Source organism: Lagenorhynchus albirostris, chromosome 2, assembly GCF_949774975.1.
Source record: "Lagenorhynchus albirostris chromosome 2, mLagAlb1.1, whole genome shotgun sequence".
Taxonomy (NCBI): domain Eukaryota; kingdom Metazoa; phylum Chordata; class Mammalia; order Artiodactyla; family Delphinidae; genus Lagenorhynchus; species Lagenorhynchus albirostris.
The window spans coordinates 158965411-160118843 of record NC_083096.1 but is presented as its reverse complement, the minus strand read 5'-3'; the positions used below and the strand labels follow the sequence as shown (position 1 = coordinate 160118843).

At 46.6% G+C, this 1153433-nt stretch overlaps 9 protein-coding genes and 2 pseudogenes across 23 annotated transcripts; 8 read left to right on the top strand and 3 right to left on the bottom strand.

The window, feature by feature from the left end:
• Positions 1-5057: 5057 nt before the first annotated feature.
• Positions 5058-40585, top strand: ZNF362 (zinc finger protein 362). 7 transcript variants are annotated; one of them, XM_060140636.1, is made up of 10 exons: positions 5058-5162; positions 18113-18238; positions 20060-20200; positions 23377-23440; positions 23584-23830; positions 26983-27304; positions 28034-28258; positions 37071-37149; positions 37266-37424; positions 40446-40585. In XM_060140636.1, the coding sequence occupies exons 3-10, from the start codon at positions 20196-20198 to the stop codon at positions 40560-40562; spliced, it is 1218 nt and encodes a 405-aa protein (XP_059996619.1). In that variant the 5' UTR covers positions 5058-5162; positions 18113-18238; positions 20060-20195; the 3' UTR covers positions 40563-40585. The 7 variants fall into 7 exon arrangements, with proteins under 7 accessions (XP_059996619.1, XP_059996617.1, XP_059996618.1 ...); XM_060140634.1 differs by lacking the exon at positions 20060-20200; XM_060140635.1 differs by lacking the exons at positions 5058-5162; positions 20060-20200 and adding an exon at positions 6405-6419.
• Positions 40586-41203: 618 nt separating this feature from the next.
• Positions 41204-42022, top strand: LOC132514976 (uncharacterized; annotated as a pseudogene).
• A 3242-nt stretch (positions 42023-45264) lies between these two features.
• A3GALT2 (alpha 1,3-galactosyltransferase 2) lies at positions 45265-50921 on the bottom strand. The gene is given in 5 exon segments (XM_060141949.1): positions 45265-45952; positions 48766-48900; positions 49198-49287; positions 49495-49560; positions 50905-50921. Coding segments are annotated over 5 exon segments (996 nt in total).
• A 5753-nt stretch (positions 50922-56674) lies between these two features.
• PHC2 (polyhomeotic homolog 2) lies at positions 56675-159491 on the bottom strand. Of its 9 annotated transcripts, none has more exons than XM_060140624.1 (15): positions 159382-159491; positions 105593-105820; positions 102890-103048; positions 101702-101779; positions 101089-101253; positions 98868-99020; positions 97435-97747; positions 84412-84830; positions 83977-84142; positions 66442-66644; positions 64640-64769; positions 63689-63803; positions 62489-62630; positions 61261-61537; positions 56675-58011 (listed from the first exon to the last, which is right to left on the bottom strand). In XM_060140624.1, exons 2-15 carry the CDS (start codon positions 105764-105766, stop codon positions 57857-57859), a joined length of 2649 nt encoding a protein of 882 aa, XP_059996607.1. In that variant the 5' UTR covers positions 105767-105820; positions 159382-159491; the 3' UTR covers positions 56675-57856. The 9 variants fall into 9 exon arrangements, with proteins under 9 accessions (XP_059996607.1, XP_059996606.1, XP_059996610.1 ...); XM_060140623.1 differs by lacking the exon at positions 159382-159491 and adding an exon at positions 158585-159224; XM_060140627.1 differs by lacking the exon at positions 159382-159491 and adding an exon at positions 158585-159222 and having other exon boundaries at positions 98868-98954.
• A 27321-nt stretch (positions 159492-186812) lies between these two features.
• LOC132516297 (large ribosomal subunit protein mL42) lies at positions 186813-187370 on the top strand. The gene has a single exon (XM_060142713.1). It carries the CDS (start codon positions 186880-186882, stop codon positions 187306-187308), a length of 429 nt encoding a protein of 142 aa, XP_059998696.1. The 5' UTR covers positions 186813-186879; the 3' UTR covers positions 187309-187370.
• A 13954-nt stretch (positions 187371-201324) lies between these two features.
• LOC132515570 (toll-like receptor 12) lies at positions 201325-204662 on the top strand (annotated as a pseudogene).
• A 3884-nt stretch (positions 204663-208546) lies between these two features.
• ZSCAN20 (zinc finger and SCAN domain containing 20) lies at positions 208547-231831 on the top strand. Its single transcript, XM_060142711.1, has 8 exons — positions 208547-208581; positions 214525-215049; positions 218311-218497; positions 218839-218915; positions 219193-219277; positions 220698-221390; positions 228668-229096; positions 229663-231831. Exons 2-8 carry the CDS (start codon positions 214576-214578, stop codon positions 230919-230921), a joined length of 3204 nt encoding a protein of 1067 aa, XP_059998694.1. The 5' UTR covers positions 208547-208581; positions 214525-214575; the 3' UTR covers positions 230922-231831.
• Positions 231832-252325: 20494 nt separating this feature from the next.
• CSMD2 (CUB and Sushi multiple domains 2) lies at positions 252326-922015 on the bottom strand. Its single transcript, XM_060142710.1, has 71 exons — positions 921829-922015; positions 859300-859516; positions 807371-807483; positions 692864-693058; positions 671707-671914; positions 601719-601831; positions 587221-587298; positions 581974-582061; positions 581146-581270; positions 571881-572002; positions 556552-556655; positions 553212-553324; positions 536176-536358; positions 506297-506623; positions 502246-502440; positions 489789-489927; positions 488705-488892; positions 487829-488017; positions 487520-487636; positions 472564-472779; positions 470794-470982; positions 464721-464890; positions 454780-454936; positions 452782-452973; positions 447711-447837; positions 415184-415386; positions 409706-409897; positions 404460-404598; positions 400616-400803; positions 389812-390006; positions 388686-388802; positions 385735-385848; positions 377776-377871; positions 376378-376581; positions 375879-376003; positions 374915-375011; positions 373713-373817; positions 370464-370582; positions 369898-369967; positions 367875-367991; positions 364571-364780; positions 358173-358361; positions 354378-354555; positions 353213-353358; positions 346064-346144; positions 345452-345565; positions 329906-330094; positions 327208-327354; positions 324321-324509; positions 311892-312077; positions 310660-310854; positions 308804-308977; positions 307012-307185; positions 300917-301090; positions 297694-297882; positions 287018-287191; positions 282739-282921; positions 278439-278615; positions 277056-277235; positions 276495-276668; positions 273754-273927; positions 273352-273425; positions 270250-270361; positions 269484-269663; positions 262166-262231; positions 260801-260962; positions 259176-259288; positions 257230-257317; positions 255704-255842; positions 255305-255520; positions 252326-252444 (listed from the first exon to the last, which is right to left on the bottom strand). Exons 1-70 carry the CDS (start codon positions 922013-922015, stop codon positions 255361-255363), a joined length of 10824 nt encoding a protein of 3607 aa, XP_059998693.1. The 3' UTR covers positions 252326-252444; positions 255305-255360.
• HMGB4 (high mobility group box 4) lies at positions 621867-622424 on the top strand. Its single transcript, XM_060142709.1, has one exon. It carries the CDS (start codon positions 621867-621869, stop codon positions 622422-622424), a length of 558 nt encoding a protein of 185 aa, XP_059998692.1.
• On the top strand, positions 728244-731186 carry LOC132516292 (serine/threonine-protein phosphatase 1 regulatory subunit 10-like). Its single transcript, XM_060142708.1, is given in 5 exon segments — positions 728244-728647; positions 728650-728742; positions 728745-729347; positions 729350-730306; positions 730309-731186. Coding segments are annotated over 5 exon segments (2631 nt in total). The 5' UTR covers positions 728244-728322; the 3' UTR covers positions 730962-731186.
• A 14389-nt stretch (positions 922016-936404) lies between the features above and the next one.
• C2H1orf94 (chromosome 2 C1orf94 homolog) lies at positions 936405-972291 on the top strand. The gene is given in 8 exon segments (XM_060142707.1): positions 936405-936426; positions 936429-936732; positions 953335-954032; positions 957068-957328; positions 958377-958552; positions 963018-963095; positions 966722-966921; positions 972216-972291. Coding segments are annotated over 8 exon segments (1815 nt in total).
• Positions 972292-1153433: the final 181142 nt, after the last annotated feature.

Genomic DNA, 1153433 nt, shown 5'->3' with positions numbered 1-1153433 from the left:
AATCCATCACCATTGTTCACTTGGCAGACTTTGAAAATCTTCCTCCTGTCCTCCCTGCTTTCCTACTTTGCCCCATTCCAGTCCATTCTCTCCCCAGAAGTCACAGGGACCTTTTGAAAAGGAATCTGACCACTTCTCTGCTTAATGCCTGCCTCTCCATGACTCCCTCTTGCTCTTAAGCTAAAATCCTAAATCCCTGCCAGAGCCTGCCTGGGACTTCTGGCCCTCAGCGTCACTTTGCAACCCCCCTCATTCCATTTGAGCTCCACTGTCGTTTTGGCCTTGCAATACAGCAAGCTCCTCTTTGCCTCAGAACCTCACGTACTGTTCTCTCTGCCAGAAATGCTCTTCTCTTATCTCTTCTCTGGTCTTGGCTTACGTGGCCCTTCCTCTGGGAAGTTCTCCTTGATTATCTCTTACCCCCTCCCCAGACACCTCCAACCTCCCCTTTGAAGCTCTTATGAGATGAATTACTTATTCACTTGGTTATATGTTAAATTCTGTCTCCTGGAACAGACGGTGGGAGAGCTCACTAAGGTCCACTTCTCTTTGCCTTCCAGAGGAACACTGCTTCCCAGCCTCCCTTGCAGTTGGGCAGGACCATGTGACTAGTGTTGGCCAATGGATGGAGAGCCTCTAGCCTCTCTTCTCCTGCCATGGCAACTGAGAAAGCCACATGTTCCAGTGGGTGCAGCTTCAAGATGGTAGGGACTCCTCAGCCTAGGTCTCCAAGTGACTAGAGCAGAGGACCCAGGATAAGCATGTGGCACACAGGAGAAATAAACAACTCGTGTTATGTCACTGAGGTTTTGTGATATGTCACTGGAGTTCTTTGTTACTGCAGCATAGTCTGGTTTATCCTAACTAATGCTCTAACAGAGCAGGGCCTGGGTCTTGTTCACTGCCTCTCCAGAGTCTGGACCCTAGTGGCAACATAGAAGTAGGTGCTTTGTAAATACTTGTTGAATGAGTGAAAATGTAGAACATGTAAGACATGGTTTCTTCCTCAAAGCATTTACTCTAACCCAAGAGACAGATACTCATATACACAACAGTTAGAATATAATCCGGGGCTAAGTTGTAAAAATTAAAGAAGAAGGAGGGCAGTTAACTGCATTAACAGCAGTTAATGGGTTGGAGTGGTCATGGAGGGCTTCCTGGAGGAGAATAAGGAGGATTTGAAGAACTGGAGAGGGTAAGAGTGGGTTGCTGTTCACCCGATCATTTGTCCATCCATTCAGCAAACATTTATTCTAATGCAACATGATAAGTACTTTGCCAGCAGTGTGGCCAGAGGACTATGGTGCTCTTGGAAACCAGAGGAAAGTGCCTCTCCCCACACAGAGGACCTTGAATAGCCTCACAGAGGAGGTGATGTTTGAGCTGAACTTTGATAAGTAGGTGTTCACTAGAGAGATAAAAGACGGGTGGAAAAGAACTGAGGATCCCAGGCAGAGGGAACAGCATGAGCAGAGGCCTGGAGGCACGAAGGTGCACAGCGTGTTCAGGGAAGGGGCAATGTCCAGCGTGCTTGGATTTGGGGTAGAGGGGTCTGGATGGCAGTGGCAAAGAGATGAGTTCAATTTCTTCACCTCTGGCTTCTTGCATCTCAGCCCACACCAATTCCATTCAGACCATATTAAAAGCCTCTTAGATGCTCCCAAAAGACTTTTTAGAGAACAGTTAAGTTAAGACCTGAAGGATGAGTTAAAAGTGACCAGGAAAGGTGGGATGAAAGGACAAGGAAGGGTATTCCAGGCAGAGGGAACAGCATGTGCCTTGGAAGGTAAAGAGCCAGGCCTGAGACAGCAGCTCACTTAGTCTGACAGAAGCATAGCTTTCCAGGTGGTTAGACAGGTGGCTGGTGAGGCAGGGACAGATCATGTTACCCTCCCCCATAAATCCCTTATAAAGATTCCAGCTCAGCAGCAGTCAAAGCCTTCAGGATTCTGTCTCCCATCTCCCTCTCCACCCTAAACTCCAGTGCCTTTACATGTGCTATTCTAAGTACTTAGAATTGCAGTGATGATGATGATAATAACATAATAACACTCGTTGGGCCATTAAAATGTGTTAGGTGCTACGTCAAGCTCTATTTCATTGAACAACAATGGTATCAACAATCACATGGGTTGGTGAATTTTTTAAGTATTTTTTTCCTATTAGACTTTATTATTATTATTATTATTTTTGCTGTACGCGGGCGTCTCACCGTTGTGGCCTCTCCCGTTGTGGAGCACAGGCTCCGGACGCGCAGGCTCAGCGGCCATGGCTCACGGGCCTAGCCACTCTGTGGCATGTGGGATCTTCCCAGACCGGGGCACTAACCCGTGTCCCCTGCATTGGCAGGCAGACTCTCAACCACTGCGCCACCAGGGAAGCCCCTAGACTTTATTTTTTATTTATTTTATTTTTTTAAAATATTTATCTTTTTAAAAGTATTTATTTATTGGCTGCATCAGGTCTTAGTTGCAGCATGAGGGATCTTTCGTTGCAGCGCGGGCTTCTCTCTAGTTGTGGTGCGGGCTTAGTTGCCTCGTGGCCTGTGGGATCTTATTTCCCCAACCAGGGATCGAACTGGCGTCCCCTGCATTGCAAGATGGATTCTTAACCACTGGACCACTAGGGAAGTCCCTAGACTTTATTTTTTAGAACAGTTTTAGGTTTATAAAAAAATTGAGAAGATATTACAGAGTTCCCATATGTTCCCCCACCCTCCCATTCAGTTTTCCCTATTAGTAACATGTTAGTATGTTATATTTTTTTAATTTGTTGCAATTATTGATGAAAACTTTTATTGATTTATTACTGTTAACTAAAGTCCATTGTTTATTAAGATTTCCTTAGTTTTTAGCCTAACATCTTTTTTCTGTTCTGGGATCCTGTCTGGGATACCACATTACATTTAGTTGTTATGTCTCTTTAGGCTTCTCTGGGCTGTGACAGTTTCTCAGACTTTCCTAGTTTTTGATGACCATGACAGTTTTGAGGAGTACTAGTTAGGTATTTTTTTTCAGACACCCTACTGTTCTATTTGGCCTGATGTTTTTCTCATGTCAAGACTGAAATTATAGGTTATTGGGAGGAAGACCAGAGAGGTAAAGTGTCATTTTCATCACATACTGTCAAATGTACATACTGTCAATGTGACTTGTGTATGTTGGCGTTGGTCACCCGGCTGAGGTAGCTGGTGTCAGGTTTCTCTGCTGTGAAGTTACTCCTCTTTCCCTCCTTTTTCATACTGCACACTTTGGAAGGAAGTCACTCTATGCAGCCCACCCCCAAAGAGCGGAGAGTTATGCTCCACCTCCTTGGCTATCTGCAGAAATTATTTCAAATTCTTCTGCATGAGACATTTGTCTCCTCTCCCATTTATTAATTTATCATTTCACTGAACTTCTCAACAATGGGTTGCTATTTACCACCCCCATTTTCCTGGAAACTGGAAACCCCTCCCTTCTTCCCAACCCGGCTCACCCCAGAACTAATTTCTGAAGAGCTTCTCCACCTTCCTGAGGGAAAAAAAAAATGGCCTCCTCTGTGTCATCTACATCCTCTTCCCCTTTATAATTCCACCTAATTCCCACTACACATATGTATTGTGCTCTGCTCGGTGCCAGGCACTGTGCTTAGGGCTCGAACACAAATGGTACACGTGGGCGCTGTCCTCCAGTTGCTCAGCCCTGACATCCTGCGCTAGACTGGAATCTCCAGGAGGGCAGGGATTTTGTCCAACTTGCTCATGGCTGTGTTTCCAGCCAACCAGCACAGCGTCTGATAGGAGGTCCTTAAATCACTATTTAACGAATTGGGAAATGCTTCCCAGAGGAAGGCAAACACTGGCAGGTGATTGCTTATGTGTGTGTCCTTCCCCGGGGGACTGGGTGCTTCCTGAGGGCAGGGCCAGCCTTGATTCATCGTGGCCTAGAGGCCAGCTGGCAGTGAGTGAGTGTCACAGGAGGTCTGAGCCCGGTGAAAGGAGCCAGGGACTGGCCGCCTCCTCAGGTAGAAGTGAAGTTTGGAAGCTGACACAGCCCGGGAGGCCGAATCCGGAGGACTTGGTGACTGATTGGCTGGGGAGGGTGAAGCCGGAGGAGGAGTCACACACAGATGGCTCTGAGGTCTGGAGCTGGGGGACAGCCGGTGCCACCTCTGTGAGACTCGGCGAGGACAGCCACTGACAACCTCCGGCGGCCCCACCCTTTGGGGGCTCGGGCCTAGGGCCAGGGAGCGCCGGGGCTTACTGAGGGAGGGGGTGGCCTGGCCTGTACAAACTTCTCCCCCTCCCCCCATCCCCGTGTCCTCGACTTAAAAACAAAAATCTCAGCCTGGATTTTGAGCACGATCGTTGGTTATCAGGTGTGGGAGCCCATCCTGGGGGTCCCCTCCTGCCTGCCGTCTGCGAGGGAGACCCCCAGGCACGGCCTGGCCCCGCGCGGGCTCGGCCTGGTCGGGGCCGCGGCCCGCCAGGCCCAGGTCCCCAGTCCGCCGTCGCCGGGGAGGGGGCCTGGGCGGGACAATGGCCGCGGCAGCCGGGGCCCCGGGAGCCCCCGTGCTGGGGAAGGGGCTGGCCTAGGGCCGGGCGCCGGTGCCCTCCCCGCGCGGCTCGGGCGGGCGGAGGGGGGCGAGGAGTTCCTTTGTGGCTCTGCCTCCGGCGCGGCGCGGGCGGGGGGCGCCGCGCAACTTTGAGAGGCGGCAGCGGCGGCGGCGGCGGCGAGCGCGAGACGAGGCCCCGGGGCCCAAGCGGGGCCCCCAGCGCGCGGCCCGCCCCCGCCCCCCGCCCGGCCCCCTCCTCTCCCGCGCCGTCGCCCGCGCCCGGCGCTGCCCACTCGCGGGAGCCCCCGGGGCCGGACGGGCTGCGCAGCCGGAGAGGCGGGGGCCCGACGCGGCCCCCCCCGGAGCCGGGCGCCTGGCGCGGGGGCTCGCCGAGCGCACGGGGGGCCGCGCGGCGCTGCAGACCCAGCCTCCCGCCGCCGCCGCCGCCGCCGCCGCCTCGGCGCTTGCAGAACCCAGAAGTGAACAGCAGGCGACCCGGAAGGTTTGCGCGCGGCTCCGCACCGAGCCGGAGCCGGAGCCCGGAGCCGGAGCCCCAGCCCGGCCCTACTCGGGCCGCCGGGCGCGGGGCTGCGGCCGCGTCCCGGAGCCGCCGCCAGCACAGCCAGGTCCGTGCGGGCCCGGAGCGCGGGGAGCGGGCCCGGCGGCGGCGGGCGCCCGCCCGCGGGAAAGTTGCGCCGAGTTGCGGGCGGGGGGCCGGCCGCGCGGGCCGGGGCGCTCAGAGGGCCCGGGGCCGCCTGCACCTCGGGCCCGGCCCGGAGCGGCGGCGGTAGCGGCGCGCGGGGTAGGAAGTGTCTCCGGCGGTGTGTCTGGTCTGCTCTCCGAGTGTGCGTGTGCGTGTGTGTGTGTGTGTGTGCGCGCGCGTGTGTGTGTTTTCTTAAGCCGGGCTATTCAAACCTGCTGCAATTCTCCGGTAAACAATGATTCATGGGGCTTAATGCAAATAAACGGATTGCAAACGACGCGGTTCGCGCACTTTGCAGCCGGCCGGGTGGAGCGGCCAGTGCCGGATTTCTCCCTTTTTTTGCAGATCTGCAGAATATGGCGTCCCTGTCCTGTTTTAAAAATAAGCCAGGCTGCCATTTTTGTTTTTCTTTTGTCTGAAAATTTTAATAAAACTGTCTGAGAATGTGGGAGAGGCGGCTGGAAGCAGAGGGGGCACCCGAAGGGTTGGCTTTTTTCCTTTTCTTTGGCGAGAGCCGCGAGCCTTTCGGGGAGGTGAGACACAATGCAATTGCACTTTAAAGAGAAAAAAAAAAAAAAGGAAGCCGCTGGGCGATTTTGGGGGGAGGGTTGGGAATTTAAAGTTAACTCCGAAAGTTTTCTCTCTTTTTTTAGTTTTTTTTTTTTTTTTTTTCCTTTTGGAAGGCGGTGAAATGCCGCGAAAGGATCTCGGGGCTCATTTCTCCCCCCAGCCAGCTGCCTCTGCGGGATTTTTGGGAAAAAGTTAACTGCCGATTTCCCCAGAGCTGCGGGGGGGATGTGGAGGATTGGGGACGGGGGTTTCGGGGGACTAGGAAATGTCTTTTGGAAGAGGCCGCGTAAAACGGCATTGTAAGGAACTATATTCTCAGATTTGGAGGAGAGGGTTGGCAATAGGGGCTCTGAGTGGGCCCTGGGTTTCCAACTAAGACCCTCGGCATGAGGAAGTAATCCTGCTCTCCCCCACCCAGCCCTGGAGCAGTGTGGAACCCTCAGAGCTCTGAGCTGGGGGTGGGGTGGGCCTGTCTCCTTCATGGGTGGCCGGGGCCCCATTGTAGGCGGAAATCCTGCCCTGGGTGCTGCGGTAGCTCCCTGAGCCCTTGGGCAAGTGTGCTCGGCAGTTGGAGAGCCCCTTCCCCGACCTGGTGGGCCTCCTGGCCCTGGTAGGTGGCTTCTGGTGGTAAATGCCCCCAGGTGGTTGGCTCTTGGCTGGGTGCAGGCCGGCAGCCCCAGGGGGACCTGTCTGAGGGGAGGGGCCGGGAGAGGTTGTCCGGTGGTGGTCGTCTGCGCCTCTTCCCTGCGGTGTGCTCTTACCCACTCTGCCGCCCCTGCCCTGCCCTGGAGGCTCCCTGTTGGAGGCAGTTTGGACTTGGGTGAAGTTCCTGAAGTATTTCTCTGGACAGGTCAGGGCTTGCTGGCTTTGAGGCTATAGAAGTGTTCTGAAGGCCAGGCCCACGAGGTCTGGGGTGGCTGGCGCTGTCCAAGTCACCTGGGCAGCCTTGGTTGGGTGTGGTCTTTCCCTTTTGGGAGAGTTTGTCTGTCCTGGGAGGACCCTAAGCCTGTCTAACCCCTTCCCCAAGGTCTCCTGGAGGGGAGACCCCTCCAGTCACTCCTAGTCTGTGACTCCACAGGGCAGGGTGAGCTCACTTCGGGCAGAGCCAGGGGTTGAAGCCTGGGGCTTAGGGATTCAGGGCTGCAGAACTTGGCATGTCTGAGCCAGAGGGTACTAAGCCAGGCATTTTTCTGATGGAGAAACTGAAGTCTAGAGAGGGGAAGTGATTGTCCCAAAGTCACATTGCCAGTTAGATGGAGAGCTGAGACAGGGACTCAGATTTCAGGTTTTTACATCTGGGCTCTCTCCACCGTTCTCTGTTGGGGGTCTGACCCCTGGAAGAGTCATTTTGGACAGAACTGGACTGGAATGGGACAGCATGTCCACCTTCACTCCTACCCCTGCCCACCGCCATCATAATCCTGCCTGAGTGAAGGGAACTTTACAGTTTGCACAGTGTAGTGCATGACTGTTACCACGTCAGGTTCTCCCAGAAACTCAGGTGAAATTGTCAAGGTGGGGGATACTTAACCCCATTTTAAAATTTAGGAAACTGAGGCTTGGAGAGGTTAAGCAGTGATAGAGGAGGGCTTAAACTCAAGCTTCCGGACTCCTTGTCCAGGGAGCGTTTTCCTGGGTGGACTTTGGTACTTGTGGACAGGTGTCTTTCCCAACTTCTAGTTTTTGATCTTTCAAATTCTTCTGCTTACCCCAGTGACTGTGTAAAAAATCTAGAAGCCCACCCCTTAAAGAATGTCAGAGCTGAAAAGGCCCTGAGAGGTCATCTCGGCTCAGAGAGGGGCAGCCACGTGCTTGAAGTCACCCAGCAGTTTGGGTCCCAGCTAGGAGCGGAGCCTGTCTCCTGTCTCCTTTTGTCTGTGAGACACTCAGAGGGGGAGTGAAGCACTCTACCTCCCACCAGATTCCACTGCTTGCTGGTGGTTATGGTGATGGGGCCACGGGCACTATAATGGCCAGCACCTGGCAGAGGCATGGCTTTGTCCCGGGGGCTAAGGAATAGGCTGTTTGTGGTCTGGGGGATGGGGGCAAGATGGCCGCTGGTGAGGTGTGGACTGGGTCTGAAGCTAGCCTGGCCCCAGCCCTTCCCTGGGCAGACACTTCCCTGCCTCTGTAAAGTGAGAGTCCTTCCTTCCTTCCTTCCTTCCTTCCTTCCTTCATCCATTAGTTCATTCATTAGTTTGCTAGATTATGCTTTTATTCTTTCATTGTACACTCATTAGTTTATTGTTTAGTCATTTCAGTAGTCATCCATCTGCCCTCCCATCCATCCATCCATACATACGTTCATCTGTCCAGCCAGCCAGTCCCTAGCTTACCTGCCCAGGTTGGACAGCCATGTGAAATACAAGGACAGTCCTTCAGGGCTCCAAAGCTAACAGGGTGCAGAAAGCACTAGCTAGGGCAGTATCCATGGGTGCCTACATGAGTCCTCAGGGAAGGTCTCTTGGAGAAGCAGGGGCTTGAAAATACCACTACCATGATGGTGAATCTGGGTCCTGGGACCAAGATCCATTTGTCTTTACGGTTTGTACAGTGTGGTGTATGGCTCGTGTGACTCTGGGCACATTCTTCCCCTCTCTGAGCCTCGATTTCTTGATCTTTAAAATGCGGTAAACTCTATGACTCTCTCATGGCTTGTTGGGAACGAACACAAGAGTGTCTGTGATGTCTCCCCGCCGTGGCCAGGCATGTAGTAGGAGCTCAGTGTACACCAACTGAATTAGAAGGATTGTTGATTACCACCTCAGGCCCTACCTTGATTTTGAAAACCATCGTGCTGGTTTCAGAATGAGCCCAATGATCATGATCTGGGGACCCTGAAAGCCTTGTTTAGCCTTGTCATTCCCCTGCTGAAACTCTTTTAATATTTCCCAGGCATTTTGAAGAACAAGAATCCAAAGTCCTTTAGGGGCCTACAAGGCCCTTTATGGTCTGGGCCTGCCCACCCCTCCACCTCAGCTTCCCCTCTACCCCCCAGTCTCACCACTTCCAGCCACACCAGCTTCTTTCTGCACCTCGAATTTACAAAGCCTGTTGGCAGGGCCTTTGCACATCCACCCCCGACCTGGAATGCTTGCACGGCTGGCGCCTTTTTGTTTTACAGGTTTCGGCTCAGCTGGGGCTTCCCTGGCCACCTGCTCTGTGATAGCTTCCCACTGTCACTCTCGGTCACATCAGCCCTTGCAGCTCTCATCAGTATCCGAAACTTCCTCGTGTATTTGTTTACTTGCACTAAGCCTTGCCTGTCCGCACAGCTGTCACATGCTTAAACCCCACGCAGGCGAGTGGGCAGGTGGGTCCAGGACGGGGTGGCTGTGGCTTTGGTGGACGTGAGGAGATGCCGCCCCGGCTGCGGGGCAGCCCCTGGGAGATGAAGTGACACCAGGCTCTGCCCTCTCCTCCCCTGGGAGGCTCCGGGCTGTTGTCAGGAGATAATGAGATGATTAAATCATGGGATCTAAGAATCCTAGTCTCTTTCAATCTCAGAACCTTAGCATCTAAGCAGATTTCTGCCTCAGAACCTTTGACACTGGAGTCTGTGCTTGATCCAATCTGGGACTTAGACCCTTTACAAAGAGCTCTCACTGCCTTACTTATTTAGTGGCCCAGAGCGCTTACGCTGCGCCAGGCCGTGTTCCAAAAGCCTTTATAAATGTTGACATATTTAATCCTCATTGTTATTACCCCCATTTTACAGCCAAGGAAATGGAGGCACAGATTAGGGAACTTGCCCAAGTTCACAGAGCTCAACAGGCACATCGTGCGATTTGAACCCAGCACCCTGGGACTCTGCCTTAGAATCCCACAGCTGGTGAGGGGAAGCCCAGCCTCACCTGATCCCTGCACAGAGCGGGAACTCCCTTCCCACATCCTTGACAAGAGGGCCTCTGATCTCCGCTAGAGTGGCAGGGAGTTCCCTCCTCACCAGGCCCCCTAGCCTCCCTTTGTCAGACAGTTGTCATTGCTGGAAAGGTCTTCTTTACACAGTGTGAAGTGCTGCACCTCCCCCTGTGAATAACACTTGGGAAGTGATGTTAGTGTTACGGTTTCCCAGTGCTTTGGACCTTATAGTTTGATGACTTCAGTAGCTTCTGTCTCCCCACTGGGTTGTGAGCTCCCTGAGGGCAGGCCTCCTTGGTGCTCGGTGTTGAATGTGTGACCGGGCACCGAGCGTACATGCATCCCGAGCTCCTCCTGTCTCTGTAGCACCGTGCTAGGCCCCTGTCCAGGGTGTTGGAAAGGCTTGGTGTACTGGGGGAAAGAGGACAGTTATCTTTCCATGTAGCCGCATGTATACCCAATTCGTGGGGAACCATTTGCGATCTAAAGTCACACACTAATTGAGGAGAGGTGGACCTCACAGATTATCCAGCCAAACCTCATTCTGTCCATTGGGGAAACTACAGCGGGAAAGGAGAGGAGTAGGCCTTGTCCACACATCCCGACACTTTGCCTGGTGGGCTTTCCTCTCCTCAGGTGCCAACAGGCTGCCGCAATATGTGCCTTGGGGTTCAAAGGCAACGACAGCCCTGGTTGGGGAGCTGCTCCCTCTGTTGGCATCGGCCTCCTCGTCTTCACAATGGGGGTAACACTCCTCGAGGTGCAGGGCTGCAGAGGGCCCAGCGCCCCACCTGGACTTGGGTGGGATTGAGAGGTGGGTGGAGTGGAAGTGGGTTGGGGGCTGTGGGTTTGGCTTCGTGGAACCAGGGCTGGCGCCGGGCTTTGGAGGCTGGTAGGATTCGGGGACGGGGCGGAGTGGTGTGTTGAATGGATAAGGTGTGGGGGGAAGGCCAAGGGATTTGGCTCTGGGGCCCAAAGCGTCCTCCCTTGTCCCTGCGTCATCCGTGTGGCAGGATATCGTTGGGGGGCGGTCCCTACCATTTGGGTCCTTCTCTGAGCTTTGGGCAAAGGCTTCATGTTCCTTGAGGGGACAGTTTAGCCATTTTAGGTTCTAGGGTTCAATGGGAGGACACCTGGCTGGGACGGGCACACCCCCCCCAGACACACTCAAATACACACACTTGCACAATATTCATACTATCAGCCATTCCGCTTCCACCTTTGACCCTGCTCCCCCGCCCCACTTTTGCCAATTCGAGGTGCTCCCCTGCTATTTCAGAAACACCACCAGAGGTGCCCCAAACTGGGCCTATAGGAGCCAGGAGTTCAGGAGACAAGTCCACACACGTGATACACACACGTCACACAGAAGCACGTTTATGCACTCCTGCCACCCACAGCTTACACACATGTTCATATACCCGTGTGCACCTGCCAGGAAACAACACACAGCTGCCTGCCTGCCCCTCGTGTACTTCCACACTCTTGTACACGCCATATTTATCACCTGCACACAGGCATACTCATGCACGTGTGTGTTTTACACGGAGGTGCCTCTTACACCAGCCTCACGTTCTGGCCTTGCACACAGTGTCTCCTGCACACCCGTGCAGCTGTGTGTGCCCACACCCTGCCCGGATCTGCCTGCAGCCTGCCTGGACCTCCCACCTTCACCCGGCAGGACTTCCTGAGCATTTACCATATACCAGGGCCCATGCTCCATGCTGGGGACAGAGGTGGGGAAAACTCATACCGTTCCTGCCCTGGTCGGGGAGACATTAGACAAACACAAATGATGATACGATTACAGACTCTGGTAACTGCTGGAAAGGAACCACTTTCCTATGATGAGGAAAGTGGTACTTTTAGATTTACTGTAACCAGTGACGATAATCGTGTGTGTGGGGGAGAGGGGCTTCTGGGAGGAAGTGATAGCTGAACTGGCTTGAAGTTTTCCAGGTGAGGGCATTCCAGGCAGAGGGAACAGCTGGAGCAAAGGCCTCGAGGTGGGAAACCAAGGAACATGGAGAATGTGGTAGCCCTGCGACCTGGGGGAGGTGGGCCTGGCCTGCCAGAGCCTGTAGTAGGTCTTCCCTGGCCTCGACCCCGACCCACATGTCCACCTCAGGCCCTCTCCATCCCTCTCTCTGACCAGCCCAACCTTCCCTTTGCTGCCTTGTCCTGTTCAGGGCCCACTCTACCTGCTGGCCTCCACCCCGGGCCTGAGCCCTGTCTGCCCTGCCCCACAGGCTGCCCACCCCAGGGGTTCTGAGATACAGCATGAAGACAGGCTCTGACCACCTGCTGGGGGTTCCTGCCTGGGACCCCTAGGACCTGTCTAGAAAGCTCCTGGGAGCCAGGCCACAGCTGGGGTTCAGCAGCTGGCTCTCTTGCTTTGCGTAATCCCAGACTTGGCTCTCCAGGGGTCTGCCAAGCAGCCCCTGTGGGGTCTGAAGGGCTCCCCGAGCTGCTGCATCCACTGCCCCCCAGCCCAGGTGATGTCTCTGGTTGGTCACATTTCCATGTGGGTCTTTGAAATGTTGGGAAAGTCTCCCAAGTGCCTCGGAGAACCTAATGACAAAACAGCAACGACCAACACTGAATCCTTACTGTGTACCAGGCACTGTTCTAAAGACTTGTTATGTATTCACTTATCAAATCCTCACAAAGACCCTGAGGCCATACCTTTATCATCCCAGTTTGGTAACAGTCTCTGGGGCTTTGACCCAGGTTGTCTTGTTCCAGAATCTTTACTTTTAACCCGTCAGTGGCCACATCGCCCCTCAGAGGGTCCAAGAATCCAGGCTGTGATTTAGTTGAATCTCTTTGTTTTATAGAGGAAGGAACAAGGGCCCAGAGAGGAAATGGACTTGTGAAAGGTCACACAGCGAGCAGATGGCAGAGGCATCCAACTCCTTCTGCCCTCACCAGCCGCACGACCTTGGGCAGGTTACATCTTCTCTGAGCCTCATTCCTGACCCCAAGCAAGGGAGAGATTGCCCTGGAAGCCAGCAGGGTGGGACCTTTGGGGGATGCAAGGACCGCAGTCGAGAAGGGACACGGGTGGGGGCTTTTGGGCCCCCTGGACGTGTGCTTGGTAATAAGTCATTGAGCCGCTCATTTTTGTTCCAGGCGTCTTTCTGAATGTGTGTTGTATTTCGAACTGTTCACGGCATCCACCTCACAGGGTCGTCGTTAGGAGCCTGAGTGAGAAATACTTGTAAGGCCCCTAATAGTGCCTGATACGGAAGAAGTGCTCAGTGATTTATTATTACTGTCATTTCACCCTGGCAGGAGTTCCCTGTGGGGATGGGAGCTGGGGGACCCAAGGGGAGATGGAAGCAGAGAAAGGCGTGTGTTCAAAGCCTGCAGAATGTCCTCTCAGCCCTGAGAAGGCGGCCATGGCCCGTTCCCTGGTGAGGGCACTGGGGCTCCCAGAGAGGGTCACCTCCTTGGGTGTCTCTGAGTGGCTGGTGGTAGGAGAGGGGAGGGACAAGGAGGGGAAGGGACAGCATCCCAGCTCCCATTGACCACGGTGCACACAGCCGCCCCCTCCCGCTCTGATCAGCCCCGTCATCACAATGAAAATGGCCCTTCGCAGCCCTGCAGGGCTGGGGAAAGCCAGCCTAATTGGATCCAGGACCCTCAGGAGCCTAGTTCCTCACAGGAAGTTCCCAGGAACAAGTTTCCGAGGCTGGCCTGGGTCCTGGGGGTGGGGTGGGGGGCAGCAGCTGGGACTCAGGGCTCTGGCTGTGTGGAGTTGGGGCCACATGGAGGGCAGAGGGGTCATGGGAGGAAAACTGAGCACATGGGGTCTCAAAGCGCTGGGAAGGTGGGAAACCTCAGCTTCCCTCTCCTAGACCATCTCCTGCTTGTCCCTTCCAGGCCATCCTTCTGGGCCCCTGATGACCTGTCTGTTGAAAACCTTGACCATGGCCTTTCCTGGCTCAGGGACCCCTGAACGTGGCCCCGCGTGGCCTTTCATCCAAGTGCCTTCTGGAACACTGGCCCCTTATGAACTGCCCCGGCAACTTTTCCCTCCTTCCCCTGTGAATTCCTGCACTGGGCCCACACCAGACCAAACACGAGTCCACATGCTTTCCTGCCTCGGGGCCTTTGCACGTGCATTTTTTCCCACCCGGCCTGCCCTTCCCTGGCATCTCTCTCTTGACATCTCCCCTTCCTGCCATCAGTAAGTCCCACCTTCATGCAGTCTGTGTTCATCCCTCAATGGGATGAGCTCGTCTTCCCAGGAGCGCCCCCGCCTCTAGCTCAGCCACACCCCAGCAGTACCTTGTTGCCCCTCCCTGGGGCAGGGGCCATTTTTGAGAAAGCTTTTCTGTCCTAGGAAGCTAGCAGCTTTCCATGTCTTTGCACACATGCCCCTCTGCTCTCTCTCTACCCTCTTGCTCTCCTGGCAGACTTCCCCATCTTCAAGACCCGCATGGACAGACCCCCTCCTCCCATGGGTTCCCTCAGTGAACTTTATCAAGCAGCTAGGGTGCTAGGCTCTGGGGCTGCAGCAGTGGCCCTGTCCTTGAGGGTCATGGCTGGAGGCAGTGTTTAGAGGCATGATACAGAGGTGGGGTAGGGGGAATGCAGGGGGCCACAGGGTCAGAGCTGAGACCTGAAGGAAGAGCTGGGTGAGCTGTGCCACTGAGTCTGGATATAGGGTTGTAACCAAGCCCTGACCTCACTGACACCTGGGGGATTGGACAGATAAGTTATCAGGCTATTCTAGGGTAGGGGGGATGCGTGCTTAGGTTAAGGGGAGCCCAGGAGGCTGTGGGAGCTCAGGGGAGAGGCTGCAAACGTAGCCAAGGATGGGGCTGGCGATCAGGAAGGTTTCCTCTAGGCAGTGACAGCTCAGCTGACTTCTGATGGCCGTTGGGCATCTGACAAGGTTCCAACTGGATGATGGTCCCCCACATGGAAGGGCATAGCCTGTGCAAAGAAAGGCAAGGTGGCATGAGAGCAACTTGTTTTGGGAACCTGCAGGTCGTTTAGTGAGGCTGGAGGGAGAGATGCATGTGGCCAGCAAGGCCTCCTTAGCAAAGGCCCTGGGCCACCCTGGGGAGTTTGAACTACACCCCAAAAGTTATGGCAACCCAATAGGGATTTTAAGCAGGAGAGTGAGTGAGTGGGCAGGCTTTCCTTTGTTTGGCTTTGGCTCCCTAAGTCCCCAGATAGGCAGGGGAGTCCCCCTCTGACTGCACTCCTGGCTGGGGTCTGGGGTAGGGCTCGAGGCTCACTGTGGGACTTTGAGCAAGCCCCTGACTCTCTCTGAGCCCCTGTCTCCTCCTGGGTAAACCTGCAGGGCCTGAGGCCAGGATCCTAGTGGGGCCGTAGGCAGAGGCTGGGGTGTCTTTCTTGGCCAAAGCTGGCCGAACCTTTAGTTTTATTAAAAATATTCCTTAAAAAGTCATGTAGCCACGCTTCAGAAAAGTCGGAGAATAGGGAAATGAAATAAACCAAAACCCACCCCCATTTCTGTCCCCACCCCGAGCCCAAAACACACCACTGCTAGCATTTTGGTGTTTCCTTCCAGTCTTTTCCCTCAGCACCTGGTTTTTAGATAGATGTCATTGCTCTATCTATACAAATAATTTTAAACTCTTCCCTTCCCCCCCAACTAATGTTGTATCATGAGTGTTTCCTAAATGACTGCAGGGTGGTTTTAATCCCTCTTTTTAATGGATGTGGTGTCAGGGTGGAAAACATGGGCTCCGGAGCCCGACTTTCTGAGTTCAAATCATATACACACTGCTTGACTTTGGGCAAGTTACCTAATTTCTCTGTGCCTCAGTTCCGTTGTAAGGTTGATATGAATGTTAAATGAGTCATTGCAATGCCAGTAAACATTGGCTATTATCAACGACTGTAGACTATCACTGTGTAACATGATTTACAGAGCCATCCCCCTGTTGTTTAAAATTTTGGCTGTTCCAGGTTTTTGCTACTGTAAAAAAACCACTGAAGCAAACAGCTTTGTGCATAAAACTTTGTCTATATTTGGGGTATTTCCTAGGGACAGATGACCAAGAATAGGATCGCTAGGCCAGGAAGTCTGAAAATTTTTACAGAGCTCATGCAACGTTATTGCCAGATTGTTTTCGGAAATGTTTGTTCCAGTTTACACTCCCAGAAATAATGCATGGGAGTGCCATTTCACCATACCCTCACCAGCATTGAGTATTATCATTTTCTTATTGGGAAGAAAATGGGAAGCAGAACCATTTTCTGTGTTTATTAGCTGTTAACAACTTTTTTGGTCTGCTAGTCTCTACAGCACACAGCCTCTTCTCAGATCAATTAAGAAGATAGGGCTTAGATCCAGAAAATAGGGAAGAATATAACACAGGGGACAACACAGTGCCAGAGTGGCGGGAGGGGACTCAGAGGAGGGGGAGGGGACTTTCCTCTATCTAGGCCATGACACTTTCAGTTCCTTCTACCTAGACTATTCATTCATTCAAACATTTATCAGGTACTTTTTGGCTTAAAGGTAAATGACTCAGCCTTGATTGTGCCCTGACAGACAGCATGGACGAGAAAACAGGCAGAAAATGGACTGCCAAGGGTCTGATGATGAACATGCAGGGCACAAAGGGAGCAGAGAGGAGAGGTACCCAACATAGCATAGCAGTCCTGGAAGGCTTCCAGGAGGAAGTGGCCTGTAAACTGGGGCCTGAGGAATAAGTTGTAGTTAACCAGTGAAATGGGGAGGGCAGAGGGTTCCAGGGAGAGGTGAGGAAGTGAGAAGGGAAGTGGAGCAGTGGGGGAGCGCTCGGTCTGGCTGGGCAGAGTGGAAGGCAGAAATAAACACTGAGGACAAAGAGGTCGGCAAGGGCCAGGCATGGAAGGCCTAAGGAATCCAGACCTTGTCTGGAGGGAGGGAGGGAGCCATCAAAGGTTTTCAGTAGGGGAATGTTGTGATCTGATTTGTATTTTAGAAATATCACAGTGACTGCAGTAGGAGGGTCGTGTGGGTAGAGGTGAGGCACCCTGGGAGGAGGCTCTTGGAATAGCTGAGGCCAGAGCAGAAAGGGGCCCGGACCAGGGCAGGAAAGGTGTGGAGATAATCCCTGTGGAACCCTGACCGGCTTCAAAGTGCCAATGGAATTTCACCTCAGCCAGACAGCCCTTGCGGACATCTGCCATGACCCACCAGGTCATGTGTGCCTGGAGGATGGGTGGCATGCGACGGTCAGTTGAGTGCCCACCATCCCTGACCCTGATCCCCGCTGCTCCTCCCTGCCTCCAGACCCTCCATCTGTTACCCCCGCCCCCCTGGCTACCAACGACTTTCTCTTTTTTTAAGAATAAATTTATTGTTTTCATTATAAAAGCAACAACAACATTGCAGAGTAGCTGGAAATTAGAGAAACGAAGACAAAAAACCAGATCAGCCCCCGCCGCCTCCCCTAGCGCTCCCAGCCTCCCTCTGGGCGTGGTTCCCTGCAGCTTTTTCTGACGCAGGTTTTTATTTTTGCCTCCTTGTAATCATAGTACCCGGACAGTTTTGGGTCCTGCTCTCTCCCATTTGCTTTGTTGGGAGCTAGTTCCCCTGTGGCCATGGGGTCCGGGCAGATCTCATTTTTTAATGTCTCTGGGCTGGCCTGGGGATGGGGTAGGTGGGACAAAAGTTGCTGTCCTGCAGCGGGCAAGGTTAATCACATTCCCCCTTGGGCTGTCCATTTTCTTTTGTGTCTGTTTTTCTAGGCCTGAACCTCCCCAGGTGGCAGGGCCTGGCACCTGGTGTGCCCCTTCCTCAGTGCCCCTGCCCCTTCTGCCCCTTGGTGGAGCTTGCTAGCTTGGCCTCAGAGGCCACCGTCCTGGGAAAGGGTGATGGATAGACCTGGTTTCCAATCCAGACTCAGTTCTGTGACCTCAGGCAAGTTACTTAACCTCTCTGGACCTCAGTTTCCTCATATGTATAATGGGTTTATTGCAACAATAAAATAATGGCTGTAAAATGCCCTGCTACCACCATTCCCGGCCTATTTTAGGTGTTCGGGAAAAGGTAGTCGGTATTATTGTGCTTTTTCATTCTACAAAGAGTTTCTGAAACCCCCTCGGACTAGATGCTGGAATGGCAGAGGTGAATGAGCACCACTTCTACCTGTGAAGACCTCACAGTCTGGTGGGCAAGTCACCCAGGGAAACATGACCGCACCAGGGTGTGATCAGCCCTGTAGTGCTTCACCAGATCTGGGTGGCATCCTAACTCCATCACTTGCTAGCTGTGTGACTTTGGGCAAGTTGGTCAACCTCTCTGAGCTGCAGTTTCCTCTTCTGTTAAATGTACGTCTCACAGGGCCATTGGGAAAATTCAGTGACATGATGCGTGTAACATACTCAGCATAGCGCCTGGCAAGTAGTAGGTGCTGAAACCAGTGGTAGCTGCCATTTATTATTGTTATTGTTATTCCCATATACAAGGTGCTGTTGGGAACACAGAGGAAGTGACTGACTGGGGGTTCAGGGAAAGCTCCGTAGAAGAGGGAACACTTGAGCTGGGTCTTGAAGGATGAGTAGAAGTTCACCAAGTGGGAAAGGACACTCTAGGTAAGGAGCCTGTGATTCCAGGTTGAAATCTGTCAATGAGGGGTTTGTTCTTTGGGGGAATAAGGCAATTGTGTTCATCCCAACTTCCCCGAGTGCCCCTCACTGCCTCCTTCCGGGTCTGCCTGGGGGCTGTGTGCGCTCACCCTCCTGTAATAGCATCCACCTGTGACTCTGTTCTGGTGGCTGTGGGGTCCTGCCCATGGGAGTTGCCATGTCCCCATCTGTCCATGTTTGGGACCACAGATCTGGCCTGTCGGAGTTTGGTGCTGTCTGTCTGCATGTTCCTGTGACTCTTGTCTGTCTGCGTCGGTGTCCAGAGGACCTCCTGGGCCACACCTTGGAGGGCAACCTGCATGCTTCCTTGGCCTCCAGCTCTAACCAAATAGCCAGGCCTCCTTGGTCACCCTTTTCCCTGGCCCAGGGTAGCCCCCGCCTCTCATCTCCGTTCCATTCCCTGGGGGCCTTCGACCAGTTCCCCCTCACTGCCTCCTCTCCTGGCTTCTCCAGGCCCGCCTACACTCAGCAGTCAGAGGGGCCTTTCTAAACCACAGATTCTGTCCCGTCACCCACTGCTTCAAGTCCAGACTCCAGGCCTCAGATTCTGGAACCGTCTTTCTAGGTCTGACCCTGGCCGTTGGCTCGAGCCTCATGTCCTGTCTCCCGGTCTACACTGATCACTTTAGCTCGCCTCACGCACTGTGTTGCTTCTCACCCCTGGGCCTTTGCGCAGGCTGCTGCTTTTGCCAGGAATGCTCCCCACTCCTTCTTTGCCCGGCTAACTCCCACTCATCCTTTAAGACCTAAAGCACGTATCACCTCCGCTGGGAAGTCCTCCCTGATCCTTTCTTTCCATCCTGTGCTCTGGGCTGCTCATCCCTGACTTGGGGGGCAAGAGCAAGTGACTTGCCCAAGATCACACAGCTGGTGTTTTGGAGCCAAGATTTGAACCTGGGTGCACTGGGCTCCAAATAAAGCAGGTTGTTCCGTGGTCCAGGTGAGCGGATAGTAGCTAGGACTTGTGAAGATGATGGAGTGGATTAGAGAGAGAGTTTGGAAATGGAATCCCGAAGACGTGGCTGCTGGTGTATCTGAGCTGGGAGGGGAGGGAGGGGACGTGCTGTGGATGAGTGTCCGTGGCAGGAGCGTCTGGGCAGATGGCGATGCCCCACTCAGAGGGGATCGCTAGAGAAGTACATATCCTAGGGGAAGACCAAGTCCAGCTCAGACCTGCTGAGTCTGAGCAGCCCGTGAGTGGTCAGGGAGGTAACTGGAAGGTGGGCCTGGAGCTCCAGGGGGCAGCCTGGTCTGGGGGTGGAGACCGGGGGGTTGGCTGGTATTTAAAGTCCTAGAGTGGATGGGCCACCCAAGGACTGAGGCTAGTGGAAGAGAGGAGCTCCCGCCCACCCTGAGGAGCCCAGGCTGTGTGGGGTGGGAGCTGGGAAAGAGACTGAGAAGATGAGGAACCCAGGGCTCACGGCACCCAGGTCTTCTCAAAGGGCCCAGGTGGCCGGGAGGCCCTGAAGGACGGGACTGGAAGGTAGCCCTTCGGCTTTGACTGCATGGAGGTCCCTGGTGGCATGTGGCAGGCCTCACAGGCAAAAGTTCTTTTTTTGCAGAAGCTTGCGGGTCACGTGTCTGCTTCCTTCCTTAGCTCAGGGCTCCCAGAGGGCAGGGCTCTTCTCTTTGCCTTCGGTTCCCCAGCACCGGTCCCCCGTTTGGCCCAGAGGATGTATCCAGAACGAATGGATGGGCAGATGGGTGGGTGGGCGGCTCTAGGAGGTGTTTCATTCATTGACCCATCCAACCTTTTTCACCTTTTAGAGCAAGAAAAACAAAATGACACCTTGCTCGCCCTACTGCAAGGATCAGGGCTGTGAGTCTCGAGGCTCAAAGCACAGTCTTGGCTTCTGTCTGGGGCACGAAGCCCAGTCTGCATGGCCTCCCCAGCCTCCAGGGGATGGGGTAGGTGGGACACTCAGCCCAGCCAGCCTGGCTCCTCTGCCCCAGGCGCTGTCCTCAGGCTCCTCCCTCCAACCGCGGTCCTCCAAGCTTCAGGCCCCCTGGATTGCACACTGCCTGAGGCCTCCTCACCAGCAGCATTCAAGGCCCTGCTGGCTGGCCTGTCCCTCACCACTCTCCAGCTCTCTTTGGTGTCAGTGGGTGGCTGCCCACTGTCCCAAACCTGCCTTGTACTTTCATACCTCCGTGTCTGCTCAAACTGTTGCCTCTGCCTGGATGCCCTTCTGCCTTGTCCATCTGTCCTAAACAGACACTGACCAGTCTCTCTCCTGCTTAAAATCTCTCCCTCAACACAAGGTCTGCGTGGCTTAGCCCGGCCCCGGCCACCCTGTCACGCGAGTCCCAGGGCTGCACAGGTGCACACCTACCTAGAAGGCTTGTTGGGGGGCTCACGTGAGATGCTCTTGATGCACACCTGGCAATGTGCCTGACACTCAGTAAGGGCTCAGCAGACGCTCCCCCCTGCCCCCCCCCTGCCTTCCCTGCGCTGACACAGGGTAGATGTACACCAGTACCTGGGTCACTGAGCAAATCATTAAGTAACTTAAGCCCAGCCAGAGAAGGACACAGAGAGATGAAGCAGAGGCTGTGTGGATTAGATTACGTGACCCAGGGCAGACCCTTCCCCTCTGTGTGCCTGCTTCCCCAACCAGGGTTAGGGGTGGTCCCTGGCTGACCAGGGGCCTGATAAGTGGCAGAGAGGATGCTCTATCCCGGCTATGGGACCCCATACCTCCCTGACCAGGGTGGAGTTTGGGGAAGCCTTGACTTGGCATTGGACTGAAGGGGAGGAGAGGACAGCTCCCCCAGAACTGTCTGAGGAACAGTCGGGTACAGTGGGCAGAATCCTGGGCCAGGGCAGGAATGAAGCAGAGTGGCCTGTTTCAATCCCATTTTACAGATGAGGAAAACGGAGGCTCAGAGAGCCGATGCCCAACACTGCAGCACAGCGCTCCCTCCTGTTTCCCCATCCATGTGGCCAGGAGCAAGTGCTTCCCTCCTGGTGCCCTACCTTCTTCCTCTGTGAAATGGGGGTGAAGATTTTCCCTGCTTCCTGGGGCCCTGGTGAGAATGCTGCTGGATACTGAGGGCTTTGTACACTGTCAGCAGTGCTAGATAACTGTGTGGGACTGTCTTTAAAATAATTCTGATTATTTATTTCTTCATTTATTCATTCTGTCACACAACTCATGTTGTTGATCACCTTCTGGGCCTGGGTGCCGGGGATGCCAAGCTGGACGAGACAGATGTATCCAATTCCCAGGCCTCTCTGAGGCAGCTCCCCAGCTCGTCTTCCCCTCAGCCCTGGAGCCTCCTCACCCTGGCATTAGAGCTCAGACCCCTTCACGTTTTCCCCAGTGGACAACAGCAAGGGAGGGACAGGTCTGAGGCTGCTGGGTGGATGGGCAGTGGGTGCTGTGCCATCCTAAGACAGGACATATTCACAATCCTACAGTCAGCATGCTTTGTCGTTCCCCCTGAACAGCTAAGGGACTGGTGAGCTGGACTTTGGAGTCAGGCAGATGAGAATGGGAATCTCAGCTCTCTGCTTACTTGCTGTGTGACCTTGACCAAGTCACTCCACCTCTCTGAACTGCAGTTTCCTTAGTAGTAAAAAGGGGATGATAAGAGTACCTGCCTCTTGGTGTCAGTATGCCTGGCACAAGGTGGGTACTTAGTAAATGGCAGCCTTCTCACTTTTTATTGTGTTGAGGTCCTTCTTTGAAAGGAGAAGTTCCAGGGATCTGGAGCAGTCAGGGAGAACTCCAGGCAGGAAGTGCTTCTGGTATTGGGTTGTGAAGGATGGGCAGGGTTGGACGGGTGGAGAGAAGGGCAGCTTGGTCTCTGTGGGTGGCAGGAGAAGGAGGGCTTTTAGAGCTGCCCCAGCCACCCAGAGGAGGATACTCTTGAGTGTTCTGATTAGGTTGTATCCTTATTGAGGGCTTTTTCCTGAAACCCTCTGCCTGCGATTCCAGTAGGGGCTTCTCCCACTTGTAGGGCCAGGAAAAAAGGTTAAAGGCACTTCATTTCAGCCTTGCCTATCATAAGAAACAGTTGCATTTAAGCAACCAATACCAGTAGGTATTTAGTTATAGTAATTTCTGTAAGAGAGAGATAAATAAGAGAAATCTGATAGGGAGCAAGACTTAATGGAATGCCTCTGTCCAGCATGGTCCCTATAAGTCACTTCTTGACTTACTCTAGGGTCACAGGAAGACTTGAACCCTATGGAAGACAAAGATAGCTTTGAAGGCCCACCCTTCATACTGCCCTGGTTGAAAAGCCCTTTTAACTGCACAGGAACTTGCCAGAGGTGAGGGCCACCAGATGGATTTTCACATACTTCTACTGAAGAGCCCCAAACTGCCCTAGCCTCAGGCCTCCTCAACGCCCTCCTTAAGCACAGTGTTCCGACACATCCTTGTGGGAAAATGTTTGTTTCTGGCCATGCTTGTTTCTTGAGGATAACTTTCCAGAGGTACGGTTTCTTTGGTCAAAAGGCAATACTGTAATCATCTGGGTTCCCGTAAATCATCCTGCCAAATTGCCCTTCAGAAAGGCTGTATCTGATGACCCAAGTTGCCCCCTGTGTTTTAATGGGGCCAGGGGTCAGAGGGCAGGGATCAGGGAGGGGCAGTTGCCTCTGCTCTGTGGCGATTTACAAAGTTGCCCTAGGACCTCTCAGTTTGTCTCTGGACAGCAGGTTTCTGTGTGGAATCCATAGGGTTGGCTCTGCAGCCCAGGGCCCTTGGGCGGGGGAATAGGGATTGGTGCAGCCCAGGGCCCTTGGGCGGGGGAATAGGGATTGGTTTGTGGGCATCACGGTGATGGGAGCTGGGTGGGATGGGGGGGCGGGGGGGAGGAGCTGGGAGTACTCTGTTTTGGATATGACCTTTGCTCTCTGGGGCCCACCGTGGGACACCTGAATTCCAGACTTTTCAGCCTGGAGATGTGGTTCTCTGGGCCTGGTAGGAGGCCTGCTCCGCTGCGAGGTGAGGGTCCCACGGGGGCAGGGATCCCAGACACTGGCCCAGATTGAGTGGGTGTAGCTGATGGGGGCTCGCCCCTGGCCGGTGGGGAGGGCCCTCTTCCCTGTGACAGTCGCTCTCTCCCCGCAGGATGGCCGAGCCTCGATTTAACAACCCCTACTTCTGGCCCCCTCCTCCAACCATGCCCAGCCAGGTAAGACGGAGCGTCGCCCCTCCCGCCACCCTCCCCGTCTCGGAGCTGCTTTGATTTGCCCCGGGCTTTGGCTGCGGGGTGAGGGGTTCGCGGGTGGCCCGGCGGCCCAAGCCCCTTCAGTACCTCTCCTCTCCCGCCCGCAGCTGGACAACCTGGTCCTGATTAACAAGATCAAGGAGCAGCTGATGGCGGAGAAGATCCGGCCGCCTCACCTGCCGCCCACGTCGGCCTCGTCGCAGCAGCCGCTCCTCGTGCCGCCGGCGCCGGCCGACAGCAGCCAGGCCGTCATGTCGCTGCCCAAGCTGCAGCAGGTGCCGGGGCTGCACCCGCAGGCCGTGCCGCAGCCTGACGTGGCGCTGCACGCGCGGCCGGCCACCAGCACGGTCACAGGTACCGCGGGGCCGGGTCGGGGGTACTGGTGAGGGCTGGGCGGAGACTACCTGGGAGGGGCGTGGCCAGGATACCCTGCAGCTGGGCGGGGCGGGGCGGGCCGGCAGGGCCTGGGGCGGGGGTGGAGCTTCCAGACTTCCTTCCGTCCTGTACCCTGACGTAGCGCCCAGCTAAGCCACCTGGATGGGACGAGGTTGGGTCACTGCCCGTCGGGGGATCACCAAGGAAGCCAAATCCACGTAGCTATTTCAGGAATCCAGGAGAGCCCTAGCCAGACTTGGGGGGTGAGGGGTGAGGGAAGACTTCCTTGGAGGAGTCCCTATGCAAGGAAGGGTTGGTGGTTGACTAGAGACATGGAGCAGGAGGAGGAAATAACATGTGCAGAGCGAGTAGAAAGCAAGAGTAGGACAGTGTCCGGGTAGGGAAGATCAAAAGATGATGATAACAGTCATAATACGGCAGTTAACTCCAGGTGAGCACCTGTATATGTTCACCAGTATTCATGTTATTACTCCCAGCCGTTCTGTGAGGTGGCTACTGTTAGGTTGACTTAAAGAAACAGTTGCATGTGGTTCACCCTAACGTTTCCATTGAACAGATGAGCAAACTGAGGCCCAGTTTCACAGCCAGTAAGAGGCAGAGGCAGGCAGCGTGGTTCCAGAGCCCATGTGTGAACCCTTTTGCTCTACTGGTTCTGCTGAGGCTGGAAAAGAAGCAGGCACCAGACTGGGAAGGGCCCTGGGGGCCACCTGTGCAGCTTGGATTTCACCCTTGGGCAGTGGGAGCGTGGAAGGTTTTTAAGTAGGCAAGGGAAATGCTCAGATTTGGGTGAGAAAGCTGGGGCTGGCTATAAGGTGGAGACTGGCTCGGTGGCAGGGAGAGCTGCAGGAGAGGGTGGTGGCCTGGACAAGGCAGCCGCAGAGGGATGGAGAGAAGGGGACAGATGTGAGGTATGTTGAGGAGGGAGAGTGGACAGGGCTTGGTGCTGGGCTGGGTGTAGGGGTGAAGAGTGGGAGGGGGCAAGGGAGACTCCCAGTCACTGCCAGTGAGATGGAGTCATAGGAGGGGGAGCGGGGTGGGGGAAAGATGTGAGCCCAGTCTTGGATAGATTGAGGCTGGGGGCTGGGGGGACATGTGTCACGAGGCTGGGCTGCCTGGTGCCCACCTCAGAGCCTGGTGGACAGGCTTTCTCCAGTGGCAACTGTATCTGGGCTGTTGTTCCTCCTCTGGCTGGCCCCACCGCCAGCCAGATGCCTGTGCCTCTCTCCCCCTCTCCCTCCTGCCTCTCGGAGATGCCCAAGAGCCATGGGGCCCCGTGAGCCTCCCCCCAGGCCGCAGCCACCCTCTGCACATTCCCTCCTTATTATGACGTTATTAAATTTATTTTTTCATTATAAAAGTAATATTAAAAAAGTAATATAAGCATATTAAGGGAAATTTGGAAAAAAGAGAAACTAAGAAAAAAGAAAATCACTCATAATCCCCAGCTCATAACCCAGCAGCTTAGAGAGCCTTTTAGTCCATTTCCTTCCTTTTCCATCTTTTTTGTTTTGTTTTTTAATATTTGGGCGTGTTCTGATGAGCTTGTGGTAGGGCTGTACCCATGACTTGAACTCTCTTTTCCTACTCACCATTCTATCGTAAACATATTTAGTGCATTTTTTATTATAAAGGTAACTCGTAGTCATCATAGAAAATTTAGAAATTGCAGACAAGCTAAAAGGAGAAAAAAAAATTAACCCTCGTCCTACTGTTGTTAGCATTTTCATATGTTTTCTCTATAATTTATTTTATTTTATCCTTTAATCACAGATGTAAAAAATGGATGAATTCACCAGGTAAAAAATTCAAATAATATGGAAGCAGATAAAGTATGAATATCTCCTTTTACCAACAAATTCTTCTCCCTCCCCACAGGGAACCACAATTTATACACAGTTTACTTTGGCGTGTCTCTTCTCTGATCTATTCCTGTGCTTTCACACACAGCTACATTACCTGTATATACATGTGTAGTTTGGATGCGTGCTTTTTTAAATAGGTGGGTTCATACTGTGTGTGTGGTTGATTACTTTTTCACCTGGCAGCATGTTTTGGCATTCTCTCTACGTCACTGCACATCTATCTTGTTTTCATGGCTTCCCTGTTCTCCGTATTGAGGATGGACCACATCTCTTTACATAGCCCCTGCTGAGAATAGCAGGTTGTGTCCAGTTTTGTCTGATCACAGTTTTGTATGGAAGGTCCAAGTACGCAGATCTGTGTGCTCATGTGCAAATAAATATCTATGGGTGATTTCTAGAATTAGAATTGCTTCGTCAAAAGTTTTGTACCTTTGAAATTTTAATAAACTCTTGCCAAACCACCCTCCATTAAGGTGGATAAACGTACACTCCCAGCATGTATGACACACACACTGTTGCCAACTCTGGATATTATCTTTTTCAATGCACAAATTTTGGGTTTCTTTTTTTTAAAAAGCATAGTCTTAATCATGTGATAGATATCATTTTCATCTTTTTGTGTACTTTACCTGATGTTGTAAATGTTTCTAGTCCCCTCGTTTTTAAAAGAATAACTTTTATTACAGAAATTTTAAAAAAAGGAAAAAGTTCGTTGTCAAAGAATTAGAAAGTACAGTTAAGCCAAAAAAATTGTTTTAAAATTACTCCTAATTCTACCATCCATATCACATGTTGGTGCATCTCCATCTCCTACTTAACTTTTTCTGTGGCTTAAGATTTTCCTTTTTTTACAAACATAATCTCCTTTTTAATGGGCAGTTAATGTTCAGTAGAGGAGATTGATCACAATTTATTAAGCCCTTCCCTAATATTGCATACTTCAGTTGTCTCTAATTTTCGCTATTATAAATAACACAGTAGTGGACATCTTTGCGCCTCAGTTTTGTTTTTGTTTTTTTGGGGGGGGGATGATTTCCAAAGTGCCCCCGTTACAGATAATAGGACTCAGTTTAGTCCTTAGGTATCTAAGGAATCTTACACATACACAGTTCTCATTTGTACCCCTGAGTAATAATTTACAAAGGGAAGGGGAGGCTCAGAAAGGCTGGTGACCTGCCAGAGTCACACAGCTGGGTGGTGGGGACTGAGCCGGCCTCTGCAGCTGCCCCCACCCCCGTGTCTTCGCAGGTCTGGGGCTCTCCTCCCGGACCCCGGCTGTGAGCACATCTGAGTCGAGTGCGGGCACGGGTACCAGCACCCCATCCACACCCACCACCACCAGCCAGAGCCGCCTCATCGCCTCGTCCCCCACCCTCATCTCAGGGATCACCAGCCCCCCCCTCCTGGACTCCATCAAGACAATCCAGGGCCACGGCCTGCTTGGCCCCCCCAAGTCCGAGCGCGGCCGAAAAAAGATCAAAGCGGAGAATCCAGGGGGGCCGCCTGTCCTCGTAGTCCCCTACCCCATCCTGGCCTCGGGCGAGACTGCCAAGGAGGGCAAGACGTACAGGTGGGGGTCTCGGTGGGAGGGCATCCAGGTTCGCTTGGGTTAGAGGCCAGTGCCTCAGGCCGCAGCAGGGGCCCATCAGTGGGGCACTGCAAAGAGGGGCCCCAGAGGCGGAGGGTGAGGGCTACGGTCCAGAGGGGCGGGGTCTCCTGGCTCACCCCGCCCACAACCCTTCAGAGGTGGTCTCTGTCTGGGGCCGCCCTCACCACAGCCTGGGATGTCGAGAGCGTCTGTTTCCTACACTCTTCAAGCAGTGTTCTGAACGCTCAACGTTTAGAATCATCTGGAGAGCTTTCCAAAAATGCCAGTGCTGGGGCGCACCCCCAGAAGTTCCGATTTAACTTGCTGGGGGGAGACATGCGGAGGCCCCCAGGTCAGGCTTTCTTGAAAGCTCCCCAGAAGATTCTAAAGTACAGCCAGGGTGGAGAACCTCTCACCAGGAGTGCTGGAGCCCCTCCCCCAGAACCATGAGTCACTAGCCTCTCTTCCCTGTGAGGTGTAAGCCTGCTCCCCAGCCTGCTGTAAATCTGTCTCCAGGGGGAGGACCTTTGGCCTCCAGATTGGAGGGTGCCCAGGCTGGGGGCCTGCCTGTGCCCCCTGGACCCTCCCAGGAGAGCTCTGTCCCTGGTGCAAGGTCTCTCTGACGTAGAAGGTCTCCCCTGAGATGTCCAGGCACGGGGCTGGGGGTGGGGGCGGGAATCTTCCCGGTATGAACCTGCCTCTTGCCCACAGGTGTAAGGTATGCCCGCTGACCTTTTTCACCAAGTCTGAGATGCAGATCCACTCCAAGTCGCACACAGAGGCCAAGCCCCACAAGTGCCCGCACTGCTCCAAATCCTTTGCCAACGCCTCCTACCTGGCCCAGCACCTGCGCATCCACCTGGGCGTCAAGCCCTACCACTGCTCCTACTGTGATAAGTCCTTCCGACAGCTCTCCCACCTCCAACAGCATACCAGGTGAGTGGCCAGCCTCGTGCTGCCCCGATGCAGCCAGTTTTAGCTCAGCACCTGCACCTGGTGCATGGACCTGGTGCAAGGAGGGACAAGGACCTTCTCTAGGTGTCCGTTGCCCTCAGGGTCAAGACCAAACTGTTTTGCTTGTCATTCGAGGCCTTTTATGATATGGCCTTTGTGGACATCACTTCCCACTGTTGCTCACCTGTAAGGTCTTTGCACGTGCTGTGTCCTTTACCTGAAACACCCTCCCCCTCCTTTATCCTGTTTTTCTGGCCCTCTCCTATCTATCTCTCAGTAAAGCTTCCTCCAGGAAGTCCTCCCTGGCCCCCCTGAGCTGGTTCCACAGGCCCTGGGCTTCCCCATCCCAGCAGGGGTAGACTGTCTTCTACTTGCCTGGTTATTTGCCCACCACCCCCAATATATTGAGGGTTCTTGAAGGCGAGGGCTTGGTCTCCTCCGTGTCCACATCCCCAGTGGGTGGCACATAATAAACATTGAGGCATATGTTTAATATTTGTGGAATAAATAGAACTGGCTTTTACAGGGCATATGATTCATCCATTTAACAAGTATGTACAAGAGGTGAATTGTAAATATGTACGCCAGACGCGCCCGTAGGTGCCGGGGATACAGCACTGAACAAAACAGACACAGATTCCTGCCCTCTTAGGGTGTACAGTCTAGTCGAAAGCATGAACGGGGGATTCAGAGATAGACATGCTTTAAGGAAAGAGGTTTTTGCAGGGGAGTACAGACATCAGAAAGACTGGCTCGCCAAATAAAAATACCATAGGTATTTAAATAAAGTAAAGGTTATCAAATTACAGTTCATCTCTTCAGAGGGGAAGAAACACAGCAGTTTTCTCACATGATGGTTCTCATATCTATAAGCACGGCTGTGTGTCTGCCAGTATCAGCACTGGCAGGGATAAAATTGTTTTTGCTGTGGAGTCTGTAACTCACAGAAAGCGCTCAAGGTTTTCTTTATATGGGGCACTAAGGCTAGACACGGGGACCTTAGGTTTTGTTTTGTGGTGTTGTTATTTATTCATTTCTCTCCATTGTCTTTGTTTGCTTTATCCCAGGGGGCAAGGTGTTTTGTCTGTTTCTCTGACTCTGGGGCATGATCAGTAGGTTTGATAGTAAGGAACAAATGACAGGATAGCGGGCAGGGTGGCATCAGTCTGCTTTTCTCGTCCCCATGCCTCCTGAGGCGTGGATTTGACCACGTAGATTTGTTTCAGAAATTTTCTGATCTTGTCATGAATGTATTTTTTGACGTTTGGCTAGTTTTATGGACATAGGTGTGTGTAATGAGGTGTTGCTCAATAAACAGTGTCCTCCTGGTTGTATGGTTACTAAAATTAGAGCATGCGACCCCAGGGTTTGAGAGTTAACTCCTGTCAGGAGATTTTGTAAAGCCCCCAGGTCATAATTTTAATCTGTGTATGTGTGAAAAAAATTTTTCTTATCATATTATCTAATCTAAGATCTATCTAAGTTACTATCTAAGATCCATCCAATTCACCTCTTGTCAGGTTGTGCCTGTACAACCTGTAACGGGAAGGGTACCGTCTTTTTGGAGAATCCCGTTTGTCAGTGTTTCTGGGCTAGCGGGAATGACTTTTCCCATAACCTTAAAGGTAAGGATTCCACAAGCCATGGAGTAGATTCAGTTCAGTTTCCTGGCAGCCTGGGGAGGCTACATTCCCACTTACAAAGTACAGGCCTTGTTTCTTACTATCAGGCTTGTCACGCCTAATTAAATCAAATTTGTCATTAAATGTGACATTTCTGGCATGGTCATGGTTACAAATTTGATTTACCCAATTATATCCTGTTAGGAAGGAGGACAGATTCTTAGTGAACCTATTTACAGAAACTAATGGTCATAAAAAGGAAAAGGTCTCAGTAAAGGCACTTTGAATATTTTTTAGCAATTGTTCTGAGTAGTTTTGTAGACAAGACCAATAGTGTTTTTTCAATAGGACCATTATTTTAAAATTTCCTTGATAATTCATTAGTTTATATCTATGTTAAATCTGTATAGTCCTCCTGCCGTGCCCGCGCCCCCCCCCCCAAATTCTAAAGGGTTAGCTGGAGCAAGACACCATTTAAGGAATATCCTATTCCAGTTTGTTCAAATATAGCCTCCTAAATTGAAGATTAGGGATAGATCAAAGAAAAAAAAAAAAAGGAGATTTTCTCACATGCCCGTTAGAAAATAGAACATTAACCACAATTAAATCACTTTCATGCAGTCCTAGGTCATAATTCCTGTTCCGCAGTCTTGGGGAAGTTAGTCCGCTCTGCAAAGTTGTCTGCTTCTGGACTAAAGACTTGGTTCCTGCTTTGGCCTTGCGCAGTGTCTGGTCATGGTGATGGGTCATCTTGGAAGCTTGTGCCCCATGTCTCTTCCCAAAGTGTAAAGAGCCAGGTGCACTGGTACAGTCCTCTACTGAGGCCGTCAGCTCTTGATGTTTCTTTCAGAAGACTCAATCTCTGACCTGAAGCACAGGCCTTGAGGCAAGTGTGAGGGAGGGAACCAGACCTGTTGAGAAGACTAAATGACTCTGGGCCATTTCTTATATAACCAACAGTATCAGAATGGAGACTAGAGGCCTCTATTAAGGTAGAATGTATGATCAGTTGTTCAGATTCAGAGCATATTATAGGCAGCAGGGGTGTTGACACATTGTCACGGTCTTTTAATTGATCTCATAAAGCATGTGTTATGATTGGCACTAAAAAGCATAGTTAAATCTAGAAAAAAAATCTTTTTAAAGACATTTCTCTGTGGATATTAATGGTACTAGTCTCTGTACATGAAAACAAGTTGTTAGGTTTTTTCCATCCATCTTAAAAAGTACACATATATATATTATATGCAATTATATATTATATATGATATTACTCTATATTATATTTATGTGAATTATATGTAATTACATATATACACACACATAAAATTAACTCAGGGAGATTGAGCTTCTTTTCTTTTGATCCGCCAGCTTTCTTCTGCTACACGCTTCATAGGCCGGCTCTCATTCTAGTGTTTGGCTAATTCAGATGTGGAGAATACAAAACATGCCCTCACTGGGAGCTTTTATAAAGCGGGGGAGCAAATCTTTGGTGTTGCCCAGTGGCCAGCTGGAAACTCCAAGCACATCTCGGTGTAAAAGTTACCTTGCTATTTTATCATTCTGAAGGTGGGGCCTGGGTTTGAGAAAGGCTATAGCACAAAGTTGGTAGAGTAGGCAGAACAGGAGCGTCAATCTGGTAGGAAATAAACACAGTAGCAAGTAATAATAAGTAAGAATCCCAGCGTTTTCAGAAGTAGACATTTGTTTGAAAATATTATTTAAGACCATGACCAAAGAAGCAAGAAAAAATTAACAGGCCCTTGAGGGGAGAGTGTTTTTAAATTTATTTATTTAATTTATGTATTATTTTTGGCTGTGTTGGATCTTCGTTGCTGTGCGTGGGCTTTCTCTAGTTGCAGCAAGTGGGGCTTCTCTTGTTGCGGAGCACGGGGTCTAGGCATGCAGGCTTCAGTAGTTGTGGCACGCGTGCTCAGTAGTTGTGGCGCACAGGCTTAGTTGCTGCAAGGCACGTGGGATCTTTCCGGGCTAGGGCGTGAACCCGTGTCCCCTGCATTGGCAGGCGGATTCCTAACCACTGCACCACCAGGGAAGCCCAAGGGGAGAGTGTTTTGTCAGAATGTTCCTTGTTCAGGGATTGCTCTCTGTTCCTGAGGGCACCATTTTTTTCTCCCTCTATTTTTTTCTTTTGAGTGATTTGAGTTCATAGCGGTTGGAAACCAAACAAGCAACATAAGAGGGTCCTCTCAACATTTAGAGACAAATTATTAGTCATTTTGCAGTGGCGTATATAATTAAACCAGCGTGTCCTAACCCAGTGACAAAGAAGCTGGTGTCCCTAGTGCCCGCAAGTCCCAGAATCCTTAAGACAAACAAACCAAAAGAAGCCAAACATAAAGAAGCAACCAGATTCCAGGTTGCTTTTCTCCCATTCCACAGAGACTCCCGTTCTTTGCCCCTTGATAGAGAACCAGACAGGGCATATAATCAAATCCATCTTCTCAACGTTCTGCCAATAATAAAGGGGGTAAAAGAAGGTCATGTCAAAACAGAACCAGCCCCGGTCAAGTAATAAAAATAGAGCTAGAAGCAGGTTGAGCAGGATCCCGCTTGGGAGTTGAGACAGATGTGCCTGGGAGCACGTGACGGTTCATGTAGTTGAACGGCGCTGGCAGTTCTGGAGCATCTTGGTGGGACCTCTGTCTGTGAACGGAAGGCAACAAGACAAGAAAAGCAGGTGACTTGCAAAGTGCTTGCAGAAATCCAGACTTCAGAAGGATCGGCCCTGTAAATTATAAATACATGTATTTAAGGGGAAAAGTAACAGGAATTTGTAGTGAGTCTGTTCACGGTAGAGGTACAGCAGTAGTCTCGTGCAGTTAGCATCTGGATAAGATCACACATCTGTAGATATCACGAGGCCGAAGTCAGGGGATAACCCTGTTTTATGAAGGAGTTAGTAAGGTATAAGAAAGGGCTCAACGTTTTACCTGTTTGGGGAACGTATGTTAGACAAAGTGACCCTGGATTTGTTTGTTTATTCAGTGGTTTTTGCCTGTGTTTTCCTTCTCCTGGCTGTGCGATGTTGTGTACGTGTGTGGTGATAATTGTGACAGGGGTAGGTTTTCTCAAGTGTGATGATAGGGATGGTGATAACATCCTAGCAACAACTGTTCCTTGTCAGAGAGCTCCTAAGTGCCCAGCCCTGCATAAGATATTTACATATGAGGTGTCCATAAAGCCCTTACAAATCTGAAAAGTGCCACGGAGAGGCAGGCATCTTGAGGAAGGTCCACTGTCACTGTATCGTTTTAGTTACAAAGCACAGCGGGACTGAAGCCATTCAATATAACGTGCCGCTTATTACCTGGAAAATAAAGGATAAATGATAACTAATGAATCCTCGATACTTTTATTTAAACATTGAATAAATTCCCCCTTTGTGTTTTTCATAAATTGTCTTAAAGAGACATGAGTGTATTAAAAACTAACACTGGGGGGACTTCTCTGGCGGTCCAGTGGTTAGGACTCCGCGCCTTCACTACTGAGGGTGCGGGTTCGATCTCTGGTCGGGAAATTAAGATCCCGCGAGCCGTGCGTTGCGGCCAAAAAAAACCAAACCAAAACAAAACTAACACTGTGAAACTGTCTTAGGAACGCCCTTTCAGTAAGTTACAGTCCTTACAGTCCTTATTATTATCCCCGTTTTAGAGGTGAGGAAACTGGGGCTCGGGAGGCACAGTTGCTTGGCCAAGGCCACACCACTAAGAGGAGGCAGAAGCGAGATGTGAGCCAGAGCGCCGAGGAGCAGCCCCGCCTTGGAGGAGGGAGGGGGCTGGGGATGTTGGCTGCAGAAGAAACTCAGGTGGGAGCGAGGTCCAGGCAGGAGAGCAGGGCTAGTCTTCGGGGCCCCAGGGTGGGGCTGGGACAGTGGGGGTGAAGGAGCAGCCCAGGAGCCCCGATTTCAGCTCAGCTTCCCTGCGCCTGGAATTGGTGGGGAGCTCCCCATCACTACAGATGTGGGAGTCAGGCCTGCGTGCCCGCCTAGTGGGGAGATGCCCTGCAAAGAGAGGACTCTGATGTTGGGATTGAGGGCTTGGCCTTGACTTGAAATTCAGGGGTGAAGAGCTCAGGGGCCAGTTATCAGGGGGAAACTTTGCTCCCTGAAGCCCTTCTGAGGCCCAGTGCTGGCTGCCATGCATGACAGATCAGTGGTCAGAGGCTGGCTCTGGGCCAAAGGAACTCCCACCATGCACCGGGAGGCTGGTGGATGTGAAAACTTCCGTGAAAGGGGGAGGTATGTAATGGAGGTTGGGGAGGATAATCGGAGTCAAGGATTGAAGGGTCCATAGTCCTGTCTCATGAGAGATGGGAATGGTGTTCCCAGCAGGAGGAACGGCACGAGCAAAGGCTCAGAGACTTGCTGGGGGGTGTGGATTTGGATTCTGTCCTGGAGAAGGGGGAGACAGTAGGGGAGACCATGACAAGGTCAGGTCCCTGCGCTGCTGCTGTGGTGGAGGGGAGAGGCTGAGGCCGGGAGTCCAAGAAGGAGGCTGGGCAGCTGTGGCACTTGGGGAGGAGGCCAGAGGAGCAAGGTCCTGAGGTAGGGCCTGATGTCCCTGTAGAACCATCCATCGGTCAGTCAACAAACACTTGTGAAATACCCTTGAGGAATGGGCGTTGTTGATTATGTGGAACATATTACTATTGTCAGTAAGTGACTTCAGGAGGAAAGAACTCACCTTCCTTTGTACCAAGTCCTCTCTGCTGAGCCTGTGCCAGGCCCTGGGATGATGGTGGTGAACGAGACCAAGGGCATCTTGCTCTCAAGGAGGGAGGCAGCTTAGAAAACAGTGACTAGACATTGACAAAATACGTGCCTACACATAGACTTCTGCTCAGGGGTGGGCTGCAGGGGCCAGGTCTAGTCTGGAGGGTCAGGAAAGGCTGCCACGATCAAGGGGCTTTTATACTGAGAACAGGAGTCTGGGTTTTAGCTAGGCATTAGCTGGGGGAAGAGTGTACCTGGGAGAGGATCAGCCTGGATACCAGACGGAAGGTAGGAAGGGACTTGGAATGCTGGGGCGGGGGGCGTGGAGGGAGGTGGTGGGCCTGGAGCCTTGGGGCAGGGAAGAGGCATGACTTGGGCAGCAGTGGGAGGCGAGGGTTCTGGGGTGGGCGTTGTGGAATTTAAAACAAAATCAGCACATGTCCTGGGGTCCCTCGGTCCCCTCTGCCACTGAGTTCCACAGCCCTGGAGGGGAATGAGGATGGGATGAAATGGAGGGATTCTGGCGGCAGGCGGAGCCGGTCCAGATGACCCTTCAGGTCCTTCTGTTGTAGAGATGGGGTGCAGTAGCCTGGGATGATGTCCCCAAACACGTGACACCCCCAAATGTGCAGGTAGAATAGGGGTCCTCAGAACTGGGCCAGCCCATTGCCACCTGGCCTGTCTCCGTGCAGCCTGAGATGAGCCGTCTCTGCCTTTGGGGTTCTCCCTCTAGTAGAGGAGACAGAGGAGGGGCGGCCTCGCTGCTGAGGATGCAGCCAGGGCACAGGGGTGGCGGGCAGAAGCATCAATCAGCCGTGGTTGCCAGATGAGAAATGGTCCTCTGACCAGGACGCAGGGTGCAGGAGCAGGGAGGTGAGGCCGAACCACACGTGAAGGGCTTCGAATGGCACACTAGGGAATTCAGACTGTCACTGTTCACAGTGGGCAGTCAAGGTCGTGGGCTTACTGACGGCAGGGAGTGTTCTTTATTCCAGCCTGGCCAGCACAGGGCCTGCCCTGGGGGACCTTAGTTTGTCTGACGAGTCTGTTGATGGGCGGAGCAAACCCGGGCTGTGGCTTTAGGGAAGGAGCCAGACCGGGTGGTCAGAGCTGGATTCTCCCTCCACCTAATGCTGATCGGCAGCTTAGGCAAAAGAGGTTCAGGTCCAGTCTGCATTTCATTACCTACCTGCTTGGCACAGGGTTTGCCAGAGCAGGTGACTGAAGACAAGCCTAGGAGAGCAGGGAGGGCCTCCCGTCCCGGTGTGTGCGCCTCGCTCCCCAGCCCCGTTTCCACACCCCATCCCGGTCCTCCTCCATCCTCACCCGGCTGCTGGACCAGCACAAGCTGCAACAGCCAGCAGAAAGCCCGGCCATCAGCCTGCAAGTCACTGCTCCCAAGTCTCTTCTCAGTGAGGACCCCGACCACCCTATTTAACATTGTACCCTCCCCATGCACTCACGACCCCCCTCACCTGCTCTGCTTCTTCTCACAGCACTTATTACCTTCTACACGCACTTTACTTACTTATTTCATGCTCATTGTTTCCACAAGGCAGTGGGTTTTTTCTGTTTTGTTCACAGATATGTTCCAAGCACCCAGGGTGGTGCCTGGCACACGGGTGCCTGATAGAACAATTGTTAAATGAATGAATAATAGTAATACTGGCAAGTGGTGATGGAGCCCTGACTCTGTGCCAGTACTTGGCTAAGCCCCTTCCACATATTATCTAATGGAATCTTCACAAAGCCCAGTGAAGTAGGGACTGTATTTTTATACCCATTTTGCAGATGAGGAAACGGAGGCTCAGTGATTTGACCAAGGTCACCCAGCTAGTAAATGGTAGAGCCAGTGTGAGGACAAAAAGGGGCTCACAGGAAGGACACAGAGGCTGACTTTCAGGGCCACCCTGTCCTGCATTCTTTCAGTAGCTGGGGTGACCAGGTAGCCATGTGGGGAAGAGGCAGGAAATAGAAATAGGGGGCCAATTAGAGGGTGATGTCTCCTGAGAGAAAGAGGCAGGGTGGGCAGCGAAGGTCCTGGCAAAGCTGTGAATCTGCCCTTTTCAGTGGGTGGTCTGCAGGTGGCCTTTTTAGAAGAGGGGCAGAATGCCATCAAAGCAAGACTGCCATGGATTAGCCGGGGGCCTGGGCGGGCTGTCTGAGTGGGTGCTGGTGGAGGGCCGGGTTCAGCAGGGCCCTGTGGGGAGCGTGGAGGCTCTGGTCACAGAATGGCTGTGGGAGGCCAGAGAAGAAAGGACGTGGGTAGCCTTTGAAGACCCAGCTCTTGCCTGGGGCTCACTCTGGGGAGAGTGTGTGGAGCGGCGAGCCTGGGAGGCTTGGGGGCCAGAGGGGTGTGCAGGCTAGCCGAGGGCTTGGGGGCTGGAGCTGGCCTGGGGGACCTGTCAGGGATGCCACCTCACTGGGCTGCCTGTTGCAGAATCCACACAGGCGACAGACCCTACAAGTGCCCACATCCTGGCTGCGAAAAGGCTTTCACTCAGCTCTCCAACCTCCAGGTGAGTGCCGGCCTGCCTCCGCCAGGTGCACAGCCCCTCCTCCCCAGGGGAGCCTAAGGAGGGGGTGGGGCTGGGGGAGTCCAGCCAGCTCTCGACCCCTGCTGTGCTCCCCGCAGTCTCACCAGCGCCAGCACAACAAGGACAAGCCCTACAAGTGTCCCAACTGCTACCGGGCCTACTCGGACTCCGCCTCCCTGCAGATCCACCTCTCGGCCCATGCCATCAAGCATGCCAAGGCCTACTGCTGCAGCATGTGCGGGCGGGCCTACACCTCGGTGAGTGCGGGGCCCCCGGGAGGCTCTCCCTCTCCCCGGCCTCCTCAGACCTGTACTGACGCTCCCATTTTCCAGACGAGGAAACTGAGGCCGAGAGAAGGGCAGTGACTTCCCAAGATCACAGTGAGTGGCAGAGCCAGGGCTTCTGCTTTCCACTTCTGTTTTCGGCTGCCTCAGGCCGACCTCTCCCCAGGCAGCCTTTCGCCTGGCTTCTGGAGACGTGGTTTCTTCCAGGCAGTGTGGGGTGGTGGGCGGGGAGGCGCTGGCAACCTGCTCCCCAGAACCAGAGAGGGAGAAGGACCTTTCCCCACTGGGGAAGCTGCAACGCCCGTCATGCCCACAAGGGGGCACAGTGACCTGGCCCAGAGCCACCGTCATCTCCCAGGAAAGGCCCACACAGGACCAGAAAGGTGCCAGTCCTCCATCCCTGGATGAGAATTTTCCTAAACAAGGGCCTTTCACGCCCAAGAGAGGGAGTCCAAGTGAGTCACTTTTGTGTGTCCTTCTGGCTATGTGTGTCCAAATATTCTGGTTAACAGACCCCCATGTGTACCCAGACTGATTACCAAGCCTCAGTTTCCTCATCTGTAAAATGGAAGAGGTAATAGTTCTTAACTTCTAGGGCTGTTGGCTGGCAGAGTCAGCGCCTGACAGACCTTAGCTAACACAATGATTTATTCACCCAGTGTTTGCTGAACACTTGTGCCAGGCACTTGGGAATCAGGATGAATCAAACAGACATATTCTTTGCCCCCAGGCAGGTTAGAGTCCACTGCTGGAGACAGACATTAAACAAGTAACCACACAAGTGGATATGTAATGACCAATCGTGGTAACTGCTCTAAGCAGGCTTTCTCAACCTCAGCCCGTGTTGACATCTTTGCCGAGGGGGTGCTGTCCTGTGCGTTATAGGATGTTTAGCAACATCCTTGGCCTCTACCCACTAGCAACCCCTCCCTGAAAATGCCTCCAGACTTTGCCAAATGTCCCTGGGCTGGGGAGGGGGGGGAATTGCCTCTGATTGAGAACCACTGCTGTAAAGGAAAAAAGGGAAACGTATGTTTTGAAAGGCAGCTGCAGGGAGGACAAAATGGAGTTGGGGAAGGGAGATGGGTTGGGATAGGTGTATGAGGAAGTATCATTTAGAGGAAGCCTTGAAGGTAATTGGCCAGGTGAGGACGAGTGGAGCGGGAAGGACTTCCCGTGCAGGGGAACAGGGAATGCAAACACCCCCGACGTGGAACAGTCGCGGTGTGTTCCAGGAACTGAAGGAAAATTAGGTCACACGAGGCTGTCGGTCCCTGTTAGGGAGCCTGGATGTTTTTCCTGGTGGAGTGGGGACCCATGGGGAGGGGACTGTCCAGGAAGGTAGTTCTGAAAGTTCACTTTGGCTAGAGAGGGGCGCATGGATTGCACCTTCCTATATGCGTCCCCTCTTAGAGGAGGGGCCGCCAGCGGTCACAGCCGTGGTTCTTAGAGGGGATCTGAACTCTGGGGGGAAGGGGCTGTCACATCTCACCTGGCTTGAGGCCCCACAGAACAAGAATAATTACCTTTTTTTAAAAAAAACGTATTAATGGATTGACTTTTAAACTACTTTAATACATAAAAGAAACACTTTAGAATAGTGAACCCTCGTGTTCCCATCAGCCCCCAGAGCCTGGCATCAGTCTGTCCTGCCTCATCCATATCCCTGTTTTTTGAAGTAAAACTGACATCACATTGTTCCATCTGAAAATTTTTCACTTTGTGTCTTTAAACATAAAGACTGCTTTTTTGAACTTAGCCACAGTACCTTTATAATACCTTAAAATGATTCACCGTAGTCCTTAATATCGTCAAATACCCAGGCGGTATTCACATTTTCATTTGTCTCATGGATGCCATAATTTATAATTTTATTTACTTACAAATTTTATTTTTTAATCAAGATCCAAATAAAATTCTTACATTGCACTGGGTCAATATATCTTTAAACTATTGGTCCTCCACCCCACCTCAACACTACTGCCTTTTTTTTTCTTTGCAATTTACTCATTGAAGAATAGTTTCCTAGTTTGGATTTTGCTGATTGCTGCCCTTCGCTGTTGTTTGATAGCGCTTTGCCACCACATTTGAGGGCTTCCTCTGCTGGATTCTGAGCAAGCTGAGGTATGAGGCCAAGGAGTGGCAGGTGGGAACCAGAGCACCACCTTAGTGTGAAAGCCTGTGGGCCTGCAGGTGAGCCTTGGGTCACCTCGCCTACCCAGTCTTGGGTGCTTCAGATCAGACTTAGCAGAGTCTGTGGCAGTGCTCACGGGATGAGGTGAGCATGCCCAGTTTAAGCTTCCCAAAGTCACCAATCAGATCAGGCCCCACTTCTTCCCAAAGGAGGATGGAACATGGGGGTGCAGAGGCTGGGGCTCCCATCACCACCTAGAACGAAATGTAGAGACTAGGGAAGCAGTGGTCCCCTCAACCCTAACTGCATGCTAAGGGCTTTACCCACATCACCATAGCAACCCTTTGAGGTTGTTCCTTCCCCATCCCTGCCTGTAGAGGAGGAAACTGAGGCTTGGAGGGATAAGATGACTTGTCCAACATTCCACTGCTGAGAAATGGCAGAGCCATGGTCAACTGAGGCCTACCGCTTCGCCCCCACTGGGAGAACCAGCCATATGGGGGCAGCTATGCTCAATCGGACAGGACTCCACTGCAGCCAGTTGGTAGACAGCAGCTGGCCTGGCCCTAGGGAGTTTTAGGTGGGCACTGCTGCGGGGTGAGCCTGGTGCCTGCCAGCTCTCTAGTCAGCACACTGTGGGCTCGGACTCTGGTAAATAAGCCAGCCCCCACTGCTGGCAGAGATGCGGCATCCCTAGAACCAATGCTGATGCCCGTCTGACCCCCCAAAGCTGTGGCTGTCCATCCCTAGCCGGCCCACCTACCAAGGAGCCCTCCAGTGGCCTCTTGTGGGAACTGCAGCTCCCCCTGCACACCTTGCCAGCAGTTGGTTGTAAGTTCTGAATCTCACCCCGCCCACAGGAGACCTACCTGATGAAGCACATGTCCAAACACACGGTGGTGGAGCACCTGGTGAGCCATCACTCGCCCCAGAGGACGGAGTCCCCCGGCATCCCGGTGCGAATTTCCCTCATCTGAGCCGACGCAAGGCGCCGCCCCGCCCTGCCCACTGGCAGACACAGACCCAGGCAGCACCAGGCCCCGACTCCCTCCAGGGGCCCTCCAGGAACAGCCGAGCTCTCTCACGACCTTCCTGACCTTCCAGAAAGCCTGGGCCGCAGAAGCCCTGCCCGGTCCAGCTCCGGGGGCGGCCAGGCCAACTGCAAGATTCTGGACTGTTCTGGTGGCATCCAAAGACGATCTCAGAGCACTTTGAACCTCTCTGCTGGGTTTTCCTTTTGTTCCCCACCCTTCACTTGCTTCACTGTTCTTTTTTTTTTTTTTTTTTAAGTTTGTTTTTGGAAATAACAAAAAAGATATTTATTGGCCAAGAAGTTGGTGCTGCTAAGACCGAGAAATTAAAAGAACCGGACAGATGGACACAGAGAACCAGAGGGCAGCGTGGGACCTTATCTTGCCACGGCCTCAGGTCTTGAGGGGAAGGCTCAAGCCTGGGTTTCTGGACTGCAAAGGGGGCCCCCAGGTGGGAGGGGCAGGAGGCAGCTGGAGTGAGCCGCTTGCCCCTGGGTGCCGGCTCGAGCCTCCAGAGCTGCGCCCTGGGCATCACTGAGCAGAGGGATGTGGCAGCTACCAGGGCTACCCAGTCTTCAGGAGACGAAATGAGAGGGGCCGGGAGGTCCACAGGACCAAAGGGTGCAGTGTTGGCTGGGCTGGGTGCAGGCCCAGGGAAACGGGGTGGGGTGGGCTGGGTAAGACCTGGCACCCCTGCTGCCCTGAAGACCACCCCAGTCTACCTCGGTGCTGGCCAAGAAACCTATTGGCTACCTCTCCCACCATCCCAGACTGTGGGCAGGGGGAGGGAGTGGGCCTGGGGCAAGGACCCCCCTCTCCAGAATTTCCTCCAGATGGGGCAGTGCCCAAGGAGGGGTTACTTGTCTTCCCTGCCATGGAGGGGAATCCCCAGCCCAGGCCCTAAGCCCCTGGGCAGGGAAGGGATCCTCGGGGAGGAGGGTCCCGGGAACAGACCCTGCCCTCAGCTCCCACAGACACACCCCAATCTGAAAGCCATGCGTGTCCGTGTATATAGGAACTATGTACAGAGCCCGGAGAAGCCCCCCTACATCCCCTGGGGAAAAAAAAAAGAAAACTAGACAGAAACTCATCTATATATTCTGTATCTGGAGTTCCGTTTTGAATATTAACTGTGTTATTTTTATACACTTTTTAAGCCTTAACTCGCCATTGATTTACCAGTTTAACGTCTCCTGGGGTTTCTTTTCCCACGGGGTTCTCTGCCCCGCCCCCACCCCTTTGTTTGACTGGCGTCGTCTGATACTCAGTATTGTAGCTTTTTGTCCGCATGTTACTACCCTGTAAATACGCTGTTATACATACTGTTAACACCCCTTTGCTTTTTTCTATGGGACCTCCAGGCCACCATATTTAGAACTAGTTACCTTATTAAAAAAGAGAAAACAGTCTGTTGGCTTCTCAGTCTGCATCGTGGTGGCAGGGAGGTGAGGGCAGGTGCCCCTCAAGGCTTCAGGAACGAAGTGTGCGTTATATTGAAGGAAAGGGGTGGGGAGCAAAAAAAGTCAAACGTGGGGGAAGACACTAAAGGGGGCAAGAAACAAAGGAATTCCAAACCCTCTGCTCTTTGTATTTCTCTGTTGTGAAGAATAAACTGTACCTGCAGCCGGGTGGTGGCGGTGTGTGGCGTGCTCTGTGCGAGGGTGGGGCTGGGGGGCACCTTTCCACTGCTCCTCTCCCCTCCCCCGCCCTCCCCCAAGACTCGGGGAAGAAGGGAAATGCCCCTTCCTGCGTCCATCACTCGCAGCCAAGGACCATGAGGGCTCAGAGGAGTGAGTTCCCAGTGGTGGCTCATGGCTGAGTCACTTTGTCTCCCACGAGGCGGCTAGCACAGGGCCAGCCTTGATAAACTCTGGGGGAGTTCCTGCATCTCCGTCCTAGGCAATCAAAACAGTGACCCCCTTGGGGAAGATGTGTGTGCAGGGGACTTCTTGGTCTCCTCGATCACTGGACTAGCTGGAGGCTGTGAGGCTGGAGCTGCTGCTGCTGCAGGAGCCCGAGGATGAAGCTGAGTCTGAACAAAGCCCGGTGGAGAGCCGGAGACACATCATTGAGCCCTGAAGCTGTCTTGACCCCAGCACCGTCCTGTTACGTAAGCCAGTGAATCCTCGTTAGGGTTGATCTTTCGTTTTACTCAGAGTCAGTTGCTAAACGTTTACCACAACACCACTGGCTGACTCTCCAATCAGATTCCTCATTCAGTGAGTTAGGAACAAGTTAGGCGATGGTGGGCACCTGAACGGGAAAATCCTGTATGTGTGTGGGGGTGTGGGGGTGGGGGGGTGCACGGGGTGCTGTGTCTGGCCAGACACAAGCAGAAGGACAAAGGAGGCAGAGAGAAGCGAAGACGGACAGAGGAGACTGAGGGCCAGCCAGTGGCAACCTTAGCTCCTGACTTTGTCTCCATCTTCTGGCCCACTCTAATTTCCTGCTTGTTCTCACATCAGTGAATTAATTTATAAGTTACCGTGTGACATCGGGTAAGTTAATTAACCTCTCTGTGCCCGATTTTCTCATAGGTAAAATGAGGGAAATAATAGTAACCAATTGATAGGGTGCATATGAGGATTAAATGAACCAATAGATATCTAAGGCTTAGAACTGTGCCTGGTACATAGTAAGCACCCAATAAATGTAATTGTTATTATTTGATGTAGCCCTGATGGATCTATGTCCTTTATGATCAAGGAACCCTGACTAGACAGCTGGTGATGTTTGGGAATTTTGGGGGTGACATCCGAGCTGGCATGGTAGGTGGGATGGCTGGACAGGTGAAGATTTTGCATGTAGCAGTGACACTCGGGGGAATGGGAGTCTGATTTTCACCGGCTCACCTGGAAGCCCTCAGGAGCTTACCCGGTCCCTGAGGGTCCCAGCGTGGGTGCTGAGGATACTGGTGATTAACAGGGACACTGATGGAAGCAGCGGCAGAAGGAGCTTATCCCCTGTTTTTCCTGCTGCTGCCCTGAGCCTCTCTACACCTGAGCCTGCCCCACCCCCACCCTGGGCCTCTGGGCAAGACAAAGGAGGTCCTCTATTCTGCTGTTTACCCCTCCCCCTCCTCAGGAAGGTCTCCACCCACAGCATGAGGCTCCCCTAGCCCAGCACCTGGAAACCCCTGACTCGAGCCATCACTTCCTCTTTAAAACAGGAAATGGCTGTCCTTTGGCGACTCCTTTGCTCTCCACGAACTTTTTCTGCAGCATCACAACCCCTGCAAGGAGGGTGATTGGCATCCCCACTTTACATATGAGAAAACTGAGACTCAGCAAGGGTAAGGAACTAGTCCACAGCCACACACAGAGTCAGAAGAGCAGATTTCCATCCAGATCTTACTGGCCTGAGCTCAGGTCTCTGCTGGCCCAGGGCTCAGTGTGTGTGGCCCTTGGTGAATGATGCAGGCAGTGTAAGGTGGAGGACAGTCTCCCACCAGAGGAAGGGATGTCAGCCTATAGCCATCAAGCAATAACCTGTTCTTAGGCACACCTAGCCTGTTCTTAGCTCTAACCCAGAGTCCAAAGGGTCTTCTGGGTTCTGCTAATCTAGTTTAGTTAGGCAGGAGGCACTGGGACCTTGGAACTGCTTGGGAGAGGGGAGATATCTCTTACGTTAGCAACAACTGGAAGTGTTTGTAAAAACTGTTACTATGTGAAAACCATCACAGTTGGCTTATAGCCAGAATTGCTGTCCTACCTGAAAATAGTGGAGCCTGTTAAAAATGCAAGGTCTATGAGAACACTACACAAACGGGTCAGAAGACCTGGAGGTAAGTCCCACCCTCTCCGGGCCTCCGTTTTTCAACTGTCAGACAATATCTCAGGGACTTCCAGCAGATAATTTCCCCGTCCCCGCAGCTATTTCCCGGAGGGAACCACCTTTCCTGGAGAGCCTGATGACTTCAGGCTTCTGTTCGGGACGTTGTGTCTTTCCCTATTGAGGATGAAGAGTCTGGACAGCAGCCACGGATGAGGAAGTTTATTTCCCAGACACTGTGGCCAAACAGCCATATGGGTCCCATGGCGAGGAAATGTCATTTTTATGGACTTGGATTCTCTAGGAGAAAGGGCCGTAGGACACTTGGGAATAATGTATTTTATTATCATATTACTTAGATATGTACAAACTTTGCTGAGGGCGGCGGAGGTGAACCGGATGCCACTGTGTTTCTCTATCTGGGGCTCCTGCCCAGTGGCAGCTCTATTGGACCTGAGGGCCAGTCCTTGCTTTCCAGCTGCTGACCTCACAGACTGACTCACAGATTCTCTGGGTCCTTACGTAGTTATGTTCCCTTTGTGTGCCTCAGTCCCATTAAAAAAAGTGGGGGGATATGGGGAAGGGGCTAAAACGTCTCTTCGGGGGCCTCCACTGAACTCAGTAAGGTCAGAGGTGACAGGTTTCCAGGCAGCTGGCAGTATCTGGGTCGCTGTGGAAAGTCAGGGAAGGGATGGATCGCCCGCCTCGGGGAGGCGCTCCCCAAAGGCCGGGCCTCCTCCTGCCACCCCGGGCGGTGGGGGGTAGTATTCACGCAGTCTTCCCGCCACACCCCCACCCCCACCCCACCCCCCCGTCGTGCCACGCTGCTTCCAGAAGGGCCCCCGCCGGCGTTCGGGCCTCCAGGCCGAGGGCGTCTCTAGCCGCGCAGCAGGGCGTACTCCTTGGGCGCCCAGAGCAGTTGGGGGCGGCGAATCTCGGCCCGGCGGCCGACGTCGGAGCTCCAGCAGAACTCGGGCGACAGCAGCTTGGCGGGCTTGTGCAGCCAGAAGGACTTGTTAAGGTGGCTCTCGTCGTGCCAGCGCGCCTCCAGGCCGCGCGCGCGGTCCCGTCGCAGGCCCCGCACGCAGTAGGCCGTCAGCTGCCGCAGAGCCGCCACGCTGCCCCCAAACACGGCCGCGTGGTAGCAGAAGTCGCCCTCGCTCGGGCCCAGCGCGGCGGCCGAGCGCGCGTCCCGCTCGAAGGGCAGCAGCCGCCTCCGCCAACGGTAGTGTCAGACGAGCAGCTGCGCCACCGACTCGGCCAGTGCCTCGGACCCGAAAGTCCCGCTGAAGTGCTGGTCCACGTCCACGCAGCGCAAGCAACGCGCCTCGGGGCCCAGCCGCCCGCCCAGCGCCGCGTGCAGCGCGCGCATGCGCAACATGGATACGTTCTGCCAGCGTCGCCAGCGCGCCACGCGCTCCTCGCGCAGCCGGCGGCCCGGGCCCAGCCGTACGCGGGGCACGGCGGCCGGGCCCTCGGTGAACACATAGTACACCACTCGCTGGCCCACCATGAAGTGCTGCTCAGCCGTCTCCAGGAAGTGCGCCAGGTACTTCTCCAGGTATCTGTCGGGCGGGGCGGGGCCGTCTTGAGTAAGCCGGGCCTCAGCGCACTCCGCCATCCGCGGAGACGTCGGGCTTCTGAGGCCTCACCTCGTCCGTACTTGTGCCCCTGCAACCCCAGTCCCTGGAACTCCAAAACTGTCCAGCCCCGGAATCGTCCGAGGTGGATTAATAATAATTACCCATTGTTTGCCACCCCTGCCCAGAGAGGCCCTTTGTTCCCCGCTTGAACGCGGCTCTCTCCCTGACCGCTTCGATCAAGAGTCCCGAGGAAGGGATGCTGTGCTGGCCCTTGGGAGGACCGGCTCGTTAGCCTTTGTCTCTTTAGAGCTCTGACCCTTCGCTTAAGGAGTCCCAGAGCTCAGGGCTTCCCTGGTGGCACAGTGGTTAGGAGTCCGCCTGCCAATGCAGGGCACACAGGTTCGAGCCTTGGTCCGGGATGATACCACATGCCCCGGAGCAACTAAGGCCGTGCGCCACGACTACTGAGCCTGCGCTCTAGAGCCAGCGAGCCGCAACTGCTGAGCCTGAGCGCCGCAACTAAACCCCATGCGCCTAGAGCTCGTGCTCTGCAACAAGAGAAGCCACTGCAATGAGAAGCCTGCGCACTGCAACGAATCGCGGCAACTAGAGAAAGCCTGTGGGCAGCAACGAACACCCAACGCAGCCAAAAATAAATAAAAATAAGTAAATTTTTTTAAAAAAGTGTCAGAACTCAGATGCTGCCACGAAGTGAGGGAGACCAGCCTAGCCACGGAGAGAGGCGCCCGCCAGTCATCCACAGGACTTTTGGGAGCAGGGAGGGGCCCCCCTGCTGCTGAGCCCTGTCAGAATTCCTGAGCCACAAAATCACGAGCTGTGGTAGTAATGGACTGTTTTCAGTCACTGAGTTTGTGGTGATTCCTTACATAGGTAACCGGGACGTTCAGAATACTGGAAACTTTGTATGAACAGGCTTTGGGATCCCAGGCTTCTAAAATAATCGAACTAATGCCTCATATTTTGGAACATTTGTCATGTGGCAGATAGTGTTCAAAGTAACGTGTATTATCTCATTTAATCCTCACTATTATTAGCTCCATCTCTCAGGTGAGGAAACTGAATCTCAAAGAGCTTCAGTAACTTGTGCAAGCAAGCATGCACATAGCTGGTAAGTGAAAGCCAGGATTTGAACCCAGCTTGGCACTGGAGCCTGTACTTTTACCTACACTTGCTCTATTCCGGGTGGAACTGTGAGAAACTGGAATCAGAGACCTTGGAAGCCTCAGCATCCCAGGGTGTTGGACTCATAGATCCTTGGAACTCAGGACCTCAGGACCCTGGAATTTCTGGACTCAAGAGACTCTGACCCCTAGGGCTGGTGCAGGAACACCCTACTCAGCATTCAGAGCAGGAGTGGGAGCACCAGGGCCCTGGAGAGGCCAGCAGTCCTGTTTGACCCCAGCCTCTCAGGGGCCCTCCTGGCTTTCTCTCCCTTCTAGAGTGAAAGGGACGGAGTTGGAGGAGCCCTGAGCAGTTGCCTGGGGCACAGGTCCCCAACCCCCCGGGCCACGGACCAGGCCTCACAGCAGGAGGTGAGCATCAGGTGAGTGAGCAAAGCTTCATCTGCCCCCATCGCTTGCATTACCACCTGAACCATCCCTTCCCCCCTCCCCCAACCCCTGATCCGTGGAAAAATTGTCTTCCATGAAGCTGGTCCCTGGTGCCAAAAAGGTTGGTGACCGCTGGTCTGGGGTCTCTGAAGACAGAATTCCTTCCCCAGGCTTTTGGATATCTTTTCCTGGATGCAGAGCTCTCAGTGCCTTCCCAAAGCAGCCTGTTCCATTATTAGAAACTCTTCCTTAAGTTACCTTGAACTCTACCTCTCTGTACCTTAGGATTGTAGGATCTGATTGCCACTCTAAGCCAGGAGTCCCATTTGCATCACTACTGGAAAGTGAATACCAGTTTGGACACCCTGACATCCATAATGGGGAGATGGGCAGGTCAGCCCCCTGAGGTTTCTTCTCCACCTCCCACTCTGGGTTCCTTGTCCATACCTGGGGGCCCCTTAGTTCCTCGATTGGCCTCCTCTCCTGTCGTGATTCTGTCTTCCCCGCTCCTCAGTCACTTGCCCCCATGGCCTCTCCCTCGACTTGGTCATCATCAGTCTGCCCCCCACCCCAAGTTGCGGCTTCACCCGTCCCACTGTCTGAGCCCCCGTCCTTCCAGCCCACTTCCTGTGATATCACCCCCAACAGTACTTCCTCACTGACTCCTCTGGTCTGCTGACCCTACCACTCTCCGCATCCTCCTTTCTTCACATCCCTCTTTATCCAGCCCAGATTCGCTCCCTCGCAAAAGCCCTCAGCTCCCCAGCCCCTCTTCCGCCTTCAGACTTTCTTGGCGAACCTCCCCCCGCCCCGCCCTTTCTGTGAGCCTGCACCTGAGCCGCTGACCTCCACAGACGCTTCTGCAGCTGGTCCATCCCCTCTGTTCACCCAGGTCTCACCTCCTCACACCTGAAAGACGCCATCATTTTCTCACCGCAAACCCAAGGCCTCCAGGTGATCAGCCCCAGGCCCTGGGCAGGTTCCTTCCAGGTTGTGATGTTGAGCCCTTGGCTGCCTGGGCTGGGTGGACTCCGGGGAGGAGGGGAAGGGAAAGGATGGTCCTGCCCTCATGCTGGGAGTCTGGGACAAGGGGTGCTGTCTTTGCTTCTCGCTTTATCCTGGGATCCTACAGCCCAGGAGAATGGGGTGCTCCACCCCTACATCACGTGCACACCCCCTCCCACTCCCTGCTTGGATAGCACCGCTCCCCTCCCCGGGCCTTACCTGCCTACAGCAAAGACGGTCAGACCAATGGTGAGGTTCTGTACAGCCTCTTGCTGGGCCACATCTGGATCAAAGGTGCCATCCCAAATAATGGGGGCCCCCCAGCAGGTACAGGTCAGGACTTCAGGCCGGGCCCTGGCCAGGGCAGGGATGGAGAGAGAGGTCCATCCATCTTCCTGCTTGATGCATGGTCACCGCCACCTCCGCAGTCCTGGGCCCTAGGGACCCACAGATGGGTCACACCCAGGCCCTACCCCTAGAAATCTCTTCCCAGATCCAGCAGAGTAGGGGGAGATGTGTTACCTGATGGGGCCCCTGGGTAGAGTGCCTAGCCCTGCCAGGGTGGGGGATGTGAGGAGGGCAGGAACGCTGGGGCAGAGCTCTGTAGGGTGTGTGGGTGTCCTCGGAATGGGAGAGATGGCAGCTCCTTACCAAGGATGCAGGGGACCTGTGAAGTTGTCTCTCAGCAGGGGCATTCTGGCCAAAGGGCAGATCCCCATGGGGGTGAGGACTCCCAGGTGCCTGTGGGGTGGGAGCATCAGTGAGGGGCATGCTGGCCTGCCCAGGAGCCCTGTCACTTTGCTCCTTACAAGGAAGGAGAGCCCGCAAGGACGCTTGTGCGGGCCATGACAGGTGCCACTCTCCATCCCTCAAGGAGGCACTTGGAAAGAACCACTTCAACCCTGCCCTGCTGGTCCCATCGCAAGTGCTGGGGGAAGGGGGTTGTACCTGACTACAGGGAGCCCGTGCAGGAGCAGCCCTAAGAGGCCAAGTGCAAATGGATCAGAAGATTCTCTTCCAGGCCCTGGGGGGTGGGGGGGGTCGGCAACTCATTTCTGCATGTATTTTTATACACACACACATATATATATGAAAAATGAGGTAATTCAGTGTTTCATTTATTTGTTCGCTTTAATATGAATGTATTATTCTGTTCACTTGGCACAGACATTCAGAGGTACAAAAGAGTATAGACAGTGCAGTCCTTCCTGTTCCCAGCCACGGCCACCCAGTTCCCCTGCAAGGGGATAGTTTATGCACATACAGGCAAATATAAATATGGTAGCAAATTCTCCCGCCCTTCCCTCTGTCCCTTCCTCTGATTTTCTCCCACAAATGGTAGCACAGTGATACGCTGTTCTCCACCTTGCATTTTCCGCTGACCATTATGTCCTTGAGGTTGTTCCACCTCAGTACGTGAAGCGCTTCCTCACCCTTTTTTCCAGCTGCCTAATATGCCATTGACTGGAGGTGGCATCATTTACTTGACCAGGTCCCTTGTGATGAGCATTTAGATGTATAACATTTTGCTTTTCCTGGCAGCAAACTTGGGGGACAGTAAGTTAGGGGTTGGGGCACTTAGCCTGGGTAGGATTGACCTCGGACAGGGGAGAGTCTGGGAGGGGATGCAGGGAGGTTTGTGGCTTGGTGGCTGGGATTTGAGAGCGTCTGGGGCTTAGGGATGAGTTGCTGGGCTGCCCGGAGGGCCGGCTGCAGTCAGGGACCACGTGTCTATGGCGGCTCCAGTCACAGGGCCGGGTCCCTCCAGCAGAGCTCAGCGACCCCACTGCTGGCTCAGAGGAGGTGGACTTTGGGATTTGTGCATGGTTGCTTGTTTTCCAGAAGGGCCCTACAAGTTGAGAATTTTAATAAGCTCCTCTGGGGGGGTCTCCTCCAACTCTCCTCAGCCCTTCTGGGTGCTGGTGTCTCTAGACAGACAGGACCCATATGGTGAAAGCCTGGCCACTGGGGCCAGACCCCCAGGTTCGAATCCCAGGCCACCACTTCTTAGCTGTCTGACCTTGGGCAAGGTTCTGGGCCTCTGCACTTTAGTCTCCTTGTCTAGAAACGCAGATAATAAGAATACATACATTAGAGGGCTGCGATGGATATTGAGTTAATACCTACTAAGTGATTAGAACAAGGCCTTGCACACAGTAAAAGGTCAGTAAGCTTTAGCTATTGTTGATTATCATTAGTAGTATTATTCCTAAACAAGCCCTCAGGATTCTCTGCACAGCCTCCCAGCTCCCCTCCCGGCCCCATGAGTCCTTCCAAAATCTGCCTCCTCTGGTCTCTTTCAAGAAGCCTGCCTGATCAGACCCTCCCGCCCCTGCCTTTTCTGCTACCCCACCTCACCGTTCCTCAGCAGGCATATCCGGTAAATAGCTCAGAGGGGCACCTTGCGGTTGTGTGTGTACGTATCTGCCTGTGCATCTCAGGGTAGACACCCCTTCTGTTCAGCTGGTGAAACCTGGGTGCACTGACCCCTCCCTCTGCCTCGCCCACTGTCAGTCCCCAGGAGTGGGTGGTTGGCTTGGCCTCCTTGATCTCCGCCCCCCTCTGCCCCTCCTATTTCTCCGGCCCCCACAGTGATCCTGCCTGCTCATCCCCCACCAGGACCATTGCAGCAGCGACCTCCCTGCTCCCAGTCACTCCTGACACAGCCCCCAGAGTCAGCTCATAAAATACCACCTGCCTTAACTGTCCATGTCACATGAACAGGGAAATCCTCGAAGGGGAAATGCATTTAGTAGGCAAACATATGGAAAACTGTTCACCCTCACTAGTAATCAAAGACTTATAGATTAGAACTAAGTGGGATGTTTTACCTATAAAATGAGCACTTTTTAAAAAGAAAGAAATGAAAATAGCCACACTGGGAGAATACAGCGAGACAGGCACTCTTTACACCTGCTGGTGGGATGTAAATTGCTGCAGCTTTTTTGGAAAGCTACTTCGCTGTGGGAATTGAAGCTTTCAATAGTCATCCCCTTTAATCCAATCACTGCAACTTCTGGGAATCTGTTCAAAGGAGATCATCTTCAGCATGGGAAAAGTTTATGCATCGAGATGTTCACTAGCTTCTGCTCATTCATGCGTTCAGCCTGTACTTGTCACAAGCTCAGAATCAAGCACTGTGCTAGGTCAAGGATTCAGAGGTGAGCGAGACACAGACCTTGTCTTTAAGGGAGCCGGGTCAGGAAGATATGGGTGGCCAGGAAGGGAGGGGAATGGGGTCACATGACAGACTGCAAACATGAATGGAACACAGCACAGCAAGGCTGTGATTAGTGTAAATACAAGATACCACTATCTTGCAAATGGCAAGATACCATTGGGGAGAAGTCAGGGAGGCTTCCTGGAGGAGGTGACCCTTAAGCTAGGACCTGAAGAACTAAAAGTTATCCACACAAAGAAGGCAGTGGGGCTTCCCAGGTGGCGCAGTGGTTGAGAATCCGCCTGCCGATGCAAAAAAAGAAGGCAGTGGAAGGGAAAGGGAGGTCCATGAAAAAGAAACAGCACTGTGTAAAAGTGACGAGGTGAGAGTGCTTGGAAAATACGGGGAACTGCAGGCCTGCCGCAGGGGCGGGGTATAGGGTGTGGATAGGAAGTGATAAGAGTTGAGGCTGGAGATAAGCCTGAGCCAGGTAACCCAGGGCCCACATTCCAGGATAAGGGGTTTGGACTTCATCTTTTTTTTTTTTTTTTTTTTGGACTTCATCTTGAAGGCCGTGGGGAGCCCTGAAAGCTCTTTCCTTCAGGGAGTGATGCTGTCACATTTTTACTTGGAAGATACTCCAGCTGAACTGTTGAGCCTGGACGTGGGGCAGGGACCAGGTGGAGGCAGGAAGACAGGTGAGTGTTGGCAGTGGGTTGGGGAGGAGTAGGTGATGACTGGCTGTCAAGGAGGTTGATGGGCAGGACTTGGTCACTGATGAGAGGGACAGGGCTGGGGGACCAGGAAAGGAGATGGTGGCTGATAGTCCAGTTGGGGGTAAGAAGCCGGAGCTCAGAAGGCAGGCAGGCAGGCAGGCTTGGGAGAGAGTTCTGGGATTCACCAGGAGGGCAGGGATGCTGTGGAAGAGGGAGAGAGCAGAGGAAGGAGAGCCAGGGCCCAGGCACCCACCGAGGACACGGTTGGGGACGGGCAGGGGACTGAGTGAGCAGAGGAGGCAGTGGAGGCTGGGGTGGTGGTGGTGGAAGCGGCTCTTTCCGGAAGTTTGGCTGTAAAAGGAAAGGGAGAGGATGGTAACTGGAGGAGCTGAGGGCTTGGGATTGATGGAGGTGCGTGTGTTTCTTTCACACAGGGAGACTTGAGTTTGGTTGAACGTGGGCTGGAGGGCATCAGTGGAGAAGGCATTGTGCTGCCTTCTCAGATACAACTGAAAAAGGCCCCAGCGTCCAGCCGAAGGGACTGGCTAAATAAACATTTTATGAAGAGTCTGCAGTCACGTGGAAAAAACTTGCACAAGAACCGTGAATGAAGAAAGCAGGATCTAAAATTGATGGGCACTGTGGTTACAATCTAGCAATGAAAACATGCCCGAGCAAATAAGACTGGAAGGAAAAACTTAAGTGACTGTGTAATAAGTTATGGGAGGGTTTTTTCCCTTTATTTGTGCCCCCAGTTGTCCGTAATGTGCTTTTATTGCTTTTTTAATGAAGGAAAAATACAGAGTTAGCCATTTAGGAAAAACAAGTGTTTTTAAGCCTTCCTAGTGACTGCAAGGTGAAGTCCACCTCTCTCAGCCCTGCCTGAGGAGCCTGCAAAATCATTTCGAGCACTCACACCAGACCCAACTTTCCCACCTCTAGAAACGGAGACTTCACAGTGGGCAGGCCAAGGATGCTCTCCTAGCATTGCTGGAAAAAGCAAATGGAGATAAACAACCCCACTGTTCGTCCTTAGGGAGTTGGATGAATGAATTATGCATTTCTATACAATGGAAAGCAACGTGGCCACTGAAAAGGATGAGGTAGATTTATATGTGCTCTCGGGAAAAGAGGGCCTAAAGAATCAAGTGGAAGAGGAAGTAACAACTGTACATAGAGGCTGGCTGCGCTCCTGTGAGGGGGGAAGCCCCTCTACCTGTGTACCTGTGCATTTACAGACGTGTTTCTATGTCGTTTTATAAAAACGTAGGAAAGAATCTGGAACAGCATTGCGCAATAGAAATATAATGTGAGCCAGGAACGTAAATTAAAATTTTCTAGTAGTAGCCATGTTAAAAAAGTGAAAAGAAACAACCGAAATTTTTAGTATTTTATTTTAACCTAATAGATCATTTCAATATGTAACCCCAAATATCATTTCAATATGTAATCGATATAAAAATTATTGAGATATTTTACAGTCGCTCCTGGAAGCGAGACTGCCCCCCCGGAGGGATGGCATGGGAGGTGCCAGGGGCAGGAGAAGGCTGCAGCGGAGCTCTCTCTGCCCTCCCTGCCATCTGACCCTCTTAGCCGGCCCCTCACAACTAGGGCAGCCATGCAGAGTTGTCCCCAAGTGGTCCAGGTGGGCTCCAGCTGCCAGTCCTGGGAGGGCGCTGACACCCAGGCCTGCAACAGGCTCCTGCCGCCCCCTCCCATGGCCCAGCCAGGGAGCCCCTAGTCCACAGAGGCACCTGCCTGACCCATTCCTTCCAGTTCCTTGCTCTGATATTTTCAAAAGGGTCCCCTCCCCTCCACCCCGCTTCCACCTGCAGAAGGTGGTCCCACAAGGTGGCCCCATGCCCTGCTCCTGTACTCTCCTTGCTTTCAGGAAGAGGTTGAAGATCAGTCATTAGTTCCTAAGTGGGAACAAGTTTGCAATCCTGGACAGTCACTCCCAGTTGGAATAGAGGGCTCACAGTTGCAGTGGAAGGTGCGCCCCAAAGTCTGTTCTCTGCTCACCGAGGGGGCTCAGAGTTTAGGGCAGCAGGAGGAGTCGCCGAGCTCTTCACGGGCACGAGATCTCCCAGGATGCAGCCTCCCCCCACCCCACCACCCATTCCTTGGACCGTCTCTACCCCTTGGGCGATGTCCTCCAGTCACCTCCCAGGACCTATGTGGCTCAGCTGGTTCTCAGCAGGCCAGCCTTGGTGCCTCCTCCTCGACTGTTCTGGCCACCAGTCTGGACTCCTCTCGGGACAGCTGTCCCGCCTCATCTTCCCCCTGATACTGGCAGCGTCCCCCCCTCACCTGAGTCCTTGCCATGACAGGAAGCTGGTGGGACAGCCTGCCAAGAACCTTCTTAGCTCAGAGCCGGGGAAGAAATGACCCATTCTTGGTGACTGGGGCCAAGCAGTTCCAGGCCATCTGCCAGAAACCACAGCCACAGGAGCAAGCAGGGATGAACTACCCGGAGAGGAGCCCCCTGGGGCCAATCACCTGGAAGAGGGTGGATGGAAGGCCAGCTTTGGTTGGCCAGAGGTGCTGAGACATTCTGTACTGACTCTTCCTCCCTAGGGCTCCTCGTGCCCCTCTTCAGTGTCGTGGTCCTCGGGCCAGACTGTGGTGTTTGCCACCCAGGGAGAACCTTGTTCTGCGCGGACCTTCAGCCAGATCTCAAGGGCGCCGGTCACCTGAGTGTGACCTTGGACAGTTCACCTTGAGGAGCCCTTGATCTCTTCAGTAAAACAGGTACGTGCACCAGTCACCCAGGACAGGGTAAGAGCCACACAAGGCAGTTACATGGAAAAGTTCTGGAAAGCTTGCACTAGGCAGGGTTTTTTTTAAAGTGCAGGTTATGATCTATTAGAGGGCCATGAAATCAATCTTATGGATCATGACTGAGATTTTAAAAATATGAACAGGAAGGGAATTGAAAATATCAGAATGTATTGTACATCAGGGTAGGTATTGTTTTGTGATTGTTTTGTTTCAGTTATATATATATTCAAGTACATACATGAGGGTGGGAAAATTTTTTTAAACTGTCGGTCATGATCAAAAAAGTTTTGCAAAATTCTGTGTAAGGTGTAACTCTCAGGAGCAAATGCGTGTTGAAGGAGGCAGCCTTCAAACTGGGGCCTTTCACCCCGAGTGAAGAAACGGCACTGATACTCACCTGTGTCAGTCAGCCCTGCAAATCCACCATATCCTCTTTCAGGGCTTTTAGTTCCCTTCTCCACCACACACATAAGGACAAACTCAGTTTGGGCCCGACGTTGTCCTCCAGTAAGGGAAAGTGGAGGTCCAGCGTGGACTCGCTGAGCTGCACGGGCCACGGTGGGCCGGCCCGCCTGGCCTGGAGAGGGGAGGGCAGCGCAGGGGCTCCCGAGGCTCCCTCTCCACCAGGCACCTTCCCCGACTTCCCCGAGGTTCTGAGGTCCTTGCCCCCTGCCACTCCCCCTTGGCCCAGGGTCCTGCACTGGCCTCTGTCCTGTCGCCATTCCCGACCTCCGGGACCACCAGACTTTCCAGTCCTGGCTCCACCCTCTGGGTCGGCCACTAACCAGTTTTGTTTCTCCTCTTCCTCCGGGTAGTGGCTACATTTTAAAAGGCCTTCCAGAGAGTTCTCGTCCAGATATGGGTAGTGGCTCTTAAAAGGTCCCTGCTTATCTCCCCGGGCCCTGCCGTTACAGCATGTCACAGACTGAGTGAACGGTGAGCGGTCTGCGCCTGGAAGGCCCTTCTCCTTTATTTGAGGCTTAGGCGTCACCTCCTCGAGGCAGAGACTCTCCTAATAGTTTGCTATTGCAGCATCCAGAAAGCGCTGAGGGGTCGAGTGAGCCAAAGCCACCCCAAGGGCAGTTCTGGACGCGGCGCTGCAGCCAGCCACCACAGGTGTCTGCGGCGGAGGGAAGGGTCTGGGCTCTGCGTCAGGTGTGCCTGGCCCAACAGCATCGTGTCTCCCTGGTGGCAGTGCTGGGTAGGGGGGCTCAGAGTTGAAGGGGCCCTGGACCTCGCACTCCAGGGGACACCCATGTGAAGAACAGAGGTGGGATCTGCTTTTCTCATGTGGACTGGGACCAAGGGCACCCTCAAAGGACCCAGCCCCAGCGAAGCGTGGAGGATATGTTATCCAGTTAAGGTGGTCGTCCCTCCCCCAACCCAGGGACCCACCCCTCTCCTGACAGATGAAAAGTAGCTATTCAGGACCACAGAAAGGCATCTCCAGGGGAGAAAGGCACAGAAGGAACAGATTTTATGGATTTATTTTTAAAAAACAAAAAGGTTAAAAAAGTCCTTCATTTCCAACCCTGCCTGGGGGTGTGAGTGGGGAATAGAACAAGCTCAGGGCACCCACCCTTCCCCCAGGGAGAGTCCCACTCCCCCCAGGAGTCTGCAGAGGCCCAGGCAAGTCAGAGGCAGGCCCTCGCCCTTCCTGCCCCGCCTCCTCCACGGGCAGCTCAGACCACTGCCAGCAAGTTCCAGAGGCAGAGAAGCGTGGGACCCGAGGCCGAAGGCTGCCTTCTTCACCTCAGCGGTGGTCACTCCAGCTCTTCTGCCCTTGGATGTTCCCAGGGCCCCACCGCTGGGCTCCCAGGGCGGGCGGGCGGGCAGACGGGGAGGCGTGGCCCGGCCCAGCCCACCAGCAGCTTCCTCAGTGCCGCCTGTGACACAGCAGGGCAGTCAGGGGGACGTCACAGTGCGGGAAGGGGCTGCGGAGACACCTCGGCCATCTGGAAAGGAAAATCTCCCACTACTCTTCATCGCTTTCTGATCGTGCCTCTCTGCACTGAGGCGGCCCTTCTTTCCTATTCCCCATCCTGAGGCTGAGTGGAGTCCAGGACAAAGCACTAAGTGGCTGTTTGCTACAAAACACCTGGAGATACCAGAGGGTGGCTCTCGGCCTGTCAGTCCAGGCTCCCACACGGTCACACAGTCACACACACAGCGTTAAGGCGTCTGCGCCAGCAGGCGTGGCCAAACTGGGCCCAGCTTCTCTCCCTCCACCTGTAGAGGGTGAGGGGGGAGAACCCTTCTGGCTGCTTCAGAAACAGGCTGCAGTGGGAGAAGCTGGCAGCGGGAAGAGTTAGCTGGGCCCGGAGAAAGAAGTGGAGGAAGGCAGGCAAGGGCTTCCGAGGCCTCTAGGCAGGCCTAACGGCTGCCCTTGGAAGTGACCCAACTCAGGTTGGGAGCCCTGACCGTATACCCCCTGGAAAATGGGGGACAGAGGGAGGGGAAGAGAGCGGGGCTAGCGTAGTGGGACTTCGGAGGAAGCAGTGCTATCAATATGTACAAGCATAAAGCCCCATCTTCCGCGCCGCCCGCCTCTCCGCCCCTCCCACAGAAAGGCCCCTGAGAGCCAGAGGAGGGCCCCCAGGAGTGTCCGCTGGCTCTGCTCAGTCGGGAGGAGGAGCCCGGGGCCCGGCCAGCCCTAGGAGTCCTTGAGCATGCTGATGCGCGCGTAGATCTTGAGGGCGGGCCCCAGCTTGATGTTCATGGCGCTCATCAGGTGGTCCTCCTTGAGCAGCAGCAGAGCTTGCCCGTCGATTTCCTGGGCACGGAATTCCTCTGCTATCTCCTGGCAGCCTGAGGGGACATGACCAAAGACAGTATCAATGAGAGCTACCAGCGGTCACGCTTGGCAGTCACTGCCTTCAGATGCATCATCTCACTTGATCCTCGTGACCACACCTCGAGAGAGGTGTTGCTGTTCTTATTCTACAGCTTGAGAGAGGCTGAGTGACTTACCCAAGGTAGCCAGACTCTAAGGTGGTCCTGTGACCCGACACCTCGTTGTTCAACCCCCCCACCCCCCGCCAGTGAACTGGGCTGACCCCGGAGATCAGTACAGGGTTGTGGAAGTGACAGCATGGGATTTCCCAGGCTGGATCACAAAGGGCATGGCGGCCTCACCTTGGTCTTCCGGATAATTTATTTTGGAACATGCCAACCACCGTGTCGTGAGGACACTCAAGCAGCCCTCTGGAGCAGCCCACTTGGAGAGGAACTGAGGCCTCTTGCCCAGAGCCAGCTCCCCGTTGCCATGTGAGCGCAGCACCTTGGAAGGGGGTCCTCCAGCTCCAAGCCCTCAGAAACTGCAGCTCTGGCTGCTGTCGTGACTGAGCCCTTGAAAGATACTCCGCGCCAGAAGTGCCCAGCTAAGCCGCTCCACAGAACTCTCGAGGTAAGAAGTGATTACTGTTTGAAGCCACTAGTCTTGGAGTAATCTGTTTCACAGCAGTAGGTAACCAATGCAGATCTGGGTACTTGGAAGATGGGTGCTGCCATCACCACACCTTCACCACGCGGGCGTGGCCTTGGACTTGGCAGCGGGCCGGAGCTGGAGGGACTTTGAGGAGAGCGGCAGTGAAGGTCTAAGGTTCCCTGAGAGACGGGAGTAAGAAGCCTGATGGTCTTGGAGGAAACTGCTGGAGAGGCTTAAAGGAACGTGAGGAAACTTGCTGGAAATTCGAAGAAAAGGGATCCTTGTTATGAAATAGTAGAAAATTTAGCAACATTGTTGCTGGTGGTAACCCCGCGGGCATGAGACGCCTACTGAAAGTTGCTTGGGCTCAGGAGACCTCCGGCAGACCGCTGCAGGTGCCACCTGGCCTCCCACCGTGGCCGTGGGGAATGCGAGGAGGGACGAGGTCGAGGAAAACGAGAACAGGAAGGAGCCTGGATTTGCTGATTTTGAAACTCCTAAGCCTCTCCAGATGGCAAATGATGCTAAAATTAAGAAATGGTTTCTAGGCAAAGACCAAATCCAGGACACAGTCAAAAAGACAGTCTAAAGACGAAACTGCGGGGGTGACTTAAATCTTTTGTTAAGACCGCAGAAAGCTCTAAGGTGCCGCCTCAGAGAACTGTTGGATCAAACGCTCTCTCAGGATTTTATGGGCGTGCCTCACAGAGCCTCTCCATTCAACGGCCCAGCTCCTCAGACTGTTAAGGGCACTGTCCCTCGGCTTCAGAAGAAACCTAATGTGGAGTAAGGCTTGTCTTGCAGACATTGTTGGATAACATTCATAAAAAGCCCACAAAGAGTAAGAGAGAATCGTCTGGCAGAAACACTGCTCACATGGACGGAAAGGATCAGAGGTAATGTGAAATAAAAGCAGCAGGAAGTAGGCTGAGAAAACAACTCCACAGGCTGCCTTTCATGGGAAAGGAAGGATGACTCAGGGTGGAACCAAGAGCGAAAGAGAATCACTCCGGGCTTTGAGTCCTAACCAAGGAAATGCCAACACATGCCCTGGTATGGACTGGTGACTCCTGTAGCCTCCTGTGTTCTCCCTTCTTGAACAGGGCATCCTGAATGGGCACGTCTACCGTGGTTACCCGATGCCCATCCCACCATATCCTAGGTTTGTGGAGGGAAGTGGATAACCCGTTCCTCATTCCCAGGTCTGCAGATTGAGAGGAATCATCCCTGAGGAGCTGGACCCAGTGAGCCTCATCCGTGCCTGGACCTGTGTTAGATTCTGAGATCCTGGACCTCGAACCTCCGCTGTAATGTGATGAGACTTGTGGGGCCTCGGGTAGGGGTGAGGGTATTTTGCATGAGGGAGGAACATGAATCACTGGGGTGAACTATGGGAGTAGCCGGCCTCCAAGTAGCTCCCGATAATCCTTGCTTCCCTTTCATGCTTTCATGAGTCCCTCACCATGAATGGGGTGACCTGTGTGGTCAGCAAGATATTGTTGAAGTGACAGAATGTGATTTCTGAGGCTAGATCGTAAAGGGCATGGTGGGTGGCTTCCACCTTGCTCTCTTGGATCACCCCCTGGGGGGACAACTGGCTGCCATGTCACGAGGACACTCAAGCGTGAGCGTTCTGAAGAGACCCGTGGGAGAGTGACCGAGGCCTCCTGCCAGCAGCCACACGCTCCCTGGGAAGCGTGTGAGTGAGGCACCCTGGCAGATCTGACAGCCCCAGGTGACCCTTCACATGGCCTTGGCTGGCCTTGGCCGACATCCTCATCGCAACCTCCTAAGAATCCCTGTGGCAGAACTGCCCACCTAAACCATTCCTGAATTCCTTATCCACATGACCTGTGCCATAACAAATCTGGGGGATGCAGCAATAGATAATACGCTGGGTTAAGCGGCAGAGCCAGGATTTGAGCCCAGTTCTGTTTAACTCCGAAGCCTGCTCTTAACCACTATATCCCACTTTGGTCTCTGAGTGAACGGGCTTATGGTCACCACTGCCGACCTGGTCAGTGGCTGGTGAGACTGGCAGAAGAAACAGTGGAGAAGCTCTGGTCCCGACGAGTGCAGCCGTGCAGATGGGAGGTCTTTCAAGCTTCATTTCTAGATCCTACCTTCGAGACCACCGGCACTGCGCACCCAGGGTCACGTGCAGCTGCCGGCTCCTTTACATGCTTGCGTGTCTCTGCTTAGGCTGCTCCCTGATGCCGTCTCTCCATCCGGCACAGGCCTGCTTGTCCACCGTCACTCAGTGTAAACGTTCTTCGTTCTAACGTTCTCCTTGACCGATTTCCTCCACTCCCACTTGACGCGCCTCCCAACTCATCCCGGAGACACACAGGGTTGGTCACGTCATCACCTTCACACAGGCCCCTCACCGAGCCCACAGATACGGCAGATTACAGCCACGGGACATTACAGTCGGCGCTCCATGCTAGAATGTGAGCTCTTACCGGCAGGCACCTCCTCCTACTCATCTCGGCCCCCCACCCCGCACCCCGTTCCTGAACCCAAGCCTCTCCTTGAACTGCCTGGTCTCTCCTGGTGGCGGCAGGTGAGGTCTCTCACACCCTTGCTTTCCTTGCTACTCCAGGCAGGCGTGGAACTTCCAAGGACCTTACCTGGCAGAGAGCGGATGAATTCGTAGACATCTTCCACATTCCATTTGGTGGGCTCGCTTGGCAGGAAGTGGTGCCCCATGCCCACCAGGTCCCGCATGTGCACGTCAGGGAGCTCCAGGTCCCGCTGGCCTTGTCGCCGGCGGGAGGTGGATGAGCTGGCTGAGATGGGTGACAGGGGCTCCTCGTAGCTTGAGTTGTCGGAGCAACGGCTGGAGTCTTCCTGGCTGTGTGTTAGCTGCAGTGCGGCAGCAACTGAGAGGGGTACAGTGCCTGCTGGCTGGGAGCACAGAGAAACGGTTTTCTTCAGGATGGGGGCATAAAGCACCTCTAACAGAGCGCTGGGCAAAGGCAGGTATATTCTCCCTTTTCTACGTGGTCTGCTACTATGTATCTGAATTCGAGATCAAAAAGCATCTTTTGCCACGTCCCCTCTCTGATCCTAAGCAGAGTCAGTGCCAGTACTGGAGCATGTACCACACTATGCTGCAATGATCTGATTCTACGTCTATCCTTTCTTCTAGATGTGGGGTTTTTAACCAGGGCTCTGTGGGTTTAGGGGGATGGTCTGTAAACCACCTGAAATAGCATGTAAATTTTCTTGTGTGTGTCTATGTTGGGCTGTAGCTTTCATCAGATTCTTAAAGAGGTTTATGACCAAAACAATAACAATAAACAGCAAAATACACATAAGGTCTGAAGCATCATACTAGGCTCTGAGTTCCTGGAGCACAACTTAAGAGATTTAGTGCCTAACAGGTCCTGACGTACAGCCAGTGCTAAAACATACTTAATGAACAAATACCCACGTTCCTGGTAGAGACCTTCAAGGACTCAGTGCTCTGATGTTCAGAGAGGCAACAAGGAGGGGAAGTAAAGGGTGTCGGCTGCCTCTCACCTAGCCCTCCTCGGAAGGCAGGTGCTACCTGGGACAGCCTGTCTCTTCAGGCAGGGGAGCCCCGGAAGTCAAGGATGGAGGCAAACTGGAAGAAAGGGGCGAAGTCGGGGCAAGGTCACGGAGGAGGGAAAGTTGAAGCACCCATGGGTCTAAATGAAGGGACCTATGAAGGGACACGGGGAGACGGCTTGACCTGACAGATCATGAGAGATGAGAACGTGATGCAGCACTGATGCCAGCAGCGGAAAAGGACGGCAGGCGTCCCGGGTCGTGTTAGGAAGGGAGTTGGTGGGGACCCGAGAGCACGAGCTGCAGGCTCTGCCAGCCTCTCACCTGCTTCTTGGTATCCTTGGTAAGTGTTGGCAGACTGGCTTTGCTGGCCCGACGGCGGTTGTGGGTTGTGGCTCCTGCCTTCTGCAGCTTGCTCCGGTCCGAGTGGAAGAGGCCCACTCGTTTGGTGCATCCCACATTGTACCTGCCAGAGCCGGGGAACAAGGGCGGTCAGGGCGGTCGCAGGGCGAATGGCCCAGGAGGAGGAAGAGCAGCCAAGATACTTGGCAAAATCTGCGTCTGCCTCCTCGTCCCAGTCCTAAGTCCATCACTCAGTACTAGCTGTGTGGATCTGGGCAAGTCACTTAGCCCCTCAGTTTCCTTATCTAGCGCTGGGGAGGAGACCACTCACTTTCTGTAACCGGTCTGGCAATAATATAAGCTAACGTGTGCAAAGTGCCTGGCACAACTCGGATCACGGTAAGAACTCAGGGCTGCCACATTCCACTCCACGTATCACCGGGGCCGGGAAACTAGTGTCCTCCGTCCTGACGGAGGACAGCTTGGCAGAGGTGCGGGAGGCCCTCCAGCGCAGCCTGTGGGGAGGGAGGGCTGCAGAGAGCCCTACTCCAGCTGGTGTGCAGGGCGTCTCTGCCTGGGGCCTAGAGAGCTCCTCTCTTCTGGGGGCTCAGGCCTCTTCCCTCTCGGCACAAGGATCACTCCGGGCTTAGGGTCAGCAAGTCTAGATCCCCAGCTCGAAGGCTTTAGGCGCAATTACTTCTCCTTGTGCCTCAGTTTCCTAACATGTATAGAGGGCACGATAGCAATACCTGCCCCACAGTATTACTTTGAAGATCAGATGACATGATGCATATTAACACCCAGCACAGAGACTCACACACAGCCGGTCCACAGTAAACAACGTCGGTGTTTACTGTGATCATCTGTCTTCTAAGCTGCGCAAACGCTCGCAAAGGAAACGTCTGTAGCCAGCGCAGTGGCTCTGGGCAAAGCTTCCGGTGGAGGCTTCGGTAAACCCTAAGGAGATGGGAGCTGCCAAGGGCGGGTGCCAGTGGGACCCAGGAGGGCCCGACAAGCTACAAGCTGCTTCCTTCCCTTGGACCCTTGCCGCCTGCCCTGCTCTGCTCATGGGAGTTCTTTGGTGAACGAGTGACGGGATGCTGCTTCCAGGCAGGTCACGGAAATAAGGAGCTGGGTACCAAGGCGCAATCCCAAGAAAAGGGAAGGGGCTGAGGCTCTCACCTTTTTGCACAAGCCATGGAGCAGAAGCGCTTGGAACGCTTGAACTTGTAGGCAAAGTCCACCCGGCCACAGAGCTCACACTTGAGTTTAAGGGGAGTACCCTCCTCTTTGGATTCTGAAAAGCATGAAAATCGGTAAGCGCGGACAAGTAGTCGTCCCCACAGGACTGCCCACAGCCCCACCCCGGGCCACTCTGCTCTGTCCTGCCTGCAGCAGCGGCTTGGAGAGTGCCAAACTGCTTTGTCGCTATTTTTGGAAGGGCTGTGGTTTCACCCCTGGAAAGTATCCGAAGGTGTCCAAAGATGGCCCCTGGACACCCGGCAGTTTCTGCTTCTAAGGACTATGAGACAAAGCACGGGTGGGGAAGAACCAGCGCCCCTCTTTAGGACCCTGGAAGAGAGCAGGCGGCTCACAGGGAAAGCTTCAATGCTGTCACCACTGATCTGGAACTACCCCGCCCTTCCCTTGAGGTGTCCAGTTGGCTGCCGGCCTGGGTAACAAAGCCCAGGAGTTCTGCAGCCTACGTGGGCGTCCCGTCCCGCCTCCACTTAGTCGGTGGCTCGTGTGGCAAGTGCAGCCCTCGCTGGCCCCCGTCCCGAGTGCAGGCTCCCGAGGCGGTAGAGGAAGGGCACGAGCCACCTGGGGCTGCTCCTGCAGGCCTACAACTGGCGAGTGACTCATGCAGGCAAAGCCGCTCTTGGAATCCTGGGGCTGGCAAGAGTGGGGCTGGAGACAAGCAGGGCACACTCAGTTCCCCAGGGGCAGGAACTGCCGTCCGTTTTCTAGGGACAGGGCTGAGCGGGCACAGGACAGGGCAGTCTGGTCAGCTGACATGTTCACACGCTCCCCGGCTCAGAGCCCCTCCGTGGATACTAGGAAAGGACCTTCCAGCCTTGCTGAGTCCTGTCCAGCCCCGCCAGAAGCCCCAGCATCCAGGGTCTGAGACGCTACCTTGCAGATAGGGCTCCTCCATCTCTGAGTCAGTGGTGGTGGTATGGTCCTGCTGCGGAAGTTTCTCAGGCAAGAACCCCTGTGCATACTTCTTCTTGAGATTCCCCACCAGCAGGGATGAGCGTCCCACCTAGGGGACAAGGCAACATGGAGGCCATGAGGGTCAGGTGGGCATGCTTCCTTGCCATCCAGCCTCATCAAAATTACAAGTATAAAGCACCCAAGGCACAGATGCCCGCCCCTGTATCACCATCCAGGTACACCCTGCTCAAGGCCTGTTTTGCTGTTTAGCTCAAGAGGCAAGATGCCGATGACCACCAAAGCACAGGGATGGAAATGGCTTCAACCCAGGACCAATGGATGGCTTAGGAGGTCAGGAGAATATCTACTTTTCCAAGCGTCTAGGGGACAGAGATGGAGGCAGTGATCAGGTTTCCCGCAGCACCAGGACAAGGGCCAGGCCCCAGCACTCACGCGTCACGGGGCAGGAACACAGCTGAGGCTGTGTGTGACTGTATGTGTGACACACAGACCCAGCCGCCATTCCTGGATGCCTTACTGTTCTCTCCCTTACCACTGCCCTACCCGAGCCAGAGGGACAGGCAGCCACAGAGGAGAAGAGGAAAACGCGGACGCTGGGCCACACTGGAAAGCGAAGGCCCTCGGTGGTGCCAGGATCCCAGACTAGCTGATTCACTGTTTGGTGCACTCCCTTTGTTGCCTTTTGTGCAGGCAGCCTGGTTGCCAGATCTCTTGGGTGATGCTGGGGCTGCTGTCCAATCAGCATCGATCCTGTGAGATCAGCTGGGTTCTGGAGCTTCTCTAGGGGGCCAAAGGGAGGACCTAGTCTAATGAGGGAAGGTATGTGACAGGGCTAGAGCTACTTATAGCTAAGGTGCCCCAGGCCTTGACCGACCTCCAGAGGGAAAGAGGACAAGAACCTGTCTTGGCATTTTTGTCTTTTGGCATTTTAGAAGGGCGGTCCACCGGCTGACTATTCACACTACTCGTGGATCCAAAGAATGTGCAAAAGATAGATGGCCTCCCATGAAGATGTTGTGTCTCTAACAGCCAGTTAAGTTTATCACGAGAGAGGCGGGAGTGCACCTGGCGCTGGGCTCCTCCCACCTAGAGAGCAGGCCACCTGTCTCACCAATTCACACTGTGCACTGCTGGCTCTGGGTGCTGTTCTAATGAGCCATGTTCTTGATTCTTCTGTGTTTCCCCTTGGTCTTATGCTTTAATTGGAGACACTTGATGAAGTGCCCCTTTCTGGAGTGCCCCTCATTCACTCCCCTTTCAAGGCTCTGTCCCCAGAAAAGAAGCTTCAGGCTGTAACTCTGTTCGCTTGTCTTCCATTCAGATAGATCTTGAGAATTCTCTTCTACACAGCTTCCTTTTGCTCTCTAACCAGCCAACGTGTTGCCATTTGGGGGTTGTGCCATTCAAACCCGAATGCCAAAGTCCATCACCCTGCAGCACCAAATACCCCAATGTGAACCCCTTCTAACCAAGGGGTTCGCACTTCACCAGGCAGGGACACGGCTGAGTCTGTGTGGAAACTTCCAACTAAGGGGTCTTGCCAATTATTCTTAATCACTGACCCCTTCTGGACCTTAGGAAGACACTCAATCCTAGAAAGCAAATGGCTCTGATATTCCTTTGGGGGAAAATTAGCAAGGAAAGAGCAAATTTTTCACATTTTCAGAAATTTTACATGGAAATGTAAAGCTATTCTAATACACATCCAAAGTATACTTATTAAAAAAAAAAAAAAAGAGGGGAAAAGAAGTAGTCCGTACCGGGAAAGGCTCCGCCCCCTCCTGGATCACAAACCCTTCGATAACATGCGTCAGGATTTGGGGTTTCACAATGGCCTGTGGTGGTTTATTCTCACCATTCTGGGGGGCAGTGCCGGTGATGCTGGAGGCAGAGTTTCCGTTCCCTGAGGTCATGCCGGGGCTGCTGAGGTCGGTCAGTGCATGAACAATGCCCTGCCCTGTCTCTGTACAAGGGAAAGCAGGAAAACACAAGCGGGGGGTGGGGGTCAGAACCAGGTCTAGGCCAGTAGCAGAGCAGGGACTCAACACTGCCCGACGATGCAAACCAAGCAGTCCCCTCCCCCAGTGACCCATTCAAAAGTGGTACAGTCTCAGTGGACCCACCACCAAGTGAGACTACAGTCTGTTCTGCAACAATGCAGCTCATCCGCCAGCAGTGTTTTCTTAATTTCCCAACTGTGCTTAGTCCAACCAGGTTACACAGGCAAGAATTCTGCCTCTGAGGAGTTAAGACCTTGGTCAATATTGATCTGGACAAACAAGTTAACATTCTGCTCAAGGGAGAAAATGTATTCAAGGTGACATCTAAAACCAAGATGAAAAGCTGAACTAGGTATAGGGCTTGGGGCATGAGGGGGTTTGGGGCAAAGAGGAAATGAACCTTCTATGAGGTTCCTCAGGAAAGGGTTAGATTTTAAGCATGCTGTGAAATGTCAAAGTACTGAACCCCACGTAAACATTTTAACACAGATTCGCCTCATCGGAGACTGGTTATTTGGGATCACTGCATTAAGACATGCGTGTATTCTGTTTCTCCACCGAGGAAGCCCCTAAGCAGAGCTGAGGTTTTCTATGCTGTTCCTGCAGGTCTCCTGCCCCAATCAAGCCTCCTGTTCAGTTCTCAGCTCCACATCCAATCTGATTCTCGGCCAACCACAGACTCCTTCCCTCCAAGGAGAGCCTTGCTTAAGATTTCCTCTCCACGGGGCTGCCAGCCTTTCTCTGAAGAGCCTGACAGAGCTCCAGTAAGTATGATGAGGTGCCTTTACAGAACCATACCACAAGGGACCCCCTTTCCTCCACTCCAAACAGTACCTCTCCTGAGTTGCTTCACTGTTTTAGAAGCAACTTTCCTCTCTTCACTTTTTTAACTCTTTCCCCACCCCCCCTTCCCAGGGCCATTCTCTACCACCGCCAACTGTGTGAAGCTGAGGTTGCCTTTAACCTGGAACTTCCTAAAAAAGAAAACAAAGAAAGAAGAAAAGAAAGAAAAAGCCATTTCTTTATTGCAACAAGCCTACTGACAGTAAGCATAACCCAGTGTGAATGTACGTATTACACACTTTAAAAAGAATTTCAGTATATTTATTAGCTAAGTAATTTTTGCACAAAATTTATATGAAGATGCTCTTATTTCATGTTAAAGATCTAAAAATCCCACCACAGAACAGGAATTCACGATGCCTAATTATGTGGCATGGAGAAATCAAAATAAACTCATTTTAGAAAAGGTTTATAACCGGCTCATTTTCTTACTAGTAGTCCTAATGTGCAGTAAACGGGGATAAATCTTTTTTGTTAAAAAAAACAGTTGGCCATGACACATGTCTTCAGTACTCAGACCTCTGTAATTCAACTATAATAAATTTCAGAGCTGAGCAGGAGTTACCTAAGAGATGTGATTAATGAGATTTTTTAAAAATTAATTTTTTTGGAGACACAGTCATACCAGCAAGTTAGAAAAATTCGTTTACGTGTTTATAGTCCTTTGAAAAAAATTGTTTGACATTTTTTGACCTTTCTATAGGGATGGAAAATTTCTCCGTTAGAATCAGTCTTTCTAAAATTGTAAAGGAACTAGAAAAAAAAAATCTTTCCTTAACAATCCATGAATAACTAGGAGGACTGAGTTAATTATACAATCAATCAAATTAAGTTTCTTTGCTTTTAAATTTTAAATATTTCATTCTATATTTACATAATTACATTTTTGCTTGTGTATTTTAAAGTATTTTAAATATGCAAAGAAACAATCTATTTTATTTAAAATAATGAATAAATGTTAAAATAGAAAGCTTACTATGTAAGTTAAAATCCTATTTTTAGATGATGGCTATTCCCCTCTGATTAGAGCCTAGTAAAATATTCCCTGGCTTCGCTAATGAGCTACTGTACAGATTATAGAGTCACAAGATTAGAAAGTCTGGTTCAACCCCTTACCAATGCTTGACCCTTCCCTATAATAGCCCCACCCAGTGATTTTCTGGCATTTGTTTGAATACCTCTAATGACAAAGGAACTCACTACCTCTGAAGTAGTCTGTTCCCAACTTGGGCAGTTCAATTAATAAGTTCTTCCTTATAATGAGCCAAAAATCTATCTTCTGTTAATTTCTGTCCACTTACCCTGGTTCTATTTCTTAGACCACACAGAACAAGGCTAATCTTATTTGTATAATGGGCAAAAACACAGGCTTAGACCTGGCTTAGAGACTGGTCTCTATCACTCAAGTGGATTAGGGACAAGTCCTCTTCTGTCTCTGACCCTTGGTTTCTCCAGCTATAAAATACAGACAATAATAAGACCTACCCTTTAGTGTTGCTACAAGGACTAAGTGAGAAAATGAATAGCAATGAAGTGCTAGCACACTGGGAAACACTCAAGAAATGCTCTTGGTGTCATGAAGGATGTCACTTATGAGCCCAGTTTACGTTCTCGCCTCCAGGCCACACTCCCTCTGCTCCTTTGACGACTTCTTATATAAAAGGTTGCAAATTCATCATCACCCTAGGTCTTCTTTGCCAGCATCTTTTAAAGTCAGGTACTCCGTCAATAGTAACATAATATATCGAGTGTATTGATCCAAGAGATCCTGTTGGTAAGAGTTTTGTTTTGTTTCTTTCAAACACAATCTCGTTCCTCGCTGAGAGCACAGATGGAGGGCAATGAGTGACTCCCTTGTTTTAGTTTATCATACTTCTATGGAATTAATCCATTCTCCTCTGAATTCTGGGATCCTGCCCACCTCCCTCTTTTCACTGATATTTATCACCAAACAGCTGCTGATACCCTGTCTCCTTTTATGGGATCTCTCCAACCTTGTTCGACTCTTCTCCTTACCCCCTCTACCCCCTTCCCTCCTGTCTCTCAGATCTGTGCCTACTAACGTACACTGCAAGACGAGGCGGGGGCTCCTGAGGTCAGAGTCCTTCCTCGTGCCAAATACAGGAGCCAACAGAGACATTCACGAGCTCAGAGGCTACAGAGCCAATACTTAACTCTGGGAGGAAAAAGACTTTTTGGGAATCTAAGTTTTTAAAAAAGGATCTTATTAAGCAAGAGAACAAACTAATAAACCCCTTCACCACAACATTATAAGCTATCACTCTCCACTATACCTCTGGGCCAGGTTACAGGAGACACAGAATCCAAGGGGCGGAAGGGAGAGCGTTTTACGACTGTACAAAGGTTTGCAGCTATTTCGCTTTGCAGTCATCTTGTAGGCAATACCTTATCATGTGCTTTAGTCACAGAGGAGTCTGGGCTATTTCTGGAATGACCATATACAATCTCACCCCCTGCCAAGCTCAGCACACCGAGATTAATTTAATCTGCTTCCCGTTCTCCCAGACTGCTTTGCAGCCTGCTTAAGGGAAAGCCGCTTAAACTTGCAGAAACCTGCCCTGTTGGCCCTGAGGCCAGATGGAAGACAGAGACAAAGAAATTCTCTATCTTTGGAATTCTTCCTTACTCAATTCCCTTGACCAGTCCCGAGGCTGTAAGTGCTGCCGGGTTTCCCACAGGTCTCAAATGCCTTCATACAGAGTTAGCTACCTGGATCTGAAAGGTGGAGGCCAGGACACCCTGAGTAGGAGAGGCTGCAGGAAGGAAATAAAGCCAAGCTTCAGTGGTGGTGGTGGAAGGGGGAAGTAGAATCTAGCCTTCAATTGAAGCTGACCACAAAGGGCTAAGTATTTGGATCAGAATGAACAAAACAATGTGTTCTGGGGGAGTTGTTACATAACATAGGCCTCAACCTTGTAGGTCGCTTCTCAATCTGGTCTCACAGGCGCTGGCAGAAACAGCCCTTATAGGGACTGGATTAAAATAGGAAGGACCCCCCCAGTGGCCCAGTTTGTGAAATTATCTGCTACAGGGCCGGTCTCCTCTGCTAGGCAAAGCAGGTGCCGTTAGGTGGGGGCTGTCTCGGTCTCATCTGTATCTTCAGGGCTAACCCAGCATCCAATATATAATAGCCATTTAACGGCTGCTGAGCTGGGGCACGGGGAACCCGTGGGCGCCGTCTTCCCTCCTGACCGGCGTACAGATCTCCTTACTCTTCCGACAGCAACCGGTCACCAGCTGAGACTGGCACATCACTTTCTGAGGTGATAATGACGAGAGGGAGCAGCCGGGCTGGTGCCTGCCTACGGGGTGGCACTTCTGGGTACCTGGCTATAAAGAAGAATGAGAGCTATTCCTTAGCCCAGTTCTTCCTGTTTGAGTGAGGATTTCCTCAGCAAAAGGGAGATACAGCATTAAATTGGCCCCAAAGGCTGCAGTTCTGGGTTCCCTGGTCCCTTTGAAACACTGATGCTGGCTCCAGGCATTTGGAAAGGCATGATGACCTCTAGAGGCAGAGGCCCGAGACGCCTATAAAAACGGCCCCACCCCCGGGGCCAGGAGGTAGGTGCCCAGAGAGGCCGAGCTTTCCTGCCCACTGAGGACAGAGGTCAGGCTGGCTCCAGCCACGCACCATCTGGGCCACTTCGGAACCAGTTATGGTGCTCTTTATAAGCACAGGTAAGGCAAAAATCGTCAGTTATGCTGAAATATCGTTCAGTACTAACATTTATTGTGGGTATTTCAGATGACCTGGCCACTCATTCTATTTGCCCCTAAAATAAGTCGCCTTGAAGACCTGACTTCAGAGGAAATGAAGGGCAAGCAGAGCCTCTCCCTCTACCCTTCAGCGTGGCCAGTAGCTATTTCCACTTTCTCCAGACCTGAGGAGAAAGGGGTATTTTAATTTACAAGACTTCTAACTACCCTTGCTTGGCAGCAGCAGGAGAAAGACAAAGCTAATGAAGTTAATACAGGATTCAAGGAAGCAGAATAGATGATAACATGGATCATTTGCCTGCAACAAATTCTGCTCGACAAATGGCAAAACAAGGTCGCTTATACAACACAGAGCGTTCTCTCCAGGCCCCTGGCTCTGAAGTCCGGCTCACTGTGCCTGAGCTTAGCAGGCCAGTCACGTGGCCAGGAGGGGTGACAGCAGGATTCCTAAACAACTGCCTGCTCTAGAGAGACCCTGAGGGGAGCACCTGCAAAGTGACGCCCAGGGAAGCCACATCCCAGACAGGGAGCAGCTGACACAGACCAGATGCACCTGGTGCTAACAGAGCACGGCAAGCTGAGGGCTGAGCCCTCTGGAAAGGCTGTGGCCTCCCTTTACAATCTCATTAGTTATATTTGGGCCCCTAAAGAAATCAGTGCTGCTCTGAAAGTGAGGGAGGTAAGATATCTCATTAAGCACCAATTTGTTGAAAGAAAGAGAGACAGAGGGAAAGAGAGAGAGAGGGGAGGGGAGGGGAGGGGGAGGGGGAGAGGGAGGGGGGAGAGAGGGAAGAGAGAGGCAAGGAGGAATGGCGGCTCTGTCCTGGGACCCTGACAGAGTATTCCATTAAAGAGATTCATTTGGTTAACAACCTGCTTTAAAATGCAAATATACACCTGTGGCCATTCACACCTGGCTGTGAATCACTTAGAGAAGCAGATAGCTTTCCTCCCAATTTAGGGATGAGGTTTGCTGGGTGGACTGGGGCATGAAGAGTGGACGTTTTGGATCAGGGGCACTAGATCACAGAGGACTGGAGTTAGAAGGGCCTTGGGTCTAACATCTTAATTTCCCAGAGGAGGAAACGGGTGCATAGTTAAAAGTGTGCATTTTAGAATCAAGGCAAGAGTGGGTACCACCTAATTTGGAAGAGAGTACCTTCTAAAACAAGCACAAAAGAAGCCCTTAGAGAGCTGGGAAAATTGTAGGCCCCTTCCCACCCAGGGTTCCTCCTGAGAACCAGAAGGCTGGAGGTACCAATGCCAGATGCTTGGAGCGTTTGCAATCCTGCCAAGGACCGAATTACTGTCAGACCCACGAAAAGCCCCTGGCTCCCGGACGCACAGCAGGCCGTGGCTGTCTCACACAGGTGCCCTCATCACCCTGCCCCTTGGAGCACTTCTGCTCTTAGGGGCCTCTCCCGAGAGGGAAGAAAGGGCTGTGACAGGAGGATCCCTTTGGGGCGCTTTGCCGAGTCACAGGAGGGCAAGGCCCTGGCTCCATACCTGGTGCCTGCCAGGGAGGTGGCGGCCCAATGAAAGGGAAGCTGGGCCAGGTTGCCTCAGACGCGCCTCGGTGTCACTGCGGAGCGACCTTGTTGAGTCTGGGTTAAGAGGACTGGAGAGCAGACAAGCTTCCTGGATCCTAAGCATCTGGGTCTGGCAGGGGGGGCTCCTCCTCCTCCCTGGAGGCCATTACCATACAGCTGACTCTCAGGCTGTCTCTTAGGACACCGGCAGAGAGAGCGGGCCTTCTGACTCACCCACACTCCCCAGCTAAAGTGTACATAAGCTGAATTGTAAACAGCTGAACGTTTTCCAAGCTGCCACCCCCAGCTCTGGAGGAAAAAAATCAATGGAGCGACAGCCAGCCGCCCCCGCGTGGCTCGGATGGGAGCCAGGGGGGATTTCCAAACAGCTGCAGCACTGCTGCCCGGCCCAGGCTGAAGACCAGGTCCCACTCAGCAGCAGCACCTGCGCTGGTCAACGTGCGATGGCTCACTAGCCGGTAGGGCTGCGGTCGAGGGCTCCCAGATATCCTAACATCACAGTTCTCTAGCAGACGCTGTGATTTCACAAGGCAAAAGGTCTGGAACCAACAGGAGAGGCTCTCCGCTAGAGACATCAGGATCACAGGAGACAAGAGGAAAAATGGCAGAGTGGAAAGGCCACCAGCACTGGGGCAGACCTGGGTTCATACTCTGGTTCCATCTTCGATTACCTGTGTAGCTAGCTTCAAGCACTTGGTACCTGCTCTGCACCTTAGTTTCTCCGTCTATAAAAATGACAATCATGCTGCTTACCTTGCAGGGTTACAGGGAATGTTAGAGTTTATATATGTAAAATGCCTGGCACTGATTACATTTAGAAGCTGTGCTACCCAGCAGTTAAGACTGGGATCAGAAAGACCCTATGCTTAAATCCTAGTCTGTAATCCCAGGCAAGTTACTCTAGGCCTCAGTTTCCTCATCTGTAAAATGGGGTACTCATCTCTGTCCCACATGGCTGTGGTAAGGATTAAATAAGACACTGCAGTTACGACACAGTGGAAGAGGCCTGACATGGCTATTGGAGGGCTCCCATCACTGAGACTCGAGAGATTAGGAAACTGCCCCAGTCTCATGCACACTGAGCCTGGCCTCTGGCAGCCCCAGAGCAGAGCTGTTCTTTCACTGGTCCAAACTCAGGCATCATTCATGTTCCTCAGGTGCTCTGGTCTACTCAGTGTGCTGTCCTTGCACTCCTGAAGTAAGGCTTCGGGAAGAAATCTTACTTCCACTTTGACAATGACTGCAACACAAGGGAAATGCACCTGCCCTTTGGGGCAGACCACACGTCCCAATTCACCTTCAACAGTTGTTAACCCAAAGGACATGACAACCGCCAGATTCCCTCCCTTCCTATGCATTTCTTTCATAAAGAGTCCCAGGGTATTACACAAAAGAACCCCAGGAACCAGAAAAGAAAGAACTCAGGAACAAATAAAGAACCACTTTTCCTAGTGGTTCTTATAATGCCAGGAGGCAGTTTAGCCTGTGAAAAGAAATTACTTTAAAAGGCTGAAGAGAAAATCATGGAAGATGGATTTATAACAGTTAAAAAACCAACTAGAAATGTTTAGAAAATTCTCTTATTTACCAACTGCAGAAGCACTAATATTCTTAGAGAAATGGGAGAGGGAGGGAGGGAGGGAGGGAGGGGGAGGGGGGGAGAGAGAGAGAGAGAGAGAGAGAGAGAGAGAGAGAGAGAGAGAGCACGCGCGAGCGTGAGCGCACACGCACGTGCTAGAGAAAGCCAAACCTCAGTTGTCCTTGTCTATATAATGGGATAGATAATACTTACCTTGCAAATCAAACTTCTTGATCATTTCTGCTCTTAGAAAACACTGCCCCCTTCCTTTAATAACCATTGTCTAAGTTTTCAATCACGCTACTTTGCTACCAATCAGCTGACAGAAGAGATTAATACTGATTACTGGAGGCCTGGAAATGTGGACTTAACCAATTTTTAAAAAAACGGTAGTTGATTCACATTAATTTTGTTTTAATTTACAGTGTCAGTTGCTTTGATTGTTTAAAAATGTCTTAATATAGCTGTGTGGATTTAGGCCACATATGGATGGTTTCAAATAGGCTAAAGATATCAGTAACTAGGGATAATTATACAGTATTTGAGACATAATAGCCATGCAACAAGAGCTTTAAAAATAACTCCCAGCAGTCATGAACTCTCATTTTCTTGCCAACGGTCTCAATATTCAGCATCAGGCCTGCTTCTCCTGATCTACTGGAGAAGAGCTGGTTATGACACGGCAGCTAACAGTCATCTTTTCTTAAGAGAAGCTATGACAAATTTCACTGCTAAGAAGAAAATCATCCAAGAAACAGGTTTTTGCTTTCAAGAGAGTCTAACAGCAAACGGGGACTCTCTTCAACATCTGGATTCATCTTAGAACACTGGAAATCCCTATTTAATAGCAATCATTTCTTTGGCAGATGTAGAAAGAATGTTCTCTTTTGGATTTAACTAAAAAAATCATTTGGAAATTTCAAGTATAGGAAAGCATATCCCTTTTCACTAACTATAAATAAATTTGGAAGGGGAAGGAAAAAGAACAACAAACCATTAAGTTTATTATGCTGGCCTAGATGGTCTTACAATGAATCACATAGCAACAATTTATTATTTAAATTATATGCTATGTTTCTTACTATATTTTATACCTTCAAAAACTAATCACTCTTAACTGTATAACTCGATTAACTATAAAAGAGCCCATCTCGGGACTTCCCTGACGGCCCAGTGGTTGAGACGCGGAGCTTCCAATGCAGGGGGCGCATGTTCAATTCCTGGCTGGGGAACTAAGATCCCGCATGTCTTGGGGCAGGGCCGAAAAAAACCACAACCATTTCTTGACCATGGCAATTATATTCTACTTTTGTTATTGATGGGGGAAAAAAGCCCTGAATCTGTAAGACTGTTGTCTTGGATAAATAAATGGTTGATTATTTTCCTAACAATTCCAAAATGTCATAAAGTTGAATTAAAAATGGTTTGTTTCAGAGTTTCTTTGCAAGCATCAAAATCAGTGTTCTGATGTAGCTAAACTCAAATTGAAATTTTTAAATAAGTCAATGCTTAAAATGAAACCTGCATCTATTTGAATTGTGAATAAGTAATTCAAGTTATCTTGAACAGGCCTACTTTAAACATTTTAACAGAACACATACTCAGAGTCTTTTTAACTGGTGACTCACACTGTAGTTTAAAGCATGCCATAAAAACACTGAAAACATAAATCAGTATATGTTCATACCTCTACCTTGAGGGGTAGTCCCAGCTTTGATTTCCACCAGACAAGGTGCTAAGTCACTGCAGACAGTCATTTCTGTTACTGGTACAAAGGCCTCATGAGAGTAGATTGCATAAGGCAGCCAGTCCTCACCCTGCTTTTCCACGGGGGTGGAAAACACAAAAGAATCTCTACAACCACTTTTGTGAGATTCCTCCGGACCACAGAAAATCATCATCTTCATCTTCCAGTTGCAAAATGGCACAAAAGAAAGGGAAAGAGAAACTATGCTTCTATGAAGGTGCCTCATTTCTCTACTCTCAACTCTAGTAGATGTATCTTTTCAGGAGAGAATCTTTTTCAGGATGGGACCAAATCTGTCTGGAGAGTAAACGGCACTGCACAGCTGGGAAAACTTTAGTGTAAACTTGGACTGACCAAGAGGAAGAAAAAACCCTCGGTGAGTGTCACACTAACACCGAGCAGCGTTACCAGAAAGGGAGCCACCATCTTACTCCCTAGTTTTTTCAACTTAAATTTTATGTTGGTTTACTGATCCATGCTAGCTCAAAGTGAAGGACTTTGATAGGAAGGGGGTGAACTTAATTCAGCAAATAGTTACCGAATGCCTAGTGTGAGGCCTAAAGCCCAAAGGAGGGCAGAGACTTAGAGGAAGCATCTAAGGCAGTTGAGTCATCCTCTTCACACATTCACAAAGAGATAAAAAGACACTCAAAACCTCAGGTAAAGGTTCTTAATTCTGAGATAGCAGTCGTTTTTTTCCCCCCTACAACAAGAAAACCTAGGGAGGGGATGGCCTAAGTTAGAGCATGCAAGGCCAGAGGCAAGAACAGGTCAATTTTATAAAATCGTCTATCTATTCCTCTTTTTCTCTTTCCCACTGAAAGATCCAAGGGATCCAAAGTATCTGAGACAGGAAATGAGTAAGGCAGGAAAAAGGATGTGGTCTGAAAAAGAGTGGATCCTGGGGCTGAGCCAGAGCAAGTCACAGGCACAGGGTCACAGATGGGGGAAGGGGCCTTGGTAGCAGGAAGGGAAGTCTCAGGGTCAATCAGCTTAGACTAGAAGGTCAGTGACAGAGGAGGTATGTCTGGAGAGGCAAGCATAACAACACCTTCCTAAAAGGTTATCCTCCATTGAAATGCAGAGGAACAATGGCTGAAGAGACCTACAGCCAGGAGAATCATTACTGGGACAGAAGGAAGAAGAGCTGGAGTTTCCTCCTTACTTTGAGGAAGTGGAAATAATACATGTTGAGTGCATCTGACAAAGGTAAATTCGAAAGTAAGCCAGGACCTGGAAGAGAAGTGGACAGGGCTGGGAGGTGAGTGCATGATAAAATACCAACATTCATTACGTACCTATGTGCCACCTATTAATAAAACAACAGCTTAAAAGGGGTGGGGGGGAGGAGAAGGCGATGAAAACAGGAGCTACCTCTCACAAAAATGCAGTTGGACAACTGAGAAAGCCAACTCAAGAACAACAGAAAAGTGGCAAGATTAACGCTGGAGAAAAAAGGCATCTATTCTTCCCGATGTGTATGGACAAGCCTGGTAACAGATCTTGGGTGGGCTGAGAGGCAGAGCTCACGTGATAAGAGTGCCTGGAAAGGGCAGGTGCCACACGAGCACCACTACCCATCTGCTGGGCCCTCTGAAGAAGCCAGCCCTTGTGAAGGAGCCAAGCCAGAGGCTCTGGTTCCCGCTTTGCCGGGGCTGGAACTTAGGTAAAGAAACAGTGGGACACACTGCATCAGCTGATTCAAAAATGTGGCTATTTCCAGATATAGATCCAGATGTTGGGCGCTAAGTGAGAAAATCACTTTTATATTCTCCACAGTGCCTAGGATCATGCTTTACACGAGGCAGGAGCCTAATGAAGGTGTGTGAAATCTGAGCGGAACCAAAACTACTTAGCTGTGCAGGTATCTTAAGATGCAAGACAGAATCTCCTGCCCTGTAACCAACACAGTAAGTTTCTTTCTTTCTATTCTGGAGTCAACATGGTATGAAGCCCTGCATCCCATGTGACCTCAACTTAAGCCCTCATCAACAGATGCTGCCACAGGTCTGAGGCCCTCTACCGGAATAAAAAACGGGGAGGGCAGCGGGGGCAGACATATAGGAGCAAGAAGGAATTTCCTTGCCTCATTAGCCTGCAATTTTCAGACTCATCTAGAAATCCTAGCAGTTCCAACATTTGGGTTGACTCGGGGGTGGTGGGGGGGATGAAAAATCCCAGGTGAATGATAATTGGATTACCCAGTTATGCCCCAGAGCCAAATGGCTGGAAAAGGCCAGGACAGCAGGGCCTGATATGGTTAAAATGACATTATTTTCTAAACCAAAAATCGAGACACTTGGTTGATAGACAACGTGATAGAATATTTTAAATTGGGGTTGTCCTAGAAAAATTGGGGACATATGGTGGATTTAGGTCGGTAGCTTATTTCACAACAAGGGATCCTCTGGGTCCAATATGCTAATGGAAGGGGATTAAAGATCTAGGATGGGAGATATCTAAGGGGAGAGCTGTCACTAAGTTGTTTAGCAGGAAAAAGAATAAAAGAATGTGTCTCTGTAGGCAGCATGGGAAGAAAGTCAACATTCTAGGTATGGAGCAGGAAGGAAAGGAAAGTTGATCAGAACTGAAAGTATGTCAGTGAAATGTGTTCAGGTCGAAAAGGCAGCCTTGCGGGAGGGATGGGGAGGACTGGGACGGCCGGGGTATCACTGGCACAAACTGGTATCCAACAATACAGGAGCTGGGGACTACGAGTTCACACTGTAGGTTCACCATTGGTTTGCAACTTGATCTTGGGCAAATTATTTCCCTCTCTCTGGACTTCAATTTAAATAAAGAATCTCACAAGTCCCGATTTTAATGTAAAGAATCAACAATACAATATGCCTTCATTTGGCACGGGAAGGAGAGAAAACGCTCTTCTAAAAATGGAAGAGAGGATAGACACCGAACAGCTTGTCCCTTTCCATCCAGTTAAAAGCTTCGTGAGACTGAACTAGATTAAAAACAAAACTCTCCAGCTAAGCCGCAGGCCTCCAAGATAGGCAGTCCCCTACCCAGAGGGTACAGCGGATGCCAGCAGCCCTGTCCCTAAGCGGACCGTCCATCCCCGGTAAAGCGCCGCCCCGGAGGCCCGAGGCCGGGGTGGGGGTGTGCGGGGACACACGGAAGCGTCTGGCACGCCGAAGGTGACACAGCGGCTGCCGGGGAAGTGCGGGGCAGGCAGGGTCCCCGACGAGGGGGGAGGCGCAGGACACCTCCCCGGCGTCGGAAGGGCGAGAATCGCGGGCTGGCACGGCCTGGCAGCCGAGTAGGCCCGGGCCGGGAGTGGCACCGGAGGGCGGTGCCCGGTGTCCAGTGCGACGAGAGCGGGCCGCGGTACCCCTCCTGGCGAGAACCCCTCCCCCGCCACCGGCACTGACCTGTCCAGGGCCCGGCTGGGCCTGGCCGGGCGGGGCCTACGCAACCCCTCGGCCGGGCGCCGCCTCGCGCGGGGTCCCGGGCCCGGGCGGGCCGCCTCCTCTCCGCCGCGAGCCTCCGAGCCGGGGCCCGGGGCTGCCGCGGCGCATCCGACCGTACCGGCCGGGCCGGCGTCCACAAAGGGCGGCGGGGGCGCGAGGCCGGGGCGGGGGTGCGGGCGGCGGCGGATTGCGCGCGCGCGGCGGGCGCTCGAGGGCTGCAGCCGCCGCGGAGACAATGCGGCGCGTCCCGGCAGGGCTCCCGCGGCCGCCTCCGCCGGGGGCGGGGCGAGGCGGGGGCGGGGCATGGGCGCGCGGGGCGGGGCCTCAGGGAGGCGGGGCGCCGGCGCGGAAGCCGGGCCGCGCGCTTCCTTTGTGCGGCCGCGCCGGCCCCGCCCCGCGCCCTCCGGAAGGCGCAGGGGGGCTGGCGGCCGGTTAGGTACGTAAGGGTTCTGTTTAAGGAGGCGGGCGCCGCGCCACGCCAATGTCCGCTCTCGCCCCGTCAAAAGTCCCCCGTGCGGTGGTGGACTCCCGCCTGCCCAAGTCGGAGGCAGGAAGAATAACGACTAGCAGTAATTGAGTGTTGAATATGTGTCAAGCCGTACATGCACGCACTTCCTCTCAGTGTTCACAATAACCCCACAAGTAGTCGTTATCCTCCCCACTGGGAACTGAAGATCAGAGAAGTTAAGTAATGACCAAAGTGACCCAGTTACACCTCCATAAACGGGGCTAATGCCTCCTCTTTAGGTTTACTGTGCAGGCTAACTGAGGGCATTTATACAAATTGCCTGCAGTGCCCGGCACACAGTTGGAGCCCAATAAATGTTACTTCTCTTCCTAAACCACGCTGGATTAAACTGAATTGTCGGGAAAGCACCTTCATTCAGTAGATATACTAGAGCTTGTGCGACAAGTCTCACTGCACCCCCATCCCCCAGGCTTTATGCTGAATACTTGCCCCGAATTTCTCTCTCCATGCTTGACTTCTATTTCCAACATTTTCTCATATTCTTACCTTTCTTAGCATTCATATCCCCAACCCTTTCCCCTCAGGCCTCATCCCTTTACCTTTGTTTCCACATTTTACATTTATTTTATATTCCCTGATCGTTTAGTTTGCTCCCTTTCTCTTTCCCTCGTTCCCCCCACCCCATTTTTCAAATTTTCAAAGCCTTCTTTCATTAATATGCACATTTCCTCCCCCTTTGTGCCTTTGCATTTCTTACACTTACATTTTGTTCTATGAATGCTCGGCCTCTCTGTCCCCCAAACATGCCTACACTCCTGCCTCCCTTCCTTTACTTCACTAGTCCCTTCTCCCCAATGCCACATGTCCAGGTCCTACCTATCCTTCATGGTCTAGACCCAAGAACAGTGGCTGGCAAACTTTTTCTATAAAAGACCAGATAGTAAATATTTTAGACTTGGCAGGCCATGTGGTCTCTGTTGCAACTACTCAACTCTGCTGTTGCAGCAGGAAAGCAGCCACAGACGACACTACCTGAATGAATGTGGCTGTGTGCCAATAAAACTTTATTTATGGACACAGAAATTCGGATTTCGTATAATTTTCTTGTATCACAAAATATTCTTCTTTTTTTGAGTCTTAAAAAATTTTTTTAATGTAAAAACCATTATTAGCTTGTGGGCTGTACAGAAACTGGTGATGTGATGAATTTGGCCCTCGGGATGTAGTTTGCCAACCCTCGCTCTAGAACAATGCCACTTCCTCCGTGCAATCTATCCTGATAATCTCTACTTGGCAGTAACTTTTCTCTCTTACCTTTTAAAGCATTTACCCATAATCGTTCTATGCCATTTATCATATCTTAGTTTTTACTGTATTTTTTTCCTGTGCACTTCTTTCCCAGAGGACTTTAAGCTCCTTGAAGGTAGGATACAGACCTTATTTCTCTATGCATTTATTACCTCCCACCCCACAGTACTTTGCACAGAGCAGGCATTCAAACATATACAGAATGAATATTTAAATCTTGGGTGGTTGACAATTGTTTCCACTGTGCAAAACTTACTTTTCTCATGAGATAGAACCTCAGGAGCAAGATGCTTTGTTATATGTGTATCATCTAGATTAGATTTCAGAAAGAGATTTTTGAGAGCTTTCTAGACAAGATGAAGAAAGGGAGGCAAATGTCAGTTCATTCAGAGGTTGTTGGATAACAAATACTTGAACAAAGGCTGTTGATTATCACCAACCTGCAGACAGGGGATGTGTCTTCAGTCAGGTCCTATTCAATATTTCTATCAGCAAATTGGTTAAAGACAAAGAAAACACGCTATATAATTTACGGATGGCAAAGTTAAGCAGAGGAGTTAGTATAATGAGTGACAAAATTCAGATATAAAACATTCCTGCCCCACCACTTATTCTTGCTGTGCCTCAGGTTTCTTATCTTTAAAATGGGCATGATAAAAGTTCCTGCTTCAGAGGGTTACTGTCAGGATTAAATGAGGAAATGCATGTAAAGCTGGTAGAGAGGACTCATTAAATGTTAGCTGTTAACTATTACCATTTTCTGGCTAGCCTGGAACTGTGGGCTAAATTCACAAGATAACGTTTAACAGATATAATTAATTATGTTTTGGCTCACAATATAAATTGTACAAGTTTGAGATGGAGGAGACCTGAAGTGATAGCAATCCATGTAAAAAGAAACCACAAAAACAAAGACAGAAAAAAAACCAAACCCAACCCCTCTGGAATTCAGGTGACACAGTGCTCGGTGAACTAAGGGTATCATTCCCCTGGGTCAGGGGAGTTAACGTGGGGCCATAGGTGCAATGTCCTGCTGAAGGCAGGTAAGGGAATTACCCCTGGAGCCAGAATCATGGTGCTGCCCTTTCATAGCTGTGTGAACTGGAGCCTCTTCAAGCTTTTGTTTCCTCCTCTAAATAATGGGGCCAATAATATTTATCTCTCAGGGTTATCATGAATGAGTAAAGGAAAACTTAGAGCAGAACTTGGCACATAGGTGTTCAACGAATTTTAGCTCCTCTCTACTATACCATGCAGATCTGTCCCTTGAAGGGCTATAAAGCTAAGTCTAGGTGCCAACCTAGGGTGACTAGCGCCTTTTTGTATTTGGAATTAATGTGCTTCATTTTGGGGATCACATTTTAAGGGAATTAGTGGAGAGGTAGAATGTAGCTAGACAAGAATGATCAGCATGGTGGGAATGGGAGGTCTGGATGTGTGATAGGTAGAAAATGAAATAAATCTCAGATATTTAGCCTGGAGATTTTCTCTTTTTTTAATGGGGGAGAGGAAAGAGACATGATAACTGTCTATACACACTGTAGGAGATGGACAATCCACAGGACAGAATCACAGCCAGTGGTGGGAGTTCCACGAGAGCAGATTTTGGCTTAATTTGAAGAGCAACTTTCTGATAATTAGAGCAATCCTACAATGGAATGGGCTGCTTTTCAAAATGGTGAGCTCCTTATCATTGCAAGTTTGCCAAGAGAATGCTGACCTCCTTGCTGTCTTTTAATTTTTCTAATGTTTTTTTCTTCATATTCCTTTGCTTTCCTTTTCCTTGAGTCCACCCTCCATTCCTTATAGGACATTTATAACTACTTTGTCCCAAAGTACTTTTCTTCTCATTCCTCCTTCTTCTGTTTTCCAAACCCCTTTTCTCTTGGCTCTCCCCACCCCACTCCCAGCACACATTTAGTCCAATGATGGAACTGCCTCCCTGAGTTGTAGGCAGCCCATGGCCCAGAATGTCTCTGAGATCTGGGCCAAGATTGCTGTGCACACTGGCAGAGAAGGAAAGGAAAGCGAAGGGATCACTGTGGAGGCAGAGGTACTGCTGTGATTCTCTCGTCAGGGTAGAGGGGTCAGCAGAGTCTCCTAAAACCCAGGTCTAGGAGAAGCCCGCCTGTCACTGAGCACTCACAGACAGAAGGTGGGGATCCCAGAGCTGAGCACCGTTCCTTCAAAGGTGCTTTCCGTGAGCTGAATCCCCTCCTAGCTCCCCCTAAGCATTTCCCTCATCTCTGCACTACGCAGCCACCTTGTCATATTGCCAAATTCAAGAACGCACTCTCATACCAAGCAGAGCAGAGGATTGAGACAACTGGATCCCTGGGGGAACTCTCAACCCGGCATACGGATATGCAGGTACATCTGACAGCAATGACAGGCAAGCCTCATCTAGAACTTTCAATTCTCCTTTTCTTTCTCCTTTATGCCTTCTGGGTCCCCTTTCTTTGTCCTTGCATCATCTTCTCAATCCTCTCTCTGTTTCCACCTACCCAGCTTCCTTCTTGCTTCTTGGGGCTTGGAGTAGTTTCCCTCCCATTCTAGATGCCCAAGTGAGATGTGCCAGGGGGTGGCAAGGAAGACAATGCTCTCCCCTCCCCCGAGGGCCCCGCTACACTTCATACCATGAGCTGGGGACTGCTGGATGTTCGGGCTCTTGGGTACAGGCAGGCCACCTGGCATGGCAGTGACGATGGCTTGCTGATGCGGTGGTGGGCCAGACCGAGTCTCAGGCCCACTCTTCTCTCTAGGTACCACTTCCTTCCAGTCATCGGGGGTGCACTGCTGGGGCTGTTAAAGGACAGGACAGAGATGATCTTCTCGTGAATTGCCTCTACATTCCTGGACACGTCCCCCGTTTCCATGGAGTTTGGGTAGAAGGCAAGGACATTAAGATTCAGCTAGCCCCAAATTAGGGAGAGGCCCCTTTTCTTTCTTGGACTACTGAGAGAGGACTTTGACACTCAGCCCACCCAGACACACATCCAAATGGGGGCCGCGGGATTGCCTGAGCCGTGTCCTCCGCTTTGTTCCCTGGACCTCGGGCTCGGCTTACTCACCACTGGCGAAGCAGGTTGCAGTTGTAAGATGACAGCCGAGGCATGCTGGAACCTGTGTTGAGGGGTGTGAGACAGGCCCTCAGGGTATCCATTGTGAGGCTCGACATCTGGCGTGGGAGGGTGGCACTGCTGAGTGCTGCCAGGCTTGTGCAGGTTGGCAGCGGGACACTGGAGAGGCAGGGTGGATGGGACTGGGCCTAGCGGCATGGCATGGGCTTCGGGGCCGGGCTGCAGGGCCAGGCTTGGAGGCACCGAGGCCAGCTGGGGGTGGCACGGGGCTTGGAGCGCTGGCCGTGATGGCTGGGGTGGTGGCGGCTGTTGTGATGCTTGCTGTTGCTGCTGCTGGATCCCAAACTGGGGCTGCAGGTGCTTTGAGGACGGCTGGGAGAGGAGCTGGTATGGCTGCAGCTGAGCATAGGCTGAAGAGGGGGAGGCCAGGTTAGGTGGCATGGCTCGGTCTCACCTTCTGCTGTGCCCCCTCCCACATCCACATAAAGAAGACTTTCCAAACTCGGTGTTCTTGCTTTCATCTCTTTCCTCTTTCACCTAGAGCCTGGCTGGACCATTGCCATGGCCTGACCTTCTCTCTCTGTTTTCTTGCTTTCTTCCTATGCCGAAACATTGGGCCCTTGGCTGTCCCTCAAAGGCCAATGCAAAGCTCACCTCCTCTGTGAAGCCTTCTTTGATCATTCCAGCGGCTGAGAGAAACACTGGATTCTGCAGTGTGCTATGTTCTCTCTCCTCCACGCCCTTCACTCGCTTTTCTCTGGGCCTGCGACAGGTGCAGGCTCCCATCGCCCAGCCCAGCTCTGTAAGGCTGGATCTTATTCACCCTACTGCTGCTCAGTCTGGGCCCCTTCCAGGGAGTGCCAGTTGCACACACGGTCCTCAGGCTCTGTGGGGATGCAGCCTGGGATGGACCACTGGTTCCTTCTGTTACCCAGTGGGGGACCTTGGGCTAGCTGCTTAACCTCTGTAGGCCTCAGCTGCCTTGTCTGAGAACCAGAAACAAAAATAGTTCTTGCCCAGAAAGTTGTAAGGATGAAAGAAGAAAAATGCTGTGCGAATAAAACGAGAAAAAAATGACATAATGTGCACAGCACAGTGCCTGGCCCATGGTCATCGTCAGTCATTTAATTCATATATTCAATCAGATAAGTAAAATGATTATTTCAGCCTTGGCTTAGGTTCTGAGTATCCTGGGCTCACCTCTACCATAATGACGTGTCTCGCAATGGATTATAATTGTTTCTTGGCTGTCTTCCCTTCCAGATCGTGAACCCCTCATGATCAGAAACAATCACATATCTCTTTATCCAGAACCTTGCATGATGCCTAATATTAGATGGGGGCTAAATAAATAAACAAACAGGGCTTTCCTGGTGGCGCAGTGGTTGAGAGTCCGCCTGCCGAAGCAGGGGACATGGGTTCGTGCCCCGGTCTGGGAGGATCCCACATGCTACACAGAGCGTCTGGGCCTGTGAGCCATGGCCGCTGAGCCTGCGCGTCCAGAGCCTGTGCTCCGCCACGGGAGAGGCCACAGCAGTGAGAGGCCCGCGTACCGCAAAAAAAAAAAAAAAAAAAAAAAAAAAAAAAATTATAATAAGTAAATAAATAAACAAACATATTGTCCTGAACTGGAATTCATGTGTTGCCATTTGCTGCTTGTCCTCTCTTCTTCCATTTTAACCAGGCTAGCTTTTTGAGGTGAGGATCCTTATACTTTTTAGTTATCCCTCCTGTGTCCAGCTCATGCCTTATAGACAGAAGGGGCTCAGGAAATTCAGCTCAGAGACTGACTGTCCTCAAGCCGCTCACTCTCTGCCTAGTGGCATCCAGGCCCGCTTAGCATGAGGACTGCTCAGCTGAATCTGTCCTGCCTAAAAGCTGTCCTCTGCAGGGACTCCCACAGCTGGAGGGCCGGCAGAGAGATGTTGTGCCGTGCCAAAGCACAGAGGGCCACAGCTGGAAGCTCACAAATGGATTTTTACAACCAAAGGCTCCCAGCCAATGAGGGGAATGCAAATTCTGGGTCCTGAGCTAACATTTAAAAAGGATCCTGTGACACAGGTGCAAAGTAAGCAGATTTCAAACAGAGTTAGGGGAGGTACCTTTTTTCTTAAATTCTGTCCATTTACAAGCAAGTTTCCAACTATCTCATCACAACCCAACACAGAGTTCCAAGCAGAATGCCAATAAGAATGGAAAGGAGAGGACAGAAATGAGGTGGTAAGGAGAAACAAAATGGTCCTTGGTGACTGACTGCTGTAGGCAGAGGAGGGAGTATGGTTGGCCCACGGGCTGTAACCTGGATGACAGGGAAAGATGGGAGGGGGAAACACCTCAAACGGCCATGACGTTTTGAGAGACATGTGTGGGGCTTGAGGTGATGGTAGAATGTCCAAATGGGAATTGCCGGCAGGCATTTGGTGATTACGAATCGCCCCTGACCTCACCCTGAGCCTTGTCCCCTAATTTCACCTTGAATAGCTCAAACTTAACAATCAGGCCAAGATTGTTAGTCAGGCAAACTTAATAATCAGGGATTTTTAAGATGACCGTTGTTAGGACACTGGAGAGATACCGCAGATGCCACGAAGTGCCTGGTTAGTCTCTAGAGGCTAAAAAGTTCTGCGGAATGATGGGCAGCGTCACTGAAGACACAAGTAAAACTTGTTCTCCCTTATTACAAAACCATTCATTCCTGCCGGGGGAACAGAGTCCCTCTAGGGGATGCCGGTCTGAGCTGAGAGCTGGAGATGGTGCAGCTCAGAGAGGCTAGGAGAGTCAGAGGCTTGTCCCGCTATCCACTGGCTGTGTGGCCTGAGACGGGTCCTTTTCCTTCCCAGGGCTTCGGGGTTTTAACTGTGAGACAAGAGGTTTGGACTAGCGATTATACAATCTGATGGGGGTGGCTACCATAGGAAAAGAGTTTAAAATTCAGGATTTATAAGGTGGAAAAGGGAAGGTTAGAGAAGAAGGGTCTAGATCTATAGACCATAAAGAGTGTAGTTAAGCGCAGTACACCTTCGTTTACCAAGATTGGGAGAGGCAACTGTTGGCTTCGCGGCCCTCGATCCTGGGGCCTCCTCTCTGTCCCACTCTCTCCCCGACCCCGTGCTGCATGTGGAAACCCTAAGGCCATTGTTTTAGAACAAATGATGCTAGTATATGCCAAGGCTGGAAACAAAGTTCATGACGGCTTCGATGAGTTCATAGATCAAAGACCCCAGGGTATTTTGAGGGGAGTGTACATCCTTAACCTTTCAAGGTTAAAAAGCCAAGACCATGATTTAACTCAAACATTATCCTGGGTCAAATTCCTTTCATTTAAAGTGTTGTAATAGCTTTCTAATTGGTCTGATTCCTGTTTCTTCTCTCTATAATCCACCTTGTAGATAGATCACAAATGAATCTTCCTAGTGCACAGATCTGATCCCTGATTAAAAGCCATCAGGGACTCTCCTTTATCTGAGGTTACCTAAAGATCCTGACATTCAAGATCTTCTTACAACATAAACTAACCTTTCAATTTTTATTATTTCTTTGATCCAAGCAATCTTTTCTGTCCACTGTCCCCTGTACGGAAGTTTGTGCCTTGTCTCATACTGTCTAGAGGGCCATAAATCAAATTCTCATCGTCCCTGTCCTCCTGTGGGAGGCTGGGCAAGTCACTGGACCTCCCTGAACCTCTGTGCCATCAGCTTTAAAGTGGGAGTAACGATGATACCTATACCTCATAGTTATCTCAGTAAGTGACTTATCTCCCCTTGATAGGCAGAATTTAGGATTTGTTTCCTCCAAAGTGCCTGGAGTTTAGTAGATGCTCAATCAGTGTTGCTGAATGAATGAATGACAACACGGTGGGACTCCAGCTTGTTTGTCCCGCAGAACTTTTCCTCTTCAGAGTCAGAATATGGATGAAATGTGGGTAGCCCCACAGGCCATTTTGTTTTTTTTGTGGTACGCGGGCCTCTCACTGTTGTGGCCTCTCCCGTTGCGGAGCACAGGCTCCGGACGCGCAGGCTCAACGGCCATGGCTCACGTGCCCAGCTCCTCCGCGGCATGTGAGATCTTCCCGGACCGGGGCACGAACCCGTGTCCCCTGCACCGGCAGGCGGACCCCCAACCACTGCGCCACCAGGGAAGCCCGGCCATTTTGGGTTTATCAGCACTCCGGTTTATTGAAGGCTCTCCTCCTGTCCAACCTCTGCTCACCACCTTCCTGCCCTCACCTTCACCCACCCTAACTTCTCTGCTCATCGTCTGTACAACATCACTCCCCTCGTGCCTTTTTGGCTTTGATTTCAGTGCTTCCGTTTTCTGGAATGCCCTCCTTCCACTTCAGTGATCTCAGTAAAGCATAAGCTTCTTTGGCCCAGGCTCAGCTCGTGTCTTCTCTCTTTGCCTTAACCCTCCATTATGGGTTTTCCCTCAGAAGTCCTGAACACTTTGTTTCTTTGATTCATTTGTGATTTAGCATGTACTATCTTGTATATGTATTTCATTGATTCTTAAAAATCGATTCTTAGCCCCCCACCTCCACTTTAACATCTTTTGAGTTGGGATGCATATTACAGTTGATGATGTTGGTTTAATTGGTAGTGCTTTTCTTTCTTAGAGTTAAAAAAATAATGGTGTGTCTTACAATCAGTGGTGTCTTAAAGTGGAATACTTTTATGCTCTTATGAGTTTATTTCCTATCTATCCGACCAGACTGGATGCTTTTTGAGTTAAAGACTTGTTTTACGTTTTTTTTTAAACTTAAAAGATGTGCTTTAATTGAACTAGGTTTTTAATGCTTCTTTTCCCTTCCACATTGTCCAACATAATCATCTACGTCTGTGGATGCATAGCAACTGTCTGCTGCTGATCCTGGTGAGATTGATGGATTCTCCTCCCTCTCCCACGCCCTCCCAGCTCAGTGTGGGGTGGTGAAGGTGGGCACTTCCCACTGAAGCCACAATACCAGAGGAGGCCACATCCCTCTTCACTACAGCTAGGATGGGGCATATCGGTTTATGAAATATGAATGCACAGAAATCACTCTGGACCTTTATTTTTTCCTACAGTCCAGTAGCTTCATTTCTCGCTTGTATCTATTTTGGCTCCCCATCCCCTGCAGCTGGAAAGCTCACTGCTTCTAAGGAAGAAAGGGTTGGTTCCATGGGACCTCAGCCACGGCTTTGGAAGGCCTCATCAGCCCTTTCTGTCAGGGAGCAGAGGAGGGGCAGGCCTAGGGCCTCAACAAATTAGGGCCCAGTTAAAAGGAGAGACTCCAGGCAATGCTCATCTTCCCATCTGGTGCTCTAACCTTGACGGCCTCCTTAGAATCTGAAGAGACCAATTCACTGTTCCCCAAACAGTTGGTTGTTAGCAACAAGAGGATTAAGGCCCCCATGCAGGAGGGCTGGCTGTGACGGCTTACTGGCACGCCCCCTTCGCTGCATCCGCTGCCAGAACTTGTGATCAGTAATGGATCTCGGTTGATCCCAAGTCCTCACAGATGCAGGAAGCAGCTCACTGTCCAGAAATGCTGGGACTCTTGTCTCAAAGTACATGGGAGCTGCAAGCATCCCAGTTGTAGTCTGGAAGTTTGCTCAAACACTTATTTTTCTCTGATCTGCAATACTTGACTAGAGTTTGGAGTTACCTGGACCATGGGTGAGAGGAGGGTGCCTGTGAGAGAGTAATGGCATAACTTTTTACAACCCACTACTCTTCAAGGTTTAGAGAGTTAAGTGAAGAGATACTTTCAACCATTCATTCACTCAACAAACATTACTAAGTACCTACTATAGACCAAATACCATGTTTGGTGCTGGCTAAAACATGGTCCCTAGAATAGGTTACAGTTTGGTCAAAGAGATAGCTGGAAAACAGACACTCTCGGTATAACGTGGTAAATGTTATGACAGGAGATAAGCACAGACCACTGAGAACACAGAAAAGGGGATTCAGCTTGGGAAGGAAAGCAGAGAAGGCTTCCCAGAGGAAGTAAGTGTTTAGCATGACTCAGAGTTCAGAAGATGCTGAAAGGAAGAGCATGTGGGAAGACTTGGAGGCATTGTATACCCCGGTGCTTTCAAGGACCCACAGGGCATCCTGTACAGCTGAACCCGAGACGACTATGCAGGAGCAGCCAGGGAAGAGGCAAAATGATGGGTGGGTCTAAATGATGCCAGCGCTCTCCAGAGGCTGCTCATCTCCAAAGATGTCTCATGTGATCAGGCCTCGGGGAGGGACTGAGATTGAGGTTGACTCTAGAGGTCAGAGTCCCACATACACATAAGTAGACAAGAAAGCTCCTTTTAGGAAAACGGAAAGCAATAGCCACGTGAATTTTCCTGGATGCAGTCCTTCCAGGCTGAGGGGTAGGAGGAATAGGAGAGGGGAAATAGAGCTAAGGGAATTTCCCCATAAGAGGAAACAAGTTTACAAAAACAGGGTTGCTGACCTCAGGGGCACTCTATGGTGGGCTGTCTATGGCTTAATGTCTTCAGACCTGCTCTGCAACTACCTGGCAAAACCACCAAATATCCTCTGTGAGCAGGATTCCTTATAAGGCAGCTTGCAGCATTAGAAAAGAAACTACCCGGGCTTCCCTGGTGGCGCAGTGGTTGACAGTCCGCCTGCCGATGCAGGGGACGCGGGTTTGTGCCCCAGTCCGGGAAGATCCCACATGCCGGAGCGGCTGGGCCTGTGAGCCATGGCTGCTGAGCCTGTGCGTCCGGAGCCTGTGCTCCGCAATGGGAGAGGCCACAACAGTGAGAGGCCCGCGTACCGCAAAATAGCAAAAACAAAAAAAGAAAAGAAACGAAACTACCCATCCTTGGTAGAGGGATGAGAATACAGCATAAGTGGCTAAAGGTGTTGGTTTTAGAGTCAGACAGATCTGGTTTGAATCTTGGTTCTGCCACCTATAGGCTGTGCAACTTAAGACAAATTGTTTAACCTCTCTGAATCTTGACTTCCTGTTCTGCAAATGGTGATATATACTTCATAGAGTAGTCGTTAGTATCAAATGGAATATTATGCTTCAACCACAAAGAGGAGAGGTTCCCTGCCTTTGTTCATACTGAGAAGATGCACAATAAATGGTAGCTATTCTTAAAATACTACCTGCCATTTGTATATTGTTTTGAACTTCTCAAAGCATTCTCATAATTTGAGTCTCATTTATTCCTTACAATAAGCCTCTGAGGCAAATGGGCGGTATTCCCACTTTACAAGCAAGGAGAGAGTTGTTTCTGAGAGACTTCCACAGCGCAGCAAGTTCCGGGGAAGTTGGCTTCAACTGACAGATGAGGCATGGTGCTTTGTATCTCACAAATGCTCAAAAAATGCTGACGGGTGAGTGAATGGAGGAGTCAGCGAGCTCAAGTTGAAACGGCAAGCCTTCAAGTGTTAGCTGGGGGCTGTTGAGAACTTTGGAGGTAATCTTGGAGGAGTGGACAGCGAAGGGGGAGCGTTATGCCAGAAGGTGGGGACGTAGAAGGTCTGTGCGGGTCAAGTAAGTTACAAAGGTGGGCGGGGGTTACTGGGGAAGGCGAGGCAGAGGATCTATGTGAGGGAGCTGGGAGCGATGAGAGTGGTTCAAGGGGCAATTGGGGGGTCTTGAAGGCTCCCACCCCAGAGTCAGAGTCAGTCGGTCAGAAGTCATTAATGTGCTGATGATTGAATCCCTCCTGTGACTGACAGAGTAGGAAATAAATACCCAGCGAAGGTTTCTAAACAAGAAAGGAGTCTCTGAGGAAGGTGATGCTGGCAGCTATGAGCAGGATGTTCTCGTGGTCAGTTAAGCCTCGTATGGTCAGCAGGCCTTAAGCAAAGCCGGGAGCCGACACGTGGGAAATATGGTCAGAACCTGGTGATAAACTGGGCGGTGATGGAGGGTGGGAATAAGGAGGGAAAGGGAACGGATATCTACTGTGAGCCTACTCGGTAGATATCTGATCACTTCTGCAGGCCATCTCATCCATTTTTACAGTCTGTTGTAAATATAACCATCTTTGTTTTACAGATGAAGAAATCGAGATTTACAGAGATTAAGTAACTTGATGACAGTCATAAAACTAGTTAAGTGATGAAGCTGGGGTCTGAAACCACATCTAACTCCGAAGTCTATGCTTTTCCCATTATAACACCCTGCCTCTCCGATGAAGGAAAATGAAGTCAAAACAACCCTGAGATTGTAAGTCTGAGTCTAGGAATACCTGATGATTGTGGACAGCAGCCAGGAACTGGGAAAGGGGGCCCTTTCTGAAGAGGAAGACTTCCGGGTTTTTCTTTTTGTTTTATTTATGGATCTCTAAATTTTAAAAATGTGTATGCTGGTGGGGTGATATCCACGTGGGCATATCCTATAGACAGTTGGAAATCTCTGGGGAGAGGAGAGGACAGGGACGGACACGCATTGAGAAGTCATCTGTGGACAGGTGGCAGGTGTCTGAAAACGTAGGTGTTGAAGTCAAACACAAGGGGGAAGGACAGAATGTTTTGGGAGTCCCACAGCTAATGGCAGTGGGGCCAGGGAAAAGCAAGGGGCAGCAGGGCCACCTACACACACAGATGGTCACAGGCACACGTGGCCGCCCTGGGCATAGTGCCTCCCAGTGCCAGCTGAGATAATCCCCCTTCAGTTCTGTTCTGGAAATGTACTCATTTTTCAAGGCAATTTCCATAACCCCTCTTTAGACTATACACTTGTTCAACTCTAACGCCCATATGGTTGGCATCACGTTTGGCACCTAATAGGTGCTAAATGAATATTTGTTGAGCTGAATTGAACAATTAAAGAGAGAAAAGCTATATGGAAATGGTAGTTAATTATTTTTTTCTGAGCCATATCTTCTTCATTTGTGAGATGAATAATTATTGCTAGGATTAAATGAGGTATGTAGGTTAGGCATTTAGTACAGTGCCTGGAACATGGTTGTTCATTAACTGGTAATAATTATTATTACTGGCAGCAACCATGGAAGTAACATAATAGGAGCTTAGCGTGAAGGATTTCAGGAAAGAAGGGATGCTCAACAGTTCCAAGGAACACGGTCTGCTGCTTCTCTCTCTCTCTCTCTCTCTCTCTCCCCCCACCCCCAACACCCATGGTGAGAAATATTCAGCAAAATAGAAAAATCCTCCTCTGATATCTGCTGGCTTTCCCCCCCTAGTATAAGGAGGAGATGGTTAGTAATCTAAATCTGATCCTACAGTGGATAAATGAAATGACTTTCATGGCTGGTTGCATGATTTGAACATCAAAATTGTAGGGGATCTGATTCCAGCTAGATGACAGGCCCACATGCGTGTTTTGGTTTCTGCGGGATTCTCGTAAAGGTGCATCTACCCTACAGTTGGGCACCTGCTTTGGGAGGGAGATATGGTACCCAGGAGTCCTGGAATCAGCACACATCACATTGTCCCACCTATCACAGACAGAATCACCACTCCCTGACACAAAACCCTCTCTGTGATAAAACAAAGCTGCTGTGTGGCAGGCCTTCCCAACAATGAATTCTCTCTCCTTCCAGAGACCTGAGGAGGGATGAAGAGACACAACAAAGACCTGGCATCTGGAGCACAATTGTGTGAAAAGGGCCCAGGCGTTTCAATGACGGGACAGTTCTCTTTTATCGCAGCATCTCCCTCCTGGCAGCCACTTTCCCCTCACCTTTGAGCCTGCATGTGCATCCAAGGCCTTGAGTTTAGCCACTAGAACGAGGACTCCAAGGACCAAGCCTCCTATCAGGAGCTGTGGCCCAGCTCCCCCAGGTCTTGGCGCCTCTGGAAGCCAGGCCCATGGGACCTTGCAGCCTGCGCCTCTTCTGCCCTCCTGGTTGGGTCCTCAGATCACCGAGAAGCCCAACCTCTCCGCTCTGCTCTCCGCCTCCTATTCCCCTCCCCCACCCACCAACCCACGCCTTTTCAGGGCATAAGGGACCTTTTCTATTTGCAGAGCCTAAAGAAGCCCGTTGCCAAGGTGACAGGAGCAGGAACAGCAGGGAGCTTGCCATGGGGGAGGGGCTTTGCCCCCAAACAGCTGTCAGTGGGAGCAGTCCCAGCTGGGACTAGAGCGTTTGCCTGCTCTGGGAGGAAACAGCCCCCAGGAGAACGCATTCCTCTCTGCTCTCCTCCCCGCACTGCCTCCGCCACAAGTCTCCACTGGTTACTTTCCCTGGGGGCAGCCAGCCAGCCGGCTACAAAAATGCTCCAATAGCAAAAACCTGCCACTCTGCTCCCCATCTCTCTCTCTCTCTCTCTCTCTCTCTCTCTCTCTCTCTCTCTCTCTCTCTCTCTCCCCTCTATCAAACACACACACACGCACACCCACCCACCCACCCACCCACACACGCATGCGCACGCACTCTGATCCCTCCGTTCATTCGCAGTCCCAGGCTCCTCCTGGGCAGGAGGCCAGAAGTTACCTCCTTGCTGGGGAACTGTGGCACCCAAGGCAGGTACTGCTCCAGGCCGCCCCCCATCAGGTCAGGAGGATCATTTCAGTCTTTTTTTGTTCTAGAGGCCCTGAGAGGGTCTGCAGCATCTTAAACGTCCCTGCTGCCTTCCGTTTGGGCGTGAGGAGTGGGCTCATGGAGAGGAAGGGGTGGGAGAGGAAGGGAAGAATAGGAGGGGACGGTGGGAGACAGGAACAATGCAAAGCCTACTGATTCGTCTCACTGGGGAGACGGTCTTTGTGGTCTGCAGCTCACAGCTGCTCCATAGAAAGTTCTGGGGAACCACTGGTCTCTGTACTGCCTATAGCCACATGCTGTTAAGTCTCAGGCCACACCTGGGGCCCTGGACCTCAGTCTGTAACTCACAGGCCTTCCCCTTTACCAGGCTCAAGAGAAGAGAGCCCTCCACTAGACTCTGTAAAACCCAGAACAGTCTTAGAACTGTCAGGCTCTTCGAGCTTTGGGTCAGGAATAAGAAAGGCCTAGGAAGCCCCACTGTAAGAACTGAGAGAGGCAAATATGGCTTGATGATTAAGAACATAGGATCTGACTCATCCTCCAGATGAGGAATTGGTTTCCAGTTCTGCCATGTAATACTGATGTGACTTTGAGTGACACTTACAGTAAGTTCTTGGGCAAGCGCTTTGAGCTTCAGTTTTCTCATCTGTTAAATGGATAAAAGCATCTACCTTATAGGGTTCTTTTGAAGGTCAAAAGAGGTGAGGTACATAAAAAAGCCCAGCATATCATCTAGTCTACATCAGAGGTTTTTATCCGGGCTTGTCCCCTTTCTGTCCAGTTTTCTTGAGGCCCCAGGGTTGCCTAGGAGCCTTAGGAAGAACCCTAAGGACTGGTTTTTCCTTTGAAGGGTCCTTAGAATCTGGGGGGCTGGCTTAGATCTAGGGAGAGGTTACATTTTGGCCTGGGCAGAAATGGGGTTCTCAGGAAGTCCTGAAGCCTGGATGTTGCTCAAGGGTTTGTAGGTTGCATGAGAAGGTAGAAGAAATGTTAAGTTGGGCTCCTTGCTCTAGTCTCAGCTGCTATCAGCTCAGGGTAAGACCCTCCAGACTTTACCCTCTGAGCCTCAGTTTCTTTCTTCATAAAAGGAAGCGGCTAGACTAGTCTCTGGAGAAAGCAATGCCGGACAGGGAGAAACGCCTGGAGCCACAGGGCAGTCAGGCCTCTGCAGGGAGCTACCTGCTTCAGCTCAGAGTGACCACTGGAGGCTAAGACCACATCTGTCCTTGAAGCCCCAAAAGGGTGAATAAAGGACTTGAATTCAGATTCTCCCCAGCTCGCCTCCCACTGTCTGTCTAGAATATCTTCCCCTCCTCTGTCTGTTGCGGAAATGACTCCTGCTTCAATACTCAGTGCCATTTCCTTGGAGGGACAGCATCTCTGACCCCTCCTGTCTGGCACTGAGGTGCCCACCTGGGCCCACACTTACCTCATACTTACTCCTACAATGGTATTTATGAAATTGAATGGATTTGCTTATATATCTGGCTCCCTCCTTTTGACTGCACACTCCTTTAGGTAAGAAATCACATTTTGACCATCTTGGTTAGTCTAGTAACAAGCATAAAGTAGGCTCTCAAGAAAAAAAAAATGCAGGTTAGATTGGATGGTAAAATAGTCTGGATGAGGACAGAGGGTTAGTGGTTATTTCAGGGATGTGACCAGGGTGAGTGTCTCTTTAATGCAAAGCCACGTGGTCCACCACTCCATTTCTGTGCTGTGACAGCTTGGTCTTATTCCTGAGACTGATAAGTCTGGCTTCTGGGGCTCCTGGCAGATTTTCTCATTAAAGATTGCCCACAATAGGCAGCACTGGGAGAACGTTAGCAGGCAGGGAGTTTAGCCCCAGGGAATACTGATTCATCCCCTTCACAGAATCTGCCTCACAAGTAATCTGCTGGATTATTACTTTTTTAATCTGCAAGATTTATTCTCAAGTGTCACCGTCACCAGCAAGCCTTTCTCAGCTCCTGTCCGCCAGGCTATATAGTGCCTCTGTGCTCACATCTATTATAGTACTTATCACCCTATATTGCATTGTACTTGTCTGTCTCTCCAGACTGTGTCCTCCTGGGAGGGCAGGGCCCACGTCTTATTTATCTTTGCACACCCAGAACTGGCAACATAACTGGCGAATATTAGTCAACAAATGTCTGTTGAATGATGAGAAAATAAGATTCCCACTTCTTCATCTCCCTGTGGGATTCTTACATGCCTCTGGCTAGCCCCTGTCCTTTTTGCTGACCCTTAGAGAATTTCAAAATAGTCTAACTGCCAAACCTCCACTCTCAAAGTGAAGAGCTATGATTGTGTACCCTGAGAATCACCATGATGCCCATTGTGAAGAAGGTCTCATTTATTCCCACTGATGTGGCTCTCTTCTTTAAAGCTAGGCTAGAAGCCTAAAACAGAATCTGGAGCTGTAGGAGGGGAAAGAGAGACACATGGCTGACATCTTAGCACGTCCATGGGAAAAAGGAAAGTTTCCCCCTGACCCATAGTCCTTCTGAGTTTTCTGGGATAGGATCCTTCTTCCTGGAGCCCTTACCTGGTGCAATGAGGGGGTGGGTTGCCACAGCAGGTACCATTCGGCTGAGCCCAGCCCGACCCTCCAAGCTCCCTGGCACACTGCTGTTGCCATCTCCTTTCTTGAGTGGCTCCGTCACACTGTCAGTTATGGCAGGCTTGGCACCTGCAGGGGAACCCTGAGCAGTGTTTCTGCCTTGTGATGGGGTAGGCAGAGGCTGGCTACCACCCGGCGTGGGCTTCAGGGCCAAGCTGGGCAGGACAGGCTGAGTGGGGGTAGGGCCCGAGGCTGCTGCAGTTGGTGTCTGCTGTGTTCGGAGGGTCAAGTTCTGTACCTGGAAAAGAGGGGTCTGTAGGAGTCCAGAGAATGTGGGTAGGAGCAATGCCGACACACAATTCATACAGGGAAGGAGTTAGGGATGGATCCACGAATGGCTGAACAGGAGAGTGGGTTGTTAAAATCAGAAAGAGAGAGAGAGAGAATGAGACAGGGGCCGAAAGAGGAACCCGGAGCAGAGTTTCTAAAGGAGACAGAAAGAGTGCTAGCGATTGGATTCATCAGCAGAAGAAGCTAAATTCTGAGCAGGGATGTCTGCCCCTCCTGGGGCAGGCCCAGGCAGGGAGGCCGGGTTGTCTCTCCCTTCTGTTACCTCCCCTCCTCCCCCAAACTATCAGGATGGGCTGCACACCACTTAGAAAGAATTCCCAGATACAGGGTGGGCACGGGGCTTCCCACACTGGAAAAGGCCAGGGCAAAAGTGAAAGTTAATCGACCAGCAAGGTCCCCCAGGCCAAGGATTATCCTGTCCTCAGAATCAGGTTTACGCCGGGATGAGCATGCTTACTCAACCTGGTCCCTGGTGCCCTCTGCTGGACACACGGAGGCTGTACCAGACTCACATCTGACAAATCTGCTAATCTTGCTACCAGGTGGGTCCTCCCGTTCTGTAGCTGGGGATGGTCCCTCTCCCCTGCAGCCCACAGAATCCTTACAGCCACCGCAGTGTCTGGGTACTCCCAGCAGAAGGAAGGGACCCAGGACTCATCTTTGCTCCCTCTTCCATGCGATTTTTGCTGATTCCTAGAGGTGCTAGCATGTGTAACCAGAGTGGAATTTTCCTCTTAAAAGGCAACAACAACAGAGATTATCCTGGGGAGGGTGTAAGGTAAAAAGGTAGAGATGACCACCGTTGTTGGCAATCACGGCATGCTGCTGACTCCTGCTCTGTGTTCGGGGATTGAAAGAGAGTCAAGAGTGGCCGAAGCCTTCTCAGCGGTGAATTAAGGAGCAAGTGTAGGAGCGTTGGGATGCCCTGTCTCCCACCTGTTTTCCCAGAACATCCCAAACTTTCCAGACATTCAGAGCTCCTCCAGGGCTTGGGCCCATACCCATTATCAGTGCCCCTCTGCGGGGGTGCCCACCCCCCTGCCCTCCCACAAGCATGGAATCCTCACCTGGGCGGGGGTGGGGGGCCGGGCGGGGGAGCCAGTGCCGAGCTCAGGCTGCACAGTAGCGACGGTGGCCGTGGGCGTGAAGATGAGCTGAGGGGACAAAGGAACAGTGCCGCCTAGGCTCCTAGCTACCTGCACCAGGTTACCTGGCTGGGCCTGGAATCACAGGAAACGAGCCGCCTTTTACCTGCCCAATGTGGGCTCAGCCACAGGACACACAGTTTAGCCAGGGAGTGGACTGGGGACGCGGGGAGGCACGAAAGGAAAAGAGTCCAGGGGGATCTCCCGAAACTCTCAAGAGGCTCGGCGTGGTCTGACCCAGGCCGGGCAGTGAAGGGCCACGGGTGGGGGGCCATTCTGGGGCTGCACCCAAGTCAAGTTTACTTCAGAAGGATCTGCGAAGAGCTCACCCCAGAGGGACCAACAATCGCAGGACACCCTCAAGTCCCTCTCTGCAGCGTCCCGGGGAGCAGGGCCCCTGTGCTGCGACAGATGCCCTGGGACCATGTTCTAAATCTAACCTGCTCTGGATTCCAGGTCTGGGTCAGAACAGGACTCTCCACCAGAAGAGATCAAATTAGATGCATTCTTTTGGCCATTTTTTTAGTCAAATTCAGATTAGGCTGTGTGTGTGTGTGTGTGTGTGTGTGTATTTATGTGCTTGTGTGTGTATGTGTGTGTGTATGTGTGTGTATTTATGTTTGTGTGTGTGTATTTGTGTGTATTTATGTGTTTGTGTTTGTGTATTTATGTGTGTGTATTTATGTGTTTGTGTGTATGTGTGCGTGTATTTATGTGTTTGTGTGTATTTATGTGCTTGTGTTTGTGTGTGTGTATTTATGTGTGTGTTTATTTATGTGTTTGTGTGTGTATGTGTGTGTGTGTACGTGCGTGCGCAGAGACAACAGCGGTAGAGGAACCAGAGCCCCCAGAGCCGTACTCGTGTCTGCATCTCCTTCCATGGAGTGCAGGGACTGAGGGTCTCTGCATGACACCCCCGCCCCTGCGAGACTAGCTCAGTGTCCGAGGGGACATGTGGCGTCTGACAGCGTGTCTGCTCCTCTGAGCACCAGTACCCCACTTTGGGCAGGGACCTGGCCAGGCTGCAGGGCTCCAGTGGGGGTAGTTAAGTAGGACAAGGGTCAGGGTAAACTGAAGACAGAGCAGGTTTGGGCGGTGTCACATGGGCTGCCCGGCCCCCTGGAGAAGTGGAAGTCTAGTCCACACGTGTGTCTAATGGGCTGTTCCCCGGGAGTGGAGCTGCACCTCAGTGAGCTCAGAGTCAAGGACGGAAGTGCTGGAGCAGGACCCAGAAAAGCTCCCAGTGTCAAGGTCTGACTGTAGGAGCCGAGGGAGGGATGGGACTGTACAGTCTTTAGGATAGTGTGTCGAGGAGCTGGAGGGAGAACTCTTCAGAATGGGGGCAGTGATCTGAGTCCCGCGTAGAGCTAGATGTTCCTGCCTCCTAGGGCGAATGCTGCTGCTTTCACGGGAAATTCTGCTAAATCTTAGGAACCTCTCAGCTTCCTATGGGCCTTTGCACCTTAGGGACAGGTGTAAAGGGGGGACTCTAGGTATGCGTGTGCAGGGCTGATGCCGTCCTGAGTCCATTCGGCCCGAGCAAGCCCGCCTGATGAACGGCTGACAGGGTGGCCCTGATGGGAATGGGGGCCCAGCTGGGAAGGCAGTGGAGCAGCCGCATGTCCCGGAGCTGGCTGCCACCTTCACCACCTGGGCTGGAACACACTTTTGACCCTGAACTACCGGTGGCCAGTCCCTGCAAGGACTGTCCCAGGGGGGTAAGACCCCACTTCTGTAGGGTACTTGGATGTTTGCACGCTTGTTTATCTTACGTGTCTGAGTGTACAGACCGCCTGGGCACAGATCCCTGCATTCTCTACCCTAATTAATTTTGGGGAGTGGTTTCTGATAAGAAGAGGATAGTTCTGTTCACTCTAGGAGGGGAGGGAAAGAAGCCATCATGGGTAACTTTATTTCAGCCTGGAACCCCACCTTCCCTTGCGTCATGGAGCTTGTACCAAAGCTTCCACTCAGCCTTCCAGGCCGCCTTCTTTACGCCACCCCTTCTTTCCTGCCAACTGTCCCCCTAGTGCTTCTTCCCCACCCTTCTCTAATCCCCACGCTTCTCTCACTGCCCAGCTCCCAACTTCTCTGCCTCCGTCCTCCCGGCCCACCTGAGCCGTGGCCCAGGCTGGGGACTCACCATCTGTGCCCGCAGATACATCTGTGCTTGGCTTGCAGTCAGGGCTGGAGAAGACGTGTTGCCCAAGAGGACAGCCTGCTGGGCGATGCCTGAGGCTGCTGCTGAGTTGACACTCTGAGCCCGGTTGATGAGCTGGGCTGCTGCCGGGGAGGCTGCCAGATTGATCTGAGGAGGGAGACACGCCAAGTAGGAAACAGGAGGTTCTGTGGGTTAACTCTGCCCCGCTTCATCCATTTCTTTCTCTCTGCCTCTTCTGTCCCTTGGTGGATTCAGCCTTCTTGAGGACCAGCTCTGATCTGTGGGCCCTGGATCTTCCCCCAGCACTGCTGCATCTCTGGCTTACGTGCAGAGCTGCAGGGAGGATCCGATGGGGAGAGGACTGAGCTATGAACAGAGAGCCTTGACATTGGAAAGATGACGGGGAGTTATTAAAAGAAGTTAGAAAGCGGCATGCACTTTTTCTTTCTGGTAAGAGTAACAGGTTCCAGCCGTGGTTCTACACGGCTAAGGATTCACCACAATTGGGTCTGGAAGCCCAAGAGAATTTTGGGCAAAGAGGAAGGAGCTGGTCCTGGAGCTGTGGGCTCTGCCTGCTGTTCTCCATCCTACTCACCGAGGATGACTGGGCGGGGGTCTGTGCAGACACACTGCTGCCTGAAGTGCTCCCCTGTCTGCTGGCCACCAGGCTTGCCTAGGAAAGGAGAATTCTCATCACTAGAGGCCCAGACCTCCTCCAGTCATCCCCCCCGGCTCTCACCTGCCGCAGGGTGCACTATAGGGCAGCGGTAAGGAGTCAAACCCTTATTCTGGCTCATCCACATGACCTCAAGCAAGTGGCTCAGTTTCCTCTTGTATAAGGTGGCATAACCACGGTGTCTACCTTGTAGGGTTGCTGAAGGGATTACACGAGGCGGAGCATTTACATGTAAGCGCTCGAACCGTCAGCTGTGACTGTTACCAATGTTTCCAGCTCTCTTCAGCTCCCATTCCACTGCACCCACTCTATCATACCCAGCTCACCGGCCCCCACGTGGAGCGCTGGGCACGTACTGTCTGGAACATCCAGCCTGCGTCCTCCCCGTGGCCAGCTTCTTCTCATCCTGCAGTGTCGGCTTCACTGTTCCTCCAGCAGACAGGCTCCCCCCTCCCCACCAGCTGTACCCACTGTAAGGTGGGCCTCCTTGTTACTCAGCCACAGCAGGCTGCTCTGCTCTTCTGCAGAGCTTATCAGCGCTCTGGTAGTTAGCTACTTCGTCTCCTCGTCTATCTGTGTTTCTGACTACTTGCTGTCTCTGTGTTTCTGACTACTTGCTGTCTCCCCACCACAAGCTGCAAGAGGACAGGGTCCACGGCGTGCTCGGTGCCCGACATGAACTCTGGTGTGCAGCAGGTGCATAAAGATTCTGTCGAATGCATGTCTGGGCTCTTCTCGGCCACTGAGGGCAGAAAGGCCAGCTGAATGGGCAATGGCCTTCTCCTGTGGACACCTCCTCGCACCCTCGGCCCCCTCCCTGCAGTGTGGTGAGGCGGAGAGGCAGGCACCCGCCAGTCCCTCCTTGGGCGAGGCAGGCGGAGAGGTCCAGCCGCCCTATTTGAGAGCTGTGTGGCCTCGGGCGAGGTGCTTAGCCTCTCAAAACCTCTTTCCTCATCTGTCAAGAGGACTCGGGATGACGATCACACCCACTTCGCAGTGGTTCTGTGAGGACGCGGTAAGAGAACGCATGGGCACATGCGTGCAGTGCTTGCTTTTCCTGCCCCTTCCTTCGGGGGCATCTGCGGTGCTCCTGTGACGTCATCTTACCTGCTGCACGGCCGCGAGGCTCTGGAGCTGGGCGCTGCTGAGGTGCTGCTGCTGCAGGGCCGCCGTCTGCAGCATGAGGTGCTGCTGCTGGGCCGCGTACATCTGCTGCAGGTACTGGGCCGCCGTGCTGGGCTGCCGGTGCAGGGCTTGCTGGATCACCTGCAGAGGGCGGGGGGTGGGGTGGGGGAAGAGCCCGCGCTGCGGCCAAGCCTGCTCAACACCCTCTCTCCCTAGCTGCTCAGATAAGGACCAGGCCTGCGAACCCCACTTGCCAGGGAGCCGGGGAGACGACTGTGTGCAGAGCTCCACCCGTTCCTGCCTTGCCTATCACACACGCTCCCTGCTCCTCCCCGATATGGGCTACACACGCCACTACCACCAACTCTCGGGGCAGTGGGAGCTCAGGAGACAGGAGTCCTTTAAGCCTCCGGTGACACTGGGTCCCACGCCAGGCTTGTTAGGTACCCCCTTCCCCGCCATTCTGCAGCCTCAGATGAGTCTAACTGGACTGCAGGGATGATGATGACAGAGGGAACCGAAGTTCAACAAGGCTGAGAGGAGGAAAGGGGTAGGAAGAAAGAGACAAGTCCGAAGCGCAGCCTATTCGAGCTTTGAACACACAGCCAGCCAAACTCAAACCTGCTCAAGGTCAACACCCTTCCGGCAGCGGCTGCCCCCAGCTGCTTGGGACGTCCTATCGGTCCCTCAGAAGATGGTCCCCCTGGACTTGCACAGCAGGGATGCTGCAGCTACAGGGATGCTGCCTTCCTCTTTTACTCTTTCCCTCCTTCTCTCTATCACTCTCTTTTGAGCCACCATCTCCCATTCCCTGGCCTTACTGCTATTCCCTCTTTCCTGATGGGACTGGCTGAGCCACAGTCTCTGGGAGATGACAAAAGGCTGCTCTTTGATCCCTTCCCACCCTCAAAGCCTCTTCTCCACCCCCAGGAACAAGGAAAAGCAAATGCCTTTCCTCTAGCCCTGAGACCCTCTACCTTCTTCTCCTTAGCCCCGTACATTTCTCCTCCCTTCTCACCTGGTCACCTTCCTGCTGTCTTCCCATGCGGTGCCCTACATGGGCCCTCGCTAGGCTCTGGCCCACTTCCCACCCTTCGCTCTGCTGCTCTGGCTCCAGGGCTGTTCTGCCCCAGGCAAGTGAGCCTCTAGTCTAGCTCTCTCCAGCTTAACATGACTTCTAGGGGCTGGCGGCTCTCGGACAAAACAACCTCTGGGCTCAGATTTGGGGTTCTGTAAAAACAGCCTGATATCACAGATTCTCCATGGGCTCTGGAGTCTCCCCAGATACCCCCACCCCATCCCAACTCCTCCACCCACTTCCTTCAGTGTACTTTCCCCTCTGAGGGTCCTGGTTTACATGAGCTCAGTTCTTTTTATTCCTTGTTCTCCCCAGAATTTTTTCTTCTTATTCCCTTTACCTAGGCCTCTTTATTTTCCTTAGACCCCTAAAAGCACCCCCAAGCATCCAGACAGCAGTAGTAGAGATGGACTTTTTCTCACTGGAGGATGTCAAGGAACAGAAATAGGAGGCACCCCAATGGTTCTGCTTGGGTGCGGAACATGATGACAGAGGGAACCGAAGTTCAACAAGGCTGAGAGGAGGAAAGGGGTGGGAAGAAAGAGACAAGTCCGAAGCGCAGCCTATTCGAGCTTTGAACACGCAGCCAGCCAAACTCAAACCTGCTCAAGGTCAACACCCTTCCGGCAGGGGCTGCCCCCAGCTGCTTGGGACGTCCTATCGGGGTCTCCTTTAACTAGACTTTTCAGGCTCTCTCACCATCTGCTGTGGCTTCTCCTCCATCCCCTAATCTGGGCCTAGGGCCAGAGAAGGATGAGCTCACTCATCTAGTACATCCAAACTGCAATAGCAAAGCTACTAGAATAAACGCTTCTCGGCTGTGGTCTCTCTTTTCTCCCTAGTTTATCCAGGAGCCTCTATCAGACATTGTAGTGAATAAGAACACAGGTTTGGGGGGAATCAGGTTCAGCTTTTTTGTCTTTACCTGGTGACCCTGGATAAGTCACTACCTTCTCTGAGCCTCAGTTTTCTCAATTACAGAATTGTGCCTAATAATAACCACCCTCACAGCTGGAGAAGAAGATAAATAAGCAAAATGCTTCGGACAGTGCGGGGCACATGGCAGACGGCAAAACATGGTCATGACTGCATTTTGGAAGAGTGTGTAGTCACCCGGAAGGCCTCATAGATGACACTTTGCAAACCGCTGCTTTGGGGAAGAAGGCAAAAAGCTGTAAAGACAAAGGATTGTTTGGGGTTCTATTTTGGTCCTCCGTATGTAAGAAACTTAGATTTGGTACAAGGAAGTGGTCACTTAGGTAGGGGATCTAGGTTGTGGCTGAGCAGATTCTAGTCATTTTTTCTCTTTGCTCTTTTCACTTGTGTGTCCTTTATGATTTCACAAGTTTATACTCCCCAAACGGCACTGTGGGATCTGAGTCACCAGATAAGAAAGGATTTTCGGATCTGCTAAGTATTCCCACTCTCCCCAACCTTCCCTGACTGAATCCATCTAGTATCACTACTCCTCTAATGCTGCACAAATAGTTACCCACTGACATACGCCCTTATGCCCATTCTAGATTTAGCACCCCGGTTGTCCTACCAGACCATGCCAACACGTCCTCCTGGCTGGCCCTGAGATGATTAATCAGGTGGCGTCTTACCTGCACAGTCTGCCGGTCAGGAATGCCACCGTACACAGAAATCTGGGGCCCCGTGGGGCGGCCACTGCCACCGCTGCTGCTATTGTTGCCGCCACTGCTGCTACTGACGCCGCTGGTACTGCTGGCGACACTCGCGCTGCTAGACGTATGGGGGACGGGCAGCTCGTTCTCCATGGCCTACAGGACGGCACAGTCAGGGCGCTCAGGTGGCAGATGAGCAGGCAGGTGCTGGGAGGGAAGAAGCAGGAGGGAAATGCTTAACAAACGCATTCTAGAGGATACACACGTGGGTATCCGCTCTCTACCAGCCTGTGTGGGACTACTTCTGAACTGAGGTCTGCAGCCACCCCTGCCATCAGGACAGGGCTAGGCTTGGCTCACTAGGCGAGGTGTGAAATCAGGTCAGCCTGAATCTAAATTTTACGACTTATTCTGCTAGAGGAGATGAAAAACAGCCTAGGAGGATCCCCTACGATGGGCTTCCTAGCAGTGATCTTAGGGACCATTCCTCACACCATCAAACTTTTCATCACTGGGGTAGAGAAACTGGACATCAGAGAAATTATTATTTGTCCATATTTATATAGGCAGTTCTTGAAAGAAATGGGATCCAAAATCTAGAGAGAACAGAATGAGAGAAAGAGGCAATAAAATAAACTGCAGTGATCATTTTGTTTTGTTTTCCAACCAGAAGAGCTCCGAGTGTGTCTGGAGTCTGTTTCCTTCCTGAAGTACTCACTGAGTGCTCTCTGATCCAATGCTGAGCAGGGCACCACATTGAGCAATTTGGTGAAAATCACAGGTTTTGGAGTCAGAAAGACTTAGGTTTGAGTCCTGGCTCCGCCACTTACCAGCTGGGAAACCTTGGCAAGTCACACTTCTCTAACCTCCTGTCTTAATCTGGCAGACACAAGAGCGTATGGATTGTTGGGAGGATAAAGTAAATGAACAATACAAAGCGCTTAGTGGGGTGTCGAGCATATATCGAGTGTTCCTTATGCATTGGCTGTTGTTGTGGTTATTATAACTGTCCCCAGCCTGTTTCCCACTGTCCGGTTCCAGTAGATCAATCCTCTTCCAAGGTGGAACTGGCAGAGCCTCCTGGAACTTCTATCCCAGTCACTAAGGGTAGAAGTGCTAGAAATTCCTTGAGGGACCAGCCGATGATTGGGATTCAGAACTGGAAGCTGCGCATCCCCTTGAGGCAAGGAGTGGAGAAGGGCTGGGAGAGAAGGAAGGAGTGGTGGGAAGGTCATGCCCGTGTCCTAGGTCAAGTTCCTCTCTTTTTCTTCTTTCATGCTATTCCTAAAATCCTAATTTTTATATATATATACATGCTTTTCCTTCTACCCATTCCTTCTTACACCTAAAAACAACACTTCTTTGTCATCCCATCATAGACATTCAGTTCTCTTCTTGCAGAAGATTATGCCAACTTAATAAATGAAGAAAATAATACGATTTTTTCACAGTATTGAGAACATTAGTGCAAAGAACTAAAATAGTCATTAACGTCCTGCCATCTTCCTCCCAGTGTGCTCCCTCTGGAGGTTGTCAGCATTCCTCAGGATGCCTGCCTCAGCCTGGGTGAGTTTTTACCATGGGCTGCAAAAAGTGTAGATGAAGGTTCAAAGACAGGAATGTTGGGGGTGACGAAGTCCAGGTTACTCCCAGTGGGCAGGCAGCAAGTTGAAGTTCAGAGGCCTATGGCTTCCAAGGCAAAGCAAACAGCACTCATGACCTGGGTCCTTAAGCAGTGATTTCCCCTAATTTCTATATGTCTGCTTTGACTGCCACAGGGCAAGGCCATCCTCCATGAATTCTCTTTGTCCCGAACTGCACTCAGCCCTGGGCCTCATTTTGGCTACGCACTTGTTAAGGATGCTTATGATGATGATGGTGGTGCAGGTTGATGAAACAGCGAAGTCTACAAGTATTTCCTGTGCCCTGCTCAGTTGGAATCTACCTCATCTTATGCTCCATGGAAGGAAGCATTGGCTGGATAGAAAGCAGTAGAAGGCATAATTCTGATCCTGCAGAAACTGACAACCTAGTTGTCGAGATGAGGCTCCGCTGGGATTTTGAGGCTCACCAAGCAACAGATCAGTAAATGGGAGTTAGATTCAAGCTTGGAATATCCCACAGAATCCCAAAGTCTCTTCTTAGTTCAATGGCCCACCTCCCTTTCCCAAACTGTTGATCAGAATTGGGTTTCAGTTCTTGCTTTGCATCCCACCCTAGGAAATCTCAACGGAAGTATTAGTCCTTATAACCATAAACAAATAAAATAAAACAAGGCAGCAGCCACAGCAAGTTAAGGAGAGGGCAGTCTACATCCTGGATGATCAAGCCTCAGCTCTATTTTTTTTTTTTTTCTTTTGCAGCAGCTAGGGCAGATCTTGGGCACAGTGTATACTCAATCCTTGATGAGAAATAAAACAAGACAACATTCTAAAGAAAGTGTGGCATTTGTTTATGGAAAAACTGCACAGGCAAGACAGCAACTGCTAGAGAGAGAGAGAGAGAGAGAGAGAGAGACAGAGAGACAGAGAGACAGAGAGACAGAGAGAGAGAGACAGAGACAGAGACAGAGACAGAGACAGACAGACAGACAGACAGACTGACCTTAGTAACGTGGGGACAATATGTTTCCTGAGGTCTCTTGCCCGCCTGCCCCCTTCCTTCTGCTAACAAGCACGCCTTTCCCTCCTGTCTTCATCACCTCGTTCTTGGCTTCTGCATACCCTCTTCCGCTTTCCCCCTCTTCTGTCTTGTTAATTTCTGCCCCCAGCCCCTGGTTTTCCCATTCTTGCTGCTGCCTCCTCAGCCCTATCCTCTCTCACTCCTATGCTCACGCCTGCCCTCCCTTTCCCCACCCTCCTGTGTGCTCACACTCACCTCGCTGTCTGATTCTCTTGGACACGTGCATATACCCCCGCCCTCTAGCCCTCATTCCATTGACCCTGGCGGGCTGCTCTGGTTACTCAGATGAGCTCTCTCCCCACTCCTGCCCTCTTTTCTCTCTCTCAGACCCTCTCCCAGTTGCAGCTGGCTCACTCTGGGCCCCATTCCCTGGCTCCAGCTCCCTCCCCATTCTCTCTCATGGTCCCCCTGCCTGGCCATCTCACTCCCCCAGGCCTGATGAGGCACGTCCTCTCTTTCATTCCCATGCACATGCCCTTACTCTCCGGACAGCGCATGCTCCCTCTCCCTCCCCTTCTCGCTGGCTGGCCAGCTCTCTGGGTTCCAGCTCCCACTTTTGATGGCTACAGCTGTCTCTCCAGTGCACACACACTCTCTCTCTCTGGCTCCCTCTCAGTCTCTCCTGCAAAGCACACAGGAGGGAAGGACAGACTCTGTCTAAGAAACTAGGGACCGCTTCAAAGGAGAAGTAACATTTGAGCTACCTGAACCCACGCTTTCTCTGCTTTCACAGCATAAAGCTGCCCTGTCCCACCTTCCACTCCTTGTCAACCACCTCTAGAACGTTCCCGAATAAACACGCTCCTAGTTTTTCGCAACCTGAACATCTACCGCATGTGGGGTATGTTTGCTAAGTACTGGAAATTGAAAAGAGGTAGATGACATGGATCCTCCTTTTCGGGTTCATAACTTTTTTTTTTTTGCTGTACGCGGGCCTCTCACTGTTGTGGCCTCTCCTGTTGCGGAGCACAGGCTCCGGACGCGCAGGCTCAGCGGCCATGGCTCACGGGCCCAGCAGCTCCGCGGCATGTGGGATCTTCCCGGACTGGGGCACGAACCCGTGTTCCTTGCATCGGCAGGCGGACTCTCAACCACTGCGCCACCAGGGAAGCCCTCGGGTTCATAACTTTTGAAGGCATATTAGAAACAGTAAAACCTAAGGCCTCTTGCCCAGGAAAAAAATGCACAGATGTATAAAAAAAATGTACTTACAATTGTAGAGGTTCCTGAATCCTTTGAAGCCTGTTCCTTACCTCTGGACTCTGTTTCTTAGTTGGTAGGGACGGGGCACGAAGTACAAAGTTAAAGATACAAATAATATTGCTGACCCTCTGCCAAATGAGCGATGAGACCACACCTGCTGGCGTTCAGAAGAGTGGGGTGTTGAGCAGCATGTGTGGTGTGACAGAGGGAAAGTGGAGGAGGTTACTGTAGGCTTTGTGAGTGCCGAGATTGACACTTCTGCTGGGTAGTCACTGCTGTAGGGGAACAGATGGCCAGCCCTTCTCTCTGCCCATTCTCTGGTCTCTCAATCTTCCCAAGAGAGGCAAAGTGCTGAAGGAGACAGAGCATGGAGTCAGGCAATCCTAGCTCTGGGAATGCTAGCTCTGCTGCGACTAGTTGTATGGCCTTGGGCAATGCAGTTTACCTCTCTTAGTTTTAGTTTCCTAATCTGCAAAACTGGGTAATAAGAATACCTATTTGGGGGGTGGTATATGTGGGTTAGGATTAATCTCTTAGCTTCATCCCACTTTTCTAACCTTATATTCTACAATGTGAGTCCACTGCTCTGGTTTGGTAGATCTGCTTTTTTTCTCCCAAAGACCACATACCCATGTGCTCGTGATTACCTCCTCCGCTCTTCAATTTTGATGAAGTCCAATTTAACTTTTTCTTTATGGTTGCTGTCATATCTAAGAGGCCATTGCCTAATCCAATGTTTTGAAGGTTTACACCTAGGTTCTTCTCAAAGAGTTTTATAGTTTTAATTTTTCCATGTAAGTCTTTGATCCATTTTGAATTAATTATTGTATATGGTGTGAGGTAGAGGTACACCTTCATTATTTCTTAACTTTTTTATCCTGGTAAAATATATATAACATAAAACTTGCCCATTCATAATGTTGTGAAACCATTACCACTATCTATTTCCAGAATTTTCACCACCCCAAAGAGAAACTCTGTCATCATTCAGCAATAACTCCCCATTCCTCTCTCCCCCGCAGCCCAGCCCCTGGTAAATTCTCATCTACTTTCTGTCTCCATGAATGTCTACTCTAGAAATCTCATATAAGTGAAATCATGTAATATTTGTCCTTTTGTGTCTGGCTTATTTCATTTAGCATAATGTTTTCAAGGTTCATCCATGTTGTACCATGTATCAAAATTTCATTCCTCTTTATGGCTGAATAATGTTCCATTGTATGTATATATCACGCTTTGTTTATCCTTTCATCCGCTGATGCACACTTGGGTTGTTTCCATATTCTGACCATTGTGAATAACACTACCTTGAGCATTGGTATACAAGTATCTGTTTGAGACCTTGCTTTCAGTTCTTTTGGGTATATACTTAAGAGTGGAAGTGCCGGACCATGTGGGAGTTCAATGTTTAGCTTTTTGAGGAACCACCAAACTGGCTATTTCCTACCTCTGTGGTTTTACTCATGTTGTTCCCTTCCCCTGAAATGCCTGCCTTCCATTTTTCACTTAACCAGCTCCCTAGATCATCAGAACAACTTGTGTCTCTTCTGTGAAACCTTCACTGAATGCAGTGTCCTCTAACACTTCTCTTGCTTCACACTGGGTCCTAATTTCTTTCTTAAAGCCATCCAGTTGGTTGACTTACCCCAAGACACTTTGTGCTTACCTCTCTCCTAGCACGTGTCATCACAAGAAAGTGATTTACTTATGTGTCTGTCTTCCCCACTAGACTCTGAACTCCTGGAGAGTAGGGATCATATCCTGTTTTCCCGTATATACCTAGCGTTTCATTCCATAAATGTTTATTGAACAAAATTGCTTGAAACACGCCGTACTCCATCCTACTTCTCACTGGAAAGCTCTGCTTCCTTTCTACCTCATCTTCAGAATTCTTGCCAACTACTTTAAAACATATAGTGCTGGTGATTTAATTTCAGTACCTTCCATCAACAGTATCTACACTAATAATATTGATTACTTATTAAGCACCTGTTATGTGTCAAGCACTATAGTGAGTGCTTTATATATACACGTGACCTCCCTCATGGGGTAGGTATTATGCCAATTTTGTCAATGAAGAACTTACCAAAGTAACTTATCTAAGGTCATCACAAAACTAGGATGCAAAACCAAGTCTGACGCCAAAGCCAGAGCTCTTCCCACACTACACCCTCTGAGACCTCACCCATGATCTCACCTTGAGCAATTATTTCAATGACATTGGCCAAAGTCTATATTGGAGCATACTAGATTTTCAGAGGTGTTAAGGAATTGCGATTGCTGAATTTAATCCCTAATTATTAATTAATGTCTATTAAATGTTGTATATTACAAAATAACCTCTCTCTCTCTATAATATACAAAGGATAATACACAAGTGTACCCACCAGTCAATTTAAGAAACCGAACATTACCACAATCTCCCTTGTTTTTCCTATGCAAAAACTGAACCCTAGTTTTTGGGGAAGTGAGTCACTCAAGGAGATAGGGCTCCGCTGACTGTCCTGCAGCAGCATGAACACGGAGGCACCCCCAGAAAACCGGCTGGACTCATGGTGGAGATTTGCTCAACCAGAGGGCTGGAGTTTGCCCTAAGGGGAAATTTGAAGCTAGGGTCCTGCCATATGTCACTTTCTCACTGGTCTCCTGGTGGAAGGGAACTTCTGTTGGAAAGAAACAGAATTAATTAGGAAGCGTGGAACAATACAGCAGCTTTCAAACTTTTTCTACTATAGTTCCCCTCTTTGAACCCAAGTTTTTAAGGCCTTCTGCCTCAAAGCTCTGCTCTATGGGCTCAAAGCTCTGAAGGCTCAGTGAGGGCCACTGAGGCACATGTGGAGTCTCCTAACGCTCCGAACTGGGGCCCCACGTTAGAAAATCTGAACACTTAAACTCGCTCGGCATTAAGCATTTTACACACCCCTATTCAATTTCCTTTTAATTCCTACCCTTATTCCTCCTTCTAACTAGTTCCTTACTTCTCCCCGCAAGGCCACCCATCCCTGTGGACTCCTACTATGAACCCAGGCCAAATCTGATTAATGGCTATAATGTCTAGAACTGAGAGTCTCTTTTTCTCTGGGTTCCAACTCACTGTGTGGTTTTGTGTGAGCCGGAGCTCGGAAGGCTGTGATTCATACGTACTTTAGTCAGTTTTCCCCTCCCAATCGCGAGGGACCACTTTGAGTGATGTGCTGACTGTAACCAGCTCCAGACAGCGATCTGATTACAGGTCTCTGCTGCCCAGAGGGCCTGAGACCGGCAGCTGGAGAATCGCTGATGCTTCTGCCCTCCCAGGAGCCACCGAGTCTGGAGAACACTAGGCCTTTGTCCCGAGGGTCAGGGAAATCCATTTGCTGCGGATTACAGCTGTGACCGAGGTTCCAGGGAAGTAGAGGGGAAAGAAACTGAAAACGAAGCCCTCCAAATGGAGCTTAAAGCCCTGGGGCAGAGTGGGGTGGGCTTCTCCTATGGAAGCGGAGACTGACGGGCGATGAGAGGTCTAGTCTCCCCCACAGAGGCTGCTGCTGTTATCACCCCTGTAGTGGCTCGGGGGACAGAGAGTTTGAAGAGGCAGGCGACGCTGTTCTTTGCTATGGCTCTGCCTCTCCTCTGGCTGCCTCTCTGTCCAGGAATAAGTCAGTATTGGCAAAGCGTTCAGGCTCTCTAGACTCAGGGGCCCGAGGGGAGGTCTCCTTATGCCTCCCTAAGTTACCGCATCAACCTAAGTGTCCTGATTTGCACTGATCTGATTATGTCTCTGGCAGCTGTCTGAGGTTACTGATACGCTGGAAGCAGTCCAAATGGATTCAGCTCAAACCACCGCAGAAAGTTCCCTCTCTCTCCCCAGTCCTCTGCATGTTGTCTCCTTTAGTGTCTCTAGAAACCCAAGCAAATAAATGAGGGCTCACAAAGCAGAAATGAAGGATGAGACGTTAAAACTGACCACACAGTCCCAGCCATCAAAGTCGAACAATTTCATTGTGAAACAGAACCCAACACATAAATTTTAAAAAATTTTAAGAAAGCCCTGGGATGCGTTTATTTATTTTACTTTGTACTCTGAAATAATTTTAGACTTACAGAAAAGTTGGGAAAATAGCCAAGAGTTCCTATATACTCTTATGAACCACAGTATAATGATTAAAACCAGGAATGTCACATAGATACACTATTATTAAACAAATTACAGACCTTATTTGGTCTTTCTTCTGGTCCAGGATATCACATAGCATTTGGTTGTCATGCCTCCTTAGTCTCCTCCAATCTGTGACAGTTTAGTCTTGTCCTGTCTTTCATGCCATTGACATTTTTGACGAGTACTGGTCAATTATTCTCTAGACTGCCCCTCAATTTGAATTTGTTTGGTGTATTTTTTTTTTTTTCTCATGATTAGAACGAGCTTAGCCTTTTTTGGGGAAAAATACCACAGAAGTGATGTCGTGTCCTTCCCAGCGCCTCATCTCAAGGGATACATGTTATCGATGGGTCTATCATTGGTGATGTTAACCACAGTTACCTGGTTAAGGTCAGAACCTCATACATTTAAATGAACAAACTTTTTCCGAAAGCTCATTGTTTTCTTTATAATTTAGCAAGTGTTTCCATAACAAGCTGGTGCTGGTTGGCTGAAGAATGTGAAGAGGAACAAGAAGGATTTGGTCTCTTGTGGACGGAACATACAGTTAACGCCAGGTTATGGAAACACTGAGTGTTTGCAGTGGAGACACTTCAGTCTCCCTGCTCTGAGACGGGGCAGCCGTGCAGCCTGCCTCGCCTACGGCAGCCGTGCAGCCTGCCTCGCCTACGGCAGGGCCTGGCACTTCTGTAACGGCCTGAGAGCAAATAGTTTAGGCTCTGCTGTGACCACGCAACTCTGCTGGGCGAAAGCAGCCACAGACAAGTCCTAAGTGGAGTGGGGCTGTGTTCCAATACAATATTAGTTACAAAAAGGGAGATGGGCCGGGTTTGGCCTGCGGGCTGTAGTTTCCAGGGCCCCTGATCTGTGCCCACCCACATGGCTGACCGTGTACCTGCAGCAGGTTGGCTAACAGCATGGGCTTTGGTGTTAGAAAGACCTGGGTTCAAATTCTAACCAGGCCACACATTAGCCGTGTGTGCTTGAGCAAGTTAAGTCACCTTTGGGGCCTCAATTTCTTCAGGAGTGAAATGAGACCCCATTTCCCTCATGGGCTGGTTAAATGCGATGTCTGTAAAGCACTGAGGAGCATACTTAGCAAAGAGTAAGCATGTGATGAATGGCAAGGCTGTGAGCCTGATTTGGGATTTGGAAAATGATCCCTTTAAGCATGTTACATAGTGAGGATCCCATAAGTTATTTTTATCATCGGCCACAGTCACGCTCAAGTCTCTTTATAAAAACCATGGTCTGTTTTACCTGTTTAAGTGTTTGTCTCTTTTGTAAAGGGCACTTTTCCAGAAGGCTCTTTAGGAACATAAGATTTAAAGGCAGCCCATCTCTATATTGAGCAAGGATGCGTGCTCTAGAGCCGGCCTGCCTGGGCTCAACCTTCAGCTTCCCAGTTTGACTCCGAGCAAATTAGAAAGCCGCTCTAGGCTTCAGTCTCCTTACCTGTAAAACTGGGACAACAATGCCACCTGGTAGGTTATCTGGAGTATTAGCTAAGTTAACACATAGACAGCAGTTAGAACTGTAACTGGTACTTAGTGAACACTTAAAAAATGTTAGCTGCTGTTGTCATGATATGATGAATTATTATTATTATTGACATTATTAAAGGTTCTTCAGTCTTAACTCCACGGTTTAAAGAGGGATGTTATTCTAGTGGTTTCCCAGAAGACAAACTTGGATCCAATCATTATGTTAAGTTGGTGCCTAACGTTAGGACATCCATCTCTTTAATTTCCCAGCTAGCCATCGTATACTGTATCCATGTCCTTTTTTCTCTCACTTCAAATATTGCCTGTTATGGGTTGAACTGTATGCCCTCAAAAAGATGTTCGGTTCCTGACCCCCAATGTGTCAGAATGTGGCCTCATTTGGAAACAGGGTCATTGTAGATGTAATTAGTTAAGATGAGGTCATATTGGCACAGGGTAGGCCCCTAATCCAATCTGACTGGTGTCCTTATAAAAGAATGCAATGTGAAGAGGCAGACATACACAAGGAGGAAACAGCCACGTGAAGATGGAGGCAGAGATTGGAGTTATGTTTTCATAAGCCAAGGGATACCCAGGGCCAACAGAAGCTGGGAAGAGACAAGGAAGTATGTCAGAGGGAGCGTGGCCCTACTGACCTGGATTAAGACCTTGATGTTAGACTTCTAATCTCCAGAACTATGGGACGGTGCATTTCTGTTGTTTGAAGCCACCTAGATTATGGCACAGAAAGAGAGTAGGTTGGGGTAGGGTAAAAGAAGACTATTTCTTGAGAGAAAGATACTTTAATTTCCATCAATAACCTCAAACTTAGAAAAATCTTCTTTTGTGTGTCTGGTGACAAAGTAAATTCTTCATGCTATGGTTTTAGTCAATTCTTCCTTGTTTAGATTTAGTAGAGCTCTGCATTCCTGGGATTTATAGAGAGAAATCTCAGGAGTCAAGGCTATAAAAAGACCTCTATAAAAAGCCTCTCCTTACTAAGTTTCTCCACAGAGCACACATGCACACCTCCCTCCCCCATTTCCAGAGCATGCCATTTTCTGCTCCTCCATCTCAGCCTTGACCTGGCCCGATGCTGGGTTAAACCATGGTAGGCTAGTCTTTCTGCCACTGCTACTTCTTGACAAGCACAACTAAGCCAGGACACGGATCATGGGAAACAGCCAGGCTTTCAAAGTAATTGTTCAAGGGCATGGAAATTTATCTATAAAGTCTTCACCAGCCTTTTTTTCTCTTCTTCTTGTCCTACCCTCCAAGCTGGATATACCTCAGACCTACCCAGTGGTTCTACAGGTATCTCTTGACCCTTTGTAGCAGTTGAGGTTAAGAAGTTAGCTCACTCTGTGAACACCAGGGTTAAGAGTACCCTGGAGAAGCGGGGACTATACTGGGGTGCTGCCACCTGAGCATGCTCCCCCCAGAGCTTATTCCAAGAGTGTAGCCTTCCTCCTTTAGAGTTTCCTTTTACATCCCCTATGAGGAGATTAGGAAATGGGGCTTTGATAGATTACAGAGAGATAGGTTCCCTGGGATGGAAGTGGTACCTCCTGTCACGAAGACTCTTGGTCTGTATGTGAATGATCCTTTATCCACTAGGAGGCCAGTGGCCTTAGGCCTGGTGCTGGTAACCGATAATTCTTGCCGTTTTGGGGGTACCTGCTCAGGGACAGCAGCTTGATATGCATGGTTTCATTTATTCCTCACAACAAACCTATGACACAGGGATTATGTCTTCATTTTTCCCACAAGAAAACTGTGGTTCAGAGCGGTCCAATAACTTATGTGAGGCCATAGAGCTTGCAAATGGTGGGCGCAGGATCTGAAACCAGGGTTGCAAGTCCACACACAAGAGGCAGAATGACTTGTGCTCCCTCCAGTCTAGGCCTCTCTGGGCCAGTGAGTTCTCATCAGTTTAACTTGGCTCCTATTGCCTTCCTGCTAGACTGTCTCACAGGCGATATCTCAAGCAGCGGGTCAGTCCACAGCGGGCCTGTCAACTGTAACTCTTCCAGGGCTTGCCTCGTACTCCAGAAATCACACCTGGAGTGATAACTGGGGCGTGTTTAACATTTGTAGGTCTTTCCTGTTCCTATTTTCAGATATATTATCTTACTTAGATATAAGCCTGGCCCTGTTGGCGGTGTTTACAAAATCATTTGCACAATCTAATTGAAAAGTAATACAAAACAAAAACATCTGCCCCACAGTCCTTTGGGGAGTAGGGACGAAGGGAACCTACCTTTCCCGAAAGCCCACTATGTGCCAGGCACAGGCTCAGGGAGGCAGCTCGATTTAGAAGAAAAAAGGAGGAGCTCCACATTCAGAGAAAGCTGCCTTGATTTCTGCCGCTGCTCTAGCTAGGAAACCTTAGACAGGTTACTTAGCATCCACAAGCCTCAGTTTCCTCATCTGTAAACAGTGCTAATGATACAGATTTTCAAGAGTTATTGGGAGAAGTGAATAATAAAATGCAAGCAAGACACCTAGCCCAGTGAGTGGCACTGAAGAGGCATTTAATAACTATTAGCCTCCCTCTGCCTGCTTACTCTTTCTGGCATCGTTTTGGAGTAGTAATTACTGCTGAGGAAGCAGGCGCTGAGTGGTCAAGTGACTCGTCCAAGATCACAAAGCTATTAAGTGGCATAAACCAGAAGAGTCTGAGAATAGAACTCAAGTCTGAACTGTAAATATGGGAGGCGACTTGAACGTGGAGAAGGGAAAACGCTCGAAAATCTGGGCTTTTAATCCTTTACAATTATTGAACATACTCTTATTCCAGGCTTGATTATAAGTTCTTCCCCAGAGTCCAAAAAGCCCCATTCTAACTTTAGGAATTTCCTTTCTAAGAAAAGTGGGGTGGTGGGGGAAGGAAAAAAAAACCCCACCCCACCTACAGGTGAAACTGGAAGAAGTAGTAACCAGGTAGACTTAACCATGGTGTGTGTATGAGAGGGGCGTGTTCACGCATGTGCACTCATGCACATGTGTGCTGGGAAGGAAGGGGGAAAGCGAGAGACTAGAAGCTTATTAGCGTCTGCTATTTCTAGGTTAAGTGCCTCACACAGCTCCAAGCTCTGTGCGGCAAGAGTGCTTCAGAAATCCAGAGAGTAAGTGATCAATAAACACTGTTCTTGGAGCTACTTTTCATGCAGTGATTGGTTTGTCAGTTTGCAAGGTGTCTGGACTAGTACTAAGCCTACATTACATTGTAAACAGGTGTACAACTTGAGATTTTAGCCTCCTTCCTCCACCCCTCTCTTCCCATCTTCTTTGGGACAGTCCCCTCCTTAGGCCCTCACTGCTTCAGCCCAGCCCACCAGTTAAAGGACTTGGCCATTCCTAAGAGGCTTTCTGTTGCTGTGCTTCTGCCCCAGCAACTTGTCCTGGCAGCTGTTTCATAGCTTTGGGATCACAAGGCAATTGCAGAGTAACCCCCACACTAGGCACACCCCCCACCCTACCCCACCCCGGCCCAGCTCGGGGCCTCCTTTCCCTCCTTTGTCCCAAATAATAGCCTCTAATTGCTATTAACATTCCTCTCTAGCACATACATAAGGCATGTCTGTGGTCAGCCTGTGATCTACTGTCACCACCAGTCTTTTGTTTCCTATTGTCCTTGGAATGTTATGTTCTATCCCATTTTACACCCATGCGTTTGCTTTTCTTCCCTTGGCATACCTGCTGCCTTTTAGCTTCTTGTATTTCTAAACCATCTCACTACTGTTTGTAGAAGAAAACTATCTAAATGGGGTAGATCCCCCTCAATCTTCTACTCTTTCCAGTCAACTATACGTTTACCCTACTTTATTCCTCATATTATAAAACTTAGGTAGCTAATTTTGATAGCTAGAATAGGACTGCAGAGTGGAAACTGTAAGGAGATAGATTTCAACTCAACAGAAAAAAGTGCTTACTAACGGTTGGAGTTGCTAAAAGTGGAGTGGGCTGGTTTGTGAAGAAGTGAGTTTCCAGTCGGCGGAGGCAGTCAAGCAGAGGGTGAGTCATGGCAGGTGTGATCCATGCAGCGTTTGTCTCTAGGATCTCTTTTAACTCTGGTAGTGTATAACCATGAAAATATTTTACTGGACACCAGAAATCCAAGGGAAAATGTAAGTTGTTGCTTATTTTTATAGTACTTCCATTTATGAACGTTCTAAATGCTAGTCCTGTTTTTCAAGAGGCAGGTCAGCTCCTCACTGGTTTTCATCATTCCAGTTACCAACAAAAAGAATAAACTCCATTAGTGTGAACTTCCTGATTCTCATCATCTACTCAGATGAGAAACTATTGTTCTTATTTCATGGATGGGGCAGCCACAAAATGGCTAAGTACAGAAGCTGATCATTTCTTTTGTTGGACTTTCAGGACACTGGTGAAACACAAAACTAGCTCACCCAACCAACATCCATCCTTCCCATGTTTGTTGAACAATTATTATGTGCTTGGTACTGAATGAAATACAAAAATGATTCAGATATTGACTCTGGAGTTAAAGTTTATGAGGAGGAATAAGAAAAGTACATAAATAAATATAACAGGAATTGGCAAACTTTTTCTGTAATGGGCCAGTTAGTAAATAGGTCAGGCTCTGAGGACCGCACACGGTCCCTGTTGCATACTCTTCTTTGATCCCCGTCCCCCAACCATTCCTACTTTGCTGATCCCTGAAATGTAATAAGATGTAAAGTGATAACCTTATTACATTTTGAATTAGCTAGAAGTTTCATTTGGGGTGGGCCTGCAAAGATGGGTTTGATTGGGACTTTGGAAGTAGGGTGGGGGCATTCTAGTTGGAAGGAGATCCTTCCCATTACACGCTGTCCTCCATTTTCTATTCTTACAGCAGAGGTTTTCAAAGAGTGGTCAGTATCATCTGGGAACTTATTAAAAATGCAAAATTTCAGGCCCACAGTGGTTCCCAAACTTTAGCATACCTGAGAATCCACCTGGAGAGTTTGTCAAAACAGACTACAGGCCCCACCTGCAGATCTGTGATACTGCCGGTCCAGGGACCACTGTCTTGGAGAGCATCTGTCACATCTGTACAGAGGGTGTTGACGTTGCCCTGCACCAGGTTCGTGCCATCTAGTGCACGTACTCAGAAAGGGGCTTTGAGCCACTGTAAGTTCAGGATGACTTTTCCCTCTGGGGCAGAGGCTTGGAATCTTGTTAGGCTCACCCACTGGAGGTAGTCAGTCACTGTGGAGGGCTGTCTGCTTGGGAGCCTGTGTTCCCTTCTGCACTTGCTTATTGGCACACATTCTGTCTTGCTCCTGTTACATTTGTATATTTGTATCGCTGTTACAAAATGGTCCCCTCCCACTGGGCAGGGGACCACCTCCACTGATCAGGCCAAAAAAAAAAAGACAGTGCTTCTATTTTTGCATTTAAATTAAATGACTTCTAAAAACTCAGCTGTCAAGCTCAGAGAGACTGAGCTGAGGAGGCGGGTAGAAGGGAAAGACAAGCCAGAGAGAGGACCCAGAGGAATCTCAGAGGAGGCTGTGGGCAACCAGACACAGGAGGAGTCATTAATCTGGCAGGCATTGAATGGTACAAGGCAATTAGCTTGCCTGGGGTCGTAGCCAGCCAATGAAGTATGCAGCACGGCAATGGAGGGTCTAGTGTAAGGGCAGGGTCATTGCTAGGGAACTCAAAAGGAGGACAAGATAAGGGAGGTTAGAGGTGGGAAAGCCATCTGGGGCTAGCGGGAAGGGAAAGGAAAGTACTCATGGTCTCTATGGATATTCATTACCCCGTGGAAGTGTCCAGGTGTAACTGTACACTTGTCAGGGCTTGCCATGCTGCTATTCGAGTATACAGTCTTGAAAATGATCTAAATGCTCCAAAGTGCATGCGTGTGCACGTGTGTCCACTTGCGCATGTGTACACACACACACTCGCTCGCACACACACACAAATGCTCTCTTCATGTTACTCTTCATTCACCTGCCGAGTCCAACCAGGCAGAAGGGTAGGCTGAGGACTGCCTGGCTGAAAAACAGTAGGACCACATGCCTAAACGCTGGTGGAGTCACAACAGACACAATCCCAAACTTCAGTTTATGGGGCTTCCTTCCACATTTGAAAGCATGCTTGGATTTCCTCTGTCACACGCCTCATTCACATGTACATTCTCAGGTCTGTTCTTTGCAGGCATTCTCCAGCCACGCGAATGGGGTCTTATCTTCCTACACACACTCTCCAGACACATTCATTTATTCATCGTCCCTTGGAGTCACTCTCATATATTAAGCACTATCTCCTGCTTCTAAAAATCACTTCAAATGTCAGAGTTGCTTCCATAGCTCCTGTTCCTGCTGTCTGTGGGAACTGCTAGCTTTGTCATACTTATAAGAAAGGAAAATGTACCAATATTGGCTTGACTGAGTAAAGAGCCCAACCCAAAGCAGATTGTCCTACCGTGGGATGCAGGTTTGTGGCTGTGGTGTCCCCGCCTTCAAGACCATCCCATTCATCTCTCTTTGTTCCACTCCCTCTCTCTTCCTGCACAACGCTGCAACCACACACTCCGGGTTGGGAAAAAAAAAAAAGACAGGCTAATTTCCTGATGATTATGTTGTTACCTAGCAACAGCCAATGGGGGGCTGGGCTTTTTGCCTGCAGTATTTCATGCAAATAGTTTGGAGAAATTGCAGGGTAATCCAGGCTGCTTAGTCTGTCTTCTCAGGGGACGTATTACAAAATAAAACCAACCCAAAAGGGGACTACTGAAGCCAGGCACATGCTTCAGATAGCAGGCCATCTGATCTCTTTTCCTCACCCCCTCTGCCCTGCACCCCCTGACAAAAGAACACGGGTCCCACAGACAGACACTCAGGGAGGCCAAAAAGTTGAAAAGAGGGGCTCATTAGCAGCCATCCTTTACCCTGGATCTCTGTTCAGATAAATGGAGCCCAGAGTAACCTCTGATACTCTGGAAACTCTACTTCCCCGGGAAGGCCAGAACACTGCATTCTCAGTAGTTGTCTGTGGAGGACATGAAGTAGGAGGCTCCACAGCCCTCCTGTTCAGAAAGGAGCTAAAACGTGGCACTTCTAGCCTGATTTAAGATCCTCATCTATGCCCACTCTGGCCTGTCTCACATGGGAAAACCTATTATTCACAATTGCATTCTTCCTGGTGCCCACTGGCAAATCCTTACTCAAATGGTTGAACAATGAGAGAAGCCACATCACTCAGAAGACCCCTTAAAGAGGTTTTGTTGTTGCTGTTTTCCCAACAAGGATTGAGCATTTGATATAAAACGTCAGGAGTCACACAAACCAGCTTTCTGTAAGGCTTAGGGGCCAGTTCACTCAGATCTGAACTGGTGTCATAAAAGGTGAACTCAGAAGACAGTGTCCAGGTCTGTCTCCCCTGGGGAAGTGGGCCAGGCTTCAGATGGTAGGGATCAGATTTCAGTGGTTTGTTTTGTTGTAGTTGTTGACTCAATGCTCAGTAATCAGCTGCTGGATAGCTCCTCCCTGTTGTCTTAACACCGCCTCCAGCCAGCAGTCTTGCAAAGGTGTGTTGTTGGTTACATGGTGAATAGCTAGAGCAGCCCAAGTTACCACTGGGATGGAAAACCGACTCAAAATCCTTATCCTACTCACTTGTGCCTTTTACGTATTTGTAAGACAAGAGATAATTACACTTCAATCATTATAGGGAGGTGGTGACAGCTCTTCAACCTCTGACATTCACAGCCTTGCCATCCATTAAGGAACCAAAGAAAAGAACTGTCAATCTGCCCTTGTTCAGAAAGGCAGAGTTAAGGAATCCCACTCACCCGGGGGGTTGGAAACTCTCTTCCCACCCCAATCCTATGGTGAATTTCAGAAAATGCTTTGAGTCAGGCACATTTATCCTCATAACCTTGGAAATCTTACAATAAACCCCATTTTATAGAAGAGGAAACTGACGAGTAACTTGGCCAAGTGATACAAGGTGGAAAACTGGGATCAGAAAGCTGGTCTTTTTACTCTGAAGTCTGCATTGTGACATCCAGGTCATCCTAGACCATACCCAAGTCTTTATAGCAGTAAAAATAAAGGAAAAAAGGGAACAGCAACAGAAAGCCACTTTTCAAAGTAAAGAAACAAAAAAACACTAAACGTTTTGCATTTAATATAGTGAAATATATCTTCAGTGATTCTTACCTCTGGTTGCACATTAGAACCACCAGATGATTATGTCAGAAACAATTACACCTGGGCCACAATCCAAACTAATTAATTAATTATTTAAGAGTTTCTGGGGATAAGGGGGAGGCATTGTATTTTAAAAGCTCCTCAAGCTGCTTTGGAAAATGGTCTGGCAGTTTCGTATAAAAATAAACATACACCTACCCTATTACTCAGAAATTCCATTCTTAGGAATTTATTCAAGGAAAATGAAAACATCTGTCCATAAAAAGTCTAATACAAACATGTTCCTGGCAGCCTTATTCATATTAGCTAAAAAACTGTGGTACATCCATATGGTGGAATACTAGTCAGCAATAGAAAGGAACAAACTATCCATCCATACAGGCAACACCATGGATGTATCTCAGAAATGCTATGCTGGATGAAGGAAACCTTACACAAGAGTGCACACTGTATGGTTCCACTTACATGAAGTTGTAGGAATAGGAAAAGTTAATCTAGGGTGGGAAATATCAGAGTGGTGATTACCTCTGGAAGTGGGGGGATGGGGGATAACTGGAAGCGGGCATGAGGGGACTTCCGGGGTGATGGCAATGTTCTATATGGTGATAGGGGGTGGTTTACATTAATGTATATTATATGTATACATATAGATAGTATATGTTTCTGTCAAAACTTACAGAATGGTGTACTTCAGGTCTGTACATTTCATTGTACACAAATTTTACCTCAAAAGAAAAAAGAAACAAATATTGAACTCCAGTTAATGATATGCATGCTTAAGTGTTTAGGGGTGAAGCATTCTGATGCCTGCAACTTACTTTGAAACTGCATAAAAAAGAAGCTAGACTCATGAATGGATAGAGGGATGGATAGTTGGATAGATATGTGATAGGGCAAGTATGGTAAAATGCTAACTGTAGAATCTAGAAAAATATACGTATATAATATTCCCTGTATAATTCTTTCAACATTTTCATATGCTAAGAATTTTCATAAATAAATAAATTTTGGGGGAAAAAGCTCCCCAGGTGATACCAGTGAGCAGACATTGGGATAAAAGACATATTTTAATTGTCTTAGTTGAAAACTACGAAATGAATAATGCTGTGTCCCTAATCTCCAGAGATGACTGCAATCACCCCCTCAACACACACACACACACACACACACACACACACACACACACACACACACACACACACACACACACAGAAAAGAAAAAAAAATCTGAAACCCTGGAATAAATGACTAAATGGTCAAGTTGAAATAAGACTTCCTAGAGTCAGGCTAGATCTTATGAGGACACTATGGCCTACTTCACACTGGACTTAAATAGGACACATCATTTGACATATGGTCTGATGAGACAAAATGTTTGAAATGAGGACAGCTCTGGAAAATCTAGGCAATACAGTGGCTATACTTAAGCTCTAGAACTGGAAACCCTTAAACCATGCTCAGCAAGTATGAGAGTGAAGTGCTATTCACTACTCAGCATTTGGCTTAAAAGCTCCTATTCAGCCCCTGATTCTCCTCCAGGGCTTGTACATCCAGGCTTCTCAGAGTGTAATTTTCCCTCCTCCATTTTCTCCCGGTTGGACCACAAATCCATAGGGATCATGCAGGGTTGGGCGTTAGAGAGGGAGAAGCTGGTGTGGGGTGCTCCAAAGGATCGGCATGGACAGTTGATTTCAACGGGGTGGGGAAAGGGTGAGGGGAGGAGTAATGGGGGAAATAATGCAGTCAAGTGCAATATGGAGCCCCTATTCCCTGAGCTGCCCCATTTATTCTGTGTAATTGCTTCATTTCCACCGGCGGTGCATCTCAAAATGAATTTCATTACTGGTGCCTTGGATATCATATTGATTACCAGTTTCATCGATTCTTATCTTGCTAATTAGCATATAAATTAGCCATTTGGGGGAGGCATTAGGCAAAATTGAATTTTCTCCTTAATCTTCTTTCAGAAGGTAAATGAAAATGGATGTGGCCTGTTAAGGCCCATGGCCTTCCCATGACAGATCTAAGTGCCGTTCACAGCCAAGGAACCCTTTCCTTGGGGCGAGAGAAGGTTCATGGGAGCAGCCTTCCTACCCCACCCATTGGATGATACTGCTGCCGTCAGAACCCCTTCAGAGGTATCAAGAAAATTTGAGGCAGAGGGTAGATCTGCAAGCAGAGACATGTTCCTTTGGAGGAGACATTCTGCGCCGATGGACAACAGCGTCTGCTTCCACATACACATGATGCAGTGGTGTTTACTTCCAAGGCTGGAACCGAGAACGCCATTCTGCTCTTCGGTTCAGCAGTAAGATCAAGGCTCTGGAATCAGATAATCTGGTTTGGAATGCCTGCTCTGCCCCTTACCAGCTATGTAATCTTGAGCACTTTATCCTCTCGAAGGCTTGCACTGTCCTCATCTGTACAATGGGGACAATCACAGCACTGCCTTCATTGGGTAGCTGTGAGGATGAAGAGAGAGAATGTATTTGGAGCACTCAGCACAGAGCCCGGCACCCAGCAGAGCTCACAGAACGTCAGCGTTCTTTAGCAGAGAAGAATCTTAGGAAACCAGGTGCCAGGGTTCTCCAGAGGGAGCTCTCAGCTTCAAAGGAAATGTTACTCTGAACTCCCAGGTGCTTAATCCCTAGAACAGGTCATGGGCCATTAGTCAGGCCAGCTTGGTTCCTGCTACTCAAGACCTGAGCCTCAGACCAGTAGATGACATCACCTGGGAGCAGACTTAAAAAAAAGACTCTTAGGCCCCATCCTAGATCAGCTGAATCAGAATCTGCATTGTAACAAGATTTCTGGGTGATTCACATGCATATTAAAACTTGAGAAGTACTGTTTTAAGTTATCCCCTGTTATGGATTGAATGTTTGTGTCCCCCCAAAATACGTATGTTGAATCCCTACTCCCTCAATGTGATGGCATTAGGAGGTGAGGTCTTTGGGAGGTAATTAGGATTAGATGAGGTCATGAGGGTGGAGCCTTCATGAATGGGATTAGTGCCCTTATAAGAGCTACCAGAGAGCTTGCTTCCTCTGCTCTGCTCTCTGCCATGTGAGGATATAAGAAGTCAGCCATCTGCAACCCAGAAGAGGGCTCTCATCAGAAGCCTATGATGCTGGCACCCTGATTTCGGACTTCCAGCCTCCAATGCTGTGAGAAATACATGTCTGCTGTTTATAAGTCCCCACTTTATGGTATTTTGTTATAGCAGCTCAAGCTAAGACATTCTCTTAATTAATCTTCCATGTTTAGAGAAGAAAGGGACTTGGAGATCACCTAGTTAAAACGGGCATCTCAGAAAGATGAGGTAACTTGCCTAGAGCCAGTCCAGGGCAGAGCCCAGACGAGGCTTTCAGTCTTCTGATGCTGAGACTGGTCCGGGGTCAGCAGTGCCTCCAGTGGCACAGAAGGTGGCAGTTTTGACCCTGCCTCGAGATACAGCCACAGGGGACTTTGGAAGAGGGAGATTCTGTTTCGTTTGGAATATTGTCGAGGGCTTTGCATCCCAGTTACTCGGATGACCTCAGCAGAGGATACAGATGTGATAGAGGAAAATACAGAAGCGCATTCTTCTCACCCTTGATCACCTCTGCACGCCCCTGCCCTTTGAACTCAGAATGTTCAGGTGAGGACACACGAGAACTGCTAACAGGGATGCTCTGGAGAAGGTGACCGAGTGGCAGAGGAACGTGAGGGATGAGAGATAGGGTGGGGGGCTGTTTTCACTGTATACCCTTTATAGCTTTTAAATTTTTTTCCCTATGCATGTAAAACATATTCAGAAGTTAGTCAATAATAATTTCAAAAAGAACGCCTCAGACAGATATGCAGTTAAAAACAATATCCCATCTGGCCCCGACATTTGATCATCTAGCCCTACTTACAAGCCCTTGTACTTTTTCTCTCTCTCTTCCTGAAACCTGAAACTTTAAAGCATTTGTGGAAAGATGGAATAAATAGTGGTGGAACGATTCTCAGGCTGGCATAAAGATATAAACACTGATCTTGCCTCTGCCCTATGAGTCAGACTAAGTTTTTTCCTCATTAGGATGTGAAATGCTTTACTAACTTTTAAATGGCATTAAATAAGTATAATTACGATCTAACCCCATCTCACCCACTAAATCACAGCGAGAGGGAGGAGAGGACTTTTCTCTAACAGGGCTTCCTCTAGATTTGGAATAACCAGTAAAAATGGAAGGGGATGAAGCAGGTTACAAACATAACATGCATAATATAATTCATTTTTGGGAATTCCACATTACTGAATGTACAGCTAGCTGGGAGGACATGTACCAAAATGTTAATAGTAGTTGCTTGGGGTGGTATGGTTACTGCTGATTCTCATCTTCTTACTTGTGCCTTTATTTATTTTCCAAATTGCCTATATTTCTAAAAGTAACTGGGCTTAAACACCACAATATTCTTAGCACAAAACATAGTGAAAAATGAAAATGTCAGGGAAAGAATGTTCGTTCTCCATCTGAACAAGTCCTGGCCATTCAGAAGCTGGGGGTGCAGTAGGTGCAGACACCTGCTGACCAGGGCTGGGGGTAGTCCTCGCTTCCTAAGTACACATTCCAGTGGACCCAGGGACTGTTGGGTGGGTGTCAGAGCTAGGAAGCACAGGAAGATGGGAGGTAGTAGCCTCCTGGGATCGTCTCCCAGCAGAAAGTGCAACTCCTGACCCAGACACTGACCCTGAAGTGTTCCTGGGCAGGTCACTCAATCCAGTTCACCTCGTCAGCCTAACTTAGTGCTGCTTGGACGGTAGGTGGAAAAGACACAGTTCCTGCCTGTAAGGACTTTGACAATATTGTAAGGAAAATAGAAATATATACAGGGAACTACAACACAAGGCACAAAGTGGAGAATCCTACCATGGACATACAAAGTGAAGAGTGGAACAAAGCAGTGTGGGGTAGTGGCTTTGGGGTTACCCAGGCCTGGGAAGGGATACACCTATCACCTACTACCAGTGTGACTGAGGACAAGGTGCCGTACCTCACTGAGTCATTATTTCCTCATCTGTAAAATGGAATAACCACCCTTGAAGGGACACTGTGAGGGGCAGACAGGATCCCTGTACAACTTCTAGAACAGCACTCCACACAGTAGGCGCTCACAGAAGCTACTGCAGTTGTTATTACTTTGGACGATAAGCTGACCAGGGCCACGAGGGCCACATTACAGAACGTTATGGTCACCACGGTCCCCATTTAGAAAAAGTTCTATGGAGTCATACAATTATAGGTGAACGGATACCGAAAAGCTCAGTCACTGGTGCCAAGGTTTCCTGGCTGATGCCACACAAACAGGCCAGTCTTTTTATTTGCTGTAATAGACTTGGAGACATGGAAGGAGTCTGCTTCGCCTCTGGACAACCTCCTGCTTCCCAGGCCGTACATGACCCAGTGAGTGGTTTACATCCTAGAGTTGTGACTTGGTCCACGTTTTTGAAATTTCTGTAGCAAGCCTCCTCTCCCAGTCATTGAATTTGGCAAAGAAGCTGGTGCTACTGGGGAACGGGGACAGGAGAGAATAAAGGAATAGAAGTCACAACCCTGACCCCAAGAACTTTTAGGTGGGAATGATCAGGATACGTGTGGGGGAGGGGAGGTGGGGAAGAGAGTAGCTTTAAAATATTTATAAGATAATACTAAGTGGATGGAACTAATTCATAATTATGCCTAATTTTCCCAGTAACTATGTTTCTGAAAATTGATGTGTTAATATTTGTATTTACAAGGCCCTGGGGGCCCATAGAAATCAGTAAGAGGATTGGGCCACATACTTTTTTTTTTTTTTTTTTTTTTGCGGTACGCGGCCCTCTCACTGTTGCGGCCTCTCCCGCTGCGGAGCACAGGCTCCGGACGCACAGGCTCAGCGGCCATGCATGGCTCATGGGCCTAGCCGCTCCGCGGCATGTGGGATCTTCCCGGGCCGGAGCACGAACCCATGTCCCCTGCATCGGCAGGCGGACTCTCAACCACTGCGCCACCAGGGAAGCCCCCAGATACTTTTTTGATGTAGCATTGGAATAAACCCTGCTCTTGAGAGCCCACTGTTGGCATCTCTTCTGAACTCTGCATTCTATGATATCATGTTGGTAGCTTGAAACTGGTCATGGTGGGAGTATTTAAACCCCACCAGAAATCAGCAAATGCTACAAATCAGGGCTTTTTTGAGTGTATGGGAGAGGAGAGAGAGGAGCTGGTTGCTAAACATTTATCAGCACATCACTGAATGAAACCAAAGAGGGATTCCCAGAACAAATCCACACATTTATGAACACTTGTTATCTGACAGATGGGTATGTCAGATCAATAGAGAAGGGATGGATATTTCTTTAAACAGTGCTGGGAAAATCAGGTATCTACATGGAAAAAAATGAAACTGATATCCCATTCCACACCAAATTAATTTTTAAGTGGAAATATTAAATATTTAAGCGGAAAATACAGACATATAAGACTTTTAGAAGAAAATCATAATGACTTCAGTGTAGGAAAGGGTTTTTTAAACAAGAAAAGATTGATAAATTTGACTATATTAAAATTAAAATCTTCTATTTATTAAAAGGTATCATAAAGAAAGTGAAATTCAAACCTTACAGTGATAAAAATATTTTTGACACACATCATCAAAAAAGAATTTGCATCCAAAATATTAAAGAATACCTATGAACCAATGAGAAAAAATGTACAACAGAAAAATGGACAATAGACTTGATTGGATTTTCTCTTTTGTGAAATACTACATGGCCAATAAGCATACAAAAAACATTCACCGGTCAGAATGGCCATCATTAAAAAGTTTACAAATAACAAATCCTGGAGAGGGTGTAGAGAAAAGGGAACCCTCCTACACTGTTGGTGGGAATGTAAGTTGGTGCAGCCACTGTGGAACACAGTATGGTGGTTCCTCAGAAAACTAAAAATAGACTTACCATATGATCCAGCAATCCCACTCCTGGGCATATATCCAGACAAAACTATAACTCAAAAAGATACATGCACCCCAATGCTCATAGCAGTACCATTCACAATAGCTAAGACATGGAAACAACCCAAATGTCCATTGACAGATGAATGGATAAATAAGATGTGGTACATATATACAATGGAATACTACTCAGCCATAAAAAAGAATGAAATAATGTCATTTGCAGCAACATGGATGCAACTAGAGATTATCATACTAAGTGAAGTAAGTCAGAAAGAGAAAGAAAAATCCCATATGATATCACTTATATGTGAAATCTAACATATGACACAAATGAACCTATCTATGAAACAGAAACAGAATCAGGGACATAGAGAATAGACTGATGGTTGCCAAGGGGGAGGCGGGTGGGAGAGGGATGGACTGGGAGTTTGGGATTAGCAGATGGAAACTGGTATGTATAGAATGGATAAACAACAAGGTCCTGCTATATAGCACAAGGAGCTATATTCACTATCCTGGATAAACCATAATGGAAAAGAATATGAAAAAGAACATATATGTGTATAACTGAGTCACTGTGCTATACAGCAGTAATTAACACAATATTATAAATCAACTATACTTCAATTAAAAAAAGTTTGCCTTATTAATAATGAGAAAAATGCAAATTAAAACCACAATGAGATAAAATTTCATAGCCATCAGGCAGGCAGCAATTTTAGAGTTTGACAATGTCAAACACTGGGGAGGATCTAGGGCAGTGGTTACTCTCACACAGAAAGAATAGGAATGTAAATTGACACACCACTTTAGGGAACAGCTGAACATATCCATAAGACCCAGCAATTCCATTCCTATGTATACATCCATCCTAGAAACACTCTTACACAAGTTCATAAGGCAGCACATATGGTGATATTCATGATGGTGTTGCTGGTTACAGCAAAAATGGGAAGTGACCCAAATGTCCATCAAAAGCAGAATGTCAGAGTAAATGGTGGTATATTTATTCAACAGAATACTATATATAACAGTGAAAACAAACGACATACAGTCTCATCATCACCCCAGACAGATCAGAAAAACATAATGTTGGGCAACAGAAGCAAGACCCAAAAGAGTGGATACAGTATGATTCCATTTACACAGAATTCAAAACAGTCAAAACTAAAAAGTATATCGTAAAAAAAAACCCAGCGTATTGTTTAGGGAACCATTCATACGTGGTAAAACTATAAAGAAAAGCAAGGGGATACTTATCCCTTAAGTACTGGCAGAGTGGTATCTCTGGGCGGAGAAGAAGATGCTAGCAGGGAGGGGCAGACAGGTGTCTTCTAAGATTCTCTCAACTTGGGTGATCAGTAAATGTTGTTCACTTTATAATTATTCTTTAAATTCTGCATATACATATTATACATATTCCTGCATTACTAAACATTTCACAGTAAAATGAACAAATATATCCAGTGTCTACCCTATGCAACGGCACCGGGGATGCAAAGCTAAGACTGACTCAGATTCTACACTGCTCTGCTAAAACGACTTTCACTGAGGTCACGGGCTTCAATGTCACTAAATCTAATAATCATTTTCATTCCTTGTTCTCCTTGATGTCTCAGCAGCATTCAACACTGCTGACCCTCCTCTCTCCTTGGAAAGGTGTCTAACTTTGGCTTTCATGAAACCACATTCTCCTAGCCATTCCTCTCAATCTCCTGCAGAGGCTGGTTTCCCACCACCTAACCATTACATGCTAGAGTTGCTCAAGTTTCAGCCCTGGAACCTCGTTTTTTTCGTACTTTATTCTCTCTCTCTCTAGACATTCACATCCACCCCCATGGCTTCAATTACCTTGTGTACATCAAAGAGTTAGAGCTCCAGCTCAGACCTCTCCCCTGAGACCCAGGCTGATGTATCCCATTATCTAGTCAACATCTCTCTCTACTTGGATGTTTCAAAAGCCTCTAAATCTTAACCTGTTCAAAATGAAACTTATGATTTCCCTCCAAAATGAGTTTTCTTGTATTCTCTCTCAGTGAATGGCACTACCAGTAATCCTGGACAAATATTACACCATGAAGGCGAAGAGCCTTTTGTTTTTCCTCCTATAAGATGAAAGAACTTGCTCTTTTCTTCCTAGGAAAGAGTTGAAAACAAAGAAAATTATTTTGGTTACAGCTCTAAGTAGAAATGAAATCTTTCAAAAAACATCATCTGGCAATTTAGGCTTCCTCCACAGAGGGAGCTCAACAAAGTTAGTTTCTTTCCCTCTAATTAAAAGAGCTTTTCTGAAACACAGCAGTACTACTATATGATTAAAGTGTTTCCCCCCCTCCTCCTTTCAACCCATTGTGCACATTTTCTTGTCCCTTCTTTCCCTTTTTAAAAAACACTATAGTTTTGAACACAATAGGTTCTTAAATAGTTTGATTTTTTTCTTCATTTTCTGTTTCTACTTTTTTCCTATTTCCCCTAGCCTACCTCTCCCTGACTGAATGAGATGGTATTTCAATCAACATACATCTATTGAGCACCTACTGTGTGCACTCTGGTGAGCAAGGTAAGATTCCTACTCTCATGGGTTTTATATCTGGGGCAGGGAGGAAATAATTAAGACATCAGATAATAACATGTGCTAATTAGGGAATTAAAATTGGGTCATGTAATGGGGAATGACTAGTGGCTACATTAGGCTGGTGGTCAGGAAAGGCCTTGCTGAGGAGGTTATGGTTAAAATTGAGATCAAACTACAAGGAGACAGCCATTGTGTCCCAGAAAAAGTGACGAGTTAGAGCAAAGTCCCTAAGATAGAAACAGACTTAGCATGATTGATGGCTGCACAGTAGACTTAAGAGCCAGTGATATAAAATGAGAGGATCTAATCTAAATGATCAGATCACACAGGGCTGTGTACACCCAGGGTAAGAAGCTGGAGTTCATTCTTTTAGAAATACACTTTTTTTATGCCTGTAGGTTCTATAGGGATGTTCTCATTTTCATTCTTTTTTTTTTTTGGCCGTGCCACGTGGTAGGCAGGATCTTAGTTCCCTGACCAGGGATCAAACCCGTGCCCCCTGAAGTAGAAGCAGAGAGTCTTAACCACTGGACCACCAGGGAAGTCCCTCATTCTTGAAATTGGTAATCTTTGTATTTTTTTTCTTCACCAGTCTTTATAAGGATTTTGAATCTTATTAGTCTTTACAAAGAACCAATTTTTGGTTTTGCTGATCCTGTCTATGAATGTTTTCTCTTTCACTAATTTCTGTTCTTGTCTTATTTCCTTCCTTCTACTTTTTTTGGGTTTAATTTGCTGTTTTTTTCCCCTAACTTCTTGAGATGGGTGGGTTTAAAGCTATAAAAAACCCTTTAACTCAGCTTTATTTACACCCCAGGAGTTTTGTTATATATGGTATTTTTCATTATCATTCAGTTCTAACTTCTACTGTGATTTGTTCTTTGACCCATGGGTTACATAGAAGTGTACTGCTTAAGTCTGAAATATTTGGGGCACAGTGTGTGTCTCCAGTCACCTTTTTCTTATTGTTCTTAATGATACCAATGTCAGAGAGCAGAGTTATGTGCAATTTTAATCTTTTGGAATGTGTTGAACTAGCTGTATGTCTAGTATATATATGGTCAACTTGGATAAATGATCCATGTGTGCTCTTGAAGAGAATATGTATTCCATAGTTAAGTACGGGATTCTATAAATGCCCATCAGTGAAATTAGCTGTTATTCAAATCTTATATATCCTGTTTTTTTGACTGCTTGTTATATCAAATACCATGAGAGAAATGTAAACATAAAACACCTCAATTGTGAATTTGTTTTTGTCTTGCAATTTCTTGCTTTATGCATTCTGAGGCCATTTTATTGGGTAATTATAAATTTAAAATTCTTATATCTTTCTGATAAATGGAAATTTTATTCTTTTGAAGTAATACCTTTTATCTCTAGAAATGTTTTCTGACTTAAGATAGTTTTGCCTATCATTAATATAGCTGTTATTGGCTTCCTTTTGTTGTATATTTTCATGGTGTATCATTTTTCCATTTTTTAATTCTTCAAATTTTCTGTTTATTTATATCAGAGTTTCTCAACCTTGGCACTGCTGACCCTCTGGGCCAGATAATTCTTTGTTGTAAGGGGGCAGTCCTGTGCACTGTAGTTTAGCAGCATCCCAGGCTACTGCTTGTCAATAGTACATGCCCTCCTGCCAGTTATGACAACAAAAAAAATCTCCAGACATCGTCAAATGTCCCTTTGGGGACAAAAATCACCCTCAGTTGAGAAATACTGTCTGATATTTTAGGTAGTCTTCTGTAAATAGTAGGCAACTGATTTATAATCCAGTGTGACAATCTTTGTCTTTTAATGGGAACATTTAGTCTATTCACATTTAATGTAATAGTACAGTTTTTGTTTGCCTCAAAATACCTCTAATTTTCCAGAGCTGTCTTCCTCTGCCTGGGTCCACTGAAAGGAAGAATGTGTAGCTTCAAAACTAGAAGAGGCACATGAAGTTATTTTACTTTCTCCTGCAGAACCCCTGCTAGCTCATCTGGTGATTTACACAAGTTAAAACAGGGCACCTCCTGTGGGTAGATGCTGCCCCACTGGCACATGGCTTGGCAAGTGGAAGATATCTTTGTGAGAATTAGAAAAATGCACCCCTTTCTCTGGGCAGAAGCAGCTCAGAGCGAGGCACAGCTTCTGGTGACTGGAATGAGGACTAGAATTTTGCCTCCACTAACTTGTTGGCAGGAGGTCCTTGTAAAGCAAACAATCTGCAGAAAGAATTATGGAAGCCTTGGTCTTCTGGCTTCCATTGTTGATGCTGAGAAATTAGCCATCAGCCTAACTGCTACTTCTCTGATGATAATCTATTTATTTATCACAGAATTGTCTCTGGTTATCTGCAGGTTTACAATGATGTATTTTAAGTGTGTATATCTTTTCATTTGCTAGCTTGAGACTCATTAGGCTTCTTGAATCTATGGATTGGTGTTTTATGTCAGTTTGAGAAAATTTGCAGCCATCATCTCTTCAAGTATGCCTCTGTCCCAAACTGCTTCTCCTCACCATCTGGGACTCTCATTAAAAGCATGTTAGGGCTATTCTATCCTTTATGTCTCTTATCCTATCTTGTATATGTTCTATCATTTTACCTCCTCTCGCATTCTGGTTACGTCCTTTAGATCCACTGTTCAGTTCTCTCCTCAGCTGTGTATAATCTGTTGATTAATATGTTCACTGAGTTCTTAATTTCGGTTATTGTATTTTTCAGTTTTGGAAGTTCTATTTAGTTCCTTTTCTAATCTTTTACAACATGTTTTATAGATTCCTGTTCCTGCAGATATTTTCAAGCTCATTTAAAAAAACCCTTTAAATGTAGTCAACACAGTTGTTTTAGAGTCTGCCTAATAACTGCAATATCTGAAGTTGTTTTTTTTTTTTTCCTGCGGTACGCGGGCCTCTCACTGTTGTGGCCTCTCCCGTTGCGGAGCACAGGCTCCGGACGCGCAGGCTCAGCGGCCATGGCTCATGGGCCCAGCCGCTCCACGGCATGTGGGATCCTCCCGGACCGGGGCACGAACCTGTGTCCCCTGCATCGGCAGGCGGACTCTCAACCACTGCGCCACCAGGGAACCCCTACCTGAAGTTTTTGTGGGACTTTGTGTTGTCTGCTCTCTCTATTGGTTATTACTCAGGGTAGCCTGTTATTTTTTGGAACTAATTATCTTTGACTACTACTGGTCATTATACTTGGGAAAAAAATCATTTTTGAGATTGAGTCCTGAGGATAATGGCACAATCCTCCAGAAAGGATTTTCCTTTGCTTCTGCCAGGCACCAGGGGACATGACTAGTATTCATTCTGGTCTAAGTTAATAAAAGTTTTAGGTTCTCTGGACCACCTGTGTCAACAAGTCTGAACTGCTCCAGGGCTGGTTTACTTTCACTTTACTCTTACTCTGAAGGTATAGCTCTTCATGGTCCCAGCTTACAAAGGGGAGGGCTTATTAGATTTCTTACCTAGGTTTTGATTCTTGCCCTGTAAGGCTACCAACAACCCAGTTTGATTTCACAGATATTTCTTCCAGATTAGCAAATGTCTTTAGAGAAAAGGAGGCTTTGAGTGCTCAGCTTACATCTCTGGGTCCTTGCTTTACCCTAGATTTTGACTCAGGTCTACAAATCTTGCTATTTTGTTAGCTCTTCAATACATTTAAGAAAATTAAAAAGAATATTTCTCTCAACCTTTAGAGTTGTCCTCAGTGGTTCTAACTATCTAGCCCACCACTACCAGAAATGAAAAGTCCTAGATTAAGAGGGATGAGAAGCCACTAGAGTACTTTTAAACAGAGGAGCAAGGTAATCAACTAGTTTATTTTGGTCACATTCTGTTAGACTCTGTTTATAAGCTGAAGGGATAACATATTTAAAACATTAACCGAAAAAGAAAATAACAGTTTGAATTGTGTGAATTTGGTATTTGCACAATGTCTGCTTTACAGGGATGTGTGTAATGAAAACGACTTTACATCAAGTTTGAGGATTTAATCAGAGTGCAAGGATGCATGAGTAGGTAAATACAAATACGGAGTCTGATACTGTTCAGTGATGTCCAGCTTACAAGTCAGACCTCCCTCATATACTCGCTGAAGGATCTAAAATAAAACGTTAACGGCATCACTTTGGGGTGGTGGGATAGCAGGGGTTTTTCCCTTGGCTTTGCTTATCCACACCACCCCCTACCCCAGCACCAATCTTCTAGAATGAAAATATATTCTTTTTATAATAAGAAAAAATTGATTGATATAAAATAGAGTTCCTTTCCCTTATGGATACATCTAATCCACCACCTCACACCAGCCGTTTCTAGGTCCAGTCCATCTAATTAGCAGAGACGTCTACAATCTCCTAATTCCATCTTTTTGTCATGCTCAGTTCATACACAGCTTTTCTCGCCGCCCAGCATAAAGAGTAACATTTAGCCATCAGCAGTGGGTAGGTGGCTCACAATACATGTATTTGTTGAACTGAAAACAGATTGCTAAAATCCAGAAATTTACCCACATAACAGTAACAAAATATCACATATTTCAAATGTGATTATTTTCTACCAAATAATCTTTTTTTTTTTTTTTTTTTTTTTTTTTTGCGGTACGTGGGCCTCTCACTGTTGTGGCCTCTCCCGTTGCGGAGCACAGGCTCCGGACGCGCAGGCTCAGCGGCCATGGCCCACGGGCCCAGCTGCTCCGCAGCATGTGGGATCTTCCCGGACCGGGGCACGAACCCGTGTCCCCTGCATCAGCAGGCGGACTCTTAACCACTGTGCCACCAGGGAAACCTCCAAATAATCTGCATTTTAAACTATCCTTATGGCATTATATTATATCTTATACCCAAACTAAATAAAAATATTTTGTGAGAATACCCAAGGGGAAAGTTACTGTTATGATGACTTCATGTATTGTTCCTAGAAGGCTGGTCTGTTCTATACTTAGTAATTCTGTGCAGTGCTGCTCAATAAGGCTTATTTGCCTCTCCTGCCTGGAGGGAATCATACCTGCCCTCGCTCCTTTACAGAGAAAACAAATGCCTGGAACAAGCTGGAATTTCCAGGAAAAACATCCAAGCTCAGTTCAAGCCCCTGTGGGATGACTGCACTGATGCCATCTTCAATGTGTCTTCCTTTCCCCCTCTGGCTGGCATGGCTCCTTGTCTGCTGCCTCACTGACTGCAGCTTTGCCTTGGAGAGCAGACTGTCTTTGTGAATGACTTGCTCAGGGAGCATGTGCAGGACGAGCCCAGAGCCTCCCTCCATGGGAACGTGAGAGGAGAAGCTGAAGAATGGGCTGAGAGCAGCAGCTGAATGGAACGGGTCATGCTGCTTCTTGAGGCTGAAAAGGCCAATCCTGTAAAGGAGTCGATGAGAGCACCTCATCGGGTTTCACCCCACGGGCCCTGTGTGTGCAGAGAGGGCTGGGAAACACTGCTCTGCACGTGAGCGGGGGCAGTGAGACTCCGGGGCTGCTCTCCAGACACACTTATTCACTCATCTGTTTCATTCAATTTTATTTGTACAAAAGGTCGGTTGAGGCAACGGCAGACTAAGCCTTTAGAGACCATGGGCTATGCAAATAGAACCTTAATGGAAGATTAAATCAGCCAAGGTCCCCCTCAGTGCTTTTCCATTTGTGGGACTGGAACTGGCAGTAGCAGGGGATGAATCACTCTTATTATATTTGAATGGCTTCTTTACAAAAATAGCAGGCACTATAATAAAGCAGCCCCAGAAATACCTAGTAACAAACAATAAAAATACCTTCCTATAAAGAGAATGAACATGATATTATGGTCATGGTTAAAAAGCAAGCATGATAAATCAAGGCACCAACTATGGGGGTCCTCTTTTTCTTTATCACCTAATGAAGAACCAAGACTTTCTTTACTTGGAAACTTCTGTTTATTATGATTACTACTCCAAAATAATTTCTAAATATGCAGTGAACTACTTCTCAACAATTATGTATTACCCAGCTAGCTTCATTATCTAGTATATTCATTTCTTTAAAAAATAAGATCTCAAAAGAGTTAAGATTATTTTTCTGTGGATTATGGGAGAAGTTAATGATCAGGAAGTCAGCATAAATACTATATTATCCTTACACCGATTCAGATTTCACTAAAATATATTTAAATCATCAATCAGGAAGACTCAATATAATCGTTTGTTTACCCCTCAAAAGGTGTATTACTGTTGATTATTATGTCTTTAACATATAGCTTTATAATTGAGAGACAACTAGGGAATAAGCCTAGAGATTTTAAATTACCTTAAGATATTGCCAGTTCCCCCCAAAATGCACAGAAATATGTATGGAATATCTCTATTTCCTTGTTTTTACATTAAGAAAAAATTTAACATTCAAAAATCAATCAGTGGAAATCACCAGATCAATACAATAAAGATGATCATATGATGATCACTATAGATGAAGATAAAGCATTTGACAAAATTCAATACCCTATCGCGACAACTCTAAGCAAACTAGGAATAGAAGAAAACTTCCCCAATTTGATAAAGGACACGTAACAAAAACCTACAGCTAACATCATATTTATTTAGTGAAAGACCAAATGTGTTCTCCCTAAGACCGGTAACGACAATTCAATTGTCTATTCAATATTATACTGGACGTTCTAGATAAATCAGGAAAAAAGGCATAGAGATTGGAAAGGAAGAAGTAATACTGTATTTATTTGAAGACAATGATTGTATTTGTAGAAAGTCCTAAGGAGTCTACCAAAAAACCCTATTAGCACTAAAGTGAATTTATCAAAGTCACAGGATACAACGACAGAAAGAGGTAAAGTAACTTGACCAAAGTGACTCAAATAGTAATAGAGGAGCCAGAATTCAAACCCAGGTAGTCTGGCCCTGGAGCGTTCCTCTAAACTATTACTTATATGGTCACTTAATAATCAAGGTGTTACTATACACAGATACCCAAACACTAACGTCATTTCTCTTCTTCTATTCGATTACCCTAAATTTTCATGAAGGGGTAGAAAAAAATAAGATGTGAATTCTAGTCCTCACTCTCTATATAAAAAGCATGAATGCTGATTGTCTAATAAAATCAAAGCTGTAGATCTAATCCTTATACAGGCTAGTGCATTTCACACTGGAAAGAACCTCGCTAATACAGCTCAGATATATGTACCCTACCCAGCCCCAACCCAGATAAGTTGCACATGCTCAAGTTCAGTGCAGCTTATCTCTAGTAGTAGAAAACGAAACTTGAAAGAGTACTATGATGCATCAGGACCATCATTCTTGTATGTGAAGGACAGCATGTTCACTGACAAATTCAAAAACAGAATTTTAAAAACTGGTGTAGACTTCAAAAGTAAGGCACCGATATCCATAAGACAAAGTAAAGACTGGTAGCATTTATGTCTTTAAAGAAGAAGCTTGGGTTATCATCAGGGACTTTACATATGGAGTTTTAAGTAGTTATAATCAAAGTTGTACCAGAAATAGCAAGAATAATAGGATAACTAGCATTGCTAAATTACAAGTATTTATTGAACCTACTATCAAATACTGAAGTCTTGAAATACAGCCAGTCTACCAACACTGGAGAGGGCATAGGCAGAGAAAACTACAGCAGGAGACTGAGGTAGCTTCGTCATGAGCTAAATCAAGGAAGCTGCCAGCAAAGCAGATAAAATTATATGAACTTGGCGTAGCTGGAAAACAACCACAGAAAAACCACTCCATGACAGCAATCTCAAATATGAAGGCTCTTTATGAAGATCATAAGTTTAAAAGACAGAGTTGCAAACACTGCCAGGCTTTGCTAATAGTGACTACAACCTCAAACTAAAAGGTCTGTCTTTGAGTGACAGGTGGTATGGTATTACGAATGTATCACGCTTTTTTGGTTAAATTGGCCTATATGGAAAATAATATACTGTCCTTATTGCCTTATTGTTGTTTTGTTCTACTCTACGTAAATTATGAACTTTAAATTCTTTTTCTAATGAAAGATACCGATTATCCATCCAACTCTGTCTTACAATGCCTCTTGTGGCCCAGAGTACATGATTGCAACATGAATGGCCCAAGGCTGTGTTTATGGCCTACTGACAACAGAATTATGGTGCTACTGAGGGGAATACAGTATGGCATTGCGAGAAGTAGCATGGTGTGATGGAAAAACTTGAACAAGTCATTTGGTATCTCTGGATCTCAGCTTTTTCACTGAACACCTAATATGTAATACCTAAAACCCAAATTTATAGGGTTATTGTGAAGATTAAATGAGATGCCTGGCACACGTAAGATGCTAAATAAATATGTGAGCATGTATATTTGCACATGTATTACCCCCACCCCTGCCACCATGTTCGCTAGCGTGCTCTCTCTCTCTCTCTCACACACACACACACATACACACACACACACACACACACACACACACACACACGAAAGGTTAATAGTTGAGCTTGATTTATTGCCCATAACCTGGCCCAAGGCTAGACTGTTGTAATTGGCTTCACTTATTTTCAGTGTGGGCAGCAAGGACTTCGAGAAAAATATTAATTCTGGGTCAGTAGTTGGTGGAGGGTTCCACAGTTTAAACACTATTAGCGTTTTCTTTGTCTGACCTTCTCACTGTAGTTTTGATCTTTACCTCAATAGTTCCGACTGTTTTACTCCTTGTTTGAACATTGGGATGAGGCATGAAACTGAACATTTAAACACTGAAGACCATCGATAAAGAAGGAATTTAAACAGATAGTAGGGCAGTTAAAGGGCTTATTAAAGCCAAGACTGAGCTGGTTACAGCTCTGTACAACCATGGAACCTCAGTAAATCACCATCTGGGCAGCCTCAGCCCTATTTGGAAATTCCTTTTTGACTCCCTGCCATTCTAATAACAATGAATTAGTCTCTAAATCCCCTAAACACTATTTTGATTTATCTAGATGTATGACTTTGTTACTTTAAATACAGATCTGCTTTTTAACTATCCAAAAACCGTGTCTGAAGTGACAGAGTTTCTTTAAAGAAAGGAACCTACAATCAATATGTAAAGTCCCTAGAAAAGATGTTAGAGACTTTCACTTAAAAACTGGAGAAACAGGGACTCTCCTGCCTCAAAAAACTAAAAAACTGGACAAAATACATAAAGCAATGTCTTTCGGACACTGGTTGACAGACAATACAGGCCTGTGATCTAAGAAAAAAGAAACAAAGTGAGCCCTGAGATTGTGTCAGCTTATTGCCTGGAGGAGTTTCCAGGATGCATCGCAGGGACAGGGAACCCAAACAGAGCTCAGTGGTCTCACTGGGCTGAAGAGACTGAGATGAGAGATCCAGGAGGTCAAAATGGCTAGAATTTGTGAAACAGAGAACCACAGAGAAGGGTGCTGAACAGAGAGAAGGAGAAAGAGACAGAGAGGCACACACTCCGCAGTTATATTTATAGACAGGCCTCCTTGGAATCTTTGGCTGAGTACAGATTTTCATACTCATGAGAGGAAACTACTCAACACTACTATAAAGAAGTTAGGAGAACAATTCCCAGAGTTCACACAGGGCTGGGAATAGTTTGTGTTCACATCAGTCAGAGTAGAAAGACCTTGTAACATTTAAGGAATTAGATAGAATCTTCAGAAGGGTATTGTCATAGCAGTGGGAGCTATATTAGTCCTAGAATAAAGACTGCTTTGGACCCACCATAACAAAGCTTAAAAGCAATCCCTGAAAGGATCCAGCTGATTCCAGGTAACTTAACTACGTTCCAAAGCAAAATATAGCAACCAAGAATATAAAATTAACCATGTCCAGTATCCAATAAAAAATTACCAGGCAGGAAAAGAAACTCATTAACCAGGAGAAAACAATATAAATAAAAACATACCCAGAAATGACAAGGATGGAAGAACTAGCAGACAGGGATATTAAAACACCTTTAATAAATATGTTCCACACAAAGTAAAGGAAAACAAACATGAGGACAAGAGAAAGGAAATGTAAAAAAACTTAAACATCTGGAGACTACACTATAACATCTGAAATTACAAATACACTGAATTAGATTAACAATAGAATAGGAACTTCAGAAGGAAAGATCAGTAAACTTAAAGACACCATATTAGAAACTATCCAAAATGAAGCACAGATAGACATTAGACAGAATAAAAATGAACAAAGCATCAGTGGTCTGTGGGACAATATCAAGCAATATAACATTCATGAATTTGGAGTTTTTGAAAGAAAAGAGATCTGGAGAGGAAGGGGACAGAAAAAAAATTTGAAGAAATAATGGCTACAATTTTTCCAAATTTGATGAAAATTATAAACCCATAGATCCAAGGAGCTCAAATCCAAGAAGAATAAATATGAAGAAAACAATTCCAAGGAACATCATAATCAAATTGCCAAAATGATAAAAAGAAAATCTTAAAAGCAGCCAGAGAAAAAAGACACATTACAGAGGACCAAAGATAAGAATTAAAGCATATTTCTTATCATAAAGTATTCAAGCCAGCGGGCAATGAATAGACATCTTTAAAGCCCTAGAGGGAAAAAACCCATCAACTGAGAATTCTTTACTCAGCAAAAATCTCTCTCAAAATGAAGGTAAAATAGAACTTTTAAAACAGAAAAACACTGAAAGAATTAATTCTGTCATACCTGAACTACCAAATATATTAAAAGAAGTTCTTTAGGCTAAAGGAAATTGATAAAAGATGGAAACACAAAGGAAAAAAAAAGGGTGTCCAAACAATAAATAAGTGGATAAATAAAAAAGTCATGTTTTCTTATTTTGAAAAGTTAACTGATTATTTAACACAAAAATAACATATTAAATAAAATATATAATAATAGTGCGAAGGACAGGAGGGGATAAATGGAAGTATATAGTTTTAAAGTTCTACCCTATACATAAAGTGATTTAATATTATTTGAGGATAAACAAGGATCAGTTAAAGATGTATATCATAAACATGAAAGCAACTACTAAAAAAGATAAAACAAAGACATAGGCAATAAACCGATCATAAAGATACAATGAAGTCATAAATAAGAAATGTAAATAATCCAAACTTGGGCAAAAAAGAGAAAAAAGGAACAAAGAACAGATGGGATAAATAGAAAACAAACAGCAAGATGGTCAATTTAAACCCAAACATATCAATAATTACAATAAAAGTAAATTGTTTAAACATCCCAATTAAAAGGCAGAAATTTTCATACTGGATTAGAAAGGAAGACCCAACTAAATGCTTTCTAAAGGAAACCCACTTTAAAAATAAAGAGATATAGGTTGCTTCCATGACCTGGCTATTGTAAATAGTGTTGCAATGAACACTGGGGTGCATGTGTCTTTTTGAGTTATGGTTTTCTCTAGGTATATGCCCAGTAGTGGGATTGCTGGGTCATATGGTAATTCTATTTTTAGCTTTTTAAGGATTGCTGGGTCATATGGTAATTCTATTTTTAGTTTTTTAAGGAACCTCCATACTGTTCTCCATAGTGGCTGTATCAATTCACATTCCCACCAACAGTGCAAGAGGGTCCTCTTTTCTCCACACCCTCTCCAGCATTTATTGTTTGTAGATTTTTTGATGATGGCCATTCGACAGACGAATGGATAAAGAAGCTGTGGTACATATATACAATGGAATATTACTCAGCCATAAAAGGAACAAAATTGGGTCATTTGTAGAGACGTGGATGGACCTAGAGACTGTCACACAGAGTGAAGTACGTCAGAAAAACAAATATCGTATATTAATGCATAAATGTGGAATCTAGAAAAATGGTACAGATGAACCCGTTTGCAAGGCAGAAATAGAGACACAGACGTAGAGAACAAATGTATGGACATCAAGTGGGGAAAGGAGGGGGTTGGATGAGTTGGGACATTAGGATTGACAAACATATACTAACTAATATGTATGAAATAGATAACTAATGAGAATCTGCTGTATAGCACAGGGAACTCCACTGTACAGTAGAAGCTAACACAACATTGTAAAACAACTATACCCCAATTAAAAAAAAAGACATATATATACTTATATATATATTTACACACACACACACACACACACATACACACACACACACACATATATATAGGTTAAAAGTAAAAGCGTGGGGCTTCCCTGGTGGCGCAGTGGTTGAGAGTCCGCCTGCCGATGCAGGGGACACGGGTTCGTGACCCGGTCCGGGAGGATCGCGCGTGCCGCGGAGGGGCTGGGCCCGTGAGCCATGGCCACTGGGCCTGCGCGTCCGGAGCCTGTGCTCCGCAACGGGAGAGGCCACACAGTGAGAGGCCCGCGTACCCCACACACACACACACACACACACACACACACACACACACACACACACACACACACACACACACACACACACACACACACACACACACACACACACACACACACACAAAGTAAAAGGGTGGAAAAGATATATCATGTAAACAAAAACCATAGGAAAGCTGCAGTGACCAAATCAATATTGGGCAATGTAGACTTCAGAACAAAGAATATTACCAGGGAAAAAGAAGATTATTTTAAAGTGATTTCATCAAGAGGACCTACGATCCTAAATGTGTATACACTCAGCGTCAGAATTTCAAAACACATAATGCTAAAACTGATAGAACTAAAAAGAGGAAAAGAAAAATTTACAGTTTTAGAAATTTCAATTCTCCTGTCCTAGTACTTGGTAAAACAAGTAGTCAGAAAAATTAATAAAGATATAGAAGTCTTGAACAAGAATTCTTGTTCAAGACTTGAACAAGAATTATATTGGAAATCAATAATAGAAAGCTATTAAGAAAATCTTATTATTTGGAAACAAAACAACACATTTCAAAGTAATCCATGGGTCAAAGGAGAAATCACAAGGGAAATTAGAAAATATTTTGAACCAAATGAAATGAAAAACATTTCATATCAAAATTTATAGGATATAGCTAAAACATTACTCGGAAGAAATTTTAGAGCATTAAACATCTATATTAGAAAAGATCTCAAATTATTAATTTCAGTTTCTACATTAACTAGAGTGGAAATCAATGAAATAGAAAGCAGAAAAACTATAGAGAAAAAAATCAACAAAATGAAAAGCTTGTTCTTTGAAAAGATCAATAAAATGGATAAACCTCTAGTCAGACTGAAGAGAAAAAGAGAAGAGAGAAGGCACATTATCAATAATAGGAATGAAAGAGATTCTGCAGACATTAGAAGGATAATAAGGTAATATCATGAACTTTGTGACAGTAAAGTAAACAACTTAGGGGAAATGGGTAACTTGAAAGACACAAGCTATTAGAGCTCACTCAAGCAAAAACAGATAACCTGAAGAGCCCTTTATTTAACAAAGAGCCTGAATCCTTGGTTAAAACCTTTCCACAAAGCAAACTCCAGGACCAGATGGTTTTATTGGTGAATTCTACTAAAGATTCAAGAAAGAAATAATACCAATTCTATATAAACTCTTCCAGAAAATAGAAAAAGGAAACTCTTACCTACTCTTTTAGGAGACCTGAAGTACTCTAATACCAAAACCACACAGGGATGTTTTTTAAAAAAGAAAAGATATTAAAGATAAAGGACATGGAGGAAGACAAACAACACAACACATGGAGGAAGACAAATGCAGTGAACACAGCGGAAAACATGGAGAGGAAGCGGCCAGAGGCTTGAAAAGGCTTTAGACATTGTCCCAGTGTCCTTTGTTGAATACCTCCCAAGTGCAAAGTGGACTTTTGGAGCTAGAGTGCCTGAGTTCAGGTCCTAGACCCACTGCTTACTAGTTATATAACTTTGGTCAAGTTACCTAACTTTTCTGTGCTTCAAAGCTCCCATTTATAAATGGAGATAATGATAGAAACCCCCTCATGTGGTTGTTATGAAGACTGAATGAGTAAATACATTTAAATGCTTATAATAGTGCCTCGCACATAGTAAGCACTACACAAGTTTTTGCTGAAATAATTATTATCATATACATTATATTAGTTGGTTGTCACCTTTATTAAGTCATGATATTTGCCCTCAAAATGAACTAAGTAGTACAAGAGGTAACTATTCCCCTTATATTAATTCCCTGTGGCTGGCATAACAAATTACCACTCTGTGGCTTAAAACAACAGAAATTCATTGCCTCATAGTCCTGGAAGCCATAAGTTCAATATCAGTTTTACTGGGATAAAATCAAGGGGTTGGCAAGGCCACACCACTGGAAATTCTCAGGGAGAATCCATTCCTGGACGCTTCCACTTTCTAGTGGCTGCCAGCTTTCCTTTGCTTGTGGTCACATCACTCTAATCTCTGCTTCTGTGGTTATGTTATGTCCTGTGTGTGTCAACTCTCCCTCTGCTTCTCTCTTATAAGGACATGTGTGATTGCATTTAGGGACCATTCAGATATCCAGAATAATCTGTCCATGTCAAGATCATTAACTTAATCACACTTGCAAAGACCCTTTTTCCTTACAAGTATTGTTCATAGGTTCCAGGGATTAGGACCTAATTATCTTTGGGTAGCCATCATTCAGCCTGCTACACTCATCACCAGGGGTAGATTGATCTTGTGTGGAAATACAACATAAACAACATTTTTTTTTTTTTTTTTTTTTGCGGTACGCGGGCCTCTCACTGCTGTGGCCTCTCCCGTTGCGGAGCACAGGCTCCAGACGCACAGGCTCAGCGGCCATGGCTCACGGGCCCAGCCGCTCTGCGGCATGTGGGATCTTCCCGGACCGGGTCACAAACCCGTGTCCCCTGCATCGGCAGGCGGACTCTCAACCACTGCGTCACCAGGGAAGCCCATAAACAACATTGTTAATCAACAATTCTACAATAAAAATTAAAAAAAATTTTTTAGAAAGGACATTTAGTTCTCTCTACAACAAACCTGTTAGGATATGCAAATATATTCCAAGGCACAATCTATCCACCTGGAGGTAGGTCCCAAAACCGTCAGTATAGCATCCACAGTGAACTATAACACCTCTATAACATAACATGCAAACTCAAACCTCTAAAATTATGATAAACATTACAGACTTTTTGCGGAGGGGCGAATGTTACTAGAAACTTATTTTGCCGTTTTGTGATCCAAATAAAATAGCTTATTAAAATGACTATTAAAATCAAGAAAATTGGGAGAAACTAGATTTGATGATGATAGTTATAACTAAAGGAAGGTTGAAAATAATTGGCTCACTCTTAATGACCGTGGGTACCCCCTCTCAAACCCTGCACGTTTACCCTGCACTACACAGTAGTGAAGAACTTCGCTTCTGGAATCAGACAGGCCTGAGTTCGAGACCTGCCTGTATTAGTGATATGACGGTGGACGAATCATTTCACCCCTTGGAGCCAGTTTCTTCACCTGTAAAATGGGAGTAATAAGAGTACCTGCCTCCTACAGTTGCTGTGAGGATTAAATAAGAACTCACATAATGTCCTAGCATGGAAATTAGCATATGAAATAAGTACTTGGTAAATTATAATCATAATTTATTATTATGTAATAAATACTACTCTTTCTCATAAAACTCTATCTTCTATTCTATTACAAATAGAAATATCATCTCATCTTCAATTTATTAATTTTCAGGGGTAGAGGAGTTTTCCCTTTAAGGACTGTGATCTCATGGGTGAAAGGCCCTAACACCACAAAGAAAAAGCAAAGTCAATAATGCAATCTGCAATTCTGGTATGTACATCTTTGAGGAAACAAGAAAAGAAGAATGAAGAAAGTAAGGATTTTATAAGCCAGTAAAGGACAGGAAGTAGGGTCCAAAGAGTTTAATGTGTGACCAAGGGTGCTAACATACAGCACTTGAGGTTTGGGGGAAACAAGAGAAAGTTAAGAATTTAAATAGCGAAGTCTAAAAAAGGGATGTAATAGATTCATTTTCTACAGGAATTCATTAAATGATTGGAACTTTGCGCTCTGGAGAGATGAGAGGATTGAGAGGAAGGAGGTATGATGGGGACAGTAAATGATGAAGAGTACAGACAAGATAAACACACACCAACTCCTTTTTACACCCCAGACACCAGCACTGGGACTGAGATGAAGTAGAAGATAGACCAGGAAAGCTCAAAACTCAAGAAAGCTTTGGTTCAGGACAAAGAAAACACTGCAAGCCATTCCAAGATACGGATGGTTGTTGATCTTACATCCCTAGCAGTTAGCCCAGTACCCTGCATGTCATCAATAAATCTGGGTTGAAGGAACAAATGTAAATGTACATATGCAATAGTAAAAATACTGGCAGTAGAGGAGAAGCTGAGCTAGAGGTTCCCTTCTCATCCCAGGGTTCTGTCTCCTGTCTCACTCCTGTCCAAACCAGCCTCCACACTGGGGATGTGAGGCTCTGAAAAGAATCTGATCACGTTTCTCCTGAAACGCTTCAACAGCTGCCCATGGCCTCTGACACGAAGTCCCAATTCCTTAGCCTGGAAACCAGCCTTCTGTGTTTGACGCCGACCTACTTTTCAGCCTGTTTCTGCCCCTGCCCGAGTCATACGTCATGCTCCCGTCATGTGGGGTTACTGGAACCCCCCATGTGTACTATGCTCTCACACACACGCCCCACCTTTGCACATGCCGCCCCTCCTCTCTGAGGTGCTCTGTCTGCCTGAGGGACTCCTCATCTCAAATGTATCTTTCTCCAGAAGGTGACACTTCTAAGCAGAGCTGGGTGATCCCCCCTCTAAGCTTTCAAAACACCTTGTCTATTCTTCTGTTATGGCACTAAGTACGATACCATAATCGATATTTCCATGTCTGTCTTCCCTCATAAACTTCTGGGCTGCCAGGACTGGGTTCGAGTCTTCTTCATATCCCTAGCTATTAGTATGTGGGTACAGAAGCTTTAGAAGTGTGCGTGGAAAAAACGAACAGATTTTAAAGACCAAAAGTAGAAATAAAGCTTAAATACTTGGGTGAACAAGACATGGCAGGATACTAAAAGACACTTAGGGATGAGTAGGTCCATCCCTATAATTAGAAGGTTTTATCTTGATGGCAGCTACAAAACTCCCCTCTAATTGTCCCTTGTTACCATGATCAGAGACAGATTTTGAGGCTGGATATACTACAGGCCTGACCCAGTATGATAGTCCCTATCTTATATTATTCCCAACCATTTCTCACACTCATTGTGCCTTTGAGAAAGCAATTTCATCTTCATACACTTTAGTGTCCCCATCTTCTGTGAAGTAACCCCTATTTCAAAATGCTCCAAAAGCCAAGTTCCTCTTTCATACTCTAATTCTCATTTTCTCTGTCTCTTACTACGTAGAATGGGAATTTTCAGTGCTAAATTAAGGATGAAAATCATCTGAGCCCAAATTTAGTGTACAACTCTGGGGAAGTTATCATACCTTTCTGTATCTCAACAGTCTCCTCCTTGAAATGCAATCGACCCTATATCCAGGAGGTCACAGGAAATAGTAAAAGGTACTTACTATGCACCTCACACGTATTAACTTGTTTAATTCTACAATCCTTCCAGGCAGGTACTATTATTATCTCCATATACACAAGAAGATGGAACACAAAGAGGGTGAAGATTTGAAGGGCTGTGAAGATCACAGCTAATGAAGGGTAGAGGCAGGGCGGGCTCTCCTGTCTGTGCTGTTAACCATGACCCTCTACTGCTTCTCTGCAGCCCAGTGAAAGGTACCGTGTACAGTACAAAACTCCAGTATATTCAAGTATAAAAAGAGACACTGAACAGTAGGCCTCGGGTATGGGGCAGTGTTGCACATTTCAATCCAAATGCATTTTACAGCCAAGAATAGACCTTAAACCACCCACCGTTTTTAGCTAAAATCAGAAGGTTCTCTTGTGATCTGGGCCATCAAGGAGATGGATTTGTGGAGATGGATCTGTCCTTCACTGTACGACACCTACAATTTAGAGGACACTGTCACTAGATGACATCCACCTTGGGGTGTGGCTTTATGGATCAACGAGTTAGGTTCTTCTCAGGAGTGATCATCCAGGAATAGAGATGCGGCAGAAGATACAATTGTGTTTATGCTTTTTCTACAGAAATTTATGCTTTAAAAAAGCATTAAATATTTAAGTCCATATCACCCTCCACTCAAAAAATTAATTTAGACAAAATTTAAGGAACATCCACTAGGTGCAGTACAATAACCTCATATTGTTCTCCAACTCTTATAGGCATATTCCCTGCTGGATAAATATTTGTTGAATGAATGAAAACTATTTCACAGACAGCTTCAGAGAAGCTCCGCATTTCCAGATGTTTCCTCAGAAGGAACGGGTGCCTTATAATAGTCACCTTTCCCCTAGAGAAAATATTCAGTCCCGCTTCAAGAGGGAGAACTTAACTCCTCAAGTCTCTAGAAAAGCCTAAAGCCACCTTTATCTGTACCCATGGTTTCTATGTCCTTCTCTTCCCCCATCAGAAAGAGAACACAGAAAGGTCAGGTTACATTGGTTTCTTGGGCCTGCACAAATTCCTGTGAGGTTCCCTCTTCTGTCAGGAAAAGTTTCCCTGGTAACCATATTTACACACTCACTTAATTCCCTCCCCTCCCTTGATTTGCCGGTTGGTATAAAAACTAATTTGCATTGAACTGCTGAAGCTTACAAGTTAATCAGTTGAACAGACTTACAAAATCTTGGAACTCGGCTTTTGGCCAAAACTGAATGTAATTCTCTTCAGTTCAAAAATTTTAAAACACATCAAATATGCATGCTGGATATTTCTGGCTATAGGTAAGGAAAAGAAGATTCTCCTAAAGGGCATCTGGCCAATATTATTAGATAGGAAGATCAAGAGAGGAAGAGGTACCTTACTTAGTTCTGAGTTAAGCAAGATCAGCTGTGATAAGGTGCAGGAAGAGATAAGTCAAGGACCAACACAGAAAGTCTGAGCCCTGTGAAATGATGAACTCGGGCCTAAGATTCTGGGTGATCAGAGCTCAGGACCTGGGTGAAGGAATGGGATATGAATATTGAGAATGGAGCATCATTAATTCATTCGCCAAGTATTTATTGAGCATCTAACAGTGCTTGGTGCTGGGAATATAGCAGTGGATAAGTCAGACCCAGATCCTGCTTACATAAAGATATTTAGCTAGCGAACCAATGTTGGCTTCGTTATTGAATCAAGTATCTTTGGGCTAGGGGCTCATTATATAATTTCCTACAAGGGCCAGAATTGGTTTCAGAGTATGGATGGAGCAGGGACTTACAGACAGAAACAAGCTCAAGAAGTCCTCCTTGGAGAAGGCAAGCTGGCAAGTCAAGAAGGCTTTGACTTCTACGATGTTTTCTTTACACCTTCAACAACCATGATACATGAGCTTCTAGATAGGGAGATGAAGGCTGTATTTATCGTAGGGCATAAAGCCAGTTACTTCACAGTATACATATATTTTCTAAAGAATAGAGTAAAAAGTATATAAAGGTACAAGCCATTCTTAAGTATATTCAACAACCATTTATTGAGTATCTGCTATGTTCAAAGAACAGTTTTAGGAATTGAAGCTATGGATAGGAAAAGACAGAGTCCTTAGCAATTACAACAATGTGGTAAGTGCTATAATGAGATGTTAAAGCGTAGCAGAAGATCAGAGAGGAAGGATACTAATTCATTAAAAGTGAGTTGGGAAATGCTTCTGAGATGTAACACTTGAACCTTTTCTTTTTTAATTTATTTATCTTTTTATTTTATTTTTGGCTGCATTGCGTCTTTGTTGCGGTGCGCGGGCTTCTCATCGCGGTGGCTTCTCTTGTTGCAGGGCAGGGGCTCTAGGCGCGTGGGCTTCAGTAGTTGTGGCACTTGGGCTCAGTAGTTGTGGCTCACAGGCTCTAGAGCGCAGGCTCAGTAGTTGTGGCACACGGGCTTAGTTGCTCCGCGGCATGTGGGATCTTCCTGGACCAGAGCTCGAACCCGAGTCCCCTGCATTGACAGGTGGACTCTCAACCACTGGGCCACCAGGGAAGCCCCACAATACTTGAATCTTAAAAGACACAGAAGTTTGTTGTTTTAAGCTGATAAATTTGATAATTTTTCCATAGCAATGACTACTACAGAGCCTTATGGAGGCTCTGCCAGCAGCACAAATAGGAGACCACAGAGAACACCTGGCTGCTTAGACGCTTTCATGATGTACACCATAGGGCATACTCTAAATTTCTTCATATTTTTATTTTATTTATTTATTTTTGCGGTACACGGGCCTCTCACTGTTGTGGCCTCTCCCGCCGCGGAGCACAAGCTCTGGACGCGCAGGCTCAGTGGCCATGGCTCACGGGCCTAGCTGCTCCGCGGCATGTGGGATCTTCCCAGACCGGGGCACGAACCCGTGTGGCCTGCATCGGCAGGCAGACTCTCAACCACTGCGTCACCAGGGAAGCCCTCTTCATACTTTTAATCTCACATATTCTTAGGCTCACCTGATCCATGATGGGGACAGAAAGTGAGAGTAAGCACTCTTATTCTGGGATGTGAATGACGCTGGTGATGGCAACAAAAACTCAATCTTGCCTGATAACCTATGCAAAGGAATCTAGGTGTTAGGACTTGGTCATGTGGTCAGCTAGTATCAAGTGGTGTCAGGACTTGGTCAGCACCTGGTCAAATGATTACTCAGAGAGACCCGGAGTGGGAGGAGCCTGGGGATGAGTAAATGCTATTTTTGAGAGAGCAATAACCATGAAAACCAGAAAAACTTAGTTTGTTGTCAGTTCCAAGTAGTGATTATAAAGCAAAAGTGAGAGACAATATGGAGAATTAAGCGCTTCTCGTTTTCATGATCCATACAGGTAGATGAAGGAATAGAATGGGCCAAAAAGGGAAGAGTGGGACATGAACATTCAAGGCAAATGTGGTGAACAGAGCCACATGGTTCAAACCTGCTGGACAGTCCCTGGTATGGGCACCAGTCTGGCTAAAAAGGCATCAGATCAGGGCAATTTGTATTATACCTGTTCAACCCCAATTTCTGTTTCAGTAGGTTGAGAAATGGTCTTCCTAGCTTCCTACCAATTGGGAATATGTGACTACCCAAGAAATAGAAATTAACCATTTCTTATTTAAATTGGGAGTAACAACACAATCAGGACAGTAACTCTATCCAATAATTCTCTCATGATATGATGGGTGAGTTTCCAGAAGCCATTCTGGGTAAATAATTCCTTGCCTCTTTATTCTCTACTCTTCATACTGGCTCTATACTTGAAATTCCAAATATCCCCCTTTTGCCCTTTATACCAGGAGTCCAAAATGAGAAGACAGGAAAATGTGATCATGTACTATGACGCAGCAAGGACTTTAGGCTATGCAAACAAAAGGAATTACACAGCACAAAATGTTTTCCCAGCTTTAGGAGGGAATATTGATACCTTCGGGTAGAATTGGTTCCATAATTTGTGGGGCCCAGTGCAAAACGAAACAGCAGGTCACCTTGTTAAAAAAGTATTAAGAATTTCAAGACAGCAACAACAGAGCATTAAACTGAGTGTGGAGCCCTTATAAATGCAGGGCCCTGGGAGGCGACACAGGTCACATACCCATGAAGTTGGCCCTGCCTTCAGGGACAGCATAGTATGGTCCTTTCGTTGAGCTTGAGAGTCAGAGCTGGGTCCAAATTCCATCTTTGCCCCTCATTACTTATGTGAGCAGGGACTTCCCTGGTGGTGCAGTGGTTAAGAATCTGCCTGTCAATGCAGGGGACACAGGTTTGATCCCCAGTCTGGGAAGATCCCACATGACGCGGAGCAACTAAGCCCATGTGCCACAACTACTGAGCCTGTGCCCTAGAGCCCGCGAGCCACAACCACTGAAGCCTGTGTGCCACAACTACTGAAGCCCGCGCACCTAGAGCCCAAGCTCTGCAACAAGAGAAGCCACCGCAATGGGAAGCCCGCGCACCACAATGAAGAGTAGTCCCCGCTCGCTGCAACTAGAGAAAGCCCGTGTGCAGCAACGAAGACCCAATGCAGCCAAAAATAAATAAATAAATAAATTTATTTAAAAAATTATGCAATCATAGCAGTTTATTTAGCCGCTCCATGTTTCCAAGAGGTTGTATGGCTGTAATCCTGTACTGTGAGGATTAAATGGGATAATGAATAGAATGTATACAAAGTGCTTAACACACAGTAAGCACTCCATAAATGGTAGCTATCTTATTATTGTTAAATGAAACGTGCAGGTAAATCTCAAAGCAGTAAGTTTAAGAAATGAATTGCTGAACTGCTATCAAGGATATGAAAGAATGAGAATGATATATTAGGGCAACTAAATTAATGAAGCAGGTAGGGAACAGCAAATCTTTTGCTTGACTGTTCCGCCTTCTCTAACCTCTTTCTTATTTCTCTCTTTTCCTTTTACTGCCAAACATACAAAGGGTGATCTACATGCTGTCTCCATTTCTTACCCACATCTCATGACCCCATCCTCTTTAATCTGGCATTTAATATCCCTATGGCCATCCCCCATGGAATTGAAGCTATTATTTTCAAAAAGTCACCAATGATCCCTGTTGGGATATAATGGACATTTCCCAACTTTTTCTGTAACATTTCATACTGCTGACCAATCCCTCCAGCTCGAAACCCTCTCTTTGCTTCACTTCTGCGATACTATACCCTCACGGCTAAGAGCATGTCTAATAGGCCTTGCATCTATCAGGTACATAAATAAATGATCGTGAAGAGAATTCATTCGTTGGGTGAATAAATGAGATGGTTCTTCTGCTTCTCTGATATTCCTTATTTTTCACCATACTGACCCCATTTCTTCTTCCTACCTCCCTGCATGTGGGCAATCTCCACTTTCCAGCCTTGGTCCTCTACACCTCTATTTCTATGCTGTTATACCGCTAACAACTAAGTGGGAACTAAGCTAATCTCATGGCTTCAATTATCACCTACGTATAAGACTCTCTGACTTCTCTCTTTTGAACACTAGGCCCCCCCACCAGTTCCAAATATTTGGGGGATCCATCCACTTATAAATTCCAGTATCACCTCAAGAGATCTAGCACTTGGCTTTTCCTCTTCTCTCCCGAACTGCCTTTTCTTTCTGTCTGTCCTATTTCTGTTGATCTTGTCACCTATGTTCAAGGCTACATTTGATTCTTCCTAATTTCTTGTCCTCCATATCTATCAGTCAGAGTCCTTTCATGTTTCCTTTATAATACTCATTGAACCTATCTCTTTCTATTTTCACTGCCATCACCCGAATTCAACCCCTTATCCCCCTCATATCTAAACTATTCAAATAACCTGCTAATTGGTTGTACAGTTCTTTCTATCCCTACTAAAGTTTATTCTCCACATTGTTGTTGAGAATCTTCATAAAATACTACTTTTATAAGCACACACTTCCCTAACCAAACATCTTCAGACTTTCCATCATACGGGATAAAGTTCTAACTCCTTAGTTCAGCATTAATGCCTGTTAAAATCTGGCTTCAAGCAACCCTTCCAATCTTACAACTTCTTTAGTTAAACCTTCTGATCTTGCCACATTGGTCAGTTTTATCAACTGACCCCTGAAAACTTTCTTCCATATTCCGGTCCTGTGTTTTATGAACATTTTTTTCCCCATCTAGAAATCCCTCCCACTTTCCTTCTCTATATAACAAAATCCACCATGTCTCTGAAAAAAGCCTTCCTGGATAATCATAGTCCACAATGATCTTTCTCTTTTTTCAACTCCTATAATATCATACCTTTAGCACTTTGAAAATTTACAGAAGAATTGCTTTACGCTGAATCCTCACAAGTATACGAAGTAGGTGGCATTATTACAGATAAAGAAACAAAGTCAAATAACATGTCCAAGTCACACAGCAAGTAACTGATAGAACTGGGATCTGAATCCTTGTTTAGCTGAGAATAATCCCCGGACTACACTATCCCTCTCATTTTCCTATCTCTTCCAAAGCACAAATACAGCACAGTATTTACACACAAGCAGGTGCTCAGTAAACATGCTGATTGAGAAGACTGCTTAAATAGCACCCGTGATTCTCCAGCACTTAGGAATTGTCAATCTCAGCAGACCACATTAGGCATATCCCCCCAGTGTCACGTTCTTTATGAGGCTTGATCTGTAATTGAGTTCAAGATGGGGTATTTGCCAAAAATTCACCATGATCCATTCTAAAAATAAATTTTGGTTCAAGCAAAGCTAAAAGGCTGTTATCTGAATCAAACATTAGGTGAGTTTTGGGGATGAGGTCTACTTTACCACGTCTGGGCCCATCCTTGCTCTGTTTCCAAATGGTCAGGAAGTAAAAATAGGCTGGCTGAATTGATGGCTTATGAGGTAAAATGGACTATCTATAGTTCTAGAAGTGGAGGCTAAGGCAGCAGAACAGGATTTTCTTTGCTCTGGTAGCTAAGACCTTAGTAAAAGAAGCCTAGTAAAAGTGAATCACGAGTGGAAACTGGATCAAAAGACGATAATAGTAAGGAGGGAAAGAGAACAGAAAGAAGGAAGTACTGGAAATAGTCTATTGAAGAGATGGTGCTGTCCTTTTCTGCAGTTGCTTTAAGCTGTCAGATCCAGCCCCCGCTCTCCAGGGCTGGCACCACTAACAGCAAGTTCTATCACCTCTGCATGATTCATGGTCTCAGTCCCAAACTGCTTGTCCTGACCCATATCACAGTCCAGATCCTTCCAGCTTCTGATCTGCTTACTCATTTCCCAAGGTCTCACAAATCTGACCTCACAGATTTGACATTCAGCATGGCTTCCCTGGCTATGACCCATGTTACTCCCTTATTGTATGGTTTAGATTTGCCCTCCTGGGATGATGCCTCTAGCGCCATACCTATGCCCAGTTTTCCACCCCTCTACCTTGGAGCTACAGACGCATTTTCACTGGAAAATGTGGTGGGAATTAGAAATTCTAGGTTACTTTATCGAGAAAGGAAAAAGGCCATGGCTGCACTATAAAGCCATTGCCTAGAGATACCATGCTCCTTAAGTGTCTGTATTCACAGTTTCCTCTGCTTTGGCTGCCCTTCCTGTTCTTCCCAATATTCTCTGCAAGGCAAACTCCTATTCATCCTTCAAGACCTTAAACATGTTTTTCTCTGGAAAGCCTTCCTGGATCCTCTCAGACAGTTAATTGTTCCCTCCTCTGTGCTTCTTCATGTACACATCTATTATGCTGTTATCACTTTTACTGGCAATTTTATTTCTGTTTCTCCCACTGTTTCTTTGAGGACAAGGACTAATTATCTTATTTATCTTTGCATCCCCAAGACATAGCAGAGTGCCTGGCAAGCAGCAAGAGTTTGTTGTTGTGTGATAAAAGACATCAAGAGCAACATGAAAGTGCAATTTGCACTTCACTTGCAAAAATCAAATTGGTTCCTGGTACTTTGCATGTGTAACCACATTCTTCCTTGATTTAGAAGAAAGGACTTTAGCCTCATAAAGGAAATTCTACTGATATCACTGGCACATTAGCCAGTTTTTCCTCTGCACTGGTGATAGAAACATCCCCCCTCCCACACACACACACTTCCGAGAAGCTCCCAGGGCAAGCTTAATATTAGTGGCACATGGCCCATCCTACCATTTCTATTGTAGTGAAAGCTAAATTACACTGTAAGCCTAATGCTGCCACCAATCTTAGTGAATTGGTGGTGAGGGGGGTGGGTAATTAAAAGAACACACTCCTGTAGCAGACCTCGGAGGAGGATGAGGGAGAAAGACGAATTTAATCCTGGCCTTATAAAAAATTTGTTAGAAACTCACGCAAAACAGCCGCTTCCTCTGGACATGACAGACCCGATCCAGGTGTCCAGCAGTGACCTTTTCCCATGAGTGTCAGGTCATCACCCAGCACAGAAAACAAGGGGCCAGTGCCTTTCTTGGGCATCCCTCCTTCTGAAACCTGGCAAATCATGGGGCCTGCCTTTCCTTTAGGGGATTGTCCGCTCCTCCCTGCACCGACAATCCCCAGGTCCCTTGGCTGGTGGCCCCCAAGCACCACTCTTGCCTTCGTCCCACCGGGGCCCCAGCTTGACTCCGGGTCAAAAGTGCCGGCGGCTGGACTGTCAGGTCGCGGCTGGGGAGGGGGCGCCGAGGTCAGGCCCCACCCCTGGGTCTCCTCGCACTCTGCGGGATGCGCGGAGGAGACGCAGGCCGCGCAAGGCCACGGGCTGCTGAGGCTCGGGCCTCTGCGCGGGAGGGGCTCAACGACCCGAGAAACAGCGCGAGTGCTGGTACTTCAGCAGCTACCCCGCAGCCTCCCGCAAGCCCTGGCCTCGGAGCTGCCCCGCAGCCCTAGCCTCGGCTGCGTCTCGGCCCCCGGGCGCGGTGCGGCCGGTCGATCCGCCGGTCTGGGCTGCTCGGCCTCCACCGCGGATCCCGGGTCGGGCCGCCGCCGCCTGCCGGCCGGTGCCCACGGCAATGCCCCGCCCCGCGCGGCCCGGCCCGGCCGTGACAGCTGGGTGCCCAAAGGGTTAAGCCGGCAGAGCTGCGGCCCAAGTGCCCCGCGCGCTGCAAGTCCGCCGCGAGCCGGCCCCAGCGCGCACGCGCCCGCCCGTTACCTGCGGTCGCGTTCGCGCTCCTCCTCCACCTGGCCGCTCTCTCCCGGGGGCCGCCCCTCAGCCCGCCCCCTCGGCTCGGCGCCGCGCACCCTGCTGGCTACTCGGCCAAGGCCCGGGGAGGAGGGGCGTGGGGGCGATTACCATATATTAGCATACCAGCGTGCATCACGTGGCGTCTCCAGCCAATGGTCATTCTGGAAAGGCGGGGATTGGGCTGAACACGCCCAGGTGCTGCTCCGGGCCTGAACCGGTGGCCACGGCAACGGCTGGGAGGGCGGGGGAGTGGGGAGGCACAGAGCATCTCCCCTACCTGAGCTCCTTGTGGAGGCATCCGCACGTTTCCCACCCCGCGGAAGGAGAGGGGCTGAATTTGGCTCCTCTCAGAAGGATTCAGATTCAGCAGACATTTATCGTGCATTTACCACGTGCCTAACACTTTTCTGCAGAATGTGATTCTCGGGATAACCCTGTGATGTCGGGACTATTAACCCCACTTGATAGAAGGGAAAGAGGAGGCTCAGGGACGGTAGGTCACTCACCCAAAGTCACACAGCCACACTGAATGACAGAACTGGAGATCTGAGCCCATTTCTGACTTCAGGCCCCCAGACTCTCCTCAGTTATTTTCTCCAGCAGGGGTCTCCCAGCACCTCCTCACAATTCCAGGTGTACCAAGTAGCTGAGAAAATCCTTATAGAAACTTTGTACAGTGTTTTAGTGTTTCCTTACAATGACCTTTGAGGTTAGTAGGCAGAACAATTACAGCTAAATAGCAGATGAGGAGAAATGAGGCCCAGAGAGGTGATGGTGACCTGTCTTTGGTCAAACAGCTATTAAGAACTACTGCGTAATTACTATGATTTACACTCAAGCTTGCTACTTTATAAACTTTTAAATTCAGTCTTCTCAACATGATGGTATTGCTATGACCATTTTACACTTTGAGAAACTGAGGCTTTGGGAAGTTAAGCAAATTGCCCAAGGTTACACAGCTAGGAAGTAGAAGATGAGGGTTCAAATCCAGGTTTATCTGGCTCCAAAGCTAGTCTCGTCGAGTCTCATTGTACCAGGTTCATTTAATTTAGACTTGGACTTTAGAACCCCTTCTCTAACAGAACTTTCTCTCCTCTCCTCTTAAGATGTGTCCATGTTCTCTCTTAATCCTGTAAAATATCACATGACAGGTGATACGTGTTAAGGTCACAGAGGCTAAATATTAAAAGAAAATAGAGTCACCCCCGCAAGTGGGTTAAGGACACTATAATTCTCAGCTCTTCATTTTACCCCTAGGGATTTGATCGTTCGCCTAAGACTGAATTGTTTAAAAGCATAGGCATCTGCATTTAGACTTTCCTTCTGCTCCTTCCTTTAGTTTAGCTCAGCGGTTCTCTAATTATTGGACAAAATAATAATGCCTCAAACCAAATATACTAAACTTTATAGGCATTTTAAGGGATTAACAAATGTAATTTTTGCATATATGTACATTTCACCTTACTGGGCTGACTTAAAACCCAATTTCCTCCTACGTTGTGTTGTTGGATGTTCAAGAGCCCAAACTTGGAGGCAGACCTAAATAGGCTAAAAACCTGACTTGGCTAACTGTGTGAACTTGGGCAGGTTACATCTCTGTGCCTCAATGTCCTCATTTGTAAAATAGGATAGGAATGGTGTGAGAATTAAATGGATTAGTATGTAAAAATTACTTAGCACAAGCCCTGGCTCAGAGGTAAAACCTCCATAATTGTTAGCTGTTGTTGACACATAGGAACAGACAACCCATGCACAGAATTTCTCAAGGTTTCCTAGCTGGCTTTGGAATTCAGGAGCTGTCTCTCATCCCTTGTGGCATATTAAACAGCCTGTTGTGCTGTGAAGGCTTGTTATCTCTCCAAATGACATCCTCTCTTCTTAGGATCATAAATAATTCCTTGACTCAAAGGAGCTGGTTTCTCCTGCATATCTCCTAGCACCAAATTACCGGAGTGGCTCCTTGCAGAAGGGATCTTGACAAACAGCGGAGCCATAAGTCAGGCTTCTTGAAACACTTTTATGAGCGCCTTAATGAGGGAGATGAGTGTCATCAGGAACTCGTCCCGTCCTTCCTGGCCACAGGAAATGAGCTCTTTGTGCTCAAAGGGTTTCCAAAGCTGAGACGCAAAGAGTTTTCAGGAAGTGGGCCAGAGATGAGAAGCTGTTGACTGAGAGAATCCCAGGGCTAAACAGCACCATCCTGCCATTCACCTTATATTGTCAAATTACTCAGGGCTTATTGCAGCAATAGCACCAAAGGGTGGCATGTGAGGGCGGGTGTTAATCCTCTCCCCTTTCTCCCATCCACACACTTCAACAGCCATTCTACCACCACCCTGAAAGGGCAGTGTAGACAGTGGTTAAAAGCATTGTCTCTGGAGCCGAAGAAGCAAGTGTGAACCCTGCTTCCACTATTCTCTAGCTGTGTGACCTTGGGAAATTTGCTTAACCTCTCTGTGTCTCAATTTCCACATCTGTAAAATGGGAATAATACAGTGCCCACCTTATAGGCTCTTGTGAGGATAAATGAGTTACTAACATAGGGTGCTTAGAACACCCAATAGGAAGCCCTAGAGATATATTTGCTAATTAAACAAAATAAACATATAAGCCCAATACAAACAACATACTTTCTATAGAGGCAACCATAGCCTTAAGTGAAGTGCTTTGGGCCCTCTCCCAACTATATGCTGCCCCTTACCCACTCTGACTTGCAATAGGAAGAATAAGTGCTTGGGAGCTCTAGTTTGAATGTGGACTCTGCCACGTTCCCTGTTCTGTGAACTTTGCCAAGTTATTTTACATTCCCAAACCAGAGTTACATTATTTGTAAAATGAGACTAACTTCCTCCTGGAGTTGTTCTGAGCATTCAATCAGATAGTATCTGGTAAGAGGTGATGAGGGCCTGAACTGGACAGAGGTCCTGCTTGATCATAAGCGCTTTACCTTTTACTGAGCTATTTCTGGTGAACATCTTTACTTTCCAACAATGAAAACAACTGATATGTATTGAGCACTTACTCTGGCCCTGTGCTATATATACATCATCTAACTTAATACAGTAAAATGAAGACCCACAGGGATTAAGTAGCTTGTCCAAGATCACAATGGAAGTCAGTGGTGGAACCAGGATTCAAGCCTGGACCGTCTGATTCCCAAGTCCATGCTAATTACCCACTATGCCCCAGGCCTCCCGCTCCAGCTTGGCTCAGAGAGCTCAGGGAATGAGTGTTCTATTTCTTTAGCATTCCTCCCCCATCCATACACACATACTCTCCACTGGTACCCAGCAGTGCCCAGCACAGTAAGTGCTCCACATGTGTTTACTGAATGAGTGAAAGTAAATGACTTGACATCCTCTTATAGTGATGAAAGCCCCCTTTTTTCTTGGGCTGTCCCCAGTGGGGAAGAAAAGCAGCTGTCAACCCTCCTCCCCACACTCTAGCATCCTCTTCCTGCTGAATAATCATGTGGAAGGACTTCTTCCTTCCCCCATGGGGGAGTCAGGCTGATGCTGTTTTTTTTTTTTTTCTTCAGAGATCCACAAGAGACACAATGATGACTCATCTTTAGTGAACATTTGGAAAGATGTCAGGGCCACTGGTGCCTTTTAGGGCTCTGTTAACATCCATCTGTGGGATGATTTCCAAATAATGGCCATCTTAGTTTCCAAGGGCTGCTGTAACAAAACATCACAAACCAGATGGCTTAAAACAACACAAGTTTACTCTCACAATTCGGGAAGCCAGGAGTCTAAAACCGAGGTGTCAGCAGGATGTGTTCCTTCCTGTGGGCTCAGAGGGAAAATCTACTCAGTGCCTCTCTCCTAGCTTCTGGCGGTTGCCAGCAATCCTTGGCTTGGGAGTGCATCACTCCCGTCTCTGCCCCCGTCATCAGATGGCATTCTCCCTGTGTGCCTGTGTCCAAATTTCCCTCTTCTTATAAGGACACCAATCCTTTCCGAGTAGGGGCCACTCTAATCCAGTATGACCTCATCTTAACTTGATTATATCTACAAAGACCCTAGGTTTTAAAAAGGTGTCTGTGTTCCGAGACTCATTACCAGCTCCTCCAAGCTTCCATAGGCTGGTCCAGTATTTGAGGTATTTTGGAAACTTAGACAAAATCTAGAACCATCCCCTCTCTGAACTGCCATCCTGCAGCCTTTCTTTTCTTCAGCCCAGTTCACTGGCTAATCTTGGAAGCATCATCTTCTCTGAATCCCACAGCAGAACTGAGCATAAGGGAACTCCCTGTGGGCAGACACAATGTCTTGCTCATCCTTTTTGCCCCCAGTGTTAACACAGAAACCATCATGGAATTGGCTTTCAGTAACCATTTGTTTAATGAATGAAAAAACCTTGTGCCAGTTAGTACCAAGGGCTGCTTATTTCTTATTTTTTCTACATCTCATGCTCACTGACAGTTGCAGAGTTGGTTTGAGATACCTGAATTCCACTCTGAAAGTCACAGTTCTTTTGACATGAATATTCCATTTGTCACTACATTATTAGAAGAGATGGTAGCTTGCTCCCATTACTGATGGCTGATATGAATATTGTCCTGCCTCGAGCTGTTGTCATGTGAGCTCGCAGCCTGGAGCAGTGAGGCTGAAAACTGGGGCAGGCTAGGGTCAGAGATGGGGTCAACCCAGCAGGAGTTGTCAGATCAGAGCAGGGGTGAGAAGGAGGTCAGATGGGAGATCAAAGTCCAGGAACTAGGCAGGTACACAGGCAATCCCAGCTCTCCCGAGGATGGTGGCCTGTGGCTGGACCCCCTTTGGAAAATGTTTCATAGGCAGGTCCCCTGAGCTGGCCTTCTGCTCTCAGGTCCCTGGAGGGTTCTTTGTAATTGATCTGGGTTTGGGTTCCCTCCTCACAAAGGGGATATTATCAGTCAACATTATTTGGCAAGCCTCATGTCCATATGATCAGATAAACTTTAAAAGCCTGTCGGCAGCCTTATTTGTTTCAATCACATGGCCCCAGGCTTACCGCTAATTTTCAGATTTACAGTTTTAGGTCTAATTCTGGCTGTGCATCAGAATCAGCTGTAAAAGCTGTTCAAATACAGATCCCCAGGTCCCGCCCCCAGAGATTCTGATTCTCTAAGTCTGGGTGGGCTGCTGACACCTTGAGAGGCTGTGCGGTGCTGTGGTTGAGCGCGGAGGCTCTGGAGCCTGCCTGCTCGGATCTGCAATGGTTCTGCCACCAACCCAGTGAACACGGGTGAACGTCTTCACCTTTCTGAGCTTCAGTATCTTACCTACAAAAGGGAGTAGAATAAAAGAGAATAATAATATTCAGCTACTTGATTGGATATGAAGATTAATGATTTAATACAAGCAAAGTCTTAGAATACTAAGCGCTCAATACATATTACTTATGGTTGTGATCTTTCTTTGCACCAAGCTCTAGAAGTGATTTAGAAGCACAGTCCCTTCCTTCCTCCCTCCCTTCCTTCCTTCCTTCCTTCCTTCTTTCCGTAAATAATTACCAAGGACTCCTACATGCCAGGACCCATGCTAGACACACACAGTCCTCCCCAGTTTATAGTCTAGAAGGGAATCCAGGATTGGGAAGCACTGTTCTACTCACTGACTTCAGCTCTCTGAACCCTTATTGGAGTCTGAGGCTCTGGGCTTCACCTCTAGTGTTCCCCCACCCTGGGGCACAATGACCTTCATTTCATAACCCTAAAATGGAGCAGAATGGAAGGAACACAGGAGTCTTTGAACCCAGTGTGCCGTTTTCTAGCTAAGTGACATTGGCTAAATCATATGTAGAGGGTACCTTCTGTCTACTCTCTGGCCAGTATCCCGGTTCTAGCAATGGCCCCGCCCCTTCTGTATCCACAGGGCGGGGAGAAAGGCCAAACATACCTGTGATTCCGCCCCTCACCCAAGCCACCAATGATTGGTCAGGGCAGGCGCCTGACCCAAACTGAGCCAATCACATCCCATCTCCAGAACCCTGGAATGGCACCGAAGCCGTGCTGCCTTGCCTGAAGCTGGCTGCTCCCATGAATGAAGGTGCTGTAAACGAAGGAGCTGTTGGTGGTGGGCATTTTTCACCATGCATACCAGGAAAAAGGGGCAGTCAGTCTGCCGTTGGAAAGAAAAGCAAAGCCAATGCTTGGATTTCTCAGGGCGCTGAAGTTCCTGATTGCATCCCTACCGCAGTCCTCAGCTTTGGATTCTGCAACACAACCTCTATCCTGAAAATTCCTCTTTATGTTGAGGTCAGATGTAGGGCATCTCTTGTTTTCACCTGGAAGGCAGGCTCTATCCCCAGCAGCTGGTCTCCCATGCTCAAGAAGTCCATTTCCCAAGCGCTGCTCAAAAGAGAGAAGCAAGTTCAAGGGTCCTGGCCTGGATGAGACCAAAGACCTCCTAGCTCAGCTCTGCAGCCTCTGCCTCTACTTTGAATGAGCTTTTGGGTCAGAGAACTTTAGAAGCACAGAGAGGAGGAAAGGGCCTTGCATCCAGAACACTAGTGGGGGCCTGGCCAGGTCTTTCATGGAGGGACCCTGATTTCTATCTTTCCTTAGTTAAGGAGGAAACTCCTGGAGAGCCACAGTCTCTCCTGCCACCTAGTCCTGTTCTGTTCTTTCATATTTGCTATTCCTCAGACACTGGCACCATTGGCAGATGGAGCTGGATTTCCCCCAACACTTGGCATTGGTTATTAGGATTTGTCTGTTTCTTGGGGCTGGAGGTTGGGGTGGGGAGCAGGAAGGTGAAGGCAGCCATTTCCGTCCTAGTGTTTCCTAAGCTTCTGGTGTTCTCTTTGCCTCAGGCCTGCCTCTCCTAGCACATCACAGAGCTGATGGCTGTTACCTCTCCCGGCACCGCTTTGATCAGCTGGGTATCAGTTCTTCCATTTCACAGACAGGGGTAACATCTAGCTGGTTTGTACCAGTGCAGCTCAAATGCTTGCTAATTTAGTGAAATGTTTTTATCGATTGCTGCTCCAAGTCCTCTAAGTGCCCCTCCAGCGTCCCATCACCTCACTTTCTCCCCTGGGATCCCCCAGACATCTGTACCATCCAGCAACTGAAAGGTTAATACCTGACACAGCAGGGACCTCTGACATACTCACTGCTCTAGAACTTTGGCTTAAACACTTGGCATGCTTTCTTTTTTCTTTTCTGTTTCAAAATATATCTGTATTTTTATTTTATTTTTTAAAATTTTATTTTATTGAAGTATAGTTGATTTACAATGTTGTGTTAATTTCTTCTGTACAGCAAAGTGATTCAGTTATATATATATATATATATATATATATATATATATATATATATATATATTCTTTCTCATATTCTTTTCCATTATGGTTTATCACAGGATACTGAATATAGTTCCCTGTGCTGTACAGCAGGACTTTGTTGTTTGGTATGCTTTCTTATATGTTCCTGTCCCCCACCTTACTCATTAGATATTCTAAATACCCTCCTTGTTCATAGTGAAGTTTAGAGACGTTAACTAATGTAACTCATTCTTTTACTCATTTATCCATTCACTGAACACATGTTTATTGAATGGTAGCTTTCTACCAGGCCTGGGCTCGGTGCTGAACAAAACTAACATGGAGTGTCCAGGTTAGTGCAGAGACAGATGAAAAATTAGGAGGGAAGTGGATAAGCATATAATAAAAGCCTGACTCGTGCTGTAAAAAGAAAGATTAGGGTGCTGTGGGAGAGAATCACGCAGAGACCCACTTTTATCTGGGAGGCCTCTGAAGGATTTCAGGCATTAAACACAAGAGGGAACTGTTCGGGCACAGAAGGCACAGTGTGAGTGAAGAATGTGGCATTAGGTGAACTTGGCGTCAGGTCAAGGTCACTCAGCTGAGAAGGGACAGGGCTGGGTTCTGGGTTCTTTCAGACTCTGAAGCCTATGTTCTTTCCCTTTTTTTTTTTTTTTTTGCTGGTACGCGGGCCTCTCACTGTCGTGGCCTCTCCCATTGCGGAGCACAGACTCCGGACGCGCAGGCTCAGCGGCCATGGCTCACTGGCCCAGCCGCTCCGCGGCATGTGGGATCTTCCCGGACCGGGGCACGAACCCGTGTCCCCTGCATCGGCAGGTGGACTCTCAACCACTGTGCCACCAGGGAAGCCCTATGTTCTTTCTTTTCTCCTGGATTGTCTTGCCCTTTTTCCTCCAGCCACATTTCCTAGGTCCTTAGGTGTGAACCTTGGGTCTCCCGTAAACCACTGATGTCTATCGCACAAAATGATGCCCTTGTCATACAGGGCACAGCCTCAGCCAGGGACCTCTTGTCCCCCAGTAAGTGTATCTTTCACCAAACTGGGTCATCTCATCGCAAGAGGTACAGGAGCATCAGAGACGTAGACATGGATGGTGGTGGTGGTGGCACAGCATTAGGAATGTACTTAGTGCCATTGCACGGTACACTTAAAAATGGTTAAGATGATACATCTTATGTTATGTGTATTTTACCACAATAAGAATATTTTTTTTAAAAAGGAATGTTAGAAAAACGGGGTAAGGGGAGCCTCCTACAGGCTAAACTCAGTGGTAGGGGTGGGGAAAGGCTTTCACTCAGCTGCCCGTGGTGTCTGCCTCTGGTACCTCTGAAGGCAGCTCTGTGCCGGATCCCCATCCAGCCCCTCTACCCCTGGGCAGAGCTGAGTAACCCAAGTGTGGGCACCTGGCCCCAGGGCAGGCAACCTCGAGTAAGGAAGGGGCAAGAATACGTGAGCTGCCCTCATGAATTAGAACCAAGGAGGATTTCTTACAGAGCCGAAGGTGAGGAAAATGCTGAGGAGTGAGAGGAAAAGGCAGCAGAGACACCAAGAAACCATGACCCAACTGTGGCAGAGTCTGCTGATTGCCTCCCAGTATCCATTACTCCCAGTGTTGGCAAATGTTTAATAATGGGCTCTTCTGGAAGATTGGGATGGCAGGGTGGGGGGTATACAGATTTGTAGTGTTTGCCAGTTTCTGTGGTGTCAGTACTCCCACTAAGGCTGGTTTCAAATCATGTCAATGAACATGGAATTGGGGGAAAATTACATGCAACTGGCTCTCGTGAGCCTCTGTGAGCCAGCTCCAGAATACCACCGAACTATCCCCTTCTTCCCTTTCCTAATAGGAAGCCCCACTTGCATTTCATCAGCGCATAAGGCCACGTGGTTAGAAACTACTTTCGCAGCCTCCTTATACTGGCTATGGCCAGGTAAGTAAGATCTGATCAACAGACGGAGAGCAGTACATCCTATAAATGAATGCAGATCATCCTTGCTCTCTCTTTCCTCCTTCCTGCAGGCTGGAAGGTGGTCATGGGGCAGATGAGGATAACACAATACACACAGCAGGAGCAGTGAGTTGGAAGGAACCTGGACCTCTGGGCAAGTTCATGGAGCAGAACTGCCTAACAACCCTGGGTCAGCCACTTACCTCTGCACTGTTTTATGAGAGAGGCCAGTGTCAACGTGTATCTGATTCAAGACTTGTATTTTGGAGTCTCTTTATTATGGCAGCTTACCCTGATCACTAATTAATACTTAACCCTAGGACTACCTGGGATTTGATTCATTTTACAGTTATCTCTACCACAGCCTCCCTTTTAAGATGTCCCCAGTGACACTATTTACAATAGCCAAGACGTGGGGACAACCTAAATGTCCATCAACAGATGGATGGATAAAGATGATATGAGATATATGTATATATATATAATGGAATATAATGGACTACTACTCAGCCATAAAAAGAATAAAATAATGCCATTTGCAGCAACATGGATGGACCTAGAAATTATCATACTAAATGCAGTAAGTCAGACAGAGAAAGATAAATATCATATGATATCCCTAATATGTGGAATCTAAAAAATAGTGATACAGATGAACTTATTTACAAAACAGAAACAGACTCACTGACACAGAAAACAAACTTATGGTTACCAAAGGGGAAAGGAGGGATAAATTAGGAATTTGGGAGTAACATAGACACATTACTATATATAAAATAGATAAACAACAAGGACCTACTGCATAGCACAAGGAACTATACTCAACATTTTGTAGTAATCTATTTGGAAAAGAATCTGAAAAAGAATATATATATACACACACACACACATATATCTATATCTGAATCTCTGTGCTGTGTATCTGAAACTAACACAACATTGTAAATCGGTTATACTTCAATAAAAAATAAATTAGTTAATTTAAAAAAATGTCCCAATGAGTCTGTCTATATTTTAAGCAAAAGATTATTAGTTGGCATTGGCTGGGCTATGCAGCGGAAACCACCCCATAATCTCAATGTCTGACAAGAGCAAAGGTTGATTTCTCATGTTATATGACAGCTGCAGGGCAGTTAGGTTCTGTTCTATGTGTCTTCACATTCTGTGTCTCAGACTGAAGGAGCAGGTCCTATAGTAGTCTAGAGACAGAAGGAAAAAATGCTGCAATTGAACCTTGCAATGGCTCTTAAAGCTTCTGCTGGGATGTGGCATACATCACTTCTACTCATGTTCCATTGGCCAAAGGAAGCCAATGGCCCAGGCTGACACCAAGGGGACAGTGAGGTATCCTCCCCCCACCCCCCTCCCAGAAAGGCATTGCAAGTCTCATTGCAATGGGCAGACACGGATAATCCTCTTACTGAGAGTCCAGCAAATAACTGGGAATAGTAATACAACTTATCACAAGAGCCTAAAGTGAAAAACATGCATTTATGTCAGGGCAGGTGCTGTCATTGCTCCCATTTTGCAGATGAGAAAACCGAGGCTTAGAGAGGATAGGGATCCCACAGTCATATAGTCTTATACTTGCTCTTAGAACTAGAAATTTCTGAGAAGCTTATCTCAGTTTTTCTTCTATGGGTCACATTGTTGTTAATAAAACCTGGTAGTTAGTCTAGCATATCCTCTGCCTGCTATAGTCTATTTTGGGAAGCCAAGCTTAGGAGTCTGTGAAGAGCTCTCTCAAGCTCAGCATGTAGAAAGAGAAGAAAAGGCTGCGGATTATAAAGTTAGGAGATTTGGGGGCTAGTCCAGGGCTCTGCTACTAAATCACTGTTCAACTCCAGAAAGTTATTTAACCTCTCTGGGTCTCAGTCACCTGTACACGGAAGAGCTCAGAGTGTGCAATTAATAAGGTTAATCGAACTCTCAGATGCTAATATCTAATTCCACTATTCCCGGTAGAACTTCAGTGGCCCCTCTTAAGAAGCCCTGATCTTTATTTAGAAACTACCTTGGAAGATTCTCATCTATGTTCATTCATTTATTCATCCATCCATCCATTCATTCACTCATTCATTCATCAAAGGTTTAGGGCATATCCTCTGTGCCAGGCTCTGCTCTATGCTGTGGAGGTACAAAGACGAATCAGATCTAGTCTTTTGTCTCTGGGGGTTCACAGTCTATTAGAGGAGACAGATGGAGATACACATAAGGGTAAAACCTGCAGCAAGTGGTCCTTATTACAAAACAGGGTGGTCAGAGGTGTACAAAGCCGCAGCACCAGGCCAGGGAGGAAGGGGCTTCCTCAGCCTAGGAGTGGTGCCCACGTGGGTGGAGAAGAGCAGCAGAGAGGTGAAGGTGATGCGTTCAGATGGGGGCCTATGGGACATGTGGGAAGGGGCGTCCAGCAGGCCATCGGATAGCTGAGTCTGAGGCTGGAGGAGCTGTAGGGTCAGGATGAGGATGGCGGGGGGGCATTCACAAGTAGCTGGTCACTGAAGCCATATGAGATCATGATTTTCCTTTTGTACACAGTCCCTGAACTCCCAGTGGCCTGACCTCACAGGGTGGCCGCACACACCAACATTTCCTGGGGAAGGTCCTGCAGGGGGTTGACCTAAGCTGGGTGCAACTGTACAAGTCGGCCCTGATAGCAATAAACGTGCTGCGCCGATTCCTTTTTATGGCCTTGTCTGATGCCGGAACACGTAGAGGGGGCACCAGGTCATCCTCGGTGCAGCAGGGACATAAATCAGGCAGCACCCTGCTTCCTGAGGCCCCAGCCTGAAGACGGGGCCTGCCGATCTCTAGCTGGGATCAATTACAGGCCATTCCTCTGCCTGCCCGAGCTCACGTCCACAGACCCGTGCAGGCCTGACCAAGGAGGCCTTGGTGGGACACAGCTCTTAGGTTGTGTCCGTGATAAGACACAGAGCTCTGACCTGGACAGGGCACAGGACGGAGAGCTATTTGCCTAAGTGAAGAAGGTAACAGTGATGAGAACAGAACAACGGTCTCCAGCTTCAGTGAACGCCATGCACTATGCCAAGCATTTTATATGCATTCTGTCATTTTCACCTCACAACAACCTTCTGAGGTAGGTTCTGTTGCTGACCTTATTTTACAGATGAGGAAACTGAGGCTCAGTGATTGAATGACTTGATCAGTAAGATTGAAGGCTTGGCTTGCACTTAGGAGGTGGTGGAGCCCCAACTTTAAACCCAAGTCTGTCTGCCTCCAGAATATGTGTTCTAAAGAATGGCAGAGACAGCAGGCCTAGGCAGCCTGTCCTTTGAAGTCAAATAGGGTTGGATTCAAAGTTTGGCTCTGCCGTGTCTTAACTGTGTGATATGAAGCAAGTTACTAAACTTCTGTAGCCTGGGTTTCCTCATCTGTAAAATAAGGAAATAGAACCTACCTTGTGACATTGTTATGGAGATTGAGAATTACATATGTAAAGTATATACAAAAGTTTTAGGGGGCTTCCCTGGTGGCGCAGTGGTTGAAAGTCCACCTGCCGATGCAGGGGACACGGGTTCGTGCCCCGGTCCAGGAGGATCCCACATGCCGCGGAGCGGCTGGGCCCGTGGGCCATGGCCGCTGAGCCTGCGCGTCCGGAGCCTGTGCTCCGCAGCGGGAGAGACCACAACAGTGAGAGGCCCGCGTACCGCAAAAAAAAAAAAAAGTTTTATAAGTGGTAGTGTTGTTCTCATCATCATCATCATCCTCATCCTTGCCTTTTACCTTTGCTCACCACGTTCAGGTAGATGGAAGAGTGTGCGCAGAGGCCTGGAGGCATGAGACAAGCAGCACCCTTAGAGACCTGAAAGGGATCTGATATGGCTGAAAGTGAAGGGAGGAGTGAAGGAACTGATCATTGAGGTTCAAAAAGTAGCTAGAGGCTGGATCATGCAAGGTTGCCTCTGAAACCATAATAAGAACTTAGGGCTTTATTCTGAGGTCAGTTAGGAACCACTGAAGAATTATATGCAGGTAGAGAGGTGACATAGCTGATTTTGTTTCTCAGAGAGATGCTCTAGGCTGTCTTTAGGGAGGTACTTTATTCTCCCTAGTACCCCAGTGCCTACAACAGTGCCTAGGACATAGTAGGTATTCAAAAATATTTGTTGAATATTTGTTGAATAGAGAGCAGACTTGTGGTTGCCAAGGGGAAAGTGGGGTCGAGGAGGGATGGATTGGGAGTTTGGGATTAGCAGGTGCAAACTGTTATATATATGTATAAGTGAATCACTTTGCTGTATACCAGAAACTAACACAAGGTTGTAAATCAACTATACTTCAATGAAATAAATTTTAAAAATTTGTTGAATAAGTTTACTCAGAGTTACTATTTTATCCAGGTCTGCCTGAATACGAGAAAGAGGTGTACACTCTTGCTAGCCCTGGGAAAGATGATGGATTTTAGGGATAATTGTAGTTGCTGTCTATGGAAAGCCAAGAGCAGAGACTGGAATGGGAAGATAATCCTGGATCCAAGTGGCTGTGTGTCGTCAGCAGACAGGAAGAAGAGGTCCTCACCGGTGCACTCTGCCTGCACCTCACATACCTGCTTCGCTCCTACCTGCCGGCGTCTCTCATTCTGAGTTTTGGCACATGGTCCATTGTAGCCTCACTGGCTCCCTCTACACTGTGAACTTTCCATCTTACATCCTTTTAATAAGTGGCTCATGATTTGTTTCTTAGTTCAAAAGCTAAGAGAGAGACTCTGATTGGTCTAAGCTCATCTTTTAATGCAGCATGAGTCCGAATGAGGGAAGTGTGAATACCTGAATAAAATCAGGATTCTGTGAGATGAAAAGAAGGGAAGGGAGATAGTTGCTGGAAAGGCAGTCAATAATGAACCCCACATTACACAAACGATGATTTAACCACAAGTCGTGATAAGTGCTTTGAAGGAGAAGGACAGGGTGCTATAAGAGAGACTTAAATTAGATTGGGGGTGAGGTAGGTTTTAGGAGGTCCATGGATTGCCTGCTCTTGAGTCAATGCTATATTACTTCGAGTACAGGCTAAGCTGCTATAACAAAAATTTCCAAAATACAACAGCTTAAATGAGATGTAAATTTACTTTTACTTACATGAAAAGCCCAGATCTGAGTAGTCCATGGCTGGTAGGACCAGATCTGTCCCAAGGAGTCATCTGGGACCGAGGTTGATGGGTGGATGCTACTATCTTTAAAAAGAGACTCCCATTTCTGGGTCCACAGCGCCAAGGGTAAGACCAAGAAGTTGTTGCATCACTTCTGCTCACATCCTGGTGACAAGAACTCATAATGCGACCCCTAGCAGTGGGGTGAGGGGGCTGCTGGGGAGTGGAGAGTCCAGCGGGGCAGCCTTACTCTCTGTTACAACTCTGGGGGATGTTAAAAAAAAAAAGAAAGAAGGAAAGGAGCTCACTGGGGCAACTCAGAGTCTCTGCTTCAGGTACCCTGCCCTTGAGGGAGGAAATGGAGGCCTCAAATGGTACTAAATAGTTAAATGCAGTAGGGAAGGCCAGTAAGATGAGGACAGAAGATACACACTGGATTTGGCATTTGAGAACTTTGTATGGTCCCAGAAGGGCAGGGTTGAGGATGAGAAGTGAGGTTATGGAGTTAAAAGTATAAGACAACCCTTTTGAATAACTTGGAGGAGAAGGAAAGAAAAGAGAGGCAGAAACACATCCGTCCGGCCGTATCCCCTAGTTCTGCGTCCGCAGATACAGAGGAACAACTGAATCACACCATTTTACGTTAAGAACTTGAGCATTCCCACAGTTTGGTATCTGCTGGTTGGGGGAGGGTCCTGAAACAAATCCCCTCCGGATATCAAGGGATGACTGTAGCCAAATCTAAAACAAAGAACTGTTTGTTGTTTGTTTTTAAGTTGGGAGAACTTTGATAATATTTACAAGCAGAAAATATTTTAAATAGTAGAGGAGAATTTGAAGATGTGGGAAAGAGGAGTTAGCACCCTGTATTAGGTAAGAGGCAGCTCTCAGAGCAGACAGGAGGGGCTGGGACCGAGAGCAAAGATGCTGAGATGAGCCTTGAGCAGAAAGAAAAACATTTCTTCTGAGATGAGCAGAAGGCGGTGAGGATGAACGGTGAAGTGGTTATACTGGGGGATATGGGGTGGGGGTCGAGTCCACAGCTCCTGCCCCTCTGGCTCCATTTCCTCAGTAAACCAAGGGGAAGGTATTCCTGGGGCAGAGGAGGTGTTGGAAACAAAACAACAGTCTCTCTAATGGGCCATCTCAGGACTCCAGAAGTCCTGCTGTGATTTCCCCTCTAAGGGAGCAGAGCACCATGGAGGGGGATCAGTGTCTCTCTCCTTTCAAGAGTGAAAAGGCAAGGCTCAGTGTGAGAGGCCCAGGCATTGACCAGCAGTCCAGCAGATCATTAAAGGGTGGTCAGAGGCAGGCCCTGCAATGCGAGCATCTGCCCAAGTGATGTCCAGGGCAGAGCAGAGGAGGCAGCCTGAGTGGCAGCCTTGACCGATGCAGAAGCATGCCTGAGACAATGCTGGGACTCTCAGTGATGCCAAGGACAAAGTAATCTTGTGATAATTCTGAGCCTGGCAGTCATCCGGGTTAGGGACGGCACAGTACTGAGCTAGCATAACTTGTGTCCAAATGACATGTGTCCTCCTACGTCCTTGCAAGCTGGTGAGGCCCTTGGGTGTCCAGGTTATGCTTATAACACAAAGGAAAGAGACCATTCTCCCCTGTTCTTCTTCCCACCACTACATATTATCTAGGGAGCTCAGGGAACTGCTGGGTTTGAGAGGTCACAGGAAGGTCCAGGCACCAGATCAAAACATAAGAAGTAGACAAAAGCCCAACTGCTTTCATTTATTCACCCAGCGAATGACAGCCAGCAGTCAAGAAGAGGGCAGTGGCATTCCTCAAGCCCCGGGCAGCATGGCTGCAGGCATCATAGACAACAGCTGGTAAATCTGGATCGGAAGGATAGGTCAGCCCGGCAGAGGAGTGTGGCGAGCACCGAAGTCAGCAAGATTGCGGGGCTGCCGTGGGAATACTCATTCCTGAACGTAAGTGAGGTGTGTCCTGAGAACCAGTAGAACTTGGCGGGGATGCTTTGCAGGGATCTGGAGGTGTTCTGATCACTCAAAACCACTTGCACAAATGCACACAGACCCTCGCCTCTCTTCCCCTCCGTCGGCAGCTGGGTTCCAGCAGCCGGTAGAGGCATTCTTCCAACTCACTCTTCCATCTTCTGGGACTTCATTGCCCAAGGGAGTGGGTCTTACGTATTTCTAGGAAGTGACCTCCACATCTCAACAGGGAAGTGGGAAGAAGCTCTTCCCCACAGGAAGGTTTTGGGTCCTGCCTTGGATAAGATCGGGTGAAGTAAGCCCCTTAAAGAGGGAAGGAGGCATCTGGGAGACAAGGTTCCTGGGATCCAGAGAGAAGAAGGTAGTTCAGACAGAGGAACAGTATGAGAAAGTGCACAGAGGCGTGGTTGGAGATAGCACGTTGAAGGAGTTCCATGGGGTGGTAGCAGAAGAGGCACCTGGTGGAGGATGGGGCTGGAGAGGAGGCCAGGGACCAGATTACGCTGCAAGATGTCACGTGTGGGGCTAGTTGCTGCTGGAAGGAGTCAGAGCCTGGCCCGAGATGACACCCACCTCAGAAGGACTTGTCACTGGAGTCATGAGACGCGTTGTAGCTTGGGATGTCTGCTGACTAATGATCCACTTCTGTAGATGGCTTTCCAGCATACACAATGCTTGCACGATTTCCTAGTGTTGTAACTATCTACTGCTGCAAAACATACCAACCCCAAATAGCAACATTGGTTTTGTTCACAGACGTGCAGTTTGGGCAGGGCTCGGCAGGACCAGCTCTCTCTGCTCCACTTGGCAACAGCTGGGTCACCTGGGAGCCTCTGAAGGCTCTGTCACTCACGGCTCTGGCAGTGGATGCTGGGACCTCAGTGGAGACTGTGAGTTGGAACCTCTCTGTGACCTCGCCTTGTGGCCTGGGAGTTTTCACAACATCGTGTCTGGGTTCCAAGGGTGAGTGTCCTCAGAGTCAAGCAGAAACTTTGCTAACTTCACCTTGGGAGTCAGATTCCAGTACTTCTTCTGCACTCTACTTGTTAGCAACTGGGTACTAAGGTCTGCCCAAGTGCAAAGGGAGAGGAATGAGACTCCATCTTTGGTTAGGAGGAGTGTCAAAAAATTGTGGACATGTTTTAAAAATATTGGTTTGGCCAAAAAGTTCGTTCGGGTTTCCCCATGATATCTTACAGAAAAACTCAGACGAACATTTTGGCCAACCCAATATCACACCCTGGAAGTAGGTCTGATTAGGTCTACATTCCAGAAACTCTGGGTGACTCGCCAAGACCACACAGCCACCAAGAGACAGAACCAGGTTTAACCGTGTCATACTTGCACACATAAATCGAGTGCCTTCTACACCTAGCACTTTACATCATTTGACATCATCACCAGGATATATAATAGTCATTTTTAAAAATAGATATTTATTGGAGTATAACTGCTTCACAATACTGCACTAGCCTCTTTCGCACAACAAAATGAATCAGCCATATGCATACATACATCCCCATGTCCCCTCCCTCTTGAGCCTCCCTCCCACCCTCCCTATCCCACCCCTCTAGGTCATCACAAAGCACCGACCTGATCTCCCTGTGCTAAGCTGCTGCTTCCCACTAGCTATCTATTTTACATTTGGTAGTATATATATGTCGATGCTACTCTTACTTTGCCCCAGCTTCCCCTTTCCCCCACCCATGTGTCCTCAAGTCCATTCTCTATGTCTACGTCTTTATTCCTGCCCTGCCACCAGGTTCATCAGTACCATTTTTTTTTTTTTAGATTCCATATACATGCATATGGTATTTTTCTCTTTCTGACTTACTTCACTCTGTGTGACAGACTCTAGGTCCATCCACCTCAGTGCAAATAACTCAATTTCATTTCTTTTTATGGCTGAGTAATATTCCATTGTATATATGTGCCACATCTTCTTTATCCATTCATCTGTCGATGGACACTTAGGTTGCTTCCACGTCCTGGCTATTGTAAATAGTGCTGCAGTGAACATTGTGGTACATGTCTCTTTTTGAATTATGGATTTTTCAGGGTATATGCCCAGTATGGGATTGCTGGGTCATTTTTTAGTCTTTTAGTTTTTTAAGGAACCTCCATACTGTTTTCCATAGTGGTTGTATCAATTTACATTCCCACCAACAGTGCAGGAGGGTTCCCTTTTCTCCACACCCTTTCCAGCATTTATTGTTTCTAGATTTTTTCTAGATGGCCATTCTGACTGGTGTGAGGTGATACCTCATTGCAGTTTTGATTTGCATTTCTCTAATAATTAGTGATATTGAGCATCTTTTCATGTGCCTCATGGCCATCTGTATGTCTTCTTTGGTGAAATGTCTATTTAGGTCTTCTGACCCCTTTTTAATTGGATTGTTCATTTTTTCCATATTGAGCTCCACGAGCTGTCTGTATATTTTGGAGATTAATCCTTTGTCTGTTGTTTCATTTGCAAATATTTTCTCCCATTCTGAGGTTGTATTTTCGTCTTGTTTATGGTTTCCTTTGCTGTGCAAAAGCTTTTAAGTTTCATTAGGTCCCATTTGTTTATTTTTGTTTTTATTTTCATTACCTTAGGAGGTGGGTCAAAAAAGATCTTGTTGTGGTTTATGTCAAAGAGTGTTTTTCCTATGTTTTCCTCTGAGAGTTTTATACTGTCTGATCTTACATTTAGGTCTTTAATCCATTTTGAGCTTATTTTTGTGTATGGTGTTAGGGAGTGTTCTAATTTCATTCTCTTACATGTAGCTGTCCAGTTTTCCTAGCACCACTTATTGAAGAGGCTGTCTTTTCTCCATTGTATGTTCTTGCCTCCTTTGTCATAAATTAGGTGTCCATATGTGTGTGGGTTTATCTCTGGGCTTTCTATCCTCTTCCATTGATCTATATTTCTGTTCTTGTGCCAGTACCATACTGTCTTGATTACTGTAGCTTGATAGTATAGATTGGGAGCCTGATTCCTCCAGCTCTGTTTTTCTTTCTCAAGATTGCTTTGGCTATACTGGGTCTTTTGTGTTTCCACATGAATTATAAAATTTTTTTGTTCTAATTCTGTGAAGAATGCCATTGGCAATTTGATAGGGATTTCACTGAATCTGTAGATTGCTTTGGGTGGTATAGTCATTTTCACAATATTGACTCTTCCAATCCAAGAACATGGTATATTTTTGCTTCTGTTTATGTCATCTTTGATTTCTTTCATCAGTGTTTTATAGTTTTCTGAGCACAATTCTTTCGCCTCCTTAGGTAGGTTTATTCCTAGGTATTTTATTCTTTTTGTTGTGATGGTAAATGGGATTGTTTCCTTAATTTCTCTGATTTTTCATTGTTACTGTATAGGAATGACAGAGATTCCTGTGCATTAATTTTGTGTCCTGCAACCTTACCAAATTCATTGATTAGTTCTAGTAGTTTTCTGGCGGCATCTTTAGGATTCTCTATGTATAGTATCATGTCATCTGCAAACAATGACAGTTTTACTTCTTCTTTTCCAATTTGTATTCCTTTTATTTCTTTTTCTTCTCTGATTGCTGTGCCTAGGATTTCCAAAACTATGCTGAATAAGAATGGCAAGAGTGGACATCCTTGTCTTGTTCCTGATCTTAGTGGAAATGTTTTCAGTTTTTCACCATTGAGAATGATGTTTGCTGTGGGTTTGTCATATGTGGCTTTTATTATGTTGAGGTAGGTTCCCTCTATGCCCATTTTCTGGAGAGTTTTTACCATAAATCGGTGTTGAATTTTGTCAAAAGCTTTTCCTGCATCTATTGAGATGATCATATGGTTTTTTCCCTTAATTTGTTAATATGGTGTATCACATTGATTGATTTACATATGTTGAAGAATTTTTCCATCCCTGGGATAAATCCCACTTGATCATGGTGTATGATCCTTTTAATATATTGTTGGATTCTGTTTGCTAGGATTTTGTTCAGGATTTTTGCATATGTTCATCAGTGATATTGGTCTATAATTTTCTTTTTTGTGATATCTTTTTCTGGTTTTGGTATCAGGGTGATGGTGGCTTCGTAGAATGAGTTTGGAAGTGTTCCTCCCTCTGCAATTTTTTGGAAGAGTTTGAGAAGGATGGGTGTTACCTCTTCTCTAAATATTTGATAGAATTCGTGTGTGAAGGCATCTGGTCCTGGACTTTTGTTTGTTGGAAGATTTTTAATTACAGTTTCAACTTCATTACTGTAATAGGTCTGTTTATATTTTCTAATTCTTCCTGGTTCAGTCTTGGAAAATTGTACATTTCCAAGAATTTGTCCATTTGTTTGTGGTTGTCCATTTTCTTGGCATATAGTTGTTTGTAGTAGTCTCTTATAATCCTTTATATTTCTGTGATGTCAGTTGTGATTTCTCCTTTTTCATTTCTAATTTTATTGATTTGAGTCCTCTCCCTTTTGTTCTTGATGAGTCTGGCTAAGGGTTTATCAATTTTGTTTATCTTCTTAAAGAACAGCTTTTAGTTTTGTTGATCTTTGCTACTGTTTATTTCATTTCTATTTCATTTATTTCTGCTCTGATCTTTATGATTTCTTTCCTTCTACTGACTTTGGGTTTTCTTTGTTCTTTCTCTAGTTGCTTTAGATGGAGGGTTAGATTGTTTATTTGAGTTTTTCTTGTTTCTTGAGGTGAGATTGAATTGTTATAAACTTCCCTCTCAGAACTGCTTTTGCTGCATCCCATAGGTTTTGGGTTGTCGTGTTTTCATTGTCATTTGTTTCTATGTAGTTTTTAAATTTCTTCTTTGATTTCTTCAGTGATCTCTTGGTTATTTAGTAGTGCACTGTTTAGCCTCCATGTATTAATGCTTTTTTACAGCTTTTTTTTTTCCTGTAATTGATTTCCAGTCTCATAGTGTTGTGGTCAGAAAAGATGCTTGATACGATTTCAATTTTCTTAAATTTTCTGAGGCTTGATTTGTGATCCAAGATGTGATCTATCTTGGAGAATGTTCCATGTGCCCTTGAGAAGAAAGTGTATTCTGCCATTTCTGGGTGGAATGCTCTATAAATATCAATTAAATCTATCTGGTGTACTGTGTCATTTAAAGCTTGTGTTTCCTTATTTATTTTCTGTTTAGGTGATCTGTCCATTGGTGTAAGTGAGGTGTTAAAGTCCCCTACTATTATTGTGTTACTGTCAATTTCCCCTTTCATGGTTGTTAGCATTTGCCTTATGTATTGAGGTGCTCCTATGTTGGGTGCATAAACATTTATAACTGTTATATCTTCTTCTTGGATTGATCCCTTGATCATTATGTAGTGTCCTTCCTTATCTCTTGTAACAGTCTTTATTTAAAAGTCTATTTTATCTGATACGAGTATTGCTACTCCAGCTTTCTTTTGATTTCCATTTGCACAGAATATCTTTTTCCATTCCTTCACTTTCAGCCTGTATGTGCCCTAGATCTGAAGTGGGTCTCTTGTAGACAGCATATATATGGGTGTTGTTTTTGTATCCATTTAGCCAGTCTGTGTCCTTTGGCTGGGGCATTTAATCCATTTATGTTCAAGGTTATTATAGATGTGTATGTTCCTATTACTATTTTCTTAATTGTTTGGGGTTTGTTTTTGTGGGTCTTTTTCTTCTCTTGTGTTTCCCACCTAAAGAAGTTTCTTTAGCATTTGTTGTAAAGCTGGTTTGGTGGTGCTGAATTCTCTTAGCTTTTGCTCGTCTGAAAAGCTTTTGATTTCTCCATCAAATCTGAATGAGATCCTTGCTGGGTAGAGTAATCTTGGTTGTAGGTTTTTCTCTTTCATCACTTTAAGTATAACCTGCCACTCCCATATGGCCTGCAGAGTTTCTGCTGAAAAGTCAGCTGATAACCTTATGGGATTTCCTTTGTATGTTATTTTTTGTTTTTCCCTTGCTTTTAATGTTTTTTCTTTGAATTTAATTTTGGTTAGTTTGATTAATACGTGTCTTGGTGTGTTTCTCCTGGTGTTTATCCTGGATTGGACTCTCTGTGCTTCCTGGACTTGGGTACCATTTTTTTTTTTTTTGCAGTTTGTGGGACTCTCACTGCTGTGGCCTCTTCCGTTGTGGCGCACAGTCTCCAGATGTGCAGGCTCAGCGGCCCTGTCTCACGGGCCCAGCCGCTCCGTGGCATGTGGGATCTTCCCAGACCGGGGCACAAACCCATGTCCCCTGCATCGGCAGGCAGACTCTCAACCACTGTGCCCCCAGGGAAGCCCCTTGGGTACTATTTTCTTTCCCATGTTAGGGAAGTTTTCCACTATAATCTCTTCAAGTATTTTCTCAGACCCTTTCTTTTTCTCTTCTTCTTCTGGGACCACTATAATTTGAATGTTGGTGTGTTTAATGTCATCCCAGAGGTCTCTGAGATCATCTTCAATTCTTTTCATTCTTTTTTCTTTATTCTGCTCCTCAGCAGTTATTTCCACCATTCTGTCTTCCAGCTCATTTATTCATTCTTCTGCCTCAGTTATTCTGTTTTTGATTCCTTCTAGTGTATATTTCATTTGTTACTGTGTTGTTCATTTCTGTTTGTTCTTTAGTTCTTCTAGATCTTTGCTAAACATTTCTTGTATTTTCTCAACCTGTGCCCACATTCTATTTCTGAGATTCTGGATCATCTTTAGTATCATTATTATGAATTATTTTCAGGTAGATTGCTTATTTCCTCCTCATTTATTTGGTCTTGTAGGTTTTTACCTTGCTCCTTCATCTGTGACATATTCTTTTGCTGTCTCTTTTTTTTTTTTTTTATAAGTGGGATTGTGTTCCTGTCTTACTGATTGTTTGGCCTGAGGCTTCCAACACTGGAGTTTGTAGGCTGTTGGGTAGAGCTGGGTCTTGGTGCTGGGATGAGGACCTCCGGGAGACCTCATTCCAATGAATATTCCCTGGGGTCTGAGGTTCTCTGTTAGTCCTGTGGTTCGGACTCAGAGCTCCCACTGCAGGACCTTCAGCCCGACCCCCAGCTCATGAACCAAGATCCTGCAAGCTGCGTGGAGCAGCAGAAAGAAAAAAGGGGAGAACAATAACAAAGTAAAAAATAAAATTAGACTAGGAAACTAACAGATATGTTAGAAAGAATATAAAAATAAAAATATAGACGAAACAACAACCAGAAGGTGAAACAGAACCACAATAGTAAAAAAGAGGAGGAGAAAAAAAAAATGGTGGAAAAGGCCTTGGTTATGGAGGGCAAGGCCTAAGCAGGAGTGGGGGTTGGGTGGTGGGCGGGGTCTATGTTTAGGACCCACAGGGCTGGAAAAGGCTCTGGGGGGTGTGGCGGGTGGGGCTTAGGCTCAATGGAACAGACGGGGCCCAGGCCTGTCTCCCACCTCTGGTCTCAGAGGGCAGGGGACCCCAACTGGGAGCTCAGTAGGTTTCCTGGGCTCGAGTAGGCAGGGCTAATGCCCTCTGCTTCTTTCCTGCCTGCTTCTCTGTTCCTGGAGGGCCCCTCCTATTCTCCCCCACCCCGCCTCCCTCCTATGGCCCCAGGACCCACGCGGCCCAGAGGGGGCCTCTGAAGGCATAGGACCTGGTCCGAGAGCCGGGCAGACTTTTCTGCTGATTGGGTAGGGGATACGCTGGGCATGCTCCTCCCTGATCTGAGCCCCCAAGGGTCCATGCAGGTGTGGGAACACCTCCCACCTCTCAGCTGCCCCTCAGGGGTGCCAGTACTGTCTGGCCTCTACTTCTCCTTCCCCTCAGTCCCCCCACGTCCTACCAGTTCACTTGGGAGTTCCTCCCATGACCTTGGGCGTTGAAGTCCCCCATCAGCGTCCCATGGGTGCCCTAGTTGTGGGGAGACGTGAACTTCGCGTCTTCCCACACCACCATCTTGACTCTGTCCCTATAATAGTCATTTTAAATTTAACATTTCCAAAGTCAAATTCCTAATTTTCCTAAATCCATTCTCCCACAGTCTTGGCATCATCCTTGATTTCTCTTTCTCCCACATCCCACATGAAACTCATAAGTTAATGTTTTAAGTTCTGTCTTCAGAATACATCCAGAATCTACCCATGTTTTTCCCCATGGTGGTCCAAGCCAACGTGACCACTCACCTGAGTTCCTACAATATCTCCTTGCTTGTTTTTATGCTCTGGTCTCACCCGCTGAGAGCCCTAGCCATTCTGGTCTCAACATAGCAGCCTCAATGATTCTTTAATAGTATAAGTCAGATTATGTCACTCTTCTTATGAAAACCGTGTAATGACCCTGCATCTCACTCAGAGTAGCCAAAGTCCTTACAACGACCTCTCTGACCTCATCTTCTACAAATTCTCCTGGCTTTCCCCACCTCAGTCTCCTTGGCTTCCTGCTTTTCTTCTAACAGGCCAGGCAAGCTCCCACTCCAGGGCCTTTGCACTTGCTCTTCCTTCTGCCTACAGTGCCCTTCTCCAGGGAGCTGCATATGCAAATGTGCTCAAATATCACCCCTTGGAGAGGTCTTCCTGGTCCACCCTATTTAAAATTGCAGCTCCCTCCCCACCCCTGCTTCTCTCTAATCCCCTTTATTGCTTTATTTTTCTCCCTAGAACTCATTATTATAATACATACTATATATTTACTTTAAAAAGTGTCTTTTCTCTCCACAGCTCAGGGGTTTTATGTTTTGTTCACTGCTTATTCCCTAACACTTAGAATGATTATTCTTATTCCCTAACACTTATTCCCTAACAGATTAGCACATAGTAGGCTATCACTTGTTGGATGAATAAATGAAAACTGCCATTGTGCTTCTGCCAACTTCTCTTTATCTTTCTAAAAGCTATGTTTGGTGTGTTTTGTTGCTCTAGTAATATAGCTTTTATTGTTTCAACATAATCTTGTTTAATCTCACTTAATAATTTGGTCTCAAATGCTATTTTTTTTTCTCCTCCTCTTCCACCTCCTTTTTGTTCTTCTTCTTACCAAGTTATGGTCTTTTTTCCCCCCCATTGTTGGAAAGACTTCAAAGTGTTTCTTTTTGTTTTAGGTTCCAAGTCATATTATCTGCTAAGAAAATAAAATGGGAGAACAGAGCTTCTAGGTGGCCTAGGAAAATTGTTTTGTCTCAGGCAAAAAGTTCCTATGGTGGTGACTCATATGTAAAGTGATTAGTATTGTAGCATTAACTTATGATTAGTAAAAAAACACACACACACATACACACACACACACACACACACACACACACACACACACCCCTTCCGAGGTGGGGTAGAGCATACTAGGCAAAGGGAACAGTTACTGCAAAAGCCCTTGGGTAGAGGTGGGCCTGGCCCTTCTGATGAACAGAGAGAAGGCCAAGTGTGGCTGAAAGAGAGAGAGAAAGAGGAAGAAAGATAGTTGTGTGTGCGATACCTGAGGATGGCGGTGAGGCAGGCAGGGCCAGCTCAGGGAGGACATTGTAGGTCAGAGTAAGACATTAAATTTTTATTCTATATGTGATGGGAAGCCATGGAAGGGCTTAAGCAGGAGAGTGATGTGACGGGTTTGTATTTTTAAAAGCTCACTCTGGATTCTGTGTGGAAACTAGATTGCAGGGGGCAGGAGTGAAAGCAGAGAGGCAAGTCAGGATGTCATTGCCATCATCTAGACGAGAGACAATGGCCACGTGATCTAGGAGCCTAGCGATGGAGATGGAGAGAAGCCGGCAGATTCAGGATGGGTTCTGATGTGGCTTCCACAGGGCTAGCTGTGGGGGGCGGTGGGGGAGCAAAGAGAAGAATCAGGAATGATCTTCAGGTTTGTAGATTGAACAACTAAGTGGATGGTGTCCTGCTATGTACTGAAACATCGCCTGAAAGGGAGATACTTGGAGGGGAGCTGGTTTGGGGGCAGGCAGAGCAGGGCAGGAAATTAAGAGTTTGTTTTGGCTAAGTTGTTTCAATTGCCTGTTTGACCTCCAAGTGAAGATGACAAATAGGCAATTGGATACAAGAGTCTGGAGCTGGGGAGAGACGTCAGCGGTGGTGATAGAGATTTGTAAACTCATCGGCAAATAGATGATATTTAAAAACCGTAAGACTGGATGAAATCATGTAGGGAGAGAGTACAGAGGAGAGAAGGGAGCTTGGGAGTCCCTGGGAACAAGCCCTCGTTAGACAAACAGGAGCCTGGGGAGAGCAGGTCTCCCAGGGCTGCGGCTCCAGATTGGGGGTCCAGTGGAGCAGACAAAGGTGATAAGTGACAACCATATGAATTGGTGGAATATGTAAGAATTCTCAGAGATCCTTGGGAAAGGGAACTCTGTAAGAGACTGGATTTCCTGAAGTCTTGCAGACTGAGGGTTCAGTTTATTGCTGCTTATGCATTAAAAGGAAGTGTGACCTGCTAGCAGGAGAAACAAGAGGACGTCTGGATCACTCCTCTTTTCATGGGCTTGTCACTCCCACCTACCATGAGCCTCCCAAGGGCAGGTGCCCTGACTCCTTTGCCTCTGTACCCTGTGCCCTGCTCAGAATAGCTGCTGCTTGAATGAGGGAATAGAATGAACGTCTAACAGGCCTTGTACAAATTGTCTAAAAAGGAGACTGTCTAAATAATGAGATCTGCAAGCCAACAGGAGAGGGGACGCTGAGAAACCAGGACCAATGGCTCCTTACACCCCAGCCTGCAAGCCCTCTTCAGCCATGGAACAGTGGCGCTCTTTGCTGCTCCTCCTGAGCAAGAGAATACTTGCTTCCCTCTCCAGAACGGTGGAGAAACCCATCCATCCCCAAGCAGAGCACCCTGCAGGCTCACAACACAGACAGGAAACATATGGAGCAGGATTTCTCAGAAGTCCCCAAGGAAGGAAGATGGTGGTTTCTCCTCCCTCCCGGATCCTGGTGGATGGGCAGGGGGAGCATCAAAACCAGTAGTGGGGGGACCCGGGCTGAGAAGCAGATTTTTTTTTTTTTTTTTTTGGGATACGCGGGCCTCTCACTGTTGTGGCCTCTCCCGCTGCGGAGCACAGCCTCCAGACGCACAGGCTCAGTGGCCATGGCTCACGGGCCCGGCCGCTCCGCGGCATGTGGGATCCTCCCGGACCGGGGCACGAACCCATGTCCCCCGCATTGGCAGGCGGACCCTCAACCACTGCGCCACCAGGGAAGCCCTGAGAAGCAGATTTTAAAAGCAGTTTCTCTTCAAATCATCTTTCATACCACCTGATAAGCATCTTGATTCACCATGGCATTGGCAGCAGTAAAATGGGCTATATCAAGCAGAACTATCTTGAAATATTTATTTCCGATTCAAAATGGAGCCTTATATCGTGCTTGTCATAAAACTATGTATCCTTCTCTTCCAGATGACTATAATTGCAAAGTAGAGCTTGCTTTGACATCTGATGGCAGGACAATAGTATGCTATCACCCTTCTGTGGACATTCCGTATGAGCACACAAAACCTATCCCTCGGCCAGATCCTGTGCAGAATAATGAAGAAACACATGATCTAGTGCTGAAAACCAGATTAGAAGAAAAAGGTGAACACTTAGAGCAAGGACCCATGATAGAACAACTTAGCAAAATGTTCTTTACTACTAAGCACCGTTGGTATCCTCGTGGACAGTATCATAGACGTCGTAGGAAACTGAATCCTCCAAAAGACAGATGATATTGAGGTTTTCAGGAATCAAAGAGAAATGTTATCCTGCGTCTCATTTGCCATTTGAGAAAATACAATTGGGTATATTCACTAATATGTTATATAGTAAAATAATAAAATGTCTTCTCATATTAAAAAAAACAAAAAAAAAACAGTACTGGGAAGGGACCTTGAGCAGACGTGGTTGGTGGTGGGAGTGGTGGGATGGGGTAAACTAGAGCAGGGAGGGTGGAGCTTCTGCCCCCTCCAAAGCTGACCTTTGTTTTAGTTCAGCCGGGAGTTCCCTTGGGATGGGGTGGCCTCGTCAGCCATGAGAGCATAGAAGCAGAGATATCTGTTTAGGAGGAAGAGGAAAGTTGAAGTAGAGATGAGAGAGAAACTTCTGGAAGTTCTCTGATGGCTTCACTTCCTGACTTCAGGCTTTCCCCAGGCCCAGCTGATTTAGGGTTCAATGAGATACACCTACATCCTCCCAACAAATTGTGCCTGGGGTAGTCTGAGATGATTTTTGTTCCTGAACGCAAACAGAACCTCCACCATGACAACAGAGTAGCCCAGGACACTCTTGGCCTGTCCTCTTTCACTTTCCCAGAAGGGCTGGTGCTACGGCAGTACTACAGGGAGCTCTTCTCCAAAAGTTCTGTCCAGCTGCCCCTGGCTGGATTCCCATTTGTTCTGTGTATCAGTGAAAATATCTCCTCATCCTGTAACCCTTGTTTAGACTCCACTGTCTGTCCTTGTGATGTTTGGAATAACAGGAAACAAGGGCATCCTTCACTCAAGGCTGTCTGGGAATTACACCTGAAAACACCAAAGCCACAAAGGCAATTACAACAAAGGAACACACAGCCAAACCCCAACCGTCCCCTGGAAACCCAAATGGGGAAGTAATAACTAGGACAGTCTCACCTTTGACAGAGGAAGAAACTAACTACCCTAGGGACCTTGGACAGGCCACTGAACTTCCTTGGCCCACAGTTCTCCATCTGGAGAATGTTGGTGGGGTTGGGAAAGCACACAAAAACTAGGTCATGAGGATGAAAAGAGAACGTAGTGTCTGGCACATAGTATGTTCTCAATAAATGTTAATTCTTCTTCTTATTAAAAGAGATTCTGGATAGGCAAAAAAAGGGGATTCTGGGAAATAAAATACTTCCAGGTTTATATTGCTTGAAGTGCTTCTCAGTATGCCTGGCATATAGGAAGGTGTAAAAAATGGTAGCTATCTGTTTAATGTCAGGACAAGAACCGAAGCAAATTCAGGCGAGCCAAAGCCATTTGATTTGGTGGTGGTGGAGCTGGGGGTCAACTCTTTCTTCTTTCTGTTTAGAATTCTAGTGATGTTACCTGAATGTGGTTATGCGATAAAATCGCTGAAAATTTGTTTGATTAAACATTATATTTGCTGACCAGTTAACAACCCATAGAGAAGGCAATCACCTGGGTTTGTCAGAAGTCCATCCTGCAGGAGGACAGGAGTGCCTAGGCAGGGGTGGGGAGGAAAAGGAGGTGATGGAGATGTGATCGAGGGAAAGTATGGGGAGTAAGGGTCTGCTGAGCTTGGAGGCAGGAGAGATGGGTGAATGGAGAGAGAAAGGAGAAAGTCCCTCCAGAAAGTGGCCCCCTGTTGAAGGCAAAGGCATCTATTTTATTTTATGCCATGTCACATTATTTAATTTCATTTATTTATTTGCAAAGCTGGTTTCTCAGCTCTCTTTATTTCCAGAGCACTTCTCTGGGCAAGTACTAGCCAGACCACAGCATGAGAACTGAGGTCTGACTTCAGGCTCCTTCCATAAACTCCTCACATACCAGCCCAGGGGAGGGAAGCTGAGATCCCTGTCCTAAATGTGTGTGTGGTACAGTGGGCCAGGAAGATGGCAGGAGGGGTCTTCTAGGCTCCAAGAGCTTCACTTCACTTCCCTTGGTTGGGAGTGAAGGCTGCTTGTTGTCACTAACACTCCATCCTCACCTGGCTCGACCATGACCCTGGGTGCTGATCCCAGCTCTGCCATCTGCCCTCTGTTTGGCCCTGGAAAATCCCCTTCTTCTTTCTGGGTCTCAGTTTCCCCATCTGAAAGGGGAGGTGTTGGACTGAATGAACTCAGAGGGCCTCTCCAGCTCAGTCTGTAAATCTCTGAGGTGCTCGAATGACTAGGGAAAGGAAAGAGACAGGGGCAGGAATCCCAGAGCTTCTGATCAGATGCTGGCCCTCCACCCCCCACTTGGGGAATTAGGGTAAAGCAAGTTAATCTGGTTACTGTAACAAAGGGAAACTGAAGCAGTCCCATTCTAATAGTTCCTTTTTACCTGACTGCAAATTTTACTCTTCTCACTTTTAAATAGGAAAAGCCAGGTGGACAATCACCTAAAGGGTACAGTCTATAGTATTGCATTCTAAAGGCTCTGGAGTATGACTGTCCTAAGGAGTGACACAGTCAAACGTTGACCCAGGGGTCATGGTGTATTATAATGATCTGCTATGTATCCCTCTCCCACTAGAGTGAGAGCTCTCCAGGGGTAGAGGTTAGGTCACATTTAGCTGCAAAACAGTAAAAAATATTAGTGGGTTGAGGGGCCTCCGTTTCATCCCTGACTCATGAACCAGTTGAGAAGTATGCCAAAGAATAAACTTTCATCTTTCCTACTGTAGAGCTGTTATTGGAGACTATGTCTTAGAGCTGCAGACATAATAATGAACACTAGTTTTATTCATCCATTTATAGACATTGCAAGGAATATGCACATCTCCCCATGTGAGGTCTGTTCTTATAAAACTTGGTGCACAAAGCAGATGTGAATGTGTACTCCCAAAGGGAAAGGAAAGAGGAAGGCACAGAGCTCCACACACTCATGTTCTCTCCCAAACTCATGAATAATGTAAGTTGTATTTCTTCCTCCAGGAGGTGTGAAGTGGGGGAGACCCAGGAGGGTTATACTAATGGGTTTCTCTACAAGGAAGAAGGAGTGGGTAAGAAGCATTCTCCCCTAAGCACTCCGTTCTAGGCATGTATCATGAACTCAGTATGTTCACATAGGGCAGTGGATGTTTATCATCTTTTTGGCTGTCCAGTATCCAAGCCTCTTTCTATGTTTCTTTTTAGGGGAGAAAGTTCATCCAACTACAGAGAGGTAGAGCCTGCTTCTCACTATAGAAGATAAAAAATACCAGAGCTTGCATCTCAACCTCCCTTGAACTGTAGTGTAGCCTCATGGACTATTATTTACCAATCTGATAAAACTGATTTTAAATCATAAGATAAGTGACATTAAAAAGTAGGGACCAAGAGATTGGTTCAAGATGGCAGAGTAGAAGGATGTGCTCTCACTCCCTCTTGCAAGGAAACCAAAATCACAATTAACTGCTGAACAATCATCGACAGGAAGACACTGGAACTCACCAAAAAAGATACCCCACGTCCAAAGACAAAGGAGAAGCCTCAATGAGATGGTAGGAGGGGCGGCAATCACAAAATTAAATCCCATAACTGCTGGGTGGGTGACTCACAAACTGGAGAACACTTATACCACAGAACCCCACCCACTGGAGTGAAGGTTCTGAGCCCCACGTCAGGATTCTGACCCTGGGGTTCTGGCAACGGGAGGAGGAATTCCTAGAAAATCAGACTTTGAAGGACAGTGGGATTTGATTGCAGGACTTTGACAAGACTGGGGGAAACAGAGACTGCACTCTTGGAGGGCACACACAAAGTAGTGTGCACATCGGGACCCAGGGGAAGGAGCAGTGACCCCATAGGAGACTGAACCAGACCTACCTGCTAGCGTTGGAGGGTCTCCTGCAGAGGCGGGGGCTGGCTGTGTCTTACCATGAGGACAAGGACACTGGCAGCAGAAGTTCTGGGAAGTACTCCTTGGCTTGAGCCCTCCCAGAGTCTGCCATTAGCCCCACCAAAGAGACCAGGTAGGCTCCAGTGTTGGGTCGCATCAGGCCAAACAACCAACAGAGAGGGAACCCAGCCCCACCCATCAGCAGACAAGTGGATTAAATTTTTACTGAGCTCTGCCCACCAAAGCAACAGCCAGCTCACCCACCACCAGTCTCTCCCATCAGGAAACTTGCACAAGCCTCTTAGATAGCCTCATCCACCAGAGGGCAGACAGCACAAGCAAGAAGAACAACAAACCTGCAGCCTGTGGAACAAAAACCACATTCACAGAAAGATAGACGAGATGAAAAGGCAGAGGCTATGTACCAGATGAAGGAACAAGATAAAACCACAGAAAAACAGCTAAGTGAAGTGGAGATAGGCAACCTTCCAGAAAAAGAATTCAGAATAATGATAGTGAAGATGATCCAGCACGCTGGAAAAAGAATGGAGGCAAAGATCAAGAAGATGCAAGAAATGTTTAACAAAGACCTAGAAGAATTAAAGAACAAACAGAGATGAACAATACAATAACTGAAATGAAAAATACACTAGAAGGCATCCATAGCAGAATGACTGAGGCAGAAGAACAGATAAGTGACCTGGAAGGCAGAATGCTGGAATTCACTGCTGTGGAACAGAATAAAGAAAAAAGAATGAAAAGAAATGAAGACAGCCTAAGAGACCTCTGGGATAACATTAAATGCAACAACATTTGCATTATAGGGGTCCCAGAAGGAGAAGAGAGAGAGAAAGGACCTGAAAAAATATTTGAATAGATTATAGTCGAAAACTTCCCTAACATGGGAAAGGAAATAGCCACCCAAGTCCAGGAAGTGCAGAGAGTCCCAGGTAGGATAAACCCAAGGAGAAACACACCGAGACACATAGTAATCAAATTGGCAAAAATTAAAGACAGAAAAATTATTGAAAGCAGCAAGGGAAAAACAACAAATAACATACAAGGGAACTCCCATAAAGTTAACAGCTGATTTCTCAGCAGAAACTCTACAAGACAGAAGGGAGTGGCATGACATACTTAAAGTGATGAAAGGGAAGAACCTAGAACCAAGATTACTCTACCTGGCAAGGATCTCGTTCAGATTCGATGGAGAAATTAAAAGCTTTACAGACAAGCAAAAGCTAAGAGAATTCAACACCACCAAACCAGCTCTGCAACAAAGGCTAAAGGAACTTCTCTAAGTGGGTAACACAAGAGAAGAAAAGGACCTACAAAAACAAACCCAAAACATTTAAGAAAATGGTAATAGGAACATACATATTGATAATTGTCTTAAACGTGAATGGATCAAATGCTCCAACCAAAAGACACATGCTCCCTGAATAGATACAAAAACAAGACCCATATACATGCTGTCTACAAGAGACCCACTTCAGACCTAGGGACACATTCAGACTGAAAGTGAGGGGATGGAAAAAGATAGTCCATGCAAATGGAAATCCAAAGAAAGCTGGAGTAGCAATACTCATATCAGATAAAATAGACTGTAAAATAAAGAACATTACAAGAGACAAAGAAGGACACTACATAATGATCAAGGGATAAATCCAAGAAGAAGATATAACAATTATAAATATATATGCACCCAACAATGGAGCACCTCAATACATAAGGCAACTGCTAACACCTATAAAAGAGGAAATCGACAATAACACAATAATAGTGGGGGAATTTAACACCTCACTTACACCAATGGACAGATCATCCAAACAGAAAATTAATAAGGAAAGAAGAGCTTTAAATGACACAATAGACCAGATAGATTTAATTGATATTTATAGGACATTGCATCCAAAAACAGCAGATTACACTTTCTTCTCAAGTGCACATGGAACGTTCTCCAGGATTGATCACATCTTGGGTCACAAATCAAGCCTCAGTAAATGTAAGAAAATTGAAATCATATCAAGCATCTTTTCTGACCATAATGCTATGACATTAGAAATGAATTACAGGGACAAAAATGTAAAAAACACAAACACATGGAGGCTAAACAATACATTACTAAATAACCAAGAGATCATTGAAGAAATCAAAGAATAAATCAAAAAATACCTAGAGACAAATGACAATGAAAACATGACTATCGAAAACCTATGGGATGCAGCAAAAGCAGTTCTAAGAGGGAAGTTTATAGCTATACAAGCCTACCTGAAGAAACAAGAAAAATCTCAAATAATCTAACCTTACATCTAAAGGAACTACAGAAAGAAGAACAAACAAAACCCAAAGTTAGCAGAAAGAAAGAAATCATAAAGATCAGAGCAGAAATAAATGAAATAGAAGCAAAGAAAACAATAGCAAAGATCAATAAAACTAAAAGCTGGTTCTTTGAGAAGATAAACAAAATTGATAAACCATTAGCCAGACTCATCAAGAAAAAGAAGGAGGGCTTCCCTGGTGGCGCAGTGGTTGAGAGTCCGCCTGCCAATGCAGGGGATGTGGGTTCGTGCCCGGGTCCGGGAAGATGCCACATGCCGCAGAGTGGTTGGGCCCGTGAGCCATGGCCACTGAGCCTGCGCATCCAGAGCCTGTGCTCCACAACGGGAGAGGCCACAGCAGTGAGAGGCCAATGTACCGCACAAAAAAAAAAGAAAAAGAAAAAGAGGGAAAGGACTCAAATCAATAAAATTAGAATGATAAAGGAGAAGTTACAACAGACACAGCAGAAATACAAAGCATCCTAAGACACTACTACAAGAAGCTCTATGCCAATAAAATGGACAACCTAGAAGAAATGGACAAATTCTTAGAAAGGTATAACCTTCCAAGACTGAACCAGGAAGAAATAGAAAATATGAACAGACCGATCACAAGTAATGAAATTGAACCTGTGATTTAAAATCTTCCAACAAACAAAAGTCCAGGACCAGATGGCTTCACAGGTGAATTCTATCATATATTTAGAGAAGAGCTAACACCCATCCTTCTCAAACTCTTCCAAAATATTGCAGAGGAAGGAACACTCCCAAACTCACTCTATGGGGCCACCATCACCCTGATACCGAAACCAGAAAAAGATATCACAAATAAAGAAAATTACAGACCAATATCACTGATGAATATAGATGCAAAAATCCTCAACAAAATACTAGCAAACAGAATCCAACAACACATTAAAAGGATCATACACTATGATCAAGTGGGATTTATCCCAGGGATGCAAGGATTCTTCCGTATATGCAAATCAATCAATGTGATACACCATAGTAACAAATTGAAGAATAAAAACCATATGATCATTTAATAGATGCAGAAAAAGCTTTTGACAAAATTCAACACTGATTTATGATAAAAACTCTCCAGAAAGTGGGCATAGAAGGAACCTACCTCAACATAATAAAGGCCATATACGACAAACCCACAGCAAACATCATTCTCAATGGTGAAAAACTGAAAGCATTTCCGCTAAGATCAGGAACAAGACAAGGATGTCCACTCTTGCCACTATTATTCAACATAGTTTTGGAAGTCTTAGCCATTGCAATCAGAGAAGAAAAAGAAATAAAAGGAATACAAATTGGAAAGGAAGAAGTAAAACTGTCACTGTTTGCAGATGAGATGATACTATACATAAAGAATCCTAAAGATGCCACCAGAAAACTACTAGAGCTAATCAATGAACTTGGTAAAGTTGCAGGATACAAAATTAATGCACAGAAATCTCTTGCATTCCTATACACTAATGATGAAAAATCTGAAAGAGAAATTAAGGAAATACTCCCATTTACCATTGCAACAAAAAGAAGAAAATACCTAGGAATAAACCTTCCTAGGGAGACAAAAGACCTGTGTGCAGAAAACTATAAGACACTCTTGAAAAAAATTAAAGATGATTCCAACAGATGGAGAGATATGCCATGTTCTTGGATTGGAAGAATCAATATTGTGAAAATGACTATACTATCCAAAGCAATCTACAGATTCAATGCAATCCCTATCAAATAAGCAATGGCATTTTTTACAGAACTGGAACAAAAAGTCATAAAATTTGTATGGAGACACAAAAGACCCCGAATAGCCAAAGCGGTCTTGAAGGAAAAAAACGGAGCTGGAGGAATCAGGCTCTTGGACTTCAGATTATACTACAAAGCTACAGTAACCAAGACAATACGGTACTGGCACAAAAACAGAAATATAGATCAATAGAACAGGATAGAAAGTCCAGAGATAAAACCACGTACTTATGGTCAACTAATCTATGACAAAGGAGGCAAGGATATACAATGGCAAAAAGACAGTCTCTTCAATAAGTGGTGCTGGGAAAACTGTACATCTACATGTAAAAGAATGAAATTAGAACACTCCCTAACAGCATACACAAAAATAAACTCAAAATGGATTAGAGACCTAAATGTGAGACCGGACACTATAAAACTCTTAGAGGAAAACATAGGAAGAACACTCTTTGACATAAATCACAGCAAGATCTTTTTTCATCCACCTCCTAGAGTAATGGAAATAAAAACAAAAATAAACAAATGGGACCTAATGAAAGTTAAAAGTGTTTGCAAAGCAAAGGAAACTACAAACAAGACAAAATGACAACCCTCAGAATGGGAGAAAATATTTGCAAACGAATCAACGGACAACAGATTAATCTCCAAAATATATAAACAGCTCATGCAGCTCAATATTAAAAAAACAAAAAACCCAATCTAAAAATGGGCAGAAGACCTCAGTAGACATTTCTCCAAAGAAGAAATACAGTTGGCCAAGAAGCACATGAAAAACTGCTCAACATCACTAATTATTAGGGAAATACAAATCAAAACTACAATGAGGTATCACCTCACACCAGTTAGAATGGGCATCATCAGAAAATCTACAAACAACAAATGCTGGAGAGGGTGTGGAGAAAAGGGAATCCTCTTGCTCTGCTGGTGGGAATATAAATTGATACAGCTACTAAGGAGAACAGTATGGAGGTTCCTTAAAAAACTAAAAATGGAATTACCATATGACCCAGCAATCCCACTACTGGGCATATACCCAGAGAAAACTGTAATTCAAAAAGACACATGCACCCCAATGTTCATTGCAACACTATTTACAATAGCCAGGTCATGGAAGCAACCTTAATGCCCATCAACAGATGAATGGATAAAGAAGATATGGTACCTATATACAATGGAATATTACTCAACCATAAAATGGAACGAAATTGGGTCATTTGTAGAGACCTGGATGAATGTAGAGAATGTCATACAGAGTGAAGTAAGTCAGAAAGAGAAGAACAAATATCGCATATTAATGCATATATGTGGAACTTAGAAAAATGGTACAGATGAACCGGTTTGCAGGGGAGAAATTGAGACGCAGTTGTAGAGAACAAATGTATGGACACCAAGGGGGGAAAGCAGTGGCAGGTGGGAGTGGTGGTGTGATGAATTTGGAGATTGGGATTGACATGTATACACTGATGTGTACAAAATGGATGACAAATAAGAACCTGTTCTATAAAAAAATAAATAAAATAAAATTCAAAAAAAATGTAGGGACCGAACAGAATCCCTTTTTGGTAAAGGGGTGGCCATAAGTCTGGTTCTCAATCCCCCACCCCCTAAAGAATCCATGAGCTACCCCAAATCCTTTCCATAAGCTTCTTTTCTGCTTTGATCAACTAAAGTCAGTTTCTGTTGCATATAATTAAACCCTGACTGATGCAGAGGTGTGTACAGGGAGTGGGTGTAAACAACAGACCCTCAGGAAAAGAAGAAGAATCTGAAGATTGGTTAGTGGGCCTGTTGGGATCAAGGGCAGTGAAAATCCAGCTTTAAACAATGGGACTCTGACAGATCAGACATACAATGGTGAAAGAGTCAGTTAAATGAAAACTTCCAGTCACATAAAATGAAGTGCCCATTGAAAGCAAGGCTCTAAGAGGCTGAGTGGCTATTCTATAGAACAATGAGGGGCATATAGACTTCAAGTTCCTATACTAATTTCTCAGCTCAAGTGTCCACCTAAAAACTAAGGACTTTTTATGACTGTGATGGAAGAATCTCACCTTTCTTGCAGAGGCAGGAACAGGGGAAGAGGTGTATAACTTGGGCCAACCAGGTCAATCAGTGGGAAGCCAGAACTATAGCAGGTCTGCTCTACTGGAGCTGGAATCATGGAAGTGTTGTAGCTGGTGGTGGTGGTTCTACCAAAGCAGAGAAGGAGGGGGAAAAATATCTCAGCCTCTCCCTTTCTCTTGCCCTCCAACCTCTTAACTCACACAGAAATCAGAAAACATGACTTACTTATATCAGTTTACCTGTGATATGGAACAGAGGAGAGGAAGGAGAAGAATGGACATGAGAAACAGATTCAGACATGATACGAATGGAAGGTCATCTTTTCCACAGTCTAGAGATATATAACTACTGTCAGATTCCAGTGTACCTAGAAGGCAATTACAAAGTCAAACCCAATAGGAGAGGCAAATAAGGGTAAATTTTTTTTGATTTCTATTGGCAAAATCTAAAGCGTACATGTTGAAATAGACCCTGAGAGTGCTTGCTAGACCAAGGAGGGAGCAAAATAATTTTAGATTATACTGAATTTATTTGTATGGATCCTTACCAGAGGTCCTTCAATAGGCTAGCTTGAGTAGCCAGAAGAGTTCCAATTATTTGTTTGTTTGGTTGGCTGAATCTCGGACTAAACAGTGGTCTACTAAACAAAGTTAAAGGTCATAAATTCCTTGGTATAAAATAGAGTTTGGGGAAGGGATAGAGAGGGGAGATTGGAATACTGAGGACACTTCCATGTTCAATGTTTTCTCCACCCACCAACTGAATTTCTAGAATGGTTCCAGAAGACAATCCTTTATTGAAAGTGTTGAGAAATACATTAGTGAGGGAAACACTGTCATCTTTGAAAAATACTATCATGGCTATTCTCTGTTTAGGCCGAGGATTGTCATAGGATGCTGCAGTTGAAATGGGCTCCCTGATTTCAATAGGGCTACCAGGATCCTAGGATGGCAGACTCCAAGCAGTAGCACTAAAGGCAAGGTGGACATGGTTACCAAATAGGCACAAGAAAGTAATTCAGATGCTAGATGAATAATAAATGCTCACTACTATCTACTTCTTTGCCTGTCCATTGACATAACTCCTTTTCCTAATACTTACACTTCAAAATAAAGCTTCCACCAACTATAACACAACCAACCATTAAAAAACAAAACAAAACCCGGTAATGTATTCCAATTACCTTCAAAAGATTCAATCTAAATCTCACCAGTAACTGCATGTCTACAGTCTGTGGGTGATGGTCACCCCTCTGATAACTGCTCTTTTGTCTAAAAATTCTATAATCTGAGCAATAAATTATAAAATTAACCACCACCACCACACTATCAATAATGAAGGAAAGAAGAGAAAAATTATTTTAAAATAGATAAATTGCTGCATTTTATTGAATCTAAGAATCAGTTGTAAAATAAACTCTTATTTTATGTACCATTAAGGAAAATGATCCATTAAATGACACAATACTTTCTCATCACTTATAATTTAGAGCTATTTTATAATTATTTAATGTAGATATAGATTTTTATCTTATATAACTTTATGCATACAAAAAATTAAAATATAAGAAGAATATATTGATTATGGTATTCCTCAGACTTCTTCATATTTATAGTCCTACCCTGAATTCCTCCCACATTATTTCTCCAACAAAGATTACTTGCCCTACTGCTTTCTTTCCATGCTTTTTTTTCTGAACATAGAATAACTTTTCATTTCAATGTGGAATTGTACTGCAATATTTTAGAAGGCATTTTAAAGGACAATTAAACTAAAATGAGTATTATCAACAATATCCATAACTCAAATGCAGTTACAATAATGTGAACTGCTATGACCAAGTAAGCATATGTGCATATAGTAACTATACCATGAATGTTGACTGGTTACCAGCAATAGCGAGATAATCAATTTTAGGATGCAGCCGTATTTCAAAGGTGTTGAAACGTGAAAAAAATGAGCATCTTAGAACTGATGAAACACAATAGTTAATGTAAAACACACATGACACTACAAGGAAGAAAATACAGATCTGTAGTTATAGTTCTTTCTTTTCTGGTGGTATATTTTACTTCTATTCTCCATTAACCCTTTCATGTTCTATTTAGCTTAATCCAGCACCTCAACTGCTGTTGTTTGTTTGTCTGCTTGTTTGTTTTATCCAGTAGGGTAACCAAAATCTTCATTCTTGAGGATTTTGAGTCATTGGTGGCTCTACCAACATAGGGTTACTGTAATGGCAATTCTTGTCTTTTTTCCTGCTTTTGTAATGGGTCACTTTATGTAATTTTCCTTTAGCTACCCATAAGATTTTCTCTTTATCAATTATTTTCAACATTTTGACACTCTTATTGTGGTTTTCTTTGTGTTCATTATCTTTAGGTTTTCTTGAAATTCATGGCATAATGGGTTTATAGTTTTCATTAAATTTGGAAAAATTTTGGTTATTTCTTCACACTCCCCCTCCCCTTTTTCCCCTTGGGACTCCAATTACACATATGTTAGACTGTTTGGTGTTTTCCTACAGGTCATTGAGATTTTGTTCCTTTTCTCCTGACTTTATCTTTCTGTATTTCACTTAGGATAGTTTCTATTTCTAGGTCTTCAAGTTCACTATTTTCTTCTTGGTGTGGAATATGCTATTAATCCTATCTCATGGACTTTTCATTACAGATTTTGAAATTTTCAGTTCCAGAACTTCCTTCCTTCCTGTGAAGTCCTCTCATGTTGGATTTTTGACTCGATTGAATGTCATTGTTTCTCTCAAGGCAGCTGACCCTATAAGACTCTCTCTCCTTCCAGGTTCTGGTAACTTCTCCCAGTCCTTATCCCTTCAGTTCTAGCAGTGTTGATAGCTTCTATGATTGCTAGCCCCGGGTTCCTACACTACCCCTTGTAGTATTCCTAAGCACTGCTAACACCTTGTGATTAGGCTCTTTGCATACAAACCTCTTAGAAGAATCCTCATTTAAGGTGCTGTTTCCTGTTGAGACCCTGACTAGTGCACTGGTGTGTTAGAAAGTTTTTAAAGTATCTAGTTTCCAGTATCTTTGCTAAACATACTTTAGTTTTAATAGTTTATTTCTAGAAATTCTTGAATTTCCTATGTAGACAATCATAGCATCTTATAAATGGTGACCCTTTTGTTTTTTTAAAATACTTATGATTTTATAATTTTATTTTCTGTTCTTTTTCTTTCTTATTTTTCTAGCTAAAACCTCCATTATCATGTTAAACAGAAGTAACTATAGTTGTCTCATTCCTGTAATGTGATGCAGGTGATGGTTCACCATTAATAATTATACTTATTATAGACTTATTATAGACCCTTTTATAAGTCAAGGAATTTTTCTTCTCTTTGAATTTATTATTTTAAAAAGTCATGATCAGGTATTGCATTGTATTGAATGGTTTACGGCATTGTTTGAAATAATCGTAAAGCTCCTTTCTTTTCCTTGTTCTGCTCTCCCTTGGGGTCTTGCCTCCATTCTGGTAGTGGCAAATCAAGGTCAAGGACTCAGAGACTGTTCTTCTTAGCTCCAGCCTGAAAGGGCAGGAATGGAGCCCTATGGGTCCTCTTGGGTAAATTTTGGGCTTCTTGGAATCTTCCATGTGGAGCATTACAAGATGCCCATGAAGGCATCATTTTGATGTATTATTTTGCTTACAAAACAACTGCTTAAAAAAAATCCTGATTTATTCAAGACCTCCTTTCTGTTGGAGTTAGGAGAGGAATTAGTAAAGAGAGTGTTGAGGAGAGAAACCCGTATGTATATTGCAGCAATCTTATGAAGTAGGTTATCTGTATGCTTGGCTTACAGGTGAGGAAACTGAAGCCCAGAGAGGGGACATGCACTGCTCAGGACAATGGCAGAGATCCTGGACCTCTGATGCCTTACCTTGTGCTCACAAACACTGCTTGCTTCCTCACAACAGGGAAGTGAGACGTAGGTCTCACCTCCCACAAGTGTGCTTCTGTCTTTCCCTGACCCTTGGATCCTCAGCTCTAAGCATCTCTGAGTCTAGCCCCACCCTCCCAGCAGTTCTTCAGTTTGGAAGCATTGTGGCCTTCCGACCCTGCTTCCAGACCCTCATGGGGTTCTGTGTATCCTGTCAGTGTTATGAGTGTTGTGTATGTATGTGTGCAGGGAGGGGATAGGGTCTGGGTTCCTCTCTGGAAAAGGGATGGGAGCAGAGAGGGGGGTTCTGATTCTGTTTTCTCTGTGGACCAGGCTTGGTGCTGAGATGGGACGGGCACTTGCTGTTGCCTGGTCTGCTCCTATCCCTTCTGTGACTGCAGGCTGGACAGCTTCCAACTGCCTGGTGACTGAAGACTCCCGGCTGCCTCTGGTCTCCCTCTTCTTCCTGACCTGCCCTTTGGACTCCAGCCTGCCCCTCCTTGTGGCATGCTCCTCAGTGACCAACCTGACACAGACCCTGGAGTCTGTGCCCCAGAGTGAGGAGGGGCTCTGTCTCTCTGGTTCCACTTCTGTTCTGTGCCTGGATGACTTCTCCCACTTCCCTGGGCTCAAGGTCCTGGGGCTGAGTCTGCATCTCACCCAGCTCCTGCCAGGAGCTCTTGGCAGCTCGGGACAGCTGCAGCAGTTCTTCTTCCCAGGCCCCTATACAGTTTACCTCTTCCTACCCCTGATGGCAACCTAAGCTCCCTCCAGGCCTCGCTTTCTTGGGCCCCTGCCTGGATGGGAACACGGGTGTCCAGTTTTCTCCCGGTCTACGGCGGCTGAGTGTCAAGTATAGTTGCCTTCAGAATGTGGGGGAGCTGGCGGACATCTTCCCAGACCCAGTGCATGGCCCCTCCTTTGGCAATGCCTGGCTTCTGGAGATCTGGACCTGTCATTCAACTGTCAGCTGAAGATGGCCAGTCCCGGGGCCCTCCAGGGGCTCAAGCTGGGGACCACACAAAGATGAAGGCAGCTGCAGTGGTGGGACTGGGGCTGCAGAGTCTGGACACCCTGTCTGTGATCAATGCCGACACGGCCCAGCTGCCTGCTGGGGCAGTTGCACACTTCGAGCTGCAGGAGCTGAATTTGGCATCCACTCTTGTAGGGCACATAGCTCCGGAGGCCCTGGCTTCCTGCCACAGCCTGAAGAGCTTGGGTCTTAAGAGCAGTGGCCTGATGACTAACCTGCCTCCAGGTTTCCTGGTGGCCATGCCCAGCCTTCAGAAACTGAACTTGAGTAGGAACCAACTGCAAGTACCATGCTGGGCACGAACAAGACAGGGGCTGTCAAGACTGCGGGCCCTGGATCTGTCCAACAATGGACTGCACACCCTGTCCCCAGTCGCCTTCTCATGCTGCCCAGCTGTGGGAGCTGCTCCTTCAGGGAAACCAGCTGATTTGTCTGCAGGGCCAGGCATTCCAGGGCTTAAGGAGGCTGGGGAAGTTGGACTTGGCCAAGAATCCACTGGGAGACCTGGGCAAGGGCTGGTTGGCTCTGCTGTCTGCAGTAACCGCCCTAAGCCTGCTGGATACCCACACGGTGCTGAGCTCAGCCTTGGGCTTCCAGGGCGTCTGCATACCTTGAACCTGCAGCTCCCCTCTGAGGTAGTGTTATCCCTGCCCATGAGCTTGACCAGCTTGGAGTTTCATGCGGTCTCAGGCAGGAAGCCTGGGATGCTGGCTTCTAATGTCTTTCCAGTCTTGCAGACCTTGACTCCAAAAGGCTGGGGATTGCAGCTGGGGACCTGGAATGTCACCGAGATCTTCCCTGCCCTTTGCCAACTCTCCCTGCTTAGTGATAGCTTGCTTGCAGGCCCTCTGCTCCCAGGACACCTCCAACCTTTTCCTCCGGCAGCTCTCCAGGCTCTGGTATCAGAAGCTAAGGGGGGACGGGCACAGCCCCAAGCCCTGCTGCATCACGGGGCTGTCCAGCCTATGGGAGCGGAAGCCGCAGGCACTTCAGTCCCACGCCCGGCCCTGCTCAGTGCTGCTTGAGGAGCTGCTGGGTGAGCTGCCCAGGGCAGGTGTTGCATCTGGTCAAAATGGGGTTAGAGACACTGTCTGCTGCTGCTTTCCAGGTCCTAGTGGTAGACTGGGAGGCAGGCCTCACGCTAGATGGCAGCCTCCAGGAGCAAAGTCCCCAGATACCCCAATACAGTAAGTCCCCTACATACAAACAAGTTCTGTCCCGAGAGCATGTTTGTAAGTCCAATTTGTTCCTGAGTCCAACAAAGTTAGCCTAGATACCAAACTAACACAACTGGCTATGTAGTACTGTACTGTAATAGGTTTATAATGCTTTTCACACAAGTAATACACAAAAAACAAACACAAAAAATAAAGAAAACATTTTTAATCATACAGTACAGTACCTTGAAGAGTACAGTGGTACAGTACAACAGCTGGTGTACAGCGGCATCGGGTGAACAGGCAAGAAGAGTTACTGACTGGAGGAGGGAGAGGAGGTGGGAGATGGTAGAGCTGAAGGATCGTCAGCTATAGGAGATGGAGGGCGAGCTGCAGTTTCACTCACGCCTGACGCTGATGGCACAGGTTCTGGTTCCTTGCTGGATTCAACTCTATCTACCCTCTTGAAAAAATGATCCAGTGATGTCTGGGTAGTAGCTTTTTTTTTCTCATCATAGATGACACGGTAGCACTGGATTGCATTCTGAATGGCTGCTGCAACCTTTGTGTACTGTCCTACGTTCAGGAGCTGTGCCTCAAAAACTAACAGTGCCTCCTGAAATAAAGAAAATCCCCTTGCCATTTCCTGCGTCGTGAATCTTTTCGGTTCTTCAGTCACTTCTTCTTCCTCTTGTGTCTCTTCGTCCTTTCTCTGGGCCTCCAATTCCATCACGTCTGCATTAGTAAGCTCCTCGTGTTGCACAGCTGCTTCTGCTGATCTCCTTGCCCTTCTTACAGGAAGCCAGGAACTCCTGGATCCTCCATCTTGTTCAGGGCTTGGCTTCAGGGTCCGAGGAGTCAGAGGGGTGAGGGCAGGAGGTTCCTTTATGATGTGTTTGTGTCCCACTGAAGGCAAGACCAGAGCTGGGTGACTGGGGAGCTGCTGCCTACTCTGGAGGGCCACCCTCTGATGGGCCGGGGGCTGTGCTTCTGTCTCCTTGAGTGGGATTTTGAGCCAGGCAAGGACGTGGATGACAAGGTGGCAGATGGCATGGCAGGGAGCTGGGTCACGCTCTGTGTGCTGAGTCGCCAGGCCCTGCACACCCCACGCTGCTGCCTGGACCTCTGCCTGGCTGCCTTCCTCCTGCTGGCTGCCCCCCAGCCCCCAGGGCTGCTGCTGGTCTTCCTGGAGCTGGTCTCCCGCCACCAGCTCCCTTGTTGCTCTAGGCTGTCCTGGCTGCTCTGCAGAGGAGACTACTGCCTGTGGCCCAAGGAAGATGAAACAAAGGACGAGTTCTGGGCTTGGTTGGGGAGCAGGTTGGGGCAGCCTGGGTTGGGCTAGAGTGAGTGCATGTGTGTTGGAGGTCAGGGGAGAGGAAAAGCAAGCCAGCCTAGCAGGGAGAGAGTGGGTACGTGTGGGTGCGTGAGCCTGCCTCGGCTTCTGGCAGGAGGTCAGGGTGCTGTGTGTGTAGGGAGGATCAACTGGTGGCTTTGGGGACACAGGCTTTGGAAAGGCTCCGGAGGCTTTCCAAATGAATGAGAAAATTTGGGAGATGGCAAGTGGCAGTGCAGTATGTGATGTGATCTCAAAATCTCCAAGTCCTCAGTAAACCTACTAAATCCATGAAGTTCTCGGCTTAATTGGACTTTTTGTTTTTGATGGAAACCCACATGAGGCAGAGGGCAAAGGGGTTGGGGTCATGGAAACTGTAGCCCAGAGGAAATAAAGTTGGGAATTGATGGAGAGTATGGGGACGGAAGGAGGGCTCTGAGCACTCTTAAGCTGTGGAATGGGGTCCAGGCCAAGTTCAACTAGATCTTCAAGGGGCAAAGGGGCCCCTTGGCTTATAGAGGAATTGGCAGCTGAGGACCAAAAAGCTGGGATACTGTCCAGGAGGCAGCATATTGATTGCCTGTTCCCTCAATAAGAACACAAAGGCACGGTCATTTCTATCATCTTGTTTGAGCCTCATAGCAGCACTGGGAGGGGAACCCGCCCCCTTGACACTCTGTGCTCTAGCCGTGCTAAACTACTTGTACTCCCAGAACACCATGTGCTCTTGCCTCTGGGCCTTTGCACATGCTGCTCCTTCACCCAAGAACACCCTTTCCCCCAATTTCTTTCCTCTGGGGAGAAAAGTATCCCTTAAGTATCCTTTAAGATTCAGCTCAGCCATGACCGGAAGCCATCCTGATCTCCCAACCTGGGTAAGCTGCTGCCTCTGGGTTCCCACAATCTCCTGCACTTCCCTTTCTCAAAGTACTGATCACACTGTACTGGCCTTCACAGGTCTGGGAGACTTTTTTTTTTTTTTTAATAAATTTAGTTTTGGCTGTGTTGGGTCTTCGTTGCTGTGCACGGGCTTTGTCTAGTTGTGGCGAGCAGGGGCTACTCTCCGTTGCGGTGTGCAGGCTTCTCATTGTGGTGGCATCTCTTGTTGTGGAGCACGGGCTCTAGGCACATGGGCTTTGGTAGTTGTGGCACGTGGGCTCAGTAGTTGTGGCTTGCAGGCTCTAGAGTGCAGGCTCAGTAGTTGTGGTGCATGGGCTCAGTTGCTCTGCAGCATGTGGGATCTTCCCAGACCAGGGCATGAACCTGTGTCCCCTGCACTGGCAGGCGGATTTTAAACCACTGTGCTATCAGGAAAGCCCCTGGAAGACTCCTGAGCAGTGGTTTTCAAAGGGGGGTGCACAAGATGAGCCACTGGAGTTTAGGAAGAAAGTGTTAAAACTTCTGTTTCTATTTTGTTTCTAATCTCACTTTATTCTGAAGCTAGACTGCCTGCTTTTTAGCCATATGGCTTTAGTAATATGGAATAGTATTAGACACTCTATCAAAGGACTTTGAGAGGCTAAATGACTTAATACATATAAAGTACTGAGAGCAGGACCTAATACTGCATTGTAAATGTTCAATAAAAGTTAGCTTTTCATGTAATTATATACATACATGTATATCATTTATAAGTAGATAAATACACATATATTGGGCGTGTGTGCTTAAAAATGTTTTTGCTAATAGGGAACGTTGCTAATTTACTAACAGGAAACTCGATTGGGCAAGTTTAGAGATCAGGCTCTGAGGATAGGGACCAGGTTTGATTCATCTCTGCATCCTTAGAGCCTAATGCTAGCCCAGTGCAGAGAGGGTCTTGATAGACAACTGTGGACAGAAAAAAAAGTTGGTGGATGCTGGAGCAGAGAACTGGGATCTAGTTCAGGCTCTGTTGTTTATTTCTATATGACACTGGGTAGGGTGCTTGGCCTCCTGGGGCCTTAGTTTTCCTCTCCTGTAAAATGCCAGGCATTAATTAGAGGCTGAGGGAAAGCATGGAAAAGTTCCAGGCTGGATTTAGGGTGAGGGGCGCCCTCTTGTGTCCTAATGGTGTCCTCTCCCTGTGCATCCTCACTTCCATTCCTCCCCTTCAGGGCAGGTGAACCTGAAGAGGACATTCTTACCTGACCCTGCAAAACTGCCTTTCCAGCTTCAGAGTCTGACGCTCTGAGTCTTAAATGTCTCCAGTTCTCCTAGCACCTCACACCGCTGCACCATCTCTCTCCCCACTCAGCACCCCGCTCCACCCGTGATCTTTTCCTTATGCAGGTATGGGGCCGAGAAGAAACCTTTGGAGTTATACGCCCCGAAGTTCAAATCCCAGCCCTGGCTCATATTAGCTATTTGATCTCAAGCAGGTCACTTCACCTGTCTAAGCCCTCATTTCCCCCTTTTAAATTGGGGATAATAATACCCACCTCATAGGGTTGTTGTGAGGTTTCAACAACAATGAGTGCTTGTAGGTTGCTGTTACATTCACTGAGTAAAATCACATGAATTATTACTACCAACGAGTTGGAACATATTTCACAGGGGACAAGCGCTTTGAATTGGGTCTTAAAATTAAGATATAGAATTCCCTTAATTTTAACAATAGCTAACATGTGTTGAGCACTTGCCATATGCTAGGTACTGTCAATTTCCCCCAAATCTCATAACTATTAGTAAAAATAATAATAGCTAATGATTATTAAACGCCTTCTGCCAGACACGTACCAAGGTCTTTACCTATTTTTCCCCATTTATTCCTCTCACAAACCCTAGCAGGTAGATGCCATTATTATAATTCCCATTTTATAGATAAGAACACTGAGGCATAAAGAGGTTAAGTAATTTGCCCAAGGTTTCACGACTCGTGAGTGGAAAGGCCTACATCCTGAATTTGAAAGTAAGATGTTTCAAACACAAGCACCTTGACTTCAGAGACCGTGCTTTACCTGCATTAACTCACCTAATCTTCACAATACCCTGCAATGTAGGTTCTGTTATATCACCTGCATTTTACCGAGGAAAAAAACTGAAGACAAAAGAGACGCAATAATTCGTTCAAGGACACACAGCTATTAAGTCGTTGGGCTGGGATTTGAATCCGTTTCTGACTACAAAACCCACATTCTCAAACCCATTATTAGATTGCTCATACTCCGAAGTATTCACAACGGAACAAAGCAACTGCATTTATATTAAAATTGTTGTGATTATTATTCTAATAACGATGAACATTCTTCCAACACCCAGGAAGTGCCAAGTTCCATACTAACTGATTTACATAATAATAGCTAATATTCGCTATTAGGACCCAAGTTCTGAGCTAATGTTTTAGGTGTATTATCCCAGTAAGCTTCACAAAAACCCAGCGACATGGATGCTATTATTATCCTCACTTCACAGGTGAAGAAAGCGAGGTTCTCAATTGATCCAAAGTTACGCAGCTTAACTGTGAGCTGGAAATTGAACCTACAATTGTTCAACTCTCTCCCGCCCACCAGTCTGGTCACCTCTAGTCACCCTCTCTCCCTTATTTCTTACTGTTTCTGCTTTGATCTCTCCAGGGCTTCGGGCTCTCGCTTCGCCCCTTCAATACACCCCGCCCCTTCTCCTTGAATGCCCTCCCACTGGGCGGTGATGTTACCCCGGAGCTTGTGGAAAGGACCGGGATCACAACAGGCCCCACCCTCACGCTTAGACTCTGTTCCGATTTGTTCCGGTGCCGGGGACCCGGAGGAGTGACGCATCTATTGGCTGACGGCATCTGAAAGGCGGCAAGCGGTGGGTGCCGCCCACCGGCGCTCCCGCTGTTCCTTCTGGGAGTTGTAGTCCCAGATGCTCCATTCCCGGGGTGGCGCCGCTCGGACTCCGCGTCCCAGCATTCCCTGCGCGAGCCCTGGAACACTTCCGCCCTGTTGTGAAGTGGGTGTCTCGGTGGGTGAGTCCGGGTGGCGGGGCGGGGGCAGCTGAGACTCAAGGCTCTAGGCTGGAGACTTAGGAGTTGGTGGTGTCACGGGGGGCCGGGGAAGGTGAGAGGGGAGAAGGAAGCTTTTATGTGGGGTGGGGGTGAGGGGCGGTCAGAGGATGAAGCGTCCGGAGATGGAAAGGGTCATAGAGGGGTCGGGGATGCGGAGGGAGATAGAAGGCCCTGGCAGTGGAGGTTCTTAGAAGGGTGTGTAGGTGAGGGGACCAGGGGAGGTTCTGAAGGTGGAAGGGTCTGGAGACCTTATAGGGAAGGATAGAGGATTCTGGGGCCCTACAAGAAGTGAAGGTGAGTGGGCCTGAGCATGAAGCCGGACCTTAAAAATAGTGTTCCAGCCCCTACCTGCTCATCTAAAACAAACATCTGAGTTGATACCCCCGTACACTTTCTTTAATGGTCTTGACCTCTGGAACTCAGTGGGTGGGACTGGCTGTTGTGATCCTCCCCAAACCTGCACCTCTTTTCTTCTGCCTGATCTAAGTGAATGGTACCAACATCCACTTTACCAGGCGCCCTCTGATTCCTCTTGCATTCTTCCACATCCAGGAATATTCAGATCTTTCAGTTTCCTTAATGTATCTTGAGACATTTCTTTGTCAGGGTTTTTGCTGAAGCCTACACCTTTTCACCTCCACAGTTTGGACAAACACATTGTAGCTACTGTGATCTATTGAACGCAAATCAGATTTGGCCGTCTACTTAAAAAGCTTCATTAACTCCCATCACCTATGGAATTAAGTCTGAACACCTTAGCCTGACATTCAAGACCCTTAATGAACTCCCTTTCCAGCCTGATCTTCGTGTTGTCAAGGTTATCCCCATATCTCGGGGAGGCTGTTTGGTTTTCCACCATTATACATGCTGGTCTGTCTGCTGAGAATACACTCCCCCACCCCCCCATTCTCTGCTAAGAGAACCATTCTTTGTTCTAGAACCAACTCAAAGGTTACTTTGTTCAAGTCACCCCCCACCCCAGCTCCCACAGACCTCTTTTATTGCATTTACCACATTTGATCATAATTATCTGTGGGTTTTTTTTTTCCTTTTTTGTCTCTTCCACTGTACTGTGTGCATCTCCAGGACAGGAACAGTTTCTGCATCACCTCCATTTCCCCACTGCCCAGCCCAGAGTAGTAAGTACTTGATGTAAATCAAATAAGTCAGTAAATCCTTGATGAATATGTCAATAAAGACCATCCAGGGTGAGCTTTGCTATACCAGGCTTGAAAACTGCTTCGTCCAGTGGATTTCCATGGGTGTGAGCTTTAGTCTTCTCCTGCCTGTCAGGGCCGTCTTTGCTGGAAGCTGATTCAGTACCTATGGGAGTTTAAGCCAGGGGTGGCAAATACACGGAGTGTGTGCTGCTACTCCCCCTCCTGTGTCTGGAAGTCACAACTCATTGGTCACAACACATACTCACATGGGATTCAGAATCCTTAGCACAGTTGACTGAAGTTGGTGCCTTGAATGAAACCTATTTGCTCTCCCTGGTTTAAGCCCTTAATTGTAAGGTCTGGCTGCTTTAATCAGTAGCCTGGACTGTCAGCCAAGTGAGCTTGATAGCCTTCGGGAACTCCCAGTTTCTTTCTTTTTGCAGGTCACAGACTAGTCTTGACCTTTCCCGTGGGACTGGGGCAGAGCTTCTATTCCAGCCCACTGTTCGCTGGCGCCCCACTAACCATGTCCACATCCACAGGAGCCAGGATGCCCCTCAGCTTCCCTGGGTTTATGAAGGGATCCTGGCTTTACTGGCAGATCCCTCATTGCTGAGAGGAATCTGTGCCCTTTCTAGGTCTTCCTGGCTATTGGAAGAGACCCTTGAGATCATTTAGCTGAAAGGTGGCAAAGTGACAGCCCATGCTGAGTGAAGCCTACCATCATCCTCTATTTAATCCTTATGGTGTTTGAAACAATTTTGAGTTGGTTGCCAACATTTAGAATTGCAGAGTTCTAGCTTCTCTGGGAAAAGTTGGAAGGCCTGGGAACACTGGACCAATGTACGTCCTGGTGCTCTGTAGTTGGCTGCAGTCCCCACTCCACTCGTGTACTCACTTACATTGCCTGACCCATAGCCATCTAAATTTGTAACCGTTGATTCTAGTCTCCCTGTTTCTTTGCTGTGTTCCCATCTCACTAATTGGGGAGCCTGGGGCAGCTGCTGAGTAGAGTCTGGCTGTTAGCTGCAGTCTAGATAGGCAGCTGCCGAGGCTACATGACCTGTGCAAAGTCACACAGCTGGTAAAAGGCAGGAGTGGAACTGGAACCCTGATCTGCTCCCTCTTGCCTTCATGTTCTTTGCACTCTCCATACCATCTTCTCAGGGGTTTGGAATACTGGCCAACCTAGAGGAGGCTCTGTGTGATGGTTAAGAAAAATGACTGGAGAAAACTGGGCTTAGATCCCAACTCTACCACGTGCTGGTTGTGGAACCTCACATGAATCTTCTTCATAGAAGCTCAGTTCCCTATATGTGAATTGGGGACGTAGTGAAGTCATACCTTACGGGCTAATCATATTCTAACGTCAGCACAGAAGGTGAAAATCACATTTAGCCAAAAATCACAGTCAGCTTGAAAATCCTTTGGCTAGGAGCCATTTAGAAACCAACGTGCCGTCTTTTAATAAGCTAATAGCACAGCTGGGGTTTATTGGTTGAACGTTAGATGAAAGAGTTGGCTTGTGTTTAGTGACCACAATGTATGAAAGACACTCTGCTCACTCTCAGTGGAAAGAGGCTGGGGGGAGCTGAATCAATCTGGGGACCAGCAGAGTCATGGGTATCATCACCACGTGCTCTGGAATAGACACATAGTGAATGGAACTGGCTGCACTATTTAAATTATGTCCTTTCCTTCTCTTTCTGGTGTTTGTACGTAATTTAGTATGTGTAAGTTACAGATCAGTGTAAGTCAGCTCAACACTAATGACTCCTCAGCTGCTTGCCTGGAAGATTCAGTGAGATCATGAATGTAGAACACTTAGCGCCAAGGCTGGCACCCCGTGGGCACTCAATAAATGGATACTCTTTGAGGTTGCTGATCCTAGTGGGCCCCATATTTCTGGTAGTCTCAGGACTGAGGAATGCCGTTGTCCATTTTTCCTCTGTCAGCTCTGTGTGAAGTCTGCTTTGCTGACTGTGTTGACCTCTCTCTGTGGCTAGACTGCTATTCATATTTGTCTAAGAGAGTAGCAGAAAAATCTTTCAGATTGTATTTGAAACTGACCTTTGCAACTTTCAAGTATTCCCAGAAGAAAATGCCTATTATCTGAGACTCTTTGGGCCTGGTGGGGCTACTAATTGCCTGTTTTTGTTAGTGTCCACTCTGTGCCGGAGCATACACCTCTTTGCTTGCTTTCTTGACTGTCTCTCTCATTAGACTGTAACTTTGATGAAGGTGGAGACTGTTTGTCTTACTCACTGTTGGCGCTTTAGCTCCCAGTACAGTGCAGGGTCCATAGTGGGACTCTGCAGATGACTGGCGAATTAGTCTTCGTGTGAGACAGTGATGCAAATGTGTTTGGACTGGTGCATGATGAAGGTGTGGTTAAAAAAGAAATTTCATGAAAGGTTAATTAGCTCAATATAAGTTATGGACCTTCCATAGCCCATTAGGCTTTTGATGTATCCGATTTACCATTTTAATAAAAGCCAAAATTTCCGATGGCCCTGCTATTTATCAGACACTGGGTTGGGCACTGTGGATGCAGAAATGGGTAAGATACAGTAGTGGCTCTAGCAATACAATCTAATGGGACTGTCAGATGTAAGAACAGGTAACTACAATAGTGTCAGGTAACACCTATGTTAGAGGTACGTGCCAAGTGCTTTGGGCACACAGGATGAGGGGAGGTGATTTTTGGAGAGTGGGGATGGGAGCTGGGCATGACAAGGGCACGTCAAGAAACTCTTAACAGGTGAGGTGACATTGAGCTGGTAGCTGAAGGACAAGCAGGAAGTTGCCAGGTGGTCATGAGTTGTGTTCCTAGCCTCTCCCTATGTGTGTGGAGGTCCTTAGGACAAGCCTTTATTTTTCATCACCCTTGCCTGTTTGCAGACAGTCCAGTCAGATGGCCTAAAATCGAAATATCACCCTCCCTCCATTCTCAATTCAGCTGTGTCATTCCCACTTGGAAGCAGCTAGCAGCCTCCTGTGAGTGGGTGTTTTTAATGTTATCTATATCTGTTGGGAGTGACGCAGAGAGCTCATTTTTCCAGATAACCCAGCGTGAGTGTCCTCAGAGTCTTCATTGTGTGAAAGAAGCAACCCCCAGGCGTTCACTCAACAAGCGTTTACTGAGAGCCTCCTGTGTTTACTGCACCTTGCTTATTGCGGGGTGGCGGAGGGGAGGGGTGTGAAAAAAAAGAGTGAGCTATATTCCTTGCCCTCAGTGAGGCTGTAATCTTTCTGTGTACACACAGCCCTCTAGTACAATATAGAACATGGGAAGTGTCACAGAGATGGAAATAAAGAGGAGAAAAGAATTCCTTTTGACATCAGCAAGAAGGTCATTCTCTGTTTTTTAATCTAGAAAGTGATTAATTATAAGCCTTGCTTCATGACGCATCGCCGTTATCAGTTGGCCATCATTTCACTGTTACTGAGTGCTTCCTCTGTGTGCTGAGTGCTGTGCTAGGTCCCGTAGGAAGCGTACGATCTAGTGGGTAAGATAATTACAATAAAGTATGATGAGGGTAATGGTAGAGAACACCTGAGGTGGCATGGGAGCATGTGGCTGAGGACTGAATCTTGTTTCAGAGCACAGGGAGGGCTGCTTGGAAAAAGTACAATTTCAGCTAACAGCTGCATGAAGGAAGGGACGAGACTGTTCCCAAAGGAGACGGTGGCGTGTGGGAGGGTTCAGAGGGCAGCCCGTTGCAGGAGCCACGAGCCGTGCCTGAAACACCCTGCCAAGTGGGAGCGTGGTCAAGAGAGGAGGTGGAGACTTGGGCAAGGCTTGCCCTTTATCCTGAGGGCAATGGGAGGCCAGTGGAGGGTGTTTAGCAGGGAAGTGACATGGTCAGATTTTGATCTCATCTGGTTGTGTGAAGAATGAATCAGGGGTTGGGGTGAGGGGAGTGAAGGCAGGGACATGAGTTAGGGGGCTGATCAAGTGAAAGCATGATTTTTTTTGGACAAGGAGGTGACACTGGCTGGGGATGGAGATGCTGAGAAGGCCAAGAAGACCCAGCTTGGTGATGAATGGATGTGGGAAATTTGGAAAAATATGATGACCACGTTTCTGGCATGGGTACCTTGATGGAAGGTGGTGCCTTCACTGGATGGAGAGCTCCAGAAGAGGGAAAGGTTTTCAAGAGAAAATGATGAATTCAGTTTTTGACCCATTGAGTTGGAGGTGCCTAAGAGAGAGTCAAGTGGAAATGCCTTGTAGGTGGTTGGACTTTGGAGCCTGGAGACAGGTCTCGGCTGGAGTTTTGGGAGTCATCAGTTTAGAGATGGTGAAAAATGGCAAGTGGGTGGGATGACCAAGGGAGAGTGTAGAGTGAGGGATTTTGCAAGGAGAGCACTCTTAGAGGAAAGCTTAAGGCCCAGGAAGAAAGACCTTATGGAGGGGGCAACATTTGGAAAGCAACTTGAGGGAAGGTCAGACTTGGGACACATGTAGAGGGAGGAGGGCTGGGCTGGGACCAATCATGGCAGCCTTGATGCCCAGCTCAGGCGTTTAGGGTGTCCCGGAGGATTTAATACTGTGCTGTCTTCCTCCAAGGTGTGCTGGCGGCTGGTTTGGTGGTAGATTGTGGACTAACTTCCTGCTTACGGGAAAGGGCGTTTCTTAGCAGTCCCACCCCACGCAGAGCAGTGGAAGGTGTGTGGGGAGTGGGGAAGGTGAGGCTGCTGGTCCTATTGCTCACACTGTCCCTTGTCTTTCTGCCTTCAGAGGCTGGGGGAGCATTTCCTCTCCCAGGAGCCCCTTGAGGACACACTACAGATGCAGGAAGACGCTGGACAAGGACGGCCAGCTGAAAGGAGGCATCCAGGAGAGACCATGGCTGTAGCCCTGGAAGCCCGGGCCCAGGCCTCCCCGCTACCAGAGCCTGAAGAACTCTTGATTGTCAAGTTGGAGGAGGACTCGTGGAGACCAGACTCCCAACCCCGGGAGAAGGACCATGACCCTGTCCCTGGCCCCGAGGCCTCCCGCCAGCGCTTCAGGCAGTTCCGGTACAGGGATGCGGCGGGACCCCACGAGGCCTTCAGCCAGCTCTGGGCACTCTGCTGTCACTGGCTGAGGCCGGAGATCCGCCTCAAAGAGCAGATACTGGAGTTGCTGGTGCTGGAGCAGTTCCTGACTATCTTACCCAGGGAGGTCCAGGCCTGGGTACAGGCGCGCCACCCTGAGAGTGGCGAGGAGGCAGTGGCCCTGGTGGAGGATTGGCACCGAGAGGCGCGGGCCATGGGACAGCGGGTGAGGCAAATAGTCTGTTCTCCAAGGAACAGGTCGGGCAAGGTAGTGGGGCTGCAGCTAGGTTGATAATTGCCAAAACCACAATAATAATGTTATCAAGCATCTGACATTTATTGAACAGTACCATGTACCAGGCACTGTACTAAGTGCTTTCCATGTATTAACTCATTTAATCCTGTCACCAGTTAAATGAGATAGATACCGTTAGCCTAATTTTACCCATGAGGAGACTGAAGCAAGGGAGAGAGAAAGGTAGTTGGCTCAAGGTCACTGGCTACTAGATGGTAGAGGCAGGATTTGAATTCAGGCAGTCTGATTCTGAAGCCAGGATTTGTAACCACTGCTCTAAGCCGCCTCTCAGTACCGTATTCACAGTACATTTAATTTGTATTGTGTTTTATACTTAACAGAATCTTTTTACATATGTGATCGCTTTGGATGCCTACAGCAGTAATGTAGGTAGACAGAAATACAGACCATGTTTATGTTAGGCTTCACTCTGGGTGCTGTGCCTTCTATGGATGTGGACAAATGTGTAACGGCCTGTGTCCACCATTATAGTATTGTACAGAATAGTTTCACTGCCCTAAAAATCGTCTGTGCTCCACCTCTTCATCCCTCCTTTCCCCCTAATTTCTGGCAACCACAAAGCCACAGATCTTTTTACTATCTTCATAGTTTTGCCTTTTCCAGAATGTCATATAGTTGGACTCATACAGTGTATAGCCTTTTCGGATTGGCTCTTTTCAATTTGTAATGTGCGTTAAAGTTCCTCCATGCCTTTTCATGGCTTGATAGCTCATTTCTTCTCAGTGCTGAATAATATTCCATTGTCTGGATGTACCGTGGTTTATTTGTCTATTCACCTACTCAAGGACCTCTTGGTTGCTTCCAAGTTTTGGCAGTTGTGAATAAAGTGGCTGTACACATCCATGTGCAGGTTTTAGTGTGGTGCACAGGCATTTTTGATGGATTTTTTTTTTTTATTGAAGTACAGTTGATTTACAATGTTGTGTTAATTTCCGCTCTACAGCAAAGTGACTCAGTTATACATATATATACATTCTTTTTTATATTATTTTCCATTATGGCTTATCACAGGATACTGAATATAGTTCCCTGTGCTATACCGTAGGACCTTGTTGTTTTTCCATTCTATATATAATAGTCTGCATCTGCTGACCCCAAACTCCCAATCCATCTCTCCCCCGACCCCCCTCCCTTTGGCAACCACAAGTCTGTTCTTTATGTCTGTGAGTCTGTTTCTGCTTTGTAGATAGGTTCATTTATGTCATATTTTAGATTCCATATATAAGTAATATTGTATGGTATTTGTCTTTCTCTTTCTGACTGACTTCACTTAGTATGATAATCTCTAGCTGCATCCATGTTGCTGCAGATGGCATTATTTCATTCTTTTTTATGGCTGAGTAGTATTCCATTGTATATATGTACCACATTTGATGGATTCTTAATTCACCTTACCCCAACCAATATCCTACTGAATTTTTGCCTCCTGATTGTCACTTGAATCTACTTCTTTCTGTGTCTACAATGACCATCCATAGAATGAGAATCTTTGCTTAGGTGTAGCAGTAGTTGGAGGAGCTAGGGCTGGGAGTGAGGATTATTGTTGAGTCTAGTCCACAGTACTTCTGTGGGTTATAAGATTGTAACTATAACAAAGTTATTTTTATCTTGAGCACAAAGTTATTATTTTCTTAAAATGTTGATAAACAGGTGTTTTCTCTCTGTGAACCACACAGGACATTGTTGGGTCCCCTCACTGGGAATGGCTTTTGATGGTCATGGCCCATTCTTATATATCTTCTCAAAGATAAAGTTCCTCTCTGTGAGAGCGGATTTGAGTTTTCAGATTGGCCAAAAGATTTTTGGAGTGAGGTTTGGCAAACTCAGTAATAAAGTTTGATGAAGATGGATATTATTTTGGGTAAAAATAATAAGGTTCAGGGCAATGTATATATATATAGTTGCTATCTTTTGTGTAAAAATGGGGAAAATAAGAAAATATATTTACAGTTGCGTGTATATAAAGAAACTTGAAAGGATAAAGAAGAACCGTGTTTACCTGTGGTGAGGAGTCCAAGAAGGTACTGGGCAGGTGGAATGGAGACAGGTGGGGATGGGGTATTTTCACTGATTATATCCTTGTGTATATTTTCTATTTTTGAACGATGTGAGTATTGAAAATGCCTATTGAAAAAATTGTAATACTTTTTTTGAAGTTAGGTGTTTCTATGACACAATGAGATTGTTCTATTATTGGGGTTTTAGGGCCAGGAAATAACATCTCAACCACTACCTCTGAATTTGGAACCACTTGAGAGAGAGATAAGAAATTAGCTTTATGATTGATAGAGCTGAATTGGGTAATGTTATCTCTTAATTGATTATTTCCTTTTATTATATGTATATTCTCCATATCTCTGAGTACTTTTTTGCCTAAACTTCTACATTGAAATTAAAATTGCCACTTCTGTTTTCTTTTTGAGTTACAGTGCCTTATCTCTGTGTATCTTTCTGTTTTTTTTTTTTAACATCTTTATTGGGGTACAATTGCTTTATAATGGTGTGTTAGTTTCTGCTTTATAACAAAGTGAATCAGTTATACATATACATATGTTCCCATATCTCTTCCCTCTTGCGTCTCCCTCCCTCCCACCCTCCCTATCCCATCCTTCCAGGCTGTCACAAAGCACCGAGCCATATCTTTCTGTTTTGAGATCAGATGTGCCTTTCTGAAATGAAATGAAAGCACATTCTGAAATGAAAGCACATTCTTTCATTTCATTTTAAGATTCCATCAACAATTCTTTGAATTTTCTTTGCCTTTCAGCAGGAATATTTAGAGCAATTACATTTAGAGTTATAGTTGTATCTGCTTTTATGCTTCCTTTTGCCTTTTAACATATACCTGGTTACCTTTTATCTTTTTTTTTTAATGTCACAAAAATTTTACATAATTTATCTTGTTATGATTCAAAAATGTTTTGAGTAATAGTGGCCTCATTTAGACACTTGCATAGCCTTTCTGTGTTGAATAGAACGTACTCATTTGGTGGTATAAATGCTGGTATGTTTACTGAAATTAGTCTGATGGCTTTGTCATCAAACGTTAAGCCATCTTTGGTTTTTAAAAAGAGCCTGTTAACCTCTGAACCACAGCTGTACTCAAAAGAACATGCCCTGCCCTACCAGTTATTGAACTTACGGTTGGGAATTTTGGCTGTCTGTGTGTAGGAACTGGAACTGTGTGCAGAAGAGACCAGGTCCTTAAAGACAGTGAAGGAATCTCAGAGCTTCCAGCTGTGGACAGCAGATCACTGGCCCGAGGGACAGTCCCAGAAGCAGTGGGTGAAGAATCCATGTCCTGACCTTCCCAAACGTCTAGACACCAAGATGGCACTACAGCCCTTGAAAGAGGGTGGTGAGTACCAAGAGTCAGGGACAGTAGTGTCTGATGGACACCCTGAGAAGTAAGAAGATGAAGCTCCCAATGGTGTTAGCATACCCCACTGTAGCTGAATCATGTAGCAGGTTCAGGCTGGGCCTGGGGCAGGCTGGTGATCGTAGGAGCTCAGGGCTGACATCTCACACATGGCAACTTAGGAGCTAGATACTCTAGAAGGAAAGAAAGTGGAAGTCTGCGCTGGCTACAGGAATAGTCTCAGTTTGATCCAAGCAAGGGTTTAGGAAAGCTGGACCTGAGAGGGAGGTGGTTTTTTGGGAACCAGAGCTTGGGTTTCAGAGATATTTTCTCCTCCTCAGCTGTCCTCACTCCCCGAGTCCCTACTCTACCAAAGATGGGAAGCGTTGGAGATTGGGAGGTGACAGTGGAGTCTCAGGTAAGCTGCTGTTTGTTCCTCCTGTCCTGTCATTACTTCTCCTGTGCCCTTGCCCTGCTCCTCTCTTCTCTCTCTGCACTGCTGTTGGGTGCAGGGTGCGAGCCTCTGCCCCTCATCCCCCGTCCACTGGGCCTCTCCTGGGTCAAGCTGCTCCTTAGGATGCTAGCCTCACACATGGTGTCGCTGTGTCCATTATATTTCCTGGGGCCTGGCGGGACTCCCAGGCTGTTTTGAAGGGTCAGTGACATTTGATGTCCTTCTGTTGTACATCCCGCAGGAAGCCCTGGGTCCCGGCAGACACGCTGAGAAGGAGTTCTGCAAGGACCCCCCAGGAGACAGCTGTGGGAACGGCCTGCCCCTGGGTAAGGAAACAGTGCCCTCTGGATAAGATACGCTCGGGTTTCCAGTACACTCAGTTCCCAAGGAGTGTTTCATCACTCCCTAAGACTCATGGCTCTGTGAAGTCTCTGGAATTTCAGACCTAGGGAGAAGACGTGCTCTTTGTGGCCAGCACTGTGGCAGCAGGGATGGGGTGTGGGGCGTGGTTTTCTGGGCCGGCAGGCTGGCTGCCAAGAGCCTGCCCTCTCAGCGCTCATTATCTTTTATTTCCTCAGTACATTCACCACCGTCCCAGGGCTGCGCACAGCCTGCTGGCCCAGAAACCCAGTCTTTTCAGCATCAAACAAGGTCCATCTCTCGGGGCAGAGTCAAGTGAACTAAGCCCAGGAGACTGACGTGTTTAAACCACAATGAGAAATAAATATCACAGGGCTCAAAATACTTGAAGCCCTTATGACCAGCACAGACCCCTTTCTCTTTAGGCACATTTTCACAGGAAGTCAAACAATAATGAACATTTCCCCATGGAGCCTGGGATCAGTAAGAGGAGAGTTAGACGTGAGAGTGGGATAAGGTGGAGAGACAGTGGCAGGTCTGACTCACGGCAGTAAAGTAAGACACTAGGAGCTGTTGGCTACTTGCTGGGCAGTGTATCCTTTTTACACATGATGAAAAGTGTGCCCTTTTTACACATGATATCTGGGGAGAATAGTGTTCAAAGGAACAACCTTTGGGAAATGCTGAACTACAGAATCCTTAAGCTTCTTTTAGCTCTAAACTCTTTCATCTAGTTTTCTTCAAATATCTATTTTAATTAAAGCCTTCCTATTTGCTGTGGTTGGGAGCTATTGGGACATTTGTCCTTTAAACACAGCTAAGTGTTTTGAGAAATATGGAAATTTATTTTCTCACAGTATTGGAAGTCCAGAGGAGGGTATGCTCCAACCACAGTACAAATTGGCTCAGCAACTTCACAGCGGACCTGGGTTCTTTCTTTCTGTCTGCTCTGCCATTCTTTGTGTCAGCTTCATATTAAAGGTATTTTTTGTCATAGGCAAAAGGTAGATGCCAATGGCATTTGAGACCTCAAGTTCCTAGCAAGAGAGACTCACACCACACATAACCTTTCCTCCAACTGTTAAATTTATTCTGATTTGACTAATTTAGGGCATGTGCCCATCTGTGAACCAGTAATAGTCACTCTTTTGCATGATGTATTTCATAACACCAACCAAAAAGCAAATGAACAAAGCATACAGGTCAATATATTTCTGATGAGAATACCTCTAGTTACCTCTCCCTTTCTTTCCAGACTTCTTAAGGGATTAGCTTGGGAATTTCTCTTTAGTTTCTTGCAGGCAAATGTTTCAAGGACTTCTTAGACAAACGCCTTGCTCAACAGATCATTTCTACTTAACCATGTCTCTTCTTCCTTTTGTATAGGAGTTCCAGTTTCAAAACCAACCATCATCTCCCAGCAAGAGCAAGGACCAGAATTTTGGGGTCCAAGATTTGTAAATTCTGGACAAAAGAACCCTGAAGATTACAGCTGGGATACTGAGCAGACAAAACCAGCTCAGGCATTGGCCTGGAGGGATTCCAAGGCCTGGGAAGAACGATATCAGTGGGACGTGGAGGATGTGAAAGTATCAGGTGTGCACTGGAGCTATGAGGAGACTAAGACTTTCCTGGCAATTTTGAGTGAGTCTCCTTTTTCTGAAAAACTCCGGACTTGTCACCAGAACCGCCAGGTGTACCGGGCCATTGCAGAGCGGCTGAGGGCACAGGGCTTCCTGCGGACCCTGGAGCAGTGTCGCTACAGAGTCAAAAATCTCCTACGGAATTACCGGAAAGCCAAGAGCAGCCACCCGCCGGGGACCTGCCCCTTCTATGAGGAGCTGGAGGCCCTGGTGAGGGCTCGGACGGCCATCAGAGCCTCAGATGGCCCAGGAGAGGCTGTGGCTCTCCCCAGGATGGGGGACAGTGACATGGAGGTGGATGAGCAGGAGGAAGGGGGCTGGGAGCCTGAGGAAACAACGGACGACTGTAATGGTGATGACAGTCACCTGGCCACTGAAGAGTTCGTCCACAGACCCAGGATTCCAGGGGGCCCAGCTCTGCTCCAGAGTCGTATTGGTAAGAACACTGGGGCTTAATCGGATCCAGATTCCAACCCTCTCACCAACCAAACCTCTGCTCTGTAGTTCAGGGCACAGTCTGGAGTGATGCTGCTAGAGTAGGTCATCCTCAAGCTCCTGTTCTCTCTCCTATGATCAGTTCTGCTTGTTTGAGTTTTCTTAGTTATAGAAGCAAACACTTAAATTTTTAAAAAAAATTTTTTTACAATTTTTAAAGGTTACTTTCCATTTACAGTTATTACAAAATTATTGGCTATATTCCCCATGTTGTGCAATATATCCTTGAGCTTATCTTACGCCTAATAGTTCGTACCTCCCATTCCCCACCCCTATATTTGCCCCTCCCCACTGGTAACTACTAGTTGGCTCTCTTATATCTGTGAGTCTGCTTCTTTTTTGTTATATTCACCAGTTTGTTCTATTTTTTAGATTCCACATATAAGTGATAACATACAGTATTTATCTTTCTCTGTCTGAACTTATTTCACTTAGCATAATGCTCTCCAAGTCCTTTCACATTGCTGCAAATGGCAAAATTTTGTTCATTTTTATGGCTGAATAGTATTCAGCCATAAAATTCAGTATGGCTGAATTGTATATATATATTCCACATCTTCTTTACCCATTCATCTGTTGACAGACATTTAGGTCATTTCCATGTCTTTGCAATTATAAATAGCTCTGCTATGAGTATTGGGGTGTATGTATCTTTTCAAATTAGTTTCTTTGTTTTTTTGGATATATACCCAGGAGTGGAATTGCTGGGTCACATAGTAGTTCTAGTTTTAGTTTTTTGAGACACCTCCATACAGTGACTGCACCAATCTACATTCCCACAAACAGTGTACACTAGGGTTCCCTTATTTCCACATCCTCGCCAATATTTGTTATTTGTAGACTATTTGATACCAGCCATTCTGACAGGTGTGAGGTGATATCTCATTATAGCTTTGATTTGCATTTCCCTGATGATTCGCGATATTGAGCATCTTTTCATGTGCATGTTGGCCACCTGCATTTCTTCTTTAGAAAAATGTCTATTCAGTTCTTCTGCACATTTTTTAAATTGTTTGCTATTTTGACCTATGCTTTTTTATATATGTTGGATATTAATCCCTTATTGGTCATATCATTTGCAAATATTTTCTTGCATTCAGTAGTTTGTCTTTTCCTTTTGTTGGTGGTTTACTTTGCTGTGCAAAAAGAAGCAAACACTTTTAAAACCTTAAGCGACCTTAAAGAGCTAATTCAGTATTTCCCAGAGTGTGTCACTGGTAGTATGGGGATGATCATAAGTGTTACCTGAGTGAACTTTTAATTTTAATGTGTATGAGCACATCAACAGGTGATTTCACAAATAGTAAATTTAGGCAAAGAAAGATGTTGAGTGAAATATTTAATAGATAGAGCAGAAATCATGACAGTATATACTTGAACAACTGATGCTAGGGAAACACCCAGTCCCTGTAAAACTGGAAATACAGAAGCCCAAGCTGTGAAGTGTCGAGACCAGAGCCCAGGGATCCCACCTCCAATTTTATTTGGTTTTCCCTCCACCATGCTGCCTCCCTGGTTGCATCATTTAGATGCAGAGGAAATGAAAATAGACCACCTCCTTTTCCTTCTTCCACAGAAGAGGAAAGGGATCTCAGTTGGACTCTATTGTAAGATTATCTGGAGTCCACTTATGTCTTTAGGGATTCTCAGTTCCCATGTTTGTTAAAAAGGCAATTCATAAAGTAAGTAGAGAGTAAACTTATACAAGCCTCTTAGATAGCCTAATCCACCAGCGGGCAGAAAACAGAAGCAAGAAGAACTACAGTCCTTCAGCCTGTGGAACAAAGACCACATTCACAGAAAGATAGACAAGATGAAAAGACAGGGGGTTATGTACCAGATGAAGGAACGAGATAAAACCCCAGAAAAACAACTAAATGAAGTGGAGATAGGCAACCTTCCAGAAAAAGAATTCAGAATAATGATAGTGAAGATGATCCAGGACCTCAGAAAAAGAATGGAGGCAAAGATCGAGAAGATGCAAGAAATGTTTAACAAAGACTTAGAAGAATTAAAGAACAAACAAACAGAGATGAACAATACAAAAACTGAAATGAAAAATACACTAGGAGGAACCAGTAGCAGAATAACTGAGGCAGAAGAACGGATAAGTGACTTGGAAGACAGAGTGGTGGAATTCACTGCTGTGGAACAGAATAAAGAAAAAAGAATGAAAAGAAATGAAGACAGCCTAAGAGACCTCTGGGACATTAAACACAACAACATTCACATTATAGGGGTCCCAGAAGGAGAAGTGAGAGAGAAAGGACCCGAGAAAATATTTGAAGAGATTATACTCAAAAACTTCCCTAACATGGGAAGGGAAATAGCCCCCCAAGTCTAGGAAGCGCAGAGAGTCCCATACAGGATAAACCCAAGGAGAAACACGCCGAGACACATAGTAATCAAATTGGCAAAAATTAAAGACAAAGAAAAATTATTGAAAGCAGCAAGGGAAAATGGACAAATAACATACAAGGGAACTCCCATAAAGTTAACAGCTGATTTCTCAGCAGAAACTCTACAAGCCAGAAGGGAGTGGCATGACATTCTTAAAGTGATGAAAGGGAAGAACCTAGAACCAAGATTACTCTACCTGGCAAGGACCTCAGTCAGATTCGATGGAGAAATCAAAAGCTTTACAGACAAGCAAAAGCTAAGAATCAAAAGCTTTACAGACAAGTGAAAGCTAAGAGAATTCAGCACCACCAAACCAGCTCTACAACAAATGCTAAATGAACTTCTCTAAGTGGGAAACACAAGAGAAGAAAAGGGCCTATAAAAACAAACCCCAAACAATTATGAAAATGGTAATAGGAACATACATATCGATAATTACTTTAAGCGTGAATGGATTAAATGCTCCCACCAAAAGACACAGGCTTGCTGAATGGATACAAAAACAAGACCCATATACATGCTGTCTACCAATGACCCATTTCAGACCTAGGGACACATACAGACTGAAAGTGAGGGGATGGAAAAAAGATATTCCATGCAAATGGAAATCAAAAGAAAGCTGGAGTGGCAGTACTCGTATCAGACAAAATAGACTTTAAAGTAAAGAATGTTACAAGAGACAAAGAAGGACACTACATAATGATCAAGGGATAAATCCAAGAAGAAGATATAAAAATTATAAATATAAATGCACCCAACAATGGAGCACCTCAATACATAAGGCAACTGCTAACAGCTATAAAAGAGGAAATTGAAAATAACAGAATAATAGTGGGGGAATTTAACACCTCACTTACACCAATGGACAGATCATCCAAACAAAAAATTAATAAGGAAACAAGAGCTTTAAATGACACAACAGACCAGATAGATTTAATTGATATTAATAGGACATTGCATCCAAAAACAGCAGATTACACTTTCTTCTCAAGTGCACATGGAACGTTCTCCAGGATTGATCACATCTTGGGTCACAAATCAAGCCTCAGTAAATGTAAGAAAATTGAAATCATATCAAGCATCTTTTCTGACCACAATGCTATGACATTAGAAATGAATTACAGGGACAAAAATGTAAAAAACACAAACACATGGAGGCTAAACAATACATTACTAAATAACCAAGAGATCACTGAAGAAATCAAAGAGGAAATCAAAAAATACCTAGAAACAAATGACAATGAAAATACGACAATCCAAAACCTATGTGATGCAGCAAAAGCAGTTCTAAGAGGGAAGTTTATAGCAGTGCAATCCTACCTCAAGAGTCAGCAAACATCTCAAATAAACAATCTAACCTTCCACCTAAAGAACTAGAGAAAGAAGAACAAACAAAACCCAAAGTTAGCAGAAGGAAAGAAATCATAAAGATCACAACAGAAATAAATGAAATAGAAACCAAGAAAACAATAGCAAATTTCAATAAAACTAAAAGCGGATTCTTTGAGAAGAAAAACAAAATTGATAAATCATTAGTCAGACTCATCAAGGAAAAGAGCGAGAGGACTCAAATCATTAAAATTAGAAATGAAAAAAGAGGAGTTACAACAGACACCGCAGAAATGCAAAGCATCCTAAGAGATTACTACAAGCAACTCTATGCCAATAAAATGGACAGCCTGGAAAAATGGACAAAATTCTTAGAAGGGTTTAACCTTCCAAGACTGAACCAGGAAGAAATAGAAAATATGAACAGACCAATCACAAGTAATGAAATTAAACCTGTTATTAAGAACCTTACAACAAACAAAAGTCCAGGACTAGATGGCTTCACAGGTGAATTCTGTCAAACATTTAGAGAAGAGCTAACACGCATCCTTCTCAAACTCTTCCAAAAAATTGCAGAGGAAGGAACACTCCCAAACTCATTCTATGAGGCCACCATCACCCTGATACCAAAACCAGAGAAAGATATCACAAATAAAGAAAATTACAGACCAAAATCACTGATGAATATAGATGCAAAAATCCTCAACTAGCAAACAGAATCCAACAACATGTTAAAAGGATCATACACCATGATCAAGTGGGATTTATCCCAGGGATGCATGGATTCTTCAATATATGCAAATCAATCAATGTGATACACCACATTAACAAATTGAAAAAGAAAAACCGTATGATCATCTTAATAGATGCAGAAAAAGCTTTTGACAAAATTCAACACCGATTTATAATAAAAATTCTCCAGAAAGTGGGCATAGAGGGAACCTACCTCAACATAATAAAGGCCATATACGACAAACCCACAGCAAACTTCATTCTCAATGGTGAAAAACTGAAAACATTTCCTCTAAGATCAGGAACAAGACAAGGATACCCACTCTCACCACTATTATTCAACATAGTTTTGGAAGTCCTAGCCATGGCAATCAGATAAGAAAAAGAAATAAAAGGAATACAAATTGGAAAAGAAGAAGTAAAACTGTCACTGTTTGCAGATGACATGCTACTATACATAAAGAATCCTAAAGATGCCACCAGAAAACTACTAGAGCTAATCAATGAATTTGGTAAAGTAGCAGGATACAAAATTAATGCAGAAAAATCTCTTGCATTCCTGTACACTAATGACGAAAAATGTGAAAGAGAAATTAAGGAAGCACTCCCATTTATAACTGTAACAAAAAGAAGAAAATACCTAGGAATAAACCTACCTAGGGAGACAAAAAGACTTGTATGCAGAAAACTATAAGACACTGTTGAAAGAAATTAAAGATGATACAAACAGATGGAGAGATATGCCATGTTCTTGGATTGGAAGAATCAGTATTGTGAAAATGACTATACTACTCAAATCAATCTACAGATTCAATGCAATCCCTATCAAATTACCAAGGGCATTTTTTACAGAACTAGAACAAAAACTTTTAAAATTTGTATGGAGACACAAAAGACCCTGAATAGCCAAAGCGGTCTTGAAGGAAAAAAACGGAGCTGGAGGAATCAGGCTCTTGGACTTCAGACTATACAACAAAGCTACAGTAATCAAGACAATATGGTACTGGCACAAAAACAGAAATATAGATCAATAGAATAGGATAGAAAGCCCAGGGATAAAACCACGCACCTGTGGTCAACTAAAATATGACAAAGGAGCCATATACAATGGCGAAAAGACAGTCTCTTCAATAAGTGGTGCTGGGAAAACTGTACAGCTACATGTAAAAGAATGAAATTAGAACACTCCCTAACAGCATACACAAAAATAAACTCAATATGGATTAGAGACCTAAATGTAAGACCGGACACTATAAAACTCTTAGAGGAAAGCATAGGAAGAACACTCTTTGACATAAATCACAGCAAGATCTTTTTTCATCCACCTCCTAGAATAATGGAAATAAACCCAAAAATAAACAAATGGGACCTAATGAAAGTTAAAAGTTTTTGCAAAGCAAAGGATACTACAAACAAGATGAAAAGACAGCCCTCAGAATGGGAGAAAATATTTGCAAATGAATCAATGGACAAAGGATTAATCTCCAAAATATATAAACAGCTCATTCAGCTCAATACTAAAAAAACAAACAACCCAATCCAAAAATGAGCAGAAGATCTAAATAGACATTTCTCCAAAGAAGACATACAGTTGGCCAAGAAGCACAGGAAAAGCTGCTCAACATCACTGATTATTAGGGAAATGCAAATCAAAACTACAATGAGGTATCACCTCACACCAGTTAGAATGGGCATCATCAGAAAATCTACAAACAACAAATGCTGGAGAGGGTGTGGAGAAAAGGGAACCCTCTTTCCCTGTTGGTGGGAATATAAATTGATACAGCCACTATGGAGAACAGTATGGAGGTTCCTTAAAAAACTAAAAATGGAATTACCATATGACCAGCAATCCCACTACTGGGCATATACCCAGAGAAAACCATAATTCAAAAAGACACATGCACCCCAATGTTCATTGCAACACTATTTACAATAGCCAGGACATGGAAGCAACCTAAATGCCCATCTACAGATGAAGGAGTAAAGAAGATGTGGTACATATATACAATGGAATATTACTCAACCATAAAAAGGAATGAAATTGGATCATTTGTAGAGATATGGATGGATCTAGAGACTGTCATACAGAGTGAAGTAAGTCAGAAAGAGAAAAACAAATATGGTATATTAATGCATATATGTGGAACCTAGAAAAATGGTACAGATGAACTGGTTTGCAGGGCAGAAATTGAGACGCAGATGCAGAGAACAAACATATGGACACCAAGAGGGGAAAGTGGTGGTGTTGGGGGGTGGTGGTGGGATGTACTGGGAGATTGGGATTGACATGTATACACTAATATGTATAAAATGGATAACTAATAAGAATCTGGTGTATAAAAAAATAAATAAAATTTTTAAAAACCAAAAAAAACCCCAATAAATAAATAAATAAATAAAGTAGAGCACATGTATTGAATGGGTACAGAGACAGTGTCTTGTATCTCAGTTACAGGCCTTTCCCTGAACCAATCAGCTGAAGCCAGGAACGTGGGTCAACTGGTATAATATGGCCACTTAAATCCTCCCCTTTAGCCAAGACTCTTAAATGTTAATAGAGTCTCTTAGAAGGGGGTGGGGATGGGAAGCCCTGGCACAGCCTTGAGAAACAAGGGTATATTCTTTGCTGGTGTGCCAGGCACCTGGACGATTTCCAAAGTGCCTAGGTGTTTAGTAGGGCAGGTGACCCCAATCCCTGATGACCTAGGCAAATCTCATCAAGTCTCTCAATTCTGAACTCTTCACTCCTGACAGCAGGTGTGCACTGGGGCTACGAGGAGACCAAGGCCTTCCTGACCATTCTCAGTGAGTCCCCATTCTCTGAGAAGCTTCGCACTTGTCACCAGAACAGCCAGGTGTACCGGGCCATTGCAGAGCGGCTGTGTGCACAGGGCTTCCTGCGGACCCTGGAGCAGTGTCGCTACAGATTCAAAAACCTCCTTCGAAGCTACCGAAAAGCCAAGAGCAGCCACCCACCTGGGACCTGCCCCTTCTATGAGGAGCTGGACTCGCTGATGAGGGCTCGGACTGCGGTTAGAGACATGGGGACCAGCAAGGAGGCAGTGGGTCTTCCTACTTCTGGGGAGAGTGGTACCCAGGTTGTCAACCAGGAGGCCTGGGATGAAATGGCAGGTGAAGATGCCATCAGATCTCCAACCCCAGGTCCTAAAACCCCAGACACTGGTAAGCTTGGAGTAATTAGATGTCCACAAAATCTGCAAGCATGCAGAGAGAGTGTGGAAGCCAGGCACATTTCTCTGAACTAAAAGAGAGAATGAAATTGAATAAGTTAAGGATTTGTACTTTGCTGAGATTATCCAGTCTCTAGCTTAGTGTAATCCCCTAAATAAGAAAAGTAGTCAGTCTAGATTTTACTTGGATTCATCTGGGAAGTTATAGAGTTTATTCAATCTCATATGACATAGGCCGTACTGAATGTACCAGAAGAAAGTGTTCATTGTTCAGTAGTGGGATAGGGTAGCTGGCCAGGGAGACTGACAGCTGGCTGCTTGGGCTGGGGCTTACGGCTCCCTTGGTGGAGTTAGCATGTCCCAAACTCTGTTCCTAAGCTTTACAGGTCAGAAATGCATGTGTGCGCTGAAACTTGATCAATTTCATGTTAGTCACATATATAAGCTGTGAGATATAAAATATAAGTACAAATTCATGTTAGCCAAATTCACAAGACACAAGATCCATATGTATAAATAGACACTAACTAATGAATGCATTTCTGTCCATTCTTTCAGGTTTTGAGATGAGGCATGAGGATGAAGACCAGATTTCAGAGCAAGACATTTTTGAAGATTTGCCTGGAGCCTTATCAAAGTGTACTGCAGAGGATGATTGCTACCCTCATGATTGGGGGGAAGACAGTGAAAATGAAAACGAAGGTAAAGGGCAGTGGGGAAATCCATCCCAGGATCAGTGGGAAGAATGTTCTTCTGAAGAGGACTTAGAAAAACTCATCGATCATCAAGGCCTGTACCTTGCAGAGAAACCCTTCAAGTGTGACACGTGCGTGAAAAGGTTCAGCCGGAATTCGCAGTTAATCGCCCACCAGCGGATACACACAGGTGAGAGGCCCTACAAATGCCTTGAATGTGGGAAAAGATTTAGTGACCGCTCCAACTTCAATACCCATCAGAGAATCCACACTGGAGAGAAGCCCTACAAATGCCTTGAATGTGGGAAAAGCTTTAGTGACCACTCCAATCTCATCACCCACCAGAGAACGCACATGAGGGTGAAACCCTATAAATGTGGGGAATGTTGGGAAGGCTTCACCCAGAGCTCAAACCTTCTGAAACATCAGAGAATCCACTTGGGAGGAAATGCTGATCACTGTGGTGAGCCTGGGAAAAACTCTGGCCAGAGCCCATCCTTTAGTGCTCACTGGAGGAACTCAGCAGAGGAGACATCTCTGGAACAAACTCAGAGTGCCAGTAAGAACTTGAATTCTCCTGGACTGCAAAGCACCAACTCAGGGGATAAACTTTATCAGTGTTCCGAATGTGGAAGAAGCTTCTCCAAGAGTTCTGCCCTCATCAGTCACCAAAGAATCCACACGGGAGAGAAACCATATGGATGTACCGAATGTGGGAAAAGCTTCAGTAAGAGCTCCACTCTGGCCAACCACCAGCGAACCCACACTGGGGAGAAGCCGTATGAGTGTGCGGACTGTGGGAAATGCTTCGGGGAGCGTTCCAAGCTCATCACACACCAGAGGGTGCACACAGGAGAGAAGCCCTACAGATGCCTCGAGTGTGGGAAGTTCTTCCGTGACCGTTCCAACCTCATTACCCACCAGAGAATCCACACAGGAGAGAAACCTTATAAGTGCAGAGAGTGTGGGAAATGCTTTAACCAGAGCTCCAGTCTTATTATTCACCAGAGAATCCACACTGGGGAGAAACCCTACAAGTGTATGGAGTGTGGCAAAGATTTCAACAACAGCTCCCACTTCAGTGCCCACAGGAGAACCCATGCAGGAGGGAAGGTGTCATAGGAGACAAAAGAGAAAAACGTATATTTAAATCTCCCAAGATCCTAAGACGTATGCTAGAAAGAAACTGTCCCAATTTTTAAGATTAGCGTGTACCTGGGGAACTTACCTTGGTACAGTCCAGGTAATTCGGAAGTGAATTACAAATGCTAATGATCCAGATTTGAAGGCACTTTTCTTAAGTGTCATGTGTTTTTTCTCCTGCAAAAAAACCCACACAATCCTCAGGCTGCCCTTATATCTGCTGTCGTGTAAGAGCTTTATCAGTGTTTGAGCCAGACTGGTAACTGAGGGGATTAGAGGTAAATCAGTGATCCTGAGCAGTGATTCTAGACCTTGCTGTGCCTTCACACTGTCCACATGTACACACGCCCCATCAGTGTACGTTGGCAGATTCTCATACGTGGCCATTTTCCGTTGGGGCATAACCTCCTGGGAGAACTTTGAGACTCTCCAGTGATGGGGGCATAATTGAGAATCAGTGGCCTAGAGCAGCCACCATAAGCTTATCAAAGGGTAGAAACAACAGTGACATCATTACTAGATCATTATTAATAATAGCAAAAGTAGCCAGCATCTATCGAGCTCTTCGGCAGGCTCTGTGCTAAGCACTTTGTATACATCATCTCATTTACTCCTCACGGCAGCCCCAGGAGGTACTAATAATTTCCCCATTTACCAGAAGAGAGAAGTGACTTGCTTGGGTCACACATCTGAAAATGGCAGAGGCAGGATTCAACCAGCTCTGTCTCTAGGGCCTGAGGTGCTTTCACTGCTTCACTGAATCCCCTTTCACATTGGGGCAGGTAACTCAGGTGCCAAAGCACTTTGTAGACCACAATTTTCTGTTAAAATTCCCTATGAGTTCTGTTTTTAACATATATGGACATTGAGAATCCCAGAAGATTGAAGGACTGGGGATGTTCACAGTTGGCAATGTGCTTTGAGCAAGGCTGAACTCATCAAAGCACTTGATGTGAATTTCCATCTTCACAATAATATGGGTGAGAGACAGAGGTGAGTTGAGATTGGGAACAATAATGTAGCCAAAGTGATGTTTCTTCCAATGAGATACAGTTTTGGCTAAGGAAATGGGGTTTTTAAGAATTTCCCTTATTCTCAGGGGGTCAGCCCTGCTTCCTGTTAGCCTTGGCTGGATCGTAGGTTGAACCTTAAGAAACCTGGGCTTGCTGGCCAGTGCTCACTCACCCTGGTGTGTTGGCCCCCTGGCCCTTTCCCTCCAGGCACAGCAGAAGCTTTGCGCCAAGGCTGAGGCAGAAGTGGGGTGGAAGGAGTGGTGTGTGTGGAGTGCCGCGGAGGGGGCTTTGAAGGCTATTGCTTAATCCAGGTTCATGGTGCACTCTTACTCTGAGCCATCTTGGCCCAGACCTACCCAGTGCTGTCTAAATGTTGGCCGTAAAGACCTGCCTCCAGCTCCAACAGGCTCAATCAGAAAGGTTCACACAGGATGGTTTCCTAGTTCGCAGCGCTTTGGCCTCCAGGATTTCTCCTCAGGAGGGTTAAACAGTGTTGGCCAAGGACTATGGTTTCCAAAGGACTTTAAAGGAACATCCCTCTCCTGACATCCGCCTATGATACTGGGAATGCCGTTCATACCCTGGCTCGTTCATCAACTTGGGAAGTACTATTAGATAGTAGATGTGAGGGAACCTTGAAGAGTGGAACTCTGCATGTGAAGCAGTCAGTGAGGAGATTGGCGCTCCCACCGACGCTTATCACACCTTAGTCCCTTCCTTGGCTTCCCAAGAACCTGCTTACCTCGGATCACTGCCTATCACCCCCTTCCCGGTTTACCTCTTCTGGCTCACCTTACCTCTGAGGACCAGGGCCCGTGAGTGAGCCCTGGCTTTGAACCAGCAGGTGTCAGTAACTGCAACAGTAGGATGGTGGGTAGGGAACCACCTGAGCCAAGAGGAAGGATCCTGGAGGAAGGGAAGGGAGGTCCAGGGAAAGACCAAGTGGTATGAAATAGCATGGCTTCAGGGTGGGGCTGGGACCATAACTTCTTAGCTCTATTCGGGTGTAAATGGGAGATGAGGAGTGTTAGCTCAGATTAGAAGGGTGCGGGGGTGGGTCATGGAGGACCCGTGGCTGCTGAGGGGGACATGGTCAGATGCGCGGTGTTGAAACCTAATAGCTGAACAGAACCTGGCTATGCTGCAGTTAGGACAGCCTGTTGGGACACTGTTGCAATATTCCAGGTAAACGTGAGGGTCCAAACTAGAGCAGGGGTAACGTTGAAGAGGAGGGGATGATTCGAGAGGTTGCACAGGTAGAATTGAGGACAACAGAGGAGAGCCAGGATGCCTGGGTGGCTGGTGGAGCCTGCTGTCATTCAGAACTGGGATCACAGGAGGAGGTGGAGTTAGGGCAGGAGGGCAGAAGATCAGAAGTTTAATTTGGGCCATTTTGGTTAGGGACATCCAAGAGGCGATACACTACGAAGGAGGCATTTGGATATCTGGGCCTGAAGCTGGGGGGAGGTTAGGACTAGACAGTTATCTGTATGCTTGGGAGTTACCTTCATGTTCAAGTCACAGAAAGGCTGGGCCCGGGACAGAACTGGAGAAGCACCACGTGTAGAGGAAGATGCCCCTCAGAGGAGATCTAGACTACCCCCCAGTCCCACCACCTCCTGCGCACTCCAGCCAACTTTCGGGCACTGCCTCAATTGCTGCTGACACCGGAATTGTCAATGTAGTTCTGAATTTCCTGGAACCTTCCCTGTAGAAGCCAAGCTGAGCTCTGTGTAGAAGTGAGATAATGGCCCTCTCCCCTCCCAAGCATCACCCGTTCCCCTGCTCTTGGAAGTGTGCTGGTGTCTCATGTTCTCAAGTGAACAGTTTTGATGTTTATTACCTATTGGTCCTTTCTCGTAACTCAGGTTCAGCCATGAAATCGAGGGCATTGTGGGCCAGGAGAGAAAGTGGCCCAGGAGGACCTTCTCTCCTTGTGTACCTGACTCTTCCTTTGGAAGAAGTTCCCTTTCAGGTGGCTTCCATGTTTGGGGCCCGACCCATCACTCTGCCAGGGCACCCAGACATCCTCCAACAGGTCTTTGCTGCTCAAATAAACCGACATCTGGTTTGACACACCCCGAGCCTTGTTACTGTCAGTCTGCTCTTGGGAAGTAGATTCACTCTGCAGAATGGGTGGTTTCTCAGCCTGCGTGGCCACAGGTGAGACCCTGGTCATGGGAGACAGAAGCGGCACCTGCCTCCCTGGGAAGGTGTTTTGTGTGAGCTGCATCTCCTTCCTTGATTTCTGTACCCTCCACCCCAGGAAGGGCATTGGCTCCTTGGAGGTGACTAAAGGGTACCACCAAGACTCTCATTCCACAGACTCAGCAGGCAGCAGACCCGAAGGTAGCGGCAGGGAAAGGCGGGACCAGGCTGCTTTAGATGCCTGTTTCTGTTCTTGCGCCTTGGCCCCAGCAGCTGAAGGCACGGTCCTGGCTGCCTCAGCTTTAACGTGTCCCCCAGCCCCCAGCCTGAAGGAGTGTCAGGCAGCTCGGTCCTCCTGTGCTGGAAAATGTAGCAGCCAGGTACCCTGGGTTCTCCCTGCCTCATCCTGTCTGGGGCCCGCAGTGGGGATGGCTTTCCACCTTCGGGCTGCAGAAAAGACTCCCTTTAGTCAGTCTGTGGAGAAGAGTGATACCCTTTGGGGCCGGGGGTGCGGAGGCTTTGAAGTATGAATGCAGTGATGTCCGGGGTGCGTGTGGGTGGCGGGAGGTCTCGTCCCCCAGGCCGCCCTGGGTCTCTGTAGCCCAGCCTTGGGGCCCAGGCCTTCTTCTCCATTCGCTCCGTTCACTCCGTTCCATTTGCATGTTTACTGCTGTGTGGATGCTGATAACTTCCGGGTGGCCTGGTGGCCAGCCCTGTTCAGGCCCCTCCTGGGCCCTCCAGCCCCGTGTCCACCGGCTGCTGCCTCCGGCCTCTTGGTCCACCGCTCGGCACTGGCGTTCACGTGCACACTTGGGCTCACAGAAAGCCGCCTTCGCCCAGCAAGACGTGCACATCCAGACGTGGCCCCCTAGACACACGCTGTCCCTTCTAAGGGCATTTTCCAGTTGGGCTGTGGTTGCCCAGCGGCTGAGGAAGTCTTTTTCTGAACAGACTCAGAATTAATCAAGTGAAACATCACCTGACCTCAATTTTGATCCCACGCTTCCTTTGGATGTCCCTTAGCCTCCGCCTCTTAGCAGCAAATGCCCATCTTAAGCCCCTGTCACCGCCTACAAGAGGTTAGTTCTGCCTGTAGTGGGAGGTCAGGAAGGCTTTGCCAGTGAGGTGGGGTTCAGGCTGGGCTTTGGGGTCGAGGATGACAGACGTTTGTCTTCTCCCCTGCCCGTGGCTGGTTCTCTCTGCACACTCCCAGCATCAGTATTACCACCACCTTATCTTTAGCACCACTTCCCGCCTCACTCTGGTTTTAGGCAAATCTGGAATTACTTCCAAATGCAGTTTTTTTGGGTGTCGAGTTTCTCACCTCACTGTGACTTCCCCCAGCTAACCCAGTGGCAGAAAGATAACCTCATCTCCCTCTGGGGCCTCGCTTCCCTCGTCCTTGTCATGAACCCCAGCGACCCCAGCCTATGCTGCTGGGAGGAAAGGCAGAGAGCTCAAGAGCCCCTCTTCTTCTCAGCGAGCGGTCAGTTCTCCCACTTCTCAAGGCAGAGAGCTGCTTTGTCCTGGGAGCCACTAGGTTAAGTCAAGGCCAGGATCCAATGAGACCATTTTGCCGAAACTCACTAGGGATCGATTTCCTAGTCCGGGCATGGCTAGTGATTCTCTTTGCATGTGAAGATGATTCTGATCTGGTCTGCCATTACACTGTGCTGCTTTCTACAGTCACGTTTATTTTTCACATTTTCATTGTAGGAAAATATCCCATAATCTTGCCATCCAGAGGGTGAGGGCCATGGGAGGGAAGATGAAGAAAACAGGTCCTACTGCTAAGGCTGCTTCTGGATCAGCCTTATGGGTCCATCTGAGCTCAAGCAGGAGAGGAGCCGCGGGCAGGTGACGGAGCTGTGGTCACTGGAATCTCTTGAGAGTCACTGGGGGTCAGGGAGCCCTACTTTGGTGCCAGACGACCAGTGTGACACAGAGGGGAAAGGGGTCTTCTCCCTCCTTCTGCACAGAACACAGCTTGGCTTTAGTGCTTTGGGGAATTCATAGACCACAGAGTCGCTTCTGTGTAGTTAGAGGCAGTAGAGACCAGCAGGAGGTGGGTCAAGGGGCTGCTCTGGAGGCGGTGGTGAGGAGCTCTGCATGCAGACTGCACCCAGGGTGCCAGGCCAGGAGCACCCTCTATGGACAGCACCCGGTAAGGGCTTGTTCAGGATCACCTACGAAGTCCCTAACCCAACCCCACTCCTTGAAGTTGCCCAGAAATAGTCGGAGGAGGTGAGGCTACCTTGGCTGAAGGTCACGCTAAACCCATCTGGCGTGTCTTGGTGGGGGGAAGAGAAAACACCGGTGTTATCTCAGGGACCTTTCTTGAGCAACTAATTTCTTAGACATTTGTGATTGATTTTCATTCCCTGTTAGTGACTATGGCATTAAAATGGATTAAATTTTGGCCGCTAGGAGGCGCAGAGATTTAAGGTCCAAGCCTAAAAACAGAACAGGGTCTTTTGATTTTCCATTTGTGCATCGACCCCTGCCTTCATTTTTTTTTTTTTTTTTGGTGTACGCGGGCCTCTCACTGTTGTGGCCTCTCCCATTGCGGAGCACAGGCTCCAGACGCGCAGGCTCAGCGGCCATGGCTCACGGGCCCAGCCGCTCCGCTGCATGTGGGAACTTCCCGAACCGGGGCACGAACCCGTGTCCCCTGCATCGGCAGGCGGACTCTCAACCACTGCGCCACCAGGAAAGCCCCCTGCCTTCATTTTATTTGGCTTTGTTTTCACTTCCCGATCCTTTATTATTTTCTTCTTCCTGTGATATTATGTACATCTCTTAAAATGAGTCAAATCCTATTTTGGGATGAAATGACCTGATAAATTAATAAATTATATTAATTGAACTGCAAACCACAAAAAAGAACTTGTCTTGGGTTCTTCTGGCATCTTGCTGGTTACACTAAAAGCATGGAGCAAAGGAGGAGGTGGGAAATCAGGGGGACACAATGAGACCGTCAGGGAGGATTGGGGCCCAAGATCTCACGCCCCTCGTGGTGGACTGCCATCTTTCACTGTTTTCCGTGGCTCTTCAGCCATGCGTGGATGTATGCAATGCAGGAGTCTGCTTTTTGTCCATAACAGATTGCTTCCTGGTCTGCTGGCCTTCTTCACACATCTACTTTGCTGTGTGCCCCAGGGTCTCTGTGCTGGGGAATCTGAGGTGTCTGGGACCTAAATAACATAAGGGTGATGATGGATGAAAAGAAAGGAAGGCGTTCCCAGAGGACTGAATCTTATCTGATTCCCAGTTTGCTTCCTTGTTCAGGACCAGAGCTGACACACTTCATGCTTGAGAAAGAGGGAAGAGCTGGAGGGTCTTTAGGGGGGTTCTTTCCCCTCCTTCCTCCACCCATTCCACTTCTGGTAACGTCCAGAAGACATTGTAGTTTAAGGTTGAGGTTTCCTTTGTAAACTTTTACTCTTTCATCCTGAATGGGGTATAGGCAACCCTTTGCCTTTTAGACTCTGTTATCCTTGAATTCTGATCGTGAATTAGAGAAAGAGAGTGATATTTCAGAGTTTGACGTGACTTTGATCAGAATCCACAGGAAACTGTTTCTTCCTGTAGGAGTCAGAATGTCAAGTGTAGGTTTAGTAGTGGTTGGAATGCACTGATGTCGTGCACATCTTGGGACAAAGATGAGACCTGGGAGAAAATGAGTCATGGTCTCCCTGGAGGAGAAGTTCTAGCTCTTGTTTACAGGTTTTCATGGAACTTCTTTTCAGCAGTTGCTCCAACAGTGACCAGAGCCACAGGGCTCGCCTTCCTGGAGACAGGACAGAGGCCATAGATAACTCATTGTCATTCTCTTGCCGTTAGCAGGGCCCAGAGATCAGTTACAAACGTTGGGGTACACTAAGGCTGACCAGCCCACCGGGGCGGGGACAGGAACTCTTTTATTGATCTTGACAGGGTGCTGGCCAGGGCCGGCACGACTGAGAATGTACTACTAGGAAAGAAACCCTGCCTGAGGGGATGCCTGTGGGCTGGACCGGCTCTCTGTTGGCCTCACGTCCACAGGCTGCTGGGTGCTCCTGTTGCCAGAAGTTCTAGGCTGAACCAGGAATCGGACTGGCAGGGCACCTGGTCCCCAGCTAAGCAGTGGGAATCACCAGGTGAGGTCCGGGCATCCTTGCGGTTGAGGTCTGAAGAGGAGGCGTGTGGGATCCGATGGTTACAAGGCTCAAGCAGCTTGAGGAAGGAGCCAGGTCAAGGTCAAAGGAAGGACTGAGGGTGGAGGGAGCAAGTTGGAAAGGATGGTGGGTGTATGGGGAGGGCGGAGAGACAGAAGGGGAAGAGGGGCAAAGGGGCAGGCAGGGGAGGAGGCAACCAAGACTGGGAGAGAGGAAGGGTAAGAGGTAGAAGCGGGAGTGGGCTATCCTGGGTGTCCAGTGAGTGAGGTGGGGGATGGGCAGGCAGAACTGAACAGGGAGGAGCCGGAATTGCAGCAGGTGAGGGGCAGGGAAGAAGGGAAACGGGAGGCAGCTTCTTCATGGTTCCCAAGTTAGAAATGGAGGGCTGGGCTGCTTGGGTCCATAAGCGCTATCCTTCCCCTGTTCCTTCCTCCTGTGATCCAGACTCCATAGTCACCGAGATCGAGCGTTCTCGGCTGCGCTGCCCTGTATGGTAGCCACCAGCTACACGTGCTGTTGAGCCCTCCACATGTGGCTAGTCTGAACTGAGATGTGTTGAGATGTGTAATATATACACCAGATTTTGAGTACTTATGTGAAAAAATGCAGACTCTCTCAAAATTTTTAATTTTGGTTATATCTTGAAATGATATTTAGGATATATTGGGTTAAATAAAATATATTATTAATATTAATTTCACCTGTTTCTTTTTGCTTTTATATATGGCTACTAGAAAAATTTAAAGTGCTCATGCAGCTTGCTTTTATGGCTTGCGCTATATTTCTATTACACAGCATGGTTCTAGGGCATTTGAACTAGAAGAGACCCCTGAAAGCCTCATTATATAGGTAAGGAAATCAGATCCCAAAGGCTTGTACGTGGTCACCAGGCAAATGTAGCAGCACTCGGACTAGGATCCAGATTTGTTGATCCCCGTCAGTGTGGGGTCTTCTCCATAAGGTCAAGCTGGTTAGGCACAGCCAGGCTTGTGCACAGGCATGAGGTCACCCCCCAGGTATCACGTGAGAAGCATGAAAGGCATACTTGTTGCCCCTCTATCTACCTCTTTTGCAAGCCCAGGGCCTTAAATGGCCCCATTATTGCTCTTGTCAGGAAGGCCGCTGAATGACGGGCCGTGTGCCCCAGATGAAAGCAGTAGCACACCTGACCGCCTCAGTGGGCTGCAACTGAGCAAAGCTGAGTCTGGGTGCTGGTAACCGGGAAGAAGCTTCTGAAGCTGGAATAGGTTGAAGGAGAGAAGTCAAAGTCACAGTTTCAGCCTATATGTCACAACTCAGGTTTCAAAATCTTCTTGGAGTTTATCCCATTGAAATCTACTCATGTGAAGATTTCAAGAGAAGATGTTATGCTCATTTTCCAGGTAAGGAACCTAAGGCTCAGAACAGACACTTGTCCAGAAGTCTCCGATCCAATGAACAACGAGGTAGAATAGCAGATGCCTTTCAAGCAGGCTTCCTCGTGTTGCTTCAGTGCTCGCTCTACTTAATAGCCAAAAGGCAGGTGGCTAGGACACAGGGCATGAAAAGGAAGGCCACTGGCCGCTGGTGAGCGCCTTTCCCACTCCCTTGGCCCCAGTGAAGATAAAGACTCTTGGGCATTTCCAGCAGACACTTTCCAATGCTGATTTACTCTTGGTGTCTGTGGGATTCTGGGATGTGGGAGGAGGATTTCACTGGCTGCTCCACATGCACAGGGCCAAAGTCCACACAGCGCTGCCCATCCCAGGGTGCCGCCTGACCCGACTCAGCTCTCTTGTTCCTCGCCCTCTGCTGTGTGCGCTTCTCAGGTGGCTGCTGCTCCACAGCCTCTCCTGGACCTCCTCTCGCTGCCCGTAGAATAGAAATAACCGTAGCTGAATTCTCTGAGGCTAAAGTGCCCAGGGCCAGGGCCACCTCTGCCAGGCCCCTTCTCACATCGCTGATTTTACTGATCAACCTCTCCACGCCCTGGGCGGCTGCTGCCTCCTTGAGCCAACCTCTTCAGACATTTGCTCTCCCCCAACCTGTCCATCCAGCCCTTTAGAAATCCTGGTCTGCACTGACCAACCCCTAGAGCCTCCACCCCCTCTTCACCTAGCCCTTGCTGCACCGCCCACCTTGTGCAAGCCCGCCATTCTCAGGGGGCCCTGCCCCCTCATCCCTCTCAGGCAGGCTACTCGCCCGCTCAGAGTTCCTCTTGCGCGGGAGGTAGGGCTGCTGTCCTCCTCATTCCTTCCTGCTGCCTCCAGATCATCACTTCTGTTTCTCCCTTATGCATGTGACCGATCACTGAGAACTAATAGCTCTAAAGGCTCACATCTGTCCAGTACCCAAGAGCTAGGCACTCGGCTAAGGACCGTGGGTGATGTCATTTCAGCTTCATCACAACTCCAGGAGATCATGTTATCATGCCTGTTTGGGGGCCAGAGGCAAATTCACAACTTGCCTTGGGTCACACACACAACTAGTTAAGTGGGAAAGTTCAGAGTCCAAATCCAGTAGTTTGGCTCCCAGGCCTGCACTCTTAACCTTGAGGTCCTTTGAAGCTTGCTTCTTTGATGTGAATCCCATTCGCCTGGATCACCTCGTAGCCCCTCCCTGCCTGTGCCAGCCCCAGCCCCTGGACATGCTCCCGCACTCACTGAAGACTCCCTCCTCTGCCTGGCGTCTTCCTCTGCACCCCAGCTCTTGCCATCGCCCTGGGTGACTCACACATCCCCAGGAGGGCCACGCAGTCTTTGACTTCACGGCGGCCTCTGCCACGCCAGCTCAGCCACGTTTGTCCTTGAACCCACCACCTCTGATGTCATCAATCTGACTTATCGGGACACTAAGCTCTCTCCTGAGCTCCAGGTGTGCATACCTCATTGCTTGGCCTCTGCTCTGGGCCGATTCCCCCAACCTTGCTCCTCCAGCCTCCACCCCTTCCTTTTTCATCCCAGGAAAGAGTATCATGATCCATCCAGCTGCTCAGGCCAGACATCTGAGAGTCACCCTTGAATCTTCTCTCTCCTTTGCCTCTATAACCAATCACTGAGTCATGTGAATAACTCTCCAAAAGATATCTTGAATTCACCCATTTCTCTCCACTCCCATTGCTACTGCCTTCGTCCTGGCTACCATCACCCCCGCCTGGTTGACTGCTAACCTGCTGTCTTCTAACCTGCACTCCTACTTCTGCTCTTTTTTTTTAAACATCTTTATTGGAGTATAATTGCTTTACAATGGTGTGTTAGTTTCTGCTTTATAACAAAGTCAATCAGTTATACGTATACATGTGTTCCCATATCTCTTCTCTCTTGCATCTCCCTCCCTCCCACCCTCCCTATCCCACCCCTCTAGGTGGTCACAAACCACCGAGCTGACCTCCCTGTGCTATGCAGCTGCTTCCCACTAGCTATCTATTTTACGTTTGGTAGTGTATATATGTCCATGCCACTCTCTCACTTTGTCACACCTTACCCTTCCCCCTCCCCATATCCTCAAGTCCATTCTCTAGTAGGTCTGCATCTTTATTCCTGTCCTGTCCCTAGGTTCATCAGAACCTTTTTTTTTTTCCAAATTCCACATATATGTGTTACTATAGGTATTTGTTTTTCTCTTTCTGACTTACTTCACTCTGTATGACAGACTCTAGGTCCATCCACCTCACTACAAATAACTCAATTTCGTTTCCTTTTAAGGCTGAGTAGTATTCCATTGTATATATGTGCCACATCTTCTTTATCCATTCATCGGTCAATGGACACTTAGGTTGCATCCATGTCCTGGCTAATGTTCCTGCAATGAACATTTTGGTGCATGACTCTTTTTGAATTATGGTTTTCTCAGGGTATATGCCCAGTAGTGGGATTACTGGGTCATATGGTACTTCTATTTTTAGTTTTTTAAGGAACCTCCATACTGTTCTCCATAGTGGCTGTATCAATTTACATTTCAACCAACAGTGCAAGAGGGTTCCCTTTTCTCCACACCCTCTCCAGCATTTATTGTTTGTAGATTTTTTGATGATGGCCGTTCTGACCGGTGTGCGGTGATACCTCACTGTAGCTTTGATTTGCATTTCTCTGATGATTAGTGATGTTGAGCATCCTTTCATGTGTTTGTTTGCAATCTGTATATCTTCTTTGGAGAAATGTTTATTTAGGGTTTCTGCCCATTTTTGGATTGGGTTGTTTGTTTTTCTGATATTGAGCTGCATGAGCTGCTTGTATATTTTGGAGATTAATCCTTTGTCAGTTGCTTCATTTGCAAATATTTTCTCCCATTCTGAGGGTCGTCTTTTGGTCTTGTTTATGGTTTCCTTTGCTGTGCAAAAGCTTTTAAGTTTCATTAGGTCCCATTTGTTTATTTTTGTTTTTATTTCCATTTCTCTAGGAGGTGGGTCAAAAAGGATCTTGCTGTGATTTATGTCAAAGAGTGTTCTTCCTATGTTTTCCTCTAAGAGTTTGATAGTTTCTGGACTTACATTTAGGTCTTTAATCCATTTTGAGTTTATTTTTGTGTATGGTGTTAAGAAGTGTTCTAATTTCCTTCTTTTACATGTAGCTGTCAAGTTTTCCCAGCACCACTTATCGAAGAGGCTGTCTTTTCTCCATTGTATATTCTTGCCTCCTTTATCAAAGATAAGATGACCATATGTGTGTGGGTTTATCTCTGGGCTTTCTATCCTGTTCCATTGATCTATCTTTTTGTTTTTGTGCCAGTATCATACTGTCTTGATTACTGTAGCTTTGTGGTATAGTTTGAAGTCAGGGAGCCTGATTCCTCTAGCTCCATTTTTCTCTCTCAACATTGCTTTGGCTATTTGGGTTTTTTGTGTTTCCATACAAATTGTGAATTTTTTTGTTCTAGTTCTGTGAAAAATGCCATCGGTAGTTTGATAGGGACTGCATTGAATCTGTAGATTGCTTTGGGTAGTATAGTCATTTTCACAATGTTGATTCTTCCAATCCAAGAACATGGTATATGTCTCCATCTGTTTGTATCATCTTTAATTTCTTTCATCAGTGTCTTATCGTTTTCTGCATACAGATCTTTTGTCTCCTTAGGTAGGTTTATTCTTGGGTATTTTATTCTTTTTGTTGCAATGGTAAATGGGAGTGTTTCCTTAATTACTCTTTCAGATATTTCATCATTAGTATATAGGAATACAAGAGATTTCTGTGCATTAATTTTGTATCCTGCTATTTACCAAATTCATTGATTAGCTCTAGTAGTTTTCTGGTAGCATCTTTTGGATTCTATATGTATAGTATCATGTCATCTGCAAACAGTGACAGCTTTACTTCTTATTTTCCAATTTGGATTCCTTTTGTTTCTTTTTCTCCTCTGATTGCTATGGCTAAAACTTCCAAAACTATGTTGAATAATAGTGGTGAGAGTGGTATCCTTGTCTTGTTCCTGATTTTAGATGAAATGGTGAAAACAGTTAATTTTTTGCAGTTCATTTTGTCTTTAGTTCTATCCTGCTAAGGATGTACAGTTAATTTACTGTATTTATAAAATCATTTGAAATAGTGCCTTTCTTGTGATCATTCCAACTCCATAAGAATGTGTATTTATTTCATTTTGCTTTCAATTTGTATATTTAGTCCCCTTCTTTATCATACAAGAGTACCAAAATATACTCTTCTGCCCTTAGTCTTTTTAATGTAATATTATATCTTGAGAATCATTCCATATTAGTTCTTGACCAGCTTCCTCATTATTTTTTAACAGTTGTGTAATACTTCATTACATGGATGTACCCTGGTTTATGCACAGATCTCGTACTAATATACATTGAGGTTGTTTCTAGTCTTTTGCTTTTATAAATAATGCTGCTGTGAGTAACCTTGTATATATGTTATTTCATATTTGAGGAGGTATATCTTCAGAAAAATTCCTACAAGTGGGATTGCTGGGTCAAAGGGTAAATAATTATGAATTTTGATATACATTGTCAAATTCTCCTTCGTGAGAGTTGGACCAGCAGAGCCTGAGAGTGTGTTTTCCCCCACATCTCTGTCAGCAGAGCCTGTTGTCCAGCTTTTGGATCTTTGCTGATCTAATAGGTGAGAAACGGTATGTCTGAGAAGTGAAACTGAGCATCTTTTCATATATTTAAGGGTCTTTGCTTATCTTTCTTTTCATTGTTTTTGACTATTTGCCCATGGTAGTACCTTTAGTCTTTTTTTCTCAATTATGAGGGCTATTTGCATGAATGTGTTACACCTACTTTAAAAAGAAATATATTCTCTAATATTGGGTTGCAGAGTTGGACACACAACTCTGTTACAAACTTGAGCCCTTGGACACTTTAATCAATAGAACTTGATAAGAGGCGAGACTAGGAATTCAGGCAAGGCTTTACTGGGACTCATGATGCAGCAGGAGGGAATGAAAACAAGTAATAGGTTCCCTTGTTTGCTCTCTGAGGAGGGCCAGCTGGTTCCTTAAATGGGGTGAGGGTAGGGGCAGATCAGTGGGTCAGACCAGAGTGGGGCTTAGGTGGTCTTCCCATCCCCTTGGTGGTGCTGTGTGGAGGGATCATGCACAGTACTCTGCTTTTGCTCCCAGCACTCAGTAGTGGCAGTTGGTTTGTGGCATTTTTCTATCTTATTGTTCATAATTGCCCCAACTGAGCATGCGTGCAGTTATTTTTAGTCTCTTGTAGTTTCTTTGTATTCTGTTCCTCAAGGGGACTTTGTCTAGGGGCAAGCCCTCCAGTAAAGGGTCCCAGGTCCCAGCCTATTTCATATTCACAAAAACTTCCTTATGATTATTTTGTTTCAGTCTTCAACAACATTACTCTTTTTTGTTGTTAACTTGATCTATTGTGTTCAGGGTGATGAGTTAAAGCTCCTTTTATTGGTGTGTCTCTATTTCTCTTTGCATTTCCTAGATTCTGCTTTGTGGGAAAAAAACACAGTGGTTGCTTCTTATTTGGTGAGTAGTTATGTCTTCATTGTGAATTGTGTCCTCTAGTGTCATTCTTTGTCGTGTTTAATGCCTTTGGGCCTGAATTCACTTTTCTGATACCAAGATGGTGATCCCTGGTTTCTTGTTTGCACATGCTTGCTGTCCCTTTGCCCATTGCTTTGTTGTTGTTGATTCTCCCCTTTGAAAGACTAACAGTAATAACTGTAGCAGCTAAGTTTCCTTACGTTAGCACCAAGCCATGCCTCAGGTAAGGAAGTGTCCACTTGGCTCTAGTTCTCAGGGTGCCCATATCTGGCCCCAAAGTGTGGATATGAGAGCCCCTCCCTCCCCACCCCTCCTCCACTAAAGGTTTAGGTTTCCAGAATGTGTAAATGTCTTGGACCACACAGAAGGTGTGCCTCTTCATTTGTTTTTAGCTATTTTGAGTCACTTTATTTTAGGTCTGCCTCTTGTGACAGCATAGAGTTGAGCTTTACTTTGTGAGCTAATCTGAAAATCTGTTTATTTTATTAGGTGAATTAAACCTAATTACATTTCATGATACAAGGACTATGTTTGTTTTCAGATCTGTCATATTATTTTATGTTGTATTTACTTTGTGTATTTGTCATATTTACTAGTTCTTTCACAATGTGATATTTTGGGTACATTAAAAATACATGTATTAATAGTTAACAATATAAATGTTTTTATTTTAGCAATTTCATTTATACTAATATACTTATGTAGTGCTCTTAGTCCTCTTTTTCTCTACTTATGTCCTTGCTATTTTATTAGCTTTGTATCAGTGGTTCTCAATGGAGGGAGAGTGTGTGCGCATGTGTGTGTGTGTCTGTGTGAGTGTCAGTTTTGCTCCCCAGAAGATATCTGGCAATGTCTGGAAACATTTTAGGTTGTTTCACAGCTTAGCGAAGAGAGGTACAAGCGTCTAGTGGGTAGAGACCAGGGATGCTACTACATGTCCTATAATGCAGAGGACAGCCAAGACCAGCAACAAAAAAGCATTCGGCCCAAAATTTCAATATTTCCAAGTTTGAGAGATCCCTCTTTATACCGTCATTTAACGCCCACCTATTACTTATGTCACAATCAATGAGTCATTTTACTTTCCCCCTTTCTCTCCCTTCTCTTCCTGTTAACAAAGTATGTTATTTCCACTTTGTCAGAAATATGGCATTTACATACTATTCTTTATCTCCATCTTCATTTTAGATTTTGATATAAACAATTCTCAGTCCCAGTCATACCAGTCCTTTTGCTGAAGTTTCCCAATCATCACTTGGTTGGATGCAACTCGTCCTCCCATTAGATTTTTTTTTTTTTTGCGGTACGCGGGCCTCTCACTGAGGTGGCCTCTCCCGTTACGGAGCATAGGCTCCGGACGCGCAGGCTCAGCGGCCATGGCTCACGGGCCCAGCCACTCCGTGGCATGTGGGATCTTCCCAGACCGGGGCACGAACCCGCGTCCCCTGCATCGGCAGGTGGACTCTCAACCACTGCGCCACCAGGGAGGCCCCTCCCATTAGATTTTTGAGAAGGGCTCTTGAATAAAATATTTCTTAGTTCTTGAATTTTTAATACTGTGTTTTCATAGTCTTGATGCTTAATAATCGCTGTATATACAACCCTTGGCTTATACTTTCTTTCCTTCAGTTTGTTGAAAATGTTGCTTTACTCGTTTCACTTTGTGTGTTGCTATTAAGAAATCTGATGACAACTTGATTTTCTTTCCTTGCAACTGACTTAATTTTTAACCTGGAGGCCCAGAGAAAGTTTTCTTTTTCTTTAAAATAGAGTTTTACTGGGATATGTCTCAGAGTTGGCTATTCCAGGATAATTTCCCCTGGAACATGGTAGGACTTTCAATATATAAGTTAAAGATTTTTAGTTCTAGAAGTTTTTCTTAGAGTGCTATAAATGTCAATTCTGTTCCATTTATTTATATTTCCTTCTTCAGGGACTCCTATTGCACATAAATTATCTTTGTTTGTCTTCCATGCTTATCCTTTTATTTTATTTTTATTTTTTTAAATCTAATTTTTATTTTATATTGGAGTATAGTTGATTTCCAACATTGTGTTAGTTTCAAGTGTACAGCAAAGTGATTCAGTTATCCATATCCATATATATATCCATTCCTTTTCAGATTCTTTTCCCATATAAGTTATTACAGAATATTGAATAGAGTTCCCTGTGCTATACAGTAGGTCCTTGTTGATTATCTATTTTATATATAGTGGTGTGTATATGTTAATCCCAAACTCCTAATTTATCCCTCATCCTCTTTACTTCTTTATTTGATTTTTTTCTTAAGTGCTTTAATTTTCTTTCTGTATGTCTTTATTATACTTTCTTTCTGTGTCTATTATCTCTAGGACACTTTGCAGGTTGGTCTTAATTTCTAAACTATTGCTTTTTTTGGTAAGCTCTCATTTTACTTCTTCCTGTTATATGTCCATTTGTAGTTTGAGTTTTTTAACTTATTTGTGTTGCACTGTAATATTTGCAATTGCCTGTTTAATTATGGTTAATTAATGTTGGAATGCTTTTAAAAATGATTCTTGTCCTTTATTTCTTAAGGGAGTATTTTCATTAGCTAAAACGTTTTACTACTTATTTTCTGTTTTGTTCTTATAGAAACATTGTAGGTATGTTGAGTGCCCCTTTTCTGTCCATGATAAAATAAATGTAGAGGATTTTCCTAGACCAGGAATAACAGGTGATCCTATTGGAGTGAGGGATGGAGTAATTTGGGTTCTTATTTGATTTCTTAGTTCAAAGGCATGCTCTTCTTTTGGTGTTGGGTGATCTTACAGGCACTGTCTCACAGGCACTGTCCCTCTGTGTCCTTAGGCTTATGAAAGCCTGTCCTAGCATAATGTTTGGGAGTGTTCCTCACTCTAAGGGGTGTCTAGAAATTGTATGCAATTTATTATAAAGTGTTTCTATTCTGGGTGAATTTATATTTGGAACTTAGATTTAATACTTGCTACTTTGCCCTCCCAGCTCCTAATCCACCAGTAGCCTGTGTTTTACAACAGTCCAATTCCTGACCTTGAATCCCAGCCAAGGTACTGATATCCCTGATGGGAGGGCTGGGTCTACACAGATGGTTCTCTGTGGCCAGGAGGTAAATACAAGACATTATGTCCCAGATGAAATGCGATTTTTAAAACTGGGAACGTTCATATAAATCAGGTTACTGAGGTGACTGGGGGACAATGGGATCCAGGATGCAGTGCAAAAGTGAAGGACAGTGGGAGTTGGGAACCCGAAGGTAGTCTGGATGAAATTTCCATGAAAATGATGACTTCTAATATATATATGCATTTAGAGAAGGAGACTCCTAGTTCCTGCCAGTCTTTCCTTCCCTTCCTCACCTCTCCTTTAGCAGCCTTTGCTCCTGGATGACCCTCCTGATTTGGCCTTTTTCTGCTATAGATTCCTTCTGCTTAAGCCACCTGCCCTTTAGACTGCAGTCCTTAGACCCTGACCTCCTCAGTTCAGGCCAGACCCCATCCTGAAGGGGAGCACCTTCTTTGTCCCCAGGATTCTGTCCTAAGCCGACCTGGGCATCACTATAATTAAAAAATTATTTATTATTATTTATGCCATTGTGTGTATATATACACACACATACATTATATATACATGTATATATACACATACACATTTTCTTTATCCGTTCATCCATTGACGGACACAAGTTATTTCCATACCTTGGTTATTGTGAATAATGCTGCAATGAACATGGGAGAACAGATATCTCTTCGAGATAGTGATTTCATTTTCTTTGGATATACAGAAGTGGAATTGCTGGATCATATGGTGGGTTCTATTTTCAATCTTTTGAGGAACCTCCACACTGTTTTCCATAGTGGTTGCATCATTTTACATTCCCAGCAACAGTGCACAAGGATTCCAATTTCCCTACATCCTTACCAACACCTGTTATTTTGTTTTGTTTTTTCATGTTTTTTATAGTAGTTATCCTAATGGATGTTAGGTGGCTCTCACTGAGGTTTTGATTTGCATTTCCCTAATGATTAGTGATGTTGAGCATCTTCTCAGGTGCTTGTTGGCCATTTTATATCTTCTTTGGAGAAATGTCTGTTCAAGTCACTTGCCCATTTTTAAATCAGGTTATTTGTTTGTTTGTTTGTTTTCACTGTTGAGTAGTAAGAACTCTTTATATATTCTGGATATTAATCCCTTATCAGATATATGATTTGCAAATATTTTCTCCTGCTCCATAGGTTGCCTTTTCACTCTGTTGTGTCCTTTAATGTACAGAAGTTTTAAATTTTTATGAAGCCCAATTCATCTATTTTACAAAATCATTGCCAAGTCTAAAGTTACAAAGCTTTCCCATGTTTTCTTGTAAACATTTTATAGTTTTAGGTCTTTTGTTTAGGAATTTGATCCATTTTGAGTTAATTTTTGCATATGGTGCCTCCACTATCACTTTTGCTGGGAGTTCCCAACATGTACTGGAGGCAACACAAAGCCATTTAAGAAAGGGATTTCCACATTTCCACTTGACTTTTAGTCCCAAATATCTTTCCTCCCCTTCCCCAACAAACACTTGCCCCTAGCCATGAAAAAGGCCATAAAAAAGGTAAGAAAACCAATGCAAAATTTATATTTTATTTGAATTCAAAAATTTTAAAATTGCTTTCAAATTCAGGAAAGTACCATAATGCAGGACCCCAGGGGGAAGCCTCATATACAGAGACAGATAAATTAAACGTATATACTGCAGACAAGCCAAGGAGGTGTGTAGATTACATATTTACAGCACTTGATGTTTTCTGAAAACCATATTTATACATTTTATTACATTTACAAAAAGGCTTCCACTACCATTTACCTACAATAATGAAAAAAATTTTACACCTTGTTTTTCTTTCTTTTTTGGTACTGTACAAACTTTGTATAATAAAAATATATCTCTGTACAAAAGATTTTTTTGTTGTTTTTGTTTTACTGTTTTTTGTTTTTTTTTGTTTTTTTTGCTTTGCCTCATGGGATGGCGGCGGGTATATGGTGTGAATGGTGGGTGAAGGGCCTAGTTTGCCCTGGTCGCTTCCAAGCCTCTGGAGGTGGAGAGAAAATGCCAGAGGTGGGAAAGGGTAATGCACAGCAGAGTGCTGGGCGCCGCACCAGCATTTGCTCCTTGGGCATCTCCTGGGACTTCACAAGGGGAGGGGTGGAGGCAGGGCTGGAGGAGGAGTCCACTGGTTGGTCTCAGAGGAGTGTAAGAAGTGGGGAAGGGAGCAGCCAATGAGCTTCCTGCATTTGCTTCCAGAGAAAGAGACAGATGAGCATGTGAGTGCGTTTGTCTGGACTGGTCCTCTCCTGCCAAGCCCAGGGATGCTGTGACCCAGAGCAGGTGTGGGCAGCTGGGCTCCTGCCATTGCCAGTTGCATCTGCTGGAAATTGACACTCTCACTTCAGTCCATCTTCACATGAGTCAGATCTCATGGTTTCAACTCAGAATCTGCTTACAAACGAGGTGTCCCTGCCACTCCACTCCTGTATGTTTCCATCTGTCATTCCAACACGTGATCTGAATGAACATCTGAGGCCAGCATGTCACACATGCACAGGGGCTTAAGCCCACAGGGACCTTCCTGAGGACAGAGAAAGGGGCTCTAAATGCCACAGTTTGATTCCCAAACTCATTAGCTTCTCAGCAATACTTAAATGGAATTCATCAATGACCCAAGCATGATGAAACTCTTAAATTAATCAAACCTACTTGCAAGGAGCTGGAGAGAATATGCCTTATTCACTCCATTCTTTTGATTCAGAAGTTCCTAGGGCCTCTGTCTGCTATGGTGAGGGGCTGCTGGGAGCCGAGGGACCAGCACCAGCTCCAGGAAGCCTGGGGTAACGGGTCCTTTCCCTGATGCTGCCAGGGTGGAGAGAACAGGACCCAGATAGGATACGTGGGTCCCCTGCCTGGCCCACCAGCCTTGGCCACAGTCCTACTTAGAGATTCACCTACTCCTCCCCCTTCTATACCCAGATTGCAGCTGGTGTAGTGGACTTTGGAGTCAGACCCACACTTACTAACTGTGTGGCTTCCATCTCTTCACCTTTCTGCCTTCTCATCCATCTGGAATACTATTTCCTATGTTCTGGGGTTGCTGTAAGGTCTAGAAATGAACCACCTAAAGTGTCAGGCACAGAGGAGAAACTCAGTCCACGGTAGCCATTATTTTTGGACCCTGGGGTTGTCTTGCTGTCCTGTCCCTTCCAGCACCTCTCTGATGCGTGCAGACTTGGTGTCCCTGTCTGGGCCACATACCTGTTTCTCTTCTCTTTGTCAGTTAACAGCAAGACTTGACCTTGGGCTCATGGCCAGCTTCCTGCCCTTACCTCCCCTGACGTGCCCTACTTCTTCAGTGTTGCTTTCAACCTAGGAGGACTTTTTATTTTTTATTTTATTTTTTAATTTTTTGCGGTGCGCAGGCCTCTCACTGTTGTGGCCTCTCCCGTTGCGGAGCACAGGCTCCGGACGCACAGGCTCAGCGGCCATGGCTCACGGGCCCAGCCACTCCGCGGCATGTGGGATATTCCCAGACCGGGGCACAAACCCGTGTCCCCTGCGTCGGCAGGCGGACTCTCAAACACTGCGCCACCAGGGAAGCCCTAGGAGGACTTTTAAAATTCACTGGGTTTAGAGCTCAGTAAAATTATGTTAGAAAAAATAGAAACTGATTTCCAAACGATTTCTTAAGATTGTTTTCGGCCCTTGGGGTTATCCTTGCTGTCGTTCTGCAGCTGGGACTGTCCACTTGCAGATGGCTGGTCTCTGCGTACCGACCGCCATGGGATGTATCTGCTAACACATCCACTGCGTCTTCTTTACCTCTTCTCTGTGTTTGTGGGGAGCAGGGCATGGGGCATCTTTCACACACATTTCGCTTTTTTAAGCTTCTGTGGTCTCTTCCGTAGGACTCGACTGAAGGAGAGGTGTGTGTTTGTGTGTGTTCAGGCCCACACACACACGTGCACACCCACAAAATCCTTTGCTGTTTTCAATCCATAATGTCCTTCCTCTGACAGCAGCCAGCCCCTCTTCCTTTAGGGCCCCGAGTCGGGGTGGGGTGGGTGTCCTCTCCAGGGTGATGGGGGTGGATGGTGGCAGGGCAAGGGCCCAAGTCCCAGTAGTAGCAGACACGGGCGGAGAGACAGACGAAGATGGGCACTGGGCACTGTGCCAGGGGAGCTTACTTCCTGTCCCCTGGAGAACTGGGAACAAACGGATCACACCAGAGTTTGTAAAACAATAGGGGCAGTGGGTGAGGGGTGGGAGCAAAAGAAGGCAAGAGGAAAGAGGCAAAGCGAGGAAGGCATAAGGGGAAAGAATGAAAGAAAAGCAGTTGCCGTGATCTTTCCCTTTGCGTTTTAATCCTCCCGAACTAAGGGTGGAGGTGCAGGTAGGAAATACACACAGAAGAATATGTATTTTCCTCGTGTCATTTTCTTCCCCCGGGGAAGGCCAACTTACCTGTCAGCCACAGGAGCCCCAGCGCCTAGGGGCGGCTACACTTTTAGGGGCCCAGGAAAGTGTTTTTAGTTTCTTTCAAAATCAGAAGGAAAAAAGTGAATATAATAATAATGGCCATGTAATAATGAATCCAGCCTGGATTATATTCATCTTTATAACAACATAGTTGTAAAGTACCATTTTTAATTTTAAACAGAGGAAAGGGTCCATGAAAGTCGTACCACAGCCCTGCCCCTTGCTCTCTACTTGCTGACCCCGCAGGCCTCGATGACTTCCCCGTGTGGGGTTTATTTTAACTTCAGCCATTCTTGTGAGGCATCATTTGAATTTATCACCTTGTCACTCATTTTAAATGTATGTGCGTCTATTCAGGGTGGTTTTTCATGCATCGCCTTCCTAAGTCAAGCAACACCTTCTCTGCTCCAGCTCCAGGAGGGCCAGAAGAGAGCAGGGGCCTTCGCGGAGAGCTGTGTGCTGGGCGGGATGCTCCGAGGCCTTGGATGCTGGTGAGGGGCAGTGCGAGGGCTGCCTAGACCTGAAGCAACCAACCCCAGGTGACCCAGAGGTAAGACCTCGTGCACACAGGCACCTGGGACCCAGCGGAGCCGCAGATGTGGAGTGGCAGTGAGGGTGTGTGTGCAGGTCTTGGGACATTCTTGTTTCTTTCCTCTACTGTTCAATAATTCTGCAACTCAAAGTTTGGAGTCACTACAGACCACCTGTAAGGCCTGATTTATGTCATCAGAGGGGATTCTTCTTTTTTCGTTTTTGCTTTCTATTTGTATGAGTAGGAAAAAGTAAAGATGGAGCAGAAAGGTGAAACCTCAGAACTAATTTGGACATGTTAAAATGACCCCACTGGAAGAATTTCTCCTCCTTCTTTAAGTATTTGTTTTGGTGCAGAAAAACTCAATCAATTACTTGTTTGTATTCAATAGTTGCCTTTATATATTCTGAAGATAATTTTTATTTCTTTATGTATAAATTATCTTAGTACCTACCATTTTAAGCTTAGAGTTATGCAAGAGAGATGATCTAGAGAAAAAAAGTGGACCCAAAGAGGGGATGGGAGGGGAAGATGGGGGGCAGCCTGGCAGAGTGCTTAAAGCTGGGATGTTTGAGGGCTGGGCGTATGGTCTGAACTCAGGCTGAAGTGGTGAAAATCCTCCTGGAGTTGTTGTGAGGATGAAAGGAAGCAATGCATGCCAGGGACCGGGCAGTCAGTGCTGGTTAGTGGTTTTACAATCCCTTTCTCTCTCCTGGCATTTACCGGTCCCGCATTTCCCGCCAGCCCACCCCTCACACAGCCTGCTCCCTCCAGGAGCTGCATGCGTATCGGGCCGGGACTGCCCATCGCGTGCGCTGCCACAGACAGGAGCATGGAAGGAGAGCTGTCCCTGCTTAGGGTCTGGCTGATGACTCCCTTGCCCTGTTGGAACCCCACCTCTCTGGGCACTGGGATGCTTCTCCCCAGAGCCGGGCTCACTAAGGTCCGGGAGACACCTGAGAGAGGGCACCTGCATTCCCCAGAAAGTGGGGTATGCGGGAGACGATACGGTTCTCAGAAGGGTGTGGCTTGCACACCTTGTGGGGACAGCTCCTGCAGGTTCCCAGGCCCCAGAAGGAGGGCTATCAGTGAGGAAGGACACAGTGGGGAGTGGCCGTGCCTTCTAGACTTGTCAGCTCCTCCTGGCAGGCCTGTGTGTGTGTGTGAGAGAGGGTGTCCAGTGGACCCATGGGAGCCTCCGTGTGCATCTGCCCCTCTGTCTGTGTAACGGGGGGCCCTCCTGTCTTGCCCAATGCCAGGGATTGCAACTGCCCATCTATTACGCTCTAGGTGATGGATAGTTTTATATGTCAACTGCCTAGGCTCTGGTGCCTAGTTGTTTGGTCAAACACCAGTCTAGCTGTTGCAGTGAAGGAATTTTTTAGATGTGATTAACATTTAAATCCTTAGACTCTGAATAAAGCGGATTACTCTCCATAATGTAGGTGGGCCTCACCAATCAGTGGAAGGCCTGAAGAGAAAGGACCGAGGTCCCCCTTGAGAGGAAGGAATTCACCTCCAGACAGCCTTCGGGCTCCAGATTACAACCTCAGCTCCTGATGGAATTTCCAGCCTGCAGGCCTGCCCTGTGGACTCCAGACTTGCCAGCCTCACAATCCTGTGAGCTAATTCCTTAAAATAAATCTCTCTTCCTCTATATCTATATATACAATACAAACATAAACACAATATGTACATATCTCTCTCTAGAGAGTTTATATATATGTCCATATATATATGTATGCATATATTGTGTATATATATGTATCTCTCTCTCTCTGGAGAGTTCCGACTAATACACCTACTTGGATATTTTGCTGAGCCTAGTGGCTAAGAGCACAGCCTCTGGAGCTGCCTGCCTGCTTCTTATTAGCTGTGTGATCTTGGCCAAGTTAATTCCTTTCTCTGTGCCTCAGTTTTCCCATCTGTAAAAAGGGTGACAACAGTCTCCGACCCAGGTGTACGGAGGTGTCTGCCTCAGTGGCCAGCACAGGGCAGCACTGGGCACTCAGTCCCTCTCACACTGGACGTGTCAGTAGGGGTGTGTGTCTCACCAGCTGCCGGAGGTGGGGCTCTCAGTGGCGGTGACGAAGGCAGCCTGGCCTGGAGGCTATACCGCTGTACACACCGTGCTGACTGTGAGCTCCGCCTCGGTGGCCATGATGTCTGTGGGCTGGATGTTGCGGTCGTACATCGGGTTCTCAAACGTGGCCCGCACATTGGTGTTCTCGTGGCCAGCGTAGCCGTTGAACGGAACTTTGGGTCTTCTCCTGGGAATGAGAGAGCGTGACCAAGACGTCAAGAGAGGAGACTCGGGGCCCTAAGAGGAGAGGGAGGCTCTGTGTTCCCTTCAGAAGGTCACAGCTCGCCTGAGCCAGGAGGGCTCTGGGTGGGTCAGGGAAAGGGAGAGGGCCTGGCACCCGTCGTGCGGCCCTCCTGTCCCTTCCCCGTACCTGTGCTTGTAGAGATAGAGCACAAAGCCCGCGATGATGAGCGCGATGAACGGCACCAGGATCGCGGCCGCCACCGAGCTGCTGTTGGAAGCAAAGTGGCGGCCGATGGACTCGGGGTCTGATTCCAGCAGCCTGAGGTCTGCAAAATCCCAGAGCAGAAACCTCAGGTCACAGACACAGCGGCCACCGTGGTGGGGCTTGGGGTGCTGGTCGGGGCCCCCCAGCTGCCTCCCCCATGCACTGGGCCATCCTCCCTGGAGAAGGGTGGTCAGTCCACACGAGCTGGTCAGGCCTGGGGAAGCCAGTCTGCGGGAGAACCTGAAACCGTGTCCCAGAATAAAACCTTAAAAGAGAGCAGCCCTTTAGAAGCTTCCAAACTTCTTTCGGCCATAGAAAGTTTATCCCATGAAACCTTACAAGGCAGCCGAAATATAAAGCACGCGCAGGTGGACCTGCTCTGGAGGGCGCGGTAGCGGTGCTGAAGCTCCGGCCTCCGAGGGTCTCCCTTCCTCCCCCCACCCCTCGCCCCAGACTGGGCGCGCTCAGAAGACCACGGTGAGAGCCTCTGCCCCTGTCAGCGAACCGAGGGGGTGAGGCTCCGCCGGGCACACCGGCAGTCAGCCGTGAAGCCAGAAGAAGAACTCGGTTTCCTGAGGTCTCTCTGGTGTGTAAGGGGCCAGGGAACTGCCTTCAAGTCTTTGAAGGGCCGCTGTGTGGAAGAGGGAGTGCTTTTAGTCCAGGCAGCTAAGAGGATAGAGCTAGGAATAAGTCCAGGGCAGGAGCAGGGCGGAGTGGGAAGCACAGGGAAGCGGGTTTCCACTTACGCCAAGGAGGAGCTTTCTGAAGGTCAGAGCTGGGAGAAAACGCAGTGCTCTGCCTTGGTAGACAGGGGGTCCCGGGGGACAGGGCAGTCAGCACCTGGGGTGTATCGAGCTGCCCATCAGGCACCCGGGCCTGCCTCCTGTCTCCCCCTGAACTGCTTCCCAGAAGCCAGGACCCCTCCCCACATTAGAGGCTCTGAGTCAAGGCCAGTCTCTGGAGTGAGGATGCCTGACACTGAGGATGCTTGGTCCAGGGTAAAGATGCCAGGGAGGAACTAGGGAAGGAAGCCTCCTTGATGCTTGGTTTTCCCATCTGTAAAATGAGGACAGCAATACCACCGTTCCGGGACTGAGACTGCCCTGAGAGCCCCACGTCGTAATGCTCAGGGGGTCCCGGGGATGCCCGAGGGCTGGCCAGATACTATTGTGGGACGCATCTGAGACCCAATGTCCCTTAAGCTGGGGGCTTTCAACTCCAGGGCTGAGCATGAAACTGTTTGGCAAAAGTTGAGGGTATTATGTATTGCGCTTCCTTCTGGGGAGATATTACACAGCTTTTATCAAAATCTCAAAGTCCCTGATCCAAAAGAGGCTAAGAGCCCCTCTTGGACTGTTGAACTTCACCAACCCCCTGCCCTCCATGCCAACATACAAGTTTCTCCGCCACCCGCACAAGCATACACTCCAGGGACAAATGCTAGTTACCAAGTCTTTGAAAGCCGAACTGCCCAAAGCCTTGGCCCTTGACAGCGCCTTGGTAAATGAAGGTGCCTCCGGAGAACTCTGGGGAGACCTGTGAGGGAGGGAGCAGACAGAGTGAGATGGGAGGCACGCCGGAGGGAGCTAGAGGTCCGGCCAGCCAGGCCGGAGACACGCCCACAGGCACACGGTGCCCACAGGCACACGGTGCCCACAGCTGGGCTCACCTGCCTGCCTGTCATCTCCACTGACATCGGCTCTCTGCCCACCCCCAGGCAATGGCGAGGTGCTGGGGATGGGGCAGGGGCTCCAACTGCTGGTAGGAGGGAGGGAGACATTTTTGTTTCTACTGGTCGAATCACTTAATCTGTCGGTGCCTCAGTTCCTCATTTTAAAATGGGAACAAAAACAGTACTTATGTCATAGGGTTGCTCTGAAGCTTTATATGAGCGAATATAGAACACTTAGAACACTTAATAGGCCCTGAGTAAATGTTAGCTATTATTATTGTGATGAAAACCTGAGTTTTAGAGCACCGCGGAGCAAACCAAACCATGATTAAAATGCATCTAGCAGATTGAACGTACTTTGGAAAGTTCGTCCCAGTTCCAATAGCTATTAATTTGGGGGCGGGTAGTTGGGGACAGTAACTCCTCCTGGCTGTCTCTGTACTTGCCTCTGTGATGCTCGTGTACCAGACACAGACACGTAAACTTGTGGGCTGGGGACTGCTCGGCCGAGGGCGTGCTTGCTTTGAGGATGCTTCTGCTACTGGGGTTCCTTCTGACTCATGCTCCATCCCCAGGTGCAGCTCTCTGTCTGTTGTGCTCTAGGCTGACCACCCCCTGCTGTCCCCCCAAACACACCCTGGGTGACAGAGAAGTGGGCCCGATTGCTGGCTGTAGTCCCAGGCAGCCCTTCCGGCTGTTCCTGGCCCTCCAGAGCGCCATTTACACGTAGCCCTTGGCCCGCACTCCAAGCTCCCAACTTTACCCTTGTTCTCTCCCCTCTGGCCATCCTCCCAGGACAATGGAGTCTGTTGTCCTGGCACAGCTTTTGGACTACTGCTATTGACGCCAGCCAGGACCAGGATACACAAGGGGATCCGTAGAATACTCTCAAGAATCCCGAGGAACTAATCCCATGTACCAGCCCCTGGAGAAGCCACTTGCTTCTCATGTGATTATCAGCAAAGTCACTCAACCCACAGCCCTCTACCAGCCAGTTTTGTCCGTGAGGATCCACCTTGACCCCTCAGCTCTCTGCTCCTCTGGCCCCATGACCTCTTCCTCCTTCCCACCCCTCCGCTTCTAGCTTCAATAATCCAAGACAGGGAAGCTGAGGATGTGACAGATGACTGCTCCACTACCCTGCCTGTGATATTGGAAGGTATGGGCAGAGGAGAATCACTGCAGAACTTCCACCTGAAGAACGCCCTTGCATGGAACAAGTCTTTCCCACAAGAGAATGCAAGAGAGTTGTCTCCTTTCCCCCAGCTCCTGGTGTCTCAAGCTGTGCTAAGTCACCCACAACAGGCATCCTCAAACGTGAGAAGACGCTCAGGGTGCATCTGGGACTCACCACCTTCTCCCAGCTCCCACCACCACGTCGTGACCTTCAACTTGCTTGAGTTTACTCATGTACTGCCAGCCTCCAATCTCTTGCTTCCTGCTTACACATCAGAACCTACTTCATCTCGCTCAGATGCACTGACCTTTAGACTCTCAGCCTCCTGGCCCTTGCTATGTTTTCCTGTGCCCACTTCACTAGCAGATGAGGACTCCCTTGCTCCCAGTCCTGGCCCCAAAGAAACCCTCCTCCCAAGTTTCCATGTTGATCCAAAGAGTTTCCACCAACTTCTCCCCTCGTCCTCCCTACCAGTGATCTGGGAATCAGGGATGGGGCAAGGGCACAGGGAGGTCAAGGACTGAGTGAGGTTTTGCTGAACTTACATGCCCATCTAAGGCCCAGTGATCACCTTTGAACTTATTCACAAAGACCTCCACAGGCCCTGTAACCTGGTAAACTTGGAGGAGGAGATGGGAATCTTCTTTCTTGTAAATTCCTGGGAAAAGAAAGTTCAGAGGGTACACTTGAAAGATCCAGGAAGATTTCAAAACCCAAGTCTGTGGGTATGTGGGTGTGAGTGTCTGAGTGGGATTCCACGTGTAGATGTTGGTGTCTACATCCCGTGTATAACTGGCGTTAGGTAAGTGTAGTGTGTCCTGTGAGTTTGTGCAGGCTGAGTGTGAGGATACACGAGAATGTGCATGTGTGTGTTAATAATCAGCTGGATTATGACCTGTGGTTGTGCTCCTGTTTATACATGCATGTGTGAGAATAAAGGGAATTGGATTTTGTATATGTTACGGGGTCAGTTAATGCGTGGGTGTGTTTACAACTCAGTGGGTACAGGAATACATGAGGGCATGTATATGGGAGTGTGTGAATGTGTTTAGGACTATGGCTTAGAGCCACTGAGTGAATATGAACGTTAGTTGTGTTTGTGTGTGTGTGCATGAATGAGTGGCTGTGACTACACGTGGGGTTGTGTATTCATGTGTACAGTCATTCACTCATGCATCCATCGTTCTACCCATCTATTCGAATAAACACTTGCTTTCCAAGATATTCAGTTTTTCTGATTATAGAAAATTTGAAAATTGGGGAAATTTTGGAAAATGCAGAGATGCATGAAGAAAGAAAATTCACTCCTGATCTCACTTCTGAGAAATAACCACTGTTAATATTTTGGTGTAATTACTTCCAATTTCCTTTCTTATGAATATAATTTTTTCCTTCAAAAACCGGAGTCCCATTTTAAATGCATTGTAGTAGGTGTATTTTCTCCCAAACTGGCATAATATTTTATCCGGCAGACATACTATAATTAATATATCCATTTCTTTTGAGACAATTTTCTATTCCCAGGTTTTATGTTATGGAAATAGCCCTGTAATGTGAACATTCTTTATTGGTAAATGTTTGATTCCCTCTATAACTATTTCTTATCATAAAATTTCGTAGAAGTGTAATTAATGGGGTCAGTCATTTTCACGGCTCTTGATACAAGTTGCCAAATTATTTTCTAGAACTATACTATTTTATACTTTGACCAGCACTGCCTTAGTACCTTCACTGGGCTAGCGCCAGAGTTTATTGCTTAATAAAATCTTAGTGGGATAAGTGGAAAGTGACATTTTATGTTTACTGTTTTTTGATTATTGCGAAAAATGTTTTTTCCATTTGTTTATTAACTGTCTGTACTTTGGCTCCTGGGAGTTCTCTGCCCCTATTTTTGGTTCAGTTTTTAGGGATATACGTCTCCTTTTTCTTTATTTGTAAGAGTTCTTTGTATGTTCAATTTATTAATGTTTGTCATCTAACCATTTCCCTTTTGTCTGTGGTGCTTTTATCATGTAAACAAAGATGAATAGACACTTCCTCTTCCCCTGCCTACCAGACTAGCCCTGCAAGATAGTACAAGGAAGTGACAGTAGACTCTCGTTCTCGTGAAGAGCGTGTGCCCATCACCCACACCATCCACAGGCTTTCCCAGAGCTGGCCTGCCCCTTACCAGCCAAGTGCAGCTCCACGCCGCTGTGGTCAATCATGGTGGCGTTGACCTTGCTGTTGATGACCTGGAAACCGGTCACTCTGAGCATGGCTGGCTGCTTCTTCCCCTGGTACTCATAGGTCCCTTTCCATAGGGAATTCTTTGCAAAAACATCCCCAGGAACTAGAGGAATTGAGAAACAGATGTGAGAGGGGCTTTCACGTGTGCTGGTGGAATTGAGGCCACCTGATGACTGACCCCAGTTCACTCCCTGAGAAACATCAAACACGCAGGAGGTGGTGGAGTGTTCTGGCCTCCTTGTGATGCCCTGTGTCTCAGAGTGGATGGGTGGAGGGAAAGAGAGAGAGAGAGAAAGTGGATAAAGAAAAGAGAGAACATGAGGGGATGGGGGAATGAACTAGAAGAAAGAGGAAAATAAAAGGAGGGAAGGGGTTGAAAAGACGGAGAAAGAGAAAAAGAGAGGAGAGAAAACCAATGTCATAAAATAGGAACATGGACTAATGGGGTCAGGCAGATCTGGAGTCTCATTTTGGCTATCAATGCTCAGTTGTTTGATTACATACAAGAGTCTCCACTTTCTCACCTGTGTAGGCCACATCTGTACTTCTGTAAATGGGGCTGTCCTGCTTATCTCGTCAGGGGCTAAATGATTGTATGTCACATGATGTTGGGCACATAATGAACGATAGCAACCCAAATTGTTATTTATCCTTATAATAATTTTCTAAGGAGAGTATTATGAGCCTTATTTTAACAAAAGGTAAACTGAAGCTCCAGAGGTGAAGTTTCTTTGTCCAAGGACACAGCTGGTCAGTGACCAAAATGGAACTTTAATTGAGTTTGATGTCAAATCTAGTTTTCTTTCTTGTATAACACACATGCTAATATGGTAAATAAAAGTATAAGGTTCAAAAAAGGATATGATAGTCTAGAATAATTTTGCATTGGTCAGGCCATACCTCAGTTCTGTGCCCAGTTCTGGACATCACACTTTGAAAGACACAATACCTGTCTTAAAAATGTAACCATTTCCAGCACGCTCCCTAGGCAGGACCTGGGTGTATGTGTCTGACCACACACTGGCCAGCCCTGTGCCAGAAGAGGTTGGCTCCAGAGCTTGAAGCTCTGGACATGTTTCTAGAAGGCTTTGGCTCTCAATTCCGGATGCAGTTCCTGCTTCCTTCAAGCTCACTTCCTCCTGAGGTCTGCCTGGGGTTGGGAGGTGGGTGGGGAAATCTGTTCGGCTCTATAGACTGTTTTCACACCCTCCTACTGGGTACACAGAAACTCATGTGCATGTTTCTGGGTAAGTAGGTGAAGGAAGCAATACCAGTTTCTTGAGCCAAAGATCTAGAGCATACCTACCTGAAGCTTGAGTGAGCGGAGGCTCCCGGGCAGTGTTGATGGGTCTCCCACTGGGCCGGACCTCTGCTGGGGAAAGAGGATGGAAGAAAACAGGTTCACCCTCTGGTCTATGTTCTATTGGAAAAATAACGGTCAGCTCTCTGACATTAGGTCAGTGGGTTCTTTGAGATCTTGCTTTGGACTCATCCTCTTAGACCCGGAGGTGGGCTACTTTGTCTGGTGAGATGTAAAGAGTTTAAAGGAAATCCACTTACCAATTATAGTCATTGAAATATTAAGCAAAAAGTTAGAATATAGCTATATATGTGATTTTTTATTACTGCATTAAATAACAGAACCTAGTAGTAGGTCCAGTAACTATTCTAATCTTGAAGTAGTCAGGAACATAAACAACATTTCTTTCTTTTTTTTGTCCATGCCACACGGCATGCAGGATCTTAGTTCCCTGATCAGGGATTGAACCTGTGTCCCCTGCAGTGGAAGCGCGGAGTCCTACCTACTGTACCGCTAGGGAATTCCCAACGACATTTCGTGATATCCATAACTATTGTAGCGTAATGTGGAAATCTCTGCAGTTTCTACTGGTGACAAATTTATAGGTATTGCTAACACTACTACAAGTTTTTGTCTATATCCTAAATTAAAGAAATGCTAAATTTCAGTAAGAGGTAAAGGAAAACAAAGATGTCTATTTCGCATCCTAGCACACGGATCTGCTGAATGCCACGACTGAGGACCCTTGGTTGAAGGGCCTCTGCTCTCCTCCCAGAGGTCTGGTACAAAGGACGGCCTTCCGCCAGCCAAGAGTGAAGTGCCTAAGCTCTAGTAAGGGTCTCAGTGGAGTGCTTCCCTCCCCTGGAGTCGCGATATGAAGACAGGGAAGCCCTCACAGGCAAAGGCAAAGGAGAAGGCTTTGGGCCTGAGCCCGACAGCCTAGGTTCCGGTCCCAGCAGTGCTACTTAGTGATTGTGTGACCTCAACTAGTCACGTCACCACTCAGGGTCTTGTCTCCTCATCTGAAACATGGGAAAACACTGAAACATATCTCACAGGTTTATGCTGAATAAATGTGGTTATGAACGTGAAAGTCACAGTCAATAAATATTAATGTCTTTTCTTCTTTTGCAGAGAAACAACAGAAATATCTGTCTTGTTGCTAAGTAAAGGGGGGGACTCCCCCTACTGTCTCCAACTCTGAGGTCAGCTTATGTTCGGGTGTACAGAAGGCTGTGGACATATTTTCCAAGTGACTCCATGAAGGCACACCTCTGAACAAAAGGCCTTTATTGTCTTAGGTTTTCTAAGATGAAGGGAATATAGAGGGAGAAAGCATTTTATGTGCCAGACACTGTGCTAGGCACTTTATTCATGTCATTTCATTTACTCCTTCTCTCAGAACTGTGAGGTAGACATTATTGTCTTCATTTAATAGAAGAGAAACTTGTTAGAGGCAGAGAGGTGAAGGGACTTACCCAGGGTCTTATAGTAAGGGGTGGAGTTGAGATTCAACTGCATCTAAAGCATTTTGTATTTTTAAATGCAAGTACCTATTATAGCTTAAAAAAATACTTAAGAATAAATGTAAACAAGAAAGTGCAAGACTGTACATTGAAAATTACAAACCGTCACTGAAAGAAATTAAAGATCTAAATAAATGGAAAGATATCCCATGCTCATGGCTTGGAAGACTTAATATTGTTCAAATGGCAATACTCCCCAGATGGACCTACAGATTCAACACCACCCTTATCAAAATCCCAGCTGTCTGTTTGCAGAAACTGACAACCCATTCCTAAAATTCATATAGAAATAAAAGAGGCCCAGAATAGCCAAAACAATCTTGCAAAAGAGGAGCAAAAAGGAGGACTTAGACTTCCCAACTTCAAAACTTGCTGCAAAGCTACAGTAATCAGGACTGGGTGGTAATGGTATAAGGACAGTCATACGGATCAGTGGAATAAAACTGAGGATCCTAATGTAAGCTCACACATTTGTGGTCAAATGGTCCTTGAAAAGGGTGCCAAGACAATCCAATGAGGGGAGAATAGTCTTTTCAACAAATGGTGCTGGGACAGTTGGATATCCGCATGCAATAGCATGAATTTGGACCCCAAAACTCTTAGAAGAAAACACAGGTACAAATCTTTGTGACCTTGGATTAGGCAATGGTTTCTTTTTTTTTTTTGCAGTACGCGGGCCTCTGACTGTTGTGGCCTCTCCCGTTGCGGAGCACAGGCTCCGGACGCGCAGGCTCAGCGGCCATGGCTCACGGGCCCAGCCGCTCTGCGGCATGTGGGATCTTCCCGGACCGGGTCACGAACCCGTGTCCCCTGCATCGGCAGGCGGACTCTCAACCACTGCACCACCAGGGAAGCCCTGATAAGGGTCTTATATTCTAGATATATAAAGAACAGTTGAAGGGACTCTGGACCAAGATGGCAACATAGGAGGCTCCTGAGTTCCCCTCCTCCCACGGATACACTGAATGTGCAGAAGAAAACAGATCCACTCTCTCCGAGAGAAATCCAGAAACTAGCTGAGTGACACCTACACATTGGGTGACTGAGAAAATACCCACATCAAAACAGGTAGGAAAGGCTGAGACACATTCTTGAAATAAACCCCACACCTGGCACGGCACCATACAATCAGGAGGGACTCCCAACTCCCAGCTTTTCCCTGAGGGTGTTGAGTTTGTACCACACGTCTAGCACCCTGACTTTTAAGGATGCCATCTGAGGGATGGGTGCCCAAACCACCTAGCTCTGAAGGCCAATGCGGCTTGGGGCTTGTGTTCATGAGTTCCACAGGACTACAGCAAACAAGGAAGCAGTTTTTAAATGGACACAGTAGAAACCCCTGTGGCTATATATATACCTGGTCTCACACTGAGGGAGCAGGTAAAAATGCACATCTCCCAGTTTCTCCCTGGAAGGGGTCTGACTGCATACTTTTCCAACTGTTGCCTGAGAGTCTGCTTCTAATCAGCCTGCATCTAGGTGCTGACCTCTGTGGGACACTGATGGGTCTTGGTACACCCTCAACTACTGGGAGCCACTAGGAATAAAGACGACAGCTTGGACAATCACAAAGGTTTGGGAGGCACCAGGAGATTGGGCTGCACTGACTGGTGAGGTTCATTGCCTAAACGAGGCCGGTCGGTCTGTGAAGACTGGGTGGGAGAGCTGCCTGTTTTATCTAATGAGTAGAAACCAACACAGAGAATCAGGGAAAGTGAATCAACAAGGGAAAATGTTCCAAACCATATAATAAGATAAATCTCCAGAAACGGATCCTAATGAAACAGTGGTAAGTGATTGACCCAATAGAGAGTTCAAAATAATGGTCATAAAGATGCTCACTGAGGTCAGGAAAGCAACGCACAAAGCAAGAATTTCAACACAGAGACAATATTTTAAAAGTACCAGATGGAAACCATAGAGCTGAAAATATAATAATTGACCTGGAAAATTCAATAGAGGGGTTAAACAGCAGGGGTTTAAGTGGAAGTGAAAATCTAACATAAAAACACATGAAAGTATAAAACTCATTGGTAAAGATAAATATATGATTAAATTCAGAATACTCTAATATTGTAATGTTAGTGGGTAAATCACTTGTAACTCTAGTATAAAGGTTAAGAGACAAAAATGGTAACAATAACTATAACTACAATAATTTTTAATGGATATACAATATAAAAGATGTAAATTGTGACATCAAACACATAAAATGTGGGGGACTGTAAAAACACGGAGCTTTTGTATGCATTCCAAGTTAGGTTGCTATCAGCTTAAAAAAAGACTGTTGTAAATATGTGTTATGTAAGCTTCGTGAAAAACACAAAGCATAACCTACAGTAGATATACAAAATATAAAGTGTGAGGAATCAAAACATTGCCCTTGTACCAAAGTCACACAAGGACACTTCAAGAAAAGGAAATTCCAAGCCTGTATCCCTGATGAACATACACGCAAACATCCTCAAGAAAATATTAGCAAACCAAATGAACTGTACATTAAGAGGATCATACACCATGATCAAGTGGGATTTATTCCTGGGATGAAAGGATGGCTCAATATACACAAACCGATAAATGTGATACTTGCGCACTGTTCGTAGGAATGTAACAGTGTGGAGGTTCCTTCAAGAATTAAAAATAGATAGTGTAATCATAAATGTAAAGGATCAATAGTCAAATCTAACGTATAATTATGTAAAGGAATAATACGAAATTTTTAAAAGCTGGACTGCTGTTAGAGGAGCAGACATGAATAGTAGATATTCTCTGTAATGAAGAAAATAATAATGTAAACCAGTACAAGGATATTTTTATTCTACAAAAAAAGAATTAAAAATAGAAATACCATATGATCCAGCAATTCCATTTCTATATATCCAAAGGAAGTGAAATCTCTGTCTTGAAGAGATGTTCACTGCAGCATTATTCACAATAGCCAAACTATGGAAACAAACGAAGTGTCCATTGATGGATGAGTGGATAAAGAAAATGTGGTGTATACATACAATGGAATATTACTCAGCCTTAAAAAGAAGGAAATCCTGCCATCTGTGATAACATGGATGAATTTGGAGGACATTACGCCAAGTGAAATAAGCCAGACAGAGAAAGACAAATATTGCATGCTACTACTTACATGTGGAATCTAAAAGTCAAATTTATAAAAAGAGAGTAGAATAGTGGTTGTCAGGGGCTGGGGGGAGGGGGAGATAGGGAGAGGCTGGTAAAAGGATACAAGCTCTCAGTTATAAGATGTATAACATGGTAACTATAGTAGATAATACTGCATTGTATAATTGAAATTTGCTGAGAGAGTAGAACTCGTGTGCTCTCATCAAAAAAAAAAAAGATAAATACGTGAGGTGATGGATGTGTTAACTTGATAGTGGGAATCCTTTCACAATGTATATCAAATTATCATGTTGTATACTTTAAATATATTTCAATTTGTTTGTCAATTATACCTCAATAAAGCTGGAAAAAAGAAATCAACAGGACATAAAGGAGTTCTTACAACTCAACAATAAAAAGACAAATAGCCCAATTAAAAAATGGGCAAAGGATCTGAATAGACTTTTCTCCAAGGAAGATACACAAATGGCCAATAAACAAATGAAAAGATGCTCCACATTAGTAGTCATTAGGGAAATGTAAACGAAAACCACAATGTAATACTACTTTATACCCACTTAGGATGGCTATACCCAAAAAGCTGGACAAGGGCTTCCCTGGTGGCACAGTGGTGCCAGACTCTCAGTCTGCCTGCCGATGCAGGGGACACGGGTTCGTGCCCCGGTCCGGGAGGATCCCACATGCCGCGGAGCGGCTGGGCCCGTGAGCCATGGCCGCTGAGCCTGCGCGTCCGGAGCCTGTGCTCCGCAACGGGAGAGGCCACAGCAGTGAGAGGCCCGCGTACCGCAAAAAAAAAAAAAAAATAAGCTGGACAATAACAAGTGCTGGCAAGGATGATGTAAGAAATTAGACCCCTGGTGCATTGCTGGTGGGAATGTAAAGTAAATGTAAAGGCACTTTGCAAAATGCTTCCTTACACTGTTAAACATTGAGTTATTCTATTCCTGGATATATACCTAAGAGAACTGAAAACAGATATCCAAACAGAACATGTACATTTATGTTCAAAGTAGCATTATTCATAATGGCCCCAAAGTGGAAACAACTGAAATGTTCATCAATGAACAAATGGATAAACAAAAGGTGGTATATCCATCAATAGAATATTATTCAGGCATAAAAAAGAATGAAGTAATTACAACATGGATGAACCTCGTTACAACATGGATGGACCTTGAAAAAATTATGCTAAGTGAAATAATCCAGACACAAAAGGACAGATATCATATGATTCCACTAACATGAGGTACCTAGAATCAGCAAATTCATAGATATAGGAAGTACAATAGAGGTTATTAGGGGCTGGAGAGTAAGGGGAATGGAAAGTTATTGTTTAATGGGTACAAAGTTCTTGTTTGGGACGATGAGAAGATTCTGGAAATGGATAGTGGTGATGGTTGCACAATATTGTGAATGTACTTAATGCCATTGAATTGTACACTTTAAAATGGTTAAAATGGTAACTATTATGTTTTGTATATTTTACCACAATTAAAAGTTAAATGTACTCTAAAAAAGAAAAATTATACCACTACCATTTGTGGAACACAAAGATTACTTTCCCTAAGTAAAAGAAATTTACAACAATTCATACAATGAAAATACATCATTAAATTCTAGCTCTGATAAAGGCACTGAACCTGAAGCCTTCTCTCTCTGAGGGGCAGGACAGCAGGGTACTTAAGAGCATGGATTCTGAAGTTAGACCTGCAGGGTTTGAATCTCAGCTCGCTCCCTTTACCAGCTGGTGACCTTGGGGCAGTTACTTAACCTCTCTGTGTGTCAGTTTCCTCATATATTAAATGAGGATACGAGTAACACCTGCCTCATAGGATGACTGCAAGGATTGAGTTAGTACACGAAGTACTTAGAACAATACCCAGAATGTGGTGAGGTCAGCACCCGTAAGAGACATCTTACTGAATGCCATCCTAGCACCAAACCCATCCTTTATCCTTGCTGGATTCTTTACTTAAGACTGGACTCAGATTACCTTCTCCAGGAAGCCTTCCCTGATTCTCCCCTCCCCCTTAGGCTGAATTAGTGCCTTTTCCAGCATCCCCACAGCATTCAGTGCATCTCTGTGTTCCTGAAGGTACTGTTATATCTGATAATGTGTGTGTCTTCCACAGCTGAATGTGAGCTCCTTTAGGGCAGGGTTTGTGTCTTTCACCTCCCCATCCCCCATGCCCAGCACAGCCACACACAGTGATAATGCTCAATAAATAGAGAAGGAATGAATGAAGAAGAGGGGGAGGGAGGTGTAAGACGTTGCGGTAACCCGGAGGGATCTGTGAGTGGGTACTGTTTTATCAAGGTTATGATAGGCATACATGCATATCGTGTTATTCCCGTTTAGTGGGACACAGAGCTTTTCTCCATCTGATGATTAAGTGTAATCCTTAAACTACCGTATCCTTAGCGCTGGGCAGAGTGTTTACGCTCATGCAGAAGGTAGCAAGGTGAAACTTGGGATGGCGTCACTCTGTGCTCCTTAGACTACTCTGGTTTGATCTCCTAGACTCAACACCTCAGGAGAACAGAAGCAGCCTCCAGCTTCCGGAAATTACATTTCTTTCTTCTCTTTGGCCCTCTTTCACTCAAGCTCAGCGGTCCCCTTTGGCCCCCCACCCTGGAGAAGCTCACCGAGGGGGCACACTCACCCAGGCAGACGGGTGGTTTGCCTGTCCAGCTGCCGTCTGCTTTGCATGTGCGGTGCTCGGAGCCGCCCCTGAGGGAGAAGCCCTCCTGGCAGGAATAGATGAGCGTGTAGCCCATGGAGGGCAAGTCCAGGGCCCCAACGTTGGCATGGGTCGGCATCTCTGGCTGCTTGCAGTGGTGGGCTGGATGACAGGGAAGACGCAGCTGGGAGATGAGGGTCTCCAGGAGGCCTCTCCACCACTCCCCTGCTCCTTGATGGGCCACCCGCTTCCCACCCGCTTCCTTTCCCTTATGGGCCCCTTTCAGGTCCAGCATCCCCTTCCCAGCCCCAGCCCCACCCCAGCCTTGATGTCTATACGAGAGGCCAAGATGGAGATCGTGTGGATATTGGCTCAGTCAACCCTGGGGGAACCTAAACCTGCAGCAATTTTCCTGAGGGAAAAGGAGTAATTACGGTCAAAAGCCTGAAATCTTCCATCCTGAGGGCAGGCCTTGTAGTTGTTAGTATTTGCTGCCATGGGAAACTTCTTTCTTTTTCTTTGCGAAGGTATAGGAATTGCCTTCTAATATCAGAAAGGCTTCTGTATGTAAATATCTTCTGTGGGGCTCCAAGGGGTAAGGAGTACAAAGAGACCAATACTGGTCCCAATGAGGAGTTGTGAGCTCTCTGTCATTCAGAGCACTCAAGCATCTCATAGATGCCCAGCTGGGGGAGATTATGAGTTGCCAGGAGGAGTTGTCTGGGCTGTAGGCGAAATTTCCACTCACAGACACAGTCGGGCGGGGTTCCGCTCCAGGTCAGGTTGGGAAGACAGGTCCTGGTGGTGGAGCCCTGGAGCAGGTAACCTTTCTGACAACGGAAGAGCACGGTGCTTCCAACCTGCGGCCAGGACGAAGTTCCCACAATCACCTTCCATCCAGCGACGCTTCATACCTGTCACCTGACTGCTTACTTTCCCACGACATTACTCCAACCCACCCTTCTGTTTCTCTGCCTGATTAAATCTTATTTACCCCTTGAGGCAGCTTACGTTATGCCTCTTCCACAAGGCCTCACCCAATTCCCTGGGCCAAATCAACACTCTCATAGGATATATCATATGCTGCTGCGGGGGGCTGAGCGTCTGACCCAGAATCAGAAGACCCTGGGTTTGAGTTCTGGTATCTACACTTACTCACTGGATGCCAGGCTGCACGAAACTCTCTACACCTTAGCCTTCCTGTGTAGAGCTGGGATGAGCAGCCCTGCCACACTACGCTGGAATGTCGTGACACTCAAATGTGAGGTAGATTTGAAAGCATTTTATGAAATGTGAAGAACTGTGCAAAGTAGAATATTACTGTGTGTGTCTCTTCCCTCCATGAATCTATAAATTCTTTTAGGACATGTCCCCTATAAAATCTGGAGCTACACTTTGTAAAACATCTCTTGAGCAGAATTGCTACCCTCCCTGCATCCCTCCCTCTGCTCCACTAGCCCCTCACCGTCTGACCTGACATTCCCTGCAGCCACCAGCTCCATCTCTCCATCTCTAATCCGTGCGGCACCATGCTGCCTGATCAGCTTCTGAAACTGCAACTCGGATCACACTATTTCCCAGCTCAAAACACTCACGTGTCTCTATTACCTCTGGGAGCAAACTGAAACGCAAGGTGAAACCTAATTTCCACTCCCTTCCTCCACGCCCATCACCTCGTTCAGCAAATGGTACCCCTATCCACCCAGTTGTGCAAGTCAAAAACTTCAAGTCGTCCTTGATTCCTCCCTTTCCTTCAACCCCTCCATTCAATCCTTCAAGAAGTCTTCTTGGTTCTACCAACAAAATACATCCCGACCCCTTCACATCTCTCTATGTCCAGTGTCGCTACCCTGGCTCAGTCCCACCCTCATCTTTCTCTCAAGATGCTGCAATAATATCCTATTTGTCTAAGTGCTTCCATTCTTAACCCCTATTGTTCATCCTCTCCTCAGGGTCCTGAGTGATAGTTCAAATGATGGATCAGATTAAGTCACCTTCAAATGGTTTCCTATGGCATTTAGAATACAATCCAAAATGCTTATCATGGTCTCAAGGCCCTATATGACCTGGTCCATGCCCTTCTCTTTTCAAAATTTATTATGTGATATTTGGTGCATAGAAAAGAATGTATGGCACATATACAGACATGAATCATCATAATAAACTGGACACCTTCAGTGGAGCCCACCACTCAACCTAAGGGTTAGAACATCATTGACATGTTTGTCATCTGCGTGCTCCTTCCCTGCCCTGTTCCTCAGCTCCCCTCGGCGAAAACCAGTCTCTTGAATTTTGTGTTTTTTTAATTTTTTTTTCCCCGGTACGCGGGCCTCTCACTGTTGTGGCCTCTCCCGTTGTGGAGCACAGGCTCCGGACGTGCAGGCTCAGCGGCCATGGCTCAGGGGCCCAGCTGCTCCACGGCATGTGGGATCTTCCCAGACTGGGGCACAAACCCATGTCCCCCGCATCGGCAGGCAGACTCTCAACCACTGCGCCACCAGGGAAGCCCGAATTTTGTGTTTTTCATTTCCTTGCTTGGCTAAAAAATAATTCTATCACATATGCCTACATATATCTCTAAACAATATAAATTTTTCTTGGTTTTAATCTGTCTAGAAATAGTATCCTACCAGTTTTGACGTTCAACACTATGTTTCTAACAGTCATCCAGAGCTATAGTTCCTTAGTTCCTTAATTGTCACTGCTGTGTGATGAACCATCCTGAGACTACACCAGGATTTTTCTCCTTTCTTGGTAACACGGACGAGAGCGTCTCTGGGGTTGCTTACTCTGGGTCATAGGATGTGTGGATATTTAACTTCACAAGGCAGTGCCAGCCTAGCTCTTCGGCTTCATGTCCTTCTCCTCTCTCTTTAGGTTCCCGACCCGCTGGCTGGCCAGCTTTCTAGTCCTGCAACCTGCCAAGTTCCCTGCCTGAGCGCTCCTCTGCCCTGGCCGTTGCCTCTGCTGGGAACGCCCACCCAGCTCTGCACAGGGCTGGCCCTTCCCACCATGGGCGCCACAGTCCAAGTTTAGGAGGCCTCTTCCCTCACTCCGCTAAACAGCAACCCCCCCACCCCATCACACCCTTTTATATTATGCCGTGTGTAGTGCCTATCGCTCCCAGAAGTGATCTTGTTCATTTATTGTCACCAGCCAGGGAACTCCCGTAGAGCAGGCACTCGGCCTGTCTTGTTCCCACGGTATTCCTAGCGCCTAGAATAGTTCACGGCAGTAAATATTTGATAAATCCCATTGCTAGGTAAGATCCCAGCCCGCCATTTCCGGCTTAGTCCCTGATATCCCCCGAGCACACTGGGTGCTTCAGTTCATTGTCCTGCCTTGAACACACCCATACTCTCCTGCTTCCTTCTGCTCAGAGGGTCCCATCCAGGCTGTCCATATCCTTTCCTTTTGAAGCGCATTCTGAGATGTGTCCCTGGAGCCTGTATCCTGCTGGGACGGGCCTACTGGGCAGGAGACTGTCTCCCGTGTGGCACTCGCTGGCTCCCGCCACCCTGTCTGAGCCCCGTAGGGTATGGGTGCCCTGGGGACAGAAGGTCCATCTGTCTCTCTCATTTCTGTCCCTGCCCCAGTCGCAAGGGGCTGCCGCCAAGTGCCTGTGGAGCTACACGCGAGTCTGTTCTTCCACATCAGCTTCTCGGGTTGGTGTAAACGCCTGCCTGTTTCTGAGGGGGCATCCTGTGCAGCCTGGCTTGAAGAAGCAGGCTGCTTTCTCTCTCCAGCTTCCAAGGTCTCAAGCCCCCTAGTGCTGTCCTGAGTCCTCTGAGACTGATGACAGTGACAAGGACAGAAGGCAGAAAGGCCTGATCTCGGTTGACCTCGTTACCTGGTAGCCCTGGGAATTGTTCTGTATCCCAAACTGTGGCACGCCAGGGTCCGCACACGTGGTCAGCGTGGGGTCTGGATGGCAAAACAAAGAAACAGACCATGGTCAGGGAAGCCTTCATCGCCCCTGCTCACTCTGAGAAACAGATGCGGGATGGAGGATGGAGTCACGCCCTGACTTCCCTGCCCTTGGGAATCTCCCCCCGAGTCATGCCCCGGCTGACAATGATTTCTGGCAGCACATGAGCTGTGGCCACTTCACCTCCTGTTCTGAGTAGCTTAGGGGAGCGCTCGCCCCTTTTCGCAGATGAGACTGATGAAGACAGGGAAGAAAATTCATCATCTCGGGCCCCAAGGAAGGATGCCCACCAGCTGGGACACTCTGCTCCCGGTCACCTCTCACCTATGCAGCTGGGCTGGGTGCCACTCCATGTCCCATCTGACTGGCAGAACCTCCGTGGAGAGCCCACCAGCACCAGAGGGGGCTGGCAGGAGAAGAAGACAGAAGACCTGTAGGAGAAGCCTCTGTCCTCTCTCCTGCCACGGGCCGGGATGCCAGGATCTCCGCAGAACACAGCTGGGAAGACGAGGGAGAAGGGCAGGTCCAAGTTGCTTTCTATAACTCAGTCTGCTCGCCTCCCTTAACCCCCACCCAGCCTTTGGTCCTTGTACTGCTTTCCTCTTGGTTCCACTTGAACTCTGGCTGTGGGGCAGCCCTGGGTCAATGATTACACCTGCCTCAGCGCTGCTGTGTGTTTCCTCTCCTTTCCACATTCAAATGCTTATTAATAACCATATCCATGTAATAGAGTAACATTACAGGAAGCCTAGAACATGGAGAAAAAATAAACTATCATTGTACTACCCCAAATATTTTGTTCATTTTTGTGCTCATTCCCTTCTAGCGTTTGTTCAGTTGTATGGAAACTTGTGCATGGCTGCAAACCTGATGTCCAGGTGCTGTCACCCTTGCTTTGTTCACTTGACGTTCTGTACACATTTCCCGTGTTTATGACATCAATATCACTTATTGGCTATGTAAATTTGCAATGAGATGGTGTAACATGATTATCCTAACCCTCACATTAGGCATTTTCTATTATTATATTTCTATTATTATATTTCTATTATTATTATAAAGTTACTTATGGCTTTTCTTTAACTTGTATTATTTCTTAGGGGAATTCTCTAGGAGTGAACTTCCCATCCTTAAGGGCTTGAGTGTGTTCGCAGCTCTTGATGCGTATTGCCAAATGTCTTTCCGTGGACTGTGTATTTACCCTGCAGTGAGCAGTACCTGAGTGTGCCCATTTCATTCGGATCAGCAGAGAGTATCTTTAAAAACTGACTGTGGAAGGCCAAGTTCCCCAAGACATCACTTCAAGCGTGAGGAACCTTCTTTATGCTATGGTGTGTGTGTATGTCTTTACATAGAGTCATGAGGTTCACAGTCAGATGCGAAATCAGATGGAAGCCTGGCCCTGGAAGCTGCAGAGTCTGGATGGAGCAATCAGAAGTCAGTTAAAGGCTGAGCCAATTGGAAGTCACCACACCCAGGAAGAGGCAACTCAATAAGAAATACGAGTGGATGACACAGAGCAGCTCAGTTTGGCTAAGAAGCAATGTGATGCCAATTAAAACAATGAGATATCTTTTAAAACTCCTCAGGCTGGTAAATATTAAGAATATTGGCAAAATCAACTGGTAGTGAGGGTGTGAGTCAAGAAATCTTCTCATCAACTGCTGGTGGGAGCATAAACTGGGACACCGTTTCTAGAAGACAGTTTGGCAATATGCGTCAAAATGTATAGTGTGCACACCAGTTGGCCCAGAATCATCACTCCTAGGACTTCAACACAGGCATAAAGAAACGCTACTATCGAGGCTATATATTGCAGAACTGCTTCTAACATGATTAAGTTGGAGAAACCCAACTTCATCACCAGTAGGAGAAGATTAAACCAGTTATGGCATATATAACAAGGGAATTCTTTAAAGCCATTAAAAATGATGATGTATAGATTAGTATGTATTGATAGAGCAAGGGGCTGATGGCCTGTGAATGAATACAAGTTGTGAAGAGCACGATTCAATACCATTTATAGAAAATTGCATACATACTGCTATACATGCAAAAATGCATAGTGATTGTGTGGAAGTATGACAAGCCTAACTATGGCTATCTTTGGGAAGTGAGGGTTCAGTGAGGGTTCATTCTTCTTTGTATTTTTGGATATAGTACAGTTTTGGGTTTTTTTTTTAAACAATAACCATAATTCATTGTTAGAAAGCAATTCAGCTATTTCTCAAGACAAAAAGCAAGGTTTCTGAGTCCAGACCCAACCTGGAGCCTTGCTCTCTTCCTAATATTTCCCTGGAGGAATACGAAGGTCTAAGGGGTTAACCACACACCACATGCTGCCTTTCCTGTGTCCACTTTTACTGGCCCCTGTCTCTGCTGAAATTTCCCAAACTGAAGTAAATTTTCAGAGGTCCCCAAACAGTGTCATGTGTAGTTGATAGTTTTCTGCAGCATTAGATAAATGCCAAGTAGAAAGAAAAAATAGGTCCTACTGTTTGTCCAAGTTCCAGAGCCAGATTATGGGGTAAAGCAAGAAAAAGTGACCTGGAACCTGCTTCTCTGGGGGACTCGGTAAGAAATGAGCCCTGGCATGGACTTGAGGCCCTTTGAGACACAATCGGGCCAGGTAGATCAGAAATAACTCTCACCAGAAAATCACAAGGGCCCCAGCATCTCTTCTGTGCAGCGTATTTTCCTTGAAGACAGGCATGTTTCTAGCACTGCCCTGCTTTCCTGTCTATCACCCCAGCTTTGGGTTCTAGCGCATCCAATTAACAACCTTTCAGGTTAAGAAACACCTCCCTTATCTCTGGCTTAATTTCCTTCCACTGTGACTCCACACGGTGAGAGGAGCCAGGGCTCAATTAAGATAGTCTCATATTCTTCCTTTAAAATCCCTTCCTTCTTCAATAGTGTCTTTGACAAAGCTCCTCCCTGATTTGGGGCCGGGAACCTCCATTCTAGGCCTCCTAGCAGCAGAGCTCTGGAAGCAGAGCAGCAGAGGAGGGAAGAGGATGGAGCCAGCAGGTGGGATGTCTCGGAGGCCCCCGTGAGCGACTTACGGAAACACTGAGGCAGCTCTCCAGTCCAGGACCCGTTTCCCTCGCAGGTGAGCACCGCAGGCATGGAGAGCTGGTACCCCTCCAGGCAGGCATACGTCACGCTTGAGCCCCACATGAAGTCGGACCCCACCACTTTCCCGTTGGGGATGAGCTGAGGCGGTTTGCACATGATAGCTGGGGGAGACCAAAGCAGGCTGAGTGCTGGGGCTGCCCCGGGGGAAACGAGGCCCTGGTGGCCGCCGGCACTGACATCACTGGCTCCCTGTGCCTGCCGGGAGTCTGGGCTAAGCGGCAGGAAGCAGGAACGCCCCCTCTTCCTTTGGGAGCTTGTTCTTTTTGCACCTTATGACAACTCACTCCTCTCTGCACGGCCCTGCCCTCAATGTTCAAGGCCCAGGCCCTTCCCGCTCCCTCCCTGCAGATGTTCAGGGACCACTCCTCACCGTGCACACCCCCCGATAAGATGTTAGGGCTCTGCCTCATCACACCCTCCCTTCTAGATGTTCAAGACTTTTGTACCTTCTCTGCCCCTGTGTCCACATCCGAAGCCCCCAGACACACCTTTGCAGACCGGCTTGGTGCCGTTCCACGTCCGGTCCTTGGTGCAGCTCAGCACGGACACCCTATGTGACTCCATCATGTAGCCAGGGATGCACTGGTAGGTCACAGTTTTGTTGTACCTGAAGTCACTGCCCAGCCGGAGGCCATTGGCTGGAATCCCAGGGTCGCCACAGTTTATGACTAGGATGAGGAGATAGAGCATTGCTCACTCTGAGCACAGTCCCCCCCTCCCCAGCACCCCAACGCCATCCCTATCACTCCCTGCACGTGTCTGGGAAGGAAAGCTGTCAGGGTAGGGATGTCCTGTCCCCTCCCCGGTTCCTAGTCGGGCACCATCCATTCTAAGTCCCCGCAGCCAAGTCTGCTTGCAAAGGCTGTCCTACACCCCCCATCCTTGCCCGCACCATCCTTACGCACCCCAGCAACCTGGGCTGGGAAACCCATCTTTTTCATTTAAAGCCCACACCTCTAAGAGGAAGTATCCAGACGGCTCGCTTCATAAATGAGGCTGGGGTCTGAGGAGAGGGACGTTTCCAGGCTGAAGAGCTTAAGATGTGCTGACGGACCACATAAGACAATTTGTCGCTGGAAAGGGCATCTTACTGCCTGCTCTTCTGCCCAGGAGACCTCTGTGGGTCCAGTGGCCTAGAAGCAGGGTCTTGTGACCGATGCAGTGGTCATACCGATGTTATGGTATCAAGTGAGGGTGGGGTTTGGTGAGCTCTGGCCTCAGAACAAAAGTAAACTTGACAGGGGATTTCAAATGGAGCCTGAAATCACAGCTAGGATTTTGAAAGGGAGAATGTTGTCAGATTCCCTTATCTTATCACTTCCTTCCATCTGGGCCCCACAGTGATTTGCTTTTCAAGGAAAAGGGTCTGGAGCTGCCCTTAAGAGAAGCAAGAAAGGGGAGCCAGGCTGGGGTGGGGATGGGTCCAAGGGAGAGAAGGAACTAACAAAGATGGTAGATGGCAGCAGCTTTAAGGTGGAAAGAGAATCAGGCTGAACACTGGGGGTTTGCCCTAAAAGAGAAAAAGAAAGCCCAAGGAACTGGCTAGAGTCTGAGAGATAGCAAATAATGATATATTCTCAACCTCTCTGAGCTTCAGTTGTCTCATACATAAAGTAGAGCTAACAGTACCTACTTCATGGGGTTGTGGTGAGAATCAAGAGATGTGATGCATGTGAAACAAAGCACTTAGCTCAGTGGCTGTCGCATACCATGTGCCCAGTAAGTGGAGGCTATTTGTATGATTCTCATTCAGGGTCAAGTCCCACCATGTCAGCCAGCCTTCCCAGTCTCCTCCAGACAGCATTCTTCTTTGGCACGGAGAAGCCCGATTGCCTTGGCCACCATTTGCCATGGAGCCCAGAGGTTCTCACCTATGCACTCCGGGTCGCTGCCTGTCCAGGTGCCATTGACCGAGCAGTGCCGGCTGAGCAGGCCTGTGGCGTAGTAGCCTTCCCGACACTCATAGACGATGGAGCTGGAGAAAACCAGGCCATCGCTGAACATGACTCGGGCATTGCTTGGAGTCCCGGGGTTCCCACAAGAGATCACTAGGAAGCCGAAAGGACACATTATTCATCAGAACAAGAGCAGGCATCCTCTGGGGGGCTGGGCCCTGCCCAGAGTGGAGACCTCGTGCTATGTAAGGACCCTGTGGATTGAAATGCCTCTTGGGATGCTTTCATGTTGGATCATCTCCCCCTTAGAAGGGGAGGAGAGACCTGTAGGGATTTTTTTATGATTTCTAAAAATGAAAGACTATATCTGTTTTATTATCACACCTGAAATTTTAAACAATTCCTTAATATCACCAAATGTCCAATCAGTGCTTAGCGTTTCTGTCTCTTTTTCACAGTTGATTTGTTTGAATCACGATCCAAATACAGTCCACATGTGACATTGGATGGCACGTCTCTAAGACTCTGAAACCAGAGGTTACTGAATTACCCTCTCCTACAACTTATCTGTTACACAAATCAGGGCCTTTATCTGGTAGAATTTCCCACTTTCTGGATTTTACTAACTGCACCAATGAGGCATTGTTCAGCATATTCCTCTGTCCCCTGTACTTACTGTAGTCAAGTTCTACTCTTTGGCAAAGGTACTTTTCAAAGGTTTTGTGTTTTTCTTATCACATCGCATCGGGAGGCACAGAATGTCTGGTTGTTTCCTTGTTAGTGATGTTGAGGCTGGCCAGTGGGTCGGGTCTGCCTGCCTCATCTGGCATTATAAAATTCCTGTTACTTGTCACTTAATGGTTTTACCAGAAATTAAATATTGTTGACCAGATTGGTTATTTCATTAGGGGATAGAAATGGTGACATTCTAATTCTATAATTCTTTCTGCTTTAGCTAGTGTTTAAGAACTTGTCCATCATCAAATATTTGCTTACCCAGAAATAGAGTTCATGTAGGACGGCTGGATTAATGCTTGATTTCTTTTTTTTTAAGTCAGACGTGAGAACAATGAGTTGGTTCCCTAGCAAGCTCCAAAGGACAATATTTGAATTCACAGATTCAAATTTATTTGCTATGTTTCCATCTGTTGCCTCTTTTATTCTTATTGACGCTCAAATTATCCCATCTTTGACTAGTGGGAACCCCTTCAAGTTGGCTCCTGAGTTCCTTTGACATGACCCACTTGTGTTTGGTACATTCCTTGTTGTAATGACAAGATTTTCTATGTTCACCTTGCATATATCCTGCCCCAGTCCTGGAATCAGCCATTTCTCTAAAGAGCTCTGGTTCCTTTGAATGGGCAATGGATTTAAAAACTACAATCTGGGCATTAAGGGTACTCATCGCTACTGAGCTGGTCATTGATTCTAGACTTTAAGGCTGGGAAAATAACTTTTCAAATTGAAAATACATTATGACTTTATGCTGATATTACCAAGCCAAGTTTAGAATTGAGTTTTTCCTTAAAATTTTGATTTTTCTATGATATCCCTTTTATGTTGAAAATCTTGGTTCTGTTTTTTGAAAATTTTTTTATTTTTTGCGGTATGCGGGCCTCTCACTGCTGTGGCCTCTCCCGTTGCGGAGCACAGTCTCCGGACGCGCAGACTCAGCGGCCATGGCTCATGGGCCCAGCCGCTCCACGGCACGTGGGATCCTCCCAGACCAGGGCACGAACCCGTGTCCCCTGCATCGGCAGGAGGACTCTCAACCACTGCGCCACCAGGGAAGCCCGAAAATCTTGGTTCTTAATGACAATAAATATTTTTAACTTGTTTTATCCATATATATTATGGTATTATATACATAATAGTTTCAGAATAGTAATACCAGTTTTATTACTAGCAATATGATTGCAAAAAACAGTTTAAGATTTCATTGTAGTTCTTTGTCCTCAGGATATATGTACCATAGTCAGATTTCATTTTTTCAAGTCAATTGAAATAATTCTCTGGGTTATTAAATCACCAACTTGATATATAGTTAAGTTCATTTGTTTCCATTTTGATTTGATATTCGGAGAGTACTTGTTTCTAATCTTTCATTTAATTTTATTTTGTAAGTGTATACAACATTTACGTAGTCCCAGAGTCAGATCTACAAAATGATTCCTATGTAATTAGCACAACAGATACACCCTATCATCCATCCACTCAACAAGTATTTGTGCTGCCTAGGTGCTGGATATGCAGTGGTGACCAAGCCATGTCCCCTGCCCTTGAGGAGCCCAGTCTATCTTAAGAACCTACCTATAAACAGATGAATTAAAATATGATGTAATAAGTGCTACACTTGAAGGAAAAAAAGCACTAAAAAGAGAGCAGTTTATTGGGGCTGGAGATAAGAATTTGAGTAGAGCCTTGAAAGATAAGTGGGCGCTTGCCAAGGGAAGTCACAAAGAGCTGTGTACATGTTACACACACACTCACTCAACAAATATTTGCTTCCAGGTCCAAACTCTCAGCTGCCCACTTTCTGTTCCCTGAACACTCCTGACATTGATGGCTGACTCCATCCTGGGACCTGAGTGGCAAGAAAGGGAACCTGGGTCACAGTGGATATTTGAGAATATACTAAATTCTCCCCCTGCCAAAACGCTCTCTCAGTACCACAAAACCTCTCTTACTATGCCTAGGAAATCCTATAAATACTAACTTTGCACCCCCAGAAAGGCAGGACTTTGGACAGACAAGTGGGCGAAGGCACTGACTCCATTTCTATCGTTGGTGTCCCCTGATCACGGGCCAGAGCATCTCCCCTTGCTCTTCAGGACTATGCCACCATCTCAATTTCATGCAGCCCATTCTCTAACCACTGCCATTTTTATTTTATTTTATTATTATTATTATTTTTTGCGGTACGCGGGCCTCTCACTGTTGTGGCCTCTCCCGTTGCGGAGCACAGGCTCCGGACGCGCAGGTTCAGCGGACATGGCTCACAGGCCCAGCCGCTCCATGGCATGTGGGATCCTCCCGGACCAGGGCACGAACCCGTGTGCCCTGCATTGGCAGGCGGACTCTCAACCACTGCACCACAAGGGAAGCCCATGCCTTTTATTTCTTTAGCTCGTTCCCTCTGGAATTTGTCCTCTGGTGATTGGGACCTATAATCCACTGATCCTACCACCTTTTCACAGCCTCTTACTCCACTCATAAACCCGTCCCCTCCTTACCCAGCTTAGATGCTAAGATTTACCATAATCACTGCTTTGTGTATACCCTCATCTTCCTTGCCACTTTCTTTCAATGTCTTAGTTGCCTAATAAAACCCCAACCCTACACCTAATGCTTCACCTGCCCTGTGCCTGAAACTATGTAGCTAAATGTGTTTGAACAAAAACCCAGACCAATGCTGATTACTGTCACTTTATGTTAATGGCTCTTACCTTAATGAGCCCTCGGTGCTGCCTGGCAAGTATACATTTCCCTATTCCATTCCCACTCCTCCCTTGCTAGATGATGATTTCATATTGCGTCCTTCCTTTTCCAACACCTCAGTCAATCTTACTCTTACTGTTAAACTGCTTCCTAACTAGGAGAGTGCTATGCAGGTTGTATTTTAGAGAGGGGGGGAGAGAGAGGGAGAGACAGAGAGAGAGAGAGAGAGGGAGAGAGGGAGGGAGAAATTTGGGGAGCAGGTACAAAACATTGGACTTTAGGGAGAGAGGTTTTAAAAAAGAGTTTTGTTTTTTTTCCCAGAAATTTAGGAGTGCGTGGAGAAATATATTTTCCCTACTGGGCCTACCTCAGGAACCATCATTAAGAGCTTATATTACTTTTAAAGGATTTTTAAAAGCTGGATCTGTATTTCTTTTGGCACTTTGGATGCTATTTAAACACAGTGTTTTCCCTTAAACTGTAAGCTCCAAGAGGGCAAGGCGGGTCTGTCTCCATCACCATTGTGTCTCTAGCCTATACTACAGTATTTGGCACACAGCTGTTGAATGGAACTGTATGGAAATAAATGCACAAATGTGCTTAACTTAGTTTATCCTGGTGTCTTCCCTTCTTAGGTAAGTGGGGAATATGTTTGCCTTTGGATTACTAATGAGATGAACATGAACTCTCTGTTGATGCCCACTATTCACCAGGCCAAGGGTTCAAATGGGGCCCTGCATTTTATCTGTGTATGTGAGGGCAGGTGCTAGGGCGTAGGAAAACGGGGGAAGATCCTGGGGCCAGCAGAGGGGAGAAGCAGAATGGTCACATACATTACCTCCACACTCAGGCTGCGTGCCGCTCCACGAGCCGTTGGCTTGACAAGTTCGCTCTGACGATCCCCGGAGCATGTGGCCAGCTTCACAGCTGAAGCGCATCAGGCTGCCCGGGGCAAAGCTATCTCCCAAACGGATGCCATGGGCTGGGATGCCAGGGTCACCACAGATTCCCATGCTGGTTCCTATGGACCAGAACCAAAAAACCCCATTGTTTTTAGCATGGCAGGAAAGGCAGTGGAGGACTTGGAGAGAGAAAGATGCTGGGCTGATACTAAGGAAGGGCAGGGGGCCCTAAGAACGAGGGCGGTGAAACTGACCGTGTGTCTAGCCTGAGTCACCAGGACAGGCTCCTGCCTTAGCACTCAGTGATCAAAGGACACAGAGGGCTGAGGTCATGTGTGGGTCCCTGGGGACCATGAGGCAAGGGAAGAAAGAAGGCAGAGGGAAAGCTTTGCGGAGGAAGTCATGCCTTTTTGTTCTTTGGCTTGTGCCAGTGTGGGATGCCCGTGGTCCAAGCTGGCCTTCTCCCTTTCACCTCCTCTCCACCATCTGTTGATCTGGTACCCTCTCCATTACCAGTTCCACTGTCTTAGCTCAGATGCGCAACGTCTCTCTCCTGAACTACATTGCCGGAGCCTCCTAACTAATGTCCCTTCCTCTCAAACTCTCCCTCTAGTCTATCTTCACTTTATCCTTAAATCTTAGCAATGAACAACCACAACCACAATCTGATTTTGGTTCTTTCCTGCTGAATTAGCTCCACTGGCTTCCCACTGCTGAGAGAAAAAAGTTCCAACTTTTTAGCAGAGTTTCTGCTCAACAGCCCAGCTTGAACCTCGATCCTGGGCCTTTAATTGAGGATTTTCTATTCACAAATTGCGCAATACAGGCGAGCTCTAGATTACATATCTTAGATCCCTCATTTCATCCTTTTTTTGCCCCATGCCTCCTGCCATATTTCTGCATTTATCTGGCTTATTGTGCAAACCCAACCCAGGAGAGTTTTAAGGACCCAAGAGGTGGGGGAAAGTGGAGAACAGGAGACAAAGCTACAAGACCTAGTGCCTGTGCGAACCAGCGCATCTCAGAATACGGAGATGCACGGGAGACACCACTGGATCAGCCTAGGCCATGGTAAGCTTGAGGAAGGAGGAAGAAAATGAAGGAATAAATGGCAACTCCATGAGAAAATAAAGTTTCCCATTGATGTGGAATGCACCTCCTCGTGGATCCACGTGTGTAGGCATCGATAGTAACATCTTGACCACAGGTGGCTTAAGCCATGTGTACCCCACCATCCACTGTTGATGTGTCTTCCTCTCAGTTTTGGGATTATTTCCTTTTCCAGTCTAGTCTCAGAATATGAGAACACTATATAACCCCATGTTCCCCATTCTGCTCCTTACCATGGGAGGGGGATTCATTCAGCCTTCAACTCCAACACTTGAAAAAACAAAGCCTATCACGTTTGGCCAGGTTTTCTTATCTTTTGACGTTTTCCAGGTTGTAGCTCATGCAACAGGCAGGACAGGGTCCCCTTGAAGGCAGCCCAGATGGTGAGTCGCTCGCTCTCCCTCACTGGCTAGCTGGCCTCAGCACTATTACACAACAGGCCTGAGGGTGGACTCCCGGGTCCTGGGCATTATCGGACAGAACAGTCCCCACTGCTGTGTTTGGCCTCTGTTTCAACGATATAAGGAAGTCTGGGACAGAATACTGTACCATGGGGGCATACTGTTGACTCTTTACTGAAGAGGTACATCAGCAAGATGATGACACTGCAGAGGTAGGCAATGAACTTCCTGAAGCGTGTCTCAAATGCCAGAAATCTCTGCATGTCCTTTATGGCCCAGGGACTTACGACTTCTGTTATGCACCATCTGGGTGCACAGACTGTACAGAATGAGGTTTGAACATCTGACCCTGGGACTCCTGAATGTGTATCTTTTAAGACTGACGGGAGATGATGTTGCAAAAGATGATATCTGTATCACTGGTGGAATTATATCCCACTCACTAGTACAGATCTAGCGTTACTTCCTAATCACCTATTTTTTTCCACCTTCACTTCCTTATCTAAGGTATTTAAGATTCATTCATTCCTCAGCCTTAGTATTTATGGAATCCCTTCTACTCCTGTCCTCAGAGGTCTCCAGAAAGCTCTGCCCATGATACTGTTCTCCTAAGTGTCTGTTGTCCTTGAAGAAGACACGGGAGAAGTAAGATTGCAAACTATTCTTCAGAATATTCAGGATTGGGGATCAAACAGCTTAACGCAACATATCCCCTAATGAGTGAGGTCCATGTCTTCTGAAGGTTCTTTTCTGCTTCTTACTTTTTCATGTTCCCAAGGTGTCAGCGTGTTTCTAGTCTCCCCTTGACCTTTGATGTGGCCAAGGAAGAGTCCTTGCTTCCACATGCAGAACCAAGACTTAGGTAGTCACAAAATTACGAAATCTCAGGGTTGAAAAGGTTTTAGAGGTTTTCTAGCTTCGTTACCTATAAGAATTGTTTCTGGAATATTTCCAGTATGTCATTTCACAGCCTTCACCAAAACAACTTCAGAGAAGGAAAATCACAGTTTGGGAGAAAAGACTTCGGATTCTGTGCTTCTGGGCCAGGAGACACACTGTGTGGTTGGTTGGGTTACATATGCTAATGGCTAGGAGACGCCGAAGCCTTTCTTTCTGATTTCTTCCTCCCCTACCTTGCACTTCCTTTTCCCATGGAGAACAAAGATCCCCAAATACATAAAACAGACCTTAAGAACACCATTAGTCCCATGTCCTAGAGAAACGTCTAGAGGGAGGACTTTATGCAAAAGGGACTGGTCACCAAAGAGACGGGGGCAAATGCACGCTTGGATGGGCATCTGGATGCGAAATGCACGCCTTTCTTCTGTGGAATACTTCTTCCTCCTGGAACTTGCTCTGTGGACAACTCTGGAGGCCTCGATATACATGATCCTTGTCGTCCCCATGCCAGCCTCCCCAAGACACTTCCAATACAAGTCCAAACAGACAGGAGTCTGGGGCCCAGCTAATAGGCTAAAGGAGTCCCAGTGGCTCATACCTAGTCCTGCCGGTTCATGAACTGGGTGATTAATGAGATTAATGAGGGTGAGAGGCCAAAGTCTGGGGTGTTAACAGAGTGATGTGTCTGGGATTGTCCTGGGCAGCCCACAACCCTTTGAAACAGTGGCCAGTGCTTCGGGAATTTCCTTCTTAGGAGCCCTAACTAATATCTGGTGGGTATCCTGGCCGTGCCCTAAATTTTGGAAGACAGGCTCATCTGGGAACTTCAAACTGCAAGAGCAGCTGCACGTCTTGTGGGTGAAGTCCCACTTTGAGGAGAAGGCTTCTTTCTATATCAGGAGGAGGTCAGGATCCTTACCTCTAGAGGGCATCTGGCATGGGAAGGCATAGGGGTTAATTTCAGTGCCATGGTAGGTCCCCTGAGGAACGGCAAGCTACATGAACAGCTGCCCTCTTGCGGGCAACATCCCATGTGGCATCCCTTCTTGGGGCCAGGCAGGCTCACCCCAAAGAAAAGAAAGCTGTGGGGTGCTAACTTTTTTGCTTAGTGGTTTCTTCATTGGTGGGACAATTCAATTTCAAATATTTTGTTCTTTTATGACATTACAGATGAATATCTGGAAATATGGACACGGGAGCTTTGGCAGTTCCCTACATGTGCTGTGTTGATAACATCTCTCCGTGTCCCCATAGAGATTAACAGGAAAACAAACTCATTCATAGGAAACGTCTAGGGGCTGGTGTGTTAGTGCTAAAGGGAAGAACTGTATTCACTGGGCAGTCAGGACACAGGACAAACGGGAGAGGTGGTGATACAGAAAGGGAAGCAGGCTGGGGCCCAGCAGTCCATAACAGGGAAGAAGAGAACACAGGAGGGGGTTTGGACCTGGGCCGAACAACAGGAAGGCTTGGACTATTCCTGGGACCTCATGGTAATAAGATCTGGACAGGACTCTGGCCATAGGGTGACCTCACAAACTGCGTCTTCACTAGTTTTGCAATCTCTTGGCTGTATGGGCTTGGCCAGCGCTGACTAAGGGCGTGAAGCTGGGCTCAGACCACCAAGGGCTGAAGTCCAGTTGGGATCTCTGATAGCCGTGCTCTCTGCCTGGGAGGGATGCGATGAGGGCTCCAAAGGGCTGCTTCCCTCCCGTCCATCTGTCACACTCACACCCTCGGGAGCTCGCTCGCCTCCCAGCCAGGTGTTCCTTTGGACCCCCTTCTCCCACACCAGAGCCCATACCTGAGCAGTGGGGGAGGGAGCCAGTCCAGTGTCCGTCCAGCCCACACATTCGAGTGGCATTTCCCACTAGAGTCCGCTTGCTGGTGCAGCTGTAACGCACGACCGCCCCTGCGGTATAGTTGTCCCCGGACATCTGGGAATGGGGCGGGGAGCCCGGATGGCCACAGGACACCACTGTGGGGAAGGGCAAACATCTCTCAGCAACTCTGCACCAGGATGGATCATCACAGGACACGTGCTAGGCTTTTCATGGCGACAGGCGGAGAAGAAGAGAAGCTGGGGTATCTGCTGAAGCAAACTTCCTGCTGGAACACGCACTCAGCATCAGCAGACAATGCCCACCCACCTCGCTGTCCGGTTTCCGTATCTGTGAACTGCAGAGCGATATCTGTTGTTTTAAGAGCTGAATGAGATAATACATGTGAAACTGCTCAGCACACAGTAGGGACACAGTAATATCCGTTTCTTCTCTTTCTTGCCTCTTGTGCTCACCTCTCCCTATTTCCTCACTGCCATAGGACATACCAAGAGGTCTCTGGCAGAAAGGCGGTACATATAGTATACCTATAACTACATATAAGTCAGACAGAGAAAGAGAAATGTCATATGATACCGCTTATATGTGGAATCTTAAAAAATGGTACAAATGAACCTATTTACAAAACAGAAATTGAGTCACAGATGTAGAAAACAAACTTATGGTTACCAAGGGGGAAAGGAGGGGATAAACAGGGAGACTGGGACTGATATATACACACTACTCTATATAAAATTGATAACTAATAAGGACCTACTGTATAGCACAGGGAACTCTATTCGGTGCTCTGTAATGACCTACGTGGGGTGGAGTCTAGAAGACAGTGGATATATGTATATGTATAACTGATTCACTTTGCTGTACACCTGAAACTAATACAACATCGTAAATCAACTATAATAAAAAATTAATTAAAAAAAGGACAAAGGGGTGATCTGTCATCCTGAGAATGTCGGCATTGGTCACAGGGTCCAGAATGAGGGCCAGTTAGAGTCCTCTCCAAAGGCATCTCACAGCTGCCCACATCAGTTGTCTCCAACTTGTCCTCTTCTGGTGCAAGTTCCCTTTCCTGAGACACCAAAGTGTAACTGTGGAAACCAGTGATGGGGTTAGAGAGCAGAGTTGAGATGTACGGGCCACGGCAGGACAGTGCTGTCGACGTCGCTGGGTTTGCCTTGCCGTTGTTCTTGCCACGGTTGATCCCAGGCTCTTTCATTTGCTCAACACATGTGTATTGAGTGCGAGGCACTGTTATATGTGTTTGGGAGAACAAAGTCCATGCTCTCATGGAGGTTATGTTCTAGTGAGGATGAGAGACCATGAATAAGAAAACAGGTAATTCTAGGGGTTGCTATGAAGGAAAATAAAGCTGCATCAGGAAAGGGGTGCTCAGGGTGGGTAAGCAGCTGATTTTGAGTAGGATGGTGATGGTCAGGGAAGATCTCTCTGAGGCAATATTTGAGCAGTGATCTGAGTGATGCGAAAAGGCCAGCCATGTGAGATCTGGGGGAAGAGCATTCTGAGGGAAGGGACATCTAGTGGAAAAGCCCAGAGGCCGGAATGAGCCTGGGGTGTTTGCGAAACATTAAGAAAGCCAGGGTTGCTGGACTAGAACGAACAAGGAAAGACCTGAAGGAGACATGGGTGGAGAGGTTACTGGGAGCCAGATTATGGCATAGAATTTGGACTTTATTACAAGCATGATAGGACCCCACTGGAGTGATGTGATCTGATTTACATTTTAACAAGATCATTCTGGCTACTGTGTGGAGAACATTCTAGGGCGGGGCAAGAAAAGAGGGGGCTGATGCAGTAGTTCAAGAAGAGATGCTGGTGATTTGGACAGACTAAACCTTGGGGTCTGGCATGCAACTGGGAAGGATATGTACTCTGGTGGCCAAAGGGCTGTCTGTCTGCGAAGACGGCCACCACAATTCATCCTGGCACAGGCCTACCACTCTTCCCACTCCCAGATGTAGAGTCTCTTATTTCCTCCCTCCTTGAACCGGGGTTGGCCTGGGACTTGCTTTGATCAACAGAATGTCGTTTTAGGAATTCTGAGCTCTGGCTTAAGAGATCCTTTAACTTCCTCTTTTTCTCTAGGAACCCAGCCTCCAAGTAAAGAAGGCCACGTGTCATCCTGCTGGAGAGAGTGGCCACGTGGAGAACAGCCAGCCACGAGTCCTCAAACATGTAGGTGGGGTCATTTTGGATCCATTTTGGATCCTCCAGTCCTAACTGAACCACGTTGGGTGCAGATGAGCCAGCCCTGCCGGGATAGTTCATTTAATGTATCAACTTGACTAGGCCACAGGATGCCCAGATATTTGGTCCAACATTATTCTGTGTGTATCTGTGAGGGTTTCTGAATGAGATTAACATTCGAATTGGTAGACTAGACTGAAGAAAGCAGATTGCCCTCCCCAGTGTGGGTGGGCCTCATCCAATCACATGAAGGCCTGAATAGAACAAAAAGGTGGGGTAAGAGAGAATTCTCTCTGCCTGTCTTTGAGCTGGGACATCAATATTCTCCTGCCTTTGCACTCAGACTTGGACTGGAATTTATACCGTTGGCTCTACCTAGTTCTCAGGCCTTCGGACCCAGACTGGAACTCTGCCATCTGCTCTCCTGTCTCCAGCTTGTGCGCTACAGATCTGGGGCCTTTTCGGCCTCCAAAACTGTATGAGCCAATTCCTTATTATCTATCTATTTAGCTATATTTGTATCTCTATCTATATCTATAAGGAATTGGCTCATATAATTTTAATATATATTATATATTATATTTAGAAGCAGATATATAGATGGCTTATGGTTTCTATAGGTACAGATATATAGGTAAAATCATCTATCTAAATCTATATAGATATAGATCTTATTACATATCTATATATACTATATATTCTATCTATCTATAAAATATATGTAAAAAATATATATATATCCTATTGGTTTTTGATTCTGTTTCTCTGGAGAACCCAGATTAATATATCCGCTAAGCTTCACCTAAATTCCTGACCTTTAGAATTGTGAGAAAACAAAAATAGATGCTATTTTAAGTTTTGAGATGGCTTACTACACAGCAATAGGTAACTAATACAGTGAGTTCCAAGGATTACACTATCTATTCCTCAAGACAACCCTTTGAGGTAGGCACTGTTTTAATCTCCACCTTCCTGATGAAGAAAATGAGGCATGACGAGGCAGAGTAACTTCCGCAAGGTCACAGGCCTGTTCAGCAGTAGAATTAGTTCTTGAAACCTGGCAGATTGACTCCAGAGGGCACACTCTCAAGCACTGTAACTGACTCCCTTCTGCAGTACTGCTTTAATACTGCTGATGAATTCTCTCATTCTGGAAGGAATGGAGTCCCCAATTATAATTTAAATGATTCTATGAGTGTTTACTAGAAATTTCTGGACTTCCAGAAATTGTCCAATTTTAACTCTGAAATGATTTTTCAAAAAAATTCTTTTTTAATGGAAATGCAACATACCTATAGAAAAACACAATAACCATAAAAACAGAGCTTAATGAATTGTCACAAAGTGAATACACTACCCAGATCAAGAAAAGCATATCACCAGTGCCTCAGAAGCCCCTTCACGCCCTCTCTATCACTATCTCTCTTCTTCCCTCCTCAAATTAAACTACTATCTTGACTTCATACACCATTAATTAGTTTGCCTGTTCTTGAATTTTATTTAAATGAAACCATATAGTATATAGTCTTTTGTGTTGGCTTCTTTCACTCAACTTTATGTCTGTGACATTCGTCTACGCTGTATATAACAGTAGGTCATTATCATTACTGTATACCAGGGTCAGCAAACATTTTCTTTAATTACTGTCCAGACAGTAATTATTTTAGGTTTTGAGGCTACATACAGTCTGTGTTGCATATTCTTCTGTTTCTTTTTTTTTTGTACAATATTTTAAAAGTATTAAAAATAAAAACTCTTCTAAGCTCAAGGGCCATACAGAAATAGGCCATAGGCTAGATTTAGCCCAGGAGCCAAAGTTTGCTGACTTCTGCTATATAGTTTACCATTTGTGTTAGTTATCTCTTCCTGTATAACAAATTGCCCCAAAGCTTAGACAACAATAAATGCATTACTGATCATGGTTTCTGTGGGTCAGGAATTTGGGAGTGGCTTGGCAGGTGGCTCTGACTCAGACTCCCTCATAAGTTGCAGCCAGGATGTTGACTGTGGCTGCATTCATCTGAAGGCTTGACTGGCTTCCCCCAGAGTGACTGATCCAAGAAAGCCAGGTGGAGGTGGGATATCTCTTATAACCTAGCTTTGCAAGTCACATCACTTTACACAGACCAACCCTGGTACAATGTAGGCATATGCTACATAAAGGTATGAATAGGTTGACTGTCACACCACTGTGGGAATATACCACCTTTATCATCCATTTCCTATTGATGGATGTTGGGGTTGTTTCTGGTTTTGGACTCATGAATAATGCTGATAAGAACATTTCTGTTCATGTCTATTAGTGTACATATGTACACATTTATGTTGGTTACCCGTAATGATTTCTGTGACAGCAGCTGGTTGTTTTTTCTGATGTTCTTATTTGGCTTTAAAATGTTTCTTTGGGGAATTTGAGGGTAGTGTTCAATTATGGTAATATCTAATAATCTCTAAAAATGTATATGCAATGCCAGAAATTATTTTTTCATTACTGGCTTGATCTAGCTACTTGGGTGTCTGTAAAATTAACAACTACAGTATACTCTATTGTTTTATTCCCTTCCTGTGGTTTGTTCTTTTAAAGGAGGAAAAAGTCAACAATAATGATGTTTGTGACAAAAGAAAAATTAATGACAATACAATTTGCCTGCTATGGATAAGGAGAAACAAGAAAGGGACATATGATAACAATAAAGAGAAACAACTTGCATTCATTGCATGTTTGCATAAAAATCTAGAAGGCGAAGAACAAAGACAAGGTGAATAGCTGTTGCTGCATTTCTCAATTTGTCGATATAAAAGATTAATGTTTTTAAGGTTCATGCCCATGTCCAAATGGGATCTCTTTGGATCATTCCAGTTTCTGCAGTGGCTCTCTAGCTGCTAACTATGTAGTAAGCTTAAATGTGTACATAAAAATCAGCAAGATAGGTATTTAGCACTCCTAATAGTAGCAGATTTTCTTGCATTACACAGGATACACATATAACAGGGGATTGAGAAAGTATAAAATTGTAATTAAGCAAAAAACAATAATATAGGGCTTCCCTGGTGGTGCAGTGGTTGAGAGTCCACCTGCCGATGCAGGGGACACGGGTTCGTGCCCCGGTCTGGGAAGATCCCACATGCCGTGGAGCGGCTGGGCCCGTGAGCCATGGCCGCTGAGCCTGCGCTCCGAGGCCACAGCAGTGAGAGGTCCGCGTACCATAAGAAAAAAAAAAAAGAACAATAATATAAATCAGCAATTCATGATTGGGTGCGGACTATGCTGAGTCCGATGGCAAAATGAAAAAGCCCCGCACCCTGGTTCCTAAACCATAAGTATGAGAGTTGGACTAATGGCCAGCCACCTCCAGAGCTTACACTGTTTCTTAAAGCACTTTAGCAGGGAAGCGGCATATAACATAGATACGGGTCATGCATTTTCCTTGGTCCCTGCATGTCCGCACTAATTAAAGCAGTTTGCCTTCACCTGGAAGGAACAGCTGATTGACATGGTTGACTAGGGGATATGTATAGTCATCTTCAATTTGTCACAATCCTATTCACAGGTAATTGGATCTTCTAGGAGTAGAAATGCAATTAGTCCACTAAAATAATGTCATGATAACCATGAAACATCAGTGAAAATTATTTTACTGGGAGTCACCCGGGACCTAGAGACTTACAGCCAGTGCAAGTTCCTCAGGGCTGGTGTTTTTGAAATAGTCTCACCAAATCTCAGGGAAAACGTCTATGCTTTCCCCCTTCAACAAGTGAATAGGCTAATTGAATTCTGATGCTAGTATATCCCTTTTATGGGAATCTTGCTGAAGTTCATATTTAGAGGAAGTAATAAACATTGCTGTCTTTGAATGGGGTCTGCTTTGGGAAAATCTACTCCAAAAAGAACTGGTCGGTCCTTTGGTTTCTGTGTCTCTAATAAAAACATAATGTGGTGGTGTCAGTGATTACTATAAGCAGAGTTTGGCACCATGTAAAACCCAAAGAGAAAAAGAAGTGACCGCTGGCTTTCTGTAGTAAAAAATACCAGCAATTGTTGAGCATTAGCCACTTTTTTTTTTTTTTTTGAGAGAGAGAGAGAATGCCTAGCCTACTTTTAGGCATTGGCTTCTACCAGACTGAGAGCTTGGTTCCTGATTCCCACAGATTAAGATCAGTCAGACAAAAGATCATAATGTAAACATGATAAAACAATGAGAAACAAGTCACCAAGAGTGAGAAGCAGCAGAAATGACAGTAGCAGAACTAGACTTGAAAAGACGCTGATACTGGAAGTGTCAGATATAGAATACATAGTAAGTATATTTAATACGTTAAATATAAAAAAAGAACACGTTTACATAGGAACAATACACTATGGAAATAATTAAGCAAATTTGAAAAACAAATATTGCCTTGATTTCTCAAATGCAAAATAAATAATTGGAAATAGGAACTCAATGAACAGTTAAACCTCAGCTTAACTAAAAAGATAATTATTGAATGGTAAAACATTCAATAATTATCTAGCTAAGAAAAATAAATCTCCATAAATTTTAAAAGACTGAAATCATACAAAGTATGTTCTCCAACCAAAATGCAATAAAACTAGAAACCAATAACAGAAGGAAATTTGGAAAACCCACAAATATATGGAAATTAAACAACACTCTCCTAAATAATCAGTAGGTCAAAGAAGAAATCAGGGGAGTGATTAGAAAACACTTGAGGTGAACAAAAATGAAAACATAGCATACCAAAACTTATGAGATACAGTGAAAGCAGTGCTCAGAGGGAAATTTATAACTGTAATTGCCTACATTAAAAAGAGGAAAGGTCTCAAACCAACAACCTAACCTTCCCCTCTAATAAACTAGGAAAAAGAAGAGCAAAGCAAATGGAAGAAAAGAAATAAAAAAGGTTAGAGCAGAGATAAATGAAATAGAAAAACAATAGCAAAAATAAACAAAATCAAAAGTTGGTCCTTTGAAAAGGTCAGAAAATTAACAAATGTTCTAGTCTGATGAGAGAGAGAGAGAGAGCCAGAGAGAGAGGGAGGGAGAGAGAGATAGATACGGGGGGGAGAGAGAGGATTCAAATTCTAAAATCAGGAATGAAAGTGGAGACATTACTACCAACTGAGTTTACAGAAGTAAAAACTTCTGTAAGTTTTTACTTACAGAACATGAACATGAACAGTTGTATACCAATAAATTAGATAACCTAGATGAAATGGAAAAATTACTAGAAACACACAAACTACCAAAAGTGACTCAAGAAGAAATGAAATATCTGAAGAGAATTATAACAAATAAGTAGAAACAATCAATAATCAAAAAATTTTAACAAAGAAAAGCCCAGGACCAGATGAATTCTACCAAAATTTTAAAGAAGAAATAATACCAGTCTTTCTCAAACTATTCCTAAAAATAGAAGAAGAGGGACAATTACCAACTCATTCTATGAGGCCAGCATTGTCCTGATACCAAAGCAAAAGATATCATAAGGAAAGAAAACTACAGACCAATATTCCTTATGAATGCAGTTGCAAAAATCCTCAACAAAATACTAGCAAACCAAATCCAGTAGCATATTAAAATGAATTTTACCGTGACCAAGAGTGATTTGTTCCAAGAACACAAGAGTTGTTCAACATATGAAAATCAATCAATGTAATACACCATATTAATAGAATGAGGGAAAAAAAGCCCCACATGATCATCTCAATAGACGCAGAAAAATCATTTGAAAAAATCCAATACCCTTTCGTGGTAAAAATGTTCAACAAACTAGGAGTAGAAGAGAACTTCCTCAATCTGATAAAGGGAATTTGCAAAAATCCCACAGCTAACATCATACTTAATGGTGAAAGACTGAAGACTTTACTCCAAAGACTAGAAACAAGACAAGAATGTCTGTTTTGCCACTTCTATTCAACATTGTACTGAAGGTTCTAGCTGGGCAATTATGTAAGAAAAAGAAATAAAAGGCATCAGGTTGGAAAGAAAGAAGTAAAATTATGTTTTTTCACAGATGACATGATATTGGATTATGATATGACATTGGATTAGGCAGTGGTTTCTTAAATATTCCTTCAAAAGCACAAGCAACAGAAGAGAAAACATAACTCAGACTTCATTAAAATTCAATACTTTCATGCATCAAAGGACATCATCCAGAATTATCTTTGGGAGAAAAGTTTGCAAATTATATGCCTGATAGAGGTGTAGTATTCAGAATATATAAAGGACAGTTAAATCAAAAGATATTAAGACAAACAACCCAATTAAAAAATGCGCAAAGAACTTGAATAGACATTTCTCTAAAGAAGAGATGCAAATGGCCAATAAGCACATAAAAAGATGTTCAACATCATTAGTCATTAGGGACATGCAAATCAAAACCACAATGCGATACCGCTTCACACCTGCTAGAATGGCTGTAATAAAAAAGATGGACAATAACAAGTGTACATGAGGCTATGGAGAAACTGGAACCTTCATACAGTGCCCATGGGAATGTAAAATGGTGCAGCCACTTTAGAAAACAGTGAACCTTAAAAAATTAAACACAGAGTTACCATATGACCCAGCAATTTCATCCTAGGTATATATTCAAGAGAACTGACAACATATGGTCACACAAAAACTTGTACATAAGTGCTCACAGCAGCATTGCTCATAATATCCAAAAAGTGGAAACAACCCAGATGTCCATCAACTGATGAATGGATGAACAAAATGCAGTGTATCCATACAATGGAATAATATTTGGCCATAAAAAGGAATGAAGTAAACGATACATGCTACAACATGGATGAACTTTGAAAACCTTATGCGAAGTGGAAGAAGTCAGACACAAAAGGCCACACACATAATTTCACTTATATGAAATGTCCAGAATAGGCAAAGTCACAGATGGAAAGTATGGTTACCGGGGGATAGAGTGGTGGTGGGCAATGGGAAGTGACTGCTAAAGGGTGTCCTCCTGGGGTGATGAAAACGCTCTGGAATTAGATAGTGGTGATGGTTGTATAATTTTGTGAATATATTAAAATCACCGAATTATATATTCTAAAAGTGAATTTTCTGGTATGTGAATTATATTTCTCTACAAAAAAAAAGGAAGAAAAATGGAAGTGGATTAAATCCTCCTAAGGAAATGATTATAGATAATATTGATGTAATGGTATATTAATTATATCAATATTAACATCAGATAAAATAAGCTTTGGGGCAAAAAATGAACATAGATAGGGTCACTTGATTATGATAAAAGCCTCATTTTACCAGAAGATACAGCAATTTGAAACCACCATGCACTCTGAATCTCAGCTGTCACCACTGTACTCAGGTGGCTGTCCATTTCCAACCCCAGATGATTTGTCAGTCATAAATGGGGCTGGATGGCCAGGTTGGGGTCCTCAAGCAAGCGAAATATGGGCAGGTGAGTAGCTGTACCAGACTCCTATCATACCTAGAGGCACAAGGGCATAATGAGATGGAGTCATCCAGACTGGGGGGCCTACAAAATATGTATGACCCACCACAGATAAGAGGACTACTGAATGGTACCAGCTCAATGCCCATCAGTCCCTCGGGACTGCATCTTCACCTCTACTACTGGGAAGAGAGGGGAGAGAGTAACCCACAGGGTTCATCATTAGTGACAAGAGATCAGGAGCCCAAGGAACTGATTTTCTCTTCAGGATGTGTGAGGCTAGCCACCAGATGTCAGGATTCTGAGTGCCTCCCCCATCCTTTTTTTCCCCACATGGTGTCCCCATATTTTTTCCTAATTACAGTTAAAGCAGTTATTGTTTATTGAGTAGCTACTATATACCAGACATATTGTACTAGGCACTTTTAATGGATGTTCTCACTTAATCCTCTAATAACCCTATGGAAGAGGCATTAGCATCATTGTTACAGATGAAGAAATGGAGGATCTGAGAGGTTAATGGACTTCTTTCAAACCTCACAGCATGTTTAGTGGCAGAGCCAGAATTCAAATCCAGGTCGGTCTGCCTCCAGGGTCCGTGGCATTTCTGCTTCAGTCTTTCAAGAGAAAGGGGTTCATGTGTTGTCTTTCTGGAAAAGCAAGGAGGGTGTAACATGGGAGACAGTGTCCCGCTATGCAGTCGGGACCCCTGAAGGAAGGGAACCCTGGAGGCTGAAGAGGTTGGTGGCAGCACTAGAGAGGAAAGAGAATAAGCCTGTAGCCAGGAACAGAGAAAGCGTGAGAATTGGTGTGGCAACTAACCCAACAGGGCCCAAGATGCTCTGTGACATCCGTAGACCAGCCACAGTGACTGTCATCGTGAACACACACACACACACACACACACACACACACACACACACACACACACACAGAGGAGGGCTGTTCTTTGATATGGACCATCCTGTCAGAAGGCACGGGTGATCATTGTGAGTAGATAACATCAACTTACAGAGACACTGGGGGCGGGGACGGTCCCATGTGCCATCTCCCTGACAGCTGAGCACCGGGGTGCCCAGGAGGTAGAAGCCGTGGTTGCACTGGTAAGACACGGTGGTGCCGTAGCTGAATGTGTGTGGGCCGCTGGCGTGGATTTGACGAACGCTGTTTTCTTGGTGCCCAGGATCTGTACAGTTGATGACTGCAATGGAACGGGATGATTAGATGTAGAGACCTGGACGTGAGGATTTTCCTACGCTTTTAAATGAGAATTCCGAAGTCCAAACAGGCACATATTTCCAGTACAGCAAAATTTCCAGACCAAGACAGGCTACACAAAGGAGATCCTGCCTGGGAAGGTGAGCTTGTCCTGAGGCTGCTGTACTTCTCCCCTCACCTTGATCACCTGGTTAAGGGATTCATTCTTCCATGTCCAGCTAGACATCACCTCCCTGCAGGAGCCCTCCCACCTCCTCCCAGACTGGTTAACCTCTCCCTCCTCAGTGCTCCCGGTACAAACCTGGATCACTCCATTGTGATTTGTTTGAATACAAGAATCCCTTGAGGGCAGGGATGCCTCCTCTCTGTGAGCAGATCCCTGATACAATGTCTCCCTCAGCAAAGCTGTGGAAGCGGGGTGGGCTCTTCTGGAAACTGTTTTAACCACGTTTATGAGTATTTCAGGGGGAGATTAATCCTGGGGGATAAATTTGACTTTTAAATCCTGAAGTGTTTCCAAAGCAGCTTAACTCAAAATCGAGTGAGATTTGAGAATAATGACCATATTATTCATAACCCATGATGTGTACTTTAAAAAAAAAGTAAATAATTTATTTATTTTTGGCTGCATTGGGTCTTCGTTGCTGCGCGCGGGCTTTCTCTAGTTGCGGTGAGCGGGGGCTTCTCTTGCTGCGGAGCACAGGCTCCAGGCGCGTGGGCTTCAGTAGTTGTGGCTCACGGGCTCTAGAGTGCAGGCTCAGTAGTTGTGGCTCACGGGTCCTGCTGCTCTGCGGCATGTGGGATCCTCCCGGATCAGGGCTCAAACCCGTGTCTCCTGCATTGGCAGGCAGACTCCTAACCGCTGTGCCACCAGGGAAGCCCGATGATCTGTACTTTTGCTTTCAAAACACTTTCACATCCATCATTTTACCTGAATCTCATATGCATCATAAGGGGGGCAGGGCCAGTACTTAAAATCTTTGATAAGCTTTTCAGGTGTGAGCTGTTTTAACTTCTGATGAACCTCTCTGAGGCTCAGAGCGGTTGGAGTCACAAAACAGGTAAGTAGCCTTTATTCATTCATGTTGTTTATCGTGATATACTGAGTGCCAAGCATTGTGCTGGGCAGTGAGGATATGACAGAACTTACAGTCTGGAGTAGGGTTTCTCTACCTTGGTACGAAGGATATCTTGGGTTGATAATTATTTATTGAGGGGGCAGTCCTGTGCATTGTAGGATGTTTAACAGCATCCCTGGCCTCTGTCCACTAGATGCCGATAGAAACCCTCCAGTTGTGACAACCAAAAATGTCTTCCGACATCTGTCCCCTGTGGGGACAGGGGAGCAGATAAAATCATCCCCAGTTGAGAACTACTGGTCTAGAGAGAAAGGGACAAATGAACAATCATCCTGTTTGATAAGTGCTCTGATAGGGACAGCAGAGAATGTTCCGCAAGCACAAAGCAGAGCAGCTAGCCCCGTGCAGGGGGTGGAGCAGGAAAGGCTTCCCAGAAGGAGGCTCTTGATGACTGGGTAGAAATCACCCAGACAAAGAGAGGGTGGGAGGGGACAGAGAAGAATGCATTGGAGGAAACTGTGTCTGGTGCCCTGGGGGGTTTATGGGCACAGGGCACTGTGTGAGGACTCCGGAAGAGGTTCAGTGTGGCTGGGACCCAGTGCAGAGCTGAGGCTGGGGGTGGACGAAGTGGAGAAGAGTGGACAGGAGGCTGGGCCAGGTCTGTGGGCCCCGTTAAACCAGCAGAGGAGACTATTATTATCTTAAGGGCAGTGGGAAGTCTCGGGAGGTGTTTTAAACATGGAGTGACTTGATCAGATTTGCATTTCAGGCAGGTCACTCTGTCAGAGTAGAGAACAGGCTGGTGGGGAGAAGGAGCAGAGGCCATCATTTCTAAGGATTTTACCCCAGCTGTCTGTTTCCAAGATCGTCTCTTGAGTACAGCACCCCGGGAAGGGGCTGGGACGGGGGGAGCTGAAGTTACAGGACAGGACCTTGTGTTGCGGAGACAGAGCACAGTTCTTGAGGAGAAGGGGGTAATGGGATAACAACACCCCAAAGCATCAGTTCTCAGCTCCTTCCTGCCTGGATAGGTGATGGAAGGAAGGTCAACTCAAGGTCATGACAATTTCCCCTGTGTTCCCTAGAACCTTGTCTCACTGAAAATGGCACCTTGAAATGTTGAGAGGAATGTTATTTTAAGGTTAGCTGTGAATGTATCTTTAATGATTTTAAAACATCATTTGAAAAATTTGGTTCTTTAATATCAGTTACAAATGACTTGTGACACGCTGCACAGCCAATCGCCGTGCACCCCCAAACACCGTGAGGAGGAGCTGTCATCTGAGGGAGTCTCAGTCCTCACACCTTACAGCTGTGAAGACTTGATCAACCTCCAGACCAGGGCTGGCCTCGCTCACAGTTCACTCTGTCTGACTCTCCTGAACCTCGGCTAGCCTGCCAGGCCACTCTTGGGTGGAGGCAGACAGCTCCACTGCCCTTCATTGCTGTGAGCAGCCTTTAAAAGTTTTAGAAGCTGTTTCCTAAAAAGACCGAATGGGGCTGGAATATCCTCTACGCAGAGTCTGCCTCCTGAGTCCGTGGTTTCATTTCTTCCCTCCTCCTTCATCCCAACCCCTAGACTGCTGGCTTTTTAGTTTTCATTTGAACCCTTGTGGTTGTTTTTCTTTCATCAAGAATGGGGCTCGATATGATAATGGTGAATTATTGGGTCTACGAAATGTAAACAGAAGATGGTTTTCCATTTCTAGTTTGAAAGATGAACGTCCTTTGCTTTCTTTACATAACCAGTGAAGAAATTTGACGTGGCTGTATCTAGGGGTTGAGAAAGCCCCCATTTATGGTTCTTTTCTGTCCCAAGTCTTCCCCATTTGGTCAAAGTAGCACCACAATGGAATCCACTGGCTTCCGCTTGTGGGTCACAGACCAGAGATGGCAGAGGTACTGGGGGTGGGGGAGGGGAGAAGAAGGGTGACTCACTTCGGCAGGTGGGCAGCACGTCGCTCCACTGCCCGCTGGCCAGGCACTGGGACCGAGCAGCCCCCTCAGCCACATACCCAGGGTTGCAAACAAACTTGACCACATCGTTGAGGTTGAACTGGTTGCCCTGGGTGAGGCCGTTCATTGGGTTGCCTGGGTGTCCACAGGTAATCGCTGTAATCAGAACAGAAGAGAGGTAAGCCCTCCTGTTATTCCATATCCCCCGAAGTCCATCCTCTCCTCACCTGGCGTTTCTCATGCCCATCAGTGAAGTTCAGCGTTAGGTCTAACTTTAGTCTCTTTTGCTGCAAAATTCTGCTTCCCTGAAATCAGCATGTGGACATTCCCTTTTCTTTGAAGGCATGTCCACCGCTTGGACAACACGAGAGAAGTCATTCTTGGACTTCCACAGGGTGTTAGGTTCACAGCGTCGTTCTCTGTCCCTCCCGCCTTGTTTCCTCTCCCTTATCCCCTGGCTCCCCAACTCCACTCTTCTTCGCCAGATACACTGGTGACTACCCCTCATGTCATGCAGACCCAGCCTAGTTCCTGGGCCAATCTGGATGGAGCCAGAGTCAATACTAACCATGCCTGCGTGGAGGGACTGGTCACTCTGACAGACCAGTGGGAACCAGAGCTCTTAGTGGGGGCACAACCCTTCCCCCACTCCTTCCACGTGAAGGGAGTTCAATTCATGTAATTCCTGGCCTTTCTCTCTGCTCTCTTCCTTACTCTGCCCCGGGTAACGTGGAGCGGCCCATCGTGCAATTTGGGAAGAATAAAGGCTCAGCCCTGCCTTTCTCCTCTTGGGACCCGGCGGCCTGTGGGCAGCGCTGCTCTGCCCCACTCCTCCAGAGACAGGCTCTCCCCAGCAATGGAGCGATGCCCGCCCCAGTGCAGTGCTGCCTCTGACTGTGTGTGAATCCACCCCGTTCTGGGGTTTATTGAGCAGATTCCACTCGGCTCTCACATTAAGCTATGGGTTCCAACTTAGTCTTTATCTGGAGTAAAAGTGATATTTTGTCTTCCACCTATGACTCTGTTTCCTTCTGTAATTTGTTCAACCCTGGGCAGGGAAGGAAGAGTGTTCTGGTGCTTGTAGGGCCCAGGCTTTCCCCGCTTCCTCCCAGTAGTGGAGTTCACTCCACCCAGTGGCGCTGGTCTCTTCGAGGTTCCTTGAACCAGCAAGTTCCTGCCCCAGAGCCTATGTACTTGCTTCCCTCTTGGCTGGAACATCCCTTGGTTCCTGCACTCATATCCTCCGGTGCCCCCTCAGATGTCACTAGCAGAGAGGCCCTCCCTCACGACCAGATAAACAACCTCCCCAGTACTGCCCAGCCCCCTAGCCCTGCCCTGCTTTTCTCCATAGCAGTTGGCACACTCTGCATGTACTTCTTCATGTGTTCATTGCCTGTCTCCCTCTACCTGAATGGAAGCTCCCTGGGACAGGGACTCTGTTTCGCTCCCTGCTGTATCTTTCGGGTATGTATCAGTGCCTGACACACAGGAAGAGCTTGATAAATATTTGCTGAGTGAACGAACAAATGAGTGAGCCATGAACGGATGGACGCCTGACTTCTGCTCTGCTCCCTCATCCCTAGTTCTGTTGAGTGCCTGCCTGGTACCTAGTCTCTGGGTTGAACTCCCACTTGATGGCTTTGAGGCCTCTCCCTTGGTTCTGGATTTTTAGCTGTGAGCGGTTGAGGAGCCATGAGGAATGCTTTCTTATCCCAACACTTGGATTTATGAGGACCCCACCCCAGACCCAAATGGTATGGACGGAGGTCGGGGAACAAGGCCAAGTAGGACCCGCTTTTGGCTGTGGCCACGTCTGCTGTCTTTCTGGGCCCGTTCTCTTATGTAAATCCCAACAGTAGCATCCCTGACTCTAGCAGAGAGAGCTGGGCAGAGGTGTGCTGTTATAACGGACTACAGGTGTTCAAGACTGCCCGGTGTGGCGGGACGAGAATGCACTAAGAGGCCAACAGCCCAGGGTTTATAGTTTAGCTCTGTCTTTTCCTTCCTTTGGACAACTCACTCTACACCTCAGCTCCTATATCTGTAAAGTAAGGATTTCAATATGCATTAACAGGGTTGCTTTAAAAACAGATTCATACATTTGCTCTTCATTAAATGTTTACCGCGCACTAAGTGCGAGACACTCTGCTACATACTGATGATATACAAGGAGCTCAGGGGGCTCACTTCTCAGCCTAGTAGGAGAGCAGGCAGAGATGCAGGCCGTCACAACACCACGGCTGGTGCCAAGACAGGCCGGTGCCCAGGAGGGGCACCTATCCTCTGCTAGGGAGGGAGTGGTTAAGGAGGGTCCACAGAGGGCATGGCGTACCCTATGAGCTGGGTCTCAAGGCTGAGCAGGACTTTGCCAGGTTAGTGAAGTGGTGGGGGAATGGAGGTAAGCTTCATAGGGTCTGTGAATCCCCCGAAATTATATGCAAAATATTGGGTGTTTGCGATCAGCTTGGGAGAGGATCCATTTTCTCACCAGACTCACAAAGGGTCATGACCCCAAAGGCTAAAATAACCACTTGTATAGAGTGAGAGAAGAGGGCTGAGGAGTAAAACTTTTGGGAGGAGTACCAGCGTCTGAGCTGCAGATTGACCGAAATGCCCGCAAAGGACACGGAGGTGGTCAGCAAAGCAGTAAGTCAAGCTCACAGGAGGTGGGAGTGTCACAGACCCACGGGGAGAGTTCAAGACTCGTCAGATGGCCCAGAGGGCTCTGTTTCTCTGGAGAGCCCTGACGAATACAGGCGCAAAGGGAGAAGGAGAACACACCACTGGGAAGGAAAAGAGGAGTTCTGCTGGACTGGGGCTTAACTGGACGTCGACCACATGCACCACTGGACCCAGATTTCCTGAGGGCCGAGACTACAGCACATTCAATTCATCTTTACCCACAACACCTAACACAGCACCTGGCACAAAGTAGGTACTAAGGAAAGGTTTCTTGAATTCGGTCTTACAGGCTGAGGGAAATTAATAGAAATGGAAGGTCCACAGTTCAGAGGAGAGAAGTAAAAACAGACTAAGCTTACTAGGAAGGCAGAAGGGAAGGAGGTCCAGAGACCCATGGAGGGATTAGCCTTGGGCCTCTTTCTAGATGGGAGGGAAGTGACAAGGACAGACGTGCGAGCCAGGGAAGCAGGAAGTGGAAGGGGTTATTACCTGATGGCTTCTATTTTCTCTGCACAGTAGAAAGTGAGATTACATGATTAGCTAATAATTATTGGGGTCTATATGCATTATTTCATTTAATCCTGACAACCCCCTGAGGTAGGCACCATCGTTATCCTCATAGGAAAAGAGAGTTTCAGAGGAGTCTGGGGACTTGTTCAAGAGGCACAGTTTCTAAGTGGCTTGTCTGAGTTCTAAACCTAGCTTCTCTGCTTTCAGGACATCTTCACTATTTGCTATTTGCTGACAAACAGAATACGGGTGTTCAGAAAGGAGGTGAAATTGTGAATCAGCTGTGAAATTGTGCAGAATGGACAAGGGAGCTGACTGAGGAAATGTAGATGGGCGGCTGGAAAGTTCTGAGAGTCTGGTTGATATCGTAAACCTTGAGTCCATAGGTGATGGCAGCTAACACAGTACCTGCCACAGAGCAATCACTTGTTCTATTACTCTTGCCGTCCTACTCCAGATACTTCCTAAAACTCTGTGCTCCAGGAGAGAATGGAGCTTGGTACAAGAGATCCTGGATTCTGTGATGTGACAGGGCGGTGGCATCACCGCCATCACCACACTATCATCACAACAGCAACAGCAGCTTCTGACCGTTTCACATTATTGATTAATCCTCGCAATAGTCTCTGAGGTACCTGCTTTTCATAGATGAGGAAAGAGACCTAGTGAGATAAGCTAACTTGCCTAAAGCCACATGCTACGTAGTGGTAGATCTGGAACTTGAACCCAGGCAATCTAGGTCCAGGGTCCAAGTGTCCAAATGCTTTACTATACTGCCTTTCAGTAAGGACCAGGTGCAAAATTAAGTATCTTAGGTTCGGCAGACATCCTCCATTTTTTCAGACTCCAACATTCCCTATTATTGGTAACCCAAATCTTTTCACATCTATTCTGTGTCAATTTCTTAAAGGCATTTGAATTTGCATTTCCTGGATTAAACCAAATATGTTTTGTTTAGACACATCTAGAAGGCTGACTGAAGATAGATAGGTCTTCCTTTCTGTAAACCTTCCTTTCTGTAAAGCATTTCTTAATACTTAAGAAACTATCAAGACTAGTTTTCATGCATTGCTTGTTAAGGCTCATTATTTCATTGTTCCATCTCATATATGAAAAACCAAATGAAAAAGAATTAAAAACAAAAATCTGCCTTACAAAAATTAAGAACAAAACCTGCACTCTATACAAAGGCTCACTTGATGGAACTTTAGAAAGTGAAAATGTTTCCAAATTACTTCCAAGCAACTGAGAATAAACAGTGGCCATCTAAATTCCCAAAATGCAGACTAACAAGAAGAAGAAATTAAACTGTAGAAAGTCCAGGCCTGCAGCATAACTAGAAGACAGACAATGCTGTAAACTTTTAAGTTACGTGTAAGTAGAAAAATAAACACTAAACCCAGGGAGAACTATTTCTCATGCTTCTGTCGCAAGCCTTTGTAGAGAGCAAGGCTGTATGGAGAGGAGAAGAGAGGAGGGGAGCAGGGGAATATTGATCTAAAGTCACTGCTAGAAAGAGAAAGTCTATCTTAAATGTGAACATATTGAAAAAGGATCCTGGTATGTCAATGCACTGATTACAGGAAAGGGACATACAAGTTAATAACCTTTCCTAAATATCAAATGAAAAAAGAAAAAAAGCAAAGCAAAAAAAGCAAAGAGAACACATCATACAGAGAAAGAAAGAAATATGTGTATTATATTTTACACATAATAATTAAACATGACAGAATTAAAACCAAACATATAAGTTATAACAATATATGTGAATGAATTTGACTAACCTATTAAAAGAAAAAGATCTTCAAACTGGCTCAGAAGGCAAGGCCCAACTCTATGATGTATATAACAGACACATCTAATTTAAGTGATTCAGAAAGTCTAAAATAAAGGGTGGTTAAAGGTATACCAGGCAAATGGGCAAAGGATGAGAGCAGCGGGCATAAGCCTAATAGTATTAGACACAGTACAATTCAAACTAGAAAATACTAAAAGTGATAATGAAGATTTTTTTAAAGGCTAAAACCACAATTTGCAATGTAGGTATAATAGTTATGAATATCTATTACCAAATAAAGCAATTACTGTTACATAACAGAAACTACGGGAAATGTAAGAAAAAATAGAAGAACACTGATGAAAGAAAACTTTGAAACACAAATTTCAGAACAAAACGGGTCAGGTGGACAAAAATAGAAGTGAGCATACAGAAGACATAAACAACAAAATCAATAAGGCACGTCTTACGATTATACATAGAACTTAACACACTAATACACTTTCTTCTCAAATGCACATGGAACATTCATAACAACTGATCAAATATTAGGCCACCAAGGAAGCCTCAGTAAATTCCATGAAGTAGAAATATTATATACAGTGCAATCAATTAGAAATGAATATCAATGTAAAAATCCAAAAGGTCCTTCCATCTGGAAATAAAAACCACACACTCTCTTATTAAAAAAAACTTCTAGGCAAAAGGGGGAATTAATATCAAAATTACAGAATTTCTGAGAAATAATAAAACCCTAATTTTTATAATCTGTGGGGTATGATTAGAGCAGTGATCAGAAGAAATTTTATAGCTTTAAACACTTACATCCATAATAATCAATAAACACGAAAGACTGAAAATAAATGAACTAAATTCCTAATTCAAAAGCAAGAAAATGATCAAAGAAGTTAATCACAAGGAAGAAAATAATAAAGATGAAAGCAATAATTAATGATGCAGAAAACTGAAAACAACAGCTGTAATTATTGTCTTTGAAAAACATTAACAAAACATACAAAAACCTCTAGCTAACCTAATCAAGACAACACAAGAGAAAGTCCACGTTGCACCTGAGCCCGTGACTAGGGAGAGTGGGTACCATACTTACGCACACAGAAAGGGGTCTTGCCTGACCAGTGATGATCCTGCTGGCAGATGCGCACAGACATGCCGATCAGGCGGAAGCCGGCGTTGCACTGGTACACCACGCTGCCCCGGTAGTTGTAGTTCTCCCCATTGATTTGCCCGTTGACGATGGGCTCAGGGGTCCCGCAGTGTCCAGCTTTGGTGGGATGTGGGAAAAGAGAGTAAATTGAAGAGGAGCTTATAGAAAATAAGGTGGGACTTGGTCAAATGAGGGGAGGGGGAGACATGGACGGTGGGGAAAAGGACCACCCATCGTTTTTCCCACCTCCCCCTGACTGCAGCATCCAGGACTGACTTCAGGAATCCTAGACGTGATAGAAGTGGTGTTGAAGACTTGGCAATCCCAAATCCCAAGGTTGCATTCCAAATGGCTACCCATCTCTGAGCTTTAGTTTCTGTGTCTGTACATGGGTAAGAAACGATCACTGTTACTGCCCTGCCTCTGGGAACGTCCCCCTCTTTTTCTCATCAGCCAGCATTTCCAGAGCATCGACTGCATGGAGGGCACCGTGGTCTCATTAAGGCAGTCAAAGCCTAGCTGTGAATGAGCTTATTTACAAAACGGAAACAGACTTACAGACTGACAGAACGGACTTATGGTTACCAGCGGGAACGGGGAATGGGGTGGGGGTGGGGGGATAGTTAGGGAGTTTGGGATTGATGTGTACACACTGCTATATTCTAAATGTATAACCAACAAGGACCTACTGTATAGCACAGGAAACTCTGCTCAATATTATGTAACAACCTAAATGGGAAAAGAATTTGAAAAGGAATAAAAAAAATCTGGTCGTGTTGAAAATAACCATGTAAGACCAGGTGGCTCAGCTAAATTCATCCTTCTTTCTTGAGCGGCAAGGAACACAGATAATATAAACCTAGGTGAGTTATTTTTTTTAAATGGGGTTTAGGTAGAGTGAATTTCTCGTGTTTCCACTAGCATTTTTTGGCTCTGTTTGGAAATAACTCATGACTGTGTCTCTAACAGAGGCCTGAGACAGGGGGAGGGCAGTACTGTACACTCTGGAACAGACCGTCCAGTCTATGCTGTTGGGTCTGTGTAGCTGGGACCCTCCTTTGGAGTTGAGGGGTCCAAGAAAGGTGTGAGAGAAGAGAGAACTTTAGTATCTAATGTTTAGGCAGGGACTGGATTAACCATGGGGGAAATGATAACTCTGTCCTCTGTAAGCCAGGTTGCTTTTTATGCTTTTGTCATACACTGACATATTTTTGTCATAAAACAAGCTAATGACAAAAATATTTATTTATTATATAATATAGTACATATAATATTGTATTTTTGTATACATATGTATGTAAAATTTGCTGATATATATTGGGTTTGTCAGAAAGTTCCTCTGGGTTTTCCCCTAAGATCTTATGGAAAAACCAATAATATAAATGGTATTTTAGGTGTGCTGCAGGAATGTGTCTCTGTAAAGTGTCCCTGGAGGCGGAGACTGGGGCTTCACCCATCATACAAGGGCCAATAAGAAGGGGGTGTCTTTTTGATCAGAATGAGAGCCCCTCAAAGGTTTGTCTCCTCAGACTTGAAGTTCTTCTCATTCGTTTGGGTGCTCCAAGGGAAGCTTGTTCAGGGTTTTGCTTATGGTAGATGCCAATAGCTGTTTGGATTAAGCATTTTATGACAGTAGGTAAAAGTTCAGTTCAAAGATTGGAATGCAGCTTTGGAAAGATCTAACCTGTCCTGAGGAGGGGAAAAGGGACAGGAGAGGTCCAGGGAGGTCACTTACCGAGGCAGCGGACTTCGGAGCCACTCCAGAGCCCGTTGGCCATGCACTCTCGCACCCTGGAGCCCACCAGCGTGTACCCGGAGTTGCAGGAGAAGATGGCCGTCGCTCCGTAGACGGACAGGGTTCCGATGCGGTGCCCATTGGGCGGGATGGGGAGCTCTCCACAGGAGATGACTATAAAGACCACAAAATGCTCAGGAAGCCAGCCCTGAGAGACGGGACATGTGCTGCTTCTGATTAGCAAGAATAATGACAAAAATAAGATCTGTTTAACCTACTCTAATGGGACTCTTGACCAGAATACGGGTCGCCACCGTGACTGCTGTGCTGTTACGCTGGGCCCGTGATCCTTAACTGGAGGTGTCGCCAGAAGCACCCGAGGAGCTTTAAAAATGTCCAGGCTGCACTCTGGACCCACGATTCACAATCTCTGGAGATATGGCCCAAGCGTGTGTATCAAAGAAAACCAAAACTCCTCAGGGGTTTTGGATGTGCACCCTTGTTAGGAACCACGGCGCCAGAGAGATGGCGACTCTGTGGTGTGCCCCTCGGCGTCCAGGGCAGACACTGCCAGGCACTCCCCTTGTGCTCTCTGCCGAGCCCAGCAGCAGCCCTACACTCGTTCTCCACAGAGCACTGCGGACGGCCCCTGGCTGCACTGAGACGTGAGCGCCTTCATTGTAAGGAAGCTATGCCACGCTCGTGACTCCTACTCTGTCACATACATGGTTCCACTTCGGAGTCTGGGCTTGGATGAACAAAGGTAACAGTGTCTTGGGTCATAGGTGTTGGGAAGATACCACTCCTCCTACCCAGTCTCAAATGTCCCCCTGTGCCCTGATAAGTGATCTCCTTCTGTCCCTTCACAAACACTTACTTCCTCTATCACATCTTTACTGATTCAGTAAATAGCATCAGAATATCCCTACTGGTGGATGCTGTGCTGACCCACTCAGACCCCCTTTTGGGACTGAAGGACTTCTTCCCCCAGCTGCTGGCAAACAACCCCTTGCTGCGAGCCCTCTTCAGACTGCCTTGGTTAAAGAGTCCTCTCACCTAAGGTCATGCTCTCTTCCTGGGGCAGCCTGCACCCAGTGTTTGGTCAGTGTGGAAGTATAAAGGCCTCCTGCCCTAACTTGTGACAATTCCGAAGGGCCACCAAGATTCAGAGCTCTTTGCAGGGTCAGCTGAGGCCTTCTCTGATACTGCATCAGAGATCACCTTCTCCATCTTCCCAGCCCCACCTCTTCTCCTCCTCTTGCCTCCCCTCCCTCTCCCCTCCCCTTCCCTTCCCCAGGTGGTGATCCCAAGGGCATTCCCGAACAAACCTCCATCTCAGAGGTGCTTCCCAGGAACCCTGACCTTTGAAACTATCTTAAAGAACCAAAGAAAAACAACTTACAATGGAGGACAGGCAGGCACACATAGGTGGCCTGGTCCCTTGCGCTATATTCATTCCCCCTATCCACACTCCCATTATAGGTCTTATCACACTTTATTATCCTTGCTTCTTTGTCTGCCTCTCCAGTAGACTCTCAGCTCCTTGCAGGCAGGAACCACAACCTTTTCTCCTCATACCTCTACAATACCTGGTATGAATGTGGAGTAAATGAATTAGTGGATGCTCACCTGGACAGAGGCAGCTTTTTAATAAGACGACAAGATGCTGAGAAGTGCTTCCTTAAAGGAATGGGCCTCTCCCCAGCTCCTGGTTCCAGGCGAGTGACCAGAAGGAGGGTCACTGCAGTCCCTGGCTACACTCCTCTTCTCCCCCACCCCCAATTCAGCCCAGGTATGAGACGGCTCAGGGTGTAGGCACTGTGCCAAACTTGCCCACCCTGCCCTCCTGGGCTTACTTTGGCAGGTGGGCATAGAGTTGCCGAGGCTCCACTTGCCATTGGCCTGACAGCGGATGACCCTCTGGCCAGTGTAGTAGTAGCCAGGGTCACAGATGAGCATCAGCTGGGCCTGGAACTGGTACTGCGTCTCAAAGATGAGCCTCCATCGGCCGTGTTCCACACTGATGCTGCTGACGTCGGGACAGGTCACAGCTGGGGAGGTAAAAAGCAGAGAGGATTAATAAATTAATTATGGAAGACGCTGACAACCCAGAGCTGGGGACTGGGAGACCGTAACGCAGTAATGATGAATCCAAGAGCCGTTCGTCCCCAGGCAGGTGTGGTCAATGAGTGAAGTGAGCCGGGTGGGGAATCAGCAAGCTGGGGTGGGCAGATCTGCCAAATTAAAAAAGAAAGGGAGGGCTTCCCTGGTGGTGCAGTGGTTGGGAGTCCGCCTGCCGATGCAGGGGACACAGGTTCGTGCTCTGGTCTGGGAAAATCCCACTATGCCGCGGAGTGGCTGAGCCCGTGAGCCATAGCTGCTGAGCCTGCGCGTCCGGAGCCTGTGCTCCGCAACGGGAGAGGCCACAGCAGTGAGTAGGCCCGCGTACCACCAAAAAAAGAAAAAAAAAAGAAAGGGAGGTGGCACTCAGTCAGTATTGACTGTGGATGTGAGACTGCAAATTTCAATTGGTCAGGTCTGCCTTTTTCAAGAGAAGCTAGAAATACGAATTTTTATGTAAAATTTTCTGATTTTAAAACGTTGGGAAGAAATTCAAAAATTTTTAATAAAGCACTGCATAGGCCAAAGAACCAAAGCAAAACAAAAACAAAAACACAAAACCGTGTATCTTCAGACTAGATATAGCCCATTAGGCTGCCAGTGTGTGACTTTGGCCTTAAAACCGAAGTATATCTCTGTTATTTTGGAGTTCCGTGATCAAAGGACATTCATGCCAACTTTCTGACAGTTTTTCCATCTAAAAGGAAGTGGACCAGTCATTCCTACATTCTGTGATGGTTTATGGAAACATCTCAGGGAGCAATGGTCTATCAGTGCTTTGAAACAGTTTCAAATGGGAACGCAGGTTGGTAGATGGCAGTACCCACTTGCCTCAGCTCTCTGAGTCCCCAGCTTCCACGGCCATGTCTTTTCCCATTGCTGGATTTTTAGCTCGCTCCTTGCAGGAGTCTTTTCAGCTGCTTATCCAGCCCTTTGACACACCCCCCTCCTCTACCCAAGGACTCACGGACACACTGTGCGGGGACATTGTGGTTGCTCCATAGGCCTGTCTCCAGACATTCTGCTGTGGCCTCGGCACCTGCCTGGAGGTGGTAGCCTTCGCTGCAGCTGTACACAGCCTTGGTCCCCACCGTGTACTCTTTGCCAAACACCATTCCGTTCTTGGGGGCCTCAGGAAGCCCACAGGAAAGAGCTAGTGGAGGAAAAAAATGTCATGAGCATGTCTGCTTCAAGGATGGTGTTCTGAGAACATATTTTTATCTTTCCTCTCCCTTGAGGCCCTAATAAAATGATAGTAAAGACTAATAAGAGGGAAAAGCCTCATAACAAAAAAGAAAATGGGAAGATCAGTAGAGGAGATGAAAAAAAAAAAGCTTTGGAAGATGAACTGCACATAGAAGTGTGTTGATGGATTAAATGGAGTTGAGAAGCTGTAGCACAAAATATACAGGAGGGAGCTATGGAGTGAGACCAGTTCTCCATCCCTTCCCACAAACACAGTATAGAGACATTCAGGCGGCCATTCTCCAAACTAAACAGAGAGGGTTTTCTTACCCACTGAAGGAAAAAAAAGAAAAAAAAAAAAAAAAAAAAAAGGAAAGAACTCCCTTGAGAGAATTAGGGATGCTATGGTAGAAGTAGGCATCCTGGAATAAAGCTCTTTTAATCCTTAAATATAAAGGCTCTCAGCCTAAAGCCTGCCCCTCTGTCTGCTTATCTCTGCCACATACTCAACTCAACTTCTTATTCATGGGAGAGACCTAGTGGGCAATGACAGCTGCATATAATAACAGCAGAGGTAACCCACATCTGTTACCTGGAAAAATCAACCTAGCCTTTACTTTGAAATATGAACAATTAAAGATCACTATACAAATGAAAAACACCAGCAGCATGAAAGTGATAAACAAAGATAAGATTAAAAATAGAAAGAAAAGTCTCCTTTAGGAAACAGAACTAACTCAGGTAAAAGAAAACATGTAACTTTAAACTTCTCATCTTGAGAAAGTCAAGGTGACCTATAATAAAATGAGAAGAGAGGGCTTTGAAAAGAGAACAACAAAAAGTGAAGAAGGAAGGGCTCTGTTAAGTTAAAAATAGGATCACCAAAATACGCATTAAATAGAAGGGGTGGAAATTGTAGACAAAGATATGGCTGCCTGCCATTTCAGCAAACAAAGGATATTGCAGCCATCTCAGCCCTACAGCCACCCCCAAGGCGAGCGCTAAGGGAGCTCAGGATGGAGACAATAGGCTGCCCCCTCAGCCACAGCAGCGGCCCTCGACAGTGCACCCTGAGGGGATTCAGGAATGGAAAGAACAGGATGCTGGCCCTAGATAGCTAAGGTGCATTTCAAAGGAATGATTTCAACGAGCCCGACTCTGGCATCTTGTACAGAGAAAAGAGCTAAACTCATTAACCTGAGAGGTCTGGTTTTCTTTAATTAACAGTAATCTTTTGATGTCCTGACCACCTGGTTTTTGTTGCAAAAACTCCTATACATCCTGGCTCTTCCCTTGCCACTTCGGAGCAGTCCCTCAGAGCTATCTGAGAGGCTGTCTTCTGGGCTTAAGTCTGTTGAATAAAAACACAATTTTCAACTTTTAGGCTGTGAAATAAAATTCATATTTTATGCAAGACAAGAAAAACTTAAACAAAAAATTTTCTGCCTAGTGTGCATGGTGTATCTGCCTTATGTCTCGACAAAACCTCCCCCATTGTCAGACATACCTGCTCCACCATAAAGAGCTACATTCTCCTACCATCAACAAGGCAACCCCTTAAAAGATAACATTCCTCTTGATCTTTTAAGGGGCCACGATGACATTTAGGTCTGGTTTGTGTAAACTGTCAATAATACGTCATTTAACGTAGAGCCCTCTGCTCCAAAAAACTTATATAACTCTGACATCTAACGGGTGGAACAGTTCTCAGAGCTTTCTGAGATGCTGTTTCTGGGTTATAATCCTCTCATTTGGCTCGAATAAAATTTTCCACTTCTTTCATTGATTGACTATCAATTTTTGTCGACAAGGTTGTGCATTTTTTTTCAGTCGACAGTTTCGGTGACTGACGAAGGGACCTAGAGCAGACTTCTCTCCTTCACCTGAACTCTACAAGGGTCTAGAATCTGCACCAGCAGAGGCCTCTGGCGCCCATCTGCCTCCTCGGAGAATCCAGACAAATTCGGGTGAATCTCTCCTGGTTCTTGGAGCTCCTGATTATTGGTTGAAGATCCTGAGTTTTATTTGGTGGTGTCTAACAGGTACCTGCCTCCGCATTTGAAAGATACTAAGAGAGCCCAGTTGAAAGCCACTGGGATTTGCTCAGTTGAAAGATGCTGAGCGGTCTGGGCTGAGTGGTCAGGGAGGAGGCTGGGCTGAGTGGTCAGGGAGGAGGCTGACCTGACGTTTTCCCTCAAATCAGCTGCCTGTGCGAGAACGTGTTGGGATAAAAGTGCAACATGAGAGCTTTTAGCTCCGAAGAAGGGACATCTCCTCCTGGCCGAGAAGGGCTTTCTCAGGCAACTGAGAAACCTGCGGGAGTGGTGGAGGCAAGTCCTCACACTGTGCAGTGGTCCCACGGGGATGCAACAGGGAAGAGCCAATTTTGACTGCATGTTGGATCTGTTTCTTTGACTTTAGCCTCTGCTTTTCGTTACTTTCTTTCTTTCTTTTTTTTTTTTGTTTTTTTGCGGTACGCGGGCCTCTCACTGTCGTGGCCTCTCCCGTTGCGGAGCACAGGCTCTGGACGCGCAGGCTCAGCGGCCATGGCTCACGGGCCCAGGCGCTCCGCGGCATGTGGGATCTTCCCGGACCAGGGCACGAACCCATGTCCCCTGCATCGGCAGGCGGACTCTCAGTCACTGCGCCACCAGCGAAGCCCTGCTTTCGTTCTTATAATCATACATCATGGCCTCTCCCAGGGAACCCTGCCCACCTGTGAATGGCTGCAAGAAAGAAGAAATTAACACTTCCCCTCCCCAAGGTTGGCCATTCCAGGAGATGTTTTGCAAGACTGATGGCCCTTCTTACTTTACTTCCTCCCCGCCTCTCCCCCTCTATTCTGCCTTTTTACTTTACTTCCCTCTCTCATTCTATAAAAGAAATTGACATCCAGACTCTGATAAGATGGATTTTTGGGGACCCTAGTCCTCCATCTTCTCGGTCTGCCGCCTTTCCGAATAAAGTCGTATTCCTTGCCTCAGCCCCTCGTCTCCCGATTTATTGGCCAGTTGTGCGGTGAGCAGAGTGAGCTTGGACTCGGTAACAAATCTGGCTGAGCCAGCTGGGAACCTTGTTGCTCGTGGCTAGCAGGTCCCCGTTGGGGAATATCGGGGCGAGGCCCTAGCAGCTGCCAGGATCATTTGTCCTGAGGATCTTCCCTTCAAAGTTCCCTGAAGCAGCACCGGCTACCCCAGCACTGGGCAGTTGAAGCAAGGAACCGACAAACTTCTACGAGTCGACGGACTCGATTTTGGAGGGTAAGTCGCTCTGGCGTGCACACAGGGAACACATTCCCCCCTCTGTTTGGGCTTTTCCTTTATGGGACAAGCCAATTTGGTTGGGGCACCCTGGTGGAGAGGGGAATTGTTGTTGGACTCGACCTGATTTTGGGAACTGGTCCGTTGGGAACTAGTTCGTTGGTTTTGGTCTTGGTTTTGTTTTGGTTTTGTGTGCACTGATGCTAGAATTTGTTTGTGCCTTTTGTGTTGTAATTTGCGTCTTTTGTGTTTTGGTGTTATCAAACTTATAAAAATGGGAAATACTCCATCTATCCCGAGAGAGAGCCCTTTGAGGAGTATATTAGATAAATGGGCAAAACATAGCCGTGAGCCTATGACTAAGAAAGACATGATATACTCTTGTAATAGGGTGCGGACCCAATATATGTTAGGATCAGAAGAACGATGGCCCCTGAATGGCTCACTCAGTTATACGATCTCGCAGTTAGGAGTGTTTTGCAAAAGAGCAGGGAAAAGAGATGAGATTCCGTATGTAGAAGCATTTATGTTATTGGATCAGGAGGAAAAGGAGTCCGAGGGCTGCCACTTTATGGTGCAGCGATCTGAAAGAAAACCTAGGAAGGAACGTATTCTACAGGGGGAAGAGGGAAAAAATTAGAGTGGGGACATGTTATTTCAAAACGTAACCCCCCCTCCAGCCTATCCAGCTCCCCCAGTGGCTGAGCAGGCTTCACCAGGAGGTGTTCCACCTGCACCCCCCCTGCTGCCAACATATTCACCACCTCCTGGTTCCCCTACCCATGGGGATCAAATAGCAGTTTCTATAGTAACCCCTGGAGCACAGGAACCTGGTTTAGTATCACCATCTAAGACCCAATAGAGCAACCAATTTGGACCGGGAGCCACTTCCGCAGCAGGGCAATTTCCCTTGCGCCGATATCCTGTAAGAGGCCAGGGGACTCCCTTAGACTTGAGGCGTCCAATTCTAATGTCCCCTCAGGAGCCCCGGGTAACTTTGACAGTGGGGAACAAGTTGACTGACTTTCTAATAGATATGGGTGCCACATATTCTGTGGTAAACACCAAGGTGGCACAGAAAACTTCTCAGCCTATCCCGGTCAAGGGAGTTTCTGGAGAAGTACAAAACCGTTCGTTCTTACAACCTCAGAATGCCAACTAGGGGACCTCACCCTACAGGGCCATGGGTCCCGAACATATGTGGATCCCTCCTACCCCAAGGTACTGGACCTTTTGGCTATGCATTTCATGGCCCAGTCTGCCCCAGACATCAGGAGCAAAATTCAGAAAGCAACTGCTGGTCCTCAGACTCCAATGAATGATTTGTTCCAATGGGCTTATTTGGTTTTCAATAATAGGGATACGGCCGAAAAGGCTGAACGTAAGTACCCACAGAAATACGAAAAAGGCCCGAAAGATTGTAATGGCTTTGTCTGCTCAGAGACCAACAAAGGGGAAACAAAGTCATCCTAGGAGAAACTTGCCTGTATCTTTGAGATGCAAATGTCCTATCTGGTCTTCTCAGGAACCCTTAACTCTGCCATCTTTTTAAAATGCAAATTTTGAAAAAGAGGGTAAAGTAATTTAGAACCTGTTTTCCATAAATATTAGTAAAAAGGGTTTAGCCATCTAGACAAGTGAGGTTGATTTGTTCCATCTGCCAGAAACCCAATTTTAATCCAACCTCTTTTGTAAATTGATGGGTTTTACCTTGCTGTACCCGACTCAGGGCTGAAATTTTGAAATGAGAGCTATGATATCTCTCTGTTTGTGTGTCTGTATGTGTCTTTGTCTTTGGATAACATTGCTGCGGTTAATCTGTAAATGATCTCTATTTAATTAGCTTAAAGAAAAGTAAGTGCTTACAAACCAAACAATTCTAAATACAAGAGAAATTAAGATAAATGAATTTTCAGGTTCACGTGAACTGGGAAATATTTAGTATTAAATTAATACCTGGTATTAATGTTTGTTTGTTGATCTAATTAATATAGGCATGTCTTTAGAGCCATCAACATTAAGTATAATACTTTCACTGCACCTAGGTTTAATAGAAGTTAAATAAAATCTTGTTATACCTGTTGCAAATTTGTCAGCAAGAGAAATAACTTGATATGATGAAACTTTAAAGTAAATGGAAACGAGATAAGAGCTTTTAGGTAAACTCTATAAGAATAATTATGTTCTAAAAATCATCTAAAATACTCTCTCCAGATTTTGGTAACTATTACTTATCTCTTGATTTTCACTAGAAATTAAGGTTTTTAAGAGTCGGGGATTCTAATTTAAATATGTAATTAAAGCTATTGAAAATAATAAAACATTTCAGTATGGTAGAATGTGTGCTTTCAGTTAAGAAGGTATGAGGAATGGAATTACATTTTACTGAGAAAGTTTTATACAAGGTCAGGATTAACTAAATTTAGATTGAAGTTAACTAAGTAAATGGATTCTGTTAAGTAAGCTAATACAAGAGGAATTTGATCTCTCTCTCTGTTAGAAGTGATCCTTTTTGATAACAGATTGTATGAGTCTCTGTGCCCTTAGGTGATCCGTATTTGTTTTCTTTTAATCATTTTCTGACTTTGGTTAAATGAATAAGTATTGTTTCACAGTGACCTATGATCCTGTTGTGTTTTTTTGTTTGTTTGTTTGTTTTTTGTTTTTTTTTTTGCGGTACGCGGGCCTCTCACTGTTGTGGCCTCTCCCGTTGTGGAGCACAGGCTCCGGATGCGCAGGCTCAGCGGCCATGGCTCACAGGCCCAGCCGCTCTGCGGCATGTGGGATCCTCCCGGACCGGGCACGAACCCGTGTCCCCTGCATCGGCAGGTGGACTCTCAACCACTGCACCACCAGGGAAGCCCCCCTGTTGTGTTTTAAAACATTTTTGATATTTTTAACAAACTTCCCAAATATCAAAATCTGACTAAAGCCTTTTAGCCTCCAGCTGACTCTGGGATACTTTGAAACACCATCTCTGAGACATCTCAGAGAGGAATGTCAAACTAAGTTTATTTGGTATGTTAAATTACTTCAGAAACATTGTCAAGTGATTGGAGATTAACCTTAGGTTATAGAATATTTAATATAAATATTCCAAAATTTATACAGAATCCTTAACAGCTAATATGATGTCCTGATATGTTATCAATTATAATTCTAGTTATTCTAAAATGTTATATGTCACAGAAATATCAGTTTCCTGCTATTTGCATTGTACTCAAATCTTTAACCATGCTATTCTAAGTTTTGTCCTGATGCTTTAACAAAATGAAGATTTTCAAGAAGACTCATAAAAAGGAACTTTTTGACAAATATAAGTTTCTGATAGCCTTCAGATAATATCACTGGATTGCGTGACAAATGACAAAACTAATGGAAAACCTGATAACTTCAACTGGATCAACAGGAATTAATCAGTGAACTAGTAAATATGGGACTGAATGAACTGGTAAATATGATTTATAACTTTATGACTTTGGGAAATATACTGGCTTTAATCTTTGTTTTTCAGAAAAAAACCTTTTCTCTTATGCTATGACCTACAACAAGTTGATAAAGTATGCCTTTGTAAACAAAGATGAAACATTTATCTTTTTCTCTCTACCGGGTTGATCCTGCCAGTAGCATATGCTTATCTCAAAGATTAAGCCATGCATGTCTAAGTATGCATGGCGAGTACAGTGAAAGTGTGGATGGCTCATTAAATCAGTTATGGTTCCTTTGGTCACTCGTTATTGGAACTGGAATTACAACTAGTAATATATATATACTTATATATATCGTATACACTTATACGTATATCGTATATACTTATACGATTATACTAATCGTTTTAATTTGTTCTTTGTTTCAAAATTGTTTGTGCTTTGTGTTTCCCTGCTGCACTATGTCTTTGTCAGTGTTACTAGCTGCATTACTTATATCCTGTCTATTTCATAAGACTGTTGTCTCTTACAGTGCCTAGTGTGTAACCAGGCCCCCAGCAACACTTCTCACATTTATAACATAAAATAGTTGTAATAGTGTGATTCTACGTATGGGAAGAAGCAACAAGGGAAAATGTCTCCTGATCATAATTAGACAGAGGATCCAGAGAATCTTTAATTATCAATAGGGCCTAATCCAAAAATTAGCACCTGGAGTGGCATATCAACAATTTTCGCCTGACCTGGGATGAGCCTCCCAGCACTGTGGGACAAAATTTGATCAAGACATGTCTCCCAAATATTGGTCAAATTCCCCTCCAATGTCAGCCGGTGAACCCTGAGGAAACTCAGGAAGGAGAAGAATACCTGCCATCTAGCAGGCATCAGACTGCAGCCATTTCCTATGGTGAGCCGTGAAGAAACTCATAATGTGAAAACACAGGATACAGACCCCAGATGGCTGTGGTACGTATCAAAGGAAGGATTTCAGTGAGCCCAGACACTTGCATCTTCTCATACATAGAAAAACGCTAAAATTTTTAACTTGAGATGTGGCCTCCCAGGCTTGAAGACCTCAAAATTCCCGATAACTCTCAACTTGCTAGGTTGTGAATATTTTTTAAGTCTACAGGTGTAAAGCAGACACTTCCGAATAGGAACAAAAGAAGACAAATCTCATCATTTGGATCACTGGCACCAATGGCGGACACTCCCAGAAAGATCCATCTGACTGAGCAGTTAGAATGGTGGTCACCCCTTGTCCCACAAGATTGTGGAATGCACATTCACAGTGGGGAACTGTAACAGGGAAGAGCCAATTTTGACTCCATGTTGGATCTGTTTCTTGGACTTCAGCCTTTATAATCGTACATCATGGCCTGCCTCAGGGAACCCTGCCCACCTGTGAATGGCTGCAAGAAAGAAGAAATTAACACTTCCCCTCCCCGAGGCTGGCCATTCCAGGAGATGTTTTGCAAGACTGATGGCCCTTTTTACTTTACTTCCCTCTCAGATTCTATAAAAGGAACTGGCATCCAGACCCCATAAGGTGGTTTTTTGGAGACCCTGGTCCAACATCTTCTCAGGCTGCCAAACTTCCGAATAAAGTCGTATTGTTGCCTCAGCACCTCGTCTCCTGATTTATTGGCCTGTCGTGTGGCAAGCAGAGCGAGCTTGGACTTGCTAACAGGGAAACCAACTCATTTTAATTAAACAACTTTCTCTGCACGAATAAGAACCGGCCGTTCCGTGATCTGAGCACCCACAGTGCTTGGGAGGGAGAATCCGAGACATGAAGAGCTGAAACAACTCTAGGGTAGAAACCTAGAGGCATTAAGATCACAAGCAGCACATTGGCCCACCACACAATTCCACTAGGAACTTTTATCCTCAACAAATTCAACTTTAAAGTGGGAAATAGAGTCTCTCAAACAGAAAAAACGAGGGGCATCAGAAAGCCAAACTCCAGCTAACACCCCAGCCAGATTCATGTCTTATACTTGCAAGTACCTAATTAATCAGGAAAATTATATCAAAGGAGATCTCAACCTAAAATGGCCAATATAGGGCTCTTTTATTGCGTATGCCGTTAAGTTAAAAAAAAGCCGGCTTGATAAAACATCTTTTCAGAATTCTGACCTTAAAAAAACAAAAGCTCGGGGCTTCCCTGGTGGCGCAGTGGTTGAGAGTCCGCCTGCCGATGCAGGGGGCACGGGTTCGTGCCCCGGTCCGGGAAGATCCCACATTCTGCGGAGCGGCTGGGCCCGTGAGCCATGGCCACTGAGCCTGCGCTTCCGGAGCCTGCGCTCCGCAACAGAAGAGGCCACAACAGTGAGAGGCCCGTGTACCGAAAAAAACAAAAACAAAAAAACCCCCCCAAAACCCAAAAGCTCTTCTAGGGGGAACTTGCATTTCTCCTCCTGTGTCTTTGAGGTGTAAATCTTCTACCTGATCTTCTTAGGTGTTTTGTGTGTGTGTGTGTGTGTGTTTTCAAAAATTGGTCTCTGCCATCTGAGAGGTGCACATATGATACACATCTGGCAATCAAGCAGACTGGGATTCTGAGCCGTCTTCTGTCTGACTGTGCCGACTCTCAGCGGCTTTTGCCGTCTTCACCTCTGTTGCATCAGCCTGTACAGTGAAGACCTTTACTTTCTTAGACTGTTTTGGGGAGTAAACTTTCTAGATCTTGTGAAGGCTACATCCTTCACACTTTCTTATGGGGATGCCTCTTGCGTCTTATTGATTTGAGTCCACTATTTACATATATCTCATTAATGGCCAGATTATGGATCCTTTAAATTGGAGGAACTTCTAAACTGATCAATGTTTAGAGAACTTTCATTATGAAGCGCTGTTTTATTGGTACCTTTGGGGGTGGGGGAAACAAATTAGAAGGTGGAAAAATATATAATGGTTAACCTAAGAACTCCTTTAATTTAAAACAGACAAACAAAAACTGGTCTGGGAAGCCTTATTTCTGGTCTCTGATTCCCCTCAATGGGTCTAACAGATGCTAATAAAAACATTAGAATAAGTGAGAGGCTATCTTCCGGGCTTAATTCTGCCAAATAAAACATAATTCTCAACTTTTAGGCTGTGCATTTTTTTTCAGTCGACAAAATGAAAAGTAAATGAAATTTCCCAGAATATAGACCAAAAAGACAGAGACTGAAAATGAGAGAGAAAAGAACTGGAAACACAGGGAATCAGCCCAGGAGGTCCAGCACGTCTGGGCTGCAGGAAAAGAGAACAGAGAAAGTGGAGGGGATGGAATGATCATAGATGGGAGTTTCCCAGAGCTGGAGAGAGACAGTGTTCAGATTGAAAGGTGCCAAAGGCAGCTCATCTCACTGTCCCTCCCTGGCCCTTCTCTCTTGGATAACTGAGAGGACAGAAGGTAACCTCTTAGCCTGAGAGACTACCAGGCTGTCTAGTGATCCCCATCACACACCACAGTCCCCCAAACCCAGAGGGACACCTCCCATGAGTAGGAGAGGAGGGGGGAGAATCACAAAGTACCTGAAAGCTTGTGGTGGAATGAGGCCTCTGAGGGAGAGAATGCGTAGTGAGAGAACGGGCAGGGGAAGGAGAGAGAAAGCATTAGGATGCATAGACTCTCCAATGTGCTGTGTTTGTCAGTGGAGAAGTATGGTTTGGAAAGCAGCAGCAGGGAAAGGGAAGCATGCCAGGCCTTTCGCCCCGGGTTCTGTGGGAAATAGGGGATGAGCCCCCTCCCCTGAAAGGGCCACAGCATCTGTGTTCTCAGATGAGAGCCACAGTCTCCGTGGAGGAAGGAAGTGAAGAGAGCCTTCTGGGCGGTGACTGAGGGTGTATACTTGTTGGCCATGGAACCAGGATTCCAGAGAGCACGGAGGGAATGGCAGAGAGGGAGGGCATCGGAGAGGAACGGGGGCTGGGGCTGGGGATGGAGAGGAGCAGCACAGAGCAGTGTGGGGATGAGTGGACAGAGCTTGGTTTTGGGAAGTGACAAAAGATAGAGGTGAGAGGCCTGGTTGCTTCCAACTAGAACTTTGGGAAAAAGACTTGTCTGTGTGGATACAGTTAGAAAAATGGAAACTGAAGCCAAAAGACGTTTGCCACTTGTGGACAATCAGTTCTCTGTGAACTTTGCTTAAAGCATTAAAGAGAATATCAATGATGCACTGCTTCTGTTCTTTGAGAAAGCTCAGGCACAGGCCCGAGAAGGTTGTGAGGGTCAGAGATGACAGACGTCATTAAAAAAGTACGTCACCATGCTGGGAACCAAAACACAAGAACCTCAACCTTAAGTGATTTCTTGTTTTTGTCTATATAATTGGTAAATTTTTCTTTCTTTTTTAAAATGCAGTATATAATGTTGAGAATCTGGGAGGAAGGACAACAAGCTGCTGGTGGAGGCATAAGTGAAGACAAACTTTTTGGATGGCAACGAGTATCAAAAGCTGTAGACTTTGTATACGTATGATTCAATAATCTCATTTCTGGGAATTTATTTTAAGGAAATAAATATGGATGATCCCAAAGATGGAATTATAAGGATTTTAACAGCAGCATTGTTTATAGTAGCAAAAAATACAGAAAGTCAAATGACCAACAGTAGGATACTTGAATAAATGACAGTTTTTCTATAATGCTACACAACCATTGCAAATATTGATGACTAAGTGTATCTAATCATGTGATAGATGCTAACAAAATATGAATAGATTTGTACACCAATAATGCCATTTTTATAAACAATATATGAACGACCAAAGGAAATGTTAACAGCAGTGATTTCAGTTGATGGGGTTATAGGTCATTTTCACTTTTTCTTTGGCATTATCTATAGTTTCTTTTTTCTTCTTCAGATTTCTAGTCTGAATGTATATTACTTTAAGGAAAATAAAATCCCATAAATGATCAAAAGCAATGCATGCAAACTTCCTGGTATATATCACGTGCTTGATCGCTGATGACTGCGTAGGTGATGGTCATTGTTCACCCTGCTTCCCTCTGCCCCTCGTCTCCTCCCACCGGACCTGGTACTTCTGTGAGCCCCAATTGCTTTGCATATTTTGTGATCTCTCTCAGAGTCTGTGGTTTTGCAAACGCTTTTGCTGTTGCCTAGAATGTTTTCCTTGCCAATGCCTGGCCCCCAACTTTCCTTGTTCTATGAGCCCAAGCAACCCCTCTTCTGGAAGCCCCCTAGCTGTATAGGAGCAGGTAGGTCCCCTCTTAACCTTGGGCTCCCACAGTACTGTTTGCGCTCCTGATACAGCACTTCCTTCCTCTGTCATTTGGCATTTTTGTGGCTACACAGCCGTCTCCCTCCCTTCTCTGAAAACACTGATGCTGTGTTTTACACATCTGTTTAGCCCCAGGGCTTCAGATATTACGGATCCTCAGTATATGTTTGCTTAAAGAATGAATGAATTATCTAGGAGGAAGCCCACATTTGGAAGTGATTGGTCCTGGGACAAGCCCAAGTTGCGGGTAGGACCCAAGCCACCTGTCACCTCTTTCCCACCTGCTTCTCACCTTGACAGAGAGGAATGGCCTCGCTCCACAGGTGGTAGCCCTGGGGGTGCCGGGTGCAAATGGCCATGCTGTGTCCCACCAACCGGTAGCCGGCGTTGCAGCCAAAGTGGATGGAGCCTCCAGGCTGGGTGGTGGTCTGGCCCAGAAGGAAGCCATGGAGTGGAGCCCTGGGCAGGCTGCAGTAGGGAGCTGGATAACGAGATGAAGGTCAGGGGACCACACACAGTGGGAAGACAGAGGTGGTCCTTCATGCAGGGCCCGCCCCCTTGCTTCTCCCTCTCTGTCCCTATCTTCAGCACTGCCAGGTCCACTGCTAGTGAGGAGGTTGATACTGAAAAGCAGCCAAGTTTAGGAAAGCCAAAGAAAAGGAAAGAAAGGAAAGGAAAGGAAAGGAGAGAAGGGAAGGATAAGAAAGGAGAAACAGGAAAGGAAAGAGAAGAAAACAAGAAAAAAACAGCTCCATGAAGCACTGGGTCCCCTTTGCACCTGGAGGCAGCACTAGTCGTGCAGCTGAGTTCAGGCTCTCGAATCCCACCATATCCCAAAGGGACACAGAAAACAGAACCCAATGGGGTTGGTTCCAGAAGGGTGTGACCGCAGGGGCGAGGCCTCTGGAGTCAGGGCTGTGCTCAAGTCCCATTTCCCACCTTTCCACAGTTCTGTGACTTGGGACAAATCACTGAGGCGCTTTCAGCTCCATTTTCCTCACCTGTGTATTGCGACTGGCAATGCCTCCCTCATAGGTTTGGGGACAATTTAAATGGGATCGTGTCTGTAAAACCCCCAGCCCAGTGCAGGGCACTCAGTGCTCAGTAAATGGTCCCTGTCCTGCTTTCTGCTGTGTGTGGACGATGGGGGGAGAGAGAGCTGTGGCAACCCAGGGCATCAAACCCACAGTCCTAATTCCCCCTCGACATCTGGCTTCAACTTATTTCATTCATTTATTCAACAGACAGATAGCGAGTGTCTATTATATGCCAGGTGCTGTTCTAAGTGCTGGGGATACAACAGTGAAGAGAACAGACAAAAACCCCAGCCTTAGAGAACTTGGCAATAAAAACCTCTGCCAGGGATGCTCGGGGGAAGTTCTGTGAGGCCGGGAAAGAGGGATGACCAAAGGGGCACAGAGAGCAAGCCTGTTCATCTGCTCTAAGAGTCCCTGGCATGGGATCAAGGTAGGATGAAGATGACAGGACCCTTCCTGCATCCTCCCCACAGTATGGTCCTCTGGCCTCTTACGTGATCACATCCCTCTGCTGGTGAAATGGATGTGTTAAACACCTCCTTTCCAAGCCAGAAACGCTTCCTTACTTCTGCTTTGCCACCTGTGTCCTGTTTATGTGGTATCTACAAGTCTACCTCGGTCAAGAACAAGAATCTCAGTTATAAAATATACTTAGTCACAGTGATAGAGGCATGTGCAAAGTACATGACTCTACTGTATTTCCATTAAGGACTCATTGTTTCACCATGTAATTAATTCACTTCCTATGTGGCGTATGTATTGTAATTATAACTGACTCATTACCCACAAATAGGTGATTAATCTTTAAAAACACCAAGGGAAGCACAACTCCTTAATGGCTTTTAGTTCAGAGTTTAGCGACTAGCATAGTGAAATGCTCCTAAATTGCTTTATTTCTCTTTTGTGTTAGTAGCTTCTAGGAACTCAGCCTGAACCTCCCTGACAGATGGCTTAAGGTCTCTTTTCCATCATGAGGAAACCGAGGCCTGAAGAGGTTGAGTGACAGAGCCGACTGCCGACCCTGGGGGGCGTGAAGGTACCCTCCTTCTTGTGTGCGTGGGGGAAAGGAATTTGGGGTCCACTTTGCAGAGGAAATGGACGCTGAGATAGTAAAGCTCCTTCTCCTCCCAGGCTCCCCTCAGCTTCATCTGGCTGGTCCCCCCCACCCCCAAAGCCATACCTAAGAGTTTCTTAAGACTTCGAAAGCCTGCTAAGTTTGGGTTGGCCTTCCAAGTCGGCAGCCCATGAGAAGAGATGGATTGAGACAAGAGGCAACTCAGGCTATAATATGTATATCTGACATCCCTTCTAACCAATATTCTTTGAAAATTTGTCCAACGTTTGTTTGGAGCTCAGGCTAAATGCAGCCAGGGGAAAGAGTGCTGCAGGGGGACTGGTGCCTGGTGGAACTCGCCATGGTCTTAAGTAATTCATTTCTGCTCCCAAGCTCACAGAGCCAGCCAGCAGTTCAACGGACCCACTGCCCTGCAAAATGGGCAGCAAACAGCTTTTTAAATTTTCTTTCCAGCGACAGACAGTAATCCCCGTGATGGGAGTTCAGATAACGTTGATTTTCTCCATCTCATTTTATTTTCAAGGATATTTTTGTGTTCCTTGTAGATGGCTGGCTGTTCAGCCATCCGGTTGGATTGGCCCTCGATCTGACACTGCCTATGAGATATGGCTTGCAGAGCAGAAGAGAGGCTCCTGGACTTGGAATATAACCCATCGTTTGCTGCTTGTCTAATATTTGCCAGTTGGGGACCCACATCTTAGGGTTTTTTGGTTTAAAGGACCTTCTATTAACATTTCAACAGTGTTAGGGACGGGACCACCTATAGGCCTTATCAGGTCATATACAATAAACTTATCCAAAAGACACAGGCTGGCAGTATGAGCAGAAAGAGGGAAGAGCTTAAAAGTGGGGAGAGGTATAGAAAAAGGGGAGGTGGGAAAATGTCAAGGACACTGTGCAGCTAGAGGTGAGAGTGCCTACGAGGAGGAGAAAGGCTGCCAGTCCCCAGGCGTGTGGAGGAGCTCGGCCAGGCACGGGGACATGGCCCATGGCTTATTCTTCTGGGTGAGAAATGTAAGGGGCTCGGGGGTTGTGGCCCGTCTCATGAGTCTTTATGTTTTACTCACCTGCATACCGAATCTTAAAGCCCTTCCGATTGTAGGCATGGTCAGACGACCAGCGCAGGTACACAGAGTTGCTTGAGCTGGTGACAATCAGGGGAGCTGAGTAGTTCCCACTGAGGGCTTTCAGCAGAGGACTTTGTCCTGAGGGACCTGGGAGGAGAGTGTGGACACAGGATTACAGACTATCACAGCTATCAGAGATACTAGATGTGATACCTTTAATGTAACCACCTCCGATTTTCCCCTCCTCAAGTGAAGACGTGAAGATTTGGGATGGTAACTCAGCATCATCACTGGTCCATCTGCTCCTCTCTCAGTATCCACAGGCTTTGCTCTAGGTGCTCTCCCCTCCTGAGCCCTAAAGCAGGGATCCAAGAAGTCCCTGACAACACATAGACGTTGGCAGGTGAGATGACATCTATTTGCCATTCTGGGACTTGCCCACAGTCAAGCAGCGGGTTAAAAGAGCTGGTTTTCAACCTGGGAACATTTTCTATCTCACCATCCTACTTGTGCATACTAAAAACAGGTCAGTCCCTGCCACATAGAAAAAATATTTATGAATGAATAGATAGCAATAAAGCTAGAGGAAAACACGATCATGTCTCAATGTCATAAATAACATAGCTCCCCAATGGTCCCTTCCAAGGCTTTTCCAGAGAGGCCTCCCTGTTCTTTCTCTCCTCCTTAGATTCCTGGAAGTGCATCCCAAGGGTGCTGATTCAAGAGAGGCAGAGTACAAAGCTAGATAATCCAAAACACAGGATTTATTATCCTGGAAAGAGCCCTAAGTGATGGTTCTCATATGCTGCCGAGACAGCTCTTGGGAGCTTGGCAGAAGTAATAGACCACATTAAACAAAGGAGAGCCATCAGAATTGCTGTGACAAACTATGAAGGAAGGGGTCAAATGGCTCAGAGGAATGGCATGCTGGGACAGGTCTGCTGTATTAGACCAGAACACCCACCAGCTGACCGTGACCTTCGGGAGGATCTGGGGGACAGACCAGTTCCTAAAGCAATAAGGAATGCACTGCTGAGGGGGTGAGGACAAACATCAACAACCTGAGAATTGGCTGTCCTCTGTAGGCGGAAACTGATGGGAGGAGAGGCTGTCACCAAGCTGGGCTTCCTAGTATTGATGGGGAGGAAAGGAGCCTAAATGCAGAGGCCAGGCAGAAGCACTGGTTGGCATAATTACTAAAATGGGCAGCAAGGTTGGGATGGCAGCCAGGAGGGCCTGACCTGCAGGATCTATGGAGATGGCTGACACAACATGATATTCCTAAGGGCAAGATAGATGGGCGGCCAAAAAAAATGAACATATGAAGAAAACAGATCATGAATATATAACCAAAAGGGTGTAGAAAGTTCCAATCCCTGGAGTAATTTGGAGACTTGAGCCAGGTTTCGTTTCTTACTCCAGAATACTTTGGCTGAAGGAGGGGCTGGGTCCTTATGAACAAGGACTCTACAAAATAACACCAGTTGGATATGGTAGTGATTCCTGAGTCTTTATCCCAAAAGACCCACCACTATTAATTCAGGTAACTGAATATTGGGGAAAAGGGAATGCCTGGATATTTGCAAGACTTTTGTATACAGAGTGTGTGAATAGATGCTGATACCTGGGACCCAAAGCACTATTACGGCTCCTTTGTTACAACAGGGTTATATGAGGGATGGGATTGGTAAGAAATGGAGTCTTGTCCCCAAAGCTTAACCCAGTAGTAGCCTCAACTGCAGTAGCTATGCCAGATGTAGTATATTCATTAGAGTAGATTATCATAGCTTTGGTTATATGAAATGCAGTTATTGATCTAGCAATGCATTCTTTTCTATACCCACCAGAAAGGAGGATTGTAAGCAATTTGCATTTACATGAGAGAGACAACAGTATAGATCCATGGTCTTGCTCCAGAGCTATGTTAATTCTCCTGCTCTGTCATAATGTAATATGAGGAGATGTGGACCATCTGGACATCCTGCAGAACACAGCTTATTGATTTACTATATCGATGACATTGTATTAATTGGATCTGATGTGCCAGAAGGGACAATTAGTGTAGATGCCTTTGCAAGACACACGCTCCAAAGGGTCAGAGGAAGCCTACAAAGAGTCAGGTGAATTTTTTAGGGTCCTGTGGTCTGGGGCATGCTGAGACGTATCCTCCAAATTAAAGGGCAGGTTATCACCTTTCCCCTCCTACCACCAAGAGAAAAGCATAGTGTTTGGTAGACCTCTTTGGGTTTTGGAAGCAGCATACTCTTCACTTGGGAGTACTGTTATGACCCATTTATTGGTTGACATAGACCTCTTTGGGTTTTGGAAGCAGCATACTCTTCACTTGGGAGTACTGTTATGACCCATTTATTGGTTGACATAGACCTCTTTGGGTTTTGGAAGCAGCATACACTTCACTTGGGAGTACTGTTATGACCCATTTGTTGGTTGACATTCAAGGGGCTAGCTTTGAGTGGTGGCTAGATTAAAGAAAGGGTGCTGTAGCAGGTCTAGGCTGTAACATGAGCAGGCCTGCTCATACAACTCATCAGCTTCCATGGTACTGGAGTTTCTGTGGTAGGGAAAGACCTTGTGTGGAGCATCTGGAAAGTCCTAATTGGGAGGTTGCATCATAGACTCCTGGGGTTTTGAAGCCAGTCTGTGCTATCTTTAGCAGGGCACAATTTGATTTACTTACCATCAAAGATCTCAAACTCATCATACTGCTTCTCACTGAGAAAGTACTCCACTGTGAGGGTGATGTTATATTCGGGCTCCACTCTCACCAGCCAAGAGCAGGTCTGGAACTGGGGATAGCTTCCCGGGTAGCTCTGACTCAGGATCACACCTGTGGAGTCTGTCAGGAGCTCATTCGTTGGGCAGTGCACTTGGAGAAAGAAAGAGAAATACCAGGTACATGGGATGGAGATGGAACGAGTGCCAACACATTGGCTTTTCTCTGGTGAAGAAGACAACCATTGGAAAACCAGATGGCATCTGAGCACATTCAAGCAAGACTCCAATACCCATCATTTTACTGCTCCATGGCATGAGTTGGTCTCAGATTCTGTGTCAACGTTACTATATTGCTGAGACTCAGGCTTGGTCAGTTGGTTGGAATCACTTCTTAGCTCAGATATGGGCTTTGGAGCAGGTGGGGATGATACGTACATATAGATAACTGTAAGGCATCCTCAAATCCAAGAGCTAAATGAGTTTGATTTGGACAAGGAGAGTATAGGGCAGAGGTAAGCCCATGGGATTTTGAGTCAAACACACCTGGATTTATAGTCCACCTCTGTCACTTACTACCTGTGTGGTCTTGAACAAATTATTTCCTTTCTGTGCAATAGCTTCACCACCTCCAACCCAAAAAGATAACACCTACCTTACAGGGCTGTTGTATTACACAAAATGTTATATAATTATATATAATTATATATTATTTTAAGGTCTCTTTTTCCTTAAAATAATCTTTTAAGGAAAGATTATTTTAATCTTTAATATTTTAAAGATTTAAAGATTATTCTTTAATCTTTAAAGATTATTCTTTAATCTTTAAAGATTATTTTAATCTTAATAAATTAAGATTATTTTATTATTATAATATGTAATCTTAATAAGATTATATATTATAATATAATATATTACCATATTATACTAAATAATACATGTATGACATGCCTCCATAAATTATAGAGATGATGATGATAATTACACCAGGGACAGAAGGAAACAGCAGAGCGTGGCTGTGACCTGATTAGTAGTACTAAGATATCTAGAAAGAAATTGAAGATGAGACAAATAAATGGAAAGATATTCTGTGTTCATGGGCTGGAAGAATTACTATTATTAAAATGTCTATACTACCTAAAGCAATCTACAGATTCAATGCAATCCTTCTCAAAATACCCATGGCATTTTTCACAGAACTAGAACAAATAACTTCAAAATTTGTATGGAAGCACAAAAGACCCTGAATAGCCAAAGCAATCTTGAGAAAGAACAACAAAGCTAGAGTTATCATGCTTCCTAACTTCAAACTATACTACAAAGCTACAGTAATCAAAACAGTATAGTACTGGCACAAAAAGTGACACATAGATCAATGGAACAGAATAGAGAAAAATAAGTCCACACATATATGGGCAATTAATCTATCCTAAAAGAGGCAAGAATACACAATGGGGAAAAGACAGTCTCTTCAAGAAGTGGTATTGGGAAAACTGGACAGCTACATGTAAAAGAATAAAACTAGACCATTTTCTCACATCATATACAAAAATAAACTCAAACTGGATTAAAGACTTAAATCTAAGACCCGAAACCATAAAACTCCTAGAAGAAAACATAGGTAGTATATACACTTTGAAATCAGTCTTAGCAATATGTTTTTGGATCTGTCTCCTCAGGCAAGGGCAACAAAAGCAAAAATAAGCAAATGGGACCATATCAAACTAAAAATTTTTGGCACAGCAAAGGAAACCATCAACAAAAATGAAAGGGCAGGCATTTCCTCTTGGTTAGTAAGCTGAAAGTCTTTAACATTTGGAGATGATTCCTGGTGACTTTGCCTGAGCTCCCAGAGCCGTGTGGCTGACAGGGTCTTGGTGCTCTGGCCCAGTGTCAGGCCTGATTCTCTGAGGTGGCAGAGCCGAGTTCAGCACATTGGACCACCAGAGACCTCGTGGCCCCATGTAATATCAATCAGTGGGAGCTCTCCCAGAGATCTCCATCTCAATGCTAAGACCCAGATCCCCCCAACAGCCAGCAAGCTCCAGTGCTGGATGCCCCATGCCAAGCAACTAACAAGACAGGAACACAAACCCACCCATTAGCACACAGGCTGCCTAAAGTCATACTAAGTTCACAGACATGCCAAAACACACCACCAGACGCGGCCCTGCCCATGAGAAAGAAAAGATCCAACCCCACCCACCAGAAGACAGGCAGCAGTCCCCTCCACCAGGAAGCCTACACAAGCCACTGAACCAAACTCACCCACTGGGGGCACACACCAAAAACAACAGGAACTACGAACCTGCAGTCTGCAAAAAGGAGACCCCAAACACAGTAAGTTAAACAAAATGAGAAGACAGAGAAATATGCAGCAGATGAAGGAGCAAGGAAAAGACCCACCAGACCAAACAAATGAAGAGGAAATGGGCATTCTGCCTGAGAAAGAATTCAGAATAATGATAGTAAAGATATCCAAAATCTTGGAAACAGAATGGAGAAAATACAAGAAATGTTTAACAAGGACCTAGAAGAACTAAAGAGCAAACAAACAATGATGAACCACACAATAAATGAACTTAAAAATTCTCTAGAAGGGATCAATAGCAGAATAACTGAGGCAGAAGAATGGATTAGTGACCTGGAAGATAAAATAGTGGAAATAACTGCTGCAGAGCAGAATGAAGAAAAAAGAATGAAAAGAATTGAGGACAGTCTCAGAGACCTCTGGGACAACATTAAATGCACCAACATTCGAATTATAGGGGTTGCAGAAGAAGAAGAGAAAAAGGAAGGGTCTGAGAAAATATTTTAAGTGATTATAGTTGAAAACTCCCCTAATATGGGAAAGGAAATAGTCAATCAAGTCCAGGAAGTGCAGAGAGTCCCATACAGGATAACTCCAAGGAGAAACACGCCAAGATGCATATTAATCAAACTATCAAAAATTAAATACAAGGAAAAAATATTAAAAGCAGCAAGGGAAAAGCAACAAATAACACACAAGGGAATCCCCATAAGGTTAACAGCTAATCTTTCAGCAGAAACTCTGCAAGCCAGAAGGGAATGGCAGGACATATTTAAAGTGATGAAAGGGAAAAACCTACAACCAAGATTACTCCACCCAGCAAGGATCTCATTCAGATTTGATGGAGAAATTAAAACCCTTACAGACAAGCAACAGTTAAGAGAATTCAGCACCACCAAACCAGCTTTACAACAAATGCTAAAGGAACTTCTCTAGGCAGGAAACACAAGAGAAGAAAAAGACCTACAAAAACAAACCCAAAACAATTATGAAAATGGTAATAGGAACATATATATCGATAATTACCTTAAATGTAAATGTATTAAGTGATTCAACCAAAAGACACAGACTGGCTGAATGGATACAAAAACAAGACCCATATATATGTTGTCTACAAGAAACCCACTTCAGACCTAGGGACACACACAGACTGAAAGTGAGGGGATGGAAAAAGATATTCCACATATGGAAATCAAAAGAAAGTTGGAGTAGCAATTCTCATATCAGACAAAATAGACTTTAAAATAAAGACTATTACAAGAGACAAAGAAGGACACAACATAATGATCAAGGGATCAATCCAAGAAGAAGATAAAATGATTGTAAATATTTATGCACCCAACGTAGGAGCACCTCAATACATAAAGCATTTAAATATTAACAGCCATAAAAGGGGAAATCGACAGTAACACAATAATAGTAGGGGACTTTAACACCCCACTTTCACCAATGGACAGATCATCCAAATTGAAAATAAATAAGGAAACACCAGCTTTAAATGACCCGTTAAACAAGATGGACTTAATTGATATTTATAAGACATTCCATCCAAAAGTAACAGAATACACTTTCTTCTTAAGTGCTTATGGAATATTCTCCAGGATAGATCATATCTTGAGTCACAAATCAAGGCTTGGCAAATTTAAGAAAATTGAAATTGTATCAAGTATCTTTTCCAACCACAAATCTATGAGATTAGATATCAATTATAGGAAAAAACTGTAAAAAGTACAAACACATGGAGACTAAACAATATGCTACTAAACAACCAAGAGATCACTGAAGAAATCAAAGAGGAAATCAAAAAATACCTAGAAACAAATGACAATGAAAACACGACGATCCAAAACCTATGGGATGCAGCAAAAGCAGTTCTAAGAGGGAAGTTTTCAGCAATAGAATCCTACCACAAGAAACAAGAAACATCTCAAATAAACAACCTAACCTTACACCTAAAGCAATTAGAGAAAGAAGAACAAAAATCCCCCAAAGTTAGCAGAAGGAAAGATCATAAACATCAGAACAGAAATAAATGAAAAAGAAATGAAGGAAATGATAGCAAAGATCAATAAAACTAAAAGCTGGTTCTTTGAGAAGATAAACAAAATTGATAGACCATTAGCCAGACTCATCCAAAAAAAAAAAGGGAGAAGACTCAAATCAACCGAACTAGAAATGCAAAAGGAGAAGTAACAACTGACACTGCAGAAATACAAAGGATCATGAGAGATTACTACCAGCAACTATATGCCAATAAAATGGACAACCTGGAAGAAATGGACAAATTCTTAGAAAAGCACAACCATCCGAGACTGAACCAGGAAGAAATAGAAAATATGAACAGACCAGTCACAAGCACTGAAATTGAGACTGTGATTAAAAATCTTCCAATGAAAAAAAGCCCAGAACCAGATGGGTTCACAGGCGAATCCTATCATTTATCATTTAGAGAAGAGCTAACACCTATCTTCTCAAAGTCTTCCAAAATATAGCAGAGGGAGGAATACTCCCAAACTCATTCTACAAGGCCACCATCACCCTAATTCCAAAACCAAAGATGTCACAAAAAAAGAAAACTACAGGCCAACATCACTGATGAACATAGGTGTAAAAATCCTCAACAAAATACTAGCAAACAGAATCCAACAGCACATTAAAAGGATCATACACCATGATCAAGTGGGGTTTACCCCAGGAACGCAAGCATTCTTCAATATACGCAAATCAATCAATGTGATATACCATATTAACAAATTGAAGGTTAAAAACCATATGATCATCTCAATAGATGCAGAAAAAGCTTTTGACAAAATTCAACACGCATTTATGATAAAAACTCTCCAGAAAGTGGGCATAGAGAGAACCTACCTCAACATAATAAAGGCCATATATGACAAACCCACAGCCAACATTGTTCTCAATGGTGAAAAACTGAAACCATTTTTTCTAAGCTCAGGAAAAAGACAATGTTGCCCACTGTCACAGCTATTATTCAATATAGTTTTGGAAGTTTTTTAGCCACAGCAGTCAGCAAGGAAAAAGAAATAAAAGGAATCCAAATCGGAAAAGAAGACATAAAACTGTCAGATTTTGCAGATGACATGATACTATACATAGAGAATCCTTAAGATGCTACCAGAAAACTACAGGAGCTAATCAATGAATTTGGTAAAGTAGCAGGATACAAAATTAATGCACAGAAATCTTTTGCATTCCTAAACACTAACGATGAAAAATCTGAAAGAGAAATTAAAGAAAAACTCCCATTTACCACTGCAACAAAAAGAATAAAATACCCAGGAGTAAACCTACCTAAGGAGACAAAAGACCTGTATGCAGAAAACTATAAGACACTGATGAAAGAAATTAAAGATGATACAAACAGAGGGAGACATATACCATGTTCTTGGATTGGAAGAATCAACATTGTGAAAATGACTATACTACCCAAAGCAATCTACAGATTCAATGCAATCCCTGTCAAACTACCACTGGCAATTTTCACAGAACTAGAACAAAAAATTTCACAATTTGTATGGAAACACAAAAGACCCCAAATAGCCAAAGCAATCTTGAGAAAGAAAAACAGAGCTGGAGGAATCAGGCTCCCTGACTTCAGACTATACTACAAAGCTACAGTAATCAAGACAGTAAGGTACTGGCACAAAAACAGAAATATAGATCAATGGAAAAGGATAGAGAGCCCAGAGATAAACCCACGCACATATGGTCACCTTATGTTTGATAAAGGAGGCAAGAATATACAATGGAGAAAAGACAGCCTCTTCAATAAGTGGTTCTGGGAAAACTGGACAGCTACTTGTAAAAGAATGAAATTAGAACACTCCCTAATACCATACACAAAAATAAACTCCAAATGGATTAAAGGCCTAAATGTAAGTCCAGACACTATAAAACTCTTAAGAGGAAAACATAGGCAGAACACTATGACATAAATCACAGCAAGATCCTTTTTGACCTACCTCCTAGAGAAATGGAAATAAAAACAAAAATAAACAAATGGGACCTAATGAAACTTAAAAGCTTTTGCACAGCAAAGGAAACCATAAACAAGACGAAAAGACAACCCTCAGAATGGGAGAAAATATTTGCAAACGAAGTAATGACAAAGGATTAATCTCCAAAATATACAAGCAGCTCATGTAGCTCAATATCAAAAAAAGAAACAACCCAGTCCAAAAATGGGCAGAAGCCCTAAACAGACATTTCTCCAGAGATGATATACAGATTGCAAACAAACACGTGAAAGGATGTTCAATATCACTAATCATCAGAGAAATGCAAATCAAAACTACAGTGAGGTATCACCTCACACCGGTCAGAACGGCCATCATCAAAAAATCTACAAACAATAAATGCTGGAGAGGGTGTGGAGAAAAGGGAACCCTCTTGCACTGTTTGTGGGAATGTAAATTGATACAGCCACTATGGAGAAGAGTATGGAGGTTCCTTAAGAAACTTAAAAATAGAAGTACCATATGACCCAGCAATCCCACTATTGGGCATATACCCTGAGTAAACCATAATTCAAAAAGAGTCATGTACCCCAATGTTCATTGCAGCACTCTTTAAAATAGCCAGAACATGGAAGCAACCTAAGTGTCCATCGACAGATGAATGGATAAAGAAGATGTGGCACATATATATAATGTAATATTACTCAGCCATAAAAAGAAATGAAATTGAGTTATTTGTAGTGAGGTGGATGGACCTAGAGTCTGTCATACAGAGTGAAGTAAGTCAGAAAGAGAAAACAAATACTGTATGCTAACACATATATACGGAATCTAAAAAAAAAATGGTTCTGACAAACCTAGCAGTAGGACAGGAATAAAGATGCAGACATAGAGAATGGACTTGTGGACAAGTGGAAGGGGGATGGTAAGCTGGGATGAACTGAGAGAGTAGCATTGACATATGTACATTACCAAATCTAAAATAGATAGCTAGTGGGAATTAGCTGCATTGCACAGGGAGATCAGCTTGTTGCTTTGTGACCACTTAGAGGGGTGGGATAGGGAGTGTGGGAGGGAGATGCAAGAGGGATGGAATATGGGGATACATGTATACATATAGCTGATTCAGTTTGTTGTACACCAGAAACTAACACAACATTGTAAAGCAATTATAATCCAATAAAGATATTTAAAAAAAATGAAAGGGCAACGTACTGAATGGGTGAAGATATTTACAAGTGATATACCTGATAAGGGGTTAATATCCAAAATATGTAAAGTACTCATACAACTTAATATCAGAAAAAACAAACAATCTGATTAAAAATGGGCAGAGGACCTGAACAGACATTTTTCCAAAGAAGACATACAAATGGCCAATAGGCACATGAAAAGATGCTCAACATCATTAATTATTAGAGAAATGCAAACCAAAACCACAGTGAGATACCACCTCACACTTGTCACGATGGCAATCATCAAAAAGACAAGAAACAACAAGTGTTGGTGAAGATGTGAAGAAAAGGGAACCCTTGTGCACTGTTGGTGAGAATGTAAATTGGTGCAGCCACTATGGAAAACAGCATGGAGTTCCCTCAAAAAATTAAAAATAAAACTACCATATGATCCAGCAATTCCACTTCTGGGTATTTAGCTGAAGAAAATGAAAACACTAATTTGAAAAGACATATGCATCCCAATGTTCATTGCAGCATTACTTACAATAACCAAGATATAGAAGCAACCTTAGTGTCCATCTATAGGTGAATGGATAAAGAAGAAGTGGTATATATACACAATGGAATATTACTCAGCCATAAAAAAGAATGAAATCTTGCCAATTGCAACAACATGGATGGACCTGGATGGTATTATGCTAAGTGAAATGAATCAGACAGTTAAAGAAAAATACTGTATGATTTCACTTACATATGAAATCTGAAAAGCAAAACAAACTAACAAATATAACAAAACAGAAACAGACTTAACAAATACAGAGAACAAAGTGGTGGTTGCCAGAGAACAGAGGGATGGGGAGTTGGGAAAAGAGCTGAAGGTGATTAAGAGGTACAGACTGCCAGTTAGGAAATAGAGAAGGCCCAGGGATGTGATATACAGCATGGGGAATAGTCCCACACTGACTATAGTCCCACATAGTCAATAATATTATAATAACTGTATGGTGCATAATCTATAAAAAGATCAAACCACTATGCTGTGTACCTGAAACTAATGTAATATTGTAAGTCAATTATAATTTGATTAAAGGAAAAGATATCTAAAGATAAACATATCACCCTAAGGAAGATGGTCAGTGTGGGACTTAGAAGAAATGGAGAAGCAACATTGGAATTATATAAGAATGGCTTCTAAGGAGGAAACCAGTCTGGCTTTTGAAATGTTCCAGATTTCACTAACCTGACAGCCAGCACAGGTCACTGAGGTGTGGTGATAATTAAGTTCCCCAGGCCTTATGGTCTGCTCCTTCCAGTAGCAGGTCTCTTTCAAGCTTTTTACCTTCTACTTGAATCTGCCTCCATGAGGGGGAAACAGGGCATGCTCTCTCAAATGAGATGGGTCCATAGGTTTGCCTTTTTGTGTGCAACGTTATCAGATTTAGGCATTAGTGTTTACAAGTTTTTTTGTTTTTTGTTTTTCCTATGCTTGAGATATCTGGCCTTTGAAGATTTAGTAGTATTCTTCCGTGACACCATCTAGTCTTGATGTTTTTGGTGGGGCTTCCTCTGAAACCATTCTCCCCACCTTTTTAAAGAGAATATTGAAAGTATAAACTTTCTCTCTCTACCGGGGTCAATTTTATTAAATTATAGCTTCCTAGAAATTCACTCATATCATTAATTTTTTGGCATAGATATGTCCAAAATAGTCTCATAATTTAAAAATTTCCTTGGTTCATTGGTTATATTCCACTCTACCTTTTTTATTTTTGTAAGCTCCTGCTTTTTCCCTTTGTTTAACTTACCTAATGGTTTGATTATTTTGCTACTCTTTATTTCAGGTACTTCTTTTTACTTTACCAGTAAGCCTGTTTTTCTGCTTATAACTCATGAATTTCTTTTTAAAATTCAAAAACTTAGAGATATAATTTATGTACAATAAAATGCACATATTTTAGGTACACACTTTAATGAGTTTTGGCTAATGTATATATCTGTGTGACCACTACCACAGTCAGGATATAGATTATTTCCGTTGCCCCAGAAAATTCTCTTATGCCCCTTTGCAATCAGTATGACCTGCCCCAATGCTCCAGGAAAGCAATGATGCTATTTCTATAAGCATTAGTTTTGCGTACCAGAGCTTCATGTAGTTGGAATCATATATGCATTATTTTTGTGTCTGGTTTCTTTTGCTAAACATAATTTTTGTAAGAGTCAACTCATGCTGTTTTATGTATCACTATTTCCTTTGTTTTTATTATTCTGTAGCAATCATAGGACAATTTGCTTCTTTATTCTCCTAGTGATGAACATTTGGGTTGTTTCCAGTTTGGGATTATTACAAAATTCATATAACAGTCTTTTCATGGATATGGGTTTTCAATTCTCTTTGATAAATAACTAGGAGTAGAATTGCCAGGTGATAGCGTAGGGGAATTTATCTTTAAAAGAAACTTCCAATCGGTTTTCCAAAGTGATTGTATGATTTTACATCCCAACCAGCAATATATGAAAATTCTATTTGTTCCACATCCTTTTTAACACTTTGTATTGTGAGTCTTAAATTTAAGCTATTCTAGGGGGTGCATAGTAATATTTCATTATGGTTTAATTTGCATTTGCCTTATGACTAATGATGTTGAGCATGTTTTCATATACTTATTGGCCATTCATACCTTATTTTACAAAGTGTTCAAGTCTCTTGTACATATTTTCATTGGATTATTTTATTACTGAGTTGTAAAAGTTCTTTACATAGTCTAGGTACAGGGCCTTTTAAAAAATACACATACTCTGAATATCTTAATCTGTAGTTTGTCTTTACTTTTTACATTCAGTTCTGTTGATTTTTCCTTCATGTGTTTTGAATCTCTTTTATCATCTGCATATACACTTGTATATCTTTTTTAATGTAGTTAGCTTATTTGTCATTTCTAAATATCTCTATTTTTGGTAACACTCCTTGATTGCAGTATTATTTGAAATTTCTTTATGTTTCTTATGTTTACCATTTGTATGGCATATCTTTTTCTCTTCTTTCCCTTGCAATCTATCTGGTACTTATATTTAAAGTACAACTTTTGTAGAAAATAAATAATGACTGTTTAAAGCCTCTAAATTTTGGCATGGTGTTTTTGCAACAAAAGTTCATTAATATAACTATATTTTGCAAATATTTTATGTTAACTACTTATTCTTGGTTGTCATTGAAAGAGATGTGTTGAAGTCTACCACTGTAATTGTGAATTTGTCCCTGTCTCCCTGTAATTCTATGAATTTTCCCTTTATACATTTCAATACTATTCTTAGGTGCACAGAAGTTTATGACTATTATATATTCTTGGTAGATTATGTTTACCAGCATGAAATACCCCTCTTTATGTCTTTTAATGCTTTCTGCCTTAAATTCTATTTAGTCTGTTATTAGCTTTGCTACACCAGATTTTAGAGGTTAGTACTTGCTATCTATTTTTTTTTTAACATTTTGCTTCATACCAGGGATGAGTGACACCTTTCTAGCTATGACCTTAGAGAGGCAAATGAATATGTTCAATTCTAAGTTCATGGAAAGCTTATAATTAGACTTTTAAAATTTAACCAATCTGAAAATCTCTGACCTTTAATTAGCAGTTGGATTCAATTATATTTATCACGATTGCACATATATTTGCACATGGTTTTTTTTTAAAATAAATAAATTTATTAAACATTGTCATCATTGCTGTGCGTGGCCCTTCTCTAGTTGCGGCGAGCAGGGGCTACTCTTTGTTGTGGTGCGTGGGCTTCTCATTGCGGTGGCTCCTCTTGTTGTGGAGCACGTGCTTTAGGCATGCGGGCTTCAGTAGTTGTGGCATGCGGCTTTAGTAGTTGTGGCTCGTAGGCTCTAGAGCGCAGGCTCAGTAGTTGTGGTGCACGGGTTTAGTTGCTCTGCGGCATGTGGGATCTTCCTGGACCTAGGGCTCGAACCCGTGTCCTCATCATTGGTGGGCAGATTCTTAACCATTGTGCCACCAGGGAAGCCCTTGCACTTAGTTTTGCTATCTCATTTTGTATTTTCTGTTTACCATGACTTAAAATATATTTTTCTCCTTCAATGTTTCCCATTTGATTAACCAAATTTACTTTATTCTCTTTATTTTTGGTTATGAATTTAGAACTTACACATACTATGGACATACATAATTTAAGAAAACTATGCAGAAATTTAAACATTGTATTTAAAGGTATATATTTTTAATAATGTACATGGTTAATCAATATCTATGGCTTTCCTCAGCAGGAAAGGGCCCTCAGCTCTTTTTCTTTCTTTAAAATAGGTTCTCCAATGTCATTTATTTCTCAAATTGTCTTCAGATATTTTATTTTCTAGTCAATATATTTTAGATTTACTACCATATTTTACTGATTTCTTAGCTTATTGTTAATTTTTGCATCTGAATCATTCCACCTGTATTCATCTTTTTCTTGCTGAATGTGGTAGATATTTCTGGTGTTTACCAGTATCAGACTTTCTTTTATTTCCTGAGCATATAAAAAACTTCACTTTCCATCCATGTGCCTATTTCTGGCCAGTTAGATGTGAGTAGAATAATGTGTGTCACTTTGGGGCTGAGGAAGTGAAAAGCCCTTATGTGAACGTCCATTCTCTTTCTTCCTCTGCTGCAATGGAGGATGGAGGCAGGGGCCTAGTTTTCAGATGGCAGCACAAGATTGAAGCAGCCTGGATCACTGAGTTATCAGATCTATAGAGTTACCTGGACTACAGAAAGTTTTGCCTGAAGAAGATATAAACTTTTGTTGTGTTAAGCCACTGAGATGTGGGGATTGCTTGTTATTGCAGCATATGCCTATCCTATCCTGACTAATGCACTGAAGTGTATCCTTTAATTATGCTTTTAGTAAGATAGTAACTTAGTCCTTGTGTGTCTGAAGATTTCATTAATTCATTCTCACTCTTAATTGATAATTTGGCTGGGTTTAGAAGTTCAGTTTACAATTATTTTTCCTGTTGCATTTTATCTTTTGATAGGTATTATTGTTGATGCAATAATGCTATGAGTCTGATTTATCTTTTCTCCATGATGGTTTTAACATTTTATCTTTATCCTTGATGTTCTATAATTGCACTGTGATGTTTTTAGGTTTGAATTTCACCAAATTTTCTATGTTGCTGTAGCAAGCTTCTGAGCTGATAGAAAAATGTCTGATCTTTGTCATAGGAGACTAGGACATCATTGGACAAGGCATTAGCTGAAGCAGAAAAGAGAAGAAAAAGCCAAAACATAAAAGAAAGTTGTACACTGAAGAGGTTATGAATGGAAAAACATCCTATATTCATGGATTGGAAGACCTAATATTGTTAAGATGGCAGTGAGACCCAGACTGGTCTATGGATTCAACTCAATCTCTACAAAAATCCCAGTTGGTTTCTTTGTAGATATTGATAAGTTGATCCTAAAATTCATATGGAAATTCAGCAGATCCAGCATATCAAAAATAATCTTGAAAAAGAAGAACAAAGCTGGAGGACTCACACTTCCTGATTTCAAAACATATGACCAAGCTACAGTAATCAAGATAGTGTGGTACTGGCTAAGGATAGACTTATAGATCAAGAAAATAGAATTGAGGATCAAGAAATAAAACCCCAAATTTATAGTCAATAGATTTCAACAGGGTACCAAAACAATTCAATGGGGAAAGAATAGTCTTTCCAGTAAGTGATGCCAGGACCACTGGATATCCATATGTAAAATAATGAAGTTGGACCCCTACCTCACACTATATATAAAAATTAACTCAAAATAGATACAGTCCTAAATGTAAGAGCTAAAATTATAAACTCTTAGAGGAAAACATAGATGTAAATCTTCCTGACCTTGGATTAGGCAATAGTTTCTCAGCTATGACACCAAAAGCACAAGCACCAAAAATATATATATATATAAATTGGACATCATCAAAATTAAAAACTTTTGTGCTTCTGAGAACACCATCAAGAAAGTGAAAAGAAAACCCATAAAATGCGAACATTTTTTGAAAATCACACATCTGATAAAGGACTTGTATCTAGAATATATATAAAAAACCTCCTACAACTCAATAATTAAACAGATAAATAACTTAAAGATGGGCAAAGGATCCAAATAGACATTTCTTCATGCAAATCAACAATAAGCCCATGAAAAAATGCTCAACATCTTAGCCATCAGGAAGATACAAATCAAAACAACAATGAGATACCCATTATATACACTAGGATGGCTATAATTAAAAAGACAGTTAATAATAACAGAGAGGATGTGGAAAGATTGAAACCCTCATACACTGCTGGTGGGAACAGAAAATGGTTCAGCTGCTGTGGAGAATACTCTGGCAGTTCCTCAAAAGTTTAAATATAGAGTTACCATATGACCCAGCAATTCCACTCTTAGATACATACCTAAAAGAAATGAAAATATATGTTTCACCCAATAACTTGTGCATGAATGCTCATAGCAGCATTATTCATAATAGCTAGAAGTAGAAACAACTCAAGTGTCCATCAATGATAAGTGGATAAACAAAATGTGGTATAGGTACAATGGAATATTATTTTCAACAAAAAGGAATGAAGTGCTGATACATGCTACAACATGAATGAACCTATAAAACATTATGCTATGTGAAAGAAGTCACAAAAAACCACACATTATAGGATTCTATTTATATGAAATACCCAGGATAGGCAAATTCATAGAGACAGAAAGTAGTTTGGTGGTTGCCTAGAACTGAGGGGGCTGGAAAGAAATGGGAACTGACTGCTAAAGGTTACAGGATTTCTTTCGGGGGTGATTAAAATGTTTTAAAATTGATTGTGATAATGGCTGCAAAACTCTGAATATACTAAAAACCATTGAAGTATACACTTCAAGCAGATGAGTTGCATGGTATATGAATTATATCCTGATCAAGCTGCTATTATAGAAAAGACTATGAAGGGTCACACCTTGGGAAGCCCAAGTATGACACCAAGTCCCAGAGGAAAGCACAAGGCTGAGAATGGGGAGTGAAGCCAGGAAGACTGGAGCCATGTAGACATAGAAACGGAGCCAGAGATGATGAGAAACTTGGGCTGGAGCAAATTAAGGAGATTCTGGAGCAGAGGAAGGTGAAAGTTCACTTTTACTGGGGACTGGTCATTTGGTATGTGGGTGGGTCAGCTCAACTGAAATAAATACTGTATTTCTCAGTGTATCAGCAGCCTAATTCTGGGGCTTGTAGCCCCTCTCTTCCTCGTCAATAATCCATAATGCAGATTCTCCCTACTCTTGATTTCCTAGAGATGGAGGAGAAGCTGATCTGTTTCTCCATAGGCTACTAAATATCTGTTGGTAGCAACAGCACTAGAAGCAGTAGTAAAACTAATAACAATAATAATAGCCCACATTGAACAGTTACTATGTGCCAGGCATAGTCTTCCAAAGTGCTTTACATTACTGACCCATTTAATTCCTCATAACAAGCCCATGGCATAAGTAATATCATTATCCTTATTTTACAGATGAGAAAACTGAGGCATAGCACAGTTAGGTATCTTGCCCCAGGTCAGATGCCTTGTGAGTGGAAAGAATTGTTTCTGGTCTTAGTTGGGATAACTTGGTGAAGCACATTCATTTTCATCAAGGCATCACACTGGATTGAAGACAACTGTGGTTTCTCGGTTGCCTAGTTCAGCACATAGGGTTTTGGACGCACCTGCACGCCAGTAAGGCAAGGTTGGTGTGTGAGTCCCAACTCCCACCAAGGTCCCACAACCTCCTGCCATTTCCAGGGAAAGTCAGTTAGAAAAAAGGGAGACAGAAATAAATGTGGCCACTACAGCCAAATCACAGCCCCGGACCTAGGAGCAGAGCAGAGAAGTAGAGCACTTGTTCACTCACTCATTCAAACATTTACCAAGTGACTTCTTGCTTCATGGGCAGGGACTGGGAATATATAGAGAGAAGGAAAACAGGGGAGATGTTTTGGAGGAACTCCAAGGCATGGCTCGGTGTGATTACCTTCACATATTGGGGGCGGCCCTTCAAACTGCAGGTAAGTTCCAAGTTTGCAGGTCAGGATTTCATTCCCAACTAAGGTAAAGCCAGGGAGGCACCTGTAGCGTACGATGTCACCTGTCAAGGAGAGACCAGTGTGGGGATTCCCTGGAGAAGTCTGGGCAGGGCTGACTGGCGCCCCTTAGTAGCTTGAACCCACTTCCAGGCAAGACGATCAGTGGCGGGTTGTGCTCTGTTCAGACTAAATTACTAGCTCAACTCCAGTCAAATGACCCAGATGACTGGCTCCCCTCTCACAGCTCAGCCTTGCTGAGCCTAACAGTGTTGCACGTTCTAGGAACTTTTTATAGTGTCTTGCATGGACTTATTTCTCAACACATCCTGACTTGAATCGTGGAAGAAAACTGCTTTCCTAGCTCCTCTGGCTATGTATGACTAAAAACAAAAGTGATTGTATTTTGGGTGAAACTCAGTTGACAGAGTATCAACCGTCTTGCACTGGGCCTATTGTTTCTCTCCAAGGACAGGAGGCAGAGATAAGCCCCACGGGCCAGGCCCCACCCCTCCCCGGCCCCTCCTCGCCAGCCCCATCCTTGCTGGTTTGGGAGGTCTAACCTATGTTGAATTCTTCATTCTCTGTGACGACTTCAGCATTGGGGAGGATGGTGGGAGGAGGGCATTTGGTGAGCGGATAAGCTGAAAAGACAAAAGCAGACAAGTCGGTGTAAGAGCATCATTCTTGGGGCATGTGGTCATTCATTTGTTCAGTGCTTCACGTTCTCACTCATCTATCCACACAGCAGATATTAACGAGTACTTATCTGTACACAGGGCAAGATTAGCAAAGCACTATTTTGCTTATCTGCTGCCATCTGTTTTTATTTGCTTTTGATGCAAAAACCAGGAAGCATATATCAAGATTAACAATAAAGGAGAGGATCTAAGAAGGCAGTGATGGTGCCTAGCGCTGAAAGGAGGGGAGAGAAGCATTTACTGAACACCTACTATACGCCAAGCATTTTCACACGCTGTCACCTTGAATTCTCACAATAGCTGATCCCCCTGAGAGATGTTCCCACTCTACTTATGAGGAAGCTAAGATTCAGAAAGCTTCAGTTACCTCTCTAAGTTCACATAGGAAGTAAGTGACACAGACAGGATTTGAATCCAGGTCTGGCTGCTCTCAAATCCCATATTCTTTCCACTACTCAGCATCTAAATGCTGTGTGTGGCTTACGTGGGGGACCAGCAAAGACAGCTTGTTTCTCTTCTGACCTTTGGCTAAACACTCTGGCTTCAGTGGATTTTCTAAATCAGAAGCCATCCCTCTGGGCAGAGACTGGCCTGTATGGGGAGGGTGTTACCGAGGTAAAGTTCAGGGTGGGCTCATAACTTGGCTTTCTTTCATTATCTGGTACGTGGTTGAGTGCTGGATGTGTTAGCTGCTGTTGCCACTGCTGTTGCTGTTATTATTTCCAAAGTCACTTCAACCCTTGCTATGTTTTTTGAAGTAGCATTTTTTAAAAAATTTACAAATGTAACACATTATCATTAAAGAAAACCTGAGATTTTCTATGAGAAGAGTAAGAGGAAAATTAAACTCATCCATTGCCTTCTCAGAGATAACCTGTTAACCCTTTACTGTAAATTCTTAGGGTATATATTTTCTGCACATAGATTTTTCTTTTACAAAATTTGCACCATGTGACATACTTTGTGTTGGTCCTTGTGCACTTACTATTATATTGCAAGAATTTTCCCATGTCATCACATTCCTTCAAAAGTATGATTGAAATGACTTCATAGGATTTAATCATATAATCTACTAAAATTTATTTAACAGATACTCTATTGTTAACCATTTAGATTTCCAAAGTTTTGCAATTTAAAATGAAACTGTGATGAACATCCTTCTATATATACATCTTTTATGAAGTTTTTTCTTTTTATGAAACTAGGAATGATTAGAGTTTATGACTTTTTTTTTTTTTTTTTTTTTTGCGGTAGGCGGGCCTCTCACTGTTGTGGCCTCTCCCATTGCGGAGCACAGGCTCCGGACACACAGGCTCAGCGGCCATGGCTCACGGGTCCAGCCGCTCCACGATACGTGGGATCCTCCCAGACCGGGGCACGAACCCGTGTCCCCTGCATCGGCAGGTGGACTCTCAACCACTGCGCCACCACGGAAGCCTGAGTGTATGACTTTTTTAAACTACAGGCATCTCTCACTGAACATCAATAATCCATTCCTGGAAATCAGACATTCTGTGTCAAGATGCTACTAGGAGCCTACTTCCCATTACTTTAAATGGGAAAAAATTATAATGCATAACCCAAGACCCAAAAAGTACTGAAAACTACAAAATACCTATATATATGCAACAAACCACTATGCTAGAAGGTAAATACTTATAGCATCACTTCATGATCACCCAATGATTAGTACATTTGTAACAAAACAGCAGTTCTATGCATTGCATATTGCACCATGAACACTGCAGACTTTTCAGCTTGAGACAGAAACCTTAGGCAGAAACAAAGGCTAAATATGAAAGGCACGGCGAGAACGTGTTTGGGACAGCGCTGGGTGGTGGACGCTTCATAGTGAACATCATCACTCTGGGATAACCTCAGAGCCAGTGGCACCTGAAACACCTGTTCCAAATGTTCATGTGGCATTCTGACATTTTACCAATCGTATCTGGAATGTAACTTAAGACTCCTCCTGCATGTAGTTCTATTTAAAATGTCGTATTATGTTTTGAGGATTTAACTTTAATTTTTCCTACAGATGTGTCCACTGAAACACGTCATATTGAGTGACACATAGCTTTATGAAGCCCTCTTGGGGGAACCAGACAGGTTTAATCTTGATTTAACATAAACCAGGGAGGACCAGGCCTGTGTTTGATACATATTGCCATTTTTCTTTCCAGGAAAATTGCTCCAACAGATACTGTCCACAGAACGACAGTTTCTCCAACCCTGGGTGCTTTCATTCTTCTTTCATCTGATCCTTTTAATGATTATCTATTGGGGGTTTGCCCTGGGTCAGGCACTGTGTTAGGTGTGGATGATGCAAGAGTAAAGAGACACAGTCCTTGCCTCACAGAACTTAGAGCCATCAGGGGAAATAGTCATCAATTTTAATCTTTGTCAACTTGATAGACAGCACAGAGTACCACTTCTTTTCTTTTATTGGCATTTGACAACCAGTTAGGCTAAATATTTTTTTCATATGTTACTAGACTCTTTGCATTTTTCTTTTCTTTTTTTTTTTTAACATCTTTATTGGGGTATAATTGCTTTACAATTGTGTGTTAGTTTCTGCTTTATAACAAAGTGAATCAGTTATACATATACATATGTTCCCATATCTCTTCCCTCTTGCGTCTCCCTCCCTCCCACATTTTTCTTTTTAACTCTCTATTCATGTCCTTTGCCTCTATTTTTCCTATAAATTTGAAAAACTCTATGTACAATATATTTAAGATTGATCTTTGCCTATTATTTCCCAATTTATCATTTGCTCCCATCTATTTATGACACTCTTTTGACTTGTACAAGCATTAAATGTTTATTTAGCCAATTCTCAATGTTTTCCTTTATAGAGCTTAAAAAAGTTTGATTCCTTCCATTCTCAGCCTCGTGCTTACCTTTAAAACATACCTTCTAGAACCTTCTAGGACACACTTAACTTTCCCAGAAAAAAAATCAATAAAAGACATCTCCACCTAAACACCGTGAGGACACTTTACAGTTTGTGGTTGTTAGTGTGATCGTGTGATTTCCTATTACATCTTTAAAATTAACTTTTAAAAAATTACAAATTTCTGCTCAATGCAGAAAGCTGGTGGAGTACTGAAAAGCAATAAAACAAAAATTCCCCAAGTCCCACCACCTGGGCACAGCCATTGCTAGCATTTTGGTGTATGACTTTTGATATTTCACAGATAACTCCCCTCCCCTCCCCACCCCCAAACACACACTGCATCTACCATGTTATTGCTGCAGAACTCTAGGGCAGGGGGCCATTCAGGACTCCTGTTTCCTTTTGTCTCCATCTCCCTTGTTCCCCTGGGGGGTGAGGCACTGATACAGCTTTGACTCCATTATGTGTTAACATGCTAACTAGTGGGCAGGGCTCATTTGCTTATGTCATCCAAGTTTTACCACTTGTCTCAATAAAGTCTTTAATAGCAAACGCATCCAGTTCAGAACCATATGTTGCATTTCATTGTTATGTTTAGTCTGTCTCCTTTAGTCTGCAACAGTTCTAAAGTCTTTCCTTGACCTTCCTGACTTTTACACTTTTGAAAATTATATGCAGTTAATTTCTAGTATGTAACACTGTATTACATACATTACCCTCAATTTAGGTTTGTCTGATTCCTCATGATTAGATTTAGGTTGTACATCTTTGATGGGACGATTACAGAAGCGATGCTGGGTCCTTCTCACTGCATCCTATCAGGTGGGGTATGATTTCCCCTTTTATTAATCTCTCAGCCAGATAGCTCTTATTTGGAGTCCATGTTACCTAGACTCTCACGCTGGAAGCAGATGCTTCCCAAAATTTCCTTCTATTTCCTAAACTATAAGTTTCCAAGGGCATTTTTCTCTGCAATTCTAATCCTATTTTGTCACTAAAAAAAAAATACTGTAGAATATTGCCATAAGTCTCCTTAAGGTAGTTTTCTTCTTTTTGGTTCTCATATGAAAGGAAATTTATTTAGGGCTAATGTTTGGCTATAAAAAGGCAAACATTCTTTCCCCCATCCCATTCCCAATCCCGGCTCTTTGCAAGTCGGCCTCCTTCTTTTTCTTCAGTTTTAGTCTCAAATACCAACTCTTAAGACACATTTTCCCCAATTATTCTACATGAAGTAGATCCTCTACCTTTTCATTTGCTATCTTACTTGTTTCTTTCATAGCACATATTACAAGTTGCAAAGATTTTATTTGTCTACTTACTTGTTTGTTATCTCTTCTTGGGGGAAGAAAGCTGTATGGGGAGCAGGCATTTCACAGAGCAGGAAGCAATAAAACATACTTATTCTTTAATGATAATGAATAGATAATGAATAGATAATGAAGATATGAAAGGATGCTAATCCTCATCTTCATCATAAAAGTGAAATGCTATCCACCAGGTTGGCAAAAATTTAAAAATCCAATAAAGCCCAGTGTTTGCAAGGATGTAGTGCGACAGAAGCTCTACCTCTGTTGCTAGGAAGAGTGTAAACTGTTATAACTACTTCGTGCGATCAGTTTGGCATTACCTAGTAAAACTGAATATGTGAATACTCACAACCTCACAATTCCACACAGGCATGTACCCTAGAGAAACTCTTGTCCACAAGAAGGAATGTACAACAATGCTCAGATTGTTTGAAATAAAATAACTTGAATGCCTATTAAGAGTAGACTAGATAAATCACTATTTTCACGCAATGGAATACTAGACGGCATTGAAAAATGAACTAAATCTAGTCACATGCATCTGCATGAATTTCAAAAGCTTAATTATGAGTGAAAAAAGCAGGTCACAGAAGAACACTTATTGAACAATTCTATTCACATAACAGAAATAACATGTGAAATGAAACAGTATATATTTTTGGAGACATACACCTATGGAGTAAAATTATAATGTAAAGCAATGAATGGTCAACAGAAAATTCAGGACCGTGGTTAACTCTGGGGGTCGGGCAGGGGGAACGTGTTGGGGGCGGTGCACAGGGGCTTCAAAGGTACTGGTGTTCCTTTTCTTAGGCTCAGCGATGGGTGTTCATCTTATTCTTCTTTAAATGGCACATGTATGTTATCCACAATTTTTACACATTGCTATATTCCACAATTTATCAAAAGCCCTATGAGTGGGTGGAAGGGGCCTTCATGCTCACTCGGCCCCTTGCAAAGAGCCTGTCCCACCTGAGCCCGTTGGCCTGGGCCTAGCAGTAGATCCTCTCGCCCAGGCCCATGTCTGCTCTCTGGTCAATGAGGCCTTGGACCATGGTCTGAGCAAGCACCTAAGGGTCTCATGTCTCATCTGAGGGCATCAGGGGCACAGCGGCCACACACAGAAGCAAGCGCTCTCCTGGGCAGACTTACTCAGGAGAACTCGGGAACAAGGCTGCCCCAGGGCAGGGCTGGGCCTCCTTCACCTGGTCCTGGCGCAGGTGAATGCTGAAGAGCAGGGACCAGAGATCTGGCCTAGGACTGAGGTGATTTCATATGGATCCTGTTAATATCTAAATATAATAATAATGGTGATCATGATAATGATGATTATTAACACTGCCATTTATTGAGTACCTTTTATACTCTGTGCCTAGAGCTAGGCATTCCCATGCATGATTTCATTTAACTCTGTGAGGTTAGGTACTGATATGATTCCCATTTTGTGGATAATGAAATCGAGGCTCAGAAAGGTAAATGACAGACCCACAGTCACACAGCTAATATGTGGCAGAGATTTGAACCCAAGTCTGTGTGACTCTGGAGTCCACACTCTATCACTCTATGGGCAAGTCACATGGAGTCAGAATGACATAGCCTTCAAGACCTGGGTCCCATTAATGGGGTGTGCCCGACAAGAGGGGTGTGGGTACCAAGGCAGATTGAGATGGTGGGTTTCTCATCTCCATATCATGCTCACCTGGGCCCAAGCTCCTTGGGGACAGCGGCTGGAGCCGCCGATGCTCTCAACAATGTTGTTTCTGGCTTTCTGTCTCCATATCACTAACTCTCCCAAGGACTTAAGGCTGAATGCGTTCATGTTTCTATAAATGCACGTGTGAGGCAGAAACACCCTGCGGTCCCACTGGAGCAGTCAGTGCAGAGCTACAAGGACTGGGTTCTCCTCCCAATTATAGCCATGCAATTTTGGGCAGGCTCTCCTGCCTTCCTTGGCCCTCATTTGTAAATTGGGGGTAATAATAGCTGCTTCACTACCTCACAGAATTCTTAGAGGTCACAAACTCCAAGCCCCTCATTCCGCAGGTGAAGAAACTGAGCTCTCAAGCTGGGGAGAGACCTACACAAGGTCAGACATTGACTTGAGGTGGAGCCAGGAATAAAGTCAAGCCTTCCTGATTTCCAGTCCAAATAGATGCAATGTTCTGCAAACTGTAAACAAGGGAGGTTATTTCACGGCTGGGCACAAGCCCACAGAGAACTTTTTATAAGTTTTTCTATGCTGTGTCCACTAGAACAAAAATGAGGAAATACCTGGGTCCATAACCCTGGACTTTTAGAAGAAAGTAGGCTGTCGATAAGGACAGATGCACCCTGAATTGATCATGCTCCTCTATTTGAATTCTCCCTGATTTTGTCTGGGCACAGTAGTTCCTGTGGAGTCGACAGAGGCCCTGGAGTCCTTTGGAGTGGACAACCCTCTAGAATGTGCTGAGGGGCAGGGTGGAGCACAGGTAAAGGGATAACCCAGCCAGGGAGCTGGTGTGAACGACGGATAAGAAAGAAGCCTCACTCTGCTGCCTCTGAACTTGAACTTGGTGCCAAGGATCAGCGTCACGGGCCTCTCCTCCCTACTAGTGTGGAGGGGAAGGAAGAGAGCTCCGGTGCTGGGAGCTCTCACATACCCTACACAATGAATTCTCATAACCCTGAGGAGACCAAGGCAGAGAAGCTATGTTACTCTTCCAAGCCCCACAGCTGGCAAATGCGGGAGCCAGGAGTCAAGCCCAGCACTTGAGAGTCTGCACCCCCTCTCCCCCTTCCCCCACAGGCTTCCATACTGACCGGAGAAAGCTATGGCGAAGATCCCACCCGCAGCTGCATCACGGTGGAACTTGAGCAGGACCTGGTTGGATGAGCTGTGCATTGTCTTCTTGGCCAAGCTGTGGCTGAAGGTTCCGAGCTGTGGGGCTGTCTGCTGCGGTCCATCCCTGCAACAGGAAAGAAGGTCCTGCATGTCACGGGTCACCATGCCTACCTGTTCCACCTGGTGTGTCAGAGGCCTTCAGTGAGCAAAGAGACATCCCTGTGTTGCCTTCCCTGGAACCTTATCCAGTCCCTCCCATTTGTTCTTAGCTATTGTCTGGAAACTAAATGAGAAATCAATCCAGGGCAGTCAGGTGACAGTTATCCAGCCCTGGAAATTTTGAGAAGAAATCCCACTATCTTCTGCCGATTCCCAGAACCTCCAAACAAAGAAATTTTTAAATTATATCTTTGTCCAAAGATTCAGTGGTTTGGAAAAAAAGCTGTCTAGGAAACTGCACTTATCAACTAATAATTCACATTCCCATTTTAAAATTACTCAAGATATGCTAACTACATAACTCAGAGCTGAGCTGTCCAGTTTGGTAACCGCTAGCCTACATGGGACTATTTACTTTTAAGTTATTTAAACTTTAATAAAGTTTAAAAATCAGCTCCTCAGTCACTCTAGTCACATTCAAGTGCTCAATGGCTACATGTAGAGTGGCTGCCATATTGGACCTCACAGATATGGACTATTTCTCTCACTGTGGACAGTTCTGTGGTCAGCACTGGCTCAGCATGACGTGACCAGTGGGATTTCACAAAATTCCACTCCAAAGCTCTTTCACTAGTTCAGGTAGCTTATCTTAGGTAAATGTAGAATTTTGGTTTGGGCTCTGGAAATACTGAGAAAAGTCAGCCCATCTACGCCCTTTCCCATTCCCACACCCGTTAGTACTTTGACCCCCAGCAGGACTCCAGGTTGGGAACCACTGTCTTGCCATTCCTTTCCCTCCAAGGAGTCAAAAAGGCTAATTGAAGCTGAGTCCTCATTCCACTATGTTTATTTGAGACCCAAGAGGCTGACAGCCATTTAAAACCATTCTGCTCATGGTATTCTGGACAAATAGATGGGTGACCCAGTTTACAGCCCAGTTAGTGCCCTTTTCTCATCGGCTGCTGACATGGCAGCTGGTCCTACCAGACGGTGATGAAGTCTCCAGAGGGCTCCGTCTGTAGCAGGCTGATGTTGAGGCGGATGCCGTGACCAATGGGTACGGTGATCAGCCAGACACAGTCCTGGGAGCTGGAGTAGGGACTGGGAAAGCCCGGGGAGTACACAGTGCCATTGAAAGAGGTGACGTTCCCGCCACAGGGCACTGCCAGGGAGAGGATACAAACACAGATGAGTGCTGGAGATCACCTCCCCCCTGAGAATTCAGATGACTTCCTGATGCAGTCCCAGCCCCCAGCACGAACCATCCTGCTCCATGAGGCTGGGCGGGATGGGGAGAGGAGATGGGGCTGAGGGAGGGCCAGGCCTGGCGTTCCCTGCTGTTCCCAACACACCACAGCTCTAGTGGCCCTCCATCTTCAGTGCAGGTCCTCTGTGGGCGTGTCTCAGCCCCTGGCCCCCCTCTTTCTCTTTCTTGTGGAAGAGACCTGTCCAGAAGGAAGGACACACCAAAGCTACCCCCTCTCCTTTCCTAGGAATACTAGAGTCAGGGCTTCAGTACTGTTGCTGGGAAGAGGTAAGAAATTATGATAGTATCTCTTTCTTTCTCTTTTTATTCTGAGATTCTTGGAGTCGGACTTTTGGTCTTGACTTAAGAGTGGTGGATTCTTGTGGTGAGGCTATGGTTGGGTTCAAATTATGGCTAAACCATTAATTGACTAGATAAGGGTAGCCTCTCTTTCTTCACCTAGAAAATGGGACTAAGACTTCGCTCCTCATAGGATCGTGGTGGCAATCAGATGAGCTGCTCCGTGTAAAATGCTCAGCCAGCGCTAGCTCACGGAGGGGGCATCTGCTACATAGATATGATCCTCCCTCCCTATCCTTCTGTCTCCCCAGAGCAAACTTACACTTAGACGCACTCTGATCTAGGCTTTAGGCAGGGGTATAAAGAGTCCTGGAAGTCTCCATGGTATTTGGATTTAATCACCATGGAGGAAAATAAAAAGAGGTTCTGGGCAAAAAAAAACCCCCAAAACAAAAAAAACCCCGGTCCAGAATAATAAGTGTATTGGTTGGCATGGGTCATCACACAGAGATATGGATGGGGCCGGACCAGGCTGAGAAGAAAGAGTCCCAATGCCTCCAAGCGGCGGCCAGGGTTCCTGCGAATGTGAATGCACCCTGAAGCTGGTGCACATGGGCATGCCATCCCTCCTCCGTGTACTGAACCTCCATCCGGTGCCAGGCATGGCCAGGGGAGGCAAAGGACAGCAAGGATACCACGGCACGTGATTCTGATCTGTGAGTGTGTCCCAGGGGACTGTGAGTGCCCTGGGACACAGCTAAGTGTACCGGCATCTCCAGCCCAGGGTGGAGCACGCCATCAACATGGAATGCCACAGAACATTTGGGGGGGGCCCTCATCTGGTCCTGTGAGGGGTGAGGGAGTCCTGGCAGAATTCACATTTAGACTCAGACCTGAGGGATGACAAGGGCCAAACAGGTTAGGCAGGAGAGAAGAGCAATGTTCTATAAGGAGGGACCAGCATGTGCTCAGAACCAGGGGCCAGAGAGGACGGCACATGGTGAAATGGAAAGTATTTCAGCTGAGCTGGAGCGTAAAGTCTGAGAGAGTGGAGAACAGGGGGAGGTAAGTGGGGACCAGGCCCTGAGGCACACCGTGTGCTACCCCAAGGGGGTTGGACGTTACCCCAAGGGAGATGGGGACGCCTTACTAGCTTTTGAGCAGGGCAGTGTCTGGAGTACATGAATGGTTTCAAAGGCTCACCCTCACTACACTGTGAAAGGTGGATTGAGGAACACAGACTGAAGGCTGGGCGCCCAGTGACGAGCCTCATCTAAGTGGCCTGGATTAAGGTGGAGGCAGCACACAGCGAGAAGTGGATGCATTTGAAGGGCAATTAGGATGTAGAATTAGCAAGACTTGGTGACTAGGTCGGATAAGGGAGAGGGAGCCTGCCCAAATTGAAGGCTGAATAACCAGGGCACTAGAGGCACCCTTCACTAGGTGAGGATCTCAATGTAAAGGCAGAAAGACGATGACTTCCATTTTGAACACGCTGGGATTTAGATGCCTCTGGATAGGAGAAGATATTCAGTAAGGAGTTGGATGTACAGGTGAAGAACTCAGGAAAGAGACAAAGGTTGCAGATACAGATGGCATTTGGAGATGTGAGGGAAAGAAGACAGTCTGGGAAAAAAATTCAAAGGACAGCAACACTTAAGGGACAAAGAAATAGATGAGCAAAAAAGTTGGCACAGGCAGAAAGGTAATTGGAAAAGCAAGAGAAGATGGCGTCTAAGAAGCTAAGGGAAGAGGGCTTCCTTGGTGGTGCAGTGATTAAGAATCCGCCTGCCAATGCAGGGGACACGGGTTTGAGCCCTGGTCCGGGAAGATCCCACATGCCGCGGAGCAACTAAGTCCGTGCGCTACAACTGCTGAGCCTGCGCTCTAGAGCCCGCATGCCACAACTACTGAAGCCCACGCACCTACAGCCCATGCTCCACAACAAGAGAAGCCACCCTAATGAGAAGCCCATGCACCGCAACAAAGAGTAGCCCCCACTCACCGCAACTAGAGAAAGCCTGTGCGCAGCAATGAAGACCCAATGCAGCCAAAACCAAACAAACAAATAAATAAAAAGCTAAGGGAAGAACTTTCTTAGGAGGGAGAAGGGATTGTGGCTCAAGATGTCTGATGGAGGAAGCACTGCTCATTCCTCTCTCCTGTGATGCCATATAAAGGAGTAAAAAGGGAACAAAAGTCCACAATGAAGCTTGTCATATAGCAGGTGACCAGCCAACAACTCCAGAATGATGGACTGGTTATACACAAGGATGGTTCTGAAAATCTGAAAAACGAACTGGAAGTTGAATAGTTTTAGAGATTATGATCTTATATTCCAACACCAGAACAGCTCAGTTGTGCAAACAAGGTCTCTTTATCTATGGAGAGTTAATACTTCCAGCTCATCGTTTCTGGGCCAGTTACTGCGCTGGGAGCTTTACATGAGCCATCTTGCAGCCCTCACAGCTCTTACGAAGCAGAGGTGAGAAGCTCCATTGTACTAAGGAAGGAACTGGAGGTCAGAGAGGTGAAGTGGTTCAGAGATGAAGCCCAGGGCGGTCTGATTCTGGAACTGGGGTGCTTTCCCCTGGACTATACTGTCCTCCTGCCATATTTTCCCCTTTCAAGACAAATCCCAGCTTCTCCTCCAGGAAAAGGAAGGAAAATGGAACTGAGGTGTGCAAACAGGGGTAGGGACAGCATGACCTCCTGGTCCTTCTCCATCCTGGTTCTGGTTAATGAAGACCCAGGAAAGTACCACCTCTAGCTCCCTGATATCATCAACTCAGATCTCTCTAGGCTCGTGTAGGAGAGGGAGAATAAGCTGGGAGGTGTGAAGAGAGGAACAAGAACTTCCTAGAAAGATGCTTTATTCTCTCCTCCCCTTAGGAAAGTGTCATGATTACCTCTCTCTACCCCTCAGCATATCAGTGTCTTCCCTTCTGACTGCGGACATCTAACCCACGAGGTTGGCTATTCCCAAGGGCTGAGTATGTATTCCTTTGGCTGCGACCCACATCTCTTCCAGGTCCTCCCTAGGGCTGGCCCAGAACTCTGTCCCAGGACCCTCTTCCTGGATAGGCTTGGTCTCATCTCTATGGAAACAGGATGGACAAAGTTTGCCAGGACCTCCCAGCATGGGTGATCCCACGGGGCGGGCACGTGGAGGCAGGGACTACTCTGGATCAGTGTCCCTAAAAAGAATCACCAGGGATGAGGGAGGGACATACCTTCACACCTGGGCAGCGGGTGGTCCCAGTTCCGGTTGGTGCCGTGTTGACATGTGAGGACAGGGTGGCCCATCAGTTGATACCCTGGGAGGCACTCGAAGGTCACCGACTGCCCAACATTGTAGCCAGCTCCCCGCACAATGCCATTCGCAAAGGGCTCGGGGTCTGGGCACTCTTGAAGTTCATAGGCTGGAAACGATCACGAGAGAAGGTTACTTTCTCCTCTCTGGGCATTTTCTCCCTGACCAGAATATAGGCGTACCAGGGAGTTAGCATAGTGGTGGAGAACCAAGACATGGACTCAGATGGGCCTTCCTCATTTTCTAGCTATTGGCTTTGGGCAAATGATTTAAGTTCTCTATGCCTTTGTTTTCTTATTTAGAAAATGGTTATTGTGAGAATCCAGTAGGATCAAATATACACAGCTCTTTGCACAGTCCCGGCACATGGTGAGAACGTAATCAATGCTATCTGTTATTATTGTTCCCATGGGAATAGGGGACCCAAGGAAGACAAGGCTAGATTGAACCATTCTTGTTTTTTTTTTTTTAACATCTTTACCAGAGTATAATTGCTTTACAATGTTGTGTTACTTTCTGCAGTATAACAAAGTGAATCAGCTATCCGTATACATATATCCCCTCCCTCTTGTGTCTCCCTCCCACCCTCCCTATCCCACCCCTCTAGGTGGTCACAAAGCACCGAGTTGATCTCCCCGTGCGATGCAGCTCCTTCCTACTAGCTATCTATTTCACATTTGTGAACCATTATTCTTTGAGCACCTCACTGGGGCTCAGCATTGACCTCCGCTCTTTCCTGTTGCTGATCTCATTCAACCACCAAGGTCACAAACACGGGAAGTGGTCAGGTGAGGACATGAGTGGGGCCCTTCTAACTGAGAAATGAGAGCCCATCAGGAAGGAAGAAATGGGGTGGGAGGAAGCCAAACCTGCGGCAAAGGACAGAATAGCTGGGGTAAAAGTCCCTCTAAAGTACAAGGAAGTTGCTTCCCTGAGTATGAGTGTACCTGCCTCACACTCCTTAACGGGAGTGGCTGAGTCCTGGCCCACCAGGAGAAGTCGTTGAGGGATTTGCTGAGCACGTCACAGAGCAGAGCCTTCACTTAATTGGACAGTAACTGGGCCCACCAGACAGAAAGTCAGCCATGGGAGTAGAGGGAGCGTTCCAATAGTGGAAATTCTCAGGGGGAATAGCTGAGACCCAGTGAGTGCTCCATGCAGGCCGGTGCACTCACCATGTGCAATAACGACACGAATAACAGTCCTCATGAGAGTGCCATTACTGAAGTTCTCCCTCTGTGAGGGTGGCTATTATGTATTTCCTTTCAGGATTGTGCAGGGAGGTCTCTGTGGGAAGAACTGGGCAGGTTTCACTGGACATCATCAAGTAGTTGGCTGTGTTGAAAAATCGAGCAGTTCTAGAGAGAGTGGGTGGGCTGGTCAGCCAAAGGGAATGTGGCTCTGTTAGCGGCAGAGGGTTTAGACGACCTGGCAAATAAAGTCTTAGTAGAAGTAGGGAGCCTGTAGCTCAGAGAGGTGACTGAATGGATGAATTGGGCTTGTTTTTTTTTTTTTTTTGGTAAAATATTTCATTTATTTATTTATTTATTTATGGCTGCGTTGGGTCTTCATTGCTGTGTGCAGGCTTTCTCTAGCTGAGGCGAATGTGGGCTACTCTTCGTTGCAGTGAGCGGGCTTCTCATTGCGGTGGCTTCTCTTGTTGCGGAGCACGGGGTTCTAGGCACATGGGCTTCAGTAGTTGCGGCACGTGGGCTCAGTAGTTGTGGCTCGCGGGCTCTAGAGCGCAGGCTCAGTAGTTGTGGTGCACGAGCTTAGTTGCTCCATGGCATGTGGGATCTTCCTGGACCAGGGCTCAAACCCATGTCCCCTGCATTGGCAGGCGGATTCTTAACCACTGCGCCACCAGGGAAGTCCGAGCTGGGCTTTTAAAGAGAAGCCTCGGTGGGAACAGGGGGACCCAATGATGGGGAGGAGCCTGAAGACCAAGGCCTCATGAGAAACCAGAAGCAGCCTGGAGGAGAGAAGCTGGGTCTTTCTTACAGGAATTGTCTCCAGTGGAAGGAGCTGGGCTTTTCACAAAGAGAGACCCTGAAGTGAGGGTACCAGGACTGCTTTCACAGGGAGAGAAGTCTCAGAGCCCGTTCCACCAGAGGAAGCTTCAAAGGGGGAGGTTGATGAACTAGAGACTGTCATACAGAGTGAAGTAAGTCAGAAGGAGAAAAACAAATAGCGTATAATATTGCTTATATATGAAATCTAGAAAAGTGATACAGATGAACTTATTTGCAAAGCAGAAATAGAGACACAGATGTAGAGAACAAATGTATTGATACCAAGGGGGGAAAGGGGAAGTGGGATGAATTGGGAGATTGGTATTGACATAGACACACTATGTATAAAATAGATAACTAATGAGAACCTACTGTATAGCACAGGGACCTCTACTCAATGCTCTGTGGTGACCTAAATGGGAAGGAAATCCAAAAAAGGGGATATATATATATATATATATATATATATATATATATAGCTGATACACTTTACTGTACAGTAGAAAGTAACACAACACACTGTGAAGCAACTATACTCCAATAAAAATTAATTAAAAAATGAAAAAAAAAAAAAGGGAGAGGTTGGGCCTAGAGGGCAGATGTGACCCCTAAGAGGTGGACTCATTAACTTTCCCAGGAAAGGGCTCCTTAGGGAGACTAGTAGTAGATGCTCCAGTGGGAACAGATACAATTTCAAACAAAGCACCATATTAACAATACTAATAATGATGACGTCTAACATTCGGGAACAATGTCATCATTTTGCTAAGTTCTTGTGTTTTTACAATCTCCTGAGAAATTTTAGTGGACTAAGTTAAGCCTGTCAGACTAGGAGACCTGGGTAGGCGTAGCTTATGCTGTTACTGAAAACTTTATGGGAATATTTACCTGAAGAAGGGAAAGGAGAACCCCAGCCGAGGATGTTCAGAGTGTCTAACAGGAGGGATTCTGAGGAAAAGTAAGGATTTGGATTTCTTCCAAAGAAAATCAAGGGACCACAGAGAGCTAGGCCTGCTCTATAGAAATGGCGGCTGTGGTGACAGGTGGCTCTTTCATGAAGCAGGTCTTTTCATAAAGAAAAAACCTGGGGTGAGTGGTCAGGCTAAAGAATGTGGGTCTATGGGGCAGGGAGGATTATTTGGGCCTGACACATTGGGAGGCCTTGGTGGGAGCGCCTGGGCCTCTGGCACCAGAGACAACCTAGTCGGGAGGTTGGGGTCATCATACACGAGAAGGCTTAACGGAAGCTGAGGTCAGGTCTGAGGGGGGCAGCTGCCCTGACACCAAGAGTGGCTCCGCAGGGGCCGTCAGGACTGGGGCAGTGGGCAGGTGCTACGGAAAGAGCTGGGCCTGTGACCCAAGGGAAGCCTCAAGGGGATCATCCAGGCAAGTGCTGGGGTACAATGTGAGTGAGGGGAGCTGGGCTACCACAGAGTGGAAACCCCAGTGGACATTGCTGGGCCTCTCACACAGTTGGGCCAACTCAGGTGAAGGTGCTGGTCCTCTGAAGGCAAACTTACCACCCCTCCTCCCTGCTTCCACCCCTGCCCCCCGCCACACACACAGCGAGCATCCTCAAGAAACCGGCTTCCTCTCAACATGTGGAGCCTCGGTGTGTGTGGCGCTAACCCAGAGTGCCGGCCTGTGTCTGGAAGCCATAGTGCAGGGCCCGTGTGCAGAGGAGCCTCAGGTGAAGCTCCTCAGAGGTGAGGGCTTGGTGAGCATGGGAGGGGCTCAGACCAGGGCTCCGTGGGGATAGTTAGGTCTCTTCTACAGGGAGGGAGTCTGCAGGACTCAGAGGGAAGCTTTGACAAGGACAAAGCGGACTTAACACGTGGGGAATGCAGCGTGAGTGTCTAGTCCCACCACGCAAGCTTGGCGGGCAGGGCTGTGCCCGTCACAGGGGTGAAGGCACAGGGCACGGGTGGGCCCCAGAGCGGCTGTCCCTGTCACAATGGTGGCGTAATCAGACCTTGCATTTATCCAAGAGGAGGAGCCTCAGGGAGAGCCCTTGGGCCTGAAAGAGGATGTTACAAGTTGAACTGTGTCCTCCGTAAATTCACATGTTGAAGTCCTAACCCACTCCTGTGTCTCAGAACGTGACCTTATTTGGAAACAGCGTCTTCGCCTGCCTTTACCTAAATTAAAATGAGTCCGTTAGGGTGGGCTCTATTCCAATATGACTGGTGTCCTTATAAAAAGGGGAAATTTGGAGGCAGACAGACAGGGAAAACAACATGTGAAGATGAAGCCAGAGATGGGGGTGATGCTTCCACAAGCCAAGGAATGCCAGATGGCCAGCAACCCACTAGAAGGCAGGAGAGAGACATGGAGTATACTCCTCCTCACAGCTCCCAGAAGGAACCAGCCCTGTCCACACCTTGATCTTGGGACTTCCAGGCTCCAAGACTGTGAGAGATTAACTCTGTTGTTTAAGCCACCCAGTCTGCGGTACTTTGATAGAGCAGCCCTAGGAGACTAATAACTAGGAAGCCTGAGAGAGGCATGCGTCTGTCCCAGAGAGGCACCCTGACCTTGTATTTGGGCCTGAGTCTCTCCTGGGACAGCCTGTGGCCGCGGGACGCATCATGACCCACTGGGCAGGGCTCACGGCCCACTGAGGCTGGGTACACTTCACAGGCACAGGCTCCTTTAGTTAGGGTTGGCCTCTGCGATGCGCCCACAATATAGCCCCTCTGGGTGGGCAGCTGCGTTACCACCGACGAAGTGGCACTTTCTGGGAAAGAGGCTCGGCTTCTCGCTGCTGCTGCCTTGGTATGAGGGTCCCAGCTCCTCCTCCTGAGGCTTCCCAGGTGGTAACAACCCTGACCATACTCAGGGATGGTCCCCAGAGGGGGCAGCGCCCATATAACTGGCCCAACGGTGGGGTACCCTTTAAGGCTTTCCCTCAGTGACAAGCCCAAATCCTTGGTCAGTATTCATCTCGGACAAGGGATAAAAAAGCCAAATGTCAGAACGGTCTGTATATAGAAATTCTACATTACCATAGAGAACACAACCAAAAAAATCGTGACGCATTACATATTCTTCACAAGAAACATGTAACTAGGTGTGGGAAAAGATCTGGAAAGATCACGTCAAAACAATAGTGGTTATTTCTGGGGAATAATTCTGGGTTTGGAGGCTGTAGACAAAGAAAGCTTGGCCTTACCTGTAATGTTTTAATTTCTTAATTCCTCCCTCCCTCCCCTCCTTTCCCTCCTTCCCTCCCTCCTTCTTTCCTTTCCTCTTTCTCCCTCCCCCTTTCTTTTTTAACACGGTAGGTGTGTTTATAGACTGTGTAATTAAAAATTAACTTAAAAAAAGCAGATTGCAAAACTATCTATAGTGATCCAATTTTGGTTAAAAATATAGTTACATCAGTATATGTACAGAAAAAATGGGAAAAGCAAACGGTTACAAGTTGATATCTCTGCATAAGGCAGGGTTATGGGAGAATTTTGACTTTCTGTGATGCGCTCACAAAAACTTCTGTGATGTTTTAATTTTTTGACAAGCATGTACTAGCCTTGGAAAAAAGTCTAAACATATGAAAAAAAATTCAGTGGAAGAATCTGGGCAAAGAGGTTAGAACAAATGGTTCAGTCAGTCACACTCGGAAAGCCCCCAAGGGAGACGTGGGGTCCAATCAGGGCCCGTGTACCGCTGCACAGCTGGGCACAGCTGCATGGCACAGGTAACAGCCCCTCCACAGGGGAAGTCTGAGCTGGAGCGGATGGAGCTTTTCCAGGAGGAGAGGGCCGGTCACAGGACTCCAGCTCAGGATGGGGGAGCTGCGGTGAGCGTGGTCCGGCCTCACACAGGGAAACCCTCAGCGGGAGTAAACGCACCTGTCTCATCCTTAAGGCTCAGTGGGCCCTTCTGGGCTTTTTAAAAGAATTGTTACTGGAATCCTCCATCATGTCAGAGGAGGAGCTTTGCCGAGCATAACTGACACACAGGGGAGGACCCAGAGGAGGAAGCGAGCCTCTCAAGGCCAAGGGGCAGTGGCTGGTTGGACACTCGGGGATGCCTGAGCAGGACTGATGGGTCACTTGCTCAGGGGAAGCTGCTGGCTGTTGGATGGGGATGGGGATGGAGCCTGAGAAGGCGCTTTGGGGCTGCCGCCCTGGGAAGGGCTTGTTGAAGGGGTTCAACAGCCTCTGTGGGCCAGAGAGACGTGTCACGGTGGTCGGGCTGCCCCCCACCTCCCCGCCCTTCCTGGGTTCCCTCCTCCGCTATGCAGAAGGCTGGGAAGACGGGTGGTTGTAAGAGGTGGGGATGGACGGGCCTTCCCTCTCCTCACCCTGATACTCCAGCTTGAATCCCGGCCGGTTCTGTGAGTGGTCGCTGTGGAAATACACGGTGGTCTCGTGGGATGTGGAGAGCAGGGCGCCGGGAAGCTCACTTCCACTGAATCTGCCCATCATGCGGCTGGTCTCATAGGGGCCATTCCGGATTTCTATGAAGTCATGGTTGGGCTCGGTGGAGAAGTTCAGGAACTGGATGTGAGCTCCTGGGAGCAAGACAGAGGCAGACAGTGCCCAAAGCAATACAGTCCCGCACCCCATGTGCCGCCTCATGAAAGCATCACCAGCCAGAGCCCACGGGTCCCCTCTACGGACTGCCCACCCAGTTAGGGTCCCCAGACCTCATGTGGGGAGTCACCAGTCCAGCCCAGTCTCTCGTCTTCAGGCAGGACTGAACTTAAAAGTATTTCTATTATTCATTTGAAATGAAAGGCATCGGTCATTTCAGAGTGCCGTCTTGAGTCTGTTTTATTTTATGGAAAACGACGTTCAGGGTTAACACCTGATTAAATTTAGGATTCATATGTGTAGTATCAGTATAAAGATAGCTTTGTTAAAATAAACTTTTTACTTAACAATACCGCCACTTAAACATAACTACACCCAATCAAAAGACATGAACTTCAATACTGGTATTTTCCAGAGCACTTATGATGATTCAGAAATTAGAAGAATACATCGTCCTATTGGTTCTATTAAGATGCCAAGTGAAGTTTATACTTTGGGGTCTTATTGGATTAATCAAGGTCTCCTAGCAACCCAACAGGTTAAATGGATCTCATTAACATCTTAACTTACATATTAATATATTCTTTGAAGAATAAAGGTGGGACTACTGATGTTTATTTATTGATAAGATCTCTCAAAATTAGATTACTATTATTGAATATATTTCTAAGCAGAGAAAGAAGTCTGCAATGTTAATTATGAAAATCTGACTGCAAAGCAGTATGTAGCACACAGTTCTAATTTTTGTATTAAAAAACTGGAGGACTATTTATTGATTCACTAACAACATTTATTGAGCTCTTGCCATGCATCAGGGCTGTGCTAGGTGGGCACTGCATGGGGAGGAGCGAGATCTACAAGGCCCTTGTCTTCATGAAGGTCACATTTTGATGGTGAGGACTAAGCTGTGAGTGATTATTTCTGCATGGTGGGATTACAGATAAATTGGAATTTTTATAATTTGCTCGTCTGTACTTTATAATTTGCTTAGAATGAGCACATAGGCGTGAATTTTTTTTTTTTGCGGTACGCGGGCCTCTCACTGTTGTGGCCTCTCCCGTTGCGGAGCACAGGCTCTGGACACGCAGGCTCAGCGGCCATGGCTCACGGACCCAGCCGCTCCGCGGCATGTGGGATCTTCCCGGACCGGGGCACGAATGCGCGTCCCCTGCATCGGCAGGCAGACTCCCAACCACTGCGCCACCAGGGAAGCCCAGGCGTGAATTTTTTGCATCTGACTATTTAAATAAAATAAAGACTTGGCGTATACTGTTGAAGACCCTTCATGTCTCCTGCCCTCTCCCACTGTCCTCTCCACAGAGGCAGTCACGTCCATGAATTTGGAAGATAGCCATCCAGTTCATGTTTTGAGATTCTTAAATACATATCTGGTTTGTTTTAAACATTTGCATGAATCTTATTATACTGTATATAGAGTTTTGTAAACTTTTAAATTTAGCATGTGTTTTTCAAGGTCTGTCCTTGTTGATATGTAAAGATACAGTTCATTGATTTTAACTGCATATTAATTAATTCCATTTAATGAATTATCCAGCCACACTATTCACTCTCCTATTATTTAACATGTATATTGTCTCTAAATTACAGATAATTTTACATTGAGCACCTTTGTACTTATCTGCGGAACCTATGCTTTCCAGCCCACCGCCCATGCGTCATCCCAACTCCGGGGCTGCACGTCCATGAAAGGGGGGCTCTTCAAGGATCGCAGAATTTCTGAACTAATCTGCCTGACTGCCGCCATCTAGTGGCAGAAGTTTGTAACTGCAGCGGTTTTTAAACACAAAGCAGGTGCCATTAGGGCCTGTTTGGAGTCCAACACTAACTTGAAAGCAAGGGATCTGGTCTTCTGTGACTGGTCCCTGCAAGAGGATGACTTCCTGGAGGACTTAAAGATAGAGGTCTCTGGTGGCTGAACATCAAGACATACAAAGAAAGTGATGCACCTCCCACTTAAACTTCTGTTTTCCTCTGGATGTAGCCCTCCCTCCAGCCCTTCATCATCTGAGCTTCTTCTGACTCGTGCCTGGATGCAGAGCTACAGGGTCTCCCAGCTCCTCTTTCCTCAGTGTCTCAAAATCTGGAGTTTCCCAAGGCTGCCAAAGTCATCATCATTTTGTACCCTGATCACCATCCCCAGTTTCCTTCAGGAGATGGTACTTAATATGACTCCATTTTCTGGGGGTCACAACCTCTCTCCACCCCTCAGGTAAGATTTAGATCTTTAGTTAGATCACTTTCTCTTAAAAGCCTCTTCTCCATCAGAAGACCCACTCTAGGATGAAAAATAAAGGACAAAAGAGGTGGTCTTCACTCCTGAGGTCACAGACTGGGGGTTCACAGGCCTGGTCAGCAGTGATCTCCTCGGGACATTTCATTTGTAGGAGCAGAGAAATGACTTGGGCAAGATGACCTATGTGTACAGCCTATAAATTCCATTCAACATAAATCCTTTATCTCTTCAACAGAAATACTGGGGGTTAGATTATATTCCCAGTACACAACACATGAATCTCCACTAATTTAATTTTGTACCCAGATTAGTGTCCTCTACACCACGCCAACCCCTGTGTCTACACACACACACACACACACACACACACACACACACACACACACCAAAGACACCTCCCAACCTCTAAGGCCAGCTAGAAGGTGAGTATAAAGAACGCAAACTCAATTTCACGTTGACCTTGGCTCAGTTTAATTAGGATGAGAAATTAAATACTGGAATTAAAAGAACAGGCTGAAGTCCAGTCTCAGTAAAATAGATTGTTTTTTTCTTTTTTAACCAGCCCTGAGTAATTTCTCATTCCGCCTTTTAGCCCACTGCTCAAAAGATAAAAATAATAATGGCAATCCCTGAAGTTTTTTCCCTATTTTATGTCCCCAAAGCCCGTTCATCTCTACCATTCCTAATTGATCCTCACGCTCGCACAAGAGGTCGACAGTTGAGGAAGCAGAGAGGCCGAGAGCTAAATGGACTCAGCTGAGGTTAGTGACAGCCGAAGACAGCCGCTTTAAGCCAGAGGCCTGGGCGTGAAGACTTACCAAAGCCCACGGGCAGTGCTATTTGCCAGGAGCAGTCCGTGTTGCTGGGGTAGCTGCCCGGGAAGCCGGGGCTCAAGATCACTCCATCCATATCTTTCACTGCTCCTCCACACTGCGCTGTGACCGTGAGACCAGACAGAGCGTTAGGACTGCAGTGAGGTCAGTACGGGGCCATGCAGCATTTGGACTTTCCCAAGTCAATTTCCCTTTGAGAACCCAAAGGAACCTATAATTCATCTCCCTAAAAAACTGCAGACAAGGGCCAAACTGAGCATGTAAATCCAGGAAGGGAAGCATCTCCTAGGTCTGTCCAGCCGTCCACAAACCCAAGTTATGGATGCTTGACCTTAAGCATGCCCTTCAAAGTCAGTTTCCTTAGCGAGGTCATGCAGCACAAGCTGCCCCAGGAGACGTGTGACCATCTCCTACACTATCCCCCAAATCTCCCTCTCCTCACTGTCCAGTCAACTCTTCCAGGACTGAAAAATAGGAAAGAAGGGGACGGGGATGCGTTGGCACGCGGCCAGGCTCTTTACAAATACATATTCCATGGGACTGGGGGGTCAACAGAAGAGCCCCACCACGAGCCCACCCTCAGAGCGTTGACACACGCCCTGAGCCAAAGTGACTGTGATTATTTCAGCCCAGGAGGGGTTGGGGCATCTGAATCTCCAATCGAGGTGACTTCAGTCACAGTCACCTGAAGATGCAGGGCTGGGGCACGACTGCAGCCTGGTCAGTTGACGTCGATTCTTTCCTTTTACATCTTATTAGGAAAAGGCTGTGTGAGCAGAAAGGGGTTAGCTTGTCACGGAAGGCCACAGAAAGGAGCGGAGGGGAGGCCATGTGCCGTGTGTACGCAAACGCCTTCTGGGGAGAGGACTCCTTGAGCACACAGACCCGAAGGGATCAGTGCCCGGGTGCAAAGCGGGGACCTGGGCGTTGACCCCTGGGGTCACAATCCCAATGCTCCCACTTCCTGAGTGACTTTGGGCCAGGTCTAACTCCCTCCACCCCAAACCCCCAAACCTCAGTTTCCCCCACCCAGCACTTGTGTCACAGGGTGGTGATGAGGTTACAGCAGAAGGGACTTCGCCTGACTTGGAACAGCGGCTGGTACACACACGACACCCTCAGCCGCGGGAGCTGCTGTTCTATGAGCAGTTCCCCGGGCAAGACCTTTGTGACACAGGATGGGGAAAGGGCCCTGGGCTGACCACTCCCATTTCTGACTGCTCTGCAGACGACCAGGTCTGTATCCTGGTGAGATCACTGAAGGGAAATCTCATATGCTCCAGTGCCACGCCCTTCGCTCACCTTGCTTCCTACCGGAAGGTTAGCCTAGATTTGCACTTGACAGTTGGCGGGGAAACCTAGGTTTCCATTCCCAACTTTGCCACTTTCTTCTGAATCCTAAAAGCCTTAGTTTTCCTATTGGCAAAAATGAGGGTGATGACAGCTGCCCTGAAGAGCTGTGGTGAGGAGACACGTAGCTCCGTGCCCGGCATGTGGCAGACCTTCAATAAAGGGATGTTCCCCCTGCCCCAAGCTGACTAGAAGCTTCTGAGGGTGGAGATCCTGTCTTTTCTTGTATCCAATGATCTCTTCATCACTACTCGGCACAGAAACCAAACCAAGTCCTCGTTTCACAGGGAACCCTCAGCCTTCCTCTATCAGTGGATTCCATCTGTCTGTCCCACGAGAAGTCACAGGGGAAAGCCCAAAGTGCCCAGAGGTTCCATTTGGGGTTTGGTCGATTATCTGGAATCAGAATGGTCATCATCAGGTTTTCGAATGGGCAAGCCTCCTGTCATGTTTCATTTGGTGGGTGAAGGTATCCAGAAGTCAGGAAAATCTTGAGAGTTAAAGCTTACAAAAACCTCAGTCTAAAGTACTGTCTGTGAGCAGCCCCGGAATACCAAACTTCCTTTGGAGTCGAACTTGATCCCAGCGATATGTCACTGAACTCAAAGCCCTGGTAGAAATGGATTTGAATGACCTGGAAAAGCGGGGACTCTCTTACCAATACAGAGCGGAGGAGGGTAGTTCCAGCGCCGCACGGTCCCGGGCATGCAGGAGATGTGGGCGTGGCCCTGGAGGAATCAAGAACAGCGTGGGCTAGCTGCCCCCACGGGCACAATTGCGTGTACAACCTGGAGCAGGGGGCTTGTTCTGGGGCCTTGGGTCAAGGAACAAGACACATGGATCCACTGTGGAATGGGGAGTGAGGCAGAGGGAGAGAGATCTGGGGAAGGATGCTTACTAGCGGCTATTGCTAAAGAATTCTCATTTCTAAAGGTTCCTTGCGAGACTCCTTTAATTACTAGAGTCCCTCACTGCCTTCAAAGGAAGATTCAATTTTCCTAAAGTCTAATCAAACCGAAACTTTGCAGGAACACATTCAAGGCTGGCTTGTGCCAAATGGCTAAAGTCAGCACTTTGTCTTTTTCATGAACAGCTCCAGGAGGGGATAACAGTGCCTGGGGGATCTGGGGGGCTTCTCTCTGTTCTTTGGTGACTGCAGGGGGAAGGCCGGCTGACCCCGGCTCAGGGGACACCTTTCCGGCCCTGGGGGTCAACGGGAGGTACCTGGAGGGCATATCCCGGTTCACACTGGAAAGAGACCACATCGTTCACCAAGTAGCGCTCGCCAGTCTTCACCCCGTTACTGGGCACAGCAGGTTCTGGACAACTGCTCAGGCCCACCGCTAGACCAGACAGAGACAGACAACAGGAGAATGGACAAGCCCATCAGGTGGATGTAAGAGCAGGCCGAGGGCATGGCTGGCAGCAGGGAGGAGCAGCTGCCTCCAAGCTGTGTCTTCTCTGCTTTCTCTCCTCCCAACCTCTAAGCCTTTCACCTCCCAGCACATGAGAAAATCAGAATGTTCGCACGGCACAGAGGCTCAACAGACCAAAGCCTCCTGGGGCAGGCGGGTATCATGTGGGGACTCTGGCTGTCCAGAGGCCCTCGGGCTCAAAACTATACAACATTGCTATCACCCCAAGAAGTTCCATCATGCTCTTCCCAAGCAACTTTTGTCCTACATGTGCTTTTAAGAAGTGGATGTCATGCTTGGAAATGGAAGATGTTTGGGCCTAAATCCACAAATCCCAGCATCTGGGCCAAAAGACTCCAAGGACAATATTAAAACAATCATCAAACTGAACTGAAAGTACTTCATCTCAACTGTCATCTTGTCTCTTTTTGCCCCACTCTTCCCTGCAGTCCAAGTAGAAGGCAACTCAGTATTTAGTGGGGTGATCAGAACTTAGTAACCTGACACCTGCTTACTGGAATGGCAGTGGTAGACAGAAGGAGGAGGAGGGGCAGAGAGAAAGAGAAAACAAGAGCAAAAGAGTGTGGTGGGAGAAGAATGCAATGGGGAGAGAGGTGAGGACAGAGAGAGGAAGACAGAAGGACACGGAGAAAAGTCCATTCTAATTTCTTTACATTGCATAGCTTGATTTATTTAAGCCATGCTTACAACAAAGGAAGACTTAAAAAAATCATATGCAATTTATTACTTCTGAAAGCACATTGTTTCATTTCCATTTCAATTAAATAAATATTAAATACACAGCAGTAGACAAGACTTTTCAGTACCCTTCAAAACCATTTGCCTCTACAATAGCAGTTAATTCTCCCCTTCTGTACCCTCTTTGTAGATTATCTACAAAACAAACACAACTACAGGGTACTGGCTCCTAGGAATTTTAGTCTCCAAATACTAATGGAGACCTCTGTTTTCCCCTAGTTCTTTCCACTGTGAGAGGACAGTGCATGATAAACACCAGCTACTGAGAAAACTACCCATTCCTTTGAACAATAGCAACAGAAAAAAGAAATTCAGAAAGGTGAATTTTTCCTGGGAATGAGGCAGTAGAATGGCAAAAAGATTTAGGAAAGTTCTATCTTTGGAACATGTAAGAAAAGAGAAGATTCTAGGGAACATTTAAGAACTCAAATTTAAATATTGGATAAGGAAACAAAACTGGAGAGAACAGAGACGAGAGGGTGAAAGGAAAAGTACAAATTATTCAAGAGCCAGGATACTTCACCCTGCTGGGTCAGTGAGGCCTGAGAGGTCTGTGGGAGGAAGGTCTTGGAGGTCCCTGTCCTATCCTCCACCCTGCAGGGTCTTGGCTTCCAGCTGCCCCAGGGCTTTCTGACCAGCTACCCATTTCAGTTCTTCCAGGCGATGAACATCCTGGGATTCAGCTAGTCCTCTCCCAACTACCTGGACAAAGCTCGTTCATTTTGAGACCAGCTGGGTAATGCTGACCCTATCAGGCCTCTAGCAGCAAGTGGGTCTTCCATCTGCCCATCCTGTCCAAGATGTTCCAGCCAACCACACCTTCTTCCATTTCTTACTTCTCATTCCAAATCTAACTCAGGTTAGACTGTAAAGTCTCACGTGGCCAGGGTTAGCTCCCCTCTTCTGTACACCCTTAGCATATCAGGTTGAACTACAATCACTGTTTCCATGTCCATCTCTCCCCCTAGACTTTGTGCTTTGTGCCTTATTCATCTTTGTTCCGTGGGCACTTAGCACAGGGCGTGCCACATTGCAGGTGTCCAGTGTTTCTTCATGACTTTCACTTCTCCACCAGCCTCTGGGAGAAGTGACTGTTCTATCCTTTGAACCACCGCTGTACCTCCTGGCGACACCCCTGTGAGCACCTGGAATGCTGTCATGTCCTGTTCTGTCCACGTGTCTGCCTCTCTCCCCTGGACTCAGAGGGGACTCACCCATCTTGATCTTACCCAGCCCCAGCATGGCATCTGGCACATTGTAAATACCCTATAAGTAACTGCTGAATGAATGCGTGGCAAACACTGCTGCCAACATATTTTTTCCTGTACCCAGTGGGGATGGGGATGGGCAGGCCGTCTCAGGATGAGAGCAGCTACCCCAGCAACCTCTGTCTTTGTCGCCCCACAAGGCACATCTGCAGCCCTTTTCCTTTTTTTAAAAATTAAAATTAATACAATTTTTTTTTTTTTTTTGTGGTACGCGGGCCTCTCACTGTTGTGGCCTCTCCCATTGCAGAGCACAGGCTCCGGATGCGCAGGCTCAGTGGCCATGGCTCACGGGCCCAGCCGCTCTGCAGCATGTGGGATCTTCCTGGACCGGGGCACGAACCCACGTCCCCTGCATTGGCAGGCGGAATCTCAACCACTGCGCCACCAGGGAAGCCCTAATACAATTTTTAAAGGTTACTTTCCACTTACAGTTTTTATAAAATATTGGCTATATTCCCCGTGTTTTACAATACATCCTTGAGCCTATCTTATGCCCAGGAGTTTGTACCTCTCCCTCCCCCTGCAACGCTTTTTCTTTAAGAGTTTTTAGTTGTGACCACTTAGGGATGCTGGAAGCCAGGATGTAAGGTTTTGAGAGTGGGAGAGGAGTGAAGTTTGCAATGAGGAGAAGAACTTCAAGGACAGTTGCATCGTTGACCAGGGTTTGGAGAAGTCAGTTTTTAGGACTGGAGGAGGAGAGAACCTCCATTGTCTCACACCCCAAATAATTTACTGGGCCCAAGCCGGTGACCTGGCCCCCCTCCCACTCCTGTGTGGACACAGAGGAAGCACACAGGCTTTTGAGGAACAGACCCTTGGGTGAGAACCCTGGCTCCACCACTTCCTGGCTGTGTGTCTTGAGGAGGTTTCAGACCTTCTCTTGAGCTTACGCATCCTCACCTAGCTTGGCGTAAGGCTTCAGTGGGGTGGAGAATATATAGCCCCAGGATAACCCCCGCTCCTTGTGGGAACTTAGGCCCTGTCAGTTCCCACCCTGAACCCTGCAAGCAGCTGACACTAGGGATTCTCACTTTTGTACTCCAAGTGGAAGCCCGCTGCAGACACGCTGATGTCGGAGTAGAAATGCAGGTAGAGCTGGTTGGAGGTGCTGTTCAGCAGGGCAGGCACGGTCGTACCTGGCGAGGAAATGGGGACCAATCAGACTTAGCCTCTCCTCACCCCTGCGAGCCCCCCCATTTCGCCGGCTGTTGCTACCTGCTGACGTTCTGCTCCCAAGGCCCCCAGATGTCCCCAGTTATCAAACTCACTGAATGACAAATTAGCTCGCCTTAGTGTGCTGGGTCTCCAACGGCTGAGGGAGGAGAGACTCCAAACAACTTCCTTCAAAAAAGCAGTGGCAGAGCCACGTGCCGGCAGCAGGGCGACTTCCCTCAGGTGGCCTATGAGTTTGGTCCCCTTCCAGGCGTCTTCAAAGTGACTCTGACGTGGATAATTCTCTAGGCCATTCAGGCAGTGTAGACAGTTTATCTGGGGCACATGACGCCTCTTAGGTCTTGGCAGCATGAAGTTCTGGGGTCTATAAGACCCAGATAATTGCCCTGACCTTTGGGCAAAATCATACACCACACTTAGAAGTCCGCTGCTGGAATGGGAAGTGGTGTGGCCACTCTGCTGACAGTCCCTCAAAAGAGTTACATATAGAATCACATATGACCCAGGAATTCCACTCCTAGGTGTATACCCAAGAGACCTGAAAACATGTTCCCATGGAAACTTGTACGTGAATGTTCACAGCAACATTATTCAAAATTAGCCAACAAGTTGGAAACAACCAAATGTCCATCAACTGATGAATGGATGAATGAAATGTGGTCTGTCCACACGGTGAAGTGCTGATGTGTGCTGTACATCGTGACCCTTGAAAACGTTACACTGAGTGAAAGAAGCCAGACCCAGAAGGCCATATATTGTAGGACCCCATTTATACGAAATGTCTGGAATGAGCAAATCCATAGAGATGGAAAGTAGCTTAGTGATTGCCAGGGGGTGCGGGGGTGCGGGACAATGGAGTGTGTACAGATGGGTACCTGGTTTCTTTTTGGGGTGATGAAAATGATCTGGGATTGGATAGCGGTGATGGTTGTAGAAGCTTGTGAATATACTAAAACCTGCTAAATTGTACGCTTTCAAATGGCAAATTTTATGGCATGTGAATAATAATAAAAGTCCACTACTGCCCTCAGAGTCCAGGTCCCTAGAAGCCCCGCCTCACCTGAGAAACTCCCCAGCATGGTTACAGTGTTGTCTGCACCATCAAACACTTCCAGGGAGTCCCAGTTCTGCTCTGTGACAAAACTGACCACTTGAATCTGGAAAGGCAGGGGGATTGAACCATGGGTTAGGCAGCCCTCCCTCTTCTCCTCCCTTCCCATCTACGTGAAGGGAGGAGCACCTAGTCTGGACCCGACACTGTGCTAGGAACTCTGATAAAAGTAAGATGCAGTCCCTGTCCCCCAGCAGTTCATCGTCCAGTGGCGGAGAGAGGTATGAGATGCTTGCACGGCAGTGGGGTACTCTGTCAGGTAGGGAACGGGGAAAGGAAAGTCCAGGCTACTTCGGTCCAGCTGGCCTCCCCGTCACTTCTCCAACACTCCTTGGGTTTCCTCACTTTCCTGTCTCGGCTGCACCAGACAGGATGTCTGCTGTGAGCCAGTAACCCGCGCCTGGCTGGACCTGTCCACCTTGAGTCCCTGCGGCTCCCCTCTGTTGGCCTTGCCCGCCCCGGGCCCTCCTCCTGGCCGCTGTGGCTGTCCTGGGCCTCCTCCAACTGGCTGTCACCCCCGGGCACCAGTATGGTCCCGATTCCACTGCAGCCTCAGGTTGCAGGTGCGACCCTCCAGGTGTGCGCCGGGTGCTGTCCTTGCTTCATCTGTGCTTGCCGGCTTGCCCCCTTCCCCTCACCTGCAATGCCTCCTCTTCCATCCCCCCACACTCTGAAGAACAGAACCCTTCAAGCCATTTGAGAAACATCTACGATTCCTCCCCAGCCTTCACAATCCAGCTCCGGGCCCACCTCCTTCTTCTGGCTTCCCTGATGGCCGAGCCAGCACCCACCCCTTGTCCTTCCTGAGCCGGGACCTGTTGTGTTTTTCTGTTTGTGGGCCTCCCCCGCACACCTGGCCTGAGGGGCAGGGACAGGCTGCTGTGTCTGCCCCCGGCACCCCCTTGGCCCTCACCTGGATGCCAGCGCCTTCGGGGACCATGATCTTCCACACGCAGTTGAGGCTGTTGAGGTACGGCTCGGGGAAGCCGGGGGACAGGATGGTGCCCCTGCGCTCCGTGAGGTTGCCGCCACAGGGCACTGGGAAGGAGGCCGCTCTGGTCTCTGTGGGTCCCCAGGGGAGCCTCCCAGGCAGACCCCTCCCAGGGCCCCGGGCCTCGCTGTGACTCCACCCCCGGCTGGCTTCCCCATGCTGGGCCCCAGCCCCGCCCCCTCCTGTGGCTCCTCCCCATACGACCCTCCTGAGGGACCTGGTTCCCGCTCCCCCGCCCCCATGTCCCTCCCCGAGCAGCCCCCACTGCTCCTCCTCGCTGTCTTCACGCCGATCCACAGGACAAGGGCTTGGCTGGAAGGGGTCCCCCCGTGAAGTCACTCTGGCCGGCGGGGCTGCTGTGTGTCTTGCTGTGTGTTGGCCGGCCACCCTCGCCCCCAAGTCCTGGTTGTCTAGGACTCACCCACACACGTTGGGGCTGAGACATTCCACTGGGCCAAGGCCCCGGGAACAGGGAGGCACTCGATTTCTGGGGAGCCCTGCAGGGCGTAGCCGGAGTTGCATTCGAAGCGGACGGTGGCGCCCACCGAGAAGTCACTGCCCAGCCTCCTGCCATAGCGGGGTTCCGGCACCGAGCTGCACTGCGTGGCGCTGGTCCGGGGCACCGCTGCAGGGGACAAGGGCGCTGAGGGGCAGGCCGCACCCCTCTAGAAACTGGTCCGGGGATGGGCACACCGGGGGGCTGGAACTGGGTGGGGACCTTGACAGGCTCTGGGCGCTTTCCCTCAGAGCAAGGGTAGGGGGCTTTCTAGGATGAGGCCCACCTCACTGAAACATAGGTAGACACACAATGTTGTAGCACAGCTTCTGGAAACCATGGGAGGCACTGTGAGCCCCCTGGGCCCAGACTTTAGGCCCAGTTGTGCTCTCCGCCTTCCCAATGAAGGCCCGTGCCCAGTAGGGTCCCATGTCCCCTAACAGGGAGAATGGCCCTTCTTTCTCCCCTGACCCTGCTTTGTCCTCTTCACCCCATGTGCCTGAAGACCCTGCCCAGGGCTCTGCTCTCATGACCTGAATCTCCCTTCCTCCTACCTACAGGGGCTAATAGGACCTTTGAACCCAGGCCCCAGGGAGGGTGTCCCAGGGGCAGGATTACCCCTGCACAAGGCAATACAGCTCATCCTGGGCGGTGGAATGAACAGGACCATTTTTGGAACCTGTGCCTTAGAAGAGTGGACGTCCTGTTGGACAGAGGGAGGCTGGGGCCTCCAGGTGGAGGCCAGGGCGCTCCAAGACTTGGCCTTTCCGGGCTCGTAAGGAAGGGAACGGACACTGATTAGCTGCTTCATGCCAGCTACTCTGTGAACTCTTTTAACGCCATCAGTGAGGTAATATGATCACCCTCAGTTTATAGGTGAACAAACCGCGGCTCCAAGAGGAGGAGTAGCTGGTGCCCAGTTAGAAAGGGACAGAGCTGGGACCCAAATCCATGTCCAACTCACTCCAAAGCCTGTGTTTTCCCCGCACCTTTACTGGGTCTTGCAGACAAAACCAGGTAAGAGGCCTGGGCTGGTCTTCCCAATGCCATCAGGACTGTCCCAGACAACGGGCAGTGGGGGTGTGTGTGCAAATTAGCTTCCCTTCTATGATTTCTTCCCTTATCCAGCAGGGAGTTTGGTAAGAATTGTCTGTAGGGTACATGAATGTATAAAATTCAACTGAATTTCAGGGAACTGCCCCACAAACCCGTAACTGCCCCCAAACACCCTAAGAATGAGGCTAGACTAGGGGGTCAAAGGTCCCTGTTTTCTCTGAAGAACTGAGACTGCCTTCACACCTCCCACGTCCACGTCCTGCATACCTTGGTAGACAAAGTGGAAGCCTCTGGCTGGAACTTGGCCTTTGGCACTGAACTTAATGAGGACTTGATTGGAGGTGGCCAAGGGCAGCGATTCTCCTGCAGAGATAAGGGGCAAGGAGGAGAGGAAGACTGTGAGTCCAGCAGTCGGGCCTGGCGGGTAAAATCCTGGCCAGGATGGAGGGGCTGCCCACACCCCACACAGCAGCCCCTTCCACCTCCCAGGTCTTCCTAAAATGAAACCTCACATTTTTACTGCAAGTTACAGTTTAAAGCTTACAGAAAGCTTTCACATCCGTGGTCTTAATGTTGACCCATGTCAGTGTGAGGTTGGCATTCAGTACCTGCAGTTTATAGATCAAGAAAGATAGGTTCAGATCAAATGACCTGCTTGGAAAGGAGAGAGTTTCTGAAGCTGTGTTGACCCACATGGATGGGGGAGAATGGCCATTACCAAACTGACTGGTGGTTTACTTGGAAAACGGGTATCAATCTGATAAAAACAAACAAAAAAGGCACCAAGTTCTGGAAAGGAGGGTGATGTAATCACTGGAGAGTAACTGGCTTTTCCCAGATGCCCTGTGAAATGATTGACAACCAGAGTGATCATATAATTTACTGCTCATACTAGGACACTTCCGAGAGTCAAAGGGCATGCTATTAATAATTATGCTGGGACAACCAAGTGAAAGCTGGGACTATCCCAGGCAAAGCAGGGTGTATTGTCACCCAACCAATAACACAATAAAGTGGGGAAAGTCCGCACAGACACAGGAAGCTAAGGAAGCCCAATAGCTTCTATATCAGAAGATAAAGATATATCTTCTGTTTGATGTGGTGCAGACAGACCTGCAGCCGTGAGGTGGAGTCCTGCTCACCATCGCCTTCCTGTGGAAGCTGAGGGAGAATGTGGGGTGATGGGCAGTGGCATGACCACTCTGCATGCTGCCCCTCCATAGCCTTAGGGACCCCTGGGAATGTCTGCTGACCCCACCGTCAGAAGGAAAGTAGGTGTTCCAGAAAGCCAGGCTACATCACTTCAGGGAGGCTTGGGGTTGGAACCACCCAAGGAGCCATTGGGAGGCACATCTGGGGTCCACCAGTGCTTCCAAAAAGCCCATGTGATGCTACTGGTCATGGGGATTAGAGAGCCTTTTTCACAACACACTTAGATTTACATAGATCCCAGGTGGCTGAGCCTAGGAGTCACTGCCCAGCTAAATTCTGGCTGCCAAAGCAAAAAGAAACTCATGAAGAAAAGGTTTTCTTGATTTTCACCACCATCTCTAGTTCCTCCTCTCAATAAATGTGAGCAGAACAAACTCAACTTTTCCATTTTTCCATCATCTGGCTGGATACATGTGGAGTAGGACCCCCCGTAATCTCTCACAGGACCCATTTCAGCTTCCAGTGCTGGACGTATGCAGCTCTCCCTCTCCAGGAATAAACACACAGTAAAATCACTGGACGTAAGAAAAGATTCCAAAGTTTTAAGGTAGGAGACCTCTCAGAAGTCAAAGCAAGTATCTTTATGTGAACTACAACAAAGAACAGGTAAAAATCTCAGATTTTTAATAGCAGTTGTCACGAGATTAAATTTAGCATTGCGTCTCTGAAATTAGAGGAAGATGTGTCAAAGAACAGATCTGAGATCAATAAAAGCTACAAAGAGATGAGAAACTCTAGCACATGGAGCTGGATTCTGCAGAAATTGAACAGCAAAGTGGAGATTAAATTTGGGAAATTCTTCCAGAATCCACAGAAAAAGGATAAAGAGATTAAACTAATGAGAGAAACGACAAGCGACGTGGAAGACAGGCAGAAAAAAAATCCAATATGCATATATCAAGAATTCTAGAGAGAGAAGACAAGAGAAATTGAACGAGAAAAAATAATTTAAGAAGGAAGACAACTTTCTAAGCTTGAGAAAGGCTTGAGGTTTTTGAATGAGATTGTTCACAAAGTGCCGGATCTAATTAATGAAAAGAGATTTCCACCACAACAATCCTCGTGGGCTTTTCCATTTTAAAAATAAAGACAAAAATGTGAACGGTTTTTAAAAGAGAAAAGCGTGGGTTGCCTACAAGGACAAAGAATCAGGTTGAATTTCAACTCATCTATAATATTAACTATTGGAATAAAGTAACCACTGCAGCTTTGAAATGTTTGTGGCCCATAATCTGATTTATAATCAGGTTGTCATTTATATGATACATCAAAGGAAAGGCATTCTCATACATTTAAGGTGACAGAAAGTACTGCAGTGAGGAGCCCTACTTTTAAAAAACGAACCAAAGTAGGGAAATCAAAAACCATCAGGGATAAAGAAAACTAGGAAAATATAGTTAAACCCAATTAATTATTGTTAAAGGGGTAACAAAACTAAATGCAAATGGAAAAACTTGTTCTTGGGGAAGAAGTCCATAATTATAAAATAACTACTAATAACATTGATAAAGTCCAAACGTATCAGCAAAGCTTGGAAATTAGAGATGGGTCAGGTATGAATGGAAACGTGAAGAAGCAAAAGCAAAACAAAACAAACAAAACCCCAGAACGAACAAAACAAGGTGACAGATAGCAGGCCCCATGTTTCACTTATAAGTAAACTTCCTCTTAAAAGAAAAAGACTCTCAAAGAAAATGAGAAAAGATAAATCAGGCAAACACAGATACAAAATTGTTAGAAACACAGGGAGACAACAAAATATCACAATTGTGCTGGCAGACACTTTCACACAACATTCTCACTGATATATAAATAGAAAAACAAAATGAAGACTGTTGAGTTGTGGTCTTCAAGCTTTTCTTTTTCTCCCCCAGCCCAGCCTCAGGGACAGGGACGCAGTTCACTCCCATCAGCACCAAAGGCTCATCATCAGTGTTTCTCTATATGAGGAATAAGAGATGATCTGAGGATGTTGATATTAATGTATATAGGTCCTATACTTCTATTTCTCTATCCATCTATCTATCTATCCATCTATCTATCCATCCATCCACCCACCTATCAGTCATCTATCTCTATCCCTATTTGTTTCTATTTCTATTGGTCGTTTACATTTCTATCTATCCCTATGCCTATATCCATCTTTATATCTACAGGTCCTAAGTGTATACCTATCTCTCTACCTGTACCTATGCTTATACTTCTATATCTATGGATATACTTATATCTATCTATCTATCTATCAAGAGATTTTGAAAAAGCACCTTACCCTCCAAAATCCTGATTTACACTCTTGGATGAGTGTGTATGTGTGGGGTGTTCCATTTCATTGAGAACCACTGATATAATGGGTTTGAATAATAAAAATGAGTAAGCCTTGGACTTCCCTGGTGGCACAGTGGTTGACAGTCCGCCTGCCGATGCAGGGGACAAGGGTTCGTGCCCCGGTCCGGGAAGATCCCACGTGCCGCGGAGCGGCTAGGCCCGTGAACCATGGCCGCTGAGCCTGCGCGTCCGGAGCCTGTGCTCCGCAACGGGAGAGGCCACAACAGTGAGAGACCCGCATACAGCAAAAAAAAAAAAAAAAAAAAAAAAAAGAGTAAGCCTTATCTAATGGCTATTACAAAGCTTACTGAATCCTAACAGTAAATCTAGGAGGTAGAAGTTTTACTTTTTGCACTTTGCACATGAGGAAACTGAAGCTCAGAGTGGCCAAGGATTGTGACGGCAAGCACCTAGCATGCAAGTTGGAGAGATGAGATTAGAGACCAGGCAGTGTGACCACAGGGCCTGAGCTCGCCCCTTCTCTCTACGTGGACTCTCTATGCAACAGAGAACACACATTCTTCTCAGATAATTAAGGAATTTTAAAAAATGTCCTTGGCTACTGAGAGGACCTCATTGAATCCCCAAAGTAGAAATGGTACAGGCTGCATTCTTTAACTACCTGGCAATAAAAATAGAGATTAATACAAATGTTTAAATGTAATGGGAACAAAATCCAGGTTCTTGGGGAAAAAGAAAAGACATCCTTAAACAACTCTTGGGCAGAAAGAGTAAATCATGATCATGGATTATTTAGAAAGTAATGATGATGAAAGTAGTACATATCAAAATTTATGGCATGAAGCCAAAACTATGCTTAGAGGTGAATATATATATGCTGTAAACATGCTTCTTTATTACACAGAGATAATAAACAAAACTCTCAATTCAAAAAGTTACAACAAGAAGAATAAAATAATCCGAAAAGAAGGGGAGACGTTATGAAACAAAAGCGGCGTTCAGTTACTTATAAAACAATAACAAAGTCTACAGAAGAATTGATAAGTTGAATATAAAACAGAATGAAGCCAACAAAATGAAACAAACTAAACAATATAAAACCTCTGGTCCAGCTGAGAAGGGCAACTATGAATATAACATTCAGTCTGTGGAGCTTGTTATTATTTTCTAATTAATTAACCTCTGCTTTTGTTTCATGACATCTCTCCTCCTATTTTTCTTCAGATTATTTTGTTCTTCTTGTGTATAACCACTAATACAAAAGAGATTAAACATCATCATAGGATATTATGTAAGCGATGGTGTTACATTTAAAATAACCACAAAACAGATTTTTTTACTGACATATAAAATATTAACATCGATGTTAAGGTAATATACGTGACTAGACCAACAACCATGGAAGAAAGTAAAAGAAAAACTACTGAAAAGAGATAAAATAATGAGACAAATTTATTTTCAGATGATATTGCTTCTTGCCTAGAGGACCCAGGAGAATCAGTTGGCAGTGTTAGCATTACTATGGAGGGTTCAATGACTTTACAAGATGAATATACCCCAAATATCAGTCTTCTAATATACTAGCAAAGACCACTTAGAAAATATAATGGTGGGGCCGGCAGGTGATGCCGGGGGCAGACTCATTTACAGTAGCAGCAACAAAAATTCCACAAAATATCTAGAAATAAAGTTAACAGAAAATGGATACTGCCTAAATGAAAATTATAGCACCTTTCCAAAGGTGTTTTTTGTTTGTTTCTTTCAAAAGATAATAGAGAGACATACCATATTCCTAATGGGAAATAGAGTTACTATTATAAACATGTGAGTTCTCCCCCAATTAATCTATAAGTTTAATGGAATTCCAATGAAAATTCCAATGCAATTTTTTTAACTTGATATAATATTTCTAAAAGTTATTTGGAAGCAAAATTAAGCAAGAATAATCAATAAAAAATTCAAAATCAAGAATGACAATGGGGGGCTTCCCTGGTGGCGCAGTGGTTGAGAGTCTGCCTGCTGATGCAGGGGACACGGGCTCGTGCCCCAGTCCGGGAAGATCCCACATGCTGAGGAGTGGCTGGGCCCGTGAGCCATGGCCGCTGAGCCTGTGCGTCTGGAGCCTGTGCTCCACAATGGGAGAGGCCACAACAGTGAGAGGCCCGCGTACCACAAAAAAAAAAAAAAAAAAAAAAAGAATGGCAATGGAGACTTACAGAACCATATGTTTAAAATTATTATAGTGTTAAACATTATTATAATGTTACACTAATTAAAGCTTTTTGATACTGATACAAGAATAAACAGAGGAGTCTAGAAACATACCTTTAACTTTATAAAAACTTAATATATGTGAATCTGGCATTTTGAAAATTTCATTAGAACTGATTAACTAAATTTGCAAGATGTTGGTTAGGTGTTCCCTAGTTCAAATAATAAATCAAAATAAATTCCAAAGGTATTAAAAGAAAAAATGAAACTAAAAAAGAAGTAAAGGAAAACCCAGAGGAATATTTATTTAGTCAGCAGAAAAGTAGAGGAGAAAACTATAACAGAAAACATTGATAGATTTAATATCATGGGAAACTTAGATTTTCTGACATTAAAACATGACCTGAAGAAAATTAAATGGCAAATGACAAACTATAGGGGAAGGTTTTTCATAGCATATACTATAGATAAGAGGTTTTTATGGCATGTAATATATATAGCTTCTAATAACATGGAGCTCTACTAAATACTTACAAAAATAATTTACAAGTAAATTCACAAATAAAAAATTCATGGGCCAATAATTACATTATACAAGGTTAACCTAAGTTGTAATAAAAAAGGCAAATTAAAAAATGAGATACCGTTTTCACTTTTCAAACTGATGATGTTTTTGTTTTCTTAATTACCTAGTTTTTGTGAGAATAAAACATGCCCTCTTTCTTTTTTAAAAATATCTTTATTGGAGTATAATTGCTTTACAATATTGTGTTAGTTTCTGCTGTACAACAAAGTGAATCAGCTATATGTATACATATACCCCCATGTCCCCTCCCTCTGGAGCCTCCCTCCCACCCTCCCTATCCCACCCTAGGTGTTCACAAAGCATGGAGCTGATCTCCCTGTGCTATACAGCAGCTTCCCACTAGATATCCATTTTACATTTGGTAGTGTATATATGTCAGTGGCACTCTCTCACTTTGTCCCAGCTTCCCCTTCCCCTACTGTGTCCTCAAGTCTGTTCTCTATGTCTGCGTCTTTATTCCTGCCTTCCCGCTAGGTTCATCAGTATGGGTTTTTTAGATTCCATATATGTGCGTTAGCATAAGGTACTTGTTTTTCTCTTTCTGACTTACTTCACTCTGTATGACAGTCTCTAGGTCCATCCACCTCATTACAAGTAACTCAGTTTCGTTCCTTTTTATGGCCAAGTAATACTCCATTGTATATATGTGCCACATCTTCTTTATCCATTCATCTGTCGATGGACATTTAGGTTGCTTCCATGTCCTGGCTATGGTAAATAGTGCTGCAATGAATACTGCGGTACATGACTCTTTTTGAGTTATGGTTTTCTTAGGGTACATGCCCAGTAGTGGGATTGCTGGGTCATATGGTAGTTTTATTTTTAGTTTTTTAAGGAACCTCCATACTGTTCTCCATAGTGGCTGTATCAATTTACATTCCCACCAACAGTGCAAGAGGGTTCCCTTTTCTCCACACCCTCTCCAGCATTTATTGTTTCTAGATTGTTAGATAATGGCCATTCTGACTGGTGTGAGGTGATACCTCATTGTGGTTTTGATTTGCATTTCTCTAATGATTAGTGATGTTGAGCATCTTTTCATGTGTTTGCTGGCAATCTGTATGTCTACTTTGGAGAAATGTCTGTTTAGGTCTTCTACCCATTTTTGGATTGGGTTGTTTGTTCTTTTGTTATTGAGCTGCAAAAACATGTCCTCTTATTTGTTGGTGAACAAAATGGTAAGAACTTTCTGGAGCGATATTTGACAATCTTTATAAAAAGCCTTAAAGATCACACATTTCCTTTAACTTAGTAATTCTACTTCTAGATATTCTAAGGTAATAGAGATGTAAACAAAGATATATGTATACTATATTGAATTACTATTCATGAGAGTGAAAAATAAGAAAACAATCTAAATGTTCAATAATAGAGAATTCATTACATAAATTTTAAATAACTATATGATAGACTTTTATGCAGCATTTAAAAATCCTATTACAGAGGAAAATAAAAAAAGAAATGCTCACAATGAACATTTTAATAAAAATATGTATATTGTTGTGTTCAGTAAAAAATGTAAAAGATTAAGTCCAAGTAGATATAAAGACTGGAAGGAAATACATTCCACCTTTTCAGTGGTTCTTTCGGGGTGGTTTTTATTTTAATTCTCTACACAATTAATTTGTCTTGCCGCTAAGTTTTCTACAATGAAAGTGCAACATGTTTATCATTAGAAAAACAGGTTGGGTCTCAATATCAACCCACAGGGGAATGCTATACCACTTGGGGGGCTGTAGACACAGCTTGGGGTGAGGGTAGCCTCTGAAGCTTCCTTCTATGTGGTGTCATCAGGAGCTGACAGCAGCAGCGTACGACAAATACAAAGGTGTGGCTCCACCCGTGGCCACGCCCTGCTCACAGGGCCTCCCTCCTCCTTCCCCTCGACGCCCCGCCCACCACCCTCACCGTGCTGGCCCAGCCCTGGGTACCTGTGTGGGAGCCCGAGAGGGAGCCGAGGAGCTGAGAGTGCGGGTTGTGGCCGTCATGCACCTCCACCACGTCGTTGAGGGCCGTGTAGAAGAAGGCAAACTGTCCAAACACCACTGCGGAGGAGACACGGTGCAGAGAGCTCAGGGGCAAGGCTGGGCGGCCGTGCTGGGGGGGAGCCCTGGACAGCTGGAGGAGCAGGGCGACCTCAGAGGAGGTTGTCGGTTCATGGGGCTAAGTGCTTGCTGAGCCTTTGCACTGGCTGATTAGACACTGGGCACAGGGATGCGGGGACCTGGGAAGGGTCGGGCTGGCATTCTCCACACAGGTCAAGATGACATTGCGGACTGCACGAGCAGCCAGGCTAACCCTAGTCCTTTCTCAAGTTGCAGTGGCAGCAGCTACTCTAGGAAACCGAAGAGCTTTCCGTAACTTCCCCCGTGTTCCATGTTGATCTCAGGACCCTGTATTTTCCTTCACTTTTTCTTCAAAGACCCAGCCAATGAGGGCATCCCCTGGATACAAGATCCCACACATTTAGGAGGCATGAGGGTGCTGAGTAGCAGCCTTCCGAGGAAGGGGCGACTGTCCATGGAAGAGGCAAACATCTTTACCTCAGTTCCCTCTGGCAAATCCAAGGACAGAGGCAAAATGACATGTATTGAGCACCTACTCTGTGCTGGGTACCATGCTTGCCATGCACGTCATCTTCTTCAACCCTGACTCTTCCAGATATCTGATCTTATAGACAAAGAAACTGAAGCTCAGAGGTTGAGTTCCCCAAGGCCACTCAACTAGCTCATGGGAGAGGGTTGAAAAACTGGTGGACCATGACCTCGAGGAGTCCCCTTTCAGACAAGGCCTAAGGGCCCTGCCCTTTGATGGCTATCACAGGGTCTTTCCTCAATTGTCCCATCTCTGCCAGTCACTGCTGGAGGGGCTGGGGTTATTGACCCTGCGGGGCCATGGGGGGCACAGCTCCATTTCAGACCCTGATACATTCTGCCTGCCCCGGTCTCCCATTTGGCTGGGTGCATCTGAAAGCAAGTACCAGGGTAAGCCCTTCTCTATTTTGGCTTAAGCCTTGAGCATGTAGGAAGTCGGATGTGCATGCATGTGCATGTGTGTGCGTGTGCGTGTGCGCGTGCGTGTGCGTGTATGTGTGTGTGTTGAGGCTGGGAGGGACTTAGGCCATGGAGTTGACTGCCTGCGGAAAGAAAGCATTTGCAACGATGAGTATAGTAGTGAGTGGAGTGAGAGCTTTTTAGCTCTCAACTCACGGGCAGAGGAGAAGGAGGGAGAGCCTGTTTTGGTGCCTTGAAAATGGGCGCTGAGTGAGGGGTGGTGGCAGGGATATTTCCACACTGTCCCCTACAGAGGTGAACAGGATGGGCAAGGTTCCTGATCTCACACAGTGTGCATTCTAGTGGGAAGAGACAGTCCAAAGTGAAAAAAAAACCACTTGAGCAAATAGATAAACAAAATAATTTCAGATAGTGTTAAATTTTAGAGGCAGTGAGAGAAAAGTGATAAGGCAAGGCAGTCCACTTCAGATAGGGGATCAAAGAAAGATCTATGAGGAGAGGGTGTTAAGGCTGAGACACAGGCTGGGGACAAGTATTTCCGACCTGAGGCAAAAATCTGCACCTAAATCCTGGGCTCAGCATCAGTAAGAAAGAGAAGATGCTTGGGACAGATCACGACGCCTCCTAGAGTCAGCTCTCCACATACAGGTTCCAGCTCAGTGAAACTGCCCAGCCTCGGGGCTGGCGGCCTGCAAAGGCGTGAGCTCTTTATTACTGGAGGAATTAAGTACAATATGCAGCCCAGCTATCGAGGACTCGGCTCTGGGTGGCAGGTGGGACTGGACAACCTTTCAGTACTTTTCTAACTGTGATCCTACAGGTCCAAAGCTCCCGCCACATGCATGTGCCGGGGAGCGTGTGCCCACGCACACGAGTGTGCAGGTGCTGGTGTGGGAGTGGTGCCCGACGGCAAGAGCTGTGGGTAAAGATGAGGCTGGGAATTTACAGAGGGCAGAAAACACGTCTCTCTCATCTCTGCAGCTCTGGTTCCCAGCAGAGTGCGAGGTCCCTAGGAGGTGCTTAATAAATGTTTGGTGAATGTTCAGGCCTTGCCCCATGCTCGGTCCATCCCATCTCTTGGGAAAAAGCAGCCGGTTCTCTGCAGGCTGCCCCATCTCAGGTGGTCAGGATATATACACACGGCCTTTACCCCACTAACGCCAACTCTGTTTAGAAATAGTTGTTCCTCTTCCTACAAAGAGGAGATCCCGGGAGAAAGCGGTCCGGCCAGTCACTGATTGCCCGGGTACAACCAGCCTGTGACCCTCAGGAACTTCCTGAATCCTCCAGAGCTGCCAGGGCTCTTATCTGTCCCACTGCTAACCAGGTGACAAGGCTGGCTTCTCTTTGCCGGGGCCTCTTGGAATCTGGAAGTTTCTCTGCCTTTCCAGGGCCCTAACCTGCTCCTCTCTTTTTTTCTTGCTCATCCTACCAATTGCTGCTGGACCAGGCTCCCACTCACAGACGGAACAGTGGAATGATGGGGCGCCCAGTTCCCTCACCTGTACGTTCAAGTCCAGCTCAGTCCCACTCCCTTCCTTCTTCCTGGCCCTCTGCCACCCTCCCCTGGGTTCCCAGTCAGCCTGGGTCTGCAGCACCTCTCTGCAGACCCGGGCTGGGCTAGGGAGCCCCCGGTGCACCCTGCCTTCCCTCTGTCCTGGCTGGTCCCTCCCTAACCACCCCACCCTTGGTTCCAGCAGGTCTCACTGGTCCCCTCCTCCCGTGTGTATCAGGAGTGAACTCTACAGCCCGCTGCAGAGCAAAGGCACGCAGCTGTCCTCTGAGGGAGACTGCTTGGCCCATTGGCATGATAGGAGTGGAATTGGAAGGCGCTGGAAAACATAAACAAATATACACAAAATCCATACCGTAGTCCTTGGGCACGGTGACAAAATACAGGCAGATCTGTCCACTGGTGTAGTTCTGGGGGTAGTTAGGGGACAAGACCACTCCATCTGAACCCACATACTGTCCCCCACAGGGGGCTGAAAAAGAAATCAGATAGAGGGCCAGGTGACCTCATGGGCCTCTCATCAGCTGTCCACCCTCCGTCTCTGCTCACTCTCAGCCTGACCTTCTGGCCCTGGTGGGGCTGCTCTGAGGTCTGAAGCCACTAATGTGGAGGAGGGGAATTCTGGGGACATGCCCTGCCCTGCCCCGCCCTGCCCAAAGACATCCATCCCTGGCCTGGCATGTGGCCTGAAACCCCCCACCACCCCCGATGCTATCAAGAGCCCTCCTGGGTGCCGGCCAGTCCTTGTCTTCTAACTAGTGACACTGGCATTGGTCCCTGGAGGCCCAGCCTTGGGGAGCACTTTAGGAACCTCTTCTGCCTACAGGTGGGACCCGGAGATGGTCTGCCACCCCACGGCTGATGTCTGCACCTGGACACTTAGTGTCTGCACGACTAAGGAGCAGAGGTTTGCTCAGAATAGCCCGCTGGGAGCAGACAGCTCACGCGACCCAGCCATGGTCCCAGTCCCACGAGGGGTGGACCTCAGAGCCAGCCTCTCCCACCTGGGCAAAGGGGCCTCTTTACTTTTCAACTTAGGTGGCCGCCATGCTCCTGAAGTTCCGGCACTCCATCCGATCCCTTTGTCAAGACCCCATGGCTAACCCAGCTGCCCTTGGAGTTAGCCCACCCTGCTGGTCTTAGTTTTACACATCTGAATCCTCAGTGATTTCCCCTAGGACTGGGAACAATCTCAGGGTCACTTTTAGATTCCCCTCTCCATGGTGTGGGCTGCTGGCATGTCTCGGGCCACCGCTGAGGACATCTATTGGAGTGGGGGTGAGGACACTATGTGATCTGAGAGACATGCCACATTGATGGGGACTGGTACACCTGGGGAATTTCCAGCCCTTCTCATTCATGGCGAACCCAAGGAGCCCTCCTGTGAGGCCCATGTCCTGCCTGCCCCTTCCCCTAGCCTCCAGCCCCTTCTGCCTCTGGCATTCCCTAGTTCCCTCCACCACAGCCCTGGGCTCCACCACCTGTGCACACTGGCTGGGGATGATTCCACACAGGCTTCCCATCAGGCCCCAGGATGCAGCTCAGGGTGGAGAAGCCCTCCACCTCATAGCCCCCCTGGCAGTAGTAGGTGATGGAGGAGCCCAGCTTCAGGTCGGACCCCACTCGCGTGCCGTTCTTGATGGGACCAGGATCAAAACATGACTCCCGTGGGTTTTCTGGAAAAAACAAACAAACACGTATATACACACACAGACACATATACACAGAGAGCTCATAAGTGGTCGAATCCCAGGGCACAGCACCTATGGGGAGACCCTGACTCTGATTAGCCACAGAGTGCATGGGGATTTGGGGCCGATGGGTGTATTCTCTTCAGGTCTGGAAACGTCTCTAAATTTGGTTACAGACTAGAGCTGGAGAATGAAATAATGCCATTTGCAGCACCACGGGTGGACTTAGAGATTTTCAAACTAAGTGAAGTAAGTCAGACAAAGAAAGACAAATATCGTATGATATTACTTACATGTGGGATCTTAACAATTATACAAATGAGCTATTTACAAAACAGAAACAGACTCACAGACTTTGAAAACAAACTTATGGTTACCAAATGGGAAAGGTTCAGGGTGGGGGGATAAATTAGGAGTTTGGGATTAACAGATACACACTATCACATGTAAAATAGATCATCTACAAGGACCTGCTGTATAGCACAGGGAACTCTACTCAATACTCTGTAATAATCTATATGGGAAAAGAATCTGAAAAAGAATGGATATATGTATATGTGTAACTGAATCACTTTGCTGTACACCTGAAGCTAACACAACATTGTAGATCCACTCTACTCCAATACAAAATAAAAATTAAACTAAAAATTTATAAAAAAGAAAGCAACTAGGGCTGGAAGTCATTTTGGAGAGTGCAATCTCCCTTCTTCTCCCCACATTCTTGCCCTGACGCACAAAGGAGGGAGTTGCGGCTACACCTTTGAGGCTGTCCCTCACCCCTGATTCACTCCTCCCGCCGGGGAGGCACGTGCTGCTCTGACCGGTGGGAGATGACAGTCCTAGGATCGTGTCTCAGTAGTGACGGGTCCCTGTCGTGAAGGTCAGGTCGTAGGCACAGTCCACCTTTGCTCAGCTTTGATCCTGCACCCTCAACATGGCGGCCTCCTGGTTTTCTGTCTGTGTGGGACACCCTCAAGATGGCGGCCTCCTGGTTTTCTGTCTGTGTGGGACACCCTCAACATGGCGGCCTCCTGGTTTTCTGTCTGTGTGGGACACCCTCAAGATGGCGGCCTCCTTGTTTTCTGTCTGTGTGGGACACCCTCAACATGGCGGCCTCCTTGTTTTCTGTCTGTGTGGGACACCCTCAACATGGCGGCCTCCGTGTTTTCTGTCTGTGTGGGAAGCAGGGACGCTTTTGGAGATGGTTTCTTCTCCTTCTCTTGCTGAGAGCAGTGTTGCTGGCTGGGTAGGTAGGTGGAGCTGATACCAGCTTCGCAGGCTGTTACAGCCGTACCTTGCATGCACTTCTGAGTGTATGGGTACTGATATTTAGATTTAGGAAGAAAGTAGGAAACCCCATTTTAGCCTCTGGGATGAGTCCAGATCTCCAATGCAGTTTTCCAGGGCTTTGTATTGGGGTACTGAGCGTTTGCCAGATTATTAAAACAGCAGTATTTTTCCGTTTGACTACTGATGCTTATATGTCTTCCCAATCAGGCATACCATGGCTGCACCTACGCTGCATCCACTCTGTCCCTGGGCACTGGACAACAGTGAACTTGATGCTGCCTGAGCCACTGAGAGTATTAGCTGGGGCTCCAAGTCTCTGGAGAAGGACACTCACTGCACAGCCTCCCTCCCCAGCAGCTGGAAATCCCGGACAGCTCTTGGGAGCCAATGTTCACATCCATCCACTGCTGCCTTTCCTCATCCTCCTTGTTCCCGAACCACTGATGGTCAAGAGCCCTGTCGTCAGGGCTGGGCAGTGTCAGGAGAATGCAACAGAGTATCGGGATACCATCGAAACCCTGGAGGCTATGCTGCGGAAGGGTCTAGAGATGGGGATTCACAAAGAGGTGCCGACAGCCCTTGCAGAAGGAACCAGAGATTCAAAGAGCAGATTTAAGGAGGAAAGACCCAGAACACAAGGGATCAGAGTTCAGAGATGAACAGGTCAGGAGGAATTTTGCTGAGGTCTGTCCTTGTCACCTGGGTACCTTTAAGCTGCGTGTATAAGAGGCAGTCATAGCCGTGAGGGTGTTGCTCAGCTGCCGATCAGCCCGTTGACTGATGGGATGGGACTCTGAGTCTGTGATTCCGTCAAGTCTAGACACCTGCATTTGCGCCCTGATGGTGGGATGGCCCTGCTCGTTGCTTTTGCCTAGAGCTTATTTTTAATGGAGCAGTCCTGGATACATTACTAAATTTAAACTCAAGTGGGACCCAGAAAATGGCTCCTCACCTAACAGAGGACCCCTCAGTGGTTTCCTCATGTGCCCTGTGATGTATCACCTTGTCCCCCACATCGAATCTGTCCTCCCCCAAAGCGTAGTGGCTCTGGCCAGAATGCAACTGACCATTGGGTGGCCCATTTGTGAATTGCAGAGATACAGGGAAGTGTCACCAGGTCTTTATTTCATCTGTCTTTTTTATAAATTAAGAGTGGGTCAAATCTTATTTGAAGTTCAGAAAAATTAAGTAACTTGGAACCAAGTTCACATAGCTCATAAGAGGCAGAACAAGCTGTGGCCCTCAATATCCATCCCCCCACTTCATCCTTATAATGGAACCCAGGTTTTTATCCAGAGTATCAAAGCCCCAGCTAAGATAGATACCTTCCAGCCTCCCAGGCAGCTAGATCTGGCCAAAGAGAAGTAAACACAGTCAGGTCAGGTCATTGCCTTCCGTCTCACTTAGAGTAAAAGCCCAAATCCTTACAAGTCTACAAGGCCCTGTACCTTCTGCCCCAGTCCTCCCCTCTATGACCTTGATTCCTACTGTCCCTTTGCTAGCTTTGCTCCAATCACATTGACCTCTGCGTACAGAACATTTCCCCATCCGCACGTCTCCCCTGTTACCTCTTTTAGGACTCAGCTCAATGACCCTTCCCTGATCAGCTCTTCACAACTGTGATGTTCCTCTCCCCAACACTCCCCATCACCCTTCTCTGTTTTATTTCTCTGCACTGAGGTCAATATTATCTCATGCACCAGATAGCTACCTTATTTTCTCTATCTCCCTCCACTAGAATGTAGGTTCCACAAAGGCAGTTTTCCAGTCTTGTTCATTGCTGTGGTCCAGTGCCGGGCATATGATTGGCACTCAATAAATATTTCTTAAATGGATACGTGTGGGACTTCTAGAAAGGCTGCTTAAGGGAAGGTGACTCAGGTGAGAGAATGCTCAATGACCCTTCCTTCTTTCCTCCCTTCCTCCTTCCCACAGTTTGGAACTCAGACATGATGGCTGGACCTCCAGCCACCACCTTGGATGCTGAGATAACCCTGGGGATGGGAACCATGCAGCAGAGTAGAGCAGAAAGACAAGGGGAGCCTAGGCGGGGCCACTTCGACAGCCCTGGATGACAATACCCAGATTTCTTTTACAGGAAGAAGAATAGACTTCTACCTCATATAAACAACTGTGCTTTTGGGTACCTGGCACACTAGCGTACCCAGCTGGGTATGACTGCCCCGAACTTTACACCATGTCAGAAAGTCCTTTCCTCCCTTCTCTGTGTGGCAAACTCCTACACTTGTCAGCGCCATCCTCTCCTAAGCCAGTGTCCCGAACGTTGCCTTCTCTCTGGCAGAATTCCATTTCTCTGTTTTTGATTATCTTGGTAGGTTGTCTAAGGGTATTTCTTTCTAGTGGGTCCTGAACTCCTAGAGGACAGAAATCAATCATCTATTCTTCTCATGACCCTGGCAACTAGCACAGAACTTGGCACTAGGGCTCTATCTGGCACATAATAGGGGCTTAATAAATGGATGCTGAGTTGATTGGCTGAACAACTCCGGGCTTAGAAAATCCACAACCACATCAATGATCCGACTACAGATTCTATTCTACCATGGCTCACATGTCAGAGCAAGAAGAGCTCATCATTCCAAGCATCATCACATTAATAATAACGACAAGGCTAATGATAATGACGATAGCCCCTTACACAGGAATATCACTTCGTAATTTTCAAAGCACTTTCCAATCTGTTATCTTATTTGTGTCTCACAATAGCCTTTGAAGCAGGCAGGGCCAGGTATGCTTCTGTTCCGGTTATAGATGAGGAATGTGGTGATCAGAGAGGCTAAATGAGTTTTCCAAGCCATTCAACTATTAAGAGGTAGAATTAAAACCAAAATCAGGTCTTCAGGCTGCCAAACCGGGGCTCAGCTGTGAATGATAAAACTAAATGACTAAAACAGCATGATGATAATAATAAATAAGCCCCAAGCCCTCCAAAATGGGAAAATAAAAAGAACTAGATTCTTTTTGTCCTAATAGATAAGGCCCGTTTCCAAACAACGTAACAGCAGAATACTGAAAATAACAACCCAAACAGTAAGGAACTTGTTACAAAGGTTGGATTAGAGCCATCCACTGAAATATAAGCAACCTTTGAAAAGAATAGCAAACGTCTTTGACTACTAATATGGAAAGATGCCCAAGATCTATTGCTGGGCAAAACCCAAGACAAAGCAAAAAAAAAAAAAAAAAAAAAAAAAGCCAACCCATGTTACAGATTAGTATATGTGGTGTGATCCCCATTCATATAGCACAGGGATCTGCAAACTACTGTCCACTGACTCGCTGCCTGCTTTTGTAAATAAAGTGTTACTGGAACACAACCATACCCGTTTGTTTAACATATCGTCTATGTCTGCTTTAGCATTACAACAGCAGAATTGATAGCAACACAGACCATCTGGTCTACTAAGCTAAAAATATTTACTCTCTGGTCCTTTACAGAAAAAGTTTGCCAACCTCTGGTATAGAATGTACGTTATTTATATGTATATAAAACATCTGGAATGAGGTAACAAACCATTAACACTGGTACTTCAGGGGATGGTAGTATTGGGAGATGTTAAGTTTTTAGAGCACAGTTTATATGCTTCTGTATTATTTGAATTTTTCCAACAAACATGTGTTACTTTGAAATAAGCATAAATGAAGAGATCTTGAATTTAGAAAGACAGACCATGGGAGAGCTGGGTGGTGGGAGTAGTCATGGCAGGAGCAGATGTGGAAAGCCGGTGGTAATTCCTCGGCCTACAGTGTTACTTCCAAGGGCTTGAAAGAGAAAATAGGTACCTTTTAGTACCTTTCAGTAAAAATTGACTCCTCTTGGCCTCTCCTGAGTTATTTCAGATTCTCCAACACTTGCTTTGAACCCTTCATCCCTCTGTCTGAAACCCTCCCCCCTCTCGCCCTTACACAGGGGGCTTCTTCTCAAGCTTTAGGTCTCTGTTCACGTGTTACCTGCTTGGCGAGGCCTTCGCCATTCTGAAGTGGGCTCCCCATTTCTCTTTCTTAGGATAGTTTGCTCTTTCCTAACTTATGCTTCTCGCTTCTTGTTCGTCTCCTTATTTACTGTCTGTTTCCCTCACTCACCTTTACATTCCCCTCGGGTGGGGACCCTGACACTTTTGTTCACCTCTGTGTCCTCTGCATCCAGCACAGGGCATGGCATGAAGTAGGAGCTTAATAAGCATTTGTTGAATGAATGAATGGTTACCAGACACGTGTATGGATGTCCTAGCCTGCCCCTCCCTCCCCAAGAGGAGGCCACAACACCTGCTGCAAGATAAGACTAAAGGTCCCTCCCACCCATCCTATTGGTTTCTCTGGCCTGAAAAAAGACACTAAACTTCCCTGGGACTCATTTTTAATAACTGTGTTCAAAAGACAGGATCCTCCTCCTTCCCTTTGCGTCCTTCTAGCGGAGGGTAAAACTACCCAGGAGGCTGCATTCAGATGAGAAGTGTACCAGAGCATGGTGTAATAGAAATCCACAGTTGACATGACTGCATTCAGAATCATCTCTTAGAAGGCCTGCCCAGAGATGACTAACACAGCACAGCCACCTTCCAGGAGCAACGGAACAGAGACATCTACAAATCCACCCCACCCATCCATCTTTGCCTTGTAATCAGGTGGGCTTCCAACATCCCATTTGTAGTAGAAATGCCTGTTGGTCTAGGATGTGAACTCCATGGAGGCCGGGACTTTGTTTTGTTCCCTGCTCTGTTCTTAGCCCCTATAACAGTGTCTGGCACATAGTAGGTGCTCAATAAATATTATTGAGTGAACAAATGAATCAAAATGCCCGATCTGCCTTTGCCCCTTATGCAAAAGCCTAATCCACCACCTAATCCACCTAATGACACCACTCAGTGGATACCTGACTTAAGCTTGTCAATCTGATGGTCCTTTGGGATTTGGAGTTGCGCTACAAACTGGGAAGTAATTCAAAGCCAAGAGTGAGGCAGCCCTACTGTCCTAGGAGAATGGAGAAGCAATGAAAATTGACCTGCAGAGAAAGGCGAATGTAGCATGTACTCAGAAAGGAGCAGGGAGGAGACGGAGTGGCCCTGGAGATGGAGGAGGGTGATTTCAACCTCCGATTTTCCCATCCTGATTGTAATCCCCTTGGGAGGTCATGCTTCCTGTCCTTGGGCTCTTGTATTCTAAAAATGTATTCCCTTTCGGTGTTAAGTGAGAGTGAGTGTTTATCATCTGTGTTGTTAAAATACAGAATGCGCTTTAGCTTAAATCAGTTTGGCTGTTAGTTGTTTTCTTAAAATAAAGTCTTCTTTTTGTCTCAACTTGGTTTAAGTGTTTCTGTTTTTCACATTTTTTAATAATAAATTGCTCCTTTTTCTGCTTAAGTTGGTCTGAGTGAGTTTCTTGATATGAACTAAGTGATCCCTCACTAAGATGGGATGAAACTCTTTCTGCTTCCTCCTTGGGAAGCTGGTGGGAAATGGGGAAAGGCTCCTGGTCTGTTCACCTTGGGTCAAAGGAGGAGTTGACCTGGGTCAGAGAGTGGTTTTCACTGGGCTAAGCCCAGCTGAGTCTGGCAACACCTCTCCAAGTCAGTCCTCAAACGCCTCCCAGAGCAGAACCCTTGAAGCCACAGCTCCCAGGAGACCCAGATCCTCAGCGGTAGTGGAGCCCTGGATCTCTCTGCCTTTGGACAGAAGATGGCTTCTAGATAGAGGAGGTCAATTCTTCTTTTCCTAAGAATCCACACCTGCCTCAGTGTGCAAGTCCTCCATGGGCTACCATTTCAATCCAGGGTGTTCTATGGACTCGCAGGGAGTACAGTGTCTAAATTCTTTGCCATGGATTGGAGAAGTATACAGGACACACATACACACACATCACGAATATTCATATATTTCCCACACTCATATATATATATACGTATATATATAAATCCCACACTCCCATATATATATATGTGTGTGTGTACAAAACATCATATTCATACTTTATATCTTCAATAAACAGAAAAGAAAATCTACTTCAGTCTACTGGGCTAGCCCCATGAAGAGAGGTTTTCCCTTCCAAACAAGGGCAGAACGAATGAAGTAGCCATCACCCAGGAAAAAAAGGCAATGGAACGGAAGAAGTTGGATCAAAGTATGTGACAAGTACCTACTGGTATGGGGCACGCTGCTAGGTGCTGTGCCTATTGACCAGCCCTCACAACAACCCCTTCCTATGGTGTCACCGTCCCTCTTTGACAGACAAGGAAGGGATGTCAGGGACGTTAAGTAACTTGTTTAAGGCCGCACAGGTGATAAGTGATGGCAGTTTCCCCTATACAGATAATTGAACGTGAATATCGTCTAGGCCTTGGGATCCAGTAGCAGAGTAGACCCATTCCAGGAATCCAGGGATCCTGTGATATGGAGAAGGAGACCACGGGGTAAGACAGGGTGTCCCTGGGCTCCATCAAATGGGCTACCTGACCAGAGGCTAGGGACATAGTAGAGGGATCACCCATGTTAGGAGGTGTGTAATCTGAGAAGGAAGGAAGGAGGGCAGCTCCAGTTCTCACCAGGTACCTCCCACCCCAAGCAGACACATTTATTTGGCACTTGTACCACAGATCCTCATAAGGTGGTAGAGGGTGCGTGGGGGGGTTGTGCCTTCCCCTCCCCTCTCCCCAGTAATTGGCCTCCTTCAGCTGCTCGCCTGGTTCAGATGGCAGCCCGGAAGGCTTTATTCTCTGGAGCTCTGTGTTGGATCTGAGGACCCCTCTAGATATGGTCTTGGGCCAACAGCTGAACGTGGAAGGGGCTTCTTTGGGAAAGAGGACCTAGAAGTGTAGCTGTAGCACATGGATTCATGGAGAAGACTTGGGGGAGAGGTGGCCACAGCCAGTTTGCCAGGAACAAGGCGACCAGGGAGGAAGCTGAGGGAGTTTCTGCCCAGTGGCCACTGTAACCAGGGATGATGAAATGCAGTCATCTTGTAAGAGGCTGGAAGTGGTGACATCTGGGGTAAAAGTGATGTAGAAGACCCAGGTGGGACGAGTCAGGTGTGGCTCTGGTCATTGCTAAGGCCTGGCTGGGGTTAAAGGATATCACTTGTGGTGGCTCCAAGTGCCACGTTTGTGCGACTGCTGGCTGTTCTCAGCCACTTGAGTGTGCATTGAATAAAAGACGCAGTTGTGCAAGGTTTAGGCATTGGAAGGATCGGGGGGCAGGAAAATTGAGGGGACTGATGAGAGTGTGATTAAAGAGATGAATAATAATAAAATGATGATGATGATACGGCAGTAGGGATGGTGGTGGGCGGAGCAATGGGGTTCCCAGGCTGAGTCTAAGTCATGCCTTCGGATAGAATCTCACGACTTGTGACTGTGTTTGTTCTGACATCAGCGTGTGGAGATTGAGTACAGGAGGTTTATCGAATCGCAGGTGTCTGGAGGAAGAGAGGATGGCAAAGTAGCCACTTCCCAGGCCAGCCCCTGAGAAGAGATGACCACAGGCAAAACATTCTCTAACTTGCACACCAAGCATCTTCTAGAACTGTATCTGACACACAGCAAGCGATGGAGAGTGACGAGGATTTCGGGGAGTTGATGGATGTGAACTGCTCAGGACAGTGCTGGCATCTGGCAGGCGCTAAGTTAACTACCATTATGACTGGGATTGTTTGTGAGCTTGTGTGAGATATTCCCAGGAGTTGCCACAAATATTTAATTAAGGGACACTTTAAAAGGTTGCTGAGGTCCCACATTATGCAAGTGGGGGACATGAGCCGGGAGCTTTTTAATTTTAACTGGTACTGTGACCCCATTTGTACACACAGGCTGATGAGGCCTGGGTGAACCTGGGTTACAGTAGCAATAATAAAATCGATCATCTCAACAGGATCTACAGAGTGTTTTAGTCCATATCGGGCATCATCCTCACACATTTCATTTATACGTATAACATACCTTCTGCAATGTAACTATTATTACCACCATTTTATAGACGGAGAAATGGGTTCCAAGAGATAATAATTTGCCAAGCTCACCAATCAAGCCAACAATGGAGCTGGGATTTGGATAACGGGGCCTGGGCTCGTTAGAGAAGAAGAAAAGGTCTAAGAGAGAATGGCAGAGTAGAAGAAAGTGGAGCGCTCGAGAGCCTGGAATACTCCTGCTGCTGCTACCATGTGAACATTACAAAATGTCTGGAAGGTGCCGGAGCCCAGACCAAGGGCTTTAATGCGTGGACTCATCAATTATGTTTCTGTGCTGTAGGAATTATTCGACCATTATCTTACAGATGAAGAGATGGCGTTTCGGAGCCGTTAAATAACTTGCTCCAGGCCACACAACAAACACGAGCCGTGCACCCAGTTGATGTGTCCATGCTCTTGACTGGGCAGGACCAAGACCTGTTTCTGTAAGCAAATTGTTATTAGAACACAGCCACGCCCGTTGCTTTCTGTTCAGCCTTTGGGTGCTTTCATGCTACAAGGGCAGTGCTGAGGAACCGAGACAGACCGCGTGGCTCGCAAGCCTGAACGATTTACTGCCTGGCCCTTTAAGAAAAAATTCGGCACCCTCGGCTCTCGACCCTCACACTCCTCTTGCCTTCATTAATCTAAAAGCGGAATGAGAATGAAAGGATGGGATAGCTGGAGGGCTGAGAAAATGTGATCAGGAAGTATCAGAAAGTGTCCAGTCTACGACAAGGAGCTAGAGGATAGCCGAGGAATGGCCTTGGGACAAAGGTCCAGGCACTGTGCCCCCAGGAGCTGGATGGGCTGTCCACGTGGGTGCCGAAGTTATCCAGGAGGGTGGGATGCTTTGGGGTAGAGAGGAGGACTGAGCCTCATATCAGAATCCTCAGCAAATGCAGGGGCGTGGCAACGAAGATGTCAGCCGATGGCAGGAGCTGAGGTTCTGAGACTCAAGAAGACCTAGGCATGATCCTCATAGAACAAGGAGCGAAGGGGAGTAGTGACGTGGAGGCAGAAATGAGGTGCAAGGAGAACGTGAGGCCCCTTTTCTCCCAGGCCTGGGGCACCTGGGTGTGAGGGACTAAGCCATCCAGAGGGCCGCAGAGAGGCAGGGGCTCTGCAGATGGCAGCGGGCTCCCCGTTATCCCGTCCAACGCTCTCCTCGCCACACTACACCTTCCCCATCCCTGGCCAGGTTTGGCCAGCCATGCTCTCAGTCATCTCTCTCTGCTCCCAGGGCCCTCGTCACCTCTGCCCCCAGGGCCCTCGTCACCTCTGCCCCCAGGGCCCTCGTCACCTCTGCCCCCAGGGCCCTCGTCACCTCTGCCCCCAGGGCCCTCACCTGTGTAGTCGATGATGAAGCCGGCATTGCTCACCGACGCATCGCTGCGGAAGGCGAGGAAGAGGCTGTTGCTGCTGCTCTCGATGCGGCCTGGGAGCTGGGAGCCGTAGAAGCTTCCTATGAGGGGGCTGAGAGAGTCCCGTCCATCGTAGATATGGAGGAAGTCATAGCCAGGCTCCAAGTTAAAGCTGGGGAACAAAAACATCCCGCCCCCATCCCACTAAGGTCAAATAAAGACGGTACTGGCCTCGGGTTCGACCGAAGGACAGGGCCTCCATCCCCCCAGCGCCCAACCCAAGACCTACTGCTGGGGAGGGGGAGGATGAAGCCCCCGTGACCTCCCAATAGGGAGAGAAGGTGGATAAGGCAGCCTCGGGAGGAGGAACCAGATTCTAGCATCGGTGTCCAGAAAGCTGGAGTTGAAAACCTATTTTAGCTGAAGCTAAAATATTTAAAAAAATCGAAATATATTTGACATGGCATGTAAATTTGAGGCATACAACATGTTGATTGGATACATTTGTCCATTGTTATATGATTGCCATTGTAGCAATAATTAGCACCTCTGACACATCACATAATTATCGTTTCTTTTTAGTGGTTGGAATGATTAAGATCTAGCCTATTAGCCAGTTTGATGATGATAACACAATATTGTTGTCTATATTTACTACACTGTGCACAGAAGGGAAAATCAGTTACCAGCTCTACACACAGAGTGGCCAGAACCCAGGTCTCTTACCTGCCTCTAATGTCTTTATACTGTCCACGTTGCACCCCCTTTCCTGAGGGGAAAGAGCCACGCCACAAGCCATTCCCAGGCAGGAAGGGGCCTATTCTGATGAAGGACCCTCACTTTACTCCTTCACCCTGGGGCTGGTTCTCAGCTCTCCTCAGGATCTGCTCCCATCCCACTCCTGGCTCTCACAGGTGTGCCTCTTTCTCAGCAATCCTGACCTTAGTCTAGGAAAAAACTCATTTTACAAACTGTCTTAGCTTAGCAAACTGAATATTAGAGATTTTGAGTGTAATTTGCCCTATTGGAATAGTTAGCATGAAAATGATGGAAAACACCAAGGACTGGCAAGAACGTGGAGCTACTGGAACGCTCATATCCTACTGGTGGGAGTGTAAATTGGTTCAACCACTTGGGAAAACTGTTTTGCAGTATCTACTAGACCTGAACATATGCGTGCCCTATGATGCAGCGGTGCCACTCTTGGGTGTACATCCAACAAAGGCAATTGGTGCCAATCAAGGGTGTAAAGATGGAAACGACAGAAGTAAATGAGTTTGCAGAGAATAGAGTTCTGATGCAAACTGGTTCATAGCCCAACCAAGGGCTAGGATACTCAGACACGCCACTTGGCAGGACTGAGAACAAAATGGCGGTTCTACCCTTTAGCTAAGACATGGCAGAGAGATGAGGCCATGAAATATCGAGGACAAAAGGGGTAGGGCTGCAAAGAGACAGGATGGGGATCTGGGAGGATTGGAGGTGGAGCCAGGTGTGCACTGGCCTCGCTCCTACACAGCACCCTCTCACACTGGTGTCAGCTGCAGGGTCACCCCACCATTGCTGGGTCTATGGTCTTCTGGCTCCCATAGCTCAGCCGCTTCATTGACTCTTTGAAAGGGCACCAGGGAAGGGTTTGGGAGTGGGTCAATTTGGGTCACAAATTATGACTCCATCACTTCCAAAATGCCTTCCATCTGCCCCTGCCCTCCATCAATCATCAGGTTTTATCTGAGCACCCTCAGTATGCTGGGCACTGTGCAAGGTGCCCAGGATACAGGGATGCATCCTTTCTTCAAGATGGTGACGGATCTGAAGGCAATGACAGACGTGAGGACAGCAAAGTCTAAAGTCTGTACAGGCATGTGGGAACACAGCGCCAGGTTTGTGGGGGAGGATGGGAACGAAGTTTGTCTTGGCATTAAAAGACCCTCAGCGATTGGACAAGGAGGGAAAAGGAAGTCGCTATGAAGGGAGAAGCAGAAGCAAAGTCACGAGGCATGAAATAATTTTGGAGACTGTGAGGAGTTCGGTCTGAAGCCCAGCGGTTAGACGGGGTTGGGTTAGGACTGGGTGGGGGAACTGAGGGGAGAGGTAAGCAGAGGCCACATGGCTTGGAATGAAACTCAAAAGACTGGACCAAAAAAAATTCCCAAAACAGAACAAACAAAAGGTTTGGAACCTTAATTTATAGAGAAGAAGGAGCCATTATAGGATTCAGAAATAAAGGATACATTTGTTTCTTTGTTTTTGAACGGAGGTATAATTTATACACCATGAAATAATCAGCTCTAAAGTAAATCACTCTCAGTTTTGATACATGGATATCAAGATCCAGAAGGTTTCCACCATCCCCCAAATTTCCCAGGTGCCCCTTCCCATCCCCGCCCCCAGAAGACACCACTGAACTGATTTTTATCACCTCGATTAGTTTTGCTGATCCTAAAATTTCCTATTAGTGGAATCATACGTTATGTACTCTGGTGTGTCTTCTATCAGTCAGCGGGAGATTTTGAGATTCATCCACGTTGTTGCATGTGTCAGTAGTTCGTTTCTTTTTATTGCTGAGTCGTATATTACCGTATGTTAAAATGGAAAATGAGGCGCATATTTCAGCGTTTTCCAGGGTCAACATCACACTGACAGCTAGCTAAAGACGAGATTGGCACGGGAGGCAAAGATGGGGAGGAACCAGTTAGGAGCCTATGGCAGTAATTCAGACAGAAAACAATAAGGGCTTCAACCAAGCCAGCAGCCGGGGGAATGCAGAAGAAGGGAAAATCTGAGGTTAAGGCAGCAGAGGCTCCACGCCTCAGCCTCTAACAGAAGGAGCAGTGAAGGTGGATGACGGGGCTGCTCCCCCAGTTTCAGAATAGAGCTCATCTGTGGGGAGAAGCAGGAGGCTTAGTTTTGTATGTGTTGTAATTGAGGAGCCTGCAGGCATCAGACAGAGAGCATCCAACAGGCTGCAGCCCACAAGAGAGTTTGGGCGGGTGGTAGAGGGGAGTCTCCAGTTTACAAGAGGAGAGTGAAGCATCGGAGAGGATGAGCTTGCCCAGGAAGGAGGTGTGGTGAGAAGACAAGGAATCTGTGACAGAGCCTGGCAAAGGGCATGAAAAAGAAGCCACAAAGTCCCAGAAGGAGCTGGAGGGCCCGCGGGGAGTAAGTCCACAAAACCAAGGGGAGAAGCAGGGGAAGGATGGAGGGAGTGATGAAGGATGAAGCATGGAAAGTGCTATTTGGTTTGGCAGCCAGGAGTGCGTGGGAGTTTCAGAGGAGTTTCCAGTGGAACCGTGGAGGAAGAAACCAGATGTCAGTGATGTGAAAGTGAACAACAGGCGAGGAAGGAGAGAAAAGCAGAGACAATTCTTTTGAAGAGTTTGCTTTTAAAAGAAACCAAGGAGATGGTGGCGGAGCTTGAAGCGGGAGCAGCTGAGAGACACCTGGGCTGTTCCTACACTGGGGAAGCAGATGGGAGGAGCTGGTGAGAGCAGAGGAGGAGAATTCAGAAGGGCAGGGGAGAAAGGACCCAGCAGTGCCCTACTTTCTGCATCTTAGCATCTTAGCATCATCAGAGGTTAAAGAAAAGAAAGGAAGGAAGAAAGAAATAATAATAGCTACTTCATAAATTATCCTAAGGATTAGCACAGTGCTGGGCACACAGGAGATGTTCAATAAATGCTGGTTTCTCTCCTTTTCTGGACTCCTTCACCCCCCTGTTATGAAACCCCGCTCACAGCAGACCTATGTATACTCACCCAGAGACCCGGGTTTGCACCCCTCGCTGCTCTGAACCCTCCATCTCCCACCGGGGGGAAAGGTACATACATGTTAAATACCAGGGCGATGACGTAGTCTGGAGAGACGGTCACCTTCCAGTCGCACTCCTTGCCTGGCGGGTAGGGTTCTGGGTAATTTGGTGACAGGATGACTCCCGATGGTCCCGTCAGGTCTCCCCCGCAGGGAGCTGAAGAGAGAGGAAGATGAGGGTGAGACTGTCCCCTTCACCTGGTCACCTTTCAATGGGTATTGGTAGAGGAGGGACTGAGTCTGATACACCTAAATTAGAACTTGGCTCCAGGGGCCCAGGGGAGGGTGGATTGCAATGGGCATGAGGTTTCACCTTCAAGTGATGGAGATGTTTGGAACAGGATAGAGGAGGTGCTTGTACAACATTGTCAATGTACTAAATGTCACTGAACTGTTCATTTTTCAATGGTTAATTTTATGATATGGGAATTTCACCATGCTGTTATTAAAAAGCAAAACCAAAGTACCTGGCTCTGCCACTTCCTGGCTGTGTGATCTTAGGGAATTTACCTAACCTCTCTGGACCTCAGTGTCCTTCCTCTATTGCACAGATAATACCTCTTTCATGGGGGTAGTTGTAAAGATTTTAGAGATGTCTGTTAAAGCACTTGGCATACCGTACGTAGTCAATATATAGAGCCATCACTAGGCCTTTAGATATGAAATACACGGTCTACTTCCAGGGCCTCACATCCTGTCTCTGGGCGAGCTTTGTGGGTATTCACCACGAGTCCCAGCGCACTTAATGTCAGGAGGAGCGGAAAGCAATCGTGTACCTGCCAAGTGTGCCTGGCCTCCTACACTGCCAGTGCTCTTAGGGCTGTAGATACCTTCCAATTTTCTCAAAGGCCTTTGTCCAAGAGATCACGTGTTCCTCTGTTGTACGGAGATATTACAAAACCCCAATTAGTCCACAGTGGTCCCCCTCCCCTGAGATGACGGGCCTTTCTAGGGGCAGGGAGTGGGGAGGTGGCCAGGGATACAGCAAGCAATTCATCCAGAGCCCTCTGGGGGTACTTCCCAGATCCTGAATCAGGGTCTCCCCCAAATGGCTGGGTTATTGCTCCATAGCATGAGGGTCTGATAAAGTAGAGGCTGGGGGTGTATGGGGCCGCTAACAGGAAAAGATGGCTGACACTCTAAACATGGCTTGGTCTGAAAACCTCAGGGCAGCAATGGAGGTTGGCGGTACTTTAGGCAAATGGTGAGCCCACAGGAATGGACATGGAGGTGGGAGCCAAGGGTACATCCAGGACTGAACTTTAGAGTGGCCGTTTGCTCGTCCCAGGGCTGAGCTTTATTGCCTCAGTGTAGCTTTTACTCGGGGTGAGGTTACAGGGCTGGATCAATCCCCAGCAGGGTCTCTTTACAAGATGGTAGGTCTTCAGACCAGGCCATTAAAGCCCTAACGTGGCTGAACACAAAGCCCGAGGCGTCCTGAGTAGTGTGGGTTTTTTTCTGTGGAGAATATATCTCAAGTACCAACTTGAGTACCAGAAACACTCAAGTGGACACCTATTAAATGTCAGACACACGTACAGCATTTTAGATCCGTTATCTCATTTCTGTCTCATAACAACTTGCTGAGCCATGGATTATTCTTCCTGACTCAGAAAGGAGGAAACTGAGGCTCAGAGAGGTTAAGGAACTTGCCCAGAGGCACTCTGAGACTCAGACCCACATCTGCCTGGTCCCAAAGGCCGTCACTTCCCCATTCTTCTGCACTGCCTCGGAATCGTTGGCCGCAGTGGGAGGGGAGAGGGCTGTCCCTCCCTGCAAGCTGGCAGGGGCGGGGCCCCAGGAGAAGAGATTCTAGGAGTGAGGATGGTCCCTCGAGTGTGGTCTGCCTTGTATCTCACTCACTTCTTCTCCACTGAACCCTCTCTAGACAAGATGGTTTGGATGGATGGGACAGACTAGAGGCCTGCCTGATAAGGATAAAACATTGGACTTAACAAAGCAAGACCACACAGTGCAGTCCACAGAGTGGCCCTACCGAGTCTGGGCTAGAAACACAGTGACGCAGCCAGTGAGAGTAGGAAGCCCAGTCATGGCAGCAGGTCCAGCTACCGCGGCATCTTCCCAATGATGCCTCCATTCGGGGAAGGGCTGCTAGGCACAACCTGCCTTTACAGCCCAGGGGTTCCTTCCCTTAAGCTGCCACAGGTGGGGTGAATCTGGGTGTTTCAAAACTGCTCTCGTTATTCTTCCGCCAACCCCCAAAGTGCCCTCCGTGTGTTTGGGTTCGTGGCCCCCGCCCTGGCCCAGCTCCCTGACAGATGCTCCCCAGTATCGGACAGTCAGGCATCCGCTTCCCACTCAGGACCCCGGCGTGGGCCTCACCGCCCTCTGCCAGTTGTCTTCAAGGCCCTGGCTGGACTCCTGGGCTGCTTCACCCACAGGACAGACAGGTCCCGCTGCTTGGGCGGGGCTGGCAGAGGGGCACAAAGTCCCCCTTCCCCTTCTAGGCCCAGGCACTGGCCAGCAGGACAACTGAGCTGCAGGAGACTAAATGAGGCCTTGGTGACATCCCAGTGGCACCCCATCCTTTCAGCGGGTACTCAACCAAGCTGGACCAGAAGCCAGGCCTCCCTTCCAATCCTGGGCACTGGCGCCCCCTCGCCCCACCGTCAGGCCTGGTCTGCTCCCCACTGAGTTAGAAGGAGAAGCCAGGCTCCACCCTCAGGCCCAGGCTTGACCTTACAAACCACGTTGCCCAGGTTGGAACGGGAACAGGTGATCATTCCAGGCGGTTAAAAAGCGGGCAGGCTGTGCCGACAGGTGAGAGTTGTGAAAAAGACCAACGATTTCGACGTTACACAGTCCTGGGTTCCAATTTTGACCCGGCTACCTCCTAACTGTGACTCTGCTCAAGACCATCCCACCTCTCTGAGCCTCTGTTATCTAATCTATAAAATAAAAAAAAAAAGAGAAAGAATAATGACGATAATGGCCTCTAACATACACAACGTTTACTATGAACCAGGCATGGTTCTAAGTGCTTTATGGCATTATCTTATTCAATTCTCAAAACAACCCCACGTGGGCTTCCCTGGTGGCGCAGTGGTTGAGAGTCTGCCTGCTAATGCAGGGTACATGGGCTCGAGCCCCGGTCCGGGAAGATCCCACATGCCGCGGAGCAACTAGGCCCGTGAGCCATGGCCGCTGGGCCTGCGCGTCTGGAGCCTGTGCTCCGCAACGGGAGAGGCCGTGATAGTGAGAGGCCCGCGCACCGCGATGAAGAGTGGCCCCCACTTGCCACAACTAGATAAAGCCCTCGCACAGAAACGAAGACCCAACACAGCCATAAATAAATAAAATAAAATTAAAAAGTGTACAGGTTTTAATTTAAAAAAACAAACAAAACAGACAAACAAAAAACCCCAAAAAACAACCCCATGAGATAGGTACTATTATCTTCCCTGTTTTACAGGGCAGGAAAATGAGGCACAGGGAGATGAAGTGATTTGTCTAAGGCTACACAGTTTGTCACGGTAAAGCGGGACTCGAACCCAGGCAGTTGGAATCCAGAACCCAAGCTCTAAACTTACACACGGTGATTTCACTTGTGAATACGTAGGTACAACGTCTATCCCAGCACCTGTCATGGGGATGACGCTCCATGAACATTTGTTATCGCCCTTTGCTTCCTCCCTATAATGAAGGGGGAGGAAGACCAGCCAGACCGTCCTGGCAGACTGCCAAGGGAGCTGGAAATTAGGGGCTTGTCACTGGGATTTCCAGACTGTTTGAGAGGACAGGCAGGTGTTCACTTAGTTGCGAGGAACATTTCCCCACGCCGAGCGCAGAAGAGTGGGTAACGAAAGCTGAATTAACCTCTCCGCTCTGCTGGCTGCCCGTTTACTGGGTCAGAGAGTTGAAGCAATTTCCCCAAGGCTACTGAACTAGTAAATGGCAGAGCCAGGAACTGAACCTGGATCTGTCTTCTTCAATATCCTATACTCTCTCAACGTAGCACAACACATAGTTGAGAACTGAGATTGCTCTGAAACCCAGGTCTCGCCTTCCTGTCTGCAGTACGTTCACGGAGATCCAACCACACATACCCATGTGACTCCTCATTGCCACCGAGGGACAGGACTTAGCGTCAACACCAGGCCTCAGAGCATGCCCAGCAAAGGCCAGTCCTCAGATGCCTGGACAGCGCCTCCCCTGAGTCTGTGTGCAAAGAGGTGCAGGGCGTCGCCAGGGTGGGCAATGCTGGGGTGCATCTCAGGAAGTCCCCTGAGCCCATCTCCGGGGTGGGAATCAGTGTGGGAGGTAGGAAAATGAAAAGCTTTGCATTCAGACTGATGTGGGTGTGACTCTTGACTCTGCCAAATCCCGGCTCTGGGATTTGAGGCAAGATCCTCAAAGTCGCCTAAGCTTCAGTCTCCTCTACTGTAAAATGAGGGAACGGTACTCATTACAGAGAGCTGCAGGGAAAGTTAAGTGAGGTTGCCTAAGTAAATGTCCAGTTGCACACAGTAAGGACTCCACGACTACTGGTCTCTTCTAAGAGCCATCACTGATACAGCAGAGAACCGCACTCAGTATTTTGCCTGAGGAAAAGAGCCATGTGAACGTGAGCCCCTGGAACGTTTGTTTCCATCAATTTCTCTTTCTTTCCTGTCCTCCTCTCCCTTCAAGTTCCTTCCTCCTCCCAGCCTTAAGGAACTGGGGAGCAGGATCGATTCCTCAGGCACCAACCCTTACGAGCTACATGACCTTGGACACATCACAGAGCCTCCACTGCTTCATCTGGCAAATGGGGAGATTTAAGGACTAAGGACGGATCTGGAGAACCAAAATCCAGGCAACCAATAATTTCCTTGCCAAGAGGAAGAGCAAAGGTCTTTCCTTTACCTCCAGGTCTGTGGGTGCCCTTCTAGCGCTCCAGGTGACAGAAGAGTCATTTCAGAACCTGAAGACCCTTGCTACCCGAGGTGATCCACAGTCCTCCTTCCAATCTATAGGGTCTGGGTCAGGAGAAGAGGGACAGGCACACCTGGCTTAAAAATCTTTGGGACCATTTTGGAGAGTGAAGGATTCATAGTGTGTAGAGTGTGGGTGTGTGAATGCGAGTGAGTGTGTGTATACATAGACACGCGAAGCAGAGTAGGCTTTGAGTTTTCTGCGACTTTCAGCTCTTCTGACTCTCCTGGCCAGGCTCAAGATGTAGCTGCCACTTAAGGGGGTAGGAGGTCTGGAGCACACAAGTGGTGGGACCAGAGGGGAGGGTTCACACTGCAGCTGCTTTGTACCGATGCACGTTGGTGGGCTGGGCTGCCAGAAGAATCTGTTCTCGATCTTCACACAGCTGATCTCTGCACTTCCCTGCAGCGCATAGCCGGGGTCACACTGGAACACCGTGGAGTCACCGGCTTCCCAACTGTCGCCACTCCGGCTCCCATTCTGGGGGACCCCAGGGTCATTGCAGGATGTTGCTGTGGACACTGGGATAAGAAAACAGAGGAGGAAGTGGGGTTGCCTAAGTGTCTGCCAGACAGCGAGGCTCCTGGCTCACCACCCTCACTGACATCACCACGTCCATCACCAGGGCCACTGCTGGAATCTCCATTACCTCCCGCCGGTGTAACAGCGGGAGCAACAGCGCCACCATCTCCGTTCTCACACCCATTACTGTCACCACCTCCACCACTACTTGTGACCATCACTTATTCTACTGGTACCCTCACCATTACCATCATCCACCTGTCCTGGGATACTATACTATGAGTTAAGCATGACTGCACCGCTATGACTGTAGGACTGAGTTCAACTTGTTATAACGATACAAGCCTTATTACAAAGATTAGCTTTGCAATTTTGCAAAATGTAGCTAACATGATCCGTATGAGGGAGTGACAAGGTAATTAAGCATAAACTCCAATATTCAACCAGAAAGGTCTGCAAAGGAGTTTGGGAGTTGTCCTGCCTGAATGCTGAGCAGTGGTTGAGAAGATGCTTGGAGTTACTAAGGTCGGGTGAAGGTCATGTTCTCCCTTGTATGGCAAACCACCAACAACTCATCAGACTGAAACCCGAGAGAATTCTGGTGTTTGTAGCAAGTGGCAAAGTAGAGTTCAAAATAAGTATAAATAGTTGGGGTGTATTAAAAATTCTAAAAACTCAGGAATTTGGGAGATGTTTGTAGTCTAATACCAGACAGCATAATACAGAGAAGGTGTTTTAAGAGCAAACATCAAATGAATGATGGAAGGGAGGAATAAATAATAAAAGCACAACTGAGGGAACAAATGGACAAAATGCAGCATGAGAAAACACACCAAAGGAAATGGTACAACAGGAACTCCAGAGAAAAGATTCTGAGGCAGCTGCCTCCGCGGTCCCCGCCTGTGTCATCATTCACAGACTGTGGTTGGCAGGCCCCAGGGACAGGAGGTTCTGGAGGACACAGGACCCATAATGTTCATTGGCTTGTTTTTCTCAGAAATTCTGGCAGTTTTTCTCAGAAATTCTGGGAAAAATAACTTTTACACTAAGACAAATGAATTTATTATGGAGTAGAATGTAAGATTCACATTAGTTCTTAAGCAAACCAGGAAGCCTCAAAGAGATTTTATGCTTCCTACATCCCTCAGATCTCCTGGGGATATACATTCACTCTCCTCTGCTTTTAGGATGACTTCGGTGGAAAAGCCCAGGGCAACTGTATACACTAATAGCACTAATTATACCATCTAGGATTGCACGGACGAGTCGGGAGTTGGAGTATCTAATACCTTACACCCAGTAACGGCTAAGACAGTATGCAACAAACCGAGGCCCACAGCCAAATCTGGCTCTATGCCTGTTCTTACAAATAAAGTTTTATTGGAACACAGGCATGCTCACTTGTTTACATATTGTCTACAGCTGCTTTCATGCTCCGACAGCAGAGTGGAGTTGTTATGACAGAGATCATGTGGTCCACAAAGCCTGGACTTGCACAGAAAAAGATTTACCACCTGTACTTTCACGGAAAAAGCTTACCCACCCCTGGTTTATGGTCTCTCACACTCTCCTCTTTGGAGATCACATTTTAAACCTACCCTTTGCTTTGATCCAGCTTTAAATCATTAACACCCTCCATGATCTGCTATCACTACGCTCCAGGCACACTGGTAAAATCTCCTTCCAGTACAGCCAGCTTAGCCCCCTCCATCTTCCCCCATCCCTGCGCCCAGGGGCCTTTGCACCTGCTGGCCCTTCTGCTTGGAATGCTCTTGCCATGCATCTTCCCATGCCAGCTCCATCCTGTCATTTAGTTTTCAGCTCCAGTATCCTCTTCTCATACAGGCCTCTTTGGTCACCTTCTGGGCTCATCCCTTAACCCCTTCCATCAAATTTGTCACATTATCCTGTTTTGTTCTCTGCATAACACCATCTGTAATCATCTTGCTAGTTCATGTGTTTGCCTCTTACTTGTGCATCTCTACAGGAATAGAGACCTTGGCTGTTTTGATCTCAACTGTATCTCCAGGGCCTAGAGTGGTACCTGGCACACAGTGGTGTTCGGTAAATATTTCTTGGGTGAATAAATAAATGAACAAACTATCACCATCAGATACTTACTGAATTTACAAAGTCAAACAAGAACCAATCTTCTTACTACCCAATTAAAAACAGACTTAGCTTTCATCTCTAGCTTTACAGCGTACACATGTAAACGATTCCCTGGGAGAAAAATAGCTCACTGTTGTGACCACACTCAGAAAGATTATTTATAGGGGAGGCAGTGGGGTGCGATGATTAAGGGCCTAGGTTTGGGAATCAGACACAGGTGTTTTGACCCAGGCTCTGCTACTTACTAACTAGATGACCTTGAATGAGAAACCTTTCTGGGCCTCAGAGCCCACATCTGCAACATGGATTAATGATGATGCCTGTACTTTATGGTTTTTGTGAAAATTATAAGAGATAACGTTGTAGAGAGTTTAGGGTGGTGTCGGCTCTATAGATGGCAGTGGTTACACCTTCCTCTCCTTCTTTGCTCCCGCTCACCTTTCTTCGTTCTCACTTTCTCCCTTTAATGCTACTGAATGTGAGCTGCTTGGCAAAGCCTCCAGGGAGAGGCTGGATCCGCGTAGTACACACAGGATGTTAGATGTTACACAGTCATGTTTACTCAATAAAGCCAAGTCTGCACTAACCGTCCCTGGCATTTCTGTACAATCCCCCGTCAAACACACACTATAATGTTAACATGGGGTGAGCCGTTCTCTCTTCCCTAGAGTAGTGCTGGTATTTGCTAAGCGATGACAGCAACAGGGAAGGTGACCTTTTCCAAACCTCGGGTACACCAGCACACCAGGCCAGGTAGTTTGGCCCACTCCCCTGTCTGTAGGCCTAAGTGATGTTCAGGGTGGCTTGCCCAAAGCAACTCTTGTGTTAGAGAAAAACACCCTTTCATTTGTTCAAGCCTTCCTGTGCCCAGGGGTCCAGTAAGCGGTGAGTGAGCTCCTGCTGCATACACACGCTGTGCGGGAGTCTGATGGGCATGAGGTGGCCCCTACCCTCTAAGAGCTTCCTGTGAGCTGGCAAATAGGTGGCCAGCTCCCAGGCGAGGCCAGGTGCCCGGAACTGGCAACGTGCTGAAGAAATAGAAGTTGAGTGCTGGGGGCGCTATCGGCGACAGCAGTTTGTTCTGAATGGGGAGCTTGGGAAGAAGTGGCATCTGAGATGAACCCTGAAGGACGATAGGGCTTCTACGAGTTGGGCAATGCATGAGAAAGCAGCTGAAGCTGCTGGGCGAAGGCCCGGCTCACCACAGCGCCCAGGGACTCTGTCCCACGTGGCAACTGCAAGGACACATTGGAGGTCAGATAATGCAAATCCACGGGGGAATTTGCCGGTACGATGATGGGCTCTTTTTTTTTTTTTTTTCCTTTTTTAAAGCCATACCCATCAGCTTGAGCACAGAGAACATACGTGTCTGGCTTAATTGCTCCCAATTCTCCTCCCCGCAGCAAGTGGGCTGAGCTGTCTCTTCAGCGTTCTACTCTCCTTACTGCTGGGAGAGCCTTCTATTGCTTATCCCAGCAGTCTCCAAAGTTTGTTCCATGAAATGCTAGTCTCTTGAGAGGGCCTAGAGAAAAGTCATCCATGATGAAATATGTTTGAGAATTGTGACCTACCAGACCCCTTCCTAATGCGTCTGCATTAGCAGAACAAATGTTCTCGGAGGCTCCGAATGACAGAGAACCTCTTTAGGTCTGCCTCAACCTAAGCACCTTCCTGACATGACGTGACCACACAGACTTCCTTTTCCTTTAAATACCAATTAATTGTCCATGGAACTCCTGGGAACAGATGTTGGGAAATGCTTATCTAAAATGACTCTCTTGTCGCCCCGCAGTGGGACCCTAACCTTAGGTGAGTTCAATGTTACTCACTGGTTCCCGGGGACCCTCTCCATGGGTGAATGGGTGCGGGGATTTCCAGTCAGAAGACTCCCAATGAACTCCACAAGGAGCTATTCCTCGAGAGGCCGGCAGCCTGCATGAGCGTTAAGTGGGCAAGTTCATGAGTACACAGGAACATGATCCTGGAGACCCTCATTTGCCACACATGCTGCTAAATGCTCGTCTCCATGGGGAAGACAGAGGCAGGAAAGAGCTAGAAGTAGGCTCTGTAATGCCATTGCAGCCTTACTGGTGCTAGAGCTATACCCAACCACCCTTAGCTGACACACCTACCAGGTGAGAGTGTGGAGGCAAAGCCATGGCCCAGGTGCCACACAGCCTCGCTCTGGCATCACCATGGAAACCCCCCTCTCACATACACACAGTGGAGTAAGGAGATGGTAATGAAGACAGCTGCTGTATAATAAACATAAGCATAGACCGAGGCAGAGTCACTCGTGCAGGGAGATGAGTGATGGAAGAGGCACTTCAGAGGAGATGAGATGATGCATCGCAGGGAGAGGCAGGACCAATCATAGAAACGAGCCAGTACTGGGACTTGGATGTTTGAGCATTGCCCATTTTTGGTAGCCCGCTGTCACGCTCCTCCATAGCTGGCTACCGCAGCACATAATTAATTGAATTTAGATGACTCGTATTTGGCTTCCGGTCCTTCCTGAGACGTGCACCAGACTAAGAACAAGAGTGTGTGACATGTCAGCTCAGCTCTTCTGTGACTGTGCTCCAAGCCAGTGTCAGCTGTCCCTCCCCTGCCTCCCTCCCCACTCTCCACGTTTCAGCCACAGTGGACAACCCTCCACTTCCAGAGCCCGTTATCCTGCCTCTCACACATTCACACGCTTGTTGCACCCAGGATGCCCTTTTCTCTCTTTCTCATCTAATAAGGACCCACAAATCCTCCAAGTCCAACTCCACGGCAACTCTAAATCCACGTCACAGTTGACTATGCCCTCCCTGAAATACTGTCTTTTCTTCTGTAACTTCTACTCACCCTTCCGGTTGGAGCGTGGGCATCACCTTTCCTGGAACATCTTCCCTGATGCTCCAAGGTGACCATGATAGCTCACGTTTCTCCCTCCAGATACTCGTTGATTTGTATGTCAGTGTTTATTCACCTACCTGTCTCCCCTCCCCTCAGAGTAAGCTCGGCGCAGATATCGGAACAAGCACTACCCATGGACCAGACACAGAGCAAATGCTCAATAAATATCTTTACCCGAGTGGAGAGATGGAGGAAAGAAGGGACTTGCGGGAGGAGGAAGGGGGGTTACGGCAGGATCGATGGATGGAGGCTGGCGGAAGGTGGGCACAGACCTGAGAACTGAATGGCAAAACCCTGCTTGCTGGTGAAGAAGTCGGTGCTGAACTGCAGAACGACCAAGCTGAAGGTGCTGTGCAGGTCCTTGGGCAGGGCCGGGCCGCTGAGCTCCTTCAGCAGAACCCCATTCTCCACAGGCCCATCCCAGATGCGCAACACGTCATGGAGCTCCTCCGTGTCAAAGACCAGGAAGTGGAGTCTGAACGGAGAGAAGAAGCAGGTGGTCACTCGGGGCTCAGCCCCTTCTTTCCAGGGGCTTCCGGTCAGGCAAAGTCCTACACCTAAGAAAGACTTGCAGGAAGGAAGAGGATTAGAGAGAATTATCCTCTCAATTTCCATCCAGCCTGCTCCACCCATTGGAGGTCACTAGAAAATGGGAACAAGGGTGAGGGAGGGTAGATTTTGGGCATCCTGTTTATTATCGTGGAGCTTCCTGTTGCCACTGTAAAACCCCACCCACCTCCTCAACTCTACACGGCAGTCCCCAGGCCTCACTCCTGAGCCCCTATCCCTATCATTCTAGCTGGAAGGGGATGCTGAGAAGGCAGGATCTGGGGATAAAGGATAGAGGTAAAAAAACAAATACTCAGTCAGAAGCCCAGCAAGGTATTTCGTGGATATTGACAGACCGACTCTAAAGTTTATATGGAGAGGCAAAAGATCTAGAAGAGCCAGCACAACACTGAAGAAGAATACATTTGGAGAACTGACACTACCTAATGTCAAGACTCACTATAAAGCTACAGTAATCAAGATAGTGTGATATCAGTGAAATAGCAGACAAATAAATCAAAAGTCCAGAAATGGACTCATATTAATATAGTCAATTGATCTTTAACAAAGGAGCAAAGATAGTCTTTTCAACAAATGGTGCTGAAACTACTGGACATCCACATGCAGAAATGAATCTAGACACAGACTTTATACCCTTCACAAAAATTAACTCGAAACAGATCGCAGACCTAAATGTAAACGTAAAACTATAAAACTCCTAGAAGATCACATAAGGGAAAACTCAGATGCCCTTGGGTATAGTGATAACTTATTAGATACAATACCAAAGGTACAATCCATGAAGAAAATAGGTGATAAGCTGGACTTCATTAAAATGAAACATTGCTGCTCTGCAAAAGATAACAAGATACCAAAATCTGAGGGTGCTCAAATTCCTCATACAGAATGGCCTGGTATCTGCAAAGAACACCCTCCTGTATGCTTTAAATAATTTTTAGATTACTTATAATACTTAATACAATGTTAATGCTATGTAAATAGTTGTAAATATAATGTAAATGCTATGTAGATAGTTGCCTGTGCATGGCCAATTCAAGTTTGCTCTTTGGAACTTTGTGGATTGTTTTCAAATATTTTCCATCTGAGGTAGGTTGAATCGGTGGATCCTGAACGTGCAGATATGGAGAGCCAATTCTACACAAAGAATTCTCAAAACTCAACAGTAAGAAAACAAATAACATGATTAAAAAATGGGCTAATGTTTACCAGATACCTCACTAAAGAAGATATGCAAATGACACATAAGCATGTGAAAAGACGTCCCACATCGTATGTCATCGAGGAAATGCAAATGAAAAAAGCAGTAAGATACCAGTGTACACTCATTAGAATGGCTAGAATTCAGAACAGCACCAAATGCGGATGACGATGTGGAGCAACAGGGACTCTCATCACTGCTGGTGCGAACGCAAGATGGTCCAGCCACTTGCGAACACAGTTAGGCAGTTTCTCACAAAACTAAACACACTCTTACCATACGATCCAGAAACTGTGCTCGTCGGTATTTACCCAAAGGAGTTGAAAACTGATTTCCACGCAAAACCCTGCACACAGATGTTTATAGCTGCTTTACTCATAATTGCCAAAACTTGGAAGCAACCAGGATGTCCTTCAGTAGATGAATGGATAAATAAACTGTGGTACATCCAACAATGGAATATTATTCAGTGCTAAAAAGATATGAACTATCAAGCCTTGAAAAGACATAGAGGAACCTTAAATCCATATTACTAAGTGATAGAAGCCATTCTGAAAAGGCTACATACTGTATGATTCCAAGTATGTAACATTCTGAAAAAGGCAAAACTATGGAAATAGTAAAAAGGTCAGTGATTGCCAGAGGCTAGATCAGGGAGAGGGGATAAACTGGTAGAGCACACAGGATTTTTAGGGGAGTGGAAATACTCTTATGATACTGTAATAATGGATACATGTCATTCCACATTTGTTCAAACCTATAGAATATGGGAACGAAGAGCAAACCCTAATATAAACGATGGATTCTTGGTGATAATGATGTGTCAATGAACGTAGATTCATCAGGTCTAACAAATGTACCAATCTGATGGGAGATGCTTATAATGGGGGAAGCTGTGCAGGTGTGGGGCAAGGGGGTGAATGGGAAATCTCTGTACTTTCAGCTTTGCTGTGAACGTAAGCCTGCTCTAAAAATTTAAGTCTTAAAAAAGGTGTGTGTGTGGGAAATAAAGGTCAGGGGTTATGGCAGGATCTTCGGGAAACTGGTCCAGCTGCAGTGGGGGCAAGGGTGAGCCTACACCTCCACTTCCCAGAGCAGAACTTGGATACCAGCCTGTCTCTCTGTCTCTCTCTCTCCTAATCAATTTTTTATTTCAGATTAATTTTAGGCTTACAGAAACTTTGCAAAGATAATACAGAGAATTCTTATAGACCCCTGACCACTTCTGCCATTGTCAATGCCTTCCATTTCCCTGGTACATTTGTCACAACTAAGAAACCAACATGGTACATTACTATGAACTCAACTCCCGTTGATTTGGATTTCACCCGTGTTTCCACTGATGCCCTTTTTCTGTTCCAGGATCCAATCCATTTATCACGATATCCTTTTAAAAATGTCTTTTAAAATTATAAAAATAAGATATGCTCAAGGCAGAAAAAGGCTAACAATATACAGATGTCCTGAATTTTTAAGAAGTCTCTCTCACACAAACCAATCTGTTCTCTAGAACTTTCCACTTGATATTAGGTTTGGTGCAAATACTTCCAGATTTTTTTCAATGTGCACACATACATTTCCCCCCGCCTCCGCCATGGGACTATATTTTACATAGTTTTATGTAACTTTCTTCACTTAATACTATATAATGGAGATATACATCTACTTCATTTTTTTCCTGTAGAAATGTACATTGCTATATTTCACTATTTCACATATGACTGCAAGGAACATTCCCATCTTTATGCAGTGTTTCACATTTATGTTAATATTTCAGTTGGCTTGTAGGAATACTTTGGTCGGGGGGACGGGTGTACAATATATTTAAAGTTGTTGATAAATCCTGCTCAGTTATTCTCTTAAGTGATTGTGTCAATTTACATTCCCCCTGAACAGTATTCATATGACTGTTCTCTTTAAATTTCACCTTACCAACATCAGATATTACAATGTAAATATATTCTATATTAAAATACTTGCCCGTCTGCTAAACCGAAATGGAATCTCACTAGTGTTTTAAATTTAGATAATTCAGTAAGGTTGCGTATCTCTGCATATATTTATTGGTCATTTGTATATATTCACATCCTTTACCCAGCTTGAGTTATTTGTCTTTTTAAATTCTGTTCACACATTATAATTTTTATTTATTATCTTTATATATTTTTATTTCTCTTTTACATATTTGTTGCTGACATTTTCTCCCAGCAGCTGGTATCTCTTTTTCCTTGAAATTTTGTTTATGGTGTCTTTTTTGGTATAGAAGTTACTCATTCTATGTAATCAAATGTTAATATTTTCCTTTAAGGATATTGGATGTCACGGTATGCTTGGGCAAACCCTCTTCTTCCCTATATGATTAAAAAGCAAAGCTTTAGGGCTTCCCTGGTGGCGCAGTGGTTGAGAGTCCGCCTGCCGATGCAGGGGACATGGGTTCGTGGCCCGGTCTGGGAAGATCCCACATGCTGCGGAGTGGCTGGGCCCGTGAGCCATGGCCGCTGAGCCTGCGTGTCTGGAGCCTGTGCTCCGCAATGGGAGAGGCCACAACAGTGAGAGGCCCGCGTACCGCAAAAAAAAAAAAAAAAAAAAAAAAGCAAAACTTTAATATTTTCTCAGCAGTTGTGCAGTTTCATTTGTTGGGTTTATTGGTTCATTATTTCTTCCAAATGGACCCTCAATTATCCCGCCACCTACCTAAAGTAGCCTCTTCCATGTTCTATCAAAATGCTCTGCTTCTTCCCTCCTTAGCATTTATTACAGTCTATACTTTATTTATTTGTTTACTACTCCTCTCCCCAGCTAGAACATGACTTTCAGGAGCATGGGGGCAGGTCCTCTTCACTCTGGTAGCCCCACTGCCTGGGCCATGCCTGACCCTTCTCATAGAGCTCATGAGTACCTGAATGAAGATGCCTGTGCCTGGATAATCCTGGCTCTCTCTCTCAACGGGTCTGAAACCTCGGCCATGGGTCTGAGTCTAGATTCTCCTCTGTTCCAGGGCTTCCTCCTTTGCCGTGACGGGATTCTGAATACTCGTGGTACCAGGAGCTCAGCTACTCGGCTGATTTCAGTTTTCAGTCTCATATTTTGATATTCTTACAGGGCAAGCTCCCCTTCGTATTTTCCCCCAAAATTTCGTAGCTAATTTCCCAAATTTATCCTTTCAAATTCCTCCAAATCCCATGGATACTATGATTGAAATTGCACACTTATTTATTTATTTTAAATTTATTTATTTATTTATTTATTTATGGCTGCGTTGGGTCTTTCTTGCTTTGTGCGGGCTTTCTCTAGTTGCGGAGAGCCGGGGTTACTCTTTGTTGTGGTGCGCGGGCTTCTCATTGCAGTGGCTTCTTTTACAGCAGAGCGTGCGGGCTTCAGTAGTTGTAGTTTTCAGGCTCTAGAGCGCAGGCTCAGTAGTTGTGGCGCATAGGTTTAGTTGCTCCGCGGCATGTGGGATCTTCCCGGACCAGGGCTCGAACCCATGTCCCCTACATTGGCAGGCGGATTCTTAACCACTGCACCACCAGGGAAGCCCTGCACACACTTACTGATTGATTCGGGCAAATTGATATCTTTACGTTACTTATTTTCCCCAGCCAGGAACACTGTAGATGTTGTAACTTATTTAGGGGTTAGTTTAGGTACTTTGGTAAAGTTTTATGGTTCTCCTCTTTGCATTTTTCCTCTTAAATTCAATTTTTGGCTTTCAGCTCCATTGTGAGTGGGATTTAATTATTAGTTACATATTTATTGTTGGATATATATATGTATATATGTGTGTGTGTGCATGTATTTCTTATTTTCAGTCACTAGTTAAGTTCTAACAGGCTTCAAGTTAAGCTCTTGGATTTCCTAGGTAGACCCTTCTATAGATACAGGTGGAGCTTCCTCAGTACCAGAGCTGTGTGGGTTTCCTCAATGGTTGTATTCTCATCCCCCTGGCAGGGCTCTCCTCCAGGGACTTCTGACGAGTGAAAACAGGCTTCTCTTCAAGGCGTTTAGGAGGGAACAGACGGGGGCCCTACACTTGGTTGGAAGGGGAGAAGGAGCTCCGCAGGAAAAGCGGAGCAAACAAGCATCCTCCCTGCTGTGCTAAGCTGCCCCTGGCTTCTCTGCTTCCTCCATGGTCCGTGAGGCACTGGGAAATCGGCAGCCGCCTGCAGGCGCAGACCAAGCGGTAGCTGTGTGGTGCTGCCAGACGTGCTCTCAGGGAAGAGAGGTTCTCGTGGGCCAGGCTTGTCAGGGAAGGCAGGAGGAGACGAGGCTAGAAGTTTGGGTGGCGTGAAAGGGAGCGTGTTTTCTTTTTTTTTCTTTTTTGCGGTATGCAGGCCTCTCACTGTTATGGCCTCTCCCGTTGCGGAGCACAGGCTCCGGACGCACAGGCTCAGTGGCCATGGCTCACAGGTCCAGCCGCTCCGCGGCATGCGGGATCCTCCCAGACCGGGGCACGAACCCGTGTCCCCTGCATTAGCAGGCGGACTCTCAACCACTGTGCCACCAGGGAAGCCCAGAGGGTGCTTTCTTTGGATGTACTAACACAAGACAAGACCCAGAGGTAGGGGAGAGGTTAAGGTACCCGGGAAGACAGGCGACGCCCACACTGGAGTTCGGGTGGCATGAGTATGTCATGGGGACAGAGCTGGATTGAGAGAGGGACATCAGTATTAGCTAGCAGAGTTGGGGTTTTATCCTCTTCTGGTTAGAGACCGACTGAGGTCCCTGAGGGTGAATAATGGAATGGATGAGCGAGTGAACTGAAGAATGAACAAATGAAATCCCAGAAGGACCAGACCGATGGGAAGTGTGAAAAGAGAATATGTACACTAGGTAGAAATGAAAGAAAACATATTTATACAACCCCTGTGTACAAGGCAATTTCACCTTATCCCATTTAGTCCTCACAAGCAACTTTACTTTGTAGGTAGCACCATTCCCCTCTTTAAAAATGAGAATACTGAGGCTCAGAGAGGTTAAGTAACTTGCTCAAGGTCAAGGGCTGGTCAGAGAGTGACACAGAATTACATTATATAATTCCAGTCCAGGTCAGACTTTGGCGCTTCCTCTCTCTCCCCTGACAACGCTGCCTGCACCTCCAGAAGGAAGAGGCTGTGGCCGAGAGCCAGGCCTGCTCCAGAGAGGCCCCATCAGTAATCAATAGTTTACATGTCAATCATACACAAGGTTAAAGGGCTGAGATTTAAGACCCTTAATTAAAAGTGCCAATTCACTGCATTCAGCTTAACTGATCTGTTAGTCAGACAAAGTCAAAGGCTTGGCATTGATGAGGTCAACAGAGGTGGGAGGACGAGGCCAGAGGAGGGAGCCGGAGGTCCTGTGCTGCAGAAACCATGCAGCTTGGCAATGGAAAGGAGAGAAGCTGAAGTTCCGGACCTCTTACTGCCTTCGTTTATGTAAATGCCTTCTGTGTGCTAGGTGCTGGGAGATAATGGCGAAGATGACAGACAGGGTGTCATTTTCCAGCTGTTTCTGGAGACGGGCAATACTCCTGCACACACAACCCCATCAGAAGACTACCAGCTGTGGGAAAATGCGATGAAGGAAACGGCAGAGCGCTGAGATGGAGCCACTGGGTTAGACAGACTGGCCAGGAAGGCCTCTCCACGGAGGTGATAGAGGAAGAGGGAGCCAGTCACCAGGGCAGGGCAAGAGGTGGGAGGATGTTTTCTGTGGATAAAGGGCAGCATGAGCAAAGGCCCCGAAAGGGAAGCAGCTCGGAGCATCAGAGCAACAGAAAGGCCACTGAGGCTGTCCCTGGGCCAAGAGAGGTAGGCAGAGGCCAGGTCTCGTGGGGCCCGGTGGGTCGGGGAAAATTTTGGATTTTATTCTATGGGCTAAGGGACGTCACTGAAGGATTTTAAGCTGAGGCTTACAAGATCCAGTTTTCATTTGAAGATCACCCCTGCTGCCCGGATAAGAACAGCCTGGCAAGGGCAACGTCAGATGCAGGGAAATTAGCTAGGGGGCTACTACAGGTGCTAGTGACCTCTTCCATGATAAATCCTTGATCCTAGCCAGTGAAGCTTTGCCAATCCAACCACGTGGATTAAGAGTCTTACTGAAGACGTTTTTCATCCCATAGAAATCAAAGTCTATAAAATGCTAATTAGAGGTTCGCATTGATAGGGGTAATTCTGGGCCCAAGCAGACATTGGGTTTGCCTGAGCAGCTCCCCTGCAGGTGACCATCCGGTCTCCTTCTGGCTTTTGAAATACTGAAAACCATTTGAGGATCCCGCGCCCAGCATGCTGTGAGAAGCTGATCCTTCATCTTGACGCCTCACCCGTTTGTGCTCGTTTCTCTGGGCCACAGACACAACGATAGCCACGGAAGAGGGAGGGGGCCTGATGTGCATCGCGCTCTGTGCTGAGAGCTGCCGGAACGTGGAAGCCTGTGTCTTTGCCCTGGGGGCTGCTACTGCTTATTGAAAGAGACACACACAACACAATAATACGTGCAGGAGGTGCTGAACGCGTGGGATAAATTAAGCGCTATCGAAATAACTGGACGAAGAAGAGAACTAATCATTTGTTGGAAATCTACGTGCCAAGTGCTTCATGTATATTGTCTAATATCCTCATAACAAGCCTGTAAGTTGGAGCCTATTTTTGCCATCTTGCTGATGTGGAAACTGAAGTCCCGGGGGTTAATTGGGGAGACTTGCTGAGGGTGAGGGGGGGTGCGTCAAACAGCTTGTCAGGATCAGAGGGTGTATTCAAACCACGTCTGTCTGGGACCAAAGGCCTTTCTTTTACATCGTCATCTTCTTCTAATTGAGAGAGGCAAGGAAAACTTCAAGGAGGAGATGTCTTTGAAGCAGGTTTGGAGAAACAAAAGCGAAGCACAAGGAAAGTGAGAGAGGAAGGTGACCGCAAGAGAGAGAGCAGGGGCTTCCCTGGTGGTGCAGTGGTTGAGAATCTGCCTGCTAATGCAGGGGACACGGGTTCGAGCCCTGGTCTGGGAGGATCCCACATGCTGCGGAGCGACTAAGCCCGTGCGCCACAACTACTGAGCCTGCGCGTCTGGAGCCTGTGCTCCGCAACAAGAGAGGCCGCCACAGTGAGAGGCCTGCACACCGTGATGAAGAGTGGCCCCCGCTCGCCACAACTAGAGAAAGCCCTTGCACAGAAACGAAGATGCAACACAGCAAAAATAAATAAATTAATTAATAAACTCCTACCCCCAACATCTTCTTTAAAAAAAAAAAAGAGAGAGAGAGAACAGCATTACAGAGGCACACAGAGTGTGCACCAAAACTCCCCCTCACCTTTTCAATCCACCTTTCCCACCAGGGCCAGCTGACCTTTCTGAACCACGTATCTGACAGTCATTCCCTTTTCCCTACAGAATAAAGTCAGGCTTCCTAGGGGATGCTCCAAGCCCTCCACGAATAGCCCCAGCTGCCTCCTCCTCTTCCTCTCACTCTATACCCATTTTCTTCTCTTTCTCGGGCTTCAGGGACTTCCCTCTGCCTGGATGTTTCCAACCCCTACACGTGCCCTCACACCACCTGTAGTGGCTTGAATGGTCTCCCCCCAAGAGATATGTTCAAGTCCTAACACTCGGTCCCTGTGAATGTAACTTTACTTGGAAATAGGGTCTTTGTAGATGTCATCAAGTTAAGATAAGGATGTACTGGAGTAGGGTGGGTCCTGAGTCCAATGACTGATGTCTTTCTAAGAGAAAGGAAAGGGAGATTTGGATGCAGAGGCACCGTGGAGACGCAGGGAAGGGGACCGTGTGAAGATGGAGGCAGAGACTGGAGTGATGTATCCACAAGCCAAGGAAGGCCAAGGAGTGCTGGCAACTCCCAGAAGCTGGGAAATGAAGCTGATTCTTCCCTAGAGCCTTCAGAGGCAGCGTGACCCTACTCGCTCCTCGATTTTGGACTTCTAGGCTCTAGAAATGTGAGAAAATAAATTTTTGTTAAGTCATTCGGTTGTTACAGCAGCCCTAGTAAACTCATACACCACCTGAATACCATGTCCCAGTAGATCCCCACCTCCAGTTGGTAAGCTTTTCCATGGGCTTTTCCATGCCCTCCCCATGGCCCCGATCTCGTGAGATGCTCCTCTGTGTGCTCTGTGTATCAGAGTCGTCCATTGAATAACCTGTCTCACTGAGTTCCTTAACTGTTGTGTTTGTGTCTCCTTCGTGTTTGTATCTTTGGTACCCAGCGCCAGGCCTGACCCACACTAAGCTCCTGGTTTGGTTGAGCTGATGAGTAAGTGAATGGCTCATCGGCTTTCGGGGACGCCCATAGTTCAGTCCGTGCTGTGTGTGCCACTTGGTGACGGGCAACTTAAATCCTATGTGCTAAGGAAGATACTTCCTATTTCACTGGAGGTTCTGACATCTCTCTTTACTGCCCACATCCCGCCCCTTGAATCTATGTCTTTGGCAACCTATCGCCACCATAGAGATAGGACCTAGCTGCACAGACCCTGGGCCAGAGATGGCTACCTAGTTTAAAGCCAGAAGACAGGGGGATGCTGCAGCCATGGTCTCACACTCTCCAAATACAGCTCTACAAGTCTTCTGACCAATATTCACACATCCAATCAATGAATAGTAGGCAGTGGGTGCAGATATCACACCAGTCACTGGTGATACAGACAAGAACATGGCTTGTTTCTGCCCCTAGCTGTGGTGTGATAAGTACTATGGTACAGATACGCACAGAGAAGGTCCCACCTCAGGCCAAGGGGTGAGGCAAGGTCCCCGGAGGAGAGAACAACTAAGCTGAGTCTTAAGAGGTGAACAGGATTTTCCAGATGAAGGGGGTGGCGAGGAGTGTGAGAAGGAAGGGGAATGCTGGGCAGAGAAAAGAGGTTGTGCAAAGACACGGATGGGATGGAGAGACGGGCACCCCCAGGACGGTACAGGTACTTCAGGAGGACGAGAGCATGGGTGCAGGTGGGTGAGACCTGAAGCCATGGGTTTGGACAAGCCCACCCAACGAGTATCAGTGTGGGAAGCACACAGAGAAGGGTGTCCTGGAGATCCATGGCATTAAGGATGAGCAGGGGAAGGAGACTAAGAATGAGGAGTGGAGGAGGTAGAAGGTAAACCAGAAAAAGGTGCAGCCCAAGGAGTCAAGAGAGGAGAGGGGCTTCTCTGGTGGCGCAGTGGTTAAGAGTCTGCCTGCCAATGCAGGGGAGACGGGTTTGAGCCCTGGTCCTGTAAGATCCCACGTGCCGCAGAGCAGCTAAGCCCGTGCGCCACAACCACTGAGCCCGCATGCCACAACTACTGAAGCCCACGCGCCTAAAGCCCATGCTCCACAACAAGAGAAGCCACCGCAATGAGAAGCCCGTGCACTGCAACGAAGAGTAGCCCCCTGCTCGCCGCAACTAGAGAGAAAGCCCTCGTGCAGCAACAAAGATTCAACGCAGCCAAAAATAAATAAATAAATAAAAAAGAGAGAGAAGAGAGACTCAGCAGGGCAACGATGTCCAACTGTGGAAGAAGGCAAGGCAGGCATGGCCTCTTCAGTCCTTTCCATGGTGCTGGGTCAGGCTGGGGGCAGAGAGGGCGGAGCCCCGTTTCCAAAAAGGAGGGGCCTTGAGTTGGTCTCAGTGTCCTAAATCTGCCTGGGGTACAGCCTGGGCTTTCACTACTGACAAGTATGCCAGCTCAGCTAATGAGCCCCGCTGGTCTCTGGTCCTCTTTCCCATTCCCCTGGGGGCTGCCCGGAACCTCTGCTTGCTCTCTCTGGAGCTGGGTCTTCATGTCAGATTGGCTGCCACTTCCTTTAACTGCAGGGCACCCTGAACGTGGGGCCATCCCTGTTCCGGGATCTCTGTACACCTTTTCATCATGGTGTTTCCACAGAGTCCCACCTTCCACCACAATGTCCGAAAAGCAGCTCCCCAGGTGAGGGAGCCCTCACTCCCTTACCTCTGCCCACCAGCCCACCACTAAGAGTCCCCCCAGGCTTTGCGGGTAAGGTTCATGACACTCAGCTTCAACCACAGGAAGAGATTTACTGCCAGAACTTTCATCTAAAAAGTTAGGAGAGCATCAAATTGTCATTGTAGGGGGCTGCACCCCTTAAGTGCTGTCCATAGACAAACTCGAGTCTGGGACTATGGTTTTCAGCTCTCACTCTGAAGGAAACTTTAACACATCGGTTATTTCTCGGGTACTGCCCACTTCCACACTTAGAAGTGGTTCATCTGTATCTGTCACACATTAGAAAAATGCAAAAACTAGAAAGGAAAAAAATCACAGCATCTTTATATGTTGATTTCACTTGCCTTCTGACTGGGCCCCAGAATATGAAAAGGCTTTGGGTGCTTCGAAGCAACTGTCACCACTGCGTGAACACATGGATATTGCACCGGGAAGAGTGTTAACAGCGGATCTTTACATCAGGCGAAAATGGCACGTGAACGAACAGCTGCTGTAGCAGGGGGAGGGGTCAGAAATCACTCCTGTCCCCAAGTGAGAACGCAGCTTAAATTATCCTCAGTGACTTTGGAAATGACAATAAGAAAATAATACTTGCTTCACAAAATGCCCCCCTCTGAGCCACGGTGCAGCAAACCAACAATTAAACCATGATTATAATAGCAGACAATAATAATTAAAGCATTGTGTCATCCAAAGAGCAAAAACTGAGAAGACAGACCAAAGCTCAAAGCAAGCACTGGTGTCTAGAGCAAAAATAGAGGGTGTCCTTTCCTGGTGCCAGCTGGTATTGGGAAGACAGAACGATCCTTCTTGTGTTATTTTCCTAAGTGAAAGAATAAACCTGGGCTTCAGTCACTGAAGAAGCTGCAGCGACTCGTGTTCTGGGAGGCTGGGCAGTGTACAGATGCAGCACTGAAGCTACTGCCCTGTGTTTCACTCTTCCTTGCTGAGTAACCTCGCACCACTTGTTTTCTCATTACCATCGCCCTGTAAATGAAGGCTCTGTGACGCCTATTGTTCACCAGAACCTGCCCTGCAGGTGTCAGGGACTCTGTGAGGGGCAGAGGTGTCTTTATCCTTTATGGAAGAAATGTTTTCCATGAAATGAAGCTCTGCCTCCCGAAGAGGCTATTTAACAAAATGGCTACGGGGTCAAAGACTTGGGTTCAAGTACTCATTCTTGATAATTGAGTGCCTGAAAGAGCCTCAGTTTATGCCTCTGTAGAATGGCAGTAACATCATCTGTCCAGCAGTGTGGCCAAGAGGATTACTGTAAATGCAATCACATATAAAGTACCTAGCACTGAGCCTGACACATAACATCAAATCAAAAGATGGTCAAATCACCTAAAACAAATTACAGTTTAGTTCTATTTTTTTACAGTAAGTCCCCTACATATGCACCTTCAAGTTGTGAACTTTCAAAGATGTGAATGTGCATTTGTGTGTCCAATCACGTTAGTTCACGTGTCTGGTGTACATTGTCACGTGCGTGCATCCTCTACAAGTGGTTGTGCTATTGTGTACTTTACTGTACAACACTGTATAGAGTACAGTAGTACAGTACCATCTCCCACCTCCTCTCCCTCCTCCGGTCAGTAACTCTTGCCTGTTTACTCGACGCCAGCCCCTGTATGCCAGCTGTTGTACTGTACTACTGTACTTTTCAAGGCACTGTACTGTAAGATTAAAAATGTTTTCTTTATTTTTTGTGTTTGTTTTTTATGTATTATTTGTGTGAAAAGTATTATAAACCTACTACAGTACAGTACTCTACAGCCGATTGTGTTAGTTGGGTACCTAGGCTAACTTTGCTGGACTTACGAACGATGGGACTTAACGAATGTGCTCGGAGAATGGAACTTGTTTATATGGAGAAGACTTAACTATTTGTTTTACTCCATTAAGAGAGATACGTTAAAGTCTCCTATGGCTGTCAATTTCTTCTTGTTTTTCTGACAGATTTTGCTTTAAGTTTTCTCGTTAGGTTATTTGGTGCATAAAGATTCATGACTGTTGACACACTTGTGGACTAAGCATTTTATCACGTGAAATAATTCCCTCTGTCCCTTTTAATATGTATATATATATATTTTAACCTTGAATTTTACCTTTATTTAGAAAAGCAGGGGGGAATCGGGAAGATGGCGGGGGTGGGGAATCGGGAAGATGGTGGAAGAGTAAGACGCGGAGATCACCTTCCTCCCCACATATACACCAGAAATACATCTACACGTGGAACAACTCCTACAGAACACCTACTGAACGCTGGCAGAAGACCTCAGACCTCCCAAAAGGCAAGAAACTCCCCACGTACCTGGTTAGGGCAAAAGAAAAAAGAATAAACAGAGACAAAAGAATAGGGACGGGACCTGCACTAGTGGGAGGGAGCTGTGAAGGAGGAAAGGTTTCCACACACTAGGAAGCCCCTTCGCGGGCGGAAACTGCAGGTGGCGGAGTGGGGAGCTTCAGAGCCGCGGAGGAGAACGCAGCCACTGTGGTGCGGAAGGCAAAGCAGAGAGATTCCCGCACAGAGGATCTGTGCCGACTGGCACTCACCAGCCCCAAGAGGCTTGTCTGCTCACCCGCCGGGGCAGGCGAGGTGGGAGCTGAGGCTCGGGCTTCCGTCTGAGCGCGGGGAGAGGACTGGGATTGGCGGCGTGAACACAGCCTCCACGGGGTTAGTGCACCATGGCAAGCCGGGAGGGAGTCCGGGGAAAAGTCTGGACCTGCCGAAGAGGCAAGAGACTTTTCCTTCTCTCTTTGTTTCCTGGTGCGCGAGGAGAGGGGATTAAGAGCGCTGCTTAAAGGAGCTCCAGAGACGGGCGCGAGCCGCGGCTAAAAGCGCGGACCCCAGAGACGGGCATGAGATGCTAAGGCTGCTGCTGCCACCACCAAGAAGTCTGTGTGCGAGCACAGGTCACTATCCACACCCGCCTTCCGGGAGGCTGTGCAGCCCACCACTGCCAGGGTCCCGGGATCCAGGGACAACTTCCCCGGGAGAACGCACGGCGCGCCTCAGGCTGGTGCAACGTCACGCTGGCCTCTGCCGCCGCAGGCTCGCCCTGCATCCGTACCCCTACCTCCCCCCGGCCTGAGTGAGCCAGAGTCCCCGAAGCAGCTGCTCCTTTAACCCCGTCCTGTCTGAGCGAAGAACAGATGCCCTCCGGCGACCTACACGCAGAGGTGGGGCCAAATCCAAAGCTGAGCTCCTGTGAGCTGTGCGAACAAAGAAGAGAAAGGGAAATCTCTCCCAGCAGCCTCAGAAGCAGCGGATTAAAGCTCCACAATCAACTTGATGTACCCTGCATCTGTGGAATACGTGAATAGACAATGAATCATCCCAAAATTGACGAGGTGGACTTTGAGAGCAAGATTATTTTTTTCCCCTTTTCCTCTTTTTGTGAGTGTGTATGTGTATGCTTCTGTGTGAGATTTTGTCTATACAGCTTTGCTTTCACCATTTATCCTAGGGTTCTATCCGTCATTTTCTTTTTCTTTAAAAAATTTTTTTTTCTTAATAATTATTTTTTATTTTAATAATTTAATTTAATTTTATCTTACTTTATTTTCTTTTATCCTCCTTTCTTTCTTTCTTTCTTTCCCTTCCTTCCTTCCTTCCTCCCTCCCTCCCTCCCTCCCTTTCTCTCTCTCTCTCTCTCCCTTTCTTTCTTTCTTTCTTCTCCCTTTTATTCTGAGCTGTGTGGATGAAAGACTCTTGGTGCTGCAGCCAGGAATCAGTGCTGTGCCTCTGAGGTGGGAGAGCCAACTTCAGGACACTGGTCCACAAGAGACCTCCCAGCTCCACATAATATCAAATGGCGAAAATCTCCCAAAGATCTCCATCTCAACACCAGCACCCAGCTTCACTCAACGACCAGCAAGCTACAGTGCTGGACACCCTATGCCAAACAACTAGCAAGACAGGAACACAACCCCACCCGTTAGCAGAGAGGCTGCCTAAAATCATAATAAGTCCACAGACACCCCAAAACACACCACCAGATGTGGACCTGCCGACCAGAAAGACAAGATCCAGCCTCATCCACCAGAACACAGGCACTAGTCCCCTCCACCAGGAAGCCTACACAACCCACTGAACCAACTTTAGCCACTGGGGACAGACACCAAAAACAATGGGAGCTACGAACCTGCAGCCTGCAAAAAGGAGACCCCAAACACAGTAAGATAAGCAAAATGAGAAGATAGAAAAACATACAGCAGATGAAGGAGCAAGATAAAAACCCACCAGACCTAACAAATGAAGAGGAAATAGGCAGTCTACCTGAAAAAGAATTCAGAATAATGATAATAAAGATGATCCAAAATCTTGGAAATAGAATAGAGAAAATGCAAGAAACATTTAACAAGGACCTAGAAGAACTAAAGATGAAACAAGCAATGATGAACAACACAATAAATGAAATTAAAAATACTCTAGATGGGATCAATAGCAGAATAACTGAGGCAGAAGAATGGATAAGTGACCTGGAAGATAAAATAGTGGAAATAACTACAGCAGAACAGAATAAAGAAAAAAGAATGAAAAGAACTGAGGACAGCCTCAGAGACCTCTGGGACAACATAAAACGCACCAACATTCGAATTATAGGGGTTCCAGAAGAAGAAGAGAAAAAGAAAGGGACTGAGAAAATATCTGAAGAGATTATAGTTGAAAACTTCCCTAATATGGGAAAGGAAATAGTTAATCAAGTCCAGGAAGCACAGAGAGTCCCATACAGGATAAATCCAAGGAGAAACACACCAAGACACATATTAATCAAGCTGTCAAAAATTAAATACAAAGAAATCATATTAAAAGTGGCAAGGGAAAAACTACAAATAACACACAAGGGAATCCCCATAAAGTTAACAGCTGATCTTTCAGCAGAAACTCTGCAAGCCAGAAGGCACTGGCAGGACATATTTAAAGTGATGAAGGAGAAAAACCTACAACCAAGATTACTCTACCCAGCAAGGATCTCATTCAGATTTGATGGAGAAATTAAAACCTTTACAGACAAGCAAAAGCTGAGAGAGTTCAGCACCACCAAACCAGCTTTACAACAAATGCTAAAGGACCTTCTCTAGGCAAGAAACACAAGAGAAGGAAAAGACCTACAATAACAAACCCAAAACAATTAAGAAAATGGTACTAGGAACATACATATCAATAATTACATTAAATGTAAATGGATTAAATGCTCCCACCAAAAGACACAGACTGGCTGAATGGATACAAAAACAAGACCCATATATATGCTGTCTACAAGAGACCCACTTCAACCTAGAGACACATACAGGCTGAAAGTGAGGGGACGGAAAAAGATATTCCATGCAAATGGAAACCAAAAGAAAGCTGGAGTAGCAATTCTCATATCAGACAAAATAGGCTTTAAAATAAAGACTCTTACAAGAGACAAAGAAGGACACTACATAATGATCAAAGGACTGACCCAAGAAGAAGATATAACAATTGTAAATATTTATGCCCCCAACATAGAAGCACCAAAATACATAAGGCAAATACTAACAGCCATAAAAGGGGAAATCGACAGTAACACATTCATAATAGGGGACTTTAACACCCCACTTTCAACAATGGACAGATCATCCAAAATGAAAATAAATAAGGAAACACAGGCTTTAAATGATACATTAAGCAAGATGGACTTAATTGATATTTATAGGACATTCCATCCAAAAACAACAGAATACACATTCTTCTCAAGTGCTCATGGAACATTCTCCAGGATAGATCATATCTTGGGTCACAAATCAAGCCTTGGTAAATTTAAGAAAATTGAAGTTGTATCAAGTATCTTTTCTGACCATAATGCTATGAGACTAGATATCAATTACAGGAAAAAAACTGTAAAAAATACAAACACATGGAGGCTAAACAATACACTATTTAATAATGAAGTGATCACTGAAGAAATCAAAGAAGAAATAAAAAAAAACCTAGAAACAAATGACAATGGAGACACGACGACCCAAAACCTACGGGATGCAGCAAAAGCAGTTCTAAGAGGGAAGTTTATAGCAATACAATCCTACCTTAAGAAACAGGAAACATCTCGAATAAACAACTTAACCTTGCACCTAAAGCAATTAGAGAAAGAAGAAGAAAAAACCCCAAAGTTAGCAGAAGGAAAGAAAACATAGAGATCAGATCAGAAATAAATGAAAAAGGAATGAAGGGAACGAGGGCAAAGATCAATAAAACTAAAAGCTGGTTCTTTGAGATGATAAACAAAATTGATAAACCATTAGCCAGACTCATCAAGAAAAAAAGGGAGAAGACTCAAATCAATAGAATTAGAATAAAAAAGGAGAAGTAACAACTGTCACTGCAGAAATACAAAAGATCATGAGAGATTACTACAAGCAACTCTATGCCAATAAAATGGACAACTTGGAAGAAATGGACAAATTCTTAGAAAAGTAGAACCTGCCAACACTGAATCAGGAAGAAATAGAAAATATGAACAGACCAATCACAAGCACTGAAACTGAAACTGTGATTAAAAATCTTCCAACAAACAAAAGCCCAGGACCAGATAGCTTCACAGGCAAATTCTATCAAACATTTAGAGAAGAGCTAACACCTATTCTTCTCAAACTCTTGCAAAATATAGCAGAGGGAGGAACACACCCAAACTCATTCTACAAGGCCACCATCACCCTGATACCAAAACCAGACAAGGATGTCACAAAGAAAGAAAACTATAGGCCAATATCACTGATGAACATTGATGCAAAAATCCTCAACAAAATACTAGCAAACAGAATCCAACAGCACATTAAAAGGATCATACACCCTGAACAAGTTGGGTTTATTCCAGAAATGCAAGGATTCTTCAATATACGCAAATCAATCAATGTGATACACCATACTAACAAATTGAAGGAGAAAAACCATATGATCATCTCAATAAATGCAGAGGAAGCTTTCGACAAAATTCAACACCCTTTTATGATAAAAACCCTCCAGATAGTAGGCATACAGAGAACTTTCCTCAACATAATAAAGGCCATATATGATAAACCCACAGCCAACATTGTCCTCAATGGTGAAAAACTGAAACCATTTCCACTAAGATCAGGAACAAGACAAGGTTGCCCACTCTCACCACTCTTTTTTAACATAGTTTTGGAAGTTTTAGCCACAGCAATCAGAGAAGAAAAGGAAATAAAAGGAATCCAAATTGGAGAAAAAGAAATAAAGCTGTCACTGTTTGCAGATGACATGATACTATACATAGAGAATCCTAAAGATGCTACCAGAAAACTACTAGAGCTAATCAATGAATTTGGCAAAGTAGCAGGATACAAAATTAATGCACAGAAATGTCTGGCATTCCTATACACTAATGATGAAAAACCTGAAAGTGAAATCAAGAAAACACTGTCATTTACCATTGCAACAAAAAGAATAAAATATCTAGGAATAAACCTACCTAAGGAGACAAAAGACCTGTATACAGAAAATTATAAGACACTGATGAAAGAAATTAAAGATGATACAAATAGATGGAGAGATATACCATGTTCTTGGATTGGAAGAATCAACATTGTGAAAATGACTCTACTACCCAAAGCAATCTATAGATTCAATGCAATCCCTATCAAACTACCACTGGCATTTTTCACAGAACTAGAACAAAAAATTTCACAATTTGTAGGGAAACACAAAGACCCGGAATAGCCAAAGCAATCTTGAGAACGAAAGATGGAGCTGGAGGAATCAAGCTCTCAGACTTCAGACTATACTACAAAGCTACAGTAATCAAGAGAGTATGGTACTGGCACAAAAACAGAAATATAGATCAATGGAACAGGATAGAAAGCCCAGAGATAAACCCACGCACATATGATCACCTTGTCTTTGATAAAGTAGGTAGGAATGTACAGTGGAGAAAGGACAGCCTCTTCAATTAGTGGTGCTAGGATAACTGGACAGGTACATGTTAAAGTATGAGATTAGTTCACTCCCTAACACCGTACACAAAAATAAGCTCAAAATGGATTAAAGATCTAAATGTAAGGCCAGAAACTATCAAACTCTTAGAGCAAAACATAGGCAGAACACTATGACATAAATCCCAGCAAGATCCTTTTTGACCCACCTCCCAGAGAAATGGAAATAAAAACAAAAATAAACAAATGGGACCTAATGAAACTTCAAAGCTTTTGCACAGCAAAGGAAACCATAAACAAGACCAAAAGACAACTCTCAGAATGGGAGAAAATATTTGCAAATGAAGCAACTGACAAAGGATTAATCTCCAAAATTTACAAGCAGGTCATGCAGCTCAATAACAAAAAAACAAACAACCCAATCCAAAAATGGGCAGAACATCTAAATAGACATTTCTCCGAAGAAGATATACAGACTGACAAGAAACACATGAAAGAATGCTCAACATCATTAATCATTAGAGAAATGCAAATCAAAACTACAATGAGATATCATCTCACACCAGTCAGAATGGCCATCATCAAAAAATCTAGAAACAATAAATGCCGGAGAGGGTGTGGAGAAAAGGAAACACTCTTGCACTGCTGGTGGGAATGTGAATTGGTACAGCCACTATGGAGAACAGTATGGAGGTTCCTGAAAAAACTACAAATAGAACTACCATATGACCGAGCAATCTGACTACTGGGCATATACCCTGAGAAAACCAAAATTTAAAGAGTCATGTACCAAAATGTTCATTGCAGCTCTATTTACAATAGCCAGGAGATGGAAACAACCTAAGTGTCCATCATCGGATGAATGGATAAAGAAGATGTGGCACATATATACAGTGGAATATTACTCAGCCATAAAAAGAAATGAAATTGAGCTATTTGTAATGAGGTGGATGGACCTAGAGTTTGTCATACAGAGTGAAGTAAGTCAGAAAGAGAAAGAGAAATACCATATGCTAACACATATATATGGAATTTAAGAAAATAAATGTCATGAAGAACCTAGGGGTAAGATAGCAATAAAGACAGAGACCTACTAGAGCATGGACTTGAGGATATGGGGAGGGGGAAGTGTAAGCTGTGACAAAGCAAGAGAGTGGCATGGACATATATACACTACCAAACGTAAAATAGATAGCTAGTGGGAAGCAGCCGCATAGCATGGGAGATCAGCTCCATGCTTTGTGACCACCTAGAGGGGAAGGATAGGGAGGGTGGGAGGGAGCGAGACGCAAGAGGGATGGGAACATATGTATATGTATAACTGATTCACTTTGTTATAAAGCAGAAACTAGCACACCATCGTAAAGCAATTATACTCCAATAAAGATGTAAAACAACAAAAAAAAGAAAAGCAATATTGTGACCCCTGTTTTTATTTATGTATGTTCTCATGCTATTCCTTTGTCTCAACTTTTTAATATTCTATTGTTCTTAGCAGCATTTATTTTTTCTTTACCGTACTTGAGACTCTTTTGCTTGCAATATGGAATTTAACTTGTGTGCACCAGCTCAAATCTCCTTACAGCTCCCTCCCTACCCACAGGTTGGTCAGTGAAAGTTCCACACGTAACAGTAGAGGCTCCCTTTTCCTGTGTGCCCTCATCTCGGGGCCTCCCGCTGGGATGCTCACACATCATTCTGCCCACTCCTTTTGCAGACTCTTAGCTCAGCATTTCAGTCTTGCACTCTGCTCTCCCACTTGACCTTAGTTCTTGGCTGATCCCTCAATCCTCCCCCAGCCATCCTGAGCTCCTGCAACCCTGGCCTGCTCCAGGGACCACCTCTTCTCCTCTTATTTTCTTCTACCTCGCACTGTGGAGCGGCCAGACAAAAGTGAATTTATACTCATTTCAGAATTGATATGTTTGTTCTTGAAGCAGCGATGATGTTATGTGTTCACAAACTCTTGTTTCTTCTTCCACCTAGGCACAACCTCCCTTATAATTAGGTGAGCTGGGAAATGTGTTCTGGTCAGTGGGATGAGGAGGAAGACCTGACTCTTAAAACAAGTTTTGTTCTACTCTCTGATGCCTTCTCTTTCCCTTCTCAGCTGGCCAAATTTGAGGACTCACTGGAGGACTGTGAGGGTCTCACGTGAAAGGAGCCTAATATAGGGAGACTAATAGAAGCTTATCTCCATCAACCTGTTTTATGCTTTTTGTTTATTATGTTTTCTTGCTATTTCCTTTTTCTTTGTAACATGTCTTAATTTTCACATTTCCTTCAGTGATTTGCAAAGTATACATTTTTGTTTTTTTATTCTACTTTAGGCATTTTTAAACATTTTCAAAAATATTCCTAAATGGGTATTTTCTCTAATTATCAACTTTAAGAAAAATAATAAGCACAGGGAGATCAGCTCAGTGTTTTGTGACGACCTAGATGGGTGGGATAGGGAGGGTGGGAGGGAGATGCAAGAGGGAGGAGATATGGGGATACATGTATATGTATAGCTGATTCACTTTGTTATAAAGCAGAAACTAACACACCATTGTAAAGCAATTATACTCCAATAAATATGTTAAAAAAAGAAAAAGAAAAAGAATATAGCATTTCACTCTCCTTTGTGTAAGACAGAAAAGCTAAAAAGATTTTACTTTCCCCTCTGCCTTCCGCCAACTATCAAAACACTGACAATACAAGCAGGGACTACAGACTCAAATTAAATATCGTCTTTCATGGTCATCAATTCTTTATATAGTTTTTTCCTAAACATCTCAGTAGGCTGAAAATTATGTCTATTTTAGTTTCCTGTGGCTGCTGTGACAAAGTACCACAAATGTGGTGACTTAAAACAACAGAACTTTATTCTTTTGAAGTTCTGGAGGCCGGAAGTCTGAAATCAGTATTGCTATGTGGAAATCAAGGTGTCAGCAGGGCTGCACTCCCTCCAGAGCCCCTAGGGGAGAATCTATTTTTTGCCTCTTCCAGTTTCTGGTGACTGTTGGCATTCCTTGGCTTGAGGCCTCATCATTCCAATCTCGGTGTCTGTCTTCACATCACCTTTTCCTCTGTGTATATAAAATCTCCCTCTGCTTCCTTCTTATAAGGATATATATGATTGCATTTAGAGCCCATCCAGATAATCCACAATAATCTCTTCATCTCAGAATCCTTGGTTTGACCACATCTGCAAAGATCCTTTTACCAAATGAGGTAATGTTTACAGGTTCCAGGCTTTAGGACCTGATAACTTTGGGGGCCTGCTGCCCTCTCTTTGCAAGTTCTTCAGCAAGCCCGGGCGGGCAATTTTCTGTGGCTCTTGTGCATATTCTATCCTGGCTGAATCAATGATTCTCCAAAGTCTTTGGTCTTTGATATTAGAGGAGAAACTTCAGGAGGGTTGGATTAGTTGTGATTGTTTATCGGAAATGGCTGTTTTATTTGCTGAGGGCTGATTGTGTGCTTACCTGTGTGTGTTTTGTCAAATGCTTATAGGGATTTTTTTGTTCTCCATGGAACTGTTTCATTTTTCATCAAGTTGTATCTTATTCCTTTTGCCTGGAACTCGGTGAGTCCTTTCAATTCACCAGGGATAAGAAGAGTTTGCCATCATGTGTTTTATTGTACCTTTTGTTAATTGTTCCATTTGTTAATTGTTCTTCTTCATTTATGCCGCCTGGATTGGTGCTCTGCCTTCCACATTTGGCAACTTTTCTTTCATTACTTCTCCACCTTCACACCTTTTCTCTTCGGTCTCAGAGAGATTCTCCAGCTTGCCTGCTATTTCAATGTTTTTATTTCTTACAAGACAACTACTGTGATTGTAATTTTCCTTCTGTATTTAGTTTCTTTTCATTCTTCACTTGTCTCTGTCACTGTGTTTCTAGTTCAGGAGCTCTCTTCCTCCATTTCACCATCCATTTTCTGCTATTTCTCATCCCTATTTCTTATATTTAAATGAGAATATTATCTATATACCCATTTAAAATTTCCTCTGCCTACTATGGTAAAATCTTTTCAGGAAATTGTTTCTATTTCTTTAGGAAAATGGTTCTCTTTTTTTTAAGAATGGTATGTTTTAAGTAGCATCACAAGTTTTTCATTTAATTTAGTTTAATTTTTGCTTATTTGTTTACTTATTTTTTGAAAGGGAGAGATTTATAGTGGTCCAATGTGGCCAACCAACAAGGTTTGCATTTCTTTGGTTGAACTGTTTATTTTCTTCCTAAGAGATGTTGGAATTCATTTCTGGGATTGTAAACTGGCAGTCAAATTGGTGTATTCTGGCCAATTCAACTATCTAGTGTAGCTCGGCTGGATTATTATTCTTGGATAATTTGAAGTAGTTTTTCTTTTTCTAGAGTTAACCTATGAAAAGCTAAAGTGCCAGAGTGCACCACCACTTGTAAAGCTACATTTATACCTACCAGGTTACCTACATCCTCTCCTTCAAACACTTTTGAGCTCCTTTCTGTTGGTTTGTTGAAACTGTAAATCTGACAAAGCCATACCCATTGTGTTTGTGCTTATCTGTTCAGTTCCTTCAGGAGGTCAGTTCTTGTGGTATGAGTACATGGACCTTCTCTGTTTAAGGTCTGACTTGCTGTCACTGCAAGAAAATAAACCTTCTGGAAGCTGCTAAACCTGAAGCCACAATTCCTGGCAAGAGCTATGAACAGAAGCTTTACTTCTGGTGCCTCCTCTGGGCCAGCTGCCTGCTTGCTGGGTAAAGGGAAGCCTCACTGACCTCAGTGGGGAATTGCTGCCCTCTGATTGATATGAAACTGCAGCAGGGCCATCTGGGCTTCAGGCACAGCCAGATGTTTTGTCTAGTGCGGCACCCTCCCAGGAAGACAAGTTCCACTGGGCAGGGGTTCTGGTTAATCAAAACCATGGCCCCCTCTCTCAGCAATCCTACTGCATCTTAACCAACAGCCAAGAACAGAGTTCCCAGGTTGCCCTCGTGTTAATCATTAAGAAGCATCTCCACAGTTAAAAATCAACAAACTAGGACTATTAGCCAAACATGAACTTTATAACTAAATGGGCATTAGGAGCAGAAATCGGAGCTTCCAGGAACAATAAGTTCTCCATTCTCCAAGTGCCCCAGATCTCTTCATGGAAAGCCTACCAGCAAAGCACTGTGTCTTATCCCTTTCCCCCTTCCCTTCTTTATAGCCAGCCACATACAGCTCTCAACCTCAATCTAATTTGTACTCAGTTCTTCTGAGTGTAACCAGGACCCCTCAAACAGTTATACTCAATTCCTCCTTGGTTTCCCAGTCAACTTATCCTCTGCATTGCTGCCACTGAACTTCCTGAAGTGGAGATATCATCATGACATACCAGATAACGAGCTCTTTCAGAAGCAGCTACCCACCCCTTCCTCTCTTTTACATGCCTGGAAGGTCTTTACCTCCACTCTGCATGGTGAACTACTACTGTTCGGTAAAGTGTAGCTAGACTAGCACTTCCTGTCTGTAACACCCTGCCCCTCAGCTGCCACCTAAAATTATGAACTGGCCTTGCAAATGCTTTCTATTGTGTTTTGTACATACTTCTACTATAGCATTTATTTCATTATATAAGAATCTAGGTAGGCACTATAGGTAGGCTTCTCTGTACTCCATTTCCAAACCTCTCATCTGTCTCTACTATTGAAACTGTAAAAGCAAAACAAAACTGATCTCTCACTTTCCCTCAGCCAGTCATGGCAAGTTCAGACTAATGGAATGTAGGAAGATGTCTGTGAGGATGGTGGTTCTTCCTCAATAAATATGTAAACCCTCCCTAGAAGAAAACTCTGCTCTCTTTCCTCTTCCCTCTTATTTGAGACTGGAACACGGACACAATGCCTGGAACTGCAGCAGCTGACTAGGTAACTATGAGGATGAAAGCCTAAGGATGGCAGAACAAGAAGAAAAGCAATGGTATCCTGAGCAGCTGCAGGTCTGGATGGGATCTTCAGATTCTTTTTCCAGGAGAAAAAGTGAACCCCCATCTGCTGAAGCCAGCTTTAGTCAGTTTTTTTATTTTCATTCCTAATGGATAAAATTTCTATCTGTAAGACTGAGACCTTCAAGGGAAAAGACTGTTTCTTATTTATATTTATACCCCCAGTGACTGGCAGAATGCCTGGCACTAAGTGCTCCAAGTTTTTAAATGAACTGAATGTCGTTACTGTCTTCAAATTATTCCAGTGGCTGCTCGTTACCCTGAGGAATCCATGTAGAGTTCTCATCTTGGCATTCAGGGTCCCGCAGAGACCCATCTCTACCCATGCAACCTTGTCCCCCCACATCCAGCCACATCAAGTGACTGCTTGTTCCTCCTTTGTGGACAGACCCTATACTTTCCCCTAGGTTCATGCCTTCACTCTCCTTCCCCTCAATTGGCATGCTTCCCCTCTACACTTCCAGGTAGAACTTGTCTTTCTCTTCTCCATTTCTGAACTTGGCTTGCACTTACTGTCTTGGGGGTACCTGTTTATTTACCTATTTCCCACTAGAATATGAGCCCCTGGCAGACAAGGACTGGCCGTGGTCTGACCTTTGTGTTTCCCACCACAGAGCATCACACAGTCTCTGGCAAATAGAAGGTGTTCAATGTCCTGGTTTGCTAGATGGAACTAAACCAGGGTCAGAAGAGTAGACTGGGGCCAGACAGAATGGGCTTGAAATCTGTATCACTGGGTAACTGTGAGACATTCATCCTTTCTGGGCCTCAATGATCCCATCTATAAAATGGGGACAATAATAACTGATCTAGAACCTGGTATGCTGTAGAGACTGGATAAACACTAAGTAGAGGGGAGGCCCAAGAGCAAAAGGCTTTGCTTCCCGCTCTTCCCCAGTTGTCATCTGAGCTGGTCCACTGATTATCAAAAGGAAAACTCAGACCCAACACCGGAAACTGAGAAGAGGTCCCACCCATGTGGGCTGAAACTTCCATGTTCTATGAACTGACAACATAGTTAGGGGTGACATGAAGGGCACAGTTCCCTGGTCTGTTCTCCTGCTGTTAGCTGCCAGGCCTGGACAGAGTTCATCAGTCAGCCTGTCCCATTCTTGGCCCTCAGGGAGAAATACTTGCCAAATGCTGTAGGCCGCCCCTCCCACCCACCCACCCCCCATGTTCAAGGGCAGGGTCTCACAGCCAGCCCACCCTTGTTGTGCACACCCAGGAAGGGCCCGCTTTCCTGCATGGGCCCCACCCAGGGGTCAGCCTGAACGTGAATCCCTGCAGCCACCCACTGCACTCCTGGAAAGGGACTCTCTTTGCCCAGCTTGCTGGGGTGAGGCAACCACGGATCCCTCCCGTTGCCTCCAATGCTTCATCGAGGCTGAGCAGGGTACTGGGAGGCATCTGCAAACCTTCTGTCTGCGCCCCCGGGGACAGTCTCATGGACTGGCCTGTGGGCTGTCGCACATCCCCTCCCGGCTGGCACACCCAAGGGAAAGACCTGCTTGACACCTGCCCCCACCAACAGCACGGCACCCACCATCTGTGATCTAAGGGGTGACCTATCACCTGCTGTGCTCCAGGATGCCCATCTGGGTCAAATGAACAACCACCTACAGCTCGTGGAGGGGGTTCTCCACATTTGGGAATTACGTCCCAGGCACTGTTCTAAGTGTTCGGATATGTTAGCTCACTTCATCCTCACGGCAGCCTCAAGCGGTAGGTACCATTTTAATCACCGTGTTACAGGGAAGAGAACTGAGGCACAGGGTGCCTGCTTGAAGAGCTTCCCAAGCTACAGAGAGAATAAGAGTGGTAGGTAGTGTGGTGGCCGAGTCTGGGTCTCAGCTGCAACTTGATACTGAATGAATGACAACTGGGAGGACAACTGGGACACAAAGATAGTCAGCTCTTCAAATGATCAGCCCAAATGGCCCAACTGCAGTACGCAGTCGATGCGGGGGTGGGGTGGGGTGGGGAACAGGAGCTGTTGTAAAACAAAACATAAATACTGTCCTCAGAGAGATGCAAGATGGTAATGCATTGATAAAAACAAAAGTAAGCTGTCAAGAGAAATCTGAAAACAAAAAGTGCAGTTTTCTTGAAATAAAAACGAAAACCAAAACAAGATTTCCAAAATAAAGAGGGAGGAATCACAGAATAAATATTGTTGCAAACAGAATTAATGAAAACACAAGACCATTGGCAGAATGCAAATGGGATACGGATCTTTCAAACCACCAGAGGAGAAACAGAGCAAATTAAATCAAATCAACTAAAAATAGGAAGAGTTAAAAATAAAAAAAAGCAATAAAAAGCATAATATATTTTGTTTGAAAGAAAGCATAATACATTGGATGTAAAAGAAATGTATAAATCCCTGAACTCTTTTCCCTTTCTTCAAATATACATAGAACATAAGTAAGAAAAAATTCAAAAAGTAACAAGGGCACAGTGCAGTAAAAGTGGAACTGATTTAAAAATCATACAAAATATATACCTTAGTAACTTTAAGACATTCTTAAATACTCAGGTTGAAAAGAAATCTAACCTCAAATTATAGACTAGAAATAAACCCAGCTGAACAGTCTATATGAGAAAAAATAAACTCCCCCATAGAAAAATATACAAAGAGCTTGAAGCAGCAAAGGCAATTAAATACCATCTTGCCCATCAAACGGGTTAGCACTGCCAGGATTGACAACATAAAGTGATGCTGGGTAGGGAAGCAGGCTTTTGGTAGATGTGTAAATTGCTGCAATAGCTAGAGGGAAATTTGAGGTCATGTATCAAAATTTGCCTTCTAAGAACATATCCTAAGGAACTCATTGGACAACTGTTTAAAGATTCATGTGTAAGGATGTCTACTGGGGCGAAAAACTGAAAATATTCACTTTATCTATAGGGAAGTAGTTAAATAAATTATGGTTGTACAGACAACAGAATTCCCTGTAACCATTAACCAGGATGAGGCTGATCTATATAGACTGAGAGGATAAGATGATGATATATGAGTAAAGGGTAAAACACAAAGCAAGTTACCGAGCCACTCAAAGACGTGATCTCGTTTTAGCAAGCATGCTTATTGCATTTGCTTTCTGTAGACGCTGGCATACAAAATACCTAAAAGAGGAAGCTGAACAAATGGATATCAGTGGCTATCTTATGTAGGGTGTGCAGAGGAGAACAGAGTAAGACGATGGGGACTTTTGATTTCTACTTTATAAACTTCTTTATGGTTTGCACTTTGAATTTTTAAAAATGAGTATCTCCTTTTTATAAAGAAAAATTCCATAAAGAAATTCTCACTTAAAAAATAATAACTAAGTCTTACTCTGAATAAGGGCAGAAACACAAAAGGGGCTTTTTTGTGTTTGTCTGAATTCTATCTGATTACAAATTCCCTTAACTTTGTGGCCGGTGATTCCAGGGAGGGGTGGCGGGATATGGGGGGGCGGTGAGGGAGAGAGAGGAGAGAGGGAGAGAACACGCTAGAGTACAGATGTGCACGAGGACCCTGCAGACGCTAGCTGGCACGGCAGCCTGGGGTGGAGGGATCGCAGGAGGAAGGCGAAAGTGTCCCATCACTCCATCCCCATCTTTTGGCCACTCTCCGTGCAGCCTCTGCTCATGTGCATCAGCTCCTTGGAGGTTGTGTGACTCCAAGAAACCTTCCCAATGGAGGGCTGAGGTCACTTGCATCCTCTCCCCGCCATTCCCCACCTCAGGGTCCTCACACACACAGCCAGCAGGCCCCCTCTATAGTTCTTTCTATCTCTGGAGAGAATATTTCCTCTATTTGTCTCGATCCTCTCTTCCTGAGGGCTAGGAAGGGATGCTCTGCTCTCCCCTCCAGCCCACCCCACACCCATCATTCCTGTAAGTGATAACAGTCCTCACGTCTGCCCAGAAATGCCATCACTGAATTCTTGTGCTCTCCCTGTCAGCCGCGCTGAGATCTCTCGGCTCTCCTCCTACCCTTCTCCTAAACCTGAATTCCCGGGGACTGATGGCGCATGTCATGGGTGTGCTAAGGTTACTATGTCATGGAGGAGATGCACGCCCAAGTACTTAGGCAAGAAGTATCAGGATGTCTACAGTTACCTTTGTGGGATTCAGCCAAAAAAGAAAAAAAAAAAAAAAGGGACAGAGAGAAAAAAAAGAAAGAGGGCAAATATTCACAGTAGTTGAGTCTAGGTGGGAGGGAAGCAGGTGCTCGGCATACTGCTCGACTTTTCTATTGTACATATTGTATGTTGCACAACGAAAAATAGGGAAACAGAAGAAATCTGTTTCCACATTTCTTGAGGCGAGTGAGACCGGCTGGTGTGACTCCTTAAATGTCTCCTGAACTCATCCCTTCTTCTCCATCCTTCTTCTCCATCCCATCGCCACTGGCAGGGTTCAGGTCTCCTCATCCCGACGACACTCTGGAGACGGCCTCCTCCTCACTGGGGTCCCAGACCCCATCTGTCCCCTTCTCCACAAGGCTGCCACGACAGGGCCAAACTCAGCATCACGGCCGCCACGGTCCTCTGTGCTCTGGCCGCATGCAGCCCGCTCCACCGGTTTCATCCCTCACCATGGCCCATCCCTCCACCAGATCTCAGGTGATGCTCCAGCCACGGCGACCAGCTCCTTGAGCCCGCACACCCTGCATCACCTCTTCTGCCTAGTAGGCCCTTCTGTCCTGCCAACCTTCTTCCTTGGCTACCTGGCAACTCCTCTCCATCCTACACGACTTAGTCTAGTGTTTTCATTTCCAGGATAGCCTCTCTGGTCTCCTGTCCAACTGTTCAGTCCCCTGCCCCCTCCTTCCACCACCTCGCTCTGTGTACACGCACATCTCCTCTTTGCCAACAGCGGCCGTGGTCTTATTCATCTGGGCAACGCCAGTGTCTCCCACAGGCACTGCCATGTATTCAGCAGACAGCTATTACATGGAGGAACGAATGAATGAATGAGTAACGTGCAAGGTGGGAACATGGGAAAACCTCCTGATTTGTATATGGAGACACCTGTGATGAATTCATTGTTCATTTACTATTTACTGAGGGACCTTCTAGTCATAAATCTACCTTTATACCTGGGTCCTGCTTGCTTCATTCATTCATTCATTCAACACTTGACACTTGTTAGGCCTCTGCCACTGTGCGGAGAGCCAGGAGACTTGTGAAGATGAATCGGCCAGAGAGCGTGGCTCTGGCTGGGGAGCTAAAGCAGGAGCATAAATGGAGGAGAGGAGTGGTCAGTGTCTTAAGGGAAATACAGGCCATGGGCAATGGGAACGCAGAAGCGGAGAAAGGACTCCTAGGAGTCTCCTGCGAGTGGACTGGGGGAGACTTCCTGGGTGAGCTGACATGTGCACTTGACTTTGAGGGAGCGAGAGTTGTAGACTTAAGTCTTTGGAGGGAGGGGGGCATTCCGGGGAGGGTAGAGTGGAAACCAAGGCACTGAGCACGGCCGTGAGTACATGTACAGGGGCCACTAGCAATTCAGCTTTGTCATTGAAGAGAAGTGGTGGGAAATAAGGTTGGGAGGTGGGTTGAAGTCCTGACAGCCTTGAAAACCAGGATAAGATGTTCAGCTCCTGTGAGCATGGGTGCCACGCAAGGGTTCTAGTTAGAGTGTGAGTTGACCAGGCACGCTTCCAGAAAGTGATTCCAGAAGCAGCGTGGGATGAATTTTTGTATTTATCACAAAACCCCCAAGAGCTCTGCTGACCTCATTTTGCACAGGGCCGAGCTCAAAAACTTGCACGTGGCAAACACTTCATACATTTCTTTAACTGGACTGGGTCTAAGACCATGTGTACATCAGCGAATGTGCAAACAGCTGTATCTCTGGCAGCAACACACCCGTTCAGCCAGTTCCCCTTCACGGAGACCTCGCCAGGGCAGGGAACCTCTCCTAGCCACACTTCTGCCTCTTGTCTTGACTCCCCACTCTTCCAAAGTCTCAACAGTTCATCCCTGGATTATTGCGACAGACTTTTGACTGGTTTTCTTCCCATGAGCTCCCTCCACTGTAAATAACCCTGCTTAGGAACCTTCCACGGCGCCCTCTTGCTTACTGGCATTTAGCATCCTCCGTCAGCAGGCTGCTTCCTAACCCAGTCTGTCTCCCATTCCTTTCCACATGCATTCCCCACGCCAGCCAGACCATTCCCGCTCCAACTGCCTGGTTCAATTCTCTTTCCATACCTCATCCATCCTGCCACGCCAACCTCCTCTTTTCCTCACAGCTCCTCTGAACCCAGTTTGCCAGCAGCAGCATCTGGTGCGAAGATTCAGAAAGACCTGGATCCACGCCCCAGGCTTTCTGCTTCACTGTGTGAGCTTAGACACACTATGAATTCTCCTGGAATCTCAGTTCTCTCATCTATAAAATGGGAGTAATAAGAATGTCTATTTATTTTTAGGGCTTACTATTCATATTACCAGGGCTACTGTGAAGAGTTAATAAGACATTACATGTGCCAGGCCCTGTGATCAATAAATGGTAAAGCTCTTTTCTTCTCTGACTCTTTGGAACTCCAAAAAGTACTTCCTGTTAGTCAAGCACGTACGTGGAAAAGAAGTTACATTTTGAGGGAATATGTACACAGTACCTGACAGTATGCTGGGCTTTTCTGACTATTGCTTCCACAACTCTAAATCACAAGCATTTTTGTTCTCATTTTACAGACGTAGAAACTCAGACTGAGAAAGGGAAGCAATCTGGGGTCATACAGTTCTAAACTGACCTTTACTACCATCAGAGAAACAACCACCGAACCATGAATAAATATTTCCTATGTTTCAAGCACTGTGCTGAGTACATTACCTGCAGTGTCTCGGTTAGATGCTTTATCCCGAGAAGCCAACATTATAACTCATACGCCACAGATGGAGAGGAGAAGAAACTTACCCAAAGTCCTACAAATGGCAAACGGCTGGGCTGGGATTCACGCCTATGCCCTCAGCTGCCGTGCGGACACCGTACCGCCTAGGCCAGTGAATTGTCTGAACTTGGATTGCAGCCCTGTGATGCCGAGGCTGGCCTTTTCAGGTTTTCCATGGGCCCCGGCCTGAGCCCGGGGTCATAGCAACCACTGTTGCTCACCAGGGCCTCCAGGTGAGGTGGGCAGGGCCAGCCACTGGCTGGTGGACTGGTGATGACTCCCCTGAACAGCTGGCAACGGTTCCTCTGCTGGCCCTGGCACTTACCCGATGGTGCAGCCGGCATTGGCCTCGATGGTCCAGATGCAGTTGAGGTTGTGCTCGTAGGGAGCTGGATACCCGGGTGACAGCACCTGCCCCGACTCCTCTCCTTTCACCGTCCCGCCACACTCGGCTGAAAGAAATCCCAGAAGAGTGAGCTTCAGGGGGTGACCTGTGCTCACAGCGGCCACCCACTGGCTCCTCCGGCCTGTGTGCCAGGCTCCCTCTCGTTCATGCCAGGTGGCTGAGTGCAGCATAGAGAAAGGCCCTTGGACGAGACTTGTATTCAGGATCTACAAAAGCCCTTACAGCTCAACAATGAAAAGACAGAGTTCAGTTAAAAAATTGGCAAAGCCTTTGAACAGACATTTCTGCAAAGAAAGTATACAAATGGCCAAGAAGCACAAGAAAAGATGTGTAACATCATTAGTCATTAGGGAAACGTAAATCAAAACCACAGTGAGATCCCACTTCATAACCTCTAGGATGGTCATAATCAAAAAGACAGACTAACGTGTAGGTGGGGATGTGGAGAAACTGGAACCCTCAGACATCGCTGGTGGGAGTGCAAAATGGTGCAGCTACTCTGGAAGACAGTTTCCTATACAGGTCCTCAAAATGTTGCCCTATGACCCCAGCAATTTTGCTCTTGGATACATACTCAAGAGAAACGAACACGTATGTTCAGATGAAAACTTGTACACGAATGACCATTGCAGCATTATTCATAATATCCCAAAAAGGGAAATGACCCAAATGTCCATCAGCTGTTGAACAGATTCACAAATGTGGTATACCCGTACCATGGAATATTACCTGATCATAAAAAAGAATGAGGTACTGATACACGATACAACGTGGATGAACGTAATGTTGAAAACGTTATGCTGTGTTAGAGAAGCCAGGCGCAAAAAGCCACAAATTGTGTGTTTCTATTTATATAAAATATCTAGAACAGACAAATCTACAGAGACAGAAAGTACATTTGTAGTTGCCAAGGCCTGACGAGGAGCGGCAGTGGGAGGGATTGCTAATGGGTATAGGGTTCCTTCTGGGGAGACAAGATGTTCAAACATTAGATTGTGGTGATGGTGGTACCACCCTGTGACTACACTGGAAAGCAGTGAGTGGTACACTTTAAAGGGGCCAACTGTATGGTACGTGAAGTCTATCTCATTAAAGCTATTACAAAAACGGCCCCTGGGGGTAGGGCTGATGGCCCACTGTGTGACCAGATCTTTGAGGTCTCCTGAGAAGGCACAGACATGTGAACCTGGTCACTGACGGGAACTGGGCCTGTGTCACGTGCCAGGAGCACAAAGACTCTCGTCTTTCTGGTCCTTCCTCCGGAGACCTGGAGGAAGAGGCGGCCACAGTGTGTGCCCTGCGCCCTGACAGATGCACATTCACGGCAAGTGGCAGCACAGAGGAGGAGGTGATCGGTTTCCTCCAGCGCAGGGCAGGGAGAGGCGGGCGGGTGGGTGGGAGGCGTAGGCTGGGGAGGCCGACAGGGAAGAGTACTGCGAACCTCCTTGGGGGTGGGAAACAGCATGGCAGCTTGGGGGATGGGGTATGAGATGGGGCCTGGAGGGAGGCAGGGCTGGAAAGCTGGGCGAGCATCGTTCATCGGAGGGCACTGCACAGAACTGCAGTGTTTATGCACGAGAGTAAATCGATCACTTTACACACTGGTGCCCTTTACACATTAGAGAGAATGCTCCTGTGGCAGTGTGAAGGGGCGCAGAGGGGGTGGACCTAGAGGCAGGGCACCAGTGAAGAGGTCCATCTCCCCGTCAGAGCAGCCCTCCAGGTCACAGGCTGGCCTTCTTCCTCCCCACGTCTTATCTGCCTCTGAGCCCCAGGGCTCAGGTGCTTTTCACACCTGCCCCCCCTCTGCCCCCACTGTTAGAGTCGTGGCTCAGGCCCTTACCATCTCTAGGGTGGCAGAGTTGCGTCCCCCGCAGCAGTGCCACCAGAAGGACCTTTCTAAAATACAAAACTGGCCATATCACTGCTTGCTTTCCTCCTTCCCAGAGTGAAGTCCAAGCTCCTTAGGAGAGCCCATCAAGTCCCCCCGGAGAGGCTCCCTTTGGCCTTTTCTGGCCCCGTCCTGGCACCCCTTGGTCCAGCCAAGTGTGATAAACTCCACAAGCCCAGGCACACTGGGCCTCTTCAGGCCTCTCCTTGGACTGACAAGTCGGCCAACATCTTCCCCATGAAACCTTTTGTGACACCCTCCCCTCCTCACATCGAGTTGACACTATCCTCTTTTGTGTCTCCATTATAACATGAACTGGTTTTTATCACAGACGTGTAACCGGTTATCAAAATCTACCTCCTTCACTCCTCAGCAGCAGGAACCTTGTCTTACTTATATTTGTACATCAAGTGCCTAGCATGGTGTTTGGCACATCACAGATGCTTTAACAAGGGTTTATCGAATGAACAGGTGGGTGGATGATCAAATGAACGAGAGAAGCTTACTGCTTCCCAGGCGAGTTACTATGAAGGGTCTGAATCAAGGGAGCGTGAGAGAAGATGAAGAGATTTGTTGCAAAGCTTTTTAGGAAAGATCTGATCAAGCAAGATCTTAGAAGTAGGAGATGAGGGGATCAAAGTCACACATGGGAGACTGACCTTCATCTGTTGCTACAAAGGACCCATCAAGTGTCTCTTGGGCCCCATGGCTTGCCCCGGGCCCACTAAGGCAGGGCGGGCGAGGGGCCCTCTGCAGTGAGCCTGCGCATGAGACCGGGCCCTTTCTTCCTGTGTAACTACCCCCGTGTTGACGTTGGGGTGGGAGATGCCAACCTGAATGAGAGATGTCGGGCTGCACAGGCCGGCAGCAGGGAGCAGGGTGTGGATAGGAGGATGAGCTGTAAGTTGTGGGGAGGAAGCCTTTCTGGCTCCACAAACAGCAGAGGCAGCTAGAAACGGGTCAGGACATTATCCCTGCCCCTGCGCTGTAGCTTCCTTCCGTATTCCCGATGCACCAGCCCCTTCTGCTTCCCAAAGGCAAGTGTTTGGAGGCAGGGGCACCAGCAGCATTTCCTCGGGGACACGACTGCTCCTTCCTCAGGGGTCACTTTATCTGGGGACGGACAGGGGGGCAGGGGGAGCCAGGTGGCTGGCATGCAGCAGATTTACCAACAAGACCCTAAGACTCTCGTCTTTCTGGTCTTCTTCCTTATCCCCATCCTACAGCCCTGGCTGCTTCGTTGGGGCTGTAGCATCCACTCATCCACAAAGAAAACAGCTGGATGTTGACCACGATCAAGTCCATCACAACATGACATGTGTAAAACTATACACACGTAATCCCAAACACACAGCCTCCCTCCCCTTCGTGGGGCCTGAGGGAGTCTCGGTGGGGAAGCCCTCTGAGGTTCAAAGTGCAAGTACCCTCACTAGCACTGCTTGAGTGGATTCTCTAAGTTTGGTCCAACTGGCAGGTTAGATACTCAGAAGGACCTTACGGTGGAGCTTTTTGCAAAGTAGACAAGTGTCTTGCAGTGTGAACCATCACCTCCTCCACATTTCGTCTGCTTCGGCTTGCCTGTGGCCTCGTACTGTTGTCTGTTCATGCCTGTGTCTCCCTCACTGGCCTGGGATCTGCTTTTCCCTGTATCCCCAGTGCCTGGCAGAGGGCCTGGCACATGAATGAAACAAGGGGACAAAAACAGGGAAGCAGGGAGGAAGGGATGGGGCATGCCTGTGGATGAGGTCTACTTGAGCAGACGGAGGAAGATTCTAGAGGCCACTGTCCTGATCTATCCACAGCCAGGTTTGAAATCCTCACCGTTAGACCCTCTGTTGGGTAGCGATGTCGAAGGTCCTGTTAACATGCAGTCGCCTGGGGTAGAAGAACATCAAGAACATCGCTCTTACCTCCCCGCCTGTGGGTGATGTGTACCCATCCTTTCAAGTCTCAGTTGAAATATCACCTCCTAGGCACAACTTTCTCGAATTCCCTCAACGCTTTAGCACTTACTCTTTTTACCGTGCTTATCTTGTATTACAATGACCTGTTTATGTGTCTCTTCTCCTTGCTGGGGTATGGACTCCCCAAGGGCAGGAAGAATGCTTTCTTCTTTCCTTTTTTATTTCTCCGCCTCTGTACAAACCCAAACATGCACCTGCGAGGACTCTGGCAGGTGGCGCTTAGTAGGCACTTAAACGTTCTCCCGGTGGATGGTTTGTCCTTATAAGATTAACCAGAGCTGCACAGCCATGCTGAGGTTGGGAGCCATGGGGCAGGAGATGGAGAGAGGGAAAGGTGTGGTGTTTGGGGCTGGGGATACAGGACAAAGCAGCGTGGTGGAATCCTGGTCAGCAGGGAGGGTCACACGCACAGTGAGGCAGGGGGTGAGAGGTGGAAAGGCCGCACAGACAGACGGACGGGTGTTGCCTATTTCCCACCTCTGCCTTGAACCAGGCTTCTCTTGTCCTGTGACACAGGATGAAGCTTCCAGAGAGCCTGTGCTGACATGCTGGAAGCACCACAGGCTTAAGAAGGTGCTAGTTCATTATCTTATTCTTTCTTAAGTGTGAGATAGATGCTAGCTCATGATCTGACTCTTTCTCAAGAACAAGACAGATGTTAGTTCATGACCTGACTCTTTCAACATTCCGGAAAAGGAAGCATGAGCCCCATTTTGCCTATGGGGAAACTGAGGCCAGAGTGAGCTGGAGACTCATCTGAGACTTGGCGTTGAAGGAACCCCTGGAACCAGGCAAAAAGTCCACCTCTTCCTTCAAACTGACCCTCCCACCTCTCCGCCAGGAGAGGATTACGATTCTGAGGGCATGACCTGGCTCTGGTCCCGCTTGCTAAATGTATGACAGCGGCAAGCCACCGCCTGGCCTTGTTGTCGTGCGGGTGTAATAAGGTGTGAGAGTGAGGACATGCGGAAGGGTGGGCAGGGCCAGCCATGACTCCGGTGAACAGGACGGTTCAGACGGCCCCAAGGCCCTGGAGTGTGAGGGCCAACGGGAGACCCTTAATGAGACCAGAGCTGGGTACTCGGGGTTAGGGGACACCCGAGGGGGGTCACCTGAAGAGCAAGAGGCCTCCTACCGACACAAGTGGGGAGCGGCCGGTCCCAGGTCCTGCGCTCCCCGCTCAGACACAGCAGCGCCTCACTGCCCCGCAGGCTGTACCCAGGGTCACAGCCGAAGGACACAGAGCTCCCTGCAAAATGGCCTCCATCGCGAACCTTGTAGCCAAACTGGGGGGTTCCTGGGTCTTCACATTTGATGAGTTCGAAACCTGGGGATGAGAGAAGAGATAAGGGTGATCAAGAGGTGTCATGGCACACACCACACCCCGCCCTCCCCACCCCCCACCAAGAGCACGCATCCTTAAGGAAGCCCCCCAGCACAGGCCCCTGGGTCCTGATGGAGACGCCCCTCGGGGTGTCACATGGCTGTGCTCAGGTAAGGGTCTGTTACGGAGTGTTCGTTCTCCCTGTTGCTATATGTAAATGACTTCACTTATTTCTCCCAGGACAGCTTTTAATAGTTTTCAGGTATAGAGTCCGGATTTCCTATTTTTTTTGTTGGTTTGACCCCATAGCATTTTGGTAGCGGGAGCTGCTCTTCCCATCTTGTTAACTGAGACAGTCTGATGGGAGAGTGTACTATGGAAAAGTCACTCTAAATGTATGTTTCAAAGCTCAATTTTGTCCTGCTTAAATACACTCTATTGAACAAGCCTGGAGAAGGAGACCTCTGTGAGCTTACACAGAGCTCCTAGGGCACGGTGGCCACCTGTGTTAGCTCTCACTTGTTATTCACAGGTCTTACCGGGAGGGGTAACTGTGCATTGCACAGCTGAGAATATTGACTCGGGAAGGTCACACAAATTGTTCCAAAGTCACACAATCTCAGATGACAGAAACGGCATTTGAATATGACTCTGTTTAATCCTCCTCCACTGATGGGCCTGCTGTAACAGCACAGACCCTACACACCCAGGCAAGAGGAATCTTGAGTGCACTCATCGGTTTTCTTATTTTAACAGCTTTATTGAGACATAACTTACATACTAAACGCTCCCCCAACTAAAGTATATCATTCAGTGTCTTTTAGTTTATCCACAGAGTTGTGCAACTAACATTGCAATCGACTTTAGGACATTTTCATCACCTCAAAGAGAAGGTGATTTCCCCTCAACTCCCTCATCCCCAGGCAACTAACACATTTCCTTCTGTCTCTATGTAACTGCCTCTTCTGGACAGTTCATATAAACGGTTCATGCAATACACGTGTCTACATGTACTGTGACAGGCTTCTTTCACTTCTCATCATGTGGCCAAGGGTCACCCACATTGCAGCATGGATCAGAACTGGATCCTTTTCTATGGCCAAATAATAGCCCATTGTATGGAGGGACACGTCCCATTTTACTTATCCATTTATCAGCTGATGGATATTCACTGGCTTTTAAAATAGGCTACAAAAGCACATTTCTTTGTAGCTACTGGGCAAGTAGAAGCTCAAATAGATGAATAAAATAGCTGTGAAGCCGAAGTATGGAGATGTCATCCCAAGTACTCTGCGGCTGTGTACACACCTCGGTGCTTTCTGTTTTTGAAATCTCAGGAGTAAAGGAGAAAGTTAAAATCAGGAAAAAAGGGAAAGAATCAAGCCTCGACTCTTTAGGGAGTAGTAAAAAAGAGCATAATTATACATTAGTGCTTGCATTTTTTACATCTGACTGTAGCTGAACATTAGTTTATAAATGTCACCATGAGGAAAGGCTATCTTTGGTTGCTTTAATTCAAAGGCTCAGCGCTTATTGTTTTTAGTGAGTAAATGGTGATTAGTGAGTCAAAGGTGTGCTGTGACTCTCAGCTAAGTTACTCACAGGTGTAACCATGGAGCTGTACGCCAAGTGGCAGCTTATTCAAATCACGGGCACAATGCCTTAGGGGAAACAGTCAGCTAAACACACATCAGTTAGAGAAAATCAAACCCACTAACTGAGGGGTGATGTCCCAGAGCCCAGCCTCTCTATGTGTGGAACCGGGGAAAGCCCGATTTCACTGTCCACTCAGATGAGAAAAAGACTTACTGGAAAACTGCAGCTCAAAGCCCTTGCTGGTGTTCTCAGCATCAGAAATGAAATCAAGCCACAGACTGCTGGACGTGCTGTTCAATGTCACCCCCAGCATCTCAGAGCGGCTGAACACCCCCAGCAAACGGGCGGAGTTGTTGTTGCCATCGTAGACCTGGACACGGGAGAGACCCCAACCCCACATCAGCATGGCCTTATCTTGAACAAGGGTTTCCCACCCAACAGCCCACATTCCCAGAGTTTAGCACTGATAACAACTGTTAGAGGGACAGTCAGTCATCAGATGCAAGGAAGACAGCAGAGTGGAGTTGCCACCGGGTGAGTTACCAGCCCCGCTAGCCTACTTGGTACCAGTTCTGTGCCCAGCCCATCTCGGTGTGAATCATACCCCTAGGAACTGGCTGCTGTTCCAACCTTTCCAGAGGAGATCTGGTCTTAGTTCCCCCACCCCCAGATGGTACCAGCTTACTCTTCAGCAGCTTGGGGAGACCAGGTTGGGGCTGCCTGAGTGCCCAAACCATCTGTTTCTGCAGACAGGCAGGCTGCAAGCATTTGACTTTTCTGCATTGCTAAACACTCCATCCTGCCCTTCCAGGAGATGAGACAATTGTCCTCCTCCCTAATCCCATCCCACTGTGGCAGTGGCCTCAGTCTCACACTCTGCTGGACATGACCCCTAGGATCCAGCAGGATGGAGTTAAAATGTCCAGCGTGTCAGGTGTCACGGTATCTTCCCCTTCCCCAAGCTCGGTCTCTGCCCCTTCCCTCCTAAAATGAGGGCTCCAACAAGGGCTGGAGCAAGCCAGGGGTGGAACCGTGCAGGCATCTGGCTTCCCTGACTCCCATCTGTCCCCTGAACTGCTGAGCACCAGCAAAGACAAGAATCATCAGAATAATGAACTGGCTCCCCAGGTTCCGAGGTTGCTGCTCCTTTCCAGATAACTGTGCAAATAACAACAGAATTTGTGATTGAGTGAAGGACGCCCTGTTGCTTTGGTAAACATCAAAGATGGGATCTATGGGTGGGCAATGAATATTTGTGCGTGGCACAGGATGTGGTACCAGCTGCCAGCAAATTGGAACAATATTTCCATTCTTTCTACTATTCATGAAGCAAAGCTTTCTAAAAGAAGCCACCCTTCAAGCTAACAGTGCTGTATATCAGAGATTTGTTTAGGCCCCTGGGAGCGTCAAAAGTCTGTTTCCAGATCCTATGTGCCATTGTTTTATATCGCTGATAGACTGGGAGAATTCCAGAGTGCCAGCAGACACAGACATGACACCAGTTCCAAGAGTTCCGCCCACTGCTGCATCCAGATTGTTAAAAAATAGTTTTATCCATTAAAACATATATTTTGGGGGGCTTCCCTGGTGGCGCAGTGGTTGGGAGTCCGCCTGCCGATGCAGGGGACACGGGTTCGTGCCCCGGTCGGGGAGGATCCCACATGCCGCGGAGCGGCTGGGCCCGTGAGCCATGGCCGCTGAGTCTGCGCGTCCGGAGCCTGTGCTCCGCAACGGGAGAGGCCACAACAGTGAGAGGCCCGCGTTGCGCAAAAAACAACAAAAAAAATATTTTCTAATTAACTGATCAAGGCATTAATCATCAATACTTGCTAACATCACAATAAGAGAGACAACCAGACATCATGTGCTTGTTAATGGAAGACACACCAATACCTATGGTGTCATTTTGCCAAAAAAACATCAAACCTGAATCAGATCAAGCCACTGGATCCAATTTCCAACTTATAGGAAATATGGAGGACAGAGGAACATATGAAATGAATACATTACAAATAAACAAGTTACAAATAAATTACAAGGGAGTAAAAAAGAAGAGATGGAGGTAAAACCTAAAGACTAAAAAAAATACTTGAGGCAACTAATCCAATATGTACAAGTTATTTGGATCCTGATTCAAATAAACTGTAAATTTAAAAAATATTACATTTATGAGATAATTGGAAATTTGAACACTCACTGGATATATTATGGCATTAAGAAATTGTTGTTAATCAATAAAAGTATAATGGAAGTAGGATTTTTTCCTTAATTTCAAAGCATAATTCATCTTAATTCATTAAGAATATTTTTGTTCTTAATATGTCATTATGATAAAATATTCATTGCAGGAAACTTATAACACAGAAAAGCACGAAGAAACTGAAGGCATCGTTCAGCACTCATAACATTTTGGTGACTATCTTTCTAGGCTTCATTCTATGCATATCTTTCCTTATATAGTTTTTAAATTTATTTTTTTATAAAAGCAAGATCAAACTATAGATACTATACGGTAACCTGCTCTTTCACTTAATATAATGTGTATATTTTTCAAATCATTAAATATTTTTTCCACAACAGCACTTAAACAGCTGTAGAAATTACCATCATAAAATTAACCCAACCCACAATATAATCATTCACATATCACTGTCCAGAATATGGGGAATATGTGCCCCGGCACATAAGACGCACTCAACAAATGTACGATAAATAAATAAACCAATATTTTCTTTCAGTAATTTTGTTCGTAAATCCACCTGGAATTTTGGCATATGGTATAAGATATATTTTCTTCCTGGTTGATTAGCCATTTTTAACAAAACCCTGTTTGTAAATATTCCACCCATCACCAACTATAAATCCAACTTTATCACATATATAGTTATATAAATTTTTTTGTTCAACTTTCTATTTTACTGCAGTTATCTATTTGCCTATTCCTGTGCATGATCTAAACTGTTTTAATTATTGTAGCTTTGTAATATATTTAAATATTTGGTAGGACGAGTGCCCTCACATTTGTCTTCTTTTAATGTAAAAAATTGTCTTCCCATGTTTATTCTCTTAGATAAATTCAAGAAGAATTTTCTCAAAGTAAGAGAAACAACTACCCCCAATCCCTCCAAAAGACCCAAAACATCTTGTATAATTCTGACTGATTAATATTAAATGCCTGGATTGATAAGAGAGAAAACATATCTATATGATAGTAAATCTTCCTATCCATATACATGACATCTGGCTCCATTTTAATCAAGTTGTCTTTTATATCTCTCAGTAAAATTCTGTACTTATTCCTGGGCATTTTTATATTTTTTATTGATACTGGGAATTGGGCCCTTGTATACATTTATTTCCTAACAGAATATTGCTTGTCCATAAGAAAATTGCTTTGATGGTCCAGTTTATCATTATATACAGGTGATGGATTTATCCCTGACAAATCCAAGAGAATCTATACACACCCATTACATCTAACCTTCTTTCTTTCTTTTTATCTATTATAGGTTTCCACTTTTTTCAGCTTTATTGAAGTGTAACAGATGAATAAAAATTCCATATATTTAAGGTGTACAAATCAAATTTATTTATTTATTTATTTATTTATGGTTGAGTTGGGTCTTCATTGCTGCGCACGGGCTTTCTGTAGTTGTGGCACGCAGGGCCTACTCTTTGTTGCGGTGTGCAGGCTTCTCACTGCGGTGGCCTCTCCTGTTGCGGAGCACAGTCTCCAGGCATGCAGGCTTCAGTAGTTGTGGCACACAGGCTCAGTAGTTGTGGCTCATGGGCTCTAGAGCGCAGGCTCAGTAGTTGAGGCGCACAGGCTTAGTTGCTCCGCGGCATGTGGGATCCTTCCGGACCAGGGATCGAACCCGTGTCCCCTGCATTGGCAGGCGGATTCTTAACCACTGTGCCACCAGGGAAGTCCCATACAACTTGATTTTTGATATGCACATACCACTACATCTAATAAGACAGTTCAGCAAGATGGCTGCCTTCAAAATGAATATGCTAAATGGATAGCTTTTAACACACAGTTTCAATGTAACATTCCTATGAACAATGCTACACGCATGTCTGCTTACACACAGGTGCTCAAGTTTCTCTAGGGCATATATCTAGAACTAAAACAGCGAAGAGAAGCAGGTTGCACATGGAAGGCACATCTTCAACTTGGTTAGATGTTGTCAGACTGCTCTCCAAAGAGTAATACCAATTTAATCTCTCACTAGCAACGTATGACAGCTTTCATTGCTTTATATCTTCACCAACACTTGATATCTTCAGGCACTCTAAAATTTTCCAATATGATGGGTGTGAAATGGTATCCCATTGAATTTGTATGTCCCTGATTATCACTGAAGTGGAATATCTTTTTGTATGTTTATCAATTCTACTTTCCTATTCTGTGAATTGCCTATTCATAGCCTTTGCTCAGCCCTGAATATGAAACCTCCCTGCATTTATTTTAGTTTTTTTTTTTCATTTTCTTTTTTTTTTTAACATCTTTATTGGGGTATTTTAGTTTTATGTCCTTCAGTATAAAGTTTTATAATTTCCTCAGTAAAGATTATACACATTTTCGTTAGGCTTATTCCTAGGTGTCTTAATAGTTTTTGTTTCTATTATGAGACCTTCTCCCCACCTCTGAATACATGTTTGAATTGGTTGTAGAAACACCAGCAGCTTTGCTAAATTGTCTTATTGGTCTGATAGGTTATCAGCTGGTTGTTTTATATTTTCCAAATAAGAGACAATTTGGATATTCCCTTCTAATTGTTATAGTTTCTTTGTTCTTTTCTTTGTATAATTGCAGTGGCTTGGATCTGAATACTATTGGTGGTAGCAGAACTGGTGTTGTTCCTGACTTTACTGGGAATCCTTAGGAAGTTTTGTCATTAAGTATAATGTTTGCTATACGTGTTGGCAGAAAATTTTTATTAGATTAAGAAAGTTCTGTCCATAGCTTTATGAGATATTTTTAAAAATCATGAATCAGTACTGAATTTCATCACATGATGTTTCGGGACACTTTGGCAGGATCATGTATTTTTCTCTCCTAATCTGTTTATAGGATGAAATTGCTGATATTGGACTGCTCTTGACCTACAAAAATGACAATTTCATATGGGTTGCCCAATAAAGACAATTAGGAGCTTTTGTAATGTTGACACCTCCTTACGTTCCTGGAATCCATACTATTGGTCATTTTTGTTTTAATGCACAGCTAGATTCAACATGATACTGTATTTAGGATTTTTTGTTGTCGTTGTTGTTGCGGTACGGGGGCCTCTCACTGCTGTGGCCTCTCCCATTGTGGAGCATGGGCTCCGGACACGCAGGCTCAGCGACCATGGCTCACGGGCCCAGCCGCTCCGCGGCATGTGGGATCTTCCCGGACCGAGGCACGAACCCGTGTCCCCTGCATCGGCAGGCGGACTCTCAACCACTGCACCACCAGGGAAGCCCTGTATTTAGGATTTTTAGATCTATGGTCATAAGTGAAACTGGCCTACTACTTTATGCTGCCCTTATTCAGTTTGATATCAATATTTCTACTTGTCCTATTTAAATAAAGTGAGTGGGGAGATGGATACTAATTTTTCTCTTTTCTGACACAGTTTGATTATTGCAGGGATTAATTGTTTCTTGAAGTTTTGTGAGTTTACCTGTAAAATAGGCTAGGTCTGGGGACTTTGAGAGAGAATACGGGAGAATTCCAATGTTTTAAATGGTTATTGGTTTATTCAGATTTGTATTTTTTCTTGATATTAGTACTTATTATCTATAAAAATTTCCATTTCATTTAAGCTTTCAGATTTTTTGTCTGCTTTTTCCTAAACATTTTCTTATTGTTTTCATAATCTCTACCTTATCTATGACTATGTTCCTTTTTCATTCTTAAAATTACATATTTGTGGCTTCTTTATTCCTTGATCAGTCCCGTAAATTTTGTCTGTTTTACTATTTTTCAAAGAACCAGTTGGTTTTGTTGATAATTGTTATTTTTTAAATTTATCTTTTTTCAGTCACTTTTGCTTTTATCTTTAAAAGTATTTCTTCCACTCTCTTTGGATTTATTCTGTTATATTATTCAAGCTACCTAAATCCTTATTTATTTTTAACCTAGGTGATACGTCAGAGACTAACAGAGGTATACTAAATCTTCCACAATGACTGTGACTTTATTAAAATTTTTTACATTTCTAGCAATTTTTATTTAATTTATTCATGCTATGTTATTTGGCACATAAAGTTTTACTGTGAATTGATTATGCATTTTATTAATATAAAAGAATTCTCTTTTTCATTTCATTATGAGATGTGAGAGAAGTTCTCACATTTATCTTATAATAAAGTGATTTCATTTTTCTGTGGTTTACCATCTTCTGTTCATTGCCTCCATTCCATTTTTTAATTGGGTGATTATGTTTTTCATCTCTTCAGTCTTTCCTCATCTCAGATTGCTCTGTTTTCATTATTGCCTATTTTTGTGTCATAAATATAATATTCTCTCAAATCCTGTTAAGAATACAAATTAGAAGTTTTTAAAGTGTTTTTTTTCTTTGTTGCTTGCAGAGGGGCAATTAACTCTGACTCCTCAGACAGGTCCCCTTCTTCTGATCTACTGGATATTCACACATATCCAGTTCATTTTCCGGTTGGCACACCATGACAGATGGAAAATAAAAATGGATAATGGAAAGACTCAGTAGTTCCCCTAAGGGGGAGCAGAAGAGTTAAGCCAGAAGAGGCCACAGTAGGAGCTTCTCCTGCTCCTGGTACTAGAGCATGTGTGTGTGAGGGAGAGTGCATATATGTATGTGCATGTGTGTGTGTGTATGATTGTGGCAGCCTCTTCTCAAATGAGCTTGCCCACTCTTGTTAGGTGCCAGCCATGGCATTACTCTGCTTTATCCAGCTTGCCAACAACAGCCAAACAGAATCCAGAAAGTCATGCTGAGAGGGAACTGTGGCTCTGTGTGGTTTCTCAGACCCTGTACGCTTCCAGAAGAGCTAGTTGGATTGAGATCCGGCCCCTGCCAACAGCCCCATGGTGTGTCCTTGGCTCCAGGCTCTGCTGCTCTGAGTTAGGTGGTCTTAGATGCATTCTTTCCTTGAGGTTTCTAGCACTTAATCCACTGGCAGGATTTCAATTCACTTATGTGAATTACACTTTGATTAGGCTCTTTCTCAAAATGGACCCCTTTTGGGGGGTATTCCATTTGGCAAATATTCCTTTAAGTTGTATGTGAAAGGCACCCTTGCCTAATTTCCCGTTTTCATGTCCCTTTAGTCATTTCCGTGGGAACCGTAGAGGATGTAGTTATATACATGGGCTTCGTGTGCCCTCTTGAGCTGGGAGCTGTTGTCTTTCCACACTATTGCATTTAGAGGACCTTCTGTCTTGCAGATGACAGAGGTCGAAATTTTGGTGGAGGCCAAAACAGAAGAAATCAGGTAGTTCTAGGAGACAAGCTGGAGTATGTGTAGGGGTGAGGTCTAAGAAATTTTCAGTTATTAAATGTAAGGAAAAGATTGAGAGTCACAAATGCAAGAAAACAGTCATTTCATGGGTCAGAAATCCAAGAGTGTATGGAAGGTTTGAAGGGTTGGTCAGACGCAAGTGTGGAGGAAGTGGCGGGTCTCGCTGGGCAGGAAGGAGTCCAGGTATGCACTGGGGTTCTTGGGAGGGACAGGTATATCCTCAGGATTGGAAATACATCAGTGTTCTGGCAGATGGGCCAGTTACACCAGGGCAAGGGCAGGGTGCTCCTGGAGGTGACTCTGGGTGCCACCTTCTTTGTGTCCAGGTAGATCGGAGTGACAGGTGTAAAGAGCATTGCCACTGCAGCCGACAGTGGTTGCAGGGTGGAAACTATAACCGTGCATTTCTTTTCACTCCAAAATAATTCGTGTCCCAGGTTCTCCCTCGGGAGGGCAAGGGTCCTGAGGGGAAGAGTTAGAACAGGAAACTACGTGATCTCCCTGGATGCCTTGCCCTCCCTTCCCCAGACCCCCTACTATGGAAGCTCTGGTGGTTACAGGATCGTGTGGATGGCCTTTCGGCCAGGTCAGCACCACAGCCCAACCTTCTGAGGAGGACACTACAGAGGCCTAGAAAGGGAGGAAGAGGATTTTCGGCAAGAAGGTGGAGCCCAGTGTTAGAAGGCTGGTAGCAGGGCCAGCTGGGCAGGCGGCTGCAGAGACCAAGTCTGAAGTCTGGGAAGATCCCTCAAAGAAACACAGGAGATCATTTCCCTCTCCCTACAGCCCTGCAGGGCCACCTGAGGTCCTGATCCCTGACCTCTGACCTGGGGATGGTGCCCCAGGTCCCTCCCTTCTTACCCTGAGCGCCTCCAAAAGTCTCTCTTCTGTCTCAACCCTGAGGCAGAACCTTGCTAGTGCAGTGGGGTATGCACACCTGCTGACTATGTCTTAGGTGCTACTCTGAGTCCAGACCACCCTAGAGAGGAGGCTTGGGCACCAGCCATGCTCCATGTGGCCTCCAGCAACCAAGGCAGGAGGCCTTCTGCTGGTCCCATCAGGCCACATGCACAGAACTGCACACACTCCCCTCAAAACCCGAAAACTGTGTCTCCAAAATGCCTTTTTCTGCAGGGTTAACAGCATCCTTCCTCCAAGAACGTCTCTGCATTGTCCAGCTTTCCTCAATTCCACCTGCAGCACTAGAGCACGGAAGTCCCTCTGGCCTTGTTGGCCCTGGGTGTGTCCTCTGAGGCTCTGTTGTTGATGATGAACAAATGGATGGAGAGAACTGAGGTGAAGGGAGACGCCTGAAGACATGGCCCTTGCAAAGTATAAAGTCCTGTCTATTGTTCACTTATAGGGAGATGCACACTGCATTTCTCTGTATGGGGAGCTTACAGGTTGAAAAGTAGAGCTTAAGGAGCCAGATAGGAACCCACTCCCTCCTGGGCCACTTTGCCATATTCTGTTCTGTTTCAGGCATATCCGGTCCCAACTGGTCATCTCATGGTACTTCCTCTTGGGTTCAAGAGTAATTGGGTAAGAGTGAGAAATGCCTTCCAAACACACACACACACACACACACACACACACACACACACACACACATGCCCCAGAGGGTGGGTCAAGAGTATCATCTTTGCATAAAAAGCACAGTGTACTCATCATATCTACAGAGAGTCCTAATGGGTGGGGATTATTTAATGGTTTCTCTTTGGATTGTCTAGAGTGGTGACTTTTGGTTGTTTCTAATGTCTAGACTTCTCTGGCTACAGGGAATAAAACTATATTAGAATAAGATAAAAAAGTTTCTTGGCCTAGGATGAAAATGGACCTACTCAGTATGAGATTTTCCTTATAATCCTTTTAAATAAGGCAGCTCTTTGATAAGTTCTCCAGAGTCAACTCTTTGATTACACACTCACGATGTGTTATTAGAGGTACAAATCACACACACAAAGAAACACAGTCATAGTGTGTTCAATGTCTTAACAAGTCCCTCTCTATAACCCTTTCTTTAGTCCAAGTCCTTTCACTTCTTTCTCTTATGTAGATCTTGAATCCACTTTCTTCAACCCCACTGCTACATGCAGGCCATCACCATGGCCTGAAACCAAGCTACTGAAACAGCCCACCGGTCACTGAAACATAAACTCAAAACATACACAAATGCACACACACAAAACACGAGTATGTACAGACACAGATCACCCAAACCAAATACAGACACAGACACAGATGCACACACATGTGGAAACATACATACAAACATATCTGTAGCCACACATATCTACACAAATGCACATATTCTATGAACTCTTCCTCATCTAGGTTGATGGTCAGAGCTCACAATGGAAAACCTGATCCACTGGCCATTCCAACTGAGTCTATTGTGGTGATTTACTATCCAGACAACCCCTACTCAATCATGTACATACTTGAGAGCAGTCAGCTCCTAAGCAAACTCTAAAGCCACATCTTTAGAATACACTCGCCTACACTTCTGTCTTAGATCCTCACTTCTCCCAGATGCGTGAGGACATCTTGGGACTCAGGAGGGAAGAAGAAAGGTTGGGTCATTCACACAGAGATAAATGAGTGTGGTGACCATACTCTTGCATCCCGTAACATACATACTCTATGAAATCTATCAGTGTTACCTTGAGGACATCTCCTTCAGAGAGTTCAAATGCCCTGGCTTTGAGCTGAATCCCCTTCCCCGGCTGGGTCTGGATGGAGTAGATGCATTCGTGGTTGTTACTGTAGTTCACAGGAAAGTTGGGGGACAGCAGAGTGCCCTGAGTGCCCGTGACTGAATTCCCACACTCAGCTGGAAAGAGAATCACAATAATCACAGATTAACGCCCATCAGCTACATCCGGAAAACAAACAACTCACAGCGCTGGAGGACCTTACAAAGATGACAAGTTGCTTGCCTCTCTACCTGCCAGAGTGCCTGTTTATCTGTCCATTTGTCTGCCTGTCTATAGGAATGCTTATCAATGTTTGTTTGTTTTTAACACCTGCCCACCTGTAGTTCTGTTACGTTCCTTTATTTCTCTCCTTCGATTTGTCTGTTTTTCTTCCGCAGAAATAGAAATAAACCCACCAGGCACCCTTTACTTTTACAGTGTTATGAAGCAGCCATTCTCCCTCCCACCTGTTCATATAGTATCATAGCAACAGAAATGACCAAGGAGGGCGTCAGGGGACGATGGGGGCAGCCAAGTGAGGAGGGATGAAGGCTTTCAGTATCAGAGGATACAAACGAAGAGGGGACAAGATTGAATAATAATTGCTAGCATCTCCCAAGCTTTACACGGATCATTTCAGCCATTAGCCACAGCAACCGATCCCCACAAGGCAGGCACAATGAGCATCCCTGTTTTCAAGATAAAGACCCTGGTACTTAGCAATTTAGATCAAGTCTCTCAATTCAAGGAGGTGGGGGGGCTGACAACTCAGCCCTCTTGGTCCTGGAATTTAGGGCCTCTGAGGCTCTGAAGAAAGTTTTGGCACAGACACATGGAAACCCTGTTTAATTCAACAGCTAATGAATTCACACCTTCCTCTCAAAATCTGTTCCTGCTCCTCCAGAATTAGTCATTCTTTCCCCATTGTTCCTATACCTCTATTTATAGCGGTCATCACATTTTTTTTTTTTTTTTTGCGATACGCGGGCCTCTCACTGTTGCGGTCTCTCCCGTTGCAGAGCACAGGCTCCGGACGCGCAGGCTCAGCGGCCATGGCTCACGGGCCCAGCCGCTCTGCGGCATGTGGGATCTTCCCGGACTGGGGCACGAACCCGTGTCCCCTGCATCGGCAGGCGGACTCTCAACCGCTGCGCCACCAGGGAAGCCCGGTCATCACATTTTACTTATTTGTTAACATTTCTATCTCCTCCACTGCCCTGTGGGTGCTTTAGGGCTTGGTCATATTTCTGTATCTCCAGCACCCACTGGCTCTGCTCCATGCCTGGGCAGGACAGCAGCAGCGATGAAAGGGGTAGCTCAGTGCAGGGCATGTGCTGAAGGACCCTGCAGTTGGCTCTCTAGGGTCTTTGGTAACTGTGAAGCCTCTTCCTGGGCTTCCCCGTGGCAGAGCGTCTACCAGATCGCACCCTGATGGCTTGTTCCTTGTCTGCGCCCCCGACCCAAACTGTGCGTTACTTGAAGGTAAGGGTCATGCTTAACGAATCCATGAATTTCCAAGGCTTAGCCCAGATTGTCTGTAAAATAAATATTTGCCAAATGAATGAATGAATGTGGAGGACGCTGACCTCAGAGGATGGCCAGCTCTAAAATGATTAGGTTCTGGAAGGATATAAATACAAGTCAGATGGCAGGCCCATTATTTGTCTGGACATATGGGGAGTTCGGAGCATACGTAGAATCTCTGAGGTTGGTGGTAGCACATCTGCTTTCCCCGAACCATTCCTCAGTGTCCCTATTCTAGGCACAGCCATTGGCTGGAAGGACCCTGAGGTCACCACATATTCAACTTCAATTGCCCTGAGCCTGGAGTGTCCTAGGCCACAGCAGTGTGGAGGGAGCATGTGATACAGGAACATTCAGAGTTGAGTCTCTAGTGGGCTTAGTTGTACCTCTGTGTGTTCTCTTGTTCCCAAGGCTGCTCCTTAGAACTTTGAAGATCGTGACCATGTCCCACCAATCAGTCCTCTGATTGGTGGGACAAGCCCTCCTCCCTGGGCCCTTTCCAGTTCAGGACCAGCTTCAGGTTCCTAAGACGTCACATAAGTCATTACTATGGACAGCATGTCTGTGTCCCTCTGACAAATTCTTATGCTGAAGCCCTGATTCCCCAGTGTGATGCTATTTGGAGGTGGGGCCTTTGGGAGGTAATTAGGTCTAGATGAGGTCATGAGGGGAGAGTCCCCATGATGGGATTAGTGCCCTTAGCAGAGGAATTGACCAGAGCCTGCAATCTGTCTGCTGTGTGATGGTACAGCAAGAAGGCTGCCATCTGGAAACCAGGGAGAGGGCCTTTACCAGACACTGAATCCACTGGCATCTTGATCTTGGACTTGCCAGCCTCCGGAACTGTGAGAAATAAATGCTTGTTGTTGAAGCCACCCACTTTATGGTATTTTCTTACAGCAGCTCAAACTGAACAGGACAGCCATCATTTGTCTTGGAGGAGAAATCTCGCTTTTCAGTACTTTAAACTCAGCCTGTTTGCAGAGTGTCCGAACGCGCGTAATGAATGTGCAGAGCTGGGGCATAAAACTAAAGGGCGGGTGGTGGACGGGCACCCTGGTGGCTGCTGACGCTTTAGGTAGGTATGTTTCTAAAGTGTGTAAGGATTCTGGGTGCCCTCTGACGAAGGTGGGCATTTGGGGAGGGGGTGCTGAGGGCTGTGCATATCTAGACATTTATTACTCAGTCACATCACGTGGGCAGCCCCCTGAAGCAGCTCTCCATCATCTCTGGGCATCACACAGTATTCTCTTCCGTCTAGGGAACGACATGTGGTGCAGTGGGATGAGCATGGATTTTAGACTCAGACAGACCAGTTATATCAACTCTCTGAACCTCGGTCTCCTCATCTGCCTCCATCTGGACAATAACAGCACCCACATAAAACGAGAGAGAATACATATATGAAATTTTATGATGAAAGAGGTGAACATATAGGGAGTGGCTAGCACCTAGTAGGCCCTCAACAAGCGTTATTCCTTTCTCTCCCCATCTAACCTGATGAATCTACGCAGCTTATCTGCTTCTATTTGGAGCCCTAACTGCCCAGGCTCCGGGAATGGCCGAAGGCCCAAGAAGCTTCTCGGGAAGCACGTGTTAGCTGCCTGACGTTCACAGCGCCCTCACTGTTCCTGATACCTCTTGCTCTCTGCCTAGTTCCTAAAAGGTGGTTTACCTTAAACGTGGGCTTTGACATATTTTTGCACCTCCTTCCTACCCTGGCTTGCTGCACAATAGCTATATGCCATCTCTGCCCCAGCATGACCCTCTCCTCTTTCCCACATGCCCGACACCTTTATGGGGAGGGGAAGGGGGCTGACAGCTTCAGATGGGGCCAGTCCTTGGCCCCTACCGAGGCCTTTTTCCAGGCACCAGCGAGTGCACAGGAGGTAGCGGGACCTGGTACTTGCTTTTGGGAGAGTTTCCAAGTATGAGGGGAGGTGAGCAGATGCACGGAAAAGCCAAACACAAGCATAAATGGAAAAATAAATGTTCCAGAGAAACAAACAGTCATCTGCACCGGAAAGTGCTGCGGCTAATTCGGGCATCTACGACTTCTGTCATCCCCATCAGAAGAGGTCTCGTTAAAGGCAGGGGCTGTGTCTTGTCCATCAGTCTGGGGCTCCCGAGACAGAGAGGTAGGTCTGCTCCATCATGCGGGGCTCCCAAGGGCAGGGCCATGACTCTTGGCGCAGAATGGGGTCCTCTGGGATCAGGGCTGTCTCTTCCACATCCAGCTCAGGGGACCCTGAGGTCAGGGGCTGTGTCACCCTGTCACACAATGAATTAGAGCCCAGGACTGTTCATCTCCTTCTCAGCAGGGAATGTTCCTGGTAGGTTATTCAATTTACACCTCCAGTGCGTATGGCGACTGGGAGCATCTCCCGGGTGGGCATTCCCGTGATACCTCCAGCCTGAGGTTATGTTGCGGGCTGGTGGTAATTAGAGGTGATTATAATTGCTATGCGTTATGAATACATACAAAACAGAAGACAAATGTAATAATGAAGATATTGTGAGGCACCATGAACAAACAGTAATTGGAATAATAAGTTAAAGAATGAGTTTATGTAATGAGATCAATGAGGCAGAACTTGGGGCGTGTGCGTATCTGTGGTCCTGGATGATCCCATTCAGGAAAAATTCCCCTCAGGGCCACTTAGCTGAAGACATTTCTCCAGAGCAGAAAGGAGCTGCCAGCAGCCACATCGAAACTGAACCTACACAGTGGGAGTTACATGTGTGTCTGAATGTGTGTCCAGGTCAGGGTGGGTGGAGGCTCTGGGGGATGGTTGCAGGAAAAAGGATAAACTTTAAGATTAGTTAATTGATCAAAAATGGAATTCTGCATCTATTTGTCTTAATGTTTCCCCTCTGAGATCGCAAAGGGTTATTGGTTGTTGGTCATGTCATCGATAAATAATGATAAAAAGGTTATTGGCAAAATGATAATAACATAGCACCCCATTGGTGTATGTAAATTACGTCATCTAATCTGGAATAAAGCGTGTGAATTGGATGTTGTTATCTCTGTTTTATAAGCGAGGAAGCTGGAGCTGCTGGGGTCTGGTGGCTTGCCCAAGATATAACAGCCGGTAAGTGGCAGAGCAGAGACTCACCCTTGGGCCCAGGTGACCCCACAGCCTACGCCCAGCCCATCTTGCCATCCTATTTACGACTGTCCTCTGCAGAGCTCCGGGGCTCCGTGTGGCTGTCTTGGGCAAGGCTGACCTCAAGGGCTCTCAAGACGCCGGCACCTGTTTCAGTCAGTGCAGTGCTGCTTTGATCTGTTTGGTATATTGGGGTTTTCTGTAATATTTAGCACTAGCGGAGAGCAGTGAGCACGGAAGGTACTCCACTGATCCAGCCTGTGTTCCATCTAGCCCCATGGTGTGAGCATCGAGCAGGCAGAGCCGTGAACCTTAGAAATGAGGGACAGCCAGCACCTGTCCCCAGTCCTTGGGATATCACCCCACTTCTCTTCACCCTCTGGGCCTGAAAAGTCTGCTCTAGCACGCTGGCAAGGAGGCCGGCAGGACCCTGGGTCCCAGGGCTCCTGGTCCCAACTCCATCAGCTGCCTCTTTAACCTCACCACCCACTGCTCTCCCCCTCGCTCGCTCCAGACTGGCCTCCAAGCTATTCCTCAAACACCGAGCGTCCTCGTGGCTTGGGGCCTTGGTACTCTGCTCCCTCTTCTCCCATGAATTAGCTCCTTGAGTCTCTTCAGATCTCTACTAAAATGTCAGCTCATCAGAGGAGACTTTCCTGACTACTTGTTATAAAATCCTCCAGCACTTTCTAAGCTGACCATCTTTCTCTGTAACCCTCAACACTGCCCGACACACTACACATCCATGCGTTTACAGCCTATCTCCCCCCACCAGAATGTGAGACCAGGAGTGGAGAGACCTTCTCTGTATTGTTCACCTTTGTATTCTCAGCGTCCAGAAGCATGCCTGACCTGCAATGGGTGCTCCATAAATGAACCCAACTCCTGCTTCTCTCTCTCTTCCCCAGCGGAATGGAGGAAGTCTTTCTAGAGATTCTCAAAAGCTATCGGACCCTCACTGGACAAGTAAAATCAGCCCTCTCCTCAACCAGATGGGGATCTCCATGGGCAAAGGTCATACCTCCTTCCTATAGGTGCACCCACACACCCCACGCAGATTTCTCCGCAAGAGGCATCAGTTAGCCATGGGAATGTGTGTTAAGGGTGGGAGGTGACAGCACAGAAATTGATTTCACCCGAGTGCCTACTGTGGACCCGCTTTGTAAAGGGCAGTTCAGGCTACAGAACAGCTCATGAAGCAGGCATTGCCGCCTCTCCCGTACCGATAAGGAGGTTGGCGTGGAAGGAGGGTAGGCCACCCACCCAAGGTAACCGTGTGCTAAGACAGTCCTTAAACCCAGCCCTGTCGGCCTCGTGGCCCGGGTGCGTTCCACCACCTCCCAGCAATTGACTAAAGTCCGGCCAACCCCATTAGTGAAGCAAAATGAAAGCACGTGACCACCTACCAACACACCTTGGCAGAGGCGAGCTCCACAGGCGCCGTCTGCCCCCCAGGCACGTGATGCGGGCCGTGCCCTCCAGACGGTACCCGGGGAAGCAGGAGAAGGTCAAGGTGTCGCCTACACCAAACTGCAAGCCCTTCCGGATGCTGTAGGCTGGGACCTCGGGCTCCTCACAGGGCTCCAGGTCATACTCTGGAAAGGCAGCAGGAGAGCTGGGGTCACACACGGAGGATGGGAACACACAGACGAAGACACCATGGAGAAGAGGACGAGAGAGGAAGACAGAGGTACACGATACACACCGATGCACGAAAAGTCATACTCTGGAAAGGCAGCAGGAGAGCTGGGGTCACACACGGAGGATGGGAACACACAGACAAAGACACCACGGAGAAGAGGACGGGAGAGGAAGACAGAGGTACACGATACACACCGATGCACGAAAAGTAAGGAGAGAAGGAGAGAGAGCCCGAGAGGGACAGAGACAGGCGAGAACAGGCAGGTGTGTTCCGGGCAGTCTGAGCGCCTCCAGACCACGAGCAGTGGGAGAGAGCACCGCCTTCCTGGAAACATGCTTCCCAGGAGTACTTCTGAGGCTGACCCTTCCCTCCTCTGTCCCTTCATCTCCACATGAACCCCAGCTTCAGGCTTGTGGACTCTCCTGCCTCTTTCTCCCCGGGCACCAAGCCAGATCAGTTCAATCAGCCTGGTTCTAGAGGTTCAGAACGCATGACCCAGCCTAGGGCAACTTACATTGGGAAAAAGAATGCAAGTGCTTCAGCTGAGGCTGTGTCTTGGTAACACTGGCACTTGAGGCAGATGGCATGTGTGACGGAGTGGCATTTATGCACCAGGGACCTGCCTCTAGTGACTTTTATACCTCTAGTGATGATATAGAAGTACCCTTTCCCTCATCCCCAAGGGCATCTCCCTTCTGGGACACAGTACCCCGGGGCTCTGTGTGGTGGGGAGAAAGAGCCTGGATGAGGCAGACTGGCTGGATATGTCCCATCAGCCAGGACATGGCAGGTGGCATCTGCTGGAGGGACACTGTGAGCCTGAGCTCGGCCATGTCCCGTTTCCTAGAGGTCAGATATCTCTCAGCCATCCTGGGGAAATCCATCTGCTGTCTCTGCTCCCGTCTGGTGGTGGGAGGGGGGTGGTCTGGGAGCAATAGTCTGAGAGCAGCAGGAGGACTTGGTACTAGAGGAGTGAAGGGTCCTCTTTTCTCCCCGAACGCACATTAAAGAGCTTTCTTTTCAGGATTCCTAAACACAGGGATAAATACCCATGGCTACTCAATTCGCATTGCTGAAGCAGCCCCCACACGAGGCCAAAACACTCCAAAATGGGAGTTTCAGTCTCCCTTCTTTTCCTTTTCGTTTTTTTTTTTAGAAATTGCTGTGGTTGTGAAGTAGTGGAAGTGGAATCAGAAGAAGAATCTGGAATTACTAGGGCAGGATGGGACTCCTGAGGTCCTCTAGTTCAATCAGTTGGGTTGGTCATGTTCAGAGTGAAGCCTAAATACCTTCACAGAAGGAGATTCCCCAACAGACCTGCTAATTCCTTCCAAGCCCACTATAAGGAAGTTCGTCCTTGTGTCTAACCCAACTATCTTCTGCTGCAGCAGTGAGATCCCTCTCCCAAAGGCTGGGGAGGGGACCGATAGCCATCTACTGGGAAGACCAGAGGCCGGCAGCAGGGTCGGGCGGGGGGTGGGAGGGACAGAGTGCTCAGCCATCACTTACCCCGAGGGACCCTCACATGCTTTACCTGAGAAGGTGATGTTGAAGCCTTCGTAGGACATGGAGAAATCGGAAATGAAGCGGACCTGGGCAGTGAAGTTGCCGTAGAGTCCAGCGCTGATGGGCGCTGGCAACCGGGAACCGGTCAGCTGCCTCAGGGGCTGAGTGAAACTGCCATTCTCCGTGATGAGGAGGTAGTCGTGGCTGCTCTCCAGGTGGAAGGTGTGGAAAGTGAAGAACACACCTGCCAGGAGACCAGAGGGTCAGGGTGATGACAGTGAGAGGCCTGAAGGGGCTCAGCTGCACGATGGGGTCTGCACAAACGTTTCCCGTTTGCAAGCGTCTATCGGTGTGCAGAACCTCAAGCTTGAGCATGACCAACACACACCAGCCAACCTGAATGAAGGAAGCCAGGTGAACCGCACACGCCCCTGCCCTGAGGTCCAGTCAGGGAGAAGGATGCTGCTTTCTGGTTGTCCCAATTTGAAAGGGAGATTTATGGCTAGGTCATTCATTCAGTCAACGAGTATTTGTACATTTATTGGGTACTTCCTATGGGCCAGGATCCAGGGCTGCGTGGGTACAAGGGGATATAGCTACAGTACAGAGTGACAAATGCTGGAACCAATGTAGATCAGACTGCGCTGGGGGGCAGAAGGGAAAGAGGGGAGGGTAGGATGCCCTCACTAAAGAGTGAGCATTTGATTGAGGTCTTAAAAGGAGGCTTAGGAATTAACCGGGTAAGAGGGGAAAGGGCACCCCAGGCAGGGCACCGGAGACAGAGCTGCTGTGTATTCCAGGGCTCTGAGAGCGGCAGGGTGCGGCTGGACACACTAAGCAGGAAACATCTGGAAGAGGGGCTGGAAATGTAGGCTGGGGCTGGACTGGATATTTTTCTGGAGGCATTGAGAAGCCATCCTATCCAGAGTGTATCCGATTTCAGGTTAGCAAGATGTTGGTGGCTGTGAGGAGGACGAAGTGGAGGGAGAGAGAACAGTTAGAAGGATGTCAGCCATGCACTGCGGGAAAATGGATGGGGGCTGGCAGAGGGGGTGAGAGCAGGAAAGAGACATGAGACTCAGGAGGTGAAATGGACAGGGATCAGAGGCAACAGATGCAAAGGAGGAGTTAAGGGACGACGCGGAAGATTTTTTTTAATTTTAACAATTTTTTTAAAAACATCTTTATTGGAGTATAATTGCTTTACAATGGTGTGTTAGTTTCTGCTTTATAACAAAGTGAATCACCTATACATATACATATATCCCCATACCCCCACCCTCTTGCGTCTCCCTCCCACCCACCCTATCCCACCCCTCTACGTGGTCACAAAGCACCCAGCTGATCTCCCTGTGCTATGTGGCTGCTTCCCACTAGCTATCTATTTTACGTTAGGTAGTGTGTATATGTCCAAACCACTCTCTCACGTCATCCCAGCTTACTCGTCCCCCTCCCCATGTCCTCAAGTCCATTTGCTATGTCTGCATCTTTATTCCTGTCCTTTCCCTAGGTTCTTCAGAACCTTTTTTTTTTTTTTAGATTCCATATATATGTGTTAGCATACGGTATTTGTTTTTCTCTTTCTGACTTACTTCACTCTGTATGACAGACTCTAGGTCCATCCATCTCACTACAAATAACTGAATTCGTTTCGTTTTATGGCTGAGTAATATTCCATTGTATATATGTGTCACGTCTTCTTTATCCATTCATCTGTCGATGGACACTTAGGTTGCTTCCATGTCCTGGCTATTGTAAACAGAGCTGCAATGAACATTGTGGTACATGACTCTTTTTGAATTACGGTTTTCTAAGGGGATATGTCCAGTAGTGGGATTGCTGGGTCATATGGTAGCTCAATTTTTAGTTTTTTTTTTTTTTTTCTTTCTTTTGCGGTATGCGGTCCCCCCACTGTTGTGACCTCCCCCGTCGCGGAGCACAGGCTCCGGACGCGCAGGCTCAGCGGCCATGGCTCACGGGCCCAGCCGCTCCGCGGCATGCGGCATCCTCCCGGACCGGGGCACGAACCCGTGTCCCCCGCATCGGCAGGCGGAACCCCAACCACTGCGCCACCAGGGAAGCCACAATTTTTAGTTTTTTAAGGAACCTCCACACTGTTCTCCATAGTGGGTGTATCAACTTACATTCCCACCAACAGTGCAGGAGGGTTCCCCTTTCTCCACACCCTCTCCAGCATTTATTGTTACTAGATTTTTTGATGATGGCCATTCTGACTGGTGTGAGGTGATACCTCATTGTAGTTTTGATTTGCATTTCTCTAATGATTAGTGATGTTGAGCATTCTTACATGTGTTTGTTGGCAAGCTGTATATCTTCTTTGGAGAAATATCTCTTTAGGTCTTCTGCCCATTTGTAAATTGGTTGTTTGTTTTTTTGTTATTGAGCTGCATGAGCTGCTTGTAAATTTTGGAGATTGATCCTTTGTCAGTTGCTTCATTTGCAAATATTTTCTCCCATTCTGAGGGTTGTCTTTTGGTCTTGTTTATGGTTTTCTTTGCTGTGCAAAAGCTTTTAAGTTTCATTAGGTCCCATTTGTTTATTTTTGCTTTTATTTCCATTTCTCTGGGAGGTGGGTCAAAAAGGATCTTGCTGGGATTTATGTCATAGAGTGTTCTGCCTATGTTTTCCTCTAAGAGTTTGATAGTGTCTGGCTTTACATTTAGGTCTTTAATCCATTTTGAGTTTATTTCTGTGTATGGTGTTAGGGAGTGTTCTAATTTCATTCTTTTACATGTAGCTGTCCAGTTTTTCTGGCACCACTTATTGAAGATGCTGTCTTTTCTCCATTGTATATTCTTGCCTCCTTTATCAAAAATAATGTGACCATATGTGTGTGGGTTTATCTCTGGGTTTTCTATCCTCTTCCATTGATCTACATTTCTGTTTTTGTGCCAGTACCATACTCTCTTGATTACTGTAGCTTTGTAGTATAGTCTGAAGTCAGGGAGCCTGATTCCTCCAGCTCCGTTTTTCTTTCTCAAGATTGCTTTGGCTATTTGGGGTCTTTGGTGTTTCCATACAAATTGTGAAATTTTTTGTTCTAGTTCTGTGAAAAATGCCAGTGGTAGTTTGATAGGGATTGCATTGAATCTGTAGATTGTTTGGGGTAGTATAGTCATTTTCACAATGTTGATTCTTCCAATCCAAGAACATGGTATATCTCTCCATCTATTTGTATCATCTTTAATTTCTTTCATCAGTGTCTTATAATTTTCTGTATACAGGTCTTTTGTCTCCTTAGGTAGGTTTATTCCTAGATATTTTATTCTTTTTGTTGCAATGGTAAATGACAGTGTTTTCTTGATTTCACTTTCAGGTTTTTCATCATTAGTGTATAGGAATGCCAGACATTTCTGTGCATTAATTTTGTATCCTGCTACTTTGCTAAATTCATTGATTAGCTCTAGTAGTTTTCTGGTAGCATCTTTAGGATTCTCTATGTATATTATCATGTCATCTGCAAACAGTGACAGCTTTACTTCTTCTTTTCCGATTTGGATTCCTTTTATTTCTTTTTCTTCTCTGATTGCTGTGGCTAAAGCTTCCAAAACTATGCTGAATAATAGTGGTGAGAGTGGGCAACCTTGTCTTGTTCCTGATCTTAGTGGAAATGGTTTCAGTTTTTCACCATTGAGAATGATGTTGGCTGTGGGTTTGTCATATATGGCCTTTATTATGTTGAGGTAAGTTCCCTCTATGCCTACTATCTGGAGGGTTTTTATCATAAATGGGTGTTGAATTTTGTCAAAAGCTTTTTCTGCATCTAGTGAGATGATCATACAGCTTTTCTTCTTCAGTGTGCTAATATGGTTTATCACATTGATTGCTTTGCGTATATTGAAAAATCCTTGCATTCCTGGGATAAACCCCACTTGTTCATGGTGTAAGACCCTTTTAATGTGGTGTTGGATTCTGTTTGCTAGTATTTTGTTGAGGATTTTTGCATCTATGTTCATCAGTGAAGTTGGCCTGTAGTTTCCTTTCTTTGTGACATCTTTGTCTGGTTTTGGTATCAGGGCGATGGTGGCCTTGTAGAATGAGTTTGGGAGTGTTCCTTCTTCTGCTATGTTTTCGAAGAGTTTGAGAAGGATAGGTGTTAGATCTTCTCTAAATGTTTGATAGAATTCGCCTGTGAAGCCAACTGGTCCTGGGCTTTTGTTTGTTTGAAGATTTTTAATCACAGTCTCAATTTTAGTGCTTGTGATTGGTCTGTTCATATTTTCTATTTCTTCCTGGTTCAGTCTCAGAAGGTTGTGCTTTTCTAAGAATTTTTCCATTTCTTCCAGGTTGTTCATTTTATTGGCATATAGTTGCTTGTAGTAATCTCTCATGATCCTTTGTATTTCTGCAGTGTCAGTTGTTACTTCTCTGTTTTCTTTTCTAATTCTATTGATTTGAGTCTTCTCCCTTTTTTTCTTGATGAGTCTGGCTAATGGTTTTTCTTCTCAAAGAACCAGCTTTAGTTTTATTGATCTTGGCTATTGTTTCCTTCATTTATTTTTCATTGCTTTTTTTTTAAAGGTAACACGTGTTTATTGGAAAAAAGCTTTAGAAGTAGAGAAATGTGTAAAGAGAAACATTTTTTTTAACATCTCTTTGGAGTATAATTGCTTTACAATGGTGTGTTAGTTTCTGCTTTATAACAAAGTAAATCAGTTGTACATATACATATGTTCCCATATCTCTTCCCTCTTGCATCTCCCTACCTCCCACCCACCTTTTCCCACCCCTCTAGGTAGTCACAAACCACGTAGCTGATCTCCCTGTGCTATGCGGCTGCTTCCCACTAGCTATCTATTTTACATTTGGTGGTGTATATATGTCCATGCCACTCTCTCACTTTGTCACAGCTTACCCTTACCCCACCCCATATCCTCAAGTCCATGCTCTAGTAGGTCTGTGTCTTTATTCCCATCTTACCCCTAGGTACTTCATGACCTTTTTTTTTTTCCCTTAGATTCCATATATATGTGTTAGCATACAGTATTTGTTTTTCTCTTTCTGACTTACTTCACTCTGTTTGATAGACTCTAGGTCCATCCACCTCACTACAAATATCTCAATTTCGTTTCCTTTCATGGCTGAGTAATATTCCATTGTATATATGTGCCACATCTTCTTTACCCATTCATCTGTTGATGGACACTTAGGTTGCTTCCATGTCCTGGCTACTGTAAATAGAGCTTCAATGAATATTTTGGTACATGACTCTTTTTGAATTATGGTTTTCTCAGGGTATATGCCCAGTAGTGGGATTGCTGGGTCGTATGGTAGTTCTATTTTTAGTTTTTTAAGGAACCTCCATACTGTTCTCCATAGTGGCTGTATCAATTTACATTCCCACCAACAGTGCAAGAGTGTTCCCTTTTTTCCACACCCTCTCCAGCATTTATTGTTTCTAGATGTTTTGATGATGGCCATTCTGACCAGTGTGAGATGATATCTCATTGTAGATTTGATTTGCATTTCTCTAATGGTTAATGATGTTGAGCATTCTTTCATGTGTTTGTTGGCAATCTGTATATCTTCTTTGGAGAAATGTCTATTTAGGTCTTCTGCCCAGTTTTGGATTGGGTTGTTTGTTTTTTTGTTATTGAGCTGCATGAGCTGCTTGTAAATTTTGGAGATTAATCCTTTGTCAGTTGCTTCATTTGCAAATATTTTCTCCCATTCTGAGGGTTGTCTTTTGGTCTTGTTTATGGTTTCCTTTGCTGTGCAAAAGCTTTTAAGTTTCATTAGGTCCCATTTGTTTATTTTTGTTTTTATTTCCATTTCTCTGGGAGGTGGGTCAAAAAGGATCTTGCTGTGATTTATGTCACAGAGTGTTCTGCCTATGTTTTCCTCTAAGAGTTTGATAGTGTCTGGCCTTACACTTAGGTCTTTAATCCATTTTGAGTTTATTTCTGTGTATGATCTATCCTGGAGAATGTTCCATGAGCACTTGAGAAGAAAGTGTATTCTGTTGTTTTTGGATGGAATGTCCTATAAATATCAATTAAGTCCACCTTGTTTAATGTATCATTTAAACCTTGTGTTTCCTTATTTATTTTCATTTTGGATGATCTGTTCATTGGTGAAAGTGGGGTGTTAAAGTCCCCTACTATGATTGTGTTACTGTCAATTTCCCGTTTTATGGCTGTTAGCATTTGCCCTATGTATTGAGGTGCTCCTATGTTGGGTGTATAAATATTTACAATTGTTATATCTTCTTCTTGGAATGATCCCTTGATCATTATGTAGTGTCCTTCTTTGCCTTTTGTAAGAGTCTTTATTTTAATGTCAATTTTTTCTGATAGGAGAATTGCTACTCAAGCTTTCTTTTGATTTCCCTTTGCATGGAATATCTTTTTCCATCCCCTCACTTTCAGTCTGTATGTGTCCCTAGGTCTAAAGTGGGTCTCTTGTAGACAGCATATATACAGACCTTGTTTTTGTATCCATTCAGCCAGTCTATGTCTTTTGGTGGGAGCATGTAATCCATTTACATTTAAGATAATTATCGATATGTATGTTCCTATTACCATTTTCTTAATTGTTTTGAGTTTGTTATTGTAGGTCTTTTCCTTCTCTTGTGTGTCCTGCCTAGAGAAGTTCCTTTAGCATTTGTTGTAAAGCTGGGTTTGTGGTGGTGAATTGTCTTAGGTTTTGCTTGTCTGTAAAGGTTTTAGTTTCTCTGTCAAATCTGAATGAGATCCTTGCTGGGTAGAGTAATCTTGGTTGTAGGTTTTTCCCTTTCATCACTTTAAATATTTCCTGCCATTCCCTTCTGGCTTGCAGAGTTTCTACTGAAAGATCAGCTGTTAACCTTATGGGGATTCCCTTTTATGTTATGTGTTTCTTTTCCCTTAGTGCTTTTAATATTTTTTCTTTGTACTTAATTTTTGATAGTTTGATTAATATGTGTCTTGGCACATTTCTCCTTGGATTTATCCTGTATGGGAGTCTCTGTGCTTCCTAGACTTGATTGACTATTTCCTTTCCCATATTAGGGAAGTTTTCAACTATAATCTCTTCAAATATTTTCTCAGTCCCTTCTTTTTTCTCTTCTTCTTCTGGGATCCCTATAACTAGAATGTTGGTGCATTTAATGTTGTCCCAGAGGTCTCTGAGACTGTCCTCACTTCTTTTCATTGTTTTTTCTTTATTCTGCTCTGCAGTAGCTATTTCCACTATTTTATCTTCCAGGTTACTTATCTGATCTTCTGCCTCAGTTATTCTGCTATTGATTAATTTTAGAGCATTTTTAAGTTCATTTATTGTGTTGTTCATCATTGTTTGTTTTCTCTTTAATTCTTCTAGGTCCTTGTTAAACATTTCCTGTATTTTCTCCATTCTATTTCTAAGAATATGGATCATCTGTACTATTATTACTCTGAATTGTTTTTCAGGTGGACTGCCTATTTTCTCTTCATTTGTTTGGTCTGGTGGGTTTTTACCTTGCTCCTTCATCTGCTGTGTGTTTCTCTGTCTTCTCATTTTGCTTATCTTACTGTGTTTGGGGTCTCCTTTTTGCAGGCTGCAGGTTCGTAGTTCCTGTTGTTTTTGGTGTCTGCCCCCAGTGGGTAAGGTTGGTTCAGGGGGTTGTGTAGGTTTCCTCCTAGAGGGGGCTAGTGCCTGTGTTCTGGTGGATGAGGCTGGATCTTGTCTTTCTGGTGGGCAGAACCGCAGCCGGTGGCGTGTTTTGTGGTGTCTGTGACCTTATTATGATTTTAGGTAGCCTCTCTGCTAACGGGTGGGGTTGTGTTCCTGTCTTGCTAGTTGTTTGGCATAGGGTGTCCAGCACTCTAGCTTGCTGATTGTTGAATGGAGCTGGGTCTTAGCGTTGAAATGGAGATCTCTGGGAGAGCTTTTGCTGTTTGATATTATGTGGAGCCAGGAGGTCTCTGGTGGACCAATGTCCTAAACTCAGCTCTCCCATCTCAGAGGCACAGGTCTGACACCTGGCCGGAGCACCAAGACCCTGTCAGCCACACAGCCAGGTACATGGGCAGTTTCTTGCCTTTTGGGAAGCCTGAGGTCTTCTGCCAGCGTTCAGTAGGTGTTCTGTAGGAGTTGTTCCATATGTAGATGTATTTCTGATGTATTTGTGGGGCAGAAGGTGATCTCCAAGTCTTACTCCTCTGCCATCTTGAAGGTCTCCCCAGATGACGGGGAAGATCTTGACCTGAAGGACAGTGATGTCTTTTGTGACCCAGGGTCGGACGCATAGGAAGAAGAGGAGTAGGTGGTAGAAGGGTAATGGCCTTGAATACCCTGCATGTTTGACATTCAAGCAGCATGAGCTAGTGGGAACTGGAAGTACAGACTTAGAGTTCAGGACCAAGGTCAGACTACAGCAGTAGATCTGGGACACCTGCTACCTGAATCCACAAGCATGAAGAGGACCATAGCAGGGAAGTGGACATCAGAGGAGGGGCAGATTGGAAGCCTGGGGTAGGAGGGGCATCAAACAGAAGACAGGGAGGAGGGGGATTGGTGGGGGAGGGGACAGGCAGCCATCCCATCTGAGATGGGAAAAAGGGAGGGGACCTCCACTGAGGGGGAGGGGCTAAGAGCACTCAATAAAGACAATAACATTCAGCACTAAGTATGTGTGTCACTGTCCTGAGTTGCTCTTTAGTTGGCCCCTATCAATCAGAAGGGAAGATACGAAAACATTTACAAGTTCTACAAGTTCCAGCTAGTAGGTGGGAGAGCTGAGATCTGAACTGAGACAATCTGGTGGCGGAGGCTGTGCAATAAACCACCCCATGAGGCATCTTCTCTCACTATGGAAAGAGAGCCCGTGGTAGGAGGGGCCAGGTGGCCGCAGGGTTCAGGGGTAAGTTATGGAGCAGCAGGATCTTAACACCCAGGGCAACTCTTGAACTTGTCCAGATGGCAGTTGTGCTTGTGTGGGCAGATGTGCAATGCACGTCCACCCACGGGTGAGTGTGCCCATGGGAATACATGCCATGGATATACCAGGGCAGGAACTTGGGTAGGCGAGGAATGCTGCAGCCAAGTGCTGTTCAAAGTCCACGGACCTCAGCATCTGGGGCATTGTCTGGAAGCTTGTTGGAAATGCAGAATCTTGGCCTCCACCACAGACCTCCTGAATCAGAATCTGCATGCTAACAAGATCCCCCAAGAGATCTGTAGGCACATACAAGTGTGAGGAATACTTCTCTAATTACTGACACGTTTTTGATAAACGATGGTTAGATCCAAGGTCTTAATGCTTAAGCATTTTAGATGTTTTTGGGTTTTTTTGCCTCTCTGTTGATAGAAACTGGTGATCTGGAGTATTTGGGATTCTACAGGTGAGGGTCGGGGGAACAGAACCCAGTAGAGGTGGGACCAGGGAAGCAGCTTGTGAATGCCCTGTGCCCGGGCAGCTGACATGCATCCATTTATCTATTTACTCAAAGACATAGACTCTGAGTGCCTACTAAGTGTCAGGCCTGTGCTAAGCACCGAGAAAGATCTCCCAGTCTAGAGGAGGAGACAGGCACATGAGCAGTGAGAATACAGAGTGGGGACACAGAGGGAGAGTGGGCAACTACGCCTCCGGGGTTGGGAAGGCTTCACAGGGGTCACAGTCTGTGACACGAGGGGTGTAAGCATGCTTGGAACCCCACGGGTATGTATGCCCGTACATATCCTGTACTGCTGACACACAAACACGTGTGCAACTGAGAAAACTGTTTTCAGTCTGCAGAGCTTGGGAAGAGGCTTGGTGGAATAGATGTCTTTCCCTCCTCGCTGGAACACAGGGCTGGGTGGAGGATGAGTCAGACACAGTAACAGGCGGAAACGAAGGTGAATTAAGCACTGTGCCTTTACTCTGTTTTTCCAGCATGCAAATACAGCCCCTCCAAAGGAATAACCATTTGGCAGGGATTCTAAGGATGAGTAAACAACCGAGGTGAAACTCCTGGGTTTCCCAGCTATGCTGATTGCTTGGGGCTCTTTTGGCCATTGTGTGAAAATGAAGACATTATCACAGAAATAGAGAGGCCCTGTGTTGGAGTTTGAATCCAGATTTGGTGTGACAGATGCACACACAAGGGAAGACTCCACTGGAGTGAACCATGCAGAGTCGTGCAAAGCACATTAACACCACACTGGAGCAGAGAGAGCAGGGCCATGGGAAAGGAGCGGATTTGGAGGGAGGCGGATCTGGGTCAAAAGCCCGTCTACCAGCGAAAGTGTCTGGGCCAAAGCTGCTCTGCGCCCTTAGGTGACATTTAATCCTTGGGGAGAGGAACACCTGGGGCAGCACATGCAAAGCCCACGGCACAGTGCCTGGCACACAGTAGGTGTTCTTAGTACTCAGTTCATCTAACTCCCAGACGGCCTTGTGGGTTAAAAGATGTCAGGCCTGGGGTCTTAGCAAGGGCATGTTATCTGGACTCCTGAAATGGCTGCTCCCTTGGGCTGGGCATGTGGTAAGTTGAACAATTCTGAATTTCACAGAGTTTTCAGTTTTCCCAGCTGGACTTCTACCTGGTAGGGCGCAATCGGAGTCAGCAGCCTCCATAGGTCTGTTAACCCGAGATACAGTTACAAGCAGAGCCTGAGGGGTGCCCTCTGGAGAAGGGTGTGAGTTCACTTTAATTCAATTCATATAGATATTTCTGGAGTTTCTTATGTGCCAGGCATGAAGCCAGCAGCTGAGGAAACTGCAGGAAGCAAGGCAGACATTTCTCTGAAAGAGCTTGGAGTTGGTCCGGGGGACAGATGACGAGGATGCCAAGTTCCATACAGTGGGGAGAAGTCTGGGATTGGGAAGGTACAGGGTCACACAGGAGCCTGTGGAGGGGGGCCCCACCCAGACCCAGCGCTGGGGGCAGGGGGATGGGAAGGTTCGGTAGAGGAAGTGAATTCAGAAGGATGAGCAGCTGGCCAGGCAAGGGGAATGGTGGAGACGATGCGGGGACAGGAAGTGTTCCAGGAGAAGAAAATTGTCCCATTGTGCAAAGCTCTAGAGGACAACGAAAGCCTAAGAAGTTCTAGGAACTGAAAGAAGTTCAGTGCAACTAGAACTTAGTGCATAGAGGGCTCAGAAGGAGGCTGAGGAAGGTAATAAGCCAGGGCTACAAGGCCATGCTAGCTGGTTTACAATTTGGGGCTCAATGCTTAGGGTCTGGTGAAGCCTTTCAATGGTTCTAAGGAAGAAGTGACCTGGTTATACATCAGTGACCTCTTGATTCTCTGCCTGGAACACCTCTCATCCTGGCTAATTCCTGTTCATCCTTGAAGACTGGCCTAAGTCTCAACTCCCCACCTGTGTCTGCTCTATCCCAGAATTGACCATGGTACATTGCGAGGTCTCTTTAGGCTGGATCTCTACCACTAGACTACAAGGCAGGCAGCGCCAGAGGGTCTGTTCCCCTGTGTTTGCCTAGCACCTACAGCAAGCCCAAGTATCAGATAAGCATTTGTTAAAAATTTGTTGAACTGCATTGACTTCTAAGGAAAGACACGGGTAGAAAGGCAAAGAGGAACATACACCCCTATAATTACAGACGTCAGATGCAGAGAGAATCATGACTATGGGGGGTCGTTACTCTAGGGGTCACAGGGGGCTGCCTTTCTTTCCCTCTTGATGCCAGAGTAGCTTCTGGCCCTGGCAATGGCCAACTCTGGACCAGGCTTGGTGGAAACAGCTCTGCAGGATGAACAAGGACGCTGCCTCCGTCCCTCCTCTCCTCGGGAACAATACTGTGGGAAAAAGGGGCTAGCCCCGCATTGCCCTGACTTGCCGGAGGGTCCCGTCTTGCCCAAGGCTGTCCTAATCCCGGCTAAATACCAGGCCTATTAAAGGCAACAGTGACAGTGCTTAAATACATGAGGTGGGATTATAAGTGACTTTTCTTTCAAATTTTCTTTTTTTATACAAATAGTATACTTTACATGGAATACATATTTAGTGCTCAAAATTAGGAAAAAGTCAAAAGATGAAAATAAGAGACAACTAGTATTAACCTTTGGGGGCATAGCTCTTCAGACTGTTTTCTATGCACATATCCTTGCTTAATATTTTAATAAATAAATTAAATTAATTAATTAATTTATTTTTGGCTGTGTTGGGTCTTCGTTGCTGCACGCGGGCTTTCTCTAGTTGTGGCGACTGGGTGCTACTCTTTGTTGCGGTGTGCGGGCTGCTCATTGCGGTGGCTTCTCTTGTTGCTGAGCATGGGCTCTAGGCACGTGGGCTTCAGTAGTTGTGGCATACAGGCTCAGTAGTTGTGGCTTGTGGGATCTAGAGCACAGGCTCAGTAGTTGTAGCGCACGGGCTTAGTTGCTCCGCGGCATGTGGGATCTTCCTGGACCAGGGCTTGAACCTGTGTCCCCTGCACTGGCAGGCAGATTCTTAACCACTGCGCCACCAGGGAAGCCTCCTTGCTTAATTTTTATAAACTGAATATATTACTTTGGCAAACTTCTTTTTTAGTCAACAGTGTATTGCAACCATCTGTGTAGGGCTTTAAATATTCTTTCACATTACTCCTTTCAGTAGCTGCATGGTAATATTGAATATTTCGTTATTTGGCTATACCATACGTTTAGTTAACATTTCCTGATCGATGGACATGGGAATAGTTACTAGTTTTTCAATTAATAAAGTGTTTTAGGGGACAACCTTGTAGCTAAACCTTGATGTACAGTTTATTTATTTTCTTCAGATAAATTCCAAGAAGTAGAACTGCTGGGTCCAGAGGCACATATATTCTTTTTTTTGTTTTTTAATTAATTAATTAATTTATTTTTGGCTGTGTTGGGTCTTCGTTGCTGTGTGCGGGCTTTGTCTAGTTGCGGCGAGTGGGGGCTCCTCTTCGTTGCGGTGTGCGGACTTCTCATTGCGGTGGCTTCTCTTGTTGTGGAGCACGGGCTCTAGGAGCACGGGCTTCAGTAGTTGTGGCTCGCGGGTTCTAGAACACAAGCTCAGTAGTTGTGGTGCATGGGCTTAGTTGCCCCACAGCATGGGGGATATTCCTGGACCAGGGATCAAGCATTGGCAGGCGGATTCTTAACCACTGCGCCACCAGGGAAGTACCGGAGGCACGTATATTCTTAAGACTTTTGATTCATTGTCAAATCATCCTCTGGAAAGTTTGAGCAGTTTCGCACAATGGCAGCACGGAAGAATAGTATTCGTGTCTCTACACTGTCCCCCACACTGTTACACTGTTGTGATGTTCTCTGCTGACTTGAAAAGGGAAATGGCATTTCATTTACTGGGTGAATATGCATTTTTAAAATTGTTAGGGGCGGTCGAGGTCTTTTCATTTGTATTTCCTCTATTACAAAGTGTTTATAGTTTTGCTTATTTTATAGCCCTGTAGACCAGGCATATTTTTCTAAAAACATTTTAAGAGCTTTTTATGCATCAGGTTCTTGGTCCTTAGATGATTACATAGGTTGCAAATATTTTTGTCCATTAACTATTTGAATATTTTACATGAATATTTTGAATATTCATATATTTATTTAAAAAAACACATAATCCATTCAAAGTATTATTTAATCAAATCTAACAGTCTTTGCCTTTATGGATTCTACTTTTGGTGTTACTCTTTAAGTAAGTCCCACCTGAGGTTAGACTTTCATATCCTTCTAGTACTAGAATTTGTGGATAAATGCGTGAGGTATGATTTGGTTTTTTCTTTTTCCCAAATGGTTAAGCCCACTGTTTTAAAACCATTTATTAAATAATCCATCCTCTCTTTAATGGATTGGAAATGACACTTTAATCATATACTAAAGACTGTCTCTCTCTCTCGTACACACATATACCCACACACTCTCTCTCTCTCTCTCTCTCACACACACACACACACACACATACACACACACACACACACACACAGAGGGGAACCTATTTCTGGATCTTTATTTTCCCCCACTGATTTGTGTGTCCACTCCTATACTCATACCACATCATTAAAATTATTTTATCCCATAATAACATTTTAATATCTGGAAGGGTTACTCTTCCCTTTAAAGTTTTTCTTGGCTTTTCTACACATTCATTCTTCTAGATCAGAGGTTCTTATTTAAAGGCACGCATCACAGTTACTAGTGAAGTGTTCTAAAAACATAGTTGCCTGGTTTCCACCACCAACATAGAAAATCTAAGCCTCTAGTGTAGGGGTCTAACATTAGAGTATTTGCCAAACTGCTTTAAGAACCTTGACTCTAGATGAACTTTGGAGCAAGCTTCTGAGGGTAGAAGCCATCTCTGCCTGGTTACTGTGTATTCCCAGCCCCAGGGTCTGCCACACAGGTGGAGTTCAATCAATATTTGTGGAGTGAAAGAGTATATTAGTTAATGTTTATTTGTAGTCAGCGCCCTTACTTTGAACTTGGGACTCCCAAAGGTCATTTATGCCAGGGAAGGTAGGGCAAGAGTCCAGCCTGGTGAGGAATATGAAAACACTCCTCTGAGGAACAGTGTGAGTTCTGTGAGAAGAGGATTGCCACGTACAATATCTGAAGGCTGGATGTGAGGAACAGGGAGCAGAGGCAGCCTATGTTCCTCCAGGACTCAGTACAAGGAACTCAGTCTCAGGTTATTAGGAGGGGTCAGACCTAGCAGAAAATGAGAATAGGTGCCCCTTTGTTGAGTGGATTGGTCACCTCTCCACCACGGGGGGTGTTTAGACAGAAGGTGTGCTGCCGTCTTGTGCGGAGTGATTTGGAGAAGATTCCCGACCGAATTAAGTAGGTTTGAGAGCTAGTAATCTCTAAGATCTCTTCCAGAATGGAGATTTTAGGTTTGAAAAATATTTGTTGAATGAATTCTGTGATTCAGAGAGATAGGAAGGTTCTGGGAGTTTTCTGGTTGGTGAGAAAAATTCAGACTAAGCCCAGAGGTCACTAGAGAGGGAGATCCCCACTGAGGTCATCTTGACCTGGGGACCTTGGGGCCCTGACCATGTTGCATCCCGATACCTGCCCTGGGCCTAAACACTTACCCTTGCCATGTGATGTTTCGATAATCCAGGTGCAGTTCAAGTTGTTGGGGTAGAAATCAGGGAACCCCGGTGACAAGATGGTCCCACTGGAGCCTTGAATGAAGCCACCACAGAGAGCTGGAGAGGAGGGAAGCGGGCACTGAAAGACTGGAGTGGCCCAGGGAGCTTCCCTCACAGTCCCCCTGGGATCCCAGCCCCCATCTCGTCCAAACCTCCAACCCTCACTGACAGGGTCAGGGGGTCAGTGCCTGTATTTTCAGGGCAGGAAAGGAGTCCTCTACTTTAGCGCCCCCTGCTGGTATGTCTCACCTTCACAGCTGGGCAGGGCCCGGCTCCACTGGAAGTTGGGCTCACACTCCAGGGGCTCCCCGTCGCTTAGTGTGTAGCCCGAGTCACAGCTGAAGGTCACCAGAGCGCCCACGTAGAAGTCATTCCCATGACGCTGCCCATTGACGGGGATCCCTGGATCCAGACAGTGGTCTGACTGCAGTGTTATAGCTGGAATAGAGAGCCCACAGCTGGAACAGCTCACTGTGAGCATAGAGGGCCCCCAGCTGACTCACAAAGGGAGGGGGGACAGAGCCCTGATAGAAAGAAGGCTGGAGTTGTCATGTGCCCCCTCCTCAGATGTGGCTGTCAGTATCTGCTGAGGGTATCTGAAGACCCATCTGTCAGGGAGAACAACCTGTCTTCATCATTTGTTCATTCATCATTCATTCAGTAACCATCAGTGAGGTGTCCCCTATGGCTTAGAAGCCATGCTAAGGGTTATGGATACGAACACGGGTAAGAAAACGACCCTCTTCTCATGGTGCTCTTGGCCCTAAGTTACTAGAGCGGTCTGCAAAGAATTGAATCAACAAGCTCTTTCAATCGAGGCACCAGCGATGAATGCAGGTGATGAGAGAGGGTGAGGGAGCGGGAGATGGCATCTCACTCCAATGTCACCATCTGTCCCCAGAGTGCCCAGCACGGTGGCGCCCAATCATCTGCACACAGAGGGGGACCTTCCATTCTTTCTAAAGTTGAGCTCTGAGAGATGCTGAGAACAGGCAGCACCTCCCGAGGAGCACAGCCTAACTGAGAACGTCACGGCGATGCGGCCGAGCGGGGCCTCCTGGTGGAGCTCAGCCCTTGGTCCTTTCCCCACACGGCCGACCCTGTCACTGACGCCCCGACACTCACTCTCATAGCGGAGCTGGAAGCCGATGTCCGAGTGACTCTTGTCGGTAGAGAAGAGGAGGTAGAGGTAGTTGCTGGTGCTGATGAGGAACTGGGGGACCTGGGTCCCGTGGTAAACTCCGATCAAGGGCGCTGAGTACGTCCGTCCATCTCGCACTTCCAGAGTGTCATAGTTGACCTCAGTTTTAAATCTGCCAAAGATGGAAGTGAAGACGTCTTGAGAAACTTCATTAATTTGCAAATGACAAAAGGCCCTGACTGACCTGGGCTTCAGAACAAGTGGATTTTGGCAGGCTGGGAGATTTTAGTATAATCTGCACACATTTACTGGAGATGTGGGAGGACCTTCCCTCCTGTGTTGAACCCTCCTCCTCCTGTGGTTGGATGCGGCTTTCCCAGTCCTCTCTGTGGCCTGGGCTGTGACCCATCTTCAGACCTAGAGGCACAGTGACTAGCCTCATGGGGGTCAGAATGTTCTAGGCCAGGGGTCAGTAAACTACAGCCCCAGGGGCAGTTCTGGTCTAGAGTCTGTTCTTGGATGGCCTAAGGGCTAAGAATGGTTTTTATGTTTATAAAGCAGTATTTTTTTTTTTTAAAAAGCAAAGACTATGCAACAGATATCAGCAAGTGTCCCATGAAACCTAAAGTATTTACTACCTGGCCCTTCACAGAAAAGTTTGCAACAGCTATTCTACGCCACGAACGCTTCGTCTAGAAGAAGTTTGTGTTCATACTTGGGTGGCTACTTCCCCCACCCGAGGGGCACCGCCAGGGTGGGAGTTAGAAGTGGAGCATATGAGCACGATTCGGGTCAGAGGTGAGAAGACCGCCTTCCCACACTGGAAATGCTCCTCAGATACTAACAGTCCCCTAAACATCACAGACCCCACTACTGAGATGGAACCAAGGCCAAGGGCAAAGCCAGTGCAGCCTGTCCCCACCCCACCCAGGGCAGCCACTCTAGTGTTCTCTGACCTTGTTGACATTCCAGCATCAGCGCTGGTCCGTCACCCACCCCAGCTTCCCTCCCACACCACCGCAGAGATATCACTCCTCACCCCCACCCCCAGGTTGTGGTTACAAGCACCTGTCGAAGGTGATTTTGATGGGGTAGCCTGGCTGGGCTTCAATCACCCAGGCACAGCTCAGGGCATCCTTGTAGAAGCCAGGCCAGCCCGGAGACAGGATGGTGCCGCTGGGCGAAGTCAGATGACCGCCGCAGGGAGCTGGGGGGACAGAAGGGAGAGAAGCAGGCTTCTTGGGGGGACAGTAAACAAACAAACAAAATCTCTCTATAAAACGTGTCTGCCAGCAAGTACTGTTTTTGTTTTTATGGAGAATTACATAAACTGTATAAACTGTGAGCTCTGTCTTTTGGGTCCTTTACGGATATGTCCAGTTATATCACTTGGAGTTTTATGAAGGGCCAGAGGGGAGGAATGAAAAGAATCCTTTAAGCAAAGTCCTTTGCCATTCTAGTGGTGTTGAAGCACAACTAATATTTGGGTCACGCTGGTTCTCTCTTTGCTCCTGACTCGATCATCAGGCCTCTGGCAGAGGCACAAGCCCGGCCCGCCCTGCACGGCTGGTACCCGGTGCTCTGGCCCAGGAGCCCACAGCCTGCTCCGCTGCGAGCTCCCTGAGCGCAGGGGCTGTATAATTTGTCTCATGCAACTCGGAACCCCCAGCCCTTAGCCTAGTGCTTGGCACACGGGTGTCCCTCAGTGACCACTGCTTGAATGAATAAATGAGTGGATGGAAGGATGAGCGTAGTCACGGCAGGTAAAGCCACAAGACCCTCAGCGTTCAGGCACCCCTCACGCTGGCTCTGAGCTCGCAAACCCTGTTAGCTCAGCCCTTTGGCCTCTCTCTGCCCATGTTCCCATCCCTCAGTTTCCCATTCCATTCTCTCCCATCTTTCCCATCACTCCTGCCCCTTCCTGCAGCCAGACCCTTGGCCCTGTGGTGGTCATTAGAGCTGCTCCAGTGCTCTGCCTGCAGCCCACGTGGCTGGATCTCATCGTCCACCCTTCTGTGTCCATGTAGGCAAGGCCACGTGACTGCCTTGACCAATCCTTCGAGGGGGGAAGTGATGCGTGTCCCACCCACATGGGAACGTGAAGAGCCAGCGTGGGACCTGCAGCTTGTGACTGTGAGAGTCTAGAAAGAAGTACCATCAGCCTGGGCCTCTAAGTGACCCTGAGGAGAAGAGCCCCGTGACCCAGGTTACACATGTAGCCTGAGTAGTCTGGGTGAGAGCGAAACTCCTGTGTGTAAGCCACTGAGATTCTGGGGTTGTTTGTTAGTCTAACCTCGCCCACCCTGAGAAGGCACCTCCCTCCCCTCACCACGAGCACCAAAGCCGCTGCCGTGTCACCACCACGGCCATGGACTGAGAGCCCGCTCCCGTCACACGCTGAGCTTCACGTGTCTATCATGTTTGATCTTCACAAAACACAAACCCCGTGAGGAGGGTGCTATTATTCACTCCATTTTACAGCTAAGAAAGTGGAGCCTTATGGAGAATCAGTGACTAGCCCTTGCTAACTAGGGTTAGCAAGTGGTACAACTTGGATTCAGACCTAGGAAGATAGCATCAAACCAGAGATCGTACCCTAAGCAGCATCCCAGTTTTAAAAGAAACCCTGCTTCCTGGGGATCCCCTTACTGCGGTGCTACCAGATACCCAGAATGCGCTGAACAAGACTGGAAAGGCAAGGGGATGAGGAGCTCCCAACACTCCTATCTCTGCAAAATTTTGGCAAATTTCCCCAAGGAATCAGTCTCATAAAACACAGCCAAATGTACCACACCTTTCCTCTCTCAATTCTGGAAGCTTCCTGAAAATATCTAAAATAATTGTCAAGCATTCTTAATAGTAAATTCTATTAGAAAGTTTAACTAACAAAGAAGACAAAAGAATAATAATGATGTTAATAGTAGACAACTCATACCGATGACTTACGATGCTACCTGCTTTACACGTGTTATCTCATTAAAAAAAAATTTTTTATTGTGGTAGAAGTCACACAATATAAACCATACTATTTTAACCATATTTAACTGTTCAGTTCAGTGGCACTAAGTACATTCACACTGTTGTGCAACTCTCACCATCGTCCATCTCCTGAATTTTTCACCTTCCTAAACTGAAACTCTGTCCCCATGAAACACTAACCCCCCATTCCTCCTCCCCATGCCCCCCACCCTCCCGCCCCTGGCATCCACCAAGGTATTTTCTGTCTCTATGACTTTGACTATTCTAGGTACTTTGTATAAGTGGAATCAAACAGTATTTGTTTGCAACTAATGTATGGTGGAGTGCATTTTTAAGGTTAACTTAATATTTGTCCTGCAAACAGACTGTACCTTCTTTTTTTTCCCCCTGTGCTATCCAGTAGGCCCTCACCAGCCATCTACTTCATACATGGTAGTGTACATACGTCAATCCCAGTCTTCCAGTCCATCCCACCCAATCCATCCCACGTGTTATCTCATTTAAATGTGCACCGCATTTATGAAGTTATCCCCATTTTACAGAGGAGAAAACTGAGGCTAAGTAGGCTGATAGACTAGATCAAGAGCTAATAAAGTTAGAGCAGAGCTTTAACCTCAAGACCTCTGTCTCCAAATCCCCCTGCAGCACATAATAGCACGACAACCACAGCTGATAGGTGTGAACTCACTGCTAGTGAGTTTACTATGTGTTGGGCTTAACGTGGATTATCCTTGTGACAACAGCAACATTAAAAGGTATATAACCATTATTATCCTAATTTTACAGGCGGGGATTATTATCCCATTTTCAGTAAGTTGAGGCTTGGAGAAACTGAGAAATTACATAGCACCTCTATCAAACACTGAAAGCATAAATTGCCTATAGGTATTGTTATCTCCCGAGTAACCTGTTTTCAAAACCCATCCATCCATGGCACTGAAACTACTAATACTTTGCGCTACTCTTCCAATGGACTTGTGAGACCTTGGAGGTGGGGAGGGGCATGCCTACTGCGATGTGCCTGGGTCCCCAGGCAGGCACAGAGCCTCAGAAGAGAGTGGGGACTCTCTCGTGGCTCCCATTCAGCACAGGCTCAGCCTCTTTGGTTGCTGGACTGTGATGTCGTCACTCACTTTGCAGGAAGCCATAGATCACAGAGTCACTGTTGCCTGACAAGGCTACTCTCTATTCAGTCATAGATATCAACAAAGCCCTATCTAAACTTTCCAGAGAAGGAAACTCAAATCTTTCCTCTGGTGGCCACCATTTTGTTTTCTTTCTCTGCTGTATTGTTTTATCACTATGGCTAGTTCCTCTCTTCTCTGCTCAGGTGATTGGCAAACAACCTCTCCATTCATTGAATCCTTCACTCTCTCTAGTTAATCTTCATATCCCAGGGTGATGGTTTCCAGGCAGAGAGAAGGAGGGGGAGGATTCCTAAGTGCAGTGTCTCTTTAACATTTGAGACGATGCTCAACCTCCCTCTTACTGAGAAAATAAATACAAATCAAAACTCTACTGAGAAATTATTTCTCATCCATCAGGTAGGGAAAAATGCAAAAAGTCTGATGACTCATGAAGCCGAGGGAAAGCAGGAATTCTAGTACTTTCCTGCCGGACATGCAGAAGAGCACAAACCCTACGCAGGGAAATTTGGTAGCATCCAGCAAAATTCATAGGCATTTATTCCCTCACCCAGCAACTCTACTTCTAGAACTCTATCCCAAAGATACACTGGCAAAAATATGCAAAGACATATATATGTACCAGGCTACATAACGCAGTACTATTTATAACAGCCAAAGAATGGAAACAGCCAGAATGCTCAGCAATAGGGAGCTGACTAAATGAATTGGGGTAATCAACAACAGGGACTATTTATGCAGCTATAAAACAAGAATAAGGAACGTTCTATATAATGTCATGGAGTGGTCCCCAGAATATTTTATTAAGTGAATAAAAGCAAGATACAGCAGCAAAAGCAAGGGTAATGATTCCATTTATCTAAGAAAAGGGTGGGAGACACACACATATTTTCTCATATCAACAATCAATGAAAGGGCAAACTCAAAATGCAAAAGATTACCTATGGATGGGGGGAGGGGCCAGGGTAGAGAGGATAGAGATACAAGTTAGACTTTCTCAGAATATACCTTCTTTTAGAGGTTTAGCTTTGGAACTATTTTACATAATGAAAAAAGATTTAAATTTGATAAGCAATTTCTCAAATCTTAAAAGCAGTGTAAAATAAATGAATATAATACTGTATCAGCTGGTAGCATAAACACACATGAAGAAACTAAAGAGATTTTAAAACACAGCAATTTGATAGTCCATCCCCAGTAGGATGTACAGACAAGAAGAATTGAAAGGAAAAACACACAAACGATTTTCAGTAATCGTATTGCTGTTGGTAGTATTGGTATTACAATTTGAGACTCCTGGGTGTATATTAAGGAATATGGGAAATTATGTTGGCATTGAGAACCTGGATTACCAGCAAGAGTGAAAGAAGATACAGATACGACATCAAGGAAGTTCAGTGAAAAAGAAAAAATGTTCCTACATTGGAAATGAAATGAACCCATGATGCATTTTATCTTTCAAAAAGTATTTCTTAGCTCCGTTCATTGTAAAGGCTTAGAAACGAGGACCTACTCAATAGTAATAAGCAGAGCCAGTGCCCAGATTCCGAATATTATTTCTCACTAAAAGGAACCAGGACTCCTTGGAGAAACAGCTGATTTTAGGTCAGGGACAGAAAATGTACAAGATGAGGTTGGGCCAATTTCAAAAGGCTCCCGCCGGCCAATGGGACGATTTGAGCGTTGACTACAGTAATAACTGCAATGGATTTAAATGCATAAAATATGTTTCAGTCCTTTGGATTGTAATGATATTTAAAAAATGTTCAACTTTGAAAGACGTTAGAGTCAACCCATTCATACGAAAACTGGTAAATAAAGGAAAATAATTAAGTATTTCTCCTGTCTTTCCTGTATGAACTATACCACAGGGTAACCAAATAGTTGATCAGGGCAAGTTTTCCGTAAGTATTCCAGCTTATAAAAGAAGAGATGGAATGTTATCATTTTGTAATCTCTAGGCTATGATCACTGATGGCTCCTAACATCACCCAAAGGGAAACAACTAGACATTACATGCATCCGATAGAGGCATAGAGCCCTGCCTATAAAATATTCTGGCCAAACACCAGAACCTGAATCTGATTAGGCTTCTAGACCTTACTGCCAATTAAAGGAAATATAAGAGAGAGAGGATCATGTTAAACAACCTCCTAGGGATGTAATCGCCAAAATTCAGACTGCAGGAGACTCCTCAGGATAAACAACCTGGCTTCCTCAACAAAAATATCGCAAGAGGGTGGGAAGACACCTACAGATTAAAAAGGACTTGAGACATACAGCCTCACTAGGGCTCTGACTTCTTAAAAAATACTATGAAAGAAAGGGTTAGATAGATAATCATGGAAACCTGGTTGTATTAAGTAATTACTTTCATAATTTTAAGATAATAGCATGGTGGTTCTGTTTTAAGGAGTTTCTTTTCATCCATTAGAAATATACACTAAAATGTTGTGCATGAAATATTATGCCTGAAATTTGCTTCACAATAATCCCAGAGCAGGGTAATGGTGGGAGATACTGGTAATGCAGAGGATATGAATGAAATGAAATAGGCCATGAGTTTATAATTGTTGAAGCCAGGTGATGGGTACATGGGGTTCGCTATGCTATTCTCTCTGAAATTTTCCATTAAAATTGTTAGGGTGAAAAGAAGGATATACACAGACACACACACACACACACACACACACACACACACACACACACACGGAAAAGACAAAAAAAGAGGAGAGGGTCCTGCCTTGAACAGAGAGAAGAATTCAGCAATAAGACAAAAGAGGTACCCAGTGCCTTATCCCAGTGCCTGGCACAGAGTAGGTGCTCAATAAATAGTTTGTGGAAGGAACGAAATACCGCATTGTGCGCCCCCTCAAATTCATAGGTTGAAACCTTAACTCCCATGTGACTGGCTTTGGAGATGGGCCTTTAAGGACATAACGATGGTGAAATGAGGGCATAAGGATGGGATCTAATCCAAAAGAACCGGTGTCCTTACAAGAAGAAACATCAGGAGTGTACATACACAGAGAAAAAGGCCATGTGAGGACACAGCAAGAAGATGGCCATCTGCTAGCTAAGGAGAGAGAAACAACCCTGCCGGCTCCCTGATCTTGGACCTCCAGCATTCAGAACCATGAGAAAACACATTTCTGTTGTTTATGTCACCCAGTTTGTGATATGCTGTTATGGCAGCACGAGATGGCTAATACGCTGGGCTTCTGATGAGGGGCTGGTGTCCCCTGTGAGGGAGGATCCACCTCTCCTGACCTTGGATGCTATAGTTGTACGAGGCAAAGGGCACTTGGGGGTGGTGATGGGATAGAGTGATGCCGGGAACTCATGCTCCCTGAGCCCTCACAGGCCGCATGTGTGCTTCTGCTTTTCCTGTATGTTCACCCTCACAGCAAACTTTAAGGCGGGTACTGGCGTTAGCCTCATTTCCTAGTTGAGGAAACGGGTACAGAGGGCTTAGGTAACTGGTCCAGAAACACACAGCAGGGAAGCAGCAGGGCCAGGATTTAAACCCAGGCAGTCTGGCTCCAGAGCCTCCATTTCTAACCACTACGGGTGGACGTGGGAATGCACCCCCCCCACCCCGACTACTGCCCTCAAAGGGGTCTCAGTGTGAATATCTAGAAGCAGTGGAAGCTTTTCCCTTGACTCCCTCCAGCGCTGCCTCCCCACTACCGCCCCCCGCCCCCCCATACCCCTCACCACCTATCCTCCACCATTCTGTGGTAGAGCAAAAGGAGAATGAACTTTGGAGTCAGACCGCATTTGGTGGTTCAAAGTGATCGTTTGGTATCAAAATATCTGAATTTGAATCTGGACTCTCCCGTTCACTTAGCTGTGTGACCTTGGTCAAGTTACTTAACCACTCTGTGCTTCAGTTTCCTTATCTGTGAAGTGAGGATCATAACAGTACCTTCCCTGTAGGGTCATCATGAAGATGTAATACAACAGTGCATGTAAAGCAGTTGGCCTAGTATTTAGCACATAGTAAGTGCTCAATTATTACTAGCTGGGCAATCGCAGGCAAGTCAATTCACCTTGCTGGTTTGCAGATTTCTCATGCATAGAGCATAATAATCTTTCTCACAAGAGTGACAAGAAGATTAAATGAAATAATGTTAGAAACTCAGTAACTACCCTTCTTCCTCAGAGGCCTAAATGAACTACCACCATCACTTAGACTCCTCTTGTGGGAGTGGGGAGAACTGACCTTTCTTTTTTGGAAGACTTTTAAAAAAATTATAAAAATAACACATTTATTTTACATACAGAGAGAAAAAAATGTGGATGTGTCTACACCAAAGCGTTACGCCATTTTTCTCTGGGGAGTGGGATTAGGAAATGAATATTTCCACTTTAACTTTATTGCACTTGTGTATTGCTTACATTTTTTACAACTACCAAGTATTACTTTAAAAATGAAAATACATACTCACTGTAGATAATTTATCTCCTTTTTTCCCATGTATTTCTTTTAAACAGCATATTTTTTTAAACCCAGTTTGAGAGTCTTTGTCTTCTAACAGGGAATGTAATTACCTTTATTATCATAACTGATACGTTTGTCTTACTGCTGTCATTTTGTTTTATGCTGTCCATTTCTGATGCTTCCACGTGGTGTCCTGTTTCCTTTGTCTTTTGTGACAGGCAATATGTTTCCTTTCGTTTTAATTCTCTACTGGGATATGGAAAGTAGAAAACCTGCTTGTCATCCTATTTGTGGATGCTTTTAAGTCTTTTACAAATATGTTTGAAATTATATTCTCTCTAGTGATATAATTCAAGAAAAATACAGTAATGGGGTAGCCAAGAGCCTGGGTTTGGATTCTGGTTCTGTCACTTACAAGCTGGGAGGACCCTGGGCAAGTGACTTAGCTTCTCTGTGCTTTCATGGGACAATAACAACACCTGCTACCTAGACTGGTACCTGGCTGAAATGAGGTGACACCTGTAAACCACCTACCGTAGTGATGTGTAATTAGTTCGTTCTTCCTTAAAAGAGACAAGGAAGAGATGAATGCGGGGGTGAAAACCATGCGTTCCTTTGTAGCTGTTTCACTACTTGGAAGTCTTTCTTAGGAAATTTCTGATTTTAAACATATGGATCTCTTATGTCCTCTGTTCTGTAGATCAGAGGTCAGCAAACTACAGCCCGGGGGCCAAATCCGACCCATTCATTTCTGTTTGGTCAAAGCTGTTTTTGCATAACGATGGCAGAGTTGAGGGGAGATCTTAGGGCCCTCAAAGCTGAAAGCACTTCCTAGCTAGCCCTTTAAGAAAAAGTTTGCCGACTTCTGCTTTAGATCAGCCAGATGATCATCCTTCTTTCTAAATTTAGGAGAAGAAGCCATTTTCTCCCTTGTCCTCTTATAGCCTCTCAAAAGCTAAGAGGCTTTTAGCATATATTAAAAGATTTTTTAAAAGACCATTAGCTTCCACATTTAATTGTCCACAAGGTGGGGATACTTAATCAAAAACAAAACTAGAAAAAATGGAAAGACAAAGATGCTGATTACAAAGCAGGGTTCTTCCAAGGCTCAACCCAGGAGGGAAAGGGGCCAAGGAGGGGCCAGATGCCAGGAGCTTCTTCCCCTGTCTACTCTACGGTTTCAAGTCCAGAACTGGCCACCCTAGGTGGCGTCCGGCTCTCACTCTGGCTCTCTAACCTGCTGCTCCCCAGGTCTCCGGAAACCAGGTTGGTATCAAATGCCCATCATTCTAAGAAGACTGAGCAGACTCCCCTTGTGCCAAGTCAGCATCTCTCCAACAGGCTGCCCCCTTATTTCTGGTTGTCCACTGTCCCCCAACCTAAGCATTTTCCCCTCCAGGGACAGAACGAATGAGACGGCTCTAATTTCAAAATTAAGACTCAGCCTATGAAGCAGTGAACCGCTTTAAGGTCCTTTAATGAAGGTCGAGTTCTCTGGCACATTCACTCATGGTCTGGAGTGGTTCACTGCACCGGCAGAACCATGGTCTAGGAGCGCCTGATTCAGAAAAGAAGTGGAGGAGGGTTCTGTAGTTACCAAGTCGTGATCCCTCTCAGGGGGGTCACCTGCACCGGCAGAACCATGGTCTAGGAGCGCCTGATTCAGAAAAGAAGTGGAGGAGGGTTCTGTAGTTACCAAGTCGTGATCCCTCTCAGGGGGGTCACCTGCACCGGCAGAACCATGGTCTAGGAGCACCTGATTCAGAAAAGAAGTGGAGGAGGGTTCTGTAGTTACCAAGTCGTGATCCCTCTCAGGGGGGTCACCTGCACCGGCAGAACCATGGTCTAGGAGCGCCTGATTCAGAAAAGAAGTGGAGGAGGGTTCTGTAGTTACCAAGTCGTGATCCCTCTCAGGGGGGTCACCTGCACCGGCAGAACCATGGTCTAGGAGCGCCTGATTCAGAAAAGAAGTGGAGGAGGGTTCTGTAGTTACCAAGTCGTGATCCCTCTCAGGGGGGTCACCTGCACCGGCAGAACCATGGTCTAGGAGCACCTGATTCAGAAAAGAAGTGGAGGAGGGTTCTGTAGTTACCAAGTCGTGATCCCTCTCAGGGGGGTCACCTGCACCGGCAGAACCATGGTCTAGGAGCACCTGATTCAGAAAAGAAGTGGAGGAGGGTTCTGTAGTTACCAAGTCGTGATCCCTCTCAGGGGGGTCACCTGCACCGGCAGAACCATGGTCTAGGAGCGCCTGATTCAGAAAAGAAGTGGAGGAGGGTTCTGTAGTTACCAAGTCGTGATCCCTCTCAGGGGGGTCACCTGCACCGGCAGAACCATGGTCTAGGAGCACCTGATTCAGAAAAGAAGTGGAGGAGGGTTCTGTAGTTACCAAGTCGTGATCCCTCTCAGGGGGGTCACCTGCACCGGCAGAACCATGGTCTAGGAGCACCTGATTCAGAAAAGAAGTGGAGGAGGGTTCTGTAGTTACCAAGTCGTGATCCCTCTCAGGGGGGTCACCTGCACCGGCAGAACCATGGTCTAGGAGCACCTGATTCAGAAAAGTGGAGGAGGGTTCTGTAGTTACCAAGTCGTGATCCCTCTCAAGGGGGTCACCTGCACTGGGACTGAGCCCCGCAGGCTCAGGGGCACTGTGGTCTGGGCTTCTGCCCCCGGAAGTCCTATAGTCTTGGTTGGGAGATAGGGCCAAGAATCGTGGACCTGGTAAAGAAAAATGTAGCCATGGTGAGACCAAATATCCGATAGGGTGGTCCGGCGGTGGCCCATAGAGCAAGGGATCCAGGAGGAAGGAGAGATCAGGTGAGTAGGAGACAGCAGGGAAGATGTCCTGGATGAGACGGACCACGAGGAAAACCAAAGAAGTCAGAGGAGGTTGACGAGCATGAGGGAGATTGGGGGGCCCAGCTTGTAGGAAAGGTGAGACCACTGACCGAAAAGCCCCCAGACCCTGGGCTCTGCCTCACCCCCAAACAACCCCATCAGACACGAGTGGTTATGCCCCTGCTGCCGACAAGGGAGCTACCCAACCCATCGGGTCCACAACTGGGAGGGGGCAGAGACAGGAGTTTCATGGTTCCCCGACACCAAAGCTTATGCTGTTTCCAAAAGTGCTCGCTCTGCTGGGTAAAAACAGCAGAGGAGGTTGTGTGGACGTGGTTGTGTGACCGTGGAGGGCAGGAAGACGCCTGTTTGTGTCACGAGTGGAGCAGGCACCTGGAAGGATGAACCCACCCCATGATCCCCCGAAGTGGACCAATATGCATCTGATGGTGTCAGGAATGGTTAAAATCAGGTGAATATCGTGCTCACAGCCAACACTGAGTGAGCGCTGCCCCTCTGCCAGGCGCTGCTCCAGGAGCGATGCTTGCTCACGACCACCCTGTGAGGGGGCTCCCATTACGAACTGCACTTTACAGATGGGGCAGCTGAGGCACAGAGAAGTCAAGTCACTTGGCCCCGGCGACTCAGAGGGTAAGTTTCAGGGAGGAGACAAAATGCAGTCTGGTGAGAGTCAGGGCTCTGGAGGCCATGAGGGAGGCTCTAACCTAGTTAAAAAGTCATTCATTCATTCATTCATTCATTCAGTGATTGATCAACCAGTATTGACTGAGCATCTAGCAGGCATCAAGCAATATGCCAGCTGTGGGGGTACGAGCCCAAGGAAGATTCCCTAACCTCACGGAGCTTACACACCAGCAACAGCATGGCTAACACTTATGCTAGGAACTCACTCTCTGCCAGGAAGTGTCCTTTACATGTGCATCTTATTATCATCTCCCCACTTGTTTTTTAGCTGAAGAAAAACAAACCAACCAGAGGCTCAGAGGGAAAAAGGCAACTCGCCAGGATTCCAGCCCAGGTCCCTCTGACTCGACGGCCCACCTTGACGCCACCCTCTCTGCCTTGGACCCTGTGCCCTTGGTGGTCTCTCCTCCCTGCTCCCCCTGCCTGTCAGCTCTGGGACAGCGGTCGCCCCGAGGCACGCCCCCCTCGCTGCTCTGCTCTCCTGTCCTTCCCCCTTGCTGGCCAGGGTGCTTGGATTTGGGTCTGGGGACTGCGTATGGAGAGGTCCCTTAGGTCGCTACCCTCTGTCCATCACGCGAGGTAAGAGGAAGGCGCTTTCTGGGTCCCAGAAGCAGGGAACTGCAGCCCTTGCCTCCACTGTCACTGCCTTCAAGGGGTCTGTGGGAGACTCACTTTCCACCCATTATTCACAAGTATTTATCGAGGGCCTATTCTGTGCCAGGCGTTGTGCTTGGTGCACAAGTTTTACATAATTCCTGCCCTTAAGAAGCTTAATTTGTGTTTTCCATGCCTGCAGTTGGGGGGACCAGATGGCTAGCCTCTGAAACTGAGTCAAAGCCTGTCTACGTGGCAAGGCAGGACCGAGGAGACACCACAACAACCCCTGTGCTTGCTTCAAGCTGTGTCTTTTTTCTGGCTGGTCTGCCCCTGGTCTCCTGGAGATTCACTGCAAGGATTATCAAGGCAGCATTTAACAGGGACACCAAGGCCAAGCCTGGGAGATGTCCCAGGGAATCGGGGTAAATTAGCATGTGGAGAAGGAAAGAGTGGCAGGCAGCTTGAAAGACACGCAGACTCACAGCTCTGCCAACACTGCTTCAGGCTGATGGAGCTCCCCTGTGCAGGAGCTGGGAGCGGGGCTCCTAATGGCTGTGATGCTGAGAGCATTCCCAGTTGAAAGAAGAGTGTTTTTGATGCCTGACAGTCTAGAACCAGCGATTCTCCTGTTTAATCTCTGGTTATAATTCAAATTTCTGTGCATTGTGGTTCTATAAAGCCCCGGCCATTCCGGCGTGATGGTGAGAGGGTGGTCCCATGTCCTGAGAGAAGAGGACGACTGGGGTTTGGGCCACTCGGTCCCCCTCCTCGGCCTCTCTGGCTGACAGCCCCGGCCCCCGGCCCGGCAGGCACGCACCTTCACACCGCAGCACGGCACTGTTCCAGACCACGCTGCCCTCCTTCAGGATGCAGGTGATGGTCTCTGAACCCTGAGTCCCGAGGAAGCCTTCATCGCAGAGGAAGGAGATGGAGCTTCCCAGCTGGAGGCTGTCACCAAACCGTTTGCCGTTTACTGGAACGCCCGGATCTGGACACTCATTGTGTCGAAAAGCTGTGTGGATACGGGTCAAGGATGGGATTAGACAGAGCTGGCGTGCAGATGGACCCCCAAAGAAAATAAGCTTCATTATCATGGTCTATCCTAGACCTCCCCCACTTCCTCAAGAGCCTGGCATGCTGCGGGGAGAGCTACATATCCTAGAACCCCACTGGGCACAAAGCAGGTACTTGTTAAACTTATCTCCTGCCTTCCTGAGCACCTAATCCAACTTCATTCTAAAGCATATTTATAGATCAGGCAGCGGGCTGTTTCTCCTGCTGGCTCATTTACACCAAATAATGATTCTGTGACGTAGGTATTATTACCCCAGTTTACAAATGAGGAAACTGACGCTCAACATGGTTAAGGAGCAGATCTGTGTCCTTAATGTCAAAGCCATTCCATGCGTCCCCACCTTCAGATAGCTATGGGATCATTTATGTTGCAGGAAAACCGGGCTCTAAATCCTGTGACACTAATAGATACCAAGCACCATAAAGTAGGTGCCCTGGAATTAACCCCGTCTGAAGCCATTCCCTTCATTTCCTCGCCCCTTGTCAGGCTGCCTCTCACTCTGCCCAGACAATTGCTAATACCATGGTGGTGGGGGGGGTGGGGGGCGGGAGGAAAGAGTCAGAACACTTGTGGGTTTAATCAAGCTCTGCCTCTTATTAGTTACATGGTTCTGGGCAACTTATGTACTCTTGCTGAGCCTCTGTTTCCTAACCTATAAAATGGGCCGTTCCGAGATAGGAATAACATGAAAGGTGATTTGAATTTGCAAGTGGTGAATGCTTGGTAAGCACCTGACGGGTGGTCAGTGCCCCTTAAGTCTGTGCTCCCTTCCTTCTTCCTGTTCCCAACCTTCCTCCAACAGGGGTGCCCAGTTCTGACACTCGAGTCTGAGGCCACGCCCTATTTGCATCCCTGCTGTTTTAAGGACGGTGGCTTCCCAGTGGAGACCAGGCTCCACGGCTGCAAGGGCATGGGCCACTTCAGAGGCCTCTGAGATTCCCTAGTGACCGAAACACTTGCACAGTCAGAAACAGAAGCAGCCCTGGAGGCTGTCAGGTCATCTTGCTGGAAGCAAACCTGGTGATCCTTCCTACTGAAGCTGGGCTGAGGGAGCATCTGACACAGAGCTGAGCCCTGACCCCCTTCCCTCTGAAAGGCAATCTTAAGTCAGCCCAGACATCAGTCTCCCAACCTTTCCTCATTAGGAACTTACGACCATGAGCTTGCCCTCACATTTAGAAACACGGGGTGGGAAGAAAAGTGGCACTTGGGGCCCATAAGTCCAGGCGTTTGTCTATTCAAAACCCTGTCAGTCACACAGACACACACACACACACACACGTGTACACACTGAGCAGGGATATGCAGCTATTTCCAATACCTTGAAGCAAATGCTCTAAGTCAAGGATTTAAACACTGCCCAGTTCTACCTGTGCACCTTTTCAATCTGTTTCCTGGCAGGTGAAAGGGGACAGACCTTAGCTTAGGAAGTTTCTGTTGCAGGGTTGGCAGTGATGCCTGCAGGATGCCCCCACAGTAGGTGCTGAGTAAACAGCAGCTACTCTCATCTTTGTCCAAAATACTCACATGGAAGAAGGTTTCCTCCAAGGAGCTCTGGAGGTGGAAACAGGATCCCTGAGCCTTGTTACAGGGACACAGATTTCAGGTCACCGTGAGGGGAAGCCCCGAGTGTTCTCTAACTGTGGAGAGAGCTGTCTTGGGGGCGGGGGGATGCGAGCTCCCTGACATTGGGCAAATTCCAGCTCTTCCCAGACAATCGTCAGTTGGGACGTGACTGAGGAGATGCACGTCCTGCGGGAGAGACTACACGAGTTCCCAAACACTTGCCCGTGGACTGTGGTTCACTAGCTACATCAGAATCACCCCAGAAGCCTGTAAAAAAGGTAGATTCTAGGGCCTCACTCCTTAGAGATTTTGATTCATCAGGTCTAGGACGGGGCTCAGATTTTTAAAAGTTATTGCTACCTATCCATCCCACTCTATCTGTATTAATGCACAGAAAATTACCTGTAATGTCTGTGATAGTGTTCACCAAATACTGGCAAGGATCACCTCTGGGTGGGGGGATCTAGGGTGGTAGTCAGCATTTCTTCCTTGGCCTGCCCGTTTTTTGATTACTGGCGTATTGGATGTGTATCGTTTTTACAGTGGTCGAGGAACCTTCGAGAGGGATGCTGGGTAAGAGCTTGCTCATCAGGTCGGGTTTGCCGCTTTCTGCCTCTTCCTCCTGAGGATTTGGCATTTGCTCCTCTCCTGGAAAGTGGGGACCTACTAGGCTATGGTTTTCCTCGGAGACTATGAGTTATTTGTTTCTGACCCAGGTCCTCCATCGGTGTATCCACACCTGCTTTGAACCCGTAGAGTCCTCGGCCCTCCCCCATCCTGGATAAGTGGGCTTCCCTGGGACAGCGCTCACCCTTCTCTTTCCCACTCCCACCAGGAGGAAGAAAGAGCGTTTAGCCATCCATGGATCTTTCCATTCAATAAATATTTACAGATCCTCACCATGTACCAGACCCTGAACTGGGCAGAGGGCATAGAAAGATAAGTAATACATACCCCCATCCTTCCAGAGCTCATGACCTCATGGGAGAGTAGGGATGAGGACAGATAAACTAAAAGCCAGGGCTGCAGTGCTAGACTGGGAAGATTAGGGAAGACAGAACTGGGCTCTGCTTCCTCCTGCCCACAGATGATGGGAAGAGGAGTGCCCGGGAGGAGCCATCCCTGGGAAGACGGATTGCTTCTATCAAGTCCGGCATCCCGAAGAAGGTGTTGGTGTTCCAAGGGCTTTAGCTTGGAATCTGGGGTCTCCAATGACCCCTGTTTGGCACTTATTGTCTTCAGCTCAACTAGACCCTGGGGACAGATGGGACAAGGAAGCAAGACGTCTCTGCCAAGGGTGGGAGGGGGGCTGGGCGGAGATCAGCTCTATCAGAAAGTGCGGGAGGGACAAGCGCTGCATGTGAGCTGTGTTCGTGGGGCGGAGCTCGAACTGGGGACTTGCATTTCACAAACAGCCTCTGGGAAAGGATCTGGTTAATCTGCTCAGATGGGCCCAGCCTCGGCCGGCTCTGAAGATTTGCCATTGGCCAAGTTCACCGGGTCTGTAGCTGGTTCCGCCCTGAACAGCACCTCTCGCTACCTTTGCCGCTTGCAGTTTCTACTCTCCAAGCTTCTGCCCCGCCCAACCGCCGAGACACAGAAACGACAGTAATCACTGCTGAGCTTCAGTCTGCTTCTAGAGAAGGGGCCAAGGGCTAAAACTGGAGGTGACGACTTTGGGACTGTGGGCCTGAGAGGGGCCATGAGGAAATGCCCCAGGAGTTGGCTCTAATGAGCCTCAGAGCCAAACAGAAACACTGCTCTAGATTTCTGTTTCTGGTTTGCCTACGGGAGTGGGAACTGGCAAAGTGTGAGCAGCCCCACGGGGAATACATGAAGCTGGCAGTGAGTAGGCGTCCAAGGACTTGGGGGAGCACATCAGAGAGGCGTCGGTAGCTAGAAGGGGATGGGGAAGGCTTGCTCTCCCTTGGGCCCTTCCTGGTTCTAGCTGGGCCTTCTAGGAGGGGGAGGGTGGGAGGGAGAAGTGAGGCCCCAGGCTCCTTTCACATTACGTGGCACATCCATAGGAAATAAATGCTCAAAAGCGAGTGACGCCACAGAAAAGAGCTCTTTCCGCTTTTCCCTTCATGCTGGAGCCCCGTGCCTGGCTCTGCAGCCTCGCAAGGCTCTTGGAACTGGTCCACCCACATCAACACTCCTCTGCTGGAGCTCCCTCCACCGGACATCCCCAGAGGGACGCTCAGCTGAGGACACAGGGTGGACTCACTGGTAAAGGTGATGTTGAAGCCCCTCTTCCCCGTGGAGTGGTCGGTCTGGAACTCAAGACGGGCCACGTGGCCACTGCTCGTGATGGAGGAAGGGAGTTGGTTTCCCGAGAAGGTGCCCAGGACTGGGGCCTCAGCCGTGGCCCCATCCTTGATGACCAGGAAGTCAAACTGAGGCTCCACATCAATGTCATTGAAGGCCAGGTGGATGCGGCTCTCGGGCCGCGCGAGGATAAGCCAGACGCAGTGGAGGTGGTTGCCGTAGTCTTCCGGGTAGTTAGGTGACAGGACGACCCCAGAGGGGCTGGTGAAGTTGAAGAAGCAGGAAACTGCAAGAGAAGAGCCGTGGAGGTCAGTGAGCATCCCTGGTATTGTGCCTGGGCCACTGAGGGCTGGCGGGGGAGCATTTCTTAGTCTAAGAGCAATAGAGAGAAAGGGTGACACGAGGGTTGGGCTAGACTGGCTGGGCTCTGAGCTCTAGGTGGGAGACATGCTGGGTTCAATGCCACACATGGTGTTGGGAAGGGTCCCGCTGGCAAATCACAGACAAGGTGGAGCTGGTCTTCTCCTGGCCCTCTCTCCGTTTCGGTGAGCCCACCCCAGGCAGGGTCTGCATGCTTCTTGGTCCCTTGCGTTGGGGGAAAAAACCCACCATTCAAGCTTAAATGTAGTCCCAGTGCCTGGCTCCTTTTAGCTGGTGGTGGTCCCCTGGATGGTAACCAGGGTGGAGATATTCCAAGTCCATTTCTATCTTTTAAACATTTTTAGTGGGGAAATGATAGGCGTGCCCCTGGGGATTCTGCCAGCCTTGAAGCTACAAAACTATGCTAAGGAGGCGCTAGGTAGGCACCATCTTTCAGAGCCCAAAGCTTTGGAAGAAACTGGGGGAGAGAGGTGACAGCGCCTTATCTTGAGGCCCTGCATGCATTCCAAGGATCTTCTGAAAATCTTTGTTTTCAACCCTTTCCATGCCAGTCACTAACAGACCCTGGAACAAGGCTGAGGCATAGCAAAGTGCTATAAATGGAAAAACAAACAAACACTAAACCAAAATTAAAAGGAAAGGCTTCGTGAAAACTCATATGTATTTATGGCCAGTTACACAGTAAAGTTGATATAATCCTTTTGGAAGGGAGTGTATGCATTCTTACCAGCAGCCACAACACTCTACAAATATTCTGACTCAGTAATCTCTAGGAATTAATTCAAAAGAAAAAGAGCCACATGGACAAAGATGTTTACAGGGACATAATTTTATTACCGAGGAAAAACTGTGAACAACCTACATGCCAGCCCAATAATGCGAGGTAAATTATAGCCTTTAATGTGGTGCGGTTTGAGCACAATCATTAAAGTGATAAATATGACCCTGTAGAAAGAAGAATGTTAAACATTTTAAAGTAAAACTGTACCTCATAAAATTATATGCATGCTTGGATTAGAGCTATTAAATATTTACTTATATATGGGTAAAGACTGGACAGGAGCCCCCAGAATAAAAACTGTATTAGAGTAAAAGGTTTGGGGGTGATAGTTTTTCAAAATGAAAGCAATATTTAATTTTTCTGACTGCAAAAATGATATAGGCTCATTGAAACATTTTTTAATATATAAAAGTGTAAAGAAGGTAGAAACGAATATGGACATTTAAGTGCCTTTATAACATTTATAGTGATGTTTGGTATTAATTATATTGAAATTAAAGTATAATATTTGACTTATTAATTATGATGAAGCTAAGGTGAAAAATAATAATAAAATCATGTTTGCAAAAGAAAAAAATAAAAACACAAAACAAAGGGATTGGTGATTCCTTCGTTGAGTGTCTCTTTCCTCTGCCTGACTCTACCCACCTTCCCCTTTTCTGCATTAGGTATTACTTTTTCAATCTGCTACTCAAAGCCCTCCCATCAAATTCAGCAAAGTGAACCCGGTCCCAAGGACACAATCAGTCTCATCCCTATAATCTCTGTATTTTATAAGTATTGAAAGTTTGAGTCAAGGGGAGAGAAGGACATGAAAAAGCTTTTAGGCAACACAAGGTATAGTTAATAGTAATTACCATTGTATATTATTGGGCGTTTACTAAGTACAGCCACTGTTCTAAGCACTTTCATCAATTACTCAATTTAACTGTCACAAAAACGGCATGAGGCAGGTACCGTTATTAACCCCATTTAAAAATGAAGACACTGCGGCACACAGAGATTAAGTAGCTTGCTAGGGCTGCGCGGCCAGTAGATGTTAGCAGCAAGTTCAAATCCACGCAAATCCATGCAAATTCAAATCCACCTGACTCCACGGGCCAAGCCCTTAGTTACCCAGCAACACCGTCTCCCAGTATGAGAACAGTATTGCTCACAAAGTCTAATAGTGGAGTTCTTGGGGGTGTTCTTAGAATCTGTTAAAGATTCATCTGTTAACCCCAAGCATTATAACAGCCCTGAACTGGAGGTTCTAGGCTGGACACAGATGCCCCCACACAGCTATCCCATCTATGGCTTTGTGGTAGTCCAGCTGGGAGCATAACACAAATAATGAGGAATCTGAAACCAACAAAGACCACTACCTTGAAGACAGAAGGGGAAAAACCACATGGCCTGTCTACCAGCAGAACAACACCAAGGCAGACCAAAGACAAAGAAAAGCTCTATGATTTCAAAGGCACTGAAAGCATGAGAACAAATGGATTTACTGCAGAGAATTTAATTAACATCACCTGAGTCCCCACCCTGACTCCATCACTCTGTCACATTTTTTTCTTTATACCCTTTATCCAGAGTTGCCATGTTGTAAAGCTCCAGGGTCAACATTTTGAGTAGCTATACATGGCAGATCTACCTATCACTCTCTAAAATTACCTTGTTCACTGGCTTGTTTATGGTCTGTCCCTCCCTCTCCCCAGCACACACACATGTAATCCACGAGGGCAGAAATCTTGTCTGTTTGATTTCTCTGAATCCCTATGGCTCCCACAATGCCTGGTACATTGTTGGTGCTCAATCAATATTTGCTGAATGAATCAACGAGCATTTAATGGTTGATACCATCTGAAGAGATGGTGACATGGATATGTGTGCCTCACATCCCCATCCCATTCCAAGCCCCAACCAAAAGAACTGACCAAAGTCTGTGTTAGTTCTGGAAACATGGAAAAAATACTATGCTGTGATCCTCAATGTATGTCTCTTAGACACAGTACAGATCTGTCCCTAAATAATTTAGAGTAGAAAAGCATATGACCCAGCCAAACTGTCAAAGAACAAAGACAACAGAAACCTCTTCCAGTATCAAAGACCTCAAAAAGTATATTATCCATACAACACTAAAGAAATACTCCAAGATGTTATCAACCCAACCAAGAGATGAATCAAAATGCAGAACTCAAGTATGAGAAAGTTATGCTTAATAAAAAATGAAGAAAAATTGGTGATAAGCAAATAAACAATATAGTAAAGAATCTAAATAATTGCTGTAAACATAGTTAGAAAACAGACTGCAAGTGTAACAAATATTTGTTGGAAGAGAAGATAAAAGATATCACTCCTGCCTAAATCCCAGGGTAAAATATTGCAGATTATTCTGATGTAAAGTATAAAGTTGAAGCAAGGAGATATGCTAATTTCCTCATTTTGTAAGAAATTCTGTTATATAGTTTCTGTGGTCAATTAGAGAAATATAGGTTAGCGTGTGTCTTTAAAGATGTTAAGTATAATTAGTAATAGACTATAAAGTAGCTTATCTTCAAAATTACCAAAGGGGAAAAAGCAAAAGCAGTCAATTTAGAAAAAAAATGGAATTCAAAGGAAACAACAAGGAATCAAAAAGAGGGGAAACGTAAAGTAAGATGCTAAAAAAGGGGGAAAAAGACAAAACATCATTTATGATAGCAAATGTATACAGGTTTATCTGTCTTAGAAAAATATAACCCTCATTTTGGGAAAAGACACACAAGTTAAAGTGACTCAGAATAGTCAAGAATAACGAAATGGGCCAAGATAGCTCAGACTTCAGATTAGAAGAGTGTTACAATTTACCAGTGCCCAGGCCCCAAAGATTCCTATTTATTTGGTGGAGTACACCCAGGGCATCAGAGATTCTAAAAGCTTCTGGGTGATCCCAGTGTGCAGCCAGGGTTTGAGAGCTACTGGTGAAGGCAAATGCAAACCACAAAAAAAAGGAGTTTTAATACTAATATCAGACCCTTGGATGTTATAATATCACACCAGACTCTTGATGATTCTTTTTTTTTCAGTACAAGAGTCCTCTGGACTGCTACCAAGAGATGTTTCCTCTTGCACCTGGAAAGAGATGGAGCTGATAAACTGACACTAATGGAACAGAAATGTGGCCCTGTAAAGCTCAGTTTTCTATCCCAAGTATAATTCAGACTTGTTACAATGAGGGCAGGAAAAGGGAGTGTGCCTTGTCCAACAAAGGTCTAATCTCTCTCACTCTGGAAAATTAGGTTTACATATTACAGTAGAATGTTTCTGTTGGACAACAGAATTTGCTTCGCAGTGTTCCAAATGAGGATAACAAAACGTATTGTGATTGGATCTCATCACTATCAATCACCCAGGTAAAAGAGAACGATGACGTACCCTCTCCCTTTGGAAGCTCTTACCACATTGTGCTCATGGATCTTGACCTTGGATAAGCCTTTAAATGGTTCAGACTTTTGAAAAATAATAAAAGTGGAAACCTCATTACCAAATGGATGTATCATTACTGTGTATAATATTGGATTATTATTCAATAGGACCTTGAGTAAGAAATAAAAGTTTTGTTGAAAAACCCTCTTTTACTATCTTTTCCTCAGGTGTTGTCACTGCTAGTTTTAATGCTTTCAAAATGATAATTCAGTTACTAGGGACCCAATGAGACAAAACAAAATCTCAAATCCAAAGATGACATTTAAAAAATGGATGACGTGCACATTCCAAAATGAAGATATGACAGTTATGATACATGTGGCCCCAAAGCACTGAAACAGACAAAATAAACTAATTTTAGCACAGTGGTTAAGAATTCACCTGCCAATGCAGGGGACACGGGTTTGAGCCCTGGTCCAGGAAGATCCCACATGCCGCGGAGCAACTAAGCCCATGCACCACAACTACTAAGCTTGTGCTCTAGAGCCCGTGAGCCACTACTACTGAAGCCCGTGCACCTAGAGCCCATGCTCTGAAACAAGAGAAGCCACCAAAATGAGAAGTCCATGCACTGCAACGAAGAGTAGCCCCAGCTCGCCGCAACTAGAGAAAGCCCACGTGCAACAACAAAGACCCAATGCAGCCAAAAATAAATAAATAAAATTAAAAAACCCCCAAAAACATAAGAGTTGGAGAAAAATATAATAATTTGAAGTCAAAAGTAAATACAGTGGATCTGTAAAATACTATGAGTGTGTATATGTTATATGAAACTCTGTAACCTTCAAACAAGGAACAGCACCTTCTTCACAAGTGCCCTTGGAATATTACAGAAATGGACCCTATATTGGGCTACAATGAATTCTCCATAAACTCCTCCACAAAGCAAAAACTGTTGGGACACATTTTCTATTCACAGTGCAACTAAACTACAAATCAATAATAAAAGAATGACTACGAACCTGCAGCCTGCGAAAAGGAGATGCCAAACACAGTAAGTTAAACAAAATGAGAAGACAGAGAACTATGCAACAGATGAAGGAGCAAGGTAAAAACCCACCAGACCAAACAAATGAAGAGGAAATAGCCAGTCTACCTGAAAAAGATTTCAGAGTAATGATAGTAAAGATGATCCAAAATCTTGGAAACAGAATGGAGAAAATACAAGAAACATTTAACAAGGACCTAGAAGAACTAAAGAGCAAACAAACAATGATGAACAACACAATAAATGAAATTAAAAATTCTCTAGAAGGAATCAATAGCAGAATAACTGAGGCAGAAGAACGGATAAGTGACCTAGAAGATAAAATAGTGGAAATAAATACCACAGAGCACAATAAAGAATGAAAAGAATTGAGGACAGTCTCAGAGACCTCTGGGACAACATTAAATACACCAACATTCAAATTATAGGGATCCCAGAAGAAGAAGAGAAAAAAAAAAGGACTGAGAAAACATTTGAAGAGATTATAGTTGAAAACTTCCCTAATATGGGAAAGGAAATAGACAATCAAGTCTAGGAAGTGCAGAGACTCCCATACAGGATAAATCCAAGGAGAAACACGCCAAGACACATATTAATCAAACTATCAAAAATTAAATACAAAGAAAAAATATTAAAAGCAGTAAGGGAAAAGAAACACATAACATAAAAGAGAATCCCCATAAGGTTAACAGCTGATCTTTCAGCAGAAACTCTACAAGCCAGAAGGGAGTGGCAGAACATATTTAAAGTGATGAAAGGGAAAAACCTACAACCAAGATTACTCTACCTAGCAAGGATCTCATTTAGATTTGACAGAGAAATTAAAAGCTTTACAGACAAGCAAAAGCTAAGAGAATTCAGCACCACCAAACCAGCTTTACAACAAATGCTAAAGGAACTTCTCTAGGCAGGAAACACAAGAGAAGGAAAAGAGCTACAATAACAAACCCAAACAATTAAGAAAATGGTAATAGGAACATACATATCGATAATTATCTTAAATGTAAATGGATTAAATGCTCCCACCAAAAGACATAGACTGGCTGAATGGGTACAAAAACAAGACCCGTATAGATGCTGTCTACAAGAGACCCACTTTAGACCTAGGGACACACACAGACTGAAAGTGAGGGGATGGAAAAAGATATTCCATACAAATGGAAATCAAAAGAAAGCTTGAGCAACAATTCTCATATCAGACAAAATAGACTTTAAAATAAAGACTATTACAAGAGACAAAGGACACTACATAATGATCAATGGATCAATAAAAGAAGAAGATATAGCAATTGTAAATATTTATGCCCCCAACATAGGAGTACCTCAATACATAAGGCAAATGCTAACAGCCATAAAAGGGGAAATCAACAGTAACACAATCACAGTAGGGGACTTGAACACCCCACTTTCACCAATGGACAGATCAACCAAAATGAAAATAAATAAGGAAACACAAGCTTTAAATGACACATTAAACAAGATGGACTTAATTGATATTTATAGGACATTCCATCCAAAAACAACAGAATACACATTCTTCTCAAGTGCTCATGGAACATTCTCCAGGATAGATCATATCTTGGGTCACAAATCAAGCCTTGGTAAATTTAAGAAAATTGAAATGGTAGCAAGTATCTTTTCTGAACACATGCTATGAGACTAGATATCAATTAAAGGAAAAAAATTGTAAGAAATACAAACACATGGAGGCTAAAGAATACACTACTAAATAACCAAGAGATCATTGAAGAAATCAAAGAGGAAATTAAAAAATACCTAGAAACAAATGACAATGAAAACACGACGACCCAAAACCTATGGGATGTAGCAAAAGCAATTACAAGAGGGAAGTTTATAGCAATACAATCCTACCTCAAGAAAAAAGAAACATCTCAAATAAACAACCTAACCTTACACCTAAAGCAATTAGAGAAAGAACAAAAAAACCCCAAAGTTAGTGGAAGGAAAGAAATCATAGAGATCAGATCAGAAATAAATGAAAAAGAAATGAAGGAAACAACAGCAAAGATCAAGAACTAAAAGCTGGTTCTTTGAGAAGATAAACAAAATTGATAAACCATTAGCCAGACTCATCAAGAAAAACAGGGAGAGGATTCAAATCCATAAAATTAGAAATGAAAATGGAGAGGTAACAACTGACACTGCAGAAATACAAAGGATCATGAGAGATTACTACAGGCAACTATATGCCAATAAAATGGACAACCTGGAAGAAATGGACAAATTCTTAGAAAAGCACAACCTTCCAAGACTGAACCAGGAAGAAATAGAAAATATAAACAGACAAATCACAAGCACTGAAATTGAAACTGTGATTAAAAATCTTCCAACAAACAGACGCCCAGGACCAGATGGCTTCACAGATGAACTTTATCAAACATTTAGAGAAGAGCTAACACCTATCCTTTTCAAAGTCTTCCAAAATACAGCAGAGGGAGGAACACTCCCAAACAATTCTACGAGGCCACCACCACCCTGATACCAAAACCAGGCAAGGATGTCACAAAGAAAGAAAACTACAGGCCAATATCACTGATGAACATAGATGCAAAAATCCTCAACAAAATACTAGCAAACAGAATCCAACAGCACATTAAATGGATCATACACCATGATCAAGTGGGGTTTATCACCGGAATGCAAGGATTCTTCAATACACGCAAATCAATCATTGTGATACACCATATTAACAAACTGAAGGGGAAAAACCATATGATAATCTCAATAGATGAAGAAAAAGCTTTCAACAAAATTCAACACCCATTTATGATAAAAACTCTCAAGAAAGTAGGCATACAGGGAACTTACCTCAACATAATAAAGGCCATATATGACAAACCCACAGCCAACATCGTTCTCAATGGTGAAAAACTGAAACCATTTCCTCTAAGATCAGGAACAAGACAAGGTTGCCCACTCTTACCACTATTATTCAACATAGTTTTGGAAGTTTTAGCCACAGCAATCAGAGAAGAAAAAGAAATAAAAGGAATCCAAATCAGAAAAGAAGAAGTAAAATTGTCACTGTTTGCAGATGACATGATACTATACATAGAGAATCCTAAAGAGGCTACCAGAAAACTACTAGAGTTAATCAATGAATTTGGTAAAGTAGCAGGATACAAAATTAATGCACAGAAATCTCTTGCATCCCTATACACTAATGATGAAAAATCTGAAAGTGAAATTAAGGAAACACTCCCATTTACCATTGCAACAAAAAGAATAAAATACCCAGGAGTAAACCTACCTAAGGAGACAAAAGACCTGTATGCAGAAAACTATAAGACACTGATGAAAGAAATTAAAGATGATACAAACAGATGGAGACATATACCATGTTTTTGGATTGGAAGAATCAACATTGTGAAAATGACTCTACTACCCAAAGCAATCTACAGATTCAAAGCAATTCCTATCAAACTATCAATGGCATTTTTCACAGAACTAGAACAAAAAATTTCACAATTTGTATGGAAACAGAAAAGACCCCAAATAGCCAAAGCAATCTTGGAAAGAAAAATGGAGCTGGAGGAATCAGCCTCCCTGACTTCAGACTATACTATAAACTACAGTAATCAAGACAGTATGGTAGTGGCACAAAAAGAGAAACATAGAGCAATGGAACAGGATAGAAAGCCCAGAGATAAACCCACACACATATGGTCACCTTATTTTTGATAAAGGAGGCAAGAATGTACAGTGGAGAAAAGACAGCCTCTCCCGTAAGTGGTGCTTGGAAAATTGGACAGCTACATGTAAAAGAATGAAATTAGGAACACTCCCTAACACCATACACAAAAATAAACTCAAAGTGGATTAAAGACCTAAATGTAAGGTTAGACACTATAAAACTCTTAGGGGAAAACATAGGCAGAACACTCTACGACATAAATCACAGCAAGATCCTTTTTGATTCACCTCCTAGAGAAATGGAAATAAAAGCAAAAATAAACAAATGGGACCTAATGAAACTTAAAAGCTTTTGCACAGCAAAGGAAACCATAAACAAGACCAAAAGACAACCCTCAGAATGGGAGAAAATATTTGCAAATATGCAAAAAACTGACGAAGGATTAATCTCCAAAATATACAAGCAGTTCATGCAGCTCAATATCAAAATAACAAACAATCCAATCCAAAAATGGCAGAAGACTAGATAGACTTTTCTCCAAAGAAGATATACAGACTGCCAACAAACACATGAAAGGAAGCTCAACATCACTAATCATTAGAGAAATGCAAATCAGAACTACAATGAGGTATCACCTCATACCAATCAGAATGGCCATCGTCAAAAAATCTACGAACAATAAATGCTGGAGAGGGTGTGGAGGAAAGGGAACCCTCCTGCACTGTTGGTGGGAATGTAAGTTAATACAATCACTATGGAGAACAGTATGGAGGTTCCTTAATAAACTAAAAATAGCACTACCATATGCCCCAGCAATCTGACTACTGGGCATATACCCTGAGAAAACCATAATTCAAAAAGAGACATGTACCACAATGTTCATTGCAGCTCTATTTACAATAGCCAGGACATGGAAGCAACCTAAGTGTCCATCGACAGATGAATGGGTAAAGAAGACGTGGCACATATATACAATGGAATATTACTCAGCCATAAAAAGAAATGAAATTGAGTTATTTGTAGTGAGGTGGATGGACCTAGATTCTGTCATACAGAGTTAAGTAAGTCAGAAAGAGGAAAACAAATACCGTATGCTAACACACATATGTGGAATCTAAAAAAAAATGGTTCTGATGAACGTAGGGTCAGGACAGGAATAAAGATGCAGATGTAGAGTTGTACCTGAGGACACGGGGACAGGGAAGGGCAAGCTGAGGCGAAGTGAGAGAGGAGCATTGACATATATACACTACCAAATGTAAAATAGATAGCTAGTGGGAAGCAGCTGCATAGCACAGGGAGATCAACTTAGAGCTTTGTGACCACTTAGAGGGGCGGGATAGGGAGGGTGGGAGGGAGGTGCAAGAGGGAGGGGATATGGTGATATATGTATACATACAGCTGATTCATTTTGTTATACAGAAGAAAGTAACACAACATTGTAAAGCAATTTTACTCCAATAAAGATGTTACAAAAATAATAAAAGAATGAAGAAAACCCCTAATCACCCAAAAAGTTATTCAACCCTTTCCTAAATAAGTTCTTGAGTTTAAAGGCGAAACAAAGGCTGTCAGTACAGACTACTTATAATAACGATGATGATACTAGGCCAAAGCTGTATTTGAGGGAAAATTAATAGCCTTATTCATTATTAAGTAAAAAAGAAATAAGTGAAATGAGCATTTATACTAAGAAAGTGACAAAGAGAATAACTAAAGAAAATTAAGGAGAAAAGGGAGAATAAACTTAATAAAGATAAAAGCAGAAAAAATTAACTGAAGAGACCAGCAGAAGAGAAAATTCTCATTGGTCTACTCAAGAAGTAAAGAGGAAAGATATATACATAGAGACAGGATAATAAAATTAAGGAGATAAGCCAATTATAAAAGAATAGTATGTATAACATACGAATAAAATTGAAATATTCACAAAATGGAGAATTTCCCAGGAAATTTTAAATTACAAAAATTGTGTGAAGAGAAAAACCGGAGGAGACAGGAAAACCTCTAGGGAATAGGTATTTTTAGGGCCAGAGCTTTTAAATTTTAAGCAAGCTATAGTAGCTATGCTATTTAATTAGGCTTGATACAAATATTCCCATAAGATAGTATGCATGATACACATATTCACACTCATCTACTCACACATCAATACACCCACAGTGTAAAAAAATCTTATTTGTAAAGCGCTACCAAGTCAAATTCAGCCCTAAAACAATAAGTAAACAAGACCTATATAATAAAATCAACAAAACTTTATTGATAGGCAGAAAATTGAAAAATGAGAGACAAACTTTTTTCCTAGATGATGAGTTCATATTGTTAAGATAACAATTATCTTCATATCACTGTATAAATTTAATGTAATTCCAGGCAAAATTTAATGTAATTCCAGACAAGGCCCACACTGATTTTTTTTTTTTTCTGGAGCTTAAAACAACTATAAGATTGATCTGTTGAGAGAGACAAGGAAAAACAGCATATGAGGTGGTGCTAGCTGGCACTGCAAGACATCATATGTCTTAACCCATTAACCCTCACAGCAGCCCTCTGAGGTGGATACTATTATTATCCCCATTTTACAGATGCAGATGCTGAGTCTGGGTGTTCAAGTAACGTGCCCACAGTCACAAGGCATGTAAGTGATGGGGCTGGGATGTGAACGCAGTCAAGCTGGTTCCAAAGCCCGAGCTCTCAACCACAATACTGATTTTCTCCAGTGGCAGGGAGGCTTACCAACTCAGATATTAAAACATATTATAAAGCTGCAATAATAAAATCTGTAATGTATCAACTTCAAAGGAGAGATCAATGGAACCAAAAAGGAAAGTTCAGAAAAGGATACAGACATCCAAAAATGTAGTATATGATGAAGGGGGCTTTTTAAATTAGCAGGGTAAAGTTGATTGATCAATAAGGGATGCTTGGACAAATGGCTACCATTTGAATCTGGAATGGAGAAATTAGATCCACGTTTCACTCAGTATACCATAGAAGTACTAGAAGAAAATATAAGGAATATTTGTATAATCTCAGAGGTGGGGAAGGACTCAGCATTATACTAAGGTTAGAATCATAAAGGAAACAGTATTTTAAGTTACAGAAATGAAAAACTTTGGGATTTCAAATATCACCATAAAAGGCAAATAGCGAGGACCAAATGAAATATTTGCAAGATATTACAATTAAATATTTACTATGTTTAACATATGAAGAACTAAAATTCCACAAAAAGATAAACACTCAAAATAGACGTATGGGCCAAGGTAATTAAGAGGCAACTAACAAGTGAATAAAGTTGGTCAATAAAGATTGGGGAAATGTACAATATTATAAGAAAACAAAAACTTCAAACAATAGGGCTGTCAAGTTGGCAAAGAAAAAACAGACAGCATGGAACTTTGCAAGAGGATGGAGAGAAGCTGGCAGGGTAGATGGAGACAAAGCAGATGAAGGTAGGAGGAAAAACAAGAGAGTGGTTTCCAGAAGGAGGGAAGGGCTACCTGTCCGGAAACAGAGTGGAGCATCTGGGTAAAACCCTTCGGGTTTTAGCAACAGGAGGCTCATTGGTGACCTCGGTGAGAGCAGTTTCCAGGTGTGGTGGACACAGAGGTCAGAACGGATGGGGTGAGAAGGGACTGGGAAGTAAGGAGTGGTCACAGCAAGGAAAGACATCCCGTCAAAGGAGTCTGGACGCGAAGGAGAGTATTCAAGAACGGGCAGGATGTGGGAGGTGTGAAGAAAGAGTTTTACTTTTAAGAGAAGAGGGACCTGGGGAAATTTAAATGGTGATGGGAAGGACGTAGCAGAAGGGGGAGGCTGAGACAGACGAAAGAGGATGAATTACATGAGGCATAGATTCCTGAGAAGGTGGGAGGCGAGGGGGAATCTATAGGAAAGTTTTTGAAACAGTGACTCTTTGTGAAAGCAATGTGGTGGGTCATGGGCTGGATGCTAAAATAAAAGAAAAAAAACAAAAACAAAAGGAAGAGAACGGGAAATAACTGAGTGCACTATAGGGATAAAGGTAAGTACTGTTTGTGAATCTGTTTCAATCATGTGTGTGTGTGTGCTGCACTGCATTTCTTACTGTTAGTTTAAAGGTGTTTGAAGGTACCTGATCTAAAGCCAAAATGGGATGCAGAAGCTACAGGGGGATTGGTTTTTGATGGGAGAGAGGAGTGAGTGAGCATCTCTGGTATTAAAGGTGGGAAGGTGAGAGGAAGGATGGGGATGGTGATGATCTGCAGGCTTGGTGTCTTTGGAATTTGGAAGTTGAGGACGTCGTCTGCCAGGTGGGAGACAAGGTCATTCTCCAGGGTAAGGTGAGGAGGGGCGCTGTTCCCAGGATGGGGTGGGGGAAGTGGAGAATGCTTGGCATAGCTTCCATGGGGAAGAGGAGATCAGACTGACTTAAGAAACACAGATGGCGGCTGGGCACTGTGGCAGGCTTGACTGAGACTGGTGACCTTGAACTTGTAGCAGCACCAATTTGCCTGGCTGGGCGATTTTCTCCAGCAGTGCTCACCCAAGCAGGAGAGGCCCGATCACATTGTTGTTGCTTCACTGTGCATCTCTGAACCAGTAAACTGAGGTAGCTCTGCTGATGAATGCTAGAACTGAGTTGGAGCCAGAGGCTTTACAAAGCCACGAATGAATTCCTTTCACCTCTTTCTGCTCAGAAGCTCAGAGTACAGTAGTTTTCATCTGAGGTTTTTCAACATCTCTGGCACTGGAGCTGGTGAGAGTTATTATTTAACTTCCTTGGGCCTGAGGAAGCTGGATGAGGTTTTCAAAGTCACATGCATGAAGCTGAAATCAGTCATCCAGCCGGGCTCATCCTTATCATAAACAAGATTAAGTTAATGCTGGGTTCTCTTTGAGGAGAACTGAGGATGCCTTCCAGAAACTCATACACATTCCAAAAGAAGCATCAGGCATAAACAGATGACGCTGTCCACATATTTCCTGAGCAAGGAACATGTCCTCTTCAATTCATATTTGATGTAATTTGATTGAAAAGCCATGAATTGTGTCAAGCTTTTGTGTTTCTTTGTTTTGTTCCATCCCCACCTCGCAGGCAGGCAAAAGCGCAGGCCCCCTGCGTTAGGTGAGCAGGGCATTCGACAGAGCTGAGCCCTCCCCCATTCCTGAAACGCTTCCTTTCTGTCTCCTGTGCAGGCCCCTTTGCATGGCCTTGGAATGTCTCCACCTAGCTGGAGTACTAACGGAGCATCTGCTGTGCGACAAACACTAATCTAGATATGGGAGGCAACCAACCAGACAGATCAGCAAGTCCTCAGCTGGCATGAAGTTTACATTCTAATAGGTGGCAAAGAACATAAGACAGAGTGAAGGGAAAAGAGTGAATGGGGGGGGGTGCTTGCTTTCAATAAGGTGGTCAGTGATGGCCCGTCTGAGGAGGCATCTTCTGGGATGTGGCCAGCAGTCCTAAGGGAAGATCATTCCAGGTGGAGGGAACTGCAAGTGCAAAGGCCGTGAGGTGGGAGCAAGCTTGGTGTATGTGAGGGACAGAAGGGAAGCCAATAGAGCAGGAGCAAGGTGAACCATGGAGCTAGGAACATGACATGAGTAGGAGAGGACAGCAAAGATCTTTTAGACTCAGAAGGAGTCTGGATTTTATCAGAGCAAATTAAATGAAAAATGGCCAAAACTGATCTCCTAGTCTTTTTTCCCAAACCGGTTCTCCTAGACTCTTGCATCTGGAACATTCCCCGGCATCAGGGAATGATTCAGCTCTGCCGTCACCCAGTTATGGGCTTTCCCTTGACCCCTTCCCGCTTCCCACCACTCTTCCTTATGCCCTTGCCTCCTAAATGATACTGGTAGCCCAGACCCTCCCAACACATTCATACTTGGTATGTAACTGTCTGATGTACATCTCTACTGGAGATCCCACCAGCACCCTGAATGCGTGTCCAAAATTGATCTCTTTATCTATTTTCCTAAGCCACCTTCATTCCTTATCTCCATGAATGACAATACCCAGTTGCCTAAGCAAAACATATCAACTTCTTTTCCCTTGCTCCCGAATCCAGTCTGTAACTAACTTCTGCTGATTCTATCTCTTCAGTGTCTCTTGTACTTGTCACAGCCCCACCACACCCTGTTAAGTGAAGGCCCTCTTCCTACTGCAATAGCCTATCTGGTTTTCTGTCTTTAAATCTCATTCCTTTTGAATCCATCCTACCTACTGGCTCCAGAATGAATTTTGTAAATCACAAATTCTCACGATATTTCATCTTTGCTTGGAACTCTTTAAATAAAGACCCCCTGTTGCACAGAAGATAAAGCCTAAACTTCTCAAAAGAGCACAAAAGGACCCTCAAAGACTGAAGGCCCTTGCCAAGCTCTTTTATCTTTATTTTTCCGCCCCCCAACTCGCCCTGACATTCCAGCTACATTAGATTCCTGCAGCCCTACAAATGTGCAAGGCTAACGCCAGGTCTTGCTCTATTTTCTCTTTCTAGAATGTTCTCTCCTTTCCACCTGGAAAACTCTGTTATGCATCATTTCTGTAGAAATGATGTGTCCCCCCCGCCCATTTATCCTTCCTAGCTGCAGCCATAGAGTCTGTACACCAGGCTCATCCCACTCAGTGCCTGCTGAGGTCTGAATGTTTGTGTTCCCCCAAATTCATATGTTGAAATCCTAATGCCCAAAGGTGATGGTACTAGTAGGTGGGGCCTTTGGGGGCTCCTTAAATAATGAGGGTGGAGCCCTCCTGAGTGGGATCAGTGCTTTATAAAAGAGGCTCCAGAGAGATCTGCTCCCCTCCTGCCATGTGAGGATACAAGGACTGCGACCTGGAAGAGGACCTTTACCAACAAGGCTGGCACCCTGAACTCAGACTTCTAGCCTCCAGAACTGTGAGCAATACATTTCGGTGGTTTATAAGTCACCCAGTCTGTGGCATTTTACTATAGTAGCCCGAATGGACTAAGGCAGTACCCAAGCCACGCTTGGCTATAACCCCACCAGCCTGAGAGCAGAAGAATGAAATCCTGCATTAGTAGGCTCTGGGTTGCCAAGTGTCTTCCAAACCAGAGGCTCTCCCATCCCTACCATGCTGGCTTTGTCTACCTAATAACTCCAACACTAATATTATTAGTAATAACTATAACAAAAATAGGAAACCGGTACTTACTAAAAATTGGCACCGTAGATACAATAGTGAACAAGACATATACTGTTTTGCCCTCAGGAAATTTACAGTCTAGGAGGGCACCAGACAATCAACAAATGACATAAGCATAGCTTGTTGTGCTAGAATGTATTATGCATTCACAACCATTCCTTCCGCCCTGCCCTCACCTTGCTTCCTTTCAGGCAGAGCCCTCCTGACCACCCCACTGACTTTGCGCTTGGCCTTGTGACTTGCTTTACCCCATGGAAGGTGAGTGGACACGGCACAGGACATGTGCATAGCAGGCACGTCTAGAATAAGAGGCTATGTAGAGCTCCCCTGAGCCCTGCAGAGCTGCAGCTGACCTACAGCCCTCATGCGACGCAAGTAAGAAATAAATATTTGTTGTTGCAAAAGTCATTGAGAGTTTTGCAATGTTGATGCTACAGCAAAAGTTGACTAACATGTTTATGAAATGGGATATGGAGAAATCAGAAAGTGAAGGATAGCTCTTTCGGATAGGGTAGCTAGAGAAGGCCTCTCTGGGGAGGTGACAGCTTTAGGGGTGATGAGAAGGATCCAGCCTCCTGAGGAACATTCCAACGTGGTAAACCTCAAGTCAAAGGCATTGAGGTAGGAGAGTTTAGTGTATCTGAGGGTCTGAAAGAGGGCCTGTGTGTCTGGGAAAAGTAAGCAAGTGGAGAGGGGCACAGGATGACGGGAGAGGGAGGAAGGGGGCCATTACAGCACCTCTTAGATCTTTGGCTCAGAGATCACCCTCAGTGATCATGGGTCATGGTTGGGGAGGCCACGTAATACAATGCCCAAATTGGGACACTTTTGAGAATGAAAGATGGTACCACTAATAATTACCTTAGGACAAAAGATGTAAACAGGGAGGGTCCCAAGCAAGTATGGATGTATGGTCACTCCACACGTGGTCTTTTTATTTCCCTTCCACAAAAGTATCCTTTATCCTGAGAAAGTAGCTTCTGCCTCAAGTTCCTCATTCACAATCCAATCCCCTTCTGGAATGGAATCTTAAATCAAAGCTCACGGGGAGGGGCCTAACAATTGCTAAATTCTCGTCTCCTGCGATTGGACCCTGATCCCTGAACCCCCTTAGAGGCTTGGCATAAACTGACTGCTTATCGGCGAAGGCCAACGTCGGGGGATTACCCGCTGCCTGGAATTACCCTGCGGTCGTGATTGACTTTTGCCACGCCTCTGGAATAATGCCCACCCAAACCACGCCTGGCGCTTACCCTAGGCTTTAGACGCTCTCCAGACCTGCTCAGAGGTCCTGGCCCAGGCCAGGCTCTGGGCTGGGGTCTTATGTGCTCCGTAGCTGCTGGCTGAGGACCTCCTGCCACCGGCTCGAAGGACAGTTTTGGTCCCTTATGGAACAAAGCATGAAGAAAAATCCCTGCTCTCCGCTCCTGGGAAGGAACTGAGTCTACGCTCCTGGGGCTCAGCCTCTACCTTGAAAACAGGCTATGAATTCTTTGGAAAGTCTATGTAGGCAAAGCAAGCCACCACTCCAGAGCTGGAGCAAATGGGAATCCTGGAAAATTTGGGTTTGCCTGTTGTTTTGAGCGGGGAGGTGGGGGGAAGCCTTCTGTACCTTGCTTTCTACTTCCACATGCAGAAAAATTAGATCGACAACTTCTAAATCACACCTTTGTTGTGACAATTCATTGTGCTGAAGCTTCTGAAGGCATGACGTGTAGCCCCATGCCTGGGCACACGGGCGTTATACGTTCAATCTGTGTTGAATTTGCAATGAGAGGCATGTGTCAGTGCTGCTGCCGGAGGCCACGTCTCCACACAGGCCTCTGCTCGGCATGTCTCCAAGTCTCAACCAGCCTGAGGAGGCAGCCAGAGCGGGGTCCCCTCACCTCTCCCCAGCATAGCCCATTCCTCAAGCAAGCAAGACTCCAGATCGAAAGGTTTGCACTCTGGTCCTCAGTCCCTCTTCTCAGTGGATGAGCAGATAACTCCAAACCCAGAGGATTCTGACAAAACTCCTCCTTTGTGGGAATGAATGCTTGGCTGCTAAGACTCCGTGTGTCACCTTCTCTGGGAAGACCGACTGAGGGAAGGAGATGTATTCTGTCAGCTGCACGGAGGTGCCTGGAGCTGAACAGCTTGACACTTGAGTGTTGGCTATTCTGTCAGACTTGAGTTCTGTCTGGGATTCCAAGGTGCTGTGCCCTGCGGGGTGAGGAATGGAGGCCCTGACGACCCGGTCTTTCCACGTGCCAAGCAAAGGCTTCTCAAAAGCGCTTCTCACTGCTGTGAGGTCCTACAGCTGCCTGGGCTCAGCCCCCAGGATCTCTGAGTGATACTCGTGGGGACTCTCCTTGCCACAGGGCAGACCTCAGTGGGCCTCTGTGCCCTCTGCTGGGGTTAGCTTCAACTGTTCTCAATTAACTTCATCAGCCAGACACAGGTATTAGCTGGCGAGAAAAGTATGCGGGCACGACGTAGCCCAAGAACCCAAGCCTTCCTATTAGCCAGGGGAATTCAAGAAAGGGTGTAGACTACATCCCCCAAAGCTCAGAAGTGCTTCTGGGACCCCTCGGAGAGCCCTACCATCTCCTCTGAGGCTGTCTCAGCAGAGCATCTTCACTCAGGCATTCTAGTGTTATCCATGGTCCTGGCCACCCTAAGCCCAGCCATAACCACAGACCACCAGCCACTGCGGACTGGACAAGAACACTTAGTGGCTGTTCCCCTGGATTGTAAGGGAGTATGTTTGGATTCCTTCCAGGGGAATCCACGATGATCCAGGGGAGTTCACAGTTAGCATGAGAGAGCTACCTTCAAGACCGGGAGCTTGACCTGACTCCCTGAGTAAGATGGGAGTTAACCAGGTAGCCAAGGGGAGCAGTCCCGTACTCAGCCCATCTCCTGAGACCCCCAGATTGCCTTTGTACATAGGACTGGAGGAAGGGTCTTTGTTTCCCCAAGAGAGGTAGCCCAAGGCTCTCCTTGAAAGCCAACCCCTAGAAAAGGCGAGCAGTGCCTTCCCCAGGAACCACAGAGCCTGAGGATACCCACAACACCCAGCACTGATGGGGATGTACCTCTGGCCACGTGAGATGACAGGTTCATCCAGAGGCTCACAGGACAGGGGAGGGTACTGGGAGAGCTTTGAGTCCCAGCCCCTGAGCCAGCAGCTGTGAAAACAGACCCTGACTAGAGAGGCTGTGTCTCCCCCATAGCTCTCTTAGCAGACACTGCAGAGCACCATGGAGAAGGCACGGTCTGTGCTGCTGCATGGGGAATGCACTTGGCATACACATAACTTTGAAAATTTTATAAAGGGAAAAGAACCTGTTGGCTCTGATTCCAAAGCTGAAAGCTGAAGTGAGAATGGTAGGTATACCCATTCCCCACCGGCCCTCAAGCAGAGGTCACTGTCCAGGATAAGACCCCTAAAACTTGGTCAGTTTTTCCAGCCCCCAGTCCACCCAGGTGGCTGTGGTCCCCAGGTACCTTGGACCAGGACTCTTAGCTGTAGGAATATGGCCTTCAGACTGTTTCTGCAGCTTGGTTCTGGATATATCCCTGGGTTGGACTGGGCTGAAATTTTGCCCATGATCCTCCAAGAAATCTGAGAATCTTCCAACTGGAATAAATTTTTCTTCCTTACATACTGGTAGCACTTTGTGGCCACATCTATAAATTGCAGTAATTCAAAGATTGCTTTATAATAAAAGTATGTGCTTGTCACACTCACTGGACCATGAGCTCTTGGCGGACAAGAACCACGTTAAAATTATGCCCATCCCTTCCCCAGTTCCCTTTTCCAATTGTCGGGTGTATAGCAGCCCCTCCCCTCCACATTTTGCTGCATTCAGAGAAGTGAAAAGCAGGCAGTCGCAACATCGAGTTGTAACGTCACAGTACTGAACTTTGCATCCCATGCCTCACTAGGATATCAATACTGAGGTCAACATTCCTTGGACCCCAGAAGGCCACCATCATCGTAACCACCTGAGTTATGGCAGCCTCAGCCTGGCCAGCCTCATAGCAACAACATATGATCACAACATATGACCACGTACATCCCAGCCCCATGCCTCAAGAGGCTGCCATCTTGTCAGGAGACCAAGCCCCTCAGGAATGATCCCAAACACCCCTGCAAGCAACGGGCACACAGTAGGTATTGCCTATTAGTGGGGTTCACTAAGCTGATCTAGAACACTTAGGAAGGCTTTAGAACAATCATTCCTGGACCCCATCCCAGACCTGCTGAATCAGAATTTCTGGGGATGAGACCACGATTCTGTATTTTAAAAAGCCTATGAGTGATTCTCACATTAGCTGGGTTGGGTCTATTCTGTATTGGGCAGGGCCATCAAAGATACCTCCTTCCCCCATAATGTATCCATTTAAAAAGAAAGGTAACAAGTGCTGTTTGTGACCCACACTGGTGTGGTAGGAAAGGCGCTGACTCTGCTTCCTTGGATGTGCTGGGAGCCTCCTTTGTGAGCCATCCCTTCACATCCAGTCTTTGCCTGATGAGACCCTACCCAGGTACACTGAACACTTTTATTCCACAGACTCACTTCTTACAGCCAGATCCTGAGCCCAGCCCAGCCACGCCTGACAGTCATGGGGAAGTCCTGTCGCCTCAAACCAGTGGGCTGAGATGTGAGTCTGGTTTCATACAGTCAGCATTTGGTGGGCTTGCGAGGAACCCAGCACACCCACAGGCCCACAGAGTTTCGGGACCCTCCCCACCTGCCACCCCTGCCCCACCATGTGTGCCCCAGCTCAGGGACTGGGCTTCTGTTCTGGTTCTTGGTTTCCTATCCAGTCCCTGCTGTGAGTAAAGCTCTTAATGAAACTGTAGCCTCTTGCTGGGGCTGGGATACCCTGCACAGGTAGACCCTGTTCCCCTGGGTGAGGACCTGATTCAACCCAGAAGCCACCTTCACCCATCAAGTATCTGCCTATTTAAGAATAAGGGTAACAAGTGATGTATGAGCCACACTGGCCTGGTAGGACAAGTGTTGACTCTACTTCCTTGGATATTCTGATTGGAAGTGCTGGCAGGCCCCTTCGGGAGCTATCCCTTCATTCAGGGTTAGTTCTCCGAGCCTCGGCCTCCCTCGCCTCTGGGTTACCTTTCCCAGGCTGCCCCTGTGGTCCTGGTAGGCTTTGCAGCCATGACTGCAGTGTCCATTCCCCACTGCAGGAGCAGACAGAGATGCTTCCCAGCTCTTGCCATCATCAGGACTTTCTGCTCAAGGAACTGACACTTTTGGAATACTGGGGTCCTTCTACAGAGCAGGCGCCCCCAGCTCTCCTCATCACCAGTACAGTGAGACCACACGTCTTCAGTGTCCAGGTGCTGGGGGCCTGGGTAATGGAGGAAGGGGGCCCAGAACTACACACGCTGGTTTTCAATTTCCAGGAATGGACCTGAAATTGACAAACTCGGACCAAAGCAATCCCCAGGTTCCCTGCTTCTCTCCCGGGGCCACGTGTGTGTTCACGGGACCTTTAAGGCAGCCCAGAGAAATGAGGAGAACACTACATCAGCGGAGGAAGTTCACAGCACCCTTCTGATGGCAGCCCCTGCCCCAATCACAAGCAGTTCCCAGGAATATTATCGCTCACACCGAGGCTGACGTTTTCAGACTTCAGCTGATCCCAGTTCTAGCTCTGAACATTTGAAAGAGGCAATTTCCAAGGACTCTGGCCATTGTGATCATATTTTCTGGGACAAAGGAAAGGATGCTTGAAATTGCACTTGTCCTGGAAAATCTGGGATTATATATTTAGGGGGAACGCCAGGATTCAGCCACAGAGAGGAGGGAAAACGGGACATGCTTCATGTGTGCACAGGGCATCGCGGTCGAGGTGGGAGGGGAGTGAAAAAGCACCTGCCTGTTTAAAAAGACAGCTAGCAAGAGACGTACGTGACCTATGTGAAGAAAATCACAAAGCTGTTATATTTAGAGAAATGAAAGTAGATGAACAAAGAGAGTGACACACCATGTTTCTGGATGGGAAGGCTGTGTAGTACAAAAACGCCTATTTCCCTCAAGTTAATTTATAGTTTAATAGGAGCACACATACAAAATCCCAATTGGATTTTCTTTTACTATGACAAAATGATTCTAAAATTAATCTTGAACAGCAAACAGATGAGAATAACAATGAATATTCTGAAAGAGAAAATAATTAAGGGAGGAAGGAGTAGTTTCCAGCTCTGCCAGATATTAGAACATATTATAAAACAACAATTAAAATTATTCAACACCGGTGCTAAGATAGAATGAGCAGCACAACAAAGCGGTGAGTCAAGAAACAGACTTAACTACATTTGAGGATTCAGAATGTGCTAGAACAATTCATTTCTCTCAAATCAAAAGGGAAATGAATTACTCAATAAATCGTGTTGGAAAACTGTGTAATAGTTTGGACAATATCATGCATTCATCTAAATAAACTCCAGATGGAATAACAAATTATATTTTTTTTAAAAAATCAAATTACTGACAAATAACTAAAAATACAACAAGCTGTTTCTCAGATCTGTGGCAGAATGATAACTTTGTCAGCTTTGAAAAGAAATCACAAATATCAAGAGATTTGTCTATATAAAAATGTAAAAGAACTGTACAATGTAAAATAACAAAACAAAAAGAAAGAAAAAAGAAAGCTAGAGATTGGGAAGATGTGTGTATCAAGTAGAGAGATCCTTCAAATTGGAAAGGAAAATACCAACATGATACTCTCGCAGCCACACGTCAGGACAGACAATTGTTACATGGGGGTTACAAATAGCAAATGTCCCATGTCCTTGCTGGGCAGGACTGGACCCAGGCCAGTTGGAGAAAGGCCAGAACTGGAGTCTCTGTCCAGGGTCCTGTAATGGACATCCTGACACCACTTTCATACCTCTTGTTCCAACAGGGGCATGCTTCCAGCCATGGGCACCAACCAGTCTCTCCAGACCCTACTCCCACGGACCCCACCTCTCTTCTTTCACTCACCCACGGTTGGCAGCAGCCGAGCCCTTTAGGAACCACTGCAAATCAAGTACGCAGACTGTGCATGTGTGTGTGCACGCGCATGTGTGTGTGTGTGTATGTGTGTCAATGTATCCAATGAACATCCTCCTTCTGTAGGGGTCCAAACGCCCTGGCTTTTCTCAGAACCCAGTACTGCCACTAGGGTAGCTCCCTTCCCAGCAGGGCTTCAAATCTGTCCTCCCCTCTTTGAGCCCCAACTATTCTAATAGCGATGACCTAAGTCTATGCTGTAAGAGCAGAGGGGCTGTTGCTTCCCTGTTCCACACCCACTACGGTGCCTGCCCCATCGCTGGCCCCCAATGAATATGTGTTAAATAAAAGAATGAATCTTCATGGGGCAGGTTCTAAATGCATCTGATTCACCAATGCTTTCTAGTTGAAAAGCTAAATTTTGAACCACAAGAGCCCACTTTAATTTACATAATTATGTCTATCTTCATGTTAGAGCGAGCTCTTTGAAGTCAAGGGATGTGCTCAATTCGTCTCTACATTCGCAGCACTTATCATAACATTTGGCACTTGGCGGAAGTTGACAAGGGTGTGCTGGAGGGATGTATTCAACTTACACCTATTAAATTAGCAATTTTTAAAAGGCCGCACAAATACTTGAGGTTTGGCGATGCTGGTAGAGGTTACAAGAGATAGATGTGACCTATATGAAGGAAACCACAAAGTTGTTATATTTAGAAAAGGGGAAGTAGATGAACACAAGAGAAATCTATGCCATATTTCTGGATGGGAAGGACATGTATTATACGAATCTTATTTTTAACCTTAAAGCTTTCGCTGTTGACATTATGACCTGGCACAACATTTTGGGGGAGAAACATAGGAGTATACAACAAGAGCTATTTTTAAATGTTCCTACTCTGCCCCAACAACGTCACTCCTGGAAACTTATCTTAAGAAAATAATTCAAGAGAAGAAAAAAAAAAAAAAGGCCATACACTTGAAGATGTTCATTATAGCCGTGTATAAAAATAATTGAACATAATTGGTAGCCTAAGTTACGGTCCACTCACTAGACAGAATATTCCAGAGGTATGAAGAATGATAACTACAAAAGACATGTAGTAGCATGGCAAGATATGCAATATAATGTGAACTTGAAGAGACAGACTGCGAGACGGTATGTTCACTTTGATTAAAACCATACGAAATATGTGTGTACATGCATAAGAATCAAAAAGGAATGGCCAAATTTGAAAATGATTAAGGAAATGAATGAAGAGTATCTTATTCATTTAAACTTTTAAAATACTAGAATATACCAAAAGCCTGTGTTGAGTAGTGGCCCTTAAGCCCCAGATACTTATTGAAAGAGTTAACAGCGCATTCTATAGGACACGGCACTACGAGATCACCACTTCAAGCGGAGCAGCAGCATCTCCAGAGGCCCTCCAGTTCAGAATCTTACCAGGAAAAGCCATACCCTCTTATGCAGCTGACTCTGTACACAGCAGGTGCTCAATAAATCAAAATGGATGGGTAGAAGGAACGAGAAAAAGTGAAGATGAGGAAATGCCTTGACACCAGTATACTGCATATTGGTGCGCAAATACTGACGCAGTCCCAACAAGGGACTACATGGATCTAGCCTTCATGAACCTGTTTCACTCTTGTCAATCTCTGCTACTTCATGGGGGGTAACACAGACAACAGTTTGTTTCTGTAGTCTGGACGACTTTTGTTGTCCTAAGACTTCCCTGTTCCTCCTGCTGCAGATGACCCCTTGGGTTCTGGATGTCTGGTGCCATGGACAGAGTACAGGATATGGAGTAGAAGCCTGCGCTGTCAGTCAATAGTTTAAATTCCAGCCCATCATTTAATGGTTCTATAACCTCTGAGCCTATGTACCTTGTCTCCTTGAGCTTTGTTTTCATCTGTAAAAGTGAGAGAATAAATATTCCATAACGTTGTAGGGAAGACGCCTATCTTCCCAATGACACAAAACATGTAATAAATGCTGGCATGTTCCCTTACCCCATGCTTCCTCACTGTCACTATTCTACAGATTTTAATCACGATCTAACACAAAATGCAACTATATAGATTTCATTGTATTTAGAATTTGACAAGACTAGGTTATCCTAGACTGGTGGTTCTCCATCCTGGGTGGCTTTTTCCCCCAGAGGATGTATGGCGATGTCTGGAGACAGTTTCGGCTGTCACGACTGGCAGTGGGAGGTGGGTGTGTGTGCTACTGGCTTCTAGCGGGTAGAGAATGAGGCTGCTGCTAAAACGTCCTGCAATGCACAAGACTGCCCCCGACAAAAAAGAATCACCTGGCCCCAAATGTCAGTAGCGCTGAGGTTGAGGATCCTGATGACCCTAGGACTCAATCCATTTCTCTGTCCAGCAAGGGACAGGAGGGCACTCGGAGAGGACCATTCCCCGTAGCATCCCTGTGTGGAGCGCCCTCCGTTACCTCCCAACCCTTCAAGCCCCAGCTCCAGCCCTGTATCATCTGTGACATTTTCTTTGAGCCCCAGAGGACCCACTTCTCCCTCCCTTGGTCTCTCAAGGTTCGGCTGCTGGTTTGTAACTCGCACTGTATACATCTCAGTATATTCCCATTTCACACCTATGCTATATACATTGGGCACTCGAGCAATTAGGATTCACACCTTCTCGTGGTGGTTTACAAAATGGCGAAGGGAAGCTGGCATTTGTGCAGTCTTGGCGTTTCTCTGGTGAAGGCTGTTTTGAAACTTCTTCTGCAAGTGGATGTTAATGGACCGATAATTGGTTTCCTGACTTCCTTATGAAGTGTGAAGTATTCTGCTAGCCTGTCAACAAAGCATCAAGTGTTGTGCAAACCACCATCAGAGTTATTTGTATCTTCCTTCCCTTGTATCTCTTGTCGTGGAGGAATAAGTGGACAGGCTCTCGATGTGCCTGTGAGGGAGGTGAAGAGTATGTGTAACCTGTGGGGAGCTTTCTCGCCAGGACCCCAGGTTGAGCATGTTTCCCAGGCAGAGCCCAAAGAGCTCTGACTCCAATGCCTGGCGCTTGGCACGGGGTAGACACACAGTAAATACTGTTGAATGGATGGAAAGTGGCACCGGTGCCACCTGATTTGGAGCAGTGATCCCTGGAGATGTGAATGAGCTAAGGAAGAAGAGAGGGTAAGAGGAGAGGAGCTGGCTCCATCTTTTCTTTCAAAATGCTTTTCACCGCGAGAAACATCATCTTTAAAACCGAGTGAAAAAAAGACCATCTATTGAGCATCTACTGCTGTGAGGACAGATCGAAAGCCAACGAAATGATTCTGAAGTCTCTGCTTGCTACAGAAAATGTTTTGGAACATGAAGGCAACAGTGTACTTGTGTAGTCTCGGCAGGCAATTCCCGAGTAAGGAACTCTTCTGAAGAAAATGTTTCAAGAGAAGAACAATGCACTGCTGTGCACTTTTCGGACAAATGTTCAAAGAAATTTGAGCCATCGAAACATCCCCCCAATCCTCTTCTAAACCCTCAGAAGGAAAGAGCAGTACTGTTTGCTAAATATTGTGTTAATGTTTATTGTGACTAATGTGTGCTAAAATTTAGGACACTTAAGCTAACGTTTGCTAGAGGTGCTTTTCTATGTACATTTATGACCACATTACAAAACACAGAGGCTGACTGTACTATTTTATATTTTTATAAATGCTTACAGATGTTGTCCCTTTTCTGCAGATCACACACTATGATATATTTGATCTGGGATCAGGCAGAACGCCAAATTTTAACTTTATCCCTTGAAGCATGAGCTGCTCTGTAAATGACCCAGTTTAGAGAGTGGTTTCCAAGTATTCACGATGGAAAATGTGAGGACTATCCATGTCACAGTTGTCTTTTTCTATAAATACGATCATAGAGGCTTAGAATTTGGGGAGTGCCACCCCATCGGATAGATTAGTAAACCAAACTCCAGAGAGAAGTTGCCCTGGACATAGTCGCAAAACTGAGCCGGGACTAAGATCCAGGTCTCCACACGTTGAATCCAAAGTTCTCTCAGAGCACCCGGATTTTCTTAGTACCATCTTTCACCACCTGAGGGCAAGGCCCAGGACCTAGGGATGCATCAGCTTAGGGGCTGGGTACTCAGTAGAGAGCGGACAGAAGGCACTCACTCGTGACCTTGTTTGTGGTGCAAAGGCCTGGGGCCAGCTGGCTCTCCCTGGCCTCCTCCACTGAAGCCAGCACCCCTGAGACTCAAGCTGTGTCTCTTACACCCAAATGACCAGAAAAGCCCTAGTAATGGGAGTACCTTGGGGATACCATCCCCCACCTCCCAGAATCATTCAGAAGAAGAAATGCCATCCTAGGCCCCCAGAGTGCCTGCTTCACAGTTCTCATCAGTAAGCCTGGGGCTCCTCTTCCTTATTTTATTGTTATTTTATTTTTTGTGGTGCGCGGGCCTCTCACTGTTGTGGCCTCTCCCGTTGCGGAGCAACAGGCTCCGGACGCGCAGGCTCAGCGGCCATGGCTCACGAGCCCAGCTGCTCCGCGGCATGTGGGATCTTCCCGGACCGGGGCATGAACCCGCGTCCCCTGCATCGGCAGGCGGACTCTCAACCACTGCGCCACCAGGGAAGCCCCTCTTCCTTATTTTAAACCACAGAGAGCACCGCCCCATATCTTCCAGGACTGCTCTGCCCTCATCTCTTCTCAGGTGATTGTAAGCAGTACCTAGCATCCTGTCAGCTTTCCTCCTGGCAACGAGGGGCCTGCTGAGCAGCACTTACAGAAGGTTCTAGAAACATTTCCTGAAACTACTTCTAAGAGCCAAAGGGTCAAGTAAATTCCTGGAGGGCTTGAGTGACAGACCCCGCCCCCCCTCCCCCGGTAGCGTTCTGCTCCCCGCGTCTCTCAGCTTGTGAGGCAGGGAACTTTATCCTGGTTCCAAGTGGCTGGCTGGCTCTGCTACACACTTCCCTCCTGCCAGCTCTCTGCCCCAGAGACCTGACCCTTTCCAGTTCTCCCAGCCTTGTCTCACCTAGATGGATTTCAGAGATGGAACACCCACACTAGCTGGGACTCCCACAGTCTGGACCTTTGCCTTCTGAGGTCCTGCCTCCGACCCACCCTGGGGAACTTCATTCCACCCGCCCACTCTGCCCTGGGCTCGTTTCTAGACTGTCAGGCCCTTTGTTCCTGCCTGCCTGGAGCTGCCCCCTGCTAACCTCCCCTGCCCCTCTGGTCCCCTTGGCTTTCAGGGTACACATATCTAACCACACTGGGCCACAGATGGGCAGTCAATTTCATGCAATTTTATTTGTTTCAATAAGGGTGATTTGCTTAATGTGTATCTAAGAACGATTTGATCTTTAAACCTCGGCAAGAATTCTTACATAAGCTCGCAAGTCATCAAAAATGCTTTGTCAACTACACAAAGTGATTTTTTTGTTTGAAAAGCAGAATCACCGTGGTATGACCCAACTCACCAACTCACATGCCAAACTCTCTGTCATCACAGATACTCCCTTACAGTCTCCCATGTCATTCCTCTCCCCGGCCCCAAGGGGCAACCACTCTCTACGAGGCAGCCCTCCAAGGCCCTGAGAAGCCCACTGAGATGGCAAGAAAGATCAGAGGGTCAGTCTGTCTGCCCTTCCCCGAGGGAAGCAGATCGTAAGAGACGGAGAGGGGCAGTGGCAAGGGCTGGGAGAAGAAGAGGTGACAGCCCCGAGAGGTGGAACCTTTGATTTCTCAACAAAGACCAAGCCTGCTCCTCTATACACAGTCCCCTTACACTTGCCAATTTCCCTGGGAGCCAGGACTTAAAGTATTCTTTGCGCCGGAAAGTGAGGTCAGACCATCCCAGAGAAAGGAAGAAAGGATTCCTTGTTATCTCCGGAGAACAGAGCACTCAACTCCAACCCTTTCTCTGAAAGATCAACAATTCAAAGACAGCTTGATCCCCAACCCTCCCTAAATCCAATGCAAGAGGAAGCAATCTGATGAAACTTTGTATATATCCCCACAAGGCCATGGCGTCTCGTGGTACCCCAAGGCTGGCACAGAGTCTACCGTCTCACGAAATCATCGCCAGCACCTTCTGCCCTGGCTCGACTATATGGCGTCAATGACAGCAAGAAGGGTGAGGAGGAAATGTCGGGGTCTGACGTTGCTCTCAAGGGTCACCAGGGAGAGGAAGACGGCGTTGAAGAAGGCCCCCAAACGTCAAGAGCAATCATTCTCAGTGCTATGATCCATGTCACTGCCAGAAACGAGGACTCAGCCGGCAACGTTTTGAGAAGGAGAAGAAACCAACCAGAGTGAAGCTACGGTTACGACCTACGAGGTTCCCAAGGGTGGGGTCCGGATTAGCTAGGAAGTGGGCCCCTGGCCTCTCGGTGGAGACCCCGCAGCGGCGCCTTCCCCGCTCACTTACACACGCAGCCTGGCTTCTTAGCCGACCACTGGTTATTCTTTTGGCACGTGATTGCCTTCTGCCCCACCAGCTCAAAGGCCGGCTGGCACTCAAACTGGAGTGTATCACCGTGGCGAAACCAGGAGCCTTCCCTCCAGCCGTAGGCAGGTATTCCAGGATCTCCACAACTGCCCTGCTCGATCTCTGCAAGACAGGAAAAGAGAAAACAGAGACACATGGTGACTCCATGCCTCTCGGAGCTGGAAGGCCATGCTGCACCTCCACCACGAGGCTGGGCTCGGAGGGACCCAGGTGGGCTTTTGATGAGAAACCCTGTAAGGTCGTGTTTAAAACAGCATCTCGGGAGGATGGGGCCCTCCTGCTCTCCAATGCCTGGACTCTATGTCCACACAGAGTGTTCCAGGTGCTTGGATATTTTCATTCAGGGAAGGTGGGGCTACGTGCTTTGTGAGACACCTGTCCTAGGAATTCACAAGCTCACGGTTCGGAGCGATCTTTCCTGACTTGACTCGCATTCAGATTACTCACGTCACTTGATAGATTTTCAGCTCAGTCCCTGCCTGAGCCGTCCAGGCAAGCGCAAGATGAGAAGGTGGCTGACGGTTTGCTGCTTGCCTTTCCCCCAACCAGAGACTAAGTGAGAATCAATATTCACTGGCTTCTGACACGGAAGCACTTTCACGAAGATACATTTTTAATTCGATTTAAGACGGGAGCAGGTAAATTGAAACCCATGACTCATTAAGCATGCCTTTAAATTTTCATTTGATCCAACAGGGGTGAATCAGACAGGGAGTGGGTTCCCTGAGACAGCTCTGAGGGTCTGGGCTCTGGGGACATGATGGGCTGGCTGTCGCGTGGCAGAGTCAATCAGGACCCCGACGTTCCAGGAAAGGAGTCTGTCCTGCCCAAGTCCCTGGAGTTTACCCCGGAGCTGCCCCTGCCTCCACCAGCCCCGTGCTTGGTGCTGTGAGAGATGAAGGGCAGGGAGGCGGGGAGGAAGAAGCAGGAGAGAGGGCAGGGGAGGAGCTCTGCTCCCAGAGAGGAAGGCACCCTGCAGGAAGGACGCGAGGCATGGCTGATGTGACAGATGGTGAGGTGAGGACGGCAGGAGTCCTGTGATTCGGGAGAGAGGCGGCTGGAGTAAGGGGAAGTTTTTGGACATCTTCCCAGGACTGTCAGGCCAAAGGGACCCTGCGCTTTCCGTAGGCACCATTATGGGCTGCCAGGAGCCATAGTCCCCGAAGTTGCTGTGCGTGGCCCTGACATGGGTGATTCTGCAAAAGCTTTCTTACCACAGCTGTTGGGCCCTGTGGGCTGGTCAGGTGAGGCCCGAGTACTGCCGCCTTACATGGATGGGCTGTTGACTGTCACATTCATGGTTCCCTACTACTGGCAGAACAAGGCATTCTTTGGCTGGGATTGTGGGAGTGTGTGTGTGTGTGTGTGTGTGTGTGTGTGAAAGAGAGAGGGATCTAAGTCAAACAGCAAGAGTCCTTGGGTTCGGGGGAGAAGAGGGGTCTGTGTGAGCAGACACCAGGCCTGAGAACTCAAGGGCGGGTCAGCTCACCCGCCTCTCATCTCACACGTGCCCCTGGCCTGTCCCTCTACACACAGCCTGAAAGCACACCTCAACCCTCCTCTGAAGCTGGCTCTCCTGCCAGGGCTGGGGGAAGGCAGCCACTGAGGCATTCCCAGGAAGGTGGCCCCTTGGCTCCAGGTCCCAGAGGCCCAGGGGATCGGAGGAACGGAAGACGGGCCCCGGGACAAGTCAGCCTGCAGGAGTGAGCAGCGAGGCCCTCTTTCTTCCGGAGTCCCCAAACACGTTCTCTCTGGGGCGTGAGGCCCTGGCGAGGACTGTCACTGCGGGCACCCTGAGACCTGGAAGAAGGTACCCAGTGTTTGAAGACAGAGCTGGGGCTCACTGCCTGGGACGGGACCCAGGTTTAAGGTGTCCTGGTGAGGCCCCAGCATGCTGTAGAAGATTTAAGTGTGGGGTCCACCTGGCTGCATCTTAGACCACAGCAGCTACCCTGAAGGTGTGATCAGCTCCAGAGAACAAGCATCCTGAGCGGCAGGAAGAAGCTGCCCAGGCCTCTCCACGGTGCAGGCCTGGCTGTTTCCACACCCATCCGGTTTCTCCTGCCGTCAGTGCGATCAGAAGCATTTAATGAGCACCTACTGTGTGCCAGTCCCTGTGCCAGACACTTGAGACCTGGGCGTGGGCTCTGGGCTCGAGGACTGAACAATCCTGACAAGGAAGCGAGTATTTACGACACAGGGTGCTTTGTGCCATGGATGCGCCCAGGAGGAGCAGCACAACTCAAACTTGGAGGGCGGGGCTGGAAACGGTGCGGGAAGTGATGCACTAACCTTGCGCACAAAACTGTAGGGAGCGCAGAAACTCAGCCATCTAGACAAATACGATCTTAGTGCAATAGTATGTTTTTAGAAAATCAAAATTGATGCCTATAAATCAAATCCAACATGAAGAAAAACACCAGAACTTAATAAAAAGACCAGATCCGACCCAGCACTTGCACAGCTCACCTCACTTGTCCCACCCTAGTCCTGGCCATCAGAGCCTGTCATGATTGAAATGCTATTTTTTTATCGTGGATATTTTGCATTAATCTTGGTTTTTAAAAAATACTACATTAAAATACTATTACTGAGTTCTTTGGTGCCTCCCTTAAAATTATGCCCAAGGTGAGTGTCTCTCTCATCTCAGCCCAATCCCAACCCTGGCATCAGGGAAGGCTTCCTGGAGGAGGCCTTCTTGGAGGATGTTTAAGCTGAGGCCTGAAGTCTGTGTAGGAGCCAGCAGGTGAAAGGAGTATGTGGGATTCATTGCAGCATTATTTACTAACAGCCAAGCCATGGAAACAACTTACATGTCCACTGATGGATGGACAGGTAAAGAAAGCGTGGCACACACATACAATGGAATAGTTCTCAGCCACAAACAAGAAGGAAATCCTGCCATTTGTGACATGGGTGAAACTTGAGGGCATTGTGCTAAGTGAAATAAGTTGTACAGAGAAAGACAAATACCGTATGATCTCACTTATATGTGGAATCTAAAAAAAATGAACTCATAGAAACAGAGAGTAGCATGGTGGTTGACAAGAGTGGGGTGGGGGAAATAGATGCAGGTGGTAAAAGGATACAAAGGTCCAGTTATAAGATGAGTAAGTCGGGGGATATGATGTACAGCATGGCGACTCTGGTTAACGACGGTGTATGGTATATTTGGAAGTTGCTAAGAGGGTAGGTCTTAAAAGTTCTCAACACATACACACACACAAACTGTAAGGTGAGGTGATGGGTGTGTTAACTAACCTTACTGTGGTAATCATTTCACAATATATACATATATCAAATCAACACGTTGTACACCTTAAATTTACACAATGTTATATGTTAATTACATCTCAGTAAAGCTGGGAAGAAGAGAAAGGCATTAGTGGGAGGGAGAGGAGAGGAAGGACCCTTCAGGTGGGGGAGGAGCCCATGCAGAGTCTCAGAGGCTGTTTGCAGGACTGCAATGATAGCAGTGATGATAACTAACTAATCGTTACGATCATAACGAACTTTTAGTTATAGAACTAATCACTCTAGCGCTATGTGCTGGCAGCCACTCTGAGAATTTTACATATAGTGAAATCATTTCATCCTTACAGTACACTGTGACCTAGGTACTATTATCTCCATTTTAAAGGTGAGGAGACTGAGGCACAGAGAGGTGATGTAATTATCCAAGGTCACAGAGCCAGGAAATGGTGAATCTGAGGTCCAAACCCAGGTTGTATGGTTCCAGGGCTCCTCACCACCATGCCACATTGCCTTTCCACAAGCATGAGTACTTTCCACCAGGTGATGAGAGATGGGGCTGGAAGAGGCAGGCAGGGCCAACCCACAAAAGGGCCTGTTCGACCTGCTAACGAGACTGGACTTCAGAGTGTAGGCAATGCGGGCTCAGGAAAGGGTTTCATTCCACTTGGCATTTCATAGTGTGGATTTTAAAAGGTCACCCTGACTACTGCCTGGAGAACGGTCTGGGGGCAGCAATTCTGGAGGCAGGGAGATCATTCATTCATTCAACAAACATCTGAGTGTTTCCTTAGCATGAGCCACTGTGCTGGGTACTGTGGGTGAGACAGAGAACAAGGCAGACACAGGTCCTGCCGCCATGGAGGTTCCGTTCTAGAGGGAGGCTTCCAATGATCTGGGAGCTGTTTTTTTGTTTTGTTTTTTTTTTTTTGCAGTACGGGGGCCTCTCACTGTTGTGGCCTCTCCCGTTGCGGAGCACAGGCCCCGGACGCGCAGGCTCAGCGGCCATGGCTCACGAGCCCAGCCGTTCCGCGGCATGTGGGATCTTCCCGGACCGGGGCACGAACCCGTGTTCCCTGCATTGGCAGGTGGACTCTCAACCACTGCTCCACCAGGGAAGCCCATGGGAGCTGTTTTGACAGCATCCTGGACTGGGCACAGGCAGAGGGGATGGGGAGAGGCAGAAAGACTTGGGAGGTCCAAAGCAGGAAGAAGCCACAGGCCACACTGAGATTGAGCAGACAGGGGATAACGGGGAGGCAGGGGCTACGATGACTGCAGGGCTTGGCCTGGGTACTGGGTTGCTTTCATCTTCAACATATGTGGAGGGAGCAGGGCTGGAGGGTCACTTGGCACCTCCACGGGGACAAACCTAGTAGAAAGGGGCTACGTGGGTCTTATGCCCACGAGGAAAATCTGGTCTAGAAATACAGAATTTGGATTCAGCTCATCGAGGGTCATGAGAAGAATGAGTCCACCCAAGGGGAGACATCAGTCCAGACAGAACAGCTAGGGACACTGCAGGGACCAGCAGAAGGCTAGTCTGAGATCCTGCAGGGAGCGGAGCCCTGGAAGCTTAGAGGAGAATGAGTTTCAGGAAGGAGACCAACAGCATCGAACGTGGCAGGGAAGTGTAGAAAGGACTGGAAAGCAGGTCAGTGAAAGGCGCTCACTGGATACTGGCAGGAGACTGAGTGTGATGATGGGGCCGGCCCGGCGCTGATGGGAGAAGAGGAAGACGATCCGGGAAGAGTAGGTGACTCATAAAGAAGGCATTTCTTGGAAGTGAAGCAATAGGGAGAATTCAGGTGGCAACTTATGAGGAATATGGCCTTGAGGGGGCAGCTGAAAAGGCTTTTTAAGGTCGAAGAAACTTGACCATAATTAAATGCTAGGGGAGGGCAGAGAGAGAGAGAATATGAATGGATATAACTGAATGAGAGACACTGGTTAGCTGAAATGGGCAGTGACAGCACGAGGCTATGGAGAAGCAGGAGCCCAGGGCCCAGCGCATGCTGGGGGGCTCACCTTAGAGACCAGGAAGCTCCCCTTCCCTCGTGATGCGGGGCAGAGGGAAGAGGTGATCACAGCGAGCTTTCAGGTAGGAGAGCGGAAGGTTGAAGGAGATCTTGTGATGACACAGGCTCTACTTTCCTAGTGGAGGAGGACGAAGTGTCATGATGTTTGCTGAAGGTGAGGGACGGGTTGTGGGGAAAAGGATGCAATGTTGACAAGAACGTCTGCAACAGTCACCTGGAGAAGAGGAATCATGGCTGGAAGGACTGCCATGCACCCTGGGTTCCATGGAGGGTGGAGACAGCTCATTTACAGGGGTGCTGCCACCGAGCAGGGCTGTGTGGCTTGTCCCAGATCCCTCAGAACCTGGAAAAATGGCAGGGCGGTGGGCAGGGAGTCAAGGATACTGTTCAAGGAATGGCTGATGTGTGATGCAAGGGTCTCAGGCTGAAGGAGGAAGGAAGTGAACAGAGGAGGAGCGGGGGAGGGGATGGGGATGTAGAGGCCAAGAGAAGGATGGTGAATGGAGTAGAGGGAGGAACCAGTGTGGGAGCGGAAGGGACAAGGGGCCCCAGAGCAGGTGGGTGGAGTGAAGGCTTCAGAGGTGCCAGAGAGCAAGGTCCGCACTGACAGGATGGGAGAAGGCTGAGAAACGAGAGGCAAGGTGATGGCGAGACCCAGAGTGGAGAGGAAGAGGCTGGTGACATCCATGAGGAGGGTAGCGAGTGGCAGAGGTGGAGACAGTCTAGGTCAAAGGGAAGGGTTTGCACATAGGTGGAACAGCAATGGAGAGCGAGTGCACGAGCCCACGGCTCAAATGTGAAGCTCACGGGGCCTGTGGACAGGAGCTGCTAGTGCTGGAGAGGGCTCCTGGGTAGGGGCGACCTCGGGGAAGTCAGGTTTAAGGGTGCACTTGGCAAAGAGGGCCAAGGCATTGGAGAGGGGCATGTGCAGACCATGGAATCAGGACCAGGTCGGGGGAGAGGAAGAACAGAGCAGGATTGGGCTTCCCTGGTGGCGCGGTGGTTGAGAGTCCGCCTGCCGATGCAGGGGACACGGGTTCGTGCCCCGGTCCGGGAAGATCCCACATGCCGCGGAGTGGCTGGGCCCGTGAGCCATGGTCGCTGAGCCTGCGCGTCCGGAGCCTGTGCTCTGCGGCGGGAGAGGCCACGGCAGGGAGAGGCCCACGTACCGCAAAAAAAAAAAAAAAAAGTGGACAGGGCTTCCCTGGTGGTGCAGTGGTTGAGAGTCCACCTGCCGATGCAGGGGACACGGGTTCGTGCCCTGGTCCGGGAGGATCCCATGTGCCGTGGAGCGGCTGGGCCCGTGAGCCATGGCCACTGAGCCTACGCGTCCGGAGCCTATGCTCCGCAACGGGAGAGGCCACAACAGTGAGAGGCCCGTGTGCCACACACACAAAAAAGAACAGAGCAGGATGGTCGAGAGTTTGAGAGCTCCCTTCAGGAAGCCAGCGGGGCTGGGGGCTGGCTCTCAGACACCCTTGTCCTGGTCTGGATCTTCCCTCCAAGCCCAGCGCCAACCCCTGCTGGGGACACACGGGAACCAAGTCCCCTTGCCCTCCTGCAAGGGGACTCTCTGGGCTCCACAGCCCTGCCTGAAAAGGCATGTGACCTTGACCCTTCTGGCCACCCAGAACTGCAAATCCATAAGCCAAATTCTGACTTGGGGGAAATCACGCGTGCAGCTTCCTGTTATCCTGCCTAACAGAATTCCCCTCTGTAAGTGTTCATCCTTCCCTCTCCCTCCTTCTGCTGACCAGAAGCAAGGCGAACACAAGATGCATGCTTCAAACACCCTCAGAATTCCATCACGACTGGGCTCTGCATACTCGCTTTCCCCTTTCTCCGCTGTTTTATTCCTATCGTCTGTGATCAACCTTACTGTCTTCTCCCCAGGGTTTTCAATTTGTGATACCAAATTGGAATCCTCTTTTATGACAATGTCTGTAGAGAAGGAACTGCTTCTCGTGTCTGTATAAATTCACCACTGGATGTGCTCCAAGAAGAGCAGCGCCGTGTAGAGGGAGAGGAGGGTCTGACCATGGGCTACGATTTGCTGCCTTTCCAACCGGGAGGGACTTCATTTGTTCCTTCACTGATTCACTGTTCCCTCAGCCCGGGCTGCAGCTTCCTCTCCTCCCCAGTGTCACATGGCCGACTGCTCACGCCCCAGACTTTAGCTTAAGACGTCACCTCCTCAAGGTGCTTTCCCTGACCCCTCTTCTTAGATGTTTCCCTTTTCCTTTGCTCTCTTGGCACCCTGGTCTTTTTCTTTGTAGCACCGATTGTAAGTATTCCTCTATTCATTTCATTAGCTCCTGCTCTAGACACTGCATGTATAGCGGTGGAAATAAGGGCAAAAATCTCCTCTCTCCTGGAGTCTACTGTCTGTTGGGGCATCAGGGACAACCTGGTTCACCATCTCAGCCCCCACTGGTGCCCTGCCAGCTGCCAGGTGGCTTCCTCGTTTCTCATCTCCCCACCCACTGGAAGGGAAGCGCTATGGAGGCAGGCGTCAGTTATGTGTTGATCACGTAGCACAGCGTCTGGAGCGCAGGGACCATGCTGCTCAGCATGTGAGCACAGCTGATATGTGTGGCACGGGGAGTGTGTCCAATGCCACGCTCAGTGCTAATGATACAGAGCTGCCTGACACGGGGCCCCTGCCCTTGGACAACTCACAGTCAGGTGGCTCTAGAGATAGTTACAGAGTAAATGATGCGGGCCGGGACGGGGTGTGTACCTGACCACACAACCCCTGGGGGCGAAGGGGAGGCAGCTCCGGTCTCGGGCTGCGGCTGGGGGAGGCAAGAGGCTTCATGGAGGTTGTCCAGGCAGACACAGGAATCAGCCTGGGTTCTGCCCTCCCCTCCCCGTCACAGCCCTCGCTAACCACCTCCTGGCGGTTCCTCCTCCGGGACATCCCTGCACCCTCTGCTCTCCATTCTTCCCCTCACCGCCCAAGTCCACCCCTCTCAATTCCTCACCTGGGCATGGCGTTAGGCAAGAGCTGTTCCCCTGCCCCTTCCCTCTACTCTGTCGTATTCTGCAAAGCAGCACGAGATCGCTCAGGAACAAACATCTGATCATTAGTGTGCCCTGCTCATTGATTCTTCCACGGCTTCCCCAAAATCCACGGATGAAAACCCCAACTCCTTGGCGTGGCAGGACCTTTGCCTGCCCCTCCCGCCCCAGCCTCCTATTTGTCCATCTCCGACCTTGAGGTTCACCACAAAATGGAGCCACGGGCAGGGGGCAAAACAGCGCGAAGGTGAGGACTCTGAGCAAGTCCCGGATCTGTATCCTGGCTCTGACACTAAGTAGTAGACCTTGGGTACCTTTCATACCCTCTCTGAGTCTTAGTTTTGTCACTTGTAATACAGAAATGGTAATAAGAACAGCAACCTTGCAGGGTTGTTTTCAGGATTAAATGAGTTTATGTATGTAAGACAACTGTCCAAATGTCCAGCACGTGGCACGTAACCAGGAATCAGGAGGTGTTTCCTCAAGGTCATTATTGGCCCATTGCTGGCAGAGCCCAGCCGGCTCTCAGGTGGCTCTAACTTGGTACCTGCTGTCCTTTCTTCCTAATAAACACCCTCCACTTGTCAACTAGACAAAGAATCATCTCTCAGTGTCAGCTCAAGTGCTTCCTTGGGGCTGTACCCTTGAGTCACCCAGGCAGCCTTAGGAGCTCTCTCTCTCTCTCTCTCTCACTCCCAGCCCCCTTGGACAATTATTTATTTCTTTATTTTAATTCTGGAGAATAGTTAGAAGTTCAGTGTGGCAGGATGTGATGATGAAAGGAGATGAGGCTGGAGAGATGGTCTGGGAGACCGTGAAGAGCCGGGATCAGCTCCTTACAGACGGGGGCCCCACCCCTACTGCTCTTTGTACCTCCAGAACCAAGCGCCGTGCCTTATGCATCCTGAGCCCTCCAGACCAATTGCTCAACCAGCACAGACTCCTAATGAGTGACCAGGACAACTTCGGTGCATTAAGACGACCTCTGGGCATGCCTGGATCTCATGGATTTCCTGGGAACCACATCCCACTGTACGTTTCTACTGATGATGGGAAGGGCACAAGCAGGCAGGAGACAGAGGGCAGTTGTACGTGTATCTCTGGGAAGCTGTGCATCGTTCTCTGCACACAATTTTCATGAATGGGATGGAGATGTGGGTGGAGGAAGTGGGTGACATTCGTCCCTCCCATCTCTTTCCTCCCTCCCATCCCTTTCCTCCACCACACTGTCATGGGTGTGTCACAGACTGAAGGAGGTTGGGAAACAGGGGTGAATATGGTGAATATGGGGTGAAGACAAACATGCAGAACATCCAGGTGCCCCCAGGCTGTCTGTATCAGCTCCAAACTGGAGCTTGCCGTTTGCAAAAGCCCATGTATTTAAAGAGCATATCTCATTGACAGATGACTTCCTGCCAAATTTTAAAGGTGCAGCATCCTTCGCTGCTTAGCACCCCTGGCCTCCCGGGGGCCAAGAAAGACTCGTGTGTAGCGTGGGTCCCACTGGGCCTTCCTGCTGCCTGTATCTAGCAAACCTCTAGGTCCCAGTGCCTGAGGAAGCTTTAAGGGTATCATGGAAACTCAGTGAACATCTTAGAAACATGCCTGGTGTCATTCCTGGTTGAAGATGGAAAGTTTGGGCCTCTGAGCTTATGGGGATAAAGTAAGAAGAGACAGAGGTCCTGAAAATTGCAGACTGGAGGCTGAAAATGGCCATGTGCTTAACGCTCTGATTGGAGGAAAGGCAGGGTCCAAAAAGGAGCAGAGTCAGGATGCTGGGCTGCTGCCCTTGGTCTCCTTTCAAGCTCAGCTCTAACACCATCTGTTTCAGGAGGCCTCCTGGTGCCACCAGAGTTCAGTTCTGGAGAAGGGGAGGCAGGCACCGCCTGCAGAAGGCTAGACTTGGCCATCTTCCCCCTACTTGCTCTCAAACTTCATTCTGTGGAAGTTTTAGCTTCAACCCTAGGCAACCCTAGGGGATCAGGCTTTCTAAGTCAACCTGTTCTCTCTGGGATGTTGACCAACTCCTTTCCATCCTATAAACGAGTCTTAGCTTCAGACACCAGCTCCTCCAGGGAGCCTTCCCTGATGCCCTCAAGTAAGGTTAGCTGCCCCTCCTTGATATTTCCCCATTTTCTCATACTTCCTGGACTCTAATGAAGACAGACTAAGACTTGGGTGAAGGCACAGATTGTCTTGTTATCCTTGTATCCCGCTGTGGTCTGAACAGTGTCTGTAACATATAATAGGGGCCTAGATGATGTTGGATACACAGGGGACCTTATTTCCAACACGAGTCCCCTGGACTACTGGGCATCCTTTCTGCGTGATCTCTACGGCCCTGCTTCTCCATATCTCCAGGGTGAGGGTCCCAGCTCCTTCCTCCCTTAGGCCGGCCTCCGAGATCTAGCATTAGGCTTCCAGATTCCAGGCTCCAAGTCAGGAAGTGAAGCGACTCTGAGATTGATGCTAAAACTTGTTAGCAAGTTGTATGTAATTTTATAATGTTTCTGGTAAGTGCTAATTGCCTGTTCCTTAAATATTTCTTATTCTGCTGGGAAGCAAAGCAATTGCAAATATGAATGCTTTCCTACAGCTGGCTGCCCTCAGGGAGGGGGCCTGAGTTTCTAGGTGCCAAAGACTCAGATATTGACAGAGCTGGAGGCCCCTCCCCCACCCTGACCTGGGATTGTGACAAGCATGATGAGAAGTATTTCTGGGAAATAAATCCCTCAACTTTTCCCACCCAGGACCTCAAACTTTTAATGGGTGGTGGGGGGTGGTGGTGATGATACTGCAGTGCCACCTGCCTGCTCTAAGGAAGTTTTTCTCTACCTGAACAGGGGCAGATGGGGTATTGATGCTGATGGGGCCAGGTATGCCTGGGGGTTTCTGCCTTCAAATGCCTCATGCCACCTGTGGAACACATGCATCCCGGCCACCCTCCCATCCCTGAGCCAAGATGTCTGTCCTGCATGGAATTCCCCAGGAGCTGGGCTAAAAGAAGGGCTAAGATGGGGGTGGAGATAATTCTGAAGCTTTGGGCCATGAGTGCAGGTTAGAAGAGCTGCAGGACTAGGGAAGCAGGGGAGGGGATCAGGCTTTTAAACCGAGTGTGCCACGCCCCACGCTGGAGGCTTCACTGCACGGAATCCTCGCAAGGCCCCTGTGAGATGAATGTTTATCAGCCCTTCTTCACAGATGAGAAAACTCAGGCTCAGGGATGTGGAGGGATTGGATGAAGATCCCACACAGAGCCAATGGCAGAACTCGGTTACAAAGCGGGTTTGTCTGACCCCAGAGTCTATGGGGACAGTGAAGAATGTGGGCTCTTGGCACCCGAGTGCCGGGAGGTGGTAAAGCGGGACGAAAGGGCATTGAGAGGATGTAGAGGAAGGGTGCCCGATGGTGCCAGGCACTGGGCTACGCCCCGTAGGACCAGATAGATCAATAAACTGCAATCTGCCTAGAATGGGCTAATAGCAGCCAGCATTTGGCTTGGAATTACCATCATTGAGGGCCTTGGATGCCACACGAATGACGACGCTTTATCCTGAAAGCAGTGAGAAGCTGTCATTAAAGTTCTGTGGTTTTTTGTTTTTTAAGTAGCAGGGAACTGTGCCAGCCTTGGATTCTAGGAAGATCACTGAGCTGCAAGAGGCAGATGGGTGGGGCTGGGGGAGGGGCCTGGAGTCAGGGATGCTGGGGATGCTGGGCAGGAGGACTGTGTGGTCATCAGGTGAGAGGCGATGAGGGCCTAGCCACGTCAATGACAGAGGGGCTGGGGCGCCGCAGAGGGGGAACTGGCAGAATCTGGGGACTGAGTCAGAGGTGGGAGAGGGAGGAGGAGGCGGAGATGAGGCTGAGTGATGGTGTGGATGGTGGTGCTGTTCACTGGGATGGGGACATGGGAGCAGGGGGTGTGGGGGTGGAGATGGAGAGCTTGGTTTGGGATGGTGTTAATGCACTGAACGTTTGTGTCTCCCCCAGATTCAGATGTTGAAGTCCTAACCCCCAGTGTGGCTGTATATGGAGATGGGGCCTCTAAGGAAGTAATAAAGGTTAAACAAAGTCCTAGGGTGGGGCCCCGATCTGATAGGATTAGTGTCCTTATAAGAACAGACAACGCACTCGCACTCTTCTTCTCCCTCCATGTGCACACACCGAGAAAAGGTCACGTGAGGACACAGTGAGAGGACAGCCATCTGCAAGCCAGAAAGACATCTGGCAGCCATCTGAAGCCAGCCCAGACCAGAAACCAAATCAGCCAGAACCCTGATCTTGAACTTCTAACCTTCAGAATCGTGAGAAAATAAATTCCTGTTATTCAGGCGTCCCAGTCTACGGTATTTTGTTATGGCAGCCAGAATAGGCCTAAGACAGACGGGGTGGGCTTGAGATGTCCGAGGGGGAAGCTATGTAAGATGTGTCACAGCTAGACATGCAAGTGGGGAGTAGATCTGAAAGTCACCAGGGTTCAGGCTGAGGTTGAAGTCATGGGAGTAGATGTGATCAACGGTGGAAGGTTCTAGAAAAAGAGGATGAAAGCTGAGAGCCTGAGAAGTGCGTGCGCTGAACGGGCAGTGGGGAGCCATGCAAGAGCTTAGGGGGAGTAGCTAGGAGGGTGGAGGGGACCTAGAAGGCTGCAGGGAGAGAAGCCCAGAGCAGATGGGAAAGGGCACAGTCATATCGGGGCCTCAGGGAACTCGACCACCCACTTCTTCCACAGAAGAGGGCATCTCGCCATGAAGGTGTGAGACCCATGGGTGTCACCCTCAACAAAGGTCAAAGGTGGAAGGACAAGAAGGGAAAGGCAGGCCCATCCTGACATTTAACCCTTCCCAGGCTCTTCTTCCCGCTGAACGAAGTGCTAACTCCTTACGAGGCCTTGAGGCCCTTGGTGACCAGGGTCTGTCTTCTGCCACGTCTGCCTTCACACTTTACACAGTGGCCACCATGAAACACTTCCTTTCCCAGCCAGTCTGGGGAGTGAGGGTGAGGCAGGGGCCTAGGACCGGGGCTATCAGAGCAACCACGGGCCACCTGGGGGACAGGCACGGAGCCACGTGGCCCGCAGAGGAGGGCACAGCCCAGAGTGGAGGGCAGTGGTCATCACGGAACTTTCTCAGCTCCCAGGGGATAGCACCTCTGTGCCAGGCACTGTGCCAAGCGCCTTCGTGATCTCATTTCATAACACTGCACAGCGATGCCATATAGTCAGCATTATTACCTCCATTTTATGAGTGGGGAAACTGAGGTTCAGAGAGACCGTATAACTTGCCTAAGGTCACACAGCTGGGGCCAAGCTGGGATTCACCAGCTCTGGTCCAATTCCAGAGTCTGTTCTATCTTCACAGAAGCTGCTGCCTCTGTGCACAGAACCCATGTAGCCCCTGTGGGTTAGTGAGGGGTCTAAACGTCCAGACTCGCTTCTCTCTTCCTATTTTGTCATGGTTCCGAGGAGAAGTCCGGCCCACACCTAGTCTGTGACCAGCAGTCATACAGCGTATGTTTTTAGGCCAAGTCTATGTTGTCTTCTATTGTCGCCACAGTACCTAGCCTCGTTCTGGTCACATAACAGGAGCTTAATCAATACTGGCTGAGTGAAATGGCCAACCTAATCCCAATCTCTAGTAACAAGGAGCCCAGGCTCATGACTTATCTGACTGGGCTCATGGCCCACTTGACTGGGGCAAAGCTTCGGCTTCTATAAAGATTTGATAAGGAATTGAAATTCTGTAACTTTGGGAGGCTCCCAGTATGAGAGAAAATCATGGGCCTTCAAGCTACAGAGACCCAGCGTCGAATCTTGACTCTGCCAGGTCCCACATTTCTGTGTGGCCCTGGGCAGGTCACTTACCCTCTGAGGCTCTGATTCCTCTTCTACAGAAGAGCAGCCATCGTCACATAGCTGTGAGCACTGCATGGGATGAAGCGGTACTATTCAAACTCGTGCTTAGCTACAAATCCCCTCTTAGAAGAAGGTTTACAGGAGGAGATGGAGGCAGGGTCAGAGGCCTCCCTGCTGGGCATCCCCTATCCCACCACCTTGGTGGTCACCGAGGGTAGCCCAGGTCTTTGTGTGACAGTTTGAAAACCCTGAGACAATGAACACGCAGCTTCTGGAACATAACAGGCTCTCAACAAACGATATGTCCCTTTCTTTTCCAATGAAATCACACCAAACAAGCCTAACTCCTCTTCCCCATAGAACTGCCCTTCAAATATTTGGACACAGCTCTCAAGTCTCCCCTGAGTCCACTTTCCCCCGAATAAACATTCAGGGGGCTGTTAACCTTGCTCACTGGGCTTGACTTTAAGTCCTCTCCTTATCCATCTCAAGCTGAGGTCCCCACGTCTATGCCCAGTTCTCTGACGCCTGATCAGAAGAGAATAAAGCAACACTGACTCCCTGGGATAAATTCTAGTAGCTGATATTTTTGAAACTTCAAACGCCTTGATATTTATTCCCACTTCATCTTATCCTGGTAATTGAGCCAATACTCCACTCCATCCAGATCTTTCTGCACGCTGTTTGCTGACTGCTGTACCATCAGTCCTCTCAAGCTCATGTGACTTTTGTCTTATCCAAGCCATGAATAAGATATGGAAAGATTAGGGAACGTGGATGGCACAGAATCATTCCTCCCCACTTCTGGAAACATTCACTGCTGAACATCTGTAGAAGTTCTGAAATGGGGAAACCTTAGAAACCTTTTGAGTCTACACCCATTCCCATTTCCAGAGCAGTGAGGGCCAGGGCTTGGGCCTGAATCAAGGTCTCCTGATTTCTCGTCTGGGGCTCTTTCCATTGCCTCACAGCTGCGTATATATAACGATGTTCCAGAAGAGCCCATTCACTTAACTACCTATGTACTCACTCACCACTCACCTTGTAATTTGCAACATTTTAATTTTCACATTCTTTATCTAAACTTAATCTTCACAGAAGCCCTGTGCCCGAAGGTGTATTATTATGTCCATTTCACAGATGAAGAAACAGAGCCCCAGACAGGCTCCCTGACTCACCATGGAGCTGGAAAGTGACAGAACCAGGATTTGAACTCAGCACGTTGTCACCCAATAGGTGTTCTCTGTCTGCTGTCCTGTCTCACTTAGATGCATGTTTCCTACTCTTCAAACAGTACATCCCTCATCCTTACCCCAGTGGGCCTATCATGGTTTGACAGTGTTCCTGCAGGAAATGAGGGCCAGCCTCCCGTTATGAGTTGAATAGTATTCTCCAAGAAGATGTGCTGAATCCTCACCCCTGGTCCCTGTGCATGTGACCTTATTTGGAAATAGGGTCCTTGCAGATGAAATCAAGTTAAGATGGTGAGCCCTTAATCCAACATGACTGGTGTCCTATGAGAAGAGGAGAGACACACGGGGACGTGTGACCACAGAGGCAGAGATGAGAATGATGCAGCTATAAGCTAAGGACTGCTGGCCACCAGCAGGAGCTAGAAAGAAGCAAGGAAGGAGTCTACCCAGAGTGTCAGAGGGAGCGTGGCCCTCCTGACACCTCGAGTTCAGACTTCTAGCCTCCAGAACTGGGAGAGAATAAACTTCTGTTGTTAAAGCCATCCAGTCTGTGGTGCTTTGCTAGGGCAGCCCTAGGACACTAATACATGTCCTGTGTACCCAGTTTGGTGACAGAATCCAGGTCCTGGTACAGGAAGAGCCTTTGGTCCACTGGGTGTGAGTCACACTGAGCAGAGTGAGAGTCCTTTGGACCCTAAATAGTCCTGTGTAGAATGATCACGTCTCCGAATGGGGTGAAGGACGCTTTCTCTCCCCCTCCACTGCCTCCTGTCTCTCTAGTCATTTAAAAGACTTAAAGCTCCCTTTCTCGATAAAGCTTTTCCCGATGCCCCAGAAAGGACGGCTGCCCCTTCTCTGTGCTCCCATTCGTTCTGTTTGCTGCAATTATCTTGCTTTAATAATAGCTCGTTTGTTTTCTCCTGTCTTCCCATGATAGCGCAGGCCCCTTGCAGCGAGGGCCTAGATCTGATGCATCTGTTCCCGCAGTGCTGGTCTAGGGGCGGATACCCAACAGGGCCTTCACAAATGCTCGGGGGATGGTCTCTGCTCCACCTTCTGTGGGGATCTGCACTAGCAGGCATCAGGAGGCTTGGCAGTGCATGGAGGGGTGATGGTAAAGGTACCTCTTGGACCCCAGACTTCGCCGTTCCCTTAATGCCTGTTCCCACCAAGAGATGCAGGTCACCCGCGTCTGTACCCTCCTCAGGTCACCACCGGTGTGTGTCTGTCCCTAGCCCTGTGCACATAGTCACTCATCACTATGACACCCAAATAGGGTAGCTTGGGAAGCTACTGTCTCCAGTCTAAAGATTTTATAAAATAAGCAAGGCTCAGAAAGTTTATGGGGCTTTTCAAAGGTCTACATAAGCCAGGTATGAACCCAGGATGGAACTGATGTGTGTGACTGATCCCAGATAATCCTCAAAACAGCCCAGGAGACCCACTGGACAAAGAAGGAGGCTGGGACTCAGAGAAGTTGAATAACATGCCTAAGGAGAGGAAGCTAGTGCAGGGCGGAGCCGGGATTCGAACCCAGGGCTTGTTGACTCCAAACCAGACCCCAAGCGTCTGACTCATTGGCTCCCCAACAGCAGTTACCTTCGTAAGAAGCCTTGAAGCCCAGGGAGCTGCCACTGCTGTCGGTCTGGAAGAGGAGCCACATTTGATGGTTGGTGCTGACAATGAGGTCTGGGACCGACGTACCTGTCAGGCTGTCAGGAGAGAGAGATTCAGAGGCGTGCACCCCACTGTGGCACCCCAAAAGAATGACGGTGTGACTGACGACATCTAAAGGAATATCTAGGTGCCAGGCCCACTCGGGCAGGTACTGAGCCCCACAGTGTTTCTGGCACTGAGCCCGGCAGCACGTGCTCACGTGCTGGGAGACTCAGGACCACTCCCCTCCGGCCACAGGCAGAGCCTGCATCTCAGCCACGACTCCCCTGCCCAGACTCCAGGGCTTGGAAGAGAGGTCTGGGTCCTCACTTGCACAGGGGAGGGATGGCTGGAGCCAGATCTAATCAAGGGGGTGGCTACACCCCTGCAACCTCCTGTCTTTCGTGTGAACTGTATTGCAGAAAAGACACAGACAGAAACCCATTTCCCCAGTCGGAACCCAGCCAGTCCTTTTAATGAGGCACCTCTTTCCACTCCAGCATGAGAAGTGAGGCTTAAAGCGCAGCCACCAGCCTGGGCAACGCTCCTTCTGAAGAAGAGAGTTTAGGCACGGAGAGGATTCTGATTCAGCTCACATCTACCCAAGTCAGACCATGTCCCTTTCATGATCTTATTTAATGTCCCCAGTAGCCCAGTGAGGTAGAGGTTGTGTTATCCCCACTGTACAGATGAGAAGACAGAGGTGCAAAATGGGCAGTGGCTTTCCCAAGGTCAGCCTGCTGGAGTGGCAGAGTCAGAGTCCATGGCACAGCCTGGGGCTCCTAGAAGAAACCTGGCTTCCTTTTTCTGCTGGGACCAGACAAACTGTCAGCACAGATGGGGTGTGGAGGGTTGTGAGGGGGTGGTGGGATTAACGGACCCTAATCCCTGCTCTACCCTGGGGTCTCAAAGCTTGAGGAGGGCTGTTGAGGTGGCCGCAGAGAGGGGATCGGTACTCTGTGAGCACCGTGCCGGTGGAGCGGGGAGAGACCACCTGGGATACAGCAGCCTGGTGCGTGTGACATCCCTGGGCTGGGGGCTCTGACATTCTGTAATGAGTAAGGATGGACTCCAGGGTGGTGGTGAGCAAGGGTGAAGACCAAGGCCTCTGCTCTTCCTCTGTGTGACCCACTTATGACAACTAAGGAACCCAAGGATTCTGCATGTGTTTCCCTTTAGTTTTGATATTGATGTTGGCCTAAAGAGATCTGAGGGTGGCGGGAGAGCCCCTGGGCTGCTACAGAACTTGTTGGGATCTCACTCAAACTAGACTGGTCCAGAGACCTGGGGACAAGCCCTGGATCTGCCATTCATTTGCTGTGAGATCTTGAGCAAATGGTCGAGCCTCTCTGAGCTTTTTCACTCCATATAAATGAGGGGTTGAAATGTATGATCCCCCAGAGTCTTTTCAGCTCTGCTATTCTGCGGTTCTCTCTATGACAGAGCACAATGGGGTCATGGGGGAGACAGAGTGGGATCCTGGCCTCTTGGACACATCGAGCTGATGTACCACACAGGTCAGCATGCCAGGGCAGGTGAGTGATGGGGATGCACAGAGAGGAGGGGAGGGGTTGAGTATGATGGGTAATTCATGTGTCAACCTGATTGGGCCACAAAGTGCCCAGATATCTGACCGAGCATAATTCTGGGTGTTTCTGTGAGGGTGTTTCTGGATGAGATTAACATTTAAATTGGAAGACTGAGTAAAACAGATTGCCCTCCCCAATGAAGGTGGACCTCATCCAATCAGTTGAAGAACTGAATAGAACAGAAAGGCTGACTCTCTCCCAAGTAAAAGAGAATTCTTCCTGCCTGCGTGACTTCCAGCTAGGGCAGTGCTTTTTTCCCACCCTGAACTTGAACTGAACATCAGCTCTTTCTGGGTCTTGAGCCTGCTGGCCTTTGCTCTAGAACTACAACTACCCAGCTCTCCTGGGTCCATCCCCAGCTCGCTGACTCAGCCTGCAGATCTTGGGACTTGTCAGTCCCCATTACCACACAAAATGATTCCTTATCATAAATCCCTTTTTTTATATACACATCCTATTGGTTGTTTCTTTGGAGAACCCTGATTAATACAGTGGAGAGTAGGCAGCAGGGAGGATGCCCTTCAGGCTGACATTCCACTCCTTTCTCTTGAGATCCCAAGTCCCAGCCATGTCACCTGACATGGTAGGGAATGTTATTCAACTGCCCTAACAGGATATTCCAGGTAGATGTGAGGAAGGTATGAGAAGCACCCAGAACAGAACAGCTCCTGGACGAGCCAGCTATTACAGAATGGCCCTTTTTTTATTTAGCATTAAGACCAGAGGGTGTTAGTGTGGTTGGGAGGGGGTGTGGCATGGGATGCTGTCCTTGATGGAAATCAAAAGACATGAATTCAAGTGCTGGTTCTGCCACCAACCATCTTTGTACCCTTGGGCCTCAGTTTTCCCACCTGTTAAATGGGTATAATAGCACCTTCCTCACAGGGCTGCTGTGGGAATTAAATGAGATAACTGATGTGAAAGTTCCCATCACAGTGCCTGGGCACACAGCAGGTGCCCAACATATGTGAAATCTCCCCTCCTTCTTCGCAGGGGAGGTGGATGAGGTCAGGCCTGTCTATCTCTCTAACGCTGGGCCACACGCCCTGAACGGGAGCATTCTTCTGCTTTCGTGTCAGGCTAATCATGATGGGTGAAGGAGGAGCCAAATGGCCCCCAGGAGCTGAGACCCAGTGTAATGGAACCCAGGACAGCCCGACATCATCCTCTCCCGTGACTAGATCATGTCAAACCAGCCCTTCTGGCCTCAGAAAATGTGGTCCCAATTCCCTGAAACTATCCTTTTCCCAGACAGTTATGAGCATGGAGGGAAATGAGCAAAACATTTCCATTGTCTCTGTCTGAAGTTAGACCACCACACGTGTACGTGGCCTTGAGGAAAAACTCCTGGGGGAGAAGCAGGGTCTGCACAGGTGCAGGCAGTCCAGTGGAATGCTCCAGGCGCACGCAGCAAACCTCTACCCCCCTGCTCCCTGAGAGGCTGTTCCTTCTGTATACTTTCCCTGTGACTTCCTAGCGAGACTCCGGCCCAGTGCTCTGTTTTCCTTGGTAGGAGCAGAGGGAGACGGAAGGATTGTGGCTGAGACAGTGCTGCAGGACACCTTTCCTTGTCACAGCATGGTGGCGGGGGGTAGGGTCAGGGGGACCAAGCAGGACTCGACTAGCCCATCCCCCGCCCCCAGCCAAGGTGCCCGAGCTCCTGCCCTGCCCACCACGTGCACCGCTTCACTCACATGTAGAGAACCGTCTTCTGGTCTCCGTCCTGACCGCCGTCCCCGACCGTCAGGGTGTCGTAACCCCTCTCCAGGTCAAACTCCTCGAAGGCCAGCTTGATCACCTAGGGAGGGAGCAGGGGTTAGGGAGAGGGCAGGGGCTGCCGGGAGAGACTCCCACGGCCTTGAAGACAGCAAGGATCTTCACGTCGCCATGCCCAGAGCGCCCGCGACACCACTCCCCACAGCCCTCAATCCAAACTGAGTGTTTCCATGCCAACTTTTTGAGTGTCAGCTTTTTCTCTCTGGGGCCATACAGTCTCTGGGGTCCCCTGACGTTTTCCACAGACGATCATGGTACATCTGGCCAATTCTGGAGGCTGTCATGGCAACACCAGGCACATCTGGCCAGCTGTGAGAGGATGAGACTCTTCCTTCATGCTTTAATGCACAGAAATCCTCGCGGAACTGGAGGCAGATTTTCAGGCCACATGTGGACTCTGAGCTATGCGGTCCTCAGGGACCTGCAGACACTTCCCTCCGCCTCTCCTCTGCCTGCTTTTCTCCATCCACTTTGTTTGTTTATTTGTCGAATAAATGAACGTTCCAGGAAAGGGCTTTCGACAAGATTCTTTTATCTTGTTTTCCCCCTGCCTGCTGCAAATACTCACTAAGCACTCACACCACGTGCCAGTCTAGGAGGTAGGGTTTCAATGGTGAGCATGGCACGGTCCCTGCCCTGGGTGAGCGGGGAGACAGAACAGTAAACTGATACACAGAACCCCAGGTGACAGACGCTAGCCTATGGTGGGGGGAGGCGGGGAGGCTGCTTGTGATTGGCGGGGGGAGGCGGGGAGGCTGCTTGTGATTGGCGGGGGGAGGCGGGGAGGCTGCTTGTGATTGGCGGGGGTGGGGTGGGGGGTGGTCTGAGAGTTCTGAAGGCTCTGGAAGACTGTCGGGGTCAGAAGGGGATGACGGGAGAGGCAGGGGTCTAGGGCACAAGGCCCGAGCTGTGGCAGGGATGGAACATTCTGGAGTGGTCAGTGTCTATCAGTGCAGGTCCACAAACTGAGCATAGCCGTCAGCTGCCTCATTCTGGGGGACAATGTGGTTGGGCCTTCTGTGCAAGGTGGTGGCTCCAGGAGGTCCAGAACTTGCAGCGAGGTCCAAAGGGCCTCATAGCCTCCCCTGCCCCGAAGAGCTGGGCTTTATCCTGAGGGAGGAGCGGCAGGAGAGTTTTAAACAGTGGGTGACGGGGACAGTTAGGTGTTGGAGAAGAACATGGGTCTGGCTGCTCGTGTGGAAACTGACATGGCAGGAGAGAGGCCAGAGCTGGTGGGGCTGATTCGAGGCTTCAGTGGCAGTTAGGTGAGCGATGCAGGAGGGCCACACAGTGGAGACGCAAGAGAGAGACGGCCCTGCATCTTTAGGGCTTTGTGACTGGATGGATGTGGGGACTGAGGGAGAGAGGGAGTCTGGGAAGACCTGCAGCTTCCCGGCTTGGGCAATTGGGTGGTGGGTGACAGTGCCGTTCGTGAAGACAGAACACAGAGTCCCCTCCCCTAACACCTCGTCTGGGCCTCTTTTTGCCTGTTTCAGGCTGGTTTCAATCTGATAAAGATCTTCAGTCTCCCAGTAGGGAGGCTGCAAGTGCTTCTTTGTTTTCTATTCCGCCACTCAAGGAGTAGAGAATTCCCATGGATAGCTTTTCCTAGTGCTGCAGGCTTCCTCTGTCCAAACCAAGCAGCCCAGCAGAGCCTCACCCCAGGGTGCCTTCAGGTGCCTCGGAAGGAAACTGCTGCTGCACTTGTGGCTGAGCTCCGTACCGCCTGTGCAGTGCCCTCTGCCTGGGCACGGGACTCACGGCGAGAAGCTGTGAGCGTGGACAGGACAGGGAGGACAGGTGCCGTTGGCTGGAAGGAGGCTGGAAGAGGTTTCCTGGAGGAAATGAAGCCCAGGCTGAGTTTGGGAGATGGACTGGGGTCCGATAAATGGAGAAGGAAAGGAAAGTGATCCAGGCAGAGGGAGAAGCAGGTGCTGGGGCAGAGCGGTGGGGTGAGTCAATCTAGGGTCGTATGACTGAGAGGGAAGCAGAGGGTGGTGATGCCAGAGAAGTGGGAGGAGCCAGGTTAGGAAGGGCTGTCTGTCATGCTAAGGATTTAGGCTTTGTCCTAAAGACAAGGGGGAATCATGGAAGAGTTGTAAGTAAATGTACGGCATGAGACTTTTGTTTTAGGAGCAATAGCATTGAGGGCTGGTGGAAAACAGACCGATGTCTGGGCTGTGCAACAGTGTGGGTGAGGGAGGTTGTGGGCCCTTAGCAGGCAGCAGTTGGGGCCTGTTAGAAAACAGGGGATGGAGGAACTGGGGGTACTGACCTTGGAGAAGAGAGACTCAGGGGCAGAGGCAGGAGCAGCGGTAACCCTAGCTGTCTCCAAGGGCAAACGTGGAGATGACAAGGCACTGAGACCCAACTCTGTGACTGTCAGAACTGTCCCACAACGAAAAGGAGTGCATTCAGAGGTAGTGAGCAGCCCATCGCTGGTGGTATGCAAGAAGAGTGAGGAAAGCATTCCTGCTTGGGGCTCTCAGATAGTTTCGACAAAAATACTAGACCCTACTGATAAAAATCCTTGTTGGCTACATAGACACATATTACAGTGAGCAACCTACAGCGAGTGGGGAAGGCTTAGCCCCTCTGGTTTTCCCGCCGAGCAGGCAAGCTCGCCTCCATGTTCCCTGATGACCCATCATCACCATCTGCTTAGGCTGGAATCGCCTTCCCATCTCTTACCCTCCCCAGTCCTGCCCTACAGAACGATGTCGCCATGTCCTAGCCCAGTACGCAAGGAGGGGCCCTCGGCACCTGCTCCCCTCTGCCCTCCCACCACAGGACCTGTGTGGTCTCCCCTCACATCGGCCCATTCACGACCCTGGTTTGCACAGTCCCCTCCCCCGCCCGCAGTTTCCCTAGCAACGTCTCCGCATCCTTGAGCTCTTGTCCAAGTGCTCCCTGCTTGCCCTTCCTCTCCTCTCCGTGTCAGGACTTACCTGCTGTACTGCGACTGATCTGTTTACCTGGTTTTCCACTACACCATGAACTTCCTGGAGGGCAGGGGCCAGGTCTCATGGCCTCTGAACCCCCAGCACCTGTCGGTGTGCCAGGCACATGCCACGGGCTCAGACAATGCTGAATGGGAGAACGCTTTCCAAACGTTTCCTGACTCCCCAGCATGGACTTATCGCCAGGCTCCTGGACCCCTCACGGGAGCTATCATCAAGAACAAAGGTCGGCAGACTATTCCTGTAAAGGGCCAGGTGGTAAATATTTGCCCCTGTGCATCCCATATGATGTCTGTTGCAATGATCCGCCTTTGCTGTTGCAGCATGAATGCGGCCACACATCCATGTAGCCATAATCCATGTACATTGATATGTATACGAATGGGCATGGCTGTGTTCCAATAAAACTTAGTTCACGAAAACAAACAATGAACTGGATTTGGCCCAAAGGTGGTAGTTTGCTGACCTCTGGTCTAGGAGATTCTTTGAGACACTTAATCCCAGTTTTTGATCTTTTCTTTGATCTTCTCTTGAGAGATTTTGTTACTACAAGAGCTGACATCTATAATGTACTCGACTCTGTTCTGAACGCTTTACATATCTCAACTCATGTAAGACAACAGCGACTATGAATACCTCCATTTTACGAATGGGAAAGCCCAGGCACAGAGACATTAGGCGACTCGCCTAAGATCACACAGCTAAGTGGTAGAACTGGGACTCATCAGGCAGCCAGAGGCCAGGCCCTTACCACTGTGCTCGACTGCCTCACAGCATCCCAGGGAGGTCTCCGGTCCACAAGGCAGGGACCACGACTTATGCTCTCAGTCTTCCCTAAGCTCTTTTTCTGTATCCCAGCAGCTCAGCTAACACTTGCTCATAAAATACTCCAAGGCCAGTTGTGCCTTCTGCAGACCGAGGGGCCTGGCCTCTGCAGGGAGTCAGGGTCCTGCCTGTACATTCTCACCACCGTCACCCCTTCCAGCCAGCCCCCACTCACAAAGCCACCGCCAAAAGACAGAGCACGTGATTACCATGTCTATGATGGGAATACATTGCTTTGAAGGCCAGAACCAGAGCCATAAAGTGATTCACATCACTGAGTAGAGCACCGTTGACGTGAGCTGCATTTTAGAGGGTCTGACCCTAACATGGGAGCTAATTACACCAGGCAGACAGCACAACATACACAACGTTGAAGCTTTGGGATGGGCCCCCAGGGCCCAGTGTACTGGTGCTTTCATTTATTTTTCGCTCTTCTCTTTGGCCTTTCTTTAAAGACCGGATCCTATAATGATTCATTAACTAACATGCAGGTAAATCAAGCTGGCAAGGTGTCTTTCTAAGGCAGGAGAGTGGCAGCACATGAAACAGGCATGATTAAGAGGCACGTGTGTATACAGCTCAGACGCCCAATTTGCACCCATTAGGTAAATGAACAAACAAACCCTGCTCTAGGACATAATTACTGAGCACCTGCCCTGTGCCAAGCACCGAGCTAGCTGCTTCCCATAAGTTATCTCACTTGTCCTACAATCTACAGCAGAACCTAAATGCCAAGTGCACGGTGCAGATGGTGAGTATTGGAGGATGGCAAAGGAGGGAGAGATGAAAGGCGGCCGCATGGAGGAGGTGGGTGTGCAGGGACCTGCAGGATGGAGGAGGGTGTGGGCTCCGTCCCGGAGATGCTCTGAGCAGTGAACAGGGAAACGAGGAGCCAGGAGGGCAGCCGAGGGGTCAGCGGGGAGGGGAGAGCAGCATGGCTGAGTCTGCATTTTGTCTGGCAGGCCAGAGCAAGCAGTCTGGATTTGAGGGTGAAGATGCGGGGGAAGCTCTAACTCAGCATGGAGGGAGGGCTGGAGGCAGAGAGACCTGCCAGGAGGCTGGTCCAGGGCCCAGCAGTGGGCCGAGGGATTAGGGGAGCCTGAGTCTGTGTTCATTGCAGAGAGCGGGTGGGGGAGGGAATCCTGGAGACTGTACCCCTCAGCACACAGCCGCCTTTCCGGAGAATTGTGGGCAATGGGAGTGGGACCCTGGAGGGTGCCCACCCTGGGCCCAGAGGACGTTCCTTGCTTCCTGAGCACCGTCCAGGACCAGCCGGAGGACAGGGATCCCAGTCCTGCCAGCCTGTGCCCAAGGTCTCAGCGAGGCTCCAGAGGGTCTGACAGCTCTCAGGCATATTTTGGGAAGCTGGAGTCCCAAGAGATCTAGACTGAGATTGTTCTGTCCAGTGACCGCATTTCTATAACTGCCTCCTAGCTGGGCTCTGGCCTCTGCTGCCCATCCTTCACTCTGGACCAAAAACCCTGTGCCCCACGACCCCTTAGAGCTGGGGTTGGATAACTATGGTCCTTGGGCCAAATCAGGCCCGTGGCCTCTTTTTGTTTGGCCCCTTGAGTTAAGAAGTGTTCTTACTTTTTTTAAAGGGTTAAAAAATACATAAACCACTACAAAGAAGAATGTGCAACAAAAACCTCACATGGTCCTCAAAGCTTAAAATATTTATGGTCTGGCTCTTTACAGAAAGTTTGCTGACCTCTGGCCCAGAGCAATGGTTTTCAAATTGAGTTCCCAGGCACCCCGGGGTTCTACAAAGGCACTAAGGGGGCACAAACAAAGGTGGGAAAAGAGGCAGAGTGGGCAGGGCCTTGCTCCAACCAAAGCAGTTCCTTTTGATCTAGTTCATGATTGGGACTCTGTGACAGACCTAGTGGTTCACTCAATGTTCCTCCCACCATTTACGCATCTTAACAGAACGCTGGCTTTGTTTGGAGCGTGGCAATATATGTGGCTAACCTCAGAGCTAAGGATAGTGAAGTGACAGGATTCTGGGCAATGAGACATGAGCTGGGGAGCCCTCGGGGCATTTTCCCACCTTTCTCCTTGCTTTCCTGGAATACAAATGTGAGGACAGAGGTGAAGCAGCCTTCTGGTGATCATGAGGACAAGAGCCACAAGCAAAGCATGGCAGAGGTGCTCAAGACACTGAGAAAGCTACTAAACCAGCCCTGGAGTCTTCACTTCTGGACCTTTGGGTTATGGAGAAAATAATCAGTGTTTCGTTTAAGCTTCTGTGGAGGAGTTTTCTGCAACTCACAGCCAATCAGAGCCTAATGACTGTGGGTTCTGAAGAAAGGCTTTCATCACCACAGAAAAGTTTATCAACTCTTGAGCCTCAGGAGAAAGTTCTGCTTCTTGGCATGGAAACGCTAGGCTTTCCATGGCCTGCCCCTGCCCCTTCCCTGTGAGTCAGAGCTCCCTCCACAACCCTTGGCTCCAGGCCTGCTTCCCTATTCCTCCTCAGAGCGCTTCTCTGAGCTCCTGAGGGCTGACCTTGGCTTCCCCCAACCCCTCCCGCCTCAGGATACTAATGCTTTGAACAGCCTATTAGCTCCATGAAAGGAAGGGAACTCCCTTTCCCTGGGCACGGCCTGCATGGTGACTCCTGCCTGGGTCTTGCTGAGGGCCCAGGGCAGGGCTGGAGAACTGGCTCCTGGGGTGGGGTGGAGGGGAGTCTGGTGGAATGGCTGCTCTGAACCCTCACCAGTTCAAGCAGAGAGGCCTCCAGCACCTTTTTGTTTGTTTGTTTTGTTTTTTTTTTGTTTTACGCGGGCCTTTCATTGTTGTGGCCTCTCCCGTTGCGGAGCACAGGCTCCGGACACGCAGGCTCAGTGGCCATGGCTCACGGGCCCAGCCGCTCCGCGGCATGTGGGATCCTCCCGGACCGGGGCACGAACGCGTGTCCCCTGCATCGGCAGGCGGACTCTCAACCACTGCGCCACCAGGGAAGCCCCAGCCCCTTTAAGGAAGGTTTTCGAGGAGGTTGGGAGAGAAAGCCCAGGGGCAGAGACTGAGAACTTTCAGAGGTTCTGGAACCTTGGTCACTACCTCAGGTTTGACTTTGCTGGCTCTGAGAGTAGTAAGCCCGTCATCCATTCATTCACTCATTGGTTGATGGATTCATTCATTCAATTATTCACTCAACAGTTAATACGTCCTTGCCACGTGCTGGGCTTTGGAGAGGCAATAGAGGAAGACAAACATGGCCAATGCCCTGAGACCTCACAGTCTAGAAGGGGAGACACACGAGTATATGCGAAACACAGCGCAGTGTGATGAGTGCTGAAATTAGAGGAACACGGTGATGGGGCAAATGCGAGGGGCACAAAATCCTGGCTGGAGGAGGGAGCAGGCTTTGTCTTCACGAATAGAGGAGAGTGTGTGGGAATAGGCCACGGCCAGCTCTAGGGGAAGAGGAATGCCAAAATACACCGGGAACTGAAAACAACTGTAAAAAGGAAAGGGATCAGGGTCAGGACTGGAGGAGGCCATGGAAGGGTCCCTCTAGAGCCGCCCAGTCGTGAGGAATGAGCTGTGGGGGAATTTAGGGAAAACCTGTCTCATCACCAGGCAGCATCTGCGCGGGGCGCAGCACAGAGAGTGTAAGAGTGAATGTTTGCTCAGTGAATAAGTGAGTGAACAAAAGGGCCAACACATGGGTTCCTGACATTTGCACGAGAGTCATTGCTGGCTGGACAGTTATTTCTCTGTTCTTCAGATCTACAAAGGGAAGAGTGACACTGATAATCCCCAAGGAGCGAATAATCAAAACGCTGTTATCTTTGGCTTTGAAGTTCAGAAAATGCGCTTTCCTCTCCCTCTCCCTTCCAGGCCCCCTCCTTCTCCTTTGCGTCCTCAGCCCTCTGCCTCCCGTATCTCTCTTTCTCTCCTGCCTGCCTTTTACTTCTTTTCTAGCACAGGTGGATTAACTGTCCTGATCAAATCCAGCGAGGATCATATGCAAATTGACTCCTATGTCTTGAGTTCGTACTGAGAAGCTGTGAAGCAAAGGCCGATGGGCGCCAGTAGGGGGCACTGACTCAGGCCTGGGTTTCAGTCCTGACCACGGAAATTTCATCAGCCACATCCTTCCTGAGGCTGAGCTGAAAGGTCGTAATAGGAGGAGGCTCTGGGGCCCAGCATGGGCGGGGCCATACCTGAGGAGCTACCTGACCCAGAGATAGGTCTCTTCCGTCAGTTGTTAACGTATTCAAACATCTGCTGAGCTCCTCCTCTGTGCCGGGCACTGTGCTAACTGCAGGAGAGATAAACAACATGCCACTCCTGCTTTGGGGGCTCTCATGAGCTATGGAGGAAAGAGATTCCCAACACAGTGCAATGCAACATGCATGCAAACGGAAGGGGCTGATGAAGTGCTGGAGGAACAGAGGCAGGACTAAGACCTGGTGGAGTTAGGAAGGCTTCTCTGAAGAGCAGGGATCTGAACTGTGTCTCAAAGTTGGGTAGGGATTTGCCCGGAGGAGAAGGGAAGGCACACTGGGATAGGATGTGCTGGACGGAGTTCTTAAAGGGCCAGCTGTGTCTGAACCAGGAGTTCAGTGTGGCTGAAGCCAGGGCTGCCTGAGGGGAGGTGGGCAGGAGGGCCTTGTGTGCTTTGCTGGGAGGGAAGGGGGTTGTTATTTATCACATACGCCAGGTTGGTCAGAACCACCAGGCTGCTCTTTAAAAATGTAGGTTCCAGGTTCCCCTCTCAGACCCACTGAATCAGATCTTTGAGGAAAGAGCTTTGGAATTTGTGTCTTTAAACTTTCTCCAGCTATTTCTGATGATTGACCAAATTTGGGAAATGTTATTGTGGGCAGAATGACTACAAAAACTAAGATAGCCCATCTGGCCAAGGCGGGGCTCGCATTTCTCCAGACCATCCCAATCAAAGGGAGAATGCAGAGCTGTGTACCTAGTAGGCCAGCAGCACTTGCTCTGAGCCGCCTTTTCTCTTTTCCCTGAATCTGCCCAGCTTCCGGGAGGATGCTTCCGGGAGGATGGACCAAGGTGGTTTTAATTGTTTTATTCTTAGTTTATCGAGGAGAGACATACCCTTCACCTGCCTCTGCTATGAGACTATCAGTTCTTGTTCCCACAGTGCAGAGCAGCACAGACGATGGCGCTCAAGCAAGGCTGGCATCTTGACATAGGTTCTTGGCCATTCCCATGTCAGACCATTTTGGGGCCTTGTTTGGACCTTCCAATTGCCCTTGGAGGTGGCCGTAGTCACTGAAACATTCCCATCTCCCTCTCAAGCTCAACCAGGAGAGGTCCTACAAGGGGGATGAAATGGCAGGAAGGGTCCTCATGCCCACACACATACAGGTACCAGGGATGTGTAATCATTCCATGATTATAAGGAGACCTACTCTGCACTCCTGCGGGCAAAACTCTCACCTCCTTCTCATGACAGCAATTTTCTTCACCTGCTCATCGTGAAAGGAGCTCCTGCAGTCTCAGTCCAATTTGCCTCTCACTCGCTCCAGATCCTTCACTCACCATCCTCTTTCTCCTACACCTTCATTCTCTTTCTCTGTGCTTGTTTTGCCCACAGCCTACAAACGGGCTCAAAATCCCAATATCCTAAACAAACGCCCTAAGTAGCCCAAAGCTTTCTGTCCACCCGACCTCCCTCATGTGCCCTTTCTCCTTCCCTCACCTCACAATGAAGTCAAAAATGCTGTCTACATGTCTGGCCTCTTGAGCATCCCCCTGTCCCCATCCATTCACTCCCCATCCCACTGCTGTTTCTGCCCCCGCAAAGCTCCACGGCAAGGTCTTCTTCCAAGCCCAAAGCCGACAGTCTCTTTCCAGTCCTTTTCCAACAAGACGCTTCTCACCGTTGCCATTATTAGACACATCCTGGTTGGAAACTCTTCCTGCTTTTGAACCTTGATTTCCCTCCTACCATGTTGACTGCTCCTTCTCTGTTTCTTTCACTGGATCTCCTTCATCTGTAAGGATTGTGTTCCCAGATCCATTCTACGTCTTTTCATTCTCTTTGCTCTCTCCAAGAAGGGTTATCCATTCCTTGCGCTTCTGTTCCCAACTGTGTGTTGACGAAATGACCCCCAAATCTCTCTCTTGAACCCAGATTTATCCAGTCTCCAACCAGTGTATCCAAATGGCATTGGATGAAATGCAGACACTTCAAATGCACATGCTTCCCTCTTGACTGCTGCCAAGCTTGTTCCTCTTCTTGTATTTCCTTTTAAAGCCACCGATTGGTCCACGTCAGAAAACACTGAGTCATCATCTATTTGTTCATTGAATTTGTTCATTGTTTACTGAGTGCCTACTATATACCAGGCACTATGGTGGTCACTTGGGACACAACGTTGAATGAGACCTCTCCTTCTCCCTCCATCTCACGCCCAATCAGCCGTGAAGTCCCATCCCATTCCCTAAACTCCTCTTAAATCTGTCTCTCCTCTTCATGTTTCCAAAGCCTTGGCTGGTGACCCCAGATTTCTTACTTGGGTAACTGCTTCAGCCTCCTAACTGGTCTCACTCTCCCCAGTTTCCCTCTCTAATAGCTCTACTGATGTCAGAGTAATCTTTCAAAACTTCAGACCTTCCTCCTATTGCTCTGGTTCAGAAGAAAGAATGGCCCTCATCCTTCCCAAGGCTGATCCCAGTGCTACCAGTCCCAACCCCTCCCATCTATTCTGAGACCTTGTGCCATCCAGTAGCACAGCATAGCTGCTGAAGTTCATGGGCAATAGACCCAGGAAGACTGGGCTTAAATCTCAGTGCCGCCACTTATTTCCCGGTTATGTGCTATGAGTAAGTTTCTTAACCTTCAACCTGTCCACGATTCAGTTTTTTCATCCATCAAATGGGTCTTTTTAAAACCTACTTAATTATGCTATGAAGAGAATGAAAGAAATTCATTTACACAGAAGGCCTAGCTCAGTTCTTGGCACATGACAGGCATACAATAAGAGATAGCTATTATTGTTATTACCAACAGCCTAACACTTCTACCCTTAAAAATCCATTTCAGGATAAAACTCAAGCCTTTCTACCAAGCATGTGTGTTCACCATGATCTAAATCTTGCTGACCTTTCCAGCCTCATCTTGATATAGGCATGTTGAATTATTTTCAGTTCTAAGAGACTGTTTCAAACCTTGGTGCCTCTGCACATGTATCCACTCTGAAATACTGATTTCTAAGCCTACTTATCCTTCAAGACCCTGTTCAAATGTCACCTCCTCTGAGAAAAGTTCCCTCACCTTCCAGGTAGTGGCTCCTTCCTAGATTTTCCCATCGCACTCTAGACTCATCTCCATTAGCACTTATCCAAACTCTAGCTTTACATTTACTTACATGACTTCTCTCCTATGTGCGCGCTCCTGTGCAGGACAGAGATCATATCATGGTCAATGAACGAATAAATGCTCATCTCATAAAAATTATTGTGAACTTGGAGAGGCTGTGATTTTTGCTGAAGGAGATGTTCCCAAAGTGACCAGACAAGCAGTCCTTGGACACACTTGTATCTCTCCTGTGGGCCAGTGAACAGGGGTAGGAAAACACTATGCATTTTCCCTGCTATTGGCAGGAAGACAGCTCCGAGTCTTCAGTCTAAGACTTCGAGTTTCTACTCTTACACCCTCCTTTCGGCATTGTATGCTCTCTGGCTGTCTTCCTGGGTGGTGTCAGTGAGGAACTCCCTTCAGCCTTTCTGGGCTCCCCTAGCACTACCTGAAGCCCAGTAAGAACCCACGAAGCTGCCAAGAACACCCTTCTGAACAACTTGACTCTGAGGGAGTGTCCTTCAGAGGGGCTGGCTTCAGGAACCCAGGTTGGAGTGACCTCCTGCAGGGCATGTGGGGTAGTGACCAATATGGGGCCATTGACCTCCACACACCAGCCAAGGCTAGACCTTCTGAGGGCAAATCAAATTGTTTCTCAGAAAATTCTCACGCCTTACCTACACTTCCTCCTGTACCCCACCTTCAGATTCAAAAGCAAACAGAGATAAGCATTTTTAACAATGCCCGAGAAAGAGTCCTCTAGTCAGCAACTTAACAACTTCATGGTAGTAGGTCCTTCTTCTGGTTTAGCCTCCATTTCCACCCTCATGGGGCTGAAACATCCTTCTCCATTGACTAGGTTCATCATTAAATGGTTTGATAAAATATGAATCTTTCTTTGTAAAATGCCTTGCAGAGGAAATCTGTTTCCAGTGTTCCAAGTATTATGGTCCTAGGCACTCTTGAGCAAACAATTTTAAAATGTTGATTAAAATTTAAAAAGAAAAGAAAAAAAGCTTTTTACAAGTTAGTAAGTGTTATGAACTGAATTATATCCCCCTAAAATTCATATGTTGAAATCCAAACCCTCAATGTGATGGTATTTGGAGATGGGGTCTTTAGGAAGGTGATTAGGGTTAAATGAAGTAATAAGGGTAGGGCCTTAATCCAATGGGTTTGGTGTCCTCAAAAGAAGGGAGGAGATACCAGAAAGTTTCTCTCTGAATGTGCACAGAGGAAAGGCCATGTGAGGACACAGTGAGAAGGAGGCTGTCTATGAGCTGGGAAGAATCCTCACCAGAAACCAAACCTGCTGGCATCTTGATCACAGACTTCTAGCCTCTATAACTGTGAGAAAATAACTGTCCCTTGTTAAAGCCACCCAGTCTATTATATTTTGTTATGGAAGCCTGAGAAGACTAGTATAGTAAGAATTCTCAGAGTGTAAAACCCAGTCAATGTAGAGATACAAAATGTGATTCAGAGCATGAAGCTGGCTTTGGCCTTGGGTGCATTTTTAAAAACTAGTGAAGTAGAGCTTTGGTTTTCAGGGTCTTGTGGAGAAGAGGGAGAAGGAGACAAAGGTCAGGGTCCACCAACGTTAGGGACTCTCGATGACACCCCTGAACAAAGCTGAGCTAGTTAAGGCTGCACCTTTAGTGTGAGGATGAGCTAGAAATAAGCCTACCTTCCTTCTCATACAGCACTGCTACCCTCTGGGTAGAACTCGAGGCTGATTGTTTATCTCAGACCTTGACACTGAGTGAACAGCAAACAGAAAACTTCCCCTGAGACTCCATCATGCTAAATCTGTCTTCGCATGGGTTTTCAGCCTTCAGATTACTTGGGTGGTTTGAAACCTTCACACTGAGAATTTAGTCTGAAGAGGTTTCTGGCTGGTAATGCCCCCAGGCACTGAGCAGAAGCAAACACACCAGCTTCTACCCAGGTCTCAAGGAATTCCCACAGACAAAGTTTATGATTCTAACCACACAGTCAAAAATTACAAAACAAAGAAAGAAACATGGTTCTGGGGGCAACAGGTGAGAAACAACAGGCAACAGAGCAAAACTTGTGAAGATTTCATATACTGAGATTCATAGACACAGAATATAAAATAAATGTGTTTAACTTATTTAAATAACTTAAATATATGTAAGGAGCAAGAGATTATAAAATTAGCTCAAAAACCACCTGAAAAAAAAACTAAATAGGACTTCATAAACTAAAAATAACAATATTTGAAATTAAAATAAATCTCCAGTGAATGACTTCAACAGAGTTAGACATAACGGAACAGAGAATTATTGAACAGAATGAGAGAAAACGATAGAAGTCTGCCTTGTCAGACTTCCAGAAGCAGAAAAGAGAGAGAATAAAGGAGAGACAACAGTGAAAATGACAGTGGCTAAAAATTTTCCCAAACTGATGAAAGATGCAATCCATAGATTCAAGAAGCTTAATGAAATCAAATAGGATGAATACGAAAATAACCACAACTAGACATATGACAGTGAAATTGTAGAACACCAAAAACAAAGGTAGGATAGAAAGAGAAAAAACTCCAAATCATTTTATGAGGTTAAGAATATTTTGACACAGATATCTGGCAGGTGTATGTGTGTGTATGCATGTGTATGTATGTATGTATGTGTGTGTGTGTGTGTGTATAATATATTCTATTTTGTTATATATATAATACATAACAAAATAGAAGCAAATTCACTATGCAAAATGTTAGTAAATCAAATATAGGCATGTTTAAAAATGATAATACTAAATGACCAGGTTGGGTTTATCTCAGGAATACAAGGTTGGTCTAACATCAGAAAAATCAACCAGTGGAATTCACCACACAGGATAATAAAGGAGAAAATCATATGATTATATCAATAGACATAGAAAGATGCTTAATAAAAGTCAACATTCATTCACAATAAAAGCTCTTAGCAAAGTAGGACTAGAAAGGAACTATAAATTTAAGAAAAAGACTTCAGCAAACATCATACTTAATGGTGAGGAAGTAAAACATTGTGTTTAACACTGAACCACGGCAAAAGTGCCTACCATCATCACAATGGTTTGGCATTACACTGGAGATTCTAGGCAGAACATTGGAGCAAGAAAAAGGTTGAAGAAAAGGTATAAGATTGAAAAGGAAGAAACAAAACCATCATTCCTTGCAGATGATAACTGTCTTATGTATAAAACTCCAAAGAATTCACAGATAAATTATTATGGAATAGCTGCTATATACAAAAATCAAAGTATAAAAATTAATTGCATTTCTAACCACCACGCAAGAAAAAGGTAGAAAATAAAATCTTAAAAGATATGATTTATAAAAGCAACATCAAATATATCTAGGAATAAATATATTAAGAATTGTACAAGATTTACAATAGAAAAATGACACAAGTTTACTGAAAGCCCTTAAAGAAGCCCTAAGTAAATATAGATATAGCATATTAATGGACTGGAAGACTTGGTCTCATAAAGATATCAGTTCTCCAATTTACCTGTAGTTTTGGTATAATTAAAATAAAGATTGCAACAGGTCATTTTGTGGATCTTGGCAAGATACTTATAAAATTTATTAGAGAACAAAGGGCCCTTAACAGGAAAAAAAGCACTAACTCGGAAATAAAGATGTGAAAAGATGTATATAGCAGTGCAAAATGATACACAACAACACAGATAAATCTTAAGGACATAATTTTGAGTGAACTTGATTAACACTATATACAACATGATTATATTTATATGAAGTTCAAATGCTGGCAAACTAAATATTTTTATGGATACACACTTATGTGCTAACTATAAAGAAGAGCAGAGGAAAAATAAAGCACACAATCGAGGTAATGGTGACCTGAGGGATAGGGAACGGAATGAGGTTAGTGAGGGACACACATCACTAAGATATCTGTGTGTGTGTGTGTTTTTTTTTTTCTTGAGTGGGGAGATGGCTACACAGGTGTTTGTTGTATTGATGTTCTTTATATCTTATATTTTACAAGTATGCTTTTTATCTACTTGGTATTTAGTAAAAACAATTTTTAATAATTGTCTGCAGAGAATCTACCACAACCAAGTTCTGGGTTTGAAATCCCTGGTAGAACAACTGTCCCCAATCCAGTCCTGCCCATAGGACACTCCCCATCCTCCCCAAGAGCCTTACCTTGGCGGGGTTGAGTGCTGTGATGATCCACACACAGTGTGCGTTGTTGTCATACTGAATGGGGAAATTAGGGGAGGTGATGATGCCTGAGGGGCCTCGAAGGTGGGCATCACACATACGGGCTGCAGAGAGGAGATGCAAGACAAGCATTTTAGTTTAGGTTAGGATGAGTTCCCATCCCCACCTCCCACTCCCAGCCCAGAAGAGACTGAAGTTTGTACATCCCACCCCAGATATAACTTCCTACTTCCTGTTTCCTTCCCCCATGGTTCTTAGCAGGCTCAAAGGAAGTCACAGTTCCCCAAACACTGGGGGAGGAGTAGGCTCCACATGCCTTGACCCGTTGCTCTCTAGGCAACGATGAACTTCCACCGTCAGGCTAAGCAAGCCCCCTACCCTGACTCCACTGTTACCGAGCAGCACATCTCTACCAAGAGGGTGTGGGCTACTACACACCTTGACCTCAAGCTAGGTGGACCCCATGCCCCTATGGGCCTGCTAAACTGCTCTCCTCCTGCTCTGCTGACTTTTCTGCATTCCCCCATTTGCTCTCAGGCCTCCTGAAGTAGAATCTCAGGGTGTCCTTGTCAAGGCCACCCCACTAGGTATCAGAATGTCTGAGCCCGAGGACTCTGCCGGGGCCTCTGGCTCAGCCCGGTGCCAGGCACCTAGAGTGATTTCAGGGACAATAAAGTACTTCCCCACACTTAGCACGTGCCTGAAATAGGTTTTTGACTAGAAGCATAAAGATTCAAGGTAAATTAGAAGTGCTCTCCTCAAGTAGATATAAAGTGTTATCAATCACAACTTAATCTAATTAAGCTCTTTAAAATAGCTTCTAAACTAATTAGATTAAGTAGTGATTGATACCAGTTAAGGTACTACATTGTATCTAGGTGTTTGCCTTCTTTAAAAACGTGTTCTTTAGTTCCAACCACTTCATTCTTCAATGTTAGCGCTCAGCTATTTTAATAAAGGTTCTACGAGTCTGTTCTGTTGCTGCCCACATGGCAATTTATCTTAATTGTAGGCAAAGTGCCTAACGGTAAAGAAATAGTGAGCCTAAGTATATAAAATGAAAGTGGTGTCAAACCTGGTTTCCTCTGATGGGACAAAATATCCTAGAACTCCTCTCCGCGTGTGGACAGGGCTGTGATAAACCTTTCCCAGGAAACCCTTCCTAGGAGGGCCTCCCCAGCTCTGGACATAATTAATCTCTTCTCATTTCACACACTCATTCCTGTGCTCATTCATTCCCACATATACTGAGAGCCTATTAACAGGCCAGGCAGAGTGTGGGGAGAGAAAAGTGTCTAAGACACAATCCTTCTTCTCTGAAGGGCCACCAGCAAGTGGAGGGAACAGATGTGAAAAACAGTTACAACTGAGTGGAGCGAGTGTTGTCAGGGGTTACGTGCAAGAGACCCGGGGTTAGAACTGCTGGCTCTCCCAAGTCCTGCACCTGAAGGATCTTCTCATCCTGACCTCAAATGTTGAATCAAGTTTGAACAAAGCCCTAGGGGAACCCTCTCCCGCACTCCCCTCCCGTGCATCTGATTGCTCCTGTAATTCTGTGCTGAGAAACACTGACAATCACTGATTCCACTTGATACAACTGGGCCTGAAGGCGGCATTGCATGGGGAGGAGAGAGCAGGCTGTGGGGTTTACCAGCTTGGCATTCTGGGTTTGAAGTCCACTTGCTGTGTGTTTAAGTCTGGTAAGTTAGAAAACCTCTCTGATTCTACTTCATCTGTAAAATGGGACTAGTGATATTGCCCCACCGAGGCACGGTGAGGATGAAATTCTATGAGATTTTGGATATGAAAGCTCACCAAGGATCCGGGACATCGTCAATATTTAACAAAGTGGGGGCTGGGACTGTCAGACTCTGATATTATGTTCATTCCATCTCACTATCCCCAAGATTTCTCAAGGCCAGGGATCTTTATTCTACCTTTCCTGAAGTTTCTTTATAGGATTTTTTTTTCCCATGACCACACTGGAGACTGACAACATCACTGAACAAATTAGAATAAGGTCGTCAAAACCGAAACCCTGATCCCAGCCCACCTTTGCAAAGAGGACCTGTGGATTCCGCCTGCTAGGCCTGCAGGGGACCCTGAGAAATGTCTACCAGCACGACCTTTACACCTGTTCGGGAGACAGGTTTTGCTGCCAAAAGCCCTCAGCTTCAGACTTAATTTATCCTGCACTTGTTTCCAAAAACTAGATGGTATTTGCAGTTTGTTGAAATGTGCTGAAGAAAATTAGAGAGAACAGGTCAAAAAGGCATTTACCACTTTAAGGGCTTAGAGGGGTTTAATTAAAATATTACAATCTGCAGCTAGTTAGCATGGAGCACCTAAAAATAGGTTCAGAATGGAGCATCAGCTCCTTTTTTCCTCTGCTGTCTGGGTAAGGTCAGGGGGTCTGCAGACAGACAGACTTCTCCCTGAGCAGCCGGCAGCTGGGATCCCACCAACAGATGGATAGCTCGTCGCTGCGACCCACAAGGGCTGGCGAGATGGCTGATGCTCAGACAGTGACTGAACAAATGAATAAACACATATCTATGTTTCTCTATCTGCCTTTTCCCATCAAATGCCTTGCTGGATAGCTTTCAGGAGGCTTTTCCAGGACCTTCCATGCCCAAGCTCTGCTGCAAAGTCCCATTCTTCCTCTGAACATCACTACACCATATAACAGGGGCAGTATTCCAGGGGACGTTAGGGAGATATCATTTAGACCCACAGCCAGTTCTGGCATCAAAACAACTTGGTACCAAAAAGGGAACTGCTCCAGGTGAAGTGCCTCTGGTCTTCTATCTTCTCCCCACATCTTATTCCCACCCTGCTCCATGCTGGCTTCCCTCACTTCTACCACTGACCTCCCTCCTCATCCTTTCTTTTCCACAGTTCTCTCTCTAGAACCACCTCCTGACCACCAATTCTAAGGCAAACAAACTCTGACTTGTAGCTGCAACGTCTTTCAGAACTGCCTCCTCCAACTTCTGCCGTGAGTGAAGCCCATCTCCCCCTCCTGGGTCCGCAGCACTCTGCAGTGGAGAGCTTTCTCCTCCCCGCCAGTGTTTTGTTCCACAAACAATTGCTAACGCCCCGGAGGAAGTCTTCTCTGACCTTCATCTGTATCTCACTCCACTGACACCAACTTTCTCTCCACCATCAGCTCCCTGTCTTCTCGTCCATCCTTACCCAACTTAGACCCCATGGTCCACCATTATGATCATTTTCTTGCAAATTCACCTAAGTCCCTCGCTCCTTTTTCCTTTAAATGATTGCCCGAAACACATCAATTGTGGATGAACTTCTCCACCTACATTCTCTAGCCCTGCCCCCATGCAGTAAAGCTTTGCTGGAGAAAAATCCCATGAGTAGGAAGATTGGTGTCATTATAAATTCATGATCACCCACCTCAGAAAGTCCTGGATATTGTCCAGCAACTCTGCCATTTAGCCCTATTAAGCTCACTCTCCCACTCTGCTCAAAGACCCTTTCACGCCTCCTGCACGTCCCTCGGACCTCTCACCTTTCCCCTTGCCTCCCCTTACTCTCAGGTGATGACCTTGCTTCAGTCTTTGTGGGTGGAACAGAGGACATTTGGCAGGCGTGCCCTCTCTCTCACCCCCCAAGTCTGCAATCCCGTCTGCTTATGTGCCCATCTTCTTCCTTTCGCTTCCAACAGAGGGATGGCTCCTTCGCCTTTCAGAGGTCAGCGCTTCCTCCTGAGATCAGGTGCCCCTGCCCAAGGTCAACCATGTCCGTGGCCACACCCAGCGCCCGTTGTTCTGGGACCCAGGAGAGTCCATCTGTGAGATCTTAAACTCCATCACCCCGCTCCTTTCCCCGCTGCCTACGCATCCAGCAGAGTGACTTTGGTCTAGATGCACCACCTGCTGTCCTAAATCCTAGGTCTCTCCAGACCCCTGGCTCCCTCATTTCTCGCCATCTCTCCATCCCCTCCTGACCCTTCTTCTCTCACTACCTAGTCTGGACCTCAAGACCCTCACCAGCAGCTCCTGTGACACTCTCCTATCTGCCTTTGATTAACCATCTCTATTCCTAATCCTGGGTGCCCGGGGGCTGCCAGGAGAACCATGGCATCACCACAGACTTGTGCTTTGCCATTGTAATGGAAGTTTTGGCCCAAGTCAGTCCTCTCTCTTGTCTTTGCTCCATTTCCTTGACAGTTCCTTACAGGGGCAATTTCAAACATCCACCCCTTAGTTGAGCCACTTAACCCCAGGGGCTGCTCTCCACTCTTTGTTGTACTCGACCTCTCTAAAGTGTCTGACCCTGCTGACCCTTCTCTCTCTGTGAAACTCACATTCACTGGCTTCCATGATGCCTCTGGCTCTTCTCCTACCTCTGCGACTGATCCAGCTTATCCATTAACTCCCTAAAAGTAGTTGTTTAAATCTGGGCAAAGAACATATAATACTTTGCACAGTTCCTGCCAATTTTCTGTGAGTTCACAATTAGATCAAAATAAATGTTACCAAAAAGTGGGGGCAAGGGGGAGGAGAGGCTGTTCTATGAGGTTCCATCTAGTGTATTTACTCCAAATTGGTGTCCAGGTGCAATTTTCAAGTAGAAGTAGGACAGAGCCTTTGGACTGCGGTGGAATCCCAGTTCAAAAGATTAGCTTTGGGCCTTTGGGCAAGTTGGCGGACCACTCCAAGCTTTAGCTAAACATAAAACATGGATGTTGCCTCTTTCCTTGTAAAGAAATTATAAAAAATGTTACTGTACTGCTTTATACAAGTATAAATAGCTTAATAAATGGGAGTTTTATCATTAGTACATACGTGTAGGTAAGGGGCTCAGGGAGCAATGGGGCATGTATTCTAGTGAAGTCAGTACATCACCCAGGGGAGAATAACTACAGAGGAGAGGAGAGGAAGGCGGGGGTAGCCTGGGGGAGGGATGGGGGTAGGGGTGAGGGGGTGGAGAACAGAGGAGGGGAGGGAGATGAAGACAGAACTCTGAACAACATTAGTGTTTAAGGGGGAGGTCCAGGGAGCTGACCCAAGACGGAAGACAGCCACCTGTAATTTTCACGGCATTAAATTAAACTTTTTTGTGCAATATTTCCCACATTTCACTCCCACCTTAGGAGAATGAGCGAGAAGATTCAGAGCATTTCAGTAACTTGCCCTGTGCCATATGGTATGTTACTAGCAAGGTTGGAAGTTGAACTTAGGTCTCTGGGTCCTGAGTCTGGTGTTCTATTTACCACAAAAGCTCTTATTCTAGGAAGAAAAATAATGTACGACTTTCTGTTGATGATCTGCTCTGTGACTCAGTAACTGTATTTCATCTGGGGCTGGTACTCCATCCCTATCCTCTGTCAACACCAATTTGTGGTCACAGGAAACCAGATCTCCTGGTTGTCAATTTGGTCCTCTTCACTCCATCAGTGGTTTACAAACCGTGTTCCCCAGAACCTCAGGGCTTCCCTGGAGGTGGCTTCGCGGCTGCTGGAAGTGGTGAGAAGGGGGCAACTCCAAATCCCCCGCCCCTACTTCATTGAGAGAAGCTCCACAGCATCTATTTCATTTATGGGGCCTCTGCAAACGCTTTTTTTAAAAATATTGGGCTCCCTATGTGAAATAAGTTTGACAAGCCCTATATTATACTGCCTGTATCTGGGCCTGAATAGAATTAGTTTATCAGATAACAATGTTTCATGTTGTCCTCAATTCCAAAATCAAAATTTTCTGGTAGTTAAATGAGAAGCTTGTTTCTTCTGGTGGGAAGGGAAGAAAGAAAAGGCCTGTGAATATCTCATTTCAAATTCCAAAATGAGGGCACGTCCCCCAATTGTTCATTCACTTCAATCACTGATTCACTCAGGTTGTCCTCAAACATTTGTTGAAAACCTATCATTTGCCGGGTCCCATGTTTTGGTAGAATTAATTGTGTGGAAAACGAATGTTTAAAATCAAATCATATTTTAAATGCATTAGAGGAAAAATAATACCACTGTGTGTGGCGGTGAATCCTTCTCAGACTGTGATCTTTTGGTAACCTGCTTATTAGGGGAGCTATCATGGAATTCAAAGAGTTTTGTCCCTTTCTATTTTTAAAGTGGGTTTCATTTAAACTCTCTGTTAAAAAGTCACAATTAGAATAGTAATTCTGACTAATTAGAGATTTTAAAAGGAAAACTTTCAAAACTGCCAAAATTAAAGAAACCCCCCCCCCTTGAATTTAATATCTAACTCAGCCCTTGGCCTTCAGGGAAGTGCAGGACAGATCATCCAAGTCCAAACCCAGCAACCTTTGCTTTTCTCTTCCTCCCTCACAATGACCTTGGGAGAGGGAAAGAGAGGGAGAGAGTGGCAGGAAGGTGAACCTGCCCTAGAGCCCCCTCTCAACCACAGCTAGTGCTGGTCACTTTCTATAAAATGGCTTGTTTCAATTTGGCAATCGCTAGGCACTGGAGGTTTTGTTTTCCCAGTTGACAAATGAGGGCCCTGTGGCTGAGAAAGAGGAAGGAAGCCGCCCAGGGCCAGCAAGCCAGCAGGAGGTAGAGTCGGTCTCTAGAGCAAAGTCTGTGGGCCTCCCAAGGTGTGTGATTGCAACAGGATTGGACAGGACAGTGAGGAAACGGGCTTCTAAGAGATCTGGGGCCACTAGAGGCTGAGGGTGTGCTCTGAGGCGCGGGGAAGCTATATCCTGACAGGCCTTAGTTGTTTAGTTTAACCTAAACACGCTGCACACGAGCCTCACAGATACGCTGGGGTCACTTCTAAGTGAGGCCTTTCATGTCCACTGTCTCCTCTAGTTCTCGCAGTAATGTCATAAAGCAATGCTCTATAATCACTGCCTTTTATCAAAAGAAAAGAGATTCACAGAGGTGAAAAGACACCCGGCTAAAAAGTGGTAATGGTTGGATTTGTACTCAATTCCGTCTGGCTATGTTTTCCGTGATTTCCCCTCCACTTCCCAGGGGCAGAGGATGGGATGAAAATGGATGTGAAAAAGCTCGGCCCGATGCTTAGTCAATAGCGTGGCAGAGAATGCAGAGTCCAGTGGGTCAAAGTCATTGGAGGGACTTGGCTGGGGCACACAACGTGTCTGGAGAAATAGACGAACACATCACTTGACTGTGAACTTTCTTCTGAAACACCAGCCCTTCCCCACCCTGGGCTTATTCATGTAAACAACCACCATTACTAAGAAAACAACCTGCCTCCAATGAAAAGGTCTTGCGGAGAGATCAGATCCCACCACCTCCTGAAGGCATCCTTGTTCTGGCTCCTCAAAAGGAATTTTGAAATGACAGACAGGCAAAGGGAGCCTTGCTCCTCAGACTTGATCATTCTGTGCCTGTCTACTCAGCTGGTGCCTTGGTTCCCCAGAAATGGAGGGTTGCGCTATTCAATTATTCACTTATTAAATCATCCATTCAACATATGCCATTGAGCACCTACTATGTGCCTGGCCCTATTCAAGGCAGTGAATGAAACAGACGTCCTTGCCCTGTAGAGCTTATATTCTAGCACAAGGATGTTTGCTTTCTTGTCCAGCACTTCCCAATTCATAAAGTGTTTCCATATCTACAACTCCATTTGACCCTCATATTAACACAAGATGGGTAGGGTAGGAGCCATGACCTACATTTACCAGTTAAAAAATAAGCCCAGGGAAGATAGTGGCTTTGCCAAATTACCCATGGCCAGCTGGTGGCAAAGCTGAGAGTAATACCCAAGAATTCTTCTTTCATTTGATTTTTTTTTTTTTTTTTTTTTGCGGTACGCGGGCCTCTCACTGTTGTGGCCTCTCCCGTTGCGGAGCACAGGCTCCGGATGCGCAGGCTCAGCGGCCATGGCTCACGGGCCCAGCCGCTCCGCAGCATGTGGGATCTTCCCGGACCGGGGTACGAACCCGTGTCCCCTGCATCGGCAGGCGGACTCTAAACCACTGCACCACCAGGGAAGCCCTTTTGTTTGATTTTTTAGACAAATATTAGTTAAGTGGAATCTTTGAAATAATATAACTAAAATCAGTGGGGATGCAAAGCACATTATTAATTGTGGATCGTGGCCACCTCAAAGTTGAGTGAGAATGAATTAATCTAAGGCTTATTTGAGAGAGATTTTCATGACCCTCTTCCAGAGCGCTTATCAACACAGTAAAAAAAGGGAGTGGGTCTCAGCTGCAACTTGCCCCTTCCTCAGTGCAGCAGTGATCTAAGTTATTCACCCTGGACGCATCTTACTCTGCATGAATTTCATCTTGATGCATGTGCCTGGAGAGAGACAAAGAATCTCCTTCTTAAACTGGAAGGATCTGGAATGTAACTTTAGTGGGCAGCACACTTTCTCTTCCAAAGGGTCACTCAAAAGGGCAACTGCTGTCTTTGTTTACAAACTCTAGAGTGATTCCTTACTTTTGTACCAAGAACTCTTGAGTCCCGGTCATGTGTGCAAACAATGGAAAAAGAGAGATGAATGCAGTGTAGGACATGAAAAGCTGTCTAGTGGTGCCCTGCGAGATGAGGCCAGGGGCTTCTCTACCATAGAAGCAGCTGCTGTCCTGTCCCAAAGAAAAAATACACACAGGTCTCATATTTTAAGATTATTTGGGGGATGGGGACTTGGCCAGCCCAGCCTTGGTTCTTGTGAAACCTGGGATGGCAGGGCCCCCGAGAATAAGACGTCCAGGTGTGAGGTTAGAGGAATCCCACAGAGAGGCCTTTTGAGGTCATGGTCCCTGTTACTCCTGCATAGCTCAGAGCATTCTTTCAGAAGTGACAGGTCTGTTTATTGCTGAGTATGTGGAAAGACACAAGGGCATTGAGATGGAGGGTTTGGGAGGTCTGTGTGCTATAATGGAAGGATTCAAGGTGACATGATACAAAGTGACTTCCCTTCCCACCCTTCCCATCTAGGTGCAGCTGTAATATCTTGGTGCAGTGGGCCAGAAACCTGCTCATGTGTGACTCCCTGACTAGACTGTCAGGTGCAGGCAGGGCAGGGACCGTGCCTCTCTTCCCCATCTCTGTTATCTGTTATCTCTGCTATCTCCTGCTCCTCTATAGGCCTGGATACAGAGGAGGTGCTAAATAAACGTGTTGGGTTCATTAGTAAATGGATGCAGAATCTGAGGTGTGGGGAGCAGTGAGAATGAGGTGAGCCAGTCTGGATGAGAGCCTGGACTCAGGCGTCAGGAGCTGGGCTCCGTCCTCCATGCCCAGCCCAGCTTGCCGGCCAGCCTCCCTTTCCAGGGGCACCCTCACCTCGGCAGACCGGCCTGTGGTCACTCCAGGCTGCAAACATGTCGCTGACTTTCATACAGGTGATCCGCTTGGACCCTTGCAGGTCATAGCCCTCATTGCAGGTGAACTGGACGCTGGATCCTAACCTGGGAGACAAGGCGTATCTGTGAGCTCCACCCCTGGGCCTGCCAGGTCCCCCCGAGTCCTTCCTAGGTCCACAAAGAAGCACCATGCCGAACTTTATTTCTCCTCTGGCCCTTAATCTCCGCTCCACCGTTTATCACTTAAAACCTCCATTGGAAGGAACACCCGCTCTTCATCTTCTTTTTTGGACCGTTTAATGGTTTTAGGATTGAGCTAAAAGGTGACTTTGTGTGCGAAACAGCAATCCTCTGAGATAAGTATTAGGACAATTGGGACAGCTAAGAGTGGGTGGATGATACCCATAAACTTGCATGAAAGTGGAGGAATATGAGAAGATGCCTCGATTAGGAAAGTTAGAAACTTCACAAAATGCACTGTCTCGGGGCCCTAGGGTGTCCTAGACTATCGGAGGGGTGAGCTGCCTGCTGCCACGTCATTCCTGACGATGGCAGCCCTTTGTACCCTGGGTACAGGTCTGCTGGGTGACACTGGCAGTCTACAGCCCTCCCTTCCCCCTTGAGGTGTGGGTACCAGTCCCAGGACTGGACCAAGAGAGAATGTCAAAGGCCAAGGCTCTTCTCCAGGAAGCGATTCGGTGCCCACACGGTCCTCTCCACTCTACCTCCAGGAAGGCCAGTCCCCGTCTTCCCCCCAACCAGGCCATCGCACCCTTCTTGTAATAGAACATTCCCGAACAGGTCTTACCTGAAGTCTGAGCCTAGTCTCTTGCCCCTTTCAGGTATGCCAGGGTCGGGACACATATTATGCCCTTGGGACACACCAACCTGAGTTACTACAAGGCAAAAAACAGCACAGACAGAGATGGATAATCACAGGAAGGAACCAGTCGGGGCCGTGTCGCAGGGTGGGAGGTGGACGCAGAGACAGAAAGAGGCCCTGCTCTGCTGGGGCCTGTGGGGTTGCTGGGGTCTACTGGGCTCGGGTTTCCCGAGTGTGCAGAGGGGGAGCTGCTTTTGACAAATTCCTTTGGGAGCAAAGTCCAAGTGAAATTCATCAAGAGCGTGTGGGCTCAGAGGCACCCCAAACCAACAGCCATCCCGTTCGTTCCCTTATCCCGCACCAGCGGCCAGAGGGGGACAGTCCACAGCCCCCGGTGACCTCCCCACCCTTCCAATCTGCTGATGGCGGCTCTAGATGGGATGAGCCCCCCAACCTCAGCCCCCAATGGAGACATGACTCAAAGAAAGTTAAATAAAAGGTGGATGTGTGGTCAGAAACGGTAAAGAATGTAAGAGAAAGCTGCAGTCTGAAGTTCAGAGCAGAGACTTGAGCTCAAACACGGATATTTCTGCTGAGAAACCTCTTCCCACCGGACAGTTCTCAAGGCAGAGTAAGCGGTAACCAGAGCATCCCCCGCCCATGCCGCTGGCCGAGGGCACCGAGGTAGCGCCTGCGGTAGTTCTGGCAGGTGCTGTGATGCCCTCACGTTCGCCAACACCAGAGTCCTGTTTTTAAAAGCCACGTGCACAGTCCTCTAGGTTAAAGGAGAAGCTTGGTCAAAGGGCGGCGGATACACACAAAGTCAGTTTTCTCCCGTCTCCAGTGGAGAAGGTGGAAACCCTTCGGCCCCTGCAGTTCATTGTTCTTGAGATGCTGTGAGGCTAGAACTCCCTTGCACCTCTGGAGTCCTGGCCTTGGCAACGACCAGGAGCCAGAGTTCCACTCAAGCCCTCACCAACCCCACAGTCCCAACAACCACCTCTAGACGAGGGATGACGGGGAGTCTGGAGCAATGTTCCCTGAGTTGGCCCATTTCCCTCTCACCCAGTCAATGTCCCACAATATGAGCAACGTGCTCCATCACTCACTCACTCACCCACTCATTCCTGCACATGATACACAACAGGCATTAATTGAACACCTACTGTATACAAGACCCTATTTGGATACAGTGGGAAATGCCAATGTCAGGTATAAGATATGACCACTCCACTGTCCTCAAGGAGTTACATGAACTATGGAAAGAAACTACAGAACCACAACGGGGAGGTGATGAAAGATACAGCTACAGGGAGGTTCAGAGAGAGGACCCATCTCATATTGCTGAGAGAAGCATGGAAGGCTGCCTGGAGGAGGCAGCATTTGACATGGACTGAGATAGTGGGATTTAGATACATGATAACAGAGAAATGGCATTTCAGGCAGACAGATGGGCCCGGGGAGCAAGGTGGAGACACGGAAACCGAACTGTAAGTTGTTCGGTGTGCCAAAACAGGAGGGAGGGTATGAGTGACATGGAGGAGTGAAGGTGAAGTGTCAGGGGTCAGACTTTGAAGGGTCTCAAGTCTGATCCTAAAGATGATGGGAAGAGTCCTGAGTGGGGAAGGGCACTGTAAGATCTGGATTGCTCAGAGGGAGGCCAGTTACTATGAAATGGGTTAGAAAGTTTTGTGTTCATTCAGGTAGAGGACAACAAGAGCCTGGTAGTGGGGACAGACATGAAGCGACGGTAATGGACGTGGCAAAGAAAGAGTCATCAGGGCTTGTGGAAGAGCAGGGCATGGGAAGAGGGGGCAGGGGACTTCCTGGCCCAGGGACCTGTGAGGATACAGTGAGTTGATGGAAGTGCAGCAGTGGGGAATCCCATTTTTGACTCAGTTAGTCTCATTTCAGACCTGAGTTTGAAGCTCATTCCTACTGTTAGAAACCTGTCCAAATCTCCAGGGAGCCCCGGGTGTGGCTGGCCAAGGGAACCTGGGCATTTGGACAGACTGAGCGCTCAAGCCAGAGACCGGTTACCCTCTTGGTTGTGTGGTGACGAGTACAAGGCCTCTTGGGCAGCCTCCTTTTCTCCAACATTCCGCAGTGCCAGGCTCAAGCCAGTCGCTCCCACTGGACGCTCGTCCCCTACTCCCATCCCCTTCCTTGCCAAACCCCTATTTCTGAAACTTTCACATCCTCAACTAAGCTACATCAACATTCCCCCAGTCCAGGACCCCTCAGGCTCGGCTAATAAGACAGAAGCACCATCTCCAAAAGCAGAGCAAGCCCCTGCCTCCTGGGGCCTCGGTGTTTTGCGAGCAGCGGGAAGGAAAGAGAAAACTGGGGCTTCCAGGATCCCCAGGGGCAGGAGGGAGAGAGGACCCCTGAGCTGTACCTGCGGGTCCATCTGTTGGCAAGCCAGCCTCACCGTGATCCATCCCTACTGAGGGTTTCTGAGCTAAGCGCCCACCTTCTTTAGGCCCTGCCTACTCAACCCTGTGCACCGACCACCCCCATCCAAAGGCCCTGCTGACCACCACATGGGAACCACACACCACCTTGCAGCATGTTAAGAATGCACAGCGGATTCTTGCCTCCTTCTCTCGCCCTCTCGTTCAGAGCTGACACTGCTCAGCGTAGCATAGAGGAAGGCTGACCAATGAGGATGTGGCTGGACGGGAGAGCTGGGGCCGTGGCGAAGCCCACCCACCGAACCGCAGCCCCTGACATGTATGGCAAACCTTGCTGCGTCCCTTTTAATCAGCCAGCCCGAAATGAGGCCCAGGCGCCATCCAGGAAGTTGCAAGCCCAGCGGTGAGCAGCTCATACCTCCCCAGTGCCCTCTCTTCCCGGGAGGACCGAACAGGTGACGGCATCCCCGTATGAGCCTTCAAGGCTCCCCGGAAACAAGCAAACTCAAATCCCAGTGAACAGTTTACTGTCGGAGTTACGGAGGCAAAAGGCTTTTCCCCTTTCTTTCCTGAGTTCCAGCCTCCCCTGCCTGTTCAAGACCAGCCGCTTGTGCTTGTAGCATGAATTTGCTCTTGGCTGCAGAGGGAAGAGACTGGAAGGTGATCCTTGCCCCGGTCCCTATGGTGAGGAAGAAGCCGCCACACACTCAGAAAGACAATGCCTTCTACCCAAAGCGAAGGGAGCCACAGACACATGGGTGGTCAGAGCCAATGGCCGGGGGCCGATGGTGCCCACAGACTCGTAAAGGCAGCAAGTAGGATCCAGGAGATGTAAGTGAGGCCCACTCCTCGCCTGAAGTTCAGGACATCTGTCCACAGGGAATCTGGGCAGAACACAATGGGCCAGACCCCTGCAGACATTTGGTGACCTGCCCCCGAGGCAGCTTGAGTCACACCCATTCCTCCCTGAAGGAATCTCAGAAAGGAGACCAGTACCTTGTTGTAGAGAAATGTATATTTTTTCAAAGAGGTTTTGAATTTTTTTTTATTCAAATAGGGTTTCTTCATCTTTCTGAGGGAGTTTTTGGTACCTCTGAGAACTAATGAAAACCATAGACCCTTCCCTTCCACCCCAAAATGCACCCACAACATCACATGTGATTTTCTAGCGAGTTCAAGGACCTCCTGAAGTCCTAGGTCAAGAAGGCCCATCTCAGATCCAAAGGAGAAAGGGAGGATAAGGTTTTGCATCCCCATTCTACAGATGGGGAAACCGAGGTGTTAGGGCCTGGGGTAACACGGTTACCTAAGGACACAACTGGGAAAGAAACGTGCTCTCCCAAGTCAGAGCAGCTTCCTTAACGTTTGCCTGTGGCCCCAGGGCAAACTCTGAAGTTGAATCGTGCCTGCCTCGGCTCCTCTGGTTTCCTGCGGCTGCAGAAAGAAAGAGCCTGGGAGGGCCCGGGCCACATCTTGAGCCTTCCCTGCAGACTCCTGACCTAACCCTCTGCTCCTTCCTTTGGCTCCCTAGTCAAGCACAGAAGCAGGGCCTTCTGGCTGCCCTCTGCCATCCAGGCCACTTGTGGCAGGGTGACCAGACAATGGTCCCCAGAGGCAAGGAGTGGTACCTGTCTCCAATTGGAGGACTTGAAAGACCAGAGAAAACCCACAGCCAGGCTCAGTTTCGTCACGGCCTTGGGACCAAACTGCCTCTCCCCGCGCTGCTCCCTGCCACCCAGGCACGGAGCTGTGGACCCACCCATGGCCTCTCTCCAGCAATTACTTCCAGCACCTCAGCAGAAGGGAGCACATGGAGGTGAAAGAGGAAAGGAGAGGGTCAGCAGGGAGCAGAGACAGAGAGAAAAAGAGGGGGAAGCAGATAGGGTGAGGGAGGAGGAAGGAGAGGAAAGTGGAAAGAGGGAGGACGAGTGGAAGGAGACAGAGAAGAGCGTGAGAAGCAGAGGGCAAAGGGAGGCAGAAGGTAGACCAGAAGGCCAGGTGTTTGGGGGCCCAAGGGAGGCTCCCTGCTGCCACCTCCAGAATGAAAATGGAGTGTTTCTTGGAAAAATCTGCTCTGCTTTCAAGTCCAGCCTCCTGGAGTGGCCCAGAACCTTTGGGAAATCCTTCCTATGCTCTAGCTCAAAAGCCCCTTAGCACAGGCTCTGATCAGGTGCTTCTGGAGTGACATTCCAGACAACTGCCCAGCATTGGACATTCTCCTTTTGATCTTTCAAACATCAATGGCAGGAACACGTTTCCATGGACAGAATCTGCCCCATGTCCAAGCAGGGAGCCCCCGGCACTCCGCCATCAGCTCAAGAGGAAGGACCCCCCCCCCCCCGCTTCTAGTCCACGTTTTGTCCATGGACCCTGGTGGAAGGTTCTAGGCATTCCCCTCTCTCCCCTTCCCCCAGTCTTGCCTTGGGAGCTGGAATCAGGGACTTGAAGTCTCCAAAATCCCAGCTGGAGTTTACTGACTCCTAGACGAGCCAGAAAAAGGATTGTCTTAGCAGGTGGAAGTGATTCAAAAGGAAAAATAAAGAAAGAAATGTAGCAGTAATGACTCCCTGGACTGCAGTTAGAATGGGAAGTGAGGGAGAAAGAAGAGGCAGGAGGGGAATGGGAGGAGGAACACGAGAAGACAGAGGGCAGGCCCCGGGGCTGCTCGCTGGGCACCAGGTTAGTGTGTGCGCACGCAGACCCGGGCGGAGGGAAGCCGGGCTGAAGGGACATCAGCGCGGCGTCATCTGGCTGCCCCGCGGTCACAGCGCCAGCGGTTCTGGCCTCGAGCGAGAGGCCTGGCGGGGCGGACACTTACACACAGACGTCTTCTGGCTGTTATCTTTGCTGGGCATCAGCTTCACGCCTCGAGACTTCAACTCAATTTGCTTCTTGACTAGAGAAGAGGTGAAAGGAAAATCAGGCTTAGTTGTCATATGGGACTGGGGATGGGTCCCTCTAGAATGATCCCTCTGTTAGCTTGGGACATTCCATGGTGAGTCAAAACCAGAAGCCCCTCTGGGCAGGGATATACTAAGGGTAGCGCTCAAGTGCAACAGGGTCTCAAACACGGAGAAAGAGTTGCTATCAAGGCTGGCTCTCTGGGGTGATCTCCCTGCAAACTGGTAGTGAGTGTCCACATGCGAGGTCCCGCAGCCCACCCTCTGCAGCTCTGCTCTCCTCCCGATCCAGTCCTGGCTAATTTCTGGACCAGCCCTGGCCAGGTGTGTTGCATTGCTTTAGGGCCCCAAGTTGTCACCCTCGCTGTAACCACAGCTGTTGCAATGAAATGTGACCGTAGTCCTTCTGTAAAGAGGTGGATTATATTTCCTCACCCCTTGACTTTGGGTTTGGTCACTATGGAGGCCTTGACATGTCCAAAGCCTTGAAAAGTGCCTGCCAGATTAGGCTTGCCCACTTGAATCTCTGCCATCTTTGGCAGAAGACATGGCTGGTCCTGAGAGGATGAGAACAGGAGGAGCAGAGCCCACCATCCTAGCCGAGCCCAGCCCACACCAGCTGACCTACTGTGAGCAGGGGCAGTCGAGTCCGGGAGGTCACTGGGGGATGGTCTGATGGATTGAACTGGGTTTTGATCCCAACACTAAGTCCAGTCCATAGCTCATCAGGACTTGGCCAAATACCATACAAAGGGCCCCAGAGCCAGAACTCCACGATTCCAAAGGCTATTCCTCTGAATCCATCAACCTCCTTTGGGTCTGAGTACCCCTATGCTCCAAAGCATTCTGCTGGTTGCCAAGGGCTTCATCCTGTCTCTGGTTATACGGCTTGGTTTATCTGTCCAACCCCAGAACCCCCTGCCGGGTGGCTCAGCCCCACTCCTACTGGAACCAGCAGCGGTAACAACTGTGACCAGCACTTCCTACGCGCCAAGCCCCGGGCTGAGGGCCTTACACGTTCTTTACTTAAATCAGCATCACTGACCCCTTTCTTTCTCTCACACCCACACACGATCTATCAGTAAACCCTCCCAAGTTTATCCCCAATGAAGTTTCTACATCTGTATCTCTGGTCCAAATCTCCAAGACTTCTCCCTTTGTTGCCATGGCCTTCCATCTTCCACACTTGCCCCCATCTCATCTGTTCTCAACACGAGATCCAGAAGGATCTTGTTAAAACACAAGTCAGACCAAATTACATCTCTCCTCAAAACTCTTCAGGGGCAACCCAACTCTCCTATAGTAAAAGCCAAAGTCTTTAAAAGGGCCTGCCCGGACCAACTGGCCCTCTCTGTGATCTCTCTGACTCCATCTTCGACCCCAGTCACTCCTCTCCAGCCACATGGGCCTCCCTCATGTTCCAACAATACACCAGGCATGCCCACTTCAGCCTGCCAGTTCCCTAGAAGGCTCTTTCCCAGATATCTTCATTACTTGCTCCCTTTTCTCCTTGAAGCCTTTGTGAGAACATCACTTCCTACGGCAGGCCTTCTCTGACCACTCCACTTAAAACTATACCTCCAACCCCAGCTCTCCCTAACCCCTACCCACTTTATCCCTAACTCTCTCGTATGCATATAATTTTCTTAGTGATTTTTGTCATCCTACGTTGCAACGTAAGCTCCACGAGGACAGAAATTTTTGTCTGTTTTGTTCATTGCTCTGTCCTCAATGCGTAGAATAGTGCCTGGTTCATAGCGGGTCCTCAACAATCATTTCATTTGGTCCTTATATATGTTCAACAACCTTGACCGGTAGTTATTTTACCTACTTGATCGATAATAAAATTGGGGCTTACGATGGTTTAAGTGACTTATTGTAGGTCACACGGCCAGGAGGCAGCTGTGCTCCTGGTGGGACCTCAGCACCTTCTCTTGTGACCTGTCCCCAAAGTTATCCCAAGGGCATGGTCAACCTTCTTCAGCATCTGTCCCCTCCCCAGCTCAGCCCCTGGAGACTCAAGATATTCACTCTGCACTTGAGATAACATGTCAACCCCAGAACTAAAGCCCACAGTGATCAGATGTGCAAAGGGAACCAAGTCCGAGTATTCCCCCACCCCCTGTCCATCCCTGCTCTGCCTATATCAAAAAGCTCCCCAGGGCTTCCCTGGTGGCACAGTGGTTGAGAGTCCACCTGCTGATGCGGGGGATGCGGGTTCGTGCCCCGGTCCGGGAAGATCCCACATGCCGCGGAGCGACTGGGCCCGTGAGCCATGGCCGCTGAGCCTGCGCGTCCGGAGCCTGTGCTCCGCAACGGGAGAGGCCACAACAGAGAGAGGCCCGCGTACTGCAAAAAAAAAAAAAAAAAAAAGCTCCCCGAAGGTTGGTCCCCCAGCAAGCTGCTGTCTAAGCTGAATGCCTGACAAAATTCAGTTACTTCCACGGAGTCCCCACTTCCCTCGTGCATCCAAATCCCTTTTATAAACGTGCATTACTCTCCATGTGTATCCAGCAGGAAAATTTCCAATGAACACTAACGTGGCCCCATTATCAAACAGAGGGTATTCATAGGGAAACATGCATTATTCAAGCCTAGCTAATAACGGTGAGGCAGGGGAAAAAGCGTCTTCTGATCCAACATCCCTAAGAGAACAGGAATGGTCCCAGCACCGTGAGAACAATTCCAGCTCTTCTCCCGGGTGCCCCACCAATGGGCAGGGATCAGGAGAGGGGCCTCTAGGACCCAGTGCAGCCCATCTGAGGGCAGGTCTGGGAAGATGGCTCAGGACATCCGGAGAAGGAGGTGAGTCAGAGTCTTCCCAAGCCCCTTGTTCAGGTTCTCGTGTCCACTGGGGGAGCGGGTGAGGAAGGGGGTCAGTGCCCCGTGGATGCCATTCCCAGGGGCAAACACTGCTTGGGTTTTCGTTGTAGCTGCTGAAGGGGGACCGGGAGATGCAGGTGGGTATGAGGGGGTGGTTAAGAGGAAGCCCTCTTCCTCTCTTCTCAAGGTTGCACTGAGAAAGAGGCTCCTGCCCCTCCCCCATCTCCAGGCCCCAGAGGCAATCCTTCCAATCCTGTCTACTCGGTCCTCTCCACGAAGGACTGTCTAACCTGACTCATCAGTGCTTAATAGTCACTGGATGACGTCATGATGCCTCCCAGCAGGAGCTAATTCCGTTCTTCCTCTTTTGCACCATGCTACTCACCACAGGATGGAGTTTGTTAAGGTGATGAGAAGAACTGGTTAAGAAGGAACCTGAAAAGCTAGAGGGGGCTCCTTAACTTAGATGCAAACTTTGGGACCGTTTACCCCTCTGAGCCAGGTCTGAGAGGCTGTGTCACCCACGCTGTTGGTGGGTCCCCACATTAGCTTGGGAAACGCGGGGGCCACAGCTCTGTGGGCAGGCGTTCCTCACACCTATAACACAACCTCTCAAAAAACGTATGTCCAGGCCCAGGTGGCCTAGGCCATCCCCAGAACTGATTGATGAATGAGTCAGAAAGCGACCTGGCTAGGGGGGTACCCACCTGGCAATACCCACATCGCCAGGGATCTTAGTGTCCAGAAACCACCTCCACATACCGGCGTCGCGGTAGCTTGGCAATCCCAGGGAAGCGCTCGCACACTGAACTACAGACAGCTAATTTGTCTTCGTCTGACCAAGTGTGTGGTGGGTGACCATGGAAGATGGAGCACCATGGGAAATCAGCCTTGAAATAAGCTCGTAGAAGAACTAGCTGGACAGACCAGGGCAGACCTGGTGTGAAGGGTCAGAGGACAAGGGCACTTCTCTCTCTAGGTCTCCACAGCGCACTGCTAACAGAACTAAGCAGAAAGCAAGGGCAAAACAGCAAGGACCTGGAGAATTTCTGAAGTGTATTTGTTCTTGTTTGAACATTCATTCACGGAGCGCCCACTAGCGTAGCACCTATGGTATTACACTGAAGCGCTGGTCTCTTAAAAGGATTCTGTAACTACTGGCGCAGTGGAGAAAAAGTGGAGCCTGGGGCTGGCTCCTCGGTCCTGGCTACACTTGAATGCACACCCCCGGTGCACATATGCACGCCACACATCCATGCACGTGTGCACATCCGTGTCTACAACCAGTGCACCCACAAGAACACATTTACGTCCCTGTGTATGTATGGCTACAAACCTTTACCTACAAATATAATTCACACTTACACATGTGTTTGTACTGTATGTGAACGAAGTCAGGACTCCCAAGAGAAAAGTGCTGGCTTTAACTGGTTGACGGAAATCTAAGAGGTACACTCATCTCCTCTGAATGATGATGACTAACAGAGACTGCCAGGCTGCTCCGCTCATCCTTTATATTCTGGTTAATTACAAGACATTTCCCCACTGTTGTAAAGGTTAGCGGAACACACGGTACACGTTTAGCTGGAAGAATCTGGCGATACAAATGCCTCTCTGGTCTGCGGCACCAGTTATTGGGCCGAGCTAGTGGGAGACAAGGACCTGTTAGTGGAGGAGACAGGAGAGGGAGGCCTAACCTGCCTCCATGGCTCTAGGGACCAAGAAGTGCATGGAACCTATGGCTTCTTCTCATCCCAGTGGATTCAGACTTCCCTCCACAACAGTGAGCCCCTGCTCTCAGCCTGATCACTCGCCTTTCGCCATCACCTGGCTGTCCTGCTGGCTGGACCATCCCTTCATGTCCTCCCACATCCACATCCACACCAAATCCAGTTCATTCAGCCTCAGAAAATTTCTCCAGTGTGTATCCTTCTTTCAGTGTTCTAAGCCGTTCCTGCCCTAAACTCATCCTGTTTTTTGCTTGGTTTTGGTTCACCGATACACTGTCTCTGGCCCATCTTAAAAAATGTTGCAGACAGTCATCTTCTAAAAATGGCAATCTGATTGCCACTTCGCAAACTTGGGTTTGCATCCTGCACTCTGCCCTTCCCTTGTCACTGAGGACCTGCCTCGCTGCCTTGGTCACCAGCCCTGCAGAAAGGCTTTTATTACTCACTGCCTTTTGCTGGACAAAGCCAGGTTCTGCCGCACTGGATCCTCATCTCACTGAGATTCATGCCAAAGATATAAAATTCGGTGCAGATGCCTAAGACCCAATGCTTCAAGCTGTAGACCTTCTAGCAGATGGGGAAGCTCTTACTACGGAGAAGAACAGTGGGAAGAACAGTGATTACAGAACAGAGCTGAAGATGCCTCAGAGTAACAAAAGATGAGGTATTTGTTGCCAGGTCAACTGACTTAAAGGATAAATATAAAACTATCACAACAGACTAGATCGGGATGCTGCCAACACAAATGAAGAGGCTGGAGTGGCACCACCACTGCTACTGCACTGGCACTCTTGATTGCCATGGAAGGCTTCAAGAAGATTAGCAAAGGTGCTAATCCGGCGGAAACCAGGAATGGTGCGAGGCTGCGTGTTGACGCTATAACTGCTGAACTAAGGAAGCAGCCCAAACCTGTGCTAAACCCCGAAGAGACTGCTCAGTTCGCCACAATGTCTAAAAATGGAGACAGAAATCAGCGACATCATTTCTGATGTAACCACAAAGATGCAAATGGTGTGCTTACAATAGAGGACAGGAAAACACTGTATGATGAATCAGGAACTGAAGGCACAAAAGGTGACTAAGATTACATATCTCTCTGCTTGAATAATACATCAAAAGTGCAGAAACGGGGATTCCAGGATACTGATGGTTTCTGGTATCCACTCTTGAAATTGCCGATGCCCAGTGAAAGTCTTTGGTTATAATTGTTGAAAATGCCCTCAGTACACTCAATTGGAGTAGGATGAAAATTGGCTTTTGGGTTATAAGAGCCCAAGCTCCAGGTTTTGGTGTCACAGAATGAACCCAACAAGGTTGATGCTACTGATGGTTTGGTATTTGGAAAAGCGAGTTGGACCCTCAATCTTTAAGAGGTTTTGCTTCATGACCTAGGAAAAACTCGAGAGGTTATTGTGACCAAAGGTGATGCCACATTATTGCAAGGAAAAGGTGACAATATTGAAATTGAGAAACATAGTTAAGAAATCACTGAGCAGTTAGAATGTTACTGTTAGTGACCATGAAAAAGAAAAACTAAATGAACATCTGGCAAAACTTCAGATGGAGTAACTCTGCTGAAGATTGCTAGGACAGGTGACGTGGAAGACGATGAAAAAAAAAAATAGTCCCAGATGCTCTGAATGTCACAAGAGCTGCTGTTGACAAAAGAGTCACCTCAATGCTTTGCTTCAGTGTGTTCCAGGCTTGGATTCACTGATCCAGCTAAATGAAGAGCAAAAAATTGGTACAGAAATCATTAAAAGAACACTCAAAACTCTGGCAATGACCGTTGCTAAGAATGCACGTGTTGAAGGATAACAGAGAGTTGAGAAATTTTTGCAAACTTCCTCTGAAGCTGGTTATGCACCATGTTGGGCAATTTTTAAAATATGGTGGCAAAAGGAATCGTCAACCCAACTCAGATGGTAAGTAGTGCTCTGCTGGGAGATGCTGGTGCAGTTTTTCAGTTAACCACAGCAAAACTCGCTGTGCCGCTGGAATTGCTAAAGGAGAGGAGGACCCTGGCATGGTAGATGGGGGGCAGTGTAGGGGGTGGCCCATGTTCTCATTCCTAGGAGCTATTTTTAAAAAAAATTATTTTATATTGGAATATAGTTGATTAACAATGTTGTGTTAGTTTCAGGTATACTGCACACTGATTCAGTTATAACCCTAAACCTAACCCTACTGTATAGCACAGGGAACTCTGCTCAACACTCTGTAATAACCTAAATGGGAAAAGAATCTGAGAAAGAATAGAGACATGCTTTGCTATTAATAATGGGCTGTGCAGCGGTCTTCACGAACAACTTCCCAGAGGTCAGCTGGAGGAGACGACCGGAAGAAGGATGTTTAAGGGAATCACTATGGCCATCAGTTATTGGTTTCAGTTGCCTTTGCAACACTTTCCTCTCTCCATGGAACATCCTTTCTCCTCTTTTCTGCTCGGCTACTCTTGTTGGAAGGCCTCACTCAGAGGTTACTTCTTCTCTGCCTCTCTGTCTACGTCTCAGGGAGTAGCCAGTGCCCTCTCCAGGCTTCATCCAGACCTCTGCTGAAGCCCTCATTACACAGGAACAGCAGGTCTGCTTCTAGCCATTTGCCTCATGAGCTCCTAGGTCTGCATCCTGGGACTGACACAGAGCCAGGCACATAGAAGGTTCCCAATAAGGGTTTGACGACTGAGTGGATGAATGACCCACTGTTACAGAATATGTGCTTTGAATTAATTTCTGGCAAAAGGAAGGGGTTACACTGGAAGCCTGGTGAGGTGAGGGGCATCACATATGTGTTCACGCTCACTTTGCAGTTCAGGCCCACTCTTTTTTTTTTTTAAGATTTTTTTTTTTGATGTGTACCATTTTTTTTTAAGTTTTTATTGAATTTGTTACAATATTGCTTCTGTTTCACGTGTTGGTTTTCTGGCCGTGAGGAATGTGGGATCTTAGCTCCTCGACCAGGGATCGAACCCACACCCCCTGCATTGGAAGGCGAAGTCTTAACCACTGGACCGCCAGGGAAGTCCAGGCTCCCTCTTGCTTGAATTCAGGAGCTTGGCTCTGTAGGTAGCTGGCTCTGGGCTCCTGAGACTTGTGCTGAGGCCCCCAGAGGACCAAATGAGGCTGGTAAGGGTCTGGCAGCTCAGAGGGCTGCCAAGAATAGGACAGATGAGTCAGAGCTTGAGCCATGGGACGCCTGAGACATTTCTGTTCTGGCCCAGGACTGTGGATCAGTCGCAAGTAAGAACGCAACATGTTCATGTGAAAAACAGAAGCATCAGCTTGTTACCGTAAAAAGCCTCAAGCATCTCCGTAAGTGCAAATTGTTCTCAAATAGAAAAGTTTATTTGGCAGACAACTGAGACTCAGCACAGGACTTCTAGAAAGCAGAATATCTTCCAGTCTCCTGGTCACCAGGGTTGACTTGACAAGAGAGGCAGTGAGAAGGGACAGCGGGGCCAGGCTGGGATCTGGCTGAAGGGAGGGACGGACACTAGAGGATGATCATGAGGTCAGAGTGGCAGCAAAGGGAACACGTGTGAGAAGGAGCCAGAGCAGGCAGCTCTCTCTCACTGCACAAGGGTTTCCCATATAACAAACAGAGGGTCAAGGTGACTGATGGGGTAGGAAGCTTCAAGTTTCCATTTCTTGAGTGACTGCCACGTGTCCAATATTTTACCAGGAGCTCCTTTAATTTCCAGTAGCCCTGTGGGGTTAATATTATTCCCTCTACAGACGAGGAAAGCAATAGTGAGGGGTGCTATCCTCCCTGCCGGGGAAGCCCCTCACCCTTTGTGATCATTGGCCACTGTGGGCATTTAAAAAAAGGCTCTTCTCACTGTCATCCCTTTAGGCTTAAAAAAATAAAAACAGAACAACGAAGAAAGCAATTAACACTCTGAGAAGGACTGGAAATATTCCTCGCCTGGAGACAGAGGGATTGATTATATAACCTCAGTGGCCTTCCCAAACTGGAAGGAACCTTATAGAACCTCAAGTCCTGGGGTTGCCAGGTACAGGAACCTCTTTAATCTGCTTAGGTAAATGCCTGCTACAAATAGGTCAAAGAGAGAATTCTCTGGTTGAAGCTGGGGTGGAAATCCCACCTGCTCAGCCCCTAGCGAAACAGCTGCTGGGAGAACCCCTTGGTCTCCAAGGAACGCACTTTAAAAGCGCACTCTCTTGGGCCCGTATCACACGCACGGGGAGGACTCGTGCCCTAAGAGGGGATTGGCGGCCTCAGCCTCTACTTTGCCTTTATCGCTAGACTAGACCTTTCTTCTCTGAGCTACAGATGGACAGAATAGCCAAGTACCTATTCGATAGCCTCTCAACCCCTGATATCCCAGAATCAGTGTGTCTCAAGCCAAATCCATCCCCCACCTCCCTGTGCCAGAGGCTACCTTGGTGATTAGCACTTTTTTTTTTTTTTTTTTACTCACTTACTCAAGCTAGAAACCTAAGATTCACCCCTGACGCATTCATCTGCTTTCCCCATCCCCCCCACTCCCAAATCTGACGGGTCCTGAGTCCAGGGTGGTTTGCCATGGAAAGGTCCCTTCTGGTCTGTCTCCCCCTCTCCCTCTCCACTGCCTCTGCCTCAACTCTGGATCCTCATCATCCTCTCATTCCCCGCTAGTTTCATTCTACAGCAAAGATTTTTCTAGAACGAAAACACGATCACACCTTCCCTCTTGTTAAAACTTCTGATCACCTCTCATCACCACGGAACCAAGCCCAGCTTTCCTGCAGCTTTTTACGACGAGACCCCCACCTCTCTTTCTGGCCTCATGACCCGCTACCCTCACTGCTTTGTTTTTTGTTGTTGTTTGTTTTTGCTGTACGTGGGCCTCTCACTGTTGTGGCCTCTCCCGTAGCGGAGCACAGGCTCCGGATGCGTAAGCTCAGTGGCCATGGCTCACGGGCCCAGCCGCTCCGCGGCATGTGGGATCCTCCCAGACCGGGGCACGAACCCGTGTCCCCTGCATCGGCAGGCGGACTCTCAACCACTGCGCCACCAGGGAAGCCCCCTCACTGCTTTGGACTGCAGACTTCGCTCTAGGTCGCAAATGTTTTCTGTAAAAGGTCTGTGAGTAAATATACTAGGCTGTGGCCCATCGTCTCAGTTGCAAACTATCCAACTCTGGTAGCACTGAAGCAGTTGTAGACAATCTGTCTATGAATGAGCGTAACTGAGCTCCAAGAGATCTTTACTTATGGACACTGAAATTTGAATTTCATGTAATTTTTATGTGCTATGAAATCTTCTTCTTCTTCTGATTTTTTTCCTCCAACTATTTAAACATGTAAAACCCATTTTTAGCTCCAGAACCATATGAAAACAGACAGAGCGCTAGGTCTGGGCTGCAGGCTACAGTTTGCTGACCTGTGCTGCAGACACACACACGTATTTGTGGTTCCTTAGACTTAGCACTTTCAAGCTCCCTTGCTTCAGCTCTACCTGGAATGCTTCTTTCCATTGTCTGTCTGGCATCTTTCTGAGACTCACACTGAAGTCACTGCCCTTTTTCGGCTCTCCTTAAGTGTGTCCAGCAAAACGAAGTGCTTCTTTATCTCCAGTCCTAGAACCCTTCATCAGGCCTCAACTATAGCTCTTCTCATGTGGCAGAGAAGTTGTAGATTCATGTCTGTTCCTCTCTTGAACGTGCTCTCCTTGAGAGCAGAGACTGGCCTCGTTGCGTTCATCTTTCTGTGCTGTCCCATGGTAGTGTCACATGGGACACGCTTGTTAAATGAAATACAATTGCCCACCTTCCGACAGCCAGCTCCAGGCAAAGCAAGCCTAGAACTCAGATCCCCTGATACCATGTGGTATTGGTTAAAATTGTGTCTAGCTATGAACAGCCCTAAATTCAGATTGGATTGAGACAGGAATGGAATGTGTTGTGTTGTAGGTTAGTTAGATTTATTTTATTTTATTTATTTTAGTTTTATTTTTTGTTTCTCCGGGACAAAACATCCATCGATATAATCAGGAGTTGGTAATTGTTGGCTCTGAAGTGCCCTGCGTCCCTTGAGACTCTAATGCCATAAAGCTGAGTGCGGGTGAAGTTGATCCCGTGCTGATGACTCCCCAGGTCCATTCTTTAAACTTCTCCCCCCTGCTCTGTGCCCCCAGAGCCAGACCCCTGTGGACAGCTATGGAACAAGGGGGCCCACTGGTCAAACTGGTCAGTTTCCCAGGGCATAGAGCAGACTGTTCTCTTGTTGCTGGTTTCCTATTGGGTTGGCAGATGGGAGGCACAGCAGATGTGAGGGAGGGAGAAGGGCAAGATCTGGTTACAGATTCCTGGGGCCCCCTCCTCCTGCACTGGTGACAGATTCCTGGGCCCCCTCTTCTGCACTGGTTACTGACTCCCAGGGCCCCTCCTTCTGCACTGGCGATACTTCCAGGTCCCTCTTCCTGCACTGGTTACTGATTCCCAGGCCCCCTCCTCTTGCACTGGTGACAGATTCCCGGGCCCCCTTCTCCTGTACTGGTTACTGATTCCCAGGCCCCCTCCTCTTGCACTGGTTACTGACTCCCAGGCCCCCTCCTTCTGCACTGGTGATATTTCCAGGTCCCTCTTCCTGCACTGGTGACAGATTCCTGGGCCCCCTCCTGCACTGTAGGTTGGCAGTGGTCAGGCTCCTCAGCTGTGCCGGGCGGCCCCCCTTCAACGGCTCCGGCTCTTGCTCCTCTGTCCCCTGGCCCTTTCTCTGCTGTGGTAACGGTCTCTCTGTCGTTCATTCTCTGGGTAATCTCATTAAAAAGAAACCCTCTGGGGTTTCCTTTAATCTCACCTTTACCTCTGTAATTGGATCCTTCACTAAACCTTCTTCAGTTAAAGCCATGCAATAAGTATGCTCCTGTCTCCTACTAGACCCCTGACTGAAAGCTCTCTCTGCTACTCTTTGGGACTGAACTTGCAAGTAGCAAAACTTAGAATGGTCTTTTGTGGTTCCAAAGTTTTCCTTCCTTTAGAGCAATGGTTCTCATTCGGGGGTGATTTTGCACTCAGGGGACATTTGGCAAAGTCTAGAGACTTTTTGGTTGTCGTGTGTGTGTGTGTGTGTGTGTGTGTGTGTGTGTGTGTGTTGCTGGCATCTAGCATCTAGTGGGTAGAGGCCAGGGACGCCACTAAACATCCTGCAGTGCGTGGGGCAGGTTCCCACCACAGAGGATCATCCAGGCCACGATGTCAATTGTGGTGAAGCTGAGAAACCTGCATTATAAAGCTACCAATTGAGTTTCCAAACGATTATTGTAGACCCTTGCACTATATACCCTCAGTCTGGAAAACACGAGAGAAAGTTCACAGGGGAGAATCATGTAGGAACACAATCAGTTTACAGCGCAGTATATTAGGATGCCAGACCCAGATGAACACGGCTGGGGTTCACACTCAGACTCCGATATTCTATCGAGGAGACCTTGAGCCAGATACCTACCCTCTCTGCAACTCTCGCTCCTCATCTGTAAAATGGGGCTAGTAGTAGTACCTGCTTTACACAGTTGCTGTTAGGTCTGAATGAAGTAATAAATGCCAAGTTCTTGAAACCCAGAGAGAAACGCTGGCGCACACCAGTGTGCAAATCCTGTTCTGGGCTGTCCTGGGGGGAGTCAGAGAGAGAATAAGAAAGGGCCTGCTTTGGAGACGTTCATAACTAAAACCGCTTTTCAGATTGCGGGTTATTCCCTGCTACAGACTTTGAAATTGATTTCGAGGTTGCAACTAACATTAAAAATTGGAAAAGAAATTTTCAGGGTGCCTCACCCTTACGAAGGGTAAATACCACTTGGTGACATCTTCCTTTTAGTTCTGCAGATATATATGTGTCCTGGGTTGCGATGGAAAATGGATTTTTTTATGGTGAGGTGAGATTAACAAAACAAAGTTTTAAAGATACCAGTCAAATAGGAAAAGCGAGGCACCCAAAGCACCGTGAGAAGGCCCTGTGATTTTGCAGAAAAACTCACATAGGCCTGCGAATGAATTCGAGCTTCACCATGTATAGGCTGTGTGACCTGTGCGTGTTGGGCAAGTTACACAACCTCTCTGAACCTCAGCTTCCTCCACCGGAATACGGAAACTAAAAACATATTCGCCACTGCACTGTGGGGAGGATCGAATGGGGCAACGCGCATACACTGCCTAGTACAGGGCCTGGTGCACAGTAGGTGTGCAATGGACGTGTGCTCCTGACCTAGAGGCTGCCTGCCCTGGGTCCTCATTGGCAGAAAACCCTAATGTATGACCGTGACAAATGGGCCCTCAGAAAGGTGAAATATTAGAAACACCTGGCACCTACTTAATCAGATGAAACAATAACATTCATCTCTTCTTTCCTAGTTTGGAAAACACAACAGAAAGATCCAGAGAGGTGCTTCACTCCCACAAAGCCCCAACCTCAGCGGCGGAAGAAATGTATCCAGGAAAGTTCTCGGAGCCAAGCTCGTCAGACCAGGTTGGTTTCCTGTTTATTTTTAAACATATTTCAAGGGATTCCTGCTACCCAAGGCTAAGGAAATGAGGTTATTCATAAAACATTCAGATTTTACAGGTAATGCGTCTACTCTCAGTGCTGCTTTTATCCCAGTGTCCAGCCTGAAAGCCTGGCCCTGGGGGGCCCCGCTCTGCCGGTGCCACCTCCCGGGTGGGCAGTGTGCTCAGAGCCTCCGAGGTGAGGCTTGGAGGGACGAGCTGCCAGGATCTCCTCCACTGGAGTCACTGCTCCCTCCTGACCCTCGGCGGTGAGGTGGTGATCACAGCTCACTCTTCCCTCAGGCCTCTGTCCTACGCACACCAATATACCACATCTCTCACTCACAACACAGCCCACTCTATTCCCCAGGGTCTTATATAGGGCCTTCTGCTTAATGGGTGTGCAATACAAGTTCACATTGAATCAACTAGAACCAACCTCAGTTTGTAATTGGTGATAGTGATGGCTTAATGAGCAACTCTGAAGCCAACCCTTGGTGTTTATCTCTGTGGATAAATTTTGTGTACTTTGAACAAACTCAAGGTTGAAAAGGAATGCTGTCATCTACTCCCACCCATCCATTGGATTTTGGGATCTCCTCTAGGCGTGGAGAGCTCCCTGCCTCGGGGTCAACCCACTCATTTTTATGGGCGGCTCTCGGGGTTAGGAAATTCTTCACGATTGGAGCAGAAATCTGCTTACCTGCAGTTTCCACCTGCCATTCTCGGTCTGATCTCTTGCCACCAGACAGCTCTTCACACATCAGAGCACCTAAGCTAGAGAGCTCCCTAGAGCTGTTTTGCCTATCGTTTGTCAAACGTCTGTGTTCTACGTGAAATGAACAAGAGCTGAAATGCGGGCAGCTCTCCCACTTTATACCAGGGTAGGCTAAACTCTGCCGGTTAAGTGGGTGGGCTCTGGATTCAAAAGGCAGGAGTTCAGATGGTCTTGGGAAACTGCCTTCATTTCTCTGGGCCTCAGCTCTCTCGTCCATCAAATGGGGATGGTGATGGTATTTACTTCACAGGGTAATGATGAAGATTAAGTGAGATGACGCTGACCAAGTGCCTAGCAGAGTGCCCGGCTCTCAGGAGGCCCTTGGCATAAACTAGTATGATTTGCCTGGCCTGAAGACGGGCAGCTCAGGGTACACCATTCTGCACAATTTGAGAAGTGTCCTCCCTTGGACAACAGACCGCAATGGCAGATGTAGACACGCAGATATGCAGACCTCTGAGTCTGCAAATGAGAGCAGGACAGCAGAGGCAAGCGTACCCTGAAGACACACCGGCCCCAGTCCGGGGACAAGACGGCCCCAGGCATCATCTCTGCCGCCCCCCGCCCCCCGAGGAAGCAGGGCAGCCCGGCCCCGCCTACCTTGGTACTGGGCACTGAAGCCGCGCTGCCGGTGGTTGCCGTCCGACGTGAAGTGCAGCCGTAGCCAGTTTTTGCTGCTGATGACGGGGGCCGGGAGGCTGGCTCCGGTGAACCTGTGGGGACAGGAAGACGGGGTCAGGGACCACAGCTGCCTGAGACCGGGCACCCGGGAGTCTCCCCACTGCCCATGCGTGCTGGGGCCTCCTCCCAGACCTGGCAGAAGGGAAGGCCGTGCTGGCCCGGCCGCCCACCAGTAGCCTGCAGCCTGGGCTGCTGGAGCTGGTTCCCCCAGGGGCTCTTCCCACTGCTGAGTTGCTGAGAGGAGGGGGCGATCCTTCAGGCCTGGAACAGAGGCCTATTTCTCCACCTTCAGCAGAGGTCTAGCTGCCCAGGAGAGAGGTCCAGCCCTCCCAGCAGAGGCCCGTCACCCCAGCAGATGTCCACATACCCACCCCCAGCAGAGATCCAGATTCCCCGGAAAGGTCCAGCCCAAGCAGAGGACCAGCCCAGCTCTCCGGCAGAGGTTCAGCCCCCGACTCCCGGGCAGAGGTTCAGCTACCCCGAGCCAGCCCCTCAGGGACGCGAAGGAGTCAGGAGAAAGGGCTCAGGCAGCCACTACAGGCAGCACAGCCCTTCCCAGGTGTGAGGGCCTGTTTTGGGGTCACTAACTAGGCGCTGGGTCTTCTCTGGCTCCTGCCCCTGTCTCTGCTCCTCCACAGGAGGCCAGCCCCCACTGCTGGGCCACCTCTCTGCCCTTAGATTAGCCTTGTCTGCTTTCAGCCAGTCTGGCTCAGTGGCTGGGAAACCCGGATATCCCCGACCGTTGCCAGGCACTGCCCCAGCCTCTCGACCAGCTGTGTCCTGAGCCAGCTTTCAGGTCAATCAGATCTTTCCTCCTAGAGTTGCTCAGAGCTCAAGAACCTTCCATGGCTCCCCGGTGCCCACGCAAGACTGGCTTTCCAAACTTTCCGCACTGTCCCCTGCTTGAACGGGCCTCCGCTCAGTGCTGGCCCCTCCGCCACACCCAGGCGAAGCCCCGGATGCCCCTCGTCACTCTGCTCACTGTCCTGTACCCCAGGAGCCCCTCGCCCTTCTCTCCTCAACCCCACAGCCTCCAGCGGGCCGATGCCCAGTGTCTCTCCGCTCCTCCTACCTGCGTCTGAATCAGGGACCAAACCTCCTGATGTATCCCCTTTGGCACCATCACTCCCACCCCGCCTGGACACCCTGCTTACATCGAAGCATTCCAAGCTTTCTCCTTTTCTATGCCTTTGCCTTTTCTGCCTGGAACGTACCCGCGCGTAACCCTCTCTCCTGCACCAGCCGTATCACTTGAGACACTTCGGGATGCCCTCAGATACCATGTCCCCAGGAAGGCCTTTCCTATTCTCCTTGGCTCTGAGGCCACACGGACTTGGGTTCAGATCCAGGCTTCACCACTTCCTACCAGTGTGACCTGGGACCAGTTAGTTGATCTTTCTGAAAATGGAGGAAAAACACTGGCCCGGAGAGTCTGTGGGAATACGTGAGAGGCCTTACGGGCAAAGAACCTAGCCCATTATCTGACACATATTAGCTCAATAAACATAAATTTCCTTTCCCCTCCTCTGTGATGCCACAGCATGTTATTAAAATTATAATTCATTTATCTAGGTGTGTGTCTCTCTAGGATAATGCCGCAAAGAGGGCAGCGCAGACTGGTGGGTGGGGGGGGAGGGGAGAAGCTGGGACTCCAGAGGGATCGGCTGTGTTATCTTATGAAAATTACTTAAATTCTCTGTAACTTCATCGGTAAAATGAAGATAATAATCCCTCTCTCAAAGGGCTGCCGGGATTGAATGAGATAATACACAGAAAAGACTTTAGCGCGGTCCCTGGAAAATAGGAAGCCCTTGGTAACTGGCAGCTGGTATGTTATTCTCCATCATCTTTATTCTTCATCTCTGTGCTAAGCACCTAACACAATGCTCGATACAAAGCAGGTGTGTCAGGATTCCAGCAGAAAACAGATGGCTCGGTCATATGAGAATAATTCCAGTTGAATGAATGGCCTCGTCACCACCAGGGATGGGGCGGTATCCTGAGGCTGTTAACAGGGGTCTGGTTTCCACTCACAGGCCTGGAGAGGACATGGTTATCCCCGAAGGAGAGGGTAGCATAGAAAGGGCCACCCTGCAGGACCCAGATCTTCAGTCAGTGGAGACGACAGCCAGTTTGTGAAAATCCCACAAGGAGGGAGAAAGACACACTCTCCTCCCTCCCCTCCCCTCCTCCAATCTACTGCTGATGCTTCTGTTGATGTAGCCCAATTGGAAGCCAGAGGGCAAGGGAGCATATGGATGTAGTCTCACAAGTAAGTCTTCCTAAGCATGGAACAGGGTAGACAAGGGAGGGGAGATGATCTGGAGGGGTGAAAGGAAGAGATCCAGCATGCTGGGTCTCCATAAATGCGTATTAGACAAAGGAACTAACCAAGGAGCTTCTCACCCTGCAAAACTGAGTTTTTACTATAATGCAAATGCTGACATACACCAACCTCCAGGAATATCACCCACATTGCTATGGTAAGAGCTATTACAGAAACCAATTACTGTATTTCACCAGACCCCATTTAAAATACTTTATTACAGGCAGAGTCATTTAAGTTTTCTAAGGAGCCACAAACAGTATTGTGGGTTTTTGCTCCCCCAGGCCAAATTCAACTCTATCTCCATGACAAAGCCTGGAGGCTATTTACATAAGGGAAGTAGAAATAGGGAGAAGTTACCTGAATAATTCAGAACCAAAGGCTGTTCACTGCAAAATGGAATGAGGTGAGGATGCTGGGGTCCCAAGAGCAGGAGGAGAGTAATGATCAAGGTTGTAACCGCAAGTCAGAAAGTCGGTATCCTCCAGCCCTGGGATCCGCATTAACCCCCAACGCTACAGGCTGGAGGAGCCCGAAGGGACATCCCCTGCCTCCCATTTCTCCCACACCTTCACCTGCTCCCAGGAATCCTGACGATGATTGTTCATTCCCAAGGCTTAAACTCAGGGCCCTGTGCATCTTTACTCCGCACTACTCCTGCCTCCTTGGACATAAATGCACATTTGAGAGTTTTCTTGGCATCTGTCAGAGAATGGGAGGCTTAAATGTTGGAATCATCCCATTAAACACTGCCGTTGCGATAGTATCATGCCTCACGCAAAACTCTCCAATAAAAAGAACCAACGACTGATGCATACAACGACATGAATGATTCTCAGAAGCATTATGCTGAGTGATAGAAGAGTATATGCTGTGTGCATCCCTTTATATGAAACTCTGGAAAAGACCCATCTACAGTGAGAGAGAGCACAGGGGCTGCCAACGCGGGGGGTGAGAGGTACAGGGGGGATCGCCCGGGAAGGAGTACAGGGGAACCTTCTGGGGTGATGAAAATGTTCTGTATCTTAAATGAGATGGTGGTGATATGGCCTATACACATTTGTCAAAGCCCCCAGAACTGTACATTTAAAATGGGTCATTTTAGGGGCTTCCCTGGTGGTGCAATGGTTAAGAATCCGCCTGCCAATGCAGGGGACATGGGTTTGAGCCCTGATCTGGGAAGATCCCACATGCCGTGGAACAACTAAGCCCGCGCACCACAACTACTGAGCCTGCGCTCTGGAGCCCGCGTGCCACAACTACTGAAGCCCGCACGCTTAGAGCCCGAGCTCTGCAACAACAGAAGCCACCGCAATGATAAGCCCGCGTGCCACAACAAAGAGTAGCCCCCGCTCGCCCGTGCGCAGCAGACAAGACCCAACTCAGAAAAAGAAATAAATAAAAAAAAATAATAAAATGGGTAATTTTATTTTATGTAAATTATACCTTAATAGAGTTAATTAAAAACAAATCTTCAGTGGCTCTAATCCTTAGAGTCAAAGACCATACCAGGGTCTACAAGCCTTAAAAAAGCCAGTGTGTCTTCACCTCTCATGTCGCCTCCTCTACTTATGCTTTACGCTCCAGCCACATGGGTCTCCATGCTGTTCAAAACTGGCCAGGGCCGGGCTTCCCTGTTGGCGCAGTGGTTGAAAGTCCGCCTGCCGATGCAGGGGACACGGGTTCGTGCCCCGGTCCGGGAAGATCCCACATGCCGCGGAGCGGCTGGGCCCCTGAGCCATGGCCGCTGAGCTTGCGCGTCCGGAGTCTGTGCTCCGCAACGGGAGAGGCCACAGCAGTGAGAGGCCTGCATACCGCAAAAAAAAACCCAAAAAACTGGCCAGGACCGCTCCTGCCTCGGGGCCTTTGCACTTGACAGTTTCTTTGCCTGCTGGCTGGGTCTTCTCCCAGACTGCCACCGGCTCACCCTCTCACTTCCTCAAAGCCTTTGGTCAAATGCCACCTTCCCAGTGAAGCCTTCCTGGTCTGACTTTTGCCTGCTTTCCCTCTCTGAGCACGTCACACAGACTTGCAGACAGACAGACACACACATACCCCATTCTCTAGTCAAACAGAAGACCTATGTGAACTGGAACACACACTGCTTTTTAGTGCTTCTCTGCCTTTGCATGCTCATAATGCCTTTTCCCTTTGCACCACCTGGCTGCACAGAGAGGTTAAGAAACTTGCACAAGGTCACACAGCTATTAAGTGGCAGAAGTGGGATTCAAACCCAAACCATTCCACTCATGCTAGATAGAGCCTCTGTACTCAGGGAAGGCAGTGGAACAGTTTCGGCTGAATTCCATCCTGTTCCTTTACTTTCCCTCCCTCCGCCTCCTCCCAGGATCCTCTTTAATTTTGCTTCCTGTTAGAATCATAATTAAAGAAGAGAAATACAAAGAGAGATTCTCCCCTTCAAATATTTCTGTCCGTATTAACTTCACTATGGGGGGTCTGGGGAATTCCAAGTTCACCCAGGAAATTGCTACCGCAGTACAACATAAAATGTATTTAAGCAATTATGCTCTATTCTTTTTTCTTTTTGGTAAATTGACTTCCGTTAAATGGGGCTTCCTTAATGGAATCTGGCTTGGGGAGAATTAAAAAAAAAAAAATCACTCTCTTTAATGCATGTAGTTGATTATGGAAAAAGTGGCTTTGAGTTCCTCTGCAGAAAGCTCTAAGCTCTGCTTTCAGTAATGGGAGAGCTCAGAGCGGACTGTGTGGATAGCATTTCTTCTTAAGAAGCTTCTCATACAGTCAGGATGTTGGGGTGCTGAGAGACACGCCCCACAAGACGACAATAGTGATCTGCAAGGAATTGCTTCCTAATCTTAAACTGAGAGGAAGTAATATGAGGAGATCTTGGTTTAAATCTCAGCATCCCTGAAAACGCACATCCTCAGGGGAACTTTCATCCATTCATTTACTCACCAAGCACATACTCTGTACAAGGTACTCTGCCTGCCTGTGGCTACCACGCCCACTGTGGTTCCCTAGATACAACAGTTTCTGCAAAGCCTGTCATCTACAGGGCTCGGCTTCACCGTCTCCTTCTCTGTGCAGCTTCTCGGTCGATAGCCTCTGGCTTCTGTGCTCCCAGAACACCTTCTGTGGGCTTTATCTCTTAACCAAGTTATGTGCACATCCTGGATCTGATTCAGGCTTGAAGAATCTTCCAGGGCCAAGCATAAACCACCACTCCACCCCCGACCCACCCGGCCGGGGAGAAGGTGACATACAGGAGGTGCTGGCCACCCCACTCCCAAGCCCTCTGCCCTTCCCACCTGCTGTCTGCTCTCCCCGCTGGGGAATGGAGAGAACACCATGATGCAACCAGGGGAAGCCTTCTGGAAATGTCTTGGTGGTGGCAGCAAAGGACACCGAGGCCCTTGTTGGAGGCTGACTCCTGTTCCCCCTCCCAAGCTTCCCCTCACCCCTGAAGTGAGCCTTTATTGACTCAGCCCTGACACCCAGTCTCATCACAAATGATTTCCATATCAGTTTTTCTTTAGCCAAACACCTAGGACTCTTGTTCTATTGAGGAAAACGCTTTTCCCAAGACAAACCTGTGATGTTACATATTTTCCAGGAACTGGGTGAACGTCTGGGGTGAGTGCAAGTCCCTTTCGGCTGTGGGCTGCTGGAGCGCCCCAGCCTCTAGACTTATCTTCGGAAAGAGGCCCTTTGGCTTCCCGAGGTTCTGGTTCCCAGCAGTGCCTGCCCACCCCAGGTACTGAGGCAGTTCTGAGAGGTCTGAGCTACCCTACAAAGATTCAACTCGTGGCTACCTAACTGTATGTTCTGGGGGTTGTTTTCTATGCTCTGAACAAACCAAAGCTTCCCCTCTTCTTCTTCTGGAACCCCTATAATTCGAATGTTGGTGCGTTTAATGTTGTCCCAGAGGTCTCTGAGGCTGTCCTCAGTTCTTTTCATTCTTTTCTCTTTATTCTGCTCTGCATTGGTTATTTCCACTATTTTATCTTCCAGGTCACTTATCCGTTCTTCTGCCTCAGTTATTCTGCTATTGATCCCACCTAGAGTATTTTTCATTTCATTTATTGTGTTGTTCATCGTTGTTTGTTTCATCTTTAGTTCTTCTAGGTCCTTGTTAAATGTTTCTTGCATTTTGTCCATTCTATTTCCAAGATTTTGGATCATGTTTACTATCATTATTCTGAATTCTTTTTCAGGTAGACTGCCTATTTCCTCTTCATTTGTTAGGTCTGGTGGGTTTTTATCTTGCTCCTTCATCTGCTATGTGTTTTTCTGTCTTCTCATTTTGCTTATCTTACTGTGTTTGGGGTCTCCTTTTTGCAGGCTGCAGGTTCGTAGTTCCCGTTGTTTTTGGTGTCTGTCCCCAGTGGCTAAGTTGGTTCAGTGGGTTGTGTAGGATTCCTGGTGGAGGGGACTAGTGCCTGTGTTCTGGTGGATGAGGCTGGATCTTGTCTTTCTGGTGGGCAGGTCCACGTCTGGTGGTGTGTTTTGGGGTGTCTGTGGACTTATTATGATTTTAGGCAGCCTCTCTGCTAATGGGTGGGGTTGTGTTCCTGTCTTGCTAGTTGTTTGGCATAGGGTGTCCAGCACTGTAGCTTGCTGGTCGTTGAGTGAAGCTGGGTGCTGGTGTTGAGATGGAGATCTCTGGGATATTTTCGCCGTTTGATATTTTGTGGATCTGGGAGGTCTCTTGTGGACCAGTGTCCTGAAGTTGGCTCTCCCACCTCAGAGGCACAGCACTGACTCCTGGTTGCAGCACCAAGAGCCTTTCATCCACACGGCTCAGAATAAAAGGGAGAAAAAGAAGAAAGAAAAGAAAAGAAAAGAAAAGAAAAGAAAAGAAAAGAAAAGAAAAGAAAAGAAAAGAAAAGAAAGAAAGGAAGGAAGGAAGGAAGGAAGGAAGGAAGGAAGGAAGGAAGGAAGAAAGAAAGGAAGAGGATAAAAGAAAATAAAATAAAGTAAGGTAAAATGGCACATATATACAATGGAATATTACTCAGCCATAAAAAGAAACAAAAGTGAGCTATTTGTAATGAGGTGGATGGACCCAGAGTCTGTCATACAGAGTGAAGTAAGTCTGAAAGAGAAAGACAAATACCGTATGCTAACACATATATATGGAATTTAAGAAAAAAAAAGTCATTAAGAACCTAGGGGTAAGACAGGAATAAAGACACAGACCTACTAGAGAATGGACTTGAGGATATGGGGAGGGGGAAGGGTGAGCTGTGACAAAGCCAGAGAGAGGCATGGACATATATACACTACCAGACGTAAGGTAGATAGCTAGTGGGAAGCAGCCGCATAGCACAGGGAGATCAGCTCGGTGCTTTGTGACCACCTAGAGCGGTGGGATAGGGAGGGTGGGAGGGAGGGAGACGCAAGAGGGAAGAGATATGGGAACATATGTATATGTACAACTGATTCACTTTGTTATAAAGCAGAAACTAACACATCATTGTAAAGCAATTATACTCCAATAAAGATGTAAAAACAAAAGCTTCCCCTCCCCCGCCATTCCTGCTCGTCAGCGTTCTCTCTCCCCATGATGTGCGCCCTCCTCCCAGCCACCACACCAAGGCATCATCCTTAACTCCTTCCATTCCTTCGCTCCCGTGGCCAACTGTGGCCACATGGTCTTTACCGCACGACCACATCGTTCCTCACCTGCGCCACAGAGACAGCCTTCTGATCTGCCCTCGGCCTCCATCCATCTTCCATACTCTGTGCGGGCATTTGCTCAAGTCATTGCCTTGCTGGAAACCCAGCAGCAAAGGACCACTGGCTCCAGGATAAAGTCTAAGCTTTTTCATGTCTTCCCTGTCCAGTGACACCCACTTTGAGCTCCAGGCCCTTTCATGGCTCCACGCCTTTGCATATGCTATTCCCTCTGCCTGGAATGCCTTTTCCTGCCGCCCGACCTGGCTACCCGGGAAAATATCACTGATTCCACGAACCTAACAAAATGCCTCCTTTCCTCCACCTCTCCCTCTCCCTGCCCCTGTGGGAGGAGCAGTGCCCTCCATGTGTCCACTCTGCACCTTGGACATGCCCCATTGCTGTACTGAGCACAGTAAACTGTAATCATCTTTTGACCTGATGACCACCTCCCTGACTCGAAGGCGAGCTCCATACACGCGGGGACAGAATTTTCTTTGTCTCTGTGTGTCCAGCAACACAGCACAGTGCCTGGCACACAGAACCAATCAGTTCCATAGAACCGGGCTTGGCAAACCACAGTGTGCTGTCTCTTTTGTCAGTAAAGTTTCACTGGGTCACCACCATGCTCATTCATTTACATATTGTCTGCTTTCAGGTTACAAAGGCGGAGCTGGGTAGTTGTGACAGTAACTATAACCTGCAAAGCTGAAAATCTTTACCTTCCCCTTTACAGACGCCAAACGTAGAAGCCTCTCCCATGATGCAGTCGGTTGGTAAAAAACAATTTCTAAGTGGGGAATGATAAAAGAATACACTCATAGCTTAAACACTTCATTATAATGTAAAAACACCTGGAGGGACATGGTTTTTTTTTTGGCCAGTCCATGTAACTCAGGAGCAAGGTCTTTCCTTTGACCGTGGGTTTCTTCTCTGCATTGTCTATCTTGCATAAATTCCACCGATAATGCGTCGCTCACCATTTCCAATTCTGCCACAGCTCCTCCAGTCAACAGATGATTATGGAGCACCTGCGATGTGCCAAGCATTGTGCTAGGCACTGGGGATGCAGCAGTGGGCAAGACAGACCTGGCCCCCGCCCAGAGGGAAACAGCTCAGTGGCATGCCATTCTCTCACTCACTCACACCTAATATTTAGGAAGCAATTCTTTTCAGAGCATCTCCTTCATGGAACCATGTCAAAGCATTCAATTTAGTTTCCAGACATGCAACTATATACTTCCTTTCACACTCATATTTCATCAGTTTATGTGATGTTTAATAAGTCACATAATTATAATACCAAGTATGACTGGTATTGAGAGAGTTGGCAATGAACCCATCTGATTCTCAGAAAGTGCAAGGCTCAGCTGGCGGGAGGACGGAGTGCACAGGCATCGGGGGTGGGGGAAGGAGACAGCCCGCAGGCAGCCAGCGCTGAGTGCCACAGGGCCTCGGGCAGGAGGATCCATCAAGCCTGGGAGCGCCAGCTACTCCAGGGAGCTGCGTGGGGGGAGACGGTTAAAGCACTTTTATGACACATGCTTTGTGAATGAATGAATGAATGAATGAGCGAACATGCAAATGACAGTGTCTTGCTTTCAACAGTGGGGCATCTTTTCTAATGCTATCCCCTTTGAGATCAGAAGAGTGGGAAACAGCCAGTCTTAACATCATATGTGAGAATTTCAGAGGCTTTCCAGGTCTGCTGCCTGGCTCTGCACGAATCCCAGCTCCAGCGTTATGGACACATGGTCAGTCAAGGTGTGTTCTGAATGTTTCTGAAGATCAAGAACTCACCTCCCAGCCAAACTCTCCCTGTCCACTTTGACCCACCCCACCCTTCTTCTAGCAACTTCCTTTTCATCCATCCTGTGTCGTCTCACAGCCACTGGATCCCGGAAGCCAGGTGGGCTTCTCCCTGGTACCTCCTTTTCTTTTGCGAAGAGTCCTTACACTTGGTCCATCCCAGTGCTTGTCTCATCACGCATCGCGCAGGGATGTGCTTCCCCACCAAACCGCGAGCTCCCTGAAGACCGGAGCTGTTCCTTTCTTGTTTGGTTCTTCCCTCAGTACCTTGTGAGTGTCTGACACATGGGAAAGGCTCGAGAAATACTGCTCACGGGAAGAAGGAACACTGACATAAATGAACGGATGAATGAGGTCCTGCGGGAGGAAGCAGAGGGCATACGTGGGGAGAGCAGAGGAAAGGGCAGGTGAGCAGGGAAGCCTGGGGACAGCGGGGAGGGTCTCGGAGGCCACACGGGGCTCCATCCCGGCCTCCCGTGAAGACGTGCGGCCCCAGCCCCTTGGGCCCTCAGCCCTCACTCTGTTCCCCATGTTCTGGGCGGCTGCCGGCACCTTCTGGGGAAACTCTTCTCATGGTGACGTGGCCTCAGTGCAGCAACGGTGGAGTCTGATAAGCAACGTGGGCAAATGTTCCCTCTGTCCCAGAAGCAACTCAACAAACTCGACAAATTATCATCGTTCTTCCCTGCTCGGCTAACCGTGAGCTCCAGGGAACCCACACAAACTACATCAGGTACATGCTTGTCCTCCAGACGCACTGCTCCCTGGAGGCCGTGTGTCTGAGCCCGGGAGGGCTGGGGGACAGAGCTCCTGGCTGTGTTTGCTGTCGGGATGAGAGTGTTATCACGATGTCCTGGGGCTGTGAGTTGGGGGAAACACAGTGGGAAGGTCTGGGGAGTGGCTTGGGGCGTTGGTTCCTTCCACTCCCAGCTCAGCTTCTCACCAGGCAGGGCTGCTGGGTGAGGGGTGTCCTGCCTCTGTGGAGAGACCGTGCCCATGATGCTAAAGGGAATGGGGTTGGGTCTGGAGATGGGCACTGGCGCTGGGGGCCAAGCTCTGGGCAGGGGGCTGGTGGTGGTTTCCCCACAGCCTTTCAGGGGATGCCCAACTCTCTCCTCTTCTGTCTCCAGGTCTAACTATCAGGCAGTTCTACTCTTTTCTGAGTGCTAGAAGCCTCTGAAGATCCGTCTCCCTCCCTCGACACACAGCTCTGGGAAGGGGCAGCCTCGTGACACTAGGCCACAGCTGAATGGAGTGGGGCGGCCATGTGACCCAAGCTGGGCCAATCAGCTAACGGGACCGTGCACGCACAGCGACTGACAGAAGGCCTCACAGGCCTAGCTCTCCCACAGGAGATTTGGGAAAAGGGTGTCCCAGCATCATCTCTCCCACCTCTGTTCCTGCCCCCCACCCCATCACTCTTATAAGATCCGTCCTCCCCCAGGTCCCGCTCCAGTCTGACTGGGACAGAATCTAAGAGCAGTCTGGGTCCTGACCAGCTGCTGGGCCCTCAGCTGGCCATTCCCTGCCCCCAGCCCGAGTCTCTGTTGCCATAGATTAGACCTGAAATCCAGCCTGCAGACCTGATGGTCCCCATGCCTGAAGATGTCCAAGCCCACCCCCACCAGGCTTCACCCGGGAACAGGGTGCTGGCCTCAGGAGTCTCGTGACCAAGGTGTGCTCACACGCCACCTGGACCCTCTTCCCTTACTGGCTCAGGTCTCTGTCTAGGTGGAGACACCACCCGCCTGGTTCATCACCTGTCTTGTTCTCCTACAGAGGCAATAGGCTTAAGAAGGTCAGGGTTAAAGGCCAGGTCTCTAAAATCAGACAGGCCTGTATTTGAATCTGGGCTTGACTGTTATCTAGTTGTGAAATGTGGGCATGTACTACGAATTCTCTGAGCCTCGGTTTCTTCATCTGTGCAATGGGATTCTGTGCTCTTGCACATAACGCATCCAGGCCTGTGCCTGACACGTTAGGTATCTCACAAATGTGAACTATTTTACTCCCTTGCTTAGGTCTGAGAAGAGAGGAGATGGGGTCTTATCAGTGCCTTGAACCCTAGCCTCCAGAGAACACAGGGATTAAGGAGACCCCAGACTAGTGTGGCCTCATTTCCCTGGGGAAATAAGGATGCCTGCATCCGCTCTGGTGAGAGCACAGTGCAGGGGTGAAAGGCAGGGCACCCTGCGGCACCCAGCACAGCCAGTACACTGGGCAGCCGCCTTCCTTCCCGCCCTCAGGCAGCCCCAGCCTGGCCTCCACGGGCTCGTGCTTACTCAGCCTTGCCCAGTTTCCGCCTGTCACTGTAACAGGAATCGGAGAAGGGACCTGCCCCCATTCCAGGGAGGGTGGCAATGTACGCCTTGCAGAGGCCTCTGGGGATTAAATCTGGATAATACTTCTTATCCAGAGGAAATGTTTGCAGATGGCTTATCGAGGAGCCTCCCCCGCCAGCCTTTGCCTGCCACTCCACTGCCATTCTGAGTTTGAGCATCCTCAACGTTCCCCCTCCCCCTCCAGGAGGCAGCTAGCTGGCCCCGCCTGACGGTTCAGCAGCTCTGAAGCCCTGGCTGAGGAAGTGAACCTCCCAGACGGCTGGAGAATGGATGGGTTAAACCGTCTCCGGGATCGGGGTTGCTAAGGTCAGTGAGGAAGCTATCGTACAGTCAGATGGAGCCGGATTCCCATCCTGCCTCCACACCCATGGGCTCTGTGACCTGGGGAGGCTGCTTTCCCTCTCTGAGCCTCTCTTGCCCCAGGGTGCATCTCACAGTGTGACTATGATGATTCAAGGCGCTGCAGGGATGCTCATAAACTCCTGCCGAGGCTTTAAGACACAGCAGCCATCATTCCTGGTCACGTCATAGCTCCGTGCAGCAAGGGAAACTCGTGGGCAAAGGATCTAACATTTCCTGAATCCAAAGCAGTCTGGGGCAGAGATTAAGCACGTGGGCCCTGGAAGGCACCTGCCTAGGTTCGAGTCTCGGCTCTACACTTCCCAGCTGTCTAACTTTGGGCAGGTAACTGGCCTGCTTTGCACCTCGGTCTCCCCACGTATTTAATATGGGTAACAACAGCACGCGCCTCATAGAACTCTAAGAGGCTTACGCGAGATAGTGGGTTTACAAGCTCTGAGCACAGGGCTTGGCACATAGCAAGTGCTCAAGAAGCATTCGCTGTTACGGAGGGCCCACCACGTGCCAGTGCTGTCTGTGCGCTACCTGAGACCCAGCCGTCAGCATGGTGGAGCCAACACAAGCAGAGGGGAGAGGAGAGAGACAGGAAGGAAGACTTGGAAATGGGGGAGGGGAGAGTTCCTGTCTTATATCACTCACCCCCAGCACATCTAAGTTAACGTCTTATATTCGTGGTTCCAAGTGGCGGAAACCCTGATTAAATCGGCGTGGAGTAGAGAAGAAATTACCTGCTGCCACAGTCACGATGTAGCTGGCCCGGGGATGACTAGACCTAGGGACTCAGATGCCGCAGGTCCCTGTCTCTGGGTCCGTCTGTGCTGTGCTCTGTCTCTGGCTTCATCCTCGCTAGTGCAGATGGTGCCGCTAGAGGCTGGGACTGTGGCCATACTTAGCAGCTCCCTGATTCACTCTCCCAGCTTCACCCCCAGAGAGAAAGCGAAGATCTCTTCCCTTGGGTTCAATTAGGAAAAGCTCGCTGGGAGCCTCTGATTAGTCTAGCTGGGGTTGTGTCCACACCTGGGGCCGAGGGCGTGGGCCCCTACTAGAGCTCCATGACTGGTTCTGGGGACAGTTCTCCCAAAGAAGGAATGGGCTCGAAAGAAGGGAGGGGTGCCAGGCAGATAAAAGATGTCCACTGTGGTTGAAAGAGGCAGGGGTTTGAACAGAAAGATCAGGGGCCACTCTTCCTAGTCTGTGGTGTCAGGGAGGGGCTTTGTCAAGGCCCGTGAGGGGTACCCACAGCTGGCTGTGGGGGTTATCTCCTCAGAGGTGGTCTTGCTCTAGCTCTCATCCTCTCCCCCTCTGCCAAAGGTAAACCTGCCAAAGGTAAACACGTATGCCTGGTCCCCCGCACGCTGACCCCATTCTTACACCTGATCATCTGTCCCATTTCCCGTCCACCTGTTCACTAGCCCACTGGGCTAGGTGCTGACCCCGTACTTGGCTTTGGCTAGGCTCTGCCCATGAGAGTGGACCCAGGCTCCGTGTGTACCTGCCGAGGGGTTCAGTGGGCCATCCGGGTCAGTCTACATGCTGAACTTGGGGCATCTTGTGACCTGGGGATAACTTCACCAGATGCATCTGGAATCAGGATCAACCCAGATGGGAAAAGTCTCCCCAGAACCCGGTGAGTGTTGAGATTCAGACACCTTCTCTCTTTCCACCTGCTCTCCTCCTGCAGTATTTGGCCTTGTTCCTTGCCAGCTTCCCCTTCTCCTTGGCCCCAAGGGAGTTCCTAGACGATCAGTAGAGGTTAAATACATAGACTTTGGAGTCAAACCAACCTGAGTCTGAGGCCTGGCTCTGCCACTCATTGCTGTGAAATGAGAACAGAGTTGCAAAGACAGTACAGAAATTTCCTGTATACCCCTCCCCCAGCTTCCCCTAATATTAGCATCTAACATGACCATGGTCCATGTATCAAAACTAAGAAATCAACATTGGTACTGTACCATTAGTCAATGGAAGACTTTATTCACATTTCCCCAGTTTTTCTGCTAACGTTCCCTAGTTTTTGTTCCAGGATCCAATCCAGCGTTTCTCATCTGCCCTGGACAAATTAATCTCTCTCTCTCTAGGCTTCTGGAGGTGATCTACCTAAAGCATTAACATCATTTGTATTAAACTACCATGGTCACATCTGACTGAGTAACATTTCTTGGCATGAGGTCCATGCCAAAGAGCCTAACCCTACTTATGACCATGTCTTCCCCACCGGTCTGGCTTCCAGGGAATTTCAGATGCCTCCTACCACCACCAATCCTGAGACGTATCCATCCCTCCAACACTGCTTATCGATGGCCATTAAAGCAGCAGCCGCAATGCTCCAGCAACTCAGCTACTGGTTGAAATGTGTGTGTGTGTGCGCGCGAGCACACGTGTGCACATGAGTGATCAGTGAGCGAGTGAATGAACTGAAAGTATAAAAGAGTGAATTAACTGGTAAGCCAGTGAGCAAATCCGTGACTTCATGAGTCAGCGAGAGAGTGAAGTGTGTAAAATTGACTAGGTCGTGCTCCCGACCCCCTCCAGTAATCCATTAAGCGGCGGCATACATTCCCCATCGCTGTTAACACAAGCAGGGGTTAAGAACTGCACAGGAATAGTTACAGACCACCAGTTGGATACCGTGTTCCTTTCTTATTGCTGCTTTCACAAATGACTGCAAATGTAGTGGCTTAAAACAACACAGATTACTTATCTGACAGTTCTGGAGGCCAGAAGTCCCAAATGGGTGTCACTGCGCCAAGGTCAAGGTGTCTGTGGGGCTGCACTCTCTCCGGAGGCTCTAGGGGTGAATCCGTTGGCTTGCCTTTCCTGGCTTCTAGTGGTTACCTTCCTTTCTCGGCCTGTGGTCTCTTTCTGTATCTTCAAAGCCAACCGTGTAGCATCTTCAAATCTCTCTCTGACTCTGACCCTCTGCATCTGTCCTCATATCTCCATCTCTAACTGCAACTCCTGCCTTTCTCTGATATTGACCCATGTGATTACATCAGCCCCACTCGGACAGTCCAGGATAATCTTCCCAACCCCAAATCTTTAACATAATCATATCTGCGAAGTTCCTTTTGCCACGTAAGGTAACATATTCATGGGCTTTGGGGCCTAGGATGTGGACATCTTCGTGGAGCCATTCTTCTACGTGCCACAGATGCTTTGCTCCGAGGGCAAATGCAGCACTGATTCCCACCCTAAAGGAGAAAGGGCAGCAGGGGGATGGAGAGAGCATCACGGCGTGTATCACGTGCCCCTGCCACGCACTTCTTCTCCTCATGTTGTTGCTGTTATGGCCTGGGATTTAAAAAATTTCCCCAAATTTGATGCTTGCCCCCAAACTTGAGAAACACTGTGACAGATGATACGCCAGGAGCATATGCTGCTACAATTGAGGGTAAAATTTGCCCTAGGATTCCTGGAGAAGGATTAGAAGTGGGGTGCCCCAACCCTGGGCGCACATTCCCATCAGCTGGGGAGATTAAAAAAAACTTATTTTGAAATGAGCATGGAATTGCAAAGACAGTATAGAAATTTCCTGTATACCCCTCCCCTAGCTTCCCTTAATATTAGCATCTTACATAACCATGATCCATGTAGCAAAACTAAGAAACCGCACCGGTACATTAATATTGGCTCGATGGAAGACTTTATCGCATCTCCCCAGGTTTCCCACTAGGGCCCCTGTTTGCTCCAGGATCCAGTCCAGCATTTCTCTTGCATGGGGGCACCATGTCTACAGAGTCTCCTCCAGTCTGTCGGCTTCTCAGGCTTTCCTTGTTTTCTCAAGACCTTGAGACTTTTGTACTGGTCAAGTATTTTGTACACTGACCTTTAATTTGGGTTGGTCTAATATTTTCTCACGATCAGACCAGGGTTATGGATTTGGGGGAAGAATACCACGGGGTGAGATGCTCTTATTATCGCATCATCGAAGGGGGTGTGTGATATCAGCAGGGCCTATTACTGATAGCCTTTGCTTTGATCCCTTGGTTACAGTGCTACCTGCCCCCTTCCTCCACTGTAAGGATGTCGCTTGTCCAGTTGGTGTTACCGCTGCCGAGAAAGAGGCTCTCACCACCTCCGAGGTGTGTGTGTGGGGGTCCATCCCAACCCGCCTAAACAGTGTTTTCCAAATCCACCCATGGATTGTGACCCATTTGCAGGTCATAAGCTCAGACCGTGGGGTGCATTTAAAAGAAAAAAATAAAATAGAGGAGACTATAGCAGCATAGAATGGAGAAGAAAAGAGTACGTCACACACATAGTAGGTACAGTTTCGTAAAACTTCTGTTTCTGAGAACTTTGTGTGCTCAGAGACCTTACCTTTACAATGGGGATAAAAGTAGCATGCCCTGACTCGCACCCCACACACAGGGCCGTCACGAGGATTAGATGGGCTGATGTGGGTGAAGTGCTTAGAACAGAGGCACACGTTAGGCATTGTGTAAATTATTATTATGAAGTGTGCACGTGCATAAATGGGTCACGGTGTAAAATACATTTCTTCTTGCAGACTGCAATCCAAAAGTCTGCAAATACTGAACTCACATCTCTAGACCGGGGTGGGCAGGCTTACGAGCCCCAACCCAACGCCTGTGTTTGTGAAGTTTTACTGGTGCACAGCCACTCGTTCGTTTACATGTTGTCTTTTGAGCTACGATGGCAGAGCCCAGAACTTGCAACAGAAAATGCACGGCCCACGAAGCCTGCACTATTTACTACCTGGACCTCCAGAGCAGCACCCCTGCCCGCAGGTCATCTCATGGTACAAAGGACATTAGACACTTCTTCCTAAGCCACGTGGCCTTGTCCTGCCACCGCCCGGCAGGCACACCGGCCCCTGCAGGCCCCTCTGGGCCGTGTGACTGCCCAGAGCTCAGGCCTCCAGAAGCTCGATACCCTTCTGCTTTGGATGGATGCCCACACTTGCTTTATTTATCCACCTCCGCTGTGAAACCTCCGCTGTTCACGCTGGAAGGTTAGAAACACAGCACACTGGTCGGGGTCCCAGCAGGAAACAGATGGCCACTCGAATTAGAATAATTTGAGGAGTGTTTAACAAAGAGGCTATTTACAGAGGGATGGGCAAGGTGTTGGAAAGCCACAAGGGAGAGCTGAATCCTCAGAGGCTAGTAAAGGTGGAGCTCTTACCACCCTCAGCAGGGGGGACAAGGAGAGGGAACCTGGAAGGAGAGTCATTTCCAGAGGATGCCTTAAGAGGAGATGGGGCTTTCAGCCTCCCTGGGGCTGGGGAGCCAGTTCCAGGCAATCTCGTGGGGAGGGAGCCAGAGAGTAACTGCCTTGACCTCACCTCCCTCCCTCCCTCCCTGATGTCCTGTTGGCGTCCCCATTGGTCAAACTGAAGTGGAAGCCGGAGGGCATAGGAGCCACTGATGTGGTCCACATGGGTCAGCTTCCCAGGACAGGGAGCATGCTGGGGAAGGATGGAAAGGAGCAAACCTCAGATGCCAGCGCACACAGCATCGATTTAGAAAGTCTGGTGTATTTACTTCTCCCGCAGCTCCACTAGACAAAGGGGTGCCCCGCTTCACCCCGCCAAGTCGGGAATGTGGCCCCAACACCAAAGGACTGTCACAGGTTTCACCTTAACTGTCTTCCCTTCCTAGATCTGCTAGGCTCCGGGCGGCTATCATGGAGTTAATGTTCCTGGACCTTATCATCCTGAGAGGGGGCAGAAGGTTGTGAACAGAGGCACAGAGAAGCTGCTGGGCGTTTTGTGAGTCTGAGCTAAAGCTGATTATCACGTCTGGATGTTAGGCAAGTTCTTCCTCACAACCCAGTCTTCTAGCTCTGGAAGGAGCTGTGTCTCATTCATCTTGGCAGCCCAGCTCAAGTCCAACAGACAGACGAGCCAACCTCTGGCCACCGTGGGACAAAGAACCCTGGCGGCAAAAAGCTCCCTAGGCTGAGAAGTGTCCCCAGATTAAACTGTTCCCACTGGCCAGACCTCTCTGCCCCCACCGCTGGCCCGGACTCCCTGACCTGGCATCTGGTATCTCACGGGCTCCCCAGTCCGGCCACAGAACTGCAGCATGTCACCGCGAGGGTCTTTCCTGGCCCGTGGAACACTGATTCCACATCACTGATTTCATAGATGAAACATCATAGGCTTACAGGAAGGAAGGGACTGGCTTGGGTAGCCCAGCCGCCTCGTGGCGAGCTGGGACTAGAATTCAGGCTTGGAGACTCTAGTCAATATCCATCTTTCTTTTAGGTAAGCTGGAAGGTGAAATCGGTTGTGGAGCCTTGGAAATGGCCTTGGCCAAAATTCAACATGTGGTCTAGCCTCAGGCGAGTTTCAGTGTCAGACTCAGCTCAGCTGCTGAGGCCACGCACCCGGACCCTAGGCCCCCCAGGCAGCTGTTCTGTGCAGGTGGCATGAAGCAGAGGCTCCGGGTCCGGCAAATCGGTTCAAATCCAGATCCAACCTGTTAGTGGCTGTTTCACCTGAAACAGGTTAACTTTATGTTAATGAGACTCAGTGTTCCAGTCCTGTAAACCTGGCTCTGTCATCAAGCACTGAGTGGTATCAACTCCACGACCAGGTAAGCAAGGACTTCGCAATGTCCAAAGGTCCATAAATGACACTTTTCTTTTCTTTTCCCTCCAGCTGGAAGACTGACGGAACATTTGCAACTTTTTTCTCAAAAAGCCAGAGGCCGACTCGTTTGAGTGAAGCTGCTAGAGCTCTGTGCTCTAGCCCCAAGAAAGGGGGACCCCCGGGATAAAGGCAGGGGGCCTCCTGATAGGCCAAGGATTCTGCCTCATTTTCATGGACTCAGGCGTAATTAGTAAAATCTTAAGGTTCTCCTCCCGTCTTCCCTAACCTCCGCCCCACCCCCAATTTCCTCAGAGAAATGAAGAGTTCAGACGCATAGGCCAAGTGCTTGGGTTTTAAATTAGACGACTCTGTCCTGACAGGAACCGAGTCAGAGCTGTCACACCTGATTATTTTTAGAGTTACTACTAAACTCTTTGTACAGGATGAGCTACCACTGTTCAAGGCAAACAGAAAGACTTCACATTTCATCATGACAGCTCTGGAGCCATCCACCTCCTCGTGTTCATTATTTCCAACCTGTCTTTGGAAGGGATGAGGCGGCATCTTGACAATCGTACGGCGGGGAAGGCAGACCCCGTGGCTTGTTACTACATCCGAGGGATGGAAAGCTCCCCGACTGAGCAAAGCCCACTGCCTCCAGGAAACCAAGGAGAAACATTCCGGGGGGGCGGGTACCGCTCCAGAGCCTTCTCTGCATGAACCATTATCTTTCACGAGAAGCAAAATGTGATCGCCAAGTAGCCAACCAGTAAGAGCACCTGTATGCAAATGCCACCAGCACTGGCCTGGAGTGGCCAGCTTGTGAGTGATGTCACAATCCCCTCTGACCCAACAATGCCACCACCACTGAAAAGGGGACCCCTGCCTGCAGCTCTTACAGAGAGAAACATTCACCACCAGCAGAGCACCTTCTAATTGCTCCTGGAGTGTGGCAGACAAAAGTCTCTGCCGTCTGAGTTACTAGATCCAGAAAATAAAATGACCTTACGAACATGGGAAGAGAAGTCCAGCTAAGGCCCAAGGCAAATGTCTCTTCTTATATCCACTTTTTGCTGGATTACAGAAACAAGTTCATGGAGCAGAAGCCAAACACCCACCTTGGCTTTAAAGAGTTCTCTAGAAAGTGTTCGGAGAAATGGAGGTCTATCTCAAAGCACGAAAAGGCCAAATATGAAGCCCTGGCTAAGCTCGACAAAGCCCGATACCAGGAGGAGATGATGAATTACCCTGGCAGGAAGAAGAAGAGAAAGCGGGACCCCGGCGCACCCAGACGACCTCCATCGTCCTTCCTACTCTTCTGCCAAGACCACTACGCCCAGCTCAAGTGGGAGAATCCAAACTGGTCAGTAGTGCAGGTGGCAAAGGCCTCGGGGAAGATGTGGTCAGCAATGACAGCCTACGACAAGCAGCCCTATGAACAAAGGGCAGCTTTCCTGAGAGCGAAGTACCAAGAGGAACTGGGCATCTACCGTAAGGCCAGGAAGAAGAGCCTCCAAAGGTCGGCTAAGAACCGGCGCAGACGGTTCAAAGAAACTGTCAGACGCAACTGAGGGATCCAATTAGAAATAAAATGCCATTCTCCGGTACTGCCTGTCCCTGGTCTCTTGTGTAGCGTTAGGGGGGCCATTGCTGCCGCTTTGGGCAACAAGTGAGTGGCATGGTGGAGCTGAGATCAGGGTTTGGAAACTGATCCCAGGAGGGGCTGGCTTTGGGACAAGAGTCTGAAGAGTGTGTGGTCCGTACTTGCCGGGCTCGGCTTGGGCAGGCAGGGTGGGGTGGGGATCTCCAGGTGTAAAGAAGCTAGGAGTCCTGGGGGTGGGAGCATCCTGGTCCCAAGTGGTTCTCCAGGGTGGAGGACCCTACTCAGAGTGAAGTGAGCAAACGCCAGCCCTGCCACCCTCCTCGCCAGGAGGGCAAAAGGCCTGGAGTCCAGGTCAGGCTCCCAATTCAGGCCCCAGCAGAGGCTGGGAAACGAGTTGAGGTGGGCCTTAGGGGACTCAGTGTCTCCAGGGATTCCAGAACTGGTCCTCCAGCAAGGCTTAGATACTATTAGTGGGTCAGGATGAGACTCCAGTGGTGGTCCCTAGTCTAGTCCCTAGGATGAAGCATGGGGCTGATTTTACAAAAAGAGGCATCTGACTCTGCCCCAAGTACTGTAACTTGGAGAGAACCCTTTTCTTGACATTTTGGTGAGCATCTCCCCGGTCATTTTTCTGTGGACGTAAGCACAACACAGAGTGGATATTTGCTGCCTGTATGACCACCGCGGCATCCATTCCTCTTCTCCTGCTCACAACACACTGACTCCATCCTGACCAAGGCTGGATCAGATGGAATCCCCCTGGCTACAGTGATTGGCTCAGTGACGGTCATGTGACCCAAGTTGGTCCAATCAGAGTAGACCTCAGGACTTGTGTGAGGAATCCTAGGGGAGGATGAGGCCCTGGGGGCTGTTGGCAGCCATCTGCCTCATTCTCGGGCCAAAATGTTAGTCCCTTTGGCATCCTGGACTTTTCATTGAAGATAAGCCCACACGTTTTGGATTTTGTCTAAGATAGTTTGAGTTCAGTTTTCTGTCACTTAAAATGAGTCAAAACTTGTCATTTGATACAAATGGGATTGTTCCATCTACTATGACTGTATTTTTCAGGCAATAATACACTGTGGGCAACGTTTCACACCAATCTAGATTGATATGGAATATTCTGAAATGGCCCTTGACTTCTGATATCAAAGAGACTGGGCCCAAATGCAAAATTTTTTGGTTACCAGGTTCTGCATGCAGAAGACTTCCTCAATTCCAGCTCTAAACCCCTATTCCCTGAGGGATCTGCATCTCTGTAGCCTGCTGTGGTTTCAAATTTTACTTTTGGAACAAAAATAAAAATATGTAGTTTTGAATAGCCTTTTAGAACTTGGTCAGCCTTTAGGGGGTGAGAGGTAATAGAGTGGAGTGATTTAGAAATTCAGGGTCTGGAACCAAGGCCATTTACGAAGGGCTCCCACGCGCCAGACCCTGTGCTGGGTACCAGGAGGCCCAATGTGGTCTACTGTTAGGTTCCTGCCCTGACGAGAGGGATGGGCACGGGCATGAACCACAGCCCTACAAGGCCTGAGGAGAGTGTAGACTGCACAAAGAGCTGGGGGTGGGAGCGAGTACCACCTACCAAGGCAACTGCTAAAGTCTCCATGGAGGAAGCAGCTTTACGCTCCTCGGCAACCTTGTACTTATGTTGGCCGGATTCCTGTTCCCCCTCTCCCATTCCCCACAGGTGCTGTTCCAACTTGTCTCTGCTTCCCCTCCAGCCCAACCTCCAGTCTCTCAGGAGACACCCTCATTTCCTGCTTCATTGAGAATACAGAGATCATCAAACGAAGCACTGTCGGTTTTCTTCCTTCTCAACGTGTCATCCACAGCCATCTTCCCTCCTGGTCTCACGCCTCATAGCCAGAACCCTCTCACTATCCTCTTCCCCACCAACCTCGGGCCCTTGCTCCTCCTGTAAAGATGCTGAACCCTCCAGCCTGTAAGCTTGCTGTCCTGACACAAGTGGTTCTGATCACTGGCAGGACCTTGGGCAAGTAAGTTCTCGTTCCTGTCTCAGGTTTCTCATCTGTGCAAAGGGGATGATGCCTGCCCCTCAGGTTGTTTTAGTGATTAAATGATGTAACACACGCAAAAGCATTTGGCACGGTCCTTAGCACATAAAAGGTACTGTGGTTGACCCTCTAGGGCGGCTGTCCTATGATTTCCCCCTCCTGGTGTTCACACCCTGGTACGACCCCCCTCCCATTAAATGTGGGCAGAATCTGTGACTTCCCTTGTTTTTTTCCTTTTTTGGCCGCACCACACGGCATGCGGGACCTTAGTTCCCCGACCAGGGGTCGAACCTGCGCCCCCTGTAGTGGAAGCATGGAGTCTTAACCACTGGACCGCCAGGGAAGTTCCCCTGTGACTTGCCTTTAACCAACAGAAGAGGGCAGGGGAGATGGGACGTGATTTCCTCTGTGATTACACCATGGTATATAAAACTCTGTCTTGCTGGTGGATTTGCTCTATAGAGATTCTTCCTGCTGGCTTGATGAAGTAAGTGGCCAAGCTGGGAAAGCCCACGTGGCAAGGAACTGTGGGGAACCTCTAGGAGTTGAAGGTGCCTCAGACCAACAGCCAGGAAAAAGCCAAAGCTCTCAGTCCTACAGACACAAGAAACTAAGTGCTGCAGCAAGCACGTGAGCGGGGAAGTGTATCCTTCCCCAGCTGAGCCTCCACGTGAGAACTCAGCCCTGGTTGACACCCTGATTGCAGCCTTGTGAGACCTCAAGTGGTGGACCCAGCTAAGCTGTTACCGGATTCGGGCCCAGAGAAATGAGGAGATAATGAACATGTGTTGTTTTAAGCCAACAAGTTTGTGGTAATGGGCTACACAGCAACAGATAACTAATACAGTACTCAATAAATGCCGGCTTCCTTGTCATCTTAAAATAAACCATCTTTAACTTTCTTTCTCCCTCCAGCCTCTACCCCACCTGTTTAATTTCTTTTCCTTTGCTACCAACCTCTGGAAGGTGGCGGACGCCCCCCAGTGCTAATTAGATCCTGACTTGTACTCTGCAGTGGTTCCGGGGAGGCTGTCTTGTTTCCAGCCTGGCTCTTGGTGGGCAGCGGCTGTGTGTTACATGACAGTCCCCTCTGGGAAGAGGGCCCCCACACAGCTGGACCCCAGCCCTCATGCCACTCTTTTCTGGTTTCCTCTGTGATTAATTACGTGGATGTGGGTGGCTAAGTCAGAGTTTTGACAACAGTTTGCAGCGCCCCCGCTGAAAACTAACTCTATTAACAGTCCTTTATGAAAAAGCCGACAGGAGGCTGTGAATCTGCTGGCTTCTGATGACTGTAATGTAATGACAGTGAAGGGGGAAGGAGGGGAGGAGGAGAAGTAGGGGGAGCCTGGGTCTAAGATAATGGGCGAGAGGAAAAGCAGGCAGAAAACCTGGTGCGGTACCAGCATTCCACGCACACCCACTCGGCTGGGCTCAGGGGCCCCTGCCCTGGGGAAGAAGGAGGCTGAGTCTTTGGGCCCATGGCTGTCTTAATGCCTGAATCACTCCACTCTGACCCTTCTCTCCCGGAGCCTTTTCCTGTGTTCATTTATTCAGCAAATATTCATGTCAATCTTAAGCCTGCAACGTACCAGAAACTGTTCTACTACCAGGGAGGCAGCGAGGCCCCTGATCTCTTATAAATAAACAAGTCAACAAATAAACACACCAGGTCATTTTTTGATAGTGTCAAGTGCTCTGAAGAAAATAAACCGGGCTAATGAGATAAACAATGACAAGTGGGGTTGAGGGCGCTTTAAATGGGTGGTCAGAGAAGATGACATTTGGGTTTTGATTTAAAGGACGAGAAGGAGCCAGGCCTGCCAAGGCCTTAGGGAAGAGTTGTTCAAGTAGAAGGACAGCAAGTGCAAAGATCCTGAGGCAGGAGTGAGCTTGGCATATTAGACAGAGGGAGGCTAGAATGACTGGAGGGGTGAGTGAGTGGCTGAGATGCAGTTGGAGAGGACAGGCCTTGGCAAGGAGTTTATTTTGAAACCTAAGGGCTATGGGAGCCAAAGAGGCTTTTCTGCAGGGGATCCATGTGCTTCCATGTCCACTTCTGGTTAATGGTCATTCTAGCGTCTTCAAAGACTACCAAGGCCAATAAGGGGATGCTAGCGCCTCCCAGGTCTGCAAGAGAAAGAGGCAAGGCTAGCGAGTACCAAATCCATGACCTTCTTCCCTTTTGGAGGGGAGATAATCAGGAACCTCCACCTGGTCCTCCTGGGAGCAGCTGTAAGCTAAAAATCAAATGTGGAAGCTGTGAAACGTCTCTCCCTGTGATCTGTTTTCCCAGAGATGGGGGGAAGGACAGGCACGGGTGGCAAAATATTCCAGGAGCACACTGCTTCCCAGGCCTCAGATTTCCTTGTGGAGCAGCTCCCACTAGACCAGTGGTTCTCAACTTTGAGGCCGCATTAGAATCACCTCAGACCTTATTAAGATACAGAATGCTGGGCCCCACCCCTGGAGTTTGATTCAATTCTTCTGGGAGTTGGGCCTAATTTGCATTAGGATAATAATTTGCATTTCTAAAAGTTCCCAGGTGGTACTGATGCTGCTGGTCCCAGGACCACAGAGGAATTCTTTCTCCTGGCGCAGCCCTGGCATTTACCCTGAAGAGGAGGCATCACTGATCTGCCTAGTAGGTTGAGAGAGAGGAAGCGCTGGCCTGCTCTTCCCTCCTCCCCCAGCCAATCCCAGCTGCAAAGTGTGCCCAGGTCTGCTCTCCAACCAGTTCATCAGCAATAAAGGTGAAAGGTTCATCCTCATCTGCCTTTCTCTTTCATCTGCCAACTGATTCTGAACTTGACAAAGGAGTATTTATTTGTCTGTTCGTTTATTGATTTGGGGGGCTTCCCTCAAATCCCAACGGAGGAGTCGATCCCAGTTGCAAACCATCGATTAGCATCTGGGCCACACAGCATCACTGGGATCTCAGAGTTGATTTCAGCCTCCACGAAAGCATGTTTGGGGACAAAAAGGTCCAGTTTCTGGGCCTATAAGACTGAGGACCAGGCCCCTGGCCAGGGTGAGGTCACCAGGGTGAAGTCACAAAGCCCTGGCACCTTTGTGTCTCGTTGTGCACCTCTAATCACACGCCCACAAACAATACCTGCCCTCCAGGTGTGCGGGAGGATAAACGAAATGTCTGGGACATCCTTGTAAATGAAGTCTGTTGTGTCAGAAGTGCCCAGCAGATGGGGGTGCCTGCCCTGGTCTCTAAGGGATGCTTCAAAGGAGGAGAGAACAACGCACACAAAGGCAGTTCAAGCAGGAGAAAGAGCCTGGCCAAAGGCCAAAAGGGGGTCATGTGACCCTGCAGACCGGCCTTGACCTCTGGGTGGATCAGCAGTGAGGCACTGAGCGTCCCCCTGTGGCCACCCCCTTGTAACAGTTGCCTTGCAACAGCTCCCCCTACTTGTTGCTCCCTTTCCAGTCCTTTCTCTGCTCCAGCTGGCTGAGCGATATGTGAAGACTCCTCCCCGTCAGCAGTGAAACATTTCAGTGGTTGCCCCTCACTACGGGAGTCTGACACAGGATAATCAGGCCACTGCTGCCTCACGAGTTGCACTGTCGCCCACACTCAGCTTCTGAAATGGCTCCCAGTGAACCAGGCCTTGTGGGATTCACACCCTTGTGTGATTCCTCCCTTTGAGTGTGGGCTGGACCTAATGACTTCCTTCTAATGCACAGAATAGGGCCGAAGTGACAGGATGTCTCTGCTTCGGAAGGGACTAGGCTACGAAAGACTCTCTCTGGCTCTCTCTCTTTCTCGCTTTTGCTCAGAGCAAACCGACATGTTGAAAGCCACCCTGTAGAGAGGCCCACATGGCAAGGAATTGAGGGTGGCTTCTGGTCAATGCCCAGCAAGGAACTGAGGCCCTCAAACAGCTGGCAAGGACCTGAATCCTGCCAGCAACCGTGAGTAAGCTTGGAAGCAGACACTTTTATTGCAACTTTATGACAGGCCCGGCTAAGCCGTACCTGATTCCTGACCCGTAGCAACTAAGGTGATAGATGTGGTTTCATGGCACTGAGGTTTGGGATAATTTGTTACAAACTGAAATAGATAATGAATACAGATTTTGGTATCAAGAGGGCGATAGTGCCATGAAAAATATCTAAAAAAGTGAGATGTCTCTGGAACCAGGCAGTGGGTAGAGGCTGGGAGTATTCTGAAGACCTTGTTAGAGAAGCCTGGACTTTGAGGATGTTGCTGGTGAAGGTTCAAAAGGAAGTGAGAACATGTTACTGGAAACTGGAAGAAAGGGGTCCTTGTTATGCAGTGGAAGAAAGTTTAGCGACAATGTCGTCTGCAGGGATATGGAAGGCAGGACATGCCCCGAATCAACTTTGTGATCTAGCTAAGGAGGTGTCCAAGCAAAGGGTTGAAGGTACTGGCTGGTTTCTTCTTGCTGCTTATGTGAGAAGAGAGATAAATTGAGGGAAAGGTGGTTGAAAAGGAGCCAGACTTCATAGTTTGGAAAGTTCTCAGCCTCCCAAGACAGCAAAGGATGCTAAAATTAAGAGATGGCTTTGAGCAGTGTTGAGAAAAGGTGGTCTGGAGATAAAGCTGAGGGTGTGACTGTGCAGCCTTTGGCTAAGACCTAGGAAAGCTCAAAGGACTGTAGTATTATTCAGCCACATAAAGGCCCTTTAGAGAGATTAGGGTGGGCCTTACAGATCCCCAAGATCAAACAATAGGGCCTCTGGGAAGCATATGAGCATCGTCCCTTGACCTTCTTAGCGGAAGCCCAAGGTAGAGAAGTTTAGTTCAAAGAAATCTGTGGTTGTGGCTTTTGTGTAAGAGAGCGGCTCTCGATGAAATTTACAGAAGACCCACAAAGTTTTGGAGAAAACTATTATCAGGAGAAACACTGTCAGCTTGGACTAAAAAGGACAGAGACAGTACAAAACAAAAAAAGGGCACTGGCCTCCCAAAATTCTCAGCAGGAAGCAGGCTGAAGAAAAGTCAGCTTCAAACATGCACTTCCTTTCATGAAGGGAAAAAAAAAAAAAAAAAAGGAAGACTCAGAGGGAGAAACCAAAAACTCAGAAGGTGCAGTTAAATATTCCCAGATTTTAAAACTAATCAAGAAACTTCCAATATATTCCTGGATGGATTTCAGAATTGTTATGGACCAGGGACTTTTTTCTGCCCCACATTGTCCCCCATTTTGAGTAAGAATGTCTAGAGCCATTACCCTGTACCTATCCCACCACTGTATGTCAGGTGAGTGGGGACAGAGAACTTGTCCGTCTAGTTTTGCAGAGCTACCGATCCAGAGTTACAGCACTCTAGGACCTGTACTCAAGGAACTACACCCAAGAGCCTCAACCACACTTGAACTTGATTTAGATGGTGAGATTCTGGACTTTGAGCTGATGCTTTCACGGGATGAGGCTTTTGGGGGCCTTGGGAAGGGGTAACTGTGTCGCATGTGGCAAGGACATGAATCATTGGGGGCTGGAGGGCAGCTGGCGGTAGGCAGCTTCAGAAGTGACTAAACGGTCTTTGTCTCCTGGCATTCACACCCTTGTACAGCCCCCTCCCCTGGTGTGTGGGCTGGACCTAGTGACTTCCAACACAGGGAATACAGTAAAAGTGACGGGCTGCCGCTTCTGAGATTAGCTTACAGAAGACTGTGGCCCCTGTCTTCCTCTCTCTCGGAGTCACCCTGACGAAGCCAGAAGCCATGTTGAAAGCTACCCTATGGAAAGGAACGGAGGTAGCCTCTGGTCAACAGCACTGAGGAACTCAAAATCCTTCAAAGCACCCTGGGAATAAGCTTGGAGCAAATCCTTTTCCCCAGCTGAGCTTTGAGATGATCACAGCCCTGGAATACTCCTTGATGGCGGCCCTGTGAGAAACTAAGCCTGGAGAAGAACCCAGCTGAGCCACACCCAGGTTCCTAACATGCAGACAAGGTGATAAACGTTGCTTCAAACCATAAGTTTTGGGATGATTTGTTAAACAGGAATAGATACTTAATACACCCACCCTAAGGCCCTGCCCTACAGTATTTCTCCCAGAAACACTACACTCTCCTCAGGGCCTTTGCACATGCTACTCCAGGGTGAACTCATCCTACCTTTTAGGTCTGGTAAACTTCCGCCTTCAGACAAGACTCAGGTCAAGTGTCCCTTCCTCCAGGAAGCCCTCTTGGACCCTCCCACCCTCTTCTGTGCTCCCATATCACATCACCATCTCATTCATATCACATCTTAACTAGTGTTTGTCTTGACTAGTGAAGGAGGGCAGGTGCCTTGCCTTATTCATCCTGGTACCCTTAAAATCTAACACAATGCTTGACATGCAGTAAAATAATAATAGAAAACTGTTATTTACGTACCTATGCCATGCCTGGTAGTGTTTGAGGCAATTTACATGTACCGATCTTATTTACTCATAAACTGAATGAGGCAGAAACTTTAAACACCCCCATTCTGCAGATGAGGAACTGAGACTCTAGGCGAGGCGCTTGGTGCTGGAAAATGAGCAATGGAACCTGGAGAGGCTCCTCCCGTCCCGGGCTTGGCAGTGTCAGTTCCCTCCTCTCTCTCGGGAACTCTACACAGGCAGAGTTGGGCCAGGAGGCCCAGACACACACTCTGTGTTTGCATTTCCGGAGAAATACCTGGATCTTTCCCTTGGCGCCTCCGAGGAAGGGCTTGGCTGTCACCCAGAGAATTTGTTGGGCACCAGAAATCACACCTCCAGCTCTCTGCTCACAGCTGTGCCTCTGGCCCGCAGGCGGGATAAGCGTTTCCCCGCCCTCACACCCTGTCATTACAAACCATGTAAATTCCTCGATACTCATGTTGAAATGAACAGATGCGCTCTGTATTTTTAATGCATTATCTGCAATTAGCAGCAGTGGGCATGAAAGAGCTCTGCGGTCCCTGGGGCTGCCCCTGGTGGATGCAGCTGCGAGTACATTTGCGCTGAAGAATCCAGCCCGGCTCCTCTGGCCCACGCGGCTCTGGCGAGTGGGTGAGGGAGCGTCCATTTGCACAGCGTCTGCTCTGCCAGGAAGCAGAAGGGGGCCTGCCGACACCTGATGGTCACTCCACTGCCGACCTGGCCCTCCTGCCATCCCCCCCAATGCTGTCTAAACACCCTGAGAGGATGTCCTCCACCCGCATGTCACAGGTGATAAAGGTTTTTTACGGGCTTGGGGTCTGCAGTGTGGAGTAAAGGTCTGTGAGAAAATGCAAAGGGGCGTGCTGCCGTGCCCAGGGCAAACGTAAGGGGGTGTCTGCCTGGATTTCAGAGAAGAAGGTGCCGGTTGGTGAGAGGTACCTGTGCACACCAGCTCCGTCTGAAGGAGGAAGATATTTTTGGTAATACATATAATGCTAATAACCAGCATGTATTGGGCACTTACTGTGTTCCAGGACCTGATTTAATGCTCGCCGGACATCAGCAGAAGGCAGTGTCAATTCCCCCTGCCCCTGCCACCTCCAACCACAGACCACAGCCAAAGACCACCGGGAATCCACCTGTAGTTGAACAAAGGGGATTTTTGGCTCTTTGCCGAGAGAGAGAGAATGCACAGCCCTGGGAACTGTGGGGCATCTCAGTAACAGGAGGTTGGAAAGAACTTACTGTAGGAATTAGGTTTGCGTTAGGACATTTGGGGGAGGTTCAAAGAAGTGGAGCTTTGCTCTGGATTGGATGCTGTCAGGAAGTCAATATGCTTCTACCATTGGGTACTTAATAACTTTTATCTAGAAGGTGGGAGGAATGAAGCAAGACTAAAGTTGGAATTGGTAAAGGAGCAGCTGTCACTCACGTTAGCCAAGAGGGAGGGGGATGGTCGGTCACTTTTGTTTTTCCGTAATGTCCTTGTTTGTGTCTGAGTTCAGATGTGGTTACGAAGTAGTCTCGTTTTTGTCTTAATCCATCACAGTCGTGGAGCGCTCACATGCCAAAGTCTAGGTGTGGGGTACAGGCCAGCTCCCAGCACCAGGCCAGTCTCTGGTCCCCAGGGGCTGCTGTTCCCTTTCCCAACAGGCCCTGTTATTGTGGCAGTTTACAGAAAAAAGAAATTGAGGCTCAGAGAGTTGCCAAAGCTAAGAAGTGGTGCTGTGATTCCAGCATCACTGAAACTGTCGTGGGTGCGGAGGGACTCAGGGGACAGGAGGGGAAGGGGTATGACTACGGGAAGCCAGGCTGACCATGAAGGGGACTGGCTACGATGGTGAAATAGAGAGCTGGAGATCTCCACTTTCGAAATCTGTCCCTGCCACTTACTAGCTACCCGGCCCTGGGCAATTTTCTGAACATCTTAGATCCAATTTCTTCTTACGCACGATGGGAATATAAAAGTCTGTTTCCCACAGTTATTGTGAGAAAAAAAAATGGAAGAGACACAGTATAAGGCACCTATGCAACACTGGGGGACAGAAGAGTCCCCTCCGAGCGCTTCCTGTGTGCCAGCCACTGTTCTGAGTATCTCACATGTACAGACTCATCTAACACAGCCGCCCCGTGAGGCAGGTCTGTTAGAGTCCCTGGTTTGCAGGAGAGAAGATGGAGGTACAGAGAGGTTAAGCAACTTCTCTGAGGTCACACAGCTATCAAGGAGCAGAACTCAGGCATGCTGGCTCCAGCACCCTCACTCTACTCCCTCATGGTAGCTGTTGGATCACAGCCCCTTCCCTTCCCTTGCTGCAAGGACTTCAACCTCAACAAGTCTAGTCACATTTTGATGGTGATTGCGTACTCTGGAACTCCCCTGGTCCCAGACTTTTGCTCATGGAAGGGTCTAAGCTACTCGCTTGGCTCTGGTTCAGAGAGCACTTGTTTCCTTTTGGAAGGTCAAAACACTCTCGGCATGACAAATACTATAGATTCAGCTCACTGCAGTGGATAGATCAAATAAAACATAGTATTGCCTTACTGGTATTCCTGTACCTTTCAGTAAGTAGTAAAACCAGAGAGAAAAACACTGAGAAATGAGTAAAAACTAAAAGGGGCCCAGGGCAGGGTCGGGAAGGCTCAGTGCTGCAGCCAAAGGCCTCCCGTGCCACGGCTGATGTGTGGGCAGAAGGCTGCCCGAGAGGAAAGGGGTCAGAAGTGGCCAGTGGGGCCCCTCCCATCCCACAGCAGCAGGCGGCTGTTCAGAGTGGCCTCAGCGCCACAGTCCAAGGCTGAACCAGCTCTGGTTAGTCCTAAGCGGTTGAGCAGGTTTGTAGTTTGTGTCCCCAGTTCTGGAAGACTGGGAGGCAAGGACTCCTGGGCCCAGGGACGCCAGTAATCAAGGTCCTTCCTGCCTCCAACCCCCTCCAGGCCGCGTTCCACCACCACTTGAGGGAGATGAAGTCCTCGAACTCCCATCAACATTCCCTCTGCTGTTTCATGCAATCCCACATCACTGTCATCAACCTTCTTGAGGCTCATCTGTTCTTAATTATATCTCTAAATCCCGAGGCATTACAACTGTGCGAATTGGGGGAATTTAGCTGCTTAGAGGATTCACAGTAATCACAGTAATCTCTGGTATTTACAGAGCTTCCCTTTGTAGACTGTGAAAGCCAGACAGACAACATTGTAGTGGTGAGGGCCCTGTGAAATTGCTCTCAAGTTCTCTTCGCAGAGTGCCAGGCCCTTAGTCGGTCTGATTTTGTTTTGCTCGAGGAGGTAGATGAGAAAAGTAGTTTTCTCCGTTACCTCCTCAGGGAGACCGAAGAGAAGCTGGAACGGTGAAACCCACGTAGAAGATATGCCTTGGATTGCGTGCCCAGCCCAAGCCCTCTACTCAGGACTGCCGTGCTGCCCCCTCCTCAGCTCGCCGCGGAAGGGGTGGGCTCCTTCCCGCAGCTATGTCTGTTCCAGTAGAGCACCCCCCTTCCTGGTATCAGCTGATTGGATAAGAAGTTGACACTCGGCTAATGAGCTGGGCCAACCAGATCCTCTCTCTTGCTAATTCAAGGCAACAGATGTGGAAGCTGGGAGTCAGTCAGTTGGTCCCTAAAGCTAGAAGGTCAGGCAGACTCAGGGATGGGAGTGACCATCGGGGACTGTGTGTGCTGCTTAACAATCAGAGCGAAGGGGAGTAGACTATGACACCTGAGAGAGCTGCTCTCCAGCACTTTCTGTCCCATGTATTTAGTCAGTACACCCTTTGGATTCCTAAGCCAGGAGCCATCCCCACGAGGCCATTACCGCATGAAGGTGAGGCATTGGAAACAACCTGAAGCTCCTGCATTGTTTTCTGACACTCCATGCCTTCCCTTCAGCTTCAGTGGAAGACGAGCCCAGGTCCCGCTGGTACATGAGATGGGAGCAGCCACACTTCCTCTCTAACGGAGACACCACAGCCGGTACCACAGGTGAGTGGGAGCCGCCCATGGCCCATTCCAGAGACCCCTGCTGACCTTTATCAGAAGCCAACATGGGCCTCCCCAGAGTGCTGGGGTGTGAGGCACGGCTGCCCTTGGACTCCACAGCTTGAAGGAAAAGGACTGAGAAGAGTCCCTGCAAAGAAGCCATTGTTATGACACAGCACAGCCATCTGGTCCCCACATTGATCTGACAGCGGCAGCAGGGGTGGAACGCAGCAGACGCGGAGGCCCTGGGAGCACAATGCAATGCAGAGCCCTCATTGATCCGTGTACCTGCCTGAGGACTGGCCAGACTCTCTGTGTTTAAAAGACACTCACGGAAGGTCAGGGCTGGAAGGGCATCTTAGGGAGCCCCAGGACAGCCCAGCGTTGTCACAAATGGGAAAAACAAGCCCCAAAGACACTACTGAGATGTGACCTTTCCATTTCAATCAAGGGAGTTCAAATAGCATTCGCTGTTTATTGGGCAGTTTTGCGGGAAAAGGGGGGCGGGTATTGTTGTGCTTTGTAGCCCTATGCTGCCCTCCCACAGGGAGAAAAGCAAAGAGAATATATATTTATGTGGAGTCTGTAGGACTGAATCTTAAGTACTTGGCCTAAAAAAAAAAGAAAAAAGAAAAAAAGCACATAGTTACCATCAAGGTAAGCAATGTGTTGTCACTAATTCAGAAGTCCCATTCTCCCCTGGCCCCCGGCCCCCACCCCCACCCCGCCACCCTGCTCCATGGGACACAGAGCAGCAAATCACAGATTTATCTCAGCCGGAGGTTCAAATAGAGTATGTGAGACAGTGGCTTCTGTGATGCCCACCTTTGCTTAGCCACATATTCTGTTTCAACCTGCCCTGTCCCAGTGCCAGTGAGTCTCTAGCAGAAAATTCATCATGAGGCCCTTGTCCTCGAGTCAAGTGGATTCTGGAAATAGTCTGTTCTCCTCCCGCATACTCCCCACCCCAATCCAAGATGCCATGGGTTCTGTGGGGTTCAGCCCCCAGAGCCCCTGCAGACTCTGTAGTTAACCATACCACTGACTTGTGGCCTGTCCGCCTAACTGGCCTGCTGTAGTCTCTGGTCCCCACTCCTGCTTCCTCATGGGCTAGGAGGCTGGTGAAACCTTCTGGCATTTCTGGGGTTTGGCCCCATTCTCCTGAGTGCTAGGATTTATCCTTCCCTTCTCCATCAGCCCACAAGTGTCCCTGACCTAAAATTCACACAAGCACCTAGGCCATGTGGCTACCCACTCTCTCAGAATTTTCCTTTTCAAAAATATGCAGGCCCACATGAGGGCAGAATTTGCCTTTTTCCCCGGTTGTTAATGTGGACAGTTGGTCTGTTTTCAAGTCCTGCTCTAATCAGCATCATCATAGTTATAAGCATTGGCTTTAGAGTGAAAAGAGTCGGCCCTGAATTCTGTCCACACTACCGACCAAAGGTATGAACTTGGGTGACTAATTCTCCCAACTCCATTCTTCTGAGCCTCATTTTCCTCACCTGTGTAAAGTGGTTGTTAAACCCTATCCCACATTACCGGTACAGAGTAAATGAGAGCATACATGAAATAATGGATAGAAAGAACATAGCATAATGTAACACATAATACTAACATGTAACATTCACTGAGAGCTTTGATATGCTTTGTCCCATGAGGGGGGGGGCAGGTATTGTTGTGCTTTGTAGCCCTGGGCAAAGCGCTTTGCAAACATTAAGTTAGTTAATTTGCACAGTAATCTTGTGAGATCCTATTTTCCCAAATTTTTAAATGAGAGCTTTGTGCCTTGAAAGGTTAAGTAAATTGCCCAAGGTCAACAGTTGGGTAGTGGTTGAGCAAGCACCAATTGTGACCTCGTGGAGACCAAAGATTATGATTTATCTCATTCAGTGTCTTAGTACAATGCCTAATATATAGTAGGCACTTGAAAAATCTGTGTTGAATTAATGCATGGCTCCCAACGCAGTGCTCCTTCGCATAACTGGGTTGAGAGCTCAGCTTTATCAATTTATTTTTTCTCTCTGTCTCTGTCTCTGTCTTTTTTTTTTTTTTTTTTTTGCCACTGGGGACACTAAGCTGTTCATTTGTGTTTTATTTCTGCCAGTATTTGTGTTCTTATCCTTAGTATGGCTATTACTGGATTTTTAATACATTCAAACCTTCTATCTGAATGGATGCATAATTTCCATACCACTTACTCTTAATCAGAGAGTACCCACAGATTCAGCACTTTGGACAGAGCTGGGATTTTTTAGCTAATGGCTGTTGGTATTGTATTCGCATTTAAAAACTATTTCCAATAAGTGTGCGACCCACATATGAGAAAATACTGCATTCCCCACTCAGTGGTTCTGGCTCTCTCTTCCTTTTCATAGTCTATCAGATGAGAAAAGATTGCCATAAAGATTTTATGAGTCCAAGAGAAACATTACTCAAACAGGATTTATTTCGAAGGCATCATTCTGAAACCATGGCATGTTGTCTAAAAGGGAATCAAAGCTCATATTGGTGAAATTTTTATACTCAAATGAAGTCCAAATGTTGCATAAGATCCTCTTAATGTCTACCAAGTGAGCGACTTCTTCAATTTGGTTCAAATCAGCAGACAATTTATAGAGTATGTATTTTCAGCATCTCTGGGCCCATACTTGAAACCAGTGATAAGAGACAAGAATATGATCTTTGTCCATGTGCACTCACACAAGGAGAAAGGTAATTACGGGTTTGGTACTTTCAGCCCTTCATACTCTGGGACAAAAAATGTCTTTACGATGCCCAGTATATGTCAGGCACTCTGCTGAACACTGCAAGGAAAACAAGGCACATTTTCTACCTTCAAGGACCTACTGTCTGATTGGGGAGATACACATATCCTTATGCAGCACACTCTGTAGTGAGATAAGGGTTATGCTAGAAATAGGTACAAGAGCTTGTCAGCTGGGAGCTGGTTCTAGAATTGTGTGAGATGTCTATCATCCTTTGTCTAGCTGACAAACTCCTATTCATTCTTCAAGAACCCAAATCAAACATCTTCTCCTCTGAATGCTTTCCTCACTGTCCAAGACAGAATTGGCCTTCCCTCTTTGGGGTTCCCACAAAATCTTGAATAAAGGGAAAGTGGGGGTGACAGACACTAAATAAGTAACTATTAAAAATATCTATGTCTATATCTATATCTATACACACACACACACACACATTTCTGCAGGGGTAAAGAGCAGGAAATAATTAACTATCAAGGAAGAGGTAGAGATACTTGAATTGATTCTGGAAAAATGTGGAGAAGGTCATTCCAGATGGAGAATGCAGGAAGGATAAAGGCATGACAGGATGCAGGGTCATGATGTATTTACAGAATGGCAAGTAGCTACAGTGGCTGAAGCAAGGCAGGGGAGTGGTGGGAGGAGCTGGTGGTAGTGGGGAGAAGTGGCAGAAGATGAAGCTGCTGTTTTAGGATGGGGTCAGATTATGAAAATCCTCTGCTAAGAAGTTTGTTCCTCATCCTGCAGATGGTAGAAACTATCAAAATGTATTTTAACTTTTACTGATTTTTCTGCATCCAGAAAGTAACATATGCTTGTTGTAAAACTTTAAGAGAACACAAAAGAACATTAAAAAATACATTAGCACCCCATTCTGAGCTCATGGTGTTACTACTTTTCTTGTCTTCTTTCTTTAGTGACTATTATATATGTATGTGTGTAAAAATGTTAGTTCGTACTATATACACTGTTTCGTATGTTGACTTTTTTCACATAATATCATATTAAGCATTTTCCAATTTCTTTGAACATTCTTTGAAATTAATTGCTACACGTTTTATCAGCCACATGTACCACAGTTTATGGAACCATTAATGCTGGAAATATACTGTTGCCTTTTCCCCACTATAATAAATATCACTGCAAGGAACATCCTTGTGTATCCATTTTACAAAGACCTCTCACTATTTCCTCAAGATAAAGTCCTAAAAGTGGCATGCATTTTTTACATTTTAATCATTATGTACTGTCAAACTACCTTCTCAGAAAACGTTCTGCTAATTTATAATACCACCAACTGGGCATGAGGCTCAAAGAGGTTAAATGACTTGCCTAAGATTAAACAGCTGGGGAGTGGAGGGTTGGAAATCAAATGTGGGCACCGGTATCCACAGGGCTATGGCAGAGCTTTGGTGGGGAGACGGAGGATGGGGTGGCCAGAGGTAATTGAGTCTGTAGCACTGAAACTGACTTGGGTGAAGATGGATGGTCTAATGAGACAGCTTCAGAAGACAGGCTGTTCAACGGACAACACTTGCAATTTCATACTCTCTGTAAAGCTGCCTATGTCACGACTCTTCCCACTTGAGAGTGTTCAGACCAAAGAGGAACAAAACACATCTCCCTTTCTCTTGACTGTTACTCCTTTGTAGACGCAGGCCTTGGACTGGCATTAGTGCACATGGCACGTGTGAAAACTTGCCTGGTCATCTGAAGTGTGATTCAAGGAGGATTCCTCCTTCAGGCCTGAACAAGTCTACACTAGGCATACCCTTCGTTAAGCCATAAGGAAATCAGGCACCCATCTCTCTGGGCATACAGCATGTTTTCTCAGTTGTCTCATAACTAAGAAATGACTTGATGAGGGATAAAAGATTCAGGATCCCAGCTCTTTCGGTCCTCGTACCTTGATCTACTAGCTGACTTCTTTCTCCCCTCCCTCCCACTCCTTCCCTGAACAGCCATAAATGCAGTAATATAAGTCTAGGCAGAACATGAGGACCAAACTCGGGAAGTCATCTCATCAAAGTACCGTATCTTAGACACTACAGGCTTGGAAGGGATTCAGAGTTGCACTGAAGCTGAGTCCATAAATCCCACCATGACACCTCCAACTAGTGTTTGTCCAGCACATACTTAACTCCGACAGTCCTCCCGCAGAAAGCTGTTCTCTTCTAACTACTAGATCTCGCACCAAGTGAAGGTTTGACTCTTGCAACTACCCATCGTTTCAGTTTCTGCCAATTAGCTAAACTTTCTTCCCTATGATGGACACTTAACTACCTGAAAATAGGTACCATTTTCCTCTCAGTGTGCTGGAGGTGCTGCAGCAGAAACGTCTAAGGCTTTGGAGTCGTACAGACCTGGCGTTCCGCTTCTGACTCTAGTAAACAGCTGTGCTTCTTAGGGCAAGTTGCTAAACATCTCCAAGTCTCCAGTTATTTCCTGGACCAAAAATAATGATGCACTTACCTCACTGGAGAGTAGTGAGGACTGAGTGAAATGTCAATAGTGCGGCAAGTGGTGGGTGGTTGATAGATGCTGGGTCCTCTCACAATTGTCTCTTTCTAAGTCAGTATTTCTCAAAGGTGTTCTCTGACTTGTTGCATCGAGATGGCCTAGGGTGGGTATTTAAAATGTAGATGTCTGGGTCATAGCCCTAATCCACTGAGCCACATTCAGTGGGAGTGGGATCTGGGAACTTCTATCTGTTTAGTTCGGGCAGTATCCATGTGCCGAGAAGTTGGAAGGCCTTAAGACCTTTGGGAAGTCTCCAAAGCTACTCAGGGGTCCACACTCAAGTGCTGGTCTGTCTGATCCCTGAGTGAGACCCCACAGAGGACACATGCCTCTGAACTGGGAAGCAAGGCCTTGTTTACAGGGAGTCTCACTCTTTTCTCACTCAGTGGCCTTCCCTCTGTATTCTGGGATCTGGAATGTGGAAGTGGGAGGGGATTGGGAAAGGTGCTGCCATGTAGATCAGGGCTTACGCTATTTTGATAATCTTCATATTGCCCAAGGGAGAGGATCAGCCCTTCAGAGGGGGAGAAGCAGGGCAGGGGCCCAGGGGTCAGCCAGGCAGATTGATATTGAGGGCACACTCGAGGCCAGGCCGGGAGCTGGAGGGCCAACACCATCGAGCAGTGGATGACAGAACGCCCTGGCCTTTCCTGGACACGCTGCATATCTGTGCAACCAAGTCCAGACCTGCCCTCTGGTGGAGTGGGGCCCCCAGTGAGTCCTCACACTTGGAACAGTTTACGTACTTACCCTCACGTGCCCCCTCGTCATCTCAGCTCCACTCTCTTTCCCTGCTGTGAGTTCTCCTAGGTGTGAGCTCTCTCCTTGTACCCAATTTTGTGCTGACGGCTCCCAAAAGTCTATTTACAACCCCCGCCCCTCCCCCAAACTTCAGAACCTTACATCCATCTACCTTAGACGGCCCGTAGGCATCCAGTGCTTAACATGCCAGCACTCCCTTCACCACCTCTTGCCACCCACCTGCCACGCAAACCAAGAGTGGGAGCCACCTCTATTCCTCCTCCTAATTAGTCCCCTGGGGTCACTGGATCACTAACCAAGTGATGATGCTGCGTGTGTGGTCTTCCAGTCTCTTAAATCCACCCCTCCATACAGTCTCCACGGTTACCACCTGTGTTTATTCAGGCCTCATCATTTCTCACCTGGGCTACTGCAACAATGGGCAGCTTGTGTCTGAGCCTGGATCTGTCCCTGCATCCGTCCCTCCATCCTGTTCTCCAGCAGCAGCCAGAGTGGTCTTTCAAAAAGGCAAAGCTGATCACGTCATTCGCCTGCTCTGAACCTTTCAGTGCCTCCCTACTGTCCCCAGAATAAAATGCAAAGAATCCGGCCTCCCTCTACCTCGTTAGGCTCATCCCCTCTCCGTTTTCCCACATCCTTCAGCTACATTTCCAGGCATGGAACCTGGGAACTCCTCCTCCTTCCCGGGCCCCTGGGCTGACCAGTCTCCCTGAAGACCAGGCTTCTGACTACCTGCCTCTGCCTTTCCCCTGCTGTCACTGCCCCCAATCCACATCACTATCCAACTCAGCACAGACAGCAGAAATGGGGAGAAAAGAACAGTTATTATAATTATTATCAAAACCTGTGAGCCTTTGTTACGCAGCACTGAGCATAGTAAGTGCTTTGCATTCAATTTCTCATTTTAACCTCACAAGATTCCCACGGGACAGAGACAGATGAGGAACCAGAGGCTCAGAGAGGTTAAGTAACTTGCCCAAGGTCATGCAGCAGTTCAAGAGGTGCAGATGATTCTTCAGCCCAGGTTGTCTGACTTCTGAGACGTATCAGAAAACGACATCAAAGAACACAACTCCGATCTATTTCCAATGGTCTATGCAGAAAAGTCTACCCTGCCCAAACAGAGATCCCTTAAGATATACTATCCTCAAACACCCAAGTGCTTCGCGTGGCTTACGTAAAAGGCAGTGTTACTCTACCACAGGATGATTAGGACAGCAAAGAACTTAAATCCCAGCCACTGCTGGAGAATATCTGCTTCTGAATTCAGCTTGGTTCAATTCAATCCAATTTAATTCAGTGCGGTTATCAAGTGCCCACCATTCACCCTGTAAGGGCTGGCTACGGAAGGGCCAGAGAGAAAGGCAGAGATCCCTCTTGGGAAGTCATAACTAGCCAGGGCACAGCGCACCACGTGAGGAGGCAGGAATTGGGGTGTTGGAACCAGGCAGGCATCTTGTGGTCAGTCCTGGAGCGCTCAGGACGTCGAGAATTTGCCAGCTTCTTATGCTAGCCCCTGGTCAGTGGCAAGTTTTGTAATTTTGCTAATTATTTCTTATAAAATATGAGTATAGAGAAGATACCACCAGTTTAGTCTAATAGGAAGTCTCAGGTATAAAACATATGAAAGAAACTGGGATTTTCTTTCTTTCATATGAGGGCGGGGGCTCCAGTGACAGAGAACTTAGCTCTACTACTTACTAGCGGAGGCACCTTGGGCATGTTAACTTTCTGAGCCTCAGTTTCCTCATCTGTAAAAGGGGAATGAAAGTAATCCTGTCTCATAGGGTTACGGAAAGGGTTAAAAGAGATTATGCATATAAAGTGCTTATTAGCACAGCACCAGGTGCCTGTAAGGAGTGTGAAAAGTGTTAGCCCATTCAATAAACAAACGCACGAGTGGAATGCACATCTCAGGAGTGCTGGCCAGCTGGAAGGGCCCTGGATGAAGAGCTCAGAGTTTGAACTATACTCTGTGGGGTAACAGCAACCACTGAAGGTTTGCAGCAAGGAAATGGCAAGGCCAGATAGGACCACACTGGCCAGAAGAGAGGACAGATGGGAGGGGGAGATACTGGAGACTAGTGGGAGGCTGCCTCAGTGTTCCAGGTGCGAGAGCACCTGAGTGAGGTTGGGATCTTGGTGTCGCAATAAAAGGGACAAACTGGAAAGACATTTAGGAGGTAGAACTGGCAGGACCTGGCAACCAAGAGATGTCAGCAGATGACAGCTGCCCTGCTGCCGAGCAGACTCAACGCCCATGAAAGAGAGGATCCAGTTACGGACTCAGGGGAGAAGCGATGCCCTCCCCAGAAGCCCCTGGCCACTGTTTCCGTTGGGAACGCTGGCCTTGCTGCTCCTCCTCATCCCCAGGTTCATGAGGCTCGTGAATGGTCCATCCACAGAGTGGGGCACAGTGGGCAGCCCATAGGAAGTTCTTTTACAGAAGAGGTGGTGGGGCTTACAGCGGGGGCCAGCGGCCTGCAGCAGGAAAGGACTGCCCTCTTGGCAGATGGAAAGGGACAGAAGTCATCCTAATTGCAGCCTGTTTTGCAGGGGAAGCCTCCAAAGCTGGTTAGAAAAGAAAAACCTCTCAAAATAGTCCAAAGAAAGGGAAAAGGACTCTCACATGTTTATAGCTACTTTGAGCCAAGCACCACCACCTATTTCTTCTCATTCAACCTTCAGCACGGCTGCAGAAAGGATTAGCTGCCTATTCTACAGATAGGGAAACTGAGGCTCACAGAGCTTTTCCTATAGTGTATACTTGTAACTTACATAATATTGTACATGAACTATACTTCAATAAAAATGTAAATAAATCAAATCAAAACAAAACCAAAAAAGATAGCAAATATAAAAAACATCTAACCCAGTTTGTCAATGGTGGAACTGGATTCAAACCCAGCTCTCTGACTCCACAGCACATTCTCTTTCCTCTACGACATATTTCATAAACTTTAATTTTAAAAGTCCCATTTCTTCAGACATTCACATAAGGCTGTTGGCAGTGCAAAATGATCGAATGCTTTTAGAAAGCAATTTGGCAATGAGAATCAAGAGACTTAAAAAAATATTCATTCTGGGAATTGCTCCTAAAGAAATCATCATAAATTCAGAAGAAGAAAAAAAAAGCTTTACACACTACAACATTCTTCACAGCAATATTTATAACATGAACAATTGGAGACGATCTAAACGTTCACACAAAGAATGGTTGTGAAGATCCATTTAATGGAATATTTGGGGGTCGAGGGTTTATAATAATAAGGAAAATACCAACATTACAAGTGGAACGTCATCAGGATGCAAAATTACACAGAGCATCATCTAGCGAGGGTGCTAGAGAGCCAGGCGGGGCTCCATTTTTTGGCACTTCCCCCTCCCATCTCCATCAGCCCCTTCTAAATCACTCTAGATTTTAAAAATTAATAACATTACTCAATATGGAATAATGCATGATTGATCAACCTTATACAAAGCGGGAGTATAATCATCTTTAGAAATTTTGCTGTTTTTGTTGATCTGTAATAAAGAATTTAGAAAAAATTATGCGTGCCTTTAAGTGTCTCCTATGCAGAAATAGGTTTGGGGCTGCCAAACCTACCATTCTTCTTGAATACAGTTCTGGAGGGATTAGCCATGTAAGAAGCCAGGGGAACAAAAAGCATACATATTGGAAAGGAAGAAGCAAAATCACATTACTTGCAGCTAATATGATTTTCTAACCTAGAAAATCTGAAATAATCAACTTGAAAACTATTAGAGCTAATGCGAGAGTTCAATAAGATGGTTGATTACAAAAGAAATGTACAAAAATCAATGGTTCTCTTATTTACAAGCAATAAACAATTAGAAAATGCAATGGCAAAATGATACTCTTCACAATAACAATAAAAGCTATAAAACTACCTAGGAATAAACCTAACAAGAAAGTCCCTAGGCCTAAATGATGAAAACTATAAAATTTTATTAAATAATGTAAACGAAGATCTGAAAAATGGGAGACATACCATGGTCCCGTACAGGAATATTCACTATTGTAAAAATGTCAGTTCTTTCCAAATTAACCTGCAAATTCAGTGAAATTCTAACCAAAATCACAATGGAATTTCTTGCGAGAAATCCGAAAATCTTATTCTAAAATTCACCTGGAAAAGTAAATGCACAAAAATTGCCAATAAAATGTTTTAAAACGAATAGTGAGGGAGAACTTCTCCTACTAGAAAAAAAAATTACTATATAACTACGGTAATTGAAACTATGTGATTCTGGCACATAAGTAGAAAAACAGATAAATGAAATAGAAGAAAAAATCCAGACATAGAACCATGGATAGACATGCACTTAGTTTATGATAAAACGGCCATTTCAACTCAGAAAGGACAGGTTTGGAACAGTTCATTATTCATTTGGAACTAAAAGTTAGATCTATATCTCACACCTGGCACAAAATATAATTCTGGCAGATTAAAGAGCTGACTGCAAAATATAGAAGTCTGAGAGTTCTAGAAGAAATAGAGAAAATGTCTGCTATGAGGAAGAATAAAATAAAGCTGAAAGACAAGTTACTTACTGAGGAAAACTTTACAACATATAGGACAAACTGGTGTAGACTGAATGTCTGTGTCCCCCCCAAATTCATATGTTGAAACCTAACCCCCAATGTCATGTTATTTGGAGGTGGGGTCCTTGATAGTTCATAAGTTCATGAGGGTGGAGCCCTCACAACTGGGATCAGTGGTCTTATAAAAGAGGCCGCAGAGAGCTCCCTTGCCCCCTCCGCCACGTGAGGACACGGCAAGGAGATGGCCAACTATGAATCAGGAAGCAAGCGTTTACCAGACAAAGTCTGCTGGCACTTTGATCTTGGACTTCTCAGCCTCCAGAACTGTAAGAAATGAATTTCTGTTTATACGCCACCGGTCTGTGGCATTTTTGTGATAGCAGCCTGAACAGACTAAGGTATAGACATAGTTTTAATATTCAAAATATACAAAGAGCTCCTAAAAATCAATAGGAAAAACACATACAATCCAATAGAAAAATGGATAAAGAATATAAATAGGTAGTTCAGAAAATAAAATAGAAATGACCAAAAACAATTGAAAAGGTGATCAATTACTAATAATTAAAGGAACGGAAATCAAAGAATGAAGTGTTATTTTTCACCCATCAAGAAGGATAAAAATAACAAAATTTTAATTTGGGAAGGATGTAGGGAAATAGCCAGTCTCATACATGGTTGATGGAAATATTAAGTTGGCACAGCTTTGGGGGGGGGTATACTTAGGCAGAAACTAAATTAAAAAGACACACACTTTGACTCAGAAATCCCACTTTAAGGAAGTTATCCTATAAATGCTCCAAGATGTGCACTGAGATATATGCATGAATGTGTTAACTGTAGCACTGAAGCCCATGCACCTAGAGCCCGTGCACCTAGAGCCCATGCTTGGCAACAAGAGTAGCCACCGCAATGAGAAGCCCGCACACCACAACGAAGAGTAGCCCCCGCTTGCCACAACTAGAGAAAGCCTGCGCACAGCAATGAAGACCCAACGCAGTCAAAAATAAGTAAGTAAATAAATAAATTTATTTTAAAAAATGTTCATGCATGAGTTTCTTTATTTATCAGATTTTCTCTATTTTCTAACTTTTCTTTAATGACCATGTTTTACGTTTATAACGGAAACAAAAAAAACTAATGGTCTGTATTCTTTTAAAGCTGTTTTCCTTTTGCTGGAAACCAGCAAAATAATTGTGCTTTTACTCTTTTCCACAGAGAGTGGCTGGGTGATTTTGAAGCAGAAAGTGGGGATTTGGAATCTCTGGGCCCCAAGCACAGACTTCAGAGCATTTGTAGGAGGTGAATGACCAAGTGCAGACAGGAATCAGAGAAAATGGGATGGTGAAGGCTTATGTCAATCTCTTAAAAATGATTAATGGAATGTTCCTAGTATAGCAGTAGGTGTGCAATAAGTTGGTGATGCTCTATTATGACTTGAGTGGATCATCACACTAATCCCACATCAACAGAAACACCTGGGTCACATCTCTGCTTGGCACAACCTGGGTGACTGAGCCAGGAAGAACAGGAATTAAAGCAAAGAGAGAACTAAAATTACTTATAAGGAAGGAAGTGGGGTGGAAAGCAGCGCTTACTGAGCATCTACTATGTTCCACTTGTCTCTTGAGCACCATTTTTGACCGTATTACACCCACTTGGCAAAAGGGAACATTGAGAGATTAGTCCCTGCCCAAGGTTGCCCAGTAGAACCCCGTTTATCTGACTCTAAGTCCTGGGCTCTGTCCAGCAGCCTCCCAGCCAGAGGGTGGGAGGGGAGGAAGGATGGGGAAGTAAAGCACGAAGGAGATCTCTCCCACATTCTTTAGAAGACTAAATGGGTCATGGATGTCTTTGAACTCTGAGCCCTTTTCCTGCTCTCCAGGCTGAGTTCTGAAACTTCTCATGGTACTTCCAGAAATGACGAAGTGAATGCTGGGGGAGTGTCTAAATAAAGCCCCCACGTGGGCGTCCCTGCTCAACTATGCATGAGCTCTTTGTGACTTCACCCCTGGTGCCTCCAACTTGTGGAATAAGCACGACTTCACTCAAAAAAAAAAAAAGTGCAGCCAGGAAAAAGCAAAACTTTCCAAAAATATTTGAATGTTGACAGCAGATTCTCGCATCCCAGTGAATAACTGGTTTGTATAAATGTGTATGTGTATGTGACCTAAATTCACAGAACTTACAATTCTGTGACCCCAAAATAGGTTTCATGTGCCTGATTTTCCAAATGTCGATGGCTAAGTGCCAAGCCAGCAGGCAGCCTAGCCTTTCCCAGGACCCTCGGGTGGTTGACACTGGTCCCTGAAAGGGTCCTCTTACTGGCTGGCGGCAGGCTGCTGGAAGGGCAGGAGATCCAAACACACCCTGATATGGGGTCTCCCCCTCCTCCTGTCCTGGGAGGTCTCCAGCACTGTTGTCTGACAGTGGTGGGGGGTTAGTGTCACAGCAGTGGGGCTACTTGGATAATGGGGTCCTGCTGTCCCCTGTACCTGCTCACCAGAGCCTCTGTCTCCTCTGCAGATTTCTGTGGATTTGCCCAAGTCTCCATGGTTTCTCAAGGCTTAAGGGAAGATGCTCCTTCCCCAAGGTCATGCCCAGTGAGCTGGGTCCCACCACAAAGCTGCCTAAGCACCCAGTGTTTCAGCTCTTTCAGTTCACCTCTACCAATAGCAGCAGGTGCTGTTAGTGTCTGGCCAATAATCCTGGGTCTTTCAGAGTGGGCCAGCTGACTGCCAACTGCCAGCATAGGTACCCCTGTGCCCAAGGGCATCTTTCCCCATCTAAGGCCACTTTGTCCATGTGCACAGTAGGCTGGAAGGACCAGGCACTACTAAACCCCCAGGAGCAGCCCTCATTCAATGACTTTGGGGAATTGGTGTATAAATACCCCAGCTCCCTTGCTCCTTGGGTGGGATAATTCTAAGACCTGGGTTCTGCAGATCTGGGTTTCCCAGAGTATCCTTGTGGGATTATGCCCCAGATCCCTATTGTGATAGCTGGTGTGATCACGTACCCCTTATAGGCTGCCGTCCCTTCCCCTATCATGTCCACCTCCTCGACGGGTGTTACCTGCACCTCTCAATAAACTACTTGCCCTTGAGCCTTTGTCTCAGGTCTGCTTTTGGGAAAAACCAAACTGGGTCAATCCCCTGATTCCAGGGGCGTAAGAGTCCCAGCATCAGACACAGATGTGCCAAGCAGTGGCCTTCCACTGCTGGGACCGCCATCTTGTTGGGGTGTCCAGGTCATTGACTGGGTCCCCATCTCCTACAGGGCAGGTCTCCTCTTGGGAACTCCCATCGTCTGCAGGGTCCCAAATCCTTTTCTCCCAAAGGCTCCAGGTACTTCTGTGGAGAAGAGGTGCTGCCTTGCTCCCCTCAACCACATCCCGACCTCAACACCTTTGAGCTTCCATTTCCACATCAGAAGAGTGGGAGTATCTGTCCACCTCAGTCAGCAGCTATAAAAATGAATAATAATAACAGCTACTAGTCAGTCGAGTGCTATCTACATGCCAGACATGCTGCTTAGTGCTAATATGAAATTCACAACGGCCCTAGGCAGCATCAATTATTATTGCTGACAGCCCTATTTTAAAATTAAAGAAATAGAGGCTCAGAGAGGTGAACTCCCTTTCCCAAATCCTGGAGCTGAGGTGTGAATCCATGTCTGACTCTGGGCAAACAGCGTCTCATGAAATGGGTGGCCACAGCACCTGGCAGGAGACACTGTGGGGTCGGGGTGGGCCTATGGGTTTGTGGGTCAGGGATGAGGGTGGTGGAGACAGGCAGGCTGGCCCTACCTGGGGGTATGAGGCACAGTCTGAGTCCAAGGAAGCAGGAGCAAAACTGGTACAGTCTGGGCCCCCAGCAGAATCTGGTAGGGGAGGGGCGGGGATGCGTGGCGGGCAAGGCGAAAGAGGCTGGGATCGAGATCTTAAACGGAAGGCGTCTCAGATATGACAAGACTGAGCGGCAGCAGGGCCTGCTCCAGGGGCAGGGGCTGGGGCTGTGGAAGGGAGGCTCAAGGCTGCTGGTTGAGCCTGAGCCTGCCCTCCGGAGAGGCTTGGGGACGTGGTACCGGGATCAGGCTTAGATGGCCTTGGATGAAAGTTGGCTGGGCACACCGGCTGTCCCTCCAGAAAGGCTCAGAGGGGGCTGCTGCGTCTCCCCCAGGTTCCCAGACATGGGGTGTGGGCTATTCCCAGCCCCTACACATCTGTGGGCCCGTGAAAGTTGAACAACTTTGCAGCCAGGGCTCTCTGGGTATGAGACCTTGGGCCTGAGGCTGCAGTGCTCTGCACCCCAGCGCCTGACCCTGGGCAGCCAGCACCCTCTCAGCTGAGGTGCCTGCTGGCACCTTGGCCCAGGCCCCGATAAGCTCCTTGCACCGTCCCCAGGGCGGAGTCGGCAGCATCTCCGGCACTCCCCGGAACCCCACAGGCTGCGAGCCACGCGGGCTCCTAAAACCAAGCTGGATTTTCTCTTGTTAAGTCACAGGATAAAGCACTTTACATATTAATCAGGTGAGAGCACGTATCAGGGGACTGAAATATGTAGATTTTGATGATGAATTCACGCTCATCAGAAAACCAATGAATCATCTTAACTTCATTATCAGGAATTATCTGATGGGGGAATTGGCAGGGGGGGATAGGGGAACGAGGAGGGGAGTGCCAAGGGGGAGAGGATTTCTTGATTCTCAGCCCAGACTGTGTTCTCTTCTAGCAACGCATTTCTACAGCAGGATGGTTTGTTTCCAGGATGTGTGTCCTGAACGGGGCTGCCTCTTGGAGGCCTCAGTGCGGCTCAAGGGCATCACTTAGTGAAGTCAGACCCTGAGGACCCGGGCAAAGCACGTAGACAGACGCAAATAACCCTGAGAGCACGACTACCTTTACAGTTGCTTTAAGATCAACCAGCAAGTCACTCCTGTGACACGAACTCCCTCGGTGACCTGGAGTAAAGCCACCTGCCACCTCTCTGTGCCTCAGTTTCCTCCCCTGGAGAATGAGGATGATGCCTGTTAAGTATCAGAGCTTCCAGGGATGGAGAATGAGGATGATGCCTGTTAAGTATCAGAGCTTCCAGGGATGGAACCAAGGGCTGGAACCCCCAAATGCCAGCCCTCTTTAAGGTGTGGGGATCCAGCTGAGAAAAAAACAGACACTGAAAAATAGAAAAGGCACTTGTAATTTTTAAATAGGTGGTCGGGAAGTCCTCGCCGAGAATGTGACCTTAGAGGTGACACCTGAAAGCGGTGAGGAAGTGAGGTGACGTCTGGGAGGAAGAGCATTCCAGGTGGAAAGGACAGTATGTGCAAAGGCCCTGCGATAGGAAGAGCATGTCTGGTGTCTAGGGAACAGCAAGGAAGCCAGTGTGGCTACCGGAGCGGACAAGAGAGAGAGTAGGAAGAGGTAAGGGCAGAGGGGTCATGGTGGAAGGAGTGGGGTCAGAGGGTGCAGGGACTTTAAAAGGGGGCGTTGAGATCAAGAGAATATTAAGGAAAGGTGAGAAGAGGACACAGAAGATAAAGTGGCTCCTCTATGGGGTAACCTGAGGCACTGGGTGGGGCACAGCAATGAGTCAGGACAGGCAGACGGAGAGGAACATGGTGGGAAGTCTGGCAAACGCTGGTCCGGTGGTAGGGAGCCTGGAAATAGCAAAGGTGGTAGAAACAGGGCTGGATCAGACTTGGAGAGCCTGGATTCCACCCTGGCTCTGGCATGTGCTTGCTGAGCGATGCTGGGACTCAGTGTCCTTATCCACGGAATGAAGCAGGAGGGCAACAGCATGCTTTCTACAGAACTTTCTGGAAGCCTCAGATTCTCTTATTCCTCCTAGTTTTCTCTTCCCTGGAAAAACAGGCTGTGGCTGCTCTCTTCAACAATGCAAATAAAATATCTGTGGGGGTTACACGGAGCGTGTCCACATCATGTGGTCAGGTGGACTTTGGGCATTGGGTCCCAGGCTGGGAGTAAAGCAGGGCGACCACTGAGGTGAAGAGGTGACCCCTCTCCTGTCTGAACTGCTTCCTTTGGGAGCCACGAAGTATCAGGCCCGGTGTACTTTAGAACCACCTGGGGAACTTAACACCCAAGCCCCACCCAGGACAAAAAGAGCTCCATTTCTTCCCGGTGGGGAGAAGGAACAGCTCTTCCCAGGGATCCTCACTGGGCTTTTTTTTTTTTTTTTTTTTGTGGTACACGGGCCTCTCACTGTTGTGGCCTCTCCCGTTGTGGAGCACAGGCTCCGGACGCGCAGGCTCAGCGGTCATGGCTCACGGGCCCAGCCGCTCTGCGGCATGTGGGATCTTCCCGGACCGGGGCACGAACCCGTGGCCCTGCATCGGCAGGCGGACTCTCAACCACTGCGCCACCAGGGAAACCCACTGGGCTTCTTTGAGGGAAATACAAAATGGGTTGATTCAGGTTTGAGAAACATGTATTAAGCGCCCTCCATAGGCAGGGTGCCTTCACCCATTCTCATTTAATCCTCCCAGAGCCTTGGAGGAGGGATTTCTCTACCATTTTGCAGATGAGGAAACCAAGGCTCAGAGAGGTGGACTGGTCCAAGGACTCCTGGCTTGTACATGTGATGAAAGGTCATCCCAGTCAAGAGCTGGTTCTTAGTCTCTTTATTATATTGCACCAGTTTACTCCTAACCCTCTCCGTGGCCCTGGGAGATAGATTCAGAGAGGAGACTGAAGCTCAGAGAGGTTAAATGCCTGGCCCAAGGTCGCAGGGACAGAATGAGGCAGAGCCGGCATTTCCTGCCAGCCCGCGAACTGGGTTGCTAAAAAAAACGCTGTTTCTCTTGCAGCCATCCTAACCAAACGTCCCCACTCCCCAAATACCCATCTGGGGCCGTGGTTCTTGCTAAAGGGATATAGTGGGGTCATTACTAGACTCTGAGGAGATAAAGCATTGCAAATTGAATGAGAACATCTATTTTCACATCCTGATGAAGACATAACTGACACTGAAAGAGTGAATTGTTTTAGAGGAAAACACAGCCCCTGGTTTTCTCCTTTTCTTTTTTTAAACTTGGAGTTATGGCTTTAGCAAAATAGAAGCAGCTGACTATCACAGATAAAAATGCCCTTTTGCCTAATTGGATCTTTCATAAGGAATCCTAATTAATTCCCCTGAACAGAGAATTTTTACACTGGTGTTATCTCAGCCCTGGGCTGATGGGCCTGGTTATTTCCAGATACAGAATAATGAATCTTTCCCAGCCGGGCTAGGAGTCGCCAGAGACTTGTCAACTTCCCTGTGAAAGCAATTACTTGCCAAGGCACTGGCATGGGGTGGGGGGTAGAGGGGAGCCGGGGGAGGGGCTGGGGGAGGATAATTACAAGAAGAGGGATTGGGGGGATTTAGGGGAGCTTACAAGGGCATCGTGGGGCAAGGGTTGGGAGAAGATGGGCAACTGTGAAGGAAATCGCTGGTGGAAGGATGGAGGTCACATCAGCATTCGGGATGCCATCCCCAGCTCAGAGCGTGGCCTAGGGGACATTTGCCTTTATGTGAAAAATGTCACCTGATGGAGCTTGACAGATTCAGACAATTATGAGAGCCTAACAGGCAGCACACAGAAGCCAGGAAGCAGGCCTGCCTGCGTCTCCTCTTGGTTGGGGCAATGGCTAGGCTGTCATTGCCCAGGGACCTTTGTGGCATCCGTAAAGACAACATCAAATGAAAAGAGTTATCTGGACAACTCAGGCCACAGACCAGCAATGGGGAGGACATGGCTGGATGACACGGGCCATTTGTCTGCAGTGACAGGGCTCTCCTGCAGGGGAAGGCTGCCGGCAGTCTGTCCTGTGCTCATGGGGCGTCCGCTAGGGAGCTGGCAGCATGCGGCAGTTGAGGCCTCGGTGAGCAGGGAAGCCTGTCCAAAGCTCCTACCAAGTACAGCTCAAAAGACAAGGACCGGGCTTCCCTGGTGGTGCAGTGGTTGAGAGTCCGCCTGCCGATGCAGGGGACACGGGTTCGTGCCCCGGTCCGGGAAGATCCCACATGCCGCGGAGAGGCTGGGCCCGTGAGCCGTGGCCGCTGAGCCTGCGCATCCGGAGCCTGTGCTCCGCAACGGGAAAGGCCACAGCAGTGAGAGGCCCGCGTACCGCAAAAAAAAAAACAAAAAAAAACAAGGACCAAACCAGGGGAAGGAGAGCAAGCTGAGGCTGTAGGCCTGGGGGCATCCTTCCAGGACACCCAAAGTCTCTTCCTGGTTGGAATTCCCACCCCAATCCAGAGGGGCACAAAGACCAAGAGGCTGAAAGGCAAAGGGCCCTGGCTTCGGTCTGTGACTTGCCAGCTCTGTGACCTTGGCCACATGACCTTGCTCAGTCTCAGTTTCTCACAGTTACTTGAAAATGCGAAGGAAATAATGAGTGTAGATGCCTGGAACGTAGTTGACGCTCTACCAAGAACACTTGTCTTTTCTTCAAACCCTCCCAGTTCCAGAGAAATCACTGTGGGGGGCGGCTCCTGCTGGAGGGGAGTCTGTGGTGCTGCGTTTATACTGAAAAGTTAGAAAGTCTCTGTGCACAGGCCGCAGGTTCCCAGCGGGCTGCGGGGGAGAAGGGGGAGTGGCTGGGGGGAGAGGGGGACCCGCCACCTGCCTTATAAAACTGGGGCCGCTGAAGTTCAGAAAGCTGAGCGCCGGCTCAGAGGGAGAAGCCAAAGCCATATTGTTCATTCCTGTGTGTCTCTGCGTGCCCTTGAGGGTCCTGCCAAATGGCCCTGGGACCTCAGCTGCCTGGCCCAGAGGGTCATGAAAACCTCCTGCTGTGGCCTCCCGCCGGGGGCCAGCCTGCGGCTGCCACCCTGACCAGTCAGCTGCAGAGGCTGAGACCCACAACACCTTGGAATCTCTGAAGGGAGCCTGTGCAGCTGTCTGCTTGGAGCACCTGCTGGGAGGCTCCAGGAGTGGGGGAGAGGGAGGGAGGCCCTTCCAGGTACCTCAGCCATGCAAGGTCAGAGGAAAGACACACGCAGGATTTAAAGGCTGGGAAGCTGGGCCTGTTCAGTCTTTCTTGCCAAATGTTTCTTGTAACTCTGTGCAAGGCCCCCAGAGGTCACGTGGTTTATTGGCAGCAGAGCTGGTATTTGAACCCAACACTGACTCCTAAATCCTTGATCTTTCTCTTGCTCAACTCTGCCTTTCTTGAGGTTCAGGGGTGAGCAGGGAGTCCTGGGGATCTCTCCCGGCCTGCTGAAGGGGAGACCCTGATACATGGTCCCTCTCTCAGCCAGGTCTGCAGATCTGGGCTCGGGGACCAGAACTGGACGTAGAACAGGCTGAGCCCTTGCTACCTCCCGACTTGGGCCACGGACACCTGGAGCTGTGGCATCATGGGGGAAGGGCAACAGGTATCCAAGTAGGAGGATCAAGCCTAACTGGGGACCCAGCATGGGGCCGGGGGTACTCGGCACCCAGCTTGGGACTTAGCAGCCCACACGCCCTTTGGCCAAGCATTCTCCAGGCGACCTGCCACAAACATCCTCCAAGGAGGTTTCACATCTCCTTCATGGAGCTGGCAGTATAGAATGCAGGAGGGAAAACTGGGAGAGGGGAGAAGCATTGGGCAGAAGTCGCGTTACCCTTACCTTCTCCATGGGAAGCAGCCTGTAAGTCTCAATGGCCTGTCTTAGGAACAGAGCAAGACTCCAGTGTAATTCTAGGGAAAACTCAATGCTTAGCTCAAGAGCCAGGGATTTGCTGCAACTGGGACTATCCTGGGACGTGAGGAGAACTGAGCAGGAGATGCAATCCTGGAGGCATCAGCAGTGCACAGAGGATAGGGGCCTCCCTCTGCTGGCTGGGACCCAGGACTGACTCTACAGGCCTGTAGAGGGAGGAAAGAGAGGGCCCAAGACTCAAAAAGAGAGACCCCAAAAGCCACTTGAATGATGGGATCAGAGCAGAAAATGCATCAGAGTTCAAGGAGCAGGAGAGACGGGCAGTAGACCAGAATTTAGAGTGGCATGGGCGGCATCCAACTCCTGTCCCAGGTGCTCACTAGCTGTATGACTGTTGACAGGTGTCTTAACCTCTTGGAGTCTTAGTTTTGCCACCTGAAAAATAGGGATGATGGTCCATTCTTTACAAGAGTTTCATAGGGATAGAATGAGGTAATGCATGTGAAAGCCTTGGTACACGGCCTGACACCCTGTAGCTCTTAAAGATCGTTACACCCCTGAAGGTCTATTAAGGCAGGAGGGAGCAGATAATCAGAGACTCGAAAGGGCCAGACAGAGAGCACCAGAGCCTGCTCTAAGGGCAAGGAATTATCCCAAGAGTGGTGTGCACAGAGCATGGAAAGGGAAGAACCCAGATGGAGAGGAGAGCGTGTGGGGAGAGGATGCGGAGCCTCCGAGGCTCAATGTCTTCTTCTGCAAGGTGTGATACCTAACTTGTAGATGCTGACGAAGATTCACGGAGACAACATATGTGACATCATTCAGCACAGGAACCTACTGGCTCATTGAGGCGAACAAGAGATATTTGCCTGCTGACTTATGGTGATATCTGTCCCGTTGCCAAAGATTCTGAGACCAGGTAGGTGGGACAAAGTGCTACCTGCCTTTCTTTCTGGTGGGGTGAGACGGGGATTTGAGGAGGGTGCTGAGATTCTAAGATGTCAGAGGCTCTATTTATTCAACAAACTGTCAGCAAACCTTGATGCCTGCCTGTTGCCAGGATTTCGGCTGAGCACTGAGGATTCAGGGATGCTGGGGCAAGTTCGTGCTCTTCCAGAGTTCATGTTGGGAGCAGGACGCTAGAGAAGAAGTGGCTGGTGCCAGTACAGCAGGAGTCCAGGGCGGGTGGGTGGGGAGGGAAGGCAGAGATGCTATCACGTCTCAGGATTTCACACACAAAGGAGACAGTTTTTGTGTGGGCCTCCACCAGGCAGATAAGAAGGTGAGGCTCGACTTCAAAGCCAGAGAGTTGAGACGTTCTAGTGCAGCATTGTAACCACAGGGCTTATCACAGAACCCAGCACAGAGCAGGCGGGCAAAAACATTTGTTAAATAAATTCATAAAGTCGGTTAGGAGTCAGTGTGCTTTGTTTTAGGTAACAGATGTGCCCGCCTGGCGTTGTGCATAAACCATAACCAAACATGTAAGTCAAACATAACCCAGGAGGGGCTTCCCTGGTGGCGCGGTGGTTAAGAATCCGCCTGCCAATGCAGGGGACATGGGCTCGAGCCCTGGTCCGGGAAGATCCCACATGCTGTGGAGCAACTAAGCCCATGCGCCACAAATACTGAGCCTGCGCTCTATGCTCTGCAACAAGAGAAGCCACCGCAATGAGAAGCCCTCACACTGCAACGAAGAGTAGCCCCCGCTCACCGCAACTAGAGAAAGCCCACGTGCAGCAATGAAGACCCAACGCAGCCAAAAATAAACAAATAAAATAAATAAATTTATTTAAAAAATATATATATATGGAAATTCCCGGGTGTATATATATATATATATATATATATATATATATATATATATATATATATATATATATATATACACATACACACATATATATATATATCTGGGAATTTCCATGCCAAGAAATTCGATAACGGAGCCATTCATAAGAAGATGGAGCGTTTCTTAATGGGCAAAAATCCACCCACACCCTATTATTGCCCTGGCAAGAGTTCTGTTTAGGCCCAGCATGGCCCTCAAACTTGCATCTACTTCAAAACACCTGAGAAAATAGTTACAAATACTGAATTTGGGCTCAATCCTCAGACATTTTGTAGTTAGTAGTCTGGGGTAGGACTTAGGAATCTGCATTCCCAAATGCCTTCTAGGCAAGTTTGTTGATTCAGGGAGTTGGTTGGTGCATCACAATTTGGGAAACAAGGGGTGCGTTCTAGAGGGTATTTTTTTTTTAATCGGGGGTAGAACTGAGAGAGATCAGGAGCTTTGGGGCTCCTGGAAGCTGCTGTGTCTTGCTACCTCTTCTCTCCTGCCCATCACAAGACAGACAGATGTCCCTCTATTTCTGGCAAAGACAGTCAACTCCTGATCAGCCCATTTCCTACTTCATTCTTTGATGTCCTTCGTAACCTCTTTCCCCAGAGCTTCCTACCCTCCACCCGTTTGTGGTCCCCCACTTTAGTGCACATGGGGATCCCATGGGAGCTTTACAAATACTGATGCCCAGCTCCCACCCCTGCGCATTCTTTTTTTTTTTTTTTTTTGCGGTACGCGGGCCTCTCACCGTTGTGGCCTCTCCCATTGCGGGGCACAGGCTCGGGATGCGCAGGCTCAGCGGCCACGGCTCACGGGCCCAGCTGCTCCGCGGCATGTGGGATCTTCCTGGACTGGGGCACGAACCCGTGTCCCCTGCATCGGCAGGCGGACTCTCAACCACTGCGCCACCAGGGAAGCCCCCACCCCCCCCCCCCGGGCATTCTGACTTAGTTAATCTGGGTGTTGGTTCTAACGGGCATCGGGATTGCACTAACTGCTCTAAATCCTATATCCCTGGCTTTCCTCTGGCCCAGAGAGCAACGTCAACGGATCGCTCTGCTTTCTCTGAATCTCCCCCTTGGCCACAGCACCAGTGACCAGAAGAGGAATCTGGAGGAGAAAGATGGAGCCACACGCAAGACATGCAGGACCAGCCTTGGGAGGATGGAGGCTGCAGACAGGATAAAAGGGGTCCCCGGCGGTCACCGGGTTCACTCCTGCAGTGGGGAGCCTGTTCATCACCCTGATTGCCTTTTTTCCTGTCTCCCTGGGGTTTGTAGGCAGGAGGCAAAGAGCACAAGAAGGACTCCTGGTGCGACAGGTTGCCGGCAAATTGATTCTGCCCCAACCGAGGCAGGCGGAGAGAGCAAGTGCTCATCAAACCTCTCTCCTCCTTCCTGCCAGGCCCAGTGTGCTGCGGGTCAGAGTAAGTGAAGGGATAGCTGAAACTGACGTGGCTTCAGAAATTGACATCAGGTGCCAGACAGGCATCTGCTTAACAAACTGGCTAATTTTAACCTCTGTCTCCCAGACCAAAACTCTTTTGAAGGGAAGGAACAAAAAAGAGTGATATTTAACACATTTCTATTTCTGTGCTCCACAGTCTCTCTCTGAGGTGCCAAGTTTGAGCCTAATTGATTTCTTAGTCAAAAGGAAAAAAAAAAAAAAGACAAAAAGGGAGAACAACAACTGAGAAAACTTAACCACACTCACGTTGCAATCAAACCTCTTCAGTTCTGCCGACTGCTGAGCTTTTTATTTTTTTAAGACTGGCCAAGTGACTTGCATAATTTAAGATCCTTTCTAGCACTGATCAACCTGCCCTGGCCGAGCAGTTTGCTGATTAATTATTAATCAGACCGAGTTTAGGATGAGTAATCAGCAAGAGTCAGGGCTAATTTGCAAATGTCCCCCAGGAAGGTTATTACTTAAAATACTTGGTGGAGAGGCTCCATGTTAACCTTTGCAATTAGCCCCAGGACACTGTTACTGGTGAGGCGGAAGCAAGTTTCTCCTCCCAACAAGCCGGTCTTGGACACCTACTAAGTGCCAAGCCCCGCCTTTACAGCTTTTCAGGGTTCTGCAGGCAGTGGCGGGGGGAAGGTAGGGAACAGAAAAAAGACAAATCCATAAGTAAGCCACAAAACATCAGGGACTGACAAATACCTAAAATAAAACAAGATGTTGTGTTAGTGAGGGATTCCTTTAGGTTGCATGGACAGGGTAAGCCTTTTTGAGGAAGGAAAATTTAAATGGAACTCTGCATTTCAAAACAGCCAGGTCTTTTTTGTGTTTTTTCTTGTGTTTTTTTCTTTTGTTGTTGTTGTTTTTGTTTGTTTGTTTTTGACCTATGAAGGAAGAGGATCTTAAACCCTGGGAACAGCTAGTGCAGGCCCCAGGAGGGAATCTGCTTAGCCCATCCAAGGGGCAGGAGGGAGGCAAGAGGAGCTGGGGTGCAGTGAGTGGGTGTGGGTGATAGGATGGAAGTCAAAGAGGTGGGCAGTAAACCCATAGTCTTGTAGGATTTTATTCTAAGTATGATGGGAAGGCATTGGCAAGCCTTAAACAGGGGAGACATGATGTGATGTGTAAATGTCAGGCATTCCAGTTGCTTTATGGAGAATGGACTACAGCAGGGGTAGAAGCTGGGAAACAAGGCCCTTGAGCAGCCAGATGCCAGTGGCATAGAATGGGCAGAGCAGCTTCTTCTGGGGAGTAGACAGAGGTGGAGAAGGCTGGGAGAGGAGAGATTAGGGGGAGAAGGGCATGTCCTATGTCCATGGACAGATGAATGAATAAACAAAATGTGGTATATACAGACCGTGGAATATTATTCAGCCTTAAAAGGGAATGAAATTCTGATACATGCTATAGTGTGGATGAACCTTGAAAACATTATGCTACCACAAAAAGAACAAGTATTGTATGACTTGTAGTCAAATTCATAGAGATAGAAAGTAGAATGGTGGTTACCAGAGGATGGGAGTGGACGGGGAGTTATTGTTTAATGAGTACTGAGCTTCGCTTTGGGAAGGCAAAAAAAGTTCTATAGATGGACAGTGGTGTTGGTTGCACAACAATGTGAATGTACTTAATGACACTGAATTGTACACTTAAACATGATTAAAATGGTCAGTTTTACATTACGCTTATTTTATCACAATTAAAAAAAAAAGTCTGTTTCGAAGTGTTCATTTTGAGATCCTGTTGAGATTTTGAGATTCCTGTTCATATATATGGAGCCCAAAAGGTCCCTTAGGGCTGGACATTGAAATTGAGAGCCACTGGCGTATAGATGATTTTGAAAGCCAACCTGTGATTCATTGAGATTACCTGGGAGGGAGGGTAAATGGAGAAGAGGAGGGTCCCAGGGCCCCCTGGGCAGTCCACATGTAAAGGGTGGACAGGGGTTGAACTGTGGAGGAGACAGCAAACGAGACAGAGAAGGAATGGCCATAGACAGCTAGCTACGTGGTTTAAGTCAGCTAGGAGAAAGAACTAGTTTAAGGACAGATGGCCAGTGTTATGTTCCCAAGAAGCCAAGTCAGATGAAGATGGAGGAGTGACACTGGTCACCGGCAATCTTCCCAAGGCTGTAGCTGAATGGGGCTGAGAGATGGAGGAGTTTGGTGCGCACTGTTTTTGACTTCAGATGGTAGATATTAGAACATGTCTCTATGTTCTTTAATATTAAGCAGTGTTTAAGAGGGAAGAGAAAAATGATGAGTGCAAGAAAGAGAAGATGTCTCTAGCAGGGAATCCTTGGAGAATATGAGAGCTGGAGCGTAAAGGGAGGGGCAGGAGCGAGGGCATTTGTCTACTGAAATGTGAGGTGTGGCAGAGATACTGGCTCACCAACCATTTCATCTGCTATCATGTTTCCAGGCTCCCTTATGGCTAGGCTGGACCATGTGACTACTTTTGGCCAATGAAACATGAGTGGGAGTGATACGTATCATATCTGGGCTGGGGCAGTGAAAAGCCCATGCTGGATTCTCTACTCTCTTTGATGGTGGAGCTATAAGATCCTAGAGCCTGGATACCAGCCTCCCCCCCACCGCCCGCCCCCGCATGACTCTGTGGTTTAGAGCCACTCTCATGATAAATGTGTAGCATGAGCGAGAAATAAAACTTTGTGGTGTTATACCAATGAGCGTTAGGGTTAATGAAGTTCAAAGAAGGAAGTGGCAAGAGACAAGACTGGGGTGGGAGGCAAGGGCTGGATCAAGAAGGGCCTATGAAGGGCTGGAATTTTATTCTGTAGACAATGGAAGATGATTGAAAGCTTTTGCCTGGGGCTTAGCATGTCAGATCTGCATTTTAATTAAACCATTCTGGTAGCAGCCGGGAAGATGAATTGGAGAGCGACAAGAAGCTGAGCAATCAGCAAGGAGGCTATTACAACCCACAAAGAAGAAAAGATGATGGGCTGAGCTGGGGGAGTGGTAGTAAAGACGGCAAGATATGCTATAGGAGGTACATTGGGAGAATTTAGCAATTAATTGAATGTGGCTGGTGAGGGAGAGGGATTAGACGGGGATGATTCCCAGAGTTTGGATGACTTGGTAGAGGGCGGTGCCGTAAACTAAGAAAGGAAACAAACCCTGTGACCATGTTAGTCGTCGATTATGAGTGAAGTTGGGACCTGTCGAGTTGGAGACACTGGGGGGACATCAAGGTGGAGCTGTCCAACAAGAGCTGGCTCCACAGTCTGATGCTCAGTGGGGAGGCCAGGCTAGGGAGCCACATTTGAGAGTTGTAAAGAGACAGGTGGTTTATCTGAAGCCACAGGAACAGATAAGTTTACCCAGGAAGAATGTGTGGAATGGACAGAGCAGGAAGACAAGAGCAGGATCTTGGAGTCACCAAAGAAGACAGAGAAGGAACGGTCAGAGGGGTCAAGAAGAAACACAGACGGTAGCTCGAGAAAAAAAAAGAGAAAGGAAAGTTCCAAAGGGAGAAATAACCAACACCGTAAAGGAATGTAGAAGTATCCAGTAAGATGAGACCTAAAGACGATCCTTTGGCGTTGGCATTGGAAGTGGTAGTGTTTGGAGTGGGGGTTGGTTCTCTCATGATGATCTTAATAGGAATGGTTTCAGGGCAAGGCTGGGGGTAGAAGGCATGGTGAAGTAGGTGGGAATTATTGGCGACAGAAGAATTAGAGGCAGCCAAGATAGACCACTCTTCCAAGAACGTACATGAGAAGTTCTCAGGGACACTGGAGTTCTACTATTCCGTGAAGCCTCACCTTTTTTTCAAACCAAGCCTGCCCTCTCCTTTCCCAAATGATGGAATCTGTTGAGCTCAACAGTGACCATCTGCCATTTTATCAGACTGTCCAATGCTAGTTTTCTCTGTGAATACTGCTTCCCTGGTGAGGCTGTGGGTGTCACACACCAGCCACTGGATGAGGAGAAGCTGGGATTAAAAGAAATATAAGCTCAGGGTTACAACCAGGGAGGTAGGGCGGTCTTAGGAAGCCAGAAGAGATTGTAAGAGCAAGGGACAGGCAAAAGCCAGTGTGAAACACGGGCTAGGTGATGCCAAAAGTGAGTACAACAAACATTTGTGGCCAAGTGCGAAGAAGAAGACCAGGACTGGGGCCTTGAACGTTGAGAACGAACTAACATCATTCTGGAAGGCAGATCATACCAGAATGATGGGCCTCTGGAAGGGGACAGCTCCTTCCTTCTGACTTAGCGGCACCATCAGGCGTCTGGCAGCTCCTCAAGAGAGGGCGGCAAGCGCATCTTGCTGTCTGGTGCCCTTCACGGTCCTGGCACGGGCCACCACGCAGACGCCGTACTTATTACCAACCTGTTGCATGCAGTCAGACCCACGGGGTACAGGCCAGCTGTCTGACCTCGGCTTCCCACACACAGAACTTGGCTGAATCGCCAGCTCTAGAGGAGCCAACGTGCCGACAGCGAACAGCCCTGGCTCACTTCCTGCCCCTTCCAGCTGCGGCTCGTGTTCCCTTCCTGAGAACAAGTTCTCAGTGATGCAAACAAGGAAGTCACGTTGATACCCTGTGGCATGTGCGGGAGCCCCAGCCTCACTCCCCAGCTCTCCGGGCCTGTTCTGCCAGCAGCACGCTGGGGCACTAATCCCTTCCCACTGCTCGGCTGCGGAGCCAGTAATGCTACTTCCATCTCTGATACGGGAGATGAGATTTTAAAGGGCTGGTTATTTATGGGCTGGCTCCTGATGGAGACAACAGATGCAATTTCATGGGCTCCATGAGAAGAGAACAGCTTCTTGGGCTGGCTTAAAGCATTGTGATGGGGCAGGAAAGGAGAGGGAAGCAAGGGTGTCACAGACCCACAGCAAGGCGGGAGGTTCTGAGTCTTGGCTGGAATAGGCCCATCCCCTCGCCAGCTCAGCTGCATCTCTGAGCATCTCTGCCACCCCGACACCTTGACCCTGCCTTGCTCCTGGCATTCAAACAGTCTGAAACCCCAGAGGACAGGCATAGGCCTACGCCACTTCCCTGTATGAAGTTCAAAGGAAAATAGGGCATTGTGACGATAGGCCTTTACATGTGCAATTCCCTCTGCCTGAAATGCTGATCCTGAGTTCCTCCCATGGTGGCTCCTTCTCAGTAGTCAGGTCTTAATCTTAGATCCTACCCCCTCAGAGAGGCCTCCCCTGACCCCTTTATCTTAATAAGGTCTCCATCGCTATTATTCCCCATCCTGTTCACTTCCTTCATGGTGCTTATCACAAGTGTATTTTACATTTATTTTGTGATTCTTTTATTAATGTCAGTTTCCCCCAAGTAGACCAGAAGTCCCACAAAGACAGGGGCTTTATCTGTCTCCTCCATCATTGTATTCCCAGTGCCAAGCTCAACGTCAGACAATAGAAGGGCTTAGGTAGTTTGTGTGAATGAATTATGATGGAAAAATGATGGCAGTAAAGATGGAGGTGGTAAGCCTGACCGAGATGTTGAAGGAGACACTCTTGATGAAGATGATGCTGGTGCTGATCCTGAAGATGACTTCTCAAGGCCCTGCCAGAGTATTTATTTAAGTACCGAACTTTTCAGCCATAGCTATTGATCGTCCCATGACCATCTCCACTAGTCTTATCCCAAAGACTGTGCATCGGTAACCAAGGGCACCTGTGTCCCTGTATCTCCTTCCTTGCTATGGCCTTAACTTCTCTCTCTGTGCCCATTTCATGCTGGGGAAGCCAGCGAGCATCACCGTCCCTCAGTACTGCTCCTTCCACTGTGTTCCTCTGGTAAATGATCCTACCACAGTCATCTAGCCAGAAACTTGGGATTCACTCCAGACTCCTCCCCTGCCTTCACTCCTCCTTTCCAATGAAGCCCCCAAAGCAGGTGATTCTATATCTGAGGTGTTTTCTGATGTCAGCTCCTCTGCTCCATCCCTTTACAACTGCCATAATTGAAGGCTGGATGATCTCCTGCCTGAGGGGTCACAGAGTTTTATAGCTGGTTTCTGAGGCTTCTAGTTGAACCCAATTAAGATTCAGTGTGATTATGTTACTTCTCTGCTTAAAATACTTCGATAGCTTTCTGCAGTCTGTGGAATCCTCTCCCAGCTTATGAACATGGGGACAAGGTTCTTCATGACCCATGCTCTTCCTGTGCTCATCTCAGGCCTCATATCCTGTCCTTGCTTTCTTGCACCCTGTACCCCCCACTTGCAAAGCTCCAAACACACCAAGGCCTTCCTGCTCCAAGCCGGTGGCAAGCTTTTACTCACCCCTCGGTTCAACTCAAAAGTCATCCCCTCTGGGACTCATTTATCTGAGTCCTCCCAGCAGCCCCTCCATCGTGACGGAAGACTGAGACCTTTTTTTAGAGGACGTCCTTTGTTTCTGTCTTCCCAGTGACCCTGTATTCCTTTGGTGACCCACCTCTTCTCCACTCCCAGTCAGAGGTGTGGGCAGGACAGATAGTCATGTGACCTGGGAGTGGCCAATGAGGACATTCTCTAGCTATACTGATATTGAGGGTGGAGCACATGATCCAATCTGGTCCAATCAAGAATCATCTGAGGGCTTTTGTGGAACCATTAGGAAAGACACACTTCCTTTCTGCTAGGATTGCTACACCAGTAGGATGGAGGAAGCTGATGGCAGTCACCCCTGCTACTTCATGGGTAAAGCTTGACTGAGACTGAAGCCAATCCACGGGAGAACAAAGCTGTGGGAGGGGGAGAAGCAACTGTGGACATCTGCAGCTGTGGATAGCTGCACGCCTTGATCCAGCAGTGCCTGTAGCCAGTCCCTGGACTTTTCAGTTACAGAAGACAACATATTCCCTTTCTAGCTTGAGTCAGCTGCAGGTGGGTTTCTGTGTCTTGAACCAAAAGAATCCTAGCTATTACATTTCTTTTTTAGCCCCTATGGGAACTTCTGTATACCTCTTAGAAAAGTACCTAACACATGAGATTGTAAAGCACTTAATTATATGCTGCCTCTTCACCCTGACTGTGAGCTCCAGGGTCCTGTACAGTGCATGGCTATTACTTAAACATTTGTGGAGTAAATGAATAACTCCTTGGGGATGGGACTGTGTCTTTGTCTCCCTAGCACCTAGCAGAGCCTAGTTCATAGAAGGCTGGCAGTAAATGATTACCAAAAATAAACAGGGGAAAAGTAACAAAGAACCAAAATGATCTAAACCAATGGTTTGACAAAGTATATGTGAATGAATAAATAAGTGAGTAGTTATTATTAACAAATCCCCATTGGCATGCTGTTCTCATTCTAATTATATCTGAATCTAATGACTCCTGAATGAAATAGCTAGTTAAAAGTCATTGAGATCAAATGGTTCTAGTTGGCTCAAATTCCATGTGTAAAATGCTTAACAATTAAAACTCAGTCTTTCAAGAGGATAAAATGTTACTAGCAAAATTTTCAAACTGAATGTCTCTAAAGTAGATGGGAGTTTTTGTATCCCCACCTATAAAAACAAAAGCGAACAAGTGAAGGGAAACAAGGTAAAGAAAACCCCTCAAAGTTGAATTCAGAGAGTAGGTTGAACCTGCTTTCCAGGGAAGTTCTGTTTTCAAAAACAGCTGAAGTCTACTGGGTGGCCCTGGGGGCAGGACCTGGGAACTCCAGACAGTGGAGTGGACTTTCTTCTATTCTTCTCCAGGTGGAAGGGGCCACCAAGGCTCAGAGGTAGATGTCAGAGCCCCAGGGTGGGGGAACGGTGGAGAAAATCTTCACTAGAGAATCCCTGGGACCACTTCCTAGATCAGGGAAGGGAGCTCTTACATTGGCCAGGAGGCCCAGGCAGCAGTCCTAGAATGATGCCCACCCGCCCCCTCATCTCCATCTCCCATATCAAAATGGTACCCACCCTTCAAGGCCCAACTCAACTGCAGGCCCCGCCTGGAGCCCCAGGACAATGTGCTCCTCTGAAGCCCTGCAGTGTGTTCTCCTTCCTTTTCCTACTTTACATGTTTGGTGGAGGCAAGTCTGTCACATAGAGGTCTGTGGGGGGCTTGGCTTGGGGGTGTGGGCACACAGAGAATGGGCAGCAGATCCCAAATGACTGGAGTGAAACAAAGAATGAAAACTGAAGTATATTGAAGGAAGCAAGGAAGAGAGGCTGGGAATCACAGCAGAGACTGACGCACAGAAGACGGGAGAGTGGTCCTGGGGTCTACACAGACATCCCAGGTATGGGACGGAGCCATACACACCCCCAACAAACACACGCCGGTGGCTGACACTTCTGCTGGCCCCCAGAAAAGGGCGCCTTCAATTCTGAGTGCAGGTCATGCCCTGCCCGCCCTCCCTGCCATAGGAGGAAATTGCCAAGGGGGTGGGGGCAGACAGCGGAAGGGAAGGAGCGAAGGAGGGAGGAAGGCCCTACAAACTGCATCTTCATCAATCAGAGACAGCGAGCGGGTCCCAGGCAGAGATGTTCCTCCCCTCTCTCTGCAGTGCTCTCCAGGATATCCTTTCCATACGCTCTGCCCCTGCTCTCCAAATCTGCAGGCCGCTGAGGGCAGGGGCTGTGCCAGGCTCCGGGGGAGCGCCCCTGCTTCCAGTCCGGCACAGAATAGCCATTGGTAGCTGAATGAGTTGAACCTTCCTCTGCTTTTCTAAAAAGCAGCTAATTGGCCAGCCTGGGGCCGGGTACAGGCAGAGAAGAGGTGATGCCGCCCGCAATGTGCTCACAAAGTGCGGCTCTGGGAAGACAGTTTCACCCTCCACCTTCTGACCTTTGCAAGGGCATCCTCTAGTCTGACCCAGGGGTTCTCTGCCAGTCTGCCTTACCTGGTTTCCAGGCAATTCCCCTGGGAGCTGGATCAGGCAGCGTGACCAGCCTGTGTGTGCCTTTCTGCCTGGTAAGATGCCACTGGTGGCAGGCTGGGAGATGGCCTCATGGGAGGCTCCGAGTGGCTGGAGATGCCTCTTCTTACCCTTTTCCCCTCAAAGAGTGAGCCCCTGCCTCTTGTCCCCATCCCAGGACTATTATTCCTACTATAAACCAGGCAGCAGTTTGCATGCTTATCCCTTTCCATATACTTTGTAGGTTGCTAAAGTGAGCCCCATTTTTCAGATGTGGAAACTGAGGTTCAGAGAGGTTAGTAAATATCCTGAGATTACACAGCTGTTAAGAAGTGGATCTGGGTTTTGAGCCCAAGTCCATCTGACTCCCGAGCTTGCTATCTCCCCAGTTAGATGCCAAGGTGCAGGCTTGACACCTAATCCTGGGGACGCTGTACAGACCTCACCCCTGTTCTTGGAGGAGTGTCTGGCATTCTCTCCTTCCTTGTAGCCCAGAGGAAGCGCCTGGTGAGACTCCAATGGAGAGAGGCCAGCATGAGGCAGAGGGAGAAGGGGACAGGTTCTGGGTGGACTTTAACTCACTGATTTTCTCCTTGACGGAGAGGCCGGCTCTGTAATGGGCTGACAATTATTTCTCCTCGTTACGATAACACGATCCTGATTCCCTCCAGGGACCCAGAAGCCCGGGTTTTAAGAGTCTTCTGCATCCCTCAGCCCCAGCCCTCTGAAAATCCAGGGACCTCATGAGGAACTGGAGCAGTGGTGAGAGGATTTACCTAGAATTGGAGGGGAAGGAATGGGGCTCCCTGAAGGTCATTGCCAAGACTGGGTCAGAGCAGAAGAAAGACCACCACCTACCCCCGAGAAAGATGAGTGACAGAAAATCTGGCCCCTAAATTGAGTTCGGTGAACTAGAACTAGAAGTATGTACGTGTCGGGGGTCTGACCTGGTGATGCGTATATGGTGGTGACGTGGAGGGGCGTGTGTCCTTTGGCTGTGTGTGTGTGTGTGTATGTGTGTGTGTAGTGGGGGAGTAATACCAAATCTACTATGTGGATTTTAACTCTCAGGCAATTCAAACCCAGCTTTTGCTCCTGGTCAGTCGCACACACAAGAAGGCAATTAACTTTAGGGAGAGTAAGTCTAAGATGCTTGAGACCCTCTCAGCATGTCAGAGCTACAGGGTTCAGTGCTCACCATAGTAACAACCTTTTCCTGCTCAAAACGTGTATGGTGGGATTCCCAGAGGCCAGTGATGGACAAGCACAACAGGAATCAGCAATCCACTGATTGATGCATATACATCACAGGACTATAGTTACGGGCAAACGACGCTATTATGTACACTCCTCCCACCTCGGTCTTTCATTATGTCAGTGCAATTGATTATATCCTGCTGTATTTTTGGCTTTGAATTGTCCTTTGTTTTATGGAATAATGTTCTGAGGAGTTGGCAGGTTTTTTTTTTTTTTTCTCTAATATCCTTACTTGGCAAAATAAAAAATTATCAACCCTATACTTCCCCGATTGTTTGGAAATTTTACTAGTCCATGAAAACCAAACCAGAGGAACCCCTAATTTAAACTCTCCTGTTTATATGCCCCCTTGGGGTAGGAGGACAGTGTGGAACCTGAGTCAGGGACAGTCTATGCCACCACCCTCTTCTGAATCAGCACAAATCTGCTACCCAATAAGGGAGATAGCGGACTTTTTTCTCTCAAAGGTGTCTCTGTTTTTCTCAATAGATAAAGGGATGCCCAGTTGTTCAAATTCATCTTTTCTAAGAAGATCTGCTGTCTTTCTATGCTTGGTGCAGAACTCAAGAGAACAGCCTAAAATCGTGACGTATGCTGATAAAAGCAGTATACTTATAAACCAGGAGCATCACATTTTCACAGGAATCCTGGGATACATAAAGGAGAGGGGCTGGGGAAAGAGCAGGTTCTTTGCACATACGTCCTGAGCCTCCATCCCGAGCCTCCAAGTTTGCTTATCCGTAGTTGCTATGCAGGTATAAATTAGAACAACAAATGCATCCTGCCTGGCAATGCATCAACCCTGTAAATAATTATAATTTAATCTTAGAGCAAAGAGTTCTGAATGACTCCCTTAACGATTTCCTCTGCTAAATTCCTTCCCCACTGAGTGACTGAATAGGAAAAGGAATAATCTTTCAGATTTGCTTCAGTCCAGAAGTTTGGACAACTGTGTAGACCCACACCTGGGGGGCAGAAGCTGTGGGAGACCATTTGGCCAGCAGACAAACAAGTGAGTGGAAGACGCTTCGGGGCTGGAAGAGAGGGAACCGGCAAGGATATTCATCCTCCTGTCTGTTTACAGAAGTGAAAACTTGGAAACAATCTATCAAGAGATCTGATTGAGTAAATTGTGTCAGTGTCACAAGGGAATGCCACACAGCCGACAATCCTTCACAAACATAGCATGATTCCTGTGCTGGCTGGCTAAGAAGATGGGCTTTCAAGTCCAACTAACCTGGGCTTGAATCTCAGCTCTGCCCCTTACTACCTGTGTGACTTCAAGCAAGTGACATAACCTCTCTGGGCCTCGTTTTCCTCATCTGTAAAAGGAGGAAGATTATGCTACCTACTTCATAGAAGACGAAATGAAATTATAGCTGTAAGAGCTTAGAATTAGCCTGCCAAATATTGATAACAAAAGCTCAATAAATACTGTTTATTTACGAAATAAATACTATTATCACACCTATTATACTTTGGAGACATCTGTCATGACACAAGGAAAAAATTTTCATGATATAATGTTAAGTTAAAAGTACATAACTACTGATATATTTTAAGTTCCTAATTTTGTAATATTAAAATATATATAAGTGGCCAGCTAGCTCGATCTAGGCAAAGCAAAAAGGCCAAAGGGGAATACATCAAAATGTTAATACTTGTTATTCATTTCCTTATACCTTTTAATATTTTCTGTGTTTTCTATAAGGAGCATATGTATTACATTTATGACCAGAAAAATAGGTATTTTACAAAAAGAGTCAGGGGGACAGAAGGTCTTCAGGCTGGGCAGGTCCCTGGGAGTGCAGTTCAGTGAAGAGTCATCTAGAGTTCTACCCCAACTCTGAGCACCAAATATCTAGCCCCTGGCCCTGGACCAGCCTCCACACAGCAATTAGTCATCAGCTCACTGATGTCCCTCTCAACACCCCATCCAGGGTAGCAAATGACCTGAAGTGGCCACGTTCACGCGACGAGCCGATGACACCAAGGTCTTCTGACTCCCAGGTCAGTGTGCCTTCCAGTACACCAGGAAATTTGAGTTTCCCGGTTCCCAACGCTCTAAGTCCATATTTGGGAGGAGTCTGTTACCACTTTATCCCTCTCAAAGAGTCATACTTGGCTTCTGTTGTGGGTTTGTCTGATTGTCTCACCCTCAAAGGGCCATGTCCTTCTCGACTGGCGTTTCTACAACATAGCACGAAACCTGGTACAAAAGAGGTATTCGATATCCGCGGACACCTGTTTTCTTCCTCTCCCACCCTTCCTCCCCGTCTCCGCCTGCGTCCCCAGCCCACTGACCACTGTGTCTGCCTTTCCGAGGCGCTATCTGCCCCTGACTTTTGTAGCTACTGCTTTCCGCTTCTCTCAGAGCCCTCGGTGACACCTCCTCTGCCTCCGTCCCAGGCACCGAGCCCTGCTTTCCCCAGCGCCGCGCAGCAACGAAGGCTACAAAGAAGCACACCTAAGTGCATCCTTCTCTTGGCTCCCGATGTGCTGACCCAGGTCCCAGTGGTGCCCTTATCCTGATAACAGAGCCACCAGGAGAATACGAGAACATGTTCTGAACGCCACACCACCACTCTCACAGCTTGTCACCCAAACAGGAAGCTAAACACTCCCAAAGTCGACCTCAGTCTGGGCACGTCTCTGGGAGACCACAAGCAACTAAGGCTGGTGAGCCTTCATCATCCCTCTCTTCCCAAACCTGCCAACACCGGGTCTCCATGGCAGCGGAGTACACATCCCAAAAGCCCCGCTTTGTGGTAAAGCCAGAATGATAGAGAGCAGGCTAGTCCTTCCCGCAGAAATCGCTACACAATGCCTGTCCCATCTCAGAGCCCTGGGGATGGGAAAAGCAACCGCCACTCAGGGCTCTATTCCCTTTGTTGGATGCTTCCAGAAATGGAACAGTATTTCAAATCATTTCACTGAGACCCTGTCCATGTCCTGAGACCAGAACACTGTTAGTCTTACTGCAAGTCACTCGACCAAGGCCCATCCTGTAATTCTTCAGCAAGGACGTGCTTCAAATCAGATACGAAAATCACTGTAAAAATTTACCCCAGCTCTAAAAATACATAGTGACTTCTCATTATGATGAGAGGAAGGCTCTTCAGCAGTGGGTGGAGGAAGTGGCAAAGGGGCCTTCAGCTGCAGGTCCAGGCGCTGAGGGGACCACACCCCAGTAAGCCACAGCTGCAGGGAACAGGGGAGGGGGCGGACAGGCACGCTTACCAGAGGGAGGAGCCTTCAGTCCCCGTGACTTCCAGAAAGTCGTAACCGTCCTCCAGCTGGAAGTCAATAAAGACCAGGGCGATGGTGTCCCCCAGCTCGGCCAGGATGGTCCAGGTGCAGTCGGCATTGTTGTGGTACTCCGAGGGGAAGTGCGGGCTGGAGATGATGCCGCTCTGGCCCCGCAGGGTTCCGCCGCATGCGTCGTCCGCTGTGGACAGAGACAGGAGGCTCACCGTGAGTCGGTCAGGTTCCCAGGCCCTGGTACTCATCCTGCGCTTCACCCACGAGAGGCAGGGAGGGTCCTGGGACATGACGTGCAGAGAGGGTGCCCCGAGACCCTAGTCTGAGTTGGCCTCATAACAATGATACTAAGCACTTCCAAAGCTCTTATCACATGCCAGACCCTGTTCTGAGAATTTTAGTTATCACTGCTCTCAATGGACAGATGAGGAAACCAAGGCACAGGGAGGTGATGTAACCTGCCTGAGGTCACACAGCCAACAAGCTAGGCTAACGAGTTGGGTGAACTGTGCCCTTTGGAGCACGTTTTTAACTACTATACCACACTGTTCTGCAACGACCAGGAAGGAAGGAGAAATCAGTTGTCACGTTTATTTCCACGGTCACGACTGTGGTGACCAGGATGTTTTTTCCCACCAGATCTTGGTACACCTCAGATGTGAGGGAACAAAACAAAAACTCAGCACAGCTCCCTTGGGCAAAACTCAAAGGGCATTCCAGGCCCGTCACAGATTGGCCGGACCTCTGCAATCTTCCCTCCTGCCCCTTGGGCCCAGGCCAGCTCTGTTCTAGTGCTGTGTGTGGTCAGACCTCCTGGGCTCTGTTCACATCGCTCCCTCTGCCTGGGATGCCCCTTGTCCACAGCAAGTCTTCTGATGCTTTGAGACCCAACTTCAAAGCCACGTCTCGGTAAAGCCTCGTTTCCCCAAACTTTTAGTAATGGCTCTCTCCTCTGTGCTCCTGGAGCAAAGTGTCCAACTTCAGACACGGTACTTGGCACTGTTTGAGTGACCTGTCACATGTCTGTCTGCCACTCTAGGTTCTGAACTTGCTGGGAATCCCCAAGGGCTGGGACCACGTCTTACTCATCCCTGCAGCACATCCTGGTGGAGTGGCACTGCTCCAGCCTAAATCCCAGCTGAGACTTGCTATGCAGAAACAATGATCCAAGGAACATGCTCTGACATAAAGTAGTTAAGAGCACTGGTTTTTCAATTATTGCAGACTCAATGTGAATCCCTCCTCTATGGCTTCCAGCTGGGTGACTTAGTGGACGTTATCCAAATTTCCTAAGCCTGCCTCCCTGGAGCTTGTATGCAAGTAAGTGATCGTAATCCACTTAGCATATCATGTATTAGAGATACGGACTTAAGTTGTAAAGAAAGGAAAAATGCAGTATCAGGGTTCAAACGTGTATCAGAGGCAGTAGAGTAACAACAATCAAAGCTACTGCTTATTAAGCACTTCCACTGTGCCAGGCGCTATTCTAACTACTCTACATATTTCATGACCCTACGAAGTATTATTCCCATTTTACAGGTAAAGAAACCAAGGCACAAAGAGTTTCCATTATTTGCCAAAGGCACAGCGTATAGTGATTAAAGGAGCTGGGATTTTTAAGTCCAACCGTCTGATTACAGGGCCTATGCTCTTAACCAACATATTCTTGTCTCCCAGGAGTATCATTCACACTTTGAGGACAGAGATAAAGCAGTACATTACTTTGCTTGGGTGAGTCAGTTTGGGAAAGCTTAATGCAGGAGGCGCCATTAGAGCTGGGTTTTGAAGGATGACTAGGAGATCATTAGAGAAGAAATGGAAAGGCATTTATGAGAAAAGAGAACCAAAGGTCATAAGCATGGGAGCCCCAAAGCACAAGGCATATCTAAGATAAGTAGTTCTAGATGGCCTAACACAGAGTGAACAGAGAGGAATGATGGGCGATGGTACTGGAAACGTAGAAGGAGCCCCATGACAGAGAGTCCTGGGCCCAAAAAGATTGGAAGCAGCGGACCATATTGGAAAGAAAATGGATTTTAGGATGAGGAAGGTGAAGATTTGAATTCAGGTTCCACAGTTTGCCAACCACGGGACCTTGGCTGATTTATTTCTCTAAGCTTCATTCTGCTTCTCTGTAGAATGGCTTCTTAGGACAACTGAATGGCATAATTAATGTGACAGTACCGAGCATTAGCCAGAGACTAGCACGTGTTAGATGCCCAAATGGTGCCAAGTTCTCCTTTTCTTTCCACTTCATCTTGAAGATCAAAGGCAGTGAGGAAACAGGATTAAATTTGCGTCGTAGAAAGACCACTGTGGCCGTGGCATAGACGAGGTCTGAGCTGGGGGAGCGGGCAGGATGCCCTTGATAGTGCAGAGTCACCAAAGTCAAGGTGAGTCCAGATGTGATCTGAGCTAAGGCCCTGGGGGGGTGGTGGGAGGATCTGATTGAGAGATAGTTAGGAAGTAGAATCTACAGGACGAGTGGTCCGGAGGGATGAATTCCAGGCTTCAGCTACGAGCATCTGGATGGATGAAAGGTGCCGCTTCCTGCAGCAGGGAACCCAGGATGGGGGCATCTTGTGGTGCGGAAGGCAACCAGGGTTCAGTTCTGGACACCAGGGCTGAGTGTGTGCGGGGGATGAACCAGTGGAGAGATGGAGCCGACAGTTGGATAAACAGAAGCAGTGTGGGATGGAGATAAAAGTGAGTTTATTCAGTGGCCCTGAACTATTCTTACGAATGTCGTTCTACAGGGTCACGGTCTATTTCAAGAGAGTGAGCCCATTTCTACATGCCAGCTCCCTGGTATGTATGAGCACAGAAGTGAAGGCACCTCACTCAGTAGGTACTCATGAATGTTTCCCTCCCACACTCATTACGTGAGCACCTACTGTGTGCCAGACACTGGGCCAGGACCTGCACTACATCATGATAAGCTTGATTTCATCCCTGTTTCTCACACACAGTGGCTCCCCAGAATTGTTATAACCGAGGTGTCGAGGCACAGTGATAGCAGATGGGACTTAGGGAAGGCTTCACACAGGAGGCAACATTTGTGTTGAAACATTCACTCATTCAACAAATATTTACTGAGTGCCTATTATGTGTCAGGCACTTTTCTAGGCGCTAGGGATTCGTCGGCAAATAAAACAAAAGAAAATCCCTACCCTCATGGAGCTTACGTTCCAGTCAGAGGGAAACAGACAATACCCAAGATAAATAAGTAAACCCTATGGTAAGTGAGGTGGTGATAAATGCAGAACGGAGATGGGGAGTATTCTGCACTGGAAGTGGGGGTATGGACATTGCAGAAAGGTGGTCAGGGAAGGCCTCGCTGAGGAGCTGACATCTGAGCCAAGACCTGAAGGAGGGAGAGGGAAAGCCAGATAGTTATCTGGGGAAAGAGCATTCCAGATGGAACAGCAAGTGCAAAGGCCATGGTGTGCAGAGGCCTGGCACTGTTGAAGGGCCCGGAGCACTGGAGTGAGGAGGAGAGTGGCAGGGACAAGGCCCCGTGGAGGACCTTTGAGGCCACTGTTAGGGCTTGGGCTTTAACCTGAGTGAGATGAGAAGCCAGCGGATGGTTCTGAGCAGACGACACGATCTGATTGGTGTATTAACAGGATCCCTTGAGGTGCTATGCAGACAACAGACCAAAGAGGAAGACGGCAGAAGCAAGGAGCTTGTCGAGGCTATGGTGATGGTTCAGGAGAGAGATGACGGTGGCCTGGACCAGGTGGTACTAGTGAGAGGGAGTCAGTGACTGACTGCATTTTGAATGCTGAGCTGGCAGGATCCACTTCAACTGAGGGCTGACTGCCTGGTAGGATCAGGCGAAAGGGTGTCCTGGGCAGCGGAAAGGCAAGAGCAAGGCGGCTGCAGGGGTGAGAGCGTCATTTAGGGACTTGGTCAGGACTGTGTGAACTCAAAGAGCAAAGGCAGAAATGGTGGAGCTGGGCTGGGAGGGAGGCAGGCAAGGGCTGTGCTGTGAAGGGCCTCGGATGCCAAGGAAAGGAGCTGCGGGTCTATTCTCCCCCTCCTCCCTTTCTCTTTCACTACCTCCAGTCCAGGTGCCCAGGCCCCGTGAAGGGAGGAGGGAGGGAGGGAAGGTAGGCAGATTGCCTTGCCTAGCTTTAAATCTAGTTTGTCGGTGCTATTTGTTTGTTGTATCAAATCACACGGTATTTCCACCCTGGGTATCTCTCTGGCAGGAGCCTATGAAGTTTGACATTCAAGGCAGGGTTTGTCTCCTTCTGATGTAAATCACTTCACCGTGACCACTACCAGGGAGATAAGCTACAGGAGCCAGCCAGCAAGCGGGAATTTGTCAATGTCACTCCCAGCAAGCACTGGGCCTGCCGGCCCCAGTAGTCCCACGTTGGCCCTGTCTACAGCAGGTGGAAGTGTCTACACCCCTAGCCACAGTGGCTTCATCTTGGCTGCACTGAAGGTTAGGAAAATCATGGTCAAAGAAGACACACTTAACCTGGACCTTGAAAAAGGAGTAGGAGTGTGCTGGAGGGAGAGAAAAATAAGGGGCTCCCGGCCGAGGAAACAGGGCATCTGGAGGTAAGGGGGTCCGAATGGGTGTGGTGTGCTTGGGGAGCGGTCGGCTTTCCTCCAGATGAAGGTGCAGGATGCAGAGGTGTGTGATGGGGTGGACATGGAGAGGAAGGTAGTGGTCAGCTCAGAAAGGCCCTGGTGGTCTTGCTAAAGGGATGGATTCTACCCTGCAGGTGTCGGGTAGACTTGCCAGTTTGTCAGCAGCGAGTGAAAGCCCAGGCCTGCTTTAGAAAGATGACTCCTGGTCCCCACGTGATGGATGGATGATGTGGTTTTGGGGTGGCGAGTGTGCCCAGTGGGGAGAAAGCAGTGAGGAGAATGGTGAAGAGGCTGTGCCCGACGTCAGAGCCTGAACCCGTGGCCGTGGGAGGGAAGAGAAGGAACAGAAGAGATTCAAGAACGAGGCTGGGGGAGAAGCAAGAGGATGTGGCTTCCACCACCCAGGAGTGGGCTGTGAAGGGGAGGAGGGGAAGAGCATGCTGAGGTCTCTAACAGGGTAACAGTGCTGAGGATGACAGGGATGCGGGATGGTGATGACCCCTTCCCCGCCCCCACGCTGAATGTGAGTGCAAGAGGGATAGGCAGGTGGGCCTGGAGCCTAGAGACCAAGAGGCCAGGAGTGGGCGGGATGAAGAGGGAGCTGGCTCCACGGGAGCGAAGACGGCCAGGGGCAGAAGACATTTAACGGGCAGCAGGCAGAAGCAGAGGCTCCTGAAAGGAGGCTGACAAGGAGCTCCCACAGGCCTGCAGTCCACACGGTCTGCGCGTCTAGATGATGACGCAGCAGCAGAAAGGCTGCAGCGGAAGCAGGTCTTGGGGGAGAGAGAACAACTCCTCAGCCTCCTGCCTGGTTCCTGGTCCTAGAAACCCTTCTAGGTATCCATCTTATGTCGTTCCCAACACACCCTGACCAAGACCGTCCTCATCCTCTCCTCCCACGACACTCAGCCTTCTTCCAGTTTCCTGTCTTGGAGGGGGGGTGTCAGCACTATTCACCCCACACCTCATGGCAGAGCTGGGGGACATCCTCAACCCCTCCTGCCCCCCACACGCAACAGTGACCAAAGCCTGTCTGTCCTTCTAAGCGGCTCTTGATTCGGTCTCCTGTCTTCACTGCATCTGCTCTACCCTAAGCCACATCGTGGTCCAAGCCCAGTCATGAAGTCTCCCTCCTGTGTCTAAGCATCTCTCCTGCCCCAGCACACCCAGTCCTCACACAGAAGCCTGAGTGATCCCAAACAGTACACACCTGACGACACCACGCCCTTCAGCAGGGACCTTCGACAACTCCACTGTCACTCAGAATATCCTATCCAGGGGCTGACATGGACCTCATAGGGCCTCGCCTCATACCAGCCTCTACCTGCCCACTTTCTGTAACCACACCGGCCTCCTCCCAGCTCTTCTGTTGCACCAAGCATCTCTCTGCCCAAGGACCTTTGAAAGTGCTACTTTCTCTTTCTGAAAACGTCTTCCCTACCTCCTTGGGCCTGCCTGGCCCCTGCTTAGCCTTTAGGTCCCAGTCTAAGTGTCGCTTCTCAAGGATCGTTCCAGAAACAGAATACCCCTTCTCCCCATCAAATACTTTTAGAGCACCACATACTTTCCCATAATCAATTGATCAACTTAGCAATTTATTTAATGTCTAGACAGTAAAGTCCATGAGGGCAGGGGCCATGTCTGTTCTGTCCCCAGCAGTTTCCACATTTCCTAGTGTATAGCAGGCACCCAATAAATATCTGTTGAACAAATAAATGATACAGGAAACTGAAGCTCAGAAAGGTTCAGAAGGTAACTTTGAGAAGGTGATGCAGTATGTGGCCAACTTAGGATTCCAGCTGAGTCTCTCTGGACCAGGACTGTGGTCTCCTCCATTACATCACACTTCTTGAAACCAAGCAGGATCCTGTTGGATATTCCCAGGGACAGACCCTTCCCTTCCCACCCCCAGTATCCCCCACCTCTTGTTTCTAAAATATCTTTAGCCTCCACCATCAGCCTCCTTTGGTATCAGCCTCCACCATGATACCAAAACCAGGCAAAGATGTCACAAAGAAAGAAAACTACAGGTCAATATCACTGATGAACGTAGATGCAAAAATCCTCAACAAAATACTAGCAAACAGAATTCAACAGCACATTAAAAGGATCATACACCATGATCAAGTGGGGTTTAGCCCAGGAATGCAAGGATTCTTCAATATATGCAAATCAATCAATGTGATAAACCATACTAACAAATTGAAGGAGAAAAACCATATGATCATCTCAATAGATGCAGAAAAAGCTTTTGACAAAATTCAACACCCATTTATGATAAAAAACCTTCTAGAAAGTAGGCATACAGGGAACTTACCTCAACATAGAAAAGGCCATATATGACAAACCCACAGTCAACATCATTCTCAATGGTGAAAAACTGAAACCATTTCCTCTAAGATCAGGAACAAGACAACGTTGTCCACTCTCACCACTATTATTCAACATAGTTTCGGAAGTTTTAGCCACAGCAATCAGAGAAGAAAAAGAAATAAAAGGAATCCAAATTGGAAAAGAAGAAGTAATACTGTTATTGTTTGCAGACGACATGATACTATACATAGAGAATCCTAAAGAGGCTACCAGAAAATTACTAGAGCTAATCAATGAATTTGGCAAAGTAGCAGGATACAAAATTAATGCATAGAAACCTCTTGCATTCCAATACATTAATGATGAAAAATATGAAAGAGAAATTAAGGAAACACTCCCATTTGCCACTGCAACAAAAAGAATAAAATACCTAGGAATAAACCTACCTAAGGAGACAAAAGACCTGTATGAAGAAAATTATAGGGGCTTCCCTGGTGGCGCAGTGGTTGAGAGTCTGCCTGCCGATGCAGGGGACACGGGTTCATGCCCCGGTCCGGGAAGATCCTACATGCCGCGGAGCGGCTGGGCCCATGAGCCATGGCCACTGAGCCTGTGTGTCTGGAGCCTGTGCTCCACAACGGGAGAGGCCACAACAGTGAGAGGCCTGTGTACCGCAAAAAAAAAAAGAAAAAAAAAAAGAAAACTATAAGACACTGATGAAAGAAATTAAAGATGATACAAACAGATGGGGACATAGACCACGTTCTTGGATTGGAAGAATCAACATTGTGAAAATGACTCTACTACCCAAAGCAATCTACAGATTCAATGCAATCCCTATCAAACTACCAATGGCATTTTTCACAGAAGTAGAACAAAAATTTTCACAATTTGTATGGAAACACAAAAGACCCCGAATAGCCAAAGCAATCTTGAGAAAGAAAAACGGAGCTGGAGCAATCAGGCTCCCTGACTTCAGACTATACCACAAAGGTATAGTAATCAAGACAGTATGGTACTGGCACAAAAACAGAAATTAGATCTATGGAACAGGATAGAAAGCCCAGAGATAAACCCACACATATATGGTCACCTTATCTTTGATAAAGGGGGCAAGAATATACAGTGGGGAAAAGACAGCCTCTTCAATAAGTGATGCTGGGCAAACTGGACAGCTACATGTAAAAGAATGAAATTAGTACACTCCCTAACACCATACACAAAAATAAACTCAAAATGGATTAAAGACCTAAATGCAAGGCCAGACACTATAAAACTCTTAGAGGAAACCATAGGCAGAACACTCCATGACATAAATCAGAGCAAGATCCTTTTTGACCTACCTCCTAGAGAAATGGAAATAAAAACAAAAATAAAAAATGGGACCTAATGAAACAAAAGCTTCTGCACAGCAAAGGAAACCATAAACAAGACAAAAAGACAACCCTCAGAATGGGAGAAAATATTTGCAAACGAAGCAACTGACAAAGGATTAATCTCCAAAATTTACAAGCAGCTCATGCAGCTCAATATCAAAAAAACAAACAACCGAATCCAAAAATGTGCAGAAGACCTAAATAGACATTTCTCCAAAGAAGATACAGGATTGCCAAGAAACACATGAAAGGATGCTCAGCATCACTAATCATTAGAGAAATGCAAATCAAAACTACAATGAGATATCATCTCACACCAGTCAGAATGGCCATCATCAAAAAATCTAGAAACAATAAATGCTGGAGAGGGTGTGGAGGAAAGGGAACACTCTTGCACTGTTGGTGGGAATGTAATTGATACAGCCACTATGCAGAACAGTATGGAAGTTCCTCAAAAAACTAAAAATAGAACTACCATATGACCCAGCAATCCCACTACTGGGCATATACCCTGAGAAAACCATAATTCAAAAAGAGTCATGTACCACAATGTTCATTGCACCTCTATTTACAATATCCAGGATATGGAAGCAACCTAAATGTCCATCGACAGATGAATGGATAAGGAAGATGTGGCACATATATAGAATGGAATATTACTCAGCCATAAAAAGAAACGAAATTGAGTTATTTGTAATGAGGTGGATGGACCTAGAGTCTGTCATACAGAGTGAAGTAAGTCAGAGAGAGAAAAACAAATACCATATGCTAACACGTATATATATGGAATCTAAAACAAAAAAAATGGTTTTGAAGAACCTAGGGGCAGGACAGGAATGAAGACACAGACATAGAGGATGGGCTTGAGGACACGGGGAGGGGGAAGGGTAAGCTGGGATGAAGTGAGAGAGCAGCATGTACGTATATACACTTCCAAATGTAAAATAGATAGCTAGTGGGAAGCAGCCGCATAGCACAGGTAGATCACCTTGGTGCTCTGTGACCACCTAGAGGGGTGGGATAGGTAGGGTGGGAGGGAGATGCAACAGGGAGGAGACATGGGGATGTAGGTATATGCATAGCTGATTCACTTTGTTATACAGCAGAAACTAACACACCATTGTAAAGTGATTATACTCCAATAAAGATGTTAAAAAAAAAAGTATATCTAGCTGAGAGCTAACTTAGCTAGTAAGGCTCAAAATGGTTCAGTAAAAAAAAAAAAAAAAAGAGTCATGTACCACAATGTTCATTGCACCTCTATTTACAATAGCCAGGATATGGAAGCAACATAGGTGTCCATTGACAAATGAATGGATAAAGATGTGGCACATACGTACAATGGAATATTACTCAGCCATAAAAAGAAATGAAACTGAGTTTTTGTAGTGAGGTCGATGGATCTAGAGTCTGTCATACAGAGTGAAGTAAGTCAGAAGGAGAAAAACAAATACCGTTTGCTAACACATATATACAGAATCTAAAAAAAAAAAAAAGTTTCTGAAGAACCTAGGGGCAGGAGAAGAATAAAGACGCAGATGTAGAGAATAGACTTGAGGACACGAGGAGGGGGAAGGGTAAGCTGGGACGAAGTGAGAGAGTGGCATGGACATATATACACTACCAAATGTAAAATCGATATCTAGTGGGAAGCAGCCGCATAGCACAGGGAGATCAGCTCGGTGCTTTGTGACCACCTAGAGGGGTGGGATATGGAGCATGGGAGGGAGATGCAAGAGGGAGGAGATATGGGGATATATGTATATGTATAGCTGGTTCACTTTGTTATAAAGCGGAAACTAACACACCATTGTAAAGCAATTATACTCTAATAAAGGTGTTTAAAAAAAAGAAAAAGGTTTAGCGTTGTAGGCCTTCCCTGCATCCCAAAGAGTACATTTAATTAGAGAAGTGAAACAATGCAGAAACAAAGGAAAAGAGTCAAGCAAGACAAAATAACAATAGTTTGGCCATGAAACAAAGTCAAGGGCCTTTAGTTCCGCCTCAAGGGCTATAGACAATATCCTGAGCCATACCCTTGTGTTGTTTTGCAGAGACTAAAACCCTCACCGGGTGAAAGAAGTTAACTGCATGCTGACCACCAGCATGTAGAACCCGTATCTGTTGGAACCAGAAGGTTGATGATGTTGACTCCCAATTACCTCACCACCAACCAATCAGAAGAAATGTCTGCGAGCTAATCAGGCACCCCGTGACCCTCTCCCTCACCTTGCTTTTGAAAACCCTTGCGTGAATGCCATCAGGGAGTTCGGGTCTTTTAAACGTGAGCTGCCCATTCTCTTTGCTTGGCCTTGCAATAAACGCTGTATTTTCCTTCACCACAATCCTGTGTCAGTAGTTTGGCTCTGCTGTGCGTCAGGTGAGCAGACCCAGGTTTGGCTCAGTAACACTCCCTGCTTGATAGCAGTTTGGTAAGCCATCCTGAGACAGTCAAACTTCCCAGTTTTAGTCAACGACTTCCAGACTGTGCTGGAACTGAGCACTCGGAGCTTAAGACCCTCTAGCCAGAGGCGCCTGTCTACTCTGAAGCTGGCACCTTTGCCGCTGGAGTCTTCCCTGCCTCTCAGGCTCCTTTGACACCCTGTTCCTGCACCATTCTGTTTTGATTGAAGACGCTGTAAAAGTTGTTTGGAGGTTTTCTCACACTTTAAACAAGGTATCATATTTCATGGTTACAACTTCAGAGTCATAAAATATAACCTTCAGCTGACACTACACTCCTAAAATATTAATTTACACTTTCCCCTTCTGTGGCGATGGGCATTCTCCATTGTTATTAAGTCATGTATATTCTAGGGTGCAGGTGTGTTATGCTGATAGCTGCCTTTCCAAGTTTATGACTTTATTTATGATTGTCTTTAAGTTCCACTGAAATTTCCTCAATTAACTATAATTTTAGAGAACTATCCCTCAGCTCCCTTTGATGTCTGTTAACTCTCCAGTGACTCACAAATTTCAGGTAGGAATGGAGGAACCTACATTGTATTCCTCCCCACCCCACCCCCCACCATTTCAGGCCAATTCCAGGGCACAATCTTGGATGCCTAGAAGCTTTGGGGCCCTTGGCATTGCGGTTCTCCCCGTATCCTCCCTCCCCAGGGCTACTCAGCCTCTGAGGAAAGGAAAATTCCAATAGGCCCCCTACTGGGGAGAAGCTACCATCTTACAATTCTAGTGCAAGGCTGAGAGAGCCAGGGCATCGTTGCCCCAAACCCACCAGCAGTGCTCCTCCTTTCCTTGTACTGTGCAGCTCAGTGTCCCTGCTCAACCTCATCAGTCCACTCTTCTCAGGATTCTGCCCCTTTATCCTTGGCTTTATCAAGGACACCCCTTCTTAAATGCCAACTGCCCGAGAGCACTGTTACTTCCGCCACCCCCAGAATTCTTCGTAGAAACTTCCCCCGAGGTGACCTTCTGAGAGGATGAATGTAAACAGGACACGGTATTCGGCTATGTACCTCTTCTTTGCTGCACTTTCATTACAGGCCAGGCATCGTGCTAAATGCTGTACCTGCATTTTCTCACTTAATCCTCAAACTGCTCAAAGAGACAGGTGTTATGTCACCCACAGTTTACAGATGAGGAAACTGAAGCTCAGAGAGTTTTTAAAACTTGCCCACAGTCACCCGGCTACTAAATGCTGGAGCCAGGATTCAAATCCATAACTCTCTGACTCCAGACCCACGCCAGTAGCCACCTATTTCTCTGCCTCTCAGGCCTTGGTCACTGCAATGCCAGTCTTGACGTGGGCTTCCAGAAGCCCCAGATCCTGGAGGGGGCTTTTCCAGGTGGGAGAAGCCTCTTCCCACTCCCCCTCTTCTCTGCCTGAGGGGTCTGAGGCAGAGGCATTGTGCATTCTCCACAGCTAGGACCCCGCCACCCACGCTCAGGTAGAGGTGGGGGAGTCTTGGGTCAGGTTTCCTCATAAGAGACCCTGGTCCCCCAGACCCTGGCCTCCACCCCGAAGTGGCATCTGCCCAGCAGAACCGCCTCAGGCCCTTTCCCTGGGGCTTCTCTCCTAAAGAGCTCCTGGTACAAGTTAAAGAGGAAGGTCAAAGGGAAACCACAGCAGACGGGGAAGTCCTGGCCTGGTGGACCCGTGCAGGGGATGTACCTACGAGGGGACCAAGTTGTTGGGTCCCGGACCAAACTGCAGGAGCTCTGGAAGTAACGATGCCATCATGAGTCTCCTGCCATGGGTCACAGGCCATCGTCCTTGTCTATAGTAGACAAGGGTGGCCAAGATCGTGGCTGGCAGGCACATGGACTTGGGCAGAATCACCCTCTAGCTGTGTGACCACAGGCAAAGTACCTCACCTCACCAGGTCTCACTGTAAGATCTTAACCTCCTGGGGTTTTTGTAAGGATTAAATTAGATGAGACGAGGTCTGGCATATAGCTAGTGCTAGATAAACGCCGGCCAGTGATGGCCGTGGCTCTGAGAATCAGGACAGCTAACTGTCATTGAGTCATTACTGTGAACAAGGCCCTCTGCTGCAAGTGGAGCATTGATCAACTTGGGCCTCACTTCACCTTCTGAGTTAAGTACTACTGTTATTATAATTCACAGGTGAGAAAACCAGGGCACAGAGAAGGGCACTCACACCCACAGTCACTCAGCTAGCGGGTGTGAGTGGCAAGGCCAGGATTTGAATCCAGGTGATTGGACTCCAGACCCCACGTTCTGCGTGGTTCTGTAATAGTAACAGTAGTGATGGCAAAGGCGACAGGAGAAGGACTAGTGAGCCCAGCGGTAGTAGAGGTTCCCCGTAGTTAGGAATGCCCTCTGGGAGCCATGGTCCATGCCAAGTCCCTGTGCTTAGAATCACTCAATGTCCACACTGTCTGGCAGGGTATTTGGTGCTTTCTGTATGTTGTATAATTTGAACAGCGCAAGGGGTCCCAGCATGCAGTCCCCAGACCCTCCTGGCTATCTCCATTGCCACGTAGGGTCTCTCACCCCTCTCCTGATCTCTTTCTAGCTTGGAACTGCCCCCAGCCACAGAACTGATACCCCCTACTTGGAGATCTCACAGGCATCTCAAACTTGACCCGGACAAAATGAGCTCTCTTGACTGCATTTAGGGCACACACTTCCCACTCCCTGTTGCAGTCATCCCCATCTTGGTCACTGGCATCCTCACCCTGCCAGCACTCCAGAAAGAGCCTAGGGGTCAACCTCAACCCTTTGTTCCATCAGCACCTACATGCCTTCCATCAGCAAGGCTGTTGGCTGTGCCCCTAAACCATGGCCCCAGTTTACCCCCTTCCCTCCACCTCTACCACGGCCACCCTTGACCGAGATGCATCGTCTCCAGCCAGCACACCTGCCATAGCTGCCTCCTGACTGGCCTCCCAGTTGTGCCTCTTGCCAGCTACAATCCCTCTCCCTTCTGGCACCCGGGGTGATCATTTTACACAATGCTGGAAAGCCTTTCCTGGCTCCCTCCTGAATTTAGAACCAAACCCACACTTCCGGTCCTGCTCCACCACAGCCCCACCCACTCCCCTCGCCTCCCCCCCAACTCTACGTTGCCCGCTGTGGGTCTGCTTTCTGTTCCTCTAACAAGCTCTCTCCCACCTCGGGGCCTTTACACCTGCTGTTCCTTCTGTTGGGAATGCCCAGGTCATCACATAACAGGCTCCTTCTTGTCATTCAGGACTCAGTTCAAATGCCGCCTCCTCAGAGTCCCCTCCTGACGGCTCCCTCCTAAGCAGCCTCCCTTGTTACTAGTAACTTGATCTCCCTCATAGCTCCTATTACGATCGGAAATTTGTTTATTGGATTTCTTGCCTGTATTCTGCCTGAGGATGCTAAAACGTAAATGCCCTGAGATCACGGAACTTTGTCTGACTTATTCATCACTGCGATTCTCTGCATCTAGAACAATGTCTGGCACTTAATAAGGCAGTTAATAAATAAGGACTGAGTCAGTGACTGGCGGGCACATAGTAGGTACTCAACTAAAAGGTGTTAAATGCTGAGTGAATGAACAAGTAAGCAATCACCCTTTAAGGCCACTACTCATGTCCCCGCTTTAAAACTCAGAAGGGTTTAGCCGGTGACCCACAGCTCTGGGCTGGCATGGCTAGGGTTGAATGTAGGCCTGTTTGAATCCATGCTCTTTCCATGCCTGACACTGCTTCTGTCTCAGATTTCACAGGTTCCTCTCCCTGGGGCCAAAATATTTGGAATGCATCTGGGCACTGGCCACCCAAGCTGCTGCAGACCGAATCCCTGTCTCCCTGGGTTTGGGGGCAGCCTGCAGTGTTGGGCTTGGACCTCAGGGGCCAAGTCTTTCTTGTTCAGGATGCTTCTCTCTACCACCTGCCTCTCAGCGCTCAGAGCATCTGAACGTGAGTCCTTCCCCATGCGGTCCTCTTTGATCCAGGGCCAATGTCCCTCACAAGTCAGGGGCCTGTTGCTGAAATCCACATGTTCTCCCTTCTTACGGATCAAAGAGGTTCCGCAAGGTTCAGGGCTCCCACGGACTTCCGCCTTTGAAAAGGTGCCGAAAGTGACACAAAGTGAAGGGAGACTATGTGGTCTCTGCCACCTGTCACCTGTCTCACTGCAAAGCGCCTCCAGTCACCCCACCTCACTACAACCCACCTTTCCTCCTTCCCTCTGCCACCGGGGCCAAGCCTTGATGGACTAGTAGCCTTGGGCTGGGCCTCCTTCAAGGTGAGACCTGCACCTGCTCTGCCCCCGGACCCTGGATGGCCCCCATGCCCTCTTGGTCTGGGCTGTGTCTCCAGACCGAGCTCACCTTTCAGCCAGGCGGGTGGCGTCTGCTGTGTGAGGCAGAGGCACCACCTCCAAGCTGCTCTGAGAAGCCTGGGACTCAAGGAGCTCGTGTCACTCTGAGCGGCTGGGCAGGCTGGCGAACCCAGGCCAGTAATTTCCCTTTCGGGCTCGTGTGCCTACATAATCCTGGTGGGGAATGAGACCCATCCAGCCGTCGGTTCACTCAGCAAGTATTTACGGACAGTATTTACGGACCACTGCCCAGTGGATGAGCTTTATCCACTTACAGATGCCAGCCCTCAAGAGTTCTACACGAGAGAAAGAAAGGCCAAGAGGCTTTAATCCTCCCTGAGTCTGAACCCATTAACCCCGGCATGACCACAGCTCCTGGTACCATGAGGCACACGAGGAGGACCCTTCTCTGTTCCTTTCAGCTCAGCCTACGAAGGAAGGGCAGTTTGGAAAATCACTTCCAGAAAATCACAGGCATTATTGAGGATGCTTCTCACGCTATTCTTGCAGCGTGTGGTGAATTAGACAGAGAAAGGGACCCGAATCGCAGGCAGTGGAGGGCCCTGGGGGCTCAGAGAGTGGGACAGCATTTTGGGCCCTCCCAGTTCTGAGCAGAGCTCTGTCTCAGGCACCTCAGGCCCCGGGGAGTCTCCAGGGCTCGAAGCCCTTCTGAAAGCAGGATTTCACATGCTCGGCTGGCTTCCTTGGTGTGTGCATTCTGGAAGGGAGCATTTCTGCTGTGGCTAATTGCAAGCTACTTAGAGAGGACTTAGAAAAGTCGGCCTCGGCCTCCTTCCGGAAGGGCCTTGTGCTCCATGCTAAGGAATCTGAACTTGACCCTGTCAGTGATAAAGAGTCACTGGCGGGAGTCTGAGCAACGTGTGATGCTGTCAGATCTGGGTCTTAGGAAGTTCACTCCTGCGGTGGAGAATGAATTGGGATGTGTGTGGTGGGGTGACTGGAGACGCTATGCAGTGAGACAGGTGAGAGCTGAGAGGGCCTGGGACCACCACCCCTGAAGAGCGGCAAGGGCGTGGAGGCCAGTGTCAGTGCAGAGACGGATTTGCCAGGTCGCAGTGACTAAGGGTACAGGGAAGGGTGAGGAGTGTAAAGATGCCACTGTGGTGTCTGGCTTGGCCACCTTGGATGGTGACACTCTTCACCGAGCTGGGGAAGGCAACAAAAAAAGCAGGTTTGGGAAAATAGGAAGAGTTAGGCTCTGGGCGTGCTGCATGGGAAGCACCCTCCAGGGAGGGCTTCAGGTGAGTTCGATATCACTGTGGGCCTGAAGCTCAGGACAGAGGGAGGGCTGGAGGCAGAGACTGAAGAGTCGTCCCCAAGCAACAGTAGAAGCCTCGGAGTGGATGAGAAATTCCAAGAGAGGCAAGAAGTTCCCAGAGAAGAGGCCATGCTGGGCCCTCTGGCTTCAAGGGGAAAGAGGAGGAGAAAAGTCAGTGGAGAAGAAGTGGGGAAAGAATCATTGTCATCTGAGAGGTTGAGAGAAAATCAGGAGCGACTTGGGAGAGAGCTGTGGCCCCCAAAGGCTCTGCACACCCATGAATTACTGCTGTGATGTGAACACTGTGGGAGCACCCCAGCCCACTCTGCCCACTGAAAGGCCAGCCCTCACTGCCCCCATGCCAGGACGTGCAGACCCTGCACTGCGGGGCCATGGTCTGACCTGGCAAAGGAAGCCCTCCTTGAGGCAGCCCTCATCTTATCTTTGACTAGTGGGTTAACAAAAAAGATATTTTAACAGCCAGCCCCAGGGTTTCTTCCAAGTGAAAGCTCTCTATGTTAGAGACAATATCACCCTATACCTAAAGAGCTTGGGTCGGGGAGGGAGACATCAGCCTGTAAGGAGATGGCAAAGCCAAGGGCAACCGGGCTCTTGTGCCTAAGAAGTCGACAGAAGTCCTGAGATGGGGCCGAGGTCGAGAGGCAGCAAAGTGGAGGAGGCTGGAGTGAGACGAGAGGGGGCAACGCACATCACAGGGAAGCCGGGGCTTGCCAAGACAGAAGCCAGGGAGAAGCTTCCGGGGTGGGGGGGGACCGAAAGGCTCTGGGGTTCCTGACTGCTCCAATTTTCATTTCAAGCCACTTGCATTGTTGAGGTGTGAAGTCCCTGCATTGCCACAAACCTCCAATAAAGGCTGTGCTGCATGCAAACACCTTTGTTAATGGTTTTGTTTTTGTTTGGGGCGGGGGTCAGGAAAAATGGGCCAAGTTTTCAACTTAGGTTGGCAGAGCAGAACTAAGTCGGGTGAGGCATGGCAGTGAGTTCAAGGTTCAAAGGAAGCCAGAGCTGACAAAGATTCCTGAAAATACTTGGAGGGATTGTAGATTTCCACCTCATTAAGATGGGATACGGATGTGAATTGTACTTCAGAGGACAGGGTGACAGTCCCTCTGCCTCTGATATATGGGCTACATTTGTCTTTAGTTTCCATATTGATTAAAAAAGTATGATATTTATAGTTCTGTAAAAAGAACGAGAATTGTGTTTTCCGTTTCACAGCTTACATACTTAATTTCATTTACTATCATGTTTCACATTCTGTTACCATGTTACAACTCTGATGTCTCTCCTTGGAAGATCAGTGTGTTAAACCGTGACATCCTCTGGGTAGGGAGTGGGTAGAGGTGCCATCAGGAAGAGTGGAAACAGCAGATTCAGACCACAGTTAGGCCACTCAGGGCCACACACTTGTGTGTAGGGGCCAAGGTCTCATGTGATTGGTTTGGACATTCCCGGTATCAATCACATGAAGAGAGACGTGTCCCAAGTTATCCCATGTTAGAAAGGGGGCCTGAGAGGAGGGGACTTAGGAAGGCGAGAAACGAGACTAGCTTCCCCAGGCTCCATCAAAAAGGACCAACCAAGGCTGAGGCCAATTCTATTGGCTGAGGAGGGCTAAACAAACACAGAGTCAAGCAGCAACTCAGATTGATTGCTTGTGGCTTGCCTGTTTGAAAGGAATTCACAGTTGCCTCCAGACTCAAGCAGGAAGGGTACTATGATCAGTTAATTATGCCTCCCATGGGAATGGTAGAAGAGAAAGGGATCTATGTGCCAAGTATTTTCTATTGCTCGTGTAGACAGGAAAATGGGTGTGAGCATATGGTGGAAGGAGGCAGCTGCTTCTCCTCAAGCTAGTCTTCTGATAGTAATTACAGAAAACCTTCCTCTAAACTTGAACCCAAGGAGAGCTGCTTGTTCCAATCACTTCTCAACTCCTTGAAACAATCCTCCTAGACTTATACCTGGGTGTTCAGAGATCCATGGGATTTCAAGATGAGGGTTTCAAGAAGGAAAGAGTGGTCAAGAATGCAAAAGCCTGTTGAGACATCAAGGAATATAAGGGCCAAAACAATTCCCATTAGACTTGGCAACGTGATGCAAAATATTTGCGGCAAAGGCCAGTTTGCAGGGGAGTAAGTGGGAGATGAGGATAGACAAGGATGGGTGGAGCTTTCAAGATGCTGGGCATTGTTGGTGTCATGAGGAAACCCTTCTCGTGATGTCACAGTTTGTATAAGGTGGTTAAAAATATCTACATGTATTATAATCTCAATCATATATATATTCACAATATATGCATGTATGCAATATGTATTAGACAAAGCTGGAGGCATAACCCTCCCAGACTTCAGACAATACTATAAAGCTATAATAATCAAAACAGTATGGTATTGCACACAGAAACAGATGTATGGATCAATGGAACAGAATAGAGACCCCAGAAATAAACCCACATGCCTATAGTCAATTAATCTTCAACGAAGGAGGCAGGAACATACAATGGAGAACAGTCTCTTCAGCAAATGGTGCTGGGAAAGCTGAACAGCCACATGTAAATCAATGAAGTTAGAACACTCCTTCACACCACACACAAAAATAAACTCAAAATGGCTTAAAGACTTAAATAGAAGACATGACACTGTAAAACTCCTAGAAGAGAACATAGGCAAACATTCTCAGATATAAATTGTACCAATGTTTTCTTCACTCAGTCTACCAAGACAAAAGAAATAAAAGCAAAAGTAAACAAATGGGACCTAATCAAACTTATAGGAAACACCAACAAAATGAAAAGACAACCTACAGAATGGGAGAAAATATTTGCAAACAATGCGACCAACAAGGGCTTAAATTCCAAAATATACAAACAGCTCAATATAAAAAACACAACCCAATCCAAAAATGGGCAGAAGACCTAAATAGGCATTTTCCAAAGAAGACATACAGATGGCCAACAGGCACAGGAAAAGATGCTCAACATCACTAATTATTAGAGAACTGCAAATCAAAAGTACAATGAGGTACCACCTCACACCAATCAGAACGGCCATTAGCAAAAAGTCTACAAATAATAAATGCTGGAGAGGAGGGAAATGTGGAGATAAGGGAACCCTCCTGCACTGTTGGTGGGAATGTACATTGGTGCAGCCACTATGGAGAACAGTATGGAGGTTCCTTAAAAAACTAAAAATAGAGTTGCCATATGACCCAGCAATCCTGCTTCTGGGCATAGATCCAGAAAAGAGGAAAACTCTAACTCGAAAAGATACATGCACCCAATGTTCATAACAGCAGTATTTATCATAGGCAAGACGTGGAAGCAACCTAAATGTGCATCAACAAATGAACAGATAAAGATATTACACACACACACACACACACACACACACACACACACACGATGGAATATTACTGAGCCATCAAAAAGAATGAAATAATGCCATCTGCAGCAACATGAATGGACCTAAAGATTATCACACTAAGTGAAGTAAGTCAGAGAAGACAAATACCATACATCATTTACATGGAGAATCTTAAAAAAAATGACGTAAATGAACTTATTTACAAAACAGAAACAGATGCACAGACAAAGAAAACAAATTTATGGTTACCAAAGGGGAAGCCAGGGGCAGGGGGAGGATAAATTAGGAGCTTGGGATTAACAGATATATATACTATTATAAATAAAATAGTATATTTTAAAATATACTATTTTATATACAATAGTATATTTTATATACTATTGTATATAAAATAGATAAATAACAAGGTCCTACTGTATAGCACAGAGACCTATATTCAATATCTTGTAATAACCCATAATGGAAAATAATCTGAAAAAGAATATATATGTATATCTGTATCACATTGCTGTACTAACACAGCATTGTAAATCAATTATACTTCAATTTAAAAAAAAGAGGAAGAAGATGGGAAGGGAATATATGAAAATCGTGGTTAAAAATGGGTAAATTTTGTTTCTTCTTTATTCTCTTCTGTATTTTCTAAGCTCACTTAAAATGATCATGTGCTCTTTTTATCATCAGATAAGAGGCATGGGAAATTATTTTTGAAATAAGCTTGATTACTATACAGGGGCAATAAGAAATAGGCTGGGAAGGGGGTGACCAACTGTCTCGGTTTGCCTGGGACTGAGGGGGTTTCCAGGATGTGGGACTTTTGGAGCTAAGAAATGGGAAAGTACCAGGGAAACCAGGATAAGTTGGTTACCCTAGCTGGGAGGCTGGACCGATGCAGCACTGAAGGAAGTTGGGTTTTTCTGGGGGGCAGTGCTGGGGTAAAGAGGTTTTGAGCATATTTGAAGACTGGGAGGAGGACACCATTATATAGGGAGAGAGGTTGAATTTACAGAAAAGAGAGAAGAACTGCCGGCGTGAGATCAATAGGAAAACAGCTGGGAGACAGCCGTGCACAGGAGACACATCGGTAACAGGAAGAGAAATGATGTATCTTCCGAGATAGGAGGGCAGGAGGGAAGGGCAGGCAGACTAAAAATAAATTTGTTGATGCAGGGGAAGCAGGTTGAGGGAGTGCACACCTGAGGACTACGAGGTCCAGGGAGGCCTAAAAGCCCCTAGAATACCTGGGGACCCGGAGGACCCTTGGTGGCCCCCAGACATGGGCTCCCCATAATGGGTACCCACCTCCTGCTGGAGTGGATGGAGACTGGGTCCCACTGGAAGCTGCAGCATCCCTCCAAGGTGCTGCCCACCCCTCAGGCCCTCCCTGGCCACCTACCTCTGCAGGAGGGCAGCGGGAAGTCCCACGTGGCACTGTTCTCAGAGCCAGCGTGGCAAGTAAGCACGGCGTGGCCCTCCAGGAAGAAGCCGGGGTTGCAGCTGTAGCGGACCTTGTCGCCGAGGTTGAAGGTTGAGCCCTGCTGGACGCCGTTGGGCAGCCGCCCGGGGTTCCCACACGTGTGGCTGGGGAGAGCTGCGAGCAAAAGGAGAGACACGCAGCCCGTGAGCAGGTCTCCAGCCCTGACACCTGGCCTCTGAGCAGCAGCTCTCTGGGTGACCCTCCTCCCCGGACCTCCTTTCCTCCGTAGGACAGGGCTGCCCCTGAAGGCTGCCTGGTCCCTGAGTACTCGCAGGGCCCACACGTTCAGGAGGAGCCGCACACGCAACTTATACCTGGACATCCAGGTTTCCTGCCTTTTCTCATGTGCAGCCCTGGATGTGAAGTATGTCTGAACTGTGGGTAAGCATCAGTTAAATCCATTTCACCTGTATCCTGCCTTCACCAATCAAGGTCGTTTTAACTGTTGCTATAAAAGACTTGCATGTCCTCCAAGAGCCTGAACAATAAGATGTTTGCCTGAATTGTTTTCCAGGAACTTGTGTCTAGTTCAAATTAAGCCAGTTAAGACTAGCTCTAACTGGACATGCGCAAGTGTCTGCTTGTTGACTTTTGATGTCGGAGGGCCCCAAACTCCACCCTCAGATGGTGCTAAGCACCCCCAAAATGGAGGCCTGTAGCTTAGTTACGCCTGAGCAGATCAATGATTACTGCACCTTTTTCCAACGCTCCCCAAGCTCCCCACGCCTCAGACCACACTGCTTCTTTAGTCTCTATCCCACAGATACCCTAAGCCCCTTGCCTTTGGGAAGGCCGATTTGAGACTTGTTCTCCCATCTCCTCGCTTGGCTGCTTTGTGAATAAACACTCTCTTTGCTGCAAACCCCGGCGTCTCAGAGCTTTGGCTAAAACGAACCTGGTTCAGTAACACGTCCATCCCATCACTCGAGATGCCCCAGGGAAATCACTTTAATCTCTTGGGTTTGGTTGCTCTGATCTCAGACTCCACAGTCCCTTCCATGGGACACAGACAGTGGCACGGAGTAGGTGCTCATTAAACCCGATGTCCTTTCTTCAACGATCTGCCCCAGCAGCCAGAGTTGTACTTTGGCCCAGCAGGTTTGGGGGAGTTGAAGGGGTCATTAGTGCTGGAGTAAGCAGTGAGGTAGGGAGACAAGAACCTGAGTTCTGATCAGACTGACCCGTTTCAAGGGGAAAATAGGGAGCCGGAGAATAAGATGTACAGTGTGCCACCTGAGCCGGAGCAATAACGCCAGCTGCCAGCGTGGACTCATTATCCAGAGGAAATGGTCTTGGTGAGGGTGCGTGAGATCATGACCCGCCAGTCAGGAGGGAGAAAGGGAGGGCGCAAGCTCCTCTGTGCCCGAGTCACTTGTTCAACCTGACTCAGCTCCCCCTACCCTCTGCCTTTCTTCCTAGAGTTGGAACTGCCTGTGTCCAGAAGGTCCCACCTCCTACCATTTCACACCTCCCCATAAGGCAAGGACAAGTGGTCACAGCCGTGTCCAGATTGCCATCCAAGTACCTCTCCATTAATTCATCTGGCGATGGTTTATTGAGGCCAACCCTGAGAGGCCGCAGAGCAGGGTGGTGGAAAGTACAGACCCGAGAGCCTCAGTGCTTGGGTTTGCATCACAGCCTGATGGATAACTACCTGTGGGACCTTGAGCTAGTCTCTTAACCTCTCTGTGCCTCAGTTTCCTCCTTTGTAAGAGGCGGTTCGCAATAGTACCTTCCTCTGGGGTCACTGTGAGCATTACGTGAGTGGAGGTATGTAAAGCCTGGATACAGTGAGTACCACACAAGTGAATCTCAGTTCCCAGTCCATTGGGAGATGCATACGATTAAAGGTATGTTAAGTGTTATGATGAGATAGGGACCAGGCAGGGGAACAAACCCAGTCAGGGGGTAGTCCGGGCCAGCTTCTTGGAAGAGGTGATGTCTATGCTGAACCCTGAGAGATTAGTAAGAATTAGCTAGGTCAAAGTGTGTTCCAGGCAGAGGAAATATCATGTGCAAAGGCCCTGAGGCCAGAGACAACCTAAGAGATCAGAGAGTCTGGAATAAGAGGGTAAGGGTGGCAGTGATTAGGAATAAAGATGAAGAAGTGGAGACGGCCAGCCTGGATTCTAGAGAGCTTCCCAGGCCCTTGCAGTACCCTCTTCCAGCCCATATTTCTGTCTTCCAGGACCCTCTTTGCCAGCCTTGCTGATCTCAGAGCCCTCAGAAAGAAGGCTTTCTCTCCCACTTCTCCTCTCCTCCCAGGAGGAGACAGCTTGTTGTAGAGGGAAAGGGCGGACTTTGGTACTAGCTTGATCTGGTCTGAAGCCAGGTGCTGTCACTGTCTTACTCTGTGGCCTTGAGTCATGTGAGCTCTCTGAGCCTTAGTTTCCTCAACTGAGAAAGGAGGACAGTAATATCTAGTGGTTGATGAGGTTACTGATAATAGCTGATGCATGGCTGGCACAGTGCCCAGCACAGAGCAGGTGCTCAAAAACGACAGGTGTTATCCTTCCACTGTACTGTAGGGCCATGCAGTCCTTGGGTGTATCCTGGGAGCCTGACACAGTGTGTGACACTTGTAGGGACATATTTGAGTGTTCATCAATTAGTCATTTGGAAGGGTTACCCACTGATACATCAATTCCTTCACACAACGAAAATATATTGTGGGCCTACTGCACTCTGTGCTGGTAGTACAGCAATGAACTAGACAAAAGGGCCCCTGCCCTTATGTTTTTGTGGAAGAACTATCTTAAGGGATGAAGAGCTCCTCCAGGCCCGTTCTCTACCTCTGACAAGTGACATAACCCAGGTGAAAGGATTGACTTCCGTCACCCTGTCTATTAGCCTAGCTTAGAATAGTCCTTGGGCTGCTGGATACCTTGGCATTTCCCATGATCCCACAGTGCTGGCTTCCTTGGCATTTCCCATGGTCCCATGCTGCTGGCTACCTTGGCATTTCCCATGATCCCACAGTGCTGTCTTCCTTGGCATTTCCCACGATCCCATGCTACTGGCTTCCTTGGCATTCCCCACGATCCAGCTCTGTTGGCTTCCTTGGTATTCCCTACGATCCCACAGTGCTGGCTTCCTTGGCATTTCCCATGGCCCCATGCTGCTGGCTACCTTGGCATTTCCCATGATCCCACAGTGCTGGCTTCCTTGGCATTTCCCATGATCCCACAGTGCTGGCTTCCTTGGCATTTCCCATGATCCCATGCTACTGGCTTCCTTGGCATTTCCCATGATCCCGCTCTGTTGGCTTTCTTGGCATTCCCCACGATCCCACAGTGCTGGCTTCCTTGGCATTCCCCACGATCCCGTGCTGCTGGCTTCCCTGGCATTTCCCATGATCCCACAGTGCTGTCTTCCTTGGCATTTCCCACGATCCCGCACTACCGGCCACAGTGGAGGCAGGAACTGCGATGTGTTTGTGAGTGTTGGGGGTGGGAGGGGCAGGTCAGGTAAACATTTGGAGAAGAAAGCAAACTAAGGTGAGGGGAGGGAGCCAACCTGGGAAATGGGCTGAGAACTGGTGTAGAACTAACGGTTCATTTTCCGCAACGAGACGCAAAGACCCAATTTAATTAAATTACTAATGTCACATTTTTAACGAACCTGTTTCTGCTTTGGACTTTCTTCCTTTGAAATTAATGATTGGAACGTCACTATAAATAAAACCCGATTCTTTTTAAAAAGTCACTCTAACGCTCACTGCTTTTTACTTAATGAGCGCTCATAATCAGATCACTCTGACCTGGCACCGCCACTGGGACTTGGGTGTGATGAGTCTCAGTTCCAACCCCACCTCCTTTTTTATCTTTGCTCCCGAAAAGTCACACAGGGAACGAAGAGAGGGCAGACGCTGGGCTCAGAGAGGCCTGGATTCAAATCTCAGCTCGTCCACCTCTGGCTCAATGATCTTGAGCCATAAACTTTACCTCTCTGGACTTCAGTTCTTCATCTAAAAATGAGGATACTTTCTTTTTCTTCCTATGGGGTTAGAGGGTGAATTGTATTAGTTTCCCAGGGCTGCTGTAACAAAGTACCAAAACCCGGGTGGTTTAAAACAACAGATGTTTATTGTCTCACAGTTGTGAAGGCTGGAAGTCTAAAATCAACGTGTCGTGTCGACAGGGTTGTGATCCCTCTGAAACTTGTAGGGGAAACCTTCCTTGTCCCTTCCTAGCCTCTGGTAGTTTTTTTTTTAGCAATCTTTGACGTTCCTTGGCTTGTCTATGCATCCATCCAATCCTTCACCTTCACCTGGCATTCTCCCTCTGTGTCTCTATGTCCAAATTTCACCTTTTTATAAGGACACCAATGATATTGGATTAGGACACACTCTAACGGTCTCATCTTAACTTCATCATTTGCAAAGGCCCTATCTCCAAATAAGGTCATATCCGCAAGTACTGGGGTTAGGTCTTCAACATATCTTTTTGGGACAGAATTCAACTCATAACAGCACTGTTGTACAGATTAAATAAAGCTAGATTTATAATACCCACCATTGAGTTCCTCGTATGTTTCAGGCCCTGGGCTACAAATTTATTTTACTTAATCCTCAAAGCAATCATGTGCGACAACTATTATCCTCATTTTACAGATGAAAAAAACGGAGGCACAGAGAGCTTAAGCAACTTCCCTAAGACCCCAGAGCTAGAAAATGGCAGAGCTAGGTTCTGAATCTAGGTCTTTCTGGCTCCATCATTCAGCACTCTTAATTTTGGAATACAATACTGCTTCTGACAGAGACAGTGCCCAGGACATAGTGGGTGCTTGATGACCAAGAGTTCCCTTCCTCCCTTCAGTATTCTAGACACTGAGACAAAATGAAGGGGGATTACCTGATTGTCCAGATGTAATTGTCTGTCTTTTCTTCTCCAGTCTGATTTGCCAATCTTGTACTTTTTAAGAGTGTCAAGGGCAACATTTAAAGTTTGGTCTTTTGTATTGTGTCTGATGCCCAACTTTCTGGACAGACAGAGATCAGAGATGAGCCACAAAAGCCAGGCTTTCTAAGGCACAGCGTTCTTTGATTTCTGGATTCTGCCCATGTGTTTTTTTGGCACAGACCTTATAACCGTTCATGCTCTCCCGTCTAGAAAACTTCCCTTTGATGGCTTACAAAATGAAGAGTGGGATATTTACATCCAAGGCAGCCCAGAACAATATTATTGAAGCTGTACCTGACATTGAACAATTCCATTGTAGATTAGCTGTGGGGAATTTTGTCCCTTCTACAAAGCCCGGCTCTTGCCACTCAACAAGATATTCTCAGTGACTGTATGACAATGAATCTCCTTTGTGGCTGGAGTGCAGCAAAAGCTACATAATACCTTCTTTTATTTTTAATGTGAGACTTTATTTCCCATATTATAATGAAGAGTCACTTATGCTCTCTGGACAAGCACCCTCCATATGTTTTGATTTCTTATCTTCCATCAAGTAACTTGTTTCATGTCCATGGCCATACGGTTGATACAAAGTGGCAGGGTGGCTGGGAGAAAGGATGCAGGAAGAAAGATTTCTTCTTCCACAGCCCTCAACATGGAAAGGGGAGATGGCGTGTGTGTGTATGTGTGTGTGTGTGACTTGAGGGGTAGTGGGCATGGACAGGGGAGGGGAGAATAAGATCCATTATCTTTTGAGTAGCTACGCTGTGCTAGGCACTTCTGCATCACACATGATCTTAGTTAATCCTTAAAACTCCCTTGCTTTTAGCTGTTTGGCCTTGTAAACATAATTTATTGCACAGTTACTATGTGCCATCCCCATTGTCAAGTGCTTTGCATATATTTCCACCCCAAAGAATTGTCTATACTTGTTGTCTCCACTTCCTCTCACATGTACATCTGACATAGTATATAGCTGATGCATTCATTTGTTTATTGTTTGTCCCACTCTGCTACAATATAAGCTCCATGAAGACAGACATTTTTTTAAAATCTATTTTGTTCCCTTCTGTGTCCGTTTCTAGAACAGTGCCTGATGTATAATAATACCTTGATAAGAGTTCATTGTGTGACTTAATGATTTTACTTAATCCTCCCAATAACCCATTGAGAGAGGGGCTATTATCTCTCGTTGACATGAGTGTGATTGCCGGAGGGGTTGGAGCATTACCCAAGGCCCCATAGCTCACTGCGGGTAGAGCTGGGTGTCCACAGCACTTCCTGGCTACCGAGCCCATGTACTTTCCACCTGCGTTAGGTCATGCTTGCACTGACCGTTCCCCATAGAGTCCACGGTCACTAGTGTACCTCGAAACACCCTCACAGGGGACTCACACTCATTCTCCTTGTGGGGATGACTTGGGGTGACAACCAGACAAGTCAACCCTTAGCCTGGTCCTGTACATTTCCTGCTACCTGTCAATCAGACAAAGGCAGGGGTCCACGCGTCCACAGGGCCCTGTCCTGCCACGCCTCCTCCTGCCCAGCGTCTGGCGTAAGCTCTCCACTGTGAGCCTGTTCTCTTGGCTCACGTTTGCAATTTTGCAACCTTCAGCGTCAGGGTCACGTGGGGAGTTTTATAAAAACACCAATGCCTAGACCTGTCCCCAAACCTATTGAATCAGAATTTCAGAGGGAGAGCCTAAGCTCCTCTGGGTGATTGTAGGCAGAGCTGAAACTGAGAACCACTCACGGTAACCTATTCACGTAGGTTATTCCATTAGCCCGGTTGGGTTATCTCTCTGAGCTGTGAACTGTTCAATTTCCAGTGCCTTTCTTGTTACTGGGCTTTGACTTCTGGGAGCAGCAAGCCTGGCTTCTCCCTGGGATGCTGCTGTCCTCCGTAAGTCACTCTTGCCCTCTCCTTCCTTCTCATTTGAGGATCCTCATCATCTCTCTCCTGGACCTCTGCACCCAACTCTGATCTCCCTGCCGCTGGCCCTGCGCCCTCCAGTGCATTGTCTGTGCTGACGCTGGACTGAGCCTTCTACAATGGCAAATCCACCACGGTCCTGCCCTGTTCCACCCTCCGGAGCACACGTGCCAAAGCAGGTTCCCTGCCACCAAGGTGCATGGGAAAGACCTCTGGTCTTTTGCATGATGAATGTAAGACTAAATAATGACTTGAGAGATCAACCACAATAAATAAAAGGGAAGAAAAAGAAAACCATGAGAACCCTCCTATTGCTGTCAGGATTAGTCCAGTCTTAGGTTCATGCAGCCCCATCTTTCTATGATCCGACCCCTGCTGACATTTTCTGCCTCACTTCCTGCTCCCCCAATCTTTCCCCCGCACCACTTCCTCTGTGACGCCCTCCTTGATACCCTTAGCGTCTTGTGTAAACTGGAAAACCCCAGGAGAAGACATCCTGATAGAATGTAAATTCAGGTACAATGTCATTGGCAACCAGCTCCCAGAATCCTGGAACTCCCAGCCCACTAACTACACAGGCTTGTTCTGGTCATTGGGTTAATTTTGGAATCTCACAGGCCCACATTTTACATGACAGGATTTTTTGGACCCCACTTGCAGATTTAAGTCAGGGTTTTACTTGCACTTCAATTCCTGCATTTGTCATACGACATTACAATTCAATCATTCATTAATTTACAATAACCCAGTCTCCAAACAGGAGCTAAGTCTGCCTGTAATTGTTTGTTTAGGTGTCTATTTTCTTCTCAGGACTTCCCTGAGGGGCAGAAATGACATATTCTTTTTTTATCTAGTGTTTGCTTTAATGCCTGGCAGGGAGGGAGTACCCTGATGGAATGTGTTTTATACACACACACACACACACACACACACACACACACACACACACACACACACAGTTTATACTATGTGCATATAAAAATATGCATTATATATAGGGAACAACAGAATAAAGCAGGGTTGGCAAACTTTTCTGTAAAGAACCAGAGAGTAAATACTTCTGGCCTTGCCTAATGGTCTCTGTCCCAATGATCCAGCTTTTCTGTTGTGCTACAAAAGCAGCCTTAGACAATACATGTTCCAACCAAGCTTTACTTATAAAACAGGTCCCCAGCCCACGGGCCACAGTGTGGTACCCCTGAATTCGTGTTTATTCAGTTACGTACTTATCCCAGGTGTACAATCTCAGCAACCGCCCCCCATCTCCCACAGTAGAGAAAGAGAACTAAGAAAAGACCAGTTTTGCTGGGAGTCAAGGAAGGGAAGGGGCTGTGAGGGGAGTGGGCTGCACAGGTGAGAGTCCCGGGCAGATGACTGGCAGGAAGACAGGCCGCTGGTACCTGAGGACTGAGACCAAACTTAAATTTCCTTTCCCCTTCAGTGTGGCCCTGGAGACGGGGGCATTGTGGTGGCTGGCTGCAGGGAAGGGCTTGTGTGCGTATGTTCAGTCCACAATCTTTCCCATTAAAATAGAATTTATGCAAGTGCTCAGAGCTACTCTTTAGGTTGGTATTTATGAAGCCCATTTTACCCCAAAGAGCTGAATTTAGAGAGCTGAAGGGTCACGCAGCAAATGCAATAATAATAACAGTCACCTTTCGGGTGTTTAACATGAGCTTGGCACTCTGCTCAGTGCTTTATCTGGACTCTTCTATTTCATCATACCCTGCCACGAGAGGTGCTCTAACTGTTCCCTTTTGGGGGCAGGGGAATGAGGAACAGTGAGGCTACTCTCACCCAGGGTCACACGGCTGGCTGGGATCAGGGCCGGGGTTGAAACTTGACTTCAGCGCCTGTGTCCTTATCAGGCTGTAACCCTGACCTTCAAGGCCTGTGTTTCCCAGCATGGAGGCAGTGCTCTGGGCTTGCACACAGTCCCTCTCCTTGCCAGGCCTAGAGCACGCCTGACCTACACCCAGTCAGACCCCTCGTTGGCCCCATCCCCCCACCTGGACAACCTGGGGCTGCGCAGACATCCATCATCGCACCAGCAGGGGCCACAGAGGGGCTTCCGGTGGGAGTTCTCCCTGATGCTTCATAACCCCAGGGCCCCACGGCCTCCCCTCTCTCACCTCAGATTCTTTAGAAGCAAAACCGAAAAGGTTACATCCTCGGCCCCAGAATAGAGCTGCCAGTTAAAATCCAGGACACCCAGTTAAATCTGAATTTCAGAGAAACACACATTCTTTTTTAGTATAAGTATATCCCATGCAACATTTGGGATATACCTATACTAAAAAGTATTTGTTATTTGAAATTCACATTTAACTGGGCATCCTGGATCTTCATTTGCTAATTTTATCAACTCTGCTCCAGAGGGGAGTATTCTCTACATCAATAACTTCAGCTTCTTAAGGAACTGGGGGTTTCTCTGGGGAAAAGGGGAAGAGGACAAGGAGAGAGATAGCCCAGCTTTAAGGAACTCAACATTGAACCAGAAGAGAGGCTGCAGAGAGGAAAGCTCAGAGCCCCCAGGGTGGGGCCTGCGGAAGTTTAGGGTCCAGCAGGATTACAGGGGAGCAGTGAGCTGGGCGGCCTCCTCCTTCCCCCGTCAGGTCTCTAGGGGAAGCTCCGTGTGTTAGTTGCACCCACTTGTCCCTCTCCCATTTCAGGAGACAGTGGTGTGCCTTAGCCCCTCTGAAGAACAGCGTTAGGCTGGCACAAGGTCTCCTGTGATGCATGCAGCCCCTGGTGACCTCTGCAGCCCTGAGCCCCGCTGTTCCCTGTTCAGCCCTCCCTGCCCCCATCACACACTAGCACTGGGATTTTCCTTGTCGAGACAGGCCAATGCATGGAACATCAGTGGTACCCTATGGGGCAACACAGAAAAAAACTGTCAGTGTCAGGCTTAGAAGAGCTAACCATGCAATTTGGGGCTAAATTTGATTAATTGCAGAATGACACCTAGAAATGTTTCCCAAAGTACATTCCATAAAACACAGGCTGAGAAATAAGTTCCACGAGAAAAGCATTCAGTGGGTCAAGGAACTTTGGAAAATGCTGCAGAAATTCTCTCCTCTGGAAGAAACAAATGCTTACGAATTTATCTCAGAGGTTCTGCAGGAGAGAAACCTATTAAACCTTGCTTCAACCAGACTCTCCACTAAATTGACTATAGACTCTCTCCTCACACTTTTTAATTTTTTTTCCTCAGAAACACCTATGAGCTTCTGAATTGTTCCGTGGAACACACTTTGGGAATTGCTAGATTCTAGATAAGCTAAACCTGAGTTGCTTTGTTTTCCTTATTAATCATTATTATTGTAAAACAACAACAGCAACGATAGTTGACATTTATGCAGACCTTTCCAGGTTAACACGCATTGTTTTTACGAACGTGATCTCCCTTTGGCACATCTGGTTTTCTGTGGGCTGGGCTGGTCAGTAGCTTTGGGGATCGTGATCAGTTCTTACCAAAGAAGCCAATATCACTTCCAGTTGAGAGCAGCCTATGTTACAGAAGGGCAAAGGCGTAGGTTCTTCCTTTTCATCTGACAACGTCTATAGCAGGGCACCGTTTCTGCTTGGCTGGGGCAGAATGATCCCTGACCTGCTGCAACTGGACTTCCAAAGGCTTGTGGCCAGGGCCAGCTGGCTTTGGTCCTCAGCCCTGTCCAGCTGCAGATAGGAAGTCATGAATCCTGAACCAATCCTAGCAAAGGGGCTCAAAGAGGAGGCAGTGACCTGGGTCAGCTGGGGGTCCTGTCGTGAGGCTGGGACTCCTAACCCTGGGTGAGGCTGCCCATAAGAAAGGTCATCCTATCTCTTGCTAGGGCTACCCCACTGCTGCATAACTGGCTTGCTTTCCCCTTAACTTCCCTCAGACTCTGCAGCCCGCTCCCCAAGGCGGGGTGTTAGCCCCCCCGCCAAGGCTGGGTGTTAGCCCCTTATATTCCGCTGGCCAGCTGGGAAGTGCTGTCTCTGTGCGCCATTTGCGATGCCCATGGCGATACCCCACCCGCCAACTCCAGCCCTGTGGACATGGAGCCCCAGAGCCCCTGTTTCATCCATGTGGTCCCCCGTCCAGGACCAGGAAGCCCCAGCATACCTCACACCCATCTCTCTTCTTAAGGCCAGAGACAGTTTAACTCGCATCCCATGGGAAGAAGCACAAGATTCCAAAGGCTCCGGACCCCTCGGCTTCCCGCTAAGAAACACTAGACAGAGGGGCCTACAGAGAAGCTGAGAAGTAAGGCTTCCAGACACCATCATCCACCTGTTTCTTGTACCTTATGCAAAGGATGGGGGATTCTGTGACTACAAAAGACGCTAAGTAAAAGGCGCATCTGAGTCCCCGTGGGATCTCTGTAAATCCTCCTCGCCCTCACTTCCTTCCTCTGCATGAGCCCCATCACTTACTGACTTGTATGGACTAACTCCTCGTTGAATCCTACCTCATTTAATGCCCATAACAACACTGTGAAGTGGGTACTATCCCCATTTTACAGATAACGAAACTGAGGCTCAGAGACGGTGAGCTTCTCCATTCACACGACTAGAGCTGGGGGAGCTGGGAGGCACGCCCAGTGGGACTGACTCTTGCACCTTCTTTCTTAGCTGCTGCATTCCAGCAAAGAGGGAAAGGAAGGGATGGTGAGGCTGAGAAGTTGGCTTCGAGGCTCCATTTCCTGCAGGTCCCCCAATGGGGCCAAAGATGGTGCCTGGTGTACACTTTGCAGCTTGAGAATCAGGAATGGGGGGAGACGAATGGCCTGGCTTCTTGCTTGGCCGCTTATTTTTACTCCTGTCTGAGCCCAACAACCTCTCCAAAGGCTTCGTGGAGGCCCCGGCGCAGGCGGGGACCATTGGTCCAGGTCCTCCAGGGTCAGGAGGCAGGAGGGAGGACAGGGTCTGCCCAGGGAGTTTCCTTACTTGGGGGTCCTCACACTCTCTCACATGGAAACAGACACAACAACATACTTGCACAGCCAATATGCACAAATCCATCCATTCTGATACTCACCTCCCCATACACACGCCTGCATGTGCACACGTGCACTTACATCCTCATACACAAACATGCACGTGTAAAACCAGACCCCCAGAATGCATCTGTGCGAGCTCTCGCATTCACACGTATGACAACAGACACGACACCTGCGCTCCCATGTACCAGTAAACAACCCATGTTATGTAGCCAAATGACGATCCCCTTCTGGAGAGCCTCTGTTGGGCTGTAGACGGAGTCCACGTCTACACCCAGAGCACCTCTTGGAAGCCAGTGTCACTCCCCCCTACACTCAGGGGCCTGCCTGGCACCTGCACTTAAGTTCTCGTCATTCCAGGCACAGTATGAAATGCGGGGGTGGGGATGCAGATGTGACCCTGGCGGGGCTCCACGCAGCTGTTGGCTCAAGCCGTGGTCTATGAGGTGGGCGGCAAAAGGCGTATCTGGGTCCGGGAGGCACAGAGCGTCACGGGTCAGAGAAGGGCTCCGGCATCCCACAGATGTGGCTTTGAATTCGCCCGCGCCCCTCCTAGGCGGGGGTTAGCAGTTGTGACATAAGAGGCAGCAGAGTGCCCTGGTTGGCAAAGGGGGCTCTGGAGACAGATGGCCCGGGTTCAAATCCCAACTCTGTTACCTCATGAGCAAGTTACCTTCACCTCCTGAACCTCAGTTTCCTCCCCAGTAAAATGGGGGTCACAACTGCACCGAGCTCAGAGAGCTGTTGAGGGATGAAGACAAACCAGGCAAAGGGCTTACCTCAGTGTCTGGCACACAGTACGCGCTCGATGAATTTGGGATATGATTATATATGAGTCCCTAGCGCTCCCTGGGAGAAGATGCTGGAGCACAAGAAAGAGAAGCAGCTCGGGGTAGCAGCTGGAGAGAGCAGATGGGCCCCTGGAGCTGGAACGCGGGAAGCCACCCAGGCAGGGGGCATCGCTTGGACCCACACGGCTTTTACCGAGCCAGGCAGGGGCCTGCTGCTTCCTGCCTGAAAGGCCTCCCCTAGATCCTCATCAGAATAATTCGCAAATGGTCCTACTAAGCCCCAAAGCAACATGAGACAGGCAGGCGACACAGAGGCCCGGGAGGTGACAGATACCAGCCCAAGACCCTGCCCCTTCTCTGCCCCTCTCCTCACCACCCTGTGCTGCCCTACCTGCCCTCGGCACTCAGCCTCAGGGATGACTAACTCAGAGCCATTTCCTGGAAGAGGCGCTCGGGGTGGTCTTGGCACAGAAGGGAGAGGGGCGGGCACACCCGCAGGAGCGCGCAGCCGCCGTGTGATTCAGGCTCTTGTCCCTTGTGTGACTGGTCCAGAGTCCCAGCCCAGACCCTCCTCCTGACCACAGACCCAAGGCCCAGCGCCTCTGGGTGGCTCCCGTGGAAGCCTGACACGTGCCTGCGGCTGCACACGGCCCACCGCAACCCCCGGCCTCGCCGCCAGACGCCTGTCCCCTGGGCTCCCAGCGCCTGGCACTGACCTGGAGTCCGCCCAGCACACTCAGTCTCTCGAGTTGGCTTCCTTTCGCCCCTCCTATCTAACCCCCCTGCCCCAGTCCCGCTGCTAATGCCCAGGGCCACTCCCCCATCTGCCCTTCTTCTTGGGGACTTGGAGACAGTCCCCCCCTCCTCATTGTTCCCGCTTTAGACTCGCCCCAGTCAAACACGTCCTCTAAACGGCCCCTGCGACCACAGCGCTTCCCACTGGAAGCCCTGCGGTGGCTTCCCATCTCTTCCAGGTCAGTTCAAATCCCTGGAATGTCACTCAAGGTCCTCCACAAGCTGGCCCGGCCCCTGCCTCTATCTCCACCGGTTCCCCTCACACCCGCTGTTCCTGCAACACTGATTCCTCCAGCACGCTGTGTGTGTGTGTGTGTGTGTGTGTGTGTGTGTGTGTCTGTGTGTCTGTGTGTGTGTGTGTGTCACCAAGGCACAGGTTTCTATAGCCGAGCTTTTGTGTTGCTGTTACATGTGCGTGCCTGTGTACCTATGTGTGTGTGTACATGTGTGTATATATACATGCATCTACGTGTATTTATATGTCATGTGTAATTATGTGGAAGATCCTGTTGGGGATGGGGCCCAATGGTTGGCACAGCTGGGCAAGACTAGATATTTACAGCAGAGCCAGGGCTTCTGACGGCACCAGGGACCAGGCCCTGGGAGTCAGGAGCTACCGGTCCCCACCCCTCTCCACGTGGAATCAAGAGAGCCGCACCCCCTCCAGACCGGGCCTGGGGCGCAGGGCATGTGCGTGGAGACAGAATCATGCCCCGGTCCCTCTGCACCACTCTGGGAAGGACGGAGGCAAGAGGCCCCGAGCGCCTGAACCACGCTCTGTCTCCCAAGAGCTGCTGTGGACCCGCCGGCTCCGTCGCTGGGACTGCTCCCCAAAGACAGACAAGCTCTTAATTCTGGCTCCAACTGCTTAGAGCCTGGAGTCACCGCTTTACCCAGAGCCTCCAGTGTTTTTCTAGACACCTGAGGACTCCAACCTCTCCTTCTCCTTTGTCCTCTGTCTGAACTTACCCCACAGCCGCTCCAGCCTGTCTCTGACCTTCCTGCCCTCTTTTCCTTCGGCCAATTGGTTAGGGCTGGAGGAGGCTCCGGAAGCAGGCCTCGTCCCCTCTGCCCAGCCTCGAGCAAAGTGACAAGAATCTCTAAACGCTAGGGCCGCTGTCACTCCACACTGTCCTCTGCTCAGAAGGCCCCCTGGCTTACAGTAAGAGCTGCTCATTCGTTCATGTATTCAAGCACCACACACAGGTGGCGTGCTGGCGGTCCCACAAGGAGCCCCTTCCCAGCCCTCATTATGCTGACACTCTGGAGATGGTGCTCTTTTATTTAAGAAACTACCAGAGCCCACCCCAGACCACAGCCCCCATCAGGAGGTGAGGCAACGGCATTTGAGGGCCTGCTCTGTACCAGCGCGCTATGCCGTACTTTACATGCCCGACAGCCAGGAAGAATGGATCTCGTTCCAGGCCTTCTGCTGCTGACCCACCCAGCCTTCCCTGAAGGTCCCCCGCCACCCCCACTGCCTCTCCAGTCCCCCACCCTGCTTCCACTGTCACCCGCCTAGAAGACGAATCCAGTCACCGTCCTTAAGCTTCCTGTGGCTCCTGGAGGAGCAAACTGGCAACTTCTCAGCAAGGCACTCAGGGCCCTTCCTAGTCAGGACCCAGCAATGTGTCCAGGCTTTGCTCCCACAGTTGCCATCCCTCACCCCCCTCAGCCATGCACACCCCGACCCCTTTGGAATTGTCACCTCTCCTTCCCTGACCTCTCCCTTAGGGACCTTCACGCTCCAGGGCCTTTGCATTTGCTGTCCCCTCCTCTGAAGCGTTCTTCTGTCCTTCCTATCTCATCCTACTCCACTTCTTAAGACTCAGTTCAAATGTCACCTCTTCTCAAATGTCCCTTTCTCCTCCATGGAGGCAAACAGTCCTGCATGCTTCGCACTGGCCTCTGTGAAGACACGCAGCACAAGCAGCTGGTGGGGAGGCCATGGTAGCAAAGGCAGAGAGAACAAGGAACTTGTATGAACAGGAATGGGTGGGCCAAGGGAGCCGTGGTGCCCAGGAGGATCTTGAGATGACAACATGGCCAGTAAAGCATGAAGTGCCCCTGAGAGCTCGAGGCAAAAGGAGAACAGACTGAGTCATTGAACTTGGCGGTCCAGTTACAGGAGCATTAAACAGAGGAACAGCAGTGGGACAGGGAGCTAGAGGTCTGAATGAGCGTGATCGGAGTGGCGGTGAATCCTCAAGCAGATCAAGCTCTTTTCTGCCCCAGGGCCTTTGCACAGCTTTCCCTGGCCCAGAGGTGCTCTGACCTCTGCCCTTTGCATGGCTCATTCATGTTCATCCATCAGAACTCAGCTCAGATGCCACCTCCTTGGAGAGGTCCTGACCCCTAACCCAGCCTCAATTATCTTCTGTCTCACCATCCTTTATGTGACCTTCAGAGCACTGGCTGCAATGTGTAATCTTTCTATGTGTTTTCAATTGTTTTTTTCTCCCCACTTCCTATGGAAGCTCCGTGAGAACAGGGACCTTATCTGACATTTTCCATCTCTGTATCCCAGCATACAGCACAGTGACCAGCACAGAGCAGACACTCAGAAACTCTGCATTGAATGAATGACTCTAAGAATGAATGGAGGAATAAATGAGTGGATGGACGGCAACCTCCACGTGCCTGGTTTTCTGTGAGACTGTCTGCTGTACGCTTATCATGAACCCCTCTTTACTGAGTTTGCTTCAGTGGGCTTCTGTTCCTTAAGGACTTCCTGAGGCAGCAGGCAGCAGAAAATGTGTATCAGATTGACTGCACGTGACCAAGAAAAGCTAGCTGCCCACCAAGATTCATTGTCCCTTCTCTGGTCGCACAGCTAGATGACACTCTCCAGACTTCCTTGCAGTTGGGTTCTCTCCAGTAGAATGTGGGCAAAGGTGATATATGACATTTCCAGGCTTGGCCCACAAAAACCTCCGTGGCCTCCTCCAGGCCCTTCCACGTAGGATGGATGCGGTTATCCAGACCACAGGGCATGCGGAGCCTCCAAGATGGACGAAGGCTTCATCCCTGAGTTACCACGTGGAGGAGGGCACCCCACCAAACTGAACACCTACCCAGGACTGATACAGGAGTAGGAAACGGGCTTCTGTTTGCTGGCCATGGAAATCTGAGTGTCTCTCGGTTGACCAACGGCCTGGCTGACCATTCTCAGTGCTCTGACCTGGTCATCCTTAAAGTCAGGACCAGCTTGTCCCACATGCCCTGGGTCCTGGCTGGTTCTGTCTGTCCTGTAGCCGTGGCCTGTGCTGCCTTGCCAGGTTTTCATGATGATTGCAGCCTGGCTGACCCAGGAGGTTGCCTCCTCTGAGCTTTCAGCATAACATCATCTCTGCTGCTCATAAACCTTAGAGCCTGTGGCCCCTTCTGGGATCCACGGGCTTAGAACCCGAGTGGGTCTTTACCACTCTGGGGTCAGGAATCTTTCGAGAAACGATGGAACACACGGATCCTCCTCTTCCCAGGATCATAGGATTCACAGGTCCCTGAGGTCAGGTATAGATCTCTAGTACTTTTGCCCAGCAGAGCAGACCTGTCAGCCTAGCCCCAAGTTCAAAATGTCCAAGCCAAATAATGGCCTTGCCTGATAGAGCCAACTCTGGTCCCTGGAGGAGACAGGTCGATTTCATCAACCCAGGAGCCAGCTATGGCCACGTCCAAACTTTATCGCACTGGTCCTCGTTTGCTGGCCACTTCCTGTGGGCTAGACCCTGTGCTAGATGCCTTCCAGGCACAGGAGGCAGGATAAGGCATTAGACAAGAGTGCAAGCCCAGTGCTCAGAATCCCAGCATCACCACTTACTGGCAAGGGCTTCACCTCCCCGAGACTCAGTTTCCTCACCTAGAAAGCAGATAACTTTGTAGATAAAGTTACACTAACTTAAATTAAGGGGATAACTGCCACGTAGGGTAGTTGTGGGGTCAGATAATCCGTGCAGAGCACCAGCACAATGCCTGGCACAGAACAAGGGCTAGTACCATTTTCTGCAACCCCTCCTCTTAGCTGTGAAGTAGGTCCTACTATGATTCCAGCTCTATAGGTGAAGAAACTGAGGCCATAGACAATAAAAGAACTTGCCCGACGTCACCAACCTGGTAAGTAACACAGCCAGGACTCAAACCACTACACCTGACTGCCTTTCACAGCTGGTTGACGTAGGGTTGCTATGGAAACCTGCAAGACCTGGGGTGAGATCTGGTGAGGCGAGGTGAGGGGTACATGGCGGGCACTGTGCAGGGTGGCAGTCCTGTGGGGGACACTGACTTAACCTGGCCACCTCAATACCCTGATTATCCAGTTATGGTCAAGCCTAGGGTGGGAGAGGAGGAGGCATGTTCACAGCAGGATTATCCGTACTGGCCAAAAGGTGGAAATAACTCAAGTGTCCATCGATGATGGATGAATGGGTAAACCAAATGTGGTATATCCATGCAATGGAATACTTCTCAGCCTTAAAAAGGAAGGAAATTCTGTAGCATGTTATAACATGGATGAACCTTGAGGACGCCATGCTAAGTGAAACAAGCCAGTCAGAAAAAGACAAACGGTGCACATTCTACTGATACGAGGTCCCTAGAGTAGTCAAATTCACAGAGGAGGAAGGTGGAAGCGTGACTGCCAGGGGCTGGGGGAGGGAGGAATGGGGATTAGTATTTTATGGGTACAGTTTCAGGTGGGGAAATGAACATATCCTAGGGATGGAATCTGGTGGTGGTTGTAGAACAACGTGAATATACTTGATGCCACTGATACGTACACTTGAAAATGGTGGACCTCGTTATGTCTATTTTATCATGATTAAACATAATAATTTTTTTAAAGGAAAAGGAGAAGGTGGCTGCTCACCCCCGCCGTAGACCCTGCCTCCCTCGCTGCCCCAGGAAGCAGAGAGGGTGATCCCAAGTGGAAACGGTCTGCCGAGCCGCTCTGCCCAGATCGCCATCCGCCTCCCTCCTGCCTCGTTTCCAATTCCAGACTATTTATCATCAAGGAGCTGCCAGAGATGGAATGCGAATTAGGAGCTCAGCTTAACTTCGTTTTATCTTATTTCCCCGTGAGGTGCTGTCTGAGTGGGGCGGGGCGGGTGTGGGCCCAGCCTTGTTGTGACTTGTCGCCAAGCAAAGGCGGTGTCAGCTTCCACGCGGGAGGCTGAGTATGGAGGATCCTGGGGCCTGTGCAGAAGATGCTCATTCTAGGAAATAATTATCTGTGTCCCTTCAAGTTGGCCCCAAAAATAGAACTCTGAGAAGCAGCACAGTTATACCTTCTTAATTAGCCTCCTCATTTAACCTGGGTCCTTACTAGAAAGGCATCTGGAGACAGACAGGCCAAGCTTTGAATTTTCACTCCCACTGACTGGCAGGCAGCTTTGGGTGAGTCTCTTAATCTCGTTTAGCCTCAGTCTTCTCATCTGTAGAATGGGATACTGAAAGTGTGCACATAGGTCACGGAGAGGATCGATAAAATGTTATATGGAAAATGCATGGCACACATATGTTCATGTGTGGGAGCTGACATTTTCATCATTTTGTTATTGTCATCGTCACCTTCATCACCACCAGCATCAGCATCATCATTTCTAAAGGGCTGCTTTGGAAAACACACACACACACACACACACACACACACACACACACACACACACACACACATGCACACGATTATTAGACAAAATGAAGTGTTGAGACTTGGTCTGCTTTCTGTTGTTCCCCTCGCCATTCAAACATCCACAGGTAGGCACTCAACCAGCCACAAGTAGGACTGGCATCCTCGCCTGGTGCCCACACAAGGTGGGGTGACCCTCACCTTGGCGCTGGGGAGGTAGGTGAGCTCACACACAGGCTGGGGCCCTGTGCTCCCTAGGGGCAGTTCAACACACCAGATGTGGAGTTTGCTGGGCCCAGTTCAAAACCTGGCTTGACCTCCTACTAACAGTGTGATCCTGGGCCTGTTTTCCTTTTTTTGGAAATTGTGGAAAGTACGCATAATATAAAATTTACCATCTTTACCCTTTCTAAGGCACAGGTCAGCGGTATTCAGTGCATTCACCTTGTTGCGCTGCCCTCACCAGCACCCATCCACAGCACTCTTCATCTTGTGAAAAGAAAACTCCATAACCATTAAACACTAACCCTACCCCGTCTTCCCCTGGCCCCTGGCAACTGCCACTCTCTCCCTCTGTGAATTTGACTACTTCTTTTCTTTTTTTTTTAAAATTTATTTATTTTTGACTACATTGGGGCTTTGTTGCTGCGTGCGGGCCTTCTCTAGTTGCGGTGAGTGGGGGCTACTGTTGGTTGTGGTGTGTGGGCTTCTCATTGCAGTGGCTTCTCTCGTTGCGGAGCACAGGCTGTAGGCGCGTGGGCTCAGTAGTTGTGGCGCACGGGCTTAGTTGCTCCGCGGCATGTGGGATCTTCCCGGACCAGGGCTCGAACCTGTGTCCCCTGCGTTGGCAGGCGGATTCTTAACCACTGCGCCACCAGGGAAGCCCCAATTTGACTACTTCTTGTCACTTAGCGTAATGTCCTCAAGGGTCATCCATGTTATGGCAGATGTCAGGTGATTGTGGGCCTGCTTTGTTAACTTATGAAATGCAGATAACAGTGTACCTTAGAGTTCTCGTGAGGATGGAATCTACACTGCTGCTCACCCCCAAAGCCTAGGAGTAGTCCAGAAACCTTTTCTCCACCCCCATAGCCAAATCATCAGCTAGCGCTGTTGACCAAACCGGAATGCATGTCCTTCTCTCCCGCTGCAGTGCGGCCTCCATGGTCCAAGCCATCCACATCCTTTCCCCGGTCCCCACAGACATCTACTAACTGGACCTCTGACTGCTCTCTCGTGCCCACACAGCCATTCTTCGAGGATCAGCTAGAGTGATCTCTTAAAACACAAGTTAGAGCATCTGCCTTGCTGAACATACCTCAAAGGCACTTCATCTCCCTTCACATAAAAGCCATACGCCTCACCTGAACCTACAAAGTCTCCTTGGCCAACCTCCGCTCCTGCCCTCTATTCCTTACTCTCCGCGTTCCACACACACCGGCCCTTCCTTCTGTTCCTCAGGCTCACCAAGCCAGTTCCTGCCTCAGGGCCTTTGCATCAGCTGTACCTTCTCCCTGGCACAGCCTTTTATTCTGATGTCTGCTTAACTTTCACCTCCTCAGAGAGGCCTCCTCTCACCACAAAATCAAAGAAGCCCCCGGGCCCTCCCTCCAACTATTCTATTTATTTATTTTAACCTTTTATTTATTTTATTATTATTATTATTTTGGCCGTGCTGCACGGCCTGCGGGATCTTAGTTCCCTGACCAGGGATCGAACCTGTGCCCCTTGCAGTGGAAGCACGGAGTCCCAACCACTTGGCGGCCAGGGAAGTCCCCAACACTGTTCTATTTTAATCCTTTTTGCGTCACTTACTGCAATGGGTCATTTTTCCCCTTTTGTTTATTGTCGTCTCCCCGAACGAGAACATAAGCTCCAAGTCTCACCGTTTCACACGTGTAGACCCAGAGCCTGGCACGGCCATTGCGCGATAAATACTTGTTGAATGAACTGACAAATGAGCAATGAGACACAATGGATACAAAGAACTTTGTGTGGGGCCTGGCAGAAGTCACACTAGCTGGCAGTCATTATGATCATAGTCGTCGACATAATTATTACCCTGGACCTCCTGCCTCCTCGGTCTGCTGGGCCAGCCCTCACTTCAAGATTTGGGACAAGATCAGTTAGTGTCCAGGCCTTTCTGTGTCGTGATGGGAGCTGAACTCCTCAAAGGAGTTTAGTGAGCAGCTTTGGAGCCTTCCTGAGTCCCTTGTCTGGGCTTGACTTCCATGAGTTCTACAGTGGCTTCACCCTCTCCCTGGTTGGGCCAAGGCACCAAGACTGCTGCTATGAGCCGCATGGCACAGGGAGATCAGCTCGGTGCTTTGTGGCCACCTGGAGGGGTGGGATAGAGAGGGTGGGAGGGAGATGCAAGAGGGAAGAGATATGGGGACATATGTATATGTATAACGGATTCACCTTGTTATAAAGCAGAAACTAACACACCATTGTAAAGCAATTATACTCCAATAAAGATGTGAAAAAACAAAAATTAAAAAAAACCAAAAAAACAACGACTGCTGCTATGAGAAGGCCCAGGAAGGATGTGGCCAGGATGGGGCCAGGAATGTAGGCCTGGTGGGAGGAGAGAAGGGAGCAACTGGGAGACGGCTCCCTCTGGGCGCACAGTCAGTGAAAACTAAGAGGACTGAATGGTTCCCCAGTCCTGGGTCCCGCAACAGGGACGCTCACCAGGCCCTGATCACGCCAATGAGCATATTCCGTCATCAATGGACTTTCCGGACCTCCTGCCATGCTCCTGCCACTCGGCCCGTGAACTCAACCACGGTGTGTGTGTGGGGGTGCTGCTCCTATGTGCTTGCAGGTGCCACCCTGAAAAAATAATCGAACAGCTCTTTAAGGGATGGTCCATGCAGGGTTTCCATGGCAACGTTTTAGAAACAGCAATGGGAACTTTGGCGGGCTCCCTTCCCCTCCTCCTTCCCTGACTGCCAAAGGGATCCTGGCTCCAGGACACCGTGCTTTGCCAAAGCACCAGCTCCTCCTGAGGTCCTAGCTGTGGACCTCAGGCTTCTCACTCACCCTCTCTCTGCCTCACATTGCTAACTTGTAAACTGGGGCCAACAGTAGTACCCATCTCATAGGATCGTTCTGAGAATTAAACGAACTGATGTGTGTAAAGCACTTCTTACATGGCTAGTATGGTGAGTAGAATTCTGAGTCCCACCTCCATAACGCCCTCCCCTTGGTGTGGGTACGACCCATGGATATGATGGGATGTCATGCCCTTGATTAGACAGAGTTATTTGGCAAAGGTGAAGGAAGATTTTTTTGCAGATATAATTAAAACCCCAAACAGCTGACTTTGAGTTAAAAAAACCCAAATCTTCTGGGTGGGTCTGACCAAATCAGGTGAGTCTGAGGCTTTGGTGGTCAGAGACTTGAAGCAGCAGCAATTCTTCTGCTGATCTTAAAGAAGCCAGCAGCCGAGGCTCTACAGCTGCAGGGAAATGGAATCTTCCCACGGTCACGTGAGCTGGAGCAAGGACCCCAAGCCTCTGATAAGACCCCAGCCTCAGCAGACACCTAGCTTCCAGCTTTGTGAGACCCTGAATAGAGAAAGCCACTGGAGCCATGCCCAAACGTCTGACCCAGGAAACTGTGAGATGACAAATGTGTTCTAAGTGGCTCTGTTTGTGCCAATTTGTGACATGGCAACGGGAAGCAGACACAGTCGGTGTTTAGTAGACGTTCGCTGTTGCTGGTGTGACAGCTCCCCACTCACACAGCCACCACGGCCCTCACCAGGCTGCGCTGAAACTGTCCCCTTATCTCCACCTCCCAGCTGCCCTGTGCCCTTCCAACTCAGGTGTGCAAAGTGAGCCTGGATTTGATTTTCAGGTGACCTGGGCTGCAGCGTGAGATCAGACAACATGCTCTTCCTCCTCTGTAACAATGAAATGATGTCTGGAAATAGCGTCCCGGTGATCTAGATGGGAAAGGAAAGCACCTACTCTGATCGCTACAGACGTTTTCCTTTGTTTATCTCAAGCTTAGCTGGAAAATGCCAAAGAGAAAACGTGTGGCGACAGTGACTTCACTGCCAGTGTGAGAGACCACAAAGGCCCCAAATCCGCGAAGGCAGGACTACGTGCACCCCACCCCCGCTCACTGTTCAGAGCAGCCCGGGGCGCAGAGGACGCACTCAGCGGTACTTGTTACATCAAAAAGGAGTTGCTGTCTTCCATTCCCCTCAAACGCAGAATAAAACCCAAACCCCTCAGCGTGGCCTCAGAGGCAGCAGCCTGGCATGTTCCAGCCCCCACCCTCCTCTCTGGTTTCCTGTCCCACCTCTAGGTGACCAGCTCAGTCCCAGTTTGCCTGGGACCAGGTTTAGTACAGAAAGCCCCATGTCCCGGGAAAGCCTGGGTCAGGACACAGCAGCACAGTTGGTCACGTGCCCCCTCCCTCCCCACTGAGCCCCTGTCTCCTGCCACTGAGGCCTTCTGGCAGCTCCTCAAACGTGCCAAACTCAGAGCCACCAAAGCAGGTGCACTGGCATCACTCAGGTGTCTGCTCAAGCGTCAGCTCCTCGAAGAAGCCGTCTTGGACTGGTCCGTCCACAGTAATTCAACTCACCGCTCTCTTTCCCTGGCCCTGTTTCTGTGCACTGCTTATTCCACTCTGAAATTCAATTATTTACCTGTTGACCTGAATCCACACTAGAAGTCAACCTCCATAAGGGCAGCGACCATCTTTTCACTGCTGGGTCCTAGCGCCGAGGACACAAGTTGAATGAATTAATGAAGTCTTATCTTCTACCTGGACTTCCAGCCCCTCTCCAAATACTGGTCACCATAAGACGGCAGCCCTCTGGGTCTCAGGGTCCACCTACCTTGCCCCTGCCCCCTTCTGTGGTCCCTGGTGCTCCCAGCACCAGCATCTCCTGTCCACTTCCTCCATCTGAAGCTGTGTCCCTCACCCTACCCTTTCCTCCTGATGAAGCCCCAGGAGGGGTCTCGACCTCACCCCCGCCTCCTGTGTACTGAAACTGTCTTTCATCTGTCAGGTCCGAGAAATCTCACACCTGCTCTGCCTCCGGCATCCCTCGCTCAATTATTCAGCACACAAAACGCACAGGAGCCCGTTGCACTCGCACAGACGTTATCAGACCACTGGCTCGGAACCTTGGAGCTCTCCGGCAGCCGCTTCTTCCTAATTATTCACTAATTTATTTTAGAACTCTATGGAGCAGCCTGTTCCAGGCATCAGGGACAGGGCGATGGATCAGACTCAGACCCCGCCTTCCAGGGGCTCGTGGCCTTGTCGGGGAGACAGATGTATAAGCAAACAATTACAGGAAGTCGAGGGGGGGCTGGGGCAGAAGCCTGCACCGGGTGCTGGGGGAGCCCGGGGGCCACGATCACTTCGCACGGAAATGGAAACTTATCTGCCAACCGTTCTGAGCTCGAGAATCCGACGCTTCCTCTCCCAGCTAACAATCTTTCCGGAGAATGAGAGTTTTCCAGTTCTTTCTTGGTGTTTTGCAGAATCTACGCATAGGTGTTTAGAAGTCGCCCCCAGATTGGGGACAAATCTGGTTTGAAGGCGACTCTGGAATTAGTAAGATATTGGGCGGCAGTGCTCCAGGGCGCATGCCCGGGGGGACAGGGTCTGGAGTGGGCAATGTCATCCGTCCTTTCTCTGATCTCTGTGTTGGCTCAGACAAGCCTGGGTCAGGGTTTCTGTCTCCATCTCCTGTCCTTCTCTCCCATTCCCGGCTAGCACTGGACCTTGAACTAAATCCAGCCCATCAATGTGACAGAGAGCATCACGGTCTGCCAACCCCTTGCTGGCCAGCTGGAGTCCTACTTTCAAAAGACAGAGTACCCAGAACTCTCTGGCTTGCAGCGCCCCTCTGCCTGGTCTCACCCACTGGATCAGACCCCTGCAGATAGGTCAGGGGGTGTTTGGGGCTCTGCAGTTATGTTGCTGCGCACCCTCATTACGATCAGCGGCTTGGCCCCTTCCCCCAGTTCAAGCCCAGCCTGGCCCCCCAACCCCGCCCCTTCCCCACAGCCTGCCACCGATGTCCCATTATGCTGTGGAGGGCTGGACGGCTGTGTTCACTGGGAATCAGGTCTCCTGGCCTGGCGTGCCCTCTCCTGTTTGGAAAGCAGTGGCCGCCAATGTTTCAGTGACAGCTGGGACAAGTGGCTCCAAGCAGGCTTCTGGAGTCAGACAGACCCAGGCTCCAGCTGAGCTGTGTGACTTTGTGAAATCTACTGCACCTCTCTCATCCTCAGGTGCCTCATCTGTGAAATGAGAGTTATTAAGACTCAGGGGTGTTGAAAGAATTAAATGAGATAGATCATGTAAAGTACTTATCACAGATCCTGGCACATAGTAAGTGCCCAATAAATGGTACGTAGCTGTTTAGGCTGGGATGGAGAGCATTCAGCAAGTGCATGCGGGCTCAGCTAGAGGGAGAATGTTCAGGATCTTTTGTTCAGGAACTCTGACTGCAGGGCCCAAGCCTCACTCTCATGATTCCCATCTTCTTTGCATATTTCCTCCCCTCCTTGAAGGCTTCATCCACTTTTTTTTTTTTAACATCTTTATTGGAGTGTAATTGCTTTACAATGGTGTGCTAGTTTCTGCTTTATAACAAAGTGAATCAGTTATACGTATACATATGTTCCCATCTCTCTTCCCTCTTGCATCTCGCTCCCTCCCACCCTCCCTATCCCACCCCTCTAGGTGGTCACAAAGCACCAAACTGATCTCCCTGTGCTACATGGCTGCTTCCCACTAGCTATCTATTTTAGGTTTGGTAGTGTATATATGTCCATGCCACTCTCTCGCTTTGTCACAGCTTACCCTTCCCCCTCGCCATATCCTCAAGTCCATTCTCTAGTAGGTCTGTGTCTTTATTCCTGTCTTACCCCTAGCTTCATCCACTTATAATGAGGGTGAGCTGATCTGCCTAGAAGCAGTCCCCGGGGCATGGAAGAGCGAGTGCTATAACTGGGCAGTATTGCTATTTGAGGGTCTGGTTCCCCTCCCAGAAGGGTTGGGGGGGGCGGGGACATAAAGATTTAATTTGGTAAAAGCAGGACTCTGCAAATGCACCTGCTCTGTGGGAACCAGCCACCTCCAAGCAAGGACCGTTAGGTCAGCCTGGGTTCTCGTAGGGGGTTTTTAAGCTGGATTCACTTGACAAACATCTGATTTACAAACAGCCCTGCAGTAATAAATTTATTACCGCTCCTCTGCTCGAATGCTCCAACAGCTTCCCTTCTCAGAGTAAATGCTGAAGTCCTTGGGAAGGCCTGCAAGGTCCCACACAAACTCTTCCTCGTCTGCCCTCCTCTCTACTGCTCTACTCCCACCCCCCACTCCTGCCTCAGGGCCTTTGCACTTGCAGTTCCCTCTGCCTGGAACCATCTTCCTCCCAAAGATCAGAAGGTTCACTCTCTCACCTCCAACAGCTGTTTCCTCAAATGTCAGCTTTTCTGTGAGCTCTTTCCTGACCATCCTATTTAAAATTGCAAGCCCCACACCTCGCCCCACCTCTCCTCATCTAACACATTCTGTAGTCATTTAACTTGATTGTTTATATTCTCTAGAATGTAAGCTCCTTGGGGAAGAGGTTTCTGATTCGTTCCTTCCTATTCTGAGCACTAGAGCAGTGCCGGGCACATAGCTGGCCCTCAGTAAATATCCGCTGAATGAATGAATAAGTGAAGGAAGGAAGAAAGGGCAGGCACCACCCACCTGAGAGCCCAGATCCTGCTGTCACAGGGTGAGAGTCCAGATCCCGCCCTCCTGCCTTCCTCGCTGTGGCTCCCAGAGTGATCTCTCAAATGCATCCCTGACCACATCAGTCTCTTCCTTAACACCCTTTATCGAGTCCCTCGCCCAATTATCTGTGCTGCACCCAAGCCTTCCCGGGAGAGGGAGAGCCACATTTGGGAAAGGGTAGCGTCATCATTTGATGAACTTTTCCCTTATCCTCAAGGAGACCTTCAAGATAAAGGCCAAACTCCTCCGCAGGGCCTGTGTCCTGCCTCTGTGGCCTCTCCTACGTTCTTTGCTTTACAACCCCAAGCTGTAGGCGACGGACCACCAAGATGTTCCCGTTCAGACGCTGGTCTCTCCATCCTCTGTGCCTTTGACCTTGGAGCTGCCCATTTTGCCTGGACCACCTTCCCTGGCATCCTCCATCCTCCTTACCCTGGAAAACTCCTGTTCAGCCTTGTAAATGCCATTGCCTTGTGTGTGATCAGCTGTCACCTGGCTGAGACATTTCCCCTGACTGCGCCCAGGCTGGGTCTGGCAGCCCTGCTCCGAGCACGCCTCCTCGGAACACCTACCGTCCACTGCTGCGTGTTTTCCCACTGCATGGCACATCTGCAGCTCGGCACCGCATCAATATTTGCAATTTATCTTTTAATTTCTACACTTCTGGTGCCTAGTAAAACTTGCCTGGCACATGTCGGGCTCTCTGGAAACGTCTGCTGGATGGAAAATTAAGCAACTGGAGTGGCGCAATGACAAAGGTTCTAGAATCCTCAAGGTGCTAAGGCTTTTTGAGATAATTCTGGGACTCACACCTCCCACTCCCAACAAGACTTCTGCTTTTCTGTTTCTATTCCTGAGGATGGGGACCCAAGCCTCCTCTCTCCTCTGGCCCTGCCCAGGGGGACTGATGTACGACCCTTTCCCCTCATATGAAAGCCCCTCCTCTGGACCCCAGAGGCCACTGATGTAGAACAGGGGAGGGGCCATGAGTTGCGGCACGAGATAGGTCTGGGTTACAACCTTGCTTTGCCCCTAACAAGTTGGATGACCACGAACAGGTTATCAGATCTCTCTGGGATCCGTTTCCTCATTTAGAAAACAGCGACACTCCTAACACTTCCACCTGCGCTGTCTCTGTCCCCCTTGGTCACCTCTATTTAGCAAGCAACTGCTTGGTAAATCTCATAGGCTTGAATCAAAGTCACCCAGGATGGGATTAGAATTCTTCTCCCCACTCATCCTCTTCCCCTTGACCATGAAGCTCAGGCCCCCATGTTCCCCGCTTCCCCTACAAGTCCTCTTGGGACAAGGCCTGATAAAAAGGCCTATGGTTTTGCATCCTACCTGATTTGTGAGGCCTCATCAGAGCCCAGCATCCCTGGCTTTACTGCCATTTGGCTTTGAAATAATGCCAGAGGACAAATGCCTTCCATGCTTAGTGCCCTAAACACATCACCTTCAGGAGTAGGTCCAGGGTTCTCATTAAAGAGTCGCCTTGGGTGCCGGGAACCCTCTCCTTATTTTCAAATTGCCCCAGCCAAGGCCAGTGGGTAAAGGCCATTGGATGGATGCCCCTGTGCCTAGGCCGATGCTCAGTGCTGTCAGAAAGTGCTGGATAACTGTGGTCCCTGCCCTTAGGGATTCTCATCTAATGTCTAGGCATACCAACCCTCCAAAACCACTGCCTGGTCACCAGTATTACGTATGCACAAACAGCTACATAATGTGCAAAGCCCAGTGCAAAATACAGAGTCCCTTGTTCAAAGCATGGTTAAGAACTGCAAGATAGAAGACTGGTTCAAGATGACGGAGTAGAAGGACGTGTGCTCACTCCCTCTTGCGAGAGCACCAGAGTCACAACTAACTGCTGAACAATCATCTACAGGAAGACACTGGAACTCACCAAAAAAGATACCCCATATCCAAAGACAAAGGAGAAGCTGCAAGGAGAAGGTAGGAGGGGTGCAATCACAATAAAGTCAAATCCCATAACCACTGGGTGGGTGACTCACAAACTGGAGAACACTTATACCACAGAAGTCCACCCACTGGACTGAAGGTTCTGAGCCCCATGTCAGGCTTCCCAACCTGGGGGTCTGGCAATGGAAGGAGGAATTCCTAGAGAATCAGACTTTGAAGCCTAGTGGGATTTGATTGCAGGACTTTGACAGGACTGGGGGAAACAGAGATTCCACTCTTGGAGGGCACACACAGAGTACTGTGCGCATCAGGATCCAGGGGAAAGAGCAGTGACCCCATAGGAGACTGAACCAGACCTACCTGCTAGTGTTGGAGGGTCTCCTGCAGAGGTGGGGGGTGGCTGTGGCTCACCGTGGGGACAAGGACACTGGCAGCAGATGTTCTGGGAAGTACTCCTTGGAGTGAGCCCTCCCAGAGTCTGCCATTAGCCCCACCGAAGAGTGGGGTAGGCTCCAGTGCTGGGTTGCCCAGGCCAAACAACCAATAGGGAGGGAACCCAGCCCCACCCATCAGCAGGCAAACAGATTAAAGTTTTACTGAGCTCTGCCCACCAGAGCAACAGCCAGCTCTACCCACTACCAGTCCCTCCCATCAGGAAGGTTGCAAAAGCCTCTTAGATAGCTTCATCCACCAGAGGGCAGACAGCAGAAGCAAGAAGAACTACAATTCTGCAGCCTGTGGAACAAAAACCACATTCATAAAAAGACAGACAAAATGAAAAGGCAGAGGACTATGTACCAGATGAAGGAACAAGATAAAACCCCAGAGAAACAACTAAATGAAGTGGAGACAGGCAACCTTCCAGAAAAAGAATTCAGAATAATGATAGTGAAGATGATCCAGGACCTCGGAAAGAGAATGAAGGCAAAGATCGAGAAGATGCAAGAAATGTTTAACAAAGACCTAGAAGAATTAAAGAACAAACAGAGATGAACAATACAATAACTGAAATGAAGAATACACTAGAAGGAATCAATAGCAGAATAACTGAGGCAGAAGAACGGATAAGTGAACTGGAAGACAGAATGGTGCAATTCACTGCCACAGAACAGAATAAAGAAAAAAGAATGAAAAGAAATGCAGACAGCCTAAGAGACCTCTGGGACAACATAAGACACACAAACATTCACATTATAGGGGTCCCAGAAGAAGAGAGAGAGAAAGGACCCCAGAAAATATTTGAAGAGATTATAGTTGAAAACTTCCCTAACATGGGAAAGGAAATAGCCACCGAAGTCCAGGAAAAACAGAACGTCCCAGGCAGGATAAACCCAAGGAGAAACACGCCAAGATACATAGTAATCAAACTGGCAAAAATTAAAGACAAAGAAAAATTATTAAAAGCAGCAAGGGAAAAATGACAAATAACACACAGAGGAACTCCCATAAGGTTAACAGCTGATTTCTCAGCAGAAACTCTACAAGCCAGAAGGGAGTGGCATGACATACTTAAAGTGATGAAAGGGAAGAACCTACAACCAAGATTACTCTAGCCGGCAAGGATCTCATTCAGACTCGATGGAGAAATCAAAAGCTTTACAGACAAGCAAAAGTTAAGAGAATTCAGGACCACCAAACCAGCTCTAAAACAAGTGCTAAAGGAACTTGTCTAACTGGGAAATACAAGAGAAGAAAAGCACCTAAAAAAACAAACCCATGACAATTAAGAACATGTTAACAGGAACATTCATATTGATAATTACCTTAAACGTGAATGGATTAAATGCTCCAACCAAAAGACACAGGCTTGCTGAATGGATACAAAAACAAGACCCATATATATGCTGTCTACAAGAAACCCACTTCAGACCTAGGGACACATACAGACTGAAAGTAAGGGGATGGAAAAAGATATTCCATGCAAATGGAAATCAAAAGAAAGCTGGAGTAGCAATGCTCATATCAGATAAAATAGACTTTAAAATAAAGAATGTTACAAGAGACAAGGAAGGACACTACATAATGATCAAGGGATCAATTCAAGAAGAAGATATAGCAATTATAAATATTTATGCACCCAACATAGGAGCACCTCAATACATAAGGCAAATGCTAACAGCTCTAAAAGAGGAAATCGACTGTAACACAGTAATAGTGGGGGACTTTAACACCTCACTTACACCAATGGACAGATCATCCAGACAGAAAATAAAGAAACACAAGCTTTAAATGACACAATAGACCAGATAGATTTAATTGATATTTAAAATTTATATTTTCCTTCCATCCAAAAACAGCAGATTACACTTTCTTCTCAAGTGCACATGGAAAATTCTCCAGCATAAATCACATCTTGGGTCACAAATGAAGTCTTGGTAAATTTAAGAAAACTGAAATCATATCAAGTATCTTTTCTGACCACACGTTATGAGATTGGAAATCAATTACAGGGAAAAATATGTAAAAAACACAAACACATGGAGACTAAACAATACATCACTAAAAAACAAAGAGATCACTGAAGAAATCAAAGGGGAAATCAAAAAATACCTAGAGACAAATGACAATGAAAAAAAGACAATTCAAAACCTATGGGATGCAGCAAAAGCAGTTCTGAGAGGGAAGTTTATAGCAATGTAATCCGACCTCAAGAAACAAGAAAAGTCTCAAATAAATGTTCTAAACTTACACTTAAAGGAACTAGAGATAGAAGAACAAACAAAACCCAAAGTTAGTGGAAGGAAAGAAATCATGAAGATCAGAGAAGAAATAAATGAAATAGAAACAAAGAAAACAATAGCAAAGATCAATAAAACTAAAAGCTGGTTCTTTGAGAAGATAAACAAAATTGATAAACCTTTAGCAAGACTCATCAAGAAAAAGAGGGAGAGGACTCAAATCAATAAAATTAGAAATGAAAAAGGAGAAGTTACAACAGACACCGTAGAAATACAAAGCATCATAAGAGACTACTACTAGCAACTCTATGCCAATAAAATGGACAACCTGGAAGAAATGGACAAATTCTTAGAAAGGTATAACCTTCCAAGACTGAACCAGGAAGAAGTAGAAAATATGAACAGAATAATCACAAGTAATGAAATTGAAACTGTGATTAAAAATCTTCCAACAAACAAAAGCCCAGGACCAGATGGCTTCACTGGTGAATTCTATCAAACATTTAGAGAAGAGCTAACACCCATCCTTCTCAAACTCTTCCAAAAACTTTCAGAGGAAGGAATACTCCCAAACTCATTCTATGAGGCCACCATCACCCTGATATCAAAACCAGGCAGAGATACTACAAAAAAAGAAAATTACAGACCAATAGCACTGATGAAAACAGATGCAAAAATCCTCAACAAAATACTAGCAAACGGAATACAGCAACACATTAAAAGGACCATACACTATGATCAAGTGGGATTTATTCCAGGGATGCAAGGATTCTTCAATATACACAAATCAATCAATGTGATACACCGTATTAATAAATTGAAGAATAAAAACCATATGATCATCTCAATAGATGCAGAAAAATCTTCTGACAAAATTTAACACCCATTTATGATAAAAATTCTCCAGAAAAAGAAAAAAAAAAGGTCATGAAGTACTTAGGGGCAAGACGGGAATAAAGACACAGACCTACTAGAGAATGGACTTGAGGATATGGGGAGGGGGAAGGGTAAGCTGGGACAAAGTAAGAGAGAGGCATGGACATATATACACTACCAAATGTAAATTAGATAGCTAGTGGGAAGCAGCCGCATAGCACAGGGAGATCAGCTCGGTGCTTTGTGACCACCTAGAGGGGTGGGAAAGTGAGGGTAGGAGGGAGGGAGACGCAAGAGGGAAGAGATATGGGAACAAACGTATATGTATAACTGATTCACTTTGTTATAAAGCAGAAACTAGCACACCATCGTAAAGCAATTACACTCCAATAAAGATGTTAAAAAAATAAATAAAAAATAAAATAAAAAACTTTTCAGAAAGTAGGCATAGAGGGAACCTACCTCAACATAATAAAGGCCATATATGACAAACCCACAGCCAACATCATTGTCAATCGTGAAAAACTGAAAGCATTTCCTCTAAGAATAGGAACAAGACAAGCATGTCCACTATTGCCACTATTATTCAACATAGTTTTGGAAGTCCTAGCCACAGCAATCAGAGAAGAAAAAGAAAGAAAAGGAATACAAATTAGAAAAGAAGAAGTAACACTGTCATTGTTTGCAGATGACATGAAACTATACATAGAGAATCCTAAAAATGCCACCAGAAAACTACTAGGGCTCATCAATGAATTTGTTAAAGTTGCAGAATACAAAAGTAATGCATGGAATTCTCTTGCATTCCTATCCACTAAGAATGCAAGATCAGAAAGAGAAATTAAGGTAACAATCCCATTCACCATTGCAACAAAAAGAATAAAATACCTAGGAATAAACCTACCTAAGGAGGTAAAAGACCTGTACTCAGAAAACTATAAGACACTGATGAAAAAAACCAAAGATGACACAAACAGATGTAGAGATATACCATGTTCTTGAATTGGAAGAATCAATATTGTGAAAATGACTATACTACCCAAAGCAACCTACAGATTCAATGCAATTCCTATCAGATTACCAATGGCATTTTTTACAGAACTAGAACAAAAAATCTTAAAAATTTTTGAGACAGCCAAAGCAATCTTGAGGGAAAAAAACGGAGCTGGAGGAATCAGACTCCCTGACTTCAGACTATACTACAAATCTACAGTAACCAACACAATATGGTATTGGCACAAAAACAGAAATATAGATCAACGGAAGAGGATAGAAAGCCCAGAGATAAACCCATGCACCTATGGTAAACCAATGTGTGACAAAGGAGGCAAGGATATACAATGCAGAAAAGACAGTCTCTTCAATAAGTGGTACTGGGAAAACTGGACAGCTACATATAAAAGAATGAAATTAGAACACTTTCTAACACCATACACAAAAATAAACTCCAAGTGGATTAAATACCTAAATGTAAGACCAGACACTGTAAAACTCTTAGAGGAAACCATAGGCAGAACACTCTATGACATAAATCACAGCAAAATCTTTTTTGGCCCACCTCCTAGAGTAATGGAAATAAAAACAAAAATAAACAAATGGGACTTAATGAAACTTAAAAGCTTCTGCACAGCAAAGGAAACCATAAACAAGACAAAAAGACAACCCTCCAAATGGGAGAAAATATTTGCAAACGAATCAACGGACAAAGGATTAATCTCTAAAATATATAAACAGCTCATGCAGCTCAATATTAAAAACACAAACAATCCAATCAAAAAATGGGCAGAAGACCTAAATAGACATCTCTCTAAAGAAGACATACAGATGGTCAAGAGGCACATGAAAAGATGCTCAACATCACTAATTATTAAAGAAATACAAATCAAAACCACAATGAGGGCTTCCCTGGTGGTGAAGTGGTTGAGAATCTTCCTGCTAATGCAGGGGACACGGGTTTGAGCCCTGGTCTGGGAGGATCCCACATGCCGTGGAGCAACGAGGCCCATAAGCCACAGCTACTGAGCCAGCGTGTCTGGAGCCTGTGCTCCACAACAAGAGAGCCCGCGATAGTGAGAGGCCCGCGCATCGCGATGAAGAGTGGCCCCCGCTTGCCACAACTAGAGAAAGTCCTCACACAGAAACGAAACGAAGACCCAACACAGCAAAAAGATATAAAATAAATTAATAAATTCCTACCTCCAACATCTTCAAAAAAAGAAAAAGAGAAAAAAGAAATAGCAGAAAATTTCAAATTAGGCATGAGCATGAATTAAAAAAAAAACGACAATGAGGTGTAGTTTCTAACCAGTATCACCTCACACCGGTTAGAATGGGCATCATCAGAAAATCTACAAACAACAAATGCTGGAGAGGGTGTGGAGAAAAGGGAACTTTTGCACTGTTGCTGGGAATGTAAACTGATACAGCCACTATGGAGAACAGTATGGAGGTTCCTTAAAAAAACTAAAAATAGAATTACCATATGATCTAGCAATCCCACTACTGGGCATATACCCAGAGAAAACCATAATTTAAAAAGACACATGCAGATTCTGGGGTTTGTTTAGAGGTTTGAATTTTCTCGGAGAAAGACGGGCTGGCCACGAGGAGAAAAGGAACAAGCCACAGCAACATCTAAGCCCTTGAAAGGATCCTGAGAGAGGGGGGAAAGGGAAAACAGCAGCCTCCAGCCCACCACTTGTGTCTTCTGCCCCTTCCCACCTATCTTGCCCACCCCACCAGCCCACACTGTCTGGGACTTGAAATCTGTGGCCGAAGGACCGTCACCACATAACATCAAAAATAATCAACCACCCTCCCTTCCCAAACCCACCCAAATTCACTCATCCAGAGTTTACTTTTTTTAATCCACTCAGAACTTTTTTTCTACGACCCCCCTCCCTACATGGAGTTGGGTGGGGGGGGGAAATGAATACTGAGTTGGCCTTTACTTTTTTTAAGGAGACTTTTTGATCCAAGGAGGCCCCCCAAATAATTGAGTTTTGGGTCCTGGTTGGTTGTTTTATTTTTTTTCTCCAAAATTTTAACCCCCTCCCCCGCTGAGCCCAAGGTGCTGACGTCGCAAAAAAATTGGATAAAAACCTCGATCATGGGTTCGGGTCCCATGGACCCCAAAGAGCTTCTCAAGGGCCTGGATAGCTTCCTTAACCGAGATGGGGAAGTCAAGAGTGTGGATGGGATTTCGAAGATCTTCAGTCTGATAAAGGAAGCACGAAAGAGAGTGAGTCGATGCATTTACTTGAACATTCTCCTGCAGACCCGTTCACCAGAAATATTGGTCAAGTTTATTGATGTTGGTGGTTACAAGCTTATTAACAATTGGCTGACATATTCAAAGACAATCAACAACATTTCCCTCTTGCAGCAAATTCTACTGACCCTGCAGCACCTACCACTCACTGTTGACCATCTCAAGCAGAGCTCCGGAAATTCGCCTCAGTCCTTGTCAGCGACTGGATGGCTGTGATCCGCTCCCAGAGCAGTACCCAGCCTGCTGAGAAAGATAAGAAGAAAGGAAAGAAGAGGGAAAGAGTCGAACCACCCCTCCTGAGCGACCGTTGACTGAGGTGAAGACTGAGACTTGGGCTAAGGAGGCCCCGGAGAAGAAGAGGGAGAAGCCCAAGTCCCTCCGAACCACGGCGCCCAGTCACGCCAAGTTCTGCTCTACCCGACTAGAGCTGGAGACCCCGTCTTTGGTGCCTGTGAAGAAGAATGCCTGTGCAGTGGTGGTTTCTGACAAGTACAACCTTAAACCCATCCCCCTCAAGCGTCAGAGTTCCACAGCTTCCCCAGGATATGCTGCACTCCCTGCAGAGAAGAAATACAAGCCACTCAACACGACACCCAATGCCACCAAAGAGATCAAAGTGAAGATGATCCCGCCACAGCCTATGGAGGGCCTGGGCTTTCTGGATGCGCTCAATTCAGCCCCTGTTCCAGGCATCAAAAGTAAGAAGAAGAAGAAGAAGAAGGTGCTATCACCCACAGTTGCCACGCCAAGCCCATTTGAAGGGAAAACGAGCACAGAACCGAGCACAGCCAAACCACCTTCCCCAGAGCCAGCACCTCCTTCTGAGGCTATGGACACAGAACGTCCAGGGACCCCAGTTCCCCCGTTGAGGTCCCAGAGCTCATGGATACTGCCCCTTTGGAGCCAGGAGCTCTGGATGCAAAGCCAGTGGAGCGTCCCGGAGATCCTAGCCAGCTGACCCGGAAAGGCAGGAAGAGGAAAACCGTGACCTGGCCTGAGGAGGGCAAACTGAGAGAGTATTTCTATTTTGAACTGGATGAAACTGAACAAGTGAATGCGAATAAGATCAAGGACTTCGGCCAGGCAGCTAAGCGAGAGATACCGTCAGACCGACACGCGTTTGAGACGGCCCGGCGTCTGAGCCACGACAACACGGAGGAGAAGGTGCCCTGGGTGTGCCCCCGGCCCCTGGTGCTGCCCTCGCCTCCTGTCACCCCTGGAAGCAACAGCCAGGAGCGGTACATCCAGGCTGAGCGGGAGAAGGGGATCCTTCAGGAGCTCTTCCTGAACCAGGAAAGTCCTCACGAGCCTGACCCTGAGCCCTATGAGCCTATCCCCCCAAAACTCATCCCCCTAGATGAGGAATGTTCCACGGATGAGACCCCGTATGTTGAGACCCTGGAGCCTGGGGGGACCGGTGGCTCACCCGATGGGTCAGGCAGTTCCAAGTTGCCTCCTGTTCTGGCCAATCTTATGGGAAGCATGGGTGCCGGGAAGAGCCCCCAGGGTCCTGGAGGAGGAGACATCGATGTGCAGGAGATCCTCACCTCCATCCTGGGTAGCCCTAACATCCATCCCTCAGAGGAACTGCTGAAGCAACCAGACTATTCAGACAAGACCAAGCAGATGCTGGTGCCTCATGGACTCTTAGGCCCTGGTCCCATAGCCAATGGTTTCCCACCGGGAGGCCCTGGGGGTCCCAAGGGCATGCAGCACTGCCCCCCTGGGCCTGGCGGACCTATGCCAGGTCCCCATGGAGGCCCTGGGGGCCCTGGTGTGCCAGTGGGTCCACGTCTCCTGGGTCCCCCACCCCCTCCCCGGGGGTTGATCCCTTCTGGGATGGCCCAGGTGACCCCCTGCGGGGTGGCCCGATGCGTGGGGGACCAGGTCCGGGGCCATACCATAGAGGCTGTGGTGGCCGAGGCGGGAGTGAACCACCTTCTCCTCCTCCTCCATTCCGAGGGGCCAGAGGAGGTCGCTCTGGAAGAGGACCTCCAAATGGACAAGGGGGCCGCGGTGGGGGCATGGTCAGAGGTGGTGGGCATCATCCCCATGAAGGCCCTGGTGGGGGCATGAGCAGTGGCAGTGGACATCGCCCCCATGAAGGCCCTGGCGGCGGCATGGGTGGTGGCAGTGGCCATCGTCCTCATGAAGGCCCTGGTGGAGGAATGGGTGCTGGTGGTGGACATTGGCCGCATGAAGGCCCTGGACATGGGGGGCCCCATGGCCACCGGCCTCATGATGGCCCTGGTCACCGAGGCCACAACCATCAAGGGCCACCCCCTCATGAGCACCGTGGCCATGATGGCCCTGGCCATGGCGGAGGGGGCCCTCGACGGCATGATGGAGGCCACAGCCATGGAGGAGACACGTCAAATCGCCCTGTTTGTCGACATTTCATGATGAAGGGTAACTGCCGCTATGAGAACAACTGTGCCTTCTACCACCCGGGTGTCAATGGGCACCCCCTGCCCTAGGGACCACCTGCCCACCCCGCCCACACCCCTGTGGACTGCAGCCTTGCTCCTTCCACCCTTTTATGGCTTCTGTGAGGCCCATTTTCCCCTTTCCCCAGCTACTGAGGCGCCGGCCCCCTCAGTGCCCACCTGCCTGGGTTCCTGGGGGTTTTCTGACACCTGGTGCGCATTGATGTACATATTTTCCTCCAATCTGGGGTGGAGAGAGACTGGACACATTCCGTCCCCTGGGCGGCTGAAGAGGAGACCCAGTTGACTTCACTTTTTGAGGAGATTTGCCCTTTATGCCAAGCGCCTCTCCGGTATTACCCTTTATGCCTGAGAACCTAAAGTTGGTTATCCTGGAGAACACCTCTCCTCTCCTTTTGTGGGTCCTCCACATGCACACAGAACTCTGACACGGGATCAGCTGCACTTATGAAATCATCCCAGCCAAGTTCATGCTTCCTTGTGGGGTGGGGAGATGGTGAAAGGGGTACTGTGGATCCCACTGCCCTGAGAGGACTCAGTCAGGCTGGATCTGAGCTCTGGAACACATCATCCCCACTCCTCCCCTGACACAGGCTTTACATTGAGTCCTTTCTCAAGTAAGACGTTGCAATCTTCCGTGAACACCCAAGTTTGCATCATGGGTCTGCTAGGTTCAATGATGGCAAATTCAGGTCAGCATCCGGTGAAAAGTTTTAGCTGGCATAGGTGAGGCCATTGGTGGTGGTCCACCCTTGCCTGCAGCTCATTCTGGAAATTAAAACACTTCAGTGAGACCAGCTTTTCATCAACTGAAGCCCGGCGTGCTGGGCATGCCAGTCACACTACACGCACTGCCTCTGGGAGTTAGCGCGCTCCTGGCGCCCCCCGGAACCTTGTGGGTGTGAGGCCTCCAGCTCCCTTGCCCTGTCAGCCACCTCTCAATCCCCACCAGGTGCCTTCCTGGGTGGATTCAATAAGATGCCCTGCCCTCTCCCAGCCCTCTCCACCTATCTCAGCACAGTTTTTTGTATGAAAACAGTGGATTGGTTGGGTTTTGTGCATGGTCTTGGGTTAGAGCCACAGTGGATTTGACGATGAGTATTTTCTTTTTTCTTTTGGTTTTGTATATTTTGTACATTAATAATAAACAGTGGAAAGAGAAGTATTTAATAATAATAAAAAAAAAGACACACGCACCCCGATGTTCATTGCAGCACTGTTTACAATAGCCAGCTCATAGAAACAACCTAAATGCCCATCGACAGACGAATGGATAAAGAAGATGTGGCACATATATACAATGGACTATTACTCAGGAATAAAAAGGAACGAAACTGGGTCATTTATGGAGACGTGGATGGACCTAGAGACTGTCATACAGAGTGAAGTAAGTCAGAAAGAGAAAAACAAATATCATATATTAACGCATATATGTGGAATCTAGAAAAATGGTACAGATGAACCAGTTTGCAAGGCAGAAGTAGAGACCCAGATGTAGAGAACAAACGCATGGACACCAAGGGGGGAAAGTGGGGCGGGGGGAATGAATTGGGAGATTGGGATTGACATATATACACTAATATGTATAAAATAGATAACTAATAGAACCTGCTGTATAAAAAATAAATAAAATAAAATTCAAAAGAAAAATGAATTGCAAGGTAGCAGCAGTGGAGCATGAAACCACGCAAGGGGCCCTGGTGTCCTGTGCGACCACACAGACCTTACACCCCTGAAGCTGGTCCTGAGTGCAGGGAATTATGAAAAGGGCGCATCCTCTCCACGGGCCGAGAAGCAGCAAAATGAAGGTTGGGCTGAGGAGGATGGAAGAGAATTCTGGCCTTCAGGGGTTCACAGTCTCATGGGGGACGCAGAGAGAAGCCAGCAGGTAAGCCCAGCACAGAGCCCCAGGCCCAATGGCCGAGGCATGGCAGTAGCGGCATGAACTTCAGGAAAGCAGCTATCCGGCTGTGCAGAGGCCAGGGGGAGGTCAGGGATGGTTTCCAGGAAGAAATGATTCAAGATCTGGATTTTATAGGACAGGAAACCTACGAGGGTCCCTGAACTCCCAGGGAGTCCCCGGTCCATTGAATTGGACCTTGGATCTCTCATCCTGACCCCAGACTCCAGCTAGCCCACTAGCCATGAAACCTTCAAGACCTCAGCTCCAGCCCAACCTTGGTCCCACCTGCACATCTAAACCACAGCCATAGAAGTTTTCTGCCCTTAGGGGAATCCTTGAAGGCTCAGTCTCCATAAAGAGAACTTTGACCCAGGACACCATTCCTAACGATACCGAGGCTTAGATTTGAATCACATAGGAGGGAGACATTTGTCTAGTGGGCAGACCTGGCTGGCTAGTGGACGTCTCCGGTTCTCTGGGGTTCTCTACTTGGGTTTATGCAGCGATTCCTGTGAAGTGATGAAAATCTTTATTTTATTGTGAAAAATCACTTCCCAAAATAAAGCCACCCGCCCAAGGTGGCAATGGAAGTGAAAAGTAAGTGAGGAGTCTAAGGAAGTGATGGGTTTTAGCTAGAAACTAGAAGCCATGGGTGAATTAAGGAGCGGATGCGGAATCTGACGGTGGCTCTGACTCGTGAGTGTTTGAAAACAAGGAAAAGATTTATGAAATCATTTCAGCAAGTGCTTCAGCCAGGGCAAAAATTGCTCACTGAGTGGGAATGAATACTTTGGTGACTGCTCAAAAGGCGGTTGAGTATTGTGAGAATTTGCCCAGGGAACCCAGGATTCTCCATGGAAATGCTCTTGGAATACAGCTGGGAGCCCCATTAACATTTCCATAAAGCACTAGGTGGCAGAGGCAGTCGTGTGGCTATGGGCTGACTCTAAGGAAAGGTTTAAACGTTCTGCAAAGTGTCTTCCCTTTGCCACAAAAGTTAATAGGGGCGTGGCATTATCATTCATCATGACCTCCTTTCAGCTTAGAAGCTTTGCTTCAACTCTGCATGAATGCTGGTTGAGTAATGATAGGAGGCAATGGAGAGGGGAGTTTATTTTAGTGGAGAATTAATTTTAATATTTTATAAATGGCTCTGGTCTTTAGTAATGGAATCCTTAAAGATCTGAAGAGGTCATCAAAATACTTTTTTTTTTCAAGTACACACTCTACTAATTTAAGGGGGGAAATGTCCTATAAAGATACTTGAGGATTTGGGAATGTCAAGTTCTCAGAATATACCCTGCTTGAATTTCAAGGATCTACACACAAAAGGATGCTCACTCACCCTAGTGTGAACATACCCAGGTATACTCTTGCTTAATCAGGCAGCACACCTGCACTCACAAGTTCAAGTGTGCGCACCCCCCTTTCCCTACATCATGTAGATATCTCTACAGACTTCTTTCTCTTTCTATGTGATGCCACTTCCTCCTCTTTCTACTCCTCAGTCAGATCCTAGCCAAAGGTCCATAAACGTCACTCAACAGGTGTTCTAGAGGTATCCCGAGGAAAACACATGAGCTCTTTGTGATCACCCCCAACCGCCACCCCACCACAGGTACTAACCTGAAAGTCAGGGCTTCCAAGTTGGAAAAACATCCCATAGGGCCTGCCCAGGGTTATTGGGGCCAACTGGCTTAGAGCAACCTGCTAAAAATGCCTCATTTGGGGCAATGGGTCTCTGAGAAGATCCCAGGTCACACTCTGCTTCATTCCTGTTGTACTTTCAGACCTCCGGTCTGTGAACAAGAGCCTTGCAGCAGGACAAACACTCAAGATAGAGGAAGGAGGGCTGGTTTGAAGGGCTCCGTCCTCTAGGATAACAGAAACTCAGGAGGATACCAAGTCTTCCCTGGATGGTTTTCTGCAAGGAGGACAGAAAACCACAGGTGAAGGACCACCCCGTTGGAGCACTCTTAGATGCTAAAGCACGGGAACCGTGCACACCTGTTATTTTCTCAACCCCTGGCCAACTGTAACAAGCAAGGTAAATGTGATGGGACATATTCTGAGGGCACCCATGCTGGTTCGGCACCTAGCTGTTCTCCAGCTATGAAGTTAAGTCTTTGCTAAACTTTCTCTTAGGTGGATATAAAGAATAACAGCAGATGTAAGTGAGAGAGAGGTTGAGTTGCTCTGCATTGGCTTCAACCTGTGGCCAGCATGATAGACAGTGGAAGGGGGATGAGATGGAGAACCAGAAAATGTGGCTTCAAGGACCAGCCATGCAACTGGTCAGCGAGGTCATGGGATCACTCAGACTTTCAGCTTCCTCATTTCTAAAATGGGCATGATAATCCTTGCCTGGATTGTTGTTATCAAGATTCAGTGGGTCAGTGAGCATGGAAGTGTTCAGGAGACTACAAATCCCACTGCACATGTTAGGAGTTATTACCTAGCTGTGGGCCTGGCTCTTCTTCCTGCTTCAACATAACTGTAAATTCCTTTTCAGTTTATTGAGGGCAGGTCCTTCCCTCCGGAGAGGCCACTTCTGGCTCCTTTCCCTACTCCCTTATTTCTTCCTCCTCAAGAAAAGAGGAGGAACACAACTGCTTATTGAGAGCCCAATATTTATCAGGCCATATTTTCAAGAGCAAAAGGGCTGACTCTTGTGTTTGCTCTTATTTAATCCGCCTTCTAAAGGAAAGCACACCATTCTCTCCTTCTGGTCCACCTTTCCTGTGTGTGTCTGGGAGGGTAAATCTGGCCAGCCTTGCCCCTGGAGCCTGCCTATCTTTTCTTTGAGAGAAAGATGGGCAACTCCACCTTATTCTCCAGTCTAGCCCTCTCAAGTCCCCCACTTTGGGGAGCTTGTCCAGAAATTAATAAAGCTGGTTCTTTGACTCCTATTTGACAAGTTATCTTTGCATCTCTTCTTTCTTTGACTTAAAATTTAAATGGGAAGAGGAGTGTCTTAAGTCTCTTGAACTCTTGTTACTCTTTACAGTTTTTCACAAATCCCATGTGGCAGATGGACCCCAAGGTGATCCCCCCAAATTCCCTGCCTTCTGATGTTCATATCTTTGTGTAATACCATCGCCTTAAGTGTGGGTAGAGCCTGTGACTTGCTTCTAACAATAGAACATGGAAAAGGTGACAGGATGTCACTCTCATGATTATGCCATATTAGCAGACTGGAGATAGAGACTCCCCTTGAAGTTTCATGAACGATAAAAGGCCACGCTGGAGAAGCCCATGTGACAAGGAATGGAGGTGGCCTCTAGGACCCAGGGCTTCCTCCAGAACCTGAGGGTGGCATCCAGCAGAAAGCTGAGGGTCCTCAGTAATTGAGCTGCTAGGAAACAAAATCTTCCAGCAACCTGAATGAGCTTGGAGGGGGATTCCTCCTCAGTCGAGCCTCCAGATGAGAGTGCAGCCCAGCTAATATTTGAGGGCAGCCTGTAAGACCCTGAGCAAGAGGATCCAGTTAGCCCATGCCCAGTCTCCTGACCTATATGATAACTGTGTTAGTATTATTAATTGTGAGTTAATGGAGGTGTGTTGTTTTAGGCTGCTAAGTTTATGACAAGTTTGTGATTAGGATAATCTATACTTGTGATCTTTGATATTTGTGATGACAACTATTTCACCCATTTTCCGTTAGGACTTCACCATGCTAAGGCTACTTTCTTAGGCCTCTGCTAACACTCACCCTGTTGGTCGCATGCTCCTCTTGGCATGTTCTGTGCACATCCTGTCTGTTCCCTGTCAGACTCTCCCATCATCATTCACTTAGAGGTGATAATTGAAACTGTGGCAGTCAGTGAGGTCATGTGAGAAAGAACATGGAGAGGAAAGAACAGAACAGGACCACACCCTGGGGAATGTGCACATCTTGAGGCAGCTGGTCCAAGTCGAGATGTGCTATAATATAAAATATATGCCCAATATCAGAGACTTAGTATGAAAGGGAAAATGTAAAATATATCATCAGTATGTTTTACAATGATTACATGCTTAAAGAATAATATTTTGGATATGTTAGCTTAAGTAAAATATGTTATTAGATTTAATTCACCTGTTTATTTTTATTGTTTTAAGACAGCTACTAGGAACTTAAAATTACATAAATGGCTCACATTTGAGGTTTACATTATATTTCTATTAGATCAATCGATTGATAGATGTTTTGGAATTATCTGGAATTATTTTCTGGTGCCAGGTACTGTGCTAATGATTTATGACACTATGTCATCTGATCCTCATGTAATACTGTATCATTTCTGTTTTACAAATGAGAAAGTTGAGGTTCTGAGAACTTAAGTGACTTTCCCAAGATTGCATGAAGAATTCATCAAGAGGCAGAAATTCAAAGCCAGGTCTCGTCGACTCAGAATTCTTTGCTGGTAACCACTATGCTCTGCTGACTCCTTAGATGAATGAATGAGTGAAGGAGTGAATGGATGAGCACGAGTGTATGTTTCTGATGGTGATGCAAGGTGGAATGATTGGCTCTTGCCACTAGGCTCTCTAGCCAAAGGCAAGCCTTGTTGCAGAGATGGCGCCCCGGACTCCCTTCCTCCTATCTCCCCTGTGTGAGGCTGCCACACAGCCTCCCTTGGGAATCCCTGTACCTGCCATCACTCGTCTGACCATCATTCCAGATCTCCCCCTGGTCTCTGCTCTCAGCAAGCGAACCCAGCTTTGCAGAATCGCAAGGCGACATCTGATGGCATCCGAGACTGAGCTCAGGCCTGGCACTTGGGAGTAGGCAGTTCTATGGAAGCGCCTTGGCACAATCCCAGTTCCTGCCGTGGCTGGCAGGGAAGAGCAGGTGTCCACTGGACAGAGCAGCCCTTCCTGCCAGCCCGGACCTTCCCAGGAGGGAGGTGGCTTCCCATGAAGCTCTTCCCTGCCTGTAGGGATGGAGCTCACACGTGTGGGTACAGGGCTGAGACCGTGGGGAGGTGGACCCGTATGTGCCCACCCGCTTTCTCCTGCCTCCCTGAAACCCAGAGCCGGGAAGTGACTTCCCAGGCCACTTAACTGGTAAGCGGCAAACTCTGGATTCTAATCCATATGTGTTTAACTCCAAAAGGTTTGTTCCTTTTTCCATAACCCATGCTGCCTCCCTCCTGAACTTTCCATCTGCATCATTCATGGTTTGCTAAGCCTCAGTTTCCTCACCAGTAAAATTGGGATGGTAATAATTGGGCTGCTGGGAGGGTTCACTGGGATAAGGCATGTGAGGACCTTAGCACCGGGCTGGGCACAGCACAGACACTCTGGAAATGAGTGCAGTTATCATCATCAGGATGGCCATTATCATTATGGGGGCCCCTGGGGTGTCTGCAGGGACTTTGGGGAAGTGGCTGGCAGTTAAGAGCATCTCTTCAAGGCTTCTGGAGTGGCCCAAGGACGCCTTCCTGGACAGCATGACTCAAGATTAACATGCAGTGGATAAGCAGTGTTGGTCCTCCCTGGAGGCCCTGCCTGGGCCACATCCGTGGTGACTTCCCGAGTTCCCAAGGCCCCGGGCGCGCCAGCAGCCTCAGGGACACTCACGATGGACCTTCCTTCAGCCCCATGGAGGCGGCAGCCGCCCAGCCAGCCCTGATGGGGCAGCTCCCGGGCGGGAAGGTCTGCAGCCCCCGGAAGCAGCGTGCCTGTCTTGGGTCATTTGCTTGAACCCCATCACTTCAGCTTTTGGGTGACGCCAGACATATTCCGATGTCCTTTCTATCGTGTGCGTGAGTGAGAGCGGGGCCACCAACTACCAGCAGCTCTGGGAGACACACCGTGTGAAATGTGAACAGAGCTGAGGTTTCCCAGTGGAACCCCGTGGCAGGGAGGCTGACTGCTCCTTTGCCGTTTCCGGAAACTTTGGGAAGGCCAAGTGGGATGTGCAAGTACCTTCAGCGGGATGGCTGGGCTCTACTCTGGGGGACGAGTGAGGGAGAGTGTCTCCAGGAGACCAGCTCTGACCCCCCTCACCTTCCTGCCTGGCTCCTCCTGGGCCCCGGGGAGCCTTCAGGGGCCGGTGCTAAGACCGGCTCCTGGAGGACTTCCAAGGAGGCAGAGTCTACTGTTCTCAGAGATGCCAAGGACTTTTTTTCAGAGGATTCAGGTGGGTTGGAGAGAGACAGCACAATTCACAAAATAAATCAGAGCCTGATACTGCCGTCAGCCCGGGAGACAAATATTTATACTATTTATCTTTATATTACTGACACTCCCTAGGGAAGCTGATCTGTATAGAATAACACGCCGCTTAGGAGGTAAAAACATTTTAAAGTTTCTGAGGGCCACGTTTATGGTTTGGCAACACTTACGGCTTCCCCAGCCAGGGACAGGGATGGGGGTAGGGGGTGTGAGTGGGGAGGGAAGGTGGAGGGGACGCGGATGGACGGAGGGTGGCTGAAGAAATGCACTCCCTGGGGACTTTTGCATGCTAAACTGTGCGGTGAGAACTGACCCGCCTTGAGAAAAGGTGGGGGAATGTGGCCCAGCCCTCACTGTTCCCCCATTATACGTCTCACAGCACAGAGAGGGTAAGCCATCCACCCAAGGGTACACAGCTCTAAGTCAATCTTGGTGTCTGATCTCCAGTCTCAGCTCCCAGGCACCCATCCTGACCCAGGCCCTGTCCGCCTCTAACTCCCTCCTCAACCAGACTCCAGGCCAGGCCCAGCCAGAATCCAGCCCCACCGGGCCCCACTCTAGCCACACTGACTGCCTCCAGATTCTCCGGGCCAACTGCCGCGCTCCCTTGCAAGGCCCCAGTCTTCACAGGCAAGGGCACCACTGTGTCTGCCGCACGAAGTTCTCTCAAGCCAGACAGGAAGCAGACCCAGAGAAGGGAGCAGAGCAGCCAACCAGGAGGGGGAACATTCCTTCCCACTGGGGGGCCGGCCAAGGGGGAGATGGGGTGTGGAATGGTTTGCGGGTCAGCAAGGAGGCTGAAGAAGAGCTTCATGATTCAGGCATTCCTGCGCTCCACTGACTGCCCCAGGCCCTGAGCGGCGATTGAATGAGACAAGCTTCCTGCCCACAGCGTCTCCCAGGTCAGCCAACAGAGGAGGCAGCTGGGAGAAGTGCAGTGAGGTGAGGAAGGGCTTGGCTGCCCGAAGGCAATTCCCCTCTGCCCTCAGCCAGCCTGATGCAGGTGGTGAACTGTGCTCCATGGAGTCGGAGGAAGCCTTACAGGAACGGCCCTGCACACTGCCCTCGCGGACTTAGGACCTGGCTCGAGAGACAGGACTCCCGCAGCGGGAGGGTCTGAGCCCCCAGGATGCCAGAGCCCAGGGCGGATGTTCCAGACAGAGGCACACAGTGCAAGGTCCTCTCTAGTTCAGGGAGGGGGAGTGACACGGACAGACCTCAAGAAAAAGGCTGGGTCTTCCACAGGAAAAACTTAGACCACCTGAGAGGAGCAAGGAGAGACAAGGGATGGCTCAGAAAAAGGTGCTGCTGCAGTTTTAGCGGGAACTGCCCCTGCCTGCACGTGGCCTCTGGTCCCCTTCCTCTGCCCCCGCCCGTGCGGAGCTGACAGCCCTGAACAATGGCTGGGATGCTGTAAGCACACGTCATTCATTTGCCTACCTTAAGGGAGGCCTGTAAGTCTTTCTCTGCGTGTGTTTTCATCAAGAAGTAATCTTTACGACCACAAAAAATGTCCAATAACATTTCTCTCCCCTGGCAAGCATCCCCCGTATATCAAAGGCTCAAATACACAGTGTGAAAGCTTGCAGGGACAGGTGTTGGTGAGAGCTTTACACCAGCCTGCAGGAGCTGTGTGAGCGTCACATGGGCTCACACAAATCTCACGTGGCTCCGGGAACGGACAACTGGCCCGCAGAAAGAGATTCCTCCCACGTGTGTTCATTCCGCCTTTCTTCTGGAAACGCTTCTCCAGGCCAGGCACTGGGCCAGGCACAAGGGACACAGACATCACCACGTCAGTCTGCTTGTCCCCGAGGAGCTGGTTTTGCCGCATGCTGTTCTACATGCTTTGTATGTTGTAACTTCTTTAATCCTTGGAAAAGCCCCAGAAGGTACTCTGACACTCCCCATTTTACAGATGGGGAAACTGAGCCCCAGGGCAGTTGAAGTAACTTGCCCAAGGTTACAGGGCTGGTCAGTGGCAGAGCTGCTTTGCTTGCATGTTTCATCTACTGGACTGTGAACATCCCAGGGTCAGGGCTGAGTGTTGTTCATCTTGGCACCGGGCTGAGCACAAAGGAGTCCTCCGGAAAATGCTGGCAAATATATGAGCATGAACATGAGAGCCAGAAGGGAGCACAGGCCCGTCTAGAACCTAACTCCTACATTGCACGTGAAGCCACCGAACCCCAGAGAGCAGAGGGAGCTTCTCTAAGGAGTGACCTTCTTAGGACCAGAGTTTCCCGGCCCCTTCCACACCAGTGCACTTGGATGTCTGCACACTTTTTATCTGGGAGTATCTCTAATAAGCAAAGGGAGGAAGACATTCTATGGATGAAGCAGCCACCGTGAGCCAGACACGACATCAGGTGCTTGATGTGTCCACCCAGCTCACCTCTCAAGTGAGGAGGGCAGATCGACCCGGCTTGGGGGACTCTGAAGTTGGGTGCTTTCCACTGCATGGAGCTCCACTCAGCCTGCCCCTCACTGGGCAGGCTCTACCCCTCCCTTCAGGGGCCTGGCACAGGGCTAGGTGCAGGAAGGAGGCTCAGGAGAGGTCCCTGTCTCTCTGGGGTCCACCCTCATGACCAGAGGACCTGGCTTGCAAAGGAAACCAGCTCACACCCAGACCTGTTCTGTAAGGTGCAGTGGATCCAGGGACACAGTTCACATGGACTGGAATCTACTACTGTCTCCACCAAGGGCTCCTGATAGTTTCAGGGTCATGCTTTTGTCTACAGACTGTTGTCTATCCCTCTCCATTTTCCTTACCAAGCTCTATTCTTCATGACACAGAGACCCATCAAACAAAGTACTGTCATGTATTTGTTCTATACTATTGGATTTATTTATAGTTTATAGTAATTTATATTTTATACTCCTGGATTAGAACATCAACAAACTGTTCACTGCTATACCCCAAGTGCCTAGAACAATGCCAGGTACATATTAATTGCTTAATAAAACTTTTTAAAAATAAATAAATGACAACAAAAGAAAACACAAGACATCAACAAAAGACAAAAACCACATGATCGGGCTTCCCTGGTGGCGCAGTGGTTGAGAGTCTGCCTGCTGATGTGGGGGACACGGGTTCGTGCCCCAGTCCAGGAAGATCTCACATGCCGCGGAGAGGCTGGGCCCGTGAGCCATGGCCGCTGAGCCTGCACGTCCGGAGCCTGTGCTCCGCAACGGGAGAGGCCACAACAGTGAGGGGCCCGCGTACTGCAAAAACGAACAAACAAACAAACAAACAAAAAAACTCACATGATCATCTCAATAGATGTAGAAAAAGCATTAGATAAAATTCAACATCCATTCATGATAAAAATCTTACCAAAGTGGGTATAGAGGGAACACATCTCGACAAAATAAAAGCTATTTATGACAAACCCACAGTCAACATAATACGCAACAGTGAAAAGCTGAAAGCCTTCCCGCTAAAATCTGGAACAAGACAAGGATGCCCACTCTTACCACTTCCATTCAACATAGTACTGGAAGTCCTAGCCACAGCAATCAGATGAGAAAAAGAAGGAAAATATATCCAAGTTGGAAGGGAAGAGGTAAAATTGTCATTAAATTCAGATGACATAATACTATATATAGAAAACCCTAAAGATTGCACCAAAATTACTAAAACTGATAAATGAATTCAGCAAGGTACCATGATGCAAGATTAACATACAGAAATCTGTTGCATTTCTTTACACTAACAATGATATATCAGAAAGGGAAAGTAAAAAAAAAAAAAAATCCCTTTTAAAATCGCATCAAAAAAATAAAATACTTAGGAATAAACCTAACCAAGGAGGTGAAAGACTTATATGCTGAGAACTATAAAACATTGATAAAGCAAATTGAAGGTGATTCCAAGGAATGGAAAGATATCTCACGCTCTTGGATTGGAAGAATTAATATTGTTAAAATGGCCATACTACCCAAAGAAAGCTACAGATTTAATGTGATCCCTATCAAATTACCTATGACACTATTCACAGAACTAGAACAAATAATCCTAAAATTTATATGGAACCATAAAAGACCCAGAATTGCCAAAGCAATACTGAGGAAAAAGAACAAAGCTGGAGGCATAACCCTCCCATACTTCAGACAATACTACAAAGCTACAGTAATCAAAACAGCATGCTAATGGCACAAAATCAAACATATGGATCAATGGAACAGAAGTGAGAGCCCAGAAATAAACCCATACATTTATGGTCAATTAATCTTTGACAAAGGAGGCAAGAATATACAGTGGGGAAAACACAGTCTCTTCAGTAAGTGGTGTTGGGAAAACTGGACAACCACATGTAAATCAGTGAAGTTAGAACATGCCTTCACATCATACACAAAAATAAACTCAAAATGGCTTAAAGACTTCAATAGAAGACTTGACACCATAAAACTCCTGGAAGAGAACACAGGCAAAACATTCTCAGATATAAATCACTGTAATGTTTTCTTAGGTCAGTCTCTGAAGGCAATAGAAATAAAAGCAAAAAAAAAAAAAATGCAGAGAAAGCTTTCGACAAAATTCAACACCCATTTATGATAAAAACATTCCAGAAAGTAGGCATAGAGGGAACTTTCCTCAACATAGTAAAGGCCATATATGACAAACCCACAGCCAACATCGTCCTCAATGGTGAAAAACTGAAAACAGTTCCACTAAGATCAGGAACAAGGCAAGGTTGCCCACTCTCACCACTGTTATTCAACATAGTTTTGGAAGTTTTAGCCACAGCAATCAGAGAAGAAAAGGAAATAAAAAGAATCCAAGTTAGAAAAGAAGTAAAGCTGTCACTGTTTGCAGATGACATGATACTATACATAGAGAATCCTAAAGATGCTACCAGAAAACTACTAGAACTAATCAATGAATTTGGTAAAGTAGCAGGATACAAAATTAATGCACAGAAATCTCTTGCATTCCTATACATTAATGAGGAAAAGTCTGAAAGTGAAATTAAGAAAACACTCCCATTAACCACTGCAACAAAAAGAAAAAAATATCTAGGAATAAACCTACCTAAGGAGACAAAAGACCTGTATGCAGAAAATTATAAGAAACTGATGAAAGAAAATAAAGATAATACAAATAAATGGAGAGATATACCATGTTCTTGGATTGGAAGAATAAACATTGTGAAAATGACTTTACTACCCAAAGCAATCTACAGATTCAATGCAATCCCTATCAAACTACCACTGGCATTTTTCACAGAACTAGAACAAAAAATTTCACAATTTGTATGGAAACACAAAAGACTCCGAATAGCCAAAGCAATCTTGAGAAAGAAAAACGGAGCTGGAGGAATCAGGCTTCCTGACTTCAGACAAAACTACAAAGCTACAGTAATCAAGACAGTATGGTACTGGCACAAAAACAGAAAGATAGATCAATGGAACAGGATAGAAAGCACAGAGATAAACCCACGCACCTATGGTCACCTTATCTTTGATGAAGGAGGCAAGAATATACAGTGGAGAAAAAGCCTCTTCAATAAGTGGTGCTGGGAAAACTGGACAGCTACATGTAAAAGAAGGAAATTAGATCACTCCCTAACACCATACACAAAAGTAAACTCAAAATGGATTAAAGACCGGGCTTCCCTGGTGGCGCAGTGGTTGGGAGTCCGCCTGCCGATGCAGGGGACACGGGTTCGTGCCCCGGTCCGGGAGGATCCCACGTGCCGCGGAGCGGCTGGGCCAGTGAGCCATGGCCGCTGAGCCTGCGCGTCCGGAGCCTGCGCTCCGCAACGGGAGAGGCCACAGCAGTGAGAGGCCCGCGTACCGCAAAAAAAAAAAAAAAAAAAAAAGGATTAAAGACCTAAATGTAAGGCCAGACACCATCAAACTCTTAGAGGAAACCATAGGCAGAACACTCTATGACATAAATCACAGCAAGATCCTTTTTGATCCACCTCCTAGAGAAATGGAAATAAAAACAAAAATAAACAAATGGGACCTAATGAAACCTAAAAGCTTTTGCACAGCAAAGGAAACCATACACAAGACAAAAAGATAACCCTCAGAATGGGAGAAAATATTTGCAAATGAAGCAACTGACAAAGGATTAATCTCCAAAATTTACAAGCAGCTCACACAGCTCAATATCAAAGAAACAAACAACCCAATCCAACAGTGGGCAGAAGACCTAAAGAGACATTTCTCCAAAGAAGATATACAGATTGCCAACAAACACATGAAAGAATGCTCAACATCATTAATCATTAGAGAAATGCAAATCAAAACTACAATGAGATATCATCTCACACCGGTCAGAATGGCCATCATCAAAAAATCTAGAAACAATAAATGCTGGAGAGGGTATGGAGAAAAGGGAACCCTCTTGCACTGTTGGTGGGAATGTAAATTGACACAGCCACTGTGGAGAACAGTATGGAGGTTCCTCAAAAAAACTAAAAATAGAACTACCATATGACCCAGCAATCCCACTACTGGGCATATACCCTGAGAAAACCATAATTGAAAACGAGTCATGTACCACAATGTTCATTGCAGCTCTATTTACAATAGCCAGGACATGGAAGTAACCTAAGTGTCCATCAACAGAGGAATGGATAAAGAAGATGTGGCACATATATACAATGGAATATTACTCAGCCATAAAAAGAAATGAAATTGAGTTATTTGTAGTGAGGTGGATGGACCTGGAGTCTGTCATACAGAGTGAAGTAAGTCAGAAAGAGAAAAACAAATACCGTATGCTAACCCATATATATGGAATCTAAAAAAAATAAAATAAAAGGTCATGAAGAACATAAGAGGCAGACCTACTAGAGGATGGACTTGAGTATATGGGGAGGGGGAAGGGTAAGCTGGGACAAAGTGAGAGAGTGGCATGGACATATATACACTACCAAACGTAAGATAGAGAGCTAATGGGAAGCAGCTGCATAGCACAGGGAGATCAGCTCGGTGCTTTGTGACCACCTAGAGGGGTGGGATAGGGAGGTTGGGAGGGAGGGATACACAAGAGGGAAGAGATATGGGGACATATGTATATGTATAACTGATTCACTTTGTTATAAAGCAGAAACTAACACACCATTGTAAAGCAATTATACTCCAATAAAGATGTTTAAAAAAATGAAATAAAATAAACAAATGGGACCTAAGCAAACTTATAAGCTTTTGCACAGCAAAGGAAACCATAAACAAAATGAAAAGACAACCTATGGAATGGGAGAAAATATTTGTAAGTAATGTGACTGACAAGGAATTAATTTCCAAAATATACAAATAGCTCATACAACTCAATAACAACAACAACAAAAAAACCCAGTCAAAAAATGGGCAGAAGATCTAAGTAGACACTTCTTCATAGAAGACATACAGAGCACCAAGAGGCACATGAAAAGATATTCAACACTGCTTATTATTAGGGAAAAGCAAATCAAAACTACAATGAGGTATCACCTCACACCAGTCAGGATGGCCATCATTAAGAAGTCTACAAATAATAAATGCTGGAGAGGGTGTGGAGAACAGAGAACCCTCCTATAGTGTTGGTGGGAATGTAAATTTGTGCAGCCACTATGGAAAACAGTATGGAGGTTTTCCAAAAAAACAAAAATATGGTTGCCATATGATCCAGCAATCCCACTCCTGGGCATATACCCAGAGAAAACTCTGATTGGAAAAGATACACGCACCTCAACATTCACTGCAGCATTATTTACAGTAGCCAAGACATGGAAGCAACCTAAATGTCCATCAACAAATTAACGGATAAACAAGATGTGGTATATATATACAATGGAATACTACTCAGTCATAAAAAAGAACAAAATAATGCCATTTGCAGCAACATGGATGGACCTAGAAATTATCATACTAAATGAAGTAACTCAGGTAAGACAAATATCATAAGATATCACATATGTAGAATCTAAAAAAAATGGTATAGTAGCTCTATTTTTAGTTTCTTAAGGAACCGCCATACTGTTCTCCACGGTGACTATGCCAATTTACGTTCCCACCAACAGTTTGGGAGGGTTCCCTTTCCTCCACACCCTCTCCAGCATTTGTTGTTTGTAGATTTTTTGATGATGGCCATTCTGACAATCCCACTCCTGGGCCTATATCTGGAGAAAAACATTGTTTGAAAGAATATGCATCACAATGTTCATTGCAGCGTTGTTTACAATAGCCAAGACATGGAAGCAACCTAAACGGCCACTGACAGATGAATGCATAAAGAAGATGTGGTACATGTATACAATGGACTATTACTCAGCCATTAAAAAGAAATAAGTCAGACAGAGAAAGACAAATATCACATGATTATATGTGGAATCTAAAAAAAATGATACAAATGAACGTATTTACAAAACAGAAACAGACTCATAGACTTAGAGAACGAATTTATGGTTACCAGAGGGTAAGGTTGGGCAGAGGGATAAATTGGGAATTTGAGGTTGACATGTACACACTGCTATATTTAAAATAGATCACCAACAAAGACCTACTGTATAGCACAGGAAACACTGCTCAATATTCTGTAATAACCTAAATGGGAAAAGAATTTGAAAAAAATAGATAAATGTGTATGTATAACTGAATCATTTTGCTGTACACTTAAACTAACACAACATTGTTAATCAACTATATTCCAATATAAAATAAAAAATAAAGTATTATTTCAACTATTATCAGTTGAAAGAAAATTTTTAATGATATAAATGAACTTATTTATAAAACAGAAATAGACTCACAGACATAGAAAACAAACTTATGGTTACCGAAGGGGAAAGGAGGTGGGAGAGGATAAATTAGGAGTTTGGGATTAGCAGATACAAACTACTATATATAAAATAGATAATAAAGTCCTACTGTATAGCACAGGGAATTATATTCAATATCCTATAATAAACCATAAAGGAAAAGAATATGAAATATATATATATGTATGTATATACAACTGAATTACTTTGCTGTGCACCAGAAACTAACACAACATTGTAATCAACTATACTTCAATTAAAGAAAATAGAAGACATTCTTAAGAACGTTTGGGGGCTTTCACAATAAAAAATTCTGCCATAAGAGAATTGACTAGAAAGGGGCATGAGGGTAATTTTGGGGGTGATAAAAATGTTCATTTCTTGTTTGGGGTGGTAGTTAAATGGGTGTATAGAATTGTCAAAAACTCATTGAATTGAACACTTAAGATTTGTTCATTTTATTGTAAAAAATTATACTTCAATTAAAAGAGAAAGAATAGCTATGGAAAAAAGAAAAGAATGGACCCCTTTGAGAATCTGAAGAAATTCAATAGATCTATGGATCCTGCCTCTCCCAACAGTACACACATGTACACACACACATACACTGCTACATAAATATCTGAAGGTCATGGGTTAGGGAATTCCCCACAATGTCTGGTCATCCAGGTTCCTCCCCTGGTAAAATTCCTGCCGGCCAAAATCTGATTTGCTCTAAGCAGAAACAATGCCACACAGGTGCCATCTTTAAGGGAGCAATCTGGGGGTCTCCCCTCCCAGTGGGACAAGGAGATTGTGAAGCCATTTGGATCTCCTTCCGATGCTCCACCATGGCCCCCGGAGATGCTCTCTCTGGGCCTATCCATGGCGCTGCCCAGGGGATGCTGAAGTGAGTCTCAGCTTTGTTTCCCTCCTAATAGGGAGAAACCTGGCTGTTGGAACCGATTTACTCTCTACGCCCTCTGCCGCAGCCTCTAAGCATGGCTAATGAGTACGCTTGACCTCACAGGCTCACCCCAGCAGCTCCGCAAATGTCACCCAATATCTCTCCTGACATCCAAATGCAGAGGGCACAGTATTTTCAATTAAAAGTTACATCCTCCCATGTTTCGTTTCTCTACTCTTTCAAAAGCAACTTGCTGATAATTCCGGGCCCTTTGATGCCGAGCCAAGGGGCCAGGGTCGCTTTCTCACCTGAGTAGAATGTATTAATTTAACTTTCAGAGGAAGCTCAGGCTGTGGATGGCTCAGGGTTTCCACCAGCCGTGGTGAGGCCCAGAACAAAAGCGTATCTATCCTGGCCAAGGGCTGTGACTGGGGCATGGAGACATGCATAGGGGCAGGGGCTAGAGATGCCTGAGGACATGGTGACATGGATGCAAATGGAGGGGATGCTAAAAGGGGGTCTCGAGCCCATCAGAGCATCCCTGGCGTAAGGTGTAGCCTTAGCCTTGTGCTGCATCTCTGGGGTCCTGGCCTCTGGCCTCATTGCCACGCTGGCTCCAACACCACCTTTGCAGCTCTGCCTGAGTTAGATGCTCATCCTGTCTGGGGCACCCTCTGACCCAGGGGAGCTGATGGTCTACTCCAGGCTGAGACCAGGCCTGCTCTGACCCAAGGCAGAGGGAGACGCATCACAGTGGGGACGTGATGGGAGTGATCTGGGAAGGTCTCCCTGCTCCAAAAGCTCTCTCCCACTGTCCCATCATAACACCTGAAGTTCCATCACTATAGACCCTTTCTTTGGATGAAACCTCTGGCTCTGCCATAAGGAGACATTGGGCAGCTTTGAACTGCTTTGACTCTCATTTATAAGATGGAGACACTAGTATCTACCTCCTTGGGTTGATTTAACAATTAAATGAAGTAATCCGTGTAAAGTTCCTGGTGTGGTTCTTGGCTTAGAAAAGGTGTGCAGTTGACACTGGTTCTTTTAGCCCCTCCGTTTACCTTCTTCAAGCGTGTCTGAGTTCAGAACTTTTCTAACAAAGAGGTGGCAGATGATGGGATGAGGGGAGGATGGGGAGGGGAAACAGGAGAGAAATCAGTTCACAGCCCAAGCCATTATTCAAGGAAAGAGGTAAAGAGGGAGGGAGGAAGGTAAGGAAGTGAGTTAGGAGGAAAGGAGTTAGGAAGTTAGTAAGAAAGAAAGAAAGGAAGAAGAAAGAAAACACCGCTACTTACCCTAGGCCAGGCCCCGTCCAGGGTGCTGAGGGTAAAGAGGCAGGAATGACCTGCCCTTAGAAGTACCCGTCTGGTAGTAGGGCTGGGTAGGGAGTGGGGCAGAGTAGCAAACAGGCCCACTTATTATGGGGTGGTGAGTGATGACTGCGGAAGCAGGAGACTCAACCAGGTTGTTCAAGACACCCCCATCATCACCCAGCAAACTCTCCTCTATAGCTCCCCTCCATCAGGGGACCCATGGTCAGCCATGACCCACCATAATCCCCCCAGTCAGGTCCCCACCCACCTCTCAGCCCCTTCCCCTGCTCCCCTGGCAGCAACAGGACCACTGAGCTGTGGGTCATATTTACATGCTTCCCGGCCTCCAGGCCTTTGCTCCTGCTGGCTCTTCTGACTGAAACACCCTTCAACCCAACCCTCCAACATGGCTGACCCCATGGAAGAAGAGCTCAAGAAACAGAACCTATTATTATGGACCGGAAGTCTCAGCGCAGACATCCCCTCCTCCCCATGGCCTTCCTCTCTGCTGCGTTTCCTCTGCTGTGCTTCCCCAGCACCCCGATCACCTGTCATTTATCCCATGTCTCGCTCACCATGGTACCCGCTGCAACTAGCTCACCGCCTAGTGGTGCACAGCAGGGGCTCAAGGAAAGTGTGTTGATGATCACCGGCTGAGCTCTGGGGTGAGTGAGCAGATCAGGCCTTGCCCTCAGGGGGCTCCCCACGAAGTCTAGTGGGAAGATAGACACTAATCAGATAAAAATGCTAATTCATTAATAATCATAAGCAATGATAAAGCTGATGGAGAACAGATTCTGGGAACCATGGGAATGGGCAGCAGGGGGACTGTACCTAGTCGTGGTGGTCTTGAGGGTGTCTCTGAGGTGTGACCTTTGAGCTCGCAGCAGGATGAGAGGAGACTACAGAAGGGGTGGCAGAGGCACAGGCCTCCAGGTGGAGGAAGCAGCATTACCAAGGCCCTAGGAGGCAGGGGGCATTCCAGAAACTTAGGGAAGGCCAGTGTGGCCAGGATGCAGAAAGCAGAGGGAGCATGGTGAGAGCGGGGGCTGAGAGCCGAGCACCAACCCTGTCTGCCGGACCTTGTCGGCCATGCCTGGCGTTAGGTCTTGATTCTGAGTCCTGACTATTGTAGGCATGGCTTTGAGGCACGCCTGCCCTCATGGGAACTGGTGCTACTTCCAGATCTGACCTGGGGAGGCATTCACGCCAGATTTTTGGGTGATTTGGGGTGGAGAAGTTGCCAGATGTGAAGGAGGGCCGAGCTAGCTGCTGAAGGACTAGAGGACGAATCCAGCCCTGGGGAAGGGGCTGGTGAGAGCTATAGGACGTTGGGACCCAGACAAGCAGGCTGAAGGAGACAGTTAGCCTCAGCCAGAAACCGGATGAATCAGGAAGTCCAGAGACAAAGACTGAGGTCAGACGGAGGGCCATGAAGCAAGAAGAGAGTGGCATGGCTCGCCCCCATCACCGCCCCCCCCATCGGCATTCATTCACACGGCATCCAGCTGAGGACAACCCAGCCAGTCCGTGATCTGGTGGCTTTCAGCCTTCTCAGCCAGCCTGAGATACCCGAACAGGGCTGTCCTGGGCCCAGGTGGGGCTGAGAACTGGGCCACATCAGAAGCAGGAAGCCCAGCCACCCAGATGGGGCCCGGCAAGCCTTGTCCCACTGACCAGGGCTTAAATTAGACACCCTGCCCTAACCAACATGGCTTTCATTTCTCTTGTTTGAACCTTATACATTTTTTGTCTGCTTTTGGTTTGGACATAGAAGGATATCAACATTAAATCTGGAAAATCACAGCAGCTTCCACAACCTACTAAAACAGTAAACAGAAGAGGGAAAGGGACCCGCAGGGGCAGACACAATTCCCCATGTGGGCAGGGGGTGTTGGGTGGAACGTCTGGTCCAAGATGACTAAGGCTTACTCAGAGCTCATTCTAGGCCAGCCCTGTTCCAAGCAACTTTAGTATATTAGCTTGTTCATCTTCCCAACGACTCTTATTATTAAAGGTTTGTGGATAAGGAACTTCAGGAAGAGAAAGGTTAAGTGACTTTCCCAAGGTCACGCAGCTACTAAAGAAGGAGAATTCAGAGTCCACAGCCTCTGCTCTTGACCACATCACACTCAGCATCTCAGTATGTCTTCAAGCTGCTAAGAGACGTGCCAAGTTGGTCTTCAAGAGTCACTCAGGTTTGATAGGACAAGATCTGATACGAGTGGTTCTTTCATTCATTTCCAACATACTTATTTAGCACTCACTGTAGGAACGGATCTAGAGAAGAACCGGGAAAGAGCGCTCAGGTGGAGGGAACAGCATATGCAAAGGCCAAGAGAGGGCAGCACGTCAGCTAAGGAACTAAAGAAACTCAGGGTGGCTGGAGTAATACAAGGATGCTCAGAGCCAGCCTTGCCCGTGGCACCGTCCCTTCTATTGCTCTTTTCCCAGCTGCATCCTCATCACCCTCCTTATTGCCATAATAAGAGCTAACATCCATGGCGTGCTTAGGACGTACCCTCGTGACATGTACGTACCTGTTTTAGAAGCTCCCAGCCCTCGTCCCCACATTCCCATTGTTCTGTGCACCTGTCTGCCACGCTCCCACCCCTCCCGCTAGTTTGCTCTGCCCCCTCTAAGTCCTGGTCAGGTTTCCCCTGCCCAACAGTCCCCCCCGGTCCCTGCAGGTCAGATTCTGTGCCCGGCAGGACCCGGGCATCTCACAGCCGCCGGGTTCCCTCCCTTGCTGTGTCTGATGCAGGGTGGAGGAAAGGGTAGAGGGCGGTGCAGCGGGTCAGCAGACCGATTTTGGTTTTTTCCTAACAGGTTTCCTAGGCATCTTTGAATTAATGGCGCAGAGATAAAGGAGGCATTTCGGCTACTATCCAAAGTGGCTGTGAAGCCAGGCCAGGGACCCGCTGAGAAATAGCCCTACCCCTTCCCCCTACTGTGGGTACCCGTATCCAAGGGAACGGCAGGCTCAGTGCTTCTCGAGCCGCATTTGCAGCCTGGCTGGCAGAGAGACCGGGGAAGCCAAACCGTCTGAGAGAGGAACCTACCGGTAACGAGAGCCCCTTTCCGGCTTTGTGCGGAGCTTCTAGCCAGCGGAGCCCCAGTGTGCTTCAGGAGAGGAAAGAGGAGGAAGGCGGGAGCCATTTTGTTGGCTTCTCTGAAAAAGCCTGTGTGTGTTTCACATGTGTGTGTACTTTTGTGAGCTGGTGTGTCTGGCAGTGGGGGTGTCTAGGTGTCTCAGACTATGATGTAGGTGTCAAGAGCAGGGGCTCTGGAGCTTACCTGCCTCATTCCAAAGCCCAGCACTGTGACTTACTATCTGTGTGACGTTGGGCAAGTTCCTTAGCCTCTCTGAGCTTCAGCTTAGCGCGTCTAGCTAGTGCTTTCATGGTTGAGTATTGTTATTACTTAGGGTCTCTTAGTGGGTTTATGTGCCTGTTTTATGGATCTGTGGGATTCTTGCAGGCAACTCAGTGGATAGAAAATGTGGCCTGGAGCCAGGAGAGCTTTCACTGTGGATCCTTTCCTGGCCAAGGCCGTGGACATTGGTAGCCAGACTCTTTCACGTCTGGAGTCTGGGGGCCGAGACTCTTGGGAAGGCCTGGCTCGTTGTAGGATGAACATACAGGGAGCTCCCACAGAAATCAGTCCCCGACTCACACTATCACACCTGGCACAGTCCTCAGGGATCACCCAGGAGCCCAAATCCCTCTCTTAAAGATGGGGAAACTGAGGCCTAGGGTCCTTGGTTCCTTCCTTGCTGTGTCTGAAGCAGGGAGGGTGGCTGTCAGTGCAGACAGTCTTGGGCCTATTTTGTTCTTTCCCAACAGATTTCCTATCAGGTCAGGTCCTCAGTGAAGCAGTGGCCAAGACAAGGTGGGAACTGAGGGCTTCTGCCACCTGGAGAAACACACAAGCATCCCCAGCCCCAACGAGAAGGGGACAACTTATCCCAGGGCTAAGTATACCGTAGGCACTCAATAAATAGCTTTTTTTTTGGCCCTGCCTTCAAGGATCTCTCCGGTGCCTCTCAGCCACCACTTCAGTCCCTCTACCCATCCTTGCACCCATCTCAGAGTTAAGAGCACCTACTGTGTGCCAGGCTCGGGGCTAGGTGGTGAGTACAGTCATGGCGTCTGCTCTCTAGAAGCTCATGGCCTAGTAGGGGAGATGGGCTTTAATCAGAGCACCCCACAGGTATATGCAAATGAAGGAAGAGTAATCACTGTTCTCACTGAGGAAGAAGAAATGAGGAAGGTGCAGAAGGAGAGCCCAATCCAGTCCTTCCGATAAAGTGATGTTGGAACTCCGATCTGAAGGATAGGGTGGGGGCCGCTCAGGGGAGGAACTGGTACCCACAAAGTATCTGAGAGGGCGGCATGCCTGGGGCACAGGACTGGAAAGAAAGAACTCACCCAGGTGATCAGACACAGGCAGCGCACCAGAGTTGTTTGTAGGCTCACAAGAGACCCCCGTGGAGGCTCGGCCCCCTCTCTCAGGAGAGAGGAGGATGTGTGTGTGTGGGGACCGGGGTACTATTGGCAGATGGCAGGTGTGGGAGAGCGGGCCGCACCCACACGCATGCGTGCCTGTCGCCATGCTGCTCTGCTCCCCAGTTATTTGCAGCCTCCCCTCCAGCTGTTTGCAGCTCTTCCTCCCAGGCATTTGCAGTTCAACACTCCAGCTCTCTGCAGTCGCTCCCCGCTTACTCGCAGGCCTCATCCTCAGGAGTGTGCAGTCACCGCCCCAGCTGTTCGCAGCTGCCATCCTCGGCTCTTAATCATCCTCTCCGCGTGTTTGCAGCCACCGCCCCTGTGATGTGCAATTTGCACCTGCTCTGGGCATCAGGTAAGGCTTGCTCAAGGTTAGCTCTAACAACAACAGCAGTTCGTATTAGCTATAACTGGGTGCCTGTTTTATGCGAGGGGCTGTACATGCACTCTCTGGTCTGATCTTACAGCAACCCCGTCATCTGTTCATGAACTGTTTCTGGCATGTCTACTAAACATCGGCTCTGCCAGGTGCTGTGTATAGAGTGAAGACCAGAACAGGTCACTGTCCTCCTGGAGCTTGTGGTCTCATGAAGGAGACAGGTGTTCATAAAGCAATGACACCCGTAAGTGTGTGATCGTAAAGCGAGGCAGTTCCACGCAGAAAGCAGAGGTACTTGAGATGAACAGGTGATCAGAAGAGGTCCCCCTGGGGCGAGGAATCTTGAGCTGGGAGCTGGAGAATGAGCACGATTAGACATGGCTGGGGCGGGGGCGGGGTGAGGGATGAGAAGAGCCTCCAGGCAGATGGGATCCACACTGAGTGACCTGGTCAGATTGGCTGTGAAACTGTTGCTCTATGTAAAGAATGACTTGTAGGGGTACAAGAGTGAAAGCACCAACCATCCAGGTGAGAGACGAGGGAACCTTGGACTAGGGGGTGGCAGGCACTAGAGGGAGATTTTAGGAGGCAGACAGACAGGACCGGGTGATGGGGAGGGCAGAGGCCACGATGGCTTCCAGGTTTCTGATCTGGGCTACTGGATGACCAGTGGTCCCATCCTCTGAGCTGGGAGCAGGGAGGAGGACCAGGGCAGGGGAAGGGGGAGCACAAGGGCAAGGGATAAGGAGCTGGATGACACTGGGAAGAGGCCTTTGCAACAGGGCTGCCCAGCGGCGGGCGCCCAAGCCTCGGGCTCTGAGACAGACTCTGTGTTCAAACCCTAGGCTTCCTCCTAGTTGTTTCTCCTGAGCAGGTTCTTGAACCAGTCCGTGCGTCGACTTCCTCATCAGTAACATGTAGGGGGTGGGGAGAGATTATCCCGAAGCCTATTGGTCTGTGAGTACTTTAAATGAGTTGTTGTCGTTTATACCCCAGACCGTAGCTTGGCGCATGGCACGTGGTAGGAACTCACTGAATTGTTGTTGAATAACTGAACGATGATGGACCAATGAGGTGGGGCCTGGGGTGAGTTGTAGGAGACTTGCTAGTGGGTGGGGAAAGGGTGTCCCTGGCGGAGGGAACAGCTGGTGCACAAGCAGAGAGACGCGGAAGGGCGTGGTACACTCAAGACACCAGACATAAAGTATTCTAAGTGGAGCAGAGGACACGGGGAGGGTCAGGCAAAGGCTCAGGCTGGGGAAGCAGGCAGGGCCTAGGTCACAAGGCCCTGTAAGTTCTGCAGAGGCATTTGGACTAGACCCTGAGAGTCCAGGGGAGCCGCAGAGGACTCAGAGCAAGAAATGGCAGGGCCTGGGAGCCCTAAGAAGGATGAATTAAAGCAGGGGCGACTGGGGGCTGAGGGCTCATTAGAAGCCTTCTACAGCAATCCAGGTGAGGGATGGTCTTTTATTTTTATTTTTTAATTCAGTGTTTTTGTGCACTTAGCAGGTACCAGGAACTTGTGAGGGCTTCATCCTCCAGGATATGGCTAATCCAGTTTGTCTGATCACCTGTCTCTTCCTCCCTTCCACCCACCTTGGGACATTACCTCTCTCCCAGGGAACACTTTTCCCTGTAGGAAGGTCGGGCCAGGGCAGGAAAGAACCAGCATCAACACCTTGGTGAGTGGTTCTGGAGACCGTAATTAGGAAGGGTCATAATTAGATCTGGTCTGAGACCATGGCTCTCCTTTTGGGGACAGGCCTGGTCCCCAGAGTGTCCACTGTCTCAGTCCTTCTCTCCCTGCAGCTGAAGAATGTCTCCATGGTCAAGGCCAAAGTGAGAATGAGTGAAGTTGTGGGTCACAGGTGTGTCTTCCCCCAGGCTGAGCTTGTAGAGGCTGTCACCCATCCCACTGCCCCTGGGGTCAGGGACCTCAAGGGAGAGTGTCCCTGGGAGGAAAGAAAGGAGTTTTCACAGGAAAGCTTGTTTCTGTGTATTTGCTCGCCAGCCTGCCTTCCTGATGCTATTAGCAGAGCACAAACATTAGCATCTCTGGGGGCAGATTGAGGGCTTGCACCGTGGTCAGGATGCTCTGAAACATGCAGACTGCTTGGGCCCTGCCCTGGTTCTGAATCAGAATCTCATGAAGCCAGGCCAGGGAGTCTGCCTTTCACAAACTCCCCCAGTGAGTCTGACTTATGCTAAGGCAGTGCTTCTCAAACAGCAGAGGACTTACCTGTGGATCCTCTAAAGCCCAGGTTCTAATCCACTTGGTCTGGGATGGGGCCCGAGATTCTGCATTTTCACAAGCTCCCAAGTGAGGCCCAGGCTCCTGGTCCACGGACCACACCCTGGGCAGCAAGGCACTAAAGGCTGAAGCTTCTGATTTCCCAACTTTTGTTTCACGGAACAAACCCCTCTCAAGAGAAACCTTGCACCGTATCTCAGTGTATGAAACAGATGACATTAATATAAAACTATCGTACACATACAAATGTGTGATGCTTACTTATTACAAAACCTGTCAACGAAACAAGGCAGTTTTGATGAGGACAGACGTCTACTGTTGAAGATTTCAACTGCTATTTCACGTGGACCTCATCATCCATCATATTCGAGCCAAGTATGTGCAGCAGCCCTAGCGCTACAGCCGTGAGGCTGCACCTGCAGGTGATGGAGGAGAGGCTGGCCTGACACCCCCTTCTCAGTGTGGGGATCAAGGCTGCGTCCTTCGCTTTCCTTCCCCTCTCTGTCCACCCCGTCCCACCCTGCCAAACAGCTGCTGCTAAGTATAGCCTGAGGTGGCCAGGCTTTCTAGGGGAGGTGTGATTGGAGGAGAGCAATCGCTAGCGCGCACTGGAGTCCGCGATGCCAGACCCACTAATTTGGCAACTGGGGAGGACCGGGAAGGGCTGGGATGGGCCAGGCCCTGCGGCTGCCCCGGCTCTTCTGGAAGAAGGCAGGATTTCGCAGAAGCGTGGGAGTGGCTCATCTGTTGGGAAGGCACGAGGCTGGCAGGAGGGAGCATGTGGCGAAGATCAGGCTGGTGGAGCCGGAAGGACCCCAGTGGGAACCTTGGTGGTGCCACTTGTTCCCTGTGTAGCTCTAGGTAAGTTGTTTGACCTCTTTGGGCGTCAGATAAAAGAGGGATACATTAGGGATCCTCTGTGCATTAAGGGGTGATAAAGTGGGATAATGTTCGTGAAAGTCTCTGCTCCCCGTAGATCTTGTGTTCTTGTGTTTCCCCAGCTGGAGGTCAAGGTTCTCAGGGCACTGCCCAGCTCAGTCCTGCTGGGACAAACCCATGCTGCCTTTTCAGCATCCAGTTTATACAGTCTCTCTGACCGCACCGCACCCTTAGGGGAACACTGGGGTTTCAGTCCACCCACAGGCCGCCAGGCCATAGCAATCAATGCTGATAGAAGCAGGCAGAAGCAATCGCTCTTCCACCTGAGCTCTGTGGTCTTGGCCGCCCCCTTGATCATCACCTAACACCTGGAATGGAGATGCCCCATTACTTAGCCTGACTGTCCCATCACCAGGGAGCTCCTTGAGGGCAGAGGTGGCACCCCGTTCACCCTGGCACCACCCAAGTCCAGCCCAAGGGCAAGTCCAGAGCTGGCACCAGTGAGGATTTATAGACTGACAGTAGCCAGTTCCTTCCCTCTTTATGTACGGATGCCTATTAACCCCTCCAATCATAGCACCCTCCACACAGCTAATTCCAGGGCTGCAAGGCTCATACCCTTGAGCAACACCCTCCTCCCTCTGCTCTCCCAATCCACCTCCTTCCTTGTCTCCCAAATACTGCTAAAGGTTTGTCTTCTGTAGGACGTCTTCCCTCCCTGGGGAGGCAGGGCAAGGGAAGGGAAACCTACAAGTAACCCCCATGGCACTGCACAGAGTTCTCACAGCAACCCTGGAAGGGCTGTATCAATGTCATACCCATTCTACAGTTGAGGAAACTGAGGCTCAGAGAGGTCGGGCGTCTTGTGACAGAGCACGTAAGTAGAGCCAGGCTTCCAGCCCAGGTCTGCTGGCTCTCAGCGTCCTCCCCCGGACTGGCTGCCTTCCTGCTTCCCCACTGGACCATGACTCAGGCAGCTCCTTAACCCTGTGGCTCCTGTCACAACTCCTGGCCTCTATCTGTGCTTTATTCGCTAATAGCCTCAAGTCCTTCCAAGTCTGCTCTCTTGGCTGCAACCCCAGGCCACCAGGCTCTCTCAGCCAGGGCCCCTGACGAGCTCTCTTCTCCAAATGGGCCCCTGGAGCATAACGCAGGCCACCGGGCATGGAGAACAGACTTCCAACAGCACGAACTCAAAGGCGCCTCCCTCCCTCTGTTCTGAGGCTGAGGTAGGGGACACACAGCATCTGATCAGACACAGCATCATAGCTACAAGAGGAACATCATGCCACAAAATGCCAAAGGTTGTCCAGCACCATGTGTGTGCACGTCCCGAGTGAATGGACAGGGCTGTCAGAGCTAAGGGTGCTCAGAGGAGGAGGGCTCCTGGGACCTGGAGTGGGCAGGGAAGGCTTCCTGGGAGAGGAGGGAGGGATCTGGATTCCAAAGAGTAAGGGCCACGGGAGGAGGTAAGAGGCCTGCAGGCTGGTCTGCTGGGCTGTCGGCCAGGCTGGGGTTGAGAAGAAGCTGGCAATGGCTGGTGGCACAGCAGTGATGAGCACTCAGCCAGGTGTCGGAACTCCTCTTCCCAGAGGAGCTGAGTTAGTCAAGAAGCCAAAGAATCCCCAGGTCTTTGTCCGCCATGGGAGACAGGCTTGCATGGTAGACTCTGGGACCATGCAGACCTGGGTTCAAATCCCGGTTCTTCCACTTCCTGATTCCACGACCTTGGGCATGAACCTGTCAGACCCTGGATTCCCCTATCTGTAACATAGGGAATGATAATCCCTATTTTATAGGTGTCCTGTGAGAACTAAAGGGCATTATAATTAACTAACATTTATCGATCACAAAGTAAACCACTAATCTAAGTGCTATACACATTCTCAATAATTCCATCCATGTAATACCCCCACAGGGTGAATTTATTATTACCACCCTTTTGTAGACAAGGAAGTGGAGGTATAGAGACAGGAAGTGAGTTGGTGGTAAGTGGGAATGAGGTTTGGATGAAAGGAGTTGAGTGTCAGAACCCAATGTTTTAACCTCTGTACTATGCATTTAGCAACGTGCTGGGTGCAAAGGCTGCCACAGAGCAAGTACTTATTTCGATGCCTCCTGGGAATATCTCATCCACCTCCGGCATCAACCACGATCTCACTGCCGAGGCTTGACCTCCAGCCTAGACCTCCTTCTTGAGCTTTAGACCTTCAAGTGCAATGACGCTCTAGACATTTCTACCAGGTGTGCCTCACTCCCAGCAGGCCCTGAATGAGCTCATCACCCCAGCCACCCATTCCAAACCCCATCTTCCTCCTGGGTCCCCTCAGACAATCAATGGCACCACCAGCCCCCTTTGTTCAAGTCAGAGACCCGGAGTCTCCCTAGGGTCTTTCTCCCCGCCTCCATCTCCACGGCTTTAACTCGTACCCGCAGCACGGCCTGCCTGACCTATTGCAACACCTCCCAGGCTCAAGCCTACTAGGCTTCCATTTCCCTCCACCTCCAAAACCCCAAATCTGGTACCTGCACAGCAGCAAGAGCGGTCACTGGCTCAGCCGTTTCACGGGGCTCGCCTGGCTCCAGAGGACAGACCTAGTGCTCTCCGCGCATTTAAGGCTCTTCTTCAACTGGCTCCTGCTGAAGCCGTGACTTGGGCCCACTCTCCAACCTTCTCCTCTTTATTCGTTCATCTCTGTCTCCCCAGGGTTAAGCACAGTGCCAAGCTCACTTAGTGTACTTCATACACGGCCTTCGGTTACAGAAATGGATGGAGGAGTGAAATCTGCTAAGGTCAATCCCGGCAGACTGGGCAGCAAAGTCACTGCTTTAAGATGCAGCTTTGTGAGCGGTGGCTGGAGCAGCTGGGGCGTGGAAGAGGCCTGATGTAGCCTCTGACGGGACACAGGACTCTGCAGAGGGACCTAAGGGGGCTTCTGAGAAGCTGAGTGGGCAATGGAGGGGAGGGGCGTTTGAAAGGAGGCTTTTCTCTTAAATGCCCATCTGCAGAGTTCCCAGTCCCTGCTCCCTCCATCCTTTGAGCCTCTGTCTCACTCCAGCACGTCCTGCTGCTCTCTGTTTCCAAATCCTATTTTCTTTTTCTTTCTAGTACCTGGTTCGCTATTATTACTTTTGGTTAAATTGTTGACTGTCTCCTTCCGCTAGACTAGGACCCCCATGAGAGCAGGATCTTGTTCCACCTTGTTCACTGCTGATACTCAGCACTTAAAACAATGCAAGAGGGTTTCCCTGGTGGCGCAGTGGTTGAGAGTCCGCCTGCAGATGCAGGGCACACGGGTTCGTGCCCCGGTCCGGGAAGATCCCCACATGCCGCGGAGCGGCTGGGCCCGTGCGCCATGGCCACTGAGCCTGCGCGTCCGGAGCCTGTGCTCCGCAACGGGAGAGGCCACAACAGTGAGAGCCCCGTGTACCGCAAAAAAAAAAAAAAAAAAAAAAAAAAAGCAAGAAACTCAACAGATGTTTGTTGACTGAAAAAAAAAGGGTGAAAAAATTAAAGGGCTGGTATGGAATTAATCATGTTGCATCTTAATTAAAAAATGATCTGATAGTTTTTTCAACCAATGGTGCTGGACAACTCTCTAGATATATTTATTATGCATTCTGTGTATTTATTATATATTTATACGTAGACACATATGTATATTTTTATACGTATGTATATGTGTTATGAATATATACATAAAGTCTTATGACTCACTCATAAGATGAACAGCTCAACAACTCAATTAAAACATGAGCAGAAGACTTGAACAGACAATATCCAAATGGCCAATAAACACATGAGAGGATGTTTATCATCACTGGCCATCGGGGAAGTGCAAATTAAAGCCTCAATGAGATACTACTACACACTTATTAGAATGGTTAAAATTCAAAGACTGAGAACGACAACTTTTAGCAAGGTCATGTCCATCCCATGTGGCTGATGAGAATGTAAAACAGCACAACTACTTTGGGAAACCGTTGAGCAATTGTTTACGAAGCTAAACATACTCCTTCCAAGTGACCTAGCGATTTCATTCCTAGGTATTTACCCAAGAGAAAAGAAAACATGCAAAGATTTCTATACAAATATTCATTCATAGTTATTTATAATGGCTCAAAACTCAAACCAAATTGCAATCAACAGGTGAATGGGTAAAGAAATTACAGTATAATAATACAACTGTTTATCATTCAACAGTAAAAACGAATGAACTACCGATACAGGTAACAACACAGATTAATCTCAAAATCATTACACTGAAAGGAGCCAGACAAAAAGACTACGTATGTTGTGTGATTACACTCTCTCATTCTCTTACGTGAAACTCCGGGAAAGACAAATCTAAGCTGAAGCGGCAGAAAGCAGGTCAGTTAGCTGGGGTGGGGGAGGGAGGAGAACGACTAAGAAGAGACACAGCGGAACTTTTCCTGCTGATGGAAACATTTGTGTCCTGACTGTGGCGGTTAGTGAGGCCGATGCACAAACTTGTCAAAACTCATCCAATTGTACACTTAAGATTAGTGCATTTCACTGTAGGTTAATTATATCTCAATAAAGGTAATTTTTTAAAAAAAATTTAGAAAAACTATATAAAGAAAAGTGTAAAATATGTAAACATCAGAGGCCCAGAGATGCATACATGGGCTGTGAACTCACTTCTGGAAATGGAGTCAGAGCCAATTAAATACTTATTTAATTTGAATTAATGTGATTCACTCCGTTTAAGGTAATGAGAGTCTTGCAGAAAACACACATTGCTCTCTCTCCATCGGTTCCCTCCATATTATAATTGGTCTGTGTCTTCACACATTTTGCTGCTCCTGGACCTTCTGTTGCCCTTCATGGTCACAGGCCATAAAGAGGAGGCTTGGCCTCTCCGAATTCAGGGCATGTGGGGAAAGTCCTGGGCTCTTCTCTCAGAAATGTCTGATCCAAATCCCAGCTCTGCCAAGTCACTTGATCCCTTTGTACCTTAAATTTCTAAATCTAAAAGTCAAAGACATTGAAAGTGTTGCCTTTTGCAAAACATTCTCTGACATAAATTGTACCAATGTTTTCTTAGGTCAGTCTCCGAAGGCAATAGAAATAAAAGCAAAAATAAACAAGTGGGACCTATTCAAACTTGTAAGCTTTTGCACAGCAAAGGAAACCATAAACAAAATGAAAAGACGACGTACGGAATGGGAGAAAATATTTACAAATGATGTGACCCATAAGGGATTAATTTCCAAAATATACAAACAGTTCATACAACTCAATAACAAAAAACAAACAATGCAATAAAAAAAATGGGCAGAAGGCCTAAATAGACATTTCTCCAAAGAAGACATACAGATAGCCAACAGGCACATGAAAATATGCTCCACATCGTTTCTTATTAGAGAAATGCAAATCAGAACTACAATGAGGTACCACCTCACACTGGTCAGAATGGTCATCGTTAAAAAGTTTACAAATAACAAATGCTGGAGAGGGTGTGGAGAAAAGGGAACCCTCCTGCACTGTTGGTGGGAACGTAAATTGGTGCAGCTACTATGGAGAATAGTACGGAGGTTCCTTAAAAAACTAAAAACAGAGTTGCCATATGATCCAGCCATCCCACTCATAGACATATATCTGGAGAAAACTAGAATTCGAAAAGATACATGCGCCCCATGTTCACAGCAGCAGCACTATTTACAATAGCCAAGACATAGAAGCAACCTATATGTCCATCAACAGATGAATGGATAAAGATGTGGTATATTAGAATATTACTCAGCCATAAAAAGAATGAAATAATGCCATTTGCAGCTACATGGATGGACCTAGAAGTTATCATACTAAGCGAAGTAAGTCAGAAAGAGAAAGACAAATACCATACGATATCAGAGCACAAATGAACCTATTTACAAAATAGAAACAGACTCACAGACATAGAGAACAGACTTGTGGTTGCCAAAGGTAAGGGCGGGGTGGGGGAGGGAAGGATTAGGAGTTTGGAGCTAGCAAAGGCAAACTATTATATATCGAATGGATAAACGACCATGTTCTACTGTATAGCACAGGGAACTATATGCAATATCCTGTAATAAAACGTAACGGAAAGAATATGAAAAAGAAAAAAAAGCGTCACCCTTTGGTTGAGGCTAGTGGACAGGGAAGGGAGCCTGAGCATCATCAGGTGCCCTGACCTTTCCCACCTTGTCCAGGTGAGGTTGCCACATAAAGCACATTCCCAGGTAAGTGTGACTTCAGATAAAAGGTGAATGGATTTGGGGTATAAGTAAATATTGTATGGTGCACACATGTACCAGGATATCACATGGGACACATACTAATAAAGCATGTTGTTTATCTGAAATCAAACTCAACTGGGTGTCCTGTTATTTTTATTTGTAAAATCTGACAGCCCTATTCCAGGTGGCCTTGATACACTAACCTAGAACCTGTCGGGCTCCAACAGCTCCTAAGCCAATATGAGCTGTGGGCTGGTAAATCTCTTTAATTCTCCCATTGGGATATAGAAGGGAGATGAAGGAGGTGGAGTGGACCTGAGCAAGGACCACCACCACACGGCTCTCCCCCGCTCATCCAGCTCTGCAGCTTGATAAAACTTTATGTGTTCAACTTTACAAATCCTCCTGAATGGGAGCCAGGAGGACACAGCCTTGCTGTTCTGCAGAGGAATTCTGGACCTGGTGGAAGGAGCACTGGGAATCAGAAAACAGCTCTGGGCAAGTCATTTAAAATCCCTCTCTCTGGGCTTCCCTGGTGGCGCAGTGGTTGAGAGTCCGCCTGCCGATGCAGGGGACACGGGTTCGTGCTCCGGTCCGGGAGGATCCCACATGCCGCGGAGCGGCTGGGCCCGTGAGCCATGGCCACTGAGCCTGCGCGTCCGGAGCCTGTGCTCCGCAGCGGGAGAGGCCAAAACAGTGAGAGGCCCGCATACCGCAAAAAAAAAAAAAAAAAAAAAAAAAAAAAAAAAACTCTCTCTCTGATTCAGTTTCTTCATCTCCAAAATGGGCCTCAAAAAAAGTTAAAATACAAGTTACAGAAAAATAGGAGAAAAAAGTCACAACGTGTATAATGGACAAAAGAGTTTTGCCCAGAATATATTAAAATCTCCACAAAATAAGAAAAAGGCAAAAGTCCCAATGTGAAAAAAAATGGGCAGGAGATACAAGCAGGTAATTCACCAGGGAAAAAAATACAAATGGAGGATAAGCATATGAAAAGAGGCACCTGATTAATAACCAGGAAAATGCAAATCAAAACCACAATGAGACAGCACTATTTGACAATCAGATGGGCAGAATGAAAAAGACTGATAAAATCTAGTGTGGGGAGAAGGTAGGGAAATCAACCTAGGTCGCTGGTGGGAATGTAAATTAGAATGGCTTTGGGGAAGACAATGAAAGATATAAAAATGGTAGCCTGCTGACTCTTTGACCAGGCAATTCCACTTCTAGCTTTGTATCCGACAGATATTCTGACATATGCACAAAAACACGTGTAGACAATAGCCCTCCCTGCAACACTGCTTTTCACAGAGGTCACTGCGGCAACTTCAATGTCCATCAATAAAATAGATAACTCATGGCACAGAAATCCTGACAGCCACCAAGAAGAATGAATATGAATGTAGAAAGAGCTCTAAAGACATATGTCATCTGAAAAAAAGAGCAAAGTTTCAGCATAGTACATTTTGTACTGTCCCATTTATATAAAAAACTACAACTATATCTGTGTCTGTACATCTGTGCCTATGTAGACGTATAGATCTCTATCTAGATATATGTACAACGGCATAAGTGTTTAGAAAAGATCTAGAAGATTACAGACCAAACTGCAAAATCGGCTGAGAGGCAAATCGGGGAGAGGGCTCTTTCTCCCTCGGAGACTTCTGCACTGTTTGAAAAATTTGCAGCAAAATATTATATTCACCTATTTACTTTTATCATTTAAGAACTTGGTTTGCAGAATTGGGTGGGGGGATTCTCCCTCCCTCGCTCTGCTTCTGTCCATCACAGTGTCCCATACATGGCTGACTTCTGCTAGTCTCTTGTCTCGGAAAAAAGCCTCCCTGTCCCTGTCCATGCTGAGCCACTGGACCTGGGCCATCCACCCCATCTCGGCCACCTCTGTCCATCCTGCTTCTTCTGGGCCCTTCCCTGCCAGCCGGACACTCTTGCATCCTCAGCATCCCCACCACCACTTCTTTCCTTCACTACTGCTTCCTCCAGCTGCCATCTCACTTGCCCCTCTTACAGAGCAAACCTCTTGAAAGAGGACTCCCTCCCCTTGACTCACAATCCCATGTTATCTAGCTCTTATTCCTGACAAATAAGGCAACACTGCCCTGGACGTTCCCTTAAGTTGCCTTCTCTCGACCCTCATGCCCCTGCCCCCCCCCCCACCTCCGGCAACATTTAACATCGCTCTTTGCAATGGCCTCCTCCACCAGCCCCTTATATCAGGAAACCCACCCCCTTCTTCCTAGTAAGTCCCGTGGCCTTCTCAGTGTCTAGCGCATAACCAACTTTCAATGATTAACAGAATAACAAACATGTTCTGCGAAGAAGGCTTTTGCCAATGGATGGAGGCAAATCCCTGCCTCCAGGATGTGTGAATAACTGGGAGATGCTGGAGGACAGTACATCAGGAAGTAGGTCCTTAGAGGAAATCGGGGGAGAGATATAAAGTTGAATATAAAGTGCGGGAGCAGATGAAAAGGGGGTTAGATTCGAGGGACCGTTGGGAGGCAGAATAAACAGGATGTGTGACCAACTGGATACAGGAGACGTGCTTTGGGTTAAGGAAGCGGGCAGGTGAGCAGGAAGAAGGGGAGAATGAGTGATGGGAGGGTGTCATCACGGAGCTGGGAACGCCTGCCCTGCCCCGGCTGAACCCCATCTCCCTCCAGCTCTGGGCTCATCCTTCTCCACCTCCTGCCAGGCCAGTTCTCCTGGCCCCCTGCTCGCAGCACCGGGGCTGTGCCTCGGTGGTCCTTCCCACAGTCGTCGTGTACATGTATTTATGAGTTCTTTGATTAATGTCTGCTTTAAGATCAACCCAGAGAAGAATTGCACCTGTTTTTCTCTTATATTATATCTCCAGAGCCCAACCCAGTAACCAACGCATGGTAGGTATTCCGTAAATAGTCACCAGAAGAAAGGAATTTAGTTCGTTGTTCATTCAAACTCCCTTCACCCTGGAAGCTCTTCCCCAAAGCCCCTTCCACTCCTCACACCCTGATGCACCCAGGAATCTCACCTCACGGACTGGATACATCAACTGGCTGGTTTACGCACTTAAGAGATACTTCCAAGAGCTCCCATCAGTCCTGAACGCGATAGGTGCCTGGTAAATGTGTTTCCCAATTATGAAGAGAACGAGAAAAAAAATTCTCTAATATGGCAAGTTCTCATCGTGGATCCAGGTGGACTTCTTCAAAATTCATACTTGGACTCCTCTGTGCTGTCCTGGCTTCTCACAGAATAAGCACCCCAAGCTGTACACATATGGCTGGGGGTGGGGGGTGGGTGGGTGGCTTTGGCGTTACCAAGGCTGGAATCGTCCATTTTAAACCCACATCTGCAGGACTGCTAGGTGGTCACCATCAGAGCTGCCAAGTGGCTGATTCAGGCAGAGCGACTGGGCTCCAGGACATGAGCCCTGGTCCTTTTGCATGTCACTTCTTACTAGCCCAGCAATCTAGGACCAAGAGCCACTGCCCACCTCATGTTGTGGGATTTTGCTTCCGTAATTGGCCTCCTGATCTCAGGCCCATGTAGAACTTTTGTGTCCCCCAGAACCCTGCGGTGAAGCTTAGCTCTCAGGAAATAGGAAAGTGTAGCAGCTGTCTCACCAGTGCCCACTCCTGGATTATTCGCTAACCATTTTGTTCTCACTTGGTTCCCAGGTACAGCAGGACAGTGAGAGTTCACTCTGTCTCTGCTCCCTTGTCACCTGGGAAAGAAACTGACTTTTTTCCAAATAGGAAAAGCAGTGCTCTAAAAATTCCAAAGTCCAGGTGTGCTACTATCCAGTCACCTGGAGCAGCGCTGCATCTAGATTCTTCTGTTGATGTACACCCGACAGTTCTTAGTGTGACCCCAACCGTCTGCAACTGCGCCCACCCCGGGGCCGGCGCGTGCCTCGCTGAGGTCATTGGAGGGATGTGCATGGTGAAAAATGCAATTGACCAAGTTAGGACGAGCAGTCAACTGGAAGAAAATATGCACGAGGTACATAACAAACAAAGAATGAATGCCTGAATATTATTAAGAGCTCCTGCAAATTACTGAAAAAGGAAAAGAAATCCAAATGACCCAAGAAAACAGGCGAAGGAAACACACAGAAAATTCACAGGCAAAGGTATTACAAACGGTCCATAAACACAGACAGATGCTCAGACCCAGTGATCATCAGAGCAGTGTGTAAGGACCACACCCTCCGGCTAGGTGGCCACCCTTCCCTCCCGCCTCCATCCAGACACACTCTGCCCACCAAAATGAAATTCAGCACAGAGGGATGAAAAAATGTCGACGGATGATAAGAAGCCACACTCTCTCAAGCTTTGAGTTCCTCTCCCCTAGCTGGTGGCTTTTCCACAAAAATCTCTTTGTCCACAGATCCTGGCACAGATGTGAGGATTCTGTACATATCAGCTGTCGGCGCACAACAGGTGGGGAGCAAACAGAATGTATTGGCAGTGGCTCCTAATGGTGCCGTAGCAACCGAGAGCTGGGCAGACAAGAGGGCTGAGCCCAGCACACCTCCCCTCCCTGAGAAGGGGGACAGAGAAGCTTGCAAAGACTGTTAGAAAAGGGGGTACCCGCTCTAGGGGCTGCTCCAGGCAGGCAGTTTCCAAAAGGCGCCCTCTCTGAGTGGGGGGATTTGTGCACCTCCGTTGGACGATCGAATTAGAGAAATCGTGGAGTCGGTTTTATGAATCAACTTAGAAAACTGGAACCGATTCCATGAATCAGAAAAGAGAAAGGAAGCGAGAGAGGGAGGGAGGGAGGAAGGAAAGCATAGCTAAAATTTATTGCATCTGACACTGTGCTTTGCATATATAATCTCATTTAATTCACAGAACAACCTTTGGAAGAAGTTATCTTTAACACCTGCAGAAACGGAAGTCAGAGCGATCAAGTCACTCTCCCAAGGTCATGCAGTGGGCCAGTAACAGTGCCAGCTCATCAGACTCTGGGTCTTGCGCTCCGAACCCTCAGACCACACTGCATCTCTATAGCCCGGCCTGTGTGCAGCACTCAGCCCTAGGCATCAAGAGGGTAGTGAAGAAATTGGAGTTGCATTTCCTGCTCATCGGTGGCTTGGAAGCTGCCTGAGCAGACCAGACCCAATGGGAAGGCAAGGCAGGGATCAGTTGATGGATTTGGACCCAGCTGAATGGCTGGGTCATGACCCATCACCCAAAGATGACTTCCAGTCCAAGTCCAGTTACCATGCATCCCTGCGGGTGCCCATGTGTCCTTAGTAACGGCATTATTATTCTCCTCTTTCGGAGTCCAGTCTGATTAATCTAATTTGCACATGTGAACGAGAAACTGCTCTGATCCATTTAATATGTCGGGACCGCATCCCAGCTCATTTGCATGGTGGGTGTGGCCAGCAGGGGTATCTCCTGTTCCCTGCTTTCCTCCCCTCCCTCATCCCGCCCTCCCACCAGGTAAACTCTTGCTGAGCAGGCAAATGGTGATCCGTGCTGTTGCTTTTAAGTCTTAAAACCCATTAGGAGTGTATTAGCAGACGTGCTGAGAGCTCATTTGAGTAATAAAAATCTTTTTTTTGTTTGTTTGTGCAGCTAATAAAACAGAAGAAAGAAAAGAGAGAAAGGGAGAGACTTGGATGGGGAGCGAGAGGGAGGCTGTCTTCCAGCCACTGTGAGGTAGGAATAATGGGATTTGTCTGCACCGATTATTAAAACTGGCTCCTTCGCTTTGGTGCTGCTACTGGTGATGGGAGAAAAATGGAGTGAAAACCTAACGAACAACTTCTGTGCTAGCAGCCTCCTTCAGCAGGCTGTGGTCCGGGAAGGCAGAATAGGCATCTCACCTGCCCTGCTGGTGCAGCCCTGAGACCCACCCAGTGGTGCTCTTTGCGATATGACCACTTGCGGCTACAGGGCTCGAGGACTGTCACCTTGCCCAGGTGTTCCTCCATCTGCACAGCTGCATTAGCCTCGTTACTGCTCTCAAAGCCAGGTCGCAGGATTTGAAGACTCTCAGCCCAACAGCTCTCAGATCCAGGTCTCTGCTGCTTCCTAGGACAGCCCACCCAGATGCAAGGGCTCGGTACTGTATCTGGCAAATGAAGGACCAGCTACATAATCAGTGTCCAGTGCAAAGTGAAAACGCAGGGTCCCTTGTTCAAACATGATTAAGAATTTCAAGAGGGCAACAGCAGAGTATTCGACCAGACTCGGACCCTTCTCAGGGCTGTGCCCCCTGCAATGGACAGGTGGCATTCCCATGAAGCTGGCCCTGGGTACCTGTTAGGTGCTCAACTAGTTGTCATTTGCACGTGAATGCCTCCAAAGAGTCGATCCTCAATTTAAGAAAGTCCAAATATCAGCATCACATAAACAGCCCAGACTCCCAGAATCTGCTGTTAACGAAGAGGCTTTGGAAGGCCCTCCCCAGGCCTGCCCCAGCCTCCCTGATTCTTCCTCTGGTTAGAGCCGGCCCCAGACGCTCCAGTCTCCCCTAATGGCCCATTAAGGCCCCATAAAACAAGATTTATCTAAGTCCTTTTGTGTGCATCCAGGAGAAAAACTGCACAGAAATCCTCTTACAGTTAATCCCTCTAAGAACAGGGGTTAAATCTACAAGAATGTGGAGCTGCAGGAGACAGTGAAATGTGAGAGGGCAGGCGGTGGGAAGGGTCTTTCCTGGATGAAAGGAGACACGGACTGTGGCAGGTGGACAGCTTCAAATGGGGGTCGCCCAGCTAGGCTTACATTCGCAGGTCCACTACTAACTAGATTTTTGCTCTTGGGCAAACCCCTTGCCCTCTCCGAGGCTTTCTCCCAGTTCTTTACAGTGGGATGAGGGCAAACGGACAGATATCCAAGGATATGCATCGTGGCATTGTTTATATTCAAAGAAAAAATAAAGAACAAAAGGAAACATAAATGTCCTTCAACAGAGAACTGTAGTGAATTTAATGTTGCTAATTGGCAGAATGGAATTCTGTGCAACCATTCAACGATGATGCCACAGAAGATTTCTTCTTAAAGATGTCAAGTAAAGCCATTTATTTCTCCTGAAATCCACTGACAACAACAACATAAAGGACGAAAATAATAGGGGAGTAAAAGCTGCACCTTTGGCAATGAAACGGTCCCCAGCGCTAGCCATTAGCATATGGGCAAATTCTGCAGAATGCTGACCTGAATGAGGGGGAATGTTGACAGCAGCCTCAGACATTCAGCCAAATGCAGATTTCCCTAAAATCACGTACCTTAGCCCCCGAAAGGCTTCAATGAACTTTTTTTCTTTTTTTAACATCTTTATTGCAGTAAAATTGCTTTACAATGGTGTCTTAGTTGCTGCTTTATAGCAAACTGAATCAGCTATACTATACATATGTTCCCGTATCTCTTCCCTCTTGCGTCTCCCTCCCTCCCACCCTCCCTATCCCACCCCTCTAGGTGGTCACAAAGCACCGAGCTGATGATCTCCCTGTGCTATGCGGCTGCTTCCCACTAGCTGTCTATTTTACGGTTGGTAGTGTATATATGTCCATGCCACTCTCTCACTTTGTCACAGCTTACACTTCCCCCACCCCATATCCTCAAGTCCATTCTCCAGTAGGTCTGTGTCTTTATTCCCGTCTTGCCCCTAGGTTCTTCATGACCATTTTTTTTCTTAGATTCCACATATATGTGTTAGCACACGGTATTTGTTTTTTTCTTTCTGACTTACTTCACTCTGTATGACAAACTCCAGGTCCATCCACCTCACTACAAATAGTTCAATATCCTTTCTTTTTATGGCTGAGTAATATTCCATTGTATATATGTGCCACATCTTCTTTATCCATTCATCCGATGATGGGCACTTAGGTTGCTTCCATGTCCTGGCTGTTGTAAATAGAGCTGCAATGAACATTGTGGTACATGACTCTTTTTGAATTATGGTCTTCTCAGGGTATAGGCCCAGTAGTGGGATTGCTGGGTCGTATGGTAGTTCTATTTTTAGCTTTTTAAGGAACGTCCATACTGTTCTCCACAGTGGCTGTATCAATTTACATTCCACCAACAGAGCAAGAGGGTTCCCTCTTCTCCACATCCTCTCCAGCATTTATTGATTCTAGATTTTTTGATGATGGCTATTCTGACCGGTGTGAGATGATATCTCATTGTAGTTTTGATTTGCATTTCTCTAATGATTAATGATGTTGAGCATTCTTTCATGTGTTTGTTGGCAATCTGTATATCTTCTTTGGAGAAATGTCTCTTTAGGTCTTCTGCCCACTTTTGGACTGGATTGTTTGTTTTCTTGATATTGAGCTGCATGAGCTGCTTGTAAATTTTGGAGATTAATCCTTTGTCAGTTGCTGCATTTGCAAATATTTTCTCCCATTCTGAGGGTTATGTTTTTGCCTTGTTTATGGTTTCCTTTGCTGTGCAAAAGCTTTTAAGTTTCATTAGGTCCCATTTGTTTATTTTTGTTTTTATTTCCATTTCTCTAGGAGGTGGGTCAAAAAGGATCTTGCTCTGATTTATGTCATTGAGTGTTCTGCCTATGTTTTCCTCTAAGAGTTTGATGGTGTCTGTCCTTATATTTAGGTCTTTAATCCATTTTGAGTTTATTTTTGTGTATGGTGTTAGGGAGTGTTCTAATTTCATTCTTTTACATGTAGCTGTCCAGTTTTCTCAGCACCACTTATTGAAGAGGCTGTCTTTTCTCCAGTGTATATTCTTGCCTACTTTTTCAAAGATAAGGTGACCATATGTTCATGGGTTTACCTCTGGGCTTTCTATCCTGTTCCACTGATCTATCTTTCTGTTTTTGTGCCAGTACCACACTGTCTTGATTACTGTAGCTTTGTAGTATAGTCTGAAGTCAGGGAGCCTGATCCCCCAGCTCCGTTTTTCCTTCTCAAGATTGCTTTGGCTATTCGGGGTATTTTGTGTTTCCAAATTGTGAAATTTTTTGTTCTAGTTCTGTGAAAAATGCCAGTGGTAGTTTGATAGGGATTGCATTGAATCTGTAGATTGCTTTGGGTAGTAGAGTCATTTTCATAATGTCGATTCTTCCAATCTAAGAATATGGTATATCTCTCCATCTATTTGTATCATCTTTAATTTCTTTCATCAGTGTCTTATAGTTTTCTGCATACAGGTCTTTTGTCTCCTTAGGTAGGTTTATTCCTAGATATTTTATTCTTTTTGTTGCATTGGTAAATAGGAGTGTTTTCTTAATTTCACTTTCAGATTTTTCCTCATTAATGTATAGGAATGCTAGAGATTTCTATGCATTAATTTTGTATCCTGCTACTTTACCAAGTTCATTGATTAGCTCTAGTAGTTTTCTGGTAGCCTCTTTAGGATTCTCTATGTATAGTATCATGTCATCTGCAAACAGTGACGGCTTTACTTCTTCTTTTCTGATTTGGATTCCTTTTATTTCTTTTTCTTCTCTGATTGCTGTGGCTAAAACTTCCAAAACTATGTTGAATAACAGTGGTGAGAGCGGGCAACCTTGTCTTGTTCCTCATCTTAGTGGAAATGGTTTCAGTTTTTCACCATTGAGGATGATGTTGGCTGCAGGTGTGTCATATATGGCCTTTATTATGTTGAGGAAAATTCCCTCTATGCCTACTTTCTGGAGGGTTTTTATCATAAATGGGTGTTGAATTTTGTCGAAAGTTTTCTCTGCATCTATTGAGATCATATGGTTTTTCTCCTTCAATTTGTTAATATGATGTATCACATTGATTGATTTGAGTATACTGAAGAATCCTTGCATTCCTGGATCACTTGATCATGGTGTATGATCCTTCTAATGTGCTGCTGGATTTTGTTTGCTAGTATTTTGTTGAGGATTTTTGCATCTATGTTCATCAGTGATATTGGCCTGTAGTTTTCTTTCTTTGTGACATCTTTGTCTGGTTTTGGTATCAGGGTGATGGTCTCGTAGAATGAGTTTGGGAGTGTTCCTCCCTCTGCTATATTTTGGAAGAGTTTGAGAAGGATAATTGTTAGCTCTTCTCTAAATATTTGATAGAATTCGCCGGTGAAGCCATCTGGTCCTTGGCTTTTGTTTGTTGGAAGATTTTTAATCACAGTTTCAATTTCAGTGCTTGCGATTGGTCTGTTTATATTTTCTGTTTCTTCCTGGTTCAGTCTCGGAAGGTTGTGCATTTCTATGAATTTGTCCATTTCTTCTAGGTTGTCCATTTCATTGGCATAGAGTTGCTTGTAGTAATCTCTCATGATCCTTTGTATTTCTGCAGTGTCTGTTGTTACTTCTCCTTTTTCATTTCTAATTCTATTGATTTGAGTCTTCTCCCTTTTTTTCTTGATGAGTCTGGCTAGTGGTTTATCAATTTTGTTTATCTTCTCAAAGAACCAGCTTTTAGTTTTATTGATCTTTGGTACCGTTTCCTTCATTTCTTTTTTATTTATTTCTGATCTGATCTTTATGATTTCTTTCCTTCTGCTAACTTTGGGGTTTTTTTGGTTCTTCTTTCTCTAATTGCTTCAGGTGTAAGGTTAGGTTCTTTATGTCAGATGTTTCTTGTTTCTTAAGGTAGGATTGTATTGCTATAAACTTCCCTCTTAGAACTGCTTTTGCTGCGTGCCATACGTTTGGGGTCATACTGTTTTCATTGTCATTTGTTTCTAGGTATTTTTTGATTTCCTCTTTGATTTCTTCAGTGATCTGTTGGTTATTAAGTAGTGTATTGTTTAGCCTCCATGTGTTTGTATTATTTACAGTTTTTTTCCTGTAATTGATATCTAGTTTCATAGCATTGTGGTCGGAAAAGATACTTGATGTGATTTCAATTTTCTTAAATTTACCAAGGCTTGATTTTTGACCCAAGATATGATCTATCCTGGAGAATGTTCCATGAGCACTTGAGAAGAATGTGTATTCTGTTGTTTTTGGATGGAATGTCCTATAAATATTAATTAAGTCCATCTTGTTTAATGTATCACTTAAAGCTTGTGTTTCCTTATTTATTTTCATTTTGGATGATCTGCCCATTGGTGATAGTGGGGTGTTAAAGTCCCCTACTATGAATGTGTTACTGTCGATTTCCCCTTTTATGGCTGTTAGTATTTGCCTTAAGTATTGAGGTGCTCCTATGTTGGATGCATAAATATTTACAATTGTTATATCTTGGATCAATCCCTTGATCATTATGTAGTGTCCTTCTTTGTCTCTTGTAATAGTCTTTTTCAATGAACTTTTGATGAGAGTGGCAAGATGTCTGAATGTGGACTAGCCAGGAGAGAACTGGGAGTGTCCTGCAGAGAACCCCATCAGCACTAGAGGCAGGAAAGGAGGTGAGGGAGCTTAGGAAGAGACTATTGCCTTTCTGCTTAATGACCTATGGCCCCACCCGTGTCCTAGGGAGGCTGCAGAATGAGGCAGAGAATGAGCGAGGAATCTATCCCCAGACCAGACCACCACACAGAGAACTTTTGGCCCAGAGTCAATAGAAATACTGGCTTTACTGAGAGGATATCTGAGCCACAAAACCTGACGTGCAGTGCAGAACTGATCAGTTCATAATCCCTCACTTCCCAGGCCCCAGAGTTCTGCACACTATTCTTCAGCAAATATTTGGTCCTATTCAAAACACAGAGATAATTAGTAGGGTACCGTCCAGAGAAGTACAGGTAGAAATCCCCAAATAAACAAGAAGGGAAGGAGTTAATGAAGTGAAAGGCTATGGAAAACATATACCTCAGAAGGAATAACAAAAGAAACAATATGAGTTCAGAAAAGCAGGGTTCTCTAGTCTTAAATAATTGTAGATTTTTTAAAAAAAAGTAATTCAATGAAGAGCTTCAAGTATCTAAAAGGGAAATTGTAAGATGAGCAAAAGGCATGAAAAGTGAGCATGCAGAGCAGGGTAAAGAAAAAGAAAGATTGCAATGAAAGCAATTGAAGACGAAGGAGTGGGAGGGGGAAGGAGAGGGGGAGGGGGAGGAGGGGAGGAAGAAGGGGGAAGGGGAGGGGGAAGAATCAATCAAGCATGTTTGAAAACCCAAATCAGGAACTTGGCAGGCAAGTTTGACAAAATTAAATAAATAAATGGCAGCACAGGAAACCATAAACAAAACAAAAAGACAAGCTACGGAATGGGAGAAAATATTTGCAAATGATGTGACCAACAAGGGATTAATTTCCAAAATATACAAACAGCTCATACAACTCAACAACAAAAAAACAAACAACCCAATCTAAAAATGGGCAGAAGACCTAAACAGACATTTCTCCAAAGAAGACATACAGAGGGCCAACGGGCACATGAAAAGATGCTCAACATCACTAATTATTAAAGAAATGCAAATAAAAGCTTCGATGACATACCACCTTACACCAGTCAGAATGGTCGTCATTAAAATGTCTACAAATAACAAATGCTGGAGAGGGTGTGGAGAAAAGGGAACCCTTCTACACTGTCGGTGGGAATGTACATGGGAGCAGCCACTATGGAAAATAGTATGGAGGTTCCTCAAAAAACTAAAAATAGAGTTGCCATATGATCCTGCAATCCCACTCCTGGGCATATATCTGGAGAAAACTCTAATTTGAAAAGATACATGCATCCCTGTGTTCATAGCAGCACTATTCACAATAGCCAATACACGGAAACAACCTAAATGTCCATCAACAGATAAATGGATAAAGAATATGTGGTACATATATACAATGCAATACTACTCAGCCATAAAAAAGAACAAAATAATGCCATTTGCAGCAACATGGACGGAACTAGAGATTATCATACTAAGTGAAGTAAGCCAGAAAAAGAAAGACAAATACCATATGATATCACTTATATATGAAATCTAAAACATGACACAAGTGAACCTATCTATGAAACAGAAACATCAAATTCACAGACACAGAGAACAGACTTGTGGTTCCCAAGGGGGAAGTGGTGGAGGGGTGGCCTGGGAGTTTGGGGTTAGCAGATTCAAACTATTACATATAGAGTGGATAAACAACAAGGCCCTACTGCATAGCACAGGGAACTCTATTCAATATCCTGAGATAAACCGCAATGGGAAAGAATATAAAAAAGAATGGGTGTATATATGTATAACTGCATCACTTTGTTGTACAGCAGAAATTAACACAACATTGTAATTCAACTATACTTCAATTAAAAACATAAATAAATAAATGGAAAATATCAAATATATTAACATGATTATAGAGACTATCATAGATATGAAATAATGGCAAAAGTGGTCCAACATATCCATAGAGGAAAATATCCAAAGATATAATCAGTAAAAACATCCTGAAATAGAAAGAGCTGAATTTGAAGATCAAAAGGGCACATGACGTGTCCAAAACTTTTATATATAGTAATCACCTGGTGGACTTACTCAATTTCAAGGAAAAATGATGAATCATACAGGCATCCAGGCAGAAAAACCAAGCGAAACCATAGAGAAGTAAGTCTGGTTAACCTTAGAGCAATCTAATTGAGCTCTGAGGAGACTCATGGCTTAAGAATGGTATACCCAGTGAACTTAACACCTAAGTATTTAGACAACAAGCAGACATTCTTGAGCATGTAGGAACTCAGAGACTAGAGCCACCCATGAGCCCTTCTTGGAAAAGGTACTTGACAGTGAACTTCAGCAAACCAAGAGACCAATCAGAATACAGAACTCTGGAATATAAAACAGGTGGTCAGAAGATGGGTGATGAGTGTTAAACCCTTTTATAAATATGGAGTGTTTATAAAGGTTTTGTGCAAAATCACACACTTGTGAGAGTGACTGTACTGAACAGAATATAAATGGTATAGACTTTGTCAGGTAAAATAATTTTTTAAGAAAACTGACCCAGGAGGTTGAAGAAACGAGAACAAGTATAAATGTGCTAACCTCCTCATTTTTCAAGGCAGGGGGTTAACAAATATTGCAAAAAGAATAATAATAAAAATAATAGTAAAAATGACTGCCACATCTCAACGTGTTCTTTAATCTCTGTTCTTCACTTTAGAGGTATATTTTAGGAACTAATGTCTATTTATTTGAAATTTAACAATTCCTTCCATTTTTCTTTAATTTTTCCCATCTGTTGAATTCAAGTAAAATTTTCAAAAAATAAAATGGAGAGACTGCAGCAATTTCATTTTTTTTTCTAAAATTCTTTCTTTCCAGCCATCTCATTAGCTGGTTTTCTCCCCAGGTAGCTGGATGTCCATGATGATGCTCTCAAAATGTTAACAATGCTTTAGTTTCAGATTGTTGGAACTTTGTGCGATTACAAAATGCACAATTGATATGTATTCACAGTGTTGCTGTATCTCTTTGATGTTGATCGTAGACATGAACCGTGAACGTGCCTCCATGCCTGGCCCTGTCTTAGGGCAGCGGCGGGCACCCACTCTGAAGTCAGACTGTCTGGTTTCAACACTCTGCCAGTCTATTAATCTCTTGGTGCCTCAAATTCTTCATCAGTAAAATGGGATAACAATAGTCTCTAGCACATACCACAGAGGACAGTTTGGAGAGGGAAGTAAGATAATGATCATAACGTGCCAGGCAATGTAAGTGCTTAATAAATGTTCTATTCAGAGCAGCCTCAGAGTCTCCCTGCATGCTAATAAGAGGTGATCTGTATGCTTCCTTCTATCCTCCACACAAATTTAAAATGTCCCCATGTTCTTTGGGGAACAGGGGCTGTCTTTAGGTCTTCAACTGTTGTTAGGCAGAGCTGTTATTAAACAAATAATTAGCAAAGGACCTAATCTCATGCATGGGGACTTCGTAGCCAGTCTGAATTGCTATATGGGTATTGCCACATAAATATGTTCTTGCTAACTCTGTTAACTGAAAATATAACCATTTAAAAAATTGTTTTAAGTAGTTCTGAAACTGTCTGTGTCACTAGATGGCAATGGGTAATGGGCCACAGTTTTGTCAAATGGGTCCAGGGTTAGCAGTGGGCAAAGTGAGGCAGCTGAAGGCAGGTGTGGCTGGGGAGGGGGTGAAAGGGAAGGGGAGTGGACAGGGTGGTACAGCCTCCCCAACCAAAGGAAACGGATTCCCGTAAACATCATCTCTGGTCTTTGCCCTGAGCCTGTAAAGGTAGAAAAACGAGCCAAGGCCTAAGTGGTCTCCAAGGGATACGGCTGCCTCTGCACATCAACGCCCCCGCCCTTCTCCAGCTCCCATTCCCTCCAACCCACAGCCCCCAACCCCTCAGACACACACACACAGCCTCCTGGGTGCTTCGGGGCTGGAGGAGAATTATCCTACACGCAACGCTGAGATCTATGGGAATTACATCCCCTCCTCCCGGACATCTCAACAGAAGAATTGGATTTAATCTCTGAGAACAGGTGCTCTTGTTTCCTAGTGGAAAACACAGAAGCTTTTGATTTCCATGAGGTAAGATTCCCTCTGTGGTAACATAGTTTTGTGCCTTTCTGTCATTGCTTTTTACAAGGTGACTAATAAATAATGCCCATTACACAAACACAGCCTGCATCCATCACGCCCAGACTGCAGGCGCTGAGGGATGATCTCTAATGGGTAATAATAATAGCTACCATTTATTGATTGAGTGCTGGGTACCAGGCACCCGGCTAAGCGTTCTCATGCATTATCTTCACAGAAGACGCAATCTCCCCTCTACTTCTTCCTTCCTGTCGGCTCGGCTTAGGCTGCCCTAACCCTCTTCAGCTATTTTGTTTCTATATACACACTCATGTCCCCTCTGTGGGGATGTGCCCAGTGGCAGCCCTGACCTGGGAGGACACGGAAGCAATGCCACCCTCTGCCTCTTCCTCTTCATGTCCTCTGTCACTCTGATGGGCTATTCCAGACTGGCCTTTTCTCAAACAGTGGTGTTAAGAGTCAAGACTTAGATGAAACTTGGGTGGAAGAGCTCTGGTGCTAGGCCCTCTGGCTGACCCAAGAGTAGACAGCTACAGCTTTTAGCTGACAAGCATTTCTCTCTTCCCACGGAGCAACTGCCCTTCTTCCATCCCAGGTGGCTCTGTGCAGACTGTCAGTCAAATCACAACACCCTGCCTGTCTTCTAGCCACACACGGCTCACCAGTATGGCATCTCATCCCCAGGGCACTGTGATTTCTCTCGGAGATGGTACATGACCCAAGCATGGCCAACAACACTTTTTCCATATAGATTCCATATGGATGTTGGGAGAAATAGGATCTCTCTCTTTCTCCAGGATCGTGTAAGCCCAAAGCTCCCCCAGGGCCATTTTGTCACCACATAAAAGGCATAAAGCAGAGCTGAAAGATGAAGAGGGTCGCAGTATCACTGGATCCAGCTATTCCTGAAGCTGTCCATCTTCTGGACTTCCTTGGAACCTAAGCCAATAGATTCCCTTTCGTGTTCAAGTTTCTTTGACTTGGCTTTGACCACTGAAAGAACCATGCAGTTAAGCTAGTTCAAGACAGTCTCAGTGGAATCCAGCCAGCTTACAAGAGCACTTGGAACCACAGCTCTATCTAGTAACCAAGGCTCCTCTGCCAGCTTCATTCTTTGTATATATACCATAATTCCCTGATTCAAGCATGCCATCAGTAATGACATGAGCTGTCAATTTAATTAGAGCTTTTTTTTGGAAAAAGAAAAAAGAAAAATACAGCATGAGTTGCATGTGTTGATTGTTTTAAGGTTTGTTTTGATTTCAGAAGGGTTCAACTTTTGGGTGGAATGTAGAAAGGCAACATCTTAGAATCAAGGATAGAGCTTCCCTAGAGGATTTTTCAGGAAGGGATGGCCCAAGGTAGGTTCCAGGTAGTCCTGTGGCCTAGGCAAATACCATCTTAATTCCATTCGATTCTATTATTTCCAACTCTCTCCTGCACCTGGGAGCATGGTGTTGTTCTGAGGTGGGGTTTCCTGTCTGGCTCTGGACTCGACTCGCCAATCCTCACTCTCCCTCACTCCCCCTCCCTCTTCTACAGCAAACACTTCTGCCTCCATCCTTTCTGGGCTGGGCTGGGCAGCCCAGGTCCTGCTGCTATTGGTCATTCGCCAATTACCACCGAAGACAGGGCACATGGTGAGGCTGCCGAGGGAGCACAATCTCCTACCACTTTCTTTCCATCAATGGCTTTTCCCACTGACATGGGCAACACATGAGCCGAGTCCCCATTTAGGGAAAAACGATCTCACGATACAGAAACTAATCAGAGCTGAGATGGAGAAATCTTCCCAGAAAAATACAACATGTCCAGACAGAAGCACTTGCAGCTAGGGGTGCCCTCTCTGCCTTGGCCAAGAGGCAGAGGGAGGGTAAGGGATCTACTTCCTGGACAGTGACGGGTCACGTGCTCATTTCCGGAGTGGACATATTATGGGACCACCTCTGATGGCGAAAATGTAGACAGTGCTTAGGACACAGGAGAGGATTTCACTGGGGAAGAAAAGGAGGCTTTTCAATGTTCCTAAAACCTCACTTGCCAGGACTCCTCCTAATTCCCCTCTATACGGCTGATTCATGACATGTGTGTGATCAGATGTAACCCATGCAGGCCCTGCAGGCTCAGTCTTGCCCAAGTCCTGATCTAGTCCTGAATGGAGCAGGGAGGTCATTAGAAGGTAGAGTCCAAATTACATATATGGTCACAGGCCCAGTATCATAAGTCGAGGGGAGCCCACTGAGCTGGAGCTTTCCTTGTCCTCAGCAGGCTGGCCTCGTTATGACTGGGCTCCTGCCTCAGTTTCCCTGACTGGTGCTTCAGCTCCCCTAAGACTGGAATCTTATTTGAATCTGGTCACCAAGGCTGGGACCTTGATGCTCTGCTAAGCTCAGACAATCTTTCTTCCATGGATGGCTCCCGCTCCTCTGCCACCTGGAATTTGTATTTCTGTGGGGCCTATGCAGCCCCCTTCCCAGGGACAAACATAAATCATGACACTGTCCTCTCTGGCATCCAGAAATATCTTCTGTGATGCCTGAAATCAGGGATGACGAAAATAGGATACACGTCACCATTCCTCCCATCCACTCCCGTGCAGACATCACTAGCTGATCTCTGCACTTTTCTCAGTGAATCCAGATGTGGCCTCGATACATGGTCCTTGGCAGCTACCATGAATTGACTGATACTGGCATTCAAGGTGAGACCCATCTGCCCTCTCTGCCAGACCCTTCCGTCAGCCCATACGTGGCTCTTTGTCTTTTAGGCTCCAACCCATCTTGGTCCATCACTGAGCCCATCCTGATTCCCAGCCAAAGCAGACAACTTTGGGGCAGTCCTTCCAGGCCACCTGCACCTGACTCCCTAATATCCTGCTCCTAGGAGGGAAACCCTTTACACTGCACCTGGGGAATTCTGTGGCTGCCAGACCCTACTCACACCTGCTCTTATTATTCCAGGAGCTTCAGCCAAGGGCTGCCATAGGTCAGCTGCATATCCCACCCATCCCACCCCAGTCCTCATTACCTGACTCTGGTTCACCATCCCACACTGGCTTCCGGAGGAACTGTTTTCTAAATTGCAAATAATGGATGAAGATCGGTGAGCAGCCTGAGCCTCCAGAGCCTCAGGACCAGCTGCTCCGGGCTCACCATTCATGCCCATGTTTGTGAATGCTTGTTACGAGCTTGTCTGTCTTACTTGGCTGTGAGCTCCTAGAGGCACCAAAGGACCCGGTCCTGTTCATTTTCATTTTTCTCCTACTGTCAGCTCGAGGGATGGATAGATGAATGCGTCCCAGTTCATTCTTGGGTACCAACTCGGGAAGTTGCTACTCTTTGCCTCCTCTTCTCCCCTGGGCCTCCGGCCACATCCAGGGTGGACACATGACCATTCATAGGTAGAGCAGGGCACTGCCCCAGCTGTGGGAGAGTGGAAGCCCCCAAGGAATAACAAGAAAGCACTGAGGAAGAGGAGGGTGAGCACCCTCCAGGGAACCAGCCGGCCAGTCTCCCTCCTGCAAGGGCACTCTGAACACTCTGCAAGCCCACTGCCCCCAGAAGGTCTGCTTCTAGTCCGGAAAAAGCCAGGCTCCGTGAACAACAGAGCATTCTGGAGTATGGGTGGAGCCCCAAAGAGCATCCTACCACCTGAGCCCACGCAGAAGTACATCCAAGATGATATGCAGGGGACTGGCCATCCCCCACCTGAAATGCTTTCTCTCTCTCTCCAGGACTCAGATGCCCCTGAGCATTATTACCCCATCAGGTCTGACCTCAGCCTCCTGGGAGTGCCCCACTCTGGGGCAAATGCACAGATGCACTGGGTCGGTCCTCAGTGAATGGGCGGCAGGCCCAGAGGCCCAGGCAGTGGCCATGAACCAACAAGCTCCTGAAAAACAGGAGCTCTGCTGCGATTCCTCCAGCTGTTGGGATACAGGCAACCCCTCAGGACTGGCCTCCTCTGACCCCTGTTGGTGAACCATCTTCTACATGTCCAATTGGTGAACCACTGTTTAAACATGTTAATGCTCAGTGTTGGGGAGGGTGTGAGGACTTGGGTATACATTGCTGGCAAGAACATAAATCTTTCTGGAAAGCAATCTGAAACTGCCTACCAAAAGTCTCTGAAATGGCCATGCCCTTATGGATTTATTCTAAGGAGATAATCGGATTCACCCAATGATTTATGTACAAAAATTTTTCACTGCAGCAATATCTATCAGAGGGGAAAAGTGGAAACAATTTAAACACAAGGGACTGGTTAAATAATTATACCAATACAGCTATATTATATATATCAAAAATTCTAATTTTATGCTCACATATATACACAACGCCTGGAAGAATAAATACCAGCGTATTTACTGTGGTCCTATCTAGAGGGTCAGATCATAGTTACTTGTAATTTTCTTCGTGCTTTTGTGCATTCCCCCATTTTCTCCCATGAACATGTGATACTTTTATAATCTGTAAAAGCAAGACACGTGCTCTTGATAAAAAGACTAGCATCTCCAAGTCTGGCCGTCAAGCTGCCGTTTGAATAGAAACTGTTTGACTCTAAAAAAGCCTAGAGATCTCACTTAAACTAACAAATGATTACGCTTTATAAAGCGTGCAGAACCAAATCAGGGTTCTGAATTGTGCTGCCATTACTCTGCACTTACCAGTCAGTGGCTCAGACTCCAAATGGGCACAGGTGAGAAATAAAAACCACAGCTGTGCTCAGCCCTTGACGTTTTACCAGGCGTCTGCCCACAGGATCCCAGTTTAACCTTCCCAAGCACCGTGTGAAAAAGGCATGGCAGGTATTAGTACTAACCCCACGTTCATACAGGAGGGAATGCAGGTCCTGAAAGGTTAACTGTTTCATTCAAACGTGTCGCTCTAGGGAGGAGCCAGGCTGGGGCTTTAATCCAGGTTTCCTGACAACTCCAGCTCCTATACTCGTGCTGCCTTTTGTCACCTGGAGCACGGTGGATGGGCAGAAGTTTCTGTGAGTCAAGACGGAGAAATGCCAGTACTAGGAAAATGACCTAGATTTAGTCAGGTGACTTTTATCCATCTGAAGGCAGTCTCTAGTGGTCTGCCACAGGGCTCTATCATCGCCCTGGCCTGTTCAACAGGAGAACTAAGCAGAACAGGTTTAGGTACCCAAAAAAATCTTTCTCAACTAACCACAGAGGATTTCATTCATCATCCCTTTCTCTCCCTTCCAGCAAGTTCCTTCTCAGTTTTCAAGCCCACTCTTGTCTCTCCTATAGTAAAAACAGACACAAACAGACTCAGAACCTCGCTTGGCTTGACATCTCCCCTGATCGTTCAAACGTCTCTCAAGAGGTGCCAGGACACTCTCGTCTCTCCTTCCTCACCTCCCCCTTCATGCTTCAGCTCCCTGCACTGGGGGTGGGGGAGCCCTGCATGGCTCACCCCAGAGCCACGTCCCGAGAGCCAGGTCCAGCAGACATTGTGCAATCCTGATCTTCCTGGACACTCGGCTGCACTGACCACTACTGCTTCCCCTTCTCCCGAATGCCCTGACCCCTTGGGATCCATGCACCTGACTCCCAGCTCTCCCAGGGCCTCAGCGATGTTGCCTCCATGTAAGCCTCTTCCTCTGCCTACCCTGGGTATCTCCCAGGGCTCCCAGCTCTGTCTCCTGCTCTCCCCACTGTGACTGCCTCCCCCAGGTGACCCCCATGCTCTCTCACGGTGCTGACTACCACACTGTGATGGTTAACTTTATGGGTCAACTTGACTGGTCATGGGGGTGCCCAGATTAAACACTATTTCTGGGTCTGTCTGTGAGGGTGTTTCTAGATTAGCATTTGAATTAGTGGACTCAGTAAGGTAGATTGCCCTCCCACTGTGGGTGGGCATCATGCAATCATTGAGGGCCTGAATACACCAAAAAGGTGGAGGAAGGAGGAATGAGCTTTTTTCCTGCCTCCTTGTTCGAGCTGGAACATCACATCTCAGACTGGGATTTATACCATCGGCTCCCCTGGTTCTCAGGCCTCAAGACTCAAACTGAATCACCAGAATCACTGAAACACCATCTTTCCTGGGTCTCCAGCTTGCAGACGGCAGATCCTGGGACTTCTCAGCTTCCATAATCACGTGAGCCAGTTTCTCGTAAGAAATATACAGCTATCTCCCATTGGTTTGGTATCTCTGGAAAACCCGGACTAATACACACATATAAACTCATTAACTCCTAAATCCATCTGGAGTGTCTTTCCTAAAACTGCTGGACCTCCTGGAATATTCTGGATCTTCCTTTTCTTTCATTGTCTCCCCACGCCCCGCCCCCCACCAAACTTAACAAACATTAAGTCCCGCTGATTTCACTCCTCTCTGACTCAACTCCCACCCCTCCTCTCCATCCCTACCCTCCCGGCCATTATCTCAGCTCAGGTCACATCATCTCGCACCTGGACCAATGCATTGTTTTCCTAGATGGACCCCCACTTCCTGTTTTGAACCCTTGCAACCCACCCCGTGTGATCTTTCAAGATATCTGATCATGCCTCTTCCTCCCTCCTAAGGGCTCTTCAATGGCTCGCCATTGCTACGGGACAACATTCAGATCCTTAACGTTCAGACAGGCCTCTCTGCTCCCCACCCTGACTCTTGTTAACAGCATCATCTTACCTCCTTCCTTCCCTTCTAATTATTATTAATTCATTATTTTACCACATGGACTTTTTCACATTCACCATGCTGGCCTTGGCCTCCAAGTCTTGGCCCAGGCTGCCCCTTCTGCCTGGAATGCCTTCCTCTCCATGCCTTCACCCCTCCCCCACTCACTGGCGCGCGCGCGCGCGCGCGCGCGCGCTCTCTCTCTCTCTCTCTCTCTCTCTCTCTCTCTCTCTTAAGACTCAGCTACGATGACACCACCTCCAGGAAGCAGAGGCCGGGCAGGGAGTTGTGGTCCACCCTACCACATTGGATTACAATGATGATATATACCATCTACTGAGCATTTGTAATGTAACATAAGCATCTTCCTGCGTTCTCCTATTATAGCCTCATAATAAGTCCATAAGGTAAGTTCTATTGTTATTCTCAACCTATAAATGAGGAAAGTGAGGCTTAGAGAGGTTCAATGACTTCCCGAAGGTCACAAAGGTCATGAGCAATGGAGCTGGACCTGAATCCAGGCTGATAACCGCCAGAGCCTGCCACATGCCTCTCATTGATTTGTCTACAAGTCTCCCTCCGCCCTGGGAAGGCCCAGCATCTCCTCGTCCTTTGGGTTTCTTCTTTCTCTAGGAGACATTCTCTAACCCACCCACCTTAAATCCAGCTCAACACCCATCCTCTACAGCCCCACAGATCCCTACCAACCCCATCACAGCCCCGGTCACTGTGCGTGACTACTGGCCTGTCCCCTGGCTGAGCTGGGAGCTCCATGAGGCTCAGGTGAAGGCTGCTTTGGATTGCCAGTGAATTTCCACCGCCTTGCACTATGCCAGTGATTCCTGATCAAATGACTACAGGCTTCACTTCTTTTCTCACTGGAGGCTGAGCCCTAGTCTAATAACTCCATCTAATAACCGTGAGATGTAAAGGTGGGTAGAGGTGAACTGAAGTCAAAACTCCAAAAGTCCAGAAATTAGCCTGGGAAACTGGGCGTCTGCTCTGGGGTGATGTTTTTGAATGCTTTCATCAGGATGGGAGATATAAACAGAGCTGATGAGCATCTTCTCATGAGAGTCCATCCTTCCCCATCCTAGTTCTCTGGGCCACGCCACCAGTTTTGTGTATTGTTCATTTCTACTTGTGAATGAAATGTCTATAAACGTTTTCTGAATGACGAAATGAGTTGAATGAAAAGGAATAATCTGGATGTCAGGGGACCTGAGTGTGAGAATCAGGTCAGCTCCTGACAAAAAGACAATGGACAAACCACGTTGCCTGCCTGGGGTCGGTTTCCTCATCCGAGAAATTGGGAATTAAGGCGGCGAGGCTCAAAGTTTTCTTCTAGTTGTAAAACAGTTTATCAGGGACTATGGCATCTGTGGCCTCTCTGATTCTGCCTCCTATTCATCTCACGCCCACTCATCCCCTCCAGCCACCCTTGACTCCTTGCTGTTCCCTGAACATGTCAGGCCTGCACCAGGGCCTTTGCACTTGCTTTTCCTGCTGCCTGGAACTCTCCCCAGACATCCCCCTGGCTCACTCCTTCCCCTCTTTCAGATTTTCACACAATTATCACCTTCTCAAGGAGGCTTCCTGGGTTACCCAGTCTAAAATTATAACCTCCCTACCCTGCACCTGTCCTATCTCCTTTCTCTTTTTAGTTTGCTTCGCACTCATTAATGTCTATATACTATATAGTTTACTCATCTAGTTTCTTCATTATCTGCTCCATATTCTAGAGTGTAAGCTCCATAAGGGCACTTCTTTTGTTCACTGCTCTAAGCCCAAAATTTCAAATTGTGCCCAGCACGTAGTCGGTGCTCAATACATGTTTGTTGAATGAATACATGATTCTCCATCAAAAATGCACAATCCCCATCAACGAAGCCGGTGAACCATTGCCAAATCCTAAACAGCTCTTTCATTATAGCCGTCAGGGCTTGGGACTAAAGGTGACACGGCTGCCTCTCTTGAGCTTGTGTGCATTTCATGGTAGCCAGGACTGGCCATTGCTTTCCTGGGGCCCCGACCTATGATGTGTCCCCAGTGCCTCACTTCTGTAAACCAATATTTAGACTTTAGAAAAAAGCCCAACACCAAGCCCAAGCCACAGCTTCGCTAATTATTCTTAGTGGGCTCACGCCAGCAAGTTGGCTGATCATTCAGGGACATCTCCAAAGGCACAGCTCCAGGAGCCTAGCTCAGATCGGCATTCCGGGGAACGTGGCTTCGAGAGCAGACGTCACAGACTTCCTTTCAAGTGTTATCACTCACTGTCATGCCCATTATAGATTTTTCAATCCAAAGTTCCCCAGGCAGCAGGTGCCCGCCAGGCAGAGATGAGCCTCTGCTCCCCGTGCTGCAGGAGATCCTCTGTTTTGTCCCCAGCCCCCCAGCACCCAGGCGCGCACGCAGCCTGCCTTGACGCACCACAGATCTCCTCTTGTTTGTCCCTGGACCTCAGGGTAGAGCCCACGAGCTCTCCCACTCTCCTGAGACCCTGCGTTCTCTGCTCAGCCAACATTTCCTGAGCTCCTGCTGGGTGCTGGGCACCTGCTTCTGGAAGATACAGAGCCTGCCAGTAAATCCCTCAGGGCGGGGACCAGCTGTCCTTTGCCCAGGCCAATACTGTCCTCGGTCCTCGGCGCTCTGCAAGCTGGCCTGCCCTCTCCTAGACCTCTGGGAGGAACTGAAGATACAGCCGCTGCAAGAACCGGGAAACGGACATAACTGGTTCTCAGAGGCACACCTGGGAAAAAGGGGTGAAGGGCCTTCTCTGAATATCACAGGCAAATACAGTTTTGGGGAGTAAAAAGAAGCTTCCGTTTTCATCTCCACTCCTTCTCGAAGTCATCTCATCTAACCTCATGGCTTTAAATACTGTCTACATGCTGGGGAGGCTCCAAGTTACACCTGCAGACAGGCTGTCTCCATCCAGCTGCCTACCCACCAGGTCCTCCGGGTGCCAGGCAGGCATCTCCCACCTAACAGTCCCAGCAGAGCTCCCCACCTGTGCCCCTCCAAGCCCGTCCACCCATGGGCTTCTCTGTCTCGGTTAAGGGCAGCTCCACTCTGCCAGCGGCTCCGGCCCAAACCCTAGAGCCACGCTGATTTCTCCCTGACACCCCACACCCAATCCGTCAACTGACTCTGTTGCCTCCACCTGCAAAATCTACCTGGCACTGGCCCACTTTTCACGCCCTCCACTGCTACTGCGCTTGTCTAGGGCCCCTCGTTTGTCACCTGCGTCGCCGCAGCCGACTCCTGCCAGTTTCCCTGCCCGCAGCCTCGCCCTCCTTTGTAGGTCAGGTCAGACCAGCCTCTGCTCAGAGCCTGCCAGTGAGCCCCACCATGCTCAGGGTGAAAGCTGAGTCCTTCCCATGATGTAGGAGCTGTGCCTGACCCGGTCCCTTCTTCTCTCCGACTTTAGTAACTCTTACCTCTCCCCACCATTCGCTCTACTCTGGCCACATGGCCTCATCTCTGTTCTTCAGAGGCACCAGGCACACTCTCACCTTGGGGTGCGGGGAGGGAGAGCGCTGCTGACTCAGCCTGGACATTTGCCAGCAGGTGGTGGTATGCAACCCACCTTGCGCCTAGGCAAGCAACCACCGTGCCCCGGGCCCTCATCTCAGGCAGTGATCACACTGCATCACAGCTGTTTGATTTCTTATCTGTCTCCCCCACCTAGATCATGACTGTCCAAGGTCAAGGACTGGGTCTTGCCCATCTGTGTTTTCCCCAGCCCCATTCAGAGTATGTATTCAAGTCATGGATAGCTACTCCATCCATCAATGGATAGATGGATGGATGGATACATAGATGAACCAAAAAGCTAGGTTTTCCATAACCTTTACACTACTGGGGACATTTTCTCCCTTTACACTGTTTGGTTCATTTTCTCCTGTTTGTGCTTGATCACGCAGTGAGAAACCAAGAAATATACTGTGTCCCAAGAAGCCTCAGGCAGAAGCCAACCAGTCCACGTGCTGCCTCGCAGCAGAGTCCGTGCTGTTGTCCAAGACAGCTGAGTGTGCAGCCCAGAAAAGAGAATACTCTCCTCTGCTCATGAAGGGTGGAGTCACTGAACCCACAGCCTCCCGGACATACTTCCCAAGACAGGAAAGAAATCTCCCCACATCTCACCCTCCATCTGAGATGGACGGGGAAGCCTTAGAAGAGTCACATGCGGTCCCAGAACAAGAAAGGGCCTTGGAGGAGGAAGCAGACTCTACCCCCTTCAGGCTATGGACGAGCATGGCTGTTATCTCACTGCTCACGTATGCATTCCATTTCACAGATGAGGAAACTGAGGCTCTGAGATATTGTAAAGCATTCCCCAGGTAACACAGTGAACGGCAGATTAACCCAAGAAGTATTTGGTTCCAAGATGCAAGCTCATTCTACTGTTCTGTCTGCTTCCTGCTTTCCCCCTGCCTCCAGAAGCAGGTGGACTAGCTAGGTGAAAGACATGAGCGGACACCATGGGCACTGGGTCTAGGCTTACCCGTGCCTCAGGAAGTTTCATGCCTTCTCAAGCCCCCCACAGCTCTGGGATCAAACAGGGCTGCCGCAGTTCCACAGGTGCTGGAATGTGGGTCAGGAGGGGGTTGTGGGATGGGGGTGCTGGCCAAGCGCCTGTGTCACTGCAGTCTCAGCATCAGTGGGACTTGATTGGCAGGGCCAAGAACAACACTAGAGATTAGAAAATGCTTTGGAATCAAAGTCAATCGAATTAACGGATGGGGAGTTGTTGATTTCAAGTAGTGGGTTACAGAATCGTGGAGCCATTGAATTAGCGACTCTTCGATTTGTCAAGAATTTTAGAAGGCATCTGGGAGAACAACCTAGCCAATTCAGCCAGGCTGCTCACACCAAAAAAATCCTCATCAGGAAAAGAACATGGGTGCATGCATCTGGGGACCAGGGACTCAAGCTAGTGTGCAGGCCACCATCAGGACCTGTCTCTGAGTTTCCTGTGCATCTCACCATCGATGGACCATTACATTGATGAAATCCAGTACATACACTAGTTTGAGAAGTAAGCTAACAGCATCTCTGGCAGATCTTGATCAATCAGACCCTTGCTTGATCACCTCCAGAGGTGGGGAACTCATTCCCTCACAAGGCAGCCTACTCCAATGTATGATAATTAAGGCTACATAAAATTTCTTCTTGATTATTGGCTGAAATTCACCTACCCCTAAGATCTATGCATTGGACATTGCTCAGCTCTTTGGAGCAATCCAGAAAAAAACATTTATTTGTCTTTCCTGTGGCCAATTCTCAAGTCACATCCAGGTCTTCTCTTTAATTTTTCTTTGTGGGATCATCACTACTTCTCTCATTCATTCCTCTCAAACACCTACTCTCTGCTGGGTCTTATGGGAGATACAGTCCCTGCTCCTCAAAAACACCTTCTTCTGATCATTGCCTTATTAAACGGGGAATCCCTACTTCTCTTCCTCCAGCCATGTGGTATTGGCCTCACCTCACTCACAGCCAGCTGAAACCTCTATGTAGTTTTCACATAAGCCAGGACTTCACTGCTGTTGATTTTGGTTTACTCTTTGATTTTGGATTTTCTCCTATTTTCTCTTTATCACACAATCAACACTAGAGCAGCCATAAGGAGGAACTTTTTTAAAAAATCACCCACAATCTCACTGCCCTCCCATATCAATTGTTTCCTTTTTTATTTCCATCTAGTCCCTGTCCGCATAAGACCTAGTTTCCATGGTTGTAATAAATATGGGGAAACAATTTTGCATTCTGCTTTTTTCACTGAAAAATAATATCATAAACATCTTTCCATATTGATAAATAATGCTATTATAATTGTAAATGGCTGCATAAATCCATTAGGTAGATATACCATAATTTTCCTAGTCATTCCCCTATTGTTGGACATTTTTACAGTTTCCAGTTTTTCATCATTATAAATATTTCTGAAATCAACACTTTCATGCATATAACTTTCTTCTTCTGTTGAATTCTTTCCATAGGATATAATCCCAGGAGGGGAATCACTGGGTCAAACGACATGAGTACTTTATGACTCTTGACACGTGTTGTCAAATTGGATTCCCAAAGGACTAATTTCCATTGCCACCAGCAACGTGTGAGCATGCCCATTTCTCTGCAAATACCCCAGCACTGTATCGTGTCCTCACAAGGCTTTTAGAGCTAATTGACTAGGGATAAAGTGTAGTTTCATTGTTTTAATTGACATTACTTTCATTACTAGCAAGACCGAATAGCTTTCCTGTGTATTTACTTGCTGACTCTATTTCCTCTGATGTGAACTCCAGATAGCTTTCTTACCACTTCAGATGGGCCGATTACATAATATCGAGATTAACCCCTTCCTGCCATATTTGGCATAAAATTATACAACAGTCAATTGTGTTTCTTTCCATTTTTAGATGTTTTTTATTGTACAGAACTTTTACATTTGAATATAGCCAGATTTACGCATCGTTTCCTTTTGTTAGAGCCTTTAAAGTACAAACCTTGGCATTGCTCTCTACTGTAGTGGAATATTTTATTTTGATCCAGTAGTCCCAGCTGTGTGAAACTATTTTATTCTTTTTTTCAGGCTGAACTTGAAATGCCTGGCTTCAAACCCACATTCTGCCTCTTAACTAGCTGTGTGACCTCAAGCAAGTTACTTAACCTCTCTGTGCCTCATCAGCAAAATGGGGATAATAATAGTGCCTACCTCATAGGATTGTTTTGAGGATTAAATGTTAAAATGCAAGGCAAATGATAGTCGGAAAAGGCCAATTTGGAAAGTTCTGATGTGGACTTCCCTTTTCGCAGGCAGTGGAGTCCTGTGCTTTTATTCTCAAGAGTGGTATGCACCTCAACACTGCCCCTTGAAAAATCCCACATTTCTGGATTACATCCGGCCACGTTCCTGGACTTGTCGTTATGTGTTCTAGAAGCTTGGACTTTGTTTCCTTCCTTGACTGAAGATCGGTTATTCTACCTGATTTGGGGCCAGCATCTGTTTCCAGCCGTTACTGAAGTTGTCTGTGTTATTTGGACCACTCCAGGCTTTACAGATGGCTCCCTCCATTACTAGGTCACCTGAAGCTGAGCTGTTAGAAGTTTCCTGGAAGCTTGTACAGTTTTGAGCAGTTCTTAATTTTCTCCTTTTTGGGAGAAGGGAGACTTGTAGCTGATATAATGACAGATTTTTGCTGGGTCTTATCAGCTTAAACCTCAGAAATTCTGTTTTGTTTCTTGATTGCATCTAATTAGAGACTAAACATGTTTTCTTGGCCACTGAATTAGCCAAAACATTGATGAAGAAATCATTCAAGTACCCCTGGCTTAGAAATGTTTTCATGTGCATTGTTGGAATGTATGCTAATTAACCATGCAATTGGGAAAGAAAATAATGTGGAATGTTTTGCTATTTCTAGTCGAGAGAAAATATCTATTTTTCCAAAGATAATCTTGTTATATAACCTAATTTGTATTTTTTTTAAAGTTCAGTTCTATTTTTATCTTGTTTTTGCTATACAGTGTAGGTCGTGAGATCTGTGAAGCAAAATTATCCCTTTCACCTTGAATTCTTGAGTTTGCATCCATAATATTATATATTGAGGGGGACAGAAGTAGGAAGGGAAAAAGAAGTGGCACAGGACAAAGAAAAATATTTCCTCTTTTAACTTCTAAAGTAATTTTTAAAAAGAACTTGCAGAGTCAATAATGTGTTTAAATTATTTTATTGTGGAACTTATGGGGAAGATAACTTTTGTTGTTTAAACTTTCAGGTAATAACTTCTTTGAAGTTACTTAGAAGTAACCTTTGGTACAGTTATTTTATCTAATAAATACTGACATGAATTATTTTTCAGGCTAGTAAGTCTGTTACATAAGTATTAATCACCACCACTAATATTAAAGGGAATATTAAAGATCCAGAAAAAAAAAATGCAAGGCACTTGGGACTTCCTTGGTGGCACAGTGGTTAAGAATCCGCCTGCCGGGCTTCCCTGGTGGCGCAGTGGTTGAGAGTCTGCCTGCCGATGCAGGGCACACGGGTTCGTGCCCCAGTCCGGGAAGATCCCACATGCCGTGGAGCGGCTGGGCTTGTGAGCCATGGCCGCTGAGCCTGCGCGTCCGGAGCCTGTGCTCCGCAACGGGAGAGGCCACAACAGTGAGAGGCCCGCGTACCGCAAAAAAAAAGAATCCGCCTGCCAATGCAGGGAACACGGGTTCGAGCCCTGGTCCGGGAAGATCCCACGTGCCACGGAGCAACTAAGTCCGTGTGCCACACTACTGAGCCTGCGCTCTAGAGCCCGCGAGCCACACCTACTGAGCCCGTGTGCCACAACTACTGAAGCCTGCGTGCCTAGAGCCCGTGCTCTGTAACAAGAGAAGCCACCGCAATGAGAAGCCCGCGCACCACAACAAAGAGTAGTCCCCGCTAGCCGCAACTAGAGAAAGCCTGAGCGCAGCAACGAAGATCCAACGCAGCCAAAAATAAATAAGTAAAATAAGTAATTTTTTTTAAAAAATGCAAGGCACTTATAAGAGTACGTGGCACCTGGTAAGAGCTGAAGCGATGTTCGCTTTCACTGTCATCCTTGCAGTCCCCATTGTGCAATGCATTTGCCCTTCCTCCCTGCTCTAAATCCTCTGCAAAATTTCCAAGTGTGATCTCAAGGGCTTCATCCACATCACTTATCACCAGAGACCCCAGCACTCGAACATTCATCTCTTCATCGGGACTCTTAAGGTGAGCTTGTTCAGTGGGTTACACTCACATCACAAATGTCCGTAGAACAGAAAAGAATATCATAAATATTTTTGTTTAAGCCACTGGGCAAGCCAAGCTGCTCCACGTGTGGGGGCATTCCTTCTGTTCCAGCAGCTTAGATACCCATCCACAGGGAATGTGGGCAGTGTGGTGTGAGCCTGGGCTAGCTCTCCCCTTGTCCTGGCACCCTCCCCAATGCTGACAAAGGTCCAGGCACGTTCTGTGCTGGACAACAGTCCCCGCCTGTGACTGGCTCCCTTGCTTCCAGTCTACCCCCCTTCCCCCCTCACCATCTCTAAAGCAGAAATCTCACTGCATCGCCTCCCTGCCTAAGACCCTTTGGTGATGGGTGGGCTCTGTGAATAAAGCCCAGATGCCTTCCGGGGTCTCCCAGGCCCTGCATGAGCTGACCCCCGATCCACATCCAGCTCAGCTCCAGCTGTTCCAGCTGCCCCCACTTCTCGGACTTCACATTTCCATCCCTTGGGATTTCTTGAAGGTGCTCAAATACATACATTCTTTCTTTCTTCTGGCCTTTGATTTCATTCATTCATTCGTTCACCAGCTATTTATCAAGCACCTAATATGGGTCAGAACCTGTTCTAGGAACTGAAGATTCAGCAGAGAACAACAGTAACAATGCAAAAGAGACAAAGGCCCTGATCCCAGGAAACTCACATTCTGATAGCGGAGACAGACGATAAGCAAATAGACAAATAATTGTATTATATGTCGGGGTGGGGGTGACAGGGAGTGATGGGTGGGGCGGCTGTGTCATACAGTGTCATCAGGAAAGCTCTCTTTGATACGGAACGTTTAAGCAGAGAACTGAACAACATGACAGGGAGAGCTATGCGGCCACCAGGGCGGAGCAGTACAGGCAAAGGGAACAGAATGTACGGAGGCCCTGAGGCTGGAACGTGCTTGGCTTGCCCATTCCTCTGCCCCCTTCCACTTCACAAGACTAACTCCTGGTAATTTCATGCATTACCAAGGCCAGTCTGCATTACTTCTAAACTGTGGCTGGATAAAGGTCTTGAGGGAGGGGCAGGACATGAAGAGCTGGAAGGAAGGTTGAAAAGCAGGGAAGGCAAGCCATCACCCACAGGACAGGGTCTTGGGCAGCAACAAGGTCCTCAGCAAGGCCAGGCTGGGGATGGCCAGATCTGGGAGGTGCTCCAGGGTCAAGGGCTGGCCCCCCGCCTCTCCACGGCCCCTCCTTTCTGTGGGCTTGGAGAACTATATGTAACTTATGTGGGGAGGCAGCACCTAGTGGAAAGAGGTGGGCTTTGGAACCAAACCGATTTTCAAACTGTGCACGACCCTTAGGTGCCGCGTAACCTCAGGCAAGGTAACTAACCTCTCTGGGCCCCCACTTCCTTCTCTGTACAGCGGGGATTCTTGAGGCCTTGCTCACCAGGCGGGATGTCAGTGTCTGCAAAGCTCCCACTGCATTGCTGGACATGTCATGCAGTGAGCTGGTCCCTTCGTTTCCTTCATCTCTGACGCCCTGGGCTCAGGGATCCAGGGTGTGTATGAGGATACAGAACTGGGAAACAGTGCCCATCATTCAACAGGGTGGAAAGGGGAAGGGTAGAGGTGATCTGTCCACCACCAAGTCTCCAAATCAGAGCCCACCAACGTCCTAAATGCTTTTCTCTCCTGCTGTTCCAAAGAAATGGCAATGGGTTCAACCCTCAATTATCCACACTAATGAAGGAAAGGGCTGGAAAGAATAATCCAAAACAGTGGCTAATCACACCCAAATTATCAATTAATAGGAAGAGGTGGGATGGGAATATCCAGTCTGATACTTCTACTTAGAAGCTTTCTCTCCCCGCTGATGCTCGGCTCATGGGTTGGGAGATAACTTCCCCCAAGGAAGAGATGGTAGAAGGACTTGTGTCCCCTGAACCTCCAGGGTGGGGGTCAGTGGACGAAGCTCTAACGGGGTCACCTGACCCAGGTCCACAGGAAGGAGACAGGTGAGTGTGTCCAGCTACAGTCATGACCAGAGCAGTGGCCGAAGGCTGACTCTCCCATCTCCCATCCAAGTGGGAGAAATCACATTCAGGTCCCCACCCAGTGGTATTCCTGGTGCCTTGGGAGCTATTATAGGAGAGGCTGGCAGGGGTCCTGAGGGACCCCTATTTGGGTTCTATGGGCTCCCCTGCCTGGGGCACAGATACGAGAGACAGAATCAAAACTGGGGCATCTTGCTGCCTCCCCCGACAAGGTCGTTTATCAGTTGAAGACCTGTGCTAATAGGTGTTAAATAGAGTTCAATGCAGAAAATAGAAAAGTAATGAGACTTGGAGCCCAGAGAACGAATTAAGAGGTGATCACACGTCCAGCGAGAGGCACCACCTGAATGATGAAAAGGAGCCCTGACGGTCAGAGAGCCCTGGGTTGGAGAAGAGGTCAGAGCGATAAGCCCACCCCAAACAAGGTGAGGGGTGGTCACAAGCAATTAAGCAGTTACCACACCTCGTCAGTTCTAGGGAGCACATTTTTCCATATTTCAATATCTTTGAAATTGGGATGTATCTTAAAATCGATGGCATGTCATACTTTAATCGGCAGCATTTTTTTTTTTTTTCTTAGTGGTACATCCAATAAAGCTGCATCTTTTAACTGAGGACATCTTGGATTCAATGGAATATGGTCCCAGGTACCTTGAGCAAATGTCTTTCCATTACACTGGGTGAAATGATCCCTTATCCACTCACTTATTCAATCATTATTTACTGAGCATCTACCATGCGTCAGATCCTGGGCTAGGCGCAGCTGTGAACAGTCTGCTTTCTGAGTGTTTATTCCACACTAGGCAGCGTTAGGAACCCTTGACACGTGTTACCTCATTTGTTCCCGGTGATAATCCCACAGAACAGGGATTATTATTATTATTGTCCCTGTGACAGCTGAGGTCAGAGGAGATTAAGTGACCTGCTCAAAGTCCCACACTGGCTACTAACTGGCCGAGCTGAGAGTCGATTTTTCCTCCAGACCCTGAGCTTTCGTCTTGGTTCTCTCCACTGTCTGGGAGCACATACCGGAGGAGAGAAGGCGAACAAGGAACAGGAGATACACGAGGGACGCATGTAATTGGAGGAGATGCCTGGGGAACTAAGAGGGAAAGTAAAGGGAGTATTGGGCACCAGGGGCAGCCTCTGGATTTGGTTTAAGCAGAGATTGGAAGGAAACAAAGAGGCAGAGAAGAGTGGCCAGGTGAGGGAGGAAGGTTCAGAAGAAGGGACTCAGCGTGTCTGAAGGATGGGTGGGGAGACAGAGTGTGGCGTATCTGAAGACCAGACAAAGGCCAGTGTGGCTGGAGGAGGAAGCGGGTGGAGGTGAGGCTGATGCCCAGTTTTGACGGCCAGGTGAGGAGTTTGTACTCCATCTGGGAAGTAATTACAGGGTTTGGTGTTTTTTATAAATTTATTTATGTATTTATTTTTGGCTGCGCTGGGTCTTCGTTGCTGCCCGCAGGCTTTCTCTAGTTGTAGCGAGCGGGGGCTGCTCTTCGTTGCAGTAAGTGGGCTTCTCATTGCGGTGGCTTCTCTTGTTGCAGAGCACGGGCTCTAGGCGTGTGGGCTCAGTAGCTGTGGCTCGCAGGCTGTAGAGCACAGGCTCAGAGGCATGTGGGGATCTTCCTAGACCAGGGCTTGAACCCATGTCCCCTGCATTGGCAGGCGACTCTTAACCACTGCGCCACCAGGGAAGCTCCAATTAGAGGGTTTTAAGTGAAAGCACCCCAAGATCCTTGCACCCTGCCTCTAATGACTCACAGTGGGTGACTGTGGTTAAAACCCAGCCTCTACTCCATGCACTAAGCCAAAGGCTCACAGGGCTGTGTCCCCTCAGGGTGGCCACTTGTGCTAATTTGCACAAAAGCCCTATAGGGACTAGCAAAGATCCAGGTCAGGAGAGGCAAGCACTGGCTAGTATTGCAGTGTCCCCACTGTGTACCAAGCCCTGGACTAAGGTACCTCAGTGACAGAAGAATCAAAAAATAGGTGACATTCCTTGCTCTTGGAGACCCACAAGGCTTGACCAAAGATTTTGTCATAGGAAAGAATTTTTTTTTCATTCCTACAAAACACACCTATTATAAGAGTTTCCTTTGACTGAGTGCCTACTGTGTGTCAAATGTCATGCTAGGTACTTTCTGTACCTTACCACTAATGCTCACTCCCCCCTTGAAAGGAAGAGATGATGATCCCATGTCCCAGAGGAGGGAGCTGAGAGGCTCAGTGCCTTGTTCAAGGTCACACAGTGAGGACATGGCAGGGCTCAAACTTGATCTCCAGACACCCAACCAGGCATGAGAGTAATTTTCTCCACGTGGTCGAGGAATGGGTGCTTCTTGACCAGAGACTCTGTACCAGGCACTTCCCAGCCATTAACTCTTCAGCCCTCATTACAAACCACTGAGGTGGGTGCCGTAGTTCCTCTTTTGCGCAAAATCAGCTCGGGGAGGTCGGGAGATGTGAAAGGTGTCATAGCTAGCCAGCGCTGAACCTACCTCTTCCTGGACCCCACTCCTCTGCTCCTATGCACTGCTCTCCCACAATTTTAGGTCTAAGAGCTCCTTGAAGCTGGAAGCCACTTATAATTCATTCATATGCCTCAAAGTCTACCTAGGGACCTGGAGTAGAGCAGGTGTGTAGTAAATATTTGTTGAGTGAATGAATGAATGAACAGGGCCAGAGAGGTAAAGCAGATGTACCCCTTACCCCCAGGTCATCCAGCCACCTGAAAATGCTCCTTTGCCTTCACCCTGTCTTCTGACACCCTGAGGTGAGGAGGGTCAGGGCACTAGAATTTGCTATGATATCATCTTCAAGCTATGTTAATATTCTTCCCCAAAGGGGGAAAATATCACTATGCATGATGAACTGTTTGTGGGATTATTAAGGACGTGATACAAAATTCATCCTGATTCCCCACTTATGGAGAAGTGCTGCCCAGTTTGTCTCAAATGTCACATCTCTGTGTATTAATTTGCTACTCCACTGTACTGATTAAAAGGAATGTTCTCCAACTCCCAAGGCAGAGCCCTCGGAAATGCAGCAGGTTGATTCAGGAAGCACACACCATCCCTTCCCAGGCAGAGGAAATGGACATTCATCACCTCCCCCCTCCCCCAAAGGGGGCCTCGCCAGGCCTGCCATTCTGGCCTGAGTGGCCTGAATGGTGCAAATTGCATATTCAGTGTATATATGTATATGGTCAAAAAGCTTCCATTAGTCCAATTTTGAGATGTCTGCAGAATGTCCCTGAATTGGGGAACTCTTTCAAATTGAGGAAATTGTCTGAGAGGCCGGGAGAGGGAAATCAGCAGGTCTAATTACAGGAGGGAAAAAAACCAGAGGCGTCCATTTCTGGACCTCCATTTCCCTGCATGACATGATCACCTCTACCCTACTTCCCCCTCCAAAGGCCAGGAAAGTTCTGTCCCAAGCCTGCCTCTCCTGATAGAATGACAACAGGGAGCTCCATCTGTCCATCTGTCCCTCGCAGATGTGTCTGTCTGACGCTGTTCCACCATGCTCTGGTCCAGCGGCAGAGGTGACATTACTGACCTTGCACTGGGAGCAAAAACTCACCAAGACGTGGCACTGAATTGAGCTCTTCCTCCCCCGTTCTGTTCCCTTTGGGAGGGCAGGTGGGTAGGGGTAGAGGAGGAAATCATGATGGTGAGGATGGGACTTGGTTGAAACATCAGGCACTGCACCCAGTAGGCTCTCAATTATATCAGCTCAATGAATGAAAGAATCTCTACCATCCACTTAATGTGTGATCCCTGACTCTCTGGGCTCAGCTTTTCAGGTGGACTAGTGGTTCATGGGTGGGCTTCAGGGCATCTGAATTATATGAAAAACAACATGGAAAAGTGTTTGTGTGTGTGCGTGTGTGTGTGTGTGTGTGTGTGTGTGTGTGTATGTCTGGAGATAGTCACAGCTTTCAAGTCCCCCAAAGTCTAAGGTCTGCTGGACGTGTCACTAGCACCATTAGCCCTAAAGCCAACATCTCTGATACAAAGAGAAGAGGACATGAAAAGACTGAATTCCCGGCATTGGCCTCGTCAGCTCCAACCCACCAGGGGACACGGCCCACGACCTCATCCCCATGTGGTGGGCAGTCTCTCCAGCAGTGCTGGAGCTCACGAATATGGAGACACCTCTGCTCCTTCCCCATAGATGTTATGGTCTGTTTGTAAGCCCAGACATACCACGAACAACTGAGTTGAGAATTTTAAGCAGACTCAGGAGCCAGTGGGCTGGGGTGGGGATGGGCTTGTGACCTATGGAGTAGACATATCTATTCTTCCATCTCCTGAAATAATCCCAGTCTGGTGAGGTTAGGAGGAGGGTGACTTCACTCATTAGCTGACATTTATCAAGCACTGACAGTCTGCCAGTCCCTCATGTGACTTGTGTGTTCTCTCCTCAATCTTCACAACTCTATGAAGTATTATTCTTACCCTGATTTTACAGATGCAAAGGCCAGAGCTCAGAGAAATGAAGTAACTTGCCCAAGGTCACACAGCAAGTGAGTGGCAAAGATGGGATTTGATTCCAGATCCGTTGGAACCCAGAACCTGAGGTCTTAATCATTGTACTGTGCAGCCTCTCCCCTTGTGGTGATGAGGGAGTTTGCAAAAATAAGCATTCCTCATGCTTCTAAATTTCACATGGGGATAATAAGTGATTTTGATTTTTAAGGAAGCCTCTTATATTTTTGAGAGTGAGAACGCAAGGTGACAGTTAGATTTAACTAAACAGAAATACCTGTTTTTAGATGTAGATGATTAAATAGATCTAATAGACTGAGACCCAGCAGTCAGAGATGGGCTCTCTTGCATGAAAGTTCAGAGTGACTGCTCAGGATTGATGCGGCTAAAATGCAAAAGGTGCAGCCAGGATTAGGCATTAAAACCTGCAGAGACTCTTCTCTAGTTGATGTTTCTGATCTGCTTACAACTCTTGTTTACCTGCTGATCAACCTGTCAGAGACAGAAACAACCCCATACAATCTCTGAGAGTCATGGGTGGAGAAGGCGTGAAGCCCAAGGGCTTGGGTGGGAGAAACAACGTCTAAACACAGCAAGACTAGAAACATCAGGGAGAGACACAGTGCGGGGGCTGGGGAAGTAACAGGCTTCCACACATTGAAGGACAGACAGAAGGACACAGCGAATGTTGGAGAATCAGAGACAGGGCCACTGAAACCAAGACAAACATAGCTGAATTCCAGAGGGATTTAAAAGTGAAATGGAAAAATAAAATGCTAAAAGAATGAGAGGAATATCTAAATGACCAGCTGATCTTGGCATGGAAAAGGCCTTTCTAAGCATAACACCAAAGGTAGATTATCAAAGAAAAATTAATATTAAAAAATTTGTGACATAAAAATTAAAATTACTGCACATCAAAAGGAAACTCGTAATATTCATAGTGTTAATATGCAAAATCACTTACAAAAGGGATAAGAAAAAAATACTAACACCCCAAAAGAAAAGTAGGCAGAGACAGGGACAGGCAACTTACAAAATGATCTACTAAAGGCCAGAAAGTGGTGACAGGTCCTCAACCTTCCTGATCATCAGAGAGATGCAAATTATAACCACAAATGAGATTTCATCTCACCCATTTTAATCAATGAAACTGACTTAAGACTCCCCTACGTGCAATGTAGGTAAAGGAGGGGAATGGGCCCTCTTACACCCTGCTGGTAGAGGTGTGCCCCACTAGAATCTTCCTAAAGACACTGTGGAATTATGTAATAAAATGAAAAAGCAACACACTCTTTGACCCAGCAATTGCACTTCCAAGAATTCTAAGATAATTAGATGAGGGTTAAAGTTGTATGTACAGGGATGTCCTTCACTTAAATGTCCCCATGACTGGTTAAATAATTGTGGTATAGGCAAACCACAGTGGCTCCCTCACTGATATTCCTTAGGAAGAACAAAGACAGGCTGCTTTTATTAACACAGAAAAACGTCAGCCTCGTCAACCAGACTACAGAATTACACAGACAGCGTAACCCCAAGTGCCCATGGATCTGCGTCTCTCTGCAGGTGTGTGGGCGTTCAGAGAGCTGTCAAATGGACACCACTGGAAGGGCAGAGGTGAGCCTAGATCCTCTGTAGTGCGTGGGCAGCCCGAGCTGGGCAGAGCAGGACAGGGGCGGATCTGGGCATCAGGAAAAGGAGGAGGAAGAATGAGTGGGGTCAGAGCTCCTGGGGATTCAGTGCTGGGAATGAGGATGCCAGATGTAGCCAATAAAAATACAGGACGCGCCATTAAATTTGAATTTCAGACAAACAACAGGCAATTTCTTTTAGTAAAAGTATGTCCCATGAAATATTTGGGCTATACTTACACTAAAGTTTTTTTCAAATTTTAAAAAATTGGAATCATTTAAAAATCAAATTAACTGGGCACCCTAGATTTTATCTGGCAACCCTAGCTGAGAGGCTGTGGACATACCTCTTATTGATTCCCTGAGATGACCCAAGTCATCCGGGAGGGGCGCTGAAGCCAAGGCAGGCTTCCTGTGTCCACCCTGCCTCTGACTTATTTCCAATCTACCTGCCCATGAGAGGGAGTCACCAGTCTCTACCTTCCTCCAGGAGTTCTGCAGGGTGTGCATTGCAGGAGAAGAGTACAGTCTTTAGAGCCAGAAAAGTCACGTTAAAACTCCTGGGCATCAAGTAGCCTTAAAGCTGAACACAAAACTCCTGAGTTCCAGCTCCAGCATCTATCAGATGGAGACAGCAACGTCTGTCCACCAGGCTGTCTCGGGGATTAAATGAGATAATGTATGTAAAGTGCCTGGCGTACAGTCAGTGCTTAATACAAGTGGATGCCCTTCTCTCCCGTCCACGGCCGCAGCCCACACGCTTGCCCCCAGGGATTACAAATCAAGCATCCTGTCATCTCGGGCTTTGACGATTGGCCTTTTTGATCTTTTCCGTGACGCGGCAGCAGCTCTGAGCTGACACCCTTCATCTGACTTCACCTTTCTCCACAATCCCTAGCAGCAGTCCAGTTCCTTATCTGCACTTTTCACTCTCCCAAGGAGGGTGGAGGAGGAGGAGACTCCCTTTGATAGCAGACTTTCAGGGACGTCAGCCAAGGGGAGCTACCAAGAGCGGGACCCTGATGGCATTGAGAAACAGGTCCTGTGACACCCAGAAGGCTGGACGCGAGGAGGCTGTCCTGACTAGGGTCAGCCCGGGCTGATGCGGGGCTGGGGGGAGGGGAGTTCTCTAGAGCCTGTCTGTCTGCTTGCTGTCCAGCCCTAGTGACTAAGGTGGGTTCTGCAATGGAGGGAGGGGCTGAGAGCCAAATCTTTATGGTCCTTTTGACCACTGGATCGCCCCTTCCCCCCAACAGAGGGCCCAGAGAGTTTGAAAACCTCTGCCGAAGGTCACCCAGCTACTCAGTTATAGGCCCAAGAGGCTAGCATTTATCAGTAAATCCCTAAATGTGGGCTAATCCTGTGTCTTGTTGAGAAGTCCAGTGAGAGAGAGGGCCCAGGACCGCTGTGGATGTCGTCTATCACACGGTTCATCCGCAGCAGTGGCTGCATCTGTGATTCCCCCCACCTGCCCTCCTTGCCCCTCCGCTGTGGGTGTCCCAAAAGTCAGTGCGACTCACACTTTTCCAGACGCACAAATTGCCCCGTGGTCCAGTCCCGAACCAGATCGTCAGGGTTTGGTGATAGCCCCAGCCTTGGCTTCCCCGCACCTGCCTCTCCTGTGAGCCATTCTGCCAGGCAGCACAAAGAGCCACGAAGACCACGGAGCTGGCGGAAACCCTGCCCAGGTGACTACAGAGAGTCACTCAGCTATAGCAACCTGTTTGCACCATGCAGGGCCTGCCTGGGCCTTGCCTGGAGCCTTTCCCTTCTCAGTGCCGATGACTTAGAGACCTGACACCATGAAGTGGCTGACGGAGGGCGGGCCCTGCCTTCTGTCCCGTTGGTCCTTCTCCTGTTGGGGCTGCCACCCCCGGGCCAGGCAGCGGGGAGGAGGGACCCACTGGCCTCCACTTTATCTTAATGATTCGTGACCTCATGTGAATCGCAGCCCCTTCGTGAATCTGATGGAAGCCCGAGCTCAGCCCTGTCTAGAGGGATTTTCTGCAGTGACGAAATGTTCTGTGTCTGTGCTGCCCAGTATGGTAGCCACAAGCCACAGGTGGCTACTGAACACTTGACAGAGGCTGGTGCAAGTGAGAAATGAAATTTTAAATTTGACTGAGTGTTTATTCATATAAATATAAATAGTGGCATGTGGTTAAAGGCTACTGTTATTGGATAGCACAGCTCTAGACCGGGGGTCATCAAACTCTTTCTGTAAAAGGCCAGATAGTAAGTATTTTCGATTTTGCAGGCCATGTGGTCTCTGTGGCAATAACTCAACTCTGAATTTGTAGTGCATGTAAAGAGTCATAGACAATGTCAGCAAATGGGCTTGGCTGTGTTCTAATAAAACTTTATTTATAAAAACAAGCCAGGAACTGGATTTGGCCAGGTGGGCCATAGTTTATTGATCCCTGATCTAGACCCTTTCAAGAAGAAAATACATATACCCTTATACGTTCAGAATGTGGTTTCTAATTACAAGGGGTTTGCAGACCTTTGATGCCCTACTGTAGACCTCCCCATGGATTCCAGGCTAGAACCTCTGATTTTATTAGGCTCCATGAATGTACCTTCAGCTCTGCTCTGCCTGATGGAGAAGCACTTGGCATTGTTTCCCAGAGCAGGCAACGTGGTCAGGGATCAACAGGACACTTTTTTCCTAAAACCTCCTAAGAGTCCAGGCCTCAGACAACTATCCACAAAGACTGCTAAATGAGGACACCATGAGGGCCCAGCTGGGTCCCGCTGTGTGTCAGCCCCTCCTGGGATCTCTGCAGCCACCAACTCTAGTGTGAACGACTCATTCCCCCCACCATCCCCAAACACAGCCAGTCCCCCCAAGGCCCACATATGGTGGAAGAAGCTTCTGAAGAGGCCTCTCTTACTTAAACAAGAGGTTGTAGCTCAGACTCAAAGAGACTTAGTTTGGGTTCAGAGCCAAAGGCTGAGGACAGAACCAGGATGACCAAGATCACAGGCTTGCTTTTGGGAGGAACTGATTGTTTTTCCCAAAGAAATTGGGTTATCCCAGGAGACTTCACTTGAAAGACAAATAGGTCTTTTCAGAAGCCCTCAGCTAAAGCAATCTGGAGTTATGTCAGAAGCCCCCAGTTAAAGGCATGTGAAACTTTCTCTGGAGCCTTCTTAGCGCCTTTAGTTAAAAATAACTGAGACCTTCTCAGGAACTCGCAATCGCTTACGTTAAAGCACCGAACACCCCTTACCAACAGGCGTGAATTTTGCCAAGGGAGTTAGGATCTGCCCTCTTTCTGTGGTATCCTCCTAGCCAAGACAAAGGTGGTATATCTATTTGTATATTGCTATAGCTCCATTCAAGAAAGCATCACTTATTCTTTAAGTTCTTAGAGGCAAGAGGAAGAAAGCTTTCAAATAACTGGCATGCTTTACTAGGGTGTTATGTCATTACTGTTATTAATTATCATTAACAGTCTTAAAATATGCCTATGAACGATCTCAACACAAAATAGCAGTGTGGGTCTTAGCCAAGAGCAGCATAATTACCTATTAATGAGATGTAAATTTCCCAGGAAAATGACAGTGATCTAGACGTACCACCTTCTGAACTAACATAATAAAGTTAATAATAATAATAGTGTATAATCTGAAGATATTAGTGTTAATTTGAATGCTAACACCATATTTAAACAGGCTTAGAGAAGCGGCAATTATTTGCGTAACTCAAACCAAGAAACCCTAATCTGTGCTATCAAGGAAAAATTGATTGTTCTTCTCTGAATGATATAAAGCTGACTCTTTGCAGTCACTACAGTGAGCAAAAAATTTTTTCAGCTACTTATTTTATGTCTTTTACTTAGGGTTTATATCTGCCTCATTTCCAAAACCAAGCCAAGGTACCTTATAACACAGTGAAGCCCAAGAGAAAACAGAATTTAAAAAATAAAAACACAACAAAACCCAGTTAAGGGGAGAGAAGATGTTACCAGGCCCTCAAGATAAACGACGGCAGCTCAGCTCTGATTTCAAGTCTCAGTTTCCTGGAAACAACGCAGCGGGGCAATTTAAGTAACTGTGTTACTGGTTAGTAACCAGCCTTGTTAGGACAGGCACAAGCTCTGAATCTGAAGAAGCCCTTCCCGGCAGCTAAGAGCAGCGCAGCCCTGCCTGCAGCTATTACAACCTCACACATACGGCTCCTGAGGCCAGGCCGAGGCACCTACCTTCATAGCTGGCATGGAAGCCCTGCGCGCTGACTGCGTAGTCACTGATGAGGCGTAGAGAGAGGGTGGTGGCCGCGCTGACGACGGTGGCCGGCAGCTGAAAGCCTGTGAGCCTGAAAGACAAAGAGGTGAGATGGAGGGAGGATGACCCCCTTGGGAACTAAACATGCCTTAAGCATTTATTGAGCACCTGCTGGATGCACGGTGCTGATCTAGGCACAGGGAAGGATACGAAAGAAGTCGAACGCCAGGCATATGCACGGTGTTCAAAGTTAAAGTAATTTCCAGCAAAGGTGATGGAGACCAATCACAGAAATATGGGGGGCTACTCCCCCGAAGCCATGGGCTCCCCCCGACCTGGAGGCTCGCTCATTTATGGCTCTTCTCTTTCTCCTCCTCCAGTTTCTTCTCCTGATGTATCCAAGCAGGACCCTATGGGGCCTTCCCCAAACAGACTCACCCCACCCCATGTCCTCCACTTGCCTCTTGTCCGTAGAAAACTGTAGCCTCCTAGGCCTCCTCTGAGTTCCAAAGAGTAAATTTAATCAGAGAAGTGAGAAAATGAAGAAGGAAAGGAAAACAGTCAAGATAGACAAAATAATAATAGCTTAGCCATTATACAAAGTCAAGGACCTTTAGTTCCTCCTCAGGGGCTACAGATAATATTCTGAGCCATGTCCTTTGAGCTGTTTTGCAGATGCTGAAAATCCCATCAGGTGAAAGAAGTTAACTGGATGCTGCCCACAGCACGTAGATCCCCAGACCAGTTGGAACCAGAAGGTTGAGGATGTTGACTCCCGATTACCTCACCACCAAACAATCAGAAGAATGTCCACAAGCTGATCACTTACCCCACAAGCCCCCTCCCTCACCCTGTCTTTACAAACCTTTCCCTGAAAGCCTTCAGGGGGTTTGGCATTCTAAGCAGTAGCCAACTGGACTCCTTGCTTGGCACTCTGCAATAAACCACAGCCTGCTGTCAGCAGATTGCCTTTATTGCGTGTGGACAAGCGGACCCACATTTCGTTCAGTAACACTGACTCTTCCCCTTCTGGCTAAGGTCCTTTGAGACTCTGGGTAGACTTTGCCACAAATTTACAATGAATAGTCACCAACAGACAATATTTATTCACACACAGAGGAAAATATATCCAACTCTAAGTAGCAGAATGCGGATGCTTCTTGTCATGGACTTTCTTCTTTAAAAGGAATAGGTCTACTGCTTTTATAGAAATGATAAGTGCTTATTATTTTTAAAAGATGAAACCAAAAAATAAAAACCCAGTACAATCTAGAAATAATTGTTCTTGACAGTTGACATACAAAGAGATAGAAGGATGAGTAGTTCAGATCATATTCAGTAAAATAATTTCATACAAATGGGATCATATTGTACGTGCTTTTAAAATTAAAATGCTTACATTTTTTTCCTGCGAGTTAAGTAAAGAAAAAGAAACAGGGATGAAACAAAAGGAATTGTTGAACCTGAAATAATATGTTTTTAGCACAAGAGAGTCATTTTTAAAAGATTCTTCTAATTTTAAAAGGATAAAATAATGAAGATTTCACTGAACACTTGGGAACATATTTTAGGAAAGGAGTTGTCCTCTGCTGGGTGTCCACACATGGTGGCCCCCACAGGTGACGTGATTGCGCACAAAGGTGGTGGCAGGGTGGCCAGGCTCCTGTCCACCTTTGTCGTTTGTCCCCTATCTGAGGCTTATCTACCGTCCCCCACCCCTGGCAGGGCTCAGGGAGGAATTCAAAGTGTACCTTTACCTCCATTTTTAAATTAAAAAAAAAACTGTAAAAAAGATAAAGGGAAAAGTGAAAACTGGGAAGATTATGTATAATATATATGACAGGAAGAGGATTAGTATTCATAATCTATAAAGAACACTTACAAACCAATATGAAAAAGGTAAACAGGGAAGGAGGAAAAGAGCAAAGGATACATACGAACAGAAACAGAAAGATGTTCCACCTAATGAATATCAAAAATATGAAAACTCAACCCACGAGACTCATTTTTCATCTTTCAGGTTGGCAAATATCCAGAGCTGGCAAAGGTTAGAGAAGACGAAGCCTGGAGTTATCAAAATGATACTAAGGAAATGCCACAAGTGACACACATACATCTGACAAACCAGATGAAATGGACCAGCTCCTTGAAAAACACAAACTACCATAATGTCCCAATATGAAATAAATCATTTGAAGAGCCATATAGCTATTAAGGAAATTGAATTCATAATTTAAAAACTCCCCCAAAAGAAATACCCAGGCCCAGAAGGTTTCAATAGAGAATTCTACCAAATGTATAAAGAATTTACACCAATTCTTTACAATCTCCTCCAGAAAACAGAGAAAGAAGGAGCACTTCCAAACTCACTTTATGAGGTATTAGCCTGATACCAAAACCAAAGGCAGTACAAATAAAGAAGACTAAAGACCAATATCCCACAGAATATAAATACAACATGCCTTAACAAAATATTAGCACAGAGAATTCAGCAAAATAATAATTTTGCTGAATAATTATACACCACAAAAATAATTATACACCATAACCAAGTGGGGTCTAATTCAAAGGATGCAAGGCTGGTTCAATATTTGAAAATCCATCAGTGTAATTCACTACATTGACAGGCCAAAAGTAGAAAAATCACATGACCATATCAACTGATGCAGAAAAAGCACTTGACAAAATTCAACACTCATCCCTGATTTAAACAAAAAATTTTCACAGACTCACAGACTTAGAGGGTGGGCTTGTGGTTGCCAAGGGGGAAAGGTGAGGGGGAGGGATGAATTGGGAGGTTGGGATTGGCATATACACACTACTATATGTAAAATAGGTAATTAACAAGTACCTACTGTATAGCACAGGGAACTGTACTCAACACTCTGTAATAACCTGTATGGGAAAAGAATCCGAAAAAGAATAAATATATGAATATGTATGAGTAATTCCCTTTCTGTGCACCTGAAACTAACACAACATTGTGAATTAACCATACTCCAATGTAAAATAAAAAATAAAACTTTCATAAAACTAAGAATAGAAGGAAACTTCCTGACTTGATAAAGAGAATCTACAAAAATCCTATAGCTAACCTCACACTTAATGGCGCAAGACCGAATGCTTTTCTCCTAAGACTGAGAACGAGGCAAGGATCTAACAATCCAATTCGAAAATAGGCAAAAGACATGAAAAGACATTTCACTAAGGGATATGTGGATGGCAAATAAGCACTAGAAAAATGTTCAACATCATTAGCCATTAGGGAAAGGAAAATTAAGACCATTATGAGACATTACTACACACCATTAGAACAGATAAAAATAAAAATAGTGACAACACCAAAGACTGACAACCATACAGAGCAACTGGATCTTTCGTACGTTGCTGGTAGAATGTAAAATGGTACAGACATTCTGGAAAATGGACAATTTCTTTTTAAAAAATACTACACACACACTAGTCATACAACTCAGCAGTCACACGCCTGGGCATCTGTCCCAGAGAAATGAAAACTGGAGTCCACACAAAAACCTGCACATGACTGTTCAGAGCAGCTTTCTTGTTTGTTTGTTTGTGGAATAGCCCCACATTGAAAACAACAAAAATGTCCTAAAATAGGTGAATAATTGAACCAACTGCAGTACATCCATGCCATGGAATACTACTCACTAATAAAAACGAATGGACTATTGACACATATAACAACTGGGGTGGATCTCTAGGTTATTATGCTGAGTGAAAAAAAAAGCTTATCTCAAGAGATAACGTAGCAGATGATTCCATTTATACAACATTCTGGAAATGACAGTATTAAAGAGATGGAAAACTGATGAGTGGTTGCCAGGGGTTAGGTTTGGTGAGAGGAAGGGGAGTGGGGTGATTCTAAAGGAGTAGCACGAGGGAGAACTTTGTGGTGATGGAACAATTCTGCATCGTGATTGCACTGGTGGTGACATGAATCCACACGTGATAAAATGACATAGACGTACACACACACATTGCACCAACGTCTATTTCCTGGTTTTGATGTTGTACTGTACTTGCATTAGATGTACCCATTGGGGGAATCTGGGAGAAGGGTACATGGGACGTCTCTGTACGATCTTTACAACTTCCTGTGGATCTATAATTATTTCAAAATTAAAAGTTTTGAGAAATCGTATATGTGGCTCACATTATATTTTTATTGGACAGTATTTCGGTCCTCCATGAAATCTGACATAAACACAGTCCACCTAGATTGAGCCTTGAGCTGCTGCTTGGTTCTTGGTGGGTCCCTCTGTTCAGCTGCCTCCTGTTCATTTCAACCCCAACAATGTCCCCACCCACCACCAAACACACACACCTGCATCCTTGGCTGGGTCCTTGCTGGAAATTGCTGACCACCAGAACCACAACCCTGGCCCCCAGCCCACCGCTCTCTTGTTCACTGGTTTCCCACCAACTTGCTCGTGCACCAGACATCCTTCTCCACCCCCAGACAGTCATGTATGATAATGCCAGACTGCAGATCCCAGTGGACCCTGATATCAAAATACCAAATTATCCCCAAAGGGCTCAGACCTCTATCTGGAGCTGAACTTCAGGCCCCAACCCCTTTTTGTCTCTACCCCTAAGCGGGCCCAGTTCACAGCAGCTTCAACTTGCCTCTCACCCATGTGCACCAGCATTATGCCTTGGTGCCCTTCCCAGACACCCAACAACATACAGCTTCATGCAGAAGTTTCACACCTCACCAAGGCATGACCGCTTCTCCCCTGAAGTCATCTCTGGAAATGACATTCTTCCCAATGAGTAAAATTTGTTGATTTTATCCCCCTAGCTAGTTCCACGATATTTTTGAGCTGCCATTAAAGCGTCCTAGACCCTAGTTTCCTGGTACTATATTGACACAAGCTACAAAGAGCTAATGTACACTGTCAACAAACAATGACAGCTTTATCACTTGCAATACACGGAATTGCATCTTACTAGGCATTTTCTCTAACCAGATACTTACCACTACTCTGCTCTTTCCCAGGCTTGGGAGATAAATTCTAACATGGAGGGTTCCTCAAAGGTGCTAAAGCTGGAGGGGGTGGGCAAGCTTGAGTCTCCCCATCTGGATACTTGAATCACTCCTCTGCCCTGCGGCCTGCTCTTCCCTGACCCACTCCTTATTGCTGAATTGATTTCAGACTAGTTGATGACCCCGCAAGCCAGGAGATACCACGTTGCATGTCGGAATAAGCAAATTAAACTTTCAGATTTTCACATCTTTTATCTGACAAGTCTAAATACTATATTGAAAGGAGTGAGGCATTGTTCAATAGTGCAATCCAGACTCATTAGCGAAATGGGGTAAAATGATAGCAGGAAAGGCAACAGGCTCCTATCGCTGTTGTCTGTCTTGTTGACTCTAAAATGTGTGGAGAACAGCTTTTGCAAACAGATGGGGTGGCCCCAGATGTAAGCTAATACTCTTCTTTCGCTTCACCAAGGCTTCTTGGATTTTCCACTTCCCCAGGAGCCTTTTTTTGGCTTGTCTCCCTGCCCAGAGGAGCCCAGAGTCTTGGAAACGGGTGATGCTCATGACCCCAAATTTCTCACTGTCCCAGTTCAGAATCCATCAATGGCTTCCAACTGTTCTTACGATTAAACCCAAAATCCCTAAGGAGGCCCGCAAAGCCTGCTTGGCTCCAGCCCCTCCAGTCTTCTTTGGTCAAGGGTGGGGGCAGCAGTCAGCCCGGAGTGCAGGCAATGAGGGGTGTATTTCCTGTGGACAACTTGAAAACAATAGTAAAGCAGACTTGACAAGTCTACTTATTATCACCATGAGTCTGCACCCGGAACAGTGTCAGTGATAAAATCCTCTTCCCCGCCTCTCCCACCCTCCTCCTTGATACACTGCTGGTTGCAGTTCCTTCAACTGGCCAAGCCCCCATCCTCAGGGCCTTTGCACACGCTGTTTCCTCTTCAGAACATTTTCTCACATCCCCTCCACCTCTTTGATTAACCCCTTCTCATCATTCAAGTCTCCTCACAAATGTCAACATTATTTTCAGAAAGGTACATTCCTGACCTCCCAGACTAGTCTATTTTGCATTCTTTTTTTTTTTTTTTCTTTTTTTTTGCGGTACGCGGGCCTCTTACTGCTGTGGCGTCTACCGTTGTGGAGCACAGGCTCCGGACGCGCAGGCTCAGCGGCCATGGCTCACGGGCCCAGCCGGTCCCCGGCATGTGGGATCTTCCCAGACCGGGGCACGAACCCGTGTCCCCTGCATCGGCAGGCGGACTCTCAACCACTGCGCCACCAGGGAAGCCCCTATTTTGCATTCTTGAAGGTCCCTGTGGAGGTCACTGCTACTCTTCACGTATCTCCAGCTTTCCTTCCAGACACTGGTGCAACGGTCCCTCCCCACCTTTGCTGAGCTCATGCCTGGCTATGGCACTGGCTTTGCCAAGGATGAATGGGTAGCAGCGAAGTGTGCTGTTTCAAGGAGGGAGCCTCGAGGACCCTGGGTTCCTTTCACGAAATTCCCCTCTTCCCTTTTCCTTGCTACGGTGACCCTGGGTCTCTGTCAGCGGGGGTGTCTGAGTGATTTCACTAAGCAGACTACCCCGGCACACCACCTTTGAACATGTAGTATGGCAAGAAAGAAACTTCTAGTGAGTTAACCCTTGGAGATTTGAGGGTTGTTTGTTACCATGTTTCTAAGTGTAGATTTTTATTATTATTCAGGTGTGGTGAGGGCAACAGATGAGGAGGAATTGCCATTGAAAAGATAGACTGGGGCTTCCCTGGTGGCGCAGTGGTTGAGAGTCCGCCTGCTGATGCCCCGGTCCGGGAAGATCCCACATCCCGCGGAGCGGCTGAGCCCGTGAGCCATGGCTGCTGAGCCTGTGTGTCCGGAGCCTGTGCTCCGCAACGGGAGAGGCCACAACAGTGAGAGGCCCGCGTACCGAGAAAAAAAAAAGAAAGAAAAGATAGTTTGCCAAAGGTGGGGGAGGGAGCATGCCATGCCACACGGGGAAGCACCAGGGTTGGTCAGGATGTAGAAGGGATGGGAGGAAAATGTAAGCAAGAGCCCTAACTGGGGCTGCAGTAGGGGAAGGAATGGGTGAGGCAGGGTAAGCAGGCGACTGCCCTTAGTTGTCTGACATCTGACCCTGGGGTGCTTAGGGCAGGGGGATGGTGGCTTAACAGCTAAGAGCTCAGTAAAGGAGGTAGGTGGGCTCTGAATTGGTTGGTTTGCATATAAAAGGCTCACTCCCAGAAGAGCAGTTTGCTGTGTCTTAGAATTGCTAACCCTGAGAGGGGCTGCCTCTCCTGGGTCAGCAAAGTCCCAAGATGTCAAAGCATCAGAAAATATTTGTATTATTTGTGTGATTAACACACACAGTCATACACGGCCCATCCTGACAATTACCCTTTTTTTTCATTGCTAGCATTTATCACATTTCCTAATAAGATGTATTTTGGGGTAAATATTTTTATTATTTTTGTGATTATTTTGTTCAGGTCTCCATGAAAGCAGTGGATATGTTTGCTTTCCCCATCCTTGTCCAGTTCATTGCATACAGTAAGTTCCCTACATATGAACAAGTTCCGTTCGGGGAGCGCTTTCGTAAGTCCAATTTGTACGTAAGTCCAACAAGGTTAGCCTAGGTACCCAACTAACACAATCAGCTATATAGTATTGTACTGTAATACGTTTATAATACTTTTCACACAAATAATACATAAAAAACAAACAAACACAAAAAATAAAGCAAACGTTTTTAATCTTACAGTACAGTACCTTGAAAAGTACAGTGGTACAGTACAAAAGCTGGCATACAGGGGCATAGGGTGAACAGGCAAGAAGAGTTACTGACTGGAGGAGGGAGAAGAGGTGGGAGATGGTAGAGCTGAAGGATCGTCAGCTATAGGAGATGGAGGGCAAGCTGCAGTTTCACTCACGCCTGACGCTGATGGCACAGGTGCTGGTTCCTTGCTGGATTCAATTCTATCTACTCTCCTGAAAAAACGATCCAGTGATGTCTGGGTAGTACCTCTTTTTTTCTCGTCATAGATGGTACAGTACCGCTGGATTGCATTCTGAACGGCTGCTGCAACCTTCATGTACCGTTCAACGTTCAGGCGCTGTGCCTCAAAAACTAACAGTGCCTCCTCAAATAAAGAAAATCCCGTTGCCATTTCCTGCGTCGTGAATCTCTTCGGTTCTGCAGTTACTTCTTCCTCTTGTCTGTCTCCGTCCTTTCTCTGGGCCTCCAATTCCTGGCGCTTCTTAGCAGTACCAGCTACATCACCGCTGCTTTTACGCTTGTTTCAGGACATCCTGGGCTTGAAATAAAGACACTTTACTTCTGTACTCTATACAGTACTGTACGGTAAAGGACACAAAAGCGCAGCCACTTGTAGAGGATGCACGCACGTGACAATGTACACCAGACACGTGAACTAACTTATGTTACTGAACATGCGAATGCACATTCGCCTCTTTGGAAGTTCACAACTTGAATGTTCGTATGTAGGGGACTTGTATTTATTTTTGAATGAATGAATGGAGGATTATCTGTCATTTCCAGCGGCAGCCACACAGTGTCACAGTTCATCGTGATGCTGCCAGGATAGACAACAGGAGGGGGAGACAGCTGGACATGGTATAAGTAACACTTACTGACTCTGGCCATCTCCCTACACCCACGGAACAGGGTGAGATACAAGGAAAAAGCAGCCTGTTCTGAACATCTCCAGGAAGAAGAGGGGCTTTTAATGGGGCTATCAGGAAGAAGGGACAGAGGGAAGTGGAGGGAGGGTGGAGAGGAAGCAGTGAGCCCAGGTGGGAACGTGAGACTGCCCCAGGCTCAGAAATGCACCCTCCCTGCTTTGTGGAGACTGAGGAAGGGAGAGACCCTTAGAGGGGAATTGCTCCATGGGGCACCCGGCAAGGCTGGACTGTCCACAAAAGGGCTGGTACGTCCCCACCCAAGTTTGGCCCAGATGCAGCTGAGTTGGTGCTGCCCACCTGCAAGCAGCACTGAGGCCTTGAGCATATCAGCAGTGGCTAGTGTGGCCTGAAGACCGACGGGACCCTCCTGAAATGCTGAAGTCTGTGAAAGACTTGCTTGGGGGAACCACAACAACGGCTGAAATGAGATTTCTCACCTTCCTGAGTGGGGGCTCTAGGTCAAAATTTTTTTTAAATGCAATGATATGACACTTTTTCCACCCAAGAGAAGCATTTGCATATTCCTACCTGTAAAAATAAAAGGTAGTCTTCTGACTCCAGGAGACAGTACCCATGTCTGAGAATTCCAAGGCTCTCAGTTGACTGACTACCATCTTCCCAAGCTGGGGCCTCTGGGCTCTGAGGCACAAGGGTTGGGGTGAGACCTTGAAGGAACCCTGTCAGGTGAGGAACAGTTGAAGGAAGTGGGCATGGAAAGTAAAAGAGAATTGGTAAGGAGAGAACTGTCTTCAAATCCCTGAAAGTCCATGCCTGACACACCAACGTCCTCATGAAATGATGAGCGAGAACCAGGACCGCAAGGACGGAGGTTCTGGGGAAGCTACTCGGGTCCATCAACATACAGAAGAACATGGGCAGTCACACCTGCTTGGGGAGGGAACAGGCTGCCTCTCAAGGTCAATCCGATTTTAGTTCCTCATTTACTTATTGAGTGCCAATGGGTGTCAGCTGCTGAACCTCACAGACGGGTCAGAGCCGTGGGCTGAGCTCACCGGGACATGGCTTTGTTTCCGCTAATCAGAGGACCCATGGGAAAGACCAGAATGAAACTCTTATCTCCACGAACTCTGATCTTAGAGTCCATTAGTACAGTGAAGTGACTCCATTACTGGAGTGTGTGTAAATCCTGCTTCCTGATGTCTAGAGAAACAGGAGGATAGGACAGACGGAAGAGTAAGGCTTTATTCGAGCATCTTCCAGGCACATGGCGGCCTTCTGAGATGGGGACAGAACAATGAGTCGTCCCCGCGCGAGTACTGCTGTGGCCGGTGCTCTAGGCCTCAAGTGAAACCAGAGATCTGGTCAGCTCTAAGGGCAAGATGACTGGGCATGACAGAGACAGACCAGCCCTTGGGTGATGTGGCTCAAGGCTTTGCCTTTGCTGTACTTGGCCTACCTTTCCGCCTCTGCTCACACCTCTCTCCCCTTTGCTCTCTCCCCTGCACCCACATGGGCCTTTACACTTGCCTTGAATGTGTGGTGTTTCTTCCCACCCCAGGGCCTTTTCATACGCTGCCCCCAGGGCTATGTGCACTGCTCTCTCCCTTAGCCACCCAGGCTGCCACCACCTCACGTATCCATCTCCCACTAGCTTCTGGGGTCTCAGTTTGAATGTTACTTCCTCTGGGAAAGAGTTTGGAAATCCCTGATAACCCTCCTCCAATAACAGAGTATTTCTCCTTTATAATATGCATTCCAATCATAATGAATTGATTTTCTTATCGAATTACTTGTGATGTATCTGTCTTTCCTTCTTGATGGTAAGTCCCTCAAAGGTAAGGACGTTTAACTTCTTCTCTGCATCACTAGCACATATAAAATGGAATATTGTTACGGACTGCATATGTCCCCCCAAAATTCATATGTTGAAGTCCAAACTCTCCCCAGAGTTAATGGTACTAGGAAGTGGGGCCTTTGGGAGGTAATTAGGAATCAAAGAGGTCAGGAGGGTGGACCCCTGTTGAATGGGATTAGTGCCCTTACGAGAGTCATGAGAAAGCTTGCTTCCTCTCTCTGCTCTCCATCCACCATATGAGGATACGATGAGAAGGTGGCAGTCTGTGTGCGACCCGGAAGATAGCTCTCACCAGATCCTCACCGTGCTGGCACCCTGATCTTAGACTTTCAGCACCCAAACATGGGACATAAATCTCTGGTTTACAAGCCACCCAGTCTATGGAATTTTTGTTACAGCAGCCCGAGCTGATTAAGACAAATATGCAGAGAATGAATGAATGAATATTCAACCATTAGAGAGTTGACAGAAAACTTGTGCATGGGATGAAGTCCAGGGGGAGAAAGCAGTCACAAGTTTCCAAAAGACAGGAAAAGCCTTGACTGTTGTCCTTTGAAAGGTCAATTTACCAGGTTGGCCCTTGGCTGGAATCTGGGGTCATGGATTTCAGGAGGGTCCCCACCATTCCCAGAACTGATAAGAGTGTCCTAAAATATTTGTATAAACATTATGGTTTATACTGAACACCTGCTTTCCCTCTGAATCTGGAACTTTAGTACAGGCCAGGCAGAGGGTGCCCATGCAACCTGCCACCAAGAAAAACCCTGGGCACTAGTCTCCAATGAGCTTCCTTGGGTGGTAACATTTCACTTGTCACAGTTCGCTGCTGCGGGGAGTAAGCGCGTTCTGTGTGACTCAACTGGGAGAGGACTCTTCGAAGCTTGTGACTGGTTTCTCCCCCCGGACTTCATCCCATGCGCAATTTTCCTTGTTGTTTTGCTCTGTATCCTTTCATTTTAATAAATCATAGCCAGGAGTGCAGCTATATGCTGAATCCTGTGAGTCTTCCAGTCAATCATGGAACCTAAGCTAAGAGTGATCTTGGGGACATCCAACACAGAGGGTGACAAATAAACACAGCCCAGATTCTTCTGCAAAGTACAAATACTAGATTATTCTCTGAAGGATATTCTAGGTGTTCAGTGGTTAAACAGAAATGGGAAATGCTGGGTTAAACAAAGTGACGCAAGGATTTTTCGAAAATAAACAAAAAACAAGGTGCTTATGGGAGCTTTTAATAAGCTAACAGCAAACTTCCAAGGCAGGAGTAGATTATGTAACAGTTCCCCGACACATTTGATCATAAACACTTTTATTCTTAAAGCAGCATATGGGCCAGTGTTGTGTGGAAGCCTCTCTAGGAAATGATATGCCCAGAGAAGGCAGGTCACAGCTTGGGCTATCGCGACGTTGGCCAGGAGGCTGCTGATGATCTGGGTGTCAGAAGCCCTGAGACCCACAGTGACACCAAAAGGCTGAAGAGCGCCCCAAGATCTAGAGATCCTTGTAAGACATCCCCATTTCTGAGGGTGACGCATGCATGTCTCTTGCTTACGCTCTTAAAAAGCCCAACAAATATAGAATTATCCAGGAATAAACAGTAATATAGCAAATTGGGCCTTTATTGAGTGGCTCTCATTTAAGGCTCTTAGCACTTCCAACAGTGATATTTAAAAAAGACATGTCAGCTGACCTTGGGAGTAAAGGAGTATATGTAAGCAACATCTGTCACACTGAGAGGCTTGGCAAATGGTGTTCTGCTTTGCCAGCAGCCCTACTCCAGACAGCAGCCACTAGTTAGTTACATAAACCATTAAGCTAAAAACAGAACTACCATTACAGGCATCATCTAGTAATTCTCAGGTAATTGATGGACATTAGTCATAATCACACACAATACACAGACACACAGAGACACGCTTACAGACACATGTTCTCTTTGGTAATTCCCATTTGCATTTAATCAAGAGCTTCTAAAACTGGGAAACTTGGAAAAATCAGGCCTTCTATGCTTTTAAGTATATATGATATATATATCATAAACCCTTTTTTTCTCAGAGCATCCTGTGGGCTGGGGTTCCATGAAACACTCTGGGAAATGAAATGCCCATGGCAGGCAGCTCATGGAGATCATGCTGCTGCTACAGTGGATATAAGAGCACTGACACGCCTGGTCTCAGAAGCCCTTGAAACCCACGGGAACCAAAAATCTGTAGCGATGGTTCTTGTGCTGCCCCAAGATCTGGGGATCTTTGTAATAAGCCCTCATTTCTGAGAGCGACCTGGCATTAGCCAGATATCTGTTGAAAAACTCCAGCTTAAGTCCAAAGGATCTTCTCTCAAATGTTCCAGTCTATCCAGAGAGAACATTCACTGGCTGTACAAACCTCTCCTTTCAGCTGCCCATGTCCATTTATTTTTTGGAGGCCAGGATATCTTTCCTAAGTATCTGGTTGGATGGGAGCAATGGTAGGCCCCCAAATCACCATATATACTTTCTAGAATGCATGCAGGCTTTAGAAGCAAGGTCTGGTGTCATAGCAGGCCCACCTGCTGAGGTCTAAAAATAGGGCAACAACACTGTATATTCGAAATGCAAATCCTCTCAACACACTCTGTCCACACCCAGGAGTATTTCCCATAGGACTGTAGCTTCTGGTTCTGCAGCAGGGAGTTCTGGGTATTCCCTCTTTTTGCTCTCTGCCAACAGTTCCCAAAACACAATCCGTGGAATACCATCCAGTGTTATGTTAATAGGTTTGCCTAAGAACATGCGGAAATAATTCTGGAAAATGCTACACTCAGAGAAGCACCATAGTTCCCAAACTGTGTGCTGAGGTACCCTGGGGTGCTGCAGGGAATTTACAAGAGCACTGAGGGATATTTTAAATTTTCAAGGGAAACTGTGATATTCAATATCTACTGGACACACAAAGTATTAGCTAGAAGTAGCTTCAGTTTCAACTTGAAGCTACATTCCATTAAATGACATCATTTCTTTTCAGACCTGGGTGTTTGGTGGTTGGTGTGAAATAAAGTAGGTGCTGTGTGACAATCGGTACAGAACAGGAGGTGAGGGTAGTAGCGTCCAATTGGATTCCAAGGTTTGAGAAGCTGTGCAGAGCCCAACAAGTACACATATTCCATTAGTAAGTATTTGTGATTAGTTAAGGATGAAATAAAAATATGATATTTTCTTTCAATTTATATTAGTTTTTCAAAGAGCTACAAAGTTGTTATGATGTAAGTACTTATTCAGCTAGTCAGCCCTTACTACTTAATAAATGGAGCTGATAGGTATTTCTTTTATCCATGGAGCATGGTGGAAATATTACTGAAGATAATGCTATCTCAAACTAAGAAATGTTGGGATCCTGAGTATTACTGTATTAAAGGCTCTGCGAAGTCCTTCAGCAAGAAAGACAGAGTTTGAGCCTTACACTTCTCAGTTCAGCACACCCATGAACAGCCTTCTTTACAACATCATCTCAGGAAATCTAGGTGGATGTTACCCAGGATTTGCTCTATGATCTGACACGTTCAAAAAAGAGACCAGAGTCTTACTTATTCCCACAATTAACATTTAAAAATTATTTCTCCTCAATCATCCATTTAAGAAATATTGTGTGCCCTATATACATCATGTACTATGCTTGGATCTAAGGATAAAAATTTATAAGACACGGACCTGGCCTTCAAGGAGTTCACCCTCAAAAGGAGGCATTCACGTTAATTTATCTGAAAATTCAGCCACTTCTCATCACCTTCATTACTGCCATCCATCCTTGTTTAGGGCACATCCATCTCTTGCCCCAGTTATTGCAATAACCTTCCAACTGGTCTCCCCATTTCCCCCTTGTCCTCCTACAGATCATTCTCAACAAGGCAGTGGCATGATTATTTTAAGTCCCATCATGTCACTTCTCTGCTTAGAACTCTTCTAAAAGTGCCCTAGTTGATTTCACAACAAGTTAAAGGCCTTGGACAATCCTCTGACACCACTACCCACTCCCTCTTTCTGTATTACCAACTTGTCTCCCCCTGCTCACTCGCTCCAGCCATCGTGGCCTCTTGCTGTTCCTTGAACCCATCTGGCAAGTTTCTGCCTCAGGGCCTTTGCGCGTGCTGTTCCCTCAGCTTTCCCCAACTACCCCATCTCTTCCCCGACATGTCCATGGCTGGTTCCCTCATCTTCTTCAGGTTTTTGTGCACTTTTACACTGAGGCTTTCCCTGAACACTCCATCTAAAATTGCAACCCTCCCCACCACCACTTCATGGCTTCTGATCTTCGTCCAGCATTTTCTCCATAGCACGAATCACCATCTGACGTATTATATATTTAATGAGGCCTTATTTATTAAGTCCACCTTTCCACACCAGCACGTGAATTCCACGACAGCGGGGAATTTCATTCATTTGATTCCCTGGACTATGCTCAGCATTAGAGAACAGAGCCAGCTACACAATAGGAGTTAATAACTCATTTTATTATCGCTGAAGACACAATGCTAATGCAACACAGTAAGTGCAGTGATAGAGATGTGCCCGGCGATTTCAACACCACCAGCCTGAGCTGATGGAAAAGATGAATTATTAGTCAGTCATGCAAAGGACACAGAGGGTAGCGGGAGGACAGGGAGGTCATTTGAAGCAAACGGGATGGCATGAGCGGAGGAAAGACAACGCCCAACTTTACGTGTAATTTATGAAATTGTTCTCCAACCAGTGTCAGGAGAACAAATGGAGACCACCAGCTGTTCCTCCTTCACAGGTTTGCCATGACTGCTTAATTACCAGTCTCCCTGAGAGAGGGGATCTTTCTGGAGGCTGCTCAGGTGCAGACTTTATTTGCTCCTACAGGATCCTGGAAAACCCTAACCCAGCTTGGTCTCCCATGACGGAGGCTGAAGCGCCCCGCGCCATGGGTCAGGAGGGCGTGGTGGGATGGCGATGGGGAAGGGGGCCTTTGAGGAAGAGGGGCCGCCGTGTTCCAGAAGGCTGCTGCTTCTGTAGCTACCCCCCGCCAAATCGGGCCAGTGACATCCCCCATTTGGGAAGGGAGGCTGTTCTCTCTCCGTTCAGGCTGCCCTTAAAGGGGTCCATGGAACAGCTGGGACCTGCCTAGGCCCTTAGACGGTACCATCCTAGGATGGGCATTACCCAGAAGAGCTCTGCATTTCCTGTTCCTCACATACCAGGGAGATACAAACAATGGTCCAGATATAAGTGAGCGGTCAGCAGTGTCTCTCCCTGGAGATTCTCCATCCTAAGGACTTGTGCCCACCTAGCCTCTAGCAGCTGCTGAGGCCACTCTGGGAAGACAGCAGGTGGGGTCTCTGTGAGCTCTGGGTGGCTCAAGATGCTGAAAATATCTGCAAGAGGGCAGGGAGGCTGTACTGAGGGAATGGGGTGGCCCACCTGACCTGCCCCTGCACCACCGTGCCCTTCCTCTTGGCCACCAGAGCCTGTTCTGAGCATGGTACCTGGTATGAATCATCAGGGTCTCCATGTTAGAGACCGAACTTCCAGTGTGCAGCATCCGTACCCAGGAATGACAACTATCGTCGTCACCAGCTGCGGCAAACCCTCCTCCAGCATCTGCTGGATAGGAAACCGAGAGCTCAGGCACCATCCCTGTGACCTGGGCAGTAATGCCCCTTGGACATGGTTGAGGGCAGGGCCAGGGCCAGGCCCAGGCCACACAGGGTACCATGCCCACTGTTTTCCCATGCTCCAGGGAACCAGGATGCACAGAAGCTTCCAGAACAATGGCCTTCAGGAGGCACTGTGCAGATTCCCTTCCAAGCAAGACGACTGACTGGGGCTCTGCTCAGTCTGGGTTCCTAGGCCAGGCTAGAATGTGGAAACAGGGCGAGCAGGACCCACAGCTGTGCAGCATGAAGCATAGCGCCGAAGGCCAGCTCGTAGGTGATGGGTGATGGCGGTGGTGAACAGCGGGGGGTCAACCTGACTTATCATATCCGAACAAGAGAGGTGTGTAGTTGACAGTAAAGAGCCCTTCCCTGTGCCCTTACCCAGAGACCTGAGAGGAAGAAGCCACAGGGGCGGTGAGACAGCTTGGTTACCTGGGATTTTTTTGCAGGGGGTTCGGGGAATCTCTCAGGCTCTATCTGCCAGTGTCTGTATGGTTCTCTAACTCCACGTGGCTTCCAGGGCCACCATGGAGCACAACTCCAAGGGGTACCATTCATATCACAGTCTATGGCCCTGCATTCGGAACTGTTGCCTTATCCCTGAATTTTGTCTCTTTGCCCGGAGGCTCAGCCTTAGTCAACTGGCAGCCTAAATTTGGAAATGGGTTTTACCCCCTGGATGCCGCCATTTGGGTCATCTTTGGTGTCACACTTTGCAAAGCAGAGACTGACCCAGAGCAATCCCTTAATCCCCAAGATTCTGCCCAAGTCTACAGCGAGTGAGATGATACACAAGAAGGCATGGGTGGGATAGGGAGGGTGGGAGGGAGGGAGACGCAAGAGGGAAGACATATGGGAACATATGTAAATGTATAACTGATTCACTTTGTTATAAAGCAGAAACTAACACACCATTGTAAAGCAATTATACTCCAGTAAAGATGTTCAAAAAATAAAGAAATAAAAATAAAGACGGCATGGGAGCCTGGAGACAGCGGCAGGATTTAAGGGAGTGATGTGCGGAAGTGATGGAGGTACATCGTCCACAGAGAGGTTCCCACTGGCCTCACCTCCCATGTGATCATCACCCTCCATTAGTCACTCCATCTATTTCCTCATAACCCTGAATGGCTTCTTGATATGTATTTATTTGTTAATTGCCTATCTTCTTCGGCTTGAATGTAAGTTTCATTTAGAGCAAGGACTTTGTCCGTCTTGGTTAACTTTATGTGTTCAGGGGAAGCCGCCCCTAGGAAGGGAGGAAGTGGGGACACTGAATCTAGACGGCTCTCTCAAGCAGTGGGGTTGAAAGGAAGAGGGTCAATCAGAAGCTAGTTTTAAACAAAAGCCTTTTTTGCCCCCTTAATCAGAAAATGCTCATTTCCACCTTCCTCTCCTGCCCGCCCCTTCCTGTGGCTCCTCTCTGGGCACACACCGTTAATCATCTTTCATTACTTTATTTTTTAATAGAATAAGCAAGTTCATGGGCCTTCGTTTCAGTCTAATAGTCATTGTCTTGGCAGGATAATAACTGATACCTTAAGTGACCTCATTAATCAGCAGGGACAATTAGAATGACATAAGGGGAGGATGATTTGCCATGTCACCTGTCTAGGAAAGATGGAAAGGTCCCCACTACCTCTAGATAAGAATGGGACACTTCCATGGGTGACTAACTCCTCATTAGTCCACCTTCCTGGGTCCCTTTGAGCAAAGCAGAGACAAGAAATCTCCAAGGAAGGTTAAAATGTAGCGGCACACGTAGGGTCACAACGGGCCCATTTTCATTGCTGGGCTCTGCCACCCTTGAAGCCCTCTTCCTATCTTTCTTCCTTGGGGAAGAAAGGTCTGCCTTGCTCTAGAGATTTCTGAAAAGGCCAATGAAAATACAGCTTTAGTAGATGAACTTCTCAAAGCGTGGCAAGAAAGCATGCCATTTCAAGGCAGCCTTGGATAAACCTTTTGGTCAAGTGGCACGCTCTCTCCAAGTGCATGCTCATCACTTTCATTCCTTTTGGAAAAGAATTACCAGGTGGGACACTCAGGAGAATGTGACAGGTATGGAGTACCCGCCTTTCAATAAGGCATCAACGCACAAGAAGAGGAAAGGTGGGCTAGACATCACCACCGTAATACAGATTCTTTACCTGCTCAACCACCATGCCCAGATGTCAGTTGGGAATAGGGCTTTGTAACAGAGTCCAGCCCTTGGTCCTGCCCTGTCCACCATAATTTTTAAATAAAGTCCTTATACTGGAGTGATTTGAGGTTTATAGAAAAGTTGCAAAGAGAGTACAGAGAGTTCCCGTATACCTTTTATCCACTTTCTCCTCAAGTTAACATTTCCATAACCATGGAATTGGCCAAAATGAAGAGATGAACGATGGCATTTTACTAGGAATAAACTACAGCCTTTATTTGGGTCTCACCAGCGTTTCCACTTCTTCTGTTCCAAGATCCAATCCAGGGTACCACACTGCATTCAGCACCGTCATTTTTAACGTCTTGTACGGACACACAGCTGGCAGGCACCCTGGTCAACTTATGACTGGTATGATGGAGACCCAAATCCGAAAGGTCCCCCGAGGCTTAATATAGAGGACTTGCATTGAAGACAGGTAAGGGTAAATTCTTGTCCTTGACCCCTAGACCCAAACGTAAAAGTAGTTGCCAAACATTCCTGGAGCTCGAAGCTGACTCTGATTGCACGCTCTGGTCCTAAGGAAGCTTATGAGACCTTGGGATACCTTCCCAGGGCTCGAGTGTCGGAAGGGAGAGGGCGCCGATTCTGGTCCATCCGTGTGGGTTTGTTCACCTCCTAACTGCTTTTATTTTTCTAAATCGTATTTAAAAGTAAGAATCTTTCAGAAACACAAGAAAGTCCAGAGAAGAATATAATAAGCACCTTTGTGTTCAACACCCACTAAGGAAAAGAAGCACTGTAAACACAGTCGTAGCCCTGGGGAGCTCGCCCTCCCCCTGGCATGGTGACAGGACCCTCCATAATCTGGCTTCTGCCTCTTTTCCCATCAGTCATCGGCCCCCACCGCAAAGAACAATAACAATAAACAAATATGCAAAGTACCAGCACTCCAGCCATACAGAAGGTCGAGCGATTCCCCAAATACAGTGGTGTATACACGCTGGCCCCTTTGTACCCGCTATCCTCTCTGCCTGGACCCTTCCTGCACGTTCATCCCCTGCCATTTCCCAATTCCAAGTTCTTCTCTAAGACTTGGCTCAAGCGGCACCTCCTTAGTCGTGCCTTCCTGATCCTTCCAGGTGCTCTGCCTCTCAACTGTCCTTGCTCTGGACACATCTCTCCAAACTGCACTGACTTGTCTATTTCCTTTATGTTTCTGCTTTGAGCTCTCCAAGGTCAGGACCCGTGTCCGGTTCGTCTCTAGATCCCACCATCCAAGCCTAAGGTCTGGAATAAAGAGGTGCTTGGGGAATATCTGAGAGGCTTGCAGTTTAGTGTGATAATTAAGAAAATAATCTCTAAAGCTAGCAGTGCTTGGGTTTGCATCCTGGCTCTGCTACTAACTAGCTGTGTGATCATGGTCAGGTGCCTTCACATCTCTGTGCCTCATTTTCCCCTTTGCCAAATGGGGATTAATAATGGTAACTCTCACACAGAGTGTTGAGATGATTCAATGAGTTAATATAGGTAAAATGTTTAGAATAGTGCTTGGCACACTGTAAGTGCCCAATAGCTATTATTATAATTATTTCTATCAAAGTTTTTAGCACCTGGTACCTAGAGTCACCTGGATCGGGTTTCCACAAAAGCAAGACCTAGCTTAAGGATTCATGTGCAAGTGAGTTTATTTGTGAGTTGATTCCAGGAAGCACAGTGAAGGAGAGGGGAAGTGAGTTGGAAAGGAAATGCATCCCATAAAGGGGTGCTAGTCACACAAGGTGTCATTGTGAGTCCCACTGGGGGATGCTGGGAGTAGGTGTAGAACAGGCAACTCAGTAGTCATACCTGAAGGGAGAGGAAGCTGGGGTATTGATCCACCAACTTTGTTGGTTGCTCCTGGAGACTTTAGCTCCAACCACTGAGCTATGGTCGGGGTCTCTACTGGCTCTGCTGCGTCTCCCTCCACTCCCATTGGATACTTAAGCACATGATCGGTGGGGAGGGTGGGGGGCAAATTCTCGAAAAGGACTTCTGATTGTGCCCCTGGCTGCCTGCCTTCCTGCCCTGCTCAGGTCTGTTGAGTGCTGCTGGCCCCCTGCCCCGTCTCTCCCCCTGACTCCACCCTGATCACAGCTTCCCAAGGGCTGGTACCACAGAGAGGCAACAGCACTGAAAACTGACCAGGGTAATGGGCCAGCGAGCCAGGCCATCCTCAGCGCCAGGCTGATGACTAGCAGAAAGCATCCCTTCTCCCTCCTGTGGACCCCTCATCCCTGGGCTTCCCTCGTCAGTCCCATTCTGACAATTTTTTCTGCAGCTTTAGTAGCAGCTCCTGGCATTGGGGCAGGACCCGTAGCAACACGTACGGCCCATTATGGTGATTTGTGGCCAGGTCCCCGCCCTCTCCCAGCAGGTGGCTCAGAGGCTGGGCCTGAGAGAGGTGGGCTGCGAGAGGACCCAGCTGCCCCCTCCTGCCTTCCGCCCCCCCACCCCCCGCACCTCCTCCTCCCTGGCTGCCAGCTCCTCATTGCTCCCTTCCATAACCCCCTCGCTTGTTTGTCCCTGGTGCCTGGTAATTAGGCTGTGTTTATTAAACCATGGGCTCTGGCTCTGCTCACCCGGGCTCTGTTTACCGTAGATTCTCCTGCTAGGACTGCAGAGATCGTAAAAACAACAACCCACCTTGTCTCTCAGGCTTATTTACTAACTTTGCCATAAATAATCAGGGCAATTTGCCTATTACTACTTGGCTTTTTATAGCACCACACATCTGAGCGCTGGCAGGCAAGCTGGGAGCTGGGCAAGGAGGTGAGCCGTGCTCTAGGTTGGCAGTGGCATTGGCCAGAGAGGCCTCTGGCTTCCTCCTTTAACCCAGACTGCCCAGCAGGCTTGGCTTCTCCTGGCCTGAAAGCAGAGGGGGACCCAGTGTCGAGGTGGGAGGAGGGGGGAGAAGGGGAAGCCAGGCATAGCCACCTGGTCAGGGGCAGAGGTGGGCACAGCTGTAGTGGGAAGGGAGAACTCCAAGGTGCCCCTTGGCAAAGGATGGCCTTTGTGCTGAGGGCAGAAAGGCCCCCTCCCCAGCGTCCTCCATCACGTAGGAGCTGGTCCGAGCAGAGCACTTGCACACTTGAATCAGACCCTGGCTCTGTCATCTACTCACCGTGTGACCCTAGGCAGGTCACATCCCTTCTCTAATCCTCATTTCCTCATCTGCGAAATGGAGAGAATGATAGCACCTCCCTCAGAAGATCTTTGTGATGACTCAGTGAGTTAACAGGGAAGGCGCTTAGCAGGATGCTGGCATAGACGAAGGGGTCGATATGATGCTGATAATGATATAAAAACAAGTCCTCTACATTCCTACAGCCATCAAACAGAATTTATGAAGAAAAATAAGCCAAGATAGACTCTCAGGAAAGAGAAGGATTTAGCTGTCAGGCTACAGTCTGGATCAGGATGGAAAGATGTAAAGGGCCCGCAGCAGCAGAGGGACTCCCTACCCACTGAGGCCGCCGAGGGGGCAGGGAGAGGCCGGGCTCAGGGCTATAACTGAAGGCCGGCAGGCATCGGGGTGGGTGTCAGCCCCGAGGGGCCACATATGCCCGCAGGGCCACTCCACCCTGGTTCCCAAGGCACACAACTGGCCTTCAGCCCTGCTCATCCTGGTCAGCCCCCTCCCCCGCAAGACAGGACCCTGCTCCCCACGCCCCAGCCCTGAATTGCATTCTTACTTCACCCCCTGCCAGATGGGAAGCGTGTTACAAACTGGACGCTACATCCTTAGATCTTGACTTGTTCTGAACCTTGGGAGGGGAACCCCAGCCTGGACCAGCTTTAGAACCTTCTGCCTCTTGGGCACTGGTCAGTGAACATCCCAAGCAAGGAAACCCAGCTCCCCACCCCCACTGCCACCCCATCCCATATTTGAGGTTCCTGCAAATCTGGAGACTGGGCTCCTGGCTTACGTCCCATGGAACAGAAGCATGAAGGTCAGGCACGACACAAAGAAATGAGCGACAACCAGAGTAATGTGCCTGACTGCGCCCTGGGTGAGTCACGAGGGCTCAAGTACTGGGTGACATTGTGGCCATCAGGTTGCTGCTACTCGTGAAAAAGGACGAAGCTGTCAGTATCACCAGGAGTCAAGGTGCTTCCAACGACCAGCGATGGCTATGCCCCAGTGGCTGGGATGGGCAAGTGGGCCTTTCAGGGCCTTTCGCCATGTGTGCCTCTGCCTCGCACCCTCTCCCCTCTGCTCTGCCCACCCTGCCCTTTGGATCCCTGGGGGTCCTTCTGTGAAAACTCACACCAGTGCCGCCCCTCCCCCGCCCAGGCACACTCTCTCTCTCTCTCTCTCTCTCTCTCTCTGCTAGCATCCGATTTATTTCTATCAGAAAGCTTACTGAAAGCTGTACTCCCTTTGTTTCTTTGTTTACTTAATAATCTCTCCTCCTACAGGCTAAATTTGAGCAAGATGGGAATCTGTGTGCTTTGTTCCCCCACTGTTTTCCCAATGCCTTGTTCACCCCTGCAGGGTGACCTCATGGCCCATTATAATTAACACATTACTCGGCGCCCTCGGTGCCTGGCCCCAGTAGGTGCTCAGTGACTATTTGGGGAATGAATGAATGAATGAGTGAAGGCAGGCAGTGGGTGCAGTGGAAGCCATTACCGTGGTGACCACAGCACACCCAGGTCTGGGGGGTGTCTCTTAACTGTGTTAGTTCACACGCCCCCCCTTCCATCCCTCCACCGTGCTGCACCATTGGGCATCTTCACATCTTCACCTCTGGGCTGCTAGAAGCTACAGGCATGGCTGGAATGGACCCCTTGGGCTTCACCACCTCTGTGAGATGGAGAAGAGAGGGAAAGAAGAAAGGCAGGAGAGCACAGAGTGCCAGGAGCTGAGGGTGAGGGCCAGACAGGCAGGCCCAACAGACGGGATACCTCAGAGGGCAGGGAGTGTGAGCTAAGACCCCTGGGTCAGGTGCTTGAATATCTGCAAAGAGGCTGTGCAGGTGACGGGGTGCAGAGCTCAGAAACAAGACTTCAGGAGATGACACAGACATGGACGAAGAGAACGGAGATTTCTTAGGGAGCTGTTTAGGAGTGGAAGGAGCAGAGAACGAGGACATTTGGGAAGGAAGGGCAGGTAGGTGTGCAAAAGATGGATTTTTTAATTTGCTTCTGAAGAATGGTAATAACCTAGCCTCTGTGCAGGCTGAAGTGAAGGAGCGGGAAAGGGGCGAATGAGAGTGCAGAGAGACAATCAGTGGGGAACGGTCCAAGTGGGACTGGCCCTGAGAGCCAGGGAGAAGGGTGGCCTCAGAGGAAGAGGGACGCATGGGAACCCGGCAGGTCTCTGAGGCAGACGGACCTCTAAGAGGACCTCAGTAAAATGAGAAGTGACGCCTTCTACTGAGTGCAGGACCAGGCATGTAACACGTGGGGCCCCAAGCAAAATAAAAATGCAGGCCCTGGTTCAAAAATGATCAGGAGTTTCAAACAGTGACAACAGAAGGTTAAACCAATTGTGGGCCCTTTCCAAGCCCAGGTCACACACCATGAAGTGGGCGCTTGCTGTGCATCAAGATGAGAAGGGTGGAGGATGTCAAGAGACCAGAGGAGGTGTGGGGAGGCCAGCAAAGACATGTGATCCCGGATGCAGGATGGAGATAACCGAGGCCGTCTAGACCATAGGGAGGACCCAGGTAGCCACTGCAAACTGAAATGGAGGTGACCAGACACTGATGTGCCAAGAACCCCAGAGGCAGATGGTGGGAGTCATCCAGGAACTGTTCATCCTCAACGCGCTCAGCAGGATAGAGTGCTTATTTCATGTAAGTTCCAAACCTCACTACTCAAGATCCGTGCAAACCTGACTGGGCTGGTCCCTCCCCCCAGCCACTGCTCACACTGTACCCTCTCCCTGGCACACCCTGCCTTGTCCCGTCCTTCCAGCCAAATCGGATTGATTCTTCGAAGCCCAGCTTGGGTCCCTCCAGGAAGTCTTCAAGATAAGACACTGCCTTCTGACAATGCTCAGGCCATCAGTGGTCCTGTGTCCCTTTCCAGCCTGGGAGGGCTCAGGGGAGTTGGGGTGAGGCCGGGGGTATCTGGGGCGTTCTCATCCCTGTCTGTCCCTGCAGCACTGAGCGCCGTGGAGTTCATCGCTGATAGGATGAGGGCAGGGGGACCCCAGAGAGGCTGGATTCCTCCCATTGGTCTAGGACAAATTAAATGGGGAAAAAAGAAAGCAGTTATAAAATAGGATATACAGTATGATCTAATTTTGGTCAACTCAACGTCTAAGTGTATGGGGGTGTTATCAGTGGTTCTTTTTGGGGTGGCAACGTGACAGCTGACTTTTTAAAAATTCTCCTTCATAATAGTCTGCATTTTCCAAGTTTTCTATAATTAGAATTTATTTATATAATGAAAGCCTATGTATCAAAGGAAGGGAAGGAGAAAGGCTGGGAGGCGGAGAATGGGGAGGCCTGGAGGGAGCTCTGACGGGGGGCTCCTGTCCCCTGCTCCCCAGTGGACGGACCCCACCCCTGGGTGCCCCAGAATTCCTTCTCATGGGAAGACACGCTGTTCAGCTCCCAGGCAACGAATGTAGGACTTGTGCAAGTCACAGGCTCCCTGTTTCTATTTTGTTCCTCTCTCTTCCACTCTGTATTTTGTAAGAAGCTAATTTTAAACTCTCCAGATGCCATATTTTTTATCTTTTCAATTGATTCTTTGCAGAAATGGAGTAACAGAAGTACCATGCATCTGGCTAAGGGGACAGGAAAAGAAGGCCAGGGAGGCCTGGGAAGCAGTCACTGTCCGGCCCGCATCTCAGCCAGGCCTCACCTTCGTGTCCCTGGCTTCCGCCTCGAAGCTGAGATGCACAGAGGCCCCACCCACCTGCATCCCCAGGGGCCCCACCCACCTGCATCCCCAGGGGCCCGAAAAGCGGCTTTTGGCCACGACGGCAGGCAGCTAATTGCACGAGAGACCATAACCTACAGGTATGGAAGAGACCTTGGGACAGAGAGAGAGCTCACTTTCTCTGACCCCTAGAGCAGTGGGCCTCAGCCAGGGGCAATTTTGTCCCCTCCAGGGACATCTGGCAATGTCTGAAGACATTGTTTGGCTTCTCTAATGGGGGAGGGGTGCTCCTAGCAGGAGAGGGGTGCCGCTAAATACCCTAACACGTGGAGGACAACCCCCCGCAATGAAGAGTTACCCAGCCCCGAACATCAGTGGTGACACCGCGGAGAAAGGCTCCGTGAAGGCCCTTTCTTGTGCACCTTCTCACCCTGGCAGCAAGGCAGCCTCCGTCTCTGCCCCATCCTTGGGTTATCCAGACACACATCAAGGCTCTCACAGAGGAAGACAAGGCCCTGGGCTCTCCTGGGCACCGAGGGCCACCACTCACAGACTCTGTGCCGTCTCACTGTTAAGAGTGGGGCTCAGGGGCCGCCTGAGTTCAACTCCCGGCACCAGCATTTATGACTCACTTAATGTCCCTGTGCCCCAGCTTCCTCATCTATAAAATGGGGACACCTGCTTCCTAGGGTTACTATAAGAGGTAGAGTTAATACAAGCAGAGAGCTTACAGCGGCGCCTGGCACCCAGCCAGTGCTCAGTGAAGGGCAGCCTGGGGTGTAACTCAGGTGAGTGAAACTGGTCCCCGGGCACCATAACTCACCGTAGCCACAGAGCGTCCCCATCACCCACACAGGAACACACACTCCGGCTCTGGTTCCCACAGACCTCCTGGAGGCCTTACAACCTGTTACTATGATTGCCATGCACATGCACAGCCCAAGTATTACCCCCATTTTCCCAGTAGGAGATTGTTGGCTCAGCTGGGTGAGGGGACTTGCTCTAGGCCTCTCCATATCTGGGTGTGGGATCCCCACAGCAGGGGCCAGGATCACACAAAACCCCCTTCTGGAGAATTTGCTGGCCTCCCTTCCAGTGTGGACTCAAGCAAGACAGATGTACCTCTTAGGACCCTCGACTCCTGACCTTGATGAATCTGAAATCAACCAGAGCACCTTCTAGCATGCCCTTTGACCTCACCGGGACCCAGGAGTTGGCCGTAGCTCAGGACTTGACCCAGAAAGCACCCATCAGGCCCTCCGAGGTTCTGCAATGGCATTTTTAGCCAGCGACGTTTGGACCCGGCCTAAAAATACACCCTAAACCCTTCAGCTATTTTTATTAACAAGTAATACCTGTCATTGGCATCTACCAAGGGTGTCTGTGGCACACATGCCTGGTGACAAGAGTGGCCTGTACATCTGACACCGTCACCTTAACGTGGGTGCTTTAAAATGTCTAAGCCAGGAAGTCCTGCTGGGGCCATGTTTCAGAATATATGTTTGAGCTGGCCTGAGCTAGCCATGCGGAAGACAGGGGACACAGAGCACAGGGAAGGTGGAGGAGGGGGCAGAGGGAGGGACGGTGGCGGCATGACCATGAGCATGAGAACAGAGAATCAGGACCCATCCCAGAGGGTGGGGCAGTGGGCACAGGAGGACAGCCAAGGGCAACCTCTAAATCTCTGCTTTTGAACCTGCGGCCTGTCCTGCTTGACGGCCCCCAGTCCCACCCTTGCTTCTGCTGGTTTTTAAGACCCTTCTCTGACTCCACAACTGACAGCCAGTGGAAAAGCAAGGCAAAAAAATTGGCTGTAGAAACCAATTCCCCAGCCCTGCTCTGCAAGACGACATTCCCCAAAACCCTCCCCTTTCCCATGACCCCCCTCTCTCCTCCCTCCTAGTGTTCCTTCCTCTGAGAGTGTCTTCTCGAGTTCCTGAAACAAACTTCCCTCCTCTCTCCCGTGCCCAGTTCTGCCTTGGGGTCCCCCAACTCTTTCCTTCTTTTTCTCCCACCGTCTTCCTGTGCTCAAAGATGGGGGTACTCTGCGGGATGTGCACAGAACCCAGCAGGTCTGTGCTGGGGTCAAAATCTCCAAGAAGCACCTGTTAGAAACCATCCCCCCAAATCTCCATTTCTCTCCTGCGGGTCTAGGTCAGCCTGGGTACAAGGGCACTGCCCAGCCCTCTGCAGGGCGGCTGCAGGGCGTACAGGGCACTGGCTTTGGAGTCAGCTGACTTGGGTTGAAGTCCATCTCTGGGACTTTCCAGCTGCTGGAGCTTGGGATGGTGACTCAGCCTCTCTATCTCAGTTTTCTTTACTGCATAATAGGGGTGAAAATTCTTCCTGGAATTATTATGGAGAGTAAAGGAGATAATTCCCAGAAAGCCTTTAGCACTGTGCCCAAAACATAGTAACTGCTCACAAAGTATCAATTTCTGTTATTATTATTGACATTCATGTGCACCGCCTCTAAAGCAGGAGTTCTGAACCTGGGGCTCAAAGGTGGGCCCCAAGGGGTTTATGTGTCCATCCATTAAATTAAATGCACATTGTTAAATGAGTGTGTATGCACCTGGGGGGAGAGGAGAATCCACTGCTATCACCAGGAGTTCAGAGGGGTCCATGACCCCCACCCTGCCAAAGCAGGAACTTGGGACAATATTACATAGTGGTTAAGGCTATGAGCTCTGAAGTCTGACCACCTGGGTCCAAATCCTAGCTCTGTCGCTTACTGACCTACTCCAGTACTCCTCACTCCAATCTCCATCCATAATACAGGGATAATAATAATACCTCCCTCACGGGGCTGCTGAGAGCACGAAATGACATGCTGCTTGTCAGGCTTAGAAGAATGCCAGGCACATTATGTCCATGATCTGTGTGTGTTTTATACAGAATTATACAGATATAATTTTACTGTTATTTTTTACTATCAGGAACCACTGTCCCAAAGCCTGCTTTTGATTTTCCTACTCTCTTCCTTGCTTGTTCCCTCCTGCTTCCCACTCTCTGCCTTGGAATTGCCTCTCCCTCCGCATTCCCTTCTTGCTGGCATCATAAAATACGCCCTAAATCAGTAGAGGGTAGGGACAGAGGATGGCAGGGGGCGGGGGAGAATCAAAGCTTGGGGTTCAGCAACCAGCCTGGTAGAGGGGGAAGCGCAGTGAGGCTGGAGGCTCGAGACCTGGGGGCTGGCAGGGCCCTGGGGACCCTGTCTTGACGTGGAGTCAGGAGTCCGGAGCAGAGTCCAGCTACTGGGACAAGTGGGCTAGTGAGAGTCAAGTGGAGTCCAGCCCCAGCCTAGGGAGCCAGGGCTCAGGCAGGCTGGGGCCCAGCAGGCATGGACGAGCCAGGGGGCCTGGTGCACCGCAGCAGAGCAGGTACCGGCGTGTCTGGGCCCAGGATGCTCAGCCCTGAGTCACCCCCTGGTAAGGATGGGGTCTCTCCACAGTCAGGCTGGGGCAGGATGGGTTGGGGTGTGGGGAACAGCACCACCTGCAGCTGAGCAGGCATGGGGCCGTGGATAATGATATGGAATGATCACGTTACAGACATCACAAATTCCTGGAAGCAGAGTGAAACGACTCCGCTCTGAGGGACCAGTGATCAGTGGTACTGGCAGGCCCATCAAGCCCAGGGAGATTCACGGAGAAAGTCATGCCGGCTCCATCTGCCAGCAACGAAGGCACCTTGGAGGATGAGCAAAGCTCACTGGGCGCATGGTGGGCAGCCAGGGAAGGCTGGCATGAGGGGATGGGCTCCGGAAACAAGCCTGCCATCAGAGGGGAAAATATTGAGAAATGTATGTTGACTCAAATTCTACACTGGATCAGAGTGAAACACACATCCTTAGCCATAAAGGCAGGATTAAGACAACAGAGCATTATTTGCAAACACTCAGCAACCATCGGCACAGACATAAACATGTGCCGAAGATGTAAATCTGAGCGATGAATGCCTCGTTATCCTGCTACTGAAGCACAGTTCCTACGTCCTGCCTGGGTTCATTCATGCCTGGGTCTTCCTTCTTATTCGGTTCCTCTCCATTTAACAGACTCTGTAAGGGATGGGCCAAAGACGCGTATGTAAGCAACCAATGTTCTGCCACTCCAGGGAGCCAGGGCCCCAGGAGCTGCTGGGAAGGGCTCAGAGACCCTCCTGAACAGGCCAGGAGCCAGGAGCACTGGCATCACCAGGATCCTCACTGGGAGATGCAGAATCTTGCCCTTCTCTGCCCCCCAGACCCGCAGACACTGAACAGGCACTTTCCCCAAAGCCCAGGCGACTTCATGCACATTAAAGTTTGTGAAGCAGCCATCTGAACCACTGTGTGTCAGTCTGAAAACCTTGGGGCCCCTTGGGATCCACATAAAATGATCACTTCCTTCTTTAATGGGCTTTAAAATTTCAAAATAAAGTGAATACAAGCAAATCAAAGGAATGGTTATTGAAGATGCTTTTTAAACTGCATGTATACCTCCCCTCCGTCTCCTTTCTAGAATATTAGATGCAACACCATTGCCCCCACTCTAAGGGTCTGGGTTGGGGAGAGGCATGTCCCCAGGTGGAGCATCACTGATCTACAGAGCAATGGCCCCCACTGTACAGGTGAGGCATCTGTGGCCCAGAGAGAGGCAGCCCTAGAAGCCTCAGCTTCTGCACTGATTCTTGCAGAAGCTGGAAGTTCAGTGCCCCTTGAGGCAGGGAACCCCACTTCTAGATAGATACCAGTGTTCCAAGTGACCTGAAGTTTGCTCCCCCCGTCCCTTGCACGTCACAGCCTGAGTGCCACCATCTGGTGTCAGCTTTTGATTCCTTTCCCCAGGCCTTTGACAAGAGCCGTCATTTCCCTAAGAGCTTCTTCCTCCAAGTAAACACCTTGGAGTCCTTCAGCTTCCATCTTGCGATATAAACGACATCCCTCTTCATCTCTGGTCATTCTCCTTCGGACCTACTTTGGTTTGTCACTATCCCTCTGTGGGTATGCGTGGAGAGTAATAGAATTGTTTCCTTTTCTCCTACATTGAACTTTGTATTAATTGAAAATGCATTCTTACTATAAAAATAACACCACTATGTTACAAAAATAATTAGAGATTACAAAATAATCTATAATCAAGCATCCTAATACCTATATTATTAGCATGCTGTTGTGTTTCCCTCCAATCATTTCACCTGTGTATACGTTCTTACACAGTGATATATATATAATGCACAAGCAAGTCTAGAGCGGGCTTCGCTTTTTGAACTCCAACTTCTTTTTATGCTGCAACAATCATGATCATCATCCTTAGCCTCCCCTCCCAGTGTGTAAAGGAGAAGTAAACTCAGTCTCCCAGCCTGGGTTGGCCAGTTCAGAAGAAACGAGAACAGTTTCTCTCACTGATGCTCTCCAAAGGCAGCTCCCACCTCACTCTTCATACTGTGTCCAATGGGGACCAAGTCTCCTCAGCGTTTCATGAATGGTGCCCCCTCTTCTACCCTGTACTGGTGTCACCTATTTGGGGGGGGGACTTAAATACACAGCGTATTCATTCATTCATTTGTCCACTGGACAGATATTTGTTGAGCCCCTCCATATACAAATAATGCACCAGGGTCTATTTTGCAATGGTGAGCAAGACGGCTCTGGTCTCCTGAGCTCACGGAGCTTCCGTGGTGGTACTTCCAAGAGGCGACAGAGCACAGGAAGGGGAAGGGTCTGACATTCAGTGACAGCCCATTACAGGCCAGGGCCTGGATATGCATGCGTCAGCTCATCTGTTCTTCTCAACAACTCTCCCGTTTTGCAGATGAGGAAGAAGAAAAGGTACCTACCCAAGGTCACAGGCTAGATTCAAACCCAGGGACTGTCTGACTTCAAAACCCCTTCTGAGTTCCCTAAATTCACACTGAGATTATGAGAGACTGTCTTTCTCTCCCGACCCTCCAGGGGCTCCCGCAATCTCAAAAGGCCATTATGAGCCACTCCCAAATACGTGCTTCAATTATTTCACAAAAGAAAGACAAAAATAACAGAATATTGCCTGATCTCAGGGGCGTGATTACATTTGGAGAAAGGAGGAGAAAGGGAACTTTTCTACAGAAGCACATCAGCCAGGAGCACGATTTAGACAAAAATGTAATTTAGAGACCTTATTTTTTATCCAACTGGCTAGCAAACATTTGTGCAATTTAAACCTTTTCAGAATCCACTCTGACAACCAAGTATCCAGGGGTCGACTCAGTCTGCTTCTTATTGCCACCAGACTGAAAACTCTACTTCCCCCTTCATAATTATTCCAGGCAATCAGCACCAACTGATCAATCAAACAAAGAAAATTGCAGGTTTGAAGCTTTAATTAAATCTATCTGGCACTATCTAATTAAAGAAAATCTTTACACTTCTACATACTCCAAAGTAGAAGGAACCCGCTCCTTTGGGGTTCTACAAATAATTCGTCATGTTGAGGTCTTCACCTAGCTTATGTTGGAGAGAGAAGCACAGCAGAGAGAAGACAGTCATTCCATTCTTCTGTCCTTTTTACCCCAGTGCAGGTAAATTCTTATATCGGTGGGGGGCAGGGAGCTGTGGAAGAGGAATCACATCTCTGGTGGTTTCCCTCTCTTCCATCGAGGCCCTTGAGGATGGATGGCTCTGTGCTCAGGCTGCCTTTCTCCCATTCCCCATTGCGTCACGGTCTAGATGGCTGGAGGACACCCACAAAGAGCAGGGATAAAAAGCTGAGAACTCGGCCACTTCTTGTTAACATGGCACTTACTTGCCATTCGGAACCTCAGCTTTCTCCTCCGCAAAATGGGGCCAAAAAAGACACTTTGGTGATTGTTGAGAGAAGTAAATAACACAATGTGTCTGGGAAGCTTAAACAACCAGCATTGGGAGAAGCCAATACTAGGCACTCAAAGGTGGATGATTCCAAACCTGCCTTGGTTTGCAAGAACGCCTCTGGTCTTCATTCCTCTACCTACTAAGGGCCTTGACAGCCTTCTGACTTTCTGCATTTATCTGTGGACAGGGATGTATTCCTGTTATGATTGAAATACAGTTGGACTCTCGGAGCCAGAATCTGTCACCTTTCCCCTTTGCTGTGTAGGGGTTACATAAGCCTAAGATCCACCTTGTCTGTGATGTGATGCTGCAGGACTTTGAAGAAGAGAGGAGTTGAATGTGCCTCTGCCGATTGGCCAGGGGATCACAGAGCCCCCAGATCACGCACTGAGAGCCCTTTGGGATGAAATAATCAAATTGGAAAGGTGGAGCCAAAGGTATACACTTCCTTCCTTGATAAGGCTGCTTGATAAGATCACCACTGCTTAAGGGATGAGTGGCCATGGTCATGGGGAAGACCAAATCAGGAGGGGACCGGGAAGACCTTCCAAGTCGCAGAGGAGCCTGCTGATATAAACCTTTGGGTGCGATCGAAGACACTGCCCTGCCAGCCTCCATGATGCTCAAGGGCAATGTGAGGTGCTATGACATCACCAGCCAGACCAGTCTACACTGTCTTCACTGCCTTCATCACATTACCCTGGGAGCCTGAGTCAGTGCAGCTCTGGGAGACAGATACCGTAATGTGTGCCTGGGTGTCTATCATGTCATCTGAAGCTACCAATGAATCTATGTTTCCACTCCCTTAAATCTCCATAATAAAGCCTGCTGGGCCCTGAGAAAGGAAACACATGTAAGGCACACAACCCAACACAACAGGTGTCATAAAGCCAGCTGAAGATAGGTGGAGACACCAAACTCACCTTGTTTCAGGTTCTTTACTCCAAAGTCACCTTCTTAGTGACAGTTTCCTTGGCCATCCTATTGAAATCTCACCCCTTGCACTTCATTCTTTCCCTGATGTGTATTTTCTTCATAGTGCTTATCTAAGTAACTTTCCAGATGAGTGGCAACTGTAAGGCTAAAGGCAAAAACAACTGCACATGATCACTGTACCCTAGTTGAAAAGTTATTTTCCAAGGGGTACGGGTTAACAATTCTGATACCACTCTACGTCCTGGAATTGAACAGTTCAGTCAATGGATGGCAGATGGTGGGAGCCAGGTGTCTCACTGTTGGAGTGGGAGTTTCCAGCTAAGTACGGGGAGGAGGCTAGAATGATCCATGTGGTACTGGATTAGAGTGGGAGACTTCAATATGAACTCGTGTTTAGCTGAACACAGATACACATACAAATATTTATAGATATGAGTATACACATGAGTTAGTACACATACAAATATTTCCTTGCTCTGTCAGCTGAGAGGGCCTAGAAGCAATGATACCTCAATAGTAATGAGCACATCCAGGGCCAGATCTTGGTTTCTAACACCATTTCCCAATTAAAGGATGCAAAGCTCACTTCTCCAAAGAGCTCTGGTGAAACAATAATAGTCACAACAATAACATCAATGACAGAAGCTCACAGTGACGGGGAACTGTCAAAGGAAACAGGAGAAGCCAACCAAAAGAGTCCCCAGTGGCCAACTGAGCAACAAAATAAACAAACTAGTATTGAATTTTAACCCAAAGTATAAAATAAATATCCATGAATCCATTGATATAAATAAACTAATAAGCAGAGGAAAATAGATCTCTCCTACAGAAGAATTCCAAATAATTTACGTAGCTACTCTGCCCTCAGGATGAAGCACGACTCCCTACTCTGTAGGTGTGAGCTACACATAGGGACTTCCTTCCAAAGAGGACAGTATGGAGTGGGCAGTAACTTTACAGTGGAGAAGCCTGACATACATGAACTCAATCAGGTGCTCAAAGCCAACATCAGCAGAGACAAGTCATGTTGATGGTATGTAACCTTGAGATGATGTGACGAACATGTGACCTTCCTTCAAAAACATGACTCCAGTCTAATCATGAGAAGAACATCAGACAAATCCCAGCTGAAGGACATTCAACACAACACCTGACCAGTACTCCTCAAAACTGTCAATCATCCAAAGCAAGGGAAGCCTGCAAAACTGTCACAGCCAAAAGAGCCTAAGGAGGCAGAAGGACTAAACGTTATGCGGTTTCCTGGATGCGATCCTAGAACAGAACAAGAATGTTAGGTAAAAACTAATAACTAATTAATGAGGAAATCTGGATAAAATATGGACTTTAGTTAATAATAATAAATCAATATTCGTTCATTAATTGTGACAAAAGTACCATACAAATGTAAGATGTTAAGAATAGGGGAATCTCGGTGAGGGGTATTATATAGGAATTCTCTCACATCTTCATAACTTTTCTATAAATATCAAACTAGTTCTATTTATTTATTTTTGGTACGCAGGCCTCTCACTGTTGTGGCCTCACCCGTTGCGGAGCACAGGCTCCGGACGCACAGGCTCAGCGGCCATGGCTCACGGGCCCAGCCACTCCGCGGCATGTGGGATCTTCCCGAACCGGGGCACGAACCCGCGTCCCCTGCATCGGCAGGTGGACTCTCAACCACTGCGCCACCAGGGAAGCCCTCTAGTTCTATTTATTTTAAAAGATTATTCTTTAAAAAAGTGAAAAAAGAGAAGATCCCTCTCGCTCTGGTATGAAGGACAGACTGAAGGTGATAAAGGCAAGAGCAGGGAAACCAAGAAGGAGGCTGCTGTGATAATCAAGGCAAAAGATGATGGTAGCCTGGACCACAGTGGTGGCAGTGGAGGGAGTTGGAAGGGATGAGCTTTGGAGAGGAAGCAATGACAAGATGACTAACATTTACCCGGTGCTTACTGTGTGTCCAACATCTTCTACACACTTTATGCCTTGTAGGGTAGTTGAATCTTCACAACTTCCCTACAGGGTAGGTACTCCTCTAATCCCAAGTTCGTTGACTTGAGAAACTGAGACTCAGAGACAAGTGACTTCCTCAGCATCACACAGCAAGTAGGAAGCAGAGGCAGGCTGGCTCCAAAGCCCGTCTCTTAACCACCACCCCACATGTGTGCTCAGCCGGGGCAGCAGGAGACGTGAGACAGAGAAGGATCACAACCAGAACCACATTTTGTTGCCAAGAAGATTCCACCAAAAGTCAGGAGCACACACACACAAAAAAAACGTTGCTTTAAAAAATATTGTACTTTATGGGTCAACCGCCTCATTTTTAGGCACCAGGGCCAGACTGTCCAGGAGCTTCACCTCCCCAAAAGCAAATAAAAACAAGCGCCAAGTCTGGAAAGCTAATGGACTTTGCTATCTAGAATCCTCACCTACATCTAGGTCCTAAATGCCAACACTCGGAGTTTCCAATAACCAAGGAAGCACTGGCTACAATGATAGACAAACCCTGGACTCTCAGAGGTCCAAGTGTGTATACAAGTTCAGGTCTCACTTATGTAAAATCCAGGCCATCTGCAGCAGTCAGGGGAGGGGGTGGCTTCTACTTCATATGGCCAACCAGGCATCCAGGCTTCTTATATCTCCTGTTTCCAGGGAAAGACATGGAGCAGTTGCAAGAGAGCTTTTCTGGGCCATGCCTGGGAGGGGTGCACATGACTTCATTCACTTTATACTGACCACTAAGTCACGTGGCTCCACCTCGATGCAAAGGAGGCTGAGAAATATTGACCCAGGCTGGGCAGCTGCCTCCCACAGACAACGCTGCCCTGCGGAAGAGAAGCGAGAATGATGGTGGACAGTTAGCCTTCTCTGACACACTGCTTGACGGGCCACTGGGAGATAAACCCTTACGCCGAAGACAAATGGGGAAATTGTTGAAAAAGCCAAGAGCGGTTCCTGAATATGGCAGAAATAGTCCAAGAAGATGAGGAGTATGTGATAGCCCTTCTACATACACCTCCAGCAACACTTAATCACACAATTTCATAGCCGGAAGAAGCTTTGGAGTTCTCCTAGATGTAAGTCCTCAATTTATAAATCAGGAAAATTCAGCTGGCCCTGAGAAGGGATGGGACTTGGTGACAGTCACAAGTACACAGTGGCCACACTGGGCCAGAACCCAGGTCTCCCCGCCCCAGTCCTGTTTCCTGGCACCACATCTGGTGGCAGCTCAGACCCACCCAAGGAAGCAGTAACTTGGCTCTCTGTTCACTTAAAAGCTGAGGATTGGTTTTCTTTTATATTTACTTAAACTCTAAGGGAACGAGGAGCTCAGTACTTGGGAGGTGTTTATTCGGGTACCATTTCTGCTGACAAATGCTAAAATTACAGGTTCCATACATGCCTCTACCCTGAGGACAACATCCCTGGGTTACCAGGGTCCCTTGAACCTTGATTTCTGCTGCCCCAAAGGTTCAGGGAATGAGTTGAGGATAAAGAAGGGGATACACTCCTATCTCAGCAACACACCTGTCGGCCACCACTTGCAAGAAAGGGGCACATGAGAGTCAAGGGGAAGCCAACTCCATTCTGGAGTAATGTCGCATCTTTGACAACACCGGGTGACACGGTGGGCAGGACCGATCATGGGGAGGGATGTAGGCAACACAGCCTTTTGGCGCAAGGCTCAGGCTCCGTGGGGCCTTACATTTTGGCCGCTATTAAATGGCAGACTTGGCAAATGAGCAATGTGAGGCTTTGCCACAAAAATTCACTTTGACCTTGAACCACAGGGTCCTACTGTGAAGGGAGAGGTTGCTCAGGACCCCGACACTGCTGCCCACCTGGCTTTGTATATCACCGGCTGCCAACCCCTGCCCCACCACGTCTGCCCAAACCCACCCTTTGGCATTAGATGATGGGGCACATGGCCACCCGTGGGTCACCGCAGTTGGCTTCCCGGGCCCCAAGCTGGGCAGACCCTGCTCCCTCCCTTCTGCAGCCCCCTTCAGACCTAGTGTGGTTGGGCCGACCTGTGTGAAAATGGGCATTTGAATACAGCTCGCCCAAAACGCGCAGCCTCTTGGAGTCTCAGTATTTTCTCACGATAAAGATGGAGGTGATAATTCTTATGTCTGGGAAAACTGTGAAGACTGAATGAGATGTGGGACATCAAACTCTTGGCACACAACAGGTAAATATTTATTCCAACCCCCTAACCCTCCCCTATGTCCATTTAAGTCATCAGAACTCATCATTCAGGGGATAAACAGAATGGTTCCCCCAAATGTCCTACAGTGTTTCTGGGCCCAGTATTGTCCCCAGATGCTCTGGGCCCACAGTAAGGGTCAGTGATCTCACTGGGGACCTATGCAGGTCTCCCAAAGCTTGCCTGGGGAAAGGTCATGAACAAAACCGACTACGGCCACCCAGAAAGACAGGCTGCTGCCCTGTCCCTGCAGCCCCATCCAGCTACATCCGCAGGCCTTGGCCTCTGCACACTTCAGCTGACTCCTTATTAATCAGAGATCAATTTCCCGATTACATATGAAGCTCCTACCAACAGGTTTGCCTCCAGATGGCAAATGTGCCTGCATTTAGGATGAATCAAACGTATTTACTTTTCAGATGTTAGGGGTTTAATAAAATCCATAATGCCTTTGGCCTCAAGCCCTCTTCCTATTAATTATTAAACCCTTGTGTGTTTCGAGGGTAATTGAATCCATGTTTCTAATTAGTTTACACTTAATTCATCAGAACAATTTTTAAAGGGCTGATGGATGTCCCAATAAGCCTCATGGGCAGTTTAATGAATCTTTATTTAGGAAGAAATTGGACGCACACCAAACTGTTAGTTACCTCCAGGGAGCGGGATTGGAACAAGGGCCTGGGAAGGAGGCACTTGTGTTTTTTCACTCTATACATTGCTGCACTGCTTGACTTTTTAAAAAAATGCAGAGTTCCCATTACTTTCACCATTTTAAAGAAACAACTGGAAAAGGAAAATGGCATGAATTTTTTTAAAGGGAAATGGAGTGGATGCAAATGAGTCCCAAGCATTCCGAAGGCATTTTGGAGTGGAGAAGGAAGCCTGGTTTCTGGCTCTAGGAGACCCACGGTCTTCTCCTCCACGAGTCACTTAGTATCTAAGAGACCTCAGCCGCTTACTCAACCTCTGCAAAGAAAATTAATCCTACCCATCTCATGGGGCTGTTGTTGAATTATTACATAACACGTGTTACTGCCTGTTTAGGACCTTTTGGTGTGTCCCCACTTCCCTTAAGATACGTGCGAGCTCCCCAGCATGGCATACAGGGCCCCTGGTGATCCGGCACGGACGGCCCCACCTCCCCACAGCACTCCACCACCAGTGAGCCCTCTGCACCTCGCCTTTCTCTCTCTTTTGCCCTGACCTGCACACACACTATTCTCCTGCCTTGAAACGCTCTCCCAGCCCCTCCTTCCACGCCCTATCAGGGATCCCTTACTCCAGAGAGCATTCATTCATTCATTCCATAAATATTTTGTTGAGCGCCTCCTATGGGCCAGGCCCTGGAGATGCAGTGGAGAATAAAACAGTCAAGGAGCCTACAGTCTCGTGAGGGAGATGGGTAGAAATCCAAGAATCACACACACGCACACGTACAGCCACGAAGGACAGATGCACAGTAATCTCAGGGGTATCACAGGAGGGTGTGACCAGGTTGAGAAGTAGGGGTGTCTCAGAGGTTTCCCCGGGTGAGAAAGTGCAAGTGAGTTGACATATAAAAAATGAGGGAGCGGTAACTAAGCAAAGGGGCAGATGGAGGGACAGCATCCCAGGCCCATAGATCCACATCTACAAATATCTCCCCAAGAATAGGTCAGGTTCTTCAGTCATGCCTCCTGGACTACCTTCACCTGCTTATTTATGTCTCCCTAAAAAGATTGTAAGTTCCTTGAAAGCAGAGGCTGTCTTGTTAACTGCTGTATCCCCAACACCAGGCATTCAATAAACGTTGAATACATGACAATGAGTGAATGAATGAATGAATGAATGAATATGTCTAGTATGGTGGCTGGCCCACAAGAGGTGCTTGGTGTCATCACTCCTTTTTCCTTTCCACTATCCTCCCTCTGTTTCAATCATAAACAGGAATGCTCCCTCATCCCCATCGGTCCCTCCAGCCACCTCCTGACCACACAGCACATTCTCAAGGTGCTCTGGGGAGAGGATCCTCCAAGGACAATCCTATTGATGTGTAAGGCACACTTTTTAAGGAATCCAACAAGCAGGTCCTTTAGGGGCCTCTGCTGCAATACACAATCATAAGAAAACAGTAGAGTCTTTAGGCAGCTGATCTGCTGATGGGTGGGGCTGTGTCCCCACCCAGGTGGTTGTTCGGCCTGAGGCCTCTAGGGCCAGCACCTGCGCCTGGAGGCTGTTGGGTGGGGTCAGGTTTGGGTGCTCAAGGGCCAAGATATCAGTCACCAGGAGTGTTGGCACAGCTGAATATTCCCCAATATGGCCACCGCCGGCATCTGTGTTCTCCCTCACCCCACCCTGAGGTGAGGCACAGCTGCAGCCGCTGCCTCCCCAGGAGACCGTCCGAGACCAGCAGCCGTGTGGATGAAAGGCTCTTGGTGCTGCAACCAGGAGTCAGTGTTGTGCCTCTGAGGTGGGAGAGCCAACTTCAGGACACTGATCCACAAGAGACCTCCCAGATCCACGACATATCAAATGGCGAAAATCTCCCAGAGATCTCCATCTCAACACCAGCACCCAGCTTCACTCAACGACCAACAAGCTACAGTGCTGGACACCCTATGCCAAACAGCTAGCAAGACAGGAACCCAACCCCACCCATTAGCAGAGAGGCTGCCTAAAATCATAATAAGGCCACAGACACCCCAAAACACACCACCAGACGTGAACATGCCCACTAAAGAGACAAGATCCAGCCTCATCCACCACAACACAGGCACTAGTCCCCTCCACCAGGAAGCCTACACAACCCACTGAACCAACCTTAGCCACTGGAGACAGACATCAAAAACAGCGGGAACTACAAACCTGCAGCCTGCAAAAAGGAGACCCCAAACACAGTAAGATAAACAAAATGAGAAGACAGAAAAACACACAGCAGATGAAGGAGCAAGATAAAAACCCACCAGACCTAACAAATGAAGAGGAAATAGGCAGTCTACTTGAAAAAGACTTCAGAATAATGATAGTAAAGATGATCCAAAATCTTGGAAATAGAATGGACAACATGCAAGAAACATTTAACAAGGACCTAGAAGAACTAAAGATGAAACAAACAATGATGAACAACACAATAAATGAAATTAAAAATACTCTAGATGGGATCAATAGCAGAATAACTGAGGCAGAAGAACGGATAAGTGACCTGGAAGATAAAATAGTGGAAATAACTACTGCAGAGCAGAATAAAGAAAAAAGAACGAAAAGAACTGAGGACAGTCTCAGAGACCTCTGGGACAACATTAAACGCACCAACATTCGAATTATAGGGGTTCCAGAAAGAGAAGAGAAAAAGAAAGGGACTGAAAAGATATTTGAAGAGATTATAGTTGAAAACTTCCCTAATATGGGAAAGGAAATAGTTAATCAAGTCCAGGAAGCACAGAGAGTCCCATACAGGATAAATCCAAGGAGAAATACGCCAAGACACATATTAATAAAACTGTCAAAAATTAAATTCAAAGAAAACATATTAAAAGCAGCAAGGGAAAAACAACAAATAACACACAAGGGAATCCCCATAAGGTTAACAGCTGATCTCTCAGCAGAAACTCTGCAAGCCGGAATGGAGTGGCAGGACATACTGAAAGTGATGAAGGAGAAAAACCTGCAACCAAGATTACTCTACCCAGCAAAGATCTCATTCAGATTTGATGGAGAAATTAAAACCTTTACAGACAAGCAAAAGCTGAGAGAGTTCAGCACCACCAAACCAGCTTTACAACAACTGCTAAAGGAACTTCTCTAGGCAAAAAGCACAAGAGAAGGAAAAGACCTACAATAACGAACCCAAAACAATTAAGAAAATGGGAATAGAAACATACATATCGATAATTCCCTTAAATGTAAATGGACTAAATGCTCCCACCAAAAGACACAGATTGGCTGAATGGATACAAAAACAAGACCCATATATTTGCTGTCTACAAGAGACCCACTTCAGACCTAGAGACACATACAGACTGAAAGTAAGGGGATGGAAAAAGATATTTCATGCAAATGGAAACCAAAAGAAAGCTGGAGTAGGAATTCCCATATCAAACAAAATAGAATTTAAAATAAAGACTATTAGAAGAGACAAAGAAGGACACTACATAATGATCAAGGGATCGATCCAAGAAGAAGATATAACAATTGTAAATATTTATGCACCCAACATAGGAGCACCTCAATACATAAGGCAAATACTAACAGCCATAAAAGGGGAAATCGACAGTAACACATTCATAGTAGGGGACTTTAACACCCCACTTTCACCAATGGACAGATCATCCAAAATGATAATAAATAAGGAAACACAAGCTTTAAATGATACATTAAACAAGATGGACTTAATTGATATTTATAGGACATACCATCCAAAAACAACAGAATACACATTTTTCACAAGTGGTCATGGAACATTATCCAGGATAGATCATATCGCAGGTCACAAGTCAAGCCTTGGTAAATTTAAGAAAATTGAAATTGTTTCAAGTATCTTTTCCGACCACAATGCTATGAGACTATATATCAATTACAGGAAAAGATCTGTAAAAAATACAAACACATGGAGACTAAACAATACAGTACTTAATAACGAAGTGATCACTGAAGAAATCAAAGAGGAAATCAAAAAATACCTAGAAACAAATGACAATGGAGACACGATGACCAAAAATCTATGGGATGCAGCAAAAGCAGTTCTAAGAGGGAAGTTTATAGCAATACAATCCTACCTTAAGAAACAGGAAACATCGCGAATAAACAACCTAACCTTGCACCTCAAGCAATTAGAGAAAGAAGAACAAAAAAACCCCAAAACTGGCAGAAGGAAAGAAATCATAAAAATCAGAACAGAAATAAATGAAAAAGAAATGAAGGCAACAATAGCAAAGATCAATAAAACTAAAAGCTGGTTCTTTGAGAAGATAAACAAAATGGACATAACCATTAGCCAGACTCATCAAGAAAAAAAGGGAGAAGACTCAAATCAATAGAATTAGAAATGAAAAAGGAGAAGTAACAACTGACACTGCAGAAACACAAAAGATCATGACAGATTACTACAAGCAACTCTATGCCAATAAAATGGACAATCTGGAAGAAATGGACAAATTCTTAGAAATGCACAACCTGCCAAGACTGAATCAGGAAGAAATAGAAAATATGAACAGACCAATCACAAGCACTGAAATTGAAACTGTGATTAAAAATCTTCCAACAAACAAAAGCCCAGGACCAGATGGCTTCACCAGCGAATTCTATCAAACATTTAGAGAAGAGCTAACACCTATCCTTCTCAAACTCTTCCAAAATATAGCAGAGGGAGGAACACTTCCAAACTCATTCTACGAGGCCATCATCACCTTGATACCAAAACCAGACAAGGATGTCACAAAGAAAGAAAACTACAGGCCAATATCACTGATGAACATAGATGCAAAAATCCTCAACAAAATACTAGCAAACAGAATCCAACAGCACATTAAAAGGATCATACACCATGATCAAGTGGGGTTCATCCCAGGAATGCAAGGATTCTTCAATATATGCAAATCAATTAATGTGATAAACCATCTTAACAAACTGAAGGAGAAAAACCATATGATCATCTCAATAGATGTAGAGAAAGCTTTCGACAAGATTCAACACCGTTTATGATAAAAACCCTGCAGAAAGTAGACATAGAGGGAACTTTCCTCAACATAATAAAGGCCATATATGACAAACCCACAGCCAACATCGTCCTCAATGGTGAAAAACTGAAACCATTTCAACTAAGATCAGGAACAAGACAAGGTTGCCCACTCTCACCACTCTTATTCAACATAGTTTTGGAAGTTTTAGCCACAGCAATCAGAGAAGAAAAGGAAATAAAAAGAATCCAAGTCAGAAAAGAAGTAAAGCTGTCACTGTTTGCAGATGACATGATACTATACATAGAGAATCCTAAAGATGCTACCAGAAAACTACTAGAGCTAATCAATGAATTTGGTAAAGTAGCAGGATACAAAATTAATGCACAGAAATCTCTGGCATTCCTATACACTAATGATGAAAAATCTGAAAGAGAAATCAAGAAAACACTCCTATTTACCACTGCAACAAAAGAATAAAATATCTAGGAATAAACCTACCTAAGGAGACAAAAGACCTGTATGCAGAAAATTATAAGACACTGTTGAAAGAAATTAAAGATGATACAAATAGATGGAGAGATATACCATGTTCTGGGATTGGAAGAATCAACATTGTGAAAATGACTCTACTACCCAAAGCAATCTACAGATTTAATGCATCCCTATCAAACTACCACTGGCATTTTTCACAGAACTAGAACAAAGAATTTCACAATTTGTATGGAAACACAAAAGACCCCGAATAGCCAAAGCAATCTTGAGAACGAAAAACAGAGCTGGAGGAATCAGGCTCTCAGACTTCAGACTATACTACAAAGCTACAGTAATCAAGACAGTATGGTACTGGCACAAAAACAGAAAGATAGATCAATGGAACAGGATAGAAAGCCCAGAGATAAACCCATGCACATATGGTCACCTTATCTTTGATAAAGGAGGCAGGAATGTACAGTGGAGAAAGGACAGTGGTGCTGGGAAAACTGGACAGGTACATGTAAAAGTATGAGATTAGATCACTCTCTAACACCATACAAAAAAATAAGCTCAAAATGGATTAAAGACCTAAATGTAAGGCCAGAAACTATCAAATTCTTAGAGGAAAACATAGGCAGAACACTCAATGACATAAATCACAGCAAGATCCTTTTTGACCCACCTCCTAGAGAAATGAAACCAAAAATAAACAAATGGGACCTAATGAAACTTTAAAGCTTTTGCACAGCAAAGGAAACCATAAACAAGACCAAAAGACAACCCTCAGAATGGGAGAAAATATTTGCAAATAAAGGATCTGAGAAAGGATTAATCTCCAGAATTTATAAGCAGCTCATGCAGCTCAATAACAAAAGAACAAACAACCCAATCCAAAACTGGGCAGAAGACCTAAATAGACATTTCTCCAAAGAAGATATACAGTCTGCCAACAAACACATGAAAGAATGCTCAACTTCATTAATCATTAGAGAAATGCAAATCAAAACTACAATATCATCTCACACCAGTCAGAATGGCCATCATCAAGAAATCTAGGGCTTCCCTGGTGGTGCAGTGGTTGAGGGTCTGCCTGCCGATGCAGGGGACACAGGTTTGTGCCCCAGTCTGGGGGGATCCCGCATGCCGCAGAGCGGCTGGGCCCGTGAGCCATGGTCGCTGAGCCTGCGCATCTGGAGCCTGTGCTCCACAATGGGAGAGGCCACAACTGTGAGAGGCCCGTGTACAGAAAAAAAAAAAAAAATCTAGAAACAATAAATGCTGGAGAGGGTTTGGAGAAAAGGGAACCCTCTTGCACTGTTGGTGGGAATGTAAATTGATACAGCCACTGTGGAGAACAGTATGGAGGTTCCTTCAAACACTACAAATAGAACTACCATATGACCCAGCAATCCCACTACTGGGCATATACCCTGAGAAAATCATAATTCAAAAAGAGTCATGTACGAAAATGTTCATTGCAGCTCTATTTACAATAGCCCGGAGACGGAAACAACCTAAGAGCCCATCATCGGATGAATGGATAAAGAAGATGTGGCACATATATACAATGGAATATTACTCAGCCATAAAAAGAAACAAAATTGAGCTATTTGTAATGAGGTGGATAGACCTAGAGTCTGTCATACACAGGGAAGTAAGTCAGAAAGAGAAAGACAAATACCGTATGCTAACACATATATATGGAATTTAAGAAAAAAAATGTCATGAAGAACCGAGGGGTAAGACAGGAATAAAGACACAGACCTACTAGAGAATGGACTTGAGGATATGGGGAGGGGGAAGGGTAAGCTGGGACAAAGCGAGAGAGAGGCATGGACATATATACACTACCAAACATAAGGTAGATAGCTAGTGGGAAGCAGCCGCATAGCACAGGGAGATCAGCTCGGTGCTTTGTGACCACTTAGAGGGGTGGGATAGGGAGGGTTATTGGGGGGAGACGCAAGAGGGAAGAGATATGGGAACATATGTATATGTATAACTGATTCACTTTGTTATAAAGCAGAAACTAAGACACCATTGTAAAGCAATTATACTCCAATAAGGATGTAAAAAAAAAAAAAGAAGACAGAAAATCTGACAAATTTGTAGATTTTTTACAACTTCCAAACAGGTGTCTAACGCCAGTTGAGTGAAATCTGCAACCAGCCCCAAATGACTAAAACTGCATTCCACCTTAGGCTGATGACAGACTGTGTGTTGCCAGCAATGGAGGGAACCACTTGCAGTGTTTCCCATAACTTGAGCCCAAATGTCTCAATTAAGGGATGCTTAGCTGTGCTTAACTGCTGCAGTTATCACCAGTGCCCTGTAAACCCTCCAGTACACAGTGATGTCGTTTATTAGCAGCATCGCCATAGCTTATGTTTGCTCGTGTTCCATTAGAAAACTTCACCCCACTTTAAAGTGCAATGCAATAGGATGTTTGCCAGCATGGAAAGGCCACCTAATTGTGCAAAAGCAGAGATGTGGGGATTGTTTCAGTAATTCATCCAGGCAGGGCTGACACTGCATTATCTGAGAGGCTCTTTGTTCTTTTCTTGCTAATTTCCAAACTCCTGCAGGCTCCCCAGCCTTCAGGACCAGCTCCTACTCCCATTTCCCACCCGGATCCACTATGGGAAGAACCTGATCAGCTTCTATTTGTAAATTTAATTTCAAGCAGCCAGACGCTGCCTTCTGGCACCCTGGGATGTTGCTGCTTATGAATAGCTCTAGATGAAATGTGAGATGCTCTCGAGAAGGTGGCTGTGAACTCCTGCTGGAGAAAGGGAGTTGTTGGGAGATGAATGTCATCTGCATATAGAACAAGCTGTGTGCAGTGTGCCTACTGGTACTTCTTCTTTAACGATGCCAGATGCAGCTGTCAGTACCTAGCATCACTGAGAGCTCCCCATTCTGCAGAGGAGGAAACTGAAGCTCAGATGGGTTGACTCACTTGTCCAAGGTCACTGACAGAAATAGGATTAGCACACAGGTGTGTCTGACGCTAAAGGCCTTCACTCCTCCTTAATCACCTGCCTCGGGATTTCTCAGCCTCAGCACCGTTGGCATTTGTTGCAGCTGTCTTGTGCATGGCAGGATACTTAGCAGCATCCCGGCCTTGATCCACTAGATGCCAGGGCCCCTCTCCAGTTGTGACAACCAAAAATGTCTCCAGACATTGCCAAATGTCCCCTTGGGGTCAAAATCACCTTCAGCTGAAAACTACTGTTCTACCTCATGTCATACAAATGTATTGGGTGTGTGTGTGTGGTGGGTGTGTGTGTGTCTTTTTGCTTAACTGTGTTTTCTAATTTTTTTTCTACCAACATACAAGTATTTCTTTTGTTTATATCTCATTACAGTTCAAATCAGTTTACACACACTATTTAATGTAATCCTTACCAACCAACCTATGGGGTAGATACCGATACATCCACTTCATGGATGAAGATACTGAGGATAAGAGTCAAAGTGACCTGTCTACGCCAAGCAGCTAGCGAGGTGCTGGAACTGTCTTGCAGGTGCAAGACAGGTGCATCACTGCATGGCTCAGTCACAGCCGAACGTGGTAGGAGGCTTGACTCCCAGCCTCAAGGAGCTTAGAATGTAACTAGGAGGGAAGCCTGTTGCTCACAGCACCACCCATGACCTAGCAGCTGGAGAAAGATGAGTGGAAAGACGGCTGAGCATTGGGGTAGGGAGGTGACTCCAGCCTTTTGCTGGAATGCATCCATAAATAAATTGAAAAGGACTGAAGGTAAAGGGAGAAAAGAGAAATGCATTAAAATGCTCAAAGAGCAGAATTACAAAACTTACGCCTGTCAAGTCTGAGACGAAAGCCCCAAGTGATGCAGAGAGAACCCCACTGCAGGCTTCTTGTCAGTCCGGCCCCACTGCTGGGCTACCGTGGGATGAGCAATGCCACCCACAACGAATGACTTCCCCTGAGCCCAGTCTCTTCTCGGATGTCCGTCCTCCACATCTGCATCTCCCAGATCTAAAAAGTCTAATGAGCAGGCCACAGAGGAAGCGTCAAGACAGGCATAAAAGCGCTCCAGAGCAGAAGAGCAGAAGGCCAGGGAAGATGCAAATAATGTTTATGGAGCAGCAGGGGATCCTAGGAGGTGGCTCATACACACAACCCTGTGAGGTGGGTCAGTGTCACCTCCATTTAATAGATGAGTCTCAGAGAAGCCCAACTTTGCGGAGGTCACGGCGCAAATAAATGTAGAAGCCAGCTGGGTATAAATCTTTGCCTGTCACCACCGTACCCTCCTGTCTCACGGGAAAACACTGTGAGAGGAGGTGACCTACCTGTTCTGCTAGACGAATGACGAGAAACATCAGTGCACAAAATACCCTGGGATGCCTCGAGAACGCATTTTCCTGGAGACTGGAATTCACGTCAGGCTGACCTAGCTTGTTTTCTGCTTCCAAGCCAGACAGTGTGGGGTCATCCTCCACCCCCTTCCTTTTTTCATACTCGCACTCTACAATTCCTATAAACCCACCCTTAATTCCAAGTACCACACTGTCCCGTAACATCACACAAACCCACACCATCTTCTCTCTTCATTATTCTAGCTCAGGTTACCTCCGTCTCTAGCCTGGCCTGGCAGACACCAGTCTGGCCCCTACCCTAACGCATTTTCCACGCTGCAGCCAGACCACGCCAAAATTCTCTGCTTAAACACCTTCATTAGAAGGACATCTACCAAACACCTACAGCCAACATCACACTTAATGGTGAAAGACTGAGTATTTTAAGATCAAGAACAAGGTAAGGATGTCCACCCTCACCACTTCTATTCAATATTATATTGAATATTGAGTACAGTCAATATTCTATCCGCTGCAATTAAGCATAAATAAATAAATGGCATCAAGATTGAAAAAGGGGCTTCCCTGGTGGCGCAGTGGTTGAGAGTCCGCCTGCCGATGCAGAGGACGTGGGTTCGCGCCCCGGTCCGGGAGGATCCCACATGCCGCGGAGTGGCTGGGCCCGTGAGCCATGGCCGCTGAGCCTGCGCGTCCAGAGCCTGTGCTCCGCGACGGGAGAGGCCACAACAGTAAGAGGCCCGCGTACCGCAAAAAAAAAAAGATTGAAAAAGAACAAAAACTGTTTTTATTCCCAGATATTTTTTTAAAACTATCAGAACTATTAATAAGAAGTTCAGCCAGGTCACGGGATACAAGATCAATATACAAATATCAATTGTATTTCTACATATTAGCAGTGAATCATCCAAAAGTAAAATATAATGAAAAATAATTCTATTCATGACAGCAAATCAAAAAAGAACAAAAATCTTAAGAGAGATTTCCAGTTCAAGACGGAGAGCCAAGGCAACATGTTATACCCTCCTTCAACCTGACCTACCAAGTTGTCATGGAAATAGTCTGAGGTATATAAAAAGGGAGACTATATATATCCATGTGGGAAACTAGGAAAAAGAGACAGACACCTACATGCTACAAACACTAAGGAATTTCTACAAAGATGCAGTGCTGGTGAGACCTGACTAAGAAAAAGGTTCACTAGACAGGATGCTGACAGAGAAATATAGCTTAAAATGTGTTCTCAAGAAGTAACTTTAACCACTAGCGGAATAAAAATCAGAGACGAGGCAAAGAACACTTGTGCTTAAAGATGGAGAAACGGAAATCATAGTAAGGAAGTTTAAAAACAGAAAGTATTAAATATTATACAAGAACAAATACATCAGTTATCACCAAAAATTGTGAGTGAATTAAACCTTTCTGTTAAAGAGTAAAAACTCTCATGAAAGATTTAAAAGCAAAACTCTAAAAGATACATAGAAAACAATGACATAGAAATATTAAAAATAGAGAAATTAGCAAAGATGGGTGATAAATGCAAACCCAAAAGATAATAAAACTAGTATCAAAGTAGAATTTAAGGCAAAAAAGGGGGATAAATATAACTTTTACATTGGAAGAATTATAATTCACTCTGAAGATCTGATGTTTACAAATACTGACATACTGAAGAAATAACATCAACATATGTAAAGTAAAAACTTAGAAATAAAGGGAGAAAATGATAAAAATAATAGTGAAAATGTGAAAACAATAAGTTGCTTATCCTTGACAAAAATCACTTAGACAATAAATAAGAAATGAGAAAAATTAAACAATACTAATAACATGAATTTGTTCACCCTTCCACCACAGAATACGTGTTCTTTTCAAATACTCAGAACGTTTACCAAAAATGATCTCATACTGAGAAAAAAAGGCAACAACTTCTCCAAACTAGAAATCATAATCTGAACATAATGCAATACAACTAGATAATAACTTCTTAAGTATAAAAAAATACTACTTGGAAATTTTGAGGGAAAAACCCCTAGAGTCAAGGAAGGAACAAAACTGCAGTTAGAATTATTTATTTTAAAAATAACGACTATCATCAAAACGTATGCAATATGGTCAAGGTTGCACTTAGGGGAAAATGCCTCAATGATTTTAATATCCAACAAGAGGTAATGAAACTAATTCAGTTCATGAAAACAGCAAAAGCACACCACCAGCCCAAGGTAAGTGGGAGGGAAGAATGAATAAAGATAAAAGCAGAAGTCAACAAGTCAGGTAATAGGAAAGGGATAAAACTGATAGCCCTAGAGTTGGGACTCTTAAAAGACCAATAAAAGAGGCAAACTTCTGGCAAGACTAAGTAAGTAAAAAGAAAGAAAATGCAAATACGCGGGAGCAGATACAAGAAAGCGGACGTGATCCCAGATAGTGTGGAGGTAGAAATGCTGTATGGGAAAACCATATAATTCTGAAATGAACCAAAATGAGCACATCAGGCAGATGACAGGCATGAGGATCCCGAGCAGGGATGACCTTGTGGAGGTGCAAAACCCAGGAGCCTTCTCCTCAAACACAGCTGGTTGGCCAGAGTGGGCTGTGCCCTGGCTGGGAATACATCCAGGGACCCCCTGCCAGGACCACCTCCTTAGGTCCCAGAACCCGCACCCTTCCCGGCCGGAGCCATCCCACCTCTGGGGGTCTTCCACGCTTCACTCTCAGAACCAGAGAACTCAAATGGCAGAAGATAGAGCTTTGACCACACGTGCGTGGACCCTGCCTAAAGAGAAAAAAGAGCTGGAAGAACTTCAGGACGCAGAATAGGCCTCCAGTCATCTGCACCCCAACCAGCCGCCCCACTGGCCTGATCTGACTTTCTGTCTTTCAACATCCCTCAAGGGTCTGCGCCGGTGCCCCACCGATGGGGTCACTGGAGCTCGACATCTGATGGTGACCTTGTCCAGTCTCCTGGTTTTAAGCACTAACCAGTCCTAGTCTCCCAGCTTTATATCTCTAGCCCCGATGTCCTTGAACTCTAAACTCACATATTGAAGTCCAGGCCTGCCCCCTTCCCAATGAGCATGTCACGTCCTTGAAGACAGTAGCTTTGTTTTGCTCACTGCTGCATCCCCAGCACCCAGTGTCTGGAACATACTAGGTGCTCATGAAATATTTGCAGAATGAGTAAGTGAAGAGCACTCCAGTCCCTCCACCCAAGTTTCACTGAACACCTACTGTGTGCCAATCCCTGTGCAATGTCAAGGGCAGATGGACAAGCCTGGTCTTGTCTAAGAGGAACCACTAGTCAGGGGAGCCCCAGATGCCCATCCCAGCTGCAGACATGGCAGCTCACCTCTGCACTGCCCTGAGAGGGCAGGGAGCAAGCAAGAAGAGGGCTGGCTCAGTCCTGGGAATGTTGTCTGTGACTCTGATCCAAGAGCATCTTAAACAAAGCCTTGAGGACCCCGGGGTCCCCAGGGCTTGGCTGGTAAGCCATGAACCCTTTGTCTCCCTGGGAACTCAAAGTTATCTTGCAGGACCAGGACAAGTCTTGCCATGGAGGCACGGAAAGCCACCAGGTCAACAAAACCTGGACAGCTATGACCCTGGGGCCTTGATCTTTGCCCCCACAAAGTCTGCTCTTCCTGCAGAGGTGGGAGGAGCCTTCCTCCCTGTCTCCCTCCTTGATGTGAACTCTCCCCTTGGGAGGTAGCTCAGAAGCACGGGAAAGCAGTCTCGTCCTCTCCATTGTTCCCTCTTCTATCGAGTGCGCTGCGGTTTAAAAGGTAGAAACTTCCCTAAATTCTCAGTTCTGTACCCACAGCCAAAGCCATGCAAATGCAAGGCAAAATCCAACAAAGTACTGATGGTTTTCAAGTCGGGGATGTAAGACATAGTTGCTACTAGCCTTCAGTTCATATCTGCTGGGTCCAAGGGATATATTTCTGTGTGTGCAAAAGGTGTGCACAGACACACACACATATGCATGCGAAATCAGCTGTAACAGAAAGACTTGAATTGCTCTGTGTGTTTTCTATCTAGTCTTCCCAATGGTCCTACAAAACTTCCTGCCTGCTGGGAACTTCTAAGCAGGAGAAAGGAATTGGGAAACGTAAAGAAAACAGAGGAGTTCAGGGCAGGCCTCATAAAAACAGAGGTCTTTCTTGATGACAATTCACCCTGCCTGGTTCTTCCTCTCAGCAAGCTTGGCTCAGGCCCAGCTGTTGGCTACGGGGAGGAGGGGGTGATACCTGGTTCGCAGGTTCTCTGGCTGGGGTGGCCCATCAAACACCGACAGGACGTCAAAGTCCTCCTCCAGGGCGAAGGACTGGAACACAAGCTGGATCCGATGCTGGTCCTCCGCTGTGATGGTCCACGTGCAGTTGGCATAATTGGGGTAGCCATACGGGAACCCTGGGCTCTCAACGGTGCCATTGGGACCCTGCAGTTGGAACGTGCAGTTCTGGCCTGGGAGAGAGAAAGGGGGCTGTTCAGTACGGCCAGAAGAACTCTGAGAATCTCCCAGAGAGATGGGAGCAGTGTATTAGAGGCGCATGAACCCCCTCTTCCAAGTGTTTCCTCTGGACCAGCCCATGCTCAGTGCAGAGGGAAGGAAGGTGGGTGACTGACACACTGAGTGCCAGCTTGCTTGTGCCGTGAGCTGTCCAGGTGCTAAAATGGGCATCGCTGTACTCAAGCCTTAGAACAACCCTTGAGGTAGGAAACAATGCTGAGTTTGAACTAAAAGGCCAGCAGACCAGGTGGAACTTCCTCTGTACAACATTAAATGCCAGACTGATGATGTCAAATTTTCTCCATTTTCCACGGCCTCCTGACCCTCCAGGCTCCTCTTCTCAGCCCCAGCCCCCTCCTCCCATCTCCATAGAGAATAAAAGTCATCAGTGGGGATTCCGTTGTCTTCCCAATTCCAAATCCGTCTAGCCCGCCCCACACGGTCTTCCTTCCTCTTGCAGATCAACTAGCCCTCCTGCAATCTAAACATATCCCTTCTATGTGCCCTTTGGATCCCATCCTTGCCTAATCTTCAAGAACCTTATATACGTTTCTCTCTTATGTACGTTCCAAGTGTTCAATCATTTCCTCTACACTGGAACTTTCCCATTTTAAATGTGTTCAAGACTCTCCTTAAAAAACCAACTCCCCATTCCACTTCTCTTCTCGCTCCAGCCTTGTCTCTCTCTTCCCCTTCTCAGCCAAAGTGTTAGAAAACACAACCTGTCTGTCCTTTCTGTCTCTATTTCCTTACTCCCAGCCCGTCAGTTCTGGCTTCTGGTCCTGTCAATCCACCCAAACAGGTCACCGATGGGTCCAGTGGATCTTGTTCAGCCCTCATTTTAACAGACCTCTCAGCTGCCTCTAACACTGTTGCCTCCTTTCTGGAATCACGCCTCCCAGGCCAGAGCATCTCAGACTATACACTGCACATGAGCAGCACCTGGGGACCTGGCTGGCATTTAGATTCTGATGTACAACACCTGGGAGGGGCCAGAGAGCCTGCTTGTTTACCTGGTGCCCTGCAGATGCAATGATGCTTTGAGCAGCCTGGTCCCCGGCTTCCTCCCATACCGCTCACTCTCCATCCTTCCTCCCATGGCTCTTTCTCTGGCTCCTTTCCAGGTTCAGTGTTGGGGCCTCTCCTCCTCTCTGTCTGGTCTAGAGGACCTCCACTTGTGCACTGATGACTCACAACTTCACAGTCCAGGCCAGACCTCTCTCTGAGCTCCAGACCTGACACCTCCTTTGGGATGTTCAGGCTCGTGATGTCCTCCACCTACCCTTTCCTGACACTTTCCTCTCCTTCACAACCCCATGGACAACCGATCACCCTGTCTCTGTCTCTACTTCCCTCGACCCCACAGCATCTCTCCCCCAGACTGCCATAAAAACTACCTCCTAACTGGTCAACTGTGTTTACCCTGGTCCTTGCCAACAGTACAGCTGGGGGTGTCTTTTCAAAACAGAAATCTGATCAAGTGACCTCCCCTTTCCTCCACCGACATCAAACCTCCCATAGCTCATCATTGCTCTTCAGTAAGGAAAAATCACTTGTAGACCTATGAGGGTCTCTGTATGGTTTGGCCCTTAGTGACCTCTTACCCTTGTGTCCACTAGCTTTCCAGCCAAACCCCACCCTTCTAAAGGACTTGAACAGACATTTTTCCAAAGAACATATATAAAAGGCCAACAGGTACATGAAAAGATGCTCAACATCGCTAGTCATTACGGAAATGCCAATTAAAAACACAATGAGATATAACCTCATGCCTGTTAGAATGGCCATCATCAAAACGACAAGAGATAACAAATGCTGGCAGGGATGTAGAGAAAATGGAACTCTTGTGCACTGTTGGTGGGCTTGTAAATTGGTGCAGCCACTGCTGAAAACAGTACGGAGGATCCTCAAAAAATTAAGAATAGAACTATCACATGATCCAGCAATTCCACTTCTGGGAATATATTCAAATGTAACAAAAACACTAACTCGAAAAGATATCTGCGCCTCCACGTTCATAGAAGCATTACTTACAATAAACAAGACATGGAAACAACCTAAGTGTCCATCGATAGATGAATGGATAAATTAGTTGTGAGATACATACACAAACACACACACAAATATTATTCAGCCATAAAAAAAAAAGGAAATCTTACCATTTGCAACACCATGAATGGACCTCGAAGGCATTATGCTAAGTGAAATAAGTCAGAGAAAAAAAGATAAATACTGTATGATATCACTTATATGTGGAACCTGAACAAACAAACAAAAAAACCCAAAAAAACAAACTCATAGAAAAACAGATCAGACTTGTAGTTATCAGAGGCGGGGGGTGGGGAAGAGGAATTGGAGGAAGGTGGTCAAAAGGTACAAAATCCCACTTGTAAAATAAATAAGTACTAGTGATGTAACGCACAACATGACGACTATTGCTAACACTGTTGTGTGATACCCAGGTAAGTTGTTTGGAGAGGAGATCCTAAGAGTTCTCATCACAAAGAGAACATTTGTTCCTGTCTTCTTTTCTTTGTATTGTTTTTATATGAGATAATGGTTGTTAGCTGAGCCTATTGTGGTAATCATTTCACAATATACATAAATCAAACCATCATGCTGTATGTCTTAAATTTACACGGTGACATGTGTCACAGATGTATATCTGTCAGAAAAAAACACCCCGCCCTTCTCAGTCCTTTGTACGGGCCACACTCTCACTGCACAGCCACAGGGCCTTCGGGTATGCTGTTCTCTCTTCCAGATGTCTAGTCAACTGTCTCTCCTTGACTAGTTCAAACCCCCTATTATATGCTCTCATGATACCATCACCTCTCCTTGGTAGCACTTATCACAGAAGCAAATGTCCATGCTTCCATGTGATTCATTCATAAGGATCTGTTTTCTTGCCAGGCTGTAAGCTCCATGAGAAGACAGACCATACTTGAGTTTTCCCGTCTTTGAATCCATAGCCCAAGCTCAGTACCAGACACACGGTAAGTTCTCATTCATTTAATACAGTGCTTGTATTTAGTGAGTGTTTGGCTAGACACTCCTCCGAGAACTTCACATATATTAATTTGTTTAATCCTCACAACAGCCCTAGAAGGTGGATACTATTCATATCACCTCCATTTTACAGATGAAGAACTAAGGCAAAGAGAAATTGAGGAAGGGGTCCAAGCCACCCCGTTACTCAGAGACGGGATTCAAAAGTAAGCAGTCCACTTCAGATCCACCTTAACTATGATGCTGATAAACTGACTCAACACTAATTTTTTTAAAGCCCACTTTAGGGATTAACTGACAAGGACAGTTAATCTCTAAAATGACTTTAATATTGAAAAATCTCTTTTAACAGAGAAGAGGGATAACACAAAGTATTCCATTTAAAGAGGAAAAAAAAGCTAAGGTCTTATGAATAAATGCTAAATGGGCATTTAATAAACTTAGACATGTAACCCTGATTAAAATAAGCATTTGGAAGTAGGAGAAAGAATATTTCCTCAGCATGATAGAGCAACCATTTTAAAACAATAACTTACATCCTACTTACGGTGAAATGCCTGATTAAGATCAGGAATGAGATAGAAATGCTACTATCACCTCTGAGATTTCATGCTTTATTGGAAGAGCTAATCCATGCGATGCAAGAAAAAGAAAGGAGAAAGGAGCAAGCAGAATTATGGTTTGCAGATGATATATTAATATACCCAGAAAACCCAGGAGAATCAATTAGGAAGCTATTAGAACTAATAAGAAATTTCAGTAAAGTAGCCAAACACAAAATAAGTATACAAAATCAATGACATTTTCCATATGCAAGTGACAGATAAAAATATAAAGAAAAAAGGTCTTATTTATGATAACTACAAAATGCGTATAATAAATGGAAATAAACTTAATAAGAAACAGGCAGTCACTGTATAAAAATAACATTCAGAGAAGGATAAAAAATTTGAATAATTGGAGAGACATATGTAATCTTGAGTGGAAGACAAACTTCTGAAAGGTTAATTTGGAATATTAACCTTTTGAAAAGTTAATTTATAAGCTTAGTGCAATTCTGATCAAAAGCCCAATAACCTGTTTTAAATTTGGTAAAAGCGTGCCTAAGTTTAACTGGAAGAAATAGACAGTCGCAGACAATGGATATTTTTTGAAAAGGTAGAAACTGTAGTATTCTCATTCTACAAGATACTAAACGGAATCACCGAATGATTGCTTTGAAAATAGTGTGGAGGTGGCCCAAGGGTGGACAGGCAGAACATGACACAGTATTACAGCAATAGTTTTAAATAGACGTAAAAATTAAAATATATATAAGCATTAAAAATCAGTGAGAAAAGAAAAACATTTTGCAAGGTCAACTAATTAACTGTTTGAGAAAAGAATTAAGTTATCTTGTCAATTCACACCATATACTAAACTAAGTTTTTTAAAAAGTCAAAAAATAGAAGAACATATACACAAATAATTATCTGACTGTGATTTTCTGAATGTAAAAGCTGTGGAAGAGGGCTTCCCTGGTGGCGCAGTGGTTGAGAGTCCGCCTGCCGATGCAGGGGACACGGGTTCGTGCCCCGGTCCGGGAAGATCCCACATGCCACGGGGCGGCTGGGCCCGTGAGCCATGGCCGCTGAGCCTGCGCTTACGGAGCCTGTGGTCCGCAACAGGAGAGGCCACAACAGTGAGAGGCCTGCATACCGCAAAAAAAAAAAAAAATCTGTGGAAGATACTACAAGACTGATAGTTTATACAGAAAGTATGTGTAGGTCAAAAATAGAAACAAAATCAAAAGGCACACAAAAAGGTTAGGTAGCAAAGTATCAATAAAACAGTTAATACAGAAAGAGCTATTAGTAACCAGTAGGAAAACAACAAGCACTATAATTAAAAAGCTGGACAGGGTCTTGAATAAGTTAGTTCCTAAAGGAAGACATAAATGGCTCAGAACCCAGAAAAAATATTCAACTACAGTAATAATGAAATAAAGCTCCTATCTCCACAACTTTTAGAGGAGCCCCCTGGTTCATGTTCCTGAATTTCACCCCACTGGCACTGGCACCAGATCTACTCAGCTCATGTCTCTGAAATCTGTCTGGTGATGTCATTGCACTATGTCATTCACTCACTCATTCATTCATTCCTCTAGGTTAGACCCTGTGATGGGCCTTGGGGCCTGGATCATAGACCCAGACATAAGCAAATACTTCCACATGGCAATACTGTGCTACAGGGCTGCACAGAATGATCCCGGAGTATAGACCCAACAGGGGTCACACCTTGAGGACCACCCTCATTCGTGTCCTGGTCAACCACTGATACCAACATTCACCACCATCCCCAGCACCCCATCTGTTGTGTGGGTCTGCAGCTTCTGATTCAGAACCTGGGTATGAACAGCATCTTGTGCTGCGGAGAAAGAAATCAGGGGGCTCTAAACAGAGACCCTGGGAACACTTTCCGTGTACAGAGACAAGAAAGGTGATAGAGTAGGAGGCAGGAAGGCAGGCATAACGGTGGGAGGAGAACCAGAGTGCAGCTCCATACAGAAGAAGGTGACTCAGGGCATTGAGCACCACAGGGAGGCTAAGGTGAGGGTCTGGGATGAGGTCACTCAGTTTGATGTCTAAATGGTCCCTCTGGAGGTAAGGATGCTGAGAGTGGGAGCTCTGTCCTGGTTCCTGTTGCATCCCCAGTGCCGAGAATTCAATAAGTATTTGCAGAATGGATGCATGAACTTCAGCAAAGACAGGTGGCAGGTGACACGGTGGACAGAGGCCAGATTGTAAATAAGTAAAGGCAAGATTGGCTGGTGAGAAGGGAGAGGCCATTATATTTTAAACAATAATGTATATATCTTCCTCCTTGCAGAAAATTTGGAAAATATAGGCAAGAATTTAAAAAAGAGGAAACACTACAATCTCGCCTTCCTCTCAGAGGCAACCGATGTTAATATTTTCTTTTTTTTCTAGATTTTTCCATGCATATTTCACATCGTTGAGATAATATTATATATATAATTTTGTGGGCTCTTTTTTCAGTCAATTATTCTTCAGTTTTAAGTTGTAAAAGGCAATGTTACTTGTAATATACATGGCTATGCATACATGCAACACAAAGATGTATAAGGACAAACGGGTCGCCAATCTCTCTCCCTTCTACCCACTCCAAAGCTACCAAAGTTAACCGGCAGGTAACTCTCTCCTCTCCAACCTTCTCATCTCTCATGCAAACAAAGACACATTCCGGGAGAATTTTTATTATTTTTTTTTAAAATGAAATCATAGTTGCACTCACTTCTCTGCAACCTGCTTTCTCATTTAACACTACATTGGGGACACCTTCCAGGTCAGTAGAGCCATATCTAACTGATTTTATATATAAATGTGTGATATTCCACAGCCTGGATGTATCTCAATGTATTCAACCACTCCCCTGCTGATGGCCGTTCAGGTCATTTCTCGGTTTTCTTTTGCAACAATTCAGTAAACGTGACAACATGAACTCTCCCGCCCCAAGATACTGAACTCATAAACAGCATTTTAAATGGACGTGCCACGTTCTAGTATATGGTTATACTAGAATTTACTCAACCATTCTCCTTCTGTCAAGCATTTAAATTGTTTCTGGATATTTTTTTCTGTTATAAGTAAGACCTGGTCTCTTAGTAAAGTCTGGTGACAGCATGCTGGTCAGTGCGGTGGAAAATGCTTTTCCATGGCCAGAGTCCCAGACCGAGTGTTCACTTAAGTGGTAACTGCATCCAGCTTTGGTTTCTGGGGGAGTGTGCTGTCCATAGGAGGCTGGCCGATCTCTGTGGCAGGTGCTGTTGGAGAGGGTTAGACAGGGCTGGAACCCCGACTCATTTGGAAGTCTCCCGGGAATCAAACATTGGTTAGTGAGTTGAGAAAGTTATAACCCAGTATGGAGGTTCCTTAAAAAACTACAAATAGAACTACCATACGACCCAGCAATCCCACTACTGGTCATATACCCGGAGAAAACCATAATTCAAAAAGACACATGCACCCCAATGTTCACTGCAGCACTATTTACAATAGCCAGGACATGGAATCAACCTAAATGCCCATCGACAGATGAAGGGATAAAGAAGATGCCCTCAATAACTTTAATTCCTCCCTTGAGGAACTATCTGATGAAATTCTGGGCTCATTTTCCACTGTGGTGTTTATTTTTTCTCACTGAGTTACATATTTACATCTTCTATGCATCACATGTGCGACACATACATTTGTAGTCGTTTTGGCCTTTTAATTTTATGATGACATACAAAGGTATCTAAATTTTATGTTCTTAAATACTCCATGAGTTCTTACTGTTTTTCTTATTAATTTGTGCTAACTCTTTAGAGAATCAGGATTTCACTCTTTTGTCATATTTGCTGAAAAGGTGGTTTTTCACCTGTTGTGTGCTTTTTGTTTCATTTAGTTTTTTCATGTAGAATGAAATGGTTGGTTTTTACAGGCAGCCATCTTTACCTGTCTTTTTCTTGGTAATATTTTTTTTCCTTTACTGACGTTTAGAAAGATTTCTCTCTGGCTTCTCATCCTACTCAACACAGCAGCCGAAGTCCTTGCCACATCTCAGAAGCCCTACCTGAACGCTGCCCCTGACCTTCTCTACTGTCATTCATCCCTTCATACCTGTGATGGGTCATGATACCTAAGCCCATCCCATGCCCACCTTGGGACCCTGCACTTGCTCGACCTCCAGCCCCGAAAGCTCTTCCCCAAGAGCTGTGTGACCCGATCCCTCACTTCCTTCAGCCTGAGTCAAGTAACATCACCTCACAGCCCATGAAATCCAAGCCTCCCTCCTCTCACGCCAGCCTTCCAGGTTCCTGCTTTATTTTTTCCACAGCACTGAGCATCCTCTGACATCTATTTTCTTGTTTATTTTCAGTGCCCCCCTACCCCGATAGAATGCCATCTCCATAAAAGCAGGGGAGCTATTTTGTGTCTACCCTCTCTCCAGCTCCCAGACCTGTACCTGGCACACAGCAGACGCTCCCACAAGAATTGTTGGTTGAATGAATGATTCATGCATATTCACTGCCTACCCAGCTCTCTGTGCTTGGAATGCTCTCTCTCTAGTTCCCTCACCCAGCTGACTCCAGGCACACTAAGACTCGTTACCTCCTCCAGGGAGCCCTCTTGGAACCCTCGAGATAAATGGCAAGTATTCTTCCTTTGTTTGCTCACCCTTAGCGAATGAATTAGTGAACCAGTGAATATCACTGCTTTCACCAATGGTGACATAATGATATGTTTATGTGGCTTCTCTAGCCGTAGACTCTTTGAGATTTCATTCATAGTTTTATCTCTAGCACCTAGCTCAATACTTGCCCGTAGTAGTCACTCCATAGATATTTTTGGAATGAATGGATGAGTGAAATGAATTAATCTTTTTATAATACCCAGAAGACACCTACCAACCTACCATTTGTGTATGTATGGCGTATTCTGAAGGTGGCTTCGTGAAAAGGTTAAAAGCTTGGGTTTTGGAAACAAAAAGCCTTCAGTTCAAATTTCAGTTTTGCCACTTAATACTTCATGGGCAATTTATGTAAACTCTTTAAACTCTCATTTCAACATCTTTAAAATTAACAACCACTTCTCGGATGGTTGTACAGATTAATGTGATAATATCTTCTAAATTGCTAAATACTCAGTATAGTACCTAACACACTATAAGTAATCAATAAATACCAGCTAATCTTTCAGTAAAGGTTTGTACTTTTCTTTATATAGGTCTCAGTCACATCTTGTTAAGGTTATTCCTAGACATTTTATGCCCTTTTTCTTGCTCTAGTGAATGACATTTTTTCCCATTATTTTTTTTCTAGCTGGTTATTACTGATATACAGAAAACCTATTGATTTTTATATAGTCATCTGGCATCCAACTGGGTCTCTGAACTCTTATTAATTCTAAAGATTTCTCAGTTGATTCCCTTGGGTGTTTTAGGTATACAATCATGTCTACAAATAATGATAATTTTGAGGAGATAACTCTTTTGAGAGGTTTGGCAGGAAAATTCAATCCAATTCTGCAAATACTTATTGACTGATATGGTCAGTTTTGGACAAATTTAGTTGGAGAAGCCTGTGGGACATCCAGACAGAGATGGCCAGAAAGCAATTAGGGCCGTAGACTGGAATGCGGGAGTGCAATCTGGGTTGGAGAGATGGATTTGTGGAAACCATGCAATTAATGAGACTGCCCTAAGAGGAAACACAGAGGAGTGTGGTAGATGCCAGGTAAGCCATGCCCACCAGACATCTCACCTGCACACAGGCAGCCCACTGTACATCTCACTTCTACAATGGGACTCTGGCTTATCTCTGTGTCTGCCTTCTGCAGGGGCACCTTGTCTGGACAGGTGGGAGAAGCAGGGGCCAAACAGTATCTTTGGCCTCTGCAGTCACCCTTTAGTTGTGAACCAGAAGCCAGGGTCATAGAGATGCTGGCACTGGGCCTCATCTTAGCCCGTCTCTCCTGCACATTATGCTGGTCACACCAAATAGCTCATCATCTACAAACACCCCACGATCTTTCAGGCTGTACAATGCTTGGCCCATTGCCTGGAACGCCTTTCCCTTACCTTCTCGACCTAGGAAACCTTACTCACTGTTCCAGATTCAGTCCATACAGCACCTCCTCTGAGGAGCCTCCCCTCGTTTCCTGGGCAGTGACTAAGTTTTCTCTCTCTCTTTCTCCCTCTCTCTCTCTGTCACTGCAACAGCCATCCACCAAATTCCATGCCTCTTCCCTCCCAATCTATCCCTTTCAAAAAAACAAACATACAAACAAAAATTGGCCTGCCATTCTTGCTTAAAAATCCTTCAATGGCTCCTCTGGGAAAAGCGCACAGTCCTAAACGTGGCACACGAGACACCCCCTTGAGCCACCCACTGCTTCTCTCCCAGGCTTTGCTTCTTGCCACTCTTTGCCTTAAGTGACACTCCAGCCCAAGCCAGGCTCTCTCTGTTTGGTTCCTTTGATGCTCTGTGCTCTTTTGCTCCCTCTGTCTTCAAACTTGCTGTTCCCTCTGATTGAAGCATCCTTTCTTCATCCTCTGATCTTGCCAACTCCTATTCATCTCTTAGGTCTCAACTGAAACTTCAGCACCCCCAGGAGACCTTACTGACCACTGCACTAAGGTGTACTCCCCTCACCCCAACGTACACCCAAGCACACACCTCGCTGTGTGTCCCCACAGAGCCCTGCACCTCTGTCGTCACTCACAGCACACATCATGGCATCACTTATTGTCTGTGTTCCCTGGGAGACGTGGATTCTGTCACATTCACACTGATCTGCGGCACCCAGCACGTTGCTTGGACAACAGGTGCCCCGTAGAGATCTGCATAATGGCTGCACCTTGCACGCAACTCTACTGGGTCACACATCCTACTGAACTGCAGACCCAGAGCTTCTCCAGGGTCGTACTCTCCCTGTAACCTTAGTGCCCAGTGCCTGGCATATGTTGTAGATGTGCACACAGTGTTGGATGAGAGAATTATCACAGGTATTTCTAATGAAGACATGCATTGATTTTTTTCCCCTAGAAGTCTTAACAATCCGAGAAATTTCCATGAATGTGTCCAGGGTTTCTCAACTCGGCACCATTGACATTTGGGGCAGGACAGCTCTTTGTTGGGAGGGCTGTCCTGTGCATTAGGACGTTTAGCAGCATCCCAGGCTCTACCCCTGGGCGCCGAGTAGCACCTCTCAGTTGTGACAACCAAAAATGTCTTCAGACATTGCCAAATGTTCACTAAGAAGGAAAGTCACATATACATAAGAACCTAGCCTCCCACCGTTTCTCATTCATTTTAGGGGACCTGCAGGCCAAAGAAGCCCACCCATGGACCTCCAGGACCAGGGGTTCTTCACCTTTGTTGTGCCGCGGCCCCCTTTGGCAGCCTGGTGAAGCCGTCTCAGATGATCTTTTTAAATGCATACAACAAAATACATAGAACTACAAAGGAAGCCAATTATACTGAAATATAGTTTTCAGAATATTTCCAAAGTTTGTCATACAGTATTATAGATGTTCCTTTATTAATGCATTATGAACAAGATCTAGCAGTGGGCCTGAAAAATACTGTAGTTCAAAGCACAAATGTTCTTTCTAGATAGCTGCAACTACTGTAATGTTCTATGAAAATACCTGTGATCTTATCAGTGACAAATTCACAGGTACTGCTAGTACTGCTGTACTTTGTTGCTTATATTCATGATTAATAGAAATGCTAGGTTTCAGTAGAAGATTAGTGAAAATAAAGATGCAACTTTCTCCATCCAAGTTAGAGATGCCCTGGATTCTACCCAGAACCTCAGAGGTCCAAGCCAAGTTCAAGCTTTCATTCAGCAAGTCTGGGGAGGGCTGCTCAGTTCCAGGCTCTACGGATGTGGGCTGGGTATGTGCGGGTCTCAGGGGGTGGGATCGGGGGTTGGGAAATGGGAGGGGTGGATTGTGTATAATACGGTCCATGCCCTCAAGGAGTTCACAGTGGAGTATAGAAGACAGAAAGACATGGCCCATCTTACTAACCGTGTCTCCACTTGCTGAGTGCTTTGAGGACACCTCACTGTTGGATCCCAGGGGCACAGCAGAGAGCACGTACATACACACCCAGAAAGACGGGTGCTTTGGGGCAGGTCTAAGAAGGGGACCAACATGTATCCACGTGCTTCCCTAACACCATCCCCCTGAATTTAGCAATGACCCTTTGAAATGGCTGTCATGCCCCCACCTCCACCACTTAATAGGCGAAGAAGCAAAGCTCCTCAAGGCTTAAGAACGTGCTCAAGGTCAAACAGGTAGCAGCGGAAGAGCTGGGATTCAAACACAGATCTGTGTGAAAGCAAAGCTCAGGCCCCTCCCTCTGCCGGGCTACAAGATTCACACACCACCTGGGGACACACTTCCAAAGCTATGGTGCTGTTTCCACTCTGCACCCAGCTCTCGCGGCAAAGCCTGGGATTTACTGAAAAGAGCTTAGCACAGTTGCTGTGCCGCAGGGACAAGGAAACAAAGCAGGGTCTCCTTCTTCTTCTCAAGCTGGGGATGCATGCAGCAAAGGCACAAAACAATGCGTAACAGACGGGGTAAGGCAGAAAACCTGTCCCTGTGCCACGTCCAATTGCTCTGTGGGAATAATCCCGTGCTGTTCAGCTTCCTAATTCTAACTCCAGGCTCTCTGATTCTCCAGGACATGCTGAACACAGAAGCTACCACAGTGGACCAAATATGATTTTCCCTGCCTGGCGATACAGATGCAGCTCTTTTGTCATCATTTTGAGCCAGTACCAGCCAGGGGTTGTTTATCATGTTGACAGGGAATCCTGGACCAGCAGAGGTATCTTCGCATTGCTGATGGCAGAGCTTCTCACTCTTTGGGTTGTGCTGCATCCCTGGATCAGCACCAAGAGAAGAGGCCAGGTGTGTCTGGGAACAGGTGCCTCTGCCGGGCTGGTCGTGCTCCTGGCTGGGTCTTTCAGAGCAAATACAGGGAGATATCACTGAGTTCTCCTCAGCTGAGAAGACACTTGAGCTGCGGCTTTGGTTCAAGGGACGGGGCTGAGTACAGGGAATGACACACAGAAGTTCAGGTCTTAGCAAATTCATTCATTTATTCATTTAAAAACCAGTACTGAGCACTCACTATGTCCCAGGCACTATCCCTGTCCTTATGGACTTAGTCTAATGATAATATTCATTAAACACTGTTTCCTCTGCCAAGGGCTGTCTTATGTACTTTACATCTAATAACTCATTCCATCCCCACAACTGTATTAGACAGGTACTATTATGATTCCCATATCACAGGCAAGAAAACTGAGGCCCAGGAAGGTTAAGTAACCTGCCCAAGGTCAGACAGCTGCTAAATGGTGGAAACAGGATTCAACCCCAGGCAATCTTGTGTCATATCCTGTCTTCTTAACCACTACTCCATGGATGGGTGGATTGATTTGAGGGGGTGAGGGGAGTGGCTAGATGCCAACTTGGCCAATGTGATAAGCCATTTCTCTTTCTAGACCACTCTGATAGACAAAGAATGTTGCCTTGGGGAGCCCTTTTCTTAAGTATCAAGCATCTCAGCTCAAACTCCCAGGCTTCTGCCCTATTGCCTGCCTTTTGGGGGTTAAGCCCACTATGGTGAGGCTCACTGTGCCATCAGAAGAGAGGACACATGGGAACTTCTGTACACACTGGACTTCCCAGAAGGAAAAAAACATAACTTAGGAAATGGGAGTGAATTGTCAAAACCAAGCCTGCGTTGTGAAATTGAGAAACCAAGCTTATGTCTCTGTCTCTACCACCAGGGCACCTCATGATGGCAAGGACCACATCTGATTCACTATTAAATCTCCAGCACAGAATTTTGCATTTCATAGACACTCAGTTAATATTTGTTGAGTAAACAGATTAGCTTGTCCAGTTGTCATCTGAGCTTCTTTTGTTTTGCTTTGCTTTTCATTTGTTTCTTTATCCATCAAAAGCTCATGGCTGCTATTTCTTCTAATACACACACTCACGGTGGAACTGGCCTCATCTCTAAGGGACAGAGGTAACTTCAAGCCCTTTGGTCTCATGTGACCCAGATGTGAAAATTAATTTAAAAATGGGGGGGGGAACCTAACATGGTGAAATGGGAAGAATCTGAAAACCTGCGTTCTTAATTCTGCTTTGCCACTTCATAGCAAGGAATATGGTCAAGCCCCTTAGTCACTAAGGCTCCAACCCCTCCATCTTATAAAGGGGGTCTCAAGGTCACCTTCACATAGATGCCCTGAGTCAGGTGACCCAAGTGAAAGGTTGGTGCTGCCTGGAGCAGGAGAGACCTATCCATGGTCCTGAACCATTAATGTCCTCAGGGACTGTTGTTCCTCCTGACCTTGGGCCACTGAGATGCCTGTCCAACCTCTCCCAGGATTTCTGCCCAAGATGAGAAAGGAAGAAAGGAGTTGGTGAGATGAAGAAGCAGAGGGAGAGAGGGACAGCTGGGGTAAGGGGCTGACGGGGCAGAGGTGAGGGCAGAGAGCACTGGGGCTCCACTCAGGTCCTGAATGCCTGACACAACGTCCTTCCAGCCTTAGGTCAGACAGAGCCAGAGGGCACACTAGAGATGGTCTGCCACAGGAGGCCTCGGGTGAGGGAAAGGGGGGTGGTCCCTTAGGAGTGTGTTCCTGAGATGTTCCTAACACTTAATCTTCAGCAACCAATAAGTAGGACAGGTGGGAGACTACCCCTCTGGAGATGAGGGGTGGGGAGACTTGACCTACAGAGTAAGAAACAAAATCAGACATCCTAAAAGCCAGAGTAGGGGAAGATGTGACATGTGGTCACCAGCAGTTGGGTACAGCCTCTTCTTCCTCTGTAGATGGCCTACCCCCCTCATTCCTCTGGCAGCTTCAGAATGGACATCTGCTGGGGATCCAAAAGGCTCGCTCATGGAGAATTTCGCAGCAGACTTTCCGTTAAATTAGGCTTTCAAAGGTCATCTGTAATTTCATTTTGTTTTTTCCCACTCTTCAGCAGATGTCCTGTTCTTTGTACATGCTAAGGAAAGGCCTTTGTGTTTTGATGCCCCCAACTGCACATTTGAATTTTATATGAGCTCTGTTTGGTGATTTGAAAATTGTTCCTATCCGAGAGCTTAAGTCAGCCCTCTCTATTCAAGAAAATTAGCGATGGGTTAGTTCTGGCCTGGCGCAGCTTGGACCAGCCTAGATGCCAGTAAAAATTCATTCATTCAACCAATACTCACTGTGCTTCTACCATCTGCCAGGCACAGGGTGGACACAATCTCTGTTCTCATAGAGATTCCCTGTCTTACTCACCCCTCCCCAACCATGCTTGCTTCCTTCCTGTTCCTCCCACAAGCTGCCATGCATTTGCTTTTATTTCTTCTTGCAAAGTTCTTTACCCCAGATAGGGCAAACCCCTTCTCTTCCTTTAAGTCTTTGCTCAACATTCTCTTCTCAATGAGTCTACCCTGACTACTCTTTAGAAATTCATATCCCACTTCCCCACCTCCATCCCTAGCACCTCCAAGCTCCCTCACCTGTTCATATCATCTTTCTCCCATAGCATGTATCACTCTGTACCATCCTACTAGCTTACTTACATGCTGTGTTTATTGCTTATTGTCTATTTCCTCTTGCTAGAACATACACTTCACAAGAGCAAAGTCCCTGTTTTATTCACTGAGGCATCCTAAGTGCCTAGAACAGTGCCTGGCACAGAGTAAGGCAATGAATGTTCAATGAATGAATGAACTACGATCCGTGCACTCACAAATGTACAGCTCATATAAACCCAACTCCCTAAAGGCTCAGGAAGCCAAACCAGCTGGTGTGGCTCTGTCTGAAAGCAGTTTGGGGTGGAAGAGCCCACAGATCCAGCCCACAGTGGAATCAGAGCTGGGGATGGGATGCCATTGGCCTCCCAGGGGCCACTGCCCACTGCTGCCATGGTCACCTCCCCACCAGACTGAGCTCCTTGAGGGCAGAGAGCATAGTCTGCCTTTCTCACCAACACATTCTTGAGGGCCCAGCCCAGGGCTGCCAAAGGAAGCAAATGTCAGTAAGCACAAGGTTGAAGAAATTTCAGCCATCGTTTATCAAGCACTGACCACGTGCCCCACACAATGCTGAGCTCCTTACTCACATTCTTTCTTTCAAACCTCACCACATACCAAAGAGGTGGGTATTATTTTTTACCTTGTTTAGCAAATGAGGTTTAGTTAAGTAACTCACCCAAGTTCACATATACAGTAATAGATGATTAAGTGGGTTTTCAAACACAGGTTTGTCTGATTCCTGAGGCTGAGATCTGAAAGTATATGCTCTACCACTGCACTGGGATGAAAGAGAGGGAGAGAGAGAGAGAATGAGGAAGGGAGAGAGGGATGGAAGGAGGAAGGAAAGAAGAGGGAAAGATGGTGAGGCAGGCCATATGCCATATGCAGCATGGAAGTCTAAAAGCGCTGACCAGAGCTAAGGAGTGGCTGGACACGACTCCATTACAGCCCTGTACCCTGCCCCCACCCCAGAGGAAGTACAGAGATGACACACCTTGTCCTAGAAGAGACTTTATTTTAATTAATTCTTTTATATCTTCTCTCTGTTTCTCTGAGCTTGAATAAACTGAGGGAAAAATATATCTGAGTGGGAGACAGATAATGTAAAAATTGTGTCAGGGAGTAATAGAGAAATGTACTTCCTCTTAAAATCTCTATAAAAGGGGGCTTCCCTGGTCACGCAGTGGGCGTGAGTCCGCCTGCCGATGCAGGGGACGCAGGTTCGTGCCCCGGTCCGGGAAGATCCCACATGCCGTGGAGAAGTTAGGCCCGTGAGCCATGGCCACTAAGCCTGCGCATCTGGAGCCTGTGCTCCGCAACGGGAGAGGCCACAACAGTGAGAGGCCCGTGTACCGCAAAAAAAAAAAAAAAAAAAAAATCTCTATAAAAGGAAATCACAGCTCCACTGTTGGTCCTCACCCATACACATGCAAACTATGATGAGGCTGGTCACGTGGAAGCATCTGATTCAGAACCCACCCCAGTGACCTCAGACTTCTGCTTAGAAGACATGGCTATGGCTGTTTCCCCAGATGCCCAGTGCCGGCCTTAGAGGTCTTCATTCACCCGGGGCCTCCTCCAACCTGGTCAGCCACAGCCCCGGCCTATATACCTGCCTGCTGTCCCAGTCGCATCCATGCTCCAGTGAAATTCCCATCCACAGACACTCAGCACCTGAGGTCACTCAAAGAGTGTCCCGGAGGACTGCTCTGCAGAGTTCTCTGGATGAGAGTCCTGGAGACAGTTTAGGGCCTCCAGAAATCCTGCCAGTGCTGTATCCCTTCTCCTGTGGACACACTAAAATGGTATCAGGAATTTCCAGGGCCATCAGCTGGGTGGCCTTGATAAAGATCAAAATTGTATGTTGAATGCATGGATCGCCTTCTAATAGAATCTGTAAGGCCCCTAGGAGATTCTCTAGAATCTACTTGGTCCCAGTGCTGGGGAGTTGTGGCAGGAAACACACGGGCCCGTGCAAAGAACAGGAGTCAAGCCAATTCAATGGATATTTACTAGCGCCTTATCCAAGACAGCCTGACCCTTCCCTGACAATGCTCTCGGTTGAGTGGCAACTGGCAAGCAGATGTGTAACAGGGAAGGACAGAGAATTTATAGAAAGGAGAAAGAGAGGGACCTGGAGGTAGAGGCGGAAGCCAGCTTTGTCCTTACTGCTGTGAGCTAAGCTCTGCTCTGGCGGGCCCACCCCTTAGCTCCAGTCTCTCAGCAGAGGCTGGAGAACCTGTTCGGCCCCTGTTTCCTGTACCCTCCTGGTGACAGACACTTTCCCAGCGGATTCTTAGGATCTAGAGGTACCCACCTCCTTGTGCCTCCCAAGAGGAACGTGTGACTCTGATCACACGTGACTAGAAAGAAACCAGAAGTGTCACATCGATTGGGGGTGGCGGAGCTGAGACCCAGGACCTCTGACCCCTGACAGATCCCACCGATACAACACCCTCTCAAGACACATCTGTCCCTGAAAAAGCTAAGAGCACATGTTCACCTGCAGTATGAAGACCATGCACACTGCACTTGGTCAGGAAAAGCAGAGACACACGTGTATTCAACCATCATATGCCCCGTGATCAACTGCTGGGTGGGAGAGCATTTACTGTGGCACAGGGTGGCCTTTACAGAAGAAAGGTCCTGGTGCCCCCACACCCCTTACAGTCCAGTGGCCTTTGCTGGGGGCAGTGGGGAGGGTGCCTGGAAGAGGTGCCATTAAAAAGAGGCTTAAGGAATGACATCAGCCAGACAGCAAACTAAGAAGCTCTGGACTTCACTTCCCCACAGAGATGCCAACTTAACAGCATGTGACCCAAAAACTCTTTATGAGAATTCCAGGAACCTGTTAAGAAGTCACAGTACCCCAGGCAAGTTCAAATTCAAGAACAGTCACATTGAAACAGGTGAGAAAAGCCATTTCACACCAGCCACAACAGCCCCAAGCCAGCGTAGCTAAGCAAGACTAACATGAATAGCCCGACCAGCAGCTTTTCCCTTGGGAGGAAAGAGAAGAAGGGAACATAAGTCCAATGCTCCAGACTTTCAGAGAACTGCCCGAGGAGCTGGCTTCTGTCTTGTCTGACCTGGAGTGCAAACAGGGAATCAGCATACTTTAGGTGCCTGGGAGCCACAGGGAACAAGAGAGCTTGGTGCTTGTTGCAGCACTAGGGAAACTGCAGAGACACAGACAGATACCAGAGGGAGCAAGAAATTACAAGCTCTTGCAAAAGAAAATGGCCAGCCTCTCTGAGAAGCTACAGGAAAAAACCCAGAGAAGACACATCCCTGGAGGTTTGGGTGGCCTCCAGAGGCTCTAGCCAGGCTAGTTGGAGGTCTTCCCCTGCATGAAGCCAGTCCATAAAGATGAGGATAGGTGACTATTTTTTCAAATGCACAAATCACAGCAAAAAATAAACAGGCACATGGAGAAACAGGGAAACATGGCTCAGTCAAAGGAACAAAATAAATCTCCAGAAACTGAGCTTGAAGAAATGGAGATCCATGTACTACTGACAAAGAATTCAAAATAATCTTCTTAAAGAAGTCCAATGCACTACAAGAGAACACAGATAGGCAACTAAACGAACTCAGGAAAATGATGCATGAATAAAATACTATCAGCAAAGAGACAGAAAGTATTTTTTTAAAAAAGAACCAAAATTTCTGTAGTAAGAAGCTAAAGAATACAATAACTGAATTGAAAAATATACTAGAGGGTTTCAACAACAGACTTGGTCAAGCAGAAGAAATAATCAGTGAACTCAAAGACAGGTCATTTGCAATTATCAAGTCAGAGGAACAAAAAAGAAATAAATAAAGTGAAGAAGGCTGAAGGGACTTCGGGGACATCATCAACTGGACCAATATATGCATTATAGAAGTCCTAGAAGGAGAAGTGAGAAAGGGGGCAGGCAGCTTATTTGAAGAAATAATGGTTACAAATTCCCAACTCTGAGGAAGGAGATGGACATCCAAATTCAAGAAGCTCAAAAGACTCCAACTAGAATGAACCCAAAAAGGCCCACACTGAGATAGATTATAATCAAATTGTCAAAAGTCAAAGACAAATAAAGAGAAAATCTTGAAAGCAACAAGACAAAAATCAACTTGTCACATACAATGGAGCTCATAAGATTATCAGTGGATTTCTCAGCAGAAACTTTGCAGGTCAGAAAGGAGTGGAAAGGTATAATCGAAGTGCTGAAAGAAAAAAAAAACCTGCCAACTAAGAATACTATATCTGACAGAACTGTCTTTCAAAAATGAAGAAGAAATAAGAACCTTCCCAGATTAAAAAAAAAAAAAGCTGAAGGAGATCATCACCACTGCCTTATTACAAAAATTGCTAAAGGGAGTACACTTCAGGTTGAAATGAAAGGACACTACACAGTAAATACACACACAAAAAGGACAATACGAAGCAACACTACACAGCAGTGCAAAATTATAAAGCTCCAGACAAAGGTAAATATATAGAAAGTAAAGAATCCTATAATACTGTAGTGGTGGTACAAAAATTCACTTTAAATTCTGGTATAGAATTTAAAAGATAAACATAAAAAAACTAAGTTAATGGATACAAAATGTAAATAAATATAACTTGTGACATTGATAACATAAAGTTGAAGAGAGAGATGTAAAGCAGTAGAGTTTTTGTATGTGACTGAAGTTAAGTTGTTATCAGTTTAAAATAAATTGTATTAACTATAAGATATTTTATGTTATCCCCATGGTAACTACCTATAAAAGATTCACAAAAGAAAATGAGAAAGGAATGAAAGCATATCACTGCAAATGAATTAATGAAACACAAGGAAGGCAGTGAGAGAGGAAAAGAGGGACAAAATAACTGCAGGACATACAGAAAACAATTAACAAAATGGTAATAGTAAGTCCTTCTCTATCAGCAATTACTTTAAATGTAAATGGATTAGACTCTCCAGTCAAAAGATACAGAGTGGCTGAGAAGAAAACAAGATCCAACTATATGCTGTCTAGGAGACTCACTTTAGATATAAAGACACACATATGCTGAAAATGAAACTATGGAAAAAGATATTCTATGCAAATGGTAACCAAAAAGAGCAGAAGTGACCATACTTATATCAGACAAAATAACCTTTAAGTGAAAGACTGTCACAAGACACACAAAAAAGGATATTATATAATGATAAAAGGGTCAATTCACCAGGAAGATATAATAATTATAAATATATATGCACCTACCAGCAGAGCACCCAAATACATGAAACAAACATTGAAAGAACTGAATGGAGAAATAGACAATAATACAATAATAGTAAGAGATTTCAATACCTCACTTTCAATACAGGATAGATCAACCAGAAAGAAGTTTAATAAGGAAAGTGTTCAATTACAACACTATAGACCAATTAAGCCTAACAAACATATACTGAACACCACACCCAACAACAGCAGAATAAATATTCTTTGCAAGCACACACAGAACATTCTCCAGAATAGATCACATGTTAGGCACAAAACAAGTCTTAACAAATTTAAGAAAACTGAAATCATACTGAGTACCTTTTCTGGCCACAGTGAAATGAAACTAGAAATCAACAGCAAGAGGAAAACTGGAAAATTCACAAATGTATGGAAATTAAACAACACACCACTGAACAAACAATGGGTCAAAGAAGAATCACAAGGAAAGTTAGAAAGCATCTTGAAACAAATGAGAATGAAAACACAACACATCAAAACTATGGGATGCAGCAAAAGCAGTATTAAGATGAGAGGGAAGTTTTTAGGAGTAAATGACTATGTTAAAAAAGAAGATGTCAAATCAACAAAATAACTTATATCCCAAGGCAATAGAAAAAGAATAACAGTTAAACTCAAGGTTAGCAGAAGGAGGAAATAATAAAGATTAAAACAAAATTAAACAAAATAGGAAATAGAAAAACAACAGAAAAAATTGACAAAACTAAGAGGTTTTTTTTGAAAAGGTCAGCAAAATTGTCAAACCTTTAGCTAGACTAAGAAAAAAGGGAGAAGACTCAAATAATATAAATCAGAAATGAAAGAGTAGACATTACAACTGATGCCACAGAAATAAAAAGGATCATAAGAAACTTCTATTAACAATTATATGTCAGCAAATTGGGTAACCTAGGAAAAAAACGAATAAATTTCTAGAAACATACAGCTACCAAGACTGAATCATAAAGAAGTAAAAAGTCTAAACAGACCTATAACTAGTAAGCAGGTTGAATCAGTAATCAACAAACCTCTCAACAAAGAAAAGCCCAGACCCAGTGGCTTCACTGGAGAATTCTACCAAACACTCTTATCTACCAAATAAGAATTAACACCAGTCCTCCTCAAATTCTTCCAAAAAGAAGAGGGAATACTTCCAAACTCATTTTATGAGGCCCTATTATGATTTTGATCCAATATAAAAATCAGACAAATATACTACAGGAAAACTATAGACCTATATTCTTGCTAAATATCGATGCAAAAATGCTCAACAAAATACTAGCAAGCTGAATTCAACAACACATTAAAAGGTTTATATATCATGACCAAGTGGGAGTTATTTCTGGAAAACAAGGATGGTTGAACATGCAAAAATTGATCAAGGTAATACACCACATTAAGAGAACAAAGGTTAAAAAAAACCTGATCATCTCAATTAATGCAGAAAAAGCACTGACAAAATTCAATATTTCATAATAAAAACACACACATAACTAGGACTACATCAACACAATAAAAGGCATATATGAAAAACCCACAGCTAACATCATACTCAATGGAGAAAAACTGAAACTTTCCCTCCAAGATCAGGAACAAGGCAAGGTACCCTCTCTTACCATTTCCATTCAACGTAGTACTGGAAATGCTAGCCAGAGCAATTAGGCAAGAAAATGAAATAAAAGGCATCCAAACTGGAAAGGAAGAAGTAAAATTATCTCTGTTCACAGATGACATAATCTTATATGTACCAAAGCCTAAAGCCTAAAGCCTTCAAATACACACAAACACACACACACACACACACACACACAAGTTAGAACTAATAAATTCAGCAAAGTTGCAGGATACAAAATCAACACACGAAAATTAATTGTGTTTCTATACATTAAAAATAACAATTCAAAAAGGAAATTAAGAAAATAATTTCATTTACAATAACTCCATAAAATAAAATACTTAGGAATACACTTAACCAAAGAGGCAAAAGACTTACACGTTGAAAACTATAAAACATTGCTGAAAGAAATTAAAGAAAACACAATAAACAGAAAGACATCCTATGTTCATGAATTAGAAGACTTAATATTGTTAAAATGGCCACACTACTCAAAGCAATCCACAGATTCAATTCAATTCAATTCAAAATCCCAGTGTTTGTTTTTGTTTTTGTTTTTGCCAAAAATAGGGGGAAAAATCCTTAAACATATAGTATCTCAAAGGACTCCAAATACCCGCCCCCAAAATTGTGAGAAGTAAAAATAAAACTGGAAGTTTCACATCTCCTGATTTCAAACCTATTTCAAAGTTACAGTACTCAAATCAGTAATGGTACTAGCATAAAGGCAGACATACAGACCAATGGAATAGAATAGGGAGCCCAAAAATCAACCCTCACATATACAGTCAAATGATTTTCAACAGGGGTGCCAAGGATACACAATGGGGAAAGGATAGTCTCTTCGACAAAAGGGTGCTGGGAAAACTGGATATCCTCATGTAAAAGATGATTTTGGACCCTAACCTTACACAATATACAAAAATTAACTCAATATGAATTAAAGATATAATGTAAAGCCTGAAACTATAAAACTCCCAGAAGAAAATGCAGGGGAAAAGCTTTATGACACTGGATTTGGCTGTGATTTACTGGACATAACAAAAGCAAAAATAGACAAATGGGACAACATCAAATGTTAAAACTTCTGAACACCAAGGAAAACAATCAACAGAGTGAAATAGCAACCTACAGAATGGGAGAAAATACCTGCAAACCATGTATTTGACAAGGGATGAATATCCACAATATATAAAGAACTCCTACAACTCAGCAACCTAAAACCAAATAATCTCATTAAAAAAATGAGCAAAAGACTGGAATAGCCATTTCTCCAAAGATATACAAATTACCAATAAACATATGAAAAGATGCTCAACATCACTTATCATCAGGGAAGTACAAATCAGAACCACAGTAAGATAGCACCTCACACCATCAGCATGGCCACTAGGAAAAAAAAAAAAGATAATAAGTGTTGGTGATGGTATGGAGAAATTGGAACTCCTGTGCAGTGTTGGTGAGAACACAAAGTGGTGCAGCTGCTGTGGAAAACAGTATGGAGGTTCCTCAAAAAATTAAAAATAGAATTACCATATGATCCGGCAATCCTACTTTTGGGTAAGAACTGAAATCAGAATCTCAAAGAGATATTTGCACACCTATGTTCATTGGAGCATTATTCACAATAGCCAAGAAATGTAATCAACCTAAATGTCCAGCAAGAGACGAATGGATAAATAAAATGTGGTATATACGTATAATGAAATATTATGCAGCCTTAAAAAGGAATTCCTGTAATATGCTACAATATGAATGAACCTTGAGAAAATTATACTAAGTGAAATAAGCCAGTCGCAAAAAGACAAATATTGCAAGACTTCACTTATGTGAGGTATCTAAATTAGTCAAACTCTTAAAAATGGTGGTTGCCAGGGGCTGGGGGAAGGGGGGGAAAGGGAATTGCTGTTCAATGCGTAAAGAGCTTCAGCTCTGGAAGATGAACAAGTTCAGAGATCTGCTGCATAACAAGGTGGTTAACACTACTGTACTGAACATTTTCCTAATGGTTACGATGGTAAATTTTATGCTATATGTTTTTTACCATAATATAGAAAAGGTGGGGGGCTTGGGAGTTTGGGTAAGATTTATACGGACAGTGAGGAAGGCAGGACAGCCATCAATCAGTGACTAATTTCACCCCTTCCAACTAGAGAAAAAAAGTCAATGTCCTCCTCCTTCCATAAGCTCAGAGAGGCCTTTCCAACCACCCTTCCCCTGCTTTATTTTTCTTCAGAGAGCTTATCCCTACTCAACCTAATGTTATATATTTACTTCTTATCTGTTTATTGCCTGCAAATAACCAGACAGGCAAGCTCCCTGTGGGCAGGAATTTTTTTTCTTTCTTTCTTGTTTATCACTGAATCCTCAGAGTCTAGAAGAGTATGTGGTTTATGGTAGATGCACGATGGCTATTTGATGGATGAATGAATGAAAGAATGTGGAGATGGGGTCAGCGAGATGGGGCATCTGAAGCCTGAGGCATCTGTTCTGCATCCATCCATCTTCTTGGTAAAGAGAGAAAAGGAGAAGGAAGACAAGAACAGACTGGGATGAGCAGAATTCTTTTGCTTGGGCTTGTGGAGGCAGCCAGACCAGCCTCCAGTGTATGAGAGATGGGGAAGACCCATCCACTGAAGGGTCTGCTGCCCCTGGTCCCTTCTGGTTCAGCAAAAGAAAAAAGACTACGCCCACTAGCTCTTGCCAGTTTGATGTAACTGTTTTTCCTTAAAGGTGCTGAATCAATAGACTCCACCTGCCAGGCTGAAATGTCCTTTTTTCCCACTTTTCATACCCCAGGTCGGTGCTTCTCAAATTTCCATGTGTGTACCAACCACTCGGGCAATCAATAGGGCTGGGTGGGGCCTGAGGATCTGCATTTCTAATAAGCTTCCAGGTGATTCTGATGCAAAGCCTAGCTTACAGTGGCTGGTTCTCAACCTTGTGGCACTTGAGAAGCTTTGTAGACTCCTAATGAATGCCCAGGCCCCCCACCCAGACCATGTAACTTAGAACATCTGCAAGTGGGACCCCAGCAACATGCAGCCAAGGCTGAGAACCGGAGCTCAAGGACCCTCCAAGGGCACTAACTCACATGGAAGCAGAGCCACTGCCCTGGACCCTGCAGTCCTCACCCAGCTGCTGTGCCCTCCCTTGACCACCTTGGGGGCCACCGAAACTTCACTACTGCTGCTGAGGGTCTGCTGAGAGCCATGTGTTGACACTGGCCCACCCTGCTCTGGGATGTGCAAGAGCATATGAACACTCGTAGGCAGCTGGAAGGAACCTTTCTATTTTTCCCACCTCCTGACTTCCCCTTCTCACTTCTCTTTCCAGCTGGGAGGGAGCTGTCATCCTCTAAAGGTCTAGTAAAACAGTGGTTCTCAGATGCTTGTGATTTTGCCTCCCAGGGGACATTTCGCAATGTCTGGAGACGTATTTGATTGTCCTTGATCCAGAACCCCTGCTTTCTCTTGACCCTCAAGCTATGGGTCCCTGTCTGGTCCCTTACTCATTCACAGTGAGTCTTCTCTCTGGTACCCCTTTATCTAACCCAGCACTTTAATATTCATGGAGCTCCCCACTTCCCACTGGACTGGGGTCTACATATCTCTAAACCCCATCTGTGCTCAGGATTCAAGTTCTTCCTCATGAAATTCCTAAACCCCACACAAACCAGAGTGGGGCCAGTCGCCCTAAAAGCTCCATGAGATGTAAGGAGACATCTGAACAGGGGACAGAGAGCCCCACTAGGAAGGGTACAGCCTGATTCCTAAATGCTTTTATATCTGAATCTCAGCTGTGACTCAGCCGAGATGCTCTATCACACATGTCCAGGGCACTTGCTATATGCCGGGCCCTGCTTTAAATGCTTTGCCTCATATAATCTTCCCAACGTCCCTGAGAAGTAGGTACCCCTGTTACCCCATGTACACAGACGAGCAGGCTGAGGCACACAAACGAAGCTGCCCAAGGTCACACAGCCAGGAAGTAGCTGAGTGAGGATGTGAACGCAGGCAGTTTGAGTCCAGAGCCTATGAGTTTAACCACTACACACTGTATGGCCCCTCGTGCATTTCACCTCAACAACAATCCAGGCAAGCTTGGATTCTGTTCTTGATATTATAAATGGAAACCAGCTTCTCAAAGGCAAAAGAATCTTCCAAAATCACTCAGCCAGTGTGCAGGGGACCTAGGATTCAAATCTAAGACAGACTCAACATTCCGTGCTCAGGTCAGGGAAGGAAACAACATGCTATAGAAGACAGAACCACTCATTCATTCATTCACCCATCCATCCATTCATCATGCACTCAGTACACATGTACTGATGCTTTTTGTGGTCACATGTTGCATGTCAAGGATCCGGAGAAAAATCAGCCATGAGCGCTCTGTTTGAAAGCTCATGTCAAGTTCGGAAGACACACTGCAGACTCGTGGGTGGATTGGGGAGGAAGGAGCGGGTACAGGAGGGCAGGGGAGTCCTCTGGGAGACTAAGCAGCTGTGGGGAGGAGGTCTGGGGAAGTCCAGGTGGGCACTGCTCATGTCCTCCGATGCAACCTGCGTCAGACGATCTGTGTGACACCCCTCCCCCAGCACACAGTCACCCACACACATTCACATGGCCTTATATCCTCCCCATCCATCCTCCCCTGGCTTGCTCAGAACTCCAAATTCATAAGCACAGAATGGGGAGAAACCCAAAGGGGCTATATGCTCCCTCAATGGATCAATGCAGGCTTGGCATCCCAACTTATCATCCTGAGGTCCCAGAGAGAAACCAAATTGTAACTGTCAGGAACATGACAGAACTGTCAAAAGCAGACAAAATCAGCCCCGTAAATTGTGAAACCGAAGTCACAGTTCCATTTGTTCTGCGAGAGTGAACACCTCACATTTTTATTTTTTTGTCAGGATGGAAAATAAAAACAAAGACTAGGAGCCTTGCAAGTGTTTCATCTTTGTGGAAAAACCCACCACTACTACCTCTCAGTTTCCAGCCGTACCCCTCTCCCCATAAACCTGAATTCACTTCCATTCAGTGAACACTCAGGGAGCCTTGCTACGGGAGTGGGTGGGTACATCATCAGAAATGGTTATGACCCAATCCCTGCCTTTAACTAAATTATGGTCTGTTGCTCAAAGGGCAATTCTATCTTCAGCTAACACACCTGAATATAGTGCCAGACCAGACACAGTAAAGCAGGAGAGGTCAGGGGGTGATTAATGCCACTACGGTGGAATCAGAGATGGCTTCTTGGAGGAGGTGACATCAGCTGGGCCTTAAGGGATGAATACAATTTCACCTGGAGGAAAAGGGAGGGAAGAAGACTGCAGAGGCAGGGGAAGGAAGATATGAACGCACAGAGGCTGGAGCAGGGTAGGGAAAGGGACAGAGAATCAGGAGATCCTTTGGAAGCTGAATCTCTACTCTGTGGCAACCAGGCTAGGAAGAGTCATCCTTGCCTGGGATTGTTGGGCCATCAGGCATCCAGGACTCCCTGGTTTGGAGAGGGGGTGCAGCCCTCCCAAGCACCCCCGGGCACATGCATGTAGGCTGTGCCCAGGCGGGGCACGCACACTTCCCATCAGCCCTAGTCATGCACACACGTGTGTGCATGTGTGTGTAGGTGCTGGCGGCGATCTGGCAGGCCATCCTGCAAGAAGGCCTGCGGCACCATTGCTGCTTACCAAAACAGCATCGAGCAATTTAGGTCAGCAAGTAAGGACTGTGCTATTACTAGTTACTGGTGAAGTTATTTAATAAGAATGTCACGTCCAATTGAGACCATGGTGGGAACTGTCGGCAGGAAGAATGTAATTACGCTAAATGGAAGTGCCCCAGGCCCCCGCTATTTGCACACCTCCACAGAGCCACACAGATATGGACTCTCTCCTGGCCCCATTGCTGCCTGGAGGGCACTGCCTCCAGGAGGGCCACCGTGTCAGGCCCCAGAACAGCCAGACCTATGTTGCTCCTGTCCAGGCCCCAGGAGAGGCTCTTGAGGGGGCATCTCAGGACCCACTGGGATCCCCTTCATCTATGGCCCGACACCCTAGTGAAAGGTAGAAAGACAGAAAGACAATGACAAAGAAAACCAGAGACTCAAAGGGAAAACGGGCAGATGGAAAAAAAGACGCAAAGGCAGACCCAGCGAGGGAGCGCGAGAAAGAGGGAGACAGAAGAGGAGAGAGAAAAACAAGAAAGGATGGAAGTGACAGAGACAGACAACGCACAGGGAGACCAAGTCAGGGGCAGAAAAGGCAACAATAAAGAGAGGGATGTTGGGCTTCCCTGGTGGCGCAGTGGTTGAGAGTCCGCCTGCCGATGCAGGAGACACGGGTTCGTGCCCCGGTCCAGGAAGATCCCACATGCCGCGGAGCGGCTGGGCCAGTGAGCCATGGCCGCTGAGCCTGCGCGTCCGGAGCCTGTGCTCCACAACGGGAGAGGCCACAACAGTGAGAGGCCCGCGTACCGCTAAAAATAATAATAACATACCAGGCTTCCCTGGTGGTGCAGTGGTTGAGAGTCCGCCTGCCGATGCAGGGTACACGGGTTCGTGCCCCGGTCCGGGAAGATCCCACATGCCGCGGAAGGGCTGGACCCGTGAGCCATGGCCGCTGAGCCTGCGCGTCCGGAGCCTGCGCTCCGCAACGGGAGAGGCCGCAACAGTGAGAGGCCCGCGTACCGCAAAAAAAAATAAATAAAATAAAGAGAGGGATGTGGACTGGGAACCAAGAGGACCCACGAGTCCCCAGCCTCGTGACAAAGGCTGTCAGCGTCACCAAACACGCAGGCCCCGCGCGAGGTAATTGGGAAGAGCTGGAGACTGACTGTGGCCACTGGGAGCAGCTTGGCCTTCCATGGGAGAAGGAGAGGGCAGTAGCCAGACGAGTTCAGGGCCCAGAGACAGCCCCCTTTTCATTTTGAACATATTTTAAAGAGTAAAGTCAGCGGAGAAGAAAAATAAAATGGGAGCAGTGAAGGGGAGAGAAGAGCCGACTCCCAGAGGAGAGAGAGAGAGAAGGGTGGGATCACAGGTCTGGGAACTGAAGACGACAGGAGCGACGCCCCTCTTCCCCAGGGAGTGGAGGAGTGGCCGCAGGTGCAGGGGACAGGCAGGAAGGGTGGCAGGACTTGGGAGAAGCCCATCCTTGATGGTCTGTATGTTCTCAGCAGGGTACTGGCCGGGTCATCTTGTGTTGGACCCGGGAATTTGTGTCTTGGAACATCCACTCTCAGGACTCAGTCAGGAGCTCACAGGGCAGCCAGAAGAAGGAGGGCTAAGCCGGGCTGGGCTCAGGGCTTGGACGCAGCAGCAGCAGGATTTGCAGTCCGAGAAATGAAGTGTGCAACTCAGCCCGGGCCGTGTGCAGCAGGGGCAGCAGAGGACTAAAGGTTGAGGGTCTCGGGGGACCGTCATTCAAGGGCTGGACATGGAATGAAAGGGGCTGCTGCAGGGCGGGAGGTCTCCAGCTTCTAAAGAAGCCTCGCAGGGCTGAGCGTTGCCATCGTTCCACCCACCCGCCGTGCCTCTGGTTCCCAGGCTCTCCTGTGCCCAGCCCTGCATGGCCGGCCGTTACCTCAGTTTGCCCTTGGTCGCGGTTCTTGGTTCGTCCCTCTGGGGAAGCGGCATGTTTTTACCACCTTCTCAGCAGCCGACCTCAGCCGCTCCCTGGCTTCACTTCTGCTCCACGCCAGGCTGTGGACATCCTTTCTCCCACACTGTCTTTGGACTCGGAGCTCACATGTTTCTACCACATGCACACGGCTCTTCAGTATACAGGTGCACACCCCACACCCTCAGGCTGTCTATCCACCATCTCAGATGGAGGGCTCAGGGGGCCCCCTCCCTCCACCAGAACACCCACAGCCTTCTGGAAGAATCTGTGTGTCTATTCCACCTGGCGCCGTGTTTGTGAGTGGCAGAGGGCTGTGTGTGTCTGGTGAAATTGTGTTTACACACAAAGATGAGAGTACATGGATGGGGGAATTTAAAAGAGCCCATGACAGTTACAATTTTATCTGCACTGCCCCCCCACTATCACAGACACACACGCTTTCCAAGGCCAGTCGAGCCCACTCCCTGCTCCCAGCACGCACACACCAAGCATCCCGCAGCACAGCGGTGAGGATGAGCTCAGCCTATGGGGTCAGACAGACCTGAATTCACAGCCCCACTCTATCACTTGCTGGCTGTGTGACACTGGGCACCCTGCTCAACCTCTCTGAGCCTCAGCTCCCTCACCTGTAAGGGAAGGATAATAATAGCTCCCTCACGGGCCTGCTGGGAAGATTAAATGAGATTATGGATGTGAAACACCAGGCACAGGGAGCTCAATGAACATTAATTACCACTCACTTTTTCTCTTCCACCCACCCTTGTGTCTTTCATTCACGCAATTGATAAGTGTTTATTGAGCGCTGTGTGTCAAGCCCGCTGTAGGCACTGGCAGTGCAAATTCCCCATGCGCGTCCTCACACAGGATGGAAGCAAGTAAGCAGTAAGCAAATGACAGAGCGAGCGTGATCAGAGCTATGAAGAAGGTGGTGGGGCGGAGCTTCATCTGCAGTGGTCCACCTCTGAGGGCATCACTCGGGGAGCAGAGACCCGAAGGCGGAGTAAGAGTGAGCCATGGCAGATCTGGGGTAAGAGCATTCCAGGCAGAGGGAAGAGCAGGCAGAAGTGCCTGAAGACAGGAACAAGCTTGTTGTTTTCAACGTAACAGCACTCCTGGGTGGAGAGAAGGCAGCAGGAGTGGCGGGAGATGAGATGGGGTAGATCAAGGCCAGACCAAATCAGGATGGGTTTAACCGTGTGCACGTGGCGGGAGGGGTGACCTAGTCTGATCTGCATGTTTGCGGATGCTGTGTGAAGAATGAACACAGGTGCACACAGTGGGGAAGCAGGCAGAGCAGCCAGGGAGCTCTTTTCCCTGGAGAGAGACAAAAAGGGTTTTAAGGACTCACGCTGCCCCACTTCTACCCCCAAAGCCCTCCCTGCCTCTGGACTACCTCCTACCTTCCCACCCATTCACAGGATCCTCTCTCAAGAGGCCTTCTCTGATGATTCCAGACTACAGAGGCCACATTCCAACTCTTAGTGAGCAATGTTTGCAAAGGCCACATCCCCAGGAGACCCACCCTGGGCCCCACCTCTGCATATCCACAGCGCTTGGTTCCTGGTGTAAAAGACAAACAAATGTCATCCTACCTCAGACTCAAGAACAGGCATGGTTTGATTCTCCTTTATGTACCTACCCACTAGATACAGCACACAGTAGGTGCTCAATAGATGCATATCTGAAATATGGCGCCTGTCCTTTTCTGCCCAGAGTTTTGCACCCCTCCCCCAGTGTCCCCCTACCTCTGACCTCACCAGTGGATGCTCCACTTTTGTTAACAAACTCTGTAAGCACTTGCATGTGCTGAGTCTTTCCAAGCTCACGTTCTCATTTCACCTTCCCAACCGTCCTATGAGACAGGGGCTATGATAACCCCACTTTACAGATGAGGAAACTGAGGTGCAGAAAGAGGAAATAACTCGCCCTGGGTGACACAGCCAGCTGTGTGGTAGTGGCAGTACTTGACGCAGAATCAAAGTTCTGCCTGCTCCACTGGGGCAGTGGAGGGGGATGGGGGATGGTGGAGGTCATGTCTTAAATTTTTTTAAATAAACAAATGAGTGACTATATCTTGCAAGTTATTTATACAGGTCAGCCTGGCCTGGGGATGTCTCCATCCTGCCCTCCCCAGGACTGCGCCTAGACTAGGCTTGGCCTCAGCATCCTGAAACTTCTCCCTCCACTCCACCTCCAGCACCCAGCTTGGAGGGGCCTGCCCACCACCAGGAACGGTAGAAAGTGAAGAGCAGGTGAAATCACAGACTCACTCTGCCCCCACCCCTAGCTGCCCGGCCCAGGCCTCCCTGTGTGCGAGCACAGCGCAGGAAAAAGTGGGTCCAGGAAGCCCACCATCACCAAGCTGCTCGTTCCCTTTCAGGCCTAAACCGTCCTTCTGATTTTCAGATGGGCCAGGGCGCACCTCTCAGTCTTTGCACAAGCTCTCTCTCAGCCCAGAATGCCCTTCCCCGATGTGACACAAGCATCAGGATTTTCTGACAACATCTCTGGGTGCTCACTTGGGGTCCCCTGAACCATGAGCTAGGTGGGACCAGGAGCACCCAAGCTCAGCCTCCCAAGGGACAAGGGGGACTCCAACTTCCCACAGGTTGCACATTTCCCAGGTGCAGGACAGCCGGCCTTCCTAGACAAATCTTATAAACAGCCCACTCCCAAGCAGCTTGTCCCTTCACCGATAAGGTGGCTCACGTGCTTGACCTGCAAGGAGGAAGAGCAACAGACAAGGGTGGCCCCCTCCCCTGGAACACAGACCCCCACTGATGTCAGGCACAGCACTGTGGGCCCTCTTGCTGACCCTGACTCTGTCATCATTCCCTTTCCCCAAAAAAGCCTATACCTTCACCCCTGCCACGTGACATTACAGAATTCACCCTGAGCCCTGCTGAGCAGGGGGTGGCACCCACAGAGACCCACCTTGCTTATTACCCACTTCTTTCTGTAACACTTCCTCCTGTTAAGACTCAAATATCTCCTCCTTTGTTACCTCCCCGGGCAGTTCTTTGCTCACTCCTCTCTGCCCCCAAACTTATTCATTCAGTCATCAAACATTGGTTGAGCCCCTACGTGTCAGGTGCTGTGCTAGGTCCTGGGACAGAATGATAGATAAGATGTGGTTCCTGCCTTTGTACAAGCTAGCACCTTCCATTAGCACCTCTCTCCCTTTTTACAAGTATCACTTGTGACCATGTCTAGCTGTCCACTAGGCTGCCAGTTCCTCTGAAGCTGGTACAGTGGCTGGCTAAGGATGTTGTCTCAGCATCCAGGACCTTGTTCCAAAACCCTGCATGTGAAGTTGTGTGAATAATAGAATAGGCAATCCTTTCCAAATCACGATGGTTCCCTTAATTCAGTCAGCCCATGATTATCGATGCATACATTATTACAGGTTGTATAAAAGCCTGTTTCACAATCCCTCATTCCCGTTCCTCTTTTCCAATGGAAAGCCTTGCAGCTCAGTGGAAGAAGGCATGCCCGGGGACAGGAGTGTTTCACAGGAAAGTAGACAGACTGTCAGAAGGGGAGGGAGATTTTGTTTGCTCTGCTACCTCATGCTTGCGGCCTCCATGGTTTTCTCTGTGCCTCCATCACTTTAGAAACATTTGTTTGTCTGAAAACAGCCTACACACTTTGCCCTCAAACTTCAAACTTTTTTTTTTTAATCTCATCTCATCACAGCAATAGCCAAAAGAGGAGGAAATCATCAAATGGGAGTTTCTTTTCTCTCTTACAAACCCAAGGAATGAAGAGGCTGAAAAGATCCCTTCAGGTTAATTCAGAAATGTGAAGACTTCACATTTTCATTTTTAATTAAGTAATTACTACACTGCCATAGTAACACTTGCTGACCTATTTTAGATTAGAAGAAAACAAGCATTAACACGTATTCATTGTTAACTTTTATATAATCTTTAAGTGAGAAAGACCTTTCTCTAAGTATAACACAAAAGTAGAAAGCCAGAACATTGACAATCTGATTGCATAAAAATGTAGAACCTCTATATGTACAAGGAAAGAAAGAAAAGAGAGGAAGGAAGAAAGGAAGGAGGGAGGGAAGGAAGGAAGGAAAGAATCACAGAACCTAAAAACAAACTCCAAACTGGGGAAAAGACTTGCCACACTATTACAGATAAAGAGCCAATGTCCTTCATATGCAAAAAGTTCTTATAAATCAATAAGAAAAAATATGAACAATGCCATAGAAAACTAGCAAGATGAGCAAAGTCCATGAACAGACAGTTTGCACAAAGAGAGATAAAGTAACTTAGAAACATGAAAAGATGAGCAATTTCATTTATAATTAAAGAAATATAATAATCAGATACCTGATATATATCAGATTGGCAAGTTTTTAAAAGTTGTTGGAAAGGTACAGAGCAGTAGTTCCTGGACCAGCATATTAGCATCACCTGGGAACTTGTTGGAAATGCAAATTCTCAGTACAGTACCAGACATACTCCATCTCAGATCTACTGAATCAGAAAACTCTTGGGCCCAGAAATCTGTACTTTTACAAGCCCTCTAGCTGATTCTGATGCACTCTAAGATGTAGAGAAACCAAGAACTCTCCAATACTATTTGTAGTATTTAAATTAATGTCATTTAGCAGTTTTATCAGCATAAATTCATGTATCTATTGAGGCACTAAATCCATTCTATAGACTAGTTCATTCATGTTGAAATCTCTCTCTCTCTCTCTCACACACACACACACACAACTATTTTATTGTGGTGTTATGTGGGGGAGCCAAAAACTAGAAAAAGCCTAAATAATAAGGGACTGATTTACTCATTTATGGTAATTTGTGAAATACTGTGCAATCATTAATAAGAATGAGATGAATTAATATATGCCTACCCAGAAAGATGTATGAGAGATATTGTCAAGAGAAAAAGCATGCTACAGGATAGTATATTTGCTATACCTAGAATGAACCCATTTGTTTGTGTCATAAACGGGTTCTCACAAAAGAGTTTGTGTCATATTTCTACTTATGAATTTGAAAATCTCTAGAATAAGTGGGACTAGGGGACCTGTGGTGGGGAGAAGACCTTTTTCACCAAATGCCCTTCTATGCTGTTTGAATTTTGGCCCTGAGGATACACTACTTTTATAGTGATTGAAAAGTAGTTATAACTAATTAAATTACAACAAAGAGAAAGAGCAAGTAAGCAGCATGGCTGGGAGAAGAGGAAAAGTAGATTATTTGGGTAACTGTATCCTAGAGACTATTCAGACCCCCAACTGAGAACCTGGGAGATCTCTTCTGTGTTTTATCTTTAGCCACCCAGCTTGCTTTGGTAAAGAACAACTAAAAACTCTGTTGCGCTGAACTGGTGGCCTTCGAAATAAATTCCTTGTTTAACAAAGAATAAAACGCCACATCCATTGAACAAGGCAAAGGCCCCTGGGCCACTTGATTTTCCTTCTTCTTGGCCCATCCCACCCAACTGGGTGTGCTGTGGACTGTTAGCCATTGAATCTCATTTGGTTTCCAGCAGAGAACAAACAGACCATCTCCATTACAAATTACATATGAGAGTAAACGCCAGTGTGGACATATCTCGTATTTGCATGTCAGAGTCAATAAAACTCTGTGTGTGCATTAGAATAGACACAGAGGTATGTGAACACAGTCTGCGTTGGTGTTCTAGGCCCGATACAGAGTTTTCACTAAGGACGTCATGGGAATTGATAAGAGAGTGATGCAGAGGAGTCCAGATTCCTATCCCCAGGCGGTCCCTCTAAGAAGCCAAGATATTTTATTCTCCCGTCAGCCTTTATCTCCACCTTCAACCAGACAGTCCCCGAACAGGTTTGCTTGAACAATAAATTACAAAAACCCTGATCCAACCATTATCCAATCATCCTTCCATCCACACATCCTTGGGTCCTTTCTTTTATCCATTCATCTATCCAAACACTCATAAATCTTCCCATCCCATGAATCTACTCATCACCCATTCCCTCAGTCTTTTCATTCAACCAACACATTTCATCTGTATTATCTGTCAAGTCAGTCCTTCCATTTAGTCATTCATCTTTCCATTTATTCATCCAATCCGTTCACCCAGCCCATCTATCCCATCTATCCTTCCACCTTCCACTTTACCAGCCTATTGGTCAATCCTCATCTTTCCACCCTAGCCATCTATGCATTCATCCACCACCCCCATATAATAGCCCATCTCTCTATTCATCCATCCCAAATGCCCATCCATCCCATCTAGCTAACCATCTCATCCATCCATCCACCTACCATCACCTACCATCCTGTTCATCCATCCATTCATCCATCCACTCATCCATTCATCAACTGCATCCCTTCATTCCACTCCATAGCCTGGACCTGGTTATGCCTCTGGAGGTGTAGAGAATGGGTCAACCAAAGTCAAATGACTTTACAAGAAAAAAAAAGTGATTGAAACCATGCTACTTTCCTCAAGGCCTGATAAGTTCTTTTCACCCAGGACATATCCGAGCACTCTCAACAGCAAGTCTTTATCCAAATGTCACATCCCTCCTCTTTCTTTCATGCCAGACTCTCTCACTGGTCTTTTATCAGCTGTGACCTCTAGGTACCAACAAAAGCAAAAATGTCAGACTCAAAACCTGCCTGCAACCTCTAGTGCCCAGGTAAACACATGTCCCTTTCCCTGCTACCCTGCACATCACTTTGAACTCTAGCCTGGGGTTCTAAAGCTCCAGCCATAATGTTTGTACCCCTGGCCCAGCTTACATCTTGCTCTGGCCTGGTCCAACCTGGCCTAAAACCATTCACAAAGCAGTGCCACTCAGCAAGCTTTCAGCTGAAGAACATACCTTCCAACTGGAGAGGCAAGCATCCTAACATTGAATAAACATCCTCTACAAGGCAGGAACTGTGTCAGGCACTTGCTAGTTGACATCTAATTTCATCTTCACTGAAAATCTCTGAGTCAGGCAAACAGGATCAAAGGAGAAACTGTGGCTCAGAGAGGTTAAATAATTTGTCTGGAATCACATAGCTGCTGAGAGGCAACACCAGAATTCAGACCCAGATCTGACTCCAAAGCTTTGACTATTTACACTCTCATGGGCTGCCACTAAGAGGACAATTTCCAAGCTAACCCAGAGAGAAGAAATTAGAATGACAAGGAAGAAGAAGACCTAGTTTCCCAACTGCCTCTCTAACCAAGGAAAAATGATGACATGAATTACAAGTTAGAGTTTACAATGAGTGCTAACTCTGCGTCAGGTGCTGACTAAAGACTTTCTGTATATTATCTCGTTAAAAAGAAAGTGAAGGACTTCCCTGGTGGTGCAGTGGTTAAGAATCCACCTGCCAATACAGGGGACACGGATTCGAGCCCTGGTCTGGGAAGATCCCACATACCATGGAGCAACTAAGCCGGTGCGCCACAACTACTGAGCCCGCATGCCACAACTACCAAAAAGCCTGTGCGCCTAGAGCCCGTGCTCTGCCTCAAAGAGAAGCCACCACAGTGAGAAGCCCGCGCACCGCATCGAAGAGTAGCCCCTGCTCACCGCAAATAGAGAAACCTGCTCATAGCAACGAAGACCCAACGCGGCCAAAAATAAATAATAAATTTAAAAAAAGAAAGTGAAGTCACTTTGATGATCCTTCTGGGGGTCCCTCTACACGTTATGGTTGAACAGGTCCCAGCTCAAGATGTCAAGCGTTTGGAGCAATGAACTGTACAATTTCCTCCAGGGGAAGGACTTGAACAGCAGATATGCACCTTGTTGGCAAGCCTACTCATAAGGCAGGAATTTTCACGTTTTTGCAAATGCATAGGGGTTCGAATCCTGCTGCACCACGTACTGGCCGGTGACTAAGGCCAACTTGCTTCCCCTTCCTGAGCCTCTGTTTCTTCCATCTGTAAAATGGAGATGCTAAGAGTCGTCCTGTCTACAGGACTGTCATAAGACTGTAATTTAGTTTTTTTTTCTGTTTTTTTTTTTTTTTGCGGTACGCGGGCCTCTCACTGTTGTGGCCTCTCCCGTTGCGGAGCACAGGCTCCGGACGCGCAGGCTCGGCGGCCATGGCTCACGGGCCCAGCCGATCTGCGGCATATGGGATCTTCCCGGATCGGGGCACGAACCCATGTCCCCTGCATCGGCAGGCAGACTCTCAACCACTGCGCCACCAGGGAAGCCCTGTAATTTAGTTTTTGACATAACATTCTGTTTCACCTTTCTCTTATTGTTGGCTACTTAGTTCATTCCCATTTTTCCCTCTCTTACCAAGAATGCTATGCATTTTACACATAAATGGTTGACTGCAACTCCGATTATTTCTTCAGGGTAAATTCTTGGAAGTCAAATACTGAGTCCAAACATATAAATATTTTTAAGGCTGTTGGTAATATATTGCCCAGTTGCTTTCCAGACAGTTTGTAACAATTTACACTCCCACCAGCAGTTTATGAAAGTGCCCACCATACTGCACCCTTGCCAGCATCTAGTGCTTTTTTCTTTCTGGACCAATTTTTCTATTTCTTTTTACATATGCATTCATATACAATCTTGCATGAATACCTAAGTACGATCTTATTATGCATACTGAGTTTTTAAGTGCAATTTTACTTTTTACTTTCCCGTTTTGCACTTGGCTTTTTCTCCCTCACTCGCCCACCTCACCCACTCAAACTACCCACTAGCCAAAACACACCCCTAGGTAACCCATATTAACAATCCAGTTTGCATTTTTCCATATTTTTACTCTTGTTCATAAAACCATGTGCAAACATAAAATTACATACTCCTGTACACACATTTACATATAGAGTGGGGGATGGACATTGTTTATCTTTTTTAAATTGGATCACATTATACACACTTCTCGGCATCTTGCTTTTCTCACTCAGTAATAATGACGTTTCAATTAAATGAAGTAATGTCTACAGAGTACTTAGCATAGTGACTAGAGCGCTGAGTATGTGTTATTTATTATTGTTGTTGTTGTAAATTTTAAAAGAACTGGGATCCCTCCTAATGCTGCGAGGTTCACGGCTAAGGTGCCTCCCTCAGTCTTCCCAGTCTTGTTTGGGGAAGAACAGGATAAGAATAAGATAAGGTCGCTACAGTTGTGCATGCCCCTTTCACCTTCCCTGAGTCATCCCTCATCTGAATCGAGAACCTACTATTTGCTAGGAACTGTCTATAGTCCAGAGATAAGCCAGACACAGTCCCTGCCCTCCTGAAGCCTACGGTCTATGAGGAGAGCGATAATAGTAAATTAATGACTATGATCAATGTATAATCATTACCTAAGATAAGCTGTCCAAGGGCAAGGAACACACTTCTATGAAAATGAGCTACATGGAGGGTCCAGGAGGAGGAAGTGAACCTTGAGCCAAGATGAGCCTCGGTTAGGGCTTCCCTGGTGGCACAGTGGTTGAGAATCTGCCTGCTAATGCAGGGGACACGGGTTCGAGCCCCCGTCCGGGAGGATCCCACATGCCGCGGAGCAACTAAGCCCATGTGCCACAACTACTGAGTCTGCGCGTCTGGTGCCTGTGCTCCGCGACGAGAGAGGCCGTGATAGTGAGAGGCCCGTCCACCACGATGAAGAGTGGCCCCCGCTTGCCGCAACTAGAGAAAGCCCTCACACAGAAACGAAGACCCAACACAGCAAAAATAAATTAATTAATTAATAAACTCCTACCCCCAACATCTTCTTTAAAAAAAAAAAAGACGAGCCTCAGTTAATGAGGTGAAAGGCGGCAGGAAGAGCCCAGACAGAGGAGTCAGTATGTGCAAAGGCCCTGTGCAAAGGCCCAAAGGCAGGAGGGGGCATGGTCCTCTCAGGACCTGAAGGGAGGAGCGGGCTGGAGGACAGGGTCTCTGAGCGAAGGCGTGGGCCCTCACAGGTGAGCAAGTATCCGGAGAACACCTGAGGCCCACCAAGAGCTTAAAGAGCAAGTTTTCTCCCAACGCTCCTGATCCCACTGGATTCAGCAGGCTCGTTGCCTTGGCAACCATGACCAAGTACCAGGCCAGGCCTAGGTAAGGGCTTCACATACATCATCTCACCGCATCGTTACAAAGGTTTTGTGAATTAGGGACTATTGTTCTCATTTCAGAGATGGGAACTGAGGCCAAAAGAGACTATTCAGTCTCTTATGCAGGCTAGGACCAGGCAGGGCCAGGATTGAAGCCTAGGTCTCTCTGAAGCTCCAACTTGTGCTTCTGAGAACACCCCAGCACTGTGCTCTGAGATCCTGCGAGATGATTTAATAGCACCTCAAATGGTGATTTAAGAGATTTCCCTGCAGGGCTGGGATGTGAACCCAGCCAGACTGGCTCCAGAGTCCGGGCTCATAATCACTTCACAGGCAGCGGCCCCACTCTCTCCTCCTCTGCCACCTGCCCCGCCGGCTCCCAGCTGGATGCGTGGCCTCAGCCACAGCACAAAGCGTCCTCCCTCCACAGGAGCTTCTCCTCCGCTCCTGTCAACAGCCAGCCCCTTGAGGTCCGGGGGCTTTTCCTGGGGTCGCATCCCCTCTTTCTTCCCCTGAAGATTGCCTGCTCCTCCTATATGTCCCATGTCACCTCACCCAATGACCCCCATCCACTCACCCATTGATGCCCCTACCAACCCACCCACACATGGAGTTGTTTGTTCCATCTTCTGGGCTTCTTTCAGCCTTGATTCTCTCTATATATATTCATTCATTCAATGCCCAATAGTCACTGAGCCCTGACTACGTTTAAGACACTATTCTAGAGTTGGACGAAGCCGACAAGCTCCTTGATCTCATGGAACTTACTTGTGGAGACAGACACTAAATGGGGGGGAAATGCATGTACAGTATGTCAGGCAATTAAAAGGACTATGGGGCTTCCCTGATGGCGCAGTGGTTGGGAGTCCGCCTGCCGATGCAGGGGACACGGGTTCACGCCCCGGTCTGGGAAGATCCCACATGCCGCGGAGCGGCTGGGCCCGTGAGCCATGGCCGCTGAGCCTGCGCGTCCGGAGCCTGTGCTCCGCAACGGGAGAGGCCACAACAGTGAGAGGCCCGCGTACTGCAAAAAAAAAAAAAAAAAAAAAAAAGACTATGAAGAATCCTAAGGCAGCGTAAGTAAAGGATAAGGGAATCAGGGAGGCTCTCCAAGGAGGTGACATCTGAGCAGGAGTTGATGAAAGCGATGGGCTGAGCCCTGTGGCTATCTGGAGATGTTGAGCCCAAGACCACTGAACCACGGCCAGTTTGTCTAACAAACGGCAGGGGAGCCACTGGCCAGAGCAGAGTAAGCCGGGCAAGTGTCAGGCGAGATGAGGTCAGGGAGGAAGCCGGGGCAAGAATGTGGGAAGGACTTTGACTTATTTCTGACCCTGATGGGAGCCACTGGAGGGTTCAGCACAGAGGAATGAATGATCCGATGACACTGTTCAAAGCGTCCCAGCTGTTGGGCTGGCAAGAGTCGAAGGAGGGAACCCGCAGAGGGGGCGCCTGCAGGAGTTCAGACAAAGGAGAGGCCAGCTCGGACTCCGGGCTGTGATGGAAATGGTAGGAGGGGGTGGATCCTGGATGTATTTTGAAGGTGCAGCCAGCAGGGTTGGCTCATGGCTTGACTGTGGGGTGAAGGAAACAAGAAAGGGAGGCGTGGAGGATGCCTGCCGGGTTTCCGGGCATCACGCTGCACTGTGTGCTCCACGCGTGCCTCCCCACAGCGATGTGAGCTCCTCAAGGCTGGAACGGCATCCGACCACCTTGGTAACGCTGCGCAGAGCCAGGCCCATTACTGTGAGCCCTGAAGTGTCCCCAAGCAGCTTCTCTGCACCTTCCTTGTGCTGCCGTGGCCTTTGGGGAAGAGACAGGGGTCATTCTGTCCCACCTGCCCCATCTGCCTCCAAAGATGTTCTTATCCTTCCACATCTGGTGTCCATGTCCAAGAAACAATGGATCTGAACAATCAGATCAGTCAGATCAGATCAGAGAACTCATCCCGGGGGCCGAGGCCCACAAGTGGCTCCTCTCGACGCCCCCAGTCTCTCCCCAGACAGACACCCAGCCCTCGGGAGATGAGAGCCCTGAACTTCAGCTACAAGCGTCTTACAGGTCCAATGAAATAGGCCTTTACAAGGCCCTGGTGAGCCTGCCACCGTCTCTGTTCAAGGCAGGCAGGAATGACTGTCCCCTTAATACGGATGAGGAAACTGAGGCTTCAAAGAGGCAGAAACATGTGCAGGGAGTGAAAATAAGACAAGAACGGCCCCTTGCCTCCATTCTTGTGTGAAATTGCAGAGGGGGAAGTGAATAATGTGCTGCTCGACACCGTGTATCACCTTGAGCCATTAGTAACGTCACCGAGCCTCAGTCTGCCCATCTGCAAAATGGGGGTAATAATGTCATTTCTTACAAGCCTGTTGTTAGATGTATATTAGATGGTGTAAATAAAATGATTGGCACAGTGGCTCATAGGAGAAACTGCAGACATGAAGATAATGTTATCACCACGATTATTACAAAAACAGTTTGTGATTCGTGCCAGTGTAGGACTCTCTCCAGGGATCCTGGGTTGTGTGCTGTGTGGAAACAGCCGTAGAACCACTGTCAAGAGACTCTGCATGGGTGGCGCTATGTGGTAGCAATGGTCGCAGCTCCATCCTCTACCCGCTATATGATCTTTGGACAAGTAATTTCATTCCTCCAAACCTCAGTTTCTATTTTTATAAAATGGGAATAACTATACGACCTAGCTCAGTGGGGTCTCACTGCCCAGTGACTGTGTACAGCGATGTGCCCAACACAGAATCAGAATCACACAGACATCCCACCCAGGCGACACACTATCACCCGCAACAAGCGGCCTCCGGCCCATGACCACCATCGCTACCAGGTCAAGAAGCCACAGGTTACTCTTCTCTGTCTTCCCTAGACCAACTCCCACTGGACCCTGTCGGCTCTACCTTCAACATCTATCCAGGAAGTTATCCCTAGTGGTCCCTGGTTGGATTCCTGCCCTTCCTCTGTCCTCCCATTACCCCCATCCCAGTCCCATGCTGAACTCTATTGTGGTACTCATCACATCACATTTAAGTTATGCTCAGTTATCTGTCCACCCCAGTGGTGACACATTAGAAAGAATGAAAGCTTGGGCGGGGGGGAGGCTGGGGGGACAGAAACTATACATGTCATCACCTCTAGGTACCGGAACCCCACACAGAGTCCAGAACAGTGTGGGAGCTCAACACAACATGGCTGAATGGAGGCACAGATGCATGGAAGGAAGGGAAAAAGACGGAAGGGAAGGAGAGGGGAGGGAAGGAGAGGGGAGGGGAAGGGAGGATGAGAAAAGGAAAAAGTCTTGGTATTTCTACTGTTAGGCTAGTAACTTTCCCCGTCATACCCCAACTGCTCCTCTTGCCTTGGACCTATTATTCCACTCAATTTTGGTCCTTCATCTGCAAAGCAAATGTATGGTGCCTGGCCCTAAACTGACATCAGTTTCTATCAAGAAGTTAACCAAGGAGAATCAGGTCTGGCTGCAGAGCAGAGGCCTTTTAAACAGCAGTCCCATTTCCTACAATTCACCTGGATGAAGCACATTCTCCATCTACTCTTCCAGGAGACGACGAAAGGAAAAGAAAAATGAACAATTTATTTTCTTATTTAAATATGTCACAGAGATAAGCGGGCCAGACGATCAATGTCTTAGTCAACATCTCCTCTAGGTCTGGGTAAGGGCTCTGAGAAATCTCCAAGGCTGGCTGGCATCTGTAGCTGCGCCCAAAGTGGATGGGGCTCCAACCATCCCTCCAGGGTGGGAGGGACAGGCATGTTTGCTCCCCGAAGCTGCAGGCAATGCTGACCTGCTCTGGCCCAGATCCAACACGGCCAGGTAGGAGAGTACGTGCTCACCCAAGCCCCAACTCCATAGAGGGGAGAAGGTTCCCACTCCATGCCCCAGAGGACAAAGTACCGCACACGCATATTTCTCTGGTCTCCCTGACCCCTCACTCTCGCCCCCTGCAGGAGGGGAGTGACTTGTCTAAATAGTGAGTTTCGGGGGGGGGAGAGCTTGGCGAGCTCAGCTCAGCCCCACCCACCTCGCACCACCCTAAACTTAGTCCAGCAGGCTTGGCCCCTGTGAGGGAGGCCCCAGGTTGTCCCCTTTTGCCCCTGAATGGGTGGGTAAGTTTCTCCCATTCAAGAGTGATGTATTAACAAGCCACTTTGGCCGCATATCCAATGCCACATTCTCCAACCAGCTCCATCAGTAATGAGCTGACATTTTGATCTCTCCATCTGACTCCTCTTGTTGTTTTTCACTCTGTCTGGTTCCAAATTTGAGAGGGGAAGAAAGGCGTGGCAGCAAGGGTGCAGAGGAGGTACTGGACAAGATCACGGCCCTGCCTGGGGTTCCCAGACCCCTACGTGTCTTCAAAGGCAGTAATGAGAGTGTGTGAGCTACTTTCAATACTTCAAAGAGCCTAACAGAAACTGCATTTATCCACCATCAAAATGCACAGGCAAATAAATGCCAAGTGTCTGCTTCGGGCTGGAACTCGTCCCAGTGAGTGAGGTCACGCTGCCCTTTGTCCATTCTGATTGGTGGGATGGAGCCCACAGGCGTGACAATTAAGGGATGTTGTTTTCCCCAGCCTCTCTGCCTAGGGCCTCCTGAGAAACCTTAGCCCCTTGGCAGGACTGTCTGCTGCTTTGAAAGGAGAAATGCAATGAGGTGCATTTGGGAATGAATGGGAGTGTCTCAACCACAGATTAAGGGAGTAAGAGTGAGTTCCCAAGAAGATGCCTTTTCCCAGGGCGGAAGATCAGAACCACCCATGTTAGAAATCAGGGCGTCAACTCAGACAGTGTGAGAAATGAAGGAAGACTGAGGCCACGAGAAGGTGGGAAGGAGCCTGGGGCTCTGGGACAGAGAGCTGAATGGTAGGAAGCAGGGGCTTTCCACAGGTTGGATGTGGCTTTGCCCACCTCCGTGTGAGGGCAGAACGGAAAGGAAGCCTGGGCCTCCTGCACTTGTTCTGACCCCGTGGCACAGTTTCCCTGTAACTGTTTCGGGGTGGGTGGGATGTGGGGAGAAAGCCCATCAGGGCCAACGGACCCGAAACAACTGGCAGTTACATATTTCTTTTAGGAGTAAAAATGGGGAAATGAATCCATGCCCCTTTCGATAAATGCAAACTGCTGGAAACAGTGCCTTGATACACAAGTTTCTTGGTAGGAACTCGGAGAACAGGACTGTGTCCTCAGTCATAACAAAGTTGGGCTGTGTTGGGAGAGGGAGGCGTTTAGGAGCCTGGTCCCCTGCCTCTCAGCACGCAGCCTCAGCCCGCAGAGGAGGGGGGATCTCCCTTTCCCCCAGGGGGCAGGGGCACTGGACTATAAGGCAAAGCATGTCCACCAGTTGGCCCCCGTCCTACCTAAAACCCCTGCGTAGAGCAAGCCCGTCATTCTCGTGCTGAGAGCCAGCTGGGAAAGGGGGCGCTGAGTGTACGCTGTAGACCCTTTCCCAGTCCTGATTCTGTCAAGGATCCCGAGTGCTCAGTTCCCAAGATTTACCCTCACAGTGGGACGTGAAAAGCACCACGGGGGGGCTTCTGTGGTGGCGCAGCGGTTGAGAATCTGCCTGCTAATGCAGGGGACACGGGTTCAAGCCCTGGTCTGGGAGGATCCCACATGCCGTGGAGCAACTAGGCCCGTGAGCCACAACTACTGAGCCTGCGCGTCTGGAGCCTGTGCTCTGCAACAAGAGAGGCCACAATAGTGAGAGGCCCGCGCACCGCGATGAAGAGTGGCCCCCACTTGCCACAACTAGGGAAAGCCCTCGCACAGAAACGAAGACCCAACACAGCAAAAATAAATAAAATAAAAATTAATAAACTCCTACCCCCAACATCTTAAAAAAAAAAAAAAAAAGCACCACGGGGCTCGGGCCTGAGCCATGCTCTCCAACATGATGGACCAAAAGCCAGTGCCTCGAGGGGTGTCAGGCACATGCCCAGCTATTAATAAATGAATCAGTACTTTCCCTTCCTCTCAACTGACACTCTTCGTCCTTACACCCCATCAGTCAGAACCCTGGAAGGGAGGGGGTGACAGGAACAGCTGTCCATGGCTCATCAGCTTAAACTCCTCCCAAGACCCACTCTTATCCCACGAGCTTCAGAGTCTTTGCTACTTCTTCAAGGGGCGCCAACTTCTCACTGACCTTTGTCTTGTCCTTCCCCTTCCATCCAGAGAGTAAAGCCACTCTCCTGTGTCTCTCTTACCAAACCGTGCACCATCAACCGGAGGAAGACAAGAATGGCTGTGGGAGACCAAAGGGTTGCCACTGTCAAGGCCAGAATGCCGGGTCCCAAGTGTCCAGGAGCAAAGATTGAGGCCTTAGCAGCACTAGTGAGACTGTGGGGAAGCTGGAGAGCTATCGGGGAGGTAGAATCCACAAGACTGGATTAGTGAAAGGGAACGGGTAGGGGTGGAATTCAAGGACGATGCCCAGGCTTCTGGCTGAGGAAGATGCATGGAGGTGAGACACAAAAGAATATGGGATGGTGAGACTGCTGGGGGTAAGGGGCGTGACGCAGGTGACAACAGAAAGGCAGAATTCAGTAGATGGCATGCTGAGTGCGGGGCCAAGGATCGGCCGCGTGGTATGCAGCTCTGGAGTTCAGAGGCAAGGTCTGCACCTAAACGTGGGATGTGGAGATTATCAGCATTTGGACAGTGGCACAAAGCCACAGGAAGGAATGAATGTAGACTAAAAAGAGAGGTCAGCTAAGGCCTGGGAACAATAATACGACAGCAAATTGTAAATGGGAGGAAATGATGAGCAGTGTCAGATGCTGAAGAGGGGAGGAGGCAGATGGAAGGGCAAGAGGCAGGCTGTGGAAGGACTGAGAAAGGTCTAGAAGTGGAGACAGAGGCTTGGATTTGGAAAATACGAAGTCATGTGGTGCCCTGGACTGGAGCACTTCCGCCGGAGTGGGGCGTGTGGAAACCAGATGACAGGGGTTGAGAAGTACCTTGGCAGACACTCTCTCAGGAAGCCAGACCAGGAAAGGAAGGAGAGAGACGGGGAGACAGTCAAAGGCAGGTGCAGAGTCAAGGAAGGGGTGGTGTTTAGTGTGTTTTTAAGATGAAAACCAAGTGTGTTTCTGGGCTAATGGAAAGGAAACAGAGGAGGGAGGGGTTAGAGAAATGGGAAGCAGGGATGCCAATTAGCCAATTACAGCAGCAACGCTCCTGGGTAGCGCAGGGCACAGCATCCTGGGGGCTTTCCTACCCCAGTTCAGCAGCAACGTTCATGCACTTGTTTCCTTTAGTGGCAATTTTTCTGTGATGTAGGAAACAAGGTTGTTCGGGGGGATGAGTGGGTGAGGCTGCCCCAGAGATGAGAACAGTCCCAGACGGAGCCTGTGGTTCAGGGTGGCACAGAGCCAGAGGAAGGACACACCAGGACTGAGCTGAGTGGGAGAGGCCAACAAGAGCCGGATCAAGAGAAAAGAGAGGGGGCTTCCCTGGTGGCACAGTGGTTGAGAGTCCGCCTGCCAGTGCAGGGGACACGGGTTCGTGCCCCGGTCCGGGAGGATCCCACATGCCGTGGAGCGGCTGGGCCCGTGAGCCATGGCCGCTGAGCCTGCGCGTCCGGAGCCTGTGCTCTGCGGCGGGAGAGGCCACAACAGTGAGAGGCCCGCGTACCGCAAAAAAAAAAAAAAAAAAAAGAGAGGAACAAGGTTGGGTCAGACTGACTCCTAGGTTCAAAATCTGAGGCCTGGGGACATTGGGTGGGTCCCAATACACACAAATTTACCCTTTACCACCTTATCTGACCCTAATCGCTCCAGACTGATCAGTTCATTTTTTTTACTAAGGTGTTAATAGCTAACACTTCTCAAAACATTGACTTTTAACAATGGCTTCCAACTCAAAGATTCCAGCCACATCAGGATGGTCCTGAAACACAGGCTGGCACAAAGCAGCTATCCCACTGCTCTGCATCAAAAATTTCCACCACCCCCTCGCCCAAGCGTCTCAGCAATTCTTCACCTTAGGACATCAGCTGTATCTGATACAGCAACAGAAAACAGAAAGGAAATCTGCACTGTGTCTCTGCTGCTCAGAAAGCAGCTTCCAGGGTGTTCAGTTGGACCTGACAATCACCTGGTGAGCATTCATTCACTCAATCAACATTGACTGAGCGTCTCCCCTGCTCCAGGCACGGTCCTAGGTGCTAGGGATACAGCGGTGAATAAAAGAACCCAAACGCTTGTCAGTGGGGCACAGATCTGTATGGACAAGGGGTAGGAAAGCTGCATGCTGAGAGTCAGGCAAGCATACACCTTTACAGGCGGGACAGCAAAGCTGCAATTCTATGAAGCTTCCCGGCAAAGCCTTGGACCACACATTGGTCCAGTGATTCCCAAATTCATCTGATCATGAAATCTTTCTCTCTCAGGGCACTCATTTAATAGTCCCTACCCGACTTCCTGAAACACTTGGTCAAATGCATGAATGAATGAATGAACGACCCCCTCTACCCCCTTCCCCCCGACCCCCTGGCCTCCCAGAGTCTCTGTACTTCTGTACTTCCTGTCTTAGCATCCTTATTTGCATAACTGGCCCTTTGCCTAGGTTTCTCTGCAGAGTCCCTGGCTCCTCACAGGGACAACAGACTCCCTAAATGTCCATCCACTGGGCTAGAGCCCTTCCCCTGGCAGCTGAGTCCTGCTCCAGCCAGGAACAAGCCTGGACGCCTTGGCCTTACCCTTGGGAGCCCTCCCCGTCTGCCCTGACCACGACTGGCCGCCCCGCCTCAGCCTGCCTGTTTCGCCTCTGTCCGAAAATACAGCTGGCTCCCAGCAACAGGCCCCAGGAAAATGGCCCTTCAGCGCTTTGTGTCCGCTCTTCAAGTATTAAACCTGGAATAATAGGAGTTAGTACACAAGGAAGTTGAGGATAAGACTCCCCTGAGTGTCCTGCTTTCTCACCTAACAAACCAGGGGCCGGTGGAAGGACGTGGTAAATCAGGAGCTCAGAGCTGTCAGGCCCACCCGGACCAACAGGCCTTCTGTTAGGTGTGCTAAGCAGTTCAGGTATGGGATGCAGGCCTGTGGGGCCAGTATGCTTCCCCAGCCTCTTCTTGGGGGCCACCGAATCTCAGCAGCACTAATCTGGTCACCTCCGGGGTCCCAGCTCCACCAGGGCAGAACTGGGTGGAAAGGAGTGGGGAGGGGAAGCAGGAAGCCCTTCCTCTGTTGACTCCTGGGTGAGGTCAAGGCCACGGTCATTGCAGAGGAGTGGATGGCGGAAGGCCCATCTCCTCTGGGCTCCACCTTCAGGCGTCGGGAGCTGTTTGCCTAAGAGGTTCCTAGACAGACTTAATGTGCATAACAGTAATAACAGGAATTTATTAGGGATGTAGTTTCCACACCCTGCTCTGAGATACTCCGATTCACAAGATCCAGGGAGGGCCTGGGAATCTACATTTGTAACTGAGAAACCTGGGTACAACAGTGGTTGTTAAGCCTGTGGGTGCCAGAATCAGACGAGGTTTAAATCCAGGCTCTCTCCCTCCCTGTTGTCTAGTCTTGGGCGAGTAACTTAATCTCCTTAAAACTCAGTTTCCTCAACTGCAAAATCATCACCTTCTTAGGAATGCCACAAGGTTTAGGGAGGGCAAAGTACAGCTCTCCGCATCTCCTGCGTGTTCCCTAAAGGACCGATGCCAGCTTCCATGATAATGATGCTGATGGAGGGGCATGCAAACTTGACATCTCCCAACACAGCTTCCTGCCTCAAGCCTTCGTCCAGGCCACTCCCTCTACCTAGGACCTCCTAACCCCATATTATCCTCCTCCAGACGCCTGCTCACTCTTGGAGAGCCTGCTTACACCCCTAGGTGAAGCTTGCCCTGCTGCCCCTCCCCCTCCTCTGTTCTCACAGTTCCCTGGGCCTTTAGGAGCCTGTAACTGTCCTTGGGGAAGGCACTTGGTTTTAAATGGTATTTGTATCCCTGACCCCCAGGCCAGGGCCACTGCACTGGGAGCTCAGTGAATGTCCAAAGGCCCCAGTCCCACTGGTCCTAAGCAGATGGGAGCAGCTAAAAGCCTTGAAAATCCTCCTTGCTGACAGAGCTGGTCGGCTGAAGCCTGGCTAAAGGAAAGGGCATGGAGAGGGCAGGTCCTAGGTGAGGAGGGGGTGGAGGCAACAAGGTCAAAGGTCAGGAGGAGGCTCAAATTGATGGTGAGGCTGGGGGTGGGAGGATGACTCTACAATGAGAATGAAGACTTTTGGTGTCAGGAAAATAACAGGACTGGGAAAAGGAGGGAGCAGGAAAGGAAAGGGGCAGGAGATAACTGGAGAGGTCAGAAGAGGAGAGGAGGTGGACCAGGGGGCGCAGACTGACCAAAATGTGGAGGGGCACACGCGACCTGGACAAGATAGAGTACAGCAGGTCTCCGCAGGAGATGGGATGTTGAAACGGCCTGTGGAGTCATCCCCGAGCAGGTAGATTAACTGTTTTAACTTTCTTTCTTGCAGAAAGTTGTGGGATGTTCTCACTGAGGCAGGATTAACAGAACTGTGATTTACAATCCACAAGTTATTACGTGGGTTTCATGGACTTTTGACAGTTCTGTTTTACCCTCTCTGGGAAGGTCGGGAACAGGGTAAAAAAAATGAGGAAGGAAGAGGATGCCCTCATATCCTCCTTGCTGACCTCTCCCCAAGGGGCACCAAGACCTGCCTTCCCCAGCAGTGCCCTGGTCCGCACCCTGCCCTCAACATCACCGCATTCCTTCAAGACCTGCACCAGCAAACCAAGCTGATGGGGCCACACCCCTGCTCCAAACCCTCTAGACTCTTCATGGCCCTTATTTGCCACACTGAGCTACTTCCAGACCTTGAACATGCCTCACTTCCACCCAACCATGAGCCTGTACGGGTATGTTTCCATTGTTGGAATCCTTCCCCCTGCTGCCTCTCTTCATCTGCTCTCTGCGATCTATCCTGCGAGTCTCAGCCTAAACATCACCTGCTCTAGGAGACCTTCCTGACCCCTGGAGTCTGGAGAGTTACCCCTCTTTTTTTCTAACTGTGGCAAAATATATATAACCTAAAAGTGACCACGTCAACTATTTTTAAGTGTACAGTTCAGTGGCGTTAAGGTGCATCACATTGTTGTGCAACCATCAGCACCGTGCATCTCCAGAACTTTCCATCTTGCAAAACTGAGACTCTATCCATTAAGAAAACAACCCCCATTCCCTTCAAGCCCCCAACCCCCAGCCCCAGGGACCAGCGTTCTGCTTTCTGTCTCCGTGGACCTGACTACTCTACTTCATATAACTGGAACCATACGGTATTTGTTCTTTTGTGACTGGCTTAGTTCACTTAACATAATGTCTTCAAGGCTTATCCAAGTTGTAGAATGTAGAATCTCCTTCCCTTTTTTTTTTTTTTTTTTCTATACGCGGGGCTCTCACTGTTGTGGCCTCTCCCGTTGCAGAGCACAGGCTCTGGACGCGCAGGCTCAGCAGCCATGGCTCACGGGCCCAGCCGCTCCACGGCATGTGGGATCTTCCCGGACCGGGGTACGAACCCGTGTCCCCTGTATCGGCAGGCGGACTCTCAACCACTGCGCCACCAGGGAAGCCCTCTCCTTCCTTTTTAAGGGTGAATAATATTACACTGCATGTAGATGCCACATTTTGTTTATCCATTTATCCATCAATAGACACTTGGGTTATTTCCACCTTTTGGATATCATGACTAATGCTGCTATGAATATGCGGGCAGTTGTCTCTTATGTACCCTTATCTTTGAAACTTGTCTATGGTCCCCAATGCATCTGAGAGCTCAGGCCCAGCACAGGCCCTCTATAAATGCCTGCTGAAGGGCTAAGTAATCCCTCACATTCTCTAAGTGTGGCACCCATCCAGTAATTTATTTGTAGGTTAACTGGCACCTTCTAAAACACAGTGCCTTGAGCCAGAAGAAAGACCTCCTATAGGAACTGGGGCCCCAGTATGGACAGGAAGGCTCTGGGGCTGCTCAAAGCCCTCCATACAGAGCCACCCCTGTAGAAGGATGGACTCAGGTGGGCCTGGGAGCCCACCCTGCCCCTTAGCTCATCAGTGCAGCTGTGTATCCCAACTTCTGCCTTCCACAAAACATTGATGAATCTGACCTCCTCAAAATGAAGCATCTCTGTCCAAAGTAAGATATCATAAACAAAATAGATGAAAGACTGGGAGAAGTTATCTGTAATCTCTAAAACTGACAGAGGGCAATATCTGGAATATAAAAGGAACTCCTGAAAATCAAACCCAGATTTTTCTAAATTAAGACAGGAAATCCAATTTAAAAATAGGAAAAGAGGGCTTCCCTGGTGGTGCAGTGGTTGAGAGTCCGCCTGCCGATGCAGGGGACGTGGGTTCGTGCCCCGGTCTGGGAGGATCCCACATGCCACGGAGCGTCTGGGCCCGTGAGCCATGGCCGCTGGGCCTGCGCGTCCGGAGCCTGTGCTCCACAGCGGGAGAGGCCACAACAGTGAGAGGCCCGCGTACCGGAAAAAAAAAGGAAAAGAATATGACTAGGCAATTCACAAAAAGAGAAGCTCAAATAGCCAACAAGCATATAAGAGATAGTCAAACTTACTAGTCATCAGAGCAATGCAAAACAAAACAAAATGACGAGATGGCGCTTTAAACTTATCAGAATGGAAAAAAATTATAAAGGTGGACAATATTAGTATTGGTAACGACATGGGGAGACAGAAACTCTAGTGCACTCTTGGTGGAAATGAGCCCTAGCTCAGCTGCTCTGGAAAATATTATGGCATATCACAGAAAATCAACATGTTAACTCAGGAATCCCAATCGTCCACTCTGTATAGCCCAGAGTTATTCTTACACGGGGTCCCAAGAGAGAATGTACAAGGATGTTCTCCAGAGCTTCATGTGTAGTCAGGAGGAGTTACAGACAAGCCAGGGGTTTATTCCCAGGGGGAGTGGATATATACAATGTGATGGACGCACAGCTCATAGTGCAGTGAAGGACTAGACACATACAAGGAGCAGGGCTAGATCTATACAATATAGTGCTAAGTCAATAAAGCAAGACACTTGATGAAATTTATAGTTCACTATCATTTATGTAAATTTACATATGCACACAAAACAACCTTACATATTTTATAAGGATCCATGCATATTTCAAGACATATATCAAATATATTAGAGTGGGTACAGATGGGAGAAGGCAACAATTGCCTTGGGATAGGGGATAAAGGAAGGAAATTTTTTAAAATAAAACAAGAAAGGAGCCTTTCATAGATAGATGATCATGAAGTGTCATGATCTGAGGGTAGGTTAATTCCATGTCATGCTCAAAGAAAAAAGCAGAAACCAAAAAACACCCAGCAGTGCCTTCCACATGACCAGGAAAACTATCCTTGTTACATTTTCCTCTTTCCGTGTTTCTCGGAACAAAATGTCACAGGAGATGTGAGTCCCAGTGGTCCTCAAACACAGGGAATTTCCATCTTGCTAGAGTTAAAAGGCCTCGGGGCAAATCTTGTCCCCTGGATGGATGTCTTAGTGAATATGAAGCCCTAGCAATCACCTCTCCCGGCCTGAGTTCGTGATGCTGCCCCGGGGTAGGCGGGTGGGTGGGAAGGGAGGAGGCTGCAGCAGATACCTGATGGGCGGTGGATGGGAACTGTTCATGTCCTCCCTTTCAATTTCTCAGGATCAGCCACTTGGAGGGTCAGAATGGATACGGGCCAGGAAGCTGAGTGAGTTCACTCTCCTCCATCCACTGCCCCTGCGCCCTGAGGCACAGCCAAGCAGGCTGTCTGCAAACGTAGTGAGATTCCCATCCCTGGCATGCCAAGCCGGCCTGGCCACGGGGCAGGATCTCCCATCGGATGGGGCTTATACACTGGTGACCTACTCTAAAATCTCTGGGTCCTTTCTGTTTTGTTGATTAAATAATGCCCATTATCAGCATTACACAGACAAGGTGGGTATTATTATCTCCACTTTACAGGCAAGGAAGTCAGGCCCAGGAAGAAGAAATGAGATGCAGAGGCATGACCAAGGCTGGAAGACTAGTTTCCTGACGCTCAGGCCAAAGTTCAAGAAACATATCAAATATATCAGAACGTGTTCCTTTCAGCTATGAATCTGCCATGGCTCAACCCTTCTAGGACTGCACAAAAGACAAAGGCCAGGAGAGCAGGGCAACACGGGTCCCTGGGGGGAGGGATGCCATCCTTGCAGGGCCAGTTTTCATGCTAGAAACATTTTATTTTATTTTATTTTTTCATTTTTATTTTATATTGGAGTACAGTTGATTAACAATGTTGTGTTAGTTTCAGGTGTACAGCAAAGTGATTCAGTTATTCATATACATGTATCTATTCTTTTTCAAGTTCTTTTCCCATTTAGGTTATTATAGAATATTGAGCACAGTTCCTTGTGCTATACAGTAGGTCCTTGTTGGTCATGGATTGAAAATAAATCATTAAACTCTCACCTCCTTCTTGTTGCCAAGTAATGTGCCAGAAATCCCAGGCACCATCACCAAGCCTCACCCAGTCTCTGAGCCTCTCTCCACCTTTGACTCCTACCCGTGACACGGTGATGGAGGAGTGATGAGGGCAGGAGGTGGTAAGACTCAGGCTGGGGTGGGGAGTTAGGCAGCAACCCGCAGACAAACCTCCCGGGGCCTGAGTCGACTCTACCACCCTTGCTCATCTCAGAAAGGGTTATCAATCACCCTGCACAAAATGCCTAGGCAATCTCTGATAATTCGCTTGTATCTCAAATGGTCTATTTCAAAGTTTCTGCTTTCTCCCTTTCAAGTTGCAACTGTCACACCTGCTTACTTTCCATCAATGAATAGATGTAGCTACTTAATAATGGACCTTATTCTATTGCCTATTTGAAAACCAAGGACACATAATTTTTTGAGGTTTCTGGATTATAATTGCACTTGAGTATAAATGAGACATGGACAGGGAGGAAGGCTATTTGCGCCGCAATATGAGCCCTTATTTTCTGCTCCAGACCACGTGGGAGATTCTCAAATAAGTTTCTAAGAGTTATCTTGGTGCTGTCAGTGATTTAACTACACAGACATTATTTTTAGCACCACAAGAGTGCCTTATAACGATGATTTTCAAGGGCAGAATTGACATCTCCTTAGAGCTCAATTCAGTTTAAAATTTTCCAACAATAAGAAACAAATAGGTAGAAAGTGAAAGGCAGTTTCCAGTGGGGAAACTCCTCAAAAGAGGGGACCACAGAGGTGAACCCCTACACTATCCAGAACTTTGCTTTCTGTGGGTACAGCCACCCCGCTAGCTCCAGGGTGGGCACAGTGCCCTTCTCTGATGTTGGGCTTGACAAGGGCTGCACTGGGGCTCCTGCCTTGTGCCTGGCACATTTCTCTGCTAGGGTTCATGGTGGTGGCCACACAGGACTTCCAATTTCTCCCTGAAGAATGACCCCTAGTAGCAGAGAGCGGAGCCATCAGCATTTTAGAATCGACACCAGTGTGGAACCAAGGGCTGATGGGGACTTTCTATCTGCTAGAAATTTCACAGTTCAGGCAAATGAGGAACTGAGGAGTTCTGGGGAGGAAGATGAAGATGCTACAATAAGGTGAAGCAGGTTAGGTTGTTTCTGGTACCCTCCTTAATTTCCCATTTCCTCACAGTGCCCACTCAATTGGTTATATAATCCCACTACATCTCCCGTATCCCCTCCCAATTCACCCAACCTAAGCCACCCCAATACATCCTAACTCACCCCCATCTCACCCCATCCCACCACAACTCATTCACTCCACTCTACCATATCCCGATAGTCCCACTCTACCCCAACTCAACTCCACCCATCCCATCTTATCCCACCCCATCCCATCCCATCCCAATCCATTCTGACCCAATCCTATCCCACTTCACTCCGTCCTATCCCAGTCAATCCCCCGAACACTCTATATCTCCCAATTCCACCTCAAACCATCACATTTTACTCAATCCTATTCCATTTCATTCCACCACCCATCTCAGTCCATCCCAATTCATTCTATCTGTTCCATCCCAATATACATCCCAACCCATGCTTCATCCTACCCCAACTCACTCCTTCCTACTTCATCTCAATCCATCTCAAACTATCCTGTCTCTCCAATCCCACCCCATCATATTCCATTCCATCCACTCCCATCCCATCTCCTGCCCGCTCCCGTCCCATCTCCTGCTTGGCCAAAGTTCTCATTTTTTAATGTATACAGGGCATGACCATTCTTCATGTCATGCGAAACTACATGAGAAAGCCAAAGGACCCCAGAGATCTCAGAGTTCAGTGTGTATTGGGTGGAAGAGGAGGGAAAAAAAGATACAGAATCTCATCTTTATTTTTTTTCAAACAACTTCCAAAATGCTTCATCTACTGATAGGGAATCAAAAGCGTGCTCTAAAGAGTACGTAAGTCTTATTATGTCTTGAATTGGTACAGGCCCCCCCAAAAAGAATCTCATCTTTAAAGCTGGGGTATGAAAAGATAGCCCAGGGGGTTGAGCTCCCACATCCAGAAAGAAAATAAATATGAGTTTCATGTTTCTCTTAACTTACAAGAACCAGGGAAGAGCTCTAAGAACCACACCACTATTTTCAAGTTGAGAAATCCACATTGCATAGCCTACCCTTTGCTTTCTGTGGGCCCAACGGGAAGCCGACTTCTATTCAAAGCCGCTGAATCCTGAGACAGTGTCTCTGTGAGGTGGAAAACTCTGAGGTAACCCTCCATTTTCGGGTTCACCCAGATGTTCCCCTGTTGTCGTGGAAAATCTCTGTAGCAGACGGAGAGGAGGGATTGGGAGGCCATATCCCACTCAGAGTGAAACCCAAGGAAGGCAGTGTCAGTGACATTCTCCAACCTCTAGGGGGAGCTAAAGGGTCCGCCCTCTTCACCCCTCCAGGAAGAGGTGTACTAACAAGGCCTGATAGGTGGGCGAGTCGGCCAGGTTCCTAGGAGTGTGCTTTCAGTGGGAGGAGCAGAGGAAAGACTCTTGCTGATGCATCTGGTGGCATCTTAGAGCGGCAAAGGATGAGAACTGTTTCTCTTATAATTCCAAGAGGCTGGTGCAGAAAGCATGTGGACAACAGTAGTAGCAGTAGAGGTAGTGGCAGCATTTAACATACACTGAATGCTAACAACAGGTCCGGCACTGTGACAGATGCTTTCCATGAATTAAAAGGATGGGCCCTAGAGTCAGGAAGCCCTGAGGTTCAATCCTGTCTCCTCTCCTATCTGCTCTATAATCTTGGCCAAATTGTTTAATTTCTGAGTTTCAGTCTCTTCAAATGTGATATTATAGTACCTGAATTGTTGTGAGAATTGAATAGGAATGTCTATAAAGCACTAAGCCAGCACTCAGTAAAGGAGAGCTATTGTTGGTAATATGTAGAGGGACATAGGGCCGCCTCCCACCTGGGGATGCCCCTTCATCACATCCCACTCCTCCAAGCCCCTTGCCTTGGGAATGTCCAAAAGGACAGTGATAGAGAAAGGGAACCCTGGGCTCCAGAGAACCTGCCTCTGATCCTTTCACCAGGTGTTTATTGAGTGTCTGCTATGTGCTGTGATCTGGGCTACACTGCTCGCCTGAGTTCATAGAGCCTTAGGGAAAGGCAGACATTGTCTCATTAAACAAGAAATCCCGATATGTCCTGATGCGTTTTACAATACGAGGAGTTTTACAACCTGGGTTGTGAGAGTTCACAGCAGAGTTCAGTCGAGACTGGTGCCTGGGACTAGAAGCAAATCAAGAACGGCTTTGTAGTCACCCTCCAGGAGCTGTGGTGGAGATGGATGGACCATGGCTGCTTGAGGAGTTGGAAGGTTGAGATCCAGGCTCAAGTGCTAAAAGCATCACAGCATAACTGATGGACACAGCCCAGTGGGAAAAGCACGACAGACATAGGCAGCCTGTGTGGAAGGAGTCCAGGGGTAGCACCAGCTGGGTCTCCTTAGAAATCAGATAACAGGGTGGGTACCAGTAAAGGATTTGGAGTCAGGCAGGCCTGGGTTCAATCTCCGGCTGACTAGTGGTGTAGTTAAGTTATGTGTCCTCTCTGAACCTATTTCTTTGTGGATAAAATGGGGAGAATAATATTACTGGCCTCACTGGGTTGCTGTGAGGGTCGAATTAATACATGCAAGTGCTTGGGTTGCCATCAGCACATGGTGAGGACTCAACAGACATCAGCTGTTAGTGTCACTCCCCTGGGTACAGCTTTCTGAGCAGTGGAGGAGGATATTGGGAGGGTGCACAGACTTCCTGGCCGAGTCCTCTGTCCTCAGTGTTCCTGTTCCAATCCCATCTTGCATTCAATGGGCACAATCAATACGTATGTGCTGGGCCTGTTGCATCTCTGATTTCTAATCCCTTCCAAAACACAGGGATGCCTTGCCCCTTTTGCAGGCAGGCAGTCTGAGCCTTGGGGAGGTCTGAAGATCAGCTAGTTCTCCAACAACGAACATCTGGCTCTGCTGAGCCATCAGAGTCCCTAAATCCTGCTGGCATGACAATGATGATGAAACAGAGGCAGATGGGACACATGAGGCAAGTTGGTGTCGCTGAAGCCACCTGCTGGACTCTTCTGGACACACCCACACCTTGCAGTGTCCGAGCCCTGGCAAGCTGGTTCTCCAGTGCCTTTCCACATCATTCTAGCCTCACCTTCAACAGAGCTACACTGTCACCAATCCAAGATATGGTCAACGCTCTCTGCTGTGGTCAGTTTCTTTTTTAAAACCATAAACGCACAGCTCAATTGCAAATGGAAGTTCAAATCCATACATTGATGCCTTTCCTGGGGGGGTGGGGGGGTGGGTAATGCTTAGGGCTTGTTCTTGCATTGGTTCTAGAACTTAAGGAGCTATCTTACCAATCTGTGACATTTGGTTCTGGAGGGAAAGCAACTGGGGATCAGGTGGCTTTGTTGTCGCATTACCTCTGCAAACCAACTGGCTTCTTTGATCCCTAAAACTCTTATTTTAGGCTTATCAGCCCCTAGTAAACTGTCCAAGAAAAAAATATTTTAAAAAATCATCTGCTGATTTAACAACCATCTATCAGCCACCAATTTTATGCCAGGTCCTGAGCTGGGTGCTGGGGAGGCCAAGAGAAATAAAGCACTGTCCCTGCCCTCAGGAAGCTCACAGTTCAATACGTGAGGCAGATAAATAACTACTTTGAATACAATTCAGTTAGTAGTGTCATCAAACACTGGGTATGGTCAGTGCTCCAGTTTTTAAGAGGCCTCTGAAAACAAGCAAAGCAGGGAGAATTTTTAAAAAAATAATTTGATTTCTTTTAAAGCAATGAAGTGGTTAGCATGGGAAAATTCAGAACTTTAAACTGTAAGTATAAAAACCCTTACACTTTTAATATTGCCTTTATTTTAAATTACTTATTAAGGAAATGGGAAGCATAACAGTCTTTTCAATGCTCAGAGCTGCTTAATTCGGAGAAAAGTAGCCAGGTTTGAGAACATTTGAGAGCATGAAACTGACAGAACTTGACGGCCACCTGATAAGGAAGGAGTTGAGGATGATCCTGAGGTTCCCGGCTAGGTAACTGGGAAGCTGCCAGTACCACCAGCCTGCATGGAGGATACTGGAGGTTAGGTGCAGAGCTAATGAGTTTGCTTTGGAAGGGAAACATCTATGTGAAGATGTCCAACAGTCAGCCGGTTCTACGGGCTGTCTAGATCCAGAGCTTCCGTGGGCTAGGAAGCCAATAGACACATATCGGGAGAAGCATCTTGGCAGGAGAGATCTGTCTGGAAGCTTCAGAGTGTGGTAGTGGAAGAAACGGGCCTGGATGAGCTCACCCAGGGAGGAGTGAAAGGAAATGAGGAAAAGCATAAGGAATGGAACACTGCAGGAAGCCAGACTTTCAAGAGGGGAATAAGTGCTACTATTAGAAACTGGGAAGGAACGGCCAAGAGGTAGGAGAAAAAATCAGCCAAGCACAGTGTGCCGGAAGCCCAGGGAAGAGAAATTTTAAAAGAAGTAATCCAAGGTGTTCACAGTTCAGAGAGGTAAAGAAAGAGAAAGCAGATGGGTTTGGCGATTAAGGGGGTCCCCAGTGATCTTTCCTAGAGAGTTCCAGTCCTGGGGACAGAAGCCAGTCAGCAGGGAGTGAATGGTTGCAGAGAAAGTGAGTTCAGGACTCGTCTGAAGAGAGTTAACTTGTAAATGAGAAGGAAAGATGGCATGGGAGCTACAAGGTCAATGGGGCCAAGAAGTCTGGTTGGCTTGTTTTATGTTAGAGATTAAGTTGTTTAGGGAAAACAAAAGACAGGAGAGTGATTGATCTATCGTCCAGGGGGCGGAGGTAACTGCTGGAAGGTCTCTAGGGAGGCTGGGGGTAGGGGAAGTGTGAGGGCACAGATGGAAGGGGTGAGTGTCCAAGTTGAAGGCAGGTTCAAATCCTATATTCATTTTATCCAGTCATCACCGGGCCAAGGAAGGGAGACGGCGCAGTCCTGAGCATGTTTTAAAGTCAACGGCATGAAGAGAACACAAAATAAATGTGCTTCCCCCTCTAATGTGCCAAATCCTGCCATCATCTGTCACCAAGTCCACTTCCAAATCTCTGCTGCTGGCAAGGTCAAACACCACATGTAAATGCGGGACGGGAAGGCAGAGCGCGCCCACCAGAGAGCAAGCACCCCCTCCCCCAAGCCGTTCAGCACTCCCACCCCCAACTTCTCTGCCAACCAAAGAGCTGCAAGCCAACCGATCTCTCCAAGGCAGGATTCCAGCACAGCCCAGCAGTGTGCAAGTTCCGGTAGTCGGCCTTCTTTCCCTGGGGGGATGACATGCCCAAGGGGCAGGGACAAATCGAGCCAGAAACCCAGGTGGATCATATTAGGGGTAATCTCAGGTCCGCTAAGCCAGAGCAGGGGCCGCTCCTGGACACACGTCTGAGAGGCCTGACAGCCGGTACCAGCGGTACCCCCACCTCTCATGTGGCAAGTCTGGTGACCAGCGGCGTCGTTGTGAACTGTGCAGCCACCCAGTGGGTGTGGGTGTGAGCGAGGCCTGAGCTCCTAGGCGCGCGCACCGCGGGCGCCCCTCTCTGGGTGTCGGCCGCTATGACTCTTGGGGGAACCTGAGAAAGTCCGGTCAAGTAGGGATGGGAGAGCTAGGGCTGGCTCGGGGCGCCCTTCCCGACCAGCAGCCCTAACATTCCCGGCTAAGGAGCTGGCGACACGGTCTGCGGGCACTGGCTCACAAGATGCTGGAGCCCAGAGTGGACAGAAGAGCTCGCCAGGGAAGTGTCGCAGTTTCCAAAAAGGGACCACCTAGAGGCTCGGATGGCTGAGGCCAAGCCTTCAAAGGTTCAATCGGTGGTTTAAAAAAAACAAAATAAATAAGTAAATAAAAAACCCAACACAGCTCCAGGCCGGAGGTGCTCAGTCAAAGCCTGGGCAGCAGGTGTTACGGGTTTTCTCCCCCCGTGGGTGTCAGCTTCCAGGCTAAATAAAAATGCGGCCCCAGGCATCGCCCGTCCGACCCGTCCCCACCCGGGGACACAGAACTTTCTAGACTGTGGCTAGAGCTGAGCCTCGGAGGGGTGCAGGGGGTAAAGCGGAAGGGCAGCAGTCGAGGCCAGTGGTTCCCAGTGGGGACTGGGTTCTCTCCAAGGTCCGCGTGCCTTCCCGGTCCGCAAGCTGCGGCCACACATCGGCGAAGTTCCGGGACTCGCCACACCCGCCAGGTCTGTCCGCCTCCCCGACTCAGTCGCCGGGAGCAGGTCCCGCCGCCCGCGCCGCCGCTGCCGCAGACCCGGCGCTCGGCTGCAGCAGGGCGCGGGAAAGGGCACTTTGGCGCGGAGTGGAAACCGAAGGCAATGTGGCGACGCGGAGCCTGGCGGCGACACTCCCTCCCCTGCCCCCGGGCGCAACCCCCGCCCCCGCCTGCCCGTTGCTCAGCACCCTCCAGCCCCCACCTGAGTCCTCCAGCTCGGCGTGCTCTGGACCCCCGCCCAGCTGACCCCCCTCCCAGCCCAGAGCGCCCAGGGAGGGGGACACTTGGGGAGGGGGGTGGCGGCCTCAGTCTCCGGGCGGCTCCGGCGGGGGCGCGGGCTTCAGTTGCGAGAGAAATGGGCGGGGGCAGGGAAGGGCAGACCCTGCAGACGCGCAAATGGGGAGGGGGCGCGCCGTTCCGCTCCAGCCCCCAGGACGGGCGTGCCAACGAGGATCTGGAGGCGGGGAGGGCTCCAGGAAAGTTTATCTGGGAAAAGCCTAGCACCTTGGGGGCTGGGAGGCTGAAGGAAACTGAAGCCACGGTTCGGGAGCCCCGCAACCCCGGGCGGGGATGGTCTGTCTCCCAGGCCCCCTGGCCGGATCCGGCCAAGTTGCGGCTGGGGGTGTGGGTAGCAGTGAGGGTGAGGATGGCGGGGAGGACGGGTGAGGGTGGGGGAAAAGAGGGGGGGCAGAGGCGAAGCTGAGCAGGAGGGTCGGCGTTTGAGAGGGCGGGAGGTTAAGGCGGAGGGCGGGGGGAAGGGACAGGGACCGGGTCGTGGATGGGTGGGCTCGGGGCTCGGGCGGGGCGCGCGGCGGCCGCCGGCTCCCCGGCGCGGCCGGACTTACCCGCGGCGGCCGAGGCGCTGAGCAGCCCCCAGCCCAGCAGCAGCAGCAGCGGCGGCGGCGGCGGTGTCGGCGGACGGCCCCAGCGGCTCCCGGCGCCCGGCACAAGCGCCGAAATCCCGGCTTCGGTGCGAGCCCTCCCCGCGGGGCAGCCGCAGCGCCCCTGCTTCCGTCCCCGCGAGCGCGGCATGGCGCGACCGGCAGCGCCGAGGGAGAGGCTCCCCTCGCAGTGGAGGAGAAAGGAGGTCAGGAGAGCTCTGGAGCTTTTTTCTGCTCGGAAAAAATCCCGGTACGCGGGAGCTCTGAGCTTCTGCGGCTGGAATGAACCAAGTGTCCGCCCGGCCGGGGAGAGGCGCGCTGCGCTCTCGGAAATGACTCGCTCCAATCCCGCTTCGGGGGGTTCGCGCCGGGGGGCGGGGGGGGGGGGTGAATTATCCCCGGATTAATCACTCCGGAGCCGCTTCTCCGCCGCTCCAAATGCTGGGGGTGGAGGCGCAGCAAAGGAGAAAATATTGGGAGGGGGCGGGTGTTCCTCTTCAGCGCCACCTCCACCTCCAGAGAAACCACAGATTACATCTAAAGGGTTGTTTATTCCTGTTTGTTTTACAATTGACCAGTTTCTTTTAAGTTCAGTTCTCTCGTTTCCATTTATAAGATCACCCATAATACACCCCCCCATACACACACACACGCGCGCACACACACAGTGATACTGACACACAGGCGCGCGCGCACACACACACACACACACACACACACACACACGTACACACACGCCTCTTCCACGTTTGGAAATTAGAATACTGTCTGGGAAAAGGTAACCAAAGAAGGACGCGGTTCCCCAAGTCACGGCTCTTACGAGCTGATCTTGGGTGGTGGCATTGAACTTGCAATCTGCGGCGTGGGGCGATGCTTACCAGCCCCAGTGGCAGCAGCCTCCTACCCCATCCCAGGAGAAGGGTGTGTGTGTGTGTAGACCCAGGATTAAGAACTGGAGGGAAGGAGGGGCGGGGGTGGGGGAACCCGCGGGTTTGGCTCCGTTCCGTCCTTCCCTACCCTAAGGCAAAATCTCGGGATGGAGGGAGGCGTGCTTGTGTCCGTTGCGGTGGGGGAGGGGAAGTGAGGTTGGGAGAGGAACGGTCAAGAGTTACTTGTGCAATTTATCCTCAAAATTAAATAACCGGACCCGGCTTCTTCTCATCCTTACCCTCCTCCTCCCAGCCCTGGCCCCAAACCAGACGAGTTTCCCCCAGTGGCGTGAGCCCCTTCCCACTTCTTTCCCGCCGCCGCTGCCGCCAGGCCCCAAGGGCTCAGCGCCGGTCCCCACCCGATCCCCCACCCCCACTCGGTCGCAGTCTCTGTCTCGTCTCTCGTAGGCTCCTCCGTCAGTCACGATGGCTCCTGTCTACGCCAAACTCTCCGCGAGAGGGAACAGACGCTACGGGGGGAAGCAGGAGGGGCAGGGCCTGGGGAGGAGGTCCCCCCGGCGCGCGGGGTGGAAAGGCACTAGCGGGGGAACACCCTCCGCCTTTGCCCGAGGCACCCGGGAGAGGCTGCGCTAGGGGCTTTGGGGAGCTGGCAAGCCGGAGCTCTAGTATCTGCGAGCCCAGGGGGCAATGGCCCGCGGTCGGTGGGAGTTTCCGGGAAAGAGAGTGGAAGGGGCTATGGGGCTGACGACCCGAGTGGGGAAGGCGGCGGACAGGGCCGGAGGAGTGGATGCTCGTCCTTGCCCCCCAAGAAAAACTTGCTGTGCGGAGCCGCGATCTCCCGATCTCGCAGCTCCCTTGATGCCCGGCTCCCTCCTCCACCTCAAGTTGTTCCGGTTTCCCAGTATGAGCTCATCCCGCAGCTGGGGAGCCAGCCCGGTAGCCCCGGGCCGGTGAGCGGCCTCAGAATCGCCGGGCCCCTTCCCCACCGCCAACAGGCTGGCTTTCTCGCCCCTCCCGACGCCGCCTCGCTGGGTGCCAAGAACCGACCGAAACGGCCAGAACTCCACAGTGAAAGGCCTGCTTTATGTCCCCTGAGCAGCGAGGAGGGGGCTTGTCGCTTCCCATTGTCCAAGCCCAGCCCCCAAAAGAGAGGGCTCAGCCAGCCAAGCCTTGGCCTTCCCGCCAGCGCTGGAGAGAAGGGAGGGACTGGCTGGGCCGTAGGTGGGTGGCAGCCTTGGGGGTGCTCTTGGTGAGATCTTCCCTGGGGGGGAAAGCCCTGGCTCCTAAGCTTGGGCCTCTCCCCTCTCCTGCCAGAGGGGTCCTCGAGCTCCAGCGGGCAGAGCCCTCCCTTGCAGCCCACAGCTGGGCAGGAGAGAGTCTGGGCTGCTCTATAATTCTGGGGCTCCAGGCCAGTGGGCTTCCCCCACTCCTTCCTCAGCCCCAGAACTTTGCTCTGTGGCCGCAACCCACAGCTGATGTTTACCCCAGAACCCTCCCTGGCAATGGGACATTTGTCATCCTTCTCCCTGGGGGCCATGGAGGGCAGGGACACCCTTTTAATTCCTGACACTGGCCCAGCTACTCACTTCCTCCACCATTCCTCCTCTCTCTGATCTATCTGTGCCCACATATACTTACTGAGGCCTCCTGAGTTCTGGGCCCTGTGCCAGGCTGTGCTGTGGGCAATGCAGAGATGCACAGTGTGCGGTCCTGCATGGGAGGATGCGGGGCACAGATGGAAACCCCCCCCACAACCCAGGCAGTGCTAATCGCCAGGACAGAAAAAGGCATGTTACAGACAGTAACAAAGGCATATCAAGACCGTAAGCTTTTCTTGGACTTGGGGGATCATAAGGCCAATTTAAGGAGGGAAGTAGAATTGGGGCTGGACCCTGAAGCCTGGATATGTTGACGAGGTGAAGATTGATTCACTCAACAAATAGTAATTGAGCATCATTACATGCCAGACACGGCGCTAGATATATACACCTGACTGAACTGTCCCTGGCTTGATGAAGGCAGGTGATAAATAAACAATTATATATAAAGTTACTAATTAAAGATGCTATAAAGAAAAAGTTCATAGTGGCTGTGAGAAGGACTACACGGGGCATACCTTAAATGGTGGTCTGGGAAGGCCTCTCTGAGGTGGTGACTTTGAAGGTGGGATTGAAAATTAAGATAAACAGCCATGCAAAGAGTTGGGAAAAGGAAGGGCAAGGCCCTGATAAGGGAGGGGGACTGGCAGCTGGGTCTGGGTCAAGGTGAATAAGAGGGGACACCTAAGAGATGAGGGAGGGGATGGGACCAGAACCAGATCGTGCAGGGTCTCTTAGGGGATGATGAGATCGGATTTTAGTCTTAAAAAGGGGGAAGTACAAGGTGTATTCATGTGCTAGGGCTGCCGCCATAACAAATAACAAAGTACCACATACTGTGTGGCTGAAACAACAGAAATGTATTGTCTCAAGGTTCTGGAGGCTAGAAGTCCGAGATCAAGGTGTCTACAAGGTTGGCTCCTTCTGAGTTTGCTCTCCTTGACTTGTAGACGGCATGTCTTTTCCCTACATCTTTACATTGTCTTCCCCCTGTACGTGTCTGTGCCCAAATTTCCTCTTCTTATAAGGACACCAGTCATACTGGGTTAGGCCTCACCTCACAGATTTAGTTTTAACTTAATTACCTCTTTAAAGCCCTGTCTCCAAATATAGTCACATTCTGAGGTCCTAGAGGTTAGGACTTCGACATAGGGAGGGACAGAATTCAGCACATAACAGGAGGAGAGGTCTTTACAGATGGAGGGAAGAGAGAGAAGAAATGCATGACAGTCAGAAAATAGATTTAAAGAGATGCCCATGAGGCTGCGTGGCGTGTGACTGCTTTATCAAGAAGTAGTCTGAGGGCTTCCATGGTGGCGCAGTGGTTGAGAGTCCACCTGCCGATGCAGGGGACACGGGTTCGTGCCCCAGTCCGGGAAGATCCCACATGCTGCGGAGCGGCTAGGCCCGTGAGCCATGGCCGCTAAGCCAGCACGTCCGGAGCCTGTGCTCCGCAACGGGAGAGGCCACAACAGTGAGAGGCCCGCGTACCGCAAAAAAAAAAAAAAAAAAAAAAAGTAGTCTGAAAAGGTGCGTGGCTCTGAAGACTAAATATGGGACCCCTGAACATTTGCAGGCCAAGAGAGAGGCAGGGGTCCAAGAGATAATAATAGCCCTCCCCTCTCTAGCCTAGGAGAGTGTGACTCAGCCCAGCCCCCAGGGCTGGCTCCCTGCCTACCCACTCCTGTCTCCCCAGGAGCAAGAGGCAGCCATGGGTCAAGGTCTCTCCACGATATCACATTGAAAAAAGCCCAGTGTGGTGTGGTGACTCACCGAGATAAGCCTACTATCCAGATAAGATCAGAGTTGGTTTTAGAAGGAAAACAGGGCCTGGTGCTCTGGAGAACTTGGCCTGATTCAAGTAGGGGCTGCACTCTTGATGCCCTGAAAGTTTCATTCTGACCTAAGAAGAAAATAAAAGAACCTGCCGAAGCCGAGAGAGAGAAAATGAGCCAGCAAATGGATGCTCTAGTAACGAGGACAGAAACGGAGGCTGAGGGCTGAGTGGGACGGCAGCGAAGGGCTACAGAGCAAAGGCGAGGGCTCAGAGGAAAAGCCTGGCGTCTGAATGGAGGGTGGAGACTTTAAAATGATGAACGCGATGGGACAGAAGCTAGTATTTCCCAAGAGCAATGGTTTTAACCGTAGAGATGACAGTGATGGGCTTCCCAAGGAAAGGTAACAGAGACGGTTCAGGAAGAAAAAGCCCAGGACAAACTTGGGAGAGGCTGTGGGAGCCCCACAACCAGGAGGGGGATGTGAGAAGGGCCCACAGTCTGGACCATTCCTCCAGTGCTACCAAATGCTGGGACCATCGAATTCTAGCATTTCCTGCAGAAAATCCTGTGTTTGTGAAACAAAGAAAGGGACAGAACACGAGTCAGTGGCAAAAGAGGTCAAATGTTTCCTCTGCTTGTCAGAGGACATAATCCACAGGAGAGGGGCTATGCTAGGCTCTCATCTCTACTTGAAGTTCCTCCAATCAGCTATGCTATTGTCGCCCCTACGCCTTCACTCTCGCTGCTTCCTCTGAGTGCAATACCATTGCTTCTCTCACTGTGCAGAGGAGATGATTCCTAATCACTCAGCTCAAGTGTCACCTCCTTCAGGTAGCTTCTCCTAACCAGCACCCGCAACACACACTCTCTGTTTAGTTAGATGCCCTTTGCAGCATGGCCAGCTAGCTGGACATCAGAGCGGTACGCCTCCCCTTCCATTGTATCGAGCAATGGTTCTCCACCAGGGGTGATTTGGCCCCCAGGGGCCATTGGGCAGTGTCCACAGACATTTTTGGTTGTCACCACTGGAGGGTGCTACTGGCATCTAGGGGGTAGAGATGGTGCTAAACACCTTACATGCCCAGGGAAGCCCCCCTCCACCCCAAAGATTTATTTGGCCAAAAATGTCAATAGTGCCGATTTATCACTGAGAAGTGGCTGCCTAGCCAGGACTACACTTTCCAGCCCCCTTTGCAGTTGGGTGCAGTCATAAGACAAGGGTTCTAGCCCAAGGAATGTAAGCAGAAGCGGTGTGTGTGTCACTTCAAGGCTTACCCCATAAAATCCTCCCACCCTTATTCCTCCATTTGCTGGCTGGATACAGAGCATTTGGGGTCCCTAGGGGATGGCAGAGCCATGAGATGGAAGAAGACTGGATCCCAAATCACCCTGTAGAGAAAAGTCACCCTCCCATTTGGGACACCTGAACTGGACTGTTAGGTGAGAAATGATCTTTAACAGCAAAATACACCAATATATTGAGGTGTGTTACAGCAGCTAGCAACACCCTCGTACACCCCTCCATGTTTTTTCTTCAGTATCATTTGCTTACTCCTCACATTCTTTTATTTGTGCAGCCACAAACATTAATCTGCACACCAGGCTCTGTGCTAGGTGCTGAGGAAACATATAAAGAAGAATAAGACATGACCATTGGTCCTCGCCTTCAGGCTATGGATAGTTTATTGGGAAAAGAGTTAAACAGCAAAGCATAATGACCCTGGGAGAATTACAAGATGTTATGGAAATGAGAAGGGCTTCTAGCTCAGCCTGGGGAGAGGGGCAGGTAAGAAGTGGTACCTTCCAGGAAGAAAGCAGAGTGGACAAATGCAGGGAGGTAGACCCAGCAAGAAGAACCTGCAGTGCTCACAGCGGTCCAGGGTGCTGGAGGGCAGGCACGAGGGGCACCGTCCCTCTGCTCTGCGACTCCCCAGTCTCTCTGTAACTGACAGCTTTCTCTTTTGCTGCCCCCGCAGTGGACTGGGAGTTCCCTACGGCAGAATCTTCTGGAGGTCGCCTGAGCCCCTGGTGCTTGTGTGGTGTCTGGCATCCTCTGCTCTTAGATGTCCTGCACGATGCTCTGCCCCAGCCTGCTCACAACTGAACTCACCTACTTCTGATCTTGCACCACAACCTGCCCCTCTGCTCGGTCCCCCATCTCAGGAACCAGCTTCCTCGTCCACCCAGTTCCTGAGCCAGAAACCTGGGGGATCATTCTGGCCTCCCCTCTCACTCAGCCCCCACATCCAGGCAGCTCCCAAGTCCTCTAAATTCTGCCTCCTTAGCGTCTCCCAGGTCCTAGCCAGGTCTCCACATCTCTCTTCTGGGTTTCTGACAGCAGCCGCATAACAGGGTCCCCCAACCCCGCTCTTGTCCCATCCAACATGTCTTCCTTTGTGCCGCCTTTCATTTAAAACACTAACCTGATTTCACAGCTTCCCTGCCTTCCCCGGATGTTTCTCCATGGCCTACAGGGTGAAATCCAAGTTCTCTGCTAGACCCTCCCTTCCTGCCCCTGGCTGCCCCTCTCTCCCTGCCTCCTGTCCACCCACCACGCTCGCTCCAGCCATTCTGAGGCCCCTGCGCTCCTGAAATGAGCCGTGCTCTCTCTCTTCCTTCCCTCTGGGCCTTTGTGCACGCTGCTCTCTCAGCCTGGAACGCTCTCCCCTCCTTCTGTGTCTGGCGTTCTCCTATTTGTCCTTCAAAACTCAGTCCAGCCATCAGCTCTTACAAGCAATCTTCACCAGTGCCATTCAGAGTGCCTGGTCATGGTGGGCCTTCAGTAGATGTTTGCTGGATGGATGGATGGATGGATGGTTGAGTAGGTGCTCGGTAATGTTTGTGGAATGAACCCAAAGGTGTCTCTCCTAGACTCTATTATCTGAATTCCTTAAAGAAATGCCTTCTCTGGGTTATGATTTAATGTTATGCTCTCTGTCTTCAGAGAACCCTGATGTGAGAAGCTGACCAACTTAATGGCATTTCTGTCTTTATGAAAACAGAATTGAATATATTGCCCACTATGTCACTCAGTGTCCTTTATAGAAGGACTCATGATAAATTCATACTTGGGGTTATTTCCAGGAAACATTTTGTTTCTGCAGATGAAGATGTGTATTTTCTGCTGTCAGAAAATAAAAACTCTGCCTTCCGACGTGTTTCCGTTTTTGCTTTAGCTGACAAATAGGGATACCCAGTTTTGTTACCTTATTACCTCATTGCATCCTGACCAATTCAGGGACCTGAAAGCAGCAACTCTTTCTGCTTTCTTTAGATGGAGTCAGTTCTTTTTTTTTTTTAGATGTTGGGGGTAGGAGTTTATTAATTAATTTATTTATTTTTGCTGTGTTGGATCTTCGTTTCTGTGCGAGGGCTTTCTCTAGTTGCGGCAAGTGGGAGCCACTCTTCATCGCAGTGCGCGGGCCGCTCACTATCACGGCCTCTCTTGTTGCGGAGCACAGGCTCCAGACGCGCAGGCTCAGTAGTTGTGGCTCACGGGCCTAGTTGCTCCGCAGCATGTGGGATCCTCCCAGACCAGGGCTCGAACCCGTGTCCCCTGCATTAGCAGGCAGATTCTCAACCACTGCACCACCAGGGAAGCCCCAGGAGTCAGTTCTTGCTTTATCCTTCGATGCTGTAATGTTTATTTTTTAATCTGAAAGCTGCCTCAGATCATCTCTAGTATAAATCTTAAATAAATGCATACTGGTGACCAACGTCCAGGCCTGGAAGTTAGGGAAGGAAGGGCAGAACACCAAGCTTCTAGTTGAGAGGGACCCCGTACAGAGCCTCTCCAGGGATTCCTGGGGCTCCTATCACGACAGGGGACTGGCAGGAAGGCCAAAGCAGAAGCGGAAGACCAATTGCTTTCCAAATCTGGTGCCACCTTACTGGGCCACCGCTGACAAGTCATATTCTTTTCCTCCACCAACTATGGCTTTCCTTTACCCTAACTTTAAATGGAGATCTCATCGGCCCCCATTTTTACATTAATAGCTAATAGCAACAACAAGAATCGGTATCTTTTATGGAGGGCACCAGGCACTGTGCTGAGAACGTTCATAGATGTCCCTCTTTGAAACTCTCCCCCTCCATACCTGTCTAGTGTTTCCATCCCTTTGCAGATGATGAAATGCCAGAGAAGTTGAGCATGCGCAAAGCCACCCTTCAGTAAGTAGCAGAGCAGGAATTCAAATTCAAGTGTGTCTGCTGCCACCGCCCAAGCTCTTAACAATCTCCTCACAAATGGGCAAGGATTGGAGGCAATAATAAGGGATGAAATGCCCTGTGGAAATGGTAGGGATTGCCGATGGTGCTGCCAGGGAAGAGGAATCCCAGAGCCACAGCTTTGCTTCTAGAATCCTCTGGTGTCCTTTCCAAAGTCCTGGAAAGGGCTGGCTACTCTAGTTTTTGTTTAGTTTTTTCTTTTTTGGCCTCGATGCTTGGCTTTCAGGATCTTAGTTCCCCAACCAGGTATCGAACCCAGGCCCCCGGCACTGAAAGCCCAGAATCCTAACCACTGGACCACCAGGGAATTTCCAGGGCTGGCTGATCTGAAGTCAGGTTCAGTTCCTGGGACAACGTCCAGGGGAGGCCCATTCACATGACAGATGGCTGCACCCTCCTCTCTTCCTCCTGTTCTGGGGTTTGTCCTTTAAGAAGCCTGCCTGCAGTCTCCCTATGCATGGGGCCCCCTCTGGGTGGTTTGACCCTTTAGGCATAATCCACTCTAGGCAACATGTCGCTTTAGGCATCATGTCACTGTCCTTTTCAGGGTCCTACAAAAAGTCTGAGGCCTGAAAATGTTATTATTATTAGTTCCACAATACAAAGAAGAAAACTGCAACATTGAAATCAGTAAATATTTAATTAAATGTTAAATGTACCATTATGTCAACTTCATTAACTGTTGAATTTAGTAGTCATAAGAATTTCATTACATCTGATAACAATTGGTAGGTTGGAGTTTTCTTACTGCACAAGATCTCCCAGGTAGGCACCAAGATTGGTGAGAAATCATAGCTGACCATAAATTAAATAAATTATTTGTAGCCAAAAATTTGCAAAAGCAAAATGGCAAAAAAAACTTTCAATTTTCCTTTACATTTAAAAAGAGATATTTATGGTGAGAGCTGGGTGTAGAAACTATGTTAGAGGATGGACAGGCCCTCCGCGAGTAAGCTGTGAATCCCCAAAGAACGTAGGCCGTGCCCACCTTTCTGAGTTCTCCGTCCTAGCCGTGTTTGTGTCTGTGATGGAAGCCACGTGAGGAGAGGCTTCGGCTGGAGAATAGGTAGGGAGAGTTGTCTCCTCCTGAGTCTTTCCTGGTTTCAAATAGAAAAGCAAGAATCCCAGAATCGTAAATAATGAGAGCTAACATTCATTGGGTACGATGCATATGCCAGACTCACTATTCTAAGCACAGCTCGTGTATTATCTCAGTTGCCGCAAAACAACTCTATGAGGTCAGTGTTTTATTATCCCTATTTCACAGATGAGCAAACTAAGGCATAAAGAGGTGAAACAACCTGCTCAGGGTAATAGGGTTTCACAAATTGAACCCACTGTTCAAGGTGCTGAAGGTAGAGTAGTGAAACCTGGTGCCTGTCTAGTTTAGAGCTTGAAGCGAAGGAGTCAATGGTCCTGGACACCATTTCACATGCTGGGCACAGGGTATATCAGTTTTCCCCACACCTGCTGTGTAGCAGGCACTTCTGGAATGCTTTGCTCCCTTCCTGTGACAATGTGTAGGCTAGAGGTGTTATTCATCTCCTAGCCCTGTGCCTGGCACAATTTTGGCCATGGTTGGTGCTAAAAAGCGGACAAAGCCTAGAAAGGCTTAGTTGATGATTTGAGTCCATTCCTCCATCACAAAGCAAATTTCCCCAGTACAGCTAAAGTTCTCCCTCCCTACGCATAGCACAGAAGATGTTATTGAGAAACTCCAGTGGCATGCACTTCAATGTAATCAACAAGGAAACTAATATACAGCACTTTTAGGTGTCTCTTGTGTGCCGGGTGTTGTTTTAGGGGTTTTCCGTTTGTTAAATAATTAAGTAGTAATAGGGCATTTACAATAATTCTACAAAATAGATATTCTTTATTGTCATCCCATTTTACAGATGAGGAGACCAAGTGTTATGAGCTGCATGGTGTCCCTCCAAATTCAGATGTTGAAGTCTTAACCCCTAGTGCCTCAGAATGTAAGGTACTATTTGGAGATAGGACATTTAAAGAGTGGTTAAGGTAAAAATCGGGTCTTTAGGGTGAGTCCTAACCCAACATGACTGGTGTTCTTATAAGAAGAGGAGAGGGCTTCCCTGGTGGCGCAGTGGTTGAGAGTCCGCCTGCCGATGCAGGGGATGTGGGTTCGTGCCCCGGTCCGGGAGGATCCCACATGCCGCCTAGCGGCTGGGCCCATGAGCCATGGCCGCTGAGCCTGCGCGTCCGGAGCTTGTGCTCCGCAACGGGAAAAGCCACAACAGTGAGAGGCCCGCATACTCCAAAAAAAAAAAAAAAAAAAAGAAGAGGAGATCAGGACATAGACATGCACAGAGCAAAGACCGTATGAAGACACAGGGTGAAGATAGCCGTACACAAGCCGACAAGAGAACCTCAGGAGGAACCAACCCTGCCAACACCTTGATCTTGGACTTGTAGCCTCCAGAACTGTGAGGAAATAAATTTCTGTTGAGTAAGCCACCCAGTCTGTGGTACTTGGTTGTGGCAGCTCTAGAAAGCGAATACACCAAGGCATAGAGTAACTTGCCTAAGGATACATTGCCAGGAAACATGAACTCAGAATATGAACCCAGGTAGTCTGGTTCTAGAGTCTATGTGTTTTTCAATAATGAAAGTGTTCTCTGTGCTGTCCATAATGGTAGCCGCAAGCCACACGTGGTTCTTGAAATGTGGCTAATGTAACTAAGGAACTGAAATTTTAATATTACTTACATTAAAATTAAAACAGCCACATGTGGCTGTTTTAGATGTGGTTTGCTTATACTGGCTCTAAGTACTCCACTTAAGTATTTTTTCATTAAAGCATAGTTGATGTATAATATTATATAAGTTACAGGTGTACAATATAGTGATTCCCAATTTTTAAAAGTTATACTCCATTTATAGTTATTATAAAGTATTTGCTATATTCACTGTGTTGTATAATAGACCATTATAGCTTATTTTATACCTAATAGTTGGTATCTCTTAATCCTCTACCTCTATAATGCCCCTCCCCCTTCCATCTCCCCACTGATAACCACTAGTTTGTTCTCTATATCTTTGAGTTTGCTTCTTTTTTTGTTATATTCACTAGTTCATTGTATTTGTGCTTTTTAGATTCCACATATAAGAGATATCATACAGTAGTTTTCTTTCTCTGTCTGACTTATTTCACTTAGCAAAATGCCTTCCAAGTCCATCCATGTTACTGCAAACGGCAAAATTTCATTCTTTTTTTATGGCTGAGTAGTATTCCACTGTGTGTGTGTGTGTGTGTGTGTGTGTGTGTGTGTATATATATATATCTATCTTCTTTATCCATTCATCTGTTGATGGACACCTAGGATGCTTCCATATCTTGGCAATTGTAAATAATACTGCTATGAACATTAGGGTGCATGTATCTTTTTGAATTAGTGTTTTTGTGTTTTTGGATATATATCCAGGAGTGGAATTGCTGGGTCATATGGTAGTTCTACTTTTAGTTTTCTGAAACACCTCTATACTGTTTGCCACTTAAGTTTTTTGCAGACTCTTCTAGATACCTCAGCTCTGTGTTCCAAGAAACACACCCCTGTCTTTGTTCTCTATCCCTGGTGTATTTCGTGTTTTGTTTTGTTTTGTTTTGCAATCCTTGGCCCCTGTTGCCTAGTCTCCTGCCGAAGGGGAGAAAGAACAGAAGGAATGAGTGAGCTGGCTAACTTTCCAGAATCCTGTGGCCTGGCAGCACAGGGTCGTCAGTGTTCTGCTCTAAGCATAGGTGTTAGCCAACCAAATGCCAAGCAGCACAAACACTGAGTGACATTTTCAGAACTATTAATATTTCATCAGAAGTGATCACTTTGCCTTTAAATTCACTATCTTAAAAGGTTTTCTACATTCTTAACTATAATTTTATTCAGTCTAGGTCCTCAGAATTTTCCCCAAAGGAACACATCTTCAATTTTATAATGAAAATCAAAGGGGAATCAAGCTCGGATTTCAAAATTTAGAGTCAACATTTCCAGGAACTCAGGCCCTCTGTAAAGAGCAAGGTTGTGTATGGGGCACCTATGGTATGCCAGGCACTCCATACAGTATGCCATGAATTCATCCAACACAGATTTATGAAGTGCCTACTATGTACCGGAAATGTGATCTTCCTAATAATTTTTAACACCATTTTACTAAAAAGGACCCCTCTCATCCTTCTGCTTCATCTCCAATGTTACCTTACCTACCCTAAGTGGCCTGCCTGCATGGTCATCTGATGCTGCCTCCTCTTCTCTCCCCATTGCCTCACTTTGTTGGTTAGTTTCCATCAGAGCCCTTATTTCATCTGTAATTATTACTTACTTACTTGCTCTGCTAGTTGGCGATCTATCTCCCTCCACGAGAGAATATAGGGTCCATGAGAACAGGGACCATGCCAGTTTCGTTCACCTTCATGCTTTCTCACTGTCCCGCAACTCACCAGCACAGATACTCATCAGTATCTGGGGAATGAATGAAGGATGGGAGAAGCGAAGACAGTTGTTAGGGTCACACAGCTAGTAAGGGGCAGTGTCAGGATTCAACCCTACATGTACAGGCTGCCATCTCGTCTATTCGCGCCCAGGCTTCTTTCTTCTTTCCTGTCCGTCCTCTTGCTCATCCTTTACTGGGGAAACATTGGAGGAACAACCATTGACTCCTGGGGCTAGAGAGCCCCGGGCAGACGGAGGTCCCATGTTGGTTCCGAGTTTAAGGAAGCCCCTCTAGTGTGGGGCGGAGCCCACTGAGCAGCAAACAGTTAGCTTAGACCTTCTCTCTGCACCTCCGCTCACCCTGGGGACCGCTGAGCCCACCGCTGGAGAAACCAGTCTGTATCAGTAGCCTGGGGTGCCTGGGTTTGAACCCCAGCTCCCCGCTTCCTAGTGGGCCTTGGACACACCCCTCTAGGACTTTGAGACTCGGTTTCCTCAAATGTAGAACAATAATACATAACGGTACTAAATTCAAGGCCGAGCGCTTGGCACATGGTAAGCGCCTGGTCAAAGGGCAGTTAGGGGTGAAATCAGTGATCCCCGGGCAGGGACCGGCAGGCGTCCAGGTGGGTACTGAGGAGCCCGCGGCGGGGCGAGCCGGGGCAAGGTGCCCTTGACCTCTAATGGGGGAAAACGCTCTGGGGTCCTCTGGCCCCCGCCCCCACCCCACCGGAGGGCCTGGGGCACAGAACGAACGCAGGGAGCCCCGCGCACCGAGCCGTTGAGTTTCAAACCCAGCGAGGAATTCCAGCGCTGGATGGGAAGGGGGTGGGAGCCACCGGCACTGCAAATCGGCCCCAGCCCCCCGCGGAGACAGCGCCCTTTTAAGGCTTTGGGACCCTTCCCCGGTCCACCCCGCAGCCCAGGGAAGGGACCGTGGCAGGTGTCTGCTGGGGGCGCCGGGACGGGCGCTGGGCACTCGGGACTGTTCCTGTGGGCAGTGGAGCGGCCAGGAGAGGGGGACTAGAGGGGGCGTTGGGGCGAGCAAGGCGGGGCTCGGCCGGGCGGGGGCCGTTGGCCCTCGGTGGGCGCAGGGTCCCTGGGAAGGCCCAGTGAGAAACCGATGGCGGGATCCCGGATCCCGGTGCCTAGCAGTGTGCCAGGCCCTCACCAGGTCATCCCCCACGCTTAGCCAGCGATGATGAGCTGAGCCCCGGGCGCTGCCAGGAGTCAGGGGCCGGTGGCAACGGGAGAGTGCCAGGGACTGTGGGGAGAGCCAGCCCTCCCCTTCCAGCTGTTCCCAGATGTCATTCTGCCTGCCCAGAGACCTGGCTCCTGAGCTCAGGGGGATTCCACGGTTACTAAGCTACTGTATTTTATTGACTTTTAAATATTTTCTTCTAAGGGAGAAGGGGATGGGGGGCAAAAGTCAAGAAAGAGCAAATAAAAGCAAATCAAAATAAGTACCCCCTCCCCAAAAGAAAGCTGTCCTCCATCCATCACTTACACACAAATCGAAGGCCTCTGAACATAGTCACCTTGCTGGACCAGCAGCTACACAGAACTGACCTCCTGCTGCCCCATCCTCATCTCCCTTTCTGGTGAATGAGGGGTGGTGGTAGACAGTCCCCTGTCTTCGAGCCCTGGGTGGACAAAGGGGCTTCCGAAAAGAGAGGAAGAGGATGGCCAGCGGGAATGGTCTGGCTTCGTCCTCAGCCCTGGTGGCCAAGCGCCCCTCCGCCCTGGGCCCGTTCCCCAGGTACATCTGGATCCACCAGGACACACCCCAAGACAGCTTAGACAAGACTTGCCATGAAATCTGGAAGAGAGTTCAGGGCCTGCCCGAGGCCTTGCAGCCCAGGACCTCCAAGGAGCAGCTCTCTGCCCCCATGGCTGGCACCCCAAGAGACAATGGCCTCAGCTTCCAAGAAGAGTGAGTGTCCCCTTACGTGACCCAAGGGAGGGGGGAGGAGATGAGGTCTAACCCTCTGGGGGAGTGTTTTGACCTGTTGTTCAGTCTGGTTAAACCCTAAAGGCTGTGTACTTTTCCTCCACCCACCATGGTCCTCTGTCCAATAGAGCGTTGACTGGGATGCTGAAGTTACCTGAGTGAAGGGCCAGACCAGGGCTGTATTTCTGCTGCCTCTGTACCAGCCCACTCAGGGGACATTTCTCGTCTAAAGGCATTGGCAACTCCCAAGGTAGATCTGAGGACCTTGAAAAACCACCCTAGCCAGGGCTGGAGGCTAGAAGTCCGTGGCTTTCCCCAGAGGCAACTAGAAGATCCTTCTCCCCTGCCGCCCTCAAAGGCTAGGCATTGGCACAGATGAGTCTGATGGTTTTAAACCACATCTGGGATTCCCTAATACAGGGAGCAGCTGTCCCATTCAGCCTGCATAGAAGCCGCTGCGAGAGCGCACATCAAAATATTTACTGGGAAGGCACTGACATATTCAGAGGACATAACAGAAAATTAAAGTGCAGGAAGATGGCTGTAAATAGCCCATTCCTGGATGGGAAATCCTGTGTCTGGGAAACACAGAGCTAAAAGTTTCTCCACCAGGGCAAAGTTGGGTAGATGTTGTTGAGGACGGATATTAGAAAGGAGACGGAGGAACAGAGAAGAAGAAAGGACCTCGTTAGGAAAAGCAAGTAAATCGGGCGAGTTACTAACGCCACCCTTGAGCGCTTGTTTACAGCTTTGCATCTTCAAGGTGGGCTGCAAACATTAATTAATCCTCCCAGAGTCCCTATGAGGCAGGTATTCACGTCCCCATTTTACAGATGGATTAAGTGTTAATAATTAAGTGCTAATTAAAGACTAAGTGATAATTAAGTGTTGCAACACATGCTCCAGCTCAGCTCAGAGATGCTCTGGAGTGGGGCAACCCTGCAGGCAATTATGAGCTGAGTCTGGTTTCAGGGATTTCTATGCAAGAGCTAAGAAAGGCAAAGCGTAACTGCTCCCCAGTTCTGCACTCCATGCTGACCCTTTTTGGGCTTATTTACTTGCTACACACGAAGGCGAAAGGCACTTTGGCTGTCACTGCCTCCCCTGCCCCCTGCTCAGCAGTGCACGGCTGGGATGGGAATGGCCTGTCTACAGCCCAAATCCTGCTGTCCTGCCCTCCGCTGGCACTGAGACCCTCTCCGCTGCCCACTGCCATCTGCTCTGGAACAGGGCCTTGGAGGGGGCCTGTGGGGCTCCGCTCAGCTCTCAGTGGCCAAGGAGCTGATTGGCCACTTTGTGGACCAAGGGTCAGTGGCAATTTCCAGTAGATTGCACCCTCTCTGCCAGGTCACACGGAGTTAATGGAAACAGACTCTACTTCCAGTCTGCACTTGGCCGGAAACTGACTGGCACGCCTTTGGCCAGTCGCTTACCTCCATTTGGCCTTAATTTTCTCATCTGCAAATGGAGGATGATATGCCCTGCCTTGTCCATCTCAGAGTTGATAATGAGGATCGAATACAATGGGGACAGGAAACTGAAAGCTACGTTATTCCAGTGAGGCGGTCCCTAAATGCAATTCTCAGGGTTCAGGGGTTTTGGTTGCTGTTTTTGCTGCCTTCAGTCTGGGGTTTTCACATGATGCTCACAGACCTTAGGGTGCTTCAGGGGCAACCTGGAGTCAAGTGTCCTGGTTGCTGGGTCCCGATCCCCACATCAGCCAGAGCTGTTCGGCTTTGATGGGTTTTTACTTACTGAAGTTCTGAGTAAAGGCTGCATTTGAAAAAAGGGTTCTGCTATGAGAAAAGAGCTAGGAAACCATTGCCTTAGATGAATGAACGATATCATAATCGTGCAGATACCAACCAAGTAGAGCACAGTGAGCTGTTCGTGGAATAAAGGCAGCTGCAATGGTGGAATCAGATAACTCTGGTTGCAGATCGCACTTCAGCCCTGTGCCAGCTGTGGGGCTTGTTTAATTAACGTGAGCTTCAGTTTCCTCATCCGCCAGGTGGAGATGATTACTATGCATTTCATCGGGTTGTTGGGACGATTAAATGGGATATTTAAACATTCCCGGTAATAACTAGGATTTGTAAAAATTCCTTGTAATAATGATGGTGATGATTTCCTTAAGCCCTACAATTATTACATCAAGTGGGTACTATCTTAAACTCCCCCTCTTTTTACTGTTTGTTATGCAAATGTTCAAACACATAAAATAGTATAATGAATGTCTGTCAATCAGCTTCATTAATTATTGACTTTGGGCCATTCTTGTTTCAGTTCCTCCCTCCCCTATTTTTCAATCAGATCCTTTTTACAGATGAGGTAACAGGTTTGGTGGGGTTCATTTCTCTGTCCGAGGTCCTACAGTTAGGAAGTGGTGGGGTTTCAGGAAACAAACCCAGGACCATCTTAGCCACTACGTGACAGAGTTAGCTGCCTTCTGCTAGAAGTGAAGGCATCTTTTTGGAGACTCAAAATATTCGGCAGTCCCATGGTCTGAGTGATCACACATAGATAACAGATTTCAAATCCGGGGAGCTGTCCAGCATAGTTGTGGATGGCTTCAGGCCCACAAGATAACCTCTCAGCTAATCTGCCTACTGTTTAATTTTGTAAACCCAGTTTGGGTTTTGGAGATGCTAACCGCTATCAGGACAGGTAGATAAGTAAGCTCTAGAACTCTTGTTAGCCAGATTTTTTTTTTTTTTATTTTGTCCCCATATGTCATAGAAACTCAGACATTTCAAGTTTGAAAGGGATCTTGAAGGCTATCTTCTGCTGCTTGAATCCCCTTCCCCGACATCCTTGCCAAGTGGTTATCCACTTGTACGCTTTCTTAGATGCAGAACTCACCACTTCCTAAGGTAGCTCCTTCCTTGGCTATGAACCCTGACTGTCAAAAAACCATTTTCTTCCTGTGCTGAAATCTGTCTCTATCAAACTAAGACCCAGTGATCTGGAGTCTGCCCTTAGGGCTCCAAACCAAATCTATCCCCGCTTTCCTCTCAATAACCCTTTAGATATTAAAAGATGGCAACAACACTCCTCCTAGGATTTCTTGTTTTCACAAGCTGAGTATCTCTGTTTTTCTAAGTTTCCCTTCATGTAACAACTTGGTCAGTTTCTTGCCCACACTGCTGGTCCCTGGGGCAGTGCAGCAACTAGAACTAAGTACAGTAATCCAGGTGTGATCCAATCCAAGCAGGTCGGATACTCCCCATCTATACTCTGTATTCCTGTTAATGGAAGTTAACACCACATTCACTTTTCTCCACAAGCCAACTTCGGCCTATGGACACATTTTGAGTCCATTCATTCATTCATTCACTTATTCATTCAACAAGTATTTATTAAGCATCTACTATGTGCCTGGCTCTGTGCTAAGAGCTAGTGGGATAGAGCTGTAAACCAGATGAGATCCTGCCTTCCTAGAGCTTACGTTCAAGTAGGGGAGAGAAACAGAAAATAAGTAAATAAAAGAGTATGATCACTGTAGAATGGGAAAAGAACTGGTGTTCTAGTTGGAAGAAACCAATAATAAACACATAAAAATAAACCAAATAATTTCAGCTAGCAGAGAGTGCTCTGATGGAAATAAAACTGACTAAAGTACTAGGGGGACCTCCTTTAGACGGGGTGGTCAGGGAAGGACTCTCTGAGTAGAGGCGGTCATTTGAGCTGAGACCTGGACGCCAAGAAAGAGCCAGTCAGGTGAAGATCTAAGGAAGGATGGCCAGGCGGAAAGGAGAGAAACCACATAGACTCTGAGATGTGAGTGGGCTTGGAGAGGGACAACACGGCTGGGGTGTGGTGAGTGATACGACGTGGCACAGGGTGACACCAGACACAGTCAGACAAGGTCTCAGAAGGCCTGGAGGACCACAGTAGGCAGTTCACATTTGATTCTCCATGCTAGGGGAGACCTTTGGAGGTTTTTAGGAAGGGGGTGTAACACGATCACATTCACTGGGTTTTAAAGATGTCTCCAGCTGCTGTGTGGCGACGGTTTGTTAGACAGGTGAGAGAGCAAGTTGGGAGACCTCTGGGAAGATGCTACAATAGTCCAGACGAGCACAATGGTGATGATGGCTAGACCAGAGTGACTGCAGTGAAAATGGAAAAAGTGGGGGATTCAGCATGTATTTTTTTTTTAAGTAGGAGATGTCACATTAAAGTCTCCTTTTTTAAAAAAAAAATTATTATTTATTTAATTTAGTTTTGGTTGCGTCGGGTCTTAGCTGCAGCACGCGGACTCTCTAGTTGAGGCGCGCGAGCTCAGTAGTTGTGGTGCATGGGCTTAGTTGCCCTGCAGCATATGGAATCCTAGTTCCCTCACCAGGGATCGAACCCACGTCCCCTGCATTGGAAGGCGGATTCTTTGCCACTGGACCACCAGGGAAGTTCCTTGGCGTGTATTTAGAGAGGAGTCAAAAGAGCCTGCAGATGGTTTTGGGCACACAGATAGTGACATCACAGCTGAATTGAGGTTTTTGGCTTGAGCACTGGTTGGACGGTGGGGAAGAAATGGGGAGAAATGGGCTATGGGAGAGAAATCAGTAGTTCTATCTAGTGTCAATTAAACTCCAGACTCTTAAAAGACTATCTTTTAATTAGTCTTAAATTTGGGCTGAGAGAATTGTGGAAAGCCACTTACTGACTCACATTCTAGGATTACCTAGTCATTCAATCCCCCTGTTGCTAAAACTTCACAGCCTTAGAATGGGGGTTTTGGATTTGCTGTTGACTCCATTGCCCTGACTGTGAAATGGCATTTGTTCATTCCCTCATTTACATATTCATTCAGCAAGCATTCACAGTTGCCTTCTGGGTGGCAGGCCCTGTGCTGGGTCCCAGGGATGCAGAGATAAGTAGGACAGAAGCCCATCTCTCTGAGAGCTCCCAGTCTAGTGGGTGGGACAGACACAGGTCCATGTGACAGCAATGATGTTCAACAAATATTTATTGTGCATGCCTGACAAAGTGTGAAAGCAATACAGTGGTGGAAAAGATGGGGACAGTCTCTGAGCTCCTACCTGGACCTTCAGTGTCTTGAGAAGGGCAGATCACGCATATTAGGATAAAAGGGAAGGCTTTCTGGAGGAGGCTGGGGGAGGTGAACTGGAAGGTCATCCTGAGCCAGACCCAAGTAGGAGGATGAGTCTACAGAAAGAAAGGAAATCTATTTAAGCATTTAAAAAACAGAAATGATTTCCCGACTGGCAGCCTTCTGAGGTATTATCGGTCGCACGAAGGAAGAAGGCTGTTTTGCACTTGCTCCAGTAAATTTTCACTGTTTGCACCCATCGGCCAGCCCTCCAGGCAGGAGAGCCACTGGGACTTGGAACCCAACGTGCTGCCTTGTTTGAACTGTTCTCCCAACAAACCAGTCCTTTGTTGCTACAGTTATTAACACAGTAAGAGAGCCACCTTTCCGCTCTCATCCACCCCCACGCGGTTTCCTATCATCCCAGGGAGCTTCCCGTCCTTCCCTGCGCTTACAGGACTCTTTCTGGAGGCTTTCTTCTCAAGACCCAGCTCAGGAAAAATGGGACGAATCCTGCTTTTTTGGAAAAGTTGCTTGGACTACATCCCCACTTTTATTTATTAAAAATTTTATTTTTTAAAAAACTTGAAACCTAGTGATGGGAGTGATGAAGACAAGACTCACACGTGGAAACTCGGACGGATGCCCTAGAGCAGAAGCCAGTTCTGGAGACCCTTGGAGTCTAATGCTCACTCCAGGCTAGCATTTGCTCCCCTTGGAGGGGTCAAACCCCTCTTTGAGAATCTGAGGGAAGCTACCATACACCCTTTTGCCTGAAACACGTCCTCACATCCCTTGACATTTTAGAATGTCAGAAAACCCCAGGCCCCGGGTTGGAATGCTTTTCTCATGGACACTTAGGTGTCCCCTTCCCTTAAGCTTCCCAGGGCTGGGTCTCAGCAACTACTATGACCCCAATCACATTGACATCAATGCATCCTCCATCCTGGTTGTCAAGTGAATTAGTGCACAAATAGTGCTGCAGATAGAGGTTCAAGGCCCTTGACCCTTCTCTCCTCCAGTCTCCTTACACGTCTGTCCGTTGCCTTCATGGTGGTTTTTGATTCCCTGCTTCCTTGCAGGTCTCTCTTCTGCCATTTTCAGATCGTCTCCTCTTACTGTGCCTGGTTCCTTTCCCTCTTGAATGTCCTTCACCCTTTACCAGCTTCATCTCGCTGAAACACATCAACAGCACTGCTCAGCCATCTTCCACGGCTTCCTCAGTGTCTTCTGAACCCCCTGACCTGGTCTTGAAAGAGTCTCTGCAGTTGGCCCTACCTACATCTCTAGGTGCACACCTGGCTGCTTTTCTCCAGACTCTCTGTAAACCAAGATGCGCCGCAAGCAGGTGCACGTTCCCTTACCTTTGCTCAGGTTATTTCACTCCCAGGAATGCCTTTCTTCCACCTCTCTCTGTCTACTGAAACCTTCCCCATCCTTAAAGACCTGGAATTAGTGTATCATTCAGTAAATGTTTCACTGCTCACCCCATTTAACATTTCTCCTTCCTCCCTCTTCCACGTTCCTTTTTTAAAATTTAAATAAACAATTATATCCCCTCTCTTTCCTAAGAGTTTAAAGGTGGCTCAGATAACAATAAAATAAGGAGTATCCCAGTATACTTCCTAACTGTCACCAAGTTGCTCAAACTTTCTGTGCCTCATTCTCCTCACCTGAAAGATGAAAAAGTCATAGTGACCAGCCTGAAGGACTATTGTGGAAGTTAATGAAAGAATGTGTGCGAAGTTCATACAGCACCTGGCAGAAAATAAGGACTTCGAGTTCATCATCTTCGTCCTCACCCTATTATCATTACTATCAAGGACAAAATGACAAGGGTTAAGTAATCAAGAATGGTATGGGGAGAGGAGACTTATATATCAGAAAAGCTAAGCTAAGGAAAAGTATTCAGTGGAGGCCAGCATGTTGCTTTGAGACTCTAGGCAGCTGGGGCAAAAAGTGGGAATATACCAGTTAGTTTCTATAACTCATATCATCTAAGAAGAGGAAGCAGAAGAGGTCATCAGGAGAGATAAATCCTTCCTTAGCTCTGAGGACCCAATGGTAAGGGTCTTTATAGGTGGGTAATAGAAGGGAAGAGTCAGTTTATAACCAGCTCTTGTGTTGACCGTTGGCCAGAGGGGAGGACACAAAGTCCCAGTGGGATGTGTCAACGCCACTCTGGCATAGGGTTTCTGATGAGGTGGTCATCTGGCGTGTATTGTACGCTGCCGGTGGCGACAGTCTTTCTTCCCCCACCTGACCACGGCTTCTTAAGGGCAAGGGCTATGTCTTACTCATCATTGTCTCCCCAGCGCCCAGCCAAGTTCCTGGCACTCAGTGGCAATGCAGTGTGTATGAATGAATGAGTAAGTGAATGATAGATGAACCATAAAAATGCCACTGCAAGGAGAGTGAGGCCCAGAGGTTGCCAGGATCCAAACCAGATGTCACAATCATCAGAGGAAGCATTGAGTGACGTAGGGACGGGATATCAGGAAGCCAAGACATTGCAAGGTCTTTTCCTCCTTCTGCCTTAAGCTTAAGAAGGCAACTAACATTTTCTTGAGCACCTAATACGTGCCAGGCTCTGTATTTCAATTTTCTGTTTATCACATTGTCTTAGCAACCCTTCCCAGTTGATGGTCAATATTATTCCCATTTTACAGATGAGGAAGCTGGGGCTCAGAGAAGTTAGGCAACTTGCCCAGAGTCATCCAGCTTGGAGGGGGCAGAACAAGGATAGGGACCTGGTGAAGCTTTAAGACCAGAGCTCTTTCCCTACCCCAGGAGCCATTCAGAATAGCCCTTCCTCCTTTTGCTTAATACTGGGAACCATGAGCAGTGAAGGGAAGATGAATCATGATTAACATCCCACGTCCCGTGTCCCCCTTTTTAATTTAATTTTGTGGTTTTGGGAGCCGTGTCACTGGTTGTAGGAGCCTGCAGAGATGGGCCACCGGTGGTTTGGTTTAATCCCCTTTTTAATATCTTTGTTGCAACGTTCTTTCCAATTCAGCTCCCAAGTCACATTTAAAAAATACCTCTTCCTTAGGGTAAGCCTTCTCTTATTAAACAGATTCAAATGAAAAGTTTTCAAGATAATTTGAACAATAAAAATCACTCTGTAGCTCCTAACCGAAGCTCCTTTATTGCTGTATTTATTCCTCAGTATTTCTTGTCTCATTCCCCAGCTCACTGAATCCTTCATCCCCCAGACCTTCCAGTCCGAGTCTCAACCCCTGCCTGCCTCTGTGTACTCCTTTCTCTCCCCTCCAGACAGATGGAGGGTCAGGGAGGGGGCAGAGTGGGAGGTCTCACTTCCACCTGCCAATCTGTCTTAGAAGACTGTCCCACCTGCCCTGAGGGACAGGCGGGGGTGGGGAGGGGAGCTGAAGTGTCTGAAGGGAAATTCACACCTGCATGTGTGTCCTCAAGTGCATCATTTGTACCAGAACTGCAGGCCTTGGGGCAGAGGGTGGAGGAGGGATCCTGGCTCAGAATGCAGATGCCTGGGCCCCATTTTTGACCAACTGAACTGCCATTTCCCCAGGAGTGCCCAGGGAATCCGCATTTGAAACAAGCACCACAGGGATTCCTGTGCATATTTGTAGGAAGTTCTCTGATACTTTGGGGGTCAAAGATGATGGAACCTTAGGCTTCAAAGGGACACCGCTTTGAGAAAGAGGTGTTCCAAAAAAAGCATGAAGGAAGGAGATCGACCGTTTTTGTGCTCTAAGAGGATGTCAGGGACATTGTAAAAATGGACTCTACTCTGTGAAGGCCTTTGCTAAGAAATGAGATGAACTTCTAGACCAGGCGTGGCATTCGGGCAGCTGAGGGATTTCACAGTGTCTTCTCCCTTAACCCCGGGCGATGTCAGCATCCCCACGGTGCAGGTGACCGCAGTTTCAGCCACTTCCCGGCTTCCCACCCCCAGCCGGCCAGGCCCTGGGCTGCGAAGGGTCAGCGGGCCTCTGGGCACCACACATCTCTCCGTCAGAGCTGCTAACATTTGCATAGCGCCTGTTACAGTTTACCAAGCGCTTTCACATTCATCATCTCACTTAATCCTCACGCAGCCTGGAAAGCGGAGGAGGGAGGGGGTGGGAATCAGAGTTTTCTGAAGGCCCGCTGCCCACCACACCCCCACCAGAGAAGGGCCAGCAGGTGGAACTCAGTGGCTTTCCAGGTACCTTTGTGACACAGGTACACAGTCGCCTGGGATGGCGACTGAATCTGCAATTTCTCTCAACTGCCCCTCCCCCCTCCCCCCCCCAGACTGAAAACAGTTGGCCCAGTCCCCTCAGGCTGTGAGATAGGGGAAGCCGCCCTCCTTCCCCCTTTCTTTCTTCCCGCTGGGTTTCTACAAAGCTATGGCAGTGGTGTGTGCCTGGGTGTATGTGCACGGTGGTGAGGTGTGTGGGCATGACTGTGGTGTGTTTGCGTGTGTGGGTGTGTACACGTCTGTGGTATGTGTATTGGCATGGTTGTAGCATGTGTGTGTGTGTGCATGGCTGTGGTGTGTGCGTGGTTGTGTGTGTGTGCACACAGGTGTGTGTGGTTGTAGCACAGCTGTGTGCCTGGGTGTGTGTATGTGCGTTGGTGTGTGTGTGTACATGGCAGTGCTTTATGTGTGTATGCATATGCGTAAGTGTGTGTGTGTGCACAGCTGTGGTATGGGTGTGTGTGCACATATGGATTGGGATATGTGCACCGTACGTGACTGCTGTGTGTGCACACATATGTTGGTGTGTGTGTGTGTGTGCAGGGTATGGTGTGTATACCCAGGGCAGTTCAGTGAATCCTAGCTCTGCAGGAGAGGAAAGATGAAGACACCAGGTAGCTTTGACAGAGGTGGCTGTGTCCCTTCCCTCCACACTGGGCAGGGACCATCCTGGGTGCTGTGACATAAGCTCCAGGGGCATTGAAGATGGGTCCCTGTTCCCCAAGCAGACAGGAAGACCCAGAAATGTCCACCAGCCTTGGTCAAGTGAGGATGGGGGCCGATTGGGGGATGATGACTTTAGCTTCTTCATTTGAAAACTGTGATAACTGTATCTCTCTGTGCCCGTTAGCTTTTGATAAACAATAGTCCCTTGGTATCTACAGGGGATTGGTTTCAGAATGTCCATGGATATCAAAATCTGCGGCTGCTCAAGTCCCTTCCATAAAATGGCGTCGTATTTGCATGTAACCTACACACATCCTTCCGTATACTTTAAACCATCTCCTGATTACTTATAATACCTCATACAATGTAAATGCTATGTAAAGAGTTGTACTATACAATGTAAATGCTATGTAAGTAGTTGCCAGTGTGCAGCAAATTCAAGTTTTGCTTTCTGGAACTTTTTGGAATTTTTTTCCCAGTATTTTCCATCCACGGTCGGTTGAAGCCACCAGTGTCGAACCTTTGAATACGAAGGGCCGACTGTGTAACAAACCACATCAAAGTTTAGCAGCTCAGCACCACAGCTTCCTACTTAGCTCCCATTTCCGTAGTTGAGCAGTCTGGGCTGGGTTCCGCTGGGTGGTTCTTCTGGGAGAAGCTTGGGTGGGCTTGGCGGGACGTGCCTCGTGCCCACCCACACATCTGCAGTGTCTGTCGTCACCCAGGTCTGGCTAGTCAGCTGAGGACCTTGAGGTTTTTCTCCACGGGATGTGTTATCCCTCCAGCAGACTTTCCTGGGTTCGTCTATGTGGAGGTTGCTGAGTCCCAAGAGAAACAAGAGGTTAAGCCCTAATGCCCAAGCACTTTCCAAATCTCTGCTTTGTTACTGAACCAAGGTGCATGGGAACTACCATAGGGTCAAAACTGTAATTGGTCCTCACACCACCCCACTGGGGCTGTTGTGGGAATTCAAATGAGAGTTTCGCGTGGGGAGCATTTTGCACAGTGCCTAGCTGGTTAGTTCATTCTCCATAGATGCTCATCCTTCTGATTTTGTGAACTAGAACCTGAGGTTTAGACATATTAGACAGCTTGCTTGAGGGCTGGCCTCCATTAAGCAGTGGGAATCCAGTTTCTGCCTCCTTGCAGGCACTGAGCTTTTTAGCCGCTCTGCCCTGCTGCCCCACCCACGCAGACACGGGAAGCCGGCCTCACCCCCAGCCAGGAGGTCAGTCTCCCGATGGAGCCAGAGCCCTTCCCTTGCTTCGGTCTTCAACCACCCATGTTGCCTGGGCACCGGGCCTGGGTACCGTGTTTGTCATCAATCTGAAATGCCATAGTGGGAAGAAAATAGTTGTTTTGGTGTCCTCTTCCAGCACTAACAATTTTCTGCTTGCATTTTTCTGTTGTTTGGCTCAGATGAATAGCAGTTTTCATCTTTGCTCTGTGTTATCATGAACACAGAACTGCTGTCGGGGAGCTAACAGCATGCTTGCTTAGTCATTATTCTGGGAAGGGGTGCCAGCTAGTCAATAGCCTTTATTTTTATACGACTCTATACACTGCAAACGCAGAAATGATGCGTGGGGCCCGTGTACAGAGTCGTCATCAGACACCTATCCTCTCCGGAGGTGGGCAAAGCAGAGGTAGTGGCCCAGCACCAAATCTGACTAGCTTCCTTTGTCAGCGCCCGGGAGTTGGGTTAACGGCCCCGAATGATTCACTGTGATAGAGTCTGTGGCAGATTTTATGCTTTTTACCAACTCAAAGCAGAAAGCAAATAGCACGGGAGAGGTGCCAGCGTCGGCAAAACTTCTCAAGAAGAGAGGAAGGAAGACAGATACCAGGAAACGCAGGCGGGCAGGCTCGACGTGGAGCCCAGCAAAGTTGTTGGGAGAGGGAAAAATCCGTGAGCCCCAGAGTGGTCGCTAAGAGTTGGGCGGGGTCTGTGTGGGTTCTGCTGTGGGACTGACTTACAGGGGTTGAGAGTTCTTAGGACCTTGCCAAGCAGGCTGGTCAGTGTCATCCGGTCAGCTCACAGGGGTGCCAGGCCCAAGGTGGGACATGAGATGGAAGGCCAGAAATAGAATCAAATCCAGGCAGGTCGCAACCATTGAAGGAGTTGGGCAGTCTTGGGCCACACAACTCTCGATTTCAAGAGTTTCAAGAAACGGACAAGGGTAAAGACAAGTTCGTGGGCCAGTTTATTCATTTATTCAACAAATCCTTACTGAGCTGGAGGTATGTGCCCAACACTGCTCGAGGTCCTGAGGCCCCCATGGTGAACCAGATACAGTCCCTGCCCTCAGGGAGGATGAGTTGTTGTAGGGAGTAAAGACATAAAAAAGTACTATATGATGGTGATAAACACTAGGAAGAAAATAAACAGATTGATGGAGCATAGAGTGCCTAGTAAGAGTCAGTCAAGGGATGATGTAGCATCCAAAGGAGGTGCAAAGGCCATGGGGTTGGAATGAACTTGACATGCCAAGGCATATTTATAAGACCAGAGTGGCCAGAAGAAGAGGAGTCAAAGCAGGAGGGGGTAACAGGGCCACTTTGTGGCCTGTTAGGGTCAGAAAGGAGTTTGGATTTTTAGTCTATGTGTAGTGAGAATTCACATAAGGGTTTAAGTGGGGGAATGGTTTGATCTAAGTTCTAAGAATGTCTTAGCTCTGCAGGCATGCAGTTTTCTAGAACAGAAAAGAGCAAACGCATCTTGCTTTCTTGGGGGTGGAGAGGGCAGTTAGGGGAGACCCTTGCTCAGAGACTTGTAATTGTGTGCATTACACACAATTACACACACACAGTGTAATTGTGTGCTGAATCTTGACTGCAGCAAGGTATTTGATAAAGGCTGTCTTGGAGAAGTGGAGATGGGATGATAGCGACTGGATTGATTTATTCCCCCAAAGTGTTGATCCAGGATTACTGGCAGACTGGGGGGGGGGGGAGGGTTTCCAGCAATGCCCCTAAGGCTCAGCCCTGGCCTCCCTCCCCTTCAACATTTCTATCCATAAATTGGTGGGGGACCCAGAAGGCGTGCTCATGAGACATGCAGCTGACACAGAGCTGTCAGGGACAGCTGATGCCACGGATGACAGGCTCAGGATTCGCCGTGATGATCCTCCACAAGCTGGAGTGAGGGGATGATCCTAGCCATATCCCTGATGGCATTCAGATTGGGGAACAAAGCCCAGCCACGGAGCAGGGGCCGGTGGACCTCACTGCAGAACCATCCCTGGAAAAGAAGCCGGGTTGGGGTAGGAGGAGGTCAGGAAATCAGCCGGACCCGGCAGCATCCTCACACCAGTCGCTTCACTTTCTCAGCGACAAGGTCCTTCGCCTCTTTCAGGCTCACTTTTCCCATCTGTAAAGGGAGAATGATATTGTCTATTGCCCAGGGACGTGGAGAGGATTAAATGCAAGCATATATGTGGATGCCTAGCTTCCAGTCTGGCCTGTAGTGGATTCATGGCAGATGCAAAGGAAATAGGAGTTTGTAGAGGCTGTCTCGGGGAGGGCCAGGTGCTCCGGGCCAGCCTTTCAGGGACACATGGGGGACCCACAGCCAGGGTGGGCCCCTCTGTTCTTAGCACTGCCCTGCCCCTTCTGGGAATGCCAGCTTCCTAAGAGGCCCATTGACCCCCATGATGTGTCCAGAGGAGAATGACCGGGGAATATGAACAGGGATTCACACTCAGCCCCTGCTGGGTCCTCTCTGCCAGCCTGGCTCCCGGGTGGGGGAGGGGTAGGAGTATCCTCTCAGGTGCAGAGAAGGGACTGCCTGTGGGATGGCTTTTGGTACAGGGACCTCGGGCCCTGTGGGTCTTTAGAAGCTGCTTTGACTTCTCCTTGGAGCTGATACTTTAAAGGATTCAGTGGTGAGACTTTTGTGTGTACGTCTATTATAGAACATTTTTATTTTAGAAAAAAAAAACAACAACGAGAAACCAAACACAGGCAAAAATAGAACAACTAGTATGTGATGAACCCATGTACCCCTCACCCAGCCTTAGCCATGATCAACATAGGGCCAATCTTATTTTATCTATTCCCCCCGCCCCCATCTTTTCCCTCCCCTTGCTAGGTTAAGTTTAAAGCCAATCCCAGACATAATGTTACCTGTAAATACTTTAGTATGTATCTATAAGAGATAAGGACCCTTTTTGTTGTTGTTTAAATATAACCACAATACCATTATCCCAATTTTAAAAAATTAACATAGTTGAGGAATTCCCTGGCCGTCCAGCGGTTAGGACTGTGCACTTTCACTGCTGAGCACCCGGGTTCGATCCCTGGTCAGGGAACTAAGATCCCGCAAGCCTGGAGTAGCATGGCCAAAAACAAAAAACAAAAAAATAACATAATTGTGGTGAGTCTTTCCAATTCAGAAGATCTGTTGGTACATAACTTGCTTTGCAAGTTTGGCGGCAGGCACGGGAGAGACAAAAACTGGTTCCTCAAGTATCTGGTTTCTGTGACTCGAGACTCCCCTGTTCCCTTTGAGGGTGATGATTGGCAGTCTCTTTATTCCAGGTGTTCCCAGGGACACGGCAGGAGAGGGGGGCCAATTTATAGACCGAGTCTAGAGTGAGAAGGAGGAAGGGATGGGAATAGGAGAGAGGCCAGGGAAAGAAGGGGAGAACAGAGTGGACCGCCTTGCCTCATACACGGCTTTGATGGCCTCCGGGATCTTCCAGGGCCAGCCTGCTCCCACTCTGCCGCTCACAGCCACCGTGTACCCAGGGCTTCCTTGGTGCATGTCCATGCTGAGCCTGCACAGGGGTTACTGCACCAAGCTCTCATCCCACCCAGCGTCTGGGCACTTGTAGTGTCATACCCATGTCACAGGTGTCATACCCTCATCACAGGGGAGTCCCTGAGTTTCCAGGATTTGACGTGAAATACGCAGAGGTGCCCGATTCTGACCTCGGTCTGTTTGGCTGGAGTCTGCTTTTCCTGGCATCTCTCTCAGCTGCCAGGCCTGGGGAGACCACATGGGGGGCTGGTGGTCAGGAGGCATTGGTTGCCTCGGTTGTTAGAATAGTGACAAACTCCCAAGTTTTAAACTCTTCCCTGTGCTTCCCAAGTGCCCTGGCTACCCAAAACCTTTTCCAGGACCCTCTGGGCTTCATCAGGACCCAGCAACTAAGGGGTTAATACCCAGCACAGTAGGCAGTGGCTGGTCGTCAGATGTGGAGACTGTCCCCGGTTCTGTGTGTGATAACTGAGTCATTTTGTGCCTGCACTGCACGTGTGTGTGTGCGTGTGTGTGTGCGTGTGTGTGTGTGTGTGTGTCCACGTGCGTGTGCCCATACACAGAGCATTACCAGGAAGGACCGTCCCTGCTGGGCGCATTCCCCAGTCATTATTTTCGGGGCTGACTCCACCCACAGAATGGGTTGTCAGCGCAGGAATGTGCACAGGGCCTCCCCAAAGCTCCACTCACAGGGGGCTTTAGTTTTTCCCTCTGCCTCTTTTTTGCCATTTTCACCACCTTCTACCAGTGGTAGAGCATTGAGCAGTTTCCAGAATGCTCTGTGTAGGCCACCTCATCCACCCTTCATGGGAACCCATCCAGGAGGGATAGCAGATGGTTCTAAGCTGGGTGACCATGGTCCTCCTGGGAGTGCCAGGGAGGAAGTTTCCCCCTTGCCAAGGAGGCTGGCGTGGCAGTCTGGGCCACAGGCCAGGCCGGCAGGATTGCTACCCTGTCCCACACCTGGAGAGAGCCAGCAACCAGGAGCCTAGAGTCCATGGGACCATCAGGCCCCATTAGGCTGGTGCTGGCCGTCAAGGGTCCAGGCTGGAGCTCCCGGGGTCTGAGGTGCAGGTAGAGGCCAGTGTTTAGATACAGGGAGATGCTTGTGAACCTGTTCAGGGATCCAGAAATTGTCAGTGCTCCCAGGAAGTGGGCCCCAGTCTGTGGTCTGGTCAGAGGGCCATGCCAGCCAAGGTGGACATGGGCGTCCACGGAGCCACTGTGCAGATTTCAGGACCAGGGGCCCAGCCAGGCTGACAGAAGTGTCGACATACTAGCTGACACGTGTATTGCCCTTACCGTGCCAGACATGGTCTGAAGTGTCTCTATGATATTCCTGTTCACCAAGAGAGGAGACCAAGGTGCTGAGCAAGGGGCCCAGGATCACATAGCTGGGAAGTGACAGAGCCGGGCTGTGAGGCCCTGAGGTCCCCTGCTCTCACTCAACCATCCTGCAGTGCATCTGGGGGCTTCCCAAGACTCAGCCCCAGCACTCTGGATGCCACGCTCAGAGCTGTCGGCTCCGTCCTGTCCCCTTTGCTGCTGGTCTTTTATTGCTTCCGGTCCTGAGCATGACTGAACAGGGAGAGATGGACAGAATTAAGGCTCAGCTCACTCAGCAAGATGTAGTATTGGGAGAGGACCCAGGCATCCCGATTCCCAGAACCAAGCTCTCGGTACTGTGCCCACGGGTGTGGTGTAGAAACCCCTTGGAGTCCACTGATGGTCCATTTTCTCTCTTAGAAAGCAATAGGCTTCTCACACCTGGAGGCGTGTTTCCTCCACCCCCTTTCCTTGGGGCCTGTGCCCTGCTGCACAGCCACCCTCAGGGAGCTGGCACTAAAGCCATCTGTCTTTCTGACCTGTTTGCAGGCCTCCGGAACTCACCAGCGGCAGAGATGAGATCTCCTTGCTGGTGGAACAGGAGTTCTTGAGCCTCGCCAAAGAGCACCTCATCCCGGTCACAGAGAGCTCCGGGGAGCTGAAGGCACCCGGCAGCTCCCTCGAGGGGCCCAGGCAGCCGGCTCCCTGCCTTCTTGTGCCTTCGCTGGTGGCGGGCAGCAGTGAACGCCCAGCAGCCTCCATCACTGCCGGTTACAAGCTCCTGGAGCCAAAGGTGGCAGTGCCCATTATCGGCAGCCGGCAGGACTGCAGTTCTACCATGTCTGCGGTCACGGGCACCCTGCGTACTGCCAAGGTCAAGAGTGCCAAGGGGACAGAGGACAGGGGCAACAGCCTGGGGGCCTCCAACTCGGAGATCAGCAAGCTCCTGGCTCAGTTCCCACTGAAGTCCGCGGAAACGTCCAAGGCCCCCGACAACAAGACGGTGTTGGAGGAGAGCATGGCCATCAAGGACTTCCTGCAGAGCAGCATGTTCAGTGGCCCTGGACCCGGGGAGCCCGCGGAGCTGGGCCCATTCCTGCTGCCAACTCCCCCGCCTCCTCCAGCGCCTCCCGACAAGCTCGATAAGCCCCCCAGACTCCCTGCTCAGAGGAAGCAGCTGCCAGTGTTTGCCAAGATCTGCTCCAAGCCCGAGGCTGACCCTGCCATGGAGGGGCACAAACTGATGGGTGAGTGGGGCTGGGGGCAGGGCTAGGGAATGGGCCCGCAGGGGAAGAAACATCTTACCGGGCTGCGTCAGGCACATGCAACATCTTTGCGCAAAGTAGGATGACGTGGCCTCGCTGGCGAGCACAGTGCCCCGGTACAGGCTGTTTTCAGTCCCCACAGGCCTCCTCTGTGGATGCCCGTATACAGGGCACAGCTCTTGTAAGCAGATACAGTGGCTCTGAATCCAATGTGGCTTGGGAAGAGGGAGAAGCCCATTTGGTAACTGACTGGGTTTTTAAATCCACAGGCACCCAGAGTACACGGAAGGAAACATTTACCCTCGCTGGGTCCAGCGTGAAAGTGCAGTGTGAGGACTTTAAGCTGGATAGGAGGGAAATTTGATTGGCTTCTCATGGAGGCTCCTGTTCCAACCATGAGGCTTGGTCCCCTCTCTGTGGGGCAGGAGGGTGAATGTGTAAACTCTGCAGGTGCAGTGCAGACTGCTGGCCCTGGGATTTGTTCCCAGGTACTGCAGGGCTTTAGAAAAGTGCATTCCCACTCCTGAATTGAGGAGTTCACAGCCTCCGCAGGAAATCCAGCCGCCTCCCAAGTTTCCCCCACCCCACTCCCAGGATTCTGCCTTTTGTGCCTGTTCCGATCCAGCCACTCAGACTGGATGGTTCCAGGAAGGCAGACTGATGGCAGGGGCATTTGCCTGCTGTCAGCAGTCACTAGGAGAAAACCAAAAGAAAAATTACCCCCAGACTGTGATCGTGGACGGGTAATGGAGAGATGCCTGTGTTGGGAGGGCCCAGATCCATCTTCCTAAGAAAACGGGAACACAGTCACCCTAAAGAACATTCTGTGCTCTGGAGCATTGGAGGAAGGCCAAGGACTCTGAGCTGTGGACAGCACGCTGGACTCTGGGTCTTGGGCAGGCCTCTAGAAGCCCGAGGACTCTGGGGACGATGGGCTGTACATGCGAGAGGATAGAGGCCTACCTGGGGGAGGGGACGTTCCTTCCACCTTCTTCTGCAGGAGAGAGGCGTGGATGTCTCTCTGTCGGACGAGGCTGCTGGGCTGGAGGCCGTCCTGTCCCCTCCAGCCTCCCACCATTTGTGTGTGTATGTGTGTACAAGTGTGTGGGCAAAGGTGTGCCAAGGGGAGCTTTGCAGGTGTGAGCGTATTTGTTAGAGAAAATGCAGGGTGGGTGCATCTGATGGTGACCATGTGTATGTGTTTGTGTGTGTCCATTCTCCGTGTGTAGTTGTGTGCACGTGTGAGTGAGCCAAAGGAACGACAGGCAGGAATGTGTGTGGGTCTGTGTGCACAGACATTGGAAGAGGGAGCTTTGGAGATGAGAGAGGAGCATGTTTCGGGCAGCTGGGTATGTATGTGTGTGATGGCGGGTGTGGGGCCTCTGGGGAGGGGACTGGGGGCTACACTCACAACCAGACAAACTCTTGGAAGAGACTCTAGGGACATGTTTTGATAAAAATGGCATTTTCTCCTAAATTGGCTCAGGCTAGAGCAGCTCTTTCCTTTGCTGGGATAGCACTAGGAGGTCAGGCCCTGTCCTGTCCAGACTCAGCCCCAAGGCCAGTGGGCTAATGGGGCCAAGAGTGGGTGGGATGACATCCACTCCCAACAAGTAGTACTGGGCACAGGTCCTCTGGTCCTGCCGCTATCAGAAAGATCCGAGGTGCCTGCTGTGTGTCCAGCGCCATTTCCCAGCCAAGTTCCATGGAGACCAGGACCTCCTGGCTGGGGAAGGTGTGACGATGTTGAGGACAAGGCCCTCTTCCCTGCTTCAACCAAGCAATGCCTTAAAAAATTTATATATGTATATAGATTATGTATGTGCAGTTATATATATACACAAACACACACACACACACACACACACATATATATGTATTTTCCCCCCATCATACTTAATTTTGTTGGAAGAAAGAGTTCCATTGCTCAAAAGGAAATATGGGTGAAAACCACTGCTGTAGAGGATCCCATGATGGTCCAGACAGTGTCCTAGCGCTAGGGGGACACCCTGTCTGTTTGGAGAAAGATCTGAGCCTGGCACTGATCACATCCATTGCCTCACTGTGTCTCTCCGATGCTTCTGTGCCTTTGCCCACAGTCACCCACAGCCCCTGGTGTAAGGCCTTGCTGAAGACCCTCTTCCTTCTGGAAGCCCTCTGGTCCTCTCAGACAGAAGCTGTCTTAGCCACCTTCTTCTCCCACGGTGTCCCTCTGTCACCTCATGGTTCCCATCTGCCTTGTCCCAGAGCTATTTCTGGGTCTGTCTTTCTCTTCATCCTTGTTTTGAGCTCCTGCAGGGCCAAGTCTGGCTCTGACTCACCGCAGTGTCCCCAGGACTCAGGTCAGAGGCTGGCGCTGACGAGAGTGCTAAATTGCCATGACGATTTAGCAAGAGGAGAGTCCATGATGAGGGACCAGACGTGTGTTCTGTAGGAGTATGTGTCCCCCCACTAAGCCAGGTGCTCCCTGAAGGCAGGAACTGTGTCCAAGTCAGCTTTGTATCTAGGACCCTTGTATTCCAACCTATGGAGGGTTGGAAGGAAGGGAGGGAAAAAAGAGGGAGAAAGGAAAGAAAAACAGTAGAAATGAAGGAAAGGAAGGAAGAAGGGAGGGAGTCAGGGAAGGAGGGAGGAAGGAAGGAAAGAAAGAAAAGATAAGAAAAGAGAGGTAACTGGAAGGAAGGAGGTTTGAAAGGAAGGAAGGAAGAAAGGAATTATGGAAGGAAGGAAGAGTGGGTAGAGGGAAGGGAGGATGAGTGGGTAGATGGAAGGCAAGAAGATAAGAATGGATGAATGCATGTGCATGTGTGCATGGGATGGGGAGACCATAATGGGCATTGGTCAGTGAAGCCTTCAGGGATTGAACTTGGGTTGAACTTGGCTGGGAGATAGAGCCCAGAGTGGTTGGGGCCTCAGATGTGCTCTGGAGGACCCATCACTTAGTCCACAAGACAGTGCTCCCCGCATCCAGCACTTGGCCTTCCAGAGTCATTGACTCAGTTTCCCTTCTGCTGTAGAACGGAACCCTGGCGCCAAGGAGCTGACCAAGGGTCAAGAGAGCCTCTTTCTCAGTCAGTGGTCCCAGAGACGGAAGGACACCTGTGGTAAGGAGGGTGGCAGTGACCCCATGGGCTCTACGTCCATGGCCCTGCCAGCCAAGAAGCCTGCCTGGCCGGCCAAGAAGAACCTGCTCTGTGAGTTCCTTGGGGCCACCAAGAACCCAAGCAGGCATCTGAAGCTTCGCAGCAAGGTGGAGGTGGACGGGCTGGAGCTGAAACGTAAGCTGACCCTGCCCAGAGGAAATCTGTAGAGGAAGGGATTTCAGAAACCCTCAGATGTCCCTGGAGTGGCTCTGTCATCAAAGGGCTGTCCCATCCATGGGCAAGTTACTGTCTTTCCCTAGTCCCATAAAACGGGGGATATGACTTCCTGTGTCCCCTACAGGGAATAGTATTGCTAGAGAAACGCAATGTCACATGGGCATCATCGGTGGTCAGTTGGAATATAGCCTTGACTCAGCCTGTCTTATATCCCCTCAAGTGGCCCAAACCAAAGCACAATCCGTTCTTTGAGATTATTTCTACATTGAGATTATTCATGTGCCGGCTTTCTCTCCCTTGTGCTTCTACAACTGTTTTAGTGTAACTGCCTTTCCCCCCGAAAATGTGCCAATAAGGGGAAACTGACACCCCAGCTCAGACTGTATAAGCCCGCAGAGCATATTGTACAAGGAAAAAATCCAGGACCCATATCCTAAAACAACTCGATCACACCTCATTCATTCAGACTAATTTTGGGTCCCATCATACTGAATTATGTGATATTTTAAAGTATTTTTTAAAAAATGATTCCAACATACATACAACAACCTGCACCAGGTCTTCACTGTTGCCAAGTACACGTCCTCAAGAGGTTGCTTTAATAATTTGATAAGAAAGACTTCCAATGGCATAGCAATTGTTTACACCAAACTGGATTTTTCTAAAGCACTTGAAAGAATGTAGTTTTGTAAGTCGGTGGGATACAGCCCCAGCAATCTGGTTTGTTGCATCCTCTTGCTAAACTGCCTCCTTACTAGTGAATGACGGAGAGATGCTCCCTGCCAGACCATGCTGGGATTTTCACCCCTTCCGAATTGGCAAGGTGTGAACTAACGCTGTTTTCCTAGAGTTGGAAATTCATCCAAAAGTTGAAGAACCCTCTGGGAGCTTTTAAAAGACCTAACCCCTGAGAACATTAACCCCTCAGGCAGTCATGGGGCGGAGGGGGTCCTGGCCTCTCCCTTCCTCAATCACAGAAACGCTCTGCCTCTCCTGTGACTTACAGTTAACCCGCCTGTGACGGGGGCCGACAAGAACAACCTCGAGTACACAGGGAGTGTGTTCACCCCATGCTTTGCCACCACCTTGACCTCAGCGACCCTGAACCAGCCGCTCTGGCTCAACCTGAACTATCCACTTCTGCCCGTGTTCACGAATCCCTCCACCTTCCCCCAGTACCAGGTGAGTGAGCGGATCCTGGGCCTGGCTCTCCGGTGGCCGTCCACGGAGGAGCCTTGGTCCAGGAAGCCTAATTCACAAAGAGCCATAGACTCATTAGTTAATTTTTTCATCGGGGCCACATCAGACCGACCACCCGGTACACGTGTGCGCACATGCACGTGCATGTGCGTGTATATTTCTCATTTTCCTTTGTCTGAATTTCAGTTCACTCTGTGCCGTGTCTTCCAGAGCTTGGCTAAGTTTGGGCCTGTGAAGTACCTGGGCTCCCAGGAGAGGATGATAGCATAGTCCTTGTTTCCCACCACCTCCTTTACAGTTGGATGACATGTGTCCTAGGTTACTTGGGACAGTCCCAGTTTAGGTCTTTTGTCCCAGCATAATTATTAATTGCAACTCCTTTCACTCTCAAGTGTTCTGGTGCAGATGACAGATTATGTGGCCATTTTATTTCAACTACAACCCAGCAATCTTAGCTTCTACCGGCTAAGATGGCTTGACACACATTCTTGGTCTTGGTCTCATAGCTAAGAGGGGCCAGACACAATGGGATGGAGAAACACTTGCAGGGTGGGAAATTTTACTCACAGACTTATTTATTCAGGGCAAGTGTAGTTTCTTTAGTTTGTCTATTTAACTTAATCTCCCTCAAGAGCTGCCACCCACTGGGTAGATAGAAGAAAAAATCAAATAAATGTTCACTCTGGTTTAAACGATAGTCTAAACTAAGAGCTTAAATAGTCCCTTCGGGTTGGCTCGTTTCCTCCAGGAAAGGTGCTCAGCGTCTAAGATTTCTCAGTGTTCTGTCTCCTCCGTGGCTCCTTTCCAGAATGGTGTGCAGGTGTATGAAAGGGCCAGGTTCCTGGGAACCTGCTACCCCAGCCTGGCCTGGCCAAGCCCGGAGAGGGCAGAGAGAAGACAATCCACCTGAAAATCGACTCATCCTGTCTCTGTGCCCCTCCCCCTCCCCCTGATCCTCCGGTCCCACGTGTCACCTCCTCCTTTGCGACAGAGTGGCAAGCCTCACAGCTTAGACATCCTGCGCAGAAGGTGGATCTTCTCTGTCCCACGTAAAGCCCCTCTAAGCTGGCCCACCAGGCTCAGCCCCTGATTCTTAAACAGGAACTAAAGTAAAGGAGTTTAGCGTGGTCTCTCTTTTCTTCTGCAAAGTTTTGTTTTCAAGCCTTTTCTTGTTTGCTAAACAGAGCAAGTGGCCACACTCTCCTCACACCCCACCACTGAGGTGAGACGGCATAAGGAAGCATGATCCATGGGAAAATCCAAGTGCGTCCCTCCCATGTCTATGATACGTTGTCCTGGCAGAGGTCTCGAGAGAAATGCCCTGTCCACGTCCTCATTGATTCACCAACTCTTTCACTGATGTTCCTCCACCCTTGCTCACTCACTGTGCAGTCGTTTATCACTTAGTCCCTGATGCACTCATTTGTATTTATTTATTTCCTCATTCGTTTAAGTAATTAAAAAAAAAAACAAAAAACCTTGCTTCACACTGAGTATAGGCCTTGACTCAGGTGAGGTGATTCCAAGATGACTAGGAAGCTCGGCACCCAGTACAAGTCAGGGACAAATCCAAAGCCAGCATGGTGTGCCCCCCACCCCTGAGAGAGAAACAACTGCATAATTGTATTTGGTGTAAACCGATTCACTCTCAAATGCACCCACAGGGCTCACCATGGAAAGCTAATTTGCAATGGTCTGTTTTGTACCGAGGGGCTAGTTTCTCTCTGCTACGTGAACTTCTTCTGACTTGACTTGGAGTGGGTGAGATTTGGACGTATTTTTCCAGCATGAAGTCCTTTGTCTTTAGAGATGCTGATGTGTGCATCACAGGGCTGACTCTGAGCTTCCTGGGCCTCTGGGCAGAAGGGCCCTGGCTGGTAGGGCCCCTGGGTCCTATGCAGCAGTTTAGACACTGAATAGGCCCAGGTGGAGTTGGCTGTACACATGGACACTCCCAGGTGGTCACAAGGGACAGGGTAATTTACCTTATCCCAGGTCCTCATGGTCTCATAATGCCATCAGGCTTCAAGTCGGTTGATCAAGAGGCCTGATATGATAAAAAGAAAGCAGGTTTTAGAATCGTCAGACTTGGGTTTAAGGGAATTGCGTTGCTTCCAAACTGTGTGGTCTCGGGCAAGTTAGTCAAATGCTCTGAGGCCTGGTCTCCTCACCTATGAAGTGGCCTCGTAATAATTACAGCAGCAGCAGCAAACACTTGAGTCAGTTGTCAGGTTAATGGAGTCCATGCATGGGAAAGGGCTTTGTAAAATCTCAAGTATGATGTAGATATTGGTTATGATCACTTTTCAGCCCTGATCTTCCTAGGAAACAGTGTCAGGGAGCTCAGCAGACCTTGAGAAGGCACAGAGGAGAAATGGGGAACAGTCTATCCTAGCCTCTTTTCCTGCTTGGTGTGAAGAATAAAAATGAGGTCCCAAATCCAATTTGCTCCGAGCTCCACTGTGGACGGACGCAGAGCCGTGGAAGACTCAGTCCCCAGCACACGGGAGCTCTGGGGGCTCCTGGGCTGCTTGACACAAAGGAACTCTGCTCCCAATTAGGGAGGGAGGGCACGTAGGAAGAGGCCGTGGCCTCAAGCAAAGAGGAATGAATGTGTGTTTACCCTTGCTTGTGACTTTACAGAATTGCAATTTGAACAACTAGAAATCTCCTTCAGGTCACACAGTGTGCCTCGTACTGATGAATATAGCATCATCTCCTGAAAATCCGCCCCAGGACAGAGCAGGGACAGGCGGGCCATGGATCCTAGGGGTAGCCTCACCTAGGCGGGCGTGAGGAGGATGGCGCCCTGGGGGAGTTGGCTGTGGAAAGCAGAGCTGAGCGCTGATGGGGAGGGAGTGAAGCAGAGGAGGGACACTTAGAACGCGGCCTTGGAGCCCACTGGGGTCTGGGAACAGGCAGGGCAGCTCCATCCGGCTGACACCTCTGTCCCAGTTCAGGCCACGCCTGGGGTCACAGGCAGGTCGTGGTGGTGAGTGGGGCTGCCCCGGCAGCCGGACTTGGAGAAAAGGCGAGCAGGTGCACTGGTTTCAGGTGAAGGGGTTGGTGGATGTGGGAAAGGCCTGGCCACGGTCAAGTGCAGGTGCACAGGAGGAGAGAGCAAGGAGGGCCCTGAAAGGATGTGCTCTCCCGGGGACGTGGGGGATGGGCGCTGAGAGAGCTGGGGGGCTTCCCCAGGACCCCACATCAGGGATTCGGAGCCTTTTAGGAGGAGCCCATGGGCTCCGAGGAAGTCGTCAAGGGCAGCATCAGCCGCCAACACTTAGACGATTGGCACAAGCCGAGCCCAGGATGGGGGCAGCATCTTGGGGCATGGAATCTTCTGGAAAGACATGCGGTCTGAGGGGGGGTTGGGGTTCTTAACTGCATCTTAGGGGGTTCTTAGGGGGTAACTCTGGATTGGCAGATAGAAGCAGCCTGGGACTGGAGGGGTCATGGGCTGACCCCATCCACAGTGGCAGTTCTGCTGTGTGTGTGTGTGTGTGTGTGTGTGTGTGTGTGTGTGTGTGTGTGTGTGTGTGTGTGTGTGTGTACACATGGACACTTAAGGCCACTCCAGACAGAGTTGTGAATAAAGTTTCTACTTCCCGTCGGGCTGAGCTGCCAGGCAGCCTCTTCAAGTGGTGGGAGTAGCAGGGGCAGGGGGTGACAGTGAGAGATGGTGGCAGAATCCTTACTACATGCTGCACTGTTCTAAGCCCTTTAGATGGATTAACTCATCTATCTTCACGTCAGTCTTCATCATCAGGTACAGACACAGGTGTACGTGTGGGCAGATAGAGGCACAGCAGCAGACCAAAACTAATACACCCAGGTTCATAGTTGCACATTTGTACACAGAAACACACAGCTGCAGACACAAATGGAAGCACACGTGCAGATGTGCTTAAATAAGCATGGAGGCAAGCTAGCGCACACACATGCACACAGACGTACACGGGTACTTCACGTCTTGGGGCAGGAGTGGGGTTTGGGGAAAGGCACTTAGGAAAGGGGTATAGACAGCAACGAAGATAATCTGGCCACCTTCACAGGCTCTGCAGGCTTGAACAGCCATAATTTTAGAGACAAGGGAAAAGGGGCTCCGAGAGGTGACGTGACTTGCCCAAGGTCACACAGACACTAAGGGGCAGATCTGGAATTCAAGAGGCAGGCGGGTTCCTAAAGCTCTTGCCTTAAATATTCACCAAAAAGGCTGTGAATCCTGCTAACCAGGGGCTTCCTGTGTGCTGTGAGGCGCGCTGCTGGCTCGACCTGACTCCAGCTGGACTAGGCAGCTGGTGGGTCTGGCCAGTAATGTGGTGGGACGGACTTGAACGTGTCTGGAGGTCCAGGCAAGGGGGCTGGAAGCTGAGTTGAGTGGCTGCTGTTCTCTGGCTGGGAGCCCACCGCCCCACAGCACTAAGCCTCCCTCTTCTCTCCCCAGGGCCTGTACCCCCAGCAGGCAGCCAGGATGCCCTACCAGCAGCCCCTGCAACCCCAGCTGGGGTGTTACTCCCGACAGGTGAGTAGCTGACCTCCTCGCCTCTGTCTCAGCTCCGCAAAGGCCTTCAGGTCAGAAGGATGTCTGTTCCCTTGTCTTTGTCTAGCTGGTCACCAGCCACACTTTCCGGCCCATGCTTGAGCCCAGAGTACAGACAGAAACACCAGCATGCATGTGGACACAAACCAGTGTCCCCAGGTGACAATACCATCTGGCACTTACAGAGCCCTTACTGTGTGCCAGGCCCTTCCCTAAGGGCCTTACCCGCATTAATTTAACCTTCAGAACTACCCTATAATCTACTTTATAGATTAGAGATGAGGAAACTGAGAGAGATTAAATAATTTGTCCAAAGTTATAAAGTTAACACATAAGTTAGCTTTTACTGTGGCAACAAATGGCCTCAATGTCTCAAAGGCTTCAGCAATAAAATATTTATTTTTTTACCCACGGGTCCACAGGCTGGCTGAGCAGTACTGGGATTGGGTTCAGGCCTGTTTCACATGTCCCCCTTTTGGGCCTGTGCTGAAGATACAGTCACTTTTGCTCCTGCCATGCTGGATGGCGGAAGGGCTGAGAAGAAATGCCCAATGTCTCTGAGGGGCTCAGCTCAGAGCTGGGACATGGTAATGTACACCTGCCTTCCACGGGCCAAAGCAAATCACATGGCCTGCCCAGCATCAGTGGGGCTGGGAGTCATATCCCTTCCATGTCAGTTTGTCAGTTAAAATACCAGACACCTAGCTAAATTTAAATTTCAGATAAATGGTGAATAATGTTTTAGCAGAGCTATGTCCCAAATACTACATGGACCATACTTATACTAAAAAAAAGAAAAACTTGCTGTTTTTCTGAAATTCAAATTTAACTGGGTGTTATATATTTTTGTTAGCTGAATCTGCACCCTCTACTCCCATGGATAGGTCGGGGGTCAATATCTACTTGACAGTAACACAATGGCAGATTGGGGGTTGACCTTGAGCCGCCTGGCTTCAGGGTCCATGTTCCCAATAACTGTGCCTTACTGCCTCTTGTATACAGACACACAAAAATATGGTATCAAAATAAAGCAGCAGAGACAAAAATACAGACACAAATAAAGATGCAGTTATAGACATGCATGCCAAGCTGCATGCGTGTGGGCCCCCCCCCCCACACACACACAACACAAAACAACACTTCCAGAGGCTTTGAGGATCTAGGGGCAGGGATGGGGGCGTGAGGAAAGGAGCTGAGGACCGGCTACATTCTCAGGCTGGCCTTGCAACCCCACAATCAGGTGGACAGATCAAACCCACACTCAAACCCACGGACTCCTCCACCTCTCCTCCCTCCCCGGGGAGCCCTACCCTTTCTCTGCAAACTGCATCTCTGACCTCTGAAGGATGTTAGAATGTTCCAGAAGGTAGAGAAGGGCCCATAAGTGTAGGTTACTTTCTTACATGGGCCAGGACTGCTCTTTCAGCAGTAGGAGTTTTTGCGTCCTGTGATGAAGTTGAGATGAGGCAGTCAGGCTCACAGAATCTCAGTCTCATCCCCTCCACCCCACGAGCAGTGATTCCATCCACCTAGCTCCAAAGTGAATGCTTTTAGACAAAGTTATGTAAATGCATATATTTGAAACAGTAATATAAAAACCTGGTACACAATTTTTAAAATCTTAGAGGCAATCACTGTGATCGGTTTCTTAGGTATCCTTCCAGTGATATCTATTTATACAAGCATTTTTATAGAGATGTGGCACTGTGGGCACACTGCTCTATCATTGCTTTTGTCAGCAAAGAGGATTTCTTGGAGATGGTTCCAGAGCCCTATACCCAGCTCTGTTTTATGTGTTTTATCAGTGACATGTAGTTAGGATACAGTTTTGCATAAAGCTTGCATAAGCTCTAGGACCCGTATCTTCTCTTTCATGTCAGTTTCCTCCCAGGTCCAGGACTGTCCCCTCACTGTGAAAACCAGGGTTTGTTTTTTTTTTTCTGCCACGCTGACCCTCTGGTGTCTGTCTTGGGAGGTGCCTTCCTGGGTCTCTCTGTGAGCCCTTGGCACTTTCTGACCTTCAGCTCACCCTCTTGGGGATTTGGTGCCCATGTCCAGTGTCACCAGATCCTACCTGTCCACTGGGGGAAAGATGGGGAGGGCCAGGAGGGAGGGGCTCAGGCTTCCAGAGGGAGCAGGCATAGCGGTGCAGTCCAGGGCCGTGGGCTCTGGGCTTGCCACACTGGGGATTCCAACAAAACTCAGGCGCTTGGAACACTTACTGAGCAAGTTGCTTAACTCCTCTGAACCTGTTTCCTCATCTCTAGAATGGGGATCCTAATGGTCCTATCTCACAGGGCTGTTTGGACTTTAAATGAGAGAATCCACATGAAGGGCCTGGCGCACCCTTGTTACACTTAATAAGCGCTAACCTTTGTCATCTTTTTAAATCAGATAAGGGTGTGCAGGGTGAGAAAGGGCAGTCAGTACGCCCAACCCCTGAGCAGCTTGGACTACAGACTTGCTATTAAAGTGGAAATCCAGAAATTTCCCGAGTTTTGACCAAAACACACAGGAGGATTGGTGTCAGCTCCACACAAGACATTTGGAGCTGTCAGTAGTGGAATACAGTGCTCGTGATGTAATGAGCTCCCTGTCATTTTAGATATTCAAGCTGACACTTAGCAGTCTCTTCTTTCCTCCCTCCTCCTCTCTCTCCCTCTTTCTTGCACTTATCCATTTGACATATATTTATCGAGCAGCTACTGGGTGACAGGCACCGTCTCAGGGCCAAGGATAAATCAGTAAATAAGACAGGTGGGCTTCCTGCCTCATCAGGGGAAACATAGTATGAGCTCTGCTTCTTGGTGGGGGTCTGATCCAGGTGGTCTCAAACCCAGCGAGTTCCTACTTTTCTTAGGGTTTGAGCTCAATCGCAGTGCCCCGATTTGGCCTTTCTCCTCACTCACACCGCCCAGTACCGTGACCACCAGCCACGTTTGGCTATTTACATTGAAATCAAAACGAAGTCAAATTTGGAATTCAGTCCCACTAGCCGCGTTTCAAGCGCTCAATAGCACACTTGTGTCTGGTGGCTACCGTGTTGGGTGGTACAGACCCAGAAGATCTCCATCACCCGTCACAGGAATTTCCACTGGGCAGAGCTGTCTTGGACTTGGGGTCTGTTGAGGTCCTGAGCTAGAAGCCAGGGATGTATACATCCCAACAGCCTTTACTGAGATGGTACAAGACTTAAAAATGAACCAGGGGCTTTTGAGATGGTTATTGGCTGAGGGTAAGGCAGGGGCCGGAGAAGAGAATGGAAATAATATTCCTTTGCTATTTATTATGTGCCAGTCTCTCTACTTATTTCAGCTGACTCAGTCCCCATACAATGGAGGTAGCATTTGCCCATTTTATGGATAAGGAAACTGAGACACAGATAAATTAAATAACTTACCAGTCTCACATATAGAAGCTGAGCCCTGTGCTTCTTCCCCGTCCAACACATTGCCTTCTATGCACCCCACAGTGACTGAGGGGCACAGGGGCTGAGGGGTGGGGCCTCGGGTTAGGGTCAGGGCTGGGGGACTGTGATGTTTAGTGGCAGCGGGCTCTGCTGGACCTCTGTCCTCTCCTCCAGCCCCTGTCTCCTCTCTGCCATGCAGGTGATGCCATACAACAACCCACAGCAGACGGGACAGCAGAGTTTCCACTCTTCCTACAACCCCCTGCTGAGCTACATCCCCTTCGTCCAGTCCAGCTATCCGTACCCTCAGAGGACACCCCAGAAGCTGGCCAGAAATCCCCGAGACCCTTCCCCCATGGCAGGAGATGGACTGCAGTACCCCTTCCCCCAGGCGTATGGGTGAGTCCTCAGCCCACACTGGAAATTCACGTCGTATCCCGAAAGCTGCTGGAGAGGAGAGGTGGGCGCGCTGGGCCTCACTGCTGCTCTCTTGGTACATATATTCCTTAGCTGTGGGGAGGGCAGACCCTGTGCCTTGTGGGTCCCGGGTGGAGCTGATGTGGAGGTGAGCCTGATCTGGGCCTGGGGGAGGGCCCTTTGGCAGGCCCAGTCGGGGCTGGGGTCCTCAGCTTGGTGCGGAAATACAGCTGCATGGCCAGTAGCGGAGGAGTGCACCACCCATAGCAGGTGACAGGTAGTGGAGCGGGACGCATACGCCTTTCCCCACCTGCCTGGTTTCCAGCAGGCCACGGCCAGGTAATCTTACAGCTCTTTCCCCCACTTACTGCCTCCTGAGCTCCTTGCCAGGCTAATCCCTCCAACAGCCCAGTGAGCTCGCAACCGGCCCTGCTGAAGGGCCTCTCACTGCGTATCAGGCTGCTTACACTTTTCCCCCAAAATACCCCAAACAGCAGAGGAGAGGAGCTTAGCAGCGAACAGCCAACACAGACTCAACATTTTAGCTGACAGTTCCATACAGACTTTTCATGCCGGTCAGTAAGGAATTGGTGTTTGTTGTTTTAATGTAACAACGCGCAGCTGCTCATTCCCACCCACCAAACCTTCACTGCTGATGCTCTGCAAGGCGGGTGGTGCCGGGTCAGCCCCGAGAATCCAGGTGTCCCAGGCACATCCCGGGGAACGTGTGCTCCAGCTTGAGAACCTCCCTTTACAGGATTAGGACCAAACTCCCCAACCTGACATAGATTCCCTTCCTCCCCATCACAGCCCCTCACTGTAGTGTCAGCCGGGTGTCCTGGACTTGGACCCTTTCAATCAGTGTTTCCCATGAATGTCCTGCTAGAGGGATAAATGCTGGAAAGAGGTTTCCGTAGTCAGATCTGTTTGGGAAAAGAAAGGTAGAAACAAAGATAAACAGATTTCTTAACTGTTGGAATTTGCAGATTATTTCATTTACTAGGGTTCATGGAGAACATTCAAGAAGCTGGTCGATAGTGTCATTTGAATATAAAACCCATGACCCCTTATTTCTTTTTTTCTCTTTTTCTTTCCCTTCCTCCATCCCTCCCTCCCTCCCTCCCTTCTTTCCTTCCTTCCTTCCCTCCCTCCCTCCCTTCCTCCCTCCCTCCCTCCTTCCTCTCCTTTTTCCCCTTTTCTTGTAGAGCATATCATGGTGTGTTCCGCCAATGCAGCCTGGAAAGCGCTGCGTCAGTTCACATAGTTACGGTGAATTTAGCCTGTGGGGCACTGTCCATGAATAGGACATGGTTCATCCCTTCAGAGATGAGAGTGGATGAGAGGGGACACAATGATGTTAATGCCGTGACAAAGTGAAGGCCATCAAGTGTCCCGAGGACAGAGGGAGGATCCCTGCTGGGTGCACAATGAGAGCTGCAGGATGGGGAGGGTCCAGTGAGCAGCGACTGGGGGAATAAGGCCCTCAGGTGGGAAGGTGCGTGGTGGGCTTGAGGCCTGCAGAATAAGGGCATCTGGTTGAGGTATTAGATTTATCCCTGAACAAGGTGGAAAATAGGAAAAGGGAGGCTGGACTTGGATTATTAAAGGCTCTGATTGGTAGGCCTGGGGATTCAATGCGGATTTGTGAATGTTGCAGTGAATTGATGGGCTGGAGGGGAGAGAAACAGGAGGGAAGAGAGGGCGTAGTCTGGAGGTGACTGCAGGGTCTGTAAGAGAGGTTCTCACCTCCCCGGAGGTGAGAGTAGATGAGACTGCAGAGGGAAGACAGCCTACCTGTAGGCCAGCAGACGTGCCCCTTGCATGCTGCGATGCTGGGCTCGAGGGAAGAGAGCTACTGCAGAAGCCAGAGCCTGCTGTCCTTGGGAGGCAGCGTGGTCCCAAGTTCTCAGCACTCAGCGGTTGGGGAAGCACTGACTGGGAACAGTGAGAGCCGAGGGTTGGGACCTGGTCTCTGGCTGTCTTCAGAGGGGCAGGAGAGGAAAAGGAGTGAGCAGGAGACTGAGGAAGGAGCAGCCTTAGAAGTGGGAGAGAGCCTGCAGCCAGCTGGGGACACCGTGGGCGAAGGAGGAGAGTGACGGGGAGTAGCGACAGTCAGCGCAGTGGAATGGTGGCCTGAGAGGGTGGAAAGACCGGGTAAGTGAGGTCGGAAAAATGAGGCGAGGAGTGCAGGTCCGTGTCCCCCAAAGGGATGATTCGTTCATTCAAAAAACGTTTGTTGCATCTTCTGTGTGCCTGGCACTGCTCTTGGCACTCGTTACTGGAGTGAACAAGACAAAGTGTTTACTTCCGTCATTCCAGGAGGGGAACTAGACAATACGGAAGTAAAGAAGCATCATACGTGTCAGGTGCAAGGGATAAGCGGGGAGGGAGTAAGGGACCTCTCTGCAGCCGAGATCTGAATAAAACGAGAGGATGAGCCGTGTGTATATATGGGTGATGAGCACTCTGGGCAGAAAGAATAGGAAGTGCAGTGGCCCCGAGGTGGGAAATGTAGCTGGGGCACGATGAGTGGAGGAGAGAGAGCGGGCAGAATTGAAATCGGAGAGGTGGCAGGGCCTGGGAGGCGAGGGAAGGAAGAGCGGCGGGAGGCCATGAATGTCCTAATGCTCTGTGTAAGGAAGATGGTGTTGATCGACATACGAAGAGTGGGCTGGCTGGTGAGAGCTGATGGAGGGGACCAGGATGGGAGCCTTTTTAGCCAGCCAAGCAAGAGGTGCTGGTGGCGTAGACTAGGGCAGTGACCATGGGGAGGAGGTAAGAGAAAAGATGTGGAGCATTTATTTGCTTGGTAGAACTGATGGGAATTGACAATGGCTGGACGTGGAATGAGGAAAAGAGGGGAGTCAAGCGTGATTCCTAGGTTTTTGACTTGAGTGTCCAGATGATTGGCAGTGCCAAAATTCTAGGGTCCAGATGATGATAACAAGGCTTTGTTGATCAGGAGTTTGGTTTTGCATATGTGAAATTTGAGACGCCCGTTAGACACTTGCGTGGAGCAGTTGATAGGCAGGTGGATGTCTGAGTCTGGGCTCAGGGGAGAAGTGGTGGCTGATAATATAAAATTGGGAGTCATTAGCATATAAATGCTATTTAAAGGCGTGGGATGGGACGAGATCGCCCGGGAGCACATGTACATAGATCTCCAACATGGGTCTCCAACATGTTGAGGGGTTGGGGAGATGGGGAGGCACCAGCAAAGGATCTAAAGGGTGGGAGGAAAAGCAGGAGAGTGTGGAGTCAGGGAGCCAGGAGAAGAGAGGGAGGATGACAGTATGGCAAGAAAACCTGGGCACTGTAGGATGGAATGTAGGCAGCACTGGGCACAGGGGTGGAGTTGAGGTTTACCAGCTGTGCTGGATGGAACAAGGTCCAGGAGAGGCTGCCTGGGTCAGGGAGGGGTACAAGGGCGTAGGTGGAGAGTTTAGTCTGGGACACCAGGGGCCTCAGTGCTTCCTCTGGGTCAGGAACCAAGAGGTGGGAGAGGAAGGAGTCGGTGGCCTCCGTGTTCTCAGGAAAGGAGGAGGGGGCCCCTTCCTGCCCTCTGCCAAGTCCATTTGCATACATCCATCAGGGCAGGATAACAATACCATGTATCTTCCAAAGAACAGTAAGTCTGAGAGTTAAAAAGAACACAAATGATAATTACACTGGAATTATTACTGGACAGTGTAGAAACTGTCCCAGGCAAACCAGGACTGTTCACCATGCTCATGAGGCATGTTAAGCCCCTCTTCTTCCTCCAGGAAGCCTTCCTGGATAACTATAGTCCATATGGATTACCTCTCTTCCTGGCCCTCTAGTTTACATCCTGTCTAGACCATGCCCTTGGCAGTTGATCTGATCAGAGTTTCTCCTCATGAAGGGCTCAGATGTGTGGGGTGTGGCAATCAGATACAAGGTGTGTCATGAGTAATTTGTTACCGGTAATTATTAAATACCCAAGTATGGGTTACAGCCTTTATTTTATAAATCAGAGTAGAATTCAGAGTGTCCTTATGATAACATCACTTTTAATCGTTTCTTTTCCAGTATGATTTTTGAAAAAGAGAAAAAGAGGTGGGGTTACCACAGACATTAATTGCTTATCGGGCACCTACCTGGTGCCAGGTCCTGGCCTGAGTGCTGAGTGTCAAATGGTGAACAGTCCAGACAGTGTCCCTGCTGTCATGAAATTTATTTTTGTGAGAAGGGACTCAAACAACCCAAAGCCTCGCTTGTCCCTGGCTGCTCACAGCGAGCAACAGATACACATACCAGCTGAGGCATTACAAATTAATGCACTGGTTTGTTCCCATCGCTTCTTCCCCTCCCCACCTTTTTTTGTTTCATCAATTCATGGGAGGGTGCCACGAATGTGAGCATCTTCTGTAATATGCTTCCGCCCAGGTGAAAAGTGACTGAGAATCCCTGGATTAGACTATATCTAGCTATGTGCTCTGCCGTAATTTGTCTTGAGCTCTGTTCCATTCATTCAGAGTATCCTAGCAGATGGGGAAAGAAATTGCAGTAGGATCCCAAGTGTGAGTAAATGATTCCATCTGGAGAGGTTGGGGAAGGCTTCACAGAGGAGATGGCTTTTGAACTCTCTTTTGAAGTATGAATTAGCAGTGTGCCGGGGAGAAAAAGCAGATGGGTGTGTTTTCCTGCTCTCGGAGGGTGAGGCCCAAGTCTTCTCGGCACTTCCTTCCCTGAGGGTCTAGCAGAGTCCCAGGCAGTCAGGGATGCCTCAGTGCTTACTTGCCAGATTGGTGTGAAATGCAGGGTCTGATCTAGCTTGGTGCTGAGAAGGGGATCAGGAACCCTGGGATTGTCCGGACTCTGAGATCTCACCCTAGGACGTGGCCATGAGTTCTCTGATGTTGTGGAATTTCCTGAGGGACACACAGGGTCCTCTAAGGCAGGTAGAGGGGCTACAGGCCCACAGGTAAGGTGCTTAGATCCAGACAGGCTCCTTAGTCTTCGGTCTTGGATATGGAGAGAGCATAGGCTGGGTGGAAATAGCCCCTACAGGCTGCCAGGGCCTTCCTGACCTAAGGAAGTGGCAGAAGAAAGTCTTTATTGTCCTCCAATTGTATCATTTCAATATTTTATTTTCCCAGAGCCAAAACTTTTTACATTATTGCTAAAGCTTTCAGCTTCCAAGCCTGTCATGATCTTCCCAGTCTTTGACAGCCCCAAAATTAATATACTACTTTCCCTAATATCTCTGCCGACATCAGGAGTTCTATCACAACGTCATTTTCTTTCTCCTCCAGGTTCGGCTCGACATCCGGGGGGCCCCTGATGAACAGCCCCTATTTTCCCTCTAGTGGGAATGGCATACATTTTTAGATCGCCTTCTCATCTCCCTCCTCCTACCTTAGCCCTTGGAGCAGGGCTAAGGGCTCTGGAATTCTGGATTCTGCAGCAGCTTGGTATGAAGTTTGGAAAGCCAAGGTTCCGACCAGGTCACAGACAGAAAACAGCAAGGCCAGGCGCATCCATGGACCAACACTCACACACACACACACACACACTCACACACACACACACACAGCTAGCCTTCACACACAGCACAGACTGCACACACACCCCTCAGATTCATACTCACTTGCTCATCCACATATGCATCTGTATTTAGCTAGCATGAGTGATTTTTGTTTTTGCTGTTGTTGGTAAAATAGACGTAAGACACTTAATTTAGAAAGTTTGTATTTTCTGATAAAAGTATGAGCTGCTTGAAATGAAGTGTGCCTGTTACTTTCTGTAATGTTCTGCGTGATCTTCACTGCTCCTTTTTCCCCCATGAGGCTCAAAGTTTACTGAGGACATGAAGAGACACCACGGGCTACAGTCCTCCAAGTGCTGCTCTGTAAATAAGGGATCCCAGGGGTTATACACTTGAGGGCTGATCTCTTCTACTCTGTGATCCACTCACTTCTTAATAGCCCAGTTTATGCATCTCTGGAATTGATGTAAAGGAAGTGCATCCTGCTCTGCCCTATCCAGGTGGCGGTTACAGAAAAAGTCTCTCTTGGACATGAGACGGGAAAAAGTGGCCTGAAAATCAATTCTAAAAATAATCCTGAATGTGATAGACTATAGCCAGTCATTGTAGATCAATGCCAAGCTAGAGGTCAATCTCAGAACTGCCCCCAATGGCACTGTCCCTGGATCATTCTCAATCAGCTTTTATCAGTGACTTTAATGAGGACATTGAGAGCATCTTGATCACATTAATGGAGGACACAAATCTGGGAAGAGGAGATGGCCTGAGTCAGTGATACACATATACCGTAATTCTCCTACACCCATGGCAGGCATCATTAAGCAGCTGATCCCCTGAGCCTGGACAAAGTCACAGAATTGTTCTCCCTATGGTGGTCCTGGCAGCCATCACTGATCAGGGACAGTCTATGAAATGAAACTCACGTGCAATCCCCTGGCAAACAATAGTAAGATGAAATTAAACAGAGGTTTAATGTAAGGACCTCCTCTTGGGTCTAAAAAATGAGCCATGCACATACAGATGGACCAACATTGTCATTTCTAAGTTGCTGTATTACCAGTCCTGTTACTCACATGGAAGCTCGGGCCCACCCTGGCTGAGGCCAGTGAGGGCTAGGCCTGGGGAACGTTAGCAGCCCCGTCCTGATTGCAGTGAGAGGCTAGGGCTCTGCACGTCACCAGTGTCTTGGGATGAGCTCAAGTCCAGGGCTCACGAGAGCATTTATTTCTCTTGCCTTCACAGTGTGACACAATTGGCCTTTCTTCCTGGGTCCCTGGAAACCAGTTTCTCTCCCAAGTTCTCTTAGGACTTATGCCTTCTCCTTTCTCCATCGTCTAAGATTTCCCCCTGAGTTCTTCAGCCCCTTCCCCCAAGGCTCACCCCACTTCTAGCACATCGTGTTTCTTGTTGATATCCTCGGTTAACAGTCTAGACTCTCCACTGACTGAGAGACACTGGTTAGAAGTTCTCACCAATGCAGGAGCTCTTTTGTTCCCCAAAGGGTTTCCTCACATTGTACCTCTAGGTATTAACCCAGGCTGGGCCATAGTGAACCACCCTCTCTGGATCTCAGAGTGCTTGGGGGCAGGAGAGAATAAGGGAGTTGCCCTTGGCCAGACAAGGGATCTTAGCCACTTTCCAACTCTGATGTTGGGCAGAGAATTTAACCTCTCTGAACCTCATTTCTACTAATGGTAATGTTAATAGTTCTGAGGATTAAAGGATAATGTAGTCTTAATAGAGGCTTAGCGTGTACTTCATGTACACTTGTGGTTTCAAGATGGTGAAGATGTTTCTGTCCCTTCTCTCTTGAAATTTACCCCCAAGTAAGAAGGAGAGTAAAAACATCTATACGGGGCTTCCCTGGTGGCGCAGTGGTTGAGAGTCCACCTGCCGATGCAGGGGACGCGGGTTCGTGTCCCGGTCCGGGAAGATCCAACATGCCGCGGAGCGGCTGGGCCCGTGAGCTATGGCCACTGAGCCTGCGCGTCCGCAATGGGAGAGGCCACAACAGTGAGAGGCCCGCGTACAGCAAAAAACAAAACATCTATACGAACTCCATTCTCAATGAAATTAGGAGAAGCCAGCAATTTCATCTGCTACATAAAAGGGCAGAAGTGTGGTGGAGGAATGGTAATGCCTTAGCAGAGGAGGGGAAGATCATGTTGAAATGTCTGCCAATCAACAAGAAGCAAACCATTTTCCCCTGCAGAACCTGAAGTTCTCAGGGGGTGCTGGATGCTGAGGATGGAAGATAGGACTGAAGAGAGATGAAAGCAAGGGGCTGTTATGAGAAGTAGCTCCTATCCTGGCCCCACAAAGCCAGGGGCCACAGACAGTTCTATAGGAGATAGGAGGTACTTTCTCTGGAGAAACATACAGACCATGCATAAGGATTGTGGAGATGAGGGTACTGATGGAAAATGGGCATTAAGTGAAATACACATCCACACCCAAGTCCAGCAGCTAGACTTTACACAAGAGGCAGGAATTTGGAGGGTTCGCTGAAGAAAATGAAACGCCCCAAAGGCACTTGGAGGTACCAATGAAAATTACCCTACGATTATGCCCTTTCACAAAGAGCTTCCAATCAACTTTTAAAGACTTAATGTTTAATGGAAATGGACAATCTCCAACAAGAAAGACACAGATCAAAACAGAGGTAAGGGAGTTCGCTGGTTGCCTAATGGTTAGATTCTGGACTTTCACTGCTGTGGCCTGGGTTCAGTCCCTGGCCAGGGAACTGAGATCCTGCAAAGCCCCGCAGCGTGGCCAAAAAACAAAAACAGAAAACAAACGTTAAAAAGAACTAAAAAGAACGTAACATTCTCAGGGAGCTAAGAGAAGCCACTTTATTTTAAAAATAAGACAATATGCCTTATGATTATTTTTAAAAATCAGAACAGAAAAGTGCTTTTGAAATTAAACAGTGATAGCTGATATAATTTTTTTCAGTGGAAAGGGTTGGAAGCTAACATCAAAGAGATCTTCTAGAAAGGAGAATTTTAAAAAGACACAGGGATGGATTATAGGAGATAAAAGGTAAGAAAATGAGAAGCTCAGTCCAGGAGACCAAATATCTGGCTAATAGGAGTTCTATGCAGAACAGTGAAAAGAGGGGGGAGGGAAGTATCAATAGAAAAACGTAAGAAAATTCCCCAGATTGAGTGGTCCAGACCAGTGCTCAGAGAAATGAATGAAAAAGATCTCCATCAAGGCATATCATTATGAAATTACAGCGTATCAGGGATAAAGGCAAGATTCTAAGGTTTTCAGAAAATCCCACTCAGATACAAGTGTTCATGAATGAGAATGGCATTAGATTTCTCAACAGTAACATTGAAACCTAGAAGATCCTGGGACAAAGCTGTCACAGCTTTGAGTGGAAATGGCTTTTAATGGAAAACTCAAAAACTAAACTCTTATCTGTGAAGGTAGAATGAAGATGTTTTCAGATGTGCAGAGTCTCAAAAAATTTGCCTCCTTTCTCAGGAAGCTCTGTGCCCCATGAAGACAAGAGGGTAAACCAAGACAGAAGACGTGGAATATAGAAAATAGATATCATCAGTTGGGGGGAGGCCGAGGAAACTCTTGGGGTGATGAGAAAAGATCTTAGCTCAAGAACCATGAAGTAAAGCCTGAAAAGCCACTACCACCACCAGCCCAGAATAAAGCAGGAAGTTGGAGACCTCAGATAGGAGGTGTCTGGGGGCGGGGGGTGGGGAGCGGCTAAAGAAAAAGAAAATGATAGATTATTCTGACAGAGTTGACTGTGTGGAAAACTGTGTTGAGAAGTGTTTTATAGTGGTTGGTGGGGGAGGGAAGATTTAGCTATAAATTCAAATAAGAAATGAAACAATTGTTATTAACTTGGCAGTGAACAATATTTATGTGATCATAATGGTAAAAAGCCTAAATATGGATTTAACCAAAATTAGTGTGATACCTATAGTGGGAAGATGGAGGTGAAGAAAGGGATATGAATAGAGCTAAAATCCTTTTATCATAATAGAAAATCAGTAGATGAAATCCCAAATGGATGGTTTGAGAGATAGCAGAATTCCCATAATTATCTGGAATTCTGGAGGTTAATCCCAGAGTAAAAGGGCCAAGAAAGTTGAAAGAGTTATCTATGAGAAGCAAGGTTGGTTTGTGAGGGATGGAGGTGTGGGGTTCGCTGACTTGTTTATGACTCTTTTAGCACTATTTGGCTTTTTTTTTTTGAAGTATAGTTGATTTACAATATTGTGCCAATCTCTGCTGTACAGCAAAGTGACTCAGTTATACACATATAGACATTCTTTTTTTTAACATTCTTTTTCATTATGGTTTATCACAGGATATTGAATATAGTTCCCTGTGCTCTACAGTAGGACCTTGTCATTTATCCATCCTATATAAGTTTGCATCTGCTAATCCCAAACTCCCAGTCCTTCCCTCCCCTACCTGCCTCCCCCTTGGCAACCACAAGCCTGATCTCTATGTCTGTGAGTCTGTTTCTGTTTTGCAGACAGGTTCATTTGTGCTATACTTTAGATTCCACACAAGTGATATGGTATTTGTCTTTCTCTTTCTGACTTACTGCACTTAGTATGATAATCTCTAGTTACATCCATTTTGCTGCAAATGGATTAATTTCATTCTTTTTTATGGCTGAGTAGTATTCCATTGTATATATGTACCACATCTTCTTTATCCATTCACCTGTGGATGGACATTTAGGTTGTTTCCATGTTTTGGCTATTGTGAATAGCACTATTTGGCTTTGAAAATGTGTGTGTATTACTTTAATAAAAATAAGCATTCATTTTAAAAATGAGAAAGGGCATGCAGAACACCATCTAGTATGGTGCCTGGCACATAGCGGGTGTCAAAAATGTTTGTTGAACTGTACTGAGCTGTATTCGGACACAGCTGGAGCTCACTGCCCAAGCCCCTGTCCCGGGATGTCTAAGAATCAGACTCTCAGAAGCCTCAATGGATTTTTTTCCCTAAGAAATTCCTTAGGAGGAAACTTAAGGGAGGGCTGGAGCTAAAGCCCAAAATCTTTTCAACACATCGCACTTCCTGACTCTGTTCACCTCTCAGAGAATTCCAGAAACAGATAGAGGGTGGTGGGCACTGGGACTCAGAACTGGGATCTTGAAGCCTGGGAAGGGATTGAAAATCCCCATCTCTTCTCTGTGTTCTTTCCAACCAGCTCTCCCCTCCATTCAGCACACTCGCATTGGAACTCCTTCTTAGAGATACAGTAATGAGCAAGACAGACATAGCGCCTGCATTTTATGCTGAGACGTTAACTCATAGTTACTATGAAAGGTGAATTTATTAAGGGGATATGTGAGAGCAGGACACTCACCCCAGTTCAGACTGTCAGATGAATGACATCTGCTCTTTTAACTTCCCTGGACTCTGAAGCTAATTCTCATCTGATATGTTATCAAGTCCCACCCCCCACCCCCAGTCTCTTTCCTCAGAACATACTTTATTTGCAAATCTTAAAACTAATGATAGTCTATGCGTGGTTTAAGTGACAAAACTGAGGAGTTGCAAAATTTTGGGTCCCAGAAATACTTAATAAAATAAAAGCAGCTACTAGTCATCGAGCACTTATGCTGGAACAGGCACCGTGCTGTAAACATCACCTTTATTATCTAATGTAGGGGCAGGACAGGAATAAAGATGCAAACGTAGAGAATGGATTTGAGGACACAGGAAGGGGGAAGGGTAAGCTGGGACAAAGTGAGGGAGTGGCATGGACTTTATATATATATATATATACTACCAAATGTAAAATAGATAGCTAGTGGGAAGCAGCCGCATAGCACAGGGAGATCAGCTCGGGGCTTTGTGACCCCCTAGAGGGGTGGGATAGGGAGACGCAAGAGGGAGGAGTTGTGGGGATATATGTATATGTATGGCTGATTCATTTTGTTATAAAGCAGAAACTAACACACCATTGTAAAGCAGTTATACTCCAATAAAGATGTTAAAAAAATAATAACATTCATAATAACCCTGTGAGATATATATATATATATATATTTATTTATTTATTACACATGCAGAAACTAAGGTTCAGAGTGATTAAGTAACTTATTTAAGGTCAGGTGGTAAGTGACTCAAAATCAATATTCTTACCCCTTTCTCCTCCCACTTCCCTGTTTCTAGTAACACGGCCCAGAGTGAATGAACTTTGTTGAAACACACGTCACATGGTTAATGACTATTAAGTTTTCAGGCGACTAAGACCTCTAGGTCATTTTTCCAGCATTAAGCCACGGTGGAAGAAGTGGGAGGGGAAGTAGCCCTACAGAAAATGGGTGTCATCTGGAGCAACTCCTCCCGGACTTCAAGTTCTCCTCCAAGGCTCCCTCCTTCAGTTCTGTGTTGTTCATTCCTCACTATGACAGGGATTTCCAGTTGGCATCAAATATACATTTCTCCCTTTCCCCCCTTGTAATAGAACTCCCCTTTTCAGATTGGCACGTGACCACCCAGAATAGGCTACCTAGTTCTGGCCAGATGGGATGTAGGCAGAAGTGTTATGTGTGATTTCTGGAGATTGGAGCTACATTATGAAGTTGGTGGAGCAAACAAGAGAGAAAGCTGAGCCTCTGGTGACCATGGTGGTGCCAGGCCAGCCCCGGAGTTCCTGTCGCTGGACTTTGTTGACATGAGAGGAAAGTAAACGCCTTTGAAAAGCTACTGTTATTTTGGGTTTCTTTCACACATAACCAAACCTAATCCTATGTGACATGCTCAAAAATGAAATAACACCATTCCTTCAAGAAGACCTTCTTCTTTCTACTACTAGACGTTCTTGAGATTCGCTAACATCATCCTTCCATCTACCAATCCATTTATCCATCCATCCATTCATCATTCCTCATCCATACACCCATCCATATTTCCATTTATTCATCACTTAGTAGACACTTATTGAATGCCTCTCTTGCACCAGGCATTGGATTAAGTCCTGAGTTACATAGTTGGACAATCTTATTCTCTGCCCTCACAGAGCTGCCTATAAAGAAAAGCTTTCAACAAGGAAGGTTTTCCTTCCATAACCATAGTGCCCAGCTGCTACTGAAAGAAAAGGAAAAAATTGGCTTAGTGGACTCAGTCTCACCCATGAAACATATTTACCACTCGCTTCACTTTACAGGGAGAGAAATAGGCCCAGAGAATGCAAGAGTGCCCTATCTACTTTTGGGGGATTGCATCTTTCTGTCAAATGAAAGGGGCCAAGTTCCCACTCTCAGGAGGAGACAGAACCACATTACTTACTTTAACAGAAATAATTTAATATAAATAAATCATTGTTAAATCTATATTGAAAAACTGAAAGGGGAAAAAAAAAAGAATTCCAAGGGTAACACAGAAGTAGCAACTGCGAAAAGCAGCTACCATCCAAAGAAAAGAGGGTGGAATTATTAAATGTAGAGGCCTGGAGGAGGAGCCTCGAGGAGCTGAAGCTCAGACACGAGGATCTGGGGAACAGGAACTGTTTTATTGGTGTTGGCGTCTCTGGGCCCAGAAAAGGTGCTCCATGGGGGTAGCAGCCCAGACCTTTAAGAAGGAAGCATCAGACTACTGGTGTTGATATTCTAAGAAGGCACAGTGAGACTGGTTCTGCAAGTATTGGAAAAATAGTAAACTGACTGCAATCGCTGCTATTGAACAAAATTGTCATTGCTACAGTGATGCTGATCAGAATAGGAGCCAAACAGGCATGAACAAGTCCCTTCTTCCTCCTCCAGCCTTGGGTCTCCCTCCAGTGCCCCTTCTTGACAGAGCCAAACAGAGATCCAGCAGGCAAAGCAGAAATGTGGTTTGCAGAGTTTAAGGATTATTAGGAGTGGATTTGAAGCCAAGTAATGAAGGCCTAATAACTGGTACACACCTCCTGTTATGGACTGAATGTTTGTGTAACCACCCAATCCATATGTTGAATCCCTAGTCTTCAATGTGAAGGTATTTGGAGATGAGGCCTTTGGGAGGTAATTAGGGTTAGATGCGATCAAGAGGGTGGGGCTCTCATGATGGGATTAGTGCCCTTAAAAGAAGAGACATCAGAGAGCTGGCTCTTCCTCTCCACATGCACACAAAGAAGAGGTCACGTGGTCATATGGCCAGATGGTGGCCCCCTACAAGACAGGAGAAGAGGCCCCAGAATGAAACCTACTTGGCTGGCACCTTGACCTTGGAGGTCCCTGACTCTAGAACCATGAGAAATAAATTTCTGTTGTTCAAGCCACCTAGTTTATGATTATTTGTTATGGCAGCCCCAGCAGACTAAGACATTCTGCAGTGACCTTGACATGGAAACTTTTCAAGGTTGGTGAAATGCTCTGAAGTTGTCAAATATGGAAGTGAGCCCATCAAGAGTTATCTTCTGAGACTCACCTCAACCAGTTCTCCAGCACCCCAAGTCTTAGAGAAGAATGTGAAGGTCATCCCAGAGATTAAGCTTCCTTGGACAAGACATTTTTGCACAACGTTTCTCCAAATCTTCATTCTTCAGAAATCACCCCTTGTCCTTCAGGAATCACCCCAGGAGGCAGGGGGGTTGGTTGGGGGTTGATCAGGAACTATTAATCAACAGTCAAGTCGTCTTCTTTCTGCTTCATAAAGTCTCAAGGCTTAGCTTTAGCAGTTTATTAAATTACCAGAACGCCAAGAAAAATAGCTTTAATAACACATTTCTGTCTATGTATTATTTTTTTATAAGCCAGAGTGGAGAATAAAAAGGCTCCCTACCATTTAAAAGAGCATTTTTAAAATTAAAATGAGCATGTTAGAGGGATTATTTTTTAACTCAAAAAATAAGTCATTGATTCAGGATGTGATTACTCTTAGCCAAAATTTTATAGCTAAATCTTTGTTTGGTGTAAAGGAAGGAGGAGAAATGGTTTTCCTTGAGAGGTTTAAAAGTATATTCATTAGAACAGGTGGATGGGCAGTTCACTTTGTCCTCTAGTGTGGTTTAATGTTACAAACACTGGTTTCAAGAATTATGATGTTAAAGAAGTTGAGATGGAATTGCCATCTAGGGGACCAGCTGGTCACCCAGATGGGGTCTCATGAGGGGCACAGCTATGGTGAAGAGCCCACAGTTCAGACTCTGATTCTGAGCTTTGCAAATTCAAGAACGTTATCAGGACCCTTATATCTGACCAAATTCCTAGGTTGATGTATAAACCCAACTAAAATTTATTTCTAATGAGACACCCCTCAGTAATTTTTGACAATCACTTACTGAGCTCCAGATATGAGACAGGCACCATGCTATGAATCCTAGATAAAATGGTAAACTAATTACAGTCCCTGCCCAAGCAGAAAGAGCTTATGGTGTGGGTGACGGGGAGAGTGGAAGATATAAATAAATATAACACAAAATGTTTTTTATAAGAGTAGAACATAGTTGTGGAGATACAGAGGATCAAAGTATTCATTTCCTATTGCTATGCAACAAATTACTCCAAAATGTAGTGGCTTAAAACAAAACCACTTATTATCTCAGTTTCTGTGGGTCAGGAACGTGGGCATGGCTTAGTTGAGTCCTCTGCTTTAGCATCTCTTATAGGCTAAAAGCCAAGTGTCTGCTGGGGCTGCAATCTCACCAGAAGGCTCAGCTGGGGAGGATCCACCCTCAAAGTGAGCATTCATGAATTTGTTGGCAAGATTCAATTCCTTGCAGAGGTTTCCTTGGTTTCTTGCCACAGGGACCTTTCCATAGCGCATACCACAAAGACAGAAAGCAAGCAAGAAGGCAAGAAAGAGTGCCAGCAGGTGTCCACTTACCTAATCATGGAAGTGGCAGCCTGTAATTTTGCCATATTCTATTCATTAGAAGTGAGTTACAAGGTCCAGCCCACACTCAAGAGGAAGGGAGTACATGAAGGCTAGGGAGCTTCCTGGAACAATGAAGCCAGAAAACAGAGTCATTAGTAGCAGTTCTAGAATCATTTGAGTTGAATTCAAAGCCTGGATTCAAAACTCACAGTCTCTTCCTAAGTCTCTTCTCTAAAACGGACGTGTTTTATTCAACATACGTTTATTGAATACCTACCATGTGCCAAGACCTGTTGAGAGATATGAGGATCAGCAATGAACAAAACCAGGTCCCTGCTCTGATGGGGTTTGCAGCATAGTGAGGGAAGGAATGAACCTTATTACTCTTATCAGAGGCATCTGAGTGGAGGGCAGCAAGGGAGTAAGATGCAGAGACCTGGAGAACAGAGCTTTCCAGGCAGAAGGAATTATAAAGGCAAGGAACAGTAATAGTACATATTTCATATGGTTGTTGTCAAATTAAATAAAACACATGTTATAACCAGGGGTGATAAGGGCCATGCAGAAAAGTAAAACAGAGTAAGGGTTGAGGAGTGGGGAAGTGAGTTATTCTTATCCTATTTTCTTTTCTTTTGGTAAGCTTTATTTTAAAATTATTTCAAATATATAGAAGTTGCAAGAATAGTTGACAAGAAGCTCCAGTACACCTTTCCCTCAGGACTCCTCACTGTTAACCTTTTACCGTTTTATTTTATTTTATTATTTATTTTCAGAACCATTTGACAAGAAGTTGCAGATATGGAGTCCCTTTTACCCCTAAATACTTCAATGTATCTATTCTAAGAGTAAAAGCACATTTTCTTCACACAGCCACACAAGACAATTATCGAAATCAGGAAATTAATACATTATCTTTTTTGCAGACCTTATTACATTTTTACCAGTTGTACCAATCATGTCCTTTATACTTTAAAAAAAAAAAAAAAAAAGCTGCTTTCTCTGGTCCAGGATCCAAATCCAGGATCACATGTTCCATTTAGTTGTCTTGTCTCTTTAACCTCCTGTAATTGGGAAGAGTTGCTCAGCTTTTCTTTGTCTTGACATTTTTGAAGAGTCCAGGCTAGTGATCCCTCCATTGGGGCCTATCTGGTAAGACAGGAAAACCATGGAAGTAACATATCCTTCTCAGTGCATCATGTTAGGAGGCATATGTGGTAGCATTATTCCACTGCTGGTGATATTAACTCTGATCATTTAGATAAGGTGGTGTTTCCCAGCTTTCTCCATCATAATGGCTCTAATTTTTCCTTTATAATTAATAAGTATTTTGTGGGGAGATACTTTGAGCCTATATAGCTATCCTGTTACTCAGCAAAATTTTATCCACTAATTTTAGCTCCACTGATGATTCTTGCCTGAATCAATAACTAATACGATGGTTGCCAAATGGTGATGTTCTCATTCCGTCATTCCTTCTGCATTTATTAGTTGGTACTCTACGATGAACTATTTTTAGGTAGAGCCATCAGGGAAGGCATCTCTGAGGAGCTGACATTTGAATGGAAACCAGAAAGGAGTAAAGGAATGAACATGAAGATTATCTGGAAGAGTGTGAGGCAGAGGAAACTCTAAATGCAGAGAATAAAAATAATATGTACTTCATGTGGCTGTTGTGAAAAGTCAATACAAAACTATATGTAAAGGGTGGTGTACAGATTTTAGAAATAATTCCATAAAAAGAAATGACTATTGTTATCAAATAGTGACATCTAAGCTAAGAGATCCAAAAGGGAAGAGGGCCGGGGTAGTAAAGTTGAAAGGGAGCTGGGGGAGTCCAACTGCAGTGGGCAGAATTCTAAGATGATTCCCAAAGAACCCCATCCTTGTATAATCCCCTCTATCTCGAGGTGGGAGGAGCCTGTTTATAGGACGGGATATTGCTTCCATGATTAGGTTATGTTACATGGCACAGTTGACTGAGAAAGGAAGCTTATCTTCAGTGAGCCTGACCTCATCACATGAGCCCTTCAAAGGGACAATGCTCTTCTTGAAGAAAGAGATCAAAGTCAGAGAGATTCGAAGCACATGAGGTGTTTGACGTGTGAGAAGTTCTCCATGGCTGGCTTTGAAGACAGAGTTGCCCATGTGACAGGGGCAGGAGAGTGGCCTCTTGGAGCTGAGTGTGACACTCTGAGTGCATAGCCAACAAGGAACTGAGCTCTGATAACCACCTGAATGAGTTTGGAAGAAGACCCGTGAGGTCTGATGAGAATGCAGCCATCTGACACTTGGATTTCAGACTCACGAGGACCTGAGCAGAGAGCCTGGACTTCTGACCTACGGAAATCATGAGATGATATAGGCGCCATCTTAAGTTGCTACGTGTGTATTAATGTGTGATGCATCAATAGGACACCAACACACCTAGGGAACAAGGTTCAGGAAGATCTTGAAGAGAAAGAGGGCATGAGAACCCTGAGGAAAGAAAATAGCTCAGCTCAGCCAAAACACAGTGCTGGAAAAAGGAGTGGGGCTATAGAGGTAGGCAGTCTGTTCAAGCAGCCCAGGTGTTCACATCACTCTAGTTCCGCATTTACTGAGGACCTTGGTGCCAGGTCTTGTGCCGAGACAGACTGGAGACCCAGAGATAAATAACACCCAATGTTGCTCTCAAGGAGCTCGCAGTCTGGTGGAGAAATCAGCTCAGTGGGTCATCAGAGGCGTGGTGATTGGCTCTCTCACGGAGATTTTGTTCACTCAGGTAACTCAGTGCCTAGAACAGTGCCTTGTGCTTAGCCGGTGATAATAACTCTTTGTTGAGTTGAATGGAATTAAAATGATATTTCACCTCAGCAGGTGATCTTCAACCAGGGACCAATGTCTGTAGACATTTTTCGTTGCCACAACTAAGGAGGTGCTACTGGCACCTAGTGGGAAGAGGTCAGGGATGCGGCTAAACACCCTGCAATGCACAGGACAGCCCTCCACAACTAAGAATTACCTGGTCCAAAACAGTGCCAAGGCTGAGAAACTATGATCTAAACAAGGGTGAGAGCTGATGAAACCTTTGCTCTTCCCAGCAGAAAACAATTCTCTAATGCTTGTTATTCTAATGCCTGTATCCTCTCGCTTGGACAAGATAGGATCAACAGTGAAATTCCCCTTTGCTGGACCGTCTTAGGGCTTTGTGAAGTTCAGCTCCCTTCTGAAGTTCAGCTTCCTTCCACTGGCATTTCTTGCAATACTATCAATGTCATTGATTAGAATCCAGTGGACCTCTGTGCTGTTACGCTCAATCCCCAGCTTTGATTTGGGAGGTACCAAGTGGTATACTGGTCAATATTTGACAACCAGCTCTCAAAAAGATACACATATACTGTACATATGTATATACATTTATTAAAATTCTACTGATATAAAGGATGTGTTTCACACAATTTGCAAATAATATACAACACTAGTTATCATAAATTCCATAGGGCCAGTTGATTCTCATAGAATGCTTTCATCGTTTTTGCTGAACACTTGTGTCTATAGCCAACCTAAGGAAGCTTTGGTGAATGGGTGTAGTTCTGACATGAATACTGGCTGATATTTTCTTTTACATCAACGAGTGAGATGAAAGTGAAACCACAAAGGCATGCCGGAACACCATTCGTTCATCAACGATGTGAGCGACTGCTTTGCTGAACCAGATAATCATTTTCAAATACTGGAAGAATATGTCCTCAATTTTTCTGCCATTCACAATGCAACATTTACAGACATGACAGGCTTTTAAGTTTAATCTGCATTATTGACATTTTCTTCATCACTTTCTTAAGTCCAATCAACAGAACAATAAATCAAGTCCTGATTTGTAGCATTTTCTGATTTACATGGGTATAAATATTCCCACCTTGGCCGATGTCAAGCCATCGACGTGATGTCACTGAATTGGAAAGAGATCGTAATCGCACACCTTTATATGGTATTTCCACCATACATGTATAATAGGAGTAAGTAACTTTAAAAGAATAGATGGTAGTAAAATGCAAAATAATTGGGAAGTATATGAGTCCTGAGTATTTGTGATCTTTGTTTTTAATAAAATGTATTTAACTGTAGGTTTAGAGAATTGAATTTTTAACAATGTCTGTGCTTAACAACCGGTTCACAAAATTCCAGAAAATTTAACAGTTGACTTTTGGAAGCTGGTACGGGCTGGTTCTAGCAACATCTCTGCTTTACCTAGTTAGGGCCCTGTGCGGATAGTAAAGCTTCCTCTCTAATGAACACTTTAAACAGATGCACTCATGAAGAGTTATCTTATGTCTGAGTTCTGGGGATCATACACTGACTATAAACACACAGTGTGAATGTAGTGACCACATAGGAGCCCATCCTGTCACCATGTCATGTCTGCCGGTCCTGTTCGCCTTATCAGCATAAGAAGAAGATATCTGACTTTTGTTTTAAACTGGTGGAGGCTCTTGGCTTTTCCTTGCCCGGCTTCCTGTGGGGTTCCCTTCCAGGCAGCAGTAGTGGTGAGCAGGACAGAGGAGGAAGTGTGGCTTCCCAAATCCTTAATATATTAACACTGGCTGTCACATTCTTGCAGGAGAAGCATGCAAGAAATTACCTCCTCAAGACAATTTCAAGGCTCAGTATATTCTTTTATTGATCACCCCTCAGTGTCATCCCCATATGCTGTCATGTTTCATCCTCTCCCTAAACCCCTCCTATTTCCACCCAATTCCTCTTCAAGGTGGAGCTAGCTTGACTTTTTGTTGTAGCGGTCCCATCTGAAGGAGGATTTTCCATTTCTGTTGTAGTTAGCAGGAGGGGCAGAGCAAGTGGAGTGGTGGCCACATTGTTGAGCCTTTGCTTTGAGGTCCTCTTTTCTACTTATTTGGAATCCAGCCATGTCTGTGGCTCACTTCACTCCTTTGGTATCAAGGAGGTAAACACAGCATCCTCTGAATTATCCTGCCTGTTTTGTCCAATGCCTTAGTGAACCCTTCATGTTTTCTTGAATTCCCTGTCTTAACAGATTTTAAAATTTTCCACCAGCTAAACACAAAACATCATCCCTAAACATATTTAGTCACATAATTATACTTTAACCACTACCAAACCTCTTACTAAATGTACTCAATACACTTAATGCTTAACCTACAAATTCTCTTCTTCTAATGCAATGCATTTCCCTCTTAGCCAATTTTAGACATTAAGGACATTATTTGCTTTATGGAAAGTATTTATTTATGCTTTTTAACAAACTTGAGTGAGTGCCAGGCTCTGGGCTAATGTTTGGGGATGTATCAGTGAATAAGAAATACAGACCTGTTCCCTCCTCTTATGGAGCTTTTAGTCTGATGGAGGAGAATGACATTAAGCAAACACACACACAAATATATAGAGTTAAAATGGTGAATAGTACTTTAAAGGCAAAGAGTGGAGCCCTGTGATGAGGGGATATAGTTTGTACTGGGGGTTAGAGAAGGCATTCCCGAAGAATGAAAAGGAAACAGCGAGAGAAGCAGGGGCAGAGTGCGGGGAAGAGGCCTCCAGGGAGAGGGAACCTCTTATTCAGGACCTTAGGAAAAATGAGAACTCTCCAAAGCAGGGATGGAGGAGGTGAGGAGAATGACGTTAGCTGTGAGGTGGGCTCAGGTAAGCCTTGCTGCAGCTTTTATTCGAACCTCGATAAGCCGTTGAAGTCTTAAGGCAGGGGAGTGAGCGTTCCAATCCACTTTCTAAAAAGGATGATAGAAAAGTGGATTGGGGAATTAGGGCAAAAGGAGAAGCAGAATGAGAGTTAGGAGGCGACTGTATTCATCCAGAATGGGGGTAATGGTGGTGTGAACTGTGGTGATGGCAGTGGGGAAGAACGGAAATGGGCAGATTTGAGGATATATTTAGGAGGTGGAAATGACTGAATATGTGGGGGAATATCAGGGGGAGGGGATGAGTGAACAGGAGGTGTACAGGATGGAGGCTGGCAGGAAGAGGGGTTGTTCATTGAAAAGACGGTGTAGGCACCAGCCGAGAAGGACAGTGTCTGACACAGAGGAGAGGCAGCTCTGCAGGAAGCAAGGAGAGAAACAAGATGACTTGAACTAATTCCTTTCATATCTCATTGGAAAGGACCAACAGGTAATTTTCTGGTAATAAAATGTGCTGTTTTGCCTCTCAATCCCTCCACTAGCCAACTAGTCCTCAATCTCACTCTCTTTGGCCATTCATTCAACAATTTTGACCAAGTTCAAACACTCCAAGACAGTGCTGCTTAAAGCGTCAGGCAGGGAGCATTAGGCGTTTACCGGATGGTTGCAGGTAGCACGGAAAATGACTTTTCAATGCTACATGGCATCACATCACATTGAATCACAGAGTGAGAAAGTAATTTCCTTTTCAATGCTTTCTTAGGCTTTTTGATTACATCAGGGAGAAAGGCTCAGTTTGGTGTTAGTATGTCTTTACACCTCTCTAAGACTTGATAATCTCTCTTTTTAACAAAGAGAGAACAAGGCCACAATATCAAAGCATTTTAGCAGGCCACAGTCTCTCATTGGAATTTAATAACATTGTTTTATTTTCACTGTAATAAAACGTTTAAGATTACCTCCTATTTATGGTAAGTAATGCTCGTTTTTATTTACAGCAGTGATATAAATAAATTTATTTTAAAATAAGGCTGAGAGTACAAAAAGAGAGTGGTGATAATGCAATTTAAATAATAGCGCAAGTGGTACAGGAATATGGCAGGTATCAGGGAGGAGCACGGTGATCAAATTCTGGAAAACATGGCATGACAATTGAGTGACAATTTTTATTCCTGCATCTGCTTTCCCTTCTTAGGGCAGCAGTTCTTGATTTGCTTTGGTGAATCATCTCGCCCCTACTCTCAGACCACCATGCTGTCAGTAAAACTGATTTCATTCCTGGGTCCCAGGGAACAGGACTGGGTGTTCCATCACCTTGACCAGTGATTGGCTTAGAGACGGACACCTGACGCAAACCAGGCCAATCAGGCCCAGGGCTGGGATTTGAAACCAGGCAGTTTGGCTGCAGAGGTCATGCCCCAAACCACTGTACTCCCCTCTCTCCCATATACTGTGGCTTTTGAGCTGAGAGCTGAACGATGAATAGCAGAGTTAAAGATAGCAGATGAGGGAGGAGGGGACAATGTGATGAGGCTACAGATGTCCTCAGGGACCAGACTGCAGATGCCTTGTAGACTTTGGTAAGAGCCCCATTTTGTAAGCTCAAAATGGATTAAAGATCTAAATGTAAGGCCAGAAACTTTCAAACTCTTAGAGGAAAACATAGGCAGAACACTCTATGACATAAATCACAGCAAGATCCTTTTCGACCCACCTACTAGAGAAATGGAAATAAAAACAAAAATAAACAAATGGGACCTAATGAAACTTAAAAGCTTTTGCACAACAAAGGAAACCATAAATAAGACCAAAAGACAACTCTCAGAATGGGAGAAAATATTTGCAAATGAAGCAACTGACAAAGGATTAATTTCCAAAATTTACAAGCAGCTCATTCAGCTCAATAACAAAAAAACAACCCAATCCAAAACTGGGCAGAAGACCTAAATAGACATTTCTCCAAAGAAGATATACAGACTGCCAACAAATGCATGAAAGAATGCTCAACATCACTAATCATTAGAGAAATGCAAATCAAAACTACAATGAGATATCATCTCACACCAGTCAGAATGGCCATCGTCAAAAAATCTAGAAGCAATAAATGCCGGAGAGGGTGTGGAGAAAAGGGAACACTCTTGCACTGCTGGTGGGAATGTGAATTGGTATAGCCGCTATGGAGAACAGTATGGAGGTTCCTTAAAAAACTACAACTAGAACTACCATATGACCCAGCAATCCCACTACTGGGCATATACCCCGAGAAAACCATAATTCAAAAAGAGTCATGTACCAAAATGTTCATTGCAGTTCTATTTACAATAGCGCGGAGATGGAAACAACCTAAGTGCCCATCATCGGATGAATGGATAAAGAAGATGTGGCACATATATACAATGGAATATTACTCAGCCATAAAAAGAAACGAAATTGAGCTATTTGTAATGAGGTGGATAGACCTAGAGTCTGTCATACACAGTGAAGTAAGTCAGAAAGAGGAAGACAAATACCGTATGCTAACACATATATATGGAATTTAAGAAAAAAAAATGTCATGAAGAACCTAGGGGTAAGACAGGAATAAAGACACAGACCTACTAGAGAATGGACTTGAGGATATGGGGAGGGGGAAGGGTGAGCTGTGACAAAGCGAGAGAGAGGCATGGACATATATACACTACCAGACGTAAGGTAGATAGCTAGTGGGAAGCAGCCGCATAGCACGGGAGATCAGCTTGGTGCTTTGTGACCACCTAGAGGGGTGGGATAGGGAGGATGGGAGGGAGGGAGACGCAAGAGGGAAGAGATATGGGAACATATGTACATGTATAACTGATTCACTTTGTTATAAAGCTGAAACTAACACACCATTGTAAAGCAATTATACCCCAATAGATGTTTAAAAAAAAAAGAAAAAAAAAAGAACCCCATTTTGAACTCCATCCAAAGGGCAAAGGGAAATCCTTGACTGATTTTAAGGAGGAGGGTGGCAGGCCTAGGTTTGTGTTTTTAAAGACCACTGTGGTTTTTGCATAGCACTTAGCATGGAGTCCAGCACCTAATAAATGTGAGTATTAAATTGGAGAATGCCCAGTATGTGCAGCAGGTACAAAACTGGGGCTCAGTAAATGTGCATCTCCACCCCCTTTGCCCTCTGCTTGTTCCTGAGGCTGCTTCTATCAGAAGGAGCCTCCAGGGAAAGTGGAGTCTTACGTAGGACGTAGCCTTGCCCAAGGGCACTGAAGTTTAGATGGAGCCTGTTAGCTGAGGCCAAAGGCAGGAAGCAAAGGCGAGTGCTCTGTGTACTTTGAAACTTTCATAGTCACTGAACTTTGACAGTTAAAAAAAAGAGGGACCGTGGAGTGAAGAGTTAATGAGGCAAATAAGAATTTTTTAAAAAAAAGGAAAGAAAGAAAAAGCAAAACCGGTGACTGATGGTTAAGGCAGGAAGTCTGACTTAACACAGGTTACTAGACTCAGGAGCGCTCCTTTTCTGGGTCATGGCCAAAAGGCAGACAACATGCTTCGCCCACAGGAAGCAAGGCTTGTCGGCTTGCCATCCCTGTCTGCACGTGGAAATGAATGCACAGCTACAGGAGGAAGATGAGAGTGTAATTTGGAGATAGAAGTAGTCAAAGGAATTCAACTGAGAAATAACATCCTGGCACAAACTTAAGACACAAAAATAAAATCAATTTCACAAGACCCAGAAAACCTGATTCTTGTGAAGTACCCTCACAGAATCTCAACAGGCTTAGGCATCTCCAGTCTCCTAACCCCTCCCACCACCATGCCTTTTCTCCAGCCTCCGTGGAAATTTGCAGTCTCTCCATCCCTCATCTGCCTTTGTCCAGGGTGGCCTGGGGCCATCAGTCCTGCTGCTGCCTCCTCCCCATCCTAGGCCCTCTGGGTCCAGAGGTCCACCAGACCCACCTCACTGAGTAAAGGCACCTCCCGTGTGCCACCCCACCCCTCCTGGCCTCTGACTGCCTGGCACTTGGACTGGCATCACCGTCTCCTCTGACACCTGGACTCTCTCCCGTGTCAGGGCAGTGTGGCTCAGTAGTTAAGCATAGCGTCTCAACCAGTATCTGGCATTGGTCAGACAGACCTAGCGTTTTGAGAAGTGGCCAAGAGAGCAAGCTTTGGTGCCAGGTTGCCGGGGTCTAATTCCTAGCTTCCCCCACTTACCACCATAAAAATAAAATCAGTGTGCTATCTTGGATAGGTTATCTCACATCTGTGAGCCTCAGTTTTCTCATCTGTAAAATGGGGATAAAAATGTTACCTACCTCTGGGAGCTGAGGGGTTTATGAAATGAATTCATACGTGTTAAGAACTGAGAACAGTTTTGGACACCTAGTAAGCGTTCCGTGTGTGTTAGATACTATTATTTGAATCCCCTCCCTACCAGGTGCCAGCTGTGAAACCTCGTGCACGTGATTTAGTCTAAGTTCCAGCTTCAACACTTACTTCCTTGTTCCCCTGCAGCCGCGCATTCATTCCCATGAGCAAACAGGAGTGGTTAACAGACAAGCCTTGTCCTCTAGGCTCAGAATGTTTTCTATTGGTTGGGCCATGACCCAGATAATGACTGCTCACCTGTATTTAGTAACTTGTGTCATTCAGTCTCTTTTCTCCCTGAAGGATTTGTCAGGAGCTACACTTTTATACTTCATTCCTTTTGCCTCCTTCTGTCTCAAACTTTTGGTCAAGATTTCATGCCTGTTTTTTGGGTTTTTTTTGAATGCAGAGTTTTGTGATTTCCAAATGTAAACCCAGGCCATCTCAAGAATGGGGTTAATCATAGGATTACAGGAGATATTGCAGGCAGCCTGGATGAATGGCCTCGGCAACTATCAGAGCTGCAAACAGGGAGCCATCCTGGACCCCTTCCTTTCCTTCACCTCCGACATCCAGCTGGTCACTAAGTTCCATCAATTTGGACTTTTAAACATTTATAATTTTTTAAGAAAATTTTTAAGAGCAGCAAAATTGCGAGGAAAGTACAAAGAGTTCTCATTTCCCCTCTACCCACTCTTCATTATTAATGTCTCCCATCAGAGTGGTGCATTTGTCACAATTGATGAACCTACATTGACACATTGTAATCACCTAAAGTTCACTCTTGATGTTGTACATTCTATGCACTTGGACAGATGTAGAACGACATGTATCCATCACTATGGTATTCAGAGAATTTTTACTGCCCTAAAAATCCTTGGTGCTCCACGTATCCATCCCTCCCCCAAACCCAAGTCTGACTTTTGAACGCCTCCTGAATATGCCTCTCTCTGCCATCTTCACCACCATCTGTCTAATTCAGACCACCTGTATCTCTCATTCCATCACTGCAAAAGTCCCCAGAGACTGATGGCTCTGTCTCCAATGGGGCTTCCCTTCTGTAATCCATCCTGCCTCTGTGGTGGCCAATGTGACCTTTCCAAAACAGAAACCTGACTCTGTCCTTCCCCTACTTAAAACTGTCTCATTTCTCCTCATTGCCTCAGAGGATGCCCAGACTTCAATGAGGAGGATTACCACTCCCCACCTTTCACATCGAAAATGTTTCTAAACACCTCCCTGCACCTCAGCCCATGACAGAGATCGTACTTTTCGTCACTGTCAAAAGGGAAAATGCATAATGCCCAAACATACTAGGACCATTAAGTGCATCTGAATTATAAAAATCATGGCAATATTTATTGACATCTAAAAATAGTAGCATGTGTATTTACAGTCTTTATTCATTCAACAGGCAATATTTGGTGCACATAAGAATTTGAGAACTCCTTCCACATAACTTTATGATTCTCCCCAAAGTTCTCTGGGGGCTCAAAGGATAAAAATAGTTGGCCTAGAACTTAAACTCTAAGCTCTTTTTCCCTCTATCTCTCCTAAAAGGCTTTTGGGCACACTGTCTTCCCATGTACAGCCAAGCTCCAGTTGTGGGAATCTCTTTGTTTCTTCAGGACACCCCAGAACCTTCCACACCTTCTCAGAGGGTCTCTGCCTCCAACCTTCTCTCTGGCAAATCCCTACCCCTTTTAACCCCATCTCAAATGTCATCTCCTCTGACATTTTGCTACTTTTCCCTCTATACAAAACTCAATTAGCACCAAGCTTAGTGTGTTGGAATTATATGTTGATATATCTTTTTCTCCCTTTATAAACTTTTCATGGGAAGATACCTTGCCTGCTTCATCATCTTTGCACCTCCTCCAATGACACAGCTCCTACAATTGGTAGTTGCTTGATAAATGTTGGACTAATGAGTGGAGGAAGGAAGAGTCTCTAAAGAGATTTTATCTCATTGGTGCAGATGTGCTAATGGGAGAGAGCCAACAGGCTGTCCAAGGTAAAGGATGTGCATTTTGATAGAGCCCTGGAGGAGTAATAGATGTTGGGTCTGTCATGCCAGCCAGGAGGTTGGGTGGCACATGGCACCTTTGTATCAGAGGTGATTTTCTGATTGTGGCTTTAGAAGGGAACCTAGTGGACTGCTCATCATCTTATGGAGAATTTGCCCCTGAGATCCCAGCTGCCTCAGGATAAAATGAACACGTGCTGGTAGCCAGCACCTTCACCGTCCATTACTTCCACTAGAAAAGTCCACATGTGACAGGGATCTAACCTGTGTAGGATCTAATCTATTGTCTAACATCCTTGCATTCAGAGGAGATATTTGATGGAGAGAAGAGGCAGCTGATATTAGCAATATCCATGGATGGTGGAAATGGCAGGGTGAAGGCTGTCTCCCCAGCCAGCTACAGCACTGCCTGCCACCCCAAAATTCAACTCCAACCTGGAAGCAGGATGGTAAGATCTATTCTGCTCAGGGTCCATAGATTCAGGGGTCTCAAGGGTCAAAAGGTTTGGGTTTAAGTTCCAGTTCTGCCATTGAAATGCTACGTGCTTTTAAAATTTTATATTCACAAATATTATACTCATACAAAAGAATAATTATAATGTATGTTTCCAAAGAAAAAGAATAAAAATCTATGTTACCATCATTCAGCATAAGTAGAATATTGCCAACACCTCTAGCTTTTTCTTCATGCCTCACTGCAAACCCATATTCCTTCCTAACCCTCCCAGAGGTAACCAGTTTATTGCATTTTATGTTTGTCATTATCTTGCTTTTCTTTATAGTTCTCCCACATACATAAGCAGGTAGATGATATATATGTTTATGCACTTTAAATATGGACTCCAATCTGTTCTTTTTTTTTCAATCAATGTTATTCATTCACATTGATGCTTTTAATAGTTATTCATTCATACTGATGTATGAATATACTACAATTTTCCTGAAGTTGGGTCTTTGGGATGTTCCTAATTAACAGCTATTATGAATAAAGCTACTATGAACATTTAAGTATCAGTCTTTGTACAGGCAAATGTGTTCAGGTCTCTTAGATAAATATGTAGAATTGGAATTGCTACGTTTATGGAAAATATAGGTTTAACATCATAAGAATCTTCCGAACTGTTTTCCAAAATGGTTGTACCATTTTACAGTCCCACCAGGAATCTATGAGAGTTCTGTTGTTGCATTTCCTTGTCAGCACTTAGCATTATCAGTCTTGTTAGTTTTAGCCATTCTAATGGATGTCTAGAGGTATCTCATTGTGATTTTCATTTTTATTTTCCTGATGATTAATGACATTCAGCATTTTTTTATGTACTTATTTTTTATTCATATATCTTCTTTGGAGAAGTGTCTGTTCAAATCATTTGCCCATTTTTTATTGTTTATCTTTCTATTATTGAGTTGTAAGAATTCTTTATATGCTCTGTATACAAACCCTTTGTCAGATACATACATGTGAATATCTTCTTTTAGTCTGATACTTGCTTTTAACTTTTTAATAACATCTTTGGAAGATCAGAGATTTTTAATATTTATGCAGACCCACTTGCTAATTTTGTTTTTATAGTTTGAATCTTTTGTGTCCTAAAAAATCTTTGCCATCCTTTAGATCATAAAGATTTTCCTCTAAAATTTTTATAGTTTTAGTTTTTATGTTTAGATATATGATCTTTTTCAAGAAAATATTTGTGGGTGGGGTAAGGTAATGGTCTAGGTTCATTTTTTTTCTGTATGTCTATCCAATTGTACCAGCAACATATGTTGAAAAAACTACCCTTTCACCATAGAATTACCTTGGCGTCTATGAAAGAATAATGCCCCTCCCCCCAAAAGAAGTTCATGTCCTAACCTAACATAAGAATATGTTAGGTGAATATGTTGCTAATAGGATGACCTTAAAATAGGGAGATTACCCCAGATTGCTTGGGTTGACTCAATGTAAATACAGAGGTCCTTAAAAATGGAAGAAGGAAGCAGAATAGAAGTTAGAAGCATGAAATGTGAAAAGTACTTGACCCACCACTGCTAAATTTGAAGATGGAGAAAGGGGCCACAACCCAAGGATTGAGGGCAGCCTCTAATAGCTGGAAAAGGTAAGGAAACATTCTCCTCTAGATCTTCTAGAAGGAACAGAGCCTTGCTGACACGTTGACTTTTACCCAGTGGGACCTGTGCCGGATTGCTAATTTACAGAATTCTAAAATAATAAATTCATATTGTTTTAAGCCACCAAGTTGGTGGTAATTTGTTACAGCAGCAATGAAAAATTAATCCAGTGCTATCAATTGACCATATATATGTGGATCTATTGCCATACTATTCCACTGATCAATACATTTCCCTGTCTTGCTTACTGTACCTTTATATTCAGCTTTATATCAAATCTTGAAATCAGACAGTATAAAAGTCCTCCATTTGTTCTTCTTTTTTAAAATAGTCTTTGTTATTCCAGTTCCTTTGCATTTTCATATAAATTTTAGAATCCCCTTTTCAATTTCTGTATAAAAGCCTACAAGCGTTTTGATTAGGATTGCATTGAATCTATAGATCAGTTTGGGGAAAACTGACAAACATCATAACAGTATTAAGACCTGATCCATGAACATGATATATCTTTACATTGTTTAGTCTTTTACACTTTCTGTCTTTGTTTTGTAGTTTTTAGTGCATAGGTCTGAATATATTTTATTAAATGTATCCCTAAGTATTTCATGTTTTGTGATATGACTGTAAATGGCATGGTTTGCTCATTCCAATTTCCAATTGAAAGCTGGTAGTATATATAAGTACAATATATTTTGTATATTAACCTTGCTAAACTTGCTTATTAGTACTGGTGACATTTTTGGGTACGTTGCTTAGAATTTTCTACTTAGAGCCTCTTAAAATCCTCTTCTTGTCATTTTCTACTGCCTAGGACTGCCGGTACAATGTTGAACAGAAATGGTGATAATAGACTTCTTCATCTTTTTCCCAATTTTGGAGGTAAAGCATTTAGTCTTTCACTACTAAGTTTGCTTTAGGGTATTTTTGGTTTTGTTTTTGTTTTTTCTGTAGGATATTTTTTGCAGATGTCCTTTCTCAGGTTGAGAAAATTCCTTTTTATCCCTGGTTTGCTGAGCGATTGTATCATGTGTAGGTCTTGAAGATTTCAAATACTTTTTTCTATCTATTGAGGCGACAGTACAGTTTTTCTTTTATTCTGTTAATATGCTGAATTACACTGATTGATTTTTTTAATGTTAACCAATACTGCCTTCCTGGAATGAACCCCAATTAGTCAAGATGTATTCTCTTTTTGTATATTGCAGGATTAAATTTGCTAATGTTTTGTTAAGGATTTTGTGTCTATGTTCACAAAGGTTATTAGCTTATAGTTTGCTTTTCTTGTAATATCTTTGTCTAGCTTTGGTTCATGATAATTCCAGACTCATAACATTATTTGGAAAGTGTTTAACTCCTATTCTATTTTCTGAAAGGTCTTGTGTATAACTAGTATTATTTTTCCCATCAATATTTTATAGAACTCAAAGTCATCTGGACCATGTGTTTTCTTTGAGGGAAGACTTTAAGGATTCAATTTCACTAATAGGTATAAGACTATTCAGATTCCTTGCTTCTTTTTAAGTGAGCTATAGTATAATTTGTCTTTCAAGGAATTAGCCTATTTTACCTAAAGTATTGAATTTGATAGCATAAAGTTGATAACAATATTCCCTACATGATATGTAGTGGTGGTCCCTCTTTCATTCCTGATATTGGTAATTTGTACCTTCTTCTTTATTCTTGCTCAATCTCACTATGGTTTTATCAACCATTATATTGTTGATTTTACTATTTTCTCAATTTTCAGTCTGCTTCCTATTTTATTAATTTCTGTTCTTATTTCTTTCCTTCTACTTACTTTGTTCTTAGTATGTTATGCTTTTTTATTTTCTGAAGATGAAAGCTTAGAAAACTGATTTTAGACTTTTCTTCTTTTCTAATGTAAGCATATAAATTACACATTCTTCTTGAAGCACTCTTTTAGCTTCATTTCACAAATTTTGATATGTTTTGTTTTTGTTTTCATTCAACTCAAAATACTTTCCAATTTCTCTTGTGATTTCCTCTTTGATATGGATTATTTAGAAATGTTGCTTCAGAGCTTCCCTTCCCTGGTGGCGCAGTGGTTGAGAGTCCGCCTGCCGATGCAGGGGACGTGGGTTCGTGTCCCGGTCCGGGAAGATCCCACATGCCACGGAGCGGCTGGGCCTGTGAGCCATGGCCACTGAGCCTGCGTGTCCGGAGCCTGTGCTCCGCAACGGGAGAGGCCACAACGGTGAGAGGCCCGCGTACAGAAAAAAAAAAAAAAAGAAAAAAAAAAGAAATGTTGCTTCAATTTTCAAATATCTACAGATTTTCCAGGTATATTTTTACTATTAACTTGTCATTTAATTCCCTGTATTCAGAGAACATCCTCTATATGATTTCAATTCTTTTAAATTTGTTAGGATTTGTTTTATGGTCTAGCACATGGTTAAAACTTGGTGAAAGATCCATGTACACTTGAAAGAATGTGTGGTCTGCTGTTGTTGGAAAGAATGTTCTATAAATGTCAATTATCTCCAGGTTTTCTTTTGTTTTGTTTTGTTTTGGTTTTTTTTGTGGTACGCAGGCCTCTCACTGTTGTGGCCTCTACCGTTGCGGAGCACAGGCTCCGGACACGCAGGCTCAGCGGCCATGGCTCACGGGCCCAGCCGCCCCGCAGCATGTGGGATCCTCCTGGACCGGGGCACGAACCCGTGTCCCCGACATTGGCAGGCAGACCCCCAACCACCACGCCACTAGTGAAGCCCCTCCTTATTGCTTTTTGATCTGGGTGATCTATCCATTATTGAATGTGAGGCATTGAAGTCTCTTACTATTACTGTGTTGCTACTTTTTTTCTTCTTTCAGATCTGTCAATGTTTGTTTTATTTATTTAGACACTCTGATGTTGGGCGTAAAAATATTTATAATTGTTATACTTGCCTGTTGAATTGTCTCTTTCATCACTATGTATCGATAATTACCTTCTTTGTCTCTCATGATAGTTTTTGACTTAAATACTATTTTCTTTGATATAAATATAGCCACTTCTGTTCTCTTTGGATGTCATTTATATGGAATATCTCTTCCCATCCCTTCACTTTTAGTTACATGTGTCCTGAAATCTAAAGTGAGTCCGCTGTAGACAGCACATAGTTGGATATTGCTTTTTTAAAAATCAGTTCAGCCATTCTATATTTCTTGATTGTTGAGTTTAATCCATTTCCTTTTAAAGTAATTGTTGATAGATTAGGCCTTACTATTGCCATTTTGTTGGTTGTTTTCTGTCTGTTTTGTAGCTCTTTTGTTCTTCTCTTGCTGTCTTCCTTTGTGATATGATTTTTTTTTGTAGTGATATACTTGGTTCTTTCACCTTTATTATTATTTTTAAATGTACTATAGGTTTTTTTCTTTGTGATTACCATGCAGTTTTCATGAAACTTCTTATACTTATAACAGTCTATTTTAAACTTACAACAATTACATACCAAATCTCTTCAGTTGTAACAATCTGTAGCAATTCGTGCAAAACTCTCTACAGTTCTACTCTCCCTGACATTATATGTTATTTATGTCAGAATCTACGATTTTTATATTGTGTATCCTTTAATAAATGTTGTGGCTATAGTTATTCTTAATACTTTTATCTTTTATCTTTTATACTTGAGTTCAAAGTGGTTTGTGCACCACCAATACAGTATTACATTATTCTGTATTCGTCTATATATTTGTCTTTACTGATGAGATTTATACTTTCATGTTACTGTTTAGTATCCTTTCATTTCAACTTGAAGAATTCTTACCACTTCTTGTAAGACTGGTGTAGTGGTGACAAAATTCCTGTTTTTATTGGTCTTGGTAAGTCTTTATATCTCCTACGTTTTAAAAAGACAGTTTTGCTGGGTCTAGCATTCTTGTTTTGCAGGTTTTTCTTTTAGCACAATATAGTATCCCATTCTTTCCTGACCTGTAACGTTTCTTCTGAGAAATATGCCGATCGTCTTATGGAGGTGAGCCCTTTGTATGTGATGAGTTGCTTTTCCCTTGCCACATTCAAACTTCTCTCTTTATTTTTGACTGTTGACAATTTAATTATAATGCATCTTACTATAGACTTCTTTAGGTTCAACATATTTGCAGTCATTTAGGTTTCATGGGCCTGGATGCCCATTTCCCTCCCCAGATTTGGGGAGTTTTCAGCCATTGTTTCTCTAACTAAGCTTTCTACTCCTTTCTTTTCCTCTTCTCCTTCTGGGACTTCCATAATGCATATATTGGTTATCTTGATTGTGTTCTATAACTCTTATAGGCTTTCTTCACTCTTTTTCATTTCGTTTTGTTCTTCTGACTGGATAATTTCAAATGACTTGTCTTTGAATTCACTGATTCTTTCTTCTACTTGATTAAGTCTGTTGTTGAAACTCTTGATTGAGCTTCAGTTCAGTTATTATATTCTTCACTTCCAAAATTTCTGTTTGATTTCTTTAATGGTTTCTATCTCCTTTTTGAACTTCTCGTTTTGTTCATGTATTGTTTTCCTGGTTTCATTTAGTTGTCTGTGTTCTCTGTAGCTCATTGAGCTTCTTTAAGATGATTATTTTGAATTCATTCTCAGTCAGTGATGGATGTCCATTTCTTTAGGATAAATTACTGATGCTTTATTTTTGCCCTTTGGTGCCTTCTGTTGGTATCTGCACATTAGAAGAGGGAGTAACTTCTTTCAGTCTTTACAGAATGGCTTCAGCAGGGAAAGCCCTTCACCAGTCAGTGTAGCCAGAGATTCTGGGTGGGCCAGGTGACAGAGCCCATGGGCAAAGTAGAACCATAAATGGGGTCCACAGGTGGGCAGGACTGACACTGGGCTCCACATGTGGACTTGCTACCTATTACATGGGAGAATTCTTAAGCCAAAAGGATCTCTCTTGGTGCTGCTCTGTACCAAGTTGGGGGAGGGGTGATGTGGGTGCAGTGAAATTGTTCTTACCCTTTTCAATGCATCCTTTCTCATTCTGTGCTTCACTGAGTTGCTGTAATCTCTCACCTGGATTCCAGAGCTCTCATAAAGTATTTTAACCTGGGGATGGCTATTAAATTGACATTTTTGTGGAGAGGTAAGGGCTGGAACCTCCTATTCCTCCATATTGCTGATGTCACTCCAGGCTTTGTTTTTTAAATCCAGTCTGACAATCTCTATCTTATAATTGGAGAGCCTAGAATATTCACACTTAATGTAATTAACAATATGGTTGGGTTTAAATTTACCATCTTGCAATTTGTTTTGTATTTGTCCCATATGTTCTTTATTTCTTTTTCTCCTTTTCCTACCTTCTTTTATATTGAGATTTTTAAAAAATGTTCTATTTAATTTCCACTTTGGCTTATTAACTATGTTTCCATGTTTTTACAAATTTTTTAGTGGATGACCTGGGATTTACAATATACTTCTTTAACTTACTGCATCTGATTCAAGTAATATATAACACATGACCTTTCCACATTGTGGGTTGATTGCCTTAAGGAGACAGTATATATATGGATATTAAAGAGATTCTGAGGGGTCAGAAAGAAAAGAGGAGCGCTGAAGAAAAAGATTCTATTGTCTTAGAGAGTACATATAACATCATGAACAGAATTTTGCTAGAAATATGAATGTTAAAGATGCTTTTGGTGAAGTCTCATACAGAAATGAAGGTCATGTTATTGAAAATTGGAGAAGCACTTGTAAGTAATAAACTTGGATATTTAGCTGAGGAAATTTCTAAGCAAAGTGTTGAAGGTGAAGCAGGCTGTCTCCTTGCTATGAGTGGAGAGAAATAAACTGAAGGAACTAATAGGCAACAACAAACCAGCACTTGACAATTGGGAAGAATCTCAGCCTATCCAGATATGATGCTCTGGAAATGGAGCTAACGGTGTGACTGGACAACAGTTGACTGAAGAGACTAGGCATGGGACTCATGGATCCAATCAACCATCTCAGCAGAATCCAGGAATAGAGATGTAGTTATTCAGGAAGGATATGGGAGGACTGTCTTGTCTAATGACTTGATCTTTCACAGATTTTATGTTAGGCTAACATGAGTTTTAGCAATTTTTTATCAACAGAAACACTGCAGGCCTGGACTGAAAGAGACAGTGATAGGATGAACTGAAGGAAGAATTACTTCAAGGACAGAGCCACAAATGCTGAAGCCAGTGAGGCTGCCACTGCCACCACCAAAGGCTCAAACAGCAGGGGCAAAGCTGCCACCCAGGATGGAGGGTGGGTCTGAAGGGCAAAGCATCAGTCCAGAAAGGACTGTTGACTAGTCTCAAGTCATAAAAGTTAATGGAATTTTCCCTGCTAGGGTTTGGACTTCATTGGGGCCCATGACCTTACATTTTTTTTCCTTCCAATTTCATCCTTTTGGAATGGAAATGTCTATCCTGTGCCTGTGCCTCCATTGTAGTTTGGAAACTGATGATAGGTTCACAGATGGAGAAGAATTTTGTCCCAGGATGAATCATATCCCATTTCACCCATAACTGATTTAGATGATATTTAAATGAGATTTTAGACTTAGATGATGGAATGGGTTAAGACTTTTGGAGATGTTGGGATGGGATGAATATATTTTGTGTAAGATATGAATTGGGGAGCTCCAGAGGGCAGCAGTTATGGATTGAATTGTGCCCTCCTCCTATATTCATAGCTTGAATCCCTAACTCCCACCACCTCAGTATGTGACCTTATTTGGAAATAAGGTTGTTTCAGGTATAATTAGTTAAGGGGAGGTCATACTGGAGTAGAGTGGGTCCCTGATCTAGTATGTATGACCAGTGGGGAAAATTTGGACACAGTCATTATGAACACAGGGAGGACAACATGTGAAGATGAAGGCATAGATTAAAGTAATGCTTCTACAAGCCAAGAATGCCTAAGATTGCCAGCAAACCACCAGAATCCAAGAGGGAAGCATGGAATGGAGTCTTCCTCACAGGCTTCAGAAAGAACCAATCCTTCTGACACCTTGTCTTGGACTTCTAGCCTCCAGAACTGTGAGACAATACATTTCTATTGTTTAAGCCACATAGCAACCCAAGGAAACAAATATAAACAGTATGTTTTTATTTTTCCTTTCCCTTTCTTTGTGTTACTTATGACATACATTTCATTTTTATGGGATTAAAAATCCAGTAATATGTTGTTATTAATTTTAATTTAAAGAGTCAACTATCTTTTAAAGAAATTAACTTCATTTTTTGGAAGTCTTAAGGGTGTAAGATTAGAATGTTTTTCTAATTCCTTATGAAACTGAGCATCTGCTTTTTTATGTTGTTCATTTTTATTTCCACATCTGTCAATTGACTAACTCCTCATGCCTTTGTCTATTTTTCTATGAGGTTTTTCTGTTTTTAAATTTTCCTTATTGATTTGTGGAAATACTTTATATATGCTGAATACTAATCCTTTGAGGCTTTCCTAATTGGTGATTTATTTTTCTTTATAGGCTCTCATAATAAACAAAAAGACTTAATTTCAATGAGTTGAATTTATCTATATTTTCCTCTATGATTTGTGCTTTTGGAGTCTTAGAAATATTTTGCAACTCTAAGGTCTTATAGATATTATTTTCTATTATTTTTCTAAATGTTTTATAGTTTCTCCTATCATACAAAATATGTAATATATCTAGTATTGATTTTTTTTAACATCTTTATTGGGGTATAATTGCTTTACAATGGTGTGTTAGTTTCTGCTTTATAACAAAGTGAATCAGTTATACATATACATATGTTCCCATATCTCTTCCCTCTTGCGTCTCCCTCCCTCCCACCCTCCCTATCCCACCCCTCCAGGCGGTCACGTAGCACCGAGCCGATATCCCTGTGCCATGCGGCTGCTTCCCACTAGCTATCTACCTTACGTTTGTTAGTGTGTATATGTCCATGACTCTCTCTCACCCTGTCACAGCTCACCCTTCCCCCTCCCCATAGCCCCAAGTCCGTTCTCCAGCAGGTCTCTGTCTTTATTCCTGTCTTACCCCTGGGTTCTTCAGGACATTTTTTTTTCTTCTTAAATTCCATATATATGTGTTAGCATACAGTATTTGTCTTTTTCTTTCTGACTTACTTCACTGTGTATGACAGACTCTAGGTCTATCCACCTCATTACAAATAGCTCAATTTCGTTTCTTTTTATGGCTGAGTAATATTCCATTGTATATATGTGCCACATCTTCTTTATCCATTCATCCGATGATGGGCACTTAGGTTGTTTCCATCTCCAGGCTATTGTAAAAAGAGCTGCAATGAACATTTTGGTACATGAATCTTTTTGGATTTTGGTTTTCTCAGGGTATATGCCCAGTAGTGGGATTGCTGGGTCATATGGTAGTTCTAGTTGTAGTTTTTTAAGGAACCTCCATACTGTTCTCCATAGTGGCTGAACCAATTCACATTCCCACCAGCAGTGCAAGAGTGTTCTCTTTTCTCCACATCCCCTCCAGCATTTATTGTTTCTAGATTTTTTGATGATGGCCATTCTGACTGGTGTGAGATGATATCTCATTGTAGTTTTGATTTGCATTTCTCTAATGATTAATGATGTTGAGCATCCTTTCATGTGTTTGTTGGCAGTCTGTATATCTTCTTTGGAGAAATGTCTATTTAGGTCTTCTGCCCAGTTTTGGATTGGGTTGTTTGTTCTTTTGTTATTGAGCTGCATGAGCTGCTTGTAAATTCTGGAGATTAATCCTTTGTCAGTTGCTTCATTTGCAAATATTTTCTCCCATTCTGAGGGTTGTCTTTTGGTCTTGTTTATGGTTTCCTTTGCTGTGCAAAAGCTTTGAAGTTTCATTAGGTCCCATTTGTTTATTTTTGTTTTTATTTCCATTACTCTAGGAAGTGGGTCAAAAAGGATCTTGCTGTGATTTATGTCATAGTGTGTTCTGCTTATGTTTTCCTCTAAGAGTTTGATAGTTTCTGGCCTTACAATTAGTCTTTAATCCATTTTGAGCTTATTTTTGTGTATGGTGTTAGGGAGTGATCTAATCTCATACTTTTACATGTACCTGTCCAGTTTTCCCAACACCAATAATTGAAGAGGCTGTCCTTTCTCCACTGTACATTCCTGCCACCTTTATCAAATATAAGGTGACCATATGTGCGTGGGTTTATCTCTGGGCTTTCTATCCTGTTCCATTGTTCTATCTTTCTGTTTTTGTGCCAGTACCATACTGTCTTGATTACTGTAGCTTTGTAGTGTAGTCTGAAGTCAGGGAGCCTGATTCCTCCAGCTCCTTTTTTCGTTCTCAAGATTGCTTTGGCTATTCGGGGTCTTATGTGTTTCCATACAAATTGCGAAATTTTTTGTTCTAGTTCTGTGAAAAATGCCAGTGGTAGTTTGATAGGGATTGCATTGAACCTATAGGTTGCTTTGGGTAGTAGAGTCATTTTCGCAATGTTGATTCTTCCAATCCAAGAACATGGTATATCTCTCCATCTATTTGTATCATCTTTAATTTCTTTCATCAGTGTCTTATAATTTTCTGCATACAGGTCTTTTGTCTCCTTAGGTAGGTTTATTCCTAGATATTTTATTCTTTTTGTTGCAATGGTAAATGGGAGTGTTTTCTTGATTGCCATTTCAGATTTTTCATCATTAGTATATAGGAATGCCAGAGATTTCTGTGCATTAATTTGGTATCCTGCTACTTTACCAAATTCATTGATCAGCTCTAGTAGTGTTCTGGTAGCATCTTTAGGATTCTCTATGTATAGTATCATGTCATCTGCAAACAGTGACAGTTTTACTTCTTCTTTTCCGATTTGGATTCCTTTCATTTCCTTTTCTTCTCTGACTGCTGTGGCTAAAACTTCCAAAACTATGTTGAATAAGAGTGGTGAGAGTGGGCCACCTTGTCTTGTTCCTGATCTTAGTGGAAATGCTTTCAGTTTTTCACCATTGAGGATGATGTTGGCTGTGGGCTTGTCATATATGACCTTTATTATGTTGAGGAAAGTTCCCTCTATGCCTACTTTTTGCAGGGTTTTTATCATAAATGGGTGTTGAATTTTGTCAAAAGCTTTCTCTACATCTATTGAGATGATCATATGGTTTTTCTCCTTCAATTTGTTAATATGGTTTATCACATTGATAGATTTGCGTATATTGAAAAATCCTTGCATTCCTGGAACAAACCCCACTTGATCATGGTGTATGATCCTTTTAATGTGCTGTTGGATTCTGTTTGCTAGTATTTTGTTGAGGATTTTTGCATCTATGTTCATCAGTGATATTGGCCTATAGTTTTCTTTCTTTGTGACATCCTTGTCTGGTTTTGGTATCAAGGTGATGGTGGCCTCGTAGAAGGAATTTGGGAGTGTTCCTCCCTCTGCTATATTTTGGAAGAGTTTGAGAAGGATAGGTGTTAGCTCTTCTCTAAATGTTTGATAGAATTCGCTGGTGAAGCCATCTGGTCCTGGGCTTTTGTTTGTTGGAAGATTTTTAATCACAGTTTCAATTTCAGTGCTTGTGATTGGTCTGTTCATATTTTCTATTTCTTCCTGATTCAGTCTTGGCAGGTTGTGCATTTCTAAGAATTTGTCCATTTCTTCCAGATTGCCCATTTTATTGGTATAGAGTTGCTTGTAGTAATCTCTCATGATCTTTTTTATTTCTGCAGTGTCTGTTGTTACTTCTCCTTTTTCATTTCTAATTCTATTAATTTGAGGCTTCTCCCTTTTTTTCTTGATGAGTCTGGCTAGTGGTTTATCTATTTTGTTTATCTTCTCAAAGAACCAGCTTTTAGTTTTATTGATCTTTGCTATTGTTTCCTTCATTTCTTTTTCATTTATTTCTGATCTGATTTTTATGATTTCTTTCCTTCTGCCAGCTTTGGGGTTTTTTTGTTCCTCTTTCTCTAATTGCTTGAGGTGCAAGGTTAGGTTGTTTATTCGAGGTGTTTCCTGCTTCTTAAGGTGGGCTTGTATTTCTATAAACTTCCCCCTTAGAACTGCTTTTGCTGCACCCCATAGGTTTTGGGTCGTTGTGTCTCCATTGTCATTTGTTTCTAGGTATTTTTTTATTTCCTCTTTGATTTCTTCAGTGATCACTTCGTTATTAAGTAGTGTATTGTTTAGCCTCCATGTGTTTGTATTTTTTACAGATCTTTTCCTGTAATTGATATCTAGTCTCATGGCGTTGTGGTCAGAAAAGATATTTGATACAATTTCAATTTTCTTAAAATTACCAAGGCTTGATTTGTGACCCAAGATATGATCTATCCTGGAGAATGTTCCATGAGCACTTGAGAAAAATGTGTATTCTGTTGTTTTTGGATGGAGTGTCCTATAAATATCAATTAAGTCCATCTTGTTTAATGTATCATTTAAAGCTTGTGTTTCCTTATTGATTTTCATTTTGGATGATGTGTCCATGGGTGAAAGTGGGGTGTTAAAGTCCCCTACTATGAATGTGTTACTGTCGATTTCCCCTTTTATGGCTGTTAGTATTTGCCTTATGTATTGAGGTGCTCCTATGTTGGGTGCATAAATATTTACAATTGTTATATCTTCTTCTTGGATCGATCCCTTGATCATTATGTAGTGTCCTTCTTTGTCTCTTCTAATAGTCCTTATTTTAAAGTCTATTGTGTCTGATATGAGAATTGCTACTCCAGTTTTCTTTTGGTTTCCATTTGCATGGAATATATTTTTCCATCCCCTTACTTTCAGTCTGTATGTGTCTCTAGGTCTGAAGTGGGTCTCTTGTAGACAGCATATGTATGGGTCTTGTTTTTTTATCCATTCAGCCAATCTGTGTCTTTTTGTGGGAGCATTTAGTCCATTTACATTTAAGGTAATTATCGATATGTACGTTCCTATTCCCATTTTCTAAATTGTTTTGGGTTCGTTATTATAGGTCTGTTCCTTCTCTTGTGTTTCTTGTCTAGACAAGTTCCTTCAGCATTTGTTGTAAAGCTGGTTTGGTGGTGCTGAACTCTCTCAGCTTTTGCTTGTCTGTAAAGGTTTTAATTTCTCCATCAAATCTGAAGGAGATCCTTGCTGGGTAGAGTAGTCTTGGCTGCAGGTTTTTCTCCTTCATCACTTTCAGTATGTCCTGCCACTCCATTCTGGCTTGTAGGGTTTCTGCTGAGAGATCAGCTGTTAACCTTATGGGGATTCCCTTGTGTGTTATTTGTTGTTTTTCCCTTGCTGCTTTTAATATGTTTTCTTTGTATTTATTTTTTGACAGTTTTATTAATATGTGTCTTGGCGTATTTCTCCTTGGATTTATCCTGTATGGGACTCTCTGTGCTTCCTGGACTTGATTAACTATTTCCTTTCCCATATTAGGGAAGTTTTCAACTATAATCTCTTCAAATATTTTCTCAGTCCCTTTCTTTTTCTCTTCTTCTTCTGGAACCCCTATAATTCGAATGTTGGTGTGTTTAATGTTGTCCCAGAGGTCTCTGAGACTGTCCTCAGTTCTTTTCATTCTTTTTTCTTTATTCTGCTCTGCAGTAGTTATTTCCACTATTTTATCTTCAAGGTCACTTATCCGTTCTTCTGCTTCAGTTATTCTGCTATTGATCCCATCTAGAGTACTTTTAATTTCATTTATTGTGTTGTTCATCATTGCTTGTTTCATGTTTATTTCTTCTAGGCCCTTGTTAACTGTTTCTTGCATTTTGTCCATTCTACTTCCAAGTTATTGGATCATCCTTACTATCATTATTCTGAATTCTTTTTCAGGTAGACTACCTATTTCCTCCTCATATGTTAGGTCTGGTGGGTTTTTATCTTGCTCCTTCATCTGCTGTGTGTTTTTCTGTATTCTCATTTTGCTTATCTTACTGTGTTTGGGGTCTCCTTTTTGCAGGCTGCAGGTTTGTAGTTCCCGCTGTTTTTGATGTCTGTCTCCAGTGGCTAAGCTTCGTTCAGTGGGTTGTGTAGGCTTCCTGGTGGAACGGACTAGTGCCTGTGTTGTGGTGGATGAGGCTGGATCTTGTCTTTCTGGTGGGCAGGTTCACGTCTGGTGGTGTGTTTTGGGGTGTCTGTGGCCTTATTATGATTTTAGGCAGCCTCTCTGCTAATGGGTGGGTTTGTGTTCCTGTTTTGCTAGTTGTTTGGCATAGGTTGTCCAGCACTGTAGCTTGCTGGTCGTTGAGTGAAGCTGGGTGCTGGTGTTAAGATGGAGGTCTCTGGGAGATTTTTGCCGTTTGATATTATGTGGAGCTGGGAGGTCTCTTGTTGACCAGTGTCCTGAAGTTGGCTCTCCTACCTCAGAGGCAGAGCCCTGACTCTTGGCTGGAGCACCAAGAGCCTTTCATCCACATGGCTCAGAATAAAAGGGAGAAAAAATAAAGGGAATTAGTAGAAGTATGAAGAAAGAAAGGAGGGAAGGAAGGAAGGAAGGAAGAAAGAAAGAAAGAAGCAAAGAAGGAAAGAAAGGAGGGAGGGAGGGAGAAAGGAAGGAAGGATGGAAAAAAGGAAAAAAGACAGAAAGAAAGAAGATACAGTAAAATAAAATAAAGTATAATAAAGTTATTGAATTAAAAAATAATTATTTAGAAAAAATAAAAAAATAAAGGGACGGATAGTACCTTAGGACAAATTTTGGAAGCAAAGCTATACAGACAAAATCTTACATGGAAGCATACACATACACCCTCACAAAAAGAGGTAAAGGGGAAAAAATCATAAATCTTGCTCTCAGAGACCACCTCCTCAATTTGGGATGATTCGTTGTCTAAAGGAAGGAAGGAAGGAAGGAAGGAAGGAAAGAAAGAAAGAAAGAAGGAAAGAAAGAAAGAAAGAAAGAAAGAAAGAAAGAAAGAAAGAAAGGAAGGAAGGAAGGAAGGAAGGAAGGAAGAAAGAAAGAAGGTAAAGTATAATAAAGTTATTAAAATTAATTATTAAGAAAAAAATTTAAAAAAGAAACTATGGATGGATAGAACCCTAGGACAAATGGTGGAAGCAAGACTATACAGACAAGATCTCACACAGAAGCATACACATACACATTCACAAAAAGAGGAAAAGGGAAAGAATCATAGATCTTGCTCCTAAAGTCCACTTCCTTAATTTGGGATGATTGGTTGTCTATTCGGGTATTCCACAGATGCAGGGTATATCAAGTTGATTGTGGAGCTTTAATCCGCTGCTTCTGAGGCTGCTGGGAGAGATTTCCCTCTCTCTTTGTTCTCACAGCTCCCAGGGGCTCAGCTTTGGATTTGGCCCTGCCTCTGCGTGTAGGTCGCTGGAGGGCGTCTGTTTTTTGCTCGGACAGGACAGGGTTAAAGGAGCCGCTGATTCGGGGGCTCTGGCTCACTCAGGCCGGGGGTGGGGGTGGGGTGGGGAGGGAGGGGCACTGCATGCAGGGCGGGCCTGCGGTGGCAGAGGCCGGAGTGACGTTGCACCAGCCTGAGGCCCGCCGTGCGTTCTCCCGGGGGAGTTGTCCCTGGATCCCGGGACCCTGGCAGTGGCGGGCTGCACAGGCTCCACGGAAGAGGGGTGTGGATAGTGACCTGTGCTCGCACACAGGCTTCTTGGTGGCGGCGGCAGCAGCCTTAGCGTCTCCCGCCCGTCCCTGGGGTCCGCGCTTTTAGCCGCGGCTCGCGCCCGTCTCTGGAGTTCCTTTAAGTAGCGCTCTTGAACCCCTCTCCTCGCGCACCAGGAAACAAAGAGGGAAGAAAAAGTCTCTTGCCTCTTCGGCAGATGCAGACTTTTCCCCCGGACTCCCTCCTGGCTAGCCGTGGTGCACTAACCCCTTCAGGCTATGTTCATGTCGCCAACCCCAGTCCTCTCCCTGCGCTCGGAACGAAACTGAAACCCGAGCCTCAGCTCGCAGCCCCGCCCGCCCCGTCGGGTGAGCAGACAAGCCTCTCGGGCTGGTGAGTGCCAGTGGGCACCTATCCTCTGTGTGGGAATCTCCCCGCTTTGCCCTCCGCACCCCTGTTGCTGTGCACTCCTCCGCGGCTCCGAAGCTCCCCTCGTTGCCTCCCACAGTCTCTGCCCGCGAAGGGGCTTCCTAGTGTGTGGAAGCTTTTCCTCCTTCACAGCTCCCTCCCACTGGTGCAGGTCCCGTCCCTATTATTTTGTCTCTGTTTTTTCTTTTGCCCTACCCAGGTACGTGGGGGAGTTTCTTGCTTTTTGGGAGGTCTGAGGTCTTCTGCCAGCCTTCAGTAGATGTTCTGTAGGAGTTGTTCCACGCGTAGATGTATTTCTGGTGTATCTGTGGGGAGGAAGGTGATCTCCGCGTCTTACTCTTCCTAGAATTGATTTTTGCATGTTATTTGAGACAAGATTTCAGCATACAACTTTTCTGCAAGACTATAATTCTCCCAAAAACATTTAAGGAAAAGACCTTCCTTTCCATACTCATCTGCAATTCCACTTCTTATATATCAAGTTTCCAAATATATGTGGGTCTGTTACTGGGCTCTCCAATTTGTTCCATCGTCCTGTTCAATTTATTTGTCCCTGTAATAAAAGGACATAATTATGATAATTTCACAACACATTTTTTATCTGTTACAATAAACCTGCCACACTCATTTTCCTTTTCAGGATTGTCTTCTGGTTTTTCACATGAATTTTAGAATCAACTTGTCAAGTTCCATGAAAAACCCTATTGGAGGCATTCACAGAGCCAGACCCCCGGGCTGCAGGAGGAGAACCTGCTAAGAATCACAAAGTTTGCACAAAAACTTGTGAGAAATAGGACATTTAAAAACACTTCTCAGGGGGACCTTCAAGATGGCAGGGGAGTAAGTAAGACATGGAGATCACCTTCCTCCACAAATACATCAAAAATACATATACATGCAGAACAACTCCTACAGAACAACTAGTGAACACTGACAGAAGACCACGGACTTCGCAAAAGGCAAGAAACACCCCACGTAACTGGCTGTGTGGCAGACAGAGGATTGGTGCTGTGGCTGGGTGCCAGGCCTGAGCCTCTGAGGTGGGAGAGTCGAGTTCAGGACATTGGTCCACCAGAGATCCCTCGGACCCATGTAATATCAAATGGTGAAATCTCTCCCAGAGATCTCCATCTCAAAGCTAAGACCCAGCTCCACTCAATGACAAGCAAGCTACAGTGCTGGACACTCTATGCCAAACAACTAGCAAGACAGGAACACAACCCCACCCATTAGCACAGAGGCTGCTTAAAATCATACTAAGTTCACAGACACCCCAAAACACAACACTGGACATGGTCCTGCCCACAAGAAAGACAAGATGCAGCCTCATCCACCAGAACACAGGCACCAGCCCACTCCACCAGGAAGCCTACACAATCCACTGAACCAACCTTACCCACTGGGGGCAGACACCAAAAGCAATGGGAATTATGAACCTGCAGCCTGTGAAAAGGAGACCCCAAACTGAGTAAGTTAAGCAAAATGAGAAGACAGAGAAATACACAGCAGATGAAGAAACAATGTAAAAACCCACCATATGAAACAAATGAAGAGAAAATAGGCAGTCTACCTGAAAAGGAATTCAGAGTAGTGATAGAAAAGATATCCAAAATCGTGGAAATAGAATAGAGAAAATACAAGAAACGTTTAATAAGAACCTAGAAGAACTAAAGAGCAAACAAACAATGATGAACAACACAATAAATGAAATTGAAAATTCTCTAGAAGGAAGCAATAGCAGAATATCTGAGGCAGAAGAACGGATAAGTGACCTGGAAGATAAAATAGTAGAAATAACTACCACAGAGCAGAATAAAGAAAAAAGGATAAAAAGAATTGAGAACAGTCTCAGAGACCTCTGGGACAACATCAAACACACCAACATTCGAATTAAAGGGGTCCCAGAAGAAGGAAAAAAAAAGGGGACTGAGAAAATATTTGAAGACATTGTAGTTGAAAACTTCCCTAATATGGGAAAGGAAATAGTCAGTCAAGTCCAGGAAGCACACAGAATGCCATACAGGAAAAATCCAAGGAGAAACATGCCAAGACACATATTAATCAAACTATCAAAAAGTAAATACAAAGAAAAAATATTGAAAGCAGCAAGGGAAAAACAACAAATAACATACAAGGGAATCCCCATAAAGTTAACAGCTGATCTTTCAGCAGAAACTCTACAAGCCAGAAGGGAGTGGCAGGACATATTTAAAGTGATCAAAGGGAAAAACCTATAATGAAGATTACTTTACCCAGCAAGCATCTCATTCAGATTCAATGGAGAAATTAAAACCTTTACAGACAAGCAAAAGCTAAGAGAATTCAGCACCATCAAACCAGCTTTACAACAAATGCTAAAGGAACTTTTCTAGGCAGGACACACAAGAGAAGGAAAAGACCTACAATAACAAACCCAAAACAATGAAAAAATGATAATAGGAACATACATATTGATAACTACCTTAAATGTAAATGGATTAAATGCTCCCACCAAAAGACACAGATTGGCTGAATGGATACAAAAACAAGACCCATATATATGCTGTCTACAACAGACCCATTTCAGACCTAGGGACACATACAGACTGAAAGTGAGGGGTTGGAAAAAGATATTCCATGCATATAGAAATCAAAAGAAAGCAGGAGTAGCAATTCTCATATAAGAAAAAATAGACTTTAAAACAAAGAGTATTACAAGAGACAAAGAAGGACACTATATAATGATCAAGGGATCAATCCAAGAAGAAGATATAACAATGGTAAATATTTATGCACCCAACATAGGAGCAGTTCAATACATAAGGCAAATGCTAAAAGCCATAAAGGGGAAATCAACAGTAACACAATCATAGCAGGGGACTTTAACAGCCCACTTTCACTCATGGGCAGATCATTCAAAGTGAAAATAAATAAGGTAACACAAGCTTTAAATGATACGTTAAACAACATGGACTTAATTGATATTTATAGGACATTCCATCCAAAAACAACAGAATACACATTCTTCTCAAGTGCTCATGGAACATTCTCCAGAATAGATCATATCTTGGGTCACAAATCAAACGTTTGTAAACTAAAGATAATTGAAATCATATCAAGTATCTTTTCTGATCACAATGCTAGAAACTAGATATCAATTACAGGAAAAAAATCGGTAAAAAATACAAACACATGGAGGCTAAACAATACGCTACTAAATAACGAAGAGATCACTGAAGAAATCAAAGAGAAAATCAAAAATTACCTAGAAACAAATGACAATGAAAACACGACGACCCCAAAACTATGGGATGCAGTAAAAGCAGTTCTAAGAGGGAAGTTTATAGCAATACAATCCTACCTTAAGAAACAAGAAAAATCTCAAATAACCAACCTAACCTCACATGTAAAGAAATTAGAGAAAGAAGAACAAAAAAGCTCGAAAGTTAGCAGAAGGAAAAAAATCATAAAGATCAAATCAGAAATAAATGAAAAATAAATGAAGGAAACGATAGCAAAGATCAATAAAACTAGACGCTGATTCATTGAGAAGATAAACAAAATTGATAAACCATTAGGCAGACTCATCAAGAAAAAGAGGGAGAGGGCTCAAATCATTAAAAATAGAAATGAAAAAGGAGAAGTTACAACAGACACCGCAGAAATACATAGCATCCTAAGAAACTACTGTAAGCAACTCTATGCCAATAAAATGGACAACCTGGAAGAAATGGACAAATTCTTAGAAGAGCATAACCTTCTGACACTGAACCAGGAAGAAATAGAAAATATAAACAGAACAATCATAAGCACTGAAATTGAAACTGTGATTAAAAATCTTCCAACAAACAAGAGTCCAGCACCAGATGGCTTCACAGGTGAATTCTATCAAACATTTAGAGAAGAGCTAAACCCTATCCTTCTCAAACTCTTCCAAAATGTAGCAGAGGGAGGAACACTCCCAAACTCATTCTGCGAGGCCACAATCACCCTATACCAAAAGCAGAAAAAGATGTCACAAAAAAAGTAAAGACCAATATCACTGATGAATATAGATGCAGAGATCCTCAACAAAATACGAGCAAACAGAAACCAACAGCACATTAAAAGGATCATACACGATGAACAAGTGGGATTTATCCCAGGAATGCAAGGATTCTTCAATATATGCAAATTAATCAACATGATAAACCATACTAACAAGTTGAAGGAGAAAAAACATATCATCATCTCGATAGATGCAGAAAAAGCTTTTGACAAAATTCAACACCCGTTTATGATAAAAACCCTCCAGAAAGTAGGCATAGAGGGAAGAACATAATATCACAAACCCACAGCCAACATTGTTCTCAATGGTGAAAAACTGAAACCATTTCAACTAAGATCAGGAACAAGACAAGGTTGCCCACTCTCACCCCTATTATTCAACACAGTCTTGAAAGTTTTAGTGAGAGCAATCAGAGAAGAAAAAGAAATGAAAGGAATCCAAGTCTGAAAAGAAGAAGTAAAACTGTCACTGTTTGCAGATGACATGATACTATACATAGAGAATCCTAAAGATGCTACCAGAAAACTACTAGAGCTAATCAATGAATTTAGTAAAGTAGCAGGATACCAAATTAATGCACAGAAATCTCTTGCATTCTTATACACTAAAGATGAAAATTCTGAAAGAGAAATTAAGGAAACACTCCCATTTACCATTGCAACAAAAAGAATAAAATATCTAGGAATAAACCTACCTAAGGAGACAAAAGACCTGTATGCAGAAAACTATAAGACACTGATGAAAGAAATTAAAGATGATACAAACAGATGGAGACATATATCATGTTCTTGGATTTGAGGAATAAACATTGTGAAAATGACTATACTATCCAAAGCAATCTACAGATTTAATGCAATCCCTATCAAACGATCAATGGCATTTTTCACAGAACTAGAACAAAAATTTTCACAATTTGTATGGAAACATGATAGACCCCAAATAGCCAAAGCAATCTTGAAAAAGAAAAACAGAGCTGGAGGAATCAGGTTTCTGGGCTTCAGACTATACTACAAAGCTACAGTAATCAAGACAGTATGGTACTGGCACAAAAACAGAAATATAGATCCTTGGAACAGGATAAAAAGCCCAGAGAAAAACCCACTTACATATGGTCACCTTATATTTGACAAAGGAGGCAAGAATATACAATGGAGAAAAGACAGCTTCTTCAATAAGTGGTGCTGGGAAAACTGGACAGGTACATGTAAAGGAATGAAATTAGAACACTCACTAACACCATACACAAAAATAAACTCAAAATGGATTAGAGACCTAAATGTAAGGCCAAACACTATCAAACTCTTAGAGGAAATCATAGGCAGAATGCTGTATGACATAAATCACAGCAAGATCTCTTCTGACCCACCTCCTAGAGAAATGGAAATAAAAACAAAAATAAACAAATGGGACCTAATGAAACTTGAAAGCTTTTGCACAGCAAAGGAAACCATAAACAAGATGAAAAGACAACCCTCAGAATGGGAGAAAGTATTTGCAAATGAAGCAACTGACAAAGGATTAATCTCCAAAATATACAAGCAGCTCATGTAGCTCAATATCAAAAAATCAAACAATCCAATACAAAAATGGGCAGAAGACCTAAATAGACATTTCTCCAAAGAAGATATACAGATTGCCAACAAACACATGAAAGGATGTTTAACATCAGGAATCATTAGAGAAATGCAAATCAAAACTACAATGAGGTATCACCTCACACCAGTCAGAACGGTCATCATCAAAAAATCTACAAACAATAAATGCTGGAGAGGGTGTGGAGAAAAGGGAACCCTCTTGCTCTGTTGGTGTGAATGTAAATTGTTACAGCCACTATGGAGAGCAGTATGGAGGTTGCCTAAAAAACTAAAAATAGGACTACCATACAACCCAGCAATCCCAATACTGGGCGTATACCCTGAGAAAAGCATAATTCAAAAAGAGTCATGTACCACAATGTTCATTGCAGCACTATTTACAATAGCCAGGACATGGAAGCAACCTAAGTGTCCATTGACAGATGAATGGATAAAGAAGGTGTAGCACATATATACAATAGAATATTAGCCATAAAAAGAAACAAAATTGAGTTATTTGTAGTGAGGTGGATGGACCTAGAGTCTGTCATACAGAGTGTAGTAAGTCAGAAAGTGAAAAACAAATACCATATGCTAACACATATATATGGAATCTAAAAAAAAAAAATGATCATGAAGAATTTAGGGGCAAGACGGGAATAAAGAGGCAGACCTACTAGAGAATGGACTTGAGGATACGCGGGGGGCGGGAAGGGTAAGCTGGGACAAAGTGAGAAAGTGGCATGGATATACATACACTACTAAATGTAAAATAGATAGCTAGTGGGAAGCAGTCGCATAGCACAGGGAGATCAGCTCTGTGCTTTGTGACCGCCTAGAGGGATGGGATAGGGAGGGTGAGAGGGAGGGAGATGCAAGAGGGAAGATATATGCAAGAGGGGGATATATGTATATGTATAACTGATTCCCTTTGTTATACAGCAGCAACTAACACAACATTGTAAAGAAATTATACTCCAATAAAGATGTTAAAAAAAGTAACCCTATTGGATTTGCAATAGGAATAGTATTACATTGATCTTCTTATAATTTTGATTCCTTCTCTTCATGAATAAGATATATTTCTCCATTTAATTAGATATTATTTATATCGATTAATTTAGATCTTCTTTAATATATTTTAATAACATTGTATACTTTTCTCTCATGTCTTGTATTTTTTTTAGATTTATTTTACTTTTTTTGCAATTTAATTTTGTGTATAGAAAAAATTTCAACATCTATATATATTGATTTTCTACCCATCAACTTTGTTAAATTATCTTAATTTGAGTAATCTGCATATTCTTTTGTGTATTTGTCATCAATAATCATAACACTTATGAATAATAATAGCTTTCTTTACTCCTTTCCAGTCTTTATGACTTCCATTTCTTTCTTGTATTACTGAACTGTTTAGAACTAGAATATAGAATTCAGGTAGTGACAGAAAGCACCCTGCTTGTTCTTAATTTTGAAGAGAATTTAAAAAAAAAAAATTTAAACTGTTCAGTATACTCTTTGCTGTAATGTTTCTGTAAATACCTTATGTCAGCTTAAGGAAGTCTCCTTCTATTTGTAGCTTGCAATAGTGTACTTTTAAAACATCTCAATGGATGTTAAATTTTACTGTATGCTTTTCTTCATCTCTTGAGATTTTAGATTTAGGTATCAAAGTATACCAGTCTTATAAAATGAGTTGGGAAGTGTTCCCTCTTTTCATAGTTTCTGAAAGAATTTCTGTGATATTGGAATCACCTCTTTTTTAATGTTTGGTAGAACTCATGGGTGCAACCTTCCGGGCCCTGTATTTCTATATAGCAATAGAAAAATTTTAAACTAGTGATGGTTTCTTCAATTGTTATAGAACTCTTCATATTATCCCTTTGTTTTTAATAACTTTAGGCATTTTTCCCAGGTACTTATTTTATCTATGTTTTCTAGTTTACAATTAAGTTGTTCATAATCATTTCTTATTACCTTTTTATTCTCTGTTATATCTGCATTGTGTGCCATCTTCTATACCTCATAATTTTAATTTCTCTAAGAACCTGGCAGGTGTTTGATAATCATTTTAGTCTTTTTGAAGCATTTACTTTTGACATTGCTGACTATCACTATTGCACATATTTCTAATTTTAGTACCTTTTCTTTTCTCATTATTTCCTCCCTTTCACTGTCTTTGTGTTTATTCTATTGTTTTTTGTTTCTAATTAACTAAGTTGGAAAAAGTTTAGTTCATTAATTTTCAATCTCTATGAATATAAGCATTTTGCTGCACAGACTTTCCTATAAGTACTATTTTAGCTGCATCCCACAAGTTTTTATATTTCGTGTCTTCAATATTATTTAGTTCTAAGTACTTTCTAATTCCCATTGTGTTCTACTTTTTGACATATGAGTTATTTAGACATGTGATATTTGATATTCAAATGGATTTTCCTAGCTATTCATTTGTTATTGTTATCTAACTTAATTGCGTTATGGTCACTAAACACAGTCAATGCAATACAAATGGTTTGAAATTCATTCAGATTTTGTTTAATGTTCCTTATTTATGAGGGAAGATTATTATTCTCCAACAGTTGCTATAGATTTCAATTAGATCTAACTTTAAATTTTTGCATTTACATCTCCTATATCTCTACTGATTTTTTCTTTCTTTTTCTATTTGTTACTGTGCTATGAGAATATTTTAATGTCTCCCATTGTACTATGAGAATATTTTAAACTCTCCCATTATGGAGGCAGATTTATCAGCTCTTCTTATGGTTCTATCAGTTCTTGTTTAATTTATTTTGAAGTAATATCACTACATTACATGCAAGTTTAGAATTTTTAAATCTTCCTAGTGAATTGAATTTTTATCAATATGTAGTGACTCCTGTTATTTCTACCAATGTTTTTTGTTTGTTTGTTTGTTTTTTGTTTTTTGGGCTTTTTTGCTCTGCCACACAGCTTATGGGATCTTAATTCCTGACCAGGGATGGAACCTGGGCTCTCAGCAGTGAGAGCACAGAGTCCTAACCACTGGACTGCCAGGGAACTCTCTCTAGTAAAGCTTTTTACTTTAAAGTCTTTTAAATTAGATAAGACTAATAGAGCCATGAGCTTTCTTTTGTTTAGTATTTAAATGATGTATCTTTCCCCATCTTTATGCTTTAATCTTTCTGTTTACTTCTGTATACTTTCTGTCTTAATTATAGTATATAAGACATTATTTTCTCTGGTAACCTTTTATTATTCTGGTAACACTTAAAAAATTCTGGTAACCTTTTCATTTTAACTGGAAAATTTAGTCATTTTATATTTATTGGGATCACCAGTAGAGTTGGAGTTTATTTTTCCATTTTATTTTATGCTTTCCATTGGTCTTGTCCTTTTATCTTCTCCCACTTTGTTCTACTTTTTTGCCTTTTTATAGATTGATTCTCCCTAAACTTACTCATTATTCCTCAAATAGTATAGAAGTTACACATATTATTTTTGTTCTTGTAGTGTTATGTTAGAAATTATATTCGCATATTTAACTGGATAAATTAAATATATGCTTTCCACCAAAATAATTCAAAGAATTTTAGCTACATTTCATTTTACTACAATTATTCTCCTCCTGACTAAAGGCTACTGTCGTTCAGTATTTTTTAACATCTCAAATTAGACATTATTATAATTATTTGTATAGTCAGTATTTATTTGGGTTTACCCACATGTTAATATGTTCCTTTATCAATTCTGGAAAATCCCAAGTTACTATTACTTTGAGCATTTCCACTCCTCCATTCTACTATGAAAAATGGCCAGAGGGCAGAAAAACCCATAAAACAGGTGCCATGTACGTTGCAGGGTCTTTTACCTGGCATCCTACTCCCAGAGGCAGGGAAAGAACCTCAGACTCCAGGAGAGAAGCTCAACTTTGGCCTGTGGGAAGCTGATAAGTTCAAAGGACAAGAGGTAGAGTCAGGCTGGTGGTCATATTGGGCCGACTGCAAGCTGAATACTCAGAGAGAAAAAGAGATGAGAGGGACTGTGAGGCTGCTGAGAGAAAGAACAGCCTGGGTCCTTGATTGGCCAGTTTCTGTCCCTGCAAGACTCAGCTGTACTCTGGGCCCAGGCCTCTCATGTTCATTAGATTGTTCAACCAGAGCTAGCTTGAGTAGCTTTTGGCTTTTGCAACCAAGAATCCTAGAACTATAACACCTAGAACCAGAACACCTGAGACTTACCTTTCTGTATCTGTAAGACGTGACAACATCTGCCCGATCAACTTCATGAAACAAAGTGCAATGGTAAGAAATAAAAACACAAACAATAAGTAAGAAAACACCTTCATCATGCAAACAGAACTGGCCTGTCCACAGGAAGCCATGTCATAGGGCATGGAGTCCATGGGCAACAGCACGTTCCTTCCCTAAAACAGAGGGACCTACCTAGTTTTCTATTATCTCTTTGAGAGACTACTGCCACTCATATATGTTAGCTAAGGTTCTCCCTGTATAATTATTGCATGTACCCGGTATTCATATGTTGTGAGGCTGTAAAGTGGATGGGACTTTGAAAGGGAGCTAAAACTTATTGAATATTTTATAATGCGTGGTCCACTTTTTACATAAATGATCTCACTTATTCCATCCTCATAGCAACCCATCAAGATCAAATTAATATGCCCATTTTGCAAATGAGGAAACGGGCTCAGAGAATTTTATGACTTGGAGCTAGAATTTGAGTCCAGGTTAATTTGACTCAAAATCCGTATGCTTTCAAGTTTAACATCATCCTAAATGTGAACAATGAGGGTTAACATGGATGAGTTAATAAGGAATGCTCCAAAGGTAAATGATATCAATGGCCTAAACAAGACCATTCACTGGACCTTTGGGATACCAGTCACGCTGGCCCCAAAGTCATTATGTGACCCTCTCAGCACTGAATTGGGTAGGAAGTTTGGAAAGAAAGGTCAGTCTTTTGCATTGTTTGTGGAGAAGGTCAATGAACAAGGAGAATAAATAGCATTTAGAACAGTCCTTCATTCACAGTAGGCACTTAATAAATAAGGAGTTGAAAATGACAGGTGCCCACAGGGTCACACGGGTACTGTAAATGAGTGAAGCAAGCTAGAATGTGTAGGTAACTACACATTCAGACACTGGGGTGTGGTTCTGTCCATCTGGAGACCAGAGTTTATGTCCCAGTTAACAGGGGCAGCCATCGCTCAGCTGCACCATTGCTCAGCACTAGTCAACCATGGCCGTGTGGGAAGGCACGCTAACCTTGCTTCACCTTCCAATTTTTCTAGGGTCCAGAAATATGGATTTTTTGAGTGATATCTCCAGATTTGTTTTCATGTTGCCTGTCACTAGTCAGAGTCTAGTTTGCAAATAGACATTAGTCCCTCTCTGACTTTCTTCTTTTTCCCAGCTCCTTAGGGAGTCAAAATGGCTCCCAGATACCACATGGACCACAAACAGGCAGACCATTGAGGGAAGAAGAAAAGTGAGGGCTATATCCCTGAGGAGACAGGTCATCTCTCAGTTAGGGGTTGTTGTCATAATCTTGGCTTGAGTTGTAGGCGTCAACTCTGTACAGCTCTTTATATCACTTTATATTTTGGTGCTCATAAACGTAGACTTGGGAAGAGAATTGAGCTTATGTTGTGCGTGTTTCCTACGATTTCTATAAATATTGTGTTTTAAGGACATGGTTCCCAGAGGAGAAAGAAAATGTATGATTCCATGCGTGCTAGGATTGCGAAAAATGCATGAAATCAGTTATGGAAGCTGTCACACTTAAGTCTTGGTTCTACTTGTGCTATGATGGTGTAAATATTGCCAATTTTTCATCAAGATGGAAGACAAACACAGCTTTTTCAGAAAGGTGTCATGATGATTCTTTACGACCAGTCTGCCTCTCTACATCTGGATCCTCCCTTTTCCTTATTTCCTAAGGGTCAAGCCTCGGGAGGGGCTTCTAAGCTAGAAGGCAGGTGCAAAGCAAAGACAGGCCACTTTGGAGTCACATAGTCCTGGTACGGTAGACTGTTTCATTCTACTTAACTATTCCCTGAAGGAGGGCTGTATGTCTCCTCTGCCCACCTCCTTTGGGCTTTGCCATTGCTTTGGCCAATGTAATGTAAGCAAACTTGACATATAATATGTCTGAGCAAAGGCTCTAAGTGTGTGCTTTGTGTCAGCTTCTTGCTCTTCCCCTCTGCTCTGAGAATGGGTGTATCCCACACAGGGGATTTTCTTTCACCTGGGTCCCAGAATGAGAAGATACATAGAACAGCTACACAACTGTCCTGCAGCTAATGACATGCAATGTGAGTGTAAAGTAAATGTATGTTGTTTTAGCCTTGTGATCGGGAATTGTTTGTTATAATTCCAAGTTAACTCATATACCTGGCTTTGCCACTTCTCCGGTGTGTGATCATCAGAAAGTTGCTTCCTGTATTCAACCCCCAAATTCACTGATGCTTATGTGATAGGCCCCATTTTTTTGGGGGGTGGAGGGGTACGCAGGCCTCTCAATGCTGTGGCCTCTCCCGTTGCGGAGCACAGGCTCCGGACGCGCAGGCTCAGCGGCCATGGCTCATGGGCCTAGCAGCTCCGCGGCATGTGGGATCTTCCCGGACCAGGGCACGAACCCGCGTGCCCTGCATCGGCAGGTGGACTCTCAACCACTGTGCCACCAGGGAAGCCCATAGGCCCTATTTTTGACACAAGAGATCAAAGAGGAATAAGACAAGTCCCCACCATGGGGGAGCTCTCAGTGTTGAGGGGGAGACAGTGAGTTAAGGGTTGTGTGAGGGGCCACCGCAAGAGTCAGGAGGACCTCTGACTCAGTGAGATCATGGAAGACTTCCTGGAAGTACTCATGCTAAATCTTGAGAAAGAAATAAGCCTCGAAAAAGGGATGAGGGTGGGGTAAGTTTTTTTTGCAGAAGAAACATCACGGCAGAGGCTCATGACATTTTCACACTGAGGGCTGCCTAGGATGGGCCTGCAACCAGATGGCCTCTGAGACCCCTCTCCCTCCCTCCTCAATTTCATCCATCCCTGAACCTTGTTGTGGAAGCTCAGACTCACATCCCAAGTCAGTAGTTGTTCCTGGTTTGTGTCTGGGGTTATGTCTAGACACCCCAATGACTACCATGAATCATGAATTGCTTCACTTCGGGAACTGACTGAGGAGGAAAGTGGCAGCTCTCAGGACTGAACAGTTTTGGAGAAGCCCCACTACCAGACACCAGGAACCAGGGCAGGAGGGGGAGAGGCTGGAGCCTGGGCTGCTGCATTCTCACCACGGTCACAAAGAGTGACTGATTTTGAGTGAGTAATTTACCTGTGTTTCCACATTCATCAGCCCAAATGAAGAGTTCCCTCATCTGAACAGAATGGATTGCCCAAGTTAATCCCAGAGTCTGTCTGAGGGAAGTGAAGCATGGTAGAAAAGTAATACAGAAGGCTTGCTGCTGGGAAATATAGTGAGTCCAAACGGCAGAGAGATGAGAAAGGGGCAAAATAACAGTTCGGAAGAACAAGGTTCCTAAGTGCTAAAACCTGTATTAGCTCCAAACAAGTTCAAGCTATTTCATTACAGTCCTGACTGTACTCAGTAACACTTTTTTTCTTTTTCTTTCCTTTTTTCCCTTTTGTTGTAACTGAGAGCAAAGGATTTCAGCAGTATTAACCCAGACTCATTTGATTTCTATCTCTCTCTTTCTTGACAAATAACAAATAACAACATTTGGCTTTTCACTGACTCCTTCCCTTGGGTCTTGAGTGCCGGCTCTTTGCCAGTCACTGTTGTAGGCACTGGACACACAGCAAGGATAAAACAAAGTTTCTGCTCCATGGAGCTTGCATTCTTCTAGAAAGCCTTTGAATGCTCTCCTTTTTTTTTTTTTTTTTTTTTTTTTTTTTGCGGTACGTGGGCCTCTCACTGCTGTGGCCTCTCCCGCTGCGGAGCACAGGTTCCGGACGCGCAGGCTCAGTGGCCATGGCTCACGGGCCCAGCCGCCCTGCGGCATGTGGGAGCTTCCCGGACCGGGGCACGAACCTGTGTCCCCTGCATCGGCAGGCAGACTCTCAACCACTGCACCACCAGGGAAGCCCCTGAATGTTCTCCTTTTAAGTGATGCTGATAAACATGCCCAAAAAGGCAGCACCTGAAAACCCTGCCCCTGCTCCAAGATTCTAAAGCTTCTCAGTACAAAGTTAGCTTCAAGAATGTTCTCTCATTTTATCCTGAGATAAATGGCTACCCCTTTGAGGTAGCTGTTACTGATCCCATCTCAGAGCAAGGACACCAAAACTCATGGTCAAGGGATTTCCTTGGAGTAAAGGATATAAAAGGCTGATGGGGACCACTGCTTCTCTGAGCTCTTGGACCTCACACATCCTTATTGTTCTTTTTCTTTTCTTTTCCATTATAGTTTATTACAAGATATTGAATATAGTTCTCTATGCTATATAGTAGGACCTTGTTGTTTATCTATTTTATATATAATAATGTGTATCAGCTAATCTCAAACTCCTAATTTTTCCCTCCTCCCTTTCTCCTCTGGTAAGCATAAGTTTGTTTTCTTTGTCTGTGAGTCTGTTTCTGATTTGTAAATAAGCTCATTTGTGTCACATTTTAGACTCCAACATATAGGTGATATCATAAGATATTTCTTTCTCTGTCTGACTTACTTCATATAGTATGATAATCTCTAGGTTCATCTATGTTGCTGCAAACATCATTTCATTCCTTTTTATGGCTGAGTAATATTCTATTATATATATGTACCACATCTTCTTTATCCATTCATCTGTTGATTGACACTTAGGTTGCTTCCATGTCTTGGCTATTGTAAATAGTGCCTTTCTAAACATTAGGGTGCATGTATCTTTTCAAATCAGAATTTTCTCTGCATATATGCCCAGTAGTGGGATTGCTAGAATCGTTACTTTTCTAATTCTTGCTGCTCTTGGCTATGAAATAAAGTCTGTGTGGGCCCCCCTGCACACTTCAAAAAGTCCCTTCTTGGGCTTCCCTGGTGGTGCAGTGGTTGAGAGTCTGCCTGCAGATGCAGGGGACACGGGTTCGTGCCCTGGTCCGGGAAGATCCCACATGCCGCAGAGCGGCTGGGCCCGTGAGCCATGGCCGCTGAGCCTGTGCGTCCGGAGCCTGTGCTCCGCAACGGGAAAGGCCACAACAGTGAGAGGCCCACGTACAGGAAAAAAAAAAAAGTCCCTTCTTAAATCCTGCCATATGTGACAATATGGGTGAACCTTGAGAACATTATGCTAAGTGAAATAAACCAGTCACAGAATGACAAATACTGCACGATTCCACTTATATGAGGTATCTATAGTAGTCAAACTCAGGATGAAATGGTGGTTGCCAAGGGTTAAGGGTAGGGGAGATGGGGAATTGCTGTTCAGAGGGTATAAAGTCTTGGTCATGCAAGATGAATAAGTTCTAGAGAGCTGTTGTACAACATTGTTAACTTATAGTTAACAGTACTGTACTGTACACTTAAGATTTGTTAAGAAGGTAGATCTCCTGTTATCTGTTCTTAACACACATACACAGACACAGAAGAGTACCTTTTATTCTCTCGGGAGCTGGAAATGTGGGCCAGGTAACTAAGACCCAGAGTCCTGATGAGTGGGGAGAAGGCGAAGGAGAGGAGGACCACTGTTTTTCCCCCCATATGATGTGGGGTGAGGTTACTTATTCAATCAATCTACAAGTATTTATTGAACACAGACTCTGTGCCAGGTTCTCACAGAGGCAACAGCAGAGCAAAGAGACAAGATTCCTGGTTTCCTGGAGATTAGATTCTAGTGAGAGAGGCAACAATTAACAAGTAAACAAACATCCAAAAAGATGGTTTGGGACTAAAAGAAGGGTGCGGGAGGAAACAGGTGGTGTGGTAGGGCTGTAACTGGGGCCTGGCTTGTAGATATGGTGGCGTCTGTGAGCAGATGCATTTGAACTGAGACCTGAGGGGTGAGAATAAGTCAATGGTGCAAAGAACCGGGACCAAGGCATTCCAGGCAGAGGGAACAGCAAATGTGGAGTCTGGAGGTTGGCGAGGCCCATTGTATTCAAAGAATAGAAAGGAACCCAGTGTGGAAGGAGCATTGTGAACAAGGAGAGTGTTGCAGGATGGGGCTGGAGAAGTGGGCAGGAGTCAGGTTATTCCAGGACTGTATGCTACATCAGCACTCTGAGCTTTATTCTAAGAGCCATAGGAAGCTAAGGGAGGATTTTGAGCAGGGAATTTCAGGATAAAACATGAGCCCCATCTTTCTCTTAAAAAAAAAATCACTCCAGGGCTTCCCTGGTGGCGGAGTGGTTGAGAGTCCGCCTGCTGATGCAGGGGACATGGGTTCGTGCCCTGGTCGGGAAGATCCCACATGCCGCGGAGCGGCTGGGCCCGTGAGCCATGGCCACTGAGCCTGCGCGTCCGGAGCCTGTGCTCTGCAACGGGAGAGGCCACAACAGTGAGAGGCCCCCGTATTGAAAAAAAAAAAATCACTCCAGCTGATGAATGGAGAGTGAGCTATGAGGGGTAGGAAGAGGAGTAAAAAGAGTACTTTGGAAGCTATTGAAAGGGAGGGTGATCAGGCTTGATCTGGAAGTGGAATTGGGGAAGAAGGCAGGAGAAAAGACCTGAGATAAATTTTAGAGGTGGAACTGATTCAGACATGCCGGTGGATTGGATGCACAAGGTAAGGGAGAACAAGGATTCCTCAGATTTAAGTTTGAGCCATGGAGTAATTGAAGGTGACATTTTAATGCTGTGGAAAACTGGGGGAAGAACAGATCTGGGACCCATGGGAAGTGGAAATCAAGAGATGTTGATTGAACACCCACCTGGAGATAGTCGTCTATGTGTACCTGGGGCTGAGGCCAGTGGCTTTAACCGGAACATGTGGAATGTCTGGGAGAGAAGATCAGTATAGAAGTGGTTGGGCATTGTTAGAAATCTACTTTTCCGTGAGCAAGATAACTTATTTCAGGATGGGTGGAGTCAGAAGTAGGTTTCTTATTTTCACAGATGATGTTTTCTTTTCTTGAACAGTCACCATCTCCCCTCATCTTAGGAAGCTGTTTTTCCCCAAAAGGCAGAGTTGTTAAGAAAGGCAAGACTTTGGAGCCAGGCCCTCTGTCATCCCTATATCTCCTCATTATCAGGCTGTCTCTGGGATCCAGGAGCTGCAAAAGACTTAGAGGCCACAAAGCAGAAGAAAGTGACATTAGCTGGAGACAAATGCCCTTGCTCTCCCCAGCTAATCCCTCCACTGCCATCACCAGCTGCTTGTGTGTAGGAAAGGCATTCGGTGAGCTGCAGGCACGCTATCCTTGAGATGCCTCTGGACATGTCACCATCAGGTTGAGAAACCTGATAGCCCAACCCAGGGGTCGGCAAACTATAGCCCATAGGCCCAATCCAGCCTGCACCTGTTTCTGTAAGTGAAGTTTTATTTGCTCACAGCCATATCCATTCATTCACACATTGTCTATGACTGATTCAAGCCACAACAGCAGAGCTGAATCATTGTGACAGACTATTTGGCCCTCAAAGCTGCAAATATTTATTATATGGCCCTTCACAGAGAAAATTCGCTGACTCCTGGCCCAACCGATTAGACTGGAAAGTATATTTGTAGAACTTGCTGGTCACTTCCCTCCACTGTTGCTTTGGCATCCCTGTCCTAGAACAGCTCCCTCGGCAAAGCTGCTTGTCCTTCCAGCAGACCCCAGTTTGGAGGAATGACCCTAAGAAACACCTCTGGACAAGGTACCCTAGGACCAGCCACACAGCCTCACGATCTCGAGACTGGACGATAACTTGGAAGATCCTCTAGGATCCAACACCACTTAACCATCAGTCATTTTAGTCCCGCCCATCCACCCCCAGAAGCCAGAGTGTGTCCAGTGCTCCGCCATGACCATGACTGAGACACGCTCTCATCTCAGCTCTCCCCGTGTGTCCTCCTGCTTCCATTCTTGCTACCCACTGTCTAATCTCTGCCTTGTGTTAAGGCAGAGGTTACCCCCACTAAGGAGAGGTACCCCCTTGCTACCCACTTACCCCCACTATGGAGAGCTGGGTTTGACTTTTCAGATGACGTTTTCCTCTGAGTAGAGCTTTCTGGCTAGACTGAATCAGAGGTTACTCACAAGTCTGTAGCTCATCCACCCCTTGGCCTAGGTGCTCTCCTGTGTGGTATCTGTGGGGTCCGGGTGAGAGTGGTTGGGTCAGCCAGCATGGCAATTTTTGTAGAAGGACTCCAGAGTGATGGGCTAATGGGCATGCCTGTTTGGAGACTCCATCTACTCTCTATTTTGATGAATATTGACCTGGGCATTGTTTCCTTCAGGTGGGTTGGGACAATCCTCAGAGCTTCTCATATTCAGAGGTGGGGGTCCACAGGACCTGGCAAGACAGAATTCCTGCCCTATAAGCTCAATATCTGTCACCAGCTAAATGGTTCACTCCCCAGGAACCATGTTTCTCACCAGGACCTGAGGTAGAGGGGACTGACCAGAGCAATATCTTTCATCCAATTTTCTTGGGAGCCTGTATCCATCCCTCTCATACTTTTCCTCAATAAGGACATTGCCGTCCACAGAATTTCTACACAAGTCAGCTTCTCCATGAAGCTCACAAGCTATTCAGAGAGATCTGTCCTCCCCACTGCTCAAAGTCTTCAGTGAGGCATGAAAAATTCAGTCATTTGGCTCATTCAGAATTTCCAGATGTCTGATGTTGGGCAAGAGATGTGTGCTTCTGACAGATGGCACTCTTTTACCTTCCACCCATGTGTTCGACATCATGCAGATGTAGGCATTTGAGAAAAAAGATCGATTTGTTTTATTAATGAAAAAGTGATGAAATAACACTGGAGAAAGTTTTGACAAGTCACACATAATCCTACTGTTCTAATGCAACCAACATTTCTGCTTTTGCATATTTCCTTCCTGGTTTGGTTCATCTCAGATGCATATGGGTAAAATTGCAAACACAATGTTCCCACCATTTGGCAATCTGCTTCTTTCATTTATTATTTCATAATATATATTCTCCCTCTGTTTTCACATTATCTTTGAAATTATTGATCTTGATTTCATAATAGTCCTTTGGAGTGGATATACCATTTCTTTACTGTAATGATTAATGGTCTTTGGGTTAGCCTGCCTCATTCAAAACCTTGTTCTGTGACCTTGGGAAAGTTAGCAATTTAACTTCACTGAGCCTCAGTTTCTACATCTATAAAGTGGAGTCAATACTAATACTGAGGGACATTATCAGGGTTAAAATGAGATAATATATATGTATCAGTCAGTGTAGGTTGTATGCTGCATAACAAACAACCCCAAGTGTCAGTGGTTTAAAACACAAAGGTTTATTTCTTCTTCATGTTACATGCATATCATGGGTTAATTGGTGGTGGGAGGGGTTTTTGATGGTGTGGTTCTGCTCATTGCAGTTACTTAGGGACTCAGAATGACAAAGAAACCATGTGTCACCTGTTTACAACTCTCTTGACAGAATTATATGGCGCCACCCACCAACGAAGGGGACCAGAAGTATAATCTTACCTTGTTAGACAGGGAGAATTAGAAGCATTTGATAATTTCCACAACACATGACTGTGGAATTCTATGCTATTATGCTTATTTCCACAACATATAATTAAAATGGAACCATACATGTGAGGTTCTTAGCACCGTGTCCCAGGAACATAGGGAACGCTCATTAAAGGGTAGACACTATCATTAATGTTATTATTATTATTGTGTTTTTCAACTTTTTTTTTGGCAATGATAGGTAGTGCTTTGATGAATATCCTTATGCAGAAGTTCTTTGCTTCTACTGAATAGTACCTAAGAATTAATCATCCAAAGTAGTATTAAATGCCTAAGCTTTGGGATCAGGCAGAGGAAGATTCAAATTCTGGCTCTGAAACTTACCAAATGGGGAACCAATGCCAGAAGGTATGTGAAATCAGTGAGAACTAAATCACTGCTTTGGTTTCATTGCTAATCTGATTTACATTTTTCACCCTTAGCATAATATCTTCCACTTGTGGGGGTTAAAAATTTCTAATTTATATTCTTAGGTCCTAGACAGAGTTAATGAATTTTTTATATTTTGTATAGTATGCCACACTCTCTACAGCTATAGTTTAATTTCCATCTCATGATGCTAATATATACGAACTACTCTGTGTATCTGACTGGTGGGTGATCTTGGTCTTGCTGAATTCTTATTGATTGAATGTACTTGAGGTCTGCCACCTGGTGATGTCATTCACAAGACGTGAGTTTAAAGAACTTCTTTGTGGAAACAAGAGTGTTGCACACATTTTCTATGGCATGTGGTGTCAAGGTCTAGCCCCAGACACAGGGTCTAGCCTGAACCCCGAGGTTATGATTTGTGTAGAGTCTGCCTCATGGTGAGTGGATTTGCTTCTGACTTTGGACAAGCTACTTAACAAATATGTGCCTTCATTTATTCCTTGGTAAAACAGACACAGTAATATCTAGGCATCTAATAGGTGCAGTGAACTTGATTTCCCTTCTCTTGCACGGAGACAAAATATCTTTACCACTTTTGCTAAGCACATTTATATTGGAAAGAGGATGTTTGTGGATTTGGCTATTAAATATTTAGGTCAGTGGTTCACAGCTTTCAACATCTATCAGAATTACCTGGATGAACTTAAAAACACTGATGTCTGGGTCCCACCCTGAGGCATTCTGATTTAATAGGGCTGGAGTGTGGCCGGGCCATTGGGATTTTAAAATTCCCCAGGTGATTCTAATATTCAACAAAGTTTGGGAACTATTGACAGGACCAGTTGTTCTCCAACTTGAACATGCAGCAGAATTCCCTAGAGGGCTTATTAAAACCTAGATGCAGGGACCCACCTCCAGAATTTCTGATTCAGTGTTTTCGTAGATGTGAGGTAGAGCCTGGGAATTTGATTTCTAACAAGTTCCCAGGTGATGCTGATGCACTGGTCCAGGGTCCGCTCACTGACAGGCATTGATGGATGCTACCATTTGCTTTCTGTGCATTTCCCTCCTGTGAAGGGCTTTGAAAGGGGAAATTGGGACAGGCCTTTTGCAGGCAGGAAAAATGGACAGAATGTCCTCTCTGCACATTTCCCAGACCCGAGGACTGTGGGACTCTTTCCTGAGATGCTGTCACTACAGGCAGCCTGGTTCACCGCTTTTTTCTTTGAGGAGCTAGCAGCTGGCTGAAGTGCTCAGCAAGCCCGTGCCACCAGCTCTCCTGTGAACTGGAGACATCAATCTCCCCACTTCCATTACCTCCATTAGCACGGTTATTTGTGGCAATTCCTCTTCCTGGCTGCTCGGGTTATAAAATACTGACTGTGAAGTCACACTTGCTATTTGAAGTTTCCAGGATGGAAAGGGGGGATAGGATGGTATCTGACCCAGGGGACCAGAGTGGCATGAGGCAGAGGTGGGGGGACATGATGTAGTAGCAGCCCCTGCTTCCTGGGGGTGGGGGAGGGGATGCTGAGGCATAAGAGGAGCCTGGCCAGAGTCATTCTGGGCCAAAATATTCCCAAATGAGCTAGCCTTAAGATACCTGGGCGATTTGAGGACAAAGCAGGATTTATTTCTCTATTATTATCCAGATAAAGGTAGTTATGAGGAGGTGGTATGCGTGCATGTTGGGGTGTGGGATGGGGGGTAAAATGGGGGGAAATAGTGGAGAAAGGATGGGGTAGAGATATAATATCTTTGCATATCATCTGAGTGACTGGTGTGTACATTCTGTAGCATGGCTAAAGGATTATTTAATCATCTTGAGTTTATAAAGAGAAAATGTTCAGTCCTACAGACCTTCTACTTTGGCAGACAAAAGCATCTCAGAATGAACAGTAACAAAAGCAATAGTAAAAGCTAACACTCACCCAGTACTGCCTCTGTGCCAGGCGCTATGCTGCACACCTTCCATATATTAACTCATTTCATCCTCACATCAACCCTAGGAGGTAGGGACTATTATGATTCCTGTTGTATAGATGAGGAAATTGAAGCACAAGGAGGTTAACTGACTTGCTCAAGGTCACGCAGCTAATACGAACTTGGTCCCAGAGTCCATGTTCTTTGTCCTGGAGGGGCTACATGTGAGGGATCCCATCACCAGGTAGAGATGTACGTTGTGAATCCATTTGAAATCTGTGGTCAGGTTTTGTGGACTGAGAGCAGGGACCTGGCTCCTTTCTTGTCCAACCCTTATGAAATCAAGTGTGTAACCCGAATCTCACTCCTTTCCAGGGTTGTTTCTTTTTGTGAAGTTTCCTTGCACAAAGTGGTGCCTGGTGTGGCTTAGGCAAGAGAGCAGATCTTTGGTGCAAGCAGGCAGAGTTCACCTCTTTGCCTTCTCTTTCCATGTCCCATCTCTCCATCCTCTGGGTGCCCTCAGGATGCCCCAAGCCCCTATCATCATGCCTCCCCAGACATGCCTCCTGCACCCCTTCCCAAAGCAGCCTCTCCTTCCCATCTCCCAGGCACCTCATAACACCCTCAAATAAATCCAAGGGGTGTATCACTAGAAGGTGAAAACAGTAATTCATTTTCTTCCCAAATTCCAACCACCTCAAGCGCAAACCCACTCTGCCTTTTATCTCTCATGTTCCCTTTTTCATTCTTCCATCCTCTTGTCATTGCTCTTTTCTACTTGGAAGATTCAGGAGAAAAAGAAAAATGGATAGTTGTTTAAGCCAAGGTCTGGTCCAGCTCTGACATTTATCAACCATGAAACTGATGACAAATCAGGCAGTGTTGTTAGTGGTCACAAGCAATGACTATGGCATTAGACAGACATGGGTTCAAATTCTGGCTCTGCCGTTTTGGGACCTGGGGCGAGTGACTGAATCTCTCCTTATCTCTGGTCCCTGGTCTGTATGGTGGGGCCAATAACTGATCTTGTGGGTTATTGGGAGGAACAAATGACTACACACCGTGGAGTGCTGACAACAGTGACTGGCACAGAGAGCGAACCTTCAATTCACGGTAATTATGAGATCTGTTAATATGATTACTCTCCTCCATGGCCTCAGTTTCCTCAGGGTTGGACTGCTTGATTTCCCAGGGCCGTCCCAGCTCCGACATCCTCTGACTCACCGGCATCCTTCTTGTTTTGGGTTTTTTATTAGATTTCTCCAACTGACTCATCTTTCTCCATATCTCTCCCTTATCATCACCTTCCATGAAAAATGAACCTTCCTTCTCTTTGTGCTCAGGCTACTGCCCCATCATCTCTGCCCAGGGGTGGGAGTAGGGGGTTGAAGAATCCAAGCCAGCCAGCCCCCTGTGTGCCACGACTGCTTTGAGTCAGATTCCTTTGGATTTATAAGGCACCGGAGGAGTAGGTAGACGATATGAATAACCATTACATCGGGGAGGGCTTTTTCTTCTCCCTCTGACTGATGACAGCTAAATTACTGCTAAATATAGGCCCTGAATTTGCATGAATCTGCAGCTTGCTACAGTCAGGCTGGGGGTTTTATTGACAGGCAAGGCACTGGAGGCAGGCAGGCACCTGCTCTGATACACCTCTTCCAGAGGATGCGAGGAGTCAGGCAAGGCACACCCTCCCTCACCTCCTCTCCAAGGCACGCACTCTTCTCTCCAAGCCTCCAGGCCTATAGGTTCCCAGGGAAGAGCCTGGGCTTTGTGTTTGAATCCTAGATCTGCCCTCTAGCTGTGTGATCCTGAGCAAATGACTTAACCACTCTTCACCCCTCCCCTAGCCTCAGTTTCCTCACTGGCACAATGAGTTAATAATAGCATAGAAAGGCTAATCGTCATCTCACAGAAAGAGAAGTTTGGAACTAGGCTTTCTAAGTTTCTATCGCGCCACACCAACATGTTTGCTTTTTCATCCTTAGGTTATTGTTTCAAAATCCCAACATGACAGTTCCAGGTATCAAATCTTATCACAATCAAATTCAAAGCAGGAAAAAGGGGGCTACCTTCCTTGTCACCTCCCTTTTCATCAAGGAGCATGGTCTTGTATAGAAACTCCCAGGGGACTTGCATGTTGTAGCTCATGGCAACAACAACAATAATAATAACCACCACAACAATAGTAACATTTATGGAGCACTTAGGACATGACAGGCACATTCTAAATACTTACATGGGTTAACTTACTTGAGAAAACAATCCCAAGAAATAGGTGCTATTTCTAAGATGCAGAGAGGTTTAAAAAACTTGCCCAAAGCTATTCAGCAGATAATTGTCAGAGGTTACATTTGAACCCAGGGAGTTTGTCTATAGGGCTCAGGCTCTGTAACTGGAGTTGAATGAAGGTCATGTCCATTTGTTCAACCTTCCACTCTGACTGGTGAAAGCTGAGATGCTGGAACTGGAGAAGAGACCTACCTTCCTGAACACGTTAGACTTGTTGAATACAGAGGCCAAATTAGGGCTCTATAAACTAAGGAAGAAGGGGAAATGGGTTGGCTCTACCTCATAGGGTTGTTATGGAGTTAAAAGGCAGAATGCCCCTGTCTTAGTCTGCTCAGGCTGCCGTAACAAAATACCATAGACTGGGTGGCTAAAAAAAAAAGACATTTATTTCTCATGGTTCTGGAGGCTGGGAAGTCCAAGGTCAAAGTGCCAGCAAGGTAGGTTTCTTCTCTTGAGTGGTAGGCAGCTACCATCTTGCTGTGTGCTCATATGATCTCTTTTTTCATGTGTATGTGGAGAGACAGAAAGACAGAGCACACTCTGATGTTTCTTCATGTAAGGGCACTAATGCCATCATGAGGGCCCCACCCTCATGACCTCACCTAACCCTAATTACTTCTCCAAGGTCCCATCTCCAAATACTATCACATTGGAGTTTAGGGCTTCAACATATGAATTTGGGAGGGGACACTACTGAGTCTGTGGCAGTCCCTTAGTGATTTTCTCAAAGTAGGTGTCCGGTAAATGAGAGTTTCCCTCTCCTCCTCCAATCATTGATTCAATTCGTTATTTTGAGCACATGGTCTGAGACTAATGTTAAGACACTACAATCTAGTCGGGAAGAGAAGATAAGCAGTGAAGTCATGACTCACGATGGCATTAGTTTAAAGGCCAAATGCCCAGGCTTGTTCAAAGATGTACCAGATGGAGCAGCTGGTCCAGCCTCTCCTGTCGATCACTGTGGCCAATCCACTGAATGTCCAGATCTATCCTGGGCTGAGATGCAACAGAGCAGACCTCAGTTAACTCAGAGACAGATTTTTTTGGACATCCTGGCCTAGACCATTTAAGGATAGAAAATCTCAGCTGGCAGAACGAGTTTTGGAGAAAGATGCTTTTCTCTGGCTGGGGAAAACTGGCCTAAATGTGGGTGAGGCTCAGGCTTAAAGCCTCTGACATCATCAGAAGATATTTCGGGAGGGATCACATTGAGGGGGACACAAAGTGAATGGGATCATGTCCAACCGGCCTGCCCCTCGTGTCTCAGCTGGCAGGGCTGTGGGTGGGCTGATACTCAGGTGAGGATTAGGCAGAGCAATAGTGCTGTTGTGAAGTTTGGAAAAAACATTACTAAAGGAGGAACATTGGCATTAAGGGTCAGTAGCATGGAGGTGCCAGTTGCCAGGTGGCGGAAGCCAGAGTGAGGGTGGAAATGCGGGGGTGCCAGGCACCTGGAGCTACTGCTGCCACCTGAGGAAGAAAGCCAGAGACCTGACCATCCAGAAGCAGAGTCCAGATCCTCACCAAGTAGGAGTGTGGTTGTTGTGGTTATTGAAACGCCAAAGTATGAAAGGCCGTGCAAAAAGATGACCCTGGGGCATCTCTGGAGGAGCCAGGCCAGAACAAGTAACAAGGGGGCAGGATTGCCCAGTGCTACAGCTCCCAGACTGACCAGGTCTGAATCCCAGCTCTACCATGGCTAACTTGTGATCTTGGCCAGTGACCCTTCACTTGTCTCATAAAGACAATGATGGTTGTCGAGGATTATGGGAGAGGTGTGTGCAAAGTGGCCAGAAGCATCTGGCACTTAGCAGAAGGGAGATTGTGGGCTCTGTCTTTTTGAAGTTGATGGAGGGGTGGATGGAGACAAGTTGTCTCCATTCTATGGACCTTTCTGCCAATGAGAACAGTCACCCCAGGCTTTCATGATGAAAGACCGGTGTTGGAACAATGTCACCTGGGGAGAAGCTCTTTGAACCCCTTCTTGATGGAAGATGAATCGATGGTCAGCTTCATCTCAGAGGCAGGCCCTGTAATCTCAACTTCTCATCTGGTTTTCTGCTGCCTCCAAGGCCTCTTCAGGGGAGGTTGCAGCCCCTTTGTTCTCCAGGACTGAACCTGAGAATGGCCCCAGCCCTCTTTTCCCCACATGACCTGGACCGATCCTGTGGCTTGGAACCTGGTGGCATTTCTGAGGGCTCTGGGCAGCATTCACCCATTCTAGTTCCCCCCCTCTGGAGCTGTGGCCAGCCCTGATCTCCCATAGAGCCCAACAGCAAGAGATTTTTTCCTGGAAACAACAGTGAGTTAGAAATAGTCGTGACTGCTCTTTGCAGAGCAAAACCAGAAATCCCTGTGGGAGACCGGTGTCACTGCCTGGCTCTTCTTTGACAGTATCTCTTGGATTTTTCTATGCCCTTCATCTAATCCTTCAAAGCACTGGTAGAGCACTGAGGGTGCTCTGCTTTCTGCCTGAGTCTTCACCTTTCCCCTCTGCCAGAAGGAGCTTAGTTTGGTTTTACTCCTGGAATTCCAGGAAAGCCATGGCTCTGAGTCTCCCTCTCCCCTAGTCCCTACGCTGCACTTCAGAAACATCTTTGCCTCCTGTTCCTCCTGCCAGAAGCATTCATTCCTCTTGCATCTTGATCTGCTGGAGCAGGTCTGCTCATGCCCTCTTAGAGTTTGGATTTTGTCACCATGGCTGGCTTCCCTGGACACTAGTTCAGTCTGCAGTTGCTCTGCATCCTTGCTAGCCCTGTATCCTTGTCTGCGGATGTGTCTGCCATCTTCCCAGCATGGCCAGCAGCCAACTGGTCCCTGCTCAGCTGTGTGGGCTTGGGAGCTAAGAGGTTGGAAGCACAGACTCTAGGACTCCATCTCTCATTCTCCTGTGGACTTCAATTTTGGATATAAAATATTGTGTGGGAGTGCATGTCCAAAGCTTTCTTTGAGCGGTACACGACTCACTAAAAAGTTACAATTCAGTGAATGAGAGTCCTTCTGAATACCCCTGATACCACAATATACCTTTGTGGTCAAAGGAAGGGCTGTGTCTTGTTCGCCTTTGCATCAATTGTTCCTAGCCCAGTGTCTGACACATGGCAGGTGCTCATTGGGTGAACAAATGGTCAATGAATGAATGGACTAAGATGTGGTACATCTTGAATCCATTGGGGAAGGAAGGAAATTCCTCTCCAAGGCCCCTGTGGATGAACATTCATCTCTTCAGAGACACTTTCAGCTATGGGGAGTTCCTTCTTTCCTAAGATAACTCATTCTACTGTTTTTCCTGCACAGAGCTGGGTTCTGTCCTTCTTTGACATTTCCTCTCGACTCATACTTTGGCCTGGGAGGCTGCCCAGGATTCATTCCACCTCTTGGGCCCTTTGAAGGACCATCACATCAGAGGTGCAGGCATCACCTTCTCAGCCTTTGCCAATGTTAATGATGTTTGCTGTACCCAGCGAGGCCCATCCAAAGATAATTAGAGGGGTAGTCTCCACCCTCTGGAAGGTGTCAGCCTCAGATGACAACTCATGACAAGTCGCCATCCCCAGATGGACCATAATTCTCTTGATACAACAAAAAGGGTCAGCACAAAAGAGAGCTTTAGAGCTCATTTCAACTGATCACCTTAATTTATGGACAAGAAAACTGATATCTCCAGAGAGGAAATGATGTTCTGTGGCTCACACATCTGGAACCAGAGCCCAGTTCCCCTGGCCCCCAGAGCCATGCTCCTCCTTCTGTGCTCTTCAGCCTCCTTCCTGCAACACATAGGGGTGACCAGAGTCTTGCACCTCCTGACCGGTTCCAAGTACATGCTCCTGATGGATTGCCGAATTTTCCTGGGTCTCCCAGGGTCTGGGCACATTCTTGCTTTGTGGAAGTGAAGAAGGTCCTGGGGGTTAATCCTTTGCCCTCTGTGGATATACTCTGGGCTGCCAACTTCAGACACAGTTTAGGGTGGTGTTTAAGATATAGCCTCCGGAACCAGACTTTCTGGGGTTCTATCCTGTTTCTGTCCCTTCCTAACTGTGTGATCTTGGGCGAGTTATTTGACTTGGCTATGCCTCACCTTCATCATCTATAAAATGGGGTAAAGTAGTACCTAATTAATACGGCCATTTGACACTTAAATGAGGAAGAAGGGTTTGACACAGTGCTGGGTAAGTGTTATTAGCTCTTATGAGCGCTGATTCCTGTCCTGCTTTCCCTGCGCTCGCTGGAGCCAGCTCACGGATACCAAGGACTGACCTTACAGCGACCTCAGGAAAGTAACCTTCTGTGCCACAAAGAATGGTCCTGGGCATACCTGAAGTGGAGCTCTGTCTGTCTCCAAAGAAACCTGGTGTGCAATGTTGCTTCTAACAAACCCATTCGAAGAGGCTGCATTGCTGGGCAGTGGAGTACAGGGTTTAGAGTCAAAAATGGGCTCTGAACCCAGCTGCCTGGGTTCACGTTTCAGCCCTACCACTTTCTAGACATCAGACCCTGGGCAGGTTACTTTGGTTCTCTTTGACTCAGTTATTTTATCCGCAAAGGGGGATGATAATACCTGCCTCTGAACGCTGTGTGAGAATTAAATAAGATAACACATGTGAAGGACGATGTCTGCTGTTCAGTAGATCATTGTTAGTAGTGACATTCGCTAATATCTGTTGAGCACTCTGTGTGCCAGGCATTGTTTTAAGGGCTCTGAGCTTAATTCATTTAATCTTCACAACAATTGTATGAAATAATACGAGTTTTATCCTATTTTGCCAGAGAGAAAAACTAAGTCACGGAGAAATAAAGCAACTTGCTTGTGAGTGAGACGTGCAACCAGGTGCTCTTGCTTTGGTGCTCATCCACTGAGTTGCCCCTGGACACAGAGAGGGTACCACACACGAGAGCTGTGGCTGCAGAACTTCCCGACTGATGTTATAATTTGTGAAGTATCTCAAACAGGTATGAGTCTTTCTGGAGCCATCTTTCTCCAAAAAGCCTGAGGCAGCATTGTGGATACACATGAGCATGGGGAAGGAGTGGGAGAGAAAATGACCCCTGGCAGAGAATGACTACTAAATTTGCCATGCACTAACCATTGACCATGTGCCTAGGTTGGCAGCCCAGGGGCAAACCAGCTGCTGATGCCATCTCCTAGGTTGCACCTGGCAAAATCTGCTATCGTGATTGGGAACGGTTTAATTACAACTGTGGCCTAAACTGTTGGAGGAAGGGGTGGGCTGTGCAGGGGCCAAGACAGAAGAAAGGGTCTTGGGTATTACGACATACCCTGGGCTCCCCAGCCTCTGACCCATAGGACACGCATGGGTTTCCCTGACCCACACTGGGACTAACTCGGCACATCTTGCGCTCCAATCTATCAGTATTCACAACCAATCTCAGATCTTCTGACCTCTCCTGAAATGAAGTCAATCCATCTTGCTAGCCCTCAGCTTTCTGGGAGCTTGGCCAAACAAGATCTATATCCTTGTTGCCAAACTCACTCTGAGCAGCCTAGAAAACTGTCAGACCATCTTGCATGCATCTAAGTGAGATCTGGTCAAGAAAGCAGGTCCTGTCCTTTGCTATTACTACCAATCCTATAAGACTTCCACCGTACCCAGCACACAGTCGGTATCAAGGTATCACTGTGCCCAGCACATGGTTGGTGTTCAATAAATATGTTACTGCAGTTGCAAGGTAGAGCTACCCTGGGGAAGATGCTGAACAGGAGGCCAGATGGCAGGAAGAAACATAACCTGGTCTGAAACTGTGGGGGTTCATGATGAGGTAGTAGGGGTGGGGGCAGGGATCCCTCCCAGTCTGCCAGACACAATCATCACATCTCTAAGAGACAGTGCCTGAAACTCTCAGCACACTCAACCCCGAGGTCCATGCATGTAGTACTCAGCCCTCGGGGGCCCTGCTCAGGTCCCTAGCAGCAAGTGATCAGGACTGGAGTATTCTGAACTCCAGGAAAGCAGTGCTCTGTATATAAGACAAGCCATCAGCAGTCCAGGCAGAGAACTCAGGACCCCAGGAGGCAGCACTGAGCACTGTGGGCATCTGTTGGGGCTGATGACTCCAGGTGGGGTGTGGTACCTAGTTTACCTGAGGGGAGAGTCCAGCATTGCAGGAAGCAGTGCCTGGTACTCCAGACGCAGTTGTAAATACTCCAGGAGTCAGCGTTCATGCAGGAGGTACGACTCAGGACTCTAGGAGCTGTGCTTGGTATGCTGTTCAGACTGTACTCCACACGTCAGGGGCAATTGGTAATGAAGACATGTATCCTGGGAATGGGTTTCTGCCTCAAGGCTCTGAGTTAGGGGTCTGGCCACTGCATCCGCCCCATGCAGCCCCGCTCCATCCTTGCTCAGGGGCTTGTGATCAAGCAGATTTTGGATGATGAAGAGCTCTTTCCTTCTTTAGAGTTAGGGTGAGGTTGGCCTGCAGTGGAACAGAATGATCCATTTTACTGTATACTTTTTGTACGGGCAATTTTTCTTCTAGATCTATTCTATGCATATATAGATTGTTTTTTACATCGATGATGGAACATTCAGTACCATGCTCTAAAAACATTAATATATCTTGGATTCGTCTGTATCAGCTGTCTCACCCTTTTTCATTACTGCCTGATTTTCCATTGCATGATGGCCTATAATCTGCCTAGTTCTCTACTGATCAATGTTTAAATTATTTCTGTCTTTTGCTATTACTACCAATCCTATAATCATACATGTGTCAGCATACTTGAAAGATAAAGTCCTAAAAGATAGGATGCTGGGTTAAAATGTAGATTCCTTTGGGGAGAGCTACAAGATTCCCATTGTGAGGAACAGTGGAAATATTCAAAGAAAACATGGAGGATGCTTTGGTACAGCTTATGCATGGTGGAGAAGTTGGTTCCACATTCACCCTGTTCTTTGATGCATAACAAGTACACATCAGGTAATGAACCTCAGAATTCACAAAGTGAGGATCATCTGGGTCAACAGCCTGTCTGTGCAATTCCTTTTAACAACAAATTCACACTCTTGTTCAAGTGTAATGCTCACTTGCCTGCATTCAATCCCACTCTCATTTGCCGTGGGCTGTGCTCTTGGTTCTGAAGGAGGATGGCCACCTTGTAGCTTCTGCAGTGCTTTTGGTTTCTAAGCGTGTTCCTCCCTTAATGGGATTTGAGAAGAAAAGCTTTGGCAGAGTTCTCCAAAGCCACTTCATACTGGTCAATGTGGTAAGCCATGGACAGTAGATTCAGGGGGCACGGAGCTCCAGGTTGGTCTGGGATTGAGGGAGGTCTCCCAGTGCTTCTGGTGGTTCAGAGGGATGTGAGGTCCTGGCGGGCAGCTGAGGAGAGGTGGTCTTGGGGACCCTGAGGGACTGGTCAAGGTTCGGCCCAACCACTGCTGAATCAGGAATCTGCCTCCAGGGAACGTCTGACCCACTCTCTTCATTTTGATAGATATCACCAAATTCCCCAGCAAAAGCCTGCACTAATTTAGTTTCTACCAACAGGCATGAGAGTATCTGTTTCCCCACCCCCTGCTACCACTGTGTCTTATCAGATTTCTGAATCTTGCCCATCTGAAAGATGAAACATAATTTATCATTTAAATTTGCATTTCTTTCATTATGAAAAATGCTATAAACATATTTAAAACATATTATTAGCCACCTGCAAGCCTTTTTTCTCTGAGTTGCCTGTTTCTGGTTTTTGTTTTGGTTTGGGTTTGCCCATTTTTTTGCTGGTGGGTTATTTGTCATTTTCTTAATGATCTACAAGAGCTTTTGATATATTAAGTCAGTCGGCCTTTGTGTGTCATATGAGTTGCAGGTATTTTTCCCAGTTTGTTCACTGACGTTTGAGTTAACTTACAGTATTTTTTGAAGTTCTGAAAGTTTTATTTTTCTATTCAAATGAATCCATTCTTTACTTTTTCTGTTCAGAGTTTGTGTCTTACTGAGAAAGGCTGTCTCCACTCCATAGTCATAAAAAGTCTTCCACATTCCTTTCTAGTATTTTTATGAGTTTATTTTTTTATGTAGAAATCCTTGCTCCATCTGGAATTTTTTGGATGTGATAAGTGAAGACAAGATCCAATTTTACTTTTTTCCCAGATGGCAAGCTGGTTTTCTCAACACCCCTTGTTGAATAATCCCTTTTGCCTAACTGATTTGAAATACCATATTCATTATATACAAAATGCCTGTGTCTTCTTGGATTTTTATCTGGATTTTATTTTCCTTTACTTGATTGCCTTGTCTTACTCCCAAATGCTTTTAAGTATTATCGATTTTTATTATTTTTTTAATATCTGGTAAGTCTTGTCATTTTCATTTATTCTTTTTTTTTTAATTTCAGAATTTTTCTGCCTAGTATCACATGTTTATTTCTCCATGTAGACTTTATTTCTTTTATTTCCTTTTATTTTTTTAACATCTTTATTGGAGTATAATTGCTTTACGATAGTGTGTTAGTTTCTGCTGTATAACAAAGTGAATCAGCTATACGTATACATATATCCCCATATCCCCTCCCTCTTGCATCTCCCTCCCACCCTCCCTATCCTACCCCTCTAGGTGGTCACAAAACATGGAGCTGACCTCCCTGTGCAATGCGGCTGCTTCCCACTAGCTACCTATTTTACATTTGGTAGTGTATATATGTCAATGCCACTCTCTCACTTAGTCCCAGCTTACTCTTCCCCCTCCCTGTGTCCTCAAGTCCATTCTCAACGTCTGTGTCTTTATTCCTGTCCTGCCCCTAGGTTCTTCAGAACCTTTTTTTTTTTTTAGAATCCATATATGTGTGTTAGCATATGGTATTTGTTTTTTTCTTTTTTTAATTTTTGAATTTTATTTTATTTATTTTTTTATAGAGCATGTTCTTATTAGTCATCAATTTTATACACATCAGTGTATACAGGTCAATCCCAATTGCCCAATTCATCACACCACCATCCCCACCCCCCCATGGCTTTCCCCCCTTGGTGTCCATACATTTGTTCTCTACATCTGTGTCTCAACTTCTGCCCTGCAAACCGGTTCATCTGTACCATTTTTCTAGGTTCCACATACATGCGTTAATACACAATATTTGTTATTCTCTTTCTGACTTACTTCACTCTGTATGACAGACTCTAGATCCAACCACCTCACTACAAATAACTCAATTTCGTTTCTTCTTATGGCTGAGTAATATTCCATTACATATATGTGCCACATCTTCTTTATCCATTCATCTGTGGATGGACACTTAGGTTACTTCCATGTCCCGGTTATTGTAAATAGTGCTGCAATGAACATTGTGGTACATGACAATTTTTGAATTATGGTTTTCTCAGGGTTTATGCCCAGTACTGAGATTGCTGGGTCATATGGTAGTTCTATTTTTAATTTTTTAAGGAATCTCCATACTGTTCTCCATAGTGGTTGTATCAATTTACATTCCCACCAACAGAGCAAGAGGGTTCCCTTTTCTCTGCACCCTCTCCAGCATTTGTCATTTGTAGATTTTTTGATGATGGCCATTCTGACTGGCGTGAGGTGATACCTCATTGTAGTCTTGATTTGCATTTCTCTAATGATTACTGATGCTGAGCATCCTTTCATGTGTTCATTGGCAATCTGTATATCTTCTTTAGAGAAATGTCTATTTAGGTCTTCTGCCCATTTTTGGATTGGGTTTTTTGTTTTTTTCATATTGAGCTGCATGAACTGCTTGTATATTTTGGAGATTAATCCTTTGTCAGCTGCTTCGTTTGCAAATATTTTCTCCCATTCTCAGGGTTGTCTTTTCATCTTGTTTATGGTTTCCTTTGCTGTGCAAAAGCTTTAAAGTTTTCACTAGGTCCCATTTGTTTATTTTTGGTTTTATTTCCATTTCTCTAGGAGGTGGGTCAAAAAGGATCTTGCTGTGATTTATGTCAAAGAGTGTTCTTCCTATGTTTTCCTCTAAGAGTTTTATAGTGTCTGGCCTTACGTTTAGGTCTTTAATCCATTTTGAGTTTATTTTTGTGTATGGTGTTAGGGAGTGTTCTAATTTCATTCTTTTACATGTAGCTGTCCAGTTTTCCCAGCACCACTTATTGAAGAGGCTGTCTTTTCTCCATTGTATATTCTTGCCTCCTTTATCAAAGATAAGACCATTTGTGTGTGGGTTTATCTCTGGTCTCTCTATCCTGTTCCATTGATCTATATTTCTATTTTTGTGCCAACACCATACTGTCTTGATTACTGTAACTTTGTAGTATAGTCTGAAGTCCGGAAGCCTGATTCCTCCAGCTCTGTTTTTCTTTCTCAAGATTGCTTTGGCTATTTGGGGTCTTTTGTGTTTCCATACAAATTGTGAAATTTTTTGTTCTAGTTCTATGAAAAAGGCCATTGGTAGTTTGATGGGGATTGCATTTAATCTGTAGATTGCTTTGGGTAGTCATTTTCAGAATGTTGATTCTTCCAATCCAAGAACATGGTATATATCTCCACCTGTTTGTATCATCTTTAATTTCTTTCGTCAGTGGCTTATAGTTTTCTTCATACAGATCTTTTGTCTCTTTAAGTAGGTTTATTCCTAGGTATTTTCTTCTTTTTGTTGCAATGGTAAATGGGAGTGTTTCCTTAATTTCCCTTTCATATTTTTCATCATTAGTGTATAGGAATGCCAGAGATTTCTGTGCATTAATTTTGTATCCTGCTACTTTACCAAATTCATTGATTAGCTCTAGTAGTTTTCTGGTAGCATCTTTAGGATTCTCTATGTATAGTATCACGTCATCTGCAAACAGTGACAATTTTTTTTTCTAAAATTATTCCAAAGCTTTGCATGTGTGGTTTTGTTTGTTTGTTTTTTGCAACAGTGACAGTTTTACTTCTTCTTTTCCAATTTGGATTCCTTTTATTTCTTTTCCTTCTCTGATCGCTGTGGCTAAAACTTCCAAACTATGTTGAATAACAGTGGTGAGAGTGGACATCTTTGTCTTGTTCCTGACCTTAGTGGAAATGGTTTCAGTTTTTCACCATTGAGGATGTTGACTTTGAGTTTGGCATATATATGGCCTTTATTATGTTGTTCCCTCTATGCATACTTTCAGGAGGGTTTTTATCATAAATGGTGTTGAATTTTGTCCAAAATTTTTCCTGCATCTATTGAGATGATTATATGGGTTTTCTCCTTCAATTTGTTAATATGGTTTATCACATTGATTGATTTGCATATATTGAAGAAACCTTGCATTCCTGGGATAAATCCCACTGGATCATGGTGTATGATCCTTTTAATGTGCTGTTGGATCCTGTTTGCTAGTATTTTGTTTAGGATCTTTGTATCTCTATTCATCAGTGATATTGGCCTGTAGTTTTCTTTTCTTGTGACATCTCTGTCTGGTTTTGTTATAGGGTGATGGTGGCAGTGTAGAATGAGTTTGGGAGTGTTCCTCCCTCTGCTATATTTTGGAAGAGTTTGAGAAGGATGGGTGTTAGCTCTTCTCTAAATGTTTGATAGAATTCGCCTGTGAAGCCATCTGGTCCTGGATTTGGTTTGTTGGAAGGTTTTTAATCACAGTTTCAATTTCAGTACTTGTGATTGTTCTGTTTATATTTTCTATTTCTTCCTGGTGCAGCGTCAGAAGGTTGTGCTCTTCTAAGAATTTGTCCATTTCTTCCAGGTTGTCCATTTTATTGGCATATCGTTGCTTATAGTAATCTCTCATGATCCTTTGTATTTCTGCAGTGTTAGTTGTTACTTCTCCTTATCCATTTAAAATTCTGTTTATTTGAGTCACTTCCCTTTTTTTCTTGATGAGTCTGGCTAATGTTTATCAATTTTGTTTATCTTCTCATAGAACCAGCTTTTAGTTTTATTGATCTTTTCTATTGTGTCCTTCATTTATTTTTCATTTATTTCTGATCTGATTTTTATGATTTCTTTCCTTTTGCTAACTTTGGGGGTTTGTTTGTTCTTGTTTCTCTCATTTCTTTAAGTGTAAGGTTAGGTTGGTTATTTGAGATTTTTCTTGTTTCTTGAGGTAGGATTGTATTGCTATAAACTTCCCTTTTAGAACTGTTTTTGCTGCATCCCATAGTTTTTGGGTCCTTGTGTTTTCATTGTCAGTTTTTTAAAGGTATTTTTTTATTTCCTCTTTGATCTCTTCAGTGATCTCTTCGTTATTTAGTAGCATATTGTTTAGCCTCCATGTGTTTGTATCTTTTACAGATTTTTTCCTGTAATTGATATCTAGTCTCATAGCGTTGTGGTCAGAAAAGATACTTGATACAATTTCAATTTTCTTAAGTTTACCAAGCCTTGATTTGTCACCCAAGATATGATCTATCCTGGAGAATGTTCCATGAGCACTTGAGAAGAAAGTATATTCTGTTGTTTTTGGATGGAACGTCCTATAAATATCAATTAAGTCCCTCTTGTTTAATGAGTCATTTAAAGCTTGTGTTTCCTTATTTATTTTCATTTTGGATGACCTGTCCATTGGTGAAAGTGGGGTGTTAAAGTCCCCTACTATGAATGTGTTACTGTCGATTTCCCCTTTTATGGCTGTTAGCATTTGCCTTATGTATTGAGGTGCTCCTATGTTGGGTGCATAAATATTTACCATTGTTATATCTTCTTCTTGGATTGATCCCTTGATCGTTATGTAGTGTCCTTCTTTGTCTCCTGTAATAGTCTTTATTTTAAAGTCTATTTTGTCTGTTATGAGAATTCCTACTCCAGCTTTCTTTTGATTTCCATTTGCATGGAATATCTTTTTCCACCCCCTCACTTTCAGTCTGTATGTGTCCCTTGGTCTGAAGTGGGTCTCTTGTAGACAGCATATATATGGGTCTTGGTTTTATATCCATTCAGCCAGTCTATGTCTTTCGGTGGGAGCATAATCCATTTACATTTAAAGTAATTATCTATATGTATGTTCCTATTACCCTTTTCTTAATTGTTTTAGGTTTGTTATTGTAGGTCTTTTCCTTCTCTTGTGTGTCCTGCCTAGACAAGTTCCTTCAGCATTTGTTTTAATGCTGGTTTGGTAGTCCTGAATTCTCGTAGCTTTTGCTTGTCTGTAAAGGTTTTAATTTCTCCATTGAATCTGAATGAGATTCTTGCTGGGTAGAATAATCTTCATTGTAGGTTTTTCCCTTTCATCACTTTAAATATGTCCTGCCAGTCCCTTCTGGCTTGCAGAGTTTCTGCTGAAAGATCAGCTGTTAAGCTTATGGAGATTCCCTTATATGTTATTTGTTGCTTTTCCCTTGCTGCTTTCAATAATTTTTCTTTTATTTAATTTTGATAGTTTGATTAATATGTGTCTTGGCGTGTTTCTCCTTGGATTTATCCTGTATGGGATTCTCTGTGCTTCCTGGACTTGATTGACTATTTCTTTTCCCATATTAGGGAAGTTTTCAAATTCCCTAATTCCCTTTAATTTGAATGTTGGTGTGTTTAATGTTATCCCAGAGGTGTCTGAGACTGTCCTCATTTCTTTTCATTCTTTTTTTTTTCTTTATCTGCTCTGTGGTAGTTATTTCCACTATTTTATCTTCCAGGTCACTTATCTGTTCTTCTGCCTCAGTTATTCTGCTATTGATTCCTTCTAGAGAATTTTTAATTTCATTTATGGTGTTGTTCATCATTGTTTGTTTGCTCTTTAGTTCTTCTAGGTCATTGTTAAACATTTCTTGTATTTTCTCCATTCTATTTCCAAGATTTTGGATCATCTTTACTATCATTACTCTGAATTCTTTTTCAGGTAGACTGCCTATTTCCTCTTCATTTGTTTGGTCTGGTGGGTTTTTACCTTGCTCCTTCATCTGCTGCATATTTCTCTGTCTTCTCATTTTGCTTAATTTACTGTGTTTGGGGTCTCCTTTTTGCAGGCTGCAAGTTCATAGTTCCTGTTGTTTTTGGTGTCTGTCCCCAGTGGGTAAGGTTGGTTCAGTGGGTTGTGTAGGCTTCCTGGTGGAGGGGACTGGTGCCTGTGTACTGGTGGATGAGGCTGGATCTTTTCTTTCTGGTGGGCAAGAGTGCGTCCTGTGGTGTGTTTTGGGGTTTCTGTGAACTTAGTATGATTTTAAGCAGCCTCTCTGCTAATGGATGGGGTTGTATTCCTGTCTTGCTAGTTGATTGGCATGGGGTGTCCAGCACTGGCACTTGCTGGTCATTGAGTGGAGCTGAGTCTTAACGTTGAGACAGAGATCTCTGGGAGAGCTCTTGCCAATTGATATTACATGGGGCTGGGAGGTCTCTGGTGGTTCACTGTCCTGAACTTGGCTCTCCCACCTCTGAGGCTCAGGCCTGACACCTGGCCGGAGCACCAAGACCCTGTCAGCCACATGGCCATGGATATTCTGGGTGTTGATCTGTCACGAGCCTCTGGTTTCCTTCTGATAAATTAAATATTGTGGTTTTAAAAATCTACATTTCTGCAATCATGTTTCTTATTAAAGCATCATTAACAGTAATGACTTTTCCACTTAATTGTTTGAAGAACTTTCAATAAAGTATCTTATTTAATGTTATTTTCCCAGGAAATCTCATTCATTCTGCCTACTGCTCTCATCATACAGTTCTTAGAATTTTCTGCTCTTGCTGCTCTATAGAAAGAAAGAGAGAAATTTCTGTGATTCTGAGTCATCAAATCCCAACCGGCTTGTCCAGCTTCCCTGGGTTCCTGCCTGGGAGCCTGCTGTCAGTGCCCACCCACGTTGGTGTGAACTTCAGTGAGGCTCAGTGGGCTTGGAGCCTCAGCTCTGCCTCAGGGTCTCGGAAGGAGTTGGAGCAACTTCCACGTGGCTCAAGTGCAGCATCTTGATGACTGGCAATGGTGTACCCAGTTGATTGGCCCCACGTCCTGCGGTAAGCCCTGTGGAGGTACTGGAGGAGGCTTAGAGCAGAGGGCTGGTGTGGCCCGCTCATGGCTGGTCTGCGCCCTCTCCATGTAGACTTTAAATCAGTTCATCTGCTCCTCCTCACTCTTCAAATCCCATAGGTATGTTCATTGGGTTTACATTGGCTCATGATTGTCTCCTTTTCCCAAGGAGAGAGCAGACTCCTTTGGCCCAGGAGGAGAGGGAGGTCTGTAGTCAAGCTGGCCTCAGGGGAAACCAATGTTGTCAGCCCAACTTGTTGGCAGAGACCCCCACCTTTCCCCAAATCTGACATTCTCAGGTGCTATAGGGGGAAGGGTTTAATGGTTAAATAAGTTTTTGACCAGGGGATAAAGGGGTGGGTGAGGGATAAATTGGGAGATTGGGATTGACATATACACACTACTATATATAAAAGATAATAATAAGAACCTGCTGTATAGCACAGGGAACTCTACTCAATACTCTGTATTGGTGCATATGGGAAAAGAATCTAAAAAGAAAGAGTGGATATATGTGTACGTATAACTGATTCACTTTGCTGTACACCTGAACCTAACACAAAATTGTAAATCAACTATACGCCAATAAAAATTTTTAAAACCTATTAAAAAACAGTTAAATAAGTTTGGACAACCTTGGATTAAATAAAGTTAAATAATTTTTTCTTGATCATCCATTCAGCAGATATTAATGTGTACCTCCCACATACTAAGTGCTGGGCCCAGAGCCAGGAATGCTGTGGAGAAGAAGTTGGACACATCCTGCCTTTCGTGGAGCTATGGTCTAGTTGGGGAGAAAGACATTACACAAAAGACAAACTCCAATGTTCATTGCAGCACTGTTTACAATAGCCAAGACATGGAAGCATTGTAAATGTCCATCGACAGATGAATGGATAGAGAAGATGTGGTACATATATACAATGGAATATTACTCAGCCATAGAAAATAATGAAATAATGCCCTTTGCAGCAACGTGGATGGGCCTAGAGGTTATCATACTAAGCAAAGTAAGTCAGAAAGAGAAAGGCAAATATCATATGATATTGCTTATATGTGGAATCTTAAATAATGATACAAATGAAAGTATTTCAAAACAGAAGCAGATTCACAGACTTAGAAAACAAACTTATGGTAACCAAAGGGGAAATGTTGGGGTGGGGAAGAGATAAATTAGGAGTCTGGGATTGACAGATGCACATTACTGTATGTAAAGTAGATAATCAACAAGGACCTACTGTATAGCACAGGGAACTCTACTCAGTAATCTGTAATAATGTATATGGGAATAGAATCTGAAAAAGAATAGATATATGTATAACTGAATCACTTTTCCATACACCTGAAACTACCACAATATTGTAAATCAACTGTATTCCAATATAAAATAAAAATTAAAAAATAACTCCAAATACACATTTTCTCAGGCTGTGATTGTAAGTGCAAAGGAAGGAAGCCCAGGGAAGGTGCTATGAGAAGAAACTGCTGGGCTGAGAGCATGAGGACAGGTCTTGCTGAGGAAGTGAAGGTTAAGCAGCTTTCATGGAGTTTCACCACACACGCTAGCAGAGAGGACCTCCAAAGCAGTGCATTTCCCAGCTTTTTGACTATGGAATTCTATTCAGCTGGCCTTTCTGGGTGTATCTCGGCAGGTGCTCTTTGGAAAATGCTAACCTTTTGCTCCACCCTGAGGTCTATAACCCAGATCTGTCTCATCTGAGCCAGGTGTCCTTAGAGAAGTTGCTCACCTTCTCTGAGCCTCGTTTTTCTCATCTGTAAAATGGTCTAATAGGGCCGCTGTACAAATTACTACAAACTCAGTGGCCGAAAACAGCAAAAATGTATTCTCTCATAGTTCGGTGGGGCTGGAGCATGAAATCAAGGTGTCGGCATAGCTGCGCTCCCTCTGAAGGTTCTAGGGAAGGATCCTTCACTGCCTCTTCCAGCTTCCGGTGCCTCCAGGAATTCCTTGGCTTGTGGCAACATCACTCCAACCTCTGCCTTCATCATCATGTGGCCTTCTCCACTAAGTCAGTGTCTCCTCCCCTGTCTCTTATAAGGACAATTGGCATTGGCTTTAGGGCCCATCTGAGAATCCAGCGTGATCTCATCTCAAGATCCTCAACTCAATTACACCTGCAAAGAATCTTTTTCCAAATAAGATCACAATGTCAGGTTCCAGGACATATCTGGTTGGGGGCCACAGTTTAACTCACCACAGATGGGAATCCGAGAACTCGTTTTAGAGAATTGTTGTCGAGGTTTGACAAGGCAACATATGTGAAGTTGCCTGCCTCAGAGTGGCGTGGATGCTAAATGTTTGTTTGCTCCCTGCTTCTCCCTCTCCAGGTGTCTCTGTTCTCAAGAGGGTTGAGCATGACTGATTCACAATGAAGCAGAAGGGACCAATGGGTTTCTTCTCCCATCCCACCTCCACTGGAGGGAATTTCCTTTTTAGCGAAGAGTCAGGGAAGGGGAATTACTCTTCCTCTTTCTCTCAGAGCTTCCTTTTCTGAATTCGGAGCCCCTGCAGGAGACATTTATTATCTTTCCTCCCAGGAGGTCCTTGCCAGCTGCTCCTCTACAGTCCTGGTCATCTCCAATCTGGATCTATCCTTATCAAGACACCTCTCCTTATCACGACATCTCTCCTTATCAAGTCATCAGTGAAGATGTTTCTGGGACCCAGCGTGGGAGAGCTGACAGACCCTGCCTGAGCCATTTCCCACTTCTCTGACAGCTCCCAGGAGACTCCCATCTTCAAAGAGTAACTCAAGGTTTTTCCTCATCGTCTCCTGGGTCTTCACTGCAAAACAAAGACAACCTCTCTGACCTCTTCCCTTTTCTGACTTGCCGTGTTGAGGTGTGCTTGTCAAGCTGATGTTGAGGGGCATGAGCTAGATACCATTCAGGGGGAAAGAAACAAACGTGCCAGGAAGCAGCTTAAAGGCTTCCCTGCCTCTGGGATGTGTTAATGGCCTTGGCTGGCATTCCCGTTCTTCCATAGACACTGACTTCTCCAAGCTGCCTGCCTCCACAGAGGCAGCCCCTGTGTTACTGGGTCCCTCTGTCCCGGGCTCTTCTGCACCTCTGTCTCTCGGCTCCATGCCCATCCTCCCATACTCCCCTCGTAATGACAAATCGATGGTAATTGCTTCAGTGCAACTGTTCAATCCTCAGACTGTTGGGAGAGAACTTAATGTCCAAAGAAGTCCCCAAGGAGTCACATGCTCCTTGAATTATGTAAAGGTGAGCAGAAAAGGGTGAATTTATATGCAGAAATCCTTTCTGGCATTAAAGTTTCATGGGAAAAACTGAACCCTTGGACTCATATTTCTGGTCAAAGCTTATTTTCCTTCATTCAGTACACATTTGTTGGACTCTTATTATGTACAAGGCAAGGCATCTGTTAAAAGGCAGAAGTGATGAAGGTTTTAGGGATGGTCCTGTAAAAGAGATGCTGTTTAAGCTGGATTTTGAAGGGCAAGTACAATTTGGGCAGAATGCTTATGTCCATGGCTGTAAGATATGAGCAAGGTTGAGCCTCCCAGCTCATTTCCTTTCTTCCCCAGAATTTATGTGCATTCTCAAGGTTTATATTCATTCCCAAGGTCAACTCCAGCTCCCTCACAAAGCTCAGCCCCACAGGCTTTTCCTACCTGGGGCTCTACTTTCCCTCTGTTTCACATTGACCTGCCCCAACATGACATCAACCTCTTGCTCTTGATTTCCACAAGAGTCACCAACACAAAGCATCTGTGTGAAGATAGCAGTGGGTCCCTCAAAACTTTCTGTCTTGTTCCATCTCCAGCCCAACTTGCAAATCCAAAGAGAGGTAGACAGTGCAATCACTCTCTCATCTCCATGTGGATCTCAGCAAGAAGAGAGCTGAGATTCATCTTCCCATTGACAGCGATGTAAGCCCCACAAGGGTGGGGAGTTTGCCTATTGTGCTCACTGCTAATATTCCCAGGACCTAGATTGAAGCCTAGAACAGTGCCTGGCACATGGTAGGAACTCAAAATATATATGTTGTTTGTTGAACGAATTATTCTGTACCCCAACTCCCTTAAAATACTTGAATGGGAAACAAAAGGGTGGGGATACCACTGTAACAGCAGCAATGGCCGTGACACAAAGCTCTCCAGCATTATCCTGTCACATTTGGAATAAAACCCAAAGGTCTCCAGGTGGTCTAGATGCTCCCTTTGACACATGCCGCTCCAGCCACACTGGTTTTCTGGCATCTCCCTTGACCACACCGAGCACACTGCTGCTCCAGGACCTGTTGCAGAGGTCGTTTCTCTACCCAAATTGCACTTCTCCATCACCCCACAAGGCTCACTCCTGCACCTCCTTCAGGTCTCTGCTCAAATATCACCTCCTGCCTTAGTTTCCTCATTACACGCATTACTGCCTTCCATTATCTTATACATTATTTATGGATTGCCTCTTCCCTTTGAGAATGGTAGCTCCATAAGAGCTTTATTTTGCTCACTACTGTATTCTCAGTGTTTGGGACCATGCCTAGCAAACAGTGAACACCACATAAATACTTGCTGTTGAGTGAACGAATGGTTATGAGTGAACATGGCCTCTCCACAAACCTAGGGATGGGGGTGGGAATCAGTAGTGGCCTGGAAGAGGAGTCACAGAGGTCATTACCTGAATGAAAAGAAAAAGTGTAGAGGAGAAGCTTGGCAACTAGATCGAACCCTGAAAAGGCAGATCGATTAGACTAAGAGCAGTTGTCCAGGACGATGGAAAGGTCAAGACTTCCACTGGCCCATGTGGTGCCCTTGTGTAAATGAGAGAAATAATGTCCCTTAGTCTAGGTGGATGTAGCTTTGTGCAGGGAGCTCTGTATGGTGAGTGCAGTATGGGCTGGATTTCAGTTGACACCCACCACCATGTGTCAATGCCTCTGTGCAGGGTGTATCTTGTTTCACCCTACCTGATGGTTTCAGGAAGTTGGTCAGTTGAGGTCTTGTTAGGGACAAATGTGAGTGTCCACCATGGCACTTCTCTGTTGCTGAGTTTGGAAAGAAAAAGCAACAACCACCCTGAATTTGAGCTTGGTGAAGACTTGCCCAAAGTCACACAGCTGCTAGAGGGCAGAACTGAGATCTGGGAGCCTTCCAATCAGACGACTCGGTGTATCGACTTGCGTCATCCTCTTACTATTCAAAGCTCAGCCCAAGGACCAGCTGTATTGGCATCACCTGGGAGTTTTAAAGAAATTCAGATTTTCAGGCTCTGCCCCAGACCTACAGATTCAGAATCTGCATTTTTGCAAGTTCCTCAGGTGATTTTTGTAGGCACTGAAGTTTGGGGAATACTGTACTGCTCCCAGATTTCAGGCTGCTATCTTTATTATTTTTCTACTTAACTTGAGGCTGGATCACCTTACTTCATCCATCTGGCCTGTCACCAGATGTTATTCACAGGGCCAGCCAGCTTGGAGTTCTAGAAAGAGCCCTGGGCATTTAGTTGTGTTTCAGTGGCTGTGTGACGTTGGACAGATCTTTCATTCCTAAGAGCTTCCTAATCTGAAAAAAAGTGAGAACAATGACCCAGCACTTTTATGGGGCTCAAATGACATGATGGATGTGAGAGTGCCCTTGTCAATCCTAAAATTCTGTCCGAACACACAGCATTACTGCTCCCACATAATGTAATATGAAGGCCTCTGACAGAGACCACTCATCTCTAGAATGCTGTTTCAACAAATTAGAAGGAGGGAGAAAATGAATGGTCTGGGGTCAGTAGACTCTAATTAGCAGACTGGAATAGACATAGGAGTCCACAGATTTAGCTTACAGGGGTGACTAACTGACCCCTGGGAGCTTCACACAAGGCTTTGATCATGGGATTAGCGCTACTCTGGGGAAATTTTGAAGGTTGGTAAAAATTAGGTGGGACATTTTCCAGAGAGGGAGATTTTTAGGGTTGCCATGTGTGGTGAGTTAGTGGGAGGGGAGAAAGACTCCTGCAGATAAGCTGCCTGCTCCCCAGTATGACCAGGGATGCCTTATCACTTCCATGCCTGACCACTGCCTGGCTATCACACTTTTCATGTTGTGTCTAGATGGTCTGTGCCACATGGAAGTGGTCAGTAACACTGCAGCCACTTAGCTGGTCATGAGCTTGGGGAATGCCATTTGTTAGAAAAAATAGCTCAGACCACAGTGGTGCTCTTGGGATCCTTAAGAGAGATGGTTGGCTGCCCACCTCTATCAAAAGGCTGGGCACGTTGAGTGTTCAGTAATTTCTCAATGGATGAATGAATGAATGGAAACCTTTGCCTTTAGGAAGATTTCTCAGTCTCAGTAAGAGCTACCTTAACCATCATGTTTTAAAATTAAGCTCAGCCATCTATACAGCTCTCCATCCCGCTTATCCTGCTTTATCTTTTTGTTTGTTTGTTTGTTTTTATCCGTAGCACTTATTCACTCTTAACATACTATATACTTAATTGTTCATTATCTGTTCCCCACTTCTCAGAATGGAAAGCTACTGGAGCATGGATCTTTATCTCTTTTAATTCACTGATACATCCCTAAAACAGTGCTCAGCATAGAGTAGATGTCAACAAACATTTGTTGAATCAAACTGAATTAAGTGAATTAGAGAGAGTGGCTGTGTCAGACTTAAGTTCTTATCTGGTTCTGCCACCAAATTATTGTCTAACAAAGGGCATGTCTTCTGTTTCCTGAACCCCAGTTTCCACATCTGTACAATGAAGGGATTTGGATCTACCTCTAAGGGCATTTTCAGCTCTAATTTAGTTGCCTTTCAGGACGGCTTTGGAAGATTATTTGCATGAAGTGCTGAAGAGGGTTCTATAAAGGAAATGAACAGACCTGGGTGGGAGTTCTGCTCTGACACTTCTTAAGTCCTGAGGCTTCAGGTGAGACTCTGACTTCTACTCCATATATGCTGCTCCTAGCACTGTCTCTGGCATATCTTATAAATTGATTAAATGTGAGCTTCTGCCTTCTTCTCCCCATCTGGGCCTGGATGTCTTGTTGCCAAATGAGTCCCAGCTCACACAATCACATAACAATGAGCTGAAAGGACTTCGCACACTATAAAGTCTTCCTCAAATGTAAAGGGTTATGACGGCTACCTACACACCCAACCCCTGACCTTGCTCCACACAGATGAGATTGAGACCATAGTTGCTATTTATACCCAAATCATCTCATGATTCACTGACCTCACTGCTTGTCAGAAATGTTGCACCTGACGAGATCAAATTCACATTGGTTTATCAAAGTCTAATTAAAACTTGATCATCGTGTCTAACATGCTGCCTTATTATTTTGGCTTAATTAAGGTGATGAGAGGAGGCTGAAAGCAGCAAATCTAGCAGTGCTGTGATACAACATCTGGAGAGGAATGGGGCCTAACCAGATGAGCAATTAAGTTGAGCTATACACATAGCGAGGATCTTTGCATCTGCCAGCCCTTCCTCAATACAGGGTTTGTGAAAGCCAGACCAGGGTGCTCTTCTCCACCTTCTAAAATATCAGGAACTAGTCAGACCCTTCAGAGTACATGGTGGCAAAGCTACCACTGTGAGGAAGGTTCTGCTGTCATGGTTTTTAGTCACTGGGGGAAGGAAAAAGGGAGCATCTGACAACTAGGAGAAACTAATTCTCCATTTGGCCTTGGATTCGGTCAGCTGTTGTCACGACGTTGACGTGAATCATGCCAGGAGAACTCAGTCCTCTTTGAAATGTCATCATTCATCTATTCAGTTATGAAAAACCTGAAACTGTGCACTTCTGCATCTACTCCCAGGAATAGGAAGGAAGCATGGGGTAAAATGTTCAAACAGAATTGTTCAAAATTCTCAGCAACACCAAAGATGTAAACTGCTCCATTAGACTTATGGTAATAGGGTAGGCTAGCTGCTGTAACAAAGAGACCCTGGGATAGAAAGCCTCTGAAATGGCTTCCAATGATCCCTATCTCCTGGCTCTCATATTCCTGTGTAATTCCCTCTGATTGAGCATGGGCTGGACCTAGTGACTTGCTTCTAATGAATAGAATGCAGCAACAAGATGAGATGTCACTTTGGAGATTAGGCTACAAGGGATTGTGATTTCTGTCTTGCCAGCTCTCCCTCTGGCTCTTCTTGCTTGCTGGCTCTGATGAAGCAAGCCACCATGTTGTGAGCTGCCCCATGGAGAGGTCCACATAGCCAGGAGCTGAAGGTTGCCTCTGGCCAACAGCTCTCGAGGAACTAAATCCTGCCAACAATTACATGAGTGAACTTCGAAGCAGATACTTCCTTCCCCAGTTGAGGCTTAAGCTGACTGTAGCCCTGGCTGACACCTTGATCTCAGCCTGAAAGTGACTTTGAAGTAGAAGATCCAGTTAAGCTATACATAGATTCCTGACCCACAGAACTTGTAAGATAATAAATGTCATTGTTTTGAGACATTAAATTTGGGGTAATTTGTTACACAGTAATAGATAATTAATACAGACCCCAATGTGAATAATGGCTCAAATACAATAGAAATTTATGCCTAGTACCTGTAACTGTGTTTAAATAGACTGTCATTTTCAACATTTTCAACGACTTCCAAGAATGCCCTGAAGTTATCTCCATTTCAGCCATTTCCCAAGAAGGGAACAAGAGTGTGATGGAGCATGTATGGGAATTTTTTAAAAATTTAAAAATTGTGATAAAATATGCGTAACATAAAATCCACTGTAGCAGCACCATTTACAATAGTCAAGACATGGAAGCAACTTAAATGTCTATCAACAGATGAATGGATGAAGAAGATGTGGTATATATATATACAATGGAATATTACTCAGCTCTAAAAAAGAATGAAACAATGCCATTTGCAGCAACATGGATAGACATAGAGATTATCATACTAAGTGAAATAAGTCAGACAGAGAAAGACAAATATCATATGATATCACCTATATGTGAAATCTAAAAAAAAGAAAAAATACAAATGAACTTACTTACAAAACAGAAACAGATTCACAGCCTTCTAAAAGAAACTTACGGTTACCAAAGGGGAAATGGGGGGGGGGATAAATTAGGAGTTTGGGATTAACAAATACACACTACTTTATATAAAATAGATAATCAACAAAAACCTACTGTTTAGCACAGGGAACTCTACTCAATAGTCTGTAATAACCTATATGGGAAAAGAATCTGAAAAAGAATAGATATGTGTATATATATATAACTGAATCACTTTGCTATACACCTGAAACTAAGACAACATAGTAAATCAACTATATTCCCATAAAAAATAAAAATTAAATTTAACAATCTACTATTTTAACCATTTTTAATACATAGTTCAGTGGCATTCAGTACATTCACATTTCTGTGTACCCATCATCACCACCATTCATCTGTAGAGATGTTTCATCTTGCAAAACTGATGGATAGGAATTTTTAAGGGCCAAGCCTAGAAGTGGTATACATCATCTCGTCTCATATTTCAAGGGCTAGAACTTGGTCTCATAGCCACACCTATAAGAGTGGAGGTGGAGAGTGTAGCAAGGGAGACTGGAAAGTGTAGTCTATCTGTGTATCCAAGAGAAGAGGAAACCATGGACTTTTGGGTGAAAAAAAGTACATACTTATGTACAACAGTATTTACATTCTAAAATAATACCACCTCATTATTACAATGCAAACACCACTAACTCAGGGATAAACTAACCCATAGCCCCATGTGATCATTCTGGCTCCACAGCTCCTCACTGCTATGTGCTTAGTTTTAGAATCAAGGACTTTTAACAGAAGGCTGTAAAAATGTAGGTGGCAAAAGATTACTTGGCGTTTCTTTGAGAAACTTTGCAAAATGTATTCTAGACCTGTTATATCACCATATCACTGTTCACGCCCTGCACACTTCGTAATGGCTTTTTTAATTGCTTGGGACGCTTCCTAGAACCCAGGATTTTGTGCTCTAAAGACTCTCCTCTCCTGAAGGCAGCTTTTTTCATCGCTGTCTCATCACATCAAAGATGTGGCTGAAGTGGAGTGATGACACCTTCACTTCCCCAGCTGGACGATAACAACTTCTGAGATGGGGCTCTGGGGAAGCCCCGCCCATCTAGAGAGGGTTTGCTTTCACTGTCAAAAGAGAAGTGCCCTTTTGGGGCCATTTGAATTTTGCATTGCCTGAGATATGGCCAGAGAGATGGGTTCCATTCCTTAAATCTCTCATTTCTAGCACCTTTTAGAGTCTGTTTTCATGAGAAAGTGTTCAGCAATGAAATAAAAAAAGAACAATCACCCTATAATCTTGCATTTTCTCTTCAAGCCCACATATTAGAGTTTAGGGTGAGTGGCTTTGCAAATTCCCTGTCTGTGAAAAGTTCATTTTAAGACCCACTGTCTTAAAAATTGCCAAGTGGACTGAAATTTCCATTTCTGTATGAGTAGCTGGCATTTCTATCGGTTTTAGGTATTCCAGTTCTACTTATCTCACTTTGCGTAGTGCCATGGTGGTATCTAAGCAACATTCTTTTGGTGTATATTGGCTTATGGTGCCTGACTGGGTGAGGTGATACTCTCACCCACTGACCCCATTCCTGAGGCTAGAATCCCTGTCCTCAAGGAGTTTACAGTCTATGGAGAGACATAGCATCAATATAATGCAGTGAGAGTAGGTAGAAGTTTGCAGGGGATGCTATGGTGGCAGAGAGGAGGGTCATCTAATCCATTCTGGAGGAAGAAGGGGAAGTCAGAGACACTTTCTAAGGAAGTAATATACAAACAGGCTTGTAAAGGATAAGTAGGAGTTAGCCAAGAAGAGCAGAAGGAGGGAATGTTTAAGGAAGAAGAGTCAACATCAGTAAAGTTAGAGATGTGAGAATGTGATACGTACTTGGAACCACAAGTAGTGGGGAAAGGCACTAGAGTGGTGACTATCATAGGCTTCTGGAGTCTGGCAGACATGAATTCAAATTCTAAATCTACCAATTGCTGCTGTGTGATTATGGGCACATCATGAACTTCTCCTTGCCTTGGCTTTCTCACTTGTAAGATGGGGTAATGGAAAAATCTACCACATAGGGTGGTTGAGAGGATGAAGAGAAAGATGTGTGTAGCATTGCATCTGGACCATACGAAAACCTGGATAAATGTTATTATCTAGTAGGCAAGTATAGATGTGAGTCTGGTAGATCTATGCTAGAGATGTAGTCTAGAAAATGATCAACACAGAGGTGACCATTGAGGCATGAAAGGGAGTGAAACTATGTAAGTTAGCTTTTGCTGAATAGTAAATTATCCCCAAACTTAGTGGCTTCAAACAACTATGAATTATTGTACATGAGTCTGTAAATTCTGTCATCTTGGACAGGCTTGGCTGATATCAAATGGACTTGCTCATGTGTCCATGGTCAGCTGGCAGGTTGGCTGAGGCTGGTTGGTCTCAGGGGGATTCACTCACCAGCTGCTTCGTTGGTTATTGGCTGAGGTGACTAAGCCATAGACTCTTATCATCCAGGTAGCTAGCCCAGGCTTGGATCTGGTAGACCATTGCTTTGCCATATTCTCTGGGCCAAAGTAAGTCAAGCCCAGTCCAAATTCAAGAGGTAGAGAAATAAACTCTACTTCTTGATAGGAGGAGTTGCAAAGTTACATTACAAAGAGCATAGAATACAAGGAAAGGTAGAAAATTGGGATCATTTTTGCAAATAATCTACCATAGAATGCATCCAATATTAAGGTATAGCAAGAAAAAGAGAAGAAACCCAGCCCAGAACTCTGTCATTCAAGGTCAAGCAGAGGAAGACTAAGTGGTAACTTCAGTGTTCATGGGAAGGCCAGGAGAGTGTGCCAAGGGGAGGAGCGAATTTCTAGGAGGGAGAAGTGGTTAACAGCATCAGACTGCCAAGAATCCAAGGTGCATGACTGAAAGATGACAACTGGGATTTCAAACGGAGGTCATTTCAAACAGAGGACAATGACGAGGGCAGGTTCACGATGAAAGCAAGACTACGATGGTTTGTGGAGACTGTTCAGTAAGAATTGGAGACACAAACAGTGTTGACAACATTTTCAGAAAGTTTTAATGAGAAAATAGGAGAGGGATCTGGCAGTAACTAGTTAGGGGAAGAGAGAAGGCTAGGTTCTTTAAAACCTTTTTAAAGTTGGGGGCAACCTGAGAAGTTTCAATGCAGTTAGGAAGGAGCTGGTAAGGGAGTGGATGAACAATACAGGGAATAGAGGGGATAAAAAAAGAAGATTCATGAAAAGTAAAAGGGAATGAGATCCAAGCAGAAATATTACTTTTATACAGAAGGAGAGATTTGTAACCAGAGAGAGATAAGAAAGAATAGTTTTAGACTGAAGTAAGGTTGACAGAAGAAGACTGAGGTAGTTCTACTTTCTGATAGCTTGTATATTCTCTGTGAAGTAGGAGTGGATTCATCCGCTCAGAGAGAAGGGGAAGTGGGGTCTAAGAAAGGGTTAAACTCTGCAATGGCCACTGTGGCGAATGAGAGAGAACTGGCAAGAGAAGTAGAGGATTGCCAGGCAGCACTGAGGTCCATCTGAAGTTGGAGACCATAAATTTAGAGTGGCACCAAGTGTTTATAGTGACACCAGTCTGTATGGATTTCCAGCAGTGCTTAGCAACCAGAGATGAGTGATAATTGGATTCATCCAAAGGTAGTATTTTGCCAGAATTTGAGTTGGGGGAACACTGGGGCAAGAGTATTGGTAAAAGAGAGGTTGAAATGATAAGAAATAGTATCTATGCTGGATAGGGAAGGAAGTAAAGTTAGGAGGGGCTGGTATACAGAGAGGAATGAATGCTGGTGTTATGGCCCAGCAAGGTAACACTTCAAGTTCATCTCTAAGGAGTGAATTTCACAATGCTTTGTATAGGCCATGCTCCTCAGTCTTCTCCATACTTTGACATCTTTCAGTTTTCTCCTAATCAAGCACTTTACACCCCAATTACTTTAATGACTCACATCCCATAAAGAGCTGGAAAGGGCAGGTGATCATTAAAGATAGGACAGTAAGCCTCCATATCTGACCCTTCCACAGGCTTTCAGTAAATGAAACCAGCACCTACTCAATTGCTCAAGTCAAAATCTTAGGAGTCAGTCTTCAGTCCTTCATCTCCCTCACTCTCTGTCACTGAATCTATCACCAAATGCCACTGGTTCCAATTCCCAATATATCTCTGTGTCTGTTTCTCGCCATCTATACTGCTGTCACCTGGGTCCAAGCCACCATTATCTCTTACCGGCACCTCAGAAATAGCCTCCCACTGGTCTCTTTGCTTCACCAATTGCCCCCACAAATTCATTGTTCACACAATAGCCAGGGTGCTCTTTTAGGAATATGTCTAAAAACTCTTCAAAGATTTCCCATTGCTCTTAAGATGAAATGAAATTCCTTACCAGTGAGTTCAGGCCAAGGAATCAGTGAAAAGTTCCTGTGATGCGAGGGAGCAGAGTAATATGGGGCACTGCGAGGCCAATGTGGGTTAGAGAGGAAGGTGTCAGGGAATGAGGGATGTTCCGTGAGGCTGGAGAGTTAGGCAGAGATTGGACCACTGGGGTCTTGGAGGTGGTGGTGGCAAGAAGTTGGGGTAGTCACAGTTTGAAAAGACCATTCTGTCTGCAGGGTGGAGACCAGACAGAGAGGAGGCAAGAAGGACTGCAGTGAGACCAGTTATGAGGACATTATAATATTCAGGCAGGAGGTGATGACAGCTTGGACCAGCTGGTGCTGGAGATGGAGAAAAGCAAATGGCTTTGAGAGATAGTTCAGGAGATAAAGCGAAAGGCTTAGAACACCCGCCCTACCCCGCTGCTCCTCTATTTGCTGGCTAGTGCCTCCTCATTATTCTGAGGTCAACTTCCACATTCTCAGAGAGTCTTTCCCTGACATTCCAGGCAAGGTTATACAGAAACCCAATAAATGTCTGTGGAGCTGACATGATAGAGAATATTCTTGTAAAGACGGAAGAGACCTGAGCATTATATGGACTAAAGGAAAAGATCTGGTGGAGAGGGAGAAAGTAAAAATACCAAAGAAGAGAGGTAATTGGTGGATTGTGGTTCCCAAGCAGGAGAGGGGCATAGAATCTGGAACCCGGGCAGAGGGTCAACCTTGGATCAGAGGAAACATCTAGTCCTGCACTCTCAGTGGGCTGGGATTACACTGGGAGACAGTGATGCCATGCTGGTGACTAGACCTGTGGTTACCAGTTCTTCCTTATTTTAAGCTCTTTTTGAACTTCAAAATATTTCCTGAATTCCTGAATGTAGCTATATTTTAATATCCATTGATTGAGAAAATACATAATGGCAAGAAGCAACATGAGTTCAGAAAATCTTTTTTTTTTTTTTTGCGGTACGCAGGCCTCTCACTGTTGTGGCCTCTCCTGTTGCGGAGCACAGGCTCCGGACGCGCAGGCTCAGCGGCCATGGCTCACGGGCCCAGCCGCTCCGGGGCATGTGGGATCTTCCCGGACCGGGACACGAACCCGCGTCCCCTGCATCGGCAGGTGGACTCTCAACCACCGCGCCAACAGGGAAGTCCCTGCCTTTTTTATATCCCCAGCATCTAGCATTAGACATGAGACAAAATAGGTTTTTGAAAATTATAGTTAAATGAATGAACATAGAATTATTTACATGATGACTTTATTATTATTTAAAATGAGATGCCCAGATATTCTCACATATTCTAATTCTTTTTTTTAAAAAAGTCCTGCTTTCTTTCCTCCTAGTGATTAAGATCATTCAAATTCAACCCATTTCCGTTAGGTCCTTGTTTTTGGATTCCTGTCTGTTTAAGCCGAGGGACCCTGCCCTGGCTCAGGTTCATTTTTCCGTTTCTAGACAGTCTTCAGCAATGCATCATCTTAGTAAAGTGCTGGCTCATTCCGCTGAGTAAAACGTACTAACTGTGCAGGCACATCCTGTCCTTCAGATGTTCCAGCTCAAAACTCAAATTTCTGCATTTGCACAAGCTTATTTGGCCAAATGTATCTTGCTGGATTAGTTTAAGCCACTGCACAAGCTGACTTTGTATTTTGAACATTAATGTACAAATCTGAAGCGAGGCATCACCTGGTTTTACGTGAATGAAATAAAGAGGCATTTCAGCCCTTAGCACTTTAATTGGATCATTTTGACGAGAAAGGCCAACAGAGACACCAAATCTCAGGATATGATTCTTCAGCTTCAGGCTGTCCTTGGAATAATGGAGAGAAAGCTGGCTGTGTGAGCTCTTGGGGGTACTACTCACCAGGAACAAATTGACAAATGGATTTGAAAGTTCAATTGAAGAGTCAACTACCATTTCACAGGTGGCCCAATCTTACCATTGAGTAAGTGTGGTTCTTCCAGTCACAAATATAAAGTGGTGACAATGTCCCACAAGGGTAGTAGACAATGAGACGTATGGCTTTGGAGATGGGAAAGCCTGAATGGTGGTCTTGAAATAAATGGAACTGCACACACACACACACACACACACACACACACACACACACACACACACACACACACAGATGCTGTAGGGCTGGGCCCCAGACACTACTCATGTAGACTCCTGCTCTGATTGGCAAACTCCCCTGGATCCTCAGCCTCTTCTCCCAGTATCCCATCCACCCCTTGCCCTTGTGAAAACATGGCTGTCCCCTGACGATATCACTGCTCAGACAGCCTCTCAGGTGGAAACAGCATCTTCAGGTTTGTATTTCCAAATGCCTCAGGACCAGGGAGGGAGGCCTGGTTATTCTCCTTACTCCTTGTGGCTGCTTCCCTACCACCTCTCTCTTTTCAAAAGCCGCTGTTCCTCTGAGACTCAGCTCCCCTCCTACACACACCTCCATTGCTGCCACCACTAGCCTGGTCATTCCCCATTCACTGAACACTCAGTCCACAGTTCTTTAGTTTCCTTTAGGTCTCAGTTGCTGAGTACCCTAAGGTCCACATAAATAACCCATCTAATACCCTGTTGCCATTGTTGAATTGTGCCCCTCAAGTTCACATGTTGAAGTCCTAACCCCTAGTACCTTGGAATACAGCTGTATTTGAAGACTATTAAAAACTTATCCACAACCCTTGCTGATGAACACCAAGGCAGACTATTCAGGAGACTATTGCAATAGGTATAAGGACTCCCCCACTGGGGTTTTGCAGTAGAAGAGAGACTGGGCTCAACTCTGGATACAATAAAGAAAAGTGGGGGTTTTATAGCCAAGGAGCCAGGTAGGGAGGTCGGTAGATAGAATATTACTAAGATGAAGCATTGGGGTAAAGGGGGATTCTAGCCAAACTGACCTAACAAAATTCTTGCTGAAGGCATGCCATGGTGATCAGACTCAGCAGGGGCATGGTGGAGGATGAAGAAGTCTGATTAGATATTGAGGGGATTTTGGTTAAAGTGACTTATCAGGATTCTTGCTAAAATTGGGTAATACAAGAAAATCCAAAAGTCAGGACATATTTGAGAAGAGAATTCAGAGATCCTGACTAGAGTTTAGTCAAAGAGAGGATCTTTGTCAAGATAGGCCCTTTAACAAGGTAATTAAGGTAAAATGAGAATATGTGGGTAGGTCCTAATCCAATATGACTGGTGTACTTACAAGAAGAGGAGATTAGGTACACATAAGACTGAGGGACCATTCTCTGAGTACACTGAGAGGACAGCCATCTACAAGCCAAGAAGAGAGGTCTTAGAAGAAACCAAACCATTATGTTGGCCTCCAGAATGCTGAGAAAATCAATTTCTGCTAAGTAACCCAATCTACGATATTTTGTTATGTCAGCCCTAGAAAACTAATATGCCCATCTTTTTTTCACATTTTATATACAATTGATTCTCGTTAGCAATTCAAAAACAAATGGGAGTCATTTGATTTTTTTCATTACACACATTTAAAACCATTCTACTTAAAACAATATAATAGACTTACAGAACTAAAAACCAAGGACTTTAATTTCAAATATTGTCAGAATGACTGAATGTGTTTATCTTTTTCTTCCTGTAATACATCCATCTTTTGGGTTTTTATACCTCCTCATCTCCAAGGACACTTTCTTCCACTCCAAAAACGATGTCCAAGGCTTTCCTCTGGACTCCAAACTATCACCCCAAATGGTACTGATATCTCCCAAATTATAATCCCAGCACCCTGCCCTCTGACTACAACTTATCCTACATTCACTTTTTCAAGTGCCCCCACTAATCATTCTGAAATACACATTGATTCCCATCTCCCCTAATGCACATAATGTCCCTCCCTCATCGGCTCTCCTTTGTCATCACTTCCCTTCTATTATCACTGAGATTCTGGGGTCCATTTGCTATAGCCACCCCCTTGCAAAGAGCCTCAACTCCCTTGCTCATCTCTTCATTTTGCATATATTCTTCTGAAAAACTCCACCTATGGATAAACTCAACCATTTGTCTTCTCCATGCCTGTATCCAAGCAAGTTAAATACATCACACATCCAAGCTGATCAGCTTCTCTTTGTATCATTTTTTAATTTGACCCCTTTCTTCACCGAGACCTACGCTAAGAAATATCATACTGAATGTACATGAAAATCGGCCTGTCTGTAGGAGCACCCTCATCAGTGGCCAGAAATACCACTCTCTAAAAAGTCTACATCATGCTTTCCCTCTCGAAAACCTTCTACACCCCAAGTCTCTTGGATCCCTCCATGGCAAAAGTTCTAGAAGGGGAGGACCACATCTACACTATACTTGCTCATCTTCCAGGTTTCATTTTACTCAGTGCAGTCTGGATTTAGCTTCCCCTGCTCAAACTGTAACTGACTTTTTCAAGGTTACCAGCAACCTCCCTGTTACTAAATCCTGCAGACACTTTTAAATTTATTTTTCTTTCAGTCGCGTTGGGTCTTCGTTGCTGCACGCGGGCTCTCTCTAGTTGTGGCGAGCGGGGGCTACTCTTCATTGCAATGCACGGGCTTCTCATTGCAATGGCTTCTCTTGTTGCGGAGCACAGGCTCTAGGTGCACAGGCTTCAGTAGTTGTGGCACTCGGACTCAGTAGTTGTGGTTCACGGGCTCTAGAGCACAGGCTCAGTAGTTGTGGCGCATGGACTTAGCTGCTACGTGGCATGTGGGATCATCTTGGACCAGGGATGGAACCCGTGTCCCCTGCACTGGCAGGCAGAGTCCCAACCACTGCGTCACCAGGAAAGTCCTCTCAGATTCTTTTGACGCAGTTGATTGCTCCCCTCTCTTCAAAACACTCTCCGTGACATCACTGTCTCCTGGTTTTCTCTCATTCCTCTGGTCACTTCTCAGTCTTCTCACAGGTGTCCCCTTCTCTGCCCAATTGCTGTGTGTTGGACTTCTATACGGTCTTCTCTGTGTTCCCCAGGACTCCTTGAGACCTTTGCTCTCTCTTCACTCTCCTACGCTCTCATCCATTTCCAGAGCTTTGAGTGGCACCATAGGCTGATGACTCCCTAATCCATACGCCCAGATGAAACTCACCTCTGACTTCCACACATGCGTAACCAACTACCTCACTGACCTCTCCACTTGATTCTCAGATTTAACGTACCCAAATGTCCTCAAGCTCCGTCTCTCCTCACACGTGATCTTCTAATCTTTCCCACCTTTGCAAATGACACCACATTCTACTCAATTTCTCAAGTCAGAAATCTGGATACCATCCTTGCTTCTCCTTCTCCCTTAATCTCTTCCTTCATATCCAATCCATTATCAAGTTCAATTATTTCCATCTCTTAAATATAGCTTGAAACAAGATACTTTGCTCCCTCTACTGCTCCTACCTCCTAGTTCCAGTCACTTTCACTTCTTGCCAAGACAACTGCACTGGCCTCTCCTAGTTTCCCAGGTTTGGCTCTTGGCTGCTCCAATTTATTCACCACACGATGGCAAGAGTAAAAATTGGACCATGATGTTTCCCTGCTTAAAACCCCCAATAGCTTTCCGTTACCCTTTAACTAAAATGTACACTGCTTATTCTGCCTCAGCTGGGCCTGAGTGATCTGGACCTTATCTAGCTCAATGGTTTTCTCATTCCATGCTTATCTCATCAACACTTCCAGTCCTGCTGACCTTTCACCCTCTCAAGCAGAACAAGCATTTTGTTACTATCAAGCTTTACAGATGCTGTTCTATCTGTCTTTGACATTCTCCCCCTCACTATGTGTGGCCAGCTCCTTCTTATTTTATGTTTCATCTATATTTTAAAAAATAGTTTTACTTTTAAAATAAAATTTATATACACATTAAAAGACACAAATATAAGCTGTATAGTTTTGACAAATGGATACATCTTTGCTATCCACATCTCTATCAAAAAATTCCTTTGTGTCTTCTCCCAGTCAATTCACATCCCCGGCCCAAAGGCAGACCTCTGTTCTGAATTTTTTCACCATTGGTTTCGTGTGTTTTAGAACTTCATATACATAACATGATAAAATATGAAAAATTTTGTGTCTGGCTTCTTTTGTTCAACATAATACCTAGGACATTTAACCATGTGGTATGTATCAATGACATACCTTTCTATTGTTGATTAGTATTGCATTGTATGAATATATCACAATTTTAAAAGCTCATTCTCATACTGATACACATTTGGGTTGTTTCTGGTTTTGGTTATTAGGAATAAAATTGCCATGAACAATTTTTTGATTGGGCATTTGCTTTTATTTCTTTTGGGTAAATACCTAGACCTGGAATTAGTAGGTTACAGGGTAGTTCTAGGCTTAACTTTATAAAAAACTGATGGAACTTCTTCAAAAGTAAATGTACTATTTTATATCCCCATTAGCAATATATGATAGTTCTGGTTGCTCCACATCCTTAGTGATATTTTGTTGTCAATCTTTTGAATTCTTGCTGTTCTGATGAGTATGTTGTTGCATGTATCACATGTTAGACATTTTGTTATTGTCCTACAGGTCCCCAAGGCTCTTTCCTCCTATTGTTTGGATGAAATCATTTTTATTGCTCTATCCTCCAATTCCTTCTTTCCTCTGCCATCTCCATTCTACTATTGAGTCCATCCATCGAGTTCTTCATTTCAGTTCCTGTGTTTTTCAACACAGTTCAAATTTTTTTTTTTTGGCTGAGACTTTTTATTTTTCCATTTGTTTACATTGCCTGTTGGAGCATTTTAGTAAGAGCTACTTACAGCCCTGTCATAATCCCAACATCTTGCCATCTTGCTATTGGGACCTGTTGCTTGTCTTTTACCATGGAAGTTAAGATTTTCCTGTTTCATTGTATGGTAAGTAATACTCGGACTGTATTCTGGACATTCTGAATATTATGTAATGATACCCTGAGTCTTATTTAAATACTATGCAGATGTTGATATGGTTGTTTTAGCATGCAATCAAGCAGGTTAGCAAGAGGCTTCAAGTTCAGGTCTTCTGTGGATTGTTGTTCCAATGACAGTTCAACTTTCAGAAGACTCACAGTGCTGTTTTAATGTTTCCCCCATGTGTGCCACCCAGACACTAGTCCTGGGTCTGGGTGTTGGGCTGTTAGTTAGTTTAATTCTCAAATTCTTTAATATGCTGGTTAGGATTGGAATCATACATGTGCAGCTTGAGGGTGAACCCAGGAGTTCAAAACAACTTTATGGAATTGCTTTCTTTATTTCCCCCCTCTCTATGATTTGGGGCACTACTTTTTGGTTCTCTGTCCAGCAAGTTGGAGTTTTAGTTACCCTACTCTACCATATGCTTCTGTAACTGCATCAGCATCCAAGGCCAAGCTACATGAGGAGAGAGAGAGAGAGAGAGTGAAGGAGAGAAAACAATGGGATTTTGCTCATCCTCTGAGACTACACCAGGGCTCTCTGTACTATTCTGAGCATTAGAAGTTCCCTTTCCCACTCTTTGAGCCAGAACAAGAGGTGTTCTCTTGAAGCTCTCTTTTCTGCACCTCACTGCTCATTTCTGGGTTTGGGAACTGCATTGAGATTAGGTCAAGGGATACTGGGAAGAGTGAAAAGTCAGGTAAACTCACCACCAGTTCAGTGGTACCTTGCATTCTTGTCCCTTCACCAATCTGCTCATTACTATTTTCTTTTCAGAATACTCAAATAGCTGCTCCAGGTTTTATAACTGCATTCCATGGGAAATGCAGGGTGGAGGTGCTAAATCCATTTTAACCTTACCCCAAACTGGTACCCCTTTTATAGCTTTTTAAGGTGTAAGTTTATATAATTGATTTTTGACCTTTTTAATATAAGCACTTAAAGCTATGGGTTTCCCTCTAAGTACTGCTTTAACTGCATGCTATAGATTTTGATACGTTGTTTTTATTATCATTCATTATGAAATAGTTTCTAATTTTTCTTATGATTTCTTCTTGGACTTATGGGTAATTTTTGAAGTGTATTAATTAATTTGGAAATATGTATGGCTTTTCTAGATATCTTATTATTAGTTATTTCTAATTTGAGTTTGAGAATATTCTTGTTAAGATTTCAATATTTCAAAACTTTATGGAGACTTGTTTTATAGCCCAACATATTAACTATCTTGGTGAACATTGTGTGTGCCTCCCAAGATCATGTATTCTCTGTCACATTAGGACAAAATGTTTGGCAGTATCATATAGTTTCTTTAAAATTTTACAGATTTTATATATATGTGTGTGAGTGTGTGTATGTGTGTGTATTTGCTCTATGATTATGTATTTTGCTATTTCTATCCTTAATTCTATGAGTTTTTGTTTCCCGTATTTTGAAGTTCTATTATTATATTCATGTATGTTTGTGCATGTTATGTTTTCCTAAAAGAGTGACGCTTTAATCCTACAAAATGTTTTTATTTATCTTTGGTAATACTCCTTGTCTTAAAATCTATTTTGTCTGATATTTTATAATGTCATTTCACCTTTTAAAAATATGTTTATGCACAGGAAATTGTTTTCTTTAAAAAAAACTTTAAAACTATTTGTCTCTCTGTACTTGAAGTTTGTATCTTGTAGACAGCATATAGCTAGGTCATGATTTTGTTTAATCCATTCTAAAAATTTCTGCCTTTTAACTGAAATGTTTAATTCATGTATATTTAACATAATTATCAATAAAGCTAGATTTAGGTCTACCGTTTGCTACTTGACTTTCTAGTAGAAATTTTTACTGAGATAATTATAGATTCACATGCAGCTGTAAGAAATAATACAGAGATATTCCTTGCACTTTTTGCTCAGTTTTCCCCAGTGGAAGTATTTTGCAAAACTATAACGTGACATCACAAACAGGGTAGTGACCTGGACACAATCCATCAATCTCATTCAGATTTCCCTAGTTTTACTTGTGTGTGTGTGTGTGTGTGTGTGTGTGTGTGTATGTGTGTGTGTATTAAGCACCATATAATATTATCATATGTATATGTTTCTATATCCAACACCACTGTCAAGATATTGAACAACTCCAACACCACAAAATTTCTCATGTTGCCCTTTTATAACCACGCCTCCTTCCCTCTCACTTTACTCACCTCCCCTTCCTAGGCCCTTGCCACCACAAATTTGTCCTCCATTTCTAAAATTTAGTCATTTCCAATGTGTTATATAAATGGAATCATAGTATGCAAACTTTTGTGACTGGCTTTCTTCACTCAGCATAATTCCCTGGAGATTCAACCAACTTGTTGCATGTATTAGTAGTTTGCTCCTTTTTATTGCTAAGTAGTATTGCATGATACACATGTAGCACAGTTTAACCATTCACCTATTGAAGAACATCTGGGCTAATTCCAGTCTCTGGCTATTACAAATAAAGTTGCTATGAACGGTCATGTATAGCTTTCTATGTGAACATAAAATTTCATTTCTCTGGTATAAATGCCAAAGAGTACAATTGCTGGGTCTTATGGCAATTGCATGTTTAGTTATTAAGTGAATTGCCATACAGTCTTTTAGAATGACTGCACTATTTTATATTCCTCTTAGCAATGTATGAGTGATCTTTACTTCCTTGCCAGCATTTGGCGTTGCCATTATTTCTTTTTTAATTTTAGTCATTCTGATAGGTGTGCAGTGATATCTCGTGTGGTTTTAATTTGCATTTGTTTGGTGGCTAGTGATGTTCAACATCTTTTCACCTGTTTCTTTTCCATCTGTATTTCCTCTATGATGAAATATCTGTTCATGTCTTTCATTCATTTTCTAATTGGGAATTTTTTACTGACTGATGAGTTTTGAGAGTTCTTTATGTATTCCCAATACTAGTCCTTTGCTTCAAATGTGTTTTGCAAATATTTTCTCCCAGTTTTGTATTTTCATATTTTTCACCTGACCTCTCACAGAACAAAAGTTTTAAATTTTGATGAGATTCAATTCATCAGTTTTTTCCTTTTAGAAATCATGCTTTTGGTGTCAAGTGTTAAGAATTCTTTGCCTAGCCGCTAGTTCCTAAGGATTTTCTCATATGTTTTTTGTTAAAAGTTTTGTAGTTTTACAGATTTCATTTAAGTATTCCATTTTCATTACTCTCTTGGCTTTTATCTATGTCTTTTTGCAATATTTTTTAGTGGTTGTCCTGGAAGTTATAATATACACCCTTTACTTGTCACAACCTCCTATGTTTTCTTCTAGGAGTTTTATAGATTTGCATTTTACATTTACATCTATAATCCATTTAGAGTTAATTTTTGTGAAAGGTGTAAGGTCTGTGCCCAGATTCGTATTTTTGCATGTGGGTATCCTGTTGATCCAGCACTGTCTGTTGAAGAAACTATCTTTTCTCCATTGTATTGCCCTTGCTCCTTCACCCCAGATTAATTCGCTATATTTGTATGGGTTCATTTCTGGTCTCTCTGTTATGTTCCATTGATCTGTTTTCTATTCTTCCACCAATACCCACACCATCTCATTTATCATAGCTTTATACTAAGACTTGAAGTAGGGTAGTGTCAGTCTTCCAACTTTTCTCTTCTCCTTCAATGTTGTGTTAGCTATTTTAGATCTTTTGCCTCTCCACATAAGTTTAGGAATCAGTTTGTCTATATACATGAAATAATTTGCTGGGATTTTGATTGGCATTGTGCTGAATCTATACATCAAGTTGAGAAGAACTGACATCTTGACAATATTGAGTCTTCCTTTCCATGTATGTAAATATCTCTCCATTTACTTAGATCTTCCTTTATTTCTTTTACCAGAGTTTTATAGTATTCCTCATGTAGATCTTGTACATATTTTGTTAGATTTATATCAAGGTATTTCATTTTTTGGTGATAGTGTAAATGATGCTGTGTTTTTAATTTCAAATTCCAATTTTTCATTGCTTGTCTATATAAAACCAATTGACTTTTGTATGTTAACCTTGTAGCCTGAAACTTTGCTGTAATTACTTATTAGTTACAGGAGTTTTTTTTTTTTTTTTGTGGTACGCGGGCCTCTCACTGTTGTGGCCTCTCCCGTTGCGGAGCGCAGGCTCCGGACGCGCAGGCTCAGCGGCCATGGCTCATGGGCCCAGCCGCTCTGCGGCATGTGGGATCTTCCTGGACCAGGGCATGAACCCGTGTCCCCTGCCTCGGCAGGTGGACTCTCAACCACTGCACCACCAGGGAAGCCCAGGAGTTTTTTGTTGTTGTTGATTTTCTGGTATTTTCTATATAGAAAATCGTATCATCTGTGAGCAAAGTTTTTTATCTTCCTTTCCAAATTGCATACAATTTATTTTTGTCTAACTGCATTAGATAGGACTTCCAGTATGATATTGAAAATGAGCAGTAAGAGGGGGCATTCTGGCTTGTTCCTGATGTTAGTGGAAAAGTATCTAGTTTCTCACCATTAAGTACGATGTTAGCTGTAGGTTTTTTGTAAATGTTCTTTATCAAGTTGAGGAAGTTTTCCTCTATTTATAGTTTTCTAAGAGTATTTATCATGAATGGGTTTTGGATTTTGTCAAATGTTTTTTCTGCATCTATTGATATGATATGATTTTTTTTCTTTAGCCTCTTGATGTGATAATAACATCAAGTAATTTTCATCCAGATAGTTTTTAATAGCACTTATCACTAGTTGCACACACACACACACACACACTTGTATTTATTTCTTTATTCTTTGTCCTCTCCAATAAACTGTAAGCTTGAGCCCCTAGCATATTATATACTCAATATGTATTCGTTGAGTGAATGAATTACCGCCCACTTATATTTATTTGTATCTATGGAGAAGCTAGGGGAGGAGGATGCAAGTTTATTGGACTCCAGGTACACGATAAAGGTGGAAAAAACTGAGGGGAGAGATGCCATGATATCCACTCCTCTTAGTTCCAGATGCTAAGTTTAAGCCTCACTGGTTGAAGGGCTAAAGCCAACAGCTGATTGAGTTGTTTTGTTGAGACATATCATGGACTCGAGGAACAAGCAGAACTGCTTTGAGCCCAGGAGACAGAGTATGACAGAGTTGTAAAGAAGACTATGATCATGTTTTATAAACGTTGTAATCCAGCAAGTGGGAACTTGGAGCTATGAACTTGAGCATTAAAAGTGACCTCCTTTGCATCTGCAGCCTGCATTTGAGGTACATACAATGTACAAAAGAATCAGAGCTCTGCTTGATATCCTTAAAATATGTCTAGACTTTTTAAAAAAAATCTAACCTCTTTCCCTTCAGAGAAGCTTATCTTTCTGAGTCTTATGGTCCCCAGAAACCTTAGTTCCATTTGACTGGTTTCCAAGTTTCAGATGTATCATTCAACAGTACCCAATTGGCTGGAAGATCCCTTTTCTGGATCCCACGTCTGGAAGGCGTGAACTCCTATAACATCAGAGCCCTTCCAATCCACATGTTCTCCAAAAAGCCTGTTTCCTTCATCTCTACCCATAATTTGACAGATTTTACTAATACTTATCATCTAGGCCCTTGCCTGCTTGCAACAACTTTTACTCTTCATTTTCAGGAAATTTTCAACTTTCAGGCTGGAAGGCTTCTGATTTCTGTTCCATATTTCTACCCATAGCTGCTTATAGTGAACACCTGGGGGTGTTCCCCCATATCTATTGACCCATCTTCAGATTTTTAAAAAAAGGAATCTTGAATTTCCTTTGGGGAATTACTCTTTCTCCTCTCTAAGTGTTTGGAAAGGGCTGAGCCCTGCCAGCTCTCAGGGTAAGCGCTAATCAGCTTAAGCCAATTAGTGTATGGTAGGACTTTAGGCACTGGGATTGGTCAAGTATGAGCAAATGGCCTAGCTGGACCAAAGACAGCCAGAGCCAGGACTTTGTATACACTATTGAAAGAGAGGCTCTCTCTTCCTGCTGGATTTAGATTGCAGTAGATGAAAGATCTAGTGCAGCTGTAGCTTTCTTATGCCTGTAAAGGAGGAACCTGTCAAAGACAGCAATAGGGGAGAGCAGGGCTGAACAAAGAGACAGAGAAAATTGAGCCCTGGTGACACTGTCACTGCACAAAGCCATGCCTTAAAACAATCCTACGCATGAACTTTTCAGTTTTGTGATCCACTAAATTTCCATTCAGATTAACTCATGTTAGATGGGATTTTCTGTGATTTGCAGAAATCCTGAACAACATACTATTCATGTTGTCTTTAAACACTTGCCACAGAACGTTCCCTGCTTGCTTTATCCTTTGCTCTGTGCTGGCATTGGTGCTGACCGGGGGTGCATGATCCTTAAATCTGGTTTTCCCATGGACTTTAGATTTATAGCTTTTTGATGGACTTGATTTTGGTATCCTTTCATACAAATGCCTGATCCTGATTCCACAATCCCACAGTCCACCCACGATGCTATTTCCTGAGTCACTGACACTATCTTAAGCCAGATTCCAGATTTTGGTTTCTAACATGGCACTGCCTACATTCCTTTTCTGGAATAAATTTTATTAAGATTATTAGAATTCATTCAGAACTATGCACAGGAATAATTTTACCCCACTCAACATTTATACTGATATCTGGGTGGTCAGAACTAGGCAAACAACTCCAAGCAACTTTCTCCAGAAGGAACCTGAGAGAAAAGAAGAGAGGACCGGGCTTCCCTGGTGGCGCAGTGGTTGAGAGTCCGCCTGCCGATGCAGGGGATGTGGGTTCGTGCCCCGGTCCGGGAGGATCCCACATGCCGTGGAGCGGCTGGGCCCGTGAGCCATGGCCGCTGAGCTTGCGCGTCCGGAGCCTGTGCTCCGCAACGGGAGAGGCCACAACAGTGAGAGACCCATGTACCACAAAAAAAAAAAAAAAAAAAAAAAATGAAGAGAGGACCAGGGTGCGTGTTCTAGTAGGATGCTTGTACTTCTTTTAGGAGATGTGATGGAGATTGCCTGGACATTCATCAGTTCCATCTCAACTTGTAATATTAGCTGAAAAATCTGTGTGTTCACATATGTTGATAAAATGCAATGAATTATCACAAAGCCAGCATCTCAGAGTGTCTGTTCCTGCTGCATAGGCATTCAAATTCTTGAAAGTGTCTGAAAGCAGAGGTGCCACCGAGGAAATAGCACTTCATCATTTTGGATTATCCTGAAAGACAGAAAGAACCGTGAATTATATTTTCTTTCTTTATAGATGAAAGTAACAGAGGCTGAGAATCATGGGAGCACAGAATGTGTCGGAGCCTGAAGGGTCTAAAATTAGCTAAACTTGCTTTTTTAATATATAGATAAAGGAATCAAGGTCCAGAGATGTCAAGTGACTTGCCCATGGTCACACAGTTAGTTGGTGGCAGAGTCAGGATGAAGATTTTGGTCTCCTTGCTTCCAAAGCAGTGCTCTTTTGATCATATCCCTCTGAGGCTTTAGAATTAGCAGTAGAATTGCTTCAGGATCTGACATGGGCATCTGACTTCTAAGGACATATTATTTCAGGAAAAGTTCAGATTTAGTCCTTCATGTAAGGAAGTACATCTGTTAGCTATTTTAAGGTAACAAACTACCTCAAATTTAGTGACTTTAAACAACAATCATTTGTTATTACTCATAAGTCCATTAATTGGCTAGACAACTCTTCTGATCTGGGCTGGTTCAGGTCACTTGCTGCAATGTTCACTCATGTATCTGCTGTCTGATGGGGACTGACTTGTCTAGAAAAGGCTCAGCTAGGATGGCTCATCTCTACCCTGTGTAGTCTTTTATTCTCCAGCAGGAAAGCCTGGGCTTGTTCACAAAGCAGCTGGGCTAGTTTTCAAGAGAAAGAATGGGAGCATTCAAGGCTTCTTGAGATGTATGGAACTGGTGCTATCTCACTTCCATCCCTTTCTGTTGGCTAAAGCAATTCATAAGGCCAGCCTAGATCCCTGGGATGGGAAAATAGACTACTTCTAGAAAGGAAAAGGGCAAATTCACATTTCAAGAGGCATGGACACAAGAAGGGAAATAATTGTGAATTTGCAAACAGCCTACCCCAGGAGCTATGCTTGACTCTTCTTTCCAAAAAAAGACCTAAACCATCCTAGTTTTTTGGAATAAATATAGCAGGAGTTGAATGCATACATACCAAGTGAGTTTTGCCATCTCACTGTTCATGAGATACGTGTGGATGAGTTTATGACGTATGAGTGTCTGTAGGGCTGTGTATGTGCACGTACATGTGAATTTGTGTTCTTTTAGGGCTTTTGAGATGCAGGTTTCTGCAAGGACACGTTGCAAAGACAGTTCATTTCAGAACCAAGGAGAGCAGCCTAAACTGAGTGTGAAGATGACGGCAGGCCCCCAGCAGAGCCCATCTCAAGTGTCAGACCATAAATTAGACTTTGTTTCTGGTAGCAACAGCACATTGGGTGATACAGTTTTCATCTTCTGACACCAGAAAACACTGAGATTCGGGATGGTGGAAAGGGGTGGGACAAGAATAACAGAGGTTACTGGTGGTAAAATATTGGCAGCACACACACACAAACATGTTTCCTAGAAAGCTAGAACACCGTCTCAAATGAAACACACTAGGGAAGGGAGATCACTTTGTACACAGCCACCTTCAAGGGGTCTTGACCCTCAGGAACAAAACCTCTTCAGCCCCCCAATCCCACAGGTTCTTACCTAAGGGGTCATGGCTACCACCACTCCCAACATTCCAGTAAGTTCTAACCTATCCTAGCTTTGTGGCCTTAGGGTAGACAGTCCATATCCCTTAACTCAACCACACTGAGGTCACAGACTTTCCCACAACTAATATTTACTGAATAGACACTGAGTACCAGCACTGAGTACCAGCACTTACCTAAGTGCTGGGTATATAGAGTAAAATTAACAGCTATATAAGTGTCCTTATATAGCTCACAGTATAGTAAGAAAGGAGACAATAAATAAGGAAACGGTCCAATACATAAATATCCAAAAATTGCAATAAGTGATATGAAGGGAAACAATAGGGAGAAAAAGAAGGAGCAGTCAGTTTAGATCGGGTGATTGGGAAAACCCTCTTTGAAGAGGTGATGTTCCAGCTGAGAGCTAGAAAATGAAAAGGAGTCAGTAATGTAAAGGGAGGAGGGGGACCATTCTAAGCAGAGGAAACTGCAAGTGCAAAGGCCCTTGGGCAAGAAAGATCGTAGTGCTTAAGCACCTGAAGAAAGCTCAATGGAACTGAAGTCTAGTGAGAAGACACAAGTTCAAGATGAGTGTAGAAACAGCAGAGACCAAACTATGCATGGTTTGGTAGGCTAAGTTATGGAGTTTGGACTTTATTGTAAGAACAATAGTAAAATAATGAAGTGTTTTCTCAGATTTTCTCAGGAAATTCAGATATGGCCACCTTCATCTCCTGTTGGGAATGCCTAGGTTGAGAAATGTTGTAGGAAACCGAGGGGGAAACACCCCCAGTCCCTCCCTTGTCCCCGAAATGAACAGCTTTGCAGGCCAAATTCCTCATCCTCTGGACCAGCCCAGACACAGGTCCAAAGGATCTAGCCTTCATGGACCAAGCTCTACTACCTTGAACTGCATGTTGTTCTCCATGCCAGGCTTTGTTTCTCTCCTAAAACTTTTCTTCTCAAGCGCGTATAGCCTAGTATGTGCTGTTCCCACTCCTCTCAGCCTTGGTTAGTCTTGTGCATGTTCTCACCTCTTCCTGCATGGCTCCTGGATTTCTCCTCCCCTGACGAAGACTTTAGGCCTTTCAGCCAGTGCAAATCTGATACTCCTTTACTCTCCCAGAGATCCTTCCCTTTTCTCTCCCCATTCGTTTACTAAATGGTCAAGTGACTCTGTCTCTTGGGGAAATCTTGTTTCTGTCGTTCTTTTAAATTAATGGTTGCCAATATTTTACCACCAGTAACCCCTTTGATTCTTGCCTCAACCCTTTCCACCATCCTGATATGTTGAGAGACATCTCCCAAATGTGTTGTATCTAATAACAGTAGCTAACCTTTATGAACACTTTATGCCAAGCATTGTCTTAAATGCTTTCCACGAAATGTCTTATTTAATCAGTGTGTAATACCATAATACAAGGCTGGCGGATTGGGTTTTCCAAAGGTTACCACAATATCTCCTGTTTTATATGCTCTTCTAGACCCTTCCCACTCCTGCATTCAGAGGCAGAGTTTAATTCTCTGCCCTTGAACGTGGCAGTCCTGTGACTCACTTGTAATCAATAGAATACAGTGGAAGTGACTGAATGATTTCTGAGCATCTACCCTAGAAAGGCGTTCAGCTTCCCCTGTTAGCTGAGACTCTTTTGGAGTTCTGAATTGCAATGTAAGGAGTCTAACCATAAGACTGCTAAGCTGGAGAGGCCTTGTAAGCACTCCAAGGAGTGGCCCAGCTGTGCTCGCAGCCGACAGCCAGCACTGATTGCCTGCCATGGAGCGATCATCTTGGATGTCCAGCTTTGTGGAGCCTTCAGAAAGCAGCAGCCCCAGATGACATCTGACTGTGATCATATGAGAGCCTCCAGACAGATCTGCCCAACCTTGCCTTCCCACAAATTCATGAGCAATTGTTTTAAACTGATACATTTGGGATAGTTTGTTACAAAGCAATAGATATCGGTATGGCCCTGATTTACAGTTGAGGAATCTGGGACCAAAGTATCAAAGAACTAATAGGAGGTAAGGACTGGAATCTTAGGTCTTTCACACCACTTAGCCTGTGCGGTTAGCCTGTATGCCGTCACTGTCCAGCTATTAAGCAATTGTCTGTGCAGCCTGGTTATGGGGATGATACAAGGTTCTTAGCTTGTGGACCCCATTCAGGGATGGATCCCAAGGCTAAGAGCTCCTGTTCTAAGCTCATATAGGGGATTAACTTCAGGAATTGCCCTCTAGCCTCCAAGGTGGACCCACGTGCCATAGATAGTCTATGCGCCGTGCCCACCCTGTCCTGTAACTAGCAAGGGTATTCTCTTCTCCTTTCAGAAGACAGCATAAACCGATGGTTAAGAACATGGACTGGGCTCTGCCATTAATGGCTGTATGATCCTAGAAAAAGAGGTTACTCCCCCTCTCTGGGCCTCAGGTTTCTCAGCTAGAAAAAGGGATGATTATATTGCTAATTATTTGAGGAATGCAGATCAAAATTACAATGAGACATCACCTCACTCCAGGCAGAATGGCCATCACTAAAAAGTCTGTAGGGAATTTCCCGGCAGTCCAGTCGTTAGGACTCAATGCTGTCACTATTGGTGCCCTGGGTTCCATCCCTGGCCAGGGAACTAAGATCCCAGAAGCCGAGTGACCAAAAAGAAAAAAATCATATTAAAAAAAAAAGGTCTACAAATAACAAATGCTGGAGAGAGTGTGGAGAAAAGGGAACCTTCTTACACTGTTGGTGGGTATTGGTGTAGCCACTATGGAGAACAGTATGGAGGTCCTTAAAAAATTAAAAATAGAGTTACCATGTGATTCAGCAATTCCATTTCTGGGCATATATCCAGAGAAAATTCTAATTCAAAAAGATACATGCACCCCAATGTTCATAACAGCACTATTGACAGTAGCCAAGACATGGAAGCCAACTAAATGTCCATTGACAGATGAATGGATAAAGAAGATGTGATATGTGTGTGTGTGTGTGTATATATATATATATATATATATATATATATATATATATATATATATATATAATGGAATACTACTCAGCCATGAAAAAGAATGAAATAATGCTTTTTGCAGCAACATGAATGGACCTAGAGATTATCATTATTATAAGTCAGAGAAAGACAAATGTCATATGATATCACTTATTTGTGAAATCTTAAAAAATGATACAAATGAACTTATTTATAAAACAGAAATAGACTCACAGACATAGAAAACAAACTTTTGGTTACCAAAGGGGATCGCAAAGGGGGTGGGAGGGAGAGATAAATTAGGAGTTTGGGATGAACAGATACATACTACTATATATAAGATAGGTAAACAGATGAACTGGTTTGCAAGGCAGAAATAGAGTCACAGACATAGAGAACAAACGTATGGACACCAAGGGGGTAAAGCTGGGGGTGGTGGTAGTGGTGGTGAGATGAATTGGGAGATTGGGATTAACATATATACACTAATATGTATAAAATAGATAACTAATAAGAACCTGTTGTATAAAAATAAATAAATAAATAATTTTTTTAAAAAAAAGGATATCCAAACAATAAGGGACTACTGTATAGCACAGGGAATGATACTCAGTATCTTGTAATACCCTATAATGGAAAAGAATCTGAAAAAGTACATATATATAACTGAATCACTTTGCTGTATACTTGAAACTGACAAAACATTGTAAATTAACTCTACTTCAATTAAAGAAAAAAAAGAAAATGGGATGATAATAGAACCTAATTCACAAGGGTGCTTGAAGTGTTAAATGAAATACTGTATATAAAGTACTTACCACATTTCCTGGCTGTTGATATGTTTCATATAAACGTTCCTCCAGGCTAGAGAAAGATACACATTGAGCCTGATGGAAAAGACAAGCCCCTCTCCCCACCCCTACTACTCCATACTGTTAGCTTCTCTAACAGTACTTAATTCATCTGGTCGTCCTCACAAAAGCAGTGATTAAAGGTAGATCACCGGGTTTCCGGGCTTCCCTGGTGGCATAGTGGTTGAGAGTCCGCCTGCCGATGCAGGGGACACGGGTTCGTGCCCCGGTCCGGGAAGATCCCACATGCCGCGGAGCGGCTGCGCCCGTGAGCCATGGCCGCTGAGCCTGCGCGTCCGGAGCCTGTGCTCCGCAACGGGAGAGGCCACAACAGTGAGAGCCCCGCGCACCGCAAAAAAAAAAAAAAAAAAAAAAAAAAAAAAGGTAGATCACCTTCCCCAGGTGGTAAGAAAACACACCCAAAATGAGGGGACGCTAACCTGACACAGGGTCCCACCTCCTTATTTCTTCACCCGAAGACAGGATTGCCTTAACAGAATGATTAAGAATTTGGATACCTCACTTCTCTGGCTCTCAGTCTCCTCAGATCAAAAATTGGAATGATACTGACGACCTCACAGTGGATGTGAGCAGTCAATGAGATGATGAATGTCTGGCACCTGGAACACAGAGCTTAGAGAAGAATAATAATTCTCCCTCTCCCTCTCTGCTCTTCTTTGGGCCACTCTCTAAAGCACAGCTAAGTATGACATCTCTCCCTCCCTCCTCTCACTGTTACCAGAGATCTGCAGGCTTGTAGCAAGGGCTTCAAGGAGCTGAATTCCTTCTATGGAAACTCAAACTAAGCTGGGGGCACCCTCCTGCTCCACCCTTTCTGGGGTACTCAGAAATCCCCCTTCCCCTGGGAGACAGGAAGATCAGCATTTAGAGTTTCAGTGGGTCTCTGTGCTATCACATGGACTTTGGGAAGCCTATGAGGAAGGAAAAGGGAGCAACTTGGGGTCATAGAAAGTACTGGCTTTGAGAGTCTTTCCCTTTTTATCCATCTCTCCTTGGCAATGGCACTGAACTTCAGTTTCTTCAACTGTAAAAATGGAAACAATAGTATACCTGTCTTGTCAGTATTACAAGCTTATTGTGAGATTTGGAAAAAAGAAGCAGGTATGACATCTCTGCTGATTCCCATTATTGCTGTTAGTCGTGGGCAAGAATCTGGTCTACTTATACAAAACTGAGACAGCATCAGCGGTAGTCCTCAGAGAGAAGCTTCATTCTGTGCACTGGGTACCACTTCCATTTTCCTGTAGGGGAGTAGACTTTTTGTAATATTCTCATATTTCTTGCCCCTGGGAATGGCAGCATCGTAGTCAGCTCTGTAGAAGCAAGTTGAGGCTCACCCTCTAGCTCACTGTCTACCTGCAATCATCATAGGTCTAATGGATTATAAATGAGAATAATCAGTAATTACAGAGCATTTGCAATGTACCAGGGGTGGTTCAAGTGCTTTACATGGATGAACTCATTTCATTCATAGAACAACTACTATGAGGTAGTTGCTTTTATTAGTTTACAGATGAGGAAAATCATGTGCAGAGAAGTTAAGTAACTTGTCTAGGATCACACAGTTGTTAAGGATTCCAGGCAGGCTTTGAATCCCAGAGATTGACTCCAGAGCTTTTGCACATAACCATTGCACTAATGCTCTCCAACCACAACTGCCACCATCGTCTTTTGCCGAGATTCCTGCAGCATCTCTTAGCTGGTGTAACTGCCCTGGTCTTCCCATCTATAAACCAACCCCCACATAGCTACCAAAGAACTCTTTCCAAAAGACAGTTCTGATCACATCACTCTCTGGCCAGAGTCTTTCAAGGACTCCCCATTTTTCCACTGGAAGGAGTCCAGGCTCCTCCAGCTGGCCCATAAATCCCTGCATGGTCTGTCTCCTGCCTGCCTCTCTTCAGCCTTCTTCCCAATGAACTCTGTTCATCCTACAATCAGGGGCATTGGAGTGTTCTCTGCTTTTTCATCCTGCAACACTGTGGTGTATTCATTCCTTATTCCTTCTGAAATGCCTCATCATCACCGGAAAACTCCTACTCATCCAACCCATATATGAAGCCCTCCCACCCAGGCCCTTTGCCTCTGCTCTCTGCACATCCTAGGCTTGTTCCCATTAGTGTCATCACCTTGGAATGCAACAATTTGTCTGCAGACCTATCTCTCCCAACAGCCCATGAGTTCCTGGAGACAGAATCCTCTTCAGCTCCCCAACACCTCCCACAAAGCCAGTACAATAGGGCATTAACAAATAAGTGCTAAAAAGTCCGTTTAGGTATGAAAAACTGTTACTGTTATTATGCTGGTACAATACAGGTAACAATGACCTCAGGACTCCAACCTAACCCCTTGGCTTCCTACAAGAACACAGCCTCTGGCATCTCTGCTTGTGTTCCTCAGCTCTTCCTAGGTGCATGGGTTTCAGCATCCAGACACACCCCCCACTTCATCACTTCATCTGTCTTTCTCTTATCACTATCCCAGCCCCCCAGTCTCCTTCCCATCCTGGAGAACAGAGCTCACTGCTTCCATCACCAAACCAGGACAGGTAGGGTCCACTCCTGGTCCACCTTTAGGATCTCCTGATTTCTCACCTAGCTTTAGTTAAAACAGGAATCAGAATCTTCAAGAGCTGCATTTAAAACTAATGAGACATCCTGGGTCAAAAGGGGGCTGGAGTATCACCACCTTGATTAAATCATAAGTAAGGTTTGGGAGAAGAAATATAAGGAAGTCACTCAACCTCAAATACCCCTTATATCTATTTTAAAATATATTAATAATTTTATACTATCTTATTCCATTATCACCATTTCCTTAATAAAGAGGAAAAAATAGATGCGTTTATTGAGCAAGAAGGGAAAGCAAAGAAGAGGTGGCTAGAAAAGGTAGGGTTTTGTGGACCCCAGGCTTCTGCTGTTGTCTGCCCACCATACTAGGCTGTGAGCTTCTCCAGGGCATCTTAGAACAACTGGGAAAGTTTATGGAATGAATGAATGAAGGGCTTGTTGAGTTGCTCACCTGGGCAGATGATGTGGCTCAATGCTTTCATCAAGACACTGCTAAGAGCAGCCCTGCTGGATTCCACGTGTGAGGGTTACTGGAAAGCACTTTGCACTCTATGCAGGCAAATTGTTCCTTCAGGACTTCCCAGGGCACAGGACACCTCAGGGCCACCCCAGTCGGGGGGGTGGGGGAGAAGCTGGAGAAAGAGCAACATTTTCCTGTGGCCCCAGACTGGGATTCCAATTCTCCATTTGAAAGGGAGACCAACATTCAACTTTGCTGCACTCCAGTCCTCAGGGTAAACCTACAAGAGGCTGCCAGGGAATCTGCCAGGTGTCTTTTTTTTCTCATCGGTGTGTAAATGACATCTAGCTGCCTTTTCGGCCAGAGCGAGGTTTCTACTTAATTCAGGCTCTGGAGAAACGTCTCCAGCAACCCACAGCCCCAGCGGTGAGGTTTATCTAATTGTACATGCAGGCCCACCTCCCTGTTCTGCTTCAGGAGGCTTTGCTGTTTATTGTACATCCCGCAATGCGTGAGCTGTCACCTCTTCTCTGAAGCCTTCCCAGCCACCTGGCTCACAGCCTCACTGGAGCCCCTGTCTCCCAGACTGCATCCACCACACGGAACCCAACCAGGCACCCACTAGCATTTGCTATGTAACAACCACCCCAAAACCTGTAGGTTTAAAACATTAAGTGGGGCTTCCCTGATGGCACAGCGGTTAAGAATCCAATTGCCAATCCAGGGGACATGGATTCGATCCCTGGTCTAGGGAGATCCCACATGCCTCAGAGCAACTAGGCCCGCGAGCCACAACTACTGAGCCTGCGCTCTAGAGCCCGCGAGCCACAACTACTGAGCCCGTGTGCCACAACTACTGAAGCACGCACGCCTAGAGCCTGTGCTCAGCAACAAGAGAAGCCACTGCAATGAGAAGCACGTGCACCACAACAAACAGTAGCCCCGGCTTGCTGCAACTAGAGAAAGCCCACGTGCAGCAACGAAGACCCAACGCAGCCAAAAACAAATAAACAAACAAAAACAAAAAACGTTAAGTGCTGTGAGTGGTGGGTGGTTATGCTGGACTGCTACATCTCTGATCACCTGCCAGACTGCTAGTTTCTGTGGGCTGGGGATGTGGGGCCACTGAGTCAAATATCTCTCATCCTCCAACAGGCTAACCTGAGCTTGCTCACACGACCGAGGCAGGTTCCCAGATGAGGGGCCTCTTGAGACCTAAGGTTGGAACTGGTGCAATGTCCCATCTGCCCCGTTCTACTGGTTAAAGCAAACCACAGAGGCCAGTGCTGATTGCAGGATCAGGGAAACACATTCCACTCTCAAAGGGAGGGGTTTCAAATGGACATCACAAAGAGGTGTGCATATAGGGAGGAAAACAAAATCTGCCGTAAGTGGTCTGTTATTGCTGTTTCATTATCTCAGCTTGAACCTGATAAGGAAAAGCTATGAGGCTGAAATCCAGGAACTTGGGCTCTGAGTAACTGTCAAGAGAAAATCTAGTGTTTAGCCTAGAGCTTGTTTCTTGGGAGTCTTCAGACTGAGGTTTGAATTCTGTCTCTGCCACACACCTACTGTGTGACGTTGGGCAAGTCATGTGCTCTTTTTGAACTTCCATTTCCTTTTCTGCAAAATAAGTGTATTAATAATTCCAACCTCGCAGAGCTGGGGTGTAAAGCCCTTAGCACCGTGCCTGGCACGAAGCAAATGCTTAACGGAAGTAGCTTTTATTATCAGTATTATGGTTAAAAACAACAGTAATCAATTTTTGCCCTGCCATAAACGAAAGAGATGCAATCCCTGTCCCAAATTCTTATACTGCGAGTTCCTCAAGGGCGCAGACTGTATGTACAGAAACATTCACTGCAACTTTGTTTATAACAGGAAAACAATTGCAAGCAGCATAAATAGCCAACAACAGGGGCTTGGTTAAATGAATTTTAGAATATTAACCCAAAGCATTGCAGTGTAGTCATTAAAAATGATATAGAACTGGGTGTGCTGACGTTGAAAGCTGAACATGAAGTATTGTCAAGTGGAAAAGAAGGTTACAAAATAGTACATATAGTACAAACCCACCTGTGTAAAATATATTTATGTGTAGATAAACACATGGAAGTCTTGGTGGAAAGGTAAAAGTGTTAATATGTCTATCTTCAGGTAGTGGGAATATAGGCTTTTTTCTCCTTTTACTTTAGTTTTTCTAATTGCTCTACAATGCAATGTGTTACTTAACTAAACTTAAAAAAAACTGCAACAGGAGAGCCGCTCTGGGTCACGCTGAAGGCAGGCTGCAGAACCACTGCCATGTGCCAGGCTTTGAACCTGACACCGGGAGTTTCTGAGCCTGATGTCAGGCCCTTTGCTGGCACCCTGTAAGATGAAGCTGGTGCCTCCGTGAGGCGCTGAGGTGTGTTCCCCAGAAGCTCCTCAGGGGCTACAGCAGTCCACGCCTCACCCTCACTGTGGGGCTTTATTTTGAGGACACCTACAGCTGCTTCTTCTTCTTCCTGCTCCTTGCAATGTCCCAACAGTCCCCGTGAAGTTAGTGCTGGGGGAGAGATGGGGTGGCTGTCCTCAGGGGCTGCCCCTTCCCCGTCCAAACAGCCTAGCAATGGAAGGAGAAGGACTGGACCCACCCAGGTGCCCAAGCTTGCAGCCCAGGCCATGGCAGTGGATGGGGGCTGGAGCGCCTGGGACATACGGGGAGGAGTGCTCCAGCTTCCTGCCCTGCCTTCACTGCAAACAAGAGCATCACTACAAACCCTACAGACCTGAAAGGAACAGAGATGGTACTTGCCACCCTATGTAGAGGGACTGAGCTAGTTAAAAATCAAGAATGTCCATTAGCCATCATTTCACCAGAAGAGCCCTCAGGCCCTCAGGAAATGAATGATCCACTCTGGCAGCACTGTCTCTCCCCATTTCACCTAAATCCCCCGCTGACTCTGTTCCCAGGTTCTGGGTACTTTCCTGGGCCCTGAAGCATCCCCAATAGGTCTCTCTCTTACTAACTGACCTAGTTTCTCCTGGAGAAGGCTTGTGGGTCAGTTTATCCTCTTAAGCATTTACTGAAAGCAAAGTTAACAATTCCAACCACTACCACAAGAGAAGACTGGATGCTTTTACCAAAAAGGTATTTGTCACATCAGGAGCAAACATGTACCGGTAAAGGCGGATGACCTTGGTGAAGCAGCTGTGGCTGGATTCTGGCAGCTGAGGAAGACTGGGAACGCTGCGGAAATGGCAAAATGCTTGGGGGCTCAAGGGGCATGGGAACCAGGGGATTAAGATAATCAAAGAGAACAGAGTTTAGGGGAAGAATATACTGATTTTTAGAACATTTAGCTGAGGCATTTCCCAAGTCTCCGGGTAGATCAAGACGTCCATTTCCCTGGTTACTCACCAGGAAGCATGGTGGATACGGCATCCGCCCTTGGAATACCAAAATGCAAACGTTCGTGGGCGTGTGTGGATGTGATGTTGAGTCACAATATTGTTAGTTACGAGGAAGTTTAGGAATTGAGGCAAACTTTCTCCCACCTCCATTTGCTGACAATTAAGGCAGGCTGGCTTCGAATTACCAGCCATCCTTCTTTCCTTTTCCAACTCCTGTAATTGGGTTAGAATGCCTGTGTGAAACAAGCATGCCTCCAGAACCTGAGTGAAGTTAGAGCCCTTTATAAATTAGGCGATATATGAGAATACGTTTCCCCATCTGGTATCCAGCCTTATAAAATCTGTGATTTCGTGTGAGGCGCTGAGATCTACATCAAAGCCCAGGGTTTTGTGGTGTTTACGGGTGCTTGGGTGGTATAGAGAAGTGGTGGAAACTCCGGGGTTTGTAATAACTGCCGAGATGCCTCTTCCAACTCTGCCATTTATTACCTCCATGGCCTTGGGCAAATATTTTACATCTCTCTGTGTGTCTCAGTATTTTCATCAGCAAAGTGGGAATAATAAGGGCACCTGCTTCATAAAGTTGTCACGAAGTTTAATAAGATCATCCATGTAAAGTGTTTAGGATGCCATCTGGCAGAGAACTCCGTAAACGTTAACAAGCTCTGTTACTACAATTAAAGTTCATAAAATTCCAAGAGCACAGAGGCATCCGAGTACGAGAGACCTTTTGGAACAACACAAGGCACACTTGGCATCGGCGAGCTCTCTCTCAGACAAGTGGCTGCCCTGTGACAAGCATCCACCCTAACCAGCTTGGGTTAAACCCAGTTTCCTGGCCAGCGTCATGCCTGCACCCTTACAGCTGGCTGGGTGTGGCTGGAAAAAAACCCCACATCGTGCTGATCACTTCTCTCTCAGCTTATGTCTCCCCACCTCAGAAAAGCCTTTAGTGCAACCTGGTAATTATCCTGCCTGCTTCTGGTTTGGGTTGCTTCCCCCGATCCTAGAAAACTGTTTCACACTTCCTTCCTCCTCTTCCTCAATTTTAGCTATACTCTTGCTTCCTAGGTCCTTCAGAAAATGGAAACTCTCAGAGGATAACTTTCACAGGTTTCCAGCTCCTCAGCTAACAGCCTGATTGATACCTGTGTCTGCCCGTAAGTGCCACCTGCCCTCCTGTTGACCTACACATGCATCTGTCTTAGGCCACCCTCCCACAACTTAGGCACTGGATCTCATCCCCTCCTTCCTCTGAAGGATGTCCGTCAACCTGAAAATATCTCCTCTATTTTCCTCGTATCAATTTCCTTTTTCTTGTGGACCATTCTTATAAGCATCCAAACATTGATTTTTAAAAAGGGGAAGTGCAAATGTGCCCACTCTCATTCCATTGACCACAACTTATATCACACCTAGCTGCAAGGGATGCTGGGAGAGAGCCTCTAGCCAAGTGGGCTGGAGAAAAAGGAAATGGTTTTGATGAATAGTAGTTTAGTCACTGCCACAAAAGGAAAATGAACGTCAACGTTGGCTTGCCCCAGGCCACATAAGGACACATTCTGTTTCTTGGATAACCTTGGCTAAATTAAAATCACAATGTCTTAGTTTTTTCTCTGCAGAATATCCTCTTCCCCCATTCTCTTTTCTCCAAATGCTATTATGACCTCCTCGAGGGTGAGGAGTTTAATATTTATTTGACTACTACTCAGCTGTTTTTCACTTTTTAAGGTTCTACTGACTGACCTATCTCACAATTCAACCTGATATCTGAGATCTGCTACATGGAGGCTTGGAGCAAATGTCCATCCTGTGACACTATTATTATCAGTTATTGAGAGTGTCCCAGGCAGAAGCAACAGCATAGGCAAAGTCCTTGAGGCAGGAGAGAGCCCAGGGTGGCTGAAAAGCATTTTGGGCCCGGAGGCTCTGTGTGAGGGCTCCCATATCAGGCTGTCTGAATCAGCCCTTGAGTCCACCACTGGCCAGTTAGCTGTGTGAGCTTAGACAAGTTATGTAATGTCCAGGGCTGTTTTCATTTCTGTAGACTAGGACAATAGAGGCATTGATCTCTTGCGTATATTATGAGGATGGAATGAAATACCACATCCAGAGTACTTAGGACAGTGTCTGGTTTCTTAGCTGTTATTATTGTTAGTATATCACCAGTATTTTATCATAATTAACAACCTTCCTTTGCCTGGGTCCTTGGTTTAGAGAACTCTTCCTTCCGGGCAGTTTCCACCTTTCTAATCCAGTGCCCAAATGGCACAACTACAGCCCCTTGGGGCAGATTGCATTTTTCTTACAGATGCTGCAGTTCAACTGAAATCTAAGCTTTGCTATGCGGCTGCTTCCCACTAGCTATCTACCTTACGTTTTGTAGTATATATATGTCCATGCCTCTCTCTCGCTTTGTCACAGCTCACGCTTCCCCCTCCCCATATCCTCATAGCACAGGGATATCAGCTCGGTGCTTTGTGACCACCTGGAGGGGTGAGATAGGGAGGGTGGGAGGGAGGAAGATGCAAGAGGGAAGAGATATGGGAACATATGTATATGTATAACTGATTCACTTTGTTATAAAGCAGAAACTAACACACCATTGTAAAGAAATTATACCCCAATAAAGATGTTAAAAAATACCATAAAATAAAATAAAGAAATCTAAGCTTTGGCCTGTGGCCTTACTTTTCAGATGGCATGTGTCCCGAGTGCTTGAACTTCGATCAGCGTAAGATTCATCTGTCCACTCTTGCCCTGCTTTTCCGTAATTGCACTTGCTTTGTGGAGCTTAGCTTAGGTCAGAGTTACATTCATTGGATCAGTTGTTCTGGAAATCCTGACTTTGCCAGGAGTTTCATGTTCATCCATGCTGCAATTGTCTTGAAATTTCAACTCAGAGTCCGAGCCATGAGTCTCTCTGAAGCTGTCAGATGCAAACCCTTGTGAATGAGGACAAGAGCGTGGCCAGGCTCTCTGATGTTCTCTGTTGGCCCTCATCCCAGGCATCCTTCCCTACTCCTTGGGGACTTACTCCAGACAGACAGGGGTCAATAGGATTGCCAGAAAGTCTGCTAGGTCAGGCGCTCTGGAAACAAGAAATCTCTGTACAACCAAGGGAATCTCTAGCCCCCTATCTAATGGCCTTTCATTCCAATCAACATGCAACAAACAGATATCCCAACAGGACAAAGGGATTTTGACAGCTTTTGGAGTTCATTGTGGTGAAGCTGCAAGTTGAACAGAGCTGGTTTGCCGCTGACTTTGTCTGCAACATTCACCTACACGCAAAAAAAGCAATAAGATTTAACCCTTCATGGAGCCTGTCTCCAATTTAACTCTATTTCTTCATTTAATCCGTTCATCAAGAAGAGTTTAATAAACACGTATTACATTGCAAGCACTAAGATCAGCATTAAGAACACTAGTATTAATAAGGCTGCTTCTTTCCTTGAGGAACCCATGGTCTAAATACACAGCAGATTACATAATAGTGTACAAAATGCTGCAGCAGGGGTGAGCATTAAGTATTACGGGAACACAGAAGAGGAAGGGGACACTTTTTTTTTTTTTTTGCGGTACGCGGGCCTCTCACTGTTGTGGCCTCTCCTGTTGCAGAGCACAGGCTCCGGGCGCACAGGCTCAGCGGCCATGGCTCACGGGCCCAGCCGCTCCGCGGCATGTGGGATCTTTCCGAACCAGGGCACGAACCCATGTCCCCTGCATCAGCAGGCAGACTCTCAACCACTGCGCCACCAGGGAAGCCCGAAGGGGACACATTTTTCCTGCCAGGGGAGGGTGAGTCAGACACATCTTCATGGAAAAAGGGACACAGCAGACTTGAAGAAACAGAGAGAGAATCAGGAGTGTGTTGAATAAGGTTATTTTGGTTGTAAGTAACAAAAATGAACTGGTTAGTTAAAATAAAAGAGGGTTATTGGAAGAGTCCTGGTCGTTTCAAAGAATCCAAGGGAGAGATGAGCAAATAAATCTCAAGAATGGCAAGAACCCAGAAGTTTGGGAAACCGTGGCAGCAAGAATCTATGATCCTTCTTTCTAGAGAGCATATCTGAACATAACTCTCCTTCACCAACTCCTAGCCTCTGGGTATCTTAGTCCAAAATTCCAGATTCTTCAAAGAATCTGATTGGCCCAGCTTGAGTCACAGGTCCATTCCTGGTTTATTTACCTGGACCTGAAAACTGAGCTCTGATAGTTCAGAACCAGACACTGAATCTAGGGCATTTCCCAAAGAGGGGTCATCATATGGGCTTAATGTCCACCCCAGGAGATGGTTATTGCAAGGAGAGAGGATGTTTGCTTGGAGAGAGCAGTGTTGGCAGACTCATTGAGGCACGGAGGTAAAAAGGTACATGGTGTGATTGTGGCAAAACAGCGACTTTGTTGTTACTTTTTTGTGCCATCTCTGTGACATGACATGTACACTGAATATCCATTAATCTTGTCACATTTTATATGCACAAAGGTAACCTGCTATTTACAATCCTTTTAGTTAAGGTTTATGGGCTAACTTAAACCAAAAGCACATTTATTAGAAACCTATGAGGGGTGAATGTGTCGCAAATGGAAAGGGAGGTAAAAAAAAAAAATCACACTTGGAACTGGCAGTATCTGGACACCTGTAGGAAATCTTGGCGGCAGACACCTCCCCCACCGTCCTCTGATCACCACCGCTGGAATCAATGAAGTTGAACTGTGTACAGTATATTTGATAAGGCTTCTAGTGAGTTGGCAAATTGAGGCTTTGTCGTGACTTAGAAGATGAACATTAAAGGGTGAATCATATGTCTCCTTCTTTAGCTGACACATCTCTTTCTCTCTCTCTCTCTCTCTCATTCATCACCCTTTTCTAACACCTTCTCAATTTTTTTTTTTTGAGAATTATCTCCTTCTGGTGGATCTGCCCCCTCAGGGCTTTGGTATAGTCAAAAGTAAACCTGTGAATAAAACCCATTTCTTCAGACTCTCTCTACCTGAACTTTGAATCATGAGCAAGTCCACAAGATAGAGCACATTGTTCTTGGTGAGATGTTGAATCCAGATGTCGGTTTCCCAGCAGAGAACTGACAGGGTCCCTGTGGGACTGTGGCTATGGCCAACCTTCCTCTCTCTTCCCTGGTTCAGCCGAGGGCATGCCTGAGACTGAGACTCAGTGATTCAGATCCCTCCTCTCCATCTTCATTAGGAGCCTGTATTAGGGAAAAGGGGAGGCAGAAAATCACCCTCATTTGGCAAAGCAGGTGTCTGTCCTTAGCGACTACGGTAAAGAAATTAACTGGAGCATTTTAGAGTTTCCAGAGGAAGGGGCAAAGTAAAATTGTTTAGGAGTTCATGCTAGCTGGTCACAATTTATAAAACCACTGTAAGAGTTATAGGAAGAACCCAAGGGTGTTGTGTTGTAAGTCTGTTCAGGCAGTCACCTGTTCTTCTTGGACAGTGGATCTGCGCTGATGGGTCAGTGCATCTACTCTGATTGGCCAGTGCAACATGCTGATTGGTTGGCACTAGCGCCCTATCAGCTGGTAAATATTTTGGATCTCATCGGTATTTACTGTGTGTAAGGCGCTCTGCCTAGTGCTTTACAGACGTCATCTCATCTAATCTTTACAGATTTCATTAAACAAATATTTATGAGGTATGGGTCTTATTGTACGAGTTTTATGCATTACCACTTCATAGATGAGGAAACAGAGGTTCAGAGAGGTTGGTTCCTTGTAGTGGGTAGTGGACTCAGGATTTGAACCCAGAGCCCACACTCTTCACTGCTTAGTTATCCCACCTCAGTTACCTAAGATTACTCACTGCTGTAGAATAGTCCCCACTCTGAATTTATGGCTCTTTGAGCCATGGCTCAAAGTAATGTTTTTATCTTGACTTTCACATATAAGGTTGGAAAATGCTGGGAACACATGTGCAGGGGAAATTTGAGAGTATTAGACAAAATGGATTTGTCTGGAGATTTTCAATCTTTATTCTTTTTTTTTTCCTACCCTCTTAATCTAATCGTTACTTTTTTTTTTAAAACACCTTTATTGGAGTATAATTGCTTTACAATGGTGTGTTAGTTTCTGCTTTATAACAAAGTGAATCAGTTATACATATACATACGTTCCCACCTTTCTTCCCTCTTGCGTGTCCCTCCCTCCCACCGTCCCTAGCCCACCACTCTAGGTGGACACAAAGCACCGATCTGATCTCCCTGTGCTATGCGGCTGCTTCCCACTAGCTATCTATTTTACGTTTGGTAGTGTATATATGCCCATGCCACTCTCTCACTTTGTCATGGCTTACCCTTCCCCCTCCCCGTGTCCTCAAGTGCATTCTCTACATCTGTATCTATATTCCTGTCCTGCCCCTAGGTTCTTCAGAACAATTTTTTTTAAATTCCATGTATATGTGTTAGCGTACAGTATTTGTTTTTCTCTTTCTGACTTACTTCACTCTGTATGACAGACTCTAGGTCCATCCACCTCTCTACAAATAACTCAATTTCGTTTCTTTTTATGGCTGAGTAATATTCCATTGTATATATGTGCCACATCTTCTTTATCCATTCATTTGTCGATGGACACTTAGGTTGCTTCCATGTCCTGGCTATTATAAATAGAGCTGCAATGAACACTGTGGTACATGACTCTTTTTGAATTATGGTTTTCTCAGGGTATATGCCCAGTAGTGGGATTGCTGGGTCGTATGGTAGTTCTATTTTTAGTTTTTTAAGGAACCTCTATACTGTTCTCCATAGTGGCTGTATCAATTACATTCCCACAAACAGTGCAAGAGTCAACCTTTATTCTTAATCTGCAGGACCCTTTGTCCAAACACGATCTCATAAGGAAGCTCAGTGCTGAAAGCAAAATTGCTCTGGCTGAAGAAGGGCTCAAGATCACAGTGTGAAAAACTCTTGTCCAAAAGACAGTTGAGATCCTCTTGGCTGGGATGCCCTCTGAAGGGAGGGAAGCTGAGATGGCATGTGTCATCACTCTTCTTGTACATACTGTTCAGCAAGAGCTCTGGGACAGGTGTCTGGTTCCACAGACTTAGCACTCCCCAGCCCTGCATGTCCTGACCCAGGCTACAGGGGCACCGGGCACCTCAGCCACCAGGAGGTGTGGACTGGAATTAGTCTTCTCTCTGGAGAGCCCATGTGCACCTGGTCCTCCCAGGGCAGCCCAACAGCACCCTAGTACCTGCGATGCTGTCCCTATCCCTCTACTCAAGGTTTTGCCTCCATTTCCTTCTTTCCTCCATAGCTACCACTGAGCTGGAGCCTTGTCCTAAATCCCAGCCACTGCTCAGTGGGGCCCCAAGGCACTGCTCAGCAACTTCCCAGGACCCAGTCTTCATCTTTTCTCATGTACTCCTGTGAACAGACTACTTGAATCACACTATAGGATGTGAGGTTGGTTCCCCATAAGAAGATCCCAAAGATTCATGTGAAAGTGATTTGTTTTGAGTGGTTTCCAGTTAGGGAATGGGGAAGTGGGACAAGTGAAAGAAGAAGCCAGGCAAGGTGTGCTCTCAAGCAAAATCCCACATAGGGTAACTTGGCCTTAATTCCATAAGGGAGCTCCAAAGACAACCCAAGTCACACTTCAGAGTTGTCCCTATCAGAGGCAAAGGAGTCCCCTGGCTCTCTGTATGCATAGGCAAAGTAAGCTCCTGTAGCCCACTGCCACCCTCCAACAAAGAGATGCAGGAGCTGGGGAGGGAGTGAAGGCATGCTGGGAGCTGGGTGTACAAAATGGCTCAAGGACCCAGGGAGTTGAAGCAGAGCTGTGATGGAATGTGTCTTGCTCACTGGACTTTTGGTGCAGCCCTTCGCTGGCCATAGCTCCTCTGCTGCCATCCATACTCCCAATGGTTGACTTTCTTGGGTGTGAAGGTGGGCAGACTGTTTATTGCCTACTAAATATCCATTCCCTCTTTATTCCTTGCCCACTGACTCCTTATTTTGTTCAGATCAGCAATGTGCCTAGTCTTTGGAGATGAGCCATGATTAGTCTCTAACCCAAACATGACAATATTAACCCTACCTTTCCTGCAATTAGAGCTAGACTTTTGACATTTGGGGGCTGCAAAATTATATATATATATAGGCCTCTGCCCCCATTTCCTCCGTCAGAGTCCCTAAATCCCTTGGAATTTCCTGGGTGACAAGAGTGTCTTTTGTTCTAATGAGGTGACTCTTGATGGATTCCTGGATAGGCTTCAGGATGGGGGTTGGTCACCAGAAAGACCAGGTCATGGTTGACTCTCATCCCCTAGGATGGGGAGAAGGGCTGGAGATTAAGCTGATGACTGATCATGTCTATATGATGAAGCCTTCATAAAAACTCCAAATGTATTGGGGTTTGGAGAGCTTCCAGGTTGGCAAACACATCCATGTGCTAGGAGGTTAATGCACCCCAACTCCAAGGAGACAGAAGTTCCTGCACTCAGGACACTTCCAGACCTTGCCCTATGTATCTGTTCATCTGCCTGTTCATCTGTATCCTTTATCATATCCTTTATTATATAATAAATCAGTAAATGTGAATAACTGTTTCCCTCAGTTCTGTGAGCCATTCTAGCAAATTACCAAACCTAAGGAGGGGGTCATGGGGAGCCTGATTTATAGTTAGCTGGTTAGAAGTACAGACGACAACCTGGGACTCGCGATTGGCATCTGAAGTGGGGAAGGACCATCTTGAACTGAGCAGTTAACATGTGGGATTTAATGCTATCTCCAGGTGGGTAGTGTCAGAACTGAGTTAAATTGTAGGATACCCAACTGGTGTTGGAGAATTGCTTGATGTATGGAAAAAAAAAACCCAGTATATTTGGTGACCAGAGGTGAAGTGTGGTAGTAGGCGAGACTAAAGAAGAAACACAGGAGTGCATTTTTCATATACACTGGCCAACTGAGCCTGCATGGAAGTTTTTGGAATGGTTCTGGCTTCTACTACCCTGATTAAAAGGGGAGAAAGACAGGATCAGAGCAGTCTCTGCCTCTTCCCCCTTCCTTCTTCTTCCTGCCTTGAGCATGGGTGCCATGTCCAGAGCTGTAGCAACCACCTTGTGACCATGAAGCAAAATGCAAAAATAAAGTCCAAGAGCATGTCAAAGACCAAGAGCATCTCAGAGATGCTGCCTCTGACATCATTCAGCTGCCGAGCCATTTCCAGAAGCCTCCTACCTCTAGGCTCCTTGTGGTGTGAGAAAAAAAAGCTCCCTATTTGCTTAAACAACTTTATTCAATTTTTCTGTTAATTGAAGCTGTACACATTTCTAAGCAATTCAGGAGCCTGTAGGAGTCCAAACTGACCTCTCCATGCCCTTATGAACACTACATACAGGATGGATGGCAACCTCCCTGGGAGGTCAGCTCCAGAGTAGAGCCACCTGCTCAGTCCTGGTCCCATCTGGTCCTGTCTCCTTCCAACTCCAGGTGGATCATAAAAATGCAAATCTCTTGTGATCAGTCATAAATAAGGAACAGGCAAGTTGGACCAGCAGAATCAGGAAGCAGAACTTGGGAAGATTCCCAGAGGAATAGAGGGAGAGAAACCCTTTTATGGGGTGTTTGTTTTTAAGCCCATAGGAAAAAGAGAGCCAGCATAGACACTTCTAGGCATGACAATAATACTGATTTTAAAATACAACTGTAAATGCAACTGGCATTTGTTGAGCATCCACTATGTGCTTGGTGCTTTGTAGTCATCATCTTGTCTGCACAAGTACTCAATGGCGTGATTACTATTTCATCCATGTTTCAGATGAGAGTAATGGGGCTCAGAGAGCTAAGAGCATTCACCTAAGGTCACTCAATTAGAAAGAGGCAGAGTCTGAATGCATGACCAGCCTGTCTGACTCCAGTGCTCATGGATTTAACCTCCATGGAGCAAGGGCATCAGTAGGTGTGAGATAATCCAGTGATATAAAACATGGGCAGGGCAGGAAAGGGAATGCCCAACTCTACCTTGTCTACAGTTCACTGCACACTCTCTAGGCTCCATAGGGCTCTTGGATCTCCTTCCACAGCCCTGAAGCAGTGACCTGTCCCAACGATAGCCTGTCTAGATGCTCCACATCAGCTTCAACCCTTCGGTTCTTAGAACAGCCACTCCTCCACAAAACAAGTGTTTCTCTAATGTGTGCCCAAGCCAGGCCTTGGCAAGCTGTTCACCTGGAGAAATCTGAGTCTTTCCACACACTGTCATTCTTGCCGTTCCACTGTGGGGCAAGGTTCATGGGAGTGAGAGAATTCTGTTCCCCTGTCCCCACTGCCTCCTTGCGGTCCTATCCTGCATCCCTCCTTCCTTTACAGGTTTTCCTCAAGAGCCCTCCCTCAACAAATCATATGCATCCAAATTCCTCAGGCTCTGTTTCTAGGGAATCAGACCTAAGACAAACCCTGTGTTAAATCCAAATTTTGCAAATGTCGTTACACCTTAGGTACCATTCAGGGACTATTGCCATTGAATCTTGTAGCCAGACGATTCCTCATCCTTGCAGCCTTGTCATTTGTGACTGTCCACCTTACAGATGAAAGACCCTCTCTCACCCCCTATCTCTGTTTTCTTCTGCCCTCTCTTTCCCAAACTGCTTTCTTCTCCCTTAAGCCTGATCCAACCTCATAGCTCCCACTCTCCCAGTCCTTCACAGCCAGGTTCCTAAACAGATTTACCTATATGCTCAGACTTTCCCCAGAATATTCTTTGCACCTCCTGCCTTAAGTGAGAATGAGATCCCCCCCACACCCCACTCCCCAGAAGACACTGCAGTCTCTGAGATCTTCCCAAGTCCAGGCTGCTCATTCTGCTAAGGTACGAAAGCTCAGGTCAGCATTCTCCTTGCTCCTCGTGACCATTTCTCAAGCCATTATGCCTCCACCCTCATATTAAAATACGTCTCCTTTGTTTCTCATGCCATCTGGCCATATCATTAAAACCAACTAATTGCATATCCTTTGACACAGCAACTTCTCTTTATACAAAAATACTAGTGCAAGGTGAAAAGATATATGTAAGAACACTTGTAATAGCATTGCTTGCAACAATAAAATAAAAGAAATTGGAAATGATCTAAATATCCATCAACAGGAGTCTGACAGAACATTGTAGTGCAGCTGCACAATGGACAACCACACCTCTATTAGAAAGAAGTGGTAGGTTTTTTTGTGCTGACACGTGGGATATGCACATGATATGTAATTGTGTTGAGCAGAAAAACTGTGGACAAAATATAATACGATCTCATTTTGATAAAGAAAAAAGAAAAATATGCATATGTTTATAAGATTAGGAGGAATGTTCTAAGCTGAATGATCCTTGCTTAGCAATGTCCTTGCAGTTGCTGCTATGGTTATGGTTATGGAAGTTCTCAGAAGTGCCACACCATCTTCAAAGTCCGTAAAATGAGACCAGAAACCATCATGCTCTTGATATAATATGCTGATGCTTGCTTTGCCCTCCTGGCAGGGGTCGACCAGGTCATGGTGATATTTAATGACTCTGAAAGCCCCATTCTTAAACTCTTTTAAATATACTCTGAAGTTGTTTATACGATGGAGTCCGCATCTCATCCCTCCAGATGGGAGAGATCCAGGGGGATAACTATTCTGAGTGCCAAAAAGTTGTTCTGAAATTCAAGCTTTATTGTCTTCTCTTCCTATATCAACACCCACCCCCCCCAAATAATAATCAAGTCAGTCTAGCATTGTCTCCTCCCTTCCTATCTCTTTTCAGTAGGACACTGATGGAAGTGTGTGGAGCAGAGACACCCACAAGGGAGAATATAAAGATGGGGTGGGTTGGGAGGAAAATTTGACTCTGTATTGATTGCTTTGAATTGCTAATAGAGTATGTCTCATCTTTTAGTAACAAATTAAGATTAAAAATAAAATTTTAAGATAACACTGATCCATCAAGCTACCATACACTTACCTGAAGTCTCCGATAAAGAGGGTCCCATCAAGTACAGTGGTTAAGAACTGGAACTCTAGAACTACATTTCCTTGGTTCTAAGCTTTGCAAACTTGGGTAAGTTAATTAACCTCTCTGCAGACTGACTGTACAGTTTGTGCCCTATATACCTCCAGGGGGCACCATTCGCATAGACCAAGTGAGAATGAGAGGCATCCTTGGAGTTGTGTGATGCACTGGCACAGGGAAGCCCTGAACCTGTGTTTTCAGCTTCCTCATCTGTAAAATAAGGATAATAACAGTCCCCACCTCTTAAACTTATTCTGAGTGTTTGGTCAATTAATCCATGTGAAGTGCATAAAACTGTACCTGGCACATTGTAAATATGCAATAAATGTTAGCTCTCAATATTATTACCATCTCCATCACCACCATCACTAGTATCATCATCATCATCAAGATAAATCCAGGGAGGGGTTCTGTGTCCTCGTGTCCCAATCTGATCTCTCAAGCACAAACTCCAAGCCAATCTCTAACTCTATCCAGAGGAGAGACCTTGGCATTTTCTCAGGAATGAAGACCTCGATGACTAATGTCTCTGTTAGAGAACTCTTCTCCAGAGAGTCCAATGGCCTGAAGGCAATGGTGCCTGCAGGAGATGGAGCAGATCTGAAAATCTCCCTGAAATTGCTACTAGCTGGGAAGGAACTCTCCATGGTTCTGGACTTATGAAAGCTAAACTGACTTTTCTCTCTCCACCCTCCCACGTTCTGACTTGGTTTGGCCATAGGCACCTCATCAAGCAGCTCCCCCTTTTAAGGCTTGCCTCAACTCTGATAATGTGTTACCCTTATTAGAAATATTTTCACTTTAAAGATTTCTTAATTCAAATTAAAATATCCTCAATGGTGGAATTTATAGACCTTTAACAGACAAAAGGAAGTATTTTGGACAGAAGGGGCTTCCAAAAAGTCCATCCTACAGGTAGCTATCTCCAGCTAACCCTGAGAAGCATGTGTTTCTGTTATTCCTTCAAAGGTCCTCCTGTGATCCTATAAATATGTCACCTTGAGTCAAATATTTGGGAGCAGAGAGGAAGGAGATGTGCACATGTAGCAGAACGTGTGCAGAGAAGCTGATGGTACTGGCTCACACTCAGTGTGTTGTGTCCCAGAGTTCTGCTCACGGGAATGATAGGCAGGATCCTAGTCCTACAGCCTTAAATGATACAGAAGGAGGAAGTTGTAGGTTGTGGGGAGACTTGGAGTTGTCCCACCGAAGGCTTATATCTGGCACATTGACTTCTGGATCTGGTTGGTTACAAAGGAGACTTAAGGGAATCATAGGAAACCAAAGTTGCAGACAGTCCTTATATCTCAGGCTAGGAACTGGATGTAAATTTTGGATTATCTTGGTCATGGTTGGAGGTTGTGGAGGTATGAAACAGGGAAAGGTGTCCCATACCCTAGCAGGCCCTAGCCCTGCAGCAGCTCCAACTCACACCCCTGTAGGGTCTGAGGTTCATCTCCCTGGGGATGAGCTGGCACATTTCATATCGCCTCCCTCCCACCCATTTACTCACTCATTCTCTCCTTCTTTTCCCCATCCTCCTCCAGTGCCTATGAGTTCACTGGTCACACCGCTTCTATACAATATTCCACTTCTGGGTCACCACCCACCCCTCCCACATTCCTTCCTAGTACAGGCAGCAAATAAATAGACACATTCTGGTCATTCTCTGCAGACTCACCTATCATCTTCCATAACACCGTTGTGCCCAGAATTATCCCATATGCCTTGTATAGCTGCTATGTCTAATCTTCATAGCAATCAGTGAAGTTTCTTGTACCCATTTTAAGGCTAAAGAAAGGGAGGCTCAACTCTCTTCATCTGAAGAGAATGAAGAGAATAAGACCTACATTGTGCGGCTACTGTGAGGTCTGGATATAATGCTAGTGATGTGCACAGTCTAGGATAAGGTGCTCCACACACCTTGCCATTGCACCATATCCAACTCCCTTTCTAGGCTATAAGCTCCTCAAGATCCTGAGCAGTGCATTTTTTAGTTTTAAACTCACACTATTTAAGGGAGATTTTGCTTCTGAATAGAGTTCCCTAAAAAGATGCAGGTGGGGAACAACAATTCATAGAATAAGTCTCTTCAGAGATAACTGCCTTCTTATGGTCTCCCACATCAATGTGCCAACTTTTTGGGGCAGCATAATAATCATAATTATGATCAGCATAATTATTATTATTTATTGAGCATCAACTATAGGCCTGGGACTATGCTGTGCATTTTACAAACATGGCGAATATCTAATTCAAGCAACACAGGAGCCAGTTCAAGTTCAAGGTTTCAGAACAAAGAGGCTATCTCTGCATACCCCTAACCCTTTCCTTGTATTCAGAGATCTAGCTAGCCCTGCCTCCAGGCCCCATTACTCTTGAGGTGCATGTTTAAATGTTCTCGCTATCCTGGCTTTCTTGACAGCTTAATTGCCCAGCAGTTTATTTGGAGCTTGCAGAAAATTAAGATCTCCAAATGTTTCTGCTTCCCCCTTCCTCCTCTCCTAGCATCTCTCACATTGAGTCTGAAACACATTATCAAACTCTTGATTAGATATTGACTTCTAGAAATCTATAGTAATACTAATAGCAGTTGCTGTTTATTGAGCCCTTACTAACTACATTAGTGCATTTGGCACCAAAACTACTCTGAATTGTTACTATTACAATTCCCATTTTACAGATGTGCAAATTAGAGGTTAAGCCATTTAATTATGGTCACCCAAATAATAAATGGCAGAGTCAACAGTTGAACTATGTGTACCTCACTTCATAAACTAAGCTCTTCACTACTGCAGTTGAGCCATTCTTAGTTTAATGTATGCCTCAATATTGCTGTCCCAACAATAGCAGAAATGCACTGAGGACATGGACATTTCCCATGGAGGTAGTCTAATGTACAGGAAAATATGTGAGTTTTCCTTTTGGAGACAGTCATGAGCTTGAATCATAGCTTACCTGTTACTGGCTAAGAAGTATGTCTAGTGAAGACAGAGATGGATTGTGAATTAAGCTTGCATCAAAGGAATAAAGATAAGATATAAGAAGGTGGGCTATGATGGGTTGAAAATTTGGGGCCCCAGATAAGAATGTCTGTAAATAAACCCTCTTTTCAGAGGCTGAACCATTGTGGTAGACATTACTAGAACTTATAAATATCAGGTTCTTTTCTTCTTCCTGGGAATTTTTGAAATGAGGTGGTGTCATGTGACTAATTCTGGTCAAGACTGTGAGCAGAAATAATGTATAGCACTTTAGGGAACATGCAGTGAAAAACCCCCAAATGGCTCTCCAGCCCTCCCTCCTGCCACAGCAAACATGTGTTAAGATGCTAGAGTCAAAAGGTGGAAGCCCACCAAATCCCTAAATCACTGCTTAGAAGGGAGTTGCTCTGGAGAGCCACTGAACCTGCTTCAGACTTTGCATGAATAGGAAACAAATTTTGGTTGTGTTAAGCCACTGACATTTGGGTGTTATTTGTTATTGCAGCATAACCTAGTCTATCCTGACTAATGCCCTAGAGTACCTTGTACACTCACCTGGTCTGATTACTAAAGGGTTGGGGAAAGAATGGACTGGTGTAAGTCAGCAGCTGGCAATGGGCTGAGCTGGAAAGATAAGGTATAGTCAGATTCCAAGAATGGGGACTAAGCAGTCTCAAATGCCTCTTGAGAAAGGAAAGAATATTCAGGAGTAAACTCCAAAGGGGAGTGCCAGGTTTACCCAAAAGGCCAAAGCCAGAAGCAGATCATCAAGGAAGAGAGTTGATTTTGCATGCATCCCACTCCCCACCCTAGGTCCTAGGCAAGCAGGTGTAATTGCTGCAGTATCTGGCTTTTCCATTATGTGGTGAGCTTCTGGGAGAAAGGCACCGAGTCTTGCCCAGATTGGAGATCCTCCTCAGTACTTTGCTCTCTTCATTGGACATCTTGAGTTGAGTGGATCAGAAAAGATTGCCGAGTTAACAAAGGGAAAGGTGAGTCTACCTTGAACCAATTCTGATTTCTTCCCTGAGATTCATTCCTTGGACTTGAGGTTGACTTAGACATTTTTCACAGTAAAAATTATTTATCTATGAGACCATTGGTTAATATCTGTCCACTCAAATCACATTTAACTCCATAAGGCTAGGACTTGTGTCCTGAATATTTCTAGATCCTACCATGGGGTCTCAATAAAAGTGTTGAATGAATGAATGGACTCGTGATCTGTGAATTCAATGTGGAACATTTCTGCTTCTTGCCAACTGGGTCTGTCTCTTGGGCCTTCTGTTTCCAGTCTTGTTCTTTTCCATGTCTTCAAAAGAGGTCATCCAATTCCGACCAATTTCTTTGTCCCTTGTCTGCTGACCTCACTGACTTATCTCACTGAAGAGAGATCTTCATCTGAAACTTCTTTGGCTTTTCAGGACAGGATCAGTGAGAAATGGACCCTTCATTTAGCTGACTGAGCTATCAAAAGGGAAGTTTGAGACAGAAAATGAATATAGATCTAGCTGCAGCAATTAGAGGGAAAATCGATAGAACATCATCAACAGCGTCAGACCCCTGTAAGTCGGCGTCTCCAGGGATGGGACAGCAGAGCGGTGTTCATTTCATTTTTGTTTTCCTAACTTAATCCTCAGCAAGTGAAGAGGGATAGTTGTGGTGGATGGGGTGGGGTGGAGGGCGGGGGAGAAGCGCAGACAGGCAGGATGAGATGGAAGAGAAGCACAGGGTCTCTTTTCACACCACCGCCGCTGTCCATGGTGGGCAAGTCCGTGATAGGAAGATTCATCCCTCACAGATGAGGTTCAAAAGGGCTTGGGTTTGAAACTCGGACCACCATGTGCTAGTATGTAAGTGTCCGTGGGCAGATGACGGAGTCTCATTGAGCCACACTTTACTCATCTGTAAAATGGCGATTGTGAGGCTGCTCCACACGGTTCTCATGAGGAGGAAATGAAAACATATACAGAGTCCTGAGAGCGAGTGCTGCTGGCCAGTAGTAGATGCCAATTTCCCTAATGCTCCCTTGCCCTGTACTTTGGCCCGATCAAGCTTCTTTTCCACTTTTTGGGCTTCTTTTCCTTGGGTGAAGTCCCTTAGCCTTGTTGGGTCACAAGTATCTTTGAGATTTTAATAATCAAATGTAAATGGGATTCACAAAGACTGGGTTCAGATACCAGTTGCACCTCTTACTGGCTGTGTGATCTTGAGTATATTACTCAATCTCTCTGTGCTTTAGTTTCTTCATAAATACAATGAAGATAACAACAGTGCTTGTCTTGTAGGGTTATCACCTATAGTGATAAGGATTAAAACAGTTAATACATGCAAATGCATCAGTGCTTACCACAGTGCCTGGCACACAATAAATTTGAGTAAATGTTTGCTATAATTAATAAAAGTGATAGAAATGCCTCTATTAAAACGCACACAGGCACACACATATGCATACAATCTCGTGAAACTAGTCTCCAATTCTCGTTTGCTGATTCTTGCAGGGCAGAGGCCAGATGCTGGTCTGGTGTTGCTACTGTGCATTTTCTGGCACCAGTCTACAGAGCTGCATCTGTAGGTTTACAGAAGCCGCACCTATGCCATTGCAACAGGACATCTCCAAACTGGAAATCAATTCCACAATTTTCAGCTCTCTCCTCTTAAAAGTCCAGATGAGGACTCTGTCAGGCAGTGATTTAAGGCCAAGACTACTCAGGCTTGAGAGAGGGACCAGCAGTCCAAACTCCAAAGTTCAACCAGTGAACTTTGTCTGATCTGGGCAAAAATCAATACCCAAAGTGTTGGCCCCAGAAGCAGGAAAAAGGCACTGGTCATCTCAGGCTGAGAATACACTATAGGAGCCTGTAGGCTAAAATCACAGGCTAAAAGCACAGGGATCAAGGTCCATCTGGAGAGAGGCATGGAGGAATCTTAGTGGATGGGAGACAAGGCCCCAGCCAACAAAGCTGCTTTGATGAGACAGTTAAGAGTTGGAAGGGAAAACCAGGGGCTGGGTCAGAAGCCTGTCAGTGGGGCAGAGCACACGCCCAGGACAAGGGGACTCTGGCTTGAGATCTATGAAACCTATCTCAGCCCATGTGGCAGGCATGACTCTCTTTTGCTAGTGGGATTGGGAACCTCTGATCCCAAAGGTTTCCTGCTCCACTAGTGGAACTGACCCCAAAGGGCTGACCCATCTTCTCCAGAAGCTCTGGAGACATTGCTCAGGACGGCTGCTCCTCTGAGCCAGAGGGAGTTGGGAAAGGATGTGGTAGCCAGTGGGTTCAGGAGGACTCATAGAACAGAGTTGGCCTCTGAGATGCAGCTGCGCGAGTGGCTGATGAGCAGGAAGAATCAGGCTCAGCTGATGGAGCTGCCGTCCTTTTCCCCAGGACAGGCAGGCAAGCCAGTGGCTGGGGTGGGCTGTCCATGGGGACCTTTAGCCTGGATTTGTTACATCTAGGGGTGCGATGGAGAAGCAGGCAGTGCCAGCATTGTCTGGGAAGCCCTACCCCACAGGCGGCACCCGGGGACGTAGTTCCTGCACAAGGTGGAGTCATGCACCTCTTTAACCACAGATCCAATGTCTCTCTGTGTAGAGAGTGGAGTGGAAAGAGGAAAGGCCTTGAGCATCAGTTAGGCCTGGGTTTGAATCCCAGCTCTGCCATTTGTCAGCTGTGCGACTCTGAACAGTGATTTAACTTCCTTGGGCCTCAGTTTTTTAATCCGTAAAATGGAGGAGAATCATACCAGTCTAACTAACAAGGATGGCAGCTTGAGTCTAAATGAAATCCAGATATATGTGAAGTGGGCTCACCAGAAATTATTTGGCATGAGAACTGATGCAGTATTTTATCCATTCAACCAACCAACCATTCAACATACAGTTACTGAATGCGTACTCTCAGCCAGTTAGGAGAAACCCTCCTGAGAAAGGAGAATCAGACATACAAGATTCGACCCCATAAAACAGTCTTAGGTTGAGTTCGTGAGGTAGAGAGGGGAAGAAGGAGAAAGAGAAAAAGGAAGGCAGGGCGGGGAGGTGTGATTCTTGAGCTCAGCATGGTTTCTATCACCTGTACTTGTCTCGCAGCTCAGTCCCCCCTGGTCTCACGCCAGCGTCCAGTGGTCAAGGTTGTGTGATGGGGAGTGGGGTGCTGATGGAGCCATTTCAGTAATTGTATTGTGTATCAGGGCACAAACAGATCTGCTCTAGGGCCCCACTAACAGCACGTGGCATAGAGTGGAGGGGAGGAGAGAGGCATCTTCCCCAAATTTACCACCATGCAGTGGCAGGAAACACAGTGCCTGGTGGCTCAGTGACAAGGACCTGGGTACAGGTAAGCAGCAGCATGGAGACCACGAAGCTTGGCAGAACCTATGAGCCCATATTAGATGGGAACCCACAGAAACATCTGTAGCGGGCGGGAGATTATGCCCCAGCACGTGGAGGCAACAAGTCTGAAATCTGAGTAGTTATTAGCAAAGTGATCCCATTTGTACCTAGGGATGGGCAAAGACTGTGGTGGTCTCAACTACACTATCCTGCAAAGCTACTGTATAGACATGCAGTGATATGTTTAAAGGGCTTGGTGCATTGTAGACCCTTAAAGTGGAAGTGGTAATAACAGTGACTATCATTGTTGCTAGCGGGATCGTTATTATTGCGCAGATCTGGGCAGTAGTGTCGGTGGCCACTATTTCTGGCTGAGCAAAATCCATGCTGGGAAGAAGAGGGAAAAACCCAAATTGCATTTTTTTAGGTTTGCATCAATTTCAAACATTTCCGGCCCAGTGGTCTGGAATGAGGTGAGGTGGGCTGACCTGCTGACAGCTGCCTGTGGCTTCGGCATAACAAGCTGAGGGCCTCAGGAAGGAGGCACAGGAAATGCAGGGGAGTGGCTGATGGATGGGACTCATGGACACAGAGCCCCTGCTGGGCTAGTGAAGTTTTGGAGGGCTTCCGTGACAAGCTCACACTGTGTTCTCTGTTGGGATGGGGTCATGGAAGTAGCATGTATTGATAGTGACTACATGTCAGGTGGTGGGACCTGGCAGTTCCATGAGCAGTGCCAATCAGCACTGTGCAAATCAGCATCCTCACCCTTCTTGTAAGATACTCAGCTTCTCTCTGGGCAGCCACCTCTTTCTTAGTCTAAACTTAAACCAGTGAGAATGCTCTGCCTTCGCTTGACCATGGTGATTGGATCAGGGGAGAGCACAAGGCCCCATCAGAACCTGAGGGTGAAATAAGACTTTTGGGGGGATTCTAGGATGTTTTCTCATCTGATCTCAAAGCAGAGAGGATGTGATTGCTGGAGCTGCTGCAGCCCTCTTGTGACCACAAGGGAAATGTCTATTTGAGAATGGAACCAACCTGGAAGAAAAAAGCACAGAGATGGAGAGAGAAATCAGGTCTTCTATGGTGAAACTGCCTGAACCCCTGAACCAAACTACACCTGAAACCAGTCCTATGCCCTGGTTCTTAACAGTTATAAGAGACATAAATTCCCCTGTGCTCAATCCAGTTTGGATTGGGCTTTCTCTAACCTGCAACTGAAAGAGAACTGACTGAAGCAAAATCACTGCCTTCAGAGGATTCATTGTCTAGAAGGGGAGGCAGACAAGCAAGTAGACAGTTATGACACACAGTGGTAGCTTCTTTGTGGATACAAATGAGGGCTGTGAGAGCTCCCAGGGCTGTATGTTGAGGGTGTGGGGTCACTCACTCCTGAAGAAAGGGGAGGGCTGATGCATGCACATCGGGGGAGGTGAGAATGAATGGAGAACACCTCTGTTTTCACTTGTCAGTGTTTCTAGTCACTTCCAGCTTAACCTACTTCCCAATTTCTACCTTTTCTACTTCCTGTTTCTATCTAAGACGGACCTAATATCCATCCATCCATCTACTCATCCATCCATCCACCCATCCACCCCCTCCCCCCCACCACCCACGCACACAAGCTTAGCTCCAGTTTCACCGTCTATTCCAGTAGTAAAGCTGAGTCGGTACAATCTGTACTGGGGGCCCTTGGGAGTTTCAAACAGCTGTACCTGGGGTCCAAGTTTAATACAAAATGTCTTTGTGTAGAGCAGCCCACTGTCTCTACAGTGAGACAGACAGAAAGTCCCTGGAGAGAGAATCAGACAAGAGTGGGACGGAGGAGACAGGCAAGGGGAAGAGAACCGAGGTGGAAGGTGGCCTCCATAGGACCACAACCTCTGCTCAGAATCAGGGTATCTTGGTGACAAGAGCATCCTGTTGGCTCCCACAGAAGCAAGGAATGGGGGTCTCCTTTTCACATGTAGTGAACTTCTCATGAGAGGGAAGGGGTAGAAGCCAGGTTTACTCATTATGGCATTCATTGATATGTTCATTCAGCTCATCACCAGGCCTGTTCCGGTCACAGAGATGCTTAGGAATCATCCTTGCAATCATACCACAGATGGTCTTATACCACCAGTCCCTTCACACTGGGCGTCTTCTGTGGAACTCAGGTGAGCTTCGCTCTGGCTGTCAGTCCTCAGTTTCAAAAGTGAGACAGGTCTGAGTCTGACCCAGATTAGGGGAGTTAGGGATCCATTCCTGATACTCCTAATATTATCAATTACATTATTCTTGCTAATTCTACCAAATTCAATTATTTTGTTTGTGACATTTTATTTTCTGAATGCGAAAGTAGTTCTTTGCTAATTCAGAAAATTTGGACAGCACACAGAAAAACACAAGGGAAATAAAAACCAGTAATCTACCGCCAAATGAAAAGTAAATATTTGGAAAATAAATGTTTCTAGGTACACACACACACACACACACACACACATTTATGGGTTTATCTATATTGTTCTGTAGCCTGCTTTTTTCACTTAGTGACACATTACAAACATGTCAGCAAATATTCTTCTATCACTTCGTTTTAATGGTTCCACAGCATCCCATAGTATGGTTATTCCATAATTTAACCAACTGCCTATGGATATGCAGATTATTTCCCTGTTTCATCAATATAACTAATTCGTTATAGAATATATTTATTCATATATAAATAGTTGCAGGTGTATTTGCTTCGATCATTTAGATAAATTCCTAGAAATAAAACAGTTGAGTCAAAGATCTGTATGCACGTTTTTAAGACTTTTGATAAATATTGCCAAATTGCAATATTTTGCAAGTTGGTTACACCAACTTGCACTCCCTCTGGCGGGGTATAAGAATGCCCAATTCCCACACTCACTGTTGATTTAATTTGCATATCTTTTGCTTCCAGTGAGGCTGAACGTTTTCTCATATGTTTATTGTCTATTTGTAATTTTTCTTTAGTGAATTGCCTACTTATGTCAATTGCCCTTTTTTATGGGGGTGTTTATCTTTTCCTTTTTGACTTCTGAAAGCTCTTCATATACATCAGCCTTTTATCTGTAATATATGTTTATTATATTTCCCTCAGTGTGTCATTTGCCTTTTAATTTTGCTTATGGTGGGCTTTTTGGACACAGTGAAGATTTTCTTTTTAAGTAATCGAATGCATCAATCTTTTGCTTCATCGTTTTTGCTTAGAAATGCTTGAATGCTTAGTGATACTTAGAAAGGACTAACCAGCCCCAAGTTTTTTGGTTGTTTTTTTTTTTTTTAAATATAAAGAACAGGAATCTTTCTTTTTTTATAGTTTTGTTTGTTTGTTTGTTTTTTAATTTTATTTATTTATTTTTGCTGTGTTGCGTCTTCGTTTCTGTGCGAGGGCTTTCTCCAGTTGCAGCGAGTGGGGGCCACTCCTCATCGCGGTGCGCGGGCCTCTCACTATCGCGGCCTCTCTTGTTGTGGAGCACAGGCTCCAGACGCGCAGGCTCAGTAATTGTGGCTCACGGGCCCAGTTGCTCCGCGGCATGTGGGATCCTCCCAAACCAGGGCTCGAACCCGCGTCCCCTGCACTGGCAGGCAGATTCTCAACCACTGCGCCACCAGGGAAGCCCCAGCCCCAAGTTTATATAAACATTCCTCTAGAATGTTCCTCTAACTCTTTTATGGTTTTAATGCCTTTAGATTTAACTCTTTAACCACCTGAATTTTATTTTGTTGTATGCTATGCAGTAAGTCTTTAACTTTTTTTTCCCCAAGTAGTTAACCAACCCTCCCAGCCCCATGGCATCCTTTCTTCCCTTATTTGAAACAGATCTATGCAATTTAAACCATATCTGACATCTTTGGAGGTAGCAGTGATTTCTGTGAATGGGGAGGTAGTTTAAAAGAGATAATGAAGCATGATGCTTTCATCTTTGCTTCGGTTGGTCCTGAATGTCCATCACCATTTATCCAGCAATATTTACAAAATGCCTACACTGTGCATTCAGGGAGGTATTGGAAATAGAGAGTAAGAGAGCATTTCTGCTCAGCACTTTCCAATATCCACATCAGATGTGTAGTGGATGCTGTAGTGTTCCACCTAGAGCCCTCCTGCAGGACTAAGGCACTTACTCCTGAAGTGGTCAAGAATGTTGGCTGCTGACAGCCCCCCCAGTTACCTCCCTGGGAGTTACCCTCCTTCCTTCAAAGGGTGCTGACTTGCCCAAGGTTATATGCAGCACACATCCTTAGTCTATGAGTAGGGTCAAAGGCCCAGCCCCCTTACCTTAATTCAGGGCAGCTCTGAAGGGCCACCCCAGTTCCAGAGCTCCCTGTGGGATCTGCTAAGAGCTGTCAAAACTACTACATCTCAGCTCAACCTCTCCCTCTGCCCAACCCTGTCTCTCTCATTCGTCCCCTTCCGGGTGCTCCTGAGAGCCCCCTCCCCACACCCTCATGCCCCATTCTGGGACGATGAACTTCTTGTATGCAAATCTCTATCTCCTGAGACAGGTGCAAGACCCAAGCTTCTGCTTGGTTGAAGATGAAGGGTGGGTGCAAGGGTGACTCCTGGGACGACAGCAAGCTGGCATGGGCAGGGCTCAACTGAACAGGCTTGGCACCGTCTTCCTCAGAAGAACTTTATACATCAGATATTGTGTATCTCTTGAATTACATAACGAGCTCTGAACAGGAGAAGGACCATTTAGCATCAAACTTACGAGTTTCAGTTTTAACAGCTGAATTATGGTTGCCAAAGCCCTCTCCCAGAAAACTTGCACCAATTAGGCCCTAAGCTCAAGGACAAGATATTAATAAATGCCACCATTTAATTGGCTTGTTCTTACCCAATCCCACCTAGTCGTGCTGCATTTCCCTGATCTGAACAAATCTAGGCCCTTGTTCTCTAGGCTTTAAGCATAACTAGGTTCTTCTCTTAAGAATATTCACGTAACCGCTTCCATTTCTTGACTGATGTTGGCACGTATGTCTGTGTGAGTGTCATGAAGCATGTGGGTGTGTATGTTTACAGGAGGCATAAAGCTGGACACTGAGGCCCAGATTTCTCTTCAGATCAATCACCACAAAGGAGACAGGAGCACCACAGCTCCTCCTGAGATGTCTACATCTAATCACACATTTTGCTTTTTCACTTTTGGGTGCAGCAAACGCAACTCAACAACTCCAGACAATGGGAAGATTTATTAGCTCATGTTACGACCAGTCCAGAGGTAGGGCAGCTCCCGGGTTGATTAATTCAGTGGCCCATAGATGTCATTAAGGATCCAGGCTTCCTTTATATTTCTCTCTGCTGCCAAAAATATCTTGGCTTTGTCTTAAGTCTCGTTCTTCCCATAGCTGTAACCATTTCCAGGCAACACGTCTAGATCTGCTGACATTGAGAAAAAGGCAATACCTTCTTTCCCAAGGGTCTACTTTCAAGAGCAAGTAAGTCCCTCCCAGAAGCTCCTCTGCAGGCTTTCCTCACAACTTACTGTCCAGAATTGATGTCTGGTCACCAGTGGTGCGAATAGGAATAACCAAGAATGGTTTAGTCTCACCAGGAAGTACCACCAAGGCTGTGTCCACTCCTCCCAAGGCTCAGGGCAAGATGAGAAAAGTGGATATCCAACAAAATAGGGCTCCACTGGGAAGGGGGGATCCTGAGGTGGGACTGGATATTGGGGGTAGGCAACCGCCATGCCTGCCACACTTACCAGCTCACAAGGCAAAGGGGGAGCAGGAATGTTTTGCTTCGAGGCAGTGCAGGGGAGAGGAAAAGGGAAGGGTGGACAGGTGAGAGGAGGGGTGTGCAGGAAGCTGGATGCTCTTGTGCCCAGGGAGCTGCTATCCCCTGTTCCCAGAGCTCTCCCCACCTCCCTCACTTGCTGGGATCCACACCCTGGTCTCTTTGACATCAAACCTTGAGCACATTCCCCTCTGCCGCCGTTCTTAAACATTCTCCTACAGTTGAGTAATCACAGGAGAAGGCGCTGGCAGGAGATGAGATGAAGAGAGCCCTCAACAGCGGGGTTCTCTCTGAGCTGCTCACAGATCTTCAAAAGCCTTGGGGCTATCACACACGGCCCCCAGTCTTTTGGACAGATCTTTAGCATAATCTTTAGACTTGTAAAGGTTAGAGCAAATATTAGTAGGGATAAAAGACATCCAAAAGAGCAGGAAGAGGTCACTACAATCAAACACCGAGTTACTATGTTTGTCCCTTGCCTCTTGGCCCAGACGAATGACGGGCTAGGGTATTTAAAAACACTTGCAAAGGCAATCGCCCAACGACCATTTGTTGATCTTTGAGGAATCGTGCTAGTCTGGTAGCGGCTGCAAGCCTGGAAACAGGCAAATGTCATTTATATTTTCAAAGCCTTGGAGAGGGTGTGTTTCTTAAGGCATTGTCTGCACCCAGGAAAGCACCTCCAGGGTCTGTAGGGGCTGGATGCTGAGCGCCCAGATGAGGACTCAGGCGCACTGTCGGGCTGCACAAGCACACTTAGAACAATTCATGTCAGACTGACCCGATTTCCTTCTTTGTCAAGGACACTCGAGGCTGAGAGCAGGGACATGTGATAGACACAAGGTCAGGCCCTGCAGGCCCCAGCTCTACCCAGCTACATGAAACGGAAAGCCTTTAAGTCCCTCAAGCCAATCTTGCTCAATCGGGGCAGAAACTTGGGTGCTGCGAAGCGTCTGTCTGGTTCACCCATTTGTCTCCTGCTGGGATATCCCAGACCTATTCACTGAGGCCCCCAAGCAAGGCAACAGAGCTTCTGAACCCAGCAGTCATCCATTCGCTCGTTCACTTATTCAGTTACTCATTCACGCATCTCTCTGCCAAATATTTACAAATGCTCGCTATATGGTAGGCACGATGCCAAATGCTAAGGATACAGTGGAGAATAAAACAGACACAGTCCCTGGTTGCATGGCATGTACAGTCCAGTGGGACCTCAGAGGAGGGCCACTGAATCCACTCCCTGGCATTTGGACAGCAAGAGTGCTTTTCAAGATGTAAAATGCATAGAAATCACCTGGGGATCTTATTAACATGCAGATTCTGACTGAGTAGATTTGGGACAAACCTGGGATTCTGCATATCTGATAAATATCAGGGGGAAGCTCATGCTGTTTATCCTTGGACCACACTTTGAATAACAAGAAACCAGAACACCTCATGTGGCAGGATGCTCATTCTCCTTCCTAAGAAGATAAAAGCCCAGCCATCTTGGCAACAACGTCGTATCAGTAATCATCTGCTGGTGAGCCCCACCCTCCTGAATGCCCAGAACTTTCTCCTATCACTGACCTCAATCCGGGGAATGATTTCATTCCAGTCAGCTTAGTCCTGGTCTCCTGGAGACTCCTTTGCATATATGTAGAATCTCAGCTCCAAGGACAATGAAGGAAAGACGACCCAGAAATAATCAATTCAACCAATTTCCATCTCTCTTCCCTTCCTGAAGCTGCTCACGTCACCATCATCAATCATCCTCATTCTAGCAAACACTTACACTGCACTTACTGTAAGCCAGGCATTGTTCTTAGCATATTAACAAGGTATTAAAACATTTAAATCTCACAAACAAGCCTATGAAGTAGGTCCTGTGATAGGTAGGTTGACATCAGTACTTCCATTTTGCTATCCCAAGGAGCCTAAGCACAGAGAGGTTAAGTAACTTTCAAGTCCACACAGTTAGCATAAAATCCAGGCTGCCTGCCTCCAGAGCCCATGCTCTTAGCCATTCTCTACATTGTATCAGAAATGCTGAAGACGTTGCATTCTTCCATCCTGAGTCGCAGTGGAAGGCGCCAAAGGCAAATGGAGGAGAGCCTCTGATCCTTCTGGCAGGTCTCTGCCGTGGAGCAGCTTGGGAGGAGGACGAGGACAGGAAAGAAAAGCAGAGTCATGATGCATTGACTGGGTGGTTTTGAAATCTTGGTGAGATTAGATCTACCTGTTAAATTGCCTGTAACTTGTGGGTGGATTTGGGGAACCAAGGGGAGGCAGAGAGTGGAGGCAGGATGGAACTGTTCTTGCATAAAGAACAGGCACTGAAGGAGACTGTTTTTCTGGTCCTTGCTGCAGAAGCTGGAAATTCCTGGTTCTTGCTGCAGAAGCTGGAAAGTGATACAGTCTGGACTTGCGGACCATGGGCACTCAGTGATCCCGAGTCCAGATGGGGAGTTCCCTTCCACACTCAGTGTGGGAACCACTCTCTAGGGACACCTGTGGACTGGTGTGACTGAAGAAGAACCCTGGGGAAGGCAGACGCAGCATTGCTTTGTTCTCCACTCCATCCTCTCCCTCCCAAACCTTTTCTCAGTTTAGGAATGATGCCCTGAAGGTGGAGGGGGGACAGCTGATTAAAACCCCATGAAAAATGAAATGGATTCATTTAAAATGTATTAAAGAGCCTGCTTCTTTACATTATTATTTTCCCCAAACAATTTCATAAGCTTAAACTGACTTTTAAATTTAGCCTCAGGTCTCCCAAACCAGCTTTGATCCATTGGAATAATTGACCATTACATGGAAACAAACTTCACTCTAAATGCACTGTCCCTAGCTGAAGCCTCAGGAAGATCAGGCTGATAAAAGACCCATTCAATCATCCAGGCCTCAGAGGCTGGTGCCAGATGACAGGTGAACACAATGGGGTGGGCCATCTGAGCCCCTGCTATCACTGTTTTGCATGATTTGGAGTGAGCCCAGTACAATCCCCTGGAGCTCTTGCTTGTTCTGTAAGTAGGACTTCACAAACAAAACAACCATGATTTTTCCCTCTTCTTCTAACTTTCCATGTAACCTTGAGTTTGTGACTTCATAATTCTGGAACTCCCTTTTCCCCTCCTGAAAAATGGGTGAAACTTTTGACCTTGGAGTGAAGTGAAATTGTCTTGAATCATCAAGAGACTCAGGCTCTCCTAGTTAAGCCATTCTATGCTATGTGAACTTTAGTCATTAATGTCCCCTCTCTGGATCTGAGTGTCCTAATCTGTAAAACTAGGGGGTTGGTCTCCAAAAACATTCATTTTCAATGCATTAGTGAGTACATCAGGTGGCGAGAATTTAGGATGAGAGGGGGGCGGCAGGAGATGGGGTTGGAGAGGTGATGATGCTGGAATATGCAGCTATACTGGAGAGCAACGTGGCGGGACTTAGGTCAACTGAGGAACCACATGCCCCATGACTCCACAATTCTGCAGAGCAATTCTCACACCAGTCCACAGTGGATATGCCAGGAATACTCATAGTGGCATGATGTGTGGGGAGGGAGTCAGAGGTAATCCAGCTGTTCTTGCAAAGCAGTAGAAGCAATGGAACCAGACACACACACAACAGAGTGGACAAGAGTTAACACAGTGCTGAGTAAAGCGATAAGGAACATGGCAGATCTTGAGCAGAGATCTGTTTAATGGAGATTAAAACAATCCTTACTTTCCAAAGATACATACAAATTGAAGAATATACATAAGATACATTTGCGTGGTCGCCTATAATAAGAGGAGTAGTGAGAAAGGAGAATACACATAAAACAAATGAAATCAGAGGGGCCTTGTAAAGATCATGACATTAACATCCTGCAGAACAAGGTGTGTGATAACTTGACCCTTTGTACCTGAGATCCAAATACGATCCCCAAACAAAACAAATCAAAAATCCCACACTAACAACAAAAAGCATTCGCGCTTTACCCTATAGGTAATAGGGAACATTTTTTGTTCTTTTTGTTTTTTTTAAGCAGGAGGGAAATAAAATTTTATTAATGTTTTAGAAAAATTGCTTGGGTGGCTCTGTGGAGAATGGACCGGAGAAAGAATGTCTGGGGCTGGGGAGACCAGTGATAAGGCTACAGCCAAGTCTAGGGGTAAATGGTAAAGTCTGAATGAAGGTCATGACAGAGTGGGGTCAAAGATGGGGAGGGGCAGGTGAGCCTTTAAGAAAGGGATTGGCTTGTGACCTGGTATGTCACCTAGTGGGTCACAGAGAAGGCTAGTTCTGGTGTAAGGAAGAGTATGAACCTGCAGATTCAGGGGCAGAGGTGCTGTAAGGGGCAGAGCCTGGATGAACTCCTACTCTCTAATGGCTCAGACCCTTTGGGAGAACTCACTGGGGGCTCTAGGCCCAGGAGGGAGTCCCCCAGAGGCAGAGCTAAGGGTTGCCCTCCAAAAAGGTATCTGGAACTGGGAAACAAGGATTGGCAGGATAGGTATGGCATGTAGGATGGAAGCACTGGTAAACTGGAGCTGGTTCATACTGGCTAAGGAATTTTGCAAGCCATTGGGAGCTTGAAATTGGCTATGGTGGGAGTATTTACACCACAGAAATCGGCAAATGCTACTAATCAGAGTTCTTCTTTTCCCCAGAGAGTTGTTTCGCCAACACACCACAGGGGAGTAAGAGAGAAAGGATGACCCCAGATTAGTCCTCCCAGAGGCCCAGCATCCTCCACTCAGAGGCCCTGGAACCTGCCTCCACCTCAGAGAATGAAGACTGTGTCAGGGGAAGGGAAACAGGCCTGGGAAGAACTCTCAAAAGCAGTCAGACTCTGGTACAAATGGGGTGGGCTGGGCAAAACTTTGCCTTCCACCTGGAGCTGGAATGGAGGCTGGAGGAGAAGTTGAAGGAGCTCTCTTGGTGCTCATCAGAAAGATGGGAGAACTTGGTTGAATAATTTTCATAGGTCAGTTTTTTTAATGGGGTGGGGGAAGTGATACTAAAGAAGTGGAAGTAACTTTTATTTTGGCATATGGTGGACAGTTTTTAATATTTACACTACTGCAGAATCTATAGAATGATGATCTCTGCTTTGTAATTTCTGCAGCAGTTTTCCTGTACCCAGGAAAATTTTTATTATGTTTCCAACACGTAAAAATTGTTTCCTTCTGGGAACTTGGGAATGAAGGGGACATAGGTCACTCTCTCCATCCTAAGTCTTGTTTATAGTAATGAGAATAATGGTATTTTATAAATCCTTCCCATATACCAGGCTCCATGATAAATACTTTATGAGTGCGACCTCTCTAGATTTTTCCCGGTGAGAATTATTATTCTTGCTCTTTACTCTTTTATAGGAAATGAAATGGAGGCTCCAAGAGGTTAAGTAACTTGCCCAGGGTCACACAGCAAGGAGGAGGCAGAACTGAACTGAACTTGGGTCAGCCTGCTCTTAACCTGTATGTTCCATTTGCCTATTTTCCCAGATGCTCTTCGCTTGGGGAGCAGGCTAGAAAGTCTCTGTCAGACCAGCATCCATCCTTCCACCTCCTCTATAATTCCCTCTTTCCAGCCCTGAAATTCTCCTTCTCTCCTTATTCCTCTGATTTGAACAACAAAGTCCAGGCTACAGTCTCCTGAAGTCTTCTGGGAAAAGATGGTGTTACCTGAGCCATAAAGGAAGACTCAAGTCTGGTTTCACCCATAAACATTTATGCATCTAATCCAGGGACTGGTAAACATTTTCCGTGAAGGGCCAAATAGTAAATACTTTCGGATTTGTGGGCCATACGGTCTTTGCTGCAATGACTCAACTCCGCTGTTTTGTCACGAAAGCAGCCACAGACCATACGTCAATGAAAGAGCATGGCTCTGCCCCAATAAAACTTTATTGACAAAAATAAACATTGGACCAGATTTGGTCCATTGGCCTTAGCTCCCTTAGGAAACCAGAGAAAGAGCATCTGCTGAAGGGGCTGTGGATGGGTAAGGCTTTTGCTTGTGTTGCTGCCTGGGGCAGATCAACTTTGGCCACACTTGTCGTGGGAGCCCTGAGGTGGTGTCCAGGAGTCCAGCTGAGGGCCCAGGTCATTGAGGCAGGGGAGAGACATTTCAATTTGATGTTTTTGTCCTTTGTCTGATTCATATTCTTCTGACTCAGCCCATTTATCAAGCCCTCTGTGACAGGGCTTTTCATCCATTACCCTGCGTAATCCTCATGCCATCCTTGTGGGATTAGAGTCACAGCAGTCAACTTTGATTCCAGTCTTTTAAACCAGATTTGCCCAGTTTGATCAGGCGCAGATATATTTGGGTCTTGGGTATTCCAGACCCTCTTCCACGTGCCCACCCAGGCTCCCAGCAAACAGGGATGTCTTCACCTGGTTCCACGCCTTTCTCACTCTATACCTGCCTCTACCACTCTTACCCTGCTTGCTCCTTGAATTCTGCCTTGGAAACACTGGCTCTCCCATTCTGACTCTGTGTTTCAAGGACATGTACTCCTATCATCAGGCTCACCCTCATCCTGTCCATTTACCCCTGATCTTCAAGAACCCCCCTCTCATGTCTCCTGGATGATGTCTGGCAATTGTCAGACAGGTGAATGAGCTCGCCCAAGGCCACACAGCCAGGACAACTGGATGAGTCCAGATGCAGCCACTCCAGGCTCAGCAGTCTGGACACCATCTCGGCTATGGGGAAAGAGCAAGGGCTGGCCCCAAGGTCAGGCTGCTCATCTCCAAGGACGATGGTGTTTGCTCCCCGCCCGGAGCCCGGGGAGCCACTGGAAACAAGAGCTCAGAGGAAATGACTTTCTGCAGCAGACAAGCCTCAAAGTTGATTTCCCAGGAGGAATCCAACAAGGCCCTTGAAACGTGGACATCAAGGAGGAAAATCAATCGTCTTTTAAGTTTTCACCTGGATGATTGATCTGCTGCTTCCAGCCCCTTTTTTCTCTCTCTCAAGTCCGTGGACGTGACCTCTCTCTTACTTCCATATATTTCCCCTCTCATTTTTAAAGTGTGGGGTGTCCTGGTTCTGATCTGAAACCAAAATACATTGCTTTATGCCAACTGACAAGGTATTGGTCCCATGCTACCAAACTTTTTATTTGTTCTGAAGGAAAGAAGCCCTGGGATCCTTCGAGGAGGGAAGAGGAGAAAACCAGCATTTGCTGAGTTCCCGCTGTGCTCTGGGGCCTCTCACTACATCATCAGAGTTAATTCTGCTCCCAGTCCCGTCCAGGCAGATTTTACTGGCCTCACATCTCAGATGAAGACACTGGATTCAGGGCAGAGAAGTAACTTGCAAATATGGTTTGCAGGCAGGAACGCAGAACTGAAGTGGGAACTGTTATTCTGCCTCCTCTCTACCAGGACTGGCAGTGAGCACCCGAAGTGGAATGGGAACCTGCAACTAGACAGCATTACAACCTCTCTTGGGACTTCCCTGGTGGCGCAGTGGTTAGGAATCCGCCTGCCAGTGCAGGGGACACTGCTTCGAGCCCTGGTCCGGGAAGATCCCGTATACCGTGGAGCAGCAGAGACCGTGTGCCACAACTACGGAGCCTGCGCTCTAGAGCCCGCGAGCCACAGCTACTGAGCCCGTGGGCCACAACTACTGAAGCCCACACACCTGGAGCCTGTGCTCCGCAACAAGAGAAGCCACCACAATGAGAAGCCCACGCACCACAACGAAGAGTAGCTCCAGCTCACTGCAACTAGAGAAAAGCCCGTGTGCAGCAACAAAGACCCAATGCAGCCATAAATAAATAAAAATAAATTTATTTAAAAAAACCCAACTCTGTTGACCTTGACCACAAAGAGATCAAAGTATCTGGGAAACCAGCTCCTGAGTAATATAGGGGCCTCAGGGTGCTGTTTATTCATTCAGGATGTACTGAGTGCAACCTCTGATTCCAGGCACTGTGCTGGGCACAGAGGGAAAAGAGGTGAACAAGGCAGACATGACCCCTTTCTCTCTAGATGTTACAGTCTGGTAGGGAAACAAACAATTAAGAGATCATGACAAAGGGTGATAAGAGCTATAATATGGTAAGTGCAGGGTGCTTGGGAGCATATATCCCAAACATCTCATCTGAGGGGTGGTTGGAAAAGACTTCTCAAGGTCACCACCTTGCTCTAGGATGGGTAAGAATTAGCCTAGCAAAGTGGGACAGTGAGGGTGCCGTGGGGCTGGTATGCCCAACAGGGTGGGTAATAACATTGAAACTTCAATGTGTCCTTCCATGGGCCATGTCAGTCCCTTAGAACAGAGACTGTTCGAAGCACCTTATGTGTGTCAATTCATTTAATCTTCACAGGAGCAAGTACAGAAGAAGAAAGGGAGGGACTGCAGGGGCCTGGGGAAGAGGCTTACTGAGAGCAGAGCTGCAGAAGAAGACAGGGCCAGCGGTAGAGGACTTTGTAAACAGGGCAGCCAGATAAAATTCAGGACACCTGGTATGAATTTCAGATAAATAAGAAGTTTGGTTTTAGTGTAAGTATGTCTCAAATATTGCACAGGACATACTTACACTAACAAAGTGTTTGTTGTTTACCTGAAATTCAAATTTTACTGGGAGTCCTATATTTTTATTTGTTAAATATGGCAACCTTCTTCCTTTGGAGACCATTTGGAAGGGCTTAGACTTCAACCTCCGAGCAATGGGGGCTCTTGGAAGGTTTTAAAAAGTGGAGTGATGCCGCCAGCTCCGTGCTGTAGAGAATTGTGTTGGATACAAGCCCAGGGGCAAGAAGGCAGCTTCGAGGACACACTTCCAAGTCCATGGCAAAGGCCTTATCACCCAGGTAGCATGTATCAACCAGGTGTGCTGCTACCTTTCCAACCCCAACCCAAGCAGCCCAGTTGCCCATCAAGTAGGCATTGAGCAATTGTGCATTGAGCAGCTGTCTGGGTAATAAAAAAGCTCATGACAGGTTACCCGTCCTCCCCAAGCTCCCAAACTGGCTCTTGGATCTGGACAGGCCAGTGGTGCCGTAGTGTGGTAAGTCCCTTAAGAACCCAGGTTTTGAGCAGCAGGTGGAAAAGAAGACCAAGGAAGGCTTGAGGAGGCGAGGCTTGAGCTGGGTTTTGAAGGATGCATCAGGAATTTGGGTCTCTCTGTAACTGCCATTAAATTAGATCCTAAATAATGCCCCTTTGGATTGGGCCTGCTTCTGTATCTTCTGCTCTGTGTAGTAAGTTGCATCCTTCACTTTAAATTAAAGGAACTCATTTCCTTTTCCTGTGACTGTTGGCTTCTTCCCATCAATCATATCACTGTCACCTGGACAGTCACACCCCAGGGAGTGGGGGAGGGCATGCAAGCAGTGGAAAGCATGTGCATTGGTATGGGCAGCAACATGCCTTAGGGAACTCCTGGTGCTCTCTAGAGTCAGGGGCAGAGGGATGGGGAGGGGAAGCTGGCAGACGTGGCAGGAGCCACATCAAGAAAGGCCTTGTCCTTTAAGCTACGAAATGGGACCTTGCACTAAATACTTATAAAGAGCCGCTGAGGGCTTGTAAGCATGGGGCTGACATGGTCAGTTAAGATGTTCCAAAGAACAGCTAGGACAACAGCTCTGGCTCCCTTTTAGAAGGTGGTTTGAAAAGAATCTACTGCTGGTGAGAGAACATGGGGGCGGTGGGCTTGGAATGAGCTGGCCACAGATCAGATGGAGGAGGCCCTTCCAGGCAGGTGTCTGAGTCCACCCCTTTTAGCTTTCAGGAAAAAGAGACATCAAGAGTTAAAGCCTCACAGAGGAGAGGCTGGGGCCCTGTCTGTCCATATTCATAGGTCTGAGTTCATGCCCAGTAGATTGATTTTTCCACCAAGGATCTGAGAGATGCTGTAAGGCACAAGAGGGGCTTCTTAGGTATTAGCTTTAACTGAAATAATGCTACATTAAAACCACCCCCAAAAACTAGTAACTTAAAATGGGACTCACTTATTTTCAAACCCACAGGTCTGTAGCCCGGGGGGGGGAGGGGGTCTCTGCTTCAGACTGTGGTTTGGCTGGAGAATTCTTCTTCCATGTGTCTCATTCTGGAGCCCAGAATGTTCTTAGTGTAAGTTGGATGTTCTCTGAGGGGTAAGCAGAGTGTGGGATACTTCCTAAGACATTTCATCTTAAGACTTCGACCTCATATAATGTCACTTCTGCCCATATTCCATTGGTCAAAGCAAGTCACATGGCCAAGCTTAACATCAGTGGGGTGGAGGACTATACACATCTCATGAAGGTGGGGGTAGCAGGGAGAAATTACCTGTGGAACAAATATCTAACTCTCACAGTTACTACCAAGGAGCACAAGTCTGACCCAAGGACAAACTTGCCTGGTGACAACAGAGAAAAATACCACACACAGTCATGCTCTTCACTGTGCCAGCTGGAGAAGACCAGCATGCCTGCAAGAAGTCTAACCATCTCTCAGTCTTTTCAAGGAGGCCATCTCAAAGGAAGGTCAGGAATGAGGCAGAGATCACATGCGTTTTACAGGGGAAAGAGTATAGTAGAAGTCGTGACTTTATCATGAATGGTATTCATCCTGGGATTGAGGCATTCCCTGGGGCTGGTAGACCAGGAGTCTATTTTGATGGAAGGCAGAGGAGCCTATAGAGAAGGAAAGATTGGGTGGAGGTGCATGTTGTGATGGGTTGACAGGTGGAGATCAGGAGAGGGAGACCCTAGCAATGCTTCATCTATTAGTCAATGTCCCTCAGCTGCCATGAGCTCCAGTCTGGGTTCAGGGTAAGAGGATTTCCATGGACAGTGAGAAAGATCTCAGAGAACTATTGCTATATGGTTTCCAGAAGCTTGGGAATCAGGGTTTCTACGGCAACTGGTATGTAACAGCATAAGGTTTGACTGCATGTAACATAAAGACCCAGTGAAATAAGTCAGACAGAGAAAAACAAATACTGTATACCCTCACTTATATTTGGAATCTAAAAAAAATAAAAATAAAAAACCCGAGAACTCATAGATACAGAGAACAAATTGGTGGTTGCCAGAGGCATGGGTCAGGGGTGGGAAAAGGGCCTCTTAAGGTAAACACTTCCAGTTACAAGATGAATAAGTCCTGGAGATGTAATGTACAGCATGATGACTCTAACAGTACTGTATTGTATAGTTGCTAAAAGAGTAGATCTTAAGAGTTCTTATCACAAGAAAAAAATTGTAACTATGTGTGGCGATGAATTTTAACTAAACTTATTGTTTCACAATATATACATATATCAAATCATTATGTTGTACATTTGAAACTAGCACAATGTTACATGTCAGTTATATCTCAATTTAAAAAAACTTGATGATGATGTAATACATTATAGTAGATAACAGCTATTTGCATTTTCTAAGAACTTGTTTAATAAATATGAAGAAAATTAGCTTGACTTTTATTTAAAAAACAAAAACATAAAGACCCAAAATGAAAGTGGCATAAACAAGCTGGTGTGGTGGCTCCCGGGGCCTTTAGGAAGCAAGACTCCGTCATCCTCAGACTGTGGTTTCCATTCTAAGGCCATCTCGTGATTTAACATGGCTGCTAGAGCTCCAACAATCACATCAGCTGCATTCTGGGCCAAATAAGGAGGAAGGGAAGTACCTTCATACCTTCTTCATTATAAGGAGAAGTCTCTGAAGTCTCCTGCAGCATTTCTGCTTAAATCTTATTGGTCAGAACTTACTTTCACAGTTACATGTAGCTGCAAGAAGGCTGGGAGATATAGTCTTTCTGCTGAATGGGAATATGTCTAGCTAAAAGTCAGATTTCTTTTACTTAGAAAAAAATATAATAGGTATAATAGGCATCCTCTTCCATAAGGAGAAAACATCAGTGTAGATACCCTTGATACTGGGCAGCATCAACCATGATCTTGAATTGGCAGCCATCCTGGCAGCTCTTGCAATATTGATGTCCTCAGCATCCCTGCAAGTGTGGACATGTTTGCTACTGTTGGTGGCAGGAGTTATTTCGACAGTGACCTAAAGCAGATGAGAGGAAGATGATGAACATTGATGGTTGCCAAAAAAAGAATATCTAGGGCACACATGGACCTGGCAGGAGACCTCCAGGGAATCCCACAGAGTCTGTTAAGACCAAACTACAGAAATACCGTGTGTGCCTGAAACTGTGAGCTTTTCCCTATCCTGGTGGGATAACCCAAGAGACAAAGGTTACAAACCTTCTCCTTGTCCTGTTGATGGGTTTCTTGGTCACATGGCATCCCATGCCCTTGGCCTCCCTCCTCACCACGTGGCTCTGCCCCTGCTTCTCGGCTGCCTATGTTACTGAGGTATGGAAATTGTATTCTGATCCACAGGGATTTCTTAAAGCTAAGAGCTGTCTGTGGGACCTGAAATTGTCCTCACAGTGATTTCATTCAAAGTAATAACAGCATCTGATGCTATAGAAATTTCATCCTCATGATCATAAGCATTTATAATAGCCCATCATCGAGCAAGTGCTTACATTGGAGAGGAATTTCCATGGAGAAAGTCAATCTTTTCAAAAATGTTAATTTTGTGTGTGTGTGTGAGGAAATCAAATGAGATGCCAAATTGTCTCTGTCATTATGTTGCCCTTCTCTCCTGAGCACTTACTGCTCTGATCAGTATGATGTTTTCACATGTAGCAATGCAGATGGGGAAACTTACCTCCTGTTGGAGACCCCTCATTTGCCCATTCATCAGCTCTGTTTAAGCAGCCATCGTCTGCTCTGGTTTTACTGTAGGTAGAGCATAGGGGCAGAGTTAAAGACCACCAGACCTTGAAGGTTTGGCTACCCTTTGGAAGAGAAATAAGGGAAACGTTCCCCACAATAAAATCAAGCCCCTGAGAGATAGAAAGTGTTGGAACACATGGGTAAGGAATTTGGGGGCACCCAATTCCTGACCAGTCTTTTTGCCTTTATAAAAGGCCAGCCCTAGGCTATGACCCTTGTCTCCTTAGCTGTGAGTCTGGTCCCTCTTTATGACCCATTCCAGTTCCATGCCCCACTCTGCTGCCTCAGACCACCTTGTAAAACACCCATCTTGGGCACCCTGGTGAACTTGGTGGCCAGGCACACCCCAACTCTCTCACCCACTCACCTCAAGAGTGAGTGCAGGCATCGACCAGGGGTCACTGGGTACAGGGCTATTTTACCCCTTGGGTGCTCTATTCACCGTCTCTAGGAATTACAATCTCTTCAAAGCCCTAAGAAATATATGAGGTCCAAAAAGACGACTATTGGCCTCAATACACAAAAAGAAAGCAGCATAATCAAAATTAATAGGCATTTGCTTAAATGTTTGTGAAGTGCAGCATTAGTTCACATTCATTAATTGTCAAATTTCATATTCATAAAAATGTCATTACATTTACAAACTATTTGCAGGTTAAATTGTCCCACTTTGCAAGAATTCCTGACTATGCATGATGATTGCTGAGAAATTGTAGTCAACCATAAATTAAATGTTAGACCCAAATTATTTCAAAAGCAAAATCATAAAAAATCCTCTTAATTTTTTACAACAAAAAGTATATGATATAGAATGTGGGCATACTTATATATGTTTGGTATGATGTGAGGTAGAAATTCCAAAAATGAGTTTCGTAGGCTCAGGGCCTATGAACGTCATAAAATGCCTGTGAGTATGTGGCCTTGGAAGAAATGATTAACTATTTTTTTAACTTTTTATTTTATATTGGAGTATAGCCGATTAACAATGTTGTGATTGTTTCAGGTGCACAGCAAAGCATGCATATACATGTATCCATTCTACCACAAACTCCCCTCCCATCCAGCCTCCCATATAACATTGAGCAGAGTTCCCTGTGCTATTCAGTAGGTCCTTGTTGGTTATCCATTTAAAATATAGCAGTGTATACATGTCAATCCCAAACTCCCTAACTATCCCTCCACCCCCCTTCCCCCCTTCATACCCTGTAACCATAAATTCATTTTCTAAGTCTGCCAGTCTGTTTCTGTTTTGTAAATAAGTTCATTTTTTAGATTTTTAGATTACTCATATAAACAATATTTCTCTTTCTCTGTCTGACTTACTTCATTCATATGACAATCTCTAGGTCCATCCATGTTGCTGCAAATGGCATTCTTTCTTTTCTTAATGGCTGCGTAATATTCCATTGTATATATGTACCACATTTTCTTTATCCATTCCTCTGTCAATGGACATCTATGTTGCTTCCATGACTTGGCTATTGTAAACTGTGTTGCAATGAATATTGGGGTGCCTGGATCATTTCAGATCATGTTTTTCTCTGGATATATGCCCAGGAGTGGGATTGCAGGGTCATATGGTAGCTCTATTTTTAGTTTTTGAAGGAACATCCATATTGTTCTCCATAGTGACTGTACCAACTTACATCCCCACCAACAGTGTAGGAAGGTTCCCTTCTCTCCACACCCTCTCTAGCATTTTACTGTTTGTGGATTTTTTGATTAACTATTAAAGAATCTGTTATATTTTGCACCAAGCTAGACATAAACGTCATGATGGCAGAGGTTACAGAAATTATGGTAAACAATGGACCACTATGCAAACATTCAAAAAGAACAAAGTATATCTGTATGTACCAATAGGAGAAGAGAAACGAGATATATATTGTTACATGAACAAAGCACGCCGTAGAACAATGTCTACGGTATGATTCATCTGGTGTTAAAATACTTCATGTATGTGTGTGTACACAAATAAATATGTAAATGCATGCTGGTTTATGTGTGGAGAAGCCTGAAAAGATCCACAGACATAACAGTAGTTTATCTCTGAAGATCACAAATGACGGGCTGGGAGTTGGCGGGGGGCACTTCTATTTTCATGTTATAATACTCATCTGAATTGCAAGAAAAACATTCAGTAAGTGCATATATTAATTTATAATTTTGAAAAACAACAACAAAATTTCAGAACAGATTGGTCTGCAAGCAGACTGGAAAGGGAGAAATTTGCAAACCAGGAATTGGCATTGTTAACCTCGCACTGTCCATGGGGGGTACCTCAGAGCATGGCAGACCTGAATACCCATCCCTACAGAGGTGGGCAGAGGGAGCATCCAGGAATGGTTCAACAGACCCACCAGGGCCTGAAAGAAATAGTCCTCCAGATGTTTGTCCTTCCTTCCACATCTGTAAAGCAACCTTCCAATTCAATGTACTCTTACAATTCAACCAGTTTGTACTGAGTGCTGATTGTATTAGTTTCCTGTTGCTGCTATAACAAACCACCACAAAGTTAGTGGCTTAAAACAATGGAAAGTTATTATCTTACAGATGTTCAGAAGAGATCAGAAGCCCTAAATGGGTCCCACTGGGCTAAAATCAAGGGTCAGCAGGGCTGTGTTTCTTTCTGGAGGCTCTAGGGGAGAATCCATTTTCTTGCCTTTTCCAGCTTCTAGAGGCCACCCTTATTCCTTGGCTTATGGCCTCTTTCCATCTTCAAAGCCAGCTGCACCTCCAAATCTCTCTGATTCTGATCTTCTGTCTCCCTCTTCCACTTATAAGGACTCTTGTAGTTATACATGGATTATAATGTCCAGTAATCTCCCCTTCTCAAGGTCAGCCGATAAGGAATTAGCAATCTTAATTGCATCTGAAGACTTTTAATTCCTCTTTGCCATGGAACCTAACATATTCATGGGTTCCAAGAATTAGGACATGGACATTTGCGGGGGTAGTCTGTTATTCTGCCTGCTACACCAATTAAATGGCAAATGCAGTCTGAGGAGCTGAGTTGTGAATAGATACAACCCCTGCCTCCCTGAGCTCTCAGGCTGGAAAAGAGGCAGATGACATACTTGACCACCCATACGGGATTTACATATGGGAAGGAGTGGCCAAAATCAGTTTTGGGAATGTTAGTTCATCATCCATGTCAAAGGTATAAAGGGTCCAATTTGCAGTATTGCAGGGTGAGAGCTTGAGCAATTTATTGGAGAGGGCAGTCAGTGCACTGTGCGTCCACCACACCTGGCAAGGAGGAGAGGGACATCCCCCCCCGCCAAGCCAAGTGGAGAAGGGGGCTTTGAGGGAATCTCTTGGAGAGTTTGATATGTGCCCCTTGGAAATAGAGGAAGACAAGAGCTGGTGCCTGACACTCATCTGAGAAATATAAAGCAAGATGTCAAGGCTTGGCTCACTGGGTGAAGGAGACAGGGAGAGGCCAGGCTGCTCTGGGCCTCGCTACACGTCCACCAACCGAGCAGAGTGAGGTGGAGGCTAGGGTCCCTGTGGGCCAAGTGGACCCAGGAAGAGTGTCGCCAAGAAGGGTCCCTGAGTTACACTGAACATCAGTCAAACCCAAAGAGAATCCGTAACAATCACAGCAAGTCCAGTAAGGTCTTGCCTGCCCCAACTCTCTCTCCCTCTTCCTGCTTTATCCCCAGAGCAGCCAAAGGCAGCCTGGTGACGTGGATGAGGCAGAAGAGTTGTGCAAAGAGAGGAAAAGAGAAGACAATCTCTTGCTTTTGCCCCTACTTTGCTGAAGCCCAAGCTGGGGAAAGGGAAGAATGTTTACTTTAAATGAAGCTTTGAGCTTTAACTATTGTACTGAACTGGGTGCTTTAATGACTAAATGGAGATAATTGGGGTGCCTGAAAGTGACCAGAGGAATCTATTATAAAGGTGTGACCAGTCCAGATTATGAGATCACTGCAGAGGTAGGAAAGTGGAGATTAAAAGGGCAGGTGTTATTGAGCTGCATGAGCTGCTTGTAAATTTTGGAGATTAATCCTTTGTCAGTTGCTTCATTTGCAAATATTTTCTCCCATTCTGAGGGTTGTCTTTTGGTCTTGTTTATGGTTTCCTTTGCTGTGCAAAAGCTTTGAAGTTTCATTAGGTCCCATTTGTTTATTTTTGTTTTTATTTCCATTTCTCTAGGAGGTGGGTCAAAAAGGATCTGGCTGTGATTTATGTCAGAGTGTTAATGCCTATGTTTTCCTCTTAGAGTTTTATAGTGTCTGGCCTTACATTTAGGTCTTTTATCCATTTTGAGTTTATTTTTGTGTATGGTGTTAGGGAGTGTTCTAATTTCCTTCTTTTACATGTAGCTGTCCAGTTTTCCCAGCACTACTTATTGAAGAGACTGTCTTTTCTCCATTGTATATCCTTGCCTCCTTTGTCAAAGATAAGGTGACCACATGTGCGTGGGTTTCTCTCTGGCTTTCTATCCCGTTCCATTGATCTATATTTCTGTCTTTGTGCTAGTGCCATACTGTCTGATTCACTTTGTTATGCAGCAGAAACTAACACACCATTGTAAAGCAATTAGACTCCAATAAAGAGGTTAAAAATAAAAAAATAAAAATAAATGAAAAAAATAAAAGGGCAGGTGTGAGAAACAGTTGTTTTCTGCTTTCACTGGTGTCTGGCTCGTTCGGTGGCGTTATCTTAAGTGCTTCACTCCCACACTGACCGAGCCCATGTTAAACTCCACCTGGCTGGGGCCCTGGCGTCCAGGCCACTTCTTACCAATGCCTCCCTTTAGGTTTCACATCCATAGCCTAGAATTTCTCCTGCTGGGTGGCCACTCCCATTCCAGTCTTGAAGCCATCTGTGCCTTTCCCATCAGGCCCTAGTGACCAAGATAGGGGCGTGTGAGGTTGACTCCTCATCTCTGGAGGACAGGCTGAGCCTGCTAGATGGCCAGAGCCGAGGCTGAACCTGGGGCTCAGGCTCTGAGAGAGCTTCCATTCCATGGGTCCTGGGCATGGGCATGTGTAAGCATCCCCTTAACTGAGCTGCAGGCCTTCTGCTTGCGAAAATTCACTCACAGAAGAAACGGGTTGAAATCCCAGCTGGGCCTGCCATTCGCAATCTGGCTCCAGTTTCCTTTTGCAATCTCATATCTGACAACTCATCCACTTGCAGCCTCATGGAGTCCACACAGACAACCATCCAAAGTTGATGGCAATAACAACAACCGTAGCAGCAATAGTAGTAATAACAGCTAGCACATCTATAGAGCTTACTCTGTGCCAGATCCTCTTCTAAGCACTTTATGTGTATTAACTTTTTAAATCTCCACTCCAATCCTATGAAGTCAGTACTATTATTATTGTCTCCTTTATAGATGAAGGGACTGAGACACAGAGAGGTTAAGTAACATGCCTGGGGTCACACAGCTAGTAAGTGGCAGAGTCAGGATCCAACCTTGGCACTCTAGCTCCAGAGCTCTCTTGTGCCTCTTTGCTTTTGCTTGTACTATTCCCTGTTTGTGCCTAGGATGAGTTTCCCTTCTTACTCACTCAAAGTTCTACTCATTCTACAATGATGGCCATTTTAATATTAGTTCTTCCAATCCAAGAGCACAGGATATCTTTCCTTTTCTTTGTATCATCTTTAGTTTCCTTCATCAGTGTTTTATAGTTTTCAGAGTATAGGTCTTTCACTTCCTTGGTTAATTCATTCCTAGGTATTTTATTCTTTTTGATGAGATTTTAAATGGGATAGTTTTTTGCTTCCTCTTTCTAATAGATTATTATTAGTGTCTAGAAAAGCAACAGATTTCTGTATATTAATCTTGTGTCCTGAAACTTTACTGAATTCATTTATTAGTTCTAATAGTTTTTTGGTGGTGACTTTAGGGTTTTCTATATATAGTAGCTTGTCATCCAAGGCCTCTTCTTATTTCACTGATCTGAAAACCCACCTCTTATAAGCTCTGCCCTTCTGGAAGGAAACCTCCTGCCTGTAGGCCTTGGCCTTGGGTAGAGCTGTGACCCATCTACCTGTGGTCACCATGGTGGCTGCATCCCTGAAACCAGCCAGACTTGACAGATACCCTAACACCGCCTTTTACATTGAAGCCCTCGCTCTGCAGCCCACATCACCTTGCTGCAGTGATATGATCAGGACCTCTGAGGATTTTTTTCCTGTTAGTAGAGAGCTTAGTTTGTTGAAATTCAGGCAACAGGGCAGTAGAATTTGTCACTCCATCCGGGCCAGCATGGAGCTGAAAGCCTGCAGACACGTCAGTATGCAAGCACAAACATCAATACATATATATTTACTGGAAAATACACAGGGGCTTCAGCCTTAGAACAAAACTCTTAGCCAGACAGAGGACTTAGTGATCTAAGGAGTGTCTTTTAAGCCAGAGACTCCCTGGACCAAAGGGTGGAATTATTCCATAGTAAATAAATCAGTCCTATTCTTACAGGATCAGGTAGCTTTGTGAATTTTAGTGACCCCAGCAACCTTGGATATACCATTAATGTTCAGCTGTAAATCTGAAAACAATCAAGAGAAGACCTTCGAAATGACATTGATTGTTGTCCCACTCCCTTAACTAACATTCTATTTTATTCTAAAAGTGTGTGTTCGTTGAAGAAAATTTGAAGACAAAGGATGATAAGAAAAAGAAAATTAAGATTATCATCATTCTAGAACCTACATAGTGAAACTACTGTTTACAAGCCTTCTCTCTCTCTCTTGCCCATCCCCGCCCTCCCCACCTCCACTCTGCTTCTTTCTTTCACCATCTACCCTTGTTTTCCTAGGCAGATACATACATTCTATATGTTTTTTCGCAAAGTCGTGTGGCCACGTATTTGGTACCCTGTTCACACACGTGTTTACAAACGTACTGTGAGCACTTAGTGATGTCCCTTTATATCCTCTGAGAAACATGATTTTGTATGACATTACTACATTCACATTATTTTTTTCTCCGTGACATGTGTAGCCATCCTCTTTTGCTGGGCATTTGAGTTGTTTTGATCTTCTATCTCCTTATCTGTTAAAATAGAGATAATAACAGGATAGACCTCACATGGTTGTTTGAGGATAAACTGAAATAATGTATAAATATTAGATGTATTATCATCAATTTTGACCTGCTTTTAAAATGCTGTAAGGATCATCCTTGCAGGTAAATCTTAGTAAAAATCCTTGAATGTTTCCCTAGAATAAATTCCTAGGAATGGGATATATATATACCTAAGATTATGAACATTTTTAAGGATTTTGATGTATATTGCTAACATCTCCACCCATAGGTGCATAAGAGTGCCTGGTTCTTGTACCCTTTCCAGCACTCAATAATTGTGTATGTTTTAATCTATTTCAAATTGCCAGTCACGTTGAATATCTTTGTTAACTAATGAGGTTGAACATTTTTTCATATGTTGATTGCCCACTTGTGTTTCTTCATTTGTAATTTATCAGTTTGTGCATTTTACCCAGTTTTTCCAGTTAGGTACTTTTTCTAATTGCTATTAATTTCTATATCGTCAGGACATTAACCTTGTGTGTGTGTGTGTGTGTGTGTGTGTGTGTGTGTGTGTGTGTGAGAGAGAGAGAGAGAGAGAGAAAGATATTAGTTTCCAGTTTTGTTTATTCTCCTTTAAACTTGATTTATGGACTGTTTGAAAAAGATCAGTTATTATTATTGTTATTATTATTATTTAATATTTATGTATTCAAGCCCTACATTTTCTTCTGTTGTATTTTTTTCTTCTTGTGCCTTTTGGTCTAGAAATCCCTCTCTGTCCAGAGATCAAGCAAATATTTAGCCTTGTTTTATCTTTACTTTATTTTAGTTGTTTTATCTTTTACATTTAACATTTTAATCAATTTGGTATTCATTTAGGTATGTGCTATAACGTAGTGATACAATTTTATTAATTTCCAATAATTAACAAGTTACCTCACCACAAAGTACTGAATAATCTATTCTTTACCCAATAGCATGAAATGCTGTCTTATTTATGTGGGTCTTTTCTGGGGAATTCTAGTATATTGCAGTGATACCTTCATTTTATACCCATACCATATTCCCTCTATTAATGTACCTTTTTTTTTTATTGGAGTATAATAGCTTTACAATGGTGTGTTAGCTTCTGCTTTATAACAAAGTGAATCAGTTATACATATACATATGTTCCCATATCTCTCCCCTCTTGCGTCTCCTAATGTACCTTTAATATATATTTTAATGTCTAAAAATAAGGACCTTCTTTATTCTACTACTTCAATTTTTGTTTTGATTTCTCCTATGTTTATTCTTCCAGAATAATTTAAAAACCATTTTGCTAAGTTTTAAAAATTCTCTTTGAATATTTACTAGAATTATATTGTATTTATGAGTCAATTAGAAATAAATTAAATCTTTAAAATGTTGAAACTTCTTATCAAGGAGCATGGTGTATTTTGACATTAATTCACTTTCTTTTATGTTCTAGAGTAGTGTTTTAACTTTCCTGTGATATAAACTTGTTGGATTTCAATTCATCATTTAATTGAGACTTTTAATTTTAACAAGGAAGCTTAGCTCATTCATATCTGTTTTCACAAATGAACACTAGGCAGTCTTATTTCTGTTATTTTAAGCTTTTGTTTTTTATTTTATTTTTTTGCTTTACGCGGGCCTCTCACTGTTGTGGCCTCTCCCGCCGCGGAGCACAGGCTCCGGACGCGCAGGCTCAGCGGCCATGGCTCACGGGCGCAGCCGCTCCGCGGCATATGGGATCCTCCCGGACCGGGGCACGAACCCGTGTCCCCTGCATCGGCAGGCGGACTCCCAACCACTGCGCCACCAGGGAAGCCCTAAGCTTTTGTTTTTATGCTTACTTATTATCTTCTTTGTTCTGCTTTTGTTGTTGTTGTTGTCTGGAAATGAATTTTCTCTGTTCTTCTTGTCTGATGAATTTGAAATTTATATCCCTTTTTTTACCCCTGAAACATCATTTTTTGTTTTTTGTTTTTTTTTGCGGTACACTGGACTCTCACTGTTGTGGCCTCTCCCATTGTGGAGCACAGGCTACAGACGCTCAGGCTCCGCGGCCATGACTCACGGGCCCAGCCGCTCCGCGGCATGTGGGATCCTCCCAGACCAGGGCACGAACCCGTGTCCCCTGCATCGGCAGGCGGACTCTCAACCACTGCTCCACCAGGGAAGCCCCACCCCTGAAACATCATTTTTAAATGTAAAAAATGACCTTACTTCATGTCAAAAAAAAGAGACTTTTATCAATACTTCTTTGTGAAAGAGGAGAAATCTAATAAATTTTGAATTCTCTCCCATCATCCCCAGGTCTCAGTTAAAAAAAAAAAAGGACCTATTAGAATGACTAATAACCTATCTAAAAGACAAGAAATAACAAGTGTTGGCGAGAATGTGGAGAAAAGGGAATCCTTGTGCTCTGTTAGTGGAGATGTAAATTGGATTGGAGCCACTATGGAAAACAGTATGGAAATTCCTCAAAAAATGAAAACTAGAATTACCATATGATCCAGCAATCCTGCTTCTGAGTATTAATCCAAAGAAAATGAAAATGCTAACTCAAAACAATATATGCACCCCCATGTCCATTGCAGTATTATTTACAGTAGCCGAGACATGAAAGCAACTTAAGTGTTCATCAATGGATGAATGGATAAAGAAAATGTATGTATTATATATATACATTTATATATACATATATATGTAATTTAGCCATAAATAAGAATGAAATCTTACCATTTGTGACAACATGGATGGACCTCAAGGGTATTATGCCATGTGAAATAAGTCAGAGAAAGACACAGGATCTCACTTATATATGGAATCTAAAACAAACAAACAAACAAACACCCACAAACTCATAGATACAGAGAAAAGATTGGTGGTTGTAGGGGGATTGGGGTGGGGGGTGGGAAAATGGGTGAAGGGGGGTCAAAAGGTACAAACTTCTAGTTATAAAATAAATGTCATGGGAAGGTGATATACAGCATGGTGACTATAGTTAATAATACTGTACTGCATATTTGAAAGGTGCTAAGAAAACAGATCTTAAAAGTTCTCATCACAAGAAAACAATTTTGTAATTATATATGGTGACAGATGCTAAGTAGACTCATTGTGATTATTTCTCAGGGTATACAAATATCAAACCATTATTCTGTACACTTGAAACTAATTTAATATTATATGTCGATTGTACCTCAATGAAAACTTTTTTAAAAAAGAAATGCATGGTATTGGATCTGGGTTTGTGTTAACTTATTTCAAGGTTTTTTTATATTTGCATATTATAAAACTTCCTTAAAGACAATCGTTTGGCTTTAGCTTCATCTTAGTTTTTAAATTCTGAATTTAATTGATTTCTGAAGCAGTAGACCATACCTTCAAGTGATTTTTTTTCATCACCCCCATGGCCCCATGGAAAGTGTGCTCCTGAACCCCTTCATGTAAGAGAAAACCTTTTTCTGCTGTCCTCAAGGGAATGATAGCCCAGAATGGCAATCAGAATTCATCATCATTCTTTACCTGTCCTATTGCTGCTTCTCATCTGGAGTTTAGTTCTGTGGGAAGATACAAAGCTAACCTGATTCTTCCTTTGTAATGAACTTCTCTTTTCTCTTACATCTGGCAAATCTTTCTCCGTATCCCTGCGATACAAAATTCTCACGAGGCTGTTTCTAGTTGTTGGTCGGTTTTCCTTTCCTGTTGCTCAGTCTGTCCTTTCGATTTGCAGAAATATCAAAAAATGTTTCCATATTTTATAAAAGTAATTAATTCAACCACATGTGCTCTGTATTCACCTACTCCACTTCCTGTTTTGAATTTATGGTGCCTGCGGTTTATGCCTCTCTTTTTTTTAAAGCCTTGTTATTTTCACTTTTTATTTCTTTTCTTTTGAAATCAGGGAGAACTTCCCAAACTTGATTTCCACTTTGTTCTCGGTTTCCTGAAGAATCTAACCTGCTATTCATTGCGATCTTCAAATTAAGCTGTCACATTGCATTTTCATGCACGTTCTCATGAAGAATAACGTATAGTGGGTGCTTCTTGAGTGCCTGGCACTGTGCTAAGTACTGATCATACACCGGTATCTTGGTTAAGCCATGCAACCCTCCTGGAAGGAGAACTCTTTTAAATCCCCTTTTTATAGGAAATTGACGAGCTCTAGAACTTGCCCATGAGCACAGAAGCAGCAAGTGTGGAGCCAGTATTTAGCTCAGGCCCCTCACACTCACCCTGCAGTCTGCTAGCCTAGTGTGTCCTAATTTGCCCTCTCCTCATATTTTCATGGCTGACTTTCTGCTTTAGATTCATAGATGCAATGACATTTTGAATCTTGTTGAGAGGAATATTAAAAGTTGTCTAAAATTATCTCCTGCTCCTTCCCATAATTTTACTATTTAGGAAGATGTGTTCTCTGATGTCGCAGATGGACCCCCATCTTTTGAACTTTAACTTTTTACCCGGAGTCTGGTTATTTCTGTTCCTTCACCCTCCCAGGGCCAAAGTTGGTTCGCTCGGTATTGAAAGTTGAAATTAGTTCTGGCTGAGATGGTCAGGATGGGCCCCTCTTTTTATCTGTTGGGTTCAGGCAAAAGGGAGAAGGAGAAAGAACAGATTTATTGTAAATGTAATGAATGATCAGAGACCAAGCAGTTTGGGGCAGGGAGGGAGGGAGGCAAGGGCTTTAGGACTCTTGACCTAAGCACCGAGGTGACCTGGCTGTTTCTGGTGAGGTGCCCCAAAGCACTGGGGCAGTGGCTCTTGTTTCCCTGGCCCAATCAGGAGCTGATGTCACTCATGAGACCCTGTGCCCCTGGCATGCTTCTCCAAGCCCTGGTTGAATCCATACATGTCCCTGACGTGCCCAAAGCCCACCCCCACCTCCAGGCCTTCTCTTTGAGGCAAAGGGAAGGGTCTGATAAGAGTGGAGTTCTGCCGGGATCTCTTTCTTTAACTTAGGAGGGCACCGAAGTCCATTCTTCATAGACTGCGTGCTTTGTTAAAAATAGAAACCAGCTCATGTTATTTTGTATGAACCCTTCAATGTGTCCCCAGCACTCTTCACATAAAATCCAGACTCCTCCCCCTGGCCTGCAGGGCCCTCCATGATCTGCCCCTTTTGCCTTCCTGGCCTCCTTTTGCACCATTCCAGCCCTCCCTGTGCTCGCTGCAGCCACTCTGCACTTCTTCCTGTTCCTCCAGCATGCCAGGCTGCCCCCAGGCCAGAACCAGGTGGGCATCTTCTCGTGAGCTCTCTCACAACTGGCTCCTTCTTATCATTCAGGTCTTAGCTCAAAGCTTCCCTCCCCTGAAAAGCTTTCCTGACGCCCTGTAGAGATAACCTGTTGCCCCCATCCACACATGCACGCCCTCCATGGAGTCCCACAATGGCTCTCACTCTGAAATATCTTGTTCCTGTCTCCCCAGACTGGAATGCAATCTTCATGAGAGCAGAGAATGTGTCTCTCCTGTCCTCTCCTCCATGTTCCCAATACCTAGAGCGATGCTTGGCACATAGTAGGTATTTGCTAAATGTGTGAATGGATGTAGTCCATTCCTTTGCAGGGAGAGGCTGCCCTCCTTCCATCGGGGCCAGCCTGCCTTCTATCTTTCAAACACCCACGTACGTTTCCATCAGCTTTGCTTACTTTAGGGCACCAGTGCACACCCTCCCTGTGTTTATATTCTACTGGTAATTTTAACCTGACCAGGGGTGGAGGGAGGGAGGTGGGACAGGTGGAATCTCTAATGAAAGCTCTGGCTTTCCTGCAAGTTCAAACTGAATCTAAATCAAATCCTTTCCCTCTTTGCCTGACCTCAGAGGTCATGTTCAAGACGTCAGCAAGGCCTTTGAGAAACTGCATGAAGTACAGTTCTGCCTGGAGTGACACCTGGTGAACCAGGTGACTTCTAGGAGGGGCCTCCATACCCCGGCTCCCTCTCACCGTTCCCACCCAGGAGGGTTCCATCAGCTGCTGCAGGGCAGTCTCCAGGCCACTTTGAGGATATCAACGATCAACACATGGCAGGTCGTCCCATCAGATGTACACGTGTATAAGCCATCTGTGAGAAATTGATGCGCCCCTCTACTCCCTCAATGAGAGCCCCCGGCCATTCCCTTAAGCCACCTGACACATCCTCTTTTGAGCAAGGACTCCAGGGAGGCTTGAGCACAGATGCGAGGGCTCTGCTCTGCCCAGCATGCACAGAGCGGAGCTGGGCAGGCCTCGGTGAAGCCTGCATTCCAAGTTTATAGATTAATAAACTCTGAGCTGGAGGAAACATACCCATCTCACCTAGGCTCCTCACTTTATAGATGAGGCAGCTCCAGCCGAGAGAAAGGAAGAGATTTTCTCCCAAGCTCATATGACAAGCAATTGGCAGACCCCCACGTCATCCCTCGTCTCACATCATCCCTAGTCTCCTGATTCCAGTCCAGAACATTCTCACTCCCCTGTGCCTCAGTTTCCCCAAGGATGCAGGATTCTAATCTAGGAAGAATGGAAAGCAGCGAGTGTCTGCCACTCTTCCCCTCCCCCCGCCCCCGCCTCCAGCCTTGCCACCCGGGGAATGCATTTCCCAGGAAGCAGGCAGGCTGCACCTCTGCTCAGGGAGGCCAGGACCCCTGGCAAGGGCTGGGGAGAATGCTGCTGGGACACTGCAGGAAGCAGCGGGGAGGGGCATTGGTCAGCGTCTAAGCAGGTGTAACCTAAAGCCTGCTGTTCCCAAGCGGCCTCGCCTGGGCCTGCTGATGTGAGGGGCTGACTCACAGGGCCAGGGAACTTTGGACTCAACTCTGGGCAGAGCACGATTAGCTCAGTGTTCTGACTCATGTAATGATGTCAGGACAATTCCAGGGCACATAATCAAGCACTCCGTAGAAGAAAAGTGGCCATGATTACCAATCAGGGAGGAATATTTCAAACACCTTAAATCGGTAAGGCTTAAAATCGGAGGCTGTTTCTTCTCCTTTCTCAAGGCAGAAACTGTCTTGGAAAACCCCAGTGCTGTAAAGCCTGTCCTTCTGTCAGCAGGAGCAAGTCCACGGGGCTCTCAGGGAGATGAGACCTGGGAGGAGGCCCGGCTCAGGAAGCTTTGAATTCTAAGTGGGGTCTGACTTCTCATCCACAGTTAGCAGGGCCCATCCAAGGAGGGCAAGCTATCCATTAGTCTCCATCACAACATTTCATTTGAGGGTGTGCTAAAGAAAATCACCTGATTGGCAAAGAGTAAACTCACTTAATAGGCTCTCTCCCTGCCAGACATAGATTAAAAGTGATTTTATTTTTTTGCCTAAATTACATTTTATTTTCTCACCAGCTGCTAACTCTCTGAGACAGATTGGGAGATAAATTATCACAGCAGTGAATGAATCTAATTTTTCAATATAATTCACGGTAATTCTATATTTTCCACACAAGATGGAAATAGAACTGGCTCTTTGCCAAGAGCCAAACTTTCAAAAAAACACAATATCCTGGACTCCCAGAGGTCTGTGAGTTTAGAAGGTGCAGACTGAGAAGCTGACGGAGAGAAATCCTGTAGGCTTGGGCAAGGAATGGGGACAGGGAGAAGGGAGTTGGTAAGGAGGAGAAGGACAGAGTAGAGAAGGAGACAGCAGGTATTTGGATGCCTCCATCCTTCCCCTAGCTCATGACAACCTGACCCCACAAGTCTCTTTTCATCCTCCACAGTCTCGGCTTGTCTCTTCTTTATGGAATGTTCTTCCCCTGATCCTTCACATAGCTGATTCCTGTTCATCATTCAAGTTATGACTCAAAAGTCACCTCCCCAGAGAGGCCATCCTTGGCCACTCAATAAGAGGTAGTCCCATTCCCCCATCACATTCTATCACATTAGCCCATTTTGTTTCCTTCGTAGTGTTCCCACTGTCTGAAATGGTGAGTTTATTTTCCTTTGTTTGTGTCTGTTTCTCTCCATAGAATATGAGTACCCTATAGAGAGGACCACTCCCAGTCTTTTTCACCATGTACCTGGCACAAGGTGGGCACTCCATAAATATTTGTGGACTCCGAAATATGAACAGGAAAGGAAAGGAGGAAAGGAGGGGAATTTATTGCAAGCACCTCCTCAGGAGCTTAGTCCCAATAGCATGGTGAGGGAGCCATGTAGCAATTTGTTACTGTTAGTGGGTTATTGATGGGAATTTGGAAGAGGGACTGGATAGAGCAGCCCTTGATCAGGCAACCTGGCTTGGCTGTGAGCATGACTGCACCTTGTGTCAGTGAATAATCTTTCAAGGTTCATTTTTCTTCCACAGGGCCTTCTCCTGCCAGTATTTCAGGAGAAATTAAAAATGGTAACTCTTAGGAAGGTTGTTTACTAACAAGTCTTTCCCAATCAGAATCAGACTGCACACAGCTGGGGTCTGCCCGGTGCTGCCTGACCTGCCTTCCTGTCACCCCTGGTGACCTGAGGCATGGGCCTGAGTACCTGTCTGGGCAGCTGAACCACAGCATTGGGTCCAAATGAGCTTAAATAATTGAAGGAACTAGCATCTGCCATAAGGGAGAAATGTGGCCGTACTGTTTGCTTTAAAGAGGCTGAGATCAGATCTGCCTTGGATCTGTAGGGAATATAAATGATGCAATTAAATCGCTGTAATTTACAACTCATCATTTGCACAGAGCTCTGCAAGAAAGGGTTCGGAGACCATATATTGTATGCTGTGGGCTCTGGGGCGTCCCCATTATTCTCTCTACCTATGGAAAACCGGCTCGGTCTTGAGGGCTCAGCTCAAGTGCTGCATCCAAAGAGCCTTCCCAGGATGATACGCTCCTCCACCCGAGTTTATCTAGTCTCCTCGGGTCATTTCATCTGCATTTAACCCTCACTTCAGTTTTACTTTGAATTATGGTTGTTTGTTTCTGCCTCTTTCAGTGAAAGAGGCACCATTCCTCTCCAGCACCATTGCTATTTCTTGCCTATTGTATGTAATCAATAAATATGTACCATGTGGCATTACACTGAAGATGAAGTGGCTAGCCACTCTCAGCTCTGCCCAGCCAAGGGCCATAGATATTAGAAAAAGAGTCCTTGATGAATTCAGTGAACCAGAGAGGGTGGAGAGAGAGAAGGGTTATTTACTTCTTTTGTGGTGGCAACTGGTGGTGGAAGTTTCCCATTTCTGCCCCAAAGTGATAATGGTATCTCAATGTTCAGTTGAAGCTCCCTGCTTTCCTCCTCCTCAGTCCATTTTGAAAGAGGATGACCCTACCCCTAGTCCCAGGGACAGAATATGAGACCCAAACCCAAGCCAACGAGAGCCCCATACTCCCCAGCTTGGGATCTGCAGCTCAGCCCTCAGAACCAATGTGGTGCCTGAGGTTTTGGGTGTGATTTCTGGGCAGCGGCAGGTGTATTTCTGGGCAGCGGCAGGGGCATTTACCAGGTGTATTTGACACTGAGAGGAGTAAGGTCTGGAGTGACTGCCACCACGGAGGTACCATTAGGAGCTTAAGATCAAAAACACAACCCAGTAGAAAGAAGAATTAAGGATGACAGTGAGACACAAAGCCCAGACAACATCCTCTGGGCCCTGAATCCAGTTAGGCCTGGATATGACTTTTCTACCCCTGGACTTTTCAATTTTGTGAGACACATTGTTTTTCACTTGCAGTAGACATGCCCCGCCCCACTGGACTAGTATCGCCTTCATGGCAGCACAGGTGAACTGTGACCCTAGTAATGATGTGGGAAGGGTCAAACCATGTAGTCAAGGAAATGTTCAACCTTACTTATCATCAAAGAATAGCCAATTAAAACAATGAGATAACATTGTTTGCCTAGAAACCTGGCAAAGATTAAATGCAAAGATAATGCTGTGTTGTGGGTAGATAGATGATGCTTAATAAGAGTGCTGTGGAAAGGATATTAATAAACTGCTGGGCAGAGGATAATTTGGAGAATGATTAATAAATGCATATTAAAATCCTTTAGAACATGCAAACCCTTCACCTGCATCTAGGAAAGTATCCTAAAGAAATAAGAATGTGTGCATTTAGCTAATAGAATAAACATATATAATAGATGTTTCTAAAACAGTGAAAAATTGAAAATAACCTAAAGTAGAGGATGGGTGAAGTAATTCTGGTGTATTCCATAATCAAAACTATGTATTTATTAAAATTATGTTTCAGAATAGAATTTATTTATGTAGAAAATATTTGTAATGTATGATAAAGTAGCAAATAAAATATTAAATATATGTAAAGAAACAAGATAGATATTCTGGAGGAAGAGATTAGAACTATTTACAATTTTTTCTTCTTTTGTATTTTTCCAACTGGCTCAGCTTTCCAAATATATCCCATATTTGACCACACTCACCACACCTGTGGCTACCAGCCTGGTCCACCTTGCCGTCAGCTCTGGAGTGGACAACTGCAGTAACTTCTAACTGTGCTCCCGTTCAGTCTGCTCTCCACACAGCAGCTGGAGTGATTCTTTCAATGTGTTTGTGAAGTCATGTCTCTTGTCTGCTCCAAACCCTCAGTGGCTTTCCATCACACTTATATCAATAAAATTCGAAGCACCGAGCTGATCTCCCTGTGCTATGCGGCTGCTTCCCACTCGCTATTTTACATTTGGTAGTGTATATATGTCCATGCTACTCTCTCACTTCGTCCCAGCTTACCCTTCCCCCTCCCCATGTCCTCAAGTCTATTCTCTACGTCTGTGTCTTTATTCCTGTCCTGCCCCTAGGCTCATCAGAGAGAGGTGGGATAGGGAAGGTGGGAGGGAGGCACAAGAAGAAGGGGATATGTATACATATAGCTGATTCACTTTGTTATAAAGCAGAAACTAACACAACATTGTAAAGCAATTATACTCCAATAAAGATGTTAAAACATAAAATAAAATTCAAAAGCTTAAACTCATAGCCTAAAATTCCCTACACCTCTGCTTAAACTACTCCTTCAAAAAGGCCTTTCTTGATCAATGAATTACAAATAGCATGGCCCTACCCACCCACCCTTTCTCTATATCCTCTTATTCTGCTTTAGAGCACTTAGCAATACCTGGAATTATAATTTAAATAAATGTAATTTGATTCAACACAGCACCTCTCCCATCTAAATGTTAGTTCCTTGAGGATAAATGTGATCTTTAATTAACCATTGTTTCCTCAGTGCCTAGAACAGTCTGGAACCTAGTAGACACTCAATAAATACTTGTTGACTAAATGAATGAATCAGAACTAATTTTATCTATTTTTTAAAATTTTCCTTTTGATTTTCATGGGCTATATACATATTATTTTTAATCATTTAAACTTAACTTTAAAAAACAACCCAGGGACGTTGTTTTCCGCTCCAACATGTAAAGAGCTTGGAGGTTGCCACTCATGTTCTCACAACAAGAAAAAAGCTAACAAAACTGAAAGTCAACAACTCCTCCTAGATCCATCAAAGAATTAAGATCACAGGACAAACTGACTCCCCCCAAAACTGGAGAGACAGGGGAATAACGAGAAACACAACTTACTGGGAGTGGAAATTGTGGGAGCAAAAGAAGGGTAGAAAAAATGTGATTTATACACTGCTAGAGTCTTAGTGGGGTCTAGTTTGAGAGTTTATACTCCTGGGGGCCAGTCTTAGGGAGCTCCCACACATCTGTGAGTTTTAAATCCAGGAGGCCCACCAGGTTCTCACTGTGAAGGTCATAGAAAAATCCCCTTCTGCTTCTGACTTCGGATGGCCTTGGCCTGCAGCGTCTTAAAGTAGGATCTCAGTTCCCCAGCCAGAGATTGAAGTCAAGCATGTCAGTGAGAGCACCGAATCACAGCCACTAGACCAGAGGGGACAGTGGCCAGTGACAAGGCCCCTGGCCCATTAGTTTTGTAGAAATGAATTTCCACAAAGAGACGGAAAGTAGTGAAACAACTAAAGTGTTTATGAGGAGGAAAAGAGCATATGTGAATAGACACACACGGGTGAGCTCAGAGAGAGTCGTGTGCTCATAGTAGTTTAAATCACTTATAAGGGGCATTTCTTCTGGGTTTTCTTTGGCCAATCATCTTGCTTTGCCTGGTTCTGAGTCTGTATTCGGTTTATCTCAGGGTCCTCCCCTGTGCGCATGAGCATCTCTTAGCCAAAATGGATTCTGGTGAAGAGGCCTATGGGTAGGTTGACATCAGTAACTATGGGGTGGTGCCCCCTCCCTTTTTGACCTCCGAGGAGCCTTTCTGCACATGTGTAGTCAGGAAGGTCTCCTTGACCTTGAGAGTGAGAAATATGTAGTCTCTTTATCTTTTATCTGGGCAGGGCTCAGCTCCTCCTTGCTCCTGATATTGTCTTCATCTTGGAGTATCTGTCTACAGGGGACAAACTCCAGCTGCTCAGCCAGGGGCCCATTTATCTCCAGCCTCACTTCTAACAGGTGGAGTGGAAAGTAACCATTTTGAAATATGCCCAGAGCTTTTTATTTTTCACCTTCCCTCAAGGGAAACTACTTTAACAGAGCCTCAGCTACCTGGAGGAAGGAAAATACCCAACTTCTGTACTCTACCCTTCTTGTCTTGCCTAAGAGTGGAGAGTGTACTGAGAAGCACTTGTGAAGGTCACAGCCTTGGGACACAGGCCACTAAGAGACTGTGACTTAATCACAGGATTATAAGATACTTCCCCTTCCCCCCATACCTCACCACCATGATAGAGCTCCTGCATAACAACAGAGGATTATAGCAGAAAAACTGCCAGCTTCAAACCCTATTTAAGAAGAAGTTTCTAGGGAAGCACAAAGAGAACTGTGGAAACAAAAACAAGGACACTAGAAAAATTGAAGCATTATCACCCACAACTACAGCAAATAGTAAACAGAGTAGGAGTAAAACTCCTAGCCAGATAAAATAAACCTTTAGTGACAACACTAAAGGTTTATTTACCTCAGCTCCTATTACCCACATGTAATGACCAGCTCTCAACAAAGAGTTATAAAGTATGCTAAAAAGCAAGAAAAAAAATCAGTCTGAAGGGATAAAGCAAGCATCAAAATTAGACTCAGATATAATAGAGATTTTTGAATCATCAGACAAGGAATTTTAAATTTTAACTAAGATTAATATGCTAAGGACATGGGGAGGGGGAAGGGTAAGCTGGGATGAAGTGAGAGTGGTATGGACATATATACACTACCAGATGTAAAATTGATAGCTAGTGGGAAGCAGTCACATAACACAGGGAGATCAGCTCGGTGCTTTGTGACCACCTAGAGGGGTAGGATGGGAGGGTGGGAGGGAGACGCAAGAGGGAGGATATATGGGGATATATGTATATGTATGGCTGATTCACTTTGTTATAAAGCAGAAACTAACACACCATTGTAGAGCAATTATAGTCCAATAAAGATGTTAAAATAAAAGATTAATATGCTAAAGTTTCTCATGGATATCATGCAAGAACAGATGGATAATATAAGCAGTTAAATGGAAATTCTAAGATCAAAGGAAATACCAAAAATTAAAAACACTGTAACAGAAATAAAAAATGCCTTTGATAGTCTCATTGATAGACAGGACATAGCTGAGGAAAGAATCAGTGAAATTGAAGAGAGGTCAATAGAAACTTCCAAAACTGAAATGGAAAGAAGAAAAAGAATGAAATAGACTTAACAGAATACCAAGAACTGTGGGACAATTAAAAAACGTGAAACATATAGGTAGTGGGAATCTAAGAAGAAGAAGAAAAAGAGAAAGGAACAGAAGAAATGTTTGAAGTAATAACTGAGAATCTTCCAAAATTAATGACAGACAGCAAACCACAGATCCAGGAAGCTCAGGGAATGACACATAGGATAAATACCAAATGCACACACACGTGCATGCACACACACACATGCACAGAGTCATATCATATTAGAACTGCAAAAAAAAAAAAAAAAAGTCAGAGGCAAAGAGAAAATCTTGAAAGAAGCCAGGGGAAAAATGTAAAGTGATAGAGAAAGATATGCCATGTTAACAAAAGAAAGCTGAAGTAGCTACATTAATTTCAGGCAAGCAGATTTCAGAACAAGGAAAATTACCAGGGATAAAGAGGGGGACATTACTTAGTGATAAAGAGGTCAATCTTCAAAGAAGATACAACAGTATTTAATGTGTATGGCCTAACAACAAAGTGTATACAAGGCAAAGACTGATATAAGTGTAAGAAGAAATAGACAAAGACACTATTATAGTTGGAGACTTCAACACACTTCTATCAGCAATTGACAGATCTTATAGCCAGAAAAATCAGTTAAAAATAGTTGAACTGGGCTTCCCTGGTGGTGCAGTGGTTGAGAGTCCACCTGCTGATGCAGGGGATACGGGTTTGTGCCCCGGTCCAGGAAGATCCCACATGCCGTGGAGCGGCTAGGCCCGTGAGCCATGGCAGTTGAGCCTGAACATCTGGAGACTGTGTTCCACAATGGGAGAGGTCACAACAGTGAGGGGCCCACATACCGCAAAAAAAAAAAAAAATAGTTGAACTGAACAGAACCATCAACTGACTCTAATTGATATTTATAGAATATTTCATCAAACAACAGCAGAACACATATTCTTCTCAAACTCACCTGGAACGCTCACCAAGATAGACAACATTCTGGGCCATACCTCAACAAATTTAAAATAATATAAACCATGCATAGTATGCTCCAAAATCACAATGGAATTAAACTAGAAATCAATGCCAGAAAAAGAGCTAGAAAATCTCAAAATATCTGGATAATAAGAGCACACTTTTAAGTAACATATGAATCAAAACAGAAAACTCAAGAGAAAAATTTTACTCTCCATGCAAATGCCTGTTAATTGTGAAATAACTAGTTTATGTTATATTTGTCCAACATTCATGAATTATTGCTTTTATGACCTGCTCAGGGATTTTAAGAATAGTTTTCATTATATTTAATGGTGTTCAGAAATTGATTTGAAGATGGGAGTAATTCCCCAGTGAGCATATTGAGTTGATTTTGTTTAGATAATACATTTTATTTCTTCCTACTTAATTGGAGAGGAACATTAAGACAACTTTTCTTTATTTATTGTTCCTTTTACTTCTTGTAAATGACATCATCACAGTTATTCACTTAACTGTGACAGATCAGGTGAAAACCTGGAGAATTCATAAGTCATGGGGTTGTTTATAAAAAAAGAGAAAATTTTAAAATATAAACTAATTAAACTGAAAATATAACATCAAAAATTGTAGAATGCAGCAAAATCCATACTTAGAGGGAAATTTACAGCATTGTATGCATATTACATAAGGATAAATATCTAAGTTTCATCTAAGCTTCCACTCCAGGAAACTAGAGGAAGAAGAGTAATATAAACCTTAAGCAAGCAGGAAAAAATAATAATAAAAATTAGAGCAGAAATCAATAAAAGTGAAAACAAGAAAGCAATGGGTGAAAAAAAGCTGATTCTTTCACAAGATTAATAACATTGATAAACCTCTAACCAGGCTAACCATGAAAAAAAGAAAGAAGATACAAATTACTCGTATCAGAAATGAAAGAGGGGCCATCAGTACTGATCTCTTGAACATTAAAAGAATAATAAATGAGTATTATGAAAACTCTATGTCCACAAATTTGATAACTCAGATGAAATGGACCAATTCTTTGAAAGACATTAACTACCAAAATTCACACAAGAAGAAATAGAAGCTCTTAATACACCCACATCTATTAAGGAAATTAACTGATTAATTAAAACCTTCAAAATAGAAAGCATCAGGCCCAGATAGTTTTGCTGGTAAATTCTACAAAACATTTAAAGAAGAAATGATATCATTCCTCTATAAACTCCTCCAGAAAACACAAGCAGAAAATACACTTCCCAACTCATTCTATGAAGCCAGCATTACCGTAAAACTAAAACCAGATAAAGAAAACTACAAACCAGATAAAGAACCAAAGACATTTATCTCTTGAACATAGAGGCAAAATCTCCAACACAACACCAGGAAATCAAATTCAAAAATATAAAAAGAATTACACAACACAACCAACTGGGTCTTATTTCAGATATGCAAGGCTGGTTCTGCATATGAAAATCAATTAAAGTAATCTGACAGCCTTAGAGAAAAATTGTTTGATCATAGAGATAGATGCAGAAAAGGCATTTAACAAAATTCAATGATAATTCATGATTAAAACCCTCAAAAAGCTAGATATAAAGTGGAATTTCCTCAACTTGATAAAGAACATCTATAAAAAATTTTACAGCTAATATCATATTTAATGGTAATAAAATAAATTATCTCCCTAAGGTCAGAAAGAAGGCAAAAATTTCCCTCTCTTTCACCACTCCTATCCAACATTATACTGGAAGTTCTAGCTGATGAAATAAAGCAATAAAAGGAAGTAAAATGTATGCAGATTGGGAAAGAAGAAATAAAACTTTCATTGTTCATAGAAAAAATCCCAAAGATTTACGTAGAAAATCCCAAAGACTCAACAAAAACTGGAACTAACAAGTAATAATAGAAAGATTGCAAGAATACAAGGCTAACATACCTAAGTCAATTGCTTTCATAAATGTAAGCAATGCACAACTGGAATTTGAAATTTAAAATATAATACCACTAACATTAGCACCTTTCCAAAATGAAATGCTTGGAAATAAATCAACAAAACATGTATAAGAACTATATTAGGAAAACTACAAAACTCTGCTAAAAGAAATCAATGAAGAGTTAAATAAATGGAGAGATGCTCCATGTTCATGGATAGGAAGATGTCAGTTCTTCCCAACTTGACCTAGAGATTCATTGCCAAGCCATTCAAAATCCCATCATATTATCTTTTGAATATCAACAAATTAATTCTACAGTTTATATGAAAAAGCAAAAGACTCAGAGTAATCAACACAGTACTGAAGAACAAAGTTAGAGGACTTAAACTACCCAAATTCAAAACTTACTATAAAAGTACAGTAACAATTAGAAATATTTATGCACCCAACATAGGAGCACCTCAATACACAAGGCAACGGCTAACAGCCATAAAAGGGGAAATTGACAGTAATACAATAAGAGTAGGGGACTTTAAAACCCCACGTACACCAATAGACAGATCATTCAGACAGAAAATAACTAAGGAAACACAAGCTTTAAATGACACAACAGACAATAGACTTAATTGATATTTCTAGGACATTCCATCCACAAGAAGAAGAATACACCTTCTTCTCAAGTGCACATGGAACGTTCTCCAGAATAGATCACATCTTGGGTCCCAAATCAAGCATTGGAAAATTTAAGAAAATTGAAATTGTATCAAGCATCTTTTCCAACCACAACACTATGAGACTAGAAATCAATTACAGGAAAAAACCTGTAAAAAACACAAACACATGGAGGCTAAACAGTGCGTTGCTAAATAACCAAGAGATCACTGAAGAAATCAAAGAAGAAATTTTAGAATTCTATCCTATTTATGTTGTTTTCAAGTATATCTCTTTGAAAAGACTTTTTAGTTGTTGCTATAGGTGTTATATTTATATAATACATTCTACTGGTGTCATTTTACCAGTTCAAATGAAGTATAGAAGTCTTACCTCCCTTTATATCACTTTACCTTCTCTAATGTATAATACAAAGTATCTTAAATTTTCCTCTATATAAATTTTAAATTTCCTCTATATAATATTTCCTCTAATAAATCAGACAGTGTTATAATTTTTTCCTTCAACTGTCAAACATTATTTTGGAAATTCAAGAGGAGAAGGTAAGTCTATTGTATTTACCCATATTTTTGCCCATGATATTTTTTCTTCCTTCTAGATGTTTCCAAGTTCCTTCTTTTATTATTTTTTTCTATTTACAAAACCTCCTTTAGACATTTTTTAAGGTATGTCTACTCATGACAAATTCTCATAGTTCTCCTTCATTTGAATATGTCTTAATTTCTCATTCATTCTTGCAGAGTAGTTTCACTGGATATTCTGGGTTGATGGTTGTTTTCTTCAGCACCTGAAAAAAACGCTATGCCACTTCTTTCTGGCCTCCCTGTTTTCTGCTGAGAAATCCAGTGTAATTTGATTTTTTTTTCCTTATAAATAAGAGGTTATTTCTTTCTCAATGCTCTCAATTTTTTTCTTAGTTTCTAGAACTTTAACTATGATGTTTTGGATTTATCTTGTTTGGGATTTGTTCAAGTTCTTATGTTTATGTCTTTTGTCAAATTTGGGAAGATTTCAGCCATTGTTTCTTTGAGTATCTTTCCAGTCCTGCCCTCTTTCTCTACTCCTTCCAGGATTTTGATGACACGAATACTATAATCCCACAGGTCCTTGAGGCTCTGCTCATTTAGTTTTCATCTATTTTCTTTCTGTTGTTCAGATTGGGTAATTTCTATGGTTCTATCTTTCATTTCACTGATTCTTCCCTTGGTCCCTTCCATTCTTCTCTTGAGTCCATCATGAATTTTTAATTTGGGTTACTGTATTTTACGGTTCTAAAATTTCCACTTGGTCTTACTTTATATCTCCTATTTCTTTGCTGAAACTTTGTTTTTCACTTGTTTGAAGTGTGTTCATAATCACACATTGAAGCGTTTTTTATGATAGTGGCTTTGAAATTTTTGTCAGATGATTCTAACCTCTGTCAGTGTGAGCATCTATTGATTGGTTTTTTTTTTTTCATTTAGTTTGAGCTTTTCTCGGTTCTTGGTATGACACGTAATTTGCTATTGAAACCTGTACATTTGGGGTATTACGTTATGGATCTTATTTAAATCTTTTCTTTTAGCTGGCTTCTTCTGACACTGCTTTTCCAGGGGAAGGGGAATGGGGCCAACTCATTACTGTCAGGTAAGGATAAAAGTCCAGGTTCCCAGCCTGACCTCTATTAACACCAGAGGGGTGTGTCCCTCATTATTGCCAGGAGGGGTTGGGAGGTCTGGCTCCCCACGTGGCCTTCACTAATAGCTTCCTGACCAGAAGGGTAGGTGTGCCTGTTACAGCCAGGAAAAGGTGGAAGTCTAAGTTCTTCACTTGCTCTTTGCTGGTGTGTGTTGGTTGGGGCCACCCTTTTTCTGCGGTGTTTGGCTAGAATAGAGAGGTTATTGTCTAAAAGTCTTCTGCCTTGTTAGCATGACCCTTTCCTGATCTTCGTCAGACCCATTTATGAGTTGCTTGGCTTCTTCAGCTTCAAATCAGGGATATATGAGTCAAAATTTTAAAAAATTAAAACAAGGAACTCACCATTGTCATTTCTCAGGTCCTGAGCCCCACCAGCCAGCCTCATTTCTCTCCACCTTTTAGAGTTTTCTTAGATTTGTTTTATATGTAATGTCCAGAGTTTTTAGTTGTACTTGGTGGAAGGAATAGGAAAAGTGCATGTATTCCACCTGCCCATAGCAGAAGTCCTGGAGCTGTCTTTAATACATAAAA

Coding starts and splice junctions, on each gene's coding strand:
- HMGB4 (XM_060142709.1), top strand. CDS start 621,867: ATGGGAAGAGAAGTCCAGCTAAGGCCCAAGGCAAATGTCTCTTCTTAT.
- ZSCAN20 (XM_060142711.1), top strand. CDS start 214,576: ATGCAGGAAGACGCTGGACAAGGACGGCCAGCTGAAAGGAGGCATCCA. Junction 218,916..219,192: donor AGGTGACAGTGGAGTCTCAG/GTAAGCTGCTGT, acceptor TACATCCCGCAG/GAAGCCCTGGGTCCCGGCAG. Junction 229,097..229,662: donor TCCTAAAACCCCAGACACTG/GTAAGCTTGGAG, acceptor CCATTCTTTCAG/GTTTTGAGATGAGGCATGAG.
- LOC132516297 (XM_060142713.1), top strand. CDS start 186,880: ATGGCATTGGCAGCAGTAAAATGGGCTATATCAAGCAGAACTATCTTG.
- ZNF362 (XM_060140632.1), top strand. CDS start 22,486: ATGGAAGACAAAGATAGCTTTGAAGGCCCACCCTTCATACTGCCCTGG. Junction 28,259..37,070: donor CACCTCCAACAGCATACCAG/GTGAGTGGCCAG, acceptor TGCCTGTTGCAG/AATCCACACAGGCGACAGAC. Junction 37,425..40,445: donor GCGGGCGGGCCTACACCTCG/GTGAGTGCGGGG, acceptor CCCCGCCCACAG/GAGACCTACCTGATGAAGCA.
- PHC2 (XM_060140624.1), bottom strand. CDS start 105,766: ATGGAGAACGAGCTGCCCGTCCCCCATACGTCTAGCAGCGCGAGTGTC. Junction 101,780..102,889: donor GCCTCGCGGCCGTGCAGCAG/GTAAGATGACGT, acceptor CTCCTTTCCTAG/GCAAGCCTGGTGGCCAGCAG. Junction 64,770..66,441: donor AGGGGGCGGAGCCTTTCCCG/GTACGGACTACT, acceptor CTTGTCCCCTAG/GTGGGACGCTCATCCCTGCT.
- CSMD2 (XM_060142710.1), bottom strand. CDS start 922,015: ATGCCGCGCTCGCGGGGACGGAAGCAGGGGCGCTGCGGCTGCCCCGCG. Junction 376,004..376,377: donor CTCAGCCCCAACGTGTGTGG/GTGAGTCCTAGA, acceptor CCTCCTTCCCAG/TGCCCTGTGGCGGCAACCTC. Junction 354,556..358,172: donor CCCGCTGCCCAGGTGTGAAG/GTATGTCCCTCC, acceptor TCTCCCTGGCAG/TGCCCTGTGGCGGGAACGTC.